Source organism: Urocitellus parryii, assembly GCF_045843805.1.
Source record: "Urocitellus parryii isolate mUroPar1 chromosome 13 unlocalized genomic scaffold, mUroPar1.hap1 SUPER_13_unloc_9, whole genome shotgun sequence".
Taxonomy (NCBI): Eukaryota; Metazoa; Chordata; class Mammalia; order Rodentia; family Sciuridae; genus Urocitellus; species Urocitellus parryii.
Window position 1 is genome coordinate 440,149 of NW_027551777.1, and position 1,153,433 is coordinate 1,593,581.

Below are 1,153,433 nucleotides of genomic sequence, written 5' to 3' on the forward strand. Positions count from 1 at the left end.
ACTTCTTCCTCATTCACTCTGGGGAGGGTATCGGTTTCTAGAAACTTATGCATTTCAAGTTGTTCAGTTTGTTAGCATATAATTATCTTACAATCCTTTTTATCTCTGTGGTTTGGTCACAGCATCTCCTTTTTCATTTATGAAAATTATGTTTTGATTTTATTTGACTATTATGACTGAAGCTGCTATAAACATGTCTCACTCTAGCAAGATGGCTTGAATTCTTTAGGATAAATACTGAGGAGTGCTATAGTGGTCATGTGATGGTTCTATGCCTAGCCTTTTGAGGAACCTCCATACTGATTGCCACAGTATATACTAGTTTACAATCCCACCAACAGTGTAAAAGTGTTACTTTTTATCCACATCCTCTCTAACATTTATTACCATATGTGTTCTTGATGACTGCCATTCTGACTGGAGCAAGATGAAATCTCAGTGTAGTTTTTATTTGCGTTTCCTTTATTGCTCATGGTAGGGAACAGTTTTTCATGTATTTCTTGGCCATTTGTATTTCTTCTTTAGAGAAGTATCTGTTTAATTCATTTGCCCATTTATTAATTAGGGGTTTTTTTTGGTACTAAATCTTCTCTTTTTCTTAGCCTAGCCAAAGGCTTATTTATATATATATATATATATATATATATATATATATATATATATATTTGCTTTTCAAAAAAAATCCAACTTTTCTGTCATATGATTCAATAGCCCACTCTACCTCTGGGTATTTGTCCAAAAAAACTGATACCAAGTTTTAAAGAGGTCTTACGAAGATGTAATGGGAAGATAATGTTCACTGTAGCATGGACATCAGACGAGATGTGGAAATGGCAGATGAATGGATACAAAAAAACATGTGGTGTGTGCATCAGTGGAATGTGACTCAGTCTTGAAAAAGAAGGAACTGCGATATGCAACAACATGGACAGACTGGAACATTCTAGTAAGTGAAATGAGCCAGAGACAGGAAACAGTCTTCTATGTCCACTTACGTGACGTATCTCAGACACTCAAATACACGGGGTGAACGTGTGGTGTGGGGTGGGGAGACGGGGAGCTGCTGGTGACCAGTATGAAGTTTCTGTTAAGCAGGATGAGGAGGCTCCGGAGACCCCCAGGGAAACACTGCCCCAACTCGGCAATGCTGGGGCATTGGTTACCAGGTCAGAGCAGCCAATGGATTTGGTCCTCAGAACATCTCTGGGACCTTTCCAGAGAATGCTCTCACAACGCCATGGCTGGACATCAAGGACGCTTGTCTGGGAGGGACCGCACTGAGACGTGGCTATTTCTCAGAAACGTTTGGAGGGCCGAGGAAGAGGGCGCAGGGGATGCAGCTTCAGGGACGGAGGGAGGGAGGGAGGTCTGCTTGGCCACGCCAGGAGGGCACGGCCCCTGTTTGAGTCCACGGGCCTGATGTTCTTGCCCAGGACATCCCCCAAGACTGTCACACCCTCGTCTCTAGGCAGGGAGCACAGCCACATGGCATAAAACATCCCATCACATTTACAAAGAATGCTCGACAGAGGGGCAATGAGCTGCCTGGTGCAGAATGGACGAGCTGCATCTGGACAGAAATGGAGGAGGAGTGAGTGGTAATCACTGGGGAAGTTCTGTTTGTTTTATAGTCTGATGTCACAATCACATTAGAGCTCAATACACTCATGTGCAGCTTTAGAGATGGCGAGGCTCAGAGCCATCGTGCGGGGGGACCTGTAGACAGAAGGGAACGTGCCTCCCCAAATTAAATAGGATCTAGAATAATTTTAGGCAAAGCAGAGACCACTGAGTCTCTTCCCTGTATCGTTATGTCTTTGCTTCAGAGTATTGCAGAAGTATCATGCAGAACACTTCCAATTAAGTACCGACGGTGAAATGGCATCAGGATTGTGCTGTGAGATGCTCTGATGTATTAAGTGAAGCAGCTGAACATCAAGTTGTGTGTGCACAGTGGAATGAATGTCAGAACAGTAGACAAGAAACACTGCAGCTATGTTACGATGATGGCTTATAAGAGATTCCCCCTCCAAACATGTCTATCAGTAATGGAAGACAGTTACATTTCTTAAAAAGAAGGAAATAAAATCAACCTTGGATCCTTTCATTTAAAAATCTCCACTGCTCATAGTTCTGGGAATTTTCTGAAGCCAGAGTTCTCGCCCTGCGTTCATGGATGCCTGAAATTGAAATCGTGTGGCTTAAGTGCACAGGGGACTGTTTTGCTTTTACCAGGTCTCCTGGGGCCTCCTGACTTCACAGAGGGTAAGTGCCACACATGAGGAGCGTCTGGAGGAGCGTTTGCACCCCCATTGTGATTCTGCCTGCAGCTAGCTGATGAGCCCCTCCTCGTCCCAGGGCTCTTCCTTTGGGGGACCACAGCTACAGATGGGCAGCCTCCCTCCCACTCCAAAGAGCTTCCATCAATGCCACTGTGAGATGACACATGTGTCACCCCCAGAGTCCTCTGTGGACACTTGTATGATGTGATGGGCAGGGGTAGCTGCATAAGCACTGTGCATTCAGCTCATCCCTGTGGGCTCATTATGGGGGTGGAGTTCCAATGACAATTCCCTGGGCTTGTGGCTCTATTTATATCCTCTGCCTCCTTAAAAATCTCCCTCAGGACAGCATGAGCAGCATGATCGTGCCCTGCTGAGACAGGACAGCACGATCATGAGCAGTATGATCGTGCCCTGCTGAGAATGTGGGTTTGGGTCCCAGATTTGCCCCATGAATCTATGGGATCCAGACGCAGGTGTCTTCATCTATAACCAGGGGTAGCCACTGTCTGCCTCAGGGAGCTCTCAGGGGATGAGATGAGAAGGCAGATGCCAGTTCCCACGCGGGTGCTCCATGCATGTGAGTCTCCTTCCCTTTTAAACAATTTCCCTGTGTTAACCCAACTCTCACCGACCTGATGATGGAGCACTTACCATGTGTGGGGCACAGTGGCAGGTACCAGGGAGAGACGGATCAAAGTGGTCTTTGCAGAATCACAGGCTGTTTGAGACTTCACATTTAAAAGCAGTGTATGCTGAGGGCCCCATGAATTGCCATGCACCTGGATATTTTATTTGCAAATGGGCTCATTCACAATGTGCCTATCCCTGTTTAAGAGCAAGACAGACAGACCTGGATGATAAGAGAACTTGTAGAGGTTTGCGGGTGGTGATGGTTTCAGGCTAGAAGAGCAAAGGCCCTGGAACGGGAATGACATGGCACCTTCTGGCAGTAGAAAGAGCTCCGTCCATCCTGAGCATGCTGAAGGAATATGTGAGCCATCACTCTGTGGATGGAGCGGCAAGGATCAAGTGGCCAACCAGATGTGGAGAGAAAAAGGCTCTGGGTGGCTTGGGAATTTCAGTGCAACTGAGTGTTGAGGCAAAGACTGGAACATCCACTCAGTAAAAGACTGACAGGTCCTAAGTGGCGTCTCCAATCCTGGTGACTCACTGCGCACAGTGGCTCACCAGAGTGGTTTGGATGACTCACTCTGGCGGTCCTTGGTGGGCACTCAATACGTTCTGAATTCCACAAGAAAACTATCAAAATTTCAGCGTCAAATTGCCAATGACCCAGTTACTTGAATGGGATTAAATTAAACCTTTTTTGTAACACTTTGGGGAAAAAAAAGTTCAATGGAGAAGAAAAAAAAGTATTTCCATGAGTAGTATACATAATTGGGGCATATTTTAAGTGACTCAAAAAGACATAAAGGAAGAAAGAATATCCTGTGATTGCATTGTATGGCTGGAACTTACAAAGATATTAACACAAAATATGGGGGCTTGTATTGCATTCAACATATTTTTTTTCTCCTCTCTCCAAGGCCATTAGCCAATAACCTTTATCCTACTAAACACTGAAATTAGAGTCTGGCATTATCTTGGTCTATCCATTGTGGTCAGGCACTTCAGAATGCAACATGAGTTTTCATATTTGGTTCATTTTCTAACATTTTTAGAAGGTTGAAGGGAATTACTGTATAACAAATAGAAAAGGTGGGTGAGACGGCAAAAAAGAGCCTTTCTTCCCCCAGAGTAGAACTAATAATAAATACCCACTCCACACCTGGATGTAGCTTTGATTCTATAGATAATTTGGAAGGCATTGAACTTTGTCTATTTAGAAACCCATGAAGACACGGAGGCTGGATTCCATTAGGAACTCTGCATCTTGGTGCTTCACTTCAGCTGATGAAACCGCATGTCAGACATGGGCTGTGCTCATAATCTTATTACCTGCTAATAGGATTTGTATTTGGAACTCCCAGGAACCCCTTCACCAATGTGCCCACATGTCCAATGTCAAATGCATTTTGATAACAGTTGGTTCAGACAGAAAGTAAGACCCACTAACCTGCTTAAGCAGGCTTTAAATATCTCCCAGAAACATTCTCGGGTTGTAATTCAGCAATTCCTTGTTAACATGTCATAAGCAGCCAGACACAAGTCGGGATTTCGAAGAAGCCTGTTAAATAACCTGGATATAATGATATTCCAAGACTCAAATCCCTTCTGTCTTGTTGGGGAATCGCATGACATGGGTGGTTCCATTGAAGATCTTGCTTCCCGGGAAATGTCACATGACTCATTGGTCTTATTCTACATACCAAGGAGGGAGTGTCACTGTGTGACATGCATCTGCAAGAGGAGTGGGCCAGGGAGTGGGTCAGGGAGAGGGTGTTGCATCTTGATGATATGGTCCTTAGGAAGGACACATATGGGTAGGTTGGTCACTCAAGCCACAGCCTGGGCCCCATTACCTGGAGGAGGAGCACTGAGCCAGGTACCCTGAGCACTACAGGTGCCAAAGCAAACTCAATTCTACTTGTAGCAGGCTCTGCCAACACCCATCCTTAGCCCAGGTCTTACCATCCTGCCCACCTGAGACTTTGGACTTCAGAGCCTGACTCCTTGCAGGAGGACTCTCCCCAGGGGCAAAGAAGCAGCTCTATTCAGCACGGTGGCCAGGGGCACTGTGGAATGAACACTTTGGCAGCAGCCTTCAGCCATCCATTCATGCTCTCCAGAGCTCCTATGGTCTCTTTGGCAACTCCCCCTTTCTTTCTTATTTCGTGACACTGCTCCCTGGCATTTCCTGCGGACAGACAGCTCTGTAGGCTCCCGTGGAAGCCGCTGGCTGGCTGGCTGACTCCTGAGCCGCTTCCCCTCGCCGTCCTGTTCCTTACTTTCCTGATGGTGCTCGCTGCTCCAAAATGAACCCTCAATTATTCCACCTGAATCCTGGCCACAGTGCTGGCCTCTAGGGAAGCCAACAGTGGACACCCAGTGGCCCTTCCTGATTCACCACATCCCTGAAAAGCATGTGTCCCCCTCCTTATCCCCAGGAGAGATGCTGATTATTCCAGAAGGCCTTGAGCTGCTCCCCTGCTCAGCATCTGCTCCTCCTCTCCTTAGCAAGCCCTCTCTTGCTGTGTCCTTATACCGGTGGGGACATCTGGGTTCATTCCCATGCTGGGCAACCCAAGCAGCCATCTGCCTTCCTTCAAAGACTGTCTTAGGTCTTTTGAGTGACAACCAAAACATTCTCTGTGTTTCTAGTAAAGGTATTTGAGCACAGTCTGTGGATACGGCTCTCTGGGCACAGGGTTCCATTTTGCTCATGGAACATAGAGAATCCTTGCTCTCCAGATGACATGCTATCTGAATGACCATCAGAATGACATGGTCATAGTCACCTGGGTCCTGAAGCAATCGTCCACGTGTTGGGAGAATAAAAGCAGCACATACTTAGTTGCAGAGATGGACAGTTGTCCTCCACTCTTCTGGAGCCATTCCAGCCTGGAGAAGAAGCCACCCTCCCAGGAAGACACCAGCAGGGTGCTACCTCTGAGCTATGACCCAAGGAATTGACGGGAAAGTAGTTGGCAGGGGCTTGGGAAATGAGAACCTCCGAAGAAATCAAGACAGAAATGGAAACTTTGCCCTTTTTAAAATGCCATGCCGAGTCAATTATGCATCTGTGAGTCAATTATGCATTTGTAAGTCAATTACAAAAAAGAAAACAGATGAGTTTTAAGACTTCTAATACTCAGTGCTGGAAAGGGCTTTAATTTAGGAGAACAATAATTTTAAAAAATGGTTTTAGGTCAAATGAGAAATTAAGGCTTCCAAAATGCCTCCTGGGAATTAAATTAAAAATGAGTAAACTAATTTTATTTGCAGCTTAAATAAAACTCCCCTGAACTGTTTAATGGGCACCTACCTCCTTTAGGTATATTCTAGAGAAAACTCAATTTCCAATTACAAGGCTAAGGAGATTAATGAATCACTACATTTTATTTGTATTAGAACCAGTGATTAGAAAGATTTTTTTTTTTTCCCTGAGTTAGAGCCACAGCGAGCTAGCCAAAAATATGGGCTGAGCTTTCCCATTGACCTAGTTTGGCAGCCTGTACATTTCCTTAGGTTCAGGGATCAAAGGTTTTTATCTTTCCATAAGGAGGGTGCTGAGCCCCCTGCTGGCATACAGTAGGAGCCTAAGAAGCATCGATGAAATAAATCAGCCTCGATAATGTTTGTCACTGCCTGCATTTTAAATAAATGATCAGGGGTCGATGGTGCCTCTGGAGGCCTGCGCACCTCCAGGTTGCAGATATCACTTGCTGAACAAATCTACTTTGCTCCCTCGTGCCACAGAGATGGTAGTTTTTGTTTCTGTTGTCATAGTGGAATTTCTGTCCCCAAGGGGCGTCCTGGTGCATAGTAGGTGCTCAGAGTTATCAGATGGAGGAGCGTGGCAGAAGTAATGAAAAATTCTTTGAAGACCAAGCCATGTTCTAGAAAATTCAGCTCTCATCAGGCATTTGACATATGTATTTTATTAAGTTACTTTTTATAAAGCAATTACTGCTATGTAATAGTAATATATAAATGATTTTAATACTACTTCTGAGCAATGTGCCAGACACTTCACGTACATTACCTCTTATAAATTTTACACCAATCTGTTCAGGTGGGACCTGTTACCTTCACTTAGGGATAAGACAGTCCAGCGTGAGAGAGTGACTGGCCAGCAACCTCAGCTGCCAAGGCCAGGCCAAGCTGGAGCGGACTTGACTAGGCTCCTTGGACTGATCCTGACACAAGGACTTGGGGTGGAATCAGGGCACAGGAGTGAGAGAAGGGAGAGGGAGAGGAGGAAGGAAAAAACTATCTCTGAACACAGGTGTGTGCCTGAGCTGGGACCACTGGATGCCCTGTGGCTTCTCCCACTGGGGACCTCCCAGGAATCACACCAAAGGCAACCCCAGTTGCCCTTCTGCAGGCAGGGGCCTGGGCACCCATCTGCTGACTGGTCACCTCTGCCCCTGGAGGCTGCCTTCTGGGACATGAGCATCCCCGTTCAGGGCTGCCTGGTGTGAAAGGCAGTTGCCTTGACATTGGAAAAGCTGTAGCTGCCAGTGGGAAGATGCTGGCTGGGAGAAGGGCACGCCCAGTCCCATGGCAGCCCAGCCCCAACTCCACATGGCACAGGGCGGGGACCATGATCACTGTGCTTCCCAAGTGCATTTCCACCAAGCAGCTACCTTTCCTCCCTGGAGAGGGGAGCCTGGGGAAGGCAGGCAATGCATGCGGGGGCCAGCCTGCACCTCTGGGTTCCTCTGCAGCTGATGCCCAGGAGGGCAGCAGGGACGGGGTGCGTCCTTCTGCAAGTGAAGTCAGGGCTGCAGGGACAGCTGCGCAGGAGGGAGGGAGGGAGATACTTCCTTTGCAGGTGGTGGCCATCACCTCTCCCAACCACCCTGCTTTTATTTTTATCATCTGCATCTATTACTTCTTTTTCTCTAAAATAAAAATATGAACTTGGTGATCTGGATCCTGAGGTTATGGGCTACTTTGTTTTCTGCTTTAGATATTTCCATAAAGTAAAAGCCACAGGCTAAAAGATTTTTTTTAAGTTATGCCTCATCTATAACATGAAGAAGCATAGAGTCATTAAAGAGAAGGAGGACAATGCAAAGCACAGAGCCCAAGAAATCCTGTTAGGGAGAAAGCAATGCAGAGCCATCCCTGGGGAGGCTTCCAGTCTGGCCAAACATACCTAGAGAGGAAGACTCGTGCATTTGGTTTTGAACAAAACTTCTGTGGGTGCACACCAAACAGGGGGCCACCCTGGGGAGGGGCTGAGGGGGGTTTTGGTGCAGAGGAGGAGTTTTTCATTTGGAATCAGCCTCTGTAGCCTTGGGCCCTGTGTGCCAGGACTTGGCCTGGGTGTATTCAACCAATGTCAGATCAAAAACACTCAGGAAAAACTGCATCGGTACTGAACTCATGCAGGTATTTTCTCTTGCCCTCGTCTCCTGCACCATGCAGTTGAACTGTACCCATGGCATTATGCTGTATGGGGCATGAGAAGCAATCTAGAGAGGGTTTACCATACACAGGAGGATGAGTGCAAGTTCTTTGCAAATGCTGTAGTGTTTCAGCAAGGGACCTGACACACCCAGATTTTGGTATCTGTGGGGTTCCTGGAACCAATGACCCAGGGAAGTCAAGGGATGACTATCTACTGTTTTGCGGGTCTGGGGTACTGTATGTCCTTGGTACTGAAGGTGCTTCTTGACTGCGGGTGTGTGGGCTCCCTCAGGGTGTAGCCCATAAGTTCGAAACATTTTACTTAAGAATGCACTAGATACATGTGATCTACCCAAGGGCTCAGCCCAATAGCTCAGCACACTGAAGAACACCTGCAACTTCCTCGTGAGCACTGGGTGGCTCTGGGCTGCATCTCCCTGCCGCTGCCCAGCGTCGAGGGAGAGGATCAGACCACACATCCCAGCTCAGGGAAGGACTCCTCCTAAATGTGGAGCAAGGTTTCTACTGAACCTGTGTTGCTTTTTCACCATCTTGTAGTTTGAAAATGGATGAACTTGTGGGGAGGAGAGAAATTAGGTCCTGCAGCGGGGACAGACCAACCCTGAAACTGAGGCGAGAAGCTGGGAAATCAGGGATATTAGAATCCAGGAGTGTTGGCTGCTCCTGGGGGATCCTGTGGGCTCCCAGCAGGCAGAGCCAGTGACGCCTGACATTCTGAAACCTGGGCAGTCCTCTCACAAGGAAGTCTCCCACTTTTGCTCAACCCTCAGGGTCCCAGCAAGGATTCAAGGAAGTTCTTTGAGCCAAGAACCTAACTCTACATATGAACAAAAGAGTCTCTGAGTGATTTTCGTCTGTGCTGAACAGAGGAACTTTGCCATCTGTACCTCTGTGTCCCCCTAACCAGTGTCTCCACCACAGAACAGTCTGAGCCATTCTACTGCTCCATGCCCAAGCTGATTCAGGGCACACAGGTGTGAACATTTGACATCATTACATCTTCTGGTGGAGCCAGGCCTGAACATTAACGTTTGAAAATACATGTTATTTTATTGAAAACCGCATTCTTTTAATTTTTCCGTTGTAGTCAAGTCATGACATGATCTTAGTTTTTTTCCCTAAAGTTATGTGCACAGATAGTGACCTTATGTACAGAGGAACAGGACACAGGAGGCTCTGCACCATGAGGATGCCTCTGGGGACAGGTGGGCTCCTGGAAATGGCCTGGAAGTGGTGCTTCAGGGGAGGACTGTCCCTTCCTCAGGCACCTGATTGCATATTCTCTATAAAGACACTGGACAAACCCAAGCATCCCCTGTCTTGTCCCAGCCCCAGAACTTCCAGGGTGGGACTTCCATTCTGGAAAGTGGTGAGTCACCATGAACCATGGGGGACCAACGCAATTCACCTGTCCAGAAGCAGCAGTTGGTCTCCTGAGCACCGACCTCACAGAGCACACTGTGACTTTCCACCCTCCTAAGACATATTATTTCATTATAACAAAATGGGGCTAATGCGTAGCGCTAGCTACTGTGTTTGTGTTGTTGCTAGGTAACCAATTCGCTCCCAGGGTTTCTGAAGCAGCTGAGGGTGCCAACTCTCACATCATCAATCAGGGCGCACGGACCTCGGATGCTCTAAGCATGTCTGAAGGGCAGCTTGCAGCTGGTTAGTGATGGGATGGAAGCATTTTGGGTTCAAATGAAATTTAAAAATCTGGACACACAAACAAGAAGGGGACTTATTATATCAAAGTTTCAAGAAAAACGGGAGAAAAGGAAATGTAGTATCATATGTAAATCAGGCAGTACAATGAAATTAATAGGAGACCAAGCACCAACCACTCGGGATGAGGGAGGCGCTCAGGAACAGCACCAGAGCTTGACTGGCATCTAGCCATCAAGGACACAAGCCCCCGAGGCACATATGCCACCATCTCATCAATGAGAAAACTGAGGTTCTGTGGTCCCCTGGGTTCACCAGTCACCAGACAGAGCTGGGTCGACACCAAGGAGCCGGAAGTGGGCACACGCAGAGCATTCTGCACAGGGAGCATCTTCGCTCTGAGCACTGAGGGGCGTGGTTTGGCTGATAACACCTGGAGGATTTCAGGTGGCCTGGATGTCCCCTCCCTGGGGCGCAGGACAGCACACCTGGGAGCTCTACTCAGGACAGAGTACTCAGGAGAGCTGGTGACTGAGCCTGGGCAAGGCACAAAGCTGAGTGGCAGCCGAGGGTGTGGGGGACAGGCAGCACTGGGACCCACTGCCCCCTGGAGGTGGCAGCAGCAGAGGCAGTGGCAGGGGTGAGAGCAATAGCAACAGGCTGCTTTCCAGCACCTGCTCCAAGTAGAGCTGCGGGGGCAGGAGATCCAGCTTGACCCTTAGCACCTGTTTTTCTATAAGGAAGTAAACAACAACAGAGACAGCAGTGCCTACACTCTGGGATCTCTTCTTCTTCTTTTTCAAGTCATTCCTTTGGTGGCCATTGGAATCCTAGGTCCTTGTCAAGACCTCAAGGTCTTGTCCAACAGGGCTCAAAGTCCAGCTCTGCTGCTTAGTAGCCACTGACCTTGGAAAAATTGCCCAGGCTCTAGACTTCTGGATTTTTTTTAAATGTCTATAATGAGAATATTACTAAGACACTCACTTCATGTTGTGAAGATTCAATTATCATGTCTGTGAAGAATTTAGCAGAGCATATGGCATAAGAGGGTGTGTTTAGAAAAATCAGAGACTGCTATTGTCATAAGAGTAGCAATGATACTAACAAACTGGCTCACATGACCACATTTAAATTGTCTTGGCAGGCTTGGGACATCAGAAGTAGAGGTGCCAGCCAGCTAAGCCTCAGGGAGAACAAGGAGCCCCAAAAGAACAATCATGGGTTGCCACATTCAGTTCACACAAGATCCAGGCTCTGCCAGGCCTGTGCCCACCTCTAATCCTGCATGATTCAGGTATCTGTCGGGGCCTCTGTTGGCCAAGGTTCAAGGGATGGATAACACTGGGGTATGAGATGCTCGTGCCTCCTGAGCCATGGGGAGGACCCAGACTTCAGTCCAGGGGCTCCATTTGTGTAGGCTCTGTCCTCCTGGGGGCGCTATTTGCACCTGCCTCAGGCTGGGTGGCCATGCTCTGAAGGTGGGCTGTCTGGCAGCCCTCCCTGACCACAGGTGGCTGACTACTCAAGCAATGAGAAGCCGCCTGGTACAGCTGCATCGGAATACCAGAGAATCAAACCCCTGGTCTCCACCCCGGCCTCTCTGAGGAGATGTTGTGAGAAGGAGAAGGGTGCTGGGCAGATATTCTGGATGCATTCTTTAGAAGTCTTTCTTCTGTGGCCCAAGACTCCCTCTGAGTTTTCTAAGATATCTGTTAAATCTTCTTCAAAGAAATCCTTTGAAATTTTCCAGTCTGAGGATGCTCCTTCCCTGCTGATTTCCTGCAGTGCCATCAGGCGGCCATTATAAGGGCCAAATGAGAAGACAGACGTGGCCCTTGGACACCATACCAATCTAGAAAGCTAAGAGTCGGCTTTACATCATACCTTTATAACAAAGCGCCATTCACACCATGTCCTGTTGACACGCTTGGTTTAAAGTCGAGGACATTTCAGAATGAACTGGGTACAGTCCCCCTTTGTTCATTTTGACCAGGGTTGTTCAAGTGCCTACTATGTGTCAGGCATCGTCCTAGCTGCAGGGGACATAATGGTGAGTGACAGCAAACCAACAGAGTCCCTGCTCTCCCGGGAGTCTCTGCTCTCCCAGAGTCCAGTGTGGGTTGATGTGAGTTTCCTCACAACATGGTGGCTTCCAAGTAGGTCACCAAAAATAAGATTCCCAGTGAATGAGGTGGACACCACCTGGCCTTTCACGACCTTGTCTCAGAAGGCACAATGTCACTTCCACACAGCAGGGTGGCATTGGTTATGAGCAAGTCCTTGGTCCACTTAGATCCAGTGTGTCAAGGTCACACGATGAAGGCCATGCAGCTTGGGAGAGATTCTGTCCTCTTTGAAAAAGGCAATGTGACCCACAGGAAAGCCAAAGGGACCGCAGTGTGCAAACTTATTTTAAACTAAAATTGTTCTTAAGAACTATCTTTAGTACACAGACTTCCATGAATTACCTTCACTTATATTTATTTATAACCTCATCATTATAGAAAGAGTATATTTCAAAACACTTGACAACTTACAAAGTGCTCTTAATTGATCACCATAATAAGCCTGGTAATTATCAGGGCAAAATATTATCCCCACACTGTTAAGACAAGAGAACTGAGACCCAGCTTCTCACAGCCACAAAGACAGACAAGGCAGGATCTGAATCCAGAAGGAATGGAAGCATCTACACAGATACCCCGTCCACCAGGATGTGTCAGGGCAGAAGAGCATCAGGACTCACAGTCTGATGGTCTTTGTAGCTTTTTCAGGGCACAAAGCAACTGAGCAGCCGTGGCTTTGAATGTTAGCTGCCTCATTTATACCAGAATATGAAAAAGCCATTGTTTTAAACAGCATCCATTATAGGCTGAATATAAAGACTATTTCCAAATTGCTTCCAACATTTTTTGTCCTCTCTTCCGCAAATAATTAAGGGTTAGCAACTTTAAAATTAATTCTAGTGGTATAGCTTTGCATCTGGCTTAATGGATTCCATAAATCAATCCCATGAGATAAAATCTCTTTGAAGAACTCCACTGAAAAGGTGCTATTTCAAAGACGGCATTGTTTTATTTCTCTCCTCAGGGCAGCCTCCTAAGCCCTCACAATCTAACCTCAGAGAAACTTTCTGCATTCATGGAGACCCTGTTAGAAATGCAAAAATGAAATTCCCAGGACCAGCACCAGTCCCACTGTAGCGGATTGAATGGTGGATCCCTAAAAGATGTACCAACATTTTAAAGAGGGGCGTCTTTAGCAGACAGAATTAAGTCAGAAATCTTGAGAGGAGATGGTTCTGGATTACCCAGGTGGGCGCTCAATCCAACAGCAGATGTTTTTCTAAGAGAAAGGCAGAGGGAGATTTGAGACTAGGAGGAGAGACGCTGCGAATCTGGAAGCAGAGCTTGGAGTGATGTGACTGTAAGCCAAGGGATGCTGGAGCCACCAGGAGATGGCAGAGGCAGGGTGGGTCCTTCCCTGCCCTGCAGGATGAGGCCTTGCCATCATCTTGACTTTGGATCTATCATTTCCAGAACTGGAACACCACTTTCATTGGCTTTAAGCTCCCAAGTCTTTGGTGAGCTCTTCCAGCAGCCCTAGAACATGAAGGCCCTACCGGGTAAGCATGGGGCCCAGTGGTCAGTGCTTAGCACGAGCTCCTGGGAGTCCTGAGCAGTTTCAGGACTGAGGACCAGTGCAGAGTAATTAGACAATGGCTAAAGACACTTTCAGAAGATGGTACTTTACAGAAGATAGCAGACCCTCCCTGGGGCCTATAGTAGACCAAGTTTGGGCACTGGGCACCTGCGGGGGGGTGGGAACGAGAGTCTCGTGGCAGGTGGGTGAGTTGCTGCAGTTGGTTCTCCTGAACTTTCTCACTGGGATTTCTGCATTTGCAAGAGAGATTCTTTTGCTTGGCATGTGGATGGCGCTGTGGGATAAGTAGCCATGAGACTTGGTTTCTGTGGCAGAGCTCTGATGGCTCATTTGAGAAACAGGATGAGAGGGTACAAGCAGCAGCTCTTTCCTCTCTCGTCTGCCAGAGCATGATGTCTTCCAAATGTGTGCTCAGAACTCATCAAATGCGCGATTCTCGAAGGTACAAGTGTACCTCTGGCGGAACTCCTCCCAAGCTCTGGGCAGCATTAAATCCATACCTCGCTTCAAAACTCCCAGCTCCTACTGTCCAATGCATAATGCATGGGCTTCCCCAGCCTCTTCCTCCAGGTTCTTTTGCATATGAAGAGAAGCAGATCTTCTGAGTCACATCAGAGCAAGGCCCATAAACTCCTGGGTGCACTTTCTAGTGGTTTTCCAAGTTTGAGCTTCTGAGGGAGACTGAGAGGCCAGAATGCATCCAGACAGAGCAAGAACAGATGGGCTTTGGCAGCTGATCAGAGGCGGCCTCTTTTCCTACCCAAGGGCTGAACTTCTTGATGGCCTAAATTTGTCCTAAAGGCTGTGGGGTGTCTGTTACCACGGAAGCCCCTCTTAGTCCAAGTGGTGGGTTAGCACTGTGAACCCCAGGCCCTGGGTGACCCTGCCTGCTGGGAGAGGAATCCTGGGCAGGAGCAGCTGCCTGAGGCCAAGAGGCATGCTAGGGGGTAAAGCCGATTGCAGGGCACAGGATGGCACAGGGTGGCACAGGGCCCAGCTTGGGTCTTCAGGTGTTGGAACCAAGGCTCCTGGGTGTGGCACTCGTGGTGAGGCCCTGAACAAATTCCAGATCGTCTCAGAGCCTTGGTATCCTCAGCTATAGCGTGGGACAATAACAGGCACTAGCTTAGAGGGTCATTCTGAGGACCAAGGAAGCAAAGCCCAGGAAGTGCTGATGGCGAAGTCCAGCCACACGTCTGCTCCCCTCCTCCTCCCTGGAGTCACCTCTGCAGCCAAGTCCCAGGGTTAAACCCAATCTTCCTTCAATTGCTGTGTAACCTCAGGAAAGCCATGAGCCTCAGGGCCCACCCCAGGCCAGGCTGTCCTGCCTGTGATCTCACTGGTGGGTAGGGTCAGAGGTGCCCTAATCCCCTGGGCAGGGCTTAACCTGCAAGCGCCATAGGTAAAAGGCATCTGCATGACTCACAGTAGGAGGAGGGAGCAGCTCCCTTCAAAGCACTGGGAACCCACAGGGGGGTCAGCTAGCCTGTGGCTCCTGCAGACCCCTGCTTCCCTGTGCTCTCTCAGCAGTGACCTGGCATGTCACAGACAGGCAGTGTGCTACCCCACTCTCCCCACAGCCCTCTGAGGCAGGGAATGGACCTCCCCACTCCACAGACCCTGAAACTTGTGCTCAGAAAGGAGAAATAAATCTCCACAGCCTTGCAAAAGTGAATTAGAATCAGGTCCAGGCTGAGCTTGGTGTAGCCGCTGACTACTGCCCACCTCTGGGTGACCAGCACCTGCATGCATGTTCCAGCAAGGGCCATGTGGGGGCAGAGCTCTCTAAGGGCACTTGGCCATGCCCTTCAGTATGGGAGGGCGGGGAGGCTCTTGCAGAAGAGCCCTGTCACAGCACACCCTCTGGCTCCAGGAGTCAGGCCTGGCCACCTGTTGCTGCTGGACGAGCTGCTGGCGTGGGAAGGAGGCCGTGCCTCACCATCAAATCCTCTGTACAGCTTTGATGGGGGACGGGGTGGCCACTGGCAAGTCTCAGGACTCAGTCTGGCCTCTTCTCTCCCGCCACGTAGCCTGTCCATCAGTGCCAGCCCCTCCCAACGCACATGGGTCCTGGCTCTTGCCTCCTTTGCCACTGTTTCTGCTGGGTGCACTGCATGACCGCCCTTCCCCCTGGGCCACCTGCCTCTGTTCTCATCCAATCAGTGCGCTCCAGACGCCAGCAGAGAGGCCCCACAGAACACCACTGAGAGCAATTACTCTGCTCAAACCCAGGTGCTCACCTCTCCCTGGTGGCAAAAGCCAGGCTCCTTAGGTGCCTGCATGTTTAGATGTGATCCATCCCCCTGCTTCGCCCTCTCTCCCCACCTACTCCACCTATCCTGCCTCCTCTCAGGCCTCAACACACCAGATGCACCTATCTCTCAGGACCTTTGCATGTGCTATTCCCTCTGTTTGGGGAGCTCTTCCTCCAATGATCAGGTGGCTCCTCTGTCCCTTTAAATTGGAGCTGTGCTCAAAGTTAACTTCCTGAGACAAGCCTTCCCTGACCATGGTACTCAGATGACATGGCCTGTCCCTGTCCAGGCTCACTGGGCTCTGCAGCTCTCATGGCCTAAGATACCACACATGCCTGCTCCTGTGCTTACTGTCTCCCTGCACTAGGGGGGACCACATGCTCATGAGGCCACAGCCAGGCATTAGCAGCTGTTCATTAAATGAATGTATGAACATGTGCTGAGCCTCACCCAGCCCCACCTTCAGTGGACACCATGCAGTGATACATGTGCCGTGTTCCCTCCACACAAGACTTTGGGCCAGGGAGTGGAGCCCTAGGGCCACCTTGGTTCCTGGAGGCTGTGGTGTGCCAATAAAGATGGACCACGTTTCTAGTCACTGGGCTCTGGCAGCAGAGTGGGACAGGAGTTCTGGTCTGGCTTCTAATGCCTCCTGCAGAGAAAGACCATCTCGGCTCACCCTGCACTGCGCCTGCCGTCCATCACCATAAACGAGCACACATCCTGGCAAAAGTCCCTCAGCAGCCTCTGCCTGTCCCCACAGCCCCTCCTGGAGGGACAGCAATATTCCCATGAGAACATTTCTTTTCCCAGAGCACAGGGGCCCAAGCAGACCCAGCGCCTGGCCCACCCAGGAGGCACGTCCATGGGGACCTCCTGCACTAGGGTGGCACCAGCTACGGGTAACATGGTCTCAGGGAATAGCCTTGGATCTGTCCCTGTCTGGATGTTGGGGACACTGTGTCTTGCCTTTAAATAGTATTTTTTTTTCTGTCAGGGAACTTCTGTAGCTCGTGAACTGCCTGTGGCTGTCCTGCATTCCCAGGCCTGGGCACCCACCCCAACCCTGTCTGAATCCTGCCCCCTCCTCCCTGGCCTCACCCTCCCTCCTGACCCAGATTCCCTCACCCTCCTGAGCAGCCCAGGCCTCCTCCCCCTGGAAGCTTTCCCTGGACCACACGGAGCGTTTCCTTTGTCTATTTCCTCTGTAATTTAAAGAGTGTGCCCCATAATTTAGCGTGTAATTGCACAAGATCTTCCACTGCTATTCTACCATGTGAGCCTGATGGTACTGCACATCGTCTTTTGCTGGTTTATTTTGCAGCCTAGGGCTGGGTCTGCGGAGGCATGGTCCCCAGTGAGGGGCTGGAGCTGCTCTCTGAGAGCCCTCCTGCCCCTGCTGAGCGACTCCAGGAGACAGCAAGGGCTCCTGCCTTGCTCTTGCTGTGAGATCTGCCTCCCGGAGCAGCTTCAGCGTTCAACAGGGGAGCCGTCACCACCACGGCAAAGGTTCTGGAATCTAATTTAGTTCTCTAAAATACATTAAATAGCATGCACAATCTCGGCTCATTGCTTTCAAGAACTAACTTGTGTTAATTTTAATGGCAATCATAAATAATCTATAATATGAGTTATAAATAGAGCCAGTGCTCATTATGTGTAGCTCATAAGCCCTGTGCTATGCATCCTTCGAAATCAGTGATTAGATGCCTTATCTGTGCCCCTGCAGATGGGGACACTGAGTCATTGGGGAGTCTAGGTGTCTTGCACAGGGACATGAAGCTCTGAGACAGCAGGGCAGGATGGCAGGTCAGGCCATCAAGGTCACCCGGAGAAGACAAGAAGAGCAACATGCTCAGGGTGTCCTTGGGAGTGCATTTGAGCTGATCTTTGGTTGTTCTGATTATTGGGGATGTTACTGGCACCTAGAAGAGATGGCATAGATGGTGATGTCCCTGAAGTTTAGGGCTCTTGTCCTGTAGAGACTGCACACAGAACTCTGGATGGCCTGGGGCCTTCTCTTGGTGGGCAAACATGCCCTGAATGAGGTGTTCGGAGTCTGAGGGTAGCTTGAGCTTCCACTCAACCCTCTTGCAGAGCTGCATGGATGGCACTTCACGGAACACAGCCTGTGGTGGCAGAAGGCTGGCTTTCTGTTCGCCTCCAGAGGTCACTTAACACAAGGCACAGTAAGCATCACTAGAGTGACCAACGTACGAGAGGCCCGGGTTCCTTTGCTCTTGTGGCAGATGTGATGTGTTCCTGGGGGTTTCATGGGAAGATACTTGGGTCCCACAGTGTCATTATGTCCTCTGGGCTGGTTGTACTTGGGCATTTACACATTGACCTAGACATTAGAAATTATTTTCCCTCTGTTTCATCCTTGGGCTTATTATTTTTTTTTAAAATATGTGTAGACAGGTTTAAATCTAGACAGGCCCAGAAGGATGCTAAGGAGCATCTTGGAGGTATTGATTAGCCTCTCGGGGTCCCTGGCCAGCAGGTGGTGGAGGGAGCAGAGGCCACAGACTCAGCCCCAACAGCACACACCATTTTTTGGTCCAATGACACAAATTCAAATTCAAGGTTCGAGTCAGGAATCAGGAATGCAATATTCGAAAGCTAAGAAGAGCAACACGCATAAATTAAAGGCATTCCTGTATATCAGCGACAAAGCCTCTGAAACGGAAATGAGGACAACTACTCCATTCACAATATCCCCCCCAAAAATAAAATACTTGGGAATCAACCTAACAAAAGAGGTGAAAGATTTATACAATGAAAATTACAGAACCCTAAAGAAAGATATAGAAGACCTTAGAAGATGGAAAAATATACCCTGCTCATGGATAGGCAGAACTAACATCATCAAAATGGCAATATTACCAAAAGTTCTCTATAAGTTCAATGCAATGCCAATCAAAATCCCAACAGCATATCTTGTAGAAATAGATAAAAGAATCATGAAATTCATATGGAATAATAAAAGACCCAGAATAGCAAAAACAATGCTAAGCAGGAAGTGTGAATCAGGCGATATAGCGATACCAGACTTCAAACTATACTACAGAGCAATAGTAACAAAAACAGCATGGTACTGGTACCAAAACAGGCGGGTGGACCAATGGTACAGAATAGAGGACACAGTAACCAATCCACAAAACTACAACTATCTTATATTTGATAAAGGGGCTAAAAGCATGCAATGGAGGAAGGATAGCATCTTCAACAAATGGTGCTGGGAAAACTGGAAATCCATTTGCATCAAAATGAATCTGAATCCCTATCTCTCGCCATGCACAAAAGTTAACTCAAAATGGATCAAGGAGCTTGATATTAAATCAGAGACACGGCATCTGATAGAAGAAAAAGTTGGTTATGATCTACATACTGTGGGATTGGGCTCCAAATTCCTCAATAGGACACCCATAGCGCAAGAGTTAACAACTAGAATCAACAAATGGGACTTACTCAAACTAAAAAGTTTTTTCTCAGCAAAAGAAACAATAAGAGAGATAAACAGGGAGCCTACATCCTGGGAACAAATCTTTACTCCACACACTTCAGATAGAGCCCTAATAACCAGAATATACAAAGAACTCAAAAAATTAGACAATAAGATAACAAATAACCCAATCAATAAATGGGCCAAGGACCTGAACAGACACTTCTCAGAGGAGGACATACAATCAATCAATAAGTACATGAAAAAATGCTCACCATCGCTAGCAGTCAGAGAAATGCAAATCAAAACTACCCTAAGATACCATCTCACTCCAGTAAGATTGGCAGCCATTAGGAAGTCAAACAACAATAAGTGCTGGAGAGGATTCGGGGAAAAGGGCACTCTTATTCATTGCTGGTGGGACTGCAAATTGGTGCAGCCAATTTGGAAAGCAGTATGGAGATTTCTTGGAAAGCTGGGAATGGAACCACCATTTGACCCAGCTATTCCCCTTCTTGGTCTATTCCCTAAAGACCTAATAAGAGCATGCTACAGGGACACTGTTACATCGATGTTTATAGCAGCTCAATTCACGATAGCAAGACTGTGGAATCAGCCTAGATGCCCTTCAATAGATGAATGGATAAAAAATGTGGCATTTATACACTATGGAGTATTACTCTGCATTAAAAAATGACAAAATCATAGAATTTGGAGGGAAATGGATGGCATTAGAGCAGATTATGCTAAGTGAAGCTAGTCAATCTTTAAAAAACAAATACCAAATGACTCCTTTGATATAAGGGGAGTAAACAAGGACAGGGTAGGGACAAAGAGCTTGAGAAGAAGATTTACATTAAACAGGGATGAGAGGTGGGAGGGAAAGGGAGAAGGGAAATCGCATGGAAATGGAAGGCTATCCTCAGGGTTATACAAAATGACATATGAGAGGAAAGGAGGGGTAAGACAAGATAATACAAATGGAAGAAATGATTTACAGTAGAAGGGGTAGAGAGAGAAAAGGGGAGGGGAGGTGAGGGGAGGGGGGATAGTAGAGAATAGGACAGACAGCAGAATACATCAGACACTAGAAAGGCAATATGTCAACCAATGGAAGGGTAACTGATGTGATACAGCAATCTGTATACGGGGTAAATGTGGGAGTTCATAACCCACTTGAATCAAACCGTGTAATATGATGTATTAAGAACTATGTAATGTTTTGAACGACCAATAATAAAAAAAATAAATAAATAAAATAAAATAAATAAAAAAAAAAAAAGAAGAGCAAGCTCAGGTGCAGGAAATGGCCGGCCAGGAGCCAGGCCTCGGCCTAGGTAGCTGTCAAGCGGTCAGCTCCAGTGGGCTTGATGGGCACCTGCTTCATGGCAGGTCTGAGGGCAGACCTCTTCCTGGTCTGAGGCTCTTTCCTTGCTTGCTTCAGCCCTTGTGCAAAGAGCCATCTCACCAGAGCCTGGTCATGCCCAGGGGAACAAGGATTATGATCTGACAGTTTGAGAAGCCAGCAGGAAGTAGCAGAGCCCAGAGCCCTGGGACCCTGAGAGGGGAGAGCGGATGAATCAGCTGTCACTCAGGGGCAGACCCTAGGAGGACTGGTGCCCTGGCTTTGTTTACTTAAGAGTAGCATAGTGGATGTTGGCATAGCTTGGTTGGGATACTCCCTGGAAACTGAGGACCATGAGAGATGGTCACCTGGCCTGGGGACGCTGGACACTGAGCACAGCTTTGCTCCTGACTCTCTAATCTCTACCTGCCCAAGAAGGATGGTGTGGGCAGTCCTACCATGACAAACCTCACTGCCTCATTTTTTTGGGGCACTGAAATATTGAGATGAGGAAGAAACCCCAGGCAGAGGCAATGGAGAAAACACATGCATAGAGAGTGAGATGCCCTTGAATTTGGGGACCCTGTTGATCACGGAAGGAGCTGCCGAGGCCGGCTGCCAGCTAGAGTGTGCTTGGCACTGCTCCAAAGAACGAGAATCAACCTGACCTTTCCGACAGTTTATCCAGACCCTGGAGGGATCTTCCAGGGCTGGAGCCCCTCGACAGAGAGTGCTTCACTGAGACAGACCCAAACCTCCACCAAGAAGAAACTCCAAGCAAGAGGCCTGTCTGCAGACGCGTACACATGTGTTGACACATAAGGTACATGCATGCCTGCCTAGAAAGCATCTGCGAGGACACGCAGTAGCATCAGAAGTGGGAATCTCTGGGCAATTTTAGGTTCTTGGTTTTGCCACACCGACTTTACGAAACTTCTACAGTGCCTAGGTAATATATGTGTGATGATATTTTTCTTTGATTAAAAAATAAAGAGCGATTACGTATTCCAGATGTGTACCCAAGTTTGAGAAGCAGCATTTGAAGCACTACCTCTGGTTCCCTGGAGAGAAGCAGCAGCCATGAGCCTGAGCTCCCAGCAGCCCCCGCCCTCCCCTGTCCTGCAGTGCCACAGGCCTCCATGAACCTGCTCCATGTGGCAGGAAGGGGCTAGAATAGGACTGAGCACTTCTGAGTCTCAGCTTCACACCAGTGTCTGAGGCTTTCTGGAATATTCCACGCTCCTCCTATCCCCACTTAGCCACACCTGGCCAGACCCCAATGCCAGGACTCAGAGAGCGTGGATTTTGCTGGGAAAATTGCAAGCACAGGTAAGCCCCTAGCAAAAGCCCCAGCTGCAGGCTGCGGATGGAAGCTCCTTCCAGCCCAGGGGAGACTCTCATCACAGAATGAATGTAAACCAACGGCAGGGCCTGGGCCCCATTAGTCCAGCATTGGAGAGGGACGCCAAGCTCTGAGGTCACGGAACACCATCTGAATGCAGACCCACAAGGCAATGTTCTCTGCACAGTAAGAGGCCACTCATTTTTCTCAGCTGAAGGAGCCAGGACACCTTAGTTCTCAAACTCAGATGTACCCAGGGAAGTGCCAGGAATGCAGATTCCCAGGCCATAGTTTCTGAAGACTTTAATTCACTGGGTTTGAGGGGCCCTCTAGAATTTGCAGTGGATAAAGATCTCTCACTAGGATACAGTGATAAGCTAAGTTACACCATGAGGAAGTGACCAGATAAGAAGTTCAGAAAGTAGGAACTTAATAAGAATAAATGATTTGACCTCAGCAATCCAGTATCATGTAAAAGTAAAGGATGGAAAACTAAAGGATGAGGCAGAGGGGGGAGGGGGGGCCATGGCATTGGGTCACTCAGGCCACAGAGTTCATGGGGATGGGTGGAGTTAGCACAGGCCCCGTGAGGGCCTGGGCGTCTTTAGCTTTAAAGGAACAACTAATTGTAAGGGATACCTGTGGGCCAACTGAGCTGATTTTCTTATAGAAAGAAACAAATTTTTTTCCTATAGAAAAATGCAATTCGTGTGTGTGTGTGTGTGTGTGTGTGTGTGTGCGCGCGCGTGTGCGCCCGCACACGGTGCTGGGGATGGAATCAGGGCCTGTGTACACCAGGTAAACACTCCACCACCAAGCCACGTCCCCAGGCCTGGAGACTTTTAACTAAGGAAAGCAGTTTTGAAAATAGCATGCATGATGCCGTTTCACTTTGTTCAAAGATATATAACACATGCTACACACGTGCATACACACATGTACACACTCTGCTAAGAAGCTGGAGGGTCCACATTAAGACTGCTGGTCTCCAAGTTCTTGCTTTTGCTTATATAACTTATCTAAATTCCTACCAAACACATGTGATGTTTCATAATAATAAAATTTTTTAAATTAATAAAACAAAGACCAGTCTGGGTGAGAAGCAAGCCTTCTAGCAGCTTCTTAATTTCCTGGGGAAGTGGGATCACCTGGGGCACCCATCAGGCTGGCTTCTCAGGGTCCCAGGGACTTCTCAGGGACTGTGTGGGAGGGGGGCTTTCAGATGGACCTGGGTCCTTCCTCAGCAGCCAGGTTGAAAACCTCTCCCTTAGTCCAGCTCTGGGAGTCTGGGTCACATCATGGGGTTCCCCTGGGCAGGCCTGGGGACAAGCCCCTGATTCTCAAATCCTAATAATCCCCAAGTGACAGTATGCTGCTGCCCCTGCCACACTAGGGAGCCAATGTGGCGGGCAGACAGGAAGACACCTGGAGCCTTCCCAGAGAAACGCCTGCCGTGCCCTGTCAACAGGGCTGCCCTGGAGACATCTGGACAAGGGACACCAAAGCAAGGGTCCACAACAGCCTCCCAAAGACTGTGAAAAGGCAGAGTGCGAGGCGATAGGGCGTGGTGGGGACTGTAGCAGCCCTGATCCAGATAGGCAGCTGCTGCCGAGTGCTGAGAGTCTTAAATGAAATCTCATTTTGAAAACATGGCACAATTCAAACAAAATAAACCTGCCAGCCAGGCCTCAGGCTGGAAAAGTGCCCTCCATCTCACTGAGAGTAGGTGAGCTCCAAGATGGAGTTTAACCAAAATCACTCTTGCTGACATTGAAAGCAAAAAGCCTACATGACAGAGATTTGTGAATACTCAACTCCTTTGAATTACAGTGAACACAATGAGAATTAACTCCAGTTGGCACTTGGACATGCTGTGTAGACTCTGTGTCCCAAGGCAGAGAAGGGGGACCACAGAGGGGAAGGGTGGGGGACTATTGCAGGGGCCGGCGGGCGTCCTGAGAGGGCCAGGTATTAGACACCTCTTCCCTTTAGCTTCTGTCCACTAACCATCTCACAGGTGGACATTCTCAAATATGTCTGAGACTTGCCCTGAGTCAAAGTTCTTGAGATTTGCATGAAAAACCTACGGAAGCTCCACAGGCAAGCTGACTCATGAATCCCGTTTACATTGCTCACCTCTCTGATTGCTCACCTCTCTGATTTCTGAGCACTGTTCGGGGGGAGGCCTGCTCCGTTCATTTATTTCAGGTTTCTAACTGACCAGGGTGACAGTCCCCCGCAGGACCATGCCACTCCTGTGCTACATCAGAAAAATGCACCCAAGAGCTAGTATCCATCTAGAGCTCCCCAAGGCCCAACCTTCCAGAGTCACAGAGACTTGGGAAACAGGGACTGGCCGGGAATGCCGACACCTGCCACAGGTAATTAGCTCTCAGTGGAGAAGGAAAACATCAGCCCACCCCGGGGGGGCCTCTTCCTGCAGGGGCCTCAGCTCTCAGCCTCAGGAATCACACAGCTAACAGGGACGCCCACAGTGTCACAGGTGAGCCAGGGACAGCTGCTGTGGTTCACCTGGGTGAGTTTCTGCCGTGGACACGAGAGCCTGGTTGACCGACCGCCCATGTCTGACCCTCCTCTTCTGACCTGTGATACAGTTTAAGAACATGGGGACTTAGTCTTCCCATCCTTCCTTGCAACTAGGAGTGGGCGTGGGATTCAACCCTGGCCAAGTGCAGTGCAGCCCAAGTCTCTTACAGTAGAGGGGACCTGGGCTTCCCAGGCTCAATGACCACGAAGGAGCAGGCAATGCTTCTTCCCATTTAGGAGGGTGCCATTGAGGCCACCCTGATGTCATCCGTCAACATCTGCAGCCCTCAAATGACTCCCAAATCATTTACGCCACCGTGGTCAGAATTTTCATTACTTATAGCCAAACACCGTCATGAAATATATAACTCCTCATAAAATTAGATAAGAATACAAACTCTTTCCTAGAAGCATGTGACCACATAGAGCAAGGGGGCCCTACTTCACAGTAGAGCCTGGATCCCCAATGGAGGGCTTTATGGTAACTCTCTCTGGATGGGGCAGATGGCCCTGAGAATCCTATTCCTGTGGCTTCTAGGTATCTCTCTGTTGCCCGAGTGTCAGTATCACACCCAGAGAACTGACCCAGAGATATATTTGCTTTCACTTAAGGGAGTCGTCACTAGCAAGACCCATTCAAAAGTGGGAAGACATTGAGGTCCCTGACCAGGTATCTCTGCCTCCGACAGTCCATTACCCTGGGAACCCCACTCCTCTGTGGCCAAGTCCTGATGCTGGCTTTATTGGGTGGTTGCTTTTGGATTTGATTAAGAGACCATTGCTGCTGCTCTAGGCTAATCAGGGCTTGTCAGTGAAGGATCTGGGACCCTGAGTCCAGCTCCACTTCAAACCCAGCACAGCTGATATTTTCTCAACACTTACGTGTTTCCAACTAGCTTGCCCTCCCAACCTGGGAGGTGGGCGCCACTGTGATTGCAGATGAGTGATGGGTTGAGAAAACCACAGTGACTGCGAAGCATCCACAGCTGCACATAGAGAGGCTGGGTCTAGAATCTGGGCTGCCTGAAGCTGAAGGTCAGGTTCTACAGGATTATGATAAGCTACATCTTGATAACTACCCAAAGGGGCTCAAAGTGGGAGGGGTCCACCTTAGAGAGAGGCATATAACGTCTACCAGTCCCCTTTCCTTCCTTCAGCCCATAGGTGAAGGTGGGCCAGCTAGGAACGGCAACCATGGCTAGGTACCAAAGCTCCATGTGTGCCCCATTGTCCCCAGCCTCTCTGCAGTCAGGTGAGGTCACATGACTACTCCTGGTTATGGGGCTGAGAACAGATGTGACACGTTTCATTCCTGGGCTGAGCAAGGTAAGAGCAGAAGTCATTCTGATCCCTCTTCCCATGCATGAGTGACCACAGAGACCTCATGTTCCGTAGGCATTAGCTGCCAGATCGAGGGGGCAGTCCTGCCATATCAGACATCATCAAGGAATCATTTTGTCTCATGAAAGTACAGAGGCTGGGTTTATTTGTTACTGCGGCATAGCTGAGCTTATCCTGAGAGGTGCTCAGGCTACCTCATGTGGAGCAATCAAGCAAAAGTAGGGATTCCAGACTGGAAGCTGTCATAATAGGGTTTCATTTATCAATAGGGCCACTCTGCATCCAAATCACAGGGTGTCTTATCTGACTAATGAGGCAGACAACTTCTGAGCATTAACAAGAAGATGTTACTTGTGTTGCAAAATTTGGCACTACTTAATGGAGACAATGATCCTCTCTAATTTCAACTAATACTTCCAGCTGCTGTCTCTTAAGAATTTTGTACTTTCGTTCGATATTTTCATAGGGTGAAATGTTTGCGAAATATATGTATAAGCATCTGCATGCTAACGGATGTAATTTTGTGACCCATTACACTCTCCATGCCAGTGTGGAGGCAGTGGGGCTGCTGCACTAGGATTTGGCTGGTGTTTGCCAGCTGCCTGGGTTTAACAATGAACCTGAAGAGCTTATTGGGGATAAAAATAAACATTGGTTCATTAAAGTACTTACTGAGCATATACTATGTGACAGACTCTTTCCTAGAGGGCGGCCATACCATGGTAACTAAGACAGAGACGCTGCCCATGGGGCTACTATAGAATAAATAGAAAAACAGCCTGCCAAGGTGCTGGGTTGGAGGGCTCAGGGGGATGCCTTGCATATGGGGGATGTTTGGCAGGAACTCAGCCCCTAAGCTCTAGTTGCCAATAGCAGTCCCCAGTTATGACAATAAGAGCCCTCTACAGACATTACCAAATAGACCCTGGACCTCGGAGGGGGAGGGGGAACGGCCAGAATCAGCCCCAGTTGAGATCCACTGCTGTATCTGGAGCAGAATGGGAAAGGGACATTGCTGGGACAGCTGGGTGGCTTGACCTGGGCCTGTAGTTTGGAGCGGCCTGACTTGCTGGTGTGCGTGGCGGCGATGTGGGAGAGTGTCCTTCTTCAGGGGATACTCAGTAGAGCCCTGAGCGGGAGGGGCCTCTCCAAGTTCCATATGGTCCACAAGCCTGAGGTGGATATCGCGAGCCGGGCCCTGGGGGTGCTTTGTTCTGTTCTTGAGACTTTGCTCTAAGTTTGAAATCATCTCAAAATACCCTGCTTTCACCAATGTACCTGACACCATCAGCCTTGAGGACTCTCTGTGCTAGTTGGTGGGGACAGTGGTGGGGACGATGGAGAAGGGAGAAGCTGGTGCCTGTCAGCTGTGGAGCAAGATGGGACTGGGTCATGGTTTCACTTCCTTCTCCAGTGTCCCTGGGTGGGGCAGTTGCTATTCTTCCAGGAAGGAGGAAGCAGAGGTTCTAAGAAGGCAAGCCACTTACGCATGGCCACACGGTGAGGACCTGCCCAGTGGGGTTGAAGCCCTGTGTCCCTGCAGTCCCTGGGCTGCATTCCAAGTCATTAGGTTGCAGGAGCAAGTTTTAGCCTCTGTTGTCCACACAGTGCCCGGGATGAAGCAGCCACTCCGTGTGTGTGTGTGTGTGTGTGTGTGTGTGTGTGTGTGTGTGCGCGCGTGCGCCCACACGCATGCAGGAGCCGGGTTGCCACGAACCAGCCCGACACACCAGTGTCCCTGTCATTCCACACTTGTGAATTCAAATGTAAGAAACTCCTTGGCAGCAACTCTAGCCTGTAGAAGCCACAGACAGGTGGGGTGACCTCATGAGGGAGGGGCTCGTCTTCTCCCGCCTTATCCCCTATTCCTGGATCCAGACCTGGGCAGCCTTTATCAGGAGTTATTTGGCCCAGATAGACCATTGGGGACACAAGCGAGCTCCTGTGAGTGTTGGAGTTACAGAGGTGACCTGGGACGGGGTGATGTGCAGGGTGGTGGCTGCCTGGTGACTGGGGAGAGGGAGAATCTGTAAAGAGCTACAGCTTATAGGGTTCAAGACCCGAAATCTAGAAGAGCCACATGGCAGGGTTTGGAGGGGTCTTGCTCATATGATCTTGGCTCAAAGAACTGCAGAGGTGAAGGGAAGGAGTGCGACTCTCCAGGTCACGGCCGGCTGTAGTCAGAGAGGCCTGGGAACACCCAGAGGCAGGCAGGTGCCGCCCAGTGTCATGAGTCCAGAAAGATGGGCATGGGGCAGCAGAAAGGGGGGGGGCACGTCCTGGGCATCCAGCAGTGAGGAGCCGGTGGAGGCTGGAGGGACATGCTGGGTCTGGATGCCAAAGAGGAGAAGTGATCTTCAGAAAGCAGAGAAGGGCGCATTGGCCTCAGTGTTCAGTGAAAACCTAATCAGGAGTTCTACTATCTGTCAAGGACAAATGGATTTAGTATGTAGCTAGGGACAGGAGGCTGCAGCTAAGAACCCAGGGAAACTTTAACACCAAACTAGGTATTCTTAATCAATCTGAATATGGTCATCTCACATGAGGACCACAGACAGCAGGTTATATAGCCCCCCATGGAGTGTCTGCCTCCAGGAGGGGGGGGACAGTTCTGTGCTCCAGCTGGTAGCTGCCTCCCAGTGGACAGTTCTCTCCTCTCCCTCTCTAGAAGGACAGGGCGGGCCTTGGGTGACACACCTGATGAAACTTTCCATTCATCATGGGTCTTGCTGCTCTGAGGCTACACAATGAATACTGGCCAATGAGCTGAAGCTAAGGTGCACTTGGGAGTGGAAGGTGCTGCAGGTCTGGAGCACAGGTGTGAAGGCTGGAGGTCCAGCAGCCACCTCCAGCCATGCAGCCCTGACAGTGGAGGGCGTGTGCTGAGGACAGCTGAGCCTTGGGGCTGTGGCCGTCTCCAGGTGCCACATCACAAGCTCTGGGGTCTGTCATGTGAGAGAATGAACTTCTCACTGTCATTTGAGATTGTTTTCTGATCCATGCTGCTGAGCCTCACCCTAAGGCAGGTAGACGGGAGGCTTTCAACTGTACCTGTCATGTCCCATACCCTAAAACACACCTGGGGACAAGAGGAGAAGGGACGGGCTGATGGAGGGTGGCCCATGAGGGTAAACTTCCTCCTTCTGCTGTTTGAGAATTTTAAGCAAACACAGGAAAGCACAAAGAACAACAGTGGGAGGCTGTGCCTCTCCATCTGGGATTGCCAGCTGTTAGCCTGGCCACCTTGCTCTGTCGTTATTTTATTAAAGAAATAACGCATTGCACACCAAGCCTGGTCCCTTTATCCACCGCACACTGTCCCGTCCCTTCATACTGTGCATGTCCTCCTCTGTTTAATGTCATCTGAGGTGCATGTTCACTTCCAAGGACATTGTATTTATTGTTTTTTATATGTGCAATGTATGACTTTAAAAATTAATTATATCCCATGGAGTATGCTTTAAACTTGGCTTTCTTTTCTTTTGCAGCAATGACCGCCTATGAGTGTCACCTTGTGCACACGTATGATCCTTCCTGAAGACTGAGAAGCCAGGAGATGGCAAATATGTGGTCTTGTCATTTCAGGAAGGCATCTGAAAAATCCTCTTGGGATCTTGCAGTACAGCCATTGGGAAAGGAGGGCTGGGCCAGCAGCCTCTCGGGGGCTTGTAACTGGTGGTCAACCTCTCTTACCCCTGCATAGTGGGTTTCTAGGCAGAGACGTCTCACAGTGTGGCAGAGCTGTGACTGTACTCACTTCAACATCCACCCAGCCAATGTCTCCCAGCTCCTGGATACCAAGAGCCATGTTGGACACTGGCCCACAGAGTCCACTGCACCTGCACAGCTCTTGACACACAGTTGGCAACTGAGGAACATGTGTTGGCTGACACTGGAGAGAGATGTGATCGCTGCCTCCTACATCAGACAGAGCTCTTCATGCTTTGGTAGATTCAGCGAGCTGCCAGTGAGTGTAAGAGTTAAGAGGAAGACGAAGAGGGAATCTTAGTTTTGATTTGCATTTCTCTAATTGCTAAAGATGTTGAACACTTTTTAAAACATTTGTTGATGGATTGTATTTCTTCTTCTGAGAAGGGTCTGTTCAGTTCCTTGGCTCATTTATTGATTGGGTTGTTTGTTTTTTTGGTGTTAAGTTTTTTGAGTTCTTTATATCCTGGAGATTAATGCTGCATCTGAGGTGCATGTGGTAAAGATTTTCTCCCATTCTGTAGGCTCTCTCTTCATGTTATTTATTGTTTCCTTTGCTGTGAAGAAGCTTTTTAGTTTGAATTTGTCTCATGTATTGATTCTTGATTTCACTTCTTGCATTATAGGAGTCTTGTTAGGAAGTCAGATCCTAGGCCAACATAGTGAAGATTTGTACCTACTTTTTCTTCTATTAGGCACAGGGTCTAGTGCCTAAGTCTTTGATCCACTTTTAATTGGTGCAACCGCTATGGAAAGCAGTATGGAGATTCCTCAGAAAACTTGGAATGGAACCACCATTTGACCCAGCTATCCCACTTTTTGCTTTATACCCAAAGGACTTAAAATCAGCATATAACAGTGATGCAGCCACATCAATGTTTATATAGCTCAACTATGGAACCAACCTTGGTGCCCTTCAACAGATGAATGGACTAAATATATATATGGGGTCGCTAAGGTGGTAAGGAAAATATTAGGAAGACCTTTATGTCTGCTACCTGGGGAAAGCCAATGCAGAGAAAAATAGAGCAAAGAAATAGAGGTAAGATTCTTGACAATGCAGGAAGAGCACCTAGATATAGCCATCCCTGAAGCTGATGTTGGCATTTTAAATGAGTTCTTATATTCTTTTTCCTGCTTAACTCACTGGGGTTGGGTTCCCAAGAAATCCTGACAACACTGTGCCTGATTTCGCCTCTCTCACCTGGATCTCATGAGCCCTCCCAGCCCCTTTTTAGTCCCCATCACAGCCGCTCTCCTATGTTCTCAGATTAAGCCTTAACCTTTCATATCTTTGTACCATGTTCCCTCTGCCCACAGCAAACATCCTGCTTATCTAGAGGGGATCACCCTAAATCTTGGTATTTCACTCACCTCTCTCCCCGCTCTCAGCACCCAGAGGACTCTTCTGAGTGTACAGCGTACAAACCTCCCTTCCTCCATTCACCCCGAGTTCCGTTCCAGAGCTGCCTGTCTGCTCACCTCCAAGGTCCCAGGGTCCCCCAACTTATTTCCTTGCACACGACAGAGACTCCACTGGCGTTGGTGGGATGAGGACAATCTGCCATCCACACACATCCTGTTCCACCATGGCTGGTGGTTGTGTCACTCCACACTCTGACTGTCCTTGCCAAGAATTGCAGAGACAACCGCAGCTGTGTGCCAGCCCCCTATGGCCTGGACCCGGGGTGGGGGGGCTCAGCTCGTCTTTAAAAATTAATTAGTTCATTAATTAAGAAGCATGCTCATTTCTAATTAACTAAACTTGTATGTAATATAAACAGATCCAAGTAACTAAACAGCTTTGCCCCACTCATCGTGCGCCTGGGAGAAAGACCTGGAAGCCGGCTGCAGCTCCGCGGTGGGAGGCTGGGCTCTGGCTTACACGGGTGGAATTAAAGGAACCAGAGAGGGAGTGTGTCAGCTCCCAAGCCCTACCTAGCAATGAAATCCCCTCTACCCTGTATCACTACAGCCTTTCAGAATGTCTGGAGATGCAAATCCCTACAGCTGAGAAAGAGTTGATTCAAGCTCTTGCTCTTCGAGCCCACGCACACATGCGTGTTTGCATACACACACACAGACCCCATGTATGCATACACACACATGCTGCTCACATGGCAATGTGGCTCCCTGGGGCTGTTCTGAACAGGATCTGGCTGGTTTGCAGAGGTGCCTGTGGAAGCAGCAAATTCGCACTAGGAGAAGGTGAAGCTTGAGGGGCACAGGAGGCTACATATCATAGATTTGATTTTTTTTTTTTTTTGGTACTGGGGATTTAAGGGTCACTTAACCACTGAGCAACATCCCCACTGTTTTTGCATTTTATTTAGAGACATGGTCTTGTGGAGTTGCTCAGGGCCTGGGTTAGTTGCTCAGCCTCGCCTTTCAGGCTGCGGGGATCACAAGTGTGCACCCCTTGTGGGAGGCTATCATGACTCCTGAGTGAGACCCGCCTGATGCCCTCAGAGGCAGAGGAGCCCAGAGCCTGTTGATGGACTTCTGCCTTCACGCATCTCGCTTGTGTACTCTCTGCCTCCTGAAGGGCTGTGAGTCCCAGCTTGACGTTCTTGACACCTTGACAGTGAAAAATGCACAACCCAGGGAACCCCAGTCTGGAGACTGCTCTGGACATGGATATTACATCACCAAGTCAGATGTCAGTGAGCCCTGCAGTGTATACGCCAATGGCCAATTTCATCAGAGAAGAAAATGTGGCCTCTTTAGAGACGTGGATAAAGAACAAATACACTCCCCACTTTCCCAGAAGCAAGCACCTCTTCTACCTTAGAAACCAGTGAAATATGCCTTGGAATCTCTTGGAAGGTCACACAGTTCTTTTCTCCCAGTAGTGAAAAGGATTCAAGAACACCTCCACCTTGAATACAATATAGGTGTATTTAAATAAGCCTGGGGCGCAATGTGGGTTTTTCCAGAATTTGAGGGTCAAAGTGCTGGACTCAGTCTACTTTTCCTCCATTTGAATCATGTGAACCCCATCTTTGCTTTAGGAAAAAGCAGCAGAGCTTGCAGGCTAATGTGTGGTGTGTCTCTAGCTGGCCCCTCAGCAGGCCAAGTCACGCTCCCTCTGTCCCTGGAGGCTGGCCTGAAGGACCATTTGGGCCCTTTGACTCCCTGTTGGGGTTAGGGATGAGGACGGGGTGGTCGAGGTCAGAGCGCTGTGTCCTGCCGTACCTGGGATGATTTCCCCCAGTGGGCCTAGGTGACCCTCTCCTCACAGGCCTTATCCTCCCCTGAACTCCCCAGGACCAGAGATGGCAGCAGCTCTGTCCTGACAGCCTGAGCAGCACACTGTCCTGTGCCCCGGGCCACACAGGGGCCTATGCTTTGCTCCTCTTTGTAAACAGACCCTCCTACAACTGCCCGAATCCAACCATGCCATCTGGTCCCTAGGGGGGTGCTGACACACACAGAAAATGTTCTCAATATCATTTTTCAAACATTTGCTCATCGAAATAACCAAACACTTCCACACTCTGGCTTTGGAAAAGTTTTCAGAGCTAAATTTAAAACTGGTGATAAAGAAGATCGATTCTATCGATATGACTATGAACTATTTACAGAAATGATCTTAGTGTTTTATTTCTAAAATCGTATAGATTTTCATAAAGATTCCATTTGGCTCTACAAAATGTCTACGGCTTGGCTTCCCTAGACCCACATTCATGGGCTGTGGGGGCGCTCTGTGCTGTCACCCAAGCACAGTTAATGCCATGACCTGTCTGTCTACCCACTTGCAAGTTGGTTCACAGAGAGCAGCGTTGTCTCTCCATGTCCTATAACGAGGGGAGGAGACCCAGGCATGAAAGATATGCATCCCCATTTCTTACCCTGGATCTGGGGCAAGAATGGCTCAGGGCACGAGTTCTGTGCCAAGCACCCTGATGCACAGATCTGGAACTTCTTGGTCTGATATGACACACAAGTGAAAGGAGCAAGTCTGGGGCCAGACTCCTGAGGTTTGAATCTCAGCTTCCCCTCTCCTAGTCCAGGGACCCTGGGTAAATACCCTGCCACCCTGAGACTCAGTGCCCACACTCACAAGGAACTGAACTTCCCTTCCAAGCCTGTTGCAGAAGTGGAAATGAGTGAGCCGTGTGTGTGCAAACTGTCGCACAGTGTAGCCCACAGCGACAAAGGTGCATCCAACCATCACAAGCAAAGGTGCCCTAGACACCCACACAGGTGGGTCTGGACCACTGCAGACAGGTCCTTCTACCCTCCCAGTCCTCCTGGGCATTGCAACGGTGAGCCGAGCAGGGCTGGGAGATGCCTGCTTATGCCTACTTTGTTTTCTGGCCTGAATGTCAGCAATCTACGAAAGTCCAGTGTCACTGTGTATTTATTATCAGTGTATTTTACATTGACTTGAAAACTCTACCCTAGTTCTAAGAAATGATATGGTCATAATCATGGGAAGAATATTGTAGGCCTTTCTTAGTTATGTATCAAAATAAATAGATTAAAGTAGCAAAAGGTCATTGCTAGGCCACCTTGGATGATCTTGATGTCAGCAGGCGCACACGCGGCTTATGTTAAGAGACTGCTCTTGCAGATAAGGCTCCCAGGTCAGGAGAGACGAAGGGGCACAGCAGGCCAATGGGAGGACAAGAGGGCGGTGGGAGGACAGGGACCACTGATGTGGGAAATAAGCGGTGGATGGTGAAAATAAAGACACAGGGAGAGGAGGGTGATGGCTGAAAGAGAAGGGCCCCGGAGGGTCGGGGTGCAGAATTACGGGCTCAGCTAACGGGCGACATGGAGAGGATGGAGCTGATGATTCAGGAATTCTAAAAGCAAGGTAGGGGAGAGGCAAGAGAGGCTGGGCATGCAGAGAACAGGAGGGCGCTAAGTCTGGGAAGTCATTTCTGAGGGTCTCGGCTCTTTCTCAAGGTGGAGTTCAAGGACACCTGCAGGGTAGGGGTCTAGGGGACTCGGTGGTTGAGCTCACGTTTCACCTTGACTTTGGCTTCACGATGGATATTTTGTGTGTGCAACAAACAAACCCAAGAGTTACAGTTTGGCAATGGCTATTGTTCCTAGAGAAAGGCTGTTGGTGTGGGTCACACAAAGTGACCTTAGAGAAGGTGTCTGTGATGGACAGGAGAGGCATCAAGATGAGCAGGGATCTGGTCACGCTGAAAGGGGAGGCAGGTCTGGACCTGTTGTGTATAGTGGAAGGTACATTCAGGAAGGCACAGTGGCCTTTTTACTGGGAAGATACACCACCATCAGAAAGAGAGTCAATTTTCAAATATTTAAGAAAAAAGACAATTGGAAATGTTTGAGGTGGCTCAGATAAAAGAGTTGAGGAGTGAAGACACATCCTGAATTTTGGCTTATAACAAGCAATCTGATTTTCTCCACAGTTAGTTACCATGTAGGAAAGGAAAACTAACAGAATGAGGATTTGGGACAATAATACATTAAACACACAACACATCCACTTCATATTTGTCTCACACGTGCATGTGGAATTATTTGGGTGCAGGAAACAGGACACTTGAGGCTCAGACCATTGTGATGAGACTAATTGCTGAGCTTATAAAATAAGCATAGTAACGTCCATATTAAAAGAGCATTTCCACGAGTTTGCAGAGCAACAGATCAATACGCAAAATCAATTGTATCTCTATTTAATGACAATGAATGATACAAAATGAAACTAGGAATGATTCAATTTATAATAGAATCAAAAAGTAAAATACTTAGGAATGTAACAGGCAAGACTTGTATGTTGAGAATCACGAGGCATTGGTGAGGAATATTCAGGATGTGAGCCATGGATAGGCATCCTATGTTCATGGACTAGAAGTCCCAATATTGGTAGAAGAGCCAAGCTCTTTGAATTGATCCAAGCTCGGCCCGACACAATGCCAGTCGAAATCCCACTTACCTTCTGTTAGTTTCCACAGAGCTTGACAAGTTGATTTTAAGATTCATACGGAAATGAATTGTGGTGATGACCCCATCCCATCAATGCCCTTCAGAATAGACGAAGGATCTTGGAAAAGAAATGCCAGTCCACGCCACACGGTGCCCTGACTTCCTCACAGTGAGGCGGCTGTACTTAAGGAGGATGAGGATGCCCCGGAGGCTGGATGGATAGGACCTCGTGCACCCCTCACAGGAAAGGAAACGTGTGCCTGCCTTGGATCATTGTCTGAACATTTCTCAAATGGTTAATTCGGAGTTACTTCAGGGGCCAGAGAGCCAATTCCCAGATAGCACTCAGGAGAAATGAAAACAGGCCCGACCCTAACTCACCCTGAATGTTCACAGCACTGTTCACATTCGAAAAACAGCAGTGAGGACCCCCCACCCATCCCTGTGTGAGTGGGTGAATGCAGTCAAACAATGAAAACTCCAAGGGAAATCTGCTCCATAGATCTTGTTGAGCCACATCAACAAACAACATCAGGACAGATGTGAGAGCGCGATGCACCCCGAGGGTATCATCACAGAAGGAGAAAGGGGGGGGGCTGTGCTGCAGGAGAGCCCCAACAGGCCTGCCCCAGGGAGGCTGAGGTGGGGTGGGGAGGCAGGAGCAATGGCCACTGTGACAGGATTTCACTGGAGGTGACTGTGCACCCCCGCTGTGGTGGGGTGCTGCAGGACCGTGACATACACACTGAATTGTCCTTTGCTCTGAAGACCGTGCCGTGCAGTGTTCAGTGTGCCGTAGTCAGGCTGTGGCACCTGGCCACAGGAGAGAAGCTCTAGGGGTCAAGCTTGCCTGTGTCCAAACGTGTGTGGGCCACACAGTCTGCATGGAGAAGTGCTGAACCAAGGCGTCTCTTGTTGGGGTGCAGGGGTGCTGAGTGCCAAGCTGTCCCTGGGCTCCAGATTCCAGACACCCAGGGATCCTGGAGGTGGCTGGGGGTGTGACATTCTAAACAGATATGCCCAGGAAGGTACTCTACATGCCTATGGCAGGACACTGTCCAGGGACACTGAGAAGCTGTGCAGCTGTCACCGGCTGATGGCTAAGGGGCCAGTTTGGGGCTTCTGCTGACCTGTCCCAATGATGGCGGTGCTTTGTCCCCGAGCAGGCGCAGTGTCCTGCTGTGTCATTTTCACTTGGCACTGCCCCGTCTGTGACAGGCATCTACCCTGGAAACCAGGTGGACCGTGGCCATGGTAGGAGACTTCTGGAAGCTGAATGGGTCTGGGGCTGCCCATGGGGTCCTCAGCACAGCTGGGTACCCTGTTCACGTGAAAATCTAAAGCATTTGTGAGGAGAGCTTCGACAGCCTGCGTTGACAGACATGTCCCAAGACGGCTCCTGAGGCTCTGGGGGATGGTGCTGGCATAGGACTGCTTGAAAATCACAGGTGGGTAACTGACTTAAAATTGAACTTCTGCTAGTTGTTAATAGTTTATGAGTCCTTTCTCTTATTTACTCCTGATTTTTGGTTGTATAGCACAGGTTACTCGTAGCTGGTGTGAAGGCAAGATAACACAATCACATGCTGTTGTTGTAAATTGCCACAAACAGTGGCTGGGGACAGCGAGTGTCTGTGAGTCAGAGGCCTGGGCTCAGTGGGGCTCATGATGGGCTTCCTGCTCCCGGACTCAGAAGGCCAGCATCAGGGCGGTGGGGAACAGAGATCCTTATGGAGACTGTGGAGCACCCCCAGTGGCTCATTCAGGAGTGGCAGAGCACTCCCTTTGCGCTCTGACTATGCAGGTGGCCCTCCGTCTCTGCATCTGACAGGCTGACCACTCTGCAGGCCCTCTGGATGTGAGACCCCTGAGCTCCCTTCCCCTCGTCTCTCCTGCTCTCTTCCTTTGCTGATTTCTGTTTGGCTTTTTTCCTGGTTGGTGGATCCTAACTGTGTACATTTTTGGGATGCCACGTGACGCTTGGATGCATGTAAACAATGTGGCACGATTAAATCCAGCTAATGAACCCATCCATCATCTCAGGAATCCTGTCATTTGTGACAGCGTGGGTGGAATTGGAGGACGTGATGCTACGTGAAACAAACCAAGTGGGAAAAACACTCGGCACGAGGTCACGTATGTGTGGAGTCCAACCATGTTGACCTCACAGAAGCAGAGGTGGTGGCTCCCAGAGGTGGGGTGGCCAGGAGGGGGAGGGTGGGGGGTGTTCCATCGAGGGACAGAGTATTGGGCGGACATGAAGAGGAGGTCTTCACCTGCACGGCTGGGCCCACACCCGTGTTGCCTCTGTGCTTCTGAGAGTGCCACGGGATTGTTTGGCTCCGCGTGAATCACCTCCCAATTTGAGGCTGATGAATGGCCTTAATTACATTGGCAGTTTCTCTTGCCATGTGAGGTGACCTACCACAGGGGTAATAGCAGGGAAGGGAGATCACGGGGCCAGGATCCTGTCCACAACAGTGTGATCAGCTTCACACACCAACTTGACTGGGCTCCGAGGAGCCTAGATATTCAGCAATGCTATTTGGGGTTTGTCTCTGGGGGCATTCCTGGGTGATATTAACAATTGATCTATGTGGAATAAAGCAAATTCCCCTCCTTAATGTGGGTGGGCCTCGTCCAATCAGTCAAAGGCCCGTGTAGAGCAGGAAGGTTGAGTGAGTGTCCGCCCACCCCACCCGGAGCTGGACATACAAGGACCCCCGGGGTCACCCAGGCTCCCGCCGTGACCTGCCACAGCAGCAGCACTCCAGCAGGAGGGAAGCTTCGTAGGCATGCTCAGTCTCCAGGCCCTGGTCATGTCTCCCTAGCTCTAGCATGTTCTCTTCCGTGACGTTTGCCCTTCTTAACAGGCAGCTTGACCTTGCCCTCTGAGCTGCACTCAGGACCAGTGTGGTTGACTGTTCCGGCCAGGAGGAGCCCCCTGCACAGGCCTGCCCTGGAGCAGGCTTGGCCTGCCGCTGTCCTGTGCACCTTCCCCAGCAATGAAACACCGAGGCCTACCCTGGGGGACAGCGGGTATGCTGAGACAGAGGGAGTGCAGGGTGGGGGAAGGAAATGGGGCAGGAGGTCAGGGCCACAGACTCTCTGGCGCCCCCTTCTGACTGTCTGTGTTTCCTTGTCCTGAAACCAAAAGCAGAGCTGGTAGGAGGGGATGGTGGCGGGTTGGGAAGTGCCCATCTCGGGGTCCCTCACCCTGAGGCCATCCTGATGGCTGTTGAGGTTGCAGAGACATCTGTGTGACATGGCTCCTCGGTGCAGAGACCTGGTGGGGAAGCCTCTGCCTTTCCCTCCTCGCTTCCCCCAGAAGGCAGGTGAGGGCTTGGCCGGGAGCCTCAGCTGCGTCCTGTCCTGAGGCCCGGGTGCTGACCCTCACTGCCGCAGCAGAAATGGCTGGTGCAGAGCGAGGCCCAGGCCTCGGCACCTTAGGGTAGGTGGCCTGGTGGGGATTGTGGAGGGCTGACCTGAGCCTCAGCGGCCTTCCCAGGGCTGCCCTTGAGTGGAAACGGGTTTTATCAAACATCATCTCAGATACACTCAGCTCTGCCTCTCCATCAAGCTCCGCCTCTCCAGCAAGCAGTGGCTCCCCTCCTGGCAGCAGGGCCTGGCGCAAGAGCGCTCTGTGCATGGGGTCTCACAGCCCTGTCATCCCAAATGGCACCGAGCACGGCTGTTCCTGACCACGCCGGCACAGCGGCACCTCCTCCAGGGTGAGATTGGTGTAGAAATGAACCTTGACTATGGAAAGAGAAGGGTGAAGTTCAGGTGTGTTACATAGGAAGGAGGAACCCGGAACATTCCACCAAGCGAAGGAAGCCTGACACAGAAGGCCACCTCTCGTGTGATGCACGAAATGCCCGGACAGGCAAGCGTCCAGCGACAGGAAGTGGACTTGCGGTGTGGCAGGACCGGTGAGGACGGGGAAGCAAGGACCAATTGCTAAGGCTGCAGGGCTGTGTTCTGGCATGATAGGAAGGTTCTGGAATCGACTGTGGTGCTGTTGCACAATTCTGTGAATACACCGAGAGCTATGAATCATACATTGAAACAAATTCAGTGGTAAGTGGCCCAGTGTGTGAATATCTCGTTAAAGCATAAATAAGAGTGAGTGGCTGAAGTGTGCACACAGGTGTGCCCTTCCAGCCACTTTGCAATGTCATTCTTGACCAGTGCTTAAAACATATCATCCCTAAATTTGTGCACAAATGAGGCTTTAGTAACATTGCTCTGTGGCATCATTTCCACTCCATATCATCCCATCTCCCACGGAGGCTCCCACGGAGGCTCCCCACCCACTCAATACGAGGAAATGGCGCAGGTGGACACAGCTGGTGGAAGGGAGGCCAGGACTGAGTCAGTTTCCCAGGTCCCAGGGCTTTTCTGACCCGGCAAGTGGCCAGGGGACAGCATGAGACCCTCCAGAGTCCATTACCATTGAAAACAGTCGGTGCAATTAGTGGCTGGTAGCTCCACCTCTCATGGCTCACGTGGACTTTGTCAGGCGTGGTGCTAGCTTGACGTGCTCTTCTTCCAGGGTCTGGCAGTCTCCTGGGGGCCTTTCCGTCACCCTGATTTTACAGAGGAGCCATCTAACGCTCAGGGGGCAGGAGAACACGTTCCTCAAGGCCTCACAACTGGTCATGGAGACACGACTGAAAGCTAGGCCTTTTGGAGACAGGCTGGGCCTCACCTGCTTTACTCCTGTGGGGACGTGGGGTCTCCCTGATGACCTACCTGGCAGGTACATCCTCATGATTCCTTTGTAGCTGCATCGCTGTTCAGAGAACAATAAAGCTCTCTGCAGCCTTCTGCTGCCCTCTTAGCAGCTGCAGGACCCTCCCCCTCCCTCTCCAGCCTCTGCAAGGGGACAGGAGGCCAGCACAGTAACACAGAAGCAGCCACATGGTAGCGAGCACCCCTGGGGCATCTCGGGTCGTCAGGGTGGAGGGAACCAAGACAGCTGTGCTGAGATGTTTCCACCACGAGGCTCCGAGTGTGTTTCTGATCTAATTACACATCTAAGACAAGGAGGCCTCGGAAAGTGTTCTGTAAAGAGCTCTAAGGTGAAGGAGGAGATGAAGACCATTTCTGTTCCATTAAGACTTGATTTTCTGATCTCCTCCTCCAGTGGGTGGCAGGAGGAGGGCGGGTCCACTGTTTTATAGCAGAGTGCATCAAAGGTCGGGCTCAGAGTTGGGGGGCTGGGTGGTGATGCTTACGGGTTGAGAGGTATTGGATATGTCAGAGTGACTAGATTTGGCTACAAAGGCAGAGAGGCCTCCGTAAGAGTGAGTTAAACAAGACCTAAGGATCTCATTATCTTGTGTGAAGATAGAGCAGGCGGTTCAGGCTGGCCCAACAACCCACAGGCAACTGACTCTCTCCCACCTTTCATCCTACGCTTTCCATGGTTTCTATAATTTTGGCTACCTTGCACAGCAAGGAGACTGCTTGAGTTCTAGCCATCATTTCCCCATTCCAGGTAGCACTCCCCAGCAAAAAAAAAAAAAAAAAAAAATTGTGGTAGGCCCAGAACACCAGGGCACTCCCCCAGCTTAGTCAGCCCACCCTAGAGGTCTAACACAGCCCTGCTGACAGCTCATTGGCTGGTACTTCATCACGTGGCAACCCAAGCTGTAAGGGACCCTGAGCAACGTGACACATTGCTGCTATAACACTTGGGGGCTGTTACTAAAGGACAGTGGAGCAGACATGGAGAGGGGTGGGGTCTGCCCTGGGCCCGTGGTGAACTCACATGCTCCACTTTCTTATCTGAGGCACAACCATGGCATCTGCCCCCTGGGAGAGCACAGGAAGACGCTAGCAAAGGGCCTGGGGACGGCCCCACTCAGAGTGCCCAAGCTTAATAGGAGCCCGGTGTAGTCACCCACGCCCGAGGAAAGGGACTGTGGCCACCACCAAGCGCAGCAACAACGGGCTTCATCACTCGCCCCTCAGTCTCTCCACTGGGGCGGGGCTCCTCCCCCTCAGCACCGCTGACATTTTGAGCCAAAGAATTCCCGATGGGGTTGCTCTGGGCTTCTTGAGAGGTCAGCAGTGCTCCTGTCTCCACCACCAGATGCCAGTTGTACCCTGACTGCCCCCATGGCAGCCTCAGAGAGTGTCTCCTGGGGTAAGACCACCCAAAGGTGGACCTTGGCTCTGGGTCTGGGAATCCTGGAGCCCGTCTCTGCTGGCAGGGCCAGGGCCAGGGGCAGGGGCAGCCTCTCGGGTCAGCACCTCCAGCGAGACCTGGCAGCATGCTTTCCCCACCTGCGGACATCCACGCAGACTGTCTTGAACCAAGTGTCCCTAGAGCACCAGAGTTTGGGTGGCTTCACAGCGTATGTGTAAACACATGTCACTACTCAAGTCGGCCCTGCCTGCCCCGCCTGTGCCTTAGTGTGAGCCCAAGAGCATAGACCTGAGCTCCAGAGCTGCAAGGCGAGGAGGGATGCAGAGGAGGGACGCAGAGGAGGCGTCCAAGCAGCGGCCTGGGGCCAGCAAGGCCACCCTCATCCAGGAAGGAGAGACCTTTCCTGGGACACAGAGCCTGTCTGCAGACCATGAGCCTTCCCACCCGCCCAGAGGGCCTGTCACCAACCAGGGACATGGCAGACAGACAGCCCGCATGAAAGGAGAGAGGAAAAGAGGAATGAGGGAGGAAAGAGGGAAACTCCCAACCCTTGGGAAGTCTGGAGAGTCTCCTGAATAATGGAGGAGCTTTGGTTCTGTGAGATCCGGATCAACCGCAGGCATCATTAGAGCAAGGACGTGCGCGTCTATTGACATCTTCCTTTGACACAGGGAGCTGGGTTCTGGGCCCATGTTTTATAAAACACACACTTGGAAGATGTCACGTGGGCTCTGCCCACAGCCCCAGCCTTCAGAACCTCGGTTGTGAAGAGGGTGGGCTTCCTCACGGGTCACTCAGGGCTGCTCAAAGGAACACTCACGAGGTGAAGGGACTTGAGTGTCCTGGGGGCGGGAATGCCTGGTGGCTCTGGGTTCTGACCTCGGGAGGGCGGGGTCAGATCTGCCCCTGGACTCCCCAAGAGCCCCCTTCCCCAGCTCTCCAGGGGAGACACCATCTTTTCTACCTGAGGTTCGCAGACTGTCCTGGCTGAAGGCCCTGTAGCCTCAGGGACCTCTGGGTTCTCCTGAGTGTCTCCCAAGGGACCTCTAGGGGACAGTTGGGTGGCATCTGAGAAGGCCACCACCACTAAGCATGGGCTCCCAGAGACCTGGTATGGCTGGCCCTTAAAATACAACCCCAGGAGGTGAGTGTAGCTCTGTCTCCCTCCCCCCACCCCCTCCCCCCTCTCCCCCACATACACACACATACACACACACACACACACACACGTCATGTGTCATGGTTTAGATGTGAGGTGTCCCCTGAAAGCTCATGCGTGAGACCATGCCAGGATCTTCAGAGGTAAATGACTAGATGGTGGCCTGCCAGGAGACTGATCCACCGCTGTGGACGGTGGGTGGGGCTGCAGGCGGGCAGGGTAGCTGAGGACCTAGGTCCCTGGCGTATGTATTTTGTCCCCAGCAGGTAACTCTGCCTCCTGGTGGCCACCTGAGCTGCTTTCCTCCTTTCCTTCTCACTTGTGCCCAGAGCCGTGGAGCTGGCTGGCTATGGACAGAAACCTCTGAAACCTTGAGCCAAAATAAACTTTCCCTCCTCCATGTTGTCCTTGCCGGGGCCCTGTGGTCCCAGCAGTGAAAAAGGTGACAAAGCAACACCTGTACACACACACACATACACACACACACACACACACAAACACACACATGTACATATACATACACACACGGTAGGTAAGCAGATGACTTCTAGGCCTTGGGGCAGCACGGGCATGACCCTAACACCACCATGGGGTTGGAGGAAGGGCACTGGAGGCTGCAGACTGGAGGAAATGGAAGCACACAGGAGGAGGAGTCACCTGGGACTGAGTTTAAACCTGAGCATCACCCACCAGCTGTGTGACCTTGGGGAAGTAACCTAACCTCCCTGAGCATCTGTTCAACAGTTGCAGAATCTCCTGGAGATCATCAGTTCTACTCCCTGGCAGGTACCTCACCACTCCTATCAGGGCTCCTGAGAGCTGGCTGACTTCCTCCTGGGCCCCAGTGACCACCAAGTACAGGACACGCTCATCAGCTGGCCTCCTGCTGGCCTATGAGCTGTGTGTAGCCTGCCCCTCCCCAAGCGCAGCCTGTCTGGCGCCTAGTGGGCCCTCTGGAGATATTTGCTGAAGAAATGAACAAACTGCCAATAAAGACAAACATTTAAAAAAGGAATAAAAAGGGGAGTTTACAGAGATTCAGAATTCCTGATGCTCGCGACTATTTGTTCATGGAATCTATTTTTCATGGGCCTGGGACTGCAGAAGGCTGAAGTCGAGGGGTGACAGCAAACCATGGGGTCCCTGCCTGAGAGCTGGTGGCTGAGGACACTGCTTTCCCCTCCCCTCAGCCCACGCGGAGAGAGAAGCCTATTAGGGCTGAATAAGGCCCGGACTGCGACCAACACAGAGAAGCAGCCGACATCCAGCAGCCCCACTCAGGGTGGGCTCAGCACCAAAACCATGTGTGACCTCTTCTCGCCACTCCCGATGCCAGTCTGGTCCAGGTCATGGTCATCTTTGGCTTCGAAGGCTGAAATGGCCCTGTCACCCTCCTTTCCTTCTCCACTGAGTGGCACACGTTTTCTTGTACCAGTGGGATCAGATGTGACAACTCTCCTGCTTAAACCTCCCCCAGGCCTCCCTAGGGGACATCATGACCTCAACCTACAGGCCTGGAAACCAGTCTGTGGACTTTTGTGCAAAGCATCAGAGAGTGCATAGTTTGGGCTCCGTGGAAGGTACAGTCTCGGTCCCAGCCACCCAGTCGCAGCAGCATCACATGGAAACAGACATGGTCAGTGTGTGGAGAGTGGGCAGGGCCGGTCCAATACCACCTGATTTTAGAAACAGGCAGGGGCCAGACCTGGCCCAGGGCCTCATCTGTTGGCTCTTGCACAGACACCCTGCCCTGCCTGCCTCCGGGAACTCTCCTGGGCTTGCTCCTATGTTTCCCAGCCACATGGCCTCATGCCTGCCCCCTCCTCTGCCACTCCTGCCCCCAGACCTTGGCACATTCTGGTACTCTACCTGCAGCACTTCTCCAGGCCCTGCCTCCTGGGCTCCCAAGTCACTGGGCTCAGCGGGGCCCCTCCCTGACCTCGCCTTCATTCTGTCACCTCACCTGGCTCTATCTGACCCAAAGGATCTAAATTACCTTTGTTCATTTAGCAGATTCTCTCCTCCTTGCCACACACCATAGCTGCCTTGGGAACAGAGTCCTGGAGGGCCTTGGTTGCCCCCATCCCAGCACCTAGAAAGTGACCCAGCTGGTAGCAGCTGCCCAGTGACCATGTGAAGGAATTCCTAGAACGAAATGGTGATAAGAAGCTTATGGAGATAAAGCTGTCCCTGAACTTGCAGTGCTTGATGCCACGTGGACCTGCTGTTCACCCTCAGCCGCAGCATGGAGCTCCCTGTGCTGCAGAGAGGGAATGCTCAGGCATGGGGCCGCTTCCTGGGACAGCCTGGGTGCTCTCCTGCCACAGCTCAGGGCGTCTACTCTGTATGCTCACTGTCACCCGATTTTCATTTGGACTAGACATTCCCATCAGAGTTATTCTTTGAAAAGGTTGTGGAAAGATCAGTCACTTTCTGAAGCTACGGAAGCTGCTTTACCCTGTCTCCACTTTGAACTGTTGTTTTAATGGAGTTAATTAAATTTACATCTTATTTTCAAATGTTTGGGGCCACAAATCCTCTCCCAAGTGAAGAGTGGAGGAAGGAGGGCTTCTTGCCCACCTCTGAGCACCTCCTCAGACTAATGCACGGAGCTGCCCAATGTCTTCTTTGATAGGGAAGCAAATGATGTGATTCCGTGGGCCGTGTCCCCCAGTGCCCCTGGAATGCAAAGGTCTACCAGGGTGCCACTGGCAATGGGGAGACAGGCACACAGCCTGGCCTGGGAATAAAACCTCATGGTGGAGTGGAGGGCCAGTCAGGAAGTAAAGAGGCATCCCCAACCCATCTCCAGCCCCAGGGATGTACAGTCAACTTAGGGTCAAAGGGGAATATGGGAAAGAGAAGAGAATCACAAGCATCACTCAAATCCAAATCAAACTGCAAAGGCACATCCTCTCTCCTCAGTCCCACTTACATGAATTCATACTAAGTAAATTGTCACCAGACAGGGAAGGGATTCTGCTCCCTGCAGAACTTATTGAAAGCGAGAGCATCGTTGGTCCACAGGGGACTGGATGACTGGCACATGGTGGAGCTGGACACTAGCTGTTGGCAACGGCGATGCAGCTCAATGTTCATTGATTAACAAAAGCTTCCCTGGGACCCGTGGTGCAGAGTGCCTTGCAAAAAGGCAGGTGCAGTAAAGCTGCAGACCTGCCTCTCCCTGGGCAGAGATGCCTGGGCATCTGCAGGGTCTCCCAAGGGCCAGCATCTCTGGTGAAATGTGGTATGATTGCACTTTTTTTTTTTTCACTTTGAAAAGCTAAAAAAAAGTTGCATTTAAAAAAAAAAGTTTTAATTCTTAGAAATCAAACAACATGGTTGCACACCTCAAACGTTCCAGAAGCCCTGGGATCTGCTGGGACAGCCAGAAGGAAAGATGTTTTAAGTTTCTGAAAATATCAGTGAAGACAGGCTTGACCATAGGTGGCCTGAGAGCTGCATCCCATGGGAAGAGGCAACCTTGAAAGGACCTTAGTGCCAGGCCAAGCCAGCAAGCTGAGGATGCTGTTGCCCTGAGACAGGCGACAAATGTCAGCCGTCAGATGTCACAGCCATCCTTACTTAGCGCAAGCCACCCTGGGAAATAGCAGCTGCCAGGCAGATTGAGCCCCCAGGCAGCCTCTCTGAAGGGCCACTTGATGGGCCATTTCTCTCCCGCCTGCCTGGTGGGACTTGTTTGAGGATTAAGGTGATTTGTGTCCTGAGGAGGAGAGACCCAGGTCATCCTGGGAACAATAAAGGGCAAATGCCCGTCCTGCCCTCACATCACCTCTCCAGAGAGGGCCTTCCCGTAACCCCAGGTTCCGTCCCTCCTGGGATAAGCAGCCAGGCTGGCTGTGACCTAGCTGTGGCGCCCATCTCCCTGCATGGCATGAATACAGGAGGGGCTGAGTGCCCTCGGCCCAGGGAGCAGCACAGAGGGGTGCTCAGAGTGCCCCGGAGGGCGGGCAGGATAAACACCACCGTGGCCTTTCTCAGTCAGGGGGTTGGAGACCAAGAGAGTCCTCGCATTGCCTGTCTCCCCAACAGCCCTCAGAGCTGCTCCCCCTGCCTGGGGCAGGGATACAGTCTCCCAGTTCCCCTGGTGGCCTCCAAAGTGGCTGGGGCAGGGCAGGAGGCAGAGCCCAGGCCAAGCCCATGGCTCCATGCAGTATCTTGCTACAAGGGGCCCTGGGAGCCCCAGCTCCCAGTTTGCCCTGTGCATGGCCGAGGTTGAAGTGCTGCTTGACATGGTTCCTACCCGCTATCTCCTCCTCAGGCTGGGGGACGGGCATCCCTGCACTGACTCCTTGGCTGGGACAACTCTGCTGTGTGTGCTTGATGTCCCATCCCCAGAGCTCCCCCAAGGCTCAAGCTGAGAAGTCTACTCTGCTAGCCACCTTAATGTCGCACCTGCAACCGCTGGCCTATTGTCCCCTGGTGCCCCTGCACCTCCCTGGTGAGCCGCACGCCCTCACGGGGTCTCTTCTGGAGGAAGCCCAGCTGCCTTTTGTTCCTCATGGGTAGCCCCTCACAGAGGTGCCCAGAAGGCCACTGGCAGGAACACCTGTAAGTTGGTGCTGACAGGCTCCAGGGGCATTGGCACTGTGCCTCCAGAGTTCCCAGGGCCCTGTCCTCCTCCTCCCATGCTCATCATGTCCTGCAATGCCTTGGACGTTCAGAAAACACTAGTCTCCCACAGAGTTCTGGCTGTGGAGCCCCCAGAGTCTGGCTCGGGCCCCATAAATCAATGCCTTGTGACGCCGTGAAAGGAGCAGCTCGTGATCCGCTAAGTTCAAAGACCATTATTTCCTGTTGATCTGCCTTCATGCAGGAGTGATTCCCCCAAAATAACACCCTGGAGTTTCTCATGGAGCTGCTGGGAATGGTCTCCTGTCTGCACGTACAGATAAATACGGGTTATCTTCCTCCATGATGCATCGGCGCTGATGGCATTCAGGTACATGGGGACATGGAAATGATGCCTGTTTGTGGGAGATGAATTCTCCTTCACACTAACTGTGTGTCCCTTAGCTTTACCTGTGCTGAAGGGTACACTGTCAGAATGAAAAGAAGAATCACAGGGTTAACAACACACCAGCGTTTCCTGCACATTTATTATGCTGTAAGCTCTGGGCGAGGCACTGTCTCGCTTGATCCTCCCTCAGTCTCCAAGGTGGGCACTAGTGCATCCACCCCCTCGTACAGACAGGGCAGCTGAGGCTTCCAGAGGTCCAGAAATTGGCCCGAGCTCTCGCCTTGCTTAGAAGCTGAGCAGAGTGGCCGACCCAGTGCTGGGCCCAGTGCAGAACAAAGACATGGAGCCCCATGTGCCACAAACGTTAAAGGTTTCAAAATGGTGACAACAGGGCATCAGGAAAGCAGGGTCCTTCTGAGCATGAGGCTTTATGAAGCTGTGTGGCCACACCCCGTGCAGCTAGTCATGGGTCTGTGGGCCACGACTAGGGCCTCGGGTCTATCCTATGTGCTTTGGAGATGGGCAGCAGCTGGCCTTGTACCGTGTGGATTTAGTGAGCCTGGTGATTGGGCAGAAGTGCTGGCCATTTTCTGTCAGGATACGAACCAGCTGATCCAGCAGAGCTGTATGATACCCTCCCCTACAAGCCAGGCCTGCAAAGAACCCATGATGCCAGCCAGGAAGCTGAGAAGGACCCCAGAGGCCAAACAGGAAAAGACGTGGTCCATTATACTCAGACCTGGAGCAGGCTCTGAGCAGGTCAGCCGTGCACACGCGGCCAGAACTTCACCACAGAAGGGAGGCAGATTGGCAGCTGCCTGTCAGCCAAATGAGCACATCTACCCCATTCTCTCTCCCTCATCCTGCCCTTGGAGAGGCGATGGCCAGCGCCAACACAGAGCATGGTTTAAAGAGCTTGTGCCTGCCCTGAGCCAGAGACATGGACACCAATTCCCTCTCCTCCATCAGCTGCCCAGTGTGGGCATGTTTCCAAACCTCTGTGAGGTTCAGTGTTCTTATCTGTAAGATGGATAGGGGTGTCCATCTCTCAGTAAGGCCTGGCTGGTGGGGGAAGTGGCACAGTGGATCAAAAGCTCCTGGCGGGGGCTGGGGATGTGCGTGCAGCCCGGGTTCGATCCTTAGCACCACATAGAAACAAACAAAGATGTTGTGTCCATCGAGAACTAAAAAATAAATATTAAAAAATTCTCTCTCTCTCTCCCACTCTTTCTTTAAAAAAAAAAAAAAAAGCCCCTGGCACCCAACAAGGTCTTGTTCCGTGCATCGACAGTCCCAGGGCCATTTTCATCATGAAGTGTGTGGGACAGGTGCAAGAGCATGTGACCAGGGAAGACCAGACAGAATATCGAGGTCCTCCCCCAGCTCCTACTTATGGTCTGGAGAAGTCTCTGGGCTCTCCACGTTCAGCATCCTTTCTGTAAATGTGTCTGCTCAACACTCCCGACATGCAGAATTCTAAAAGCCACAGATGAGCAGGGTGCTGTGGAACTGCGAGAGGCGGCCCTTCTGATGGCCTGCCACGGTTGGCATAGGTTGGTCTGGGCTGGGGAGGGGCAGGAAAGGGACTGCTCCTGGCTCTCCCAGGTTTGCTCTGTGTCATGGAGTCCACGGCCGTCTCTCCTGAAGCTCTCCTACAGGGTGCAAAGTAATCTGAGTGGTTTTCCTCCAAAAGCTTTCTATAAAATTTCCACATTCATGACCTGAATGTGACCCACCCCATTCCGATGCCTCCTCTAGAGATAAACACAGGGACCCTGAAGAGAGAAAACCAGGCCAAGCTATGCATCATCAGTGGCAGCTACTTTATACAGAGGCCCAAGCCTGGCGCGTGGCTTTATGGGATAATACCAATCACAAATCAAAGCTCCTGCGTTTCCATGTTCCTGAAGATGTCTCTACCCCTAACGGATAGCTCTGTGCTTTAAGAAATCCAGTGTGCTTTAAAGATTCTATTTTTCTTCAAAAATATGACATGTATATGAAACAATCTGATGCTCTTTCCTAAACCTTAAGAAGGACAGGGGAGGGGGGAGTTGGCCATCATCTAATCACCCACGCAGAACGCACAAAGCCGTGAGTGCTCACAGCGCCCAGGATGTAACCTCTGCCACTCTCTGTGAGAACACCTTTCCTGCACATGCACATTCCAGAGCCCCAGCTACAAGGCCCAGGGGACCACAGACAGAAACCCGGAATCCTCCAGCTCCACTCCCACCCTGGCCTCTTTAATAGCTGTCCGCATTGCTTCTCCCAGCTTGTTCTGCACACCAGCTTGTTAAGTAGATTTCTGTAAACATCCAACCCAAATTCCAGGGGCTCTGTCACTGAAGCCCTCTCTCCGTCAAGAGCAGCATGCAGCCTGTCTGCCCTGATAGCATCTGATCTTCCCTCCCCGCAGCTCTGCCACTGGGGGGGCTGTTGTCCCTCCTCTGCTCCACACCCCCAAACACCTGCTGCACACAGAGCACACTGGGAAGGGAGAGTGTCGCTCCTGCCCTTGGAGGCTCTGATGAGGTGCCAGAGACCCAGCTCCCAGAAGCCCAAGGGAGGTTTCAGGCACCTTGCATACAATTATTCACCTGGCAGTCTGGGCAGGTTGCCATGGCAACTCTTCCTGAGCCTCCATATCTACATGTCACTGATACATCGCATCAGTTCAGCAGATAGGGGAAAAAACTGGCCAAGCAGTCCTCGGGCCTCCACTGCCCTGACTCTGTCACCTATGGTTTGGGCATAATCTTGGACCCGGAGACAGTGGTCCTTTTAATAAAAGTGCCTTTTACTCAAGTGTATCTTAAAGCTTAAAATCAAAGTCCAGCCTAATAAAGATTTTCCTCCTTTGTTCTTCCTTCTTCTAGCAATGTACACAGGAGTGGCTTCTGCTGTTGGCCCCACAGTGCTTTAATTAGTATGTTCTGGGCCAGGAAAGGGAGCTCTAACTTCTAAAGCCTCCCCAGGAGGGTGGACCTGGGGACGCGATCGCAGGGAGCTTCCTGGTACCCGAGTGACTCAATAACACCAGGCATGCGCTTGCCTCTGGGCCTCTAACTGAGTAAAGCTTCCTCTGTGCATATCTCCCAGGAGAGGGAAAGGAGTCCTACCTGCTTCACCATATTGTTCTCATTAAAAGGAGACAATGAAAAGAAATAACAGTTCTCTAGGCCTCACCGTATCACAGCGCTCAGCCCTACCCGCCCTGACACAGGTGGCCAGATATCACAGGTGCTCAACACCAGCTGAGCATCAGAGACTTGGAGGTAGTCATCCCAGAGGACCCCCGCAGGGACAAGGGAAGACACTTTATAGCTCAGAGCCTCATCATTTTGGGCCGCCTTCCACCCAGGGAAGTGCTGTGTCAATGCTGGTGCATGCCCCCGAGTTAGGACAGCAGGACAACAGTGTTTGGAGTCCCCGAATTATCACGCTGATGCAAGGCAGCCCCACGTACCTGTGGGCGACCCCTCCATGACGTGGCCGATGTAGGGGCCTTCCCGGAAGGTTGACCTGTTGTCATTCTGAAAGATCAGGATGATTTCCAGAGGCACGGGCCCTTCCAGGGTTTTGCCGTTGACATCAGTCGTCTCCACGAACAGCTGTTGGGCAAAGACAAAGGGGGAGAAATAAGGCCTTAACTCGTTATGAAGACTGAAATCTGGTTCCCCAGAGAAAGTAAGTAGGCTATCTCTGCAAGACTATGAGCCCGTGGCCATATTCAAACTTTGGTCTCAATGGACAGACACTGGGATTGGAATAGAAACCAAACATCTCAGCACAGAAGGCAGAGATCAGCTTATGTTAGATTCCCCTGGGAAATTACAATTAATTCATCAAATATTCGAAGAGTGTTAAAAAAAAAACCAAGTCACAATCAGCCCTAGCTGAGAAAATGTGCTTACATTGTTTTTGTTTTTCCAACATCATTATTCTTAAAAGGAATGTTGTGCTAATAAAAGTATTTGACTAAGCATTAATGAACGGAGCACATTAAGGGATGAGCTTGAGTGTTTACATTCAGGAGAAATGCACGCCAAGCAGTGTTTTAGAAGACATGGCTCATGCCGGAAAGCCAGGATCTGCAGGGCCCTGAGTGGGACCTCGAGATTCCTGCCCAGGGGGCTTTCACCAGGTCCTGGGATTCCCCAGGCCCATGAGGCACTTCCACAGAGAGCCGCCTTCAGATCCCCAGGAAGGCAGCACCCAGACCCAGCTGCGCTGGGTTAGAAGCAAGGAATTACGCCATGGCACCCCCTGAGAACCACGGGGACTTCGTGTTCCCATCTTCTGTGCTCAGTTCTGCCTTTGCTGCATTTGGCAAGAACAGCCACCCTTCTTGGATGAGTGCTGTTCCCGGCAAAGGTGGCAGGCAGCAGTGTTTCAGTGACAAAAAAAAAAAAAGGCATTTGCAGTCAGAACTCTGGGGAAAGGGTCTGCATTTTGGATCCCAGCACAAGAGGACACCCACTGTGACCTTGAGCAAGACCCTCAGCTGTCAGTTTCCTCATCCATCAAATGGGCCATTAGAGTTATAACAAGCAGCTGTGGGCAGGTGGCCCTAGTCACTCACTCAGTCCTCACATCGACCCCACAGCCACTTTTGGGTAGGTTTCAGAAGCCAGCAAATGTTAATCCGGGGATTCCAGTTTGACCTTGCGAGACCACCTCCAGGTCCAGGGTCAACCACCGTAACGATATGTCTAAGCACCTCATGTAAGGCCTGGGACAGAAGACTTCACAAGAGCACTAGCTGGGGCTATAGTTGCCACTGCTATGATCAATACTAAAGTCAAATTATCCCAAACTCAGAAATGAAAGAGAAGAACGGTGGACACAAATCAGTGCAGCCGTCCCCCACCTGGTGGTATTGTAGCCCTTCAGAAAATAGCACCACAAAATTCAACAAAACTACAGAGGAATGGGGCGCTTTGTTCCATGTTGCTATGACTCCTGGTCCTCTCAGAGTGGCACTGTTTGGAGGGAAATATTTGCTGCAGTGTTATTTCTAATAAAAGCCCACTGGCCACCAGGTAAATGTCCAGTGGAAGGGGACAAGCTGAATTCACGTCAGTGTGGAAACGTGATAGACTGTAGCCATCAGGAAAAAATAATTAAGCTGTGTTGATTCCTTAGAGCACTGAGTAATGCACAGAACGGCGCGTACCTGGCACAAACAGGGTGCACAAGGGGGACAGTTTTTGTGTGAGCAGGGAAATCAGGTGAGTGGGGTGGAAATTGTCTTCTTTGTTGTTTCTTTAGCATGATTTCATCTTTACTCTCATCAGCAAATTCACACACACTCACATACATGCACACCCATGCACACACACCATCTTGATTTCTGGAGCAGATAAAATAATGTAAAGTTACCTTATTAATATAATAAATAAATCGGCAGAGCCTTCTAACATCTGAACCCAAAGGAGATCTTACAGAGAAGGAATTTTACATTTTCATGTTTTTTTGAGAGCTATTATGAGAATAATGAAAACAAAAAAATCAATCACAACAAAGCTTTGGGGGTAATTTCATGCTATAACAAAGCTATGGCTTTTTGTTCTCTCAAAATAGCCAAGGATTCAACTTTAATTTGACCAAAAATCCTTTGTCTAAAGATAACAAATATCTTGTATCTGAGCTGTGAGCTTCCACATTCTTTAAGATTTGGCCAGTGTCATAAACCACAGGAGGGACTGAGAATCAGGAACACATTGCCAAGTGAACGGGTATATTAAAACTGGGAGGGGCCGATCCCAGACCCTTGCCAACATAATGGGAAGACAAATAGACAACAAGGAGATAGGGCTGAGTAGGAAGAGCACAGAATGTCAGGCTGAGTTTCAGAAAACCCATTATGTAAGTAGACAACCTGCCAGTATTTTATGTCACAAAATGAGCCAGAGTTTGACTGTCCGGGTAGGTTGTTTTTTTTTTTTTTCCTTTTTTTACAAAAATAAACAGAAGCCAAGAATTTGGGATCATCTCAAAAAAAAAAAAAAAAAACAGCCAACTACCCCTAACTGGCATTTCCTCATTTAAAAAAATTATATATATATATATATATATATATATATATATATATATATATGTTGTAGTTGGACACAATATCTTTTTTTTATTTATTTTTATGTGGTGCTGAGGATAGAACCCCACACCTTACATGTGCTAGGCGAGCGCTCGACCGCTGAGCCACAACCCCAGCCCCCCACATTTCCTCATTTCAAAAATAACAAGAAATCTTTGAGGACTTGCAGTGCTGTGCTGAGGCTGAAGTACGAGGTTAGTAAAAAAGGTTCCTGGTGTGGAGAGGTGGGTGAGAAACAGACAGAACAAGTGAGCAAGGTGATTTCATTAGCAACAAGGGTGATGAAGCAGGTCTGTCTCCTGTGGCTGGACCAGCCTCACTATAACTACTTGCCATGTGTGGCTATTTAACTTAAACCAACATTTTTAAAAACTCAGTTCTCTAAAAGAGGCATGCTTCAAGGCCTCAACAGCTGCATGCAGCTAGTGGCTACCACAGGAGACAACCCCGAGGGAGCACATCTGTGTGCTTGAGCAACTGTGTGTAGGAGGATGTGAGAGTGATAAAATGGTTGAGAAAAGCTTATTGCCGAGGAACATTTCAGCTGAGACTCTAGTGTCAAGAAAACAGTGGAGACATCCACACAAAAATGAATAGAAAGAGGCCCAGATGGCAGAAGTAGCAAGTGCAAAGGCCCCGGGGCAGAAACAGACTTGGTGTTCTGAGGACAGGGTGTGATATAAAATTAAGTCCAAAAAGGAGGGCTCCACTCAACTCTAAATGGGGTGAGTCGAGCCTCAGCCCCAGTACGGATTCTTTGCATTGGAAGCTGCAGCTGCGAGCCCAGTGAGGAAGGCTAGCTTTCTTCCTGTGATCTGCCAAGGAAGGCCAAGGTGAGGGCAAAGTCCATCATGCTTGTTCCTAGCAGAGGATTGTGTAGGGGAGGAGGGAACCTCTAGCAGGAAGTGCTGGTGGCTTATTGAGAGCCCTTCTCCTTTTGCAAAGGCACATTAGTGACACTGATGCCCTGGAGGATGCAGGAAGGTGCCTTGGTGAGCCCAGCTGGACACGCCGTGCCCCTCCTGTGGGAGCTCTGGCTATGCCTGGGTTCTCCTGACTGTGCCCAGGTGAAGGCCACACCCTCCTTGGACAAGGCCGCACTTTCTGCAGCGGGACTCCAAGTCCCAGAGGGCACTTCCAGTATCAGAAAATAAGTGTTGCTGACGCTCATTTCCTTTTCTCTTCCTAACTCACGTACCCAAACTCACAAGTCCACAGTTTGAAACTTCTAGAACAGCATTTGTCTCCTGGGATTCCCAGGATGGATTCTGGTGGCCACGTTTGAGGCTCAGAAACAAAGCAGGAAAAAAGACTCTCAAAGCCAGATTGCAAAGTTGGCTTCCTGAGGCCACTTCTCAGAGTCCCCTGTGAGAGGAGCCCAGGAGACACAGAAACCAGCCCTCCACCTCCGGACCTGAGGCCTCCTGCTGAGCCTCTCAGTGGCTGCCCTGCCCGGGAGTGTGAGGTATGACACAGAAAAACATCCCCATGGAGCCAGATGGGGGTGCTCAAGAAACCACAGCTGGGGACAACTGTCCATGTGGCCATGTCCAGCGCACAGGCCAGGTGATGCGGCTGCCCATGGTCTGCGAAGGATCCTGTTTTCCCCTCACAGACACACACAGAGACCTGCATGGAAACACATGCATGCAGATATAGACACAAACGCCACACACACGCAGAGGTGGGCACACACACGTCAGGTTTCCCACCTTGCAGTGTCCCCTCTGCATGATGAACACATGACACAAGTTTGTTCCAAGAAGCTGCAGAGCAGAATGGTGAGCACCATGCTGCTGACCCAGGGCCAGATGGAGAGGCACGGATGGGTAGCTCATGGGTACGGTGCCCAGGCCTGGGCCCCAGTGGCCTTAGCCTGGGTAGGACTTCTGTACCCAACTGCAGTGGCATTTTCTCCATGGGGACCCGAGGGTCCTGAGAGAGCTGGCTCCTCAGGATGTCTTCTGAATCAGCACTTGGTGGTCCTGTGACAGGCCTTTCCTGCTGCACTCTGGAAAAGGTGGTGCACATGGAAGGTGGCAGCACCTGGTCCTGGTGCCAGGGAATGCTGGCATGTCCCATATCCTGAGCATGGAGCTCCGGGAGGCGTGAGAGGCATGCTGGGCTGTGCTCAGGGACCTGGTACCCCATCCTCCTGGTGTTGGGGATGGGATTTGCAGGGCACAATCCCCAGGAGCCCTCCTGTCAGTCATCCGTGCAGCCTTCCCAGGGCCTCAGGAGTCTGGTACTAATCAGGGAATGAGCCAGGGAAGCGCCTGATTCAAGCCTGTGCTGTATTTCCAGCCAGCTCTTGCTCCCAGTGTTCAAGAGGCCAGGCTTGAATTTTCTGGAACTAGTAGAACTCTTTTTCCTTGTTAAATAATTTAGTCAAAATATTATTCAAAGCCACTATTGGTGGTGAGGCATTCTGAGAAACTAGAAGGCAAGACTCAGGCACTGTGCATTGACCATTTGGCTCTAAATGTGGCCCAGAGGGTGGCATCTCCAGGGACCACAGTGGACATGCAGAACTCATCCTGCCTCAGCCCAGGCCTGCTCTCAACCTGGCCTCGCCATCAGCTGGCAGGCCCTTCCTGCCCTGGCCACCCAGAAGATGTGGTAGGACACCTGTGCTGCACCAGTCACCTCCCAAAGCACTCTGTTCCTTACAGGGCATACACGGTTGTTTTTTAAATTTGTATTTAGAAATGTGGTGCCAGGGGTGGTACCACATTGAAGGTGGCTTATTGTCCCTCTTAGGATAAATAGCGAATGCCTTTCATTTGATAAATCCTTCTATAATCTGGTTCCAGCCACGTGCCCAAGCCATTCCATACCACAAGAGGCCCCTACCGTGCCTTACTGTTGGGCTACACTGGCCCCTGCAGATCCCCAGCTCACAACGTACCCCCCAGCACAGCTACTGTCACACACAGCCCTCCTGCTGCACATGGGATTCCCACTGGAGCCCTGCTTGTCCTTCAGACCCAACATGACAGAGCTCGCCCTCCCCTGCAGCAGCTGGGGAGCCCCTGCTGTGTACTCCTGCAGCCCCAGAACCCTACAGCCCTTTCCATGATATGGGGCCAATACTCACTGGGGTGATGATTATGTCAATAGCGTCTGGCCCCAGGAAGGCAGGGTTTGGTGGATGTCCCTGCACATCAGTGACCCCCTAGTCCCTGGCGTGGCACACCACACGCACTTCATGTGATGCTGCTGGCACAAAGCTCTCTTCTGAAGAAGCGATACCTCTTTAAGAGAAGACAGTAAGAAGTTCTGGCCTCAGCTGTGGGCATCTGTCCCTGCTCTCCATCTTGGCACAGGGGGCTGAGTGGGCCCCACGCCAAGGGCCCTGGGCCAGTCGACTCAGTGGTCTTAATTGACCAACAAACCTCCCGAGATGAACACCATCAAAGTGCATCAAACTGATGACTTTTTAAAAGAAGCGAATTAACATTTATTTAGCATTTAATCTATGTCTGAGCATTCAATACCGTGGGTTCCATGCGACCTAAAGAAATTCTTGATGCAAAAAAAAAAAAAAAAAAAAAAAAAAGGTCATCAAAAAGGGTCCCAGGGCCCATCAGGCAGGATCCAGGCTTATCCCTGACTCCAAAATCCACGTTTCCCTCGCTGCAGCCACATGGGCCCCCCTGATGATTTTAGTTGTGCTTTCTTTACTAATTATGTTGTGAATAGCTGTGCTTCTTATTGATGGCCATTTTTTTAAACTTGCCTCATCCAGTGCAAAATTATGCATGAATTTAGGAGTCTGGAGAGCTTGGGTGTTTTTATTCATGCGCATGGAAACACACAAGAACATCCCATGAGCCTCGCGTGTTGGGCAGCAGCCTGCCGCAAACAGGCTGAGAAACATCACGGGAGCTTCCCAGCTCCGTGTGCCCTCCTGGGAGGTCAGACTTTGTGGAAAGAAAATCAAAGCTGTCCTTAAAAATGTAACTCTCAGATGACCACCATGAATAGATGGAATAGGAGGGAGACATGGGGTGCATCTCTTCAGAGCAAAGCATTCATCCTAGAGTGGAAATGTTGATAGTGCAAGAGGTTGTGCCCCACTTCTGGGGCTCGGGGTAGCATCCTGGCCTGTTGAGTCTTGTGTGTGGGGTTAGAGGAGGGGCAGCTCCACTCCTGAACTGGGAAGGGTCTGCTGAACAGCCACTCCAGTGCTGGGTGCCCTCATCCTCCTGTCCACGCTGGGGGGGGGACGAGTGGGGATGTCTCCACTGGAGACGTGAACCATCAATTCACGACATGCAAGCGGATGACTCTTCAAGCCAATTAATGCATCATTACAACAGATTGGCTGCGTGTACACGGCATCAACAAAGACGCCTTTCAAAAACAGGAACATAATGAACCAGGTTACAAAGCTCGCACACGCGCCCTGTCCTTCCGCTGCACCATGGAGGATAAACATCTTGCCCTTCATCTGGCTCATCCTCTCATCTCCCACCACAAAAGGCACGAGTTAATGCAACAGAATTGGATGCTGTGATCCTACCCAAAGGGGTGACATGATGAAAAACAAAATGTGCTACAAGGATTTCTTTTGAGTGAAGGCCAAAAGGGAGGATCTTGCTCTTCAAAATTAGTTTTCCTGACATGGGATGACCCAAGTCGCAGAGGAGAAGCCTGGATCAATGGAGTCGGAGCAAAGCACAGAAACAACAGATGGACTCGTGAACCATTTTGAAGAAAAACAATTTAGGAAGCACTTCAATGACCTTTCTTGACTCTGATAGTTTTTCTTTGGGCAAAATATTTAAATGGAGTAACAATCACACACAGTCTAAACAATAAGAGAGGTAAATAGGGAGCCTACATCCTGGGAACAAACTTTTACTCCTCACACTTCAGATAGAGCCTTAATATCCAGAGTATACAAAGAGATCAAAAAATTAGACAATAAGAAAACAAATAACCCAGTCAACAAATGGGCCAAGGACATGAACAAACACTTCACAGAGGAGGACATACAGTCAATCAACAAGTACATGAAAAAATGCTCACCATCTCTAGCAGTCAAAGAAATGCAAATCAAAACCACCCTAAGATACCACCTCACCCCAGTAAGATTGGCAGCCATGACGAAGTCAAACAACAAAAAGTGCTGTCGAGGATGTGGGGAAAAGGGTACTCTTGTACAGTGCTGGTGGGACTGCAAATGGGTGCAGCCAATTTGGAAAGCAGTTTGGAGATTCCTGGGAAAGCTGGGAATGGAACCACCATTTGACCCAGCTATTGCCCTTCCCTGAAGACTTTAAAAGAGCAAACTACAGGGATACTGCCACATCATTGTTCATAGCAGCACAATTCACAATTGCTAGACTGTGGAATCAACCCAGATGCCCTTCAATAGATGAATGGATAAAAAACATGTGGCATTTATACACCATGGAGTATTATGCAGCACTAAAAAATGACAAAATCACGGAATTTGCAGGGAAATGGATGGCACCAGAGCAGATTATGCTCAGTGAAGCTAGCCAATCCCTAAAAAACAAATACCAAATGTTTTCTTTGATATAATGAGAACAACTAAGAACACAATAGGGAGGAAGAGCAGGAAGAAAAGATTAGCATTAAACAGAGACATGAGGTGGGAGGGAAAGGGAGAAAAAAAGGGAAATTGCATGGAAATGGAGGGAGACCCTCATTGTTATACAAAATTACATATAAGAGGTTGTGAGGGGAATGGTGTAACAAACATGGAGGGAAATCAATTACAGTAGATGGGGTAGAGAGAGAAGATGGGAGGGGAGGGAAGGGGAGGGGGGATAGTAGAGGATAAGAAAGGTAGCAGAATACAACAGCCACTATTATGGCAGTATGTAAAAATGTAAATGTGGATGTGTAACCGATGTGATTCTGCAATCTGTATTTGGGGTAAAAATGGGAGTTCATAACCCACTTGATTCTAATGTATGAAATATGAGATGTCAAGAGCTTTGTAATGTTGTGAACAACCAATAAAAAAAATAAAATAAAAAATAAAATAAACTGCTGTTTTGAGATGACATGGTTGAACATCCAGGCGTCAGAGGAGTGCATGTGGCCACATCACGCACACTTCTCTGCCTCAGTCCTCAGATCCTGGAGAACGAAGAGCGCATATCAGACACACTGTAACCTGGGGAGAACCGGCTTCTCCTTTGGAGATGAAGATGTCTGCCTCCCAAGTCAGTGTTTTCCATCCATGTTGCCTCCTGAGGCACTAAAAGGCTTTCCAGCACAGATGCTGCCATTTATGCCATTTCTGGAACACCTCTTAGGAACTTCCACTTGAGCCAATCTACCAGTTATAAACAAAAGTGGCACTCATTCCTTTCCTTTCGAATATCTTATAAGAGAGCACATTTGTAACGCTAGAACTGTGATCCTCGGCAAGTTCACTGTGGGCAACTGGAGATACACATCACCTAACCATGGGGTATTCCTGATTAGGTGTGACTGTGAGTGCAAAGTAACCGTGTGTTTGATGACATTCTACCTTGGAAGTCATGCAAAGCTAAGACGCCAGCGTTTGCCCCCATATGAGGAGGAGACGAGACCTGTTGACGGGGAGGTGCTGTGACATTAACCTGATAAAACCCTCCTGCAAAGTGGTTCGGAAGCAGGTCTCCAGAACCTCAGAGATGCCCACAGCTCAATTATGTGAAAACTCCCTGGAAGTGAGCTCACAGGATTTTTGTAAACCATGTATACCATTTGTATACAACACGTGATCCCTAAGGGTTGAGAGGGGTTGTAAGATTTCTAAAAATTATATTTTCCACCAAAGGTACAATAGTTGTTGTGATAAGAAAATGATAAAACTAGTCCTAACTCATTATCAAGGTGGTGCTTAATCTGCCCACTCTTTTGTACCCTAGTCTTACATATTTAACATCTTATCAGTTTATTCATTTCAGTTTTGGTAGAAACATATATATTCTATATTAGTTGAGAGCATACTCATGGTCCCATCAGATCATAGGCAACTAGAGGGCAAGAGCAGCCTTTTGCAGTGTTTAATAATTAGTGCTTTGAATAATGCAATTCCTATTAAAATTAAAGTGATGTTCTTCATAGAAAAAGCTTTGGAAATCTTTACCACTAGCACCTCAGATAGAGTATTGATCACCAGGATATAAAAAGAACTCAAAAAACTTAACACCAAAAAACAATCAAACAAAAAACCAGTCAATAAATGGACAAAGGAACTGAACAGGCACTTCACAGAAGAAGAAATATGAATGGTCAAAAAGTGTATGAAAAATATGGTCAACATCTCTAGAAATTAGAGAAATGCAAATAAAAACTACATTGAGATTCCATCTTACCCTTGACCTAGAAGGGAAATTACCAAGAATACAAGTAACAATAAATGTGGGCAAGGATGTGGGGAAAAAGGTTTACTTATACATTGTTGATGGAACTGCAATATGGAGACTCCTTGGAAAACCTGGAATGGAACCACCATTTGACCAAGTTATCCCACTCTTTGGTTTACACCCAAAGGACTTAGAATCATCATAGTACAGTGACATATCCACTTCAATGTTTATAGCAGATTGATTCACAATAACCAAGCTATAGAACCAACCTAGGTGCCCTACAACAGATGAGTGGATAAGGAAAATGTGATATATATACACAACAGAATATTACTCAGTCATAAAGAAGAATGAAATTATGGCATTTTCCAGTAAATAGAGAAAACTGGAGGATGTCCTGCTGAGTGAAATAAGCCAGTCCTCAAAAACTAAAGGCAGAATGTTCTCTCTGATATGTGGATGCTAACCCACAATAAGCAAAGTGAAAAACAGAAGTTCATTGGACTAGACAAATGGAATGATGGGAAGGGAGAGGAATAGGCAGGACAGTAGAGTGAACCAGACATATCTTTCCAATTCTTATATATGAATCCTTATGTATTCATATATCCTTATTTATGAATACAACCAGTGTAACTCCACATCATATACAACCACAATAATGGAATCCTAATTGCAACAAATTATGCTTATTCTAAGTACATATAATATGTCAAAATACACTCTATTGTAATGTATATCCAAAAAGAACAAATGTAAACAATTTTTAAAAGTACTAATAGGTATTCTTATTGAGTTTCTCTGATCCTCACTCTTGCCCACCTTCTAGAATTTCACAAATATGCAACAAGACTCCCTCAAAAGCACAGCTTCATGATCACTGAAATTGCCCTGGACTTGGAGTCAGAACCCTGACTTCAGCTCAGTTCCCTTGCCTCCCAGGAGATGTGGTGGGCACCATGATGCCCTCTCCTGCTCCAAGATCTGTATCCGTAATCACTGGAACCTGCAGATATGTTCATTTACCTGATAAAGAGGAATAGGGTTGCAGATCAATTGACCCTAAAAGAGAAAGAAGAGCTTGGATTTTCTGGGTGGCCCTCAAGGTCCTTGAGAAGAAAGAGGACAAGGAGGTCAGAGCAGTGGTCTGTGGAGATGGAGGAAGGCCACCAGCCGAGAGAGGTGGGCAGTCCCCGTAGGCTGGGAAGGTGGGAAGGGGATTCTCCCCTGGAGTGGCCAGAAACTAATGTAGCTCTGCAGACACCTGGATTTTAGCCCTGTGTCAACCATGTCAGAAACCACCCCTGCAGAACTGCAAGGTGACAAGGGTGTGTTGGTTGTGAGTCCCTGCGTTTGGGGTACTATGTTGCAGAGGCCGTGTGATTTATTGTTCTCATCAGAACGCTTTTTAGAATGAAAGTAGGTAGTATTAACAGTTAAGCCAAAACAACGAGTAAAAAGCAAAGTCATTCCCGGTCACCCAGGAGGACGGGTGACCTCATGGTGGTAAGCCACAGGCCTTCAGTGTGCCCTCTGCATGAGCAACAAGTGGTATGTCCCATACCTGTCTCAGGTTTATTGTTAAGGACTGGAAAGTTGAATGAGTGGGCAGCACAATTCCAGGCCTGGGGCGCATTCTGAATGCTGGCTTGTCATGCAGAGGAGAGTTTGGAGACCTTGGCATGAATCTCCTGGGCATTTCCACCACCTGGGGTGCTCCCCACATCAAGATCCCCATGTCAGCCCAATGAGCCCCAAGCAGCAGCACTTGGTCATTCCCTGGCTGGTGTGTGTGTGGATGTGGGGTTGCCCTACCCTCCCCACAGGGCCCCCCCCCAGGAGAACCCCACATCTCCCAGTCAGTAGTCAGATACTGTCAGTAGTTAGATACTGGCTTAGGTGTTTGCAGCACACTGGGCCAACGCCCGGGAGTCAGCCTACAGTCACTTTTCTATTGCAATAATCCAGGTTTCTCTTAGGGGAGAGAAATTGCATTTCAAATTATTTTTCTCAGCTTTATTTCCTTATTCAAGTTGAACTTCATTATGGACCAACTCCTGGAGGAGGGTTACCTGGGACAGACATCCTCAGCCTTTAGAAGACTTCATCTGCACAGCTGTGTGTGGCCCCTCCTACCTAGATGGACTTTCTCCATGTTTACAGCTGCCTCTAAAATCAATCAAAAGGGTAAAAATCTTTCCTACTTGTTAGGACACTAATTAAAGATCCTGATGCTATTTGTAAATCTTGCTCTGTTTAGAGTTAGTACTTCATTTCTCAATGTAAAATTTTGCTTTTTATTTTTTTTTTCTTTTTAACTAGATGTAATGGAAACATTTTTTCTGTGTATGCATGCTCATAACCACAGTGTACTTTGAGGATATTTTTCTATTTAACTTTTGAAGTTAACTTTAATTAGGTGGAATAAATCTATGCATATATTCAAAATAATTTTATTTAAGCAGGTTGGGTGAGGTCCTAGTGAATACCCTCTACCTCAAGGGGGGGGGGACACAGGCTGAAAATTTTAATTGGTTGGAGTAGAAATTGTATAAATCATGGATGATGGAATTATGCCGGATCAATTAAGGAGAGGCACAAGGGTTAAGGAGATTTCTTTGCAAAGATGAAAAATATAATACTTTTGAAAACAAAGCCACATCAGAACAATTACTAGGGATTTTGTTTTCACTTGCCCTCTCCTCTCTTCCAGAGTGAAACTCAGAGTGATAGGATTCAATACAAGTCTTTTTTTTTAATTTTATAGATTTAAATTCATTTGGTTAAATAGTATTAATATATATTTTATTAAATATTATGTTCTCTAAAAATTACAGTTAATATGTAAAAAAATTAAAGTATAGCCTAATGAATTCCAGATAGGTTAAGGTATTAGGAGAGAAAAGCCATTTAATATTTATGTAACAGAGTAGAGAAGACCTCTTTCTGAGCCAGAATTAAAGGCATTCTCACCATGTAAATTATTCATAGATTAAGCTACTTAAATGCAAGCTTCTTATATGACTAAAATATCATAATGAGATAAACAGAAAACTGAAAAATAGGTATGTCACATAAGATATCAGCTTATCTTGAATATACAAGAAGTTGGTTAAAAATTAACAGGAAAAGAATAGAAATTAGCAAAACTAAAAATTAAAAAATTTTCAGATCTAAAATTTTTTAAAAGACTGTAAAAATATTATAGAATGAGATATTTTTTAACTTATAAAATAATTAGCAAAGGCTAAGTCTGCATTTGGCAAACTTGTGAGAAAACAAGTTCTCATACATTTCTGATGTTGAAACCTCATTCTTAAATAGAATTGCCAATGCTCCACACAAGACTGGAAAGATTCACTTGTAGAAATCTAGCCAAGGTGTGTGTGTATGTGCGTGTGCGCATGTGTGTTTGTGTGTGTGCATGTTAACATGCATGCTTATTTCAATATATCTTTTTTGGGGGGAGGGGGTACCAGGGATTGAACTCAGTGGTATTCAACCACTAAGCCACATTCCCAGCCCTATTTTATATTTTATTTAGAGACAGGGTCTCACTGAGTTGCTTAGCACCTTGCTTTTGCTGAGGCTGGCTTTGAACTTTAGATCCTTCTGCCTCAGCCTCCTGAACTGCTGGAATTATAGATGTGTGCCACCATACCCAGCCTCAATATTTCTTAAATATAGGAAAAACCAGAAACACCACAATGTTCTAAGAGGAGAGTAACGAAGTATGCACACAGTAAAACCACATCACAGAACACTTTATAAAATGTAAAGATATATTAATAATAAAGTCTTTGTGAATGCAATATACATATGAAATAAAAATATGACTGAAAAAACTATATATGAGAGATATACTGCATTGTATTAATTTCAGAGTTAAAAAGAATAAATAAGATTTATTTAAAAATTGCAACCTATTCAGACAGTGACTGTCCTCAAATGGGGCACAGTGTACCGTTATTAAACTCAGGGACGCCTGGCCCTTGAGCACTGCTGAGGAGTGCGGAGCCTGCAGTACATGCACATGAGATTGACAGGATTAGAGCAGAACATGGTATCACTATGTTTTTTCTAGTCCTCACAGGTCTCTAAATTTTTAGATAAAAGAAGAATTTCAATGCACTTGACCCAACATGGAACTTGGTCTCATCAGCTCTATCATGTGAACCATCGTTTTTGTCGAGGTCTGCTTTCTCTGTCATGCTACACTTTTAATCTCGCTGATAAATTCTATGAACCAGGAAAGAGCTGAGATTCCAAGCATGGACTTTCGATTCGGGGAGCCAGGACTTCAAGTTCCAATTCTCTCTCCTGCCAGCTCTGTGATTTTTAAGCTATTCAGTCACCATCTTCAAATCTCGATCGCCTCATCTTCACAATGGAAGAGTAGAACCTATCTCACAGAAAATAAGTGAGATTTGTAAAGCACTTAGCGAAATCCCTGGGCACACAACAAGGGCTAAATAAACAGCAGTCACTAGAACCTTTGAAGTTTCACATGAGGCAAGAAAAACCACACCTACCATCATGTTCCTCATTAGGGTTTATCATCTGAAGCCCCTGGAAAGTCATCCACATGGTGCTGAAGTTCATTTAGAGAATTAAGAGGAAACTCAGAACCAGGCCCCTTTTCCAATCTCCTTGTGAGGAGACGATGGGGCCAAGGTCAAGTTCCTGCACAGCCCACCCTTCCCAGAACCAGTGCCATCTGGAACACCCGCCTGCCTGGCGATAGAACACGTGCAGACCCGAGTACTGGTCCTGACCCTGTCTCCCTGGATCTCAGCTCCATTTCACATCTGTTCCACTCTGGGCTACAGTCTGGGCCTGGAGCTGTCCTGGCTCCCAGGACTCAGAATCCACTCAGCACCCTGGGTCTGTCTCAGCCCCTGCCCCAGTTCTTCCTTTGGAACAATGCTGAGAATTTCTCACCCTTCTAGATGGATGTCTACCACCCTCCCTTTCCATCTGGCTCCTCTCAAATCAAGGATGGTGAGAACAAAGCTTGCTTTTTTTAAATGAAACTTTTATTCTGAAGTTCACATGCAGTTGTGAGAAATAGCACAAAGAGAAACCATTAGTATCTTAACTAGCTCCCCCAGTAACATTGTATAAAACTCTAGGACAGTGCCAAGGACAGGATGTTGACAGTGACATCCTCCCAGGGTGTGGACAGCCTGGGCCTGAGGACTTTGTGTGAGTGTGTGTGTGTGTGTGTGTACTTTGATCCATGCAGCTTTATCATACTGTGCTGACCCACAGTCAACAGGCAGAACAGCTCCACCTCCATCAGGATCCCCCATGCCAGAGGGCAATGCTTCTAAATCTTCAATTTGCACCTACATCTGAATGGACTTCAAAAGGAATTGAAATCAGGGTCTCAAGGAGAAGTGAGGACACCCATGTTTCTAATAGCACCACTCACAACAGCCAAGATGTGAAAGAAAACAAGTGTCCACCAAGGGACAAATGGGAAACCACAATGCATCCTAGCCACACAGAGGAGTGTGGCTCAGTCTTGAAGAGGAAGGCAATTCTGACACGTGATACAACACAGAGGGTCTCTGAGGACACTATGTTAGCAGAATAAGCCAATCACAGACAGACACTGTGGGAGTCCACTCTCGAGGTAACTAACCATGTTGCCACAGGGCTATTCTGTAGCCATTTCTTTGTCTGACACCTCCACTAGAATGCAAGCCTTGGAAGGCAAGAATTTGTCTTATTCCCACAAAACACCAGAACAGTGTCTTCCATATGGATTTTCAAGAAATATAACAAATGAACAATGAATGAGTTTATCAGGGAGTCTCTTTTATCCCACTCTAGATAACAGATCAATAGACAAGAAATAAATGACATCTGTCTTTGGAGAATTCCCCGAGGGTGAACCCAGCACAAAGCAATGCATTAGGAACTCAGCTAAAGCTATTCTGCCTATTTCAAAACCAAGTTCAGTGAAGTTGCTAGAACTGTCATAAGCATGCACACATATTTTACATGGTATTGTTCCTTGTTTGGCAATGACGGATAGCACATGATCTTCTTCTGACACCCATATTACTAATAAGCATATTTAAATGAAGGGAAATAAAGCAAGTGGAACTTCATACACATTCTAGCTCACCAAAGTGATCCCATCTGTCCCTGCCTTTTATAAATGAGGCAATACAAGTTACAGGAATAGACTCATCTTTCTTACATAAAGCCTTCTCCCCCATTGCTAGAATCCTAACTCAGCATCTCTTCTCTGATTTTTCATTTGTGCATAAAAGGTGCCTTGAGCAGCAGACATGACTGGGACATGAGAGGCTGCCTTGTTAGATTCTTCTGGAGTTTAACCCAGCCTGCCCCGTCTTCTTTTGGCCAAGTATCTGCACACCATATTGGAGTGCAGATTCAGTGCTGAGGAGCTCAGCTAGTCCACCCATAATCCCCCTGTGTTGGATTTTGTTACAGAATGTTAGGACGTCCCCTGCCATGTGCCACTCAGCTTCCTCAAGGGCCCTGGCCAGCTCAGGATTGAGATGCTAATGTCACCCATCTTGTGATCAAGACAGCTGCATGTCTCCAGGCCATGAGGAGAAAAGCGGGATTATAGACCTGCCCATCACCTAGATTGTCCAGTGACGGCCCAGTAAGCAGGTGCCTGATGTGAACAGGTGAGGGGCCATTAAACTAAAATCTAGTCGAACTCTCCCTTCTCTTATGAGTTTTGTTAGATTGAACTATAAGATGGGGCCGTCTTTGTAGGTCACTGAAAAGGAGTAGTTCAGCCTAATGCTCTTATTCAGAGGCACCAGAAAGAACAAACCCACAACCCGGCACTGTCCCTGGTGCTGAATCTCTACTGCATGGGAAAGAGGTTACCTGTTCTCTGGTCCCCGCAATGTATGCACCTGTCAGAATTGCCCCACATGGGGAAGGAGTTAGTGTGGGGAGAAAAGAAGAAAAGGAGTGTGGGCAGGGGGACTAAAGAGTTGCCAGGAAGAAAAATAAAGTTTGTTTTTGTTGTCTGCTGAAAATTCTAGTTAGGAAGAATAAAGAACTTCATCTTCTGGAGAGAATGGCGGGGCAGACACCAGACCCTGATCTGGTGTGTCTCCAGCACTGCGCTTGCCGTTCCTGTCCTTTGAGTTTCTTTTCCTCCCCTCTAATTCAAACTCTTTTAAAAATTCCATCACTGTCTGCATTTTGTAGATAATTCAGTTTGCACATGTCAACTTCCATTTTCTTTCAGAGAATATTTAAGGAGTAGTTCACGTTTGGTATAAAAGAAGGGGGCTTGTGGACTTTAATCCTTGAGTGAGTTGAAGATGTGACCACATGAGAATGTGCGTGATTCACCGACTATACAGAGCCTGTTGGATCCTGTTTTGTTACCCAAGGAAAGCTTCCTAAATAAGGTGCTGGTTAAACTGAGGTTTGGAAGCATCTTCTAGGAGAACAAAGGTGGAGGGCTTCTAAGGACAGAAATATGAACATGAGGGGTAAAGTAACCAGAATATCATAGAAAAGTCTGGTAGATTAGAGACTTGGGCTGAAGGCAGCTTGCTTCTGCTTTTGTAGGTGAGGTCCTGGAACCCAGCTTCTCTCAGTCCTTGTCTGCCTTCTGTTGCTGCTTGAGACCTTACAAGAGAGCCTGCATAGCTGAGAGAACTTAAATACTTACTAGCTGTCCCTGTGGAGAAGAAGTTCCCCAATTCTAGATCATTTATTGCAAAAGGAGGAGGCTGTAAAAGTGTCGAGGAGAGAATGAATCTTGACAAGGTTCCGGACCCAGGTGGCCAACCTGAGGGGTCCACCTAATCCAGCCACTCTCTCTCTTAAGATTATCACATCCTCGTTCAATACTATGTATGTGTCCCTAATGTCCTTTGAGCCTGTGCTAGACACATGGCTCATAATAACTTAGAAAGTTTGAAGATTTATGAAGCTCCCAGGGAGCCACCATTTAGTGGGATTAAGCAAGAATCACTCGAGTAATTATCAAATATGGAAGAATGGGATGAACCCTGTGTAGGTAGTGGGTGGGCAGCTGTTTGGAAAGCTCTCTCTGATGGAAGCCAACAGGAAAGAGGGGGAGGAGCCTGGATAAGTGCCTGAACCTTTGACAACCACACAAAACCCGGAGGCACAAAGCAGAAGGGGCAAAGGGAGGAGTCGACGAGGGCTGAGCATGGAAAGGACCCTGCAGCCTGGGCAGGAGACCCTGCACACAAGGCGAGGCATCTTGGCTTCTCTCTTAAGGGCAATGACACCATTAAAATGCTGTCATGGCACTGCTGTCATCTATACCAATTTAAAATAAATAAATAAATACATTTTTAAAATTTATGGAGCCATGAAAGGGTGGTCCACCCTAGGTCTTTTGTTCTTCAATTTGAAGGTGATCATGTCACATAAAACTATGATCAGATAAACTGGCTACTTTTCTGCTGGTAACTCACATTTTTTTAAACAAGGTGTGGCCATGACCCTTTACCATGGATGGTGAAAGGCATCGCCCCTGTCTTCCTCTACACCCAACCCCACTGTCTCTGGTATCTTAGGATTTTGGAAGGAAGATAACAGTGTAGCAGTTAACATAGAGTCAACACCAATTTAAATAATCCCTGCACCAATGACTGGCATGTGACATGCTTGCAAGTTGTTCAATTTGCTGTGCTTCTAATTAATTCTGTTAAATTACACATTGCCAAGAGCTTTCTGTCTGGACTTTGCAGAGGGAGAAAGTCAAACTTTAGAAAGGTAATTCCAGGTGACCTGACCTGAATTAGCATATTAATAATGAACAATTGCTTCACAGGGGATGAATGCTTATTTTTGCAAGCTCAGTCTGAGCACAAACTAGTTTTCAAAAGGATAAGGTGAGATATCAGCAGAGACCCTTCATCTCAATCTCCTTTATTTGTATTCCACGGACTTTGTCAGTGAACTCCACGAAATGTTTCATTAACCTTCAGTTCCCGTTACAGCACCACCTGGTAACATCACATAGCTCCGGCTTTCTTCAGATGTCTTTGGATATCTTTCTAGTGTAGAAACTGTATTTTGTAAAAACTTCAAATTCAAACTAAGAAAATGGCTGGCCTTGGGATAATTTTTTTCCCCTCTCATATTTATTCCATAGCAGGTCCTAAACCCTTACATCCCTAAAATCAGTTCAATAATTCCCAACTTTTATAATCCAAGCCAAAGATCTAATGGGCTCCAATTTGGGGCTGATTGCCTGCCAGGCGGGGATGTGTTCTTATTGTCATCCCTCGCCCTAGGGCTGCACCCTCTAATCTGCAACTGGAACTAATCACAAGGCAGCCTCAAAGGCACATGGATTTTTTGCTTTTTTGATTTGCAGCACTGATGATCTGGAAAAAAAATCATCTTCAGAATGTTTTATCAGGAAAAAGTCAGTTCTTGTAGAAATAGTGTTTTTTTTTTTTTTCCTTATTTTTTTTAATTGTGGTGAACGACAAAAAAATCATAGGTGATAACATCATTTTTAGAATATTGTCTAATTTTTTTCCTGTCTGTCTTTTGCATGGTGCTGGGGATTGAACCCAGGTCCTTGGGCATTATGCAATTTGTTTTGACCCAGTCGTCTTACTTCTAACCTAACTAGTCTTAGTTCTAAGTCAGACACAGCTTCAGGCCATACCCAGCCTTGCACTGCCCAGCAAAGGCCTGGGGGTCCACCCAGTCTATACTTCCCCTGGATGGGTCTTGGAAAAGAAGTTCTGAACTGGTTCTTAAAAGAACACAGTAGGAGACAACTGTTTTGGTTGGCTGTTCGTCTCTGTGAGCTAAGAACAACATAGGAGAGGAAAAGTTTGTCTTGACTCCTTACGTAACAGAGGTTCAGTCCAGGGAGGAAGGTGTAGTGGGTGGAGGAGGGCTGCTCCACTCCCTGGGCCCAGGAAGCAAGGAGCAGAGAGAGGGCCACGGGAGGATGTACCTGTCCAGGGCAGGCCCCAGTGACCACCTTCTCCAGCCATGCTCCACTTGTCACAGTTATCATGCAGTCAGTCCTTTCAAACTAGGAGGCACTTATTAAATTGTAGCCCCACAATCCAATAATTTCACCTCTGAACACTCCTACATTAGCACAGGAGCTTTGGGGGACACCTCACATTCAAACCATGACAACCACCAAAGTGCAGCCCGCCGTGAACAGCTACACCATGTGCAGTGGAATCACCAGCTGACAAAGCCTAGTGCCCCTGACGCCTCTGCTGAGGGAGGGTGGCACTCATCATCCATTTTCTTAGGGCCTTGCAGGTTTGGAATGGGCAGGTGAAGAGCTGGAAGCACTGGTCACTCACTCAAGCTTAGCCCTGACCCGACTCAAAGCTGACAGAGAGCCCATGACCTTATACTCCCAGCTCTTCTCTATGACTCTTGGCTTCTCCTGTTCCTGTCACAGCTCTGCCTGTGTGACGGCATATTTTATGAGACCTGCTCCACTCCTTTATCACCAGTTTTGTTTAGTAATTTAAATCTTATTCTCCTTGTTCTAAATGAAAAATATTGATGATTTCAATATTTTATGCTCATCTCCCCAAGTAGCAAATTGTGAAGTTTGATTTATTAGTCTATAATACTCAATTAATTCTGTATTTTCCATGCCCAGGAACAACCACAACCAAAAGGTTTCTTGTGCCGGGACTAGAGGAATGAGCTCCCGGGAGGCTCATCCTGGCTTGGAGGACTTCTGGTCCCCATGTCTCAGTGGGGCTGAATGGTGCCTCTGCCAGGCAGTGCAACCCTGAGGACTGGGCCAAGGGAGGGCATGTCAAAGAGGACCCCAGACATCCACCCTGAAAACCCAGACCTGCCAAGAGTTTAAAGAGAACATCAGGTTCCACCCTAAGCCTGAACAGCACCGTACAACTGTCCTCTCAATTATTGTCTGTTGACACAGACAGGAAGCAACCACGTAAGAGGTCTGCCCAGAGAACCCGTCCATCCTTCCGTCCACGCCTCAGTATCAGTTGGTCCTTTTTTTTTGTTTTACATGAAATGCCTGTGCATATACCCAATGTGTTTTCACATACATCTCAATGAATAATGACTGGATATTTTTTCACCTGAGTTTTTTTTATTTCTAGTCCCTCTTTTGAGTCCGCATCAAGATCTTAACCCAGCTCTGATTTTTAGGAACCAGGAGAGGGTTTTACCAAGTGTGCCCAGCAGTGACTTCTGCCATCTGGACAGAGAGAAAACTGCCTGCAGTTAAAGAGGCAGGCCCTGGCCATTTGCCCTTGCAGACATTCCCGAGGTTGGAAGGATGATACTGGCGCTCACCAAGCAAAACACCTTTGATTTTCAACAGGCCACCAGGGAGGGTGTGTCAGGGAAAGGGATCCCTGACATAAGGAGCTGCTGTGTGCAGGCATCAAGGTGCTACATGGAGACTCCCGTCAGGGTGTGCTAGAGGCCAAGTTCATGCCACGGAAGGAGGCAGCAGCTGGTGTTGGGCAGACAGAATCACATGGCTCCTCGTGGGACCATTCACTCAGGTCAAGCCTCCCAAGATTACCACTGTCCAGGTACTGGGCAAGTCCCTCCTTACCGCTCTTAAAAAGTGGACATAGGAACACAGTTCTGACAGTAGTAATGACTTCTCATGGACCTCTGGAGGCCAGGCAGCTTCCAAATGCGAGAGTGCACCAAAAAGATACAGGAAATGGAGTGATTTGATCTTTACCAAAGGAGGCAGGTCACTTTCCCAGGTAACACAGACCCAGGAAAACACAGAAAGAGCCCCATCCCGCCCCCAAACAAACCCTGCATGTGCCTCTTTCCCAGCAGCAGCGGGAGACTGTCACACACTCGGCAGGTGTCAGGTGCTATGCTGTCCCCAGTACTTAGCTTTCCCATTTTCCTTGTTACCCCAGGATGGTCTCATTGTTACCCTCACTTCTCAGAGAGAAAACTGAGGCTGGCTGCTCCCACCTCCGGGGATCTCTCTTTTGGCTAAACTCCACCAACCAAATCCAAACAGAAGCAGCAGACCAAGCTTGGTTTCTAGTCCAGGCCTGTTTACTAGCCAAGTGACCCTGAGTGACCTACAGTCCAGGCCTCAGTTGCCTCATCTGTGAGTGGGAGCCATGTGGTGGGTGAGCTTATTCCTCCAGTGGCAAAATAACCCTGATATTCTACCATTGTAGGACAAACTGGAACAGGGGAGATTACCTTGCAGAGTGCCCGAGCACCCTGGAGGCACTAGCTAAAGAAGAACATGTTGTAAGAGACAAGAGCCAAACCCACAGCAGGACGGCCAGCCAAAGCTCCGAGAATGAGGCTGTGCCTTGTGTGGAGTTTGGAGTGTAAAGGTCAGCGTGTGAGGAGAAGAAAGCAGCAAGATGTCCCCTTGACGTGGGTAAAGTGGCCTAATGTCCAGTACTGTCCTCTCTCTGTAATCCAGCACCCTTTTCTGACCCTTGTGGCTTGGTGGCTGACCTCCTGCTGAGCCCCAGGGGGGTTCCAGGCCATCTTCACAGGGGGCAGGTGAGAAGAGCTCACCCTCTCTTCCAGGGCTGGTACCACACGAGGCTTGTGACAGCTCTCATCAGACTGCCTATCACCTTGCTGAGGGCAGCTGCTTGTTGAGCAGAGGGGGAACAGTCACTCACCGCTGGGCTATGTAAACAGCTCTCCCTCCATTTTTCCAAGTGAAAGTTGGCTTGTGTGGAAACTAAATGGGCATAAAATAAACCATACCCTAGTGATTTAGGCATGAATTTCCTGCCCGTCCCAAGGGGTAGGGGGCATCCATTGGACATGATTATCAGAACGGGGCTCCTGGAAGGTGAAGGCAGTTCAGTGTTATCTACCCATTTATAGGCAGCTGTGATTTGACCATATGGGAGTGGCCTTGATAAACTGGACAACTGAACACATGGACAGGCCATCTCAGGGATATTCTGCCCATTATGGGGCATATTGATCATATCTGACCAATCAGCCAGGCTCCCCAAACTAAGAGGTCTCTGTCCTGGAGGTCATCTGATCTAATTGTACATTATCTAAGCCATCTTTGTTTAGGAAATTACTTATGTCATTATTGGTCTTGCTTTTAATTTCAAATCACTTTGGCATTTTTCCTGTACATTTATCTGATCAGCAGTTACTCATTACAATGCTTGAAAGAACAGGTACAAAAAAAAAAAAAAAAAAAAAACACATTTTTTTTTTTTTGTGTGTGAAATATTTCCCTAGTTGGGAAGATAATTGGTTAAAAAAGAAGAAGAACAATACAGAAAATATTATAGATTGTCAGTTTCCCACAGGGTGGTGGGGGTGAACAAAAGTTTATTAAAAATGAATAATACTAGACACAACATGCATAGCTCATTACACTTGGGCATATTTTTGATTAGGGCTACGCCAGACAACAGCTCTTCAGATGAGATTTGACAGCAGGTAAATTACATGGCATAGAGTTTAAGTTGATCTACAGAACAACAATGTCTTGATCATAAATAGGATTTGTGTGCTGGAAAATACATTCCATCATTAATGGAACAGACAAATGAACTGAGAAACATCACACTGCACCATAGTTTTAAGTAGCTTACCTTAGCAATGGCGTGTGGGTAGTAAGCCATGCGTAAAACCTTATAAAAGCCCATTAAGTCAGTATCAGTTTATTCAAAACAGCACATATTTCAAGCAACTGCTCTTCCTTAGCAAATTCCAGATGCTATTGTCTAATGACATCAACTAAAATAATGGAAAATAAATCAATTGTAACTCATTATAAGTTATGTCCTTCAAAGACTCTTGCATTTTAAATTGGAAAGTACTCCAAACATCTTCTATTGGTAAAGATCCTTGAGAGCCATCCATTGGCATGGCCTATCCAATACTCCATGTCAAAATTCCTCCTTTAAGTATTGCATAGCCAGGGCCCCTTTGACTTTGGACTAAGAACTTCTAAAAATGGTGGTTTCACTCTTTTTATTTATTTCTTTATTTTTAAGTGATTTGTTTTATTGGTTTGTTAACATGGAGTAAACTTACTGAAAAGGCAGTTGCTAGATCACTGTCCTGCTCAAAGTTTAGTGGCAATGTGCTTGTGACGCACAGTTCTGATATGCCAAGAGGTCTACAGAGAAGGCTGAGTTGATATCTATATCTACATTTGCAAAATCCACAACTTTAAAGATAATCACCCCCCAAAATCTCAAGTCACCAACATATCTGTCAAAATATCAATAGCTGTGAAATCTGCCAGATACTCAGAATTCAAAGAATCCCATTTAAAAGTGTGTGTAGGGGTGTCATTTATTTTATGTTGCCACCTATAAAATGTGAATGGCCCAGGAGAGGTCTTCACAGTGTTTAAAACAGTTTGCAAACCTATGAATACATACATGGGATTTCTGTGGAACCCCATCGCCCATCTCTTCTACAGCAGAACTGACTCCCCAGCACCTGTAGAAGCTGCCTGGCCTCCAATCCTCCCTGTGACTCCCTGAGATGAGCATAGGGTTAACCTGTGCTTTACAACAGGCTGTGCACAGTGCCCCAAGACCATGGGAACAGCTATGGTGCAGATTTTCCGAGGCTGAGCTCTCTTGGATTTTCCTACACCCACAAGCTGCTACCTTGATGCTGCCAAATTTTGCATGCAGATTTGCAGTTTAGGTTTGGAAGCAGACAGAAGGAACTGAGCTTTGGGGTTTATTTGGCTTTATTACCTGGTGTAGGAGATATGAGTCTGTATTTTCTAGCACCCCTTTTTCCATTTTATGAGAAACAGCACCCTACTTATCTTTGCACCATTACCCCTCTATTTCCTGTGGTCTTGGTGGGTCTGTCAATCATACTGTGATTTCCTCCAATCCTGCATGCAAGGCAGGACCCAACCACAGCCAGTCAGAAACTCTCCTGACAATGGCAACCGTGATGCAAAGGTCCCTGCATAGAATCTCTGTTCCTGGCTGGGGTCCCCAGAACGGAACTCTTCCTGAGACTCTTTCTGAGACCCAGCTGTTGGATTTTAAATTTGTAGACTATGGCCAGCATTCATCCAGTGATTCTCCTCATGCTTTCAATGGTCAGTTCATGTCTGTCCTTCCATCACAGAACCCTGGGCAGCTCACCTGAGAACACTGCTCTGAGCTGCACCCCATGTGTATGGGCATGAAATTAGCCTCCTCATCTGCATTGGCCTGCTGTGCTGGACAGACCATGGAAAGACATGGACTGACCCTCCCAAAGCAGGACATGAAAAGAACACAGTGTATGAGTGCATCACTCTGTCACCAGGAGAGACAATAAGGCAAGGATCCTTCCTGCATCAGGAGAGGGAGCAGAGTCTATCCAACCTGAGGAAGCTGGCTCTGAAGAGAGCACCCTGGGTGCCCCAAACTTCTGCTCTTGGATTGACACCCATTGAGTTCAGCCCCAGGGGTTAGACCTTACTGACTGCAAGACCACAAACAGCTTGCTTCCCTGAGACTCAGTTTCTGACTCAAGAAATGGAATCATGTGAAAAAAAAAATGGAACTCTCTTATTATGTCCGTGGGGATACATGTGCACATACATTCACACATGTGCTTTTGGTAATTCTCAGGAATTACTAGGAGATTAATAGATTACTCTAAGTACCATAAGGAGGGAGAAGATGGGTCACAAAGGGCTTTCAATGATGTGTATGTGCCCCTGGGCTCTGGAACACACACAAATCCAACCACTTGTATTTATTTCTGTTTTTTAACGAGTCTCCATGCTGCCAAGCACCTCATTTCACACCCGAGGAGCCTGCATCCTGATAAGGAAGTAGACTTGCTCCAAGTCCCACAAGAGGCCTTGGAGGAATGGGGACAGGTGACCAAGACTTGGGATGAATTTTAAGCTCTACTGATTCATGTGACAACCAGGAACTTGAGACCCAGTCAAGGATCTAATTGCATCACAGACATGACAGAGTTCTGAAGAACAGAACGGAGACATCAGAGTGGGTGAGGGAGAAGTAAGGCTGTGTGTGGGGACCTCCCACTAGGGATGGGAGAGGAGCTGTGGCTACATCTTCCCAGGCAGAGGACAACTTCCTGTCTGGACACTTGGTGTGAGTAGTACGGTTTCCCTGGAACCATCTGTAAGGTGGGCGTGGTGACTAGTCATGAGATCTGACTGCTGTGGCTCCTCTCTGCCTTCCAAGGGTCTGGGTGACCTGTCATGAGGGCTGCTTTCTCTGGTCCTTTGATAGTCTGAAGCAAATATCTTGCAGGGAAAGAGTCTCAGCTTCAGGGGCTTGGTGGATGCTGTTTTCTCCAGGGGAATGTCAGCTCCAGGGCTGGGGGCAACCTGTTGGTCTGTACATGGCCAAAACCCTTCCCAGCCCTCTGTCCATGCACAAGGATCAATTTTCAAGGACCAGAGGAGAGAGGCAGAAATAGCTCAAAGGAGGACTTCATGAGCAGAGGGAGTTGGGTGCTGGCCAGGCATCTGTGAGACACCTGCAGGGCCCGGCCCCAGCCGAGGCAGGAAAAGAGATTTGGCTGAGGTACACGGACGGGTTCCTGCTTCCCTGTGGAATCCACACGTGCTTTTTCCACTGCCTGCCTTCACACATGTGCCTGGGTAGAAGTACATACCCATCCTTATGCATGTTCACTAAAGTATACACAAACATATTCACACACAGAGTTCCAAAGTCTGTAGAATTTCCACTACTCATTTCCTGTTTCTCAACCAACAATCACAGAAACTAATTTACCTTATCCAAAATGCAATTACTCAGAATCTTAGACTGCTATTTATTTGACAGCCTTCTAATTTTCCCACTTTTACCTAATTTGACAGGGAATGTTATAGACATAACTAGTCTTTCAAAATGACTTTCACAAGGTTAGTTCATTTGTTAATTGACCCGCTGTGATGGCAATTGATGAAGCATATTAATTTCATCTGTCACTTCCAACACAAAATAAATGTGGAAATAATCTATCTTTCATAAGGGACCTTATAAAAGAAATATGTCGGAATTCTTAATTAATATATGCATATTCTATCAACCATTGATGCTGTGTGGAACTTTCATACCCACTCATCTAAAGCTGTCTCCCTTTTATAGATGTTTTGTTACTCCTTCATGATGAAGGAGAGACGCCGTCACCAAGGAGCACTCTGCCAGGGAGATGAATAACTGCCTCCAAATGAAGCAGCCATTCATCTGGCAGGGTTTCTGGAGCCACAGAGGCAAAGTTAAAAACTAAAATCCCGTGCAGTGGTAGCAAAGGGCCTTTTACAGAGGGCTGTCTACCCCGAGTGTCCCCCACCCTAGCCACCTGCTCTATGAGGGGATCAGATAGAGCAGTTGCTCACAAGATGGAAGAGGCTGCGGTGGACCCTTGAAGACTGCACCCTAGACCATGAGGCTTTGACTTTGATCTTCCCTTCTCCTGGACCTCCCAGAGCACCCACTCCATCTCAACCTGAGTCCTTCCTACATCACTTTGGAGCCTGTGGCAGGCAAGTACTTGGTACCCAGCCTTAGGTGATCAGATAAAAGCTCAGTGCTTGACTGGACTCCATGCAGTCAGAACAGGCAGGGAGGTTAGCAGAATACAAGATCATTAAAATAGGGAAGGAGCCTGCCCAGAGTGAGGGGCAGTACTGGAGACTGGGGCACAGAGCCTGCACATTCTTACAGGGAGACTCCCCAGTCCTCCCCCGCCCCCGCCCTGCCCAACCCTGGCTCGTGGACTTCCTTCCTTCCCAGCATCCCAGTTAGCTTCTGCTCCCAAGTCCATTCCAGCAACATGCCCACGCTCCTCACGGGCACCTGTGTTGTGCCCAGGTTCTTCCTCCTGGACTTACTCAGCTCTGACACGCGCCCCCCCCCCCATGAGCTGTTGCAAAGCAAGAGCTTCATCTCTGCAGCCAGCCAGAGGAAACATCCACTTAGGAAATTCTTGACATTGATCAGCACTGTCAATCACCCATGTCCAGCATTAACATTTTCTCAAAGCCTCCATAGGTAATGGCATCTCTGACTTTGCCATCTCCAGTACCTTTTTTCTGCCATTTGCCTTGTACTGAAAACTGTCTTCTCCCTTTATGAAAAGTCTTAATGCAATTTTCAAGTTTAGGGTCTCCATGCAGGAGATCTCCAGAAAAGATTAGTCTCCCCTATTGGAACTCAACATCTCACTGGAAAAACACAGAATTTGCTAAAGCTGAGTTTAGCCACATCATTTATGTTTTCTGTAGTCAAAAAGAGAACTTTTCCTTTCCTTGAAAGATCTTGTTAAATAAACTCCCTAAAAGGTCCATCTTGGCTTTGAACAAAGCACAAAATAGATGTTAGGAAAGAGAATGGCTAACCCTTAACTTGACGGTAATGGTACTATACGGGCTGGAGATTTCCTTTGTTAAAACAGCACACACACACACACACACACACACACACACACACAGCCATCTGGGGCACAGTAAGGGAATATAAAACCATGTTAGGGCATCTTAATCTCTGACTTTCCACAACATATTTAGTAAGAGCCTATTTTAGAGCTTTTACGAGAACCATTTGACTTCTGATTGAGAAATCCATGCCAATGATTTATACACAGAGCCTTTTTTTAAAATGCAAATCATGAAGGTGCCGTGCTGCAATGTCCTCATCAATCATAAAAAACACATACTTTGAATTAGTGATGAAACACAAAATCTATACCTCATGGATCTCAGCACAGAAGCACCATCATCTCCAGCTACAGCACCACGCATGTATTATCGGAAAATAATCACTATTCGCTCCCTGCTGCGATGCTGTTGCTTGCTAATGTGCTGAAAGGCAACAGCATCCAGGGGGAGGAGAGCTCCTCTTCCTTTAGTCCCAGGGCCCAAAATCCAGGTGTGTGTGTGTGTGTGTGTGTGTGTGTGTGTGTGTAGGTGTGTAGGTGTATCTGTAGGTGTGTGTTTGTGTAGGTATGTGTGTGTGCAGGTGTGTGGAGGTGGGTCTGCAGGTGTGTGTATATGTAGGTGTGTGTGCAGGGGTGTATGTAGGTGTGTGCATGTGTGTGGGGTGTGTAGTTGTGTATAGGTGTGTGTATTTGCTGGTGTGGGGGGTGGGTGTATGTGTGTGGTGTGGGGAATGTATGTAGGTGTATGGTGTATATAAGTAGGTGTGTGCATGTGTGTAGGAGTGTGTAGCTGTATATAGATGTGTATATGTGTGGTGTGGGGAGCAAGTGTGTAGGTGTGAGGTGTGTGTAGGTGTGTCTGGTGCAGTGTACACACACAGTGTCTTTCCTTTCTCTTCAAGGTTATCAAAAACACATTTTATAATGTTTTTCTACCTCTGTTCTCACAGTGACTGAATCACGCCCCCATGCCTTTCCAGACTCTGTGTAGCAGAGTTGATTTTTTTGTTTTTACCAAACATATAAAACCCCAGGGGAAGGAATTTGTGGTTAAGTAGAGTTTCCAGGGCCTTGAAGGAGTGAATGCTCCTATTAGTGAAACTACCTTAAAATGTTCTTCAGAACTACCCACAGATCTGCAGACAGGGCAATTAGACTTTAGCTGGGGGAGAGGAAGTCTGGAACATTCCTGTGGGTTAAGATTTGACCAGTGAACCCTGGGTCCCTGTTGACCAGTGCTGTTGCACAGCTGGGTCCAGCTCTGAGCTGACCCTTCTTCCCAGGGGAACACTCAGTGCTGAACTCCGACACCTGATTTTCATGGATTATCCAAGGAATAGTGGGGAAGGGGTGGCCCCACATCACTCCTAGGACACCTTCAGCTATGGCAGCAGTGATGACAAGACCCCCGCTGTTGACATTACTCGTTTCCAAATGTTGCTTCTTATCTGGAGCTGAACTTGGAGAGATTATTTCAGCTGAAAAAGCTTTAATTTGTTTTCCTGTTCTCACGTATGACTATCTAGGGGCTTAGCAAACAAATGTGGGGGTGTGCTTTTTCTCAACTTTAGGTATGTCCCAACCTTGTTTGTGGAACACTTGCTGAGAGGGGGCACGTTCTTCCACAGTCTGGAGCAGTGGTCCTTCACCAGGGAGGATTTGACTACCCCGACCCCACCCCAGGGGATATTTGACCACGTCTAGGGACACTCTGGTTGCTGCATAGATCAGTCCCCTTACAGCAAAGAATAATTGGGCCCCCAATGTCAAAGTGCTGGGGTGGGGGCTGGGAAGGCCCACTCTAAAGTGTGATGACCCTTGCAGTGCTCATGTGGAGAGTGCAATGAGGATTTTGCCGTTCTACATGGCAAATGAGGACAGAGAACCTAAGAGTCCAAGCACGGCAATAGCTGTGATACACTGAGCTTCTACCATGTGCTCGGCTGGCTCTCTCCGGAGTAGCTTTTCTCATACTCTCCCCTGGTCAACACTGCAAGGCAAGCAGTACTCACTCAATTTGCGGATGAAAGAAAATGGGAAATGAGTTGTCTAAAATCATAGTTCCTAACTGGCCTAAGACAGGAGCTCTCTGGTGTCCAGTGATGCAGCCTATGTCCCACTGCATCAAGGTCATGGCTCCTGAGGGCAGTCCTGAAGGTGTCATCTCAACTTGTAGCCTGTTCTCACTGTGTCCCATGGAAGGAAGACAAAGCCTTCAAAAGCACGTGGCATTAAACAACCTGGAATCAGATTGAAAACGTCAGGGCCTGCTGGGCACACAGGTAGATTATGTTATGAATCCTTTAATCTGCCAGATACACAGGTAGATTAGGAAGTCACTCCTCAGAAGGGACACCATATGTGAGTGCCCATGTCCACAGTCCCCTCCTACACACAGCTGGATGCCTAGAAACAGAGGTAGGTAATGATATCAAGCAACACCCTCACTCCCTGCTCCTCTGTGGACCAGGCTTAAGTAATGATAAGTCATGGACATCAGGATTGGTTCTGGATAGCCACCTCTTAAATTCTGATTTTCCCAGATGTATCATCCCTTTAATGTAGATTTCTAGAATTGTGGAATCTTGGGAAAAAACAGAATCATAACTTTGAGCTCCTTTCCTTCTCTTCAACTCTCCAACAAAGCTAGCACTGGATCTCTGCTTCTAGAATTACCAACACGACCTTGTTTTCTGAGACCCCAATCTGGTCTCACCCTCCATTCCATTTAGTTGAGATTAAACAAAATCATCCAATCTCATGTATTCTCTGCTTCAAATATTCTAGTGAGCTACTACTGTTCCTTAAAGATAAAACCCATATTTCTTTCTGAGACAGGGTCTCACTAAGCTGCTTAGGACCTCACTAAATTACTGAGGCTGGCCTTGAGCTTGTGACCCGCCTGCCTCAGCCTCCCAAGTTGCTGGGATTATAGGTGTGCTCAGCTGCATCTGGCAAAACCCATATTTCTTATCATGGCTTATAAAGTCCTTCAAATCTAACCCCTTTGTCCCCCTCCAGCTCAATCTTCTATCGCAAGTCAGGTCTCTAACACCACCCCTAGGGTTCAGTCAAATGAGAACACACAGAATTTCCCCAAATGATTATAATCTTTGATGTCCAATGCTGTTGCGCATGCTGGACAGGTGCTCTATCTATGCCTAACACCTATTCATCCCACAGGCCAGGCCAGCACCGAAGTCCTCAGGGAAAACCCCTTCTGGTAATGCTAGAGTCTTACTCCTTAGTGTTCTGCACTTGAGATTCTGACTCAGCTGTCATGAGAATCCAGTGTCCCTTGCCAACCTCTAGTTTAAGGGTAGGTAGGTGACAATTCTGGCCTCTGTTGAAAAGTGTGCAGGGACCTTTCTGTCCCTTCCTCCTGCTCTCAAAACAGACAGAAAAAGCGCCTTCCTTCTTCTCTCTGATGGTGACTCGTTGTGCCGGCACTTGCGGGGCCAACTTGATACCAGCCAAGAGCAACCATCAGACTGGAAATGACAGTGGCCAGGATAAACCCAAGAGATGAAAAGATCCTGAGAACTTGATGAGATTTTGAGCCATTGCGTGACTGCCCCTGGGAGCTAGTCCTTCTCCTGACCTCCCAGTTTGATGGAATTTCTTTTCTCACTTAAGTGGAGATCAGTTCGAGTTAGAGATCTGTTACTTGAAGCTAAAGCGCCTCATCGCCTCGCGTTCTCTGATATCCCCTGGTATCTCACAAAGCGCAGGTGCACAGGAGGAACTCCGTAAATATTTCTGCAGAATGAATGATGAATAATTAAGTGAGGCCCGGTTTTTCTTTGCTGAAGTTGACTGATGAGCCAGGGCGACTGAGGGGGAAGACGGAGGCTCCTACAGAGAGTGGGGAGAGAGCAGAGAGTACGCCATCCAGGGAACCTACTTTCCAGGCTGAGAACTGAGCCAGGAAGTGCACGGTAGGGCAGGGCAGTCTGTAGCCTCTTTCCCTGGTGATCTTTTTGCGAATTCATCTTTTTTCATGACCCAAAGTGAAAACTTGCCAAACGGCCAAAATAAGGGGATAATAAAGAGAAACATGTGGAGTGGCAAATTAAGATTTCTCTTGCCACCGCTAAAACGTGACGAGACTCAGGACTTGGAAAGACGTGACCTCCATTCAGATTGGCTAAGCCAGGTTGCCAAACAGCGAATGTGACAAGATTCCATTTTGGTAAAATCATGTGTGTATTTATGGACTAAATGAAAGTCCAGGAGATGTTCAGACACTGCTTATCTTTTGGTGGCAAGACTTCTGCCACAGCCCTTCTGACTGGGGTGGTTATGAACCTCAGTGGGACGGGATGTTCTCATATGTGAAGTGGACTTAAGTCACAGGTAAGTTATGAAGACCACAAAAGAACAGGCACAGAGGAGAGAGAACCACAAAGAACCAGAGGAAAAACCTATCTTGAAACTGTGTCATGGGCAGGACAGAAAACATCTTTACTGAGCAAAGAAGGTTAAGAAAGTCCAAGGACACAGAGTAGAGAAATTCACCCCGAGAAGTCCCCAGTGCATGGGAGGATGCAGAAGCCTCTGCGTCCAATGTCTAGAGTGTGGTTTTGGACAAGGCTAATAGATAGGCACAACTCTAATTCCCTCAATTAAAACCATTTATCCACAGCAGTCACATGAGCCCTGGCTTGGAGCCCTTGGTGCTCTGAGCTACACAGTTCATACACAACATGGATTTTCTGTCTTTCCCAGCTTACAGGGTCTCAAAGTACATATGTGACAAGTGACTGCAAGGCCTAAATGAAACAATGCTGGTTAAGGGGCTAACCTGGCTCCTGGTAAACTGCAATGCCCCTAGAGATGGTGGAGGTTCTTCTTACCACTGTTTTCAGCTTTCTATGCTGTAAAATAAGGTAGCCAAGAAATGCCTTGTAACTGAGGCTTCTGTGTTCATCCTTCCTGGCCCAGCTCATGACTAAAATTCTGCTTCCCAGGCAGCTCTACCAGCACAGAAAGAGTGTGTTGACATACAAGTAAGGACATCTAGTTTAACCTACAATTATGGTTCTCATGACCAGTCACTCTATTGACATTGTGGCTTACGTACTCATCTCTAACAAATTTGTTTACTGAAAGCCCATCTCCAGGATCAAAACCACCTCTGACCGAAGACCCCAAGCCAAGCTCCAGGTCTGTGAAGATGATGGCATCGTGGACTTTGGGCATAGATAAGGTCTTGCTTCTAAGTAGCTTTGTACATCAACCAGGAGAACGTCCCCAGTGACCATGGAGGACACCACTGGGAGTTCAAGTTCTTTGCCTTCCAATGGAAGTCTGCTCCATGTCCATTTGTCTGCACATGTTGTATCTCCCAAAGCAGAACAAAAGTCCCAGAAGGCTGGGGTATAGGTAAGGCCCGGGTCTGTGTATCTGTCACTGTAAACCTGGGAGCATTCAATAAATGCTTCCTATTAAAAATCACCTAAGGAAGGCTGGGGTCTGACTTCACATCAGAGGATTTGGTCCTGATCAGATTCATGTAGCACAAAAAAAAACCTGTCCTGAAAGTTCGGGTGCCTTCTGTTGTTGATGGCCCATTTTAAAAAGACAGTCTTTAAGAAACACTTGGAAACAGAACTCAATGTTGCCTGGTAATTGTTGAGCTAATTTCTAAAGCAATGTACACTGCTATTATATAATTGACCCAAGTGTCTGGTTAGTAACTTCAGTCTGAGAGACAGGTTTAATTATAAATTCAGTCATTTATCCAATACCAAAAAAACCATGATATCAAGCATTAGGATCTAATTACCCAGTAAGAGTTGTAAAACACTTTCTTGTAAAAGCAAATTCATTTGTTTCATAAAAAAAAAAACCTACTTAGTTCTCATTAATATATTATTTGGTGTAAGAATAAATAAAGAAAAAGAATCAGAGTACAATCAGGCTAAACTAATGGAACTGTTCAAGCTTTTATAATACTGATTTTCTGAATATACCCTGAGGACATTCACAGAAATTCGGTGCTAATTAATAGTTGTTTTTCTTTAATGAACATCCCAGTGATTTCAATTCAAATATTCATAATTATTTTTATAATCCAAAGGAAATGGCCAACTTGGTGAGCAAATCCAACAGCCTCATGGGGGGTGGGGGATCCTTCCTCTTGACCTGAGTCGTGTGGCCTGACTCCTAACAGACATAGAGGTTGCAAAACAAAGATGTTTCTGGATGTTTTGTCTGTGGCTGAAGCTGCTCACTTTGATAATGCTCTCCCCACAGCTGGAAGGGGACATGCTGAGCATTTCCAACAGCTGGTAGCACAGAAGAGGCACCAGAAATCCATCAGTTCCCAACAAGCCCCATGTGGAAAAGTGACCCTCAGACAGTGGACAGATTTGGTATGTGAGAAGGAAATTGGGACCCAAAGCAGCAAAGTAGTATTAATAAGCCCCTGGAACAGTCTCACAGTGAGAAGGGGAAGTGCCTGGAGACCCCTGCGTGGCCACAGCTGTGTGTCAATCACACTTCCCTGACATCTGTGCTCAGGTGTCAGTTGACAGCGACCAAAAAAGGCTTAAACAGAAACGACTGCATTGATCTTAGGTCTAGTTACAACCTGTCACTTTTAAAATTTGTATTTTCTGAACCAAATTTTAACAAAGCTGGTGACAGAAGCTGGCGGTGAAAAACGACATCTAAAGGCCATTATAAGTGAACCCCAGCTCCTCAGATGAATTCAATCAGGCGTAGCCCTTGGGAGCAGGTGTGATTAAAAGTGATGTCATACGTCTGTATATTGAAAAACAATTTGATGAACATTGACCTGATCAAGGTGACATTAGCTACATGAAAAAAAATCATAGGAAACACTTTTTGAATATACATGGAACCTGTATGAGATGAATTTAAGGGGCAACTGAGGGCATATTTTTGAATAATTCAGGCATAAGTCCCACTGGACATAAATTCAGGTCAAAGTAAGTGGGACTGAATTATCTGCCCTTCCTTGTGGTAAGCACCACGGGCTTTGGGTTATTAGTAGCCAGGGTTAGTTTGATTTTTAGCTATGCTGGACACTTGTGAGGACCACCAGTAAATCTTTTGGAAATCAACTGACTGAAGTCCTACCTTGGATTGTCTTTCCATTGGGGTAATAAGGCAGTGGATAGTGGGGGTTTTGAACATTTTTCTCCCTGTAACATGCCCGAGGTGAGTGAGTGTGCTCCACCTGCTGTCCTGATATCAAGAGGGAGGGGATAGGACAACGCTGCAGGCAGTCACCACACTGAGCTTCTGACGGCAGGTGGGAGCTGGATGTAGAAGGGGTGCAATGTGGCCAGGCACAATGGCCACGCCTACCATCCCAGGGGCTCGGAGGCTGAGGTGGGAGGATAGAGAGTTCAAAGGCAGCCTCAGCAACTTAGCAAGGCCCTTAACAACTCAGTGAGACCCTGTCTCTAAATAAGATATAAAAAAGGGGTTATGGCTAAACACTCCTGGATTAATCCTCAGTACAAAAAAAAGAAGGGGTGCAAGATATAGAGATGGATAAGACAAAGCATTCTTCTGGGAACACAAACTATCATGCCTGAAGATGTCGGTCCATCACGTGACCTCTAGTGAGAATTATTCTCCAGGGAAGAGAATTGATGCCTGAAAGTTTCCTGGTTAATTAGGTTGATTTACCCACTTCTCCATCCATACTTAGCTCTTCGCTGAGAAGAGCCAACCTCTGTAAGCTATGTACAGGACACGGAGGGGAAGGAGACCCAGATGGGGGTGACGGCTTGGAGCAACACATAATCTTACAGAGAAATAAACCTGCACCTTCCAACACCACCCACAAGGATCACGAAGGATTTCTGCAGGGCCTGCTGGGAATGCTCAGCCAAAAAGGACACGTCATCAAAGGCAAAGAAGGGGGAGGCTTTTCATGGGGATACATTAAGCTTCAGGTCTCCAGAGAGATATCAGTGTTCTCCACATGGAGATGGGAGAAAACATTCTCGGTAGAGAAGAGAGTCACTGGGAAGGCCAAGGGAGCCTCCCTGGTGATGAGGCAGGGCCAGAAAGAAAACTGGGCATGTGCCTGGTGCTGGCCAGTGATCAGTAAGGGGCCTGGTGCCCAAGGAGAAGAGCCGTGGACATGGACCAAGGAGGAGGACTTCTGTCCTGCTGGGACAGGGAGCTGGATGTCAGTCCCATGTATCTTGGAGAGGGTGGCTGGAGAGTCAGCTGTTTGGAAAGATGCCTCGGTTCGAACATCTTTGTGACCATTCTCAGTTGAAGGAGAATGGAGCGTGAAGGGTCAGTGGTGTCGCACTCACCCCTTGGCACAGTGGTGAGGAGAGGACCTGTGAGCTACAGCGACACGCAGCCCACACGGACCTTACCAACGGTGACAGGAAGGAACCTGCACAAAAGGGACACACTGTACAGCTACATGTAGAAAGACTCAAAACCGGCCACTCGGATCTGTGCCACTGGACATCAGGAGTGGCCGCCATGGAGGTGGGACAGTGACTGGAAGGGGTTGCAAAAGGGAAGTGCCCTCTCCTTCTATCTGGCTGGAGGACAGCCCTCAGGGGAAATTTCTGCAAAGGTCCAGAGAGCAGAATCCACCACCCTCTGCAAGCCGATTTTGTGAGAGACCATCATGAACCAGCCCCATACTATCAGGAAAGGAGATTCCCCATTTCACAGGTGAGGAAACAGACCCCAAGAGCTAAGCCAACTGCCCAAGGTCGGGCAGCTAACAAGGACGCAGCTAGATAAACCCACTCCTGGTCTCCACTGTGGGGCAACAGGCTCTGTGGTGTGCCTGGCATTTTGTAAATTCCAACTCACACACGTGGGGGGTCTTTTAAGATTGAATCCTACATATTCACCATATCAAAGAAAAAAGAGTAAAAGGAACTTAGGTCCCCTTGAGGGGTGGTCTCATCCCTGGCTGTGTGGTAGCATCACCTTAAAATATTGAGAAATAGCAATATTGGGGCCCACACTGGACAGCGGCCAGGGCACATGCATTTTTTAAAACACTGCAGGTGATTCTGAGGTACATCCACAAGCCCAGAGAGAAGGTGCTAGCAGACATCAGAAGCAATGACAGTAATATACCAGAAACAGTGAGATCAATACACCTGGGTCCCAATGTTGACATTTTAACTTCCAACAGCAGAAGTCCAAAGGGCCGAGGTTGTACCACATGCTCTTTGTGCCTGGAGGACACAGGGGTGGACAGACAATCAGTCAAGACAGTGAGCTCAGGTCCTGGCCTTGAGCAAAAATGTGTCTCACTGGGTTTTGTGGCCTGGGACCAGGGACAGCTCACCATGTTCCTCACTTCTGTTCCACTAAAGACTCACTTGATAAATGAAGGAGACTCACATTTTCTCTTTCAAAAGGGCAAGTCACGGTGATGTTCAACCCCTTAAAGGAGCTGTAGTAAGCAGCCAGTTACTGAGCCCAGGTAGGTTGATTTTTCTCTTGCAAATACAATTGACATCTCCATTATGCAAATCTAGGTGAATGTTCAAAAGGATGCAAATACCATTGTCTTCTCCGTCCAATATCCTTTAATGTTTTAGACGCTGCTTTCATCAACAGCATTAATTTCCATTCAGAGCCGCATTTCAAGTGATTGCCATGCAGCCGCTCCTACTGCAGAGAAAGGGACATGCACCCACTTGAGCTTTATGAAAGGGAAGATAATTTGTCTTGGGGGTGTGGGATATTTGTTGAAGGCTTTCTGGGAAAAGGTTAAGTAATCAGCTTCCCAACACAGGTCTTGAGATGCATGCTTTCTTCTTGATAAAGCCCTGCCACATGAATGTCACCACCCAGAGGCCCTGCATGAACAGCTGGCTCCCTGTGAACCCCTGGGGGATGGGTGGGTGGCTTTCAAGGGGCTCAGGTTGCTGCCACCTCTTCCTGCCTTGTGCTCACCTCTGCATGTTTACCTGGTCTCTTGCTTTCTCCATCTTTCCTTCTGGTTATTAACAGGACCCACACCGTGGGCTTTATACTAATTTGATTCCTTCCTCCCTTCCAACCCCTTAAGCTCCCTTAAGGGGTTGAACATCACTGTGACTTGCCCTTTTGAAAGAGAAAATGTGAGTCTCCTTCATTTATCAATGAAGTTATTAAGCTAGTCATTTCACCTCTCTGCCCTTCTGTCAGTAAGAGACCCTGGGCCATAGGTTGCTAGGACTTTAGCTAACCAGTGGAATGCTCGATTCCTTTGGCCATGCCTTCCCCAGCCCTCCAGGGTGGGCACCAACTAGGGAACCAGTGAGCTGCACCCGCAGGAGTTGGGAGGGGCTTGCTTTCTGCACTCTCTGAAAGGAAGTGCCAAAAAACTCGGTCATAAAGATAAATGAGGTCAAAATGCAATACATTTTTAAAAAATGGCAATTACTTAAAAAACATTTTAAATGGAGACAGGATCAATTACAGGGCAGAGATACACCACATTGGAATCAAAGGCAAAAGGAAAATCAGAGATGCTCATATCGAAAATTGGGTATTTTGTTCATTATAGATTTTCTGCATTAATTTTGATGATGACTTTATTTAAAAATTTGCACCTTATGGATTTTTATGCATTGATTCTGAGAGTTTACATGCTGCATTAAAATGCTCTTCCTCTTGAAGACTAAGGTTTTTGGCCTCCAAATAGAATCTCTCACTGGTCCCATTCAGCTCACCCTGGTCTGGGCTCCTTTGGTGACTGCCATGTCTTACAGGAGGTCTTCTTCTGTTAATAAGGACATTTTCTTTCTTGCTGGGAGCCAACCCATAGGATCACAAGGATATCTGAGTCCCCCAGATAAAAACACTTCTTCTAAAGGTCAAGGAGCCATGGCAAAATTTAAAAAACACCAAAGGAAAAAGAAACTTCATGTGAGAAGAGCCGGATGCAGAAAGGTCCCTGAGCCCGAGCTGACATTTGTGCTAGAAGAGTGTGTGGGAAGCAGCCAGAACTTTCACACTGAGAACAGTCACGGGACAGCTGCAACCAGTGCCCAGAGCCTGCCTGGTGCTCTGGCTTTATCTTATAACACCTCTGTCAAGCACGGGCCTTTGTGTCTTCAGCTTATTCTGAAAATGGTTTAGAAAAAGACAAGCACCTAATGTTATGCTATGCTGGAGTATGCCATCTCATATTAATCACACATTAATTCTATTATGTATTAATTATATGAGTCACATTTGTGTTCACCATGCTCATTATACTTATATTAGACTTACATTTCTCAGATTCTGTGATAGTGTGCTTTGCTATATTATGCAGTTAAATAACCTGCTGGTTTTTTTACACTGAATTAACCAGAGATGTTCCCAGCCTGTGACAAGGTTGGCATTTGGAAAATGTTAGTCCTTCCTTCCCCTGAAAATTTCCTGTTTTTTCACAGCCATCTGAACTCTTTAGTCTTTGCCTCTATTTTTTTTCCCTGCAGGCCATCAAGATTTTGAGTCTCATTATGCTGCCTGCACGATGATAAACATACCCAAGCGAGTGTTCTTCTTGATTCCTGCCTGTGATGAAGGCAGACGTTTTGAATCCCATTATTTTAGATGTGGAGACTGAGGTCTAAGGGGCGCCTTGCCTGGGGTCAAACAGCTAGCTACTCCCACCATCTCAAACTAAGTCCCGGCTCTGACTATTCCCATGTTCCTTGCAGGTAGTCTCCGTTCAGGATTGAAAATCCAAAATGAGAAGCCGAAAGTAAGGGATGTATGAAAGTCCCCAAACTTCCCCAAACTAGAGTTGATCTGATGCATTCCTGTGACTGGTCACCACTCCAGGACTCCACTTGGCTAGGAATACGTCTGGGGAGGCAAGTGCTGAGGAACTCAAAGGCCTCGGCCCGTGGCTTCAGATCCTGGGAGCGCTGTGATTGGCTCTGCTGAGTGCAGGTCGCCCTTGCAGTCATCCTGTAGATTGGAGGACTTATTGTGGGGCACGCTCTAGGACAAACATTAGACAGACTATGGTGGATGAAATAAGCCCCTGCTGCCAGGAGCTTCCCGTTACAGACAGGAAAGTAATTCACCAGTATGTCATCCCAGCTGCAGGCGGTTGGAAGGCCAAGCGCATGGGAAAGGTGTGATGCTGCGGGAGTCTGGCAGAGGGGGACTGTTGCTGATTGAGGCTAAGACCTCAGCAGGCAGAGTGGAAGACCAGGGGAAGGTGGGATGGAGAGGAACCTCGTGCGCAGTGGCAAGGATTCCAAAGCCACCTGGGGGCACCTTCTCTGGGGCGAGACAGATGCTCCTATGGAAGTGTCCTCAACATGCTGGGCCTGCAGCCTGAGCCTCACACCCAGCCAGTACCATCTGCCAGCTGCCCAGGTGATTCCAACATTCAGCCAGGGCAGAGGACCCCGAATCAGGGACTTAAAAAGTGTCCATCAAGACTGACAGGACTGGAGAGGGGCTTCTGGGAAGAGGACCCAAATGCACTGAGTGGCCAAGTCAGCAGGGGGAGGTTTTCTGCTCTGAACCCACAGACTCCCAGTCTCCTCTCTCAACAATCCCATGAAGGAGGAGTGAAGAACTGCGTGAACTCCCGCTACCCGGCCTGATGCTGGCCTTGAAGCACTGGGCAAAGGATCTCATTGAAATGACAATCAGATTCATGCGGTCACATGACAGCCTGTCAGCCATGGAGACCATCTGACCAAGAAAATGACAGGGTGAAACTGTGCTTTGAGGAAACTCACCCATTTGCTCACCTGAAGGAAGGGGAAACGGGGCATTTAGAAGCTCCTGCAATTGGTCTACTGGGGGGAAGGCTTACTCTCAGGAAACCACAGGACACTGCTGACTTTTCTGTGTTCTCTGTCTTGTTGATTTCAAGGAGTTTTCTATATTGAGGACAGTAGCTGTCTGTTATATAGGTCACAAAATTTTCTGTCCTGTTGTCATTTGTCTTGTTAATAAAAAAAGAAACCCTTAGGACCTCTCAAATATACAGGAGTTTTAGTTATTGATCCACTTTTATTCATTGCTTTTGGGACTGGAAACTTCTTATAGAGTCCTTTTTTCCTAGTGGAATAAAAGAAAGTCCTGTTTTTAACTTCTCCTATATGATCTTTTTGTGTGTTTTATGGTTTTTCATGTTTAGGTCTCATCCATCTGAAAATGTGTATTGCTCTAAGTTGTGAGGAGGAGGCTAATGATGTCCTCCCCATAGGTATGCCCACTTGTTCCAACTCCATGTTTTTAATAGCCAGGCCTTCCAGGGTGATTTGGGCCCATTAATAAAAATGTGCAAATTGCCCCTGACCTTTAAGGTGGGATTTAATACCCATTTTTAGCAGCAGTTTCTAGAGCGGGTAGCTATATGCAGTGTTTGAATGATGCTAATGTCCTCCCTCACCTGGGGCTCTGATAGTTCAACCATAGCATTTGTGCTATGGTTTTGTCTAATAGAATTTTAAAACAGTTATTTTGTGTGCACATCCAGGAGCCCCTTGGCATCGGGAATATTTTATATTCAAACTCAAGAGTGGAAAGGGGCCTATATCTCCACTAACAAATCCTCAGGGATGGAATAATTACTTCCTCCTCGACTTCAGATCTATAAAAGGTGTTGACTTACAATGACTTAATTGGAATAAATCTAGCTCTGACATTTGGCTCGTTTGTATCTACTGTTTAGAATTTTTACCTTGAGCCTCCTGGAGATTTTAAAGCCATTTCCTCTGACTAAATATCAACTTCAAATCTGATGTGAGGGGAAAAAAATGTTAAAATGAGATGAATTTGCACAAAAGGAGACAAAAACCGAATTCAGAATTGGTTGATTCATTCTCCCACAAAAGAGCACCATTCACATTAAAAAGTAAAAAGGAAACCCCTGGCAGTGAGTCCCCAGGGTGCTGCCTGCTTTCTGTGCCACCAGGCCCTGTGAGCTGATGGCATGTAAGACGGCGTCCACACCATTATCATAAAGAGGAAAGGCGCCCGACTGGTGGTGCCCTCCAGTCCCACAGTCAGCGTGGTGCACACTGCAGTATTGTGCTGTGCTGGTGGACACAGGCCCGAGTGCTGCCGTGGGATTCAGGTACAGTAGGTGCTAGGTCACGCTGGGCCATAGCAGTGAGGGATGTGCTTATTACACCCCTAATTGTCATCATAGTGCACATTCTTTCTACTTATCAAAGCACTTACTGGAATACAGTTTATGCCAAACCTCCTGCTCAACACTGTGCACTTTGTCTCTGAGAAGGGAGCTAATGCATGCATCTGCCCCATGTTTGCTGAGTGCCCTCAGCGAGACAGGTACTGTGACAGCTCTGGGAATGCAGAGGTGTCTGAGAGGAGCACTGACGTGGGTGTGTGCGAGTCGCACAGGGAAACACAAAGACTCAGGTGCAAGGAGACAGAGGACAAGAGAAGAATCTCCAGGAACTGCCTGGTGAAGGTCCTGCAGAAGACCCCTGGCACCTCTCATGAACAGGGCTGGGACCGTGGGGGACAGATCTCAGCTCTGTAAGTGCAACAACTCAAGGCAGAGCTTCTCGGGCTGGATGCCTGGGGTGGGACAGGCCGCCCATCACAGATTTGGTAAAACCTATTGAGTGTGGGAGGAAGAACCATGTGCTCATGATCACCCATGGAGTCCCGGGTTGATGATCCCCTGAACATGTCAGCCTGAGTATTCAGAGTCTAATTAGCTCCCTCCCTTTGCATTTCTTCTTCTATTATGATTATTTAAGTGGTCATCATGAACCTGCATTTTTCACTAAGAGTCATCTCATTTTTTCCCTAATATAGGACATAAAGCATAAAATAGAAAAAGCTTCATTAGCTTTAAGTTCTCAAGCACATAGCTACGCCTTATTGTGATACCATCTTGTCCTTCCCATTGTCCACCCTTTCCCATGCCTGGCCTCCAGTTGATGCAGAGGGTTATCCATTCTGAACAGTACGTATAATTCACCTGAGCTGGGCCACAACACCATGGGGTCAGAGATAATAACTAACCAATATTTTTTGTTTGTTTGTTTTTGGTACTGGGGATTGAATCCAGAGGCATTTTACCACTGAGCCAATTCCTTGGCCCTTTTTTATTTTGAGACAGGGTCTTGCCAAGGTGTTCAGGGCCTTGAACTTGTGATCCTCCTGCCTCAGCCTCCCGAGTTGCTGGATTACAGGTGTGCAATCCTGGCTCCAAATCTTTAATGGTGTCAAGCAACAGTAGACCCAGTGTCTCTCTCCACCCATGGATCAGACTCAGTCCTGAGTGTCCACTAAGGCAGTGAGAACCCAGTGCCCCTCCTGAGCCACTCCTGCACACCATGCATGTCCCTCCCACCACCCATCTTCCCAGCAGTTTCAGCAGTGGACAGAAGCACAACTCTTCACCAGAGGGGCTCAGGGAGCCTGGAGGAGCATCAGCCTTCACACTGTCTTGTTTACTCAGGTCCTGGTGTGGGAGCTATTTGTGCTCAACATCTGAATTTAATTAATCTGATTAGGAAATTAGCTGTCCACACTGCTTTCTGTTAGTGGACATGACCCAATGGCACCAGGGAGAACAGGATGGCTGCCCTCATTTCTCAAGTGTCTTCTAATCAAAGGGAGAAATAAAAAAGTCAATATTATCTCAAGCTACTGTGGCCCTGCCACTTCTTTCCCAGCTGTGGAGGGCCCTAATCAATTTTTCCTGCTCTGTAGGTGAATTGTGCATTCATCTGTGCCTTTGTGGAGCGGTGACTGTATGGCAGGCCCAGTTCTGAGGGGTGAGGTAGAGCCACACAGAGACCCCTGTCTCTGGAGCTTCTGTGGCAGGGGAGGGTGACAGGCAGACCCCCAGGTGTGCTTTCTCCTAGGAGCCTCGGGGAGGCGGGGCGAAGGGAGGGGAGGCCAAGGAGGACTGGCCAAGACCACACTGCGGAGCACACCTGAACGGAACCAAGGCTGGATTTTACCTGCTGACAAAGAAGTGCCCAAACTCTGATGGGAGCTTGCTTCCAAATCCATCATGGTTCATGCCGAGGGGTTTCTGTCGGATCTGGGCCAGGACCTGAGAGTTGTCATATTTTGCAAGCACTCCTTGTCCCAGGCCATAGCTCAGGAGGCGAGAGATCCTTCAAACACATTTCTATTATCATTATTATTATTTTTTTTAAAGAATGCATTCAGTAATTTTCACAAATCAGATCCTTGCCAGGTAGGAGATTCTTCTCGGAGGAAAAGACAATCCCTTCCTTGCAGGAAGGCACTGCCCAGTGGAGATCGAGGAATCAGATGGCCACAGAAGGGCAGTTCAGGGAGGGCTTGAGGCCTAGTGTGAGGAGGGAGCCTGTGCAGGGCCTTCCCAGCAGGGTGGGAAGCCTCCTCACTCAGGGCAGAGGCCAAATACTGTGAAGTCCCGCACAGGCTCTGTACCAACTGTTTTCCACCCCCCTAGTGGAAATTTCCCTCCCTTTGTAAGCAGAGAAAACTAAGCCAGCCTTGGGACACGTAGGGACGGAAGACAAGGAGACCCAGGGCTCTGCAGCAGCATGGCAGGGCTCCTCCCAGGGAGCCACGAGATGAGCCACCAAACAAGGCTCATCCAAGGCATCTCAGTTTGCACAGCCTGATGTAGCCACTTTTAGACGTGACACCTGTAGGTTTCTTGGCATTTGATAGGGTTTTACAACCATTACACTTGATAAACAATGTGATAAGCCTTTCACCATGGTGAAAGGCTGTCGATAAATATCATATTTGTCCCCGCCCCCCTGAAATTAGGAAGTGAAAGTCTATTTGAGCCCCACCCACAAGAGCCCAGGTGGCTGGGGAGTGGGGCTCTTGGCAGCACCTGACTAAGCACACTGCTAACCACAGATGTGGAAATGGAAAAGCCGATTCCAGTAGAGTCATTAGCTCTGACAGCAAAATCCACTTCCATAATCCCCACACAGGGACTGATCCGCACAGGGTGGCTGTGCTCCAGGCTCCCGGGACCTTAGAGAGCCCAGCCTCCAGTGCTGGTGCTTTCCCCCACCGCTTCCTTCTCACTCATTTTGAGGAAGCCACTTAAGTGGGTCCTACCAATCCCCAGGAGTCGGAGGTGCTCTCTCCAGCTTAGGAGATTTGCAGGGACCACGTGGGCCTACTAACCCAAATGATTATGAGTTGCTGGGGCTTCAGGCTCAGGTAGAAGTGGAGAAATGCACCAAGCTCTGAGCTGCAACTTTGAGAAAGCTATAAAATCCATGAGGACATCATAAAACAGAATATTCTGCAGCCTTTAAAATTAAAATTTTAGCAGCACAGGAATATATCCGCATTGCTTGGAGTTGTAGCTGCAGGGTGGTGGGCTCAGTTAGGCCTCACGCACACGTTCCCTTTGCCTGAAATGCTGTCTTTGGGCTCATTCTCTCATGCTATCAGGGCTGCCCAGCCTCTAGGCAGAGGGACAAGCATTCCCTGTCATGCTCTGTCCCCTGGCTTCTGGATTCTTCACACTGGGCAGCACATTTGTATAACTTTTTGTTTTAAGAGAGAGTGAGAGAGGAGAGAGAGTGAGTGAGAGAGAGAGAGAATTTTTAATATTTATTTTTTAGTTCTCGGCGGACACAACATCTTTGTTGGTATGTGGTGCTGAGGAACCCGGGCCGCACGCATGCCAGGCGAGCGCGCTACTGCTTGAGCCACATACCCAGCCCCTGTATAACTTTTCATTGTACCTGCAGCCTCCCTCATGAGCATTTAGTCTCTGACTCAGGACTTTGCCTTATCTGCCATGGTGTGCCTGACAGTTAGCACAGGGAGAGGCAGTCTATAATGTTTTTGATTGAATAAACAAGAGGCACTCATATAATGGTTGAATGAAATAACTAAAAGTCAATATAAAAATTAAGAGACATAATGGATGGGAGAGCACTTTGTAAGTGCTAAGGCACAACACAAATATTTATTAGCATTATGATATGTGGGAGGCTTTGGATCAAAAATAATTTCCAGTGACAAGATCGTCACATGGATCACTTAGGTTTGAAGAGATTAATCCAGCTGAAGAGACCTGAGCATAAATTATTTCCTCCCAACTGCACAGATGCCTGGGAAAGTAGCAGTTTCATTGGAATTGATTTGTGGTTAATATTCACATAGAATTTATTACAGATTTTTTCTCTAATTATCCTAAGTGAACAATTCTGGTCAAAGACTTTGCAGGAGAAGCTATAAGAAGGGGCTTCTGTAAACAGTGCCAGCCTGTGTGGGCTACATGGCTCTCATGAATTACTTCCCGATTTCCATCAAGAAACCAAAACATTTTGATTTCCAGCTCTTTATGCGCACCATCATCTCCCTTCTGGACTGTCACTCTGAGGTGCTGCTTCTTTAATGGAAGCCAGCTGTGCCTCCAACAGCAGCAGTGACTCTGGTCACCTCTGCCTCAGTGGTGGGCAGAGTTCTGCACACACCTAACTCAGGAATTGTCACTGGAGGATTGACACCAGGAGACAAGCTGGGGACTGCCCTAAGCACTCATCCCTGAGACTAAAATATCTCCAGACTTCATGCAGAGAGAATGTGTGATTCAACTGAGCTATCTTAAAAGAAAAAAAACCTGTTGACGACTGGACAAAAGAGCTCAGCGGACAATATCTCATGAGGACCACTGGAGGGACACCAAGGATTTCACTAGAAGGAACAGGGCTCCCTGGGCACAGGGACTGGTGGTGGTCGTGTGTGTCTGTGGGCTGATCATTGCAGGCATCAGGAGGTTTGCAAATTCAAGGCTGGAGTCGAGCTGCTCAAGGCACTGGAGGAACTGAATATCAAGGACAACCAGGAAGCTCCCCTTCCTCTCATGTATGGGATCGTTCTCTCCTCCTTCCTAAATACCCAGCATTGCTAAAGAACCCAAGTGTGAAATAACTCCCACTTGCCAGCCTCTGCAAGATGCCCACAGCGCTCCTCAGTCCCAGTGGCCCAACGTGGGTTCCTGCAGCCACAGGCTCCCCCCATCATCAACTCCTATGCGTAGAGCCTCGTGGTTGCACCTACCCCCAAATAAGTACGAAATGGACCCTGTGATAACACAGGAGTCTTCCGAGCAGGGCTCATCCACATAGGGAGGCTGTGGCTGTGGCTGTTGCCGGGTCTCTGTGCCTTGGTTTTCCAGTTAGCAAGGCACAGCCACTGCCTCTCCACCTCTGCTCCCACCCCAGGAGGCTGGCTGCATTGGCCTTACTTTCAGACTGGAGAAAGAGCAGAAACAGGATGGGTCCGTGACTTTATACTGATCCTTGGCAGAATTCTAAATCCAGTCTTTAAACTCCTGGCCCAAAAGGAAACCAGATTCGAGGATGTTTATGGATTATAATAAAATGCATTTTCGCAGTGGTATGCAAAATTATTTTAGATAAGGATAAATATTCCAGTTTCAATGCTTTTGTTGATGTGTGGTAAACAATAAGTATTATGCAAAATCTATGTCTACATAGATACCATAAAATTAGAATGGAGTAAGGTTAGGACCCACATAGAATGAAAATCAGGAAGATGGAAAGAGTGACAGATAGTGGGAAAGACATCATCCTCACAGCGAAGCCCCCACATGCCCTGGGAACCGACGAAGGGCACAGAGCCAGCAACTCAGCTGAGGACCCCTGCAGGACGGATCCCCATGCAGCTATGTCCCCACAGGGTCCCTTCCAGAAGTAGAGGCTGCTTCCTCTTGTCACCACACTGTTTTCTGGCAGTTCTGTCTATTTAAGAATTTGGTGCAGCTGCATCTGGAGCAGATGCAGAGGACTTGTTTGCAGGGAATCTATGGACGGAGCTGACTCACGGGGGGAAAAAGGGAATGAAATGGATAAGATGTGATCTTAAGTTACTGTGCTTGGAAACTGAGGGAGGGAGGGAGGAAGAGGAGGGGGAGAGGGAGGGAGGAAGAGGAGGGGGAGAGGGAGGGAGGAAGAAGAGGGGGAGAGGGAGGGAGGAAGAGGAGGGGGAGAGGGAGGGAGGAGAAGAGAAATGCAGTATCTGCAGAATGTGCTGGGCTCCAGGAAATACTCGAATCTATAAATGTAAATGATGTGTAAATAATTCTTATCATGAGAAAACACGCCTGGGAGGGTAGTAGATGATAGATAGGAGCACGTCTTGAAAAATATGAAGCATCCTCTGAACTTGAGGGGGAATTATGAAGAGCTAAATCTGCGTCCGAGAGTGCCTTCACGCACAGGCAGAAGCTGCATGCATGCAGATCCTCACCTACACTGGGGTGCTGTGCACACACCCAGAGACCGGGGTACCCACCTTTACCTGTGCATGCTAACATCCATAATTCATGCTCACCACTTTGTGATTTAAATATTTTAAATTTCACAATGGGGGTGGCTTCATCAGGAAAACTTCCTTCCCATGGTACAGGAAGGGTTGTAACTCTCGGATGCCAAAACCAAACGCTATTTCTCGTGGGCATGTTACTGCAGTGAAACATGCCACATCCAAACTGTAAAACCTGGGTCTGCCGAATTCTCCATATAGAGTTGTTTCCTAAATATACATTGCATTCCACCCAAACACAGCACGACAGGGCCATTTTAGCTCTAAGAGAGTCATCAAACACTTGTGTTATACTGTTTTAATTACAAGCTGCCCCCTTTTCAGGCTTATTTCAATAGATTATGGCCCTGCTGTGTAAGAGTGTATAAAGAAACAGTGGTAGCGGTATCTCTTGCTGGTATATTGTGGAAATTAAAATTCTCAATACTACTTCAGTAATTAATTTCCAAAGAGAAGCCAGTTTAGTTTAATAAAGAGATTAATGAAAATGTTGCAGAGGATATATTTCTCAGGAGGTGTAGTACATTGTTTTCTTGTATTCGAAATAATAGAACCATTTCAGAGGACTTAGTAAATCTAGCCTCAATCAATTCTATTTAACTTAGCATAGAAAGGCTTGGCAGGGGGTCTAAGGAAGCAGGGCAGACGAATCAGATCACATGCCCCCCAGTGCACAGAAACGCCGAGTTGTTTCCTTCCGTGGATGGTGAGCTGCATTTAGGACCACGTGTTGAGGAGCAAGGCTGGGACAAGGGAAGGTGGGCAGAGGTCAGAGACAATTGCAGAACTGTGTTGGTGGGGACGGGAAGTACAGGGAACAATATGACCAACCACCACCACCATCACCACCCAACTAAGGTTAACGTGGCCCTGTATCTCCTACAAAGGGCTTTGTACATGTGATTTTAAGTAAACAGCACCCCTAGGAGCCGTGTGTTACCAGTCCCAAACTCCCCTTGTACATCTAAATGAAGATAAAGAGAAACCAGCTCATCGTTTCAACCCCATAGTGCATAAGTTCAAGAGCTGGGATGCAGACCTTCTCCCCGCCCCATGCCCTGAAAATACACCCGTTCACTTTGTCAGATCCCACTCAGCTTTCCTGGGGCCAGTCCCTCACTGCGTAAGCTGTGGAACCCGACCCTGTGGAGGACGTGGGTGTGGAGGACTCAGTGGGCTTCCAGGATGGTTCCTTCAAACATGAAGGCCCGTGGGAGGGGGCGAGGGTACTGCTCAAATCCGTCCCTCTCCATGGGCTGAAGCAGAGGTGTGGGTGCAGAGCCAGGTGTGAAGGGAAGTGCTTCACTGAGCTGTGCACGTGGAGGTGGGCTACTACTGTGGCTGGTGTTGGCATAGGCTGTGTCATTTTATGATTAGGCCCAGGTGGTCACACTCAGTGGACGCTGTGGCCTGGGCGGCACTACTAAGCCAGATTCACCCAGTGCCCACCTCCCCAGTACCCCGAAGCCTTCTGGGTTGAGGTGGCCCCCATTGACCTTGCTGGGCTGGGGATCCCTCCCGAGTCCCATGGCACTCTGGACTTGCTGACATCCTTTTTGTCCTATTCTGATAACTGATACGACATCTCATTCTCCCTCCAGACTGAGACTTGATCTTCATATTCGCAGGTCCAAAGGGATGACCTGGCAGAGTTAGAGAGCCGATCTGTGCGACACGAAGGACACGTGTCTCTTATGCATCCAGCAATAATAGGCCATTTAACATTTTAATGTAAAGTTTCATAACACAAGTGCTGGTGACAGGATCTGCCCTGCACTTCAGATGTTCCTAGGGTCCTAGGAAGAGGGCTGGTGTGGTGGGACATGAAGCCCAGTCAGTTCCCCCCACTGATGGCAGAAATTCTTCCAGACAATGATAGTTGCATTTCCAAGAAGCTTCATGTTTTCAAAAACTAGGACAGAACGCAATTGCTTAGAAAAAGGCGATGCTCAAGAATTCTGGGCTCACGGGGCCATTGCATTTTTGTTTAAAACATCAACAATGAAGGCACAGCAGCACTGGATTCCTAAAGTGGACGCCAAGAAGCTGGCTCGTGAGAACAAACGGTCCTCGAGGTTTCCTTGATGATCTGGGGACCTTTCCACTTTGGCTTTGCCCTTGTACCTGTCTTGTGGCCCAGGTTACCCCCAGCCATGGAGAACTACAGAGCACCAGGCAGAGCCCGGGAAGCGGGTGGTGAGAAGAGTAGCTCTCTCCCTGTGGTGCTGACCCTGTGTGAGCCATGGCCAGCTTCCGTGGTCACGCGCCAAGGTGGTTCATGGGATGTACGCTGTATCCCTGAGTCTATCACAGTGTGTTCAATTCAAATCCAGACAACTGGATTTGTAGGAGGAGGACAAATTTGGGGGTAATTTATTGAGACCAGTATGCTCCACTGAAGAGTGTTGCCATTCCATGTCAGCAGTGCTCTCTGCAATGCGTAAATGTATACTTTGTGCATGATGTCTATAATACACATGCAATTGAAGGTCATCTGGAATGTTTTTATAATTTGAATCATGTTAACAGATTCACAAATCAGAAACTATATACTAGATTGCACATCCTGTTAGTTTGGAAAAACTAGTAAGTCGGAAAAGCTGTGGCCCTTCCCTGGCACCAGGAGCCACGCGGCAGCAGTGTCTCTGTGAACAGAACTGAGGGTGTGCCAGACACATCTGGCCATGCACAGCCACGAGGAGTGTGGCTGTCCATGCTCTCTTGTTTGTGCTTTCACGGAACTTTCTAGGTTTCTTGCATATTACGAAGACTGTATGTTACCTGAGTGTGGATACCACATGCATTCTCCCACGTCTGGGCACACACACGAGTGTTACTCAGTGTGCTGAGACTGCCTGTTTTTTTTTAATGTTCATAATTCTGATTTTTCCAATTACTCTTATTGGGGGTTTCCTCTGGTCCTATCCTGAGTTAATATCCACCTGCGCATGGCTGACCCACCTACCTCTACCTGGCCATGAACATTCAGCCTTTACGATAGCTCTCAAGAGAGAGGTTGTTATTTTAACAGATGCAGCAGTCAAGGCCCCGACAGATGCAGTAGCTTACTGAAGTTCACACTGCTGTGGCCAACCCAAGGTGGATCGGGAACACACACCGGCCCTTTCCAAGGCCCAGAGAATTTGCTGCCCCTCTATTGTGCCTCCTTGTCATGGAAAGGAACTGTGTCTATCATTGTGGCACATGCCAGGGCAGGGCCCAGTATTAAAGCCAGGCTGGCCGCTGCTGGGGATGTGGGCTGGCTTGTGCTGGTACAAGGAAGGGGAGCAGGCAGAAGGAAGGTGGCCATGAAGAAGAATGGGGCCCAGGAGGAATAATGGGGCCCAGGAGGAAGAACGGGGCCCAGGAGGAAGGACGGGGCCCAGGAGGAAAGACAGGGCCCAGGTAGAGTCACACAGTAGGCACTTTGCAGTACTTGTCTAAAATCCTCCCTTTCTTGGCAGAACAGTCAATTATATTTGAGTGTCCACTACTTCCAACACAGCATGTAGCCATGCAAAGTGTCCCCCTCCAAGCTGAGAGATACTTGATTATCTGCCATCCTGTGTCCCTGGCCAGTGACCAGGAGTCACTTCACTTGTCTGGCCATGGAGGCATGAGGGCCCTGCTAGACCTGGGGATGTCTGTGAAAAGAGAGAAAGGGACAGAGAGGGACAGAAGCTGCCCATCTCCCACTGGGAGCTGAGGTGTCTGCCTGTGGCATCTGTAGCTGGAGTCAGAGAGAAGCCCAGGGACAACCAGCAGCTCAGAGTGACAAACAGGGAAATGGAGAGAATTGCCCGAGGCTGGGGCACCTGGAACTGACCATGTTCGAGCTCCCTCCACCCCAGCTCTGTGCTCTGCCAGGTGGGGTTTCCGAGCACGGCAGAGGCTGGGGTCCTATTGTGGCCTCTGGCCTCTGATGCGCTCAGCACAGAGTGAGGCAGGGTAGCCTCTGCCGCCCTCCTGGCTTCACCAGCTCCTCACCTCCCCAGGAGGAAGCTGAGCCTGGACATGGTGGCAGGTGAAGGCGTCCCAGTGGACACAGAGCTGGGACCACAGCAGCCACGGCTGCCACATCCAGAGCAGCAGAGTCACAGTGTGGGCCAGGCAGTGAGCCCTGGAGTGAAGGACGGTGGACCCAGGCTCAGCTGGGAGGTGGAGCTACCTGCGGGTCCAGGAGGGTCAGGAGGAGGTGACTGCTAGGGAGTCCAGCCTGAGGGAGGACTGCTCACTGAGGACCTCCTGGAGGGGTGGGGGGCACCTGAGGAGGAGATGCCATCAGTGGCCATCACTAGTGGGATGAGGCAGCTTTGGGCCTGGGTGTCTGAGGCGCCAGAGCCCCTCCATCCTTGGGGCTTAGCACTTGCCACGCACTTCCCCTTGCTCAGCCTCCTTCACCTTGAGCAAGGCACTTGGCAAAGGTCAGAGCCCAGGTTCCGTTCTTCTCAGTGTGCCCAGGAGTATGGAGAGCAGAGCTTGGGCCAGCAGAAGGCCATCCCAAGCAGCTTGCTTTCTGGGGACTGCAGGGACAACCAGTCTGGATGTCAGGATATGTAACTGTCATCTGGTGATAAACTCAATTTCAACACCCCTAACCCTAACCCTTCACTGAGTGGAACTTATCATAGCTAAAATGAGCACTAAAGAGTGTCCCCATGGAAGGAACTATGGCCCTGGTCTCATAGCAGCGCTTACCTACTCAAGGAAACCTCTGCTCTTGGGCATCAGTGACACTGACTGCCTGCAGAAGAGTAAAGAATGGTGCAGGTGTGCCCTGATGCCTAGCAGCACTGCACTCGAGTCAGGGACAAACGCTGTTTCCATGTATGTGACCTTAGAGGTTGTTGACTCCCCTGAGCCTCTGTCCACTCCTCTGTAACATGGGTTTGCTATCCACATCCCTGTGCCTTTCTGAGCATGTGGTGACGAGCACGGCTGGTGACATGGGCTACAGCCTCACTGTTGCTTGCCACATCCACATTAATTAGCTAGTTTTCTGAGCAGCCTATGAGACTCCTACTTGGATTCTAATTAGAGTTTAATATTTTATATATTCTCTTGGTGAGAATGACCAGTGAAAGTCCAGGGTAAGTAGACATGGAGAAAAAAGTTAAGGCAAAATCATTATTCTCTAAGATTTTAAGGCATGAGACAGTCACCCAAGAAGTTCTTAAAAAGTGCTTTCTCTAGCTGGTTCCTTGTCATCCCTCTGTGACCCAGACAGTACTACCATGTCACAGGCATCCATACATCCTTGTGAAAAAACATCATTGTATAGAAAGCAATTAAGATATATGAAGCAATCCATCAAACATCTTAAAACCCTTCTATGTGACCAAGTTAAATATGGCCAATTGATTCACATTTGTCTCTGTTTCCAAATATCCCACCAAACGTGTATTTAATGAAAAAAATAGAAATAAATCCAAAGGAAAAAATGAAGAGGAGATGGGTCAGCAGCAGCAGAGAGATGTCAAGACAATTTAGATCAGAGAGAACAGTAGAGCAAGGCAGCAACTGACTTAGCTGGACGACAAAAATCCTTGAGCTAAGATGCAGAAAGGGACAGAATCTAATAACTCAGAAGGGGAGTCCCCTGCAGAGCCCTGGTGATACTAAGGAGTGAAGAGTGGCATCACTCTGAAGGCTGACGTGATGGGTGATGCAGGACTGAAGCCAAAGGTTTCCTTCCACTTGGCTTCACATAGCTATCAGACTCTCGGGCCCTTTCACCCAACCCATGTGTTCATATGTCTGTCCCTCCACCAACTCTCCAGGGACAGATTTATTCTCAGCAAGGAGTGGGCCAAAGCAGCTTTGACTTGATTGCAGTTGGACAGAGGAGCTGAACAGGAAGGGATTAAGTCCATGAGAGGTGAGATGTGTGGCCCTTGCTCACTGTCAGGGTGCCAGCAGATACACTCAATCCCCCGAGTGTTCCAAGGGGGATAATTATAGATGCTCGCATTGGAGACATCCGTTTCGAGCCTCATCCCTTGACAGACACGTCCATGGCCAGCTTCTAAACAATCTTTTTAGGGCTTCAAAGATAATAGACAACAAAGGATCACCGTGCAAGTATGTGAACAGAGTCTTCCACATGACAGAGGCCAAAACAAACAGAAAAGAGAATTTAAAAGCCACAGAGAACAGAAGAATCTTTAAAACAAACAACCCTGTAAATAGCATCCTTGAAGTGAGAGGAGGGATATTGCACTCAGGAAACAAGGATGATTCCTATAAAAATGACTGTGAAAAGAGCCAGGAAGTGCTATTAGAAATTAAATTATGACACCAAAGAACAAACAAGGATAAAAGGTAGGGAGAGAAAAGACAAGAAAATTGGATAGGACCCCCAAGAAATCCATCAGCTCTTGAACAGTGTGATAAATCCAGAATTCTATACCCAGCCCAACTTTCAAGTGCTCTTCACAGGTGTGCCAAATCTACCTGTGATTCAGAGGTTCAGAAGGAAGGGGAAAGGCCACAGAGAAGAAGAGATTCAACACTCAAGAGACGCAAAGAGAACTGCAGTGTGAATCCCAGGACGACAACTAAGAGGAGGCAAGAGCAAGAAACAGAACTCCAGGAAAGACAAGAGCAAAAACAAAGATATAAACAAAAACAAGGAAAAAATACACAATTGGATACATTTAGAGACACTGAGTGGAGTCAAACTTCCAAGGGAACATTTGACAGAACATTGAATAATGAATACATAGGAAATTTAACAAAGAGACAACATTGGACTCCAGGAAAACAAGAATGTACACAAAATGGGAAATCCATCCCAGTGACTTCTTCAATGGTGACTGAAGGCAGAGTCTCAGCACTACACAGAATGCAGATGGAAGGGGCAGGAAAACATGTGCACAGCTTGAAAGCAAAAACTTTACTTTCAACGGGAAAAAGTAAATGTTTATAATTCAAACCGCAGCCTAACTGGGTGACGGCAGAGTCATCATGGGCTGAACAATACGTAGGTGATACCAGGAGGAAGGGAGGGCTGCAGGGGCTTCCAGGGAGCCCCAGAGAATACAGACGAGGGGTGGGCACAGGTGGACCCCAGCTGCAAACACCGTTAGACATCCATCGCATCCAGAGAGATCTTCAAACATGACCTTAGCCTTCCTTAGTTTTAAAGGATAAACTATGTGTGTGTATATATATATATGTATGTGTACAATATGTTCATATATATAACATTCATACACATTTTAGAGTGTGTGTATATATATTTACACACATAAACATATGTAAGTGTGTATCTGTGTGTCTGTGCATAACACTGATGCAGTTAAACATAAAGTTCCAATTCAAAGAAGCAATTGTCCAAGCAAAGATGGGAGAGGCATGGACTGTTAAGAATATTACAAAGATCTGAGTGTCTCGGGGACCTTAAACCCAACGTGATCCACCAGAAAGTCTGGCCGCTGATAACCTTAGTTTCCATTGAAGAGGGGACTCCACTGGATGGAAAGAATCAGAATGGTCAGCAGAAGTGCGTGCTCTGCTCCTGCTCTCTAACCTGTGTCCACTTCCCTTTGCCCCGAGATGGTATCTCCAACTCGTAGTCAGGGCTGTATGTTGAGAAAACCCTGTGCTGATGAAGAACAAGAAATGGAGCCAGGATACATGGATTAGTTTTATCTTGGAAACTTGGAAATGATGGGCTTGGGATCTGGACGGGAGAATCATTAGTGAGGGTTAAATTTAGCTTGTGTATGAAAGACTTTCTGGGCATTCCTGACAAGGGGCAGTTCTGCTGGACAGTGAGTGGTGGGACATACCAGGTCCCCTTGCTCCAGCCTGGAGTAGTAGTGGACAGAAAAACTGGGGCTGACTAGCATGGCTGGCACCACTGAAGCCGCCTCTCCACCTTCCAGGCTGGGCCATGAGCCTCAGGGTGGGGCACATGGAGGACAGAACACTGAGAGCCGGAGGCCTCCTTAGTAACAGGGGTGGAAAGGGGACAGGCCCTCCTGTGCTCTGTTGGCCAGGTCACACCCTAAGATCCTAAGGCCGTTTTCCCACATGTAGAATGGCCCAGAAAGGCTCGGTTATCCAAGATCCACCATGGCAGGGCTGGTAGGTCTGCTCATCTCAAGAGAAAGAACCAGCAGGAAAGGGCTGTTTTCCAAAGACAGATCTGAGCTCAGTACGATCCTACCAAAGGTTACAGTTCTATGCTCATTGATCCTGGAACAGTTCCAAACATTGAGGAGAAATTGGATCACTACCTCAATCAAGGGGAGGCTCTGTCCAAGAATCTGAAGCAGTTCCTTTCTGTAATCACATTCCACCTTAAAATTCCCAAGAACCACTGTATCAACAAATCCACAGACATGAAGCTAAGCTTCCCGTTTTGCTGGTGTAACCACACTCGGCCTATCCACACTTTCTCTCTCCTTATTCATCTCTATTTCTTATACTGCACTCACTTATTTAACAAAACGTTATTGAATACCAGACAGTATGCCAGGCTCCAAGAACATCAAGTTTAAAAGAATGTGCTTCTGTCTCTTATTAATTACTTAGTCATTTTCGGGACAAACAGTGTATCAATTTAGCTGGTTGGTTTGAAATACAATTACACTAAAGCCTAATGAATTTAGACTGGCAAAATCTTACTCAATTTATGATCAAAATAGACAACATGAAAGCCATTGGAGAAAGCTTTTAAACCCATCAAAATCATCACAGATATTTTAGAAACATCTGCAAAAGGAAAACTGTTATTTTTGTTACAAGTTATTCCGGTGCATTTATAAACATTTCATCTCATGAATTTTTAAGGAAACTCTTTAACTTGAAATTCATGATTTTTTTTTCATACTTCTTTATACATTTTCCCCTGCTTCAGATTTCTTTCTTTCTGTTTTTAAACTCATAGAGTTCTTCCCCAGGCAAAGCAGGGGACACCAGTGAGAAGAGCCTGAAGGATCTCAAGAAGATGCATTTCTTTTCAGATGCAAAACAGCCTCTGGCCTCCCCAGCTCAGGCTCTAATTAGAAAAAACCCTGAGCTCTTCACCTGGATCACAGGGTATTTGAGAGGAAGTGAAATTTCCTCATTTAAACAAAATGCCTCCCCAAAGTTACAAGTACTGGCAAGCCCTTCAGGAGAGATAGCATGGGTATGGGGTCACCGAGATGCCCAGGCCCTTCCTGCACACTGGGTTACACCACAGCCCTGCAGACTCAGTGTCCTCTTCCCTGTGGGTGAATCCAGGAGATGGAGGCCCTTTACCTACCATGTGGTCTGAGGAAATGAGGGCTGCCATGGTGCCAGCTCTTACACCCAGCTCTCATGGATGCCTGCTGTTACCCTGCTATATTCAATCTATGCCACCGAATATTAAAAGGGAGTACGCTGGCTGTGCATCTTCCACCTGCATGTTTGGGGAAATCCACGGCTGTCAGTCACTTGGTAATCTGCTCATGGTGCCAGCATGAATACACTTGCACCAGGTAACTTCAGACACAGAGCCCACCCACCTGGCACTGTTCAGTGAAAACCTGCTAGTTTGGAGCAGCTCCAGCACGCAACACAGCGCATCCGATGAGAAGAGGGGGCCACACCTCCAAGGGGGACACACAATCTCTCCACAAGAGATTTGTAAGATTCCCCTGTGAGTGTGTCCCCACCCTCCTCTTTCTAGCAGGCACATGCGGGGCTGTATTTCAGAAGTCAAGCAAGGAGTAGGGTGTCCTGGAGCCACCCAGTTCTGGACCTGCCACCCTGGCTATCAGCTAACTTCTTATTGCCCATGAAATGAGGACAACAGAGTAGACCATCTCCATGCTGCATGTCTACCATGGGCTTCCTCAACTTTGGATTTAGTGACCATTTGGACAAGATAAGTCGATAAGTCTTTCTTGGTGGCAATTGTCCCTGTGCACTGTGTGAGGTTAGCAGCAACCCTGGCCTCTACCTGCTAAGTAGAGGCAGTAGCAGTAGCACCCCCAATCCAGGGGTGACAACAAAATAAATATGGCCAGACATTGTCCACTGTTCCCTAGAGGGCAACAGCATCCCCAGTGAAGCACCCTGGGGCTTACTGAGAGGTTAAGTTTCCAGATCTGTATGGTGCTTGTTGGAGCTGGCACTTAGGACAGAGCACTCCTCCTCTCTCAGTGCTGTTTAGGTTTGCAAGAGCCCAGGGTGGTGCTGCCGCAGGGTCTGCCTGTGCAGAGTGACCTAGTCCTGTCCTGGTGTGTCTGTCAATCAAGATGCCTTGTCTTCCCTGGTTAAGGGGAGACCTGTCACCCAAGAAGCTACGGGGGACTCATCTCACTGGAAGTTGTCCACTGCCATAGCTCAAGGACTTTTCACTGTAGTGACCTGACCTGGGAAGACCTCTACCTGTTCCTACCACCGAACCGCCAGCTCTCCCACCTCACAACCTCTCAAAAGCCTGGTTCTTCAGCTTCCTTCAATTCCAAGAGTTTCCCATGATTTTCAAACATTCTTTGTTAATGTTTAGCTTCATTTGAGTGGTTTTTCAAATTCTCATGCATATTAAATGACCAGTCTCTAAAAATGAATGACCAGGAGATGCCCTTGTAAGAGAGAAGAGCCTCACTGAATGGGACCATGGCTGGCAGCTTGGAAACACCAGGTCTCCCCTCTGTGGTTTCTCGTCCCTTGCTACTCAGAGTGTGGTCAGGGGCACCAGCACCTGTGTCATTGACCTGGAGCCATAGAGATGCAGAATCTCAGTCCCCCAACTAGGATCTCAGGTGATTTTAGTGCATACCAAAGGCATTGGGACCATGCCCAAGAGACAGGGCAGCCAAGTGGTCTGTTCCTAGGGCTCCCCCAGGGCCAGGAATGAGATGGAGAAAGATAATAGATACTAATACAAAATTGAATTCTTTCCAGAATGCCAGACCCCTAGCCCCACTCATTCCTGACCCTCCACTGAAGTGCTTTTGTAGAAATATGTTCCCACCTAACATCTTGGATCAGCTTTTTTAAAACTAGGTGTCACAATTCACCTCCAGATCACGAAATCAATTTGCAGGTCATGACTGGCATTTTTAAACAACAGGAGACAGTGGGAGAGAAGCTAGAAAGCAGCACCATGGTTAGGCCAGCAAGGACGACATTGAACACTTGTTCAGAGGGTGTGTTGGGGACACCAAGCTGCAATGTACAATAAGGGCTTTTGCTTTATTGTTGGATTCATCTGTAAAAGTTTGAAAGTCATTTTCTTTGATCTTTGCCAAGAGCTGTCCCAAGAAAGACCCAGGCAAGGGTTACTTTCTTTTTCTTGAGTGTTACAATTACTTGGGAATTTTGTTTGCTAGGTTCCATGAAGACCCATGATGGATTCTTGGTTTTCCAGGCCCTAGAGGCCACCTATCTCCTGCTGTGGCTGGCAGCACTGCACACAGGAGGGACATAGAGCTGCTTTCCTGTCTGTCCTCCACCTCTAGGCACAACCATAGTAGGTTTGGTCAGCCAGGAATTTCCCGCTGACTTCGCCTGGCCAGACATGACAGATTTCTAAGTGCTTCTACAGTTATTGTTGTGCTTCACGCTGTTTGCCGAGGTATTTGCAATGTAAATGAGTCAACCAAAAACTTATGAAAATTAACATTCAGAACCTTTTGGGTGGCCCAAACAAGAACAAGCAGGGACAAGCCTAGGGTAGCAACCCCCTGGCTCAAATAAGAGCTATCCAGCCTGTACCAATGACTCTCTGTGGGCCCAACCCTGTGGCAAGTTCCTTAGACAAATTCTCCCTGTGCCTTTGACATGTCCAGCAACATGGACAGCACAGACTCTTACCAGCTCCACATTGCACAGAAGACTGAAGCTCAGAGGCTTAGCAGTGTCCACCTGCAGAAGACGCAACCAACCTGACGTTCGTCTCACTCTCTTACATACCACACTTTCCTGTCCCCTGCCTCCATCTTAACCAAACCACTGGGGAGCAACAGCCTTGTGTCTGTCTCCCTGTCCTGGTGCAGCCATAGCTAGGGATGTGCGTGTCCCTTCAGTGCGAGGCTGGCAATGGCGGGTGATCTTTAGGCATAACACACATACTCCTTTCATCTTCTCCAGCTCCCTTTGTTTACATATCAAATGGAGCAGCATGTACTCTCTTCAAAGAGAGGAGAGGCAGTGATGAGGAATGGATCTTTCAGAAGTATAATTTGACGGTGAGTGAAAAATACTCCAACAAGAAAGCATGAGTATTGGTCACGTGCCTGTCACTTACAGCATCGTGATGTGCTCTGTGCCATTAACTTTTAATTAACTCAATTACAGCTGAATGCCTGACACCACGATGAGCACATATAAACACCTCTGTTGGTGTCATGTTAAATTAGTGCCTCTGAATGGCAGATTCTCTCTGGGCATTAATGGGTTTGCCACCTGTTAATTGTCCCTGGCACCTACGTGTTGGTCACATCTGAGACATGTCAGCAGTCCCGGGTGCATGCTCAACTCCAGAAAGCCACACAGAAGAAGAACCCCATGTGCCAGATCCTTCAAAGTCTGCCCTCTCATCTTGCTCAGGGGTGGCAGCAAGGCTGTGCTCAGAGCTGGGGTTTTACTGGCACCTGCTAATCTTCTGCTAGTCCTGACACTGAAGCTGGCTAAATATCACTACATATCCTCAAGTCTAATTTAAATTGGGTCCATTAAGAAGGTTCATCTTGATAATCAGACCAGCACTGCTGGATGACGGCGTTTCCAATAGGATCTGCCATCTCCAATAAGTCACGCCTCTCTGGCTCATTCTCTGAAAATATTAGTGGTAGATTTTTTTTTAACAGTCAGACAGTGGCTACACCTCTGTAGAGCTATGCTTTCCAGATAAATCAATGTCTTCACTCATTTTAATGAACATTATTAGTATAAGTCATTGTCTAAAAAAATCCCCAAACCACCACAATTTGTGCACAGTTATAAAGCCCCAGTTTAATTTATCACTCCACACATTTAATCAAGAATACACAGGAAGACGTCTTTAAAGTGACCAGCCCAGCTGAGGTGCAGCTCCCCAGAATTCCCTCTTTCTACACGGTGGTCCCAACATCAGAGAACTGGGACAGACAGAGACCAAGAACCACACCTAGGAGCCTACGTGGGTGGGGAAGAGACAAGGCCCTTGACCCTGGGCTTCAGGTTGGGTCCCACTGTGAATTTCTTATCCTCATTTTGTTCCTGAAGCTCCCATCCTTCCCTCCTGCTCTCATAGAGGATGAGGGTGAAGCTGTCCACTGATGGTGCACATCTTTTCACTTTGTGGTTACAGAAACGAACTCTCTAACTTGCTCTGTGAGGGAGAAGTGGAGCTGGGATTGAATGCAGGCCTGTCCATACCACAGTCCACTTTCATGAGTATTTAAGACATCACAAATCACCCCAGATTTCCACATCATCCTGCCCTGGGGCCAGGAAAAAAGTGCATCTAGAAGTCAAGAAGTGCATTCAAGGGTTAAATCACCATTGACGTGTGGGTCAGTGTAGCCCTGGCAGAAGAGTCCAGCTGGGGCAGAGAGCCGATCCAGTTGGCAGGACACGAGAGCCATCCTGTGCTGGGCATCGCAGCAGGCCCTTCTCCTGCAGAGTGTCTGCCAGCTCATGGAATAGGCTCATGGAGAAATTTTCCAACATTTAAGAGGCTTGATAGTCTTTTATCCGAAGGAAAGCCATTTTCCACTTGTGTGCCTAATTTTCTAAATAAAAATACAAGTAAACATCTTGCCACCAGCCCTAGTTCAAAGCTGGGGAGGGGTCAGAAGGCCTGACAGCATGAGGCATCTCTCCACTTCTCTTTTGAATCACAGAGTCCCCCATCATGGCGAAACGGCCATGCTGAGGAGGTCGTGATGTGCCCAGACTCGGCGTAATTAGTTTGGAGGACCTAATCCTCGATCTCTTCCACCGTTCATTTTCTCTCTAGTCAGGATTTTTTATTAAAATCAAAGCAGAGGCTGTGTACATCCTGTTGCCATCTGTCACGGGCACCTTGGGTAAAGCGTTGACAAGAAGCAGGAAGAACACTTTGATCAGCAGCAAAAACCAGGCAAGTACTGGCCTCACACTTTTCAACAGATAAATTTCAGCATCTCACCCAGCATTTCCCCTACTAGGGACATTTTTACAAGGAGTTTAATTGATCCTGTTGGACTTGGCATAGGAATCAGTTATCTTTATAGTTACAGTCAGCCAATAAGAGAAGCTGGGCGAGTCTCAAATTGGAAGCAGCACAATGAAGCTAAGCAGAATCCTGGAGAATTATTGAATGGATTCAAGGTTTAGGTTTTTTACAATTTATTTATATATCTGCATCCATCCACACTGGACTCAGGTGGCTTGCACAGCGAAGCACAATCATGTGCAGTTACAAGCAAGGAAAGACAGAGCAGGAGAATGTGGGATCGCTGCCAGCTTCAAGGTCCCCATCTGTCACTATGGCAGGACCACCTGTTTCTCCTGTGGGTCCCCTCAGCCAAAGTGAAGGGGGAAATGTGGTCAGCAGTTCAAATTGCTGCTAGTGAGGGTGGCGAGGGAGACCCACTGGCCCTTTCTCAAAGAGATTCTTGATTCTAAGGTCTGAAGACTTCCCACCTCTGATTCTTCCCAGAGGATGTGACATCCTTTCCCTGTGACCTGTGTGGGTGCCACACAGTGAACCGCTTCCTCGTGTATCTTCAGCAGCCTAGTGACATAGCCGTGGTCTCCATTCCCCCAGGCGGGGACATTAAGGTCTGAACAGGTTCTTGGGCCTGGTCAGCGGCTGATGCCTGCTGTTACCAAGAGTCCACAGAGGTTGCCCACACACCAGTTTTTCTCTCCTGCTTCCATCTTTGAGTCAAGGAAACACTGGGGTGTCCCCAACCCCTCTCAGGAACTCAAACCAGACCCATGAGCCTCTTGCTGTCATGGTCTCTGGGTTTAATCTGTCTCCAAGATTGACTCTGGTGGGACATCTTGATTCTACCAGATTATACCTCTTATCTGATGTCACAAAGCCCCCAACTGCCATCAGGCTGTGGGCTTGAGGGGGAAGATAAGGTCCATCTTCCCAGTCGAGCCATCCAAGGGTCCTGGCCTCTCTACTAGGCCTGGGCCAACCATAACACACAGCGTTCTCCAGTGGAGACAGTGACTCATCTCCTCTCAGCCTGGCCCCTCCCCCTTAGGCTCAGATAGCTCCTGGCTGGACTCAGAGTGAGGACAGCAGACAGGCGACCCATTGGGTAACTGAAAATCTCAGCTTTGTCAATGGATCTTCTAGGAGCAGCTCTAGCTCCACCAAGCCCTAGATGGGTAGCTGGAGAAACTTCTAAGAACCTCAGTTTCTTCCTCTACAAGATGCAGGTAATGCTGGAACTCATGAGTTTCTTGCAAGGATTACATGAGATGATGCCTAGGAAATGCTCAACCTGAGAGCTAGTACCTAGTAAACCCCAAAGGAACAGAGCTGTTATCCATAGGTTCCTGTTTTGAGATCATTGTAGTGATATGCAATTGTAAGAAATGATCCAGTATGTATACTTTCTCCAGTTTCCTTGAAAACTGCCATAATGAAGATCATAGCTCAGCAGGGTTCCTGGGGACCACAGAGCAGGCAAGCCCTAGCCCGATCCTACTGTGCAGTTGTTATGGCTGAACATATCAGGGTGGTTGGCCTGGAGGTGAAGGGCAGGGAGAGATCCCAGAGATGAGAACCCACACTTCAGAAGCCCCTTCCTCCAAGTTCTAGGGAGATAACTCCCAGCCCTAGGAATTAACACACCTGGTAGAAGAAGCCAGGTGTGATGCAGATTGCTGCGTTTGCATAACAATGTTGCTGATTTCTCCACAAAGAACTGAAGGGATAGAATGACTTGACCAAGTTTCTTCACTGCAGGTCTTTACTTTGTCAAATGCACATTGTGAAAGTTAAAGAACCAGTTACAGTTTCCAGTGTATCCAGTGTTTCCAAGGAAGCAGAAAAGTCGCATGTGCATACACATGAACCTGGGTGGGTCCCTGTGTGTTGGAGGGCATCTTTTAATTCTTAGGTTTTCAGAAATAGCTTGGAAAAGCTGTTCTAGATGGACACCGAGTCCCTTTTCAACTCACATGATAAGGGAAGGAGAGTGTGTCCACAAGCTCTAGAGAAGAGCACGCTCCAGCCAAGCACGAAGAAGCACATTTGGAACCACTAGTTAAACATCATAAACACATGTAAGTGCATATTATTTCTGCATTAATCATAAAATGTACATGAAGTGTCACGAGTTTGAATTGCAGTTGAATGGTAACAACTCATAACAACACAACGGCCATTTAAAATACCTTCATCCTTTGGCACTTAATGGAGCCCAAGGTGTAGGGTCTCAAAGGCAGTGAGTCACTAAAAAAAAATTCTTTAAGAAATGCACATTACAGCAGATCTCCTCAGTACACACATTAGCACTTAGAATAGAATCCGCTTAAGTGTGCCATAGAGTTGGAAATTGTGTTTCTGAATAATATCTACATAATTTTCAATAAAAAACAAACTTGCAGTAAATTATCCAGATCTCAAGGTACCAAAGACAAATGTCCTTTGCTGGAATTAGCTTCCCCTCAGGAGGAAGGAAATGGAATTTGTCTTCTGCGATGAAAAAAAAAAATTAAAACAGCACAACACAGAATGAAAAATGGGCAGTAGTGAGTTCTGAGAACCCAGTCACAGGACTCAGCATCAGGGCGGGGACCCTGGCCAGGCGCACCTACCTGCCAAGGTGCCAGCAGAAAGGGTGCCACCAGCAAGACGACTTTGCTTCAGGGCTTCAGGGTTCCTGAGGGTTTCTCAGCCATACAGCCGTGGCAGCCACACCATTGTCACAGGGGGCTAGACCACCCTTCGGGTTGGCCATCCTGTGCGAGGGATGTGTGTAGATGTTCCTGGCCTCCACCCTCCTGAGGCAGAGCACCCCAAGGCCCTAAGGTACCGAGTGTCTCTGGACATGGCCGCCCGTCCGCAGCCAGCATCTGGCCATGGAGAATCATGGTTCACGGTGAGCAGCCTCGGCCTAGTGTGGGAGCCAGAGGGAAGGAGGCACATTTGTCACTTGATTCTTTACCAACCATGTGACCTCCTTCCTGACACTTCCTGAAGCCTCGCTTTCCCCATCAAAAATGGACAAAAACAGCCTCTACCTTTATGTTCCTTCGGAACATAAGCACCTGAGATGGCGGCAGGTTGCAAAGATGTTTGGTTCATTCTCAGATTCCTCCCACCTAGGCCAGTGTCCCCAGGACAGCGGGGACCTTAACCCTGAAGCTTTGTCAGGAAGGGCACATAGTGGGTGGGTGGGGCTTCATGGCCCAGAGCAGGAATCTGTTTAGAGCTGTCTGGTCTAGCAGCCCCTGCCCCTGCAGTGGACAAATGGCCCTGGACAGGTCACTTTGGGGGGCTACCTTGAGCTAAGAGGTGGCTGCAGTGCTTGGAGCTGGACATTCCCCCAGAAACACATCTGGGAACCATGGCCCCGCCCTTCCCTGACACCCACTTGTCTGAAGAAAATGACCCTCACAAAGCCCCTGGCTGATGTTCAGGAAAAGGCCCGGCTGCTCCTGGTCAGCAGGGAGCCCTGGAGAAACCAGCTGTGCCCCCAGGACAAGAGCCTGGTGTCAGTGAGGGCCTTCTCCTTCCACCCCTCCCTGGTTCCATGCCTGCATTCCTGCATGTCATGACCTGACCCCACCTCCCAGTCCATTGAAGTAATTTTTCCTGGGGTATGAAGGTGGCCTGGGTAGAGAAAGGGGCTACTCAGTGGGACCACAGGTACAGAGTCTCCAGAGGCTTCTGTGTTCCAGGAGACGGCCTTCCTCATTTCCCATGTTCTCCCTGACCCAACTCAGCATAGAGGGCTGGGTGAGGCCGGAGCCCAGGGAAGACAAAGGCATGTGAGGGGATGTCCATTCTGGATGGACCCACACTGCAGACTCACACCACAGGTCCCCTCCCTCTCACTCAGGGACAGGACCTCCTGCAGGGGACAAAGAGAACGCACCCCCACTGTGTGCTCCCAAGAAACACCTCTTCCCCTAGTTCCATGCCCACTGGGATGGCTTCCCAGACGTCTGGCAGATCTGGGACTAGGACATCAGGAGACGAAGCTCCAGGAGAAAATGGCCATACTGTGGCACTGCCCCCACGCCACCCAGCTGCCCCAGTAACTGTGAGGTGCAGGGGTGCTTCCTGCACCGAATCCCAGGTCAACACCACTGTAGAGGAAGACTCCTTGCTGATGGCCAGAGCCTCCAAGTACAGGGCCCAGACACTGAGCAGGAACCTCGTGATCTCGCAGAGCTCAGCATCGGGCTTGTATTCGGGATTCATTGTGAAAGGCCCAGTGCCAGTTTTCTGAGCCTTTCAAACCCTCTGGCCAAGTGCTGTTCCCAAGAACTAGTTGTCAATCAAAGGAGAACATGGTCAACTTCAAAAGAGGACAGGGCTCTCCTCCCAGCAGCCTCCTGGCAACACCCCCCAACCTGCCTCACCCGCACCCCCAGGCTCAGCCTCCTAGGAGGCTGCATTCCCCCAGTCCAGCTCCACAGCCTCTGTTCTGACACAATGAAAAGGCCCAGCTCTGCCCGTTGGCAGGAACACACCCCTGAGCTGCAGAGCATCAGCCAGGGTTCTGGTGAGCAGGCCATCTTTCCAACATAGGCCCCGATGCTTACAGGAACCCCTGATGCCAACATCTGCATCTTCAGAAGAAAGAAGAATAACATGGAAATGATGTTTTGGTAACTAGTGCTTCACTGTGAGCAATGATAAGCCCTCCTCATAATAAAGATCTAAAAACAGATACTAATCAGAGGAATCAACAGCCAACAGCTCTGGCCAGAGGCTGCAAGAAGTAATTCTGAGATGGCCCACCGATAAACCCCTGTAGCAGAAAGCACTGGAAGTTTGGAGTTTAAAAGAGTATTTTCTTGGCCTGGAGACTGAGCCAGACTGAGCGCAGAGGACCTGCAACACATAAAACACTCTGCCCTCCACACATAGGTCTAGAAATGAAGAATGGCTTTCGGAGGCAGAGCTCAGGGGAAGGCAGGATTTTTCCTTTATTCGCTTTTCCCCCAGTGCCTGGTAGGTAGTGGGTTCTCAACAAATGAGTGCGATTTTGAATTAATTCCTATTTCATGGTAATTTGGATGTTACTGTTGACTTGTTCAAATAAATCTTATCTTCCTGAAATGCAAATTGGCTGTCACTCCCTTACTGAAAACCTCTGAGGCCAAGGCTTCCCTACAACACAACCTAAGCTCCTTACCCTGCCCTACAAGGCTGCGTGACCAGGCCACTCCAATTTCTGCACTGTCTTGGGAGGGACTTGGATTAGCCCATTTACCTCCCAGGCTCCTCACTGAAAATGGTCTTTATCTGATACTTGACACTGTGGGTCCAGAGACCCAGAAACAGGACTCAGCGCCTCCTGCTCCTCGGCGTGGTTAGCGGGACTGTCCGTGTCTAATCCGCATCTGGTTAGGCCAGTCTGCAGCCTGCAGTCCTCCAGCAGCTGCCCCGTCCTCAGGGGCATCTGTGCAGCCTCCCTCCCTGTCTTCCCCCGCCCTTCTGTGCTCCCACTGCCCACATGGCCTGCCCATCCTGGAGGGCCGGACTCTCTTCTGTCCCATCTCAGAACCCTCTTCCTGCCCTGTCCCCTCCCTCTCACCTGGCTCTCTGTTCTTGAGCCCTTGCTTTGACCTCATGTCCTTCTGAGTCTGTTCCTGCTCCCTGCCCCTTGTCATGGGGTGGAATTGATTTGTTACAAGGCCGGACTATAGACTTGACAAGGACAGGGATCATGTCCCTTGTGGTGCCTAGAGGTGGACACAGACTTCTCAAACCGTTGAGCCAACTAAGTATCTGAGCAAACACACCAAGAAATATTTCCAAACCTGCTAAGTGGCCAGCCCGATGCAGGTCCAAACAGGACTCGGTTGACATGTGGGACTGCCCTGTAGGTCAGGACGCTGAGCAGCACCCTGACCCACGAGCCGGCTCACAGCCTCCCCAGCTGTGACACCAGAAACATCTCCAGATAGTACCTGATGACCCCGTGGACAGAATTGACCCTGGTTGGGAAACCCTGATGTCATGGGTCCCTCAGGGGACTTTCCATCAGGCTCCCCTAATGTCACCTCCCATCAAGGCCTTCCTGGACCAAGCGGCCCCACCCCTCAGCACTCCTGTCTTTCTGTTTATTCTCAGCTCATTTTGACCCCACCCTGCCCCTGGTGCTGAGTACTCACTAGTACCCAGTCACCGAGGGTCCATGAGGCCAGACGCAGGCTGCAGGTGGGTGGCTGCTCTCTCCTGGAACCTAGGAAAGGCGTGGCCCACGTCGGGCCTGTGATGAGTCTGTTGAGCCAAGTTCTTGCCTGAAGGGGCAGTGGGCACGTGCTGCCCTGGCACATGGGCTCCCTCGGTGTTCCCAGCCCCACTGCTGGCCCCTGCCAATCGTTTTCCTGTCCTTCTCCGCACTGGGGCAGGAGGCCCAGCTGGACGAGGCCGCTCCTTCACGCCTTGATCATTTGCTCGCAGCTTCTCCCCGCTTCAACCCCAGTGTGTGGAGCACTTGCTGCAGCCAGGTCCAAGCTCTGGGCAGCCAGCTCAGGCGAGGAGGGTGAGCCAGAGGGCAGTGGGCCACACTTGGGTGGTCCCTGAGCCTAGGACTCCCAGCTTCGGACCTGCTGGGGGAACTCAGTCCTCTCCACCTCCCAACACTATCTCCAGGGTATTTCCTGGGGTCCCAGGCTGGCTTCACAGGGATCCCTGATGAATGGCTGCCTCCAAGCCGCCAACTACAAACTACAGCGTTCTCCTCCCTCTCCTGAGCCACCTGGCAGAAGCCTCACTGCGGGCGGTGGTCGGATGCTGTGCTGAAGGTGTGCCTGGGGGGACTCTTCCCAGCTGCATCAACCTTTGTCCTGGCCTTACAGCCACGGTGCACGAGCCTCAATTCCTCCCCAGTCTTTCTAAATTACTTTAATGGGCTCCACCTTAGTCTCAGAGTTTCTCACCAACAATTTCAATCACATGCAGCCTCCAAGCCCTGGGCCTCTGACCCACAGACTAAACCAGCCTCTGTCTATTTCACCTCTGAGCCCACAGCCCAACAAACCCCTCCTTCCCTCCTCTGCTCATCTTAGCAAATTAAAAATGAAATTTGTTAGGGTTAGAGGTATAGCTCAGTTGGCAGAGGGCTTGCCTTGCATGCACAAGGCCCTGGGTTCAATTCCTAGCACCACCACCTAAATAAATAAGTAAATTTCTTTATGCATGTTGGTGAAAGCAGAGGTGGTGGTGATGGGGTCTGGCATGGATGTCCTGTCTGCATGTGTGGGGTCCCAGCTCAGAGGGGCTGCCACCAAGCTCATCATGGAGGGGTAATGAAAGAGCAGGAGGTTTTTCGAAGGCTGGCCTCAGAGCAGTCAGCCACTTGACTTGCTCTCGCCGCGCCTCGAGGCTCTCCAGTTCTGAGTAATGCTTCAGTACCTTGAGAGAAAATGCCACCAAGTCATTTGAAGAGGTAGCACTGATGAAGCTGACTAGGCTTCATCACCTAAGTCAACAAGGAGAATCTGGCCTTGGGCTGGTTCCATGAAGTCCTGCTGAGCCTGCCAGGTGCTGGGACGCAAGCCCGGGGAGGGGAGGGAAGAGCAAGTGGAAGGGCATGGGGTTCCCTCGCCTGCCAGGAGTCAAGTTGAGCCTCTTTGGAGGAGTCTGTGCTAAAGAAGTTGAGAAAAATGTGTTTCCCCAGCCCTGAGTGAGGACGCGGCTTTGCTTAGTGGACCAAATAAATAATCAGGCAGGAGCAACTCTGCAGCCTAATCCAGGCACCGGGCTGCCAAGGCAGTGCCGTTCCACCTCTTCATGCCTCAGTTTCACCAGCTGCACCTGGCAGATAAGGCCAGGTTGCAAAATGAAGTGCTCGGAAATGTGGAAAGCTGAACCCGAAAGCTGACGGAGATGCTCAGAGGATCTGGGGAGGGAGAGGCTGCCGCTAAACCCTGAGTTACTTATTTTCTAAAGCCATCAGAAGACAACTATTCATTTGTTTCTCTGCATTCCTATTTCTTTTAAAAGAGACATTAGAAAGTAGTTAGCTTCAGGTAGCAGTTGATTGAGGGGAAACAGGATGATTTTTCTACTATTATGTTAGAAACTCCTCCGTTAGCTCATCATTTGATGTTCTCAACACACCTACGTGGTGGGTGTCATTGCTAGTTATCTAGTTATGATTACAGTGTGGTGTGGATGAGTAATATTGACTTGGTGGCTCTCTCTCTTGGCTTCACCGTGGAGATGCCTGGAGAGGCTGAATAGCATACTGGTGCCTTTCACACCCAAGATGTTCTGAATTGCGGTTGGAGATGCAGCCTAGGCTGGTAGCTTGGTTTTGTTTTGGTGGTTCTAGGGAGCGACCCTAGGTTCTCCTGCATGCTAGGCAAGCACTGTCTACAGGAGAGTCCAACATGGAGGAAAGAACCACAAAGGCCTCATTGAAGACCATGGGTGTTAAGGGCAGAAGGGCTGGCTCTGTGAGCCCAGGCCTGTGTCCCCCTTAGGAGTTGGTGGCACCAGCTTAGATCTTCTGGAGACACCTGCTTCTCTGGCCTCAGGCTGGTTTCTAAGAAATCAGCAAAGACTCAGCATGGCTGCCTTTAACAGCCCTCCCAAGTCAGGTGGCCCCAGAGAGGAGCCTGGTCAAATTTGCCTGGCTCCCTGGAGTCATCAATGGAACAAGCAGAAGGCAGTTCTGAGGAGCCTGGGCTGGGCAGAGGGCTCTCCAGGACAAGGCATGGCACTGGAGACATGTGCATGGCCACAGTGCTGGCAGGACAGTAAGGATGTTGGCTCAAAGGTCACTTTCATGGAGATGGATTAATAAATCCAATGGCTGTACCGATGTCAATGTGAGAATATTTAGACCAGTGGCTCTCAGGGAATCTTGGAAAGACCTGGAGGGTGTGTCAAATCCCAGAAGGCAGGACCCTCCCCCAGGGCTTCTGATCCAGCCCACCACTGAGCTTGGTATGCTGCCAGTTGGGGCCATGCCTTGGAGGCTGCCCCATTGGCTGACCCTCTTCTACATGCTCGCTCTGTCACTTGTCTGACTGCCACCTGGACACCTAGTGCTGCCACTCTGCTGTGCCCAGAGGGAGCTTCAATTGTCAACTGACATGTGACAGCATGGCTCCCAGCTCCAGCACCAACGGACAGGCTGAGCCTCACGCTAAGTCCCTACCTGCTGGCTCTCACACCCTGGGGAGATGGTACCCTGATCCCATTTGCACCCTAAGGAAGGGACAACAGACCTAGACCTGCATAACCTGCCAAAGGTGAGAGGGTACGGGGAAGAAACATGAGTGCTGACCTTCTCCCTTCACTCACCTACCAAATGGCAATTTCCTGTGGCTCAGCCCATAGCAGAGTCAAAACTTTGAACCCAGTAGGGCCACCACCAAAGCTGGGGCTCTCAACCCAAGCTCCTTGTCTCCTGTGACTCAGAGCTCTTACTAAGGCCACCAGAGTATGACTGACAGGACCATAATGACAGCAGAAGGTAAGATCACAGGTGTGAAAGCCCACCCTCCCAAGTGTGGCCTGGGTCTCCTTGGGAACAGGAGGACCAGGAATCTGTGTGAGGCCACCGCTGGCAGCTAGCTTCCAGCCCACCCCTGGCCAGCCGCTTTCCTGTACCAGAGAGCCTGCAGCTAGAGGCCTGGGTGGGATCCAGGTGTTTCTGCAGGGACAAACCAGGTGGTGTGGCCGTGGCAGAGAGAGGCATGTCCTGTGTCCTTTGTCCTGTGTCTCCAATCCCCCAGGGAGCTCCTGACCACAGATTCGTACCAAATCCCCCTCTGATTTTGAAGGAGGAGAGGCGGCAAAGGCTGGAATATTTGTCTAACATCAGAATGAGAAATCATGTCTGTGGCAGATGTCAACCTTCTCAGGATTGGACTTAGGAAACTGATGTTAGAAATTTGAAGAACTTAACTGGAAAATTCAGAAATATTCAGGAAAGTAATTACCAAGAGTAGCTTTGATTTATTGAGATTTCTTGAGTACCTGCTAAGTGTTGGGCATTGTGCCAAACATTAGCAAAATAACTTCACTTCATCTTTTACTGTCCTTAGAGGTGTGAATTCTATCTGTCCTTCAAGGACAAGTCACATGATCATAGAGAGTAAGTGGGTTGCCTGAGATCACTCACGTCAGGAAACGGCAGTGCTGACTTGGATGGCATTTCCCTGGCGCAGGAGGTCACAACCACTGTGCCATGCACACTGAAATACGCCATGCCTTTCCTCAGTTCCTTGTACCTGAAACCTCAGGGGTATCCCCAAGGCAGGCATGGAAAGAGAAGGGTGCATTTATCCATAATCTGCTGCCAGTGATTTCTAGTTCCTGGCAAGGCCAGCCAGAGCTGGGAATGTCTAAGGGAATCAATGTTCTATTTCTACAGCAACCAGAGACCCCACTGGGCTTACGCTGAGGACTTGTGCCTCATCTTTGGTGCCCCCCAAAAGGTGGTGCCCCTGCAGATGCTCAGAAAACCCTTCAGCCAGGCTTTGGAGAGGGAACCTGGGAGGTGCCTCCTCCTCCAGAGGATCTGGGGTGCGCTGCTCAGCAGGGACCTGCTGCCTGGCAGGGCTTCCGTGTGCACCAACCCAGCCCCTTACATCTGTCCAGCACCTTACGTCTCCAGCACCTCAAACCACTTCCCGCTCACTCAGAACCCACAGCAAACCAGCGGGGCAGGTAAGGAAACCAAAGAGGAATCCAGCACACCCAGCCCAACCATGAGCACTCTGGTTTCTCTTTCACAGTGGATGTCGGAGTGAGTGCTCTGTTTCCGTGGGGTACCTTGGATCTCCCCACATAGCTGACACTCCTTCCAGAGGATTCTACATGGCAGCAGAACACTGCCTTGGCACAGAGCCACAATCTGACCCTTTTGCTGAGCATCAAGCAATTATTCCACTTTAAGGACCATGTCCTGCTGTAGGACCATTGAACAAAAATCTTACAGCATTCTCTCAGGGTCCTTAGCATAGAATTCTAAGGATGCACCTGTCACATCCGAGGGTTTACACCTCTTGATCAGCAAGCTGGTTTCTGGAAAGCAAAGTTATCTAAAGGCTCAGGCCTCCTCTGAGCTGCCCTTAAGTGTCTCTCTTGGTCTCCAGGACCCAGAATCCGATCCGCTCTGGGGGTTCGACTGACAAGATAGGGACCCTCCCTGTTAACCTCTCTGGATCCACATCCATCCAGCACTTACAGAGACACCCTGAAGCGACACAATCTTGGGTTTGGTGAGGCGTAGCAATGATCACTCAGCAGAAAGAAAACCCTTCGGAAGCCATGTCCGTGCGCACAGGGTGTGTGGGGAGAGTACTCACTTGGTAAGTAGCCATCACTTCTCTGTCCAAGGTCCGTGTTATGGAGAAACTGCCCATGTTCTCATTGATTCTGAAAATTCCTTAGGCTCTTGATCCACTCCCTTTCCAGTGAGCCGGAACATGGACCCTTCAGGTCTGTTGCTATTGACTACCTGGTCAGAGAAACAGAGTGACATTTAAGACTGTCTGGAAGATACAGCGACAGTACATTGCCAACAACACTTGGGGAACACTCTTCTCTCTCAGGTGCCAACACAAAGGTGCCTGATGGACTGGAATTTGCCTACAGCAGCATTGAGGAAAATAGCCTTGCAAAACTACCTTTCATGCTAACACGCGGATCTCTGCAGCTTGTCGGGGGTGGGGAGTGCACCAGGTGGAGGATACAGTGATGGATTGAGGAGAGCAAGAACAGCAGGAAGTTCAAAGTTTGACATTCATACTATTTTTAACTTCAGGAGATGGATTTTTTTCTCCTCTGCAAGCAAAACTAAACAGGTAATGGAAACCATTTGCTCACAATCCTACACTGGGGGGCCTTGATAACGGCAGGGTCTTCACGGGCATCCAGTGGTCATGGGCAATACCACGTCCTGGCCATAGCACCACTGCCCCCTACATACACAGGTGAGAGGCTCAGAGTGAGGGAGCTCTTCAGATCTGTTTTTTTTTTTAAACTTGAAATAATGCTGGGGAAGGTGTTACCCCCCCACACCCTGGTTATTCCTACTTAGTGGGTAAAAACTGAGCCACAGAGACATTTAGCAAGTTGGCTAAGGTCACAGCTACCAAAAGATGAAGCTGGGATCCAGAGCCACATCTTCCATGTCTCTGCCATGTGACACTGTCATTTCTGAATTTACTTTAAGGAAATTCTCCCCAGATTGTTGACCTGGATTTGATATTTGAAGAGTAAATTCAGAAGGTAAAGGTGGAAGATTTGGGGGGTAGCTCAGCAGCAGATCACCTGCCTACCACAGGCTGGGTCCTGAACAGTATCCCCAGCTCCACACACATGAAAAAAAAAATGTAAAGGGAAAGAAGGTCGTACCAGGCATAAGGGACCACAAGGAAAAATGGTGAGGCCAAGGGAAGCCAGAGACCACATTATGGCTCTAGAGTTTAGACCCAGGTTATCTCTATATATCTAATCTCACTTTATCACAAGAATTTACAAATGTTGATTTGATCATAAGGAAATAACCTGTATGTCACAAACACTAGACAGTTGGTGACATGGAGCTGAAATAAAGCTGACTTGGAACCAGCTACAACCACTTTCCAAATGTACCATCACGTACTGAAACAGTCAACCAGGCCAGGTGCAGGTCAATCTGCACCCTCCAGAATCGGTGGATGGCTCCAAGCCTGCACCTGCAATTCTGCTGCCTGACACCAGGTGGCAGTGGTGCCTAAGGCAACATGAACTTGATGGTTTACCTGGCTGGAAGGCTGAGTTCGAAAGGACAAGACAATTTTTTTTGTTTGTTTTGTTTGGTGTTTTGTGTTTTTTCCTGGTTTAAAATGTTCTTTATTGAAATACGCTGAAGGTTTTAATTAAGCACCAATTACCTCTTCTGGCATTTTTAAGATTAATGGAAAATATGATCATTAAAAATAAGGCATGTGATACCTTGTGGCGAAAAGCATTTTTAATCACCACTTGCCTTGATTTAATCCACCTGACATCTTCTCCTGACCTACTTCCCCTGCTGGGGGGCTTCAGGAGGTCCAGAGCCACAGCTTACGGGGCTCACTACTAGATGCCAACTCCTGGCCAAGAGCCCGGCACACGGTGGGGCAGACACCAAGCAGTGCTGCTTACTGAGGAGTGCTACTGCTCAGACAGAGGCGTCCCAGTCCTAGCTACGCCAGTGACCACCTTGGACCTTCATGCCCCTGAGGCTCTCCTCATCTGTAAGATGGGAGTAACAGGCTAATGTCCCAGGGATTCCAGGGTCTAAAGAGACAGTGGAAAGTACACAGGAGGGGCCCAATGAATGACAGCCAGCAATTGCAAGGCTAATTGTGATAATCACAACAAAATGCATCATGTTGTTCAGTGGGTCACTTGGACACCTACAGGCATAAAAAGCATCTAGCTCTGATAAAAAAAAGGAATCCCTCGCTACGGGAACAGATTTCCTTTCTAAAAACAAAACTCTCAAACCTCTCTGGTTCAAGAAGAGAGAAGAGAGCTGGGACAGCTGGGCACAGTCCGTTCTGCCATGCCCCAGCATGGATTTCCCCCAGCATGGACTCAAACCCCGCCTCCTTCTCCATGCATACCTTAGACAGACCCTGCCCACCTATAGGACAGTCTAGTGAAAAAGGACATGGCATCCTGCAGTAGCTAGGGAGTGACCACATTCCCAGGAAGGGACTTCTGGCCCCACCTGCCTGCCACAGGCCTACAGGTGAGGACATGCAGGGAGAGGCCTCGGTGGTCTTTGCTCTTTCTTGGCCCTTCCCTGCTCAGGAGGGGTGGGGAGCACAGCACCCTGACTTTCTGAAAGTCATGAAGCATCATGAGCCCTGGGGGCAGACATTACCACCTCCGGTTCTCTACCTGCTGCTCGGCACCCACAGCTCAATTTTAGACTTGGAAATTCTCCTGAGCAATTTTTTCCATTGCTGCCAAGGTCAGGTCTGGATCATTTCCTCCTCCTGCCTCAGAGAGCAGGAGCCACTTGACCTCATGGAAGCAGGTGTCAGAGAGAGAGGACCCTGTTCAATTAGCACTTACTTTTGGATCAAAACAACCTATCCCCAGGGAAGGTGCCAGGCACCAACTCCAGGCCTCTGCTCACAGCCTCCCTCTGAGCTCCTAAGAGCCTGCCTTTTAGAAAATATGTTGGCCCTGGCTGCATTTTAAAGGGGCAATCGCAGCCAGGGATGCTGTCCCCAGAGTGTGACCACCCACACAAGTAGGGCAGGATTCCTTCTCTCCAGCACAACTGGCTATGCCAGCCAGCACAGCATCACCTGGGAATAGGTTGGAATGAAAATTCCCAGGCCCCCTGCCTCAGAAACTCAGAGAGCAGAGACTGGCAATTGGCGCTTGCACAAGCCCTTCTTATGATCCTGACACCCCACTTCCCAGCCGAGGACCACTGCTATAGCCGACTGTGTCCCTGCTGGTGCATGTTCTTGGTGAAGCTAGGTTTCTCCACTGTTCTTTGGAGATTTCTGCTGAAAATACACTGGGTTTGTTGCCACCTTCTTTCTGGGCCAGTTTTAAACACAGCAGTAGCTGGGTGCAGTGATGCACACCTGTAATCTTAGCGACTTGGGAGGCTAAGGCAAAAGAATCACAAGTTCAAAGCCAGGCTTAACACTCAGTGAGGCCCTAAGCAACTTACAGAGACCCTGTTTCAAAATGATAAATAAAAAGGGTTGGGGAGGTGGCTCAGTGGTTAGGTAGGTGGTCCTGGGTTCAATCCCTCCCATTACCTCCAAACAGAGCAGTAACAAGAACTTCAAAATCTGGTTTCTAAGACCTCAGCAAAACAGAGTTGCTGCTTTCCCCAAGGTACAGGCCAGCATCTCGACATGTATGAAAGGCCCTGGGCCTGGAGGACCCCAGGAGAGAGAAGCAGAGGGGGAGGGTGGATCTTCCCAGGGAATCTGGGCTCCCAGCTCAGGGTCGCCTCAGGAGGGTGCTCAGGCCCAGAATCACCACTGCCTCTCTGACCTCCTGGACCCTCAGGACTTCAGAGGGACCCAGGCACAGACTCACTCCTGCCTCCCTGAGCTGGGGGAGAAGAGCTGGGCAATGGCTACCAGCCCCAGCCAGGCCACCCTGGTCCCAGGCCAATCAAGTGTGGCTGCAGACAACCTTCAGGGTACCACACTTGGCTCCTGAAGCTGGCCTGGTGCTGTCCCCACTCTGCCCAGTCCTCCGCAGCAGCTGAGCCTGCCCATCAACAGCTGCTGCTGTCTGCAGAGAGGGAGGGTGAGCAGTCGGCGCTCCTCTGGCCAGAGCAGCCCTGTCCACAACAGCTGTGCACATCCTGCTGCACGCAGCCTCCCCAGGAGCCGGCTTTCCTGTTACCTTTCCTAAGGAGACATGGCTTCTCGCAGTGGGAGACTTTCTTTCCTTGTCCTCTGAGTTGAAATGGAAAAGGGAGTTAATGGTGAGAAAGAACGAAAGAACATGAACCCAGGGGCCAGGGGACATCTGCTGCACCCCTGGCACTCGGGCTCCCTGGCCATCGATGCGGAGGCTGGCAAGGTGTGAGGCCTTGGGTGGGTCCTGGCTGCCGGGCTGGGTCTGAGGGTCCTTCCCTGATGCACACACCTTCAGGGGGGTAAGCTCTGGGCAGAGCCAATGTCCCCTTTGGTTCCTCTGCTAACTCCTGGTCCCACCTCCATTCTTTCCTGCAAAGAACTAATGATATTAATTCATATGGCATTTTTCCTTTTGTTATTTTGTTATGGGGAGTGATCTAGGGGAACTTTACCACTGAGCTGTATTCCTAGTCCTTTTGGCTTTAAAATAAAAAATTGAGACAGGATCTCCCTAAGATAGTGAGGCTAGCCTCAAACTTGCCATCCTGCCTCAGCCTCCCAAGTCACTTGGATTACAGGTGTGCACTGCCGCACCCTGCTCATTTGGACATGTTTTTAAGGCATTTTTCCATGAGTTTACATCTGCATGTCTACACTCAGAACATGTGGCAGTTTTGAGTGTTTAAATAAACAGGATCATTATCTGAGAATGATCTGAAGTTTTTCTACTGACCATGCTTTTCAGAGGTGGGTGATCTTAGACTCACAGAAATGTAGAGAGGGTAGAGCTCCCACGTGCCTTTTTCCCGGTTTTCCCTGATGTGAACACCTTACTTAACCACAGGACCTTGGCCACCACTGAGACGGCAGGGCTGATGCTCCCTACTAATTGTGCTACATATTTGTGTACTCAGATGCCACCAGTTCTTCTACAACCACCCTGTTCTGATCCAAGACCCAGCACCTGTCATGGCCGTTAGTGAAGTGTGGTTTCAATGGCGCATCCTGGGGATGCTCGGGGGTCCCAGCTCTCCCTTAGTCATGCTGGCACCGGTCCCCGATCTCAGTCTGGAAATTACAACACTATGTTAAACAGTGGTGTCATCTGGGGATCTTGTTTCTCTAGCCCTGTCCCGGTGCCCGGTGCCCGGTGCCCGCCATGGTCAGCGCCTTGGCTCAGGTTTCTAGAGGGCCTTGCCTGTTTGTTCTCAAGGCCCAGAACAGTGGTGGTACACAATTGGTATCTAATAAGTAGCTCCACCGTGTGTGAGTGAGTGTTGGGGTCTCTGGATTGGCCTCAAGGTCTGAGTCCCTTTGCCATCTCCTTTCCTAATCACAACAAGAGCGGCCATTCTGAAATGCAAGCCCGAGTCTGACCAGGGCTGCCTGTGGCTCCCCACTGCCTTCACAGGTAAACTCCCAGAGGCAGTCCCCCCTCAATGGGCCTCTGCCTGCCTGGCCACAGGGAGCTACAGACCTCTTGACCTTTGCCCACTTTCTCTGGACCATTTCGCGGAACTCTGGTTCCCCTCCCTGTCTGCTGGGGTCCTCTCCTCATGGAGTCCCTTCCTGGACTCAGGGCTGGGGATTACCCACACCTAGCTTCTCCTGTCCCCTGCCCTGCTCCATGGTCACCTACCCTGGCCCTACTCTGGGCCCTAGCCTCCTCACTGCCTGGTCTGTGAAGCACAGAGAACAGATTGCTCTTGGCTGGTGGGGGTGGTCACTGCCCCTTGGCTATTGATTTCTCATTCTTTTTCACTTTCCCTGGATTTGGAACACAGAAGACACTTGATTAACTCTTTAAATGAAGAAGTACAACTTTATTTGCATGTTTTTATATGACTGTAAAACGCTTTATAAACTCACAATCTAAAAATAAAAATGAGGCCTCTTGCACTGGTATCTCTTTTTGAAAATGAAATCAATGTTCGTATGCAACACCAGCACTTTTTCTCTCATTGTGATGCTTCAAAGTGAGCTTCCCAGCATCTGGTGGTGCCTAAGAGTCAAAAAGGGAAGCTTACTATCATTATAGTCTGGGAAAGGGACCCTTTAAGTAGAGACCCCCTTTTGAAGTAAACTACAAAATCAATAAAGCCCTCCCCCCAAAAAAAATTACCAAAGAGAATAAAACACACATGAATTATATTGTGCTTTGGGCATGAAGGGAGGAAGAGTATTTTTCCTTATGGTATATTCAGTTTTATAAAAAAGTACACACACACACACACACACACACACACACACACATGATCCATGTGCAGATACAGGGAAAGTTGATTATATATATATTTATATTTGTACTGGGGATCAAACCCAGGAATCCTTAACCATGGAGCCACACCTGTAGTCCTTTTTAATCTTTTATTTTGAGAGAGGGTCTTGCTGATTTGCTTAGGGCCTTGCTAAGATGCTGAGGCTGGCTTTGAACTTGCGATCCTCCTGCCTCAGCCTCCTGAGCTGCTGGGATTACAGGCATGTGCCACCCCACCTGGTAATCCTGTATTATTAATACAGTGAAGGATAACTTTTAAAAACATAGGAGAGGACTCATTGGAGCTTGTGTACATGCTGTTTAGAATAGGCCTTCTACTCTTTGCTCATAGAGAAGACGGCCTTCACCCATACTTATTGAAGGGCGTTGGTGTGTATCCTTAGACTGGACTTCCAAGGGTGTCTGTGAACCCTGACCAGTTCTGTTGTGGGTTGGACCTTGTGTGCCTTTGGCCTGGAGACATGCAGGCATCTGGCAGTCTGAGCAGCTGTGACGTCCATCCCTGTGTCTGCCCACATGCTGGTCAGCCCCTTTCCACCTCTAGGCTACAGGCTAACATGGAGAACTAAGGACAGCCCAGTGTCTGGTCCCAGTGCCCTAGTGGAGGCACACTGGGCCCTGCCCAGGCGGTCCCCCGAGCCGTAGCTGGACATCACTGTGTGGATCAGAGCTGGTCCTCACCGACTTGTTCCCATCATCCCTTGGAGATGCAGAGGACAGGGCAGGATGGAGCCTGAGGTGGGAGCCCCAGCACCACAGGATGAGGAGCCCTGTGTCCCCCTGTGGCCTCCTCACGAGAAGTCACAGTGCCTCTTTGTTTCCCTTCTTTTGTGTGTGTGTCTTCACACATGTACTTAGGGTGATGATGGCTATCTCAGGTCACCATCATTCCTACCCCCAGGCCCCTTCTTGATTTATCCAAGACATTCACCTGACCCCAGGCCTTGTTCTAAAGCACTCAACATTCATTGCATTTTATTGTTGCTTTTTTATTATTTTCTTATATTTTATACTGTTTTGGTCATTTTGTCAGTGCTTCAGGGTTTTATTTTATTTACGTATTTATTTATTTATTTTTAGTACAGCATTTCTAAATTTCTATGTGTTTATAGGGATTTTAATTATTTACAATTTACTATATGATAATGTGGCTTATGAAATTTCTACTTTAGAAAGTTTTTTAAAAGACTTACTGTTGGCCTGCCACAATATCATTACTAAACGATCCATGTGCAGATACAGGGAAAGAATGAGTATTCTGCGCATGTCTAAATGGTGACCACGGTGGGGCAGCAATGCAGGCCACCACCAAGAGATGAAGGGATCAGTGGAATGTGGTGGATGTACACAATGGAATAGTATTCAGCCTTGAGAAAGAAGAAAATTCTGATGCCTGCTAGGGCATGGATGAGACTGAGGGCGTCAGGCCCCCTCAGAAGGAGAAAACCTCCACGATCCACTTAATGAGGTTCACAGAGCGTAAAAGCCACAGAGACAGAAGGTAGAAGAGGCCTCACCAAGGAACGGGATTGCAGGATGATTGCTTCATGAGTGTGGAGCTTCAGTTGAGAAAGATGAAAGCGTTCTGGAAATGATGGGAGGGTGACGCGGTGATGTGAGTGCACTTAGCACCATCACTGCGCATGTTCGACTCACAGGTAAACCAAAGTGGGTTTCTCTGCACAGGGCATAGGGCTCCAGGTCTGTCACCTCTAATAATGGCAATTGAGCTGTTCTGACCCTCCCTGCCTGGCTCACATGTTGACTTCCAGATCTACAATGTCTGGAAAGAAAGAGGCCTTTGAACTTGAGCATAATTGATTCATATCCTGTCCTGTTTCACCTCCAGGGTTTGGGTGGACAAGACAGGTTAGGACCTCTTGGAGAATCATAGAAAACAACTCTGGTCAACAGCCTCAGTCTCCAGATTGGGACAAATCATTGCTCCCCACAGTTAAATCACCAAGGATATGCTTCCAGAACTTTCTGCCTCTTGTTCACAACACGTAACTGGGAATTTTGTGACGTGACACCATCTTTCTGACTAGACGGCAAGCTCTTGGGGGCAGCAGCCATGTCTAATTGTGCTTGCTGCTGTCCCCGAGGGCCAAACCTAGCTCCTGGAACAAGGTGATGGCTCAGGCATTTGTTGAGTAGAAATGTGAGCCCAGCTCTCCCTGGAAACACCCTGGCTGTCTCTGGGGATGCACAGCAGGCCGGGCTTGATCCTGGACACGCCAGGTGGGAACCAGAGCCCGGCGAGTGGCTGGAGTCATGTGAGGTGGTCACCAGTCCCAGGTGGTGCCCAGAGTGTCAGAGGAAATGTCAGATTGCACAGGGTGGCTGGGAAGGGTTTCCAGGCATTTGTCACTGTGTTTGGTGCTGAGGAGAAGGTTATAAGGTTAAGAGACCAGGAGGAGGGGAGGGCTGCCCACCACAAAGGCCCTCCCCTGGGAGGACATGGGGGTCTCTGAGCATGAACTCGCCATCCTTTCATGGCTCTCCCCAAACACCCCCACCCCACAGCCTCACACAGGGAAGGGGCACCTGCCGCGCTCAGGGCAGGAGCCCACCTGTCTTTAATGACCCAGCTGGGCTCCTGCCCCGTCCCTCTGCCTGGTGGTCAACTGCTGTCCCCTTGTATTTACCAAGGCATTTTCCCTCTTGAACACAATTCTGCTAGCACATTATCTTCCCTCTACACCTTCTTTTTTTTACATTCAGAATATTAAGATCATTTTTCACTCCAGAGTACTCCCAGCCCCCAAGGGGTGCACAGTTCAGCACACACTGCAGACCCTGTGCTAAGCGATGACGGAGATGCTACAGCAGAGAAAGAGGAAGAAGTCACGGTTGTGACTCAGTCCTTGTGCTGTACCTGTCTGGCACCAAAGTCCATTTGTCACAATTTTGCAGCCCTTTTTGTCCATAGAGTAAATGGAGATGCTGATGAGTCATTTCCTGAGTCTGGTTCCCGGTGCACTGTGAGATTTCCAGGCCTCTGCTCCCTGTGGCCTTCAGAATATCTTCCTTGCTCTAGCCTCCTGCTGTTCTACCATGGATCAAGATGGCCCCCAATCTCTAGTGAAATCGCTAGGTCTTTTCTACCTGCCATCTCTTCCACTCAAGGATCAGACTGATGGGGGTAGAAAGGAGTCCCTGAGGCTGTCGTCATGGGCTCCAGCTCCTCCCCTTCTGGGACCCTCAACCTATCCTTCCCTGGCCACCGACAGTCACTTGTGGCCATCTGACTTGCCTTGGTCAATGAAGTGTGAGAGTGACATGTGTCACTTTGGTTTACTCCTTGCAAAAACCTCAAGAGCTCTGGTGTTCTTATCCAAGGTCCCTTTGCCTCCCCGTGCTGACAAGCAATCTACATAGTGATGATTTCACTGACCTGGGTCCCAAATAAGGAATGATGACAATGGTGAGCACAACCCACAGTGACTGTGGTGCTCAATCTGATCTGTGTTAACTTGGTCAACAGAAATCTGGTGCTTCTTATCCCCACAGCAGAGCCTGACCTATCCTGACTAAAACACAGAGAACAGTGAGACAGGTGTCCTGTCTGCCCCAGGTCAGAGCTCCCAACATGGGAAGTTGTGTGGCCTTTCTGAGCCTCATGCTCTTCTTCTGCAAAACAAGAGCAATACCTGTCATAAAACAAGTATGGCAAGTGTTTAGGATGCCTAGGAACACAAGCATGCTCAATAATTTAAGGAAAGTATTCTTGTTATGCCTGTTGATGACAACACAGGTCACCATTTATTGAACCCAGCTATCTGCTGCACATTATTCTAAGCACTTTGCACATATTAGTGCATTTAGTTTTACAACTTGTTGAGATAGGTACTGATGTTAATCTCCACTTTATGGAGGGATAAACGGAGTCTCCAAAACTTAGTCATTGTCAGTTTAGATGACGACTTTGGATTGGAACCAAACCATTCAGAGGCCACAGCCTTGAGCCATATGCATGTGGTCAACTGATGGGAATATGCTGGCCTGGACATGGGTGCCCATGGGAATAATGGAGCCTGGTACCAATGGGGAAGCTCCCAATGTGGACTCTCTGAGTGGCACCCCTCCAAGAGAACTGAGGGATGTTCATCTCAAATCTGTGTCGGTGGCGGAGCCAGGATTAGGGACTTCAATGTCTGGCTTCCAGATTTGTATGTATCTGAAGGGTCACCCATTTCCTCTGTACATCAAATTCCTGGCAGCAACATCTCTAAATGCTCTCACCTCCCTGCTCCCCCAAGCTTTGTCAAGGTAATGGCACAATTTGAAGCTCTCGGCATGTGTTCCGCCATCTAAAAGGATAATAAATTAATCTTGCCCTTGGACGCTGTGGGAATAGACAGACTTAATCTCTTACGAACTGGCCAAACTTTTCTTTCCAGCTTCCACTCACTCCTTTCTCCTCCATCAGTTCAACTTTTTACGATTCCCAAAGTGGATTAAACCAAATATTTATAGACTCATTTGAACCACAGTTCAGAAAAAGCAATGTAACACAATCAGCATATGAACCTGGAGCTGTTCCCACTGGGAAGCAATCAGCAGGAGCAGTGAGCTGCTCCTCCCTGGGAGTCCCAGGAGCCTGCACTTCCCGAAAGTTCCAACAGGTCTTCTCTTACTTCTTCTAATTCAGGACAAATTTCAATGGCAAGACTGATGCTTGGAAACATAAGTAGCATCAAAAAATATAGACAATTTAATCCTTTTCATCGGAAAGCCTGATATTCTCTGCTATGTACTTGCTTAGGAGGATGGAGGCACAGCTTTGGGGTTCTTCATTCTCTAAAGGAACTACTGTTGCTCACAAGTGGATCCTGCCCTGATTAAAAGCTGCCAAGGGTCCTTCATCCCCTTAAAGTCAGGGAAAATTCAGTGTATGGCCTGCTTTCTGCCTGTCTTCATCCTGTGTCCACAAGCACCTTCTTGTTCTATTTTGCTGCTATTTCCCCTCAGGGTGCCATATTCAGGCCTGTCTCTACTTCAGCCCCTGGTTGCTGCCTTCTGACCCAGAGGCTCCTATCCAAAGGCAGAGTCTGCCTATCTGATCAGATCCTCTCTTTGGGAAGTCCAGGATTAGGGCAGAGACTGAGGATCCTAAGGGAAATATTGGCTTGGAAGTTGGGTCTGCCATGTTGGGTGAGACCCTACTGGACCATAAGTCCATGGCAAGGAACACAGTCTTCAGGGGAAACGGAAGAGAGTTGATGTTCTCTCCACTATGATTTCATCTTGTTCCTCACCCTTGGTTTCCAACTACGCTCTGACACCAAATTAGCACACACTCCTTTCCTACATGAGGCCCGGTCAATGCCTTTCATCCACCAGGATCTTTCCAGATGGATGTCTGTACGTGCTATTACACGGATGCTCCTCAAATGTCACTTTACGGTAGTTCTTCAGAGAGGACGTCCCTGGCCACCCATCACAAGCAGCGGGGTCTTCCCTTCCCTATTGTCCTCCAGCTCAATCCCCTGCTGTGGACTCTCCTTCACAGAACTAACATGTTTCCTGCACATCCATGTTTGTTGTCATGTTCACAGTTTTGGTATAAGCACCAAGTTAAGAGGGATTCTGCTTCATTTGCTGCTATGAGCAGCGAGCATGGCCCATGGTAGACTCTCAAATAGTTTTTTAATCAATAAGGAAGTTATGTAAAGAGAGCTGAAACAAGAGACCACAGGGTCAGAAAGAAAGGGAAAGAGTGCATGAGCCAATGAGCAGAGCTACGATGCTCAAGAATTCCTTGTCAATCTCTGGGGAGGATCCACTCTGCTTCTTGGACTTGCATCCATGAGTTAGGCTCACATCCTCCAACAAAGTTGATTTGAGTCATCCTCCTAATTCAATGATCTCAATGACACATGCACTTTCAAGAATAGGGCAGGTTGCTTCCTGAATATCAACAGGCCCATGGATGTAGTGAAATCAACTTGCTTGAATATCTTTTGTCTTAAGAAGATTATAAATTCTTAAAAATATGTTTCTACCTACCTATGGAGGATTGAGCCCAGGGCCTTGTGCATGCAAGGCAAGTACTTTACCCCCGAGCTACATCCCCAGCCCTTTTTATTTTGAGACAGAGTCTCACTAATTTGCCCAGGCTGGCCTCAAACTTGGGATCCTCCTGCCTCCGTCTCTGTAGGAGCTGGGATTACAGACATGCACTACTGTGCCTGGTTCTAAGACAAGCTGTTATAAGGGGCTTTCAAGAAGATAAGATCACACCAGCTGTGAACCAACAGAGGCTCTGGGAAGAATTTTGGGAGGAGCTCTATCTACAAGTCTCTGTAGGGAGCTGAATAGGCGTCAGATTTCTCTCAAGCGAGATGACTAATCCCCCAAGATGACCTTGGGCAAAGGCACCTGCGCAGCAACTGCAGTGTTGGTGGTGACCCCTGAACAGATGTTGATATAGTGGACTCTCTCCCATGGGGCTGTGGGGCTAGGTAGAGACCCTGTGTAGAGGGCACCATTGAGAGAAGGTCTGTCCTGGGTGAGCACAAACAGGCCCTTGAGTGTTTGGAGACAGAAAGGTGGGGCAATGGTAATGTCTGGTGCACCATCTGAGGACAGCAGAAGAGACTGGCTTAGTCTTGTATTAGAAAAGCCACCTGATGCCAGTGAACAGGCTCGGCTCATGCACCCAGGGGCGTTTGCTGGTGGCACAGTGGCCTGTTGATGGACAAGGCTGCCCCGTGGCTCCCAGGTCGACACTGTCTGCCCATAGTAATGCACTGGAGGCATCAGTGCCAGAGGCACTCTACGGTCCCTCCCCAGTTCCAGCTGCTATGATCCCGAGTCTGAAGGTGGGCAGGGCTGAGGACAGGTGCATCATCGAGTGGGCAAGGGTCTCTAGGGATCTCTGCTGAGCCCAGTTGGCCACCTCCCCCCTACTGTGTTCCAGGAAGTATGTGGTTTCCCTGCCACAGATGGGGGTGGGGTGGTGAGGAAGACTCAGCCAAGTGATGTCACTAAGGAGTTACACAGTTAGTTTAGAAATGGAACCCTCTGAGGTCATCTGGGCCAGTCTAGAACTCCAGATGATGGTCGATTCCACTCTCCTGCCCTCCCCCTGATCCTTCACTGTCTGAAATGACGCCTCAGAAGGCACAAGGCAGCCAGGCGGGCTGTCTCCAGGGTCTGGCTGAATGTGAAGGGGTGGCTGGCATTTCTTTGCAAGGTTCCTGTGAACAGACCCTGAGCCCAGGTGGCACTGCGGGTTCTTACTGTTGTGGGCACCAGGGCCCCGGTGCATGCCTGCACAGCCCCCCCCCCCCGACAATGGAAGATGGATGCTTGGCCAGCCCCAGCACTTTCTTACTTGAAGCCAAACACATTTTCCAGACTCATTTGTAAGCTGCCTAACTCCCTCCCCCAGCCAAGCTCACTCTGCCTCCCAAGTTCCCTAGTTGTTGTAAGCTTATCACAGAAGTAAATCAAAATGTTCTCAAGAGGAGAAGAAAAGATAAAAGCAAGAAATGCAACACCCCAAGAGAGGAATATTTTTTATTGTTCCACAACTCTCGCAATTCTGTCTTCAAAAAAAAATCCATTATTTAATTTTAGTACAATGGAGGTGCTGGTGATGAATAACGGCTTCTCATCTACCTTCTAGTATTTCTAAAATATTAATACTGGTTGGATACCTCTCCTAAGGGGAGGCAGAAGTTGAATCTTTTATAGGCTCTGGAGACTGTTCCCCCACAACAGATGCTGCACTCATCTCTACCCCTCCTGTGCTCGGGGCTCCTCAAATTATGTCTGCATCAAAGGGTAGTGCAGAGGGGAGGCAGGAGAGACATGTCGCCCAGTAGTCCCTGCCACGTTATTGTCTCTCTCCAACACTTCACTCTTGAAACTACTCACCAAGATGCGCCTTCTTGGGGTACACCAGAATCACACACAGAAACCACAAGGATTGGACTCCATGACCTCCCCAGGCCCAATCTCTGCCCAGCCTAGCAAGACTCCTGACACCTGCAGCTGCAAATCATCAACTCTGAGCTTCAGACACTGAGTCTAACACAATGGTTCTTGAGCATCTTAATCAGGTGGTGATTTTGTGCTTGCGTGTGTGTGTATGTGTGTGTGTGTGTGTGTGTGTGTGTGTGTGTGTGTGCATGCTTTATTTTTATATTTGAAGTACAGGAGAGGAATGAAGGGACTTTCCAAATAAACTAAAAACAGGACTGTAAATAGTTGTTCTTGGCAATGAACTTTAAAAAAAAAAAAAAAGGCAGTTTGCTTTTCTTTCCTTTTTGTGAAACTAACACATGCACACTAGAAAAATCTGACAAACCAACCAAAGTGGAAAGTCAAAAACTAAGATGCTCAATGTCTACTTTATAGTCATGACAATTTGGTGACTCTTTTCTGGTCTTTTAAATACACAAAACTCTGTGTGTGTGTGTGTGTGTGTGTGTGTGTAATTTTTTTAACTTTACTTTTTTATTTTGAAATAATTGTAGATTCACATGCAGTTTCAAGAAATACCCTTCACCCAGTTTCCCAAAGAGCACCATCTTGCAAAACTAACAGAGTCAGAATTCACCTACTAACATCTGATCTTAGTCAGGTTCCTCCAGTTGTATTTGCAGTGTGTGTGTGTGTGTGTGTGTGTGTGTGTGTGTGTGCACAAGCACATGCATTTAGTTCTATGCAATTTTACCATATGTATGGGTTTGTGTATCCATCACCCCCAGATTCCAGATGTCACCCTTCCATAAGCACCTCCTCCTATCCCCCATAGGCCACCTGTCCCCTCATATCCTGTCTTCTAGCAAACATTAATCTGACCTCCATTTCCAAAATTTTGTCATTTGGAAAACAGATAAATTGAATCATAGACCATTATGGAATGGATGATCTTTTCCATAATTCCCCGTAGATTCTCCCAAGCTGTGTGCATCAATAATTCATTCATTTTTTTTTTCATTTTTGCTCCATAGTATTTCGTGGTATGGATGTGGCAGATTTTGTTTAACTGTTCACCTGTCGAAGGACAACTGGGTTGTGTTCAGTTTCTCCCTATTGTGAATAAAACTGCTATAAACATGTTTTTTTGTGTAAATATCAAGTTTTTTTTTTTCTTTTTTCAAATAAATGCCTAGAAGTGCAAATGTTGGGTCCCCTGGTCATTGCATATCTTTACTTTCATAAGAAACTGTCACACTGGTTTTCCAAGTGGTTGTCTCATTTTATACTCTCATCTCAGTATGTGAGTGGTCAGTTTCCTTGTGTCCTCACCAGAATTTGTTGTTATTATCATTTTAAAATTTTAACATACTTATAAGTATGTACTAGTACCTCATTGTGGTTTTAATTTGCATTGCTCACACAGTTGATGAGTTTGGATGTCTTTTCATGTGCTTATTTGCCATCTGCATAACCCCTTGGTGGTGCAATGTTTATTTATGTAATTTACCCATATTCTAATTTAGTTCAATGGTTTTTTTGTTGTTATTTTGAATTCAATGCATTCTTTATATATTTTAGACACTAATCCCTAGTCAGATACATGGCTTGTAAATCTTTTTTTTTCTTACTTTTTATCTTGTCATTCTCCTAGGAAGTTTTCATAGAGCAAAAGCTTTTCATTTTGATAGGGTCCTCTTAGGGTCAAGTCTAAGAACTCTTTGGCCCAGATCCCTAGGATTTTCTTCCATTTTTTTCCCCTAAACATTTCACAGTTTCACACTTTACTTTTATGCCATGGTCCACTCTGAATTGGCCTTCATATGAAGATCAGGCTCAGGCTCTTGTTGCCTTGGGCACCCGTTGTCCGGCTCACTTGAGGGTGCTTGCCTTCCTCCCTGAGTTGCTTTGCCTCCTTGATTGAGGGTCAGCTGGGCACGCTCACGTGGGTCCATTTCTCTTCTCTGTTTGGTTCCACTGGCCTACACATCCATCCCTCCGCTGAGCCCACTGCCTTGACTGCAGGTGCTTCACAGCATCACATCAGCTAGATCCAGCCCGCCCACTTTGCTTTTCTTCATGGAGATTGTCTAGCTGTCCTGGGCCTGTGACTTTCCACATACATGTCAGAATAAGCTTGTCTGTACCTCTAGAAATCCCTGATGGGCTCTGCCAGGAACGGCATTAAAGTATAAAATATCCTCACATTATTTTTGTATTGTGTCATGAGCATTCTTCTACTATTATCACCAACTTTTTAAGGGCTGCCTAATATTCAATGGGAGGGTAACCCACGCTGGCTTGGGGGCCAGACATGATTCCATCTCTATTTCTATCCTTACTGGTTCCCACCAGTTTCTCTAGTGGAAGAACCATCATTTAACCACCATTTTAAGAATAATGGGCACTTGGCTGTTGAAATTGTGAACAATGCATATAAAGCCATCAAGAACACTTCTTGAAAAAAAAAAAAAAAACATTTTCTGCAGTTTGAATTGTTCCTTGGGGCAGATTCTCCAAGGTGGGATAACAAACAGAAAGAATCTTCTTATAATTATCTCTATTTGGACATTTATGCAATTATTTTTTACCTATATGGGAAGATAGTGCCATTAGCTTTAAAACTCCACTGCAACAGGTCAATGCTGGAGGGATGTGCATGGAGACAGGGGACGGCAGGGACAGTGGATGAGGGGCTCCTGACCTCTTGACCAGCGGTGACTAACACAGCCCCAGACCCCTCCTTTGGTGCTGCCACCTACCTGTTCCCATGGGATTCTCCCAACTCTCCACTTTGGGAAGGCAGGGGAGCAAGATGGATTCCTATTTCACCTACTTTAAGACAGCTATTTGCTACTAAAATGTTTTAAAATCTCTTTTCATTTTAAAGGAGAAAAGATTCAGTTAAGTCATTTTCTTTTTATCCCAGAAAGGGACAAGGACAAATTGGCCAGCCACATCTGGCCCTCTTTGTTTAGGCAGTGGAAGTGGCTGTTATAGGAGAGAGCCCTGAATGGAGGGTGACCCACGCCAGCTCGGGGCCAGTCATGGTTTCATCTACGTTCCTGCTCTTCCTGGTTCCCACCAGTTCCTCTAGGGGAAGGAGCATTCTGTGGGGAGACAGGAATACACAGGTTTTGTTTTTAAAACTATGCCTGGGCTTCCATAGTTTAGCTATAGTGAATTGGGCTGCTATAAACATCCATGTGGCTGTGTCCCTGTAGTATGGTGTTTTTAAGTCCTTTGGGTATAGACCAAGGAGAGGGATAGCTGGGTCAAATGGTGGCTCCATTCCGAGTTTTCCAAGGAATCTCCATACTGCTTTCCATATTGGCTGCACCAATTCGCAGTCCCACTAGCAATGTGTGAGTGTGCCTTTTCCCCACATCCTCACCAACACTTATTGTTGTTTGTATTCTTATTACCTGCCATTCTGACTGGAGTGAGATGAAATCTTAGAGTGGTTTTAATTTTCATTTCTCTAATTGCTAGAGATGTTGAACATTTTTTCATATATTTGTTGATTGATTGTATGTCTTCTACTGAGAAGTGTCTTTTCAGGTCTTTGGCCCATTTATTGATTGGGTTATTTGTTTTTTTTTTTTTTTTGGTGTTTAGCTTTTTGATTTCTTTATATACCCTAGAGATTAGTGCTGTATCTGATGTACGTGGGGTAAAAGTTTGCTCCCCAAATGTAGGCTCTCTATTCACCTTACTAATTGTTTCTTTTGCTGAGAAGAAGCTTTTCAGTTTGAATTCATCCCATTTATTAGATGAATGGAGATACACACACACACACACACACACACACACACACAATGGAATATTATTCAGCATTAAAAGAGAATAAAATCATGGCATTTACATAACTGTAAATGGACAGAGTTTGAGACTATAATGCTAAGTGAAGTTAGACAATCCCCCAAAAACAGAATGCCCAATGTTTTCTCTGATATAAAGAGGCTGATTCATAATGGTGTTGGGGAGGCATGGGAGGATTAGACAAACACTAGATAGGGCAAATGGGTGGGAGGGGAAGGAAGGGGGTATGGGGGTAGGAAAGATGGTGGAATGAGATGGACTTCATTACCCTAAGTACATATATGAAGACAATAAATGACATGACTCTACTTTGTGTACAGCCAGAGATATGAAAAATTGTGCTCTATATGTGTAATATGAATTGTAATGCATTCTGCTCTCACATATAACAAACTAGAATAAATTAAAAATTAAAAAAAAAACTATGCTAGGGCTGCCCTACTAACACCATCCTCACCCTGACAGCCCTAAAAGCCAAGGTGGTCACTCGGAGAACCCCAGATGGTGGGAGTCCTGGTGACCATGTCAGGGTGCACCTGAATCCCTAAATGTGGGCCCAGGGCAGAGCACTTGTATAGCATGTGCAAGACCCTGGGCTTAATCCACACACTACAGCAAGAAGGAGAGAGGAAAAGGGGAAGGAAGGAAGGAGAAATGGAGGAAGGAAGGAAGGAAATCCCTCTGTACACACAGCAAGGGCAGCAATTGGAAGGCAGGAGGCCCGAGGCCAACTGAGGGCCACACCCACAAGGTACAATTTGGTGAAGCTAGTCTCCATGTTCTTAATTATTGGGATCAATAGTTTGGGGGATTGCAAAGTGTAGAATCATTGACGGTGGCAATGATGCTAATGATGATGTCAGGGTGACAAAAGCTTCTCCTTGAAGCCCGGTCCTCACAAGTCATAGATGGAACACAGGATTATTTCTATTGTCTGTAAAAGAAGTCTGTACTTGATTATATGATGGGGAGGAAAGAACACCATTAGGCCCCTGAATGTCACATCAGAGGTGCCGCTCTTGTTTAAAAACAAGACCTAATTCCTGGACAAAAGAATTAGGCTTTCCTCACTTCTAAACTAGAACCAGGAAGTGGAGAGAGAAAGCAGCATTGATTTAAAAAAAACTAAAATAAAGGGATTCCCATGTGCAGAAGGGAGTCCATTAATAAGGCTCTGACTGATCTTTTGCAGTGTCCCCAACTAACCACAGTGCCATATTTGATGTGGTATCTCAGGCTTTAGAAGCTTGTCTCTCGAGCAGATGTTTAGGTTGGCTTTCTTGTTAATGTAGTTAGGTGGGGACAGTAAGAGTGGCATAGATGGATGGGCAGGAAATCGAGAATGTGGACAGGGTGGGCCTCTTTTCGGGTCCATACATGTGCAAACCCATTCAGGGTCAGATGGGGGGTTCACAGAGGCCAGAGGTGGGGACAGGGGACAGCAGAGGGAAGAGCCACGCTGCTCAGGCTGGCCACTTAGACTTGTGGTGTCTAAAGTGCCTGTCCTTTAAGCTCCAAACTGCCAACAGGAATCCTGGTGATAATCTGCCTCCTCAGGAGGCCCCTTGTCCCCACCCAGTGTGACTAGGGTCAGCACTGCTCACTTGAAAACCACAGCCGACATTTGGCTGCCCAGAATCCTGATCCTCCCTCTTCTCTTTACCCCATGCTCCTTCGCTGGGGAAGCTCAACATGCACATTCTGAACACCGCAGGTCAGCTTCTGGTCTTCCACGGGAATCCCGCATTTCATGGAAACCTGAGGACATCATTAATGCCCTGGAGCTGACGATGGTCTCACATAGCCTCAGAAAATCCCAGGGGGAAATGGCATGGAAGATTCAAAAGCCCTCAGAGGAGTCACCCGTCTTCCTCTTGGGTACTGTAGGGGATGCCAGGCACCTGACACCCAGCCTGTGCCAGGAGCAAGTTTCAATTGCAGAGCAGGGACAGCTGTCTGTTTGGTGACCGCCTCGGTTGCCCAATTTCTCCTCCAATGGAAAAGCTCTCAGCCTTGCGTCAAATTCTAGTAAAGGAAAGCAAATGTCCTGGAGGAATCAGACACGTGGTCCCGGGCAAACATTTGTATAGAGAGTGTTTTTCTCACCTTGTGTTTAAAAACATCCTCAACATCCTTGAAAGCACAGGTTGCCATGGTGACCGTTGTTGTGCAGAGGAGGTTTCAAGCCTCTCTGTGCTCATCAGTTAATGCCAGCAGAACAGAGACTTTTGAAAATTGATACTTATAGAATATCACCCCCTTTCTCCCCTCCAGATCAGAAGTCACACCACTGAAGGCAACTGGAGGAGTTTATGGAATTATTAGTGGTGACGATCACTGTGGAACTGGCCTTTTGAAAGGCCGCATAAGTGCAATGCAGCCTCTGATCTAAGTCCACACCACAGGTTAAATCCATCTGCTAACATTCACAAGACCGAAGGCCTGCCACTCAAGTAATGCCCCTGCCTTTGTCTCCATTGTCACCCGTCTGTCCCTGTGACAACCACAAAACTCATTGCTACCTGCTTGGAAGCCACACCAAACTTGTTTTTCTAAGACTTGGATTTTCTAGAGTAGTTTTAGGTTCACAGCAGAACAAGGAGGAAGACACAGAGATTTCCATATACCTCCAGGCCCACACAGCCCCCACCCGTCATCAAGGTCCCCGCAGAGAGGTACTTGTTGCAGGAGAAGAACCTTAACTGACTCATCGTTTTCACCCAAGGCTTTTGATACAGTTTTCTTGCAGAATTCATCGTTGGCATTACGGCACCCCATGGTCCTGCGATTCCTGAGGTGCTGTGAGTGGGTTGTGTAACAGATTTCAAAGCCGTGCACCCACCTGCTACAGCCTCACCTGCTCCATAACTGTGCTGTTAACACACTGACCTAAATCAAAGTCATGTGTGCTCAAATGAGAAATGAGACTTCTAGTCTTTTTAGTGATCATGGAGTCCCGGCATTCGAAATGTCTGTGTTTCTTATGTCTGTTATAGACCTTTCATGTTAACAATAGCTCAGAAATCCATGGGAAGGACTCAGCCTTCAATGTCCACTTTTTCACGGGTTTGAGTTTCCAAAAACCTAATTATCTTCCTCATAGAGACCCTAGTTCATCCTTAGACAACCGCCCACCCCACAATGCTAACCCACTGAACCCACTAATTATTTAGGAGGTATTTGTGACATATGAAAAGGTGCTTTGCCAAAATAAAGGTGGGGACTCAGCAGCTCTGTGGGAACACTCACTTTGTAATCATCTCTTTGGTCTTTCATTGGCTTTATTTTAAAAAGATGGGAATGAATTTAACTCTACCAGAGTCACATGAATTCATGATGCTAGAGATATGGAATCAGCACACTGATGAATGGTCTATTTTTTCCAGGATATTTTTAAAAGCCAGATTATTTTCAGTTCTCTACTTTGGGAAAATATGAGATTTTTACCAACATAGACTGAAAAAAATAAAAAGTGGAGTACAAGATGTAGAAAGAAAAAGGAAAAATCAAAATATGAACGCATCAATTTCAGAATATCTGACTATCTAGGGATTGAGACGAAAACAGATTTGGAACTCAAGTGAGAGGAAAGGGATAAGATTCAGATTTGTGAATTATTAATATATACGTAGTAATGAAGACCCCAAGAATAAAGTATCATGCACAAAATGTGAACAAAACAGAGGAAGGCAGTTGGCTGCCCAGAGCCCAAAGGAAGCCCCAAAGTGGATTTTTCCAGGGCAAAAGCACCTCCAGTCATGCAGACTGAGGAGCCACTTCAGGAGGGGGAGAGAGGGAAGCAGAAGCCAAGACAGAGAATGTTTTTCTTTAAAAATGAGATGAGAAGGATGCTTTCTTCCCCAGGAGGCGGTGAGCACCTGTGGTAGAGCCAGGTTCTCTCCCAGATTGAAGGTCCACATTCACCCAGCTCTCTGCAGCAGAGAGGGCAAGCACAAAAGGATCAAAGGTGTGGGGCACCTGCTCGACCCCTCCTCCAGGACCATCAGAAGGGGCGTCCAGGCCAAATCCCCCTTTACCGCTGGGCTATGTGATGTTACCCTGCTGGTCTTTTTGCATTTCCATAAAAAGAAAGCTCTAGTTTCTTTAAATGATGTGACACAGTTTACACAATCAACTGCATTTAGACTTTAAAATGCAATTAAAGTGTAACTATAATGTAAATGGGTTAGCCTGAGAGGTTTCCAAAAATCTTTCTGACTCATCCAATCGGCCAAGATAGGTACTAGTCCCAAATGGGAGCTTCCCTAATCTACTGCAGCTGCTACTCCATGCCCAGGCGGTGGGCACGGGTTCACTATGTGGCTGGGGCTCCTGCTCTGCAAGAGGACCACCCAGGAGAGAGAGACTGGTGGGTTATCTGCCACCATCTCCTTGGTTGATCAGAATCACAATGCTGTCAATTATATGAACTGCATGACAATTAGCTATTAAAAAGTAATAAAAAAAAGACTCAAATTAATCTCAAAAGTCAACTCCATGACAATCTGTGGAAAGGAGATCTGATAATAAGAATCCTGATTTAGCATTATATTGAAAACACCACAGGGTTGTGAGTTCTGGCATCCGCTGCCCTTGATGTGAAAAGGATGATAAATAAAAGAAAGAAAGTCTCCATCTGATTAATGATGATACCTTTGTTCAAATTTTAGAAAATTGTTCCTTTGAAGAGGGTGGTGTGGAAGGAGGTAGCCTTATTTCCATCTGACACGCAGGAGTAGGGCCTCTGCTGCCTTCTGGATCACAGACGCGCCTATCTATTTGATGGCAAGTTTCTGAATTAGTGTAAACATATTGTGGCCATAAAAACTTCTGTGCTGAAAGAATAAGGAATAAAGTAGCCTAAAATTTATTGGAGGCTGGGGGAGGCTCCTTCAGCAAAGCCAAATGCTGTCAACGTCCGGTTTCCTGCCGCCCAGAAGCAGAAGTCAGGCCCTGGTAGCAGATGGGTAAAACTCGATCTAGTCCTATTAGGAGCTTGTTAGCTGCCCGCAGCGCCTCTCATCTGGAGTCTTTGAAAACATCAACCTTTGTGCAACAACCACAACAAAATCAATTTTCTTCATCTTAAAAGAGCACACTTCCTCGGCTTCCATGCATGGGCAACCACTCCCCCTAGGAGTGCTTCGTACTCGAGAGTACCGGCCGCCTTTGTAGATGGGACTGCGTCACACAGTGTCATGGGTGAGACACAATGCAGGATTAGAGCCTTGGAGGGAAGATGCTTTCATTATATGGGTGAGATGCATGTTGGAACTGTAGAATGAATCATCATCAGATGGAATCCATTAATACCTGTCCTTTCAAACAACCAGTGGTGCTTAAACAAAGCCATGAAAAGGTGTGGGCATGTTGAGGGGAAGCCTGTGTATTATGATGCATACTGATTCACCCTGAGGAGCTTGGCTATTCTTTAATGATGGTGTTGCTATGTGCAAAGTGCAAACAAAGTCTCTGGGTACTGAGGAAGCTTCAGAACTGAGATTCCCTTAGCCCCTGGAAGATTCAACTGCCCAGACCACTCCTGCCCATCTTCAGACTCACCTCAGATGTGCCTCCTGCCAGCTGCAGCCTCTGCTCCCAACCCTGGCTGTGCATGGACTCCCCTGGGAGTCCACCCAGAGGTTACATGTCATTGGCAAACGGGGTGCATCTAGGGTGTGTCTTGGACATTAAAATATCTGACATGAGATTCAAAGGTGCGGCCAAAGTTTGAGAACCACTGTTTACAGCTCTTGCCTTGATTGGCCACTCTATTTATATGCTCTATTTGCATTTCTGTCCTCCCCACTCCTTGGAGGTCCCCTCCCACCAGTGTCTAGCACCCGCAGGGTGCAGGATGGGTTCCCTGTGCATTTTCCAAGCCATAGTGAAGATGGAGTTCCTAAATGTGCACATTCAATGTGATTGACTTCCGCTGTGTGTTCTGTGTGGGAGAGGAGAGCCTGTGAAGAGCCATCCAGAGAGAGAACAGAGGACAGAGAAGAGGACAGAAAGACATTGTCCTTTGCCCTTCCAAATTATACCTTGGCCTTCACTGTCCCAGAGAAATAAATGACATTAATTCTTGGCTTTTGAACTTCTAAAGGCTCAGAGCCAGGCAATTTGGGGGCCACTTAAGAGACCTTGGAGGGTAATTTTGACACCATGCAATTTTTGCTTTACAGTGTACAGTGCCGACTCCAGGACACCCCCCACCCTCATCTCACAGGGCCTCCACCCTTGCAGGGTCCTATACCTGTAAATTGCTGCTGTTGGACATTTCTCAGCAAGGACCCACTTGCCTTTGACAAATTCAGTTGCTTTCAAATCTTGCTCCTTGAAATTAATATTCTCTAACAGTAAATGAAATAAATTTGACTGTTTCCACAGAAATGGTTTTTTCCTTCCTAATGTAACTTAATAGCGTCTGAACATCTCATTTTCCAAATGAGAATTAAATAACTGAATAATTGACTTAGGTTTATTTTTCAGAGGAGATTTTTCCCCCCTAAACCATAAAATTTTAATTGGCAAACTTTATAAGTGTACATGTAGTTCAAGATTCCAAGAACTACTTTGAATATGAGAGCTTTTAATGATTTTTGCTATGGAAAAACCAATTGAAATAACATCGTTTAACATTTACTTGCAGGTGTTACAAAAAATAGAACACATTTGGGACCGAAACTCTTCATATTTTAAAGGCAAATACAACGCAATTTAATATGAGCTCTTCACTGGCAGGATGAAAAAGTAGATCGGCATCTACTTTGTTATTTCATCCCTGACATGGTAACTGATAGTTGCTCAGAAAATATTTAATCTGTCAGTTTAGGATAAATTTTGCTGTGGTAACAAACGACCTCATGATCTCACTGAATTACACCTGCAAAGATCCAGCCCTCTCTCCTGGCACATGTCCCGTACAGGACAGCTTCATTCCAAGACCCAGGCTGAAGAAGCAGCTGGTCTCATAGCAAGGGGCAAAGGTGGCACAGCTGGTCCCATAGCAAGGGGCAAAGGTGGCACAGCTGGTCTCATAGCAAGGGGCAAAGGGGCACAGCTCAGTCTTGGTCTTTACATCTCTTGCTTCTAAGTGGTGCCTGTGGCTTCCAATCCCCTTGCAAGGGCTGAGGAGGATCACCTGACCAAGGTGACACAACAAGACTGGTCTCCCTAGGAGGAGGGGCAGGGCCAGGAGGAGGAGCACCTGTTCCTGGGAATAGTTGAGTGAACAAGCTCCTTGTTTCCTGATCATCATCCTTGCCTCTTGCTACTTGACCCCAATTTTCCTTCTTTTCCAATTATAAAATAATAGCAATGGCCATGGTTCTGGTTTCCAAGGGCTATCATAACAAAACATCACAAACTGAGTGTCTTGACCAACAGAAGAGTATTGTCTGTGTTTTTGGAAGCTCACAGTCTGGGACCCAGGTGCTGGTGGGGTTGGTCCCTTCTGAGGCTCTGAGGGAGGCGTGGTTGCAGGGCTGTCTCTTCCCTCCTGCTGGTCGCTGGTGGTCCCTGGCTGGTGTACACAGGGCCACAGTCTCTGCTCTCGTGGTCGCATGGTTCTGTGTGTCTGTGTCAGTGTTCACGTTTCCCCTTTTAATAAGGACACAGTTGTTTTGGGTGAAGGGCCCAACCTAGTCCAGTGGGACCTCATTTTAAACACCTCTGTGTCAACTCTATTTGCAAAGAACATCACATTCTGGTGTACCAGTGGTCCGGACTTCAACACGGGCATTTGGGAGACACAGTTCCAGCCACAACCACTGTATATCATGTTTGTCCAAAAAAGTGCAAGCTCTCTTGTGGTCCTCATGACCTTACTTCTACAGATTCCTTGTTTCCCCTCAAAAGTGTCCTAGATTGGATGACCAATTGAACAACTGCTCTAAAAATAAAGTCTGTCCATATGGAAAATGAAAAAAAAAAGAAATATTTAAACAAGAACTTTTAAAGGACTCACCTTTAAATATTTGTCCATTGGAAATTCTACTGCTAACATTTTGGTAGAGACGCAAGATTTTTAAAAACAAAACTGAAGCGGTACTATGACACTGTTTTGTGAAATCTTTTTTGCATTTTCAGGTATGTTGAAGAAATTTTGGGGGACTATTATTCTAATGACTATATAATAGTCCATTATGTCTATCCCATAATTTATTTAATGATGTCCTTATTCTTAGTCACTTAGCTGGTTTCCAATAGAGCACTATTCTACAAAGTCATTTTGGGCATATTAAACATCAATCAGAAACTTCAGGAAGATGTGGCCAGAATTTCCCAAAGTTCTGTGTTTCTCATAGCAGTTTAATCACAAATGATAAAATGATATTCTCATGCACATTTACAAAAAGACTTAGGCTCTTGTTTTGTTTTTAATCTAGTGTTCTTTGAGGAAGCAGGATTTCCAAAAGTCCGTGACTATAGACTAAATCCTAAATCATTTTTGTTTCTTTTTCAAAAAGCTTCTTACTGATTTTATTTCTAGTAGGTTAAGTAGTTTGGACTTATATTTTTGAAAGCTCTTTATCCTGGGGAGAAAAAAAGTGACCACTTCTTTGAAACCTGTCAACATCTCTTAGGAAACAATCCTGGAGATTTCTTGTCCAAATCTCACCTCATTTTGCAAGTACTGGATTAGAGGAATCTGTTTCCAGGTTTAGGCAATGACAGACACTACCCCATAGATGTACTTTCCAGGGCATATTCCCTGTGGAAGGAAGCAGGGGCTGAGTGACTTGGAGGAGAGTGACCAGGGAAGGGCATGAGGAGGGTAGAGGAGACTCCACAGACTGTAATTCACTGGGTATGAGGCGCAGTCTGACACCTTTGTTGAAACCCCTCAGGGGATTCTGACGTCGCCGGTCCGTGGGCTGTACAAGTGCTATGGGTCATGCTGTAACACCACTGTTCAGCCAGTGGTCTGTCTCCCTGGTGGGCCTGTGAGGGTCCTGCAGGGATACTCTGTGCCTTGCTCATCTTGCTAAACTTGTGGAATGTAGGAGTGCTTTATTAGTGTCTGGGCAAGGAGGCCTAGTGAGATGGAGTGGTATGAGAATTGACTTATTTTACTTGCAGCAAGATATGCACCCCTACTGTGTGCTTTGCACCATGCTGATCATAAAGACGAACACCATAGGACCATTGATATTGGAAACTTACAGTCTAGGATGGAGGCTAAAGTAGGAGAGAAATCTTCTCAGATCGAAAGTGGTGTTTTAAGAGCAAAACTTCATGGAAAATTCTAGAGGACCTAAAAGATGTTAATGTCCTGGTGGAATTGGTAAAAGCTTTCATAATAGGAGGTTTGAGCACTGTGTGAATCAGCCTTTTATGGCTCTGACAAATTCCTGGGAAAAGCGACTCAGAGGAAGAAAGATTTATTTTGGCTCATGGTTATGAGGTTTCAGTCCAAGGCTGGCTTGTTGTATTGCTCTAGGCCTGAGTGGGGCCAGATAGCATGGCGGAGGGGGGCAGCAGAGGAAAGCCATCAGCTCATGGCAGCTGGAAAGCATGGGGAACAGGATGCAGGGACAAGATGGTCCCTAAGGATGTGGGAGTTAAGATGACAAGAAACAGAGGGCCCAGGTGATGTTGGCAGGGCTCTGGATTACTCAAGTTTGAACTTCATCCATGGCCAGGGTTGGCTTATTGAAGCTTCTAAGACCTTGGCATGATACACTTTGTGTTTTTGTGAGCTCACCCTGGAAGGGATTCTGAGGATGGAGGGATGAGAGTAGGAAAGAACAGGTGGAGGGGTCTTCCCTTTAGAACCAAGAGAGCAAAAGGGCCCTAGAGTGAACACGGGGCCCATGAGCCCACACAGAGGAATTTCAGATGTGGCGAGCTAGCCTTGGTGACAGCTGAATGGGGCGAGGGAGAGGAAAGATTCCCAAGGTGATCCTGAGATTATTTATCTTCATTTTTACATTTTGGTTGACTCTGGATTTTATGCATTTAGGTTGTCTTGAAGACACGCAGGTTGATACGCTAGGGGACCAGACATGGGCTCATCTGGAGGCAAGGTGGGTGTCAGAGGTCTGAGGAAATCCTGGAAATGCAAAGCAAGGAGTTGGAAATGCAGATGGACATCAGCAGAGCTGGGCAGACTCAGGCTGTAGCTGGGAGGGGTTCAGGGTGTTGTGTGTTGAAGTCAAGGGAATGGGTGAGGTGAGACAGGGAGAGGGTAAACGTAAGGCAAAGGAGAGCCCCCAAGAAAACACACTGGGGAAAAACATTTAGAGCATGGCTGCTCAACGTGGGGCTGGCTACATTCCAGTGAGGAATGGAAATGCAAGGTCCTTCCTCAAAAATTATGTTTCAAGGCAGCCACTGTAGACCAGTGGGCATGGTTCATACCCAAGTCCCCAGCATTGTTCCTTAACCAACCAGATATATCTACCTTTCTTCTCCCGCTTGCCGGTAAGCTTCCACACCAACAGAAAGTGGACTTCCACCATCCTGGGTCTGTTTACCCAGTTGTTCAATCTAGTACACACGTGCATGTCTGTCAGAATGGTTAACCTGCACCTGCGTGGGAAAGGCCTTTATCAACAAGGTACAGTGCTCACGTACAGCTTCACTTGCTTTCAGTCTTAGGGACCCCTCTCCATATCTCCAGAGTTCTCTAGGATGGCTGTCTCCCCCACTCCCATCTGGGACACTGTCCCGTGTATTCACAACACTGTTAGATTGCTGCAGCGGTGGTTGGTATGTTCCTCATACCGTCCTCAGATCTCCCAGATTCCTAAGTGATATTTTTAAAAAGATTGCAAATATTTGCATCTCAGGGCTGTCAAGTTCTATGGGTTTTGACAAATGCTTTGTGTCGTGTGTCTGCCATTACAGTATAATACAGAATCGTACTTCCATCCTAAAACATCCCCCTGTGCTTTGCATATTCAACCAACACCATCCCCGTCCTCAGGCTTCTGGGAATCATGGATATTCTGCCTCTGTGGCTTTTTCTTTTCCAAGATGTCATGCAGATGAAATCTCGCAGTGTGTAGCCTTCATGGACTGGCTTCTTTCACTCAGAAGCACTCACTTAACATCAGCTCATGCCCTTACACATTCCACTGTCTGGATGTGGTAGTGTGTTTATTCACTTAGCTATGGGAGAGGATCTTCATTGCTTCCAGTTTTTAGTGATTACGAGTAAAGCTGCTACAAACATTCATGTATAAGATTTCATGAGGAGGGAAGTATTCCAAGTGGTTGGGTCAATACCCAGTGAGCACAATTGATGGGTCATGTAGTCAGATAATGTTTAGCTTAAGTAACCGCCAATTGGCCTTGCACAATGCATGTGCTGTTTGCATTCCCATCAGGAATGAATGAGTTTGTGCTACTCTGCATACTTGCCACAAATTAGTATTTTCCTGCACCATACTAACAAGTATGTAGTAGCCTCTTATTGTTTTAATTTGCATTTCCCTAATGACATGGAATGTGGAGCATCTTTCCAGATGCCCATCCCCTGTTTGAGTATCTTTCATGGTGAAATATCTACTCAAACCTTTTGCACTTAATCATTTTGTATGTTCTTGTTAAGTTTTAAAGGTTATTTATGTATTTTGAATACACATCCTTTGTCAGATATATGTTTTGCAATTTTTTCCCAGTCTGTAACTTCTTTCAGGGATTTAACAGTGCCTTTCACAAAGCAGAAGGTTTTAGTAAAACTCAGCCCATCAATTTTGTGTTTCATGTCTCGTATGTTCTGTTGGTGACTTATTTATAGACTCATCACCAAGCCCAAGGTCACCAGAACTTTTACCCTATGTTTTCTTTTAGAAGCTTTTTACTTTGCATTTATTTATCTTCTCCTTTTCTTCTTCTTCCTCCTCCCATTCCTCCTCCTTATTCTTCTGCATGGACATCAAATTGTTCCAGAATGATTTGTGGGAAATATTATCTTTTGTCTGTTGAATTGACTTCGTACCTTTGTAAAAAAAACCAAAACACAAATGTACAAAGAGTTGTTTGTACCTATTTCTGAGCTATCCTTTTGCTAATATCATACTGTCTTGGTGACCCACACTACCTAATTTCAAGCTTTAAGTTAAATCTTCAACTTGGGTCATTTAAGTTCTCCAACTTTCTTCTTCTCCTTCAGGATTTTGTTGCTATTCTAAATCTTTTAACTTTGCATATAAATTTTAGAGTCAGTTTGCCAATACAAAATAGCCTGCCAATATTTTCGATTAGGATTACACTGACTATAAATTAAGAAGGAGGAATTGACGTATTAATAATATTGAGTCTTTTAATCCATGAATACAGACTATCTCTCCCTTATTTATCTTCTTTGAATTCTTTCATGATAGTTTTGTAGTTTTTCTGCATATGTATGTTTCCTGTACATAGTTGGTGGACATTTGCCTAAGTATAAATCTAATTAGAAAAGCAACTAAGTGGCTTATGTATAGTGACCTTATGTCCTATAACCTGGCTATACTCAAAATGCTCAAGATTTTTTTTTTCTTTTCAGCATAGACAATCATGTCATTGATATGAATAAAGACAACTTTATGCCTTTCTTTCCAACGTGTATATCTTTCATTTCCTTTTCTTGTCTTATTGCATTAACTGGGAACTCTAGTGTGATGTTGAATAGGGGTAGAAAGCTTGTCTTCTTCTCAATCTTGGTGGAAAAGCATCTAGCCTGCCATCACAAAGTAAGATGTTTTCTTCAGGGTTTTTTGGTAGATGTTCTTTATCAAGTTGAGGAAATTCTCCTCTAATTCCAGTTTGTTGAGAATTTTAATCATAAATTGATATTTGATTTTTTTCAAGTGTTTTTTTCTGCACCAATTGACATGATTTTATGTATATATATATATATATATATATATATATATATATATATATAATCTTGTTAAGTTTTAAAGGTTATTTAAGTATTTTGAATACACATCCTTTGTCATATATATATATATATATATGTATGATTTTTAAATTTATCCTGTTGATCTAATGGATCACATAGATAGTCGAGTATTAAACCAGACTTGCATATCTGAAATTAATCCTATTGGGTTGTTCTCCATAATTATTTTTTATGTAGTTGAATTTTATTTGCTAATATTTTGAAAAATCTTGCATCTATCTTAATACAGGTATTGGGGTGTAGATTCCTTTCTTATGAAGCCTCTGTATGATTTGGGTGTTCATGTAGTGCTGGTCTCATAGTTAGGGAGTACGCTCTCTGCTTTAGTTTCTGGAAGACGTGGTGAATACTTGATATTATTTGTTCCTTCAATGTTCAGTAAAGATCATCAATGAAACCTTATGGGCTTCATGCTTTTCTTTTTGGAAGGCTATTAATTATTGATTTAATTACTTAATAAATATAGAGCTGTTAATTTGAATTTTGATGGTTTATGTCTTTCAGGGAATTGGTTTGTTCATGTCATCTAACTTAGCAGGTTCTGGAGCCTAGAAATTGTTTGTACTGTTCTTTTATTAACCTTTTAATGCTCACAGAATCAGTTTTAAGGACCCATGTTTTATTTATAATGTTAATACTTTGTGTCTTCTCTTTTTTTCTTAGTTAGCCTGGCTAGAGGCTTATCAATTTTATTGATCTTTTCAAAGAAGCCAGTTTGGGTTTTGTTGATTTTTCTATTATTTCCCCATTTTTAATCAATTTCAACCCTGACCTTTTTTCTGTTTCTTTTCTTCTGTTTGCTTCAGTGACTTGCACTTTTAGAGGATCATTCCAGTTGCAGCATGGAGACTGGACTGGAGGGCCACACAAGTGGACACAAGGAGACTGGTCACAAAATCATAGACAAAGTCCAGGCAGGAGAGGCTGGTGGCCCGGTGCCCGGTGAAGGAGGTAGAGAGAAGCTCACCAACTGCTGTTATCTAAACTGCATTTTAATTTACAGAGGCAGAATTCAACTAAGCATGTGTGGAAAGTGTTCAGGAGAGGCAAAAGAGACACACACAGAGGAGAAAACAGTCTGAATTATGGAGAGGAATCACAGATCCCTGCTTGTATCTGCGCAGTGCTGGGGAGCCTTTAGCAGCCGGCTCTGGGCAGAGCGTGTGGGGAGGTGGGATGTGCAGCATTTTTCTTTTCTGTGGTGCAAACACACCGCAAGGCTGACGTCCAGCCACCCGTAGGACAGCACTGCAGACAGTGCTTTTGGAAGGAAAGACGGCGCTGCTGAGGGCTGCCAAGACCAGCTGTAGCAACACTGCTCCTAGTCTTCTGGTGCCTCCAGGAACTCATGAGGAGCTTCGGAGGATGAGATGGACGAGAGGGTTTAAGGAGCCCAGGGACACTTGTTTTCTTCCTTATCCTTATGGTTTTCAATGTTTGGTGATGCACAAAAATAATAATAATAATTTTAATAGAAAGAGTAAGGTATGGGAGGTCCTATCAAACACGTGCCTGGCACATAATGGGTATTCAATAGGGACTCGTGGATCTGAACGAAATTCTTCCATTTTCCTGTCAGCTTTTGCCCTTGCAAATCTATAATTTCCTCACAATGTGATCCTGCCATAGACTGGATGAATAAGTAATACTAAATGCTTGATATTGAAGCTAGCACTTTCCTGTGAGATGTCATTGTCATCTCTTTCCATGAAAGGCTTCCTTACCCTTCTCAGTCAAATGAGTGCCAACACACACCCTCTGTTTGCTCAGTGGGATCACCCTAAGCAGACGCAGTCTCACCACCTTGATGTCCAACTCCAGGGTCACTTGCATGATTTATTATGCAGCTACAGGAAATTGGTTGCTGAATATTTCAATACAGAGAGGAAATAAGGGAAGTCCATTGTTACCATAGAACCAATGTATCTTGGAGTAACCTGTAGTCATAGTAACAAGATAAGGATAGATTCCTTAAATGTTTAACTACGGATGCTTCATGCACATTCGAGAAAGGCTGATCTTGTTATTTATAATTGAATTAATTTTCTGGTGGATGTGGGGTCCACTCTTTCAATGGTGGTTTTCAATTTCCCTAATTTAAGATGAGGAGCTTAGTAAGAGTTTCTTCCAGCCATTATTGTTAGAATGGGGATCAACCTTCTTCACGTATTAAAGGAAGCCAAAAAGGGCCTTTACAAATGAGGACATATTTTTGAATGTGCCAAATAGCACCTTTGAGGATAAATATTAGAAGCTTAAAGGTAAAAACCATCTCTGAGTCAAAATGACAGCCACACACCTGACCCACTAGAGTGCCTCAGTATGGAGAAATTACCCTTATTAGATACTCTTAATACTTCTAATAGCAACACTGCATTGCAGAGTTGATGATTGACAGTCACCAGGACTCAGAATGCTCTCAAAACCCACTCTGCTTAGTGCCCAAAGCCCATGACTTTACCTACCCTTCCTACTGCCCTCTTAGTTTGTTCAGCCAGTCACAAATGGGTGAGCCCAGCCTGGGTCCTCTTGGACCGTGTGCCTGTCCTTGTCTCTCTGGCCCCTGGAGGAGTGAAGCCTGAGTCTCCTGCTGGCTCCAGGTGTCCATATTGATTCCAGTGAGATCCCAGCCATGGCTCAGGTCAGGGTTAGAGCTCAGGCCAGAGCAGCAGTGAGAGTAACCAAGGTCATAGCTGCCCACCACCTCAGAGACCGATGGCAAGAGGACACCCAGGGGACATCTGAGCCCTCCAGAGTGACGTGCACCTGCCCAGGGTGGAGCGCCAGTGAGGAAAAGCCTGGAGAGAGGGCTCCTGCTGGTGCTAGAACTGACCAGAAGGGGAGGACGTGAGGGAGGGTGTGTGTTCACACTGACCATTGACCATCTCTAGAACCCTCAGGGCGTGAGCCCCTGGGAAAGATGGTGGGAGGAGGAGGGTGAGGGGCAGCAGCATGGAGGCTGGGTCAGCGGTGACTCCAAGGGCCACGGGGACGTTTGGACGTGAGTCACCTGGAGGTGGAAGGGATGTATAAGAGGTTTTACTTTATAAAAGCCGCAGATGGTGGATGAATGCAGCAGGCAGGTCCTGGAGGCAACACGTCAAGTTAGAGGGTGCTGGGTGCCCTGAGCAGGGCAGGCCTCAGCTGTTCGGGGACGTCCCAGGAGGGTGAAGGGGAGCAGGCCAACCTCTGGGGATGGATCACACTTTCAAATGGGTCGAGGGCAGGGCCATGGGTTTTCCCATGTCTCTAATGTCACTTCTCAGCACTCTCCCTGTCATTGGAGTTCAGTCTCACTGGTTCTTTTTTTTTTTTTCTTTAACAACTGTGAACATATCTGCTTTCAAAATTCTCCAGGACTTCTTTTCCTCTTTGATACTGTAACTCCAGTAGTGTTGGGTTGCCAGGACTTTCATCTAAATCTTGCTTCCTTGGCTGCCTCTGTAGCTAGAGGTGCTCTCCAGGGGATCCTGTTTGGTTAATACAAGCAAGTACCTATGGGAGAGCTTCTGGAAAAATCTTTGCTTTTTCACATAAATAAAAGAACAGATAAACTTGGCCTACCACCTTCTGTTTACCCTTGCCTGACCTTCGGAATGATGGCCTGAGCTGTGGTGGTCATCTTGTGCTCATAGGAAGACTGAAACCACAGAGATGTCTGATCTGACTTAGGTCAACCAGTTAAAGCTCCTTCCTCTGGGCTTCTTGCTATGGGACATAAGAGGCCTCATTTCACTAACCATGTGGTTGAGTTGCTCAACTACAAAAGCCCTGTGCCAAAGCCGTCCCTCCCCTGGTACCTTCTGCAGCGGAATGCACTGCATCAGCGAGGGCAGAGCACACAGTGGTCTGGGAGCCCCTGTGCTCCCAGGGCCTAGAACCATAACTGCTCCATGAATGGTGACTGAACCAGAGGGTGGATGAGGGAGAGGGCAAAGTCCAGGGTGACCAGGGGTCTAGCATCATGCCTTCAATCTGTAGCTGTTCCTCCAGAAAACCAAACAGCTACAGGGGAGGAAGACCAGGCAGGGCCCAGAGTGAGAAGTGTTTGCTGAACTGTGTTGACATGGCCCCTCAGTTCCCATCGAACAATTAAGCCAGCACAAAAATAATGACTGCATTGTTAGCGCTAATAATGACAATACTGCGACGTGCCAGGAATGCTCCCAGCACAGAGACTTTCAAAGCCCCTGATTTTCACAATTTCATGCCCTCTCTGGTAATGATTTTCTCCTTTTCATTAAGCTTGGTGGAGTCATAACTGTTGGGTTTCAAGCAATAAAATCAAACCAAATGGTGCTGCTGCCCAAGTCCCCACGATGAGCAGCCGGCAGCCGACCCAGCAGCCTGGTGGCTCGTGGCACCCTGACAAATAGCTGTCATTGTGATGAAAACGGCACTAGCCACCCTCCTGCTCTGGGCTTCATCCCCCTTCATATGGACAAATACATCCAAGGAGCAGCATAAGGGTGAAGACCCCAAATTGAATCTAAGTCCCTGAGCTTGTACCAGCAAGGGCAGGAGAGACCATCCGGGGGCCTGCATTCACAGCAAGGGCCATCTGCATGGCCAGCCCCACAATGCCAAAGTGGGGTGGATCACGTTCCCACACCTATTCGCCACTCTGTGTGGAGAGCTGGGCCCCACTGCCCCAGACAGCACAGGGTACGGGGGACTGCAGCTGCGACCTGGGGAGGGAAGGCCACTCCTGTCAATGCGCTGCAAACAGGGTGCTGCTCTGGAAACAGACAACTGGGTGGACACTCCCAGCCCAGGCAGGGAACTGGTCCTGACAGCTGGGGACATGTGTGAATTTTCAGGAAAATCGAGCCCTGAACGGATTAAAAAGTAGACAAATAGAAAAATAGTTAGTCAAAATGTATCTTTTTTTGCCTAGAACTTAAGAGATGCACTATAAAGTTTTTAACAAAATAAATGTGTCTTTCCTGAAGATGCCGTGTTAGATACTGTCCCCCAAAGGGGGAAAATAGCACTTACTGGCTACGGAGGTGACCACTGGCAACTTCATCCTGTCCCTCCAAACCTGGAAGGGAGGTGTTACCAGCCTGGTCTCATGTAATAAGCAGAACTTAGAGGGATTCAGGGCCATGTCCAAGAGTCAAACTGCTGGTCACCAGACCGGAATCCAAATGCAGGTGTGGCTCAGCCCCTCAGGATTCATCTGGATGGGGGCACGTCTGCCGAGGGCGTCCTGCCTGTAGCACCCCAAAGCAGTGAGTTCTAAGGTTGAGTTCAACTTATTAGAGGCAGGTGGAGGGCCAGCAAAGTGAGAGGCAGCCAAGAAAGCCTGGAAATGGAGGAGACCGGGAAACCTGAAGGAAACCCAGAGATCCACAGCAGAAGAAGAGGCCAAGGATGCGGCGTCCGCTCTCAGCTGTCCCTACCTGAGAGTGCAGCAGAGTTCTGTGGTGATGGTTAAAATGCCAAAAGCCTCCTCTGACTCCTAGGTGGGTGTGTTGATTTCGGTTTACTTTAAGACAGGGAACTACCGCGTGAAACCACCTTATGAAAACATGGGCACATGTAAGGCTCACTCTGTAAGAGCATTTCTGCCTCGGTCCCCTGTAATATTGACCTCAAGGACCATCCTCTGCATCGAGCTATCTGCAGGGAGTGCACCCACCCCGCAAAACATCCTTCCTGTAACGTGTTGTGTCATATGAATTATGTGAGGAGGGCATAAATACGTGATCAGATATTACACTTAAATTTCTGAGACTCTTTCAAATGTATCCTTTCTCCTATCCCATTCCTCATTTTATCTGTTAACAGTGATTGATGTAATGAAATATTTTTATCAATTCCCAAATTAATAGATCTGTTCAGCATGTAGAAGGATAGATACCCGCACCAGCAAGCAGAGGTGAGGGTGTAAGACCTCATGCCCTTGATGTGCAGCATGGGCAGAGACCCTGCAGCTGGCCTTTTCTGGTGATTTACTCGTTCATTCATCCATCCAGCAAATATTCATGGAGACTTGATTCTGCCAGGTCTAGATGGGTTCCCGTGGCCCAGGCGGTGGTACTTGTTATCTTGGGTTTGCTACATGATGGGGCAAAAGGCTACAGGTGGTCAACTATAATGTCCAGTGTGGCCAGTGCTCTGAAGCCCCACCTAAGGAAGGGCAGCTCAGAGGAGTACACATTCCTCACGCCAGCAGGGGGTTGACCGCTGAGTGTGGCTGACGACTTGAGATCATGAGTGGAATCTTGACCAGGAAAAGAAACAGGTCTTCACTTGGACATGGTGCCTGGGTCTTGGGATCCTGAACTTTTCATCCCATGGCTTATAAAATGACCAATTAAGTTAAATGAAAGCCTGCTGAGAACAAGGAGTTTTTTCTAACTTTGGCCAAGATTCCCACAAAACTGAGAGATCGCTACACCTTTGGGATGTTGGAGTGGAGAGGGGGCTGGAGCAGAGCCTGTTTCCTTGGAATGGACCCCAGAAGCCTGGACATGGATGGACACCATGAAGCCACAGCCAATCTCTCCAGTCCTCCTGGCACCAGGTTCTTAAGGGATCCAAGTTCAGGGAGCAGGTCCTACACTGGCTTGCCTGGGCAGCCATGTCCCTGAGTGGAAAAGGAACTAGAGATCGATCGATCTATCTATCATCTATCTATCTATCTATCTATCTATCTATCTATCTATCTATCTATCATCTATCTATCTATAAGTATATAGATATAAATTAATATATATTTTATTTATTTCCATGAATGGAAAAGAAACTGTGTGTGTATGTGTGTGTCTGTGTGTGTGTGTGTGTCTGTGTGTGTGTGTATGTACTTATGTGTGTGTATTTTTGGTATCGAGGATTGAACTCAGGGGCACTTAACCACTGAGACATGTCCCCAGACCTATTTTGTATTTTATTTAGAGACAGGTTCTCATTGATTTTCTTAAGCCCTCCCTAATTTGATGAGGCTGGCTTTCAACTCGTAATCCTCCTGCTTCAGCCTCATGAGCTGCTGAGATTACAGGTGTGCACCACTGCTCCTGCCTTGGTGTGTATGTGTGTGTGTGTGTGTGTGTGTGTGTGTGTATATATATATATATATATATATATATATATATATATATATATATTAGGAAGAAAATAAATTAATACTCCTGTCCCAGAATATATTACAGAGTCAAAGAATGAATTTAAATTTCAACTTCTATATGACTACTTAGGTAACTCTTGGGCAGAATCTATCAACACCAAGGTAACATCTCATGGTCAGCAACATACTCTCTGGAAATGTGCAGACACATTCACCCAAAACCTGCCCAGTAAGGTTCACTGAAGCACTGTTTGCAACCACAAAATCCTGGAAATCATCCACACACTCTTCAGGAAAAAGGACAAAGTGTAATATATTCAGAAAACACATACCTATGATTCGACACGTGTACCTAACACTATGGGTTAACCTTATCAACATAACGCTAAGTGAACAGCCACACAAATCTGCATGTTGTATGATTCCACTTACATTTTGTAAAGAACAAGGGAAACTAACTCAGTATTAAAGTCAGGACTGGTCCCACCTGGGAGATGCGCTGTGGGGGCCTGGAAGGGGACATGAGGAGCATTTGGTGAGCTGGTCATGTTCTGCTTCATGATCTGGGTTACCTACATGTTCTACTTCAATAAAGAGTCCTTTGAGTCTCATCTTCACCTCTCTGAAGCACTGGACAAGTCCATCAATCACCCAGCTCTCCTTTGTAAAGGCCATGAGAAGACCTTTGACCTGTGCATGGCTGCTGGGAGAGTGGCTTCACAAGAGGGTCCCGTTGCACTGACCCCAGTGCCCTTCTCCAGGAGAGAAAATCTTTAGAAGACATCACAAAGGAATCTGCCTTGATTGATGAAGGAGTGTGGGAATGGCGGCAGGACCATGGGAAGAGCTACTGGCTCCAGGCGTGCTCCTCTATGTCCCCAAGCTCTGTGGAAAGTCTGCACCCCATTAGCCATTCTTCAATTGCCCATATCAGGGCTGTGGACAGGCCGTCCCAAACAACCACTGACCAGACCGATGAGAACAAAGGCATTCTAGACCAAGGACAACAGGACAGTGTGTGTGGGGGGTGAAGCTGGTGGTGCCAGATGGACGGGGGGTGCGTGGACAGGGAAAGGGCTCCTCAGAGAGGGACGGGTGGATTTAAACCTTTCAGGTCAGAGTGAGTCTACATTGTGAGTTGGAACTGCAGTGTCCCCTCAAAACTCATGATGAAGGCTTGGTTCCCAAGGCAGCGGGGTTCCGAATGGGGCTTGGGGAGGTGGCTGTGTCATAAAGGCTCTGACCTCAGAATGGATTGATCCATTGGTGGATTCATGGCTTGGTGGGCTTGGGGGAGACTTGGCTCTAAAGGTGAGCTCCCTGACTCTTTCCCTGCTCCCCGGTTGCCATGAGGCCAGAAGATTTGCCACGTGTCCCCTGCCATGATGTTCTGCCTTGCCACAGGCCCAAATGATGGGGCCAAGGGACCAGAGACCGAAACCTCTGAAACTATGAGCCAAAATAAACTTTTCCTCCTTTAATTTGCTTTCCTCAGGTATTCATCACAGGATGCAAAGCTGACTAACATGGCCAACTTCTCATTTTCCCGAGATTTGCTGTTAAGACAGTTCTTGACCCTCGTGTATGGGCTGGGGTTTTCTTTTGAGGTAAAGAATGACATCAAACATATATGCATAAGATAGACACACCTACATGCATGCGTAGATATGCTGAGGTTTACAAGTGGTGACAGGTAAGGTAACTAGATTTCCAACTGGGAGATGTCACATGGGAACAACTAAATACCATTCATAAGGGATGGTTTAAGACATTTTAAACAATTTTGGAGTCATGGAATCCTTTGATGTTCTGGTAAATTGAGAGGGATCCTTCTATTAACAATATTTTCAAAGTAAGAATACGGTAGCGTAGGGTACAAACACAGCAGACCCATAAATGTGTCCTTTTGGGGTCTGTACACTCCAATCAGGAAGCCCTGGGATTGAGGAAGGGCCAGACTAATGGTGGCCATAACATGGTGGCCATGCTACATGTTCTTTCAGAATGCACTGGAAAAGTGGCTGAAGGACAGGAAAGATGGTTCTAAGACCTTCTGAATAAAAAAAAAAGCAACAACGAATACCATATGGTCATGGGTTCACACAGTTATATTTAAGACAGTGCCCAAAGTGGGCCACAGAAGTACATGTGTCCACAGGCTCCAGATCAGAACATGGAATGCAAACAGCTGGGCGTGAGGTCAGGAAACCTGCCTTCATAGCTTCACATGTACTTTAAAAAACCCAGGAGCAAAGTCCTATGAGGTCATAACTGGTTATCACAAATGGAAGGACCCGAGAAGATTTTTATGTTATTATTTTAAAATGCATGTGTTTTTTTAAAAAAATTAAGTTTCTACAATGAACATGTATTACTCTTATAAAGAGAAACAAAATGTTATTTAAAAAAAAACAAGGCAGTTTTTTTTTTCCTGTGGCATGTTAGGAATGAATCCAGATGTAAATAACAAAATAAAAGCAGCACTCATGAGGAATTTCAAGTTGTCAAATAAATGAACTGAAATTTGAGCAACACAGAGCATCTGAATTGTGTACACTAATGCCTAGCCAAACATCAGCATTCAAAGAAGAGATTATGAAGAAGAAATGTATTTAGAATGAATTTGAGGCTAGAAGGCCAACAGTGAACACAGCTGTTGTGCATTTCTGAGCTGGAATTAAAGGGGGAAAAAAAGATCCACAGTTAGGAAAGACTAAAGTAAAATCCTTAGATGCACATCAGCCCGGGCTTGTGTTCCAGCCTGGGAAGAGGAGGGGACGGGCTGGGCAGCCCAGGTCTTATGTGCCTGCTGCCGCCTGGCGTGAGTCCATTCCCTAGAGAACAGCCTCCAGCCAGCTGAACTCCCTTCTGCACAGAACCCGCAGCCTGCAGGTGGGTCTGCTGCTCTGGGAGGGTCTCCAGCACTTCAGAGCAGGGCTGCACAGCAGCCTCCTCAAAGACAGCTTTGGGAGGTGGGGATCGACACCTGGGTGTCATGTCTGCCTCCCCACAGCCAAACCCTGGTCCAGAGGGACACTCCCCAGGTGACTCTACAGAAACATACAGATCTAATGTCCCCAGCTAAGAGGGACCCTTCTATGTGTTTCACCCCACCATCCACGCACCCACCCAAGCCTCTTGGCACGTTCTGCTCCGGCCCCACCTCTCCCTGCCCAGCTGCCCTTTGTTGCCTGTGGTTGCAGCCTCCATCTTTATGTGCCCTGCTCCTGGCTCCCTCAGCCTCAGGTGTTACCCATGGCAACCAGACTAGCTTCCTGGCATGCAGATCAGATCACATCCCTCCCCAGTTGACCAGCTTCCATCATTTGTAGAAAAAGGTCCAAACTGGGTCAAGTAGTTTTGAGAGTTCTTTGTCTTCCAGACCCTGATGACTTCCCTAGACTCATTTCTGATTTATTGAGCACAGCCATATTCCTTCATTCTCCACTCCTCACACATGCAGTCCTCTCTAGCTGTCGGCCACTGGATCACACTCTCCTGTGGCCTGGAGAACTTCCTTCCACTGCACCTTCACTTGTCCACTGCTGCTCATCATGCGGGAATTCCCCTGGGGGTTGTTCTTTGCCCATTTGACTTCTCCAGACCCCTGGAGCTCCCTGTCAAGGGCTCATTAGCCTGTGCACAGGTCTGTCCTCCCCTGAATGGTTGTTCTTTGAGGGGGAATCCAAGAGCATCAGATAGCATGGTGTCTGGCTCATAGTAGTAGCTCAATAAATCTCTGACTGAATGGAGAGTGAAGCCCAATTTTTCAGGTAAAGAGGAGTGTTTTCCTACTCAAGAGGCCTAAGTGGAGGCTCTGTTTCCAGCTCTTCATTTAACTCCCCCAGCCCAACAGGAAACACCAGTATCTGCAGGGCAACACCCACAGGTGGGAGAAGCTCACCTGGTAACAGGAGGCTTTTGTTTCTGCTCCATCCCCACTCACAGAGGGGATGGAGCCTGGGAAGTATTCAACCCAGTGGCCAGCCTCATGTAACAGCTGTACCCCAGGGGCCAGGCTACTTCCAAGCCTGGGAAGGAAATGCAGGGGTTCTTCCCGGACCCATGCCCCATCCCTAAGCCTCTCCACCGCCCAGCTTCTGTCTCCTCCTCTTCATCTGGGACTAGAAATGTGACCATGGGAGGGCCCGTCCATTCCCACTGTGACCTGGGGCTTGCTACCCCACAGCCTGTTGACTGAGTCAGCCGTGCCTTCACGACAAGAAAAATAAGCGGGTTGGAACTGTCTGCTTTGGCTTCATCTTCTCCATATAACTTCCCCTGCTGGAGCCTTCTCCCCCTCACATTTTAAAAGTATTATTGAAGCATAATTTAAATACCATAGAATCCACCTGTTTGAAATGTGCAAATAATCCTAATGGTTATTAGGAAATTCCCAGAGTTGCCCAATCATCACAGCTAATTTTAGAACATTTCTACCACCCTGAAAGAAACCTCCTGCCCATTCGTCATCCCTGCCCTGCTCACCCACCCTGGCCACCTGAGCCCCCTGCTGGCCGTGTGCCTGCATCTGCCCTGGACATTCAGGAGACATTATGATCTCATGGTGTTTTCATGGACTGGGTCTCTTTTCACTGCTGACATGGGGACTGTGAAACAGGAAGGGAAGCAGCAAGACCCATGACTGGTAGGCTATGGGGCCCTCGAAGGCCTCCAGGTGGGACCGCGCTCCAGGGAGCACTGGCCTCCTGCAAGCACGAGGCTCCTCCCCGCCTGGCCTCTGCCTGCCCCTTCCTGCCCTCCTCCCCGCTGCCCAGCACACCTCCTACTTGTGGAACTGTGAGTCACAAGTCTGTTTCCAGAGAGTCCCCGTGACCCCTGTCAAGGTGCAGAGTGAACTAACTGGGCAAGGTGTCCCCAGACTCAAGGATAATAGCGAGACGCCTGCTCTGGACTGACACCGATGGCTGGGACCTAGTCCAGGTCTTGGTTGTCACTGCTCCATCCCACAGTACCCAGCTGAAGACAACAACCCTGCCCCCCCCCCCACCACCGAGAATCTCCACACCTGAACATAGAGCAGGAGCAGCTGGGACCTTCACAGCCCAACACTCAGACAGGCAGGCGAGATGTGGCCTGGGTCGCCCAGGCCCTCTGGCTTCCTGGTCCCCATCTTTGTGTTACATATCAAGCCAGAGAAAAACCACACAAGTCCTACGAGAAGCCCCAGCTTCTCTCCTTCATTCCCAAGTTTCAGGTGAAGCTGTCGGCTGACAGGAGCCATTTTAATATGGCCAAGCCCTGCAGAAGCTGGAACACTGGGGCAGAAGGGAGATTCCAGAGGTCACCAGGCCTCTGTGGAGAGCCTCGTTTGTCTAGGTAAAAAGGCCACACTTGTTCCCAAGGCAGCGGGAGCCACTGGTGTTTCCATACACAGTTGTGATGCTTTTTGGGTTTAACTTGAAGGAACCAAGTCTGTAGGAGACTCTGAGGCTTATTGTCCAGCCTCAAGACTCAAGATGACATCAGTGGCTTCCTTGACCTTCCTAACCCTGCACTTACCTGGCATCCTCCCAAGTCTGCCCAAGGAAACACTGTCGGGTACTTGTCCCATACCAGGCACCCTGCATTCTCCCTGCATCCAGTCAGCACCTTGCAGGGAGAACCACGGTGCTGTGTTCCTGCAGTACATGAATTAGATACAGAGAATGACAAACCCCCAAACAGTAAGCCCTGGGAAAAGGGAGTGAAAAAGAAATCCTCTCCCACGATTTCTTCTCATCCTTTCCCAGTGAGAAGACAAGCCCTGGGGAAAAACAGCCTTCCAAGCCTAGACTGGCAGGCTCCAGGAAGAAGCCAAAGTGTTGGCCCTTCCCCAAATAAGTCCTTTCTCAGGAAAAGTACAATGATACCGCAGAGGGACACGCACAAATACTGACCACTGACGCCACACCCTCCATCTGGCCCACTGACCGCTGACTGCACACCGTCCATTTGACACACTCTGGCATTAACTGAGTCACCTCTCAGTATAACCTATATAAGTCCAGTCTCCTCCTCTGTTCATTGGTCATTTTCCAACAGGAGAGTGGGTCCATCAGAACCATGACTCCATCTGTGAAGTTCGTGTCTGGCCCTGTCTTCTTGTGCAATTACCATGGATGTAAGATTCCCCTCCAAAGCCACTTAGCTCCTCAGCCTCAGTGACTCCAGAGCCGCCATGTTATGAACACTGGGCTCTACCTGCCCTAGGGCTGCTGGTGGCCACCACCCTGGCAGGCCCATAGGGGACTCCTTAGACCAGTTAACCCAGGACACTGGAGAGTTATGGCTGTAATGTTGTGGAGGAGAGATAGCATATCCTAGCCAGTCCCTGGCTAACCAGAGCAACTACCTGTACTCAGGGGACAGCTTAATTGTCTACAAATTTCTGCAAATGAATGAACAGCATAAGCCCATCTGCAATGTATTGCATTCTTGCAGCTGAGCTCATCGTGCTTGAAAGTTGCTAGAGGGGAATTCTGGCTACTCTGTTCACATTTTGTATGCAATCAAATGCATGCTTCAGCCAGCTTTGCTATACCCGGGGCAAGATTTAAAGTTTGCTTTATTGCCTCCTGGGGCTGAAGTTTTTCTACTTAAGGAAGAAAGGATCAACAAATACCAAACTTTTTGCATCAAATTTAGGAGCCTGGAGAGCTAAGATGCTCAGCTAATTTCATTTCCAATTCTCCATTTTCCCAGTATTCTGGAGGCCAAATGTCAGCCAAGCTGAGTCATTACTGTAGATTTATTTACTGGAAGGAGTTAAGCTGACAGTAAAATGGAATGACATGGAGATTGCCCCCATGAGTCCCACATAGCATTTCATGGAGGGGGTTATGGAACACATTTACAGGTGGGGAACAGGGACGAGGAGGGCTGGTAGGTTCATGGGATGGCATGAGATCAGATTGCTGTTGTAGACACTGTCACACACTTTTCCAGGGCAGCTGGCATGTGACAGGAAGGAATGGGTATGAGCCCAGGATCCCATCTCTATTCAGGTGTGCTTTCTAGAAGCGATCACCAGCAATGTCAAAACCAGATTCTTGAATAATGACAGTCATCATCAGAGACCAATCCAAAATCAAAATGACCCTGCCTGGGAGATACAATCACCAAACGTCAGAATGCTGAGCACCCAGTAGGAATAGGCCCCCAATGACATGGGCATGACCTTTGTTTCCAGTGTGTATGTGAGAGTGCAAGAGAAGTTGCTTTGCCAGAAGTTTCTTATCAATATTGAAAAAAGCTCAGATTTCGTCAGGGGAGTTTGAAATGTGGCTGGTGGCTCCAGAAGCTCTCCTTCCTGCATCCAGCAAGATCTTCTAATGGTCCATCCCCTCCCCCATTAACAGGGCACATGTGTCCCTGTGGCAGACGATGAAGCCTCCAGTGTTGGGAAGGCAGGAGGACCCAGCACATCTCACAGATCATTGTAAGAATTAGGGAGATCAGGTAAGGGGCTTGGCATGGTGCATGGGTTATCTGATCTATCCCATAATCACGCCTGGTGAGTCAGTGAACAGGGTGCCTGACATTCTACCTTGACCTCCCCTTTGATGTAGGAATACTCTCTAGAACAATGATGACACTGCCACAACAGCTTGATTCTTTCATCCTGGGATGTCAATGCCTTGCCAAGCAACCAAATCTATAGAACCATTTTAGAAATGTCTTTTTCTTTAGCTGAAATCTCCTCGGGGATCTTGGGTGTGCTTTCTGGAGTTGCCTGGGAGCAGTCCGTCCCTTCCACAGTGAAGAGTGTTGCTCCTTCAGGTTGGTCAGCTTCTGCCCCTGCACGCCCCACCCCCACACTCCTCCTTCCTTTCTCTCCTCTGTGCTGAGGACAGGGGTTCCCAGAACCACTGTCTCAAACACGGATCCTTCACGCCTCCCTCTTCAGCACTTACTCTAAGTTATAAGTTGCTCCTCCTACAGTGAATTTTCTGCTCAAATATCCCTATATAATCTTAGCAATATAATATGCCAAATGTAAAGCTGGTAAATATTTTTAAAAAGCAAGATACATGATGTTCATGAGGCTCTTAAATGAGTGCCTTTTTGCTTCAAATACAGAGATTGTTTTTTTTTTTTTTCCAAAAACTAATGAGACTACCTATGATAGCCTTTGATGTATTCATGTTCTTTACTAAGTAATTTAACTGCTAGGGCTCTTCCACAAGGAAACAATCAAACAATCACAGAATCCACTCAGAATGGTGTCTGCTAGAATTTTATTGGTAAAGGAGAAATGAAAGGAAGTAACCACATTACCCCTCAAGAGGAAGAGATGAAGGCTTAAAGACACTTGCTTTTTGTTATTTCTTCTAACTTCCAACACATAAAGACCTAAACCACATTTGCTTCTCTAAAACAAACCACAAAAAAACACGTGTCCACATGACACGAGGAAACAGCTTTCTAACCACCCCAAGCTTCTTCCTCCATCCCTCTCTGTTGATGTCTCTCAATCTCGCCTGCTTGCTCTGGAATGGGTGAAGTCACAAGACAGGAAAAGCCAGAACATCTGCACCCTCCCAACAGCAAGGTTGGTGTGCTGTTGGCTTCTGGTTTGCTAGTTATTGGATTATGCTTAATTAATGAAGACATGAAGATTGAGAGATTGAGAAGACCCAGATGTTGATAAAATGAGAAAGCAAAGTGCAGCACTTTGCAGTCACTAGCCCCAAAGGAACAAAGCCCTGCAACTCTGGAAAACTCTTTTCTTCAAATTCCATTTTACCAAAGTTAAGTGTGTTTAAGCATTTTGATATTTGAGGAATAAGAGCTGTCCACTGCCTTCATAGAATGCAGTGGCTAAGACCCAGATCTGGGCTTAACATACATGAGATGAAGCAAAGCAAGACTGAGCACCTCAGCTATGACAGGTTCCTATAGCTTCTCTTTTCTTCTTTTGCTTTTTAGCTTTTGAGATTTCATAAAACTATGTGACAGGGAGAAGGGGCTGCTTTTGTGAGTCCTGGTTGAGGTCCAGGTGCAATGATTTATTGACAAGGTCACAGGCTTTCATGATAGACTACATACAGCAAGTGCCTCTCTGGATCCCGTCTCACCTGCATTCTCCAGCCCTGAGTGAAATGCCCAAAGGATGATATGGTCTTGCCACTGCCTGTGCTAACCCCTCACTTGCCCTGGGCCAGCCTCAGCACTGGACTCGCACAACACCACGCAGTTCTTCCCAATACTCTGCAACTCCTGCCCATGCCAGCCAAGCTCCTGCCATCCTCGGGGCACAATGTGATTCCCCAACACGCCTGGCTCTCCCTCACAGTCTTTGGTTCTTGCATCCTGAACACTCCTTGTGTATTCCTCAAATGGCTCCCTGCAGGGAAGGCTTCCCTGACCCACTGCTCTAAGTTCAATACCCTTCCTTCCCTCTAGATCTCCCCTGAACACTGAGTGTTTTCCTATCATGATCCTATAATACTATGTTCTCAAAAGGGAGGTGCTTTTTACTCTCTCCCAGGGACTATACCCATACTGAAGGCAGTTTCTACTTCTCATTTCTGCATATGTTTAGGCCTTTACTTAGGCACCCAATAGGTTTTATTGACAGCCTTCCTGAGACCAGGCCTGGTGGTCTCTGCTGAGGAAAGAGCACACTGGGAAAGGCCCAAGCTGCCTGGAGCTTCCCATTCTGAACTGAAGACAAGGCAGTCAAACAAGTCATCGCCAAGAGATCCGCATTCTAAGTGGCACAGACCCATGCAATGGACACAGAGCGAGGCTCCAACACTGGGGTCGGTGATGGGCTTGGGAGGAGGGGTGATCCAGACGTGTTTGCCCAGCATTTGTGCAGGTCACCCCCTGGGCCATGCAGCAGGACCCACTGCCTCCTCCAGAAACGGCAGTGAGGTTCAGATGGGAGGGAGAGGACTTCATCCAGAAAAGGGCAACAGGGCTCCCGCCTTGCAGCAGAAGGAGAGGAGGCAAGGGGCAGAAGGTGACCAAAGGCCAGCAGGGCTGCCACAGACAGGGCAAGACTGGGAGAATCACTGGAGGGCAGGAGAGGCCAGGCTTCAAGGGCACCTGGGACCACTGAGTCCTGATGGATGGAATGGCTGTGATCAAGCCTGGGGTCTGGCCTAGTCCTTGGTGGTCCCTGTCTGCCCCCCCCCCGGGAGCCTTTGTTTCCTGCTCCTTTTGGTACTTGATCCAACTCCGTATTTGAAAAGTTGAACTTAAAACGAGAACACAAATACAATGGCAACAAATCATGACTCTACCTCTTCTACCATTTTTTTCCCTAAGACATCAACTTGTGTGTGTTTGAGCTGCTACTTAAAAAATGAAACCAGAGCACAGGATAAGCAAACTGTATTTCAGAACACTTGTCCCTTGCTTCTGTGTCAAATCCAGTATGGATGAGAGTGAGGTTGATTTTATGTCAAAGTCATAGCAGAAAACAATAAAAAAATGAATAACCATCAACATAAGACAATGTGAATGAATGATGCCCTTAGAATGGCATATTCTGAAGCCATTCTAAGGGCATATTCTGAAGCCAGGGCCGGAGACCCCACCCCTGGTTTAACTGGGGACATCCTACTGGCCAGTGCTCTGAGAGACACCGGCTATAAACACTTAACTATGTGTGATCAACCCTCCATGGGGCCTGGAGAGTGAAGTGTAAAGTATGAAGAAACTGGAGGGGAGTTAATGCTGGAGGGAGGTGACACAGAGACTGCCCCATTTCACAGCTGTCAGCTGACAGTTGGGCCACCATTGCAAGGTGGGAACTAAATCTCTGACTGAAAACTCAGTCTTGCAGTCTCAGAGAAGAGAGGACACTTAGGGCAGCATCCACTGGTGGGTAAGTAGGGAATCTCCAGATAGGAAAAACCCCAGAGCAGGGAGCCCCACTTGTGGGCATAAACCATACCCCAAATTCTGTGAATGGTGACCCCTGGGCCAGGCATGCCTGGGAGTCCCCAAGCATCTCTATTTAAGTTGACACTCAACTCAGGCATAGAGTGTGAAATTATGAGTTTAACCAAACTAAAAACAATCAAAATTCTCTTTGAGAAAGAATCCTGATGTTCTAAAACACATCATTTGTGATGTTCACAACATAATCCAAGATTTACTTGACCTAAAGAAAAGCAACAAGAAAATGTGACCCATTCCTAAAAGAGAAGGCCATCAATGGAGATCAAGTCTAATGCTATGAAGATGCTGAAATTAAAACCCAACAAATTGAAAATAGGCATAACTGTTATCAAAGACATAGAGGAAAATATACTTATAATAATAAAAGGATAGGAAATTTCAACAGATAAGTAGAAAAAAATAAATAAAATTTTAAAAATAGAAATGAAAAAGAAAAAAATAAAATATTCACTGATTGGCCTTAGTAGCAAAATGAAAATGAAAGTATATTTTCTGAATACAAACCAATAGAAATTATTGAATAGAAAAAAACCCCACAAGAACATTTCTTTCCAAGGATATCTGGGACAATATCAAAAATTCTAACATGGATAATATTTGTTCCAGGGATGAGGGCAAAAAAAAAAATTGAAACTATCACTATATAGTTAGTGGGTGAAGATTTCTCAGAAATAGTAGAAATTATAAATGTACTTATTCAAAAGAACATCAATCTATAATCCTAGTTATTCAAGAGGCTGAGACAGGAGGATTGCAAGTTTGAGGCCAGCCTCAGAAGCTTAACAAGGTCATAAGCAACTTAATAAGACCCTGTTTCAAAAATTTAAAAAAAGAAATTAAAAAGTCTGGGGATATGGCTTAGTGGTTAAATGCCCCTGGTTTCAATCCCTGGTACCCAAACAAACAAAAACCCAAGAAAGACTCGTCAAATTCAAAGAAATATTAATATAAAGAGAACTACATGTGAAGCCGTCCTAGTCAACTGCTGAAAACCCAGCATTGTGTATACAGGAGAACAATAATCCAAAATGATTGCTGAGGGTTCATCAGAAGCAAAAAAAGTCAACCCAGAAATACAAATCCAAAAAGAAGATATCTTTCAATATGAGAAAAAAGAAAAAATCTTTTCAAAAGAAAAAGAGAGAATTCATTTTTTCAGTGGCCCTTCACTACAAAAAAAAGAAAGAATGAAAGAAAGAAAGAAAAAGGTGTTCGGATGCTATGAAGGGACCTGATATTGAGGCAAGAAGCCAAAGAATAGGGCAAAACCTGGGTACATATTAAATACTATTTTATTCTCTTATTTAAAATATCTATGTCTCTTTAAAGAAAAAATATAAATGTCACAACTATAGCATGGAGAGTATGGAGTATTAAATAGATCTATAAGTTCGCAAGTTTTCTGCCTTTCATGTGAAATAGTACTATGTAAATTCTGTGAATTTACATAATCTCTAGGATATATAAAGATCTCAAGAAACTTGACACCAAAAATGCCAATAACCCAATCAATAAGGAACTTTAGACACTTCACAGAAGAAGAAATACAACCCATCAACAAGCATATGAAAAAGTGTTCAACATCTCTAGCAATTAGAGAAATGCAAATCAAAACTACACTTAGATTCCTGTAAGAATGGCAATCATCAAGAATATAGGCAACAATAAATGTTAGTGAGGATGTGGAAAAAAGGCACACTATACATTGCTGGTGGGACTGCACATTGGTGCAACCACTATGGAAAGCAGTATGGAGATTCCTCAGAAAACTCAGAATGGAACCACCATTTGACCCAGCTACCCCACTCCTTTGGTTATACCCAAAGGACTTAAAATCAGCACACCACAGTAATGCAGCCACGTCAATGTTTCTAGCAGTTCAATTCACAATAGCTAAACTATGGAACCAACCTAGGTGCCCCTCAATAGATGAATGGATAAAGAAAATGTGGCATATATATTCAATGAAATATTACTCAGCTTTAAATAAGAGTGAAAATATGACATTTGCCAGTAAGTGGATGGAGTTGGAGAATATCATGCTAAGCGAAATAAGCCAATCCTGAAAAAACAAAGGCCAAATGTTTTCTTTAATATGCAGATGCTAATTCACAATAAGGTGAAATGTTCAAGATCATCACATTAAGAACTAAAACATTGCTGAAATTAAAAAGAATTTGAATGAATGCCAAGGTGTACTATGTTCATGAGCTCAGTATTGTTGACATGTTAATTCTCTCCAGATTGGTCCACAGACTCAACAAAAACCCATCATAATCCCACCAGGATTTTTGCAGAAACTGTCAAAATGATTTTAAAAGTTATATTGAAATGTAAAGAATATCCAAATCACTTTGAAAAAGAATGAGCTTGCCTCAGATTTGCTGTAAGAGTCAACAAAACAGTGTAGTATCAGAATCAGGCCGGGCAAGGAGATCAACAGAGCAGAACAGGCGGCCTAGCACCAGGCTCCCACAGTGTGGTCAACTGACTTGACAAAGGTGCCAAGCTATTTGAATGAAGAAGGTGGTAGGTGTTTAATTTCCCACCCACAAATATGCTAGAAAAAATACATCCATAAGAGGAATAAAATGAACCTGAACTTCTGTCTCACGCCATTCATAAAAATGACATCTAAATGGGTTATAAATCAAGTCTAAATATAAAAGTTAAAAATATAGTTTTGCAGGAAAACATAGGGGCATACCTTTCCTTGATGGGTGTGGGCATATGTTTCTCAGCCTAGACACAGAAAGCTATAACTGTAAATATAAAACATTAAAATTAAATGTTAATAGTATTAAAAAGTCTGCCCATCCAAAACCACCATAGGAAAAGAAATAAATAAGTCACAGCTGGGGTGAATATTTGTGAAATATCTGTGGCAAAGGACTAGTACCAGGATATGTAAAGAACTCACATATATCAATGATAAAAGACAACCAACCAACCAAAAGTAGGATGAAGCAAGTAAACTGAAATGCAAAATCTAATTGTAGAATTTAACTGATGGGTAAGCGGTTGTTTGGTGTAAAATTCTTTCCACTTTGTGTTTGAAAACATTCATAATTAAATGAAGGAAACAAGAGGGCTCAGAAACAACTTTATGAATGGCCGGCTGGGTCCTGAGGGCTCTGGACGGATCTGTGTCTTGCTAAGCACACTGCATCCTGCCCGTCTGCCCAGCCCCACCGCCCTGATGAGTGCTAAGAGTGTGCACTGGCAGAAACTCCCATGAAGACCCTGGGGATGCACAGAAGTGCCTCAGTCATTTCCTTGTTTTATATAAAACATTTGGGGAACTTGGCGTTCTCTTTTTGGAATATTATCAAACAATGCTCGCAAGCTCCTTGTGCAGGAGGAAGCCAGCCTGGTTCTGCGTCACGCTGAGTGTGGTGCCCAGTTGGACCGCTTGGTCTTGTCGGAGCTCTTAGCTTTTATCCTTCCAGTTTTCCAATCACCAGGCAGGGTGTCTGCAAGGAGCAGAGCAGAGGCCTGGCTCTCAGCCTCTCTGCATACTTCTCTCAACACACTCAGACTGTTTGTTTGTCTCTTTCATGTTTTGGGATTTGTCGATTCTGCCAATTAAAGGTAAACTTTAGTTTTCCATCTGCATTTAGGAGATTTTTGCTGCAATTCTGTCCATGTTCATGTTCATTCAGTCTCAAAGCCTTGAGCTGGTTTGACTTCTAGCAATACTCTCTATCTGCAGAGGTCATCCATGAGCCTGTAACCTTTCCCATAAGCACAGGGAGATCTGATCCCGCAGGGAAAGAGAAAATCCTCCCAAGAAGAATTGCTCTGTCTCTACTGGAAAACTGAGAAAATCCCAAGCATGACACATCCTTGGAGTCATTTTTCAGGGAATTCTCGAGTAGTTGAATAGACACCAGGCTGAAGCCTGTCTTGTGGGAACGTCAATGGAAACAGGCCCCTGAGCACCCTGGCAGTGCACAAAGTTGAAATATTTTTACACCAGGGCTGGACATGCATCTTTTGTAGAGTTCAGAAACCACAGCTGTGCTCTCTCCAACCAGAGCAAGACAGGGGAACACGGTTAGGCCCCTGGGCCCAGCTCACAAGCCACATTAACTAGTGCTGAGAGGGACTCTCCTGCTGTTGTCAGAGGACATCTTCATAGGGCTACCCAGGCTCCCTCTCAAAGAAGACACTGAGATAAAGATTTGGGTGAGAGTATTCAGGAAGTATGACTGAGAGAGTGGGGAAGGGAGACAGGGTGGAGACGACGGGAGGAAAGGCATGTTCATCCCTGGGCTTCCACTGTGGGCCACGGGACCTCAGTCCCACTGGGGAGCCCCTGAGAGTGTGTGGAACATGGCCCGGCAGTGTCCACTATGGTCAAGGGTGCTGGGGAGCTCATCCCTCACTGGCTGAGGATCTCTGGGATGTCTCTGGCCCAGGGCACTGTTGATTGGGTAGTCAGGTGAGCGTGGCAGGCTGCCCATGTTAGCACTGCTGCAGGTCAACTCTGGCAGCCAGGGCATGAGGGTGGGGCAAGAGGTGCTGTAGCAGTCTCTTTCCCACCCTTAGTTTAACTGAGTGTTTGTTGGGCAGTGCATGTCGCATTTAGAATGGCAGATGGGGTTCAAATGGACTCTAGTTGCCAGCCACTCACTCATGCCATATGCTGTATTTCCTCACCTGTAAATGGCGCTAACAGTAGCAGAGTGAGGCTGATGTGAGACGATGACTGTGGGGGAGCGCTGCACACTCTCACATGTGGAACCTGTTTGTGTGGACAGTTGCTGTTCTGACTCCTCATGCCTGTCACTCCGTCAGGCACCAACGTGGGGTGAGTCTGTCATATTCTGGTCGCGGCTACCTCAGGCTACATTAGACATCACAGAGGAACTATGCTACCAGATTTCAACATCACTGTGGAGAGCTGTGAATTCGGGGTAACCTACGCAGGATCCTTTCATAATCAGGGACACCACGGTGTCTCTCTGCTTGCCCAAATCAATAGATTATCTTTAGTGAATAAAGTCTGCATTAGAGACTCTGAAAGCAGCTTCTCTAAATGTAGCTGGTAAGTCCCCCAGAAATTTTAGAGAGTGCCAACACAGAGGAGGATGTGGGGGAGCACATCACCATGTGGGTGAACTGTCCACCTAACTTTTATGATGGGTAATTAAATACACAGACAAGTTCAAGGTTCTGGTACTGTTTAATGCCAAAGGGAGGTAGCATGTGTAGTGACTAGGAAAGTTGAACACACACTCACACACCACAGAAGGAACCCGGGTGCTGGCAGGGAGTGACCTTGGTTCTGCTGCAAGTTCAGTTTCTCATTGGCACTGTGACAGTGCATGCTTCAGAACTGAGAACCTAGACCCAAACCCCAGCTGCACATTCATCTTGCAAGCCTGCTGGGGTCACCTGACCTCTCTCAGCTTGAGGTTCCTCATCTGTAAAATGGGGCTTTCGTTTTCTCAAAGCTGTGGACCAGAGTATCACCATCCACTAGTGGGAGTGTGGATGCTCAGGCTCACCCCAGACTTACTGGGTCTGCATTTTAACAAGATCTCTGGGGAACAAAAGACTGCCCTAGAAGTCATCTAAATTCCCCTGGCTCTAAATTCTTCTTGTGTATCCATTAGACTGCAATGCAGGTATTTCAAGTTAGTGTGGCTCTTCAGGGAGTGGTTTCCTTTCCTAGGATCTGAGTCATCTCAGCCCTCACAAGTACCCTGTGCTATGCTCAAAGTATAAAACAGATGCTAAATTTCAAAAACTAAGCACAAAAATGATATACATTAATAATTTTAAGTTGACTATATGTTGAAATGAGCATATTTACTTGTATTGGGTTAATTGAAATGTATTATTAAATTAAATCTAGATGTTTCTTTCGTTTTTCAAATGCCAACACAAGAAAATTTAAAATTGCATAGGTGCTCTAAATTATATTTCTGTTGGACTCTGGTTTAGTCAGATAAATGGAGAGATAGGTGTATAGATAATAGATGGATAGTAACAAAACTATGTATTAACTTAGAAGCGATACAGAGGTTCATTTATATGTAATCCCCATACATACAAATGATTTCAGAATTCTCCTGCATTCCCTTCCTCTTAAATCAACTCCATATGCACATTTACTGATATATATTTTAAAATGTTTGTTCAAACATTCAACATTGTTAAATTTTCCCAAATATCTTCTCACATTGAGTAACTTTTTGATGTTTGTGACTTGGAACAATGATTATTCGGTCCAACAGTCTTGGACTTGAAAACCAGCTCCTGGGGGCAGTGCCTGCAGCTCCCTGGTCATCGTGCCTCCTGGTCGGTGCAGGGATGCTTTTGCATCAGAAGCGCAGGGGATGTGCTCCTCCCCTGGGAGAGCAGAGAGTCTGGAGGTTTGTCCAATATTTGGAGGGGCACTCAGGGAGCAGCAGTGTAGCAGTGCTACTTGGTTCTTTAGAGGTAGGTGAGTACATTGGGCACATTTACCCTCCTGGATTCCCAGCCACCTTCTCTGAGGAAAGAGATCATGGAATCACATGTCTTATGGGGTAGCAGGGGGATTGAGCAACCTGTGGATGGTGGGGTCTTGACTTGTTGCCCAGCCCAGTCCAGGCATTTGGTCCACATTGGATTTTGTGGTTGAGGCTTCTGTGGCTCAGCCACAACTGGGTCTCCTCTCTTCTGAGCATGTGCAGAACTGCACTTTTTCCCCCTGTGCAGTTGGATGGGCTATGTCATTGCTAGGATGAATGAATTAATTATAGTAGGAACCTTGGTGTGTCACTTCTAGGTGAGTACTTAGCTGTAAGACAAAACCTTTAAGTTCTCTTTCTTTCCCATGAGAATATGGATGCAACCATGATAGCCCTGTGCTGCTGTGACCTATGTGGTATGACTGCATGGTGCATCACTCTTTTCCCTATATCAGTTATGTGTCATGAGCAATAATAAAGCTTCTGTTGTTTATGTCATCAATATTTGGGGAGCTCTTTGTTACTGCAGCATAACCTAACCTGGTCTAATTCAGATACTACCGCCCAAGATAACACTTTTGCTGAACCAGGTTTGTAAATTTGGATTTCCAAGGCTTTCCCTTGCTTTCTGATTTGCATCCTCTCACTGATGAGTATGAAGAATTCAGTCATTCTCTTGAAAGTCACCATAGGTCCAGCAGTGTTCCAGGGAAGTATCTTCTTTGTGCACCTCTAATCACATTTCCTTTCCTGAACCAAGCTACTACAGAGAAAGTGAATTATATAAGCTGTGTTTGCTTTTCTAAAACAACTTTGGCTTCAAAAACGGATTTTATGACCAAGATACTTTTTTTAATACTGCACCAGGGCTGTTAAAAAGAATGGAAACTACAGATCATAAATGATGTCAGCAGTGAAACACTTATTTCCGTGTGAGTTGTGAAATAAAATCAATATATGTTAACCTATTCTTTAGAACAAAGGAAGATAAAGGGAAATTTCAATATATTCTTGGTGCTATTTAATCCAAGTTCATGGCTTATGGCTGGAAGGAACCTTGGAGGTCATGGTACTCAACACCCTCAAACTGTCAGTATCAAGTTCACAGTGGCTCATGTCAAAATATTCAGATAAAGAGGCAGAGACCACATATATTTCCAATAATACATTTTTAAGGGATAGTTAATGATTTTACAGTTTTCTAGAAGCTAAAGAAGCTGAGATTTGTTGCTGTGAGAACTGAATTTCCTAATAAGCATGACAAGAAGCAAGAGGACTCCGGGACAGCTATGTGGTATTTTAGGTGAAAACAATTTTCTATCTAAAGAATCATCGAGTCCCTTGGGGGGAAAAATGAAATTATCTTTGAAGATTTGGGAGAATTTTCCAAGTGGTATTGGCCCAATTTTTCTTCTTTTCCTTTCTTTTATTTCCTCCTCTGGTCCCTAGGAACGACTCTGATTGCTGACTTCTGCCTGTCTCTCTCTCGAGAGAGAAGACAGAAATCAACATTTGGTCTACGAGCTTTGTGTTCCTCTCAAAAATAATTGTCTGCTACTTCCCACGTGCAACTGGATCGGGGTCTAGTAATCCACCTGTAGTCTAAGGTGGAGACGCAGGGACCACGCTCTATTGGTGCTGACCAGGGGTTATCACTAGAATGGGTGGGTAGTCAGGGTATTTGGTAAGAGCACAGAAGGGTGAGGCTGGCCCCAAGGCAGAAATAGGCAGGTTGGTGAGGCCAGAGGGAGCAGCAATCGCCTTTCTGAGACCTCAGAGCCAAATGGATAGGATTCTGGTGCCAGATTTTCCAGGTCTGAATCCTATTTAGCTCTACATTTTTAGATACATTACTTCCCATAGCGACGTTACCTCTTCATGCCCTGGTTTATCGTCTTAAAATAAGGAGGATAATAATGGTTTCTACTTTAGGGGGATGTTAAATACTTGTAAAGCACATAAAACAATAGCTGGACTGTCATTGGTGCTACTTCTTCAGGGGATTCTTAAAAAGAAAGTGGTGTTGACAAAAAGATGAGATCATATTTACACATTGCATTTATGAAAAAAAAATCTGAGATTCACCTTCAGCATTAAAGTTCCAGTAGACAGCCAGTGTTGGAATGCTGATGAATATAGGCAACTTCATCTGAATAACAGCGAAAAACTATTATCCCTCTAATGGAAGATGTGCATTGGGATTGTCACAAACAATGTGCAATTAGGAAATCATTTTATTTGATGGTTTACAGGATAATTTAAGGACGTGCATCTGGGATTATGAAAGCCTACCTTAAATTAAAGCAATTGATGCTCCTTGGACTTGAGTACCTGGATGCTGAACAGTGGAGCATGGAAATGAACCATTTCTGCCCCAGCCCAAACCTTAGCCGTCTCTGCAGTGCAAACATTCTTACCAGTTGGTGGCGATTGTGTGTCATGATGCAAAAGACCACATTTCCTTTGAGAAGTTTAGACATTGGGCAGAAATGGAAGAATAAAGAGAGTGGGGAATGGCTAAGGCAGAGAGGAGAGACGAGTGGTGAGCAGAATGAACACAGTCCCTGTGCTCAATGATCTTACAGCCTGCAAATAAACCATAGCTCTGCAGGAATGTCAGACCTTCCAAACCTCCCTATGCCAACTGCTTCCCTGATTCTTGCAGAGCTATGGGCATACTGAAAATCATATCATTAAATATAGAGATGAAGACCACGGAGGCTAGTCTCTGTGGGTGGTAGCAATGGCTCATTGCTGAGCCATGGGAGCTGTCAGGTAGCTGGTTCTGAATACCAGGGCCTTTCAGTTTAGAGATTGCAAAAGGAGTTCCAGTGAAGCAGGCAGGAGTGCTGGGGTGAGAATCCTGCTGCAAAACCATCCTTGACTTGTTCAGTCCACCGCTCCTACATTCTGAACGCCACTTGTGACAGGGCAGTGTCCTCCCTGTGAGAATGGTCTCTGAAGTTAGAGAGTCCCAGGAAGCCCCACGTAATAACATTAGGTGACCCGCTCGAGTCAGCCAGTTTTCATTCATAAGCCTCAGTGCCTCTTCTGTAAAGTGGGAATGCAAAACATTATGTCACTCTCCTAGGGTTCCTTAGACCTTCAGTGAGTTAATGCTTCCAATATGTAGAACTTAGAAAATGTAAGAAATGATTATTATGGCCCCTGTGTAGTTGATATAGGCTATGATTCAACCCCAGAGGTCTGACCACACTCTTGTCTCTCGCTGTCCATTTGGGCCAAGGCTGTCAGTTTGCTAAGTCCGAGGGGTATCTTCCATAAAATGACAGTTTGTGCACCATCCTATAGAGCATACGGGCCAGCAGATTCCCTGGGGGTAACAGCTGCTCCTGCTCCGTTAGCCCTGCAGCACAGGGCAAGAGGGAGGGCTTCCTAGGCTCAAGCTGTGGACACAAACCTTGGGTCCTCCTTCAAGAATTTTGGCCAGAGCAAGTGGTAGATTGGAGGAAAGAGGAAATCTGAAACTGAGGCACTTCAGTGTTCAGAGGCCAGGGGAGGGCAGGAAGGAGACGCAAAGGGACCCAGGACGATGGCTAGAAAGGAGAATGAAAAGCCCGACTACGGCTTGGCCTTTTCTCATCCACTGAGACTTTCCTCATCCTGCCTGCTTTAACATTTTCCCAACATGCTTTTGTTATTCAATCATGCTTCCCCTGAGAGTAATAAATCAACAGCTCTAAAAATATCATAGGGTGTCTAAAGTTAGAGCTCAGTCAGGCTCTTGGACCATTAATCTTTGTTTGTCTAGGTTGTAAAACATTAATATTTTGAAATTTTAACAGAAAATGATTGTCATACATTGGTTGTTTGCTCTCACTCATTAAGCAACAACTCTGTCTCAGACAACGTGCCTGTCCCTTTCCCTGTCTGCCATCGTTTCATACTCGTCTCGGCTGACCTGCAAGCTCTCATTTTACAGATGTGGAAGCTGGGGCTCAGGCGGTATAAGGAGTGGCCCAGAAGAACCCATCAGAAGGCCGAGGTGCTTCTCGGTCCTGAAGATGTGCCCCGCCCCATGCACTATGCCATATCTCCATGCTGCTGATCCAGGTCATGAGGGACTGGTGTGCTGCCTTCTTGGCCCTAGGACTTGGTAGGAATGGGGCAAAGCCTGCCCTTTGGAATGGGAACAAAGACAAATGTGACAAAGATGAAATGGATCCCGGGGAAGTGGAACTAGGCTGCCAGTTGGAAGATGTCTTCAGCCCTGAGTGTGAGCCAGGTATAAAGAGTTGAGTCACCTGTGCAGCTGAGGGACAGGGTGGCTCATGAGGCAATGCTGGCAGCAGGGTCCTAGAGGCAGAGGAACTGCTGAAACAAAGACTCCCAGCCTCCTGCGGCCAAGATGGTCTGCCCACGGGTGGAGCTGCCGGCAGGCCTTCTTAGCCCAATGCCTTCACACGTGCACCAACCAACATGCCCTGCTTGTGAAGCAGCCTCTGGTTATAACCTGGCTTTCCAAGAAAAGTGGAGGAGCAGCTCACAATGTGCTGACTAGTGGACCTGGAGCATCCCCAGCTCTGGGACAGTAATTCCTCTTTGTAAATTAATAAATGGACTTCAGGCTGGAGGAAAATGTGCTGAGCACTTGGACTTGTGTATCTCAGTGCCTGTGACAGCCATCCCTCTTTATAAATTAATAGACCAGCTTCATAGAAGGAGGAAAAATGATGATCACATGCACCTGGAGTTTTTTGTCCTGGTCATGCATATGTCTCTTTGCTGAGTAATACATTGATGTGGAGATTTTCATAACCCTTTCATGAGTTATCGGTTCTAAGAGGTGGTTCTTCTTTTTGGGTTGACAGGTTGAGAAGTCCTTGGTGGGATGCCGTCACAATGTGAACCTGGGACTTTTCTCGGTATTAGCACTGGAAGTGCTAAATCTTGGGAAAGCTCTCTGTCTCTCGAAAGCCAGAGTAGCTTGCTGAGGAACAGCCCAGTCATAAAACAAATGCCAAGAATGGAAAAACACAAACACACACACACACACACACACACACACAAACTTCCCAAGTGCTGTGACAGAAGCTTGACAAGGTACATCCAGTTCAAGAAAGGTGATAGGGAGGGATCCTTGAGAAGGTGGTATTTAACCAGACACGAGGGGAAGACCACAACACCATTATCCCCAGACAAGATTCCTTCCTCCCAGATCAAAGCCTGGAGCTGCTGTCCAAGACAGGCCACCTGACATCGGTGGGTGCTGAGCTCAGGCTCCTGCAAATTAGGATGGTGGATTCCCCTGCAGCCTTGCCACTGGTGAGGTAAACTCAGCCTCACCATGCATCTGGAAGAAAGCAAGCACTTACATATACATTGTATATGTAAAAGCCAAATTCAAACTTCATGTCTAGATTTAGAAGGACCTTTAAACTTCCCATGTCTAATGACTTCTAGATATCCAACCACGATATTCTGTATTTTATTTTGAAGCTCTTCTACAGAGACTTTGACAGAAGTGGAAATCCAGTGCACTTGGACCTGTGCTGATGTACTGGGGTTCTTCAGCTCAGTGCAGGAGAGTCGTCCAAACGACCTCACTGTTCTCCTATGGACTAAATAACAGAACAGCCATTACATGATGCATCCTGTCAAAGAAGGTATTACTGAAATCAATTTGTCTGCTTCTTTTCACCTTTTAAATGTGGCTACCTGAAAATTTGAACTTACATATGCAGTTCATTTTATATTTCTGTTGGATAATTCTGCCATGAACTCTCCTCCTAAACAGCCTCAGTGATCCTCACGTATCTGTGCTGATGGACCCCAGGTGCCTTTCCAGCTGCGAAGTGAGGATCACATGTGCTTCTGACTTTTCTGGACATCTCCTCTTGGACATTTCACGAATTTCTCATGGTTTGTCAGATAAATCTTGACTCTCTTCCCTTAATTTGCCTTTCCCCAACTTACCTCAATGTTCCCAGGACACCCCTGCCCCAGAGATGCTACACACCTGGCTTTGAAGTTGGAGGGAGGGGAGACAAACAGCTTCCAAGCCAGAAGGGACGGGGAATGGAGCCTCCCTAGAGCCTTCAGAAAGAATCACACCTGCTGACATATTGGCTTTAGGCTCGTGAAACACATTCTGAATCTCTGACCTTTAAAAGTGTGACAATACGTTTGCATAGTTTAAGCTGTAACACTTGTGATGATTTTCCACAGAGTAACCGGGTAGCTATAAATGGGTCCTGCCTTGTCTAAGGCCTCAAAACAACCCTTGGCAAGTCTGGCCACGCCTCCCTCCAAATGCCCCCAATGCTATTGCCAAGCACCAGCAGAACCTGCTGTGACATCTCTCGGGTCTCTCCTGGGATGGGGTACAAATGGCTGCAAATGCTTTACTAATCTTCCCAACAAGAGAAGGAGTCTGTCTCCTCCTCTTGAACTTGGGATCATCCTGGGCTGCTTGGAGAGCACTGTGGAAGCCGTGCTGTGTAACTGCCAGACCTGGGACCGCGAGAGCTCTGCTTTCTCATCCTTGGGCCACTCCCTTTGGAAGCCAACCGCCATGCAAGACACTGACTCACTGTGACGGAGCCTGAGACAGCACGTGGAAAGAGGCCACACGAAAAAGCCCCGTGGTGTCAGATGCATGAGTGAAGCTTTCCTGGCTCATGCAGCCTGGCTAAGTCACCGCCGAAAATAGCCGAGTGAAGGACAGAGTTGACAACAGGCAGACCCTGTTGGAATTCTTTTTTTTTTTTTTTTTTAAAGAGAGAGTGAGAGAGAGAGGGGGACAGAGAGAGAGAGCGAATTTTAACATTTATTTATTTTTTTCTTAGTTCTCGGCAGACACAACATCTTTGTTGGTATGTGGTGCTGAGGATCGAACCTGGGCCGCACGCATGCTAGGCGAGCTCGTTACCGCTGGAGCCACATCCCCAGCCCTACTGTTGGAATTCTTGACCCGGCGAATCATGACCATGCAGAGTGGCTGTCATTGAAGTCTCTAGGTTTGGGATAGTGCAGTGTTAGGTAGGAGAAGCACTTCTTTCCCATCTGTGTGACTGCCAATGCTCCTCTTACACAGCACCTGACACAGCCCTCTGACAGTTACTCTGATGGTCACTCCTTTGCTTCTGATTGCACGAGGAAGAAAACAGCCTGTGTCCTCTGTCATTCTGCCTGTAGATCCCTGGAACCCGGCAATCAGATGTCACAGGAACCACTGCACATTTATGGCTAACAGCTATTCATTTAGAAGTGCACTGTTGATTCAATCCCTCTCTCTGCAGTACTGATCACGTGCCAGGCGCTAAGTGTTTTGGACCTCGAGAGCCAACGGGAATGGGAAATGCACAAAAAGCAAGAAAAGAAACAATGCTTTTAAAAATCATAAATGGTGACATGGCTGAGAATGGAAAAACACAAGCACACACACTCCTCAAGTGCTGTGGCAGAAGGTACATCCAGTTCAAGTAAGGTGGGAGGGGCGTCTAGAGAAGGTGGTATTTAACCAGAAAGACCCACAACACCACTATCCCCAGACAAGATTCCTTCCTCCCACATCAAAGCCCGGAGCTGCCGTCCAAGACAGGCCACCTGACATCATCGGGTACGGAGCCCAGGCCATCCCTAGGACATGTGTTTTGCTGAAACACCTCCTTCTTCATTTTCTTATTCTCCACAAATTATCATCCTGCCCAGACTCACTATCTCAGCTTCAGCCCCTGATCCCAGTCCCCACAGCCTCCCAAGAGACCCTTTCTCCCAGACAATCCTCTCCTGGTCACATGTGACATTTCTGTGCCAGCAGGAACTGGACATCAGCATAAGCATTGGCAAACCCAGAGTCTGATTGCCTTGCAGTTCCCCTGGGTCATTGGGACAGACATCTTTGTAGTGCCACATTTAGGGTGAAACAACTTTTTTGTGTTTCTCTGCTCATTATGGGCTGGAGGTTTCATTTGGCTGTGGTACAAAGAGCAACATGAGCTCCATAGTGTTAAAGTCACGTGGTGTTGATTTTGCAGTGGGTGTCCTGGGTCCTCTTGCACTGTCCCTCAGTCCATGGAAGAGCATCTTCCTCGCACACAGTGGAGGGGGTGTTGGAGGAAGTTTGGGCTGAGAAAGCACCCTTCACTCATTGCATGCATGTAGATCTGACAGTTCCTCATCCCACTGTATTTTGGGGTTGGCACAGGGAGAAGGGCAATGGGAAACCATTTTGGAAAGAATATTTGCAAGAATCATGATGTGATTCTAGGAATTTGCATGACATGATTTAAGTAACACAGAAAATCTACCCAGCCCCCATGCAGCCCTCTGCTGCTCTGATGTGGAGCCTCCACTGTCTATCATAAGAGTCTCCTCTTCGATGACTCAGAGGATGCTTATTAAATTATCTGTGTCTATAGGAAGGCAATGCACCATTAGAGACTGAAAATACGCTAGACCAGGGCCCCAGACATTTAAGTTCTCCCTCCAATTCTCTTCCACCATGCTGGGTGACGCTGGGGAAGACTCTAGTGTCAGAATGAACCAGACGGGTTTCCTGTCTGTAAAACAGGGACCAATGTTCAAGTATACCCATCCACTCCTTCATTCATTCTGCCAAGTGACTGTCATTGGCACCCACCATGTGCCAGGCACCCTGCAGGCTGTGTACAGTAGCAGGCATCGCCATCGAGCATGAGCACCTTGGCCATGGGGCACACTGCTCACGGGTGAGAGAAACTGGCTATTAGGCAAGTGGAGCAGCCCAGAAGGTGGTTCAAGTGGAGGAAGGGAAGGCCAAGAAGAGGCCATCAAGCTTGCGTGGAGGATGACAGGGTCCCAGCTGGAACCTGGGTATTCCAAACAGACTGTGAAAACAGAAGTAGGTATGGGACAAGGGATTTTTTTTTTAAAAAAACAACTTCATCATTTTACCTAAACCAGTGTGTCTGGGCCTGGAGACCTGGGGCACTAATGTCGTGAGGTGAGAAGGATGGCCTGGGTACAGGCAGTGGCTCGGACTCAACCTAAGCTCTGCTCTCCAGGGCAGTTACATGAAACTTCCAGAAAATAAAAATACTGACTTTATCTTGGGGCACATCACTTGCCTTCTCGACACCTAGGTCGCCCTCCGAGCCTGTCTGGGAATTAGATAGAGCTCTATCCATTAATAGAGGGTCAGCGCCCAGCACTGCTCCTGCCTCTCCGTGAGGGCTTGGGGAGCAGCAGGAAGCCTCCCTTGCTTGTCCCTCCCACTCCTCTTCCTGTGGAGTCCGCGACTCATGATTGAAGTCAGGTTTGAGCTCTATGTGAAAGGCTAGATTTTCAAGAATGTAGATCTAGATATTTGGGGACAGATTATAATTTTTGATCTACTGTCCAGGTCAAATGGTTTTCTCTAGTTTAGTGCAACCAAGTTGTGGCAAAACAAGCCTCAGCTCATCATCTCTCTTATGTGACTAGGTGGGTAATAAGTTACAGGGAGGTTGACGAAGCAGGAAGTCAGCTTCTTTAAGAGCACTTGAGAAGTTCTGCAGCTATAGCCCATTTAGATTTTGAAGGGCAAAAGTCTTCACCATTCACAAAGATGGTGAGGCAAGAAGATTCAAGCAGGTTAAGTGAGCAGGTCATTCTCGGAGGAATGTCTTAGTCTCCAAGCTCTGTTTCAGATGCAAGGTGTGTCAAGGGTCCAGAAAGTCAGCCCTGCGGGCCTCATAGGAATTGTCCTGTGACTAAGGTCTCACGGAGCAACCAGGTTTGAACCACGTTGGTTGGCCACACACCTCTGTGACTGCTTAGAGCCATGACATCTAACAAGAGTCAGATCTCCCTGCAGAGACCGCGTCTATGGCAGGTGCCCATGTGCCTGGGTCACATCCCCTTGCCACCTCTGACTTCAGCTGAAGCTGTGCTGGACACTCTGGGTGAGCACACACTTGCCTGGCTCTTCAGGGCTCCACCATGGGCTTGCCTGGCCACAAGTCATTCTGCCCTGGACCTTCTCTGATGCAGGGAGGAACCTGCCCTAAACGCAAGGCAGTTAACACACCCGAGGCCGCTCTCAACTCATGGGAAACAGGCAGCCTGCGAATGAGGCTCCAGGCCCTTCACCTTTTCAGACACATGATGCCAAGGCCCTCCACAGGGTTCCCTGAGGCCCTGAGAACTGAGGAAATAAATCCCACTGTGTACAGATGAGACCTCCATACAGGATACAATTTTTCTGACTTTTTTTTTTTTTGATTCATCCCTGTTTTGCTCTCCCCTTCGACTCACTTCTGCTGCCTAGGACCACCTCCCAGAGGATGAGCTTGTCCTCAAGTCCTTGTCTTGGGCTTTGCTTTCCAATGACTCTAACTAAGGCCAATGCTATACAACCTGTGCATCCATCTTTGGAAGAAAAATGGATTAGCACAGAGAAAGGGAGCCCATCAGGCAGGGTAAAAAGCAAAACAAAGCAGGAATACATCCTTGCAAGCCTCGTGAGAGTCCTGGAGGAGAGAATCTCATCACCACACAGTGTCCATGAGGTCAGTGGTGTCAGCAGTAATTGTTTTTCTCAGGATGCACATTTGTTTTAAGACCAGCCCAGATGCTGACTTCAAAAGCTTTCTAGTTTGTCATGTGCTACCCGAGACTATCTCTTCCCTTTCCTGCATGTCCAGCTCCATTTCACCAGGAGATGAGCACGGCCCAAGAGCATCATTATGGAAACACATGGCTACTTCTCCCTGTGTGGTCAGGGAGTGGGGAGAGGCGGCCCCGGAGGCCAGGCCTCTTCCACTCTGGCCATCCCTCAGCACAGGGTGGGAACTCTGACAGGAGAACTGTCAGAGCACGAAGCACCCTGTGATCAGGGAGGTCTGAGAACGTGAGCACCGGGGAAGACGAATGGAATACTGGACATCCATACATTGAAACACAGGAAAAGAAAAACGTCAGAGAGCAAATATTTTTCAAGAAGCATTAGCCAATGGCACACTTGGAAATCAAGCAGAGGCTCTTGCTACCCAGAACGACTTATTTATTTATTTATGTTGGAACTAGGGACTGAACCCAGGGGTGCTTTACCACTGAGCTACATCCCCAGTCCTATTTTTAATTTTTTTTTTTGGACAGGGCCTCACTAAGTTGCTGAAGCTGGCTTTGAACTTAGGGTCTTCCTGCCTCAGTTTCACGGGTTGCAGGGATCACAGGTGTGGACCACCATACCAGGTTCCACGGGACTTTTTAAAATCTGATGTGTGAAGTGAAATCTAGTTTTTTTCACCGTGCACAGCAAAGACGAGAAAAACCCCAAACAAAACAGAATAACAACAAAAAATTCCTTAGAGAGTTCTGGTGCTTACGCAAAGGCGGGGAGCCCAATCACACCCTAACCCAACATGGTGTTTAACCCAGAGGAGCCTCTACCCACTGTTAATGCCTCTGAATTCAGGGCGGCACCCTGTAATGGCATTAAGGAGGCTCTAGGTCCACATTCCAGCCTCAGTGTGGTGTGTTGGGGCACTTGGCTTGTGGTGCCCTTGGACTCCAGAGAGGGAGGAGGGTATGACCTCAGGAAGTTTCAGTGAGTGTCACCAAGTCTCAAAAAGATCCAGGACGGAGCAGGGCAGAAGGAATGGCTGGGAAGGGAGCTGGCTGGTCAGGAAGGGCTCTGTGTGCCCTGCTAAGGCCCCAGCCTTGGTGGCGAGTTCATGCTCATTTTATACCAGAAAATAGCAGAATGAATCATCTACTAACTCACCATAGGAAGAGTCATCAAATCACCACTTTCTTTTACTTATTTCTAGCTTTTTAATTGACCCATAATATGTGTCATTCATATATTAAACTACAAAGACGTACATGTATAGTTTGATAATTTCTTTTGATATATACCTGCATGGCCATGGGGGTGAAGACACACCTCCGCCATCAGCCCCACAGCTCCCCTCAGGCCCCTGCTAGCTCACACCTTTCCCACGGCAGCCATGCTTCTGGGTTCTCTGCATCACTAGAGATGAATTCTGCCCAAACTTAGGCTTCATCCACTTGGGTATTCGCCTCCACATCTGGATTCTTTCAGGCAACGTTGTGTCTATGAGGTTCAACCATGATCTTGGGCATAATAATATTTCTTTGCCTTTGTTTTCACATACTGTCTATCTTACATACCCATCTACATGGGTCCCTTGGGCCCTTGGTGGGCTCTCATGTTGCTTCTGGTTTGGGGCTCTCATGCACAGTGTTTTGTCTATAGGTATGCACGCATAGACATTTCTTTCAGATGTGGATCTAGGAGGAGAATCTCTAGATCACAGGACATTCACCATTGCAGTATGTGTGAATTCTGGTGGCTGCACATCTTGGCCAGCACTCGGTATTGCTAGTTGGGTATTCCCTAAGTCATTTTGGTGTGCACACACGCATGCATTTGTGGATAATTCTGTCTCTGTATAATCTCCTTGCAATTTTGCCTTGCATTTCCTTGAGTATTAATGACATTAAAAGCCTTTTTATACATTTAGGGTTCATTTAAATGCTCTCTTTTGAAAAGGGCCTAGTAACATCCATTCCCCATTTTTTAAATGGGTCCTCTGTTTTTTGTTATAGTTTTGGAGCAGTTGTTAATGTGTCCTGGATAAATTCCCTATAATGGATACATATATTATAATTATTTTTTCCCAATCAGCAGCCAGTGTTCACATTCTCAATGGTGTGCTTTGATGAAAACAGGTTTTTACTTTTATTGAAGTGGAATTTATTCATCTTCTCATGTACACTTACAAGAGGCACTGGCCTATAATTTCCTTTCCTTCCATGTTCATGTTGGCTCTGTAGTGATAAAGGTTATGCTGGCCTTAAAAAGGGAGTTACAGTTTTACTTTTTCTATTTTCTGGAAAAATTTATATAGGATGTGGTTTAGTTTCTTCCTTAAAAATTTATTAGACTTTACTATGAAGCCATTTGTCCTTAAATTTCTTAGGCTTTGGAGTTTTAACTGAATAGATGTAGGACTATTCAAAATCTCCATTTCTTCTTTTATGTATTTTGGGTTTTGAGCTTTTAGATTTCTTAGATTTGTCAATTTTAACTTTCAAACTGATCTTCATAGATGTATTTCCAGCACCTTCTTCTCAGACATTTTATACTTGGAAGATTATTAGTGATGCTTCTTTTTGCATTCCATTTATTAGTAAACTGTGCCTTTCTTTATTTCTTGATCAGATTTACTAGGGGTTTATTGAGTTATGCATCTTTCATAGTAACAACTTACTTGAGGCTTGATTGATTTTTTCCCAATTATATATCTACTTTCTATATTATTGACTTTAGTACTTAGTCCTCTTTATTTTCTGAAAGTTAAATTTTCTCTTTTTTGATCTCTACATTCACTTAGGCTGGAATTTTATCCTCTATCAACAATATATCTACAGGGTTGGTTTTTTTTTCTAAGTCATATTTTCATTCAATTCCATTTGAAATATTTTCTACATTATTTCTTAGGTTGGGGGGAGCTGCGAGTGGAGAATGAGAGGGCAGCTGGGGTTAACCTGGATGCTGTGCAGGAGGCATCGGAACCTGGTGGCCTTGGAGCAGGGGGGACGTGATCCCAAGCACTCCTCAGGAAGTCACCTTAGCAATCACAGGCATGTCAGTGGGGTTACAAGGGGTGGGGGGGATGAGGCTAGATTCAAGAGGGAGAGGCCCTGCCATACCCAGAGAGAAGCAAATCATGCTTAGACCAGTGGTCACTGCCCTGTGAAGAAGACAGCAGGCAGAAACCACATGAGGGACAGAGGGAAGAGGGGAGTGACCCTGACCTCTCAGGTAGGGAGATACGAAGACATATCTAAGGTGGTGGCATGGGTGCCTGGGAAGACAGGGTGCTGGTGCAAAAAAAAAAAATATATATATATATATATATGTATATATATATATATATACATATATATATATATATATGACGGTGGGGACACACACGAACCTAGGGAGGCAGGTGTGTGTACAGGTGGAGATGCCACGAGCAGGTAGACAGGAAGAGCTCATGGTCAGAGGTCCAGCTACAAACTTGGAGTTGTCCTAGATTGGGGATGAAGTCAAGACAGAGCACTGACAGTCCCCTGCGGTGGCAGCAGGGACAAGAAGACGAGCTAGAGGAGGAGAAACAAAAGGGGTTGTCCACATGGGAAGTGGGGGCACAGCATGGCGTAGCGTCTGGAGGGCGCAGGGAGGCCGAGTGTTGGGGGAAAGGGGTGAGCTGGCTCAGCAGCTGTGGACAAGGTCTGCTGGGTTCTTGAAAAGGTAAACAGAATCACCACCTGAGCTGGCAATTCCCCTTCTAGGGGTAAACCCCAGAGTATAAAAAGTAGTATTCCAGCAAATACAGGTCCACACAAAGCAGAACTCACCATAGTCACAAGGTGGAAACAGCCCGGATGGCCATCCATGGATGAATATGTGCGTGAATTCTCACCTGCACATATGATATCATTCAGTCCTAATGAGCAATGAAGTTCTGGTCCAGGCACGATGGGGAGGAATCTTGAAACATTATGCTGAGGAGAAGGAGCTGGTTACAAAAGGCTACAAAGTGTATGATTCTGTTTATGGAACACACAAAATGGGTACAGACTGGTGGTCACTGGAGACCTGAAGAAGGGCATCATGGAGACCCAACAGCAACAGGTATGGGGATTCATTTTGTGGTGATAATAATCTTTTGGAGATGGATGGAGGGGGTGGTTGCACAACATTGTAAGTCCATCATGTGCCACAAAAATGCCATTTAAAAGGGTAAATTTTCAGGTAATTAATTTACTGATTGAGTTAAGGCTCTCATAACCTAATCATTTGTCCACAAAACCTTCTTGCATTGTCTCACCCTTGAGCTTTGGGGGACACCTCATATCCAAACCATAATAGCTACCTAAAAACTTCTAACCTAAACAGAAAAAAAATATCAAAACAGAATAAATATTTTCAACAGCAACAACTAAAATAAATAAAAGGGTAAATTTTATGTGACTTTCACTTCAATAAAATAAAACTAAAAAAATCAATTGCCAAATGCTTCAGAGAATTCAAGCAGGCAAAGGACTCAAAGACATTCAAGAACATCCATCATTTGGTTTCCATGAGTTTTGAAAGAACATTTTCAGCAAAGGGTTGAGGGCAGGAACTGGTCTAGGAGCGTTGAGGGTGGAGTGAGCAATGAAGCAGAGCTGAGGGGTGAAGTCCACTCTCCAGAAGACTGAAGGACGGTGAGGTGACGTGGCTCCTGGGAGTTTGCTTTAGCATCAGGCCAACTGGGTGCTTGTGAGGGTGACCGGGGGTTTCCGAGAGGAGGAGAGGACCGAAGCTGCGTTAATGAAAAGATGCTCAAAGGAGTGGGCTCCAGGGATGAAGGGGAGAGAGGGGTCTTCCTCAGAGGGGGAGGGAAGGCGGCAGTGTGGGAGAAGGGAACCGAAAAGCTCAAGAGGAGTGGTGTCCTTTGCTCAGCCCAGAGAGTTGGAGAGCCTGCTATGGACACATGTGGGCAGCGGGGTCAGGTTTCTTCCTTCAGGCCCAGGGCAGAGTCTTGGCAGCACCCAAGGTGATAAGCAGTAAGTGAAGGACGAAAGTCAGAGTGGAGAGAAGAAAAGTGACCTGCAGGAGGCAGCTGGCCCAGTTTTGGGACTGTGAGCATCAGTGGGGCACTTCCCACACCCTTGGGTGCCCAGCAGCTGCTCACCCACCTGGCCCACCCTCATGCCTTCTTGACTTCAGTCTCCCCTTTTAGACACCCAAGTTCTTCTTGAATCCCCAGGCTATCCCAGAGCCATCAAAACCTCCAACTCTCCTGAGTGTCTTCACATCCAGGTCCCCAGCCCTGGGAGGAATCAGTTCCATGGTCCAGGGCCTGCAGGCGGAAGCCGCTCAGGCTGATGGATGACTGTGCACCTTCTAGATTCAGCTATTCAGCCAATCTAAGCCTACACTCCGGTGAGAGTATGCAGCTCATATTTCTCTACTTTGACAAGGATGAGATGTCTTATTAAATGTTTTTTTGAAGAGTCTGAGTACAAAGCAGGGCTCTAAAGTATTCAGCCCAATGACCTTGGGTGCCTCACCTCTCTCCATTTGTAAAATGGAGATAACACTATCTATTTTGTAGAGTTGCTGTAAAGATTAAATGACTTACAATAAGTCCTTAGAGTGGTCTCTGGCATAGAGTTTGAGCTAAATAAATGTTGGCTATATCCGCATTATGAACATCAATATTCATTCCGTCTGTGGCATTTGTTAAGGCATTAAATAAGTTATTTATTCAGGGCCAGATATTGTGTTAAGTGCTAGATTTATAACAATGAACAAGTCAGTTGAGTGCCCTCTGGAGCATGTAATTTTACTTTATCAAATAAACTAATACCAAACTTGTGACATTTATGTAGAATTTAGAAAAAAATATAGATTAATTTTTTTTTGCATTTGTTTTTCTTTGATTCAATTTCTGGGTCTCATTTCTTACTTTCTTCTCCCTTCTTTAGAAAAAAAATATTATCCAAAATATTATCCAAAGAGAAAATCCCAGATAATTAGGGAAATGAGACCAACAGTCATTCTGTCAGGGGCGTGATTGAATCAAGGGTCAGATTGAATCAAGGGACTTGGAGCAAAAATTCAGCCACATCTCAGTGGTCTATGTTAAGCAGAGCTTAGGAGAACAGACAACATGGGAGGAAAATGATGGATCCTGATTTGCTGTCATACCTTTTATGGCAGAGGTGTGAAAAACAGCAGGGTTCAGGGGCCTCTGGAGCAAGAGGGATGGGCAGGTGGGCCTCGGAAAAGCCTGCTTACAGTTACGCAGCCATCTCTCTCTTGGTCTCTTGGAGAACTGGCATTGTTTATAGCTCTGTGTCTTCAAAGGAAATAAAAATTGCCGTCCACAGAAGTCCAATTTGCCAGACATGAAGAGGGATTTGGTTGACAAAAGGGCACTTCTTGCCAAGAGGATTTGCTGTCAGAGATGGGCAGTTGAAGGATCCATCTGACTACCATAAAACCTGGGAGGCAGGGGAGCTGGGTGGTCCACTGGAGAGGAGAAGCCCTCTGGGACCTTGGGTCCCATCTTTTCTGTGGGCAGCAGAAAAGGTCCCACACTCTCGTGTTCAGGCCACAAGGCTGAGGGCAGTGGCTGGGGCCAGGCAGGTCAGAGCAATGAGCTTGTCTGGCTGGGGAGGCCAGTTGGAAGGATGTGTTGGAACGGTTGCTTGGAAAATAGTCCCAAGCCTTCTGAGCCCCTTTGGCATGAGCAGCCCTGGAATATGTATAGTTATGCCAGACCCTAGGGGAGGCCCTCCAACAGGCTCTGTTCTCAGTCCTCAGAGACCAGAATCGCAAAGACGCTTGGGAGACCATCATGGTGCACTTGCAATTGTTTCTCTGTTAGGGTCTACCAATGTGCAGAATCCTGAAAATGCCTGGGAGGGTTACTCAAAGTGTTTTTTTCTTTTCTTTTTTTTTAAATTTTTCCCTGAAAACTGATCTTTCTTCAATAATAAGAATAAAAGAAAGTTTATCAAATTTGTTTTCTGCTAAAAAATTAAATAAAAGCAACTGTCTTATGCTTTGATGGCCTCATACACATAATATTACTATTTGATTGTGGCTGCTTTTGAGATCATAAAGACAGACACAATTCAGCAAATGTCAATATCAGCCCTGCTATGGGCCCTAAGGGGATGTGAATGAACACTTTTTTTTTTAAATGTAGTACCCCCCACCCTCACCCCAAGGTTATGGACCAGAGGGAATGAGGTCTCCATTTCTTTAACAGGACCCAGAAAAATAAATAAATAAACTATAATAAAATCAGGCCCTATGTAGGATGAAGGTGCTCCCTGTTTGTCCAGGTGATGGTTTGAGACAAGAACTGATTCTTCCTGAACAAATGATTGAGTCGAAGATCAAATAGCACCTAGAGTCTAGCCTGGGGCGGGGGGCGGGGAGGTGTCTGCAGATACCTACAGTTTCTATCTCATATAGGCAAGCTGGGGGAGATGGTGCGTCAGAACCATGATGCTTTTCTGTCCTAACTTTGTACGCAGGCCTAGGCTTCTGCCTTAAAAGTTTGGCTGAGGTCACATAATCTCATTGTCCCAAGTGCTGATTTGAGAAGGACTGAGAAAAATGACACATTCTCCACCCCTCCTGCTTTTTTTTGCCACCTGAATTTTGAGTATTGAGACATAGGAACCAACTAGGGACCACCCATGGTCTGTGTCCCCCATCATCAGAGCTGCTCCCCTCGGAAATGAAGGAGAGATTCTGCATGGACTTCAGGGCTCCATGTGGACAACTTGTGCTGCTCTTTCTGTAAGATTCTAATTCCAAAGGTTTTATTCCTAGAGAAACTTTTGTTAAGGCAAAATGATAATATGGCCTGTCCACCTATCTAAGGTTTTCTCGGAAGCATGGCTCAGTGTTGTGTTAAATCTTATTTCTAAGTCCTCTGAGATTTCTCTGTGTCATTTCATCTGTAATCAGAGCAATCCCGCTTACTGTAAACTTGTAGTGACCAAGTGTATCCCCAGGAATCGTTCCTGGAGTCCCAGATGTTACCTTCCCTGTATTTGCGTTCAGAATCCACTGGCATTTTGTGTATGGTCACAGTAAACTCTAGGAGTAGAGGCATGAGAGCCTGGAAAGTGCATTGGCTCTCATGACTGTGTCCTGTCGCTGAAGGCAGGGCACAATTTCCCTCTGATGGACTCCATTCCATGCACTTGAGAAGCCCCACTGCTGTCGGAGAGCACGGAGGACTTGCAGAGTGGGATTGCTCCATGACCGGCTCCATGACCTAAGACCTGTGTCTATGGGTCTGTTTCCTGGCTTATAGGGCAGAAAAACCTCATGACTTCCAGGCACTGGTGTGAGGAGTGAATCAGACAATGTATATGGAACTAAAATAGCAAATTAATCCATAAAATATAAATGTAAAGCATTTTCCCAGACTTGGCACCATGAGGATGAGCCAGGATCCTGCCCTGGCCAAGAATTACATTAGGAAACCATGACAACATAAGGCTTGTCCTTCTACCTGAAATTTCTTTGGGTGTTTTGCTCAACTATGGACTCATTTTTATTCATAATTGCCTTTTAATTTTCTTATGTCCTTTCAGGTTTTCACTGGATAATAACAGCACCAATGAAGCTGCAAATGTCAGTTACCAAAATAGCAGTGGTAACAGCCAACCCGAAGGCCCATCTCAACTCCCAGGCCTGCCACCCGCTGACGGAGGAGAAGAACGTAAATAATACATCATTAATGTGGGAGACCCTGGGTTTCCTCCCTGACACCTCAAAAAAAAATTAATAACGATTATATTGATTACTTGTTGAATGATACTATACATATATGTATATCATAGGCATATGCATACAGAGTTAAATGAAACATTATTTAAATTAATTTCCCCTGTTTCTTTTCAATGTGACTATAAGAAACCTTAAAATGATAAATGATGACTCACAGTATATTTGCAGGACTCTGTTGTTGTACAAAATGAAATTGAGTTTTCACAAGCCAAAAAGAAGTCAATTTCAGTTATCTACACTTTCTATGAGATCAGTTAGTTTCCCCCAAGCATTTCAATTAAAATTAATCTTCAGAATATAGTTTTAATAGATTCTGACCCACAAAGCACTCTGTTATCTACTTAAGTTAATGAATCGGAGGATGTCTTTTTATCTGTGTTTGAGGAGTACCCTGGAGCTAAGAGCCATAAACAAAGCAGTTTAGGCATGTGTCAAAACACAACAGCCTAATGCCCTATTTAAGGTCCAATTCTTGGATTCCTACAATAATTTTCAAGCTGTATATTTTTCCCAATTTGGGTGACAGTTAAATTGATACTAATTTTCCATGGTAGTAACTGGGGAGGCTTTTGCTGTGGAGAGTGGTAATTCACAGGGTTTTGAAGTTATTGCACTTGTTAAATCGGTGCATATTAAGTTTCTACTCATCATTTCTTTACGATCACAGTAAACACACAGATTGGTCATCCACTGGGTTGTTTGTAAAACATATTTCATGTAAGCAAGATGGATATAATTGACCAGCTCTACAGACTCTGTGTCAGTCCACATCAGTGCGATAAGGTCTTGAGAAAGATGGTTCATTTCACTGTAGCTGGCGACTCTCATTTTTAAAGCATCTGGGATGCTTTGAAGAAGTGAAGTCTGGTCACCTGTGTGTGGTGGGGCAGGTGACTTGGAGGTTTGATGGCATGATGGACAAAATAAACAGAGGATGCAAATGGTCCTCTTGGGATTAAAAAAAAATTGGAGCTTATCTCACAAGTAATAAATGTGCAGAAACACTTTTGTCTATAATGTGAGATTTGGAAAACTAGGGAATTGAATGTATAGAAGTGACAAGGATTTAGGTGACTTTGCAGTACCATATGGCTGATTGCTGGTAAATGTGTGATTTGATGCAAATTTGTGGTAATTCTAGGTTCCCCTTAATATTGTCCAAAGCAATCTTGCTAAGTATCTCCAGCATGTGTGTGGGCAGAAGGGAGCGCTTAGCCATTGCTTCAGGGTCTCCCACCCAGGACCCCCTTAAGGTCTACACAAATGGAATCTGAGCTCTGGGAAGGAGTGGTGACAGACGCCACACACCAGGCAGCACCACTGCTAAGGACTTCTGGTAGTTGAAGACTTGTTTCATAATTGTATTTTGAAAGTTTACAATAAAATCAACAATTTCCCTCAAGTGGTTCCTTTCTCTGGTTGCTCATTTTATTTGTTTTTTAGGAACTATTTCCAAACTGACTCTTGAAACTAGATTAGCAGCCAAATTTTTGCCTTTTAAATTGTGTGTTTACGGTGATGATGAACAGCCAGAGAGGAACTAGCCTTCAAGTTCACCTTTCAGTATCTGTCAGAACTTTCTTTATTTTTAAGGATTCTTAACATAACAAAAAAGAAGGGGGATATAGATACAGTTATTATTGTTGCATTTAATTTGAGCAACTTGATTAAGAGTCCAGTTTTCCTTTTGGGTCAAGTTTTACCCTGTATTGACTTCCAGGAAAGAAATGTAAATTGCTCTTAGTTATCTTTTAAATACTGCCAAGGCTGCTGGTATTTTTTACCTGGGCTCATAGAAATGCAGAACCCCTAACTACAGGATTTCCTCATCCAGGAGTAGGCATTTGAGGGACAGGTGGCCACAGTGCAGTCACCTGCTGTCTGGAATCCCACACAGGTGTGGAAGTGATGGTGTCAGGCCCTGGTGGGTGTGGGTGCAGGACTGGTCATCTCACCCTGCCTCACGGGTTCACTGAATGTGCACGGTAGCTCTGCCTCTGACAATCTGTTATGAGGAATAATTGCCATTGGCATGGCACTTAAACATGTGGGTCACTGTTCTGAGGCTCTGCATGTATTAAGTCTTTCTGTCCTCCAGGCACCTCTACCAGCTGGTACCACGCAAGCCCATATTGTACGTAGCTCAGGAAGCCGGAACTGAGGCAAGAGCAGCACGGGATTCACCCAAGGGTTCTGGCTCCAGACCCTCCTGTTAGTCTCCTGCATGGGTGCAGGGTCCCCAAGCTCAGGGCTCGGACTGAGATGGGCACAAGCATAGGTAAGCAGACTGCTCAGGTCAGAGTGTGATAGGGGAAAGCCAGGCACGCTAGGGGGGCATGGAGGAAGAGGTGCTCCCCAAGGAGGGAAACCTTGGCCAGTCCTGAGGGATCAGAGGGGTGCTGGCTGCTGGTGGAGGGGACACTGTCCAGACAGAGGCACGGCCAGGGATGGGAAAGCCGGGCCAATCCAAGAAAGCAATGTGGTTTGGTACTGCAGAGGCAGAGTAAGTTAGGGAGGAGTGTTCATCCCGCCCTGCTCTTCCATTTGTTCAGAAGACGTTTACTGAGCACCAACTGTATACCAAGAATTGTGTTGGGTGCTGAGGGTTGAGTAGTAAACTCACGGACAGGTGGATAGAGGAGGGAAGGAAGACCTTATAACAGCTCCTGCTCATGTCACATCAATCCAGACCCTCAAGTTCTGCCCACCTGTTTCCAGGATTTTAACTCAGCATTTTCCTTCCAGCCTCCCTTGACCCAGAGACAGGCCCCGGGGCACCAAATGCTGGCTTGTGTGAGTACCGGTGTTCAGGATGAGCCTTGGGGGATGGAGGGTGGCAAATTACCTCTGCAACTGCAGAGCTCCTGGCTGAGGGTACGGAGGGAGTGTCCCCAGGGTGCACAGTGGCCCCGCCCATCACAGAGGCCTGAGCAGAAATGGGACGCAAGGGGCCAAGAGGAGCCATGCCCAGTGGGACCAGAGTTTACAGGGAGGGTCTGCCACCTTCCACCATGGGGAGAGGACCCTGACTGGGTTCTGATAATCTGCCAGTCTGGGTCTCAGGCCCTGCTTGCTACTGGTGTCATTGTGACTGTGGTAAATGACCTTTGGGCATGTGTGTTCTGTCCCAGAGGTCAAGAGGAGGCTCCTGAGCCATGCTGCTAGGGTTAGCCCTGGCTGTGCCACCTACTGCTGTGACCAGTGTCAGACAGTCTCATGCCTCTGGGTCTCCTCACCCATGAATGCAGGTGATAGTGGCACCAATAACACCCCTCTCTGTGGGCTGAAAGAGTAACCCAGCAGGCTGAGCTGTCACAGGTGTCCATAAGCATCAGGGCTGGACTTCACTGTGGTGTGGCCATCAGCGAACCATTACTGTTCCCTGCTCACAGCACTGCCCACTTCCCTGGCCCACCCTGCTCCACGCACAGAGCAGCGGGCACCTGCCTCCCTGCCTACCCCTAGGCACACTCCTTGTCCCTCCCCATCCAGCTCTGAGTTGACTCCCACCCTGTCAGACCCCTGGGCCACACACAATAAGGCTTTAAAAATCACCAACTACAGATCTATCCACGTCTGTGTTCTCCTCAGAGGGGTTCATCTGCTACCAATTTTGTCTTCCTTTCCTGTTCTTTCTTTTTTTCTTTTTTGGGGCTTGTTACAGACAGACACAGCTGGGCATCTTCACAAGGCCAGTGTTCACACCTCATGGAATTACCAAGGGCGGAGCTGAGCATGGCATGCCAAGTGGTGCAGCAGCCTCTGCTTATAGGAAGCAGATAATCAGAGCCAAGTTCTGTGGATGGTGCGTTCAGATGCAGGAGAATGAAAAACAGCCAGGAATTGGATGAGCTGCTGCTGTGAAATGTCTCCTGGGCCTCTAGGTGAGGGCCTTCCTGGTCAAGCCCCTTTCCTGTGAACCCCAGCCTCCCAGCCCACCAAGTGGGGTTATCCTAGGAAGTACCCAGAATCCCTTCTGTCCTCTTTCAAGAAAAACACTATGACCTTGTCTTCCCTGGACATAAAGAGCCACCAATCACAAGGAACATCTGCCAATGAGACGCATCCGGTCCCTTAGGGAGCCCCTGACTGAGTCTCTACCCTGCCTCATGTTTCCTAGGAGCAGGTTTTGCTGCACGTAGTGGTGACTCTGCTTCTTTGTGTATTTGCCAAGTCATTTACATCACAGATTAGTGAGACGCTGTGGAAATGGAAGTGAGGAAGGAAGAGAAAATCTTGCCCCTGTGGTGTTGATGGGCCTCGTGGCTGGTCTACACCATCACCAACATTCCATTTTCTTTTAAAACATCAGTGGCGCTGTAGATTCATTGCTGGGCTATGAATTACCCTTAACTACAGTATCACAGGTAGGAAGGGGAATTATTGAGTGGATCTAGTTCTGTGATGGAAAATAGATCCTATCCCATCCATAGAAATGTCTTTAAATGCTGAATCGATAGAAGGTTCCTGAAGCACTGCTTTGGGAAGACACTCAGGTCACGCCGGGGCAATCATCCATGTCTGCATGAGCATGGTAAAGAGTGGGGCAGCTCCCAGGCCAATGGCCACTGAGGTGCCATCCCAGCCTGTGCACCCTCCAGTCTGCAGACCAAGAAGTTATAAGACTCTCCCGATCACTGAACCAGACCCCAGATCACAAACAAGGAGGGTCACAGGTGGCAGATGAAGAAAGGATACGTCAACCCCAGGCACAGAAAGACTGAGGAAATGCAGGGTCGCACAGAAAAGGCCAAGCAGGCCAAGTGCCAGCCACACTGTCATCATAATTAATTTGCTGAGTAGTTTTCAAAACATCCTTTAATCAAGAAGCCAGAGACTCTGAGCTCCTGGTGAAGGAGGATAGGTGAGTCAGTTGTGTGCAGCACAAAGACTCTGAGTGACAGAATCGGGGAGGCCTAGAGGCAGTGTGCAGCACTCATATGCTGTATACACGTGTGGTAAGGATCGGCATTCGCGTGCATCTGATGGAACAGATGCTGGTTTGTGGCAAAAGAGGGAGCCACTCCATATGCAATGGCCTTGCTACAAAACTCCAGTGGGACACTGCACTCTTCCCTGCCCCACGTCCATGTCTCTTCCTCTGAAGCTAGCTTCTGCTTTACTTTGAGGGATTACTCTTCCTTTACTCCCTGTCCATGTGTTTAGGGGTGGGGATGACCCCACCCTGGTTTCAAGAAAAGATACATGACCCTGACATGGTTGATTAGAGCATCACAGTCCAGTGGACTGGACTCAGAGGTCAGTTCAGGGAAGGACTCAGGAGCTGATGAGATTCAAAGCTTCCTTACCATCATCAAGTGGAGACAGATGTTCTCTCAAGTGGCTTCAGCCTGGGAGAACAAGGTCAAGCTGCAGAGACCTCCACCCTGGGAGGCAGGGAGAGGTGAGCCTCTCCTAGCAGACCCAGCAAAACAGGATGTACACAGACCAAAGTTGTTGCCATTATATAGCACCAGTACATAGATATCCCTAAAATATATTACTTACATAAATCAATAAATTCCTACTGCTCCTCCCCCACCATTTTTAAGTTGAATTTCTGTCATTTGCAACAACAATAAAAAAAATCTTAGACAATGCAATAAAGATCCATTTTGCACATAAGACAGAGAGAAGACCCAGTGCTCTTCTTGCACCCAAGGATACCTGCAAGGACCCCTGGATGTCCTTTCCGCCGATGATCATGAGTTCTGCCATGTCCTCAGCGTGGGGAGTCCGCGCGTGCACAAACAGGGTCCTGCCCACTGCAGTCATGTTTCTCAGGGCAACTAGGCTGCCATCGCTGTTCACCCTGAAGTGTGGGCTTGACACCTCATAGCGCAGCTTGTCATTTCCTTTACAGTCACTGAAGGTCACTGGGAATAGAAAACAACAGAAAAGCATGGGTAGGTTGGTACCTCTCACCTACCAAGTGCAGGTCACCTTGATGGTCCCCACCACAGCCCTTCATCCCACAGCAGGCCACTTGTGCCTGGGTGACTGTGACTGTGTGTTGATGGATTTTACTCAATCAAAACACACCCTTGATCGCCTCCAGTTCTGAGCTGGTGCTAAGCCCTGAGGATGCCAGGATGCAGGACAGGCCCTGCCCTGAGGGCAGTGGGTGGGGTGAACAGTCAGATATGGAAGAGTGACATTTAGGGAGGTGATCTAATTCTGGTACCTAGGAATTGCTGGGCAGAACCACAGAGCCCTGGGGAACATGGAGGACAGCTTCACAGAGGCAAAGTTTGAGCTGGAACTTAAGATAAATAGGAGGCTCTCAACAGAGCAGAGGGCATCCCAGACTATCCTGAGGCATGGATTCAGGAATGAGAACCAGGCAACCAGGAGCACTTGGAGAGGGGCCAATTGGAAATGGAGCAGAGATATTGGGAAGTAGAAAGAAAGTCTGGAAGTGAAACCAGGTGTGTTTTGAAGACAAACTGGGGAAAGCCAGTAAGTTGTGGTGCTTCGTGACAGGCTTGGGCTATTTTCAGTGTGTCTCGGGTCAGGATCCTGTGTGTTCTCTGGTTCTAGTGGACAGCAGTGTTTCCCAAGGGTTGAGGTGCACAAGGAGCACACGGGGAGCCTTGTGAAAACCCTGAGATTATAGTGTGGTGAATCCAGGTTATAGCATGGCAGACAGAGAGGCCGGGAAAGCCAGGGGCCTGGTGTGTGCTAGTGATCCTGGCTGGACAATGGCGGTGGTGGTGGTGCTGTGGGGAGGGAGACAGGAGCTGAGTTCCTGCAGTTATGGCTCAGCCACGTGTGGGAAGGCAAACCAAAAGTGGCTCCTGGATGAACCACGTGGGATCTGGGAGTCCTGCCACCAGCACTGGTGTGATGGCCCTTGTGCTCCCCTCTGGGAGCTTCTGTGTCTAGCACACAACTCAATTGTTAGGGCCTCCACCACCCGCCCTGTGCTGCCTGCCTGTCTGCCTCTGCTGTGGACTCAGGGGCCCTGGTAGGTAAGCTGAGGAGTAGACTCACTCCCCCCAGTATAGAAACATATGACCATAGTTCCCCTTATCTAAGGGGGACACACTCCAAGACCCCTAGTGTATCTCTGAAACCCTGGATAGCACCGAAACCTGAATAGACTATGTTTTTTTTTCCCTAGGATAAAGTTTAATTTATAAATTAGGCACAGTGAGAGATTAACAATAATAAAAATAATAAAATAGAATAATTATAACAATACACTGGCATAAAAGTTATGTAAAAAGTCTGCAAATCAACATACTGTGAACAAAGTTATGTGGACCAATCCCCCTCACCCCTTTTCCCATTGAATTTAGCTCATGGTTGACCACAAGTAACCTAAATCAACTAAAACAAAAGCAAAGCCGTGGGCCAGGGGGCTACATGCTCTCTGCTGAGATGCTTACTTATTTGCAAACTTTTAATTGAAGTTTAGCACAGATACAGAAGAGTGCATAAATCAGACTGTGTGACCAATGAATTTTTACAACATGGGTGCTCTAGGACCCATCACTCAGACCACAGCACATTACCCTCCCTTCATGGGTAGAATTCCACCCTCCTCCCGAGAGGCTGAGTCCACAGGTTGGGTTCACCTGAGTGTGCATGTCACTTACGTGGCTTCACCCAGCATGCCCTTGTGTGTGGCTGCTTTCATCCCACATCACATTTTGTGAGATTCATCTGCGAGGCCGCAAGTCACATCCTGACCACCAAACACTCTGCAGTATCTGTACCGCTGCACCCCAATCCACTCTGTGCCAGGCTCAGTTAGGGCTTACTTATTCTACTATCAATGGGCACCTGAGTTGGTTCCAATTTGGGTCACTTAAAACATTGCTTCTAGGGACTTTCTGCTATGTCTTTTGGTGACAACATCTACATGGATCCCAGTTCACTGTAAAGCCTTATAAATATTTGGTGAACTGAGCTGATCTTTCTGCTCTGGAAAGATGACGGTTAAGGCAACAATCGCCTTATCAGATGGTGATATGGAGAGCAAGGATGGGGCACTTTCCACATGCCAGGCTCAGTGACATGCATTTTACAGACATTCTGATTCAGGCCTCACAATGACAAGGAATAAGAACTATTCCGATTCCTTCTCCTGACAGTTTCCAGGTAAGGTGACTAAGGTTTGAAGAGGGGCCAAGCACACAGGGTTTGTAAAGGATAAACAAGATCTGAGCCCTGGTCCACGTGCCTTTCATCACCACATGGTCTCAGTAAAGGGACACTCACCAGAGCTGAGCCTCCTGGGTCCTCTCAGACCTGAGGGTCTGCACCCTGCATGCTGTGCTCGGTCCTGCCCCCACCTTCCCACCAGCCCTGAAGCACCCTGCACAGCACTGCCTGTGCACCCCTGGGCAGGGCTCAGAGGCATCTCTGCATAAGCACACAGCTGGATGCTGGGGCATCTGCGGTTCTCAGGCACTTGCTTGCTTTCCCTCCCCACCTTGGTAGCCAAGATGACGCAGGCATGCCTGGTTTGGGCTTTTGGAAATGAAGGGGCTGCTTTCATTACCATCACCAATTAGCATTTGTCCACTGGAAGCAAATTAAATGGCAAGGACTGCTGGGAATGTGTTGCTCCTGTGGTCAGCATGGGGGTTTTGGCCCTGGCCCTGGCCCTGGCCTGTGGCTAGCGAGGGTTGGAACAAGGGAGAGGAATACAATATGTGTGAGGGTTTTCATTACACAACCAAATTCCTTCCTTCCTTCCTTCCTTCCTTCCTTCCTTCCTTCCTTCCTTCCTTCCTTCCTTCCTTCCTTCCACAGATACTTTGTGAGAGCTTGCATCAGGTTAGATACTGAGGTTATAGCATTGGACACAATGAACACAGTCCCTAGTTTAAAATCTAATGAGGGAGACAGACATTAATCCTATACCTTTATAAGTAACAGGGTCCTATTTCACACAATATGAAAAGGTCCTGTGGCACCAAGGGAACTGGGCACCAGCCAGTGAGATTAGCACAGAGGGCAAGGGAATGCAAGGAGCAAGGAGATAAGCTTCCCACTTCTTAGATAAGCTGTGCTCCCCTGAAGTGGGACCTGAGGGCCACAAGGCCTTGCTCCTTAGAGAAGGCCCCTAGCAACTACAGGAGGTGTCTCCATCTGACTCTTGAGAGAATATGGACCCTCATTGCCAAAGGACCCGGGATTCCGGGCCATCTGCGCTCCAACTCATCTGGCAGCTCCCTTTGCCCTCTGTCTTCACACCTCCCACCTCCCACCTTCCCTGCACCTGCCCCCAGGCCTACCATTTCATGTGCTTGTCATGGTCTGGTCAGGCAGAGGATGCTTCTCATCTCCTTGGCCCTTGCTAACTCTTGATGATTCTTCAGGATTCAACTCAAGCTGTTCTCCAAGTTTCCAGCTCTTAGGGCCCTTTGTATCATGTTACACCAATATATCTACTTTGTGTCTCTGTTTTCCCACAGACTCAGGAGCAGAAACTGAGTCTTATTCTTTTATTCATCTTTACATTTTCAGCAATAAACAGAATGCTTTGCTCCATACAGGAGGCCATCAATAATGATGCCACTTAGCTAGATTTCTCTCCAGTGGCAAAAGAATGCTCTCTCAGTGGTGAATGGAGTCCTCTCTCATGCCATCAGTTGGGGAGGCTACAGGCAAGACTGACAACTGAGAACAAGGCTTCCAGCAGCCTCCTGATGTGGTTGAGCCCCAGAGTACAGGTGGGTAGGGACGAAGGAGCAAACCATGCTCACTCCCCTCTGCATTCTGGGCCCTGCGTGCACAGATTCATGATGGCACTTGGCGTCCTATTTGGCCTTGACTTGGACATGGATGAAGTCCTGGGTGGGTGCTTATCTTTATCCATAATTCCAATAAAGCTTTGTGCAGCTCTGAAGCATAGGTGGAATGAAAGGGTGCTTGGACAAATAACAGCTCCAACACCTACCATTTGCAGAGTGGCTCCTGAGGGCCTGGCTCTGGGCCAGGGACAGTATAGTCTGTCCATGCAACCCCAGCCTCAGGGTGATGCTAAACTATAGCAGGGTTTCTCAACTCCCATTTTTTTTCTCTTTTTTTTAATTACCTATGCCCTTAGGAGCCTTTCCAGAAATTTCCTCTTAATTGCCTCCACTCTCGTGAAATTTTAATATCATAGATACACTTAAATCTGCTTATATATTACATGTGAATCTTATTCTTTTTAAGAACAAATTTTGCCCTTCCCCACAAGAACCTAGTTCATGCCATTTGGGGTAACAGAGTCCCACTGAGAATGTACAGTACAGACTCTCTAAGCATCATTTCCACTTTCTAGAAGAGACTGAGCCTCAGGGACACTGACTAAGTTGTTCAAGGCCACACATCCTGGAAGGGATACAGCCAGAACATGCCCCCAGCCTGATCTTTCTCGAGAGCCCAAGTTCTGGGCACTCTACTCCTAGGAAGAGATGAAGGAGAAGAGAAATGACAGTTTCCCATGTCAACCCCCTTGGGCCTCTCAAGAATCCTGTGGGTGAAGGCACACTGGGGGCCACATCCACACCCAGCATCTGGCACTTCTTAGGCCCCGTGTGTCACAGCACCTCCCTGCCAGGCCAAGGAGCTGCCTGCACTGGGGGGAGGAGAGGCGTTTGCCTATTTTCAACACCACCTGAATTCAGGAGCAGATGCTTTGGACCAGGGAATCTTTCTCAAGGCCAATATCTAGGACACCATTAGGGGAGCATTGAAAAATCTCTCCCTCCAGAGAATAGACAGAATTGGGCTGGCTGGGCACTGTGCACCTGGATCTTTCCAAAGCCCCCCTAGTCAAATGAAGTGCAGACAGAACAAAGAACCAAGACCTTAGGTTGGAAACTGTTTGACAAGGTGCCAGGTTTTCACACTTACCCGCCATTCCTAGCACTGAAGGGGGTACCTAGCATGCCAGCACCTGCGCTTCCCACACCCTGAATAAAGTAGTTCTACTGTTATTTTTAAGCCCTTTTCAAATCCTGGATCAGTTGGAGGAGCCCTGTGACCTTGGACAACTGAACCTCACCCAATCTTACTCCTTGATACGTTCAGCTGTGAAATTGTGAAATGGGCATAATAGCACCCTCCCTTATGGGCACCATCATCCCTGTGGGATGCAGAAACCAGACAGTTTGTGCCTACACACACACAGCTCTTGGGTCAGGGCTGCTGCTCCACCAATGGGAATCACCATCAGTGTTCCCATAATTCTGGGCACCAGGGGAGCCCCCCCTTCCCTACCCTACAGAGCTTCCCTCTTCTGGCTGGGGTCCCCCTGCCCTGTGTCCTTCTGCTTTGTGCTGGTCAGGCACCCTTGCTCCAGCCTGGCCACATGCAGTTACCATGGAGACAGGGACTCCAGGCAGAGACTCTGGCTGATTCCGATCCAGCCCTGCCCACCTGTGAGTGCTTTGGTCTTACTTGCTCAGGCCCTGCCTTCCTTCCTTGCACCAGAAGTTGTAGAGGGAAAGAGCAGGAGAGGGTGAATCCCAGTGTGCTGCCCGCAGTGCATCCTACCCAGTTGTACTAAAATACTCCAAATGGACTGTCTGTAAGGACGACTTCATGTCAATCTAAGGGATGATCTTTCCTAAAATAGCACTGAGCTTGGCCTTCATGATCGCCCTGAATCTGCCCATTATCACCTGGCATCAGTTGTAGGCAAGACTGTTTTCCTCTCTGGAAACAGAGGATGGAGGATGATCCTTATTCTCACGTTGAATATGCCAAGTCTATTTTTCCTAATATGTATTAAAATAAATCTAAAGAGTCAACTAAAAAATAAATGTCCTTTTATCCATGAAAACCCTCACAGCGACCTTCACTGCATCCTTGGGAATGTGGGTGGGGCTGCTTTTCTCCTGTCATTCCTAAGCCCCACAAAGACCTGTTTGGCTCTACTGACCATCCTTTGACTTGTGGGGCTCTGACAGCCAGATGGCTGGGGTGGAACAATACACCCAATATAAAGGAAGAAGGCTTGGCAGATGCCAACCTTAGGAAAGGCACCCATGGAGGTCACCCTGTAGTGGTGACTTTGGCAATAGCTAGATGACAGATCTCACATATAGGAGGAATCATTCAGCAAAAGAGAAAGAATTCACCACACCTTTTCCCATCTTCTTCCTTCTGGAGAACACAGACTATTTTCCTACCAATCCTCTCATCTTTCATTCCCTAAAGGGTTCAAGGGACATAATCATCACATTGTCTCACAGTATTAGCTTGGTGGTCCACACCAAAGTATCAGTGATTCGAAAGCTTTTCAGCAGAGATCAAGACAAAGTGTGTTTGGAGGTCCAGAGTTCAAAGAACCTACTTAAGGACGAAATTGAATGGATGACTATTTTTAAATATTTGTTTCTATAGAGACAGCCTCCTAAGTAGCTCTAAATGACACCATGTGGATAACATAAAGGAAAAATTCTAATAAACAATTAAACTTGTGAGCAGCAAATATTTGGAACCTCTATCTGGGGGACAATGACTAGCTGTGCTGTTCTGAACTCACAAATGACTTCAGCATGTTGTTTATCATGGTGGCATTTCAAATAGCTTCTGGAAAGGAAAAAAGTGATACTTATAATACACTGAACCTGAGGATTTATTGGAATCAATTGCATAACATTCTTTGAGATAATCTTTGAGCACCCCAGGAGGAGAGAGGGGAGAGCGAAAACTCCCCACCTGGGGGAAAATGCAAATTAGACGACAGGCACCACTCAGCCTTTCAATTATGCTTTCAGCGTGTTTCCACTCAAAATGTCCTCTGAGCTTAATGCAAATGTCACAAAAAGACAAACTTTACCTGGGAGACAAAACCACAATCGAAATGGAAAGTTTGGCAGGAGAATTAAGGGGCTTAATCTTCCAGACCTTGATTTTCTGCTTTTCTATTTCTTTCTTTTGAATATGATTCTTAGGGATAAAAATCCCAAAGGCATATATTTCTTTCCATTTAGAAATAACAGGTTAAGGAGCAAATTGAGCTGTATTATGATCCCAGGAAATATGAAAATGCAAGTGGATTTAAATTTATCTGCAAAATAAAGACTAGTTCTGCTCATACAGACAGGTATAAACCCATACATGGATCCTGTGCTCTTCCGGCGTGTTTGGTCCATCTGTGAGTCATGCACTCTCACCTGAGGTAGACAGATGGTCTTAAGGAAAGGTAGAATCTATCTGTTGAGACTTGCGATTGAGTTTGCGCATAAGCTGTAGAGCCTGCCAGCCTTAGTGCCCGACTGCTTGTTTGCCTGTGCTGGGACTTGAGTAATTCTGTATCTGTCATCGTGGGAGCTGGAGCCTGTCCACAGGCAGGTGTGTGGGTTCCTTCAGGATCTCTGGACCCACACACAAGAGGAAGGCTACAGCAGTGGTGTGCTGGCCATAGAATAACCCAGATTTGTAGCATATGTCAAGTTTAACCATGTGAATGCACTATATAGAGCTGACCTCAATGTACCCAAGTGCCTTCACGGCCTTGAAAATTCTCTATCATCTTCATGGGCTTGCAGAAGTACCTGCACTAGTCATCTTCAGAGACGAGGCACTGGCCCTGCATAGCAGAATGCAAATGGCTTCTTCTGTCTCAGCCTGAAGGGAATCCACCATCCCTGTTCCCCTCGACTACTCAGAAACACAGAATTCAACTGCCCATCAGTGTGGAGAGCCTGCATATTGGTTGATCTGCAGAGTGTTTGCAGGCACAGAAAGCCATCTTGTGACTCAAGTAGCATTTAGTTCAGAAACATCAGATGGACTCTCCCCAGGATGCAGACCATCATTTAATTGCTTTTCACATCCCTCAGCATCCCACTGGCATCCAGAGGCACTAACTTCCTTTTAAAGAATTCACAAAGCCAATCCGGATCCTGGGGCTCCTCGGACCTGCCCGGATGAGAGGAACAGAAAGCCAGGCCTCAGTTTCCCTGATGCCCCTTCCTTAGGCATTCTGGCGGAGCAAGCTTTCACCAACACGGCTCAGTCCCTCCCACACTGGGTCAGACTGGGGGAGGAACAGTCAGCACATCCCCTGGCCTTGACTCATCCACTCTCCTGATTCCCGAAAGCTTTGGACTGTGTCCCAGCTGAACCTCTGGCTCAGAGTCAGTGCCGACAACCACCACTTCTGCAGGATTCTGGGAGTGCTGCTAACCATGACGGATGGACCCAGGCGTGGATTTCGTCTCCAAATACTGTGTAAATTTGATAGGTGCACACTACACATAAAACAGTTTTAATACCATCTCGTGTCAATTCCAACTTTGATATAGAGTTTCAATTCTATCATGACAGCAGAAGGTATAATGAATGATTCAGTCAAGTGATCCTCAGCCGAAACCTATTTTTGCCACGTAAACCCTTACAGGCTTCCTCTTTCTTAGAAAAAGACAGAGCCCACATCTGATTTCAGGGGAATTTTTCTGTCTCTTATTAAAAATGGAGCTGTAAGCTCTGAAGCTGCTCTTTTCTGTCAAGGTGTTACAGTCTCCTCGTGCTATGGATTCTTCAAAACGTGGCAGTTTGCTTTCTGATAGGATGCTGTGAATTGCCTACCCGAGGGTGGTTCTAATCACTATGAATTGGGTATTTCAAATTGGAATTACTTTATATATCGCACAGTGCCTGACACAGTACATATTCAGCCCTGTTTGTTGAATGAATAAACAGCAGATCTGAAACTTGGCAGCTAAGCAAATTTAAAATTCCCCAAACAAAACTGAGAACAATGGCAAATTCATGTGAAGATCTGAGTAAGTCAATTTGAAAGTCACATGCCCAGCAAAACAGAAATCATGGTTTCAGCAAGTCTGAGAATCACCAAGTCTTGGATTTACAGAGATCTTTTGATTTTTTTTTTCCTCATTGCTATCCATGTCTCTAAAAAGCCCTTCATTTCTGATGTACCTAGAAATTATATGCACGCTTGCCTTCCTCCTCCGAGCTTCTCTGGGGTGAGCTAATGGAAGGAGAAGTTTGTTTTACTGTAACTTCAAAAGTATTTAATCTCTCGTCTGTAGTTGTTCAGACACTTGTGGCAGTGTGCTGGCTGAGCCTGTGTTGGGACACTGAGCTCAGTTGTGTTCGATGACTGCAGTCTGGCGATTTCCCAAGTACCTGTACGTGAGCCTGCAGAGGATGGGGCCTAAAAGGAGGGTGATTTTTGGATAAGCTCCAGAGAGGCACAGAGTCAGAAAGAAGATGGAGAGAATAATACAGCATGTTTGCCTGGCCAGCCCCAGGGATCCACAGATCAGGGGAAGAGGAATTTATAAATACAAGCTCAAAGATTCATAAACCACAGATGACATCAGTATTCTCAAGCACCATTACAGAAGTTCCCAATAACAAACTCTTATGGTGAAGGGCAGCTTGGCTCACCTCTCTCTGAGTAGAATACAGCTTGGCCTGGCCCTTGTGCAGAGATGACTGAGGAGACAAAAGCGGCTATAGGGGGTCTTCAGTTATCTCGAGGGGTTAGCAGCCTTGGGGATTTTTAGGAAGGACTTGTCACACAGAGGGAAGCAAAAAAAAAAAAAAAAAAAGACGCCCTCCAAGACCTTCCCTGGAATGTCAATGAAGGAGAAGACATAGGAGCACTTGTGGGTCCATGTGAAGATGCCCCTAAGGTCTTCCAGAAATTACACAGTAAAGTATGAATTGAGGTCCCATAATTGTGCATTTGGGGAACTGTGAGTCGGTGCAATGCAAATATTAATATCTATTTAACCTCAAATTTGCCAAAATACTGGAAAAGCCTAAAGAAATTTAGATTTCTATTTAGAAAGTGCTTTCTGTATGAAATAATTTGTTCTTCATTGGACACTCCCCAGGGGGGCCTATATGACTATTTAGCAATAATATTGTGAAATACATCCCAGTATTAGAGGATGTCTCTTACAATTTGGAAATTCTATTATTCTAAGGCTCAATGTATTTATCTGGTAACCCATTGAAAATGTCATTTGTTCACTTACATTGTGAAAGACAGTAGGCATTAAGGGATGAATGTCAACATAAAAATGAATAAGTTCACTATCTATCTTCATGATATTTAGAGTCTGAAGGCTGACCCCATGATTATCTGGAGAGATACCATATTGAAGAATCAGTGTTCCATTTTGTCATCATGTCAAAAGGCCAAATAAGTGCCATATAGTAGAAATAACAAGCAGACATATCATAATTCAATATAATAAATTCTTTCTAGCAGTGAGAAAAAGTCAACCAGTGAACAGGCTCACCATTCCTAGAGGCATCCAAGGAGAGGACTGTCAACTTTACTGAAGATATGAGCTCTCAAAAATTGCTTAGAAAGCAAATTTTTAATTTTCTCTTGTTATAAAAATAAATGTGTCATTCTAGAAAATTGACCTTCTATGTTATACGTTTTATTATAAAATTGGATTTTTTTCACATAATATTTAATAAGCCAATTTTTGGTGAATTTGTTTCCAAGCTACTATATCCACAAAATTGGACAAATTAACTGGGTATAAAAATATGCAAATCACCAGGCTTTGGTTTATTTTGGTAGCTGAGGGTACCTTCAAAGACCACATCTACATCCATTCCACACCAGATTGGCTTGTGTAATGACAGTGACCATCAAAGGGCATTGATTCATGAGGACAGACACTGGTGATTACCCAAATTATCTCCCTAGGTGCCCCAATCATTTTATGAAACACACAATGTTGTCTATTCATGTTAGAAGTTTATCTTCTATAATAGTTGCCATTTATAGAGCATTCTCTATTTGTCAAGCTGTGGGTCAAATACCTCATGAACATTATTTCTTTTAATTTTACAACACTCCCATGAAGGGAGTATTTTGTAGATGAGGAAATCCAAGGTTCAGAGTGATTGAGAAAAAAAATTATGGTCAGATAGATATATATATATAGTAAAACTGTAGAATTGCTTTCTACATCAATCATAAAATCCTGTCTCATGACCCAGGAGAGAAGGGAAGAGGTGGGTCCTTTCAGGATGGTGGAATCCATAATAATTGTTGAAAGTTCTTCTTTAGATGTGCATGACTCAATGGGGGGCGAAAGTGAGAAGTGGAGAGAGTTACAAAAAACTCAGTGAAGTAGAATCTTGGTGTAAGTGATTAAACCCACTGGGAAAATCCTAGGAGTGAAATCCAGAAGACTTTAGGGGTCATAGTTTAGGGAAAGGGCCCAGATCAATCTTCATGCAGCCCAGAACACCCAAGCACAGTCAATGGCTTTTATTAAAATGGTTTGTTTAAAGACTGGAAGAAAAGAGAAAGGTATTGTTGATCTGTACTTGACTTTTATCAAAGAACTCTTAAGATGTGGGTTAACTGCAGGTCCACACCTGCTGTTCTGCTACTTAATCATCACAGATATTCATACATGGTCTTCAGAATGTCAAGTCTGGTTTTCACAGAAGTTGTAGATCATCTATAACCAGCATGTGGATGAACATCTTTTGTAGAAAAATCCAAAAGCATTTTGAACATCCTACCCTTCATTTTCTGGGGAAGCCTGAAATGCTTCTAGGCAGAGATGGACTTGTGCCACCTGGATCGCAGAAGAAGGTCTAGAATGTTTCCAGAAGGCAGAGCAGCACTTGGGTCCTCATGTATATCCTCTAGGGGGGCAACGGGTTTCCTTCCTAAGAGTGTGTGCCCAAGTCATGGATAAGGTTGGTGGCTCAGGAACATCCATACCCAGCAAGTTACTACAGTCTGCAGGGCACCAGCTTCCACACTGTGGAATCGTTCTCCTTCCACACTGTGAACACTTTCTCCTTCCACTCTGTGAAAACTTTCTCCTTCTACACTGTGAAAATGAAGGGTAAGATGTTCAAAATGCTTTTGAATTTTTCTACAAAAGACGTAGAAACAACTTGGGAGTGCTGTGAGGACCCGAGCTTCCTACAACCTCATCTCTGTCTCTCTGGCTCAGCACTAGAACTGGTACAGAGTTGGTGATCAAAAAATAACCATGGATTCTTTTTGGTTATAACCAATTAATTCGTTCACCTCCTCCCTAATTGCAGTGAATGAGATGCTCATCAGCTGTGATTACAAATTGGTTCTGTCTAGTTGACAAGACTGTATCTGGAAATTAAAGCACAACTGTTTGGCTTGCAGTACATGAAGGACAATTGATTTTTGTATGCATATATGGGCTTTCTGATGTAAGCAAGAAGATGATCAGCCCTCAGTTCATGCCTATTCATCCTCCAGTTGCCAAGAGACTCTTATTGCATTCCTGATGCCATATGGCATCGTATCTAGCTCCAGCCTCATGGGACTGAAGGAGGATGTCTGCCAAGAGCATCTTGTCACTTGCTAAAGGTATCCCACCTCCCTGCAATCGCTTCTCTCCACAAAAGCAGTGCTCACACACTCCCTGGGAAGTTCAGTGCAGCTGAAGGCTTTGTGCCCCCCCAACACACACACCTGAATGGCCATGGGAAGTATGGGAACCAAATGTAAACCATAGCTTTCCATCAAAAGGGGCAACTTTTTCAATTGAAGGATTCTTACATGGGATCTCGGTATATGATTGTGATCATAGGAGGCCCCACGTGTCTAGAAATGTACATTTTTGCACAGACCCATGGCAGGTTAAGACCTAAGGTTCCTGAGATTTACTGCTTGTGCTTCTTCTTTATATTTATGTGTGTATGTGTGCGCACGCGCATGTGTGTGTTCTTCAAGCTGAAGCCTACAGTCTCGCTCAACTGTGATATTTATGATAATGAATCACTGATGTTTAAATGGATGTAATCTGAAAACACTTAAATGCTAAGATGCTGGAGTCTTACTGCAAACATTACAGAGTGAGGACCTTTGGATTATGTTGATTTTCAGATACTATCACTAGGATATGACTTTACATATTTTGGAAGATTGCAGGCATAAAGGGAAGACATTTTTTCTATCTTTAAAGAAGCAGTGTTCAAAGCACCCAAGGAACTTCAAGGATGTGTCGATTTGGTCACTCTATTGATAACTGAGTTGCAGCACTCTCTGGAATTATGAGAGCACTTATAATTCCCAGCAATCGAGGGCTGCTTTCATGACCCTATCTATACTAAGAGGCACTGTGAAGTCATGGAGAAGAATGAGGGATATCTGTCTATTGATGTGAATGAATAAGAGTCTATCTAACTGGTGGAAAATGTTTTTGATAGATATCAAGATCAAACATATATAAACTGCACATCTCTGTATATCATTTTCAAATTTGAGAGACCCTAAGTCAATTCCTATAGCTAGTGGGGAAAGTGAGGGCTGGGTGGAATGGTAGAACCCATCCTGTAATATGTATTATTTAATAGTCTTTTTAAGTGCAAAAAGATTAAACTGTAGTTGAGAGAAATGGGAAACATACCCATTTACCATCCCACTTAGCCCTTACTTCCCCCGCTAGACACACAGTTGACATATATTCTATCAAATATATGCATTTACAAATTACATACATAAATATGCAGTTTAGTGTGTAGGTTTGATCTTAATATCTGTCGAGAATATTTTGCACCAGTTAGATAGATTCTGATTCGTTCATGTCAGGAGCTGGATCTCTGAATTCTTCTCCAGAACTTCACAGTGCTGCTTCATGTAGATACAGGGTCATGAAAACAGTCCCCTACTGCTGGGCACTGAGGCGTTTTCTGTTTCATAGTGACCAGCAATGTCAAGGTCAATCCTGATGTGCTACATTTGGTGCATGCGTCCTGACCCCCATTTGTTGATTTAAATAAAATGTCCTTTAAAACTTCTGTAGCCCTGGCAAATGAGCAAGGTTTTATCAATTTGGACTCTGATCTAAAGAGTATGAAAGTTCTTTTCTCTCACACCAATTCTTGACAACAAAGCATCTATTTATTTTGCCAGTTTGATGATTGGAAGAAAGTACAGGGTGGATTTGGGCATTTTCAAGGAATCCTAGGTCAGTCATCTCACCTACTGCTCTTCTAATTCCTTTGGGGGCACTGCTACATGGTCAGGATACTTAGGAGTTTACTTGTCCTTGCTTTTCTCCAAGCTGAGCTTCTAGAAGGCAGAGAAGCACCCTGTGGACCAGTCTTTCTCCAGGGCTCAGCAGGGGCCAGGTATGTGTGTGTTTGTTGACTGAATATCTGTTTTTGTAGATGAGGCTGACCTTCTTTCTACCACAACACGGTTACTTGGCAGAGTTACAGCTTAAAGGGACAGCTCAACTCACCCCATCCTTTCCTATTTCAGTGCCCTCCCTTCTCCCCTCTTCTATCATCTGCCTTCCTCACCAGAGCAAAACCTCCAGGCTCACAGGAACCTAGTCAGCATCTGCAGCAGCAGCACAGAGTCTGACACACATGGACATGCCACAAACACTTTCCAAGGGTCAGTCCTTTATGATCTGAGAACTCTTTCATATGGACGCCATGCCAGTGTCAAACTCTGAAAGGTCAACTCTTGTTCTTGACTCTGCTTTTCTGTTCTGTCTAGTGAGATGAGCAGGGTAGGCAGATTTCTTTAGAGCTTTGACTGAGATCCTTAATCCCATATTCCTGGTTTGGGGACTGAGGTGTGTAGAAATCATGTGAACAGGAAGTGCTGCTGTGTAGATATGTGGGCGTCATACCCAGTTTGGCTTTTTGTGGCAACTGTGTAGATAGGAAAGTAAGACAGCTCGCTGGCTGGCTAAAGTGGACCCAAGGAGATGTTCAACTCAGGGGCTGAACCCACTGTCATACAGGCTCACACCACGTGTCATTCTAAGCCAGGAATTGGGACTCTACTGTCCGCCTGCTAAATCCTGCCCACTAGTCATGTTTATAAATAAAGCTTTATTGGAACACAGTCACACTATGCATGCACATGCCATGGGTTGCCAGGCTTACAAACCCTAATATTTCCTGTTTGGCCTTGTGCAGAAAAAAGTTGATTGACCCCTGCTTTAGACCAAGGTCATATTTTTTTTCCAAGAGATCTATTCTAAGCCACTCCAGTGCTCAGGCAAGAAAACTCATATTTCACACTCTGCATTTCATGATTAACCACAAAGACAATCAGCAGAACAGGGAGAATGACTTACACACACTTGCCTAAATGCTCTCTCAAGCTTGTGCTTTGCCTTTCATTTTCTAAGATACAATCTTCTGGGAAAAAATTTCCATTCAAAACAGAATCTCAAGAGGCTTAGGTTTTTAAATATTCTTTTAAAATCCATTATCATCATTAAATATATGGACAAGCACTCATAGAAAAGATGAATATACCCTGAGGAGCAGATGGGTATGTGTATATCTATATTTTTATGTAATTAAAGCAATAATTTAATTTAGAGCTAAGAAATTAGCTGTTCATGCTTTTGATCAAGTTCAGGTGCAAAATTGTTTGTCTTCAAGGTCTGTGTCTCACACTTAAAGTGATTCGTCATTTTAAAATGTGACTTATCATTAATTTTTGTTTCTTTTCTTGTAGGGGGGTCTATCATTATTTTCCCCCAAAGGACTACCATGTATGATTTTTTTTTCTGCATTCTCTAAATGAAACCATTTGAAAATTTAGTTTTCTATGAGGACTCTAACAGGAATTATTTAACCAAAAAATGACAGAGAAATAGTGATTCTATTTATTTTTCCCCTCTGGTGAGGGTTTGGCTCATTAACAAAAAGCAATTTTTTTTTTTTTTTAAGCAAAGGGATGAAAGGAAAGAGAGCAACCAAAAAAAAAAATGTTTAAATGTCTCCATGAAGCCAGATGCTCCAGCAGAACATGAAAAATAATGGTCACTCTGTATTTCAAGTACTTAAAACCAATGAGCTCAGGAAAACACCCACTTAAACTACTGCACAGTTTCCTCTGTAATTTTGTATGTTCATGTTGGATGGTTTCCGTGGTCTTCCTTGCCGCCATGTAAGTTAAAGTGTCATGGCTAGGAGTTCTTTCAACACTCAAAGGTCCTGAGTATCAAGTATGCAGTTTCAGTCTGGGAAAGGGGCACAGGAAGGAGATCAGGTAAGCTGAACTCATCACAGGTGGGTGGAGGTAAAAGGAGAGCGAGGCCAGGTCTCACCCCCTCTTTCATTAAGAACAACTTTGAAAATCTTATCAATGCTGGGAGGGATAGATGTTTCCTCCTTTACCCCCAGCCCCCTCTGGAAGGCAGACCCACTTAAAGGCCAGATCCATAGTTCTGCAGAATCTTTGGCTGGGTTTGAGGGTGGGCATTTTGGGAGGGTCGAGTACAGTGATAATGGAAGAGATTTTTCTGTATAAGGAAAGATAAACTGAAGAAGAACAACTCAGGCAAGGGGGGTGAGGAGGAGAAGAGGAAGGGACACATGTGGGACCTCCCGGCCTTCCCTCTCCTCCTTCCTTTCCAACCCTCAGTGACTTGACCTGGCTCATGAATGCTGTATTTCTTGGGCAACTTGGGGCAGGAGCCATATTTCCTGCCTGGCTGAACCAGGTTGGAAAAGGAGATGGCCTTTGAGACCCAGGACACCAAGGTCAGAGGGACCATGAGGACACAAGTCTGTAGGAGTTTAGAGAGAGGGCTTTGAGTGTCTCAATTACAGAGCGTGGGGGCTCAACTTGATTTTTAACTAGCCTCTGAGAATTCAGTGGACCACGAACTTCTGATCTCTATTTAATATTATGTAGCTTTTTCCACAAGGTGTCATCGTGTTAAGGCAAGGCATGCATTATCTCATCATCTTGCTGGTGTTTCACAACAGTGTGTGACACTATTATTATTTCCCAATTTACAAGAAACTGAGCCTAAAGGGTGGCTGTGGGACAAGTGTAAGAAACCCGTTTCTCTAGACCTGGGCATTGCTCAAAGCTCACAGCTCCTGTCTCTCGCCCACTCTGCAAACTCAGGCTTGGCAAGGGTGTTGGATTCCATATGCCCAACACAGAACGCAGTGACAGCCGTCCTGAAGGATGAGCAGTCGGTCAGCAAGTCAGCATTTAAAAGAAGGTGACAGTGTCCCACCACAGGGAAGACAGTAGAAGTGAGAAGCCAGGTTCAGGGAGAAACAAGTTCTCCGGTTTGAGCTGAACCATAAAGAGCCAGAGAGAAGGCATTTGCTTCACCCTGGATGAGAACCCAAGTGGTCCTCTACCTCTGAGACTGACATTAAAAACGGACAGAAAGATCTCCCTAGGAGATGTGGCTGATCCAGGTTCATAGGCCAGTGCTAATTCCTTTAGAGAAAAGCCTCTCTTTGATTCAGCAGGGCTCTGGGTAGATGCCACGAGAGCCTGTCATGAGCAGTGATTATAGACTCAGTCTCAGGCGCAGTTAGATTCAATCAAATCTATTTTATTAATGCTCATCACACTTCAGACACACATTCTAACTCTAAGTCCTAATTGAGTCTACACCCAAGGGTCCAGAAACTTACCTGTGATGTGTCTAGAGTCTGAGACATTAGAACTTGATCCAGCCTGGAGGAGTCTGGTTCAGGGGGGTTAACAGCAATGGAGGTCTCCGTCTCTCTGTCTGGGTCCTGTTAGTCCCGTTGGCCCCCCAAAGTCTGGGTTTTTAAGTCCTAATTCAGTTGTGCTTGCAGCTGATAACTGGGTGAGGTCTGGGGTAGACTCTTACATCACTAACTTAAGTCTATCCAAGTTCTGCAGTTCCCATTACATCACGGGCACATTGCTTATAGTCTTTCACTATTCAATCAATACGCATCCACTAATTAATATGGTCAATAGTCAATAATCCTATAATATTTCTGGTACTCTTATGAGTGCCTTCAGCAGCCCTGTTTGCAGCAGATTCACCCTTGAAGTTATTGTTTTTGAAAAATCTGAGTAACTACAAAATACAACACAATTTTCAAAATGGAAAAGCACAAAGAACAGGGCAGGAGGAATGGAAGCTGTGTGAGGGGTAGAGTTCCTCCTGATTAAGTTCTCGAGAAGGGATAGATTGGGAGAAAATGTAAGAACAAAGATAGCAGCCTGGGGATTATGATCTTCAATTCAAACAAGCAAAAAGGCCAAGAGACTCTGGACTTTCCATTCCTGAGGGTTAGTTAGAGACCCCTGTAGTTAATGCTTCTGGTCACAGTGAATGTAGGCTGTGAAGGGGGTCAGTTTAGTAATCATTGAAAATCGTATTGTCTCATGATCTTCAATTTGTTCATTGCAAACAGCATGAGAGCAGCATAGACCAGGGATTCTTAGCAGCCTGAGCATCCTCAGAGCTTATCAGATGTACTGGATCTCGAGCCCATCAGAGTTCTACTAAATCAGAATTTCTGAGATGGAACCTGGCAATCTGTTCACATTCAAGTGTGATCACTCTTGAGACAAGGTTAGCATCCTTAATACAAAAATCTAAAATGCCCCAAAATACAATGCTTTTTGAGAACCAACATGATGTCACAGGGAAAAATTCTATACCTTACCTCACATGCATGGTGGGTTGCAGTAACATACCCAGATACATTAAAATTGTTGTTCATATTTTCCTTCAGGATATGCATAAAAGTTGGTTATGAAACCTAAATGAATTTCATGTTTAGGCTTGGGTCCTGTGCCAAGATATCTCATTATGTGTTTGCAAATATGCCAAACTGAATTAAAAAAAAAAAACAACTTGAAACACTTCTGATCCTAAGTATTTCAAATAAGGGATGTGCAACCTTCCATAGGTGATCTCTAGCTGGCATGAAAATCTCAGGATAATCTGTGCTACTGGTTCAATGAGTCTGCTAAATACCCATTATCCAATTTTAAATAAGTACTATTTAATACTAATTTTTTTAAAAAAAAGAATATTCATTAACTACAAGAAGAGAATAGCAGCTTTGGAGCCAGAGTGATCCTAGGTTCCGATATGAAGAGTGCTACCTCCCAGCTCTGCAAGATTTTGCATGACATCTCTGACCTTCAATCTCTTGTTCTGTAAAATGGAAGTAATAATACCTACTGCCTAGAATTATCTCAGGAAATAAGATTCTGTGAAGCACCTGTTATAGAGGAAGACATCTAAAAGAGTTGCAACTGTTACTTATTAAAGTAATCAACTGAGCCGTAGTCAGTGCACTGCACTTCTCTGTAATACACATCATAATCTAAGCAAATGAAAAATAGCTCTTATTGATCCTCTCAGCTTCCATTGAAAGGGCTGATTTTTGGTGACTGTTCTCAGAAGGAAACGAGCCTCAGAGGGAGATATGCCTCCGACGGTGCAATACAGAGGATTTTAATGTCAAAGGGTCCTATTAAGTGTCTTCAGTCATTCATTCTCTTGAGTGAGACAGACTTGCTGGATGAATCTAGGACATGGAAACGGAGGCAGGACGGTGTAAGGAGACAGGAAGGCCCACCGGGGCTGCCATCGTCTTGTGCCTGGGCCTCTGCGGAAGCTCTTCACTGGACTCCCAGTCCCACTCTGCCCAGCTCACCCCAGTGGTTTCAACACAGTGAGGAGAACTCCAATATGTCCCTCCTCTAACCCCAAACCTCCCCATGTGGAGTCAAGGTCAAGTTGTTGGGCCAACCTCCAGCACGCTCCATGATCTGGTTGTCTCTCCTCTCAAGTCACTTAGTCGCTCAGCCACACGGGTCTGCTGGCTCTTCTTCCAACTCCCAGGCCTGCTTCTGCCTCAGGACCCTGGCATTTTTCTATGCCCACTGCCCTCCAAGTGCTTCTTCTGCACTCCCAAAGCTCCTCTTTCCACACTTGACTTCCTGCAGTGGTCACTCAGCTGTCCCCTTTGTCATCGGGCCTTCCCTGGACATATCATCTAACACTCCACACATCCACACGCCAGCATTTCTCAGTCTTATTTTTCCATCAGCACTTCCGATTATCAGGATGCACGCCATAGTCTGTGTCTCACGATACTGCTCTCTGCCAGCCTCCTTCACTAGGCGGCAAGCACGGAGACGGCAGAGGTGGAGAGGCACAGGGATTGGCAGCTCTCTGCACACAGTGAGTCCATCCAGGAAGGGATGGATTTCCTTCACTTTCATCCTTTTCTTAGCTATTGTCAGGCAACAGCGACTTAAAGATGAATGACAATTGCTAAATAGGTAGGTAGATAGGAAGAGTGGAGGAAGAGGACATTTAATATACTATATTATAATATGACCTTTCGCTGCCGTTGTCTGCCCAGGCCTGACTGTAGAAGAAAGCAAGGAAGAGAAAGTCGAATGCACAATGATTTTAAGGCCTTTTTTCAGAAGACATATTTTGGCCCCTAAAGTTTTCTCAGAGAAGCAGCATAGTTGAGTGAGAACTCTGGAACAGGGCTCAGATCTGTTTCTAGACAAAACTTGACAAGTTACATATCTTGTCTAAGTTAATCCACTTTTTTGTGTGTTGTTTTGTTTTGATTTTGCTTTGTGTGCTGGGATGGAACCCAAGGCCTCCCACGCTAGGCAAGTGCTCTACCACTGAGCGGCACCCCGGGTCCTGATGTGGAAGATGGGTTTCATTCTGATACATACAACCCAAGGGGATGGGGCCACAGCAAAGAGAAAGTGAGACCGTGCTTAGAGACTGCCCATTGCAGTGCCCAGGTCAGGGTGGAGGCCCACAGGGGCTGCTGTACCCTCACTGGACTCCCTCTTGAGCCTGGGCATTCTGGAAGAAACGGGACAGGGCAGAATTTCAGTGGTGAGTCAGGCCGTTCCTAGCTGAGTGAATTTCAGGAATTGGAGTTAGTCTATTGTAACCATCTTATTGAAATAAAACAAATTTCTGAAAATAAAATTGCACCATTCTGAAAAGAACCAGTTTTTTAAAATTAGTAAGAACACCTGGCTCCCCAGGAATTCTACCACAGTTACGCTACTTTGTTATTTTCTTTTTAGATTCTCTCAGGGCAAAGCTGATTCTAAAAGTGAACGATCCTCCTTTGGATCTGTTCTGTGCACAAAGATGAGCAACAAGGGGCAGAGAAGGGAGGTGCCAAAGCTGCACCAACTCCTGGGCCTGGCCAGCCTCGCCCACCCCCAGCTGCATCTTCTGGGTTAGCCTTTGGATAGCCCCCGAAAGGCAGGCTTTGGCGTTTTCCACAAAGGAGTTGCCTTGAGGGGATGTAAGTTGTATCATTCAAAATCATTTAGGAGGCAGTCTGAATTTTGTTTTCTTATGCACCTGGGAGAAGGCCTCTTATCCAGCTTTTTTCTTTCTCTGTACTAACAAAAGGTTACATTATCACCTGGATCTAAAAATGTGCTCCTATGGGATGATCAACTCTTTCGTGGTAATTAACAATCGTGTTGGGGGCTCCTTTTTCGTTTTTCATAAATGTGCCCCATTGAGTTTTCAGAAAATGAGAATTACCTTAAAATTTAAAATTAAAGGACAGCTGAGTTCAGCATTGTGCAACTAAAACTCTTAAACTATGACCTCAGGGCCAGGGTCTTAAACTATGACCTCAGGGCCAGGAACTGTAGTGGCCATCCTGGACTTAATATATTCTAAAACAATTTTAATTCATGTGATCAATCGCAATTAAGGACTTTTGTCACATTGAAAACAAAGTAGAACATTGATGCAAAGCTGAAAATATTTTGAATGGTACAGCCAAAGTCATATTTTTAAATCTTTCCTTTTGAACCAGTTGTCAATTAGGATGATCTTAAAATTATCACATAATTTCTGTGAGGTCACTTAAACACTGAGTCAGGAGTTATTTTAAAGGACCAAACCCACCATCAACATTTTTTTTTAAAGAAATCAATCAAAACAAAAGAAAGCAAAAGAAGCAAAGGGCTTCCCCGTACCCCCATCTGAGATAGAGAATCAGCCAGGAAACCCCCCATGAGAAGTGTCCAGCTGTGGTGAGATCCGACCCTGTTTCTGAAGTGAGCTGTATGTGCAAGACAGCTCCTGTTTATCAAGGGCGTGAAGAAGACAAACACAGGAATAAATGGAGATTTCTCTTTGTCCTTCATAACTGGAAAGTAGTAGCCATTGTTCTACCTGGAAGGGAACACCTGAAAGTCTGGGCTGTGGTGGGAGTGACTGGCTCAGAGGGGGTTGTGGCCCTGAGCTTCAGGGTCCCTTGCCCACAGCAAAGCCAACACTGGCAGGAGATGAGAATGGAAGGAGATGAGAATGAGGACAGAGAAATCTTAAGAGTAAGGAGGCCTGGAGCCTGAGGGCCTGGGCTTTGGTAGAGAAAGTCTTTCTTTTAACTTTTTTTTTCTTTTAACTTTCTTTTAACTCTCTAAGTAGAGACAGCAAACTCTTTATCCCAAATCCAGCAGTGTTCCGCAGCCCAGATCCTCTGGTAGGGCTGTGCCTTTCTGTATTTATGGACTCTCACCTCTGCCTTGGGGTTCACCTGGCATATGGCTGCTTTCCTAGAAACCATACTTCCCGGCCTCTGTTGTAGCTGTGACCTTGATCTGACCAATGTGGGGATGAAGGGAATCGAGAGGGGGACCTACAGTCAGTGCCGCTTGAAAGCAGGTGCTCTGCTCCTCTCCCCCTGCCCCCTTAACAAAGTCTATTGACTTTCAAAAGCTTGGCCATGGTGTTGGACTTAGGAAATGGGACAGCACCCTAGGATGGGTCCCATAAACTGTCGGTCCAATGCCTCTTGGAGTCAAAAGGCTATTGCAACTTGCTGAAGTCATCATGAAACATGGCAATGGGTAGCCCTTGACCTTTTCCAAACATGGTTTCCTAAAGGTCACTAAGGATAGCCACCTACCTGCCCTGTACTGGATTATGAGGAAGAACACTTATTCTAATTTGTTTAAGCTTCTATTTTTAGACCTTCTTTCATTACAGCTTATAGCCAAGGTCCTGACTAGTGTGGATGCCCAGATCTGAGCCGGCAAGGTCAGAGTTCTTCCCGACACCCTTGTTCTTCCGAGTCGCCAGAGCCCACTGCAGCCTTCCTGGTTCGTTCCTTCTCCTCCCCTGGTCCCCACCCTCTCCCAGAATGGCAGCAGGAGAGCACCGGTGCCCACTGGGTCAGGTAAGGGCCTAACTCCCCTGGGAGCATGCTGCTGCTGCTGCTGCTGCTGCTGCTGCTAACCCCAGCTCCACAGCCCCTGTGCCCAGCCCATGAACACGTCTTCATCAAGGCAGAACTTCCCTCTTGCCTACTGAAGTCGCCTTTTCTGAAGAGAGTTATTACTGAGAGATTAGCTCAGGCTGACTGGTCCCATTGTCTCCATTCCCTGCTTCTTCCTCTATTAGTCTGACCACTACAGTAATTCCAAGAAGCAAGTCCACTCAGGATTTCCCCCAAAACAAACCAAGGGAAACATAAAAGCAGCAGAGAGACATCACAAACACCTAAGTTCCCATTTATAGAGAATCATTTAGGAGATGCAGTGGGCTGGGTGAGCTCTGTTCACAGATCTCCAACGACCCCCAGCAAACAGGAAGAGGCCCTTGGAGAAGGACAGTCAAGGGGCCCTGGAAACCGTGGCCGTGCATGCTCTCAGGCCAGGGCTGAGGGGCAGAGCTCTGCTGTGGCTCCTACGCCTGCCTTGCTTTTACTTCCCTGTCACATCCCAGGATAAGCATGTAGTGGTCACCAGAACCACTGAGGTCTGAGAGCTAAAGTCAACAGGTGGGGCAAGAGGCTTCTTTTTTTTTTTTTCCATGTTCAGTTGTTGCAGCCATGATAATATGCAGCTATCCTGATTTTACCTTATTTATTCTTTCTACACAGCATTCCTTATTTTGTCCCTGTTAATGAACAGCTAAGTCACTTAAGGAGATAAATGATCAATCCAACGCTACCAGACTTCATGAGAAATGGCCATCTGTGGCCCTTGACCTTTCCGAAAGTCACAGCCTGTCCTGCCACCCTAAAGCAACTATCAATGCAAACCACTCTTTCATTGGACTCAGGTAAGTGGGGCTTATTCACATTCATGCATGTCACTGGGAACTCAATATTGCAGACAAATTTTAAATAAGATAAATATTTATGTAAGTCATTTGATGTTGGGGAAAGGATGTTGAGCTTGGCATCAAATTTTGATTCCTCTCCAGGGCTGCCATACATGAGAGAGTCTTCCTGAGCCTCACATTGGTGTTTTCATCTATAAAGTGGGGCTCTCAGACTCCCCTCTCTATGGTGTTGTGAGAATGCCATCAAATAACACTTATGGTGCACGCTCAACTGACACGTGTCAAGTACAGGGACAAACACAGGCAAATTTCTACCTCATCTGTTCTCATCCGTGCTTCCTTACATTGCAATACACCAGACACGTTCCAGTCTCAGGGCCTCTGCAACTGCATTTGCCTCTGTCTAGACAACGTTCCTTCCTGATGCCCTCACAACGAGATTCCTCATCACCTCCCGTCTCTGCACAAATCCCCTTTCTCACGAAGGTCTGGCTGATGGGTCCTCCATTTCCAGCATGAACCCTTCGGCACCCCAGCCCCTCGCTCCTGCATCATCTCTATCCCCGATCACAGTCCAGCACCTAATGAGCTCCACCTATTTCCTGCCAGAACAAAACCACTGCCATGGCACAGGTCTTCGCCTGTGAGGTCCTCGGCACCAGTTTCCTGTGGCCACCATAACAGATGACCACAAACTCTGTGACTTAAAAAACAACAGCAAGTTATTCTCTTATGGTTCTGCAGGCAACAAGAGCAAGGGGCTGACATGCTTCCTCTAGATCCTTCAAGGAGAGTCCACCCCCGGCTTCCTTCAGCCTCTGATGTGTCTTGTCCTATATGTGTCTTGTCCTATATGTGTCTTGTCCTATATGTGTCTTAAAAGGACTGCTATTGGGTTTAGGGCCATTTTGTCATGATATCCCTTAGTTACATCTGCAAAGACACTTTCCTCAAATAAGGTCCCATGCACAGGTTTGAGAGGTTAGAAAGTGGACATATCTTTTGGGGGCCACATTCACCCCACTGCGCCTATGCTTCATCATCAATGCCTGTGAGAAAGTAAATACGTCAAGGTGCCCAGCTCATGTTTGCTGAATAAATGAATTGAGTCCAGTACCACCAGTTCCTGGGACACTGGGACTTTGGTGAGCTTTATCCTCTTCCTGTCTGATGATGAGCCTGCGTGTACTGCTGTGCTGAGGAATTTAGTGAGAGAGGGCGACACATTCTTCCCAGCTGGCAGTGCCCTGTAGCTCCCCCAGTTAAAAGTGGTCATTGCTGTCATGGTCCATGGGGGCCCGAGGACTGGACGAGATTCACCATCATGCACAAAGCAGACTTGACATTGAGTGTCCCCTGTCAGATCCATCACAGCAGGTGTAAACGGCCACACAGAACCCCTGACAGCAGAAGCAAAATGTGGGATTCGTTGCTCAGAGTGGCACATCCATTAACACAGTTGCCAGATAACTCCTCGGAACCACACTGATTTACATAAATGTCTCCCCGTCAATTTCTACTTCTCTTAAACTGAAAAGACAGTGGCAGTGATGGGACAGAGGCCCTGTCCATGGTGTGGTGGCTCCACATTCATGCTAGCAATGGCAGTTTGAATTCTGCCCCACTGGAGCAAGAAGAGATGAAAACATATCTATTATCAACGTGGATCACTATTTGCTGGAACATACCAAATAACTCACTTTCACAGACAATGAACTCACTTCGGTGGGTTGGAGGAATTCAAACATTACCAGATGACTAATGCTAAGTGGTCCAAACAGAGGGCTGTAAATTGGTTCTTAGTTACAAGAACGATCAAGAATCAGAATCACCTAAATGGTTTCTATGAGCAACGCCAGCTCCCGGCCTCCCCCGTGTGGGTTCTATGCAAAGTAGAGCCTGCAGGGTTAGAGTGAATACAAAGTCACGTCCTCTCTCAAGGGCCTTCGAGTGTCCCAGCAGAGCTGTAGGATGTCCTCATGTAATGGGGTAAAAAGTACCAAGCGAGGGCAGGGAGACTCATGAGATAAGTGTTCTAGGTTTTGAGAGAAAAGAGTGACACCTGGGAGAGGTGGCACACTGGGCTGGCTGGGAATGGAGGCTGGAGGAGAAGGGGGACAGGAAATGGACACTGCCTGAGGAGGAGGTATCTCAAGTGGTGCTTTGTCCCTAAGAGATAAATAGTGTGCAGTGGGTGCACCCAGGACAGGGATGTGACGGGGACAGATGAGAAAGGATGTATCAGGGACCACCGAGGGAGCAACCTCCTATGGGAGACCGGAGTTTCTCTATCACACCACCCTGGCATCCGGGGCAGGAGAATCTGCTCCACATGGATGTCCTCTGCACTGCAGAATATCCAACAGCATCTCTGACTTGTACCCACAAAACACCAGGAGCAAATCCCAGTCCAAACAATCAAAAAACACCACTAGATATTGTCAAAGGTCTCCTGGGGGCAAATCACCTTGGTTCAGAACCACTGTTACGTGTCACTTCATCCCATCTGCTTCTCAAGAGGACTCCCTGAGGCAGCCTTGCTGGTCCCACATTATTGATGAGGAAAATTACATGCAGAGATGGAAGACGGGCCAAGGACACAGTGCTCAGGAGAGACCCTTCCTCCCTGGATACCTGTTGCAAATATTTTTCCAGCAGGTCATTTGCTTTTGTACTTTTAGAGATTTCTTTTTTTATTACACAAAAGCATTAACACTTTATATAGTCAATTATATAATTTTCAGCTTGCAGTTTTGACTTTGGATGACATGGTTAAAGTCTATGTAATCACAAGATCATTAAAAATTTCACCTGCAGTTGATTTCTTCCAATGTTTTATGGTTTCCTTAAATACATGCCTTGGTACCATTAAAAATTTATCTTGATGTTAAACCATGCACATATACAAAAACATGCACTAGGCGTGTATATCCAATATTGGATCCCTATTAAAAAAATCAAAGAGGAAGGGGAATCACTCTCCTGTAAAATTGTATGACCTAGAGGTGGCTGCAGGAGGCTTTGTTAAAAGTTCTCCAGTCCTTACTCAGGTGAACAAGGTACACTGTATTTGCAGAGTGGCTTCTCTACTAAGGAAAGTGTTGGGCACAGCTGCATGTGTCTGCAATCCCAGCAGCTCTAAGGCTGAGGCAGGAGGATGGCAAGTTCAAGGCCAGCCTGGGCAACTTAGCGAGACCCTGTCTCAAAGTAAAATTTATAAAAGGCCTGGGGCTGTAGGTCAGGGTGCAGCACTTACCTAGCATACTTGAGGCCCTGGGTTTAATCCCCAGGATTGCAAACCAAACAACAAAAAAACAACCCCAGCAACATTTAGAAATGAGAAGGGATTGAACTCAGGGGCACTCGACCCCTGAGACACACTTGCAGTCCTCTTGTCTCAGCACATGCCTGTGATCCCAGCAACTCGGGAGGTTGAGACCAGAGGACTGTGAGTTTGAAATCAGCCTCAGCAAAAAGTGAGGCAACTCAGTGAGACCCTGTCTTTAAATGAAATACTAAATAGGGCTGAGGATGAGGCTCAGTGGTTGAGTGTCCCTGAGTTCAATTCCTGGTACCAAAAAAAAGAAATAAGAAGGGATATAACTCTTGGAAAGACAAATCAAAGGAAAATTAAGTTGCAGGGTTCTGTTGGGCTTCTCTGAATTTAGGGGATGCAATAATGAAATGCAGGGGAGCCCTGCAAACCTGGGTGATGTACAGTGTGTGGGGGTCTGTATTAGTCTGGGATGTGCAGTGCTTCTTATTCAGTTGCTGGGTATCCAGGCTTCTCTTTTGGAGAACTGGGGTAACACCCATCAGTTCACAGCAGAGGAGGGCGGCCCAGGAGGAGGGCCTGGTGGGGAAGCCAAGAGTGCGGCGAGAAGTGGACGGAGCAAGGTCCAGGCAGAGTGAGGACGGGAGTCAAGGGAATCCCACTCTGAGATCTCCCTTGGGCTCCTGTTGCCACAGTCTGTTATTACAAGGGGACAGAGAGAAAAGCAGGTCACCCTAAATAAAACAAGCTAAAACACTAGGAAAAAAACTAATTGCAATGACATCCCTGCTTGTTTCTGAAGGATGGAAATGTTTATTTCTTTGGGTTTTTCCCTCTGCTTTCCAGAATGTCTTCAGCTAACACATGCTGAATTAAAAATCACACAAAATTCAAGATGTTACTATAATTGATGTGCTAATGCATTTCAGGATGTAGTAACAGGAGGGAAAATGGGGTACAAACAAACTGGGTATCTCCAAGGAGGGATCCTCTGTGGAATTATAGGGAGTGTGGGGCTCCAGGGACGCATGCAGGCAGCAGGGAGCAGAAGTAACAGCATCACCCCAGCCTGGAACTCTCACACTGGTCTCAGCTCTCCTGCAGATTGGCTGACTGGTCACCAACTCAGATTCTAAGGCCCCGTCTGTGGAACACAACTCTGATGCCCTCCACACAGAGCTCCTGAACAGGTTGAAGGGATTATGTAAATGAGTGGGTGTTTATTAAATGCACAAATGCACATTCTTAAAGTTCCACAGCATTGTTATCACCTTAGCTGACACTGTTGGTCTGGTAAGAGCTGCAGCCGGCAGTTATTCTCTTTTATTCTCCATTATTTAAAAATAACTGCTGGTCACAGTGGTGCCCACCTGAATTCCCAGTAACTCCAGAAGCTGAGGTAGGAGGATTGCAAGTTCAAGGCCACCCTATGCAACTTAGTGAGACGCTGTTTCCAAAGAAAAATAATAAAAAAGCTAGGGGTGTGGCTCACTGGTATAGTGCCCCTGGGTTCAGTCCCCAGTACACAAACAAATAAACACAAAGAAAATGATGTAAAAATTGTAGTGGCTGAGAAAAACTTACGTTAGAAGGCAGGCAGAAGACCGGGCAAAACTCGAACTTCTATTTTAGGTATTTCTCAGCTTTAATCCCAGGGCTTCCATACCTAGCTGTGTGATTGGGGAAAACCTCTCGAGCCCCTGTATTTTCATCCTTAAGATGGGGGACAAGAACAGCTCAGGCTCAAGACTATCTCAAGGATTAAATAAAATTATTAGCTAAGGGAAGGGCTTAGGAGGTGGGAAATGGTCTGGACTGTGTTATTTAAAACATTGATATTTTGTTTTTAATGCATTTTACTTTAATTTTTATTTTTATAAAGTATTGCATTAAAATATTATTGACTACTGAATTTTTGGGGGACCTCCCTTAAATTTTGACCTATAGACAGTATCTCATGCCTTTGCTCTAGTCCTATCCCTGAAGCCGATATTTACTGAACACTTATAAAGGTAAAAACATCACTGAGCACTTTAAGTTTTCACACTTGCCTGTAAGTTAAAATGTTTAGTACTATAATGATCCTAGAGTATGGCATCATCATCATCAATGCCAGCATTATCGTCGGCACCATCACCATCATTATGATCACCATCAACACCACCATCACTGTTATTATCACTCCACCTCTGCATCCATCAAACCATCATCACCATCACTATCATAACCACCATCATGACCACCACCATCACCACCACCACCACCACCACCACCACCACCACCATTGTCACCTTGACCATCATCACTGTCATCATCACTATTATTACCAATATGATCACCATCATCACCACCATCACCTCCACAAGCACCACTACCATCATCATCACTTCCATCATGACCACAATCATCACCACCATCACTGTCTCCATCATTTTCAACTTCACCAAGATTTTCATGATCACCATTATTACCACCAGGATCATTACCACCTCCAATATCATGATTACTAACATCATCACCACCAACGTCATCATCACCTCCTTCAATGCCATCACCATAATCACTGTCATCACTCTCACTGTGATTTTCCAAGTCACTCTTGGTAAGTTTTGTAATATTTCTGAGCTGCAGTTCCCTCAATTTTACCATGAGGCTAAGACAACCTCCTTATAAGGTATGAAACAACTTGCGGTTGTTTCTGTTGGAGTCATGGTTAATGTTTTTGCTGATTCCAACATATGACTTGGCTCCACATAAAGGCAGTGAATGCTTCTCAGGAAATCAGAAAATTCCAACAGACATGGAGACCAGCCAGGCAGAGCGATAAGGCAGGGCTACCCTGGGTCCTGGACTGGCTTTTGTGAGGCCACTGAAGATTTCCACACAAAGAAGCTCACATTTTCCTCAGAGCGGAAGTCCCCATACCCATGAAGCTCAGTGTCCTTCCAGTTCAGGAAGCCGATGACTCATGGAGTAACGCAGAGGTGGGAAGAAGGGGGTTTGTTCTTTTTTTAATACTGCCCACAGTTTTGATTATTTCTTAAGTGTTTCAGATGTACTGCAGGAAAGGAATATAATAACCTCCTAGTCACTGCTCCACCCGGAAAACCTCAAGTGACTAATTGCCTTTCTTTCTAAAATGGAAGCATTATTTCTTCTGCATGAAGGTTTCTCCCTTTGTTGTGCTTTTGCTCGGAATGCATTTTAGTCTTGCAAGGCAGAGCCACAGAAACAAACCAGGGAGAAAGCGGAAGATGGAGACTATCCAGGTCCATTCAGCTTCAACTCCACCTGACAAACAGCCCTACACGTCCTGACAAGGCTGTGCATATTGTGCCTGGACCTGCCTCTCGCCACTCTGTGCAATGTGAGCACACCATGCTCTCTCACAGTTAGAAACACAGACTCCCCTGCAGCCCTTTTGGGGTCGATGGTCTTTTTTCTCAGTGAGTGCAGCAGGTCCTTGTCATCACCTAGTATTATCCAATCAAAAGTGTGCCATGTTGGGCTGGGGTAATATGATTTTGGACTTCAGGAAGTTGTATATCTGGAAAAATATCAGGTACATTTTGAAAAGAGATGCTTGGTGTGTTTTGAGGCTGTACTCTATTATTGTAGCAAGTGACCCCGAGATTCAGTCATTTAAAGCAACCAAGAGGTCTCTGTCTCCTGCCCGAAACAGTCTAGATCCAGAATTGGACTGGAGACTTAAAGGTATTGGGGACATGTCTTGTTCCCATGCCATCTCCAACACACTGCCCTTCTTACTGAACATGACTCACCACCCCATCCATGTGCTAGAAAAGAGGAGAAATACAGGGCAAACCTTAGAGTGCAACCGTTATGCCCATTCAAGTGTCACTGTCACCCAGTTACCTGGCCACACCTAGAGGATACAGTGCCTTGAAAAAGGAGTCCATGGCTGAGTGCCTATGTGCCCAGCTATAATTGCTTCTGCTATGGAGGAAGAGAGAATGGAGAGAGAGATGGTGGGAATTACGAGGGGTCCCAGCCACAGGTAAGTTCCCAGGCTATTTACCCAGGAATGGAGGTTCCTAATGGGATCCCCCATTCCTGAGCCTCTTGTGTTTTGGTGGTTACTGATAATGATGATCAAAAGGTTGGAAATAGAGATAGTAGGAGGTAACCTTTACTGATTTCTTGCTTCATGCCTCTCTGGAGGTAGTGCTTTGTAGACATCATGCATTTTACCTCATGTTAGTCTTACACAATCATCAGTATAATTATCTCAATTTTATCCATGAGGAAATTGAGTTGCAACAAGTTCAGAAACTTTCCCAAGGTCATGTACCTAGCATGAGGCCAAGTGGAATCTAACTCTGTGTTTCTATGTCCAAAATGATTCCTTTAGCTAGTATACCCAGGTATTAATAGTGGTTTGAAATGCTTCAGCATTTGAAAAAAAATAGAACTAAACTGTCAAATTTCTCCATAGCCAGATCTTCTGGGCCAGCTAAAAAGTGAGGCTTGAATCATAGCAATTTACATTGACCATCCACCCCATTTATCAAAGACAAATAAGAGTTTCTGTCTCTTACTTAGAACTGGATTAATTATTTCGAATAGGAAATGAATAAATTATTGCTTATTAAATGCAGTTTGGTTGGCACAGAAGCTCTTTCTAAACAGGGCTTCCAGAATGAGGGGAAATCAGCAGAGTGGTCACCAGCAGAGCAAAGGTCAGGAAATGGGGTACAAAACTGTACCCTTGGGGTCTCTGGTGCCAACAGAAACTGAGCCGGCATGGAGAGGCAGATTCCTGAGCCCACCTAAAGGGGATCTCAGGCACCCCAGGAGGCTCCACGGCCCTGAATCAGTGAGCCACGCAGAAGCTGGGTCAGTCCTGAGCAAAGGTCAGGGTGCACAGAGTGGAGATGAGCAGGAGTTAGAGACTGAGGGCTCCAGACACCTGGCCACCTGCCCAGGACCCCAGGGGCTGGCTGAGCGGTGAGCGGGCAGCAAGCATGGAGTAAGCATGGCGCCCTGGGTGAGGCTGGCTCAGAGGTGCAGCTGCTGTCTTCACACATCAGCACGCAAAAACGTTTGGGAGGGAAGGAAATGAAACACTCCTTCCCTCCCCACAAAGAGATGGATAATTAGAAGGAGGGTGGGAGCCAGATTCTGTTCTTCTCCTGAGACCAGCGCCAGAGGGAAAGGCGGGTAGCTCTGCAGAATGCATCTCCATCCCTGAGGAGGGACACTGGGAATGAATCAGGGTTGGGGGCCCTTGGGGTGCCAGGGGGGAGGAGTGCTCCCTCCACCCAGCTCCAGCTCCACAGCTCCTCTCTAGGCACTAGACCTAGGTGAGTGCATAGGATCCTCCTGACCTCAGCCCTGCAAGATGCCTCCTGAAAACCCCTGCCACTTCCACAGAGCTGTGGCTGCCAGCCTTCGTCTCAGTGGCCTGTCTTCTGCTTCTCAGTGCAATGGTACCGACTTTGTTCTCCGTCTGTGAGAAGAATGGCACACCTGAAGCCTGTCTGAGCAGCGGCCCATGCTGAGCCCAAGCCAAGGTCTCACGCGGCATCCCTTCCAGAGGACTCCGCTACAACTGTTTACCATGAACCTAAAATAAGTTCTTGTGTGGCAAGTCTTCAAACAGCACCCCAAAGCACTGCTTGGCGATGAAGGCTGATGTGGGTTTGGAAATGAAGCCAGCAAGGAAGTCTCCGATAGAGTCCCAGAGTTGTCACCCATTAGCCAACGTGCTTCTGTCTCCCTTGACTTGTCTTAACGTCTCTGCTTTGGCTGAGTCAAAGACAGTATTGATTCAGAACCTGCCACAGCCTAAGTCAGCACCTCCAGGTTGATGAGTGCCGAGGTACCCCGTCAAACGTCTGAGTTCCAGGAGCAATGCTCTGAGCGGAACTAACGCCCCCAAGTGGTACATCCCACCATGTCTGGAAAGCGGGTACCCAGGCTGCCTCTGGGAGAAAAAGTGTAAATTTGTCACACAATGTTCTAGAAACAGATAACAAGAGCAAGAGGCAGAGCGTTATCAGAGTAACTAAATTAAGAACCAACATGTAAATAGGAAGACGGGGCCTAGAAGTCTTGAAGAAAGAGAAAGAAGTTAGTGTGGCCACGTGAGCCCTGCCCCAGAGTAGACACTACTTTGGCCGCTAGATTTTGAGGAGCCTGGGGTAGATGGACAGGTGGGGTTGTCCCAGCCAGGGGTCACTAAACCCTTCAGGTCCAGCCCTTCTCTGTCAGGGACATGGGACCAACACAGGTGGTATTTCTATCTTCGTTTCTATCTGGGATGATACCATCATGGCCTGGACTGATTCTACGTTTCTCTTAACTTTTGCCCATTATCATTTACATCTTATGGGGTTTACAGTTTATTGGTTTCTTGATTTTAATTTCCTTGCTGACAAGAACCATAATACAACTGTTTCTGTGTATATATTCCCTTTACATCTAGTTGAATGGAAAAGATGCTTTAAAAAATGTATTTATAGACCAATTAGTTAAAGCAGACCAAGATATTGATTTGTAAACATTTAGGTAATACTTTTGACCTTGGGGATATGATTCTGGAACATTGTAAAATTCTGGTCTGCTCACATGTAAGATCCTCTCTGAGGTTCAACTTACTCTCATCAGCCCCTTCACTGGTTGTAATCCAGCCTTTCTCCAAGTTTAGCATCAAGGTCCACTTAGGTGAGACTCTAGCCTAAAGGAGTGCTTTACTTATTCACGTCCTCACTCCTGACTGTATTTATTGGAATGTCCAGTGCATGGAGTCTCAAGAGTCGGCATTCTGTCTTGTGAACACCCCAGGCCATGCTGATGCTCAGTCAGGTTTGAAAACTACTGGTTCAAGCCAACCTCCTCATTTTCCACTCAGGACACTACAGCTCAGACAGGTGCATGCCTGCCCAGGGGGCTCATGGCAGAGCTGGGCTAGGGCAGCTTCCCCACAAAGGGAAGCCTCCTGGTGCCACCATTCCAAAGCTACCTGTTATAGCACCAGAGAGGAAAGTCCTTCCTGAAGCTAACCAGAGCAGTGTTGCCTCCAGGAAATGCTCTTTGGCTTCCTCAGCTCAACAATCAGTGAAAAACACTTTCTTGGCTAGAAATGATTTCCTCACCCTTTCCCAACATCTTTGACCCGATTGGTCTACCAGCTCCTATTCTATGTTTTTTTGATTAAGGGAGATTTTTCTGGTGATTTTGTGCATCTTCCTGTGATTTAAGACTATTTCTGTCATTTTTCATTTAATATTTTCAGAGAGTATATCGGGAACTGAAACCTCAAAAAGGCACAGCTGCAGATAAGGGCAGACTCCTGTAGAGACTTTATTCTTGGGACCAGGGAAAAATTGAAAGTTTCCAAGTAGTGGGAGTCCCAGTTTGGAAGGGTCGGAGTGGCAGGCTCATCATTGCACCTCTGAAAACCCCTGCTGGCTTCAGTCCGGGAGACCAGCTGTGGCACGGCAGCACAGTCTCCCACAGCAGCTGGTTGTGGGAAGTCAAGCTCACCCTGGGGCCTATTTCCTTGTTGGGGAGATGGAAGGTGAACGGCACAGCTCAGCTCTGTTGGGTTCTGTTGTGCCATGCTGATAATAAATCAATGGACACGGGAAGGTAGAGGCACAGCAAGAGACACTAAAGAGCAAGAGGAAGGGACCTCTGCTCTGGCCCTGAGCTGCAGTGCCCACAAGTCACTGCCAAGGCAGAATCCAGTCTGGAACACTCCGCCAACAAAGCAGCTATCCAGATTTTGTATTACCCTATTTGCCACTCCATATCACAACACAGAAGAGGAACATATGCATTAAAAATGATTTGTATTGAGTTCTTCCTATAATTAAAACCACAATGGACTTGTTTGCATTAACAATAGGTATTTAAAAAGAAGGAAAGAAAACACATTACAAGACAGGCACAAGCTGAAGCCTTCTCTGTGATGTGCACAATTCCCTGGGAACCGAATGTGAACGTTGGTCTCCGGTGCTCCTAGCTTCAGAGTGGCACATTGTTGAGATTACCATACTCTTGCTGTAGAAATGGAGGCCGGGTGCCACTCTCTTCCAGGTGCCCAGGAAGACAAGTGCTCCTGAGACCTAGGTAGAGTTCTTGCCTCTGCTTCTCACTTGGCACATTTATGGAACAAACCCTTTTGTCCATTCAGCCTCCACCTTCCCACTGCTCCCCTGGCTCCAGATTCCTATTTCTAAATGCCCACTGGAGGTTGGCACCTGGAAACCTGACAGGTTTAAACATGGCCCTCACCTCGTCAGAGCAGCTCCTGCTCAGTGCCCTCCAATGCTCTAGACAGCGAGGACCACCATCATTCACAGTCTGCTCAGACCCAAAGCAGAAACATCTTCCTCAAACGTTCTCCTTCTCCCAATTTCTACGAGCAATTAACTCTACAGCAACTGTCAATTATGTCTTACACATCCACCTCTGACCCACCACCGCAACCTCTCCACTGCAAGTGCTAGGGCTTCTTCACTCTTCCCTCAGCTGGACCAATGGAAAGGCTGCTCCAGACATCCTGTTTCTACATTGGCCCTCCCTGAAGGCATTCTTGACCCAGCCGACAGACACTGCTTTTTAAAATATAAATAGGATCTCATCACTTCATGGTTCAAAGCTCTCCAGCCAAATATAAAATGGTCCAGCCACTGTGGAAAGCATTTTATCAATCTTTTAATAAAATAAAATACACATTTACTATAATCTAGCCATTGCACTTTGGGGCTTTTATCTTAGTGAGCAGAAATGACTATGCAAAGAAATATCTGGATGCAAAAGTTCATAGATGCCTTTTCATAATTTCTGAGAATGGAACAACCCAGATGCCCTTCAAAAACACAAATGGCTAAGTAAACTGCAGCCCATCCGTACTGTGGAATACCACTCAGCAAGACAAAGAATGGGTATGCTTCCATCACTAAAGGAACTGGCAGGTGGGACTGAGTTTGGTGATCAGCTGACCTTAAAGTTGGGAGAACAGTGGCTTGTCCAGGGGAGCCCAGTGGAACTACAGGGGCCCTGGAAGTAAAGTGAGAAGTGGAAGACAAGAGTCCACAGGAGACGTGGACTGGAGAGATGTTCTCTGGTGGCTTTGAAGATGGAGGAAGGAGCTGTGACCCTCTAGAAGCTGGAAGCAGGAGAAAATAGAATGTCCCCAGAGACTCCAGGAAGGAAGCCTTCTCACAGATGCTGTGGGTTGTCCCAAGCCACAATTTATGGTGAATGGTCACAGCAGCAATAAGGAACTGAGTAACAGAGGAGCCAGAGCAGCACCCCTCCAAAAGTGCCACACAGGTTTGAGTGAAATGTATGTCCTTGAGTTATATTGCTGTCGGGAATGCTTTCTTTCCCCGTCATCTTTTTTTTTTTTTTAAAGAGAGAGTGAGGAGGGAGAGAGAGAGAGAGAGAGAGAGAGAGAGAGAGAGAGAGAGAGAGAGAGAAAGAATTTTTTTAATATTTATTTTTTTAGTTCTCGGCAGACACAACATCTTTGTTGGTATGCGGTGCTGAGGATCGAACTCGGGCTGCACGCATGCCAGGCGAGTGCTCTACCGCTTCAGCCACATCCCCAGCCCTCCCCGTTATCTTTTTAAACAAAACACGAGTTCAAGATGTAGGAAAGACCCAGGGAGGTAAACATATATTGTAAAGCAAAGGCTTTCCAAAGAAAGGAGAGTTTTCTTACTTTGTATGGCTATTGTGAAAGATAGTTATATATGAAAGGGAAATGCCAGGTATTGGTATCATTGTCAGGTCACGAACACTGCTGGGGAGCCTTGTCCTACACCAGGGCACTGTTGGGGAGTCTTGTCCTGCACCAGGGCACTACCCAATGCAGGCTGCCTCAGACCCTCTGGTCTCAACCGCCTCAGTGAGGTTCAATGGGAATCCAGCCCTCAGCCTCCACGGGGTGATGCTGGGGTGGACTGCACTCACTCTAAGCATGCTCAGCCCTCAGGCTGCACACTCAGAGTCATGTTTGCCAGTCCAGACATGTCCCTGAAGGCTTTCAGGCAGGGCGTGCACTCTCTCCTCCATTTGTCTGACCACTGCTGGTCCTTGAAGACAGCATATGCAAAGGTTTGTGCACCCACTCCTCAGCCACCAGTCTCCAAAGGTGATAATAAACGGATAAGAGTGGGAAAGCGAGGAAATGTTTACCACAGTAACAAATACCAGCCACTGTTTGTTGGATGCACATCACTGGCCATGTGTCTCCTAGGCAGTCCCATGCATTATCCCTCTCAGTGCATTAACATCTCTGTGAGGAGATGGAGCTCAGAGGAGTTAAAGAACTTGTAAGTCACTTCATCAATAAGTGAGGCATCTGAGCCCTTCTGGGCCTGAAGCTTATGTTCGTAATCATGCTGATACACCGCGCTGCACGTGCTCTCGGCCAGGACATGGACTCAGAAGATAGCGAGGTGAGCATGAGTTACAAGGGAAATACTTCACCCCCTGAGTTCAGTTTCAACAATTGTCAAGTGGGCACACACCTGCCAGCCTCGCAGTGACTTTCGTATAGCTGGAAGCTCCAATATCTGACACTGTTGGTTTGGAAATTTATTTTGCTGGCAAAATATGGTGTGACTCCAGTGCTCTCGACTCTGCCAAGGCTGTACATGACTGGAAGGAAAGTTCACTAATTTCCCCAGATTAATTTACATAAAATAGATAATAGAAATTGCTATTTGCCCCCCAATGAACGACAAATGTTCCCTAATTTTCTTAGCAGGAAGATTCGGCCATGTGCCTGCTCGCCAGTGTGAGCCGTGAGCAGAAGCAGTGGGTGCAGATGCAGCTTCCCAGTGATGGCCTTCCTGGGAAGCCCCATACCAAGGCTTGCCTCCCACCTAGGGTGAGATGTGGTGGTGAGCCAACTAGGACTACCAGAGCAGAAGCAGCCACCTGGGGTGCCCTGACAGGTCTGCCTTCACCACTGTCTCCACCCTGATGCTAAGTGACACAGAGGGACGACCACAGCCAGCACTGCTCTGCCTGGACCTCCACTTGGGAGAGAAATACACATCTATCTCGTTGAAGCCACTGCGTATGGGATCTTTTCTGTGGCATCTGAATCTGTGTCCTCATCCATTCCATGGAAAGAATGGAACACGGGCTGGGGAATTCACTGGCCACATGGAGTTAAAAATGAGCTTTTCCAAGCTGATGGTAAGCAAGGCCTCCCATGTGAGAGAACCTGCAGCTTTCTAGGAAAGGGAGGGATTTGGTTTGGCTCTGCTCAGCTCTGAACATCTGCCCAGGGCCATGGTGAACATAAAACCAGAGGAAGCATCAGGGGCTGGGCATGGAGGGTGTGCTTTACCCATCCAGGAAGAGGGACTTGAACCAGTGGGCCATGCCCAGCCAGGAAGGGCTCTTCAGGAGTGGGACGTGATTCCTCTGAGCCTTACAATGACCCTTCGGCTGCCCTTGGGAGCAAGATTGCAGAGTGTAGCCTCTAGAACTAGGGAGAAGAGTTTGCTGTTCAAAGATGACGCTGGTGAAGCCAGGAATGCGAGAAGCGAATCTGCCTCGAGAGGGCTTGTTAAAGGAGACTCGCGGCCTGACTGTGGAGGGGAAGCTGGAGGGAGGAACAGGTCTGTGGCTTTGGCAACAGCACAGTGAGTTGCACCCTTGACTTGCTAAAACAGGAAACACAGGCTGGGGAAAAGACAGGCTCAGGACTGCGCTGAGGGTGGGTGTCAGTGGGAAGAGGGGTAGGTTGTGGATTTTGATGTACTAGTGGGACATCAAAAACATGTCCAGTTCGTGGAATTAAAAAATCATAAATCCATTATTAAATGACACTGATGGCTTTGACTACTGCTTATTTCATACAGAGCTGTCATTTAGTGTTCCTACAACCACAGGAAGCATCAGGCTTCTTCATTTTTCCATATGAAATCATACTCAGAATTTGGGAGGAGCAAGGTAGAACCCCATCCATTCCAGCATCCTCAGCAGCAGCAGTAGCAGCAGCAGCAGGTTTTCTTTTGATTTAGCTGGTGGGAGCTGTACCCCAGGGCATCCCACCTATTTACACTGTGAGCTCCTCATGGAGAGAGGTTTCTCATCTCTTTCTCATGGGCTTACAGTTAGCAGGACAACAGCAGCCTCATCCATGCAGCCATTTTGAGCAGGGCTCGCCTTAGATTCAGAGTGAATTATGGGCTGCAGCAGTGTTTGCTCAGAAGAGGATCCCGGCAGCCACTGCAGGGTGCATCTTCTGTAGCAGCTCCTGTCTGGGCTTCTTTTTCTCCAACTGGATCATATCTGTTTTAGTCCCTCCCCCACCGTATCCACAGACCCCTAGACAGTATCTAATTCACAGTAGGTGCAGAACAAAAACAAAAATGAATGCATGTTTAATAAACTGCCACCTGCCTATGCTTTAAATTCTAGCTGTTTAGAAACCACAGGCCAAAAGACTCTTGATGAAACCATGCATCACTACACCCAATAGGGTTAGGCGGAGAGCATGTAATCAAAAGCTAAATGGGTAATGATGAGGCTGAAGTATTAATCACTTACAAGTAAAAAGCAAGACGTGCAGGCACTGAAAGCCAGGACCAGCTCGAGTCAACTCTGATAAGGCCCAGATGACGACCTTCCTGAAGGCTTTCAGAATTTTAGAAATCTATGCTTCCAAGTGTACACTAGTGATTCTTCTCCTTTGCCAAACAGTGTGAGGCAGGCAGCTTGCTTAATTGAACAGCAGCAGATTAAAGCCATCAATAAACTCCCAGACTACTTTAGAAAGCAATTTGGCAGAACCTCCAAAGGTTGAAAATAGAGTTACCATATAACCTAGCAATTCTGCTCCCAGGTAGATACCCAAGAGAAATGAAAGCAGACGTCAACACAAAGGCTTATAGACAGATTTTCTACCAACATTATTCATAATAGCCTGGAAGCGTAAACAAATGTCCATCAATTAATGATGGAGAAACAAATAAGTTGTATCCATGAAATGAATATTATTTTTTTTTTCATGTGAGAAATGTGGATTTAATTACCTACAGAAAAAAAAAAAAAAAGATACGAATGCTGGTTACACCAGATATGAACCTTTAAAACTTTATACTAAGCGAGAGAAGAAGGCAGACCCAAAATATCACTTATTGTCTGTTTCATTGATATGAAATGTCTACAAAAGACCAATATAGAGAGACTGAAAGAGCTTTCTTTTGACTTTTGTTTTAGTTGCAGGGGCTAGGGATGAGATGGGGGAAATGGGCATTATTACTTACGCATATACAGTTTAGTTTAGGGTGATGAAAATACTCAGCAATTGATCATGGTAATATCTGTACGACTCTGTGTACTGGAAACCATGAAATGTTCACTCTAAATGAGCAAATGGTATGCTATATGAATTGTATCTCAATAAAGATAATGTAAAAAAATGACTGGAAAAATAAGAATGTGCTCTTTGGGCTTCTTGCGTAGGTAGTCCCTTGTCACAGGCGCTGATAAAACTCCATGGAACCACATGTCCCCATGAGTGCTCTGGGACTTCACAGGAATCATTTTAACCATGAAGTCTTGGTTTCCTCATCCTAGGGCAGCAGTGCAGCGGATGTCCTTGACACCTTGGATACCTTCCCATATGTCCAGAGCCTTCTTCCTGTTCCCCTGTGACTTGCCACCTGAGGGCATTCTCCAGCCATCAGAACCCACACACATACAGGACAGACAAATCAGAAGTTCTGGGGAGTCGATGCCCCAGGAAATAGCTCCCAACCAATTACATGTGGGAGCTGGGGGATGGATGCCCACCTTCCCCATCGGTTCATGCAGTTCAGAGGTATGTTCCACATGGCCCTGGTCATGCCAAGGGGACTGGGTCTCCACTGTCTGAAGCAGCTGGCTGCTGGACAGTGCCTCTGCCTTGGCTATCCTCCCCTCCCATGCTGAATGCTCCATCTCCCCCAGGGCTTCTTAGCATCATTTGCCACATACACTACCTGCACACAGACCCTTCTAGTCAAGGCTGCTTCAAGAGAGACTGACTCACGGTAGGGGATCGAGTGCCCTCAGAGGTCTACTGGAAGCATGAAATAAGATATCTCGCACAGAGCATTTCAGCACCACATAATGACTGCCTATATCACTATTATTGTTACTGTTGTTATTATTGAAAACAAATAATGGACTTGAATTTTCTCTATGCTCTTGGTTCCCTGGAAGCCGGTCTTAGGTGCAGCGACACAGTGCCCACTTGCCCACTACTGAGCATCCAGTTAATTACTTTCCTCCAATTGACTCTGGGTTTTCAAAGACTTTATCTAGCAAACTGCACAGATTAAGTAATAATTCATTTGCTCTCTCATGTTTTATTAATCAAAGACACTTATGACTGCCAATCAGAGCTCCTGATCAGAATAAAATTACTAAGGTCACCACATGGAGCTAATATCATTCTAGTCAAAAGCAGAGAATCTTATGGTTTTGTTAGTCTGTGAAGCTTTATCACTTGTAAAAGTATCATTATTAGATTTTCTGAAACATTCTAAATGGCTTGCAGACCTCCATTGCTGCAGCCTGGTCTCCAAAGACCCAGGAACTCCATGTTGGCAACTGATAATCTAATCAACCAAAATTCATTAAGAAATATTCTTGTTTTGCTTATAAAAATTGGAGCAATAAAATTTTATTATCTTACTGGGCAATAACCTTTCCTTATATTATGAGAAAATAAAGGATAAATGGATGTTTAGTAATGCAATTTTTTTTTTATCTTGACCTTTTCACAATGAAATAGCCTCAAATCTAAAGGTGGCTGGATTTCGCTAACAGCTGAGCCAGTTCAGGTTTCCCACTACAGTATTTAGAGATCACAGTCTACGGGAACAATAATGGAAGAAATGGGAAGAAGGAATGAGCAGTGAGCACCGTGGTGCGAGGGACATTCAACTGCCCATTGCCCAGGGCCTATGGCACTGGAGGCACACCTGCTGGGTGCATTTGCTTGGCCCTCTTATTGCACCCTCCCTTCTCAGCCCTACTCTGCCCCTGGGCACAGCACCTGGCAGCCTTGTCTTCTGGCTTCCAGCGGGGTTCAATAAGCGAGGCACATCAGCTGGAGACCAGAGGTGGAGGAGCAGCCAGATGGGGTGTCCGTGCACTGATCTCCTTTTTGAGGTCATGAGGCTGGCCACATCCCTCACCTGCAAACCCTGTGCACACAGTTGTCTCTGACCCTGGCTGTGTCACTCTAAACAAGCAGGCCTGCAGTCAGTCATAGAGGCCCAGAATGCTGAACCCCCATAATCTCCTGGCACTCTGCCTCTATCTTGGTCCACATAGTATTATGATACGCTGTTCACATTATTAGTTAGTTCAATTGTGTCTTCTGTCTCTGTTGGGTCCCTAACTAATGTGCATAGAGCACCTAACCTGAGCTAAGAGAGTGAGAAACCAAGGTTGGCAGGTCCACTTAGGTTGGCATCATGTGGCACAGGAAGGCAGAGGCTGTTTGACAATAGATCTATAGGGTCCTATGGGCTATATCTGGCCCGTGAGGATTTCTGATATGTAATATGGATATACAACACAAAGTTTGCAGAGTCAGCAAAAAAATTAAGTATAAGAAGCCATGGAAAATACCTAGCAGGCTGCCAAGCACATAATAAATAATTGATACACTTTATTTGCTATTATATTCTAGGGTCTGCAGAAAAACCGTATTCCTTCCCTGCTTTGCTAATAACATGCAGCACACTTCCCACATTGTTGGGATCTGAACATGCACTACAGCCAGGATCACTTCCTGCATGAACACCCAGCAGCACCCAGAGTGTACTATGTTCCAGGGACGAGGCTCAATTCTTTCCAAGTGTGACCACATTGAACACAGTGGTCATGAAGACAGTGATTTAAAATCGTTCCTTCATCAAGGAGAAACTTGAGGCCAGCCAGAGAGGAGAACTGCCCATGCTCACATGGTACAAACTGGTACTGGAACCCAGGCCCATGTCCTACAGGCACGTCTAGTCTAGGGTCCTTGTTTACAAGGGACTGGTGATTCAAAGAAAATAAGAAATTGGAGGGGCATGTCATCAGGCTGTTTGAGTGAGGAAAATGTCTTTGCATTTTTCATTGTAAAAATTCCTCTTGAAATTTTGATCTCCAAATGTGATTGTACATTTAATTGCACCCCAGCCTAATGCATTGTTCCAGCAAAGTGTATACAGAATGACATGTGTTATGATCATGACCCTGTTGGGAGGGGATCTTGTAAAACTTGCATTAAGGAAAAATGACAGACAGGCAGATGCAGTGGCCATTGGCCTTGTCTCTGTGTGGCCCCCCTGTGGCTTCTGGGGAGGACACAAACAACTTAGACATTCCCACTGAGCCTGCCAGTTCCCCAGGATGTAAGGATTCCTGTCCCCTGTATTCTGGAATACTCACCAAACCCCCTGCCCCTTAGTAAGAACTTGAGGAACTCCCGATTGGCCACACAAAATGGGAATGGCTCCCAGGGCCTGAGCTCATGCAGCGGTGGAGTCTGAAGATCCAAACGTGGTCCTTCATGATAACCCTGCCAGGGTAGCAACACCCCACTCTGAGCTGACCTTCGGAGAAAAGAGGGAGTCCTTTCCTACTTCAGTCTCAATGATGCGAGTAGCTTAGTGTCAGCACTCAGTGCTAGTCACCAGGTCCCCAGCACAGCTTGGGGCAGACTGGAGCAAGCCAACTGATACTTGCAGTCTACTCTCCAGTGATAGGGACCAGTCTCACAGTGACCCCACCCATGTTGCACAGGACACAGTCTCCACACATGCATGTGCATAATTATGCCCCTACCCATACCCCCCAACACACGGCCATCCGGTCCTGTATCCTCATCTCTTGACCACAGATAACTGACCCAAGGGAGGCCTGAACCAAACCAAACCAATAAAATTCCCCTCAGAGACTTTAAATTCAAGACACAGAGACATGGTTATAGGCAACATCTGAGCTGAGGCAATCAGTGGGAAAGTTCTAGAAGGCTCACAAATTCTCGCAATAAGTCATGTTTTAGTTTCCTTCCGTTCATGAATCCGATTCCATGCCATGCCATTAGCCATTGTCATGGGTTAAAATATCTTCTAACTCCATACCCTCCAAAGAGATTTTCGATTCCTAACCATTCATTGCTCTATTTGGAGAAAGGACTGTTACAGAGGTAACCAAGTTAAAATAAGGTCATTAGGGCGGTCCCTAATCTAATAGGACTGGCATGTTTATGCAAAAGGGAAATGTGGACACAGAGACAGACGTACATTAAAAGCATAATACGAAGTGAAGGCCGAGATGGGGTGAGGTATCCACAGTCAAGAGTGCACAACTCTCAACAAACCACCAGGGGTGGCAAGGCATGAACAGATTCCTACATTCCTAGGAAGGAGCCAGCCCTACTGCACCTTGCTTTCACACTCCAGCTTCCACATGTGACTTACAGTAAGCTTATCTTGTTTAAGGCCCTGGATTGGCGGCACTCTGATATAGCAAACTAATATTGGTAATAGTGAGAGTTCTACTTTTCCTTAGTAGCTTAACATTAGTCAGAGCAGATTCCTATTGTTGCTTCCAAGAGAAAATTAAATGAGAGCACAAGTAAACCACGGTGAACACAGATTTGGATTTCAAATGAAGTTTCCAGTTTGTTTCTTTTCTTTTTATAAGAATCATGGCTCCCATGAAACAAAGAAGCTCCATTTGGGTTTGGGAAGCAAACAACTTACAATTAACACAAAAATGTCACATCACAGGGACCAAGGGATGCATTTAGATTAAGGAGGAGAAAGCTGTGGAACAATCTCAGTTAGACATGTAAAAGATGATGCTGATTTCTCTGGCTGCTGCTAGCACAATCTGAAGACAACAAAGAAGCTTTAAAGGGCAAATAATTTGGTTTTCATCTTAGTGCCTATCACAGAGGATATTCTTAAAAATAAGGGCAAGCACTGAAATACTAACCCCATGACAATTTGTCATGAGGTCTCTGATTATGTGTTGAACTGGGTCCCCCTAGGAGACGTCTGACCCCGCCTCTACCTAACTCTGGCATCTATGAATGCAAACTTATTTAGAAATTGGATATAATCAATTTAAGATCTGGTCTTCAGAGTGGGCCTTATTCACTATGACTGACTTTATAAGAAAAGGAAATGTCTGAAGTATTGACAACCAGGGAGGATGCCAGGTAAAGATAGAAGTTCTGCCTAAAATGATTCAGCTGTAAGCCCCGGGCACCTGGGACCCAGGGGTTGGAAGCTAGAAGGGGCAGGAAGTCTCCTCCCCAGGGCTCTGCCACCACAGTGGCTTGGGACTTCCAGCCTGTGGAACTGTGAGACAGACTTGCTATTTTAAGCTACCTGTTGGAAGTGCTTTGATACAGTGGCCACAGGCCATACACTTCCCCTCTCAAAAACCTCAGGGTCATAAGGGAGGTTTGCTCAGGGTAACCTGATCAAGATTTGAAAACAGTCCCACAAAGTAGAGTCAAAAGATGTTCACAGTAACATAATCCTGTATAGTGATTTTGAAAGCATTGTTAATTGAATTCATTAAAAAATGTAGATAAGGTACAGGTCATTAAAATAAATATTTTGTCTTTCTAGTCCTTAATAAAAAGTTTTCAGTAAATTTCCGATAAAATACCCAGTACTCTAAAATCATAGTTAAACACTGGTCTAATTTGTGCCTTGAAGACAAGTTACTTGGTCACCTTTTTTAAATTTTTGATAAAGCTTCTGCTTTTGAGGGGTGTGAAGAAGGACATGGAGAAAATTTGAAGAAGGTCACAGCCTTCGAAGCAATGTCTCTGAAAGCAAATAATAGCAAAGTCTGCCTTATGCTGTGTCCTTAAATAACTGTTCTTTGGAGAAAAACAAAAGATTGGTCAGAGCAGAGCTCTTCTTTCACTATCCTGAAAAGATCCTCGTGCCTTTGATCTTTTGATTGTTCCCAAATAACGATTTATTTGTTCTGAAAATAGTTCTTCTGCAAGGATAAAACAGAAATTCATCTGGGGGAACAATGTTAAGACCACACTAAACTCGAAAGGGGGAAAAAGATAAATCTATGAAAGGCGTGCCGTGTGTTAAATTTGCTGATGTTCCAAGAAAATTGTCCTTAATACTTTTAGACTGAGATTAATGTGTGTGCAGACAATTTCAGAATATAAAGAAGTCAACTGAACGTCTGCTTTTCTCTCTTGATCTTAGAGTCAGCCTCCTGGCTCAAAAAATTTAGAAAGCTGATTTGGTGGAGTAAATACATAATTTTGGCTTATCCAAATAATTTGCTCACCTGCTTGGGGAATCAAAGTGGTTCCTCATTTCTTTGACAGAAGATTAACTGTGGAATTCTTGATTCTATTGAGCATTGCATGACAATGTCTTTCAATGTCCATTAAATAATGCTTAGCACAGTAAATGTTAAATTACCATGTTACATCCCCATAAATACATGTGAAGTCCATATGAATGCCAGATGAATTAAATATGGTCATTTCTATTACCATAAATGTCAAATGAATTCAGAGCGATGAGACACTTAAAATGTCATACACTCCCAGCTAGTCCCAGCATGAATTCATTGCTGCCATGTGACATCCATACTTGTTAGGGTTTCCATTTTAAATGCCATTTTTAGCAGTTCATAATAAAATTCCATCTGAGGAATCGATTCTTATTGGAAACATGGAAGCCAAACTCTAAATCTGGGAAAGTGGCACCAAAATAACTTCGCCACATTGGGATTCCTACCTCGACTCTCAAACTTGCAAGTTTAGTGTTTGAGTAACACACAGAGAAACTGTCTGCTTATGGGTTCTGATACTTTACAGCCAAAGAAAATTTTAATCTCATAAGTTTTCTCCTTGAAACCTCCCTCTTGAAAGGGAAGTTTTCACAAAGCATCTTTTAAAAAAAAGTTCCTACTTATTTTAATCTCATAAATTTTCTCCTTGAAACCTCCCTCTTGAAAGGGAAGTTTTCACCAAGCATCTTTTTAAAAAAAGTTCCTACTTATGTACCATTCATATTAATTGAGGCGGAGGTGTCAGAATGACATGTAATGACAAATGGAGGAACTGAGAAACCATAAGGTAATTATTTTAGTTCAAGACACAAGCCTGGGTAACGCCTGACTCCATGATCTAAGATTTCCATTCTCCCATTATCCAAAAATATCCACTCGCATCTACAATTACTTGTTTTTATTATTTCTGAAATTATGTACCCTTTGGCCACCTCTTCCCATGTCACTGATCTTGTTCCCCTGCAGTAGTGGAGTTAATGGGTAGATGGCAGAATGACAGTGGACAGCAGGAGGAAGAGAGCTGGAGAAATTAAAAATGCAGAATGGGTGGGAGGAAGGATCACCAGCCCTTGCTGAGGGGAGAGATCCTACAAGCTTAAGCCTAAAATTCATTTATAAACTGGTGGTTGTTGGTATCCAACAACTAGCAGAGATAGGAATAAGGATGAGACACTCTTACTTTTCAAGAATAACATTATTCATTTTAACATCTATACTCATAAAGACTGACCTAGTGTTATTAGCAACAATTAAATCATGCATATCTCATCTATTAGAGCATCTTTTGTTTTATGTGTGTGAGTGTGTGTGTGTGTATACACACACACATCTAAATGTAGATTCTTTTTAAAACACTCTCAACTTCATTCTAGTGATCGTATACATAAATCATTTTGACTTTCAGTGAATTTCTAGGCAAAAAATACACTGACTTGAGATTTTTGTTGTTACCAAATCAAGGTTAAACTTAACTTTATGAGGAAGTGGAACAATTTTGGTCAGAATGCTTAGGAAAATACTTTGCAAGCACCACTGCTATTTATGTTTGAGCTTAAATGTTTGAGGAACTGCAAATCCTTCCTCCCTCTATTCTATCCCTCTAGCCACTCCACATCCCTCCCTCCACATCCATTCATCCATCCCTTTCTTCCTCCCTCTTTCCATTCATCCATTCATGCCTTCATCCACCTACATTTTTGGTATCTGAATTGACAAATAATTGGTGTCTCTTTGGGGCTAGATGTTGTAATAGCCATCAGAAAGGACATGTGACCAGAAAGACATTCTCTTCCTTCAAGAACCTCTGTCAACTGGGGGAAGAGGCACACGGTGTAAAGAGACTGGCATGGCACCACAGATGTTCCAAGTGCTAAGCATGAGAAGGACAAAGGCAGAGGACACTTCCTTCCATGGAGGGGCCACAACTTCCCAGAGCCTCAGCGCCAGGCTGAGACCACCCTGAGAAAGGGCTCAGAGGCACGGTCTGGAGGTAGCTTTTGATCATGGCTCTGTCTGCCCAATCCTTAGGAAAGGGTTTGAGGGAACTTGTGCCTCACCCCAATGACATCTAATCACCGAGCAAGATGGGAGGAGCAGAACCAAGTTCCTTCCCTTGCCTGAGAGTCTCAGCACAGGGAAGGAGGGAGGTGATCCGCACTGGGCTTCTCCACGGCTCACAGGGAGGGTCCGCCAGAGGCACAACTAAACAGAAACCTAAAGATGCACAACCCTCGCTCTACAGCACAGGCCTTTCCTGGAGAGGAACTTCATTGTCATCCTTGCTATTGTTCATTTGTCTTCATAGGAAATCTTCTCCAGCACAGTCTGAGCTCTCACCCAGTGGTCTAGAACATGATGTAACCCATTTCTCACTCTATCAGGGATGTTGCTGAAGATTCAGACTGGGGGTCAAATCTGGCCCACAGCGTGTTTATGCATATAAAGTTTTATTAGAATAGAGCCCTGTCCATTTCTTTACATGCTATCTAGGGCTATTTTGGGACTGAAACAGCTGAAAAATTACAACAGTAAGGATTATAATCTACAATGTTGAGGATACTTCCTATTGTCCCTTCACAAAAATTTGTCATCTCCTGTCCTACATGAAGTTTAAAGTGAGAAATGTCTTTGCACTCCAAAAAAGTTTATTTAGTATATTTTCTACTCTTACATATAAATATAAATACTATTTTTTCTACTCTTACATATAAATATAAATACTATATTTTCTACTTTTACATATAAGTATAAATACTATTCTCATTTTTTTCTGGCCACTAGGAAACTCAAAGAAAATTATATGAATTTTATAAACCACGACTGTCCGATTGTTAGGCAATATATTTTCTATAGTTGCTAATGCTTACTTCAATTTATATTTCCTCCTATGCATTTTTAGAAATTCTTTTACCTACTTTATTGAGTGTGGTATGTATAAACTGCATTACCTAATATTTTATGAAATGAAGAAATAAATAGGTCAGTAGTAATGAGAGAGAGAGAGAGGAAGACAGAAATCTATCATGCTATCTCTTACTAATTCACTAAAATCAAATAAATAAATCTGCAGCGACCTACAGACAAATATTATAGTTATAAAGGCAAGGATAATGAGCTTTTAATTTGGGAATATGAGCCATTTTGGGTCAGAGAATTCTGTTGTAAGAGGTTGTCCAGGGCATGGCTGGATGTTGGCAACACCCTGACCTCTACCCACAGGACGTTAACCAGGCACCCCTCCCACACCTGTCCCCACTACAACAATAAACAATATCTGCAGACATTGCCCAGTGTCCCCAGGAAGCTGTCCTCATGCCCATCCCAGTCTGGAGAATGCAGTCCCCCAGGTTATCTCTGTTAGTGGACCTCCTGTCCAATGGCCCCTGAGGAGTCTATCAGAGCACACTGCAGACCAAAGGCACTGTGAACAGGTGGCACAGAGGTCCCTTCCATGAGTCAAGCCCCACTGCTGCATGTCAGTCAGAAGAAGCCCAGGACTGGACAATGTGGTCAAACCAAATCCCAGAATGGAACCCCAATTAGGGCCCTCCCAGGCTGGTCATTGTGCTCTCAGGATAGTTGTCCTGTGCTCTCAGTCCTGGTCTGACAATTCTCCTGGTCTTTAATGACAGTAATGAATTAAATAATACCTAAGTAATGAATTGTCTTACTTCCTAAGGCTGTAGATCAAGAGAAATTAAATGCTTAATCTCTAGGGGTCTGGATTGATAACCAGCTATTTGAGTGCCTTCATGGCAGTGGAAACAGGACTTGAAAAATATGCAGAGAACAATGGTGTCTGGACCCTCTTTCTCCAGAGATTGTGGAATGAGCTGAAGCTGATAATTGGAAAAGATGCAAGAAAATGCTGGCCCCCTGAATGACAGGGCAAGCCGAATTACTAGACGGAGGAGACTGGGCTCATTATTAGTGCATTTTGCCTTGTTTACACCAAGCATGCAGATGCTGAACTCAGACACATAGTAATTGATTGCTACAGTCTAAACTGAATCTCAATTGATATATTCTTAAGGGCAAGGACAGGCTTATATTTCTTTGTTCCCCAAAGTGTTTTGGACATAATAAGTGCTTAATAAATGTTTGATCCACTTGATAGAAGCTGCTGGTTTTATCCACAGATACTGCATCAGATATACATTGCCTGGTAATAGCCAAGCCATCAGTCAGAGCCCCACAGAGAAGGATAAAGCTACCTGTTTCACCCCGAAAGGATTTACAGGGTCTCCTGATAATAATTACAACTTTGTCCATGAGTTCTTTTTCCATTTGAGTCCTACAAACTTTCACTATTGAATACTCAGGTTTACACACAAGAAGACAAAATATTTCCCAGGCATCTCAATGATTTTGCCAAAGCTACACTTCAGGTGGTCTATCCTATACAGGGTATTTTATGAGAACTTATCGACTTTAGACTGTCATATCTGACTCATGGCACTAAATCAATATGTGATAAATAAACTTGGTAATAAGAAATCATGCCGATATTTATTTCCTATGCATACGAAAGGAGTCTATAAGAAAGACAATTAGACAGTAAGAATGGAAGATCAGTAAGTGGGAAATGACGGTAATTGTAAATGCTAGACTATCAAATCAAATATGTAATTAAATGTATATAATTCAAAAGTGCCATTAGTCATGCACCATAAGAGTTTTTGGATACATATTGATGGTGTTAGAGCAGAGTTATATTAAAATGGGAATCAATTAGCTCATTCTTATTTAGGCATACAAATAAATTCAGCTTCTCCAGAGGGGCCATCAGGGATGCTGGATAGAGCACAGACTTCAGAGTTAAAGAACTGAGAACAAACCCCAGCTTGGCCCCTGGAAGCTCAGAGACCTTGAGCCTTTGTACCAGGAGCAGTGCCATGTCCCTGGAAGGAGATGGACCTACTGGAAAACCCGAATTCAATCCAGACTTTACGATCACCAGCTCAATGACCTTTGGCAAGTTACTTGTACTCTTAATCTCAAGTTTCATGTCAGTACAGGGAGGCTGTTCCTCCCTGACTTGAGCATCTTTCTTGCTTCCAGGCCAGTGCTCACCTAGTGTGGTTTATGGATTCCAAATCAGAGAACCCACCAGAAAGAGAGTAAACTGCCAAGTGGGGCAACCCTGGGAGGCAAGCCTGGGAAGGGCTCTTCCACCCACTGACACATCTGCTTGGAAAGCCATCACCGACCCTCTTCCCTTTAGCTGACATTCTCTGGGATGTGTTAGAGTCTGCATTTCTATAACTAGAGCACTTAACACAGGATATGTAGAAATGTCTACATAAAAGGGAAAATGATGAAAATTAGCAGCCCTTCCTGGGCACAAAAACAGATACCAAGACCACAGAAAAAGAGAAGAGTGTAGAATAGACCACATAGATGTGGTCATGTCATTTCCTATAAAGAAGTTACGCAGAGCCGTGGGGGAGAGGGGGGCCTCTCAATCAATGGTGCTAGAGCAACTAGAAAAAAATAAATATTGATTTCTACCTCACACCATACCCAAAATTAATTTGAGATGAAAATCAAAAATGAAAGTTAAAGAAATCAAGCTTTCAGAAGGTACTGGAAATGCAATTAAGCAAACTATGTTGTGAGCATGTAAGATATAATGAAACCCACTATTATGTATAATTATAATGCATCAATAAAAATAAAATTTTTATAAAAGAAAACTTTCCAGAGAATGTTCATGACCATGTAAATAATTTCTTAAAAAGGACACAAGAAGCAATAACCAAAATAGAAAGAATAATTGGTCTTTATTAAAATGTAGAGCACCTGTTTATCAAATGATACCAGCAAGAAAATATAAAAGACAAAGACAGACTCAATTCAGACATATGACAGACACACACATTGGGATACATGAAGAAATCCCTAAATTTACCCCCAAGGGGATTTTTTTTCAATGGGATGATGGGTCACATCCTGGAGAACAATTTGCTGTGTACGGATGGAAGAATTGAGACTGGAACTCAGCGAAGGAACAGGAACCAAAGACAGACTCTCATCTCACAACAGAGGCAGGTGGCTTAGTGGGTGGGAAAGCACAGGAGGGAGAGCTGGAGGGTGGGAGATGGTGGCAGGGAGCCGGGTGCAGGCACCAAGTGCCGTCATGTTTAATATTCCATTGGCAGTTGATGCCATCTCCAGATCTGACTTTCTAGAATTTAAATAATGCATGCTACCCAAATGAAGCTTTGTATAAATTTGGGAGGCTGATCAGGCAAAGCCATCGGATGAGCTGGAGCATCATCTTGGAGCTAGAGTGAGCCCTGGTATGCAAGGACCACCATGAAATTCCAAACACTTGCCCATATCACTGAAGAGTGATGTGGAGATTTGGGCCAAGGCTATTGAGGTTTCACAGGATCAGAGATCCCAGCTCACATTCAGCAGATGCATTTTTCATTCGCTCTCTTCTAATTAGGAAATTAAGCTCTTTGAGAGCCAAGTATATAATAGAAGCTCAAAATATTTGATAGACAATGAATGAACGAGTGAATGAGAATGAAAGAAACAGAGGCGTTCTGCTCACCCTGGTCAGCTTTCGGAGCTTCCTAACCACTTTAGGGCTTCTTATTTTGAGGGTATCTTTTCATTCAATCATTGTTTGGAAGCATTCGCCAGAACTTTCCAGTCACATGGTGGTTGATTTGTCCATGTACAAAGCAGCATTCCGGACCGAATGTGCACCTTCTCCATTGGGGAGATGAGCTGTGCCATAGCACCCAGTGATTCAAATGCATTTGCAAAATAATTACCCCTCTTTCATACTCCAGTCTTGTTATCTGAATAAATGTTTCCCTAATAAAGCCTGCAGCTGGGTTGAGTTTGAGAAATACAACAATTAGGAGTCATGAGACAAGAGCTCAAAAAAGGGTTCCCTTTAAACACCAGCGCTTTGCTTCCTACATCCCTGATTAGGAGGAATGGGGCCTGTTTGTAGCTGCCAACAGAGTGCTGATTGCTAATCAAGTGGCCATGGTATAGGCAAGCAAAAGAAAATTAGAAAACAAATGTAGATGCTGATTAGTTTTCTATAAACATCTTGAAAGATGCATGAAGCACCTAAGGTGAGGCAAGCAAGAAGGATTAGCTCTCTATTCTGCCAGCTTCACCTGAGTCAAATCTGGAATTCAAGAAGAAGCTATGAAAGAGACTCCAATGAGATTTCAAAACTCAGATGAATCCCGGGGATCAACAGTAATAGCAAGATAAGAACTGTGATGGCAACTGCTGAGGTTGGTACCCAACTCCATCCTTGGGCACCAACAGCAACCGTCATTAGCTTATTCTTGTCTCATGATTACTCTGTGACGTGGTTGCTGATTTTATCATCTCCATTTTACAGATGTAAAAACTGAGTTCAGTAAGAGGACAGATTACCCAAAGCAACATATTTAAAGGGCCTGAACAAGGATTGATACTGAGTTCTTCATCTTTAAATTTTAGGCATGGCTTCAGACCGACAGTGAGATGAACTATGCCCACATAAGCCAAGGATCACAAATACTACCAACAATGTCCATAGCAACAGCATCAGAGGAATGGGGCAAATGTGTCTAGAGACTCCGGGAGCTGGGCTTAACCACTGAGAATAGTGGGAAGCAGTGGAGGAGGCAGATCTCACAGCCCCTGTTCTGGAGGAGACCAGGAAGGACCCCACGAATGGAGGAAACCTGCTGGCAGCATTCAATTCTTACATTTGTCTGGGTCGAAAATAATTGATCTGCCCTGGAAGGAGGGAACCTGGGGATCTCACCTGCACGTGTGTTAATTGCTGCCAGCTGGCATTCCTGGGGCCACCTCATTATCAAGTTTTTGGGCTGTTTGGAAGGGAACACAGGCTCTTCCCCCTCTTTCTACCCACAGAATGTATTGTGAATAGCCCTTCATCTTTGAAAAACTGGCAACTGCTGAGTGGCACCCAGAGGGGTACTGGCACTGGCTTCTTCCAGCTTGTGACAACTGTGCCCAACTCTTCCCAAATCCACGCTCCATGATTTGTTGTTGGCCTCCTGGAACCCAGCGTGGTGGGAGTGTTTACCCTGCAGAAGTAGGCAAACCCTACAATCATGAGCATGTTGTTCCCCGGAGAGCCAGTTGTTCAGTATACACCACGCATCTCTAGAAATATCTGTAATGTCATTAGATTTTTTTTACGCATATTTACTTTTTCATTTAAATATATTTATTTAAAAAGGAATCCATACCATTACTGTAGATGAAAAGCTATGTTGTCTCACATAAATAGAAGGTTCCCCTAAAAATAAATCCCAGAGGAAATGAAACCTTGGGGAATTCTTAACTAGATAATGGTGCCTGCGGCAAGTAATGATCTTAGAGTCAAATTCCATTTTTGTTAAGAAAAAAAAATGAGGTGGCTTAGCAAGTGTAGAGAGGTGTTTAAAATAGGCAAAAGCTATGATGAGACTTCCTGCTTAAGGTAAAAGAATGCAAGTGGCAAATCACTGTCTTCCGGCTGATTAAGAACTGGAGGTCTCGGCGATGTGGAGTTATTTTAAGCTGTGACCACTTCTTTCTAATGTAGCCCCACCCCATCTCACTGTGTTCCAGAAAGTTCCCTCTGCAGGATGTACAATTGGAGGTCTCCGTGATGGGGAGTTATTTTAAGCTGTGAGCGCTTCTTTCTAATGCAGCCCCACCCCATCTCCCTGTGTTCCAGAAAGTTCCTTCTGCAGGATGTGCAGTGCTGTGCCTGAGAGCTTTGCCAAGGACCAAGGGAAGCCATTCTCTGGAGACTGAGAAGGCTTTCCACCAGTTCCTCCTCAGCAGGTCTCCTCCTCTGGAATAAGATAGCACTGGACCAGAGCCCCCTTCCGTGTTTTGTGACTGTCCAGGGACACAAAGAACATCTGGAACACATAAGGCTGGGGGCTCTCATACCAATGGGCAAGTCTAGATCCTCAATCATGCATCCTGTAGGCAGGGAGGCCTTCTGGTGGGAAGTGCCCTGGCATCAACACCTTTTCCTGTGATTAGTCCTCAAGCAAGACAGTTAGAATAAATGCCCACTGTTGCAAGGAATTGGTCTATTTGTATCCCAGTTCCTCCTTCCTCAGCCCCAAAGCATGTCTTCTGTGTCATTCCAGAGTTTCCTCTTGGGATTAACCTTAAGTTGATCATAGAAGTTTAAGACTGTGCTCTGCTTGGACTCACCTTCCTTCTGCCACATCATTGTCCATTTCTGGGGTTCCCTGAACCTTTTAAACACGCATTTACATCCTGGTCTCTTCTTGAGGACCCCAGCTAAGACACACAAACCCGTGGCATCTCATGTGTCCCCACTGGACCAGCTGATGCCAGGCAAGGTGACATTGAAGTTGAGTCATTTTTCAATACCACAGCCTTTTATACCATAGACACTGTAGAAAACTCAATGCTGAGATTACTTCATCATCCCCTCCGAGGCTGGCGGAGACCAAGGATGCTCGAGGGCTTATCTGAAAGATACAGTGATCATTTAGTTCTCTGTGCTCACCTGACTCTATTCCTGAACAATTCAGACCCCTGGAAGCTCAGCCTTCCTCACATCCTCACTGGGGAAAGATATGACAAGGCACCTGGGCAAAGGATGTGTTTATACCTCAGGAAAAATTGCTGTTGGGAAACGTATTCCCTGGGTAACTCAGTGCCCTTTTCTGTAAAGTTGCTTACATTTCTACCAGAAATAAACACCAAGGAAAGAAAAGTATTCTCTTCCCATTTATCAGCAGCCTATTCCTCTCCTTCTCCTCCTGTCTCTTCCTCCATCTCTTCTAGTCAACATTGCAAACTATTTAAGCTAAGACATTTCCATTTTTTTCCATGGTTACATGGAAACCAAAGTAAATTTGGTACTAGGCTTTCATAACCATATTCAACAATTGTGTTTTTGCCTTATGTTTTGTCTTATTAAAATCCTTACCTTTGTGTAACTGTGTTTTAATAAGCTGTTTACAAACTGAAAACAGGTGTGATGGATATGAAAAATGAATAAGCAACATGAGATCCACAAACCATACAGATACTGTCATTGCTACAAAATAAGTTATAAGTGGACAAGCAGATATTATGGCTGGACTCCAGGTCATCTGCATTTTGTTCAAAGTCCTTGGACATTCAGAGGCAGCAATGAAGGACCACAGCAACGTCCGCCTGCTGGTTTGTAACAATGTACGTTCTTACCATTTGGTCCCACATGTCATGTACCACCGCCGTACTGGCTACCACATTCAGCCTATCTGTAAAAATGAATGATGTTGGCCCTGTCCTCACAGAATTTATGATTCTGGTAGCGTGTGTGTGTGTGTGTGTGTGTGTGTGTGTGTGAGAGAGAGAGAGAGAGAGAGAGAGACAGAGAAAGAAAATGTGCAATTAAAAGACTGCCTCATCTGAGCTCCAAAGCCAAGTGAGACAGCAGCAGAAGGAAGCAAGGAGACGGCTCTGGATGTGATCATGAATATTTTCATAAGTGGGTCTCGATAACCCTGAGGCTGGCACATGGCATGGGTCATGGCATGGGTCAGGGTTGCTGTGGGGGAATCAAAAACAAACCATAGAAAACAACACAATGATGATCGCAGGTCCCCAGCAGCAGGGAACAGGCTCTGTGGGTTTACTTGAGCGCTGGCTACTTACTGCTGCCTTCTTGACACAGAGTGGAGAGCCCGGAAGCTGTCATCTCCTGGGTGGTGCAGAGGATTTGACAAAAGCCTGAATACCAACCAGCCCACGGCCCATTTTGGTTATGGTGGTACCACGCTGAGGTTGTAGCATGGGACCAGGGCCTCCGATTTCCTAAGAAAGAAGTGTCTCTGCTCTTGGCACCACGTTCCCATGGACTTCAAAGGGAACTCTCAGAGGAGCTAGAGAAGAGCTCCAGAACTGAACACCCAATGGGCAAATGGATGGGCCAAGGCTCTCACACCCCATCGGGTCTTGCCGTGAACCCAGTGTGGTAATGCACATGAGCGGCGTTGATTCCTCTTACTCTTTTTTTTTTTTTTAAATAGAGAGGGAGAGAGAGAGAGGGAGAGAGAAGAGGGAGAGAGAGGGAGAATTTTTTTTTTAATATTTATTTTTTAGTATTTGGCGGACATAACATCTTTGTATGTGGTGCTGAGGATGAAACCCAGGCCGCATGCATGCCAGGCAAGCGTGCTACCGTTTGAGCCACATCCCCAGCCTGATTCCTCTTACTCTTACACTGCCAGCCCCATGTGTGCCTTGGTCACAGCCATGTGTAACTATGAAAAGAACTATTAAATACAAACTCTAAGTTAGACAGCAGCACACTACTGGGGGAACACGTTAGAAATGCAAATCCTCAGCCTTCTGAGTTAGGAGCTCTGAGGGCCTGGCATGTGCTATAATGACCCTCAGGCGATTCTGACGCCCACTCCAGCTGGAGAGCCACTGGTCCAGAAATGAGCTCTCTAAATGACCTCACACCTCCCCAGCAGCTCCTCTGACTTTTTTCTCAAACCACCAAGTGCTAGGAGAATATTCTAGAAAGTACTTCTCTCTCACTTGTCCAATAGCACTCAGGTCTCCACACCAGAGAAGCATGAATGATTCCACCCCACAACTGAAAACAGTTCCACAGAATGGTTTGATCCCATCATCCTAAAGATCCATACATTCCCATCACTAAATGGCATGCAATAAGAGATAGAAAAGAACATGAATAGGTGATGAATCACCCTGCTGTCTCAGCCAATTTGAAATGCTAACCCTTGCTTTCATTTATGCCTCCACTAGTAGGCACGGCTCCCCACTGGTGACTGAATCTACTAGTGCACTTCTTTGTTTGGTCCAAAGTGCAGACACTGACATCTGTTCATATTGCATTATTGCTAATGATTCATCAGATCATTTCAATCAGCAATGGTAGACTGATTACTCTGTCTATGGATAGTCAGATGCTCTGACAATTCTTCAGCAAGGACTCATCTGTGGTCTTAATGGGAAAGTTCATGAACAAAGTTAAGCTTTTCTCTTATAGATCAGCCAGAGATAGCCAAACTCAGATGACTCGTGAAAAAGAATCCCCTTCTCTCAGGAATTACATTGTATAAATGAGGCCCATGGAACTGAGATAGAGTTTCAAAACACACATACACCCCCATTACCACCACCACCAACAACAACCAGCAATACAAGTGCAAAGATGACAAGATTCTCAGTTAAGTTTGAAATTTAAATAATTCTTTAACCTAAGAATGTGAAATATTGGGCTGGGGTTCTGGCTCGCCTAGCAAGTGCAAGGCCCTGGGTTCAATCCTTAGCATCATATAAAAATAAAATAAAGGTATTGTGTCCAAATACAACTAACAAATAAATACTTTTTAAAAAGAATGTGAAATATTTCACCGGATGCAGTCATGCTAAAAATACTAAAATTCTTTAAATTATTTGCTTACATTTACATGACTCAAAGCTGTGTGCTCTTGACCACTGGCACAAAATGCTCTCCTTGGAGCTTCTTTCAGTTGGCATCACCTATCTGTCCACATGCCACATGGCTGCACTCTTCTCACTTTGACCAGTCAAGAAAGAAGTGATCAAAAAAGGGGTCCAAAGGTGGCATCTTTTTACTCAGCAGATGCTTTCTGAACAGCTCCTCATGGGCAGGCTCCTTGACAGCCACTGAGCATGTGCAAGGCCTTCCAGCCTGTGGAATTTATAAGACCATCTTCATTCCTTTAACACCCAAGGAGTCCTACAAGTCCATCTCTTGCTTCCCTCTTGCTTGTAAAACTGCCAGCCTCTGCTTAGACCCAGGCAGCCAGGGTTCACAAAGAGGGATGCAGAAAGATGCCTGTGCTTAGCCTTGGAAAACAGAATTATCCATATTTTCCAGGGGCTATAATCATTTGTTTCTTATTGAATTGTAAACTGACATCCTTTCAAAAGAGAAATTAATGTTATTTTGTATTTACTGCAATTACATGGTGAGAAAATTCTGTGTGGGTAACTGGTTAAATGCGGCTGGATACACCTTTTGTCCCAGGAGGGAGGACAGCTTAAGTGTAAGTTAGGCTCCAGCAGGATTCTTAAGCAGAGGCACACATGTAATTACCCAATTCCAAGAGTCTTTTTGTATTATTCCCCAAGGATCACTGATAAGAAAAGATGGCGCCCACTTTGTTTGGAATCATCTTCACTAGAGGCCCAGCCTCTTCTGTAGTAGACTGGGAACTCCTCTGTGCTGTGAATACCAGGAAGTCTGCCCTGGAGCAGAAATGGTACAGCCACAAGTCTAATATCAGAGTCTGAAGGTAAGGGCAAGTCTTAAACCTTGCACTGTAATCTAATTGGGAGTAGGAGTGATTTATGTCCTCTCCAATGGCTCATCATTTCCTGAAAAAGAAATGGATAGAGGGGCCATTAAGTCCCATTGCCCTTCTCACCTCAGGCGAACTTGGATATTGATTTATTTTAGGTATCACCAAAACTTCATAGTATTAATTTTAAGTGCTTAGTTTAAAATTATGGATTTGAGGGCATAACTGTTCAAAATCCTCAGAACATCATAACATGTTTATTACAGGATAATTACAAACCTCAACTGTAAAGATGGCTGATAGAGATCTCTCTTTATAATTTATGGATCCTAGTTTTAATGGTTGTTTATAAAAAAAAATGAATAAATTGGTTGTGTAAAAAAGAACTGTATCTCTCTGACATCCCTACACAAGCTATAGAGTTACTTTGAAACTTCAAAGTAAAATTTAAAACACCCCAATGTGATCCACAGTTAATGCACTGTGTTTAATATAATACACACCAAGTGCTTGGAAAAGTACCTGGTGCATCATGTTTGCTAAATGTTGGCTATTGATCTATACAGTATTTAAAAAGACAAAGTGCCAGCCAGACACAAAAGAATACACTCTGAATGATTCCATTTACATAAAGTACAAAAGAGGCGAACCAACCCCTGCTATTAGAAGTCTGAATGGTGGCTACCACCGTGGATTCGGACAGAGAGGAGGTGGGGCCTCTGAGCTGGCCATGCTCCCTTTTCAGCAAAGCCATCTCCCTACTTGTGTGTTTAGTTTGTGAAAATATGTCTAGCTATAGATTTGTGGCTTCTCCACTTTTCTGTATGTAGTTAGTCTTGCTCCATTCAGGAAGCCATAATAAGATTATATAAACTGTTCCCCCACAAAAAATCAGGAATTTCTATCTCCCAGGTCTGAAGTCTGGGAGTCCAGATCAAGGCAGCAGCAGTGTAGGTGTCTGGTGAGGGCCTGCTTCCTGCTCACCGATGGCCCTCATTTCACTTTGTTCTCATGTGCTAGAGCAGTGTAAGGGAGACTAGTCTTACTCATAAGGGCTTCACCCACATGATCTCCCCCAAACTGCACCTCTAGATCCCATTCCACTGGGGTTAGGGTTCAACATATGGAAACACAGACCTCAGTCTACAGCCCACACTGAACTTCCATAAACAGTCTAAACACAGTCAACCTGATTCAGATTCTAAAAATACTTTTGAAGGCTATTCAATAATTTAAACATAGAAATAATTGTTCTAAAATAGATTTGGAATGTAACCTATAAGTCAAAAACACCAAGAGAGATCATTCCTTGCACACACTGAACACACTGCTAGTGCCAAAGTCAAGGGTAGCATCGCTTCCTGGTTCCAGCAGCAGAAGAAAGGAGGCTTGACCCACACACAACGTGTCACATAGGGAGACCACGAGAAGGGAGTTCACTGACCTCAGTACTCTGCATGCCCCAGCCTCCAGCCTTTCCAGTGGTCCCTCTTGATGTTGGGTGTAATAAAAAGCACAAGCTTGGATCCTTCCATCAACAATTCAACCTTGGGAATCACTTGAGTCCAAGGTGATCTCAGAGAAACTAGCAAACCCCATCTTGGGCAATTCTTATTTGTGTTGGGAGAACCCACCAGTCAAGGGATCAGGTCTTAAAGAAATGCAAATAAATTGGATAACATGTGGGAAGGCCACTCGGTAGTCTCTGTCATGATTTTGCATGGGCCTATCTTTATTCAGCAAAGCCATCTCCATAATATAATCCTACATCCAGGGGGACTGTGTGAAGGAATGTGATTGGTGCTGTGCCAATAAAAGTAAAAACCTAGAGGCCACCCACATGCCCATCAATTATGGGAGTGGTTGAGTAAATAAGAGTGTACACAGGTCTAGCACAGGTCCTCAAACAACTTAGGTCCAACACACACACACACACACACACACACACACACACACACACACACTACAGACTGTGCATTATGCACTATTGGATGGGAGGTGCAGCACAGACCATGACATGATCAGTTTTTAGAAAAGAATTCATCACTCTCAGTGATAGGTGTGTTGCCATCACCATCACGTGGCATGAAAAGCAAGAGAAACCCAGAATAAAAGCCATTAGAAGTGAGCCCAGGATGTTGTGGGAATGAATGCACATAAATTATTACTAGAACTACACATTTCCCCAGAGACAGAGTGAGGACTTTGTCCAAGGCCTCAGTACCTAACACAAAGACCACCTTTTACAAAGGACTCAAACATTATTGATGATGAATCAGTCCATTCTCTTAATGGTCAGTAACCCATTGTTGCGTACGCAGGTGTAAGGAGACACCATCTGCACTGACCACTCAGTGTTCCACAAATGGACAGCTTCTCAGATGCCCGACCTGGGCAGGGTGCCTGGGCTGAGGACTGAGTGGCAGGAAACACTGGCAAGGCTTCCTGCTTGTCATCCCTCACCATCCAGAGGAGAACCAGAGATGGGACCAGGCGGTGACAGTGTGGTGTGACAAGGGATGACCGGGGTAACATGGGGGTGGGTGGGAGCACTTAGGAAGGAGACTTACTCAGGAGTCACTTCTTGGTTGAGATTAAAGTAGGAGTTTCCCAGCGAAAGAGGAAGGAGGGCAGTTACAGGAAGCGGGAACCGCATGTGTCAAGTCCTCATCATCTATTTTGGGTCATCTCAACACCAAATCTTGCCTTTCAGTCCTGAAGGCTCTGCCACACCAGGTGTCCTTAAACTACTTCAGTTAAAGGGATTTATGAAGACAGCCAAACACCAGCTGGATAGGTCATGTCATGCAATTTGTGGAAGGCTGAATTTTCCCCCAAATAGCTGCAACAATATTAACTCTCTGATGTTCTTCAGGTGACCTGTTCTTCGTGCTGGTGATGGTGATGTGCCTCTCACTGAGCAGCCAGATCTGCGTTCTGTTTCTTGGATCTCTGGAATTCTGACTTTCTCAGACCTTACAGAGCGCTGTGATGCGGTGCTTCCAAGCCTGGGCCATGACATGAGCTGCTGGGTCAGCTCTCCTGGCAGACTCACTCTTGCCACCCGCTGCCACCCAGTGAGGAAGCCCAAGCAGCCCCATGGAGAGGCCACCTGTGGATATTCTGGCCAAGAGCCAGTATCCACCACCAGACACATGGTACTGAAAGCCTAAAATATTTACTGTCCAACCTTTTACCAGATTTGAAATGAGTCCAGCTTCAGCTGCTGAGTTACCCCAGCCTTCATGCTACCCCAGCCCACACTATAAAGTACAGATGAACCATCTACAGACCCAATCATAACTGGGAGCTGTGATCAAATACATTATGAGGTCCATCATCTCATCTTAATGCTAAAGGACTGAGCATTGTGGCCTGGAGAAGTCCTGCACACACCTCAGATTCCTGAGCACACTACAGACAGTAAGTTGTTGAGCAAATGACTGTAACTAGGAAGACAGAGAGCAGTAGAGAGGGCTTCCTGTCTTAAGGCTCATGGACACAAGCCAAGAGTTTGCTTTCACCTTCTAGCAGTCTAGTCAAGATGTCTAGAGAAAGAGCCGAGCTCAAGGCCAAGTATGAGCTTCACAGTGAGGACAGAGAAAGTAGGGACATTGTTTCTGAGAATATTGTTGGGATTCCAGTAGTGGGAACACAGTGGTTCCCACAAGGTTTACCATGCAAATCAGGGTCCCCCAGCAGGACCTCTGACGTTTCAGAAAAGCAGGCACAAGGGCATGAAAATGCTCTAATACTTTTAAAAGCCTCAGGTAAGGGTGAGCACACTATTGATCAACTGGCCAGTCCCGAGCCAGGACCTTTTATTTACTTATTATCTGGGATGTTCTTACAAGGCAGTGGTGGAGTTTAATAGTTGCAACAAAGACCACATGGTACTGAAAATCTAAAATATTTACTGTCAAACCCTTTACAGAAAAAGGGCTGACATCCCCTGGCCTAGTGAAAGGTATCAATTTGCCCAAAAAAGTATGCACAGAAGAATTAAAAAGTCTTTTGTTTTCACTTTTTGCTGCCATCTGTGATTGTACCACCTCCCCTGCTGATTATCCTGTGTCAATAAGAGCGAGTATGCAGTTCTGTGTGTCTTCATTTCATCTTTTAAAATGAGAAAACTCATTACCTAACAAAAAGAGGTTGTGGAATGTTCCAGCAGATGGATAGATGGAGAAAACAAAACAAAGCAATATTAATACGGTAAGACCAATGCTTATTGGTAGAGACCCTAGAGCCACGGAATAAGGGGACAGTATATTGTTGAAGTAAAAGGCAGAGAGGGCTTGTGAGCTAGCCACTGGTTTGCCTTGTGGACTGGTTATATGCTGAGGGTCCGGCTCATTGACATGCTTTTATTCTCCTGAACAAGGAGACAATGCAGTGATAAAACCTTGGCAAGTGCTTCAGGTTAACTGACCCAACCACGGTTCCTAAATATTTTCTCCTAACCTGTTTCCATCATAATTACTAGGGACATTAATATGCACTCTCCTCCTGTGTAGCCTGAGCAACCACGTGACCTGGTCTAGCCAAGAAGATTTACACAGAAGTCTATCAGGGGTTTCCAGGGCAAATGGAGGCAGATCAAAGGCCAGTTCGCCCTTGGTCCTTCTTTCTCCCTTGAATACAGACACCACAGCTGGCTTCCAGCTTTTCCTGGGGACAGTGAGTGGCAACGCTGGGAACACTTCCAAGTGGCAGTTATTCTCAGGAATGGGGTCTCAATGGCTTCCTGTACTCCCGGCCGTGGGTCCCTGGGCGGTCTCTGACGTCCAGGCCACTTCTTGGCTTTGGACTGAGGCCTGGACTAAGGCTCCTCCCCTGTGGGCAGCTCAAGAAGTGCACACTGGCTGGGGCACAGAGCCGTGGAGGGTGTGCTCCAGAAGTGCGCCAGTAGCACACAGTTGTTGAGGCAAGGGTCCTGGGCTGAGGTGGAGTCTGTGTCCCAGGAGGGTCACACTGGAGATAGTGCTCTGTGGCTTCCAAATGCAGTGATCTGATCCAACACTTTGGCAAGTGGGATAATCTATTCTCTTATTCTGAAACTGCCCTCAAGCGACCTGCATCCCATTCTTACATGCCTTCCTTACCTTTCCTGGCTACTTATGGGACATGGTTGTGTAGACAGATGATAGAATTTAATTTTCCAGGGGTTTCTTTAAAGTCTGGGGTAGAAAAGCCAAAGAGAAAAATCAATGAAACCAAAAGTCGGATCTTCAAAATGTTAAAAAGATTGACCAAAACAAAACAAAGAGAAATAAGACTTATATAACCAAATTAATAAATGAAAACAGGGCACATTGCCACTGATCAGACAGAGATTTAAAAGATAAAAGAGACTACTAAAAATAATTGCATGCCAACAGATTAGACAATTTAGATGAAATAGACAAATTGGAGAAAGACACAAATTCCTACATAGATTCAAAAAGAAATTAAAAGTTTTAATAGCCTGAAATCACAAAATTAATAATAATAATAAATCAGTGATTTAAAATATTTCTACAAAGAAAAATCCAGACCCAAATGGCTTCACCAGTGAATTTTATCAAGTACTTAAAGAAAAAAAGTATTACTAAGTCTGGCATGATGTTGCACAGCTATAATACCAGTAACTCGATGGCTGAGTCAGGAGGATCCCAAGCTCAAAGCCAGCCTCAGCAACTTAGTGAGGCTCTGTCTCAAAATAAAAATAAATAAATAAATAGGCTGGGGGGAGTGGCTCAGTGGTTAAGTACCCCTGGGTTCAATCGCTGGTACTGAAACACACACACACACACACACACACACACACACACACACACACAAAGGAGGAGGAGGAGGAAGAAGAAGAAGAACTTGAAGAAGAAAAATATGATGATGTTACTAATATTTTACAAATTCTTGTCCCAAATAAAGAGAACTCCTCCCAACTCATTCTCTGAAGTCAGTGGTGCACTCACATAAAGACAGCAAAGGAAACCTGAGAAGCGGCACCTTCATTATAATACAAACCAAAATCCTCAACAAAATGTCAGTGAATTAAATCCAACAACACAGGTAAGAGGCTGAATAGGGACCAAAGATCTCAGGTCCTCATCCCTGCAACTGTAGATGACACCTGATTTAGCAAAAAGGTCTTCAGAGCTGTGATGAAATGCAGGATTATGAGCTGGGACGTTGTCCTGGAGTATGCAGGTGGGCCCTAAATGTCATTACTCTTCTCTTATGAAAGGATCCAGAGGGAGATTCACTGGGGGACAGAGAAGGTGATGAGAAACCAGCAGGCAGAGACGTTTCAAGAGTGGAGTGATGTGACTGTGGACAGCGTAATGTGGCCACCACCAGAGGCTGGGAGAAGCAAAGGATGGCCTCTCTCCAGATCCCCAGTGAGACTTAGGCCCCGGACACTTTGATCTGAGCCCAGGGAGAGTGATGTTGGACTTCTGGCCTCCAGAACGGGAGAGGATACATTTCTATTTAAGCTGCCAAACCTGTGGTGAACTGTTACAGGAAATGAACACAAAGGTGAAAAGAATTCTGAACCTCAATAAACAGGATCAGAGAGGCTTTACCACAGGGATCCAAGGCTAGCTTAATTTTCAAGAAATTTAAGCAATAAATTAAGCAATAAATTTTACTAATAGACCAATGGAGAGAAACACTCCACAATCATCTTTTGATAGCTGGGTGCAATGGCCACACCCACAATTCCAACAACTTGGGTGGGTAAGGCAGGAGGATCACAAGTTGGAGGACAGCAAGATCACAAGTTGGAAACTTAGCTGAACCCGTCTCAAAATAAATTTAAATAAATAAATAAATAGGGCTGGGGGATGCACCACAGCTCAGTGGTCAAGCATCATCCCTGGGTTCAATCCCCTGAGGGGGGGGGAGAGAGAGAGAGAGAGAGAGAGAGAGAGAGAGAGAGAGAGAGAGAGAGAGAGAGAGAGAGAGAAAGAGAAAGAAGGAAGGAAAGTATGTGATAAAAACCAGGATGTTGATTCATAATGAAATAGCTTGTCAAAGCTGGAATAAAAGGAATGCTCATCATGAGGAAGAGCACATAGAGAAACTCATGGCCCACATCATCCTTCGTGGTAGGATGACTTAATGATGAAACATTGCCCAGTGCCAGAAATAAGACCATGCCAGCCCTGTGCACCCTTCTACCCAGCATTGTACTGGAGGCTCTAGCCAGCACAATGAGGCAAAAAATGAAAAATAACAGAATATGGCAAGAAGGGAGGAAAAAGGAAAAAAAAGAAAGAAAAAAAATAATGAATAAGACAGAAAGTGTACCCTGGACACTTCTGGTGGATTCTAACCAGCAGGGTTCAGAGAGGGGACTTCCCTGCTCCCCTGTCCATGGTAGACTTACTCCATGCCTGGTTGTTGGTGAGGCATTACTTAAACCCAGGCCAGGACCATCAGGGTATTTGTTCTCCTTTGGCCACATAACTAATCAACGACCCCTGTTGATGAAGGTGAACTTCATCTGTACTTTTGTTAGAACTATGGGGAATAATACAGAGTCATTCCACTGAAGTGCCTGTGAAGATTGAGTGTGCATGAGCTGCTGGCAGCTATCTTGCACCAAGAAGGGAGGGGCTATAAGAAACAGGACTGGAGAAATGGATCTAATGCCAAAGAAAGCCAAGTAGAAATATGAAGTCCTAGTAGTGGGTGGCATCTGTGTTTATATACCAGCCAGGCCTGACCCGAGGCTTATCCAAGAACTTCTCACAATCTTAAGCCATGAAATGTCCTTTGGCTTCAGCCAGTTTTGATTGAGCAAAGATAGACACCTTGAGTAACACGGGGGTCATGACACCTCCTGCTCTTGTAATCATACATTTTAGCAACCAGGTCACACTATTGTCCTTGCAGAAGTCACATAACTTGTTTTAATAATCCCTGCACTCAACTCTGCCTTCTATTGGGGGCAGCTGTCCTGCTTTGTCATCTGGAGCATTGCTGGAGCCCAGCACACAGCAGGTGCTCACGCAGTGTTTCCCGAGTGAGCAGAGATGCCTTGGTGGCAGGTGGCCCGTGAGCACAGGTGATGGACTGTCCTGGGCGTCACAGGTCTTTATCCTCTATTTTTAACAACCTGCCAGCCGCACTCATTTCCTTTCCCCTTACACATCTCTTCCTCATGGTGTCTCCAAAATTACGGGAACTGATGCTGGGATCCCAGTCCCAGTGTTCTCAAGTGGCCTCTGAGAAATGATTCATCTGGTCCTGTGGATATGAACTCACTTAAATCAATAGGATGCACTTTTATCATCTTCTCAGCTATCTTGGGCTCCAATTTTCTCCTGTTTATGTTTGTTCAAGCCTTTTACCGAGTGATGATTATTTCCTTTGATCACAGAAATGGGAGTACCCTGAGCCGGTGTGGTCTGGCATTTACTCTGCCTTTTCTACCAGGGCACCATCTGCCTGAGAGCAGACCTGCCTGCAGCTGCCTGCACAAACATCTCCTGGCAATCTTTGTCTTATCTGGAGTGTGCTGTTGTCGGGGAACCTTGGGGATCCCATGCAGTACAGGATCGCATGTTTGCTGGTTATTTTATATACCCTCTTTCAACTGAGTTTATTACTGAAGCCCATGTGTTGTCCCAATATGCCTTTTGTATGTTCTCCGTTTCTCTTTGTCTCCCCTCCCACTCCCTCTCTCTCCTTTCTCACCTGTTCCACAGATCTCCACTCCTCTAAGGAGAACTTCCCCTGTAAGAGCTCCATTTTGTTCCTATGCTCCCTATCAGTGCATCTTTTTTAAAAAAAGAAATGTTGAAAATGTTCTCTGAGTTGAAATATTCTTTCCCCAAACCCAAGGCCCCTGTCTGGCTGGACCATCTTGCCCCTGTGTTGGGCTCACCCACGGGGACCTGCACACCACCTTCCCCGGCCCGCCAGTCCACAGAGCATACAGCCCCTTCAATGGCAGTCATGTGGCCCTGCCCTGCTTAGGTGTGACATCTTCCTTCCGCTGACCTTTTGGTGAAGGCAGCAACCTTCAACCTTTGTCCTCATGTACCCTGCTCCCCCTATTTATGTCACCTAGACTTTAAAGACAACAGCCTTGCAGGTCCTGTGCCCTTGGCTTGCCAGTGATCACCTCCACCTGTGAGTGTGCACCTGGGGAGGATCCAGCTCTGTTGAGGCTTGGAGTATTTCTGTAAAATTTTAGTTTGTTACATATTAATCAGAACCTTGGTCAGTTCAATTTTATTAAAAAAAAAAAAAAAACTAATTGTGTTACCTAAGCACATGGAAATGTCAACTCTGAATATTCTTTAGATCTCTTCCTTTCCTGCTTCAAAATCAAAATTAAGACACATAGCAATGAACCATTTCAGGGAACATGTGAGAGTGCTATCAATATTGCAGAAACGCTACCAGGCTGTGGGTCCACGGCCCCTCTCAGGGTCTTCCTTCATTGGAGCCATTCCTTCAGGAATCTTCTGCTGGCTGCACTGGGTGCCTGGGGCCTGGGGGGCAGCTTGTGTCTCCCTCCTTCTGCTCTGAGTGCAGTAATGTACATGGAAGGTGATGAGTAAATGCTGCTCCAGGGAACTGAACTTTGGACTCCGGGATAAAGGAGATGCCCTCTGGCAACATTTAAGCATCCTCATATCAAGGAAATGCCTGACATGTTAAATATGAATTATTTTAAAGTTTTTACTAATAGAGGGCCAAAAGACCTCTGCTCAGAAATGCTTGAACATGTCCTTTAATGCAGATGGCCCTGCACTCTGGGGGTTGGGCCAGACAGCTCCTGGCACTGGAACCTGCAGGAATCAGTTTCCCCCTCTGGTGGTCTACTGTGCCGAAAAGCAGAGACAATGAGACCTGCTCTTCTGGAGTGCATTTGTCTGAGGGTTCCTTAAAGTGCCTGGCAGGAAACAAATGAGTCCAAGGAGGAACCAGCTGCAAGAGGCTGAAGAGCCTCTCCTGATCCTTTTTTTATGGAAGAGCCACCGAGGCGAGCAGAGCAGACCGGACCCCAGCTCCTGAGCCCTCTGATGGGGCCTGCAGTCAGTCAGGGAGGGTGCTTTAGATGCTGAGCACTCCTCCTCCCCACTGGCAACCAGCACCTAAGATTTGTCACCAGTGACTGAAGCTCCCTCGGCCCCTGTATTTCTGCAGAGACTAAAACGATCCCTGTAAGTCATTTTGATAAGTTTGTAAAGCACTCAGGCGTCTTTGGGCAGGAAGCTGTTAAAGAAAGATACCTTCCTTACAGTTTACAAAACCATTTCCAAAATGTGCTGCTGAGACCCTTTGAGTTAACTTCAATAATAGAAGCCCATAAAACTCACCCGGAGAGCCACTGTCACAAAAAGACATTCTCCTGTAATTGGAGGGCATAGTTTAGTCTGTTACATCAGACAACTCGATTTTAAATCTATATCCTAAAACTATCTTAATTGATCTTAAAAAGGACAATTGAAAATGCAGGATTTGATCACTGCACATACAGCGCCAATGCCGTCACCACCAAATTAGGCCATTTGGTGGGGAGCAGCCCAGCCCGAGTTCTGTTTAAACTGTCTCTGGGTTACATTTCATCATCCACTTGCAAAAAACGGAACAGACTATTATGTGGATTAGAATTCAGTGAAAGTTTAGACCACTGCATGTCATGCAAAGTTAACATTTACTTCTGTTCCCCATCGCTGAAAAGCATGGAGGAGGGGGAAGGAGGGAGGAGGGAAGAGGGAGGAGGGAGGGAAAGACATTTTACATGTTTGCTGAGGATTCAAATCAGTCTTGCTGGATGCTCTTGGTGACATCTCTTGTGTCATTGGGTCTAATGACATCATAAACAACAAGTTAAACAAATTTGGAGAGGCTGGTTCATGAACTGCAGGGCCAGCTCTGTTGTAGAGAACACTTCATGTCTCAGTGGGGCGAGGCTCCCCCCTCCTCTACCCGTGAGCTTTTAGTGTCCCACAACTACACCCCAGAGCCAGCACCGCCCAGCCTGGTCTTGCACTGCCTGACAGTCAAGAAGGGAGCACTCACCTTCAAAAATCACCATGGCTTTAATTCCCTTCCTTTGTTACCTTCTGGCAATATTTTATTTCATTGGTATTTTAAAATATTGTAAATTTGATCAAAGAATATGGAAAAAATATATGGAAATCAAAATACATGGGATTATTTTGACTTGTTAACTAGTAGGTTAACAAGTGTGATTCTTGGGTCCTTTTGGAGATAGCAGTATTGGCAAGAATCATGGGCAAGACACTTGCGGGCAGTGTAGTTAAAGAAAAATTGGCCAATTCTGCAATTTATGAGCTGTGTGACAATAGACAATTTACTTAAAATTTCTGGACCTTAGGCTTCTTTTCTCCCTCTGTAAAAACATGGGGATGATATCGGCGTTCACCCACAGGCATTTTTCTGCAGACTGCCTGTGTTAGGAGGCACCCAGGGCACGTAGCACTCTGAGCGGCTCAAACATTGTTATTATCACTAGTAAGTGGGCTGGAGGGGGGCTGCCGTGCTAGGTGGAGCCCCTCTAGAATGGGAGCTGGGCTCCAGCAGGAGCCTGGCTCAGTGTGGCAGGAAGGAGACAGAGCTGGATGCCACCCAACCTGTCTCCTTTTGTCAGAGCTCCTTGTCCTCCTGGGCCATCGCCTTCTCAACACAGCAATCCTGCCTATCTTCTCCAGCTTCAGCTTTGCCAGAGTTTAACACCATGCACCAGCAGGAAGGGCAGGAAGGGGGTCTCCACACCAGCACTTCCTGCCCTCTGGTGGGGTGGCTGGGCATGCTTGTCCCAGTTTCCCACAGTGCATGGGGAGTTAAGCTCCAGGAGCCCCAGTGCTATTAGTGGCTCACTAACACCAACTCCTCTAGCTATGTCACCTCCTTCTGGCTCAGTCCCCCACTTCTCTACCTGTGTCTCCTCCATCTCCCAGAGAACAACTGCCCTAGAGCCACTGTCTCAGGATCTGCTTATGGGGACCCAAGTTAAGTCTGTCCCTCCTGCCCAGGCACACCCTACTTCCTCACACCAGCCAGCGCTCGGCCCTGGCATACCTACTGTCCTGGTCTCTGCAGTACAGTCTCCTTCAGGCCTGTTCCCAACTGTCAGTCAGACTCCATGGACTTCATTCACAGTAGGCTCCAGTGGGTACAGCCTGAATACCCTCTCTCTTTCACTATTACAGCCCTGGACGGGGCTGGGCAGCCAGGTGCCACCCTGGAGCTGGGAAACCAGAGACTCTCAGTGCAAACTGTGTGGCTGGAGGAGCCCAGGCCCTACCTGCATCCCTGCACACTTTCAGATTAGCAGCAGCAAAGCCTCCCAAGCCAGCTCAACACCAATCCGGCTTCCCTTGAGGTAGGTCTACCACCTGCCCTTTGGGAAAAAAAGTGAAGCTCTAAATCATACAGTATCACTTTTTTTTTGCCATTTCATCTACTTTAAATCTGAATTCTATTTTTATTTCCTTTTTAATTTTTTAAAGTTTATTTTTATTAAACCAATATTTAATTAGAAAGTCTCATTTATCAATGCAAATAATGAGATCCCCAACTCATCCTCAATCTCAGGCATCTTGAATTAGGACTAAAAACAGCTTTTACAGTGTCCAGACAAAAAAAAAAAAAAAAAACATGAAGAGACCAGTTTTGGGCCATCATTCTCCTTACACACAATCATAGAAGACCCAAATTATAGTTTTTTCCTCCCAGAGTTCAGTGGATTAACCCAGCTAAGAAGATTTAATCTAACTATTTTTTGTATGTCCCTATCTTTCATTTCAACCACTCATTTACTTAAAGAAATACTTTGACCTAGAAGAGGATTTTACACTAGGTTAAAAGACCCCAATCATTTGGGAAAACATCAACCTATTTGCATTCATTCATTCATTAACTCACTCATTGTCCGAACTCCATTGTTGTAGAGACCCATACTCATATTAGAATGGAGTAGGATAATTTTTTGACTCCAATTTTGTTTCTGCAAAATGTGACAGAGGGTTCCCGTAATGCTGAGTCTCCATCAATAAGAGTTTGCTAAATTGTTAAAAAATAATATATGAAGACCAGCCTGTGAAAAGCAACATATTGACAAGAAGCAGCAGTGTTTGATTAAATCCCAGGAAGTGACACAGGCCAGTGATGGGCTAAGGGAGTGGTTGGAGGTTGGTAGAGAAGGCAAGTGAAGAAAGCTGCTGTCCCCACAGGTGTCCACAGCAATGGCAGGACGGGACATCAGACAGCAGTGAGGATTGGGCGCTCAGAGGGCCACACAATGAGGAATCAGGTGGACCAGTGCTGAGTCATGGACCATGAGAACAGGAGGGTCAGGAGAGTCTGGCTCCTCAAGGGAGCAGCAATCCAGAGCAGTGAGCACAGCCAAGGCTCCAAGACATGGGAAGAGCTGGTGGGTCAGTTCAAAGCAGGAAGATCATGAGGAATTTGGTGGTAAAAGTCAAGATTCCAGGTCAGGAGCCTGGGGCAGGGGTCTGAGCATATCTAGACTCAGCAGGGAGCACATGGCCACAGTGACACCCTGAATGCCCCAATGCACTCATGTGAATCTTCAGAACATGTGACTATCGGTTGGGGGGACCTCATTTGTTCCTGACCTCTGTCATTCTCCCACTTTTCAGATGGAGTCGCAGAGTCAGAGAGGATGAAGACTGCAGACTGTAGCCTCTGCAGGGCCCCTTCAGACCACTTTGTCCTCAAGTGAAGACAGGATGCTGGGCCACCAGGGAGCCGCTGCAGCCCATGGTGGGGGAGAGTCAGGATGAATAGATAAGATACAGAGGGTGGCTGAATCTAAACCATGGATTCTCAGTTTGCCTCTCTGGGCAGTTTCTTTCTCACATGGTCCATATTATGCCTCATGCCCTGTTGAGATGAGTGAATGAAGGAGAGTTGGAAAGAACTGCAGGCCCCAGTGAAGGGATGGGACTCAGCTGCAGAACTCTCCTGGCCCTGGCTTTGTCCTGACCTGCATCTGTTCCCATTAGCAGAGGATGCACCACCACACGGGAAGCTGTGGCCACAAGCGATGGGGCCAGCCTTACCCCACAGTTGGGCTGAAAGCTGATTGTTCCTCAAGTGCACATTGTCACCCTATTTCTAGCTTCTATAGAGGGCTTCACTGGCTTCAAAACAACCCCCACCCACTGACTTCCGTACAGCCTCAGGTCAAAGCCAAGTCAACTCTTTAGCCTCGGATCCTGTCACATCATTGGCCTCTGGACAGGAGTGGATATCCTTGGTGCGTGCTGAAGGAGAACACAGGGCTTCAGAAATCTCATTCTCTAATTCTGTACCTCCTGGGCCAAAAAGTAATCCTTTTATACAGTGTGAATCACACTAGAAATGTGCAGAGACATAACAACATCACGTGGCCACCAATAAGCACCACTAAACAACAGGGCGGCCTGTTTAGTGGTTTGAGACCTGGAGCCTTGGGAGACTTCTTATAGGACAGAACGAATTTTCCAGCAGGGATTAGCCTTGAGATTGGAGTTTAATGAAACAATCGCTAACAACGGAGGCTTACGCCAAAAACTGGCAGACTCCTGGGAGTTCCAGGTTTGTCAGGGGAAGATATTTATCTAATAAACCATGAATAAATAATAGAGAGAGTCTAAAGTCAAGAGATGCAGAGGAGCCAAGGGACAAAAGTAGGGGCTGGTGGATAAAAGCAACCTGATGTTTTGACTTTGCAATAGACATTCATGACTGGGGGACACTGTCACAGGCGCTGAAGGACACGCAGGGGCTGCTCCCAGCCCCGAGCACCAGCTGGACCAGACGAGGTTATAGAGTGACAAAAAACAACCTCACAGCTGCCGTGATGTCAGACAACAAGGGTTTATCGGCTGCCTCTGCCATGTGCCCAGAAGGTCAGTGACAGGAGTCTGATGATCACTCTCACCCAGACTACAGGTGATGGGATGGGAAGGGAAGATGGAGGATTTGAGCCCAGAGATCACATGCTTTGACCTGGAAGTGACATGGCTTCTCCCACATACATTTCCAGGGTCACAGCCAACATCGAAGAGGTAGAAAGCATAGTTTTTTTTTTTTTTTTTTTTTTTTTTTTTTTGTGAACAGAGAACAGAAAAGGACCAGCTATCAGTGAATATCAACAACATAGACCACATGGGTATCGATAAAAAATTGTGAAGAAAGCTCTGCCTCCTCATCGATAAAACATATGTAAGGACTTAATATGAAATTAGTTAAATGACTTAAAATGCTAATGTGTAAATTGCATTTGTTTGATGATTGAAACAGAGGAAACCTTGTCAACTGATGTGATACTACATATATGTAGCAGGAATGATTGAAACATGTGCGTGGGTGGTACTATGCCTTTTACATTTGACATACTGCAAAATTCTACATATCAGTGGATGTACACACACATGGGTGAAGATGTCTGTGTGCTCACACACACACACATATATGTATATGTAGGCATCTCCTTTATCCCTTGGGGATACTTTCCCAGACCCCCAGCGGATGCCTAAACGGTATTACTGACCCCTGACCTTTGATGCCTGTTCCATCTTACTTGAGGACATAACTTTTTTACAGCTTGAGGCTGCAGTGACTCTATTACCCCTCCCGGCTCCCTTCTGGGCTCCTAGAAGCCCTCCATAGCATCTTGAGGACTTCTCAGGCCCTCTTTAATCATAACCCTTTATTGTATTGATTAAGAAACATCCTGTAGACATAACTTTTGCAGCTTGACGTGTGGTAGCATAACCATAATGGGTTTTTTTTCCCCTTCACAATTTCATATGCTCTTAGCATGGATCTAGCAACCTCAACATATCATTTTTTTCTTTGTTTATTAAATCAAGAACTTATCTTTTTACTTAAAAGAAGCCATAAAAAACCCATGAAGGAAATTTAACTGCATTCTGACTCAGAGAGTGCTCTTCTAGGCAGGCTCTTCCTCCAGATATAAAGAGAAGACCAACATGAGGTGATGTTGCTCTGGCCTCACCATAGACTTGCTTTCGTAGTTGGGCAAAATAGAAGAAGAAAGGTTGACTAATGTGCAATAGTTTTTCTCTTTCCCTGTTGTTTATGGAGGATGGTTGAATCTTCTCAACCATCATGTGTCCATCTCCACCATCATGTGTCCATGTGCTGATGGACACATGATGGTTGAGAAGGTTCAGGTTCAAACTGTGATGTAAATTTGGAGAACTCATTTTCTCTCTTGAAACCCTGTTTCTTAATCAATACAATAAAGGGTTATGATTAAAGAGGGCCTGAGAAGGCCTCAAGATGCTATGGAGGGCTTCTAGGAGCCCAGAAGGGAGCTGAGAGGGGTAATAGAGCCACTGCAGCCCCCAGACTGTGCACTGGCCTGTTTGCTTCTCTGTCTCTGGGACTCAGCTTCCACTCAGATAAAGGATTCCACCGACCTAGGCTATCATCAGATTCTATTTCTATTCCTAAATTCTACCTTCCAGATTAACTTGCTGAGCAGATTCTGAAGTGTCAAGTGACCTGTTGAACTAGGACACAGGATCTTGGAGGAAACTGAGGAGCAGCTGTCCTGGGTTGAACGAAGTCCCTCCAACATGCATGTCCATCCAGCAGCTCAGAACACAACCCCATTTGGAAAGAAGGTCCGTGCAGATGTGATTAAGTTAAAATATGGGCATGATGCATTATGGTGGGCCCCTAAATTTAATACAGTGTCTTTACCAGAAGATCAAATGATAGGTAGACCCAGAGAGACAGAGGAGAAGGTTACATGATGGAGGAAGCAGAAACTTCCTCCATCTTGTGACCCATGAGCAAGCCAAGGAAAGCCAAGGATGCCCAGAGCTGCCAAAGCTGGGGAGAAACCATGAGCATTTTCCGAGAGGCCCTTCAGGGAGCACAGCCCCGCCACACCTCGACTGGGAGCTCCAGCTGTCACATCTGGGAGGAAACAAACTCCTGCTATAAGTCACTAGAGTTTGTCCTAGTCTGTTAGTGTAGCTCAAGGAAAGAGATACAAGAGACTAATGTGCACAACTACTTTGATTTACCTCCTGGCAACGAGAAGCCCAGTGCTGTCACATCCCTCTCACGTCCGTTAGCAGGGAAACACCGTGTGTGGTTTCCATTCTTGCTGGGACATGGTGGATACCAATTCGTGCAATACAAATGGGCTCCTGACGGCCTCCGGGGTTTTCCTGAACAAATGGTCAGTGCTTTCATTTGGTAGCAAAAACTAACTTGTCAACACTCATCACTCACACTGGAGGAATGGGGACCAGCAACCAATCAGGTGCTAAGTGTGGATCCGGGCAGCCACCTCAGGGGTCTGCTGAGCCACAGGCTCCATGGGGAGACTGTTCATCTATAAACCCTCTAATGAAGGGCTCCTTGACATCTGAGAGCCTGACATGGAATAATGTGCTCTGTGAAACCTCCCATCTGGCATAAGAAAATGCAGTGTCAGAGATTCTCTCCCTGTGCTTTTGTGGAGATGCCATCTCTCTAGATGTGCAGAGGGGCAGACACTACCATGCATGCAGACGTTACATAAGCTTACATGCAGAGTATACTCTATTTAAATATTCACTTGAAAAATACATTCTGATTGAATCCAGAAAAAGACAAAAAGAAGAAAAATTTTTGCGACTCTGAGCAATTCAGGAGCCACAAGCCACGCGTGGTTACTATGCTCTTGAAGTGTGGTTTACCCAAATTGAAATGTGCTGGAGGTGCGAAATAATGCAAGTTGGATATCAAAAACTCAGCACCAGAATATCTCAATGATTTCTTAAATTGATTATAAGCTGAAATAACATTTCAGATATACTGGGTGAAAGGTTATTCTTAAAATTAATTCTACCTGGTTTACTCTTCTGAGGCGACTATTGGAAAATTTAAACTTGTTTGATTTATGTGGGTATGGCGTACTCTGGATTTAAGGAAGCATGGCTTTGGATACTTTCTAATTGATCATTATTTTGAACACATTTGTTCAGGAAATTCTACCTTTTCTTTAGATGGTAAAATTTTAAATACTTGATACTTTTTATAATTTTCTCTCCCTCTCTCTCTCTCTCTCTATCACACACACACACACACACACACACACACACACACAAACACACACACACACACACACCCCATTTTATAACATCCCAAATTCTTTTATCTTTCTGCTATGACAACTTTTCTCCTCTTTAAAAATGACTATCAGATACAAAATAAAATTAACGTTCTTTTGCCCTTCCTTATCTGGGGATGTACAAATTCCTGTGTGACCTTGGCCAAGTTGCTTAACTTCTCTAGGCCTGGTACCTCCCTGCCCCCCAGCACCCTGGACATTTATGGAAGTGCCCTCAGATGCACACACACTCTGCACACGCTGCATGGCGCTGCCTCTGCTTCCTCCCACTTCCAGGCAGAGTCACTGACACTCATCTCCGAGACTCGGTAAGACCAAGGGCAGTGAGTACCGCCAGGAGCTACGGAAGGCTGGATCCATGGAAGGAACCCAGGTTCCCTGGTGCAGGTGCTGCACTGCCCTCATGGGAGATCATGGCCCAATGGGGCAGTGGCCTGCTAGACAAGTCACCCAGGGGCAGGGCAGAAGGAGGCTCTGGAAAACAGAGCCACAGTGCTTCCTGGTGCATCATGGGAATGGAGGCCTGAGTGACAGAAATGCGGGGCCGAGATGACAATCATCTGCATGTGAGCCACTGCACTCCAGCAGACTGTGTCCACACCCCCACGTCCTGCTGGAAGGTGATCTTCCCTGGCCTGAGCTCTCCACATAGTAGGAAAGGTTTAGGAGGCATGGGAATGAATGGGGGTGTCCAGGAGAGAACATTCCCAGGACAAGGGGGAGTCATCATTCCAACCTCTCTTTAGAGAAAAGATGAGAGAGTAAACAGAAAGCTACTTGCAATGGCTTTGGATGCTCTTTAGTACCAGAATTTCCAAAAACACCACTTGTGTTCTGTCTAGACCTAAGGTGTATCAAGGTTAGATAAAGTGATTGACAAAGTTTTGTATTTATTACGAAAGATGCCAAGTTATATTTAGAGAGATTTTTTTTTCTTGAAATCTCACTCTAATTGCTTGTCACCTTTTGAAATATCATAATTAGCACCAGTTAATTTGTGTGCTTAAATATTTTAATGACAGGTTATAATTTTAATAGAAAAAGAAGTTTAGAAGAAAATCACATGATCTTATAATTTCCAGGGGAGGGAGGGAGGAAAGGAGAGAAAGAGAGAGAGAGAGTTGGGGGGAGGTGGAGGTAGGGGAAGGAAAGAGAAAGAAACAAGGAAGTAGGGAGGGGTGAACGAGGAAAGGGAGAGGAAGACAGAGAGATTGAACTTTGAAATAAACAGGAAAAAGCCCCCTTTTGGTTGTTGCCATGTCCCCACTGTGAGGGCTAAGGGACCTGTACCACTTCTCCAAACCCCAGGGTTCTAATTTATTCGACATGGAAAATAAGGCCTACCTCACCAGCATGCTCTAGGGTTACCCAGACTACGACTGTGAGATCCCAGACAGTGTGGTGTGTACCCATTTCCCTGCATGCACTTCCCCCAGGAGAGAGGAAACATGTAGATTTGGGTTCCAAGAAGAAAGTTCCAGGGCAGACACATTTTTCCCAGTAGGAAAATGCTGTACTGCCCTCATCCCAGCATCCCATTCCCTGGGATGAGGAATGAGGAAGCCAGGAGGAACAGCTGGGAGCAACCCCAGGAGGGAGGAATGAGACCACTCCTCCAGCAGCAGGTCCACTGGGAACAGGCAGAGCAAGTCTCTTCACTGGGCCAAGCCTCACCAAAGTCACTGCCAGGCTGAGAAGGCAGGTTAAGATGAGTGGCCAGGACAGAGCTTAGCTCTGAGAGACTCATCATTGAGTTGGGTGGTCATGCAGACTCAATCCAGCCAAGGAGCTGGGCCAAAGGCTTTGCCCTGAAGGTGTGCAGCCTGCTGCTATTGGTGGTGCCATTTGGAGTCTGTGTCCCTGTGGGTTATGCATCAATGTGTCAACAGACAAAGGCTGGAAGGCCGGTTTCACCATTTACTGCTAACATCATTCATGTTCTGTGAATCTCGGTCACCTTGTCTCTACAGGGAAGCCGTCAATGCCTTGTTCTTAGGGCTTTTGAAAGGATTAAAGGAAATAATGTAAGATATATTTAGACAGAGTGCCTGGACTTGAGAAAGGATTCAACAGTCAATAGCCACAAAGACAAATATGAGGATGCTGATTGTATCTCTTTTAGCTTCCCCAAGACCCTTCCAATTTGTCCAAACTCCAGGCTTTCTACTGATGTGCACCTCCAACCTACCATTGGGAGCCCACCATGAATAAACCCTCTTCCTACCAAAGTAACCGCCGGCCAGCCTGGGTTGTAAAAGAACTGCTGGGGGACCATGCAGAGCACCACAAAGGTAGGTTCAGGTGGAGAACCTCGCCACGGAGGAGTCAGTGGAGGAAGAGAATGAGTGAGTGCCCATCCAGGAGGTGCGTCAGCAGCAGGCATGAGCACGGTGCCCGTTAATGGTAGTGCAGATTCAGGGAGCCAGCAAGGAGCATGGCAGGAAAGGGGGAAGGGTGGTAAGGAGCTAAACGCACTCCAGGTGGAGTGAGTAAATAAATCCCAAGGAAAGAATGAAAATGAGAATTAATCAGGGAGGTGCTGAGCAGTGGCACTGCCAGGCACAATCAGAGGACTTCTTAATTGCTTGTCAGAGACCAGTGCATCCTGGCAAGATGATCTTCAACTAATGCTGGAACTTTTTTCCTCTAACCTGGCTTCATTTATCATGACTAGAAAACAAGTCAAAATTGATTTTTGTTTATTTTATAAAGACCAATCCCCAGGGAGCCCCTCTTCCCAGGAAGTTTGACTATTTTACCTTAGGAGGGGAACCCCCTCAGAACATAAAGAATTGCTTTGGGTCACTTTAGGCACATGTGCGTACAGACTTTGGGTATGAAAATGGTAGTTTCTTAAATTTTTACAAATTGTTTCACATACATCTGTGTGAGCCTTTTACTTAGTTGTTTCCTACTTTAAAATGGAAAAAATAAAAGCAGTTTGATATGGTCCAAGTTTTGGAAGTAGACCTGTATTTGATTCTTTGCTGTGCCACGTAACAGCCCTGTGACCTTGAACAAGTCGCTGAAAAAACCTCTGTGATTTAGCTCAGAGAATGTGAGGTTGCTAATACCTCTCAGATTTTCTGGGACCATCAGGGGTTGTATATGAAAGGTAGCTGCATAGGAAACCTGCTCTCCTGATGGCAGAGATGGACACAGTGTCCTAAGAGTTCAACAAAACCACTGTGGGGTCCTAAGCTCCATGGGAGCAAGGCCTGTGTCTGTTTTGAGTACTATCCTGGCAACAGATACCAACCTGGTACACAATGGTCCATTTGCTCTATTCAATATTAACATAGTACTCAAAATATGTCAATGTCACCCTATGGGTGGAATAGGGATTGATTCGTTTAATTCAATGAATATGTGTTGGCTGCCTATCACTTATTCCTTATGCAAAGATCTATGGGGCATGTGTGACATCCCAAGCAGAGAGTCTCTTGGGGAGGGAACCATACCAGAACCTGAAATCTGGCAGATGCTGGATTCTAGATGAAGACATAGCAGCTCATTGTGTTTCTTCAGAATAAGAGAATGCGGTTCATGCTCTTGTTGGCAAAGGACCCTGTCCACACCAATGGGCCAGCTGAGGCAGGAGTGCAGATGCACTCTCTGCGTGACCACTGGTCGGTGCGGAATGTGCCAACAAACTCTCAAGCCACCCCAGCACGCCGTCACGCACATGTACATGCTGACCCCGGCCAGCGTGGCCGTTCATTCTTGAGCTCCTAAATTAGAGCTTGTACTAGATCATAGATAGGATATTCATTATTATCAAACAAATATGAAACTGAGCTTTAGATAACATAAGGATTCCAAAAGTTAAGTGCTATTTTATGGTACCTTTCAATTTAGAAGTGCACTGCAGATAAAACATGACTTTGGTGTAAACCATTGATGTATTGTGTTGTTAATATCAATGAATTATTAAAAGGATAATCTCTTTAACACCAAGAAATTGTCTTCTAGTGTACCCTAGGGGCATGGGCCAATGCATTACACACACATACCCCCCACTGCCCTGGCTGTCACTTACACAGACTCCAGAGAGCACACCTGATGTCACAGCAGTGTGGGAGTCCTCCAACACACTCAGCTCAGGTGAGGCCCTCGGACCAGGCTTGCTGTGACAAAAGGGTCCCTCTGCTTTTATATCTCTAGGCAGCTGAAGGGGACCCTAGTGGGCCATTCAGATTGCCAGCTAGCTGGTGTGACCTTCAGGACAATCTCAGTCCACTGGGGTCAGACTACACTGTGGCTGGGCTCTGCTAGCCTCTGGGCCCCTCCCTTTCCCTCTCTGCCAAGCATTTCTCCTGGTAAATGTCTTGTCATTTAACCCTGTCTTGATGTCTGCTCTTGAGAGGACCCAGACCACCCTAACTATCACATGGCCAGCACTGTTATAGAAAGTGCTGGAAATTCACCAGTGAACAAGGAAGATAAGGCTGTCTGTGAAGCCTGCTTTATTTGAGAGAAGGCAGAGACAGATTGAATGAATAAGATAGTGTCATATTGTGAAATGTGACACGAGGAAAATAAAACATTGATGCCATAAGCAATCAGGCAAGGGCACTAAAGGTGGTGACATCTGAGTTGGGACATGATGACAAGAAGGTATCAGCTTCACAAAAAGTTGGGGCAGGAGGGACCACACGTGCAAAGGGCTTGGGGCTGTCACAAGTTCAGAGTATTCAAAGCCCCCGTCTTAGGCACCTATGTGCTGTGGCATCTTGACACACCCCATTCATACTGGGGACCATGGAACTTCCCTGCAGGTCTTAAAGCTTGGAAGACCTCTCTTAGAGTTGTTTTATTCAATACACAACGAGTTGGCCCACCAGTTTGTCATGGATATGAGCAAGCAGAAACTGCCCTGGCCCACAGGCCCAGGCCTAGTGTTGTGCTTGCTTGGTCTCCACTCCCTCGGGTCTTTCCTGTTTCCACTCAGGGGGACACGTGTCACTTAGACTTAGTCCCACGGAACACACAGCACTAGGGTGAGCCTCAGTGTGGAACGGGGATTTCACTGAGGACATGGGTGGGTGCAGGGTCTTCAGCTGTGCAAACGGAGAAGAGAAGAGAAGAGCCGGCCTGGTGGGGCCTTGCATCTCAGAGGGCGGCAGTAAGATGGACGGCACTGGGCTGTGGAGCATGAAGGCACTGATGGTGAGGGCCTCAGTGTGATGGGGAGGGATGTTGATCCAGGGAATGGCGTGACTGTGTGTGTGCTTTTAATATCCAGAAAAGGTGAAGCCAGAGACGGAAAGCAGTGTTGGAAGTTGCTAGGTGTTGAGGAGGAGGGATGGGGTGAATATAAGTGTCCCCAAAAAACTCAATGTTGAAAACAACTGCCACAGTGTTCAGATGTGGGGCCCTCAGGAAGCGACTGGACCAGGAGGGCTCTGACCTCGACAGTGGGTTAACCCGCCTGGACTCCTGATGGAATGGCTGTTGGAGGTGGTGAGAAGGTAGGAGGTAGAACTAGTGGAAGGGAGCCGTCCTTGGGGGCTGCCCTGGGAGACCAATGTGCTGTCCCTGGCTCCTTCTCTTTCTCTATCTCTGTGCTCCCGGTGGCCAGGAGCTGAGCAGCTTCCCTTTATCACACCTTTCCACGATGATGAGGCCCAAAGCAATGGAGCCAGCTGACCACGGACGAAACCCCCACAACCATGAGCCAAAATAAACCATTCCTCCCCTCAGATGATTTTCTCAGGTATTTATCATGGCATCAAAAAAACACAGGGGGTGTCCGCACGGGGATGGGGTTTCTCTGAAATAGAGGGGATAGTTACATAGCATTGTCGATATACTAAATACCACTCAAGCGCCCATCTTAAAATGGGTGATTTTATGTCATGGAAATGTCACCCTGATGAAGAATATAATTCACCCTCCTTACAAAGGCATAAAAGGCCCTGCAGATCCCCATGCTTCTGCCACTCTCTCCCCTCCCAATGCTCACCTCTCCCTGGTCTCACCTCCCATCTTGTTGCTCCTCAGACCCTGCCTGGGCCTCGTGCTCCTCTCTGGCTAGAGCACGTTCCCTCTTACCTCTCATTTCATTTCCACATTTTGGAGACACACAGCTCTGGGAAGGCCTGCGGTGGCCATCCTACCTCAGGCTTTTCTGTCACTTTCTGTCCCACTTCCTCTTTCACTTTCCTTTTTGGAGGCACCTCCATCAACACCTGGATTATATGATTATTTGTTAACTGTCTCTCCCACGGGATTGTCAGCTGGCTTGGAGCCTCCGCTAACTTTCTCCCAACTACAGGACCGGCAAGGGAGGCGTGTCCTATGCACCAGCCTTGAGTGAAGGGACGGGTGCGGGTGGGAGGATGGGAACCTCTGCAAAGGCCCATGCTACCTCCTAGCTCAGAGCTTGGGACACGGAAATACTCAACAGAGCCTGTTGAGCCTGCTAAGGGATTGGAGGGAGGCAGGCTGGAGGCAGGCAGCCTGGCTTCTGGATGCTGGGTTAGACTAGAGCAGGAAGACAGGGGATGGGAACTGGGGTACGAGGATGGGACTTGGACCAGGCGAACCGCAGAAGGAGGCTCGGGAGTCAGGATCTTGGGAAAGGTCAGGTGGATGAAAGGGTCCAGAAAGAGGCTCCACTGAGCCAAATGGAATCCTGCACATGGGTGGTGTGCTGTGCCCCAGGGACCAAGGACAGCTGCAGGGACACTGAATGACTGGGTCCTGTCTTCATGAGCAACTCCTGCCCAGAGGGAGCTGTCAAGAATGAACAACCCAGTTCCCAAATACACAGGCTGTTTTTCCTGTGTGCCAATCTGAAAGCCATCCCTTCCCTCTGCAAGCTGGGTACACGGCGTCTCCCCAAGAGCCCCCATAGGAGGAACTAGCCCTCTGTGATCTGCTGGTCACATTCATACTGGAGCCAAGGTTGGAACCTGTGGCTTGACCCCGCCCCCATGCCACCCTGTCCACTTTACACAGCTGCTTCCTTCCAAAGCAAAGATTTGGCGCAGACTTCTCCCATTGCTAGGCCATAGTAAAATCGCCTGGTATCTATTTTTGCATTTCTCCTATTTTAAGCATGTCTGTTGAAACTTCTGAGGTCAACACATATGTATTTGTGTGATTTGAAACATATTAAGACTGAGTCTTTTCCTTTGAATGTCTAATTGGCTCCAGGGATCCTGAGGCTTCTCTGCACAGGTTTGCTTGTTTGTTTTCAATCTGTGATGACTAATTTGCATGGGACTCAGGGATCCTGGTTGTCCACAGAGAGAATTGCAATGACTTTGATGTCTGGATTCATTTTGTCCCCTCCCATTCATCGAGGACAGATTTCTTAGACAATTGTCAGGCAAGTGTACAGATAAACTGCTGTTCACAGCTCACAAATTTTACAAACTTTGTCTTGGAGAGCCAAACGTGGAAATTTGTTTAGCAATTACTCTATTAAATTCAATATCTGTGAAAAATAATTATCATATTTGACATTAGCGTAAAAATGCCAACATTCTGAATAAAAAGAGCTGTAGGGTTACCAGATCCAAGCTCCCAGGACAGCCTGATTGCTTCAGTAATTTGGAAGACTCAGTCAGCATGTTGTTGCATGGGAAAAAAATGCAGTGAGCATTTCAATTAGTTGTTTCCCTAGTTATTTTTAATTAAATCCTAAAAGACAGAACAACCTGCAGTGCTTTTATTGTGCTTTTTAGAGGTCCCACCCCAAACTCCCTTCTGTATGTAAAAGAATAATGAGGCAATGATTTGTAGACTGAAATGCCTATTTTACCCTTCAAAATAGATACTTAGTGACATGACTCACTTACTGGGACCAGACTGTCATTTGCCAAAAATACTTTTGTTCTCCCCTAGGAGAACTGTCCTCAGGGCAGACAAGCCCCTGGAAACAGCATTTATGAAGGAAAATCTTTGTTCATGGAATGTGGAATTTTGCAAACAGCCAAATGTCATGCAGAACCAATGCTGGGGAAGAGGCTGGTGGGCCAGGGCCCGTGGGTGTGTGGGGAGGAGTGCCGTGCATGGGAGAAGGCAGTGCTAAGCGAGGTCTTAGGAGTGCTCTCTGCGTCTGCCACTGTTCTGGGCATTCTGCATGCTGACTCCTTTGATCCAAGGATACCACAGGAAGAAAAGGGTTTTAACACCCCGTCTCACAGATGAGGAAACCAAAGCACAGAAAAGTTGGGTAACCTGCTCAGGGATTCAGAGATCATAAGGAGAAGCTGAGACTTGGAAGATGGCATTTAAGCTCCAGAGTCTGAACTTTAACCTCATGTCACTCACACCTGTGGAGCCAACAGTGAGAGGTGAGGGAGTAAAACTACTGAGCAACAGCAATCCTCTCAGAGCCTTTCCATCCTCATTTACACAATAGGGACAAGTGATAGCACTTCCAAGATTATGGGACACTTTAAGGAGTACTCATGCATGCAAATGCTCACACTCTCTGTAGCCCATGGCAAGGGCCTGGGATGTCTAAATCTCATATCCTGCAGGGGGTCATGATGTTGCTTGATCATGACAACTTGCATCACACCATGACACAGACGGCTTGGTAACACTAAGCTCTCCTGGTTCTACCGGGAGGGTACTTTCTGACCCCAAAATGAAAATCTCTGCCTGAGTAGTGATGGGGCGATGGCAGTGCACTCCACATGTGGTTTTGGGAACTTCTGTACAACCCAAGGCATGGACCATGGACTGCAGTGTTTCCCACAATGTGTTGAGCTTCTCAAATGCTAATGTAGGACAGTCCAAGACAAGTAGAAAGCAATGCTTGAGTCTTAACCTTGCAGAGATGCCCACAGCTCTGTAATGGGATTCTAGAAGCTTCTAAAATGCACCATAAAGTAAAATAAGCTTGGGAAATTCTGGGATCCATAGCCTGCTTGTTTCTTGGAGGGCCTCTTCAATTTTCAGGAAATGGGTGGTCTTCAAGAGAGATGGAACCTGTATTTTCTAGATAAGTTTCAGCATGTATCTCATTTCATCCAGAGTCTCTGATAGGAAATGGGCCCAGTGAATCCAGGCCAGAAAACTCTGCTATGTCAGTCGGGGCAGTTGAAGTAAGTCCTGAGATACTGAAAAAATTGTATCCCAGAAGCAAAAACAAAGCAAGCCATGAAATGTTGAGGGCCACAGCCGAGTCCGGATGACGCATGGCATTTTTGCCAGAAGTAGTGGTTGAGAGGTGCTGCTAGTGAGCCATTAAGATGATGACTTTTGAGTTCTGGCGGAGTTCCCGTTGAGTTCCGCTTGAGCTCTCCTGGGGATTCCCGGAGAGTTCCCATTGGTTGGGGAAGTGCCGGAGGAGGGATTTTCCGGTTGCTGGTTCCTGGAGAGGCTCTTGGGGTTCAGGGGAGTTCCTGGGAGCATGTGTGGAGTGTGCTGGTAGAGTTCAGAAATAAAGTTTGTTCCTGCTTCAGTGGCTCATGATTTGTGCCCAGCCAGACTGCAGCAATGAAATATTGTCATCTATGGCTTAACCTTTCCAGACCTCAGGTGCCGACGCTTCATGCATATATAAGAGCATCTGGCAGCCTGAACACAGCTGCCCTGAAGACTAAGAAGGACAGCAAATGCAGGGGTCCTGGCAAACCCTATTTTCAGAAGGCCATTGACTTTACTCTTTGTCATGGAGCAATTTCATCTGCTGATGTCGCCATGCTGAGACTTAAGGTTCCGAAGGAGATCCCCAAAAAGCTGAGTTCAGAGACCCTGCTCTAGCTGTTCAGGCTAACTGCAAAGGAACAACAAAAACGGGGTTTGGGATGATCATCTAGTCCAGGGCCTAGGTTGAGGCTACAGATGGCATTGAGTAACCCAGCTCACACTCTCCCTGAGGAGCTGGGTCTCCCGGTTACATACAATCCTATCCCAGGCAAATCCACCTCTGGAGGACACTGGGTCCTCCCTGCCCTGAGCATTTCTTTTGGATCAGACTCTAGATCAATGATTACCCAAGCCAACTGTGATCACTCTTTATCCTTCTACACCAGGATTCTGGGAAAGGATTCCCTGCCAGAGCCTGAAACCAAGATCTGATGATCAGTGGCTCTGCAGTTGAGCCTTAGTGGAAAGGTCTAGAAGTCCTAATGTTTTTTTTTTTTTTATTTCTGAGTCAGATTTACTGCTATAGCCCTGAAGCTGTGGGGTCTTGAAGATGCAGAAACCAAGTACTGTGAGGCAGCATCTCGGACTTCCCTTCTCTCTTACATACATTTCCTGTGGAGGTCATTGGTCTGTGTCACTTCACAAAGAGGAGCATCTACTCTTACACAAATGTCTTGTTGACACTGGAAAACCTTAAATCTGCCATGCCCCTCGAATGCATGCATTTTAGTTGCACTCTTTCTTTAAATTTCAAACAACCAGACTTCCAGATTGTACTATTTTTTAAAGAAATTCTATTTAAAATCTTTTCAGTCCGTATTTTAAAAATGGACTGGTTCCATAGCTTAGCTATTGTGAATTGCACTACTATAAATATTGGTATGCCTGAATCAACAGAGTATGCCTATTTTAGTTCCTTTGGATATATAGCAAGGAGTGGAATAACTGGGTCATATGTGGGTTTCATTCCTAGTTTCCCCAAGAATCATCACATCGTCTTTCAAAGCATTTGTATTAACTTACAATCCCACCATCAATTTATGAGAGTTTTGTCTTCCCAGCAATTATTATTTGTATTATTAATGATTTGCATTCTAACTGGAGTGAGATGAAATTCGTGTAATTTAGATTGTCATTTATCTTATTGCTTAGGAGAGTGAATATTTTTTCATGTATTTGTTGGCTATTTGAATTTCTTATTTTGACAAATGTCTGCTTAGATCATTTACCCATTTATTGTTGGGCTTCTTTTTCCTTTTCAGTGTTAAGTTTTTGTAGCTCTTTATATATTCTGGATGTTAATCTCCTGGCAGAAGAGCTGGCAAATATTATCTCCCATTCCATAGGGTCTCTCTTCACCCTCTGAATAGTCCTCTGCTGTGCAGAAGCTTTTTATTTAAAGACCATCCCATTTATTGATTCTTGTTTTTATTCCTTGAGCTTTAGGAAATGTTTTAAAGGAAGTCAGTACTGCACCAATATGTTTGAGTACTGATCTTAAAGAAAACTCCTGGACCACAGGGATTCTCAGTTGAGTTCTACCAAAGCCAATTCTTCTCAAATTGTTCCATGAAATATAAAGCCAGGGAACACTCCCAAATTTGTTAAATGATATCATAATCACTCTACCAAAACCAGGTACAAAAGACCCATCAAGAAATGAACATTACAGACCAATATCCCTGATGAACACAGATGAAAAAACCCTCAATAAAATATTTGCAATAAGTATCCAAAAATACCTTGGTAAGATTGTACACCATGATCAATTTGGTTTCAATCCAGGAATGCAAGTTTGGTTCAACATACACAAATCAAAAAATGTAATTCACTATGTAAATAGAATTGAGGCAGATAAAAAATCATAAGTCATCTCAACTGATACAGAAAAAGCCTTCAACAAAATACAACAACCATTCATTTTAAAAACACTGAAGAAACTAGGGATTGAAGGAACTTACCTCAACATCGTAAGAGCTATATTCAACACATGCAAAGCCAACATCAGACTACACAGAGAAAAAATGAAAATATTTCTTCCAAAATGAGGAACAACACAGGAAGTGTCCACACTCACCACTACTATTCAGTATAGTTCTTGAAAATCCAATCAGAGCAATCAGGGAAGAGAAGGGATACAAATAGCAAAAGAATATCTACTGATGGCCCAAAATCTCTACCAGAAGACTTCTAGAGCTGATAAATTTAGCAAAGTAGCAGGATACAAAATTAACATACAAAACCCAATAGCTTTCATTAATTACTTGAATAATGAACTTGCTAATGTATACATAAACTTCACTCACAAAAGAATTCTGGATCCAAACAAATAAAATGCATGGGGGTAAATCCAAACAAGGAAGTTAAATATTCCTAAAATTAAAATTATAGAAAATTGAAGAAAGAAATTGAAGGGAGATCTTAGAAGATCTAACAACCTCCCATGTTCTTGGACAGGCAGAGTTAATATTGTGAAAATGGCCATATTACTAAAAGCAAACTACAGGTTCAATGCAGTACTCATCAAAGTTCAAAAAAAAATTCTTCACAGAACTAGAAAAAAAAAACAGTTATAAAATCAGTGGAAGAATAAAAGACCCAGAATAGTCAAAGTAATACGGAGCAATGAACCCAATGCTGGGAGCATCACAATACTGGGTCTCAAATTATACCATAGAACTATTGTAACAAGAGCAGCAAGGCACTGGCCTAAACACAGACGTGAAGACCAGTGGAGCAGAATAGAGGACACAGGGGCAAACCCCACAGGTCCAGTTATCTGACCATTGACAAAGGTGCTAAAAACATATGTTAAAGAAGAGCCATCTTTTACAACAATGGTGCTAGGAAATCTGGATATTCACATGGGACTAGACCCTTATCTCTCACTCTGCACACACACCAAAAAATCAATTCAAAGTAGATCAAAGACTTAGGGATTAGACCTGAACATTTAAAAAAAATACACACCCAATTTTTTTTTTCTAAAGTAATATTTAAATACAATGTAGATGGAGCTAGTTCCATTCTGTGTGCCTCTGCTATCAGAAACGGCTACCAGGTCTTAATCTCAAACATACAGAGGTGTCACCTGAACAACTGGCATATTTTTCTCTGATGAATACTGACAACCAAAGACCTGGAAAAACTGTCCTGATTCCTTTGGTGACAGCAATATGATCCTAGACATAGAGACCACCTCTGGTATCTGCACATGACAGACTGCAAGACCGCCAGCCTCCCCAGCAGCAGCTCAGCCCCTGCCTGCCTTCCTCCTCCAGTCATGTACAAGTGAGTTCCCTTAACTCACAGGTGAAGCAGGAAACATTGAACCTATGCTTGATAGATGAACGACAGGTGATAGAGGAATAGAAGGCAGGTAGAAAGAAAATGGGCACTCCTAGATTTTCTTAGACAAGACGGCTATGGTTTCATTTCATGTGTAAACCAAAATTATCAATATTGAAAGGATGATGGCATTTAAGTACCCAAGGAGTATTTGCAGAACAAAAGGAGAGATTTTCTTCTTCAAATAATCTCTGCAATGGAAAACAAGGTTGAGGAGAAGACCCATCCCCAGAGTGACACTCATTCACACAAGAATGTTCAGAGCAACTTCTCAACGTGGTCAGCCACAGCAATGACTACAGCCCAGGGAAGTAAAGAAGACAAACTCTTAGCTCAGGACATCTATTACAGGCACAAGATCTGAAAACACTCCAGGCAATGAAACATTACATGGTCCCCTCCCTGGCTTGCCTAAGACAGGCATTTCAGAGAGGCCACAGGCAGGCTCTGGATCACTGCGGCACAGAGGCAGAGGCAGATGCATGGTGACTCGCTCACCCAGCAGAGTGTACATTTCAAGGGGTTTCAGTACACTTAAGGGCAGCTGAACAGATGACCCATCAGAGCTGCTGTCCAAAGCCATGAGTTGTCCCCATTCAGGGCGGGGCGTGTCCGAGTTCCCTGCCTGCTACTGGACTCACAGAAATGCAGCCCCAGAGAAGCCTCAGAGGCCACACAGCCTGGGCTTTTCTGGACCCAGTTTTGTGAGGCTGGGAAGCCCCACAAGAGAAGGCTTTATCTCCAGGAGACAAGGAAGGAGCAGCCATGGCTGTCAGAGGTGACAGGGACCAGGGGACTGGACACTTGCCAGACATTTGCCATTCTGCTTCTGATCCAATCCCCTCATTTGACAGAGAGGAAAGAAGGGATTTGAAAACAGTCACATGGCCCCATGTCCTCCACTCCAGGGGCCTCCTAGTATCCCCTGCTATAGACAGATCAGCGTTTTGCTCTTATTCTTCCAGATATTTCATGAAGCTCACTTCAAAAACGGAGGCTTGAGAGCTCCCATCTGATTTGCCTGTCGACAAAGTCACAGAGGACACAGATGGGCAGGGCTTCAGTGTGCATGTCTTATGTCTTTTCCGGAAGGTTGTTAGGTGCTGTTTAGAGCTTAGATCTCACAAAAAAAATTAAATAAATAAATAAATAAATAAAATAAATAATAATGCCTTAGGGCTAACTGAAAGGACAAAAAAACAGGCGAAACCCAGCAAGATTAGCAAGAAAAATACCCTGCACAGAACCCTTTATGCAAAACATACTTTTCTGAAAAAACAGAACATGTTACAGGGAAATTATTTAAAGTCAGAATCAACTCGGTGGTGGCAGAGCAGGGACCCACCCACTCCCAAGCCATCTCTGCTCTCAGGGTGCTGGGGTGGCTGGGGCTATCTGCTGAAGACATTCCCCTGAACACTCCCCTGGACACTCTCCTGGACACTCTCCTTTCCTTTTGCCACCTCCCCAGTTGCTGTCTGCTCAGGCTCTCTGGCCAAGCTGTGCTCTCATCTCTAGGACTCAGGGGAAGGCCCGCGAGTCTCCTGGGAGTCTCTGACCTTATCAGATGCAGAGCCTGGTAGTCCAGGGCTCTCCTGTTGACAGCAGTATGTCTGAATGCCCATCCTCCTTTGCCATCCCTGCCCCAGTCTCCTCTCTCATTTAGAACCAGCAGACAACAGCTGCTGGACCAAACTGGACCTCTGCCTTGTTTTGTGGAGTGGTTGTGACACCAACAGCAACCGTAGGGCCTGTAAAGCTGAAAATGTGTATCATTGGGTCCTGTAAGGAGAGGTTTCCTGACCTGTGCACTGGACCATTAATGGAGATGAATCTTTAGACACAAAGTCTAAAGCAATTTTCTCCAGATATTAAAGGAAAAGCTTTTGGCAGCTTCTTCATTGTATTTGAAGGGAGGCTTCTGGGGTGAGGAACCGCACAGATGGGGTTTGTACAGCCTGTCTAACAAGCACAGGCTTAAAAAGAAGTACAAAGAAAGAGACGCACACAACCAAGAAGAGACACATAAAAGGAGTAATAAAAGGGGAAGTTGCTACTATTGTCACCTACTATTTTTCCTCAATGAGAAGAATGAACTTGAAATTTAGGACCGAGAAAAATCACAGTGACAAAAACGAGACCCGCTACAAGATGGGAGGTGAGTCTTCCAGAGGCACTTAGGAATGGGCTCATGGACATGTGTGCCTGGCTGGCCAGGGTCCTGACTGACAGGCACTGTCAGCAAGCTTGAGGGAATTCCAGAACACAGAGACAGGTTTAGAACAGTGCACGTAGCCCATGTCTGAGTTTCAGAAATTGGAAGAGAGTAAATTCCAAAACCTTCTGATTAGAAAGTCAAAATTTTAAGCCCTGGCAGAATCATTAAGGAAAGAACAAACGTCCCAGTGGAGAACATGCACAAGCATTACCAGCTGACAATTTTAAGAAATAGAAATAAATATTGTCAAAAAACGTAAGGCAAAGTTCATCTTTAATTAAATAAAAGCGAGTTAATAAAGCAGCAATGAGATCTATGTTTTGCCTACTGGAATGGCAGGCGTTTGCAGAGATAACCCATAAGGCTGGCAAGAGTGCAGAGAAGCAGGCCGTGGAGCCCATCTGGAAAGGCAGAGTAGCACAGGGTTTGCTGGGCGCTCTGGTGGCATTACTAAGCGCTGAAGTGCATATGCCCTAAAACCAGCAGTCCCACCTCTAGAACCTTAGCGAAGGAAACAAGTGTGAATACAGATGTTTCTCACAGCATCACAATGAGAGAAATGTCATGTGGTCTAAGGAAATAGGTAGAGTAGTTTGGTTATGACTGGTTTGTATCATACAATGTTGTTCAGCCATTAAAACACCATTTAAATATGAGTTTATGAAATGGATATCAGTAGCATGAACGAAAAATACACGTGCATATATATTACTACATTTATAATTATACCAGCTACACACTGTATTAAGCATTTTTAGCATGCTTTCTGATGGAGCTGGAGGCTCTGTTAAGTAAGAAAGAGGGTAGAGATGATGAAGATGGCTGGTGTTTAATGAGAACCTCTCCGGGCCAGGCGTTTTGCCAACATCTTATATGGATGATGTCATCACACCCTGACACAGACACAGGAGGTAGGCACTGCTGTTAACCCCATCTCATAAATGTAAAAAAAAAGTGCCATAAAAATTTGCCCAAGGTTCCAAAGAGACTGAATGGTACAGGAAGGATTCGGATGCACAAGGGAATTCACTGAAGTGCTTGTGTTTTCAACCATGGTGCTCTGCTTTCATGGATTTGCTGGCTTACTTATTTATTTCGCAGTAGTGAGTATCGAAACCAGGGATGCTCTACCACTGAGCTACTGCATCTCCAGGGATGTTTACTTTTTTAAATTTTAAGACAGGGTATACCTGAGTGGTCCAGGCTGGCCTTGACCTTGAGATCCTCCTGCTTCAACTCCCTGAGTAGTTGTGGTTAAAGTAATGCCACCACCTGGGCCCAGCTGCACTGTGTTCCTCAGGTGATACTATTTCCTCCTGGCTTGAATGGATACATGATGAAAGGATAGAGGGATGGAAAGCCGGCAGGGTGGAAGGAAGCAAGGAAAGAAGAGGTGTGATAGGAGATGGACAGAAAGATGGACAAATGTGTCTGCACAGAAGAAACACACAACTTCTATTTTTTCTTTCTTTTATGGTCTTATTTCCTACTTTGTGCTTTTTGAAGAATAACCAATTTTTCTATAATATATTGCTTCTGTAACAGAAACATGTTTTATATTAAAATTAATTAGAATGCAAAGTAAAGATGTAGTGCTCAAAACCATAACGGTCTTTTTATCCATCTCTTGCAAAAGGGTGATCTAGTTATGGGGGAGCAGGAGTGAGCAACAGTCATCCTCTATGCCTCACACAGTCCCAAAAGAGGGTTCCAGCCAACGATCGAGGCAGCCGACTGAACGTCACCCAAGAATCAGTGACAAGTCCAGCCAGCTAGGAGGCAATGTGCAAATGGGATTTTCTCCCCAAAAGACAGAGCTTTAGACTAAAGCCAGAGTTGGCTGGAAAACAAGGATTTGAAGGAACTTTGCTTTTTATAAATTTTTTTCACAGCTTTGTATTTACCTTGTAAGTTGATTATTGGAAGAAAAACAATATGGTCACACAAGTTTTCAAAGGACTGTCATCTAAAAATTGGACAAGGCTGAAACCTGAGAAAACAAAGTGGCCTAAGCCTTGTTGGCTGGGAAAAGCTGGGAGAGGGCACTGAAGTCAGAGCTGTTTCCAGGCCCATCGCCGAACGCGTGCATGGGGCAGCGGGAGTTTAAATTTAACACATCTATTTCAGCGATGACATTGCTGAGCAAATGCTCTATTAGTGTTAACTTCAGGTGAGTCAAACACCTCCAACAAGGACGTGGGAAATAGATTCTCCCTGACTTCTCTCGCTTCCCTCTGTCCCTGGCCTCCAAGGACTAGAAGATTACAGGCACCGGGTTGCTGCTCTCATGAAACCTTTTGCTTTATCTGCTGCAGGAGACAACTGAGCAGCCCAGCTCCTTGCCTGGGAGCTCTCCAGTCAGAAGCCGCATCCCCACACCCCGCCCCAGGGAGCCTCCCTTCTGCACAGCACGCCTCTGCCGCCTGTCAAATGTCTCATACCCACAGATTCCCTTCCCTTGGGAGCTCAGGATCTTAAAAGTAATCTCTCCTCTCGAAGTCTGTCAGCTGCTGGAATACATCTACATTATGTTGGGAAGAAAGAGGGCAGGGAGAGGAGCCGAGTGTGCGCGGGTGCACGTAGTCACAAAACACGTCTGCATTTGCTCATGCAACAGATGCTCACGTGGCACTCCCTATCGAGTTTTACTAACACTAGTGTATTTAATACACCCCGATGCGTTTGATGTGGGGATTATAAGTATGCCTGTTTTACAGATGAGGAAACTGAGGCACCAGGAGGTTAAATGATTTGCTGAAGACAAGATCTCAACCCATGCACCTGGGCTCCTTAGCATCAATGTCAGCTGTGGATTCCTTTGTTCCACCTGATTGTGTGCAATCTGCATCTCTGAGCCAAGGGCCCGGCTGCTTCTGACACACTTTCAAGTGTGAGAACTCGGCCTATGCCCTGTGTTTGCTTCCTCCTGCTTCTGGATACTGTGGCGGTGATAGGATGAGCACCACCACGAGAACTGAACTCCTCCTGCAACAGCTGGCCAGCAGCAGTGGACCTTCCTGCCCTCTCGTCTCCTCCTCCTCGGCAGGTCACATTTCCACGTTGGAACCGGCATGCTTCTTGAGCCCCCTCATTTCTTCTCTTATGCATCCTGAATTTAATGGTGTCAAGCCCTTTTGTCACAGCCTGGGTGACGGCATGCCCTAAAGTCCACAGAAAGCGGTAGTAAAACCCAGACACCTGAAATGAGCCCCTCCTCTCCCAGGATGGACCTCAGACCCCCACACTTGCTGGAGGCAGGAGCTGGGCCTCACCTGTGGCTGCCTGAAGGAGCAGCCTGTCCAGGTTCCCTCCCTCTTAACTGCTGTTTTAAAAGCATCCAAATATCCTTGTCCCCAGGATTCTCTCCAACAAAGAGCAGGCTTTATCCATAGCAGCAAGAGGGAACCTAACGGGCTCCGTAAAAATCCTACTAAGAGTATAAATGAAAGTTTTTAAAAATTAAAGACCACATTATGTCTACCTTTTTGGCTTTTTCCCCCCCAAAAAAAGGAAGGGAGGAAGGAAGGAAAGAAAAAAGGAAATGGAAGGGAAGGAGGGGACCACCAAGGAAGGAAGCCCAAGGAAATCAAGGTCACCGCTATGCCAGCCCACACTTTCCAGGGCATGGAGAAGTGAGAGGACACTGCCTGTCCTCCCACCCTCCCTCTATGCCACAGAGGTCACCTCTGATCACAGCTGACCATGACCTCGGAGGGCCATCTGTGCCTTCAAGGTTTGCCTGGGTCTCACTGCTGGTGGCCAGAAGTAGCCCAGGTGGTGACTCCAGAGCAGACCTGGGCCTGGACTTGTGTGACCTGAGGCGGTGAGTGACTCCAGTGCCTGGTCTCCCCGTCTGTCAGGGGATGAGGTCAGCGTCAGGCTGGGAGGATCTCAAGTGCAGCGGGGAACCTTGCCTGACCCTGTCACACTCTGTAGTAAAGATGGCACTTATCATTAGGTTAATGTCTCTGCAACACGTGTAGACGTATTTCACACCACGAAGCGACGCACAAGGAGAGAAGCGTCAATTGAATCATAATTTACATGTTCTACAAACTCCTACTGTTTATTTCAAAAAACCTCTGATGTGAATCTCACACAAGAAAAAAAGACAACCTCTTTTGTGTGAGCATGTTTTGTTATACATTTTGACTTTTCTAATCCAAGTTTGCTGAACTTAAGGTCTTTCCCAGAGGTTTTTTAGATGCAAGGTTTAAAAAATGGAGAAGCATTTCTTAAAATAAAAATAGCACAGCCTCATTAAAAAAAAAAAAAAAAGAAAAAAAGGAGATAAAAGGAAGTCAAAGAAGAAAGCCAATCCTGTCTATAATCCAATCAACCAGAAATAACCTCTGCTAATATTTTGACATGCTGCTCCCCATCAGCTGTATCTTTTTGATGTATAGGATGTGTTTTTCTGAAGAAAAATGCCAAGCACCATCCAGAGCATCTTCCGAGGAAACCCTCAGGCTGGTGTGGCATCCCAGAGCCAGTTTTCACAGACCCCTGGTCACCACGGAGACTGACGCACTAGGTGACCATGGAGTTCTGCGCTGACCCCAGATGACACAATGCGCACCTGTGTGTGACAGTCACTCAGTTTTCTTTCAGACCCTTCCCACTCCCCACTGCCCATGTGAGGAGGGCTCTCTCCATGGACACTCCTGTGGAACACGGCGGGAGGGGTCAAGGGAGAAACACAGACGTGGTGGCTTTCCATCTGCTACCTGGTGACCCCTCTACCGACGCTCCAGGGCCTCAGCTGCCCCTGTGCCTGGTAAGGTGGTGTAGGGGCTGCCTGATCTCTTGGGAATGTATCCCTGCCTGTCGCAGCTTGTCCACAAAGTGGAGGACGCAAGTTAATGAAAAGGTAGGAAGAGCACTTAGGGCAACCCTGGCAGGCAGCCGTCGAGGGCCTGGTGTTCGCTCTCTGTGCTTTGCACTGGTGCATTACTTCAAGGGTCTTTCCCAGACAAGTGGAGAACAGGTCCACGTGGTGTATGCCCGTTTTACAGGTTGGAACACTGAAGTGCACAGAAGGGAGGTGAATTGCCTACGACACATCATTAGTGAGGGACACAGCCTGCCGTGAGCCCACGGCTGTCCGGCAGGCCACGCTGCCTCCTGAGAGGGCTCCACCTTGCACATGGCATCACCCTGTGAGACCTGAGTGGAGAGGAACTCAGTGACATGAGGATAACAACTAAGTGCACAGGGTGTGGAGCTTCGTGTAGGAAATACAGTTTGGTTTTCCTTTACTTTCAACAATAAACACTCGTTAAGAAAACAGTTATGAGGTGAACCTTCATAGACTCGCTAGGCTATTTAAAAACATGAGCCACTTAACGAACAGCATTCAACAAATAAGCCTAATATTAATGTTGACAAATTGCCAGGGAGTATATTCTTATAACAGGCTATTTATAAACAAATATAGCATTTAAGATCTGTCTGCTTATTTAACTTAACATTCAATCATGGCATCTTTTGTGTAGTTAGAAGTTTTCCAGAAACATATTTCTGTGGCTATATAACACTCTTTCATATGAATACCCCAAATTTATGTAGCATTCCTGGAGTTGTTTCTGAATTCCTCTATTATTAATCATGCTCTGAGTAACATACTTGCACATAACGTATTGCACAGGTCTTTCCTTCTGAGTGTTTTCAGTACAGACTGTGTCTACGGAGCACACAATCAGGTGTGGTACAGTCCAGCAGATTACATCTACAGAACAGAACAAGGTGTCCTCAACCATGAGTAGATGAGATGAATCAGGTTTCCTGTCTGTTTGAAGAAAACTCCTTGCTCAGCTTCAGCACCTTCTCTTCATAGAGTGCTCAGGTTGAACGCCAACACCAGGAGCAGGGAGGGCTGGTTGACCACATCTCCCAAACCTCTGCCCTGCGTGCATTGCCTAGAGTGAGGGTCCCGACACAGCCTGAGGCAACCCAGCAGACCATGCCCCTCCAGCCAGGATCCTGTCCAAGTCCAAGTCCCCAAGATGCCGTCTACCCGTGTCTCAGGAATGTGGACACAGGGCAACATTTCTATTTGTTCTCCTTCCTTTAGAACATTTTAGTCTATATTTCACTAGAAAAAATTGTAACCAATATTGTATGGTCATTTTTCTGCTTAGGAAAATATTGTTGTCCACTCACTAAGCTGCACCTGCCTTGGAATACTAAAAAGGCTGCTGGTGGGCTGAGCTGACGCGCTCATAGCTTATTCAACACGTGATGTGTAAGTGGCACGCACACACCCAAGACGGCACGTGAGAGTGTGAGAGGAAGGAGAGGTGGGGGTTAGGTGTGGTCACAGGTTAAACACAACAGCCATGTAGCAAGCACTGTCCAGGTGGTCCCAGGCTCAGAGGTGACATCTGGGGAGAGAAGGGGACTGAGGCACCAACCAGGTAATTTGCCTTGCCACTATGGGGGAGAACTGAGACGGTTGACCCCTCCAACCCATCACTGTGCCAGGTAACAAGGCAGGACTGCGGGTGTCCCCGGAGCAACCATAACTGTGGGGGCTGCCTTAGTGGGCACCAATGGCTCTGTTTCCTACCTGCCTGTGTGGATTCTGTAATGTGCCCATTGTTCCTTTTCAGAACCAAAGGGCTGTGTTTCCCAGACTCTGGGGACAGCCTTAAGGAGTCAGACTTTTAGGGGACTGCCTTGCCTAAAGACAGCCTTCTCCTCTGTGTTCATGTACCTTGCTGTAGCCCACATCCCAGGGACTCACCATGGGAGGCTAAAGTCTTGGCTCACTTGTCCCAGCTCAGAACCCTCACCAGGCCGCCCTGGCCTCTGAGTCCCCTAGGATATTGGTTACGAGATATTGGCAGATCCTGATTCTCCTCTCTTCCTACCTGCTTCTCACCCCACCCCCCAACAGCTGATGACCCCCAAAACCCTCTCTCTTAAACTTCCTGCACACCATTCTCTAGCTCCTGCTCAACTTTCTGCAGACCTACCCCACGATCCACCTGTACAAGATGGCCCAGGACTGCAGACTGAAGCCTCCACAGACACAAACATTGGCAGAAAGTTTTGGATGGCCAGCCACTGGTCACACTTTCCCAAACTTATTACCCAAGAATGAAATAAACAAATAAATAAGTACTGGAAACCAGTGTTGAAAATAGGAAGCACACTTTTCATCCGAAAGGTCGATACAAGCAGAGGGAAATCTTTCCTTAGGCAGCGCTGGACATCAGGGAGCACTGCTTAAGGACTTTCAAATGCTCTCATGGATTTCACCTTGTTGGGTTTTCATAGCTGCAGGCATTGGGCACCATTCACCCTGCTTTACCGATGCTGAAACTGAGGCTCTGAGAGTGAGGTACTCACTCAAAGCCAGGACTTGCACCTAACTCTCTCAAAGGATCTTCTCTGCCTTATCACCCTGAAAATAGGGCTGACCTTCATATCCACACTGGGCATGAAGGGCTGATCAACTTTAAAAACACAGCATCATATTTATGTACAATGGAAGTTACTAATTTATAATTATAAGACGCTTTTCATTACCATGAGCATGATGCACTTGCTAATCAGCCACCCTTGGCCATTGCTTTGGGCTGTTAGAGCAATAGCTGGTCTTCTCCAATCAACCATCCCCGCACTAGCCATAACCAGGATGGGGCTGGCAGGGGTCCACAAACGAGGCAATTTGCCACTTTCCATTTCCCTAAATCCATCACCAAAATAACAGCAAATGCTCCCATTCAAACCCTTTTATATATGCTTGGGCTGAAGCAGACGAAGGCTCTTGGCAGGCAAAATGTTCAGCAGACAAGCCACCTTAGCCTCCTGGATACGTGACACCAACGACCAAGCCTTGGGTCTCCTTGGAATAACTGGAAGCATTTTAATTGTCAGCTTCAGGCAACGCTTGCTGCTTCTGCTGGAGTATTATGGAGCCAGTGAGAGCTGATTCTGAGGAGGGTAAAAGTAAAGGAGGAGCAGACCCTGGATGAGGTTGGCAGATCACCTCACCTAGTCCCCAAGAAACTTCTGACCAACACAGGCAAGTTGCAAGCCTCAGCCCAGACAAGCTCTGGAATAAATCACCCTGCTCTCAACTCGAAAGCATTTATAGAAGGGCTTCCTCCTTCTGGGGGGCTTGGTTTGTCCTCAAAGAACAGAGCAAGCCTTCCGGAATGTCTCTGGGTGCCCTGATCTGTTTTTTTCAATTTGACCTCTCCCTTCTTTTGCCAGAGGCATCTGCTACCTGTAGGGAAGATTGGGTGTTGACAGAAATGCAAAGAGAGCCAAAGACTCAATATGCACCTCAAGACTTTTGTGAAACAAGAGTCTTCCAAGCCAGGGTTCACAGGCTCCTGTACTGGGCGAATTCTAATTGCAAACATGTCACTGTAAGCCTTAGGAAGAGCTCACTCAAGATTTCAGGAGGGGGAACTTCCTTCACCAGGGACCCTTCAGTGGGGTGACAGAGGCTGGAAATTCTGCTGCAGAGGGAGAAAGGTAAAGAGGGTCCTGGGTATCAGAAGCCTGCCTTCCGGAAAGGCCCAAGCCAGGGCCACCGTGCTGGGGAAGACATTTTAAAGCTACACATAGTTTCAAACTTTTTATTCTATCTTATTTCCCATTAGCTCAATAGAATGACAAAGAATAAAATAGAAGAATAATCCCACCTGGATTGAAAACCAGGTAGGGGTTGAGTCCCAGAGGCTCAAGTGCAAAGGTTTTTTTTTTTTTTTTTTTTTTTTTTTTGCAAGCCCAGGATATTGGAAGGTTTTATAACATGGATAAAGGTGGGCATGGGTAGAACTTTGTGGTTTAGGGAGGACCGAATGAGCTCTTTTTAGACTAGAAGGGGATTGGTTTCTAGGATTTGTCTGCATGCCCTCTAGAATGTTCACTGTGCATTTTCACATTGCAAAGGTCTACAGTTGGGGGGAAAAATCAACCTTCAGTATTCCTCAGATTTAACCAAACATTTCCCCTATTGCATTCCTATATCCATTCTGAGAGCAGTGTTCCATAGTTGAACTTCCAGAAATGCTAATTTAAAACAACACAAACTGCCAGGAACTAAGTGAGACCACCTAATCCTCATGGTGGAGGTCTTCAGCCCAAGAACTGAGATGGCCTCTGTCAACTTGACTTCATTGTTCCTTCTCAGAAAACTTTGCCCAAGAAAGATAAGACTCTAAACCAGAAAAATCTTGGCTATTTGTGTCAGGAAATTCATGCAGATCAATTTATCTGCATCAACACTCTGCTCAGCTAGACTAATAGCTCATTTATCAAACAGTAATCTACTTATAAGGCTCACGTCTGCATCGCACCCTGCTACATCTAGCAATCCTGTGACAGTATGCCAGTATGCTGTGCATGTTACCAATGCCCATCAGCAGCGGCTGAGCCCTCCCCAGCGATCCGTGGATGCCCACTCTGACTTCCAGCTCAGACAGCACCGCCAGGCCCTGTTAAGGTGCTGTTCTTCCTGGGGATATGGGTTCCAACTGTTTCATTCACGCGAATCATCTGGTGATGCTCCTGGGAGTTGCTGCCTTGCCATGGACATGTGGGATGCTGGGCACAAGATTCACATGTGGGAGTCAAATGGTGGCTGCACGTGGCTGGCAAGCTCCTTTCCCTCTGGCCAGAACTCAGCCCTGCCCAGGCCCTCAGAACTTGGGGACTGTCTGAATGCTGATTTGTACTTGTTCCTTAAAGAAACCTCTTCTTTAAGGAAGGAGCTTTCAATGACTAGACCACAGAATGGGCTCTTGACTCAATACCAAGGCCATTGGCCCCTCTTCCAGAAGCTCAACTGGAGACACCCCAAACTGAAAGCTATCTGGGGCCAAGCTGGTCCTGTAAAGACATCCTAAGACTAACAACGTGGGCCACAGACCAATGCCTGACCTCTGGAGAAGGAACCATAGCAAGATAAGTACAGTAATTGAAAGCAATGTGGCAGAGTAATCATTCGCCTACCAAATCTCACTTTTAAGAAACTTATATTGTGTATGTCTTTGGCTTTTAATTTAACTTTTATAATAATTAAATTCTATGATACTCTTAATAAAAAGAAACTAACAATTGAGAATAAGACAAAAAGGTGGTTGCCATATTCTTTCAATGTCATACACAAGGCACCAATGCGCTCATTGAAAGATTATTTAATCATCTACAGATAGATAACACTATCTGTTCACCCCACGTTTACTACTCATTGAAGACTGCAGACTTACTGAAATTAATTTGCAGATTCTGTCTACTAGAGAGTCAAGTAATATTCAGTAGGAAAGATAACCCCAGCGCTTAGAGTTATTTGCCCTGAAGGACATTAACCAGATTTGTAGGTGACCTTGCAAACTGCCTATAACACCCCTTCCTTTAGGATTAAATTACTTAACAAATATCAAGCTCTTCATATATCTTGTGAAACATACTTATTTTATTGGTTTGCCTTTTAATTGTTGAGTTCAAGAAAATCTTTGACATGTGTTTAGTTTATATTGGTAGGTAAGTCACATTTTTGACTTTTTGAAAATTATGTTTGACTTTTTTTTATTTGTAGCAAAAGTATAAGGCCATAATGCTTTGATATAAAACAAAATGAAATGGCTCTAGCCTTTCAGTTTAAAACTTTGGAAGAGCCAGAGTTTGCTCTAAGTTCCTGTTGCTGAATTCCTCGGGCTCTCCAGGGTTCAGCCTTTCTGAGGCCTCGTTGTTCAGGTATTTGGATGAAACTGTGAGCAACACAATTCCCTTTCATTTTAATTAAATCCATTTCTTCAAAGTCTTGAGTTAGTCAGGGTTTGTGAGAACCCTCACTAAGTCAGCAAATGTAGCTAACAAAGGACTTTGTAACGGAGCAGCTCACCCCTCCTTAGACGCAGGTGGAAGGATGCGCCGTTCCAGACAGGTGTGCATGACCAAACTGCGAGTGATGGGAACAGGAGGCCAAAGTGGGCTGGGCTGAAAGCACAGCAGCAGTTTAACATGAGCCCAAACTCCAGGCACCTATTGTTGGCCTAGGCCCCCTCCTGCTGGAGCTGCCTCCTTTTCTCCCAACAGAAGGGAGATCTAGAAGGGGAGTCACGTGCCAGGCACAGACTCCATGCTTGTTCCAGCTAGCTTTTCACGGCTGTGACCAAGATGCATGACAAGGACAATTGAGAGGAAAAAACTATAGATTTGTCTCACAGTGTCGGAGGGTTAGTCCATGGACTACAGAACCCATAGCTCTGGGCAGAAGGAACGCAGACTATCATGGTGGAAGGATGTGGCAGAGGATCAGTTCAGTTCAGGACACCCCTGAAGCAGAAAGAGAGCTCTGCTCCCCAAGGACAAAATGTAAACCCCAAGGGCAATACCAGGGACCTACCTCCTCCAGCCACGTCCTACCTGCCTATAATTACCACCTAATTAATCTATACTGGTGAATTAATCAGCAGATTAGGTCAGACCTCTTTTAAACTAGTCATTTCATCTCGAAAAACTCTTGCATCATGTCACACGTGGGCTTCTGTGGGACACCTCATATCTGAACTCTAACAATGCCTGTGCATAGGAGCTATTGCTTCTCTCACCTCCCTGAGTGCGGACAAAGGTCTGGTGCTTGGCCACACCCTCCACCCTCCTCTGTGCACCTCTGGACACCGGGATTTGGCCACCTGGCCGAGCATCCCATGAGCTTCTGACAATGACAGACTCAGTTGCTTCCTAACTTGGGTCTTCCCTGAACCAAGTCTCTTGCCCTTTCTTAGCACCTCGAATTTGATGCCAAGTGCCTTCCTTGCAGGATTATCCTCACTTACCCTCAGTCTCTGCTTTAATTCAACAAACTTCCTTTTGCTGAAAAATGCAGTGCTAACCATATTCCTCGGAGGGTTTGACTCATATTTTGAACTGTTTTTCAAGCACTAATTATTTCTTTCATGTTATTCAGAATCAATGTTTCCTCATTTGGAATCCATCCTTCCCCCATGGAATTTAATGTATACATATGAAAATTAAAACCAGTTTTAGCTAAAAATAGACCCACTGGGAGGTCTTCAGAATCAGCTGACAGGCACGGTTCAGCAGAACCTGGATGGCTGACAATTGTGTTGGCTTCAAATGGGAAAGAAATGGGCTGGTGCAGCAGTTGGCCACTTTTCAGAGATGGCCTGCCAAGATGTCATTTACCAAGTTACTCACCAGTAGGAGAGGGGTTGTGGGGGTAGGCTGCCCCCCCCCCCGCACTCTGCTCCTCCAGAAACAGCTGGGCTGTGAAGAGGCCACCTGAATCTCTGTAGGCAGAGACAGGAGGCGTTTCGCAAGAATGGTCTCCTCAAGGGTGCAGTCTATAATTCCAAAATCCAGGTGGTCAGCCTACCAAGAGTGTTTCCATAATTCACTTGACAGCAAAACCCAACCTGAGCTGACCTGATGCTATCTGTGCTCTTTATTTATCCTGCTTAGGGTAAACATTCAAGTCTTACTGCTGAAATATCAATCTATGTTATGACCTGGTGCTGCCACAGACCCACCGGCAGAGGTGATGATATGCAGCCTGGGCACTTTAGGATCTCTCTAATACCAGCACATCCACACCCATGCTCGGGAGGAATCACTTCTGAAACACTTTTCCAAGATCATGATTTTACAAAACATTTGGCCCAAAGGGACCAAGCATGAGGGAGCAGAATAAGGAGGACAGGGCCTGAAGACTCAGAGTCTTGGGCATTAGGAGGAGAGCAGGCTCTCTGAGAGGAGCCAAATTCTCTGCTCCACCTTTGGTAGACACTGGCACTGTCCATCCCAATGGCATCGTTCCCACCCCATCCCCCATCCCCACTCTTCAAATAATAAAATCGACTAAGCTTTCCATGGAGCTTGCATGTGGCAGGAGCCAAGGTGAGCACTCAGCATGTGCCATCTTGTTTAACCATTGAAATATCACCTCCAGTTTACAGAGGAGGACAGTGAGCAGCTGGAGGGTGGGGAGACTGGAAATACCACCCATTGTGGGTTTTAAGACAAGCAAAGAGATTCAAGAGCTCACACCAATGGCCCTGCGAAGGTGTCAAAGTCTGGGAGGAAAAGCCAGGAGCCCCTCCCAGTGGGAGGGCCTATAGCATTGGTTGAAGCATTCCACGTGGAGGATCATGGGCTTCAGAGTCAGGTGACCACAGAGCACATTCCACCACCAACACCACCTGCACAATCTAGTCCCCCTCTATGCCCTTTTCTATTAACAGGGGTTCATAATCCTGCTTATAAGGCATTTGAGATGGTTCTGTGGATAAAATGGTAACCCTTTCTGGATCATGGTATTTCACCTGGAAAGCCTTTTCCACCTGAGGGCTTTTGCAAGGGCTGGTCCCTCTGCCGGGGTGTCTTTCCACCTTGTCTTTAACTGGTTGGTAACTTCTCATAGTTCAAATCCTGACTTCTTCGAGAAAGCTGCTTGGACTGTCCACTCTGCAGCAGTCTCTCGCAACCTCTATCACATGACTGCGTCTTCCTTCCTTCACAGCCTGGACCATCCTCATCCCTTGCCTGTCCACATTCCATATATGAATTTGCTCAAATACAAGAATGTGGGGGGAAACATTGGCAAGAATTTGCACCCCTTGCCCTTTTGTTCTCCAGCGAACAAGAAATTTCCACGAAAACCAAGGCAAATAGGACAGACCGAAGGCACTGTGATTATTAGCATGTGTGTAAAGTAGATCTGCAACAGGATAATAAGATCTTCTGCTGCTCAAACTATTTAAAGCCATGCTTAATCTTTCCCAATTTATATCTTGCTGCCTTCCTCATTAAGCAGCCCAATTCATGTGGTTCTAATACCTTAAATTAAGAGATGCTCCTGTATATCCGTATGTTCCTGTATTCTTAATCCCTTGAAGAAAAACAGAAATAAAAGAGATTCATGACAGCTCTAATACCATGTGAGTGAAGATACTCAACAGGTTGAAGAGTGAGGCCATATGTCAGCACTTAGAATTTGACAATCTTAATTAAGCAATCTGCTCACCAGCATCACCAGCGAGAAACCTGGAATGATGCGATAGCTGTCCCTGTCCCCTGCTACCTAAAAGACATTTGCATTTGTGTGTGTTCTGGATTCTCAAAATTCTCATGCATGGAGCGCAGCCTGCAGTCACAGGATGTTGGTACCAAAGGAAGTAGAGCACCATCGTGAGGGACTGTCCTGCTTACGACAGCCCAGCATTGTTTCTTTATCTCAAGAAACAGCATCTCCATTTCCCTACACCAGTAGGAGTACCAGATCTTCTCAGGCTCTGTGGCTCAAGGATGGACACACGACCCAAGCTGGTGCAGAATTAGCCATGAGATATTTGCTAGAACACTTGGAAATGAGAGGCTCTGGACTGTTGGACGGCAGCCATCTTGGAGGGAAGCCCTCTGAGAGTGAAGACTGAAATCAGCACTACAGAAAATACAGCTGAGGGAAGACGGGGCATAGCAACCATTAGAGTTTCTAGATCCAGATGTTGCTGAAGTCAACTCAAACCTTTAAATTTTCCACCATATGAGATGATAGTTTTTTATGTTTTTGCTGAAACTAACTGGAATTGATTTATTATTAATTATAACCAAAATCTCTCTGATATTCTCATTACATAAATGAGGTAACAGAGGTCCAAGGAGAAAATGAATCACAAAGGTCAGTGTCTGAACTGGGAACAGACTCTAGTGATTCTGCCTGTCTTTAGTTACACCTCTCTCCTAGTTGCCTGCTCAGTCTTGGGGAGTTCTCTGGGGCTCTTCTGTCACCAGGGATTCATGTTCCACCATGTTGCCACCTTCTCACTCATCACTCCTCCGAAACATCTCAACCACCCCATCTCTGAACTTCTGAAGTATCTCTAGGCCAGCCTGAGCCACACCACTCTCCCCTTTTGTCTGCCTCCTATTCTGACCTCCCAGAAAGCCAGCCACATGGTCTGACCACACAGCCCCCTGGTCAATGGCAGCCAGTCTGGGCCCTTCATCTCTTAGCACTGCCCTCTGCTCCTTTGACTATGAAAGAAAGCTCTTGTGACTAACAACAATGATCTGATGGAAGAAGCACATGTGCTGCTGCATCTTTGGTGGCATGTCACTGGACCCACACACCATTCTTAGGAGCAGTGGATACTGCAGGAAGGTGACTTTGATTGCTGTTAGGGACAGGGAGGGTAAGGATTTTTGTTTGTTTGGCTTTGTTTTTTTCTCAGTATGTCTGACTGTGCTGATAATGGGCTGCCCTTGTGTTCGAAGCCAGGGGGTTCTGCATCCAGGCTCTATTTTGGAGGCCCAAACCTGCTCAGAAGTTGAGGATTTTAAATAGTGAAATTCTCAATGTTGATGACCAGTTCCGTCATTAAATGCTTTAGATCCCTCACTGAGCCTCCAAACAGGACACACCTGTGGGACAATTGGTTCGGGGATGGCAGAGTGACTTATTTATCTTACTGATGACTTATTCCAGGCACTCCATCTGCTTCCTTGTCATCATCTGGTGAGGCTCTCACTGTTTCCCCTGCATTCCCCACACCACACACTGCAACCTAGGACCCGTGTCCAAGGGCAGACTCTCTGGATTCCATTACCTCTCTTGCTGGTGTGTGGGAGCCATCCTCTCTTATCTTCAGTCTGTGAACTGTAATTTTCACACTTGTCAGGTAATTAATAATAATGCATATAGGAGGATCCTAATAAATATTAATTGATTCTTAGATTGTTACAAATACATGGGGGGGGAACCTATAGAAACATTGTATTTCTGCAGAGCTCTGTTGATCTTAAGAGAAAAGTCTTAATAATGCAAAAAAGGAGCCACATCGTAACCCAAAGTATAATCAACTTCATAATGATGGAGTGAGCTAGGTGGCACCAGAGTAATTTTCCTTGGCACATCATGACAGCTTAAAACAAATGTGCCACTTGAAACCTCAACCTTGTTCGACTCTATCCAGATTGCAGGACAGGTAACATTAAATACTTTCACTAATCAGTTAATCAGTCTCCCAACCAGAGAGTAAATAAATATAAGCTAGGGTGAAGGAGGGCCAGAAAATGGGAAGGAAATTCTGTTTAAAAACTCATTATTTTTTTTAAAGCCACAAAATCTGAAAGCCAAAGCAAAAGATTTGGGACGATCTCTAGAATAGAAAATACGGACTGACAAACGCCTAAGTCAGAGTGAACTCAGGAAATGCATTTCTCCACCTGCCAGGTGGGAAAGTCCACTGTGTATTACCATCCAGATGAAATCTTCTCTGCAGGGTCAACAGGACCTTTTTTGGGACATCTAACTCACAGTCGAGGCACTTCCTGTGTTGGGATGCAAAACACCCCTCACATTGCTTTTTAATTAATTGCCTTCATTTTTCAAGTCCCTGTTTGATTTATAGTCAATTAAAAACACCTCAAAAGCCATGACTCATGTATGTTAAGTGAAAATGTGATTAATGCAACCACACACACTCGGGGACGACCTGGATGCTAAATAAGGTCAGTGTCTCGGTGACATGGCCAGGCAGCGTCTGGTGAGAAGGACCCATGGGGAGGCAGAGAGTCATAGATCAGGCAGCACTTCGTCCATCCCAAACAAAGAAAAGCAGCTCCTTTTGTATATATTACAGAGGAAGAGTGAACCTGGCTATAAACAGAAAACATATGCAGTGCAAGTTCTCCGTCTCACCCAGGTTGATGGAAGTGATGGAAAAATCAAGTGGCAGATTTCCTGGTGGCATTGCCACCAACATCAACAAAAACTAAGGGACTCTGGACCAGAGGACTCAGGGAAAGCACCAGTGCCCTGGAGTCCTGGGTTCAGATCTTGACCCCATCAGCTGTACGTGATGCCAGCCTGGAAAATTTCTTCACCTGGCTCTGCCTTAGATGTCCCCTCTGTAAAAATGGGCACCTGAGATACCTTTCCCCTAAGTGCTGCTGGGAGGTTCACAGCACCTGGGGGGTACACAGCCAAGGTCGACTCTCAAGGCCATGGTCAGCACCAGCTGTACCTTGTGTCCCCAGATCTGTCCCTAACATGTACCCACCGCTTGTGTTTTCCAGAAATGGTCTTTCTTTGTCAGAACCGGCCTGTGGCACTTCATAAAGAAATTTCCTAGGAATTACCCCTGCCTCCCCAAGAGAACTATCAGAGTTGCTGTGATTTAGATATTAGATGTCCCCCAAAAGCTCACTGTGAGACAATGCAAGGATATTCAGAGGGGAAATGATTGGGTTAGAGAGCCTTGATCCAATCCCTAAATTAATACCCCGATGGGGATTCACTGAATGGTAACTGAAGGTGGGTGGGGTGTGGCTGGAGGAGGTGGGCATTGGGGGCGTGCCTTTGGGATATATGTTTTGTATCTGGAGAGTGGAGTTTCTCTCTGCCTCCTGGTGCCATGTCCCAAGCCATTTCCCTCCACCACGCTCTTCTGCCATGATGTGCCACCTCATCTGGAGCCCTGGGGAATGGCGCCAGCTGTCTGCAGACTGAGACCTCTGAAATGGAGAGCCCCAGATAAACTTTTCCTCCTCTAATTGTTCTTGTCAGGTCTTTTGTTTGCAGTAATGAAAAAGCTGACTTAAACAATAGTGAAACTCCAGAAGAACACCAGGAAAGAGTGCAGAGTGACATCCCAATGCCACAGGCCAGCGGTTTCCCGTGACAAGTGGTCAGTGGGGACATCTGGGATGCTTTCAAACAGCACAATTTAATGAAAGGACTGACTGCCTTTTCTTCAGTAATTAGTCCCTAATCCTTTTATTTTTCTTGATGACAAATGACCTTTAAGAGATAATTCTGATTGAAAGTAGATTGTGGTGTTTTCCCTCTCTCCAATTATTCACCTTTTTTTCTCATATTCAGGATTAGCAATTAAAAAAAAATACTCTCATCAATCCAAGATTTAAAAAAGATATATAAGAATTCTACTTATCCATGAAGTTCCAATGTCCTGGGACCACTGCTGGGGACATTGCCCCATCTGCTCAGATTTTTAATGGTCAGCATGACTCATCCTCTTGAATGGTGGGTTCAGAGGGCCATGTAAGGGCACTGATCTACCCAAGGTCTGTGAGTGATGATGATAACAATGGACACATGACATCCAGGATAAAGCAGCACCTGCTTGTTCAGAGGTCAGTTCTATGCCTGGTCTCCACCCTCATTAGATCAGCTGTAGCTAGGCTGAGACTGTTGTCACCCTCTGGCAGAGACTAGGGTTCAAATGACTCACTTATGGTCACACAGCTAACATGACTGGGTGTTTGAACCCTAGTCAATGTGAGTTTAAGGCTGTGTGATCTTAGCTACAATGCTATAATCCTCAGGAGGAAGCAATTGAAGCCCATCTTTATTACAATGCTCAGAAGGTGAGGACCCTCCCCAGGTATTTCTAAGAAGAGCATTGAGGAAGAGGACACACTGTGTGGGCTGCAGGGCACCCTTAGAGGTCGTGACCTTGCTCTCCTTCTTACACTGACCAACTCTGTCCTGCATGGACCCTGGTTCCTCAGAGACAGTTGCCTTCTTTATGTTCCATTTCTATCTTTCTCAGGGTCTCCTTTTGAGCCAGGCAACCCCATTTTGTTAGGGTTATGTTATGTGCCTACATAGAGACTGGCCAGTTCCAGTGAGCTCCTCCACAGTTTCCAGCCCCCTTTGCAGTAGGTTGGCTACAAGACTGGGTCTGCTGATCGAATGGAAAGAAATGATACATGTCACTTTTGAGCTGATGGTTGAGCACTCTCTTCCTTGACTCCATCTACCAGCTCACACTGGGAGTGGGAAAACCTAGGAGAGCATCCTGGCCTGCATCTGCATGACCTGGATGAGAAGTAAGCATTGCTTATGTTAGGTCACTGGGGCTGTTTGTTATCACAGCATAACATGGCCTATTCTGACCAATACAGGTTCTTTACTAAAAGTGATTATATAAGTTGAAATTATAGATAAACTTAGATGTGGTGTTTTTTTCCTATGTGTCTCTGTTTGTGTGGACTAAGAAAAGTGACCCACATGAAGGATGAAGAATAATCACAATGTTATAAATGGAAAAGAATAGTCCAGTCCTGGTAGAGGTTGGGTGGCCAATTAGGTGCCCCTTCTAGACACTGGAGGCTGGACTCATCTACCCCTAGCACAGGCTGGATGCTTGTGAGTATGGTGTCCCTAGGGATTTCAGTGATCACAGCCTGCCCCCCAGTGTCAGGAATGGCTGTCTGAGCTGATAGGAGCAGGGTAGAATCTTCTGTTTTAATGATAGCAAGGGTTTGTCAATTAGCATTTTTTCCATTCTGGCTGGTATTTGGTCAGTTGTCCAGATGAGCTGTTCTCTAGGCCTGGAGATTTTCTGATCTGGGTGTCAGCTGGGAGGCCATAACCAGGGCTATTGGCCATCTCCAACAACGTCCAGGTGACTATTGGAATAACATGATTTTCATGTGCAGGAGGAGAAAGAGCAACCACCAGGCTGTGTGAGAGATTCTGGGTCCCAGGGCCCTCTGGGGACTCTCTGGTGAGATTCCTCCCTTGAGCCCAAGATCTTGGATGAGTGCCTCCTTTCTCAGTCTTTCTTCCTAAGCTGTCTTCCCCTTTTGCCCTGTGATTCCCATTGAGAAACAGGAATAGCCATGTCTTCCCAGCTCTCCTTTCAAGACTGAGATGAAGCCAAGAAAGTTCTGCCCAAGTTATCCTGAGTCGGGGGCTTTGCATCACACTGTGAAAGATGCAATGAAAGAATTCTGCTGGTTACATTAGAAGAAATAGTGGGGCACTATGTTTTGATCCTGGCAGCTTATTGAAAAATGGTCTTTTAAAGAAGAAAGCAAGTCTAGTTAGTGGAAAGGAGAGTAGAATAAAGAGTTATTTGGATGTGAAGGAAATAAAAGGCTTTAGAACAACTGAGGGAAAGATGTATCGGAGGGAACAGTGAATAAAATATTAGGGAAATAAAAGGAGTGGAGGTGGCCATTAGGAACAGTTAAAGCAGAAAGAGATAAGTCACCCAGAAATGAGGGAGAAGATGAAAAAAGTATAAAAGGAAATATTACTGTCGGAACAAAGGGAGCGGGAAGCCACAGACAGAATAAACATTCCCTGTAACCGGCTGAAAGCCGAACACAGAATTGGCTAATTCAAGTCTAGGGTATGGGCAGGTAGAGGATATCTGTCAGGCACAGAGGCAACACCTACAGATGACTTGATAGCACAGTGCAGAGCGTAGACATCAATTGATCAATTAGGCTGTGTTCATGCCTTCAGAAACAAAAACAGTGATCGCAACCAGAACTCTACAATATTGCAAAGATAAAGGAACAATATAAAGTGCAAATATGATCCAGGGAACCCAAGACGGTATTACCTACCTAGTTCCTCTTAACCTCCACCGCCCTGCAACAGGGACCTGTATTTATGTCAGGAAAGTGTCCCTAACCATCTCCTGGGTCTTCCATATGCAAATAGGCAGCTCCATGTTCTTCTTAAGTGGTCTGGTTCTGTCTGAGTCTTTCCATCCTTTGCCCAGGTGTCAGCCTGCGTCAGAGGGTGTTCCAAGAGTGTACCCCAATCATGGCTCTCTAGGTCAGTCACACTTATCTCAGAAACAGAGGTTTTGTGTTTATTTGTAAGTAAATGAAGGGAAAAAACAAGGAATGATGGGAAGGAAGGGTAGATGGGGTAGGAGTGGCTGGCTGAAAACCTTGGTTGGATATGTGGGAAAGCATGCTCAATATTTTGGGCTCTTCATTTCCTATTGTACATGAAATTGTGCTATTTCTGGAGACCCAGGTTTTCTCAGCAACACTCACATCAAGTCTGTGACAACTTCCTCTTCACTTAGGCATCGAACTTCATGCACAGATGGCTTCACAACCACCTGTGCTCATTGCCTTGGAATGAACTAAAAACTCGCTCACCAGGTCGGCTGGCTTTTTGTTACTCTAGTCATACAAGTGGACACACAATCTCACCGACAGGGGCTAATCAGATTTTGCTGACCTAACAGCACACCTAACAGCATGAAATTGTAAATGTTCTCAATTCCTATGTCACTGGCTTTTTCCTATCATTGATTATCAACCCAGTGTCATTTAGCGTTTACTAGCTTACACCGAAGCAGCAGCCATAACCCTCTTAATTACTTAGGTGATTAAACACACACATACACACGGGCACACACAAAGCTATGATATTGGAATGTACAGTGTGGCCTAGTTTAAATTAAAAAGATCCCCCAAAGTATGATTGTTTCCAGCTTCTCAGTGGTGAATTAAAAGCTGTTTGGTGTCATGAAGATTACAGAAACAATCACATTTACGGGCCTGCTTTGCATACCAACTCTATTAATTTCCATACTCAGGGTGGCTTCGCATTTCCAAGCATGTTAACATAGATGCCATTTGGGATAATCACTGGGGAAAAAAAAATTAAGAGAGAGAGGCAGAGAGACAGACAGACGGACAGAATCAGGCACACAAGAAGGGAGAAGAGGGGAAGGGAGAGCCAGAAAAAATCGTTCTCACAAATCAAGTTCCATTTGAAATATATTGATTCTGATAAATACAAAAACCAAAAGACAAATGAGGTCTCCCGGTGGCCTGACCCCAGAGTCACGTGCAGGGATCAAATTACCAGGAAATCACATATTGGAATTCACTTATTGTGCCCATCCTGCACCTTGCCATGACGGACTCTAATTATCGAGATGATTTTGTTGGTGAAATTGCATCAGGATGTGCATGGGCTGCACCTCGGATGCCCCTCAACGCTCTGCACTGCATCTTAATTACTGTGCTGCTCTCAACTCTTGAAGTGCTCACCAGCCTCGCAATCAGGAGGGCCACTGTGCGTGTGCGTGTGCTTATGTGTGGGTGTCTGTCTGTCTGCCTCCTTTTCTTTAAACACACCAGTCACGTGCCACAGGAATAAAGGAATGAAGCTCATGGTCAATGGTGCAGAGGTGTTGTAGGGGCCTTGAAGCATCTGACCACATTAGACCACCATCCACATACCCTTTATTTCCATCCATTAAAGAACGGTGCTCGAGAGCCCACAATTAAATGGTTACACCCACCATCCATTTCAAATGCTTCTGTGAAGAAACCACGCTTGATGTGCATTTAGCAATCTACCCTCTTCCCCCTTAAACATAGAGTAAAGTGACGTTAGTGTTAAAAATAGGACGTGATTATAACCACCGATCTGGAAGATGCACATTTGAAGGAAATCAATCGGAATTTGGGGGGATTTGAAATTAATCCACAGAACAAACCGGAGAGGTTTTGAATCTTTCTGAGAATGATCTTATCAGCTTCAAGAATCAGAATTTTTGATGCTTATGTCTAAAAATCCCATCTCATGCTATGTATGAGAAACTACAGGTAGGACAGCAATCTACAGGAAGGCAGAGATTTTGCTCTTGGGGTCTGCCCAGGGGAAATGGATTTCATTTCCTTTACATACTGTAGAACTCACACAGGACCTGGCAGACCCTTTCCTGGGAGCATGGCAGAAATGCCCGCTGATGATGAAATACTGAAAAGAGAGACACGCCACTCTATTAACCTCTAAGCCTGCAAGTGTCCGGTTCAGGTGCTCCACCCTGGGTCCGTCAGTGACAGAAGAAACATGACCAGAAAACAGTAGTTTAGGAAATACTGCATCCTGAGTCACATTCCTCGACACTAGTGAATCCCAATATGAGGCTAGGCCAAAAGCATCTTCAAGTGATACTGCTTACAGTTTAGAATCCACTGGTCCTCCATGAATTCTGCTGGCTGATGGATGCGGAAGACTTTCTGCTGGAATCCAGGAGTGCAGTCCAAATCTTCTGCAGATGTTAGCAGCAGCACCTGAGGAAACCAAGGCCATCAATATTTTAATAGCGGCTTATGTGTTTGCCCTGTTAACTTTTTACCAGATATGCGACTTATAGAAATGAGCTGAGGTTTTAATTTCAGTTCCCAAATGAAGAGGCAAGTTGATACTTCTCCTGGGTCTGCCAACAACGCGTTTTGGCAATGAGATCTGGAAAATCCACAAAGGGGAACAGCTGCTGCAGCTTCCATTAAGTTGCAGTTAAAGAAATAACATCGTCAGATTTTTACACCTGCTAAGAATCTCACCATGGTCTCCATGTGTGAAACTTCATTATAGAAACTGTCAGTTTCTTGTGATGCCCGAGTTAAAACCAACTTTACTTTCATACATGCAAAGGAGCGTTGTCATCTCTGAAGAGGAAGGAAAAGAGAAGGAGACATTCCCTTTGGATGTGACTTCTAATAGAACCTAAGGCCTGTTGGGCCTCTGCACCATAGCCCACTACGGTGGTCACAAGCCAGGGGTAGCTACTGAGCACCTGAAATGCAGCTATTCCCAATTTTAGAAACTGATAGAATAAAAAACAATTGGATTTTGGTAACTGAACAAGAATAAAAAAAAATACCTAACTATAATTTTATATTAATTACACATTGAACTGCTAATACATACACACATATATTTATATATGTGGGGCAAAATACATACATTGTTAAAATTAATTTTACTTGCTTCTTTGACTTTTGTGAGTTTTGGCTACCATATAATTTTAAATTTGCAATTACTTCCATAGGCTCAAATTTGTCTTTGCAAATACTTGGGCTACTTACTTTATCTCTCAGTCAGAAAGTTAGGTTATCAGCTTTGAAATATCAAAGTATAAGATACCCTTCCCGACAAGGTGTAACTCCGGTAAGAAATGAACTTATAGTCCAGTAAGCAAAGATCATACAATCCATGAGGATAGGCCTTAGCTCTTTTCCTTGCCTGTTTACACTGAGTACCACACGCACTGACACAGAGAATACATCCCATAATACTTAACAAGGAAAACTGACATTTTTGAGTCTTTACCATATGCCAAGAGCTGTGGTAAGCTCACTATATGTGTATGATTTCACGTACTGTCTTCAGTGGCTCTGCGAAGTGTGTAGTAATGTAAGAGAGAGTTTACAGAGGAGGGACCTAAAGCTTTAGAGGTCACCAGCTTGCCCCAGATGTACAGTTAGGCTGGGTTGAGTCAGGACTTGAGTTCAGGTCTAAATTTCCTCTAAGTCTGTACACAGTCTAAGCCCTGTCCATTCCCCTTAGGCCCCGCCAGGGAGGACATTGGGGTTTCTTTTTTTTCCCTGGATATTTCTCTAAAAACCGTGGAAGACTACTTCACTGTGAGATTGGTGCCAGTAACGAGTGTTGGGAAACTGACATGGCAGGAGCAGCCCTCAATCACTGACAGGTGGAAGGGTGCGTAAATACCCGGCTCCCTCTCCCTTCAGGTGAGACGACTGTGGGGCACAAGCTGCCTCCCAGTCCCCGCTTGGATCTGAGCTGCAACCCCACTGTGTATCTGGCATGAGTCACCTTTCCTTAGCTCTCTCTTCCTGGGCCTGTTTCCCTACCCAGTCAGTATTTTTCCGAGACCAGTCCTCCGCATCGACAGCTTGTGCTGGAGTCCTTGACTGGGTATCTGCTTCTCAGGAAACCAGACTCTGACACTGGACCCCATTCTCAACCACTGCACACAGGCAGCTGAAGAAAGCTCATTATCATCCCTGCTGGCAAACTCAGAGGAGGGTGCCAAAGGTTGGGAGCTGTGGAATCAGGGCATCTCTCTAAATACCAGCCTCCTGAAATCCACTGAACCCCAAGGAATGGGGGCAAGAATCCCTCTCAGAAGGTTCATGATGCAGCTGGCCTGAGCCACATCAGAGAAGTTGAAATGAAAGTGCCATCCCCTCGCCTGACATCATCTTTCTCAGATCAGAGGGTGGAGGGTGCTCTAGTACAGGGTCTTGCAGATCTGCTTGTACAACCTCGCCTCATCCTGAGACCAGGCTCTGACACATCGCTTCCGAAGCAATGGCACCAGTGGCATCCTAAGTGGCATATACACCATCTCAGACAGCTTCAGAACTCAGAATAATTTGCGATTTTACAAGCAGAAAATCGATAACTGTCTGATGCTAATTTGGTTAAGTAGCCAGCAGGTGAAGGTTATCCCAGGCCCCTGTGCCTACAACCGTACGTTACCTTCTAATTGGCTAATTCTGCCCTCAAATCCCAGACCATTAACCAATGAGCTCTGCTCCCTGTACATATTAAGGGAGATGCAATTTCCCCAGGGATGCCGCGCTTAGCTCTCCAAGCATGAGAGGAACTAACTGCTCCGTGGGGGAGTTTTCTCCATCTTCGTCTTCCCGTGACTCAGTCCATCATAAAGCCCTGCCACAGTCTATTCAGGATTCTCTACAATTGTAAAGAGGGGGCAGAAAAATGAACCTTCTCCAACTGCTGACCCTTAGGAGGGTGGGGTCAGAAATGTCCCACAGGCCTAGTTTCGTCTGCAAATTCTTGTGTCAGTCCGTCTACCAGTCAAAATTCAGCTTAAATATTCGTCACATAAAAGCACTCAGCAGGTAGACCAGGGTGACTTGGTGAGGTAAGAGCTTGTCAAATCATGCACTCGCTCACTCACGAAGACTTGTTAAACTCCTAGAATTCACTTAGGGCTTTGCCAGATGCTGCCCAGAAACTTTTAAAGAAGGGTGATAATCTTGCAGTTCAATGCAAGGACTCTCAAGCCATTGTTCCCATTTGAATTTTGGCTCCACACGTCACAGACCATGTGATGTGGCTTGCTTCATGGCTGCTCAGCAGGACCTCGGTTTTCTCATCTATCAAGGAAGGTTGGGGGCCCTGTGCATGGCTGTGTGGATCTGATAGGCTGATTCACAGAACACACTTAGGAAGGCGGTGTCTAGGAAGAGTGGTCAACAGATGATCAGTTACAGGATCATGGTCTAGAAGAGGAGCATGGCTGGGCAGATCCTACGTAATTAATCAGCTAACAAAAATGAATCCCTAAGTTGAAAGGAAGGCGCAGTCCCTTAGGGAGCATGTCAAATTGGCACAGAGGTGTCGAGGGCATCACCTGCAGAAGGGATATTCCCTCCTTGAGATCAAAAGTAAGGACTGGCTGGATAAGCAGAGGGATGACGGCTTATCCTGAACCATCAAGCCCTGTTTTCTTTGGCGTCAATATCAGGTATCAGGTAGCGCATCTCCAGGATTACAAAACTGCATTCAGAGAAAGAATCCAGACTAACTGAGGGCTTCCCAACGCCGAAGTTCTTGCTGGCCAGCCATGGTGGAGTGTTCTAAGTTCTATCGCCCCTTGACAACTTAGCAGGATTCAAAACAGTGTCCGTTTGTGAACTCAGCATGGAGAGCCACTCTTCAATTTCAATCCCACTAAGTTTGGGAGGGAGATATAAAGCATGACCCCTTATTGTGGTAGAATATCCCTGGGACATTATGCCAGAGCCAGGAAGCCTTCTCCAACATTATGAGACACTACACGTATGAAGACCTGGACATGCTGTTCCCCAAGCCCTCTTTACCTCTGCCAGAGTATGTGCTGTGGGCATTCCGAGTTTCTTTTTAATGCCAGGCAATAATGGTCTTCCTCTATTGTTCTTGGGTTCATTTATGCATCATCTTGCCTCTCATAAATAACAGGTAACCAATACAACTTTGAAAACATGACAATTGTAAAATTTTATGATCACTAATGGGTTCCTATTACTGGAAAATTACAATCAGCCTGCCCTGAAAGAAGAGATACATCTCTGCAGACAATAAGCACAGGTCTGAGCCTTGCTGGTTCAGTACAAATTCTGGTTATACTAGTGGAGGAATAAGACAAGTGACCGGTGCCTCAGTTTCCTTGAACAGAAGAGTAATACTGGAATCTTGCAGGATATCATGAGGATAGGGTGAGTTGATTATTGTAAAGAGACATAAGTAGCACTTGGCACATAATAACTGCTCAATAAATGCTTATTATTATTTCTAATAATAATACACATGATTCACTGATATTCCCTGGGGCAGACACTGACATTTATTGCTAGAATATTATTTGTTGCTACTATAGAACTGCTCAGTGGATATCTGTTCTCAGAAGCATACAGATGGCGAGAGCAGGGATGTGAGTCCAAGAGGGGAAGAGCAGGGCATTGGCATGGTGGGGTCAGCCGGGCAGTGAGGAGGTCAGGGACGCCTGCATCTGGGCTGCTTCTGTGAAAGGACACCATGTCCTCCCCTGAGCGTGTCCTCAAGTCACCCGCATTTCTCTTTTTAGCTTCCATTTCTTTGACGCAGCACAGAACTTTCAGTTTTAAAAATAGCGGGCTGGGCTGGGCTCGCTTATCCTGACAGGTACTGACTCCAGAGCGGAGCCAACTCTGGAGTGCGCTTCCTCTCCGAGACCATGGGCTGCCAGCTGGCACGAGTGGGATGATGTGGCCAGCGTGGCCAGAGCTCTGTGTCACCGAGCTGGATCACCAGGTTACGTGGAGTGGCCTTTTGGCGCTGACCTGTGGCCCTGTCCTTGCTCCTACTCACTGCACTCAGGTGCCACTCACCTGGCCCTTCAGGCATCTGAGGTGGCCACCCATGCTTTAGACCTTGGGACAGCCAAGAACCATCCCTGCTTTCTCCACATGTGTCACAATGGTGCCACATGCTGTGCTGCTGGCTCCTTTGAAGTGACAGGGACCATGGGACCTCCCAAGCACTTGCCCACAGATCGAGGGTAGAGGGACTGTCACTTCTACTAGGCCCAGTCCCTGAAATGTCCTGCGGGACCCTCTCTCTTGCCCTACCCAAGAAAACAGAAAGGCAGGGCTACCAAGGGCCAGGGTCACCTAAAAGCAAGAGCCCAGAAGTCAGACACTGGAAAGACGACAGGGACCCAGGAGAGCCACCAGCAAGGAGCATTGACCCGCTGTGTCACATCACTGAGACTTGGGGGTGTTTGTCCCAGCAGCTTGAGGAGCCCACAGATCACTAGCTTGCAAGGAGCTTGGCAGGGGGCTGCCACGGCTCTGGGGACTCATCCCGGTTCCTGGGGAGAAACAGCAACACTAGAAGAAAAGCTGACACAACTGTCCTCAAACCATCAAAAATCAAAAGAAACCTCCTGCCACAAATAATTATCTCCACAGGCCGGGACCACCTGGATGGCACCCTCTCCTGAGCCAGCTCCCAACTGATATTTTCCAGATGAACTCGTTGGTGTCCCCCAGCTCCTTGTCCACCCCTCGCTGGCTCGCTCTGCACTTGCTGTTAGCTGGATGGACAGCTACTTTATCCTTGCCACAAAACACCTCCGGTTTCTCTTATCACATTTGGTCTATGGGAACCAGTTTGGTGGTCTTGGATTGGTGGGGAAGAAAGTCTACTCTCTCCGAGTTGGAGGCTATAAAAATGTCACAGCACCACATTGTAATTGATTCTTTATCTACCGTGGACCAAAGGCCCAGAGTCCGGGGAGGCTTTATAAAGGCACACTGTCGACGGGAAGAGCACAGAGGAAAGGAACAGTTCTAAGAGCTGTGGTGCACACACACGCACACACACACACACACACACACACACACACACGCATGTGCACCCATGTGCACACCATGCAGTGCAGCCACGGTTATCTTCAGCAATCCTCTGGCTGACTAGGACTTCCTTAACATGTCCCCGCTGTTTCAAAGCCTCAGGAAGGTAGAACAGCTGTCACCTTTCAGGCCATTAAGATAACAAACACTTTGAATTATTTTGTGATTCCAGGGGAGGCCAGAGGTGAGTCCTGCTCTCCATTCACACGTGGAATCCAGCATCCTGGCCCCTGGACCTTGTCTCTCCTTGATACTACCTGACATCTTTCCTTCAAGTTATTTCAAGGGAAGCTGCATGCATCTGGGAAATCAGGGGATCAGAAGCCAAAACTCATCCAGTCTGGCCCTTTCTCTAACTTTTAGCAAACCATTGCACCAGGACCACCAACCGGGTTCGCTTTGGTAGTATGACCACAAAGCCATCCACAGTGTGCTGTCACTGGGGGACCTCAAGAAGACAACAAGAACAAGAGGAGATGGAGTAGTGGCCCCCAGGATGTGCTCACCCTAACCCCACACCCTGTGAACACATCAGGTTACATGGCAGAGGGGAATGAGGGATGATGGCCAGCTGCCCTCAAAACATGAAGGCGGTCACAGGTCCACACCGGATGGATTCAATCACAGGAACCTTTGAAAACAAAGGGAAGAGTCAAAGAAAGAGCTGGAGTAGCGGAAGGACCGGCGGGATGTGGTGTGAGAGGAGAAAGTGCGGCTTGGAAGATGGAGAAACGGTCCAGGATCCAAGGCATTGGTGGCCTCTAGAAGTTAGAAAGTGCAAGAAGAACAGCAAAGGAGGGTTCTCCTCCAGGGACTGAAGAAAAGGTGGCAAACCCTGTGGCCAATACCTTGACGTTAGCCCAGCAAGACTCACTTGGACTTGTGGCCTTTAGATTAAAGCCAGTGTACTATGTCAATACATGATTCCCAATGACCACCCTGGAACCAGCTAGGTGTCCATCAATGAGTGAACAGATGAGGAAATGTGTGTATATACACAGTGGAGCACATTTAGCCATGGAGAAGGAGGAAATCATGTCGTGTGGAGGAAAATGGGTGGAACTTGAGAACATTATGTGAAGCAACGTAAGACAAACTCAGAAGGTCAAGGGTTGTATGTTCTCTCTCTTATGTGGAATCTAGGAAGAAAAAGGGGAAGAAAGGTTGGAAGATCTCGTGAAAATCCAAAGGAGGTCAGTAGAGTAGAGGAAAGGGACAAGGGGTAGGGAACAGGAAATGGGAAATCCTGGGGAGTGATACTGAACAAATCATGTTGCTGTGTTGTGTGCACATGTGAAGCTGTGACAGCTCCCACCACCATGCACAGCCACAGCACACCAAAGGAAAAAAAAAATGTGAAAACTGTATGAAAAGAATCTGCGTTGTTTCAAGTTGTTAAATGTGTGGTAGATTGTCCCCGCAGCTACAGACAGCTCACGGCCGGTGTGGCACCATCTTGACCCCAGACACTCAGGAGACACTGGTTCCTTTACTTGGATTATCAAGCTCTAATCTGGGCAAATCAATAGAGAGTGGAAAAAGGAGGAGAGGTAGAGGGGAGCTGGAGCAGGCGGGCTCCCAGGAGGAAGGGAGTTTGTGACCTCAAAGCCCATGGACAAGACTGCAGCAGGAATTGTCCTACATGCTCTTTCCTGAGCTTAAACAGGAGGCATAGCCCTGTCTCCATTTTTTTTTTTTTTTGGTTGTCAATGCACCTTTGTTTTGTTTACATACGTGGCGCTGAGAATCGAACCCGGTGCCTAATACATGCTAGGCAAACGCTCTGCCACTGTGCGATGACCCCAGCCCAGAGCCCCTTCTCTTTTATCTTAGTAATCTTTCTGTAAATTATAGGGCATTTTGATCCACTGTTATTATAGAGGCACTGGTTTCACTGTTTCATTAATACTCTCATCAAAATTTTAAATTTCTATTATCTGCCAGTCTGGGCTAGATGCTAGAGATAGAAAAATAAACAAAGGCCTTAATAAACTTATTATCTACAAAAAAAAGAGACACATAGGCATCTAATGTATCATGTGTCTCTAATCTATTGAGAATTCATGAGGAAGTTGCTCAGACCAAAGATTTTTGAACTAGACTGCCTGTGTTCAAGACCCAGTTTTTCCATTTAGTTTTGTGCTATCTTGGGCAATTTACTTAACCTCCCTGTACTTTAGTTTCCTTATATGCAATAATATAACTGATAATCATATCTATTTCTATTGGTTGTGGGGCTCAGAAATCAAAGAGTTTAGGACAGAAAATGGTTCACAGTAGGTGCTATGTGCTAGCATTTCTATTATTAATAATGATATATATTAACATGGAAATGGTGCTATGGAAATAAAGAGTGTTCTCATCACTCTTCAGATGAGAACAGGGACTGGGTTATGTTACAAAGAAATGATGTGATGAAGAATCATGATGGTCACCCCTGAAGACAGCCAGGGGTCCAGGCATATTGGAAAGACAATGGGAGTTTTGTAAAGTGGCAAAGCACAAGAAAGAATGTTCCATGAAGGAGTCTGATAAATACAAATACCATGGCATGTCAGTTCAAGAAGCAGAGAGCAATTTGGCAGGGATAACAAGCTCTGGGTTGTTTACAAGATTATTTGAAGGTGTTTTGTTGTCTCAAAGTAGGACTGAATAGACAATGCTTGTCCTTCTGGAATCTGGCTAAAACAGCCAAACAATCCACTCAATGAAATCACAATTTTTTTAAAAATGAAGTTAACTCTTTCCCGTTAAGATTTCGGGACTAATTCACTAGGCTGCAATTAAAAACCCAAGGATAAAACAGTCATGCAAGAAATTCAATTAACAAATTGAAAGAATAAAATCTAGAGGCAAGGCTACCCAGAGTAGGTGGCCTTTGTGTCTACTCATGAAAGGTTGGTGATTGAATCAGTGGGGCCAAATTCCAGGTAAGACCTGCTTCTCCAGGTCAAGCAAAGGAGCCCCTGAACGAGGTCCTCTTGGGTGAGATAATAAAAATAATGACGACCTACCACAAGCCAGGCGCTGGAAACTGTCTGGCCTACACAAAACCTGGTATCCACTGGAACCATGGACAGGGGACTTGGGTCCAACCACTTCCTATCTTTGTTGAGACACCTCTGAGACATATTCCAAGTGCCCCTTGAGGACTGAAAGACGGACCCCTGGCTGTCTACAGGAGTGACCATAATGACTGCCCATCGGTTCTTGTCCTCCTCCCTGCCCTGCCCTCCTGCCCCCACTCCTGCTTCCTGGATCACTTCTCAAAGAAAACCCCCGGCCCCAGTCCTCAGGCTCTGATTTCCTGTATTAGTTTCCTGTTGCTGCTATAACAGTAAACCAAAACCTCAGGGGCTTACAAACCCCTTTATTATCTTACAGTCATGGAGTCTAAAATGGGTCCACCAGGCTGTGTTCCTCCAGGAGAATCTTTTCTTCCCCTTCCCGCTCGGCCACCTGCATTCTGGCCTTGGGGCCTTATTCCTCACCTCTGAAGCCAGAGGCATAGATAGCATCACCTCTCCTGTTGCTGTCTCTCTTCTTCCTCTTCACATCACCTCTTATTTCTAACTCAGACTCCTCCGGGTTCCTGGATGAGGACTGCTCTGATGAAACATGCTCACCTGGGAAACCCAGGTACCATCTCCCGCTCGGGGAATTGGGATGGGGATGTATTTAGGGGCCCGTTATTCAGTCTACCACCAACATGAGCAATCTACCTGAGGGAAGGGAGACGTTTCATCAGCACATTGTGTGCACAATGTCTGGGAGAGGGTCATGGTGATTCCTCACACTGCAACAATATTTACCCCTGAAATCAGGAAAATCTATAGAGAGACCTCACCAATGTGAATAATTACACATCCGGGCCTGATGTTGTGTCAATTGAGCAACTAGACTATGACCTTTTCCTGCTTAGAAATAATTACCAGCTCGGGCTCGGCCTCACTGTGAAGTGGAACATTTTCTTCTAACTGCAGCTCTCCCCACTTTCTTCTCTGCCAGACTGCAGACAAGATGTCAGATTTGTCATCACATGGGAAGGTTTTTATTAATTATCTTTCAGAGGCAAAGTCCTTTTTGTAATTTATTTTTTCACACCAGGAAAATTCTTCTATTGAACTAAATGTCTATCTTGTTAAATTGTTTTTTTCTGCTAAAGGTTTTCACTCTGAAAGTTTCCAGGAGAAAAGAAATAAACCAAGCAAAAATTGGTGTTGAGGACAAGGAATTTATTGTGTTAAGCAGAATGCCACCTCACTCCCCAGGACAGAGCATGGGGATGTGCATCTTCCTCCTTTAAAATCTAAGAGCCTTACATGCAGTTAAGCCAAAAACTTCCCCAAATAGTTGTTGCCAGAAAAGCAGGAATTGGAGTGACTGTTCTTTAAATATCAATTGCTCCCCTTCTGAGAGACTACTTCACTGATGTAAGAAACCTTGATTGAGGGCCTACTGTGTGTCAGTGCCAAGATGTGTACAAATCAATAAGAACCAAGTTTTTAAGCCTCCAAGGAATACAGAGTAAGAGGAAAGACTGTTATATAAATTTCCACTTTAACAACACAGTTGAAGAATTGAGATGGAGAAAGTGACTGGTGGGAGGGAAGGGGAGGGCCGGTTAATTCAGTGTTGGGGGAGGGCTGTAGGGCACTTAGGCTGCACTGTCCTAGATGACACCGGGGTGGATTGGCTGTGCCCCCTTCCATTTTAAACAGAAGACGTCAGTGGGCAGGACTCCAAATGATGGTCATCCTTGATTGTCCTCTCTGGGGCAGCTACTGGCTACTACTCTGCAGGACACAGTTGTCTCAAGACTGAGCTTTGCAAATGATTCAAATATTCCTTGTCTTTTGCATTGTTGAGCATCAAATGCAGGTTCTTGTTGTTAGCAGCTTTTTTAGAGGGGAGGATTTTTGAAGAGATTTGAAGTAGAAAATGATTTCATTTACTATGAAGCTTTCCTCTATTTTAAATTTCTGGAGCAGCAAGCAAGTTATTAAAATAATGTCAAAGAGGAATGCAACTTAGACTCAGATATCAAGAAAGAAGTAGAGGAGATATTCCAGCAGTGAAAGATACCTGAAGGATCCTGGTAAGTGTTTAGCAAGGAGCTCTGCTCTCCAAGGAAGAAATGCCTTAATTTGTAATGTTTGCCAATTTCCATGGTGTAAACACTCCCATCATGGCTAATTTCAAGCTACTGATGTGAGCTCACTGAGGACTGAGCAGCAAAGAGATGTACACAGAGAGAAGCCAAGCATCTCAGGCATAGAACCAGGTATTCTGGCTCCCAATTCTGGGTTATTTGGCGAATAAGTTGCCTGTATTTTTGCAGAGTCTTTCGAATATGAACCACCATGACACAAAGGAGAGCTTCCCTCTCTCCCTGGAGGTATCTCGTAATAGGAAGGGCTGCAGTACCCAAGAGCCCAAACAACCTGGGAAACCCCTCCACTGATAGGGCAAAATGAGCCGCCACAATTTGGTTGTGTAGTCAAAGAAACTGCAGTGAATCCTTCATTCATGACCATGTGTTATTTAAATACTGCTTTTGATGTTATGTCCAGAGTCCTAGCTCAAATGATCAGAGATAATCCTGCCTTCTGACATGATTAGGGAGCTGCTGCCTGGCTAAGCTGGGGGATAATCAATTTGACCTTGAAAGTTTGTCTGCAATCGCTTGCTCGTGTTCAGAGCACAGGCCAGGCCTCCATGCTGGCTTCGCCCGTTCCCGAATCAGCTGAGGACTCTGTTCCCAAGAAAATTGTGCATAATGGAGCGGATGGCAGGCAGGCCCCACAGGCCACCATATCTGCTGGATGGCCTTTGGTTTGTCGATTAGCTGCTAACATTTAAATACCAAGGATTATCACTAAGTGTCTGGACTCAGACAGCTCAGCACCTGGGCTGGAGTCAAACAGAAGGACACTCCATGGATGATGAAGTCCCCTGACAGCCTCATCCTCAATGACCACAGTCCATGTGTCCCCAGCAACAAGTACCGTCTGCGTGTTGTGCTGCCAGTTGTGCCATTGTTTGCCTTATGTGCCACTTAGAAGTGCCCTCTAGTTTGTACCTGTGATCCTACAGAGCTTTTTCTTACAAACCAAACTTGTCATTCACCTACCTGCCTTCCTGGCCTCCCCAAGTGTCTCCCTCCCTTCATCCCCACCTACTGATGCTCATGGGAAAAGGTGGGTGGGCCGAACAGGAGCCTGCCTCCACCAGCCAGCCTCCTGGACCCTTCACACAATGCTTCCAAATCTCTGCCTCAGCTTCCTCCGGTACTCAAGTGAATACTTTTCTTAGAGGACCAAGCCCTTCCTCTGAGCCCACGTGTTCAAGGGCACAGACACCTTAGGGTGCAGGAGGTGGCCGATTGCTGGTCTCCAGTCCAGCCTCAGAGCAATGTCAAGCACCGCCCTGCTCCCCAGCCCTTAAACCTGCTTCCCAGCAAACAAGCAAGGGATGTCTTGATATGGGAGATGCAGCCAGGAGCCCCTCCTGTTTTCATTATGCATGACATCCAGGCATGGCCAAGCCAGTCTCCCCCCCCCCCCATGGAGCAAACCCCAGTCAGGTTTAGAACTGAGAAAAACAAACAAACAAAAACAGCATCTGAGCTGAAGTAGTTAGCAGAGGACCATTTTTTTTATTACTCTCCTGTCTACTTGACTCCACAAGTTCAATTACCTAGAATTTCATGAGTCAGTCAATTGGATATTTTCAACCCAAGCTGGATTCATGCAATATTTCAAAGCTTTTGCTAATCCTAATACTTTTATTTATTTATTTATTTTTTTTTATTGTTGGTCGTTCAAAACATTACATAGTTCCTCATACATCATATTTCACAGTTTGATTCAAATGAGTTATGAACTCCCAATTTTATCCCGTATACAGATTGCTGTATCACATCAGTTACCCTTCCATTGATTGACATATTGCCTTTCTAGTGTCTGATGTATTCTGCTGTCTGTATTATTCTCTACTATCCCCCCTCCCCTCCCCTCCCCTCCCCTTTTCTCTCTCTACCCCTTCTACTGTAAATCACTTCTTCCATTTGAATTATCTTGTCTTACCCCTCCTTTCCTCTTATATGTCATTTTGTATAACTCTGAGGATCGCCTTCCATTTCCATGCGATTCCCCTTCTCGTTTCCTTTCCCTCCCACCTCTCAACCCTGTTAATGAAAATCTTCGTCTCAAGCTCTTCGTCCCTACCCTGTCCTTGTTTCCTCCCCTTATATCAGAGGAGTCATTAGGTATTTGTTTTTTAAAGATTGACTAGCTTCACTTAGCATAATTTGCTCTAATGCCATCCATTTCCCTCCAAATTCTATGATTTTGTCATTTTTAAATGCAGAGTAATACTCCATTGTGTATAAATGCCACATTTTTTTAATCCATTCATCTATTGAAGGGCATCTAGGCTGATTCCACAATCTTGCTATCGTGAATTGTGCTGCTATGAACATCGATGTAGCAGTGTCCCTGTAGCATGCTCTTATTAGGTCTTTAGGGAATAGACCGAGAAGGGGAATAGCTGGGTCAAATGGTGGTTCCATTCCCAGCTTTCCAAGAAATCTCCATACTGCTTTCCAAATTGGCTGCACCAATTTGCAGTCCCACCAGCAATGAACAAGAGTGCCCTTTTCCCCACATCCTCTCCAGCACTTATTGTTGTTTGACTTCCTAATGGCTGCCAATCTTACTGGAGTGAGATGGTATCTTAGGGTAGTTTTGATTTGCATTTCTCTGACTGCTAGCGATGGTGAGCATTTTTTCATGTACTTATTGATTGATTGTATGTCCTCCTCTGAGAAGTGTCTGTTCAGGTCCTTTCCCCATTTATTGATTGGGTTACTTGTTGTCTTATTGTCTAATTTTTTTAGTTCTTTATATATTCTGGTTATTAGGGCTCTATCTGAAGTGTGTGGAGTGAAGATTTGTTCCCAGGATGTAGGCTCCCTGTTTATCTCTCTTATTGTTTCTTTTGCTGAGAAAAAACTTTTTAGTTTGAGTAAGTCCCATTTGTTGATTCTAGTTGTTAACTCTTGCGCTATGGGTGTCCTATTGAGGAATTTGGAGCCTGCTCCCACAGTATGTAGATCATAACCAACTTTTTCTTCTATCAGATGCCGTGTCTCTGATTTAATATCAAGCTCCTTGATCCATTTTGAGTTAACTTTTGTGCAAGGCGAGAGATAGGGATTCAGATTCATTTTGATGCAAATGGATTTCCAGTTTTCCCAGCACCATTTGTTGAAGATGCTATCCTTCCTCCATTGCATGCTTTTAGCCCCTTTATCAAATATAAGATAGTTGTAGTTTTGTGGATTGGTTACTGTGTCCTCTATTCTGTACCATTGGTCCACCCGCCTGTTTTGGTACCAGTACCATGCTGTTTTTGTTACTATTGCTGTGTAGTATAGTTTGAAGTCTGGTATCGCTATACCGCCTGATTCACACTTCCTGCTTAGTATTGTTTTTGCTATTCTGGGTCTTTTATTATTCCATATGAATTTCATGATTCTTTTATCTATTTCTACAAGAAATGCAGCTGGGATTTTGATTGGCATTGCATTGAACTTATAGAGAACTTTTGGTAATATCGCCATTTTGATGATGTTGGATCTGCCTATCCATGAGCAGGGTATATTTTTCCATCTTCTAAGGTCTTCTTCTATGTCTTTCTTTAGGGTTTTGTAATTTTCATTGTATAAATCTTTCACCTCTTTTGTTAGGTTGATTCCCAAGTATTTTATTTTTTGGGGGGATATTGTGAATGGAGTAGTTGTCCTCATTTCCGTTTCAGAGGATTTGTCGCTGATATACAGGAATGCCTTTGATTTATGCGTGTTGATCTTATATCCTGCCACTTTGCTGAATTCATTTATTAGCTCTAATAGCTTCTCTGTAGACCCTTTTGGGTCTGCTAGGTATAGAAACATATCATCTGCAAATAGTGATAATTTAAGTTCTTCTTTTCCAATTTTTATCCCTTTAATTTCTTTCGTCTGTCTAATTGCTCTGGCTAGTGTTTCGAGGACTATGTTGAACAGAAGTGGTGAGAGAGGGCATCCCTGTCTTGTACCAGATCTTAGAGGGAATGCCTTCAATTTTTCTCCATTCAGAATGATGCTGGCCTGTGGCTTATCATAGATTGCTTTTACAATGTTGAGGTATGATCCTGTTATCCCTAATTTTTCTAGAGTTTTGAACATAAAGGGATGCTGTACTTTGTCGAATGCTTTTTCTGCGTCTATCGAGACTATCATATGGTTCTTATTTTTTAGTCTATTGATGTGGTGGATAACATTTATTGATTTCCGTATATTGAACCAGCCTTGCATCCCATGGATGAATCCTACTTGATCATGGTGTATAATTTTTTTGATATGTATTTGAATCCGATTCGCCAGAATTTTATTGAGGATTTTTGCGTCAAGGTTCATTAGAGATATTGGTCTGTAGTTTTCTTTCTTTGAAGTGTCTTTGTCTGGTTTCGGAATCAGGGTGATGTTGGCCTCGTAGAATGAATTTGGAAGTTCTCCCTCTTTTTCTATTTCCTGAAATAGCTTGAAAAGTATTGGTGTTAGTTCCTCTTTAAAGGTTTTGTAAAACTCTGCTGTATACCCATCCGGTCCGGGGCTTTTCTTAGTTGGTAGTCTTTTGATGGTTTCTTCTATTTCTTCTATTGTTATTGGTCTGTTTAGGTTGTCTATATCCTCCTGGTTCAATCTGGGCAGATCGTAAGACTTAAGGAATTTATCTATGCCTTCACTATCTTCTATTTTATTGGAGTATAAGGCTTCAAAATAGTCTCTGATTATCTTCTGTATTTCTGAAGTGTCTGTTGTGATATTGCCTTTTTCATCCCGTATGCTAGTAATCTGGGTTCTCTCTCTTCTTCTCTTCGTTAGCATGGCTAAGGGTCTGTCAATTTTATTTATTTTTTCAAAGAACCAGCTTTTAGTTTTGTCAATTTTTTCAATTGTTTCTTTTGTTTCAATTTCATTAATTTCAGCTCTGATTTTGATTATTTCTTGCCTTCTACATCTTTTGCTGTTGTTTTGCTCCTCTTTTTCTAGGATTTTGAGATGAAGTATGAGATCATTTATTTGTTGGTTTTTTCTTTTTTTGAGGAATGAACTCCAAGCAATGAATTTTCCTCTTAGGACTGCTTTCAATGTGTCCCATAGATTCCGATATGTTGTGTCCGTGTTTTCATTTAACTCTAGGAATTTTTTAATTTCCTCCTTGATGTCTTCAATAACCCATATGTCATTCAGCAACCTGTTGTTCATTCTCCAAGTGATGCTTGATTTTTCCTTTCTTCTTTTATCATTGATTTTCAGTTTCATTCCATTATGATCAGATAAGATGCATGGTATTATCTCTACCCCTTTATATTGTCTAAGAGTTGCCCTGTGACATAATATATGGTCTATTTTTGAGAAGGTTCCATGTGCTGCTGAAAAAAAAAGTGTAACTACTTGATGTTGGGTGGTAAAGTCTATATATGTCAATTAAGTCTAGGTTATTAATTGTGTTGTTGAGTTCTATAGTTTCCTTGTTTAACTTTTGTTTGGAAGATCTGTCCAGTGGTGAGAGAGGTGTGTTGAAGTCTCCCATGATGATTGTATGGTGGTCTATCAGACTCTTGAACTTGAGAAGAGTTTGCTTGATGAACACCGCTGCACCATTATTTGGGGCATATATATTTATGATTGTTATGTCTTGTTGGTTTATGGTTCCCTTGAGCAGTATGAAGTGTCCTTCTTTATCCCTTTTGATTAGCTTTGGCTTGAAATCTATTTAATTAGATATGAGTATGGACACGCCTGCTTGTTTCCGCTGTCCATATGAGTGGTATGATTTTTCCCAACCTTTCACCTTCAGTCTATGGATATCTTTTTCTATCAGATGCGTCTCCTGTAGACAGCATATTGTTGGGTCTTGTTTTGTGATCCATTCTACTAGCCTGTGTCTCTTAATTGGTGAGTTTAAGCCATTGACATTTAGGGTTATTATTGAGATATGGTTTGTACTTCTATCCATATTTGTTTGTTGATGTTACTAAACCTGATTTGTTATCCTCTTTGACTACTTTCCCCCCTTTACTGTCCTACCTCCCATTGTTGGTTTTCAATGTTATTTTCCATTTCCTCTTCCTGCAATGTTTTGCCAACGATGTTTTGAAGAGATGGTTTTCTAGCTGCGAATTCTTTTAACTTTTGTTTATCGTGGAAGGTTTTAATTTCATCTTCTAACCTGAAGCTTAATTTCGCCGGATTCATTAATTTCGCTGGATTCATGCAATATTTCAAAGTTTTTGCTAATCCTAATACTTTTAAAGTTAAGTCTGAGTCTTCATATGGAAAAATAGCATATCTTCCCCCATAGTCGAATTGGAGAAGGGATCATCCTAAAGAATTACAAGATGTCAAATGCACTACCAGGGAGGGCCTCCCCAGAGTCTCCCTGGGGAGCCAGACATTGGTGGCAGGCTTTGTTACAAGAGTGAATGAGTCTAGGAGGGAGGTGTCTGTGTGATGGCCTCTGACCTCCTCTGCCACTGTATCTGCCAGCATGGTCATCACCCAAGCAGGGTGAAGGCTAGAGAAAGGAATGGGTTAGGGTGAGAGAGAGAGGGCCAAGTCCCAAACATGCTCAGTTCTCCTGCTGTACTGGGACTGTCCAGATTTTAGCAAGTGGAAGCCTGGCAGCACCAGGTGCACTGAGCCCCACAGTGCCCATAGGGCCTCCAGGAAACACAGGGGCATTGATGCCCACCCTAGGAGGTCACCCATCTTAAGATTTCAATCTACTTCATCATGAGATGCTTCAGCAAAGCTCATTCAAGCTCCGCCTCTTCATCTTGGTAGTGAATTTAAGCCTTTGTTATAAGAAAGACTATTAAGATTTGGCAATAAGACTCTTCAAGGGTGATAAATATCACTTTAAAGGGACTGCATATACATTGACTGAATAACTCTGTCCTAAAAATGAAAGTCACACTTGGAAAATGGAAGGGTGGTTTATGGAAATGCAAATTGGAATGAATTTATTGGCTGAGTTGAATTCAGCTCATCTTGCCACAAAGAAGCACAAGTTGGGGGCCCTCCCAGCCGAGCCAGGGGCCCTGTGGAATGCAGAACTGGGCATTAGCAGCTGCACTGTGGCCCGTGGTGTCTGCTGTTCAAAGGCAGCAGCAGAAAACGCCAAGATGCTATCATCTCTATTATTCTAGAATGTATTTGTCTTCTTTTGAAAATAGAGATCCCTGTAGGACTGACCTCCTTTCTTACCAATATTTTTCCAAGTGGGTTACATATACCACTTCAGCCCAGGAGATAATTGAGGCAATATACTCAGAAAAGCTTTTTCTTATTTTTTATTTTAATCATTGTGTCTTAGTTTAATGCTGCCTTCCTATTTAGAGTAAGAAATATTGACATTCTATTTATGTTATGATAGAAAATTTCCTTTCTAAATATATTTGTACAACAGGGTAAATTGATTTAAATAGAAGCTAGTAAAGACTAAAAGAGGATGTGGTTCCAGTTTAAAAAATCTCATCTATTAAGTCAGAGGATCCCCTCAATTAACTGGAAGGTTTGCAGACAGGGACGTTCAACCAGAGGTAGGAAGAGTGATATAGAGACAGACTTAGCCAAAACAAAGTAAACTCCTACTAAATTTTGGATTCATGGTCTTCAAAGCATTGTTCCTGGACCTGCAGCCTCCATGTTCCTGGGGAAGTTGTTAGGAATGCTGATTCTCAGGCCTAGGACCTCTGTAATTGGGGCCCAGCAAGGAATGTCCCCTTTGGTATTGCAACACGAGCTCAGGTTCAAGCCCCTGGCCTGCCTGAAGGAAAGCTTCTCTCCTATGTAAAGTGCCTACTCCCCTTTGGCCCTGAACAGCCACAGAGGAAGAAAGTATCTAAAACTTTTCACTGAAGACACAGACACATGCTGTGAGTGAATCTTGGGAAATCCGAGGCCCAGGGTGTGGGAATGAGGCTTTGCTCCAGGAGGAGACTCCAGGGCCTGGAGCTGTGATCTCCCGGGCATCTGCAGAGACTGCCTGGTGTGCCCACGACGTATATTCATTTTATTGTCATAGACTGATGGGGTTGATGAGACTTTAACCAAGAATTAAATGTCATGGATTTGCTGGTGGCAAGCACGCACAGGGATTGATCACCACATCAGGGCAGCTCCGGCCTTCCCCTGTGCTTGAGCTGAGACCTGGGCCTGGGGCGCCATCTCCCTGGGGACAGGAGGGAGGAGGCCCTGGTGAGCGCTGCAGCTGGGCACAGCAGTCCCTTACCACCACGGAGGAGCCCAGGCTGCACACACCAACGGCCCTTGCAGGTTACATAGCCAGCTGTGGATCTGGAACTGACAGAGCACCAGTGAGGCCAGAAATGAGCTCTCCATCAAGTCCCTGGGGATGGCGGTTGGACTCTGTCCCCAGGAAACACATCCAAGAAAATCTGCCAGTGGGGACCCTATTTGCGGCTCTGAATGTAGTCATTGCATCTAAGTTTGGGGGCAGCTGTGCCATCTAAATCCAGGTATGACATGACTTTGAAAAGGAAGCCGACTCTGGGATTTATACTGCACTTTCTCTGTGAGTGCTGTGACTGTCGGGCGCATAAATTGGCTCCAACTCTGAAGATATGCCACCATCCAACACGGCCACATCCACCAAGGCCACTGCCAGGCACACAAGCCTACCAGACGTTGGCAAGTCCCAATTAAAAGTGCTGTTAAGTAAAAAATCACACTGGATTTCAAAAATTTTGTCCAAAATTGAATGTAAAATGTTTCCCTTATAATTTTTATATTTACCACATGTTGAAATGAAACTACGTTGGCTAAAAAAGAATATACTACAATTAATGGAACCTATTTGTTTTCACCATTTTTTTTCCTTTTAAACACAAAACCAGGAAATTTACCATTACCTATGTGACTCATATTACTCCAGAGCAGAGTTTGGCAAACTTCTTTCTTAAAGGGGCAAGTAGCAAATACGTGATACTTTGTGGGTCAAGGGATGAAATCAAGGATATCGTATAGCTCTTTGTACAAGCACTTGAAATGCAGCCATTCAAACATGGGAAAACTCTTCGAGTTTGCAGGCTGTGCACAGGCAGGTGGCCCTCTGGATTTGCCCCATGGACCAGGGCTTGCAGACCCCTCATCTAGAGCTTATCATTGCCAGAAACATCAACGTCCAGGCAGTCCTGCTCTGCCGAGCTGAGGGGATGAGCATTATGAACTGTGACAACTAAGGCTCAGGCCCAAGGCTGGTCAGCTGCTAGGAGGCGAGGCGGGACCTGAACCAGGGTGCACCACACAGCTCATGTTCTTGACCGGCATGCCTCACTGATGGAAGAAGCCTTTTCTTTTATTGAGGAATCTTTCTTACAATTTTTCCTACAGCTGTGTGATTCTGTCAGATGGACCTGGCACTACGCTTGGCCCAAGCCAGGTACTCTTTGAGCAGATGAGCAGAAGGAATGTAAAAGGCACCAGGGGAGGGGGGCAGGGGGCTTGAGGCAGTAGCAAGATTGCTCTTTGCCTTCTGCACAAATGCCCAGGCGCTGGCTGAATCTCAGTGCAGGCCCCCACATCTCATGCACAAGGCACTGACCTTTAAATTCATTTGAAAGATGTGTGCAACCTATCAGGTGAGAAGACACAGACCTCTCAGGCTCCAAGAGCAAGAACTGCGTTCAGTGCATCAAGGGTTAACCCTCTAATGCTGAGGATTATTAATACAGGAAACACGGAACAGTCATATCCTATCTTCTGAAAGCAGACAAGCTGGCTAGTGCTGAATTGAGAAAATTATTATTTATTAAAAATGAGATAGTCATGGGCCAGTGACTAATCCTGATTGGGTTCAGAGACAATTCCCCACCCACAAGGCAAGTAACACATTTCTCCAGAAAGGTGTTTTGTTAAAGACAAAGTGCCTACAGCATTATTATCCCTCTGCTCGGCAGAGCTCACATGTAGGCTATTTCACATTACAACGGTGTCAACTGTGAACAGACCCTCATTTGGCTGTACCTCATTTTCTCTGCCAAGTGGCTGCTGCACGGGAGACTTGCCTAGAGTGGGGCTTCCCTCAAGTCCTGGTTCGAGCTTAGGTGTTCCCTGAGAATTCTGGGGGAAGAGGCCGGAATGGATCCTAAACAGATCCCATGAAGCGGCTTGGTTGACATCAGGCTACTTCCTGAACACAAGGAGAGCAGAGAGGGAGGAAGTGGGATCCTTTCACCTCCATCGAGTGTGAAAGCCACATAAAGTCCTCGAGTAGTTGACAGAGGGGAGGGGTATGCATGGAACATCATGAAGTGAAAATACAGAGATCAGAAGGACTTGGCAAGCGCCCATTGTATTTTTAGCCTGAGTGTGGATTTTGCTGTCAGCAAACTTGGCTTCCAATTCTTATGCCCCCCCACATGCTAGCCACATGGCTGCCATGCAGGGCCTTCTTTCCCCAAAGTCTAGTTTGTGTATGAAAAGCTCAATGACAACTTTTTTGCATGATCATGGAAAGGATTAATGAACAGGCACATTAATGTGCTTGGTGCACAGGAGAAACAATTCAATATTCATTTATAATTTGAACATTTGAAATCGGAAAGCCCTGAACATCTGAGTTTGGTCAGTCATTTGAATTGGAGAAGGTTCTTAGCTGATGGACCTGAATCTCCTGTCCTCTGCTTGGTCCCCCTTCTGCCCGCCCTTGGAGAGGGAGCTCTTCAACAACCGATTGGCTGACTTCGGCAGGGAGGAAGTGTAGTGCTAGGATGGGATTTCGTAGCACATCTTTTCCCCCGGCTTATGTAACCCGGTGAACGTCTGTTGGTGCATCTCTGTGATGCTGTGTGGCTCTCACTTCAGAATCCTCCCTGACACAGCCTTCCAGCTTAGGTGCCAAATAATTGGAATTGTCATCTAAATAAAAATCAGCCTGTCTTCATTGATGCAGTCAAATTTGTACACAGTTTTAGTGTTTCAGTGCTTGGCACCTGGTAGGTACTCAAGAACTTCATTTTCTCTCTATCCATTTGTGATTCAGAATACACAGTTCTTTATTTGTACAGGGCAGATTGACCTGCATGTGAGAGCTCTTGTGACATGGCAACTTTAGTGAATTCAGACTGCTTCTGAGTGTGTGTGTGTGTGTGTGTGTGTGTGTGTGTGTCTCGTGGGAATGGTTGAAAAGAATAAAAGATTCATGTTTCACTGTGAACCATGCACATGATTTATAAATCTAATAATAACTGAATAGTGACAGCTAGCTTCACCTCAGCTTCTGGTTTTCATTTAGATTTTTGCAACCAGGTTGATAAGCATTGAGGAGGAGAAAGAAGTGGAAGAGGTGGGAATTTACACTTTGGTCATAGATATCCACGGCTCTAAAATGCTTAAAACCATAAAAGGCAATGTTCTAACTCAGGTTCAAAAGCAATCTCTAGCCAAACTTATTTTCCAACTCGTTTCATGTTCATAATTAATAGCTAATATTCTGTAATTTATAAAGAATTAAAGTAAACAGTGCTTTAATGAGATTTCACTAGGCCACTTGCAAGCACTCAATCAAATCTTATTTTCAATATGTGAAAAACATCTCCCTGACTCTTAATGCATTTAGGGTCAGCAGTAGCATCTTCATACATAAAAGATTCCATTCTGCTTCTAAAGAAGAGGTAATTATAAGATAGGGGTCACACAGAAGGTCTAGGATTTGTGTAACTTCTATTCTAATTAATTTATCATATGTGAGATTTTGCTTTGGCTTCTGAGTGTTGATCTTTTATAGCTATCACATTCCACGTGGTAATGAGTTTTATTCCTTCAAAAGGTCACCCTCCATATAATTTCTCCGTTAGCAAAGGGAGCCGATGAGCACGGATGTTCCTGTAAGGGGCTGTATCTTGAAAAGTCATTCGGCAAAGTCCTGAGTCTTCTTTGCCCTTTGATGTTATTTAAAAACCAAGGGGCCACGGCATTGGAGCAAAAGGTGAGAAATTCAATTAATCATTAGGAAGGTCGTCTTCACAGTGCCAACTTCACGGTAGCAGAGGGTCAACAGAAATATTTGTTTCTGAGACTTGGGTCCCTCCTTTCTCCTTCTGGATGCTGTTGTGATTCATTCTTGCCTTTGTTTTGAGGCTGGTTTTCCTTGGGGCATCATGACCCCACTTAGGGTCCCTGAGTCACGTCATTGGAAGAACTTCATGCTGTGGTTTGCTTTGTTCCTTTTGATGCTCCTCATTGGTTGTTAAACACTTTGCTCTTCTAAGTAAACTGCAGTTATTAATAATCACATCAATCATCAGACCTCCCCACCCTACACTTAAAAAAAAATCAAAGACACATATTCTTGTCAGATGGAGGCTTCTTAAATAAGCAACCAAGCAGAGTTGGTAGAATTCTGGCTCATAGCTGAGAAATTAATGCCACTCTAGCCCAGGGTGAAAGGATGATTTCAACTGGAATTTCTGAAATGCTGACAATTTGCAAATCACAGTCATTGACTGCAAAGAAGCCCCTGGATTAAGCTTGTCAAGTGCCTCTGAAATCGCCTGGGATCATGTTAAAATACAGATCCTGGCTCAGTGGGTCTGGGATGGAGCCTGAGGGTCTGCATTTCAGACCAGCTCTCGGGTGATGGTGATGTTGCTGGTCCATGGACCACAGTTTGAGAACATAAGGGAGAACCAACAGGAACTGAGTCACAAATTCTGGTTCTATTTCAGATCAGAGGAAAATTGTGAAGCACCTTCTGTTGGCCATGCCCACCACAACACCAGGGTTGATTTTATATGAAGCATATCTATTGGACAACGTTTATGTCAATGCACATCACACATATTGTCCCATAAAAGTTCTGTGCATTCCAGAAAAAGCCTGACTATGATCTGGATTGTGATTATTGTCATAGACTCCATAGTATGCACATAAAACCATTTTATTCAGCCTTCAGCAAGAATTAGTGGATTTATTTAACAAGCATGTATGGGTCAGATGAGGGGTATGGTGCCTGCCCTCATGGAGTGTCAATCTCAGAAGACATTCAACAAGTAAGAACACAAATAAATGTGCAATCACATATGATGAAATCACATATGACTGCCCGCCCCCCCCAGCACCTCCCCCTGCCATTTACAAGCAAAAGGAGCTGCAGCTTCCCATCCCCCTTTCACTCCGACACTCTCCATCCCTTCTAGAAATGGTCACTGGGCCAGGTCCTCTGCTCAATGCAAACAACATGGCTCACATCCCTTGGGGACCTCAAAAAATGGCAGGAGAGAAAAGATGCCAACCCCGGATGGCTCCTTAGGTGCCCTGATGGAGACCAGCACTAAGCCTTGCCTAGTGGCTGGCTTTCACATAAATACTCTTGAATGAACCAACTGATGAAGTTGTCAACAAACACAAGTGTCATCTTGCAGAGAGAATCAGAAAAGTTGCAGTGGAATTGCTTTTATTTTGAGCTTTTCCTGCAGACAGAGTTGGGCATGGATTCCCACCCAGCTACCAGAAGCTTTGTTCCCTCCTCTGGGAAAAAAAAAATAGCAATGCTTCTCTTTTCCTTATAGGATTGTTGTGGGAACCAAATGAGATGATATCTATGAATTGCTTACCCTGGGGCCTGGCAAAGGGTGACTGTTCAGTAAATAAGAATGCTGGTTACTCTTAGCATCATCCTCACTATTATTTTCCTAAAGATTATTATGGAAGTGGCATATGATAGCATTCTCAAAGGAGGTGAGGCATTTTGACACATGGAGATGATGAGAAAGATTCTGCAGAGAAAACAAGTCTTTAAGAATCAGATTATTGCTTACACATCCAATAAATATGCCACTGGTTATTTGTGCTTGCCAGGGAATTAGGTGAAGATTAATTAATATTTATAAAGTATTTTGATATCCATGTAATATCTAGCAAGCATTTAGTTCTGTAACACAAAGCCAAATCCTTTTACATACCGAACAATGTAAAACAAACTGAATACAGCTGTGTAAGAGGAGCAGAATTTCATTAACTCATCTTGTAGGAAATATGCAGTCGGTTGGGTCCCCCCCCGCAACCCCTTTAAGCAATTTTCTTGCTGATTTTCTCTGGCTTCCTACAGCATTTTGCTGCCCTACCCCCTGCAGCCCCAAATCAATTTTTTTTCCTGTTGGGTAGCAGTGATGACAGAAGAGGAATAAAGGGAAATGCAATTCTAGCCAGTCCAGCCTGGGAGGCGTTTGGAGCCCAGTAGCATATGAATGGAGTACAGGGGAGCAGACAGGCTCCCAGGGTGCCTGTCCCCTTATCCATCCTCCCAGGCAGGTGGTATTGAATGTTATATGTTCCTTTAATCCAGAGCCACACTGAGAACAATTCTGGGGCAGAGGCAGGAGGGGCAACAAGAAAGTTAAGTTAAATAAAAGACCTGCGCCTACTACATGGTGCCTTTTAGTCTCTCCAATCCGTGAGAGCATATGGCTGGCCAGCTCCTGGAATATTACAAAGATCTGAGTGTCTAGGGGACCTTAAACCCAACGTGATCCACCAGAAAGTCTGGCCAATGACAACCTTAGTTTCCACTGAAGAGGGGACTCCACTGGATGGAAAGAGTCAGAATGGTCAGCAGAAGTGCGTGCTCTGCTCCTGCTCTCTATCCTGCGTCCACTTCCCTTTACCCTGAGATGGTATCTCCAACTCGTAGTCAGGGCTGTATGTTGAGAAAACCATGTGCTGATGAAGAACAGGAAATGGAGCAGGATACATGGATTATTTTTATCTTGGAAGCTTGGAAATGATGGGCTTGGGATCTGGACAGGAGAATCGTTAGTGAGGGTTAAATTTAGCTTGTGTATGAAAGACTTTCTGGGCATTCCTGACAAGGGGCAGTTCTGCTGGACAGTGAGTGGTGGGACATACCAGGTCCCCTTGCTCCAGCCTGGAGTAGTCGTGGACAGAAAACCTGGGGCTGACTAACATGGCTGGCACCACTGAAGCCGCCTCCCCACCTCGGGGTGGGGCACATGGAGGACAGAACACTGAGAGCTGGAGGCCTTCTTAGTAACAGGGGTAGAAAGGGGACAGGCCCTCCCGTGCTCTGTTGGCCAGGTCACATCCTAAGATCCCACATGTAGAATAGCCCAGAAAGGCCTCGGTTATCCAAGATCCACCATGGCAGGGCTGGTAAGTCTGCTCATCTCAAGAGAAAGAACCAGCAGGAAAGGGCTGTTTTCCAAAGACAGATCTGAGCTCAGTATGATCCTACCAAAGGTTACAGTTCTATGCTCATTGATCCTGGAACTGTTCCAAACATTGAGGAGAAATTGGATCACTACCTCAATCAAGGGGAGGTTCTGTCCAAGAATCTGAAGCAGTTCCTTTCTGTAATCACATCCCACCTGAGAGCTCCCAAGAACCACCGTATCAACAAATCCACACACATGAAGCTAAGCTTCCCATTTTGCTGGTGTAACCACACTCGGCCTATCCACACTCTCTCTCTCCTTATTCATCTCTATTTCTTATACTGCACTCACTTATTTAACAAAACGTTATTGAATACCAGACAGTATGCCAGGCTCCAAGAACATCAAGTTTAAAAGAACGTGCTTCTGTCTCTTCTTAGTTACTTAGTCATTCTCGGGACAAACAGTGTATCAATTTAGCTGGTTGGTTTGAAATACAATTACACTAAAGCCTAATGAATTTAGACTGGCAAAATCTTACTCAATTCATGATCAAAATAGACAACATGAAAGCCATGGGACAAAGCTTTTAAACCCATCAAAATCATCACAGATATTTTAGAAACATCTGCAAAAGGAAAACTGTTGATATTTTTGTTACAAGTTATTCCAGTGCATTTATAAACATTTCATCTCATGAATTTTTAAGGAAACTCTTTAACTTGAAATTTATGATTTTTTTTCATATTTCTTTAAACATTTTCTCCTGCTTCAGATTTCTTTCTTTCTGTTTTCAAACTCATAGAGTTCTTCCCCAGGCAAAGCTGGGGACACCAGTGAGAAGAGCCTGAAGGGTCTAAAGAATATCTAGGTCTTTTCAGATGCAAAATAGCCTCTGGCCTCCCCAGCTCAGGCTCTAATTAGAAAAAAACCTGAGCTCTGCACCTGGACCAAGGGTATTTGAGAGGAAGTGAAATTTCCTCATTTAAACAAAATGCCTCCCCAAAGTTACACTTACTGGCAAACCCTTCAGGAGAGACAGCATGGGTATTGGGTCACCGAGATGCCCAGGCCCTTCCTGCATACTGGGTTACACCACAGCCCTTCAGACTCAGTGTCCTCTTCCCTGTGGGTGAATCCAAGAGATGGAGGCCCATTACCTACCATGTGGTCTGAGGAAATGAGGGCTGCTATGGTGCCAGCTCTTACACCCAGCTCTCACGGATGCCTGCTGTTACCCTGCTATATTCAATCTATGCCACCGAATATTAAAAGGGAATACGCTGGCTGTGCATCTTCCACCTGCATGTTTGGGGAAATCCACGGCTGTCAGTCACTTGGTAACCTGCTTATGGTGCCAGTATGAATACACTTGCACCAAGTAACTTCAGACACAGAGCCCACCCACCTGTCACTGTTCAGTGAAAACCTGCTAGTTTGGAGCAGCTCCAGCACGCAACACAGCGCATCCGATGAGCAGAGGGGGCCACACCTCCAAGGGGGATGCACAATCTCTCCACAAGAGATTTGTAAGATTCCCCTGTGAGTGTGTCCCCACCCTCCTCTTCCCAGCAGGCACATGCGGGGCTGTATTTCAGAAGTCAAGCAAGGAGTAGGGTGTCCTGGAGCCACTCAGTTCTGGACCTGCCGCCCTGGCTATCAGCTAACTTCCTATTGTCCATGAAATGAGGACAACAGAGAAGACCATCTCCATGCTGCATGTCTACCATGGGCTTTCTCAACTTTAGATTTAGTGACCATTTGGACAAGATAAGTCTTTCGTGGTGGCAATTGTCCCTGTGCACTGTGTGAGGTTAGCAGCAACCCTGGCCTCTACCTGCTAAGTGGCAGTAGCACCCCCAACCCAGGGGTGACAACAAAATAAATATGGCCACACATTGTCCACTGTTCCCTAGAGGGCAACAGCATCCCCAGTGAAGCACCCCGGGGCTTACTGAGAGGTTAAGTTTCCAGATCTGTACGGTGCTTGTTGGAGCTGGCACTTAGGACAGAGCACTCCTCCTCTCTCAGTGCTGTTTAGGTTTCCAAGAGCCCAGGATGGTGCTGTCGCAGGGTCTGCCTGCGCAGAGTGACCTAGTCCTGTCCTGGTGTGTCTGTCAATCAAGATGCCTTGTCTTCCCCGGTTAAGGGGAGACCTGTCACCCAAGAAGCTATGGGGGACTCATCTCCCTGGAAGTTGTTCACTGCCATAGCTCAAGGACTTTTCACTGCAGTGACCTCACCTGGGGAGACCTCTACCTGTTCCTACCACCCAACCCCCCAGCCCTCCCACCTCACAGCCTCTCAAAAGCCTGGTTCTTCAGCTTCCTTCAGTTCCAAGAGTTTCCCATGATTTTCAAACATTCTTTGTTAATGTTTAGCTTCATTTGAGTGGTTTTTCAAATTCTCATGCATATCAAATGACCAGTCTCTAAAAATGAATGACCAGGAGATGCCCTTGTATGAGAGAAGAGCCTCACTGAATGGGACCATGGGTGGCAGCTTGGAAACACCAGGTCTCCCTTCTGTGGTTTCTTGTCCCTTGCTACTCAGAGTGTAGTCCAGGGGCACCAGCACCTGTGACATTGATCTGGAGCCATAGAGATGCAGAATCTCAGTCCCCCAACTAGGATCTCAGGTGATACTAGTGCACACCAAAGGCACTGGGACCATGCCTAAGAGACAGGGCAGCCAAGTGGTCTGTTCCTAGGGCTCCCCCCGGGCCAGGAATGAGATGGAGAAAGATAATAGATACTAATACAAAACTGAATTCTTTCCAGAATGCCAGACCCCTAGTCCCACTCATTCCTGACCCTCCACTGAAGTGCTATTGTAGAAATATGTTCCCACCTAACTTCTTGGATCAGCGTTTTTAAAACTAGGTGTCACAATTCACCTCCAGATCACGAAATCAATTTGCAGGTCATGACTGGAATTTTAAACAACAGGAGACAGTGGGAGAGAAGCCAGAAAGCAGCACCATGGTTAGGCCAGCAAGGACGGCATTGAACACTTGTTTGGAGGGTGTGTTGGGGACACCAAGCTGCAATGTACAATAAGGGCTTTTGCTTTATTGTTGGATCCATCTATAAAAGTTTGCAAGTCATTTTCTTTGATCTTTGCCAAGAGCTGTCCCAAGAAAGACCCAGGCAAGAGTTGCTTTCTTTTTCTTCAGTGTTACAATTACTTGGGAATTTTGTTTGCTAGGTTCCATGATGACTCATGACAGATTCTTGGTTTTCCAGGCCTAGAGGCCATCTATCTCCTGCTGTGGCTGGCAGCACTGGACACACAAGGGACATAGAGCTGCTTTCCTGTCTGTCCTCCACCTCTAGGCACAACCATAGTAGGTTTGCTCAGCCAGGAATTTCCTGCTGACTTCACCTGGCCAGACATGACAGATTTCTAAGTGCTTCTACAGGTACTGTTGTGCTTCACGCTGTTTGCGGAGGTATTTGCAATGTAAATGAGTCAACCAAAAACTTGTGAAAATTAACATTCAGAACCCTTTGGGTGGCCCAAACAAGAACAAGCAGGGACAAGCCTAGGGTAGCAACCCCCTGGTTCAAATAAGAGCTATCCAGCCTGTACCGATGACTCCCTGTGGGCCCAACCCTGTGCCAAATTCCTTAGACAAATTCTCCCTGTGCCTTTGACATGTTCAGCAACATGGACAGCACAGACTCTTACCATCTCCGCATTGCACAGAAGACTGAAGCTCAGAGGCTCAGCAGCGTCCACCTGCAGAAGACGCAACCAACCTGACGTTTGTCTCACTCTCTTACATACCACACTATCCTGTCCCCTGCCTCCATCTTAACCATACCACTGGGGAGCAACAGCCTTGTGTCTGTCTCCCTGTCCTGGTGCAGCCATAGCTAGGGATGTGCGTGTCCCTTCAGTGCGAGGCTGGCGATGGCAGGTGATCTTTAGGCATAGCACACATCCTCCTTTCATCTTCTCCAGCTCCCTTTGTTTATATATCAAATGGAGCAGCGTGTACTCTCTTCAAAGAGAGGAGAGACAGTGATGTGGAATGGATTTTTCAGAAGTAGAATTTGATGGTGAGTGAAAGATACTCAAACAAGAAAGCATGAGGATTGGTCACATGCCTGTCACAGCATCATGATGTGCTCTGTGCCATTAACTTTTAATTAACTCAATTACAGCGGAATGCCTGACACCTCGATGAGCACATATAAACATCCCTGTTGGTGTCATGTTAAATTAGCGCCTCTGAATGGCAGATTCTCTCCGGGCATTAATGGGTTTGCCACCTCAGCTCTGTTAATTGTCCCTGGCACCTACGTGTTGGTCACATCTGAGACATTTCAGCAGTCCCGGGTGCATGTTCAACTCCAGAAAGCCACACAGAAGAAGAACCCCATGTGCCAGACCCTTCAAAGTCTGCCCTCTCATCTTGCTCAGGGGTGGCAGCAAGGCTATGCTCAGAGCTGGGGTTTTACTGGCACCTGCTAATCTTCTGCTAGTCCTGACACTGAAGCTGGCTAAACATCACTACATATCCTTGAGTCTAATTTAAATCGGGTCCATTAAGAAGGTTCATCTTGATAATCAGCAACCAGCACTGCTGGATGATGGCGTTTCCAATAGGATCTGCCATCTCCAACAAGTCACACCTCTCTGGCTCATTCTCTGAAAATATTAGTGGTAGATTTTCTTTTTTTTTTTTTTTTAAACAGTCAGACAGGGGCTATGCCTCTGTAGAACTATGCTTTCCAGATAAATCAATGTCCTCACTCATTTTAATGAATGTTATTAGTATAAGTCATTGTCTAAAAAAATCACCAAACCACCACAATTTGTGCACAGTTATAAAGCCCCAGTTTAAATTATCACTCCACACATTTAATCAAGAATACACAGGAAGACATCTTTAAAGTGGCCAGCCCAGCTGAGGTGCAGCTCCCCAGAAGTCCCTCTTTCTACACGGTGGTCCCAAAATCAGAGAACTGGGACAGACAGAGACCAAGAACCACACCTAGGAGCCTACGTGGGTGGGGAAGAGACAAGACCCTTGACCCTGGGCTTCAGGTTGGGTCCCACTGTGAATTTCTTATCCTCATTTTGTTCCTGGAGCTCCCATCCTTCTCTCCTGCTCGCCTAGAGGATGAGGGTCAAGCTGTCCACTGGTGGCGCACACCTTTTCACTTTGTGGATACAGAAACAGACTCTCTAACTTGCTCTGTGAGGGAGAAGTGGAGCTGGGATTGAATGCAGGCCTGTCCATACCACAGTCCACTTTCATGAGTATTTAGGACATCACAAATCACCCCAGATTTCCACATCATCCTGCCCTGGGGCCAGGAAACAGGTGCATCTAGAAGTCAAGAAGTGCATTCAAGGGTTAAATCACCATTGACGTGTGGGTCAGTGTAGCCCTGGCAGAAGATTCCAGCTGGGGCAGAGAGCCGATCCAGTTGGCAGGACACGAGAGCCATCCTGTGCTGGGCATTGCAGCAGGCCCTTCTCCTGCAGAGTGCCTGCCATCTCATGGAATAGGCTCATGGAGACATTTTCCAACATTTAAGAGGCTTGATAGTCTTTTATATGAAGTAAAGCCATTTTCCACTTGTGTGCCTAATTTTCTAAATAAAAATACAAGTAAACATCTTGCCACCAGCCCTAGTTCAAAGCTGGGGAGGGGTCAGAAGGCCTGGCAGCATGAGGCATCTCTCCACTTCTCTTTTGAATCACAGAGTCCCCCATCATGACGAAACGGCCATGCTGAGGAGGTCGTGATGTGCCCAGACTCGGCGTAATTAGTTTGGAGGACCTAATCCTCGATCTCTTCCACCGTTCATTTTCTCTCTAGTCAGGATTTTTTATTAAAATCAAAGCAGAGACTGTGTACATCCTGTTGCCATCTGTCAAGGGCACCTTGGGTAAAGCGTTGACAAGAAGCAGGAAGAACATTTTGATCAGCAGCAAAAACCAGGCAAGCACTGGCCTCACACTTTTGAACAGATAAATTTCAGCATCTCACCCAGCATTTCCCCTACTAGGGACATTTTTACAAGGAGTTTAATTGATCCTGTTGGACTTGGCATAGGAATCAGTTATCTTTATAGTTACAGTCAGCCAATAAGAGAAGCTGGGCGAGTCTCAAATTGGAAGCAGCACAATGAAGCTAAGCAGAATCCTGGAGAATTATTGAATGGATTCAAGGTTTAGGTTTTTTACAATTTATTTATATATCTGCATCCATCCACACTGGACTCAGGTGGCTTGCACAGCAAAGCACAATCATGTGCAGTTACAAGCAAGGAAAGACAGAGCAGGAGAATGTGGGATTGCTGCCAGCTTCAGGGTCCCCATCTGTCACTATGGCAGGACCACCTGTTTCTCCTGTGGGTCCCATCAGCCAAAGTGAAGGGGGAAATGTGGTCAGCAGTTCAAATTGCTGCTAGTGAGGGTCGCGAGGGAGGTGGCCCTTTCTCACAGAGATTCCTCATTCTAAGGTCTGAAGACTTCCCACCTCTGATTCTTCCCAGAGGATGTGACATCCCTTCCCCTTGACCTGTGTGGATGCCATGCAGTGAACCACTTCCTCGTGCATCTTCAGCAGCCTAGTGACATAGCCGTGGTCTCCATTCCCCCAGGCGGGGATATTAAGGTCTGAACAGGGTCTTGGGCCTGGTCAGCGGCTGATGCCTGCTGTTACCGGGAGTCCACAGTGGTTGCCCACACACCAGTTTTTCTCTCCTGCTTCCATCTTTGAGTCAAGGAAACACTGGGGTGTCCCCACCCCCTCTGAGAAACTCCAACCAGACCCATGAGCCTCTTGCTGTCATGGTCTCTGGGTTTAATCTGTCTCCAAGATTGACTCTGGTGGATTCTTCTCACTGCTGTGTGTCCAGCAAGTGAAGTTCAACTGCATCTGTATGTACTGTATGTACTGTGTGTTCGTGTGTACATTCACAAGTGTACATGTGAAGTTCCCAAAGCGCTCGTTCCTTCAATACCAAACTGTCACTCACAGGCACCCATGCATGTTGCACGCAGCTGTGGTCACAGGATGGCAAACCCGTGAGACAACAGAGGCAGCTGACGGCTTCCGGGGGGGGGGCAGGGCTACCCTCCAATCCCATGTATCAGGTTGTGTGATCTCAGGGCTATACCCAGGACCTCCGGCGGGGGGCAACGTGGGCTGTGAACCCTGAAGAGCTCCTACCTGAGGTGCCAGCTCAGCCTGCCTGCTCAGTCCCAGCCCTGCTTCACCAAAGAGGCTCAGGCATCTTGAAGCAAATGCACCCGCTTCTCCCGCTGTGACCATAGAGCCTGCCTGACACAGGCTGCTTCTCCCTTTGATCAGGATGATTGGTGGAAGAAACCAGGGGGAAGGCAGCGTCCAGGCCACACTAACGTCCTGCTCTTGGGCATTGTTGTGTCAAGTTGATGGCTGGTGTCACCATGGCTGGCGACTTGCCCCAGCAGCACTGAGAGCCAGTCCCCTACCCCTAAACCAACCCCACCCTCAAAGGAAGCCTCTTCCAGAATCATGAAACAGAAGAAAACAGAACAGAACCACAGCTTGGTGTAAGTAGCAGACCACATCAAGATGAGGACACGGATGTTCAGAGAGGTGAAGGTCAGCTACCTCAGCACAGAATCAGGCTGGAAAACAAGTCTCCCTGACAGCTGCACTTCTTACCCTCAACTCTGCTGGCATCTGGGGTAAGATAGTTCTTTACTGGTGGGTCGGGGGGCTCCTGAGTAGTGTAGGAGGTGGACAGCATTCCTATACACTAGCTGCCAGTGTACCCCTCCCCAGTCATGGTGACGGACACCAGCTTCAGGCACTGCTGGGTGTCCCCTTGGGGAAAGCACCCACCCCAGGTCTGGCCTCATACGCTGACTCCCACCATAGCGGAGACACCTCTGTTCTGTCACTTGACCACATCATACAACTGCTGGTAACCTCTGCCTGGGCTCAGCCTAAGTTCCCACTGTCCTCAGCACCCGTGAGGGTGTGGAACTCACCCTAAGAACAGGTGCATCCTGAAATGTCTTCCATAAGCAGGGCTGTAATGGTTTTAAGATGATCGTCCTTGCTTAATAAAATCTTATTTTCCCCATTTGCATTCATTAGGAAGTTATGGCCACGATTATATTAACCATAATATACTAATAAATTCTTGCCTAAAGATGCAGCAAAAACGTCAAGAGAGATTCAAGCTTTCTCTTCAAATTTTAAAAATGCCACTCAAACCCTACAGTAAAAATACATCTGGGATGGGAGGGTCCCCTGCCTAGCACAGGAGCTGAGAGAGGGAGACATGAAGCTTGGGCGGTGTCAAAGCTCAAGACTCCCAGGCCTCCTGGGGACCAGTCTTTGCAGGAACTGGAAAGAGGAACCCCTTGGGAACCCCACATTAAAATGTTAAAAAGCTTAGCTTGGCAAGGGATGGATGTCTCTCGCCTCCATCTTGCCCAGGCCTGATGACTTTGTGGGACATCTTGATTCTACCAGATTATACCTCTTATCTGATGTCACAAAGCCCCCGACTGCCATCAGGCTGTGGGCTTGAGGGGGAAGACAAGGTCCATCTTCCCAGTCTAGCCATCCAAGGGTCCTGGCCTCTCCACTAGGCCTGGGCCAACCATAACACACGGCGTACTCCAGTGGAGACAGTGACCCATCTCCTCCCAGCCTGGCCCCTCCCCCTTAGGCTCAGAATTCAGACAGCTCCTGGCTGGACTCAGAGTGAGGACAGCAGACAGGCGACCCACTGGGGTAACTGAAAATCTCAGCTTTGGAGATGGACCTTCTAGGAGCAGCTCTCGCTCCACCAAGCCCTAGATGGGTAGCTGGACAAACTTCTAAGAACCTCAGTTTCTTCCTCTGCAAGATGCGGGTAATGCTGGAACTCATGAGTTTCTTGCAAGGATTACATGAGATGATGCCTAGGAAATGCTCAACCTGAGAGCTAGTACCTAGTAAACCCCAAAGGAACAGAGCTGTTATCCATAGGTTCCTGTTTTGAGATCATTGTAGTGATATGGAGTTGTAAAAAATGATCGAGTATGTATACTTTCTCCAGTTTCCTTGAAAACTGCCATAATGAAGATCATAGCCCAGCAGGGTTCCTGGGGACCACAGAGCAGGCAGGCGCTAGCCCGATCCTGCTGTGCAGTTGTTATGGCTGAACATATCAGGGTGGTTGGCCTGGAGGTGAGGGGCAGGGTGAGATCCCAGAGATGAGAACCCACACTTCTGAAGCCTCTCCCTCCAAGTTCTAGGGAGATAACTCCCAGCCCTAGGAATTAACACACCTGGTAGAAGAAGCCAGGTGTGATGCATAACAATGTTGCTGATTTCTCCACAAAGAACTGAAGTCAGTTCCCTGCCACTTAAAGACAGAAAGAGTACAGTCTTGACCTTCATCCTATAAATAGACCCGGAGCATGGATAGAGGATGAAGTCTGTAGTTTGCTTGGCTCCTCCAGTGGTCCTGTGGTGTCCCCCAAGAATAAGCCGCACTGCCTAGCCCCGCGACCTACACCATCTAGGCACTGCTGTCTTCCAGGCTCTATTTGCTCGCCCATCCACCTCCCTTGTTAACTTCCATCCCCATGGCCACCTCACTCCCAGGTCAAGACGCTCCGTCCACTGGGCACGTCTCACTGCAAACCTCCAAGTGCAGGTTCCGGGGACACTGCAGCCTGTTGAAGCAGGCTCCGACCCTGCCTCTCAGGCCGCTTCCTCTCCTGTCCTCTCCACGCTCCCCACACCCCAGGGATCTTCCTTCCTTCCTGGGACACAGCCGCCAAGGCCAAGCCCTAGCCGTCTTCACGCCTTCATTCTCCACACTTGGGAGAGCAGCTGGCACACATCAGGTGTTCTTTGACTAGTTATAAACCAATAAATGAAAAAGTAACAAGAAGGGAAAATGGTGTTTTGAATGCTCACTGGGTCAATGAAAAGAGTTTTTGGTAATGACAATCTTAATATTTCTTCAGGTTTAAGGAAAATATAACCTTAGACCCAAATCATTTCTTCTTAAATGGAGTGAGAATTCAACTCCTGTCGCCCCTACACTCCATGGGTGTGGTCATGTGGCTCACAGGTTTGCAGCTACCTCAGGATGACTGTCCATTGTGACGTTCCTTTTGCAAACAAACTACTACTTGGCTGGTTAGTGCTAGTGCGATCTTGGGGACATGGTTAACCAAACATTTGTAGAGAGAATGTGAAGTTCAAATGTGATGGAATTCACAGATGTGCACCTTGCATGCAAAAGGGCTCATCCATCTACCAAACCGGAAGGTAGACCTGCCTCTTGACCCTTTCTCTGGATTATGTCTAGCACCTACTTCAAAGTTTCCAAATGCTCCTTATTCCAAAAATGAAAACTGTGTGACCTTTAATCCATCCCACCTTCAACACCACAGCCTTGGAAAAGATGTCACTTAGAGATGCAGAGATGCTTGCTTGAAAAGATACCAGCGGCTAGGATTCCACTGCAAATCTCCCTAGACAACGGGACTTGTTCTCAGACGCGAGGTCTGGAGCCTCTCCTTGGCCTTGGGTGTAGGCGATTTCCCGGAGCAGAGCGTCCATTTGCTTAACCTGTATGTCAGATACAACGAGGGCACTTCTCTCATGAGTTTGCTGTGGGGAAAGATGAGACAAACCCATGAGGTTTCCACAGTGCCTCACGTGGAGCCAGGCAATGTCTTTACGTTTGGTGGTGCCCTTGGCCTGCTCTCTGAAAAGGTGGGGGCCCTGGCTCACATTGCCTGCTCCTGTCTGTGGTGTGAACATCATGCCACGGCTGATGGGGCACTTCAAATACAGTTGGAAAGGGACAAAGGAGCAGGATGAGGGGCCTCACACAGCAGCCTAGGGTCAGAGGACAGCGTCCTCTTACAGGGTCAGTGAGCGACAAAAACAGGTTCTGTGGACATGTGACTTACTGGAGAATGAAGTATTGGGGAAGCTGAGACCAAGGTCGGCCTGAGAGTGGGTGTTTTGGGAGCAGAGCTCGGGGCATGTTCCCGAGCACCCTGGGCTTGGGGTGACTTGTCCTCCAACACTGTTCCCAAGAGTCTGCCCAGATGCCAGGACTTACAGCCCTGTCCTTGAGCAGGAGGAATGGAACAGGGGGTGTAGGTTCAAATAACAGAAGACACAGGGGTTCCCTTGCTAAACCAGGGGCAGAGCAGGAGTGCCAAGTTCAATGTTTGAGTACAGAAGTTTTTAATATGCTGAAAAATACATTTAAATCATATTTCAAAGCTTGAGATCCAACCCTGGTTAGTGTCTCCTGTATAGAGAAACAATTCAATTTACATTTCAAATGAAAAACTGAATAAGTTAACAGACAACTCCCTGATTACAGGTTTATAAAGGCCACATCTAATAATTCCAAGTCTAAATGTATTTCTCAGGTTTCAAATTCCAGAGGAAGCCAGCTTGGCCTCAGCACATTTTTCTTAGTAACTCCAATCAAAATCTGAGACATGACTTAAATGAACAATTATCTGTCAGTGCTGCAGTGGGAACGATAATTTATAAGTTTTAAAACTGTCTTTTCTGACTGTGTATCTCCTCCAATGTTTGACCTTAAGTTGAGCAAGACTGACACCACTTCCTGAAACAACTTCTCATAGTTGTTCCCTCTAAAGCCAAACCTTCTGAGACACCTTGTTAGGAGACAGCAGGTGCACTCCTGGCCAAACAAGTGTGGACAACTAGTGGTCAGAGGTAAAGAAACCAGTGTAACTGTGGCCAGTTCAGGTTTTTTGAAGTTGTTTAATTACAGAACATCTGGTTTTGTTTTGGCCTGGTACAAAACAGCTAATACAGCAAGCCTGAGACTGCTGTCCTTTGAGAGGGTTGCTTGCAAGCTTGGTCCTGGCTGGCATCTGGGGGGTCTGCACATTCTCTGTTAGAGGGGCTTGCTGTGCCTGAACGTGCACACAGTGTGGGTGATGCCAACCTCTGGGCGTGGGGAGTTTTAGTGTGTGATCCATGTGACCAGTTCCAATGAAAACCCTGGGCCCAAGTCTCTGAGTGTCCCTGGCAGGGCACACATCCATGTGTTGTCACAGCTCACTGATGGCTGTCCTCTGATTTTTTTCCAAGTGGCTATGCTGGTGAGGGCCTCAGAGGCTTGTGCCCGGGTGCCCTAGACACTGCCCACGTGTTTTTCTCGTGCTGACCATTCGGCTCAGGACCATTTCACTGTGATAAATCTTAGCCATGAAGACAACTGTACGCTGAGACTGAGTCCTTCCAGAAAGCCACCCACCTGAGGGTGGGTTTGTGGGCCTGACGCACACAGTGTTTGACAGTGGCTTCTCGGAACCAGTGCTCCCAGGGACACAGAGATGCTGCTGACTTGCACTCATTTACAGAGTGTGCGTGTGAACCCTGAGCGCAGCCTCTGGCAGATGAGACCTACCAGTGCTGGTGGTCAGTGCTGCCACTTCAGCCCGCTTCCCCTGAAAACGCGATTCCAGGAAGACAGGAGCCTTCCCCACTGCACCCTGCGGAGCTTGCTGTGTGCTGCACATGCCACTTCACACACCAACCAGGCGCTGGAGGTGGGTTGAACGACGTCTAGGTTCCTCATTTACAAACGCTGTGCCAACACAGTAAAGCCCTTGTAACTGTAACGCACGTGGCTAAGCCCTCCTGGAGCTCACAGATCCAAGACAAGCACTGCGGGTCAAGACAGCCACAGACAAAGCACACTCAGAAGCCAAGCAGCAGAAAACGAATGAGAGCAGAGATGTCATTGCTGACCTGGTGCACAAGTCCCTCAGTGTTCTCACATGGGCAAGTTGCCCCCATTCCCCTGAGAAATACGATGCAGCAGCATGCTCTCTCGGGCCTCCCGGGCCTCCCGGGCTTCACACCGGTTTCCACTCCAGCCATCCTCAGCTCTTTTCATGTGCTCTGATTTTTAAAAATTGAGGTAAGAATCTACAAATCATTTATGACTTGTATAAAATCTACAGTCCTTTTAGAGTGGCATTGACCGCATTTATAGTGTTGAGCAATGACCGTCTCTGTCTAGTTTCAAAATAGTCCCCTAGTCAAAAAGAGAAACCTCATTTCTACTGAACAGTTTCTCCCTGTCCCTCCTCCCTCCCTCTCCTTCCACTCATTCACTGTATTTCTGGGGATTCCCCTGCCCCAGCTATTTCATAACTAGTCACTCAACATGGAGCCTTTTACATCTGGCTTCTTTCAGCTAAAGTGTCTTGAAGGTGTGTGCACGCAGTAGCACATATCTCTATTCCTTTTTTGTGACTCTATGATATTCCATTGTATGGGTGTACCACAATTATTTCTTCATTCGTCAGTTGTTCGACTCCCTCCTTCCTTGACAGTGAAATAGCAGACAGCAATGGAAACCTCATTTCACCCCATCAATTTCATTGATTTGTTTCTAATTAACTAATGCTAGAATTTTTCTCTGACTTCATTTTTCTGGAAAGACTAACCACACAGCACCTCAGGAAGGCAAAAGAGCCCTCACTGGGCATCTCCAAGCCAAACATTCTGGTTCCATTAATTCAACTTTTCCTCAAATATTAACTAAAGTGTGATTTCTTTAACATCAGTAGTTCTCATAGACTTTTTTTTTTTTTAAATTGAGGGATAGATTGACTTGACCAAGTTTCTTCACTGCAGGTCTTTACTTTGTCAAATGCACATTGTGAAAGTTAAAGAAACAGTTACAGTTTCCAGTGTATCCAGTGTTTCCAAGGAAGCAGAAAAGTCGCTTGTGCATACACATGAACCTAGGTGGGTCCCTGTGTGTTGGAGGGCATCTTTTAATTCTTAGGTTTTCAGAAATAGCTTGGAAAAGCTGTTCTAGATGGACACCGAGTCCCTTTTCAACTCACATGATCAGGGAAGGAGAGTGTGTCCACAAGCTCTAGAGAAGGGCACGCTCCAGCCAAGCAGGAAGAAGCACATTTGGAACCACTAGTCAAACATCATAAACACATGTAAGTGCATATTATTTCTGCATTAATCATAAAATCTACATGAAGTGTCATGAGTTTGAATTGCAGTTGAATGGTAACAACTCATAACAACACAATGGCCATTTAAAATACCTTCATCCTTCGGCACTTCACAGAGCCCAAGGTGGAGGGTCTCAAAGGAAGTGAGTCACTAAAAAAAAAAATCTTTAAGAAATGCACATTACAGCAGATCTCCTCAGTACACACATTAGTACTTAGAATAGAATCCGCTTAAGTGTGCCATAGAGTTGGAAATTGTGTTTCTGAATAATATCTACATAATTTTCAATAAAAAACAAACTTGCAGTAAATTATCCAGATCTTAAGGTACCAAAGACAAATGGCCTTTGCTGGAATTAGCTTCCCCTCAGGAGGAAGGAAATGGAATTTGTCTTCTGCAATGAAAAAAAAAATTAAAACAGCACAACACAGAATGAAAAATGGGCAGTGGTGAGTTCTGAGAACCGCGTCACGGGACTAAGCATCAGGGCGGGGACCCTGGCCAGGCGCACCTGCCTGCCAAGGTGCCAGCTGAAAGGGTGCCACCCACAAGATGACTTTGCTTCATGGCTTCAGGGTTCCTGAGGGTTTCTCAGCCACACAGTGGTGGCAGCCACACCGTTGTCACGGGGGGCTAGACCACCCTTCGGGTCGGCCTTCCTGTGCATGGGATTTGTGCAGATGTTCCTGGCCTCCACCCTCCTGAGGCAGAGCACCCCAAGGCCCTAAGGTACTGAGTGTCTCTGGACATGGCCGCCCGTCCGCAGCCAGCATCTGGCCGTGGAGAATCATGGTTCACGGTGAGCAGCCCGGCCTGGTGTGTGATGGGGCCAGTGTGGGAGCCTGGACCTCGGAGGGAAGGAGGCACATTTGTCACTTGATTCTTTACCAACCATGTGACCTCCTTCCTGACACTTCCTGAAGCCTCGATTTCCCCATCAAAAATGGACAAAAACAGCCTCTACCTTTATGGTCCTTCGGAACATAAGCACCTGAGAGGGCGGCAGGTTGCAAAGATGTTTGGTTCATTCTCAGATTCCGCCCACCTAGGCCAGTGTCCCCAGGACAGCGGGGACCTTAACCCTGAAGCTTTGTCAGGAAGGGCACATAGTGGGTGGGTGGGGCTTCACGGCCCAGAGCAGTAATCTGTTTGGAGCTGTCTGGTCTAGCAGCCCCTGCCCCTGCAGTGGACAAATGGCCCTGGACAGGTCACTTTGTGGGGCCACCTTGAGCTAAGAGGTGGCTGCAGTGCTTGGAGCTGGACATTCCCCTAGAAACACATCTGGGAACCATGGCCCCGCCGTTCCCTGACACCCACTTGTCTGAAGAATATGACCCTCACAAAGCCCTTGGCTCACGTTCAGGAAAAGGTCTGGCTGCTCCCAGTCAGCAGGCAGCCCTGGAGAAACCAGCTGTGCCCCCAGGACAAGAGCCTGGTGTCAGTGAGGGCCTTCTCCTTCCACCCCTCCCTCTTGCCACACCTGCATTCCCCATATCATGACCTGACCCCACCTCCCCAGTCCATTGAAGTAATTTTTCCTGGGGCATGAGGGTGGGCTGGGTAGAGAAAGGGGCTACTCAGTGGGACCACAGGTACAGAGTCTCCAGAGGCTTCTGTGTTCCAGGAGACGGCCTTCCTCATTTCCCATGTTCTCCCTGACCCAAGTCAGCGTAGAGGGCTGGGTGAGGCCGGAGCCCAGGGAAGACAAAGGCATGTGAGGGGATGTCCATTCTGGATGGACCCACACTGCAGACTCAGACCACAGGTCCCCTCCCTCTCACTCAGGGACAGGACCTCCTGCAGGGGACAAAGAGAACGCACCCCCACTGTGTGCTCCCAAGAAACACCTCTTCCCCTAGTTCCATGCCCACTGGGATGGCTTCCCAGACGTCTGGCAGATCTGGGACTAGGACATCAGGAGAAGAAGCTCCAGGAGAAAATGGCCATGCTGTGGCACTGCCCCCATGCCACCCAGCTGCCCCAGTAACTGTGAGGTGCAGGGGTGCTTCCTGCACCGCATCCCAGGTCAACACCACTGTAGAGGAAGACTCCTTGCTGATGGCCAGAGCCTCCAAGTACAGGGCCCAGACACTGAGCAGGAACCTCGTGATCTCGCAGAGCTCAGGATCGGGCTTGTATTCGGGATTCATTGTGAAAGGCCCAGTGCCAGTTTTCTGAGCCTTTCAAACCCTCTGGCCAAGTGCTGTTCCCAAGAACTAGTTGTCAATCAAAGGAGAACATGGTCAACTTCAAAAGAGGACAGGGCTCTCCTCCCAGCAGCCTCCTGGCAACACCCCCCAACCTGCCTCACCCGCACCCCCCAGGCTCAGCCTCCTGGGAGGCTGCATTCCCCCAGTCCAGCTCCACAGCCTCTGTTCTGACACAATGAAAAGGCCCAGCTCTGCCCGTTGGCAGGAACACACCCCTGAGCTGCAGAGCATCAGCCAGGGTTCTGGTGAGCAGGCCATCTTTCCAACATAGGCCCCAGTGCTGCGCCCCTCCCCTGACTCAGGCAATGGCAAGGCCCTACTGAGGTGGATGGCGCAAGGCGTCCATCCTCTGGAGGAGCGCAGTATGTTTCTGGGAATGGGCTGGTTTGTTTTTGTATTCCTTTAATAAGTATAGTTGCGATTTCTCATATGACCATTAAGTATGAAGGAAAAATCATGACTTTCCCAATTAATGCAACTACTTCTAAAGCATAGATCTGTTTGCTTTAAATGCAATGATTCAGCTGTGGAGTGTAAATTGTTAATGTCTAATGAAAAACTCCCTGTATTCCTGTCAAGGAAGTTTTTGAGAAATTAAATTAAAATCTAGAGAAGATAGATTAGTGCTTAGTACTGGGCAACTTGTTCTTGTTCCTGTGCACAATGGTTTGTGCTCTTACTTTTGTTTGATTAAAAGTAATAACAAATCAACCACTTGCCGTAACCATGGCACCGGTTCCAGTCAGTAAGTCAAGAAACAATAGTCAAGGTATAGGCCAATAGTTTGGGACATTTGTAACTATTATTAAAAGTTAACTAAGCAGAAACAGCTCAAAACAAAACTCGAACTGAAAGTACAAATGTTTGCTTATGCATAAGCCAAAATACATTCTTCTATTCTAATTGTAACTACGTAATATTTTGTTTCTTTGAATAATGATTACTGTTTTGTAACCACAAAGTACTGTAAGCCTGCCAAAATGAAAAGTATATATGATCAACTTCACAAGTAAAGATTGGGATCAACACCTTCACTTTGGTGTCTGTGTTGTTTCTCCACCCCCTCTTTCGCCGACTCCTCACCATCCGTTCGTCTCCTGAGACCCCCTGTTGGGGCTGGTCTCCGACACCCCAGTGCTTACAGGAACCCCTGATGCCAACATCTGCATCTTCAGAAGAAAGAAGATAACATGGAAATGATCTTTTGGTACCTAGTGCTTCACTGTGAGCAATGATAAGCCCTCCTCATAATAAAGATCTAAAAACAGATACTAATCAGACAAATCAACAGCCAACAGCTCTGGCCAGAGGCTGCAAGAAGTAATTCTGAGATGGCCCACCGATAAACCCCTGCAGCAGAAAGCACTGGAAGTTTGGAGTTTAAAAGAGTATTTTCTTGGCCTGGAGACTGAGCCAGACTGAGCGCAGAGGACCTGCAACACATAAAACACTCTGCCCTCCACACAGGTCTAGAAATGAAGAATGGCTTTCGGAGGCAGAGCTCAGGGGAAGGCAGGATTTTTCCTTTATTCACTTTTCCCCCAGTGCCTGGTAGGTAGTGGGTTCTCAACAAATGAGTGAGATTTTGAATTAATTCCTATTTCATGGTAATTTGGATGTTATTGTTGACTTGTTCAAATAAATCTTATCTTCCTGAAATGCAAATTGGCTGTCACTCCCTTACTGAAAACCTCTGATGCCAAGGCTTCCCTATAACACAACCTAAGCTCCTTACCCTGCCCTGCAAGGCTGCGTGACCATGCCACTCCAATTTGTACACTGTCCACCCAGGGGACCTACTGTCTTGGGAGGGACTTGGATTAGCCCATTTACCTCCCAGGCTCCTCACTGAAAATGGTCTTTATCTAATACTTGTCACTGTGGGTCCAGAGACCCAGAAACAGGACTCAGTGCCTCCTGCTCCTTGGCGTGGTTAGCGGGACTGTCAGAGTCTAATCCGCATCTGGTCAGGCCAGTCTGAAGTCTGCAGTCCTTTAGCAGCTGCCCCATCCTCAGGGGCATCTGTGCAGCCTCCCTCCCTGTCTCCCGTCGCCCTCCTGTGCTCCCACTGCCCACATGGCTAGAGGCCTGTGTGGGATTCAGGTGTTTCTGCAGGGACAAAGCAGGTGGTGTGTCTGTGGCAGAGAGAGGCGTGTCCTGTGTCCTTTGTCTTGTGTCTCCAATCCCCCAGGGAGCTCCTGACCACAGATTCCTACCAAATCCCCCTCTGATACTTAAGGAGGAGGGGCGGCAAAGACTGGAATATTTGTCTAAAATCAGAATGAGAAACCATGTCTGTGGCAGATGTCAACCTTCTCAGGATTGGACTTAGGAAACTGATGTTAGAAATTTGAAGAACTTAACTGAAAAATTCAGAAATATTCAGGAAAATAATTACCAAGAGTAGCTTTGATTTATTGAGATTTCTTGAGTACCTGCTAAGTGTTGGGCATTATGCCAAACATTTGCAAAATAACTTCACTTCATCTTTTACTGTCCTTAGAGGTGTGAATTCTATCTGTCCTTCAAGGACAAGTCACTGATCATAGAGAATAAGTGGGTTGCCTGAGATCACTCAGGTCAGGAAACGGCAGTGCTGACTTGGATGGCCTTTCCCTGGCCCAGGAGGTCTCAACCACTGTGCCATGCACACTGAAGTACGCCATGCCTTTCCTCAGTTCCTTGCACCTGAAACCTCAGGGGTATCCCCAAGGCAGGCATGGAAAGAGAAGGGTACATTTATCCATAAACTGCTGCCAGTGATTTCTAGTTCCTGGCAAGGCCAGCCACTGCTGGGAATGTCTAAGGGAATCAATGTTCTATTTCTACAGCAACCAGAAACCCCACTGGGCCTACGCTGAGAACTTGTGCCTCATCTTTGGTGCCCCCCAAAAGGTGGTGCCCCTGCAGATGCTCAGAAAACCCTTCAGCCAAGTTTGGAGAGGGAACCTGAGAGGTGCCTCCTCCTCCACTGAGGATCTGGGGTGCGCTGCTCAGCAGAGACCTGCTGCCTGGCAGGGCTTCCCTGTGTACCACCCCAGCCCCTTACATCTGTCCAGCACCTTACATCTCCAGCACCTCAAACCACCTTCCGCTCACTCAGAACCCACAGCAAACCAGCGGGGCAGGTAAGGAAACCAAAGAGGAATCCAGCACACCCAGCCCAACCATGAGCACTCTGGTTTCTCTTTCACAGTGGATGTCGGAGTGAGTGCTCTGTTTCCTTGGGGTACCTTGGATCTCCCCACATAGCTGACACTCCTTCCAGAGGATTCTACATGGCAGCAGAACACTGCCTTGGCACAGAGCCACAATCTGACCCTTTTGCTGAGCACCAAACAATTCTTCCACTTTAAGAACCATGTCCTGCTGTAGGACCATTGAACAAAAATCTTACATTATTCTCTCAGGGTCCTTAGCATAGAATTCTAAGGATGCACCTGTCACATCCGAGGGTTTACACCTCTTGATCAGCAAGCTGGTTTCTGGAAAGCAAAGTTATCTAAAGGCTCAGGCATCCTCTGAGCTGCCCTTAAGTGTCTCTCTTGGTCTCCAGGACCCAGAATCCGATCGGCTCTGGGGGTTCCACTGAGAAGATAGGGGCCCTCCCTGTTACCCTCTCTGGATCCACATCCATCCAGCACTTACAGAGACACCCTGAAGCGACACAATCTTGGGTTTGGTGAGGCTCAGCAATGATCACTCAGCAGAAAGAAAACCCTTCAGAAGCCATGTCCGTGCGCGCAGGGTGTGTGGCAAGAGTACTCACTTGGTAAGTAGCCATCACTTCTCTGTCCAAGGTCCGTGTTACGGAGACGCTGCCCGTGTTCTCATTGATTCTGAAAATTCCTTCAGGCTCTTGATCCACTCCCTTTCCAGTGAGCCGGAACCTGGACCCTTCAGGTCTGTCGCTATTGACTACCTGGTCAGAGAAACAGTGACATTTAAGACTGTCTGGAAGATACAGAGACAGTACATTGCCAACAACACTTGGGGACCAGTCTTCTCTCTCAGGTGCCAATACAAAGGTGCCTGATTGAGTGGGATTTGCCTACAGCAGCATTGCCCAAAATAGCCTTGCAAAACAACCTTTCATGCTAACACGGGGATCTCTGCAGCTTGTCGGGGGTGGGGAGTGCACCAGATGAAGGAGACTGATGGACTGAGGAGAGCAAGAACAGCGGGAAGTTCAAAGTTGGACATTCATACTATTTTTAACTTCAGGAGATGGATTTTTTCTCCTCTTCAAGCAAAACTAAACAGGTAATGGAAACCATTTGCTCACAATCCTACACTGGGGGGCCTTGATAAGGGCCGGGTCTTCACGGGCATCCAGTGGTCATGGGCAACACCATGTCCCGGCCACAGCACCACCGCCCCCTACATACACAGGTAAGAGGCTCAAAGTGAGGGAGCTCTTCAGATCTGTTTTTTTTTTTTTTTTAATCTTGAAATAATGCTGGGGAAGGTGTTCCTCACCCCCCACCCCGGTTATTCCTACTTAGTGGGTAAAAACTGAGACACAGAGACATTTAGCAAGTTGGCTGAGGTCACAGCTACCAAAAGATGAAGCTGGGATCCAGAGCCACATCTTCCATGTCTCTGCCATGTGACACTGTCATTTCTGAATTTACTTTAAGGAAATTCTCCCCAGATTGTTGACCTGGATTTGATATTTGAAGAGTAAATTCAGAAGGTAAATGTGGAAGATTTTGGGGGGTAGCTCAGCAGCAGATCACCTGCCTACCACAGGCTGGGTCCTGAACAGTATCCCCAGCTCCACACACAGGAAAAAAAAAAAATGTAAAGAGAAAAGAAGGTCGTACCAGGCATAAGGGAACACAAGGACAAATGGTGAGGCCAAGGGAAGTCAGAGACCATGTTATGGCTCTAGAGTTTAGACCCAGGTTATCTCTATATATCTATTCTCACTTTATGGCTCTTTGATCATAAGGAAATAACCTATACATCACAAACACTACAGACAGTTGGTGACATGGAGCTGAAATAAAGCTGACTTGGAACCAGCTACAACCACTTTCCACATGTACCATCACCTACTGAAACAGTCAACCAGGCCAGGTGCAGGTCAATCTGCACCCTCCAGAATCAGTGGATGTCTCCAAGCCTGCACCTGCAATTCTGCTTCATGACATCAGGTGGCAGTGGTGCCTAAGGCAGCATGAACTTGATGGTTTACCTGGCTGGAAGGCTAAGTTCCAAAGGACAAGACAATTTTTTTTTTTGTTTGTTTTGTTTGGTGTTTTATGTTTTTTCCTGGTTTAAAATGTTCTTTATTGAAATACGCTGAAGGTTTTAATTAAACGCCAATTACCTCTGCTTGCATTTTTAAGATTAATGGAAAATATGATCATTAAAAATAAGGCATGTGATACCTTGTGGCGAAAAGCATTTTTAATCACCACTTGCCTTGATTTAATCCACCTGACATCTTCTCCTGACCTACTTCCCCTGCTGGGGGGCACCAGGAGGTCCAGAGCCACAGCTTACGGGGCTCACTACTAGATGCCAACTCCTGGCCAAGAGCCCGGCACACGGCGGGGCAGACACCAACCGGTGCTGCTTACTGAGGAGTGCTACTGCTCAGACAGAGGCGTCCCAATCCTAGCTGCGCCAGTGACCACCATAGACCTTCATGCCCCTGAGGCTCTCTTCATCTGTAAGATGGGAGTAACAGGCTAATGTCCCAGGGATCCCAGGGTCTAAAGAGACAGTGGAAAGTACACAGGAGGGGCCCAGTGAATGACAGCCAGCAATTGCAAGGGTAATTGTGATAATCACAACAAAATGCATGATGTTGTTCAGTGGGTCACTTGGATACCTCCAGGCATAAAAAGCATCTAGCTCTGATAAAAAAAAAGAATCCCTCTCTATGGGAACAGATTTCCTTTCTAAAAAAAAACCTCTCAAACCTCTCTGGTTCAAGAAGAGAGAAGAGAGCTGGGACAGCTGGGCACAGTCCGTTCTGCCATGCCCCAGCATGGACTTCCCCCAGCATGGACTCAAACCCCACCTCCTTCTCCACGCATACCTGAGACAGACCCTGCCCACCTACAGGACAGTCTAGTGGAAAAGGACATGGCGTCCTGCAGTAGCTAGGGAGTGACCACATTCCCAGGAAGGGACTTCTGGCCCCACCTGCCTGCCACAGGCCTACAGGGAGAGGCCTCGGTGGTCTTTGCTCTTTCTTGGCCCTTCCCTGCTCAGGAGGGGTGGGGAGCACAGCACCCCGAATTTCTGGAAGTCATGAAGCATCATGGGCCCTGGGGGCAGACATTACCACCTACGGTTCTCTACCTGCTGCTTGGCACCCACAGCTCAATTTTAGACTTGGAAATTCTCCTGAGCAATTTTTTCCATTGCTGCCAAGGTCAGGTCTGGATCATTTCTTCCTCCTTCCTCGGAGAGCGGGAGCCACTTGACCTCATGGAAGCAGGTGTCAGAGAGAGAGGACCCTGTTCAATTAGCACTTACTTTTGGATCAAAACAACCTATCCCCAGGGAGGGTGCCAGGCACCGACTCCAGGCCTCTGCTCACAGCCTCCCTCTGAGCTCCTAAGAGCCTGCCTTTAAGAAAATATGTTGGCCCTGGCTGCATTTTAAAGGAGCAATCACAGCCAGGGATGCTGTCCCCAGAGTGTGACCACCCACACAAGTAGGGCAGGATTCCTTCTCTCCAGCACAACTGGCTATGCCAGCCAGCACAGCATCACCTGGGAATGGGTTGGAATGAAAATTCCCAGGCCCCCTGCCTCAGAAACTCAGAGAGCAGAGACTGGCAATTGGCACTTGCACAAGCCCCTCTTATGATCCTGACACCCCACTTCCCAGCCGAGGACCACTGCTATAGCCGACTGTGTCCCTGCTGGTGCATGTTCTTGGTGAAGCTAGGTTTCTCCACTGTTCTTTGGAGATTTCTGCTGAAAATACACTGGGTTTGTTGCCACCTTCTTTCTGGGCCAGTTTTAAACACAGCAGTAGCTGGGTGCAGTGACGCACACCTGTAATCTTAGTGACTTGGGAGGGTGAGGCAAAAGAATCACAAGTCCAAAGACAGGCTTAACACTCAGTGAGGCCCTAAGCAACTTACAGAGACCCTGTTTCAAAATGATAAATAAAAAGGGTTGGGGAGGTGGCTCAGTGGTTAGGTAGGTGGTCCTGGGTTCAATCCCTCCCATTACCTCCAAACAGAGCAGTAACAAGAACTTCAAAATCTGGTTTCTAAGACCTCAGCAAAACAGAGTTGCTGCTTTCCCCAAGGTACAGGCCAGCATCTCGACATGTATGAAAGGCCCTGGGCCTGGAGGACCCCAGGAGAGGGAAGCAGAGGGAGAGGGTGGATCTTCCCAGGGAATCTGGGCTCCCAGCTCAGGGTCGCCTCAGGAGGGTGCTCAGGCCCAGAATCACCACTGCCTCTCTGACCTCCTGGACCCTCAGGACTTCAGAGGGACCCAGGAACAGACTCACTCCTGCATCCCTGAGCTGGAGGAGAAGAGCTGGGCAATGGCTACCAGCCCTAGCCTGGCCACCCTGGTCCCAGGCCAATCAAGTGTGGCTCCAGACAACCTTCAGGGTACCACACTTGGCTCCTGAAGCTGGCCTGGTCCTGTCCCCACTGTGCCCAGTCCTCCGAAGCAGCTGAGCCTGCCCATCACAGCTGCTGCTGTCTGCGGAGAGGGAGGGTGAGCAGCGGGCGCTCCTCTGGCCAGAGCAGCCCTGTCCACAGCAGCTGTGCACACCCTCCTGCACGCAGCCTCCCCAGGAGCCGGCTTTCCTGTTACCCTTCCTAAGGAGACACGGCTTCTCGGAGTGGGAGTCTTTCTTTCCTTGTCCTCTGAGTTGAAATGGAAAAGGGAGTTAATGGTGAGAAAGAACGAAAGAACCTGAACCCAGGGGCCAGGGGACATCTGATGCACCCCTTGCACTCGGGCTCCCTGGCCATTGATGCGGAGGCTGGAAAGGTGTGAGGCCTGGGGTGGGTCCTGGCTGCAGGGCTGGGTCTGAGTGTCCTTCCTACTGCACACACCTTCAGGGGGGTAACACTCTGGGCAGAGCCAATGTCCCCTTTGGTTCCCCTGCTAACTCCTGGTCCCACCTCCATTCTTTCCTGCAAAGAACTAATGATATTAATTCATATGGCATTTTTCCTTTTGTTATTTTGTTATGGGGAGTGATCTAGGGGAACTTTACCACTGAGCTGTATTCCTAGTCCTTTTGGCTTTAAAATAAAAAATTGAGACAGGATCTCCCTAAGATAGTGAGGCTAGCCTCAAACTTGCCATCCTGCCTCAGCCTCCCAAGTAGCTGGGATTACAGGTGTGTGCCGCCACGCCCTGCTCATTTGGACATGTTTTTAAGGCATTTTTCCATGAGTTTACATCTGCATGTCTACAATCAGAACATGTGGCAGTTTTGAGTGTTTATCGTTATCTGAGAATGATCTGAAGTTTTTCTACTGATGGTGCTTGCAGAGGCGGGTGATCTTAGACTCACAGAAATGTAGAGAGGATAGAGCTCCCACATGCCTTTCCCCTGGTTTCCCCTGATGTGAACACCTTACTTAACCACAGGACCTTGGCCACCACTGAGACGGCAGGGCTGATGCTCCCTACTAATTGTGCTACAGATTTGTGTACTCAGATGCCACCAGTTCTTCTACAACCACCCTGTTCTGATCCAAGACCCAGCACCTGCCATGGCCATTAGTGAAGTGTGGTTTCAATGGCACATCCTGGGGATGCTCGGGGGTCCCAGCTCTCCCTTAGTCGTCCTGGCACCGGTCCCCGATCTCAGTCTGGAAATTACACCATTATGTTAAACAGCAGTGTCATCTGGGGATCTTGTTTCTCTAGCCCTGCCCCAGTGACAGCCATGGTCAGTGCCTTGGCTCAGGTTTCTAGAGGGCCTTGCCTGTTTGTTCTCAAGGCCCAGAACAGTGGTGGTACACAATTGGTATCTAATAAGTAGCTCCACCGTGTGTGAGTGAGTGTTGGGGTCTCTGGATTGGCCTCAAGGTCTGAGTCCCTTTGCCATCTCCTTTCCTAATCACAACAAGAGCGGCCATTCTGAAATGCAAGCCCGAGTCTGACCAGGGCTGCCTGTGGCTCCCCACTGCCTTCACAGGTAAACTCCCAGAGGCACTCCCCCATCAATGGGCCTCTGCCTGCCTGGCCACAGGGAGCTACAGACCTCTTGACCTTTGCCCACTATCTCTGGACCATTTCGCAGAACTCTGGTTCCCCTCCCTGTCTGCTGGGGTCCCCTCCTCATGGAGTCCCTTCCTGGACTCAGGGCTGGGGATTACCCACACCTAGCTTCTCCTGTCCCCTGCCCTGCTCCATGGTCACCTACCCTGGCCCTCCTCTGGGCCCTAGCCTCCTCACTGCCTGGTCTGTGAAGCACAGAGAACAGATTGCTCTTGGCTGGTGGGGGTGGTCACTGCCCCTTGGCTATTGATTTCTTATAATTTTTCACTTTCCCTGGGTTTGAAACACAGAAGACACTTGATTAAAGCTTTAAATGAAGAAGTACAACTTTATTTGCATGTTTTTATATAACCATAAAATGCTTTATAAACTCACAAACTAAAAATAAAAATAAGGCCTGTTGCACTGGTATCTCTTTTTGAAAATGAAATCAATGTTTGTATGCAACACCAGCACTTTTTCTCTCATTGTGATGCTTCAGAGTGAGCTTCCCAGCATCTGGGGGTGCCTAAGAGTCAAAAAGGGACGCTTACTATCATTATAGTCTGGGAAAGGGACCCTTTAAGTAGAGACCCCCTTTTGAAGTAAACTAGAAAATAATTAAAGCCCTCCCTACCAAAAAATTACCAAAGAGAATAAAACACACGTGAATTATATTGTGCTTTGGGCATGAAGGTAGGAAGGGTATTTTTCCTTATGTTATATTCAGTTTTATAAAAAAGTACACACACACACACACACACACACACACACACACATGATCCATGTGCAGATACAGGGAAAGTTGATTATATATATATATTTATATTTGTACTGGGGATCAATCCCAGGAATCCTTAACCATGGAGCCACATCTGTAGTCCTTTTTAAATCTTTATTTTGAGAGAGGGTCTTGCTGATTTGCTTAGGGCCTTGCTAAGATGCTGAGGCTTGCTTTGAACTTGCGATCCTCCTGCCTCAGCCTCCTGAGCTGCTGGGATTACAGGCATGTGTCACCCCACCTGGCAATCCTGTATTATTAATACAGTGAAGGATAGCTTTTAAAAACATAGGAGAGGACTCATTGGAGCTTGTGTACGTGCTGTTTAGAATAGGCCTTCTACTCTTTGCTCATAGAGAAGACGGCCTTCACCCATACTTATTGAAGAGCGTTGGTGTGTATCCTTAGACTGGTCTTCCAAGGGGGTCTGTGAACCCTGACCGATTCTGTTGTGGGTTGGACCTTGTATGCCTTTGGCCTGGAGACATGCAGGCATCTGGCAGTCTGAGTAGCTGTGACGTCCATCCCTGCTCCTGCCCACATGCTGGTCAGCCCGTTTCCACCTCTAGGCCACAGGCTAACATGGAGAACTAAGGACAGCCCAGTGTCTGGTCCCAGTGCCCTAGTGGAGGCACGCTGGGCCCTGCCCAGTGGGTCCCCAGAGCCGTAGCTGGACAGCACTGTGTGGATCAGGGCTGGTCCTCACCGACTTGTTCCCATCATCCCTTGGAGATACAGAGGACAGGGCAGGATGGAGCCTGTGGTGGGAGCCCCAGCACCACAGGATGCGGAGCCCTGTGTCCCCCTGTGGCCTCCTCACGAGAAGTCACAGTGCGTCTTTGTTCCCCTTCTTTTGTGTGTGTGTCTTCACACATGTACTTAGGGTGATGATGGCTATCTCAGGTCATCGTCATTCCTACCCCCAGGCCCCTTCTTGATTTATCCAAGACATTCACCTGACCCCAGGCCTCGTTCTAAAGCACTCAACATTCATTGCGTTTTATTGTTGCTTTTTTATTCTTTTCTTATAGTTTATACTGTTTTGGTCATTTTGTCAGGGCTGCAGGGTTTTATTTTATTTACATATTTATTTATTTATTTTTAGTACAGCATTTCTAAATTTCTATGTGTTTATAGGGATTTTAATTATTTACAATTTACTATATGATATTGTGGCTTATGAAATTTCTACTTTCGAAAGTTTTTTAAAAGACTTACTGTTGGCCTGCCACAATATCATTATTAAACGATCCATGTGCAGATACAGGGAAAGAATGAGTATTCTGCGCATGTCTAAACGGTGACCACGGTGGGGCAGCAATGCAGGCCACCACCAAGAGATGAAGGGATCAGTGGAACGTGGTAGATGCACACAATGGAATAGTATTCAGCCTTGAGAAAGAAGAAGATTCTGATGCCTGCTAGGGCATGGATGAGACTGAGGGCGTCAGGCCCCCTCAGAAGGAGAAAACCTCCACGATCCACTTAATGAGGTTCACAGAGCATAAAAGCCACAGAGACAGAAGGTAGAAGAGGCCTCACCAAGGAACGGGATTGCAGGATGATTGCTTCATGAGTGTGGAGCTTCAGTTGAGAAAGATGAAAGCGTTCTGGAAATTATGGGATGGTGATGCGGTGATGTGAGTGCATGTAGCACCATCGCTGCGCATGTTCGACTCACAGGTAAACCACAGTGGGTTTCTCTGCACAGGGCATAGGGCTCCAGGTCTGTCACCTCTAATAATGGCAATTGAGCTGTTCCAACCCTCCCTGCCTGGCTCACATGTTGACTTCCAGATCCACAATGTCTGGAAAGAAAGAGGGCTTTGAACTTGAACATAATTGATTCATATCCTGCCCTGTTTCACCTCCAGGGTTTGGGTGGACAAGGCAGGTTAGAACCTCTTGGAGAATCATAGAAAACAACTCTGGTCAACAGCCTCAGTCTCCAGATTGGGACAAATCATTGCTCCCCACAGTTAAATCCCCAAGGCTTTGCTTCTGGAACTTTCTGCCTCTTGTTCACAACACGTAACTGGGAATTTTGTGACTTGACACCATCTTTCTGACTAGACGGCAAGCTCTTGGGGGCAGCAGCCATGTCTACTTGTGCTTGCTGCTGTCCCCGAGGGCCAAACCCAGCTCCTGGAAAAAGGTGATTGCTCAGGCATTTGTTGAGTGGAAATGCGAGCCCAGCTCTCCCTGGAAACACCCTGGCTGTCTCTGGGGAGGCACAGCAGGCCGGGCTTGATCCTGGACACGCCAGGTGGGAACCAGAGCCCGGCGAGTGGCTGGAGTCATGTGAGGTGGTCACCAGTCCCAGGTGGTGCCCAGAGAGTCAGAGGAAATGTCAGACTGCACAAGGTGGCTGGGAAGGGTTCCCAGGCATTTGTCACTGTTTGCTGCTGAGGAGAAGGTTATAAGGTTAAGAGACCAGGAGGAGGGGAGGGCTACCCACCACAAAGGCCCTCCCCTGGGAGGACATGGGGGTCTCTGAGCATGAACTCACCATCCTTTCATGGCTCTCTCCAAACACCCCCACCCCACAGCTTCACACAGGGAAGGGGCACTTGCTGCGCTCACGGCGGGAGCCCACCTGTCTTTAATGACCCAGCTGGGCTCCTGCCCAGTCCCTCCGCCTGGTGGTCAATTGCTGTCCCCTTGTATTTACCAAGGCGTTTTCCCTCTTGAACACAATTCCGCTAGCACATTATCTTCCCTCCACACCTTCTTTTTTTACATTCAGAATATTAAGATCATTTTTCACTCCAGAGTACTCCCAGCCCCCAAGGGGTTAATCTTATCAACATAATGCTAAGTGAACAGCCACACAAATCTGCACGTTGTATGATTCCACTTACATTTTGTAAAGAACAAGGGAAACTAACTCAGTATTAAAGTCAGGACTGGTCCCACCTGGAAGATGCGCCGTAGGGGCCTGGAAGGGGACATGAGGAGCATTTGGTGAGCTGGTCATGTTCTGCTTCATGTTCTGCTTCATGATCTGGGTTACCTACATGTTCTACTTCAATAAAGAGTCCTTTGAGTCTCATCTTCACCTCTCTGAAGCACTGTTCAAGTCCATCAATCAGCCAACTCTCCTTTGTAAAGGCCATGAGAAGACCTTTGACCTGTGCATGGCTGCTGGGAGAGTGGCTTCACAAGAGGGTCCCGTTGCACTGACCCCAGTGCCCTTCTCCAGGAGAGAAAATCTTTAGAAGACATCACAAAGGAATCTGCCTTGATTGATGCACCCAATTAGCCATTCTTCAATTGCCCATATCAGGGCTGTGGACAGGCCGTCCCAAACAACCACTGACCAGGCCAATGAGAACAAAGGCATTCTAGACCAGGGACAACAGGACTGTGTGTGTGTGGGGGGGGGCAAAGATAGTGGTGCCAGATGGACCAGGGGTGCATGGACAGGGAAAGGGCTCCTTAGAGAGGGACGGGTGGATTTAAACCTTTCAGGTCAGAGTGAGTCTACGTTGTGAGTTGGAACTGCAATGTCCCCTCAAAACTCATGGTGAAGGCTTGGTTCCCTAGGCAGCGGGGTTCCAAGTGGGGCTTGGGGAGGTGGCTGTGTCATAAAGGCTCTGACCTCAGAATGGATTGATCCATTGGCGGATTCATGGCTTGGTGGGCTTGGGGGAGGCTTGGCTCTAAAGGTGAGCTCCCTGACTCTTTCCCTGCTCCCCGGTTGCCATGAGGCCAGAAGATTTGTCCCTTGCCATGATGTTCTGCCTTGCCACAGGCCCAAATGATGGGGCCAAGGGACCAGAGACAGAAACCTCTGAAACTATGAGCCAAAATAAACTTTTCCTCCTTTAATTTGCTTTCCTCAGGTATTCATCACAGGGATGCAAAGCTGACTAACACGGCCAACTTCTCATTTTCCCGAGATTTGCTGTTAAGACAGTTCTTGGCCCTCGCGTATGGGCTGGGGTTTTCTTTTGAGGTAAAGACTGACATCAAACATATATAGATAAGATAGACACACCTATGTGCATGCGTAGATATGCTGAGGTTTACAAGTGGTGACAGGTAAGGTAACTAGATTTCCAACTGGGAGATGTCACATGGGAACAACTAAATACTATTCATAAGGGATGGTTTAAGACATTTTAAACAATTTTGGAGTCATGGAATCCTTTGATGTTCTGGTAAATTGAGAGGGATGCTTCTATTAACAATATTTTCAAAGTAAGAATACGATAGCTTAGGGTACAAAGACAGCAGACCCATAAATGTGTCCTTTTGGGGTCTGTACACTCCAATCAGGAAGCCCTGGGATTGAGGAAGGGCCAGACTAATGGTGGCCATAACATGGTGGCCATGCTACATGTTCTTTCAGAATGCACTAGAAAAGTGGCTGAAGGACAGGAAAGATGGTTCTGAGACCTTCTGAATAAAAAAACAAAAGCAACAACGAATACCATATGGTCATGTGTTCACACAGTTATGTTTAAGACAGTGCCCAAAGTGGGCCACAGAAGTACATGTGTCCACAGGCCCCAGATCAGACCATGGAATGCAAACACCTGGGCGTGAGGTCAGGAAACCTGCCTTCATAGCTTCACGTGTACTTTAAAAAGCTGAGAAGCAAAGTCCTGTGAGGTCATAACTGGTTATCACAAATGGAAGGACCCGAGAAGATTTTTATGTTATTATTTTAAAATGCATGTGTTTTTTTAAAAAATTAAGTTTCTACAATGAACATTTATTACTCTTATAAGGAGAAACAAAATGTTATTTAAAAAAACCAAGGCAGTTTTTTTTTCCCCCCTGTGGCATGTTAGGAATGAATCCAGATGTAAATAATAAAATAAAAGCAGCACTCATGAGGAATTTCAAGTTGTCAAATAAATGAACTGAAATTTGAGCAACACAGAGCATCTGAATTGTGTACACTAATGCCTAGCCAAACATCAGGATTCAAAGAAGAAATTATGAAGAAGAAATGTATTTAGAATGAATTTGATGCTAGAAGGCCAACATCGAACACAGCTATTGTGCATTTCTGAAGTGGAATTAAAGGGAAAAAAAAAGATCCACAGTTAGGAAAGACTAAAGTAAAATCCTTAGATGCACATCAGCCCGGGCTTGTGTTCCAGCCTGGGAAGAGGAGGGGATGGGCTGGGCAGCCCAGGTCTCATGTGCCTGCTGCTGCCTGGCGTGAGTCCATTCCCTAGAGAACATCCTCCAGCCAGCTGAACTCCCTCCTGCACAGAACCCAAAACCTGCAGGTGGGTCTGCTGCTCTGGGAGGGTCTCCAGCACTTCAGAGCAGGGCTGCACAGCAGCCTCCTCAAAGACAGCTTTGGGAGGTGGGGAGGTGGGGATCGACACCTGGGTGTCATGTCTGCCTCCCAGCAGCCAAACCCTGGTCCAGAGGGACACTCCCCAGGTGACTCTCCAGAAACATACAGATCTTATGTCCCCAGCTAAGAGGGACCCTTCTATTTGTCTCACCCCACCATCCACGCACCCATCCAAGCCTCCTGGCACCTTCTGCTCTGGCCCCACCTCTCCCTGCCCAGCCGCCCTTTGTTGCCTGTGGTTGCAGCCTCCATCTTTATGTGCCCTGCTCCTGGCTCCCTCAGCCTCAGGTGTTACCCATGGCAACCAAACTAGCTTCCTGGCATGCAGATCAGATCACATCCCACCCCAGTTGACCAGCTTCCATCGTTTGTAGAAAAAGGTCCCAAATGGGTCAAGTAGTTTTGAGAGTTCTTTGTCTTCCAGCCCCTGATTAGTTCCCTAGACTCATTTCTGATTTATTTAGCACAGCCATATTCCTTCATTCTCCACTCCTCACACACGCGGTCCTCTCTTGATGTAGGACACTGGATCACACTCTCCCATGGCCTGGAGAACTTCCTTCCACTGCACCTTCACTTGTCCACTGCTGCTCATCATGCGGGAATTCCCTTGGGGGTTCTTCCTTTGCCTATTTGACTTCTCCAGACCCCTGGAGCTCCCTGTCAAGGGCTCATTAGCCTGTGCACAGGCCTGTCCTCCCCTGAATGGCTGTTCTTTGAGGGGGAATCCAAGAGCATCAGATAGCATGGTGCCTGGCTCATAGTAGTAGCTCAATAAATCTCTGACTGAATGGGGAGAGTGAAGCCCAATTTTTCAGGTACAGAGGAGCGTTTTCCTACTCAAGAGGCCTAAGTGGAGGCTCTGTTTCCATCTCTTCATTTAAATCCCCCAGCGCAACAGGAAACACCAGTATCTGCAGTGCAACACCCACAGGTGGGAGCAGCTCACCTGGTAACAGGATGCTTTTGTGTCTGCTCCATCCCCACTCACAGAGGGGATGGGGCCTGGGAAGTATTCAACCCAGTGGCCAGCCTCATGTCACAGCTGTACCCCACAGGCCAGGCTACTTCCAAGCCTGGGAAGGGAATGCAGGGATTCTTCCAGGACCCATGCCCCATCCCTAAGCCTCTCCACTGCCCAGCTTCTGTCTCCTCCTCTTCATCTGGGACTAGAAATATGACCATGGAAGGACCCGTCTATTCCCACTGTGACCTGGGGCTTGCTGCCCCACAGCCTTGTGGACTGAGTCAGCCGTGCCTTAACAACAAGAAAAATAAAAGAGTTGGACCTGCCTGCTTTGGCTTCATCTTCTCCTGGCTCCTTCTGAGCATGGTGGTCAGCAGAGACCCCAACAGAAGCATGCTGTCTGCAGCCAGAGGCGGCCTTCCTGGCCAGCCACAGATGGATGCTGTCCATTTGTCCACATGACCTCTGGCCTTGACCCTTCATGCAAACACACACATCAAGGGAATGCTGGCGAGGTGCTCCTCAGGCTCCTCCCTGTGGGGGATTCCGTCTCTCCCGTCCTCGTTTTCCAGGTAGAATTGGGGGCAATTTCCACAGCGTTTGGCAGCCTCAGGAGACAGAGTGGGGGCTTCTGTGCAAGGGAGAAATGTGATCCTGAAGGCTCAGGGGCCACATCTACTCTGCATGCTTTGTGGCTTTGGACAAGAAACTCAAGGCTCTGAAAGCAGCTGGGTTGTCCAAAAGTGACCCTCGGGCTCACCTGCAAAAGAGACCAACTGGGTCCTGGGGAGACCAGTGGGAGGGTCAGGTAGTTCTCCAAGCTGGAGGGTGCATGTCATTGAGCATGGCTCCCCTGGGGCCAGAGCACTCTCCCCCACTGAGGTCACATTCTATGGGCCCTGAGGTCAGTGCTCAGTGCGCTGGACCAACTCCTGCTTCTTCTGGAAAACCTGTTGTTAAATATTCAGGAATTCTGCAAGCTGGTAGCTTAAAATTGTTCATTCTGGGAGTGTTTATACCAAAGAAAGTAGAAAACACTCCAGGTCAGGGTCACCTGTCTCAGGAGACAGTCACAAGGATGTCACTGCCTGAGGCACCTGGCTTTGAGCTACGGAATATCAGACAACTCCTGGGAGTGTGACCATCTGTGTCCAGGCTGCCAGACACCCTGCAGCTCATCCTATCACCGACAAGGTGTAGGTAGGCTGGCCAAGGGCAAGGGGGTGCTGGGAGGGGCCCTTGCCTGGCTGCGCTTCCATCCTCGCTCATCTCCCCTTCCCCAACAGAACATCTAACATTTGCCACGTGGTGTGACATCCATCCAGAGCACTCCACTGTGCAGGAGGCGACAAGGCAGGGTCTCACCTTGTACAGGAGCCCCGTTTGCCCCACAAGCTGACCCAGGCTATGCCACACCTCTAAGCCTCAATTTCCTCACTGAGACAAAATACTGACTGCTGAGGTGAGTCGGACGGCAATCCTTGTGACTGTGCGATGCACAAGGCAGGGGCCCAAGGACACTGAGTCCCTTTCACTGTGGTGGGTCAACCACTGACTTAGCCCTGGAGAGTCTTGGTTGTGGGTCTCAGCTCCACTCCCTTTCCTGGGTCACCCTGGGCATGATAGTTAACCTCTCTCAGTCTCAGCCTCTCATCTGAGAGTGGTGCAGCATCACCCATGCCACAGGGCTGGCGTGAGGATGAACAGATGAGGGCCAGCCGTGCTCTGCTCAGATCTGACACTCATCAGGTATTGAACACTTGGCTGAATGTGAACGCTTCCCAGCGTCCCCCAAGTCCAGGATGCTGATTCAAGCTGAAACACCAGCTCCTTTAGTGTTCACAAATAATTAAATATAAATTTAGTCTGAGGCCAAATGTACATAACATCAAAGCCTTAGGAAGCTTCCCAATTGAGAACTGAAAAGGTGATAAACTCGGGGTTAAAATGCTGCCTCCTCCCTCCACTCAGAGGCCTTTCCTGGCTGGATGTGTATCATGGAGGACGTTTTTGCCTATACATGCATTTGGCAAAGAACCAAAACAACTAAATTTGTTTTATCATTAATTAAACTTTGCAGAAGGAGGGCAACACTCACTAATGGTGGATACAGCTTTTAGTAGATAGCCAAAACAGGATTGACTCTGTTCAGTTGTGAAAGTTTTAAGTGTTTTTATGTTTAAAATATCATCATATGTACCAGTAAGTCCAGAAACCCAGGTACGCACCTCTCTCTCTCTCTCTCTCTCTCTCTCTCTCTCTCTCTCTCTCTCTCTCTCTCCCTCCCTCCCTCCCTCTCTATCCACATGCACATGCTCACACATATGCAAAACCCATCAACATCAAATTCCCCTCCATCTGTTGAGAATGCTTCTATGACCTGACATAATGCTTGACAGCCAAGCAATTTAACTGGTGGCCTCAATGCCATTGTAGAAATTTAAAATTTGTTGGAAATATCCAGACTGATCATATAATGGTCTGTTAATTCCATTCTAACAACAAACCAGGCTATGATCACTTTAATTAATCAGTAGCCAGTGAATGCTGATGCAGCCAGCCATAGACATGGCTAGAATTCAAGGGGACGGAAGCAGGGACCCCTCTCTGTGTTAGGCACTCTACCAGGCCACCATGCCAAATGAACTGCAGTCAAGAGGAAGGGAAAGAAAGGGCAAAAGAAATTACAGAGCGGTTCAAAACACGTAAGTGCCATCAGAGATGAGAGGCCGTGTATAGAAGGGATCGAACAAAAATTCCATGGAGGGAAGACTTTGGGCTGTTGGCCAACACTGTCCAGTCGAAAGACAATGGGCCTTTTAAATCAATTTTTCCCCTAGAAGCTACATTTCAAAACAGATAAAAAGAGACAATGGCACTGAGTTTAATTATACCAATATATCAAAAATATTTAATTTAATAGGAAATCAATACGAACATTACAAATGAGATGTCTTCCAATCTTTGCATGTGTACAGTTTTTGAATCTGTCGTGCATCTTACCTTCATGGGGCATCCCAATTTGTGCATTATATTTGATCTGCGTTTATATAGTTTTCCCAATAATTACATCAAGTCTTAGTTTTCAAGTTGGAAGTAAGTTTTAAAAATCTTCGTCCTCAACTGCACCACCCACTCTTTGAGTGGTCACTAGCCACATGTGGGGAGTGGTCTTGGACGGCGTCGTGCAGAACTTCCTGCAGTGGTGTAAGTGCTCCTAGAGCACAGGCAAGGGCTGCTCCGAATGTGTCCAGGAAGAGAAAAGAGTTCAAGGACATGCAAGCAGAAAGGCATATGGAAAACTGGCACACTCATAGACTGATGCAGAGATCAACGCTGAGGTTCATTCCAAGAAGAATTTTTGACATCTTGGATCCCCTGTATTCTAATTTCTCTCCTGTGTACTAGCTATATGGGGTGTATAATTATTGCTAGTTTCCTTAAAAGGGAAAAACTGAATAGAGGGAGACTTCTGACAAGTGTGCAGGGAGCTTTTGACAGAGGGTGTGAAGCAATGGATTTAAAAGGGGCAGAGGGTTAAAGCTGACTGCATAAAAAACACCAGGCCACCGAAAGAGCCAGCCATGCTGAGCCTGTACTTTTGCACAGAGTGAGGAGGGGGGCGCTGGGGACCCAGCCTAAGCTTCCAGTCCAGCTTCTGAGGCTGCAGTTGACACCATGGGTTCCAAAGATGCAAATGCCTATGAAATGGAGCGAAGCAAATTCGACTCGATGGCCCCTCTTTGTAGCAGTAGGCATAGCAGGACGCAGGAATCCTTGGCTATGGGGAGGCCTCTAATAAACTCGACTTCCAGACCTCTGCCAAATCTCCCAGAACTGCGGTAAATCATCCTCCTGTAGGGCTCACACTCATGACACAATCAAAGCAGAGCCCTGCTTGAGTGATTTCCACGATTTGGTCTAATGATCTATGTTGATTTCCTTCTCAGAGAGAACATGGTCCAATTACATATTCCTTCCATCTGGGGTTAGAGATGTCCTTCCAAATGCCCATTCTACCAATTTATAGGTGTATAAAAAAAGGATTTTCATAAAATGTGCCCTCATTGGTTTTGATGAAAAGGGTTTGTGATGAAAGTAAAATATCTAATAAGCATTTCATAAATGACTTGTCTTTCAAACTTAATATAAAACAGAATAAAATACATCTCCCAAAGACCTCTGTGCTGTCACACAAGACGTACAGTCCCCTGTTCCCCATCAGTCAGGCCCCCAAAATTAAAAAAAAAAACTCTAAAGACGCAATCAAATATTTATCAGCAGAAGTTGGAAAAACTGAGGAATTACTTATGGCCCAAATTTTGAAATAGTCACACTTTGAAGGGTGGGGGAGGTGCTTGCTGGAGGCAGCATGTGTCTCTCAGGGCACATGATCCCAGCTCCTCCCTTCTGTCTTGAATTTAAAAACCAGGGAGATCAGGAGGAAGTGCATTTGTGCCCTCCAGGGTGTCTCCCCTTTCTTCAGAAATACGGAAAGATTTTCCTAAGGCAGAAGTCCTATGGGAAAGAGCCAGAAACAAAGAGGCAACCCATTCTCCCACAGCTGGGGGTGCTGGGCCATGTCCCCAAAGCTTGGTTCATCCCGTGCTCCTGACCAACCGGCAGGGCAAGCAGCATGACACAGCCAACTGAGGTTGGAAGAGGACTCCCTCTGGGATGGGGAGCACCCCCCAATTCCAGGAAGCCACTGCTCCCTGCCTATTCAATGATTTGGCAGATAAATGAATCATGGGAAGTTTGTCAATCCCTGGAGCCACCGCACAGCCTTCCAGCTTCTCTGTGGGTCTTTAGTTCTCCATGGGCACCCTCCCTAGGCACCTTGCTCTTGGGGTCTGTAACCGTGGGTACTGGGACCTCTTTCTACAGGAATTCATGAATATGCAACAATGAACCCTACTGTTATGTATAGTTATGCTGCACCACCAATAAAAACTTAAAAACTTAAACAAAGAAATTCAGATTGTGAATGATCAAAACAACAAAAACAAAATCAAGAACAGATACCTAGTCTCCATTAACCCTCTTGAAATGTAAGATTAGTGTCTTTATATCCTCATGCTAACTCCTGTGTCATTTAGTACAGTCTGATATTTAGTTAAACTTGATTTTCTCTAATAATTATGAAATTCATATAGGAAAGCTGAAAGAATTTTGCAGCAAGAATCCCATGTTCGCCAACTAGACCATACCATGCCATTTTACCATACCATTTAGTGTACTTTTGAAATGGTCACATCCTGCATCTTATCTTTTGGTGCATGCCAAAGAATTACACTTATTTTAATGTTGCTTTAAAGGGAGCGGTTGTCAGCGAGCGAGCACGTTACATCACATGGAAGAGGTCTCTCAGCCTGGCTTAAGTGGCCCCTGCACCTATTGGTGAAGAGCAGAGACTTTGAAATCTCAAAGAGCCAACACAAAGCTCGTCTCTGCTGTTAACCAGCCGTGTGGCTTCAGATGGGCTGCCTGTCCCTCCAAGGCTAGTTGCCTCCTTGGCATTGGGAGATGTCCCTTGTGGGGTGGCCACAGGAACTGAATGAAGGAAATGGGAAGTGCTGAGCATGCTGCTGGGCAAACGGGCTGACACGGCCACTGCTCTGCAGCCCAGGCGGTAAATACACCTCCAGTTCCCCACACAGGGTCTTATAGGGAGCAGAGGTTGAATGTGTGTGTGTGTGTGTGTGTGTGTGTGTGTGTGTTTGTGTTGGCCAGAACTGGGTTGATTTCAGAGATGTGACATGGACAGAGGGGAATACACTGGGCTTCAAAGGCCCAAGGACACAAGAAAGTCAGTTCAAGAGACAACAGGAGAGCAGAGAATAAGACAAAGACACAGAAATCCCAGTCTGCAGCAGGAAGGTTTATATCAGGTTAAGTGATGGAGCTGGATTCACCAGGGCCAGAACCTGTTCCCTGGCCCCACCCAACTCCTCACAGACTTCCCTGGCCCCTCTGCCCAGAGCCTGCCTCCAAGCCTCAGAAGCTGATGTGCTTGTGCACAGAGCACAGGGCAGGCTGGGTGTGCTGGAGTATTCACACACAGGCCCAAGGCTGCTGGGGGGGGTGAATACTTGAGAAGTGTACAAATCCCTGCACCTGCCCTGTGGGCAGGGTAAGTCCAGAGTGGCTTCACAGCACTTGCTGGAGCTTCCCCCTGAGACTGGAGTCTCCACATGGTCGAGGGCTGGAACCTGAGCTTCTTGCCTGGCTCCTGCCCCTCCTGTCTCACTTCCTTACAGGGTCTCCCCTCCCCCTTCTAAATGAACTCTCTGTGTTTGAGTTCTTGCTGAAGGTCTGCTTCTGGGGGAAGCCAAGGAACCGAAGTGGGTTTACATTTTTGTTAGCCACAGAATCTCTTCTCCAAGAAGCATTCATTCTAAACCTGCATCTAATGTCCTATTTGTGAAGGTGGAGGTGTTTGTGGGGCAGAGCACTTCCTCCCTTGTGCCCTGTCCCCACTCCCTAGCACTCACTGGGGACACCACCTATGTGTTCCTGCATGGCTCTAATGAGCTCAGCTTATCAGGTAAAGGCAGAGCTGCTGAGGAGAAGAGGGAAGACTTGTTAAAGAATAAGGCGAATGAATGAAAATCATTTGCACAGAGAGGAAAACGTGTTGCTTCAGGGGTGTAGACAAAAAAGAAAACCAGATTTTTGCAAGGCAGAACAATTGTTCTGTAAGAAATCCCTGGAGGTTTTGGGGTTGTACACATTGTGACATTAGTCACCTATCACACTTGTAAAGGCAGTGGCTTTGTGGAGTCTAGGTAGTGGGTGCACATAAGGGTCAAGAGGTGAACCTCAGTGTGAAGGCATCATGGCCCTTGGAGGCTGCAACATCAGAAAGGGTGCAGGGGCCCATGGTGGCTGCACCTTACTTACAGGGCCATTCAGCAGCTCTGGGAAGGACTCTTGGGAAAGTCACCCAGCAAGAAACTGTGGGCTGACTGTGAGACTGAAGGAAACTATACTAGGGACACAGAAGTAAATGCCACCTTCGGCTCAGGAGCAGTTGAAGTTCGTAGCGATTGCCAGGATGTTGGATCATAAATTTCTGATTTCTAATAGAAACAGATTTCCAAGTCACCCTCATTTCCCACACGGCCCACCACAATCCCTCCCCTCCCTTCCACTGGTCCCACTCACTCCCAGGGGAGCCTCCGCTGCTCCCTTGTGGAAATCCCTACGTTCCAGGGCCTCCCCGGGAAGCTGGCCTCTCACCCCCTCCACCATCTGCCTTGCTTAGGGCGCTGGGTCCTCAGGCGCTGCCCCCTCAGGCTCTCCTCCCTACCCACCACAGGCCTCCCCTGCAGTTCCCTTTGCCAAGACGTGTGTACCCAGGCCTTCCACAATGTCCCTGTCTCACCCTCCCAGCTCTCTCCGATGTCACCATCCCTAGCAGCCCCACCAGCTGTGCAGACACCCCCACCTCCAGCCCAGTCCTGCCACTAGCTCCTGCTCTCATGTCACCGTGCTCTGTCTTCACAGCCCTCTGAATTCTCTAATTCTCTTGCTTATTTGCTTATTCATGAGAATGAGTGCCGGTCACCCCAGTAGAACCTGAGTGCTGCTGTCCACTTGCTCACAGCCACAGTCGCCCAGGCCCAGCACGGGGTCTGGTGTGTAACAGGCCATCCATTTTATTTAATAAATGAATTAGTAGACTAATTACACCAGCCATTAAGATCATTCATTCAAGTAACTGCCAATGTTCAAATTTCAGGTTCACCCGGTTCATGCCACACGATTGCCGTCTACCTTAAGATGCCACTGTTTTCAAACACATAAATGGCAACCAGGCTTAAGGGGCCCAGTCCCCAAGCCAGCAGGTCACAGCAACCCAACAAGGCATGTGACTTTGACATGCCCACTCATTTAGTGTCATTAAATGCCCACTCATTTAGCCTTTTCTGTATTCACTGCCAACCCTTTCTGCCAGCTCCGCAGGATGCCTGGCTACTTCCTAGGTGGGATGCCACCTGATTTACGAATCTTCAATAACAACCAACCCCATAGCTAAACTCAACCTGTTGAAATACTGTTTCTGAGACAAGTCAACAGGGGGACTGTGGCCAGGTTCACAGGGACTACATCTTTCCAGCACAGTTGTTCTGATTTGTGCAAAGGTGTTTCTGGATCTGGGGAGGGTGACTGGATTCTCTTGATCTGGCTCAGTTTTTAGAGAGCTGACCCACTGGAATTGCTAGACCTAGACATTTGGAAAACAAGGATCTCAGTGAAGACACATGTCAACACTGCTGTCCTGAGAGCCTTGTCTGGCTGGTCACCTGGCCATTGTGTCTCAGGAACAGAGTCCATTTGGTAACCGAGGGCACCCAACCATGTCACACAGCATGTCTCCCACCATGCAGATCTCCAGGTTGCCAGACTTGCAGCTGTTGCGCTGTCTGCGCACGTGCCCACCCTGCCTTTTGGATGATCTTTTGAACTTTTTTTCTCACCTAAATCCTTCTGGCCTCTTGTGTACAGAAGTCGAGGCCAGTTTCAGCTGGTCACTGGCCAGCCTGGCCTGCGCACGGGTCCCTTAATTGAAAGTGTGCTTTCCCACCTGTCACTCCTCTGACTTACCTTGCCAACATCCCTTGGGAAGGCTGTCTCTGGTTCTCTGGAATTGCACATCCAAGGTCTTACACATGCCAGCCAAGTGAAATACATCTAGATGTATGCTACCTAAACCTTGCCCTAGGAATTCTGGCATCATGAGAAAACAAGGTGAGATGGCATCTCCAAATTCAATCATATCCCCGTTATTGTACCCAAATGCATTTCTTTAACAAACTAAAGAGATTTTGATAAAAATATTCAACATATTGACTGATTTTTCTGCAAGGATGAGAAACAAAATGAAAAGGTCACCACAGAAAAAAAATCATTCAACTTGGAGTGGATAACTAGTGATTTTCATTAGAATTTTGAGCCCTTTGGCAACAATCATGTCACATGAATGTATTCAATTGCCATTACACTTACACCATTCATAATCCAGGTGGTTATTCTTTATTCTCAAATTTAGTCTCAACTTTTTATTTTTAAAAGTTTATCCATGTGGAAGCACAAGTGACATTTAGAATCATTTTGCCTCCATGACAAAATAAATTTTAGTTGACATGATTTCTAATGCTATTTTCAGACTCTAACCAGTAGAGTGTAGACGTGAGTAGTACATTATAATGCCTGAATTCTAAAAGACTATTTAAAATGTATTTTATTTTGGCTTCCTTTACTTTCTTCAAGCAAGAAAAAACAAGGGAAACCAGGAAGAAATGCTTTACATGTTGACATACCTGAGGCTGGGTATGTTGAGCATCATCAAAACTTTTGTGCTCTTCCTCTGAAGTCATGTCAAAATGGGTCTCTGCTGACAAATGAATACATTTACTCATATTCCTTAGAACTGAGTTAGAAAGAGGGTATATAAATCCAAATACAAAGAAGTAATTGTAACACCAATACAACTTAATATTCCCAAATATGCTTTCCAATTAAGTTTAATGTTAGGTGAATAATTACTGGTTTCATCTTTCCACAGTTTTTTAAAAACATAGGAGAGGACTCATTTGAGGAAAAGGTTATAAGGTTAAAAGACCAGGAGGAGGGGAGGGATGCCCATCACAAAGGCCCTCCCCTGGGAGAACATGGGGGTCTCTGAGCATGAACTTGCCATCCTTTCACGACTCTCCCCAAACACCCCCACCCCACAGCCTCACACAGGGAAGGGGCACCTGCCGTGCTCACTGTGGGAGCCCACCTGTCTTTAATGACCCAGCTGGGCTCCTGCCCCGTCCCTCAGCCTGGTGGTCAACTGCTGTCCCCTTGTATTTACCAAGGCGTTTTCCCTCTTGAACACAATTCCGCTAGCACATTATCTTCCCTCCACACCTTCTTTTTTTACATTCAGAATATTAAGATCATTTTTCACTCCAGAGTACTCCCAGTCCCCAAGGGTGCACAGTTCAGCACACACTGCAGACCCTATGCTAAGCCAAGAATGAGATGCTACAGCAGAGAAAGAGGAAGAAGTCACGGTTGTGACTCAGTCCTTGTGCTGTACCTGTCTGGCACCAAAGTCCATTTGTCACAATTTTGCAGCCCTTTTTGTCCATAGAGTAAGTGGAGATGCTGATGAGTCATTTCCTGAGTCTGGTTCCCGGTGCACTGTGAGATTTCCAGGCCTCTTCTCCCTGTGCCCTTCCGAATATCTTCCTTTCTCTCGCCTCCTGCTGTTCTACCACGGATCAAGATGGCCCCCAATCTCTGGTGAAGTTGCTAGGTCTTCTCTACCTGCCATCTCTTCCACTCAAGGATCAGACTGATGGAGGTAGAAAGGAGTCCCTGAGGCTGTCCCCACGGGCTCCAGCTCCTCCCCTTCTGGGACCCTCGACCTATCCTTCCCTGGCCACCAACAGTCACTTGTGGCCATCTGACTTGCCTTGGTCAATGAAGTGTGAGAGTGACATGTGTCACTTTGGTTTATTCCTTGCAAAAACCTCAAGAGCTCTGGTGTTCTTATCCAAGGTCCCTTTGCCTCCCCGTGCTGACAAGCAATCTCTATGTAGTCATGATTTCACTGACCTGGGTCCCAAATAAGGAATGAAGACAATGGTGAGCACAACCCACAGTGACTGTGGTGCTCAATCTGATCTGTGTTACCTTGGTCAACAGAAATCTGGGGCTTCTTATGCCCACAGCAGAGCCTGACCTATCCTGACTAAAACACAGAGAACAGTGAGACAGGTGTCGTGTCTGCCCCAGGTCAGAGCTCCCAACATGGGAAGTTGTGTGGCCTTTCTGAGCCTCATGCTCTTCTTCTGCAAAAGAAGAGCAATGCCTGTCCTAAAACAAGTATGGCAAGTGTTTAGGATGCCTAGGAATACAAGCATGCTCAATAATTTAAGGAAAGTATTCTTGTTATGCCTGTTGATGACAACACAGGTCACCATTTATTGAACCCAGCTATCTGCTGCACATTATTCTAAGCACTTTGCACATATTAGTGCATTTAGTTTTACAACTTGTTGAGATAGGTACTGATGTTAATCTCCATTTTATGGAGGGATAAACGGAGTCTCCAAAACTTAGTCATTGTCAGCTTAGATGACGACTTTGGATTGGAACCAAACCATTCAGAGGCCACAGCCTTCAGCTGTCCGAAGTCCCCCTGAGGCAAAATAACCGGGGGGTGACGAATAACTTGTGTAGATTGATACAGCAGGAGTAGGAGCCGTTCATTGTAGGACAACAGATCTATTTATACATTCCACACAGCTTATCTAATTAACATAAACTAGATACATCAGTCAACCAATAAGGAATCTCCACACTTAATGGCTTGCTTTTGTTACTTCTCAAACCTCTCCCTCTGACATTTTGCCAGGCACCAATCAGACTTGTTTATGTACTCTAACATTCCCCTGGCAAAATACCAGGTGTTATTTTGACTTGTTTACAGACCTTAACATTGAGCCATATGCATGTGGTCAACTGATGGGCATATGCTGGGCTGGACATGGGTGCCCATGGGAATAAAGGAGCCTGGTACCAATGGAGAAGCTCCCAATGTGGACTCTCTGAGTGGCACCCCTCCAAGAGGACTGAGGGATGTTCATCTCAAGTATGTGTCGGTGGCGGAGCCAGGATTAGGGACTTCAGTGTCTGCCTTCCAGATTTATATGTGTCTGAAGGGTCACCCATTTCCTCTGTACATCAAATTCCTGGCAGCAACATCTCTAAATGCTCTCACCTCCCTGCTCCCCCAAGCTTTGTCAAGGTAATGGCACAATTTGAAGCCCTTGGACGCTGTTGGAATAGACAGACTTAATCTTTTATGAACTGGCCAAACTTTTCTTTCCAGCTTCCACTCACTCCTTTCTCCTCCATCAGTTCAACTTTTTACGGTTCCCAAAGAGGGTTAAACCAAATATTTATGGACTCATTTGAACCACAGTTCAGAAAAAGCAACTTAACACAATCAGCATTATGAACCTGGAGCTGTTCCCACTGGGAAGCAATCAGCAGGAGCAGTGAGCTGCTCCTCCCTGGGAGTCCCAGGGGCCTGCACTTTCCGAAAGTTCCAAAAGGTCTCCTCTTGCTTCTTCTAATTCAGGGCAAATTTCAATGGCAAGACTGATGCTTGCAAACATAAGTAGCATCAAAAAATATAGACAATTTTAATCCTTTTCATCGGAAAGCCTGATATTCTCTGCTATGTACTTGCTTAGGAGGATGTGGGCACAGCTTTGGGCTTCTTCATTCTCTAAAGGAACTACTGTTGCTCACAAGTGGATCCTGCCCTGATTAAAAGCTGCCAAGGGTCCTTCATCCCCTTAAAGTCAGGGAAAATTCAGTGTATTGCCTGCTTTCTGCCTGTCTTCATCCTGTGTCCACAAGCACCCTCTCATTCTATTTTGCTGCTATTTCCCCTCAGGGTGCCATGTTCAGGCCTGTCTCTACTCTACTTCAGCCCCTGGTTGCTGCCTTCTGTCCCAGAGGTTCCTATCCAAAGGCAGAGTCTGCCTATCTGGTCAGATCCTCTCTTTGGGAAGCCCAGGATTGGGCAGACACTGAGGATCCTAAGGGAAATATTGGCTTGGAAGTTGGGTCTGCCACGTTGAGTGAGACCCTACTGGACCATAAGTCCATGGCAAGGAACACAGTCTTCAGGGGAAACGGAAGAGAGTGGATGTTCTCTCCACTATGATTTCATCTTATTCCTCGCCCTTGGTTTCCAACTTCGCTCTGACACCAAATTAGCACACACTCCTTTCCTACATGAGGCCTGGTCAATGCCTTTCATCCACCAGGATCTTTCCAGATGGATGTCTGTACATGCTATTACATGGATGCTCCTCATATGTCACTTTATGGTAGTTCTTCAGAGAGGATGTCCCTGGTCACACATCACAAGCAGCGGGGTCTTCCCTTCCCTATTGTCCTCCAGCTCAATCCCCTGCTGTGGACTCTCCTTCACAGAACTGACATGTTTCCTGCACATCCATGTCTGTTGTCTTGTTCACTATTTAGGTATAAGCACCGAGTTAAGAGGGATTCTGCTTCATTTGCTGCTATGAGCAGCAAGCATGGCCCATGGTAGACTCTCAAATAGTTTTTTAATCAATAAGGAAGTTATGTAAAAAGAGCTGAAACAAGAGACTACAGGGTCAGAAAGAAAGAGAAAGAGTGCATGAGCCAATGAGCAGAGCTAAGATGCTCAAGAATGCCTTGTCAATCTCTGGAGAGGATCCACTCTGCTTCTTGGACTTGCATCCATGAGTTAGGCTCACATCCTCCAACAAAGTTGATTTGAGTCATCCTCCTAATTCAATGATCTCAATGACACACACACTTTCAAGAATAGGGCAGGTTGCTTCCTGAATATCAACAGGTCCATGGATGTAGTGAAATCAACTTGCTTGAATATCTTTTGTTTTCAGAAGATTATAAATTCTTAAAAATATGTTTCTACCTACCTATGGAGGATTGAGCCCAGGGCCTTGTACATGCAAGGCAAGTACTTTACCCCCGAGCTACATCCCCAGCCCTTTTTATTTTGAGACAGAGTCTCACTGATTTGCCCAGGCTGGCCTCAAACTTGGTATCCTCCTGCCTCTGTCTCTGTAGGAGCTGGGATTACAGACATGCACTACTGTGCCTGGTTCTAAGACATGCTGTTATAAGGGGCTTTCAAGAAGATAAGATCACAACAGCTGTGAACCAACAGAGGCTCTGGGAAGAATTTCGGGAGGAGCTCTATATACAATTCTCTGTAGGGAGCTGAATAGGCGTCAGATTTCTCTCAAGCAAGATGACTAATCCCCCAAGACGACTTTGGGCAAAGGCACCTGCCCAGCAACTGCGGTGTTGGTGGTGACCCCTGAACAGATGGTGATACAGTGGACTCTCTCCCATGGGGATGTGCGGCTAGGTAGAGACCCTGTGAAGAGGGCACCTTTGAGAGAAGGTCTGTCCTGGGTGAGCACAGACAGGCCCGTGAGTGTTTGGAGACAGAAAGGTGGGGCAATGGTAATGTCTGGTGCACCATCTGAGGACAGCAGAAGAGACTGGCTTAGTCTTGTTTTAGAAAAGCCACCTGATGCCAGTGAACAGGCTCGGCTCATGCACCCAGGGGCGTTTGCTGGTGGCACAGCGGCCTGTTGATGGACATGGCTGCCCCGTGGCACCCAGGTCGACACTGTCTGCCCATAGTAATGCGCTGGAGGCATCAGTGCCAGAGGCACTCTACGGTCCCTCCCCAGTCCCAGCTGCTATGATCCCGAGTCTGAAGGTGGGCAGGGCTGAGGACAGGTGCATCATGGAGTGGGCAAGGGTCTCTAGGGATCTCTGCTGAGCCCAGTTGGCCACCTCCCCCCTACTGTGCTCCATGAAGAATGTAGTTTCCCTGCCACAGACGGGGGTGGGTTGGCGGGGAAGACTCAGCCAAGTGATGTCACTTAGGGTTTGCACAGTTAGTTTAGAAATGGAACCCTCTGAGGTCATCTGGGCCAGTCTAGAACTCCAGATGATGGTCAATTCCACTCTCCCGCCCTCCCCCTGATCCTTCACTGTCTGAAATGACGCCTCAGAAGGCACAAGGCAGCCAGGCGGGCTATCTCCAGGGTCTGGCTGAATGTGAAGGGGTGGCTGGCATTTCTTTGCAAGGTTCCTGTGAACAGACCCTGAGCCCAGGTGGCACTGCGGGTTCTTACTATTGTGGGCACCACGGCCCCGGTGCATGCCTGCACAGCCCCCAGACAATGGAATACGGATGCTTGGCCAGCCCCAGCACTTTCTTACTTGAAGCCAAACACATTATCCAGACTCATTTGTAAACTGCCTAACTCCCTCCCCCAGCCAAGCTCACTCTGCCTCCTAAGTTCCCTAGTTGTTATAAGCTTACCACAGAAGTAAATCAAAATGTTCTCAAGAGGAGAAGAAAAGATAAAAGCAAAAATGCAACATCCCCAAGAGAGGAATATTTTTTATAGTTCAACAACTCTCGCAATTCTGTCTTTAAAAAAATCCATTATTTAATTTTAGTACCATGGAGGTGTTGGTGATGAATAACGGCTTCTCATCTACCTTCTAGTATTTCTAAAATATTAATACTGGTTGGATACCTCTCCTAAGGGGAGGCAGGAGTTGAATCTTTTATAGGCTCTGGAGACTGTTCCCCCACAACAGACGCTGCGCTGCATTCATCTCTACCCCTCCTGTGCTCGGGGCTCCTCAAATTATGTCTGCATCAAAGGGTAGTGCAGAGGGGAGGCAGGAGAGACACATTGCCCAGCAGTCCCTGCCTCATTATTGTCTCTCTCCAACACTTCACTCTTGAAACTACTCACCAAGATGCGCCTTCTTGGGGTATAGCAGAATCACACACAGAAACCACAAGGATTGGACTCCATGACCTCCCCAGGCCCAATCTCTACACAGCCTAGCAAGACTCCTGACACCTGCAGCTGCAAATCATCAACTCTGAGCTTCAGACACTGAGTCTAACACAATGGTTCTTGAGCATCTTAAGCAGGTGGTGATTTTGTGCACGCGCGTGTGTGTGTGTGTGTGTGTGTGCGTGTGCGTGTGTGTGTGTGTGTGTGTGTGTGTGTGCATGCTTTATTTTTATATTTGAAGTACAGGAGAGGAATGAAGGGACTTTCCAAATAAACTAAAAACAGGACTGTAAATAGTTGTTCTTGGCAATGAACTTAAAAAAAAAGGCAGTTTGCTTTTCTTTCCATTTTGTGAAACTAACACATGCACACTAGAAAAATTTGACACACCAACCAAAGTGAAAAGTCAAAAACTAAGATGCTCAATGTCTACTTTATAGTCATGACAATTTGGTGACTCTTTTCTGGTCTTTTAAATACACAAAACTCTGTGTGTGTGTGTGTGTGTGTGTGTGTGTGTATAATTTTTTTAACTTTACTTTTTTATTTTGAAATAATTGTAGATTCTCAGAGGCATCTCTGCATAAGCACACAGCTGGATGCTGGGGCATCTGCCCTTCTTGGGCACTTGCTTGCTTTCCCTCACCACCTTGGTAGCCAAGATGATGCAGGTATGCCTGGTTTGGGCTTTTGGAAATGAAGGGGCTGCTTTCATTACCATCACCAATTAGCATTTGTCCACTGGAAGCACATTAAATGGCAAGGACTGCTGGGAATGTGTTGCTCCTGTGGTCAGCATGGGGGTTTTGGCCCTGGCCCTGGCCCTGGCCTGTGGATAGGGAGGGTTGGAACAAGGGAGAGGAATACAATATGTGTGAGGGTTTTCATCACACAACCAAATTCCTTCCTTCCTTCCTTCCTTCCTTCCTTCCTTCCTTCCTTCCTTCCTTCCTTCCTTCCTTCCTTCCTTCCTTCCACAGATACTTAGTGAGAGCTTGCATCAGGTTAGATGCTGAGGTTATAGCATTGGACACAATGAACACAGTCCCTAGTTTAAAATCTCTTGAGGGAGACAGACATTAATCCAATACCTTTATAAGTAACAGGGTTCTATTTCACACAATATGCAAAGGTCCTTTGGCACCAAGGGAACTGGGCACCAGCCAGTGAGATTAGCACAGAGGGCAAGGGAATGCAAGAAGCAAGGAGATAAGCTTCCCACTTCATAGATAAGCTGTGCTCCCGTGAAGTGGGACCTAAGGGCCATAAGGCCTTGCTCCTTAGAGAAGGCCCCTAGCAACTACAGGAGGTGCCTCCACCTGACTCTTGAGAGAATATGGACCCTCATTGCCAAAGGACCCGGGATTCTGGGCCATCTTCACTCCAGGCCATCTGGCAGCTCACTTTGCCCTCTGTCATCACACCTCACACCTCCCACCTTCCCTGCACCTGCCCCCAGGCCTACCATTTCATGTGCTTGTCATGGTCTGGGCAGGCAGAGGATGCTTCTCATCTCCTTGGCCCTTGCTAACTCTTGATCATTCTTCAGGATTCAACTCAAGCTGTTCTCCAAGTTTCCAGCTCTTAGGGCCCTTTGTATCATGTTACACCAATATGTCTACTTTGTGTCTCTGTTTTCCCACAGACTCAGGAGCAGAAACTGAGTCTTATTCTTTTATTCATCTTTACATTTTCAGCAATAAACAGAATGCTTTGCTCCATACAGGAGGCCATCAATAATGATGCCACTTAGCTAGGTTTCTCTCCAGTGGCAAAAGGATGCTCTCACAGTGGTGAATGGAGTCCTCTCTCATGCCATCTGTCGGGGAGGCTACAGGCAAGACTGACAACTGAGAACAAGGCTTCCAGCAGCCTCCTGATGTGGTTGAGCCCCAGAGTACAGGTGGGTAGGGACAAAGGAGCCAACCATGCTCACTCCCCTCTGCATTCTGGGCCCTGCGTGCACAGATTCATGATGGCACTTGGCCTCCTATTTGGCCTTGACTTGGACATGGATGAAGTCCTGGGTGGGTGCTTATCTTTCTCCATAATTCCAATAAAGCTTTGTGCAGCTCTGAAGCATAGGTGGGATGAAAGGGTGCTTGGACAAATAACAGCTCCAACACCTACCATTTGCAGAGTGGCTCCTGAGGGCCTGGCTCTGGGCCAGGGACAGTATAGTCTGTCCATGCAACCCCAGCCTCAGGGTGATGCTAAACTATAGCAGGGTTTCTCAACTCCCATTTTTTTCTCTTTTTTTTTAATTACCTATGCCCTTAGGAGCCTTTCCAGAAATTTCCTCCTAATTTCCTCCACTCTCGTGAAATTTTAATATCATAGATACACTTAAATCTGCTTATATATTGCATGTGAATCTTATTCTTTTTAAGAACAAATTTTGCCCTTCCCCACAAGAACCTAGTTCACGCCATTTGGGGTAACAGAGTCCCACTGAGAATGTACAGTACAGACTCTCTAAGCATCATTTCCACTTTCTAGAAGAGACTGAGCCTCAGGGACACTGACTAAGTTGTTCAAGGCTAAACATCCTGGAAGGGATACAGCCAGAACATGCCCCCAGCCTGATCTGTCTCGAGAGCCCAGGTTCTGGGCACTCTACTCCTAGGAAGAGATGAAGGAGAAGAGAAATGACAGTTGCCCATGTCAACCCCCTTGGGCCTCTCAAGAATCCTGTGGGTAAAGGCACACTGGGGGCCACATCCACCCCCAGCATCTGGCACTTCTTAGGCCCCATGTGTCACAGCACCTCCCTGACAGGCCAAGGAGCTGCCTGCACTGGGGGAGGGGAGGCGTTTGCCTATTTTCAACACCACCTGAACTCAGGAGCAGATGCTTTGGACCAGGGTATCTTTCTCAAGGCCAATATCTATGACACCATCAGGGGAGCATTGAAAAATCACTCCCTCCAGAGAACAGACAGAATTGGGCTGGCTGGGCGCTGTGCACCTGGATCTTTCCAAAGCCCCCCCCCCTAGTCAAACGAAGTGCAGACAGAACCAAGAACCAAAACCTTAGGTTGGAAACTGTTTGACAAGGTGCCAGGTTTTCACACTTACTCGCCATTCCTAGCACTGAAGGGGGTACCTAGCATGCCAGCACCTGCTCTTCCCACACCCTGAATAAAGTAGTTCTACTGTTATTTTTAAGCCCTTTTTGAATCCTGGATCAGTTGGAGGAGCCCTGTGACCTTGGACAACTGAACCCCACCCAATCTTACTCCTCGATACGTTCAGCTGTGAAATTGTGAAATGGGCATAATAGCACCTCCCCTTATGGGCACCATCATCCCTGTGGGATGTAGAAACCAGACAGTTTGTGCCTACACACACGCAGCTCTTGGGTCAGGGCTGGTGCTCCACCAACGGGAATCACCATCAGTGTTCCCATAATTCTGGGCACCAGGGGAGCCCCCCTTCCCTGCCCTACAGAGCTTCCCTCTTCTGGTTGGTGTCCCCCTGCCCATGACATCAATCACCAGTAACCCAAAAAAGAAGAGCTATGGATTTGTAAAGAGTGTGGCAAAGCATTTACTTTTCAGAGCAAACTTATTGTGCACCAGAGAATTCATTTCTGAGAGAAACTATACAAATGTAAAGAATGTATCAAAGCTTTTAATCAAATATCACTTTTTATTCAACACTTGAGAATTCATACTGGAGAGAAACCATACAATTGTAAAGAATGTGGCAAAGCTTTTCATGTAAGATCAATCCTTAGTAAACACCAGAGAATTCATACTGGAAAGAGCCCATAAAAATGTAAAGAATATGGTAAAGCTTTTATTGGAAGAGAAGGCCTTACCCAACACCAGGGTTGTCATACTTATACGGGAAAGTTTATACAAATCTAGTTAATATTGCAAAGGTTTTTGTTATGATTCAAGAGTTATTATGCATGAGAGGATTCATAAATTGAGAGAATCTTTACAACTCTGAAGAATGTAAAAATCACTTGTTGTGATATCATGCCTTATCACTAGAAAATTTATACTGAAAGAAGAGTTCAAATTGCAAAACAAATATAGGCAATGTTATATCATGTACTATCTGTAGAGAATCCTGTAACATGCATAAGTTAAATTGCTGCAAAATATGTTGTATTGAGAAAAACGTTCACATGTGAGAATTAGAGTGACGTCATTATGGTCCATATGTTTCTTGAATATGAGAATTATCAGAGAGAATTTCTGAATTTATAGGGACTTTTTAATGGTTGCTTAAAATTTAATAAGATTTTTAATTGGTGTGATAGAAATAAAGAAATACTCACATATAAGAATAGTGCAGATAGCTCAGTCTTGAGAAGATACTTGTGTGTAACAAATATCAAAATAAAAAAACAAATTAAAAAATACACTCAAGTCTTGAAAACTAGATAAGATGTAATTTTTCTCTAGGTAATGTTATCAATAGTATAGGTGTCATTAATGAAATTTTTTTAAAAGATAGAGAATTTTAAATATTTTTTTTAAGTTTTGGGGGGACATAACATCTTTATTTCATTTTTATGTGGTGCTGAGGATTGAATCCAGCACCCCACACATGCCAGGCAAGTGCGATACTGCTTGAGCCACATTACCGGCCCCAGAAAATTTTTAATATGAATTTTTGTTGCTGTGGTGGAGGAGATTGAACCCAGGGCTACTGCATGCTAGGCAAATGCTCTGCCACTGAGTCATATCTTCAGCTATTATTTTTTTTCTGTAGTTGATACTATACAACAGTGAGTATTTCTCAATGTTTTTAACATTATCATGTATTGAATTCAGTTTTCCTCAATTTTGTAGATAACAGATAAAAAAAGGATACTGTTTTGTAAATAGTGGGACATTGCTCTGAATCTTTTCAAGCAGTGTAATTATTCTTCCAGTTACATTGCGACTAATAATTTCCTAAATTGTAGTTAAATTATTTCTTTTTTGTAACTACTGGGAAATGAAGATGGATATAGGGAATATATAGGAAGACAACATTAGCGCCAGATTTTTAAAACTTCAATTACTATTAAAATTTTTTATTCTGTAATTTGTAGCTATTTTCTTGATATTTCTTCATCTGAGAAACTTTGGTTTTGATTGAAATTGACTTGAGTATGCAAATTTTCCAATCAGTGGTATATTTTAGGACTAAAAACCATGGGGAATTTTAATTATTCAGGTATTTGTGTGTTTATATGTGAAAATGGATGTGTTTGCTTATGCCTCTCTTTAGAAAAAAAAAAGGGGCTCATTTAACTAAAAGAGAATTTTGAAATTATTTTTATAAATTACCTGTATACCATAAACCTCAAATATTGTTATCATAATTGCAGCCATATTTCTTTTCCACACCCCTACTGCATGAATACTGTTTTTATTTCCAAAAAATAGAATGTAGCCCAAGATAAAACCTTCCAGTCTTCAGATGTGCTGGTCTCTACTTGTTCTCTCATTGATAGATAGGAGACAATTTACCAGTCCCTGAGATGGGGACATATTGGTTTCCCTGTTCTCTCCTTGAGAAGATAAAACAGACATGCCAGTTTCCCTGTTGTTCCTCTGAGAGATAGGAAAACTGCTTGTCTTTTTTTCCCAAGAAACAAACTTGCTTACTATATCAGCAAAGATGCTTACTATATCAGTAAAGATCAAAGCTACTCCAGTGCATGACCATGATTCTAGCCTATAAAATGTAATACTCAAGGGAGAGTTGAGGTTTCTCTCCCTCCTTGCTGCTGCTATCCCTCTTTTTTTTTGCAGAGAAGCCTTGTCAGCTCTTGACAATAAACCTGCTTCTTATCCCAGGTTTGTGTGTGAATAGTCCTGCACCTCTTTTCTTTCAAATATCTTAAAAAGCCTCTTTGAGCTACACTGAACTAATTTCACCAAAATACATGGTTTCTGATTTAAAATTGTGTAGTCTCTACTTCCTATTTAATCATGGAACATATGAATTCCTCATTTGATGTTTATAATACATTGCTTTTTTGACCTGTTCAGGAAATTTAAGAATGATTTTAATGACAGTAAAAGTTATTCAGTAATTAGTTTGATTTCACAGAAAAATAAATACAATGAAAAGGTTCAACATCTTTAGCAATTAGAGTAATGCAAATAAAAAGTACCCTAAAATTTTACCTCATTTCATTCAGAATGGCAATCATGAAGAACACAGGCAACAATAAATGTTGACAAGGATGTAGGGGAAAATGTACAATCTTGCATTGGTGGTGGAACTGCAAATTGGTGCAATAACTTTGGATAGTAATATGGAGATGCTTCAGAATACTCTGAATGAAATCATCATTTCACCAAGGCATTCCACTTTTTTTAAGCAAAACAATGTAAAATCAGCATGCTATGTGATGCAGCCATGTCAATATTTATATAGCTCAATTTATTGTTGCTAAACTATGGAACCAACCTAGGTGTACTTAAATAGATGAATGGATAAAGAAAATGTAGAGTATACATTTAATGGAATATTACTTAGCTTAAAAGAAGAATGAAATCATGATATTTGCTGATATATGGGTGGACTTGGAGAATATCATCTTCAGTGAAGCAAGCAAACCCCCCAAAATCAAAGGCCAAATTTTTCTCTAATATGTAATGCTAAATCCCAATAACATGGGGAGGAACTAGAGAAGAATATGGTTACTTTAGATGATGTAGAGGGGAGTGAATGGATGAGAGAGAATATGGAGATAGGAAGAATAAAAAAAAGTAATTTGAAAATGGTTTAAAGTGAGAATAACATAAGTTTTATAAGTACACTTTCTTACTTATCTATTGGAAATTCTTGTCATTTCAAATTTATTCCTATAATTTATTTAACATCTTATAATTTAGTCAACTTATTTAGCCAACATGTTTAGGCGAAGCCTGCATAGGCTTCATTAGTCAAAAGGACTTGTAATTTTTATGGAATTAAAAAACACACACAAAAAACAATGTTGGGTATGTAATACATGATTCTTATCTGAGAGAAAAATTTATTTTGTAGAATGAGCTAATTGCTCCATGTGGGGAATGAAACACCCAAAAAGAACCATTAGATTGAGAAACTCTGTTGCAATTGTGCACAAGTAAGTATGAATTTAAGAGAAAGTTTACTATTTTAACTATCTCCATTTCTTATTGAATCTTCAAATTTCAGCTACAAAAGCAACACAAGGCTTCTTTATTGCCAGTGTTATTGTTGTTGTTTTATTTTATTTGACTTCAGTGTTTTTACTTTGGTAAACTCAAATCTTCTTACAGGATATTTATTTATTCTTTAAAATTTTCATGAGTGGACTGACATTTTAGTAAAGCATGTATATAGTGTATTTTGAAAATTTTTGGAGAGTGTCTTAATTTTAAGTATTATTTAAAATTTACCCAAAAAAATATGATATGTAGGCACAGGATGAAGTGTCAATGTATTTATATATTATGTAATCAAATCAGTAATTTTCATGTGCTTCAACTTAATATTCTCATTTGTATGGTAAACAAGTTAAGAGTACTTTTCTCTTATTATCTTGGAATACATAGAACATCATAAATAGCTATAGCCTTTCTCATATGTAACAGATTCACAAAACTTGCTTTTTCTATTTTTATTATTACCTCTGAAAATCTCTTCTCCACTCCCCACACTTAGGTACATTATTTTCTTAAATGATCAACATTTTGTTTTATTTACCCATAAGAAACTTCATTGTTACTCCTGGTGTAGCATATTTCACTTTGTATAATTTTCTGTAGGTTAATCTGTTTGTGCAACGACATGATGTTTTGTTGTAAAATGTGCATGTTTCCATTGGCTTATTTACTATTTGTTTTCTTTGGAGAAATGTTTACATTTAAATCTTGCTTTATAAAATTGAGCTTTTGTTTTCTTTCGTATTGTTTTTCTTTTCATTATGGAGTTTTAAAAGTTTATTTTTACAAATATGTATCTGAAACTAGGCTTTTTTAAGGTATATAATCTAAACTCATTTTCTACCTTTCACATGTTAATATTTAATAAATTCAATTTCTCTTCCCTTGCATGTGTTAGAAGTGTCATTTCTACGGCTGTTCTTTCCAACATCATGAGATTTTCATCTAGATTTTCTGCAAAATAAATTACAAATTCAGCTTTAGATTTGCAAATTTTATCATTTTTAGGTAATGTTAATTTTGTCTATGGTGTGAGGTAGAAGTTCAAATACATATGACTATCTCAGTGTTAAAAACATTAAAAATACATTTACTTTTCCTCTCATGGTCCTTAAATAATTAACATGAATATAAGCCCCCCCCATTCTAAATTTTACTCTATTTATTTAGTTAGTTAGTAAGTTAGTGAATGCTGGGTATAGTGGTGGTTACTCTACCATTGAGCTATATCTATAATCCACTTTACTAAAATGAGAAAATCTCATTATGTTTTCTAGATTTATATATATATATATATATATATATATATATATATATATATTTAAATTTTCTCGCCCTATCCACTCAAGATACTTTTTACACTCAAGTGCTATCATAACTAGCATCTCACCAGTCTGTTTTTCTTCAAACAAGCTGTGGCTACATTTCCCAGGATGGCCTCATAGCCATATTGATCATCAAGACTGACCTGACCCATACTGGCTGTTGGCACCACTGGTAGAGAAAATCTAATCAAGCCAAGAGGCTTATCATATGTCACCAAAAGTGATCTCTGAGAAATCTCAGCTGTCACAATAGAGAATAAAAGAGCAGTTGGTCTTAAACACCTGACAGAAGAATGTAGGCAAAGCATGTTTGCATAATGATATTAAATGAAAACCAATTTTTTACAGAATGTAACTTAAGATGTATAGTTGTGAAAGCTTTAACAAAAGTATATAAAGCTTGAGGCTGTAAAGGAAGTGTTCTTGTGTGGCAGAATTATTTTCTTCTTCTATCAGAGGTGTTTCAGTCTTTATAAGCTTCATAATTCTATATCTTGTATTTATTGTGAAATACCACTTTGACAATTGGAGTTGACCACTGAAAATAAAAGTCAAAATGATGATAATTACTGAAAACTTATGATGAGTTTTATGTAAATGCTTGTGTGCCAGGGCTCCTGTGATGTGGCGTGGGTCTGTATGGCAAGCCCAGAGTGAGTATAACTTTGCATGGCTGCCAGGTAAAATGAAAGCATTGAATGAGACAGAATTGCCACCAAACATTGCTTCTTTGTTTAGTCTTTTGCGTAAATCCTTTGTATACTAGCACATTTTTGTAAAAGACAAATTCCTGGAACTGATGTTCTAGTTGAAGTGTCTACATTTTTGATCGTGATCAACAATGTCAAATGGCATTCCAATGGGAGAGTCCATTTCACTTTGTCTTAACCAATTATGAATGTCATTTTTCTCTTTGTTAATTTGGTAGATGAAAATGACATTAACAACTAAATTATACATATTGGTAGAGGCAAACAACACTCCTCAGTGGGAGAAAGAATTCTAGTGTGTAGAGAGAAAATACTTAGCATAAGTCCCTGAAGACAGCTCTTCTCTGCTGACTCACAGACTGGATTCTTAACCTTGAGCAGATAAATTCCCAACTTTATGCCCATTTTTCCTGTGTGGTATCCTCATCTTCCTGTCCTTGGCATGATGGCACATTTGTGTAGACTCATACACACTACTGCTGTTCCCCTGAGGACAAACTCCTGGTTGCTTATACCACAGTTATTTCTATCCTCTTAGTTAAACTGGTGGCAAGATGTAATTTTATAGTCTAGCTGTACAATAGAGTACTTTTTCACCTTAATAGGAATCACGTTCTGATACATGATAAAACAGGTTTTGATTTAAAAAAAATGCTAAGTAGATGATGTCAGTCATGAAAGAACAAATAGTATCTCTTCCAATTAAATAAAATCCTTGAATAAGCAAATCTACATATAGAGAAAATAGAATGGTCATTACAAGAAACTAGGTATAGAGAATATTTAAAGATAGTAGTTATAGGTTACAGTGTTTAGTTTGAGGTGATGAAATTTTTCCAGAAATGGATAACTGTGATGATGGTTCCACAATGATGTGAACATGTGTAATGTCCTTAATTATACTTAAAAATAGTATAAAGGGGAAAATGGTTAATAAGGCAATGCTGGGCATGGAGATATATGCCTGTAGTCTGAGAAATCTGTGTATCTAAGAAAGGAGAATGAATAACAAGTTTAAGGCCAGCCAGATTAACTTTGTGAGATCCTGTCTCAAAACAAAAATATTAATTTAAAATGACTGGGGAATGTAACTCAGTCATTCTGACACATAATTCAATTCCTAGTTATGGCCAAATTATGATTAAAAAAAAAAAATATATATATATATATATATATATATATATATATATATATATACATATATATATTTTATATTGCTAAATTTTCCAATATGAATGAAACTTGAAAACACACTAGGTGAAAAGGTCCATAGTCACATATGATTCCAGAAGAGGCCAGACTACGGAAAGAAAGTGTAGATTTATAGTTTTCAGGGAATGGATCATTTGAGGAATTGAAAAGTGACCACTAAATCTATGAGTTTTTAAGAAGAGTAATAAAAATATTCTAAAATTTTATAGTAATAATTTTTGTAACATTTTATGATCATGCAAGTATAAAATAAAATGCATTCTTTATTTTTAAGTTGATTTAATTTAAAAATACTTTTCTGTTACTGGGAAATAAATCTAGGGTTTTGCTTGTAGTCCTCCTTTCTCAGGAACATTGCAGTTTATTCTGCCATTCCCCAATGAAAGTATATTGTGGCTGGGATTATAGGAATGAAGCTTGTTGCCTGGCTCTGAATTGTATGTTTTAATATGGTGAATATGATGGTGTATAAATTACATGTTAATTTAAAAGAAGAAATAAATTATTGAAGTGGAAGAGAATCTTGTAATATTTCAGGCAATTCCCACATTTCAGTTCATTCTGCCATTCCACAGTAAAAGAATATTGATTAATGTTACAAGATTTTTCCTAATTTGGAGGAGAAATGTTGGCTGACTCAAGGCAGGACAGGTTTTAGCAGTACAAGTGACTTCCTGACACCTTGTCTTCATCAGCCTCTCACTTTCATCAGGTTTCAGGTGTATGCTATTGGAACTTGAGTAGGATAGCAACTAGTAGCATGTGAAGGACAGGTACGCCCCACTCTGAGTTACCCTTATATGTACAGCTGTTTTTAGACTACAACTTAACTTGAGTTACTGCATTTTGTAAAGCAATAATTTTCCACAAGCCACTACATTTTGACTACAAGTAACAAGGTAGAATGACTCTACACCTTCTTTATACAAGTAAACAACCACCACCTACCTAGTACAACCATAAAGCACAACCTGTAAGTAACTAACTTACATCTCACCTTATCAAAATAAATCCAGGAACACATTGGCATGTAAACATTCCAAACCATATTAGAAACTTCAGACATGGGAGCTTATCAACCTCAGAAGATGCCACAGTTCACTGGAGATCCATTAAAAAAAAGGAGCCCACTGAGACTAACCACTCATCATCACTCTGACCCTGTCACTTGGTTATCATGAACTTGCCCAGGAAAATCATCACAGTAACAAACCACTAAATTTCTGTCCTCTTTGGACTGCATGACAGCATGGTTTCTTCTACATGTGGTGAGTGCACATGGCCCAGTCCAGGCTGACATTTTAAGCTGATGCTCTGAAACTGAAACTGCTGGACCCTCTATTTTGACTACTCTGCAGAACTTGTTGTCTAAAATACAATATGACCATCTACAGTGACTCTGACTCTGCTCTCAGATGTTTCTACATATAATCTTGGCTCAGCATCCTGTAGCCCTGAAGCTTTCTTTAACCTACTTACATATCATTGTGTGAAATATGATATGTGACATGATTGTTATAGACATTGAAAATTAAAATTGGAATAGAGAACATGTATTTACCCAGATTATAACTACCAGGAAACCCATAACCCTCACATATTTAGGGAACTGGCACTAGTGAACGTGATGTGGCCTTTTAATGTATTGGTATTCAATAAACCCTAGCAGTGTGGAAAGGCAGTGTTGTATCTATATTAGTGCCAATGTTTGCACAATCCACATAGCATACTCTGCAGAGAAATAGTAGCAAGACAGGAGCTCAACAAGTTATAGCTGGGTGAGAGCCAGCCTTCCTAGCTCCATGCATAAAGCCTAGGAGCCAAACTTTTCTTCTGTCCCCAAAGCTCACATCAGAAATAACTGAAAGGCCCTGATTTGCATCCAGCAGGAATTTTGAAACAAGGTCTTTAGGCCTGTGTTGCTCAGCCCCAGATACCTAGCCTAGGGCACTGGAGGCTCTCATCCCTTCATCAAACTGCACTGCCATGCTCAGGCCATGCTGAGGTAGACAGGTGTTGTCCAGGCTGGGTACATTTGCCTACTAAGGGGTGCTAAATGTTGTGTGTTTGGTAACAGGTATTATGGTACTTCCAAACCATCCAGAGGAGTGACAGTGGTGAAGGCCTTTACATTCCTCCTTTCTTCCTTCTTCCAAACACTGGCACCAAGTAGTTTTAGAATTGTCTGATACAATCTTAGCATTTTACATTCTGGCCTTTTCCTTGGGGGATTAGGGCCCTCATTTTTGATAACTGTCTGGAAAGAAAAACTGTCATTTGGAATCTGGACACATTAAAAATGTGAAATTTGTTCTTTTTTTTTTGGTCCTAGATTTCCAAATGCATGAGTAACTGAGAAAAACTCAACCTGAAAGCTGGGGAATTTTAGTTTAGGGTAAACGAGTGCTCCTACAAGGCAGAAGAAAGTCACATACAGGGATAGGAAATCAAGGACCAGCAATGAATTTTTAAATTTCTCATTGAAGGAGAAATGTGAAAACACATAGATCACACCTTATGTTCATTATGATAAAACATAATGGTAAGTGGTGGAGATGAAAACAGCCCAAATTCCAGAGCCCACATGTATCCCAAACTTCATTGACTGGTACTATCTCAGGTTTCTCTGATTTGGACATATGAAAATGATAAAATTATTCATACTCATAAGTATTTCACATTGTTTTATTTTCATTTTTTGTGACAGACATGAAGTATTTTAAATTTATGTAAAAATACTATAAATTTTCATGAAAATTAACATTAGAGGGCCATGTTAAAACAGAAATAATGTTGTATCTATTTTGTTCTTTGATATGACAGAATTTTAATCAATGACCATACTGACATTTTATGTGTTTTGAGTTATCTATAATAAAATATTATTCTAGATATTTGTCAGTTATTCATTTCTCTCTTCCTTATACTTATAATTACAGACAAAAAATGTTAATTCATATTCAGAGGGAATTGGATATATACTTGGATTTTGCATATTATTTTATTTTACCTATATTTTAACTTGGATATTCATAAAGAAAATAAGATGACTATTTCAAGATATGTAATTATATTTGGGGAATTTCTTAGATTAATAATTAAGAAAAAATTCTAAGAAAATGGAAGAAAATCTTCCTGCTTAATATATTACACATAACTCATATTTTCTCCAAAATAATTAAAATATCCCCATGAAGTTCTTATTTGCTAGATAAATAAAACATGAATTTATCCTGGATTTTAATAAATTATATAGTACTTTTAATTGTGCAGGCTTGGTACCCCACACTAGTAGTCTGTGAAATTACAGAAAAAAACAATGTTGGTGAATTAATTAGCATTTTGAAACCCAGACAGAAAATTAGAAGATGGAAAGGAGAATTTTATTTCCTCACTCCTACAGAGAGGGTAGTTGAACCCAAGATTTCACAAATATAAACCTATAGTTATTGGATGACTTTTAAACAGATGTAGAACTTTATTGAATTAGTGCTTTTCGTTTTTATGTGTAAAAGATCATTAATAGTTTTGAGAAAATGATAGTAACTTTTTAAAATTAGTATCAAAACTTATCTATTTGTGTGACTTTACCTTGATGTCTAATAAACAGAAAACCTATGTTAGATTATTTTCTTCACTAATTATCTGGGTGAGTTGCTTTTGACTCTCTTTTGCTGAAAAAATGCTATTATTATTATTATTATTATTATTATTATTTCTATTTTCAGTATTTTCTAAGAGGTACTTCATGGTGTAACATGTTGCCTGTTTTCAAAAATGTTCAATATGATGCTCAGAAAAATTGTATGCAGTCATTCGTGGATGAAATATTTTATATGTGTCTGTTAAATGTAGACTATTGTTTATATATTTTAATTCTGTTGATTTGTTATTTAGTTTTTGCCTGAAAGATCAATCTAGTGATGAGGGTGCCATGTTAAAGTCACCCAGTGTTATTGTGTTATATATTTATTCAGTGTATTAGGCACTTTTATCATAATGTGTCCTAAAGTGTGCTTGTTGTGATTTTGTATATTTGGAAAACTGTATGCCTCCTTAATTTATTTTTTATTTCATTCTTAAGTTTTGAAATATTTTCTTCTAATAACTTATCCCAAAAGTTGTACATTCTTTCAGTTTTATTTCACAGCTTTCATTTATCTCAATAAATATTAAATTTTACTTTTTCATATTATTGTTTTTTCTTTTATTTTTCTTAAACTAGGGATTAAACCCAGGGATACTTAATCACTGTGCCACATCCCCAGGCCTTTTTATGTTTTATTTTGACAGATAGTCTTGGTAAGTTGCCGAGTCTTATCTCAATTTGCTTTCCTCCTTCCGTAGCTTCCCGAGTTTCTAAGATTATTGAAATATACCACCATGGCTGGCCAGATCCTATTTTTAAAACACTTAGGTGAAGGTTCAAATCACTAGCATGCTTAAGATATGCTAAATTTATTAAGTAAGATACACTATATATCATCATTTTTAATTTTAATTTAATTGTTTTGGGAATATACAACAACTAGCAGGAATAAATAAAGATAAGAATTTTAACATTTATAAAACAATGTTTTTATTGCATATGGTAAAAATCTTATACTAATAAATCATACATTGTGTATATATATATATATATATATATATATATATATATATATTATATGGGATGTCTATAACAAATTATATGCAATAGGTCATATGTGTGTGCATGTGTCTGTAAGAAAGGAAAAAGCAGAAATGTAAAAGGCCTTCACCACTGTCACCTTTCTTGATGATTTGGAAGCCTCATAATCCCTGTGACCAAAGACACCATGCTTAGCACCCCTTAATACTGAGTTGCATATATTTTCAACATATGAACCAAAGTTTTACTAGGATGATATATATTAAAAGAAAAATAAATTTTACTAGTGTGTAGAATGGCTTTTAGGAACCACTACACAATAAGTTATCCTCAACTACATGGTGTAGGTGATTCTTTTTCTACTGATCATGGAAAGCTTCTTGCTAGAGTAGTACCTGGGGTTGATCCCAGTCAGTTCACAATAATAAGAAATCTTCTCAATAGTCTATGGAATATTATCCTCAAAAGACAAGGTTCAAAGTACAAACAAATGTTAATAAATATTAAAATACAGAAATTGCTTTCTAACATAAAGTAATTTTGTGGAAAATAAAAATGGAAGTGATATCCAAAAATTCATGAATATGAGTTTAAGGCCAAATTCCAAAATTTAGCAAGGCCCTATGGAACTTAGCAAGATTGGTCTAAAAATAAAATATAAAGAGGGCTGTCAGCCAGGTGTGGTAGCCCATGCCTGTAGCTCCAGAGGCTGAGATACAAGGATCAAGAGTTGAAAGCTAGCTACAGCAAAAATGAGGGGCTAAGCAATCAAATGAGACCATGTCTCTAAATAAAATACAAAATAGGGCTTTAAATGTGTCTCAGTGGGCAATACCTCTGAAGCCAATTCCATGAATTCAAAAAAGGTTTGTGGTGTGGTTCAGTGGTTAAGCACCTCTAGTACTAAAAAAAGTGCCTATACTACCCAAAGTGATCTAAGAAGTTCATGTAGTACATATAAAACACTCAATATTACTTTTGCAGAAACAAAGTAACTTGTTTTTAAAGATTTTATGAAGTATCCAGGTTACATAAATAACTAGACATTAAAATTTTAAAAATGCTTCCTGATATAAAAATAATGAAAGCTGCATGTTGAATGGTTTTATGTTAACATGAAGTTAAATGAGGAAGCAATATATAACAAAATTGGGAATACATAAATTAAACTTCAATTTGATGATCAACTCAAAATATAGTTAATGATATATGCTCATTAAAACATCATTCAATAGAGAAAAATGTGGAAACCTATCAAATGTCCTTCCACATGAGTGGATGTAGGCAATTTGGGATGAACTATGAAGTGTTTTCAAACTTTATGAAGATAATAAATTAATAATATGTACAATGATCAACTTTTACTATAGTATGCTAAGTGAAATAAGTCATTCACAAAAACAAATATCATGAGATTCTACTTATGAGATATGTAATTTAACTAAACATACAGGCCAAAAGGAATGGTGTCTGGGGTGGAAAGGTGAGAGAAAAATGAGCACTTGTTTTGGAGGGAACTGAATTTTACTTTTATGTGATACAAACTTTCTAGACATATGTTACAAAACCATTTGATTCACCAGTTTTGAACAGAACATTTAAAAGACAGTAAATTTAATTATAAGTAAGTTAATGGTTTTAATTACAACTAAAATTTCAAAAACCTTTTATAGATAAACAGAATTTTGAAAATCTTTGTTACCTTTAAAATGCTAAAGTCTTATTCCTAAACAAGAGAACAAATTTATTTGTATAAAGATGAGTAATGTGTTAGTACTTCTAGCTATTTGGAAGCCTGAGACAGAGAAATGCAAATCTAGCTTCAGCAACTTAGTAAGAATCTGTTTCAAAATAAAAGTAAAAAGGGGCTGGAGATGTAGCTCAGTATTATAGCACCCGTGACTTCAATCTCTAGTATACATACATTTATTCCTATATGTATTTATATCACAAAATTTAGATAAATTATGTAAATAATCACATAAAGAGAATAAACAAAACAAGGGTAATATTTATACAAGGAAGTAAAACAAAAGTTTTTTTGAAAATAGGCACATTGTTCACATGCATTTAAATTTCACCAAATATTGTCCTAAAGTGAAAAGTCATGAAAATTTCTATTCCATTATATCACATAGGCATAAAAATAAAAACTGTATTAACTTATGTGTGGAAACCTACTTAGCAACACTAAAGTTACTCTAAATAGTGGAACTCAAAAAGAGACACAAGAATTAGAGAAAATGTAACCCACAGAATTCTGAATAAATATTTTACTTTACAAATCCTTATTTTATAATGTTTTTTTTTAGTTATGGCTAGATAGAATGACTTTTTAAAATTTTATTTAATTAATTTATTAACTTACTTATTTTTTGTGGCACTAAGGATCAAACACAGTGCCTTATATATGCCAGGCAAGCACTATGCCACTGAGAAACAGCTCCAGCCTTAGAAATCTTTATTTAAACCACAATTTTCAGCTACACTTAAATAACTACTATGAGCAGCCATTGAGAATTACTGCTATTCATGACACAGCAGAGAAAGTCCACAGAAAATAAAGTGTAAGCATTCATAAAATGCTCTGATGTGAAAAATTTGAATGAATAAATAATTAAATTATATGAAAGGTTTCTTTGAGATATTATATGATATTAATATATTACAATGGTTTAACCTAGAAATATTTAGAACTTGCACAGATATTCTAGGAAGCCATGATTTTATTTGCAAAAATAAAAGACCCAGAATAGTCAAAAAAATCCTTAGCAAGAAGGATGAAGTAGAAGGCATCACAATACCAGACTTTAAATTACACTACAGAGCAATAGTAATAAAAATGTCAAGGTATTGGCAAAAAATTAGAAATACAGACAAATGGTACAAAAGACAGAGACAATCCCAAATGAATATGGTTATCTTATATATACAAAGCTGCCAAAACCATGCATTAGTGAAAAGACCCCCTATTCAATAAGTGGTGCTGGAAAAACTGGAAATCTATATGTAAGTAAATGAAATTAAACCACTATTTTTCACCCTGCACAAAAGTCAACTCAAAGTGAACCAAAAGCTTAGGGAGTAGAACAAAAACACGCACAAAACAGAAGAAAAAGTAGGCCCAAACCACTTATCATTTTAACTTAAGACTTCACTTTTTTAAAAAAGGCTCCTATAGCACAAGACGTAATATTAATAACCAATGAATGGGATAGATTCAAACGAAAAATGTTCTTATCAGCAAAGGATACAATAATGTGAAGAAAGAGCCTACAGAAAAGAATAAAATCATTACCACACACAACTCAGATAGTCTTAATCTTCTGGATACATAAAGAACACAAAAATCTTAACACCAAAACCACAAATACCCCAATCAATAAATGGGTGGAGGAACTAAGCAGAAACTTCACAGAAGAAGAAATACAATTGATTAAGAAACACGAAAAGTGTTCAACATCTCTAGTGATTAATCAAATCAAATCTAAGATTTCATCTCACTCAAGGCAGAATGGCAACTATCAAGAATACAAGCAATATTAAGTGTTAATGAGGATGTGTGAAAAAAATGTACAATCATACATTGCTGGTGCTGAAAATTTTTGCAACCACTATGAAAAGCATTATGAAAATTCCTCAGAAAAATTGAAATGAAACCACCATTTGAACCAGCTATCTACCCCTCAGTTTATTCTCAAAGGACTTAAAATCAGAATACTACAGTGATACAGCAACCTCAATGTTTATAGCAGTTCAATTCACAAGAGCTTAACTACAGAAACAACCAAGATGCTCTTCAACAGATAAATGGATAAACAAAATATGCTACATATACACAGTGCAATATTACTCAGCTTTAAAAAATAATATTATGACATTTGCGGGTAAATGGATGTAAATTAGAAAATATATTGCTAAAAAGAAATAAGCAAATCCCCAAAAAAACAAAAGCCAAATATTTTCTCTGATTAGCAGATATTATCCCATAGTTGGAGGAGTAGTGAAAAATAAAGAAACTTTGGATTATGTAGAGAAGAGTGAGTAGAGGATATGGGGTGTGTGTATGGAAAGGATCATACAATGATACAGACATCTTTATCTTATATTCATATATGATTACACAAGTTCTGTGACTGAGCACTATGTATACCCAGAGGAATGAGAAATTATGTTCCATTTGTATGCAATGTGTTAAAATGCATCTACTGTAATGCTAATAACAAATAAAAATAACAATTTTTAAAATGAAATTAGGAATTTCACCAGGGGCACCCTACCCCTGAGCTGCATCCCCTGTGCTTTTGATTATTACTACTTTTTTGAGACAAGAACTTACCAACTTGATTAGGACCTCTCTAAATTACTGAGACTGGCCTCAAACTTGACATCTTTCTGAATCATTCTTACAAATTAGTAGGATTACAAGTGTGCCTGACCCCCCTGGCTCTCCAACCACTTTTAATACCAAATGTGTAAAATTGCACAACAACCAATATTCCAACAACTAGTAGTGTAATAATTCAACACTGATACCACTTAGTAGAGATGCCACATGTTTTGGGTTCACTCCTGTTGAATTTCACTAATCTGAGTTATTAGTTGCAAGCCCCAGAATAAGATATATATTTGTGATGAGTTTTTCATAAATTGGGGTCTCTACAATGACACACTCAAGTTACATGTTCTAATAAAACTAACTACTTACAGAACAAATAAACACAATTTACTTATACATACCAGCTTCTATAAAATATGAAACTCAGGAAACTGACAATGGAAAATATATAGAGAACATGAAAAATGTTAGAGGGAAATAGAGCACATAGAAAATTTTAGGAAATAGATGGTTGAAGAAATATCCTCTAGTTTTGGTGATTTGCTTCAGTAGCAAAATATCCCTTACAATCACCATTAAGAAAATTCTCCCTATTTAAACTGTGGTGATTCAGACACTCACACTGCAAAATTTCCATTTTTTTGCCATCAAAACCAATTAATTTAACAGTTTCATATTTAGTGATCAGAACAAAATATTGTTTAACCAATCTTACCTTAAATTTCCCCCCATGTTCAACCCTTTGTACATTAAATCATGTCATGTCAGCCTATAGCAACATACACAACTTTTTTTTTTAATCTCCTAAAAATAGGTTGGCTTTTGTGTAAAATACTTTTTCATTTTGAATTTTGATTTATTCTTGTGATAATGGGGCATTCTGCCACTGAAATATATTCTTGGTCTTTTTAATTAATTAACTAATTAATTATTTTTTTGAAACAAGGTCTTACTAAGTTTCTCCACTAAGTTTGAACTTGTGAACTTTTTGCCTTAACCTCCCAGTGGTTGTAATTATTGGAATGACAAAATATGCCAGTTGGGTATGAATATTTTACCCTTCTTTGATGCATTCCCCTTTCAACTTCATTTTTTACACTTCCCTCTAAAAACAAGCCATTTACAGGCTAAATTTTGGGATGCATCAAGATCTTATATTTGATGCTTTCCCATTATTGCAATATCCATTTAGAATTTTTAAAATTCATTCATTATGAATATCTGAGTTTGTCTAATCTGATATTTTATAAGTAGCTCCACAACAATAAAAATATAGCCACATATATTATTAAGAACTAACTTAACTGACCTTAGTTTGTGTATGATTTTATTCTGAAATTACCTCTATCTTTACTCTTAGGAAAATTTTTTATATCTTTCTAATACTAGTCATAAATTACATTCCATAGCTAATGAGAAAGTAAAACTAAAATGAGACAGTCTCTATCCAGCATCTTGTTGGCTTAAATATTTGATGACCACCCTGACCATGAGGCAATACACTATGCCTTCCTATCTGCATGTAGTGAGTTTTCCCTTGAAGACTCCTGCACAAATAGACTAGAATTGTTTTCCTGATTTTTTGTCGTAGTTTATTGTCCTTCTGCATTATTAGAACTTTTAATCTTTTCTCCCTATATGGGTAAAAGGAAAAATAATAGAGATCATTTTTCCCTTTCTCTTTAATGCCAGAAGCTAGGTGACTAAACTTCAATGTGTTTCTGGGGAGCTGAATCTAAAATTAGAATAAAATTATATTAATGTTTCAATTTAATGTTAATCTTTTCTTCCTGCTCTTCCTCCCTGCTCTGTTCACCGTTGCTCTCATTATATCAAAGAAGACATTTGGTATTTGTTTTTTAGGGATTGGCTAGCTTCACTATAATCTGCTCTAGTGCCATCCATTTCCCTGCAAATTCCATGATTTTGTCATTTTTTTTTTATTGGTCGTTCATAACATTACATAGTTCATAATACATCATATTACACAGTTTGATTCACGTGGATTATGAACTCCCCCTTTTACCCCATATACAAATTGCTGTATCATATCAGTTTCCCTTCCATTGCTTGACATATTGCCTTTCTAGTGTCTGATGTATTCTGCTGTCTGTCCTATTCTCTACTATCCCCCCTCCCCTCCTCTCCCCTCCCCTCCCCTCCCCTTTTCTTTCTCTACCCCTTCTACTGTAAATCATTTCTTCCATTTGTATTATCTTGTCTTGCCCCTCCTTTCCTCTGTGGATGTGTAACCGACATGATTCTGCAATCTGCATTTGGGGTAAAAATTGGGAGTTCATAACCCACTTCAATCTAATGTATGAAATATGATATGTCAAGAGCTTTGTAATGTTGTGAAAAACCAATAAAAAATACATAAATAAAAAATTTGAAAAACAAATTAAAAAAAATGTTTCAATACATGATATTTATATAAAACCTATACAGGATATTCCTGTAATCTCTAGAGTAACCAGCTAGTCTGACCAGGTGCTCCATTTCCCAATAAGCTGCTTTGTAGAAAGTAATGATTACGGGGAGTATCAAGCTGAGCCTCCATACAGGCTAGGGGGAATCCAGAGACACCTGACCTCCAACCCCTCCTCCCAGTAGCAGCCAAAAGGAAACCTGGCTAGCCAGCGCTGGGGGAGGGGAAGCAGAAAAAATCAAAGTGATAGAGTGCCAGGGATCCCAGCAGCCTGCAGCAGGGCCCGGAGAGCCAGGCCAACTGATTCGCGTGGCCTGCCCTGCGGCTACAGAAGGCGTGGCGCCTCAGTGAAGCCATTAATTGGCAAGCAGGGAGGTCAGGGAAGGCCATTAGGTGGAATCCCACCAGCCAAGCCCACACGGACCCTTGGGCCGAGCACGGGTTCTCAGAAGGGGAAGGAAGCGGTACAGTCCCATCCCCCACAGCGGACACTCCGCAGAGGCGGGAATTCGTATAAAATCTCTCCTAGGCTTGCCGGGAGAGGGAGTATCAAGCTGAGCCTCCATACAGGCTAGGGGGAAACCAGAGACACCTGACCTCCAACCCCTCCTCCCAGTAGCAGCCAAAAGGAAACCTGGCTAGCCAGCGCTGGGGGAGGGGCAAGCAGAAAAAATCAAAGTGATAGAGTGCCAGGGATCCCAGCAGCCTGCAGCAGGGCCCCGGAGATCCAGGCCAACTGATTCGCGTGGCCTGCCCTGCAGCTACAGAAGGCGTGGCGCCTCAGTGAAGCCATTAATTGGCAAGCAGGGAGGTTAGGGAAGGCCATTAGGTGGAATCCCACCAGCCAAGCCCACACGGACCCTTGGGCCGAGCTCGGGTTCTCAGAAGGGGAAGGAAGCGGTACAGTCCCATCCCCCACAGCGGACACTCCACCGAGGCAGTCAGCGGCCACCATCCGGGAAAGCTGAAGGATACACCGCCACTCTCCTTCAGAGTGCAACATCAAAAGAGCGGACACTCCATCCAGGCAGTCAGTGGCCACCATCCGGGAAAGCTGAAGAATACACCACCACTCTCCAACAGCTTGCAACATCAAACAGCCAGCAGCAGGACCCCGGAGATCCAGGCCAACTGATTCGTGTGGCCTGCCCCGCAGCTACAGAAGGCGTGGCGCCTCACAGAAGCCATTAATTAGCAAGCAGGGAGGTTAGGGACTGCCATTAGGTGGAATCCCGCCAGCCAAGCCCACCGCCCACGCCCGGAACAGGCCCAGCGATCTGCCAGCATTGTAGTCACGACACCCCAATTGGAATAGGGACAGAGCAGAGCCACCTTCCACTCCCGGAACAGGCCCAGAGAGCCGCCAGCGTGGTAGACACGTCACCCCAATTGGAGTAGGGGCACAGCCGCCGCCCGCACCTGCAAGGGAGACTTTTCAAGTATACAAGAGCAACATAAATAAATAGGGGGTAAATTTCAAAACACAACAGTTGCACCAAGCAGAAAGAAACGCGAGCAGTATGAAAAGACAAGGAAAGAAAGGACCACAAGCAATGCAGGTCAACTCAACTTTAGAAGAGGTAATAGCTGCAACAGATGGAGTATCAGATAAAGAGTTCAGGATATATATGCTTCAGATGATCTGGAGTCTCAAGGAAGACATGAGACAGCAAAATCAGACAATGAAAGATCACATTGACAAACAAATCCAGGAAGTAAAAGATCAATTTCACAGGGAGATAGAGGTAATAAAAAACAAACAAATTGAAATTCTAGAAATGCAGGAAACAATAAACCAACTTAAAAACTCAATTGAGAATACTACCAGCAGAGTAGATCACTTAGAAGAGAGAACATCAGACAATGAAGACAAAGTATTTCAACTGGAAAAGAACATAGACAGCTCAGCAAGTCTGCTAAGAAACCATGAGCAGAACATCCAAGAATTATGGGACAATATCAAAAGACCAAATTTAAGAGTCATTGGGATACAGGAAGGCACAGAGCTCCATTCCAAAGGAATAAACAGTCTATTCAGTGAAATAATACGAGAAAACTTCCCAGAATTGAAGATTGAGACAGAATCCCAAATCCTAGAAGCCTACAGGACGCCGAATGTGCAAAATCATAAGAGATCCACACCTAGACACATTATAATGAAGATGTCCAACATACAGAATAAGGAGAGAATTTTAAAAGCTGCAAGAGAAAGAAAGCAGATTACATTTAGGGGTAAACCGATCAGGATAACAGCTGATCTCTCAACACAGACTCTGAAAGCTAGAAGATCCTGGAATAACATATTTCAAACACTGAAAGACAATGGGCTCCAACCAAGAATCGTGTATCCGGCGAAATTAAGCTTCAGGTTAGAAGATGAAATTAAAACCTTCCACAATAAACAAAAGTTAAAAGAATTCGCAGCTAGAAAACCATCTCTTCAAAAAATCCTTGGCAAAACATTACAGGAAGAGGAAATGGAAAACAACATTGAAAACCAACAATGGGAGGTAGGACAGTAAAGGGGGGAAAGTAGTCAAAGAGGATAACAAATCAGGTTTAGTAACATCAATAAACAAATATGGATAGAAGAACAAACCATATCTCAATAATAACCCTAAATGTTAATGGCTTAAACTCACCAATTAAGAGACACAGGCTAGTAGAATGGATCAAAAAACAAGACCCAACAATATGCTGTCTACAGGAGACACATTTGGTAGGAAAAGATATACATAGACTGAAGGTGAAAGGTTGGGAAAAATCATATCACTCATATGGACCACGGAAACAAGCAGGAGTGTCCATACTCATATCTAATAAAATAGATTTCAAGCCAAAGCTAATCAAAAGGGATATAGAAGGACACTTCATACTGCTCAAGGGAACCATACACCAACAAGACATAACAATCATAAATATATATGCCCCAAATAATGGTGCAGCTGTATTCATCAAGCAAACTCTTCTCAAGTTCAAGAGTCTAATAGACCAACATACAATAATCATGGGAGACTTCAACACACCTCTCTCACCACTGGACAGATCTTCCAAACAAAAGTTAAATAAGGAAACTATAGAACTCAATAACACAATTAACAACCTAGACTTAATTGACATATATAGACTATACCACCCAACATCAAGTAGCTACACTTTTTTCTCAGCAGCACATGGAACCTTCTCAAAAATAGACCATATACTATGTCACAGGGCAACTCTTAGACAATACAAAGGGGTAGAGATAATACCATGCATCTTATCTGATCATAATGGAATGAAACTGAAAATCAATGATAAAAGAAGAAAGGAAAAAGCAAGCATCACCTGGAGAATGAACAATAGGTTGCTGAGTGATCAATGGGTTTTAGAAGACATCAAGGAGGAAATTAAAAAATTCCTAGAGTTAAATGAAAACACAGACACAACATATCGGAATCTATGGGACACATTGAAAGCAGTTCTAAGAGGAAAATTCATTGCTTGGAGTTCATTCCTCAAAAAAAGAAAAAAACAACAAATAAATGATCTCATACTTCATCTCAAAATCCTAGAAAAAGAAGAGCAAAACAACAGCAAAAGAAGTAGAAGGCAAGAAATAATTAAAATCAGAGCTGAAATTAATGAAATTGAAACAAAAGAAACAATTGAAAAAATTGACAAAACTAAAAGCTGGTTCTTTGAAAAAATAAATAAAATTGACAGACCCTTAGCCATGCTAACGAAGAGAAGAAGAGAGAGAACCCAAATTACTAGCATACGGGATGAAAAAGGCAATATCACAACAGACACTTCAGAAATACAGAAGATAATCAGAAATTACTTTGAATCCTTATACTCCAATAAAATAGAAGATAGTGAAGGCATAGATAAATTCCTTGAGTCCTATGATCTGCCCAGATTGAGCCAGGAGGATATAGACAACCTAAACAGACCAATAACAATAGAGGAAATAGAAGAAACCATCAAAAGACTACCAACTAAGAAAAGCCCAGGACCGGATGGGTATACAGCAGAGTTTTACAAAACCTTTAAAGAGGAACTAACACCAATACTTTTCAAGCTATTTCAGGAAATAGAAAAAGAGGGAGAACTTCCAAATTCATTCTACGAGGCCAACATCACCCTGATTCCGAAACCAGACAAAGACACATCAAAGAAGGAAAACTACAGACCAATATCTCTAATGATCCTTGACGCAAAAATCCTCAATAAAATTCTGGCGAATCGGATTCAAATACATATCAAAAAAATTATACATCATGATCAAGTAGGATTCATCCCTGGGATGCAAGGCTGGTTTAATATACGGAAATCAATAAATGTTATTCACCACATTAATAGACTTAAAAATAAGAACCATATGATCATCTCAATAGATGCAGAAAAAGCATTCGACAAAGTACAGCATCCCTTTATGTTCAAAACGCTAGAAAAATTAGGGATAACAGGATCATACCTCAACATTGTAAAAGCAATCTATGATAAGCCACAGGCCAGCATCATTCTGAATGGAGAAAAATTGAAGGCATTCCCTCTAAGATCTGGTACAAGACAGGGATGCCCTCTCTCACCACTTCTGTTCAACATAGTCCTCGAAACACTGGCCAGAGCAATTAGACAGTCAAAAGAAATTAAAGGCATAAAAATAGGAAAAGAAGAACTTAAATTATCACTATTTGCAGATGATATGATTCTATACCTAGCAGACCCAAAAGGGTCTACAAAGAAGCTATTAGAGCTAATAAATGAATTCAGCAAAGTGGCAGGATATAAGATCAACACGCATAAATCAAAGGCGTTCCTGTATATCAGCGACAAATCCTCTGAAACGGAAATGAGGACAACTACTCCATTCACAATATCCCCCCAAAAAATAAAATACTTGGGAATCAACCTAACAAAAGAGGTGAAAGATTTATACAATGAAAATTACAGAACCCTAAAGAAAGACATAGAAGAAGACCTTAGAAGATGGAAAAACATACCCTGCTCATGGATAGGCAGAACTAACATCATCAAAATGGCGATATTACCAAAAGTTCTCTATAAGTTCAATGCAATGCCAATCAAAATCCCAACAGCATATCTTGTAGAAATAGATAAAAGAATCATGAAATTCATATGGAATAATAAAAGACCCAGAATAGCAAAAACAATACTAAGCAGGAAGTGTGAATCAGGCGGTATAGCGATACCAGACTTCAAACTATACTACAGAGCAATAGTAACAAAAACAGCATGGTACTGGTACCAAAACAGGCGGGTGGACCAATGGTACAGAATAGAGGACTCAGTAACCAATCCACAAAACTACAACTATCTTATTTTTGATAAAGGGGCTAAAAGCATGCAATGGAGGAAGGATAGCATCTTCAACAAATGGTGCTGGGAAAACTGGAAATCCATTTGAACCAAAATGAATCTGAATCCCTATCTCTCGCCGTGCACAAAAGTTAACTCAAAATGGATCAAGGAGCTTGATATTAAATCAGAGACACGGCATCTGATAGAAGAAAAAGTTGGTTATGATCTACACGCTGTGGGATCGGGCTCCAAATTCCTCAATAGGACACCCATAGCGCTAGAGTTAACAAATAGAATCAACAAATGGGACTTACTCAAACTAAAAAGTTTTTTCTCAGCAAAAGAAACAATAAGAGAGATAAATAGGGAGCCTACATCCTGGGAACAAATCTTTACTCCACACACTTCAGATAGAGCCCTAATAACCAGAATATACAAAGAACTCAAAAAATTAGACAATAAGATAACAAATAACCCAATCAATAAATGGGCCAAGGACCTGAACAGACACTTCTCAGAGGAGGACATACAATCAATCAACAAGTACATGAAAAAATGCTCACCATCGCTAGCAGTCAGAGAAATGCAAATCAAAACTACCCTAAGATACCATCTCACTCCAGTAAGACTGGCAGCCATTAGGAAGTCAAACAACAATAAGTGCTGGAGAGGATGCGGGGAAAAGGGCACTCTTGTTCATTGCTGGTGGGACTGCAAATTGGTGCAGCCAATTTGGAAAGCAGTATGGAGATTTCTTGGAAAGCTGGGAATGGAACCACCATTCGACCCAGCTATTCCCCTTCTCGGTCTATTCCCTAAAGCCCTAACAAGAGCAAGCTACAGGGACACTGCTACATCGATGTTCATAGCAGCACAATTCACGATAGCAAGACTGTGGAACCAGCCTAGATGCCCTTCAATAGATGAATGGATAAAAAAAATGTGGCATTTATACACTATGGAGTATTACTCTGCATTTAAAAATGACAAAATTATAGAATTTGGAGGGAAATGGATGGCATTAGAGCAGATTATGCTAAGTGAAGCTAGTCAATCTTTAAAAAACAAATACCAAATGACTCCTTTGATATAAGGGGTGTAAACAAGGACAGGGTAGGGACGAAGAGCTTGAGAAGAATATTTACAGTAAACAGGGATGAGAGGTGGGAGGGAAAGGGAGTGAGAAGGGAAATTGCATGGAAATGGAAGGCGATCCTCAGGGTTATACAAAATGTCATATAAGAGGTAAGGAGGGGTAAGTCAAGAGAATACAAATGGAAGACATGATTTACAGTAGAAGGGGTAGAGAGAGAAAAGGGGAGGGGAGGGGAGGGGAGGGGAGGGGAGGGGGGATAGTAGACAATAGGACAGACAGCAGAATACATCAGACACTAGAAAGGCAATATGTCAATCAATGGAAGGGTAACTGATGTGATACAGCAATTTGTATATGGGGTAAAAGCGGGAGTTCATAATCCACTTGAATCAAACCGTGTAATATTATGTATTAAGAACTATGTAATGTTATGAACGACCAATAAAAAAAAATAAATAAAAAAAAATAAAAAAAAAAGAAAGTAATGATTACACAGATGTTGATATTCTCTAGGTAATTCATCAAACATGGCAGCTGGGGGCACCTTGGTTTACCTTCATGCAGTGCTGACACTCAGGACCAGTAAAAGACATGGCATTCATTGAAGACACATCACACTCTAAAGTTTTTTAAGGGGGCCCTAAACCTTCTATCCATGCTTAGAGAAGACAAATAGATAAGATGTTATATAATTTTTTATTTTGGTACCAAGGATTAAGCCCAGGAGTGCTTAAACACTGAGAGACATTCTCCCTTTTATTTTTTATTCTCACTCTTGTGAGCATCCTCATGGACTGCTAAAGTCCTAAGCAGTAGTTCATAGAAGGGATTTAAAAGTATGCATCTGTGTTAATTCCCAGAAAATGTTTAAAGCACATTTTATTTGTGGCTACTTGACAGACTGGACTCTATAATATTCCATCAGGAATTTGATACATAAGTTAAAACAGTGGACATTAATTACTGACCACAACTTTTAGAAACACTTTTATCAATAAGCTGAAAGATAACAAAGAATCAAGAAACTATTGATATGGGAAAAATAAAACCTTGTATATTGTTGGTGAAAATATAAGTTTCAAAAAGTCAGGGCATCAAACTACTTTACTGAAAATCTACACACAATACTTCAGACTGCTTCCCCTATGACAGAAGAGGATGCAGAGACTGATATGAAACACTCCAAAAGAACTTAGACATGAAAACTGTTGGTATCTAAGAATCCCCAGAGCCAAGAAAAGATATGAGGGTGGCATTAGGGCACATCATCCTTTCAAGTCTACAATGGGGCATCACAACTCAAAAATATTCCAATAAGGTATCTGTGTCTATAAAAGACAAAGGGAGGATAATAACAAGTACTGTTATACAAAGAGTCAAGTGATTCTTCTCTTTTTTCCTATCATAGGAAAAACTCACAAACAGGATTTTTTGAAAAATCTCATAGTGTCATCATGTGCTAGAGAAAACGAAGTTACAAAACACTCTCCTTTTGAAGTATAATGTGAGGAATAACTTATTATGTGGTAGGGGAATAAAGCTGGCATCAGAAATGGGGACAATTAGATGAAAATATAGGAACAGAGATTAAGACATATGTTAAAAGAAAAGAAAGTCAGTACTAATAAGGCAACTGCTGTTTTTCATAGAATTTTATCACAACATGTGACAGAATCGTAGTTTCCATTTATAATGGGTGTATGAGTTATCTAAGTTAGTCACTCCAAAAATTATTAGATCATGGGTGGAGTGGTTTATTATATCATGCTGGTCTTATCTAGTTTTTTTTTCTGGTGGAAGTAGTTAGCAAATTACTGCTAAATTTTATAAAGTCAGCTATCAACATTATAAAGGGCACCTTGTTTCTTTGCTTTGATATCTCTTCCTTTAAGGAGGGCTTGTTATTTTGAAAGCAGCATGGTTTGAAAGGCAAAAGCAAAGGAAATCAAGATCTTTTAAGTATAGGTACCAAAAAATGCACTTTCATAGATTCAGTTTTTCTGCATTTTAAGACATAAAGATAAAAAGCATACTACCTAGTTTATAAATACACTTATTGCTGATATCCTAATACATTTTCTTATACATGAAGCTTATATAACTATTTAAAGGAAAGAAATATGTTCCAAGCCCCACAGCTGTTAAGAAGATGAGGATGATTCAGAATAAACTCTGCATAACTTCAAATTTAAGAGCTCCACTTGGTCACACACTATATACAACTTTTAATTTTCTTAGGTTTTACATAGAGACATACCAAAAAATCAGGGTATGTGTCTATATTTTGCTCTTCATCAATGGGAATAATATACTCAGAAGTATTTTTCTGAAGCATCTAGAAATGACTTGGAATACTGTGAAAAATGGCTGAGGTCTGAATTTAGGAAATCAATAATCAACAATGCATTTTTAATTTCTCACCATATAAGAAATATTAAATTTTATAATGCATTCCACAGGCTTGGTGATAAAATATTCTATGGAAACATGAACAAAAGACTGCATCTGTCTCCCAAGAGTGCTAAAAATGAAAAAATTTTACCCATAGATAATGTAAGTAGAGCACATCATTTATAAATAGGATATCAAACAGTGCATTAGAATTCCCTGATGAGACTATTATCTGGGAATATCTATACAAAAACATAAAGCTACATGAAACTTGGGTCAATACAGAAGGATTTAAAATAGATTCAAACACAAAATAGAATCCATGATTATGGTATATTGATAAAGCACTGTTTCAAATTTAATTGCAAGAAATTATTCTAACTAGTTAATAGAGACAAACCCAAATATAAGTTAAAGTAAAAACAATGGCAAATAAAAATAAATGGAAAACAACTAATTATTTGAATAAAAATTAACACTAACAGAAAACTGAGTTGAGCAAAGCCACTCCTGTGGTTAGTGGTGAAGAGATAAAAATTCAGTTCCAACTATCAAATAGAGAGGCCATATTTAATCCCAAATTTACTGATTGGTAACTCATTTGTAAATAGGTGATAATAACTTCCAATAACTTGAATGAACAATATCTTCAACCTTCAAAATATTTTAACTACCTAAGCATGGTGGCAAAAATGTATAATTTCAATGGCTCAGGAGGGGGAATAAAAATATGACAAGTTAAAGAAAGCCTCAGCAACTTAGTGAGGTCCTAAGCAATTTCTAGATTCTGACAAAATAGAAAAATTTTACAAAGTGTCTCATAAAATTATGTAAAAATTTTCTATTTTGACATATGTGTATCTTAATGACATTAACATATTCTATCACCAGAAGCATGATAAATAATTGTATATTCAGTTAGCATATAAAAGAATGAGATCTACTTATAGGGACAGCACAGTGGTGCATACCTGTAATTACAGCCACTAAGGATGCTTAGATGGAAGGAGAGCAAGGCCCTAAGCAATTCAGTGAGACCCTGTCTCTAAGTAAAAAAATAAATAAATAAATAGGGCTAAGGATGTGACTCCATTTTTAAGTTCCCCTGTGTTCAATTCTGGTACAAAAAAAAAAAAAAAAAAAAAAAAAAAAACTAAAAAACAATGGAAGAAAATTGAAGTCTAGAAGTAAATGCCACACTTTTGTTTAATTGAATTTTAACAAGTTTGTCAGAGGAATTACATGGAAAATTAGGAGTCTCTTCCACAAATAAGGTTGGTATTATTGCATATTCATGTGTCAAAAGCATTATTGGATTTTACATGAGATTATTTAAAATAGTTATTATGAAATGAATCTTACACCAGAATATGAGAGCTAACAGTAGAAAAAATAAGAAAATAATTACATATTTTTGAATAAGATTTAGCAGTAAATTCCTAGTTATGATTCAAAAGTAGGTGTGAAAATTAATAACTTGGGCTTGAAAAAACATATATATATATATATAATAACCTTACCATGAAAGTAAAGACAAAATTATGAGTTTTTTTCTTGTTTTCAAACAACTATCTTGATCAAATTTTTAACCTTAACTAGAGGACAGTCAATCATCTTCTTGAGTTGATGATTGAGCCTAGAGCTCAAGCAATTCTCTTTTTAGGTTCTCATAATCCAGTGCCACAGTGGACCCTGCATAGTTACACCAAAAAAGGAACCAAAATATAGACAAATCCTATACATCCCAGACACCCCCAAATTATTTGAGCTGTAAAATCAATGATAAGCCCTAAATTGACTTCTTACCACTTGACATATATTAATTGACCCCTACATTTCTATTTGGTTTTGCTCTGCCCATGAATAAACCACTATGTGATCTGGTCAAGCAGTATTCTTTTGTTTCTTTGTCTATCCCAGTGCAACTGTTTTATATTATATAAAGTTTTGCAAAAAAAAATCTTAAAAAGGATGAAAAAAGAAAAGAACAAATGTCAAGTGTGCAGAAAATTGAAAATTTTGTACCTCTTTATTGGGAAAGTAAAATTATCTAATCACTGTGCAAAGCACCTTGGTGGTTTCTTAGTAACATAAAAATTACTAAATTAACCAGCAATTACCTCTAAAATAACTGAAAATGTGTTCAGTTTGAAAATAATACACTAGCTAACAAGTGAAGATAATACAAAATAAATGGATTTTAAAACTCTGTATTTTTCCAAAATAGGATATTATTAGGCACTATTATATTTGTATTGCTAGGAATTGAACTCCAGGCTACATGTGATAGGTGGGCACTCTACTTCTGAACTGTAATCCAAGTCATATTCAGCAATAATGTTTCATATGAGTACTAAAATATTACAATAAAGATGTATGTGGAAACCGTAAACTTTAAGCCAATTAAAAGAAAGCAGAGAAAAATACCTTGTATTTTATAATCAAAAGTATATGTAACTTCCTGAACAGATAAATTTGTGAAGCAAAAAATCCCCATATTTCTCATTATCAAAGAGCTGTGTGAAACAGAAACAAAGGAGTAATTGCTAGTGGGCACTAGTTGCTTTCCATCTCAAACAATACCTGGAACTAAGTGTTTGTGATGATACACATGTGAATATACTAAGTGATAAATAATTACACCCTTAAATGGTTATAAATATAATTTTAATTTCATGTGTGCTTTGCCAGAATAAACAGATAAATTTTTTATGGAATGCATAAAGTAGCCAAAGTCCCAGCCAGTAAAATAGGGAAATAAAAATGTAACTGATTTTCTTTTTATTATGGCTTCCACTTACATTTACTTGAATATGCTGCGGCTATATGTATATGATGATTATTTTTATTTCCTTATTGCTTGTTTATAATTTGTGATAAATATATGAGAAAAATATGTCTGTATACAAACTACAATTGTAAAGTTGTCAAGATTTTACTATACTTACATAATTAAATATTCATTATTTTTTGAGTGTGTGTGTGTGTGTGTGTGTGTGTGTGTGTGTGTGTGTGTGTGTGTTTTCAGTGCTTGAGATCAAACATAAGCATAGCAAATGTTTTACTGTTTGGTCACATCCCAAATACAAATGTACATTTCTAATCTTGATTGCTTCTCTCTCTTTGTGGGTGTATGTGTGTGTGTTTCTTTCTGTGTCTCTCTTTGTTGTTTTTGTTGTGGTTGGTTGGTTGTTTGTTTTGTAACATGGATTGAACCCAGAGGAGTTTTACCACTGAACTACATTACCAATCCTTTTCATTTGCTATTTGATTAGACAGGCCTCAGATTTATAAATCTGCTGCAGTCTTTCAAGTTCTGAGATTAAATAAATGGGCAACCATGGATGGCTATTAATTTCTTTTGAAAGAATATCTAATGACACATTTTTTATTTTCATTGTATGTATTTCTTATTGTTAAAGTGAACTTTTAGCACATCCTAATTAACACTGTTATGATTGTTGTTGCTTTTATATTAGTGAGTAAAAATTCCCCATTATTAACCATAATCTTCTCCTTCACACATGTGCTTTGTTCTATTGCCTATTTATTGTATTTAATTTTTTTTTTAGAGAAAGAGAGAGAGAAGGGAGAGGGAGAGGGAGAGGGAGAGAGAGAGAAAAAGAGAGAGAGAGAGAAATTTTTAATATTTATTTTTCAGTTTTTGGTGGACACAACATCTTTATTTTATTTTTATGTGGTGCTGAGGATTGAACCCAGTTCCCTGTGCATGACAGGCAAGCACTTTACCGCTTGAGCCACATCCCTAGCCCTTATTTTGAATTTAAACTTAATCAGCCTGCTGATTAGTGTGCTCAGTCTCAGAGTCCTCAGTTCTCTGGCCATCTCAGCCTCCTCATTCCTGTTTTACTCTAGTTTAGTGTTGCAAATCTCCCTTACCTATGCTGTACATATGTCCTGAGTATGAGAATCTCTTTAATTGTGCTAGTGCACCAGCCCTGGTTCTGAGTTTAGCACAGCATGGCACAGTATTGTGTTAAAATAACAAAAAAAAAAAATTCACCTTCATCTTATATCCATGTTTTCAAACAGAAGAAACTATTCAAAGGGACACTCAGATGGATGTAAAGGAAGGGGGTTACATGGTATTCACTGAAGATAAAATGAAAGCTGAGAAATAAGAACTTGAGCACAAAGATCCCTCATATTGGTAATATGAGTAATACACAAAGACCCAATTTAGACAATTTATTACACATCTGTAATCCCAGCAACGTGGAAGGTTGAGGTAGGAGGATTGTGAGTCTGAGTCCAATTTCAGCAAGTCAGTGAGACCTTGACTCAAAATAAAAAGGGCTCAGGTATTGAATCATTGGTAAAATATCAAGGGGTTCAGTGACGAATGCCCCCCCCCACAATTTAATTCCTGCAATTTTGTGAAGTTGAACTGATGAATTATCTAATTGTCCTTTAAATTACAAAATCAGCACTCAGTTCTTCCTACAGTTTTTTAATATATATATATATATATATATATATATATATATAAATTATATATTTATATACATATATATATACACACACATACATACACACACATATATTTTAGTTATAGATGGACACAATACCTTTATTTTATTTATGCTGTGCTGAGGATCAAACCGAGGGCCTCACATATGCAAGAAAAGGATTCTAATGCTAAACCCCAGCCCCAGCCCCTAACCTATGCTTTCTTTAGCCTCACTTTTGGTTCCTATTTGAAGGTGATAACAAGTCAAAAATCACAAACATAATAAATAACCAAAGAATAGTACTCCTCTGAGGCCAGAAATTATACTTTTCTTTTTATTCATTATCCAGAGCCATGAAGACTAATTATAATAACACAGGGTCAATAACCACAAATGAATATTAATTTATTAATAAAGTAATAAATAAATTTCAGTTTTGTATCTGGCTTCAGATTACACACACACACACACACACACACACACACACACTTAGTTTTGTATGAAACTATATTATTTATTTATTTATTTATACGTGGTGCTGATAATTGAACCCAGTGCCTCACACATGCATTGTAACCACTCTACCTCTGAGCTAGAAGCACAGCCCTTCAGATGTTTTTAATCAGATCCAAATAGTTACATTCAGTGGTCAAGAAACGGCGTAAAGTATACCTTGAGCTGCCCCACAAGAACCACCAATTAATTCTAAAAAGAGAATGATGTAACTCAATGGAATAAATAAATAAGAAGGTAACACATAAGTACTAAATGAATTTAAAAAGAAATTAAACCAGGCATGGTGGTGTATATCTATAATTTTAGTAAGATGGAATTGTGAGGCCATCCAAACATAAATACAAGACTCCTGGTGGTGCATGTCTGTAATTCCAGCAGCTTAGAAGTCGAAGGCAGGAAGTTCTCAGGTTTAAAAGCAACCTCAAAATTAAGCAAGTCCCTAAGCAACTTAGTTTGACTTTGTCTCAAAACTAAAAAAATAAACTGGGCACTGTGGCATTTTCAAAGCCAGCCTCAGCAACTTAGCAACACTATAACCAACCTAGTGAGACATTATATCAAAATAAAAACATAAGATCTGGGGATGTGGTTAATGGTTATACATCTCAGGATTAAAAAATAAATAAATAAAAGGGGGAAGAGGCTTGGGATAGGACTTGGTGGTTGAGTGCCCTAGAGTTTAATCCCTGGTCCAATATATAAATAAATAAATAACAAGACCAATTGGGCAACTTAGCCAGAGATGATATACCTCAGTAATACAGCACTTCTAGGTTTGATCCCCACACAAAAAAGAACAAGAATAAAAAGAATAAAATAAAAAATTGTTTTATAATGAAAGCAAAGAAATACAATCATTAAAAACAAATAAGAGCAACTATCTAATGTAAAAGAGAGAAACACTAATTTACTAAATTAATTTCCAATGTAAATAAAATAAAATAAAATAATCAGTACTTGAATTAAGTTTGTTGATATACAGAATTTATAGTCTTGAAGCTTTGATTGTACCCTGAAAACCATTCATAAAATTAAACTGGTATTTTCTGAACCAAGCCAAATATATGTGTATTGGTGATTAACAAACTTGTTAAACACTTGAATCTGAATAGAGTTTCTATTCTTTTACATGTTTTTCATCATAAATCTCAATAGATGTTTCAAAGAAGACAATGAAGAATCCTTAGTATCCTTCCCACATTGTGTGAGATCTTTCTATCTTTATTTTTGTGGTTCAAGGTACATACATTTCTATATATGCAGTTTTATAGTTTTGCTTTCAAGATCCATTAAAAAAGAAAAAACAATAATCTGCTCATCACAAATTTGAGTGCAAACACTGAAAAGTATCTTAAATTAACTACATTGGAATCATACAATACTAGAGAAATATGGAGCTTTTTTTAATTACAACATAGGTTAAAAAATTAAATATGAAACACTTTCAAGGAGATGAAACTAACATGCTGATATATCACATATTTATTTTAGTAAATAAAACAAAAAATCATAGAGAATCATTACACAAAAATTTTGTTATCACATTAATAGATATCCACTCTCATGAAATATATCTTCTGTAAGTGCAATATAGTTGCATATACAAGTTTTTCATAATATCAATTTAAAAGATGTGAGATCTAGCTGGGAGAGGAGGCACATATCTGTAGTCCCAACAGCTCAAGAGGTTGTGGAAAGAGGATAATGTGTTCCAAGCCAGCCTCAGCAAAAGCAAGATGCAAAGCAACTCACTAAGGCCCAGTCTCTAAATAAAATGGCATTCCTTAGCTTTTGACCACAAAAAAATAAATAAATAAAAATAAATAGATAAATAGACAAATAAATAAATAAAATTTAAAAGTCAAAGGTTTGATGGGAAACTTAGAAGACACCAATATCTATAAGCTAGAAAACCATAGAATAGAACCCTTGACCAAACCATATTCACTTAATGCAAGAGATGATAGAATAACCAGCCAACAAAATGCCCAGGTTTTCAACTGCCAAATAAAAATCAGCCTAAATGCTTTTCTATAGAGAATGGATAAAGAAAGTGTGGCATATATACACAATGGAAAATTACTCATAATTAAAAAGAATCAAATTATGGTAATTGTATATAAATGGATGGAGTTAAAGAATACCATGCTAAGCCAAGTAAGCCAATTCTCCAAAACCAAAGGTCAAATGTTTTTTTTTTTTTTGATAAGTGGATGCTAATCCATAATGGAGGAGGCATGAGATATGTGGAGAAACTTTGGATTTTTAGAAAGAAAGGGGGAAATTAGTGTAGGAAAGATGGTGGAATGAGACAGAAATCATTACCTTAGGTACGTGTATGATTTAATAAATGGTGTTACCCTACTTTGTGTGTAATTCATGCACAACCAGAAGCAAAAAATTGTGCTCTATTTGTGTATAATTTGAAGAGCATTCTGCTGTCATGTATAACTGATTAGAACAAATAAAAAATAGATTTAAAAAATACTCAGGTTTAAACTGAGTAGGAAAGAAACCTGAAAATCTATCAGCCAACCTCCAAAATGTAAAATAAGAGTGATCAAGAAATGTATAACACTAGAAAATCTTCTGTGAAATCAGGCTTCTTAGTTACAAAAAAAAAAAATGTGTCTTCTAATGGGGATTAGGTTCAAAAGAAAATAAATGTTAAGACAGAAGTTACCAGAAATAATTGAAGGCAAAGAGGACATTATAGATAATAGCAGAAGGGAATAGGTTCTTGATGGAACACCATGTAGTTCGCATCACAAGGAAGCTGGTTTTAAAGAAAAGAATAACAAATACATTTATTTATCAATCTGAAATTAAAGGCTGTCTGATCAAGCTGTGCTAACTCTCAGAAAAGTCAGTGACACTACAATCATGTTTTCCAGTAGCTTTGGTCAATGTTTTCATAACTACTACTTAATGCTGATCACATTATCATAATGGAAATTTGATCACATAGAAGATGTAATTTGCAATAATGCCTGATTTTTTACTACTGCAAAATAATAAAAGAATTAGGCACTCATTTGAATAAAATAACCAGAATTTTTTCTTTTCCAGTTATGAATGACTTAAATATAAGATTTTCAGTGTGAATGACTGTGAGTGCACTGATATCAAAGTGATGTAAGGGCCATACTACCTCTAATGGCTCTAAGAGAAAAATATTTTTTGCATTTTATCAAATCTGATGGCTTCTAGCATTACTTATCTTGTGACCACAAATCTTTCTTTTCTGTGTTATTGAGGCCTTCAACATAAAGCAGAGAAGTCCCTACCATATTAAAGATAGTGCTAACACAACAGGGAGCTACTATCCAATACTACAGGATATGGGAAACATATTGCAAGATATGAAAGACCCTCCAATAGGCTTGTTCTTTCAAACATTGTTTGAAAAGATTGACAAAAGTCAATTCATGTCCCAGAATAAATGAGATGAGTCTCTGCCTCTGGAGACCAGAACAGGTCATAAAGGAGTTATAAAAGTGAATTAATGACAGGGCATTACAGGACATAGCTGATAAAATCCTGATATAAAAACAAAACAAAAATTCAAAAAACATCATACCCACCTACATTCATTTAAGAGAATCAAATTTGGATGAAGAACAGAGGACAGAGGCATAGCCAGAAGGATTTAGCTTTATTTTCTTTTTACTAAATTGCTAATAATGTTTACCATAATTACAGATTTCTGGATCACATTAATTACTACTTCATGTTTTGAATGTAATCATTACCTTCTATCTAAAATGCATGTGGCATACTGAATTCACACCCATATTTATGCACTGATCATTAGTCTTTTTCTCTATATAAATGTATATGTATGTGCTTATATTTTTCCCACATTTCCAAGATTCCGTCCTGAAAATTTCTGTGATATCATCTCCCTGAAATGCATTTTTTTGTCATTTAAGGTCACTACATCTAAATGTTCCATTCCATATAGTTGGAAAAGATTGAAAAATTGAAATGCCCTTTTGATTTAACTAATTAGCCACTAGAATTAAAGATCAACCTCAGTGACTCCAGAGGTATTAATTATCATTCACTTTTTTTGTTGGTGTTTAAATTTTTGTAGTTGTAGATAGACAGGATGCCTTTATTTGATTTGTATATTTTTAAAAACATTTTTTACTTATGGTTGGGCACAATGTTTTTATTTTATTTGTTGATTTTTATGTGGTGCTGAAGATCAAACCCAGCACCTAACACATGATAAGTGAGCACTCTATTGCTGAACTACAACCCCAGCCCCTATTTGTATATTTTTTATGTGGAGCTGAGATTCAAACCCACTGCCTCATGCATGCTAGGCAAGCACTCTTCTGCTGAGCTACAGCCCAGTCCATCATTAACCTTTCTTATACATAGTGTTTTAATTTTAAAGCAAGTAGCAGGAATTTCATTTAACTGGATAGTAAAAGATTCAGAGCCATCCATGATGCTTTAAATGGTCCCAACAACATAGGGTAGTGGTTTTCACACCACTTTACCACTGAAGCATATGGATTTCATTCCAAGTTGGACATGGGTATTATGCTTTTCCTAGAAGGAGGTAGTTGGTTATGAATATTGACCTTTAACTACTTCTAATAATCTTGTAAATGTGAAGGTTGGATAAGAGGCTTAGAATTATAATATTCAAAACACTTAGAGTAGACCCATTTGACAACAGGTGACATTTATATTCTGAAAACATGGAAAAAAACCCTTTACCTAGGCCCAAAGAGGTGACAAAATAAACTATGGAAAAGAAAATTGTAGTCATTCATTAAATTGGTTTAAAAATATTTTAGATAGTAATATATTACTGTACTAGGAAACAGTGATGCAAATGAAATTTCAGTTTTTACATTTCTGAATATTTTAAAGAGAGTATAAAACCTGGCTACAATGGTGCATGTTTTTAATCTCAGTGGCTTTGGAGGTTGAAGTTGGGGAATCACAAGTTTAAAGCCAGCCTCCGCAATTTAGTGAGGCTCTAAGAAATTATGCCAGACCCTGTCTCTAAGTACAATATTTTATAAAGTGCTGATAATGTCCCAGTGGAAAAGCATTCCAGGATTCAACCAGTGATACCACAGAAAAAAAGAGTATAGAAAAAGATGAGGTAATAAGTGACAATCTGTGTCAAGAATGTAAAGAATTTAAAAGCAGTAGTGGTTAGTCTATGGAAAACTCCTCTAGGTTTGTTAAGTGCTGCTTTAGAAAGTTAGTATCCTGTTCTTCAATGTATACAAGGGAGATAGAAGTCCTATTTTAAGGTGTGTACGGGAACAAACAGAAGTTTCAACACAGCTTTTAGTTGTCCCTGAGTTCCACTTTAGTGGGTGATTGGATTATGCCCAGGTGATAGATTCTTGAGCTGTTTGAATTGATGTGTTCTTATACCAGGTCTTCATAAACCAAGTTTAGGACTTAATAGAAAGCAGACTTGGCAAAGATGAAAACATTCAAATGATAAGTAAACATGTAAATATGTAAACCATTTTTAGAAAAGTTAAGATTCAGGAGATTTGTATCATTATATATTCATCAGGAATGTAAAAACAATGACAACTATGCAAAAGTGAATAAATAATATTTTCAGGGCATAATGAAATAAATGAAGAAATGAATAACAGACTAAAAAGTGCAAGGACATTAAGTGATTGGAATTTTCAAAGATTTCTTGTGGCCATGCAAAAGTGTAAACATACTTGGAAATGTTTATTTTACTACCTGCTAAGGCATACCCTCTGAACTATCAATTCTGCTCCTTTTTGGTAAGACATAAATACATATACAACCCTATTTATATATTTTTCATGTGGAGCTGAGGATCATATTCAACTGGCTCTCTCTCTCGGGAACTGTGCTATCTTCTTCTTTCTATTTAAACCATATTTCTGCTTATAAAGACACTGTCCCTCTATCCTCATGCTAACATTTTAGACTTGTTGCTTTTGAACCTATTAGCTGGTCTTTTTTTCTCCTCTTTTCTTCCATGCTTATTTCCTCCCTACCCCATCTATCCCACCAATACTTTGTCATGAATAGACACTCCTACATACTCAGCATCCACCAGTTTTATGTCCTGCCCTTTCCCTTTTCTGTCTTGTGCATGTATCACTTTGTGATCCCCTCCACTTAGCCATCAATAGTCCAGAGTGGGGTCAGGGTTGAAGATTAAATGTGCAGGGTATTAGAAGTCAATTACATAACAATAAAGCTATAAAAAGTGGGATACCTCTAAAGCTGTAATATAAATGAGGTTAAAAAGAAATCTAAAGACATCACTAGTTAAATTAAAGGGTCTAAAATTCATTAATTTCAGTAAGTTGGTAAAGATAATTACATGAAAGGAAGAGTGATGAAAAGAACATTAAGTACAATAAAAATTTTCAAGATATACAAAATGTACATGTCCACAGAGTGTCATATATTGGTGCATACATACAAAATGTGCCTCTTTTAATAATGAATATACAGTGCAATAAATATACTCTAAAGTGTTTTTTTTTTCCATTTTTTAAATGCCATAGTGAATACCAGCACCACAATTTTTGTATTACCAAATGCTTAGGCTACATGTTATAGTTACATAAAGTTCCTCACTGACCAACAGATAATTTTATCACACATTGCTATATGTCATGATGTTATAAATATTAGTATATACCTCATAATAATATAGATAAATAGACCTGTGTAAATAAGATACAAGATTTATTAAAAGAAAAAAAAAGACTTGTCCTTGAGACAATGATAAAATATATAGCTTGCACTATGGTGAGGACATAGAAAAATGACATTCTTTCCAAAGACAACTCCTGGGACAAGGGGATTTTTTGAGGGGGGATAGTATTATATGCTTTCTTAATACCAGATGTAAATTATTTTCAGAAGTAATATATACTTCAAAATAAAAATAAAATGTAGCTGGGAATGGTGGCACACATTTGTAATCACAATGACCAGGAAAGCAAAGTTCAAAGGTAGCCTCAGAAACTTATCAAGACCCTGAGAACATGGAACAAGACTCTGTCTCAAAATACAATATTAGATGGCCTGAAGATATGTCTGTGGCTTAAGGTTAAACCACCTGTAGTTTCAATCTGATATATATATATATATATATATATATATATATATATATATATATATATATATATATATCAAAAGTTACTGTAGAAATAAATTTATGGGAGTTGGTTTTGTATCTCAGTGGTATAACACCTGTGTAGCATGTGAAAGGCACTGGGTTTGATCCTAAGCACCACATAAAAATAAATAAATAAATGTTCAACTACAACTACAAAAATAAAGGAGAGTTTATGCCAGAACACATTCCTGTAATCCTAGCAGCTAAGGAGGCTGAGAAAGGAGGATCACAAGTTCAAGGCCAGCTTCAGCAAAAACAATGGGCTGAGCAACTCAGTAAGATCCTGTCTCTAAATAATACACAAAATAGAGCTGGGAATATGGCCCAAATTACCAGCACTAAAAAATAATAAGGGGACTTATAGTATGAATGTCATAGAACATGCCTCTAATACCATCTATTTTGGAGGTTAAAGCAAATAAACTGAAATTTCAGGGTCAGCCGAGGCCACTTACTGACAACCTGTCTCTACATTAAGATTCAATAAATGGCTTGGAAGAGCAGTGAAATGGCACCCTTGGTTTCAATATCAAGAACAACAAAACAGGGCTTTTTTTTTCAAAAAATTACACAAAATATGTTAAAAATTCATAATTGGGCAACATTAAAATTAAAATTTGAATGATACCATTAAAAAGTATGAAGAAAAGAGATAGAGTAGGAGAATTAATGTCCTCACATATAACTAAACTCTTTTAATAAAAAAGGAAATGATAGAGACACCTAGTGAAAAGCAGACAAGAGATTTGAATAACTCAAATATAGAAGTGTTCAACAATTAAAAAATTACAACATGTTAGCTAATTAGAGAAAAATAAAATAACATCAGATAAAAAATATTACAGTGTTGATGAGGACATGCAACAAATTCTAATGAATTGAAAGTAGTATAAATTATTGTCATCTATTTTGAAAAATGTTTACTATAAATATATACATATTTTATGTATATATTTATAGTAAACATTTTTCAAAATAGATATATATTTAATACTCCTCAGAAAGTAAGATAGACCTATAGAAATTAATGTACATGTGAACCATGATAGCATATAATTACATGATAGAATAAAGCTAGAGCTATGTTGGTCCATACAGCTAAAATCTGTGGGCTGGGAAACGAGAGGAAGTACATTAAAAATTACATGACTACTAAAGTTTGAAAAATTGGTTTCTAGGGAATAGACACATTTTTTTGTTTCACTACATTCAGTTTTAACTAACAGAACAAAATATCACAGAAGTATTATATAGAAGTGATATCTGTGTAACACATCACATATGTAGAGATTTTCATGAAAAATATGTAGAACTTATCACAAAATAAAAATTTACAGAGGACATAAAATACTTCATCAAACACACCAAGTGGATAAATAAAACTCATCACTGCAAAGACAATCAATTTATGGTAGTTTAAAGTATTATATTCCCCTGTCAAAATTTTAGCCTGACTTTCTTTATAAAAGAAGAGTCCAAGACAATTTTTTTCTAAGATTGATCTGAGAAGTAAAATACCTCGAAACCTCTCATTTAAAAGACCAAATAGTTATTGTTATTTGACACTAATGTATATTGTAAAACAATATTGCAATATTACAGTCCTATCAATTATAACAGAATTAAATCTAAATCTATATAAATGTTAATTTGGGGTATTGTTAAGAGCAATAGAAAGGCCTAGCTAAATACAACCATATGAAAAATAACATTAGTTGTGAAGGGTGAGATGGGCATGGTGGGACATGCCTTTAATCTCAGCAGCTTGGGATGCTGAGGCAGGAGGTTCATAAGTTTACAGTCAGCCCCAGAAACAGTGAGGCACTAAGCAACTCAGTGAGACCCTGTCTCTAAATAAAACACAAGATAGGGCTGGGGATGTGACTCAGTGATCCAGTGCCCAGAGTTCAATCCCAGGTACAAAAAAAGATGTGAGTGGGTGAATGGTGAAATTTTCAATATAAAGTTAGAATTTGAAACCGGTGGCACAGTTTATTGATAGCATGTGTGTGTAGATATGCAAGGTACTGGGTTCCAACATTAGAAACATAATAAAAAGCAAATGTTAAGTGGAGATGATGAATGAAAATATTAACATTTTGGACTCTCCCTTCATCTGTAGAGTTAATAAAAATCTACTCATTAGTGTCTCTTTGACACAGTCATAAATGAGTAGAGAGACTTAGATACATTGGACAGTTTAGAAAATATATACCTTTAATCAGCAGAAAAGCTGGGCTGCACTGGGTATTAGTTTTGTCTTGAGCAAAATACCATATTTGGGACCAAATCTCCAACAGCAGCTTTACCCTCAGTAAAGAGAAATGTGGGAGAATTGATACACAATTTTCTATGCCACAAAAAAATGTGGTGATTTTCTAGGGACTGTGTTAGTTTGCAAGTATATTTTCCCCAACTGCTGTTTCTGGCAGATGAGGTTCTCTCTAGCTTGTACTGTGGGTATAATAGGGGGAAATACAGTATAACACTGATAGCCTAAGTGAGATTTTAGCATTTCCTTAACCTTACACAAACTCTGTTTGCTCCAGAAATAACTCCAGAACTACCAGTTGCTGCTAGTAAGACTTTGTTTGTGCCCTGAGTGACTCAACTTTAACATACTTTGTTTGTTACCATGTCCTGAAGTTCCAAGCTCTGGAAGCAAAGGTGACTGAGAATATGCAAATCTCCATAGATTGCAAAAAATAAATAAATAAATGTACATTGTTTTTCCAGCATTTTTATGGACGATGATACCTAAAAGTAGTTCAGAAAAATGGTTAGAAAATGTCAAGAGCTTTGTAATGTTTTGAACAACTAATTTTTTTAAAAAAGAAAATACAAATTCCTGATTATTCCAAGCAGTCTTTACAAAAATGCTTTTATTTTAGCTACTTCACATAAACTTGCCTCAGGGATTTAATGTATTAGTCAAATGGACATCTTGTAGTCTATGTACTGCTGTTATAATAAAACTGTAATTAAAACCAGAGAACCAGGTGTGGTGGCACATGCTAGTAATCCCAGAGGGTCATGGGGATGAGGCAGGAGGACTCATTCAAAGAGAGACTCAGCAACTTAGCAAAGCTTTAAGTAACTTAGGGAGAGCCTGTCTCAAAGTAAAACACAAAATGGACTGGGGATTTGGTCAGTGGTAAGCACCCCTGGGTTCAATTCCCAATACAAAACAAAACCAAAACAAAGAAATACCTGAAAGATAAAAGAGATTTCAGAGTAAATAAGTATATAAAACTGTTGGTGACAATAAAAATTCTATAAATATATTTTTGAAACAAATGTTTAGGTTCTCCAAAAAGTCTAAATAAAAATGCCATATAATCCACTAATAACTATTTTGGGTAGTAGAGCAAGGTTGTACATGCTTGTACTCTCAGTGGCTTAGAAGGATGGGGCAGGGGGATTTCAAGTTCAAACCAGCTTTAGCATCTTCGCAAGCTCCTAAGAACCTCATTGATACCCTGTGTCAAAAGAATAAGAGGGGGGAGGCTAGGGATGTAGAACTATGATGAAGTGCTCATGGACTGATGTCCACTACCTAAATACATAAAAATAAATAAATAATAATTCTGAGTTGAAAAAGTCATACAATCCACTAATAAATATTCTGGGTATATATCTAAAGGAACTGAGATCCTCTTGTCAAAGAAATTATTGCAATTCCATGTTTACTGTAGTTTTATTCACAGTATCTAAAAAGAGGAATCAAATGAAGTGTTTTTAGATGAAAGGTATATCAGAATATTTCTTCCATCTTCACAGCATTCAACTACTCCCCTTAGAGGCTACACACTTATAATTCCAATGGTTCCTAAGAAGGCAAGACTGAGATACTGATATTTTCAAGATACTCCAAGAGACTTTGACATCTTTGGGCACCTTTTGTCAGACTGTTCTAAAATTGAGGACTAGATAAATATGAGACACTGAAACAAAAACACAAGATAGAGTAAATTCTTCAATGGGGAATCTTTTTTTAACATTTTTAATATTTATTTTATTTTATTTTTTTTAGTTCTCGGCGGACACAACATCTTTTTTTTTTTAAGACAATAGTATGGGGTTTTTTTTATTGATTGTTCAAAACATTACAGAGCTTATGATATATCATCTTTCATACATTTGACTCAATTGGGTTTTGAACTCCCTTTTTTTACCCCAAATACAGATTGCAGAATCACATCTGTTACATACTCACATTTTTACATGATGGCATATTAGTGACTGTTATATTCTGCTACCTTTCCTATCCCCTACTATCCCCACTCCCCTCCCCTCCCCTCCCATCTTCCCTCTCTACCTCCTCTGCTGTTGTTCAATTTCAATGGGGAATCTTAACCTAGACACGGTGATAAGTGAAACCAGAGTTTGAGATAAAACTAGATTCTCTGCTTCACTGATTTCTGGGTTATGGATACAATCCAAACAGATATTGGAAAAGTGTTAAGGCTACTGGTTAAAATCTATGTAAAATAGTTATTAAAAAGTACTGGGGATGTAGCTCAGTTTGTAGAGTGCTTGCCTTACATACACAAGACCCTGGGTTTTATCCCCTTTCACACACACACACACACACACACACACACATCAGGTTATTGACATGGCTTTTGACCTAATTTGCTGTGTATTTTACCCCTTGAGATTGAACATGCCTGTAATTTAAATTCAAGTCCAGACCCACTTTTATTTTCCTACCACAGCAGGACAAAGGAGTTTGCTGAAATGTTTCAAATGTTTCCACAGGTTGCTTTAATAAAGTGGTCTAACATATAAAACAAAACAAAAATCTCAATTGAGGACCCATTTATTTTTAAATCCTTAATTGTGACACATTAACTATATTATCCTATTTAGAAGAAAGTCATTCTTTTTAATGTCACTTGTTTTTTCCTGCTTTCTTCACATGTGAAAGGCTCACAAGGGTAAAACAACATCTTGAAAAGCTTCCCTGCAGTACTTGGAGAAAAAAATACAAATAATGCATCCACTTGAAATGAAACATGGGAAAATAAAAATTGATAATGTTGAAACTGGAGTTTTGAGAAGAAATTGAATTCTCCATTTTGCCAAATTCTTTTGGGTTCTTGTCTCACTCCATATATATATAAATGAGTAGAGAGACATAAATGAGTAGAGAGATTTGATCTCAACTGATGATCAAATCTCCACCTAGACTATGTGTGTGTGTGTGTGTGTGTGTGTGTGTGTGTGTGTGTGTAAAACCATGCAGGAAAAGAGATGACAGCAGGAAAAAAATACAGTGGTGTGAATTTAGGATTGTATATATGGTTTTGGGCAGAGCATGAAGCAAAATTTACCTAAAATAGGTACTGAAAAAAAGTTATCCTGACTACAATCTTGCTTCACTTACATTCTTTCATAACCCATCCTACTTTGTTCCCACAAGTGTCCTCATAATTTTTTTTTACATTTAAAATGGACTTTAATAGTGCTCATTAATATATCTACTAGTTAGCCTCCAGGTGTGGTTGAATGAAGCCCATTATCCTAACTGCCTGATCATTTTACTATCTATTCACTGAACCCTGTCTTTGAAAATGTAAACAAGGAGCTGAAAAACTAAGAATTTATTCTTAGACATACAAAGAGCTAAGCTGAAGTTCTGGATTTCAAATTTTTGTTTTATTTGAGATACTTTCTTCCACTAATTCTAAGAAGATCAGGAAGCATGAGTATCATGAGTTCAAAGTCAACCCCAGCAACTTAGTGAGGCCCTAACAAACTCTGAAAACCCTGCATCTATACAAAAAATTATATATATATGAATGAGATGAGGATGTAGATCAGTGGATGAATGCCCCTGGGTTGAATTCCTGATACCAAAACACAAAACAAAACAAAACAAACAATAAAAGCCTCAAAAGAAACAAGTCCTAAAAACCACAGCTTCTACCATGCATGAACACAACTAATGGATTTGGGATTCTGGTGATTATCCCAGTCTTCACTACACAATCTGGGGATCTGAGGATATGCTGGGCTAGTGGCACATGGATTCCCACATAGGGCTTCACCAAGGTGCTTAAAACCACTATACAATGATGGGATTGAATGCCTAGCATCTCCACTGATGATCAAATCTTCACTAGATTAGTTAGAGGGGAGTGAAGCCTGATCTGCCACAGAGGCCCTCTGGTCACCAGATTCAACAGAGGACCAAGAGGAGTCCCTGAGTCCCTACTACATTTTCAGTTCTGGCCATTGGTAGTCCTGTTGGCTTAAAACATCCTCCCTATCCAATCTCATGATAACAATGCACACTTACCATTTTCTCTTTCAGGGTTCTTAGTGTTGTCATTTTGATTTTTTTCAGCACCTGTATAGCAAAGAAACCAGAGGTTCTTGATCTAGTATAGGAAGCTTAGGAAAGGATTTGAAGAATGGCAAGCTCCAGACACAAAAGGGAGCAGAATATTGTGGAAGTCCCACCCTTTCATCACTGGATGTGTGAGCATTGGAGAGTTCTCACCTAAAGGACCATTGGACAAGGCTTAAGGCACTGCCTTCACACTGAGCCTATTGGGCCTGCTGTTTGAGTGACAGCATAGTGCAACCAACCCAGAAACAAATGAGGTCAGAATAGCAATTTCTCAGCTGTTCTGGTTGTGTGATTTAAAAACTAGCAATCAGGGCTCAGCAGAGAACTCAGTCAGTAGTGTTCCCCTCTAAGGCATAACCCTGGGGGTTAACCACACTCAGAAAAAAAAGAAGATTAAGAAAAGGACTGTGTATCAAGCTTATGTACCCTCACTGCAGACCCCATCTCTCTCTCTCTCTCTCTCTCTCTCTCTCTCTCTCTCTCTCTAAGCTGCTGTGAATTGCAGTAAGTGCCTGGGGATGGAGTTATTTTAAGATTTTAATGCAGAGTTTTCTTTCAAAGTAAATTCTATCAAAGACAGAAGTCAATTTACATTTATCACTGATTATAAAGATAAATTAATTTGTCAATAGATTTACATATTTCTATAAATGGAAGTGACATCACAATTACTTTAAAATTATATTTAAATTTCTGTTCTTTGGTTTTATGAGAAAACAACTAGAATTTAGGCTTATAAGCAATTAATTCCCTGAGGTAGCAATGTTCCCATACCCCCCACTAAAAAAGTGACTCACAATATAATTTTAAAGCTTCTAGTTTTCACATTAAAAATGAAAAAGAAGTTGGGCTTTTGTAATCCAAGTGGCTTGGGTTGCTGAGGTAGGAGGAGCACAATTTTAAAGTCAGCCTCCATAAAAAAGGAAGGCACTAAACACCTCAGTAAGACCTTCTGTCTAAATAAAAAATAAATAAATAAAAATTTTAAAAGAAGAAGAAGAAAATTAACTTAAATCAATTGTGATAACTTAAAGCACTATATGGAGAATATAATCATGGCTTGACAATATGAATTTACTAATGAATATGTGTATTTTTGGAAATTCATTTAAAATTTATTTTAAAATTTACTCTTTACTTGAAGTCTCAGGCACATCTTAGTTCACTGCAGCCACATTCCATGTTTTAGAGCTATGAATTCTTTGATCTCAGCAAGGTGAAAAGTCTGGACCATTCATTTTTATGTCATAGGTGATGGGATACATTTCCTGGACAATAATCTCATCAAGGCCAAAGCACAGGGGAGACAGTGCACTTTGAGAGAGCTGATTTGTCCAACCAAGAAGTGTACAAAGCTGAACACTGTTTCAAAAGATGCTGGACACAGATCCATTTCCATTTCAGATATCACACTGTAAACAAACAAAAAAAAATGGTGTCCCAGGAAATGGAGGGTGCTAGGTCTTCAGATCTGTCAGTAGCCCAGGCTCTAGAATATAAACACATTGAAGAAGATTCTTTTTTGAAATATTTTCTTGAGCCTAGTGGCAAGGTTGTTATATCTGTTCTTTTCCCCTTTGATGTGACATACTGAGAGAATATTTTCACAAATCAAAGGCATACCTGACTACACATATTTCTAAATAATTCAATAATATATTGAGAGATGTAACTTTAAATTTAAACAAGAGAAAGCAATTCACTCTCTATAAGATAGCTGCTATTTTCCAGATAATTAGTGTACCACATGTGATTGAATGTTGACATCTTGCCTACAGTGGGTATATTGTTGTCTATCACTGTATAAGGATTCATGCAAAACTTACTAGCTCATATTTGAATTGTCCATCAATTAATCTGAGATCATCTGTGATCCTTTTGTTGCATATGTTTGCTGATGATTGATACGATTACTCAGAGGGTGATCTGGCTAAAAAGGGAAGCACCTTGATTTTCCTCCACAGGATATTTTATGAACAAATAAATTAATGTGAGAGAGAACCAATGAGGTCACAGAAAGACATCTGCAACTGAAACTTTTCTAGATTCTTCTCTGTTGGTCTGCATATTTCCTGTTTGGCACACGTGATAAAGATCATCATGGTATTTGTTAAGCTGCTTCCCAAGTTCTATGCCAGGCCTGCTGAATCACTTCAGCAACACGACTTTGTTTTTAGATATACATGACAGTAGAATGATGTGACTTTGATTCAGCATTTTTCAAAAGTCCTCAAGTTGTTTTCATAATCAGCCACAGTTGGAAAGAGCCTGGGAGAAATGTGGGGAGAGAGGAACTAATTCCAGTCCAGTTCTCAAGTCCTTAAATAATCAAGTGTGTCTTCAATTCTCAAGTTCTCTGCAACTTTTGCCAAACTCCTCTTGGGTAGGGACTGTCTAGAGGTCCTGAAAGATTTATACTTAGACCTGGCCTTCCTACTTTGAGACCCTATGACCAAATGAGGCTGTGTGTCTTTTGTCACTGAAAATATCTCTGCAAATCAACATACTTCCACAGACAGGAATAAAAAAATAAAACACAAAAGAAATGGAATGTACTGCCTCCCTATTTTTTTTTCTTTTTTTTGATTAGGTGATGAGGGCTTATATTTTCAGTGTGCACTTACTATGAACCAATCACATCGTCTGATAATAGGAATTGAAGAAATAGAAAAAGTATAAGTCTTTTTTCAAAAATATGTTTTAGTTGTATATAGACACAATACCTTTATTTTATTTATTTTTATGTGGTGCTGAGGATTGAACCCAGTGTGATATGCGATAGGTGAGTGCTGAACCACTGAGCTACAACCCCAGGCATGAGAGAGCATAAATCTGAGAAGTGAAATTGGAGTGATAAAGAAAAAATGTATGGGTTCCCCAAAATTACGTTTGTACAACTTTGGAAAAGTGCTATAATGTTCTTCAATGACAAATGGAATCCTCTCCTGTTTTCAGGCTCAAGAATGCTGGCAAAGCTGCCTTAGCAAGAGTAATGAGTGACTGACAACGTAGATGGTATGTGGGAGGGCTGTGGGAGAGCTAGGGATTAGCCTTGCTAAAACTTCCCATGAGGGAAAAATGCTCTATGAATGGAAAATCTTTGATTTGAACATTTAAAAAATGCTCTATGAATGGAAAATCTTTTATTTGAACATTTAAAAAATGTTTAATGAAAAATTCTATTGCAATTTATTGTTCATATAAAAAGAGAAATGGAGAAGGAAGTAGAGATGAGAAAAGGAAGAGAGAAAAGGTGAAAAAATAGAAACTCAATTTAACTCTTCTAATAAAGCCACATGTATTTTACACTTTGTTTCAAGGCAACTGCATAAAGGTAACTAACTTGAATTGTTTGTTTTTATAAAGACATAAATCTATTAGAGTCAATATGGTCAAAGTAATTATAAGAAAATAAGAATGACACTAGAGGCAGGATCAGTCTAGCATCTCTTGGTAAGCAGCAGCATTTTATATTTTAAACTCATTTTCAGAAACTCCAAATTTTCCCTCGGGCCCAGGGCTACACACCTCTGACAAGACCTTTGTCTCAATAATACCTGAATAGGGCACAGGGATGAACCTGTCAATTCTGCCATCACATTTCTCAGTCATTAACTCAGGGCTGATATTGTTCCTACAGTGTGCAAAACGCTTCAATTCTGGTTAAAGAGGCTGTTAAATGATCATCTGGAACAACTCTGAATCAACAAAGAACATCACATCTGAAATGCACCTGGGAGAGCAGGCCACAGGCTCCATATGTAGATAAGAAAACTCAACCCAGAGGATGGGGCTCTACACTCAATGAAGTGCATGGTTGGTCCTATTTGGGGCCATCTTCTATTCCATCTTCTACTTCTAGAACTGACTTTGTTATTGTGTGTGTCACTAGAACAACAACTAAAATAACACTTATTGAATTTCTAAAGGATTTTTTCTCAGTTTGTTCTGCATTTACATTCCCATTTGATTTTCACAATTTTCTAGTGGTTATGGCTATTATTCCTATTTTACAGAGGACAACATTGAGGCTTGGAGAAATTAAGAGCATTTCTGGCTACTTCACTGCACATTTGACCTTGAATAGAGGCTGTTAAAGTTGTCATCTAGAAAATTATCACCATACTAAATTCCTAATATGGTATTTTAAAAGGTAACATTAGGCAGTTTATGTGACTACCCAGGACAATAGTGGGTATAGGGTATGTCACAACATCAGCCAGAATTTCTCAGAGTCTTCCAGGAGCTTCCATTTCCCAGAAATAAAATCCAGGTTCTTGACTCATCTATAGGGCCTGAGCTATCTTGAAACACCCAGTCTTTCAGTTTTGACCACTCTTCCAATTCTTCTCTTCGTGAGACCCTCTCTACCCTAAAGTACTATCCTGCAGCATCCACCTCAGAGACCATACTATTTAAAATTGTGGCTCCTAACTCCACCATTCTCAATACTTTCTCCCTACTATTCCCTTTTCTCCATAGTATTTATCAATAATACACTGTATTTTTATATATTTTCTATTTTTATCCCTCCCTACCAAAATTTAAGCTGCAAGGAAAGAAATTAATCAACTTTGTTTTATTCTTGCTGAGCACCCAGTTGATGTTTCTTCATTAAATAAATATAGGGATATCCTTCTCTGTCCTTTACTTTCTTTCTCATTCAAGGTCACATCCTTTTTTTGATCAGAAGTATGTATCCTTCGAAGTATGCAAAAGTCAATAGAAACACTTCAACTTTTATATAAAATATATTTAAAGGGTTACAAGACAAAAAGAAAAAAAATCCAACCAAGCAATAACAAAACAAAGTTTGAATCAGGGGCCTCTTTATCTGCACCGCAGCTCCTAGTTTGAGAAGTGTAGGACTTTTTGTAAAAAAGTTTTTATTTTTTTAAAGTATTCATGGGGGCTTAAGCAGGCTGAATCACCCATTCTCTACTCTCTCATATTTTAGTTATGAGCATTCATTGACTGAATCCTCTCTGCACAGGACTCTGCATATGCCATGACTAAATGGAAGACAGACCACACCTGTGCATCTCAATTCATTATTATATGATAGTTACTAAGAAGGTATTATATTCTGAAGGACCCAAGTAGGGGGCATGTACCCCCAGTTGCAATTTCAGAGAACAAGTTTAGTGACATCTTGAAAGATATCCAAAATAATTCGGTCTCTAAACAACAGAGAGGAATTCAAGTCAGTGCTCACACTGAGCAAATAAAAGTTATAAAGTATCATAAGGCACCCATGGAACTGTAAGAAGTTTTGTAATACTATGACATCAGACATGAGGCTCAGCATCTCCTATGTGTTATATAAAAGAATCAGCCTTTACTTGTGGAAAATAAATTGATCCAAATTGTGTGCAGAATTATCTTGTTATTGAAAATGTCTTTAATCCAGGCTTACTAAAGATTTAACAGTTCTTTTCTCCAAGTTAGGGCATAATCTATTTTTTTCTGTGCCATTATTTAAGCTTCCAGGTGACTTCTTAATCGTTAGAATGTACTCCTAAACATTCTTGAATGTCTGCTTCTCCCTATGTCCAATATAGTTTTATCAAATGGCTAAATTTTAAAATTCTCCTGAGACTGATGAATCTGGCCAATATGGGGTTCCCTGATAATTATTTAATGCCAGTTTTTCTTAGTTGGAAGAGCCCTTGTGAGAAAAGAAACTAATAGCACTTTTCACAGCAGAGGACAGAGGAATGAGTAGAATCAGGTGAAGAGTGCACCCTGGCAGAGAATCTCACTGATGGCCTGAAACCACTAAGTTTAAAGTCAGAAAAGGATAGGCAGGAGAGGGAGAGACAGGTCATAGAGGAGAAGATAAAAAAGAAATACAGTATGGGTAGAACAGAGAGGGATTCCTCTTCATTTCAAACCTCACACTAATGGGTTTTAAAAAGAAACATTAGCACCTATGTACTTGTATATTTTATTACTAATTAGACCTAACATACTTGTCAGTTTTGATTGAGGTGTTTAGTGTACAGTATGCTCAGTTGAGCAGGGGTGAGCTCTTTTAGATCAAGATTGATGTCCCAACAAGTAATGGAATGTTTCACTTAGGTTGTTTGGTTCTTTGATATCTGCAAATATTTTCAAAACACAATATTTTTCAAAAGGTTTCTACATGGTATTTTGTTATGAAATATTGCAAGAAATAATGTGGTTTGAAAAGTACTGACGATACTGTAAAAAGTAAACAGTTGGCATTTCCATTTTCACTTACAAGAATTTCTTTTTTATTTATTTTTTACTTATATTGGAAGTATCATTTGTTTTTCTTTAAAGAAGAAGGCAATGGGCTGGGAATGTGGCTCAGGTGGTAGCGCGCTCCTCTGGCATGTGTGCGGCCCGGGTTCGATCCTCAGCACCACATACCAACAAAGATGTTGTGTCCGCCGAGAACTAAAAAATAAATATTAAAAAAATATTCTCTCTCTCTCTTTCTCTCTCTCCTCTCTCACTCTCTCTTAAAAAAAAAAAAAAAGAAGGCAATGAATGACTTCAAGCCCACTTCCAAACAAAACACAGCTGTATTATGTTATTTGCTCCCTTTTTCAGTATTACAGCCTGGGAGAATTTTTAAGTACTATTTACTTATTGATGACTTAAAATATCTGTTTATCAATAGGCTATTCCTTTAATATTAAATATTATAATGATTTCTATATTTAAAATGTTTATACCTAACATCTTTTTAATTTTTTTTTACTTGTAGATGGACATAATATGTTTTTTATTTAATTAGTTTGATATGGTGCTAAAGATTTAACTCAGTGCCTCACACATGCTAGATAAGCACTCTCCCACTTAATCACAACTCCGGTCCCACATAAGTCCTTTAATGTAATTACAAAATTGTGTCCAGTGGATAATATTAAAGGGTTGAGAGAATAATTTGGCTGAGATGCTGGTTGTAATTATCCCTATATACAGAAAAGCAACCTGTGTCCCAGTGGGGTTAAGTGACTGCCTCAAAATGGAAAATTCATGAGAAGGCACCACCAGGCCCCAAGTAGTCATTGTATAATTCCATAAGGTAGAGACTTTCATAGAAATATATACTGACCATGTGCCAAAGATTGAATTCATGAATGAGAAATTTAGAAACATGACACAGTTGGTTGGAAGGACATGGGGAAATCATTCATATATATATATATATATATATATATATATATATATATATATATATATATAAAACAGAGTCTGTTGAAAAAAACGTTGTAAGAAAACTGCAACATACTGGGGGTACTGTAACTACAAAACTGGATAATATTCTATAAGGTAAGAAAACCCTGAATTTTGGAGTTACATTTTCTAGTAAACAGAAGATATTTGCAGCTAGTCAATCTTTCTTAGTTTAACATTTAATTTCAGAGAGTTCATGTACAAATGTATAGTACTAGTTAGTCAAAGTTATCTTCCTCTATAGCAAAAGTTAGCAAACATTTTTATATGGCACCAGGTAGCAAATATTTTTGAATTTGTACACCACAGAGACATTGTGACATCCATCTAGCTTTGTTATTAATATTAATTGATATTAATAGCAGTATTAATATTGATAATAATTAATATTAATTATTAATTAATGCTAATTAATTAATATTCATTACCTATTGCCAGTAGCTGCTTTCTGCTTTCAGCCACTATTGGCAATAGATAATAAATAAAGATGACTCTGTTCTCATATGTCTGTATTTACAGCAGCAACAACAAAAGAGACAATGGTTAGATTTGACAGGACATAGTTTTCTAATCCATTTGTCCTAGATTGGACTGAGGGAGATCCCATATCCAACATTATAAGAAATTAAAAGTGTTGGAGATGTGGGGAATTAGCTCAGTGGTAGGGCACCCATGGGTTAAATACCCACTACCCCCCAAAAATATGTTTTAAGGAAAAAATTAATCAGATTGAAAATTCTTTATATTTAGTTATTATCACATATGACTTAGAATAAATTCACCTATAGCGCTACTACTATATGTTCATTGGGATGCTAGAAAGAAAGTAAAAGCATCATTTCAATTGTTTAATGAAGTACAAAACTGAGGTAATAATAATTTCATAGGAAAGTTATTCAAACTTTAATGAATATATGAAGAATATGCCAAAGTCAAACTGTGATTCTTCTTTGGATTTCCAACATGTAGTACCAAAATTTTACATTCCTTTTTATTAATTAAGCATAATCTACAATCTAACAAAAATGATTAATCAGAAACTGAAGTTGTGTGTTAATTATGATCCATTGAAACATTTTATATTTGCAGTATAAAGTTTTTATAGTATCTCCAGCTTGCAAAACTAACATTCAGTACTGTGTGGATTAATAGCTGTCAAGTGTGCTCTACTTTCAGTATAAAGTAATATAAATTAGCTTCATAATTTGTCAATTAATATAGTTTATCACTTCTGAAATTCTTTTAACTCTTATGTGCACTTACTGCTACAGGTACATATTTTTCTGAAAAAAAATTTTTTCTTGATTCTTAAATTATAAGAAATAACTTTAGTTCTGTTTTTTTTTTTTTTTCTCTCTGTATTTCCGTTTCCTGATTGAGCAGGCTACAGAGATAAGACATTTCTGAGTAAACTCAGTGGAGAGTGAACCAGACTTAAGGCAATGACCCTGAGCAGCCACCATCAAAAACCTTTGTGCTATTTTCTCCAGCAGTTTTTCTCATTAAAAAATGAATACACTTTAAAGCATTTTCTTTTCCTAAAAGTTATTCAAGGTTAAAAAATGAATTCATTTCATTTAAGAAAAAAAATCTATTTTTTAAAAATAATGGAATAGTCTTATTAATAAATGTTTAGCCTCTTTCTCTGTCTCTCCATCCATATTACCTCCCACTCACATTCAACATCTTTCATAAATCAACGTTGTTGTGTCCTCTAGAAATCAAGTAGCCTGTAGTTTCCTATAGAACACAGTTCTCACTTTATATGAATAGTTTTTGGCAACAATTCTAGAGCTCATTTCCCCAATTCTAGAGTTTCTTTACTCTCATCAGTCTCTATTTTGCCTATATATGGGTATTATTAGTAAACAAATAAGCAAAACTGGAAAAAATAATATCTCAGGCAACAGAAGAATACCTTCAACCACGGCTATATTGCTAGTACATCAGACTCAGGAGAACAAAGCTTAGAAAGGTGTTGCATATACAGTCTCACCTCCACCCAGCTTTCTTTTGTAAAGGCTTGCCTTTGCCCCAGACCTTAGAAATCAAACATTTATGACCAACTTCAGGGGGAAAAAATTAAAGACACTTCCTGTTGGAATATGTTCTCGGCCAATAACATCAAGAAGATGAGAAAGTCTGAGTTAATGGCTGAAGTTATTAATCATAAACTTAATTTTTGAAGAAAAGAAATTAAGTTTGCTATAGCAATTGAGTTGCTTTGCTAATAATTTCTTTGATACTGAATTGGGTTCTAAGGGCTGCCTTAAAATTAAAAGTGAACTGGCATAAAACAGCAGACATTTGGGGGCTGTAAGTCTGAAGTCAAGATACCAGAGGACTGTGTTCCTCTGCAGTCTGAGGAGAATGTGCATGCTGTTCCAATGTCTGGGGACCCAGGCGTTCCTGACCCAGAAGATGCCTCTCTGCTTCTGCCATCACATGGTATTCTTCCTGATTCAATGTCTAAAGTTCATTCTTCTCATAAGGACACCAATCATATCGGACTATCTTCCCTTCCCGATGTATTTTGGGTATCGGAACTTGGCTCAGCAGGGACGCCCCTGTCTGCAATAGAGGAGACCTTGGGTTTGATCCCTAGAACCGGGAACAAAGAAAAAAAAAAAAAAGTAAATGATTCCGATTGCATTTGTAAGAACTGCATTCTCAAAAGGGTAAAACACCCGTGAAAACCGGAAACTATCCGTTTCAGGGCCCATTCCCTTTGTCCTGACGCAGGGCAGTAACCCGCAGTCCAAGCCCCATCTCGTAGCTCCGCCCCAATACCCCTGGGCACAGCCTTGCCCTCCACGCACTGGTGCACGCACTGGCGCACGCTCTCGTGCTCGCACGCTCTCCTGCAGGCACCGCCAGCTGCTTCTGCGCCCTGGGTTTCTGGGAGGCCTGGAAGAGGCCGGTAGACTGGGGGAGAAGGACGTACCTTCCAGTCCCCCAGGTACTTCCTGCTGACTGCTGCCTGGGCTCTTCGCTCCTGGTCCCACGGCTTCGTCGCCCTCTGGGGAGGCATGGCGGCACCTTTCCCCTTTGCAGTCCCCTGTGAGGTCCTGGGGACTCCCACAGGGGCAGCCTGGGCCCTCACCACCGTTCTGCTGCTGGCTTTCCTGGAGCCGGGAGAGCCTCAGGTAGGGCGGACTTAAGTATCCCTCTCTGTGTGTGGCAGCGGGCACAGTCCTGGCTGGAGAGGCATCAGGCGAGGAGTTGGGCGAGGCAGTGCGTGGAGAGGGGGCGCGCTGTCTGTCGCTGTGAGGCAGTGGTGCTCTTACAGGTGGCTGGGTGGATACAGTGGAGATTATAGTTGTAGGCCAGTGGGGCAGAGGAGGGGGTGTGCTGTTCCTGGTGCTCACTCCTTCAGGCGGCTGAGTGGGTGTGGTGGGGTTATAGTTGGGTGTAGTTGTGGGACAGTGGAGGGGGTGTACTTGGGAAGCTGCTGGAGGTGGAGCCCCTCGCCTGAACTGGGGAAAGGGAAAGGGAGAAGAGTAAAACACGTGAATTCAAGGGAAGCTTGTCTCTATTGTTAAAAGTATGGATGTATCATATTTTTAAAACTGTTCTGAACTATATCTGCAAGTGTTTTTTTTTTCTTCACAGAAGTAAATTCCAATTTTTCAGTGCAAGTCCAGCCATTAGCTGATTTGTAATGATTCATTTTTTTAATATACCAATGGCTTCCATATTTTAAAACGACCCATTTTATGGAAACCATTTTTGAAAGTCCTCGTTTAATTTGCCTTATATTTCACTATTTCCCAATAAGTAGAATTACTCTCCATTGACATTTTTCTTTATGCTGTGCAAAGGATATATTCGTTCTGAAATACTTTGATGTGCATTCTTCCAGTGTGTCTAATGCATGCCTCATGGAAAATAAGTTATCAGTTGGTTTTGTCTTAAATTGAGAGATAAGCACTGGAACTGAAATGGTCAAGTTTTTAAGGCATTCACCTAATGTCTTCTGATGACATTTTTCTCTATTGAGACATGTATTTTATAAATGCATGTCTTTGTAATAACACACATATTGCATGCCTTTTGTTGTTTATACAACCAGTTATAGTAAGAAAAGTTTTTTTTGTTATTGTTTTTATTTCACATTATCATTTGATGGTTTTGAACATCTGTCCATGTTCAATAGGTGGGGATTTATTAAATTTATGATCAGCATCTTGATAAAAGAGGCTGTTAGCCAAGTTAGGGTTAATTTTCATTTTACCACAGGGTCATATGTCATAACTAGATTTCACTTAGGGGTTACACAAGTTAACACCAAAATAGAAAATTAAGAATATTAACATATTAACAAGCACTATTACAATTTTTTTTTTTGCCTTTGAGATTTTACCATGGGATTGAGAACTACATGAGGAATATCTCTTAGAAGTTATTTTAAGTGTAGAAGCTTAATAAATTTGCCTAGACGCAACCAAGCTTATATATTTTAATTGAACTACTAAAACCTTAAAATCATATCACCTTTTGATTTTCAATATGTAGAATACTTTCTGAGGGTTGGTTATAATTGTCTGAGTTCACTTTATAATTTTTACCATTAAGAGTACCTCAAAATGTAAATGAAGGCTCTCAGGAGGAAAGTAAATATGTGAATTTTGGTTTTCCCATAGCAGTTCTGTGGAGCATCCCAGAGCCCCAAAGTCCCTGATAAGCTCCTCTAGTTGGACATTGTAAGTCTTGCTAAGTGCTGCTGATGGTGGGGTATGATAATGATAGTAGAAAAGAAGAGAAGGGATGCATACTTGATTTTTTTTAAGTTTCTTCTAATTATACATGACAGTAGAATGAATTTTGAGATGTCATACGTAAATGGCATTTAACATCTCATTCTTCTAGTTGTATGTGGTATAGAATCATATTGGTCATGTAATTATATGTGTACTTAGCGTAATAATGTTCATTCGTAGGTATTCTTCCTACTCCTTTACCCCCCTCCCCTCCCTTCACTTACCTCTGCCTAATTGAAAGTACCTCTATTCTTCCCTAGAAGGAATCCTCCTGTCTCAGTCTCCCACCTCATTGGCATTACAAGTGTCCACCACTGTGCCTGGATTTCATTCTCATTTATTCTGACTTCATGGGTAATATTTCTTTTCTCAAAGACTTATTTCGATTGGCACATAGTAAGTACATATTGATATGGTATAGTGTAATCATTTTGTTTCATGGGTAATGATCTATCTCAACTTCTATCATTGCTTTGTTGTAAATATAAATATATATATATTTAAAATATCTTCCCTATAGTTAGTTTTGGATATACAATACATTACTTCAGCTATATTCCCCCAGTTCTGCCATAGAACACCAGAAATTATTCCTCCTAACTGTAATGGTGTTCTGGTTGACAAATCTCTCTGCATCCTCTCACACTCTTCCCAGCTTCTGGTAACAACTGTTCTCTTAACCGCTGTGAGATTTATTGTGTTAGATTTGACATGTAGGTCAGATCAGGTAATACTTGTATTTCTGTGCCTGGCTTATTTTATTTAGCATAATGTCCTCCGTGTCCATCCATGTTGTTGCATATGACCAGACTTCATTTAATTTTATGGTTTCCTAATATTTCTTTTTATATATCACATTTTTTTAAATTCAGTTTGTCAGTTTATGGGCACTTCTGTTGTTTTCATTTCCTGGCTATTATGAACTGTACTACAATCAATACAGTAGTTAAGGTGTTTCTTTAACATGTCCATTTCATTCCCTTTTGTGTAAATCCAAAGTGGAATTGCAAGATTATGTGGTAGCTCTACTTTTAGTTTTTGGAGGAACCTCCTTATTGTTTTTTGTAGCAACTGAACTAGCTTACATCCAACTATCACATTCTTCAGAAATGGTTTTTGTCATTTGCCTACCACATGTATCCCAATACTTTCCCTAATATATGCCTAGCCAAACCACTATCTCACTATTTTCAATAGTGTCATGTAAAAGGAAAGTTTCTAAGTTTCTCAAACAAACAATGACAGTTTCTGTCTGGAACTTTATTAGATTTTTATGCAGAGTTATCTTTGACTTTCTTAATCATTTCCGCAGTTCATTTCAATAAACTTAATTTTTAAGTTTCCACTGTATTATTAGTTTTAAAAATTGATTTGTCATTTTTACTTTACCATATTTGTTAATAGTGCCTCAAATCTACCTTTGTATCCCAGACTGTAGTTAAAAAATGGAGAACTTCACAGATACTGTTGAATTTATGTATTGAAATGCAAGAAATAAAATGGTCATGTGAGGCATGAATTTAAAAAAAGAATAATTTGATATTATTCAAAAATAATTTCAATAACAATGCAATGAAATTAAGATGCTAATATTTTAAATATATTTATTTTTCTAGCACTTAAGACAAATAATCAAACTAATCACCAAGAAAATAATAAGTATATGCATTATTGTTTAGGCTGTTTATATATCCCTGTGAGTGTCAGAATTATTGCCTTTTATTTGGTTCTAAAGAAAAGTCATATATTACTATTGCTGCATCATTTAAATAAAATCTTTTTCATTATTGTTTTAGTTCTGCCTGGCATTTCAAGTATTTCTAGTAGACTTAGTGTATTAACTTATTAATATATTCTGCTTAACTTGCATGGTAGATTCTTTCAGATTATGTGGGAATATTTTGACATGCATAATGTAGTTTTATTTGGTCAACATACTGTTTTCTTAAGTTATATAATTATGAACCATACAAACAAAAATATTTTACAAAGGTCTCATCAAAATGAAGAGAAGTAAAGCAATTTCATTAAAAATATAACATTTTGTGTTCACCATTGAGCATCAAATTTCTTAATTATCATATCTTGTCATTTTTCTCTTTCATTTCCTAACACAAATTATATTATTTAATATATCTTATAAAAAATTGAATTTTTGGTTTGTTTGTTTTTGTTTTGGTGGTCCCTATGGGAAATTTTTTTTTGTAGTGCTGGAGATTGAACCCAGGGCTTTCTGCATGCAAGCCAAAAACTCTACCAACTGAACTGTCTCCAGTTCTTGAATTCTTATTAATAATTTTTTTCCAGCTAAAGTGAAATTTTCTAAATATTTCTATGTGTGTGTATAACACATAACAAGACTATGGGTCATATTACATTTATGTACATTCATACAACACATGCGGAGAGAAGGAAAGAATGACTATTTTTTAAAAATATTTTTTAGTGGGCTGGGGATGTGGCTCAAGCGGTAGCGTGCTCGCCTGGCATGCGTGCGGCCCAGGTTTGATCCTCAGCACCACATACCAACCAAGATGTTGTGTCTGCCGAGAACTAAAAAATAAATATTAAAAATTTTCTCTCTCTCTCTCTCTCTCTCTACTCTCTCACTCTCTCTTTAAAAAAAATTTTTAGTTGTTGATGTACCTTTATTTTTTATTTTTTTAATTATTTTAATTTATATGTGGTGCTGAGGATCAAACTCAGTGCCAGGCAAGTGCTCTGCCACTGAAGCACAATCCCAGCCCCAGAATGATTATTTTTGTGTTTAGGTAATGATATTTGTCTGTATGTGTATTTTTCCTATAAAATTTGAACTTAAAAGTGAAGTACGATAAAGTGATCTGAAATTAAATAGTTAATAAACAGAAAAATTAAGATTCTAAGTCTGGTCTGGTGCTACATTTATTTTTCTGTAATAGGCCTTTGAATATCAGATATTGATCAGGTAAAATCAGTAACATGAAACTGATTATCTGGGGAAGATAATGAATATTAAACATATTTGAGAAATTCAGAATATCAACTGTGTTTCCTTTTTTTCCCTTTTTCTCTTTTTATCATGGTTTTTTTTCCCCCACTAATTGCAAAGTATAGCATCTATCATGACCTCTTTTTGTCATCCACTTTGGCTACCTAAATAATTTGTTTAGAAAATTTATAATGTATTATCCACTGTGATATATAATTGTAAAAGTTTGAGACAAACGTTTTCAACTTTTTGTACATTATTTTCATTTCTTTGATTTTCTCACATTTATTTTAATGAGAACACATGTAATGGGAGATAATATTTTTTTAATTTCAATGTTGTAATTTTTGTAGGTCTTGATCTTCATGTTTGTTGTAATATATAGTTATATACTATCCAGAGAATAATCTTATTTTGAAAACATAGGACATAATGTCAATTAAACAGGAGAATTTACAAGTTTAAGAGCAACCTCAACAACTGTGTGAGACCCTTTCTCAAAAATGATTCCATCTCCATCACTGAAAATAAAAGTTGAGGAATCTAGCTCAGAGGTAGAACACCCCTGGGTTTATTCTCTGGTATTCAAAAAATATGAATAAAAATAAATGAAAAAATGACCAATTAGTTGATAACAATTTTTAAAAATAAGCTATTAAAGTTTGTTTTGTGATTTAATTGAAACAAATTAAAGGATAAGGCTGTTTTGTTCTAATCATAATATTGTACAACTCAAAGGATTTATTTTGATAATTTTTATATTACTGAAATATTGGAGTATTACATTAATTATTTAGCTCTCTGTCAATAACTAGTTGTCAGCTAGTTATATCTAGTGTATAGTCAGCTGGATTTGGCCACAATTCTTTGATAATATCAATCATTGAATTATAAATATGGCTCAAGAAACTTAATCTGGAGGCTTACTGAGGCTGGGATGTGAGTGAGAAACATTTAGCATGAAAATAATAACATGGACTTTTGAAAATATTTCTCTTACTGTTTTTCATATAAGAATCTATTTATACATTTACTTAAAACACATTTGATTTGAGATTTAAAAGGCAATTTGATATTACAGCTTTTTATATGACAAGAGAGGAAACAGCTACCTTGTCCTCTAAATGGAGAAGACATGTGTTCTCTTCATGTCAGATCATCAAGATCTGAACCATTTGCTATTAAGGAACTGAAGCAATTTTCTTATTTTCTTTGTGTTCCTAGTTCTCCATCTAAAAGTAGCAATAAATATAGTAGTTTTTTTTAGAGCATTTTGTGTTAATTTTAAGTAAATGGCATGTGGAGACAGCTTACATATGTAGCCAATACCTAACAAAAATAGCAACAACTTTCATTTTTTAATTGTCATCCATCTTATGGTCCTTTTTCCTTATGCTACAACAGAGCCATAGAATTAGAGAGATTTAATTTCTGAGAACATCAGTGATTCTTTGTGATGTAAGGTATGACAGTGAGCTATCTTTCTGCATTTCATCTGTCATAAATCAATTAGTGATGAATGGTTCCTTTTCTGCACATACGTTTGAAAAGTTTATGTATTGGTAAACTATTGGGTGACATATTTGGAACACAGTCAGTTGTAGCTATTTTAAACAGTATTACTAACAGCCTTCTAAATTGGCTTCATGACACCTATCTTCTGCACCTTTTCCTATTATTTTCACTTCCACCACAAATTTCTTTCTAAAAATAATTTTACTCTTGTCACATTACTTCAGGTGTACCTTTAGTGTAAGAATACAAACAAAAAAGAAACTAACAAATATAATGGATTCCTTTTGTTAGGCAACAAGCTAAACGTACTGTAGAAGTTATATAATTTAGTTCTTCCACTGATTCTTAAAAATAGAGGTGATTGTTTTCCCAATTTTAACTGATGAAGAAACTGGCAGAAGTAAGATGAATCATGTTCTAGTGGCATCATCCTCTCATTCTAATTGAGAATTAATGAAATATCTGTCAGTGATTTTCAGCTCCTTGCAACTTAGAAGAAACATGCACTGAAAATAAATATTAAAAAAATGTCATGTTACACATTTTTATTAAGGGAGTAGAACAATAAAAAACCCTAAGTATCAGCAGTCTGATATAAAATAAATATCATTTTAATATCTACATCATTATTTCTGGGAATACTATTTTAAAAAAATGATCTAAGGTATATGAAAAAAACTACAACACTTCACTGAAATAAGTAGCACTGTTATATTGCTTTTTTAACTAAAATAAACACTCAGGATATATTGAATTAAAAATAATTTCTAGAATTAAGCTATAAAGTATGATATTTAAATAGTTTAATTTTATTTAAAATATTTGTGTATGATGAAGAAGTGTGAACAAGACTGACTAATCATAACAGAGATACCTGTGAGTAGTTCTACCAAATATTCAACTCTATCATGATACTGTAGTAAAGCATTATAGTATGGACACAAGATAGTAGATCTGTTGTATGAGAATAACAGTGGAAAACTAGAAAAGTTTCTAATTCTTTTGAAAATGCATCTGAAAATGCAATTTTAGAACTTGAAATTTTTATATTATTAAGTGCATTTCTAGAAATCTTGCCTGAAGTTACAGGGAAAAAATGTGACATTTTATGGATGAGTTCATGCTATTATATTGTAAGTTAAAAAGCAGAAAGTTGCTTTTTGTGTTATATTTTTCTTTTTACAGATGTTTGTTAATGGGATGCCTTAAGTTTGACATATCTTATACAATAAAAAAGTTGGGAAATTATTCCTGGTGGACAGTAGTTTGCTTTTTTGTTCTCCTTAATGGTCCCCATGACAGTTATTTAGGCTGACATCTACAAAGGTTGTTGCTGCCGTTAAAATACATGTTAGACCAGTTTCTGTTATCATGATATTAATTATTTTGTCATAACCTAGATTCAGTATCATATCTAACACTGTGGGAGAATAGTAGGGATTGTTGAAGAAAGGGGTAATAAAATAGAACACATTGTATGTTCAAGTTCTTATAGGCATGACATTAAGCATCTTGCAGCACAACAAGTTGTAGGTAAATTCTTCTCAGTCACATTATCACTTGTATCTTTAGTAGAAGTGCATGAGCATCTCAATATAGAATCAATGCACAATTAAGGAAGGCTGAAAGTAATTTTTATGTAATTTTTCATCTGCCATCTTTAGTAATTTAATTAATATATATTTCCTTCTGCAATAAATATAACATCAGCATTTCAACTGTTTTGCAGAAATTTAAAATTCCTGTCTCATCACAGTGAGAGCTTTAATAAATTTGTTATAATTCTTAAAACATTTATGATAAATAATATTCTAATTCATTATTAATAGATCAAACTATATTCTTTCCTAAAAATAGCATTTTAAGCAAAAATTGTATATGTATACCTACTCCCATTTTATTTTTAGGTATGCATCTCTAAGAAAAGCAGATTTTTCTGAAAAGTAATAAAAATTACATTTGTGATTAGCTGCAATGTATATTATGCAATTTACAAAGAACACTATAAAATATGTATACTTGTTAAATACATTTAAGCATATATATATATGTATGTGTATATATATATATATATATATATATATATATATATATATATATATAATAGGTTATTCACATACACATGTATGCAGTATGTTTTGTTGTTCTAGAACAGAAGTATCTAGGGAGATCTTTCAGATTCAATTACTCTGAATTCTAAACAAGCAAGTTGAGATGGATATATTTCTCTTACAACAACTAATGGAAATAAAGAAAACTTTGATTTTTATATTAATTTAACAACTGTCTATTGTGTTCAAAAATAGCAATGTAGTTAAATTAGAATTCAAATTAATTCCTATAGATTTTCCAAATATGTGAGCTTTTTAAATTTTTGCATGAGTCCAAAGTAACAACAAAATTACCTAAATCCATAATCCATGGGACCAGTTTTCCACTTTTCACTTCCCAGTAACTAATTGTGTATCTATTCTTTCCCTTTTCTGAAATAACTCCTGGTAATGACTAAAAGCTGTTCTAGAAATAGTAGTAGTAGTAGTAGTAGTAGGTGAATGTATTTTTAATGCCATTTTTTTTCAATTTGTAATCTCTTTATTTGAATGGGACATGACTGCATTATCTCTGCCCACATGTGGTTTAGAGATATGTAACAGAGCAGAAGGGTGAAACTCCTCTCCACTGTGCTGTCTTTTATAGGAATACATTAGTAGCAACAAACCTGCTCTCATTCAATGCAGATATTGAAGCCAAAAACAAGGTGTACATCAGTCACCATTATTTATAAATTATTTGAAATATATTTCTTTAAAATTAATAGTGATGTATGCTATCAAATACTGATTATAAGCAGAATTTTCTTGATTAGAATAGTAGCAAATGTTGAAAGTACTCCTCGTATTCCTTGTCCTTCTTTTGTAGCTCATATGTATACTTAGTTTGTCTCAATGATTTAAGTCCACATTTAGAATTCTAGAGACTCATGTATAAACCTGAACTTCAAGCTTCTCTGAAGGAACCTCATGTGGTCTCACTTGAGCCATTATACTTTATGGTGTGGTGTACAGGGGTGCATCCAACATGCTGGGAATATGTGTTCTCCAGTTTGCTGCTGGCAACTACAGCATTTACTCAGACCACCTACTTTGCCTCTATAAATGAATTTGCAAGTCTTTTAAATATATATATTTGATAAAGATTTCATGGTGGTTTCTACTGATATACAAGAACATGGAATACATAATATATTATGCATCTCTTTGAAATGGGATTAAATTTTTAAGTTTAGAATTTCTCATTTGAATAGTTTTCTTTCTATATACTATAAAAATCATGTTCCCATTAGAATTTTTGAAAGTCTGATGCGGTTACTCATTGCTAGAAGTGGATAAATAATTGCTAGAAGTAGATAAGTCATGGATGTTGCAAGCTGTCGTATGTATTACTTTTCAGTTTTGTTCTTTAAAAATGCAAGTGATTTAGTGTCTTCCATGATGCTAAAAATAATCTGTATAGATCAGCATAAATCTTGTTGATACACAAAATTTCTGAATTAAATTTTTCCTAAAATTATAAATAATTTTAATTAGCAATTAACGTGGAACCAGGGTTAAATTTTTTTTGAAAAGTAGCTTAGTATTATGTTACCAGGATTATCATTAAAAGTGAGAATACATTTTTAATATTATTTTTATTAGAGTCTATATTATACATGGTATTTGGGTTAATTCTAACAAAATCATACAGGCATGGAATTCTAGGTGAGTTAATGATCCTCTCTTTTCCCCTTCTGTCCTAACTCTCCTCCTCCATTCTCTTCTTCCTATTCGCCTGGACATTCTTTCACTTGTCTATTTATTTATATTTGATTACTTCTTTCTACTTATACTTAAAGGTGCTATTCCCTGTGGTATATCTGTATATGCATATAACATGATTTTTAAAGAATCCCTTCTTCATTGCCTTCTCTTTCTCATTCCCACTCTTCCTCTCAATCTTCTTTTTTCTACACTAATGGTCTTCCCTATGTCTTATGATATTCTGTTCTTTCCTTCTCTTTTTATTTAACTTCAGCTTCTAATATGAAACTTTTGACTTTTGAGTTTCTTGGGTTGGCTTATTTCACCTAGCATGATATTCTCCCTCCACCCATTTACCAGCAGATGGCATAATTTATTATTTATGGCTGAGTAAAACTACATTGTATGTATGTGTACCACAATTTCTTTATGCTTTCATCTCTTGACAGGCACCTGGGTTGATTTCATAAGTTAGCTATTCTTAATTGTGCTACTACAAGCACACGTGCCTGTATTACTATACTAAGCAAATTTTATTTTAGTAATTTTGGGAAAATATTGAGTCATGAGATGGCTGGGTCATGCCATGTTTCTCTTTTTAGGTTTGGGGGAATCTCCAAACTGTTTTCTTTGTTTTTTTTTTTTTTTTAATTTTAATGTTTATTTTTTAGTTCTCGGCGGACACAACATCTTTGTCTGTATGTGGTGCTGAGGATCGAACCTGGGCCGCACACATTCCAGGCGAGCGCACTACCACTTGAGCCACATCCCCAGCCCTCCAAGCTGTTTTACAGAGTGGTTGTACTAGTCTGCAGTCCCACCAGCAGTGTACAATTGTGCCTTCCCCCTACATCTTTACCAGCATGTATTACTATTTGTGTTCTTGATCATTACCACCATGGCTGGAGCAAGATGAAGTCTTAGTGTAGTTTTGGTTTGCATTAATCTAATTGCTAGAGATGTTTCATGTATTTGGGGGACTTTTTTTCCCTTAGAAATTTCTGCTTAGTTCTTTTGCTCATTTATTGACTGGGTGTTTTTTGTTTGTTTGTTCATTTGGTGATTTTTGTTATTTTTGGTGGTAAGTTATTTTTTCTACTGTCCTTTTTTTTTAAAGAGAGATGAGAGAGAGAGAGAGAGAGAGAGAGAGAGAGAGAGAGAGAGAGAGAGAAAGAAAGAGAATTTTCAATATTTATTTTCTAGTTCTCGGCGGACACAACATCCTTGTTGGTATGTGGTGCTGAGGATCGAATCCGGGCCGCACGCATGCCAGGCGAGCATGCTACCACTTGAGCCACATCCCCAGTCCGGTAAGTTATTTTTTAATATTTATTTCTTAGTTGTAGTTGAACACAATACCTCTTTTTATTTATTTTATGTGGCGCTGAGTATCAAACTTAGGACCTCACATGTGCTAGCCAAGTGCTGTACCTTTGAGCCACAATCCTAGCCCAGTCTTAAGTTCTTTTGAGTTGGTTATTTCTGTTTGTTAATGCCCTATCAGTGGATTAGTTGGCAAAAATTTTCTCTATTTCTGTAGGAAAAAATATATTTTTATATTGAGCTTTCTAACATGTAAGATAAATATCTCTCATAAATAAGAGAAGACACAGGGACTAATTAAGAAAAAGCAACATAGTTTATGCAAAGTCTATCTCTTTTAATTTAGAGCCCATTATCTTTGTGACCCTTTTGGAACAGGAATGCCTGACATTGGTATCTGGGATTCTGATTGCATAAATTGTATAACATGGAAAAAACTTTCATGTCATGGAAAGCTTTCAGAACTAAATCCATGCAACTTAAATTCTTGACATGTGAATGTTTCCTTTGAAAAATCAATGTTAAATAGGTGTTAAGCAATGAGAAAGCTATTTCTGTAATATTGGACATACAATGCACAATTCTGTAAATTTTCTCTAAAAATGAAACAAGGAATCTACTGATGAGGCTTGGTATTTCTGGAAAAGTAGAAGTTCTTCAAAATATGATTGATACACTCTACTGACAAGTTGAAAATTTTGCATGTTAATTAAATATATTACTTAAATTCTTTACTAACATGTGTTAGGGAATGGGACTACTGAGATAGAAGATACAGTTCATGTTCTTGAGATTCTCTTGGTTGAAGTGGGTGCAGTTTACATAACTCCAAGATGCCATGATGAATGCTGTGACAAAGGCAAGGATTTGTGGAAAGAGTAAATGTTGGAAGCAGTTTTGGAAATGACTGGAGTTCATGTGGCCACTCTAGGCAGAGGAGATGCATTTCAAAGTGAAATAGCAGCACATATGGAAGCAGAGTGGGAAGAGTAGGAAGTGGCTACTCTTAATTTACATTATTATTATATGCTTATATTCATACAGTATTTTGTAAGGTTAAATTCAGTTGAGAAGTATTAATTTTGTGAATAAACTATATTTTTTTAGAGTAGCCAATCACCAGTTTTACTCACCATAAAGAAAAACAGACTGATGATGGTAGAATAAAGCAACCATACATGCAGTTGATGATAAGGGAAGGTATAGCACATTATTTGTTTATTTTTTTGAAAAGGCTTAATATTATAGGGAAAATCACTCAAGTTAAAAATATTAAATTAATGGGAATGACATAACCATTGGAATACAGTGAAATATATGAATATGAACTACAATTAGGGATAAAACCAGTTATTCAAACTGACTGATGAAAATAAGAGTATGTCATATGACTCACATGTCCTTATAATTATTAGCTGATGATTATTATTTGATTTTATTGATCACATGGTCTTGTGTTAGCTAGAGTTTTCATTTTAGTTTTATAAATATGGACTTTTAGTTTGCTTTTTTTTTCCTCCAGTATTGAACTTTTTAAACTTTCTTTTAGATTTTATCTTCTCTTGGTATAATTTCCTTTTGGAAATGCTTTGTTGAGCATAAATAGACATTGAAAATAATTTTGTTCTTTGGATGATTGTTTGCTTTAAATTACTTTCTTTGTGGAATATTATTTTTTATTATTTCTAAATTAGTTTTAATTGCTGTTGACACATGTTGTCAATTTCTAATGAAAAAGAGGGTAATACATGCTTGAAGGCTGGTATTGCAAGATTATACATATAGCATCCATGCTTCTCACAGTGAGTGACTGAAGCAACAATGACTATTATTATCATAGTGCTACTGTTATTGTACTACACCTGAAAATAGCTTTTTTACTTCTTCACCTTTGGCTGACTGTGAATTACAATGTTACATCACCCTAGGAAGCAAAAGGAGGTTTATTCCTCAAAATCTTTGCCAACTCCAGATGAATGACCTAGTCATAGTTACTGTCCATTGAAGGATTTTAAGTTTGTCACTCTCCCCTTTGGGGACTAAAGGTTTCTTTTTTTGTGTGTTTGTTTTCCTTTTAGACTTACAAATGATTTTCAAAGATAAAGGCTTGATCTTCCAAGATGTTTATGTCTGTTAGTGTATGTAAAGAAAATATATCAAATTGCTAAAATATAATAAATTGGCTGTAAATAAATTTATTAAAAATACTTAAGGTTGAAGTTATCTCTCTCTTTTTTTTTAGAAAAAACCTTATGTTGGCTGTGGAACATAAATCAACCAAATAGTTGATCTGCTTTTTCAATGTGTTGTTAATGTGTCTCTTCAGATAACTGTGGATGGGTTGCCTTGTCTTATGGAATTGCTAGTGGCAATACTGCATAAGTATCTACATTACAATACTAGTCAACATTAGATGCATATTCACAATAGTTACACCTGTTGCATCTCACACATGAGGTGAGATTTTATAGTGTCAGTATGTATGGAACAATAGTGAGTTAGGACAGTTCATCAGTCAAAAACCCTTCAAAAGTCTACCCTAGAGGTAGTGATGAAACTTTGGGTGAAGATGAGGGAGGTGAGGTGAGGGGGAATGGGGGCAGGAAAGATGGTGGCCTGAGATAGACATTATTACCTTGGTACATGTATGACTGCAAATTTGGTGTGACAGTACATCATGTATAATCAGAAATGAAAAGTTGTGGTGCAATTGTGTACAATGAATCAAAATACATTCTGCTGTAATTAAAATAGAAAAATAATTAAAATAAATGTTTTAATTAAAAAAATAGTGATATGTGCATGAGTCACCTCCAAGGTTTGTTCTCTCCTCTCTTCTCCCCTCCCCTCTCCTCTCCTCTTTATGCATTGGTAGGAAATTGTTCTAGCACTGAGGTATACCACTAGCCAGTATCTTAAAACTTTGTAAGCCTTTATCCTTAGGGTTTCCAGCATTATCCATTTCATTCCAAGCATAACCCCTACTCATGCGCACAAATAGTATCACACCTATGATTTTTCTAATTAGCTATTTGGGTCTTGAAATGCCCAGTTTAGCAGAAATTAGCCTTTCCACCGTTATCCTTTAATTTACCAAGGACCTAATAATATCCTTGAAGTCTAAGGAAGATAATTCTGTAGTCAGATGGATGAAGATAAAGGGATTTAAAATTGTTCCTTTGTCTCTGTCAGTTCAGTTAATGTAGTGTTTCTGCCAGAACTGACCCTGTAGATTTGTAGTGAATAGCTTTTATTACAATATGTCCTGACTAGTCCCAATCCCTGAGTCTTCATGGTAACACACACTTAGACTCAAAAGTTACAACATTCTTTTTAGGTCACATGCACTCATGCCTTTTTATTCAACCATTATTTCCAAGCAGCAGCACTGTGCTTTGACAGCTTGGCCTCTAGCTTTGACCAACAAATATTAAGCACTCTGACCCTGTATCCTTTTAGAAGCCTTATTTGGAACCCCCATATTAGCCTTACTCTTTTGGGTACATTATTGTTTGAGTATTTTGTCTTTTCTATCAGAAAATTGATATCATTCAAAGCTATCAGAAAGCTTCAAATAAGGTCACTGGAAGAGATGGGAGTTTTCTGTCATCATGGCTAACAGGTGTGTGCCCTGAATTGTTCCCTTTTTGAAATAGATTCCCTTTAATTGCAGGGGCAGGGGGAGGAGGAAATATCACTGTTTCCCAGGGTAGGTGCCAACTTTTCATTGGCACCTCTAGTGGTTTGTTTTTTCGAGTAATTAAAATTTCCCCAGCTGTTACAAATACTGCCTAAAGTTTTCGGCATATAACAAGTTGTTCTTCAAAAGAAAGAGATTAAGCAGATTCATTGAATGTAAGAGAGCTAAGCCCCATTATGACTCTTCAGTATCTGTTGTGTTAAAAAGGATTTTGTCTTCCCAGTCAGCTGGAGATCAACATGGAGATGTAACTACTCTTACAATCATCTGCCGATTCTGTTCAACTAGGTAGAGAAGAAATAGTAGTAGTCCAAACCAGTTCTTGCATTTGTTGTTATTGATTAATCTCTAAAAAGAAGATGATTGTATTCTCTAATTTAAGAGATATTTATTCATAAAGTTATAAATTAACTTAATTGCTGATTTGCTCTGAGTTACAAAGCACAAAGAAGAGCACGATTGATAATGAAAATTAGGACTCAAGCATTTTTTAATAATTTTAACATTTTAATACTAGAACCTATGGAAAATGCATATTAGTTATATTTGATATTCTAAAAAATTAAATATGCCATTATTTTACTACTTCTCTTAACATGTTTCAATATTTCTTAGTAAATCTTCATAACAAGCTGGTAAACTAAAGTGATACAACACATATTTCCTCCAAGGCCTTAGCCTAAGAGAAAAGACTTGTGCAAGAACAAGGAGATATTGTTTACAGAGACAGAGAATTTTCTGAGTTCATGTTCCACTAGTTAATATATTTGTCTGAGTTGCTCTCAATGCATGATCATTTCGTCTTACTTTTTTCTCCTTTATTACAAGTTATGGGTGCAGTAGCACATGCATTCACTCCAGCTACTTGGTAGCCTGAGCCAGGAAAATCGCTTGAGCCTTGGCCATTATCGTGAAATGCCATCTCAAAAATAGAGCAAACATTTTAGAAATAATTTTCAAGTTAATAAAATATCTATAGTGCTTACAAATTTGGAGAGCATATGGAAAAGTTCTGAAAGTAGATCTAAAATACTATATTTGGTCATTGTTTTCATAAGAGTATTAAAATACGAATTTTATTACTTTTGTCAAGCATAGCAACAGGAATCTAATTCTTCAATGTATAAAAGCAGAATCTAGGATGCCATCAATTTTCATTCCAGGTAAGACTTACAAAAGTGAGTTACACTTGGTGTGCATGCCCTGTGTAATAAGAGTAAGAAAGTTTTGATCACAAAAGAACAATGGAAAAAAGTAAATGTTTAAATTCCATTCATATTTTTTCTAATTTTTTTCTTGATCACATAGAATCCAGGATTATTTAGCAATTAATTGCATTAAATTTATTATCTAAATGATATTGTCATAAGAAATTTTATACTAATTTTGAATCTGAAATTTTATATCATTTCAGAAATAAGAAAAATATTTTTAAATTAGTAGGTTGTGTTTCTTCTATTGTGATATTTTAATAAATTGGGCTTTTCTATAATTTCACCTGTTATAAAAATAGGTGTTCCTGTGAATTATTGATATCAACAGATTGGTGGATTTCACAGTGGTAATTTGATACACACATATACAATACTTGAATCCTAACCACTCTCCTTACTTCCATTTTTCCCCTCCTTTCTCTTGTTTCATTCCCAAATACCTTCTCTCTTCTTTAATAATCTCTATTTCCATTTTCTAGTCATTCTTATTTTCTTCCAAGATTAAACATGTTACGGAGAGCATGTGATACTTGGATTTTTGTTTCTATTTTATTTTATTTTTTTTCACATTTACATGGTGACCACCATTTCCATCTGTTTTACAATTTTTGTCCTTGTTTCTTTTTTAACTTTTTAATTCAGGGCTTGAAATATACCATTTCTTGCTATCCTGGGCTTTACAGTTTCTCCTCAGAAATCTAATATTTTTCTTATGTGTTTATAATTGCTTTGACTTTTATAGATTTCAGTGTACCTTTGGTAATTTTATAGACTATTCTGTGGAAATGTTCTTTTCTGGTCAGGTCCACTTGGTGTTCTAAAAGCTTATTATACCTTGATGTTCATAACTTTCACAAGATTTAAGAAATAATCTCTTTTATTCACTGAGAAACCTTGCATTTCCTGTAGCCTGTACCTCTTCTACATTGTGTGTAACAATGATTCATTAGATTAGTCTATAAATTGTGTCCAGTGGGTTTTTAAGTTCTTTACAATTCTTTTAATTCTTCTTTGTATTGTTGAATATGATATTTCATAATCAACTTCAATCTCTGATATTTTTTCTTTCACTTGATCTACTCTACAGGTCTGACTTCAACTCCATATTTCTATTTGAGGTGTTGAGCTCTTTATTTTCAAGATTTCTAATTGATTCTTTTCAGAATCAAGTATTTAATTGTTCCCTCATGTCCTGAAATTTTTTTAAAAGAAATTGTGAGTTTTATTTTATTTTTTTAGTTGTAGATGTACACAATATCTTTATTTATTTATTTGTTTGTTTGTTTGTTTTTATGTGGTTTTCGAGTACTAAACTCAGGGTCTCACACCTGCGAGGCAAGTGCTCTACCACAGCACCCCAGCCCCAGCCCTGTTTTGCATTTTATTTAGAGACAGGGTTGCTTAGTGCCTCACCATTGCTAAAGCTGGCGTGGAACTCTTGATCCCCCTGCCTTAGCCTTCTGAGCTGGTTTTTTGAGTTCTTTATGTGTCTGTGAGATTAATGTTCTCTCTGAGATTCAGGTGGTAAAGATTTTTTTTTTTTTTTTTTTTACATTTTGCGGGTTCTACATTCATTTTCTTGATCATTTTCTTTGCTGTGAAAAAGCTTTTTACTTTGTACCTTCCCATTTATTGACTCTTGATTTTATTTATTGCAATTTAGAAGTTTTGTTGAGGATGTCAGTTCCTAGGTTGACATGATGGAGTGTTGGTCCTACATTGTTTTCTAGTGGGTACAGGATCTCTGGTCTAATGCCTAAGTGATGACTTTAAGTTGAGTTTTGTGCACAGTAAAGGACAGGAGTTCAGTTTGATTCTGCCATATACATATTTCCAGTTTTCTCAGTAGCATTTGTTGAGAAGGCTGTTTTTTCTTTTTATGTATGTTACTGATGTGTTTGTCTACTATGAGATAGTTGTATTTATGTAGTTTTGTCTTTGTGTTGTCTTTTCCATTTCATTGGATTTCTTGCCTGTTTTACTGCCAAAATCATGGGATTTTATAGCTCTATAATTTGAGATTGTATATTGTGATTATTTCACTTTTCTCACTAAGGATTGTTTTGTAAATACTGGGCCTCTTGGGTTTTTTTTAAGTGAATTTCATGAATGCCTTTTCTATTTATATAAAAAATATCATTGAAATTTTATTAGGAATTGCAATAAAAATATAGTGTTTTGGTAATATGGCAATTTTGATAACATTAATTTGCCTATCCATGAACATTGGGGATCTTCCATCTTCTAAGGTCATCTTCAATTTCTTTCTTTAGTGTTTTCTAATTTTTGTTATAGAGATCTTTTTATTATTGGTTGTTCAAAACATTACAAAGCTCTTGACATATCATATTTCATACATTTGATTCAAGTGGAGCCCCTTATAGAGATCTTTTACTTCGCAAGTATTTTAATTTTTTTGAGCCCTTTGTGATTCACCAGCTGATTCATAATTGGTGTAGAGGACCATAATTGATTTATGGGTGATAATTCTATATCCTGCTACTATGCTGAGTTTTTTTTGAGTTCTAAGTTATTTTGGTGTAGTTTTGGGTCTTCTAAATAGAGAATCTTGTGGTCAGCAAATAGGGATAGCTTGAGCTCTTCTTTTGCTTTGGTTAGAATTTCAAGGACTGCGTTGAACAGAAGAGGTGAAAGAGGGCAACCTTGTCTTGTTCCAGGTTTTAGAGGGAATGCTTCAGTTTTTCTGCATTTGGAAGGATGTTTGCCTTGGGTTTTTTGGTATATAGCTTTTAAATTATTCGGATATGTTCCTATTCCTAGTTTTTTCTACTATTTTAAGCATTAATGGATGCTGTACTCTGTCAAATGTCTTTCTTTCATCTATTGAGATAATTTTGTGATTTGTTTTAAGTCCAATGATGAATTACATTTTTTGATTTCCATAGGTTGAACCAATCTTTATTATGGTACACTATATTTTTAATATATTCTTATGCAGTTTTCTAGTATTTTATTAAGATTTTTTGCATGTGTTTTCATCCAGGATATTTGTCTAAAGCTTTATTTCTTTGTTGTATTTTTGTCTGGGTTGGTATCAGGGTGATTCTACCTTTAGAGAATGAGTTTGGAAGAGTTTCTTCCTTTTGTTTTTCATGTAATAATTTGATGAGTATTATTGTTAGTTCCTTTTTAGAAGTTTGGTAGGAATTGCCAGAGAATCTATATGGTCTTGGACTTCTCATTATTGGTAAGTCAAAATACTGATCCATAAAAAATAACTGGCTTCAAAAATGCTAGAAATGGCTGGGTTCAGTGGTGCATACCTATAATCCCAGTGGCTCTGGAACCTGAGACAGGAGAATCATGAATTCAAACCCAGCCTCAGGAATAGTGAAGTACTAAGCAACTCAGTGAGACCCTGTCTCTAAATAAAATACAAAATAGGACTGGGATGTTGCTCAGTATTTGATTACTTCTGAGTTCAATCTGTAGTATCAAAGAAAAAAATGCTAGAATTGAGAAAAAATATTGATGTGTATAAATGTCCATGAATTATTCAGGTCACAAACAAGAAAGGAAAAAAATATAATTTAAAAAACAATAGATCTCAGTGCTTTTGTGGTGCTAGTGATTGACCCTATAGCATCATGAAATTGAGGCACATTCTCTGTGAGTGGGCTACATTTATAGTCCTTATCTTCCATTCTAAATAGTTTGAGGGAATATAGATTACATACTGAAAAAGTATGGCATCTATAAAGGTTTGCCACTTAAGAGGATTATTGAGAAAATTGACATCATGCTGTATGACACAGTACTAAATGAACCATCCTGCTCTGCTGCAACCAGATAAACTCTTCTCAATGTATTTGACAGTCTCAAGAAGTCATAGTTTATAAAATGGTCATCAAAAACTTTTATAACTACTTTGCCATGGGAAATAAGACTCTAAAGGGAATAGCATGCATGAATTGAAATAATCCTCCTCTTTTGACTGGTGAGTATAAACTCAGTCTATATAATTTTAACAGTACAATTCTTTTCAAAATTAACATCATCACTATTTATTTTACTGTTGGGGATTGAAACCAGAGCTCACACATTCTATGAAATACATTACCACTTAGCTCCTTTCTTTGTCCTCTATATTCTCTCAGGGAAAGAAGAGTCACATTATTTTTTGTTTTGTTTTGTTTTGTTTTGGTTTGGTTTTTTGGTTTCCTTTGTTTGTTTTGTTTATACTTCTAATGAAATTGCAGGAATTTCTTCTCCCATAGGAGATATAATGGTTGGCACATTCTGTAAGCATGAGTGAGTTAATAGCCTATTTAAGTATTTTATCAAATCAGTTATGATATTGTCATATAATATTACTACATAACAATTTGATGCTACCTCCCTAATTCTTCTTTCTACATTTCCCCAGGACAATGCAGTGTGGATAAGAGTATATAAACTCTGAATGGTGTCATCTTTCAACTGTTTTTATCCCTAGGGGTGGTAAAGCATGTTTGTACCACACATAAGATAGGAAAAGTAGCTGGAAGTAAGAGATTAGCATCTTTTCTGTCTCCTATACTGGAATGTCTTTGTAATACTTCTGTCCCTGGTCTGTTTACTGCATTCCTCTATGTTCTATAGATGTTTTCATATATTTGTTGACCATTTGTATTTCTTCTTCTGTGCAGTGCCTGTTCAATTCCTTTGCACATTTATTAATTGGGTGATGTTGTTATATTAGTGTTAAGTTTTTTTCAGTTCTTTATCTATCCTGGAATTTAATGCCCCCCCCCCCAATCTGGTGGCTCTCTTTTCATGTCCTTGGTTGTTTCCTTTGCAATGAAGAAACTTCTCAGTTTGATGCCATACCATTTATTGATAATTGATTTTACTTTTTCCTGAAGGGCCTGCCTTTCAGCATCAACTGTGGGGAGCTTGAGGGCACAGAGAAACCCCTCCAGAGATAGTTTCAGAGAATGGTGTTTGCTTTATTGTGTAGCAAAAATAGCTTTTATAGTGGGAATGTGCCTATTTACTGGTAACAGTCATGATAGGCCAGAGGTGATACACAACATATCATATTACGGGAATCCTGACACCAAGAGTCTAGGAACTGCCACATAGGCTGACCTTGTACGATCAAGGGAATAACTTCTTGTCAAAGGATCAGGGAAATGGTGCTTGCTAGTGTTCTCACAATACTCTGTCCCAAAACAGTGTTGTACATTAGGACTTCCATGCTGCACAATGAGCAAGTAAGCATTCCTCCATGTAGATCCAAGGTCAGACCCACCAACATCTTCTTTTGCTTTAGGGATCTTATTAAGAAGTCAGTTCCTGACTGTTGCAATCTGTTGGAGTTTTAGGCCTACATTTTCTTCTAGCGTTGTGTGGATTCTGGTCTAATTCCTAGGTCATTGATACAATTTGAGTTGAGTTTTGTGCATGGTGAGTGGATTAGGGTTCAATTTTATTCTGCTACATATGCATTTTTAGTTTTCTCAGTATCAGTTGTTGAAGAGGCTATCTTTTTTCCAATGTACCATATTGGTACCTTTGTCTAGTATGAGGTAACTGTATTTATGTGGGTTTGTCTGTGTCTTCTGTTACTTTGGTGGTCTTTCCTGTGTTCTTGCCAATATCATTTTTAATAGCTCTGTAGTGTAATTTGAGGTCTGATATTGTGATGCCTCCTGCTTCATTTTTCTTCATAGGGATTGGTTTGGATATCTGGATCTCTTGTTTATCCAAGTGAATTTCATGATTGCTTTTTCTTTTTTCTGTGAATAATATCTTTGGGATATTGAAGGGAATTGTATTGAATCTTCATAGCACTTTTACTAGTGTGGCCATTTTGACAATATTAATTCTGCCTATCCAAAAACATGGTAAGTCTTTCCATCTCCTATGGTCTTCCTCAATTTATTTCTTGAGGGTTTTGTAATTATCATTGTAGAGGTCTTTTACCTCTTTTGTTAAGTATTTTCCAAGATTGTTTTATGCTATTTTGAATGAGATAGTTTTCCTAATTTCTCTTTTAGCTCATTCATAATTACAGTATAGAAACACAATTGATTTAAGTTTGTTACTTTTGTATCCTGCAATTTGATGAATTCATTTGAGTTCTAGAAGTTTTTTGGTAGACTTTTTTTTTTTGGACTTATAAATATAGAATCATGTCCTCTTCAAATGGAGCTAGTTTTAGGCCTTCTTTTCCTATTTGTATCCCTTTAATTACAATCATTTGCCAAATTGCTCTGGCTAGAGGATAACAGACCTGATTTGTTCAGCTCTCTATTCATCAATCATTAGTAAAGTTGGTGGTCTTGTGTTTTATTTCATTATGATCTGATAGGTTACAGAATATTATCTCTACACTTTGTATTTGCTAAGAGTTGCTTTGTTTACTAATAGAAGTAGTGAAAGTAGGCATCCCGCTCTCTTTTCAGTTTTTAGAAGGAATGCTGTAGTTCTCCACTTAGAATTATGTTGGCCTTGGGTTTGTCATATATAGCTTTTACAGTGTTGAGGTATGATATTTCATTCCTATTGTTTTTAGTGTTTAAAGCATGAATGGATATGGTATTTTGACATAAATAGATGCTGCATCTATTTGGAAGATTATGTGTTCTCATCTCTGTGTCTATTTGTGTGATGGATTACATTTATTGATTTCCATTTGTTGAAACAATGTTGCATTCCTGGGATGAATCCCACTTGGTCATCGTGCCCTATTTTTTTAATATGTTTTTGTATATTTATCAATATTTTATTGAGGAATTTTGCATCTATGTTCATCCAGGATATTAGTCTGAATCTTTCTTTTGTTGATGTGTCTTTGATTAGATTTGGTATTGGTGTGAGATAGGCTTCGTTGAATGAGTTTGAAGTATTTACTCCTTTTCTATTTCATGGAATAATTTGAGGAGGATTGGTATTTTTTAAAGGTTTGTTAGCAATTGGCTGGGAATCCATATGGTCCTGGATTTTCTTTGTTAGTAGGCTTGTGATGACTTCTTCATTCTCGTTTTTTGTAATTGATCTATTTAAATTTTCTATTTCCTTTTGGTTCAATTTGGGTAGCTTATATCTCTAGGGATTTATTGATGTCTTTAAGATTTTCTAGCTTATTGGATTATACTTTCTGTAAAATAGCTTCTAATTATTTTTATATTCAGTAGTATTTATGGTGATATTTCCAGTTGCACCATAGATTTTGGTACTTTATATTTTTCTTTCATAGTTTGGCTAAAGTTTATTAGTTGTTAATTTTTTCAAAGAACCAACATCTTGATTTTTTTAAATTTTTGAATCTTGATTTCTTTGATTTCATCTTTGATTTTTATTGTTTCCTGTCTTTTGCTGACTTTATTATTATTTTTTTAATTTCCCCTAGGATCTTGAGATATAATGTTAGATTATTTACTCAGTAACTTTCTATTATTTTTATATATGGGCTCGATGCTCTACTTTTCTCTTAGAACTGCCATCATAGTGTCCCAAAGATTTTTTATATGTTGTACCAGTATTCTCACTTACATTTAAATATTCTTTTTATATTCAACCCTGATTTGCTTAGCTATCTATTCATTATCCAGTAGTGAATTTAGTCTCCTCATTTTAGTTTTTATTTTTATCTTGTTGATTTTTAGTTTTATTCCATTATGATCTGATGTAGTGCAATGTATTAGCTCTATTTTTGGTATTTGGTAAATGTTGCTTTATGTACTAAAATATGGTCTATGTTATAAAATGTTCCCCATGCAGCTAAGAAGAAAGTGCATTCAGTCATTGATTTTGAACTATTCTATATAATTCTGTTAAGTGTCAATTATTAATTATAATTTTAGTTCTGTACCTTTTATTTATAATTTTTATTTGTATGATCTGTCTAGTGATGAAAGAGGCATGCTAAGTTCTACATATTATTGTTTTGTGATATATTTGTTTCTGGATATTGAGAAGAATTTGTTTGATTACATAGATGCTCCATAGTTTGGATCATATATATTTACTATTGTTATTTCTTTTTTTTTGTATTACTCTCTTAAGCAGTATGAAATGGCCCTTTTTATCTGTTCTGATTAACTTTTGCTTAAAGTTCATTATATTAGAAGTGACAATAGAAACAACTGTTTGTTTATGAGATCCATATTTAATGAGATGGGTTTTCTATCCTTTCACAGTACATCTGTGGATATCTATGCCTATGAGGACATAGGACAGTCCCGCTAACCACGCCGAGGAGCAGGAGGCGATGAGTCCTGTTTCTGGGTCTCTGGACCCACAGTGACAAGTATCAGATAAAGACCATTTTCAGTGAGGAGCCTGGGAGGTAAATGGGCTAATCCAAGTCCCTCCCAAGACAGTACGTCCCCTGGGTGGACAGTGCAGAAATTGGAGTGGCGTGGTCACACAGCCTTGCAGGGCAGGGTAAGGAGCTTAGGTTGTATTGTAGGGAAGCCTTGGCATCAGAGGTTTTCAGTAAGGGAGTGACAGCCAATTTGCATTTCAGGAAGATAAGATTTATTTGAACAAGTCAACAATAACATCCAAATTACCATGAAATAGGAATTAATTCAAAATCTCACTCATTTGTTGAGAACCCACTACCTACCAGGCACTGGGGGAAAAGTGAATAAAGGAAAAATCCTGCCTTCCCCTGAGCTCTGCCTCCGAAAGCCATTCTTCATTTCTAGACCTGTGTGTGGAGGGCAGAGTGTTTTATGTGTTGCAGGTCCTCTGCGCTCAGTCTGGCTCAGTCTCCAGGCCAAGAAAATACTCTTTTAAACTCCAAACTTCCAGTGCTTTCTGCTGCAGGGGTTTATCGGTGGGCCATCTCAGAATTACTTCTTGCAGCCTCTGGCCAGAGCTGTTGGCTGTTGATTTGTCTGATTAGTATCTGTTTTTAGATCTTTATTATGAGGAGGGCTTATCATTGATCACAGTGAAGCACTAGGTACCAAAGATCATTTCCATGTTATCTTCTTTCTTCTGAATATGCAGATGTTGGCATCAGGGGTTCCTGTAAGCACTGGGGCCTATGTTGGAAAGATGGCCTGCTCACCAGAACCCTGGCTGATGCTCTGCAGCTCAGGGGTGTGTTCCTGCCAACGGGCAGAGCTGGGCCTTTTCATTGTGTCAGAACAGAGGCTGTGGAGCTGGACTGGGGGAATGCAGCCTCCCAGGAGGCTGAGCCTGGGGGGTGCGGGTGAGGCAGGTTGGGGGGTGTTGCCAGGAGGCTGCTGGGAGGAGAGCCCTGTCCTCTTTTGAAGTTGACCATGTTCTCCTTTGATTGACAACTAGTTCTTGGGAACAGCACTTGGCCAGAGGGTTTGAAAGGCTCAGAAAACTGGCACTGGGCCTTTCACAATGAATCCCGAATACAAGCCCGATCCTGAGCTCTGCGAGATCACGAGGTTCCTGCTCAGTGTCTGGGCCCTGTACTTGGAGGCTCTGGCCATCAGCAAGGAGTCTTCCTCTACAGTGGTGTTGACCTGGGATGCGGTGCAGGAAGCACCCCTGCACCTCACAGTTACTGGGGCAGCTGGGTGGCATGGGGGCAGTGCCACAGCATGGCCATTTTCTCCTGGAGCTTCTTCTCCTGATGTCCTAGTCCCAGATCTGCCAGACGTCTGGGAAGCCATCCCAGTGGGCATGGAACTAGGGGAAGAGGTGTTTCTTGGGAGCACACAGTGGGGGTGCGTTCTCTTTGTCCCCTGCAGGAGGTCCTGTCCCTGAGTGAGAGGGAGGGGACCTGTGGTCTGAGTCTGCAGTGTGGGTCCATCCAGAATGGACATCCCCTCACATGCCTTTGTCTTCCCTGGGCTCCGGCCTCACCCAGCCCTCTACGCTGACTTGGGTCAGGGAGAACATGGGAAATGAGGAAGGCCGTCTCCTGGAACACAGAAGCCTCTGGAGACTCTGTACCTGTGGTCCCACTGAGTAGCCCCTTTCTCTACCCAGCCCACCCTCATGCCCCAGGAAAAATTACTTCAATGGACTGGGGAGGTGGGGTCAGGTCATGATATGGGGAATGCAGGTGTGGCAAGAGGGAGGGGTGGAAGGAGAAGGCCCTCACTGACACCAGGCTCTTGTCCTGGGGGCACAGCTGGTTTCTCCAGGGCTGCCTGCTGACTGGGAGCAGCCAGACCTTTTCCTGAACGTGAGCCAAGGGCTTTGTGAGGGTCATATTCTTCAGACAAGTGGGTGTCAGGGAACGGCGGGGCCATGGTTCCCAGATGTGTTTCTAGGGGAATGTCCAGCTCCAAGCACTGCAGCCACCTCTTAGCTCAAGGTGGCCCCACAAAGTGACCTGTCCAGGGCCATTTGTCCACTGCAGGGGCAGGGGCTGCTAGACCAGACAGCTCCAAACAGATTACTGCTCTGGGCCGTGAAGCCCCACCCACCCACTATGTGCCCTTCCTGACAAAGCTTCAGGGTTAAGGTCCCCGCTGTCCTGGGGACACTGGCCTAGGTGGGCGGAATCTGAGAATGAACCAAACATCTTTGCAACCTGCCGCCCTCTCAGGTGCTTATGTTCCGAAGGACCATAAAGGTAGAGGCTGTTTTTGTCCATTTTTGATGGGGAAATCGAGGCTTCAGGAAGTGTCAGGAAGGAGGTCACATGGTTGGTAAAGAATCAAGTGACAAATGTGCCTCCTTCCCTCCGAGGTCCAGGCTCCCACACTGGCCCCATCACACACCAGGCCGGGCTGCTCACCGTGAACCATGATTCTCCACGGCCAGATGCTGGCTGCGGACGGGCGGCCATGTCCAGAGACACTCAGTACCTTAGGGCCTTGGGGTGCTCTGCCTCAGGAGGGTGGAGGCCAGGAACATCTGCACAAATCCCATGCACAGGAAGGCCGACCCGAAGGGTGGTCTAGCCCCCCGTGACAACGGTGTGGCTGCCACCACTGTGTGGCTGAGAAACCCTCAGGAACCCTGAAGCCATGAAGCAAAGTCATCTTGTGGGTGGCACCCTTTCAGCTGGCACCTTGGCAGGCAGGTGCGCCTGGCCAGGGTCCCCGCCCTGATGCTTAGTCCCGTGACGCGGTTCTCAGAACTCACCACTGCCCATTTTTCATTCTGTGTTGTGCTGTTTTAATTTTTTTTTTTCATTGCAGAAGACAAATTCCATTTCCTTCCTCCTGAGGGGAAGCTAATTCCAGCAAAGGCCATTTGTCTTTGGTACCTTAAGATCTGGATAATTTACTGCAAGTTTGTTTTTTATTGAAAATTATGTAGATATTATTCAGAAACACAATTTCCAACTCTATGGCACACTTAAGCGGATTCTATTCTAAGTACTAATGTGTGTACTGAGGAGATCTGCTGTAATGTGCATTTCTTAAAGATTTTTTTTTTTAGTGACTCACTTCCTTTGAGACCCTCCACCTTGGGCTCTGTGAAGTGCCGAAGGATGAAGGTATTTTAAATGGCCATTGTGTTGTTATGAGTTGTTACCATTCAACTGCAATTCAAACTCATGACACTTCATGTAGATTTTATGATTAATGCAGAAATAATATGCACTTACATGTGTTTATGATGTTTGACTAGTGGTTCCAAATGTGCTTCTTCCTGCTTGGCTGGAGCGTGCCCTTCTCTAGAGCTTGTGGACACACTCTCCTTCCCTGATCATGTGAGTTGAAAAGGGACTCGGTGTCCATCTAGAACAGCTTTTCCAAGCTATTTCTGAAAACCTAAGAATTAAAAGATGCCCTCCAACACACAGGGACCCACCTAGGTTCATGTGTATGCACAAGCGACTTTTCTGCTTCCTTGGAAACACTGGATACACTGGAAACTGTAACTGTTTCTTTAACTTTCACAATGTGCATTTGACAAAGTAAAGACCTGCAGTGAAGAAACTTGGTCAAGTCAATCTATCCCTCAATTTAAAAAAAAAAAGTCTATGAGAACTACTGATGTTAAAGAAATCACACTTTAGTTAATATTTGAGGAAAAGTTGAATTAATGGAACCAGAATGTTTGGCTTGGAGATGCCCAGTGAGGGCTCTTTTGCCTTCCTGAGGTGCTGTGTGGTTAGTCTTTCCAGAAAAATGAAGTCAGAGAAAAATTCTAGCATTAGTTAATTAGAAACAAATCAATGAAATTGATGGGGTGAAATGAGGTTTCCATTGCTGTCTGCTATTTCACTGTCAAGGAAGGAGGGAGTCGAACAACTGACGAATGAAGAAATAATTGTGGTACACCCATACAATGGAATATCATAGAGTCACAAAAAAGGAATAGAGATATGTGCTACTGCGTGCACACACCTTCAAGACACTTTAGCTGAAAGAAGCCAGATGTAAAAGGCTCCATGTTGAGTGACTAGTTATGAAATAGCTGGGGCAGGGGAATCCCCAGAAATACAGTGAATGAGTGGAAGGAGAGGGAGGGAGGAGGGACAGGGAGAAACTGTTCAGTAGAAATGAGGTTTCTCTTTTTGACTAGGGGACTATTTTGAAACTAGACAGAGACGGTCATTGCTCAACACTATAAATGCGGTCAATGCCACTCTAAAAGGACTGTAGATTTTATACAAGTCATAAATGATTTGTAGATTCTTACCTCAATTTTTAAAAATCAGAGCACATGAAAAGAGCTGAGGATGGCTGGAGTGGAAACCGGTGTGAAGCCCGGGAGGCCCGGGAGGCCCGAGAGAGCATGCTGCTGCATCATATTTCTCAGGGGAATGGGGGCAACTTGCCCATGTGAGAACACTGAGGGACTTGTGCACCAGGTCAGCAATGACATCTCTGCTCTCATTCGTTTTCTGCTGCTTGGCTTCTGAGTGTGCTTTGTCTGTGGCTGTCTTGACCCGCAGTGCTTGTCTTGGATCTGTGAGCTCCAGGAGGGCTTAGCCACGTGCGTTACAGTTACAAGGGCTTTACTGTGTTGGCACAGCGTTTGTAAATGAGGAACCTAGACGTCGTTCAACCCACCTCCAGCGCCTGGTTGGTGTGTGAAGTGGCATGTGCAGCACACAGCAAGCTCCGCAGGGTGCAGTGGGGAAGGCTCCTGTCTTCCTGGAATCGCGTTTTCAGGGGAAGCGGGCTGAAGTGGCAGCACTGACCACCAGCACTGGTAGGTCTCATCTGCCAGAGGCTGCGCTCAGGGTTCACACGCACACTCTGTAAATGAGTGCAAGTCAGCAGCATCTCTGTGTCCCTGGGAGCACTGGTTCCGAGAAGCCACTGTCAAACACTGTGTGCGTCAGGCCCACAAACCCACCCTCAGGTGGGTGGCTTTCTGGAAGGACTCAGTCTCAGCGTACAGTTGTCTTCATGGCTAAGATTTATCACAGTGAAATGGTCCTGAGCCGAATGGTCAGCACGAGAAAAACACGTGGGCAGTGTCTAGGGCACCCGGGCACAAGCCTCTGAGGCCCTCACCAGCATAGCCACTTGGAAAAAAATCAGAGGACAGCCATCAGTGAGCTGTGACAACACATGGATGTGTGCCCTGCCAGGGACACTCAGAGACTTGGGCCCAGGGTTTTCATTGGAACTGGTCACATGGATCACACACTAAAACTCCCCACGCCCAGAGGTTGGCATCACCCACACTGTGTGCACGTTCAGGCACAGCAAGCCCCTCTAACAGAGAATGTGCCGACCCCCCAGATGCCAGCCAGGACCAAGCTTGCAAGCAACCCTCTCAAAGGACAGCAGTCTCAGGCTTGCTGTATTAGCTGTTTTGTACCAGGCCAAAACAAAACCAGATGTTCTGTAATTAAACAACTTCAAAAAACCTGAACTGGCCACAGTTACACTGGTTTCTTTACCTCTGACCACTAGTTGTCCACACTTGTTTGGCCAGGAGTGCACCTGCTGTCTCCTAACAAGGTGTCTCAGAAGGTTTGGCTTTAGAGGGAACAACTATGAGAAGTTGTTTCAGGAAGTGGTGTCAGTCTTGCTCAACTTAAGGTCAAACATTGGAGGAGATACACAGTCAGAAAAGACAGTTTTAAAACTTATAAATTATCGTTCCCACTGCAGCACTGACAGATAATTGTTCATTTAAGTCATGTCTCAGATTTTGATTGGAGTTACTAAGAAAAATGTGCTGAGGCCAAGCTGGCTTCCTCTGGAATTTGAAACCTGAGAAATACATTTAGACTTGGAATTATTAGATGTGGCCTTTATAAACCTGTAATCAGGGAGTTGTCTGTTAACTTATTCAGTTTTTCATTTGAAATGTAAATTGAATTGTTTCTCTATACAGGAGACACTAACCAGGGTTGGATCTCAAGCTTTGAAATATGATTTAAATGTATTTTTCAGCATATTAAAAACTTCTGTACTCAAACATTGAACTTGGCACTCCTGCTCTGCCCCTGGTTTAGCAAGGGAACCCCTGTGTCTTCTGTTATTTGAACCTACACCCCCTGTTCCATTCCTCCTGCTCAAGGACAGGGCTGTAAGTCCTGGCATCTGGGCAGACTCTTGGGAACAGTGTTGGAGGACAAGTCACCCCAAGCCCAGGGTGCTCGGGAACATGCCCCGAGCTCTGCTCCCAAAACACCCACTCTCAGGCCGACCTTGGTCTCAGCTTCCCCAATACTTCATTCTCCAGTAAGTCACATGTCCACAGAACCTGTTTTTGTCGCTCACTGACCCTGTAAGAGGACGCTGTCCTCTGACCCTAGGCTGCTGTGTGAGGCCCCTCATCCTGCTCCTTTGTCCCTTTCCAACTGTATTTGAAGTGCCCCATCAGCCGTGGCATGATGTTCACACCACAGACAGGAGCAGGCAATGTGAGCCAGGGCCCCCACCTTTTCAGAGAGCAGGCCAAGGGCACCACCAAACGTAAAGACATTGCCTGGCTCCACGTGAGGCACTGTGGAAACCTCATGGGTTTGTCTCATCTTTCCCCACAGCAAACTCATGAGAGAAGTGCCCTCGTTGTATCTGACATACAGGTTAAGCAAATGGACGCTCTGCTCCGGGAAATCGCCTACACCCAAGGCCAAGGAGAGGCTCCAGACCTCGCGTCTGAGAACAAGTCCCGTTGTCTAGGGAGATTTGCAGTGGAATCCTAGCCGCTGGTATCTTTTCAAGCAAGCATCTCTGCATCTCTAAGTGACATCTTTTCCAAGGCTGTGGTGTTGAAGGTGGGATGGATTAAAGGTCACACAGTTTTCATTTTTGGAATAAGGAGCATTTGGAAACTTTGAAGTAGGTGCTAGACATAATCCAGAGAAAGGGTCAAGAGGCAGGTCTACCTTCCGGTTTGGTAGATGGATGAGCCCTTTTGCATGCAAGGTGCACATCTGTGAATTCCATCACATTTGAACTTCACATTCTCTCTACAAATGTTTGGTTAACCATGTCCCCAAGATCGCACTAGCACTAACCAGCCAAGTAGTAGTTTGTTTGCAAAAGGAACGTCACAATGGACAGTCATCCTGAGGTAGCTGCAAACCTGTGAGCCACATGACCACACCCATGGAGTGTAGGGGCGACAGGAGTTGAATTCTCACTCCATTTAAGAAGAAATGATTTGGGTCTAAGGTTATATTTTCCTTAAACCTGAAGAAATATTAAGATTGTCATTACCAAAAACTCTTTTCATTGACCCAGTGAGCATTCAAAACACCATTTTCCCTTCTTGTTACTTTTTCATTTATTGGTTTATAACTAGTCAAAGAACACCTGATGTGTGCCAGCTGCTCTCCCAAGTGTGGAGAATGAAGGCGTGAAGACGGCTAGGGCTTGGCCTTGGCGGCTGTGTCCCAGGAAGGAAGGAAGATCCCTGGGGTGTGGGGAGCGTGGAGAGGACAGGAGAGGAAGCGGCCTGAGAGGCAGGGTCGGAGCCTGCTTCAACAGGCTGCAGTGTCCCCGGAACCTGCACTTGGAGGTTTGCAGTGAGACGTGCCCAGTGGACGGAGCGTCTTGACCTGGGAGTGAGGTGGCCATGGGGATGGAAGTTAACAAGGGAGGTGGATGGGCGAGCAAATAGAGCCTGGAAGACAGCAGTGCCTAGATGGTGTAGGTCGCGGGGCTAGGCAGTGCGGCTTATTCTTGGGGGACACCACAGGACCACTGGAGGAGCCAAGCAAACTACAGACTTCATCCTCTATCCATGCTCCGGGTCTATTTATAGGATGAAGGTCAAGACTGTACTCTTTCTGTCTTTAAGTGGCAGGGAACTGACTTCAGTTCTTTGTGGAGAAATCAGCAACATTGTTATGCATCACACCTGGCTTCTTCTACCAGGTGTGTTAATTCCTAGGGCTGGGAGTTATCTCCCTAGAACTTGGAGGGAGAGGCTTCAGAAGTGTGGGTTCTCATCTCTGGGATCTCACCCTGCCCCTCACCTCCAGGCCAACCACCCTGATATGTTCAGCCATAACAACTGCACAGCAGGATCGGGCTAGCGCCTGCCTGCTCTGTGGTCCCCAGGAACCCTGCTGGGCTATGATCTTCATTATGGCAGTTTTCAAGGAAACTGGAGAAAGTATACATACTCGATCATTTTTTACAACTCCATATCACTACAATGATCTCAAAACAGGAACCTATGGATAACAGCTCTGTTCCTTTGGGGTTTACTAGGTACTAGCTCTCAGGTTGAGCATTTCCTAGGCATCATCTCATGTAATCCTTGCAAGAAACTCATGAGTTCCAGCATTACCCGCATCTTGCAGAGGAAGAAACTGAGGTTCTTAGAAGTTTGTCCAGCTACCCATCTAGGGCTTGGTGGAGCGAGAGCTGCTCCTAGAAGGTCCATCTCCAAAGCTGAGATTTTCAGTTACCCCAGTGGGTCGCCTGTCTGCTGTCCTCACTCTGAGTCCAGCCAGGAGCTGTCTGAATTCTGAGCCTAAGGGGGAGGGGCCAGGCTGGGAGGAGATGGGTCACTGTCTCCACTGGAGTACGCCGTGTGTTATGGTTGGCCCAGGCCTAGTGGAGAGGCCAGGACCCTTGGATGGCTAGACTGGGAAGATGGACCTTGTCTTCCCCCTCAAGCCCACAGCCTGATGGCAGTCGGGGGCTTTGTGACATCAGATAAGAGGTATAATCTGGTAGAATCAAGATGTCCCACAAAGTCATCAGGCCTGGGCAAGATGGAGGCGAGAGACATCCATCCCTTGCCAAGCTAAGCTTTTTAACATTTTAATGTGGGGTTCCCAAGGGGTTCCTCTTTCCAGTTCCTGCAAAGACTGGTCCCCAGGAGGCCTGGGAGTCTTGAGCTTTGACACCGCCCAAGCTTCATGTCTCCCTCTCTCAGCTCCTGTGCTAGGCAGGGGACCCTCCCATCCCAGATGTATTTTTACTGTAGGGTTTGAGTGGCATTTTTAAAATTTGAAGAGAAAGCTTGAATCTCTCTTGACGTTTTTGCTGCATCTTTAGGCAAGAATTTATTAGTATATTATGGTTAATATAATCGTGGCCATAACTTCCTAATGAATGCAAATGGGGAAAATAAGATTTTATTAAGCAAGGACGATCATCTTAAAACCATTACAGCCCTGCTTATGGAAGACATTTCAGGATGCACCTGTTCTTAGGGTGAGTTCCACACCCTCACGGGTGCTGAGGACAGTGGGAACTTAGGCTGAGCCCAGGCAGAGGTTACCAGCAGTTGTATGATGTGGTCAAGTGACAGAACAGAGGTGTCTCCGCTATGGTGGGAGTCAGCGTATGAGGCCAGACCTGGGGTGGGTGCTTTCCCCAAGGGGACACCCAGCAGTGCCTGAAGCTGGTGTCCGTCACCATGACTGGGGAGGGGTACACTGGCAGCTAGTGTATAGGAATGCTGTCCACCTCCTACACTACTCAGGAGCCCCCCGACCCACCAGTAAAGAACTATCTTACCCCAGATGCCAGCAGAGTTGTGGGTAAGAAGTGCAGCTGTCAGGGAGACTTGTTTTCCAGCCTGATTCTGTGCTGAGGTAGCTGACCTTCACCTCTCTGAACATCCGTGTCCTCATCTTGATGTGGTCTGCTACTTACACCAAGCTGTGGTTCTGTTCTGTTTTCTTCTGTTTCATGATTCTGGAAGAGGCTTCCTTTGAGGGTGGGGTTGGTTTAGGGGTAGGGGACTGGCTCTCAGTGCTGCTGGGGCAAGTCGCCAGCCATGGTGACACCAGCCATCAACTTGACACAACAATGCCCAAGAGCAGGACGTTAGTGTGGCCTGGACGCTGCCTTCCCCCTGGTTTCTTCCACCAATCATCCTGATCAAAGGGAGAAGCAGCCTGTGTCAGGCAGGCTCTATGGTCACAGCGGGAGAAGCGGGTGCATTTGCTTCAAGATGCCTGAGCCTCTTTGGTGAAGCAGGGCTGGGACTGAGCAGGCAGGCTGAGCTGGCACCTCAGGTAGGAGCTCTTCAGGGTTCACAGCCCACGTTGCCCCCCGCCGGAGGTCCTGGGTATAGCCCTGAGATCACACAACCTGATACATGGGATTGGAGGGTAGCCCTGCCCCCCCCCCGGAAGCCGTCAGCTGCCTCTGTTGTCTCACGGGTTTGCCATCCTGTGACCACAGCTGCGTGCAACATGCATGGGTGCCTGTGAGTGACAGTTTGGTATTGAAGGAACGAGCGCTTTGGGAACTTCACATGTACACTTGTGAATGTACACACGAACACACAGTACATACAGTACATACAGATGCAGTTGAACTTCACTTGCTGGACACACAGCAGTGAGAAGAATCCACCAGAGTCAATCTTGGAGACAGATTAAACCCAGAGACCATGACAGCAAGAGGCTCATGGGTCTGGTTGGAGTTTCTCAGAGGGGGTGGGGACACCCCAGTGTTTCCTTGACTCAAAGATGGAAGCAGGAGAGAAAAACTGGTGTGTGGGCAACCACTGTGGACTCCCGGTAACAGCAGGCATCAGCCGCTGACCAGGCCCAAGACCCTGTTCAGACCTTAATATCCCCGCCTGGGGGAATGGAGACCACGGCTATGTCACTAGGCTGCTGAAGATGCACGAGGAAGTGGTTCACTGCATGGCATCCACACAGGTCAAGGGGAAGGGATGTCACATCCTCTGGGAAGAATCAGAGGTGGGAAGTCTTCAGACCTTAGAATGAGGAATCTCTGTGAGAAAGGGCCACCTCCCTCGCGACCCTCACTAGCAGCAATTTGAACTGCTGACCACATTTCCCCCTTCACTTTGGCTGATGGGACCCACAGGAGAAACAGGTGGTCCTGCCATAGTGACAGATGGGGACCCTGAAGCTGGCAGCAATCCCACATTCTCCTGCTCTGTCTTTCCTTGCTTGTAACTGCACATGATTGTGCTTTGCTGTGCAAGCCACCTGAGTCCAGTGTGGATGGATGCAGATATATAAATAAATTGTAAAAAACCTAAACCTTGAATCCATTCAATAATTCTCCAGGATTCTGCTTAGCTTCATTGTGCTGCTTCCAATTTGAGACTCGCCCAGCTTCTCTTATTGGCTGACTGTAACTATAAAGATAACTGATTCCTATGCCAAGTCCAACAGGATCAATTAAACTCCTTGTAAAAATGTCCCTAGTAGGGGAAATGCTGGGTGAGATGCTGAAATTTATCTGTTCAAAAGTGTGAGGCCAGTGCTTGCCTGGTTTTTGCTGCTGATCAAAATGTTCTTCCTGCTTCTTGTCAACGCTTTACCCAAGGTGCCCTTGACAGATGGCAACAGGATGTACACAGTCTCTGCTTTGATTTTAATAAAAAATCCTGACTAGAGAGAAAATGAACGGTGGAAGAGATCGAGGATTAGGTCCTCCAAACTAATTACGCCGAGTCTGGGCACATCACGACCTCCTCAGCATGGCCGTTTCGTCATGATGGGGGACTCTGTGATTCAAAAGAGAAGTGGAGAGATGCCTCATGCTGCCAGGCCTTCTGACCCCTCCCCAGCTTTGAACTAGGGCTGGTGGCAAGATGTTTACTTGTATTTTTATTTAGAAAATTAGGCACACAAGTGGAAAATGGCTTTACTTCATATAAAAGACTATCAAGCCTCTTAAATGTTGGAAAATGTCTCCATGAGCCTATTCCATGAGATGGCAGGCACTCTGCAGGAGAAGGGCCTGCTGCAATGCCCAGCACAGGATGGCTCTCGTGTCCTGCCAACTGGATCGGCTCTCTGCCCCAGCTGGAATCTTCTGCCAGGGCTACACTGACCCACACGTCAATGGTGATTTAACCCTTGAATGCACTTCTTGACTTCTAGATGCACCTGTTTCCTGGCCCCAGGGCAGGATGATGTGGAAATCTGGGGTGATTTGTGATGTCCTAAATACTCATGAAAGTGGACTGTGGTATGGACAGGCCTGCATTCAATCCCAGCTCCACTTCTCCCTCACAGAGCAAGTTAGAGAGTCTGTTTCTGTATCCACAAAGTGAAAAGGTGTGTGCCACCAGTGGACAGCTTGACCCTCATCCTCTAGGCGAGCAGGAGAGAAGGATGGGAGCTCCAGGAACAAAATGAGGATAAGAAATTAACAGTGGGACCCAACCTGAAGCCCAGGGTCAAGGGTCTTGTCTCTTCCCCACCCACGTAGGCTCCTAGGTGTGGTTCTTGGTCTCTGTCTGTCCCAGTTCTCTGATTTTGGGACCACCGTGTAGAAAGAGGGACTTCTGGGGAGCTGCACCTCAGCTGGGCTGGCCACTTTAAAGATGTCTTCCTGTGTATTCTTGATTAAATGTGTGGAGTGATAATTTAAACTGGGGCTTTATAACTGTGCACAAATTGTGGTGGTTTGGTGATTTTTTTAGACAATGACTTATACTAATAACATTCATTAAAATGAGTGAGGACATTGATTTATCTGGAAAGCATAGTTCTACAGAGGCATAGCCCCTGTCTGACTGTTAAAAAAAAAAAAAAAAAAGAAAATCTACCACTAATATTTTCAGAGAATGAGCCAGAGAGGTGTGACTTGTTGGAGATGGCAGATCCTATTGGAAACGCCATCATCCAGCAGTGCTGGTTGCTGATTATCAAGATGAACCTTCTTAATGGACCCGATTTAAATTAGACTCAAGGATATGTAGTGATGTTTAGCCAGCTTCAGTGTCAGGACTAGCAGAAGATTAGCAGGTGCCAGTAAAACCCCAGCTCTGAGCATAGCCTTGCTGCCACCCCTGAGCAAGATGAGAGGGCAGACTTTGAAGGGTCTGGCACATGGGGTTCTTCTTCTGTGTGGCTTTCTGGAGTTGAACATGCACCCGGGACTGCTGAAATGTCTCAGATGTGACCAACACGTAGGTGCCAGGGAAAATTAACAGAGCTGAGGTGGCAAACCCATTAATGCCCGGAGAGAATCTGCCATTCAGAGGCGCTAATTTAACATGACACCAACAGGGATGTTTATATGTGCTCATCGAGGTGTCAGGCATTCCGCTGTAATTGAGTTAATTAAAAGTTAATGGCACAGAGCACATCATGATGCTGTGACAGGCATGTGACCAATCCTCATGCTTTCTTGTTTGAGTATCTTTCACTCACCATCAAATTCTACTTCTGAAAAATCCATTCCACATCACTGTCTCTCCTCTCTTTGAAGAGAGTACACGCTGCTCCATTTGATATATAAACAAAGGGAGCTGGAGAAGATGAAAGGAGGATGTGTGCTATGCCTAAAGATCACCTGCCATCGCCAGCCTCGCACTGAAGGGACACGCACATCCCTAGCTATGGCTGCACCAGGACAGGGAGACAGACACAAGGCTGTTGCTCCCCAGTGGTATGGTTAAGATGGAGGCAGGGGACAGGATAGTGTGGTATGTAAGAGAGTGAGACAAACGTCAGGTTGGTTGCGTCTTCTGCAGGTGGACGCTGCTGAGCCTCTGAGCTTCAGTCTTCTGTGCAATGCGGAGATGGTAAGAGTCTGTGCTGTCCATGTTGCTGAACATGTCAAAGGCACAGGGAGAATTTGTCTAAGGAATTTGGCACAGGGTTGGGCCCACAGGGAGTCATCGGTACAGGCTGGATAGCTCTTATTTGAACCAGGGGGTTGCTACCCTAGGCTTGTCCCTGCTTGTTCTTGTTTGGGCCACCCAAAGGGTTCTGAATGTTAATTTTCACAAGTTTTTGGTTGACTCATTTACATTGCAAATACCTCCGCAAACAGCGTGAAGCACAACAGTACCTGTAGAAGCACTTAGAAATCTGTCATGTCTGGCCAGGTGAAGTCAGCAGGAAATTCCTGGCTGAGCAAACCTACTATGGTTGTGCCTAGAGGTGGAGGACAGACAGGAAAGCAGCTCTATGTCCCTTGTGTGTCCAGTGCTGCCAGCCACAGCAGGAGATAGATGGCCTCTAGGCCTGGAAAACCAAGAATCTGTCATGAGTCATCATGGAACCTAGCAAACAAAATTCCCAAGTAATTGTAACACTGAAGAAAAAGAAAGCAACTCTTGCCTGGGTCTTTCTTGGGACAGCTCTTGGCAAAGATCAAAGAAAATGACTTGCAAACTTTTATAGATGGATCCAACAATAAAGCAAAAGCCCTTATTGTACATTGCAGCTTGGTGTCCCCAACACACCCTCCAAACAAGTGTTCAATGCCGTCCTTGCTGGCCTAACCATGGTGCTGCTTTCTGGCTTCTCTCCCACTGTCTCCTGTTGTTTAAAATTCCAGTCATGACCTGCAAATTGATTTCGTGATCTGGAGGTGAATTGTGACACCTAGTTTTAAAAACGCTGATCCAAGAAGTTAGGTGGGAACATATTTCTACAATAGCACTTCAGTGGAGGGTCAGGAATGAGTGGGACTAGGGGTCTGGCATTCTGGAAAGAATTCAGTTTTGTATTAGTATCTATTATCTTTCTCCATCTCATTCCTGGCCCGGGGGGAGCCCTAGGAACAGACCACTTGGCTGCCCTGTCTCTTAGGCATGGTCCCAGTGCCTTTGGTGTGCACTAGTATCACCTGAGATCCTAGTTGGGGGACTGAGATTCTGCATCTCTATGGCTCCAGATCAATGTCACAGGTGCTGGTGCCCCTGGACTACACTCTGAGTAGCAAGGGACAAGAAACCACAGAAGGGAGACCTGGTGTTTCCAAGCTGCCACCCATGGTCCCATTCAGTGAGGCTCTTCTCTCATACAAGGGCATCTCCTGGTCATTCATTTTTAGAGACTGGTCATTTGATATGCATGAGAATTTGAAAAACCACTCAAATGAAGCTAAACATTAACAAAGAATGTTTGAAAATCATGGGAAACTCTTGGAACTGAAGGAAGCTGAAGAACCAGGCTTTTGAGAGGCTGTGAGGTGGGAGGGCTGGGGGGTTGGGTGGTAGGAACAGGTAGAGGTCTCCCCAGGTGAGGTCACTGCAGTGAAAAGTCCTTGAGCTATGGCAGTGAACAACTTCCAGGGAGATGAGTCCCCCATAGCTTCTTGGGTGACAGGTCTCCCCTTAACCGGGGAAGACAAGGCATCTTGATTGACAGACACACCAGGACAGGACTAGGTCACTCTGCGCAGGCAGACCCTGCGACAGCACCATCCTGGGCTCTTGGAAACCTAAACAGCACTGAGAGAGGAGGAGTGCTCTGTCCTAAGTGCCAGCTCCAACAAGCACCGTACAGATCTGGAAACTTAACCTCTCAGTAAGCCCCGGGGTGCTTCACTGGGGATGCTGTTGCCCTCTAGGGAACAGTGGACAATGTGTGGCCATATTTATTTTGTTGTCACCCCTGGGTTGGGGGTGCTACTGCCACTTAGCAGGTAGAGGCCAGGGTTGCTGCTAACCTCACACAGTGCACAGGGACAATTGCCACCACGAAAGACTTATCTTGTCCAAATGGTCACTAAATCTAAAGTTGAGAAAGCCCATGGTAGACATGCAGCATGGAGATGGTCTTCTCTGTTGTCCTCATTTCATGGACAATAGGAAGTTAGCTGATAGCCAGGGCGGCAGGTCCAGAACTGAGTGGCTCCAGGACACCCTACTCCTTGCTTGACTTCTGAAATACAGCCCCGCATGTGCCTGCTGGGAAGAGGAGGGTGGGGACACACTCACAGGGGAATCTTACAAATCTCTTGTGGAGAGATTGTGCATCCCCCTTGGAGGTGTGGCCCCCTCTGCTCATCGGATGCGCTGTGTTGCGTGCTGGAGCTGCTCCAAACTAGCAGGTTTTCACTGAACAGTGACAGGTGGGTGGGCTCTGTGTCTGAAGTTACTTGGTGCAAGTGTATTCATACTGGCACCATAAGCAGGTTACCAAGTGACTGACAGCCGTGGATTTCCCCAAACATGCAGGTGGAAGATGCACAGCCAGCGTATTCCCTTTTAATATTCGGTGGCATAGATTGAATATAGCAGGGTAACAGCAGGCATCCGTGAGAGCTGGGTGTAAGAGCTGGCACCATAGCAGCCCTCATTTCCTCAGACCACATGGTAGGTAATGGGCCTCCATCTCTTGGATTCACCCACAGGGAAGAGGACACTGAGTCTGAAGGGCTGTGGTGTAACCCAGTATGCAGGAAGGGCCTGGGCATCTCGGTGACCCAATACCCATGCTGTCTCTCCTGAAGGGTTTGCCAGTAAGTGTAACTTTGGGGAGGCATTTTGTTTAAATGAGGAAATTTCACTTCCTCTCAAATACCCTTGGTCCAGGTGCAGAGCTCAGGTTTTTTTCTAATTAGAGCCTGAGCTGGGGAGGCCAGAGGCTATTTTGCATCTGAAAAGACCTAGATATTCTTTAGACCCTTCAGGCTCTTCTCACTGGTGTCCCCAGCTTTGCCTGGGGAAGAACTCTATGAGTTTGAAAACAGAAAGAAAGAAATCTGAAGCAGGAGAAAATGTTTAAAGAAATATGAAAAAAAATCATAAATTTCAAGTTAAAGAGTTTCCTTAAAAATTCATGAGATGAAATGTTTATAAATGCACTGGAATAACTTGTAACAAAAATATCAACAGTTTTCCTTTTGCAGATGTTTCTAAAATATCTGTGATGATTTTGATGGGTTTAAAAGCTTTGTCCCATGGCTTTCATGTTGTCTATTTTGATCATGAATTGAGTAAGATTTTGCCAGTCTAAATTCATTAGGCTTTAGTGTAATTGTATTTCAAACCAACCAGCTAAATTGATACACTGTTTGTCCCGAGAATGACTAAGTAACTAAGAAGAGACAGAAGCACGTTCTTTTAAACTTGATGTTCTTGGAGCCTGGCATACTGTCTGGTATTCAATAACGTTTTGTTAAATAAGTGAGTGCAGTATAAGAAATAGAGATGAATAAGGAGAGAGAGAGTGTGGATAGGCCGAGTGTGGTTACACCAGCAAAATGGGAAGCTTAGCTTCATGTGTGTGGATTTGTTGATACGGTGGTTCTTGGGAGCTCTCAGGTGGGATGTGATTACAGAAAGGAACTGCTTCAGATTCTTGGACAGAACCTCCCCTTGATTGAGGTAGTGATCCAATTTCTCCTCAATGTTTGGAACAGTTCCAGGATCAATGAGCATAGAACTGTAACCTTTGGTAGGATCATACTGAGCTCAGATCTGTCTTTGGAAAACAGCCCTTTCCTGCTGGTTCTTTCTCTTGAGATGAGCAGACTTACCAGCCCTGCCATGGTGGATCTTGGATAACCGAGGCCTTTCTGGGCTATTCTACATGTGGGATCTTAGGATGTGACCTGGCCAACAGAGCACGGGAGGGCCTGTCCCCTTTCTACCCCTGTTACTAAGAAGGCCTCCAGCTCTCAGTGTTCTGTCCTCCATGTGCCCCACCCCGAGGTGGGGAGGCGGCTTCAGTGGTGCCAGCCATGTTAGTCAGCCCCAGGTTTTCTGTCCACGACTACTCCAGGCTGGAGCAAGGGGACCTGGTATGTCCCACCACTCACTGTCCAGCAGAACTGCCCCTTGTCAGGAATGCCCAGAAAGTCTTTCATACACAAGCTAAATTTAACCCTCACTAACGATTCTCCTGTCCAGATCCCAAGCCCATCATTTCCAAGCTTCCAAGATAAAAATAATCCATGTATCCTGCTCCATTTCCTGTTCTTCATCAGCACATGGTTTTCTCAACATACAGCCCTGACTACGAGTTGGAGATACCATCTCAGGGTAAAGGGAAGTGGACGCAGGATAGAGAGCAGGAGCAGAGCACGCACTTCTGCTGACCATTCTGACTCTTTCCATCCAGTGGAGTCCCCTCTTCAGTGGAAACTAAGGTTGTCATTGGCCAGACTTTCTGGTGGATCACGTTGGGTTTAAGGTCCCCTAGACACTCAGATCTTTGTAATATTCCAGGAGCTGGCCAGCCATATGCTCTCACGGATTGGAGAGACTAAAAGGCACCATGTAGTAGGCGCAGGTCTTTTATTTAACTTAACTTTCTTGTTGCCCCTCCTGCCTCTGCCCCAGAATTGTTCTCAGTGTGGCTCTGGATTAAAGGAACATATAACATTCAATACCACCTGCCTGGGAGGATGGATAAGGGGACAGGCACCCTGGGAGCCTGTCTGCTCCCCTGTACTCCATTCATATGCTACTGGGCTCCAAACGCCTCCCAGGCTGGACTGGCTAGAATTGCATTTCCCTTTATTCCTCTTCTGTCATCACTGCTACCCAACAGGAAAAAAAATTGATTTGGGGCTGCAGGGGGTAGGGCAGCAAAATGCTGTAGGAAGCCAGAGAAAATCAGCAAGAAAATTGCTTAAAGGGGTTGCGGGGGGGGACCCAACCGACTGCATATTTCCTACAAGATGAGTTAATGAAATTCTGCTCCTCTTACACAGCTGTATTCAGTTTGTTTTACATTGTTCGGTATGTAAAAGGATTTGGCTTTGTGTTACAGAACTAAATGCTTGCTAGATATTACATGGATATCAAAATACTTTATAAATATTAATTAATCTTCACCTAATTCCCTGGCAAGCACAAATAACCAGTGGCATATTTATTGGATGTGTAAGCAATAATCTGATTCTTAAAGACTTGTTTTCTCTGCAGAATCTTTCTCATCATCTCCATGTGTCAAAATGCCTCACCTCCTTTGAGAATGCTATCATATGCCACTTCCATAATAATCTTTAGGAAAATAATAGTGAGGATGATGCTAAGAGTAACCAGCATTCTTATTTACTGAACAGTCACCCTTTGCCAGGCCCCAGGGTAAGCAATTCATAGATATCATCTCATTTGGTTCCCACAACAATCCTATAAGGAAAAGAGAAGCATTGCTATTTTTTTTTCCCAGAGGAGGGAACAAAGCTTCTGGTAGCTGGGTGGGAATCCATGCCCAACTCTGTCTGCAGGAAAAGCTCAAAATAAAAGCAATTCCACTGCAACTTTTCTGATTCTCTCTGCAAGATGACACTTGTGTTTGTTGACAACTTCATCAGTTGGTTCATTCAAGAGTATTTATGTGAAAGCCAGCCACTAGGCAAGGCTTAGTGCTGGTCTCCATCAGGGCACCTAAGGAGCCATCCGGGGTTGGCATCTTTTCTCTCCTGCCATTTTTTGAGGTCCCCAAGGGATGTGAGCCATGTTGTTTGCATTGAGCAGAGGACCTGGCCCAGTGACCATTTCTAGAAGGGATGGAGAGTGTCGGAGTGAAAGGGGGATGGGAAGCTGCAGCTCCTTTTGCTTGTAAATGGCAGGGGGAGGTGCTGGGGGGGGGGCGGGCAGTCATATGTGATTTCATCATATGTGATTGCACATTTATTTGTGTTCTTACTTGTTGAATGTCTTCTGAGATTGACACTCCATGAGGGCAGGCACCATACCCCTCATCTGACCCATACATGCTTGTTAAATAAATCCACTAATTCTTGCTGAAGGCTGAATAAAATGGTTTTATGTGCATACTATGGAGTCTATGACAATAATCACAATCCAGATCATAGTCAGGCTTTTTCTGGAATGCACAGAACTTTTATGGGACAATATGTGTGATGTGCATTGACATAAACGTTGTCCAATAGATATGCTTCATATAAAATCAACCCTGGTGTTGTGGTGGGCATGGCCAACAGAAGGTGCTTCACAATTTTCCTCTGATCTGAAATAGAACCAGAATTTGTGACTCAGTTCCTGTTGGTTCTCCCTTATGTTCTCAAACTGTGGTCCATGGACCAGCAACATCAGCATCACCCGAGAGCTGGTCTGAAATGCAGACCCTCAGGCTCCATCCCAGACCCACTGAGCCAGGATCTGTATTTTAACATGATCCCAGGCGATTTCAGAGGCACTTGACAAGCTTAATCCAGGGGCTTCTTTGCAGTCAATGACTGTGATTTGCAAATTGTCAGCATTTCAGAAATTCCAGTTGAAATCATCCTTTCACCCTGGGCTAGAGTGGCATTAATTTCTCAGCTATGAGCCAGAATTCTACCAACTCTGCTTGGTTGCTTATTTAAGAAGCCTCCATCTGACAAGAATATGTGTCTTTGATTTTTTTTTAAGTGTAGGGTGGGGAGGTCTGATGATTGATGTGATTATTAATAACTGCAGTTTACTTAGAAGAGCAAAGTGTTTAACAACCAATGAGGAGCATCAAAAGGAACAAAGCAAACCACAGCATGAAGTTCTTCCAATGACGTGACTCAGGGACCCTAAGTGGGGTCATGATGCCCCAAGGAAAACCAGCCTCAAAACAAAGGCAAGAATGAATCACAACAGCATCCAGAAGGAGAAAGGAGGGACCCAAGTCTCAGAAACAAATATTTCTGTTGACCCTCTGCTACCGTGAAGTTGGCACTGTGAAGACGACCTTCCTAATGATTAATTGAATTTCTCACCTTTTGCTCCAATGCCGTGGCCCCTTGGTTTTTAAATAACATCAAAGGGCAAAGAAGACTCAGGACTTTGCCGAATGACTTTTCAAGATACAGCCCCTTACAGGAACATCCGTGCTCATCGGCTCCCTTTGCTAACGGAGAAATTATATGGAGGGTGACCTTTTGAAGGAATAAAACTCATTACCACGTGGAATGTGATAGCTATAAAAGATCAACACTCAGAAGCCAAAGCAAAATCTCACATATGATAAATTAATTAGAATAGAAGTTACACAAATCCTAGACCTTCTGTGTGACCCCTATCTTATAATTACCTCTTCTTTAGAAGCAGAATGGAATCTTTTATGTATGAAGATGCTACTGCTGACCCTAAATGCATTAAGAGTCAGGGAGATGTTTTTCACATATTGAAAATAAGATTTGATTGAGTGCTTGCAAGTGGCCTAGTGAAATCTCATTAAAGCACTGTTTACTTTAATTCTTTATAAATTACAGAATATTAGCTATTAATTATGAACATGAAACGAGTTGGAAAATAAGTTTGGCTAGAGATTGCTTTTGAACCTGAGTTAGAACATTGCCTTTTATGGTTTTAAGCATTTTAGAGCCGTGGATATCTATGACCAAAGTGTAAATTCCCACCTCTTCCACTTCTTTCTCCTCCTCAATGCTTATCAACCTGGTTGCAAAAATCTAAATGAAAACCAGAAGCTGAGGTGAAGCTAGCTGTCACTATTCAGTTATTATTAGATTTATAAATCATGTGCATGGTTCACAGTGAAACATGAATCTTTTATTCTTTTCAACCATTCCCACGAGACACACACACACACACACACACACACACACTCAGAAGCAGTCTGAATTCACTAAAGTTGCCATGTCACAAGAGCTCTCACATGCAGGTCAATCTGCCCTGTACAAATAAAGAACTGTGTATTCTGAATCACAAATGGATAGAGAGAAAATGAAGTTCTTGAGTACCTACCAGGTGCCAAGCACTGAAACACTAAAACTGTGTACAAATTTGACTGCATCAATGAAGACAGGCTGATTTTTATTTAGATGACAATTCCAATTATTTGGCACCTAAGCTGGAAGGCTGTGTCAGGGAGGATTCTGAAGTGAGAGCCACACAGCATCACAGAGATGCACCAACAGACGTTCACCGGGTTACATCAGCCGGGGGAAAAGATGTGCTACGAAATCCCATCCTAGCACTACACTTCCTCCCTGCCGAAGTCAGCCAATCGGTTGTTGAAGAGCTCCCTCTCCAAGGGCGGGCAGAAGGGGGGCCAAGCAGAGGACAGGAGATTCAGGTCCATCAGCTAAGAACCTTCTCCAATTCAAATGACTGACCAAACTCAGATGTTCAGGGCTTTCCGATTTCAAATGTTCAAATTATAAATGAATATTGAATTGTTTCTCCTGTGCACCAAGCACATTAATGTGCCTGTTCATTAATCCTTTCCATGATCATGCAAAAAAGTTGTCATTGAGCTTTTCATACACAAACTAGACTTTGGGGAAAGAAGGCCCTGCATGGCAGCCATGTGGCTAGCATGTGGGGGGGCATAAGAATTGGAAGCCAAGTTTGCTGACAGCAAAATCCACACTCAGGCTAAAAATACAATGGGCGCTTGCCAAGTCCTTCTGATCTCTGTATTTTCACTTCATGATGTTCCATGCATACCCCTCCCCTCTGTCAACTACTCGAGGACTTTATGTGGCTTTCACACTCGATGGAGGTGAAAGGATCCCACTTCCTCCCTCTCTGCTCTCCTTGTGTTCAGGAAGTAGCCTGATGTCAACCAAGCCGCTTCATGGGATCTGTTTAGGATCCATTCCGGCCTCTTCCCCCAGAATTCTCAGGGAACACCTAAGCTCGAACCAGGACTTGAGGGAAGCCCCACTCTAGGCAAGTCTCCCGTGCAGCAGCCACTTGGCAGAGAAAATGAGGTACAGCCAAATGAGGGTCTGTTCACAGTTGACACCGTTGTAATGTGAAATAGCCTACATGTGAGCTCTGCCGAGCAGAGGGATAATAATGCTGTAGGCACTTTGTCTTTAACAAAACACCTTTCTGGAGAAATGTGTTACTTGCCTTGTGGGTGGGGAATTGTCTCTGAACCCAATCAGGATTAGTCACTGGCCCATGACTATCTCATTTTTAATAAATAATAATTTTCTCAATTCAGCACTAGCCAGCTTGTCTGCTTTCAGAAGATAGGATATGACTGTTCCGTGTTTCCTGTATTAATAATCCTCAGCATTAGAGGGTTAACCCTTGATGCACTGAACGCAGTTCTTGCTCTTGGAGCCTGAGAGGTCTGTGTCTTCTCACCTGATAGGTTGCACACATCTTTCAAATGAATTTAAAGGTCAGTGCCTTGTGCATGAGATGTGGGGGCCTGCACTGAGATTCAGCCAGCGCCTGGGCATTTGTGCAGAAGGCAAAGAGCAATCTTGCTACTGCCTCAAGCCCCCTGCCCCCCTCCCCTGGTGCCTTTTACATTCCTTCTGCTCATCTGCTCAAAGAGTACCTGGCTTGGGCCAAGCGTAGTGCCAGGTCCATCTGACAGAATCACACAGCTGTAGGAAAAATTGTAAGAAAGATTCCTCAATAAAAGAAAAGGCTTCTTCCATCAGTGAGGCATGCCGGTCAAGAACATGAGCTGTGTGGTGCACCCTGGTTCAGGTCCCGCCTCGCCTCCTAGCAGCTGACCAGCCTTGGGCCTGAGCCTTAGTTGTCACAGTTCATAATGCTCATCCCCTCAGCTCGGCAGAGCAGGACTGCCTGGACGTTGATGTTTCTGGCAATGATAAGCTCTAGATGAGGGGTCTGCAAGCCCTGGTCCATGGGGCAAATCCAGAGGGCCACCTGCCTGTGCACAGCCTGCAAACTCGAAGAGTTTTCCCATGTTTGAATGGCTGCATTTCAAGTGCTTGTACAAAGAGCTATACGATATCCTTGATTTCATCCCTTGACCCACAAAGTATCACGTATTTGCTACTTGCCCCTTTAAGAAAGAAGTTTGCCAAACTCTGCTCTGGAGTAATATGAGTCACATAGGTAATGGTAAATTTCCTGGTTTTGTGTTTAAAAGGAAAAAAAATGGTGAAAACAAATAGGTTCCATTAATTGTAGTATATTCTTTTTTAGCCAACGTAGTTTCATTTCAACATGTGGTAAATATAAAAATTATAAGGGAAACATTTTACATTCAATTTTGGACAAAATTTTTGAAATCCAGTGTGATTTTTTACTTAACAGCACTTTTAATTGGGACTTGCCAACGTCTGGTAGGCTTGTGTGCCTGGCAGTGGCCTTGGTGGATGTGGCCGTGTTGGATGGTGGCATATCTTCAGAGTTGGAGCCAATTTATGCGCCCGACAGTCACAGCACTCACAGAGAAAGTGCAGTATAAATCCCAGAGTCGGCTTCCTTTTCAAAGTCATGTCATACCTGGATTTAGATGGCACAGCTGCCCCCAAACTTAGATGCAATGACTACATTCAGAGCCGCAAATAGGGTCCCCACTGGCAGATTTTCTTGGATGTGTTTCCTGGGGACAGAGTCCAACCGCCATCCCCAGGGACTTGATGGAGAGCTCATTTCTGGCCTCACTGGTGCTCTGTCAGTTCCAGATCCACAGCTGGCTATGTAACCTGCAAGGGCCGTTGGTGTGTGCAGCCTGGGCTCCTCCGTGGTGGTAAGGGACTGCTGTGCCCAGCTGCAGCGCTCACCAGGGCCTCCTCCCTCCTGTCCCCAGGGAGATGGCGCCCCAGGCCCAGGTCTCAGCTCAAGCACAGGGGAAGGCCGGAGCTGCCCTGATGTGGTGATCAATCCCTGTGCGTGCTTGCCACCAGCAAATCCATGACATTTAATTCTTGGTTAAAGTCTCATCAACCCCATCAGTCTATGACAATAAAATGAATATACGTCGTGGGCACACCAGGCAGTCTCTGCAGATGCCCGGGAGATCACAGCTCCAGGCCCTGGAGTCTCCTCCTGGAGCAAAGCCTCATTCCCACACCCTGGGCCTCGGATTTCCCAAGATTCACTCACAGCATGTGTCTGTGTCTTCAGTGAAAAGTTTTAGATACTTTCTTCCTCTGTGGCTGTTCAGGGCCAAAGGGGAGTAGGCACTTTACATAGGAGAGAAGCTTTCCTTCAGGCAGGCCAGGGGCTTGAACCTGAGCTGGTGTTGCAATACCAAAGGGGACATTCCTTGCTGGGCCCCAATTACAGAGGTCCTAGGCCTGAGAATCAGCATTCCTAACAACTTCCCCAGGAACATGGAGGCTGCAGGTCCAGGAACAATGCTTTGAAGACCATGAATCCAAAATTTAGTAGGAGTTTACTTTGTTTTGGCTAAGTCTGTCTCTATATCACTCTTCCTACCTCTGGTTGAACGTCCCTGTCTGCAAACCTTCCAGTTAATTGAGGGGATCCTCTGACTTAATAGATGAGATTTTTTAAACTGGAACCACATCCTCTTTTAGTCTTTACTAGCTTCTATTTAAATCAATTTACCCTGTTGTACAAATATATTTAGAAAGGAAATTTTCTATCATAACATAAATAGAATGTCAATATTTCTTACTCTAAATAGGAAGGCAGCATTAAACTAAGACACAATGATTAAAATAAAAAATAAGAAAAAGCTTTTCTGAGTATATTGCCTCAATTATCTCCTGGGCTGAAGTGGTATATGTAACCCACTTGGAAAAATATTGGTAAGAAAGGAGGTCAGTCCTACAGGGATCTCTATTTTCAAAAGAAGACAAATACATTCTAGAATAATAGAGATGATAGCATCTTGGCGTTTTCTGCTGCTGCCTTTGAACAGCAGACACCACGGGCCACAGTGCAGCTGCTAATGCCCAGTTCTGCATTCCACAGGGCCCCTGGCTCGGCTGGGAGGGCCCCCAACTTGTGCTTCTTTGTGGCAAGATGAGCTGAATTCAACTCAGCCAATAAATTCATTCCAATTTGCATTTCCATAAACCACCCTTCCATTTTCCAAGTGTGACTTTCATTTTTAGGACAGAGTTATTCAGTCAATGTATATGCAGTCCCTTTAAAGTGATATTTATCACCCTTGAAGAGTCTTATTGCCAAATCTTAATAGTCTTTCTTATAACAAAGGCTTAAATTCACTACCAAGATGAAGAGGCGGAGCTTGAATGAGCTTTGCTGAAGCATCTCATGATGAAGTAGATTGAAATCTTAAGATGGGTGACCTCCTAGGGTGGGCATCAATGCCCCTGTGTTTCCTGGAGGCCCTATGGGCACTGTGGGGCTCAGTGCACCTGGTGCTGCCAGGCTTCCACTTGCTAAAATCTGGACAGTCCCAGTACAGCAGGAGAACTGAGCATGTTTGGGACTTGGCCCTCTCTCTCTCACCCTAACCCATTCCTTTCTCTAGCCTTCACCCTGCTTGGGTGATGACCATGCTGGCAGATACAGTGGCAGAGGAGGTCAGAGGCCATCACACAGACACCTCCCTCCTAGACTCATTCACTCTTGTAACAAAGCCTGCCACCAATGTCTGGCTCCCCAGGGAGACTCTGGGGAGGCCCTCCCTGGTAGTGCATTTGACATCTTGTAATTCTTTAGGATGATCCCTTCTCCAATTCGACTATGGGGGAAGATATGCTATTTTTCCATATGAAGACTCAGACTTAACTTTAAAAGTATTAGGATTAGCAAAAACTTTGAAATATTGCATGAATCCAGCGAAATTAATGAATCCGGCGAAATTAAGCTTCAGGTTAGAAGATGAAATTAAAACCTTCCACGATAAACAAAAGTTAAAAGAATTCGCAGCTAGAAAACCATCTCTTCAAAAAATCGTTGGCAAAACATTGCAGGAAGAGGAAATGGAAAATAACATTGAAAACCAACAATGGGAGGTAGGACAGTAAAGGGGGGAAAGTAGTCAAAGAGGATAACAAATCAGGTTTAGTAACATCAACAAACAAATATGGATAGAAGTACAAACCATATCTCAATAATAACCCTAAATGTCAATGGCTTAAACTCACCAATTAAGAGACACAGGCTAGTAGAATGGATCACAAAACAAGACCCAACAATATGCTGTCTACAGGAGACGCATCTGATAGAAAAAGATATCCATAGACTGAAGGTGAAAGGTTGGGAAAAATCATACCACTCATATGGACAGCGGAAACAAGCAGGCGTGTCCATACTCATATCTAATTAAATAGATTTCAAGCCAAAGCTAATCAAAAGGGATAAAGAAGGACACTTCATACTGCTCAAGGGAACCATAAACCAACAAGACATAACAATCATAAATATATATGCCCCAAATAATGGTACAGCAGTGTTCATCAAGCAAACTCTTCTCAAGTTCAAGAGTCTGATAGACCACCATACAATCATCATGGGAGACTTCAACACACCTCTCTCACCACTGGACAGATCTTCCAAACAAAAGTTAAACAAGGAAACTATAGAACTCAACAACACAATTAATAACCTAGACTTAATTGACATATATAGACTTTACCACCCAACATCAAGTAGTTACACTTTTTTTTTCAGCAGCACATGGAACCTTCTCAAAAATAGACCATATATTATGTCACAGGGCAACTCTTAGACAATATAAAGGGGTAGAGATAATACCATGCATCTTATCTGATCATAATGGAATGAAACTGAAAATCAATGATAAAAGAAGAAAGGAAAAATCAAGCATCACTTGGAGAATGAACAACAGGTTGCTGAATGACATATGGGTTATTGAAGACATCAAGGAGGAAATTAAAAAATTCCTAGAGTTAAATGAAAACACGGACACAACATATCGGAATCTATGGGACACATTGAAAGCAGTCCTAAGAGGAAAATTCATTGCTTGGAGTTCATTCCTCAAAAAAAGAAAAAACCAACAAATAAATGATCTCATACTTCATCTCAAAATCCTAGAAAAAGAGGAGCAAAACAACAGCAAAAGAAGTAGAAGGCAAGAAATAATCAAAATCAGAGCTGAAATTAATGAAATTGAAACAAAAGAAACAATTGAAAAAATTGACAAAACTAAAAGCTGGTTCTTTGAAAAAATAAATAAAATTGACAGACCCTTAGCCATGCTAACGAAGAGAAGAAGAGAGAGAACCCAGATTACTAGCATACGGGATGAAAAAGGCAATATCACAACAGACACTTCAGAAATACAGAAGATAATCAGAGACTATTTTGAAGCCTTATACTCCAATAAAATAGAAGATAGTGAAGGCATAGATAAATTCCTTAAGTCTTACGATCTGCCCAGATTGAACCAGGAGGATATAGACAACCTAAACAGACCAATAACAATAGAAGAAATAGAAGAAACCATCAAAAGACTACCAACTAAGAAAAGCCCCGGACCGGATGGGTATACAGCAGAGTTTTACAAAACCTTTAAAGAGGAACTAACACCAATACTTTTCAAGCTATTTCAGGAAATAGAAAAAGAGGGAGAACTTCCAAATTCATTCTACGAGGCCAACATCACCCTGATTCCGAAACCAGACAAAGACACTTCAAAGAAAGAAAACTACAGACCAATATCTCTAATGAACCTTGACGCAAAAATCCTCAATAAAATTCTGGCGAATCGGATTCAAATACATATCAAAAAAATTATACACCATGATCAAGTAGGATTCATCCATGGGATGCAAGGCTGGTTCAATATACGGAAATCAATAAATGTTATCCACCACATCAATAGACTAAAAAATAAGAACCATATGATAGTCTCGATAGACGCAGAAAAAGCATTTGACAAAGTACAGCATCCCTTTATGTTCAAAACTCTAGAAAAATTAGGGATAACAGGATCATACCTCAACATTGTAAAAGCAATCTATGATAAGCCACAGGCCAGCATCATTCTGAATGGAGAAAAATTGAAGGCATTCCCTCTAAGATCTGGTACAAGACAGGGATGCCCTCTCTCACCACTTCTGTTCAACATAGTCCTCGAAACACTAGCCAGAGCAATTAGACAGACAAAAGAAATTAAAGGGATAAAAATTGGAAAAGAAGAACTTAAATTATCACTATTTGCAGATGATATGTTTCTATACCTAGCAGACCCAAAAGGGTCTACAGAGAAGCTATTAGAGCTAATAAATGAATTCAGCAAAGTGGCAGGATATAAGATCAACACGCATAAATCAAAGGCATTCCTGTATATCAGCGACAAATCCTCTGAAACGGAAATGAGGACAACTACTCCATTCACAATATCCCCCCAAAAAATAAAATACTTGGGAATCAACCTAACAAAAGAGGTGAAAGATTTATACAATGAAAATTACAAAACCCTAAAGAAAGACATAGAAGAAGACCTTAGAAGATGGAAAAATATACCCTGCTCATGGATAGGCAGATCCAACATCATCAAAATGGCGATATTACCAAAAGTTCTCTATAAGTTCAATGCAATGCCAATCAAAATCCCAGCTGCATTTCTTGTAGAAATAGATAAAAGAATCATGAAATTCATATGGAATAATAAAAGACCCAGAATAGCAAAAACAATACTAAGCAGGAAGTGTGAATCAGGCGGTATAGCGATACCAGACTTCAAACTATACTACAGAGCAATAGTAACAAAAACAGCATGGTACTGGTACCAAAACAGGCGGGTGGACCAATGGTACAGAATAGAGGACACAGTAACCAATCCACAAAACTACAACTATCTTATATTTGATAAAGGGGCTAAAAGCATGCAATGGAGGAAGGATAGCATCTTCAACAAATGGTGCTGGGAAAACTGGAAATCCATTTGCATCAAAATGAATCTGAATCCCTATCTCTCGCCTTGCACAAAAGTTAACTCAAAATGGATCAAGGAGCTTGATATTAAATCAGAGACACGGCATCTGATAGAAGAAAAAGTTGGTTATGATCTACATACTGTGGGAGCAGGCTCCAAATTCCTCAATAGGACACCCATAGCGCAAGAGTTAACAACTAGAATCAACAAATGGGACTTACTCAAACTAAAAAGTTTTTTCTCAGCAAAAGAAACAATAAGAGAGATAAACAGGGAGCCTACATCCTGGGAACAAATCTTCACTCCACACACTTCAGATAGAGCCCTAATAACCAGAATATATAAAGAACTAAAAAAATTAGACAATAAGACAACAAGTAACCCAATCAATAAATGGGGAAAGGACCTGAACAGACACTTCTCAGAAGAGGACATACAATCAATCAATAAGTACATGAAAAAATGCTCACCATCGCTAGCAGTCAGAGAAATGCAAATCAAAACTACCCTAAGATACCATCTCACTCCAGTAAGATTGGCAGCCATTAGGAAGTCAAACAACAATAAGTGCTGGAGAGGATGTGGGGAAAAGGGCACTCTTGTTCATTGCTGGTGGGACTGCAAATTGGTGCAGCCAATTTGGAAAGCAGTATGGAGATTTCTTGGAAAGCTGGGAATGGAACCACCATTTGACCCAGCTATTCCCCTTCTCGGTCTATTCCCTAAAGACCTAATAAGAGCATGCTACAGGGACACTGCTACATCGATGTTCATAGCAGCACAATTCACGATAGCAAGATTGTGGAATCAGCCTAGATGCCCTTCAATAGATGAATGGATTAAAAAAATGTGGCATTTATACACAATGGAGTATTACTCTGCATTTAAAAATGACAAAATCATAGAATTTGGAGGGAAATGGATGGCATTAGAGCAAATTATGCTAAGTGAAGCTAGTCAATCTTTAAAAAACAAATACCTAATGACTCCTCTGATATAAGGGGAGGAAACAAGGACAGGGTAGGGACGAAGAGCTTGAGACGAAGATTTTCATTAACAGGGTTGAGAGGTGGGAGGGAAAGGAAACGAGAAGGGGAATCGCATGGAAATGGAAGGCGATCCTCAGAGTTATACAAAATGACATATAAGAGGAAAGGAGGGGTAAGACAAGATAATTCAAATGGAAGAAGTGATTTACAGTAGAAGGGGTAGAGAGAGAAAAGGGGAGGGGAGGGGAGGGGAGGGGGGATAGTAGAGAATAATACAGACAGCAGAATACATCAGACACTAGAAAGGCAATATGTCAATCAATGGAAGGGTAACTGATGTGATACAGCAATCTGTATACGGGATAAAATTGGGAGTTCATAACTCATTTGAATCAAACTGTGAAATATGATGTATGAGGAACTATGTAATGTTTTGAACGACCAACAATAAAAATAAATAAATAAATAAATAAATAAATAAAAGTATTAGGATTAGCAAAAGCTTTGAAATATTGCATGAATCCAGCTTGGGTTGAAAATATCCAATTGACTGACTCATGAAATTCTAGGTAATTGAACTTGTGGAGTCAAGTAGACAGGAGAGTAATAAAAAAAATGGTCCTCTGCTAACTACTTCAGCTCAGATGCTGTTTTTGTTTGTTTGTTTTTCTCAGTTCTAAACCTGACTGGGGTTTGCTCCATGGGGGGGGGGGGAGACTGGCTTGGCCATGCCTGGATGTCATGCATAATGAAAACAGGAGGGGCTCCTGGCTGCATCTCCCATATCAAGACATCCCTTGCTTGTTTGCTGGGAAGCAGGTTTAAGGGCTGGGGAGCAGGGCGGTGCTTGACATTGCTCTGAGGCTGGACTGGAGACCAGCAATCGGCCACCTCCTGCACCCTAAGGTGTCTGTGCCCTTGAACACGTGGGCTCAGAGGAAGGGCTTGGTCCTCTAAGAAAAGTATTCACTTGAGTACCGGAGGAAGCTGAGGCAGAGATTTGGAAGCATTGTGTGAAGGGTCCAGGAGGCTGGCTGGTGGAGGCAGGCTCCTGTTCGGCCCACCCACCTTTTCCCATGAGCATCAGTAGGTGGGGATGAAGGGAGGGAGACACTTGGGGAGGCCAGGAAGGCAGGTAGGTGAATGACAAGTTTGGTTTGTAAGAAAAAGCTCTGTAGGATCACAGGTACAAACTAGAGGGCACTTCTAAGTGGCACATAAGGCAAACAATGGCACAACTGGCAGCACAACACGCAGACGGTACTTGTTGCTGGGGACACATGGACTGTGGTCATTGAGGATGAGGCTGTCAGGGGACTTCATCATCCATGGAGTGTCCTTCTGTTTGACTCCAGCCCAGGTGCTGAGCTGTCTGAGTCCAGACACTTAGTGATAATCCTTGGTATTTAAATGTTAGCAGCTAATCGACAAACCAAAGGCCATCCAGCAGATATGGTGGCCTGTGGGGCCTGCCTGCCATCCGCTCCATTATGCACAATTTTCTTGGGAACAGAGTCCTCAGCTGATTCGGGAACGGGCGAAGCCAGCATGGAGGCCTGGCCTGTGCTCTGAACACGAGCAAGCGATTGCAGACAAACTTTCAAGGTCAAATTGATTATCCCCCAGCTTAGCCAGGCAGCAGCTCCCTAATCATGTCAGAAGGCAGGATTATCTCTGATCATTTGAGCTAGGACTCTGGACATAACATCAAAAGCAGTATTTAAATAACACATGGTCATGAATGAAGGATTCACTGCAGTTTCTTTGACTACACAACCAAATTGTGGCGGCTCATTTTGCCCTATCAGTGGAGGGGTTTCCCAGGTTGTTTGGGCTCTTGGGTACTGCAGCCCTTCCTATTACGAGATACCTCCAGGGAGAGAGGGAAGCTCTCCTTTGTGTCATGGTGGTTCATATTCGAAAGACTCTGCAAAAATACAGGCAACTTATTCGCCAAATAACCCAGAATTGGGAGCCAGAATACCTGGTTCTATGCCTGAGATGCTTGGCTTCTCTCTGTGTACATCTCTTTGCTGCTCAGTCCTCAGTGAGCTCACATCAGTAGCTTGAAATTAGCCATGATGGGAGTGTTTACACCATGGAAATTGGCAAACATTACAAATTAAGGCATTTCTTCCTTGGAGAGCAGAGCTCCTTGCTAAACACTTACCAGGATCCTTCAGGTATCTTTCACTGCTGGAATATCTCCTCTACTTCTTTCTTGATATCTGAGTCTAAGTTGCATTCCTCTTTGACATTATTTTAATAACTTGCTTGCTGCTCCAGAAATTTAAAATAGAGGAAAGCTTCATAGTAAATGAAATCATTTTCTACTTCAAATCTCTTCAAAAATCCTCCCCTCTAAAAAAGCTGCTAACAACAAGAACCTGCATTTGATGCTCAACAATGCAAAAGACAAGGAATATTTGAATCATTTGCAAAGCTCAGTCTTGAGACAACTGTGTCCTGCAGAGTAGTAGCCAGTAGCTGCCCCAGAGAGGACAATCAAGGATGACCATCATTTGGAGTCCTGCCCACTGACGTCTTCTGTTTAAAATGGAAGGGGGCACAGCCAATCCACCCCGGTGACATCTAGGACAGTGCAGCCTAAGTGCCCTACAGCCCTCCCCCAACACTGAATTAACCGGCCCTCCCCTTCCCTCCCACCAGTCACTTTCTCCATCTCAATTCTTCAACTGTGTTGTTAAAGTGGAAATTTATATAACAGTCTTTCCTCTTACTCTGTATTCCTTGGAGGCTTAAAAACTTGGTTCTTATTGATTTGTACACATCTTGGCACTGACACACAGTAGGCCCTCAATCAAGGTTTCTTACATCAGTGAAGTAGTCTCTCAGAAGGGGAGCAATTGATATTTAAAGAACAGTCACTCCAATTCCTGCTTTTCTGGCAACAACTATTTGGGGAAGTTTTTGGCTTAACTGCATGTAAGGCTCTTAGATTTTAAAGGAGGAAGATGCACATCCCCATGCTCTGTCCTGGGGAGTGAGGTGGCATTCTGCTTAACACAATAAATTCCTTGTCCTCAACACCAATTTTTGCTTGGTTTATTTCTTTTCTCCTGGAAACTTTCAGAGTGAAAACCTTTAGCAGAAAAAAACAATTTAACAAGATAGACATTTAGTTCAATAGAAGAATTTTCCTGGTGTGAAAAAATAAATTACAAAAAGGACTTTGCCTCTGAAAGATAATTAATAAAAACCTTCCCATGTGATGACAAATCTGACATCTTGTCTGCAGTCTGGCAGAGAAGAAAGTGGGGAGAGCTGCAGTTAGAAGAAAATGTTCCACTTCACAGTGAGGCCGAGCCCGAGCTGGTAATTATTTCTAAGCAGGAAAAGGTCATAGTCTAGTTGCTCAATTGACACAACATCAGGCCCGGATGTGTAATTATTCACATTGGTGAGGTCTCTCTATAGATTTTCCTGATTTCAGGGGTAAATATTGTTGCAGTGTGAGGAATCACCATGACCCTCTCCCAGACATTGTGCACACAATGTGCTGATGAAACGTCTCCCTTCCCTCAGGTAGATTGCTCATGTTGGTGGTAGACTGAATAAAGGGCCCCTAAATACATCCCCATCCCAATTCCCCGAGCGGGAGATGGTACCTGGGTTTCCCAGGTGAGCATGTTTCATCAGAGCAGTCCTCATCCAGGAACCCGGAGGAGTCTGAGTTAGAAATAAGAGGTGATGTGAAGAGGAAGAAGAGAGACAGCAACAGGAGAGGTGATGCTATCTATGCCTCTGGCTTCAGAGGTGAGGAATAAGGCCCCAAGGCCAGAATGCAGGTGGCCGAGCGGGAAGGGGAAGAAAAGATTCTCCTGGAGGAACACAGCCTGGTGGACCCATTTTAGACTCCATGACTGTAAGATAATAAAGGGGTTTGTAAGCCCCTGAGGTTTTGGTTTACTGTTATAGCAGCAACAGGAAACTAATACAGGAAATCAGAGCCTGAGGACTGGGGCCGGGGGTTTTCTTTGAGAAGTGATCCAGGAAGCAGGAGTGGGGGCAGGAGGGCAGGGCAGGGAGGAGGACAAGAACCGATGGGCAGTCATTATGGTCACTCCTGTAGACAGCCAGGGGTCCGTCTTTCAGTCCTCAAGGGGCACTTGGAATATGTCTCAGAGGTGTCTCAACAAAGATAGGAAGTGGTTGGACCCAAGTCCCCTGTCCATGGTTCCAGTGGATACCAGGTTTTGTGTAGGCCAGACAGTTTCCAGCGCCTGGCTTGTGGTAGGTCGTCATTATTTTTATTATCTCACCCAAGAGGACCTCGTTCAGGGGCTCCTTTGCTTGACCTGGAGAAGCAGGTCTTACCTGGAATTTGGCCCCACTGATTCAATCACCAACCTTTCATGAGTAGACACAAAGGCCACCTACTCTGGGTAGCCTTGCCTCTAGATTTTATTCTTTCAATTTGTTAATTGAATTTCTTGCATGACTGTTTTATCCTTGGGTTTTTAATTGCAGCCTAGTGAATTAGTCCCGAAATCTTAACGGGAAAGAGTTAACTTCATTTTTAAAAAAATTGTGATTTCATTGAGTGGATTGTTTGGCTGTTTTAGCCAGATTCCAGAAGGACAAGCATTGTCTATTCAGTCCTACTTTGAGACAACAAAACACCTTCAAATAATCTTGTAAACAACCCAGAGCTTGTTATCCCTGCCAAATTGCTCTCTGCTTCTTGAACTGACATGCCATGGTATTTGTATTTATCAGACTCCTTCATGGAACATTCTTTCTTGTGCTTTGCCACTTTACAAAACTCCCATTGTCTTTCCAATATGCCTGGACCCCTGGCTGTCTTCAGGGGTGACCATCATGATTCTTCATCACATCATTTCTTTGTAACATAACCCAGTCCCTGTTCTCATCTGAAGAGTGATGAGAACACTCTTTATTTCCATAGCACCATTTCCATGTTAATATATATCATTATTAATAATAGAAATGCTAGCACATAGCACCTACTGTGAACCATTTTCTGTCCTAAACTCTTTGATTTCTGAGCCCCACAACCAATAGAAATAGATATGATTATCAGTTATATTATTGCATATAAGGAAACTAAAGTACAGGGAGGTTAAGTAAATTGCCCAAGATAGCACAAAACTAAATGGAAAAACTGGGTCTTGAACACAGGCAGTCTAGTTCAAAAATCTTTGGTCTGAGCAACTTCCTCATGAATTCTCAATAGATTAGAGACACATGATACATTAGATGCCTATGTGTCTCTTTTTTTTGTAGATAATAAGTTTATTAAGGCCTTTGTTTATTTTTCTATCTCTAGCATCTAGCCCAGACTGGCAGATAATAGAAATTTAAAATTTTGATGAGAGTATTAATGAAACAGTGAAACCAGTGCCTCTATAATAACAGTGGATCAAAATGCCCTATAATTTACAGAAAGATTACTAAGATAAAAGAGAAGGGGCTCTGGGCTGGGGTCATCGCACAGTGGCAGAGCGTTTGCCTAGCATGTATTAGGCACCGGGTTTGATTCTCAGCGCCACGTATGTAAACAAAACAAAGGTGCATTGACAACCAAAAAAAAAAAAAATGGAGACAGGGCTATGCCTCCTGTTTAAGCTCAGGAAAGAGCATGTAGGACAATTCCTGCTGCAGTCTTGTCCATGGGCTTTGAGGTCACAAACTCCCTTCCTCCTGGGAGCCCGCCTGCTCCAGCTCCCCTCTACCTCTCCTCCTTTTTCCACTCTCTATTGATTTGCCCAGATTAGAGCTTGATAATCCAAGTAAAGGAACCAGTGTCTCCTGAGTGTCTGGGGTCAAGATGGTGCCACACCGGCCGTGAGCTGTCTGTAGCTGCGGGGACAATCTACCACACATTTAACAACTTGAAACAATGCAGATTCTTTTCATACAGTTTTCACATTTTTTTTTCATTTGGTGTGCTGTGGCTGTGCATGGTGGTGGGAGCTGTCACAGCTTCACACGTGCACACAACACAGCAACATGATTTGTTCAGTATCACTCCCCAGGATTTCCCATTTCCTGTTCCCTACCCCTTGTCCCTTTCCTCTACTCTACTGACCTCCTTTGGATTTTCACGAGATCTTCCAACCTTTCTTCCCCTTTTTCTTCCTAGATTCCACATAAGAGAGAGAACATACAACCCTTGACCTTCTGAGTTTGTCTTACGTTGCTTCACATAATGTTCTCAAGTTCCACCCATTTTCCTCCACACGACATGATTTCCTCCTTCTCCATGGCTAAATGTGCTCCACTGTGTATATACACACATTTCCTCATCTGTTCACTCATTGATGGACACCTAGCTGGTTCCAGGGTGGTCATTGGGAATCATGTATTGACATAGTACACTGGCTTTAATCTAAAGGCCACAAGTCCAAGTGAGTCTTGCTGGGCTAACGTCAAGGTATTGGCCACAGGGTTTGCCACCTTTTCTTCAGTCCCTGGAGGAGAACCCTCCTTTGCTGTTCTTCTTGCACTTTCTAACTTCTAGAGGCCACCAATGCCTTGGCTCCTGGACCGTTTCTCCATCTTCCAAGCCGCACTTTCTCCTCTCACACCACATCCCGCCTGTCCTTCCGCTACTCCAGCTCTTTCTTTGACTCTTCCCTTTGTTTTCAAAGGTTCCTGTGATTGAATCCATCCGGTGTGGACCTGTGACCGCCTTCATGTTTTGAGGGCAGCTGGCCATCATCCCTCATTCCCCTCTGCCATGTAACCTGATGTGTTCACAGGGTGTGGGGTTAGGGTGAGCACATCCTGGGGGCCATTACTCCATCTCCTCTTGTTCTTGTTGTCTTCTTGAGGTCCCCCAGTGACAGCACACTGTGGATGGCTTTGTGGTCATACTACCAAAGCGAACCCGGTTGGTGGTCCTGGTGCAATGGTTTGCTAAAAGTTAGAGAAAGGGCCAGACTGGATGAGTTTTGGCTTCTGATCCCCTGATTTCCCAGATGCATGCAGCTTCCCTTGAAATAACTTGAAGGAAAGATGTCAGGTAGTATCAAGGAGAGACAAGGTCCAGGGGCCAGGATGCTGGATTCCACGTGTGAATGGAGAGCAGGACTCACCTCTGGCCTCCCCTGGAATCACAAAATAATTCAAAGTGTTTGTTATCTTAATGGCCTGAAAGGTGACAGCTGTTCTACCTTCCTGAGGCTTTGAAACAGCGGGGACATGTTAAGGAAGTCCTAGTCAGCCAGAGGATTGCTGAAGATAACCGTGGCTGCACTGCATGGTGTGCACACGGGTGCACATGTGTGTGTGTGTGTGTGTGTGTGTGTGTGTGTGCGTGTGTGTGCACCACAGCTCTTAGAACTGTTCCTTTCCTCTGTGCTCTTCCCGTCGACAGTGTGCCTTTATAAAGCCTCCCCGGACTCTGGGCCTTTGGTCCACGGTAGATAAAGAATCAATTACAATGTGGTGCTGTGACATTTTTATAGCCTCCAACTCGGAGAGAGTAGACTTTCTTCCCCACCAATCCAAGACCACCAAACTGGTTCCCATAGACCAAATGTGATAAGAGAAACCGGAGGTGTTTTGTGGCAAGGATAAAGTAGCTGTCCATCCAGCTAACAGCAAGTGCAGAGCGAGCCAGCGAGGGGTGGACAAGGAGCTGGGGGACACCAACGAGTTCATCTGGAAAATATCAGTTGGGAGCTGGCTCAGGAGAGGGTGCCATCCAGGTGGTCCCGGCCTGTGGAGATAATTATTTGTGGCAGGAGGTTTCTTTTGATTTTTGATGGTTTGAGGACAGTTGTGTCAGCTTTTCTTCTAGTGTTGCTGTTTCTCCCCAGGAACCGGGATGAGTCCCCAGAGCCGTGGCAGCCCCCTGCCAAGCTCCTTGCAAGCTAGTGATCTGTGGGCTCCTCAAGCTGCTGGGACAAACACCCCCAAGTCTCAGTGATGTGACACAGCGGGTCAATGCTCCTTGCTGGTGGCTCTCCTGGGTCCCTGTCGTCTTTCCAGTGTCTGACTTCTGGGCTCTTGCTTTTAGGTGACCCTGGCCCTTGGTAGCCCTGCCTTTCTGTTTTCTTGGGTAGGGCAAGAGAGAGGGTCCCGCAGGACATTTCAGGGACTGGGCCTAGTAGAAGTGACAGTCCCTCTACCCTCGATCTGTGGGCAAGTGCTTGGGAGGTCCCATGGTCCCTGTCACTTCAAAGGAGCCAGCAGCACAGCATGTGGCACCATTGTGACACATGTGGAGAAAGCAGGGATGGTTCTTGGCTGTCCCAAGGTCTAAAGCATGGGTGGCCACCTCAGATGCCTGAAGGGCCAGGTGAGTGGCACCTGAGTGCAGTGAGTAGGAGCAAGGACAGGGCCACAGGTCAGCGCCAAAAGGCCACTCCACGTAACCTGGTGATCCAGCTCGGTGACACAGAGCTCTGGCCACGCTGGCCACATCATCCCACTCGTGCCAGCTGGCAGCCCATGGTCTCGGAGAGGAAGCGCACTCCAGAGTTGGCTCCGCTCTGGAGTCAGTACCTGTCAGGATAAGCGAGCCCAGCCCAGCCCGCTATTTTTAAAACTGAAAGTTCTGTGCTGCGTCAAAGAAATGGAAGCTAAAAAGAGAAATGCGGGTGACTTGAGGACACGCTCAGGGGAGGACATGGTGTCCTTTCACAGAAGCAGCCCAGATGCAGGCGTCCCTGACCTCCTCACTGCCCGGCTGACCCCACCATGCCAATGCCCTGCTCTTCCCCTCTTGGACTCACATCCCTGCTCTCGCCATCTGTATGCTTCTGAGAACAGATATCCACTGAGCAGTTCTATAGTAGCAACAAATAATATTCTAGCAATAAATGTCAGTGTCTGCCCCAGGGAATATCAGTGAATCATGTGTATTATTATTAGAAATAATAATAAGCATTTATTGAGCAGTTATTATGTGCCAAGTGCTACTTATGTCTCTTTACAATAATCAACTCACCCTATCCTCATGATATCCTGCAAGATTCCAGTATTACTCTTCTGTTCAAGGAAACTGAGGCACCGGTCACTTGTCTTATTCCTCCACTAGTATAACCAGAATTTGTACTGAACCAGCAAGGCTCAGACCTGTGCTTATTGTCTGCAGAGATGTATCTCTTCTTTCAGGGCAGGCTGATTGTAATTTTCCAGTAATAGGAACCCATTAGTGATCATAAAATTTTACAATTGTCATGTTTTCAAAGTTGTATTGGTTACCTGTTATTTATGAGAGGCAAGATGATGCATAAATGAACCCAAGAACAATAGAGGAAGACCATTATTGCCTGGCATTAAAAAGAAACTCGGAATGCCCACAGCACATACTCTGGCAGAGGTAAAGAGGGCTTGGGGAACAGCATGTCCAGGTCTTCATACGTGTAGTGTCTCATAATGTTGGAGAAGGCTTCCTGGCTCTGGCATAATGTCCCAGGGATATTCTACCACAATAAGGGGTCATGCTTTATATCTCCCTCCCAAACTTAGTGGGATTGAAATTGAAGAGTGGCTCTCCATGCTGAGTTCACAAACGGACACTGTTTTGAATCCTGCTAAGTTGTCAAGGGGCGATAGAACTTAGAACACTCCACCATGGCTGGCCAGCAAGAACTTCGGCGTTGGGAAGCCCTCAGTTAGTCTGGATTCTTTCTCTGAATGCAGTTTTGTAATCCTGGAGATGCGCTACCTGATACCTGATATTGACGCCAAAGAAAACAGGGCTTGATGGTTCAGGATAAGCCGTCATCCCTCTGCTTATCCAGCCAGTCCTTACTTTTGATCTCAAGGAGGGAATATCCCTTCTGCAGGTGATGCCCTCGACACCTCTGTGCCAATTTGACATGCTCCCTAAGGGACTGCGCCTTCCTTTCAACTTAGGGATTCATTTTTGTTAGCTGATTAATTACGTAGGATCTGCCCAGCCATGCTCCTCTTCTAGACCATGATCCTGTAACTGATCATCTGTTGACCACTCTTCCTAGACACCGCCTTCCTAAGTGTGTTCTGTGAATCAGCCTATCAGATCCACACAGCCATGCACAGGGCCCCCAACCTTCCTTGATAGATGAGAAAACCGAGGTCCTGCTGAGCAGCCATGAAGCAAGCCACATCACATGGTCTGTGACGTGTGGAGCCAAAATTCAAATGGGAACAATGGCTTGAGAGTCCTTGCATTGAACTGCAAGATTATCACCCTTCTTTAAAAGTTTCTGGGCAGCATCTGGCAAAGCCCTAAGTGAATTCTAGGAGTTTAACAAGTCTTCGTGAGTGAGCGAGTGCATGATTTGACAAGCTCTTACCTCACCAAGTCACCCTGGTCTACCTGCTGAGTGCTTTTATGTGACGAATATTTAAGCTGAATTTTGACTGGTAGACGGACTGACACAAGAATTTGCAGACGAAACTAGGCCTGTGGGACATTTCTGACCCCACCCTCCTAAGGGTCAGCAGTTGGAGAAGGTTCATTTTTCTGCCCCCTCTTTACAATTGTAGAGAATCCTGAATAGACTGTGGCAGGGCTTTATGATGGACTGAGTCACGGGAAGACGAAGATGGAGAAAACTCCCCCACGGAGCAGTTAGTTCCTCTCATGCTTGGAGAGCTAAGCGCGGCATCCCTGGGGAAATTGCATCTCCCTTAATATGTACAGGGAGCAGAGCTCATTGGTTAATGGTCTGGGATTTGAGGGCAGAATTAGCCAATTAGAAGGTAACGTACGGTTGTAGGCACAGGGGCCTGGGATAACCTTCACCTGCTGGCTACTTAACCAAATTAGCATCAGACAGTTATCGATTTTCTGCTTGTAAAATCGCAAATTATTCTGAGTTCTGAAGCTGTCTGAGATGGTGTATATGCCACTTAGGATGCCACTGGTGCCATTGCTTCGGAAGCGATGTGTCAGAGCCTGGTCTCAGGATGAGGCGAGGTTGTACAAGCAGATCTGCAAGACCCTGTACTAGAGCACCCTCCACCCTCTGATCTGAGAAAGATGATGTCAGGCGAGGGGATGGCACTTTCATTTCAACTTCTCTGATGTGGCTCAGGCCAGCTGCATCATGAACCTTCTGAGAGGGATTCTTGCCCCCATTCCTTGGGGTTCAGTGGATTTCAGGAGGCTGGTATTTAGAGAGATGCCCTGATTCCACAGCTCCCAACCTTTGGCACCCTCCTCTGAGTTTGCCAGCAGGGATGATAATGAGCTTTCTTCAGCTGCCTGTGTGCAGTGGTTGAGAATGGGGTCCAGTGTCAGAGTCTGGTTTCCTGAGAAGCAGATACCCAGTCAAGGACTCCAGCACAAGCTGTCGATGCGGAGGACTGGTCTCGGAAAAATACTGACTGGGTAGGGAAACAGGCCCAGGAAGAGAGAGCTAAGGAAAGGTGACTCATGCCAGATACACAGTGGGGTTGCAGCTCAGATCCAAGCGGGGACTGGGAGGCAGCTTGTGCCCCACAGTCGTCTCACCTGAAGGGAGAGGGAGCCGGGTATTTACGAACCCTTCCACCTGTCAGTGATTGAGGGCTGCTCCTGCCATGTCAGTTTCCCAACACTCGTTACTGGCACCAATCTCACAGTGAAGTAGTCTTCCACGGTTTTTAGAGAAATATCCAGGGAAAAAAAAGAAACCCCAATGTCCTCCCTGGCGGGGCCTAAGGGGAATGGACAGGGCTTAGACTGTGTACAGACTTAGAGGAAATTTAGACCTGAACTCAAGTCCTGACTCAACCCAGCCTAACTGTACATCTGGGGCAAGCTGGTGACCTCTAAAGCTTTAGGTCCCTCCTCTGTAAACTCTCTCTTACATTACTACACACTTCGCAGAGCCACCGAAGACAGTACGTGAAATCATACACATATAGTGAGCTTACCACAGCTCTTGGCATATGGTAAAGACTCAAAAATGTCAGTTTTCCTTGTTAAGTATTATGGGATGTATTCTCTGTGTCAGTGCGTGTGGTACTCAGTGTAAACAGGCAAGGAAAAGAGCTAAGGCCTATCCTCATGGATTGTATGATCTTTGCTTACTGGACTATAAGTTCATTTCTTACCGGAGTTACACCTTGTCGGGAAGGGTATCTTATACTTTGATATTTCAAAGCTGATAACCTAACTTTCTGACTGAGAGATAAAGTAAGTAGCCCAAGTATTTGCAAAGACAAATTTGAGCCTATGGAAGTAATTGCAAATTTAAAATTATATGGTAGCCAAAACTCACAAAAGTCAAAGAAGCAAGTAAAATTAATTTTAACAATGTATGTATTTTGCCCCACATATATAAATATATGTGTGTATGTATTAGCAGTTCAATGTGTAATTAATATAAAATTATAGTTAGGTATTTTTTTTTATTCTTGTTCAGTTACCAAAATCCAATTGTTTTTTATTCTATCAGTTTCTAAAATTGGGAATAGCTGCATTTCAGGTGCTCAGTAGCTACCCCTGGCTTGTGACCACCGTAGTGGGCTATGGTGCAGAGGCCCAACAGGCCTTAGGTTCTATTAGAAGTCACATCCAAAGGGAATGTCTCCTTCTCTTTTCCTTCCTCTTCAGAGATGACAACGCTCCTTTGCATGTATGAAAGTAAAGTTGGTTTTAACTCGGGCATCACAAGAAACTGACAGTTTCTATAATGAAGTTTCACACATGGAGACCATGGTGAGATTCTTAGCAGGTGTAAAAATCTGACGATGTTATTTCTTTAACTGCAACTTAATGGAAGCTGCAGCAGCTGTTCCCCTTTGTGGATTTTCCAGATCTCATTGCCAAAACGCGTTGTTGGCAGACCCAGGAGAAGTATCAACTTGCCTCTTCATTTGGGAACTGAAATTAAAACCTCAGCTCATTTCTATAAGTCGCATATCTGGTAAAAAGTTAACAGGGCAAACACATAAGCCGCTATTAAAATATTGATGGCCTTGGTTTCCTCAGGTGCTGCTGCTAACATCTGCAGAAGATTTGGACTGCACTCCTGGATTCCAGCAGAAAGTCTTCCGCATCCATCAGCCAGCAGAATTCATGGAGGACCAGTGGATTCTAAACTGTAAGCAGTATCACTTGAAGATGCTTTTGGCCTAGCCTCATATTGGGATTCACTAGTGTCGAGGAATGTGACTCAGGATGCAGTATTTCCTAAACTACTGTTTTCTGGTCATGTTTCTTCTGTCACTGACGGACCCAGGGTGGAGCACCTGAACCGGACACTTGCAGGCTTAGAGGTTAATAGAGTGGCGTGTCTCTCTTTTCAGTATTTCATCATCAGCGGGCATTTCTGCCATGCTCCCAGGAAAGGGTCTGCCAGGTCCTGTGTGAGTTCTACAGTATGTAAAGGAAATGAAATCCATTTCCCCTGGGCAGACCCCAAGAGCAAAATCTCTGCCTTCCTGTAGATTGCTGTCCTACCTGTAGTTTCTCATACATAGCATGAGATGGGATTTTTAGACATAAGCATCAAAAATTCTGATTCTTGAAGCTGATAAGATCATTCTCAGAAAGATTCAAAACCTCTCCGGTTTGTTCTGTGGATTAATTTCAAATCCCCCCAAATTCCGATTGATTTCCTTCAAATGTGCATCTTCCAGATCGGTGGTTATGATCACGTCCTATTTTTAACACTAACGTCACTTTACTCTATGTTTAAGGGGGAAGAGGGTAGATTGCTAAATGCACATCAAGCGTGGTTTCTTCACAGAAGCATTTGAAATGGATGGTGGGTGTAACCATTTAATTGTGGGCTCTCGAGCACCGTTCTTTAATGGATGGAAATAAAGGGTATGTGGATGGTGGTCTAATGTGGTCAGATGCTTCAAGGCCCCTACAACACCTCTGCACCATTGACCATGAGCTTCATTCCTTTATTCCTGTGGCACGTGACTGGTGTGTTTAAAGAAAAGGAGGCAGACAGACAGACACCCACACATAAGCACACGCACACGCACAGTGGCCCTCCTGATTGCGAGGCTGGTGAGCACTTCAAGAGTTGAGAGCAGCACAGTAATTAAGATGCAGTGCAGAGCGTTGAGGGGCATCCGAGGTGCAGCCCATGCACATCCTGATGCAATTTCACCAACAAAATCATCTCGATAATTAGAGTCCATCATGGCAAGGTGCAGGATGGGCACAATAAGTGAATTCCAATATGTGATTTCCTGGTAATTTGATCCCTGCACGTGACTCTGGGGTCAGGCCACCGGGAGACCTCATTTGTCTTTTGTTTTTTGTATTTATCAGAATCAATATATTTCAAATGGAACTTGATTTGTGAGAACGATTTTTTCTGGCTCTCCCTTCCCCTCTTCTCCCTTCTTGTGTGCCTGATTCTGTCCGTCTGTCTGTCTCTCTGCCTCTCTCTCTTAATTTTTTTTTCCCCAGTGATTATCCCAAATGGCATCTATGTTAACATGCTTGGAAATGCGAAGCCACCCTGAGTATGGAAATTAATAGAGTTGGTATGCAAAGCAGGCCCGTAAATGTGATTGTTTCTGTAATCTTCATGACACCAAACAGCTTTTAATTCACCACTGAGAAGCTGGAAACAATCATACTTTGGGGGATCTTTTTAATTTAAACTAGGCCACACTGTACATTCCAATATCATAGCTTTGTGTGTGCCCGTGTGTATGTGTGTGTTTAATCACCTAAGTAATTAAGAGGGTTATGGCTGCTGCTTCGGTGTAAGCTAGTAAACGCTAAATGACACTGGGTTGATAATCAATGATAGGAAAAAGCCAGTGACATAGGAATTGAGAACATTTACAATTTCATGCTGTTAGGTGTGCTGTTAGGTCAGCAAAATCTGATTAGCCCCTGTCGGTGAGATTGTGTGTCCACTTGTATGACTAGAGTAACAAAAAGCCAGCCGACCTGGTGAGCGAGTTTTTAGTTCATTCCAAGGCAATGAGCACAGGTGGTTGTGAAGCCATCTGTGCATGAAGTTCGATGCCTAAGTGAAGAGGAAGTTGTCACAGACTTGATGTGAGTGTTGCTGAGAAAACCTGGGTCTCCAGAAATAGCACAATTTCATGTACAATAGGAAATGAAGAGCCCAAAATATTGAGCATGCTTTCCCACATATCCAACCAAGGTTTTCAGCCAGCCACTCCTACCCCATCTACCCTTCCTTCCCATCATTCCTTGTTTTTTCCCTTCATTTACTTACAAATAAACACAAAACCTCTGTTTCTGAGATAAGTGTGACTGACCTAGAGAGCCATGATTGGGGTACACTCTTGGAACACCCTCTGACGCAGGCTGACACCTGGGCAAAGGATGGAAAGACTCAGACAGAACCAGACCACTTAAGAAGAACATGGAGCTGCCTATTTGCATATGGAAGACCCAGGAGATCGTTAGGGACACTTTCCTGACATAAATACAGGTCCCTGTTGCAGGGCGGTGGAGGTTAAGAGGAACTAGGTAGGTAATACCGTCTTGGGTTCCCTGGATCATATTTGCACTTTATATTGTTCCTTTATCTTTGCAATATTGTAGAGTTCTGGTTGCGATCACTGTTTTTGTTTCTGAAGGCATGAACACAGCCTAATTGATCAATTGATGTCTACGCTCTGCACTGTGCTATCAAGTCATCTGTAGGTGTTGCCTCTGTGCCTGACAGATATCCTCTACCTGCCCATACCCTAGACTTGAATTAGCCAATTCTGTGTTCGGCTTTCAGCCGGTTACAGGGAATGTTTATTCTGTCTGTGGCTTCCCGCTCCCTTTGTTCCGACAGTAATATTTCCTTTTATACTTTTTTCATCTTCTCCCTCATTTCTGGGTGACTTATCTCTTTCTGCTTTAACTGTTCCTAATGGCCACCTCCACTCCTTTTATTTCCCTAATATTTTATTCACTGTTCCCTCCGATACATCTTTCCCTCAGTTGTTCTAAAGCCTTTTATTTCCTTCACATCCAAATAACTCTTTATTCTACTCTCCTTTCCACTAACTAGACTTGCTTTCTTCTTTAAAAGACCATTTTTCAATAAGCTGCCAGGATCAAAACATAGTGCCCCACTATTTCTTCTAATGTAACCAGCAGAATTCTTTCATTGCATCTTTCACAGTGTGATGCAAAGCCCCCGACTCAGGATAACTTGGGCAGAACTTTCTTGGCTTCATCTCAGTCTTGAAAGGAGAGCTGGGAAGACATGGCTATTCCTGTTTCTCAATGGGAATCACAGGGCAAAAGGGGAAGACAGCTTAGGAAGAAAGACTGAGAAAGGAGGCACTCATCCAAGATCTTGGGCTCAAGGGAGGAATCTCACCAGAGAGTCCCCAGAGGGCCCTGGGACCCAGAATCTCTCACACAGCCTGGTGGTTGCTCTTTCTCCTCCTGCACATGAAAATCATGTTATTCCAATAGTCACCTGGACGTTGTTGGAGATGGCCAATAGCCCTGGTTATGGCCTCCCAGCTGACACCCAGATCAGAAAATCTCCAGGCCTAGAGAACAGCTCATCTGGACAACTGACCAAATACCAGCCAGAATGGAAAAAATGCTAATTGACAAACCCTTGCTATCATTAAAACAGAAGATTCTACCCTGCTCCTATCAGCTCAGACAGCCATTCCTGACACTGGGGGGCAGGCTGTGATCACTGAAATCCCTAGGGACACCATACTCACAAGCATCCAGCCTGTGCTAGGGGTAGATGAGTCCAGCCTCCAGTGTCTAGAAGGGGCACCTAATTGGCCACCCAACCTCTACCAGGACTGGACTATTCTTTTCCATTTATAACATTGTGATTATTCTTCATCCTTCATGTGGGTCACTTTTCTTAGTCCACACAAACAGAGACACATAGGAAAAAAACACCACATCTAAGTTTATCTATAATTTCAACTTATATAATCACTTTTAGTAAAGAACCTGTATTGGTCAGAATAGGCCATGTTATGCTGTGATAACAAACAGCCCCAGTGACCTAACATAAGCAATGCTTACTTCTCATCCAGGTCATGCAGATGCAGGCCAGGATGCTCTCCTAGGTTTTCCCACTCCCAGTGTGAGCTGGTAGATGGAGTCAAGGAAGAGAGTGCTCAACCATCAGCTCAAAAGTGACATGTATCATTTCTTTCCATTCGATCAGCAGACCCAGTCTTGTAGCCAACCTACTGCAAAGGGGGCTGGAAACTGTGGAGGAGCTCACTGGAACTGGCCAGTCTCTATGTAGGCACATAACATAACCCTAACAAAATGGGGTTGCCTGGCTCAAAAGGAGACCCTGAGAAAGATAGAAATGGAACATAAAGAAGGCAACTGTCTCTGAGGAACCAGGGTCCATGCAGGACAGAGTTGGTCAGTGTAAGAAGGAGAGCAAGGTCACGACCTCTAAGGGTGCCCTGCAGCCCACACAGTGTGTCCTCTTCCTCAATGCTCTTCTTAGAAATACCTGGGGAGGGTCCTCACCTTCTGAGCATTGTAATAAAGATGGGCTTCAATTGCTTCCTCCTGAGGATTATAGCATTGTAGCTAAGATCACACAGCCTTAAACTCACATTGACTAGGGTTCAAACACCCAGTCATGTTAGCTGTGTGACCATAAGTGAGTCATTTGAACCCTAGTCTCTGCCAGAGGGTGACAACAGTCTCAGCCTAGCTACAGCTGATCTAATGAGGGTGGAGACCAGGCATAGAACTGACCTCTGAACAAGCAGGTGCTGCTTTATCCTGGATGTCATGTGTCCATTGTTATCATCATCACTCACAGACCTTGGGTAGATCAGTGCCCTTACATGGCCCTCTGAACCCACCATTCAAGAGGATGAGTCATGCTGACCATTAAAAATCTGAGCAGATGGGGCAGTGTCCCCAGCAGTGGTCCCAGGACATTGGAACTTCATGGATAAGTAGAATTCTTATATATCTTTTTTAAATCTTGGATTGATGAGAGTATTTTTTTTTTAATTGCTAATCCTGAATATGAGAAAAAAAGGTGAATAATTGGAGAGAGGGAAAACACCACAATCTACTTTCAATCAGAATTATCTCTTAAAGGTCATTTGTCATCAAGAAAAATAAAAGGATTAGGGACTAATTACTGAAGAAAAGGCAGTCAGTCCTTTCATTAAATTGTGCTGTTTGAAAGCATCCCAGATGTCCCCACTGACCACTTGTCACGGGAAACCGCTGGCCTGTGGCATTGGGATGTCACTCTGCACTCTTTCCTGGTGTTCTTCTGGAGTTTCACTATTGTTTAAGTCAGCTTTTTCATTACTGCAAACAAAAGACCTGACAAGAACAATTAGAGGAGGAAAAGTTTATCTGGGGCTCTCCATTTCAGAGGTCTCAGTCTGCAGACAGCTGGCGCCATTCCCCAGGGCTCCAGATGAGGTGGCACATCATGGCAGAAGAGCGTGGTGGAGGGAAATGGCTTGGGACATGGCACCAGGAGGCAGAGAGAAACTCCACTCTCCAGATACAAAACATATATCCCAAAGGCACGCCCCCAATGCCCACCTCCTCCAGCCACACCCCACCCACCTTCAGTTACCATTCAGTGAATCCCCATCGGGGTATTAATTTAGGGATTGGATCAAGGCTCTCTAACCCAATCATTTCCCCTCTGAATATCCTTGCATTGTCTCACAGTGAGCTTTTGGGGGACATCTAATATCTAAATCACAGCAACTCTGATAGTTCTCTTGGGGAGGCAGGGGTAATTCCTAGGAAATTTCTTTATGAAGTGCCACAGGCCGGTTCTGACAAAGAAAGACCATTTCTGGAAAACACAAGCAGTGGGTACATGTTAGGGACAGATCTGGGGACACAAGGTACAGCTGGTGCTGACCATGGCCTTGAGAGTCGACCTTGGCTGTGTACCCCCCAGGTGCTGTGAACCTCCCAGAAGCACTTAGGGGAAAGGTATCTCAGGTGCCCATTTTTACAGAGGGGACATCTAAGGCAGAGCCAGGTGAAGAAATTTTCCAGGCTGGCATCACGTACAGCTGATGGGGTCAAGATCTGAACCCAGGACTCCAGGGCACTGGTGCTTTCCCTGAGTCCTCTGGTCCAGAGTCCCTTAGTTTTTGTTGATGTTGGTGGCAATGCCACCAGGAAATCTGCCACTTGATTTTTCCATCACTTCCATCAACCTGGGTGAGACGGAGAACTTGCACTACATATGTTTTCTGTTTATAGCCAGGTTCACTCTTCCTCTGTAATATATACAAAAGGAGCTGCTTTTCTTTGTTTGGGATGGACGAAGTGCTGCCTGATCTATGACTCTCTGCCTCCCCATGGGTCCTTCTCACCAGACGCTGCCTGGCCATGTCACCGAGACACTGACCTTATTTAGCATCCAGGTCGTCCCCGAGTGTGTGTGGTTGCATTAATCACATTTTCACTTAACATACATGAGTCATGGCTTTTGAGGTGTTTTTAATTGACTATAAATCAAACAGGGACTTGAAAAATGAAGGCAATTAATTAAAAAGCAATGTGAGGGGTGTTTTGCATCCCAACACAGGAAGTGCCTCGACTGTGAGTTAGATGTCCCAAAAAAGGTCCTGTTGACCCTGCAGAGAAGATTTCATCTGGATGGTAATACACAGTGGACTTTCCCACCTGGCAGGTGGAGAAATGCATTTCCCGAGTTCACTCTGACTTAGGCGTTTGTCAGTCCATATTTTCTATTCTAGAGATCTTCCCAAATCTTTTGCTTTGGCTTTCAGATTTTGTGGCTTTAAAAAAAATAATGAGTTTTTAAACAGAATTTCCTTCCCATTTTCTGGCCCTCCTTCACCCTAGCTTATATTTATTTACTCTCTGGTTGGGAGACTGATTAACTGATTAGTGAAAGTATTTAATGTTACCTGTCCTGCAATCTGGATAGAGTCGAACAAGGTTGAGGTTTCAAGTGGCACATTTGTTTTAAGCTGTCATGATGTGCCAAGGAAAATTACTCTGGTGCCACCTAGCTCACTCCATCATTATGAAGTTGATTATACTTTGGGTTACGATGTGGCTCCTTTTTTGCATTATTAAGACTTTTCTCTTAAGATCAACAGAGCTCTGCAGAAATACAATGTTTCTATAGGTCCCCCCCCATGTATTTGTAACAATCTAAGAATCAATTAATATTTATTAGGATCCTCCTATATGCATTATTATTAATTACCTGACAAGTGTGAAAATTACAGTTCACAGACTGAAGATAAGAGAGGATGGCTCGCACACACCAGCAAGAGAGGTAATGGAATCCAGAGAGTCTGCCCTTGGACACGGGTCCTAGGTTGCAGTGTGTGGTGTGGGGAATGCAGGGGAAACAGTGAGAGCCTCACCAGATGATGACAAGGAAGCAGATGGAGTGCCTGGAATAAGTCATCAGTAAGATAAATAAGTCACTCTGCCATCCCCGAACCAATTGTCCCACAGGTGTGTCCTGTTTGGAGGCTCAGTGAGGGATCTAAAGCATTTAATGACGGAACTGGTCATCAACATTGAGAATTTCACTATTTAAAATCCTCAACTTCTGAGCAGGTTTGGGCCTCCAAAATAGAGCCTGGATGCAGAACCCCCTGGCTTCGAACACAAGGGCAGCCCATTATCAGCACAGTCAGACATACTGAGAAAAAAACAAAGCCAAACAAACAAAAATCCTTACCCTCCCTGTCCCTAACAGCAATCAAAGTCACCTTCCTGCAGTATCCACTGCTCCTAAGAATGGTGTGTGGGTCCAGTGACATGCCACCAAAGATGCAGCAGCACATGTGCTTCTTCCATCAGATCATTGCTGTTAGTCACAAGAGCTTTCTTTCATAGTCAAAGGAGCAGAGGGCAGTGCTAAGAGATGAAGGGCCCAGACTGGCTGCCATTGACCAGGGGGCTGTGTGGTCAGACCATGTGGCTGGCTTTCTGGGAGGTCAGAATAGGAGGCAGACAAAAGGGGAGAGTGGTGTGGCTCAGGCTGGCCTAGAGATACTTCAGAAGTTCAGAGATGGGGTGGTTGAGATGTTTCGGAGGAGTGATGAGTGAGAAGGTGGCAACATGGTGGAACATGAATCCCTGGTGACAGAAGAGCCCCAGAGAACTCCCCAAGACTGAGCAGGCAACTAGGAGAGAGGTGTAACTAAAGACAGGCAGAATCACTAGAGTCTGTTCCCAGTTCAGACACTGACCTTTGTGATTCATTTTCTCCTTGGACCTCTGTTACCTCATTTATGTAATGAGAATATCAGAGAGATTTTGGTTATAATTAATAATAAATCAATTCCAGTTAGTTTCAGCAAAAACATAAAAAACTATCATCTCATATGGTGGAAAATTTAAAGGTTTGAGTTGACTTCAGCAACATCTGGATCTAGAAACTCTAATGGTTGCTATGCCCCGTCTTCCCTCAGCTGTATTTTCTGTAGTGCTGATTTCAGTCTTCACTCTCAGAGGGCTTCCCTCCAAGATGGCTGCCGTCCAACAGTCCAGAGCCTCTCATTTCCAAGTGTTCTAGCAAATATCTCATGGCTAATTCTGCACCAGCTTGGGTCGTGTGTCCATCCTTGAGCCACAGAGCCTGAGAAGATCTGGTACTCCTACTGGTGTAGGGAAATGGAGATGCTGTTTCTTGAGATAAAGAAACAATGCTGGGCTGTCGTAAGCAGGACAGTCCCTCACGATGGTGCTCTACTTCCTTTGGTACCAACATCCTGTGACTGCAGGCTGCGCTCCATGCATGAGAATTTTGAGAATCCAGAACACACACAAATGCAAATGTCTTTTAGGTAGCAGGGGACAGGGACAGCTATCGCATCATTCCAGGTTTCTCGCTGGTGATGCTGGTGAGCAGATTGCTTAATTAAGATTGTCAAATTCTAAGTGCTGACATATGGCCTCACTCTTCAACCTGTTGAGTATCTTCACTCACATGGTATTAGAGCTGTCATGAATCTCTTTTATTTCTGTTTTTCTTCAAGGGATTAAGAATACAGGAACATACGGATATACAGGAGCATCTCTTAATTTAAGGTATTAGAACCACATGAATTGGGCTGCTTAATGAGGAAGGCAGCAAGATATAAATTGGGAAAGATTAAGCATGGCTTTAAATAGTTTGAGCAGCAGAAGATCTTATTATCCTGTTGCAGATCTACTTTACACACATGCTAATAATCACAGTGCCTTCGGTCTGTCCTATTTGCCTTGGTTTTCGTGGAAATTTCTTGTTCGCTGGAGAACAAAAGGGCAAGGGGTGCAAATTCTTGCCAATGTTTCCCCCCACATTCTTGTATTTGAGCAAATTCATATATGGAATGTGGACAGGCAAGGGATGAGGATGGTCCAGGCTGTGAAGGAAGGAAGACGCAGTCATGTGATAGAGGTTGCGAGAGACTGCTGCAGAGTGGACAGTCCAAGCAGCTTTCTCGAAGAAGTCAGGATTTGAACTATGAGAAGTTACCAACCAGTTAAAGACAAGGTGGAAAGACACCCCGGCAGAGGGACCAGCCCTTGCAAAAGTCCTCAGGTGGAAAAGGCTTTCCAGGTGAAATACCATGATCCAGAAAGGGTTACCATTTTATCCACAGAACCATCTCAAATGCCTTATAAGCAGGATTATGAACCCCTGTTAATAGAAAAGGGCATAGAGGGGGACTAGATTGTGCAGGTGGTGTTGGTGGTGGAATGTGCTCTGTGGTCACCTGACTCTGAAGCCCATGATCCTCCACGTGGAATGCTTCAACCAATGCTATAGGCCCTCCCACTGGGAGGGGCTCCTGGCTTTTCCTCCCAGACTTTGACACCTTCGCAGGGCCATTGGTGTGAGCTCTTGAATCTCTTTGCTTGTCTTAAAACCCACAATGGGTGGTATTTCCAGTCTCCCCACCCTCCAGCTGCTCACTGTCCTCCTCTGTAAACTGGAGGTGATATTTCAATGGTTAAACAAGATGGCACATGCTGAGTGCTCACCTTGGCTCCTGCCACATGCAAGCTCCATGGAAAGCTTAGTCGATTTTATTATTTGAAGAGTGGGGATGGGGGATGGGGTGGGAACGATGCCATTGGGATGGACAGTGCCAGTGTCTACCAAAGGTGGAGCAGAGAATTTGGCTCCTCTCAGAGAGCCTGCTCTCCTCCTAATGCCCAAGACTCTGAGTCTTCAGGCCCTGTCCTCATTCTGATCCCTCATGCTTGGTCCCTTTGGGCCAAATGTTTTGTAAAATCATGATCTTGGAAAAGTGTTTTAGAAGTGATTCCTCCCGAGCATGGGTGTGGATGTGCTGGTATTAGAGAGATCCTAAAGTGCCCAGGCTGCATATCATCACCTCTGCCGGTGGGTCTGTGGCAGCACCAGGTCATAACATAGATTGATATTTCAGCAGTAAGACTTGAATGTTTACCCTAAGCAGGATAAATAAAGAGCACAGATAGCATCAGGTCAGCTCAGGTTGGGTTTTGCTGTCAAGTGAATTATGGAAACACTCTTGGTAGGCTGACCGCCTGGATTTTGGAATTATAGACTGCACCCTTGAGGAGACCATTCTTGCGAAACGCCTCCTGTCTCTGCCTACAGAGATTCAGGTGGCCTCTTCACAGCCCAGCTGTTTCTGGAGGAGCAGAGTGCGGGGGGGGGGGGCAGCCTACCCCCACAACCCCTCTCCTACTGGTGAGTAACTTGGTAAATGACATCTTGGCAGGCCATCTCTGAAAAGTGGCCAACTGCTGCACCAGCCCATTTCTTTCCCATTTGAAGCCAACACAATTGTCAGCCATCCAGGTTCTGCTGAACCGTGCCTGTCAGCTGATTCTGAAGACCTCCCAGTGGGTCTATTTTTAGCTAAAACTGGTTTTAATTTTCATATGTATACATTAAATTCCATGGGGGAAGGATGGATTCCAAATGAGGAAACATTGATTCTGAATAACATGAAAGAAATAATTAGTGCTTGAAAAACAGTTCAAAATATGAGTCAAACCCTCCGAGGAATATGGTTAGCACTGCATTTTTCAGCAAAAGGAAGTTTGTTGAATTAAAGCAGAGACTGAGGGTAAGTGAGGATAATCCTGCAAGGAAGGCACTTGGCATCAAATTCGAGGTGCTAAGAAAGGGCAAGAGACTTGGTTCAGGGAAGACCCAAGTTAGGAAGCAACTGAGTCTGTCATTGTCAGAAGCTCATGGGATGCTCGGCCAGGTTGCCAAATCCCGGTGTCCAGAGGTGCACAGAGGAGGGTGGAGGGTGTGGCCAAGCACCAGACCTTTGTCCGCACTCAGGGAGGTGAGAGAAGCAATAGCTCCTATGCACAGGCATTGTTAGAGTTCAGATATGAGGTGTCCCACAGAAGCCCACGTGTGACATGATGCAAGAGTTTTTCGAGATGAAATGACTAGTTTAAAAGAGGTCTGACCTAATCTGCTGATTAATTCACCAGTATAGATTAATTAGGTGGTAATTATAGGCAGGTAGGACGTGGCTGGAGGAGGTAGGTCCCTGGTATTGCCCTTGGGGTTTACATTTTGTCCTTGGGGAGCAGAGCTCTCTTTCTGCTTCAGGGGTGTCCTGAACTGAACTGATCCTCTGCCACATCCTTCCACCATGATAGTCTGCGTTCCTTCTGCCCAGAGCTATGGGTTCTGTAGTCCATGGACTAACCCTCCGACACTGTGAGACAAATCTATAGTTTTTTCCTCTCAATTGTCCTTGTCATGCATCTTGGTCACAGCCGTGAAAAGCTAGCTGGAACAAGCATGGAGTCTGTGCCTGGCACGTGACTCCCCTTCTAGATCTCCCTTCTGTTGGGAGAAAAGGAGGCAGCTCCAGCAGGAGGGGGCCTAGGCCAACAATAGGTGCCTGGAGTTTGGGCTCATGTTAAACTGCTGCTGTGCTTTCAGCCCAGCCCACTTTGGCCTCCTGTTCCCATCACTCGCAGTTTGGTCATGCACACCTGTCTGGAACGGCGCATCCTTCCACCTGCGTCTAAGGAGGGGTGAGCTGCTCCGTTACAAAGTCCTTTGTTAGCTACATTTGCTGACTTAGTGAGGGTTCTCACAAACCCTGACTAACTCAAGACTTTGAAGAAATGGATTTAATTAAAATGAAAGGGAATTGTGTTGCTCACAGTTTCATCCAAATACCTGAACAACGAGGCCTCAGAAAGGCTGAACCCTGGAGAGCCCGAGGAATTCAGCAACAGGAACTTAGAGCAAACTCTGGCTCTTCCAAAGTTTTAAACTGAAAGGCTAGAGCCATTTCATTTTGTTTTATATCAAAGCATTATGGCCTTATACTTTTGCTACAAATAAAAAAAAGTCAAACATAATTTTCAAAAAGTCAAAAATGTGACTTACCTACCAATATAAACTAAACACATGTCAAAGATTTTCTTGAACTCAACAATTAAAAGGCAAACCAATAAAATAAGTATGTTTCACAAGATATATGAAGAGCTTGATATTTGTTAAGTAATTTAATCCTAAAGGAAGGGGTGTTAGAGGCAGTTTGCAAGGTCACCTACAAATCTGGTTAATGTCCTTCAGGGCAAATAACTCTAAGCGCTGGGGTTATCTTTCCTACTGAATATTACTTGACTCTCTAGTAGACAGAATCTGCAAATTAATTTCAGTAAGTCTGCAGTCTTCAATGAGTAGTAAACGTGGGGTGAACAGATAGTGTTATCTATCTGTAGATGATTAAATAATCCTTCAATGAGCGCATTGGTGCCTTGTGTATGACATTGAAAGAATATGGCAACCACCTTTTTGTCTTATTCTCAATTGTTAGTTTCTTTTTATTAAGAGTATCATAGAATTTAATTATTATAAAAGTTAAATTAAAAGCCAAAGACATACACAATATAAGTTTCTTAAAAGTGAGATTTGGTAGGCAAATGATTACTCTGCCACATTGCTTTCAATTACTGTACTTATCTTGCTATGGTTCCTTCTCCAGAGCTCAGGCATTGGTCTGTGGCCCACGTTGTTAGTCTTAGGATGTCTTTACAGGACCAGCTTGGCCCCAGATAGCTTTCAGTTTGGGGTGTCTCCAGTTGAGCTTCTGGAAGAGGGGCCAATGGCCTTGGTATTGAGTCAAGAGCCCATTCTGTGGTCTAGTCATTGAAAGCTCCTTCCTTAAAGAAGAGGTTTCTTTAAGGAACAAGAACAAATCAGCATTCAGACAGTCCCCAAGTTCTGAGGGCCTGGGCAGGGCTGAGTTCTGGCCAGAGGGAAAGGAGCTTGCCAGCCACGTGCAGCCACCATTTGACTCCCACATGTGAATCTTGTGCCCAGCATCCCACATGTCCATGGCAAGGCAGCAACTCCCAGGAGCATCACCAGATGATTCGCGTGAATGAAACAGTTGGAACCCACATCCCCAGGAAGAACAGCACCTTAACAGGGCCTGGCGGTGCTGTCTGAGCTGGAAGTCAGAGTGGGCATCCACGGATCGCTGGGGAGGGCTCAGCCGCTGCTGATGGGCATTGGTAACATGCACAGCATACTGGCATACTGTCACAGGATTGCTAGATGTAGCAGGGTGCGATGCAGACGTGAGCCTTATAAGTAGATTACTGTTTGATAAATGAGCTATTAGTCTAGCTGAGCAGAGTGTTGATGCACATAAATTGATCTGCATGAATTTCCTGACACAAATAGCCAAGATTTTTCTGGTTTAGAGTCTTATCTTTCTTGGGCAAAGTTTTCTGAGAAGGAACAATGAAGTCAAGTTGACAGAGGCCATCTCAGTTCTTGGGCTGAAGACCTCCACCATGAGGATTAGGTGGTCTCACTTAGTTCCTGGCAGTTTGTGTTGTTTTAAATTAGCATTTCTGGAAGTTCAACTATGGAACACTGCTCTCAGAATGGATATAGGAATGCAATAGGGGAAATGTTTGGTTAAATCTGAGGAATACTGAAGGTTGATTTTTCCCCCCAACTGTAGACCTTTGCAATGTGAAAATGCACAGTGAACATTCTAGAGGGCATGCAGACAAATCCTAGAAACCAATCCCCTTCTAGTCTAAAAAGAGCTCATTCGGTCCTCCCTAAACCACAAAGTTCTACCCATGCCCACCTTTATCCATGTTATAAAACCTTCCAATATCCTGGGCTTGCAAAAAAAAAAAAAAAAAAAAAAAAAACCTTTGCACTTGAGCCTCTGGGACTCAACCCCTACCTGGTTTTCAATCCAGGTGGGATTATTCTTCTATTTTATTCTTTGTCATTCTATTGAGCTAATGGGAAATAAGATAGAATAAAAAGTTTGAAACTATGTGTAGCTTTAAAATGTCTTCCCCAGCACGGTGGCCCTGGCTTGGGCCTTTCCGGAAGGCAGGCTTCTGATACCCAGGACCCTCTTTACCTTTCTCCCTCTGCAGCAGAATTTCCAGCCTCTGTCACCCCACTGAAGGGTCCCTGGTGAAGGAAGTTCCCCCTCCTGAAATCTTGAGTGAGCTCTTCCTAAGGCTTACAGTGACATGTTTGCAATTAGAATTCGCCCAGTACAGGAGCCTGTGAACCCTGGCTTGGAAGACTCTTGTTTCACAAAAGTCTTGAGGTGCATATTGAGTCTTTGGCTCTCTTTGCATTTCTGTCAACACCCAATCTTCCCTACAGGTAGCAGATGCCTCTGGCAAAAGAAGGGAGAGGTCAAATTGAAAAAAACAGATCAGGGCACCCAGAGACATTCCGGAAGGCTTGCTCTGTTCTTTGAGGACAAACCAAGCCCCCCAGAAGGAGGAAGCCCTTCTATAAATGCTTTCGAGTTGAGAGCAGGGTGATTTATTCCAGAGCTTGTCTGGGCTGAGGCTTGCAACTTGCCTGTGTTGGTCAGAAGTTTCTTGGGGACTAGGTGAGGTGATCTGCCAACCTCATCCAGGGTCTGCTCCTCCTTTACTTTTACCCTCCTCAGAATCAGCTCTCACTGGCTCCATAATACTCCAGCAGAAGCAGCAAGCGTTGCCTGAAGCTGACAATTAAAATGCTTCCAGTTATTCCAAGGAGACCCAAGGCTTGGTCGTTGGTGTCACGTATCCAGGAGGCTAAGGTGGCTTGTCTGCTGAACATTTTGCCTGCCAAGAGCCTTCGTCTGCTTCAGCCCAAGCATATATAAAAGGGTTTGAATGGGAGCATTTGCTGTTATTTTGGTGATGGATTTAGGGAAATGGAAAGTGGCAAATTGCCTCGTTTGTGGACCCCTGCCAGCCCCATCCTGGTTATGGCTAGTGCGGGGATGGTTGATTGGAGAAGACCAGCTATTGCTCTAACAGCCCAAAGCAATGGCCAAGGGTGGCTGATTAGCAAGTGCATCATGCTCATGGTAATGAAAAGCGTCTTATAATTATAAATTAGTAACTTCCATTGTACATAAATATGATGCTGTGTTTTTAAAGTTGATCAGCCCTTCATGCCCAGTGTGGATATGAAGGTCAGCCCTATTTTCAGGGTGATAAGGCAGAGAAGATCCTTTGAGAGAGTTAGGTGCAAGTCCTGGCTTTGAGTGAGTACCTCACTCTCAGAGCCTCAGTTTCAGCATCGGTAAAGCAGGGTGAATGGTGCCCAATGCCTGCAGCTATGAAAACCCAACAAGGTGAAATCCATGAGAGCATTTGAAAGTCCTTAAGCAGTGCTCCCTGATGTCCAGCGCTGCCTAAGGAAAGATTTCCCTCTGCTTGTATCGACCTTTCGGATGAAAAGTGTGCTTCCTATTTTCAACACTGGTTTCCAGTACTTATTTATTTGTTTATTTCATTCTTGGGTAATAAGTTTGGGAAAGTGTGACCAGTGGCTGGCCATCCAAAACTTTCTGCCAATGTTTGTGTCTGTGGAGGCTTCAGTCTGCAGTCCTGGGCCATCTTGTACAGGTGGATCGTGGGGTAGGTCTGCAGAAAGTTGAGCAGGAGCTAGAGAATGGTGTGCAGGAAGTTTAAGAGAGAGGGTTTTGGGGGTCATCAGCTGTTGGGGGGTGGGGTGAGAAGCAGGTAGGAAGAGAGGAGAATCAGGATCTGCCAATATCTCGTAACCAATATCCTAGGGGACTCAGAGGCCAGGGCGGCCTGGTGAGGGTTCTGAGCTGGGACAAGTGAGCCAAGACTTTAGCCTCCCATGGTGAGTCCCTGGGATGTGGGCTACAGCAAGGTACATGAACACAGAGGAGAAGGCTGTCTTTAGGCAAGGCAGTCCCCTAAAAGTCTGACTCCTTAAGGCTGTCCCCAGAGTCTGGGAAACACAGCCCTTTGGTTCTGAAAAGGAACAATGGGCACATTACAGAATCCACACAGGCAGGTAGGAAACAGAGCCATTGGTGCCCACTAAGGCAGCCCCCACAGTTATGGTTGCTCCGGGGACACCCGCAGTCCTGCCTTGTTACCTGGCACAGTGATGGGTTGGAGGGGTCAACCGTCTCAGTTCTCCCCCATAGTGGCAAGGCAAATTACCTGGTTGGTGCCTCAGTCCCCTTCTCTCCCCAGATGTCACCTCTGAGCCTGGGACCACCTGGACAGTGCTTGCTACATGGCTGTTGTGTTTAACCTGTGACCACACCTAACCCCCACCTCTCCTTCCTCTCACACTCTCACGTGCCGTCTTGGGTGTGTGCGTGCCACTTACACATCACGTGTTGAATAAGCTATGAGCGCGTCAGCTCAGCCCACCAGCAGCCTTTTTAGTATTCCAAGGCAGGTGCAGCTTAGTGAGTGGACAACAATATTTTCCTAAGCAGAAAAATGACCATACAATATTGGTTACAATTTTTTCTAGTGAAATATAGACTAAAATGTTCTAAAGGAAGGAGAACAAATAGAAATGTTGCCCTGTGTCCACATTCCTGAGACACGGGTAGACGGCATCTTGGGGACTTGGACTTGGACAGGATCCTGGCTGGAGGGGCATGGTCTGCTGGGTTGCCTCAGGCTGTGTCGGGACCCTCACTCTAGGCAATGCACGCAGGGCAGAGGTTTGGGAGATGTGGTCAACCAGCCCTCCCTGCTCCTGGTGTTGGCGTTCAACCTGAGCACTCTATGAAGAGAAGGTGCTGAAGCTGAGCAAGGAGTTTTCTTCAAACAGACAGGAAACCTGATTCATCTCATCTACTCATGGTTGAGGACACCTTGTTCTGTTCTGTAGATGTAATCTGCTGGACTGTACCACACCTGATTGTGTGCTCCGTAGACCCAGTCTGTACTGAAAACACTCAGAAGGAAAGACCTGTGCAATACGTTATGTGCAAGTATGTTACTCAGAGCATGATTAATAATAGAGGAATTCAGAAACAACTCCAGGAATGCTACATAAATTTGGGGTATTCATATGAAAGAGTGTTATATAGCCACAGAAATATGTTTCTGGAAAACTTCTAACTACACAAAAGATGCCATGATTGAATGTTAAGTTAAATAAGCAGACAGATCTTAAATGCTATATTTGTTTATAAATAGCCTGTTATAAGAATATACTCCCTGGCAATTTGTCAACATTAATATTAGGCTTATTTGTTGAATGCTGTTCGTTAAGTGGCTCATGTTTTTAAATAGCCTAGCGAGTCTATGAAGGTTCACCTCATAACTGTTTTCTTAACGAGTGTTTATTGTTGAAAGTAAAGGAAAACCAAACTGTATTTCCTACACGAAGCTCCACACCCTGTGCACTTAGTTGTTATCCTCATGTCACTGAGTTCCTCTCCACTCAGGTCTCACAGGGTGATGCCATGTGCAAGGTGGAGCCCTCTCAGGAGGCAGCGTGGCCTGCCGGACAGCCGTGGGCTCACGGCAGGCTGTGTCCCTCACTAATGATGTGTCGTAGGCAATTCACCTCCCTTCTGTGCACTTCAGTGTTCCAACCTGTAAAACGGGCATACACCACGTGGACCTGTTCTCCACTTGTCTGGGAAAGACCCTTGAAGTAATGCACCAGTGCAAAGCACAGAGAGCGAACACCAGGCCCTCGACGGCTGCCTGCCAGGGTTGCCCTAAGTGCTCTTCCTACCTTTTCATTAACTTGCGTCCTCCACTTTGTGGACAAGCTGCGACAGGCAGGGATACATTCCCAAGAGATCAGGCAGCCCCTACACCACCTTACCAGGCACAGGGGCAGCTGAGGCCCTGGAGCGTCGGTAGAGGGGTCACCAGGTAGCAGATGGAAAGCCACCACGTCTGTGTTTCTCCCTTGACCCCTCCCGCCGTGTTCCACAGGAGTGTCCATGGAGAGAGCCCTCCTCACATGGGCAGTGGGGAGTGGGAAGGGTCTGAAAGAAAACTGAGTGACTGTCACACACAGGTGCGCATTGTGTCATCTGGGGTCAGCGCAGAACTCCATGGTCACCTAGTGCATCAGTCTCCGTGGTGACCAGGGGTCTGTGAAAACTGGCTCTGGGATGCCACACCAGCCTGAGGGTTTCCTCGGAAGATGCTCTGGATGGTGCTTGGCATTTTTCTTCAGAAAAACACATCCTATACATCAAAAAGATACAGCTGATGGGGAGCAGCATTTCAAAATATTAGCAGAGGTTATTTCTGGTTGATTGGATTATAGACAGGATTGGCTTTCTTCTTTGACTTCCTTTTATCTCCTTTTTTTCTTTTTTTTTTTTTAAATGAGGCTGTGCTATTTTTATTTTAAGAAATGCTTCTCCATTTTTTAAACCTTGCATCTAAAAAACCTCTGGGAAAGACCTTAAGTTCAGCAAACTTGGTTTAGAAAAGTCAAAATGTATAACACAACATGCTCACACAAAAGAGGTTGTCTTTTTTTCTTGTGTGAGATTCACATCAGAGGTTTTTTGAAATAAACAGTAGGAGTTTGTAGAACATGTAAATTATGATTCAATTGACGCTTCTCTCCTTGTGCGTCGCTTCGTGGTGTGAAATACGTCTACACGTGTTGCAGAGACATTAACCTAATGATAAGTGCCATCTTTACTACAGAGTGTGACAGGGTCAGGCAAGGTTCCCCGCTGCACTTGAGATCCTCCCAGCCTGACGCTGACCTCATCCCCTGACAGACGGGGAGACCAGGCACTGGAGTCACTCACCGCCTCAGGTCACACAAGTCCAGGCCCAGGTCTACTCTGGAGTCACCACCTGGGCTACTTCTGGCCACCAGCAGTGAGACCCAGGCAAACCTTGAAGGCACAGATGGCCCTCCGAGGTCATGGTCAGCTGTGATCAGAGGTGACCTCTGTGGCATAGAGGGAGGGTGGGAGGACAGGCAGTATCCTCTCACTTCTCCATGCCCTGGAAAGTGTGGGCTGGCATAGCGGTGACCTTGATTTCCTTGGGCTTCCTTCCTTGGTGGTCCCCTCCTTCCCTTCCATTTCCTTTTTTCTTTCCTTCCTTCCTCGCTTCCTTTTTTTTCGGGGGAAAAAGCCAAAAAGGTAGACATAATGTGGTCTTTAATTTTTAAAAACTTTCATTTATACTCTTAGTAGGATTTTTACGGAGCCCGTTAGGTTCCCTCTTGCTGCTATGGATAAAGCCTGCTCTTTGTTGGAGAGAATCCTGGGGACAAGGATATTTGGATGCTTTTAAAACAGCAGTTAAGAGGGAGGGAACCTGGACAGGCTGCTCCTTCAGGCAGCCACAGGTGAGGCCCAGCTCCTGCCTCCAGCAAGTGTGGGGGTCTGAGGTCCATCCTGGGAGAGGAGGGGCTCATTTCAGGTGTCTGGGTTTTACTACCGCTTTCTGTGGACTTTAGGGCATGCCGTCACCCAGGCTGTGACAAAAGGGCTTGACACCATTAAATTCAGGATGCATAAGAGAAGAAATGAGGGGGCTCAAGAAGCATGCCGGTTCCAACGTGGAAATGTGACCTGCCGAGGAGGAGGAGACGAGAGGGCAGGAAGGTCCACTGCTGCTGGCCAGCTGTTGCAGGAGGAGTTCAGTTCTCGTGGTGGTGCTCATCCTATCACCGCCACAGTATCCAGAAGCAGGAGGAAGCAAACACAGGGCATAGGCCAAGTTCTCACACTTGAAAGTGTGTCAGAAGCAGCCGGGCCCTTGGCTCAGAGATGCAGATTGCACACAATCAGGTGGAACAAAGGAATCCACAGCTGACATTGATGCTAAGGAGCCCAGGTGCATGGGTTGAGATCTTGTCTTCAGCAAATCATTTAACCTCCTGGTGCCTCAGTTTCCTCATCTGTAAAACAGGCATACTTATAATCCCCACATCAAACGCATCGGGGTGTATTAAATACACTAGTGTTAGTAAAACTCGATAGGGAGTGCCACGTGAGCATCTGTTGCATGAGCAAATGCAGACGTGTTTTGTGACTACGTGCACCCGCGCACACTCGGCTCCTCTCCCTGCCCTCTTTCTTCCCAACATAATGTAGATGTATTCCAGCAGCTGACAGACTTCGAGAGGAGAGATTACTTTTAAGATCCTGAGCTCCCAAGGGAAGGGAATCTGTGGGTATGAGACATTTGACAGGCGGCAGAGGCGTGCTGTGCAGAAGGGAGGCTCCCTGGGGCGGGGTGTGGGGATGCGGCTTCTGACTGGAGAGCTCCCAGGCAAGGAGCTGGGCTGCTAAGTTGTCTCCTGCAGCAGATAAAGCAAGAGGTTTCATGAGAGCAGCAACCCGGTGCCTGTAATCTTCTAGTCCTTGGAGGCCAGGGACAGAGGGAAGCGAGAGAAGTCAGGGAGAATCAATTTCCCACGTCCTTGTTGGAGGTGTTTGACTCACCTGAAGTTAACACTAATAGAGCATTTGCTCAGCAATGTCATCGCTGAAATAGATGTGTTAAATTTAAACTCCCGCTGCCCCATGCACGCGTTCGGCGATGGGCCTGGAAACAGCTCTGACTTCAGTGCCCTCTCCCAGCTTTTCCCAGCCAACAAGGCTTAGGCCACTTTGTTTTCTCAGGTTTCAGCCTTGTCCAATTTTTAGATGACAGTCCTTTGAAAACTTGTGTGACCATATTGTTTTTCTTCCAATAATCAACTTACAAGGTAAATACAAAGCTGTGAAAAAAATTTATAAAAAGCAAAGTTCCTTCAAATCCTTGTTTTCCAGCCAACTCTGGCTTTAGTCTAAAGCTCTGTCTTTTGGGGAGAAAATCCCATTTGCACATTGCCTCCTAGCTGGCTGGACTTGTCACTGATTCTTGGGTGACGTTCAGTCGGCTGCCTCGATCGTTGGCTGGAACCCTCTTTTGGGACTGTGTGAGGCATAGAGGATGACTGTTGCTCACTCCTGCTCCCCCATAACTAGATCACCCTTTTGCAAGAGATGGATAAAAAGACCGTTATGGTTTTGAGCACTACATCTTTACTTTGCATTCTAATTAATTTTAATATAAAACATGTTTCTGTTACAGAAGCAATATATTATAGAAAAATTGGTTATTCTTCAAAAAGCACAAAGTAGGAAATAAGACCATAAAAGAAAGAAAAAATAGAAGTTGTGTGTTTCTTCTGTGCAGACACATTTGTCCATCTTTCTGTCCATCTCCTATCACACCTCTTCTTTCCTTGCTTCCTTCCACCCTGCCGGCTTTCCATCCCTCTATCCTTTCATCATGTATCCATTCAAGCCAGGAGGAAATAGTATCACCTGAGGAACACAGTGCAGCTGGGCCCAGGTGGTGGCATTACTGTAACCACAACTACTCAGGGAGTTGAAGCAGGAGGATCTCAAGGTCAAGGCCAGCCTGGACCACTCAGGTATACCCTGTCTTAAAATTTAAAAAAGTAAACATCCCTGGAGATGCAGTAGCTCAGTGGTAGAGCATCCCTGGTTTCGATACTCACTACTGCGAAATAAATAAGTAAGCCAGCAAATCCATGAAAGCAGAGCACCATGGTTGAAAACACAAGCACTTCAGTGAATTCCCTTGTGCATCCGAATCCTTCCTGTACCATTCAGTCTCTTTGGAACCTTGGGCAAATTTTTATGGCACTTTTTTTTTACATTTATGAGATGGGGTTAACAGCAGTGCCTACCTCCTGTGTCTGTGTCAGGGTGTGATGACATCATCCATATAAGATGTTGGCAAAACGCCTGGCCCGGAGAGGTTCTCATTAAACACCAGCCATCTTCATCATCTCTACCCTCTTTCTTACTTAACAGAGCCTCCAGCTCCATCAGAAAGCATGCTAAAAATGCTTAATACAGTGTGTAGCTGGTATAATTATAAATGTAGTAATATATATGCACGTGTATTTTTCGTTCATGCTACTGATATCCATTTCATAAACTCATATTTAAATGGTGTTTTAATGGCTGAACAACATTGTATGATACAAACCAGTCATAACCAAACTACTCTACCTATTTCCTTAGACCACATGACATTTCTCTCATTGTGATGCTGTGAGAAACATCTGTATTCACACTTGTTTCCTTCGCTAAGGTTCTAGAGGTGGGACTGCTTGTTTTAGGGCATATGCACTTCAGCGCTTAGTAATGCCACCAGAGCGCCCAGCAAACCCTGTGCTACTCTGCCTTTCCAGATGGGCTCCACGGCCTGCTTCTCTGCACTCTTGCCAGCCTTATGGGTTATCTCTGCAAACGCCTGCCATTCCAGTAGGCAAAACATAGATCTCATTGCTGCTTTATTAACTCGCTTTTATTTAATTAAAGATGAACTTTGCCTTACGTTTTTTGACAATATTTATTTCTATTTCTTAAAATTGTCAGCTGGTAATGCTTGTGCATGTTCTCCACTGGGACGTTTGTTCTTTCCTTAATGATTCTGCCAGGGCTTAAAATTTTGACTTTCTAATCAGAAGGTTTTGGAATTTACTCTCTTCCAATTTCTGAAACTCAGACATGGGCTACGTGCACTGTTCTAAACCTGTCTCTGTGTTCTGGAATTCCCTCAAGCTTGCTGACAGTGCCTGTCAGTCAGGACCCTGGCCAGCCAGGCACACATGTCCATGAGCCCATTCCTAAGTGCCTCTGGAAGACTCACCTCCCATCTTGTAGCGGGTCTCGTTTTTGTCACTGTGATTTTTCTCGGTCCTAAATTTCAAGTTCATTCTTCTCATTGAGGAAAAATAGTAGGTGACAATAGTAGCAACTTCCCCTTTTATTACTCCTTTTATGTGTCTCTTCTTGGTTGTGTGCGTCTCTTTCTTTGTACTTCTTTTTAAGCCTGTGCTTGTTAGACAGGCTGTACAAACCCCATCTGTGCGGTTCCTCACCCCAGAAGCCTCCCTTCAAATACAATGAAGAAGCTGCCAAAAGCTTTTCCTTTAATATCTGGAGAAAATTGCTTTAGACTTTGTGTCTAAAGATTCATCTCCATTAATGGTCCAGTGCACAGGTCAGGAAACCTCTCCTTACAGGACCCAATGATACACATTTTCAGCTTTACAGGCCCTACGGTTGCTGTTGGTGTCACAACCACTCCACAAAACAAGGCAGAGGTCCAGTTTGGTCCAGCAGCTGTTGTCTGCTGGTTCTAAATGAGAGAGGAGACTGGGGCAGGGATGGCAAAGGAGGATGGGCATTCAGACATACTGCTGTCAACAGGAGAGCCCTGGACTACCAGGCTCTGCATCTGATAAGGTCAGAGACTCCCAGGAGACTCGCGGGCCTTCCCCTGAGTCCTAGAGATGAGAGCACAGCTTGGCCAGAGAGCCTGAGCAGACAGCAACTGGGGAGGTGGCAAAAGGAAAGGAGAGTGTCCAGGAGAGTGTCCAGGGGAGTGTTCAGGGGAATGTCTTCAGCAGATAGCCCCAGCCACCCCAGCACCCTGAGAGCAGAGATGGCTTGGGAGTGGGTGGGTGGGTCCCTGCTCTGCCACCACCGAGTTGATTCTGACTTTAAATAATTTCCCTGTAACATGTTCTGTTTTTTCAGAAAAGTATGTTTTGCATAAAGGGTTCTGTGCAGGGTATTTTTCTTGCTAATCTTGCTGGGTTTTGCCTGTTTTTTTGTCCTTTCAGTTAGCCCTAAGGCATTATTATTTTATTTATTTATTTATTTATTTATTTAATTTTTTTGTGAGATCTAAGCTCTAAACAGCACCTAACAACCTTCCGGAAAAGACATAAGACATGCACACTGAAGCCCTGCCCATCTGTGTCCTCTGTGACTTTGTCGACAGGCAAATCAGATGGGAGCTCTCAAGCCTCCGTTTTTGAAGTGAGCTTCATGAAATATCTGGAAGAATAAGAGCAAAACGCTGATCTGTCTATAGCAGGGGATACTAGGAGGCCCCTGGAGTGGAGGACATGGGGCCATGTGACTGTTTTCAAATCCCTTCTTTCCTCTCTGTCAAATGAGGGGATTGGATCAGAAGCAGAATGGCAAATGTCTGGCAAGTGTCCAGTCCCCTGGTCCCTGTCACCTCTGACAGCCATGGCTGCTCCTTCCTTGTCTCCTGGAGATAAAGCCTTCTCTTGTGGGGCTTCCCAGCCTCACAAAACTGGGTCCAGAAAAGCCCAGGCTGTGTGGCCTCTGAGGCTTCTCTGGGGCTGCATTTCTGTGAGTCCAGTAGCAGGCAGGGAACTCGGACACGCCCCGCCCTGAATGGGGACAACTCATGGCTTTGGACAGCAGCTCTGATGGGTCATCTGTTCAGCTGCCCTTAAGTGTACTGAAGCCCCTTGAAATGTACACTCTGCTGGGTGAGCGAGTCACCATGCATCTGCCTCTGCCTCTGTGCCGCAGTGATCCAGAGCCTGCCTGTGGCCTCTCTGAAATGCCTGTCTTAGGCAAGCCAGGGAGGGGACCATGTAATGTTTCATTGCCTGGAGTGTTTTCAGATCTTGTGCCTGTAATAGATGTCCTGAGCTAAGAGTTTGTCTTCTTTACTTCCCTGGGCTGTAGTCATTGCTGTGGCTGACCACTTGAGAAGTTGCTCTGAAAATTCTTGTGTGAATGAGTGTCACTCTGGGGATGGGTCTTCTCCTCAACCTTGTTTTCCATTGCAGAGATTATTTGAAGAAGAAAATCTCTCCTTTTGTTCTGCAAATACTCCTTGGGTACTTAAATGCCATCATCCTTTCAATATTGATAATTTTGGTTTACACATGAAATGAAACCATAGCCGTCTTGTCTAAGAAAATCTAGGAGTGCCCATTTTCTTTCTACCTGCCTTCTATTCCTCTATCACCTGTCGTTCATCTATCAAGCATAGGTTCAATGTTTCCTGCTTCACCTGTGAGTTAAGGGAACTCACTTGTACATGACTGGAGGAGGAAGGCAGGCAGGGGCTGAGCTGCTGCTGGGGAGGCTGGCGGTCTTGCAGTCTGTCATGTGCAGATACCAGAGGTGGTCTCTATGTCTAGAATCATATTGCTGTCACCAAAGGAATCAGGACAGTTTTTCCAGGTCTTTGGTTGTCAGTATTCATCAGAGAAAAATATGCCAGTTGTTCAGGTGACACCTCTGTATGTTTGAGATTAAGACCTGGTAGCCGTTTCTGATAGCAGAGGCACACAGAATGGAACTAGCTCCATCTACATTGTATTTAAATATTACTTTAGAAAAAAAAAAAATTGGGTGTGTATTTTTTTTAAATGTTCAGGTCTAATCCCTAAGTCTTTGATCTACTTTGAATTGATTTTTTGGTGTGTGTGCAGAGTGAGAGATAAGGGTCTAGTCCCATGTGAATATCCAGATTTCCTAGCACCATTGTTGTAAAAGATGGCTCTTCTTTAACATATGTTTTTAGCACCTTTGTCAATGGTCAGATAACTGGACCTGTGGGGTTTGCCCCTGTGTCCTCTATTCTGCTCCACTGGTCTTCACGTCTGTGTTTAGGCCAGTGCCTTGCTGCTCTTGTTACAATAGTTCTATGGTATAATTTGAGACCCAGTATTGTGATGCTCCCAGCATTGGGTTCATTGCTCCGTATTACTTTGACTATTCTGGGTCTTTTATTCTTCCACTGATTTTATAACTGTTTTTTTTTTCTAGTTCTGTGAAGAATTTTTTTTTGAACTTTGATGAGTACTGCATTGAACCTGTAGTTTGCTTTTAGTAATATGGCCATTTTCACAATATTAACTCTGCCTGTCCAAGAACATGGGAGGTTGTTAGATCTTCTAAGATCTCCCTTCAATTTCTTTCTTCAATTTTCTATAATTTTAATTTTAGGAATATTTAACTTCCTTGTTTGGATTTACCCCCATGCATTTTATTTGTTTGGATCCAGAATTCTTTTGTGAGTGAAGTTTATGTATACATTAGCAAGTTCATTATTCAAGTAATTAATGAAAGCTATTGGGTTTTGTATGTTAATTTTGTATCCTGCTACTTTGCTAAATTTATCAGCTCTAGAAGTCTTCTGGTAGAGATTTTGGGCCATCAGTAGATATTCTTTTGCTATTTGTATCCCTTCTCTTCCCTGATTGCTCTGATTGGATTTTCAAGAACTATACTGAATAGTAGTGGTGAGTGTGGACACTTCCTGTGTTGTTCCTCATTTTGGAAGAAATATTTTCATTTTTTCTCTGTGTAGTCTGATGTTGGCTTTGCATGTGTTGAATATAGCTCTTACGATGTTGAGGTAAGTTCCTTCAATCCCTAGTTTCTTCAGTGTTTTTAAAATGAATGGTTGTTGTATTTTGTTGAAGGCTTTTTCTGTATCAGTTGAGATGACTTATGATTTTTTATCTGCCTCAATTCTATTTACATAGTGAATTACATTTTTTGATTTGTGTATGTTGAACCAAACTTGCATTCCTGGATTGAAACCAAATTGATCATGGTGTACAATCTTACCAAGGTATTTTTGGATACTTATTGCAAATATTTTATTGAGGGTTTTTTCATCTGTGTTCATCAGGGATATTGGTCTGTAATGTTCATTTCTTGATGGGTCTTTTGTACCTGGTTTTGGTAGAGTGATTATGATATCATTTAACAAATTTGGGAGTGTTCCCTGGCTTTATATTTCATGGAACAATTTGAGAAGAATTGGCTTTGGTAGAACTCAACTGAGAATCCCTGTGGTCCAGGAGTTTTCTTTAAGATCAGTACTCAAACATATTGGTGCAGTACTGACTTCCTTTAAAACATTTCCTAAAGCTCAAGGAATAAAAACAAGAATCAATAAATGGGATGGTCTTTAAATAAAAAGCTTCTGCACAGCAGAGGACTATTCAGAGGGTGAAGAGAGACCCTATGGAATGGGAGATAATATTTGCCAGCTCTTCTGCCAGGAGATTAACATCCAGAATATATAAAGAGCTACAAAAACTTAACACTGAAAAGGAAAAAGAAGCCCAACAATAAATGGGTAAATGATCTAAGCAGACATTTGTCAAAATAAGAAATTCAAATAGCCAACAAATACATGAAAAAATATTCACTCTCCTAAGCAATAAGATAAATGACAATCTAAATTACACGAATTTCATCTCACTCCAGTTAGAATGCAAATCATTAATACTACAAATAATAATTGCTGGGAAGACAAAACTCTCATAAATTGATGGTGGGATTGTAAGTTAATACAAATGCTTTGAAAGACGATGTGATGATTCTTGGGGAAACTAGGAATGAAACCCACATATGACCCAGTTATTCCACTCCTTGCTATATATCCAAAGGAACTAAAATAGGCATACTCTGTTGATTCAGGCATACCAATATTTATAGTAGTGCAATTCACAATAGCTAAGCTATGGAACCAGTCCATTTTTAAAATACGGACTGAAAAGATTTTAAATAGAATTTCTTTAAAAAATAGTACAATCTGGAAGTCTGGTTGTTTGAAATTTAAAGAAAGAGTGCAACTAAAATGCATGCATTCGAGGGGCATGGCAGATTTAAGGTTTTCCAGTGTCAACAAGACATTTGTGTAAGAGTAGATGCTCCTCTTTGTGAAGTGACACAGACCAATGACCTCCACAGGAAATGTATGTAAGAGAGAAGGGAAGTCCGAGATGCTGCCTCACAGTACTTGGTTTCTGCATCTTCAAGACCCCACAGCTTCAGGGCTATAGCAGTAAATCTGACTCAGAAATAAAAAAAAAAAAAAAAAAAAAAACATTAGGACTTCTAGACCTTTCCACTAAGGCTCAACTGCAGAGCCACTGATCATCAGATCTTGGTTTCAGGCTCTGGCAGGGAATCCTTTCCCAGAATCCTGGTGTAGAAGGATAAAGAGTGATCACAGTTGGCTTGGGTAATCATTGATCTAGAGTCTGATCCAAAAGAAATGCTCAGGGCAGGGAGGACCCAGTGTCCTCCAGAGGTGGATTTGCCTGGGATAGGATTGTATGTAACCCGGAGACCCAGCTCCTCAGGGAGAGTGTGAGCTGGGTTACTCAATGCCATCTGTAGCCTCAACCTAGGCCCTGGACTAGATGATCATCCCAAACCCCGTTTTTGTTGTTCCTTTGCAGTTAGCCTGAACAGCTAGAGCAGGGTCTCTGAACTCAGCTTTTTGGGGATCTCCTTCGGAACCTTAAGTCTCAGCATGGCGACATCAGCAGATGAAATTGCTCCATGACAAAGAGTAAAGTCAATGGCCTTCTGAAAATAGGGTTTGCCAGGACCCCTGCATTTGCTGTCCTTCTTAGTCTTCAGGGCAGCTGTGTTCAGGCTGCCAGATGCTCTTATATATGCATGAAGCGTCGGCACCTGAGGTCTGGAAAGGTTAAGCCATAGATGACAATATTTCATTGCTGCAGTCTGGCTGGGCACAAATCATGAGCCACTGAAGCAGGAACAAACTTTATTTCTGAACTCTACCAGCACACTCCACACATGCTCCCAGGAACTCCCCTGAACCCCAAGAGCCTCTCCAGGAACCAGCAACCGGAAAATCCCTCCTCCAGCACTTCCCCAACCAATGGGAACTCTCCGGGAATCCCCAGGAGAGCTCAAGCGGAACTCAACGGGAACTCCGCCAGAACTCAAAAGTCATCATCTTAATGGCTCACTAGCAGCACCTCTCAACCACTACTTCTGGCAAAAATGCCATGCGTCATCCGGACTCGGCTGTGGCCCTCAACATTTCATGGCTTGCTTTGTTTTTGCTTCTGGGATACAATTTTTTCAGTATCTCAGGACTTACTTCAACTGCCCCGACTGACATAGCAGAGTTTTCTGGCCTGGATTCACTGGGCCCATTTCCTATCAGAGACTCTGGATGAAATGAGATACATGCTGAAACTTATCTAGAAAATACAGGTTCCATCTCTCTTGAAGACCACCCATTTCCTGAAAATTGAAGAGGCCCTCCAAGAAACAAGCAGGCTATGGATCCCAGAATTTCCTAAGCTTATTTTACTTTATGGTGCATTTTAGAAGCTTCTAGAATCCCATTACAGAGCTGTGGGCATCTCTGCAAGGTTAAGACTCAAGCATTGCTTTCTACTTGTCTTGGACTGTCCTACATTAGCATTTGAGAAGCTCAACACATTGTGGGAAACACTGCAGTCCATGGTCCATGCCTTGGGTTGTACAGAAGTTCCCAAAACCACATGTGGAGTGCACTGCCATCGCCCCATCACTACTCAGGCAGAGATTTTCATTTTGGGGTCAGAAAGTACCCTCCCGGTAGAACCAGGAGAGCTTAGTGTTACCAAGCCGTCTGTGTCATGGTGTGATGCAAGTTGTCATGATCAAGCAACATCATGACCCCCTGCAGGATATGAGATTTAGACATCCCAGGCCCTTGCCATGGGCTACAGAGAGTGTGAGCATTTGCATGCATGAGTACTCCTTAAAGTGTCCCATAATCTTGGAAGTGCTATCACTTGTCCCTATTGTGTAAATGAAGATGGAAAGGCTCTGAGAGGATTGCTGTTGCTCAGTAGTTTTACTCCCTCACCTCTCACTGTTGGCTCCACAGGTGTGAGTGACATGAGGTTAAAGTTCAGACTCTGGAGCTTAAATGCCATCTTCCAAGTCTCAGCTTCTCCTTATGATCTCTGAATCCCTGAGCAGGTTACCCAACTTTTCTGTGCTTTGGTTTCCTCATCTGTGAGACGGGGTGTTAAAACCCTTTTCTTCCTGTGGTATCCTTGGATCAAAGGAGTCAGCATGCAGAATGCCCAGAACAGTGGCAGACGCAGAGAGCACTCCTAAGACCTCGCTTAGCACTGCCTTCTCCCATGCACGGCACTCCTCCCCACACACCCACGGGCCCTGGCCCACCAGCCTCTTCCCCAGCATTGGTTCTGCATGACATTTGGCTGTTTGCAAAATTCCACATTCCATGAACAAAGATTTTCCTTCATAAATGCTGTTTCCAGGGGCTTGTCTGCCCTGAGGACAGTTCTCCTAGGGGAGAACAAAAGTATTTTTGGCAAATGACAGTCTGGTCCCAGTAAGTGAGTCATGTCACTAAGTATCTATTTTGAAGGGTAAAATAGGCATTTCAGTCTACAAATCATTGCCTCATTATTCTTTTACATACAGAAGGGAGTTTGGGGTGGGACCTCTAAAAAGCACAATAAAAGCACTGCAGGTTGTTCTGTCTTTTAGGATTTAATTAAAAATAACTAGGGAAACAACTAATTGAAATGCTCACTGCATTTTTTCCCATGCAACAACATGCTGACTGAGTCTTCCAAATTACTGAAGCAATCAGGCTGTCCTGGGAGCTTGGATCTGGTAACCCTACAGCTCTTTTTATTCAGAATGTTGGCATTTTTACGCTAATGTCAAATATGATAATTATTTTTCACAGATATTGAATTTAATAGAGTAATTGCTAAACAAATTTCCACGTTTGGCTCTCCAAGACAAAGTTTGTAAAATTTGTGAGCTGTGAACAGCAGTTTATCTGTACACTTGCCTGACAATTGTCTAAGAAATCTGTCCTCGATGAATGGGAGGGGACAAAATGAATCCAGACATCAAAGTCATTGCAATTCTCTCTGTGGACAACCAGGATCCCTGAGTCCCATGCAAATTAGTCATCACAGATTGAAAACAAACAAGCAAACCTGTGCAGAGAAGCCTCAGGATCCCTGGAGCCAATTAGACATTCAAAGGAAAAGACTCAGTCTTAATATGTTTCAAATCACACAAATACATATGTGTTGACCTCAGAAGTTTCAACAGACATGCTTAAAATAGGAGAAATGCAAAAATAGATACCAGGCGATTTTACTATGGCCTAGCAATGGGAGAAGTCTGCGCCAAATCTTTGCTTTGGAAGGAAGCAGCTGTGTAAAGTGGACAGGGTGGCATGGGGGCGGGGTCAAGCCACAGGTTCCAACCTTGGCTCCAGTATGAATGTGACCAGCAGATCACAGAGGGCTAGTTCCTCCTATGGGGGCTCTTGGGGAGACGCCGTGTACCCAGCTTGCAGAGGGAAGGGATGGCTTTCAGATTGGCACACAGGAAAAACAGCCTGTGTATTTGGGAACTGGGTTGTTCATTCTTGACAGCTCCCTCTGGGCAGGAGTTGCTCATGAAGACAGGACCCAGTCATTCAGTGTCCCTGCAGCTGTCCTTGGTCCCTGGGGCACAGCACACCACCCATGTGCAGGATTCCATTTGGCTCAGTGGAGCCTCTTTCTGGACCCTTTCATCCACCTGACCTTTCCCAAGATCCTGACTCCCGAGCCTCCTTCTGCGGTTCGCCTGGTCCAAGTCCCATCCTCGTACCCCAGTTCCCATCCCCTGTCTTCCTGCTCTAGTCTAACCCAGCATCCAGAAGCCAGGCTGCCTGCCTCCAGCCTGCCTCCCTCCAATCCCTTAGCAGGCTCAACAGGCTTTGTTGAGTATTTCCGTGTCCCAAGCTCTGAGCTAGGAGGTAGCATGGGCCTTTGCAGAGGTTCCCATCCTCCCACCCGCACCCGTCCCTTCACTCAAGGCTGGTGCATAGGACACGCCTCCCTTGCCGGTCCTGTAGTTGGGAGAAAGTTAGCGGAGGCTCCAAGCCAGCTGACAATCCCGTGGGAGAGACAGTTAACAAATAATCATATAATCCAGGTGTTGATGGAGGTGCCTCCAAAAAGGAAAGTGAAAGAGGAAGTGGGACAGAAAGTGACAGAAAAGCCTGAGGTAGGATGGCCACCGCAGGCCTTCCCAGAGCTGTGTGTCTCCAAAATGTGGAAATGAAATGAGAGGTAAGAGGGAACGTGCTCTAGCCAGAGAGGAGCACGAGGCCCAGGCAGGGTCTGAGGAGCAACAAGATGGGAGGTGAGACCAGGGAGAGGTGAGCATTGGGAGGGGAGAGAGTGGCAGAAGCATGGGGATCTGCAGGGCCTTTTATGCCTTTGTAAGGAGGGTGAATTATATTCTTCATCAGGGTGACATTTCCATGACATAAAATCACCCATTTTAAGATGGGCGCTTGAGTGGTATTTAGTATATCGACAATGCTATGTAACTATCCCCTCTATTTCAGAGAAACCCCATCCCCGTGCGGACACCCCCTGTGTTTTTTTGATGCCATGATAAATACCTGAGAAAATCATCTGAGGGGAGGAATGGTTTATTTTGGCTCATGGTTGTGGGGGTTTCGTCCGTGGTCAGCTGGCTCCATTGCTTTGGGCCTCATCATCGTGGAAAGGTGTGATAAAGGGAAGCTGCTCAGCTCCTGGCCACCGGGAGCACAGAGATAGAGAAAGAGAAGGAGCCAGGGACAGCACATTGGTCTCCCAGGGCAGCCCCCAAGGACGGCTCCCTTCCACTAGTTCTACCTCCTACCTTCTCACCACCTCCAACAGCCATTCCATCAGGAGTCCAGGCGGGTTAACCCACTGTCGAGGTCAGAGCCCTCCTGGTCCAGTCGCTTCCCGAGGGCCCCACATCTGAACACTGTGGCAGTTGTTTTCAACATTGAGTTTTTTGGGGACACTTATATTCACCCCATCCCTCCTCCTCAACACCTAGCAACTTCCAACACTGCTTTCCGTCTCTGGCTTCACCTTTTCTGGATATTAAAAGCACACACACAGTCACGCCATTCCCTGGATCAACATCCCTCCCCATCACACTGAGGCCCTCACCATCAGTGCCTTCATGCTCCACAGCCCAGTGCCGTCCATCTTACTGCCGCCCTCTGAGATGCAAGGCCCCACCAGGCCGGCTCTTCTCTTCTCTTCTCCGTTTGCACAGCTGAAGACCCTGCACCCACCCATGTCCTCAGTGAAATCCCCGTTCCACACTGAGGCTCACCCTAGTGCTGTGTGTTCCGTGGGACTAAGTCTAAGTGACACGTGTCCCCCTGAGTGGAAACAGGAAAGACCCGAGGGAGTGGAGACCAAGCAAGCACAACACTAGGCCTGGGCCTGTGGGCCAGGGCAGTTTCTGCTTGCTCATATCCATGACAAACTGGTGGGCCAACTCGTTGTGTATTGAATAAAACAACTCTAAGAGAGGTCTTCCAAGCTTTAAGACCTGCAGGGAAGTTCCATGGTCCCCAGTATGAATGGGGTGTGTCAAGATGCCACAGCACATAGGTGCCTAAGACGGGGGCTTTGAATACTCTGAACTTGTGACAGCCCCAAGCCCTTTGCACGTGTGGTCCCTCCTGCCCCAACTTTTTGTGAAGCTGATACCTTCTTGTCATCATGTCCCAACTCAGATGTCACCACCTTTAGTGCCCTTGCCTGATTGCTTATGGCATCAATGTTTTATTTTCCTCGTGTCACATTTCACAATATGACACTATCTTATTCATTCAATCTGTCTCTGCCTTCTCTCAAATAAAGCAGGCTTCACAGACAGCCTTATCTTCCTTGTTCACTGGTGAATTTCCAGCACTTTCTATAACAGTGCTGGCCATGTGATAGTTAGGGTGGTCTGGGTCCTCTCAAGAGCAGACATCAAGACAGGGTTAAATGACAAGACATTTACCAGGAGAAATGCTTGGCAGAGAGGGAAAGGGAGGGGCCCAGAGGCTGGCAGAGCCCAGCCACAGTGTAGTCTGACCCCAGTGGACTGAGATTGTCCTGAAGGTCACACCAGCTAGCTGGCAATCTGAATGGCCCACTAGGGTCCCCTTCAGCTGCCTAGAGATATAAAAGCAGAGGGACCCTTTTGTCACAGCAAGCCTGGTCCGAGGGCCTCACCTGAGCTGAGTGTGTTGGAGGACTCCCACACTGCTGTGACATCAGGTGTGCTCTCTGGAGTCTGTGTAAGTGACAGCCAGGGCAGTGGGGGGTATGTGTGTGTAATGCATTGGCCCATGCCCCTAGGGTACACTAGAAGACAATTTCTTGGTGTTAAAGAGATTATCCTTTTAATAATTCATTGATCTTAACAACACAATACATCAATGGTTTACACCAAAGTCATGTTTTATCTGCAGTGCACTTCTAAATTGAAAGGTACCATAAAATAGCACTTAACTTTTGGAATCCTTATGTTATCTAAAGCTCAGTTTCATATTTGTTTGATAATAATGAATATCCTATCTATGATCTAGTACAAGCTCTAATTTAGGAGCTCAAGAATGAACGGCCACGCTGGCCGGGGTCAGCATGTACATGTGCGTGACGGCGTGCTGGGGTGGCTTGAGAGTTTGTTGGCACATTCCGCACCGACCAGTGGTCACGCAGAGAGTGCATCTGCACTCCTGCCTCAGCTGGCCCATTGGTGTGGACAGGGTCCTTTGCCAACAAGAGCATGAACCGCATTCTCTTATTCTGAAGAAACACAATGAGCTGCTATGTCTTCATCTAGAATCCAGCATCTGCCAGATTTCAGGTTCTGGTATGGTTCCCTCCCCAAGAGACTCTCTGCTTGGGATGTCACACATGCCCCATAGATCTTTGCATAAGGAATAAGTGATAGGCAGCCAACACATATTCATTGAATTAAACGAATCAATCCCTATTCCACCCATAGGGTGACATTGACATATTTTGAGTACTATGTTAATATTGAATAGAGCAAATGGACCATTGTGTACCAGGTTGGTATCTGTTGCCAGGATAGTACTCAAAACAGACACAGGCCTTGCTCCCATGGAGCTTAGGACCCCACAGTGGTTTTGTTGAACTCTTAGGACACTGTGTCCATCTCTGCCATCAGGAGAGCAGGTTTCCTATGCAGCTACCTTTCATATACAACCCCTGATGGTCCCAGAAAATCTGAGAGGTATTAGCAACCTCACATTCTCTGAGCTAAATCACAGAGGTTTTTTCAGCGACTTGTTCAAGGTCACAGGGCTGTTACGTGGCACAGCAAAGAATCAAATACAGGTCTACTTCCAAAACTTGGACCATATCAAACTGCTTTTATTTTTTCCATTTTAAAGTAGGAAACAACTAAGTAAAAGGCTCACACAGATGTATGTGAAACAATTTGTAAAAATTTAAGAAACTACCATTTTCATACCCAAAGTCTGTACGCACATGTGCCTAAAGTGACCCAAAGCAATTCTTTATGTTCTGAGGGGGTTCCCCTCCTAAGGTAAAATAGTCAAACTTCCTGGGAAGAGGGGCTCCCTGGGGATTGGTCTTTATAAAATAAACAAAAATCAATTTTGACTTGTTTTCTAGTCATGATAAATGAAGCCAGGTTAGAGGAAAAAAGTTCCAGCATTAGTTGAAGATCATCTTGCCAGGATGCACTGGTCTCTGACAAGCAATTAAGAAGTCCTCTGATTGTGCCTGGCAGTGCCACTGCTCAGCACCTCCCTGATTAATTCTCATTTTCATTCTTTCCTTGGGATTTATTTACTCACTCCACCTGGAGTGCGTTTAGCTCCTTACCACCCTTCCCCCTTTCCTGCCATGCTCCTTGCTGGCTCCCTGAATCTGCACTACCATTAACGGGCACCGTGCTCATGCCTGCTGCTGACGCACCTCCTGGATGGGCACTCACTCATTCTCTTCCTCCACTGACTCCTCCGTGGCGAGGTTCTCCACCTGAACCTACCTTTGTGGTGCTCTGCATGGTCCCCCAGCAGTTCTTTTACAACCCAGGCTGGCCGGCGGTTACTTTGGTAGGAAGAGGGTTTATTCATGGTGGGCTCCCAATGGTAGGTTGGAGGTGCACATCAGTAGAAAGCCTGGAGTTTGGACAAATTGGAAGGGTCTTGGGGAAGCTAAAAGAGATACAATCAGCATCCTCATATTTGTCTTTGTGGCTATTGACTGTTGAATCCTTTCTCAAGTCCAGGCACTCTGTCTAAATATATCTTACATTATTTCCTTTAATCCTTTCAAAAGCCCTAAGAACAAGGCATTGACGGCTTCCCTGTAGAGACAAGGTGACCGAGATTCACAGAACATGAATGATGTTAGCAGTAAATGGTGAAACCGGCCTTCCAGCCTTTGTCTGTTGACACATTGATGCATAACCCACAGGGACACAGACTCCAAATGGCACCACCAATAGCAGCAGGCTGCACACCTTCAGGGCAAAGCCTTTGGCCCAGCTCCTTGGCTGGATTGAGTCTGCATGACCACCCAACTCAATGATGAGTCTCTCAGAGCTAAGCTCTGTCCTGGCCACTCATCTTAACCTGCCTTCTCAGCCTGGCAGTGACTTTGGTGAGGCTTGGCCCAGTGAAGAGACTTGCTCTGCCTGTTCCCAGTGGACCTGCTGCTGGAGGAGTGGTCTCATTCCTCCCTCCTGGGGTTGCTCCCAGCTGTTCCTCCTGGCTTCCTCATTCCTCATCCCAGGGAATGGGATGCTGGGATGAGGGCAGTACAGCATTTTCCTACTGGGAAAAATGTGTCTGCCCTGGAACTTTCTTCTTGGAACCCAAATCTACATGTTTCCTCTCTCCTGGGGGAAGTGCATGCAGGGAAATGGGTACACACCACACTGTCTGGGATCTCACAGTCGTAGTCTGGGTAACCCTAGAGCATGCTGGTGAGGTAGGCCTTATTTTCCATGTCGAATAAATTAGAACCCTGGGGTTTGGAGAAGTGGTACAGGTCCCTTAGCCCTCACAGTGGGGACATGGCAACAACCAAAAGGGGGCTTTTTCCTGTTTATTTCAAAGTTCAATCTCTCTGTCTTCCTCTCCCTTTCCTCGTTCACCCCTCCCTACTTCCTTGTTTCTTTCTCTTTCCTTCCCCTACCTCCACCTCCCCCCAACTCTCTCTCTCTCTTTCTCTCCTTTCCTCCCTCCCTCCCCTGGAAATTATAAGATCATGTGATTTTCTTCTAAACTTCTTTTTCTATTAAAATTATAACCTGTCATTAAAATATTTAAGCACACAAATTAACTGGTGCTAATTATGATATTTCAAAAGGTGACAAGCAATTAGAGTGAGATTTCAAGAAAAAAAAATCTCCCTAAATATAACTTGGCATCTTTCGTAATAAATACAAAACTTTGTCAATCACTTTATCTAACCTTGATACACCTTAGGTCTAGACAGAACACAAGTGGTGTTTTTGGAAATTCTGGTACTAAAGAGCATCCAAAGCCATTGCAAGTAGCTTTCTGTTTACTCTCTCATCTTTTCTCTAAAGAGAGGTTGGAATGATGACTCCCCCTTGTCCTGGGAATGTTCTCTCCTGGACACCCCCATTCATTCCCATGCCTCCTAAACCTTTCCTACTATGTGGAGAGCTCAGGCCAGGGAAGATCACCTTCCAGCAGGACGTGGGGGTGTGGACACAGTCTGCTGGAGTGCAGTGGCTCACATGCAGATGATTGTCATCTCGGCCCCGCATTTCTGTCACTCAGGCCTCCATTCCCATGATGCACCAGGAAGCACTGTGGCTCTGTTTTCCAGAGCCTCCTTCTGCCCTGCCCCTGGGTGACTTGTCTAGCAGGCCACTGCCCCATTGGGCCATGATCTCCCATGAGGGCAGTGCAGCACCTGCACCAGGGAACCTGGGTTCCTTCCATGGATCCAGCCTTCCGTAGCTCCTGGCGGTACTCACTGCCCTTGGTCTTACCGAGTCTCGGAGATGAGTGTCAGTGACTCTGCCTGGAAGTGGGAGGAAGCAGAGGCAGCGCCATGCAGCGTGTGCAGAGTGTGTGTGCATCTGAGGGCACTTCCATAAATGTCCAGGGTGCTGGGGGGCAGGGAGGTACCAGGCCTAGAGAAGTTAAGCAACTTGGCCAAGGTCACACAGGAATTTGTACATCCCCAGATAAGGAAGGGCAAAAGAACGTTAATTTTATTTTGTATCTGATAGTCATTTTTAAAGAGGAGAAAAGTTGTCATAGCAGAAAGATAAAAGAATTTGGGATGTTATAAAATGGGGTGTGTGTGTGTGTGTGTGTTTGTGTGTGTGTGTGTGTGTGTGTGTGTGTGTGATAGAGAGAGAGAGAGAGAGGGAGAGAAAATTATAAAAAGTATCAAGTATTTAAAATTTTACCATCTAAAGAAAAGGTAGAATTTCCTGAACAAATGTGTTCAAAATAATGATCAATTAGAAAGTATCCAAAGCCATGCTTCCTTAAATCCAGAGTACGCCATACCCACATAAATCAAACAAGTTTAAATTTTCCAATAGTCGCCTCAGAAGAGTAAACCAGGTAGAATTAATTTTAAGAATAACCTTTCACCCAGTATATCTGAAATGTTATTTCAGCTTATAATCAATTTAAGAAATCATTGAGATATTCTGGTGCTGAGTTTTTGATATCCAACTTGCATTATTTCGCACCTCCAGCACATTTCAATTTGGGTAAACCACACTTCAAGAGCATAGTAACCACGCGTGGCTTGTGGCTCCTGAATTGCTCAGAGTCACAAAAATTTTTCTTCTTTTTGTCTTTTTCTGGATTCAATCAGAATGTATTTTTCAAGTGAATATTTAAATAGAGTATACTCTGCATGTAAGCTTATGTAACGTCTGCATGCATGGTAGTGTCTGCCCCTCTGCACATCTAGAGAGATGGCATCTCCACAAAAGCACAGGGAGAGAATCTCTGACACTGCATTTTCTTATGCCAGATGGGAGGTTTCACAGAGCACATTATTCCATGTCAGGCTCTCAGATGTCAAGGAGCCCTTCATTAGAGGGTTTATAGATGAACAGTCTCCCCATGGAGCCTGTGGCTCAGCAGACCCCTGAGGTGGCTGCCCGGATCCACACTTAGCACCTGATTGGTTGCTGGTCCCCATTCCTCCAGTGTGAGTGATGAGTGTTGACAAGTTAGTTTTTGCTACCAAATGAAAGCACTGACCATTTGTTCAGGAAAACCCCGGAGGCCGTCAGGAGCCCATTTGTATTGCACGAATTGGTATCCACCATGTCCCAGCAAGAATGGAAACCACACACGGTGTTTCCCTGCTAACGGACGTGAGAGGGATGTGACAGCACTGGGCTTCTCGTTGCCAGGAGGTAAATCAAAGTAGTTGTGCACATTAGTCTCTTGTATCTCTTTCCTTGAGCTACACTAACAGACTAGGACAAACTCTAGTGACTTATAGCAGGAGTTTGTTTCCTCCCAGATGTGACAGCTGGAGCTCCCAGTCGAGGTGTGGCGGGGCTGTGCTCCCTGAAGGGCCTCTCGGAAAATGCTCATGGTTTCTCCCCAGCTTTGGCAGCTCTGGGCATCCTTGGCTTTCCTTGGCTTGCTCATGGGTCACAAGATGGAGGAAGTTTCTGCTTCCTCCATCATGTAACCTTCTCCTCTGTCTCTCTGGGTCTACCTATCATTTGATCTTCTGGTAAAGACACTGTATTAAATTTAGGGGCCCACCATAATGCATCATGCCCATATTTTAACTTAATCACATCTGCACGGACCTTCTTTCCAAATGGGGTTGTGTTCTGAGCTGCTGGATGGACATGCATGTTGGAGGGACTTCGTTCAACCCAGGACAGCTGCTCCTCAGTTTCCTCCAAGATCCTGTGTCCTAGTTCAACAGGTCACTTGACACTTCAGAATCTGCTCAGCAAGTTAATCTGGAAGGTAGAATTTAGGAATAGAAATAGAATCTGATGATAGCCTAGGTCGGTGGAATCCTTTATCTGAGTGGAAGCTGAGTCCCAGAGACAGAGAAGCAAACAGGCCAGTGCACAGTCTGGGGGCTGCAGTGGCTCTATTACCCCTCTCAGCTCCCTTCTGGGCTCCTAGAAGCCCTCCATAGCATCTTGAGGCCTTCTCAGGCCCTCTTTAATCATAACCCTTTATTGTATTGATTAAGAAACAGGGTTTCAAGAGAGAAAATGAGTTCTCCAAATTTACATCACAGTTTGAACCTGAACCTTCTCAACCATCATGTGTCCATCAGCACATGGACACATGATGGTGGAGATGGACACATGATGGTTGAGAAGATTCAACCATCCTCCATAAACAACAGGGAAAGAGAAAAACTATTGCACATTAGTCAACCTTTCTTCTTCTATTTTGCCCAACTACGAAAGCAAGTCTATGGTGAGGCCAGAGCAACATCACCTCATGTTGGTCTTCTCTTTATATCTGGAGGAAGAGCCTGCCTAGAAGAGCACTCTCTGAGTCAGAATGCAGTTAAATTTCCTTCATGGGTTTTTTATGGCTTCTTTTAAGTAAAAAGATGAAAGTTCTTGATTTAATAAACAAAGAAAAAAATGATATGTTGAGGTTGCTAGATCCATGCTAAGAGCATATGAAATTGTGAAGGGGAAAAAAAACCCATTATGGTTATGCTACCACACGTCAAGCTGCAAAAGTTATGTCTACAGGATGTTTCTTAATCAATACAATAAAGGGTTATGATTAAAGAGGGCCTGAGAAGTCCTCAAGATGCTATGGAGGGCTTCTAGGAGCCCAGAAGGGAGCCGGGAGGGGTAATAGAGTCACTGCAGCCTCAAGCTGTAAAAAAGTTATGTCCTCAAGTAAGATGGAACAGGCATCAAAGGTCAGGGGTCAGTAATACCGTTTAGGCATCCGCTGGGGGTCTGGGAAAGTATCCCCAAGGGATAAAGGAGATGCCTACATATACATATATGTGTGTGTGTGTGAGCACACAGACATCTTCACCCATGTGTGTGTACATCCACTGATATGTAGAATTTTGCAGTATGTCAAATGTAAAAGGCATAGTACCACCCACGCACATGTTTCAATCATTCCTGCTACATATATGTAGTATCACATCAGTTGACAAGGTTTCCTCTGTTTCAATCATCAAACAAATGCAATTTACACATTAGCATTTTAAGTCATTTAACTAATTTCATATTAAGTCCTTACATATGTTTTATCGATGAGGAGGCAGAGCTTTCTTCACAATTTTTTATCGATACCCATGTGGTCTATGTTGTTGATATTCACTGATAGCTGGTCCTTTTCTGTTCTCTGTTCACAAAAAAAAAAAACTATGCTTTCTACCTCTTCGATGTTGGCTGTGACCCTGGAAATGTATGTGGGAGAAGCCATGTCACTTCCAGGTCAAAGCATGTGATCTCTGGGCTCAAATCCTCCATCTTCCCTTCCCATCCCATCACCTGTAGTCTGGGTGAGAGTGATCATCAGACTCCTGTCATTGACCTTCTGGGCACATGGCAGAGGCAGCCGATAAACCCTTGTTGTCTGACATCACGGCAGCTGTGAGGTTGTTTTTTGTCACTCTATAACCTCGTCTGGTCCAGCTGGTGCTCGGGGCTGGGAGCAGCCCCTGCGTGTCCTTCAGCGCCTGTGACAGTGTCCCCCAGTCATGAATGTCTATTGCAAAGTCAAAACATCAGGTTGCTTTTATCCACCAGCCCCTACTTTTGTCCCTTGGCTCCTCTGCATCTCTTGACTTTAGACTCTCTCTATTATTTATTCATGGTTTATTAGATAAATATCTTCCCCTGACAAACCTGGAACTCCCAGGAGTCTGCCAGTTTTTGGCGTAAGCCTCCGTTGTTAGCGATTGTTTCATTAAACTCCAATCTCAAGGCTAATCCCTGCTGGAAAATTCGTTCTGTCCTATAAGAAGTCTCCCAAGGCTCCAGGTCTCAAACCACTAAACAGGCCGCCCTGTTGTTTAGTGGTGCTTATTGGTGGCCACGTGATGTTGTTATGTCTCTGCACATTTCTAGTGTGATTCACACTGTATAAAAGGATTACTTTTTGGCCCAGGAGGTACAGAATTAGAGAATGAGATTTCTGAAGCCCTGTGTTCTCCTTCAGCACGCACCAAGGATATCCACTCCTGTCCAGAGGCCAATGATGTGACAGGATCCGAGGCTAAAGAGTTGACTTGGCTTTGACCTGAGGCTGTACGGAAGTCAGTGGGTGGGGGTTGTTTTGAAGCCAGTGAAGCCCTCTATAGAAGCTAGAAATAGGGTGACAATGTGCACTTGAGGAACAATCAGCTTTCAGCCCAACTGTGGGGTAAGGCTGGCCCCATCGCTTGTGGCCACAGCTTCCCGTGTGGTGGTGCATCCTCTGCTAATGGGAACAGATGCAGGTCAGGACAAAGCCAGGGCCAGGAGAGTTCTGCAGCTGAGTCCCATCCCTTCACTGGGGCCTGCAGTTCTTTCCAACTCTCCTTCATTCACTCATCTCAACAGGGCATGAGGCATAATATGGACCATGTGAGAAAGAAACTGCCCAGAGAGGCAAACTGAGAATCCATGGTTTAGATTCAGCCACCCTCTGTATCTTATCTATTCATCCTGACTCTCCCCCACCATGGGCTGCAGCGGCTCCCTGGTGGCCCAGCATCCTGTCTTCACTTGAGGACAAAGTGGTCTGAAGGGGCCCTGCAGAGGCTACAGTCTGCAGTCTTCATCCTCTCTGACTCTGCGACTCCATCTGAAAAGTGGGAGAATGACAGAGGTCAGGAACAAATGAGGTCCCCCCAACCGATAGTCACATGTTCTGAAGATTCACATGAGTGCATTGGGGCATTCAGGGTGTCACTGTGGCCATGTGCTCCCTGCTGAGTCTAGATATGCTCAGACCCCTGCCCCAGGCTCCTGACCTGGAATCTTGACTTTTACCACCAAATTCCTCATGATCTTCCTGCTTTGAACTGACCCACCAGCTCTTCCCATGTCTTGGAGCCTTGGCTGTGCTCACTGCTCTGGATTGCTGCTCCCTTGAGGAGCCAGACTCGCTGACCCTCCTGTTCTCATGGTCCATGACTCAGCCCTGGTCCACCTGATTCCTCATTGTGTGGCCCTCTGAGCGCCCAATCCTCACTGCTGTCTGATGTCCCGTCCTGCCATTGCTGTGGACACCTGTGGGGACAGCAGCTTTCTTCACTTGCCTTCTCTACCAACCTCCAACCACTCCCTTAGCCCATCACTGACCTGTGTCCCTTCCTGGGATTTAATCAAACACTGCTGCTTCTTGTCAATATGTTGCTTTTCACAGGCTGGTCTTCATATATTATTTTTTAACAATTTAGCAAACTCTTATTGATGGAGACTCAGCATTACGGGAACCCTCTGTCACATTTTGCAGAAACAAAATTGGAGTCAAAAAATTATCCTACTCCATTCTAATATGAGTATGGGTCTCTACAACAATGGAGTTCGGACAATGAGTGAGTTAATGAATGAATGAATGCAAATAGGTTGATGTTTTCCCAAATGATTGGGGTCTTTTAACCTAGTGTAAAATCCTCTTCTAGGTCAAAGTATTTCTTTAAGTAAATGAGTGGTTGAAATGAAAGATAGGGACATACAAAAAATAGTTAGATTAAATCTTCTTAGCTGGGTTAATCCACTGAACTCTGGGAGGAAAAAACTATAATTTGGGTCTTCTATGATTGTGTGTAAGGAGAATGATGGCCCAAAACTGGTCTCTTCATGTTTTTTTTTTTTTTGTCTGGACACTGTAAAAGCTGTTTTTAGTCCTAATTCAAGATGCCTGAGATTGAGGATGAGTTGGGGATCTCATTATTTGCATTGATAAATGAGACTTTCTAATTAAATATTGGTTTAATAAAAATAAACTTTAAAAAATTAAAAAGGAAATAAAAATAGAATTCAGATTTAAAGTAGATGAAATGGCAAAAAAAAAGTGATACTGTATGATTTAGAGCTTCACTTTTTTTCCCAAAGGGCAGGTGGTAGACCTACCTCAAGGGAAGCCGGATTGGTGTTGAGCTGGCTTGGGAGGCTTTGCTGCTGCTAATCTGAAAGTGTGCAGGGATGCAGGTAGGGCCTGGGCTTCTCCAGCCACACAGTTTGCACTGAGAGTCTCTGGTTTCCCAGCTCCAGGGTGGCACCTGGCTGCCCAGCCCCGTCCAGGGCTGTAATAGTGAAAGAGAGAGGGTATTCAGGCTGTACCCACTGGAGCCTACTGTGAATGAAGTCCATGGAGTCTGACTGACAGTTGGGAACAGGCCTGAAGGAGACTGTACTGCAGAGACCAGGAGAGTAGGTATGCCAGGGCCGAGCACTGGCTGGTGTGAGGAAGTAGGGTGTGCCTGGGCAGGAGGGACAGACTTAACTTGGGTCCCCATAAGCAGATCCTGAGACAGTGGCTCTAGGGCAGTTGTTCTCTGGGAGATGGAGGAGACACAGGTAGAGAAGTGGGGGACTGAGCCAGAAGGAGGTGACATAGCTAGAGGAGTTGGTGTTAGTGAGCCACTAATAGCACTGGGGCTCCTGGAGCTTAACTCCCCATGCACTGTGGGAAACTGGGACAAGCATGCCCAGCCACCCCACCAGAGGGCAGGAAGTGCTGGTGTGGAGACCCCCTTCCTGCCCTTCCTGCTGGTGCATGGTGTTAAACTCTGGCAAAGCTGAAGCTGGAGAAGATAGGCAGGATTGCTGTGTTGAGAAGGCGATGGCCCAGGAGGACAAGGAGCTCTGACAAAAGGAGACAGGTTGGGTGGCATCCAGCTCTGTCTCCTTCCTGCCACACTGAGCCAGGCTCCTGCTGGAGCCCAGCTCCCATTCTAGAGGGGCTCCACCTAGCACGGCAGCCCCCCTCCAGCCCACTTACTAGTGATAATAACAATGTTTGAGCCGCTCAGAGTGCTACGTGCCCTGGGTGCCTCCTAACACAGGCAGTCTGCAGAAAAATGCCTGTGGGTGAATGCCGATATCATCCCCATGTTTTTACAGAGGGAGAAAAGAAGCCTAAGGTCCAGAAATTTTAAGTAAATTGTCTATTGTCACACAGCTCATAAATTGCAGAATTGGCCAATTTTTCTTTAACTACACTGCCCGCAAGTGTCTTGCCCATGATTCTTGCCAATACTGCTATCTCCAAAAGGACCCAAGAATCACACTTGTTAACCCACTAGTTAACAAGTCAAAATAATCCCATGTATTTTGATTTCCATATATTTTTTCCATATTCTTTGATCAAATTTACAATATTTTAAAATACCAATGAAATAAAATATTGCCAGAAGGTAACAAAGGAAGGGAATTAAAGCCATGGTGATTTTTGAAGGTGAGTGCTCCCCTCTTGACTGTCAGGCAGTGCAAGACCAGGCTGGGCGGTGCTGGCTCTGGGGTGTAGTTGTGGGACACTAAAAGCTCACGGGTAGAGGAGGGGGGAGCCTCGCCCCACTGAGACATGAAGTGTTCTCTACAACAGAGCTGGCCCTGCAGTTCATGAACCAGCCTCTCCAAATTTGTTTAACTTGTTGTTTATGATGTCATTAGACCCAATGACACAAGAGATGTCACCAAGAGCATCCAGCAAGACTGATTTGAATCCTCAGCAAACATGTAAAATGTCTTTCCCTCCCTCCTCCCTCTTCCCTCCTCCCTCCTTCCCCCTCCTCCATGCTTTTCAGCGATGGGGAACAGAAGTAAATGTTAACTTTGCATGACATGCAGTGGTCTAAACTTTCACTGAATTCTAATCCACATAATAGTCTGTTCCGTTTTTTGCAAGTGGATGATGAAATGTAACCCAGAGACAGTTTAAACAGAACTCGGGCTGGGCTGCTCCCCACCAAATGGCCTAATTTGGTGGTGACGGCATTGGCGCTGTATGTGCAGTGATCAAATCCTGCGTTTTCAATTGTCCTTTTTAAGATCAATTAAGATAGTTTTAGGATATAGATTTAAAATCGAGTTGTCTGATGTAACAGACTAAACTATGCCCTCCAATTACAGGAGAATGTCTTTTTGTGACAGTGGCTCTCCGGGTGAGTTTTATGGGCTTCTATTATTGAAGTTAACTCAAAGGGTCTCAGCAGCACATTTTGGAAATGGTTTTGTAAACTGTAAGGAAGGTATCTTTCTTTAACAGCTTCCTGCCCAAAGACGCCTGAGTGCTTTACAAACTTATCAAAATGACTTACAGGGATCGTTTTAGTCTCTGCAGAAATACAGGGGCCGAGGGAGCTTCAGTCACTGGTGACAAATCTTAGGTGCTGGTTGCCAGTGGGGAGGAGGAGTGCTCAGCATCTAAAGCACCCTCCCTGACTGACTGCAGGTCCCATCAGAGGGCTCAGGAGCTGGGGTCCGGTCTGCTCTGCTCGCCTCGGTGGCTCTTCCATAAAAAAAGGATCAGGAGAGGCTCTTCAGCCTCTTGCAGCTGGTTCCTCCTTGGACTCATTTGTTTCCTGCCAGGCACTTTAAGGAACCCTCAGACAAATGCACTCCAGAAGAGCAGGTCTCATTGTCTCTGCTTTTCGGCACAGTAGACCACCAGAGGGGGAAACTGATTCCTGCAGGCTCCAGTGCCAGGAGCTGTCTGGCCCAACCCCCAGAGTGCAGGGCCATCTGCATTAAAGGACATGTTCAAGCATTTCTGAGCAGAGGTCTTTTGGCCCTCTATTAGTAAAAACTTTAAAATAATTCATATTTAACATGTCAGGCATTTCCTTGATATGAGGATGCTTAAATGTTGCCAGAGGGCATCTCCTTTATCCCAGAGTCCAAAGTTCAGTTCCCTGGAGCAGCATTTACTCATCACCTTCCATGTACATTACTGCACTCAGAGCAGAAGGAGGGAGACACAAGCTGCCCCCCAGGCCCCAGGCACCCAGTGCAGCCAGCAGAAGATTCCTGAAGGAATGGCTCCAATGAAGGAAGACCCTGAGAGGGGCTGTGGACCCACAGCCTGGTAGCGTTTCTGCAATATTGATAGCACTCTCACATGTTCCCTGAAATGGTTCATTGCTATGTGTCTTAATTTTGATTTTGAAGCAGGAAAGGAAGAGATCTAAAGAATATTCAGAGTTGACATTTCCATGTGCTTAGGTAACACAATTAGGTTTTTTTTTTTTTTTTTTTTTTAATAAAATTGAACTGACCAAGGTTCTGATTAATATGTAACAAACTAAAATTTTACAGAAATACTCCAAGCCTCAACAGAGCTGGATCCTCCCCAGGTGCACACTCACAGGTGGAGGTGATCACTGGCAAGCCAAGGGCACAGGACCTGCAAGGCTGTTGTCTTTAAAGTCTAGGTGACATAAATAGGGGGAGCAGGGTACATGAGGACAAAGGTTGAAGGTTGCTGCCTTCACCAAAAGGTCAGCGGAAGGAAGATGTCACACCTAAGCAGGGCAGGGCCACATGACTGCCATTGAAGGGGCTGTATGCTCTGTGGACTGGCGGGCCGGGGAAGGTGGTGTGCAGGTCCCCGTGGGTGAGCCCAACACAGGGGCAAGATGGTCCAGCCAGACAGGGGCCTTGGGTTTGGGGAAAGAATATTTCAACTCAGAGAACATTTTCAACATTTCTTTTTTAAAAAAAGATGCACTGATAGGGAGCATAGGAACAAAATGGAGCTCTTACAGGGGAAGTTCTCCTTAGAGGAGTGGAGATCTGTGGAACAGGTGAGAAAGGAGAGAGAGGGAGTGGGAGGGGAGACAAAGAGAAACGGAGAACATACAAAAGGCATATTGGGACAACACATGGGCTTCAGTAATAAACTCAGTTGAAAGAGGGTATATAAAATAACCAGCAAACATGCGATCCTGTACTGCATGGGATCCCCAAGGTTCCCCGACAACAGCACACTCCAGATAAGACAAAGATTGCCAGGAGATGTTTGTGCAGGCAGCTGCAGGCAGGTCTGCTCTCAGGCAGATGGTGCCCTGGTAGAAAAGGCAGAGTAAATGCCAGACCACACCGGCTCAGGGTACTCCCATTTCTGTGATCAAAGGAAATAATCATCACTCGGTAAAAGGCTTGAACAAACATAAACAGGAGAAAATTGGAGCCCAAGATAGCTGAGAAGATGATAAAAGTGCATCCTATTGATTTAAGTGAGTTCATATCCACAGGACCAGATGAATCATTTCTCAGAGGCCACTTGAGAACACTGGGACTGGGATCCCAGCATCAGTTCCCGTAATTTTGGAGACACCATGAGGAAGAGATGTGTAAGGGGAAAGGAAATGAGTGCGGCTGGCAGGTTGTTAAAAATAGAGGATAAAGACCTGTGACGCCCAGGACAGTCCATCACCTGTGCTCACGGGCCACCTGCCACCAAGGCATCTCTGCTCACTCGGGAAACACTGCGTGAGCACCTGCTGTGTGCTGGGCTCCAGCAATGCTCCAGATGACAAAGCAGGACAGCTGCCCCCAATAGAAGGCAGAGTTGAGTGCAGGGATTATTAAAACAAGTTATGTGACTTCTGCAAGGACAATAGTGTGACCTGGTTGCTAAAATGTATGATTACAAGAGCAGGAGGTGTCATGACCCCCGTGTTACTCAAGGTGTCTATCTTTGCTCAATCAAAACTGGCTGAAGCCAAAGGACATTTCATGGCTTAAGAATGTGAGAAGTTCTTGGATAAGCCTCGGGTCAGGCCTGGCTGGTATATAAACACAGATGCCACCCACTACTAGGACTTCATATTTCTACTTGGCTTTCTTTGGCATTAGATCCATTTCTCCAGTCCTGTTTCTTATAGCCCCTCCCTTCTTGGTGCAAGATAGCTGCCAGCAGCTCATGCACACTCAATCTTCACAGGCACTTCAGTGGAATGACTCTGTATTATTCCCCATAGTTCTAACAAAAGTACAGATGAAGTTCACCTTCATCAACAGGGGTCGTTGATTAGTTATGTGGCCAAAGGAGAACAAATACCCTGATGGTCCTGGCCTGGGTTTAAGTAATGCCTCACCAACAACCAGGCATGGAGTAAGTCTACCATGGACAGGGGAGCAGGGAAGTCCCCTCTCTGAACCCTGCTGGTTAGAATCCACCAGAAGTGTCCAGGGTACACTTTCTGTCTTATTCATTATTTTTTTTCTTTCTTTTTTTTCCTTTTTCCTCCCTTCTTGCCATATTCTGTTATTTTTCATTTTTTGCCTCATTGTGCTGGCTAGAGCCTCCAGTACAATGCTGGGTAGAAGGGTGCACAGGGCTGGCATGGTCTTATTTCTGGCACTGGGCAATGTTTCATCATTAAGTCATCCTACCACGAAGGATGATGTGGGCCATGAGTTTCTCTATGTGCTCTTCCTCATGATGAGCATTCCTTTTATTCCAGCTTTGACAAGCTATTTCATTATGAATCAACATCCTGGTTTTTATCACATACTTTCCTTCCTTCTTTCTCTTTCTCTCTCTCTCTCTCTCTCTCTCTCTCTCTCTCTCTCTCTCTCTCTCTCTCTCCCCCCCCCTCAGGGGATTGAACCCAGGGATGATGCTTGACCACTGAGCTGTGCTGCATCCCCCAGCCCTATTTATTTATTTATTTAAATTTATTTTGAGACGGGTTCAGCTAAGTTTCCAACTTGTGATCTTGCTGTCCTCCAACTTGTGATCCTCCTGCCTTACCCACCCAAGTTGTTGGAATTGTGGGTGTGGCCATTGCACCCAGCTATCAAAAGATGATTGTGGAGTGTTTCTCTCCATTGGTCTATTAGTAAAATTTATTGCTTAATTTATTGCTTAAATTTCTTGAAAATTAAGCTAGCCTTGGATCCCTGTGGTAAAGCCTCTCTGATCCTGTTTATTGAGGTTCAGAATTCTTTTCACCTTTGTGTTCATTTCCTGTAACAGTTCACCACAGGTTTGGCAGCTTAAATAGAAATGTATCCTCTCCCGTTCTGGAGGCCAGAAGTCCAACATCACTCTCCCTGGGCTCAGATCAAAGTGTCCGGGGCCTAAGTCTCACTGGGGATCTGGAGAGAGGCCATCCTTTGCTTCTCCCAGCCTCTGGTGGTGGCCACATTACGCTGTCCACAGTCACATCACTCCACTCTTGAAACGTCTCTGCCTGCTGGTTTCTCATCACCTTCTCTGTCCCCCAGTGAATCTCCCTCTGGATCCTTTCATAAGAGAAGAGTAATGACATTTAGGGCCCACCTGCATACTCCAGGACAACGTCCCAGCTCATAATCCTGCATTTCATCACAGCTCTGAAGACCTTTTTGCTAAATCAGGTGTCATCTACAGTTGCAGGGATGAGGACCTGAGATCTTTGGTCCCTATTCAGCCTCTTACCTGTGTTGTTGGATTTAATTCACTGACATTTTGTTGAGGATTTTGGTTTGTATTATAATGAAGGTGCCACTTCTCAGGTTTCCTTTGCTGTCTTTATGTGAGTGCACCACTGACTTCAGAGAATGAGTTGGGAGGAGTTCTCTTTATTTGGGACAAGAATTTGTAAAATATTAGTAACATCATCATATTTTTCTTCTTCAAGTTCTTCTTCTTCTTCCTCCTCCTCCTCCTTTGTGTGTGTGTGTGTGTGTGTGTGTGTGTGTGTGTGTGTGTGTGTTTCAGTACCAGCGATTGAACCCAGGGGTACTTAACCACTGAGCCACTCCCCCCAGCCTATTTATTTATTTATTTTTATTTTGAGACAGAGCCTCACTAAGTTGCTGAGGCTGGCTTTGAGCTTGGGATCCTCCTGACTCAGCCATCGAGTTACTGGTATTATAGCTGTGCAACATCATGCCAGACTTAGTAATACTTTTTTTCTTTAAGTACTTGATAAAATTCACTGGTGAAGCCATTTGGGTCTGGATTTTTCTTTGTAGAAATATTTTAAATCACTGATTTATTATTATTATTAATTTTGTGATTTCAGGCTATTAAAACTTTTAATTTCTTTTTGAATCTATGTAGGAATTTGTGTCTTTCTCCAATTTGTCTATTTCATCTAAATTGTCTAATCTGTTGGCATGCAATTATTTTTAGTAGTCTCTTTTATCTTTTAAATCTCTGTCTGATCAGTGGCAATGTGCCCTGTTTTCATTTATTAATTTGGTTATATAAGTCTTATTTCTCTTTGTTTTGTTTTGGTCAATCTTTTTAACATTTTGAAGATCCGACTTTTGGTTTCATTGATTTTTCTCTTTGGCTTTTCTACCCCAGACTTTAAAGAAACCCCTGGAAAATTAAATTCTATCATCTGTCTACACAACCATGTCCCATAAGTAGCCAGGAAAGGTAAGGAAGGCATGTAAGAATGGGATGCAGGTCGCTTGAGGGCAGTTTCAGAATAAGAGAATAGATTATCCCACTTGCCAAAGTGTTGGATCAGATCACTGCATTTGGAAGCCACAGAGCACTATCTCCAGTGTGACCCTCCTGGGACACAGACTCCACCTCAGCCCAGGACCCTTGCCTCAACAACTGTGTGCTACTGGCGCACTTCTGGAGCACACCCTCCACGGCTCTGTGCCCCAGCCAGTGTGCACTCTTGAGCTGCCCACAGGGGAGGAGCCTTAGTCCAGGCCTCAGTCCAAAGCCAAGAAGTGGCCTGGACGTCAGAGACCGCCCAGGGACCCACGGCCGGGAGTACAGGAAGCCATTGAGACCCCATTCCTGAGAATAACTGCCACTTGGAAGTGTTCCCAGCGTTGCCACTCACTGTCCCCAGGAAAAGCTGGAAGCCAGCTGTGGTGTCTGTATTCAAGGGAGAAAGAAGGACCAAAGGCGAACTGGCCTTTGATCTGCCTCCATTTGCCCTGGAAACCCCTGATAGACTTCTGTGTAAATCTTCTTGGCTAGACCAGGTCACGTGGTTGCTCAGGCTACACAGGAGGAGAGTGCATATTAATGTCCCTAGTAATTATGATGGAAACAGGTTAGGAGAAAATATTTAGGAACCGTGGTTGGGTCAGTTAACCTGAAGCACTTGCCAAGGTTTTATCACTGCATTGTCTCCTTGTTCAGGAGAATAAAAGCATGTCAATGAGCCGGACCCTCAGCATATAACCAGTCCACAAGGCAAACCAGTGGCTAGCTCACAAGCCCTCTCTGCCTTTTACTTCAACAATATACTGTCCCCTTATTCCGTGGCTCTAGGGTCTCTACCAATAAGCATTGGTCTTACCATATTAATATTGCTTTGTTTTGTTTTCTCCATCTATCCATCTGCTGGAACATTCCACAACCTCTTTTTGTTAGGTAATGAGTTTTCTCATTTTAAAAGATGAAATGAAGACACACAGAACTGCATACTCGCTCTTATTGACACAGGATAATCAGCAGGGAAGGTGGTACAATCACAGATGGCAGCAAAAAGTGAAAACAAAAGACTTTTTAATTCTTCTGTGCATATTTTTTTGGGCAAATTGATACCTTTCACTAGGCCAGGGGATGTCAGCCCTTTTTCTGTAAAGGGTTTGACAGTAAATATTTTAGATTTTCAGTACCATGTGGTCTTTGTTGCAACTATTAAACTCCACCACTGCCTTGTAAGAACATCCCAGATAATAAGTAAATAAAAGGTCCTGGCTCAGGACTGGCCAGTTGATCAATAGTGTGCTCACCCTTACCTGAGGCTTTTAAAAGTATTAGAGCATTTTCATGCCCTTGTGCCTGCTTTTCTGAAACGTCAGAGGTCCTGCTGGGGGACCCTGATTTGCATGGTAAACCTTGTGGGAACCACTGTGTTCCCACTACTGGAATCCCAACAATATTCTCAGAAACAATGTCCCTACTTTCTCTGTCCTCACTGTGAAGCTCATACTTGGCCTTGAGCTCGGCTCTTTCTCTAGACATCTTGATTAGACTGCTAGAAGGTGAAAGCAAACTCTTGGCTTGTGTCCATGAGCCTTAAGACAGGAACCCCTCTCTACTGCTCTCTGTCTTCCTAGTTACAGTCATTTGCTCAACAACTTACTGTCTGTAGTGTGCTCAGGAATCTGAGGTGTGTGCAGGACTTCTCCAGGCCACAATGCTCAGTCCTTTAGCATTAAGATGAGATGATGGACCTCATAATGTATTTGATCACAGCTCCCAGTTATGATTGGGTCTGTAGATGGTTCATCTGTACTTTATAGTGTGGGCTGGGGTAGCCTGAAGGCTGGGGTAACTCAGCAGCTGAAGCTGGACTCATTTCAAATCTGGTAAAAGGTTGGACAGTAAATATTTTAGGCTTTCAGTACCATGTGTCTGGTGGTGGATGCTGGCTCTTGGCCAGAATATCCACAGGTGGCCTCTCCATGGGGCTGCTTGGGCTTCCTCACTGGGTGGCAGTGGGTGGCAAGAGTGAGTCTGCCAGGAGAGCTGACCCAGCAGCTCATGTCATGGCCCAGGCTTGGAAGCACCACATCACAGCGCTCTGTAAGGTCTGAGAAAGTCAGAATTCCAGAGATCCAAGAAACAGAACGCAGATCTGGCTGCTCAGTGAGAGGCACATCACCATCACCAGCATGAAGAACAGGTCACCTGAAGAACATCAGAGAGTTAATATTGTTGCAGCTATTTGGGGGAAAATTCAGCCTTCCACAAATTGCATGACATGACCTATCCAGCTGGTGTTTGGCTGTCTTCATAAATCCCTTTAACTGAAGTAGTTTAAGGACACCTGGTGTGGCAGAGCCTACAGGACTGAAAGGCAAGATTTGGTGTTGAGATGACCCAAAATAGATGATGAGGACTTGACACATGCGGTTCCCGCTTCCTGTAACTGCCCTCCTTCCTCTTTCCCTGGGAAACTCCTACTTTAATCTCAACCAAGAAGTGACTCCTGAGTAAGTCTCCTTCCTAAGTGCTCCCACCCACCCCCATGTTACCCCGGTCATCCCTTGTCACACCACACTGTCACCGCCTGGTCCCATCTCTGGTTCCCCTCTGGATGGTGAGGGATGACAAGCAGGAAGCCTTGCCAGTGTTTCCTGCCACTCAGTCCTCAGCCCAGGCACCCTGCCCAGGTTGGGCATCTGAGAAGCTGTCCATTTGTGGAACACTGAGTGGTCAGTGCAGATGGTGTCTCCTTACACCTGCGTACGCAACAATGGGTTACTGACCATTAAGAGAATGGACTGATTCATCATCAATAATGTTTGAGTCCTTTGTAAAAGGTGGTCTTTGTGTTAGGTACTGAGGCCTTGGACAAAGTCCTCACTCTGTCTCTGGGGAAATGTGTAGTTCTATTAATAATTTATGTGCATTCATTCCCACAACATCCTGGGCTCACTTCTAATGGCTTTTATTCTGGGTTTCTCTTGCTTTTCATGCCACGTGATGGTGATGGCAACACACCTATCACTGAGAGTGATGAATTCTTTTCTAAAAACTGATCATGTCATGGTCTGTGCTGTACCTCCCATCCAATAGTGCATAGTGCACAGTCTGTAGTGTGTGTGTGTGTGTGTGTGTGTGTGTGTGTGTGTGTGTGTTGGACCTAAGTTGTTTGAGGACCTGTGCTAGACCTGTGTACACTCTTATTTACTCAACCACTCCCATAATTGATGGGCATGTGGGTGGCCTCTAGGTTTTTACTTTTATAGGCACAGCACCAATCACATTCCTTCACACAGTCCCCCTGGATGTAGGATTATATTATGGAGATGGCTTTGCTGAATAAAGATAGGCCAATGCAAAATCATGACAGAGACTACCGAGTTGCCTTCCCACATGTTATCCAATTTATTTGCATTTCTTTAAGACCTGATCCCTTGACTGGTGGGTTCTCCCAACACAAATAAGAATTGCCCAAGATGGGGTTTGCTAGTTTCTCTGAGATCACCTTGGACTCAAGTGATTCCCAAGGTTGAATTGTTGATGGAAGGATCCAAGCTTGTGCTTTTTATTACACCCAACATCAAGAGGGACCACTGGAAAGGCTGGAGGCTGGGGCGTGCAGGGTACTGAGGTCAGTGAACTCCCTTCTCGTGGTCTCCCTATGTGACACGTTGTGTATGGCTCAAGGCTCCTTTCTTCTGCTGCTGGAACCAGGAAGCGATGCTACCCTTGACTTTGGCACTAGCAGTGTGTTCAGTGTGTGCAAGGAATGATCTCTCTTGGTGTTTTTGACTTATAGGTTACATTCCAAATCTATTTTAGAACAATTATTTCTATGTTTAAATTATTGAATCGCCTTCAAAAGTATTTTTAGAATCTGAATCAGGTTGACTGTGTTTAGACTGTTTATGGAAGTTCAGTGTGGGCTGTAGACTGAGGTCTGTGTTTCCATATGTTGAACCCTAACCCCAGTGGAATGGGATCTAGAGGTGCAGTTTGGGGGAGATCGTGTGGGTGAAGCCCTTATGAGTAAGACTAGTCTCCCTTATACTGCTCTAGCACATGAGAACAATGTGAAATGAGGGCCATCAGTGAGCAGGAAGCAGGCCCTCACCAGACACCTACGCTACTGCTGCCTTGATCTGGACTCTCAGACTTCAGACCTGGGAGATAGAAATTCCTGATTTTTTGTGGGGGAGCAGTTTATATAATCTTATTATGGCTTCCTGAATGGAGCAAGACTAACTACATACAGAAAAGTGGAGAAGCCACAAATCTATAGCTAGACATATTTTCACAAACTAAACACACAAGTAGGGAGATGGCTTTGCTGAAAAGGGAGCATGGCCAGCTCAGAGGCCCCACCTCCTCTCTGTCCGAATCCACGGTGGTAGCCACCATTCAGACTTCTAATAGCAGGGGTTGGTTCGCCTCTTTTGTACTTTATGTAAATGGAATCATTCAGAGTGTATTCTTTTGTGTCTGGCTGGCACTTTGTCTTTTTAAATACTGTATAGATCAATAGCCAACATTTAGCAAACATGATGCACCAGGTACTTTTCCAAGCACTTGGTGTGTATTATATTAAACACAGTGCATTAACTGTGGATCACATTGGGGTGTTTCAAATTTTACTTTGAAGTTTCAAAGTAACTCTATAGCTTGTGTAGGGATGTCAGAGAGATACAGTTCTTTTTTACACAACCAATTTATTCATTTTTTTATAAACAACCATTAAAACTAGGATCCATAAATTATAAAGAGAGATCTCTATCAGCCGTCTTTACAGTTGAGGTTTGTAATTATCCTGTAATAAACATGTTATGATGTTCTGAGGATTTTGAACAGTTATGCCCTCAAATCCATAATTTTAAACTAAGCACTTAAAATTAATACTATGAAGTTTTGGCGATACCTAAATAAATCAATATCCAAGTTCGCCTGAGGTGAGAAGGGCAATGGGACTTAATGGCCCCTCTATCCATTTCTTTTTCAGGAAATGATGAGCCATTGGAGAGGACATAAATCACTCCTACTCCCAATTAGATTACAGTGCAAGGTTTAAGACTTGCCCTTACCTGCAGACTCTGATATTAGACTTGTGGCTGTACCATTTCTGCTCCAGGGCAGACTTCCTGGTATTCACAGCACAGAGGAGTTCCCAGTCTACTACAGAAGAGGCTGGGCCTCTAGTGAAGATGATTCCAAACAAAGTGGGCGCCATCTTTTCTTATCAGTGATCCTTGGGGAATAATACAAAAAGACTCTTGGAATTGGGTAATTACATGTGTGCCTCTGCTTAAGAATCCTGCTGGAGCCTAACTTACACTTAAGCTGTCCTCCCTCCTGGGACAAAAGGTGTATCCAGCCGCATTTAACCAGTTACCCACACAGAATTTTCTCACCATGTAATTGCAGTAAATACAAAATAACATTAATTTCTCTTTTGAAAGGATGTCAGTTTACAATTCAATAAGAAACAAATGATTATAGCCCCTGGAAAATATGGATAATTCTGTTTTCCAAGGCTAAGCACAGGCATCTTTCTGCATCCCTCTTTGTGAACCCTGGCTGCCTGGGTCTAAGCAGAGGCTGGCAGTTTTACAAGCAAGAGGGAAGCAAGAGATGGACTTGTAGGACTCCTTGGGTGTTAAAGGAATGAAGATGGTCTTATAAATTCCACAGGCTGGAAGGCCTTGCACATGCTCAGTGGCTGTCAAGGAGCCTGCCCATGAGGAGCTGTTCCGAAAGCATCTGCTGAGTAAAAAGATGCCACCTTTGGACCCCTTTTTTGATCACTTCTTTCTTGACTGGTCAAAGTGAGAAGAGTGCAGCCATGTGGCATGTGGACAGATAGGTGATGCCAACTGAAAGAAGCTCCAAGGAGAGCATTTTGTGCCAGTGGTCAAGAGCACACAGCTTTGAGTCATGTAAATGTAAGCAAATAATTTAAAGAATTTTAGTATTTTTAGCATGACTGCATCCGGTGAAATATTTCACATTCTTTTTAAAAAGTATTTATTTGTTAGTTGTATTTGGACACAATACCTTTATTTTATTTTTATATGATGCTAAGGATTGAACCCAGGGCCTTGCACTTGCTAGGCGAGCCAGAACCCCAGCCCAATATTTCACATTCTTAGGTTAAAGAATTATTTAAATTTCAAACTTAACTGAGAATCTTGTCATCTTTGCACTTGTATTGCTGGTTGTTGTTGGTGGTGGTGGTAATGGGGGTGTATGTGTGTTTTGAAACTCTATCTCAGTTCCATGGGCCTCATTTATACAATGTAATTCCTGAGAGAAGGGGATTCTTTTTCACGAGTCATCTGAGTTTGGCTATCTCTGGCTGATCTATAAGAGAAAAGCTTAACTTTGTTCATGAACTTTCCCATTAAGACCACAGATGAGTCCTTGCTGAAGAATTGTCAGAGCATCTGACTATCCATAGACAGAGTAATCAGTCTACCATTGCTGATTGAAATGATCTGATGAATCATTAGCAATAATGCAATAGGAACAGATGTCAGTGTCTGCACTTTGGACCAAACAAAGAAGTGCACTAGTAGATTCAGTCACCAGTGGGGAGCCGTGCCTACTAGTGGAGGCATAAATGAAAGCAAGGGTTAGCATTTCAAATTGGCTGAGACAGCAGGGTGATTCATCACCTATTCATGTTCTTTTCTATCTCTTATTGCATGCCATTTAGTGATGGGAATGTATGGATCTTTAGGATGATGGGATCAAACCATTCTGTGGAACTGTTTTCAGTTGTGGGGTGGAATCATTCATGCTTCTCTGGTGTGGAGACCTGAGTGCTATTGGACAAGTGAGAGAGAAGTACTTTCTAGAATATTCTCCTAGCACTTGGTGGTTTGAGAAAAAAGTCAGAGGAGCTGCTGGGGAGGTGTGAGGTCATTTAGAGAGCTCATTTCTGGACCAGTGGCTCTCCAGCTGGAGTGGGCGTCAGAATCGCCTGAGGGTCATTATAGCACATGCCAGGCCCTCAGAGCTCCTAACTCAGAAGGCTGAGGATTTGCATTTCTAACGTGTTCCCCCAGTAGTGTGCTGCTGTCTAACTTAGAGTTTGTATTTAATAGTTCTTTTCATAGTTACACATGGCTGTGACCAAGGCACACATGGGGCTGGCAGTGTAAGAGTAAGAGGAATCAGGCTGGGGATGTGGCTCAAACGGTAGCACGCTTGCCTGGCATGCATGCGGCCTGGGTTTCATCCTCAGCACCACATACAAAGATGTTATGTCCGCCAAATACTAAAAAATAAATATTAAAAAAAAAATTCTCCCTCTCTCTCCCTCTTCTCTCTCCCTCTCTCTCTCTCCCTCTCTATTTAAAAAAAAAAAAAAGAGTAAGAGGAATCAACGCCGCTCATGTGCATTACCACACTGGGTTCACGGCAAGACCCGATGGGGTGTGAGAGCCTTGGCCCATCCATTTGCCCATTGGGTGTTCAGTTCTGGAGCTCTTCTCTAGCTCCTCTGAGAGTTCCCTTTGAAGTCCATGGGAACGTGGTGCCAAGAGCAGAGACACTTCTTTCTTAGGAAATCGGAGGCCCTGGTCCCATGCTACAACCTCAGCGTGGTACCACCATAACCAAAATGGGCCGTGGGCTGGTTGGTATTCAGGCTTTTGTCAAATCCTCTGCACCACCCAGGAGATGACAGCTTCCGGGCTCTCCACTCTGTGTCAAGAAGGCAGCAGTAAGTAGCCAGCGCTCAAGTAAACCCACAGAGCCTGTTCCCTGCTGCTGGGGACCTGCGATCATCATTGTGTTGTTTTCTATGGTTTGTTTTTGATTCCCCCACAGCAACCCTGACCCATGCCATGACCCATGCCATGTGCCAGCCTCAGGGTTATCGAGACCCACTTATGAAAATATTCATGATCACATCCAGAGCCGTCTCCTTGCTTCCTTCTGCTGCTGTCTCACTTGGCTTTGGAGCTCAGATGAGGCAGTCTTTTAATTGCACATTTTCTTTCTCTGTCTCTCTCTCTCTCTCTCTCTCTCTCACACACACACACACACACACACACACACGCTACCAGAATCATAAATTCTGTGAGGACAGGGCCAACATCATTCATTTTTACAGATAGGCTGAATGTGGTAGCCAGTACGGCGGTGGTACATGACATGTGGGACCAAATGGTAAGAACGTACATTGTTACAAACCAGCAGGCGGACGTTGCTGTGGTCCTTCATTGCTGCCTCTGAATGTCCAAGGACTTTGAACAAAATGCAGATGACCTGGAGTCCAGCCATAATATCTGCTTGTCCACTTATAACTTATTTTGTAGCAATGACAGTATCTGTATGGTTTGTGGATCTCATGTTGCTTATTCATTTTTCATATCCATCACACCTGTTTTCAGTTTGTAAACAGCTTATTAAAACACAGTTACACAAAGGTAAGGATTTTAATAAGACAAAACATAAGGCAAAAACACAATTGTTGAATATGGTTATGAAAGCCTAGTACCAAATTTACTTTGGTTTCCATGTAACCATGGAAAAAAATGGAAATGTCTTAGCTTAAATAGTTTGCAATGTTGACTAGAAGAGATGGAGGAAGAGACAGGAGGAGAAGGAGAGGAATAGGCTGCTGATAAATGGGAAGAGAATACTTTTCTTTCCTTGGTGTTTATTTCTGGTAGAAATGTAAGCAACTTTACAGAAAAGGGCACTGAGTTACCCAGGGAATACGTTTCCCAACAGCAATTTTTCCTGAGGTATAAACACATCCTTTGCCCAGGTGCCTTGTCATATCTTTCCCCAGTGAGGATGTGAGGAAGGCTGAGCTTCCAGGGGTCTGAATTGTTCAGGAATAGAGTCAGGTGAGCACAGAGAACTAAATGATCACTGTATCTTTCAGATAAGCCCTCGAGCATCCGTGGTCTCCGCCAGCCTCGGAGGGGATGATGAAGTAATCTCAGCATTGAGTTTTCTACAGTGTCTATGGTATAAAAGGCTGTGGTATTGAAAAATGACTCAACTTCAATGTCACCTTGCCTGGCATCAGCTGGTCCAGTGGGGACACATGAGATGCCACGGGTTTGTGTGTCTTAGCTGGGGTCCTCAAGAAGAGACCAGGATGTAAATGCGTGTTTAAAAGGTTCAGGGAACCCCAGAAATGGACAATGATGTGGCAGAAGGAAGGTGAGTCCAAGCAGAGCACAGTCTTAAACTTCTATGATCAACTTAAGGTTAATCCCAAGAGGAAACTCTGGAATGACACAGAAGACATGCTTTGGGGCTGAGGAAGGAGGAACTGGGATACAAATAGACCAATTCCTTGCAACAGTGGGCATTTATTCTAACTGTCTTGCTTGAGGACTAATCACAGGAAAAGGTGTTGATGCCAGGGCACTTCCCACCAGAAGGCCTCCCTGCCTACAGGATGCATGATTGAGGATCTAGACTTGCCCATTGGCATGAGAGCCCCCAGCCTTATGTGTTCCAGATGTTCTTTGTGTCCCTGGACAGTCACAAAACACGGAAGGGGGCTCTGGGCCAGTGCTATCTTATTCCAGAGGAGGAGACCTGCTGAGGAGGAACTGGTGGAAAGCCTTCTCAGTCTCCAGAGAATGGCTTCCCTTGGTCCTTGGCAAAGCTCTCAGGCACAGCACTGCACATCCTGCAGAAGGAACTTTCTGGAACACAGGGAGATGGGGTGGGGCTGCATTAGAAAGAAGCGGTCACAGCTTAAAATAACTCCCCATCACGGAGACCTCCAGTTCTACATCCTGCAGAGGGAACTTTCTGGAACACAGTGAGATGCGGTGGGGCTACATTAGAAAGAAGTGGTCACAGCTTAAAATAACTCCACATCGCCGAGACCTCCAGTTCTTAATCAGCCGGAAGACAGTGATTTGCCACTTGCATTCTTTTACCTTAAGCAGGAAGTCTCATCGTAGCTTTTGCCTATTTTAAACACCTCTCTACACTTGCTAAGCCACCTCATTTTTTTTTTCTTAACAAAAATGGAATTTGACTCTAAGATCATTACTTGCCGCAGGCACCATTATCTAGTTAAGAATTCCCCAAGGTTTCATTTCCTCTGGGATTTATTTTTAGGGGAACCTTCTATTTATGTGAGACAACATAGCTTTTCATCTACAGTAATGGTATGGATTCCTTTTTAAATAAATATATTTAAATGAAAAAGTAAATATGCGTAAAAAAAATCTAATGACATTACAGATATTTCTAGAGATGCGTGGTGTATACTGAACAACTGGCTCTCCGGGGAACAACATGCTCATGATTGTAGGGTTTGCCTACTTCTGCAGGGTAAACACTCCCACCACGCTGGGTTCCAGGAGGCCAACAACAAATCATGGAGCGTGGATTTGGGAAGAGTTGGGCACAGTTGTCACAAGCTGGAAGAAGCCAGTGCCAGTACCCCTCTGGGTGCCACTCAGCAGTTGCCAGTTTTTCAAAGATGAAGGGCTATTCACAATACATTCTGTGGGTAGAAAGAGGGGGAAGAGCCTGTGTTCCCTTCCAAACAGCCCAAAAACTTGATAATGAGGTGGCCCCAGGAATGCCAGCTGGCAGCAATTAACACACGTGCAGGTGAGATCCCCAGGTTCCCTCCTTCCAGGGCAGATCAATTATTTTCGACCCAGACAAATGTAAGAATTGAATGCTGCCAGCAGGTTTCCTCCATTCGTGGGGTCCTTCCTGGTCTCCTCCAGAACAGGGGCTGTGAGATCTGCCTCCTCCACTGCTTCCCACTATTCTCAGTGGTTAAGCCCAGCTCCCGGAGTCTCTAGACACATTTGCCCCATTCCTCTGATGCTGTTGCTATGGACATTGTTGGTAGTATTTGTGATCCTTGGCTTATGTGGGCATAGTTCATCTCACTGTCGGTCTGAAGCCATGCCTAAAATTTAAAGATGAAGAACTCAGTATCAATCCTTGTTCAGGCCCTTTAAATATGTTGCTTTGGGTAATCTGTCCTCTTACTGAACTCAGTTTTTACATCTGTAAAATGGAGATGATAAAATCAGCAACCACGTCACAGAGTAATCATGAGACAAGAATAAGCTAATGACGGTTGCTGTTGGTGCCCAAGGATGGAGTTGGGTACCAACCTCAGCAGTTGCCATCACAGTTCTTATCTTGCTATTACTGTTGATCCCCGGGATTCATCTGAGTTTTGAAATCTCATTGGAGTCTCTTTCATAGCTTCTTCTTGAATTCCAGATTTGACTCAGGTGAAGCTGGCAGAATAGAGAGCTAATCCTTCTTGCTTGCCTCACCTTAGGTGCTTCATGCATCTTTCAAGATGTTTATAGAAAACTAATCAGCATCTACATTTGTTTTCTAATTTTCTTTTGCTTGCCTATACCATGGCCACTTGATTAGCAATCAGCACTCTGTTGGCAGCTACAAACAGGCCCCATTCCTCCTAATCAGGGATGTAGGAAGCAAAGCGCTGGTGTTTAAAGGGAACCCTTTTTTGAGCTCTTGTCTCATGACTCCTAATTGTTGTATTTCTCAAACTCAACCCAGCTGCAGGCTTTATTAGGGAAACATTTATTCAGATAACAAGACTGGAGTATGAAAGAGGGGTAATTATTTTGCAAATGCATTTGAATCACTGGGTGCTATGGCACAGCTCATCTCCCCAATGGAGAAGGTGCACATTCGGTCCGGAATGCTGCTTTGTACATGGACAAATCAACCACCATGTGACTGGAAAGTTCTGGCGAATGCTTCCAAACAATGATTGAATGAAAAGATACCCTCAAAATAAGAAGCCCTAAAGTGGTTAGGAAGCTCCGAAAGCTGACCAGGGTGAGCAGAACGCCTCTGTTTCTTTCATTCTCATTCACTCGTTCATTCATTGTCTATCAAATATTTTGAGCTTCTATTATATACTTGGCTCTCAAAGAGCTTAATTTCGGGCTGGAGATGTGGCTCAAGTGGTAGCGCGCTCGCCTGGCATGCGTGCGGCCCGGGTTCGATCCTCAGCACCACATACCAACAAAGATGTTGTGTCTGCCGAGAAGTAAAAAATAAATATTATAAAAAAAAAGAGCTTAATTTCCTAATTAGAAGAGAGCGAATGAAAAATGCATCTGCTGAATGTGAGCTGGGATCTCTGATCCTGTGAAACCTCAATAGCCTTGGCCCAAATCTCCACATCACTCTTCAGTGATATGGGCAAGTGTTTGGAATTTCATGGTGGTCCTTGCATACCAGGGCTCACTCTAGCTCCAAGATGATGCTCCAGCTCATCCGATGGCTTTGCCTGATCAGCCTCCCAAATTTATACAAAGCTTCATTTGGGTAGCATGCATTATTTAAATTCTAGAAAGTCAGATCTGGAGATGGCATCAACTGCCAATGGAATATTAAACATGACGGCACTTGGTGCCTGCACCCGGCTCCCTGCCACCATCTCCCACCCTCCAGCTCTCCCTCCTGTGCTTTCCCACCCACTAAGCCACCTGCCTCTGTTGTGAGATGAGAGTCTGTCTTTGGCTCCTGTTCCTTCGCTGAGTTCCAGTCTCAATTCTTCCATCCGTACACAGCAAATTGTTCTCCAGGATGTGACCCCTGGGCCCTGTTTCCCATATGTCCTGCTCCACCTGGCCATGCTCCCCTGGGCCCTGTTTCCCATATGTCCTACTCCCCCTGGACCCTGCTCCCCTAGTCCCTGCTCCACCCTGGGCTCCAGTTTCCCTGGGCCCTGCTCCCCCTTGACCTTACTCCTCATAGTCCTGCTTCCCTGTGCCCTGCTCCCTGTGGACCTGCTCCCACTGGCCCTGCTCCCCTGGGCTCTGCTTCTCTGGGCCCTGCTTCCCCTGGATCTTCTCCCCATGGTATTGCTGTCTCTGAGCCCTTCTCACCTTGGCCCTTTCCCCCCTATCCCCAATCCCCCTGGCCCTGATCCCCATTGGCCCTGCTCCCCTGGCCCTACTCCCTGTTGGCTCTGCTCCCCCTAGCCCTGCTCATCTGGGCCCTGCTCCCCTTGATCCTCCTAACCCTTGATCCTGCTCCATTTTGTCCTGCTCCCCCCTAGCCCTGCTCCACTGGCCCTGCTTCCCTGGGCCCTACTCCCTCAAGTCTTGCTCCCCTGGGGCCTAGTACCCTTGGTTCTGCTCCTCCTGGGCCCTGGTCCCCCTAGACCTCACTCTCCCTGAGTCCTGGTCCCCTCTGGCCCTGCTCCCCCTGGCAGTGTTCCCTCTAAGCCTGCTTGCCTGGGCCCTGCTCCCCTGTGCCCTGCTCCCTGTGGTCCTGATTTCTTGGTCCCTGATCTCCCTGTCACTGCTCCCCATGGGTCCTGATCCTCCTGGCCCTGATCCCATGGTCCTGGTCTCCTTGGGCCATGCTCCACCTGGTCCTGGTCCCCATGGCCCTGCTCCTTCTGGCCCTAATCCCTTGGCCCTGCTCACCCTGGCCTTGCTCCATAGGTCCCTGTTCTCCTGGTCCCTGCTTCCCCTGGTCCTGCACCCCTGGGCCCTGCTCCCCCTGGGGCCTCCTCCCCGTGGTCCCTGCTCCGATGGGCTTGCTCCACATGGGTGGTGCTACCCCGGTCCTCCTAACCCTGATACCTGCTTCTCATGTGCCCTGCTCCTCATGGCCCTGGTCTCTTGGGCCCTGTTCCAACCTGGGCTCCGCTCCCCCATGGGCTCCACTGCCCCTGAGTCCTGCTCCCCCTTGGTCCTGCTCTCCATGGTCTTCGTTTTCCAGGCTCCGCTCACTATGACCCTGCTCCCCATGGCCCTGTTCCCCCAAACACTGCTCCCTCTGATCCTGTTCCCCTGGGCCTTGCATCCCCGGCCCTGCTCCCTGGGCCCTGCTCCCCCTGGTCCTGCTTCCCATGGGCCCTGCTTCCCTAGTCCTGCTCCACCTGGCCCTACTCCTTGTGGGCTCTGCTCCCCCTAGTCCTGATCTCCTGGGCCCTGCTCCCCCTAATCCTCCTTTCTCTGGGCCCTGCTCCCCCGATCCTACTGTCCCTGGACCCTGTTCCACCTGGCCCTGCTCCCCTGGGACCAACTCCCCCTAGTCCTCTACCCCTGGGCCCTGTTCTCTCTGGTTCTGCTACCCTGGGCTCTGATTTCCCTGGGCCCCACTCCCCCGGGGCCCTGGTCCACCTGGGTTCTGCTCCACCTGGTCTTGCTTCCCTGTGTCTGCTTCCCCTAGACCTAATCCCCTGGCACAGCTCCCCTGGCCCTGATTTCCTGAACCTTCTCCTCCAGGCCCTGCTCCCTCTCAGCGTGCACCCCCTGGTCCTGCTAATACAGGACTTCCTCCCTCTGGTTCTGCTCCCTCTGGGCTCCCATCCCACTGGACCCAGCTCCCCCTAAGCCCTCCTCCCTCTGGTCCTGCTTCCCTTTCCTTTCTCACCTTGGCCTTGCTCCCCCTGGCACTGTTCCTTGAAGCCCTGTATTCCTGGGCCCTATTCCCGCTGGGCCCTTCTTTCCCTGAGCCCTTCTCTCCATGGACTTGCTCCCGATGGGCTGTGCTCCACCAGGCCCTTCTCCCCCTGTCCCTCATTCTCCTGGGCCCTGCTGCCCCTGGCCCTTCATCCCCTTGCCCTGATTCCCCTGGGCAAGCTCCCCCAGGCACTGCACCCCCTGGTTCCACTCTCCTTGGGCCCTTCTCCATTTAGCCCTGCTCCCCCTAGCCCTTTTATCTCTGGCTCAGGTCCCACTGGCTCTGCTCCCCTGGGCCCTGCTCCTCTAGGACCTGCTCCCCCTGGCCGTGCATCCCCTTGCCCTGCTTCCCCTGTGTCCTGCTACCCCTGGCCCTGCTCCCCTGGACCATGCTCCCTCTGATCCTGCTCCCTCTGGGCTCTGCTCCTCCTTGCCATGCTTCCACTGGCCCCCTTTAACCCTGGGGCCTGCTCACCTTGGCCCTGTTCCCACTGGTCCGGATCCACTGAGTCCTGCTTCCCTGGACCCTGCTCCCCCAACCCCTGATCCCCTGGGCCGTGCTCCCAATGGCCATGGTCCCCCTGGCCCCACGCACCCTGGCCTTGCTCCCCTGGGCCCTTCTCCCTCCAGTCCTGCTCCCCTGGGCCCTCTCCCCCTGGTTCTGCTCCTCCTGGGCCCTGGTTCCATAGACGCCACTCCCCCCTGGGCCCTACTCCCCCCTGCCATAGTGCCCTGGGCCTTATTTCCTCTGGTCCTGCGTCCCTTGGGCCCTGCGCCTCCTGGTGCTATTCCCCTGGGCCCTGCTCCTCCATGGGCTCAGCTCTCCCTGGACCCTGGTCGCCATTGGCCCTGTCCCCCTGGTTCTGCTTCCCCAGGCCCTGCTCACTGTGGCCCTGCTCCCTCTGACCCTGCTCCCCCTGGCCATGTTCCCCCTGGCCTGCTACCCTGGGCCTGGTTCCCATGGGCCCTGATCCCTCGGGTCCTGCTTTCCTGGCACTGTTCCCCTCTTGCTCTGCTCCCCTGGGACCTGCTCCCCTGGGACCTGCTTTCCCTGGCCCTACTCCCATGGGCCCTGCTCCCCTAGGCCATGCTCCCTCTCGTCCTGATTTCCTGGCCACTGCTCCCCCTGGCCCTAATCCCCTGGTCCTGCTCTCCTTGGGCCCTAATTCACCTGGTCCTGCTCCCCATGGTCCTGCTTTCCTGCGCACCGCTCCCCCGGCCCTACTCCCCTGGGCCATGCTCCTCCTGGCCCTGCTCCCCAGAGCCCTGCTCCTCCCTGGGCTCAGCTCTCCCTGGACCCTGCTCCCCATTGGCCCTGGCCCCCTGGTCCTACTTTCCCAGGCCCTTCTCACTGTGGCCCTGCTCCCTCTGACCCTGCTCCCCCTGGCCGTGTTCCCCCTGGCCCTGGTCCCCTGGGCTCAGTTCCCATCGGCCCTGCTCCCTCTGGTCCTGCATTCCTGGCACTGCTCCCCCCATGCTCTGCTCCCCTGGGACCTGCTCCCCTGGGACATGATTTCCATGGCCCTGCTTCCCTGGGCCCTTTTTCCCCTGTGTCTTGCTTACCCTGGTCCTGCTCCCCTGGGCCCTGCTCCCCTAGTCCATGCTCCCTCTGGTCCTGCTTTCCTGGGCACTGCTTCCCCTTGCCCTAATACCCTGGTCCTGCTCTCCTTGGGCCCTACTACACCTGGTTCTGATCCCATGGTCCTGCTTTCCTGCGCACTGCTCCCCCTGCCCTGCTCCTCTGGGCCATGCTTCTCCTGGCCTTGATCAGCTGAGCCCTGCTCTTCCCTGTGCTAAGCTCTCCCTGGGGCCTACTCCCCCTTGGCTCAGCTCCCCCTGGTTTTGCTTCCCCGGTCCCCGCCTTTCTCTGGCGCTGCTCCCCCTGGACATGTTCTCCTTAGGGCTTTGCTCCCTCTGGTCTTGCTTTCCTGGGCACTTCTCCCCATGGCATTGCTCCCCATAGGCTCTGTTCTCCTGGCCCTAATCCCATGGTCCTGCTATCCTTGGGCCTTGATCCACCTTTTCATGCTACCCATGGCCCTGCTCACCATGGGCCCAGCTTCCCTGGGCCCTGCTCCCTCTGGTCCTGCTTTCCTGGCCAGTGCTCCACATTACTCTGCTCTTCTGGGACCTGCTCCCCTCACCCTGCTCGCCTGGGCCCTGCAACCCCTGTGTCCTGCTCCTCCTGGCCCTGCTCCCATGGGCTATGATCCCCTGGGCCATGCTCCCTCTGGTCCTGCTTCTCCTGGATCCTGCTCCCCCTGGTCCTGCTTCCCCAGACCCCATTCCCTCTGGCCGTGCTCCCCTAGGCCCTACTCCCTCTAGCCCTGCTCCCCTGGACCCTTCTCCCCTCTTGCCCTGCTCCACTGGGTCCTGCTCCTCCATGTGCTCCACTCCCCCTGTGCCCTGCACACCCTGGGTCCTGCTTCCCCTGGTCCTGATTCATAGCACCCTGTTCCCTCTGGCCTTGTTCCCCTGGCCCTGTTCCCCATGGCCTTGCTCCCCTGGGCCCTGTTCCTCCCTGGGGCCTCCTCCCTCTGGTCCTGATTCCCTGGGCGCTGCTCCCCCTAGCATTGCTCCCATGGGCCTGCTCTCCCTGGCCCCTGCTCCCTCTGGTTCTGCTTTCCTTGGCACTACTCCCACTAGCTCTGCTCCCCTGGGCCATGCTCCCCTGGGACCTTCTCTCCCTGGCCCTGCTCCCTGGGGCCTGCTACTCCTGTTTCTGGCTCCCCCTGGCCCTGCTCCCCTGGGACCTGCTCCCCTGGGCCATGCTATACCCTGGCCCAGCTCCCCTAGGCCATGCTCCCTCTGGTCCTGCTCCCCCTAGGCCCTGATACTCCTTAATCTGCTCCCCTTGGCCCTGCTTCACCCTAGGCTCTGCCCCATCTGTGCCCTGCTCTCCTTTGACCCTGCTCCTTCTGGTCCTGCTTCACTGGACCCTGCTCAATTTGGCCCTGCTCTCTCTGGCTGTGATCCCCCTAGCCCTGCTCTCCTGGGCCCTGCTCACCTAGGCACTGCTCCCTCTGGTCCTGCTTTCCTGGGCCTTGCTCCCTCACGCCCTTCTCCCTTGGGCTCTGCTCTCCTGGGCCTGCTTCTCCTGGACCTGCTCTGCTGGGCCTTGCTCCTGCTGAGCCCTGCTCTTCTGAGCCCTGCTCCCCGTGGTCCCTTCTCTCCCTGGGCCCTGTTCCCCCAGGCCCTTAACCCTTACTCTGCTTCTCCAGGGCCCTGTTCCCCCTGGCCCTGCTCCCCTTTTCCCTGCTTCTCCTTGGCCTGCTTCCCCAGGCCCTGCTCCCCTTGGTACTGCTCTCCCTGGGCCCTTCTCCTCTGACCCTGCTGCCCCTGGCCCTTGTATCCCTGGCTCTACTCCCTCTGTTTTTTTTTTCCCCTGGACCTTGCTCCTCTGCGACCTGCTCGCCCTTTCCCTGCTACCCTCAGCTCTACTCTCCCTGAGTATTTCTCCCCCTGGGCCTGCACCCCTGTGCCCAGCAACAACTGTGTCCTGCATCTCCTTGCCCTACTCCCCATGGGCCCTGCTATTCCTGGCCCTAATCCCCTGGCCCTGCTCACACTGTCCCTGCTCTCCTGGGCCCTGCTTCCCCTGGCCCTGCTCCCCTGGGACATGCTCCTCCAGGGCCCTGCTTTTCTGTGCCCTACTCCCCATGGACCCTTCTTCCCTTGGGCCCTGCTCCCCTGGTCTTGCTCCTCATGGGCCCTGCTCACCGGGCCCTGTTCTCCCTGGCCCTGGTCCCCCTGGCCGTGGTCCATGGGCCTTAATCCCCTGTACCTTGCTCCCCACCACCCTCCACCCCCGGCCCTACACCTCTGGGCCACGTTCTCTCTTATCCTGCTCCCCCCCTGTGCCCTGCTCCTCTGGGCCCTGCTTCCGTCTGTGCTCCACTCCCTCTCGGTGCTGCTCCCCCTTGATCCTGTTCCCCTTTGCTCTGCTCCCCTGGGCCATGATTCCTCTGGTCTTTCTTTCCTGGGCCCTGCTCCCCCTGGCCCTGCTCCCTGTGGGCCCTGCTCTTCCTGGCCCTAATCCTCTGGCCATTCTCCCCTGGGCCTTGATCCCCTGGGCCCTTGTCTACTGATCCTGCATCCCCTGGGCCTGTTCTGCTGGGCCCTGCTCCCCATCGGTTCTGCTCTTGTGTGCCCTGATCCTCCTAGGCCCTTATTCTCCTGGGGCCTGTTCCCACTGGCCTTGCTCCCCATGGGCCCTGCTCCCTTTGGCCCTTCTCCCCATGTTTCCTTTTTCTCCTTTCCCTGATACCCCTGTCCCTGCTCCCCCTTTCCTTGAATCTATGGGCCTGCTCCTTGGGACCTGCTCCCCTGGTAGTGCTCTCACTGGGCCTTTGTCCCCTAGTCTGCTCCCCCTGGCCCTTTCCTCCATGTCTCTGCTCCCCCTGGCTCTGATTCCCTGGACACTGCTCCTCTGTGACCTTCTTTCCCTGGCCCTACTCCCTGTGGGCCCTTCTTCCCCTAGCCCACCTATCCTGGGCCCTGCTCCCCCCTGGTTTTCCTTTCCCTGGGCCCTGCTCCACCTGGTCCTTCTCCTCCCTAGCCCTGCTCCCTCTATCCCTGTTCCCCTGGGCCCAACTGCCCCAGTACTGCTCGCCTGGGCCCTGCACGCCTGACCCTGCTCCCTTGTGCCCTGCTCCCCTGGCCCTTCTCCCCTGGGCTCTGCTCCCACTGGCCCTGCTCACCCTGGTACTTTTCTCCTGGCACTGCTACCCCTGGCTCTGCTGCCTTGGACCCTACTCCTGTGGGACCTGCTTTCCCTGGTCCTGATCCCTTGGGCCCTGATCCACCTTTCCTGCTCCCCCTGGCCTTGCTCCCCTGGGCCCTGCTCCCACTGTGTCCTGCTCCCCCTGGCCCTTCTACCCTGGGTTGTTCTCCTTCTGGTCATGCTCCCCATGGGCACTGCACCTCCTGGCCCTGCTACCCTGGGCCATGCTCCCCTTGGGCCCTGCTCTTACTAATCCTTCTCCCCATGGGCCCAGCTCCCCTGGCCCAGCTCCCTCTGGGCCAAATCCCTATGAGCTCTGCTACCCCTAACCCTGCTCTCCTGGGCCCTGTCCTACAGGGTCCTGCTTCTCCCGGGCCCTGCTCCCCATGGTCTTACTCTCCTGGGCCCTACTCCCCCAAGTCCTGCTCTTCTGGGCCCTGCTCCCCCTGCCCCTGTTCCCCTGGGCCCTGCTCTCCTGGGCCCTCCTTCCCTGGCCTTGTTACCCTTGGCTCTGCTCCCTCTGTACCTGCTCCCCTGGCTCTTTTCTCCTGGCACTGCTCCCCCTGGTTCTGATCCTCTGGCTCCTGCTTTCTGTGTACTGCTCCCCCTGGCTCTGGTCCCCTGGGCCCTGCTGTCCTGATCACTGCTCTAGTCCTCCTCTCTCTGGGCCCTGCTCACATGGTCCTGCTCCTTCCGGGCCCTGCTCCCCCTGGCAATGCTCCCCTGGGCCCTACACCACCAGTCCAGCTCCCCTGGGCCCTGCTTCCCCTGGTCCTGCACCCCTGGGCCCTGCTCCCCCTGGGGCCTCCTCCCCATGGGCCCTGCTCCCCATGGGCTTGCTCCACATGAGTGGTGCTACCCCGGGTCCTGCTACCCCTGATCCCTACTTCTCATGTGCCCTGTTCCTCATGGCCCTGGTCTCTTAGGCCCTGCTCCAACCTGGGCTCCACTCCCCCATGGGCTCCACTCCCCCTGAGTCCTGCTCCCCCTTGGCCCTGCTCTCCATGGTCCTGGTTTTCCAGGCCCCGCTCGCTCTGGCTCTGCTCCCCATTGCCCTCTTCCCCCTGACCCTGCTCCCTCTGATCCTGTTCCCCTGGGCCTTGCTCCTCCTGGCCCTGCTCCATGGGCCCTGCTCCCCCTGTTCCTGCTCCCCATGGGCCCTGCTTCCCTATTCCTGCTCTACCTGGCCCTACTCCTTGTGGGCTCTTCTCCCCCTAGCCCTGATCTCCTGGGCCCTGCTCCCCCTGATCCTCCACTCTCTGGGCCCTGCTCCCCCTGGTCCTGCTCTCCCTGGACCCTGTTCCACCTGGCCCTGCTCCCCTGGGACCAACTCCCCCCAATCCTCTACCCCTGGGCCCTGCTCTCCCTGGTTCTCCTACCCCTGGGCCCTGATTTCCCTGGGCCCCACTCCCCCTGGGCCCTGGTCCACCTGGGTTCTGCTCCACCTGGTCTTGCTTCCCTGGGCCTGCTTCCCCTAGACCTAATCCCCTGGCACAGCTCCCCTGGCCCTGATTCCCTGGTCCCTCTCCTCCAGGCCCTGCACCCTCTCATCCTGCTCCCCCCTGGAACTGTTCCCATAGGACTTTCTCCCTCTGGTTCTGCTCCCCCTGGGCTCCCCTCCCACTGGGCCCAGATTCCCCTCAGCCCTCCTCCCCCTGGTCCTGCTTCCCTTTGCCTTGCTCTCCTTGGCCTTGCTCCCCCTTGCACTGTTCCCCGTGCCCCTGTATTTCTGGGACCTCTTCCCGCTGGGCCCTTCTTTCCCTGAGCCCTGGTCCCCATGGAATTGTTCCCCATGGGCCCTGCTCCCCCAGGCCCTTCTGCCCCTGCCCCTCAATCTCCTGGGCCCTGCTCCAACTGGCCCTTCAACCCCTTGCCCTGCTTCCCCTGTGACAGCTCCCCCGAGCACTGCACCCAGTGGTTCCACTCTCCTTGGGCCCTTCTCCACCTAGGCCTTCTCCCCCTAGCCCTTTTATCTCTGGCTCAGCTCCCACTGGCTCTGCTCCCCTGGGCCCTGCTCCTCTAGGACCTGCTCCCCCTGGCCGTGCATCCCCTTGCCCTGCTTCCCCTGTGTCCTGCTACCCCTGGCCCTGCTCCCCTAAGCCATGCTCCCTCTGATCCTGCTCCCTCTGGGCTCTGCTCCTCCTTGCCATGCTTCCACGGGCCCTGCTTCACCCTGGGTTCTGCTCCCCCTGGGCTCTGCTCCCCCTGGGCCCTCCTCCCCCTTGGCCCTGTTCCCCCTGGTCCTGATCCCCTGAGTCCTGCTTCCCTGGACCCTGCTCCCCCAACCCCTGCTCCCCTGGGCCATGCTCCCAATGGCCATGGTTCCCCTGGCCCCTCTCACCCTGGCCTTGCTCCCCTGGGCCCTACTCCCTCCAGTCCTGCTCCCCTGGGCCCTCTCCCCCTGGTTCTGCTCCTACTGGGCCCTGCTTCCATAGACCCCACTCCACCTGGGCCCTACTCCCCCCTGCCATGCTCCCCTGGGCCTTACTCCCTCTGGTCCTGCGTCCCTTGGGCCCTGCTCCTCCTGGTGCTATTCACCTGGGCCCTGCTCCTCCCTGGGCTCAGCTCTCCCTGGACCCTGCTCCCCATTGGCCCTGTCCCCCTGGTTCTGCTTCCCCAGGCCCTGCTCACTGTGGCCCTGCTCCCTCTGACCCTGCACCCCCTGGCCGTGTTCCCCCTGGCCCTGGTCCCCTGGGCCCGGTTCCCGTGGGCCCTGCTCCCTCTGGTCCTGGATTCCTGGCACTACTCCCCCCATGCTCTGCTCCCCTGGGACCTGCTCCCCTGGGAACTGCTTTCCATGACCCTTCTCCCCTTGGGCCCAGCTTCCCTTGGCCCTGCTCCCTCTGGTCCTGCTTTCCTGGCCAGTGCTTCCCGTAACTCAGCTCCTCTGGGACCTGCTCCCCCTGGCCCTGCTCCCCTGGGCCCTGCAACCCCTGTGTCCTGCTCCCCCTGGCCCTACTTCCATGGGCTCTGCTCCCCTGGGCCATGCTCCTTCTGGTCCTGCTTCCCCGGGATTCTGCTCCCCCTGGTCCTGCTTCACCAGACCCCACTCCCTCTGGCCCTTCTCCCCTAGGCCCTACTCCCTCTAGCCCTGCTCCCCTGGACCCTTCTCCCCTCTGGCCCTGCTCCCCCAGGCCCTTAACCCCTTACTCTGCTTCTCCAGGGCCCTGTTCCCCCTGGCCCTGCTCCCCCTTTCTCTGCTTCTCCTTGGCCTGCTTCCCCAGGCCCTGCTCCCCTTGGTACTGCTCTCCCTAGGCCCTTCTCCTCTGACCCTGCTCCCCCTGGCCCTTGTATCCCTGGCTCTTTTCCCTCTGGTTCTGCTACCCTGAACCCTGCTCCTCTGCGACCTGCTCGCCCTGTCCCTGCTGCCCTGTCCCTGCTCCCCCTGAGTATTTCTCCCCCTGGCCCTGCACCCCTGTGCCCAGCAACGCTTGTGTCCTACTTTGCCTGGCCGTGCTCCCCATTGGCCCTGCTCTTCCTGGCCCTAATCCCCTGGCCCTGCTCGCCCTGTCTCTGCTCTCCTGGGCCCTGCTTCCCCTGGCCCTGCTCCCCTGGGCCATGCTCCTCCGGGGCCCTGCTTCCCTGTGTCCTACTCCCCATGGACCCTTCTTCCCTTGGGCTCTGCTCCTCTGGTCTTGCTCCTCATGTGTCCTGCTCACCGGGCCCTGTTCCCCCTGGCCCTGTTCCCCCTGGCCCTGGTCCCTGGACCTTAATCCCCTGTACCGTGCTCCCCACCACCCTCCACCCCTGGCCCTCCACCTCTGGGCCATGTTCCCTCTTATCCTGCTCCCCCCTAGGCCCTGCTTCTCTGGGCCCTGCTCCCGTCTGTGCTCCACTCCCTCTTGGTGCTGCTCCCCCTGATCCTGTTCCCCCTTGCTCTGCTCACCTAAGCCATGATTCCTCTGGTTTTTCTCTCCTGGGCCCTGCTCCCCCTGGCCCTGCTCCCTGTAGGCCCTGCTCTTCCTGGCCCTATCCTCTGCCCATTCTCCCCTGGGCCTTGATCCCCTGGGCCCTTGTCTACTGATCCCTGATTACCCTGGGCCTGTTCTGCTTGGCCCTGTTCCCCATTGGTTCTGCTCTTCTGCGCCCTTATCTCCCTGGGGCCTTATCCCCTTGGCCCTGTTCCCGGTGGTCTTGCTCCCCATGGGTCCTGCTCCCATGGGCCCTTCACCCCATGTTTCCTGTTTCTCCTTTCCCTGGTACCCCTGTCCCTGCTCCCCCTTTCCCTGAATCTGTGGGCCTGCTCCATGCGACCTGCTCCCCCTGGTACTGCTCTCACTGGGCCCTTGTCCCCTGTTCTGCTCCCCCTGGCCCTTTCCTCCATGACTCTGCTCCCCCTGGCTCAGATTCCCTGTACACTGCTCCTCTGGGACCTGCTTTCTTTGACCCTACTCCCTGTGGGCCCTGCTACCCCACCCCACCTATCCTGGGCCATGCTCCCCCTTGGTTTTCCTGTCCCTGGGCCCTGCTCCACCTGTTCCTTCTCCTCCCCAGCCCTGCTCCCCCTGTCCCTGTTCCCCTCTGCCCAACTCCCCCCTGTTCTGCTCTCCTGGGCCCTAATCCCTCCTGGCCCAGCTCACTGGGCCCTGCTCCCCTGTGGCCCTACTCCCCTGGGTCCTGTTTCTCTAGGCTGTGCTCCCTCTGGTCTTGCTTTCTTGGTCCCTACTCCCCATGGCACTGCTCCCCATGGGCTCTGCTCCCTGTGGCCCTAATACCTTTCCTTGTGACCTGCTCCCGCTGGCCCTCATCCCCTTTCCTGCTATCCTTGGGACCTGCTCCACCTGGTCCTGATAACCATGGCCCTACTCCCCTTGGTCCTCATCCCCTGAGTCCTGACCCATAGGCCCTGCTCCCCCTTTCCCTGCTTCTCCTGGGCCTGCTTCCCCGGGCCCTGCTCCCCCTGGTAATGCTCACCCAAGGCCCTTCTCCCCATGGCCCTGCTCACTCTGGCCCTTTTCTCTCTGGATCTGCTCCCCTGGCTCTGCTTCCATGGGCCTTGCTCCTCTGGTATCTTCTCTTCCATCTCCTACTACCCTGGGCCCTGCTTCCACTGTGTACTGTTCCCCCTGTACCTACTCCCCTGAGCCCTGCACCCATGTGTCCTGCTCCCCATGGTCCTACTTTCCCGGGCCCTTCTCCTTCTGGCCCTGCTCCCCTGGCCTTGCTCCCCCTTGGCAGTGCTCCCTGATCCCTGCTCCCCTGGGTTCTGTTCACCCTGGGACCTGGTTTCCCTGTGTCAAGCTCCCCTGGGCCCCGCTTCCACTGGGCTCTGCTCCCCCTGGTCCTGCATTCCCCGGCCCTGCTCCTCCTAACCCTGCTCCCATGGCCCTGATCCCTCTTGGCCATGCTCCCTGAGCCCTACCCCCCACCCGGATTCTGCCCCCTATGTGCCCTAGTTTCCCTGTGCCCGGCTGCCCCTGGGCCCTGCTCCCCCTGATCCTGTATTTCTGGGCCCTGATTCTCCTGACCATTCTCCCCTGGGCCCAGCTCCCCCCAGCCATGCTCCCTGGGCCCTCCTCCCCGTGGTTCTACTCCCCCTGCACTGGTTTCCCTGTGCCCTGCTCCCCTGGGCCCTGCTTCCTTTGGGCCCTGTTCGCCATGGTCCTTCTCCCCATGGGCCCTGCTCCCCTGACATTGCACTCCGGCCCTATTTCCTGTGAGCTCTTCTCCCCCTAGCCTGGATCTCCTGTGTCCTGTTCCCCATAGGCCTCCTCTCCTTGGGCCATGCTCCACCTGGTCTGGCTCCTCCTGGGCCCTGCTTCCCCTGGCCCTGCTCATCCTGGCCCTATTTCCTGTGGGTTCTTCTCCTACCCTGGCTCTCCTGGGCCCCGTTCACCATGGGCCTCCTCTTCTTAAGTCATGCACCACCTGGTCTGGCTCCTCCTGGGCCCTGCTCCCCCTGGCCCTGCTCCCCTAGGCACTACTCTCCCGAGTCCTGCTCCCATGGGCCCTCCTCTCCTGGGCCCTGCTTCCCCTGGTCCTGCTCCCCTGGTCCCTACTCCCGATGTGTCCTCCCCCTGGCATGGCTCCCCTGGACTCTTTTCCCTCTGCTCCTGCCCCCCCCAATCCATGCTTCTCGTGGCCCTGTCCTCCTGGGCCCTGCTCCCCACTGGGCTCCTCTCCCCATGAGTTCTGCTCCTCCTTGGCCCTGCTCCCCCTTGCCCCTGTTCCCCTGGCCCTACTCCCTCTGGCCCTGTCCACCTGGTCCTGCTCCCCTGGGCCCTGCTCCCTCTGTTCCTGCTCCCCTGGGCCCTACTCCCTCTGGCCATGAACCCCTTGGGCCCTGCTCTTACTGGGCCTGCTCCCCTGGGCCCTGCTCCCCCTTGCCCTGCTCCCTTGGGCCCTCCTCCCCCTACCCCTGCTCTCCCTACCCCTGCTCCCCCGTGCCCTGCTCCCCCTATCAGTGCTCCCCATGGGCCCTTCTCCCTCTGGGCCTCCTCTGCCAAGCCCTGCTCCCCCGGTACTGCTCATCCTGCGCCCTTCTCCCCCTGGCCTTTTTTCCTCTGGCCCTCCTCCTCCTGACCCTGTTCCCTCTGGTCCTGCTCCCCTGGCCCTGATCTCCCTCGCCCTGCTCCCCCTGGCCCTGTTCCCTTTGGCCCTCGTCCCCTGGGCCCTGCTCCCTCTGGCCCTGCTCCCCATGTGCCCTGTTCCTCCTGGCCCTAATTCCCTGGTCCTGCTCTTCTTGGGTCCTGCTCCACCTGGTCCTGATCCACATGGGCCCTGATTTTCTGGCCCTAATCCCCTGGCCCTGCTCCCCATGGCCCTGTTCCCCTGGCCCTATTCTCCTGGGCCCAGCTTCCCTTGGCCCTGCTCCCCTGGGCCATCCTTCTCCTGGGCCCTGCTTCCCCTGAGCCCTGCTACCCCTGGTCCTGCTCCCTCTGACCTTGCTCCCACTGGTCTTGCTCCCCCTTGGCCCTGCTCCCCCTTGGCCCTGCTTCCCCTGGTCCCTGCTCACCCTAGGCCCTGCGCTCCTGGGCCCTGCACCCCCTAATCCTGCTCCCCCTGGCCCTGCTCTCCTAGCCTCTGCTCCCTTTGAGCCCTGATGCCTTAGGCCCTGCTTCCCCAGGCCCTGCTCCTCCGGGCCCTGCTCTCCCTGGAGCTGAGTTCTTGCTGCACCCAGTTTGGAGGGCAACTATGCAGCAGGGCAGCAGGGTGGTTCCCAGGGGTCCAGTGCTGCCCTGGTGCTGGCCCAGACAGGTTCTGTGCTGGATTTGTAGCTAGGATGCAGGCAAGGCTTCAGGAGGGGAAGTGAGTGGAATGTAGAAGGCCCTGGGGGCCAGGCTAAGCCAGGAAGAGCAGGAAAAATAGGTTCACTGTGTTGGCTTCAAATCATGACTTCTCAGTGAAGACCTGTATGAATGGAGCATGGAGGAAAAGCTTCAGGCGGATGTGGCTCTGTGGGGAGCAGAGGCCCCATTGTGGCCAGGCCCCTGCGAAGGCATTGATGGCTAGGGGCTTCGCTCCTCTTCCAGGCTGCTGCTCATGGTCCCGGTGTTCTCCAGTGAAGCTTGGCATGGATAATATGCCTGTGATTATGGCCAACGAGGGGCCTCAGGCCTTTGCTAGGCAGGTGGAATGGCTGCCGCAGGACTGCAGGCCATCCCATACCCACAGAGGGGGCAGGGCAGAGGGGCAGTGGGCCCTATCAATCAATGGAGGAGAGATGGCCCTGCACTGCCCTCCTGCTGCCATCATGGGCTGGGGCCTCCTGGTACCAGTAGTCATTGGAAGGCCTCTCCCTTAGCCACTCCCGTGGCAGCAGCTGTGACCCGGCTCACCCAGCTCCTCCTTTCTGCCACCCCAGCCTCCTGGAGCACCCTTCTCCAGGAAGCCCACTGGCCAACCCACCCATCAGGCCCTCTCGCTGGCTGCCCATGGTCTAGGGTCTCCACCACTGGTCAGACTAGGTTCCTCTTTGCTGTGGGGGCACTTGGTGATTCTGGAACTCTGCCCCTCCCAGTAAGGTGGGAACAGCTTCCTTGGACAGCTGGGGGGCAGGGCAAGGCCTCCAACAGTGGTGGAGTCAGGGGAATGACTCCTGCAGAACCCCACTGCTTGGCCTTCAGTGCCTTAGTTTCCCCTTCCATCACAAAAGCCTGTGCTTCCAGGTGAGAGTGGGTTGGTGGTACAAACCCCCCACAATGCCCCTCAAAACCCCACCCTCCCTTTTCCTGTGGGCCATGCTAGTGTCCTGGGGCCGCCTTTGCCACACACCTCAGATGGGCAGCTTGGACAATGGAGGCAGCTCAAGATCAAGGTGGCAGCATGTGGCTCCTCCTGAGGCCAGAAGGGGAGTGTGCTCGTGCCTCTAGCTTTCCTGTGGTTGTAGCCACCTCTGGTTTTGTGCCTGTAGACACACCTTCCCTCATCCCCCCAGGCCCCAAGGACACACCCAGAAGGCAAGGACACCCCTCTCCCTGTGCCTTTTCTTCAATTTTAACCACAATGACCTATTTCCCCTGAGACTACATTCTGTGGAACTGCATGTTAGGAGTATCGGAGTATCTTAGGGAAGAAATCCAACCCTGGGCATATGGAGAGGGTGGCCTGGCTCTGGACTGGGCACTGAGCAGCTCCTTTTCTCCCTCCCCACCTCCATCTTTGCCCCTCCTGAGCTCTCTGACCCCTCCTTATTCATGGTGTCCCTGCCCTGCCAGCCCAAGCCACTCTGTGTCCTGCCACAGCAGGGGCGGGTGACCCGGGCAGGTTGTGGATCTTCTGCAGTCACCGCTAAGGAACTAGGAGTTCTGTAATGGAAGGCTCTCAGGCACCAGTTGTGCCTGCACCTTGCTGGCACACAAGGGGGACTCACGTGTCCTGCCCAAAGTTCACCATCCACTGGTGGGCAAGAGACCCTGATTCAGAGGGCCCTGGAGCAGATGGAGGGGCCCACATGTGCCCAGCTAGCAGCTGACTGACCTGGGCACCCCTCTCTGTGGCCTCTGCCTCCAGGAGTGCCCAGTTGGGTAAGAGGACCAGGGCAGTGGAAGCTGGGCCTGCAGTCCTGGCAGCTTTCAGTTGGAGGTGGGGCTGATGGAGGAGGGCAGGCACCTTACTGCGTCACCCAGGTGGATCCCAAACTCCTGGGCTCCAGCGATCCTCCCAGCTCAGGCTCCTAGGTAGCTGGGCTACAGGCCCACGGCCCTAAGCCAGGCAGAGTGGAGACCAGTCACGCTGTGACTGTGCAGGCGAGCTGGCTGAGCCTGAACTGCCCTCTGGGGTCAGTGGCCTGCCTAGTGTCCTGCAGGACCCCAGAGCTGAGCCCAGCACCTGGTCCTGGGCATCCTACAGCAGCTCAGTTGTCAAAGGTGTGGACTGAGGCTGTGGTTGAGCCTCATTCCTGCACCTGACCCTGTCATCCAGAAGGCCAACAAGGTCACCTGCTGTCAAGGATGTCAACTTGCAATCCAAGTCTGGGAACCACATGGCTCAGTTGGTGTCCACCAAGGGCTAGGGTGTGTGGGGGGGCATGCCTGAAAAATGGCCACAGTGGTCATCGTCATTAAGGAGCTTACAGCTGCCCAAAGCAGATATGGTCCCTAAAAAGGCAAGCACATAACTTAACATAAGAGGATTTAGTGGCAGGGCGTGGGCTGCTTCCCAAGGATAGGTTTGGTCAGGGGCAATTTTTCACAGAGGAGCATGTGCCCTGCATCCCCCTGGTCAGAACCCCTGAATTGCTGGACAATCATAGCTCCAGGACCAACCAGGGCAGAGCTATAGCCTGGAGGGACAGCTGGGCTGGGGTGGCATGCCAACTCAGAATCTAATGTTCTGCTCCTGGTCACTCCACAGATAAGAGAAAGGCTTGGAGACCCATTGAAGATTCTCCTTTGAGCCATAAGTTTTTTCCCCAGGCTTCATATCTGGGTGGTCAGAGCAGGGCTTTGCCAGGAGCCAGATGCCCTCTTCAGCTCCCCTTTACTGGAAGAGAGTGACTGTCCCTGGTATGGGAAAGCAGTCAGGGCCAGCTCAGAGCTCCATATGTCCACAGTGTGGGCTTCTGGGAGCCAGGACCCTGCCTGGACCCACAGGCTTCCTCCCAGAGGAACTGCCGTCCAGGGCCTGCTGGTGCAAAACCTTCCTGGAGAAGCAGCTGCTACACAAACCATGGCCAGCTGCCAGGACACTCAGGGGTCAGGGTGCAGGCTCCAGGGCCAGGGCCAGCCAGCTGGGCCTCAGCTTCAGCTCAAGTGGAAGAGGGTGAGGGTGGGGGCGAGGAGAGCCCAGCAGGCAGGGAGGTGCTTGCCCAGCATCGAGGATGTAGGGACAGGAGGAGCTGGGTTGTCAGACTTCTCAGAATCCCCAGGGCTGACCTTTGGTGACCTAGGGGTTTGGGTTCTTTCCTTGGGTCTGAATGTCTCTGGCTTCCTGGCCTGGTAGAGCTGGCTGCACATTGCAGGTAATCAGACCATGGGGGGCCCTAGGCAGGCATGTTGCCATGCCCAGTGTCCCTGGTAGTGGGGCCAAATCAGCCCAGGCAGGAGTAGAAGCCCAGCCAGAAGTCCTTTCTTAGCTGGGTGAGGATTGTCTTCCTGGGCTCCCCTGCTGGGCAGGATGAGGTCTGAACCCTGCTGCTCTCCTTCTTCCTAGACAGGACTGCCCTCCACTTTCCCTGAGTGGCGGGATCCTACCAGACCCGGCCTGCCCAGGGGGGCCTGTAGTAGCACTGTCTGCTACCTATTGCCCCAGTCCAGTGGGGCACCCAGCTGCTGGAGGGTCATTCCACCAACCTCCTTCCCAGGCTCCTCAGCCATCAGAAACAGGCAAGTCTGAGAAATTATCATGGCTAGGACAGGGCTGAGGTGACAAGATGACAGATGTCACATGGGGTCCTGGATGGAATCCTTCACAGACAGAAGGGGAAAGCAGTAAGTCTGAATAAACTTGGGCTTTGGTTAACAGTACCAATATCAACTGGTTTGTTGTAACAAATGTATTACACTAAGATGTTGGTACAGGGAAAATCGGGTGCTGGGTGTGGGGACTACCTGTACTATTTTTGCAATTTTCCTGTGAACTCAAAACTGTTCTAAATGATGGCACTTGTTGGTAAACGGATGGAGCTGGAGAATATCATGCTAAGCGAGATAAGCTGATCCCCAAAAAACAGAGGCTGAATGTTTCTTTCCTCTGAAATGCAGATGCTAATTCATAATGAGGGGGGACTACGGAAGAAGAGAGTTACTTTAGACTAGGTAGAAGGGAGTGAGGGAAGGAAGAGGGCATGGGGTAGAAAGGACAGTAGAATGAATCGGACATCATTACCCTACATGCATATGTGTCTGCAGAGTGGGTGGGATTCTGCACCACATGTAACCAGAAGAGTGAGAAGTTATACTCCACTTGTGTGTGATGTGTCAAAGTGCCTTCTACTGTCATGCATAACTAATTGAAAAACTTAAAAACCAATGAAGGTCAGAATGAGCATGATAAGGCACAGTTTTGAAATAAAAGAATAAACAACAAAAAACTGTTCTAAAAAGCAATACATTATAAATGCCTTCGAGTATGGGCTACAGATGACACCACAGGTGCCCTTTGCCATTTGAAGCTGGCAGTGAGGACAGAGGCTTACTGTACTGTCCCAGTTGTTCGTGTGGTGTCTGAAATTTACGTCACAAATATGGGTTTGGAAGAAACCAACAAAGTGGTGCTTGGGAATCTTTCTGCCCAGCACCTCGCTCAACTCGAAGCCGCATCCAAGGGCCTCATTGAAACAGGTATGTAACTGGACACACCTCACCGGCACACCTTGCCTTCCACCCTGACCCTGAAGTGGGTCCCACAGATGGTGCAGCAAAGGCCTGGCAAGGGGGTGGGAGTGGGCAGCTGCACAGGGTGTCCTGGGGCTTCTGCTGGTGGGAAGCGTCTTTAGTGCCTGTCCTGTGTGATGGGTGCTTTGCCTGCCTCCTCCTGGGGCTCCTCCCCATCCCCCTTCCTGGGCCTCAGCAGCCCCAGGTAGCTGGGCCTGCAAGTATGCACCACCACACCTGGCCAGCACCTAGAGCAGGAGCCAATGAGCACATGGTGCAGGGGACACTGCTCCTGAGGCAATTGTCTGGGGGTCCTGGTGCAAGGGAATTTAGCCCTGGCTCTCTTGCTCCTGGAGCTTGCTCTTAGGTGGGGAAAGGGTTCTGGAGACTTTGTGCAGTGCAAGGACAGAGCCCCCCTGGCTCCCATAGTCCATTGGCTTCTCAAAGTCCCCACGCAGATACTCATAGCAGGTACTGCTACCTCCATTCACAGGCACAGGAACTGAGGCTGGGAAAACCTACACAGCAGGAGCATGCAGAGCTGTGGTGCCCCTGGGCAGCCTGAGACCCCTCTGCCTACACTCCACCACCCTCCATCCTCTATTTTTTCCTCTGCCTTAGTACTTGGGGGCCTTTTGCTGGGCCATTATAAGGAGTGGGAATAGTGTACTTGGAATCTGCAGCTCAGGATTAGCCTGAGAGCAGCTGTTAAGTAAATGTAAAACAGGGCAGGAGAGCTACCTGGACGGCTTCTCTATCCAGGAAGTGACCTCACCTATGTTAAATCCATGTGTCGCTCTGTGTGGGCGAGGGGTGCCTAGCTGAAACGTTCTGGGCATGTCTGGAGGGTGTTTCTGGGTGATATTACAATTTGACTCATAGACTAAGCAAAGCAGATGGCCCTCCTGGGTGGGGACCTCGCTTCATTCTCCATTGAGAATTGAGGCCTCAATGGAGAAAGGTGAGAAAAGGCCGAGGGGTTCTGCTCCTTTCTTTCCTGCCTCCTTTTCTGAGTGGAGATGCTGCATTTCCTCTTCCCACCCTTGGACTGAGGTCCCCCTCACCAGCACCCTTGGTTCTAGGCCTTTGACTTGAGCTAAACACCACCACAGGCTTCTCTGGGTCTCCTATGGCTCCGAGGCAGAGATCTTGGGACTTCTCCTTAATAGAGCAGTCGGGTCGTCAGCACTCACTCCTTTCTCTCTGTACATCCTCTTGGTTCTGTGTTTCTGGAGAACCCTGACCAATGGGACGTGATGGGGAAAGATGATCCACATGTGTGCCTTGCTGGGTCCTGGATTTCCTCAGACCATGTGGTCCTGTGCTCTGCCCAGGTTCTTGGGGCAACAGAGAGGAGGAAAGGAGAGAGGAAGACACACTGTGGAGGGCAAAGGCACCTGCTGCAGGGCTCACGGGGCAGCATGTGGTGGCCGAGCTGTGTGGGAGGCAGTGGGTAGGAAATCAAGAAGGCAGAGGGCTAGGAGGACAGGGAGAATGCATCTCCTGTTGGTCACAGTTCTTCTGGGTGCTCATACACCAGCAGACCAGGCTTGGGTTATGCTGAATACCCTTCAGTGATCTGGGCAACAGCACCTGTGAGCCGTAGGAATGAGCTCTCAGTCCATGAACAAGGCCCTTTCCTTAGACCATAGTGCAGCCACCACTCCATGGATCAAATGCTAAATCCTTCATACGCAGCATAGAGCGGAAGCTTCCAGAATGGTGAACAGCTTGGTGAGCAGGTCAGTGTGGACCGGCACTTCAAATGTGGGTGTCCTGGGAAAGGAGAGGTCGGGACAACTTTTGTATCTTTTCTCAACAAACTCATTAATTCTTAGAGATAACTGTATGCAAACCAGGAACAAGGGGGCTTCCTGAATCACCATGAAGTCCTGGCTTTACTTGGAAGAAGAGGATGTCCCCACAAAGGGATGGGGAGACTGATTCCCCAGAAGAAGAGCTGATTGATCTTTGCATGGTCTGATCAGCATGGTTGGAAAGTGCATATGAGGTCCCCTGGTCCCAGCTCTGGCTGCCAGCAGGGGCCTACCTTGGCTCCCTCCTCAGTGCCATCCTGAATCCTCAAACCCATGTTGTCACTGGCATCCTTGTTCTCTGAAGCTACCTGCTGTGGCCTGAATGTATCTCCCCCACCCCCAATTTCAGGTATTGAAATCTAACCCCCAGCATGAGAGTATGAGCAGGTGGAGGCTTTGGGAGGTCCTCAGGTGGAGGGTGGAGGCCCAGAGGTGGGATCAGTGTCCATGTAAGAGAAAGCCCCAGAGCGGCCTGGTCTCTTCCGTCATGAGAAGACTCAGTGAGAAGGCGCCATCTTTGAATCAGGAAGCAGATTCTCACCTGATGTGGAACGTGCTGACACCTTGTTCTTAGATTTCTCAGCTTCCAGAACTGTGAGAAATACCTTTCCATTGTTCTGCTATAGCAGCCTGAACAGACTGACCTCCCCTCCTGCCCTCTTCAGGCCTCTAGCCAGGGACCGTTCTGTGCTTTTGTGGGTCCACATAATTGACTGGACTTGCCTGGATGATCCAGAACAATCTCCCTATTTTCAAGTCCCTGCCCCGGTTACACTTACCGAGTCTCTTCTGCCATCCAAAAGAACACATTCCAGGTTCCAGGTCCCAGGGTGTTGGCATCTTTGGGGCATGCCACCTGAGACGGTAGAGAGAGAGCCTTTAATGTGGACAGGGAGCCCAAACAACCACAGGACCTTCCACTGCAGGGGAAGGAGGGCCCTCCATGGAGCCTGCTCTCCAGATGTGACTGAGGAACTGTGACCAACGGCACTTGTTTTGATTTGTGCTGTCCCTGAAGAAAGGACATAATTGGATGACTTTTTCAGTGAAAATACCACTAAGACCGTGGGCTAGATCCCTAGTGCACCATGTCTTCAGAAAAATGGTCATTTTGAGATGACGGGCACCTTTCCTTAAGATATCCTAGAAACCCAGAGTAAAATCACGGATCTGTGAGAACACCCGAGGGGACCTTCTATGTGAAGAGGAGTGAGAGGGCTCACCCCGGGGAAGCATCCCAGTCTTCAGGGTGTTCGTATTGATAAGATTCACTTTAAAAAGGCCAAAACCCCGCAAGCTCCACGTGTGGTCAAACTGCTGCAGAGAGCAGGGGTGACATACAAGGTGAAGGAAACAGAAGTCTTGTGGTTCCATAGCTGGTTTCATGATGAGTGATATTTCTCTAGAAAAACTCCGATCCGTTATGCCATCATGGTGGACAGCTTCAATGCCACTGTGGCCTGGCACCTGACTTCAGGGATGGGCTGACTTTCTGTTCCAAGTTCAAGGTCACAGCCCAGTGGGGTGTGTGTGTGTGTGTGTGTGTGTGTGTGTGTGTCTGAGTGTGAGTTTGGGAGTATCTTCCAGTTATCCACTACAGGCTGTGGGTGCAACTCTGTGGTTGAGGGCTTGCCTAGCATGTGGGCTCCATTTCTAGTCCTCCTTCTCCCCAAAAGACACCCCGTTATCCGCTGCTGTGCAATTAATTGCCCAAGACATAGTGACGTACTGACACCATTTCATTGTTCTGAGTTCCGTGGGTTTTGTGGGACTAGTCAGAGAACTCTGCTGGTCCCCCTTGGGATCCCTCCTGTTAGTGGTTCAATGGCAACAGGGCTGATCACCAGGGAAATGCTGTGCCTCTTTCCCTCTGTAGTCCTAAGGCCTCTCTGTGGAGTCTCTCTAGCAGGTAGACCGACTTTTCAAATCAGGAGTTGTCAAACTTTCCTGTCAAGAACCAACTATTTGAGCTTTGTAGGCCATGTGGTCTTGTCACCCACATTTCTGTCTCTCTTGTTGTGACATAGCCACAGACAGTGCAAGAAGATGGTCATGGCCGGCCACGATGACACTTTATTCACAACAACAGGCAGTGGGCTAGATTTGGCCTGCTTCCAGGGTGGCTCCAGAGTCTCAAGGGCACAAGAGCAGTCACCCCCTCTGTGAGCATCCAGCACAGTCCAGGCACAGAGTCACTGGCCACACTCGGCTGGCTAAAGTAGGTTACAGGTTCATTCCAGATGCAACATTGGGGGAGCAGGGGATGGGTGTGGGGGAGGAAAGCATTTCTTCTATCCTCTTAGGTTCTGTGTCTGGGACCCTGTCAATTAAATTGGTAAGAGATAAACCAGAGAGAATTTTATTTGAAGTTAATATTTTATCAACAAATATATATTAAAAAACTAAATCACATTTGATGTTAATAGTTTAATTTTACTTATTCAGAGATATCACAGAAAAAGAAAAGAAAACCCCAAGAAGCAGTTAGATCTGACACCTTCTTGACCATTTTAACAAAGTGGAATATTCTGGGATGGCAAGTCCTGACCCCCATCAGCAGTTTCAGAGAAGGGGTTATGAGGATTTGGGGATTCTCTGGGGCTGTCCCTGGGGAAACACTCCTGCGGGGGAGTGAGAGATATCAGGTTCCATTTTGGTTTTTGTATTGGTCTTGAAGGAGACATTAGTGCATGCATTCTTATTTCAACCAAGGAACAGAATTTACCTTTTTTTATTGGTTGTTCAAAACATTACAAAGCTCTTGACATATATTTCATACATTTGATTCAAGTGGGTTATGAACTCCCATTTTTACCCCGAATACAGATTGCAGAATCACATCGGTTACATGTTTTTACATATTGCTATACTAGTGTCTGTTGTATTCTGCTGCCTTTCCTATCCTCTACTATCCCCCCTCCCCTCCCCTCCCATCTTCTGTCTCTACCAGAATTTACATTTTGAAATGGACATTTTACAAGCTTGAGGTACATTTCACTCATAAGCTGCTAGAATGCCAGGACCAGGGCTCAGTTGCTTTCTGCTTCTGCTGCTCCACCAAGGTGGAGCAAAGCCTCATTCCCAGGAGTCAGTGGTGGGACACCTGTCACCTCTCTTCCATTATTTTTACTTCTGAATACAGAAAACAGAGATGTAATGTGACAATGAGGAGGCAGGGACGTAGTTCTCGGCCAATGTGAAACATGCCACGTTGGGGTTGTACTGGCTTTGCAGTCTGCATTACCCAGGAGCCCAGGGCTACTGCCTCCATAAAGGTGTGCTTCAGTACCTGCAGGCAGAGGCATTACCTGTGATGCAGCTTCTCCTGCCCACCCAGGACACTGCCTGGAACCTCCTCCATAATCCCACAGGAGCCCTGGAATTTCTGTTACAACCAAATAACAGGAGGCCATTGTTTTGGATGAGGCTCCTGCCCTGGGCCCCCTCAGACCAGTCAAAAAATCAAAATGGAGTCACTCCTGCTAAAGTTCTCTGTCACCAGGCTGAAACTAAGCTGTTCTCTGACTTTCCAAGAACTCCGGATCAGAGAGATAACAGCCAAATTCCCCAGACCAGCAGTTTCAATTGGCATGATACTGAAGTTCTCTCTGCCTTAATCCTCACATGAAAATCAACCTGAAATAACCTGATGTGGACAAACCAGTTATTTTCCTATTGTTCTCTCCCCCGTCCCTGCCTTACCAGGAAAGTAATTTTGAAATGAAGATTCCATCTCCTGAGTTTTCTTTTTCTTTTTTTAATTTTTGTTTCTTTCTCCTCTTTTCTATCTATAAAACCAAACTCTTAGGCACAACCCATCAGGACTGTATTTTGCAGAACAAAGCATGGTTTGATTCTAGAATTGAAAATAAGCCAATTAAGATCTTTCATCAATGGTGGTACTTTTGTCTTTGGAGTCTTCTTGCTTTCTCCTGTTTATTCTAGGCCTGAAATGCCCCCCTACACACCCTGCAATTCCCTTCCTCATGAAGGTGATCTTGCAGATCCCAATGAGAATCCCCTCCTCCAGGAAGCCCTTCCCCATTCTCTTTAGTTGGATCAATTGCTTCTTCCTGGAAGGAAGACAGGAAGAAGGAAGGAAGGAAGGAAAACATACTGTGATGTTTCCTGGATGCCCCATAAACACATTTCCATGTGAACTTGCTAGAACACTCTGACTTTCACAGAGTCCATAAAATATAACTGAAAATTAAAAGTGATGTTCTCTGATCCTAATGATTCATCTTTTGCCTGGTGAGCAATGCTGAACCTGGAAGAACCGTTTTTGAAATATGTCCCCAAGTTGTTTGTTCTCATTTCTACTTAGGATGTTTGTGTGTGTGTGTGTGTGTGTGTGTGTGTGTGTGTGTGACCTGTAAACCATCAAGTCAGAATCAAAGGGTGCCTGTACCCACCGCTCTTCAATTTCTCAAAAAAACTTTCTCAATGGATCATTGAAAACTTCTCTAAGCTTAAAAAAGAAAAGATTCAGAAAGGCAGATGGCCAGGAGCAGTTTGGCCTTCTCTGTGCAGGTGGTAAATGGCCCTTTTACGTGGGATGAGAGTGCTCCTGTATTCTTCCTCATTCTGTTCTGTTGGTTTGGTTTTGTATGTGATGAAGTTTGACCAAAGCTGCCTCCCTCTCTGCCCTGAGCTGGTGCCTGGGCTGAAGCAGAGACCACCAAGGCACAGAAGGGACTCAGGGCTCTCCAGGATGGAGGGACATCTGCCTCCAGGCTTCTATATCATCCCCAGGCTGAGGATGGCAGCGGTAAATATGCACTAGTGGCAGCAATGTTCCCTTCCTGCAAAGACTCAGGCACCCCATGGGATATAGGTCATAGGACTCTCTGAATGGAGGGACACCACAATGGGTCCCTGTCCTTGGAGGGCATAGCCTGAACACACATGGTCTTTCCCACGGAGCCACTGCTCCCTGGGCACACCCTCAAAGTCCACTCACCTTCTGCATATGCCTTCTCTTGTTCCACCAGATGCAGCCAGAGAATGCAGCCTGCATTTCTGGAGGTTTTCCTGCACACAGGGACAATTCTGGAGGTTTTCCTGCACACAGGGACAGCGCTCCCAGAAGCTCCCGGGCACGAGGTGGCTGCACGCATGGTTTGCGGACATGGTAGGCGACCTGTCACAGTGAGTTTTTCAAAATGTCATTAGGACCCACAAGTGGGACATGATGTAGTGAGCTGGGAGTGCTGGTAGACCTCTATAATCCCAGATGCTTGGAAGACTGAGGCAGGAAGATCGTGAGTTCAAAGCCAGCCTCAGCAACTTAGCAAAATCCTGTTTCTAAATAAAAAATAAAGAGGGCCAGGGATGTGGCTTGGAGGTGGAGCACCCATGGGTTCAATCCCTGGTACAAAAAAATATATATATATATAGAGATGTAACTGGCATTTAAAACAAAATGGAGCAAATTTTAAAAAGTAGTGTACATATGGTAAGCTTTTTACCTTCTAAGGTGTCCCCTTTCTCCCTCATTGTATTCACCTTACTCTATCACAGTGCACCTTTCATCAGGACCCATCCTGCTGTGAGACTCCAGGCATCTCTAGATGCTCTGCTTTCACTTTCTTTGATGGCTGGCTTTCTTTCTGTTTCTTCCTCCTAGATCCTCACATTAGCAAACTGCTTTTCCACTGATTCTTGAAATGCTGGGTTCTCAGGTCTCCTTTGCCTGATGATCCTAGTGACATGGACAGTTGACCCCCAGTCATCTCTTGGTTGGCATCCCACCTTTCTCTTTCTCTGAAGTGCCAGATCCATATATAAAATGTATATGCTGTATATGCTAAATAGACGTGTGTATATGTATGGATCTCAGCTCTCCATGTGTTCTAGATGTCAATCCTGGGTGTCTCCGATATATCATATCTTATTCTGATCACCGTCTTTTCAGTTCCTTGATGCTGTTGTTTGTAACACAAGAGTTTGTGATTGGGCAAGCTCCAGTCTATATTTTTTTCTCTCTCATTGCTATGCTTCTGTGATAGCTAAGAAATGATTGTCTAACCCACCATCATGAAGAGTCATTCCTACTGGGTTTCCAGAGTCTTGTGGCTTGGGTTCTCCCCCTTGTTAGATGATCCGCTTTGAGTTGCCTTTGTAAATGGGGGAGGTAGGAGCTCCACTTCATTCTGATCATCCTGCGACACCTGCAGTGGGTTGTCTTGATGCTCTTGTTGGAAACCCTTTGACGATACCTGTGAAGACTCTCCATTTTATTTCATGAAGTTATTTGTCCCTCTTCATACCAGTACTCATTCTCTTGGTTACTGTAGCTTTTGAGAAAGGCATAAAATATCCAAGGTTGTATTAGTTGTTGCATCTAAAAGTTCAAAGGAAATTAGATACAGAACAATCAGAGAAGTGGGTTTCTCTTATCTAGAGAACCAGCTGTCAGTAATCCCCAGGACTTGAGATCCCAGGGGTTACTCTGTGTCTTGTCACCACGCCCACTTACCACCCACTGGCCATCAGGGAGGCTCCGTGCTGAGAAACTCTGAGACCAGAGCTGGAATGCTGCCTGGGTCTAGAACCTCTGCTTTACACTGCTTCCTTCTGAACTAACACTGACCTGCAGGAGTCACTGGGAGGTGCCAGGCACATTGTCCTGGTCAAAACATTTCTTCAATGTGGTAAAATAGACATGACACAAAACTTGCCATTTGAATAATTTGAAGCATACACAGCAGTGGCCCTGAGTACATGTTATTTCATTGTTACTCCATTACCATGTTTCTCCAGCACTTTCCATCTTCTCAAACTGAAGCTCTGCTCCTATTAAACATCAACTCCCCATCTCTCCCCCAGTCCCTGGTACTCACCATTCTATTTTCTGTCTCTATAGATTTAACTACTCTAGTTATCTCATTTAAATGGAATCACACAGTGTTTGTCCTACTGTGACTAGTTTCATTCACTTGCAGTAGTATCTTCCACGTTCATCTGCATTGTGGCATCCATCCAAGTTCCAATCCATTTTTCAAGACTGAATAATATTCCGCGTATGTCTATGTCACACTTCATTTATCCACTCATTGGTCAATGGGCATGTTTTATTTCCACTTCTTGGCTATTGTGAATGATACTGCTATGAGGCTGAGTGTGCAAATAGTTGCTCAAGTCCTTGCTTTCAATTCTTATCTGGATCATGTGGTAAATTCTATGCTTAATTTTTTGAGGAATTCTCAGAGTTTTAAAATGTCACTTTTGAAAATGATTTCAGAACTGACAGTGTTACTTTGGATTGCACTCAACAGAAGAAATTTTTGTCTTCCTGAGGCTAGTATTTCTGTCTAAAGAAAATAAATAAATAAATAAGCAATTTTGGTGAAGCAGGTCGGGTTAACTTGGAGAATGTGACAGTGGAACAAATCTACTTTTTGTGGTGTGCTTCCAAGTTAAAGAAGCAGTGCTTCCTCTGTGGGACCGTTAATTCCAATAAAAATGTTCACCAGGAGTGAGAGGAAGACAGGCTTAAGAACCAGAGTAAGTCCCACTGCAGGCTCTGAGGACATTTGCAGGACAGAGTATCCAGAGCATTCACCCAGCACTGGGTGGCACAGAGTGGTGCTCAGCAGGTGCCAGCTTCTGTTCCATGTTATTGCTGAAGGAGGAAGGCACAGGCCTAGGAATTTGGGGGGAGGGACCTATTTTGTTAGTGGTAACAGCTGGAGATGCCAGAGGCTGTCATGAGGGTGCTTAATCCAGGTTGGATGTCAAGGGCCAGGCACCAAGATGGCCCCATGGCTTGTTGTCTATGTATGATCAAGAGACTTGTTAAAACCCAAAGATGAACATGGCTGTGGACAGTGAAATATGGAGCCCTTCTCTCTTTTGTTCCCTCTCTTCCTTCCTTTCTCTCCTCTCCATCTCTTCCTTCCTTCCTTGCTGCAGTCTGGCTGGGCACAAAATCAGCAGCCACTCACGCAGGAACAAACTTTATTTCCAAAACTCCCGTGAACGCCACGCACGAGGCCTTCTCCCAGGACACACCACACCAACCGGAAATCTCTCCTCCGGAAATCCCTCCTACCGCACTTCCAATGGGAACTCTCCAGGAGTTCCCACAAGAGCTCCAAAGTAGCAGGCCAAGGCGGACAACAGGGGGTCTAATATCCAATTGAATGCACATCTTAACATCATCATTATCATCTCAATGGCTTGCTGGCATCACCTTTCAACCAAAAATGCCATTCGTTCTGGCTATGGCTCTCAGCACTTCCTTTCTTTCTTATGAATAGTACTTACTGAGTTTTCTGAGTACTGAGTGTTTAGTATGTACCCAGCCTGCCAGCTTGAGATATGTTATTGAAAAACTAAATAAAAATCATGCCTTTAAGGAGCTTATATCTTGTGAAGTAAACCTCAGAAGTCCAGAGAATTTGATCTTCTATTTTACTGATGATAAGAACATATGTTAAGAAAACTTAAGGGCTTTTGCTAAAATAAACAACAGAATTAAAATACAGAAAGAAGTGGCTGGAAACAAATTCAGCATTCCGAAAAAAAATGAGATCTTTTCTTTTTAAATAACAACTAGTTTTCTCATGAGAATAAATATCTCCCCAAACATAAAATTTCTAAAAACGTCTTTTTTTTCACCCCAAATATGCAAAACACACCAGAAGAAAGATATAAAATATCTTTGTAGGGTGTAAACTAGTTACTGAATACATGGAGAGGCATCCTGGGCTTATGAAGAGTAGTGCTTAGAGCCTAAAAACACAAATCTTTGATAAATACATGTGCAAACATCTTATAAATTTTACATTTATTATTTATATTTATAATATACTGAAAACATTAATAATTTTTATATATTTATTTTACAGAGGTGATGCAATTCCCTGTATAATTTTAATAGGTTTTATTTGAATTAGCAGAAAGTATTTTAAATTTATTAAAGAAATAAATATGTAAAATATGTAAAAATTGCTAAGAAAATTTTAGACAAGGAATGTAGAGTTGGGTATCTTGCTCTATCTAAAGTAAAACAATATAATAAGGTAAAACAATGTAATGTAAGATAATATAAAATATGATAGAAACAATATAATACTACTGTAACCCAACAGAATAGAATTGGCAGGAAAAAAATGAAACCAAGCAGTTGACTTGAGATAGGTCCAAATGTATACAGAAATTTAATATATGTTCAAAACAATATTGTAAAAAAATGTTTTATTGTGTACATTTGTGGTTTACCAAATGATGCTATGGGATACATATAAAAAGTAAAATGGTTACTGTAGTGAAGCTGATTAACACATAATCCCACATAATTACTTTCTGGACATGAGCAGTAAAATCTACTTATTTAGCAAAAATAAGTACAATTTTAGTTTTAAAAGATTATGCATCAAAAGCAACATTTTATTTAGCTGGCATGCAATGGGAAGACACCTGTCATTTGACATGTGTATTGTTGATTCTGATTTGTTCATACACACACACACCTCTTCTAAATCAGGACAAGGGTCAAGGTTGGGGACTCTGGGGATCTCACATAAATAGAATCATTCAGTTTTTTTTTTTTTTTTGAGTATTGACTTATTCCATTTAGCACAATATCATCAAGGGTCAGTCATATTGTAATATATGTCAGAATTTCTTTCCTTTTTAAAGACAAATAATATTTCACTCTTACATCCATACTACATTTTATCTATCAGTTCTGCTGATATAAAGTTTATTTTAATAATGGACTTTATTTAATCCTGTAAACCCCACATATTATAATTCCAATGTGTAATCAGTGTAACAACTGAGGTGCTTTTGTACCCAAGCTTTGGGGTCTGGTGTGCATTTTATACCTAGAATATGTCTCAGGTCAGAATCAGCCAGTTCAGCTATGCCGTGGCCATCTGTGGCTGGGGACTACCACTTTGGACAAAGGCGAGGCACTAAGCAACTCAGTGAGACCTTGTGTCTTAATAAAATACAAAAAAAAGGCTGGGGATGTGGCTCAGTGGCTGAATATCCCTTGGTTCAATCCCTAGTACTCCCCCCCCAAGCACCTCATGTGTCGCTTACCAAACTTGCAAAGAATAAGTAAGACCCATCTTACGTTTTATACATGTTTCCAGTTAATGGAGAATAAGACATACTGGTATAATCTTAATCCAAACTAGATTACAGTACAAAAACATCAGGCTTGTTTTATTTGTGAACCTTGCTATGATTTAGATGTGAGGTGTCCACCAAAAACTCATGTGTGAGAAAATATAAGAGGTTTAGAGGTGAAATGATTGGGCTATGAGAGCCTGTAGGGTGTGGATGGGCGTGCCCTTGGGATCTATATTTATGAGCTAAACTTAGTCTCTCTCTGCTGCCTGCTTCAATATCTTGAGCTGCTTTCCATCAACACACTCTTCAGCCATGATGTTCTTCCTCACTTCGAATCCCAAGGAACGGAGTCAGCTACCTATGGACTGAGACCTCTGAAACTGTGAGCCCCCAGATAAACTTTTCCTTCTCTAATTGCTCTTGTCAGATCTGTTTGTCGCAGAAGTGAAAAAGCTGACTGAAACAATCCTACTTAGGAAAATCACCAATAAAATTTTAACTGGCTGATTCTAATTGTATATTAAAGAAATAAAACTTCATAAATAATTAGGGTATTTTCCTAAAATATAAGGATGGCTCAATATCAGAAAATATATTGACACAATTTTCTCCCTTGGTGGACAAAGAGAAGAAACCGTATATTTATTCTCTTAATATATATTTGATAAATATAATATATAAAATATGAATAAATTGGAAGACTTACTGTCTTTTGAAATATCTCAATCTTACAAAGATTTCAGTTATTTCCAAATAATACAATTAATTTATCACAATCAAAATCCAAATAAAATGTCTTCAATTAGAGTGAACAAACTGACACTCAATTTTCATGCAAAAGAAAGAGCACAAGAGTAGCTACTCTGAAACATTTGGAGAAGACAAGGAACAAAGAGGGAGAGGACATTTTGCAAATAATGAAACACAGTATCCCCCATGTCTGAAGCATTCCAACAAAACCACGAGAACTGTGCAAACAATGGATGGGAAAATTATACAAAATAAGTAGACAATTCACAAGAAATGAAACACAGGTGGATAATAAACATTCACAGTACCCAGAATCAGGGAATTACAAACTCAAATGAGAATTGACTTGTTGGGCTTTTGGGCAATCAGATTGGGAACGTGAGGAGGAGTTGATAAATAAATTGTATTCTATTTCCAAAGGAAAAAGATACACAAATGTACTGAAATCCAAGACTTGTGCTTTAGTGAAGAAGAAGAGCTTGTTCCCACCAAATCGGTGCATTGGCTCTTGCCAACCCCCAGCCCAGACGCATCCATCGGGCTCTCAACCGGCACCCAGCAGGGCAGAGGGGGGGCCAGACACAGTGTCGTGTACAATTTGCTCTGGACACTAGTGTGCTATTTAACTCTCATGCCTGAGGATCTCTTAACAGATTTTCAACAGAATTGCCCTAGCCAAAATTCTATGCCTTCTAGAAGAATATTTTGTTTTTGTTCCCTTCAGACAGTGGCTCAGTATACAATATAGATGTTTCTCCCTGAAACCTCTCCAAGAACTATTTGACTATCAAATTTAGCATTCTGGTCCCATAGAAAAACAACAATGCTATATGAAGTTACCATTGCCAAGTAGGTGGCCAAACTATACCTGTGAAATTCTTCATTTTTCAATAAACTCAATATGCCTGAGGCACATTTCCCAAATGCTTCCTCCCACAGCCAAAGCATGAAATTATCATCCACGCAATTTACATTCCCAGAATCACAGTTTGCATTCCAAGAGAGGAAGAGGCTCCGGGGCCCTGCCCCCTGTCCTGTGGTGTGTGACATGTTCTGGGAGGCTTGTCCCCTCTCTCTGGGACCTGGTTTGTTACCTATACTGAGGGGAAATTGAATGAGCCCTTTCTTCTCAGAGGTCATCAAGGATCAATAAAACAAATTGGAAACAGAGTCTCCATCCAATATGAATACTTGTTTGAACAACTTATTTTGGATTCCAGGGACTCCCCCCCCACCTTCTAATTTTAGAATGGAATGAGTTTTATTTTTGAATTTGAGTTTATGAATTTTCAGGCCACTTTTAAAGTCCTTTAAATACTTAGTTACTTTTGCTTTAAAGAAAGAGAGAGAGAGAGAGAGAGAGAGAGAGAGAGAGAGAGAGAGAGAGAGAGAGAGAGAGACACTCTACTGCCTTGGGAATTCATGCTCTGAGTAAGCCAGTGGCTTTTTTATACATACAGGATATCAGACTCCAATTTGAAAATCTCCAACAGCTTTATCCTTATACAAGTTAAATCCAGTCCCTCCTTGGCTCATTGTCTCATCATCTTGCAAAGCTCTGGAAGAGAAATCATCTTTCCACTGGCCCTGGGGGAGTTCTGGCAGTAGAGCTGCCTGTGAAAATTCTTCCCTCCTCTCCATTCTTTCAAGAGCCAGGGAGCAAAGGGCAGGATAAGACTGACCTGGAAGACAAACAGTCACCTCCCTCACCTCCATGGAGCAGGAGAGGGGGTGTGACTTCAGTTCCCACCTCTTTGGGGTTTGGTTTCTGACCAAGTCAACTGGAGCCCTGCCAGCCTCTCAAGTCAGCTTCGATTGTGTGTCTTTAACCCAAGGGGAAAAAAATGGCATTTTCTTTGATGCTTAATACAGTTTTAATTTACTGATTTTCCTTTTGGAAAGAAAAAAAAATCAAATTCAGAAATGCCTTACAGGATCCCCGGAGATTTAGAGTTTGAAATGTTCTTTTGACATGTTAAGAGGTTAAAAAGAATGTAGAGAGAGCCTCGTGGGGGTTCTTAGAACAATTTGCAAAATATCTTTAAAAGTGTGGAAAATCTCCAGAACATCAGACTGTTGTCCCAGTAACGCGACAGAGCTCTGCTGCAAAAGGACATGGAGTGCAAAAGTCATAGATGATGTTTGCTTGTCTCTGTCCTCAAGGCTCTGGAGACACTGTCATGGGCAAGTCTGTACAAAAAGGAGGCAGGTGAGAGGGGACAAACCTCAGGGTGCTGTTAACTCTCCACGTGCCAACGTGCTTCTCCGAGTTGGCCATAATCAATGAGTCTCTCGATCCCCTCCCCCGTCCCTCTTCTTTCCTGGTTGAAGGGTTCTTCTTAAAGGCTCTTGAGCCTCTGTTCTAATTTGCTGTCTCCCAAATGGAATCACTTTGCAGTCTGCAGCTTTATGGCAAGACTGAATGTACTTCATTTCCACTTAAAGAGCTGCCTGTCTGTTTACTGTCACTCTTGGGGTACTTAACCTCATTTAAAAGGCTGACTTTGCTCTGCATTATGTAGTTGCTTGGGAGCTTCCAAGCCTCTTTTATCTCAGTACTCTGCATCAGGCCAGCTCCAAACACCCACTAGCCTCCCTGGCCCCTCGAAGCTTTTGTTCAAAGGCCTGCAGGCTCCTCCTGACAAGTGATTTGTTTCCTCTGGAGCAGCCTGCCCCTAGCCAGCATGACCATTCTGTACTTGGGGCTTTACAACTGGCATGTTTCAACATTCCTAAAATCCAGAGAGGACCTCGAAATAGAATAAGAAATGAGAATTTAAATTAGAAGCAACAGCCTTCTCAGGAATGCCAACTTGGGAGAGAGAGAGAGTCTTGTACCTCGCTCCCTGCCCCCACCACCAGGGTCCTTTGAAACGCCAGAGGCAACTGCACTTCTGGTGATCAGCTAGGTCTGTTTGAAAGGGAAGCTTGTGTCCAGCCACCTAAGGCTGGAAAAAGCCACCTCAAGCCTTTTGTGGGTCAAGAACCCTGGGATCACTTGGGGATACACAGTGAAATGGTTGCTAGATGGGGTGTGCCACAGACAGCCACATTTCCTGCAGGGAGAAGCGCAAACAGCCCACATTGCAGGGTAGATGGTGGTAGAGTAAGGCGCCGTGAGGGTTTTGTCCAGGAAAGTCTGAGACTGCCATGCAAATGTGCAGTGGTGAGGCCCTCCTGATCCCACTCTGCCATGGCCCCTCCTGGGGCTGGGGTTCCAGCAGCCATCATTGCCCTCTGAACTTGGCCTCCCTGTTCCCCTGCTCAGCCCACAAACCCAGCCCACAGGGACTCAGCAATTGCTTCTCAAGATGGACCCAGAACTGCAGCTCCCTCACCCCCTCAGCAAAAGTCACACATTCTTTCCAGCTCAAGTTCCTACCACCACCAACACATTGAGCTTTTCCCGTACACACATTAGAAAGGGCCAGCCAAGTCACAGTAAAAATGGCCTGACTGCTATTTCACCTCTTGCCATGGTCTGAATGCCCCCCGCCCCACACCACCAGTTCATGTTGAACAGTGAAGGCCATGTGCTGGTGGGAAGCATGGAGACTTTAGAAAATGGTAAGTCATAATGGTGAAGCCTCAGTGAACATGGGGAAGACCTTTGTCAAACAGGCTTCATAAAGCGTTTGTCTCTTTTTGCCCTTCTGCCTTCTACCTCATGATGTGACAGGGTTCAGGGTGCCATCCTGGAAGCAGAGGAAAGATGTCACTGATTCTGATTCTGCCAGTGCCTTGCTCATGGACTCCCTGGCCTTCAGAACTATGAGAAAACCATTTCTGTGGCTCATAAATTACCCAGTCTCAGATATTTTGTTACAGCAGCACAAATGAACTAATACACTTCACTTCTCCAGTTTTCTGAGTACAATCCTCAAAAAGTGTAAAACACAGCATGAGAAGCAGGGCACATGGAAGAAGCTTAGTAGGAACAGGAGACTTTAATTCTCCCTGGTGGCTTTCCTTTTAGCATCTTATCTTCTGCTGGTGAAGAAGGGATTCTGGGTCATAAGCTATACTTTATTCTTCTGTGTGCTGCACACTATCTTTCCTGTCTGCTCACTTTCCCCAGAGATCACTGAGGATTCCCAGTGACATGAGAGGGCTGTCCAGGATGGAGTGGGACACACCTCAGCTCCCTTCCATTTCTGGTGTGGGGGGTCCAGCTTCAGGGTAAATAAAGCTTGAGGAAGGCACCATTGAACTCACGGCTCCTTGGAGCACCAGTTTCCAGGAATTGGATCTGGTGGGTGTCTAGGAAGGGACCCTGTAGACCTGGTGTCCCAGAGCCTGTCCCAATAAGGCACCACCGATGTGTGTTTTCTGAGCAGCGCAAGGACATGGAGTGCAAAAGTCATAGATGATGTTTGCTTGTCTCTGTCCTCAAGGCTCTGGAGACACTGTCTTGGGCAAGTCTGTACAAAATTGTGCACTAAAGCATTTTATCAAAGGCTCATTTCAACAAATGCATTTAGATCCTGTGTGGTGATAGGGTGCAGCCACCAGCTGTAGTACATGGGAACATTGCCTGCACTTGACACTTGACATTCAGTCTCTCCTGGTACCACTTCAGGGCTTAAGCCCAGGTTAGGTCTCCCTCCTCATCTTCTTCTTTCAAAACCTGGATCTCCCAGGAAGGGAAGTGACCCTTTGGGGTTCTAAAATGGGTGGGGGAGGTGGGTTGCTGCTTCAGGAACCATTCATCCAGTTGGGGTGACCATGTACCTAACCTCCCTAGCACAGGCCTTTGCAGTATGTGTTTTTGAGAAACACCAGCAGGAAAAAATGAAAACACCATAAACAAATGAGTTCTGATTGCAGGACTCTGGGATTCACATTGTTAAGATAAATTGCAACAGTCTGAGGATCTTGCACTTTTTTTTGTTTGTTTTGTTTAGATCATGCTGAATAGTCTATGGATTTAATATGCATTGAAATAAGTGGGTCATTGCCTGTGGCATAGAAATAATCGAGCCGATCCAAGACTTAAGTGGCCCAAGGATGTCATTATCACTTGGTCCTCTTCAGCCTTTGGGGAAGTGTGTGTAGCATTGATGTTGTGGGGGCGGGGGAAGCTCCATCAGAGAGACCTACGTTCCAATCCTGTATTTATTTGTGTGACCCAGGCAGATTAACACGCTAAGCCCTAATTTCCTCAGTGGTAAACCAGGTTATAATAATAGTCCCTATTGCACAGAGTTCTGAAAATTAGATGGGCTCAGCCCAGAGATTGACAAAAAGTAGATCTTCAACAACAGCCAGTCCTTATTATTAAAGCTTTTAACCACTGATGTCTGACTTCCTGGCTGAGTGATTCCCAGCTTTTTGTTTTTCTCTGCAGGGGAGAGATTGGTCTGTGCTTTATTAAGACCTGTTGGCTTTCTCCACGCCCTGTCCTGTCGCCATCCAGAGTAAGGACTCATTTCAGGAGGAGGCAGCTCTGTAACTCAGTAGCAGGCAAAAGGAGTCTGGAAGGCTCTGTTGCTCCAGTAGAGTGCTGACTGGCTTGGTGTTGGAAGCTTCAATCACTTGTTTTGTCTCCCAATAAAGCACATAGTAGTTTTTTTTGGGGGAAGGAGGTACCAGGGATTGAACTCAGGGGCACTCGAACATGGAGCCACATCCCCAGTCCTATTCTGTATTTTATTTAGAGACAGGGTCTCACTGAGTTACGTAGTGCCTCGCTGTTGCTGAGGCTGGCTTTGAACTCTCAATTCTCCTGCCTCAGCCTCCTTAGCCACTGGGATTGCAGGTGTTGGGACTTGCCCCGGCTCCAAGGACTAACTTCCCCATCCCCTGAGAAGAGCCATCCAATGGTGAGCCCTGCTGGCTCACATGATCCTTACCCACCAATCAGACTAGCCCTGCTGGCTCACATGATCCTTACCCACCAATCAGAAAGCACCCCATACCAACAGTCAAACGGTTAAACTGTTCAACTGTCATAACCCCTAGCTCTAAAAATATACAGAGCTGTTCCTCAATAAACGGGCATTTTCTCCCAGCCCACGACGAGCCTTGTTCATTCTTTCAGCAGGCATGCGCCACTGTGCCCTGCAAGCACATTGTACTTTTTTTTTTTTTAAATCAGGAAACGATAAGGGAGTCTTCTCCCATGTATGTTCAGTGCATGTTTGCAAAGAAATTGGGTAAGTGAAGGAATGAATGAATGATTTCCTTCTTTGTTGTTCCTTGAGAGAGGGTTAGAGCATGTGCTCAGAGCCACATGAAACTGAACCTACATTCCAGTTCTGCCATGGAACCCATGCCAATCACATGGCCTATTTTGTGTCTTACCATGTTCATTTATCTACCTATCCTAACACCCATCTCACAAGAATTGGGGGGATTAAACCAGGTGAGCTGGTGCATGCTTGTAGTTCCAGCTACCTGGGAGACTGAGGCAGGAGGCTTGCTTGAGCCCACGTGTTTGAGACCAGCGTGGGCAACATAGGGAGACTGTCTCAAACAAACAAAGGAAAAAAAGGGGTGGTGATTGGGAGAATGGGGACTAAATGGCTTAATGCCAGATCTTTAGCATAGGGCAAAGAAAGGTTCTGAGTTTCTCCAGTGAAGCTGAAGGTTTCTTCAAATCTTCATTCATTTGCTCTGTCTCACAAGAGGCCCCAAACGCATCATGGCAAGACATTTGTGGTAGGTTCATAAAAAGCATCATTAGTGACATCATAGTCATCATTAATGCCTTCCCTGGGCTTGTGTCTCTCCACCTGAATTGCCTCTCGGATAGGAAAGGAAGAGAAAATGGTCAGAGCCAACCTCAGACCCATTTTGAGTTTCAAATATTGGTTGCCATCATGACAAATGTGTGTATTGGCTGCATGTCTTTACACAGGATCTTTGTGTACTTAAATTGGTATTTGGGTGTCTGCATGTGTGTTGTGCAGAGCTCTTGGCAGCTCTGCTCTGTGTCTGGTGCATTTAGACTTTTTTCTTCATCACCATGTTCCTTACCTTGGAGAACTATTCATGCCTAGTGATGATGGCTTAAATTCTTAGAGATTTTTTTCTCTTTTATGAAGAGAATTACAAGCATTTATTGAAAAATATAAAAGAAGACCTCAATAAGTGAAGAAATATGACAAATGGAGGGACTGACTTTGATTATCATAAAATTACCATTTTTCCCAAATTCAATTATGAATTCTTCATGAAGAACAAAGAGAGGAACTTGAATGACCAGACATTGATACTTCATAGAGCACTATCATAATTAAGATTCCTAAATCATTGGGTAAGTGAAGACTTCTCAAACCTTCATGCTTATGCAACATAGTGCAGGGTGGTTCCATTTTAAGTTTTCTGATGAGTCTTGCAGCTGTTTTCCACAGTGCCTGCCTGTACTGATTTAAGTTCCCACACACAGTGGTTGAGAATACCCTTTTCTCTGCATCTTTGCCAGTCTTGGTTATTTTTTGGTCCATTTGATGGTAGCTCTTCTAACCAGGGTGAGATGAAATCTCATTGTGGTTTTTGATTTGCAGGTCCTTCCCTGATGGATTAGTGAGCTTGGGCATTTCATGAACTTGGCCATTTGCATGTTTCTTTTGAAAGTGTCTGTTGGATTCCTTAGCCCACTTTAGAACTGGATTGTTTGTTGTTTTGTTGTCCAGCTTTTTTACTTCCTTAGGTATTCTCGATATAAACCTTTTTATTCAAATGAAGAGTTTGCAAATCTTTTCTCCCATTCTGAAGGTTTTTCTCTTTATTCTGTTGATTTTTTCCTTTGCTGCACAATGTATATATATATATATATATATATATATATATATATATATATATATCCTATTTGTCTATTTTAGCTCTGGTTGTGTATGCCTTTCTGGTCCTAGATGAGAAACCATGCCTATCTCAGCGTTTTGGAAGGTTTTCTCTAGGCTTTCTTATTGTAATTTTTGAGTTTTAGGTTTAACATTTAGGTGTTTGATCTGTTCTAAATTGATTTTTGTGTTCAATGAGAGAAAAGGATTCAGTTTCAATCTTCTCCATATGCATAGCTAACTTTGACACACTTTCTGTAAAGAAAATCATTGTATTTTGATGGGAATTGCATTAAATCTATAGTTTGCTTTGAGTAGGGTGTTCCTTCAAATGATATTGATTCTTATTGTTCATGAATGGGGGGAATATCTCAGCACTTTGTGGGGCATCCTCTATAATTTCTTTCATCAGTGTTTTATAATTGTCACAGTAGAGAGCTTTCATTTCCTTGGTTAAATGTTTTTTTTTTTTTCTAAAAATTTTACTTAATCTTGTAGCTATTGTAAATGAGATTGCTTTGTCAATTTCTTTTTTTAGCAAATTTCTTATTGGTGTATAAAAATCCTGCTCTTTTGTCTTTAGATTTCATATCTTGAAATTTTCCTGAATTTTTTTAATAAGTTCTAATAGCTTTTTGATGAATTCTTTGGATTTTCTTACATATAAAATCATGTCATTTGCAAATATGGATGGTTAAATATCTTCCTTTCCAATTTTGGTGCTCTGTATTTCTTTCTCTGGTGTAATTGTTCTTGCTAAGGCATCTAGTACCATATTAAAGGGTGGTGAAGAGGGACATCCCACCTTGTTCCCAATCTTGGAGAAAGCACTCTCATAGAGAGCCTGTAGTGTTTTGTGATATGTTGTTTCTACACATACTTGTTGAGAGTTTTTATCATGAAGGGATGCTGAATTTTATCAAATGCTTTTTCCGAATCTTTTGAAATGATCAAGTGGATTCTGTCCTTCACTCAACGTTTTGTATGGGGTTTGTTGATCTGCATACATTGAGCCATCTTTGCATTCCTGGGATGAATCCCACTTGATCATGGCATGTGATTTTTTGATTGTATGATTGGATTCAATTTGCTAATATTTTACTGAGAACTTTTACATCTGTGTTCAACAGGGATCAGGTCTCTAGTGTTATTTTTTGACATATATTCTCTGGTTTTGGTGTCAAAGTAATGTGGACCTCATAAAAAGAGTTTGGCAGAATTTCTTCTATTTTGATTTTTTTTCCTTGGAATAGTTTGAAAAGAATTGGAATAAGTTCTTTAAAGGCTTTGTAAAATTCAGCAATGAGGTCATAGATCCTGGATTTTTTTTTCAGATTGGAGATTTTTAATGATTGCATTAATCTCATTACTCGTGATTGGTCTCTAAATTTTCTTCTGATTAAATTTTGGTAGATTATATATGTTCTGGAGTTTATCCATTTCTTCTAGGTTTTCCTTTTTAGCATATAAGAATTGATGTTAGTTTATTTGATCTTTTGTATCTCTGTAGCACCAGTTGTTTCTTTCTGATTTTATTTATTTGGGTCTTCATTTTTCTTTGTTAGTCTAGCTGTAGACTCATCAATCTTGTTTACCCTTTCAAGAATCTATTACTCTTTTTTCATTGATCTATTCTTATAGTATTTTATTTAGTTTCAATTATATCTATTTCTGTTCTGATCTTTATTATTTCTCCCCTTTTACTAATTTTAGGCATAGTTTGTTCTTGCTTTTCTGTGTACTTGAGGTACATTGTTCACTTGTTTATTTGAGATCTTTCTGTTTTTTGACATATGAATCAATTGCTATAAACTGCCTTCTTACTTCTGCTTTTGCTGTAGCTCACAGACTTTAGTTTGTGTCAGTTTCATTAGTTTCTAGAAGCCTTTTGATTTCCCCTTTATTTCTTCAACTGTCCATTTGTCATGCAGGATCCCATTATGTAGTTTCCATGTCCCATTATACTTCCCATGCTTCTTGTGGCTGCTTTTTAGTTTTATTCAGTTGTGGTCTGAGAAGATACATGAGATGATTTCAAATTTTCTAAATTGAGACTTGTTTGGGCCTAATGCATGATCTGTCCTGGAGAATGATGCAAGTGCTGATGAGGAGAATGTGCATACTGTTGCTGCTGCAAGAAAGGTTTTGTAAATGTCGATTAGGTCCATTTGCTCTATAGTGCAGTTCAACATGGATGAGTCTTTATTGATTTTCTCTCAGGATGATTTGTCCAGTGATGGAAGTGGAGTCTTCAAGCTCCCTATTACTATTGTATTAGAGTCAACCTCTCCTTTTAGATCTAATAATATTTGCTTTATATATGTGAGTGGCCCCATGTCAGGTGAATAAATTATTTTATTTGCATTTGTTATATCTTCTTGCTGAATTTATTTTTCTATCAATATATAAGGACCATCTTTATCTTTTACAGGTTTTTTTTTGGTACTAGGGATGATTGAACCCAGGGGTGCTTAACCACTGAGCCACACCCACAGCCCTTTTTAATATTTTATATAGAGAGAATCTTGCTAAGTAGCTGAGGCTGGCTTTGAACTTGCTCTCCTCCTGCCTCAGCCTCCCAATCTTTCAGGTTTTGAGTTAAAGTCTGCTTTATCTGATGTTAACATAGTTACTCCTACTCTCTTTTGGTTTTTATTTAAGTGATATATATATTTTTTAACCCTTCACTTTTAGTTAATGTGGACCTTTACCAGTGAAGGGTGATTCTTGTAGGCAGTGCATATTTGAATTCTTTTTTTTTTTTTTTGGTCCACATAGCCAGGCTGTGTCTTTTGATTGGCACATTTAATCCACTTACATTAAAGGTTATAATTGATAGGTATACATATCCTCCTGTCCCTTGTTAATTGTGTTCTGCTTGTTTTATATTTTTTCCCTTTCCACCTCTCTTACTATTTATTTTTGTGATTTGGTAGTTTTCTGTGGTGCTAAGATTTGTTTCTCTTCCTGTTTTATGCACCAGTTCTTCTGTGAGTTGTGCATGTTCCTGTTTTCTTTATGATAGTTCTCCTCCCTTCATTTCTAGTGTGGGTCTCCCTTATGTATTTGCTACAGGGATGGTCTGGGGATTAGGAACTCACTCAGGTTCTGTTTTTCTAGGAAAGTTTTATATATGCTTCAGTTTTGAAGGATAACTTTGCTGGGTACAATATTCTTGGTTGAGCAGGGCATGATGGCTCATGCCTGTATTCCAAGTGGCTCTGGAGGCTGAGGCAGGAGGATCATGAGTTCAAAGCCAGCCTGAGCCCCTTAGGAAGGCCCTAAAAAACCAATAAATTCTTGGTTGGCAATTTTTTTCTCTTTCAGTATTTAGAATATATAATTCCATTCTCTTCCAGTCTATGAGATTTCTGCTGATAAATCTGCTATAAGTTTAATGGGCGTTCTCTTGTAGGTGACTTGGTGGTTTTTTCTCTTGCTATTTTTAGGATGCTGTCTTTGTCTTGTACTTTGACATTTGAACTATACTGTGCCTTGGTTGAATCCAGTTGTTGTTCTTTGAGATTTTTTGTAACTGGATGTTTAGATTTATTTGAAGATTTGGGCAATTTTTCATCTATTATTTTGTGAGATAAGTTTGCGATGCTTTTCCTCTTTTCTTCACCTTCTGAATTTCTCATAATGGGAATATTTGTTCACTTAATGTTGTCCCATAAATCTCATATATTTTATCCTTTCCAATATTCCACCCCTTTTTTTTTTGCCAGACTGGGTTAATTCAACAGATCTGTCCTAGAATTCAGAAATTCTTTTTTTAAATTTATTTTTTATTAGTTCTAATCAGAAGACTTTTCAATTCATTGTACACAAATGGAGCACACTATTCATTTCTCTGGTTGTAGTACAACATGTAGAGTTGCACCACATGTGCAGTCATACATGTACCTAGGGTAATGATGTTGATCTCATTGCACCATCTTTCCTACCCCCATGTCCCCTCCCCTCCTCTCCCTCCTCCTTGGCCCAATCAAAGTTCCTCCATTCTACATCCCCCAACCCCAATTACGGATCAGCATCCACTTCTCAGAGAGAACATTCAGCCTTTGTTTTTGGGATTGGCTAACTTTACTTAGCATGATATTCTCCAACTCCATCAATTTACTTGCAAATGCCATAATTTTATTCTCTTTTAATGATGACAAATATTCCATTGTGTATATATACCACAGTTTCTTTACCCATTCATCTATTGAAGGGCATCTAGGTTGGTTTAAGGGTTTAGCTATTGTGAATTCTGAAACTATAAACATTGATGTGGCTGTGTCCCTGTAGTATGCTGTTTTTAAGTCCTTTGGGTATAGAGTGAGGATAGGGATAGCTGGGTCAAATGGTGGTTACATTCCAGGTTTTCTGAGGAATCTCCATAGTGCTTTCCATACTGGCTGCACCAATTTGCAGTCCCATCAGCAATGTATGAGTGTGCCTTTTCTCCCACATCCTCGCCAACACCTATTGTTGTTTATAAGAATTCAGAAATTCTTTCTTTTACTTATTCGAGTATGTTGGGAAGCTCTGCACTATATTTTTTATTTCATTGATTTAAAGTTTTAGTTCTAAGACTTCTGATTGGCTCATGTTAATCACTTATATCTTTTTGATAAATTTCTCTTTCATATCTTGAATTGTTTTTCTCACTTTTTGAATTATTAATTTGTATTCTGCATCTCACTGAATTTACTTAGGATCATTTTAAATTCTTTTCCAGGTAATTCATAGATTTCTTTCTAATTAAGATCTACTTCTGAGAATTATTGTTCTCTGTTGGAAGTGTTACATTTTCTAAGCCTGCACTGGCCCAAGGCTTCTGACAGGGTCAAGGTTTAACTGCCAGCCCCTAAGCCAAGATGGTGTCTAGCCAAGGCTACTTATAATAGATTGATTTCTGGGCTTTGAGGAGGATCCATAGTGAGTACCTTCTTTGGAGGAGAAGAGTCATATTTAGTGCAGCCAGTTCTACAAACTGGATTAAAAGATTGCAAGTTCTGTGGAGTTCTGTAGCTAGGACTTCCAGTCCACTGCCATAATCATGTTGACTTTCCTCCCTTCATGTGATGGAGGCTGTGTGTGCTCCCTTGAATTTGACCTGCCTTGGTGAATGACCATCAAACAGGGACAGGGGAATGATGCTGTTGCTCCCAGGGAGATTAATAAAGCTGATATAGCTCCTGGTTCTTGCCTCCTGTCTTATCAAGACCTGATACTTTGTGATGAACATAATGTCTTTGGCTCACAGTTCTGGAGGCTGGAAAGTCCAAGATTAAGGTGCTGCATTGGGTAAGGGCTTCCTTGCCGTGGCACCCCATGGCAGAAGGCTAACAGGCAATAGACACCAAGGGAGGGCTGAGCTTGCCCTTTTATAATGGCACTAATCCCAACCAGGAGAGTGGTGTCCTCATGGATTACACACTTTCCAAATGTACCACCTCTTAATACTGTTAAATTTCTAATTTTGACATGAATCTGGGAGGGAACAAATATTCAACCCCTAGCACCTGGGATGCTTACTCTTAGAATGAGGTCAACAGGTCATGAGTATCCCAGGCCACGTTGGAGGGCCATGTGCGGATACTCTAGGCAACAGCCCTCATGGAGGTCCCAGACCACTGATGGCATGAACCATCCATCCATGGACAGAAGAGCGAGGGGGCTTTCTGCATGAGTCTAGCCTCAGCCTCCACGTGCCTGCAACTTCATGAAGGCAGCAAGACTTGCCTCACTGAACACAGTCCGCTCCAGGACCCTATGAAAGAATAATAAAACAATCATTGTCATAAAATAATCAAACAGTATTTTAAACCACCACGTGTTAAGGTGCTTTTTTTATATATAAACAGATGTTTTCATGTCCCCTTCCTCTGTATTCTGTCTCCTGCATAGTCAAGCAACCACTCTGGTCTGCAGACTCCCTGGGAAGACCTTAGTCACTGCCTCCACATGGGTACTAGTGCTGTGTATCTGTCCCCCTGCTGAGTTAAGGGGCTGGACTTTATGGGTTTCTGGGATGGGTGGCTCCATGCCAGACACTTGGCACAGCCCTTGAGACTTCAGGACCTATTGGTTGTGTGAATAGTTGAATCGACGTTGGTTAATGTGCGTGCACACTAGTTTGGATTCTGTAATTGGTTCTTCCTGATAACCCAATAAGGTAAGCAGGAAAGTGAGAAAACCGAGCCCAAGTGGGAGAGTTGACTGGCCCAATGTCATGTAGCTGGCGATAACAGAACTGTGCCCAAGATCCAGCTGGTCACCTCTAAGCCTAGAACACAGGCCTTTGGGGCTAAAAGGGGGGACCCAGATCTGTGCTGTGTACTTGTCCCTAAGTCCTGGAACCCCTTCGAATGCTAGGTGTTTAAACATTGAACACAAAACAATCTTTCTTACAATGCTTGTAGACTTACCAGGCCCAGGGTCTGATGGCCCATGGATTCTGAGCACTGAGCCTGTTTTCCTCTTTCCTGCATAACTTGAAGGCCATGTTTACATGGCCGGGTTACTGATTCCACTATCTCTCTACCTCTGTGCTGTCATCCTCTCTGCTTCTCCTGATTTCTGGACCCCAGCATTGCTCGCCTTCCCCAGGCTTCACACAACCAATGTGAGGTCAACATAGAAAACATGCTCACACTCACACACTTTTGTAGACCCAGCCTCTCCTGTTCAGTCTTATCTTGGCAAGACACACCTAAGTGTGCTCAGATCTCTCCCATCCTGACAATCCCTGTCTCTACCCCATGTTCCCTCAAAGCCACTGCCCATCTCCGTCCTCCAGGATCAAGACAACTTCTTCCAAGAGTCCTCTCCACCTGACTTGCCATCTACATTTCCTGTTGACCCATGTTCTTGATGTGAACTTCTCCAGTCAGACCTCTGGGCCCATCAGCCCCCTGTCTGGCTGGCCTTGATGAAGGGCTCCACATGGCTGGCTATTCCTTCCTTCTTGGCTTCCAGGGCGCCATTCCCTGGTCTTTCCCTCCCAATGTCTTGTTCTCCTCAGCCTCTTTCCCCTGTCCTTGTCACAGAGTGCTTTAGGAACCACGTCTTATTTCATCTTCCCCAGAAGTCAACCCTGTGATAGGATTTGAAAGTAAGTCGTTTATTGGAGAGGCAATACCAGAGACCCCTTGCGGGCATGGAGGAGGGAAGACCCTGAGGGCTTTTTACTTTACACCAAAGAAGGAGTAGGTGTGGTATTTGTCTTCCTGTGTCTGGCTTGTTGCACTTAACTTAAGGACCTCCAGTTACAAGCCTCAGGGCAGAGAGGACGAGAATGGAAAGAAGTTGGATGATGGGCACAAACCAGGATGTTAGTTAGGGTTCTCTGTAAGTTTTGGCTCCAGCAATCCTTGATATATTTCAAATTAATAGAAGAGCATGAAAGTTCCCAACACAGAAAAGATCAACAATCGACGAGACAGAAGTGCTAAGTATTCTGATTTGATCATTACACAGTGTATTGAACTACTAAACTGGACCTCATAAACATGTATAAATACTATGTCTCCATGTATATTTAAAAATCAACAATGTGGAGAGCGGGTGTGGGAAGTGAGATGGGTGAGAGGTGAAGAGTGGAGACGCAGGTCAGACCACGGGGGTCTGACACCACATCCTCCCATAAGTCTTAAGAATCAAGCATTATCTATTCTCGGGGCAATGATTTCTGAAGAAGGAGTGAGCTGGGGGTATTCATTCACCAAATTCTGCCAGTCCCTGGGGCCAGATCACATCTTTAGACAGAAATGCAGGTGGATGTCACTCTGGCTGAAACTACAAGGGCCAGGGGGACAGGGATTTGTATGATTTTGCACACCCCTGGGGCAACCGCCTATGACATTATCACTGCAAAATAAAATCTAAAGGCAGAGATGAGGCCAGACATCCATAATCCCAGCTACTCAGCAGGCTGAGGCAGGAAGTTTGCTTGAGCCCAGGAGTTTGAGGCCAGTCTGAGAAATATAGTAAGACCCTGGCTTGAAGTAAATACATAAAATCCAAAATAGTAACCGTGGCAACAGCAACAGAGCCAATGATCCGTTTCTAAGCCTGGACAGTCCTGATGCCAATCCCTTGTGTTCGAATTTTGTGGCCTACTCTGGATTTCCTTTGACCCTCAACTGCCCCCAGAGACTTGTTTGATAAATGGACATGTGCGTGTGAGTGTGAGTGTGAGCGTGAGTGTGTGAGTGTGTTTTCTCTGTTGACTTCCCTGGACAACGTCCGCTTTCTTTTTCACCGTATCTCCACAGTCTAGAAACATCCTTGGCGTTGAATAAAACTGTACTGAATGGATACTAAAATGCCAACATCTAGCATGCTTAGCTTAAAAAACAAGCTGTCCACAAACCCAGAAACTTAAGAAAACTAGTTTTATTTTTGGAGATTTTAGACAGAATATGTGATTATATATATTTTTACATATTATATTTTTTGCAGGGGGGCTACTGGGGACTGAACTCAGAGGCACTCGACCACTGAGCCCCATTCCCAGCCCTATTTTGTATTTTATTTAGAGCCAGGGTCTCACTGAGTTGCTTAGTGCCTCGCTGTTGCTGAGGCTGGATTTGAACTCGCGATCCTCCTGCCTCAGCCTCCTGAACCACTGTGATTACAGGTGTGCGCCACTGTGCACAGCTTGACATATCATTTTGATGTAAAAAAATATGCATTGTGTGACTTAGGCCACCACTAACTGGCTTGGCAAATGCCAATTTCTGTAACTCAGGTGACCAGAGTCAGCTCCAGGGCACAGGATAGAGTCAGCAAGCAGTTCAGTGTGCCTGTGAAAGCACAGGAAGATCTTGTGCTTTCATGCTTTGCTTTCAACATTTTGAAATTTTGTAATAACTTTGAACAAGAGGTCCCATATTGGGGCTGGGGCTATGGCTCAGTGGTGGAGCGCTTGTCTACCCCGTGTGAGTACCAGGTTCAATCCTCAGCACCACATAAAGATAAATAAATAAAAATAAAAGTATTGTGGTCCATCTCAACTAATTTTTTTTAAAAGAGGTCCCATACTTTCACTTTGCACCTGAAAAAAAAAAATTAGACAGCTGATCCTGCAGGTGACACAGGGTGACGTTCCTGAGTGGGGACCCAAACCTGGCATTTAGTGTCTGTATGCATCTTTTGTGGAGGCTCAGCCACAGGCTCCCTTGAAGTGGTCTGGAGTTTTCTAGGAGCTCCACATCAAGGCCGCTCACAGCACTAACCCCCACCTGTGACTGCTGAGCTCCAGGGTCTGCTCTCACCTACTCATCACCAGACACACACTTGAACGTTTCTGCTGATCCGGAGGCAGATGGTCTGGATTGGAGCCTGTGGTTAGAGTGTGAGACCGGGAGCCACTCTTGACACAGTTGCTGTGAGTGTGTGTGGTGAGAGGCAGAGCCGTTCCTGGTTAAGTCAGATGAGCTTCCCCAGGGTGACGTCTGCATTGTGGCTTTAAAACTGTAGGTTTCTCCAGAAGCCCAGGGAGAGCTTGATAAGTGCCATTTCCCAGGTCCAACTCTCAGAAACTCTGAAGTGGGCCTGGGATAAATCTTAGGAGTCTTTCTTTTTAATGAGTCCCTTAGGTCTCTCCAGGGCCATGCCATGTGGGACCTTCAGTCACAGGTGTTCTCCCTGACATCTTATTGTGAGAATTTCCGATATGCAAAAATGTTGAAAGAACTGCATAGGCACCACCAATATCCCTACCACCCAGGTTCTGCAACTAACGCTTTGTCATATCTCTTTATCACATGTCAATCCATCCATCTCTGTATCCACTCATCTACCCATCTGTCTATCCAACCATCCATCTACCCACTTATATATCCATCCATCTATCTGCTCATGCACCCATCTCCTCAACCACTCATCCACTTTCACAACCATCCATCCATCCATCCATCCATCCATCCCTCCATCCATCTTGATGGAGACTTTGAAATGTTCCATCTCTAAACACTTCTTGCTAAATATCTTATTTTCCATGAGCAAGCAAAATGTGGCCAGGGAGCAAACATTTGACAAGTCACAAGATGACAGCACCACACTTTCAGGTTAACTCCTTCTGTCTTTAATGTGTTGCCTCCTAGGGGGGCTGTCTTGTTTATCTGCCTCTTTGAACTCTCCCCATTGATTTCTAAAGGCATAGTTCTTTTAATATTCATTTAATGCAAACACCTCCAATTCATCTATGTAAATAATTACAAAAGGCATAAACATTTTAAAAAGCAAAACATATGATTTATGATTTGAATATGGCTTGAGCATCCCCCAAGGTTGGTCCTCAGTGGTGGTGTTGAGGTGGTGGGACCTTTAAGAGGTGGGGCCTAGTGGGAGGAAGTAGGTCATGGGGGCACTGCCCTTAGAAGAGATTAATACTGGTGTCACAGAATGAGTCAGTTATGGTGACAGTGAGTTGTTATTTAAAAAAGAAAGACTGGCTTCCCCGTGGTCTCTGACTTCCTATCCCACCATGTGATCTCTTCTGCATGTGATTCTACTGTTGTTCTCCACCATGTGGTTCTGTCGTCAGAGGGGCCCTCGCCAGAGTCAGTGCCAAGTTGTCTGAACTTTTGTCCCTGAAAACTGTGAGCTGAATAAACCTCTTTTCTTTTTAGAGTATATCCTGCCTCAGGTATTTTGTTATAACAACAGAAAAAAGCCTAATATGTGTACATATTATAAAAAATAATAATAATATCATTGCTCTTGAGAATGTCTGCCTCATTCTCTTGTCATGTTCACCCCTGGTTTCCCACGTGGAGCTTTTTTGAGATGTAGACATCCTGCTCTAGTTTGTGCCTGTGGACTGGGGGCCTTGGACACTGTGGGGACCTTGACTAGCTTTTGAGTGTGGTTTTAAAGCTTTCTCTTTTGCCAAGGTTTGAGCCACCTGCCCAATCTTTCTGGCTCTCCAAAGCTCTTTTAACTGATAATATTTCACAAATGCAGGCAGAATATAGGTCAGCCGATAACCCGAGGTCAGGTGAAACTCGGCCATCAGAGGCTCAGGGCCCATCCATTTGCACTGGGAAAGCTCTTGTGGGAGGGAATGCAGCCTAATGTGATCAAGCTCACAAAGCTCATTAACAGAGAGGTGTGGGCAAGGGTGGCCCAAGCACAGTAGGATGAAGCCTCCCCAGGAGAGAGAAGCAAGGAATTGTAACAACACAAAATAAACAACTAAACACAGAAGGCCTGTTAGCTCTGAATGGACTCCTTCAGACCTTTGGCCCTGCCTGGGGTCTGGGTCTATGTGCTCACTCACCGCAGCTGTGAGTTAGGATAGAGCACCAGCTGCTTCTGGTTTCCAGCACCAACACCTTTGACAAACTGGACTCTGATCTGCCTGTGTGTATGCCAGTCCTGAGACTGGCTCTCCACCCTGACAGACCAGGGAAGAAAAATCCAATTTTTGATAAGTAACATTCTCAACCAGCAACCATCAAACCCCTCCTTTGTCCATGACAGAAAGTCAGGGACATGAGAGGCAGAGTGATTCCACACGGTAAGCACTACATTTCATTTATAAAAATGAAGCACCAAATGTTTATAAACCCTAGTGTAGGCTTCCTTTCCTTCCTAGAAAGAGCTTTTTGAAATCACCCTGATATTTTCTCAATGCCTTGGTGTCGCCTCCCAGAAGAGGGGCCAGGTGAGCTTCAATTCCAGAGGCTCAGGGTGTGCACCACAGAGGTGGTTCCTCCAGATTTCACACATGCATTTAAAAAGAGAGGGGTGAGGTCACAAAATCAAGAACCCATGGCCAACATGGGCAACAAAACCTGGTGACAAGCCATGCCCCCAGACCCCAAAATGCACAGGTGGTGACAGATCACCATCAACCACAGAGCTCCTGGCCTTGGCGTCCATGAGGTGAGGAAGGAGAAGATAATAAGGCAGTAGGTAGGGCCCAGTGACCCAGGACAAGAGACCCCACTAGGCCAAGCGGAGAATAGCAGCCTTCTGCTGAGTGAGCGGGTGGCCCCCTGAGAGGACACCAGGTGGTGTATGGGACCCACCACCAGGTCACCCAGGAGAGTGTAGGAGACTCACCGGAGGTCACACCAAGTGGAAACACAGTCTCCAGCTGAGACCAGTCCAAGAGACTCTGTGCCCAAGGGACAATGAAGCCAACTTGAAGAGAAAGGGAGGAAGGTAAAATGGAAACAGAATGTCACTGGAGAGGCTTCTCTGGTTGTCAATTAGTCACTGCCAAACTTAGCAGCTTAGACAACAAACATTTATGGTCTCACTGATTCTGTGGCTCAGGAGTTGGGGTGCTCCTAGCTGGGCCTACTGACTCAGGGTCACCCCCGAGGCGACATAGGTATGACTGAGGGTCAGCTTGCCCTGAGAAGGGTCCACTTTGAAGTTCATCTTGAGCTGCTGGCAGGTCCTCCCTGGCTGTTGCCTGGGGACATGGGTCCCTACTGGGTGGCTTCTCCATACAACAGCTTACCTCCTAGGGGCTTGGCTTCAAGATGAGCAAGCCAAGAAAGGGCGAGTGTGTGCCCCCAGTGAAGTCACAGTCCTTTTAGAATCTCACTCTCACCTTGCTTCTCTCTGCCCAGGACCCCCTGCCTTCCCCTCGTGACTCTTCCTTTTACCTTTCAGTAGGATGCTTGGGCAGAGGCAGGGCCCCCCAGTTACTGTGTATCTCAAGGGTCCGTTTGCTTCTCTCACAACATGACTTACTATGAGTGATGACTTTGTTTACAAGTCTGTCATGAGGACTTTAAAATAGTCATGTAATGTGGTGAGCCGCTTCTGCCGCTTTTGCAGACTATGGTCGCCATTACAAGATGGCGCTGGCTCCGCTGTGGTTTGTGACAAACAACTCCTTATTTGGGAGAGTTGGCGCATGGTTTTTCAACACCCTATGAGAAAGTTCCACGTGGCAGCTTCGCATTGGGGCTTGAGATGCTTTATTAAGGCTGGGAGGGGCATCCGGGATTCAGAAGAAGAAGTATCAAGGACCTGAATAAACTGCTGAAAGAAGATTCCTGAGTTGCGTCTTCCTTGCGGGCAAGGGGTCGCGACAAGTGGTGCCGAAACCCGGGAACCAGAACTTTCAGTAAGTCAGGGGTGGTGCACCTGTTCGTCCCAGGAAAGTGGGATCTGCGATCAAAGCAGGGTTAGTCCCAGGTAAGTGGGATCAGCGATCAAAGCGGGCAGCTCCTATGTAAAGAAAGAGAGAGCATTACATTTTATTGCAGCTGCACTGTGTACTTTCGCTTTTACTTTCACTTTTGTTTTTTGTGCTTCTTTTGTTGTTGTTTTTTGTGCGTCTTTTGTTGTTGTGTCATGGGTGTCGCATCTTCAAGTCCGCTTCTCCTGGCCCTAGATGGCCTGTTACGCTCCAAGGGCCTAGAAGTGAAATGTAGTACTTTGGAGAGATTTTTACAGAAGACAGATATTGCTGCACCGTGGTTTGCATTTTCGGGCAGCCTTACTATACCTAGTTGGGATAAATTAGGCAAAGATGTTGACTTTGCTTCTGAGCAGGGCATATTAGAAGGTGGGGTGATACCCCTTTGGAAGATGGTCCGTAGTTGCCTCACAGATGGCAGATGTCAGGAAGCACTTACTAAAGGACAGGAAATTCTAGAGCAATTACATGAGGAGAAGTCAGAGATGGCAGGAAGTGAGGTACCTCAGGAGGATGGGAGTGTGCGGAGTGTGAAACAGGGGAGGAGACGATTGTCTCCAGCAAGAAGTGAGGTATCTCAGAAGGATGGGAGTGTGCGGAGTGTGAAACAGGGGAGGAGACGCTTGTATCCAGATCTCAGTGCGCTGCGCACACCCCCATGCGAAAGTGGGTCAGAGGAAGAGGAGGATGAGGAGGAAGAGCTCGGGAGGCTGTCTCGTCAGCTAGGGAGTGTAGATATAGGAGAAGGGAACAGAAATAAACAGGGGCTCAAGAAAAATGATCCTCCGGATCAACCGCCGTACGGTGGGGGTGTTTCGGGGAGAGCTTTCCATGCCCAAACATGGAGGGCTGTTAATGCTGAGATGGGCCTTGCTTATCCAGTTTTTCAGGATGACAATAGGGGAAGATTCCATGAACCCTTAGATTTCAAAATTGTGAAAACCCTGGCGGAGTCTGTGCGTACTTATGGGGTGGATGCCGCCTTCACACTAACTCAGGTGGAGGGTTTGTCTAGATACTGCATGACTCCCTCTGATTGGGCTAGCATTGTTGGGGCTTGTGTTTCCCCGGGTAAATATTTGGACTGGAGAGCATTTGTGCTAGAGGGCGCAATAGAGCAGGCCGCCCAAAACCATGCGGCGGGACACCCCGCTTGGGATAAGGATATGCTTTTGGGGCAGGGGAGATTTGCTAATCAACAGACAGGATTTCCTCTTGAGGCATATGATCAAATTAACAAGATTTGCATTCGGGCATGGAAGTCACTTCCAAATAGAGGAGAGGTGTCTGGTAATTTGTCCAAGATTCTACAAGGCCCTACAGAGCCCTTTTCAGATTTTGTAGCAAGGATGGTGGATGCCGCTGGAAAGATTTTTGGGGATCCTGATAGAGCCATGCCCCTTATCAAGCAATTGGTCTTTGAGCAATGCACCAAGGAATGTAAAGCAGCAATCACTCCTTATAAAAACAAGGGCATAGAAGCATGGATGAAGGTGTGTAGAGAGATTGGAGGACCTTTAACTAATGCAGGTCTTGCAGCTGCTGTCCTTCGGATTGCCAAAGGGGGCGGTCCTGGTGCCAGAACATGCTTCCATTGTGGTCAATCTGGTTATTTCAGACGTGAATGTACCAAAAAAGACAATTTTACTGGACCTCCTCACAGTGGCCCTTTCAATGGCCCTCGTCAACCGGGGCTGTGTCCAAAATGCAAAAAGGGGAAGCATTGGGCAAAAGAGTGTAGATCAGTGAGGGACATCCATGGACAGCCTATTTCAGCTGGGCCAAAAAATGGCCGATGGGGCCCCCGACCCCAGGGCCCACAAATATATGGGGCAGTGGAGAATGTCACACCCGAACCCGAGACATGGCCGGCCATCTCCACGCCATCCCATGAAACGCGGAGAGCCACTACAGGCGCCGCAAGATTGGACCTCTGTTCCACCTCCAGACTCGTATTAACACCTAAGATGGGAGTCCAATTGGTGGAAACTGAGTTCAAAGGGCCTTTACCACCTGGCACTGTAGGTTTGCTAATTGGACGCGCATCCTCTATCTTGCAAGGTCTTCATGTTTTCTCCGGAGTCATAAGCCCTGATACTGTAGGAACAGTAAAGGTTATGGTGGAAGCTCCAAGGGGCATTGTGTCTATCTCTCCAGGGGATCGGATTGCTCAATTACTAATTTTGCCTAGCTTGCATAACCACTTCCCTGCTGACTCAAGGTCACGGAAGGGAAATGAGATTGGTACCACCGGAGGGAATTGTGCCTATATGAGCAATCGCCCCACTTTGGAATTAAGCATAGAAGGTAAATCTATTGTGGGATTGCTGGATACAGGAGCAGACCGTAGTATCATAGCCCTTAAGGACTGGTCTAAGGGATGGCCAGTGCAGACTTCTGATCAATCCCTAAGAGGACTTGGATATGCCCAAGCCCCTCAAATCAGCTGTAGACATCTATCTTGGAAGGACCCGGAAGGACATAATGGTACCTTTCAGCCTTATGTACTTGATTTACCTGTTTCTTTATGGGGCCGTGATCTGATGAAAGACATGGGGTTCACTCTTAGTAATGACTATTCCCCAGTGTCTCAACAAATTATGCAAGATATGGGGTATAGGCCAGGTCTAGGACTAGGAAAACACCTACAGGGGCGTAGGCATCCTGTACAAGGTCATCAAAAGCTTAACAGATTTGGTCTGGGTTTTTCCTAGGGGCCACTGGGGCTCAAATACCCATAACATGGCTCACCGAGGAGCCTGTTTGGGTGCCTCAGTGGCCTCTTCCCTCGGTTAAATTGGCAGCAGCCCATGACCTAGTTAAAGAACAACTTGACTTTGTCACATCCAACCTTCTACTTCTCCATGGAATACTCCCATATTTGTCATTAAGAAAAAATCAGGGAAGTGGCGCCTACTGCATGATCTACAAGCAGTTAATGCTCAAATGCAACTTATGGGGCCCATTCAAAGAGGGCTGCCTCTGCTCTCCTCTGTTCCTCAGGGCTGGCATATTATTGCTATTGACATTAAAGACTGTTTCTTTTCTATTCCTTTGCATCCTAAAGACTCACAGCGTTTTGCCTTCACCCTTCCCTCATGTAACCACGAGGAACCAGATCAAAGGTTTGAGTGGGTAGTGTTGCCGCAGGGCATGGCTAATAGTCCTACGATGTGTCAGATGTATGTGGGGAAGGCACTCGCACCTCTCAGACAAAAGTATTCCTCCATTAAGATCATTCATTATATGGATGATGTATTATTGGCCGCTAAATTAGAACAGACGGTTAATGAGGCCTATAAAGAACTAATAAAGTTGTTAGCTCAATATGGACTGCATATCGCACCTGAAAAGGTTCAAACGGGGAAATCTATTAAGTATTTGGGAGCGACAATTGGGTATGACAAATTAAAACCACAAAAAATCACCATAAGAACTCAGGATCTCCAAACTCTAAATGATTTTCAAAAACTGCTGGGAGATATTAATTGGATAAGAGGATATTTACATATTCCTAATATTGTGCTCCAGCCTTTGTATGCTTCTCTTAAGGGTGATCCAGATCTTGCTTCCCCTCGTAGCCTCACCAAAGAGGCTAGAGCGGCCCTTATGAAAGTAGAAGAAGCTATACAGCATGCCACTCTATGCAGGCTCCAGAGTGATAAACCTTTCCAGTTATGTGTGCTTGCCACTATGCGGCAGCCTACTGGAGTACTGTGGCAAGATGGGCCTTTACTATGGATCCACCCACATGTGTCTCCAGGAAAATCCTTAGAATACTATCCTGATGCTGTTGCAGCGTTAGCACTTAAAGGGATTCAACAAAGCATTTAATTTTTCGGACAGTCACCTTCTTCTCTTATCATACCCTACACTAAAGCTCAACTTAATGTTTTATGTGCTACTCTAGACAACTGGGCTATTCTATGTTGCTCATTTCAAGGGGATATTGATAATCATTACCATTCTCATCCATTACTCCATTTTGTTAAAGAACATCCCATCATTTTCCCTAAGGTAACCTCACCCAGTCCTATTCCGGGGGCTGTTAATATTTTTACTGATGGTTCCAAGTCTGGAATGGGAGCTTATGTAATTAATGATTCTCCCCCTGTCCAGCATCAATTTGCTCCTGGAAATCCACAATGGGTAGAACTACAAATTGTTATTGAGGTTTTTAAACAGTGTTCTTTTCCTTTTAATCTCATTTCAGACTCCATTTACGTGGTACAAGCTCTAAAAGTCCTGGAGGCCATGGGAGCTATTAGTGATGCCCATAATGTATCTGCTTACTTTAATCAGTTCAACAGCTTATCTGTAGCCGCACTGCTCCTTTTTATCCAATGCACATCCGGACTCACACCTCTCTTCCTGGTCCGTTATCACAGGGTAATGCCTGTGCGGACTCAGCCACTAGAGGTCAGTTGATATGCTTGGCTTCCTCCTTAGAGGGGGCTAAATTATTTCATCAGAATTTCCATGCTAATGCTTTAACGCTGCGCAGGCGTTTTTCCATTTCAAGAGCGGATGCTCGTCAGATAGTATTACAATGTCCTCATTGTGTCACATTTCTTCATCCCCCTAATTATAGAGTAAACCCATGGGGATTGAAGCCATTGGTTGTCTGGCAAATGGATGTGACACACATTCCTGACTTTGGAAACCTCAAGTATGTGCATGTTTCTGTTGATACATGCTCTGGAGTTATTCGTGCTTCTGCTTTATCGGGAGAAAAGGCACGTAATGTTATTACTCATTGCCTAGAGGCATGGGCAGCATGGGGTGCTCCTACATCCCTTAAGACTGATAATGGACCTGCTTATACTGGCAGACAATTTACATCCTTTTGTTCTACTATGGGAGTGCAACTTACCCATGGTCTGCCTTACAATCCTCAAGGACAAGGCATTGTTGAGCGTGCTCATCGCACCTTAAAGGAAACTTTACAAAAACAAAAAGGGGGAATAGGAGCTGAACACACTCCTAAAGAACGCCTGTCCTTAGCTCTCTTTACCATTAATTTTTTGAATTTGGATATTCATGGTCGCTCTGCGGCCGATAGACATGTGTCCCCTCAGCCCTCTGTGATTGGCTATGTTAAGTGGAAAGATGTTCTTACAGGCCAATGGAACGGCCCTGACCCCATGCTGACATGGGCTCGAGGATCTGTATGTGTTTTTCCCCAGGATCGCACGGAACCGTTGTGGGTCCCTGAACGCCTGACAAGAAGAGTCTTGACATCAATCAACCAGCAACAAGAGATACCACAGCAATCTTGTGATGAGGATCTTCATCCTGCTAAGTGCTCTGGCTCTGATGCTGATGCCAATGGCACAGGCGACACCGATGCAGTGGTGGGCAGTGGCACGGGCATGGCCAATGCCGATGCCGGTTCATGGTAATTCTAGTGTCCTCCCCACTCTTTTTTCTACCTCATGTGAGATGTCTGCTCCCTGTGCCTCTGCTAGAGGGGACATGGAGAGCATTTTTAATCAATCTCAAGTTAATCTCACAGGAGTTTTTTGCTTCAGCCTTGGGAACGCTAATTGCATTAGCCTTAAGACCAAAAATTTGACTAACTGGGAGGACCCATTGCGGTCCAGTCAGGTCTCAGTGCTGTACTGAGCCAAGTAGTTTCGGGAAAGCAATCAGGCTCAGGGACCCCCGCAAATAGCTCTGCTTTTAATATAACTACCTTGGCTATTATTTCCGAGGTGCTAATCCCAGTGCCTCCTTCTTCTAATAGTATCTATAATGCCACTCATTTCAAGGCCTCTCCTTACTGTACCCCTAATCTTGGTTTTCCCCCAACATTTACGCCTTGTCAGGATCATTCTTGGGAGAAACATCAAGTTGCTAAAGGTTTCTCCCTTTCCCCCTCTCTTAAGAGGTATGTTTATAACTTTAATAACAGTGCCAACTCCTCTACAGGAGTGGGTTGGTCCTGGTTTCAATGGCTGATTTCCAATGAAAAGGGGGCTTCAGCCGATATTTCTGCATTGGCTCAATTGCTAGGAGCCAAAAGTTGGTTGGCTAATGTTTCTGGCACTGTTAGGGAGAGTGAACGAGGTAATAGACTTACTTCTGTTTCGTTCAACTCTCTGTTATATAATGCCACATTGCCCCCTGCAATGGTCTGTGTCCAATCCCCTTTCCTGTTCCTTTTGGCTAATGACACCTTGTCAGGGATGCTGGATTGTTCTAATGTTACCTGTCTCTTATCTGAGTGTTGGAATGGTTCTTGGACTGTAGCCTTGGTTATGAAAATTCCAACTTTTGTCCCAATCCCGGTCACTGCAGATCCTGAAAAATTCCCTATTGTTGAGTTACTTAGAGTCCGAAGAGATTTTGGAATCACAGCAGCTATAGTGACAGCCGTGGCGGTATCTGCTGCTGCAGCAGTTACGGCCGGAGTGGCCATGGCCAATCAAGTACAAACTGCTGCCACCATTAATCAAGTTGTTCAACAAACTTCCACCATACTTGAATCCCAAAACACAATTAATCAACATATTTTGTCAGGGATTTTAGCTGCCAACCAAAGAATAGATTTACTCCAAGCTCAGGTAGAAGAATTGGCTGACTTGGTGCTTTTGGGCTGCGTTGACCAACGTGCACATTTATGTATAACCTCTGTCAGATTTAATGATTCCAGGAATGCATCCCACATCATTGGCGAATATCTGGCCGGGAATTGGTCCATGGCAGCGGAAGACATGATCCAGTCTCAACTAACCCAGATAGCTGTCTTGAATAGTACCCGTGTCGCTCCCGTGACTCTGGGTCAATTCACCGATTGGATATCTTGTGCCTTTTCCTTTTTTTAAAGAGTGGGTGGGAGTAGGCATTTTTGGTGCACTGTGTTGCTTCGGTATGTTCCTCTGTTTGTGGTTTCTCTGTCGCCTCAAGGCCCGCAATGCTCACGATAAGGCTATGATCATACAAGCTCTTCCAGCTTTAGAAAATGGCAACTCACCTCAAGTCTGGCTTGCGCATCTTAAACAGTAAATCTTTGACATGGTCGTTGCACCCCAAGTTATTATAACATTGAACTGGGATCGACATGTCTTTCCTCGCTATTCTCTTAGTGTTGGAAAGCCCTTGCACTCTGCCGGTCTTGCTGCCATTGCACGCAGATGGGTTTCCACACTAGTGCTTCTCTATCGCTTTAAAGTCCGTGCCTTTCTTTCAGGGTGCTGTCAACTTGTTTGTCGTTGTTTATAAACAGCCACAGTTCAACCTCAGCTATCCCCCTTCGTCCACCATCGTCACGATACAGGATGCGAGGCAAGGCACTGCACTTGAGTGATCCTTGAAGTGGACCTCAAGGAGAGCATGTCCTATTGCATGCGGGTTTGATGTCCTTCCTTACCCCACTTTATCCACGCCCCGCCCCACGAAAAAAGGCGTCGGCTGATATGGCCTCAGATCTGGGGAAGGGCCCTCCTTAGGGCTGAGCCATACTATGCAGCCACTTCTGTACAGTGGGATAGGACCTCTACTCTCGCCTGTATTGTTTTAAGAAAACTAAACGGGGGAACTGTGGTGAGCCGCTTCTGCCGCTTTTGCAGACTATGGTCGCCATTACAAGATGGCGCTGGCTCCGCTGTGGTTTGTGACAAACAACTCCTTATTTGGGAGAGTTGGCGCATGGTTTTTCAACACCCTATGAGAAAGTTCCACGTGGCAGCTTCGCATTGGGGCTTGAGATGCTTTATTAAGGCTGGGAGGGGCATCCGGGATTCAGAAGAAGAAGTATCAAGGACCTGAATAAACTGCTGAAAGAAGATTCCTGAGTTGCGTCTTCCTTGGGGGCAAGGGGTCGCAACAATGTAACAATATAAAAATACAGTGAGGGGGCTGGGGTGGGGGCTCAGGGGTAGAGCGCTTGTCTAGCATGAGTCAGGCACTGGGTTTGATTCTCAGCACCCCATATCAATAAATAAAATATAGGTCCATTGACAACTAAAAAATATTAAATATATATACATATATGCCTAGGAGACTGGAAGAGTGTTTTCATTATTCACAGTCTCATCCTCAGCACCTAGCAGGGTGCTCAACACACAGTCAGACTTCAATGACTATTTGGATGGATGAATACATTTGATTTTTGAATGGCCATTGTGTTTTTTTCCCCTCACCATCCTACATAGCACAAGGGCAGTGGGATTACACTGTGATTTGAATATGTCCACCAGAATTCACGTGTTGGAAACTTCTTTATTTATTTCTGGTGGTGCTGGGGCTTGAACCCAGGGCCCCAGAAATGCTAAGCAAATGTTCTACCACTGAGCCACATGCCCACCCTGTGTGTTAGAAACTTAAACACCCCCATTTCATAAATTCATGGGACTGGGTCTTTGGGGGATAAAGAGGATTAGACTGGTGGTAAGAGAGGGTCCCAGGATGTCATCATTATTAGTTTTCTAAGAAGAGGAAGAGAAACTTGAGTGAGGATAGTTGCTCTTCTCTCACCAGAGGATGCCTTGCACAATGTTATAATGCAGTAAGAAGAAGCACCATGATATGGGACTTCTCAGCCTCCAGAACCAAGAGATAAATAAACCTCTGCTCTTCTTAAATTACCCAGTCTGTGGTATTTTGTTATAGCAACAGAAAATGTACTGCTATAATTTGTTAGAACCAGCATGGAACCCAGAGTGCCTCTGTTCCCCTGGGTCAATGTGAGTGTGTTGAGACTGAGGTTCTGCTCATGATATCCCCTGGGGGAGTTTCAGGCTTCACCTGAAATCTTTAAGGAGTAGCTCAATGGTGGATGCTGGGTGAAATTTCTTTTTGCTCTCAGAGTAAGTCCAGAAGTAGCTAATGCAGAACACCACTTTAGCTAGAAGGAGATAAAGAGACCCCAAAAGCACACTTTTTGAGAACTCTTCCTAAATAAGATTATTTTTCTCCTAATTTGTTAGCACCTGTGATTGTTGGGGAAATGTAGGTTTGACTCAGTCTGAAGTAGCCTCTAAAATATCCACTTTGGGAAGAAAGAAGGCTTTGATTGACAGCTAAGGGCTGGCTCCATACTGTCGTCTTGGCTGCACTCACTTGCTGGGGTGCCTGGGGAGATGTGGAAAGTTCCAGCATCCTGTCCCACCTCCTGAAGCCCTGATGTGGCAATCTGGGGTGACACATGCCCCCAGAGGTTAGATAAATTTTGTTAGCCTTTGCAGGGTGTAGCTATCTCTCATCCCTATATATGAGTCACTATTTCATATAATTTGCATAAACTCAGGCTATGTTTGTACCCAAGGATAATTTTTTTAATTAAGTAAGCTTCTGTATTATAGTAAGCAAACATTGACCCTTAAGTCAATAATTGGTTTAATTGAAAGAGTTAAAAGATTATCCCCAGGAGATCATTCAGCAAAGCCATTCTTGTTGTAGGAGAAGGAGTGGCACCGAAAAGTGGAACGAATTGGTGGCACATGAGAAGAAACTGTCACTGTCCACAGTCCACTTACCACTGTGAGAAGGCCCAGAGTTTTGCTTGCTTGTTGGTCAACTGTTTGGACTGAGTGTTCAGTGCTGGTCTCTATGGTTCATAATCCAGGATGGCGGACAGGAGAGTGGGAGGTTATCTTCACAGAGGCTGACTTACCAGTGTGGGTAGTGGAGGTCTCTTGGAATAAGAGAGAGTAAGAGAGAGGCCTTAGGAGAGGGATGAGGTGCAGCAGCAAGACCTTTGGCATTACATTTATCACAAGGACTGTTGGTAGATGTGGTAGTCAGCTTTTCATCACTGTGACAGAATACCTGAGATAATCAACTTATAGAAGGAAAGTTTATTTTGGTTCACTGTTTCGGAGGTTTCAGTCCACAGTCATTGGCCCTGTAGCTTTGGGTCTGTGGCAGCACAGAACATCATGGTGGAATCACATGGTGGAAGAGACTGTTCCCCTCATGGTGGCCAGCAGGCAAAAAATGCAAGGGACCAGGATCCCATATTGAGCATCCCCTTTAAGGACACCCTCAGTTACCTAACTTCCTCCCACTAGGCTCAACCTCTTAAAAGTTCCACTACCTGACAATAGTGCCACAGGTTGGGGATCAAGCTTTCAACACCTGGGCCTTGGGGGGATATTGCAGATCTAAACTATAGCAGTGGGTGTTCTGAAGTGGAACATTCTCTGTCATCCTTAAACCTAGATAAAGACATAAACTGCTTCTGTTTACTTTTAGTAGTTAGATTGGTGTTTCTAACATCACTGATGATACAGAAGAACATTGTGTTTTAATGAGTGCTTAGCTCAAGGGCTGGATAATAGATGCCTGAACCTTTTTTTTTTTTGTGCAAAAGCCTGTGAATTTTTGGACTCTAAGAACACATTTTAATACTAATTAGGTTCTCCTGTGCATAAGAAATAATGCATGAATATGGAAATCTAAAAGTCCTAACAGTAGGATTGAGTTTGTGGTGGATACGAATCTCCCTTCCCACCTCAGATCTCCTGGGCCCATTCCACATGTCCCATTGTTAATAGTGTTCTAGCCATGTCCTGTTTATGATATCTCTGTTAACAATGGACTGCATACATAATGGTTGTCCCATAAGATTATAATGGAGCTGAAATATTTCTATCACCTAGTATTTTTGCTCTTTTCTATGTTTGGATACACAAGTACTCACCATTGTATTAAATGGCCTATAGTATTCACTGCAGTAACATGCTATGGTTTGCAGCTGGGGAGCCATGGTTTATCATGCAGCCTGGGTGTGTAGTAGGGTACACCATCGAGGTTGGTGTGAGTACATTTTGACTAATCCACCACAAGGAAATTGCTGAATGACACATTCCTAGGACATTTTAATATGCAGGCCAACAAAGAAGGCACATTGGCAACAGGTCACATAAATGAGAGCATGCTCACAAGCAGATGCTTGTGACCTTGAGTCCAAATGCTGAATTAGGGTGTTTATAACCTTGACCAAGTACTGAAACAGCTGGCCAGAAGTCTCAGAGAGGGAGCCTAACTCTGGCCATCTTGGTTCTGCCCTACAAACACTATGCTGGAACACCCTGGTCCCATCCAGTGAGGCTGGTGGAAGGTAGATGAGGTATGATTCAGGGATGCCCATGAGGGGGCAGGATAGAAGATGTCCCTTAACCCAGACCCTAGCGTCTCCTCCTTCCTCTCATTTACCTGTTGCAAGCTTCTATCTTTTTTCCATTCCTTAAATGTGGGTGCTCTCCTAGGCTTCACCCTGGGCTGCTTGTCTTCTCAGATCACAGTGTACCTGGGGCTGTCACCCTGCCCCTGCTTGTGGCTTCAAGGGTCAGCAATCAGCCTGTGGCTTGTGCTTGTGGGTCTTAAGCTCGGACCTTACACCCATCATTTATACACCACCACAGTGGTGCTCAACCCTGACAGTCCCATTTCCCTTGCTGACTTTCCACTTTCAACCCAACAGGTGCCCCCAGAGCTCCAAAGCAGGAGCCAGGAGACCTCTCCCTCTCATCTCACCTGGTCAGGTCCTGGGTCCTGCCAGCAGTACTTCCAACACCAGTCTCTGCCCTCTCTCTGGCCAGGTAAACTGCTGCCTCCTTGGATGCTGCTCCACCCTCCTGTGTGGTGCCCCTGCTTCTAGCCTCCCAGCCACTAACCTCCCTGAAACCATTCTAAATTAGAAATGTCTTCATGTCATCATTCCATTTGGAACAGTGCGTGCTTTCTCTTTCTATTCTGATGGAACCCACACAGTCTAAAGCCTATTTTCTACATTTCTGCATTCCAGGCATTTTTGAAATTCTGTGGTTCTGAAAACATGGCTTGCTCCCTCCTGCCTTTGCACTATGTTCTCTCTGCCTGGCACATTCCAGCCTTCTGCTCTCTGCCTGCATCGTCTGCTTGGTTCTACTGCCACTCGGACCTCACCTCAGAGACGGGGGTTCCAGGGAGCCTCAGGTATTTTCCGTGCCATGGCCGTCAAGCATCTGCACACACTGCTGGACTGCACCCTTGCCTCCCTGAATGTCCCTGGCATCTGAGAATAAAGCCATGTATCTGACGTTCACCACTGAATCTAAGTCCCAGGATCTCCAGATGGTTTACTAGTAGCAATGCCCAGCTGAGACTCCCCAGGACTTGGGAGCTGTGAATGGGAGAGAATGAGTTAGGATGTGGAAAGTTCCCCACCTACCCCTGAAAATCCAACAGCAGTGTCTCTGGGCCCGAATTCCTCATGGTGTGGGGCTGGGGCTGTCAGGAGCTTTCTTGGGCTGAATATTTAAATGCCCCCATCTGACATTCCTTCCTCCTTTCTCTTTCCCTTCCCTGGCTCCTTTTCTTTCTGGTGACGGGAGAGAGCACTGAGCTGGTGGCATCAGAAGACACTGTAGGTGCATAAGCACATTCCCTGCTGCCTGCTCCTTCACCTTCCAAACACAAGCCTAGTCTAGTATAACAGAGTGATTCTGAATTTATCTACCTCCTCTGCTTAGTGACCTGAGCTGCTTCACCTGGGCAGTTCTCACCTTACTAACTACCCTGGTCAAAGGCATACTCATTCCATTGTTCTGGTTTTTCATTTTTAATTCATCAGTTAACAAATTACATGATACATTCAACATTTGGCTATAAAATAGGCTTTGTGTTAGTTGATTTTTCTCAACTGGAGACTAATAGGAGTGTTCTGAGTGTGTTTAATGTAAGTAAAGCAGAGCCATGGCATTGGGTAGGTTAGGTGTATTGAAGCATTTAATGCTGCATGAAATCCTGGGATGTAGCTCAGTGTTGAGCACTTACCTAACATGCATAAAGCCCTGGGCTCTATCTTTAGCACGGCCAACATAAACAAACAAATAAAAAAGCACTTTCAACTTGTGATATTTCCAACTTACCAAGGGGTTTATCTGGATGTAGCCCCATTGTAAATCAAGGAGCAGTGGTCGTTTGACTTCTCCGATTTCTGTCATCCTTGGCTTTTCTGTGATAGTTTGCTGCTATGGTGAAGTGAACATCTGTCTATCTAGTTGTATTGGAAGCTGTAGATAATGCAATCCATTCAGGTACCAGGCATTGTCTGTGGGCATCCTAAATACTAACCATGGAACAATCAACTACTACATGTTTGGATTCGAGGCTGTGACACATAAAGTATAGCAGTGTTAACTAAATGTATTGAGTTTGGGCCATTATGTGTTTCTTCCATTATGGAATAGTAAGAATATACATGATATCACATGGGGTATGTGTCTGTGGACAATTTGAATATCTAAAAGCCTCTGGATGAAGGGGGATGGGAACTGGGGTGCTAGTGAAGTTCTTTTTTGTGTTCAAGATGCTGGTTGCATGAATATCATCAGTTTGCAAAACTGCATCAAGTTGCACAGATGTTTGGCTTTCTACATCACATTGCATTTCAATTGCAAAAAAGTTTAAAAAGTAATGTTTGACGCTGAAACTCAGTGACCTGGAGAATAAAGAGGGGTGGGTCCTGATCTGTCAGTTGAGGGTGGTAGAATCAGGTAAAACCAACCACAAACAATAAGGAGACCTCCAAAGGAGAACTGAACTCTAAGTAGAGAGAACTCCATTTTCCATGACACGACCATGTTGCCACACCTCCAACTCACAGCTGAAGAGAAGAGCTGTCTAAGGTGGAGGGCACAGGGAGAGGTGGAAGAGACCAGGCAGACCTAAGAGTGTACCAGGGCTCATGTGGCCCTGGGAACATGAAGGATTAAGGAGCCAGGACTGGGTGGAGCCAAGACAGACAGACATCTCTGGAGGAGGCAGGCTGCTCTGTGGTGGGTGGAGAGCTCTGCCATGGCTCCAGAGTAGAGTGAATGCCCCTGGGGCCATCCTGAGGGCTGGTGACCAGGCAGTGTGGTGATTTGCCGAGACAACCCCCAGGGTTGGAAATTTGGCAAAATGACCACGATCCAGGATTCACATGAACCTGACTCACTGCCCTAGGTCCTTCTCAACAATGTTTCTCAGCCACATCTGGTCTACTGTGGTTGATACTCCACATAAAGACTATCAATAATCAAAAAAGAGCCAACAAAGACCCAGGAAAAAGTAAAATTGAGAATTAATTGATCAACAAGAGACAGGTGAAGAACACATACACAGAGTCGTGCTTGAGATTGAAGAAAATATCAAATGCATGCTTCTCCATGAAAGGCAAAGACAAGGAAAGGAATGGCTCCTGGGGAGCTAGCTCTCCAAGGAAAGGCCTACAGGCATGATGTGGCTACATGGAGAGCGTCAGCTTGTCAGGATTAGGAGAACAGCAAACAAGGACCCATGGTATGCCCTACCAGAGTCCTGCTGACCAAGCACCTGGAGCTGGACCGGTGCTAACTGAAGGGATGAACTGGGAAATTGAGAGGTGGGTACAGAATTCATGTAAGTGTCCAATGAGGGCTGGATTGTGTGGAAATTCCAAATATAGAGCAGAATGCAAATACTATCACATGACAGTTTAGAGATACAGCCATTCCTTAGTATCCATGGAAAGTTGGTTCCTGGATTCCCTTCTCCTGTACCAAGAATCCATGGATTTTCAAAAGTGCATGCTATGCACTTAAAAGATATCTACAAAAGAAGAGCTCAAAAGCTCAAACATAAAGTAATGACAAGGAAACATAAATGTTAATTTCCCTGATTTGATCAGTGCACATTATACATGTATGACCAATTATCACACCATACCCCATAAATTTGTACAATTAAAATAATTGAAAACTGGTAAACAATGATGTAGTAATTTCACAAAACATTTCCACATCCTTTTTCACACTTTAGAAAATCTCTAGATTACTTGTGGTGCACAATATAATGTAAGTGCTCTGTAATAGCTGTTATCCCACATTATCTGGGGAATAGTGATAAGAAAAACTCTGCACATGTTCAATATGAATGAAAATTATTTTCCCAAATATTTTCAATCTGAGTTGGTCAAATCCTCAAATGCAGAGCTCATGGATACAGAGGACTGACTGTAATTGTGTAGTTAGCAAGAATTTGGAGAAAAAGAGAAAAGAAGAAGAAAAAGGAAGTTGGCATAATTGCTGTTTTCCTAGCCTTCCATGGTGTGAGGAGAATAAAACAGGTTTTGAAGTTACAATTCAACATTTCCTTGTTAAGTATATTATATTATGTTTTAAAGATAATTGCATCAGATCTGAAAGCTTTGCAATTATGGGGAAGGAAAACCACATATGCCCCATATTGTTGCCCACGTATACACAGGTGCTGAGGGCAGAGTGAATTGTTGACATCTCTTTGTGGGGGAAATGATGTACTACCTTGTGAAATTTTAAATAAATATGCTACTTCTTGGAATGTATCCATATATCTACTTACACAGAACTTGGGCAAAAATGCCCATGACTTGTGGTCACCATAGGCGCAGATACAAAGAGGCTCCCCCCAGGGACGTCTTTATGTCCCTGATGGCTTACCATATTATCTGTATTGTGATTTGCATTTGATAACAAATCTTTACAGTGAAATTACTTTTCTTTTACCATTTCAAGCTGTATGACCTTGAAATTCCTTGAGCTTCTCATCTTGGTTATCTCATTAGCAAGTTGAAAATTGTACTATTTCCTATTCAGGACTGCTCCAGTTACAATGAATTGCATAACTAATCACCTAAAGACACAGCAGCATGCAACAATTGTTTATTTATGTTCATGGATTTGGTGAGTTTGGAATTCAGAAGGGACCTCAACTAAAAGACACTGGGTAAGGGGCTGGGATCTCCTGTAGCCTCACTCATGCATGTGTCTTGTGATTGGACCTGGCTGGTGGCTGATGGCTCGGTTCTTATACATGCCATCTCTCCCTGTTGGCTAGCTGGGGCTTCCTCAGCATGGCAGCCATGTTCTGGCTGCAAGTATCCAGGAGAGATGGCAAACCAGGGGAAACTATGACATTTTCCCCAGCTATCTTTGGAAGTTGCATTCTGTTGGTTTAGGTAATTGGTGACAAAGTTCTGCTCAGGCTTAAGGGGAGACATAGTATTTTTCCAGGGCTGCTAAGTGCCACATAACAGGTGTCTTAAACAAAAAGAACTAATGTTCTCACAGTTCTGGAGATCAAGCAGTGAACAGGGTTGGTTCTTTCTGAGACCTCTCTTCTTGGTTTGTAGACAACTGTCTTCTCCCTGTCATCCCTCCATGTGTATCTGTGTCCTAATCTCCTCTTCCTATAAGGACACCGGTTATACCAGTTTAAGTTCGCTTAACCCTCATTTAAAGACCCGACTTCAAATACAGTCCCATTCTGAGGTCTTCAGGGTTAAAATTTCAATGTATGGATTTGGGGCTTGGAGCACAGTTCAGCTCACAAGAGGACAGAATGTAGATCCTACTTCTTGAGAGAAGGTTAGGATCACACTGTAAGAAACATTTGCAGGTGGTTCAGACCAGTGGTCTAATACAACTTACAGGGTCATCATAATGCAATCTAACCTGGATGGAGGTGAATAATGACATGGCACGCTCTGTCCTAACAGGGCAGTAACTTATTGCAGTCCAGGAACAGGCCTCTGATTAAAGTTCCTGCACATTCCTGGGCACGTGTCATTACCCAGGAGGATCATCTGAGTACTTACCATGTGTATGATGTACATGGCTGGGATTTTGACCATGAATAGAAGTGACTTTTTGAATGGACCTTCAAAACAACCTCTGACTCCAATCCAGGTTTTTCTTCCTATTTCTCATGATGGAGGGCACACGTCTAAACCTTTAAAAAGTACCTCTTGCTAATAAAATCTTGGGTGTTGGAGCTTGAGGTGCCTTGTGAGTGCCAGCCTCCTTACTGTCAACCTCCAGCACCTGCACCTCTGGGCTGGGTTCTTTCTGGCCTCCAGTATCTGATTTGCCCAACCATTCAGACTGAAATGTGGAGAGAATGAATGCCCTACCTGCAGCCAGTGCCTTCCACCAGCCACCGTGGGAATGGCCTATATGTCCCCATGCCCTGCTACCTGCCCTGTTGCTTGCACACTGAAACTCAAGTGTTCCCAAGCGGGGTCCTTGTTGATTACCTTTACCTTCCTGACCAAGCCCAGCATGACTGTTTGCCTAGAATAGGAAGCGAATGGTGTGAAATCTGCATATAGAAAGTCACTCCCACTCCTGTCCTGGTGTCCTGCTGTGGCTGCATCTGGTGATGGGTCAGCTGGTTTTTGTGGATGACACCTGCATTCTAGTGTTTCTCAGCCTGTGAATGTCCTTGAGCCCGGAGTGCATGGGGAGGAATGGGGACAACTCCCCTGGGGCTCCTCTCTGGCTTTGCTGATAAATTCAGGCTGCTCCTGGGGCCACAGAGAGGGACAATTTAGGGTACCCTTTCCCCTTCCCAAGGCCTTGTGCAAACACTGGCTCTGCCTGGAGCCCTGCATGGCCCCCTTCTGGAGAAAGTGGGCAGCCCCACTGGCTGGCCCTGCTTGGCCCCACCTGGCTCCAGCTGACTCCTGTCCAAGGGGCAGCCTTTTTCTCCCTGCCTTCCCCAAGCTCAGACCCAGCTGTTCCCCTGGCTGGTGTCTCCCACCAAGGGCTCCTCCTTTCTCCCCACCCAGGGTGTGTTTACCACTGGGCACTTTGTGTTGAACTATCTCAACCACAACCACCTCGATTCTAATAAAAACAAGTCTTTAGCTCATGGGGAAATGGTCAACCTAAAGAACCACAGAAGACATGGGTCTCAAAAGTGGAATGGTTTTATTTGGGAATGAGCACATTGCTATCTGGAACATGTGTGTCGTGATGGGTCACAAGCATTTTCGGCGAGGCAGAGGAGGAAGGCAAGGGCTTCCAATGGTAAAACAGGGCAGGTTATGTAAGTTGTTTTGAAAAAATTATCCTTGGCAGCGAGGCTCAATAACAAGGGTGGAGTCAGTCCAAAGTTTAACAGGCAGCTGCTGGGTGGCTGTCCTATTGAAGTGCCCTTGGCATAAGGCTGTGGTGGCCTCTGGGGCTGTGGTCTTCAGAGACCACTGGTAACAGTTTTTTTTGCAAGCACGTGTGCAGGAGAGATCGTCCTCCATGGGCTTCCGACTCCATCTTCTTAGGGCTGCTGAGTCTCCATTCTGGTATTGACAAGTGTCACAACAGACCAGGAGAAGGGAGCCATGTCCAACATTGCTGAGGGGTGTGCTTTTCAAAATGCAGGAAAGAGCAAGCAAACGAAAGGAGGCCACTGGGTCAGCTGACAAACACATTTGGCACTTTGAAGCCTTGTTTGTTCTAAGTTGGTGAAGAATTTGGAAACATTGAGCTGGGTCAGAATCTGGAGACTGAAGTGCTTCATGGACCGAATCCTTATAAAAGTGATTAAAATAACTTTACAGAATTTGCCTGAGCGGGGGGAGAAAGAGCCTTCAAGAGGTTCTGGAGGTGGGAATTCAGATGCCTTCTCCTGCTCTGTCTGAGAGCTGAACCCGCTCCAAGGAACCCGTGAGTCTCCACCACAGTCGGCGGGGCCAACAGCGATGATTAAACATTTAATCAGACACAGGATACTTTGTTGTGTGTTCATTGCGGCTACAGGAAAGGGTGCTGTAACTGATCTTTAAATAGCAAACCCGAGGCTAAATTTCACTTCATTCCTCAAAAGCCACTGCTCTGCCATGACCTAATTTTAACTGCTTATCAATTCCCCAGCGCTTGTTGGTTGATGCAACTTTGATCCTCTGATGCTAGATGACTTTTGCGCTGAACATAGCTAGAATTTAATATGAATCATTTGGATGGCTGCCCAGAGGAGAGAGAGAGAGAGAGAGAGAGAGAGAGAGAGAGAGAGAGAGAGAACATTCAGGCCGCCAAGGTAGATGACAATAGACATCCAGGCTTTCCTTCTTCCTGGGAAATCAACTTCATATCGCCAGGCATGTATTCCATGCACATTATCCTGGGACTTTTATTTTCCCTCCTGAAGAATGAGACTCTTCTCACAGCAAATACACAGGGGAGGTGATAATACACGGGCACTGCCAAGATGTAATGATAGTGTCAATAATTGCAAGATGTTTTAAATGAGTGTTTTCTAAGCAAATCATTGCCTTCTCAGAGGGCTTTTATTTCCACTTATGGAGTGAGGAGCTGAGATGCTAAGGAGGAGCAGGGAGCATTCTGACGGGCCTCCTCCTCCCTCCTAGTTTATTAGGTAATGTCTTCTGCCTTTCCTACTGTCTGGCTTTTCATCTGAATTGCCAGATTTCCTTCATTCCCATCTTCCTGGCTCATCAGAAGGGTCCCCTGTGTCACACGCAGCCCTCTGCCCTGGTTGGCTTCCTTTCTAGCTATAAAACAGTAATGTGGCTTTAAGATCTCCATCTTCTGAACTTTGAAGGTAAAGCTACAAGATGGGAAGACTATCAAGACTCACAGAGGTGCATCGGCCTCCTGGATGGGACTCCGGCCACCAGCCTTTCTCCTCCAGGCCTGAAGGATCTCTTTCATTTCTTCAAACTTCTTGAGAGGCATAACCGCTGCTGGCTTAAAACCTCCTCCATCCTGGGATTGGGGCTGGGGGTGGTGATGGGAGGAAACAAAGCTTCATCCTGGCTGGGCCCCTAGCTCACAGTTTGATAGGGAAGGAAGCCAATCTCAGGATGCCTGTGGGTATCACTGCCAGCCAGCAAATCTTGTTACAGCCTCCCTTCAGCTCTAATCATCATCTGCATTAATCTGAAGAGCAGGATGATAAGTACCTCACTAGGGAGTGGTGCCTTAATGAATATAAGGTGCCTTAAGATATCCAGAAGAGCCATGTGTGGTGGCGCCTGCCTGTAATCCCAGCAGCTCGGGAGGCTGAGAAGAAGGACTGTGAGTTTAGAGCCAGCCTCAGCAAAAGTGAGGTGCTAAGAAATTCAGTGAGACCCTGTTTCTAAACAAAATAGGGCTGGGGATGTGGCTCAGTGGTTGAGAGCCCCTGAGTTCAATCCCTGGTACCAAAAGAAAAGAAAGAAAGAGAAGAAAAAGATATCCAGAAGAAAGTTTTATTTAAAAGAGACAGTAAGCTGTTGTAACAAAGTGGCCAGAATCACACTCATTTAACCAACCTCACATGAGGACTGGTCAGACCAGCTTCTAGGTGCTGTGGAAATATCAGAGCTATTCCTTCAGTCCAGTCTGGGGATATCAGTGGCTTGATAGGAACAGAACACTTGATTTCCTATGTAAACATTTTAATCCTACTTAAATTACTCTTTCTGTAATTTTCTTGAGCTTCCCATGCTGGGGAAGGCAGTTTGATTTCCAGCACAGGTTGGTAGGGGAACACGGGTTTGTAGGGGACACACACAGAGTTTGTGGGGATGTGGCCTCAGGGCTGGGTTGTCTTCATGCCCTGAGAGTGAAGACATGTGTCCATGTGCCTGTCCAGAGCCAGCTGCACATATGAGACTCTGTCTTGAGCAAATCACACTGCAGGAGAGCAGGGGAGGGGCAGGAGGAGAGGAGATTGGAGAGGATAATCCTCTGTGTCAATGATTCGATGACCAGCTGGCCATTCTTCTGACTCCTGGGTCATGGTTTAGGCTAAAGCTGCAAAGCCTTCCACAGACCAAACCGGAATAAGATGGTGCACAGCTTGAGGGGCAGGTGATCAACTCCCCCTCCCCTCTGCATTTATTACGTAATGGTAAAAGCACTTTTTTTTTGTTTTTTGTTTTTTTGTTTGGTCTCATATTGTTGAGAGTGAGGCTTCCCAGAAATCAGAGGGTTTATTGAGCCACCACAGATGCTTGCCAGAAAAGGAGCAGGTCACTGTGCTGAACCAAGGCCACCCAGAGCACTTTTATCATGGAAATACTGGTGGGGGACATAATGGTTCATGTTAAACCTGCGATGGATGCAGGTAAGGGGGGCATGATGATGCAAAGTGGCTCTGGACAGGAGCACAGTCCCGTGTGAAGTCTGGTGCTTCTGGATTGGTTGGGGTTAATGGTTTGGACACTGGTGGCACCTGGTGGCTGGACGGCCACCTGAGACTTTAAGTCAAGGTTGTATCCAGCTTGGTTGGGCCTGAGTCTCTAACTCATTAATTCCCCTTATCTCTTCCCCCTTCCATCCTCTGGCCTTTGTCATTAAATTGAGGACATCTCAGAATCTTTCTTCTGTCATGTTCTAAAACCCATTCTTTCAAATGCCAGGAAATCTTCAAAGTGATGTGTCTTTTTATGTGATAATGACTTGACCAGTGACCAAGGGTCTTTAGGTGGCTTCAAAATGGGAGCTGGTCATAAGAAATTATATCAGTGGCCAATGATATGATTAATCATGCCTGTGTAATGAAAGTTCCATACATGCACTCAGGTTTGGGGGGACAATAGCTCTCAAGTGGCACAGGGGCTCTTCCTCTTCCTGTTCCTTGCCCGATGCATCTCCTCACCTGGTGTTCATCAATATGCTTCATGTTCATCAACATCCTTTATAATAAAGTGGTAAATGTAAGGAAGTGTTTCCCTAGTTTCATGAGCTTCTCTAGCAAATTAATTCAACTGAGCAGAGCGCTGTGGGAACCCCAATTTACAGCATGCATCACAGGTAGGGATTTGGGACTGATGTCTGAAGTGGAGGGTGGGGATCTGGGGACTGAGTCCTCAAACCTGCAGCGTCTGATGCTCTGTTCCAGTCAACAGTGTCAGAATTGGATCAGAAGCCCAGATGGTGTCACGGCCAGATGGTGTCCTCTGCACAACTGATTTCATGCTTCATGTGAAAGATCACCCCCACCCCATACACACACACACACACACACACACACACACACATTTGGTTGCAGAAGTCTTCTATGTTAACTGCTGGTTGTCAGAGTAGAGACAATCTGTCCTTTTTTGCGGAGTTGGAGATTTCCTATTGATAGTCTTCAGGGAGAACTTAGATTCGTGTGGGAACTCCAGGCCACTGGGGTAGGTGATCCTCTCTGAGGTTCCTGCCATGTGGAAGGGCCTGTAGACTGATACTTAGTGGGATACACTGGATTAATCCATCTCCCAAATCATACGGACAGACACGACACCCAACAGTCCTTATATCATGCCTCGGCCAAAGAGAAGTTGAACCACCAAAGTCAAAGTCAGGACCTCTCTATACTCCTAAGTCAGGCTTTCAGTTAACTGACATACTAATTAGGTAGCAGATCCTCCCGTGGGCCCATGGCTCAAGTATGGAGGCCCACTCAGGCCAAATGCAGTTTAACTGAGCACCAGCTCCCTTACCTCATCAGTTCACTCAGAAACCACTCCATCCTGTGTTCCTCCACCAGAATCAGAAAGTGACTGGTGGAGGAAAAGCGTGGGGTCCCCCAAGTCCCCTTAGCTAAGTGGTCAGGTGAGTGAGGCTCTTGCTAGTTCCTCTTTCTTCTTCCTTCTCTTTTGTGCAAATACAAAAATGGTCTCTGTGATGACCCCAGTCACATAGTGGTTCCCACTTGGAAGACATCCACATACCTCCAGCTCTGCACACACTCCTTGCCTGTGCACACACAGGTGTAAAGATGAATCCACAGTGCACGCTCCTCTTGAGTGCACCAGCAGACCCTGGTGGACACCACCGTCCCCTGGACTACAGCAGGCAGAGGCAGGGCAAGCTTATTTATCTCTGTCAAACAATCAAACTAAGCATGCCACGTTTTGAAGTAGTACATGGAACTTCCCAGTGGACTTTTGAACACCTGGGCCAGGGTGAGGTTCTGGAAAAGCTCTTACTTCCTGGAGAGGTAAACTTTTCCAAACCAAATCACCTGAGATGCATATTCGTCATGAACTTTGAGAGCTTCGCATGCATGGACAGCAGAGGCGAGAGATGCACCCAAATTCACAACAGGATGTTCACAATCCTGACTCTACTGAAATTCATAACATGGGGATGTTTGCATATTTATTTTGCAGTGCCAGGGTATGGGGCAGGCCCAAGATGACTATGGTTAGGCTCCTTCACTGAGATGTCCGGCCAGCTATGGAGTCAAGTCATACACCCCCTGATTCAGCATCTGGACTCAGGTTTGTAAATATCTGCCTGTGATCATGCGCTGATTTATACCACTTTTTGGCATCGGTCCTTCCTTGATTGCCCTACACCTAAAAAAGGCCTATTAGACTCAGGGGGCTGTTGCCACCTTCAAATAAAGCAGGACCACCACCCCAACTGTTCCTTGTATCTTCTTCCAAATGCCCAGTTCCCGAATCTGTTTCCCAGAGTCTGAACCCCTGCAGCACATGGGGATTGAACCCAGGGGTTCTCCACCACTGAGCTACATCCCTATCATTCTTTATTTTTTATTTTAAGACAGGGTCTCACCAAGTTTCTGGGGCTGACCTCAGACTTTCGATCCTCCTGGCTCAGCCTTCTGAGTCGCTGGAATCACAGGTGTGCGCCATTGTGCCTGGCTTAACATCAGGATATGAATCTGTGGCCTGCAGATCTCCCGAGGCCTGGTTAACAACACACACCTTGTGGTCAGCTTCTTGAAGGCCCCACAGGAGCTTCTAAGGGGCTTCAAGGTTCTTGAAGATCATCAATTTGCACAGGCAGAAGAATAAGTGGACACAGACCTCCATAGCGAGCTGACTGCTTTGGGAAGGCTCAGGACACGTTTCACGCCTTATGAACAGCCTGGCTCTGTCTGCCTCCATTCTCCAAGGATTGTGACAATGTGCATAATGTTGGTGTGGCACATACCCCCAAACATTCCGTCCTCTGGGAGAGGATCCATGGTTGGCTGGAAGGTCAGAGAAGGGTACAATGCGATTCACTTATTGTCAGATTTACAGCAAACCCCTCTAGTGGGATGATAATCAGATGAACAGAATCAGCAGTATCTTCTGGGGGGTAGGGATGTGGTTTTATTCTGGCTAAGCTACAGATGGACCCTCTCTGTTGTTCGTGAACCTCAGAAAATGGACACCAAAACACCACTGTTCACCCCTGGAGCCCAGAGCACGACCTCTCAGGTCTCCTTTTGAAGCACACCCTGTCCTGGGGTGGCCCACCTGTGATCCAACACAGCGGGGAGTGCTGAAAGGAACCTCTCTCCCCTGCAGAGCCCTGAGGAGAGCCCCTCCTTCTCCCTGGACCCTGGCTTCCCAGAAGGACTGTCTTCTGCGACATTTTCCTTCCTCGTGTAATCAGAGCCCTGCAGGAGCCTGATCCAAATTAGAGAGAATGACACTCAATCACACTGATTTATAGGGTGGCTTCTGGGGTCTGGGGCTGTGGAGGCTGTGTCTTCAGAAGCCAAAGTACTCTGGGAAAATGTGGAAAACTGAGGCTTACGAGATTTTCCTACCAAAGGCTAAATTTATCAAATCCCTTCAAATACTGGCACTTTGAAGAGTAGGTAGGTCGCTTCCCTGCAAAGCTGTCCCCAAATGGTACGTTTTATTCCTGTTCATGATAAAGTGGAACACCCAGGGGTCCACTTGGAAGAAGGTGTCCAGAATGGCAGTTATCAAGAATGCAAGTAGCCAATAAATGTGGGGAACTGGGTACACTCATCCATTCCTGGTGTGACTGCAAATCGGTGCAACCACTCTGGAAAGCAGTACGAAAATTCCTCAAAAAACTAAGAATAAAACCACCTTATGACCCAGTGATCTTATTCCTTGGTGAATACCCAAAGGATTTAAAATCGGCATACTACAGGGACACAGCCACATCAATGTTTATAGAAGCATAATTCACAATACATAATGGAATATTACTCAGTCATAAAGATGAATGAAATCATGGCATTTGCTGGTAAATGGATGGAACTGGAGAACACCATGCTAAACGAAATAAGCGAGTTCTAAAAAGTCTAAGGTCAAGTGTTTTCTCTGATATGTGGAAGCTAATTCATAATGGAGGTGGGTAGATTAAAAAAAAGAATAAAATAAAGATTAGTGGAGTAGACAAGGGGAATGAGGGAAGGGTGCAAGATGGGATAAGGAAAGATAGCAGAATGGATCTGACTTGATTCACTGTATGTTCACATATAAATATACAACAGTGAATCTCATCACCTTTGGATACCCACAACACACTGATTTAAGAAAACTATAAATAGCAAAAAGATCAGTAGAGGGAAGGAAATCGGGGAAGGAGGCCAGAGGGAAAGGCAAAGTACTGAGGACTAAATTACAACAAAACCTGTTCCTTGCTTTTATCATGATGTCAAAATAAGTCCTATTGTTATGTATAACTAAAAAGAACCAATTTTTTTTTAAAAAGGAATAAAAAACAAAGAAGAAGAAAGTGGCACCTGGTAATGTCCTCCAAGGAGACAGGGGAAGAGGCCGGCCCTAAATTTGGCCCCAGGATTTCATGTGGGCTGAGGGGGGCTGGCAAGGACCCTCCTGCTGTGGGGAGTGACTGGCCCTTCTGCCTCCCACAGCAGCACCTCCCTGGACAGCTCCTGGTTGGTCACCCAGCTGGGGCTCCCCACACCCTCTTCTATAGGCACCTTACTGCTTTGGGTGGGCAAAGCAATTTCAATGGTGCTGGGTAGGTTTATCACTGAAGGATAAAGGTTGGGGGAGAGAAATGAAGATTTGTGGTATCTCTTCAGGCAAAACAGAAGGGACAGTTTGTGAACTTGGGTAAGAACAAGAGGAGATGAGTTCATATCACAAAAGGATTTTATGAGCCCCAAACACATGGATTCTGAGTTTGAAGACTTTGGCAGAGGAATAAACGAAGCCCAAATCTCTGGGTTGAAAGAGAAATGGAACAAACCTCTAACAAAGCAGAAGGCAGAAAGAGCCAGTGGGAATTATGAACAGGAAGACAAGAGATGCCAGGTTCCTGATGCCACCTCCGAGGATCAGGAGTCTGACGTGGAGAGAGGGACCGATGGTCAAGGGGGTCATTGAGGAACCCGTGCAAGAGAGACCTGACCCCGACAGTCTCACGGAGTCAAGGCACATCTTTACATGGATTCCAGTGATTTCCCTGGTTAAGTAAAATAAATAAACCTATAAAATTTCAGAAACTTTTTTAAAAAGCAGGTTTATCTACAAGAAAAAAATGGAGAAGATTCACATCAGAATCTTCTTTAATAATGTTGGAAAATGAAAAAAAAAAACAGTTTCTTTATTTTCCCTTAAAAATAGATTGTTCCCCAAATAAATCATACTAAGAAAAAATGGAACTCAAGGTCCAGTATGAAATGTTATTTTGGACCTGTGTAGCCTCAGAAAGCATAATTATGTCCACTCTCTGAGGATAGTATAAGAAAATGCTTTAATGGAGCTCATGATGGTGAAGAGTCCTGGCCCTACTGGGAGCCATGAACTTGGCCCTGTAGGTGTGATGTCCAAGTTGATCACTGATAACAGACCACAAATGCCTGAGTGTTGGCTAAGGGTTCTTGACACAGAACATTCTGGAAGGGAAAGCATAATGTTTCCTACTATTTAAAAACTTTAAACATCTCAGCAAAACCCAGTAGGGCTCTACTGTTGTGTGTGGTGGTAGGAAGGACAACTAAGGGTTGGGGGGGGTCCAGGAACCACAGGCAGAGTGATAAGGCCTCTGTTGACATGGGGGAGGATGGGTGGGTAAATACCTGTGTGGGACCGTAGAGTTGTTATCAGTCCATGCTGATGTAGAGGAGAGGGTGTGAGAGTTGATTCAGGGGTCCACTTGCCTGGGCTAATAGGAGCCCAGGTATTTGGTGAAACATTACTCTGGGTGCCTGTGAGGGTGGTTTTTGAATGACATTTTTGAATAACATTTCAAGGGCACATTGAGGGAAGCCTAGGGCCCTCTCCAAGGTGGTTGGGTCTTGTCCAATCAGTTGCAGGCCAGAATAAAACCAAAGGGTTGACCTCCTCATGAGTGAAAGGAAATTCCTCCTGCCTGGCTGCCTTCAAGTTGGGATGTTGGTGTTTTTCTTTTTCTTTTTTTTTTTTTTTTAATTTAAACGGAAACATCAGTTCTTTTATTTGAACTGAAGCATCAGTTCTTCCTAAAAAAAATGAAAAAAAAAAAAAGAAAAACACCAGTGTCCCAACTTGAAGGCCGATCTAGAGCCTTCTGACTGTCGGACTGACCTGCGTCATTGGCTCCTCCAGTTCTTGGCCTTCACAGATGGTCTGGGGTACATGATTGACTATCTGGTTGCCCTCTTGCTGACTCATCCTGCAGATTGTGGGGCTGGCCCACCTCCAAATTATGTGAGCCAGTTTTTTTTTCAAATAAATCCCTTTCTATAGGACCACATTCCATAGCTTCTGTTTCTCTGGAGAGCCCTGTATAATTCTGAGTTTAATTATTTGTGAACAGGGATGGTGTGTGATTTCCTAGATGAGATTACTAAAGACATTGCCGTCTCCAGCATGGTCTCTCTCTCTTGGATCCCTGGCTCTTGGCGAGGCAGGCTGCTGTATTGTGGTGACACTCAGGCCACCCTACACAGAGGCCACAGGGCAGGGAGCTGAGGCCTCCTGCCAACAGCCAGGGTCCTCCGGCCAGCTAGAGAGTGCTGTCTTGGATGCAGATCACATAGTTCCAGTGAGGGCCCAAGATGCCTATGGCCTGGTGAACAACTCTTTCTTTTTCTTTCTCTTATTTTTTTTTTACAAGATATATTTTATTTCCCATAAGCTTCACTCATTTCAAGTGCATAATTCTATGATTTCTGGTAAATTTATGGAGTTGTGCAACCATCACTACGATCTAACTTTAGAATGCTTCTATCCCGAAAGGAAGCCCTCTACCCATTGTAATAATCACCTCCCCCACAGCCTGGCAGCACCAGACAATTGTGACTTTCTGTCTCTAACAGATTGATTTTTCTAGAAATTTTATATGAATGGAAGAATATAGTATTTCTGTGCCTGATAAAGGGGGAAAACACAAAGGTTTTTTCTTACTCATATGTATTTCTTGTTACTCAATATATATTTATTATTTTCAATTGCAGTATCACTGGCTGTTAGTTAAAATCCAGCTTACAGCTGTGGGTGGTGGTGAATACCTTAATCCCAGTGGCTCAGGAGGCTGAGGCAGGAGGACCGAGAATTCAAAGCCAGCCTCAGCAAAAATGAGGCACTAAGCAACTCGGTGAGACCCTGTCTCTAAATAAAATACAAAAAGGGCTGGGTATGTGGCTCTGTGGTTGAGTTCCCGTGAGTTCAATCCAGTACCCCTCTCCAAAAAAGAAATCCAGCTATACCTTGACTGAAACCACAGTTGAGACCCTGACTCAAAGCCCCCCAGGTGAGTGGCACCTGCCTACCTCACTCACCTCAGTGTGAGCGGATAAATGTTTGTTGTTGATTTTAGCATCAAGAGAGGACCGACCCATCAGGGCTGGTGAAGAGCACAGGAGACAAGTTCCTCTGTTCCAACTCTATCCGTCTTTGGCTGAGCAATCTTGGCCAGTGGGCTGAGCAAGCTTCCTGCGAACAGGCCCTACTGGACCAGCAGGATGAAGGGCAGTGTCCATCAGTCGGTGACCTCATCTCCCTGAAAGTTACTGTCAACCTCAGATGTGGTCCAGCACAGATGCCCTTGGGCTCACTTGCCAGGAAGGACCAAGGACATGTCTCCTCTTAGGGTTTAGATGTGGAATGTCCCCCCAAAACTCATGTGTTGAAGACATGGTCCCCAATGCAGCAATTTCCAGGGGCAGAGCTGTTGGGAAGTGATTGAATCCTGAGGACTGTCACCTCCTCCGTGGATCAACCCTCTGAAGGATTAATAATTTGAGTGGGCCACTGGGAGCCAGTGGAGACTGCAGGCAGGTGGGGTGTGGCTGGAGGAAGCAAGTCATGGTGGCTATACTCTTGGGGAATATGTCTTATTCCTGATCTGACCTCTCCCCCCAACCCTGCTCTGCTTCCCAGCTGCCATGAACTGAGGAGCATTCCCCTGCCATGCCCTTCCACCATGATACTTCTGCCTTAGAGCCAGCTGACCAAGAACTGAAGCTTCCGAACTCATCAACCAAGATCAATTTTTTTCTCCTCTCAGTTGCTTTCCTCAGATGTTTGTCATAGTGATGAAAACTGACTAACACAGTTTCTTGCAATCTTTCCCCATTTCTCATATGAGTAATACCTATGATTGCAATGAATCCTATATAGTCCCACACTCTGACATTTCTGAAGCTTCCGTTGATTTTTTGCCTGTTCCTAAATTTGTCATCTGTTTTTATAAAATATATAATTCTATTGGGAGGCCAGCTAAGTCCCACAGACCTTGACTTTATATCATTCCTCGTCATTTATTGGTGGGGTATTGGACCAAGTATGAGAGCTGCTGGGATCATGTCAGGGGCCTTAGAGATTCCAGAGCCCTTGGGAAACAGACATGTGGGATTCCTAGCACTATTATCCAGTGCTGTCCCCAGATGATCCAGGCTGTGGAGAGGATTGTTCCCTGTCCTTCTGCTGGCTTGTGATTCTCCAGCTGTGGCTAGTGGCCCACCCAGTGGGGACCAACAGCACTCCTCTTGTGCCCACCTCCAGAACACCTGATTCAGCAGATCTTGGAGGTCACCTACAATTAACACACATCTCAGATGGTTCTTATGCATCCCCTTATGGCTGCAGCATGAGGACATGTGAAACATCTTTGCCCCACTGTGTGTCTTCTCGCCTGCACCCCCAGTCTGGGTGGGACCACAGAGGAATCCCACCACACATTGGCATCTCTGACTCTGGCTATAAATAATTCAGTCCCACCAATAAAACTGGAAGCTAATGGAATATACTCCTTCTGCTATAGACAGAAACAGAGAGAGGCACCCCAGAGATACACAGTATCACTCAAAGAGGTAACAAGACAGAGCCAAAGTAGCCATGTTGGGGGAGCAGGTTTCCTGCAGCCACTCCTCTCTTGGAAGTGAATGATGTTCTCAGAGGGTTTGAGCCACTGCGATTTGAAACGGGACTTGTATGCCACTTCTACAAAGCTAACAAGAGCACTTGCCATTTCCAGGAGCCTTCTAGAAGTCTGGTTGATCTTGTTGGTCATGTAACTGTACCAGGAATTTAAATTATTGGTAGAATTCCGTGATATCCTGGTGAGGTGAAATAGATAAGGAACCTACAAAATGATGTGTTTTATAACTGTTGGTTGTGGGGTTTTTTTTTGGGGGGAGGGGGATACCAGGGAGTGATCCCAAGGGTATTTAGCCACTGAGTCACATCCCCAGCTCCTTTTATATTTTATTTGAGACAGGGTCTCACTAGGCTGCTTATAGCCTCACTAAGTTGCTGAGGCTTGCATCGAATGTGTGATCCTCCTGTCTCAGCCTCCTGAGTTCCTGGGATTACACGTGTACACCATGGCTTGGGGTTGTTTTATGATATTTTAAAAAGTGACTGTGAGCAAACCTGGAAACTTTGGCCATTGGTTGCCATAAAATAATATTGCCTTAGGCCCAGAAAGCATAGACTGTTTTCCTCATTAAAAGAGAAAACAATAACAGAGAGCCAGCCACCTCCAGGATCTGGATATGCTCGTGTCTAGCAGTCTACAGTACTCTGGGAGTGACAGAATAGGTTTGGCTAAGAAGGTTTGGGGCAAACTGTGCATATTTCAGACTCCAAAGATTCCTCTCAAATGGTGGAACTTATTGGAAATAAAAGGGAAGTTAATTCTTTGCCAGGGATCTCCATGCTATTATTAGGTTCAGTAAATGAAGGCCTAGAACCTGCAGATGCAGATGTGGTCTCCACACAGGTTTGTCATCAGACTTTCATTCCATCTTCCAGGTCAGTTTAGAGGTTTACCTCTGCATGGAAATAGTGTTATATTCATTCTTTTCCTGGGGGATAGGGCCCACTTCCATCCCGTATGCTATGGCTTGAGTATGCACCACCCAACCCCACCCTATGCACAAAGCTTAACGTGTTGGAAACTTAACCCCCAATGTAACAGGGTGGGCCGTGGAGCTAACGAGAAGTGAGTGGCCACAGGGCAGAGTGAATGACTGATGCTGATACTATGGGAGTGGGTTTCATAGAAAAGAGTGAGTCCCCCTGTTATGGTTTGGATATGAGGTGTCCCCCTAAAGCTCACACGTGAGACAATGAAAGACGTTTCAGGAGAAATGATTGGGTTGTGAGAGTCTTGACCCAATCAGTTAATTCATCCCTGTTGGGATTAACTGGGTGGTGACTAGAGGCAGGTGGGGTGTGGCTGGAGGAAGTGGTTAATTGGGGACGTGGCTATGGGGGATATGTTTTGTGTCTGGAGCTGGAATCTGTCTCTGCTTTCTGATCACCAATGTGAACTGCTTTCCTCCACCTCTCTCTCCTGTCATCTCTCACCTCACATTGAGCCCTGGGGAATGGAGCTGGCCTTCTCTGGACTAGAGCTCTCTTCTGAGCAGGGGCTGATCTTCCTCTCAGAAGCTGCCATTCCATATTTTCTGTTGAACACTAGACCCCAGAATCCTCTGTTTGGGGAACAAAAGGTGGGCATGCAGCCATGCCCTTGGGAGAGCCTAGAGAGCTACAGCAGGAGGGAGGGGGTCCTGGAGTTTGGAGGGAAGCCAAGAGCAGGAGCTAACAAGAGATAGGACAGAGGTGGCCTGAGAGTCCTGCAGGATGGGCTCAGAATCCATGAGCCCGAGGAAGGCTGTGCCCTGGGGGTTGATGGCATGCAGGTGAGGAGAGCTGGGTTTCTCTTCCGAAAGTACCTTTTTAAGAGGTGAATCCCATGGCCGTGAAGGCCTGGCACGGAAGGGGACACCTGTGCTTTTTCCTGAGTGGCCACATATTTTCAAGGTTCCAGAAGTCAAGGTTGAAACCAGATTATGAAAAAATCAGTTCTTGAATGCTATTAATTTCAGACTCCCTTTTCAAGGCAGGTAAAAAATAACCTCTGCAGAATGCAGCAGGCTTGGTGTGGGCAGAGGGAACAGCGCAGGGCTGTCACTTCAATCAGGCCGCAAGCACTGCAGAGAAAATAAACACTTTAGAAAGCACTTGACCTTTTAAATGCCGAGCTCTAAAATTAGAGATTGAGCATAGTGATCCTTTGCAGGGCAGAGAGAACTGGGCTGCTATCAGATCCTTCCTGCCTAAGAGTTTGGCTCCCCCACCTGACATCATAGCTCCACGCTGTTACCTGGGTGACTGAGAACCACCTAGAGCCTGGGTGGTTAGGAATCATCTATTAACCTGGGTAACGGAGAACCACCTGCACTCAGGTGAGCTGAGAACCACCTGTTACCTGAGTGATCTGAGAACTGCCCTTCACTTGGGGACAGCTCTCTTGCTGGCAATAAAACCTGAGGGTGGATGAGGAACCTGTCTCTGAGCACAGAGTGTATATTTCTTTTCACTCCATTGCTTTGATTCAATGCTATGGTAATACCCTTCCCTTTGTACATTTTAGCAGGGAGCTTATTATCCACGTCAGAAAAGAATGGCTTGTCCAGCTGGGTCTCATCCAAACTCCAGCATTTTCTTTTAATGTTATTCAAAGAATGGGTAGAACGTGCAGCGTTAGGGTCAGTTGGAATGTCCACCATCCCCTGCATCTGCCTGGCCCAAGGGAGGGAATAACGAAGGCCTACTCTCCTTCTGTTCCTCTTTTCTCTGCCAGAGCTTCTCACCCACTGACCAGACTCATGTGCTTGTGGAGTCTTGTGCAGCCTGAGGGGTCCCAGGGCCTTGGAGAAGAGTTTTCTATGTACAGTAATCATGCCTTTCAGACACAATTTTAGCACATTTTAATAGGAAACTTCTGCCTGAAAGCATGCCAACTGAAAATCAGATTAAGTGGAGAGGATTAAAAATACCCCAGTGACACAGCAGAACTCAGCTGGACTGGTCCTCATGTCTTAAGGGAAAGTCTCCATTGCCGGGGGCTGGGTGGCCCCCCAGTGACCTCACAGCATCTTGGCTGATCCCAGGAGAAGGGATCCAAAAGTCATTTGCCCTCCAACTTGGGTGAGTTGGAGCCACTGTGTTGAAAGTCCTGGGTGCTCAGCCAGGTGTGGTAAGAGGCCTGTGTGTGGCTTTTGGTCACTGGGGCTCTGCAGGGAAGAGACAGCTGATCACGTGCTCTGTGGGAACTGGGGCGGCTCCTGTCTCCCTCCAAACGTCTTCTCTCCTCCTCTGCCTGCTGACCTCGCTCCTTTCTGATGTTGAAAGTTTGAACTTGAGACAGGGCCCCGTGGAGTTGACCTCAGAGTCTGCTTGTGCTTGGGTTTTTTTTCGCCAACTCTTTGTGCCCCTGTCCACCCAGGGATGGAACCCGCCGTCCCCTGGTTTTCAGAGCTGAAGACTCATTTCTGAACTCATGATGGGCCCTGCTGGCTGGTGACTCACTCACCCCCTCAAGGAGGCATGGTCCCAAGTCCCTCTGCCTATTTCCGCCAGGGTAACATGGTGCCCACACAGGAGGTGAGAAATCCAACCTGCCTCTCCTTCCTGAGTCCAGTGTCTCACAGAGCAAGCAGCCAGAAAAAGGAAAAATCCCCTTCTTAGAGAGTGACAGGACCCTTTCCATTCTGTGTTACAGGGACAGCAAGTGAGGCAGGGGCCCTCTTGGCCCACCATGTCCTCTGGAAGGCGTGGGCAAGTCTGACTCTGGTACCAGGCATCCATATGGAGAAGCAGCTCAGGTGCCCATGGCTTCAGGTGATCCCTAGGAAGCCAGCTGGGGCAGGTGACAGGTCCTGGATGTTGGCTGTGACTTTTTAAAATTTTTATTTATTTTATTTTTTTAGCAAACCATAGGGTAGTGCCCCTGCTGGGGTCCCACCTCTCCTCTAGGAAGAGACTGTCACCTGCATTCTGGTATGGCCATGAGAGGGGCACGGCAGCCCAGTCAGCAGCATGTCCACTCCCATGGGGGAAAGAGGTCTAATGCCATGTTACTGCAGAGCCTGTAGACTAGCTCTCTTTGCAGCCAAGTCTTGACTGAGATTTGTAAAGCTAATGCAATACAATTCCTAATGTGAGTTTAGAAAACAAACCTGTTGATAGGTCTGCCAGGCTACCCATTGGTGTTGACTCAGATAAAAAGTGTAACTGATTCTCTAAATCCCTCCAACAGATCTGCCCATTGCTCCACGCTTGTTTAATGTTTGTTCTCAGTGCTATGCCACACCCCCCTCTGGTGACCTGTTGGCTCGGTGGCAAACCTGTGGCTGCCTGGTCAGATGAGGTTTCTAATTCACAAAACACAGGTGGCAGATTCCACTTTCTACAGGTGAGGGCAGGGTCTCCTGGACCTCATGCTTTTCTTCAGTTCCCTCCCACAGAGTCCATCTCTCCACCTCCTCAGATTTTGGCAACACTGGTAAAACCTGAACCAAGAGGATGAGGAAGAAGTGAAGGAGTGGCAGCCCGGGACCTAGCCCCTGGGCTCCCCCTTCCTTCTCCTGCACAGGTGGTCATGTGAGAAGTATGACCACCTGAGACCACAGTGCTGGGAAGACTGAGCGAGGAGTTTGCAGGGGGCCCTGCCTGTCCACACAGCCTGCTAAAGCCTGGTAGTTCAGAATCCAGCTATCCAGCTGAGAGGCCCTTTGTTTCCTGATCCACAAAATTACCAGCAGTATAAAATGATCATTTGAGGACACTAAGCTTGTTTCTATTGTTTTCATGTTGTTGCTGCTGTTATTTTTGGAGGAGGGGTGTGTATTGTGATTTAGCAATAGAAAACCAGAACACAGGATTACTGAAAAATAGAATTATGGTAGATTATAAATTATAGTGAAATTCAAGTTTTGTTGGTTTCTTCTATGTGGCAAATTGATCAGCCATGGAATGCCCAGATAAGTGCTCAAACACCAATCTGAGTGTTTCTGTGAAGATATATGCCAGTGATATTTTGTTTGGTAGACGGAGTAAGGCAAGATCACCCTTTACTAATGTGGGTGGGTCTTATCCAATTAGTTAAAGGTCAGACTAGAACAGAAGGCCTGACCCAGGCCCAAGTCAAATAAAAAAATAAATGAAATACTCTTTTTGCCTGATCACTTCTTTATGCTGGGGCTAGGGTGCTTTTACCTGCCTTCAGAGTTGATGGAAAGGTAAGCTCTTTCTGGTTCTCAGTTCTGCCAGACTTCAGGCTATGACTCACACCAGTGGCACCTCTGGGTCCCGCCTGCCAGCTTCTTGGAATGGATTCCCTCTCCGCTCTTAGATCTGCATCTTGCTGGTCCGTCCGGCAGATCTTGGGACTCGTGGAGCTCTGGTGATAAGGCAATGCAATCTAAAGACCAAAGGCAAGTTCCCCAGGGCAGGTCTAAGGGGTTCCCCAGGGCTTCTGGGCAGCTAGATTCCTTCCCCTGGAAGGGGCAGAGGAGAGAGCTGGTGCAGGGTGAGGGGTTTTCTCAAGACTACCTGAGAGAGTGACTGATAGTGCATTCACCCCACAGATGTCCTGCCTGCCACACAGGGCAAAATGCAGGTTGCAATATCCCTGGAGGACCCTTGTCAACACAAGGACAAGAGCCCATGGAAGGGCCAGCCTCCTCCAGGATATCTGGGAGGCTTTCTGGGAGCCTCCAGCCATGACTTTGACCATAAATTTTCATGGGCTCCATACCCTCCCTGGTCCCAGGCAAACCAGCTGCTGGCTCCAGAGGCTTGGATTTCATTCTTCCATCTGGACCTCGTGGTCTCTCTGCTTTCCTATTGGCATCCTGGGGGCTTCCTGTGCACAGCCACTAGTCCTGGAGTGCAGAGAATCAGACGTGACTGCAAGCCAGAGCTGGAGGGCTGTGGGCTTTGTGTAGGAAGGACACAGCAGGTGATTGCTGAGTAACCGAGTGAACAACAGAAGAAGCAGAACTCCCACAGGATGAAAGGGGACAGACAGGGGTTGCCCCTAGAGGTGCCAGTCCAGGAGTCTGTATAGCACTTGGGTGAAGGTGATTGGTCCAAACTTAGGCTGATTAGGGTTTGAAAAAAAATACCCATGTTATTGGTCCAGAATTATGCTAATTAGGGTTTGTAAAGTACCAACACTATTTGTCAGCCCGAGTCCCACTCAGGTTTGCTTTCCTTCCATTTTCTCCTGCTTCTTGGGAACCGGGGGGGGGGTGAGGTCATGAATTGTGCAGGCGTGGAGGGGTTCCTGGGGTCTGGAGCTGCTGTGCTGTGTGGAGCAGGTGTGTGCATAGGCCTGGCCAACGTGTGGCGGAATGATAGGTCCACATGCTTTGGCTCACCTGCCAGGCCCACACAGGCTTGGTGGGATCTGTGAGACCTGGCCCACGCTGCCACCTGCACCTCAGCCACCCAGGCCCATGCTCCTGGCTCCACAGCTCTGCTCTGCTGCTGCTTCTTGGTAGGGATCAATGCACAGGCTGCATGGATTCAGGGCCAGGAATCCCTGTCACTGTTTTTTTTTTTTTTTCTCCACTTCTTTTTTTATTGATTTATTCTAATTTATATATGAAAGGGGAATGCATTACAATTCATATTACACGTATAGAGCACAATGTTTCATATCTCTGTATATAAAGTATGTTCACACCAATTCATGTCTTTTACATGTACTTTGGATAATGATGACCATCACATTCCACCATCATTTCTAACCCCATGCCCCCTCCCTTTCCCTGTCACCCCTCTGCCCTATCTAGAGTTCATCTACTCCTCCTATGCTCCCCTCCCTATTCCATTATGTTTCAACCTCCTTATATCAGAGAAAACATTCAGTATTTATTTTGGGGGGATTGGCTAACTTCACTTAGCATTATCTCCTCCAATTCTATCCTCTTACCTCAAATGCCATGATTTTATTATTTTATTGCTGAGTAATATTTCATTGTGTATAAATGCCACATTTTTTTCATCCATTCATCTACTGAAGGGCATCTAAGTTGGTTCCAGAATTTAGCTATTGTGAATTGTGCTGCTATAAACATTGATGTGGCTGTGTCCCTGTAGTATGCAGTTTTTAAGTCCTTTGGATTTAGACAGAGGAGAGGGATAGCTGGGTCAAATGGTAGTTCTATTCCCAGTTTTCCAAGGAATCTCCATACTGCTTTCCATATTGGCTGCACCAATTTGCAGTCCCACCAGCAATGTACGAGTGTACCATTTTCCCCACATCCTTGCCAACACTTATTATTGTTTGTATTCTTAATAGCTGCCATCCTGACTGAAGTGAGATGAAATCTTAGAGTTGTTTTGATTTGCATTTCTCTAGTTACTAGCAATGATGAACATATTTTCATATATTTGTTGATTGATTGTATATCATCTTCTGAGAAATATCTGTTCAGGTAATTGGCCCTTTTATTGGTTTGGTTATTATTTTGGTGTCTAGCTTTTTGAGTTCTTTATATACCTAGAGATTACTCCTCTATCTAATGTGTGAAGGGTAAAAATTTGCTCCCAAGATGTAGGCTCTCTATTGACCTCACAGATTGTTTCTTTGCTCAAAAGAAACTTTTTATCTTGAGTCCATCCCATTTATTGATTCTTGATTTTAATTCTTGCGCCAAAGGAGTCTTATTAAGGAAGTTGGGGCCTAATCCCACATGATGGAGATTAGGGCCTACTTTTGCTTCTATTAGATGAAGGATCTCTGGTTTAATTCCTAGGTCCTTGATCCATTTTGAGTTGAGTTTTGTGCATGGTGAGAGATAGGGGTTTAATTTCATTCTGTTGCATATGGATTTCCAGTTTTCCCAGCATCATTTGTTAAAGAGGCTATCTTTCCTTGGATGCATGTTTTTGGGGCCATTGTCTAATATAAGATAATTGTAATTGTGTGGGTTAGTCTCTGTGTCCTCTATTCTGTACCATTGATCTAGCAGTCTCTTTATGTGTCAATACCATGCTGTTTTTGTTACTATTGCTCTGTAGTGTATTTTTTTTTAAAAGACAAAAGGTTTATTTTTGTTTCATAGTTTTGAAGTTTCTAGTCCATGACAGGTTGGCTCTGTTGCTTTTGGAGTTTTGGTGAAGCAGCACATCACGGCAGGAGAATGACAGAGAAAAATGCCTCACCTCATGGAGAAAACAACAAAGCTTTTTTTTAAGTCTAAACATGTCTCCTGCCAAGTTTCAGATATAGTTATATTAATTTTTTGTTGTTTATCTGAAATGGAAAGAGATAGGGGTTGGGGTCCTCTAATCTCCTTTGAGGACATGCCCTTAATTGCCTAAATACCACCCTCCATTAGGCCCCACTTCTTTTTTTTATTTATTTATTTATTTATTTTTTTATTGTTGGTCATTCAAAACATTACATAGTTCTTAATACATCATATTTCACAGTTTGATTCAAGTGGGTTATGAACTCCCAATTTTACCCCGTATACAGATTGCTGTATCACAACAGTTACCCTTCCATTGATTGACATATTGCCTTTCTCTTGTCTGATGTATTCTGCTGTCTGTCCTATTCTCTACTATCCCCCCTCCCCTCCCCTCCCCTCCACTCCCTTCCCCTTTTCTCTCTCTACCCCTTCTACTGTAAATCATTTCTTCCATTTGTATTATCTTGTCTTACCCCTCCTTTCCTCTTATATGTCATTTTTGTATAACCCTGAGGATCGCCTTCCATTACCATGCGATTTCCCTTCTCACTCCCTTTCCCTCCCACCTCTCATCCCTGTTTAATGTAAATCTTCTTCTCAAGCTCTTCGTCCCTACCCTGTCCTTGTTTACTCCCCTTATATCAAAGGAGTCATTTGGTATTTGTTTTTTAAAGATTGACTAGCTTCACTTAGCATAATCTGCTCTAAAGCCATCCATTTCCCTCCAAATTCTATGATTTTGTCATTTTTTAATGCAGAATAATACTCCATAGTATATAAATGCCACATTTTTTTTATCCATTCATCTATTGAAGGGCATCTAGGCTGGTTCCACAGTCTTGCTATCGTGAATTGAGCTGCTATGAACATCGATGTTGCAGTGTCCCTGTAGCATGCTCTTGTTAGGGCTTTAGGGAATAGACCGAGAAGGGGAATAGCTGGGTCGAATGGTGGTTCCATTCCCAGCTTTCGGAGAAATCTCCATACTGCTTTCCAAATTGGCTGCACTAATTTGCAGTCCCACCAGCAATGAACAAGAGTGCCCTTTTCCCCGCATCCTCTCCAGCACTTATTGTTGTTTGACTTCCTAATGGCTGCCAGTCTTACTGGAGTGAGATGGTATCTTAGGGTAGTTTTGATTTGCATTTCTCTGACTGCTAGCGATGGTGAGCATTTTTTCATGTACTTGTTGATTGATTGTATGTCCTCCTCTGAGAAGTGTCTGTTCAGGTCCTTGGCCCATTTATTGATTGGGTTATTTGTTATCATATTGTCTAATTTTTTGAGTTCTTTGTATATTCTGGTTATTAGGGCTCTATCTGAAGTGTGTGGAGTAAAGATTTGTTCCCAGGATGTAGGTTCCCTGTTTATCTCTCTTATTGTTTCTTTTGCTGAGAAAAAACTTTTTAGTTTGAGTAAGTCCCATTTGTTGATTCTATTTGTTAACTCTAGCGCTATGGGTGTCCTATTGAGGAATTTGGAGCCTGATCCCACAGCGTGTAGATCATAACCAACTTTTTCTTCTATCAGATGCCATGTCTCTGATTTAATATCAAGCTCCTTGATCCATTTTGAGTTAACTTTTGTGCGCGGCGAGAGATAGGGATTCAGATTCATTTTGGTGCAAATGGATTTCCAGTTTTCCCAGCACCATTTGTTGAAGATGCTATCCTTCCTCCATTGCATGCTTTTAGCCCCTTTATCAAAAATAAGATAGTTGTAGTTTTGTGGATTGGTTACTGAGTCCTCTATTCTGTACCATTGGTCCACCCGCCTGTTTTGGTACCAGTACCATGCTGTTTTTGTTACTATTGCTCTGTAGTATAGTTTGAAGTCTGGTATCGCTATACCGCCTGATTCACACTTCCTGCTTAGTATTGTTTTTGCTATTCTGGGTCTTTTATTATTCCATATGAATTTCATGATTCTTTTATCGATTTCTACAAGATATGCTGTTGGGATTTTGATTGGCATTGCATTGAACTTATATAGGACTTTTGGTAATATCGCCATTTTGATGATGTTAGTTCTGCCTATCCATGAGCAGGGTATATTTTTCCATCTTCTAAGGTCTTCTTCTATGTCTTTCTTTAGGGTTCTGTAATTTTCATTGTATAAATCTTTCACCTCTTTTATTAGGTTGATTCCCAAGTATTTTATTTTTTGGGGGGATATTGTGAATGGAGTAGTTGTCCTCATTTCCGTTTCAGAGGATTTGTCGCTGATATACAGGAATGCCTTTGATTTATGCGTGTTGATCTTATATTCTGCCACTTTGCTGAATTCATTTATTAGCTCTAATAGCTTCTTTGTAGACCCTTTTGGGTCTGCTAGGTATAGAATCATATCATCTGCAAATAGTCATAATTTAAGTTCTTCTTTTCCTATTTTTATGCCTTTAATTTCTTTCATCTGCCTGATTGCTCTGGCCAGTGTTTCGAGGACTATGTTGAACAGAAGTGGTGAGAGAGGGCATCCTTGTCTTGTACCAGATCTTAGAGGGAATGCCTTCAATTTTTCTCCATTCAGAATGATGCTGGCCTGTGGCTTATCATAGATTGCTTTTACAATGTTGAGGTATGATCCAGTTATCCCTAATTTTTCTAGAGTTTTGAACATAAAGGGATGCTGTACTTTGTCGAAAGCTTTTTCTGCATCTATCGAGATGATCATATGGTTCTTATTTTTAAGTCTATTGATGTGGTGGATAACATTTATTGATTTCCGTATATTGAACCAACCTTGCATACCAGGGATGAATCCTACTTGGTCATGGTGTATAATTTTTTTGATATGTATTTGAATCCGATTCGCCAGAATTTTATTGAGGATTTTTGCATCAAGGTTCATTAGAGATATTGGTCTGTAGTTTTCTTTCTTTGAAGTGTCTTTGTCTGGTTTCGGAATCAGGGTGATGTTGGCCTCGTAGAATGAATTTGGAAGTTCTCCCTCTTTTTCTATTTCCTGAAATAGCTTGAAAAGTATTGGTGTTAGTTCCTCTTTAAAGGTTTTGTAAAACTCTGCTGTATACCCATCCGGTCCTGGGCTTTTCTTAGATGGTAGTCTTTTGATGGTTTCTTCTATTTCCTCTATTGTTATTGGTCTGTTTAGGTTGTCTATATCCTCCTGGCTCAATCTGGGCAGATCATAAGACTCAAGGAATTTATCTATGCCTTCACTATCTTCTATTTTATTGGAGTATAAGGATTCAAAGTAATTTCTGATTATCTTCTGTATTTCTGAAGTGTCTGTTGTGATATTGCCTTTTTCATCCCGTATGCTAGTAATTTGGGTTCTCTCTCTTTTTCTCTTCGTTAGCATGGCTAAGGGTCTGTCAATTTTATTTATTTTTTCAAAGAACCAGCTTTTAGTTTTGTCAATTTTTTCAATTGTTTCTTTTGTTTCAATTTCATTAATTTCAGCTCTGATTTTAATTATTTCTTGCCTTCTACTTCTTTTGCTGTGGTTTTGCTCTTCTTTTTCTAGGATTTTGAGATGAAGTATGAGATCATTTATTTGTTGGTTTTTTCTTTTTTTGAGGAATGAACTCCAAGCAATGAATTTTCCTCTTAGAACTGCTTTCAATGTGTCCCATAGATTCCGATATGTTGTGTCTGTGTTTTCATTTAACTCTAGGAATTTTTTAATTTCCTCCTTGATGTCTTCTAAAACCCATTGATCACTCAGCAACCTATTGTTCATTCTCCAGGTGATGCTTGATTTTTCCTTTCTTCTTTTATCATTGATTTTCAGTTTCATTCCATTATGATCAGACAAGATGCATGGTATTATCTCTACCTCTTTGTATTGTCTAAGAGTTGCCCTGTGACATAGTATATGGTCTATTTTTGAAAAGGTTCCATGTGCTGCTGAGAAAAAAGTGTAGCTACTTGATGTTGGGTGGTATAGTCTATATATGTCAATTAAGTCTAGGTTGTTAATTGTGTTATTCAGTTCTATAGTTTCCTTATTTAACTTTTGTTTGGAAGATCTGTCCAGTGGTGAGAGAGGTGTGTTGAAGTCTCCCATGATTATTGTATGTTGGTCTATTAGACTCTTGAACTTGAGAAGAGTTTGCTTGATGAACACGGCTGCACCATTATTTGGGGCATATATATTTATGATTGTTATGTCTTGTTGGTGTATGGTTCCCTTGAGCAGTATGAAGTGTCCTTCTATATCCCTTTTGATTAGCTTTGGCTTGAAATCTATTTTATTAGATATGAGTATGGACACTCCTGCTTGTTTCCGTGGTCCATATGAGTGATATGATTTTTCCCAACCTTTCACCTTCAGTGTATGTACATCTTTTCCTATCAAGTGCGTCTCCTGTAAACAGCATATTGTTGGGTCTTGTTTTGTGATCCATTCTACTAGCCTGTGTCTCTTAATTGGTGAGTTTAAGCCATTAACATTTAGGGTTATTATTGAGATATGGTTTGTTCTTCTGTCCATATTTGTTTATTGATGTTACTAAACCTGATTTGTTATCCTCTTTGACTACTTTCCCCCCTTTACTGTCCTACCTCCCATTGTTGGTTATCAATGTTATTTTCCATTTCCTCTTCCTGTAATGTTTTGCCTAGTATTTTTTGAAGAGATGGTTTTCTAGCTGCGAATTCCTTTAACTTTTGTTTGTCGTGGAAGGTTTTAATTTCATCTTCTAACCTGAAGCTTAATTTCGCCGGATACACGATTCTTGGTTGGAATCCATTTTCTTTAAGCGTTTGAAATATGTTATTCCAGGATCTTCTAGCTTTTAGAGTCTGTGTTGAGAGATCAGCTGTTATCCTGATTGGTTTACCCCTAAATGTAATCTGCTTCCTTTCCCTTGTAGCTTTTAAAATTCTCTCCTTATTCTGTATGTTGGACATCTTCATTATAATGTGTCTAGGTGTGGATCTCTTATGATTTTGCACATTCGGCGTCCTGTAGGCTTCTAGGATTTGGGATTCTGTCTCATTCTTCAAGTCTGGGAAGTTTTCTCGTATTATTTCACTGAATAGATTGCTTAATCCTTTGGTTTGGAGCTCTGTGCCTTCCTGTATCCCAATGACTCTTAAGTTTGGTCTTTTGATATTATCCCATAGCTCTTGGATGTTCTGCTCATGGTTTCTTAGTAGACTTGCTGAGCTATCTATGTTCTTTTCAAGTTGAAATACTCTGTCTTCATTGTCTGATGTTCTATCTTCTAAGTGATCCACTCTGCTGGTAGTATTCTCAATTGAGTTTTTAAGTTGGTTTATTTTTTCCTGCATTTCTAGGATTTCTATTTGTTTGTTTTTTATTACCTCTATCTCCCTGTGAAATTGATCTTTTACTTCCTGGATTTGTTTGTCAATGTGATCTTTCATTATCTGATTTTGCTGTCTCATGTCTTCCTTGAGACTCCAGATCATCTGAAGCATGTATATCCTGACCTCTCTATCTGACATTCCATCTGTTGCACCTACTACCTCTTCTAAAGTTGAGTTGACCTGCATTGCCTGTGATCCTTTCTTTCCTTGTCTTTTCATACTGCTGGCGTTTCTTTCTGCTTGGTGAAACTGTTGTGTTTTGAAATTTTCTCTCTATTTATTTATATTGCTCTTGAATAGTTGAAAAATCACCCTTGCAGGGCAGGTAGTGGCTGTGATCCTCCTCCAATTGGTGTGATCCGTCTACCACGCTGGCAGGCCCTAGTTCTGCTCTGCTGGTCGGTCAAAGGTCCGCCTACCCAGCAGGCACGAGGAGCACCTCTGTCACTCCGCAGGTTGCTGGGCCTAACCTCCCGATGGGTCGAAGGTTCGCCTAGCTTGCAGTCACTGGGGGAGGGGCCGGTTCCGCCCCTCAGCAGGCCGCTCGGCCCATCTGCCGGTGGTCACAGTCCCGCCTACCTGCAGACACTGGGGGAGGGGACGGGCCTGCCCCTCAGCGAGCCACCGGCCCTGTCCTACTTGTGGGTCCTGTCCGCGTTCCCTGCAGGCACGTGTAGCTATTCTGTCACTCGGCAGGTTGCTGGACCTGACCCGCCCGTGGGTTGCAGGTTTGCCTAGCTTGTAGGCACTGGGGAGGAGAGATATTAGAAGGGGAGGGAAGAAGTCACTAAAGAGAATGAGTATAGGCAGGTAGAATTCAAGGAAGGGGGAATAGGAAAATTGAGAAGAAGTGAGAAGACAAAAGAAAAAAAAAAGTGAAAAGAAAGAAAGAAGAAACGAAAAAAAAAATTTTATAATGATAATAAAAAATGGAAATTAAAGTTTAAAAAATAATAGTAATACTAATAAAATAAAAAGAGTTTAAAAAAATTGAAACCATTAATAAGAAAGTTAAAGAACAACAACTACAACAACAACAAAAAGTGAAAAAAAAATACTAATAATAATCATTAAAAAATAATAATAATAATAATAAATGCAGTCATATAGCTCGATTAGCTTCTCTTCCAGTTGGTGGAGCTATGCCCACTGGGCCAGGCTTCTCTTCTTGATAGGTGGGAGCCAATCACTGTGCCTCAGCTCTTCTTCCCAGACTGTGCGGGTCTCCAATCCTGAGTGCCTAGGACCTTCTCTTGTGGTTCCTCAAGCCAGGCCATGCTCACCTGTGACACTCACCACAATACTGACTACACGCCAGGTCTGCTGCTCCTGGGAGCCCTGTTTTCATGGGTGCCTGGGCACACCCTTTCTGTTTGCCTCCCTCAGACCCCAAGTTTGTAGGGTTTGGGGCTGAGGGCCCCCAGCGAACTTGTTTGCCCTCAGGTAGCAACTCCCCTGGTAGCTGGTGCAAGGGACCTCTGTTGTCAGCACTGGTGGAAGTAATAGCCGGGAGATCTGCACTGCAGGTCCCACGTCTCTCCTGATTCCCTGGGTCCGGCTATGGTGCTCAGTTGGCTTTTACCTCTGTGAGTTCAGGTGGGCCGACTAGTTATTTCAGTGGGATCGTTAGTGCTGAGTCACTAGAAGGAGGCGAACCAGAGCTTGAATGCAGCTGATTCGTGCTCAGTGTGCGTTTTCTGAGGGGCCCAGGCTGTGCGCCCTAGCTCCACGTCAGCTCAACTTTGCCTAGTGATCCTGAGCAAGCAGACTTTAGATAATTTACAGCTCCCTATATCCGCACAATTGAAGAGGTCAGAGACTTGATCTCTCCGCGTCTGCCGCCATGTTAGACCACCTCAGTGACATTCATGTTGCCCTTACAGTTTCCTGGCATAAGCAAGATCTTGGGATTATACAAACTGCTGCTTCTGTTTCCCGTCCAGTTTTCTAGAACTGAAACCCTGCTGTCATCGCCTCCACCTCTGGGCCGCGCTCGGGTGCTGCGCTTGTCCGCGGCCTTAGCAGCGCCGCCGTGACCTCCGCCGCTCCTTGGCTAGGTGCCTGGTTCCCGGGGTCCAAGCTGCTGCCGCCGCGGCTCCTGGCTCCCGGAGTCCGAGCTGCTGCCGCCGCGGCTCTCCAGTTCCCACCTCCGGAGCACGGGTCCCCTCGCAGGGGAATGCCGAACGACCAGAGAACAGGCTCTGCTCAAAGGTGCAGCAGGGAACAAGCGACCGTGGTCTCTCGCGGCGGCGCTCGGTCGTGGTCCCGCCTTCGGAGGACAGGACTCGGCAGGCAGCCCAGTTCCAGTCTCTAGGTGCGGCAGCTGGACTATGTAGTCAGAGCCATTAAGACAGCATGCATAAAGCAAATGGCAGCTCCCGCGGAATGGATTTTCAGCCCCGAAACCACAGCCCAGCCCACAATACCCATCCACTAACTCTCCCTGTATAGAAAATATTCAAAAACAAAAAAAAAAGGAAAAAAAGGAGGGAGTGTACTGAGCTTTCTTGTCTCAGGTACTTACAATCCGCTGCTGATTACGCATTCAGCTTCTCTGCCGGGAGCGAAGTGAAAGAGGCAACAGATGGGCGCAACGCGCCCGCGGCTCTGAGCAGAAAAACGTCTCTCTTTCAATTTCTTTGTTTTTTTCTGCTGCTTGGCAAGGTGGTCCGCTACAGATTAATGGTGAAAGGTGCTCTAACAAGCTGCGTGAAATCTCGATTAAAGCCGCTGCTCAGAGCCCCACGCTCAGCACTTCAGCGACCCCCGTACCCAGCGGCCATCTTTTTTTCTGTCACGGGGTTTTGAATGAAAGTGCATGTTTGGTTCTCTAGGATGAACACACAAGAGCACCATTGCTGGATTCAATATGGGAGTCACACATTTAGTCTGATGAGAAAGGGCTCAACCGCTGCCCCATTTTATATTCCAAACAATATTTTTGTTTTTATGAAGTTAACTGGGGGAGGAGAGTGGTATATGTGGTTATAAAAGGGCAGTACCAGACACCCCTGGGGTGATATACCTTAGAATCTTGGCAAGGGTGGATATACCCATGTGCACATGTGAGAAGATTGTGTAGACAATCACACACACACACACACACACACACACACACACACTACACACAAAACCAGGGAAATCAGAGTACAATTCATAGATTGTATCAATGCCAGTGTCCACACTGGGAAATCAATTTTGGCCAAGATGCTACCATTTATATTAGGGAGCTTTTTGTTGCTGTAACAAAATACCTGAGAGAAGCAACTTAAAGGAGGAAAGTTTATTTTGGCTAACAGTTTCAGAGGTCTCAGTCCACAGTCAGCGGGCTCCACTGTTTCTGGGCCTGAGGTGAGGCAGAAACATCAGGGTGGAAGGCAGCATGATAGCAGAGCTGCTTACCTCACGGTGGTCAGGAAAAAGGAAGAAAGGAGAGAGAGAAAAAAGGAGAAAGGAAGGAAGGAGGGGAGAGGCTGGGACAAGATATTCCCTTCCAGGGTGCGGCTCCAGGGACCCACTTCTTTCAACTAAGCCACACCTCCTATAGTTTCAGCCACCTCTCAATAAAGCCATCAGATTATTACTGCATCAATGGGTTAATCCACTGGTGGTGTTCGAGCCCTGAGGATCCAGTTACTTCCAAAGAGCCCCACCTCTGAACATCAGTGCACTGAGGACCATACTTGGGGGACACTCCAGACCCGAGCCATAACCCCACTGGAGGAACTGGGATAAAGTAGCTGCACTTGAATCTGTCATCATCTACCAATTAAAAATAATAATAATAGAAATTAAGTAAAGCATGATATTTATTTTTAAAAGCCTATGGAAAACATTATAGACTATTAAGGTTTGGACAATCTTTTTGCCAATGCTTCCTGCTTTTCTGCTTTGGGGGACCAAGTTATGGAGATTCCCAGATGTCTCCTGAAGGTCACTCTTTTGTCTATGTGACTCCCAGAAGGGGCCTGTTCCATGTAGACCCTTCCTATACTCCACTCTGGCCCCGGGTTGGGTAACAGAATGGCGGGCTGGGTGGGGTTACACTTCAGACCAGAAGAATAGCCCCGACTAAGAAGGAGAAGCTTGAGGGTGTCAACACTGGGGAGACCAGGCCTGGTCACCTCCCGATTCAGGACTTTAAGATGGAACCCTTGGCTCACCATTGCTTGAAAGCCAAGCATGAAAACAGCACCTGGTAGTAGCCATGAGCTCTAGGCGGGCTGATGAGCAGGCTTGCCACTGCCCTGCCTTGGCACAGAAAACTGAGGTCAGATGACAGTGATGTGAGAGAAGAGAAAACAAATGGTCAAGGAACACGAGGAACATTGCATCAGGGGTTGGGGGTCAATGGCTGAACATGGTGGGAATCTGTATCATTTGGTCTGTTCCTCTGTGTTTCTTTAATAAGCAAAGTGCTCATTCAATAGCACCTGTGGCTGGTCAGGTCATGGGGTGGCACATTTTTTTCCAGGGAAGGGTTGGCATCCATGAGAGCCTATCTTATGAGCAAGAGCTTTGCAGCACTGGAATGTGATCTGTCCCGTTAGGTTGTCATAAGAACCTATAAATAACTCCAGCAATGAGATCCTGGGACAGCCTTTCACTGTCATTATTTAAAACCAAATATTGGTTATTTATAGCCAGGCCATAGAAATGGCCATTGATTCCCAGTTATTTCCCTCAATCTGACTTGGGAAATGTAGTCTCTACAATATTCAAAATGCAGAGAGAGGTCGTGCCTGGAAGCCTCCCTTTGATGGAACTTGGTCTCCCTGGGGACAGGAATCTTCCTCACACCATTTCTTCTCTGGTTATATTGCTGACTATTCTGCCTTCTCTCTCTACCTTGATGCTCTTATGTATACAGTCATACCTCCTCACCTGTAGGGGTTGGTTCCAGGACCCCCTTCTGCAGACACAGACTCTGTGGATGCTCAGGTCTCTTCCATAATATGGCACAGTATTTGCTCATAACCTCTGCACATTGTCCATTAGATGTTAGATCTAACATCTCTAGGTTATTTATGATACCTAATTCAATGTAAATGTCATCTTACCGTCATCATACTATATTGTTTAGGGAATAACGACAATAAAAAGAATTCCGTACATGTTCAGTACAGATACAGCCATTGAAGGCCTAACTATATTTTCAATCTTTGGATGGTTGACTCTGGCAGCCTGGGCATGTGGGGCACTGACTTCATGGTGTTTACTCTTCCAATAAGTCTGACTTTGCAGGAACTGAGATTTCACCCTGCTTACAAGCTAAGAAATTAATGTGCAAGAGTCCCCTAGGTGCTGGCAGAAGATACGAAACTCTTAGTTCAGAAACAAAAGAAAGTTTGTTACTGGTAGGAGTAGCAGTAACCAGAGGATCCCTCAGGACAGTGATCCCCAATTCCCTCTGGACAATGCGAGGAGGGTCAAGAGACTCCTGGACATGCAGCAGGTTGCATTCTGAGCTTAGGGAATGCATACTTTTGGTACGAAGCCTGTCTTTTCTTCTGCAGGAAGGCATTAGCTTTGTGACTCAGAACAGTAGGCCTATCTTTATTTCATCTTCCAAGCATTCTTGCAAAGATATCCTCGAACAAAGGCTCAGGCAGTCCTTTCCTCCTCATGCCTCCAGAGCTGTGAATCATCTGTGGAGAATCATCTCCCAAAGGATCAGAAGGGAAATTCTTATGGAATTAAAATGATCTCTTTTTATGAATTAATTCTTTCCCCCAATTTTTCAAGTGACAACCTGTTCCCACCTCTAGGGCTGTCAGCACACTATCGCACATGTGACTCTGTGTGGCAATCACAGAGGCTTGTGACTCTGCTGCCCTTCACGGCTGTGGCATCAGCCACAGAGCACACAGCTAGATGACAGCCGTCAGCTGCAGAGCCCTAGGGATCTCTGCAGCAGTTGGGTGGAGGCCACACTCCTCTCAGGTAGATCTTAACCAATCCTTGAAGATGGGCCACTGAGTCTGGTCAAGTCTGCCCAGTTCGGGCTTTCTCTACAGTATCTCTGCTCTGAGCTTCTGTGGACTGCAGTAGACTGTCCCTGTGCTGCCACGTGCATCCTTGGTTAAACTGCCCACGGATTCTGGCTCATTGTCCAGGGCAGAGCTCAAGGTTGTTTCCCTGCTTGGTGCCCTGCGGCCTTCCCCCATCACTGCAGTTTGTAAATCTCTGCATCCCCTAGTGGATGGTAACCTTTACTACACCAGAACCATGTTGTCCTCAGGGTCCAGAACAATGCACATAGGAAGTGCTAAATGCAATGTACCAAATGAATTACAAAGATCATTAATTGCTCTAATTATTAGTGGCTTTGGGCTGTGCCCCCAAAATGATTCCAACTTCTTACACACCCCAATTTCCTTTGCTTCGTACTTCCTCTCTTAAATATCCTCAGGAAACCCTCTTAAGCTATCTTGAGTTAGAGATGGTCAGAATCTTTAGCCCTCACCTTGAATATATCCATTGCTCTTGCTGCAACTGAAGAGAACACTGGTAACTTCCCAGCTGGTGACAATCAGGAGCTGTGGGTGTCACAGAAAAGCATTTATAGGCTCCAAATAAGGTTTACCAGTCCCTGTGTGGGAGACGAGGGTGCTGAGATGAGGACTTCTACTGTGGTCATCTCTGGAAAACCCAAAAAGATGAGTGAGTCCCTCTTTAGCCTTAGGGACTTCCCCAGAGAAGAAACAGTTGCAACTCTTAATTGGTAGATGAGAAACAGAAAGGGCTTTGATCTATCTGACTGGACTCGTCTAAAAAACACAATAAAACAACTCACCTCCACTCCCTAGCCTTTTCCTGGAACAGGCCCTGATAATTGAGAAAGTATCCTATTTCTCTACAAGACAACACCCTCCCTTAGCACATAATGTTCCTGGACAGACAAGGTTAGGCGTATTTTGCAAACCTCGGGGGATGGCAAGTTCAAGTTGTCCATGATGTTTTATGGCCTGCCTAGTCATCCACACCTTAAGACTGATTTTAAGTTTAGCAAGCCAGAGAATCCTTCTTGACATCTGCCTGCATGTTTAAAGAGGCACCACTCCCCTCTTTGTGTCCCTTAACTACGATCAACAAGGTTGTGAGTATTGTCAGTAAAAATAAAGGAAAATAAAGGAATCCACTGGCAGAGTGCTTCCTGCAATGAAGTCACCCGTCATGGGTATGCTTGCTTAATAAATTCCTTCCCACAACCACTCAGGACTCAGTCCCCCCTGCTGCTCCTGTGGTTTGGGGAAGACAGTCCTTACTTATCTTTTCCATCTTATATGTAATAGCATCTCTCAGCTCATATTCCATGTTCCCTCTTTCAAGCTCCTTGCTGGCCTTTCAGTCATTAATCTTGTGTTGCTTCATTTCCATGGTCACTACCAACACTGCCAGGTCTGTGCCTTTTCACACCCTGCATTTATGTCCATTTTTTTTTGAGCAAAAATGCTATCACACTGTATGAATCCTTAAACAGTCTGCCTTTCTCCCTCAATATTTTATTGTGAAAACTCATTCATTGCTGTTAAAGATCTTCAATATATCAGTTCTATTTGTTGTAAAATATTTATTCTATTTATTATAGTATTCTATCTCAGGCCATAATTTCCTTGTCTATCTCCTATTTTTATTTTTATTTTTGACATTTAGGGTGCTGTTAAAATTATTATACTATTATAAGTAATGCTACCCTGAATCTCATTTGATATAAATCTTCGTAGAGCATTATGATCATCCAGGCTCAAGTTGATAAACATCCTTTGTTGTATATGTAAATGAACAAGAAATAAGAAATAAACTTCTGTTGTGTTGTTCAGCCACTGAGGATTTGGGGGTTGTTTGTTATCTACTATATTTCACAATCACTTTTTGGGTGGGGTGGGAGGTACTGGGTATTGCACTAAGAGGCAATGGACCACAGAGTCCCATCCCCAGCCCTATTTTGTATTTTATTTAGAGACAGGGTCTCACTGAGCTGCTTAGTGCTTCTCTCTTGCTGAGGCTGGTTTTGAACTCGTGATCCTCCTACCTCAGCCTCTCAGGCCTCTGGGATGACAGGTGTGAGCCACTGCTGCCCAGCTACGTTTCACAGTCACTTAAGGATGAGCTGAAGAAGGCCCAGCATTGCAATCCCATGCCACAGAGTCCCATCAACAGAGTCCGCACCTGTCCTTTTGTGCTGGTGCCAGGTGAGATTCATTTCTACTCACAGCCCATTGGCTGAGCCAGCCACGTGGCTCTGCCCACCTGAGGAGGCTGTGCATTGTTTTTTTTGCTCACCCAAGGAATGCCAAGGAAAAGGATGCCCCTGGTCCAAGCTGGTATCACCACCCCTGTAGGAGGGTATGGATTGTACTCAGAATGGGTTTTTTAATTTGGCTAAGTCCCTTTTCTAAGTTTATAACAGTTTTCTGCCTCCCTGCAAAGCCTCAAATGCCACCATTTTCTCCCCAGGACTGATCTAAGAGATGACAAATGCCAACTCCTTGATATTTTGTTTGAATTAATTTTTACCTCGTTTGAAATCTTGTGTCCTATTCATTTGCATTTTCACAAGTAGTCAATAGATTTAACAATAACTAAATTACTTGAAAATTCTCCACCATCTCCTGCAGAGTTCACCTGTAGAGTTTCAATGCTCCCCCATAATCCTCACAGTGGCCTGGCACTGCTGTGGGAGGCAGTCCTTGGTCTGGAGTGCAGAGAGCTTCGGAGATCCTCCTCCTTCTTAGAGCTCATGATGGGTCTCAGTTCCTCTCCAGAGAAAGGCTTTGAAAAACAAACCTCCAACCGAAAATCCACTCCCTACTGCTGGGTTCTAGAAGAAGAATGGAAAGTTTAGGAATGTCCAGAGCACTTCTGCAGACAATCTGGGTTGGATGGTAAGGGAAGAGTGTTTAGAGGAGGAATTTTGTTAATACCCCATGGGTGCTCAATGGAAATTTTTGTTTTAGAAGACAGTCTCAAAGAAGCATATTATGTGGACATGTTAGCTTTTTCTAACACTTACTGGGTTCAGCAGACACACTCAAGAACTTCAGAAAGCTTTGGGTGGGAGACAGAATGTGAAAGAAAGAACATCCACACTATTTTCAAGCACACATGAAATATGGGTAGCAAAAAACCCTGTCTCAGCCAGGCATGGTAGCACACACCTGTAATCCCAGTGGCTCAGGAGGCTGAGACAGGAGGATCGCAAGTTCAAAGCCAGCCTCAGCAAAAGCGAGGCACTAAGCAACTCAATGGGACTCTCTCCCTAAATAAAGTACAAGATAGGGCTAGGGATGTGGCTCAGTGGTTGAGTGCCCCTGAGTTCAATCCCTGGTTCCCCAAAACAACAACAACAACAACAACAGCAGCAGCAGCAACAACAAAATCCTGTCCCAACCACAAGTTAGTAATTACACAGATGATTTTCTGATTGTAATCTATCTATGGATTCAACCAATTAAGGATGGAAAAACATTTGAAAAACAATTTTTTCTGTAAAATGTCTGCATGTGCAGACATTTTACTCATTGTTATTCCCCAAACAATACAGAATAACAATTGTTTACATAGCACTTACATTGTGTTAGGTATTATGAGTAATCTAGATGATTTAAAGTATATGGGAGGATTGCATAGGTTATATGCAAATACTAACACCCTTTTATATAAAAGGTTTGAACATCTGCAGATCTTGGAATCCTGGGGCAGGGACCCTAGAACCTATCACCCTAAGACACCAGGATAATGCATATTTATGTTTAGTATGGAGAGACGAAAAGCTACATATCAAAGCTTCAGGAATGCAGCTAAATCAGTATTTGGAGGGGAATAAATATTTACATTAGAGGAGGAGAAATGTTTGAATTTAATGAGCAAATGACTTAAAAAGCACCCAGCTAAAACCCAAGCCTGTTGAAGGAAGGAGGCAGTCAGAATATGAGGGAACATGTTTGAAATAGAAAACAATAAACATAAAATGGAATCAACAAATCTAGCTGGTTCTATGAAATGACCAAGAAAACACACAAATTCAGATGAAAGAAAAAATTAACTGAGGGGACACAAGTGAGTCACATTGGACTGAAATAAAGGCACATGATTTTGGGTAGACCAGAGCTTAAAAATAGCTCAGAGCAACAACAAAACCCATAAAATGGAGAAATGTCAACTGGCAAAACTTGAAAACAAACAGAATCTGAATAGGCCTCTCACCTTTAAAGAATGGAATCAGTAGTTTTAAAATCTTCTCTGCTTAATACTACCCAAAATTCCAGAACCAGATGGCTTTACAAGAAGAGTTCTCCCAAAGATTCAAGGAACAGTTCTCCCCATCTTATTCAGAATGTTCCAGAGATTAGAAGGGAGGACCTGCTCTCTGACTCACTTTCCCAAGCCACTCGGTTTTTATACAAAGCAGACAAGGACAGCCCAAGAAGACCAAAGGTCACCTTATATCCAAACAGACATGAAAATTCTGGGGGCGGATTAGCCGAGTCCAGCGATGCATAGAGGTAGGTGAATCATGACAAGTCTGGATTATTTGGGAAACTGAAGATGGGCCTTCCATTGAAAAATCTATTCATGTCATACACCAGATGAGCAGTGAAAATTCTGTATTTATTCATAATACATGCTCATATGAAATTGGAAATAGAAATCAGACCTTTTAACTTTATAGAGAGCAACCATAAAAAAAAACCTTATGACAGCAGCAGAAATGGTAAAACATTAGAATCAGTCTCCATGTTTGTTAACATTTTTTTTTTTGCAGGGAGTGGAATAGTGGGAATTAAACTCAGGGGCACTTGACCACTGACCACATCCCCAGCCCTATGATTTTTGTATTTTATTTAGAGACAGGGTCTCACTGAGTTGCTTAGCTTAGTTGCTTTTGCTGAGGCTGGCTTTGAAATTGCAATCATCCTGCCTCAGCCTCCCTAGCCTCTGAGATTACAGGCATGTGCCACCCCATCCAGGAACTTTTAACTGATACATAAAAATTATATATATATATATATATATATATTTATGGGGTACCATGTGACATTTTGATTCATTAGACATTGTGGAAGGCTTCTATCAGGTTAAACATATTTATCTGTGCAAACATTTGTCTTTGATTTCTTGTTCACTTTTTATTTATGAGCATAATTTGTTAGGATAGAAATATTTAAAATCCTTTATTCTGGCTTTCTGAAATATACAGTGCATGGTTGTCTTCTATAGCCATCCTACTGTGTGATAGCAGCCCAGAACTCTTATTCAGATCTAACTATAACTCAGTACCTCTCTCCTTTCCTCTTCCTCTTATTTAAAGAGAGTAAGTCTCTTTAAAGTTGAGAAAGGCGGAGAATGTCTGCTATTGCTCTTTTCTCTCAATTTTTTACTTGAGCCACTATCATAAGATAAAGGAAGTAAGAAGTTCAAGAATTTCCAAAGGGGAAGCAAAACTGAAATTATCTGAAAATGATAAGATTGTTTATCTAGAAAATTCAAGGGAATCCACACACAGAGATTCAGAATTGATGGGCGTTCAGCCACATGGCTGTATACATGCTAAGTACATGGAAACCATTGTCACCCATCGCAACAGGCAGTATAAGATGGAATTTGAGAAATATGTAATTTGTAAGGGTAACAAAAGGATATAGTAACTGTGAATAAATCTGATAACAGATGTCAGAGGTCTTCATGGAGGAAACTTCAAAATGTAATTGGTGCCCATAAAAGGTTTGAATAGATGGGGCCATGGAGGATGTTTATGGAAGAAAAAACTCGACGGCATAAAGTAGTTCATTCTCTCAGATTATTCCAAGAATTCATTAAAATTTCAAATAGTATCCAACAATTAATTTGGGGGAATTTAACAAGCTGAATGAGAAAATCTCACAAGGAAGAAGAAATGGCAGGATTGATCTAGGTGGGTAGATTAGCTTGCCAAGTGTTTCAACTTTTTATAAAGCTATAATAACAAACAGGAATAGAAGACAGAACTTAGACCCAGCCCTGTGCATACGTGGAGAACTGACATATGATAGAGGTGGCCTTACACATCAGTGAGAGCACCAGAAGTTCAGGCAGTTCTGCTGAGGGAAGGGTGGGGACAGATGACATGGAATCTCAGTGCCCCATCCCAGCCAGGCACAACTCCAGGTAGATCAAGATCTAAATGTGAAGAGCAAAACTAAAATAATAAAAATTAAAAATAAATTGTAACCTATGTAGAAGATAGGTGTGATTTTTTTTTAATTGGCAAGAATTTCTCAAAACGGTAAAGACTAAAACATAAGGGAAAAAAAGACTTGATTCATTTAGTTATATTAAGTTAAAAACAAGCATAAAAGACAATATTAAAAAGTAAAACAGGTAAATCAGAGTCTGGGAGATATTATTTGCAAACACATAACCGACCGAGGATTAGGACCTAGAGCATAGAGAGAATTCCTTCAGCTTTTAAGGAAAGGCGAATAACCTAATAGAATAAGACAAAAGAATGAATGGTAATGCATTTCCTACCAGGTGCATGGTCAGAGACCAGCAAACACGAAAATATGCTCAATGTCACTAGTCATCAGGGAGGTGGACGTGGAAATCACAAGCATACTTGAGCAGAGTCAAAGCTGGCAGTGTTTTGTGTGGGTGGGGGTGTGGGGAGTTGGGAACCCTCTGACCTGGGTGGCAGGGAGTGAATTACGGCAATCTGGCCGTGTGTGTCTGGTTTCAGTCTTGTCTTCCCCACCACCTGGAAGCCCCCTACAAGACAGTGCTCTAGAGAAACTGGAAGAAAGGTCAAGGGCCCAGTGCTGGAGTGTCCCTAGCCAGGCAGGACCTAGTACAGAAACACACAATTTCAGTCTGTGTAGAATGGGTCCATACCAGGTGAAGTCCATATCAGAGGGGCTATTTCCTACGCAGCATAATGAATGGAGTAGAGATGTGGATGATTAATATTAATGTTGAGATTTGATGACCCTCAAAAGGCCTAAAGTGGACTAAAATCGTGTAAAGAAAGATATTCATAGTACAGTAGCATGAATCGGGTGATAAGGTGATACTGTATGTTGTTTTGGATATGTAATGAAATGGAATGGAAATATGGAAATGCACGTGGGATTTATGAACTCCTTCATTAGGATGGTGGTTATTCTGGGGAGTGGGGAGTGGAGTATGATTAAAGAGGAGTACACAGGGGTCTTCAACTCCAATGCAAAACTTTATTTCTGATGTAATAAAAGATCTGCCTGAAGCAAATATAAAATCTTGAGATATTACTAAATTAGATTATCTGTGAGTTTTGTTATTCTTACCCCTTCCTTTTATTATTAATTATAGGCATGGTGCATTTTTTTTGGTGTGTGGGGGGGTACCTGGGAAGAACTGAGGGTCACTCAACCAATGAGCCACATCCCCAGCCCTATTTTGTGTTTGATTTAGAGACAGGGTCTCACTGAGTTGCTTAGTGCCTCACCATTGCTGAGGCTGGCCTTGAACTAGCCATCCTCCTGTCTCAGTCTCCCAAGTAGCTGGGATTATAGGCATGTGCCAACACACCCCGTAGTACTAGGTGTGGTGTTTTGTCTTTGGCTATTGTGAAGGAGTTCCTTGTGGATTTTGGATATTAGCCCCTTATCAGATACATGCTTTGTAAATATTCTTTTCTCATATTGCCCCTTCACCCTGTGGATTGTTCCCTTTGCTGTGCCAAGTGTCCCGTAGTAGTCTCTGCTTTGGTCACCTTTTCATCATTTTGACCAAAAGACCCAACAAGAACCATCTTAGAGGAGGACATGCTTATTTAGGGCTCATGATGTCAGAGGTCTTAATATGCATATGGTTGACTCATTTGCTGTGGACATGAGGTGAGGCAGAGCATGATGGCGGGAGAGCATGGTGGAAGAAAGCAGCTCAGGACGTGGCTCTAGGAAACAGAGAAAGAACTCTGCTCACCAGGGATAAAATACATACCCCAAAGGCATGCCCCCAGTGAGTTACTTCCTCTAGTCAACCCTACCTGCCTACAGTCACCAGCCAGTTAATCCATTCAAGTGGATTAATGCACTGCTCAGTTTAAGGCTTTAGAAATCCAATAATGTCACCTCTAACATTCTCGCATTTTCACACACATGAGCTTTTGGGGAACACCTCATGTCTCCCCCATAGTGGTGCTCCTTGTTTATTTTTGTGTGTGTGCATTTCGTATTGTGTCCAAATAATCATTCCAAGATCCATGTCCTCAAGTTTTTTCCTTACATTTTCTTCAAGGATTTTTATAGTTTCAGGTATCATGCTTAAATCTGTAATGAATTTTTAGTTGATTTTTATATGATGTAAGATAAAGGTCCAATTTCATTCATTTGCATATATATTAGCATATATATATTCATTTGCATATATATCCAGTTTTCCCAACACCATTTGTTGAAGGGACTATTCTTTTCTCATTGAGCATTCTTTGTACCCTTACCAAAAATCAATTGACTGTATTTGTGTGAACTTATTTGTGGGTTCCCTATTCTGTTCCACTGGTCTGTATGTCTGTTTTGAATGTGAATATCTTACTATTTTAATACTACAGCTTTGTTATATGTTTTGGCATCGGAAGTATGAGGCTGTGGTTTTGTTCTTTTTCAAGATTGCTTCCGTCTTTCATGTTCTTTGTTTCCCATAGGAATTATTATTATTATTATTATTATTATTATTACTATTATTATTATTATTTTACTTTTGTAAAAAAAGTCATTGAGATTTTAATAGAGATGGACTCTATAAATGACTTTGGGGGATATCATGGACATTTTGACAATATTAAATCTTCTTATCCATGAACACAGGATGTCTTTTCATTTATTTGTATCTTCTTCAATTTTTTCCACAGTGTTTTATAGTTTTCAGTGTGCAAGTCTTTTCCTTCCTGATTAAATTTATTCTTGAGTATTTTATTCATTTTGATGATATTGTAAGTGGGATTTTTTTCAGCCAGTTTCCTTTTTAGATAGTTCATTGTTAGTGCAGAGAAATGCAACTGATTTGTGTATATTGATTTTATATCCTCCATATTTATGGAATTCATTTATTAGTTCTAACCACTGTGTGTATGTGACTCTGTGTGTGTGTGTGTGTGGGGGGTAGTCTTTAAGGTTTTCTACATAAGAGATCATGTCATCTGAAAAAAGAGATAATTTTCTTTCTTTCCCTAATTTGCACTCCACTTACTTTTTTTTTTTTTTTTTTTTTTTTGCCTAATGGCTGTGGCTAGGACTCTAACTACCAGGTTGAAGAGAAGTGGTGAAAGTGGGCATCCTCATCTTACTTCTGATCTTGGAGAAAAAGCTTCCAATTTTTCACCCTTGAGTATGATGCTAGTTGTGGGTTTACATGTGTGTCCTTTATTATGTTATGGTGAACTCCTTCTAGAATTAGTTCGCTGAGAGAATTAATCACAAAGAGTGCTGAACATTTTCAAATAGATTTTGTACATCTGATGAGATAATCATATGGTGTTTACTTTGTTCTGTTAGCGTGGTATATTGCATTTACTGATCTGCCCATGTTGATTCATCATTGAACTCCAGGGACAAATTCTAATTGATCATGAAGAATGATCCTTCTAATGTGATGTTTAATTCAGTTTACTGGATTAATTTTTAAGTTAACATTTAATCAATCAATAAATGGTACATATTTATGTAGGTATATGATATTTTACATAGGTCCAATTGTGTAATGTTCAAAATAAGATGGGATCTGCTAGTATTCTATTACGGATTTTTGCATCTACCTCACCAGGGATAAACCTAAAATCACAGTGCTTTTCTTTTCTTGCAGTGTCTTATTCTGACTTAGATGTTGGGGGTAATGCTGGCCTCAAAATGAGTTTGGAAGTATATTTGAATATTTGGGGATGAGTGCTTATTCTTATTTAAATATTTGATAGAATTTACCAATGAAGTCATCAGGGCCAGTTCTGGGCTTTTCTTTTTGAGAGGTTTTTGATTACTGATTTAGTCTCCTTATTTGGTTTCCTTATAGTTCTCTTTCTTAATTACTCATTCTTGGGGGTGATGTTTCTAGGAATTAATCTATTTATTCTGTTATTCACTTTGTTGACATATTCATAATAATCTCTTAAGATGCTTTTTATTTCTGTGACATCAGTTGTAATGTAGCATATTTTTTCGGACTATATTTATTTGAATTTTCTCTCTTCTTCTTAGGATAGCTAAAGGTCTGTTAATTTTGTTTACTTTTTTAATAAACAACTCAGTTTCATTGACTTTTTTCTATCATTTTTTCTATTTTTCGTTTTATTTATTTCTACTTTAATTTTTGTTATGTCCTTCTTTCTGCTTGGTTTGGATGGGCTTAGTTCTTGTTCTTTATCAAGTCCCCTGGGAACAAAAGTTAAGTTGTTGATTTAAGATCTTCCTTCCTCTTTAACTTAGGCATTTATTGCTATGAGCTTCCCTTTTGGAACCATTTTTTGCTACATCCCAGAAGATTTCTTACGCTGTATGTTCATTTTCATTTGTCTTGCAATACTTTCTAATTTTGCCCTTAGATTTTTCCTCTTTGGCCCAATAGTTATTGAAGAATGTGTTGTTTAATTAACACTTGTGAATTTCTGTGTTTTCCTTCTCTACTGGTTTTTGTGTTTCTGTTTATTGTGATCTGAAAAGATACTTGGTATAAGTTTTCTTAAATCTTGGGGGGCTGGTTTTGGTCACTTAACACATGATCTCTCTTGGAAAACGTTCCTTTTACACTTAACAAGAATGTGTCCTCTGCTGTTGCTGGGTGGAAAGTCCTGAACATGCCTATTTGGTCCATTTGGTGTGTCGTATGGTTGAAGTCTGCTGTTTCCTTATTGACTTTCTGCATGGGTATTCTATCTGTTTTTGAAAGAGGGGTATTGAAGACTCCTACTAATATTGCATTGCTGCCTGTTTCTTTAGATTGATTAATGTTTGCTTCAAGTATTTAAAGTGCTCTGATGGTGTTTATGTAGGTATGTATTATATTTTCCTGTTGGATTGTCCCTTTTATGATCTAATGATTTTATTTGCTTCTTTGACAGTTTTTGACGTAAAGTCTATCTTGTCTGACATAAGTACAGCCATTCTATTCACTTTTGGTTTCCTTTGCATGGAATATCTTTTTCCATCCCTTCATTTTCAGTCTGCCTGGGTCCTCAAGTCTGAAGTTAGTTTCTTTTAGACAGCACATAGTTGGATCTTATGTCTTGTTTTTAATACACTCATCTTTTCTATGTCATTTGACTTGGCAGTTGAATTAATTTTACATAAATTATTGATAGACAAGGATTTATTGCTACCATTTTGTTGTTTTCTATCTCTCCTCTTCCCTTGCTGTCTTTATTTGTGATAATTTTTTTAAGGTGATGTGTTCTGACTCTTTTCTCTTTTGAGTATCTACTATATGTGACCATGAAGCTCATCTTGTCAGTATAGGGGTTTATGTTAAGCTATTCACAACTTAACTTCAACCACATACCAAAAGCAAAGTGTTCTTTTCTACCTTCCAATTATACTATTGTCATTAAAAATCATGTCTTTCATATTGTTTATCCACTAAGTTTGGTAGCTATAGCTAGTCTTACTACTTTTGTCTTTTGATTTTTATACTAGAGTTAAAAGTGATTTACACATCCTCTTACAGTCTTACATAATGCTGCACTTATTACCTACTTACCTTCACCAGTGACTTTACTCTTTTCTACTGTTGCTATTTAGCATCCTTTAGTTTCAACTTGAAGAATTCCCTTTAGTATCAGAGCTTCAGCTTAATAGTTCTAATAGATTATTTTGTGGATCACTTAGGGGCTTCTATACACAAGATCATGTCATTTGTATCTTCTTTTCCTTGTATTCTGTGTCTTGCCCAATTATATCAAAAGAACTTCTTTGTGTTTTTAAAAGAAGCATCTTCAAAGGTAGCCTGATGTCTCATTGACTTTGCAGGGAAAGGAGTCTCAGGAACCCTTCAGTCACTCACTCCTTTGTCTGTCAAATATTTACTCAGGGCTCACCTTGGGCTAGGTGCTGAAGGTACACCTGGGAGAAAGTCCTGCCTTGGTGGAGTTGATGGTCAGAGGCACAGGCAATAGAGTATGTCAGTATTTACATAAATAAGATGACCATGTATTTTGATAGGTTTTATGAGGAGATCATCTTGGGGAAAGAGGATTATATCCCTGTAGGTACCATTCAAAGAAATTTGTTCAGTTGAATCCTCTATCTAATCTAAGAACTTCCTTTCCATATCCTCCTACGAGTGTGTGCTCATCTGGCTTTGACCTTAATACTTCCTGGAAGATGTAGCCCACAACTCTGGTGAGAATTCATTCCACTTTCAGTCTACTCTAGTTTGTAGATGGTTCCTTCTTAGCTCTGAACCCCAATACCTGTCCTGATCTTATCCCAATACTGGCATTAGTTCTGCTGGGTGAACTTACTTCTGTGCATCATTAAGCACAGCCAGACTCTGTCTAACCAACCAAGTTATTGTCCCATGGTCACCCCAGTGAGAACTTGACTGAAAAACTGGATGAGTGCCCTTGACATTCTGAAGTAGTTGTAATTATTACTGTCCCCAATGTAAACGTGATGCCTAGTTTGGATCTAGAATGTCCCGTCATGTTAACAACCTGTTCCCTAGGGTCGTGCCAGTTGGAAGTGATAAAACTTTTAAGAGCTGTGGTCTAGTTGGAGGTTTTTAGGTCATTGGGGAAATACCCTCCAGTTGAATTTTGTGTCCCTTCCTCTTTATCTCCATGCTTTCTGGACATAAAAAAAGTGAATGGTTTTGCTCTGCCACATACTTTGGCTGTGATGGGCCCAAAGCCACAGGTCCAATTGTTCATGGACTGGAACCTCCAAAATTGTGAGCCAGAATAAATCTTTTCTCTCTATAAGCAAATTATCTCAGGTATTTTGTTACAGTAATGAACACACATGAGAAATCTGAGGCTTGAAGAGGTTGAATAAATGGCTTACACATGAGTCCAGGAAGGGGTGCCAGGGTAATGACTTAGATGTTCATGAACCTGGATACCTAGGAAAGAGTAAGAATCCCTGATACCTAGGAAAGAGTAAGAAGCCAAGAGCAGCTACCCATTACTAACATGAAGCTTAAGAACTCAGAAGAAATCTTTGATATTTGCACTTGCATCGGAAACTCCTTTGGATAACCTTTTACCCAGTAAAGACCAGGAGTACAACTGGGGAGACTCACACTTGCCTCTTCTATTGATGTGGGAAAAAAATACAAACAACAAAACCCAACTTGTGCTGCAAGGCAGACCTCAGGCCCTGAGAGAAATCTGCCATCATCCTCTGCTTTTCTGATGACTCAAGTATAGAAACGCACAAGATTTTGGAATCTGTGGGTTTGATTTGTGACAACTTGTTGATGTTCTTTGGCAACGTGTCTACTCATTCCACACAATTAGACAGTTAGAAGTGACTGATCACACATGAGGGATTTTTGTGAAGTTTTTAGATATCCTGAACTAGGATTTAAATATGGCACTGGGCTTAAAAAAAAAAAAGAAAGAAAAAGAAAAAGAAAACCTGCGAATCATTTCCTTCCTTTGATGAATTAGATTTGAACTTTAAAATAAAGGAAACCAATTTGGTTTCTTTCTTCTTAAACCTCTCTTATCCATATGAGATCTTCATGGTGTAGAAAGTGAAAACCCAGTCTGAAGGGGGAGTCCGTGGTACATTGGTTTGAAGCCAAACTCTGGGCCATACAGTGTGGGCTTCAAGGTCTACCACTCACTTGCTGAGTGACCCTGGGCACTGTGCTGTCAGTTTTCCATTACTGTGAAAAATACCCGAGAGAAGTCAATTTAAAAGGACAAAGTTCTATTTTGGCTCACGGTTTTGGGGGTTTCACCCCATGACAGACAATACTATTGCTTTGAGCCTGTGGCACCACATCGTGGAGGAGGCATATGGTGCAGGAGGCCCATTACCTCATAACTAAGTGCAAGAGAGGAAGAAGAAGAGACCAGGGTCCCACAGTCCCCTTCAAGGGCAGGCCCCGCCCCCAAGACCCAAAACCTCCCACTAGGCTCTGCCCCTTAGAGGTTCCACCATCTCCCAGTAGTGCCATTCTGGGGACCAAGTCTCTAACACATGGGTCTTTGGGGACCCAGACAATGGCAGCCATGTTACTTAACTTGTGTCTCAGGGGTCTCATCTGTCCTAGAAGATAAAAACCCTCTTAGGGTAATTGTAATAAGAAGATGAGAAAAACATGTAAAGTGTTCAGAACAGTTTAAAAATCTAATATCATTATACATGTAGCCATTATAATTTCATTCCCAGCCAGAGGACCCTGGTTGATTTAAACTCCAACTTCATTATTGTTCACACTGTGGGTAGGTCAGATATTTAATAATATTCTATAACCTGTGATAATACCTGGATGAGTACTTAATAAGGATGAACCAAAAAGAGTTCCTGGAGAATGGAGACACTTGGGGGCGATCTGAAACAGCAATCTTGGGATTTCTCCAATTTCTCAAAGTTATTTATTTATTTATTTTTAAATTGAACATCTACTTCTAGAATGTTCTAGACACTGAGCTAAAGTGCTAGAAACTCATTTGCAGGCTCCTCATATTGCATCATCTATTTGTGATTAATTTTATAATGCAAGATCCTGACAGCCAGAAAGCTGGTTCCAAAGGCACTTGTGAGAAGGAGAATGTGCTTTGGCGTCCATCCAAACCAGAAGCAGAGATTCCCCTTCCTTTTGCCCATCTTTACGTCCCTCCTCTTACCTATGACCTGCCCCTGGCCAGCCTCGAGTTGTACCAGGGATGAATGCTGACTCAAGCAGGGACCCTCAGATCCTCTCCACAGGAATTTGCAATAGAAGTAAGAGCAGGGATAGTCAGTTAGTGCTGGTGGGTGTTTGAATGGAGGGACCCCCACAGGGTGTTGGATGGTGAATGGGAGTTTAGGCAAGTTAGGGAGCAGAGAAGCTGTGAGTCAGAAGAGGAAGCTGTTTCCAGAGAAACAAACCCATAGAAAATGTCAGGAGTCCCTCTGGGCTCGGTTGGGACTAGCCCCCGCCCCAGCCAGCCCTTGGAAGCCCTTGGAAGCTGAGTCTTTGTAGCAATGGCTCTCTAGAGCCCAGCCACCCAGATGCCATTTCTAAAGCCTGACACTCCCCCCGGGGATGAGCATTGTTTTCAAGAAGAAGAAAATACATGCTAATCTTGTCATCTTGATCTTCTATTTGCTCTTCTTTTACTTTTTGAGGGAAACAAAATTTCAGTGTAAAATCTCCACTTAAATTTAACAAAAATCACAAGCAGAAGCTCCTTGCTGATTGGTTGAAAGTGGAAATAAGCAAAATATGTAAATCCCTCCTAATCCGCCTGCCAGTCCTCCTCCACAGAGATGGCGCCATGATAGTCCACATTGTATATGCCCATTTGGCAGCTGGATCCTGAGGGTCGCAGGTCTGGGCTCATTTTGAATTCTCACCCTGTCCCCAGTTCTCCATGCACTGCCAGCTGGTCAGGCTTGTCCAGGTGTGTGGTCATGTAGTGTGTGCTGGCCATGGTGCCTGACCAGAGCTGGCGTGACAGCCCATGCCCGTGACCAGAGCTGGCTGAGCAGCTGGGCCGAGGATTCCTGATGTTTCCTGGGGTGCCGTGAGTGGGGTAGGTTCTCACCACTTCAGCACCCCAACCCCACCAGTAGCCTCCTTGGCGGGGGGAATATCTCACCCATGGCTTCAGTTCTGCACATGCAGACTTTCACATGCAGATTTCTCATGAATACCCTGGGGGTCTTGCTACAGTGCTGCTTCTGGTCCAGTAGGTCTGGGCTGACCCTGGGACTCTCCACTTCACGCAGCTCCCTGGGGAGTGACCCTTGGCCCAGGACACCTCTGGGAGTAGGAGGCCTAGGACTGTCTGAGGCATGGACAATGGTGTGGGCATCTCCTCCTTGATATAGTCTACCTGAGGTGGCATGGGCTCTTGGACAACTGTATTCTCTTTCCAGAAAGGTTGAACCAACTAAAGAGTGTTCTATCACTTATCCAACACTTACAGTAGCTCACTGGCCCAAATAACGCAGAAATGCATGTGGGAAAATGAGAGAACATGGGATTCCAAGAGAGAAGAGTTCAAATCCTACCTCCTGTTCCTGTGAATGTAGGGATATTGTTGAATTTGAGGGAAGAAGGGAAGGAGGGAGGGGGTAGCAGCAAGAACTAGAGACAGAGAGACAGGGAGACATGGAAAAAGAGAGACTCAGAGAGAGACAGAGATGAGGGGGGAGACAGAAAACAGAAACAAACAGATAAAGAAGAGAGAAGGAGGAGAGAAAAGAGATGGGGAGAGACAGAATAGAGACAGAGAGAAAAGAAAGAAACAGATATAGAGAGAACAGAAGGGGAAAAAAGGGGAGAGAAAGAGAATGTGCAGAACACTAACAACTCCGGGATCCTTTGAAGGGAACTCAGGGGCTCATGGTGCTATTTCAACTTTGATGAGTGACATTTTTCAAAGTAAAAAGTAGAAAGAAAACAATGTGCCAATAAGCTAGTAGGGACATACATATGAAGACCCAGCTACAGGGGCTGCCGAGGGAGGAGCTGGAGAAGGAGAGGCTCTGAGCAGAGGCTGTCTGGGTTCTGGGGTACAGCAGGCTGGAGAGTTGCGTCTTGTGGTCTGCAGGTCACCAGCTTCTTGCATCTTCTGGAAATATCTGGAAATCACCCCTGCACTGTCCCCTAGGCAGGCATGCGGCTGTGCGATCCCTTTCTCCAGTTCCCCACTCGGAAGGCAGCCTCCAGGAGGGCGATGGGCGCTGTGACCACACACCACCCCTTTCCCACTCGGGGCCCCCTTGACAGGCAGGCACACTTGGCTTCCAGATTTTAATTCCTCTTTTATTGTTGCCATCATGGTGGGACCCTGGGGGAGAAGGACTTAAAATAGAACATTTTTGCAGAAACACGGAAGAACAGCAGGTCCCAGCCGTCTGCACGGCTCCTGGTCTGAGCCCTCTTCCTTTCACCCCACCAACCAGTGTGTCTGTGGCCTCCTGAGGAATCACTGGCCTTTCATCCTGGGGATCCTGCAGCCTGAGCTGCAGCCTCAGGGCTAGTTTGCTCTGCACCAGGACAGGCCTCATTTGTACTCACTGCCAGAGGTTTTGCATTTGAAGAAAGGGGGAAGTGGGAGAGAATCAAAAGAGGGAAGTAGGAGAGAAACCCACTGCAAAGTCCACCAACGTGATGAGAGCAAGGCACTGTCAACTCCTCTAGTGTCTGTAGCTCAACAGGTGGAGCCCCTTGAATACAGACTGACTCCATGTGCAGTCCCAGGATTTGGGTGAGAGCAAGAAACTATAGGAGCCAGGGGAATGGGGGCCAGGAATCTCAGTCGTTGACATCCATAGTGTTTGAATACAATATTATTAAAAAATCAAAATTAACATAAAATAATCCATGATGGTCAATAAAAGCAGAATCAGCAGCAGGGTCATGCCTGGAACAAAAGGCAAAAAAAATCAGTCAAATATATCCTGTCTGTCCCACAGTCTAATGCAGTTAGGAAAAATATTAGATGAACGCAAACCAGGGGATAAGCTCCAAGATACCTGCCCAGTTCTCTTTCAGAGTCAAGGGCATGACGGGCTTTATGATAAATAATGATGAAATATAACATTTATAATGACATGCTATCATAAAAGTTATTTAATACTTAAAGAATTTCTTATTTCTGGAATTTTCCAGAAAACACCTGGTTGACCCCCGGTAACTGACCCCCAGCCCTCCCAGGGAACTACAGAAAGTGAAACTGTAGCTAAAAAGTGCTGTGTGGGAAATCTCAACCCCATTTTTACAAGCTTTCTGGGAGTCTACAGCTACCTCAAAATTAAAAAAAAAATAAAAAAAAATTGGACCTTGGACCTTGTGGGCAGGAGGCCATGTGGAACAGCCAGGAGATTATGAGCAGATCCTTGGGTCTGAGTAGGTGCCACCAAAGGCAAAGTGTATGCCTACAGATGGAATCCCCAAAATTGATCTCTTAAAAGGCTGATGTTTGATTATGAAGGTAACATGATGTCCAGCACCTCCTTTTCAATGACACACTGGAATGCAGCCTGGCTGAATCTCAGAGCTATGCTTTGTGAGCCTTGCACAAGATTGTGTGTCTCCACGTGCAGACTTGCACACATGCATGCATGTACACACACACACACACACACACATACACACACACCATATGTACGCAATCCATCCGCACATACATACAAATACACACAATCCCACATGCATACACATAATCCTGCACACTGACTTAATCCCACACACACATGCACACACATCATACCTACTTGAACAAATCCCCACACTATCACACTTACCAAACATGCACACGTACCACACACATTAGCACACTCATGCATCACACACCTGCACACACAATCCTTTCTGTGCTTTCACTTGGGCAAGGATCAGAAAACATTTTTGTTACACGATAAAGATACCTATGTCAACCATGGGAAGTTTCCTGTGCATGAAACAGGTTTTGCCTTCCGAAGCAGGGACCAAACCGGGTGCTGAAAAATGACTGCCACGGAGTCGACCTGTTGAGGTCTGGTGTTCTAGAACTGCAGGTGGCCTGAAGTGGGAGATGGATTGCAGCCTCCCACATTTCTAGGCAGTGCCCTCTCTTGGCCAAGTGGACTGTGATGGCTGGCTGGCCTTTCCTGATGACAGTCCCTGCCCCCTCTCAGCGAGTCCTGGCTGTGAGGCTGGCATGTCTGAGTCACCCCGCATCCTCGTCACTCTGCTGCCTTTGAACTTTAGCTCATTTATTAGCTGGCCTCCCTTTCTTCTAACTTGTCATTTTATAAGCAAATCATCTCTGTTTATTAGTGTTTGGGTCTCAAGGTATTGGCAATCCTGCCTGGGGTATTGTTTCCAGGTAGTTAAAAGGCCCTGGGGAGCCTTGCTGCAGAGGGGAATGACAAAGGACAAAGAAGCCCAGAGGGGGCAGGCCCCTCTTTCTTGTTATGTAATGACCCATCCTCACCTGACATGGAAACCAGACACTTCCTTTGCTGAGAGAGGAAAAATGACAAGGAAATAAACTTGCATTAAAGTCCACTTAACACCACCTGCCTCTGACTCTGTTCTCTCTTGCAGCTCCAAGCCTGAGCAAGGGCTCTGATGGGTGAGTCTGCAACCCCCGTTTTCTCCTCCTGTCTGGGCAAGTGTGCAGCTGGCTGTGCTGAGGGGTAGTGGCTGTGCAGAGCCAAGCCCGAGTGCAAAGCTGCACGCACAGCCTACTGGTCGTGTCTGAGTCACACTCTGCGTCATGAGCTGGTGCTCTGGACCCATCAAGTAAGGGAGCCCTCATGGGTTCAGTGGGAGCCAGAGCTCTGTGTGCGGTGTTGGATGACTGCCCCCCAGTGTCCTTGAGTGGGAGGTGAGTGCAAAGGGTGACAAGGATTCTTAGGCTGCCATTGCCCAGAGAAGGGCTCTGCTGGGAGAGGAAACTGGAGAGGAGCCTTGGAGAAGGATGTGAGTGAAGTCAAGTCTGAGGACTGGCCCTGCGGGAGCAAAATGCCCCATTACCTGATGGGAAGTTCTGCCAGGTGTCAAGTATCTGAGGCTTCCTCCGTGGGACAAATGCTGTTGCATGTGTAGCGTGTGTCGTAGGTCTGGCCTGGGTCCCACTGAGGGGCCCTCTCATATGGTCTGCGCCTCATCGTGGTGGGGGATTCTACCTTGCAGGGAGCTCTCCTTGCAGGGCAAATGGCTACCTTTGCTGGTCCACAGAGCACCTGTGTGTGAATGGTAAAAAGGTCCCTTCCCAGAGGACTTTCCCGGGAGAGGATGCAAATTGCTGTGCACACATACACACACACACACACACACACACACACACACATTGCCCCCTAAGTCCCCTCAGGTCCCCATTTTCTTGTCCATCTTATACTGTACACGTGGACTTGCTTGGGCTTCTCTGCAACATGATGGCCTCAAGGAAATCAGCTAGTACCCGCAGAGCCAGGCAGATGCCACGGGCCCTTGTGACTAGCCTCAGAAGTCCCACCTGAGCCACTAGCCGGGTGCAAGGTAAGGGAGCATAGAGTCCACCTCTTGAATATATTAAGAAATATCAAAGTCACATTGTCATAGAATACGAGGGATAGAAGAGGCCATGGAGCTCCATTGCAAGATTCCATTTGTCATGGTGGGAAATTGCAGGCAGCTCCTACCCAAGAAATGGGTGGAATGGGGAGTCCCCAAGGAATGTGACAAAGTGAGCACAAACCAATCAGTAGACTTCCAGAATTCCCGCCACTGTCCCTGTTGGCTCAGAAGGGTCTCTGCCAACTCTAGGTGCCACCACACCACCTTTGGTCTTGTTAGCAACCAGCTTGCACATCTTTGGGACCCCCCCCCAGGAGCTAATTGTCACTCCTTGCTCCAAACACTTAATCCACCTTACTGTGTCACCACTCAATATTTTATGTCACTGAATTTTTAAAACCTTTCTTCCCTCCCTCCATCCTATTGGAGGATTTCCTTAAATGTGTACGAGATCTGTGTTCACAACAGAGCAAACAAATAGCTGAGCTTTTTACAACTGTTCTTAACAAAAAGGGGGTTCTGTGCCACTTGGGGCTGTGCTGAGAGAGGGGCAGGCTGTTTTTTTGCAGGATTGCACAGGTAGGAACTGAGATGTCCTCCCCCAGTGATGAACATGCATGGCAGTCACTACCCGGGCCTGAGCTCTGCTGTCCCTATGCAGTGATGGGGAGGGGTGTGCAGGGGCCACAGGAAGGGCTGGGCAGGGAGGGGAAGGGTCAGTATCTGTCAGGAAGTGGGGAAGGGGACCTGCATTTGGTCTAACACTAATCTAGAGCCCTTTTTGGATGTCTTCTACACCCCCAGGTGCATCCCTGGCATTTTGGAACATTTAGCCCACTTTTGTCAGTTTAAGGCTTGTGACGTCATCTACTTTGTGACTTCTTTTCCATTCACTTTTTTTAGCAGCTTTATTGAGATATAATTGTTACACAATAATGCATATTTTCAAAAGTATGATTTAATAAATTTTGACATAGAGGCACTCCTAAAGCCATCGCCACCATTAAAATTATGAATTTCTAGGTCATCCCCAAATTCTCATGCTTCTCTGTATCTCCTGGCCATTGTTGATTTAATTTTTGTTGCTATATATTTATTCACATTTCCTAAAACAAATTGAACCATACAGTGCATACTTTTTTGGTCTGATCTTTTTTTTTCTTTTACTCAATTATTTTTTAAAGATCTTTTTGTTGGGAATGGAAATTAGTACAGTTATTATGGAGAACAGAATGGAAGTTGTAAAAAAAAAATTCCAAATAGGGACTGGGATTGTGGCTCAGTGGTAGAGCTTTCACCTATTACATGTGAGGCCCTGGGTTCGATCCTCAGCACCACATATAAATAAATAAATAAAATAAAGGTAGTATTGCATCCAACTACAACTAAAAAATAAATATTTAAAAAAATTCCAAATAGGACTACCATATGATTTAGCAATTCCATTTCTGGATACTTATTCAAAAGAAATGAAATCAGTAGGTCAAAGAGATACATATGTACATGCCCATGTTTATCACAACACTATTCATAATGACCAAAGCAGAGAATTGGTCTAAGTGTTCATCATTGAATCAGTGGATAAAGAAAATGTGGTACAGATACACCATGGACTATTATTATTTTTTTCTTGCACCGGGGATTGAACCCAGGGGTGCTTAACCACTAAGCCACATCCCAGGCCCTATTTTTATTTTGTTTGGTTTTGTTTTGAGACAGGGTCCCTCCAAGTTGTTTAGAGCCTTGCTAAGTTGCTGAGGCTGGCTTTGAACTTGCAATCTTCCTGCCTCAGCCTCCTGAGCTGATGGGATTACAGGTGTACACCACCATGTCCAGCTCAAAAATTTGCTTTATATGGCCACATGAATGAAACTGGGGAACATTATGTTAAGTGAAATAAGCTAGGCACAGAAAGACTGCAAACAAAAATTATCTGGAAGAAAGAGAGAATAGAATAGTGGTTACCAGAGGCTGGGGAGGGTGAGGGATGAGAGGTAAGGAGTAATAAGGAGACCTGGTCAACAGGTACAGCAGGTGTAGTGAGCTAAGAGGAATAAGTTCTGGTATTCTATTGTAGCTATTAATAATATATTATATATTTCAAGATGGCTATAAAACAGGATCTTGAATGTTCCCACCACAAAGAAATAATAAAGGTTCAAAGTGATGAATTTGCTAATTACCCAATTTGATCATTACATTGTATATGTACCTTGAGACATCACAGTGTACCCCCAAACATGTGCAATTATGATGAGTCAATTATAAACAAAAATTTAAAAATCAATTATAATTATAGTTTATAATTCACTCCTTTGATTGTTGTTAACCTTCTATTATATGGATATTTTAGAGCTTGTCCATTTATCTATTGATGGATATCTGGGTTGTTTCCAATTTGGAGCAATAACAAATAAAGCTACTAAGGCCATTTGTGTAAAAAATTTTTATATGGATGTGTGTGTTCTTTTGTTTTGAGTGAATTCCCTATTGTGGAATGACTAGACTATATGGTTGATGTGTTTGGATAAGATACATGTTTGAATTTTAATAAGCTATCAAAATGCATCCAAAAAGATTGTACCATTGTACATTTCCACAATTGAGGTACAGGAATTTCAGGTGATCCATATCTTTTCCAATACTTGAATGGTCTCCACAGATTTGATATTCCTATGTGTGGGTATCTCATTGTAATTCTTTTTTTTTTGTTTGTTTTTGTTTTTTACATTTTTTTCCATTTGTATTTTCTCTAACCAGTATATATCCACAGGTTCTGAGTATTGGTGAATAAATTTTGGAGGCATTGTCACATTGTCAATTTTCACATTTCAAAATATTCTCTACGCTATGGTTATTGTGGTGAGGATTAAATTTTGTCCCTTTCTTAGAGTAATGGTCTCATTTGTATAGAATCTCTCCAATGTGTTCTCTCTGATGTCTAATAATATATGATATATAATTTAAAATGTTTCTACATTCTATACATTTATATGTCTTCTTTCCAGAATAAGTAGCCTAGTGGTGAAAATAATTGATTTCTTATTAAAAGCTTTGCTGCATTTTTTCTCAAATAGTAGAGGTTCTTTTCTGTATAAATTCCGTTGTTAATAAGGTTTACTCTCTTTTTTATGTTTAGTTTTTAGTTTTAGTTGGACACAATACCTTTATTTCACTTATTTATTTTAATGTGGTGCTGAGGACCAAAGCCAGGATCTCACATATGTGAGGCTAGCACTCTACCACTGAACCACAACCCCAGCGCCATATTCTTTACATTTGTAGGACTTCTCTCCAGTGAGTTCTGCTGTGATGAATAAGGTTTATTTTTTGACCAAAAGCTTTGCGACATTCTTTACATTTGTAGGGCTTCTCTCCAGTGTGAGTTTTGCTGTGGCGAATAAGGCTTGATTTTTGACCAAAAGCTTTGCGACATTCTTTACATTTGTAGGGCTTCTCTCCAGTGTGAGTTTTGCTGTGGCGAATAAGGCTTGATTTTTGACCAAAAGCTTTGTGACATTCTGTACATTTGTAGGGCTTCTCTCCAGTGTGAGTTTTGCTGTGGCGAATAAAGCTTGATTTTTGACCAAAAGCTTTGCGACATTCTGTACATTTGTAGGGCTTCTCTCCAGTGTGAGTTTTGCTGTGGCGAATAAGGTCTGAGTTTTGACCAAAATCTTTGCCACAGTCTTTACATCTGTAGGGCTTCTCTCCAGTGTGAGATATGCTGTGGTAAATTAGGTCTGATTTTCGACCAAAAGCTTTGCCACAATCTTTACATTTGTAGGGCTTCTCTCCAGTGTGAGTTCTGCTGTGGTGAATAAGGACTGATTTTCGAACAAAAGCTTTGCCACAGTCTTTACATTTGTAGGGCTTCTCTCCAGTGTGAGTTCGCCTGTGGCAAATAAGGTTTGATTTTTGACAAAAAGCTTTGCCACAGTCTTTACATTTGTAGGGTTTCTCTCCAGTGTGTTATCTGCTGAGGGTCTCCTTCCATTTCCATGCAATTTCCCTTCTGTCTCCCTTTCCCTCCCACCTCTCACCCTGTTTAATGTTAATCTTCTTCTCATGCTCTTCGTCCCTACTCTGTTCTTAGTTACTCTCCTTATATCAAAGAAGACATTTGGCATTTGTTTTTTAGGGATTGTCTAGCTTCACTTAGCATAATCTGCTCTAATGCCATCCATTTCCCTCCAAAGTCTCTGATTTTGTCATTTATTAATGCAGAGTAATACTCCATTGTAAATGCCACATTTTTTTTTATCCATTCATCTATTGAAGGGCATCTAGGTTGGTTCCACAGTCTCGCTATTGTGAATTGTGCTGCTATGAACATCGATGTAGCAGTGTCCCTGTAGCATGCTCTTTTTAGGTCTTTAGGGAATAGACCGAGAAGGGCAATAGCTGGGTCAAATGGTGGTTCCATTCCCAGATTTCCAAGAAATCTCCATACTGCTTTCCAAATTGGCTGCACCAATTTGCAGTCCCACCAACAATGAACAAGTGTTCCCTTTTCCCCACATCCTGGCCAGCACTTGTTGTTGTTTGGCTTCATAATGGCTGCCAATCTTACTGGAGTGAGATGGTATCTTAGGGTGGTTTTGATTTGCATTTCTCTGACTGCTAGAGATGGTGAGCATTTTTTCATGTACTTGTTGATTGATTGTATATCCTCATCTGAGAAATGTCTGTTCAGGTCCTTGGCCCATTTGTTGATTGGGTTATTTGTTATCTTATTGTCTAATTTTTTGAGTTCTTTGTATAAGCATAAATGTTATGTATAAAATATAGTTAAAGCCCTTTTCTTTCCTTTTTCTTTCCTTTCCCAAATTATCTCTTTTTCCTAAAAAGTAAATAATAATCTAAGTTTTGTATGTATCCATTTTTTAATACTTTTACTACACACACCCACAAAGTTAATGATGTGTTCATGGCTAACTTTGCCTGTATTTGGAGTTTCAGTTCATGCAATCGTACTTTGTGTATTCTTATGACACATCTGTAGCTCACTTTATGTTGTTGATATTCATGAATGTTGATGCTGTGGATGGTTCATTTTTCAAGATGGTCGATTTCCATCATATTCTGATGCTACAGCTTATTTTTCTGCATATTATTGATGGAAATTTTGGTTATTTTTATACTCAGTGTTGTTTTAAGCAATACCGCTGTGACCATTCCTGTATATGAGGTCCTGGTGCCTGTTTGCATACATTTCCCCAAGAATAGAAAAGATGAGTCATAGGGAGGGCTTACTTCCACTTTACTGGGCATCACCCAGCTTTTTCCTAACTGGTTGAACAATGGTCATTCCCACCTGCAGAAATGAGAGTTTCTACTAATCCTCATTCTCTGTGTGCTCCTTGCTACTGTCAGACGGTGTTATTTTTGTCAATCTGGTAGGCAAGAAGTGGCATCTCAACACCCTGCATTGACGACATGTCCAGTTGACTCTCCATTGTTCAATCAAAACGTCCCTGCATGGATGAGTTTTTTCTTTCTTCTTTTTGCAGACCTGTTTCGGGGTGCTTTTTAAAACTTTTTCTTGTCACATGACATCCTACAGTGTCACTATGATGTTTCTTGTTATGTTGTGGATTTTAAAGAATTTAAACTAAGACTCCAATGAACTTCCGAGGTCTGAACATGGGTGTCTTTCAGCAATTCAGGGAGATTCTCATGTTCTCAGCAACCATCTGTTCCAACGTTGGCTCTTTCTTAACTCTCTATGGTTTCCTCTTCAAGTTCCAATAATATGTATATTAGACCTCCCCACACAAACATTCACAACTCTTAACTGTTCATGTGTTGAGGTGGATTGTTCTGGATGATTTCTTCATGCCTGAGTTCTGGTTTGCTCTCAAATATCTCTTCAACTGTAATATTACTTAATAACATGGTTATTTTGGATTCAGTGTCTATTCTTTCAAAAACTATGGGAAATAGCATGGAAAATTCTCAAAAAGTTAAAAATGAAGCTACATAGTCCAGCAATTGTGCTTCTAGGTATATACTCAAAGAAAATGAAATCAGGCTGTGGAAGAGAGTCCGCACTCCCATGTTTATAGCCTGGATGAGTTTGGAGGACATTTATGTTAAGGAAAATAAGACAGGCCTAGAAACACAGGGGCCTCATGAGCCCACTTCTATGTGAAATCTCAAAGAGTTGGACTCACTGAGCAGAGAGCAGATTGATGGCTGCCAGGGGTGGAGGGTGGGGGCTATCTTGGTGAGAGGAGTCCAAGTTTCCATTAGACAGGAGGAATGAATTCAAGAGATTGTTCTGTGCAACACGAGGATAACAATGAATTGTACACTTAAAAATTGATAATAGATTTTAAGAGTATTACCACAAAATAAATATGGGGGTAATCAGTATGTTAATGAGCTTGATTTAACCATGCACAATGTACACATATTTCAAAACACCATGTGGTACCAAATAAATCATATCAGTTTAAAAAAAGCCCAAAATAAGAGCTACTAGATGTATAATGCTGAAAAATAAACAAACTGTGGGATCCAGAAATCTGTATTTTTACAGATATTCCATGTAATTCTGTTTAAATTACTCCCCAAAACACTCTTGGAGAAAAGGATATTGCTTTAGAAATGCAAACGTGTTCACTGTAAAGCATAATGAATAACAGAAACTGGTAATCCCATTTTTTTTCATAATTTACAGAAAAAGAAACACATTGAGACAACTTAAGAATTGTCCTACAATGATACCATTCAGTGCAATGTGACACAGGTAGGGTGACCCTCACTAAGACTGGTATCACACTGTTTGGGACTTCAGACTTCAATTAGGTAAGCTAAATAAACCTCTTTTCTTTATAGGTGACCCACCCTAATGTATTTTGTTATAGTCATGGAAAACAGACATACACCCAGTCTCTGATTGGCTATTAGCAGCAGAAAATGAACTAAGAAAGGGAAGTATTAGTATCTATTTTATTTTACAGGCAAGAAAACTGAGACACAGGAAGATTAAGTAACTTGTCCAAGGTCACAAGGAATAATAGAAACCCAGGATTAGCTGTGGAGTTTAGCATCTGCTCTCTCATTTCTATATGATGACATACTTGTTAATGATGCCGGTGCCTTTGATTTCTGCTGAGAGTTCTCTTAGGTGTGTAGATTAGGACATTTAAGGTAACAGTGATGGGACAGAGTACTGTGTTATCTGGAAATGTATAAAAAGTTTACCATATTTTACTTTTTAATAAAAAAGTCAGATGCTGTAGACTAAAATGAGCTGGAAGCACCCAAAATGGCCAAGAGTCAACCATTTTGTACAGTTACCATTTTTGAGCTATAATTCATAATTTTTAGGTCAAAATGGGTAAGCCTTGACAATTTCATTTGGCTCAATCAGATGCATAATTTATATCTGGATGGTGCACAACAGCGTACGAGACTGTTCTCCCGTTTGCTCCCTACAATCTTGGAGGACTCTGTTTCCATCCCACTTCATAGAGTAAGAAGTGCAGGACATACGAAGGGACCTGCCCCAGGGTTGAACAGCTTGGAATTGCTAACCTTGCCCCCATGCTCTGGATCCAAATAGTTCCCTGTTCCTTTTGACACCTGTTTGTCTTGCCCAGCGGAAACAGTACTGTCAGAGTAGCACTCATCCCAGGATAATGTTTTAGTCTTTATGTTCTTCCCTGGAGCCAGGGCACTTGCTGTTAGTCAGTGGCCCATTATTCTGACAAAATAGCTGAGATAATTAACTTACATGGAGGAAAGAAAATCATCACCTTACACTGAGGAAAGAATGATGTTGGCTCAGGGTTTCAACATTTTCATTCCATGGTCCCTAGGCCTTGTTTCTTTGGGCCTGGAGAGAGGCAGAACATCATGATGGGGAGCAGGTGGTGGGGCTAGACTCTCATCTCATGGCAGTCAGGAAGAAAGGACATAGAGGTAGGGGCTGGGTCCCAGTGTGCCCTTCAAGGACCCACCTCCAATGACCTCACTTCCTCCCACTAAGCCACCCTCCAATAGTGCCATCAGCTGAGGACCAAGCCTTTAACACAGGAGCCTGACAATTCAAACTGCATCACTTGCAGAACACATGGAGAAGTAAATGTGACTTGATACAAACCTCTTCTTCATGAGAATCAGCTCATTCTGTACAATAACAGGTCTAGACCATATGATTCTATGTGAACCTTTGGGTCTTATTGGCACGATCATATGATTTTTTTTCTAGTCAAGTGTAGCTTAGCTATATGATTATATTTCAACAAGGTCAGGCAATGTTACCCCGAGAGCTCTCTGGAAAAGCCTGTTTTTTTTTTTTTTTTTTTTTTTCTGGCACATGGTACCTATTGAATAATTCCATTTTAATAGCTGAGCCAAGAATAATAAGATTTTTTTTCATAGTTGAAGACTTTGCAAACAACCCCATAAATGACCAGACTCTGTGGTCACCCCAGAGAGAGGTCAGTTTTAAATTGGCAGTCTTGACATAATGGTGATCATACAAAGAATTCCACTTCCTTTGAAACACCCTGAAGCATTCTCACAGAAGTATTTTTTAGCTTCACTGTTCTTGCAAAGTACGAAAGGGATGAATAATTATTTGTGTCAAATAGCCATTTCCTTAGTGAGCTGGGTTATCCTTGGTCATTCAAGTGGTACAATTTTAGTTTTACTATGGATGTTGTCATTGTGATAAGCTATGAGGATCCTTGGAGAGTACATTTTCCACTGCCTCAAAAGTGCATTTTTATTTGTTTTAACAAAGCCATTTAGAAACACCTTTTTATGAAGAATAATATTGATTTGAAAATATAATTTTGACAGGAAACATTATTTGATTTTTTCAAGAATTGGAATGCTTTTCTTAAATTTATATTTTCTGCAAATGTTAAAGTTTATGGGCTTATTGTATTATAATAATTATTATATAAAGATAGAGAAGAGAGAGAGAATTTTTTAATATTTATTTTTCAGTTTTCAGTGGACACAACATCTTTATTTTATTTTTATGTGGTACTGAGGATTGAACCCAGTGCTTGGAGCATGCCAGGCGAGCGCGTTACTGCTTGAGCCACATCCTCAGCCCCATTATTATTATTATTATTTTTAACAGAGGAAGCTTCCTCAGACAAGCTATTTATTCAGGTAGGAAAACACTTTTGTGGTACAGCATACAATGGGAAGCAAATCATGATAGAAAGTGTTGGCCCTGGAGGACATGAAGAACCTTCATAAAATGTAATTTCCATGTTACCCAAACTACGGCAGATGGTAGAAAATGAAGAAAATTTCTTATTTTTTATATTTCACTCATTTTAATTTTCACACCAAATTCTGACTCAAAAAAGAGCAAAATAAGAAGAAAAACAATGGACTGATTTCATTTGTGATGAAATATAAAATATTAGTGAATTAGAAAAGAAATATTGTTTAACTGTTTTAGTCAGGTTTTTTGTTGCTGTGAATAAAGGACATAGCCAGAATAATCCTCATAGATTATCACAATGACAACATCCATAGTAAAACTAAAATTGTACCACTTGAATGACCAAGGATAACCCAGCTCCCTAAGGTTCGATCCTCAGCACCACATAAAAACAAAATAAAGATGTTTTGTCCATTGAAAACTGAAAAATAAATATTAAAAAATTCTCTCTCTCCTCTCTCTATCTTTAATAATAATAATAATAATAATTATTATTATTATTATTATTATTATTATAGGGGAGGAAAGGTTTATCTGAAGGCTCATGGTTTGAGAGGTCTCAGTCCATGGATGGCAGACTCCATTCCTCAGGGCTCAAGTGAGGCAGGACATCATGGAGGAAGAGTGTGACAGAGAGAAGCAGCTCATGTGGTGATCAGGAAGCAGAGAGAGAGAGAAACTTCACTTACCAGATACAAATATATGCCCCACAGCCACATCCCAATTCCCACCTCCTCTAGCCACACCCACCCCTTCAGTTACCACTCAGTTCATCTCTATCAGGGGATTAATTTACCAATGGGGTTAAGACTCTCACAACCCAATCATCTCCTCTGAACCTTCTTGTATTGGCTCATATGTGAGTTTTGGAAGACACCTCACATTCAAACCATAACATTTAAATAAGTAAGATTCATTCCAGAAATATAAAAAAACTATTTTACATGCTTAGTAAGCTCATTGTAAAGATACATGAAAAAAATATATAATGATACCAACAAATTCAAGAACAGTATTTGAGTAACAGTTAGCTATTTGTGACAAAAACCAAAAACAGGACTAAAAAGAAGTTACTGAAAGGTAATGAAGATAATTTATCAAATGCATCTATAGATAGTTGCACGCCTGTAATCCCAGTGACTCCGGAGGCTGAGGTAGGAGGATTGCAAGTTCAAGTCCAGCCTTGGTAATTTAATGAGGCCCTAAGCAACTGAGTGATACCATATTAAAAAAAAAAAAAAGTAAAAAAGAGACTGGGAATGTGTCGCAGTTGTTAAGGTTTCCTGGGTTCAATCTCCAGTACAAAAACCCCACAAAACTATATATTGTGAAAGAGTACACACTAAAATGTGAAACATGACTGTTTCAATCTTCAATTGCCACTACTTTTTGCACCATTATTATTAATATTATTTTGGAGGAACTAATTTCCATTAAGAGAATCAAAAATGTTCTTATTTGTAGGTGATAGGATTGAAGGCTTGGAAAACCCAACAGTCTAAATTAAAATAAATATAGAATTAAGTTTGTAGATCAAATAAATTAACATGAGAGCAACATGTTGCCTTAGGTCTGGCTCTGACTGATTCCCTGTGATTCTCTGGGCTGCGCCTGCTCCCTCCTCTGCAGTGGTCACATGCTGTTGCCTGCCCAAGCCTCACACTCACCCAGGGTTCCTGCCTGAGGAAGAAGAAAGATGAAACTTCCAGAATTGTCCCGCAAGACCAAGACAGAACTGTCCCCAGCACAATCGTCCTCACATCTCCTCAACCAGAACTGAGTAACAAGCCCACTCTGAAACACTCTCTGGGGAGAGTTATGGCTGGGATGAGTTATCATCACCCTGGGAGCTAGGATGGGGCCAACTTCCTCTGAAGAGCGTGGAAGAGAAGTCTGTGTCCTCAACAGACTGGAATATATTAGTAAGAAGGAAGTAGAAAGGGATCATGGCTATTCCGTACAAGTTCCACATCCAGAAATCCCAAAAGATTTCAATAGCTCAGTGTAAAAGATGCTCACAAAAATATCAGGAAAAAATAGGGAAGAAGCCAAATTTGGGGTGAAGAAGCCCTTCTTGAATGTACAACAAATCTCTGAGGCCATAAAAGCAAATACTGGTAGATTTCACTAGAGAAATGGAGCATTTCTGTATGCCCAAAGATATCAGAACAAGCAAACTGTTAGGGTCATATATGAAGCTTCCCCCAAAACTCCTGTGTTAATGCAGGAATGCTCAGAGGTGAAGTGGCTAGAGCATGGGAGCCATCACCTTGTCATCCTCCTAGTTTGAACGGATTGGCTGGGTGTCACTGTAGGCAGGGGAGGGTGGCTGGAGGAGGAGGGTCACTTCAGGGAGGCCCTGGAGGGGTTCGTCTTCTCTGTGTCCCTTCCCCTCTTGCTCATTCTGGCCACCATGAACAGCAGTATTCCTCCCCCTTGCCCCTCAGCCATGAGGCCCTGCCTGACCCTAGACCCAGGGCAATGCAGTTGGCCCACTATGGATAGAATCTCTGAAACTTGAGCCCAAGTAAATTTTTCTTCTAAGTTGTCCTTGTCAGGAAATTTGGTCACAGTGATGAAAAGCTAATTACCATGCAAACGATCATGAAGCATTGGTGATCCATGTGGACAAAGGTGCCATATCTCAGACACCAAGAACTTCCATAGAAAAGGAGGAAGTAGAGACCCAATTGCAAGAAATATCAGACTATGGACTGGGGTTGCGGCTCAGTGGTGGAGCGCTTGCCTCGCCCACGCGAGGCCCCGAGTTCGATCCTCAGCACCACATAACAATAAATGAATAAAATAGAGGTATTGTGTCCAACTACAACTAAAAAATAAATATTAAAAAAAGAAAGAATATCAGACTCTGATGTCGACAAAAGAAAAAACACTGGGAAAATCTGAAGCTCTCAATCTTCCTAACATCGAGTTAATTAAAATGAAAACAACAAATTCAATGTATGCTCTTAAAATTTAACACTTTATAAAAATATTGGTAGGATCTAGGATTGGAAATGCATCAGTAAAATGGTATTCTCTGATTTAATGTATGGGATGGGAAACTTCACAATTATTAATGGAAGAAGTCTGACAGAATGTGTTAAATGTATCATGTAAAAATCCCACGGTTAGCAGTATGTTTTACAAAAATAAAGAAAAAAATTCATAGACATATGCCAGACAGCTTTCTGTTAATATAAGAAAATACCTGAGATAATCAACTTATAAAGAGAAAAGTTTTATTTTAATCCATAATATTGGATGTTCTAGTCTGTGATCTGTTGGCCCCTTTACTTTGGGCCTGTGGTGAATCTGGGATCATTGTGGGAGTGCATGGTTGAGTGAAATTGTTCACACCAGCTGAGGGGCAAAAGAGATAAAGAAGAAGGGGCCAGAGTTTCATAATCCACTTCAGGGACATGCCTTCAGTTGCCTAAGGACCTCCCATGAGACCCCACCTGTTCAATGTTCCTTGACCTCCCTGTAATGCCAGGCTTCAGAACAGGCCTTCAACACGTGGTGAGACATTCAACATCTAGTCTATGGAAATATCCAAAGATATTCCTGTGCTTTTATTGTAATAGAAAAACAAAAGAAACCATTTGAATACCCTTGCTTGGTAGAACTGCCAGAAAAAAACATGTAGTATACATACTGAGGACTAGCATGTTTGTATGAAAGATTTGAGACCTCAGGCAAGAAGGCCATGGCGATATAACAATCATGGGACGTTCCTGAATCCCTTAATAAAGCTAGACAGAATACCTGGAAAGAATAAAATACAATATTCATGGATACCATCTGTATTACCTTTCCATTACTATAACAAGACACCTGAGATAATAACATAAATATAAAAGGGGCTGGGCTGGGGATATAGCTCAGTTGGTAGAGTGCTTGCCTTGCAGGCACCAAGCCCTGAGTTCAATCCCCAGCACCAATAAATAAATAAATAAAGCTTACCTGGCTTATGATTCTGGAGGGTCCAGTCTAATATCATGGGGCCCATTGCTTTGAGTCTCTGATGAGGTAGCACATCATGGCAGGAGTGAATGGTAGTGCAATTTGCTTGCTCACCACCAGAAAGCAGAGAGACAGGAAGGAGCTGGGGGACCATAATCCATTCCTTTGTAGGGCAACCCTCCAGTGACCTAAGGACCTCTTTATAGCTCCATCTCTCAAAGATTCATAGCACCATCCAACAGCACCATCTTGGACACAATGGCTTGAATATAGGAAACTTTGGAGGACACTTAATATTCAAATTAGTCTATCACAAAGCTAGGTGATGAGGTATCCTTTCGAAACCCCCAATCCAAGCAGATGTGGTGGGCCCTGGGCTCCAAATTTCATTCCCCCTTAACATGGAAAGTCTGCCAGGAGCTCTCTGGATTCTTCTTTGATGCCACTTAACCATTTCTTTTGGTGAAAATCTTTGCAAGGACTGATCTCAGAAGCTGGGATCACGTCCCTGCCATTTTTTATTTTTTTTTTGTCCCAGATCTTGCCCTTTCCCTATAATTATTTACGGGTCTGTTTGCTCTCCAGTGCCTTCAAGCAAGTGGATATATATATATATTTCTGTGATACACAGTCTAGCTATTATGAATTGTGCTGCTATGAACATCGATGTGGCAGTATCCCTGTAGTATGCTCTTTTAAGGTCTTCAGGGAATAGTTCAAGAAGGGGACTAGCTGGGTCAAATGGTGGTTCCATTCCCAGCTTTCCCAGGAATCTCCATACTGCTTTCCATATTGGCCTCACCAATTGGCAATCCCACCAGCAATGTACAAGAGTACCCTTTTCCCCACATCCTCGCCAGCACTTGTTGTTGTTTGACTTCATTTTTTTTTTTATTGGTCGTTCATAACATTACATAGTTCTTAATACATCATATTACACGGTTTGATTCAAGTGGATTATGAACTCCCGCTTTTACCCCGTATACAAATTGCTGTATCACATCAGTTACCCTTCCATTGATTGACATATTGCCTTTCTAGTGTCTGATGTATTCTGCTGTCCGTCCTATTGTCTACTATCCCCCCTCCCCTCCCCTCCCCTCCCCTCCCCTTTTCTCTCTCTACCCCTTCTACTGTAAATCATGTCTTCCATTTGTATTCTCTTGACTTACCCCTCCTTACCTCTTATATGACATTTTGTATAACCCTGAGGATCGCCTTCCATTTCCATGCAATTTCCCTTCTCACTCCCTTTCCCTCCCACCTCTAATCCCTGTTTACTGTAAATATTCTTCTCAAGCTCTTCGTCCCTACCCTGTCCTTGTTTACACCCCTTATATCAAAGGAGTCATTTGGTATTTGTTTTTTAAAGATTGACTAGCTTCACTTAGCATAATCTGCTCTAATGCCATCCATTTCCCTCCAAATTCTATAATTTTGTCATTTTTTAATGCAGAGTAATACTCCATAGTGTATAAATGCCACATTTTTTTTATCCATTCATCTATTGAAGGGCATCTAGGCTGGTTCCACAGTCTTGCTATCGTGAATTGAGCTGCTATGAACATCGATGTAGCAGTGTCCCTGTAGCATGCTCTTGTTAGGGCTTTAGGGAATAGACCGAGAAGGGGAATAGCTGGGTCAAATGGTGGTTCCATTCCCAGCTTTCCAAGAAATCTCCATACTGCTTTCCAAATTGGCTGCACCAATTTGCAGTCCCACCAGCAATGAACAAGAGTGCCCTTTTCCCCGCATCCTCTCCAGCATTTATTGTTGTTTGACTTCCTAATGGCTGCCAGTCTTACTGGAGTGAGATGGTATCTTAGGGTAGTTTTGATTTGCATTTCTCTGACTGCTAGCGATGGTGAGCATTTTTTCGTGTACTTGTTGATTGATTGTATGTCCTCCTCTGAGAAGTGTCTGTTCAGGTCCTTGGCCCATTTATTGATTGGGTTATTTGTTATCTTATTGTCTAATTTTTTGAGTTCTTTGTATATTCTGGTTATTAGGGCTCTATCTGAAGTGTGTGGAGTAAAGATTTGTTCCCAGGATGTAGGCTCCCTATTTATCTCTCTTATTGTTTCTTTTGCTGAGAAAAAACTTTTTAGTTTGAGTAAGTCCCATTTGTTGATTCTCTTTGTTAACTCTAGCGCTATGGGTGTCCTATTGAGGAATTTGGAGCCCGATCCCACAGCGTGTAGATCATAACCAACTTTTTCTTCTATCAGATGCCGTGTCTCTGATTTAATATCAAGCTCCTTGATCCATTTTGAGTTAACTTTTGTGCACGGCGAGAGATAGGGATTCAGATTCATTTTGGTGCAAATGGATTTCCAGTTTTCCCAGCACCATTTGTTGAAGATGCTATCCTTCCTCCATTGCATGCTTTTAGCCCCTTTATCAAAAATAAGATAGTTGTAGTTTTGTGGATTGGTTACTGTGTCCTCTATTCTGTACCATTGGTCCACCCGCCTGTTTTGGTACCAGTACCATGCTGTTTTTGTTACTATTGCTCTGTAGTATAGTTTGAAGTCTGGTATCGCTATACCGCCTGATTCACACTTCCTGCTTAGTATTGTTTTTGCTATTCTGGGTCTTTTATTATTCCATATGAATTTCATGATTCTTTTATCTATTTCTACAAGATATGCTGTTGGGATTTTGATTGGCATTGCATTGAACTTATAGAGAACTTTTGGTAATATCGCCATTTTGATGATGTTAGTTCTGCCTATCCATGAGCAGGGTATGTTTTTCCATCTTCTAAGGTCTTCTTCTATGTCTTTCTTTAGGGTTTTGTAATTTTCATTGTATAAATCTTTCACCTCTTTTGTTAGGTTGATTCCCAAGTATTTTATTTTTTGGGGGGATATTGTGAATGGAGTAGTTGTCCTCATTTCCGTTTCAGAGGATTTGTCGCTGATATACAGGAATGCCTTTGATTTATGCGTGTTGATCTTATATCCTGCCACTTTGCTGAATTCATTTATTAGCTCTAATAGCTTCTTTGTAGACCCTTTTGGGTCTGCTAGGTATAGAATCATATCATCTGCAAATAGTGATAATTTAAGTTCTTCTTTTCCTATTTTTATGCCTTTAATTTCTTTTGACTGTCTAATTGCTCTGGCCAGTGTTTCGAGGACTATGTTGAACAGAAGAGAGAGAGGGCATCCCTGTCTTGTACCAGATCTTAGAGGGAATGCCTTCAATTTTTCTCCATTCAGAATGATGCTGGCCTGTGGCTTATCATAGATTGCTTTTACAATGTTGAGGTATGATCCTGTTATCCCTAATTTTTCTAGCGTTTTGAACATAAAGGGATGCTGTACTTTGTCGAATGCTTTTTCTGCATCTATTGAGATGATCATATCGTTCTTATTTTTAAGTCTATTGATGTGGTGAATAACGTTTATTGATTTCCGTATATTAAACCAGCCTTGCATCCCAGGAATGAATCCTACTTGATCATGATGTATAATTTTTTTGATATGTATTTGAATCCGATTCGCCAGAATTTTATTGAGGATTTTTGCGTCAAGGTTCATTAGAGATATTGGTCTGTAGTTTTCCTTCTTTGATGTGTCTTTGTCTGGTTTCGGAATCAGGGTGATGTTGGCCTCGTAGAATGAATTTGGAAGTTCTCCCTCTTTTTCTATTTCCTGAAATAGCTTGAAAAGTATTGGTGTTAGTTCCTCTTTAAAGGTTTTGTAAAACTCTGCTGTATACCCATCCGGTCCTGGGCTTTTCTTAGTTGGTAGTCTTTTGATGGTTTCTTCTATTTCCTCTATTGTTATTGGTCTGTTTAGGTTGTCTATATCCTCCTGGCTCAATCTGGGCAGATCATAGGACTCAAGGAATTTATCAATGCCTTCACTATCTTCTATTTTATTGGAGTATAAGGATTCAAAGTAATTTCTGATTATCTTCTGTATTTCTGAAGTGTCTGTTGTGATATTGCCTTTTTCATCCCGTATGCTAGTAATTTGGGTTCTCTCTCTTCTTCTCTTCGTTAGCATGGCTAAGGGTCTGTCAATTTTATTTATTTTTTCAAAGAACCAGCTTTTAGTTTTGTCAATTTTTTCAATTGTTTCTTTTGTTTCAATTTCATTAATTTCAGCTCTGATTTTAATTATTTCTTGCCTTCTACTTCTTTTGCTGTTGTTTTGCTCTTCTTTTTCTAGGATTTTGAGATGAAGTATGAGATCATTTATTTGTTGTTTTTTTCTTTTTTTGAGGAATGAACTCCAAGCAATGAATTTTCCTCTTAGAACTGCTTTCAATGTGTCCCATAGATTCCGATATGTTGTGTCTGTGTTTTCATTTAACTCTAGGAATTTTTTAATTTCCTCCTTGATGTCTTCTAAAACCCATTGATCACTCAGCAACCTATTGTTCATTCTCCAGGTGATGCTTGCTTTTTCCTTTCTTCTTTTATCATTGATTTTCAGTTTCATTCCATTATGATCAGATAAGATGCATGGTATTATCTCTACCCCTTTGTATTGTCTAAGAGTTGCCCTGTGACATAGTATATGGTCTATTTTTGAGAAGGTTCCATGTGCTGCTGAGAAAAAAGTGTAGCTACTTGATGTTGGGTGGTATAGTCTATATATGTCAATTAAGTCTAGGTTGTTAATTGTGTTATTGAGTTCTATAGTTTCCTTATTTAACTTTTGTTTGGAAGATCTGTCCAGTGGTGAGAGAGGTGTGTTGAAGTCTCCCATGATTATTGTATGTTGGGCTATTAGACTCTTGAACTTGAGAAGAGTTTGCTTGATGAATACAGCTGCACCATTATTTGGGGCATATATATTTATGATTGTTATGTCTTGTTGGTGTATGGTTCCCTTGAGCAGTATGAAGTGTCCTTCTATATCCCTTTTGATTAGCTTTGGCTTGAAATCTATTTTATTAGATATGAGTATGGACACTCCTGCTTGTTTCTGAGGTCCATATGAGTGATATGATTTTTCCCAACCTTTCACCTTCAGTCTATGTATATCTTTTCCTATCAAATGCGTCTCCTGTAGACAGCATATTGTTGGGTCTTGTTTTTTGATCCATTCTACTAGCCTGTGTCTCTTAATTGGTGAGTTTAAGCCATTAACATTTAGGGTTATTATTGAGATATGGTTTGTTCTTCTATCCATATTTGTTTATTGATGTTACTAAACCTGATTTGTTATCCTCTTTGACTACTTTCCCCCCTTTACTGTCCTACCTCCCATTGTTGGTTTTCAATGTTGTTTTCCATTTCCTCTTCCTGTAATGTTTTGCCAAGGATTTTTTGAAGAGATGGTTTTCTAGCTGCGAATTCTTTTAACTTTTGTTTATTGTGGAAGGTTTTAATTTCATCTTCTAACCTGAAGCTTAATTTCGCCGGATACACGATTCTTGGTTGGAGCCCATTGTCTTTCAGTGTTTGAAATATGTTATTCCAGGATCTTCTAGCTTTTAGAGTCTGTGTTGAGAGATCAGCTGTTATCCTGATTGGTTTACCCCTAAATGTAATCTGCTTTCTTTCTCTTGCAGCTTTTAAAATTCTCTCCTTATTCTGTATGTTGGACATCTTCATTATAATGTGTCTAGGTGTGGATCTCTTATGATTTTGCACATTCGGCGTCCTGTAGGCTTCTAGGATTTGGGATTCTGTCTCAATCTTCAATTCTGGGAAGTTTTCTCGTATTATTTCACTGAATAGACTGTTTATTCCTTTGGAATGGAGCTCTGTGCCTTCCTGTATCCCAATGACTCTTAAGTTTGGTCTTTTGATATTATCCCATAGCTCTTGGATGTTCTGCTCATGGTTTCTTAGTAGACTTGCTGAGCTATCTATGTTCTTTTCAAGTTGAAATACTCTGTCTTCATTGTCTGATGTTCTATCTTCTAAGTGATCTACTCTGCTGGTAGTATTCTCAATTGAGTTTTTAAGTTGGTTTATTGTTTCCTGCATTTCTAGAATTTCAATTTGTTTGTTTTTTATTACCTCTATCTCCCTGTGAAATTGATCTTTTACTTCCTGGATTTGTTTGTCAATGTGATCTTTCATTGTCTGATTTTGTTGTCTCATGTCTTCCTTGAGACTCCAGATCATCTGAAGCATATACATCCTGAACTCTTTATCTGATATTCCATCTGTTGCAGCTATTACCTCTTCTAAAGTTGAGTTGACCTGCATTGCTTGTGGTCCTTTCTTTCCTTGTCTTTTCATACTGCTCGCGTTTCTTTCTGCTTGGTGCAACTGTTTGTGTTTTGAAATTTACCCCCTATTTATTTATGTTGCTCTTGTATACTTGAAAAGTCTCCCTTGCAGGTGCGGGCGGCGGCTGTGCCCCTACTCCAATTGGGGTGACGTGTCTACCACGCTGGCGGCTCTCTGGGCCTGTTCCGGGAGTGGAAGGCGGCTCTGCTCTGTCCCTATTCCAATTGGGGTGTCGTGACTACAATGCTGGCAGGTCGCTGGGCCTGTTCCAGGCGTGGGCGGTGGGCTTGGCTGGCAGGATTCCACCTAATGGCAGTCCCTAACCTCCCTGCTTGCTAATTAATGGCTTCTCTGAGGCGCCACGCCTTCTGTAGCTGCGGGGCAGGCCGCGCGAATCAGTTGGCCTGGATCTCCGGGGTCCTGCTGCTGGCTGTTTTGATGTTGCAAGCTGTTGGAGAGTGGTGGTGTATTCTTCAGCTTTCCCGGATGGTGGCCGCTGACTGCCTGGATGGAGTGTCCGCTGTTTTGATGTTGCACTCTGAAGGAGAGTGGCGGTGTATCCTTCAGCTTTCCCGGATGGTGGCCGCTGACTGCCTCGGTGGAGTGTCCGCTGTGGGGGATGGGACTGTACCGCTTCCTTCCCCTTCTGAGATCCCGTGCTCAGCCCAAGGGTCCGTGTGGGCTTGGCTGGTGGGATTCCTCCTAATGGCCTTCCCTAACCTCCCTGCTTGCCAATTAATGGCTTCACTGAGGCGCCACGCCTTCTGTAGCCGCAGGGCAGGCCACGCGAATCAGTTGGCCTGGATCTCCGGGGCCCTGCTGCAGGCTGCTGGGATCCCTGGCACTCTATCACTTTGATTTTTTCTGCTTGCCCCTCCCCCAGCGCTGGCTAGCCAGGTTTCCTTTTGGCTGCTACTGGGAGGAGGGGTTGGAGGTCAGGTGTCTCTGGTTTCCCCCTAGTCTGTATGGAGGCTAAGCTTGATACTCCCTCTCCCGGCAAGCCTAGGAGAGATTTTATGCGAATTCCCGCTGTCTGGGGGGTGAGCTGAATGACACCGACCTGTTTTGATGTCGCACTCTGAAGGAGAGTGGCGGTGTATCCTTCAGCTTTCCCGGATGGTGGCCGCTGACTGCCTCGGCGGAGTGTCCGCTGTGGGGGATGGGACTGTACCGCTTCCTTCTCCTTCTGAGAACCCCTGCTCGGCCCAAGGGTCCGTGTGGGCTTGGCTGGTGGGATTCCTCCTAATGGCCTTCCCTAACCTCCCTGCTTGCCAATTAATGGCTTCACTGAGGCGCCACGCCTTCTGTAGCCGCAGGGCAGGCCACGCGAATCAGTTGGCCTGGATCTCTGGGGCCCTGCTGCAGGCTGCTGGGATCCCTGGCACTCTATCACTTTGATTTTTTCTGCTTGCCCCTCCCCCAGCACTGGCTAGCCAGGTTTCCTTTTGGCTGCTACTGGGAGGAGGGGTTGGAGGTCAGGTGACTCTGGTTTCCCCCTAGTCTGTATGGAGGCTCAGCTTGATACTCCCTCTCCCGGCAAGCCTAGGAGAGATTTTATGCGAATTCCCGCTGTCTGGGGGGTGAGCTGAATGACACCGACCTGTTTTGATGTCGCACTCTGAAGGAGAGTGGCGGTGTATCCTTCAGCTTTCCCGGATGGTGGCCGCTGACTGCCTCGGCGGAGTGTCCGCTGTGGGGGATGGGACTGTACCGCTTCCTTCCCCTTCTGAGAACCCGTGCTCGGCCCAAGGGTCCGTGTGGGCTTCGCTGGTGGGATTCCACCTAATGGCCTTCCCTAACCTCCCTGCTTGCCAATTAATGGCTTCACTGAGGCGCCACGCCTTCTGTAGCCGCAGGGCAGGCCAGGCGAATCAGTTGGCCTGGATCTCCGGGGCCATGCTGCAGGCTGCTGGGATCCCTGGCACTCTATCCGTTGTTTGACTTCATAATGGTTGAGTCTGGTTTTGAACTCATGATCCTCCTGCCTCAGCCTCCCAAGCCTCTAGGATTACAGGCATGCACCACTGGGCCCAGCTAAGAGAGGGTTTTAAATTGTGTTGTCATATCTTAAATAGACACAGGATTATCCATGTTGATTATTCTTCTGGAGGCTGCTTTGGTAAGTTGGATTTCCCCAGGAATTTGTCTACTTTTTCTTAAAATTCCAACTGACCATTCTGTATCACAGTGGTCATTTACCATGATATGGCCATTGGTAAGATCTTAGTGCTCAGCTGCCTCATCTCTCCTCTCCTGACCACTGTGATCTATGACTTTCCCATTGATGTATCTTATCAGGGTTTGAAGAATTGGTTCTTTCAAAGAATAAACTTCTAGCTTTATTGATCCTTCATACTTCATGTTTTCTATGGTATGATTTCATGATCTCCTCTTTTTATTTTCTTCTTCCCACTTGATTTTTTTTTAGAGAGAGAGAGAGACAGAGAGAGAGCCAGAGACAGAGAGAGAATTTTAATATTTATGTTTTAGTTCTCAGCGGACACAACATCTTTGTTGGTATGTGGTGCTGAGGATCGAACCCGGGCCACATGCATGCCAGGCGAGCGCGCTACTGCTTGAGCCACGTCCCCAACCAAAGCCCACTTGATCTTTTTTAAGTAATTGTTTTGATGTTATTATTCTGATTTCTTTAGATGGATGCTTACACCATTGATGCATAGTTATGTATGTTCTCTAATATATTTAAGATTTTAAATTTGCCTTCAAACTCCCCTTTAGCGACATCTTGTGTTAGTATTTTTATTAAGTTTAAAATACATTTTGATGTCTATCTTGATACCTCTTCGATCCTTGAGTTTTGTAGAAATTTAGTCCTCACCTTCCAAATGGATATTAATTTTCTATGTATCAGTTCATTATTCATTTTTAGGTTATGTGGTGTGTGAACAGCTCCGTGCAATGAGAAGGGGCCAGAGTGAGGCAGCTGGTGTCTGTTGGAGGTGACACTGTGGCAGCAGCTAGGGATCCCCATGAATAAAGGGCAAAGGTCCTGGGAGTCAGGATAGGCTGAGTGGCCCGATAAGGCACATGCATCGTGTTCAATGGAACACCCTCATCAGCTTGGGGTAAGTGGTCATCCATATCTAAAATACTTTGAATGCTGTTTCCCTTCCAGGCTGTAATCTCTGCACAGGAGACCACGTGGTCACGTCCTTTACCTTTTTCGTCTGTGTTTCCCATCTATTTGCCTCTCTGTGTCACGCTTAGAATCTCTTCTTCCAATCTGTATCCCATTCACATATTCTTTCCTTAGCTACATCTACTCTGTGGTGTAGTGCCCATTCATGAAGCTTTCACAGCAATAATCATATTTTTAGACTTTTAGAATGTCCATTGTTTTATTTTTTCAAAGTTTTCAGTTTTATGTCAAACTTTTCAATCATGCTCTCAATCTGCTTAAACCTACTTTAATCAAGGCAGTTGATTCAAAGTCCGCGACTCAAATTAAATTTTTTGTCCTATTGAGAAATCATTGATTTTATTGGGTATGAGTGGCATAATAGTGTTAAGTTCTCAGAAATATATACTGAAGTCCTAAGAGGTGAAATATTATCTTTGTGGTTTGTTGTAAAATGCCCCCCAACTCTGTGTGTGTGTGTGTGTGTGTGTGTGTGTGCATATACAAGCTTGAATGTGAAATTGTTTAGACTGTATAATTAAAAAAAATATTTTTTAGTTGTAGATGGACACACAATGTCTTTATTTATTTTTATGTGGTGCTGAGGATCGAACTCAGTGCCTCACACATGCCAGGCAAGTACTTTACCACTGAGCCACAGTCCTGGCCCTAGACTGTATAATTTGTATGTCGGGGCTCATTTACTGTTTTTAAAATCTCTGCTTAAAAATTCCAAAATTAAGTGTTTTTTTTTTTTTAATTTAAGAGTCTGGTTCTGATAACTCTATTTTAGGAGTCGATGCTTAGGATTAGCTTTTATAGCATTTATTTTATTTTATACATCTAAGGATGACAACTTGATGGTTTGTTATTGCTTGTATTTGCTGTTGCTGCTCATGGTTTACATTCCTGTGCTTTTCTTTGATGATTATATAGTTATTTCTGTTTGAGGGCTGAACATTGTGCATGAGAAGTGGTAGACGTAATCTGAGACCTAGTCTGATATTATCTTTCTCCTCATGGGCAGCTGGGACCTGGGCTCACCCAGGCCCACCATCACCCCATTTCACCATGACTTGAAGCGTGGATTCAGTCCTCACAAGGGACAACTGTCAGATGGGTCACCTCACTCCCAGGAGGCAGCCCTGCATGGCCCTGGCCCAGCATGGGGTGCTTTATGAGACTCTCTGCCTTTGGTGGGTCTTGGACCCCAGATCTCACCTGTCCTAGCACAGAAAGACCCCAGGAGCTCTCTTGACTCTTCTTTGGTGCTGCTTAACTGTTAGTTAAGTGGGCTGACCCAGCCCATGCACAGTCACTACATGCCATCTCTCTTCCCTCTATTCTTTGTTTTCATGGGCCCCTTTACCCTCTCTCCTGCCTGGATGGAGGTTTCTTAGTGCATTAATGCACACAAAGCTACTCCAGCATCCCTCAGGTTTGTGGATACTCAGGAAGCTCTTGGTGGCCCATCTGTATCACTCCAGAGAGTTTGTGTCTCTTTGCACCAAGCCCATGTGCGGATAAACATTTACCACTGAGTCAGTTGACTTAGACAGAGCAGCTGGCTACCAATGCTGGGGTCCCCTGAGCGCAGCAGAAATGTCTGTTGGCAGGAGATTAGACCTGACTGAGAACCTCAAAGGTATTCTAGGAAAACTGATGAGTGACAGCTGAGCAGGGTACTCTGCCTGGCACAAGCTACAGTGTCATCTGAAGCAGCTTTTGGATGCTTTGGTGCAGGGTGGAGGTGGGCAGCTTCAATTAGAATGTTTATAACTTTCTAGAAGTTGATGTAAAGCTATAAACAGGATTCAGTTTAGTCTAACAATTATCAAGAGTGGAAATAAGGGAAGGAAGGAGAAAAAAGTTAGGAAAGAGAAGGAAGAGAGGTGAGCAGAATGACTACATATATATTATTCTCCTGCAACAGGGAGACAGGCCTGGGAGACATTCAGAGGCCACTTGAAGAGTAACTGCAACTCTTGGCTCTGGGCATTAGCAAGAGTTGGTCTTTTTGTTCTTTTTTTGCCTGAGGGCAAGTCTGATCTTAAACTTAATAGTTTTTTTAAGCTAATTGATTTTATTGATAAAGAAGCTTAATTATAAAAGACAGGAAGCTTTGGCAGGTTAGTACCTCCTAGCCTAAGACTCCTGCAGGAGAGAAAGTTCAGGAAGAAAGGTTAAACACTCTTCCATTTTCTTCATTTTTGAATTCCAATTCCTGCCACCATCCCCCATGTTGATAGTATGTTGAGCTTCTAATGTGACAGCCACCATTCACAATGCTTTTCATGAATTAACTTATTTAATTCTTAAATCCATTGCATGAGTTAGGAAGCTTTGCTTTGGGTTTAAATGTGTCCCCTATATGTTTCATGTTGTGAAAATTAACGTCCAAAGTTATTTGGTTAATAACATTTGAGAGGTGAGACTTTCTGGAAGTTCCTGGGTCATTAGCCCTCATTCATGGACTGATGGGTTCATGAATCCTGAGGCAGTGGTTTTGTTATGAACGTGAGTACTCTTTGGCTCCCTGGCTTTGTCTCACTATGATTCCCTGTGTTGCCTGGGTCACCAGGAAAAGGTTACACCAGATGTGGTCACCTGATTTGAAATTCCCTGCCTTCAGAATTTTAAGGAATAAATTTCTTTTATTTATAAATAATGCATTTATTTTATGTATAAATCAGTTACAGCAACAGGAAATGTGCTAAGACCCTCAATTAACCCCCATTTTATACACGAGGAAACTCACACATCCTATAAGAATTTGCACAGGACATAGGCGGGAAATTTGGTTCCAGAGTCTGATTTTTGCTAAACTCATGTGGGCCTGAGCGTGAAACCATTTCTGGCGGAAGGACCTCTATCTCATCACTGGGGCTGCCCACCACACTGAGCTTGGTCATGTTCACACACCAGCCTTGGATCTCCAATCACCTGCCTCACTCTGCCCCTGGTTCCTGGAATCTGTCTGCTTTAGACAACTCACCCCACATGTCTTGGGTCCCTATGTTACTCCGGCTGTTCACAGGAAATGCCTCTGTCCAGGCCTGGGCACACCTGGCTTTGCCATTAGTCCCAGCAAAAAGACAACATCCCAGAATGATGCCAGCTCAACAATGTGCCATCACAACAGCAGAGAAATTCCCACAAGAATATACTCTGATTCAATTTCAAATTCTGAGTTTTCTATGAACACTTGAACACAATGAAGATGCAGTTTTTCATAGGTGTTACTCATATATAAATGGGAAAAGGAATCAAGAGAGAAGTCTGTGTTAAGACCCAAGACCTATGCCTTCATCATATTTCTTTCATCTAACTCTATCTGACTTCATATTTCTGCCATGGTCAGTTGAGTGGTGAGTTCACCTGAGGGTGGTCTGGACAGGAATGTTACAGCCTCAACCCCAGAGGGTAGACTCTACTGTCAGAGTTAAGACAGGAGTGTCCACCACAACCAGCAGAGCCATCCTGTGGTCTAGATGGTTGGGCCCACAGTCGTATGGGCTGGGTCATGGTGTCAGGAAATCAATGGATGCTTCACCTGAGCTACAGAACTGGTAAGCCACCAGTCAGCACCATGGAGTCTTGAGCACTTGAGAACTATGGAAAGTCCTTGAGTGGACTCTATGAAAAGCCCTGAGAACAGAGGTGGTTGATTCTCTTGAGCACAGATCCCAAGAGATTACCACAAGAATATACTCTAAATCTCCCTTCTACCTTTCCCAAGTTGACTACAGCTATTAGCCAGGGTGGCTGTGCATGGGGAAGGGAGGAATCCATGTTTCAGGGATTCTCTGAGCTATAGGGGTTAGGAGGTTGGGGATACATGGAATGTTGGATCCAGTTCATTTTACAATAGGCTCGTTGGCTCTGGGAAGCCATCCTCTGGTGATTTCCAGTTCCTGGATGTGGAGTTGAGGGAGAGCTACTCAACAGGTGGCTGAATCTCCATGCCAACTGCCTTGTTACTGGGGTGAGGACGCCTCAAGCAGAAATTGTCCAACACAAACCCTTGGAACTCCTACTCCCTGTAAAACTGAGGTCCACATGGCATGTCTGTGTACAAAGATGGGTGCCACCATCAAAGATTTGCAGGATGCAGGGGTAGTGGCTCCATCTCCTCTCCCTGACAGGATGGATGGTTGTTGGAGAATACAGTGAATTATCATGCATGTAAACAGTAGCTGCTTTTTAGGAGGTGGCTGACCTCTTTACTGGAGCAAATCAGCACAGCCCTTGTCACCTTCCCATCACGGGCAATGCTCTTTCTGCCTTCCCAGCACGGGAAGCATCCGAAGCTCTGTGTTTTCACAGGCAGGAACATGGTTCCTCTTCATAGTCTCAGGCCATTTAATTGGAAAACTAAACTACACTTTCCAGATTCTTCTAGAGCTAGCTAGCCCTCCTGGGGTACATTAGAGCCCACCAGACTCCCCAGAGCAAGGACTGGCAAAAGATGGCCCGTGGACCAACCTGATTGTCCCTCTGTTCTTGTAAACAGGAGCATAAAATCCCCATTTATTTAGATCTGTCAGAGGGCAAAATTACAATTTAGTTGAAAGATCTTTATTGGCTTTATTTTCCATTGTAAAACAGGGTAACACTTCATTCCATAAAATACAACAACTGCTTTGATAAGCTGAACAGAGGAGGCTGGTTTTAGAGAGAGAGAAGGGCTGAAAAAAGTGGAAAGAGAAAACAAAAGGTGGATTACTCATTTCAAAGTTACTCTCCTTGTAAGGCAGGGGCAGGGAGATACAGCAATAGGAAAGTAGCTGTTCAACATCAGCTTACCTACAGTTACTTTTTTATGAGGATTAAGGCAGAGGGAACTTAATTATCGTGCCAATTCAAATTGGCCCCCTTGGGAAATTTGGCTGTTATCTCTCTTTGTTCTTGGAAGGTCAGATAACAGCTTAGTTTCAGCTTGGTGACAGGGAACTTTAAGCATGAGTGACTCCATTTTGATTTTTAGACTGGGCTGAGGGGGACCAGGGCAGGAGCCTTGTCCTATAATTCTTATCTAGAACATCTGATCTGTGGTTGCTTTGATGTTGTAATGGCAGAGCCAAAATTACCCTCTGAACCTATAGAAAGCAAATTTGCTGCCTGTTGGTGTGGAGCAGAATTGGGAAGGATCAGGGCTGGGTCCCTTCCTTGGGCTTCTCTATCATTGCTGGTTCAGGGGAGTCAGGGATTTCTTCACATGCTTTCCCAAGCTCCCTTCTCTGATTTCCTGAGGGTCAAGAAAAGTCACATCTTACTGTCTTGGGGCACTAGCCACAACAACTCTGAACCTAGCCTGGCCTGACCTTAGAGGCAATAATTCTTATGGTTTCAAGAGTCATTCCAAGAATCACAGCAGAGTCTGTTCCTTCAAGGACTTTTTTAAACACTTAATTCCAAGTATTCAACATTTTTTCTATCAAGTTAACTGGAATTATTTTGGCTTCCTAAACTGAATCTCGCCTCAAGTCTGTGCCTGATCATTGGCATTCAAACAAACACACAGTTCTTCTTCCATGTCAATCATCAGTCATACATAGAACAAATTTGTATGTTACCCACATAAATCAAAGATAACTGTGTTAAGGACATCACGATATTTTGTATTTAGGAAATTAGAAGTCCAAGACTAACTGCCTTACAGCCTTAATAAGGTCAGATGGAGAATCCCCTTGGGGGTGGCTTGGTTAGAGGCTCCTCAGGTCCCAGCTTCTCCTGACTCGGGAGCTCAGGACCTTTGCTAGCTTGGCTCTGGATTTCTGACTCCGCAGGTACAAAATGATCACTGGAAAGCCCTGCCTGGATTTCTGGCGAGAGCTCTGTTCTAAGGCTGTCACCCAGGCTCCATGGATGTGGATGGAGAGGACCGTTGTTTTGTTATGCAGCTCAGCTTCCTCCTTAGGTCACCTGCAAGGTAGGCTTGATCGTTTCATGAGGATGTCTCAGATCTCAAAGGAACGTCGGGTGACACAGTGGAAGTCAGTCATGACCAGGTAGCATCAGGCTACGCACAGTCAGTCCCACACTTTATTAAGACTTTTCTGAGCTGACCCTGGGGTAGGGCTGGGGTTGGGCAGATATCAGAACCTAGGGTGCTTTCCCCTGGTGCTTTTCATTAGGAAGCTTTTAATGCTGCCCGAAAATGCTGCCATCTCCCACACCCACCCCAAGCAAAGCAGATTTCTTTTACCACCTCCGTAATTTCCCGGATTTCTCACTTTATTGAGAAACAGGACTGAGCGCCTTCTGAGCCCTTGGGATCAACTAACAATTATTTTGCAAAAACACACAAGTTAAAGTTCAGAGTCGACATTCCTTCGAGCTTCTTCCCTTTCCTCTCTCACACTATTATTCTTCTATCTGAACTCTAACTTTCCTTCACAGTTTTGCAGGGGTGGGGGATGGGAAAATTCTTCAAAAGTCATCCTTAAAGGAAGGAAAAAGAAAAATTCCTGGTTAATAAATAGAGATGTCAGGTGTCATGGGCATGCCATGCCATTAACCTAGATGAAACATATTCTGTCTTTCCACAATGACAGAATTTATTGAGTAGCCATGAACTCACAGTCCAAACTGCTTTTATCAATGGAAGCTCACTGAACACTTGTGGGTCACCAGGTAGGCATAAGCTAGCCAATCACAAGTTCTTTTACTTCAATCTAAATTTCTAATATCTATAACACTTAAGTCACATCACACATTACACAATTATATATATATATATATATATATATATATATATATATATATATATACATACATATGATTATTATATATAATTGTGTGATAATATAAAATTGTGTAAAGTAATGGTGTAAAATTACATATATATATGTAATTTTACATATATTTTACATAAATTACATATATATATATATATATTTACATAATTTTACATAAATTACATATATATATAATTGCAGAAAGTGTGAGAAAGGGTTAAGGCAGCCACCGGGCTTCAGGGGGCTGAACTGAAAGCAAAGACAGAGAGCAGATATGAATGCACAGAGTCACTGTAGGTGGTCAGATAAGAGGAAGAACGAGCCAAAGAACTTGTTCAGGGCATGGAGCTGTCACAGTGCAGGAACTCATTCCAACCCAAGGTGTGATGGCAGCAGATTCACAGTGTGAGCTTGAGATGTCAGCTGGGAGTGGGACTTGGTGGTCATCACAGGCAGGAGAAACCACTCTCTGCTAAAGGACAATGTCGGAAATTGGGAGGTTCACTGCTGTGACAGTTTTCCTGAGCAAGGCTGGTGACAAGTGACCAGGTGACAGGGTCCAGGTGCTGCCATGTCCAGTCTTGGGGTCCTCCCCTTTCATGGGTCTCAAGTGAAGGGGTTGCATCATTTGGAGGTCTGGTGTGATTGATAAGCTCATGGACCTGGTTTTTCCAAGATGAGTTTGATACTCTGTGGATCCATGTGCTTCTGATTAATTTGATAAGTTCTTATTAGCACCATTAGTTTATTAGTGTGTCCCTTATGGTTGTGCCAGGCAGATGGTGGTTGTTTATTGTGTAGAGCCATTCCACCTCAGCATTTAAACTCAAAACGAAGAAGCTCACGACAAAGTACTACTTTATAAAATGGAGTGACTCATGATTAGGAACAGTCTGCCCTCCACACAGGTTGGCCTATTCTGAAGTTGGAAGAGAATCCATGTTTAGATATAACATTCAACTCATAATTTGGAAAACAGTGGACAGAAACACACTGCCTGTTAGCCAGGACACAAATCCATACTTTGCATATTCCAGAAGAGAAATTTCCTTGTTCACGTGGGACACATTTGGGTCTCTGTTCAGACATGGTTTTCTAGAAAGAGGGAGAACTTGATGACTCCCAAGTAAATTCTGTGGTGTGCAGGAAAAATGGCAGTTGTCTCTCCTGACATTTCTTTGATGTCACACACAATTAGAGCTACGTAATGAAAGCCTTCCCCTAAGAAACAGAAAAGTGGGGCCTGGGAACCTTCAAAACATGAATGGAGAGGCCTGACCTGAGGTGGGAGGTAGAAAAAGCTGCATCTTCTGAAAGCACTCTGCCCAGGAGACTGTTTATAAATGATCTGTGTCCTTTCTCTCCTGGTCTCTGTGGGGCCTCTCTATTTTAACACTCTATTTTTATAAGACACATTCAAATTATAGGACAGAGAGACAGAGTAGAATAAAAATTAAACATTGACTTTGTTGAGTGCTCTGTAGGCAAAGTGTCAGGCCTCGGGCCGGGCTCCTAAACATTCAATTATCCAGCTCATTTTCTGAAGCAGCCATCAGAAGGCATATTCCTTCCAGGTGACTCGTGATGCCAACTCTCCATTGTAAACAGGAACCCAGCTGTTTTGAGGACAAGTGTTTGTTCAGCTCAAAGCATCTGAAAATACAGTCAGTCATTTGGTTTTTCTGTCCTACTCTGGCACAGATGGCGACCATGATGAGTAGAAACTGCAGGATGGTTTTGAGCCTCACATACCAAGACCTGCTGGTGGGCAGAGGCCCAGGCCACCAGGAGCCTTTCCAGCTCTGTGTTCCACCCCTCAGGGAAGACAAATAGAAAGGAGATGTGTGAGAGAGTCTTGATTCGCCCATTGGCAACCATTTATTGAAGGCCTACTGTGTGCACAGCAAACTTCATAATTAGAAAGCTTAAGTTTTCTATGAAACTCTTGGTACAGAGCTGATTCTCCATGGGAAGTTGTGTGGCCACATAGTGGCATGTCCTGATGTGATCCTGGTTTTACCCATGGAGAAGTTACAGGAAGAAGTGGGCTTAGTTGATCCTGGCCAATCTGTCAGTATAGTCACCTACTCACTCTACAAGCAAGCAACTGAGAAATTGAACACAGTTCTTGTTTTATTTGTTTCTGTTCTGCGCACACATACCCATTCTCTCTCTCTCTCTCTCTCTCTCTCTCTCTGTGTGTGTTTGTGTGTGTGTGTGTGTGTGTGTGTGTGTGAGAGTCTTTTCTCCTCCATGTCTTGGATCCCAGAGCAAGAGTTTCTGATGAATCCAACTGGCTTTTCTTTACTCTCTCTCCAAAAGATACGAAGTCAAGTGTCTTTATTTCCAAAACAGAACTAAAATTGCCAGATAAAAGTTCACTTCTGCATAAAATTCACTTGTGAGACAAAGCATGTGCTACACTCTTCAAGGAATTCCCAAAACTCTTTCTTTCAAGATAAACACTGACTACTTATCTGCTGGGGCATATTGTATTTTGCAAACGCAATTGTTCACACAAATATGCATTTCCTCCTACAAGCTCTTCCTATACTGCTGAGCTGACCTCCCAGACTAAGAAGAGAGGTAGTCCCACGCTCACTCCCTGGTGGACTGCCCTGATCCATAGAATGCAAGGAAGGTTGTGCCATGAGACTTGCATGGGAGAACAAAAAGGGCAATATGGCTTCTGCCTGGATTTCCGGGGTGCATGTACTTGGAATCAAGTCCCTTTGTTGTAAGGAAGCCCAGGTCACAGGAGAAGGCTAATGTAGGAATTGTACCCCAAACCCAACAGCCAGCATGGACCCCAAGAGAAGGCCTCCAGGTAGCCCCTGCCTCTGCTTTAAGTCCCTGGCAGAGGTCCCCATCACCCTGGGGCGGAAACAAATCACCTTTTGATTCCTGACCCAATTCTTGGCCCATGGGAAATGTAAACGGTGACAAAGGATGATTGTTACAAGCTGCTAAGTGTGGGGAAATTTGTAGGCAGCACTAGGTACTAATACAGGGATGTCATATCCAGCCCAAGGGATCTGCTGCCCTGTGTGGTTGGCCTCAGTGATCACTGCACCTGGGTCCTCATGCCTGTTTCTGGTTTCCTCCCTTTAAAACCCATCTTTTTATGCCCCCTTCACTATCCTGTGATGAATTTCATAGATGATACGTACATAGATCATCAATGATATAGATATATCACACACACACACACACACACACACACACACATACACATGCACATACATTATTTATATACATGGCCATAATATGGAGAAGTAGAAGAAAATAATTCATAATAGACCAACAACAATATGTGATGGTTTCTCTTACAATGCAGAATAATATGCCTAAAAATTACTGTTAGGAGATGTTTGCATAATAACAAGTCTTATGGGGAAATTAGTTCAGTAGGAGAATGCTCAACACCTATGTAATTTTTAAGTAATTTATTACAAAATAAATGGCAAACTATTAAAAATCTGCTGCGGTATAAAATATTTTAAATTCTTAGATGAGGAAATACATGCACATATTGTATTTCCCTTGATAAGCACGTGACTGTTGGGGTTGGAGTGGTTTTGGAGAAGGGCTGGACGGAAGAGCTATTACTCAGAGGATCCCCGGTCTCCATACCAGAAAGGGTCCTGGCCTGTTTGTGTCTTCTCACTGCTGGAAGTGGAAATTCAACTGTTCAGAGTTAGCCTTGTCATCTTCAATCCATTACAAGAGATTTTTGTTTACATATAAGGCAGCAGATAACGATAATTTTTATTTTATTGTTATTTTCAAAGTCATTCCTCCAATGTGCAATGTGGATTCCTCTGGTGTCACCCTTTTGCCATATCATGTGACCTCCACATTGAAGTCTTTCCTTTGACATTCAGACTTGGATTCTTCTGCAGTGGATATGTCTATCAAGAGCTTCCAACCTTCCAGAAACCAAGCAGCACATACTTAACGGCTCACACCTAAGTGAGCTAGGCAGGAGGTGTACACCTGATCATTTGTACCTACTTTAAATAAGTTTGGACTTGAATCAAGAGAAGAAAATAAATGTTCAAATGAAATTTTTTGTTTCTACATTTGACATTTTGAAATCACATACACACACACACACACACATACACTCATTTTAAGTCCAGGCTGATGACACAGGTGTTAGTTTTGTGACTCAAATATCACAATTAGTTTTGTCATCAGGAATGTGATTTTCTGAAATAATGGACCACTCTTGGTGAAGGTCTAAGCAAAATAGAAAACAATTTCCCCCTTTTACATAATAGATGTATTCTGGGAAATATTTATGCACTTTAAACCCATGTAAAATACCTCTTGTATTTACATGTGAAGAACTGGGTTATAAGCTCAGGTCATTAGAGGCAGTGTTCTCCATCTATGTGAAAATTCAGGAGGACATTCAAAATTCTTGGGAGATGAGGGGCAGTTTATTCTGTAGACGTTGGCAACTTTGTTTTCTTCTTAACCAATGCCAGAATTGTTAGGAACAATTGTTACAACAGCCAACCAAACTCGATGTTTTATTCTTTGATGGCTGACTCACAATGCAAATTGAATTCCTCACCTCATAACCTCTCACTTGAGAATACTGGGAAGGGGTGGGACTTGGAAGACTGAAAGGAGGACACAGGAACAGATGCAAAGAAGCCAGGGACCTCGAGTCCTTAAATTCTACTGCTATTTTCATTGAAAATTGTCAAAGAAAAGGTTAGCAAGGCCTGAAGACCACTCTCTTTGGAAAGGGCTGCTGAAGAGCTTGACATCAGGTGGGCTTCTCGGAACTTGGATCTGGGGAGGCTTCCCTCATTCCTTAAATAACAAAGGTGGTTCATGCCGCCTCCTAAGCTGATCATGCAAACAAGTTGGTTTATGCTGAGATGGGTTTTCCTTCTGAGTTTTGGTGTGTGCTAGACAGAGTGTTTGACAGAGACCCTGTTAAAGACCTGGTCAGGAAGCCTCTGCTCCCTGGTAGATGATGCTTGGCATATGTTGTCACACCTGTGTGCTGAGGGAGGTGGGTGCGCCCTGTGTGACTCCATGGGGAAAAGATTCTTGGAAGCTTATATGTGGCTTCCTCTAGGCTCTACCCCTATAACTTTTTCCTTTGCTGACTTTGCTTTGTATCTGTTTGAAGCAAGCCATCCGCAGTGAGTGTGACTATATACAGAACCCTGTGAATTGTCCTGGGCCATCAGTAAGTGAAGGTCCCAATATAACAGTAGCCATGGCTCATTCCCTTCATCTGAGATGATCCCTTTTGTCGGAAGACAATCCCTCCTGAGATTGTGTCGCTGTAGGCACTGCTGATTCTCCTCTGGACACATAGATCTATAACTGGGCTCAAGTACCACCAGGCCCTAAAGGGTGAGGTCCAAGGTGTGGTATACACCAGAACTGTGTGCAGCTTCTAGTTGATGCTCACATGAACCTGGGAATATATGGTAGAATAGATCTTAAGGGCGAAGCATTAAGGTGAAAGCAACATAAAATTGGTTCAGTCTGAATTCATTTCTCTAGGCTCACTAAGGGGGTGTGGACTAATGCTTTATCTGGGTTAAAGGACTTTAACATTTTGGCTGATTGACTGAAACATGGATGTTAAATAACAGCCAGTAGGTCACAGAAGACAGAGGAATCCTGAATCACCTTAGAGAAAGCTCAAACACTTTGGACAGGTTGTTAGGAGCCTGGACATTGAGGATACCACTGGTGAGAGCAAAGTAAGGAAGTGGGGTACTTGTTACATACTTGCAGGAAGTTTAGTGAAATTGTGTCCCACAGATATGTGCAAAGCAAAATTCATAAGCCACACACCTGGAGATATATATATATATATATATATATATATATATATATATATATATATATATATATTAAGGGAGTTTCCAAGAAAGTGTTGAAGGCACAGCTTGGTTTCTTCTTAAAATTTGTGGTATAATGTTACAGGAGAGAGAAGAATTATCGAAGGTCTCAGCCTTTCCATATGATAAAAGAAAATGTGAGAATCAGAATTGGATGGCAGAAGTGTGGCATAGAGAATGTGGCTCTTTAGCTCTTTGCTGAAACCCTGGAAAGCTTAAAAGTCTATGTAAACAACTCTCCAAGAGATTAAAGTATTACTCACAGATCAAGCCAGAGGCCCTCCGGGAAGTTTGAGGACATTGTCCTTCAGCCCTTTTGCAGAAGCCAAAGATAGAAGGGATTATGAGGAAAAGATTGTTGTGTGCAAACTGTTGTCTAATGGAGTGAAATCCAGTAAAAATACACTTCAGGCCCACAAGCCTCTTGAAAAAATTATATTAGTAGAAATACTACCATCTAGGAATAAGTGGAATATATACACTAATTCTTCCTTATCTGTAGTTTTGCTATTCATGGTTTCAGTTACTTGAAGTAAACTGCAATTTAAAATATTAAATGAAAAATTCCAAAAATAAGCAACTCATAAATTTTAAATAATGCACCATTTTGAATGGTGTGATGAAATGTCTCACTCTGACTTATGGGGTGAGAATCATCCCTTTGTTCAGAGTATACATGCTGTATATGCTACCCACCCATTAGTCACTCAGTAACTGTGTGTATTATTAGATAATCTGACATGTGATCCAGTACTTTTGTTCAAGTAAACCTTATTTTATTTTATAATGGCCTCCGAATGCAAGGGTAGTGATGTTGACCATTCAGATATGCCAAATAAGAGTGATTAAATGCCTCTTTTAAATGAAAGAGTAAGATGTTTGAGAGAGAACAAGACACTGAGAGAGACAGAGAGGCCACATTCATATAACTTTTAGTGTAGTATACAGTTACACTTGTTCTAGTTTGTTATTAACTGTTGGTGTTCCTCTTCTATTGTGCCTGATTTATAAATTAACCTTTATCATAGACATATGTTCCTAGGAGAAAACATACAGATTCTATTCTATCTGGGGCTTCAGGCATCCACTGGGAATCCTGGATCATATTTCATGCAAATCAGAAAACTACAAGATAAAATCATTCATCTACAAATCCATATTATTCTTTTGTGAAAACTGAAGTATGACTCTAAGACTTGAATCAAGAACCCAGAAATTGAAGGTGAAAGCCTAGAGCTACCCAGACAGAGATCCTCAGGCCCTGAAACCTTCTTGACTTTGCCCAACTGGTTCCTAAAACTGATTTGGACAGGTGACTCCCTTTTACCTTCCATCTCCCCCATATTTGGACTGGCCTATCTGCCATAACTTTTATCCTTCCCTCCACTGTGTTGAGAATATTGGAGGCATGCACTTCACCTCTAGTTTTGTAGGTTCACAGGTGGAGAGACACTGTGACCCAGGAGTTGTACTAATGGATTATACTCATCTGATTTTGATGATTAAGTAATGAGTTTTGGTCTCATGAGTGGATAAAAATCAATGAGATCTTGGACTTTAAAGGATGTGGTAATGGGAAGACACCACTGGAAACCCATGGGGAAGGTGGATGTAATTGCAGGTTAAGGGGAACAAGTAGATGTTAGTAACATGGAAGGCCTGTAACCTGCATAAGCCTAATCTAATCACACCTGCCTTTAAGAGAAGAGCTTTATTTGGTGCTAGAAGAGGAAGTTAGAAATATTTCAAGTGTGAGAAGAAAACCAAGGCCCTATTTCTGGCTTTGAAAATAGAAGGGATCAGAAGGCAAGGAATGCCAATTGTCTTTCAGGGTCCTGAATTGTCCCTGACTGATAACTGTCAAGGAAAGGATCAAGGATGTCAGTTATGCAATAACAAGGAGTAGAATTCTACTACTGAATGGCATAAGTTCAGAAGGATCCTCTTCCTTAAAGCTTCCAGATAGGAGCCCGGTTCAGCCAAAATTTGATTTTAGCCTGTGAGACCCCAAGTAGAGATCCCACCTGAATCTCTCTGATCTTCTGACTCACAGAATTGTGAGAGAGTAAATAGATTTTGTTGGAAGTCATGAAGTTGATGGCAATATTTGTTACATGGCAGTAGAATACTAGTATACTCTGAAAGCCCAATGAGCAATTCTATTTACCATAAAAAATTATTTTGTTCAACACTTACTATATTGAAGACACCATGAAACAAATATAAAGTATGTAACAAAAATAACAGTGAGCTAATAGTTTTGGAGTACTTCTAAGCACTCTGATGACTTTATGTGAATTATCCCATTTAACCTCCCCATTTATGAAAGAGATTAGAAAAATGAAGATTAAAAGAGAATGCATTAATTGTCCAAGGTTTATCCATTAAAGAAGGCAGATGTTAAGCATACCCCTATATTTCCTTGTTCTCTGTAGCAGTGCCAATGTTGACTATTCGGTTCTCTCGTCTATGAATTGCAATTACAACAAATACTTATGTCAAGGAATGTGCTTGGGTTTGGGTTCAGAAAGCATGGTGCTCTTAACCTGCATCCCCTCTGCTGCATTGATTGGACAAATCAGCCAGACTCCGGCCACCACACTGCAGGTGAACCCGTGGATTGGACTCATCCTTGGGGCCATCTTTGGAAAATACAGTCTATTATGCAGGCCAAGTGAAGAAAATTCTTTCTTCATGAGCAACAATATTCTCGGGTTGTGGGAGTTAGACACTCTCTGAGATAGACTGCAGAGGGACAATTCATAGGAGCTCTGACTCTCAAGGCAGCCTCTGGGTCCAGTGCCATCAGTATATTGTTTCTTTAATAAATGTCACAGGTATGCTGTCTGCACATGGCCCTTAGAAGACACAGAGCCCCATAGATGGCCAGGCAGCATCCTTTATAGAAGGTTGCTGGGGTGCATGTTGGCACCTGTTTCTGTTATCTGCTGCTGAGTAATGAGCAACCTCAACACTGAATGAATGGCTTAAAGCTCAAGCTTTTGTGGGTCTGGCTTTGGAAAGGATTGGGCGGAAGGGTTCATCTCTGTTCCACCTGGCTGGGACTGGGAGATCCATTTCCAGGTTGGCTTCTCCCTCCCACATCTGGTGGGGTGGCACTGCCCCTTGTGGCTCCGTCTGTGTGTGGCATCCTCAGCGGAGCCCAGACTACTCACAGCACCATGATCTCTTACTTAAGGCATAGTGCCAGGCTTCCTAAAAACAGGGAGGGAGGGCTGCTACCTGGGTAAGGACAACACACAGAAGTGACATGCCATCTCCTCTGCTGCATCCTGTTGGAGAAAGCAGCCAGAGGGTCTGCCCATTACATTGCAGGTGAACTCATGGACTGGATATATCCTGGGGCCATCTTTGGAGAATATACTCTATTACACAGGCCAACGGAGAAAAATTCTTTCTTCAGTACCAACAATATGTTTGGGTTCTGGGAGTTAGACACTCTCTGAAATAAACTGCAGAGGGACAGTTCAGACATGTCATGAGGACCAGGCATCCTCCCCAGGGTTTCCTACCTCAGGAGTCCACAGAGGGGCAGGCAGGTCATGGTGGAGAGTGTGGGTCTGGCCCCACCTGGGACTTCACAATCCTTCCTCACTGCAGCAGCTGGTTTGGGCTTCCCCTGCCAAGCCCCTCGGGTCCTATCTGCCATCAGTTCTGGAGGGTGACTGCAGATGTTCCCAAGGAACTTGCTGCTGTGTCTCTGCAGATGGAGGTAGGAGGTATGTGAGCAATGACAGTCAACTTCTCCTTTTATTTTATGTACTTGTCACTGTGTGGCATGGTTATTTTGCCACATGAAGAGGGAGACGAGTCTGTGAAATTCCTTCTCCCCTCATTATCAGGTTATCGCTAAGCGTGGTCCGGTATCTTCATCCTCCTTCCTATAAATACTGATAATTGGGTAAGTGCCCTGTTAGACCCAAGTGATGCCCATTTATGGAGGAAGGCAGTCACGTCTTCATTTTATACCGACGTGGACCTGGGTAAGGCAGTTGTGTGATGTGATATTGACTCCCATGGCGCTGACTCAATCCAGAAACTCAACATTTATTTTTCAGCCAGCAGAAGTAGACTATTATTATTTGGTACCAGAAGCATCCGGGAATGTTTCCATATTGAACATTGCTACTTTATGTATTAATTATTATATAATTACACCAGCATAATGTGCATTAGGTAGTTAATACATTACATTAATTTAAAATTCCCATTTGAAATGATTTAAAAATGTGCTCTAGTAGTTACATGAAGTCATGATTATTACTTATGCTCTTGACATTAGCAGGAGTTTCAGGAGCTGCTTTTTGGGGTCCCTGGAGTGAACAGATAATCTCTTATTATGCTCTGTGGTCACATTGAATCTGATGTCCTAGCAGGACCAGGAGGATATTGACATAGTATCTCCTGAAATAGGAAGGAGGGACCTCGAAGGGCTGTCCCAGACCTCTGAGAGCAGCCTGTGTCCATAGACACCCAGCACTTAGAGCAGCCATCATTGATTTCTATCATGAATCTTCTTCCTGGGAACCTGGCCTTGACCCTCATCACCCAGAGCAATGGGGCATGTTCAGGATTTTTCAGAATCAGATGCATTTATATACGGTCAGACAAGCTATGATTTATGATCAAATGATCACTGTAATTGTGCCTGGGTTTTTGGATGGATCCAGTGGAGATTCTAACTTTTACCCCAAACAACATTATGAAGTAGAATATGGAGCTGTTGGAGATTCCTGGAGGTGAGTGTGTGTGTGTGTGTGTGTGTGTGTGTGTGTGTGTGTATGTGTGTTTCTGTCTATTCAAAGTGTTGTACTTTGGGAATGACTCTAATTTGGTGAACGTCAATACATTCGTGCAGTCAGTCACAGACTAACCTGATAGGTTGGGAATAAAGTTTCTCTGATATGGAGAAGAGAATCAAGGGACAGGATACCTACGAAGAAAGGTGAATAGAGAGAAAAATTTTTTTTTTCAGACACAAGTAAATGAATGAAACAGAAAATAGATACTAGAGTAGAAAAGAACAGGAAATAAGAGGGTGAAGAAGGTAGAAGACATAAAAAAGCACATTTCCAGGATGAAACCCAAATAGTGGGCAGCAATGTCACTTCTGTGCTTCTTAGCTTTTACTTCTGTGTCCCTGGTGTGGTTTGCTCCGACCAAACGGCTCTTCACCAATTTGAACTGAAGCTGGGTTGTGGATCCCTCTTGTCTCCTGCCCTGAGGGAGCATGAAATAGATTGTCCTCTAAGTTGTGTGGAAACCGAGGAAGAAACATAGCTAGATTTTGGACTTGTAAGAGCAAGTCCCCGCAGCCAGGGCAAGGAGTGGATGGGTGGGTGAGATGAATGTTTTCTGTACATTCACATAGAAATCATGTGTTTGTGAATTCACCACAAAATAGGAAACAATCCTAGTGTGTGACCCCTCCCAAGACAAGGCATGTCCAGCCCCAGAGTCCATAGAACATGTAACTCCTATGGGAAGGATAGTCGTCCATGGCCAGACCGGAGCAGGAACCTGCACAGGTCTTGACAGAAGGCCACAGGTAAGGAAAAGCCAGTGGCCTTATCCGATCACCAGGGGTGCTGAGCGCAGCTGACGCTGGCACATCTAGGCCCTAATGTCTAAATGTTGGTGTCCTGACCCAAATTCATATGTTGGAATTTAACTCTGAAGGGGATGGTGCTGGAGATGGGGTCTGGGGGAGGAGGTGATGGGTCTTGGGAGCTCCACCTGGTGAATGATGTTATTCTTCTTATAAAAAGGCTCCAGGGAGGCTCAGTGTGGCACTCATCCTGTCTCTTCTGCCATGTGAGGAGATGGCAAGAAGACTCCATCTATGGAACAGGACTCCGGCAGACACTAGATCTGCTGACTAGTGGATCTTGAACTTTCCAGCCTCCGGAACTATGAGAAATAAGTCCCTATGCGTTATAAACTGTCCAGCCGGTGACATTTTGCTACAGTATCCCACACAATCTAAGATACAGACTGAATCAATCTGGGTCATGGCTGGATTAAGTGCATGTCATTACAAGTTCGTGGACTATTTGCCCAGCATGTATTTAGAGAAGGGTTCAGCTCTACAGCAGGGAGACAGAAGAGGGGCCCTCTGTTGCCCCCTCACTCCCAGCTCTGACTGCAAGGTCCAGAGCACATCACCTTGGTTTCAACCTTGCATGTACCTTCAAGCTCCACGTTCTCACCCTGCATTCCTCCGTGGACTTGTGTGAGTCCCACACTGGCTCCTGAGAACAGTCCCTGCAAATAAGCATCCTGTGTTTTCCCCAAGAGAAAATATAGCAGTAACATTCTCTCTGTCTCTTCACCTTGGGTGGTAATTGGCATCCCTTATGAACTGTGTGAATCAGAGTGAGTTGCTTTAGTCAAGTCCTAACCAGAGAAGCGGGGGGGGCACCAGGAAGTGGTGAAACAGGGGCTCTCATGCACATATGCTTAATGACAAGAACTATCACAAAAATCTCTTCCAGAAACCCCAGCTTTGCACAAAGATCACTGCAACCTTTCACAGTCCCTTCTTCAAGGATGACCGTTCAATAACCATTTCATCTTGGAGTGATGCCTCCTGTGTTATTGATCCTTGTAGCCAAAAGATGATTGTTTCAAAATATTTTATGTAATTTTCCCATTTTTGCTTTTGGAAATTGTCTCCTTGCTTCTACCTCCTGTATTCATAGAGTTCACCATGGTGCACGCATTCTTGTTGCAGGGCTTTTCTTCGATCATTGTGATTCATCTTGAGAGGGCCTTTTCTCTGTGTGCTATTCAGGTTGACATTTGGAACCCACAGACGTAGACACTAACATCAGATGTAAACCCAGGGAGGGATTTTTACATCTGGTAGGGACACACTCCCTGCTGATATTGGACAGTTGCAAATGAACCATATTCTAGAATCCCAATGAAGACAGATGGCCAAGGAAGAGGCCAACAGCCAGCTCTGGAGATGGGTCAGTGTCCAATTCTGCCTTAGATCCATGAAGCCCGGTGGCCCCTGCAGGGGACATTTGATGGTGGTCTGCATTGGGCCCTTTCACTTTAGCCTCACAACCCTGAAACAACAATTATGGGTATCACAAGAGAGAATGGATACCATTAGAGGACCAAATGTCTCCTTTGCTCTCCAATATTTCCTTCTGGATTTCTGTGGCACCTATTGGTACTAGAAGTTCCTGGGTTTGGCTGCTACAGGTTTGAGGGACATTACATGAGGAAGATCCCTGGAAGCCACGATCTGGCCTCAGTGTGTTAGTGGGGAGGTAGTTTTTCCTGGAGAAGGTGGTGGTTGTGTGGCGGCCCAGGGTAAGGCAGAGGACTAGCAGCCGGGAGTAGGGAAGGCAGCGAAGGTCGCCTCAGAACTTGCAGAGAGAGTGCTGTGGTCAGGGCGTGGACAGCCTGTACGTCACTAGTGGAAAACCATGCAGGGGAGAGGTGGGCTACCCAGAAAAGGGGAAGACAGAGGTGGAGAGGAAATCCATTCTGAGCACACGATTCACTTTTTTTAAACCCCACGTGGGTACCTCGGTAAGCGCAGTGCACTGAAGGATGTGAGTGGGAAGGCTGGAGACACTGGATCGCATTCACCAAGGGACCGTCACACACCTGCATCACCTGCCCGCAGGGTGGGGATCATCATGTGCTGAATATGAAAGGATAAGAAAATGTAAAGAAGTGATATTATTCTTCATAAATGTTCCTAGGGCCAGTTCTATCTAACATGATCGATTTTGATTCCCAGAGAAGCTGAGATTCTAGTGTTAAATGGTGTGTGTGTGTGTGTATGTGTGTGTGTGTGTGTGGGGTGCAAGTATCTATCGGTGTGTGCACATATGCATATGTAAGCACAGGTATGTGAAAATGGATGCGGGTGTCCCAGGTAACAGCCCATGGCCAATTTGACTTTGGAATACCCTGGAGGAAGGTCCAGGCAGCTGAGAGCCCCTGTGAATATCAGCTTCAGTGTGGGCATGGTGTCAAGCAGTTGTAAGAATGTCCCTAGTGTCTGGGACAAGGGCAGGGCCTCTGAAGGAGCTCCTCTTATGCTGTGTCTCCTGAAAGCCACAGAGGTTGGAGGAAACCAGGGGAGACTTTGAAATCAGACAGTTCCTGCTCTGTGGCCAAGAGGCTTTGGCCATTTGTGTGACGTCCTTGAGTTCTAAACTTCGCATCTATCAGATAGAGATCACAATATCTCCTTACAGGGCCTAAGGGGGCATCAGATATGACAGATCCAATATGCCCACCATGTAGGGAGTACCCCATGGCGGCAAGCCACTATGACAATGATTCAATGACTAAGAATTTTTCATTAATGTTGAAAATGAATTTTCAAGAGTCATAGGAAAGATTAGTCCTTGACTTTCCTCAACTTTTCCTAAAATCACTTCTCATCAGACAAGTAATACCAGCTCATTGTAAATATCCAAACAATAGAAAAGTCAATAAGATCAAAATCCGCTTTTTGGAAAGGCTTCTATTGCATAGCCTTCAAGATATTCCCTCTGGTAGGGAGTGGTGGTGCATACCTGTAATCCCACTGCTGGGGGCGGTGGGGGGAGTGGGGTTTCTGAAAGAGGAGGATCACAAGTTCAAAGCCAGCCTCAGCAACTTAGCAAGGCCCTAAGCAACTCAGTGAGACCCTGTACCCATTACCACTCCTCCAAAGAAATATATATACACACACACACACACACACACACACACACACACACACATACGCATATACCCACTGCACTGATAGACCTTTATGTGTACTTACATGTGGATCATTTTTGCATGTATTGAATCATATACTGCATAATCTTTTATAATTTTTTTGAAAATTAAACTTGGTCATTTTATTTTATTTTATTTTATTTTATTTTTTTGGTACTAGGGATTGGACTCAGGGGCACTTGACCACTGAGCCACATTCCCAGACCTTTCTTGTATTTTATTTAGAGACAGGGTCTCACTGAGTTCCTTAGTGCCTCACCATTGCTGAGCAACTTGTGTACATTGATACAGCAGGAGTAGGAGCCATTTATTGTAGGATAAAATCGGTATTTATACATTCGACACAGCTTATCTAATTAACATAAACTAGATACAGCAGTCAACCAATAAGGAATCTCCATACTTAATGGCTCGCTGGCGTTACTTCACAAACCACTTTCTGTGTATTGATTCAATTTATATTTTATAATCTTTAGAAATTTACTCCTAGACTTATTTTAGAAGTAGGTTTTATTGGTAGCTGATCTGCAAGAAAAGGAAACAGAGTCAAATATATTGTTGGAGACAATAGCAGCTTCTTAGTGTAGTTGTCAAAAAATTTGTTCTTTTTGAACCAGGATAATGAAGCTAGGAGTGACATTTTAGTAAGTGGTCCTACATATGCCTCTTCTCTGGAAAAATACACAGTGCAGTGATTATCTTTCTTCCCATGATTATCTTCAGAGCCAAATACTATTTTTACTCCATCAAATAATTAAGCGGAAACTTATGAAACTGCAAATATTAGACCATCTTTGACCCACAAACGTTAATCTCATTTACTTCTACCTATTATATTGAAAGGGTAAAGTTTCTAAGCTGGAAAGCTTGAATGTAAAAGATTAGGTATTATTAAGTTCCTCTGTTACACCCAGATTCCTGAGATAGTTAAGACAACACCCTACTGGCCATTTAGCCTAGGGCCCTGTGCAGTTCCTCACAGGGCCCGAACCAATCAGTTTGAATGTGTAACCCGCTTACGAATGACCAATCACCCTCGTCCGCCAATGAATGTGCCAATCACGTCTCAGAGTTGTTGTTCAATTTCCCCGTGCCTCATGATGATTTGTTCTGATGTATGCAAAGACTCCCGCCCTCCCCCAAAAGTGTACTTAAGCTCTGCTTGACCTTTGCTCTGGGCTCTGAGCTGTGCTCCCTTCTTGAGTGGGCACAGAGTCCCAGCGTGCTGGAATGGATCCCCAATAAATCCCCTTTTGCCAATTGCATGGAGTAAGTCTCTTGTGTGTGGTCTCTCCCTCCGACGTTCCGCCGGACCCCCCTTACAATATCTCTGCCCTCTTGGTTTTCACCGGCTAGCATTTGGTCTGGGTGAAACTTTCCCCATTAATTCATGTTTTACTCAAGAATTAGTTCACTTGCTCTACTTCTGGCCTAAAAATACTTCCCTGTCTTTCACAGGAAACCTCAGATTATTTTCTTGCTTTTTAACCATTATTTTTGGTCTGTATCTACTCTGTATATTATAAATGTTATATTATACATTTATCTGCATGTCTCTGTCTTTTACATAAGAAATGTCCTGGTTGACCTTCTCTGTTCTATTTCTTTTTTCAGTAACTTTATATCCTACCTGTAAGGACAGTAGCAAACCCAGGGAAAGAGCAATGTGGCTGATAATCCTCCTGTAAATCTCTTATCTCAAAACATCTGAGAATGAGATTGCATTGTCATTCTGAGCCAGCCCTTTCCTTACATAAAACTCAAGGTTAAATGGATTTATTCACAAGGGTTATGGCAAGATTAGGTGAAATAATATATAGAATAGCATTGAATCCATTGATGAATCCCTATTAAAAGACTCTCTAGGCTGGCACAATATATTTCCATCATAGAGTTCACAGTACTATAGATAGGAAATTGAATGTAGTATATGAGAAAGACATGGGGCAAAATTTTACCCAGAGAGAAAGGAGAAAATTAAAAGTATGAACTCTTGACATTTGTTGTAATTTGGAATTATTCGATTGCCTCTATTTCTAGTCTTTTTAATCATGGTGACTTGTTGTATGTTCTTAACGTTTCAACTTGTCTTTGCTTCTCTCATAAATATAGAAGGGCAGAAATGAGTCCCAAGTTAGTCAACGTAAGTAAATCATTTAGACCTCTGGGCAATGTAACAAACAGGATTTTCTTAGAATTTTATTGAAAAATTAACACAAAGTACTTTTCAATGTTATTTTGAAAGGAAAAATGAACATTCTCAGTGAAGAAATTTTAGTGTTGTCCTTTGTTAGAGATTTTTTTGTTTTCATGAAAAGTGTACATGTCTCGTGTTCAAGGTTAATTCAATTGAATCAATGGTTCCTCATATGGACTGATTGGATTCTTATGTTTTAAAGCACTGGAATCCAATAAAGCATATTTTATTTGAGGCTCAATTTATAAAGCAAATAGAAGTGTAATTATGTTTGTTGAAAGGAGACAGAGTTTTGAATCCTTGCCCTCTCGGTCTACTAATACTATAATTGGGATAGTATTTTAAATGTAATTCAAAATATATTCAAAGCCTCTGCAGTCTTCTTAAGCCTTTATATTCAAAGTGGAGATTTTCACCATATACTCAAAATTTTGTGTTCAATATGGAGCATCAGGTGATAAGATAAAGTATCTGGTGTCTAAAAATCTAGAGTGTATGTGACATCAAAAATGATGTCATAAAAATCAATTTTAGAGTATGCCATCAATCTTACCTTGCTATTCATATAAGATTACTAATATCACTTAGGACACCACCCTGTACAAATATCAACAAGAGAATGTTTTCACAAAGAAAACTTAATAGAAATATGCCAATTGGGCAATAAATTATTTGATAAGTTAAAGCACAGGATCCTAAAGATGAATTTGAAAGTGTTCATGTCTACAGTTTTTAAACTTAGAAAACTTGAAAGTAGTAAAGCTGAGATTCACAGTATGAGACTGTTAGGACTTGTCCTCTTCTTACACAAAAACCTACACAAAACAACTTATACAAAAGCATATGATATTTTGAAATTAAAGTACCATCCTGATTCAACACTTTCATTTATTACTTTAAACATGGATTGAATGAAAATGTTTTCTTTTATTGTATTATTTAGTTATCACAAATTTATTATTTACTTAGGGAGGTTATGAAAAAAATAAAAATAAATGCAGAGAAATAGACAAATTGCAATAGCCTCACAATGTTCTTCATGCATGTAGAGAGAAATCTGTTATTTGAAATATAGCTTCATAAATTTGTATTTGCCATCATGCAACTGAAGATGATTTTGTCTGACACATTGTTAAAAGCACTTTAATTATAGAAAATTTAAAACACTAGCTTCTATACTCAATTTACTTCAATTTTCAGAATTAATCACAATCTCACTATGCTATCTTGACAAGCATATCTTTTTTTGACAATAATGAACTACTTGACTGACACATTCATGTTTTGAAATAAAAGAATTAATTAAGAACTGATGTGTTCATATCTGCATTACTTCATCATTTTATTATCTGAGATAAATAGTGGAACATATTTTGATTGAAAACGCTTTTCTTATAATCTTTATGGGTCAAAGGAAATCATATACTTTGCCCCTAAGCTTTAAATGCCTTATTCCCTCAAATCAATTAAAAAACTCATTACTTTAGCAAATACTTTAGTAAGACAATAACTCTACCCGTTTTGAACTCAGTATAAAAAGGAAATGTATAAATTCAGCAAGTCATAATGACTGGATTTCAGAAGAAGTAAGAATAAAGAAGGAAGTAAAGAAAGAAGGAAAGGGAAAATGTAGGAAAGGAGGGTAAAAGATGATGTCAAAATATAGCAACAATGTTCGAAGAACTTCCAACAAATTTAGCTTCTGGAATCCACATGATCCATTTATGAGAATGTATTATATAAAATCATAACCCTCTTTATAAATCACAACATACAAATTATTGTTGCCTATGAAAATTTTTAATCTTCTCCATGATTTGACAATTACCCATCTGTAGTGTCCCTAATTATTTGGCTAAAGTACTTAATAAAAGCTGAAAATAATAATAGCAGTGATAATTGCCCTGAATCAATACAGCAATGATAAAAGTCTATCCCTGTCTTCTCGTAGGTGATTCAAACCATCAGCGCAGTAGACAGAGATGAATCTATAGAAGACCACCACTTTTATTTCACTCTCTCTGCAGAAGACACAAACAACTCAAGTTTCACAATCAGAGATAATCAAGGTAACACCATTCAGTCATAATGATTTTTGACTCATTTTTCATAAATCACTTTTTTATTTTAATGGAACTTGAGGAATTGTTTTTCACACTGTTTTTAATATCATAATGTCAAGAAATAAAGCAAAAGAGTAATAATATAAAAGTAAAAAAAAAACATCTCAGAGTCAAGCTCTGAAAATACTGGCCACACTTCCTGCTCACTGCATTTTTTCAAATTAGAGGTGGGTTTTTAAAGTCACAGTGGCTATAAGCTCTTTTCTGTCTGACCCGGCAAACTTTATTGCAGTCCTGGATTCTCGATTCCTTCGTTATCTTTTTCTTTTTACATTTATTTTTTTAGTTGTAGTTGGACACAATACTTTTATTTCACTTATTTATTTTTAATGTGGTGCTGAGGATCAAAACCAGGGCCTCACAAGTGCTAGGCAAGTGCTCTACCACTGAGCCACAACCCTAGCTGTTCATTCATATCTTAATCTTCAGTATTTGTCTGAAGAGAAAATACCCTTAGTGTACTGTGAGGTGAGCTTTTTTTGATTCACAAATGTTTAAAGTCATCAATAAGGAGTTATAAATATATGAAAGTCGTTTATTTTTTTTTCTTTTCCCTCTAAACAAAATTATTTTATAAATCAAAGGATAAAATATTCTGGAAGGATTTTGGGTAGAAAAAGAATTTCTCTTCCTTTTGTGTAGAAGTGGATTAATTATTGAAGGCCATTCTGTTCCTTTTAAATTTGCTTTAGGAAGAGATATTTGGCCATAATATAGATTTCTATTTAAACCTTTCTTTTTACCTCAAATATATAAGCCACGCAATATCTATGACCAGATACCTGAGCCGTTCCTCCCCACCACTGGGTCTAGTCTCCAATTCAGAGGTGCCTTTGGTGGGAGAGGGCACAGACACATGTCTCTATTTTATTTCTATCAAATTCTTAGTGAAAGTAGTTCAAATATATTTAGAAAAAAATCCCACAAGTATCAAATATAATATGTCTTATACATCTTTATAATAATTCAAAATATATTACTGAGGCAAAATAAATATAGCAAAACCTAAAGAATACAAGTTTGGTTTAATGTTTGTAGTCCCAAGTAAGGTAATAAAACACATTGAATTGAAAAGATGAGAACCGTTTCTCACCACTTAAATCTGCCTCGTACATAAATTTCATGGGTTTTATGGACTTCAAGAGCATTATCTTTTTAGCATTGAAAAGATGATTTGGAAAAAAGTTTTAACTACATATGCATTTCAAGAAGATTTCATTTATTTGCACTTTACTATCATCTTATAAAGCAGACTGATGGATTCAGAACATACTTAGGTATGGCAAAACTATTCTGAATAAAAAAAAAATACAGAGGAAATATAGATCTAAAAAAATAGCCCAAAAAATCACATTGACAAACATCATTCAGAATATTTTGGGACTTGGGGAAAAACAATTTTACATTTTGAGTATGTGTTGGCCATTTTCATTAATATTTTGAGTGGCTTCTCTAGATAAAAATTGTTTGAAGATTCTCTGAATTTTAAAAATAAAATGAGTGAAGTCAAAATGAGATATCCTACTATTATCTTTCCCTAAAATTAAAATCAGTTCCCTTTTTCTAATTAGAAAACCTACTATTTGAGATCACATGCTTTAATAGTTATATAATAGAAAATCTATGTATTTCTAGGATGTATGAAAATAATGGGCTCTAGATGTTAGAAAAAGCAGTGTTAGTGCAGTTGATCCAAATAAAACTGGTAGCATCTGCATAAAAGTAATGCTAGTAACCCCTATAAATGCTCATATGTGGCTATAGAAATGTTTGCTCTGCTCTGCTTTTATTTTCCATATTTCTCAAAAACGTTTTGGAACTGATTTAAATAATTCATCTCATTTCACAATTAGGTAATGTCAAAGCATTAATTAATTTTCAGGGAACCTTCAAGTTGTCTTTTAATCAAAAATTTTCTCTTTTATTTGAACTTATTTAATCATATCTCTATAGTAGTGGCTCTAATACACAAGATGGATTGATTTATTTCATGTTGTTGATAAATTTTGGTATCTTGTTTTAGATAACACAGCTACAATTTTGACTAATAGAAGTGGGTTTAGCCTTCAAGAAGAGCCCAACTTCTTCATAACCATTTTAATTGCAGACAACGGGATCCCATCACTTACAAGTACAAACACACTTACCATACATGTCTGTGACTGTGACAATAGTGGGAATACACAGACCTGCAGTGATAAGAAACTCGTGCTTTTCTTGGGACTCAGGGTCGAAGTAATAATTGCTATTCTGATCTTCATTATGGTAATATGTGGTAAGTAGTGCTGAACTGAACATATCTCCACTTATTAAAGTAACATGATAAATATATAATTATGTTACAGCAGTATGGTTCAACTGCTATTCTAAATGTATTATAATTTTTAAACCAAATAGAATAAATGAAAAAGAGAGTGGGCAAATCCACATTTCAAACCGAAGATCACTGACCCTTCAATTTTAAGAATATGTGTATGTATGCCAGTTTATAAATGTTTTGACATATGCATTGCACAAATATAAGATATAAAAATACCTAAGAACAATTGGGCACTTCTGTTGTCCAGAAAATTGTCCTCATGCCCTGCATGTGTTACAAAATTTGATGATGTGAAGGAAGAAGCATTTGTGATCAGCTTGGTAATAGAGTTGATTCTTCGATGTCAGAAGGAGACTGTGGACTCGATATGAACATAACTACTCCAAAGGATAGGTCCTCATCATGAATCACATGGGGGTGAGTCCAAAGTAGGTGTTGAACAAATATTGGGTGAATGAATAAATCAATGAAGGTACTATGAGTTTTGTTCTGTTAATTAAAAATCCTGTGCAGCTCACTGATGCTTTAAGGTTCTGTATACATTTCAGTAAGTAGAGCCATTGTACACAGCGCTGAAGGGATTTGAATGTGGCCCGACTTTGGAAACCCTCTGAAAGGGGTATCCAGTGTGCACCATAGCAGATGTTGGATATTCATATTTAAACTGAGACTTCTATTTAAAATTCTAAGTGTATTACAGGTATAACAGGAAATCAATGAAAATTTCCTGAATTATTTAGTATGGTTAGAGGATTCCTCATACTTTGATAAAGTATGAATATTGAAATGCTTTACTTTAATAGTTTTTCATATCTGCAGTGAAATGCAAAAATGTCTCAGTTAAAGAATGGAATCAATACTTATAAATTTATTAAATTAAAATCCTTTATGTAATGTGTTCTTACTTTGGCTCTGGAATGTTCCCCCAAAGGCTCAAGGGCTTTATTCTCAATGCAACAGTGTTGAAGGTGGAGCTTTGGGGACATGGTTGATTCATGAGAGATCTGTCTCATCAATAGATCAATCTATTGATAGATTCATATTGAATTATGGAGTATAATTGGAGGAAGCAAATCACTGGGGGCATCCCCTGGAAGGTTGCTATTTTACTTCCATCCTTTTCTTCCCCTTCCCTCTTTCTGCTTCCTGGTTACCATGAGGTAGCTTTCCACTACCAGACCCCTTACACTATGATGTTCTGCTTCACCACAAGACCAGTGAAATGGACCCCAATGATGACCATGGATTGGAACCTCTGAGACCATAAACCAAAATAAATCTTTCCTTCTTTAAGGGGTTTTTCTCAGGTGTTTTGTCACAGTGACCAAAGTTGACTAACCACATGGGAAAAACAACTTTAATTATATAAAATATGTATCATAAAATTCAAAGTTCACAAACACATTTCTTATCTTTAACAAAGCACTTTAATATGATGGAAGCTGGGGCACACTGTGGAATCTCATCACCTGAACTTGAATCCAGCTCAATAATTCCCATCTGTGTGACCTTAAGCAAGTCTGAGCTTCCCCATGCCTATGTTGTCTGATAGGTAGGATGGAGCTAGTAATAACACCTACCATCAGTTAATGAGTTAAAGTATGTAAAGTAATTTAAATAGATCCTGGTGCATTGCAGTGTTTTCAAAGCATCAGTTGATTTAACCTTAAAAATAAATTATGTGAAATGCACCTATGTTATTGCTCTATTCATGTGTGTTATGTGATTGCATGTAAAGACTACACATTCCAAATTCATCCAGTAAGGGGAATTAGTCCATAAATATGTTCAGTTATAATTTATTTAAAATAGTAACTTATGGAAATTAAGTAGATTGGAGGACATATTCAGTTTAAATCACGTCTAACATTTCCAAAAATGTATAAGGCAGTGAAAATAATATCAATAATGATATTATGCAATTAAATAGGTTGAAGGGATTAGTGAACTGGGGGTGTAACATTATTCCTTGTTTTTCACATCCTAGACCTATTTTGTTCAGTTACATTGAATACCTATTAGAAAGACTTTTTAAGAACTTCAGTTTGTATTTAAAACGTCAACAAAAAGGTCACCAAAAAGGACAACAACTTTTAAAAATGTGTTTGCTGCTTCATATGAAACTTTAATTTAATTCAGCTTTGAAAATATTGTCTAAACAGGGACAAATCCCTTTCCACTGAACATGATAAATTCTGGTAGTGTTATTCAAGAATTTCTAATAAAAACTAGTGAATAATTCAAGATACAAACACTGCCAACTTGCAATTATTGTCCTTTGTCTCAGACTTATTTGCCAAGATACTGAAAAGGGTTGAAAAGCTTCAACTGTGCCAAAGTGTTACAAATTCAAGAAACAACAATAATAATTATTTCTTTTCAATCATGAGAAATATAAAGACAAACAGCACCAACAAATTAAGTTAGAATTTAGGAATTTTTGAGTTGAAGGATAATAAGGGTCAATATGCCTTGATATTGAAATTGTGGAGATGAGTGAAATAAAATAATACAGAATCACATGCTTTGGTAAAAGACATGAGAAACCAGGGAAGCAGAATGGGGTGCATTTATTTTTGCATGTAATACCCTTTGTAGATTTTGAAGTCCCTGTCATCCCCCACATTTTTCTATCTGCTTCAAATTTTTTTTTCTGCCAAGTTAAGCAGCTTCATTTCTCCAGTCATTCCTCCTCATATACCCTCACTCTGGCTCTCTGAATGAAACACAATCACCTTTCTAAGATCTGTGGTGCAAAACTCAACATATAATATAAGTGCATTAAGTGGATAGAAAAAAATACTGTAGGCTTTTCTTATGGTTTAGATGTGAGGCATCCCCCAATAGCCCTTGTGTGAGACAATGCAAGAAGGTTTAGAACTGAAATGGTTGGGTTAGGAGAACTTTAAACTAATCAGTGAGCTAATTCTAATAGGGATTAACTGGATGGTAACTGTAGACCGGTAGGTTTTGGGAGGAGGAAGTGGGTCACTGGAAGCATGCATGGAGAGTATATATTTTGTTCTTGTTGAGTGGAGCTCTCTCTCTGCTTTCTGATGTGATATCTTGAGCTGCTTTCCTAAGCCACTCTTCCCCAATGATGTTCTGCCTCTCCTTGAGCCACAAAGAATGAAGCCAGCTGTCAGTGGACTAAGATCCAAAACATTGAGCCCCAAGTGAACTTTTTCTCCTTTAAAATTATTCTTGTTAGTTCTTTTAGTCACAGGAGCAAAATAAACCAAACTCAGAAGATCAAGCATTGTATATTTTCACTCACTTATGGAAGCTACAGGAAAAGAAAGGAGGGGGTAATGAATCTCATGAAAATCAGAGAGATCAGTAGAATAGAAGAAAGGACCAAGGGCTAGGGAGAGAGTGGGACATGCAGGGGAGTTATACTGAACAATTTATATTGTGATATTGTATGCATGCACACACATGGAACAACAGATATCACCATTATGTACAATTTAAGAGACTAATAAAAAATGTAGAAAATTTAAAAAAAATCAGAAGTGCTTTATGGTGAACATGCATTAGAAAATGACAAAGCTAATATCTTTACAAGTTTTAGGCACAAAATTGAGTTGAGTATAGAAAGTCAACACATATATGTATCTTTGATATACAAGACTATATCTTGGTGATCTCATTTTGTTACTTTTCTTCTATTAAACTATATTCTGGTTTATAATTTATACTACATTGAGCTCTTCTTCTGGGAGATAATATAATGCATTAAATTAAGAAAATATCCCATTCCATAGTAATCTTCTACATAATAAAGATACTTTGTATTTTAGTTCAATATGCCAGTCCTTGTGCTTTTTTAAAACTATGTACTTGGTTAAAAAGAATAAATTAAACTGTATGAATCTATAGCATACATGAATTAGGCTTTGGCTGAGAAATGCAAGGGACCAAACTTTTCTTTGGATGTTTTGATATCCATTTGATCCTAAGAATATGAAATCAAGCTATGTATGTATGTATGTATTTAAGTGTGTTGGGGAGATGTGCTAGGTATTCAACCCAAAGGCACCTTACCACTGAGTTAAATCTGCAGTCCTCTTTCATTTCTTATTTATATTGAGACAGGGTCTCACTAGATTGTCCAGGCTGACCTCTAACTTGCAATATTCCTGCCTCAATTTCCCAAGTAGCTGGGATTACAGGTGTGCACCACCATGTCTGAACACACAGTATAAAATTCATAAATTCAGAGAGTTCTTTTTCTCTCCTTCTGTGCCAAGCTTCCTCCTATACTAAGTTTATGAATTAACTTTTCATGCATTCCCATTTTGTCTTTTAGAGCTAAATTCAATGTGTGTGTGTGTGTGTGTGTGTGTGTGTGTGTGTGTGTGTAAGAGGGAGAGAGAGAACCTTCTTTGCTAACTTAAATAAGGAGATATATTCATGACATTCCATTTCTTTTCTAGCTTGGATAACTGCATTCCATGACAAAAGGAGACTGACTGCATTTGTCTCTGACAGTAAGGCTAACACATCTGATGCTCTGCTGGCCATGCCACTGATATTTCAATTTATTAATTCATGGTAAAAGAATATAATCCAAATCCTTTGATAGAAGTTTTATCTTGACTTCATTACTTATTTCCTTCTTTATCTGCCATATTATTTTTTTCCTCCTCCAAATCAACAAAATTATTTTGCTAATTGTAAGAAAATTACTAGGTAATTAGTAATACTCCTCAAAACACATAATTATTGCGTCCCATATAGTAAACAAATGGGAAGTTGAAGAAATGTTTACATACTAGTAAAATTTTGTGTAATTTTTATTTATTGAGTTTATTATTGATAAGACAAGTTTAATGTTACAAATCAGGATAAATACTTCTGAACAATGAAATTTACATTGATATACATTTTCTCATATTGTAAGTCTGATTCCAGAAAAAAGTATATTCTACCTCTTAAAGATCCAATTTCTCCATATAAATATTGTCTAGGAAAACGAGGGGAAAACAGTTTTAAGCTGTTACCTTCAAATGTATAAGTCAGTTTTAGTGTGTTTGAAACCTGTCAGGTAACTGCTCTGTGGTTTGCTGAGTGAGCCTAAGGCCAGGGCATACTGTGGGTGAATAAGAAATTGCCATACTGGGCATTCTAGGTGATCTGTTGTAGCATACATATTTTGGTGTTTTGTTTTACTCTGCCTTTTTTGGTTAATTTCAATAGCATTTTGAATTTAACTGATAATTGATGATAATTCACATTATCTTCCTGTTAAGTGTGGCAATAACATATAATGGGAGAAGAAAATATTTCCACAGGAAACCTAATCAGGCTGTGCTATACCATTGTGGCTGTCTTCAAGATACCCCTGTGTCCTTACTAAGGATCTTTTTAGGATTTGCACTCATACACACACACATACTGTTTCAAGCCTTCTTCTCCTAGCTTTAAAATCTCACTGATACAAAGAACAGATGATAGGATACAACTTATGTTCAAAGTCCTGCAATTCTTTCACCTAGAATCACTGTACTGAATTTATAAATCTATCTCCTTTGCTTTGGAAAATGCCCCTAGAAAGATAATAGTGGGATTTTTTAAACACATATACAGAAAAAATATAAATATAAATAGATTATAAATGAAGAGAGGGCAACACAATATCAAAATGTAGAAAGTATAATTGACAGAAAACACAGAAAGTGGAATCCTGAACTAATAGTGGATAAGGTCAAGGTGCAACCTTACTCTTGCATTGAAAGTTTCCAAAGCTCAGGAACAGGCGCCTTGGGTATACCCTTACCAAAGTGTGACAAGATCAGAAAGTGAAGCAGGGGTCTATCAAAAAGTAATCAGCGCCTCCTGTTCCCTGTACCTTTCCGTTCCCAGAAATCAGTTCCCTCCCAGCTGAGAGCTGAAGGTTTTCTCTAGAGAAGGAGAAAAACAGTGTCTGGATTGGAAGCTTCGTGGGGGATGTGAAAGAAATGAGTCCACACTGCACACACTCGTTGGTGAGAGCTATGCGGTGGATTGACCAAAGGACTCAGTCTGCGGAAGGAAAGGGCATAGGTAGGTTCTGAGCCAGGGGATTCCGCACCGCGTCACCCAGGGCTGTTGTGCACCTTGCGCACCTCTTTTCCAGGCCACATCCCATGGTGCGTAATGTTACCGTCGTTCTAGAAACTACCTGCCAATGGTGGCAACCAGATTTTATTCCCCATGTTTCCCCCAAAACTGTTAAACACTGAGTTCCAGACCTGTAAATCTACGCAGAGAGATGGAAGGGTAGCTTTTGTGGCAAACTTTTCATTAAAACAAAAGCCAAACGGGGGGATAACACGTTTATGTTAATTATACACATGTATACATGTTATATATTATTATGCATACATTATATATATTTATATATACATACATACATAATTTTAAGGAAACAAGTATATATATTATATATATATAGATATATAGAACATAAGGAATGACTCAGAATTACTTAGGCATAAATTGACAGCATTAATTTGTTTTTTCTTGGACTTTCCAGAGACCACCATCAGCAGCAAATTACAGATTTGATTTATACTGTGTTTTAGTTCCATTTCATATATTCTGTAGAATTATCCTACTCTTTTAACAGTTATTTGTATCTTATTACCCCCAAACTAAGAAGAAAAGTCTTATGGAAAACATACATGAATAAAAATCATGGTATTTTCTGATTATGAAGATGGTTTACAATTTGTAATGTGTAAAATACTTAGGATTTTGTAAATTCATATTGTCTGAAGTTATGCATAGTTGTTTATTTCCTTAAATATAGCCAATAAATTTTCCAGTCATGATGAAGACTGAGTTATTCATTAATGATAGAATGGCTAAGTATATGAGAATCAGAAACAAATTTAAGAGAAAACTAACTATACTCTGTGGAAATAGCAAAGTGAGAATGAAAAGAAAATTGGTGAAAAAGAAATTTTCATAAGATATATGTTTTTAAATACTTTTTAAAGAGTTCTGTCTTCATGTGACTTAAAGCTCCCCAAAACTCTTCCCCAAACATTACACTTTTCCTATATGGAGAGAAGAAAGGAAATCTGTATTTAATGGAAATGGTTTCCCCAATTTAACAGTTAAATCGAGGCACTATTTTTTCCATGAACTGTGCTGAGAAGAGATACTTATGGTCCACTGAAAACTGGAGAACAGTGTTCTCTTCTCCAGTGTGTGCCTTCAACAAGAGTCCATTGTACCCTTGTATTTTTTTTTTCAAAAGTATTATGCCAGCTGTGTTTGGTCATTATAAAGTTGAATTAATTAAGTAAAAAAAAATAGAAAGCTTATATTTCTAAGAACTATCTGTATGTTTAAGAATGACTGAATAAATGTGAGCCTTCAGAAATTCTCCGGTAAAATAGGATGTGGGGAATGCTATGATCTGAATGTTTATATCTCCCCCAAACCTGTTTGTTGAAATCCTGACCCCGGAGGTGACAGCATTAGGTGGAGGTGTTAGGAATGGAGTCATGAGAGACGCCTAAGAGGGCTGCCTTCCACCAAGCAAGGGCACAGTCAAAAGGCGCCACCTAATGAACCAGTACATGAGCAATTGCAGAACACTGAGTCTGCTGGTGCTTAGGTCCTGAACTTCGCGACATCCAGAACCATAAGAAGCAAGTTCCAGTTGTGTGTGTCATCTACACGGCTTATGTGTTGACCTTCTAGTTAGGGTTATGTTTCATGGTATTTGTTTATGGTATTCTGTTACAGCAGATTGGATACACTGAGATAGATAATAGTAATATTTTGATGTGGGTGTGTTTAGAGAAATGGATAAAAAAAAAATCTATGTTTTACATAGTTTCAGGTGCTTTGTTTTGTTTTGTTTTTTTGTTAACTGTGGTCTGAAAATTTGTCTTTACTCTTCCAAGAGAGGGATTCTGTATTCACATAATTTTTTATTACACTATGTTGTTAAAATTGGTCAGTTTCACTATAGTCATTGGTAGTCTCTTTCTGTACCTCATTTATAATTAACTGAATCAAATGTGTCTGTACACTAGGAATAAACCTAGTGTATATAGCCCTCAGTACTATCAAGTCTTCAGGCACCTGCTGTAGGTATTGAAACATATGTTCCACAGATGAGGGGGATACTGTATTCCACACATTGAATGAAGATATTTGAAGTGCATTGTACCAATGCATGCTTTTTTTTTTTTCTCAATTTGGCTGTTTCTCAGAAGACTCATATTTTTTCCCCATTGATCTCTTCTAAGAGTCATCAACAAACAATAAAAAACAATCCAGAAGATTCTTTGAGGGTTCATAAAGACAGAAACATTAGACAGACAGAGTAACAACTGTGCTTTTGAGCTTGGCCATTTATCAGACAAAAAGGTTTATCCTGACCCTGTGTCAGAGAGAATGGTGCCTAAATGCCAGAAAATATCAGTCTTCAAGACAGACAAACAAAATACACCAATGAGACTGCTGTTTGCCTGGCACTTGACAGTGTCACGGTACCCCACTGTTATTTCCACTAACAGAAAATGCATTGACAGAACACATCTCACCAAGACACAGAAACAGCAAGGAATGGAACAGAGCAACTCAGAGGAAAAGCTCCTTATCAACATGGCGGGTGGGTGCTGGGGTGGAGTCACTGCCCCATGGCTAGAGGCTGGTGACTTCAGTTCTGAGCATCCTGCTGTATGGTGTTTCCTCTGTGAGAGGAGATAATGCCTGAAGATTACAGAATGTTCACCTGAAGTATTTTATAATGTATTGTAGAATATTTGGAATCCCAAATAAACCAAATGATATTCAATGAAAAAAAAGGGCACAGAGTTACTGAGTTCTACTGATGGAAAATAGTGTTCTCATGCATTTATTTTATCTGTATATGATGTTACATATAGGCAGTCACCAATATTTCAATGTCCAGAATGAGGTTATTTTCTCATAGGGAGTCAACGACTTAAAAGAGATGTATGTGTATGTGCTCATTTATTTTGTGTTTATTTCTGCATTAGGTGGACTCTTCTTGGCTTTATTTTAATGTATGGCAGGATTTTTCCTCCTTTGCTATAGAAAGTGATACACTTAGTCATAGTGGTGATATGGCCAGGTATCATTTTTCTTTTACAATTACTTCTAGATATTCTTCAGTGACCAAGGTAGAATATAAGCAATTTTCAAATGTGAAAGAATTTATGAATTTCAATGCCTACAAAGTTCCAATTAAAATTCTCAATTTTACAGTTTTAAAACATTTACTTAACTTTATAAAAGCTTACATAGTTTCTACTCTTGTTAAAACATTGTATCAGAATCAAAATAATCACTCAGGCTGGGGATGTAGCTCAGTGGTAAATTATTTGCCTAGTATATTCAAGACTCTAAATTCAATCCCCACACCTAGAGAAAAGATAACTTAATTGCTTGATGCTAGCAAGAATATATATTTAAAACAAGAATTAAAATATTTTAGCTATAATAAATGTCAATCAATTAGTTATTTTTAATGTTTTCCTTTTTAAAGAATATTCCATTAACTATAATACCAACATAATGAACTCTAAGGTAATTTGTAATAATTGTTTCCTCAGTATGCTTGTTTTACATATCTGATAGAAAGATTATTTAGCTTAACATTCTCTTTCAGATTTACATAAAAGATATAAAAGATTATAAAACCCTACTGTATATAGTATAAAGTGTTGTCTTTACATTTTCCTTTCTTACAAACTTTTACTAGATGAAATTTTTTATTGGATTTGTTTGTTTTTCATTACCACTTGGTTATATTCCTTGTTCCTTTGTGGTGTATGTATCTTCTTACACAAAAGACAGATGTCATAAATTCTTGATCATCTTAGTGTTTACAATTTACTTATCCTGAAGAGCAATGTGACTAAGTCAGCACTTGTCACGTTGAACCACATATCCTGATTGCTTTCTAGAGCTGTGAAGCATTAAAAAATAACCATTCTCTAGAAGGTTTAACATCAGTCCCTTACCAATAGACACTTAGGGTTTTTTTTCAGTGATTTGTTATTAAATATAACAGAGTAAATTATTTTGTACAAACGTCCTACTGTTTTATAACTGTATAATTAATTCTTAGTTTACCATGAGGTAGATTTATAAGTCAAAGGGTAGTACTTATTTTTTCTAGATCTTATAATATTTAGCATGGTAAAGGCTGTGTCACTTTGTTGTCTCATTACAATTTAGGAATAATCCTTTTTTACTGTATCAGTCTATCTTCAAACTTCAATATCTTTTTTTTTTCTTTCCAATGTGTATATCTATGCTATTTTGTTTTAGGTTTATTTGTTTTCTGTTATAATTTAAAAACAAACACTAGAATTCCTTAGAACTTTTTTCCATAGTTAAATCCAATTTAACTTAATTAATTGTATTTATACATGTTAACTGTACAAATAAATGGAAGTCATGATGATATTTATCCCATCCATCCATGCTTAGTCTCTCCTTGTTCTTGACCCATGTCTCCCCCCACTGTACCCTTACAGATTCTTAGTAATCATGTTTCTGAGACAATCAAGGATCACCATAAAGGGACACATGCTGGGACAATGAAATACACTCCTAGAACAGTAAATTCTTACCCTCCCAGCACAGCACTTTATTTCTCTACCCTTGTGCTATTTTTACCAAGACCCATCATCAGTCACTGATAAAACTTGCAGAAGCAGAATGCTTGCAAAAGATGAAATTTTTACTGGTGAAATCCTCAATAAGCCCTCTGAAGTCACTTGTTCTTAGCTTTAAAATCACGAATTTGGAGGTCACACAGCTAGATGAGGCATTATTCATATTCTCTTATCATTCTAGATAGTACCTCAGATCTCCGAATTGTGGAAACAGGTGCCTATTTTACTTTTCAAGGATTTGAAGTACATTTTTGCTACAAATGCTGATTTTTTTCACTTATTTCTGTGGATGTTTGATGGGGGACTGAAATAAGATGAAAGGCACGGCATCTCTGTCTTCAGATGATGTCTGACCCCTTTGCTCTTTACTTTAGGTTGAGGTTCTGTAGTTCTCTGATGTGCTGATTGCCAATGGGAGCTTGTATGTGTTTTCTTCTGTCTCTTCTTGGGCTTTATCAGCAGTGATGGCGGCCCAAGCACCCAAAGTCCTTCTACCCTATCACATGATCCAGAATGAGTCATATAGATAGGATATGTGCACACATTAATGGATTCAGCTGCAAGACTATCTCAGCAGGTCCTGGGGCAAGTTGACCATAACAGGCTGGTAGTATGAACCTTGTGCAAGGGAAAACATCTCCTGCAAACATGACCCTGGAAAATGACCATACTCTAGCCCACCCCAGCAAATCAAAAAAGCTTGTATCTCCCTTTGTTTGGGGACCATATGGTTCTTTAACTAGTGCTTTTGTGAAGACTCACTTATTCCCTTTTGGCCGAAGCTCCAGTACAAGTCTTGCCCGAATATTCACACTCACTTGACTCAATTTTTTTTTCTAACATTACTGAATCAAAAGTCCCAATCTCCAGTGTCACATGGACTCTTGGTTCAGGTTCTGCTTGTTTGTTTCTTTTCACAGATGGAAGAGAACATGTGATACCTATCTTTTATGTGTCTGGCTTACTTCAATTACATCATGGCAATGTATTTTTATTTTTAACTGAGAAATATTAATTGACTGTATCTGTATCATATAATGATATGTTTTAATATATGTATACCTTGAGACATTTTTTATATCAAGCTAAATAAAATAATCATCCCATCCCATATTTTCTTTAGTGATAATATATTGAATTACTCTTATATAAATTTTTAAATATATAATAAATTATTATTAACTAAAGTCAGCATACTGTATAATATTTCTCAAAACCTAACTCTTCATTTCTAACTAAATTTTTGTATCCTTTGATCAATATCTCACTATTCCCCATGACAACCAACTCCAATCTCAGCCTCAGGTACCCACTATCATATGCTCAGCTTTTGTAAGTTTTACTTTTTAGATTATAAACATGAGTGTTTGCAATATTTGACACTATATGCCTGGCTTATTTCACTTGGCATATGGTCTTCCAGGTTGATCCATGATGTCACAAAAGACAGGTTTTCTCCATTTGTGAAGGTATTCCATTGTGCATCTACAAGGTTTTGTTTATCCATTTGTATGCTGATGGACATCTGCAATGCATCCATATATAGATTATTGTGAATGAGATTACAGAGAACATGGGAGTGCAGATGTTTCCTCAAAATACAATAATTCCTCCTTAGACACTTTTTCTTTCTGAAATTGCATTGCCTTCAGTAAACCATGGACTAAAAAATATTAAATGGAAACAAAATAATGATTTTTAACTTTAAAATTGTTTAGCATTTGTATAGATAAACTGAAAAAAAGCAGAATACTCCCCTTAATTGGTGGGTTTAATTCAATCAGCTGAAGGACTTCACAGAACAAAGAGGAACCTCCACCAAGGAAGAGGGACTTCTGCCAAGGACTGAATGTGGAGACTAGCTGCAAGCTTGACTATTCCTTGGGCTTCCAGATGACCCATCTACAACGCATAATCCACACATGCTAACTTCATACTCATGTGAGCCACTTTTTTTAAAAATCTCTCTATCTTTGATACTGATAGACACAGATACATATATGAACATAGAACTGTCTATGTGCCTATCTATTTATATACTCCTCTTATTAGTTCTGCTTCTTTGAATAAACCCTGGCTAACACACCTTAAGAAAAAAGATCTAGAAATTATTTGGTGAAGTATCATAATGCAGTTTGTGGGTTGTTATCTTAATGGTCTCTTTAACATAACACAAGGTATTTTTCTACATGGTATTGAACTAATATTAAAGATTGCAGCTTGTGTTTATGTGTCTATTTTTTCATATATGCACACGTTTCATGCTTGATGGTGTTAGTGCTGTAAAATAAGATGTAAGAGCAGGACAGCTGTAGAACTATCCTAGAAATCTTGCACAAAATGACCATATCATTGATCATGTTATTTCATGTAACATATGTATGTGTTAAAGGCTGAACAGAATCATGTCGGTAAGGACTTAGCTCATGAGACTCTGGGATCTGACCATGCAACTTGGAAATCCATAAATAGGGTCATAGGAATGGGTTGGAACATTCAGGCCTTAGGTGACACTGCCAATTAGGCTAATTCCAAAGAACCTCAGTTCTTCTCCTCAGGCTTTTCAGCTGATTGAATCAGGCCTGATCAATTATCTACAAAAATCTGTCTTACTTCAGGTCAGTTGATTATGTACTTTAATAACCTCTACATTACACAATTCCTTCACTGCAGCAGCATCTAGATTAGCATTTTTAGAAATCAGTGAGGACCACAAAGTAACCAATTTGACACAGAATCCCTCATATTCTACCCTTTGCCTTCTTGACACAAATGCACACCTCATGAAACTGCATGGCCTTCCCAAGAAAGGCAATAACCAAGTGATACTTTCATATAACAAGACAAAACTACCCCAGGTACAACTGAAAGCATGCTAACTTCTTCTCTAGAAGAAAATTCTAGGGCCTTAGGTGATGCTTACCTTTTCCTTTGGATATTCTGAAATTTAAATAATGTGATATCAGTTTACTCTTATTATTAATACATTTTGTTAAATGATAAGGAAGAAAACAAACTCTATATACTTATGTATGTTCATATATGTATGTATATTTATGGAACAAATTAAAACTAGTATAATCTTTGTTTCTATATACAATCACACGGCCACAGCTGGCACATTCGTCCTCCTATGGAAAGGGGTACCTTCTAAGAACTGCAGTTAGGGCCTAAAACTGCAGATCGTACCTAAACCTGTATGTATTATGTTTCTTACTACAGAGTAATGTTTTGTTTTCCCGTTTGTTCCTAGGGTCCAAACAAAGTTCAAAAATATTAAATGGAAAATTCCAGAAATAAGCAAGTCATTATTTTTAAACAACTTTTATCATAGCATATTTTTAATTGCTCTGTAATATTTACTATAGTTAATCTCTTATTGTGCCTAATATGTAGTTTATATTTTTTCCTAGGTTTGTATGTATAGAAACAATACAGGACACATAGGGTTGGCTATTACTTGCAGTTTTAAGCATGCCCTGGGGGAAATGAGCACATTACCCATGGATCATGAAGGACACACATACACAGACTTGATTTCTTTTTCATGTTAATGCTTACATAATCTGGCACTTTGAGGTGCGACGGCAAAACCAGCAGGAATTTCTTAATTCTTCTTGAAATGTTGAAGGATACAAGATTTGTTGTTGTCATAAATCTTAGCAGCCTCAACCTAAGAATATTTGGTTCCTTATAAGTTGCCAACTTTCACCCTTTTACTTAAAGGAAACACTTTGCGGCTTCCATTTGGCATATCTGAGTTGCCTACATCATCAGTCTTGCGCTTCAGAACCCCTTCTTTGACCTTTTGATTTCACAATATTAACATCATGAAGACTTGAAACACGGGTAATATGAAAAGACAGACACGTAGACAAAAGCTATAATCTTTAATATCACATCATGACCATGTGGAAAGAAACCAGGAGTGATGTTAAAGAGGACATTAAGATAAGGAACCACAAAATTCATTTTTACTGCTTTACCAAATGCTTTCCCAGTTTGTTTCTTCTGGGGTGTATTAGGGTTATTTCAAATAAATAGAACTAATAATATGAGAAGATAGACACATAGATAGACAGATCTACATCCATGTCTGTGCCTATGTCTATCCACATCACAGAGAGGGAGAGAGAGAGTGAGTGTGGAAGTTGGCCAGTGCAGATTAAGCAGGGGAGACTGGCAGCCTGGAAGCCCAGGGAAGAGTCTTGCTTACAGCTCAGCTCCAAAGGCAGTGTTCTTCTGGCAGAAGTCCTTCCTTGGTGGAAGTCAGTCCTTCAAAATATTGGATGAAATCCACTAACTTTAAGACTAGTAATCCTCTTTCCTCAAATCTGTTGATTTCAGTGTTAATCTTACCTATAAAGCACTGTTCCAGAAATCTCTAATGTTCTATCATATACCTGGGTGTCATGATGTAGTCAAGTTCACACAACATGTTAATCATCACATAAAGTAACATTAATTCTTCATTCGTGCCACATCTCATGCTTGTAACTTGTAATTGTCAAGGCAATTATTAAAAAAAAACTATGAAAAAGAGAAGGTTCTGAGTATTTGAGATGAGACATACTCTCAGATTTTTAATGATTGTTTAGCCAGTACTCTCCCCACTTCTTTCAGACAGATGTGTTATATTTGATATGCTTATCTTTCATATATTTGTTTTTTTAAAGAGAGAGAGAGAGAGAGAGAGAGAGAGAGAGTGTTTTAATATTTATTTTTTTTTAGTTTTCAGCGGACACAACATCTTTGTTTGTATGTGGTGCTGAGGATCAAACCCGGACTGCAGGCATGCCAGAAAAGCTTGCTACTGCTTGAGCCACATCCTCAGCCCATCTTTAATATATTTGCCTAATGACAGTTAGCTAAAAGAATTAAAGTGGAGGAAAACTTCTGAGATGTAAATTCATCTAGAAAAATTTAAAGGAATGATTAATGTCTTTTTTTTGGCATTTAACAAATGATGCTTTGTTTAAAAAATAAACTTTATTTTATGCCTAAATAAACAAAAACAGAATGCAATTATAAATAACAAGGATTAGTTTATTTAACTTACATTAACATTGATTAATAACAACACAAAACTAAATCCATTAAAAGCAAAAGGTAAAATGAAAACAAAATCAGTATTTCTGGGCCATGATTTCAGCTGACCCGAGTGTGAGAAAGCACAGGCAAGTTTCCTATATTTTATAAAATAACACACAACTCTAGGCTTTTTAAATGTTTTCTAAATGATAGTGCTATACATCTTATGGTCTAAATCATTTTAACAAAGAAATCGGTAATATGCATTCTCTGTAAATCAGATTTCCTTAAATATACTAACAAATAACTAATAATGGAGCTAGGTAGTATATGATGATATGATAATCAAAAGAAAATTGGCTGTTATATTGTCCAGCCCCTCATGAAGTACATATATTTGATCAAAAAATATTCTACAAATGCCAAGCCAACCTCTCCTTGAAGATCTCAATGGTAATGAGAATTAAAAAAAAAAATCCCAGAGAAATTTTAGTTTATTCATTTTTCAATAATTATTTTATATAGAAGCACTTTCTATACATTTTACCAATTAAAATTTATTCTCTTATTTATGGTTTCACTCCTCAAATCTGATTTATCTTACAACTATATTCTACTTTTTAAAGTTAATTGTCATATCCTCATAATTGTTCTCAGTAGGCAAATTCATTTCTTATGCATAAGCTTTTGTTTTCTTCTGAATCTTATGCATACTAGTGGGGGCATGTTGTAGGTTAGGGTTAGTTGGTCATTTATTAAAATTCAAATATTTATATTTCAATTTAGTATTCTAAGATGAACTCTCAATTTTGTTTCTGTCTTTCTCTCTGTCTCTGTACACATCTCTCTCTTTCTCTCTGTGTGTTATGGTTTAGATATGAGGTCTCTCCCAAACATGTATGTGTTAAAAAAAAAATATAAGAAATTTTAGAGGTGAAATAATCAGGTTAGAAAAACTACAAAGTAATTAGTGGATTAATCCATTGATAGGATTAAGTGGATGACAACTCAACTGTAGGCAGGTAGAGGGTGGATGGAAGGTAGACGACTGGGCATGACTTTGGGGTTCATATTTTATCCTTGGGGAGCAAGAGCTCTTTCTGCTTCCCTCCACCATGCCCTTCTGTCTTGATGACTCCTCTTGGGCCTAGAACAATGGAGTTGGCCACCTATGGACCTAGACCATATTTTGATATTAAAATTAAGTCAAAATGAAGACAGAAGAGCAAATCTGATACAAACAGACTCCTTCTCCACCTTGTTCTTGTCAGATCTTTTGGTCACAGCAACAAAAAAGTGAACTAGAACAATATCACATATGTGTATCGCTTTATTTCTTCCTTTAAATATATTTTATTTGGATTTCCACATTTGGTATCTAGAAGCTGAGGTCACGAGATCACCTATAATATGACCTAAATTTACCTACCGGTTAAATGGTAAATGTGGGACAAAAAGAGACGGTAAATATCAGTTATCATATACTATTCTAATACAAAGATTTTATCACTGGCTTTTCTAGTTGAATGTGTAAGAGTGTCAATTCCTTTCCAGAGAAACTTAAGACAGATGCTGTGTAACAGGATACTTACCTCCTCAAAATTTCACCCTCAGTTCACCTCCTGGCAACAAGGTAATTTTTTTGTGTGTGTTTGTTTGTTTTGTTTTCAAATTTCTGTTGGCATGACTGAAGAGGCTGTGTATGAGATGAATTGCCAATGGGAGCAACCATAGTAACTGACTAACATGAACAAGCATGGAGAGCCTGTTTACAACTGGACTGGGATAGTTCTGGAACAACAGGGAGCAGACATGTAAAATAGATGAGGAATATTAATTGGTTCATGTGGAAGGACTCTCCTGTGTTTAAGATTTGACTTTCTCTGAGGAACTAGGCAATAAAACACTGTTAAAATGACTCTGGAAGCTTAAAAATGTATGGCTTATGTTTAGTAAGTGAAGATGCAGGATTTCCTTTATCAGTGTGAAGAAATCATTGTATAAAAGATACCACAAAATGACTGTCCCTTAGAAAAGACAGTCCCATTCCATTCACTGAGCTGGATGGAAGTTTGCTGGTGAAATGCATTCTGACTATGTTCAGGTCAGTAGAGCTTGTTGGCAGCCATGAATGAATCATTGCTTTGAAATGACCAAAGACAGAGGGGGTACCTGCCCTTGGAATTTCTCAAGTGCGAAAATGCCTGTCAAAACTCCCCAATGGATGGTGACATCCTGCTTGAAGGGGATTCTGTGCTAGAATTTCCTAGATCATAGCCCTGAGTTCAAAGGCCAGCTGCCTGGAAGTACAGTTATGGGTGCAAGGTGATAGATAGGCTGTAATGGAGTTATTTTCCCTTCAACTTTGGCTTTGTTTATCTTAAAGAAGAATTCTCACAATTAAACCTTTTGATGTTGAAACCTATATAATTAATATGCTGAGCTAGCTTGTGGACAGTTTGCCTTCACCAGAGGCAAGCTGAACCACTGAGTCCTGCCTATTTCCTATTTTTGTATCTGTCTGTGTTTTTTCCAATCCCCTTGACACCCACCACCTAGTTCAGGAAGCTGAGTGGACAGCCATGCAGGTATCAACAATAACTCTTTTTTTCAAGCCACAACTAATAGCAGGGAATAGGCTCCCTAATTTCAAAGGGGATGACAAAATTTAAAATAGCGAATGTCTTGTAGCTCTGAACCTTTAGAGACAATGTGGATATTTCAGAGTGGAATGGCAATCAGAGGTCAATAAATCATATTATTCCAAGGGATAACATATATAAGGATTTTCCTGGAATTAAAGATATTTCCTGAATAGCTTTGCATAAGTATTTTACTTGCTAGAAAACTTGATATCTCTTTTGATTGTCTATAGCAGTATAGCAGAGTTACTGCCATTCATATATATTAAAATTAAATCAAAATGAAGACAGAAGAGCAAATCTGATACAGAAAATAAACATGTTCAATAGAATTTCTCTGCATTTTTTTTAAGTGTAGATCTTGCAGACATCAGGTGATTGTCCTTGTGAAGTTTAGGAAAATTGAAAGAATCTAGCGATGCGTATACAGGATGTTTCCTCTCAACTGCTGTGAAAAATACAGCAGGAAGACGGAAAAAAATAGACATGAAGATGAACAAATGCAAACAGAATTCTCACAATGCACATTTTTAAAGACATGAAGAAACTTCATGACTTTGAATTTGTCAATGATTTCTTGCACTTAATATAAAAAGCACAAAGAAAGAAAAATATGTAAACTAGACTATATTAAACTTAAAACTTTTTGTGAATCAGGGATGCAATCAAAGAATGAAAAGGTAATCCATTAAATGGGGGATATATTTATAAATCATGTATCAGGAAAGGAGTTGATATTCAGAATATAAGAAGAAATCCTAAAACACAGCAATGAAAACAAAAATTCAGACCCCCAATTGAGAACGTGCAAAGGACTTGATTACATGTTTCTCCAAAGAAAATACACAAATAAGTTGAGTGTGGCAACACATACTTGTAATCTCAGTGACTCAGAATGCTGAGGTAGGAGGATCACAAGTGTGAGGTTAGCCAAGCAACTTAGTGAGACCCTCTCTCAAAAATTAAAAAGGTTAGAGAGGTGGATCAGTGGTAGTGTGCCCCTGGGTTTAATGTATGGTACTACTACTACTACTACTACTACTACTACTAATAATAATAATAATAAAATAGAAAATAAGAAAAGAGTCAATCAATAGATGATAAGATGCTCAGCAAACATCACTAATTACTAGAGATATTTAAGTCAAAACCTGAATGAGAAGTCACATCATAACTGTGGGGATGACTACTATCAAAATACAAAAAAAATATATAGAAAATAAAATGTGCTATTGAGAATTGAAGGAAATTGGAAACTTTTTTGTAATGTTAGAGATAATAAAAAAATTTACAACTGCTATGGAAATTAGTACGATTACTCTTCAAAAACTTAAACATGGAATTACTGATTTAGAAATTCTACTTGTAGTGCATACCCAGAAGAACCAGAAGATGATTCTCAAAAAGATACTTGTTCATTCATATTATTGAAGCATTATTTGCAAGAGCCAAAAGATGAAAACAAACCAAGTTGTTCATCAGTGGCTCAATAGATAACTAAAATATGTACACATATGAAAACTACATTCAGCCTAAACAAGGAAGAAAACTTTGACAGACGCTACAATGTAGGTTTACCTTGAGGACATTATGCTGAATAAAATAAACCAGACAAAGAGATAATACTATATGATTCCACTTATATAACATACCTAAATTACCAAATTCAACATGAAATATAACAGAATGGCACATTCCCAAAATGTCAGAAAAATGGAGGAAATGAGTGTATTGTGTAATAAGGAGGGTTTCTCTTTTGCAAGATGAAAATACTGCAGATGGATAGTGGCACAACAAATTGAATGTACCACTGAAGTGTGCACATAAATGGTTAAGACAGTAAAATTTCCCTATGCATTTTATGAAATTTGTTTCAAAGTCAAGTGAATAAAAAGACTTACTATTAAAACTAACATGTTTATTTCTTCTTTGGTAGATTAGATTTAAATATCTATACTTTACCAATAATAAATTATTTTTTTAGTTGACCATATGAACTAATGGGACCATGTTTTTACACAGACGTACCAATCTATATTCTGTACTTATAGGATATATGAAGTTGCCCCTTAATATCCATAGGACATTTGTTTCAGGAACATTACACCTGGAAACAAAAATCTAAAAATGCTCAAATCACTTTTCAAAAATGGCAAACGGCATATAACCTATGCACTTTCAACTGTATACTTTAAATCATCTCTGAATTACTTGTAATACCAAATTCAGTGTAAATATTATATTAATAGTTTTAGTGCTGTATTGTTTATGGAATAATGACAAGAAAAAATCCTTACATGTTCAATGCAAATGCAATAAGTTTCAAATATTTTGTGCATAGCCCATTGTATCCACAGACTCAGAACCCATGGATATGGAGGTTTGATGTGTATTTTATATACATAAATATGTAGTATGGTTTGTAACTTATTGTATAAAATCTTACAATAATTGGTACCCTCAAAAGAAAATATATGAGAGTTTGACTAATTAGATAGTCATTTAAGCCTATAATTGCTTTGAATGCTGTGATGTCCTGCTCAGATTTCTCCACCAATACTAAGGAATTTGTTCCTTTGGATACTAAAAGCATTGATTTCTCACAGTCTTTGCCAAGGCTTTTGCATGAAGTTCTTTGACCTTTACCCAAACTCATGTCCCTTTTTTTGGGACATCCTTCACCCAATAACTGGACTGTACAGGTAATCTGAAACTACACCTACTTTGCCTATGCATGAAACACTCTAATAACCCTGCTGAAGCTTGTGAAATCACCTTAGTTATCAGCTGCAACACATAGGTTTTTCAGCTAGTTTTCACCTTAGCCCTCCTCTCTTGACTTCCCCAAAGGTGCTTTAAACTTCAGTTCTGCAGAGACCCTTTCCAGATTTTATCCAGGGGGACTTTTCTGCTTTGTATATGAGGTATCCCCAATAGCTCCTATTAATGTAGGAAGGTTCACAGGTAAAATTATTATAAGAGCTGAAAACTAATCAGTCCAACTAGTTGGAATGGCCTGTCTGGCTTGTTACTGTATGCAGGTGGAGTGTGGGTGGAAGATGTAGGTCACTGGGTATGTGTCCCAGAAGCCTAATTTTCCCTGATACCCCTTGCCCCTTTCCCATGTCTGTCTCTGGGCTTCAACGAGCAGAGCAGCACTCCTGCACCATTTCCTTCCACCATGGCATTTGGCCTCACCTTGGTTCCAAAGCAATATTGTCACCATCTATGGACTAAGACATCTAAAACCACAAGCCCCAGATAAACCTTCCTCCTCTAAATTTTTCTTGTCAAGAATTTTGGCTACAGGGCTGGGGATGTGGCTCAAGCGGTAGCGCGCTCGACTGGTATGCGTGCGGCCCGGGTTCGATCCTCAGCACCACATACAAAGATGTTGTGTCCTCCAAAAACTAAAAAATAAATATTAAAATTCTCTCTCTCTCTTTCTCTCTCCTCTCTCACTCTATCTTTAAAAAAAAAAGACAAAAAAAAAGAATTTTGGCTACAGCAAAATGAACTAAAACAAAAATTGTTACCAAGTGTGGGCTGGTTGCTGGACTAAATTGAACAAGAAGACTTTAGAAATTGTTTATAGGAGAAATTTTGAAAAGTTTAGAGGTGAAACCTGGAAAAGCTTTATAGTATTCGAGCAAAGCTTAGTAGGTGATTCTGCTAGGAACTCAGAAGTGTAGAATGCTGATAGGAATACACACTGTGCTCATGAGTTTCAGAGGATTCTAGTGGGATTGGACTAGAGGCCACTCATATTATATTCTGCAAAGAATTTGGCCAAATTTTGCCCATGTCCTGAGACTTTGTGGGAGGCTAAACTTAAAAGTGATGCACTATTTAATAAGGTGGAGGAAATTTCAAGACATGACAGCATTCAGTCACTGGCTTGGACATTGCTAGTAACTTTTAGCCAGGTTTATTGTGAGAATTGGTGCAAAAAAAAAAAGAGCTAAAGGATTAAAAATAATTGCAGTTTGGCAGAAAAGTGCAGGTAAGGCTGAACCAAGGAAGTTGAGCATAATGAAGAAATTACTGCCACAGAAGAGATGTTAAGTACTTTGAATAGAAACAATAAAAAATATACCTTGAGGACAAATCAGGCATTTGCAATACCACATTCACTACAGGCTCCAGGATATAGATGATACAATTCCTTGAAAAGAGATCAGGGGGGCACCCAGCTTGTACAAGCAGATCTCAGAAGTTGATTCATCATGCTGAGCTATTCAGGCACTCACAGGCTTCTGCAGCCAGGACATCAAAGGGTCCAGGTCCTGTACAAACTGGTGGCAGACCTTGGCATCATCTACATGGTGCTGGTTCTACAGGAATCCAGAATGTTCAAGTTAAGGGACCTTGGAGGATTCCATTGAGATTTCAAATGCAGGGTGAGGAGGCCAGGCAAATTGTGGCAGGTTTGGGATTCCTGAAGGATTTCTTTCAGCAGGAAATTCATGAAAAGGTGAAGGTGAAGCCAAAGATAAAATGGAGACCCAAGCAATTAATAAATGCTAGTAAGGTGGAAAACAGCTGGCTGCAGAACGAGCTAGGCTAAATGAGTGTGCATCTGCACTATTAGCAAGCCAAAAGAGGGAGGGCTGTTGGAGCCCTTTGGAGAGATTATATCTTGCAATCAAGTCTCCTAAATTTTTCACAGAGTTACAGGACCTGTTTGCTCATCTGGGTGTTGGTCTTGCCTTTCCCCTATTCTTTATTTTTAATGTCTCTATTCCTCCCTTTTGGATGAGCATATTTACTCTGTTCCAATGCATATTGAATATATATAACTTGCTTTTAATTTTTATTGGGTCTTATAGCCAAGAGTTTTCTTGAGTCTCAGATAAGACTGTGGGCTTGGTCTGGACGTGTGGGTAATGTTGAAACTCTTAAGACTAGGAGACTCTGGAGATAGACTAAATGCATGTCACATTGAGACATGAGTATTTTGGGCAAGAGATGGAATAATAGGATTTGGATGTGAGTTTTTCCCTTTAAATTTCCTGTCAATGAAGGAATTTTCAAATTTAAATTGGTCAAATTATGATAGCACAAACTTAATCAGTCTGCCCAAGATTGGATGGATTAACTAGGTGGTCCCTATATAGGCAGGTAGAGTACACCTGTAGGAAGTAAGTCACTGAGGGCATGTCCTGGAAGGATGGCACTTCTAGCAGCCCCTTCCTTCCTCTCTCCCACTCTCTGTTTCCTGACACCAATATGACCTGAGTAGATTTTCTCCATTGGGCATTTCTTCTATGGTGTGCTTCCTCATCTTGTGCTCAGAGCAATGTAGTTGGCTGTCAGTGGACTGAAACCTCTGAAATCATTAGCCCCGAGTAAACCTTTGCTCTTCCAAGTTGTTCTTATGAGAAATTCCAAGTCAAGTTGTAGACTTCTCTCTGTTTGCAGCTGGACCCAGCAATGAAAACAAAAGAGTAACCCTGTCAAGGCATTTTCCAGAATCATGATTCTTTATGTGATTCTACAACCATCACCCAGGAACATTTTCATGAAAATGCAGAAAGTTATTTAAATGATGTTATGAACACAGAAAATTGTAAAATGTGAAAACAGTTCTCAATATCTAGGAGAAATTTTCATGAACTTCAATTATAATTCATCAATTGTCAATAATAGTTCCATGAAAAAAAATTAACAGGCAACAAGTGTAGGTATAAGAACAAGGAAATTTTTAATTTCCAAACACTGTCTCTTAATTCCAGACCTTGTATTTTAGTTAGCTTTTTTTTACTACCATGACCAAAAGACCTGACAAGAATAACTGGAGGATGAAACGTTTATTTGGGATTCACAGTTTCATAGGTCATAGTCCACAGATGGCTGACTCCATTCCCCAGGGTTCCAGGTGAGGCAATACATAATGGTAGAAGAGTGTGGCAGAGGATAGTGGCCTTGGACATCACATCAGGAAGCAGAGAATGCTCTGCTCAGTAAGAAAATGATATACACCCCAAAGGCATGTCCCCTGAGACGTATCTCCTCCATATATACTCTACCCACCCACAGTTACTAAGTTAATCCTTGTTAGTGGATTAATGCACTGATTAGATTAGATTAAAACTCTCATCACCAAAGAATTTCACCTCTTAACTTTCTTACATTCTCTTACACAAGAGCTTTTGGGGGACACCTAATATCTAAACCATAATACCTGGTAAAAATATAGAGAGTCAGAAACAGAACCCCTACATTAAAAGTATTTGAAAAGAAGATACTGTCCATTTTCTTTCTTTCTTTCTTCTTTCATTTTTTTTCTCTTTAACTTTCTAAAGATTTCATATTTCCAGTTATTTGGAGAGCAAAAATATGTGTTGTTGCTACATGAAAACAAAGTAATAGAAGGGAAGGATGGTATTGTAATACATCATACATTATGCAGTCAATTCATGTCAAATATTGATAATGGATATGGATTCAGGCTCCTCAGCATCACAAGCAATCAATCACACAGATTACAACTAAAATAATTTTTTTTAAAAGTAGGCAAAACTAATCATAAAATATTTAGGTATATTTATGTTTATTAGACTTTCCAAAATTTTGCAGATAGATAGTGTACCATTTTACTTGCTCTTTACAAGTCATTATTGACTTCTCTCTGTTTGCAGCTGGTCCATGGACAATTTATTGATAAATCAAGAGTTTTTTTTTTATGGTTGCTACCATATGTTTACATGTTTTGTGATTTATTTGCATGATTATTTATGTAGTTAACAGATGTTCACATTTAAGTGTGGAGATCGTTTGGTACACTTGAAAAGGGCATTATTCCCAGTGGACTGGAGGACTGGAGCTGTGATAATGATGGATGCACTATAGCAATGCTTCAGAGCTCATTTTTATTTTCTTGGGATTGTCTCTGGTTATAATTTGGAAAATTAAAATTCATGTCAAAAGTGAAAATAAATGAAGACTGTGTTTTAGTTTGTGCTGCTGTAACAGAATACCACAAACTAGGTAATTTATAAAGAACAGAAATTTGTTTTGTCACTATCATAGAGGGTCAGATCTTCAAAATCAAGGTCCAGGCATCTGGCAAGGGTCCTCTTGCTGTGTCATTACATGACAGCAAGCTGGAGGATAAAGGAGCAGAAAGAGCCATACTCACCTATTGTAATGTCTTAATGACCTCATGAAAGTCTCACCTCTTATGTTATATTAAAACAAATTTAATCCAACATGAATTACAAGAGGCACGTCAATTATATTGTGATATATTTTGTCATGTGAAGCTAAATACAGGACTATTTACAATATGATCTTCATTTATTTGACTTTCCCTCTCAATTAACAATACAACTATTATTGAGGGTCACCCAATTCAAGGGAGAATTCCTTGGATTCAAATTAAATTTCAAGTACTTTTCCATAGTATAAATTATAACTGAGTCTAACCTGAAGAACATCATGTATCATCAAGGATCTTAGAGAGCTGCAAACTGAACAAGAATTGACAATTTTGGTATCTTTGCTTTGTGGAATAATATGTTTTCAGAAAGAAAATTTATGGTCAGTTTTACCTTTAAGAGTGGAGACATTTAACAGAGTGCCCCAAACACAGTCCATAGGACAAAGATGCATAGATACAATTCAAACATCTTCAAGACATTCATCTTGGCCTTCTTTTTAAAAAAATCTAATTAATATTTTCTTATTATAAATCTGAAAGTTAACATGTACATTAAAATATGACTTTATGGATTATATTCCTTAAGTAAATTTGTGGAGAATGTTGCCTTTATCCCTCACATTATATATTGTAATTGCATTTGTTAACCAGACTGGGAAGTAATTATGGGAATGACCAGATGTTCATAATAAAACCAGAGTTTTAACAAATTTTCTATAAACAAATTTTACAATTGTAAATTTCTCAATCTCTGGACCAATAATTCATCTTTAAAATCTCCACAAAATGATATTTTTAGGAACTCAGTTAAATATACATGGAATAAATTAACTATGAAATATACTATTTAACAAACATCACTCTATTGACTCATCTGAAATTAATAGACTGTCAAATTAAAAAAATTGTAGTTGCAGATGGACAGTATACCTTTATTTTTTTGTTTATTTTTATGTGGTGCTAAGGATCAAATCCATTGCATCACATGTGCTAGGCAAGTGCTCTGCCACTGAGCCATAGCCCCAGCCCTCAAATTTGTTTTTAATAGTAAATTGCTCCACTATTTATAATAATTAGTAAATATATTTTGTAAATATTTTAAATAATATTTGCATTTAATGAATCTCAAAATCCTACATTTTGATTGATAGTTTTATATTATAGTTTCCTTCTAGATCAAAAATATTGATATCCTTATATTGACTTTGATCTAGGAAGGTATTATTATTCTACCTCAAAGAGAATGCATGGGTCTTGCCTATATGAAACAGTAAAAATTTAGTCTATTTTATGGCAGCATCATGTGACTGGGGTTTCCCTCTTTCCAAGCCACTTGTTATATTTCAAACTTCAACTACTGAAAGACTGAGTTTCATTAAATGGAGCTAAAAACTTCCTAGCAGGGAATATAGATTTTCTTTGGAGGCAATGAAAGAGTGATATATGACTCTTCATATATGAAATAGTGTTCATATTCTTTTTGAGTAAGCTAATTGTTCATATTTCTGGTACCAGTACTCATATCACATGGCAGTGAATTACTATTTCTTCTGGGTCAGCCTTTGCTAAAGTATATGCAATTTGTAGATATTGTTCTTTGCATGTATTCTTATTTTAGTGTCAGAAACCTGAGATAAATCACCATGTCTTCATCAAAGCACAGTTCATTGAGAGTTTTTCTATCTCTTAGAAGATTCAAAAACAATCATATTAATTAATTCAGCTAGCTTTATTTTTTAATGCCATAACCAAGGTTTTGACACATCCATAGATGATTTCAGACATACTGATGCATGCTGAACTTTCAAGGCATTGTATCTGTCCTTGTGTCACTGTTGGTGAGAAGAACAGATTTTGGTACATAGGTGAATAATGTTTTTATCAATTTATTTTGACACAGATTGTAGCAAGTCATTAATGGGACAGAATACTGTTAGCGTTCAATTTTCCTACCTAAAAACATTAAATAATGCCTGAAATACCAAGTAAACACCTCTGTTTTAAAAGTAAGAAAATGAGCATAGGGTGACAGAGACTCTTATTGTTTATCAAAAATACTTCTCCCACCTCTTCCTCAAGGGCATGCAGACTTTATTCCTTACACTCAGACAGGAGCATTTGACCTGCCAACAGAACACTTGAGCCCCTGGCAGAAGTGTATTTCCACATCCCTTTTCTCTTTGTGCTCTGCACCCTAGAAATGGCAATCAGGCCTTGGCCTTGTCAGTGTTGAATACATTGGGGGAGAGCTGGACCAAGATGGAGATCTCAGGTCTCATAGTCAGCAAACAGGCGAGTGGCATAGAGACCTGGAACATCAGCTCTCAAACAGTATGGGAGAGAGAAAAAGACTTCTATTAACCCGAAGTCTCTTTACCAGTGCCTTAGACCACAACACCTTAGCTTGGTACACCCTTGTTTTTGTAAGAAGAAGAAAGTGGGTGGGTGGGTGGGAGGAGGAGAAGAAGAACAAAAAAGTAAATCATATAAATATATCCAGCAATTTTTTTTATAGACAGAATTCACAGATCTGTGGGTAAATGTGTGAATTTAGCATTAAATGACTGGAATGACTAATCACAATAATGCATCAATAGTCTCAGGGCCTATCTCTATGCACTCTCAATCATACCTAAATACTTCAATTTTGCACTTGTGCCAAGAAATTTCTTGAGTACTAAGACATGAGTGAGTTCCATTTAGCCTAGAGTGAACAATGAAAAACAGAACTTGAAATGGCAAATGAAGTGAAAATATTTCATTTTGTATTTGTTAGAAACTAAAAATAGCAGTCCTGTTAGACTTCAGAAGGGAAAAAATTGTAATGTATCACCCCATTAAAAGTCATACTGAGAAGTACAAGTACAATAAAAATTACTTAAGATGTTTTTATTATATTATGTAAACATTTATAACTTGTCAATAATTTTATATTTTTAAGAATATTTTCCTGTTAATATTATCTAGCAGATTGACTCCTGAAGCCTCCTTACAGTGCTGTTACTATGACTGTTCCCTTTGTCATGAGATTCAGTTTCATGTAGCATCTGCTTTCCTGATTTCTTGTTGTTAAATAGTGAAATGTTTTCTGATCTAAAGAATGCATGGAGATCAACTTTACCAAATGGATAATATTTTAGGATAAAATCCATCTATTAAGTGGGAAATAAGCTAAAGATTTTAGTAATGATTTTGTAACTGTAGTGTCTTTACATCACTTTGAAGAATCACTTTGTCACTCAATTAAATTAATGAGTTTATTTTATATTATAAAGTATGCTGTTCTTTATTATTACTGAAACAAATCATTTCACAAGATACGTTTTTTTGATCTGGTAAGTGGTCTACCAGTTGATTTCTTCTAAAATTTTAGAGAAAATTATGAACACAGAAGTTCATGATATCATACTTTATATTTAAAGGTGTTTACTTTTATTTCAGGTATTTTTGTAAGCATTTAGTACTTATTATTAAGTATCCCTGACAGAAATGTGGCAGAGTTTAAATAATTTATTAAAACCACAGTTATAAAACGATGAAACCAAAATTCAAACCCAAGCAATTTGTTTTCTGAGGCAATTACTTAAAAATCATCTTCAGAGGACCTCAAAAGTCACAACGATATAGTACAGCTTATAATTTTCCATAAGTAAATTAAGGTCCAGATAAGGAACACCACTTATCTAAGAATGCACCATTAAATAATATGTGTTCTTCCTATAAAGTTTCAAGATGTCCCAATATTCCACAACATAAATTAAGCATGCCTTTATTTAAACAAGAAATTTTAATAGCAATTTTAACAAGCCACTTAAGGCAAAATATTTATTAACATCTACACAGTAAAATGGAGCATGGAATTTGCAATGGAAATATTATTATGTCTAACACCAGGTTTTACACGAACAACTATATATCTTACCATAGAACATACCATCAGGTGGTATAACAGGCAAAAATGATTTAAAAAATGTAAGAATTCACATTACATACCATTAGTCTGCAGGAAAGGAATCACAAATAAGAGTGTATTTAACATCACAAATGACTTGTCTCTACATTAATTGCATATCTGTATATTTCTAAGAGTATTTATTTAGAAATGAACAACTTGCATTTTGAAAGGAATCAAAGAGAAAACATATTTTTAAACCAAAAAATATATATTGAACAGTCTGGCATCTGCAGAGTTTCCATCATCTCTTCAATGTCTCTTGTCCAACCTTGAAAGTGCAATGTCAGATCCGCTACCTAAATAGACTCTAGTTGGAGGTAACCAGACAGTAAATCCCTTAAAATTATTTCAGTCTGCAAGGAATTTTACAACAACCTGGCTTTTTAAAAATATTCTGTTATCATTCCATGAGTGAGGGAGATGGAAAAGTATAATATTCCTGAGAATGTATTTATCTGATTACTCCCTACTGAAAACTCAGCTTACATTCCTGGGTCCAGGGGAAGGACTCTGTTACTTATGGCCAGGGTTATGTCAGGGTAGCAGAGTTAATTGGCCTTCCAGTTTAATAATACTTGGAGGATATTTTATCTCCAGCTGTTTGTACCCCTCTTTAGAGTACAGGATTGTAAAATGTTTTATTTGGAGCTAAACATTCTATTTACAATTACCAATATCACTCTTAATATCCTATCATATTCAACTTCAAAAGTTATGACCAAATGTCTTGTTTCGAAATATTTTTGAGATACATATTAAAGAAACCATAATCCTGAAGGCTTAAAATACATTATCTTTTAAATCTTGAAACTATGTATGTTCTTTCCTTCCATACTCAGCCATGTGTGTGTTACATCTGCTTGTTCTCAGCCTAGAAAAATCAAGATAAATCCCCACCCACAATTTGGTTAGGATGTGGAGACTGATTATTCCACTCACAGTAGCCAAGACTATTTGGAAAGTTTTATGGCTTCCAAAGTTGAGGTTTCTGGGGAGTCAGGGGCGGGGCTTCAACACAGTTACAAAATGACATGCAGGTGCAGAAAAGCCTTGAAGTTTCACATTATAATAAGGGGGAGGGACCAAGTCTGTGGTCCCCATATATCCCCAAGAAATTTTATGTTGAATTTTCTGCCTGCCCCAGAGTTCTGATCAGTTTTTCCAGAGGTGGAGCAGAAAGGAAGAATTTACAAGCATTGTTGGTTCATTCTTTTTTTCAGAAACTCAAAATGTAAAAGTGAGTAGTGAAATTTGGAAACTTTTTGTTCCCTTCAAGCTTCTGTTTATTTACCTATTTATTTAACTTTTATATTTTTTATTTTTGTTTCACTAAACACTCAAACCCAGGGCCCCACACATGCCAGGGAAGGGCTCCTACTCTAGAGTCACATCCTAGCCCCTGCTTCATCCTTTATTGTGTATTATATCTGACCTGTTTCTGTATCACAATCTAAGCAAAAAAGGATTCATCATAAAATAATTTTTGAATTCTACATAGAATATAAATATTCCCTGTGTGTGACTGATTTTGTGCTGTGATCAGCATATGTGCAGGTTACAACATTGAGCCTGAGGTTTTAATCCCTTCTGTGCTAGGAAATGGCATAAACATGCTCCACTCCCACCAGAGGAGAGCCTGGCTCAGGCACTGACACTGTCTCAGATAAACACACAGCTCCCGAATTTTAAAATCAATTTGGTATTTGACAGAGAACCATTGCCGTTCCCACAGAAAAGCAGTGGCATGCTGAGGCCACTTAGTGTGAATAAAATTTTGACAGCAGCATTTTGCTGAAGTTGGTGGTTGTGTGGCATATTTTTTTTTTATCCTCAAAGCCCAATTAAAAAAAAAAAAAGGAACATGATGATGGCCTAACATAGAGGTTAAAGTAACAAAATCTATGGTCTTAACCTCAGCAGGAAGGCCATTTGTGGAGGGTTTATTATTTTAACAATGAAGAAATTAAATTCTTGTCAGATATCTAAAATTACTATGCAAAGGCAAAAAGCTAATTCCAAATTTGCTGCCAAAGGCTGGCATAAATACAATGACCATTGAATTATATTTAGCAAGGACAGGCAGCCTCAGGAAATAACATATATCAAGCAGCAATTTTAATTTAACCAATCTCGCATCATTGCCTTATCGTTTAATATGCATTGAATGATAAAACTAAATCAATGTATTTCATTCTACATACTTTGACAATCCATATAAATTTTATTTGAATTTAAATCATTAGCTATATGTTCCATAATTGATATTATCAGCTGGAACATTAATTATACTGAATGCAGAAGATTAACCTTATCTATTCTTACCTAACTTAATAGCTCTAGTGTAGATGATATAACCTTATATTGAATTTTTCTTTTTTCTTTGTTTTTATTTATTTAATTTTCTTTTTGTACCAGGAATTAAACTTGGGGGCACTTAATCACTAAACCATATTCCCAGCCCTTTTATGTTTTATTTTGAGGCAGTACTCACTGAGTCACTTAGGGCCTCACTAAGTTGCTGAGGCTGGCTTTGAACTTGTGACTCACCAACTCAGACTCCTGAGCCACTGGGATTAAAAGTGTGTGCTACCAAGCCTGGCTTCTTCCTTTTCAAGATTGTGTTGGCTATTATGAGTTCTCAAAGTTCTGTGTTGAATTGATAATTGATTGTTCTGCATATGCAAAAAGTCATTAGGATTTTGATGAAGAACACATTGACACTTTAGTTTACTTCTGACAGTAGTGTTATCTGTTAAAGACAATATTAAATCTTAAACCAATTACTGATGCTATTGTCTTAAGACACTATTAAGTCTTGAAATCCATAATCATGGAATGTGTTTCCTTTTATTTAAGTCTTCTTTATCTCCTAAGCAATGTTTTATGCTTTTAAGTGTGCAAATCTTTTACTTCCTTGGTAAAGTTTATTTCTTATTATTTTTTTGTCAAATGCTATTGAATATGGATTACTTTTGTATATTTCCTTCTCAATTCGGTGTGAATGCATTGAAATCAGCTACATTGATAAACTGCATTGATTATGTATCTTGGTAGTTGGTTAAATTATTAATAAGCCACAAAAAAACTTTCCCTCTTCTAAGTGAATCTTATCAGGTATTTTGGTCACAGTGACACAAAGATGACTAACACAGGGAATAATGTCTTCTCTGCTTTTATCAGTCACCCAGGACCTACAATGAAAATATAGGCTCTCTTCTTTTCCACATCACTGCAAAGCAAGGGAGGCCATTGATCAAGGGTAAATAAGAATACACAAGCTTCTCTAAACTTTTCAATTTGCATTTTTAAAAACTCAGTATTCCCTCATTGGCTTTAAATATTTGACTCTTTCCATAAATCTTTAAATGTTGATTTTGAATTTTTCTGCTAAAATGTTCCATGTTTCTCTGGTCATTCTGACTGTTTTCTGCACACAATCTGCTCATTCCATGATTTTTTTTTTCGTAACAATTGAAATCAGTTAAATTTGAATGGCTTTATGCAAAAGAAGAGATGTTTCCCAGTTTAATAAAAAAAATGTTTGTTTAATAAAAAAATGAATCAATGAAAAAACCAACCCCAATAAATCATTACAGACCAAGTATGTAGCTTCAAGAATATCAAAGGCCGAAAGCAGAATTATCAAGAGGGTGCTGCCATCATAATAATGGAAATCCAACTTCCATGCATCTGAGTGGATCTGCTCAATGTTTGAATCCTAAGGACTGAGGTTATTGTGAACTCTAGCCCTGTGGTTATTTGGGTAACTTTGGTAATTAAATCTCTTAGCAGGAACATGGAGCGGAGGCGGGGGACATTATTTAAAAGGAAAGGATGCCACGAAGAAATAATATGTGAAAATCCCCCTGCATGACAAGGGTGAGGACAAGGAGATGGAGTCTTTGTGTAACTCCTCTCTCTCAACTGGCATCCTCTCAATGTGTGCACAACAGCATAGCAGCCTAGTGCACACAGCTGCAAACACATTTACTTAATTTTAGAATCTTCTTTGGGAACTTAGGAAGTGAAGTCTACTGCCCAATTAGATTCCAAAGATAATCCTACATGTGTCTTGAGATTCACTGAGTGCTTCAAAGCCTGTCTGATGTGCACAATGGCATTGATGCAGAAGGGCCGTGTGAATCTGGTCTGCTCTAAAAACATCATGTGTTGCTGGACCCGATTAGCATATTCTATCCAGACAATCCTAAAAAAAAAAAAAAAAAAGGAAAAAAGATTATTTTAATTCAATTTTACTTTCTAAAGTTTGTTTATGTTAATCTGAAGTGTTCTTATTATTGAGTATAAACCCATGCTGCTTGTGTATGGTACAAAATAATTTTAAAAATTTACTTTAAAGAAATGACTGAGGAAAAGGAAAGTGAATTAAGGATGCAGTGTCAATCTTTACTCTTAATTTCCCTTCAGAATATCCAGAATTACCATTTGAAATTTGTTGAATTATTCATGCTCTTCCCATACTACTTATTTATTATTCCAGTTTTTTATTCATTATAATGCATTATTTCAGAGATGCTACTGTTTCTACACATGAGGCCTAGTCAATGAATTCTTTTTCATATTTAACACATTTCTATTTAACTATGCTTATGATTCCAAGTGAAAATGTTTTCTTTTCTTTCAGAATAAATCATGAAGTCCAGTTTCTATATCCATAAGCTACACATTTATTACAGGAAAGGAAATACATGAATTTCATATTTGGCTTCAATATATCATGTGTGTGCATTTCCATTTGGATATTCCTATTATACAACTCAACAAATAACTGAAGGGAAAGCAGTACTATATTTAGTTTTTCACATGCCATAGGCTTTATTTTTACTTTTTGTATTAAAACTATACTCGTCATCATCTGTTCTTGGTAACGACTAGTGGCAAGAAAATGCAATCAGTATCATTTATTTATAGAGGAAAATATACCCGAAATATTTTGTAGTTTAGTAAGGACTAAGTTGATTATTTTGTAAAATATATATTGGGGCTTAGTTGTATTCTAGGTTTGTGCTTCATAAATAATTTTTGTCTACTTAATATAATTTAGGTGTAAAGATTTAGTTGTAGTAATAATTTCTGTAGCAATCAGATATTAAAAGTCAATCCCTTGAAACAAAAGGCAATTCAGTACTAAGTTGATTATTATGTACACTGGGTAAAATAAATGTCCCGAATCACATGTGCTTTTGCAAAAGAGAAGTAGACTAAGCTATTAATTGTGCTTCTATTAATGGACATATGTTTTCTGGTCAACTTTTGATCTGAGTGTTAAGATGGCAGGATTTTGTAAAGATGGTTTTTAATCTGTTTCATTATTACCCTTGTTTATTCCTTTCCAGATAAAGCAGCGGCATAACCATTTCTGCAGAATGGAGAGCACTGATCACAAGGCTTACATAAATTGACCCCTTTAAAGTAATGCTCATTTGAAGTAATAGTCTTGACAGTATTTCTTCCTTTCCATAGTTAAATTATTTAGGATGCAACATTTGTAAGAAGGAACTTGATATTTTGAAAACCCAACCTAAACCTGTGAGACTCCCAGCTTTTGGAAGTCAAGTCAGTCCAATCTGAAGACTGAATCATAGAGATACACTGACCTTGCAAGACTTTTCTTTGGCCAGATTAAGATACTTAATTTCTAGTTAGGAAAAAAAATACACTCAGAGGTTGGAGGACATGAAGAAAATGTAACTGAATTTCTCTTTCCTGAGAATTTCTTTTCTTAACTGCCTCACATCTGTTCCCCTCCACTTCACACTGAATGGGGAGAAAGAATAAGGGATTATTGAGGAGAGCCCCAAGAAGAAAACAACTATTTCCAAAAGGGCAATGGAGCCTGTTTCCAGGGGATAAACAGAATACTGCCAGAATCCAAGACAAGGTATTGCCAGCCTCCAGGTACAGAGCCAAACACTAATGTTTAAAGGGCTGCCTTTGTACCTGGTGTCTGTCAGTGAGCATGCATTGTAAGAAAAGAGAAATGAGACCTAGGAAAAAGCCTCCATGGAAGACAGGCAATAATCAGATAAAGCAGACCCAACGGAGCTGAAAGAGAATCGAAGAACTAATCATGAAGATATTAAATGTCCCTAGAGGGCTGTACACTTGAAAGAAAATATTGGAAACATTAACAAGGATCAAGAGATCCTACAAAAGAACTAAGTGTTAAAAGAAGGGTTGAAAACACCTAGAAATAGGAAAAATTTGAGGACATCTGTGACAATGAGAAAATTCAAGACTCAGAAAAATCAATAGTCACCAGTACTCGAACAATTGAATTTACTATTGTTTCAGTATTATATTTATTTCGATTGAAGATAAATAATTTTTTTAAAAATTTAGGCATATTGATGTATTTTTTTATTTCTCCACAAAGTATCTTCAGCTGCATATTTAAAAAAAATAATGTTTGTATCATTAGCATAATATTAGATAAATATAATTAGATATAAAGAAATAAACAAGGTGAAACAGTTGACGACTAGCAAGGTAATTTTCACACAGTGATAAATTAGTGGATAAAATACTTTTAAATGTCTTTTAAAATGGAATTTATGTTTCAGTGGTGAACACATTGTTGATAACTTATAGAAACTGTATTCTGTGTCTTGACATGAATATTTGAGTTCAAAATGAAATATATTAGAAGACGTCCGAGTAAATCTAGTATTATGCCGTATGCTTTAGGAGAAGAAAGCAACTTCTATTATGCCATATTCCTGCAAGATTCATTATTGTCACCTGCATAATTATCTCCCCTCATTTTCACTCCTGGAATGAACAATGTTTCAAAACTTCCTAAAATGTCCTTAAAAAATAACTGAAAAAACTTAAGTTACTTCTCAGTAATGACTGGAATTTGGTGGAATGGAGGTTCCAGAATGGAGGTGATGGAGCAGCTTTTTAAAGAAATAATGGCCATAAATTATCCAAATTTGATGTGAATCATAAACTCTCAGATTCAAATGTTCAATAAGCCTCAAGAATAAGAAATAAATGAAAACTGCATCCAGGTATGCCATATTCAAATTTTTCAAAACCAGAAATAAAGAGACCATCCTAAAAGGAGCTGGCCTGGAGGGGAGAGAGAGGAAGAATACTCCACGAAGAGATTCAAACAAAGATGGCAACGGTTTCCTATCTGAGGAAGAACTTTAGTATTAAATACATAAAAACACTTAAAAAAAGAAAGAAGTAAAGGGAGGGAGAACAGGTGGGTGGGAGGGAGAGAGGAGGAGAGAAAGAGAAGGAAAGAAAGAAAGAAGAAGGAATCGAAGTAAGGTAGGTAGGTAGGTTGGCTCATTCTGGGTTAATAGCTAACCAAATATCATTGGAAAAATTATAGCAATATAAAGATATTTCCAGACATATAAATTCTGAACCAATTGGCTACCATCTGACCTATCCTAAAGGTAATGTTGCAACAAATCTTTCAAGCAAGTCCTTTAAACGTGGCTGGAAAAAAAAAAAGCAGAAAAGAAACAAGAGCTGCACAAAAGAATAAAGAGAATAAGAAGCTAACCACCTGGGTCAATGTTTAAAATTTATTTGTGATTACTTAAGGAAAAAAAATTCACAATTATTTTAAACTGTGAGAATAAAAGCAGAATAAGTCAAAATTGATTTTATCAAAGAAGAAATGTCTCATATAATTGCCCCCAACTTCCACCTGAAGAAACCAGAAAAAGAACAAGAAGTAGGAATCTGAAAACAATTAAGATCCAGTTCAAATTGAAGAATAAACAAAGGACAATTTATATATAAATAAACTGTTAATCTCCAACAGCTCTCATTCAGATTAGTTACCTTTCCTGTCATTTCTTTACACAGGTCTGCAATGAAAGCATTAGATAGCTGATACAGCAAACAACAGAACCGAGCCATTACACTCATCATTTTCTCTAATTTGTAAAGTTATCTTTTGTATGTTAGAAAAGTCACTGCTTTTTATCATATTGTTTATATAGGGAGCCACAAAGAAGTGTCAAGTAACTTATTTTTCTGCAGTTTCTGTGTCATAAACATTATTTGACAAACTTTATTATTTAAAGATATGTATGGGGACATTTTTATACCTTGCAGAAGAATAAGACTTTGCTTTTACAAATGAAATATTCCTGAGAGGAAGGTCTGTGAGCAGACACATTATAGCATTCTGATAGTTTATTATGTGTAACCGTTCAGAATATTTCATGAACAGGTTTCAAATCTCTATAGTTACATCATGAAAGATAAGTGAATTTCATTTTTCTGATAAGTCACAAAGGAAATGTAATTGAAACATCCCTAGCAAGGCATGCAGTTCATCCTGTTACAATAAGGCCAGGAAAATGTATGATTTCTGCACCTAATGCTTAGTGGATGAGAGAGTGAGGACAATTTCTAGTCACCATCTTATGCTAACAGCAGTTGGCAGAAAGAGTAATTTACAACTGGAGTGGAAACCTGGAGATCAAACTGACTTGTGGGATGGAGACCTAGATGTAAACATGCACCTGTGAAGTCATTATTAAAGAAGAAAAGGAGGGCTGCCTAGGGGGCTGTTTGAATTTCTGTGACAGTCTGTTCAGGTAGAGATAGAGTCACTGTTTCCTTTAGCATCAAAGATATTAGATACATATGCTAGAAGAATGATGAGCCGAGAGCATTCTCATACAGCTATGTAAAAATCCACAGCATCTTGGAATTTATCTGAGATGCTAATAATAATCAAACAAGTTAAACAATATTAAACAATATTCATCAAACAATTAAACAATATTCATTAAAAATATTGAGGAATCTTGTTTTCTTAAATAGAAAGAAGTTCCATAGTTGGATCTCATGGTAACTTATAAGTGAGATTGAAGCCTGTCCAAGGTGGTGCTAGCTATTGCTATATTTAACTACATTTTCAATATATGAAAATCAAACAATGTAACATATCCCATTAACAGAACAAAAGATAAAAATAAATGATTGTCTTAATAACTGCAGCAAAAGCAAGATCGTATATAGTTCAACTCCATTACCATATTGATTTGGGGTTGAAGCTTATCTCAGAGACCATTGCTTTCTATAAAAATAGTGATTCTTCTTTCTACTAGTGGTAGAAAGTGAAGGTGATTATTTAATTAAATAAAAATGTGTATTTTCTTTGAATTAATAGTCCACTAAAATTTTAATTTTAAAAAATCTCACTCCTTGGGCTAGGGTTGTGGCTCAGTAGTTAAGTGCTTGCCTAGCATGTATGAGGCACTGGGTTCAATTCTCAGCACTACACATAAATAAAATAAAGGTCCATTGACAACCAAAAAATATTTTTAAAAAACTCACTTTTTTGGTTACCATGAAATAAAAATAGAATCACAAGTGAATAGTTTCCCCTTTGTTTAGTGATAATCATAATATATTAAGAATTCTCCATCTAGGGGCTATAGGGATATAGCTCAGTTGGTTGAGTGCTTGCCTCACATGCACAAGGCCCTGGGTTTGATCTCTAGCATCAGAAAAAAAAAAGAATTCTTCACCTAGAGAATCATCCTTATGTTCATTTTGCATAGTGGACATACCTGAATATTTTTGTTGAGCTTGACATTATTTTGAAAAATATTTTCTCTTTTAATATTTATTAGTTTCCAATAAACCTTTATTTTATTTATTTATATGCAGTGCTGAGAATTGAACCCAATGCTTCACATATGCTAGGGTGCTAGGGAAGTGCTTTACTACTGAGCCACAACATGACACCTTGACATTTTTATATTGGCTAAAATTGGGCATGGGAAAAAATGTTAGGCAAACACTAATGAAGAGCTACTTGTTCATCCATATACCTATATTTGTAAATACAGATATATGTTTTATATACATATATGTATACATATATTTATATACATTTATGTATATAATGTCTATTTTATGCATTTTAGATAGCACTTGAGATGTGTGTATATGGAGGTATATATGTATATATACATACATATGTTGTGTGTGTGTGTGTATACATAAATATAGCAGCTGGGTTGACTGTGTATCTATAGTGATGACTCCCAAATTATTTTTTATTAAATTTGTTTTTTGAAAATTAAGATCAAGCGCTTAAAGGGGTTTTTGCATAATTATGTTTAAAAATATAATCAAAAGCTGTTTGGGGTTTGAAATATAAGAAAATACATCTTGCCAAATAGTTCATGCTGTAATTCATAATTTATTTATTTTAAAATGATTATTAATCATCTTTTTTTAAAAAAGTACATACCATTAGATTTTGAAGAGAAAGAAATACTAATTCATTCAAAGTCCCTGACCAGCTGGATAAAATAACAGGTAAATAAATAAGCTTAATCTTTGGGAAAAAAGTTATGAGAGATAATGTTATGTGATTACAAAACAAGAGTTTTAGCACAAATATGTTATGTGTGCCAAATAAAGAAGGGAAATTTAGATTAAAATATGATATGCATAAAGAACAAAATCACATTCATGTTCTAGAAATCCATTTTAAAGTTAAGTTTAAGGAAGACTTTCATTGTGAGCAATACATATTTCCTGATTACAGAGCTTCTGGGTCCAGGGATTCAGAATTAAACACGACAACAAGCTTTGCTATTATGAATGTCAGATATTCTAAAAGTAAGGTTTAAAAACTCCAATAAGAACATTTCAGAAATTATATTAAGGCCCTTGGTGGAACAAAGGATGATGCTGAGCAGATAGCAGACTCTTTGCAAAGATATGATGTGAAGTTCTCACAGAACCCTGGGAGGAATCCCCAAAGTATGCATTATCTGAAACAAAAAATTTGTTGATTTAATAGTTTTAATTTATGATTTGTTTGCCAAAAAAAGAAGAGCTTTTATAGAAATCTTCCATCTCCTTTAATGTGGGGATAATCATTAAGTTTTTTTTTTTTAAGAGAGAGTGAGAGAGGAGAGAGAGAGAGAGAGAGAATTTTTAATATTTATTTTTTAGTTCTCGGCAGACACAACATCTTTGTTGGTATGTGGTGCTGAGGATCGAACCCGGGCCGCACGCATGCCAGGCGAGCGCGCTACCGCTGAGCCACATCTCCAGCCCCAATCATTAAGTTTTTTTGCTAGGAGAATCTAAGTTATTGCCTTCACTACTCATTTTGTCTCATTTTGTGACAACTGAAGATTTTTTGAAAAGATCAAAAATCTTTCTCTAGCTTGTCTCAAAAGAGGAAAATAACCCCAGCTGAAATATACAATGTATTTCTCTGAAAACATTTATACTCGGAAAATTGAGTAGATACTTAAGAATTCTTTGCTACATCATCATTAATATTCTTTTACATATTGAAAGATGCACTATTTACAAAATTTATAATTGCATATATTTAGAGACATTACTAGTAGTAAATTTTACCTTGTCCAACAGTGAAAGAATGATCATTTAGCATATTTTAAGCAGATTTAGTAACCAGTTGCAATCAGAATGTTTAGAAAAAAAGATGTATTTATTGAAATAATTGAAAATATGAACCTATGGAACCTACTCTTTCATATGGTGTTCATCAAGTGAAGAATTAATTTATATGTATCATGTCATCTAATGATTCATCAGATTTAATGAATTTTATAGACTTTATAATATATGAAATATACCAACAAAATGAAACACCAAACCAAACTCAGAAAATTGCCCCAAATAGGCAATGAATGAGAGAGAGAGAAAGAGAGAGAGAGAGAGAGAGAGAGAGAGAGAGAGAGAGATACATATATATGCAACAAACACTAACTTATTTAAATTTTCCTACTTAGTTCTGAGTTCTTTAGTCCTTTTTGATTGAAGGGATGAGTAAGTGAAGATCTTAAGATGTTTGGCATGATAAGTCTACCCAATTTTGTGTACCTAAGTCAGAGATCAACAGGCAAGGATTTCCTCATCTCCCATGTTTATAAGGACCAATCATATTCCACCAGAATGCACTCACAGAAGCCTTGTATTTAAAGGATCTTTTTTCAGTAACATGAACCATGTCTCTTTAGTTTGAACTGCTCAGAAATACTCTCAGGAAAATCTTTTCAGTACTTGTGTCAGACCTGTCAAATTAATTGGGTCAGTTGGAAATCGCCTCTAAAATATACAGATGGAAAATTCTGTCAGGAACCGCTACTTGGGAACTCTTGGTGTGAAGGCATGGATTTGAGAGTGCCCAATGGCTATAGTGACAACCTGTTCAATAGAAGGGTATGTGCAACCACAGAGCTATTCAGTTCTTGACCTTAGACACCAGCTGCTGGAGGGTAGAAAGTTATGGGTATAATTGGGCTGCTTACACTCATGACCTTGGTTTTGCTTACTTTGAAGAAACTTTCTCACGATAATTTCTTTTGATGTTTATACATATATAACAAATATGCTGAGCTTGTTGTGTGCTACTACCTCCCTACCAGGGTTGTAGTCAACCACGGAGACCTAGCATTTTCCCACTTTTGTGTCTGTTTGTCATTTTCCTGGTCCCTTTCTTGATTGGATTGTGTAGCCCTGAATAAACTGTTGCTCAGGATGTGACAATAAATCCTACTGCCCATAGAATGACTAAGAGAGTAAAAACCTTCAGAAATACCAGTGTCCTCCCAGACACAGACAAATTTTTTTCAGTCAATGTGTAAACCACCAATGACTCCAAAAAAGGAGTACAATTTTTTATGTTTCTGTACAAAGCCAGAGTTTCAAAGTTTTATAGACCATTAACTTACATTTTATTCTGGTAAGTGGGCTAATAATATAAAGAAAGCAATTAACTTGGTGTGCTTTACAATGAGGGCAGCCACAAGAGCCCCAAGGTAGTTTCCACTTGGACTTTAATCAGGGCAACATTCCTCAATAAGTGGCATTAGAAAGTAATTCCCCAATCTCTCTCTGAACCCAGTTGAAGTAGATTGGAATTTTCTTTTGAAACTTGTGCTTAGAAGCATAGAATAAAATGCTTAAATTAAAAAAAAAGCAAAATGCTGAATCTTGGTAGCATAGAGAAATATGAGTTTTCTCATTTGTTCTGTAAATATTTCCTGTGCTTATATTTTGGAATTTAGCAAGAGAACTATAGTGGGTTCCTCTGCGAAATTACATCGTTCACTTATTATAGCTGACATTTTCCCTAATATTGTCAAGCAGACGGTTGAATTAGCAGCTTTGCCATTTGCCTTAGAAAATTACCAATATCTTCTGGTGCTCTTCTGTTCTGTGTACACAGAAGTTCTCTATGTTATATAACCCTTTAGGGAATTCAGTGGATTGCATCCATCCATTTGTGAAAATATGAGATTTGTGAGTTATAATTTTGAAAAGAAAGCACCTTATCATTGGGTTGAGTTAGTTTATATTTTCTATTATATATGACTGATTTTGCTCCCTATATTTTCCTTTTAAAATTTTTAATTGTCTATTGTATGTATTTGTCACTCTTGTGCCTCCTAAATTTGAAGCACATCTGATTTGAAAGTTGTAAACTTCCTAAGAATTGATCTGCATGTATCCAACACACTTTAGTGCATCAAATGTTCTTTACTGTTTTAAATCAAATATATTTCAACTGAATTATCTTTTATGATTCCTGCCTGTTTGCAAGTTAATGATAAACTGTTGGATTATATATGGCTTTTAGTTTAATTGCACCAAGGTCTGAGAGCCTACTCCACATTTTTACCCCTTCACAATATGTCATGGCTTTATGTCTAAGAAGCATTTGCTATCTGTAAATTTTTTATTTACCCTTGAGAAAAAAAAAACCCTGCATTTATTTCTATGTTAAATTATTCGATACACACTGCATAGTTATTTTGGGATGTTATCATACATTAGCCCTCTCCAAAAAACTTGATATGACAATTAATATTTTCACACCCAAGTTGTACAATACACTGTCACCACATGTGGATATCAACCAGTTAAAATGCCTACTCATACTGAAAAATTGTATTTTTATTTGTATTTAGTTACACATGACAGTGGAATGTATTTTGACATATCATATGTACATGGAATATAAATTGAAAAATTGTCCATTTAGTGTGATTGTTTCATTTGTTTTGACAGCCACATGTGACTAATGGCTGCCGCACTGTATAGCACATATATAAAGCTTTAATACAGATCCCTTACATATCACACCTGCCTTAAGTTAGTAATTTCATCAATTCCCCAAAAGTAGACCTCATGATTTTGATTCTTTCTCCTGAGCCAACCTGGCACTATTTTTGGTGACTCAGTTTTATTTATGATTGCCAAAGTGTTTTATATTGTTTTGCATTTCCAAACTTTCATCATTCTCCTCAAATCATCCATCAATTTCATCATTGAAAATATATGTATGATATTTTTCTTTGGGTAATGTATCTAGACATTATATTGTTGATATTCAACTTTTTGAGGCCCGCTAAACCTCTCAAATTGGGTAGAGGTATTGATCAGTTTTGGAAATTACACAATGTGTTCTAAAATGAGTCTTGACTCACTATGTATTTTCTTTTAAGACACTAATCATACAAAATTATCCCTCATGAAATATTTACATACTACTTACTACTTTTGTGTTCATTCCTTGTCTTGTGTGCTTGAGAATATCCTATTCACTTATCCTTAATGATATAAATACCAATTTTTGCTATGTCCAATGCACTCTCTATTTTCAATATTATTTATCAGTTGTCTGCATTTTTCATTATAAATTCTAATTGCTTATTGAAATTATTCTTTTCATTTACTTTGTCAAATCTTTCCTTCATTTTCTTAAATATAATAGGCATTATTATCTTAAAGTCCACAGTCCTAAGGCAAATGTACAAATCACCCATGAATCTGCTTTTAGGATAATCGTTATAATGTTAATACATACATATAATTCAAATATTTAATTAAATTTAGTTTATTTTATATTTCTTAAACATGTTATTTAAAGCTTAGATAAATTTGCAGAGGAACAACTTGAAACATTTTATCTCTATTCATTTATTGCTTTATGTCTTTTAAATATTTTGATGAGTAATATGTAAACTGAAATGTGGTAAGTATACCATATATATGTATATATTGTGTTAAATTTATTTCAGTTTTAGATCTCAGTTATTGAAATGATGATTTTTAATTTGTTTACAATTGTTTAATAATATTATACAGATCATTTTGAATTTTTATATACTAACTTTGAATTCAGATATTTTATGACATTTGTCTTTTGGTGGAGTCTGGTAGATTCTCTGCAGTCATATCTGTCTGTTGATGAACTCCATTTAACCTGCCATCTAGATGCACTTGTTGCTGCTTTTCCTCTTGTGTTACTGCACCTCCTAAGGCCCATGAGGTGAGCGTAATAAAAAGCATGAGTGTGGACACATGGACTCATTCCCTGTCTTAAGGGTAGTGGTGCAATCTTTTGTCATGAAGTGTGACTTCAGTTTTAGGCATTTTTGTTATTGCAATTACTGATTTATTAGCCTATGATCTCTATCAGGTTGAGGAAGTTGTCCTCCCTTCCTGATTTATTAAGAGTTTCTTTTCATGAATAACAGTTGAACGCATCCATGGAGACAGCACTTGCTGGTGTAGAAATGAATCACCTTACCTTTTTATCAGAAAAGACGGAAATTTTAAGTGGACTCTAGGAGTTAAATGTTAACCTTTACCAGGCTCTACTTTGTTGTTAAAGCATTTATTTTAAGGATAAAAAAATAGAGGATAGATATATGAGTATTTTTAATAATACTATTTTATCTTTATTGCTTTATAATTCTAGTTATATTTTTCAAGAATAATACTGTTTCATGTATTTATTATCATTATGTTAAAGCCAGAATTGTATTTAAAGCTTCATTTATAAGAAAATAATTTTTTAAATATGAAATTTGTATAATCAAATACAAATAATATTATGAATTGTACTTGATATAATTATAATCCATCAATTTTTCTCCCATTTGTCCAAAGATTTTCAATCTATAAACATGAACAGCTCTCTAAGCACCAGTGCAACTGATTTTTTAAAGTCTGATTACTTTTTTGCATAGCCAATTTCTTGATCTCACTCAACTGGAGAAGTTTGCTTCTTCATTAATGATAGTGTGACATTTTACTAAACTTTTAAATTGGGAATCTAAGCTAATGGAAAATAATGCATAATCCACCTATAACCACACAAAAGGAAATACATACATAGCTATCTTTAACAACTGTTTTTGTAATAATATCTTTTTTTGTGTTAAAAGAAAATGATAAAATATTTTAAATATATAGGAGAATCCAGAAATGAATATGCTATAAATATGTATGTACTATCATTAGCTAACTCAGTAACTATTACTGTTATATTTTTGTCAGCTATTTCTTTAAAATAATTTTTATTTGTGGGTCAGACATAGGAATCATCAAACATATTTTCTTTCATTGTCACTGATTATCCCCAAAATTATATATATCTTTGATATACATAATTACTCCTTTACATTAAATTCTGACATGGACAGATTTGAAATCTCATTGCATTTTTCTTTGGAACCCAATATTAAATCCTTAGTTAATAGTTCTTCCTCAATTAACAGCACATACAGACAGCTTTTTATTCTTTTATTGTGTGAGATTGTTTTTTGAATGAAATAAAATCTTAAATCCTGCATCCGTTAGAATAATTTTTATAAAAGATGCCTTTCCAGTAAAAATGTTCCAAACATCTCTTTGAATAACTACATTTTCCTATGTCAACTTTAACAGATTTTCCTCTTTGCCCCTTGGTGCATGTTTAGATGAAACAACTCTTCCTTCCAGCTGCTAATCCCACTCTGATGAAAACTCAGATCAAATTGATAAGCTCATGGAAATAGAGATAGATGGCAAAATGCTACTGATTTCTTCCTCTGAAAAAGTGACTGATAAAAAATATAGGCTTCCTTTGGAGTTAAAGGAGAAATGATTTGGTCCTTTATTTCCCAGGGGTCAGTATGTTATGTGCTAGTTTTTTCCCCCTTTGAGTAACTATATCCTATTTATGAATAATACCTTTTAAACCCCCAGCATTCATTTGATAGAAAAAAATAAAGGCAGCACATTTACAGAAAGGTTATATGTGTGTCACAGAAATCCTCTGGCTTATATTCCATCCCTATAAAATCAGCTCTACCTGAATGAACATCACTCATCCAATAAGAACTTTATCCCACACTACAGCATGTGCTTAAGAGCTTATTCCCAAGCGTAATTCCCAATTCACATTATATTCTGAACAGTAGACAAGGCACAGTCTAGTCAAATTCACTAGATGCATTTTCCCAAAACTTGTGAAATACTAAACAGTCATGATCAGTCTCTTTCTCTCCAGGGAAGCATTGTCTCACATTGCCCCTGCAACTGCTTGTCAACCTCTGCTGGGCCCTGAAATAATTATTTTCTTGAATCTGTCAACATCAGAATTTTTTGAGACTACAGTGCCATCTTCTAACATATCCTTATTGTTTATAATGCAACATTTCTTTAAAAAAGCCTTTACTGATTGGCATTACATGAGAAATTATTTTAAAATTAATGTATTTTTCTTTTTAAATAAGATGGCTTTGATGTGCATATTTTGGTTTAGGTACATTTATCCACATCTGCTAACAAAATTCTCAGTTCCTTAAGAAATAAAGAATTGTGGCTCAAATATCCATTATATAAGTAAAGAATTAAAATAAACCTAATTACATTTATTTAAAAAAGGAACATAGGGTACTTATTTTAAGTTTGGAAACCAATACTAGCACATAGATTTAAGGAAAACAATGTTTGTTCAGACTTTTGATGCTCAATTAGTTTAATTTAGATCAGTTTAGATCAAACCTCAGCTCCTACAGAGAGGTCCAAGGTCAGAAACTAAATGTGCATATAATGCCGACCCAAAGTTCATGCAATAGCAGGGCATGTCTACCTGACAGAATAAATGTGTTCTTTAAAAGGGACTTTTTCCCTGAGTTGCACAGTATGTTATCAACATTTATTCTGAACTATCATCTTTTCCCACCTTCCTTTTATGTCATTTGGTGGATTTATTTAATATTTGTCACATTGCAGTATGGCTATTTGTATATTAATACCAAGTTAACATCACAATCATTTTCTATTGCCAGCTAAATATTTTCTGGAATAAAGTAGCACTTCTATGCCAGCTAACTCAATTAACGAACTTCATTCCTTCCATAATGGTGAAATGATATTACTTCTATTCTCATTCCCATACATTTCTTAGTAGACCAACACCAACATTGTGTGATGTGTATTTTACAAAACAATGACAAAAGAAAGCTAATTAAAAGGTCTTATTGTAGGAAGATTCACCAAAACTGAAATCTATTGGGCACCTGTGAACTCTGAGTCAACATTTGTTTCAAGAGTATTCATCAAGAATAAGTGATTCTTTCATTTAACACATTCATATGCTTATTCCTTTATTTGCTTATCAAATATTACTGAATATATATTATTACTCTGGACAGTACTGAACACTGGAAATGGCAGGAAACAAGATACCCCATATGGAGCTCATTGGAAGCAAACAAACCAGTGGCTTGCTAAATATTTGAAAGATTATTAAGTATTTGTACTGTCTTGGAGACATGCCCTGTAACAAATCAAAGAAGCTTCTTTGAGACAAAATTTTCTGGTATGTGGGAGGAGGAGCCTATGAAAACAGCACTATTCCTGCCTAGAACCTTCAGTACCACCCTCTGCCACACCAGGGTATAGGTTTAAAAGCCCCCTTATTATTTACACACTTCAGAACAATGGTGATGAGCACTCAGTTGGGGGAATGAACCAACTAGGAAAGCAACTAGGAGAATAAAGATTATGACTACTAAAAGTTGATATAAGTTAAATTGAACAACATTATATCCCAGTGAAATTTTACCACCAGTAACAGATTAGGTCTGTTAAATTGAATATGTAAATATTCTCAGTGTGATCAGATAATCTATGTGTTACAGAAAAGCTAAGTAGAAATGCACTATATGGAAATACAGATTGATTAAAGACTCAATAGACAACATGTGCAAACAATGCATATGAGAATCAGTAAGTAGGTCTAAAATTTGGCCAAAGAAATATAAAGTAGAAAATACTAGACACAATTTTGAAAGTGTGGAAAAAATTTTTAAATGTCAACATTATAGGAGTTAAATATAAACAGGTTAAATGTTTAAATTAATATTCTGAGAGTGTATGAATTAAAAGAAGAATCTTTTCCAGGGAACAGGTCTTTCATAAAACTTATAAAATTGAAAAAAAAAAGGAAAGCACTATAGGAGGTGGACTTTTTTTTTTTTAAAGAGAGAGTGATAGAGGGAGAGAGAGAGAGAATTTTTTAATGTTTATTTTTTAGTTATTGGCGGACACAACATCGTTGTTTGTATGTGGTGCTGAGGATCGAACCCTGGCAGCACGCAAGCCAGACGAGCGCGCTACCGCTTGAGCCACATCCCCAGCCCAGGAGGTGGGCTTTTTTGCCTTTTGAGTAATTAATAGGCATCTAAATATAAATCAAACACTTTATTCCTCATAGAAACTTTTTGAGAGAACTGAAAGTGGAATTCCAATGGCAGTTGGCATAGGGCATGCATATTCTGATTCTGTTCTGGAAGTAAGTTTTGGAAAAAAATATGCAAGGTTCAGCTTGATTTATACTTTTTTTTTCAAAAATAAATTTATCTGACAAGAGAGGCAAAATCCTTCTTTATTTTAGGGGTCATTATGCGTCTTTCCAACAAATGCCAGTTTTCTTTGAATGAGGAGATTGCACTGATAGACATGGAGTCTGGAGCTTTCCAACATCAGGCCATGTCGGAAAGAACGAAAGTGACATAGGACTCATGGGGATGGACTCCAGTGTTCCTGGGGATGGCGCTGTCTAGATGACCTTAAACTAGGAATCATTTCATACCTATTAGCATTTCCCAGTGAAATTCAAGTCAATGTTTACTGCATAGTGTGAGGTAAATGTAACAGTTTGGGTTTTTTTTTTCTTTATTTGTCTTTGGTTATTTTTTTAAAATGATGATGCCCATGGATCTGGAATAGATTTTCTTTTATTTCTTTAAAGCTTCCTTTGTAATTTTACCATACAGATCCTCCATTTTTTGGTTTAGAATTGTGCGTAAGTCTGTGATTTTTGATACTATTGTAAATGGTCATTTTCTTTTCCTTAGAATTCATAATTGTCCATTGCTAGTTTATAGAATCTCCATGGATTGTACACATTTTCCATAGGCTTGTATTCCACGACAATATAAAGCTTATATATTCCATTCATTATCGTTTTAATAGATTATTTGAAATTTTCTATTTAGATAATCATGTTCTATATATAGAGGTAACTTTATTTTTATCCTTTTCAATTTTCATAACTTTCAAATATTTGACAAATACTTTTGCTTAATCCAGGGAGACAATGATGATTTTCCCATATTGGTATAAGAAATTTTAAGAAATGACGTATCTTTGTGTCTGATGCATGTAATATTCTGGCCTCAGAAAATGGCCTTAGGAAATATTTTTTTTTTCATTTTTGGAAAAAATATTAAAAATAAGAATTATTTTATGATTACATATTTAGGGATATTAGGCAGAAAATCTTGCTTGATCTGGATTTTTTTTGTAGGCATATAAACTTTTTACCCTGGTAATATTCCTGTTTAGAAATCTACTTTTCTGATTTCATATAACCTTTATTAAGATTGTGTAATATGTATTTTTCATAAATTTATTTTCAAACAATGTGTTTTCTTGTAAACAGAAAACAGTCAAGATCTATTTTCTCATGCAATCTGGCACGAATTGTTTTTGTCCTTGGAATCAATGCAATTTTTATTTGATTGGATTAAAATACACTGTATAATAAGATATACAGTACATAGTTGTCTAACATTTATTGTATTCATCTTTTTCTTTCCTTTTTTTAGATTTTTCTCAATCATTCTTATGGTCCTTTTATTTAAGATCTACAGTATATTTTTGTAATCAATCAAAGTGAAGAAAGGAAAGAAGATTTTATTTCTTCTTATGTGATATATTAAGTCTACAACAATGTATTCTCATATTTTCTTCTCACTCTTTATGCACTTGGTGTTACTTTTTATTTTTTGGTGTTACTGTTTTACTTTGCATACATTTCTACAGAAGACATGGATACTATGTTTACTTTAATATTCAGTTATCATTAGGAGAGATTAAAATGAGAAAAAACATTTTATAGTCCCCTCATTTTAAACACATCTGTTGATTTTCAATTTTATCTACAGAGTCTCATTTCTGTTATTTTATTCCTTCCCCCCAATGCCCTTCAGGGAACACTTTGCAATTCATAGTGTAGATGGTCTTGGAAGTGAATTTTCTCTGTTTTTTACTCTAAAGAAGTCCATATTTTTGTGAAAAATATTTTCACTATAAACGGAATTCTGGGTTGGCAGAGACTTTCACATTTTTGAGATATTCACAATTGTATCACTTATTTATTATTTTTATCTAACATGCATTTTATTCTCAAGTTGAGTTTTGTGATTTTTTTTCATTATTTTCATTGTGTGACATTGTACTAGTGGGCAGCAGGATGAAAATTATGTCATTTGTGTACTCACACATGTGTATATTGATATCTATACATTCCTGGATCCATAGTTGGATTTCATTTTTTTTCATAAATGTCTTAATCCTAGGTGTTTAATTTCTTTTCTATCTCATTCTTCCTTTATCTAGGGTTCCACTTATGAATGTGTTGCTTGACTCTTTCTGACAGTTCTTAATGAATCTCATTTTGCTAGTTGGTTTGCCAGTGTTTGTTGTTGTTCATGTTTGTTTGCATCTTTTGTTCCTCTCTGTGTTTGGGGTTGGGTTATTTCTGTTCTTACATCTGAACTAATTTGTTCTTTAGCTGTGTGATGTCTACTCATCAACTTCTTCCATAAAGGTACTTGTCAGCCGTTACTATTCTTCTAACATTACAATTAACTCTTTGTTTGTTTGTTTGTTTGTTTGGTTTGGTTTTTTGAGACAGGTCTCACTAAGATGCTTAAGTCCTGGCTAAATTGCAAAGGCTGGTCTCCAACTTGTGATCCTCGTGTCTCAGCCTCTCAAGTCACTGGGATTACACGCATTTGCCGCTGCACTTGACCTGCTTGACTCCTTCTTGTACTTCCTATTTCTTTGCTAAAATTCCCCTACTGTTTTTAAATTTTGTGCATGTTTTTCCCCCTGAATCCTTAAAACATTAATCACAATAATTTTAAATACTGTGCCTGACTGTTTCACCACCTAGATCATTTCTAAGTGTGGAATTTTTACTTTATAGTTATAACTAGAATTTTGCATGCATATTGAGCTAGAATGTTTGGGCATGGAGTTGAGCTACTTTGCTCAGGAGTTCAGCTGAATGTGTATTTTGTAGTTGTTTGAGGGCACTGCCAGAGCAAGTCATCCCCACTGTTAATTTTTCCAAGGGTGGTGGCAGATTTGAAGAAGAATTTCTCTTATTCACCCTTCCCTATGCTACACAATCTCTGTGTGTCTACACCTCAAAATGGGTCTTTCTCTATGCATTTGTTTCTAAGCAATAGTCTGTTGGTGCATGATGCTCATTGCTTATAATTAATGAAAAATACCTGGTAAAATATTTTTAATGTTTCAGTCAATTTTTAACTGATGAAAGGAATGCTCAGAAATCAGAACAAAGGAAAAGTAGAAGTCTTGTCTGCTAAGTCTTGTCAGCTTACATCCTTTGAAACTCAGCCAAGGTAACTTTCTAGAAATAAGTACACTACTGTCAAAAGTAAAATTTACAAGATTATTTATGTAACAAAATAATCACAAATGAACAAAGAATTAGTAAATTGAGCAAAAGTCGAAATTTTTCTCAAGGCAGACAAAAAAAGAAAAGACATGGAAGATACAAATCAGAATTAAAAAAAATAGAAGTTAGAGCAATAATATTTCATGTATCTTATATTAAAACCTGAACATGGGATCAGAGCAAACAGAAGAGGCAATATTTTAAGGGATAACAAATGAAATTTTACAAGGCACCGTTTAAAAGCAAACTGAAGCATATTTAAATTTAAAAGAATTTATTTGGACAAATGACAATTTATGAATTGGGCAGCACCACACCTGAGATACTTTGAGAGACCCAACAAGGAAATGAAAGGGGTGGGGAGGCTTGTCTAGGACAGAATCAGAAGCAAAGCAAAGCAAAGAAATATGTGATTGATTATTGGTTAGGGTGATGGAGTTATCTTAGTTGATCTACTGCACTGTAAAGTCCCCCCTTTTAAAATCATATTTTGCTGATTGTTTCTAACTGATTTGAGCTCTGACTTTCACTTATGCTTGTGAATCATGCAAGACAAAGGTGAGATATGAGGCCTACTTGGCTGTGTGGATTATTCAGGTGAGGTGTCTTCTTTAATTTACTTTAAGGACATTGGTACTCATATGAACACAACTCCACAAAAAAACCAGCTTGGCAGGTTAAAGGAATGCAACACCTACAAAGAACAGGATGCCATTGAAGAGTACAGAGCACAAAGAGAAGAGATGAAAGACAGCTGGGGATTGAGGAGGGATTACTATATGTATACTAAAGATAGACTTTTCCACAGGAACAATGAAAGCTAGAAAAAGGATTGGAAGAATATTGAATGTGCCATTTCAAAAGAATGACAGTCTGGTATTGAATATAAAGTGAAGTCATCTTTGAAGCAAAAACACAAAATGAATATAATTCTAGAGTCACAAACACTAAGAGTGTTTACTACCAAGAGGGCGTTATTGAGGTTAGAGAGGTTACTTGGGCAGGAGTGAACCTAGCAGGGGCTCATGGCTTCTGGGAGTCAGAGGAAACTGAACTCTGACTGTGAGTGAGGAATGGAGGGTTAGTTCAGGTGGGGTAAGAAAACTGATGTGCAACACCAAAGTTCCTATTTCAAAAAGAAATGGATGCTAGGAAATGTGGACACTGTCCACTGCTCAGGGCAGGTGGGGAAAGCCATCAGGTCACTACTAATTCTGAGAGTTGGAAAATGCCAGAGAGGGTAGTGGCTATACTAAAAACAGCATATAAATGAAGTCTGCTTTTATCAGATTTATCCAGATAAAGAGTTTGGATAACAACTCCACAATTGCCCAAACCCAGGGGCAGCTGCTTCAGATGTTTGAGGCAACTAAATTAAAAAAAAAAAGTCTTTTGAGCCAGGAATTTGAACTTGAACTTGTTTAATAATGAACTAATAATTCCAAATGACCAGTTAACCAAAATATCACCTCAAACACAACAGAATTCACCTCAATTACTTTGTATGCCACAATATGAGGTTCAAACTTAGGTTTTTTAGCTTTAAAACTCAGTTATTGCACTTACAATTTTGTAACTTTAAATTTCACACTATTATAAACTTATAAAGTAAAGGAGAATTAAGTTCTATCAGAAAAATGGAAGTATGAGCTTTAGCGATGTGATCGAAAAGACAATTTAGGGTAACAGATTAAATGAAAGTAATCAGGACTCTCACCTATCAACCTAGGAATGATCAAAGTCAGAATTTGATTCAAATGCCAAGAAGGGCTTTCTCAGTCATTATCAATGGCAGCCCAAAGCTTTGCACGCTGTAGGACTCAGATAAATAAGGGCAAGACAATTGAATCTCATAGTTTTAGGGGTATATAAGTATAACCTGAACAAATTCAATATCTTATTTGAAAACAAATTTATAGAAATTCTTCTTGAAAATAATAGTATTGATTAAGATTTTAAAAATCCAGAATAATTTCTGGTCATTTTTTATTAGCTCTGAAGTCATATTTTGTAAAAGTTTTCTTCCACAAAAGAAAATGTGAAGAGTAAATTTTAAGGGGTCATGCAATAGTTGTATCTTTCACCACTGTTCTTGACAAAATATAATACTTATTGAAGACTCATGGATTGTTATTAAAACTATGAATTTATTATGACTTGCTATTGGCTGTTATTTCATTGTATAATTGGAAAGTATATCAAACATGTCCAATCAATTATTGTGCTTGAACATAACTCAATTCAATAATGATTCCCTACACTACTCAATAGCCCAGAATCCTTATTAATACATGTTATATTAAACATACAAAATTCACACATCTCTAAAATATTTGACAAATAAATACTACTATAAAACAGTAAGTGCTTAAATCTCTAAATACCTCTATTCAAGAAGACATGAAATTTTTAGAAGCAATTGGGAATCATGGGAAGGGCATAGATTATAAAATTTTTTCAGTGTATTCCAGGAATTGGTTCTCCCAAATAGTCCTCATCCTATATAGAATCATTTCAGCTAGTTTAATGCAGGAAAATAGTGAGAAGTAAGGAAAATGATGTTACTTAAATATGACACTTTTTGGTTTTGCTTTACTCTACTCACACAGCTGTCCTAAAGGTGGTGGTAATCTTGGGTGTTTTAAGTTTTAGAGCAAAATTTATAACATAAGCAGATTTGAGGTTCCTGGTGTCTGTAACTTGTGACACTGTCTCATAATAGGAATATACAGCCACCAGATATTAGCTTCTATTCCACAGGACCATGTTGTATCACCAATAACAAAATGTCTGGGAGAGGGTTTTGGGGTGTTGTCCTGCCAAATCAGTCATAAGCATGTGTGAAGGGTGCTGTGTTGCTTTTGCATTCTTAGGTACCTATCACCATCTGAAAGCTCAAAAAAAATCATCACTCATCATTATTTCTTTAAGCTAAGATAACTTATTTGTCACCAGAATAAAGTCTCCTTGCAAATACAGGCCTCCTGATGTTCCCTTTGTCGCCTTATTCTCACTGATGCAGCCAAAGCTCAAGACGTGCCTCAGGTCATGCAGCTGCTGTTTCTGCACTAGTTTCTGCAGTGTCCACTCCATAACAGGATGGATGCTTGCCTCTGTCAGCTTTCAAGATTTTCCAAATGCTGAGCTAGATTCACCTCATTAGGCCATCAGACTGCTTTACAGAACAAATTACAAACCAGCTTGTTCTTGATTGCTTTGTGATATGTGATCTCTGTGGTTCATTCGAGTAATGCCAATGCTATAATTCATCTATAAGGGACATGGAGGTGGAGAGTAGCCCCAAAGGTGCTTCTCAGAACCATATTATTCAAACAAATTTCACTAATTGCTGTGCAGAGCTTTCCTGCTGATTCCTTTGAGTGATTTTATATTCAGAATTGTAAGAAATTTATTTTTCTCCTAAATAACATATAAATGATTTTTCCCCTACCAAACATGATCAATTGTCACTGAGGGAAATGGTGAAGAAGAAAGACAAGGACATTTAGAAATACTGAGCCAAGGATATTAATAAATATTATACGCTAAGCAAGGGTAATTGAAAAATGCAAGAAATTCAGTTAAAATATATTGAAAGAATAATAATCAAAATTAAAAAAATCTCCTGAGTTGGGGTTGTAGCTCAATGATAGAGTACTTGCTTAGCATGTGTGAAGCACTGGGTTCAATATTCAGCACCACATAAAAATAAATAAAGATATTGCATCCATCTACAACTAATTTTTTAAAAAAAAATCTCCTATTTCTTTCAGTTGATTTTCCTAAATATCGGCTTTATTAATTTTTTTCATTTAATTTCTTTGATATTGCTGGCCAACCCGCATTCTTCTAAAATGAACACATATAGATTAATGAAGGAGACAAGACAAAGAGTATGAATTTTCTTTTCATGTAATTTTATCTTAACAAACATCATGTCACTGTTTTCTTCTGTTTAATGGTCTCACCAAAGATTGTTTTTATTAATGAACTAAGTGTTTTTCAGACTCATAATTAATGTAAATCATCTCACTTTTTTATGCTTTCTCCTCTATCCAAACTAACTATACATGTTATTCACTTGTATTCTCATTTTTTATTGCTTATATGAGCTCATAGGGATTCAAGTATATGATATCTTTTTCTGTGCACCTGTCCTTTTTAAAAATGTTAAAGAACCAGAATTCCTGAAATTCAACTGTCTCTTCATATGCATAACTAAGTAATAAATATTTCTACTACACAGATTTAATAGATGTGAGTAACTGTGCATCCATAGGTGATAAATGTAGGAAAATACAGTCAGCCTTAGGTATCTATGAGTTCTGCATCAGTGAGTTCTATGAACTCTGGATCAAAAATATTCAGAAACAAAGGTGTCTGTGTCGCACATGTGAGACTTGTTCTTACCATCATTCCCTAAACAAAACAGCATCCCTACTATGTAAGTAGCATTTGCATTATAGTAAGTAGTGTTAATCATCAAGTGACAGTTTAAAATATATAATTAGATTCCACAGGTTGCATGTAAAATAAAATGCCATTTTATAAAAGGGATGTGAGCATCCAAGGATTTGGGATCAGCTGAAGAGTTGGGGTTTTTGAGTACAATCCCCCAAAGACACTTAAGGATGACTATAACTAAATGATAGTTTATGCACTATTGCCAGCATTTTAAAATTCTTCATTATAACCTAATGAAATTTACTTTTTAATAATGTCTGTGTTTAACAAAAAGCCTGTGCAGATCCTGAAAAGTTAACAATTGGCTCTGCCCAGGCCAAAAGGGTGAACTGGCTCTGGATAAACTCCTGGCAAACTGGCAGGTGAGGTGCCAGAGGACAAGTAGAAAGATGATTTAGATGATCAGAGAAGATAAAATGTCAGTTTGAGCACAGTGATGTCACAGAGGGAAAGTAAGTGACAGGTTTAGGATATGTCTTTGAATATAAAAACAACTGACTTGTTGGATTAGATATAGATTAGGGAAGATACATGTATACTACAGTATAAGGAGGAAAATGTTTTTTTAATTAATTAAGAAAAAAACAACAGGTCCACAATCTCTTATCCAAAAAGTACTGGGTCAAGCATCTTTCAGATTTGTTTGCAAGGAAAACCAGTGCTTATTTTATGGTAAATAAATACATAGGTTGAGTGAATAAAAGTTAGAAATAGGTTCATAGGTGTTTTTTTTTTAAGAGGGAGAGAGAGAGAGCGAAATTTTTAATATTTATTTTTCAGTTTTAGGTGGACCCAATATCTTTATTTATTTATTTTTTTTATGTGGTGCTGGGGATTGAACCCAGCGCCCCGAGCATGTCAGGCGAGTGCATTACCGCTTGAGCCACATCCACAGCCCCCATATATAGGTGGTTTTGTTGTGAAATATAAAATATATAAATGTTCTTCTGATGTGAAGATTTTACAAATTAATAAAATATAGAACAAATAGTATTTGCCTCTTGGTAGTATCTAGTTATTACATAAAAATAATTTTTAATTTTACATATAAACATAAAAGTGATAAAATCACCAGTACTGGTCACAAAGCAAAACCAAAAACAAATTTGTAAAATATCTTATAAAATGGTAAGGCAAATTGATATTAAAAACCACCGAAGTAAAACCTCATAGAAAAAAAAAATTACTCAATAGTAAATTACAAACAAATTTTAAGAATATGTACTTTAAAAGGAAAATTGAAAAATTTTGAAGTTAACATGAAAACAATTCCATCTATGGTAAGATTGGCATTATTTAACAAACACAAGAGACTAAATAGATACTATGAATGGAAACATTAATAAATAAATATCACTATATAAATGATACAATATTACAGTAAAATATCCTACCAGTTTGAAAACATTGTTAAAGTTAGGAGATATTTATAACACATTAATTAAGAACTAATTTCTTTAGCACATAATCATTCTTAGACACCAATAAAAATAAAGAGTGCAAACATTTAAAATTGAAGAAAATCACAGAAGTTCCAAAAATATAAATTAATACATGCACAGAAACTATGCATGATAAATCTACTACATAATATTTCCACTCTCTAATATTTCCACTCTCTTCCATGACAAACATTTTTAGTTTTTCCACTGCCTCAAAACCTCTTACAGGTTATAGCTGCAGCTGGTTATGCATGACAGGACACCACCAGCAAACCTAAAGGTATGGAAGATGTGTTTCATGACACATCTGAACATAAGACCTAGAATTTGAGTTCAATTTTTTCATTAAGTCTTGCAGGGCTACCGACTTCTACAATGCTGACATTCATTTAAGTATATCTTTAAAAACATAAATTATTTTTTGTCACTGATAACACATTACAAAGCTTTAAAAGGAAGCAAAAGTTTTTTTTTTAGTAACATAGTTTGTAACATTTCTAGAAATAGTAGGTCTCTGCTACTGTAATAAATGTAGTACTTTGTGATAAGTGGTGTGTGTGTGTGTGTGTGTGTGTGTTAGATCTGAGTCTTCTTCTGATTAAAATAATAAAAAACAACAATAATAATAGGAACAGACTTTTAATTTCTTTAGTAGCATTAAGAAGTCCATTTTAGCATGAATCCCTTCAATCTTATCGTAAATGTTATCCTTTAAAATTCAGTTATAAAGTCATTTGCTTCCTTTTTTTTAAAGTTTCCTTAGTGTTTAAACTATTTCATTTATAAAGAATGTCAAACATCATATTATTGTAGAACAAATAAATGTTCTCTAAAAGAATCTATTTCTGCCTATATATATCAAAATTACATTGATAAGACAATTGTCCGAAGAGATTGCACATAGTTCTACAATTAATTTAAATATGTTTACCAATATGATATTTTAAATCATTTTCATAAAATTATATCTTGATGATTAAAATCAGAACTTATCTTTTGAAAACAGAAGCCACATTAAACTGGCTTTCTTTTAATAAAACTTATGCTGATCATCATGATATAATTGACTGTAGTTTTACCTCCAACCAAATGGGAAAATGGGAACTAGTGACTTTCCTGTTGGTAGGGATTAGTGAAATATATTTCTGGAGAAAAATGTGATCTTGTATTTGGGATGGAACATTTCAGAAATTCTGGTTGCTTATTGAGTGACACTGTAGCTGATGTACTCTGGATAATCGATTTGGCTGTCCCTAAGTCTAAATATATACTCATGTCTGAAAATACTCTCCCCTTATGACCTGACACATATATTTTAAATATAAATCAAGGACAATCTATGAAGGAAATAGATGGGAATAACAGCCTCAGTGTATTTCACAAAGGACATGTGTATGGAAAGAGAGCCATAAGTTTAAGACTTTTTTTCTGTTTTATTCCATAGTTCTGCTTTTCTAAAAACAGAACAAATATAACACAACAAAAATTCTTTTGACACTGCATTGTCAATGAACAAAATTCCAAATTTAGGAACAAAACATAAAAGAACTTCACAGTTTAACCTCCGGTCACCTTGCCAGCTGCCTTCCCTGTGACTGCACGGTGATCTCCTTGAGTCAAATGGTTTAATAGCTCTGAGCTTCCATATCCTCCTTTCCTCTTCTACAAAAGGGATTATTATGTATGGTCTGTTGTTGGAGAAAAAAATAAAGATTAATGTTTTAACAAATGGTAGCTACTATCCCCGGGACAATTGATGATTTATTTCTCTGAGTTACAAAAGAAGCTTCTATATAAAGGAATCATAACATTTTTCCTGTGTCATTTATTTTCTTGTGTGTATATATTTTCCACGAAAATTCAAGAATCATGGAACCAAGAGTGAAATTCTGGAATCAAGAGTCTTATTTGAATCCAATAACAACTAAATTATTTCATGTCAGCTATTCAAAGTATATGAGCACTAGGTTTTCACACTGTGAACTGGAAAATAATGTCAGTCTCCTAGGTCTTCAGTTGGTGCTCATTAAATGTGAGTTAAATAAAGAATGGAAATATAAAATCATTACCCTTCTGAAGGATGCTTCCCCCTTTTAAAGTAATTTTAATTGAAAATGTACAGTTGTGTCTATTCATTTAAAAAATAACAGTAGCAAAAAATAATCAAAATCAAACCAAAAATAAAAATATTAAGATGCCATCATCTGTTTACCAAAAGATAGTGATTCTTCTTTAAGTTTTGGTAAATGTACTTCCACCTTCTCTTAAGCATATATAATTGATTACTAACCACTGAAATTGATTTGAAAGTATCATTTTGTGACCTGCTCTATATTTTCATATAGTATTGAATAAACTTATATCTATGATTCATTCATACAAAAGAGATGATTGCATATCGGTGTTTATTGCAGCATTATTTATAATAGTCAAGATGCAGTATCAGCCCAAGTGCCCATCCTTGAATGAATGAAGAAAACAGGGTGCACAGAGGCATAGTGCTCATCCATGCAGAAGAATGAAATCATTCTACTTGCTGGAAATGAATGGAACTGGAAGAAAGAATATGAATCTAAGTTAGACAGACACAGAAGCATTACATGTTTTCTCTCCTATGTAGAAACTCAAAAAAAGAAAGAAAGAAAGAAAGAAAGAAAGAAAGAAAGATAAATATAATAAGAGGACCCAAAAGTATAAGAGGAACTACAATCCTACAAGGGACTGGTAAAAGGTTGTGGGGAGGAGGAGAAGGGGGAGGTGAAGAGAAAGTAAAGCAGGAAAAATGCACACAATTAATGCATGATACATGTGTGTATGGAAAATATAGTGAATCCTATTAATTTGTACAATTAATAAGTCAATAATTATAATAAAATAAAAGAAATGCTAGTTTCTACAAAAAATAGAGCATGGAGAAGGTAATCATTTTAAAAAATATTTTCTGACTATAAGCATTATATACACATATATAAGCATTACATATATATGGAAATAGTATATTCAACATATTTCTATTTTCTATACATATATTTACAGGAAAAAGAACATAAAATATTATTACAACCCTAAGTCAGGGGAGTATTAGGCTCAATTTTTTTTGTGTGTGTGTGTTTTCATAGATCTAAATCTTCATATTGCTCAATGTTATTTCATGTGGCTGTTTTTCTTTTTTTTTTTGAGTTGAGTTTATGTTTGTAAATAAAATAAATAAAGCAATAATTTCCTTCATATAATTTTTACCTCTACAATTAACTGAAGATTGTGAACATCCCTCAAAAAAGAAAGTGGTGGGCTGCAATTTTCAGAGACAAATCAGAGGACAGAATATTACATTAATTTTTAAATTTTTCATAGTTCCTGAGAGTTAGCCAATGCTTCATGAATGATGGTTTCCTTCCAAATGCCTATGTAACCAAAATGAATGAGTTCCCATGCAAATGTTTTAAAACAAATTTGAACACCTCTATTTTTCTTTTACCCAAGGGAAAAAATTAATATTTTTTTTCTTTCCAAGGTGGCTAGGCCATATAACAAAATAATTTAAGACAATAAGTTCTGTGGCATGAAAAACAATCTTTGGATTCTCTTTTTTTATTTTGACATATGTATTTTCATAAACATTAAATAACTGTTTTTTAAATGAATGCTGTTTTGCCTATATTAATCTATCTTAAATGTTAGTAGTAGGTATATCAAAAAATACTTTAAACCAATAGTAAGACAATATTTATTTTATTGGGATCATTGCATATTTCTATGCAGATTTTTTTGAGTACATTAATGAATAAACTGCTTAATTGTATAAAAATTGTATAATTTTTGCCATTAGCTTTTGAGATTGTTTAGTTAGTAAAAGAAATGCTATTTCTATATCATCCTATTAAATTGTATCAATGTATCTGTTGAAGGGTAACATATGGTTTATATTTGAGTTTTAAGAATGCTTACATTGAAATCACTCATAAGCCTGTTATTAATTATTCCTGCTTTAGAGAAGACAATTATCATTATAGTTCTTGATTAAACAAAAGGAACCAGTGCAAAAATGAAGACACAGGTCATTTAAAAGGATTAGATGAAACTGCTTTAAGAAAGTTTCTAAATTATTTCATTTTAAAATACAATAATCTTTTATTATTATTCATTTTTGTTATGTTGCTTTGGTAATGACTTATCAAATGCATTTGTGTGCAGGTTTTAAGTAGATAAATATTTTTTCTAATATTAGCTTAAGGTAAATGAAAACTAAATTTAAGAATTGAGCAAGAAGACCTAAGCAACTAGAAGGACCTGGATGAATTGTAGGAAAATAAAGTAGAGACTGACTTCCAAACCAATTCAAAACTTTTCTTCAAGTCAGTTTTTGTATAAAAGTCACTTCAATGGTTAGTCATAGAATAAACTCACCTTGTTTGCTACTCAAGCCCAAATTAAATCAGAGAATTCCCCAGATGTAAAATTTTATTAACATATTTTTTATGTATTCCTTTGGTTTTCTAATAAACTTAAATTTAACACTCGTCTATTCATTATAAACTTAAATTTTTGAATATTGGATCACTGTGTGGGTTTTCTAGAAAAAGATAGTTGAAACCTCAAATAAAACAATATCAGAGAAGAAATTTTCTGTAGTGGTTGGTGGCACTTTATTCAAACTATTACTCATTGGAAAATTGAAGTAATATATTAATTTAAAATATTCTCAGGGGAAGAAATTCATTTTCAAGCATTTTATATACTATTATGGCTCCTAACTCATATTATCATTACTGTTTTTGTAATATTTCAAGGAAAAGACTACGAATACAAGTATGGATAGAGTGCATATTATCACATATATGGTTGTATATGAAGAATATGTATATATATATATATATATATATATATATATATATATATATATATATAGTGTGTGTGTGTGTGTGTGTGTGTCTGTAATATTTATGTTACACATGTTGAATCTGGACTTCTTTTTCATTCTTTACATTTTTAACACTAATACATATTCAACATTATTGATTTCCTACACTTATAATCCTTTAGCAGTGCCTGAAAAAATACTCAAGTGACATTATTATCTATGATAATAAAAATAATGTAGAAGTGACACTTTCTTCTCATTTTTATTTATTTTTTGTAATGAAAATGACGATTTTAAACAAAATAAGCCCTGACTATATCAAAGGTGTGAATTATAAATTGCAACCAGGATTAAATTGATAATTGAGGCTCTTTTGGCTTTGAACTAAATGTGGAGGTCCATTAATGGGTCATTTCTCACACTTGGAGTGAAACCCATGGTGTGGCATGTGTTACTTGGCAAACAGTGATGCCTTTGGCATAGTAAAATGTCTGTCATGAGTGACAGACATTAAACCCCTGTGATACAACTCACTAAAAGACATTTGTATAACCATAATTACATCGGAATTTCAAGGAAATTCTTTCTGTGATTTGAGGCTTCCTGTAGTTCACCCTATGAGAGCAAAGACATCATAAAATTTATGTTACAAACTTATCTCTGTTCCATGAAGAGCAGGCAAACATAAGAACCATTATTTACATGGAAACTGAAGGCTGATATAGTCATTTTTGTGATGCTATAAATACTCCATTTGTGCCCAATCTACTAAGTTAACCTTAAATATAAATTTTTTGTCAACTACCAAATTACTCTTTTCGAAATTCATCACCACATCATATTCTCCAGCAAGAAAACTCCATACCATATAATGAGAAACAATAAAACTTATCATTTCTATAATGCTATATATGATTTTTTTATAGAAATTCTATATCTTAGCACTGTCTGTGAAGCAATGAAACTGTGTAAATACAATAATAAGTAATTTTACTGAGTATAAGAGGAACTAAATAGTACATCAAGACTCTTCTGCACAAGCCATTAAATATAAATAATGTACATATTATATTATATTCATATCATATAAAAATACACACAGTGAGAAAATCTAGCTTTGTAAAAAATATAAAAATCTTGATATCTTGTGATAAATTTGCTTTTTATCTTAAAAACCCTTATAATAGTTATTTCACAAAGGATAAAGCTAATAGTATGATAAAGAACAATGACTAACAAAGGAATCCAAATGCTATTTTGACTGTAATTTTCAACTTTGAACTTAAATTATCCTGATGTATTTTTTAAAGTAAACACATTAGCACATCACTAAGTTTCTGGGAATTGTAGTATTTCTGACTGATAAAAAGAAAAAATAATGAACATACCATATTTAAGCATAATAAAATATAACTAATTTAGAATATCATCCAGAAAGTTCTTTACTTGTGCTTTCAGAATAAATTTTGTGGTTCTGCAACTTTACAATTTCCAAATATTTTCTATGTGACACCTTAACATTTTAAGTCTAATATGTAATCGAGAGCTCCAAAGTGGATATAACTCCAAATTGGATATACAGTTGGATATAACATTAATCAACAGAATTTTCATAAATAGTTTTTGAGTAAAAAACAAAAGTAACAAATCAAGTCTCTCATATACTTATTTTACCTCTCTCAGACAATTGCTAGTCATGAGCTCTGATGTGTCTCTATAGAAGTTTTCCCTCTTTCTCATGAGGGCGGTTTGATTTATCATTGAATTATACACATTAAAGGATGATTCTTGTTGTTGGAATGATAGCCTCACCACCCCCCATTGATTCATTACCTCTAATTTTGTTTATTCAGTTGTTTATTGATGGGTATTTAGGTCATTGATATTCTTTGGAAATTATATACATTTTTTGATGTACAATATTGCTCTTTCTGCCTGAATCAATAAACGTTATAAATCTCATCAAACTCTGGGAAAAAAACAAATTTGCAGCAAATATAGAAGACAAAAGATAGTTTTGAGGTTTACCATGTGGTATAAATACCAAAATATAAACTATATTTTAAAATTTATGAAGAAAAAAAAATAAATGCATTTAACAATAAATCAAAGCACAGGAATAGTAAACAAAAATTGAATGAAAGTTAAAATCCTTATAAACCAATATAAGTTTGGACCATGTTTGTATGCTGATTACCCAAAGTATGGAAATGAGTTGATGGATGGTCTTATGGATTGGATATGAACTATCCCCTAATGGCTCATGTGTTGAAAGTCTGGCCCCAATTCAGTAGAGTCCAGAGGTGGGCTTTGGAAAAGAATTGGATCATAACTTTGACATCACCAGTAAATTTATTGATTTGAGCAGTGTATTAATTCATTGGTAGTTGAATGCACTGATAGCAGCTGGGACCAAGTTGAAGGAAATGAGTGACTGGGGGCATGCCCTGGAAGAGTTGATCTTGTCCATGACCCCGATCCCAAAGCCCCCGTCTCTCTGCTTCAGCCATGATGCTTCTTCCTTGGGGCTTTCTGGACTGAAACTTAACTGTTACCCAAAATAAAATTTTCCTCCTCTAAGTTGTCTTCTCAGGTATTTTATCACAGATATGGAATGTTGGCTAATATAGATCCTATAGACATGAAAAATAAAATTAACAAAAACAATGAAGACTTCTACTCCCCAAACTGAGGGACTGGGTAAATGTACAAATACCTTCAAAGGTACAAAGTATAAAATCATACAAAGAGAAAGATAAAATCTGAATAACCTTTACCTAAAGAAATTGATGCAGTGATTATTAACTTCAAAAAATAAAGCATCAAGTTCAGATGGTTTTAATGGGAAATTTTACAAAATCCTGAATGACAAAATAAACCACCATTGCACAATTTCTTCTAGAAAATATAAGTAAAGAAAACAAAATTAGCCTAATTCCAAAATAACAGCAACAATAATAAAGGCATTATAAGAAATGACTACCAAAAATCAATATCAATTATGAATATAGATGCAAAAGTCACGAATAAAATATTACTTCCATATCAAATTTGAAAATTATAAAAATAACTACATCTACAACAAATGGTAATTTTTTCAGTTATAAAAACAATATTTGAACACCAAAAAATCAGTAGATCTAATCTAATGCATTGCAAGGCTAAAGAGGAAAAAAATCATATGATTAATTAAATAGTTGAAGAAGTATGATTTATTTATTTATAATAAAGTTTTAACAATCAATAGACAAAAATTCCTCAATTCAATTGCAAGGCAAAGATGCCTCCTATTGCAATTTAAACACAACATTTTTCTGGAAACCGAGCTAATATATTAAGAGAAAGAGTAAGACAATTATACAGATTACAAAGGAATTAGTAAATCTGATTTTGTTCAAAAAGTCTAGATCTGAATGTCTTTGATGTCACTTCAAAAAACAACACTTTTGGTCGCCAAAATGCTGTTATTGGTTTTTGTTTATTTATTTATTTGTTTGTCCTTTTTCTTTTTTGCCCACACCAGCTAGTTCTGTGACATTACTTGAGATGGCAGACGATGCCACAGGTTTAGAGTTCAATCCCATAGATATCCTGCTTATACTTCAGATGTCAATCACATACATCCAGGTTCTCACCTGTGTTTCTGAGGAATCAGTTATAGATTGGAAGTTCCCACAACTCTACCTTCAGGTTTGAACTTTTACTAAAATAACAAATGGAACTTGGGAAAATACTATATCAGTTTATAATAAAGATGTACAATTTAATAATTTAGGAGTAGTTAGATGGTGCAGATGCTTATGCCTACAGACAGATGCTCTTCAAACACCATGCTATGGATTTTTTTGTAGTCTTTATTAGATAGCCATGATTGATCAGATCATTGCACATTGTTGGTTAACTCAAACATTGTAGTCCATGTTCACTCTCCCTAGGTCAGAGATACAGCTAAAAATTCCATTCTCTAATCAATAAGCAAGCAAACAAAAAAAACAAAAGAGGTAACTGGCTTTCTAAGGCTCCAAGATTCCTAGCTGATTAATCAACAAACCAAGATCCAGAATTTCTTGAATGTGTGTGTGTGTGTGTGTGTGTTTATAAAAATATATAACGACCATAATTTCAAGCTGTACTTCGTGGGAGATATAGGGAAAGGCACATTTACTCCATTTTCCTAGACAAGAAAGCATCGTCACAACATTCTTACATTAAGAAAGAAAAAAGGAAAATGTATCTTATTTCAACTCATAATTAGATGACAGCAATAAAATATGTTCCATATGTCTTGCATTAATAACCTCACTTATTACTAATAATACATTCTAAGAGGGTGATTTTTATTACTACTTTGTGTACTAAAATAGGAATACTTTATACAGATCATTTTATTAACTTGGCAGTAACTAGAGGAGACGACATTTGAATTTAGAGAAATTAACTTCAAAACATATTTTTTAACCACAGCACCATGCTTTCTTGTTAAAATGACCAGTATGTTTTGATTATGGCTCTTTAAATTTTGACAACAAATGAGAAAGTTGAACAAAAGGAACCAGTAAAAATCTTTTAGCACATATAAGCAAATAATGTTTCTATATAGACATTGTATAAAAATCTCTGGAGACTCAAAAATTTTAATAATAATATTAAAATGCAATAATTTTATATTAGAGTCTTATTAACTAATATAATTAAGCCAGATTCTTTTACTAGAAATATATACAATACATTTAAATGCAAAATTGTTGAGATTATCTAGCATAAAATAAGTTCTAAATTAATGAATAAAGGTTATAATAAAACTAAAATATATTAGAACCTGCAATCATGCTGTGTAGTACAATATTAGAATCTCATCTTTCAAAATATAGCACTTTCCAATTACTCATATAATTATGTTTACTAAAAATGTCAGTGACCTATTCTAACAATAAATTTTTCTAAATTAATTTGGGTGGATAGGGTTATTCTTTTCAATTTATGGGTTAAAATTATATTTCACTGAAGGCAAAATTAAATAATATAAAACACTAGAGTGAAGGTATTTAAAATTAACTGTTAAAAATTGTTTTAGTTTCTCTTCTTCCTATTTCTGATTTTATAAAAAGTCAGTAACTCTGATTATTCATAGCAATGATTATTATGCTCCCCCACATATTCTTGAGATAACATTTTGACCTTTAATGTTCCTTTATCTCTCCACATTTCCTTCTTTTATTTTCACTGCACATGCTTATAATTTTTATTGTAGGAAACATAAGGAAGAATATAAATTTCTTATAATCTTGATACACATATGTAATCTTAAATTAAAACCTGGTCATTCAAACTTGCCAGAAGCATATTTATGAATATGGCAAATAGTAAAACTATCTTTGGAAAACTGCATGTAAATTTCCTCGGAATAGTAACTCCTTTAATGTTTTGATTCTACTTAAGTAAATCCAATAATAGCTTACGTGTTTGCCTTCTCTCATTCATTTGTGAAACATTAATAGTGTCAGAAATAATGTCAGAAATCATGCCAGTCACTGGGGTTATAATTCTGAGCAACAAATGTTTTCAATTGTAAGGGAAAGAAATAATTTAAGTCAAAAAGGATGTTAGTCTGTCCCTCAATTTTAGATTTTTAAAATAGTAGTTTTAGGTGTGAATGTGTTTTAACAGATATTTAGGTGTGTATGTTTGTTTGTTTTGTTTTAATCTGGAATAAAATGTGAACCATCTTAACCCATTTTATCTCTCGTTTCTGTCCTTCAGAGTTTGTAGTCATTCTATACACTTTTTTTTTTCACTTGGCAGGCAAAAATGGTAGCCACAATCCTACCAGCTAAACATTCTTCTGTCTTAACTATCCACTCCCAAATCCCAATCTTCTTGAAAATAAGACATTATTCCTCTACCAGTGTCCTCGCTTTAGTCTTTGGTCTTCACTCTGTTTTTGACCAATGATTCAAAGAGATTTCAATCAATTATTAGCCAGGTGCTTATCATGTACCACCCACTCCTAGAGCCAATGGTCATCTGAGACTCACCATCTAAATTAAAGGAGTAGCTAACAACCTCCTATTACTGATACAGATGGGAGCTATTAATCCTGCACTGTAGATCAAAGACATAGTGGGAAGATTGAAATAATTAATGTTGTCAAGCAGCCAACATGATAGATATATGCATAGATAGATAGAAAGACATATATTTCTGTATGACATACTCCATATACTCCATTACTGCATTACAATGCCTTTGCATCATGGAATTATCAGAATCTCATTCCAAATGCACTTAGCATATGAAAGAATAAGGATAAGGGGGAGGAGGATGAAGAGGAAGAGGAAGAGGAAGAGGAGGAGGAGGAGGAAGAAGAAGAGGAGGAGGAGGAGGAGGAGGAGGAGGAGGAGGAGGAGGAAATTTTCAAAGTTGCTCTTCCAACTTGATGTGAGGATCACTGTGTGGTGTGCATCATTCTCCGGATACTCTTGCCTTGGTCCTAGTGTGAATTTCTATTATCTAGGAGTGCATGACAGTAGGTGTTCTAGCTGTCTGAACTAAATAGAAGTTTTCCTGGAAATCCTGCAAAACACTTTATTATCTGATCTTCAGCTATAACTAGGATAGCCACAAGCAAATACAATTAGTGCTCAATAAAACTGAGAATAGCTGTCCAAGGAAGTATCGGGACTTAAGTATAGACTAACATATACCTACACTTTCCTTTTTTTTAATCAGGTGTTCTAAATACATACACTTCACAGGATGTGGTCAAAGTTACAAAATGAACCAAGATATGTCTTTACAAATGTTTTGTTAATTTGTCAATCAGTTGCAAACTTGTATATCAGGGTAGAAAGGTCCTTTGATTTTTTTATACCATATTTATTTATTTAACGTCACTTTTGTTAACAGTTTTTATTTTTAGAACACTATTGATTTAAAATGCTACAAACCCAACTGTAATTATCTTGATCAAAAAGGAAACATATTCTATAACATTGTTAAGTCTAGAAATGGATTTGATTCAAGAGTAACTGTATCTGACTAGATAAACAGTAGCTTTAAGGCTGCCTCATCTGTTTCTTCACGTTACTAGGTTTGATTTTCTTGAATACTCTCAACAGCCAGAAAGCAAGGCAACTGACAGTAGCCCCAGAAAGATTTTGTTCCCAGTGAAACTAATTCATTTCCAGAAGCTACACACATCAATATCAAGGAAGTCCCCAATGGGTAACCCTGTGGAAACCATGTGCCAGAGTTCAACCTCTGTAGATCCAGAGAGTGACTCCTTACTGCATGATATTATGGGGTGAGGCAGAGGATGGACAAGCAAGGATGGTAGACCACACAGTCATTTGTGATGAAAATGGATCTTGTACACAGAAGGAAAACAAGATTGGGGGCAAAGAAAATGACACAAAATAAAATAGAGAATCATAGTGAAATATTGACATTGAAATAAGTCAGCATTCATTTCAGAGAATGTTCATAAAGTCATAATTATTATAGTATATAAAGTTAATCTTCAGAGATAATATTTTTTCCAGAAAAAAAAAAGTTCAGAGTTAAGGAATAAGATGTGCATTTTCAAAGGTGTATGTAAGAGCTGATAAAAACAAAGCAACATGATGTGATCCAGCCTGGAGGGTGAAGCAGCTTTGGGAGGTGGTGTAAAGATGGGGAGGAAAACACACAGGTGAGAACACAAGAAGGCACAGAATGCAGGTCAAGGTTCAGAGCACAAACTTAGAGAACAATCACAAGGAATTAAAGCTATGGAATATATTCAGATTTTGTCTTCATGACTTTATTAGAAACAACTTCTGTTAATGCCAATGTTTTATCTACAGTTTAATGGAAAATAATTTAACTGTGCTTTATGATGAAGCTACAACTTATTTTTACATAAACTTATTTTTCCATAAAGGTTGGTTCACTGTTGAGAGCCACAGCCAAAGGGGCCCCAGCAAACTTCCAGCTGCCAGCAAACTTCCAGCTGCCGGCTGATGATTGGCTCACAGCGACCCCAGCAACATCTAGCTGATTGGCTCCTCCACGGAGCTGCTCATTGGGCTGTTTCCCTGCCCTTTCAGACCACGGAGCTGCTCATTGGGGGACTTCTTTGGCTCCGCCCACGCGACCCAGCCAAACGGCCTCAAGAGCAGGAGGATTGTGGGAGGTGGTGAGGCTTGTGTGGGTGAGAGGCTTGTGGAAACCGGTGGTGGCAGTTGGGCTTTGAGGGTTTTTTCCTGAGGAGCTGTTTTGTTTGGGTTTGTAGTTCTAAAAATAAAGTTAGTTTCTTTTGACAAGTGGCTCCTGAATTGTGCCCAGACAGACTGTGGCAGTTCACTTAATGTTTGACTTTTGGTATCTGAGCTTGGCTTCACTCAGCCAGTATGAAGTCTGGTCAGAGATAGAAATCATGTCTCTATCATATATGCAGAAAAATTAAAGTACAAGCTAGAATGACCTCATTGTGGAAAACCTTTAGTTGATGGAGTTTCAGACATAAGTGAATTTGTCTGTTGATTTGAATCAACCTTTTTTTTTTTTTGGTACTGAGGATTGAACCCAGGGGTGCTTTACCCCTGAATATAATATCCCCAGCCCTTTTTACTTATTTATTTATTTTTGTTTTGAGACAGAATGTCACTAAATTGCTAAGAGTCTTGCTAAATTGCCCAGGCTGGCCTCAAATTTAGATCCTTCTACCTCAGGCTCAAGAGTCATTGGGATTACAGGTACGTGCCATCACATATGGCTGGAATTGGTTTCTTTCAGGTAAAATTATCATGATATCTGACCTAGGCATTTCTCTCCAGCTATAGTTGAAAAAGGACTTTTTCATTTAAAAAACAGATACACTATAAATGTTTCATTGCTGCATTCTATAAAATCTGAATATGATTATCAGTAATCTCATCCCATAATATTTGTTGAAATAAAATGAAAGCTGAAGGAAATGTGAACATGAATAAAATTAAATCAGTTGCATACTCAAGATTTTTCTTAACTGAGATGCTAAGCTTTGAAGTCCGACAAACCTTTTTCCTGTTTCTGTTCTCTTATGCTGACCCACTTTGCCATACAGTGTAAAATGTCCCCTCCTGAGCCTCAAGATCCTCATTTACAATGTACATAATGGCATGTTTCCAAAGGCCATGGTGAAACCAAATTAGAGCAGGCTTACCTTGGCCAGACATCAATTTGCAGTTGTTTTTATCCAGTGGAATGCAAAGGTAAGTATCCCCAGGAGACTGAGTTTTAATTACATTATATAATTTCTTCCATGCATTATGCATAGCTTAAAATCAAGCCAAGAGATATTAATTTTAAAAGTTTACTTTAATAAATACTTTATGTAATGGTTTTACTCTGTAACTATTCTATATGATAGTTAATGAAGTATTTAAGTTAGAAGATGAAGAAAGAATGAGATCTATTTGTTGCCTTGAAGTACCTTAAAATGGAGTTGGGAAAACAGTCCTGGGAGAAAAAGAAACAATAAAACACATTAAAAAGACACAATGACAAGGGAAATTAGTACATAATTAAAGATAAATTTCATAATGCCTACAATTATAGGATTATAGAGAATTTCTTTCATAGAGGACTAAAGAGTGTTTTATTCAACCACATCCATAAAAAAGGATTTTACAGTGCCTCATTTGGGTTTGCTTTATAAATTTAAACAGGATTTTAGTATTCAATAGCTGTTATTGTTTCCATATACATTTGAATTATCAAGATTTAAAATAATATTTTGTTGAAAATGTAATATCAAAATAAAATTAATATCTGGCCTCTAGGATAAATGCACTAAGCTATGCTCCAGCACACTTCTCAGGTCTTTGAATGGATTATCCTATTAGACTTCCACACCTATTTGTGGTTTCAATTATGTTATTATCCCTATTTCTCAGAAAATAAAACTAAAGCCAAAAATGTGGATTTCAATTAAAGAGACCACAGAACTAGGAAACAGGGAGGCCATTTCTGAACACTGAACCAAGGGAAAGGACACATGGAAGGAATCCACTGTACCTTTAAGCTCAAGGACAAAATCAGAAAATTCTGTGTTTTTCACCAGCTATTTCAGAGTTACCAATACCAGCCCATAAGTGAATAAAAGAAGATTTACCAAAACAACAACAAAAACCATTGGTGTCTACTGTGTGTGTGTGTGTGTGTGTGTGTGTGTGTGTGTGTGTGTGCGTGTGTTACCAACACAAGACACTTTACCAGCAAATTTCCCCAGGAGAAGCTTTTATTCATAGTCAGCATCCCCTCTTAATAGTGTAGACTGTAACACCTTGGGCTGTACAATGCACACCTGTTGGCTGAACTGGGGACTCTATTCAGTGTAATCACTACATAGGAAAGATAGATGTTTTGGCATTTGTTGTTTATCTTATATATAGGTAGATAAGTAAGCAGATGCTAGGTAGGTAAGTAGAGACTGCTGCATGTAGTAAGATGCAAAATTTAAAATTATTTTTCTATTTGTATGAAATATTAAAATCTTACATATGCTAATTAGAATATTATAATAGTTTTATTGTGAATTACATCAGACTGAGAAAGCATTTTTTTCTCACTATGTCTAAGTCTAGATACATGTCTAACATTGAGAATATTTGTTCTTTGAGGAGATATAGTTTAGAAAGCAAAACAACATGTGGTCACTGAAAGAAAGTTATTTTAACTCTGTAGAATGAATTCCCCAGATTATATCACTCATTTGGAAATAGCTACAAAATTGAATTAGACATTAAGAATAAGTTAAAATTAAGCCATAGTTTTTTTTTTATTTAGACACTGTTCTAGTTACATCTCATCTATCAAGAGTTATAAAAATAACACTACTACCACCTAAGATAGCACTGAAATCTTGATAAAAATTAAAAGGCATTGCGGAATGTTCTCTCTTGCTATAATAGAGTAACTGGGAGTAGGTAATTTATAATGAACAAAAGTATATTTAACTCACCGTTCTGGATGCTGGGAAGTTCAAGAGCATGACATCAGCATCTGCTGAGGGGCTATGTACTACATTATCCTGTGGCAAAAGGACAAAAGACAAGGGAGGATGAGACTAAAGCAACAAGAGGGAGCCAAAATTGATTTTAGAAACCCACTCTGAAGAAGACTTACCCACTTTTGTGATAAGTGCACCAATTGATTCAAGTCCTTGTGAACTAATTGCATTGCATCAAGTACCACCTCCCTTCACTGCTCAATGGGGATGATGTTTCCAACATATGAACCTCGGGGACATATTCCACAGCAGCACTCCTCTATTCCACACTCACATGCTTGTATGCTGAGTATTGAGTAGGACTCACCTAGCTTGCTTTCCACCTCTGAGGTTCATATTCGTCAGTGTCTATTGTCTAGACTAGTGAAACAAAATTCTCACATTTTGTTTTTTCTTTTTTCAGAGAGATGTATGAATGAATTCATTTTTAAGTCAGAAGTATAAATATCAAATATAATTCTGCATTTCCCAATTTATAGTGAAATTATAAACATATGATTGCTAAGTAAAAAGAGTGTCTAACCTTAGTGAATTAAACCTTTGTGGGATAAGATCTAGTTTGCTCATATTATATCTACAGCATTTAGCATACTACCTTTCATATATAAGTTGTAAAAATTATTAATTTTTTTTTAATTTTTGGGTTGATGCTACAATGAACTTTGGATAAAGAATGCTAAATAAGACCAAATTTCAGCCTTCATATTTTTAGGTAATTCAGAAAATAAATAATCCTTATAAGTATGCAGTCATCCATCCATGCTTTCATTAATATAATAATGAATGCTAAAAATAGAGTTGTAAAATGAGAGACATTATGCTTCACATAATTAATACAATTGCAAGATTATGAGTCAATAGTGAAATGCTAGAATTTTAATATATTTGACTTAACATTGAAGTTTTATGTAAGTGACAAACTTAATCTACAATCATAATTTCTCAAACTATAATTCTCGCTTGCCTATCCCAAGGACTTATAGGAAAAATACTCTCTTCATTTTCTAAAAGGAAAAGGCATTAAAAAAAAACCGAAATGCTATATCAAAGCATTCTAAATACCAGGCATAAATTGCTACAAAGGTAAAATCTAGGATATACTTCAAGCATGAACAATAATATTTTATTCCAATTCTACTTTTGTTCTCTTTCAGTGCTATGTATCTTTTTGTATCCAATTACATTGGTATACAGTGATGGGATGGGTATAGTGGACCTTAGAGAAGAATCTTCTTTTTCAATGATACAAGGGGACCTTCAGAAATAGAGCCGTAGATATAAATTGTAAAGGAATTTGAAGCTACAACTCTAGTATTACATCAAGTGAGATAGAAATGCAAGGAAACTTGAAAGTTTTCCAAAAGAAGACACTCATGTTCATAGGCAATAAGATTTATAACAAGAAATAGAAAATACTATGCTATGACAAAATTCTGAATGTCTTCTTTGCAGTTCTTCTTAAGTATAGCAATGAGAAGGGCTTGCTTTAAAGCGGTCATTTCTTGGATATCTAAGAAGTGAATAGTGCATAAGAAATGAATTCACTTATAAGTATGTATATTTGAATGCAAGATAACAAAAACTATATTTTTTCTATTGAAGTTCACAATTTCTCGAAATGAAATTTTCCAAGTGGATATAGAACAATATTATATACTTATTTACAAATTAGTAAAGTTTTCAGCAAAATTAGAATGACAAAAAATCAGTATTGAGTGATATGACATTTAAACTAGAACAATCTAAGTAATCCAGGGAGATAGTTATATATTAATTGTATAATATTCTTCTCTAAAACACTATAAGTGAAATTCAAGATACTATCTACTTATTAGTTTTCATCTATAAATCTACTTCCTGCAGACAATCTTATCCAAATCTAGGCATCATAGGAAGTAAGGCCACTAAAATTTATTTTAATGTAAAAGTTCAAATTGAAAAAATGCTTTGCTACAGAAAACAAAACATTTTCTACATTAATATTATCTCTAAGCTGTCACCTAGAAGGGTCGTTTTTGCATTTTCATTAAGGGATGGTAAAATGGATAACTTACAATAAATGTTGTTAATCTGAATTCATGGGAAGAACCATCAGTCTAGGTCACATCTCAAAAAAGATATTCAAGGCAGATTTTATAAAGCTTTTGAAATCTGTTGAAGGTTGGAAGATCATGTTCTAGGTCACGCATCTTAGAATTATTCCCAGGATCGCATGGAACTCTCAGATTCTATATCAAGTTAGACTCTGAACACTAGTAGAATGGAGAAGGTGTCCCCCAAAATACAATCCTGAACCCCATGAGCTATATGAAGTGGCTGCTTTTTACAGCACTGCTATATCAAATCCAGAGCATACGCTTTATCTAGCAGGAGCCTTATAAACTGCTGAAAGAAAGCCATGAGCTAGCTAGACCAACTGCAGGCAGGCCCACAGTGCTCATCTCTCTCCTCACATCTGCCCTCCACGCCTCTGTAAGCAAGCCTAATTAATAGATACTAATTCCTATTCAAAATCTTATAAGTAAGACTATTGATTACACACAGTTTTTATAAAATGTAAAAGTTGAGTAAAGGAATCCCAGTATGTTTGATATATTTGTTTATTTATTTTTGCCTACAATATATGCACACATTATGAGTCTTTGGAGAGAACTGAGGTATAATTTATAATGCAGGAGTAAAGTAAAATTATTTTTGATTAGTTGAAATCCGGGGTAGTTCTTATTAAGCAATGCATGTAAGTAGATGATGGTGCTGCTATGCTTAGAAAGCATGGAGAAGTTGTAGATGTAAACCCCAATTAATGATTAGAAGCTGGAAGCAGAGGTTTTCTCGCTAGTCATACTAGTCACTTTAGTATGGGTTTGTGCAAAAATTATGCAAAGAATTCTTCACCTGTCACAATGTCAAGAAAAATTAAATTGCAATTTTAATATAGACAAAAGAGTTTTCAGTAACTGTCTATAAAGTAACATCTAGTATACATTATCATCTATTTTTTAATACATGGTACTGGCACAATAGGAAAACAGACTTAGATATATCAGTATATGAAGAAACATATGTTTCTGTCATTCTGAAACCTGTTTTGCATGAATGCCAGACTACAATTTAAACAGTTCTTCTGAACAACATAAATGTTAATGTTTCCATGGTGACTAAATTCACACTACAGTTAACAGATTTTTCTTGCTTTAAGGTGATATTTAAGTAACTTTGAAGGTTTTCATACTAAACTTTGACTTCGGGTATGGAACCTGGATTTTGACACATAAATAGCTATAACTTACAGAATCTATATTGATTGATTATCCTCATTCCTCATTATAGATATGATAGTTATGCTTATTTGTTAATCTGTTCTAAATGCATCAGTGATATTATTGAACTCTCCCAAACGTGAAGGTATTAACTATTAACTATAAGTTTTCTAAAATATATTTATTAATGATGTAATGCTATACATAAACACAAACACACAAAAATATCTCCCAAAAAGTAAACCATTTTCATAGATATCAATTTCAGACCCAGAATCAAATTGTTTTCATGTATTCAAATTTAAAGTTTTCAACATTTAAAGAAATTAGTTAAATAATCAGTCAAGATGAAATGAACTCGAAAGTAAAAAAAAAAAAAATCAAAGAATGATTTATTGTTGTACTGCTAATAAATTGGATTTTAGTATAATTTCAATGATTAACTTAAAAAATATTCTGCTGTTCAGTATTCATTATTGAATAACTTGTTTATTTTTATTATTTTAAGTAGTTAAAAATAAAACTACTGTATTCAATTTTAGACATAAATGATTGATAAAAGATTCGGGTATCATGGAAACTTAAAATGGCTAATTTAGCATCTGTACATCAGAAAAGTTGATTCTCTCATTCTGGATTTTTCATTTATAAAAATGTCAAAGTAAACTATTCCTATTAATATCATCTCTTAAGTTCACAGAAGAATGAAAGTCTTAATCATAATTCATTTTGTATATTTAATATATTTCCTATCTCAAATAAAATAATCCATTTTATGAAAAAGTAGATGTTAACTTCCACTAAGGAATAATAATATGCAAATTATTTAAATATCACTAAAATACTCCTTAACTTATTCTTATTCTAGGTGTTTTACTGCCTCCCAATCCCCAGCTAAGCAACTTAGCTAATGATATATTTTACATCACTGGGGCACATCATGAAAATCAGCAACAGGTGACAAAGTTGGCTTAGTTACTTTAAAACAAAATATAATTCTCCCTACAATAAACAAGATTAAAAAAAATCAACCTATGTCCATCAACAAGTGATACACATAAAAATATGATTATATACATAAAGGAATACTATTCAGCTAAATTAAACTATGCCATTTGCAACAACATGGATGGAATTGAATTTTAATTCATGAAGTGAAATAAACCTGGCACAGAAAAATTATTCCACCCATGAGATCTACAAGCTCTCACTCACACAGAGTCTGAAAAGGTTGATCTCCTAGAAGCAGATTAGAGTGATGGTTAACAGAAACTGGGAATGTGGATCCAAAAATATAAAATGAAAATTAGACTCCTCATTAGGAGTTTAATTATAGGTAATGAACACAGATTCACAGAGAGCCTGTATTTTGGAATCAGTTACCAAGAACTATAAAAGTGACTATGAAAATTGTATACATAATATATCTTTCCACATCTTTCCTTTTAAACTCTCTGCATCTATTTATATTGTTTTTAAACTTTTTTGTTTGGTGAGATATCACTGAAATTTAAAAATGCCTAAAGTAAAATTGTCTACAGCAACTACTTGTCTACAGCTTAAAAATGCGTAACGTAAACTTGTCTGCAGCAAACAGGTTTAACACAAGCATACTGAATTAAAGAAGTCAGCTGTGGGAAGAACATGTGTGATAAACTGCATTCTGTTATCCAAAAGCAAAGATGAATGGAGGAACAAGAGAGCAAAAATGGGAGAGAAGTAGGACACAGGACTAAATGGTGGTCTTTAAACTAAACCAGCAATATTTACATTAAGTAGGAATGGACCAAACATTCTGGAAAAAGAAAGTTTAGAAATCCAGAATGGTGACACTAAATAAAAGAGAAAAGGCCACTTACATGCTGTTTTAGACTTAAAGTGGAGATCAGCATCTGTCATTCAGACATTTTGTTATGGGGAGATGCCTCAGAAAGCAGGCTAAGTCTGAATTTCAAATCAAAAGAGAGCTTTATTTACCTGGCCAGGGACTGTCACCCACTGAAGATACTCAAGCTCAATGGGAGGACAGCTGATTCCTGGTCAACCCAAAGAATAAAAAATAAAAGCACAGAAACCACAACTCAAGGAATCACTTATTGTCATGTAAACTAGTCAATCAAAGAAACTAAAATATTAATAAGTGGGACCTGTGGGCTCTATGCAGGACTGGAATATTCCAGTCAGCAATCAAGTGATAAACAGCAGCAAAAAACATTAGCTCTGCAGTTCAGTTGACCACAGTCCTGGTTCAAGCAGGTGCTAGACAGTCACATCCAGAATTTGGGTGGGGCGGGGGGGGGATTCTTGGGGCGAGAATCTACTTCAAAGTCATGTAGACCCACAAGAGCATTCAAGCCCAGGATGTAGCTCACCATGACCACCGCTTCATCCTGAGTAGGGTACAATTTGTGGGGTACAAAGCACAGAAAAACAATTTTTATAAGAAAACAGCTTTCATTTCAGTTTCTCAGAAATAGCTCTTGTAACAGTTTTTTATAGAAAGTAGCAAAATGGAGTCTTAGGCCTGTCTATGACAGTTTTTGCTTTATAATTGTCTTATCTCACTTATCAAAATCTTATATCTATAATCTATATTTTTTACTAATCTCTAACCTATAATTTACACTCTCATTGATTGTATTAATCAGTTCACACCACAACATTCTCACCAAGTGTTAGAGCCACACTAAGGATCTACTGTATTTACCCATGTTGTGCACAATGTTACTCATCATTCACTGCTTTGTGTTTGAGAAACAATTCAGTTAACGGACATTTCTGTGTACTAGAGGTTTACATGTGTTTGATTATTTAAATGTTACTAAAAAAATGAAATTACTACCTCAATTGTATGTAAATGAAATGGAGACTGTTAAGTAATAAGCTAATTAAATAATAATAATTTTGCCCAATATCTTCCCCTAGAATGTTTGAGAGTTTAGATTTGATCCTTAGACAATCTGACTCCAATCACTATATTCTTATATAACAATTTCTAAAACCAAGTGTAACACCCTTAAATTGTAGATAGTCAGACATCTGGAAAACAATTCTTGCTACCACTGAATTTCTAAACTTCAAATATAAATAACTACCTCTATCCTGAATTAAGAGCTGAAAGGAATTAGAATAATAATAAAAAATAGAAGGGATTAATATAAGACTATAAATAAAAAGAAAATTTCCTTTTAAAATAGGCTATGCTTTTCCATTTTTAATTTTTCTAACTCCCCCATCTATTCATTAGGAAAAGTTTTTAGGTGAGATTCAGAGAGACGATTATAATCAAAGTCAATTATGTAAGTGTTCCAACCATGCACCACAATTGCTCTATATTAAACCATGATGCTAATATTTGCTTAAGGCCACATTCAAAACTATGCTGAATAATCATTTCTACCTGCAATGCACTTACTAATTGGCAAAATATGTCTTTGTCAATTGGCCTCATTCAAAACTATTTTCAAATCATCAACTGAAAAACTCAAGTTGATTTTCTCCAAATTGCCTTCAATTTTTCTTAACTTGTTGAAATTTGAAATTATACCTTTCCTACTTAAAAAAAAATCCATTACAAACTGGTAGACATCCTCATTTGCAAATTTTATTGAGAACACTTTCAGTCTTATTTATCTGACAGTTTTGGGCTGAGAATAATGCATTTACCATTAAAAAACTCATTTTCAATAAGACTTATTATTTGATAGTGAGGTACATATTTTTAAAATTGCACAAGTTATTAATTTTTATGAGAACATTTTCCATAGTAATGAGACATTTAACCTGTGTAGGGAAGACTTAATTAATCAAGTATCACACAAACTTATTACCAGGTAGTTTGCAAATAATCAAAAGTTGTTTTCTATATGTGAATGGAGGCCATTTTCTTCTGTTAGTAAATGTTACCTGCTGTCTTGAGTTAGTCTTAAAGTTTTGAAACATTTTTCTCAATAATATTTCATAATCAATGAACACTTCTTAGGTAAAAAGTACTGTCTTTTTCTTTAATAATACTTCAAAATTAGTTAGTAGTAATGGGGTGATAAACAGTATAACTTATTATTTTACTTTATCATTATAATAAGTTAATTTTTACTAATTTATACTTATTTATTCAAACTTTATTAAGAAGATGGATAATTTTTCCATGTTGATAAAATTACTGATTTTTGGTACCAGGATGTGAATCTTAATCATCAGGTTGTGAATGAAATCTACAGATAGTATTCACTCATTCTTTGATGCATATTCCACATATGTTGAGCACATTTTACATATCAGCCCCAGAAGCAGGCAAAGGGAATCAATCTAGCTATGACTTGGAGAGAACTCACATTTTCTAGTAAAATGAATGATTAATTAGACTTAATCACTCCAAATCACTTGCACAGGTTTGTAGAGAAATACACAAGACTACAGAAGTTAATTCTAGAGTGATTTCCACCTATTAACTCAATACAAGATTCAGTATTGACCATTATGAAGGATTCAATCCATCATAAAATGCATTGTCAAGTTGGAAATATGAAGAAGCAAAAGATAAGAAAATTAAAACACTGGAAAGAAAATGTGAAAACAAAAAAAAAAAGATAATTAAATCTGGAAATAAGATGTTCAGGTAAGGGTTTCAGGAAAAAAATGTTGCATAAAAATTTGTAAAGATTTACATAAGAGGGATATGAAAAATGTCTCAGAGAAGATTAAGAGTATGTGCAAGAAAACTTGAACTTCAATTTAGCACTGAAAATAGTTTTGCATGGTTTTCACACAAGAGTAAGGTAAAAAGGTGAGTTCAGAAATATCTCAGAAAGAGCACTCCTCCAGATGTTAGCTTTTGCTCTTAGTGCTATTGTAAAATGGGATTGATGACTAACTTTTGTTTATACATCATTCATTGAAATTGTACAGAAATACAATTAATTTTGTACTTTACAGCCTTGCTAAATTTGATTATTAACTGGAATAGTTCTTATAATATTTTCTAGGAATTTCTACGTAGAAGATTCTATCATCTGAGTCTAGACATACTTTTATTTCTTCTTTGCCAATATGTATGGCTATTATTTTTTTACTCTTTTCTGATTATCCTGTAATTCCAGTATGAGGATGAATACAAGTGTTCACAACAGGTACACTTCTCATGCTCCTAATCATATAGGACAACATCCAGTCTTTGGGAATTATTCCTTCTGTTAACATCTATGGAGAACTTTTCCTTCCAATTTGGGAATCTTCTTTCCAGTTTACATGAGATGCTGAAGAGATAATTGGCATGCATGTTGACTGATTTAGAGGAAAAGTTCAGGCTCTCACTGTTTACCACCTATTGATGACAAAGTACACTAAGAAATTACATTTTATGAGGAAAAAATAAGAGCTTTATTTCACATGTTTAGTGCGAGATACTTATTAGGTATCCTGAAACTTCATAACTACTCTTTGTATCTGTAAGTATGAAGTTAAAAGTAAGGCTGAAGTTCCAAAGTGGGAATTCATAATCCGAAAAACAACACTTTTGTCATTTTACTGGAATTCATCATGAAAGGTGCCCAGTGAAAATGGAGAGAGGAGGAAACACCAGAAAATAACCAAAGATTGTTTAGTAACCCAAAGGTAAACATTGTGAGGAAAGTCCTATGGTGTATTTAGGGTTAGAAAAAGTTGACTTAAGTTAAATTTGAAAGACCAAAAAAAAAAAAATCTGCTCTTAAATTAATCATTCTAAGGCACATTTTCCAAGGTACTTCTTGTGGTTTGAATGTGGTTTATCTTCTGAAAACACGTGACAAAATATAATCCCCAGCCCCACTGTAAAGCATTAAGAGAGTGGGAATGATACAGATACAGTGTTTAGAGTGGGGAATAAATAGAATTAGATAAAGTCATTAGGGTGTAACCCCATGAATTAGAATGTTAAATTTCTAAGAAAACAGAGATTGACAAGAATAAATAGGCCCTCCCTGCCATCAAAGGAGCCAGAAAAAAGAGGACCACGGGAGGCCGTCCCTTGGCATTAGACTAGAACCATTAACCAAAATGATTTTCTTCCCTTTCCATCTTTCCCAGTTTGTGGTATTGTGTTATTAGCAATAAAGAAGCAAGATGGAACAAGAAATCTGACAAATTTTATAAGTGGACATGCACAGATTTGCTGAGAAAGGATGTTTGCTTTACAGTATTTGTTCTACATTTGTAATTCTAACTTCACACTAAATAATATAATTTAAGATGTGATTTAAATTTAAGTTTCTCTTTTAAGGGACCATTTTGGTTTGAGGTAGAGTAAAAACATATTTTAATCTAAAAGTAGCACCTTACCAAATGAAGGAGAGAATAACCTGAATGTTGTTGGCACATTGTTATAGAATGTGAAATAGATGGTCTCATACAGGGCAGATCATCATAGATGCTTTGAATACCATTGATGGATTTTATTTTCACCCAAAAGGAAGACATGTTGCTAAATTTTAAAAAGAATTCCCGAAAGCATTTATTTTCTTGTGTAATATAACTTAGGAGTGATTTAAACTTAAATATATGTTTTAAACAATGAAGAATCCAAAGATACTAAATCTAGGAGAATCAATAGGTAAGGCATTGCATGAAATTAAGAAATGCATGAAATTAAGAAAATGGACATTCAGGTTAAACCACAGGTATATTATGAAATAGAGTTATGGTAGCACAGACATGGCTTAAAAGCATGACAGAGAGTAGTGTAGTAAGAATGGTCTGTGCTGGTTGTGAGTAGAACCCAGCACTTCACTGGCAAGCACCCCCGAAAACAGGTTTTCCAGGGTGGAGGCTTTCTCTTTTCCACTATTTTCCCAGCAGTCTTCCCAATTTCAATATTTAAAAATAACTTCAGCATACCTTGTTTGTAAAGTCTCTGTGGTTTCCCTATTAATTTTATATTCCATAAATTCACTTTCATTGGTGTCCATAATTTGCTAGCGAATACCTGAGCCAAGAATATTCTGCATACCTTCCCAATGCTAATTTTAGTAAACACTCACTGTTCTGTTTACTGCTTTTAAAATGATTTTTCTCTGTGCTAATAGCTGAACTCCTATCATTTTCCTCAACATGCTTTAGTCTGCCTCTATTATGCGCTTGTTTAATAATGTAATTTTAACTGTTATTCATTTTAGATTTCAAGGAAGGTACCTTGCTAACATAATAACTCTATATGTTTGTAATTCTGTCTCTATACTGGTTTACTGAAGATATGTATTTTTAACCCAGGCCTCCACCAAAAGAGTGCCACACCTGTATCTGCTGGTTCTCCTGTGTAGGCATGTCAGGTGAGATACACAACACTCAGGTAAATTCAAATTTCTGATAAACAACACACTATTTTTAGTATGCAAATATCCTCTGATATTATATGAGCCACACCTATGCTAAACAATTATTTATTGATTATTTGAAATTCAAATAAAATGGACTTCCTTCTACTCTGTATATATTTATTTTGGTAAACCTAGCAACCCTACATTTATAGATTAAATTACATAATTGATTAGGGTACTGATTGAACCCAATGTGTCTTTGCAAAGGAAACAGATAAATTTTAATTTGCTACATGTAGGCCACAATCAATAATTGCAAAATATACATTTGTTCCAAGTGTGCCTGAAATACTAACAAAGAATTATTGTGAGCCACAGAATAAGTCTTTTTGGGGGGTTACTGAGGGAGGGCATTCAACCACTGAGCCCCAGCCCCAGCCCTATTTTATATTTTATTTAGAGACAGGGTCTCACTGAGTTGCTTAGCACCACACTTTTGCTGAAGTTGGCTTTGAATTCATGATCCTCCTGCCTCAGCCTCTCATGCCCCTGGTATTATAGGCATGCACCACCATGCCTAGCTGCAGAATATGTCTTAATGTTGAAGTTTTGAGATAATCCAGAGTACACTTTCTGACCATAATTGTATTAATTGGATCTAAAAAATCTGGAATTAAAGCAACACATTCCTTAGTTTCAAATAATTACCATTAAATTCTAAAGGTAGTCAGGTGTGGTGGCACACACTTGTAATCCCCACAGCTTGGGAGGCTGAAACAGGAGGATCACAAGTTTAAAGCCAGCCTCAGCAACTTAGTGAAGACCTGAGCAATTTAGTGAGACCCTGTTAAAAAAAAAGAAAAGAAAAGAAAAGAAAGAAAGAAAGAAAGAAAGAAAGAAAGAAAGAAAGAAAGAAAGAAAGAGATGTACAACCAACCAACCAAACAAACAAAAATGTGGTTGGGATGTCAGTGATTAAGTGCTCCTGGGTTCAATACTCTGTGCTACCACCCCACCCCCCAAAATAGGTATTTATTTAAAAAGATCAACATGTATAAAAAGATACAGATTTTCATCAAAAAGAATGAACTATTAATAAAGTTTCAAAACAAAATGCTAGAAACGTTCAAATAACAATATTATATGTAGAAATTTCCATTGATGAACTCTCAACAGTACAATTTAAATAGCTGTAAAAACAACAAACTTGAAGATGGGTTAATAAAGGTATTAGCTATTACTCAATATTACTCAAACAAGGCTCAAAGGGGAAAATGTGGGTTTAAAAGAAAAAGATAAAGATATGATGTTGCATATGTGTAGGGGAATACCAGAGAAGAAAAAAAAGGCGTAATATAAGGACAATGTTTTTGGAGAGAGATTAAATAATGATTTCACTACATACATACCAAACTAAAGAATCTTAAGCCGAATGGAAATGCACACACACACACACACACACAAACACAAACACACACAGGCAGTTAGAATTCTGGAAAGTAAAATACATGACATAACAGAACCAATGATGGAGAAATTAGCAGTATATTTATAATATTAATTGAAGGGAGACTCTGACAATATAAAAAATGACCCAAGACTGTACAAACTAAAAGAGTAAAGAGATAGACATACAAAGAAAGAAAATAAGAATGCAGAGGTTTTCTTGTTAAAAAAGGAAACTCAGAAGTTCATGCTTTGATATTTAGTGTGAGTAACAAAATATATTACTATCCATCTACAATGCTATACAGGAGAATACTGTCTTTAAAATTCAAGGAAAATAAAAATTTTAGTACTTGAATAAAATTGGAGATACTTAACTGCCAATATATCTATGCAATAAAAATAGTAAAGAGTATTTTCAAGAGAAGAAAAATAGTACTAATCAGGTACTTGAATGTACACAAGACATGAAGTTTCCAGAAATAGTAAACAAAAATGTAAATATAAAAGTCCTTAACTTTTAAAAAATTTTTTCTTAAAGATAAGTGATTGTCTAAAACAAGTGTTCTGTCAAATTATTGTGTCTTTGTGTGTGGTATATTTCTAAAATACATGACATAACAGAATCAATAATGGAAAAAATAGCAGTCGATTTCTAATGTTATTTGAAGGGAGACTCTGATAATATAAAAATATATACTGTAAGCTTTAGGAAAAATGAAGTATATTCTAAAATGGGCCCACTTAATAAGATAATAATAGGGGTAAAAATAAATAATAAGAGTACTAAATAAACTAAAAAATAAATAAACTTAAGAAAATAAGTAAAGAAACTAAAAAATGTAGAAAAAACAAAAACAGAAATGAAGAACAGATAGCAAACAGAGAAAAATAACCAGAAAATAGTTGATTTAAATGTAAATATAAAAATTACATGAAATATAAATTATCTGGACATCTCATTAATTGACATGAAGATTAGTAGGGGAGATCCAAATCTGTGCTTTGTGCAAGAAATTTAGTTTATTTTTGCTGTTTAAGGAAGAAGAAAAAGAGGTAGAAGAAGAGTAAAAAACCCACCAGGTGATTGCTTTACTATAATAATTATAAGTATAAACATTGAATAAGTTAAATTCCTATTAGATTAATTTTTAAACCTCAAATGATATGGATATTTGAACCAAAACATTTAAGGAAACATGTAATCACTATAACAATATTAAATTTTGAAAGGGAAATGGGCAGAAATGAAAAACAAGGAGAAATTCATTTTGTATATAAAATACAAGTTAAAAGGATGAAGAAAAACATGCTTTGCCAAAACTAGCAGAGAAAGATAGGAAATGAACGTAAGAACAAGTAATATTATGAGACACAAGCAGAAGAATCCCATGGTGACTAAGATTTCATGTTATCTTAAATACATTGATTATCAAAGATATAGTCATGGAATACAGAGTTTCAGAGTGCGTGAAGTAAAAACTGAAATGGAGAAATGGTAATTTATTTGTAAGTATTGATGGAGTCTGCACTACTCTTCTCGAAAAGTCAATATACCAGCCAAATTGACAGACTCAACATTAGGTCGACATTAAAGAGCACACACCGATTATAAACTGCTCACTAAACCAAACACAAGTCCAAGGACATGTGCTTTCTGATCTCACTGGAAAGCACCTGAAGCTCCCTGCCTATCACCACACAACTATCAGAGCACTCATCACTGAAAAGAGCAAACACCTTCCAGCAGGTGGAGCAGCTTGAATCATTACAAATGGAAATTAAAATGGCAAAACATTTAAGAAAACTCTTTGGCAGTTTCATATAACAAGTTTAATATATATGTAATTTTATATTTTAAAAAATAATTTCCCTGTTTTATACATGCAGAGTTTTCACTTGAAGTTATTATTTCTATCTTGCATCTGCATGAATGAGGGACTATGCTTGTGTATTATATTTTCTGGCATTTCTGTACACATAGAACTAATTTTTAATGGGAAGTATAAGGAGTATATGAAAATATTAATGATTATAGCAGATTGGTAATAGGTGCTGACTTTGGAAGATGAGAATAAGGGGATTTCTTATACTATTTTCTGGGGCCTATTACATTTAAAAAAATTTTTCATTAAGCACTTTTTAATTTGTCTAAAAATATATAATTTTAATGTCCCACTTCCCAGAGATAAAAAGGCTTTGAATGGTAAAGTCATTGCAAATTCTGTACCAAAAACTCAAGTTCAAAACAAAAACTCATAATTTAAGAACAACAAATCATTTTAAGATACGTTTTGGAAACCATTGACGTTGGTCAATATCATCACTGAATTAATAAAATAAATGATGCAAGTAAACAGTTATGATGACATGATATTGCCTTGGGAATTAAATATTTCAGTTTGTGAATATTACAAAACACAGTACAATAGGAAGGAAAATATGTTGCCTGAGATACTGATGATGAATCCCTTAAATTAACTCTACTTTATACTTAAGAATTTAATAAAAGTCATGGATTAACAAATGGACTGTTGAAGCTTATAAGCCAAATATCATATGGCTTGCCTCTCCAACACTCTCCTTAACTTTCCCTGACCAAGCTGTATGGTACTTACACTATTTTTTACATGTACTGTAACACATCCAAATTGTTCAATAATGATCCTCAGGAATTTTTTAATTACATTTTTTTTCTAGCAATGCATTACTAACATCTCCCACACCTTTTTTAATGGAAAACTGTAGCAAAAGCCCAGTTGTTTGAAAGACTCAGAGAGCAGGAATTAATGCCACTGGCATAGAAATTAGAAACATGTACATTTTATAAGTCTCCACATTCATGCAACTCTCTGAAAAGAGTTGAGTACATTTCCCCAAGTTGGTACATTTTGTCCCAAGTCCCTTAAGTAAAAATAGGTGTAGAAATGCATGCAGCATTTGTGTGGGTGTGTCTGTGTTGCATACGTGTAAAAGAGAAGCCATTTTAGTACTTATCAGCATAATGTATTTAAAGTAATTATGGCGGTATAATTAGGTGGCCATAAAATCACTGGTCGTTAGAAAAAAGTAATTTTAATATTTATACATCCATAGCTACTCCTGGTACTTCTTTTCCTATCAGAATTTTCTATATGAAAGATAGACTGTAGTTGAAGTAAACAGAATGTGGTGAAATTATAGGAGCATCAGATTCCAATTGCTGACTATGCCAAAATAACTTATCTTGTTTTCTGTTAAAAATCATACAGATTACATTTTCCCCAATATGCAATTCAGGGAAGATACGTAGAGAGAAAAAAATTATAGGGGTTTCATTATTTACTTCTGCAATAAGAACTGTTATGCTCCTGTGGTATAGCTGTTGTTCTAAAGACAGAGGACCCAAGACAGAAAAGATACCCACATGCCTGGATCTTATAGTCTAGATAAGGAAAGGAAAATGAGCACAACATGAAACATGCATAATTACATGCATGAAAAGTGATGTGAAAGAAGTGTCAGTGGTGCTGTGAGATATCGCAATCCCCTTTGGGCATCAGGTAAACAATGTCATGCAGATTGAAATCTGAAGGATAAAGTGATCTGAGTTATGTGCACAAGTGAGAGGAAGGAGAATAACCAAAACCAGGAGCAGACATGAGTCTGTTTGAGATGAAGAGAATGAATAGATCGGCAGCAGTGGGTGCATTGGCTATACCTTTCACATGTTGAACAGCTGAGTGGGTTGTGTAGGTGACATTGGATGTGAGTACTAGATGTGAGCACTATCTAAAGGCAAAGGCAGGTGGCACTGCCACAGTCTCCCTTGACCAAAAAAAGAATGCATAATCTTAGCAAAACCAGAGGCAGAATGTAATTGAACAAAAACAGCAGAGTGACCCTGGACTTCACTGAGGGAATTACGCCTTTGACCTTTTGGAATCCCCTGGGGAAGTTTCAGCACTGAAAACAATAATGAAAGTATATTAGCTTTCAAAGCTAAAATGGGATTGAATTCATTAATTGGTATGTTGACATTAGAAACAAACAGACCTATTTTCCTCTTTCAATAGATCCAAGCTTCCAGTGGCTTTTGCTAGCAGCTGACTTGCTCATTAAGTGCACATTTGCATTGTTTAGGGAAATGTCATCTAAATATTTAGAACTATAGAAGAACTGACAGTGGGAAAAGTAAATGACTTTTCCCTGGAAGAGAAAGCCACTGCTGCCATCAATTTATCATTTTGACATTAGAACTGATGAATTGGATATAATTCCTGTCCAAAACAATAGGTTCAGAGGTCAAGTGTATTTCCCTAAGCCAAGATTTTACTGTTGCATAATACAATCCAAAGTATTCTGGGCAAACAAAGTAATGGTTTTTCTACCTTTCCTAGGGAGTTGTATTTCATTTCTTTATTTCTTTCACTTAACAAGTTTAAATTAAACTTAAAAGACATGATAACATAAAAAAGAAAAAAAAACAGAAAGAAAAATGATTGTAAGATTTTTGGTAAAAATGCAGGTTTTTACAACATTGGTAATGATAAACCTCAAATTATACATGTGATAGGATAGTACTTATAATGCCTTAGTATTATGATTTTGATAGTAGGAATCCCCCAACAGCTCATGTGTGAAACAATGCAAGAAAGTTTACAGGTGAAATAATTGGGTTATAAGCACCTTAACAAAATCACTGTATTAATTCACTGATAGGGATTTACTGGGTGATAATGGTGGGCAGGTAGTATGTGGCCAGAGGAGGTGGGTCATTGAGGGGGTGAGCCCTTTGAATATATGTTGTGTCTCTGTCTAGCAGAGTGTCTCTGCTTCTTGGTTCCATGTCCTAATCTACTTTGCTCCAAAATACCCTTCCACCATGATATTCTACCTCACATTGGGCCCAGGCAACAGAGTCAGCCATTGATAGATTGAGGCCTCTGAAACTGTGAGCCCCCAAATAAACTTTCTCTCCTCTAAATGTTCTTGTCAGGTCATTTGGTCACAGCAGCAGACAAGGAAAACTCACATTTTCTTATACCTCCTACTCTTTTTTTTATTTCTCTGATGTTTTCATCAACAATCATTATGCACCACCTCTTATTGGGTCAGCATTGTTTCAGTTGCTTTTAGAAGAGGAAAAAAAAGTCACTGTATTCAGAAATTTTTACTTTAATTAAATAAGATAGACTTAGCTGTTAATAGCAGAGAGATAGGGAATAAACTAAGAGCTCCATGAAAGTACATATAATTTAGCAATAAATATTTTGCTATATTATCAAGTACTACCTGATTATAAAGAGATGATTAAAGGCATGGGAGAAGGTTATGGGACACTGAAAAATCACCAAGATACAGTAGAACAATTGGCTAAATTTATATGTTTGCAATTTCTAGATTTTAGAAATGAATCTATATGGTAGGTGGACACAGAACTATTAAAAAGAGTGGTAGGATAATATAGTTGTGTGAATATGAGGGAGGATGGTAGATACCATGAATTTAAAAGATGCTTAGATGAGTTCCACAGTGAAGGTTTGCTACAGAAGGCAAGTTACACATGTTTAGTACACAATTGGGAGAGTTCCAGAATCCAGGATGGGTCCTAAGTTGGAGAAACCAAGCAGGGAATATATAGAATCCAAAAGTTTCAAGTAAGCAAGCTCTGAGTTCCCTCCTTGACCACATTGTTCTCCCAGACTTCCTGCCTTTATCAGAGCACACAGCTCCAAGTAAGGAATTCACACTTGTGAATTTCTCTCAGTGGACCTCTTGTCCCAGATCTTGCAGATCTTGCTTTCCTGAGCTCTTTCCTGCCTCCTCTCCACATCTTTTCCATCTCTTTCTTCCTCCTAACCAGATGTCATTCACCTCAAAAAGCCTTTCCTGAATGTTCTGTGGAAGTTGGCTGACATTACCGAGAATCTCTGCATTATTTCACTTAATATTTCTCCCTATCTGACCTTACTATCATTTCTTCTCTTTTTTATTGTTTGGCCCACCCATAAATTATACTCCATAGAAGCACAAAATTTCTTATAAATCTTAATCATGAAATTATCTGCAACACCAAGAAAAATATTTAGAGAGAGGCACTCAATGAATATTTGATGAATAATTTAAATTAAAAATATAACTACAGCAATAAATATAGCACCCAGATAAATGCAAAAACAAACTCTAGCTATTTCATTTTAAATAATGGAATAAAATAAACTAGTAAACTATCAGGAAAATAAAAATACAAATTTAAAAAAATCTCAGTAGTATATTGATCTTTCTTACATTTTGCACATACTTCATTTAATGTTATTGTCATATGGTTAGAGATCATAGCCTCTGTGATTGTAAAAATGACAAAACTGCCTAGAAACTTGAAAACTCACCTAAGTAAATGAATACAAGGTTTAAATAAAATTAGCATTTGAGTCCACTGAGAACAAATTCAGTGCTCTTTCTTTTCTTTCCCCACATACAATGGTTCTGTTTTGCTCTTCTGTTCATTTCCTTAAACCAATCAAAAAATTTCAACATTAAAGCAATTTTTTCTTTAATTAATATGAGAAGAAAAGTTAATATATTTAATATATTGAAATTGTTTTCTCACAAAATTTGCATTTACAATTCTTTTTATTTACAAATACATTAGGCATATTTTTCCAATTAGAGTTCATATGTTGAAGTAAGCAATGTTCTCAACTTGCCATTTTCTGTACACATTACTAGTTAAACATTCATTTTCAAATTACAAAGGGCAGTTGGGGATATTGTTTAACTGAGACAAAAGGGACAATTTACCCCTCAAAGATTAATCTACCAAAATAATCTTTACCTAAAAACATAGAAACTGAATAGTTTTAATAATCTGATCCTCATTTTTATATAGTATTTTAAAATCTCCTGTGTCTTATGATACATATCAGTCTAATTTCAAGAACCAAATCAGAGAATTTTGTGATGCAATTTTAAGACTGTAGATTTACAAAAATAGACAAATAATATTTCCACAAACCTGTCCAATGAATCTGATAGCTTCAATAGATAATACTATTCACAATAATTTGCATGTTTTGTTCCTTGTCTATTAGAAATTCTTTTTATACATAATGTGAAAGTCATCTAGCTGTTTTGTTAAAAAAATATATTGAATTAGCATATTAATGATCACAGGAGGCTGATATTAAATGTTATGATCTACTTAAGCAGAACAAAAACCAATACCATACCTCAATCATTGGTGGTGTGACTGACAACATTTTATCACAAACAAGAGCAAAAGAGTTTGCATAAATTATTATATCATATGCAAATTAATAATTGAGCAAGAAATTGTTAATTATCAAAAATTGGTAATGACTAAAGGAAGAAAAATCTGTGAATAATGTAGGATTAACTTGATTTTATGACAATTTTGAGTTTTATGTCAAATACATTTAATACGACCTCTATTAATTTTCTCAGAATTTATTTCCCTTTGTTTCAATAGATTTCACATTTTGAAACCTTAGGCTTTATGGTACACAATCAAGCTTTTGAGTAAGTTGTCACTGAAAATATTTCATGTTTTCATCAGGGAAATATCCTAACAGCAAGTTTTTTATTTAATTTTTTTTCTTAACAAATTATCAGTTACTTAAATACATTTTAATTTTTATAAAAAGTCACTTTATGTAATACGTCCAAATGCAAAAACTTTATTTACCACATATTGCAGTGATAAAGATAGTACAAGGCAAAATATAGGTGACATATAACCTTATAAAAATAAATACTCAGACACAGGATATTCTACAGACATTAGGAAATGAGGCTGAATTCAATTACTATGCCTTTGAAACTGTGTATAATTTGCATATATTTTCTTCTCAACCAAAAATACATGAAAAATCAATTCCTTTCTAACTTTACCATGCATTTTAAATTAACACATCTACTTCCAAATTATTTATCATAAAATCACATATATATATATACATACATATATATGTATATATTTGCAAGATATATTTAATATGCTAGTTAGAAAAGAGAAGCAAAAGGAGAAATGCATATAAAATAAATCTAAAGGAAAAGGGAAAGAATTTTAAACTGGTTTACAAAGGTCTGAAAATTAAAATTACCTAGTATTCATTCATAGTTAAGGTATAATGAATGCATACTCTGAAAAGAGTGAAGGGTATAATTATTTTTATTCTGAATAAATATGCACATATATGTGTGAATTTAGATACAGATATATTTAAATAATAGATTTAAATGCATTTAACATAAGCATATATTATGTTAAGATTTATCCTATGTATAGTAAGTCTAAACATATACTCTCACACTTGTAAATGTAATATAAATATACAATGAAGTTTTAAGTAATTGACAATAAAGAAAATATTGTGGGATCAGAAATGTCATGGTTTGGGTGAGAATAAGATATTATTTCCTCTGTTCATAGCTATTGGATGATCATCTTATGAATTGGAACAGCCATTTTTTTTCCTTTCTTCATATATTTCATATTGAACACAGTGTATGTGTTTGGGCAGGAAGTAGTGAATGAGATGATAGGAGGCTACTCCTCATGAATTCTACTCATTTAGCATGGAAAAAAGACATAAAGCAAATGTGTAAAAAAATGTGAACAGTGTAATGAAAATAGAAATACAAGGAATTTTGGGTACACAAAGGAGCTATGGGACATTCTCTGGTTATTTTAACTCTCCAAAGAGTGAATTTGCAATTATGTAAGAATTATTTGAATAGTTTCAATCAGTAATGGATTCAGAAACTGCAGATGAATATGAAGAGTCATTTTTAGGGCTATCTTCAATCTCTTTCCACTTCTGTTTGTCCTTATTCCATATATTGTCAGGCTGGCTCCTAACTAGTACCTCTTGTTGACCAACAGGAAGAATGCACTCCTGAGACCAAAGCATGAATCCTTCTTAAAATTCTAGGCATAACCATGCCCTACTTCTTACAAGGTCCAGCATCTCTCAGGTTCATCTGGATCATCTGTCATAGCAGTGGGTTCCAGGAGTCTGTCATAGCAGTGGGAAGCAAGACGGGTGGATAAGCAAGACAGCAAACACTGTGCTCTCAACTAAGCATCACATGGAGGACTGAAGCATCAGGTCCTGCAGTGAGTTTTCACAGTTCCTGCTGAGGAGCTTTGCCACAGAGGATGGAATAGGCCCGACATTTCTCCCTAACAAAGAAAAAGAAAGTGTGGGTGTTCACCCACCAACGCCTTTCCTTTCTTACTGGTAGAAAATATTTTCCTGGAGCATACAGAAGAGTCACTTTTAGAATGACTGGCACATGGCCAACTTTTTATTCTTGAACCCTATTTTCAGGTATATGCAATAAGAAGTACATGGTGAATGATGGCAATGTATGAGATTTTGAAAAAGCATGTTAACTTGGATTTTGCATTTTATTAACATTAATGGGAATAAAAAACATGAACCCATACAGATTCATGCTTCATGGGGAGTGTAAACAAAATAAGTAGGGCCTAGAAACTGCCATGGGAGGCCATGTTTATGGATTTCCCTTGGTAACAAAATATGTTATTTTAGAATTTATGATTTGCACTCAGATACATCATTTCTATAAGATAAGAAAAAAAGATTAATAAAGTGGATAGGTGGGCACAGCATGTTGACAGCTATTTACAGGCAAATTACATGGATATACAGGTCCATTACTCATTAACAGGGTGAAAGAAAGAGAGAAAAGATGATAGATTGATAAAAAATATATGTTTTCATGTAATATTTAGAAACAAAATTAGTATATTAGGACAGTATTTCTTCTATGGGTACAAAATAATTTAGCCTATTTGTAATGAAATGATATTACTTAAAACTAGGAAAATATTTTTTAAATTGAAATAGCATAAAATAAATAATTTGATGGAGAATTTTTTCCTAATTATATTGCTCATATATGCAGAAAACTAACTTAAGTAAGAATATGTGGAAATGAAATACAGTGATGGTTAAGTAAAACTTTACCTTACAAAATTTTAATATTAGAAAAAATGTTTTGATCCTAGAATGTTGTCTAAGTAAAATTAAAATAAAAATATCTTAAAACAAAGGGTCCTGGGAGAGTTTCCTTACATTTGAAATAGATTTAAGATAATAACACATCTCTCACTGTGATTAATGTTTTCCCTAGTATTTGTAGCTATTAGAGAGAACACTGTTTACAAGTTACTAAATATTCTTTATTCCTTCTAAATTGCTGAATATGGAAACCAGTATTTATTATACTTATTAAACTATATTTATTTATTTAACTATTTACTTTTAAAATTATAGTTTATCAAGGGCAAAAAATATTAAAAGGAGTAAAAGAATATGTGACTTATTCATTATATTCCAATAAATTTCATAAAATCTCCAATAAAGAATCTGAACAATATAACTTGTTCTTTATAGTTTATGGTTGAGACAGACTGTTCTAGGGCACTGAGTTTATATTTGTTTACTTATTTTTAATTTTTTTTCTTGAAATATAAAGGGAACCCAACTAGGAAAAGAAAAATGATGTGAAACAAAATTTTCTTTTATAGTATGAATTTACAGGCACTTCAAATCAATCTGTGTTCATGCTCAGACTCTGCTGCATTTTACGGAGATTCAGATATTACAATAAAGTAATAAGAGCCAGGATTGCTTCACATTTACATTTTAGGATTTAAACCACAGCGCTTTCACTGTACCTGCATTAACTACAAACCTAACTTGTAATATGTCAAGAGGCTCCTGAGGAGTTTCCTTGAACTTCTCCAAACAGGGCACAGTGGCATCCAGAATGGTACTGTCCACATTAAAATGCAAATGAGCCATCTGTAACTGCAAACCAAGATAATTTTACACAGGCGTTTAAATGTAACAAGACCTTAAAATCCATCCTGCAGGGACATCACATGTACTACAGTTGCTGGGTTGCATCTATACATAATGCTTTCTAGATACAAGATTTTATTGCTCTTTTGTGGTATTCATGGCACTCAAGAAAATATTCAGCTAAATCAAATAAAAGAACATCTAGCTGAAGCCCCCAAAATATTTCCTCCAGTTACCAAAAAAGGAACACAAATATTTTTTTTTTTTAGCATTGATTGCCATTTGCTTAATATTTTTGAGCAATTACGATGTTGCTCAAAAAAGAGCATGCTTACTGCCTAACAACAATATGTGGGGGAAAAAAAGAGTAGGATGTGAAGTTTTTCTTTCTAAAAGGAGAATTTTATTTTTTTTGTTATTATTTTATTTATCTCTGATTTACATGTTATAAACTCAAATTTTGGGAGCCTTGTTGTCATATGCCACTATCAAGGTGAGTTAAATTACCTCCTGGCAACATTTTTGTCTATTGCATATTCATCATGCATGATGCATAAAGCACTTCCAAAACTTTGAAACCAGATCCTCCACAGGCAAAATAAATGGAAACAGTTATCCTAAAATAAGATCTCATTTCCAATGAATACGAGAAAGGTAACTTTCCCAAATTGGATTACTGAATGATCAATGAAAATGAATAAACTTTATTTTTCCTCTAAATAAAGCCTAGAGAAGAAAAAGGGGGACAATGGATGCCAGGATACCCTAAGAAATAATTAATTCTCCCTTATTTGGTATATCATATATAAAGTCCTCATGCATTTCTGGATCTCATTCCTTTAGGAATATCAAAGAAACAAAAATAAATAAATAAAATTAAAACTGCCTTTGGGTTCTGAACTAATCAATTTTATCCTCAAAAATTTTAGCAGCATATCCATTAATTAGAGATAATAAATTAAAACAAAGAAACACTTCTTGTATTAAGTCAGGCACAAGGTATATTTTCAGACTTGGTCTTTTATTAAAATATTTTTAAAGTTTTATCCCAAAATTGTTAGTCTTAATTGAACATACATTTTTTGAAAAACGGTTCTACTTCAAAAGGTAGAAAAATGATTAATAATTCATATTCCATATATCTACCTGTGTGTTATGTACTCAATTAGCTACATATTTTTTTCCTTTTTTCATTAGCTTTTAGGGATTATTCTTTTTAAGAAAGAATAATTAAATGTCATTTCCTAGACACTGGAATAAAAAAAAAATACACTCAGGTTTAAAGTGATCAATACTACATAGATAGAAAGACTTAAATATCTTTTTAACTTATTCTTCAGCATAAAGTCCTTGTCAATCCCTCTGTTGTGACTGAGATATGAGATGTTGCCCCAAACTTATTTGTGAGACAATACAAAGGCATTCAGAGGTGATGTGATAAGATTATAAGAGTTGTAACAAGCCACTGGATTAATCCACTATTAGGGATTAACTGAATGGTAACTGTAGGCAGGTAGGGTAAAACTAGAGGAGGAGAGTCAATGGGGTATATATTTTGTCTCTGGTGAGTGGAACCCTCTGTATTTCTTTTGCCATGGCCTAAGCTGCTTCTCTTCACCAAACCCTTCTGCCTCACCTTGGGCATAGAGCGATGTGGTTGTGTATGTGACCTCTGAAATCATGAGTATCATATAAACTTTCCTTCCTCTAAAATAGTTCTTGTCCAATATCAAGTCTTTTGGTCACAGGGAAATCTAATAAACAAACACTGATTAAAACAAAGTCCTTTTGTTAAAACTCGGGCTAGTTTCTTTTTGTCTTACTTTTTAAAAAATAGAATGACTGCTATGATATTCTTAGATGATGGATGTAGAAGCACTTGAGAATGCCTGGTTTGACACTGATCTGATTTGTCTCACCTGTATTAAAACACCTGCTCTAACAATATATCTTCCCTCCAGACTCAGCCATATTTGCCATGGGATTTTTGAGTAAAATAGTCCTTCCCTCAGATTTTTAAAAGTCTTCCAATTATTTCTAAAATGTTATTAAAAATGATTTAGAGCACAGGATTAACTTTATCCTGCTCAAAGGGCATGGTTTACTTGATTCTGCTTCCAACTCTGCAACCGTACACTTCTGGGCTGAATAGAGTCCTTGGTGTTACCTGGGACCAGCAGAGACTACTGAAGTCTGAAGCTGACCTGGGACATGGTCCCTCCCTAGGCTGAACTCTGCATCAGACATGCCCATAAAGCTTCCAGCATCACTGGAGCTGGTATTGCACAGACACAAACATTAACTTTGGAATTTTGTGTATACAAGTGTTTTGAATAGATTCTTAGGAAAAATTCATTCATTAAGGATCTGAAAGCATAAGCAAATTTTTATTACTTTATATTATTATATTCTTATTGTGTCTGAATAATAAGAATGCCTGTTTAAATTCTCATGATGAAGGCATATATTTTACACAAGCTTTTCTTTTTTTGATTCTTTTTTATTATTAGTTGTTCAAAACATTACAAAGCTCTTGACATATCATATTTCATACATTTGATTCAAGCCGATTATGAACTCCCATTTTTACCCCATATACATATTGCAGATTCACATCGGTTCCACATCCACTTTTTTCCATACTGCCATACTATTGTCTGTTGTATTCTGCTGCCCTTCCTATCCTCTACTATCCCCCTTCCCCTCCCCTCCCCTCCCCTCCCATCTTCTCTCTCTACCCTATCTACTGTAATTCATTTCTCTCTCTTGTTTTTATTCCCCTTTCCCCTCACTTCCTCTTATATGTAATTTTGTATAACAATGAGGGTCTCCTTCCATTTCCATGCAATTTCCCTTCTCTCTCTCTTTCCCTCCCCGCCCCCTTCTTGACCCTGTTTAATGGTGATCTTCTTCTCATGGTCTTCCTCCCTATTCTGTTCTTAGTTGCTCTCCTTATATCAAAGATGACATTTGGCATTTGTTTTTTTAGGGATTGGCTAGCTTCACTTAGCATAATCTGCTCTAGTGCCATCCATTTCCCTGCTTTTCTAATCACAAATGGTACCTGGATTGTTTGAAAAAAAGACTCATTTCTGAGACATTTGTCCACATGCTCTGATTTAGAAATTCAGGAATGGCAAATGAAATTAGTCATTTAAATAAACAGCCACGATAACTGAGAAGTTTGGAAAATAGAAACTTCCAGATTTTTAGTGATATGTATAAGACATCCTAACATTTCCCTGTTCTATATGTAGAGAACCAGTTTATATAACATTTATCCCACCTAGGTGAAGTATCACTTTCTCCCTTGTTCCTGGCCAGGGTCACATTTCATCACTCTACCAACTTGACCTCACTTTTAAGCCTTCCTTTCTGGGCTTTATCCTCTTCGCTTTTTCTACTACCCAGAACAGACTTAGGCAGAGTGGACAAATGCATTTCCTTTCATATTGAGAAGATAAATGTTACATACAGGTGTATATATAATGGCATACTATGTATAATTTAGCCTCTCACCAAGTAGTGCCAGGGGGATGGCTTGCTGGATGTTCATGGTATGTGATCAGTGCTCAGATGGCTTGGGATTCTCTTATACTGCCTTCCCATTTTAAGAGTGTTGTCTAGAACATGGGAAGGAATCTACTCAAATAATGAAAAGAAATACCTCATTCAGATTAAACCTTCATGTTATATTGGCTTTGACTTATATTTTAAGGTAAAATATGAGAAATAATTACATAGATGCTAGTTTTTTATTTAAAATATTTCCACATGCTGATGAATCTCTTTGGTAGATTACACATTTAGCATGTGTGCAGCCCTGGCCTTATCCTCAACACCAAAAAAAAAAAAAAAAAAAAAAAAAAAAAAAAAAAAAAAAAAAAAAAAAAAAAAAAACTCAGATTTATGTGAAAAACTTGCTAAAATTTAGATTCCTCTGACACATTCCTGATCTGCTGATTTAGTTCAAATGAGGGTGGATCTTGGAATCTGATTTGATTAATAAGGCTTATGGCCTATTGATAAACCATAAATATGAAAAGAAGTATTATAGAAGCTTATATCACATCACAAATGACCTTTTAAATAGAAAAACTGTTATCTTTCAAATATGAGTTCTAAATGGCATAGATGGTGTCCCATTCAAAGTAGTGAACAGACGTTTATACCACTCAGTGATTAGTCTTGACCACTAAGCAATGCGTTAGTGGCTGGAGTTCCACCACCTGGTGGAGGCAGAAATAAGTTGGCTCTCACAGAAGCAGTATCACCAGTGTTTGGAAAGAAGGATCCTGTACAACTGGATAGCCTGTTTCATATTGTACTCTCATCCATTAGCAGATTTAGAAGTGAAATTCTGTTCGGTTCCTTTTCTTCAATGGCTCTTGAAACATCAAAGTGGGGTGTGCATTATTCTCTGTTTCCTAAAAGATATACTCAGGAATTGCTGCCCACACACATTCTAACAAAAACTAATAATGTGCATTAAGATAGCATTCAAGGAAACCTCTGATACATATGCTGGCATTTATTGGAAGACATGAGTTTTCATGTGGGAGATGGAAAGAATCTAATTTGGGCCTAATTGCTGCATTCTAACCAGAAAAGAAATAGTAGACCTAATCATAGGGTAAAAAGTATATTTGAAAAATAAAATAAAATCTTGATAGAATATAAAGATTCACTCAAAACATAAATATTTGAAATTCTCCAGAAAAAAATAATAATTTTGAAATAAAATCAGACTCTAAATGAGATGTAAACTGATTCCCAGAGAAAGATGACCAAAATCCAAAAGGTTACAGAATATGAGTGATATGAACTGATATTTCATGTGAGCCCAGAATATATGCACACTGACCTCACATACATTTTGGAAGCAGATGGTGTCCCACACTACAGATTCCTCATCCTGGGACAGGCTTATATTATTTGAAGAGTCAGGATGGAGTTTCAATTCCGTAGCCATGTCACTATGCCTCTGACAGTAACTCCTTAGCCAGTGGCCTTCAGAGAAAATTTCAGAGATACATCTGTGATGAAAATTAGGGGATTTGAACATGACATGTATTCTGTCCAGAATAACAGGAATAATTCTAAGCAGTTAAGATTTTAAAGTCCTTCAATTTTGAAATTATTCCATTTTATATCTGACCAAAATGTGTTCCAATACATGTAGCACAGAGACTTGATGTGCTTGGTTTATTAAAGACAGGGTCACAGGAGGAGCAGTGACCATTTACTACTCTTTTGCTGGAGCAAGCCAAGAACATAGAGCACCTTGCAGAGTTAGAGATGGCTTTTGGAACCAATTATATAATCCCACAGTGGAGCAGCTTGCAAATCAGATATTTACACACTGTTTATCCCTTTTGCTCCATTTAAATAATGGAATAAAATAAGGTAAGCAAGAAACAAAGAACAGTGTAACTGTAATAATTGTAAGAAGAATCAAAAGAGGAAATGGGTAATTTTGAAGTTCCCCATTGGATACAATTGGGGACAATCTGAATTCCAATTTCACTGAAATTTCTTGGTTAAATTTAATTTTTGCTGGAGCATTATCTCACAAAGAATATGCTTCAAATCTTTGTCTCCATCTGGTATCACTGAAATTGCTATTTATTGTAATCCATACTTATGAGCCTGGGTTTGAGATTCAGTGTATATAGGTCAGTCTAGTGTTGGTATATGACAAAATGAAGGCAGGGGGAAATGTCAGTTTGTTGCCTTGAAGCCTGTTTTTAAAGGAATTCTTGTTTGTTTGTTTTTTTAAGAGATTATTATTTCAAACAAATACATCTACTGCTAAATTTTATTTACTTTATTCTCATAATAAATTTAATACTTAATTCACAATATTATGTAACTGCACAAAATTAATAATAATTAATTCAAAATAATTAATTCAAAATAATTTTCATTGAGAAATGTGCAATTAATCATATTTACAATATTATTGGGATATATCTAAGGGTCCTTCTCTTAACATCAGATTTTTACATTGCTACATCTTTTTAAAGAAACTGCTCTTTCTTTAAATTTTGGCAGAAATAACTTAAACTTTATCAAGAACTACAAATATAGTGTAAGATAACTGTCAATACTTATAAATTTTTGTCTGTTGAATTTCTGTGATATTGCAAGATCCTTTTTCCCTCTTGCTCTAATAGAGACATTTTCCATTGACATCAAAAATATTGGAAAGAATATAATTAGTCTAATATTTACTCTGAATTTGAATATTTCATGAAATAAATTTGTACAATAACTTCACATTAGAATTCTGAAGATTTATTTTCTTATTTAGTAGTTTGTCTTTAACGTTCTTTTTCCCCCTCTTTTTAAAAATTATTTTAATTCTAATTTGTTACACATGACAGCAGAATGCATTACAATTTATACTATACCTATAGAGCATGATTTTTCTTATCTCCGATTGTATGCAAAGTAGAGTCACACCTTTCATGTATTTATACATATACTTAGGACAATGATGTTCATCTCATTCTACCATCTTTCCTACCTCCATGCCCCCTATCTTTCCCTCCCTCCCCTTTGCTCTATCTAGAGTTTTTCTAATTTTCCCATGCTCACCCTTCAATCCCATCATGAATAAGCATCCTTATATGAGAGAAAACATTCAGCATTTGTTTTTTTTGGCATTGGTTAACTTCACTTAGCATTATATTCTGCTCCATTCATTTACCTGCAAATGCCATGTTTTTTTTTCTCTTTTAATGCTGAGTAATATTCCATTGTGTATATATACCACATTTTCTTTATCCCTTCTTCAACTGAAGGGCATCTAGGTTGGTTCCACAGTTTAGCTATTGTGAATTGTGCTGCTATAAACGTTGATGTGGCTGTGTCCCTGTAATGTGCTATTTTTAAGTCCTTTGGGTATAGACCAAGGAGTGGGATAGCTGGGTCAAATAGTGGTTCCATTCCTAGTTTTCCAAGGATTCTCCATACTGCTTTCCATATTGGCTGCACCAATTTTCAGTCCCACCATTAATGTATGAATGTGCCTTTTTCCCCACATCCTCACCAACACTTATTGTTGGTTGTATTCATAATAGATGACATTCTGACTGGGATGAGATGAAATCTTAGAGTACTTTTGATTTGAATTTCTCTAATTGCTAGAGATGTTGAATATTTTTTAATATATTTGTTGATTGATTGCATATCATCTTCTGAGAAGTGACTGTTTATTTCCTTGGCTCATTTCTCCCTTGGTTAGTTTTCCCTTTAGTGTAATACCTCCCTCTGCTGGTTTTCATTGTCATTTTTCATTTCCTCTTCATGGAATATTTTGTGGAGGATGTTCTGTAGTACAGGCTTTCTAGTTGTAAATTATTTTAACTTTTGTTTATCATGGAAGTTTGTAATTTCATCATCAAATTTAAAGTTCAATTTTGCTGGATATAAGATTCTTGATTGGCATCTGTTTTCTTTCAGAGCTTGGTATATGTTGTCCCAGGATCTCCTGGCTTTGAGGGTCTAGGTTGGAAATTCTGCTGACATACAAATTGGTCTCCCCCTATATATGATCTGTTTCCTCTCTCTTGTGGCCTTTACAATTCTAACCTTATTCTGTATGCTATTTTCATTATAATGTGCCTTGGTGTAGATCTGTTGTAATTATGTACATTTGGTGTCCTGTAAGCCTCTTATGTTTGATTTTCCAACTCATTCTTCTTGTTTGGCAATTTTTTGATATTATCTCATTAAAGAGGTTGTGCATTCCTTTGGTTTGAAACTATGTGCCTTCCTCTATCCTAATAACTCTTAGATTTGTTCTTTGGAGGCTATCCCATTATTCTTGGATGTTATGTTCATGGTTTCTTACTATCTTCACTGTGTGGTCAACTTTATTTTTAAGATTGTATACTGTGTCTTCATTATCTGACATTCTGTCTTCCAAGTTATCTAGTCTGTTGGTTATGCTTTCTATTGAGTTTTTATTTAGTTTCTTTCATTTCAATGATTTCTGAATTTTTTCAAAGTCTTTATCTCTTTCTTTAAGTTATCTTTTCCTACTGTATTTGCTTCCTTATCTCTTTGTTGGTGTGATCAATAGATGCCTGTATTTTCTCTGTTATCTCCTTGTTGGAGTGATTAATTTTTTTCTTCATTTGTTCACTTATGTCACTCTTCACAGATCATTTTAATTATGAACATTCTGAACTACTTCTTTGACATTTCATCAACTGCACTGTCCATGGGATCTGGTTTTGTAGTATCCTGGTGTGTTTAAGGCACTTTCCTCCCTTGTTTTTTCATGTTGTCTATTTGTCTTCATTTCTTGCGGTGTGGATGTGAGATATTGTAGTTTCTATCCTATAATCTTATAGTATCCATGTAGATTTTCTGTACCTCACCTTGGTGTTGGGCTTCCAGACCCTACCAGAGTCCCATGATGAATACTATTGCAGCTAAATGTGGTGGCAGCTATAGTGGAGGTAACTGGAGATAGCAGTGGAGGTGCCCCAAGATGGATGCAACATCTTTCAGAGATGGTGTCAAAAGGGTGAGCCTTACATTGGCTTTGAAATGCCTGTTCCAAGATGCAGATGCTTCTAGGCCCTGTCTGTTGTCGCAAGGTAGAAACTACTGTGTGGGGAAGTCTATGGGGATGTGTAGTGTCCCAAGACAGAAGTAGGTTAGGCTTGGGCTCCCAGGTGGGGGTAGGGATGGCAGACCTGGGTCTACTCAAGGCCTGGGCACCCACGCAGGTTTGTAAAAGTGGTCTTGGCCAGGAGCCTGAGATCTGGCGCAGGTGTCTGCTGGTGGCGCAGGTGTCTGCTGGTGGCCTTACCCTGCTCTTGGATTCTTGAGCAGGTTGGTGGAGTCAGAACCTGGTCATACCTCACATACCCTCCATTGGGGGGGTCTGTGAGTGGTGGGATGATCCTGGGCCTCTGTGATTTTAACTTTCTAATTAGCATGTAGGAGACTTAAATTGGGAATAGATTTAATAAATTAATTTTTAATTTTTTTAAAAAAGACTAGGGTCCTAAGTTCAAGCTTGAGTCATCAGATTTGGATCATATCTGGAATCAATTATGGATACATAGATTCCTTCTTCATCCATTACTTGATGTTTGTGGGACTCTAGACTTTTGAAAATATTATGGAAGGCTTTGATAATAATGAATAGAAGTAAAAAAAGAAAATCTGGTACAAGAAGATTGACTATTTAATTATATAATTCATTTTCCAAATACTTTGAGAGTGATAGCAACTGTATTTATCAATAGGCCAGAAATGTCCTGGGAAAGCTAGGGCTATGGCTATCCTAAACCATGACCAAAGTAAAAAGATATATTGGAAAGATCTTTGCCTTGAATGTGTGCTGGATTTTCTATCTCACATGTGTTTCAATTCCATCCAATTTTATTCTGTTTTCTTCCAATCATTTAAAAACTTTTGAGGAACTATAATCCTAACCAAATTCACATTCATTGATTTGGAACCCAAACACTATTATTCATTCTTAATTCTCTCATCTAGAACAGTGTGTCCTAGTTAATTAATTCCAATCCACTGACAAGTTCTTATCTACCCATTGGGCTCTACTAGTTTGAAAGTTCATAAAGGAGGAAAGTTACACTATATTTTGTGTTTTTTTTTTTTTTTTTTTGTCTATAGTGCATTTGATAGTGTTGGACCAGTAATAGATACTGCAGAAATCAGTGATTTAATGCATGTATAAATGTTACTACCTGGTAATTTGGTCACTAACAGCCCTAAATCTGTGTCTTCTTTGCTATATTGAACCTCTTTAGACATCATTATCTGTGTAAATCAATGGATTTTGAATCACTTTATATGTCCAGGATTTGCCCTCCACTACCACTGAGTGATTATTCAATACATGGCCTTGTAATTCTGTACACCATTTAAGGCATTGTTTAACTTGACATAGAGGAAAATATTTTATGTCTCAGCTCAGAGAAAATCTATGATTCCCCCAATGGAACTGTATATTTTTTCTCTTTAGGGATAATGAAAATATTATTATTCACCAGGTAGACATTTTATTTTTATTTGAAGCATTACTTAAAAGGAACAATTTCTAGCATCTTGGTATAAAACTCTTACCATAGATTTTCTATTTCAATTCTATGTGTTTTTGCTCTGCTATGGTAGCATTTTGTTCACAGTTATTTATGTTATTGTTCATTATCTTTGAGACAACTTTAAATTATCTATTGAATATGCCAGGGAATATAAAAAGAAAAGTGGTTTCATAATATCTTGAATATAGTAAGTACCTACTAGATGCTGGACCCATTCCTTTCCCTGCTCTTGCTATTTCCTGTATTCACAATTTGTCCTCAAACAAAATTTTCAGCTTATTTTCTCCACTTTTCCATATGGATATGGAGTGAAATGTCTCGTTTCTGCACATATATTACTTCATTTCCCAGATTTTCAGTTCATAAAATAAAGAAGTCTAAGAAATTAGCAGAATGAACTGTTAGCCATATATGAGAACATGATATTTCTTGACCATCAATGTAATTATAATAAAATATAAATGTTAATCTTAGAAAATAGATGACAATAGAGCTTTATTACTCATAGTCAGCTCAAATTCAAAAGGACTCCAGAGCCAGAGATCCTCTGGATGCCACACTTTGCATAGCAGCTCTGGCATTCCATGTTCAAGTCCTTGGTTGGGAAAATTAGCTCTGTTCTGTCAAAGTGCTTGGGAGTCTGTGCTACCATGGTTGAGCTTCCCTCTTCCTTTAGAGTTACTTTAGAAGCAATTTATTATATCATGCCTTGGAAGCTCCATGGACAATCTTGTTATCACCACAGAGAATTGTTCATAATCACCCAGGGGGAGGTCAGGTGGCTCCCCGCTGCTTGCTGGTTACAGGGAATCTCCCTAGAGTTTGTAGGGAAATTTTTCTTTATTTGAAAGACTAGCTTATCCTCCCCCAACTGTTTTACTAAATACTTTTATTGACATGTCATGTAGATACTGCAAAATCTGCACATATTTTGTGTACACAATTTGAGTCTAGATTGCATGGGCAATTGAGTGCAAATATTTACCATGTCAAATCTCATGAACTATAAAGAAGTCTCATTTTGATTTTCTTACCGTATCATTCTTATTTTCTTTCTTTTTTTACTATCTTATTCATAATCTTCCCAGTAATGCCTGACAGTAAGAGGGAAGAGCCTGAACCCATATATACCAATCTTTCCCTACTTATTTGTCATTATTCTAAAAACCGACAGCGCCTAATTCTTTCTTTTATATGTATACTTACTTGATAATTTTGACTTTCTGTCATTCATGTATCACATTTAAACTCTCCATTTTCAATATACCAGGCTTTTACATTTGTTTATATGAGGTAAAGCTTTAAATGGACAAGAAATGCAGAGATAGAGTCTATAATCTGGAGTTCATCAGCATTTCTTTCAACCCAGAAAGATCCATAGTGTATTCTCTAGGAATTCATCTATGTCGTGTTCCAGTGCAAAGGTTTTCTGCTTTTTCTTGCCGAGTAGAATTCAGTTGTAGGAATATGGGATCATTTGTTTTTTCCATTTTCCAGCTGATGAACATTTGGTTGGTTTCCAATCTGAAGCAGTTGTGAATAAAATTAAACAGTCCAGAACAGGTCTTTGTGAACATGCGTTTTCTTTGCTTAGATAAATACCTGGAATTTAGAATTGCTGGGCCATAGGGTAGGTACATACTGAAATTTATAAGAAATTCCTAATTTTTTCTCCAAATAGCTCTGATATTTGTACATGGTACACAGCAATGTGAGAGATTTCCAGCTACTTCATGTTTGTTCCAAACACTGATATTTTAGCTGTTCTTATAGATGTATATTGGTATTCCCTTGTAGTTTCCTGATATTCAATTGTTTTGAGCAAATTAGTTTGGGGATAGAAGGGCCTAGTGGTAATTCCTATATCTTTTTGTCAAGTATTTGGGTACTAAACCCATATAGAATATCGGTTCTGCAGCTCTTCTGAATATCAGACCTTTATCAGATATTTGTATAGCAAAAATTTTGTTCAGATTATAGGTTTCAAATTTGTCTCTTAAGAATATATTTGATGAGAAGAAAATTTTTATTTTAGTATGCTCTAATTCATCAATATTTTACTTAATAACATTTTTTGTGTCATTCTTAAATATTTATATTATCCATTATTACAAGATTTTGTCTTTGAAAATTTCACCAGTATTTTCAGATTTAAAGATTAACATTTTTTTTTATTGTTGGTAGTTCAAAACATTACACCGTTCTTAATATATCATATTTCACAGTTTGATTCAAGTGGGTTATGAACTCACATTTTTACCCCGTATATAGATTGCTGTATCACATCAGCTACACTTCCATTGATTTACATATTGCCATTCTAGTGTCTGATGTATTCAGCTGTCTATCCCATTCTCTGTGATTTAACTAAGATATGAGTTAGTGCTTGCTCATTCTCATTCATATAGCAAATGTATCTAAGGCAGTTTTTGGAAAAGGCTTTATTTTCCTAACCAATTATAATGGTGCATTAATGGTAAATCTACTTAGATCATATATAAATATATTAACACTATTTTGTTAATTTGATGGTTTGCCAATCTTTGTATATACTATTATATCATCTTAATAGCTAAAGCTGAACAATTAATCTTGCAATCAGTATGTTAATTTCTACAAGATTATTATTTCTATTTAATCCTTTGAAACTTGAGTACATCCTAACTAGATATGGTCTTCTTTGTACTCTGGATTCTCTGAGCTTCAGGGAAGGTTCACCTAAGGGTAGGATGCTTGAAGAGAACAGCCCAGTAAATGACACTTTCAAATAGTATGCTTACTTTTGTCCTAAAATAACATTTCATCCCGTTTTTTTTAATTAATCTTCAGGACTTTTAAACAACTGAATGTGATCTTTCATACAGAGTTCACAATTGCTCTCCTTAGCATTTTTAAAATTCTTTCTTTCTTTTTTGTGGATTTCATTTGATTTTTTTTCTTTTTGGATTTTATTTTATTTATTTTACTTTGTTATATATGACAGCAGTATGCAATTAAATTCACATTACACAAACAGTGCACAATTTTTCATGTCGCTGGTTGCACACTAATTTGAGTCACACGATTTCTGTTAGTAGTAAAAGCTACCCAGTCTTCACAGCAACCAGAATATCCAGGGCTGAGGTTGTGGCTCAGAGACAGAGCACTTGCCTAGCATGAGTGAGACACTGGGCTTGATTCTCAGCACTGCATATAAATAAAATAAAATAAAGATCCATTGACAACTAAAAAAATAATTTAAAAATGTCCATATTTGTTTCTTGATATGTATGTGATTGGTTTGGGGGGAAAAACATTTCACAAAAATTTCTGGACTTCACAGCCATTGCCATCTTGCAAATTAAAAATCTATTTTGGAAACAAGAGCTAAAGAAGTTAACATTTTCTGGTAGAGTACAGCAATAATAATTTCATTATCTCCTGTGACAATAGTTGTCTCTGGCTGAACGGATGACAGAAAATCACCCACTAAATAATCCAGAGAAGAAAAATGAATTAACAGATTTCAGAAATGTTATCTTTCCATAATAAACTCCTTAAATAAACAAAAGAAATATGGATACTGAATTATGAAAGTAATTTGGTTATTTGATTGATATATTTTTAAACTAAGAATTTGTTTTAATACCTTTATTTTATTTATTATTTTTTATGCAGTGCTGAAGACTGAACCCAGTGCCTCAAACATGCAATGCAAATGCTCTACCCACTGAGCCACAACCCCAGCCCACATTGGTGCATTTTTATGACAGTTCATACTTACATTAAAGTTGTAACAATTTTTATAATAAAGATAGTTGACTAGTACTACTACATACTTTGTAATATATGTTATTTTTATCAGTGTTTTCAGCAAATAATATGATAATTCTTACATTTGCTGTCAAGAATTTCCTTTATTTATATATAATCCAGGTTTTTATTTGAATTACTTTGAATCTGATAGACAGTAATCCATTTTAAAATGTGTCACTCATGTATGTGTATACATATAATAGTCATATTTTCTAACTTATATTTTACTTGAATTCATAATACTTAGCACATCTTTCCATTTTATTATTATTTTAAATCTTCTGATAAGTACCTACTATGTAAGGTATATTGATGTGTCCCTAAAATCGAAAAGAGGCCATATTTTCACCTGAAATCTTCACAACTTTTGTCAGGTAGATATAAATCACTTTAAATTTCACATCAATTCAAAATATGAAGGGGACCTCCAAACAGTAATACAAAATTCAGTAAAAATAAAAAAAAAACTATGTGCTTTGAAAAATTCTGAATGTTTTAAAAGTTAAAATACTCTAATATTAGAAATACATGCAATTTATATTAAGAGAAACAAATAGAACCATTTTTCTCATTTTTATGTGCATTTTAAAATTTCTAATGTTATTATTTTGAAATTTTGAGGTAGTGTTATTTCTTGATATTTTGGAGGGTGCCTAATGATTGTCATATTGAATTGCCTCAAATATTACAAATTTTTTCTCTGGTACTCAGATAAAGGCAGATGGTTTGGAGATGAAAATGTCAAATTGAGAATAAAAATGAGTTTACTAAAATCAACTTCAGGGTTATAGATTAGCTTTGCATATATCACTCATAACACCCACCCACACCCACTCACCAATACATAAATTTCCATAAATAATTAGTTCTTTTGAAAAATAAAATGCCCAGAATCAAAGATAATCTTTAAAAATATATTTAATCATATTTTAATAAATAATTTAAAAATCATACTTTTCAAGGGAAAAATATTGCAAATAATTCATTTTAAACTGAAATGATATTTGAGAGACATCAAATCTTTTAAATATTTCCATGCTGATAATAAGTTAACAGAAATATACTAAAATAAAATAGTCTTACTAAAATGGAATTACTACTACAATGACTACTATTCAACATGGTTACATGATATTTTCATCACCTTGAGATAAAAGCTTATCATTTCTACTCCACTTCCTCTAAAAGTCTTGGAATCAATGAAAATGTAAGCTACATTGTCTTCAATTTATTTCTCTTTGTATATTCATGGTTTATAATAGTTTTAGTGTCCTATGTATGGAGTTTTCCAAGCAGGTACCAATGTAATTATTTTTTTTCTGCCAGGAAATATGAAACTTAGGTTATTATTACTTAAAAAAAACAGATGGTCATATAGGAAAGAGAAAAAATATGTATATGAGGGGACATGTGTGTTTTTTTAATGACTGAAGCATATTTTCTCAACTAGTAAGAAATGCTTTCCATTTGTTACCCCTAAATTAGCCTAAGTTCACTGCTAAGTATATACATAATGAAAAGAGTGAATCTTTGAATACCACTAAGTACAAATTTGGTTTGGATGTATGCAACATCGCAAAGTTAATGCATGTGAAAGTTAAAATTTAATGGTAAACATTCTATGGTCTTATGTTGTATGAAAATAAATTTTGCAATAAAAATGCTGATTAACAATTTTTATAATACAATTAAAGAATTATTTGAATATTGATACGTTAATTGTACACAATCTAGTGTATTTCCTTGGAATAAAAGTTCGATAAGTACAGCTATTTCTCTCCTTCGTTTTTATTAAACTAGTGATTGCAACATCCCTATGGGTTAATATTGACACATTGAACAGAATTTCAGAATAATTATTAAGAATTTTTTATTATAAATATGATAGCTACCTTCAATATCTTTTTGTGTGAAAAATAGAATACATAGATTGATGTTAAATAATGATTGTAAAATTATTTAAAGGTTTATAATGTGCACAACTGAAAATCATTATCATAAGAGTGATCCCTTCTTGGCCTTCAGAAGGAACAATATGTTTGACAGATTCTGTACACCCTTGTATACCAAGAAGGAGTCTTTTGAATCTTGTTTTAAGATTTGCGATTTTGTCTTATGAAATTTCTTTTTCATGAATTTATTGGACTCATAAAATACTGATTTGATGTAATCTTACTTCCAGATGCAAAAATCGCCCCTTTTTCCAGCAGTGAAATGAGTATTGAACTTTTGTACCTTAAAGCAACTTGCCTGACCCTGGATTGGGGTGCACTGGGAAACAAAGGACAAGTGGCACTTAACTATTGTCCACAAGGAAAACTGCACGTTTATTTTTGTATGCAATAAATTTCTAAGGATTTTTAAGACATTTCTTAAATTAATTTATTTTAATTAATATATATATATATAATATAAAATCTGTAGATTTTTATGGGGCACTTTGTGATGTTTCAGTATATATATTTATTGCTGAATATTTGTTTTTATTTTTGTTAATTGATATTTAAGAACCAATTAACAAAATTTTGGGGTCTTGTTTTATTTTTTATTTTTATTTTTTATTTATTTTATTTTTTATTGTAGTGGAATTGAACCCAGAACCTCCTGCCTGATGGGTTAAAAATGGGAGCATGTTGTCATTCCCATATGGTTGATTCTTGCACAATCTGTCATATTCAAGAAGAGAGGAGAAATATGTCCAGGAATAAAACTTATTTAAATCAGGAGACTTTAAGAAAATTTTCTATATCCATTGCATGGTAGCTACTTTTTATTTAGTGCAGTTTCTAAGACAGGCATGTGTGTGTGTGTGTGTGTGTGTGAGAGAGAGAGAGAGAGAGAGAGAGAGAGAGAGAGAGAGAGAGAGAGTGTGTTAGAGAGTGAGAGAAAGTGAATAAGAGTGAGATAAAAGACCAACTGTCACAGAGGCTTATATAGAAATTATTTGAGTAAAAGATGGAACCAAGAAGTCAGGCAGAGAGCTGGTGGTAGACTCTCAGTTCTATGACTCCAGGCATAGGTCCAGAGCACATATTCAATGTATTGTATATAGAGGCACATAAGTATTTTGGGAAATCAAAAGGAGCAAATAGAGCATGCACATCTTGTGTAAAAGCATTTAAGTGTGTGTTCATCATAACCATGGTTTGCAAATTTGTAACCCATAAATGAGATAATCTGGAGCAGATATATCATATCTGCTTAAAGGCTTATATCTGCTAGGTCAGAGAAAAAAAATTAAGGCCTTGTTTTAAGGGGCTTCACACACCTTATAATACTGTTTCATCTCCATCAGCAAAAATATTGAGACCTGTCTTAATTTAGAGTCTTCAAATTCCCTATTGTTTTTGGTATAAGTCAAAAAAGACATAAAACGTATCCATCAGGTGCATAGCTCCTTAAGGTATGTATTATAAAATTGAAGAATTAATGATAAACAACACTTTCCTTGAAGGACAAATGTTTTCAAAAAAAACATTTTTTATTGATTAATTCATTAATTTTAATTAGGAATATGTGACAGCAGTATGCATTTTGATTCATTGTACACAATTGCAGCACAACTTTTCATTTCTCTGTTGTACAAGATGTAGCATTGCAGCATATGTGCAGTCATAGGTGTACCTAGGACTATGATGTCAACCTCATTCCACCATCTTTCCTGCTCCCACTTCCCCTCCCCAACCCTCCATCACCTTTGCCCCATCAGAGTTCCTCCATTTTCCCTATGCTCCGCCAATATGTATCAGCATCCGCTTATCAGAGAGAACATTTGGCCTTTGTTTTTGGGGATTGGCTTACTTCACATAGCATGATATCCTCCAACTTCATGCATTTTGCTGCAAATGACATAATTTTATTCTCTTTTAATGGTGAGTAATATTCCATGATGTATATATATACCACAATTTCTTTATCCATTCATGTTTTGAAGGGCATATATGTTGCTTCCACAGCTTAGCTACTGTGAATTGTGCTGCTATAAATATCGATGTGGGTGCATTACTATAATATGCTAATTTTAAGTCATTTGGGTATAGACTGAGGAGTGGGATATCTGGGTCAAATGGTGGTTCCATTCCAAGATTTCTAAAGAATCTACTTATTGCATTCCAGATTGGTGGCACCAATTTGCAGTTCCACCAGCAATGTATGAGTGTGCCTTTTCCCCCACAACCTTGCCAACATATATGTTGTTTGTATTCTTGATAACTGCCATTCTGACTGGAATGAGATGAAATCTTAGAGTAATTTTGATTTGCATTCCTCTAATTACTAGAGATGTTGAGTATTTTTCCTTATACTTGTGGATGGAATGCATATTTTTTCTGAGAAGTATCTGTTCAGCTCCTTAGCTCATTTATTGATTGGGTTGTTTGTTTTTTACAAAAATAAGAAAAAAAGGAAGGTACATTTTTCTAAATTTTATAGTTTTTCATTAATGCTGAGTAAATCAATAACAAGGTTACTTTAAGGAGACACTGATGAATCCTTGAGGCACTATTGTATTTAATAAGAAAACAAAAACTCCTTTGAGACAACATAATAAAATTTAAATTTATTAAAATAAATTTAAGTCATATAATGCAGGCAAGTCATTTGGCATCACCTAGCTCTATGAACTGTTATAAATACTTATAAAAATAAAAAAATATTCCTCCATTACATATTATATAGCACATGGTTTATTCTTTTCTATATTTCAGATGTATTTTTCCCATCTAACTTTATACATTAAAATTATTTTTCACATTCTGTTTTCGCTTGCTTCACTCCATTCTACACATTCAAGTATTAACACATGAAAGATGTCTGGGTTTAGCAATGATATAACCAACAATCAATAAAGCATCTTTAAATGAGGGGGTACAGGTTTTTATGAAAACCGAAAATAATGAACAAAAAATTGATTATATTTAGAATTTTTCCTAACTTGAGTGGCATGTTTATTTTTCCCTCATGATATAGTTTTATGAATAAGTGCACTCCAGATAAGTGAGTGGTACAGATATGCTGTGTCTATAGCAATTTGTTAAAACTACCATGTGGTTGCATTCAACAGAAATCTCATTGCTATCCCCCCTTACATTAGAAAAATCTAGCAATGTTAGTAAAACTTGCTCTTATTTCTTGTTTTTGACACTAATGGGAGTTTTCAGTAAAGAATTCAGCTCCAATTGATGCATGAGCCTAGTAGCTCTCCTTAACTGTGTTTGTAAATTCAATAGCTATTATAGAAAGAGGCATTCTTGGCTGCACTTTACAAAAATTATTATACCTTCCAGTACATACTTTATTCATTCATAACTTCTACATGTTTTTAAACTGTCTTCTGTTGAGTAACTTGTCCCTCATCGACCTTGGGAGGTTTCATTCTGCCACATGTTTCTAGATAGCTCAGTATATTTTAAGTAACATGATCGTATTGAGAGTCTACCAAAAAGAATCAAGAAAATTCATTTAACACCACACAAAAACACAATACAGATTGTTTTTTATACTGTGAGACTTAAGATAATTATTATTCTTACATTTTTTTTGATTTTCAATACTTCAAATTTTGAATTTTCATGTTTTCCTGGGTTGGTATTATACCTGGTGATATTCTTTTGTAACACTGGGCAGCAGCAGTGAGCTCAAGCTCTCAACCACCATCCTGAGAAAACACCTGGTAGTTCACAGTGTCCTAGTTACTAAACTATGGTGTTGGTAGGTTAGGTGTATTAAAAGCATTTTTGACCAATGATATTTTCAACTTTGATGGGTTTATGAGGGGGTCACCTTTTTATAAGTTAAAAAGCATATATAATAAAAACTGAAATAAGTAATATATTCCGGAATTTTATAAACATTAATACCTTACAGAAAAAAAATAAGTTGTAGTAGCAAATTTATATCAAAAAGATTTAATATTGAATATAAAATATTGACACATTTCAAATACTGGGGAACATTGTAAGCCCTAGACCCCCCCCAAAGCATCTGTCTGCTTAAATATATGCCACATAATCAAAACTGAAGTATTGACTTTTTAAAAGCACTGATAATCTTGGTGTGTATGAGGAGCAATGACAGGTAGAAACATCTTTTCCTTTCCTTTATTGCTCCTGGACATGGCTGGCAGGCTACCTCTGTGGCTCACTGTCTGTAACCCTGCTCACCCTGTCAGATCGCAAGGGCTGCTGTCCTCTAAGCTTCACCTGATGAGCATTCAGAAACATCTGACCCTCTCTAATTAGGCAAGCTGCAGCGGGAGAAATGGGGAGGACTGGTCAAGCTCAGGACTTTTCTGTTTCCCTAAACACATCAAGTTTGGTCTCTGCATTGTGACAAATTTGTTAGGCAGTTTTCTTCCAGGATTCGAAATGATAAGTGACACTTTCAAGCTTTATTTTGCTACTTTCTTTTAGAACAATCTAGGCTTTTCTATTCCTCCAGACTTTAAGTATTACTTACAAGGGAAATGGAAGACCTGAAGACATTGGCATCTGGTCTCTCACTTCCTTCCCAGGGCAGACTTCTACCATTCAATGGGTTAGATTTATCCATTGAGTCTCCCTGTGTACTCCTCTCTAATATAACTTGCAATCAGTTAGGTACTCTTTGGTTGTGTTTTCTGTCTTAACATTCTAGGGGAAAAAAAAACTAAGAAAAATATTTATGTGATAATAACTAACAAAAGAAGCTTAAAGCCAGGGTCATAGTAATTAGGGGACAACAAAGTGAGAAAGAAAAACAGGGAATCTTAAGGTTTGTTACAGGGCTAACAATCCATTCTTACCAGATTGTTTCAGAGAAAATGTAAGAAGGTTCTCAGTGCGATGTGAGAAGAATGTACATCATATAAGGCATAGCATTGTTGAGTTGCAAAAGCTTAAGTGGCCTGCTGGTCAGTAGTGACAGACAAGGGAAGAACAGCAACTCAGCTGCATGACACGAGATCAGAGTTTTCCTCTGGAAGCCTGCTCTGCCCAGAAAGCATAGACATGAATCTGGACAGATACATAAGCTGCATGTGGTTGAGCCTATAATTTGCATAAATAAGATCTGCTTGTATACTCTTAGGATACCAGAGTGTCACTGTGAAGTCAGATGTCCTTACTTTTTCCCCTCAAAAGAAGGGAATACCCAGTTCTTCCAGGCTGTGGATACTTGCAATCTTCTAAATAGAGGGTCATCCAATGAGGATGGAGCTAAGTCCAGTCCCTTCATCTATTTTGGAGTATCTGTGATTGAGGGCTCTTATAAATTTAAAGAGTATGTAGGAAAAAAAAAGAAAGAAAAATAAGTGATACCTCAGGTAGATGGCATACGAAACCTAAAATATTTACTATAATCAGCTTATTATAGGAAAATTCTGCCAATCCCCCTTCTAGAAACACAGTAAAACCTGTTTCTACAGCCAGTGCTGTAATTAAGACAGTCTTTCTTTTGACTTCAGCTGGTCTGGGCTGCTGGACTTATGGGGTAAATTATAACTTCATTCCTGAGAATCTGACATTGGTTCTCTCCACAAGGAATCCAGTTGGGGAGAGGAGTGGATCCTTTGTCCACCACTCTTCAAGGCCATCCATGAATTACCGATTGGAAGGATTTTAAATTTGGATCATGGTCAGTTTTCATGCCAAATGATATCAATTTGGAAGCTTGAGGTAATTTTAGGAAGTGAATATTAACTTCTCATCGTGCTTCAGACTTGATGGGTTTTAAGAACTGTATATATTCTCATTTATTGAGATCCCAAATATTCATATCTGCTCAATTTAAAGAATTAAAGCAAAATGTCTTCTCTAAATACAGTCTACAAGCTGGGTAGCATTTTTTTTATTTGCCGGTTTTTTTGTTGTTATCAAATTTTGTTGTCTGTTGTTGTTGTTGTTTCTTTTTATTTCTGTTCTTTGCTCACTGGACTGTGTTCTCTGCTGTACTTCAAACTCTTAGCTCTGGGCTCTGCCCTGAGCAATGTAAACAATTGTTTCGGGTAGAAGGTGAGCCTTAACATGGACTTTGCCATTTTTTTACCCCTGTTGTTTGGAATAAAATAGTTAACATGAGCATTGAAGAAAATTGGGGCTCTAATCTTGTCAATAACCTTTCTTGATAATGTTTCTTTCTACTGCCTCTTCTTTAGCAGAATTTGGGATATAAAAAGTAGCTTATCCTTGCCTTACTCTTTGTTATCAAATTCCATATTTTGGGACTTTCTGTTAGAAATGTCTTAAACTGATAGTCATGAAAATTCATGTGATGGTGACTGAAACTAATAGAGGCTTTTTCTCTCCTGATAATTCTGTAAGATGAGTTGACCCTTGCTGGTATGTCCTCCCATGCTTCCAGTCTGTTTCAGTGTGGTTGAGTTTCACTCATACTAGCCTCCTAACAGGCAATTGAGATGTTATGGCATAGAAGGACTTTCTTTTTACCTGGATACAACCAAAACTTTTCTCAGAAGTCCCCAACACGCCATCCCTTAAACATCACTTGTATTAACTCACATCACCTTCAACCCCAGAATTGGGAAAGTGAGTACCTGGCGCAAAAGAAAGCCATTGTCATGGTTGGCAAAGACCAATGGTGACTTAAGGTCTGGGATAGGATTAGAAACTACCCTACACAAAACTGTGAAATTGTTACTAAGAAACAAAGAGTGAGGGTTTTATTTAAGGTCTAACTCAGTAAGAATTTCTATTTGAGTTGACTAGAATTACCTCTTGATATATAAAAATTAACTCTTCCAATTATATGAGGCTATTTTCTGTCTAGGCCTCACTGATAAGATTATAATCATAGTATGAAATCAGAAAGTCAAAACTGACAGTTAAAAACTAAGCAATAAATATATTACTAAGCCGTTATTCCTCTTTCTCTGATATACTAAAACTCAGTGATTTAGTGGTTGTGAAGCTAAACAACATCATGAATTAAAGAAAATAAGTACTTATCATCTTATTTTTTTCAAAATATTACACCAATTACTATGCCTTAATGACTGCCAAGTGACAGGCACTATTACTCTAAAATTAGAATTTTATTTGCAGGTAATTAATTTAAGAGCTGACTTAATTTTTCATGATTATCACATCCTTTGAGTGTTGTCCTAATAGAAGGAAATGAAGTACATTTTTTGATTATTATATTGTCACCTGAATAATTTTATGATCATTACAAAAAAACTCCCTTGATGTAAAAGGATATTTTGGGGACATAAAACTATATTGTATGCAGCAATTAAAATCTGACCTTGATTAAAATCTGACCTTGCCATCACTAAATTAGAGTTTGTGCAAAGAATTGTTTTAGGCTAGAATGATGCCACATTTTAAGATAATTACTAAGGAATAGGCTCAGTTTGTATTTTATATTTTAATGCAATTATTTTTTTAAAAGAGAAGATATTTTATAAGCCTTTTTAATATAATAAATATACTTATATTCCACTTTTTATAAGAGTATCTAAAAGGAATAGCTATTTTCAAACTATTTTCCAAAAGTCTTCAGGTAGATGTTGAGAAAATTTGAAAATTTTTATACATGCCATATATTTTCTTCAGGTATTTCAATCAGAAACATGTAACAACTGGAGAAGAGAAATTTGATGTCTAATGGCTCTTATATTTTTTTATTTCAATTTTTAAATATTTAATTTTTCCCTCATGACATTCAGGACAATGATACTTGAGCTTTAATTGATTCTCAACAGTTAATCGCAGCATATAATGTATGATATACATATACTTAAAACCTCATTTCAGAAAAACTTGATTTAAAGGAGTTTTATTTGTGTAAATATGCTACTCCAGATAGTACACAAAATAAATCTAATAGGGGTACTATTTTTTTCTTTTGCATTTGCTTCAAATTTGAAGTAAAATCAATCATTGGAATCAGAACAAAAAGTAGGATGATTACCCAGTAAGGACAAAACATGAAAATATACCGATGAACCATTAGGGCATAACAGGACAATGACAGGAAATCCTAGCTATTACATTTTGGGGTGCTGTCAGAATATGTGTTTGTGCTGTGCTATACTTCAACACAAGACATTTGCTATAGAATGTTCTGGAGTACTTTCATCACAGAAAATACAAACCATTTGTTAAATATATGCATCTACAATGTGAATATTAATTTTTCAGCAGTGATTAGTTAGTAATGAACATTGGAAAGCAAATCACATGGCAGGGTCACCAGTTTTCTTTAAGTTATTTTAAAGTACTATTTAAATTGCACTTAAGGCAGATGCAAAATTGAATAACTTAGAGAAAAATAACAGGGGCATAAAGCTTGAAAATAAACAGGTGGAAACAAAGGGAGTCAATTAAGCAATATATCAAGATGGAAAGATCAATGGGACTAACTCCTGGCAGGGTCTACTGAGGTCATTGTAAAGTTAAGATTTATGGCTATAGGTTTCTCAATGAATTTCAGAAGACAACTTTCTTTATTATTGCAGGTTGTGCTAAGGTAAATTTGGTCTGGCCACTGACCCCAATACCCACATCCACATAGGATTGACTTGTAGATGAAGACCCCTTGTAGATGGTCACCATGACAATTTCAGAGAGGAACAAAAAACTACCCTGCCCAACATGAGGGGGAAAATAAACATCTGATTGTTAAAGAATGAAGAAAGTGAAACCCAATTCTCCTACCAAACATCAACAATAATAAATTTGGAAACAGCAATGTTTCTTTTGTTCTGTTTGGAGACGACCCACTCTATCTGGACAGTGCTATTCTCTTGAATTCACTTTACTTTTACATATAATAGAGTTCACTTGCTAGGCTTTTGGTGTCTGGCTTTAAATTTTCTTTTGTTGGAACACCAGAACTGTGGTTTAGAGTTTTAGCTCCAACTCTCCTGTGATGAATGTTCTTGAGGTCATCGATTACTCACTGCACCTCCTATAAGTAGTGTGATCTTTCCCCTCCCCATAAAGATGGGTGGGCTTTTGACTGCTTTAAACAATAGGATGTCTTGAAACAATGCTGGGTAACTGGTGAGGCTAGGTTAGAAAAGATCCTGAAACTTCCTCCCAGTTCTATAGTGATGCTCCCCGAAGAGGGAAAAAGCCAAAATGTACAAATCCAAATCCATCAGTGCCCAGATGAAGAGGCCACAGGTGGTCACATTCATCCAGCTGAAATCATAATGAGGACCCCATAACCAACACCAATTGTCCATCTAGGGAATGAGTCCATTCTAGGAGAGTCCAGTGGCACCTTAGGAGGGACCACAGCGTAGTACACTTCCTGCTGCAACTCCTGACAAACATTCCCTGAAATCCTGGCTTCAGCTTGAGTGCAAAATATTGTAATGTTGTTTTTTGCTACTAAGTTTTTGGGTAATTTGTTAGCATCTGCCATAGTCAACTTGAGCCATTAAAATGAAATACTTCAATTGGTTAAAAAACACAACTTGATTTGCCACAGTTGTGAAGGCTGGAAGTCCAAAATCAAGGTCCACAAATGGTTCAATTTCTGATGCAGGATTCCTTCCTTTCCACACTATTACACCGGAAATCAAATTCCAACGCTACAGCAAGCAATGTCAAGCCCTGAGCACCCAGAAGCCAGCGGTGGTGGGTGCAGCCGGGTCTCCCTATCTGTCCTCACCTCTATTAGCTCCAAGCACCTCAAAGTTGTTTCCCGATGTCAAGGCTTACTGTTGTTAAAGAGGGCCTGCCAACTGCCTGACCTCTCTGATCTGCCCCTTGCTCTCTCTGAACTCCCGACCTAGGGGACTAGCAAAATTCTACACTGGCGCACTTTCCCTTTACTTCCACAAACTAAGAGGGCATTGTGCTGCTGTGACTAATGGCTCAAGCTCCCAAGAGGGCAGGTGAGTGGGCTTCATTCCATCCATGAGTGTAGTCCTGAGATGAAAGAGACATAGGCTGAGAGAGGCAGAGAAAGGAGAGGGGACAGAGGAGAATGTGGAAAGGGTACAAGGAAAGGATGGAGAAGAGAGAGGAGGAGAGAAGAGAGAAGAAAGAAAGTCCGTGATCATCTTATGTGGCTACAGTGTTATCAGATTAGGCTCCCACATTTCTTTAATCTTAATTAATTCCTGAACACACATTCTCCAGATAAACTCACATTGGTGGTTATGGTTTCAGTATATGAATGGGGGGTGTTATAAAAATTGTATTTGGAACAATTTAGTTGCATAAACATATAATGTGAAATCTAGTCATTTATAGTTAGAAAAGTTGAGAGCTAACTTGGTCCAGTGCATTTCTCTGATAATGAAAAAAAAAAGAAGGAGGAGGAGGAGGAGGAGGTAGAGGAGGAGGAGGAGGAAGAGAAGGAGGAGGAGGAAGAGGAGGAAGAAGGAGGAGGAGGAGAAGGAGAAGAAGAAAAGAAAAAAGATGCACTGTCTTTTCAACTTGGTTTTGTTTCTAGTAAGTTATAGAAGGAGAAAAATCTTCCACTGTTTCTCAAACATGGGGGCCATATTTTTTGAGATAATTTTGAGAACCTCTCTGTTCAGTTGTACATTATCATGTGAACATTCAAAAACTTTTAAGCTTGAACTATTGCAAAGAGAATAGTTTTCTCTGGTTTTCATATTGTATGTGAGTGTTAAACCTATTTTTGTAAAAATATAGACACTGCCTATTTATTTCATTCCCCTAAAGAAATTGTCATCAGATTATCTAATCAGCAAGGCCAGACCCAACTACAGACTATGATCAGTTAATCAGATTTACTTTATATGGAAAAACTGTCATCAAATTTTAAATTCAAGGGCTGGTGATGTGGCTCAAGCAGTAGCACGCTCATCTGGCATGTGCGGGATGCTGGGTTCGATCCTCAGCACCAGATAAAAATAAAACAAAGATGTTCTGTCCACCAAAAACTAAAAAATAAATATTAAGAAATTTTCTCTCTCTGTAAAAAAAATTAAATTCAAATAAAAAAATATCATTAGTTGCCCAGGAAAAACATCTTAACTCTAAATTCAAAGATAGTGAAAATGAAAAAGATGTAAAAAGAAAAGGAAAGGAGGAAGGAAGGCACTGGCCAAAGTTCTTATAAACATGACTTGGAGAAAAAAACGTAAAGCAAGCTCCATAATATTAATGACAGAGACACTTTGGTTTTGCTCTGTGGGACTTGCCAACAGGATCCACGAATTCCACACAGATTCCTCCTCTGTAGTCATGAAGTCTTTCTTTATTCCTGTTGAATTAAGGGAGGATGTACAAGTTCACACAGGAGGGCAGCACACCTTCCTTTTGTGAAGTGAGAGGACAGACATTTTGAAAGGGAAAACCACCACGGAAGACAGATAGGGGACCACAGGGACACTCGGCTATATTGATTTTTGAGAAAGAGAATATATGAAAATTAATGATCTGATCATTGATTTCCTTCACTCTAGTTGGAACCATTTATCCACTGGACAGTCTTCTGTACCTTTATTAATACTCAGACTCCAACATGAAAATGCCTGATGTCAAAGACGTTTTCTAACATTAAATTCAATTAATTATCCTTCTCTGTAATTATTGTCCTACTATATTGTTAGGTTTGTAACAGCCATATTTATTAATACGACCCCCAAAGCTCCTATTTACAAAAGGATCATAACCTTGTGCTTCCATGTACCCAAGTCTTACACTGGGGACAACATGAGACCACTTATAACACAATACATATTAATAAAAGCAGGAAATGCCAAAGAAATGTGAATCTGAGCGACTGTATAAAAGACACAGCCAGCCATCCCCTCTTTTGCTAAGAGTCTCCATAGAGATGGGATGTAAAGGAGCCTGGGTTTTCACTATGAACCCTTTGGAGTGTAAATAAAATTTCTTAGTAGAAATAAAAGACCCCTCCTTATCAGCTGGACATTCCTAGGGATTTCCTGGCTCTCCTGGATACTAGTCCTTGAAATTCAAACACTAATCCCAGAGATGTCTGAGCTGTTGACCTTGGCATTTAATCAGGTATCTATCCCACTTGGGGAACATTTGATTCCAGGAGATGGGAGAAAGATGATCATTTTTTTTTTTTTCGGGAATGAAAACAATTAGATTCACCTATAGAAAAAAAATACATTATTTTTAATCCTCCTGGCATGAACAAAGGCAAAAAGTTTATGGGGAAAAAATCATTTTCATGGCTCAGAAAGCCAAAGCTTTGACAAGGACACTAAGAAATGCAGGAAAGATTTATTTCTTACTGACTTATTGTGGGAAGGACAGGATTCTAAGTGTTTGATATGCATTACCTCATGTAGTTCTCAAAGCTGTTCTTTAAACTTGATGCCCTTAAACAAATGAGGTAACAGAGAAGTTTGGGGAAATTGAGATAAATTGCTCAAAATCACAGTAAATGGTGGTGGCACTGCACCTGCTTCCAGAGACCTGACTCTGAAGTGTAACTGTTTACATACCTGTGAATTTCTAGAGTACAAGATGGAGCACTAGCAACTTGTGATCAATGATCAAGAGTGGAGATACACATGGGTGCATGCACCCCTACCCCACCACATATAGAGTACACACATGGAGAGCCTCCATATCTGCAGGTTCCACATCGGCAGATCCAACCAAACACAGGTCAAAAATATTAAAAGTCAAAAAGAAAAATTGAATGTATACTGCATACATCCATTTTTTGTCATTATTGCCTAAATAATACATCATACCAACTACTTACCCAGCATTTACATTGAACTGGGAATTATAAGAGATTTCTTAAGGGTTATGGGAGGATGTACATGAGCTTATGAAAATTTAGTACAATTTTATATAATGGACTTGGGCATTCAGATATTAATATTCATAGGGGGAGCCGGTAATAGAAAAAAAAAACCCTGACAGATATTGATAACGAAGGATAATAACCACAAACACACACACACACACACACACACACACACACACACACACCACACACACACCCTCACACACACACTCCACTCATGATCATTGATCATACACTTTTAAGGCCTGATCTTGTAATATAGAACATTGATCAAACACTATTAGTGCCTCATCTTGTAATACAGAAATGCATAAATAAATAAGCAGCTATATTTATATGTAAATAAGTAAACAGTTATAGTTATACACATTAGCAAATCTAGTAAGTCACATAATGATTTCAGAATGCTGTTACTTATCTTTCATATAAAGAAGCAATAGCATCATACACCAATGCCTTGTCTAAAGCATTAAACAAAGGCATAGGATGTATTTAGACACCTTTGTATAAGAAGAAGAAACTGTAGAATATTACAGCTCTGGGAATTAAAATTGTGCAGACATTTTTCAAAAAGTATCTGACAGTTCTTATTTAAATTGAGCATGATAAGTGTAATGACCCAGCAACACTGTGACTGAGTGTATTCTTAAGTAGTTTCCCATGGGGACACAGGGGACATGGATGTAGCTGTTCATACTAGGAGTGCTTGTATTTTCTGGTAGTTTTTTGAAGGAATAATAAGCAAAAGTTATAAGTGCACACTTTGCAATAAGAGGTGTGAAAAGCAGACTGTATATATATATATATATATATATATATATATATATATATATATGCATTTATGTCTTTCAAAGAAAGCTGTGAGTAAAAAAATAACAAAGATAAATGATTTCATAAATTCTTCCCAAAAGGAATTAGGATGTTTGACTGCAAATTGTGTGATTTTTCGACTTTTCTTTTCTTTCATTTTCTTTCTTTCTTTCTTTCTTTTTTTTGTTTTCTTTGTTTTACTAAAACAAACAAACAAACCCTTCATCTAAAATTTTTGCCCTTTGTTTTACCTCTGGCACTAGCAAAGACAGTTTTTAAAAATCACATAATTGCAACAACAAAAGGAGTCAGTACTTCATACAATAATATTTTAAAATATATTTAAGGGGGGATTAGTCATTAAACACACAGGTTCAGGTTGACAAATCAGACTTAGGAAATGAAACACCCAACCCACACTTTCCTAATTATTTCAGTGATAAAGCAATCCAGAGATACAGACAAAGCAAGGTCTTAATTGTCCCCACGCCAATCCTTCTCACATTTTCTCCTGTTCTGTGGTACACAATCTTAGAAGATAGATCCAAACAAGTTTCAATAAGTTTAATGCACACAGTGAGGTGTCTTATAAGACATTTTTGTTTGGTACCCTAGAAATTAAGATAGCTCATACTATATTTTCCTGGGAGCCATGCCTCACAAATCCCTACTTACTGAGAGTAATCCATCGGCTAGGGTCACCTAACAATGAACAAAGTCTTTATATGATCAGGTTACACTAGGGAATATCACTTATCTATTTATCCAGAGGTCTATTGACAAGAGCTTTCTGGTAGCCTGCTGGATTCCTCCCTTCCCCCGGGGATGCAACCTGTGTAAAAGAAGCAAATGCTTCTGCCAATAAGAAAATAATGGACCATAGCAGAAAACTAGCCAAGTGATATGAACATGTGAGTCACAGAAGACCTAAAAATGAGGAATCAATGTGTGAAAAGTAATCCAACAACTCAGAAATGAAAAAGTCCGTGTGTGAGGTTTGAGTTGCATTTAAGGAAAACTAAGCAAAAACTCATATTCATTTCTAAAAATTTTTCAAAAAGGCTAATATCTATTTTCTTCTTAATTTTCAAATTTATGTCTTTCAAATACCATATTTAAAATCATGTCAATTATATCATATTTAAGTAGTACTTCTAAACAATAAATTTCTTCAAATATTTAATTGAATTCATAGATAATATATGTAAAGTTTAAATTTTTCACTCATTTTCAGATTCATTTTTTTTCTAATTTGGAAATGTTAAAAATGCACACAGAACTCAATCTAAAGTATGAAATATGATATGTCATGAGCTTTGTAATGTTGTGAACAACCAATAAAAAAAATAAAAAATAAAAAATAAAAAAAAAGAAGACAGATTTTAGAAAAAGGAAAAAAAAGGAAAAAAATGCACACAGACATATATATATATATATATATATATAATACAAATACATAATTTATATGATAATAATTTATATACACATTTACATACATATGCTTGTGTTTATGTGTGTGTGTGTGTCTGTGTGTTTCTCAATCTTAATGTTGGGAAGGAAGGATTGGGTCAGTGTTTACAGGTAGAGATCACCACTAGTTGGCCTAGCAGTGTTCCCAATCCTGGGTGTGAGCATTTCAAGAAAGGTCACGACATAAAAAAGTTATGGTTGTGGGTTTTACTACCTAATGAAGGTTAATGCACTTGGAAATACTTTGGTGATAATATTTTCTCAACAGCTATGTAAATATTTTTCAAAACTATCATAGGCAATGGTAACACAATTATTTAGGAAATGAGAAGAATTTGAAGTATATGGACATACACTGAAGTCCACTTTGAAACAGATTGCCTTCTTTATTAATTAATTCAAGATCTAGACCTGTAAGTATGGCAAACAAATTTGTGAGTAGGCTTAGATGTTTTCTGGTGAATCAGACATATGTGTCTGCAAAGAAAATAATAAGAGCCAACTTGCCATAAAACCTACATGTCAAGAGACTCTAAAACCCAGTTATTTTACAAAGTCATTATTTTAAGATCCCTGTCCGGTGGGAATTAGTGGTGGTAATAATTATCTCCTATCCTTCTGAGGAAATTTATTTAATTGAGGATTTTTAAAAAATTCATTACTGAGGACTCCTTCCCCTTTCAGTGATAGTAAATGAAGAAAACTTGTATGAATTATCAAAAATAACACCTGAAAACCTCATCAAATTCACGACAAAGATGCTAGTGGATGCAGACACTGCCTTTGCCAGTCACTGGGTGCATCTGGTGGTGTGTGTGTGGTCCATGCACCAAATAGGAAGTGTTTAAACCTGGGAATTTAATTAAGGAGAATACTACCTTAAGGTTTCTAATTCAAACTTAAATATGTCTGTATTTTTTCTGACTTAAATATTCATTGTATTTTCTGTGATTTTGTAAATGTGCTCCAATTTGAGAGGAAATCTTTTATTTGAGAATTTAGCTATTTCACGTGGCAATTTTGCAATTTAGTGATGAGTATGTCATCTAATACACATGGGCAGACAGGATGTTTTGTCCTCTGCTACTCTATGAAAATAAAATGACTAGATGAGTGAGAACCCATATCTCTGTATTGTGTTACATACTTTAAAAATTCCCTTTAGTGCAGTCTTGAGTCAATATCCTGTGCATGTCCTCATTAATGTTCACTGCTTAGATCATCCCAGCGTCCTTTCATCAGATAATTTCATTTTTTTTCAAGACTCCAAACTTTGAAAATAAGAAGATAGGTATTGAAAATTTTATCTTAAAAAGAAAATAAGAAAACAGTAAAAATAAATTACGAAGAGAGGATTTTGAATGCATTTGTCATAAAGGAATAATAAAAGTTAAGGTGATAGATGAGCTAATTACTCTGAGTTGATCATTACCCACTGTACAGATGATTCAAAACACAAACGATACCTCGTAAATCTGGGCAAAGCCTACAAAGTAACCAGAAAATGAAAACAAATTTTAAAATAAGATCTAATGAAATTATGAAAACAGAAAGGAGTGGGCTAGTTTTACAATCTACCTGCAGAGTTTTATATTATGGCAATCACAGTACAAGGGTCACGAAGCCTGATGTGAACAAGACAGCAGTGCAGAGTAAAGGAACAGTTCACTGTGTCTTTCTGTCTCACCTGATTATGGACATTACTGACATAAAGTCCCCCTTACTTCACTACAGTACAACACATCTGTCCACAGAGAAGCTGATATTTTCTCCCAAAGTGAGAAATGAACAGATCATGTTAATGTGCTTTATTCCACCATTGCCTCATCTGTTTGTTTATCTTTACATGTAAAATCCTAGAAAGTGAACAACTTAGCAAGATACTGTCAAAAAAAAAAAATTAAAAGGGCTAGAGATGTCGTTCAGTGGTAAAATGCCCCTGGGTTCAATTCTCAGTACATTAATAACAAACCAAAATTATCCTGGAAATCAATGCCTCCCTTCTGCCTCCAGCTCCTTTCTGGGTATCATGTTTTTTTTTTTATTTTGGGGTACCAGGGATTGAATTCAGGGGCACTCGACCACTAAGCTATATCCCCAGTCCTATTTTGTGTTTTATTTAGAGACAGGGTCTCACTGAGTTGCTTAGCACTTTGCCATTGCTGAGGCTGGATTTGAACTCACAATTCTCCTGCCTCAGTCTCCTGAGCTGCTGGGATTACAAATGTGTGCAAACACACCAGGCTCTGGGCATCAAATTTTGACCCACTCTGTGCCAGAAGTTTCGTGCACCACTCTACCAGATCTGGTTCCACCAGGGCTGCCGAAGATTTCTTCCTAATCATATACTAATTCCCAATTCTCACATCATTGGAAGCTTTGAGATGGGTGATTTCATCTTTTACCCTAATAACCATTCCGTATATAAATTCCATGGCATAGTTTCCGTAATGGTTTTCCTCAGTGGCCACTCTGTGTCAAACTCATTCTTACTGTCTTGATTCTAAACAGGTGTATTTGTTTGTATCCATTGAATGTGCTTCCTCCTTTTCTTCTTCTTCTCTTATCTGTATTAACTCCTTTGTTTCCAGTTTCAAATCTTTCAACAAAAATCTATGCCACTGAGCTCTACATTTTTATCTCTAGCTCGTAGATTTTCCTTATATTTTAGTGAAATATACATAAATGACTAGTGAACCAATTTAGGTATCTAAGAGTCACTTCAGATATAACAAGGCAAACACCAAATTCCTGATCTTCCCAGAGAAATGTGCTTATGTTATAGAATACTCGATCTCAACTAATCGATCACATCTTTTCAGGTTGTTGATCATAAAGCTTCAATTTGAAGCTGGTCTGTGGCTCTGTCTATTACATCGTATATTCCATGTGTCAGTAACATTTCTCAGTCCTTCCTTAAACACCTGGGCAGAACTGGTCTGCTTCTCAGTATCTCTATCACTACCACACCAGTCCCTTCCACTATCTCTCTCCTGTGATTTGTTGCAATAGCTTTCTTGCTGGTCATCTTCCTCCTCCCCTTATAAACAATTTGATACACAGAACTGAGATTTTTCAAATAAAAAAAATGAACAAAACATTTATTGTCAATCTGAGGTGGAAGATGATCCTTTCTAGATTCAAATTTGTATCCCATGTTATAAAACAGAAGGCCAGTAAAATGAATAAAACAAACAACAACAAAACCAAATGTATAAAATCAGAAGAGAAAAAAAGTCTTATAATAGGCATGGCAGATGAGTAAAGGAAAAGGAAAAGACAAAGCAAATATAAATAGAAAAGAGATTGTGTTTTCTCTAAGATAGAAAGACTTGAATAAGCATATTGAAAAAAAAATTACCACATTCCAGGTTGGAATACTGAGAAGAAACATATTGATGAAATTAAAATTTTTCAAGGATAAAAGAAAAATTGTATTATTAGAAGGATTGTTAATTAACAATCCTTCTAATAATATTAACATGTTGAAAACAAGTGAATAATGAAAAATATTTGACTTTGGGCTTCTTATAAGCAAAACTGAATGAAATGATGTATAAATAACTAAGAGAAATATATGTTACTCAGAACCCTGTACACAGGAGGCAGCTATATTATCCATGTATCAGAAGTATAGAAAGATATTTGAAGATAAGCAAATATTTACACATGCTGAGACTCCTCTTCAGGAAGTAAAAAGAAAATATTACTCCAAACTGCACATGCTTTTGAACAGAGAACTGGACAGACAGAAGGACTGAAGTCTTAGTAAACATGAAGCGTTAGCTGCATAGAGAGATGTGCAGGGACTTGCTGGGAATATGCAATACAATACTGAATGATGATTCTTAAAATAGAGAAGACAACGGAAATTCTGATGATAGTTGACAATGAAAAGTGCCTATATCTTAGGAAATCCAAGAATGGGGATGAAATACCAAGATCAAAGAAAAAGTCCTTCAAGAAACTGATAATAGACAATGGAGCCTTCAGAAGAAGAGGAAGTGAAAATATTCAAGAAGCAAATATTGTAGGAGGAAAGGAAGAAGGAGAAAAGGTAGAGAAATATTGTGTTGTATTATTAATCACTATTTTTTTGTTTTCTTATCTTTCATCCTTTTAAGCAAATTAAATGTGTTTAATTCTGAGGGAGGACAAAATGACCATTAATAATATGGCAAAACCAGATTATAATACTGACTAATAATTACATAAATGCAACAAATAAAACTGGTTAAGCCTTAAAAATATAAAAAGAAAACTACTGAACTATAACATAAAGTGATGAATGGCAATTCATTCCAATAATGATTTATCACCATGTATTGCAAAAAAAAATAAATTCAAGAAGAAACTCTCAATATATATTGATGAATTAATGTAGCACTCTTACTCGAGAAAATGAAAAAAAAAAGTGATGAGCTCCCAGAAAACAAGGAATGGAGGGATCCATCTTCCATCGGATAAAAACACCTACAGAAACCTCTAGCTGTCATCCTGTCTAATGGTAATAGCCTTCTCCTAAGAACCAAGACAGAGGAGGGACCTATACGGGACATGAATTTCAAGGGCAATGAAACTGACTCATTACCCAGTTATCAAAACTCATTGCATGGAGCACACCAAGAGTAAACTGTAATGTAAAGGATGGATTCAGAGCACTGAGGATGTGTCAGTGTAGGCTCATCAGCTGTGATGTCTTCTAATGGGAGACAAGAAGGGAGGCTGACTTGTGTGGGGGCTGGGAGTATGTGTGTTTTGCGTGCAGTTCTGCTGTGAACCTACAAACAATAGTCTATTTAAAGAAAAAAAATGATGTAGTAGCCTAAAACTACTCATCTAAGACAAAAATAATGTGAATATATCCTATAATTGCAATGATTCAAAATAGCAGATCTCTTAAGACATGAAAAGTTAAGTCAGCAACTAGAGAAATGTGCTCCATGATCATCATTATCTAATTGTTATTTGAGGACTTCTGGTAAATATAATACAAAAAAATAAAATAATTTGCTTAAGATTGAAACAAGGAAGAGAAATGTCCATTTATCTTTCTGGCAAACATTCAGGCAATGTGCATTAATATCTTAAGGATAAATTTAATAATAAAGACTCATACAGAAAAAAAAAACACAAAATTGCATTTAAGATCTTAAAAATTGTCTAAGAAACTGGAAAGGTATGGAAGTTCTTGGATAGAAAGAAACATTACATAATGTCAATTCTCCCAAAATTTAGACATATAAATTAAATAATGATTTTTCAGTTAGAACCTAATGATGTTTTAAACCATTTTCTTCTATAGTTAGATGAAAGTCTCATAAAGTGTGCACCATGAAAGTCAATATAGAGAATAAAGAAACAGAAAGAATATTGAATAGAGATTTTAATTTTTCTGAAAAGAGAAAATAACATAAAGTACTATATTTTCAAATGGATTTAGATATTTAGGGCAGTGGTACAAAATCGACAATTCATAGATAGTTCTAAAAATACATAAGAGTGAAACTTGCAGTGAAACAGGTACATTAATAAAGTAGGAACTCAATATAACTTATTTTGAAAACTCAGTGGTAAAAATTGACTGACTATACCTCAAAAAGAGAATATAAATTTATTACTATGATACACCAAATACAAAAACAATACTCTGGGTCGGTTAGATTAAATGTACAGAAAAACAACAACAAAATAAATAAAACAACATAGAAGAGAAGAAAATGTAGGGGGTGAGTTTTAGTGCATGCCTTAACAAGAAATCTAGAAAACAGAAAAATAAATTATATTTGTTTTGCTAAAATGTGCCTTTTGGTTTTTCATTTGTTTCTTTGCTACTTTATTTATTTATTTATTGGTAATATGATTGAACCCAGAAACACTTAACTACCAAGCTATATCCCCAGTCCTTTTTAATTCTTTCATTTTTTTTTTAAAGACAGGAGGTTACTAAATTGCTTAAGCTGCACCTGAACTTTGGATCCTCATGCCTCAGCCTCCCAAGTCCCTAGGATCACAGACATGCACCACTGCACCCAGACAAAAATTGTGTGTTCTTAGGACACATTATGTGTTTTAATTTTTCTTTCTATGTGATGCTCTACCTAGCTGGACTCCCCATTCCTTATTGAGCGATCATACCACTTCAGAGTTTGTAACACATTTCATATTCAGTAACACATTTCGTATTCACTGGGGTTTTCTAATACATATTAAAGCATGTCAACACATTTTGAAACAGAGATATATTTTTTCCATTTAAGCTCATGAAGACAATAAGCAAGTCAACATAGTTTTACAGAAATTAACACAAATGAAGACATGACAAAATAATAAATGAATGCTAATAAAAAATTAATTGATAATAATATAAAATAATGTGATATATTAATTAATAATATAATAATATAATGTATAATATAATTAATAATAATAATAATGTAAACGTATTATTTATTTGTTGGTTTAGTGGGTTTGCAGAGTTGATCTTAGAAAAATATACCTTATGAGCTGGGTTTAAACATACTCACTGTTGTATATTTACTTCTATATCAAAATATAACTACATTAAACATTTGTTAAAGACTAGAGCAAGCAAGGAATTTGGTTTTATTCAGTCTCTTGCAGTAGAAAGAGCACTTCAGATCTGACAACAAAAAGTTCTTGGTAGTGTGGTTTTTGTGTAAGACTGCTCAAACAAACAGTAGATACATTACCAGTATGATGATTTATCAGTTGAGTATAGAATGTTTTGCAGTGCAGGACAGTTTTTTAAAAAATGTCTATCTATAATTAGACATTTAGCTAATTTCTGGGGGAACTGGCACTAATCTCAACTACTCAACCATGAGGTCAAGGAGGGATGTTGGAGGATGGATCTGACCTTATCATCAGCTATAGAGAAAAACTCTGATGGGACTTACAACCCAATGCACAAAGGCATGGCATCTTGTTTGAGGAAACAACAGAGGCAGGAAGGTTGCTCTCACCTCCCCTTACCCTGTTTCCCTGACACATGTCACAAATCTTTCATTTCACAATTGAAATATTTGTGAAATATACAGCTAAATTTTGCTATTTATAAACCTTATACTCTGAATGTTAAAATGTATTCATTCTCAAAAGTCAGTGACTTCATTTCATCACACCTTGGCCAGGTTTACCCTTGTCCAAAAAGCAATTTCCATTTCAGCTTCTCTACCATCTTGTGACACAGCCTAGATGCATTCCTCACCAGACACCATGCTACTATTTTGATTCTCCACTGCCAATATTGTGAGACAAATGAATCTCTTTATTCTTTATACATTACCCAGCCTCAGGTATTTGTTATTGCAACACAAATGGAATGAGAAATGGCAACTGACCAGTTATTGAGAGAAGAACACAGATGAAAGTAATAGAGAATGTTATTGCTTGGATTTACGCATATGTATACTTAAGAGGTAATTTTCTTATGCTAAATATTATCTTGAGACCATTGTGTACCTAGTGATTGTATTAATTGTGGCTACTTTTCATGTTATCAGACTATGAAACATATACATGTATATTCCTTGGGTTTGATAATGTCCTGGATTTATAAGTTTCAGACTTGCATAGGTGCTATACTTAGTAATATTATGATGAATCATATCTTTTATTACCAGACTCTTATGATGCAATTGCATGATTCAAGAATTTTTAAAGAATCATGTTGGACTGGACTCTAATTATTTATGCAAAATATTTGTCTAGGGGCTAAAGATACATTTCAGTGGTTTTCTTAGCATAGGTGAGGCCCTGGTTTCAATTCTTAGCACAACACTTTTTTCTAGTAGTGTATATATTTAGTAGAAAAGTATATTTATGTAAAATAGTTTGACTTATTATTAAAAATAACAACACTGGCCCTGGAGATGTAGCTTAGTAGAATAGCATTAGTCTAATATGTGCAAAGACCTGGGTTCAATTCCAAGTACTACAAAAAGTAAATACATTTAATTAAATAAAAAATAAAAATAAAACACAATGCCTTATATATTCACTTTTTAAAATATAAATTAATGAATGCAGAATACTATTATTTAGGGGAAAATATATTTTTCAATTCCTGAATTTTCATGAACACAATTCCTGATAAGAAGGTAGACAACAGATATTTTTAAAAGGAACACAGGAATGCACTGTTTCTATTCAGTATGGAGCAATCAAAAAAACTTTGAGTGATTTATTTCTGTAACACCTGTACAATTAGACATGTTGTGGGAATGTTTAAATATCTTTCCCTTTTCTCTGATAAGCCAATTTCGAAACCTCTCAAATTCATATAAGCTATTTTTCCCGTGTTAAAAATTTTCATATGAACAAATCTATTCTCTTTGCAGATCTCTGTGAGAAAAGTCCTACTCAACTACATCAGATATTACTCATTCCTTCCCTGTAGTGAGGTATAAGTAAAGCTACATTTCATGGGGTCACTTACAATCTCCTAAAATGCCACATCCATCAAACTGAAAAGGGTACATTAGACCTTGGAGTTCTCTCTTTCTAAAATTAGATATTTTAGTTCATTTACTAAATTATCACATCAGTCAAGAGAAGGAGTTAAGTTCTTGAGCATCATGCTGTCTGAGCCAGGACTTTTCAGGGCTACTTATCACTTCCTTGATATTGCAATAAGAACTATTGTATAAAAGTAGGATAAGAGTGTCGCGACCCCTTGCCCGCAAGGAAGACGCAACTCAGGAATCTTCTTTCAGCAGTTTATTCAGGCCTTTGTATTGACATGTCTTTTAGCTTCTACTGCTACTCCTACTACTACTTCTACTGCTACTGCCACTACCCCCACTCCCGTGTGCCCCAGCCTTAATAAAGCAGATAAAGCCCCAATGCACAACTGCCACGTGGACTTTTCTCATAGGGTGCCAAGTCACAGCGTGCCAACTCATTCTGATAAGGAGTTGTTTGTCACAGACTACAGGGGAAACCAGCGCCATCTTGTAATGGCGGCCACAGTTCACAGAAACGGCTCACCACAGTTCCCCCTTTTTTGTTTTATTACGACAATACAGGCGAGAGTAGAGGTCCTATCCCACTGTGCAGAAGTGGCTGCATAGTATGGCCCAGCCTTAAGGAGGGCCCTTCCCCAAACCTGAGGCCATATCAGCCGACGCCTTTTTTCGTGGGGCGGGGCGTGGACGTCCAACCCGCATGCAATAGGACATGCTCCCCTTGAGGTCCACTTCAAGGATCACTCAAGTGCAGTGCCTTGCCTCGTATCCTGTATCGTGACGATGGTGGACGAAGGGGGACAGCTGAGGCTGTCTTTGTAGTGCAGACAAAATTAAGTTGGCAACACCCTAAGAGAAAGGCACGGACAATAGAGAGGGGGAGAAATTTGGTTGTGACATCTGCCATTGTTAGATAAAGGTCAAGACGTTCCCGTGGAGCACATATGTCATGGCCTTGTGAACTGGCCACTTTGACATGCAGAACAAGGAATTGGGGGCTGGGCCCCGGGGGCCAGGGAAGGCCTGCTATCAGCAAGTTCCCCTCTTTTGTTTATTGCATGTCAAAGGGAATCAAGTAGCCCCTGTCTTAGGTCGTCCACCGCCCCTGCACTGCTTACCCGTCTCTGGGGAGGCCCCATTCCCCTGTCTTAGGTTGCAGTGCAAGCGTGGAAGTTGCCCGTCACTGGGTACTACAAGATCAGCTCAGCGTGTTGTGGCCAACAGGACATTGTTATGGTAACCGCCTCCATAAACAGGACCCATGACCATCACCATCAAATGGCAGGTGTAGTTGGACTGTAAGATTAGCTAGCAAAGATCCTAGTGCAGAAAGGCAGGGAGGAGAGGTATGCACAAAGGAAAGATATGGTAGAAGTTCCAACACTAGAAGAGTGACAAAAGAAGGACATGTCGATCCCAGTGCAATGTTATAATAACTTGGGGTGCAACGACCATGTCAGAGGTTTACTGTTTAAGATGCGCAAGCCAGGCCTGTGGCGAGTTGCCGTTTTCTAAAGCAGCAAGAGCTTGTATGATCATAGCCCTATCGTGAGCACTGCGGGCCTTGAGGCGACAGAGAAACCATAAACAGAGAAACATACCAAAGCAACACATAGTACCAAAAATGTCTACTCCCACCCACTCCTTAAAAAAGGAAAAGGCAGAAGATATCCAAAATATCCAAGTGGTGAATTGACTCAAGGTCACTGGATCGACATGGGTGCTATTCAAAACAGCAATCTGAGTTAGTTAAGACTGGATCAAGTTTTCTGCTTCCATGGACCAGGTTCCGGATAGATACTCTCCAATGATGCATGAGGCATTTCTGGAATCATAAAATCTGACAGAGGTTATACATAAATGTGCTCCTTGATCAATACAACCCAAATGTACTAGGTCAGACAATTCCTCAACTTGAGCTTGAAGCAGATCTATCCTTTGATTAGCAGCCAAAATCCCAGATAAAATGTGTTGATTAATTCTGCTTTGAGATTTAGAAATTACTTGATTGTATTTTTACTGAAAAGCAAATTTATAGTAAACACATTTATCTCAAATATCTGTAACTGAAAAGGCAGAGTATCTGATAAATGTAAATATAAAACATAAATTATGGGTTTTCTGTTGAAGAAAACAATTAGGCAAATATATATTAACTAATTAATTAGGCATGTACTAATTAATTTATAGATTAACAAATATAGGTTATCTAAATATCTAAAATATATATATAAAGAATAAGAACATAACTTATAATTGTATTAACTTTATGTAACCACGTGGTCTTAAAATATTTGGATCCATTTAAATTTATTTTTAGCTAGGAGTGCACTCTTCTATGTGACGTCACTTGATGTAACTGAAATAAGATCCTTGAGTATACATTTTTATTTTTATAGTTAGCAATGAAAATAAGGATTTTTTGGTCATCACAGGAACTTTGCCGGCTTGTTCCTGTGGCGAGCAAATGCATCCTCATAACCTTCAAAATTAAAAGTAAAATATAAAGAAGTATATTTGATATCTCTCATCAATAGAACATTATTTAGTAACACAACTATAGAGAAAAAGTCAGGTTATTTAACTTAGAACTAGCTTAAATTTAGGACTGTAACATAGAAACCTGTGGAATTAAATTTTGTCTGAAAAAGATATCTTTCATTAGCATTTACAGGTAGGCATTTTGTTGTAAAAAAAATACAGGCTCTGAGCAGCTCCGGTAGAAACCTGAAACACAGCAGTACAGGTTAGTGGCTGGAAAGCGGGACTAGAAGTCCTGTCTGAGTGACTGTGGAAGAACCAATCAGAAGCCCGAAAAGGTGTGGGAGGTGGGACCAGGAAGCTACTCTTCCGGCCAGGCACCCCATGGTTACCATGGTGATGCAAACAACATGGAGTCCGTTGCCCATTTTTGGGGCAAAAGTTCTCCAAGTTTTCCTAGCCAATTGCATTTTGTTTGAGTTTGTCTGTATTTTCCCCCGCCTGGCCATGATCTTACTGCGGTAGCAGTTTGTTCTGTCTCTGTGACCTGCGGTTGCAGTTGTACATCCTGTACTTCCTGGCATTCCCCTAGGGAGTCTACAGATAGAAAGGGGTTGGTCCGTGGGAGGTGACGAAGTCGCCCACTCCCCGGGGTACCATTCCGTCCCTGGATTGCCCCATACACCTAGGCTTCCGGGGCCCGGGTCGGGCCCCTGTTTCCGTTTTGAGGGCAGCGGCCAGAACCTGTCCTGTAATATGAGCTCCATCAATATCCTTACAAGCTCGAATCATGTCATCAACACTCTTTGCTCTGGTAGATTTAATAGCATTTTGGCAATAGGAGTTTACATTTTTAAGAGCCAATTGCTTAATGACCGGCATGGCTTGTTCCAAGTTAGGGAATATTTTTTCTGCTACCTGTATCAATCAGGCAATGAAGTCAGAATAAGGCTCAGAGGGTCCTTGAGCAATTTTTGAAATTTTTGTTTTAGCATTTGAAATAGGTAGAGCCTTCCAAGCCTGAACGGCTGCTGCAGCTATCTGAGCATAGACCCCAGGATTATAATTAATTTGTTGATTTATGATAGCATATAATCCCAAGCCTGTTAACATTTCAAGGTTATGCCGTGGGAAGCCGGTGTCCTGATTGACTCGGGCTAGTTCGCGACACCTCTCTTGATTTTCACTTTTCCACAACAAAAAATCCCCTCCGGACAACACAGCCATGCAAAGCTGTTGCCAGTCACTAGGTGTCAGCTGATTGGCAGAGAAAGACTCGAAGAGAGTCAATGTAAAGGGGGCATGGGATCCGTAATTAGTAACTGCCTCCTTTAGTTGTTTAATATCCTTAAAGGCTAAAGGAACATGTACTCTGGCCGGCTGTCCATCGGCATCCAAGTTTTCAATTACTGGGAAGTTTGGGCCGTCTTAGGCTGCCACTGAACACCCCCCAGCCTTCTGGGGTTGTCCTTGTCCCAATCGGGGTTATAAGGAGGGAGCGTGACTGCATCGGGGCCGTAGGTGCTTTAAATCTTGACTTTTACAATCGACCCTCCAGTTCCTCTATCTCCCTTTCCAATTCTTCCTCCTGCCAGCTGTTACCATGGAGCCCAGTTAGTAACTCCCTTATCTTAGAAATGTAGTCAGCACTGTGAAGCCCAGCTCAAGGCCAGAGGCCTTGTTACATATTTTTGTGAAAAACTAGTAAGGGAGTGTCCAGCACCTGGAGTGCTGATTTTTTCAGACAGTAGCCAAATAAAACAGGGCAACATGAAAATAGGAAGTTTATCTACATTAAACCTTTTTGTAGAGATTCTTTTGCTGAAAGTCCTAAAATAAGCCATGGTGAATATTCTGGAGAAGGTCAAATAAGACTTTTCTGTGGGCCTGATAGGGAGGGGGAAGATGAGAAGGCGGGGTTGAGAGCGGCTAGGGTGGATCTAATTCCTCAGAACTGTCCGAGCTACTTGTGTCCTTGGGAGTTTTTAACTCAGTCAAGTCTGGATAGAGCCTTCTCCTCTGTTTAACATTTCGTACATTCCCATCCTTCTGAGATATCTCACTTCTTGCCGGAGACAGCCGCCTCCTCCCCTGTTTCATGCTCCGCACACTCCCATCCTCCTGAGATACCTCACTTTCTGCCGTCTCTGACTTCTCCTCATGTAATTGCTCTAAAACTTCCTGTCCTTTAGTAAGTGCTTCCTGACATCTGCCATCTGTGAGGCAACTACGGACCATCTTCCAAAGGGGTATCACCCCACCCTCTAATATGCCCTGCTCAGAAGCAAAGTCAAGGTCTTTGCCTAATTTATCCCAGCTAGGTATAGTAAGGCTGCCCGAGAATGCAAACCACGGTGCAGCAATATCTGTCTTCTGTAAAAATCTCTCTAAAGTACTACGTTTCACTTCCAGGCCCTTGGAACGTAACAGGTCATCTAGGGCCAGGAGGAGCGGACTTGAAGATGCGACACCCATGACACAACAACAAAAGACGCACAAAAAACAACAAGAGATACCACAAAAAACAAAAACGAGATGACACAACAAAAGAAACACAGAAAACAAAAGTGAAAGTACACAGTGCAGCTGCAATAAATATGAGGCTCTCTCTTTCTTTGTAGAGGAGCTGACCCCGCTTTGGACGCGGATCCCACTTACTGGGACTATCCCTGCTTTCATAGCAGATCCCACTTACCTGGGATTAACCGGTGCACCACCCCTGACTGACTGAAAGTTCTGGTTCCCGGGTCTCTGCGCCACTTGTCGCGACCCCTTGCCCGCAAGGAAGACGCAACTCAGGAATCTTCTTTCAGCAGTTTATTCAGGCCTTTGTATTGACATGTCTTTTAGCTTCTACTGCTACTCCTACTACTACTTCTACTGCTACTGCCACTACCCCCACTCCCGTGTGCCCCAGCCTTAATAAAGCAGATAAAGCCCCAATGCACAACTGCCACGTGGACTTTTCTCATAGGGTGCCAAGTCACAGCGTGCCAACTCATTCTGATAAGGAGTTGTTTGTCACAGACTACAGGGGAAACCAGCGCCATCTTGTAATGGCGGCCACAGTTCACAGAAACGGCTCACCACATAAGAGTGTCATCCTGAATGGTGGAGCCAATTCACCATCAAAGGTAAATACTAGAAAGAAAAAAAAAATCAAAGGGCAAGAGCTATTCTGATGAATGCTTCCAATAAATTCAGGGATTAAATAACTCTTACGTGACTTTTGTTGTTATAATTAAGGGTTACCACATTTCAAAACCAACCTAAAAAAAATTAGTCTGCAATATAAGGGAGGCAGTCCTTGGCAGAAGTGGGGACCATTCCACAAAGAATATTATCTCTTAGCTACTCCATTACAGCCCAGCAGCGCAAAGGCTCATTTGTCAGAAATGTATTATGGAGGCTGTTTTAAAATATCCAAATGATAGATATTCCCTTCCGGTTTTTAGAATAAATGGCTTACTGTAACAATGGAAATTATAGCCCTTGCTTCAAAAACTTCCGGAAAAATGAGCTATCACAAGCCTTTAAAACCATTTGTCTATCCCCATGGCTTTCTTATCTCTCAGGACTCATTTCAAGGAGGGTCTAAGCAGTAATAAAATGTTAAAAAATCATGTTCTAGAAGCATAATACCCTCCCCAAGAATAAAGATATGTGTTTTTTAGTTGAGATATTTTTGTGTTCAAAAGCTAAATTAAGAAATCTAGTCTAGGTCACCAAAAATTGATGGAAGCAGGAGCAAATTTTCTATGATAATAATACTATTTACACTGGAATTATGACGGCCCAATTTATTGGTTATTACCAGTATTAATTATATAATGTTGTTGTATGAATATATATGTATATATGTTCATTAATCATTATGAAAATATTAAATTGACTATCACTTTACAGAACAAACTCCACTTTCTCTATAATGAGCAAGGATTCTTTTAAATAAGAAATCATTAACTTGTTGGCAAACAACATTTAGTAGTTTTCAAACCTTAAATATTTCCCAGTAATAAATAATACCTAGCATCCACAGAAAATATTCTTCATAATAGCAAAATGCTACCTGCAGTTTGACTCGTTAATTCTATGACACATTTACATAGAGAAATATTAGTATGTGAATAAAAGATTTGATGCCTATGTGGATTTCAATACATACTCTAAAACTTTTAAGTATTAATACTTTTATGAGGCTTATTTTCTCACGTGTACAGAAAATAGTGAAAGCGCATGACCTGTTTAGCAATAACAGGAATAAAAATGTCTTATGAACAATAATAGTTTTGTCTAGAAACAGACTGATTAATTATTGATTACGTATTACAGACATTAATGACTATTAGTCTGATAGAAAAATAAATTACTTGACTTCTAATTTACTAAAATTCTTTTTAGAAGAGAGTGCACTTTAGCTTAGACTTAAAAGACATTAACTAGAATTAATGTGAATTTTCTTAATTAAATAGTATATCTGAATATTAATAACTATTCAAACTTAACAAATGCATCATGCAACAGGGATCATGTACATTGAGCAAGGTTTCATGGTTTAACCAAACTCTTTATAATGGGGCAGGAGTAAAGATTTATGGGGATAGAAGGAAAGTTTTTTTTTTTTTTTTTTGTTTTATTCATGATTTTTTTCTCAAAATAACTACTGGAGAAAGACACATATGGCAATACTTTTTTTTTGCAATTATCGGTTGCTTGTTTATGAAGTCTGTAGCATATAATCACTTTTAAAAGTTCCATGGGGTAACTTTGTCCATTTATTTCTGGTTTACAACATTGCTGTTTGTATTGCAGAGCAGTTTCTACCTTTACTTTACTCAAGTTGGGTACCAGCTCTGAGCTTGTCCAGTTACTTAATAAAGCAGGTCTCATCCTGGCAAGAACAGGCATTCTGCTACTGCTGTTTTCAATCTGGGTCTCTGAAATCATACAGTATTTACATATTCATATCTGGCTTCTCTCATATCATTAAGTTTAGGAGACATATGTATCTATGATCATGGGTATAGCAGCATTTCATTTATTTTCATCATTACATAGTAATCCATGGGGCAACAGTGGTGCAATAAGCATGAGTTCTGCTAATGATGAACATTAATGTGATTTTAAAATGTTTTGGTTCCTTTTCTAAACAGTTCGATTATTAACATGATACCATGCACAGTTGTGCAAAATTCCTTGGAACACACCAGCAGTGGAATTGCTCTTAACATGATGGGTTTGGATCAGTAGATAATACTCAACTACCCCCAACACAATTGAAGAAATTTGCATTCTAACAAGTTAGATGCAAGATTTTCAAGTTTTTCATTTCTTACAACACTTGGTATAATTAGACTTTTAAATTTCATCCATCAGGGATAATGTTATGAATTATTATAATTTACATTCCCTTTGAGTATTAATGTATAAATTGAGTTATTTTCCTATGTTTAATAAAAGTGCTTTTGTCCCAGTAATGATCTTAGTGTTCAAGTATTTACCCATTTTTTTTCTTTTTTATTCCATGTTTTCTTTTGGTACAGCATATGCCCATTTTGCTGCATGGCATAATTTCTGTTTTTTCCTGTTGATGTACTGGTATTTTCCTTGAATTCTGAATTTCAGTTTCTTCTTTATATATTGCAAAATATATTCTCCTCTATGCCTTGCACTTCCACTTTTCTAATTAAGTCTTTTATTAGAAAATGAAGTATAGTATAGGCAATAAAGTACAATTAATATTATATTTTTCATGCATAATTGGGATTTTTAGATAAAATATGCATATATTCTTCTAAAGTACCCTGCCTTTTTTTTTCTTGTCTCTTCTTTTTTCTGTCTCTGCATTTAAGTTAGTTCTCTTGGTTTGTCATTATTGTTATTGGTTATTTCCTCCATCAAAGTTCCCTTTATAGTTTCGCTAGTATTGACTTTTGAGGGAAGAGATTGCCTTACAAATCTACCATGTTGGCAGAAAATTTTAAAATATGGCGTTCATTATATGAAACTAATGTTTATTGGCCATCTATTTTATGTCAGGTTCTAGGGATAAATGATGAAGACATGGATTCCTGTAAACTGACATATAGGTAAAGACATATTAACAGGCAAAAACAAGGAGGTATGCTCAATAGAGCTATTAGTCTGTGTGGGGGACAGTAGGGACCTCATCTAGCCACATTTTTGAGGTTGGTATGTTTGAAGATCTCTAGAGAATAAGATTGCTGTTCCCTTGAGACCTCACAGTTTTTCTTGCTATTAGTCTTTAAGCTTAAGTGGTGTTGCCAAAAGCAGGTGGAGAGTTGCTATAGCTGTCAGTGTGACACCACATGAAGAAAAACTAGCTCTGTAACATCAAGCATTAAACTTGATTCCTTCACTCCCATTAAGTGTAAATGAGTTTTCAGCAGATATAATTAATTGCACCAAGATGCAGTCAGAATCATAATAGGGCAATAAGAATCACTTAAACTCTAAATGAGCATTTATTCACTTAGTATAGACACTAGAAACTGTTACTGAAGTAATTGTAATTTTGCAAATATCATTCACTTTCTTTTCTCTGTAATACATACCTGTTGTGCATATTGCTCTTCTCACAGTTTCTGAGGCAGCCATCATGAATTTCCACTGGGTTTTCACTGACAGTAGAATGACATAGGATTAAAGCATGGGAAACATATGATACCTGACAATCAGAGCTTTGGCTTTTAGAGGTGGTGCTACAATTTGGAGAATCTCATTATTAATAATGATCTCTTGTATCCCCAAAGTAAGAGCAACTCATCAGTAGTCCAATTAATTACAGAAATTCCTTTTGGAATAGTTGTTCAGAAATATTCCCTCATTCCTAGTGAAACTGCTTGGAGAAAGCCAGGGCATATTCTGTGAGTCTGCTTATTACTCCAGCTCCTCTTCCCACTATGATTTTATCCAGAAAATTCCTTAATAAAACAAATATAAATTCCAATTGAACCATAAAATTTTATAGGCCCATATATAAGTTCTGATATATACCCTGTTCTCTCACAAGCATATTTGAATACCATGATCTATTTTCAATTTGAAAGAACACAGAAGAAGTGGACATTTTAATTTTTGCTGAGTGATTAAGGTGAGGGTCTGAAAGATGTTAGTTTATAAAGACAGACACTGTTAGAAAATGTGAACTTCTACACTTTAGAAACAAAAATTGGATTTGAAAAGACATCAAAACATATAGGAACACACCAGGGGTTGATTGTGTTCTCCACAATCTTCAGAAACACATCAAGGAAAATCTAGCAAGCAACTTCAAAAGCCTGTTAGTCTCACTGCTAGCTGCAGTTCAGGGAGAAAGGCCTGTTAAAGGCCGTATGGAGGAAAATGACAGTCTCCGCAGAGAACACAAGGACATTGACCTACAAACAATTTCTTGAAAAATATCACCAAAAGATAATACAAATTTCACCTAGAAATTGAAATAACACCACAGCGCACTGTGGTTACAAGAGGCATAAAATAGAAACAAGAAATATAAACACTGAAAGATTCAGTTCATTGACATTGCACTCATAAAATGTACAAAATAAGAGCAGTTTAATGCATCTTAACAAAGAAACGGGAGTGATTGCAAACATTTAACTGAACTCTCCAAAACAGATGTAAGATTAAAAAAAGTTCAAACTGAGTTATTTTAATTAAAAAGAATGGCTGAGTAAATATAAAGTTTTTTAATTTTTTTTTTTTTTTTTTTTTTTTTTTTTTTTTTTTTTTTATCCCTGGCACTCAAGATGCAACCCAGTCTCACATGTGCTAGGCAAGCACTCTGACAATGAGCCACAACCTCAACCCTCATTTGCTTTTTATGTGATTTGAAAACTAAAAACCTAAAAGCATACCAGAATTTAGAGGATATAGGAATCTTTTTTAAAAAAAGTTACTGTTTTTAAATAGAAAAAATTGCTTTAATAATAAAAACAGTATGACAATTCTGATGATATAAAGAATGATTTCTTATTTTCAAAGAAATTAAAGAACATACAAGAGGTAAGGAAAAGCATCTGTATCCAAAGTACTTATGCTGTTGCTACATGCCAGTATAATTTAAGGTGCCTGCATGATTTAAGCAGCAGCACATGCACATGATGAGGCGTCGTTTTAATGCTACTAACATGTTTTATCGTTTGTTGAAAACATGATGGATCAGATGCTGTATTGTGCTGTTCAGGAATCTCTTTTACCATTCCACAATTCTTCTGTCAGAGTACTGTGGTCCAAAACCTCAGAGCTAAGTGCATCTCTAGGGATTGCTTTCCTTCCAAAGAACCTGTTTTGCTCAAGGCTTTACCGACTCTCCAAGCAAGGGTTCCCCACACTCTTTTTGATTTGATGTGTACAGTTTAGAATATATCTAATGGGCCTTCCAAGATGAAAACTTTACATTGAGTCAACTGGGTCTCTGTAATTCTTATGTCACAATTTATTTTCTTTGTTCTAATTCTTCCCTCACCCTTATAGCTTTTGTTTCTGAGAATAATGCTCCATAATCCCCTGTGAAGCAATCTTCTGGTTCAGAAAGTGGTTCTTGGAAAATCTGCTAAATAATACTCTATCAAGAGTTGTCCTTGGAGCAGACTTGAAAGCGTGCCTTGGGTACATATCATCTGTTTTTGGGTGATAGTGTGGACCCTTCTCTGTCATATAGTTGCAATACTTAGAACAAGGCAGTAAATAAGTCTTAAAAATCATTGGCAGTATTTCAGGATAGACTGACTCCTGAAGCTCATGCCTTGGTAATATGATACCCCAAGCATTCAAGGTACAAGAGAAGTTGTATTAAATGTCTGGTGCTGCAGAATATTGATTCATCAAAAAACTTGTTGAAAGGTCAAGATGAATTAATCATTAAATTATGGCAAATCTAGGAGGCTTCTGCTAATCTTCTGCAATAGAAAGAAAGACAAAGATGAGAATCAGATTCTGTAACAGGTGTGAGAGCTCCCCAGAGTGTTTACATCTCAGCTTTGGAAGACTTGCCATTTCAAGATCCGGGCAGTGATGAAGATGGTTTGGGATTCTGGGATAAAGAATGGGGCAACAGCTTTGGGCTATCTCATGTATCCCAAAACTTTGTGACAGCAAAAATAGCCCACTCCTCCCTGATACATTCTTTATTGCTTCTCTTTGCTTGAATAAGATGAAGACCTCTCTGCCTTGTAAGAACATACCTGAGTCTGGAAGTAGTGCCACATCCCATCTCAATCATAAACCAATAGCTATGGTTAAACTACAATGTGTATTGCCGTAAATGTGTGGATCTGCAAAGGAAAGAAAGGAAACACAGCTGGAAAGATTGGTAGCAGCATAAAAATGTATATTGCCCCTATAGAATAGTTAAAGGACTTGACCTTAGGGTATTGGATTGGGAGATGAGGTCAAATACAAAGTTAAATAAAAGATAGTTTATTAATATAGAAATTATCTCCATCCCATGAAATAGTAGTTAATAATCTGAAATGTATCCCAAGAGATTTATTTTTACATTTTTTTCTTTGTTCTTTTTGTTATGCTTGACAGTAGAATCTATATTGACACCTTATGCATACATGGGGTATAACTTCCCATTCTTGTGATTGTACATGATGTAGAGTTACACTGGTTGTGTATTCATATATGAACTTAGGAAAGTTATGTCAGATTCATTCCACTGTCTTTCTTATTCCCTTCCCTCCTTCATTCCTTTCATTTCCCTTTGTCTAATCCAATGAACTTCTATTCTTCCCTTCTCCCTTCCATTGCATGTTTGCATCTGCCTTTGGATTTTGAGGATTGGTTTATTTCGCTTAGCATGATAGTCTCTAGTTCCATCCATTTACAGGCAAATGCCAGGTCAAATGGTGGTTCCCTTCCAAGTTTTCTGAGGAATCTCCATACGGCTTACCAGAATGGTTGTACCAATTTGCATTTCCACAAGCAATGTACATTTATCCCCATATTCTCAGCAACATTTATTGTTACAAAAAGATGAATTTAATATACCTTTGGATGGCTTTTAAAATCTTGAGGAAGTGAATGCTATGACTTCAGTATAATATAAAAGTGATCACAGAAGTCAACATGCTCTAATGGATACAGGACATAAGGGTTAGAAAACCCAATAGCCAGTTGTACTCTGTGGAAGGCCCATTCAATGAATGGAGGGCACCCTTTGAGTTACTGAGTTACACATTAATGGGAGAAATATCTTTGTCTTTGAGAATCCAGCTGTTGGCTGTCTTCTACAGGCAACCATGTTGACAAGAGATGTACTTAAAAGATGGTAATAATATTGGCAACAGGACCTTAAAACAATGGAGTGATATTTCACTATAAGAAACCTGGTGGAAATAATTTTATATTGAGGAGCTAAGACAGAATTGCTTACTAATGGAATAAGCTCTGGCTCATAAAATAGAGCCATTCTCGGGAAGGTTAATAAAACATGGCTTCCCTAGAGACAAGATAGAGGGGCAGTCAATGGCATTATTTATCAATCTATAGAAATCATAAGAAATCAAGGAATGAGATTCCAATGAAAACCATTGCCCATTTCCAGACTTGAGCTAGTTTTCAGAACCAGCATATACCAAGTACAATACTATCCAGATCCTAGGAGAAAAAGACATTGGAATGGTACTAAGACCTTCCCACACAGGTCCTACCAACATTTACTTGGATCCATACTCTACATTCTGAACTCAGGGAAATGCAACCACTGAGCCACATCCCCAGCCCTATTTGGTATTTTATTTAGAGACAGGGTCTCACTGAGTTTTTAGTACCTCACTTTTGCTTAGGCTGGCTTTTAACTCAGGATCCTCTTGCCTCATTGTCTGAACCGCTGAGATTACAAGTGTGCCCGGAAAGTATTACACATTTAAAGGGTTAGTAAACACAGTGCATAAATTGTAATTTTGAACTAGAGACCTGAAGAATAACAATGACTTTTGTGAGAATAAGCACAGAGTATAGATAACATATGAAATTCTGGTCAGATCTAGCTCATAACACATCCCAACAGCATACATACCTATCCAGGGGCCATTTTCCTAGTATGTGAATGAATGATTTTGTAGAATGATTTGGTAATAGGAACAATATCCAAATTGTTTCCCAGATAGACTGTCATAAAAGATGCCAGTGTTCAACTGCAAACCCCATCTTCTACTAACCCCAGTTATAGCTGTGTTACCTGAGGCAGTATTTTCTTCCAATGGATTATGTTGCATAAAGTAGATAGTATATATAAACTAATGTGATGAGTTTACTTTACAGAAGTAGTTTGTGTTCATCTAGTAGAGGCAATTAAACAATAAATATATGGTTTTATTACAGAGATGTATTACTTTCTAAATATTTGTTGTTCTTATAATCCTAAGTGACACAAAGTCTCTGGATAGGCTACTGAACTTTCCAGTTTTTAATATGGCATATTGACAATATCATTCCAAGTCAGACTGAATGAACAAGGTATGAAATATACTTGAGAAGACTTATGACACACAGTCAGAAAGTGGGGAATAAATTGCATGAAAATACAAAACCTGTCTCATTTATGAAAATTTTAGAATTCAAATATAAGACTTTACAGGAATTCATCCACAAAGTAAAGCTATTTTGCCTTTCGTACCCCCAACACTAAGAAGGAAGTACATTGCTGGAAACTTCTTCAGTATCTGGAGATCTAATAATACTCCCAATTTCAGACTATAACTCTGACTTCAATAAAATAAATGATTTTTAGAGGCTATGGTGTGTGCAGGCATTGGAGCAGGTATCTCTACCACTTGGGTCATATAATGCACCTTCTTTCATGATAACATTGTCCATGGTGGGGAAAGATGTCATATTGAGTTTCCAGTGAGCCCCAGTGGAAAAATTCAGGTTCAAAAACAAGAACTTGCCTTCTGTGGAAGAAATTATTTAACATTCAAACAGTACCTTGTGGCACCTTACATAGAATACCTCACCAGAGTACTCAGAAATCACGTAGCCTAAATGACCTAATATCAACTACATCTCAAGGGTGAACAGACCAATAACAACCCATTGGAAGATGAAAATAGTGCATTTGTAGTCAGACACAATCAGATCCAGAGGGTGCAGGTAAACTCATGGCTGTGAATGGGCCAATCAATGGGCTCCCAGTCATCAAGGCTGCCTTCTCCGCTGTTGCTACTAGGAGAATAGCGGGGCACCATATGGAATGGGAAACATAGAGATGGCCATTCTAACATGTATGTGGGGGTGAAATGGAATGGAGTTGTCAAATGATGTGGGAAAGGAAGAATAAAATAGAAAAAAAATTACTTTCTTATTTCAAAATCTGTTATAAAGCTACAATACAGGTTGGTATGGTATTTAGTAAAGATAAATATATAAATAATTATAACAGAAAAAAAGAGTCTAGAAACAGAACCAAACATGTGGACAACTGAATTTGAACAGATGCGCAAAAGAAGGTCAAGGGGAACAAAATTATTATTTTAAAAAATGGAGCTTAAAAACGAATATACATTTTATATGTATATATACATACACATTCTCATACAAATTAATCCTTCAAATATTAGTTTGTCATACAGAGTATGAAGAATATTTTTTAATCAACAAATAAGAAAAAGACCTGCACAAACATCAAATAGGTATGAAAAGACCCAAGTGTATAATTTTGAAGCTATGTATGTCTTAGTATGGCCCATGCACAATGAGAAATTCAGGTCAATTGAGTATAACATAGATTCATTAAATGCCAGATTTGTGCCAATATTTCTATCATAAGCTGGAATAAGGAGAGGAATAAAAGCATTTTCAGTTTTATAGTTATGACTCTCTATGTAAATAATGTATTGAGGATATGGCATATAAAACTCTAATTCTACTAGTAAATTTATGAAGTGAGTGCCCAATATTGGGGTATGGGAACGCTTCCTTGAAGAGATTAGACCTGACTCTCAATATGAAGGATTAGCATTCATTAACTGGAGGATGCAGGAGAAATGGTTTCATAAGCAAATTCATCATTTTTACAGGGACCACAAAGGCCATGGTATATCTTTTTACCTGAAGAGAGAAGTAAGTTTGAAAGTAGTTACTACAGCAATTTTAAAATAATGTTATTCTGATTTTTACTGATATACCTACAGGGTCTATATAAATTCCTTAAAGCATAAATTAAAAGGAATTAGATTTCATCAAAAGAACTACCAGAACAGACTTGCCTATGAATGTTATCATTTACATTAGGACCCTATTATTATACTCCAGCTGAGAGGGATTTGATGCTAAACCTTAAATCACCAATCCCTAGTGTGTACAGCCATAGATGTATCAACAGTCTAGCAGAAACAAAAGTGTGGTGTGACTCTACATAAAAAAAATATAAAACTTTATCGGAATAAATTTAAAGAAAGTTTTGTATAAATGGTGAATATTCCATGTTCTTAGATTGAAAGGTAAAATATTGTACAGATTCATATTATTCTCAAAATGATCAGTGAAATTCAAATAAACTCCTTGATTTATTTTCCGGTGGGAATTGACAAATTTATTGGTTATATAAATTGATATGTAAAGGGCTGAGGTTGGCTTAGGCAACTGTACAAAGGTAAAAGGAGGAGAGATCCTATGACAGAAAATAAACCATTGTGGTTTGAGGGCCAGTATGAATGAGTGGATTCCTAGAAAAGAACTCAGAGCCCAGAAGCTGACAAGCTCCTATGTGGGCATTCAGCTTAGGACAATAATATTATGACATTGCAAATCAAGAGAAAAGGAAAGGACTTTTGCTAAATCCGGTCTACTGAGAAAACTGAATTCTCTTATAGAAAAAAAAAAAAAAAGAAAGACAAGATTCCAATACCTACGGGAAATGTAGATTTAACTGTGAAAGAAAAACTTTTAAATATATATATATAATTTAAAGTAATACATTAAAGCTTCAAGACAGAAAAAAAAAAAACCTTTTTCTTAAATGGTACAAACAAAGTACTAACCACAAAGGGAAAGACCAATAAATGTGAATACATTAATAATAACTTCTCTTTATCATGACAACTCATTAAAATAAAAATGCCAGCTATGAAATGGGATAACATGGTCTAATACATATATTTAATAAGGACTTCCATCCAAAATATTTAAATACTCCTGCAAATCAGATATCAGCAAGATATCTAAGCAATAGAAAGTGGTCAAGCATCTTGACTCTCTAGGTTTACTAAACAAAAAATTGAAATATTGCAATATCTTTAGCAAAATATGAAATTAAAATCAACATCATAGAATAACGAAATGTTATTGGTTATAGGAGTGGCTATGCATGCCTATAATCCCAACTTCTTGGGAGGCAAGCGGCTTAAAAATTTGAGGCCACCCTTGGCAATTTAGCAAGAGCCTGTCGAAAATAAATAAATAAATAAATAAATAAATAAATAAATAGGATTGAGGGTGAATAACAGTGGTAAATCACATCTGTGTTGAGTCCCCGGTACTGTAGAAATAAAAAAAAAAAAAAAAAAAAGAAAAGAAAAGAAATAAAATTAACAAGATATAAGCAATACTCATTATGGGGAGTACATGAATTCAGTAGAAATCCTGAACTACATTCAGGGATGCCAGACAGCCAGTAGGACCTCTACAGGCATATCTGTGAGGAGCCTCCAGAACTAGACACATGGATTAGTGCACTGAGCAGAGAATGTCTGTCCTCACCAGGGTGGACATTCATCATCCACTTGGTTGAGAGCCTCTCTCTCTCTCTCTGTCCCAAAGAGAGAATCCATTTTTTTTCTGTACATGGATTTCCATCTTCTCCTGCTTGTGGGCCTTGGGCAGTTTCTCTAGCCTCCAACTCTAGGACTCAATCCCACTCTGTTTTCAGGCTATTGGACTGTTACACCACGGCCTTTGCTAGATCCCCAACTTGCCAAAGGCAGGTCTGGATTTCTCAGCTTCCATCACTAGATGATCCGATTCCCATAATGAATCCTCTCATCTATCTGAATGTATCTATGTCTTACTGCTTCTTTCTCTTTGGAGAACCCTGACTAATAAGAATTACCCAATAATCCTCCAGTGAGAGATATTATTATTTTGAAAATCACTATCACTGTATTACAAATGATTTAAATGTGACATTTATATAATGTAATGTTCTTCATCAATAAAACATGAGTATACTACAGATATAAAATGGATAATCTATAAAAGGAGTTTGTCAAACAAAGAAACCACTATGCAAAACGATACAAGTTTTGTGATTACACTTATATTAAATCCAAAATATGTCAAAGAAAAAATTATGATACTGTTACATAGTGAGCTATACAACTGATATTTACAAAAGTTAGTTGCATGGAATACATAGTTATGTAGGTAAGAGTGCATAATGAGATGATAACTGTAATCAATATTTATATTAATTAGTTCCTTAGAACACCTAGTTACAGAAATAGTGTTACATAGTTAGGGGAGACCTATGTATCCCATGTGTTATGTTGGTGAGGGTTCCACAGTTAGGTCATACCAAGGAAGGGATTGTCACAAACACCAGCATCTTCATTCCTTAAAGGGGATGTTGATGGGATGGTAATTAGGATGAAGCATCTTTGAAGCTCTGCAGTTCCTGCAGTATGTCTGCTGTTGTTCTTCCCAGTACTGGTGATTGAACCCAGGGGCGCTCTGCCACTGAGTTACACCCAGAGTATCTCACTCTGTTGCCCAGGCTGGACTTGAACTTGCAATCTTGCTGCCTCAGCCTCCCAAGTACCTAGGATTGAAGGTTGTATTCTATTTCTTGACCAAAGTAGTGAGCACATCTATACTCAACCCACCATAACACCATCACAGTTATTTCTTTGCTTTTGCCTATAGTGTATAGTGTTTATCAGTTAAAAAATATTTTATGATTATCTACTAACACACATTTGTAAGAGTTTTGGTTGGATTATGCTACAAAGTAAATGAAGGAATGAGAATTTAATTTTTAAAGAGTTTATTTCTCTCTGGAAACCCAGATGTTTCTGGATTACAAAAATAAACAACAAAAGTTTAATGCATGGATGGAAATAGGTTACTTGGTTTGTTGTTATGCTTCATCTTTCTTATATACATGATTTTTAAAAAAGCACATTTTTCTCTGTGCTTCAATTTCTTCATCAGTAAAATGTAAATAATTTTATGAGGATATGGTTGTAAAGGTCTACTCTGATAAAATATGCATTAAGATTATACTAGAATAATATTCAGGGAAAAAAGTAAATATATCAGGCCCAACATCAGAATAATTTATTTTGCAGTTCTGGTTCTGGAGATTGAAGTTTAATTGTGGTTTGGCTAGTCATGTTTGACTTTGGCTGGATTTGGCTGGACTTTGCCCTTCCTTTCAGATTTCATTCTGTTCAGCAAATCTTCAACCTAAGAAGCATGTTAAAGATACAATGCCTATTTAATTGGCTCCTCTTGGGGCAGATGGCAAGGGCAGAAGAGGCCAACCAAAACCACACATTCACATTGAAAGATTTGGCTCAGACTGTTCCCCTCCCATTGGCCAAAGCGGTTACATAACCAGCCCAAGATCAATTAAAATAATGAACAGTACTTCCAACTGCTAACCATCACTTTTAACATAATTGCTGATTTCATATGCAATGAAGACAATAGAGACAGATGTTCATAGGTGAAGGAATATGAAGTTGAGCCACTGAGTTTGATGAAAACATGAAGGCAAGTGTTTCTAATATAAAAATGAGAGAGAAACAAACAATGGATATTAGACACATAGATGAAAGTTCATACTGATGGTCAAAGATATTATTTTTCATCTTGTACTTTGTGAAGGTAGGGGATGCAGGCAAAAAGCAAACTTTCAATGCAAGGAACCATTCAAGGGCAGGGTGGATGTCATCTTTTGAACACCCTGAAAGCAACTCACTGAGCTCTTCAATATTAACCTCAAGACACACAAAGGGGTATATGGGAAGGGGTCAGGAAATTGAGAGTACTTCCCCATGAAACGACAGGATTTCTAAGTCAAAAAAATCCCAAGTGTGCAGAACAAGGGGAGAGAAGAAAAATTTTGTCTACTCCATGCTTTTCTGTACCAAAATGTATGAGCCTTTGTTTTTAGATCCCAATGGCCCAAATAAGCATTTTATATGACTGTCATCCTTAGGCATTAAAGGAAACTTGAAATCTATGAGTGCTAAAAGTTTTAAGCACTGTGGGTCACACTTCATGAAAGGTTCACCTCACTGCTGTCAACACCTCTACAGAGGAGCTAACACCCAACTTAAATACCTTAGTCAGTAGGGTGGAATGCAGCACAGAATGGATGTATCTGACTTGCTCCACCAGTGCCCAGTAAGTAAGGGAAATGAGATACTTTTTAAAGTACTTTTAAAAATACATTTTCAACTAAAATAAGAATAAATCACCAGAAAATTGATGGATGTAGATAAATTAGGAATAGATTCACAATGATGAGATGTGTTGACTTAGTAACTAAATTTCTATGATATAAATTCTGGTTTTATCACTTTTCAATATAGTAAGATTGGGTAAAAAACAACCAGTGTAAACCTCAGTTTTACCTTAAGAAAAATAAAATGTTCTCCAAACACCATACATCTGACAGAACTGCCTGAGGAGGAAATGAATGAATGCAATTGAAGCAATGTGTGTAATATATGGCACCTAATATTTGAAAAGGATTATATGTCATCACTTTGTCTTTGTCACAAGAATTCGACTATTCATAGGTTAAATAAAACAGCAACATCCCTTTTGCTCAGGTATGCCTTTTCAATCATAAATATAATTGGCAGGACTATTATTATGCTCAAAACAAACAAAAATAAAAAAAAAGATAGGATCTGGGTGAAGTTGTGAACCTGTGTAATCCCAGAAGTTCAGAAAGCTGAAGCAGGAGGATCACAAGTTCAAAGTCAGAGTCAGCAAAAATCGAGGGGCTAAGCAACTCAGGGAGAAACCGTCTCTAAATAAAATACAAAATAGGGCTAGGGATGTGTCTCAGTGGCTGAGTTTCCCTGAGTAGTGCTGTTCCCTCCCCTGAAAAGGAGATAATAAAAATCCTATACTCTTAAGTAGCTCTACTGCTACCTATAATTGTTCTTTACTATTGCTTCATAAAGCTCTCCTTTTTAATAAAACTCAACTTCTAAACTTTCTCATGTTAAAAACATAAACTTTACTCACCTGAAAAATGGGGATGATAATATTATCCATCTTGAATGATTTGTAAATAAGTTGATATAGATAAAGTACTGAAATATGAGAAGCAAAATAATAAATAACTAGAGATTAGTCATTGTGTTTATTGCTATGTGACAAGTATGTTGCTATAACTGTTCATCTTTTAAATATCACTTTGTGTATAATAAAGTTGAGGATTAATGATGCTAAATGGTGTGTTCAAGTTCTCTTAGTTAATAAATTCTAAGGTCTGGTTTCAAATCTATATTTATTTGCCATCATAGTCAATGATTATTTCAAATTCAAATCTACTTGATCTGACATTATAATCAATGATTACTTTATAGTTATTTTAGTTCTTTCTCTCCATTTCCATGGTATGGTCTCTAGAAAGTTCAGGCAGATAAGTAAATAGGAAAAAAAAGTTTCAGTGTCTTTAAAAGTTAATGATTGTCTTTAAAAATAGGAATCCACATATTCAGTTCAGATACAGAAATCTTATTAGAAGTTGATTAGTGAAATAATTGATTTCCCCAAACTAACTACAGCATAATCATTGTCAGGAATTTGATTGGCAGTGTAGTCAGAGTAAATAAAGAAAAATTGTAACTTTCCTCCCAAAGCTATGCATAATGACCTGGATACATATGAGTAATCAAGGAAATCAACACACAAAGCCATTTATATTAATGATTGTCACTGTTCTCTGAGAAATTGATATTCCTTGGAGTTGGTTTTAAATAAATACTAGGCAATCTCAGACACATTTTTGTGCACTGTTTTTGTTTAATGGCCACTCATGAAAAAAATAAGTTTATTTTTGCATATTTGATTATTATAAAATTGGTCTTAGTATAATTTTATTAGTTATAAATTTGTGTATTCTGTGTCCCATATTTATATTACTTGGAGGCAATAGAGATTAGGAATACTGTTGAGATCATAAGGGTAGCCTGACTACTTACTAGCTGTATAAGTTTTTATTAAGTTGACTTACCCTGGAAACCTCAGTTTTTTATTCTGTAAATTGGAATTAATAAATGCAATGATAAAGTGATGTAATACTTTCCTATATTAAGAGGGTTTGAGGGTGACCATAAATTTACCAATTAAATATCTGAGTGCAAGCTTGACCTTTGGGGAATTGATTTAAATCCTTATCTATATGAAAGTGGTGTGGGCAGAACAATGCCCACATTCTAATCTCCAGATCTGTGAATACAGCCTCTTGTAAAGTAAACATTTTTTTTTTCAGTGCAATGAATTTAAGAATCTTGAAATAGAAAGCCAGTTCTGGAGTACCCAGATGGGCCCACTGTAATTGCCCTGCATGAGTCAGAGGGTCCCTGGGAAATAACAGGAGTCCTCACAAAGAGTAAAAAGGAGGCTGAGTAGTCTGAGGCAAAGCAATGACCTGGGAAAGAGGGTCCAGTGAAGGTGGCTTTGAGGGTGGAGATAATAGGAAAGCCACCAAACATTGTAGTAAGCCTGTCCATTCCAATCTCACATCGCTAAAGTGGAATAGCTTGGCAGTGCCTGCCTTCTGAACTTTTCCATACATTTTCGAACTCTCTCCAAGGCACTGCATGAACACGCCGATGGGCCTGGGGAATGTGTAGCTGCACTTCAATCCTAGCTGTCCCCAGGCCTCCTCCTGGGCCAGTCTTTCTCCAGGCTCCTCTTCCTCCTACTCATTGGATGGGGCAAAGCTCTGACCCCGACTCCAGCAGTGCAAGGCTGTAACAGGTTCATGAGGGCTGTTAAGAGGCTCCTGGGCTGGTGCTGTCACTGGGGGCAGACTCCTTGTCCTCCTGTCCCTTAGTGCCCATCCACTGCACTGTTGAATTTCTTTTTTTTTTAAGATAAGCGATTCCATTCCTAGAGCTATCTATTCATAAGATGAAGAAGAGCGTATTTCTGTGGAACTATATAGAAATAGAGAAAAAGTCACCTAACATAGATTTGCATGGATGCTACCGCGCATTTTTAGTGGAGCCTTAATTATCTTATTATTGGGAACAATTTGTTCCCTATTTGTCTAGGCTTGTTTGATAAACTGTAGGACTCCAAATTAAATTGAATTTCATGTTAATAGTGAATAATATTTTAGTACAAATAGGTTTCTATGTTATTTGGAAAATACTTATACAAAAAAAAAGTTGTTGTGGTTTTCCAAAATTTGTCATCCTGTATGTTTTATTTATTGTTGTTGTTATTGTTGAATTTGACAACCAGGTTTTTGTTCAAACCTTCTCCTGGAAGGGTAATTCTGGGATTTAGCTCTGCAAGATGAAAAACCTCTATTAAACAATTCTGTAGGCTGAAGGACAGCCTTTCTACAAATGTGAATTATACACAGAAACTTGAAGAACTTTAGCAAAAAATCAGTATTCATAGGTCTTTCAACATCCGCTGGTCTTGCTATTAATTATGATAATATCACTAGTAAAGCTACTAGTAGCAATAGTAACAGAAGCCTATCAGTATTTCTGATTTTAAAGTAATAGTAATTAGCTGCTTCCAGTAATTGTTATTTGAAAAACAATTTATACCACTTGTCTTTGAAGATATATGTTAGTTTTATTCCAGGGCATTTTGAGATTAAAACACAATCACTTGAAAAATGGTTACTATTAATAATAGATTACCAGACTTTTCTCAATGGTGCATAATATTATTAAATAAATTGTGTGCTGACTTTTAAAGAGAAATCACCATTCATCTATATGTGAGTCACCAAATATATTCATCCCCTCAAATCATCAATTTAATAATCAAATTGAGCACAGTGTACATCGCTATAATCCTACTAATTCAGAAGACTGAGGCAGAAGGATCACAAGTTCAGGGCCAACCTGGGCAACTGAGGGAGACACTGTTTCATAAAACTAAATGTATATTAATAATCAAAATTCTTAGTCAAAATCACTTTATTATGATTGAACTTAACCTAATTTATAAAATCATTTTTATCAATTAAATAGCATTCTAAAATTTATGTCACTGATCTTACAAAAATTATTGTTTTGTATGCAAAAGAGGTCAAATGTTTTAAAAATTTGAAGAATAATACTTTAAAATAATAGATGTTTTGAATGAGGTTTCACTAAAAAAATGGAAAAGTCTTTTAACTGTATTGGAAATAGAAGATGATCACATGCTGGTCAACTTATGAAAGAATTCTCTTACTAATGCCTCATGCAGTCCAGCCAGCCTAATTGTCTTGGGATCCAAGACAATTATAAATTAATTTTTAAATATAACAAGTTTCCCTATAATGGAGAGCATTAGGTTTATATTTACTATTAGCTTTGACTGTAAAAGCTGTGTGCCAAAGTCCATGATATATTTATGAATTTGTCTCTGGTTTGTGGCTAATGCAGTCATTTTAAACTTCCTTGCACTATTATTTAACTTAGTCTTTCTGTCAATTCAAATAAAAACCCACAGAATAGTAATTCAATTAGACTTTATGCTCTAAAATTTCCACCTGTTGAGAAACTCTTTGCTCTGATATCAACTTTTATGAAAACTTAAACCAGGTTTATTCCTATTGATTTACTTAATTTCTAACTTTTCCTGACATGATGCTTCCTACTTGGAGCTCACTGAACTATTTATAGAATAAGTAAATAAAACCTCCTATGGCAGCCTGGGAAAGATTCCCATCATGTGTGCTAAACTCATTAGAACCCTTGAGTACCTCAAAACTATGTTAATCCAGGTGTTCACAACCCATTTCAAAAATGGCATCAGTCTGGGTATTCTAAGGCTACACATATCTAAAACTATAGTTATCCTAATAAATGTAGGTCATATACAGCATCAGAATAAATCTTTATGATGTGTTGTGTACTATACAGATAATAAAATTGCACCTGTAGTTTTTCCAGCTTGCAGTCTCTGTAGTATCTGATTTCAGCTCAATCTTTTGTACAGGATGCTGCAGCCAAACTCTGTCAAGCATCCATTTGCTCTTAATGACCAATTGCAATACCCAGGCCATATTTCTGGAAAGAAGTTGAATTGAATCAGGTTATGTTTTGTTCAGCAGCTAATTCTTCTCAGGGCTTCAGTGACCCATTAATCTTTGTGAATAAGATTGTTGAGTGGGGCTGTGTAATCAATTAGATGGAATTCCATGCATCACAGATTCAGATACAAGGCATCCATCTTTGAAGACAGCTTGGGCAAACGCTATTCTTGATAATCAAGGCAGCAGGAAACCTTTGCTCTATCTGTTCTGAATTCAGCCATGAATGTAAGTATATGTATTACTATCTTATTTCTAAATCTTTTATTTTATCACTATAGCAACATAAACAAGAACACATATAGTTTATTATAGAAACATCCACTTTGTAGTATTCAATTTGGTCTTTCCCCATTTAAAGTAAATAAAAACATAGCTTTCAGAAAGTTCTCAACTTTGGTAAAACATAGGGGCATATTGCTAGATAGTAAATATTTCTAAAACACACTATTTTTAAAAATATGTGAGTAGTTCCATTTTCCATTTGTAATCATTTTGCATAGCCACCCCATCCCCCAATGATCAAGTGTTATATCTTTGTCCCAGAGATAAATTTGGCTGAAATAAACTTTTTGCACAATATTCTATATTGTTTAAACTTGAATAGTAGCTGAGCCATGCACGATGAGATGAAGGGAAAGTGAGCAGAGCAGAACATCAGGAAGACGGGCCAAGGCAGTGACAGACACAGCAGGCTCTGCAACTGGGCAGGCTGGTGATAGACACCCAAAGCTTGCATTTCTGAGCAAGCTTCCTGGCCTCCCTGTTCAGATGCTTCTTCATTCATGTGAAGGGCATGGCAATTGTAGACATCGAAAGGGCAGATTGTGAGCATTAAATGGGATTCTGCAAACGAGAGAAGAGTTTCTGCAGGCATCTGATGAGATTTTTCAAAGGAAGCATGGAAACACAGACCCTCCTCTGAACTGTCTAAACTGAAAGTGAGAGGACTTTGGGTTTGGGAGCTCTAGGGCTTCAACATTATAAGAGATCCTAGCCGACTTCTCTACTGCCCCCAAGGATTTTCCTTCTTTTTATTGGGGCAGAGTTGTTCTTCTATGTGGGCAAACTGTGAACCAACTGGATAACTTATAAAAAAAGAGCTAATTGAATGTCAAATGTTACTATAAAAAGTTAGAGTGAGAAGAAACAAAGTAAAAGTACATTTTTTAATTTTTTGTCTTTTCTATCAATGGCTTATGTTAACATCCTTTGAGATATTGCCTTCTTTTTCTTTTTTGCTTTTGATAAAATATGGAATTAACAGAATTTTTAAAATTAGTTTCTATGAGCATATAATAGTATGAGTTAAATGTACTTAGAAACTGAATCAATAGTACATAAATCATAAATAACATCATTATATATGTATATAAATGTGTGTATATATGTGTGTGTGTATATATATATATATATACACACATATATTTGTTAATAGTTAAATGAGAAAACTATGATATTTTTGGCAATGCTTCCCTTCTAATGAATTTAGAGGTTTTCTATGATTAGGGATTAAGATATAAGCAATAAACTGTTTTAAAGGAACATTAGTACAAAAGTAGGAATCCTATTCCTGTTGACATTATGGTTTTTGAACCTTGTTTTTTTAAAGAGTCAATACTTACTATGTTTTGAGGTAAATATTGAAATTGATATTAATAGTTTGTTATAACCTACAAATTTGCTATATTTCATTATTAACAGATTAAGGTACTTAATTATTGAATTCAGTTACAAAGCTATTCAAATTTCAACTTTAATGTGAAAAGTTACAATTACAAAATATACTTTGATTTTTTTTAAAATTCTTTCTGGATAAGCAGAATTTCTTTAAGTTCTATTCACATAGATCCACACATCTTGTATTCAAACCACAAACATTTCCTTCAGGAGTATGCAAGTCTTCACAAAGACATATTTTCATTTGTCCAGCCACCATACTGAAATATCTCCTTAGCATAAAGTGTCTCAGGGTCCATTATGAGTCACCTAATTAGTATGAACTCTCAGTGCCCAATAGGAATAACAAAGACATTATCAGTCAGCAAATCTAAAGGATTTAGAGGCTATTTCCCAGGACCTGGGAATAAAATGGAGTCTTTTTCTTGTTTTTTCCTCTGGTCATCTAGAGTTTGACTTCCAAGAGTTCCAGGAGGAAGACTAACTAAATTATTTACTTTACCATTGTTTCTCAGGATCATTGGAGGATGGGGGATGGGAGTTTGGTTGTGGAACCCTCTGCAGATACCAAAATCTGTGGATGCTCAAGACTTATGTAACATGGTATAGAATTTTCATATATTCTATGTACTTCCTCCTATACTAAAATCTCTCTAGATTATTCACAACACGTGAATATTGGGTTACAGTGGTTCTATTATATTGTTTAGGGCATAATGACAAAAAAAATCTGTACATGTTCAGTAGAAGTGCATGTTTTTTCTGAATATTTTTGATCAGCAGTTGGTTGAATCCATGAGTTTAGAATCCATGGATGTGGAGGGAAGAACGTGCAATGGTCTACCTTTAGAATTTCCATCTAAATTGCTATCATCCACAGACTTTGAGTTATTTCAGAAATTTTAGATTATTGCTTTAACTGATCTCAGCTTCTGCACTTCCTCTTACTCCTGTGAATCCCCTTAATTTCCTTTCCACAGGGACTTTCCTTCCTGTAGAGTACATTTTATGCCCTTCACTGTGCACTTTGGTTCTTATGACCTACTTCCTTGCCAAACATTGTATGTAACCTCACAATGCATCCTTCATCTGCTTAATATCTTCACTTCAAAGAGCTACATACTTGGCAGCCAGAGGAAATGTTCCTGTCTCCTTGAAAATCTTCACTACTGCTCTATGGACACATAGGATATCAGACTTCATTTTCTGATTTTGAAAGTTTTTCTTTGGACTATTAACCAAAAACTGTACCTATGCTAACTGTTCCACACCTTCATCCTCTACCTGTTACTTATATCAAATAGCCATTTTTCCTGCTTAAAGATTAATTTGATATTTATGTATTTTTCTTCATGTTTAGTGTTGGAAGTTCATATATTTTGTTCTATATTTTTATTCACATTGACTTCTAATAAGTTCCCGTGGTTATGCTATATGTGTGTCTAGAATAGTAGCTGGAATATAGTAAACCCTATTAAGTATAGGTATCTTCAGCTACATAATTGCCAAATACAAAGGCCAAATGTATCTTGCTTTTATAATTTGATAAAAATGGCAGTGTTTTCCAGGACTCTCCATAGACCATGGTCTCTAAACAAGGGATTCAGAAACTAAGCAGCCAAAAATTATAACTATCTAATCAACCCACATTAACTACAAACATTATCACACATCTTTCTTTCCATAGGTGTGGCTCTTAACATAAATAGCTAAACTAATATAATGCACAATTTCCTTAGACCATTGACAATATTTTTTTTTTTCCTCTGAGACAGCTCAATGTTTTATCACTTAGTAATTAGAACTCCCTGCCAAGTCTCTGAGTGGTACCCATTCATTCATTTTCTCTTAGGATAAATCTCAGAAACCCATGCATTAAATGTTGGTTACTCACCATCACCAAATCCATCTACTCTAATGGCATCCATACTCAGGCATCTGAGCACAAGAAGATTGCTTTCATCTTCCCCTCAAAGTTCTCCCCTGAGGCAGGGCGTTAAACCTGGAAAGTTCCCTCTCTGGCCTTCTCATCCTTCTCTCTTAAGGCAGGGCAGCAAATCTTCTATGTCAGTGTGCCCTTGCTGTACCTGGAAGAAAGGAACCTACTGGCCTTCCTAAGTCACCTTCAGCTTACTTCCATGACATGGTACTTCTTTATCCACTCAAACTTCTTCACAACTATCCACTTCTCTATCAAAACTAACATGAATAAAATACAGATTTACTTCTGTGTGTGTGTGTGTGTGTGTGTGTTTTCATTTCAAAAGATTCATTTGTCACATATGAATTTTATCACATACTTGTATTTGTTTTTCTCTCAATCATATATTATATGGGCCCAGCCATTTTTAGCAAATAAATGTGTGAAAAAAATAATTTTTATTCCCCTAAAATAGTTACATGTTCAAAGAAAGAAAGGGGAAAATATAATCATATATAGTAACTGTCACATCACCAAGAAAAATCATAGAGAAATTGTAATTTTTGTCTCTGAAATGGGTAATAAGCTTTTGCTGACCTTCATGTCTTTCTTCTACCAATCTCCTTTACTTCTATGGCCTTCTGTCTTTATTTAGCATCTAAACTGGTGTCTATGTTTGGACAGTAGACAGACTTTAAAACTGGTGCTTCAGTATGGTCTCAAGCTTTTTTATTGGCTTTTTACATTGAGTTCAGGGGTGCCAGTGGATAGTCCAGATTCTCCCCATTATTTTTTCATTCCTGTGTTAGCATTTGAATTTCTCCTTGGAATCCACATCGTTAACATTGTTTTGTTTTGTTGTTGTTTTGTTTTGTTGTTGTTTTGGTTTTTTGTTGTTATTGCCACTGACTGGTCCATTGGAAAGAACGAAAATATGTCATGTGGCCTCTGATGAAAAGTACCTCTTATCACCACTGAAATGGAAAAGTCCATGAAAATGCAATACCATCACTTAATCAGCCAAAACATACAAAAAATAATTGAAACATCCAACCAAAGTCCTTTAAAGAGGCTGGCTCTCCCCTTACTAATTGATTTCAGAAGAGACTCCAAGAAATCTTGGTGGAAACAGAGGTTCTTGCATGTAGAGCTTCTGAAAAATCCAAATTTCCAAATTAGAAATCTAGATTTAATTCATTTTAATTGAAACCCAACCTGAATTTTCTACTTCTCTCTTCTATTCAGTCACACATACTTCTTAGATTCCTGGGAATTTGACTCAGAAAGTCCCTGAATTTCTCTGAATGGAGTACTCCTTCAAGGTTTGAATTTGTAATTGCCTCCCAGGATACTTTGTTATCCAAATTTGATCTGTATTTCTTCTAAGAATGGGCAATGGGGGCGATTTCAGTTTGGTAACCAATTTTCTGTTTCAAGGAACCCATTTGAGTGGTAATATTCAAACAAGGCAAGAATAGTTATCACTCGGACTGGGGATGTGGCTCAAGCAGTAGCGCACTCGCCTGGCATGCGTGCGGCCCGGGTTCGATCCTCAGCACCACATACAAACAACGATGTTGTGTCCGCCGAGAAATGGAAAATAAATATTAAAAAAATTCTTTCTCTCTCTCTCTCTCTCTCGAAAAAAAATTCTCTCTCTCAAAAAAATTTAAAAAAAAAGAATAGTTATCACTCAATGAAGTAGGGACTTCTTTGATTGTCAAGAAGATCTCACTGTGGGCTGGGATTGTGGCTCAGGGGTAGAGAGCTCGCCTAGCATGGGCTCAGCATCAGATAAAGGCATTGTGTTGTATCCATCTACAAAAAGGATTCATATATTTTCTCTCTCGCTCTAAAAAAAAAAAAAAATCTCACTGTGACTTTGGAGCTGGAATACTCACCAAAATAGATACTCCAAAAGTATCTATTTTAAAATTTTCATAATCTCCACCTGATAAATACTTTATTTCATGAAACTTGATGAAGCTGAAAATTGTATGTTAGCATCCTTGAGGCATAAATTAGCACCTGTAGTAATATTTTAGCTCTGTGAATATTTACAGATAGATTCCTTTAGAACAGTTGTAGGAATCCCCTATGGTTTCTACTGTTCTTTAACTAAGAATTCTAGGAATTTAAATATATCATCCTTTATGTTTATGGATATTCAATCACCTTATCCCTCAGCCATATAATTTTTGATAGATCTTCAAAGCTTGTTCTTCAAATAAAAATTTATTAGGGTAACTCCCAGTGATAATGTAGTTAGCTATCTTGCTATTATATACCACAAGCATAATCTTCCAGCATTTGACCTTCAGCTGGTTTGTAAATGACTTCAGCCCCATTTGGACCAACAGCCCATTTCTGAATTGTACTCAGTTCACTGAACTTCACATGTAATAAAATATTCTGACCAGTCAGGTTTCTTAGTTCTAATACAATGATTAAATTAAAAACAAATTTATTATGAGGATATTGGGTGCCTCACAAGATTCACTGGAATGCCCAGGAATTAGAATAAGAAATTAGGAAAGAAAATAAATACTAGATGTTAGAAAATATATCACAAATACCTCACGAATATAACTGGTTACTGCCCCGTTGGCTGTACAGCTAGTTAGGGCTGACATCATTCGAGAAGAAAACTTTGTCCATCTGAATGAATCCAAATCATAATATTTAAGTTTAAAAGATTCTAAAATATTTTTCATTGTTCTACTTATTAAGGCATTAATAAGCTTAACATAAGAGCAAAAGAAAAGAAAATAGAATGAGGGGAGAAAGAAGACTAGTTTCAAAATATAACCCATTTTTAAATTTCACTAAATAATGAAGTATTAGGGAAATATTTTAAAACGATTTAGAAAAAAATCACTTGAATAAAAGCCAGATGATAAATTCTCCATATATTTATTCTTTTATTGTACGTTTAGAAAGTACTAAGAGGGATAGTTGATTTGATGCTTACATACTTCTTAATTCTATTATCTCACTGCCTGGAGGAAAGTTCCAGTGCTGGTATATTTAATATGGCATGCTTTCCTATATTTCATGAGAATCACCTAAAACTCTGGAGAAATCATATTCTTTATGACTCTCATAAATGGTGTCATTTTTAAGAGCACAATTTCAAAAGGCATATGTGAGAATATAGTGATATGACAAAATCTGTCTAGGATATTTAAACAGACACCTAAATCTCCAAGGGGCTGGGTAGAGGTCAACAGTTATACAATATTTATAATGAAAATCCCAAGAAACATCTTTTCTCTATTACATTTCATGTACATCACTACATTACCCACCACAAAGATGACACTTTTACTGGCTGAGGCATTACTGCTTCAGTATCAAACTGGAAATCAAAAGTTGTTTTTATTTGGCTTAAAAACGAATACACTACAAAGACTACCAGGCATGTATACATGTATAATTCAATATATTTTTTTTCTTAGAAATAATTCAATATTTGGTGACATATGCTGCTTTCTTTGTAAAGCTCAAGAATAATTAATTATTACTGTACTTGTACACACAACACTTGAGCAGATTTTCTCATTGTCATAAAGGGTAGAAATTTTAGTTAACTTGTCAACAGTGTTAGTGGAATCGTTTCAAAAATATAAAGTCATTGCTTTGGAGCACATTAAGCCATTTGGGCTCTTCTGAATCATGATATATGAAACGAAGGGAGCATGCACAACATAACATAGACTGCTTTTAAATAGTCTTCTCAAAAGTCTCACATCTTCATCAGTCTGTTGATTACCTAAGTGCACAAGAAGGTTCTTTGCACAGTTCTATTGTTATTGATGTGTGTGCATGTGCAAGTTTCTCACAAACACACCATAAGTCACAAAAATAGAGTAAAATTGAACTTGTTGGAACATCAGAAAGTGTACTTTTAAGCTTTGGCCTCACCCAGTGCTCATCATACCCTTGTAATCTATACCTAATTACCTAAGAATGTGTGCATTCATTTCTTATTTATAAAAATGAAGATTATATAAAATACAGTAAAAATTGAGGGATTATATAAGTGTGATTTATTATTAAGGACTAGGCTGTGCTACAATAAGATGGAAATTCTGAGTTTGAATTCCATTTGAAATCTAAGTTTTGAATAAATACAAAAACAATGACAATCCCCCCCCCCATTTTTGCTACTGGGGATTGAACTCATGGGCACTTAGCCAATGAGAACAATGACAATCTCTTAGTGTATTCTGTAACACACAGGAGTCGACAATAACAGTGATAAACATTACCCCTTTTCTTTTCCTTTTACCCTTGCAGACAAGTCCCAACATCACAGAAATTAAGTTTCATTGGTTCATTTGCAATAATTAATGGTTACTTATGTATTTAGTTTAAAGATTAATAAAACAATTCAAATTAAATTTTTTTCTAAATTTTAATGACTCCAGAAAGATGAGAAATAAAGTCAGGACATAGTTATGGGAAAATGTCTTTTAGGGTTTGATCCTTCAAATAAACATCAAAAGATGAGAATCAGTGTTGTCAAAGTCTGGACAGGAGCTAGTGGCTACAGCAAGCAAGTGTGCAAGGCTGTCAGGGGCTGGTAGAGCATCTGATAGAGAGCAGATGATGGGTGTGGGTTTCCTTTTAGGAGGCTGGACATACTGTGGACCTGGGAAGTGACTATTGCAGAGCACTGTGAACACACTACATCCTCCTGAATTGTATGCATCAAAACTGTAATACAGAAGACTTTACACTGTATTTTTCAATATTTATTTTTATAAACCAGACAGTTTGAAATAAATTTAAATAACTCATATTATATCTAAAAAAAAATTAAATGCAAACACAAATTCCAAATCCAGATAGGTTTCTGGTGAGTTTTATCCAATATTTAAGGGAAATATGCACCAAAACTCAGCATCCCCCCCCCCAACCAGGAAATATAAGAATAGATATATACTCTAAACTTATTTAAGATGATAACTTAATCCTCATAATCAATAGTTTATGTTATAAAAAAGAAAAATATATACTAACATCTTTCATAAATGTATATAAGAAAATTCTTAAGAAATTTTTATTAAAACAAACATAATAAATGTGAACTCTCTGTGTGTGTGTGTTTGTGTGTTTATCAAAATCATGACCAAGTAAGTCTTACCCCAAGATAACAAGGTTAATTTCATATTTAAAATTTATTTAATCTCATGCATATATACAATTTTGGTCAATTTAAAAAGAAATACAAAATAACTCTTTCAATGGATTTTACCATGCTAACCAAACACAGAAGGAAAACCATATGGAAACTTCAACAATTGAGGAGAAAGGAAGATGAAAATATCCAACATTGATCATGAGACTAGATGTTGTGAAAAGGCATTCTAAGGCTATGATGTCAGAACTCTGATGTGTGATTTCAGGATAAGGCAGTGAGTGTCCATCCAAGGCTCAAAAAAGCACAGAAATTCTGATAGTATATGAACATATATATTAATATATACATGAAAGCTAGCCATGGGTATCAAAATGCACAAAGGTCATCACAACTATAAAAGAGCTACCAAGACACAAATCCTAGGTAGATCTCTATCTTTTCCCACTGATATCAGACACTTTCTATTTTACATAGAACACACAGTGTATTTAATGACATACAGCTACTTAAAAATAATATCCAGAACATATGCATATTTAACTATAAAAACACAATATTTCAATCATAAAACATAGCACAGGCTAACTTTTAATTGAATTTCAGGTAGTAAGTTGGACTTGTCAATAATTATTCTGAAGGACTAAAGCACAAAATAAAAGACTATTCTAAGTATACAAAAATAACAAAATGTTGTACTATGAATCTCCTTATGAACAAATTCACAAGACAGACATGTACAGCAACATGGATATGTTTATTTTTGAGAAAGTTGTATGTTTATTTTTGAGATCTGTTACCACTTTATTTTCAGAAAAAAAAATTATCTATGCTGTGTATATAAGTATTACATTATTTTGAAAGTGAGCTTTGCCTCAATTTAACCAAAATATCTGACAAGAACAACTCAGAGGAGGAAATATTCATTTGGGGCACAGGAATTCAGAGATTCAGTCCATGGTCATTGGACTCCATCACTCTGGACCCAAGCTGAGGCAGAAAATCCTGGCAAAAGTGTAGGAGAGAGGAAAGTTGCTCAACTCAGGGAACCAAGAAAGCACAGAGACTGAGACAACAAGGACAAAAAACAAACCACCAAGGCATACCCCAATGACCAACTTCCTCTTACTATACCTACCTGCCTACAGTTATTACTCAGGCCACTAATGTTTTTAATCCATCAAATGTATTGGTCCACTGATGAAAGTTTTCATAATCTGATTTTACCTTCTGCATTAACACAAGGAGTTAGAGATCTCATGAACAAATTGCTTCAGTTATTATATATGTTTTACATGTAATGCATGTATACATCACACATATAATACATGCTTTGGTTATGTAGATATCATAATGCTATATAATAATATAATATATAATTTTATCCATCACCAAATAATTTAAAATATATGTGATCTATCCATATTGATATACTCACACACATATGCATTCATTTGTTATTGAAGATTTTGGGGGATCAATTGCATTATTTAAGAGGAATAAACATTCAATACTCATATCAATTTCAGCCATAAATGTCTTATATTTCTGACAAACATCAGCAGTTTGTAATGCTAGCTTTCAATGAAAAACTGTTATAAATATCACTTGTAATTTGATTAATGTTACATCTTCATTTCAGTGTATTTTAGAAATTATTTCCTAGCAGAAGCTATGTGGTCTTAAACTCAAAATCCAAGTATTTTTACAAGCATCAAGAAATAATCCTCTAATTTTAAAATATTAACTCTTTGACAATCTAAATTTTAGTGCTGGATTATGAGCTGATACTTTGTCTTCCCACATTGTCACTCTAAAAGAATTAATTCAGTTTATTTTTAGATTTTATGTTTCCCATATGGTGAGTTTATATTCAATTCTGTCTCAAAAGGCATAAAAAGGATAATCCCAAAATTAAAAGTAGAGATAACTCTATCAAGTTTTAAGGGACATTCATGTCCAAAGGAATTGGCTATTTCCTAATCTTAAATGAGCAAATCTTTAATGTGCTTAGGTAGAGAGCTAGCTGCACATGAATTCTTTGCCACTATTATTAACTGATCATGAAAAGGAGGGTGAAGAGAGAGAAGTTTTCTATTTTAATAATCAAAACCCACTCTGACTGTGTTTCCCACTGATAAAAAATGTAGCATCACATTTTCAAGGTAAAATGAACACAGAACTAAATGCTATCATCCAATGGCACATGGCTCAGACAAACCAGAAGAAAGCTTTGGATACTGCCAATGGTCACAGAGTTAAAAAAAAAAATCCTCAAAATATTTTGGCCATAAAGATCCCTTATATATCATTTGGTTTATAGGACAACATAATAAATTGTGTAAAAGAATATACTTAGTAAAATGGTGATTGCTTCAAAATATAAGAAACATACAGAGCCTCTTTTGGTGCAAATTGTAATGTGACTTCCTGTTCTTCAAAGATGCCTTTCTGCCTCTGTTCTTACCTGACTACATGCCAGAAATCTGGCAAATACAGTCAGGATTTATTAAATATCATTATTCTGACAGAGGCTACTATGATTAGAAAATGGTTTATCCTTTCTGAAATTCCTTTTGGAGTTTAATTCCCAGTGTGAGGTATTGAGAAAGTGGAAACTTAATCCAAAAAAAAAAAAAAAAACAAGCATTTTAAGGCAGCATTTTTAGGAGGCGTTAGGATTAGATAGATTAGATAAGGTAATCAAGGTGAGGCTGCCTGTCATGTTGAAAACCTATGCTTATATAAGAGAGCAGAGTACATACCCATGAGCACATCTGTCCCCTGTGACATCTTGGGGTCCTGTCAGGAAGAAGATCATCACCCAATGTGACCCTTTGATCTTGAAATTTCAAAACAGTGAGCCAAAATAAATCTCTTTTCTTTGAAATGTACCCACTCTGTGGTATTGTGTTATTTGTAACAGGAAATGGATTAATTACAGACACTGACAGAACTCAGCTCAAGTTCACAACCACATTGTTAACTCATGTGACTGGTGAGGGGGAAAGTCAATAAGGCTGCAGTGTCTGAAGTCTGCCTGAGAGCTAGTCACAGGCCAGGTAATGTTGCTGAGGGGATGGCTACCTATTGCCTTCTCTTTTGAAACTGGCCAGTCAAGCCATTGCACATTCATGTAAACAATTCAGAACACTGAAAAAGTATTTTCAAAGCCTTACCCGAAAGCCTCTAATGCCTCCATATGCCTTCTGAGTGTGTTATGTATGCCTCAGTATCAACACTGCATGAGCAGCATATGGTTCTTTGATGGAAAGTAATGGGGAATGACAGGCTGTTTCAAGATGCTCTATCACCAATTTCATGAATAATGCATTAGTGTAGCAGGTATAATCAGTGTCATTTAAGTCTTCAGGCTCCAGAGAGACAACAGCAGCATGCATAAGAATCAATGATCTGCTTTCATGTTTTAAATGGGTATTTTATCTCAAATATCAGTCTTTATTTATTTCCTTTGGAAGCAAGGTTATATTTCCCATTGTAGAAAATAATTAAATAGAAATATATATAGCAGCTCCATAATTGAAGTTAAACTTGGGTTATACCCCTTTATTTAAATCCAAGAAATAAAAATAAATAAATACTTAAAGGGGAATATATTTAAGTATTAAAAGATGATTATACAATTTTGATAAAATTCATTTTTATAAGACTCACTTCAGAAAGAAATGGTTAACAATGAGTGTATCCATGTAATTGTGAGCATACTAATGATACGATACTTCATAACAGATATAGAGCTTTACTATTAGAATCAACTTCTCAAATAACATTAACTCTAATTTTATGTTTATATTTCCTCACTGACTGGTTTCACAAAACATCTTTCTGGAATTTGAGGTAATTACAGTGTTATTTTAATTGGAAGATAGATAAGGGTGTTAAATCTGTCAATTTGTTAATGTGAAAAAAATGCTACTTTTGAAACAAATTTAGATACAGATATATCCTCCCAACAAACTAGGCACTGCTAAAGCAATCCTTTAGCTGCTGCATTTTGTGTATTTCAACTGATTAATCAGAGGAAAAAGAGTAGGCTGATTGTCTTTTTTATGGATAAGCATGCGGTTTATAAATTTATTCTCTTGGGATAATAATTGCTACATTCTCATTCCTAGATCCCCCACAAAACTTATACTAAGCTTTGCAGATAATGTAGTACACAGATACTATTTAATAAAATCATATTAAATTTAAAATTAGAATTTTGAAAATCAGAGGGTGAAGTCATACTTTCTGTGGTTACAGGTGGCCAAGTCACTTGGGTAAGTTCTTTTAGTATTAACATGTATCTTAGAAAGCAAAATTGCCATACCCAATATTCTAAATGATGTATTTTAACAACTAAACATGTCATAAAAAATCACTTTATAGTAACCAATGAGATCAGTTCCACAAAGTAATGTCTTTTTTTCACCAAACTGCTTGTTACTTGTAAATCTTATAAGTTAACAATAAAACAAAGAAATAAATGGATGTAAAGTTTTATGTTGATCTTCTAGTCCATCCCTTTAACCTAAAATAAGTAACCTTTGATTATCCTAAAAAGTCTATTTGAACAATAATGACAGTTAACTCACTTATTTGTTGTGTTAACTTTAATTATAAAATTCAACATCATCCCTACTTTTAATTTGGTTGTATAAGCCAAATGAATTCAATCCCATAGTTGTACCATATGCATTCATAGGCATAGCTATGGTCACTGGCTGAGAGAGATTTAATATTTAGAGCTAAATGTCTTAGCTTCATGGTGGATCATGTCTCTTCTTTGATAGGGAAAATAATGGCCCTTGAAGTATGTGCAAATTCTAATCCTAAGAAGTTGTGAATTTATCTCCTAACTCTGTAGAGAGAGGGGAGGTTACCTTAAAGGTTTTGAGACAGGATCATCCTGGAACCCAATTAGATTACAAAGGAAAGTGAATCAGGAGGGTCTTTCAGCAAAAATTGGCAAGATGGTGACTACAAAGGTTGCGGCCATGTGGTGCCATGAGCCAGGGAACACTAGCAGCCTTCAAAGTCTGAAAGAGGCTAGAAGGTATATCTCCCTTGAAGCTTTCAAAATGAACCCAGTCCTATGAATACTTGGAGGTTCTTCCAGTGAGACCTGGATCTAACCTCTCTCTAATCACAGAATTGCAAGAGTGTGTTGCTATTAGCTTAAGCTGAGAAGTTTGTGGAAATTTGTTATAAAAACAACAGGGAAGAAATATCTCTCTGCTTTCCCATTTCAACCTAAAACCATCTTTCTTCACATATATGTGATACAATTCATTAGATTTAATATTTATTAAATAAATAACACTTTCTCTCTAGTAGAGTCCATTGCTAGAAACAAGAGACTGTAATGGTTTAGATATGCAGTGTCTTCCAAAAGCTCATGTGTGAGACAATGCAAGAAATTTACAAGTGAAATAATTGGGTTATGAGAACCTTAAACTAATCTATACATTGATTCACTTAAATGGATTAACGACATGGTAAGTATAGACAGGTAGGGTGTAGCTGGACAAGGTAGGTCTTTGAGGGTGGGGCATATATTATATCCTTCATGAGCAGAGACCTTTCTCTGCTTCCTAGTGCCATGTTCTGAGTTGCTTTCCTCTGCCACACACTCCCACCATGTTGTTTTGCCCAGAGCAATGGAGTCAGCTATCTATGGACTGAGACCTCTGTAACAATGAGTGCCAAGTAAACTTTTCCTCCTCTGTTGTTCTTTTTGGGTGTTTTGATCAGAGACATGAGAAAGATAAAACAGAGACCAGGCCAAAATTGTATTTTCCTCACATAGCTTATACTCTATCACTCATTATTAAATCCACTTTCTAAAATTACACTGACCAAATTTCCAAGGATATATTTCCTAGTACACCAACATCTTCAATCTCTATCATCCTTTTACTGCTTTGATTACTAGGAGGTGAGTGTCATTAGGACTGGTGACTTCCACTGAAATTGAGATCCATTAGGGAAATATTTAGCCTTTTTAAATGTATTTGTTGGGCAAATTAATTCATCTATTTTCTTAGTGCTTAGTTATTGAATATAAGACATCAAAAATAAAATAGCTAAATATACAAATACTCTATCATCATAGAGCTTACGACTTATTATTAGGATTAATACACTGGTTATTATTAGTATTAATACATTATGTATTAATATTCAATAAGCTATTGTCCAAAAAGATTTTTAAATGCTTCTAATTTTTATGTAATTGAAAAAGATAAATGCAAACATAGCATATATAGGTGGGTGTTTTCAACTGTTGGTTTAATGGCAAGAAGAGATTTTAAAATTTGCTGTGTTCTGCTGATTCATTAGATTAAATGAAGGTAGGAATTGAACTAGATTCTCTTTTTCCCAGTGTTAATCTAATTTTTTAAAATTTTCCTACAAAATAATATGCTTAAAGCTTGTAACTACAATGAAATCTTCAAATTTTCTCATTTTGTAATTCTTGCCTATAGTTGATCACAAGTATTTCAAATTCTGATGACCACACCAGAAATCATTTGAAAAATGTGCTATTCTTCTATACTTTCCAACATTGTACTTTATATAATCCTGTTCTGTTTTAATACTTCTATTTTTGGAAAAGATAATCTTCTTTTTTTCATGACACTGAAAACTTGAGCTTTGTGAATAACAATAAGTAACTTTATTTTTTAAAATTTATTTTTTAGTTTTAGGTGAACCCAATATCGTTATTTTTTGTTTTTATGTGGTGCTAAGGATCAAACCCAGTGCCTCATGCATGCTATGCAAGCACTCTACCACTGAGCCACTCCCCAGCCCACAATAAGTAACTTTAGAATCAGAACTAAGATAATCTGCAATCTAAATGGAAGTCCTACAATGACTGATACATGGTAAAATAAAAACTCAATTTTTTTTCTTTAATTTAAATTTTTAAAATTTTACTTTAAAATTTAAAGTAAAAATATTATTTAAATGATCTCTAAACAAAACAAATAGAGAATGTGCATGGATAGATGTGAACCTCCAAGACTGAATTTATGGTCATGTAACTTCGGTGTCATCCTGGCATCTATCATTTTCTCTAACAGGTGGTACTAGAGGTCTCTCGCCCTCACAAAACTGAACTAGGAGCTGATCCTGGCAGTGACAGTCACTTTGTTCCTATAACCTGGAAGAGAAAAGCTAAGGTCATTGCTGCTAACCTGGGAAACAGTACTGTCCTGCTGTCTTGCCTTGCCTTGACCAAAGACACAAACACATTGATCATTATACTTCAGAGACTAATATGGCAACGAACCTCACTTATACATTTTAGTGCAGCCATTTCACTGGGTACACATTTGAAAAACGGTGGGACAGATGTGAAGCCATGGTGGTGAATAAATCAGAGAGTCCATTAAAACTTATTAAAATTGAAAATAACTGTAGCCACCAAATCTTGGGAAGAAATTAATAATGCTAATGACAGTATTCACTTTAATAATTACCACCAGGGATCCAAAAAAAAGATATTTGGAATGTTACTGACTAGAAATCATAAATGACCCACCAAGTTTTGTTGCTACTATTTAGAATCTGGGTAAAAAATGCTGGAGAATAAAGGATGGAGTGTGATCCACGAGAATGTGCTATTGGTATATGTATTCTGACTGTTGAGGAAAAACAACTTTGAATTCAACCTACAGTGAGGGATAACCACTCAGAAATTAAGACTTTTATAAGAAAATGATTATAAATTTATTTCAAACTTCAATAACAAGACTATGAAAGAAACCAACAAGAACAAAAAGACTGTGCATAACTCCTTCAGGATCATAGCTCATATTACTTCATGTAAACAAGTAAAATGCTAATTCTAGAAAACTTCTAAAAAGATTTTAATCAAATGACAGAGAAATTGAGCTCAGAAATTCTCCCTTCAGAAACACCAATTCTTTTACTTTGAAAAATAAACGGCCCGCTTCTCTTGAGAATACACCTTTTTTTTTTTACTTTAAAAAAAGAAAAATAATAATAATTTCACCACTGCAAAGTAAGGAAGAAACTTTTATAAATTCTTTAGTCAAAACAAAAGACATCACTGCTGCTTATCTCAGGTTTCATTCTTTCAGAACCCTCCATGATAGAAACAAGGTCCTAGAGATGATGATCACCATGGAGACACTTCCAAGAACTGATTGCAGAAGTTTTCTCGTACTATGTTGAAAAGGCTTTCATGCCATTGCTGTCTTAACTCTGCAGTATTTTAAGAAATGTGTCACTGCTAAGTTCTGAACAAATAGTCAACTCATAAGTTAGCTCAGTGTGTCTTCATCAAAGTCCTCCTTGTTAAGGTTGAAATCTTCACATTGTATACACCACTCTCCATTTGCACTTCGACCCTTCTCTTACTTTTTGGCCTGATGTGCTAATGAAGCTCCCTGGGCCTTCCCACTCTTCTCATTTCTCCAGAACACAGAGAATTAGCTACGTGTACCCAGCACATTTTCACCCTCTTGCTGAGACACACTGCTTCAGCTGTACAGTACTAGATCGTGGTTTGATTATTTACTATTTTTGTTCCTATCAAATGGTGAAGCTTCCAGTTTTCAGAGATCTACGAGACACTTCTTACATCCAGGCCTTATCCATTTTATTCAATCAGACTAGCATCCCTGCTGTTTCCACTGCTGCTTCAAGCTCTGTTTTCTTCCAAAGTCTTAGTTATATTTCATAACACATTAATTGGTCTCTTCTCTGCACTTATAAAGTGATATTTGTGCTATAAAATAATTTACTGCGATTATATAAATTCTTATAATTTGAATACATGTAGGTGTCTTCTGTATAAACAGATGGTAAACTCTTAAAGTCAGTTTTTTTTTAATACCGTGTTTAACATACAGAAGATGTTCAATGACATCTTTCTGCTTTGTCCACTAATTTGCTTAGCATGATTTCCTAATTTCTTTTTGTCATTGATTTATCTTATTTTTTTACAACCAATTTTTAATGCTATGACCATGCACTTGAAACTATTGTGAGGGTATTTTTATGTTTATTCTATTTTATTGTTTTCTTTCTTTTTTTCTCACACTGTGCAACCCATTTCACTGCCAGCAGCCTGTGGGTACAAAAACCAGGCAATGCTTCAGAGGCACACTTGGCTCTGGCATTAAGCACCTTGAAAGCCCGAAGGGGATGAGCACGCCATAAATCCAAGCCTGTGCATTATTTGGAAAATAAATAAATGATAAAAAGTAAAGATTTAATATACTCAGAAAATTGAGGTAGCTATGAGGATGCTTGACAAGTGAAAGTGTAAGGATGTGGAAATCAACGTAAGTGATTCTGGTTTTAGTAGCATCAAAAATAATAAGACATACAGGAGCAAATTCAACAAAAGATTAATATTTTCACTATCATAATATTTTCAATAATAATTTAATGATGACATTTTCCCACTTACCAGTAAAAATGTGGCAAAACTAAAAATAGACAACAGACCTAAATGAACTCTTCTCTAACCAGGGATGAAAATTGTCAAAGTGGATACAAAAAGATGACCTACATTTTGAGTCATTAGGGAAATGGAAAACAAAACCACAATAAGATGCTTCTTTACAAACACTGAGTGGACTCAAAATGTCAGAAAAAACAAGCATTGATGAGGACGAGGAGAAACTGGAATCCTTATGTTCTACTGACAGGTTCATGAGATGCACAGCCATTTTTGAAAACAGCTTTTCAGGTCTTTAAACCATTAAATATGAAGTTACCATGTGACCTCCCATTTCCACTGTTACTCATACAAAGGGAATTGAAACTATGCTGCTATGTTTTGAATACAAGGTGTCCCCAGAAGCTCTGTTAATGAAGAAACATTCTGAGATGAAATGATTGGATTATGAGATCAGTAAACTAATCAGTAGATTGGGTGATAACTGTAGGGAAGTTGGGTATGGATGGAGGAGCTGGGTAAATGGGTTGTTCCCTGGAAAGGTTGTTCTTCCTGAAGTCCCCCTTCTCCTATCTCTCTCTTCTTTTCTCTCCTCATCCCTCCTTTTCCCTTCTTTTCTTCTCTCCTCTCTTTCTACTCCTATCCTCTCCTCCCCTCGCCTCTTCTCCTTTCCATTCCCCTCTCCCCCTCCTCTCTCTCTCTCTCTCTCTCTCTCTCTCTCTCTCTCTCTCTCTCTCTCCTTTACCTTGGGCACAGAGCAATGGAGTTGGCTATCCGTGGACACAGACCTCTGAAACCTTGAATCCCATGAATTTTCCTCCTCTAAGTTGTTCTTGTTGAGTGTTTTCATCACAGGGATAACCAAACTAAAGCCTATGCAAAAATTTGCATGAGAAAATTTCTTCATAATGACTAAAATAGCATTATTCGTAATAGACAAAAAGATGGATGAAAGATAAATCACTATTGACAGACAAATGGATGAACAAATTTAATTTGGAAGGTTCCTGATTACTGACTATATAAAATAGAGATAAAGAGCTGATCCATGCTACAATATTCTTGACCATTGAAAACATGCTGCCAAGAGAAAGAAGCCACTTCTACCAAGTTACAGCATGATTCCGTGCAAAGGAAAATGCAGAATAATGATGTCTATGTAGGTAGAGAGTCCAGACTCAGATAATCTATTGGTGGTTGTCTGGTAGGGTAGAAGGTAGCACGTAATTACTAAGGACATATCATGTAAGATTAAGATTATGAAAAGTTCTAAATTGACTGTGGTGGTAGTTACATGTATCTGTGTTTTATGAACCACTGAATTGTACAGTTTAAATGGATTACTTGTAAGGCATATGAATTGTGTCTCAATAAACTTAAAATAAATAGGTAAGAAATTGATATTGATTGCATATTCCATAGGTATGAAATATTAACAATTCACAATACCTAAACTGTGGAGCCAACCTAGATGCGCTTCAGTGGATGAATGGATAAGAAAAGTGGCATATATACACAATGGAATTTTGCTCAGCAATAAAAGAGAATAAAATCATGGCATTTGCAGGCAAATGGATGGCGCTGGAGAAGATAATGCTAAGTGAAGTTAGCCAATCTAAAAAAAAAAAAAAAAACAAATGCTGAATGTTTTCTCTGACATAAGGAGGCTGACTCATAATGAGGTAGGGAGAGGGAGTATAGGAGGAATAGATTAATTCTAGAGAGGGAAAAGGGGTGGGAGGGTGAGGGAGGGGGCAGGGGATTAGCCAGAACTGTGGAATGTGATAGACATCATTATCCAAAGTACATGTATGAAGACTCTAATTGGGTGTCAAAATATTTTATATACAGAGATATGAAAAGATGTGGCAGAGAGAAGTGATGGGAGAGGAGGGGAGGGGATAGGGTGATAGGAAGGATAGTAGAATGAAACAGACATTATTATTAGTGTGTGTATATGTGACTGCATGACCAATATGATTCTGCAATCTGTACACTCATAAAAATGAGAAATTATATCCCATCTGATTCAAATATATGATATGTCAAGGTCATTGTACTGTCCGTAAATAACTAAAAAATTGTGGAATATGTATATAATAAGAATTGTAATGCATTCCACTGACATTTGTTTATTTATTTATCTATATATTTATTTATTAAAATAGTAAAAAAATAAAGACATGAGTTGAACAGTTTTAAGCATCAAGATGATGCCTTGGCTCCTCTGCAGGTGGAAACCAAGGTAGGGAGTCCAGAGCTGACTGGCAAGGCAGGGACAGAGGGAGTGCATGGAGGTGCAGTTTTAGGCTCCTAGATACTTGGAGAGACTCATAAATTCTGGTTTCCAGAATGGAAAGCACAGAGGAATTCATTAGCCTGAAGTCTGCACCCACGACAATAGGACCAGTCTCAGGTCAGAGGAGTCACAATGGGAGAAAGAGAAGCAAAGCTGATCAACTTTCTTCAGAATCAGTGGTGTAAGAGAAAGTCAGAATGAATTAAGCTGAAGCAGAATCTGAAAAGTGACCTGCTGTGTGAGAAGTAATTCACCTTTTCTCCATGCATTGGTGGAATAACTACACCTAAGACTGTAGCACTGGAAAGGATTAGATCTGTCGATCTCCATCCCACTGAGAGACATCAGAAAATATTACCCTAGGGAACACCTTTGAACAGCCCACCTGAGTAGCTCAGTTGCTGTAAACTCCCCACCCACACCTACACTACTGGCCACAGGGGTGAAGCACTGCAGAGCTGGCAGGGTGCAAAGGACACTCCTGGGAGAGTCGACCCAAGCGAGGAACATTTCTACCACATGCCACAAAGTTCCGACCACAGTTCCTGCACCAAAAAGTTACATGAAATGAACACATACTTCTCAAAGTACAATGGCCAACAATCATATGAAGAATAAAAGTTGAATGTATTTAACTATGAAGGAAATGTAAACTAAAAGTACACTGAAATTCCCTTTCATGCCAGTCAGAATGTCAGTCATCATGAGTACAAATAGCAATAAATGGTGACAAGGATGTGGGAAATGGGAACTTCCATACACTTGGTGGACATGCAGTTAGTATAGTCACTATGCAAATCAATGTGGAGGTTCCTAAAAAGAATAAAAAAAGGATTAAAATATGATCCAACTCTACCACTCTTTGGTCTTTATCCAAAAGACCTGAAATCAGCATACTTTAGAGATGCATGCATGCCCATGTTTATAAAAACACAATTCACAAAAGCCAGGTTATAGAACTATCCTAGGTATAACTCAAGAGACATATTGATAAGGAAAACGTGAAACACACACACACACACACACACACACACACACACACAATGGAATATTATAAATATATAAAATAGATTATCTCATTTTCAGAAAATGAACGGAACTGGAGAATATCATGGTAAGCAAAGTGCAGCAGACTCAGGAAGAGAAGTATCACACGTTTTCTTTCATATGTGGAAGCTAGTGAGGCAAACAAAGAAAAGAAGGTGTCACAAAGGTAGACAGGGCACCAATAGGACAGAGGAAGAAAAACAGGCAAAGAAGGCTTGTAACACATGGGGAAGCGCTGGAGAGTGAAATCGATAAGATTATGTTATACACATGCACCAATATGCCTATGCCACAATAAAAACCCATCTTTTTGCATAGCTAATATGTACAGATACAAAGTTTTAAGTAATTATCTCCACTGTATTCTCTAGAGACTTTCAAATAAAAATTGTGAAGTTGTGTTTTGCTCTGCAGCTTTATTTTTTTTCCAATTTTTTTAGAGAGGGAAATATCCAAAAGTTAAGAAGATTTGGTTATGCAATACAGAAAACTCAAGAATTGTGAGATTTTGAATTCAAAAAGCTTATAGAAAATTATTAAAAATAATTCACATTTACTGAAAAAGAATACCAAAGTGGTGAAAGATAAACCAGTTAATAGTCCTTGGCTGATTCGTTCTGACAAGCACTTCCCCTTTCTTCGCCCTCTGATTTAGTAGTATGTATCTGTAAAATGGTTTGTGGGGGTAGGCCTAAAAAGGGAGATACTTTAAAAGTATATGACACTTGGACAAACTGCTTGAAAAGGTCACACAGGAGCAAACCTTGCCAAGCTCTCTGTTGTATCCCCAAGGCCTCTCCCAGGGTCTTCTCATGTTCCTGCCACCTCACTGGTGATAGGCACGGCTTCTTATATATCAGGTTTCAGACCAATGTCCTCTACATGCAAACCCTCACCATCCACAGAATGATTCCTCCCTGATATTCTCTTCCATAGCCTTCTGCACATTCCTGAGGAATGGATACAAAAGCTTTATGCACACGCATGCATGTCTTCCCTCCTGGTGACTGTTCTGTAACTTCATTTCATTCTTTACTTTCAAAATGACCTTCTGCAAATCATTTAACCTGCTTGTGCCACAGAAAAGTGAGAAATAGATGTTATTTGATTCTGAGAACACTTTGGAGGGAAATTGGTTAATGCAGGTTAAATCACTGCCTGGCGCATTTTATACCTTAATAGATGCATATGATGCCACTATGATTAATATTATAAGACAAAATATTCAATGTAAAAAAGACCCTGGTCAAGATTATGTACCCTGTGACTTTCAGTTTGGCAGAAGTATTTGAATATTAAGCATATTAATTATGCATAAGAAGCCTTCCCTTAACATGAATAAAATGCTCAATTGAAGATGCTATTATGTTTAGCAAACCTGTTAAGTTTATACATCACACACACATACACACACACACACACACATACACACAGAAAATCTTTACCACTTCCACATCACGTAGAGCCTTAATCTCCAGAATACAAAAAACTCAAAATTTTACATCAAAAAACAAACATATAAGCCAATCAATAAATGGGCAACAAAATTGAATAGAAACCTCACAGAAGAAATACAAATGATCAAAAAAAGAAAGAAAAAGTGTTCAACATCTGTAGTAATTAAACAAATTTAAATTAAAACTACACTGAGATTCCATCTCACTCCAGTCAGAATGGCAATTGTCAAGAATAAAAGGAACAATAAATGTTGGCAAGGATGTGGGGGAAAAAGTTCACTCATACTTTGCTGGAAAGCAGGATGGCGATTCCTCAGAAAACTGGGAATGGAACCACCATTTGACCCAGTTGTCTCACTCCTTCATCTATACACAAAGTACTTTAAGTCAGCATACTACAGAGACAGCCACATCAATGTTTATGGCAGCTCAATTCACAATAGACAAACTATGTAACCAACTAGGTGCCCTTCAACCAATTAATGATAAGGAATTTGTGGTGTATACACACAATGGAATATTATTCAGCCATTGAGAAGAATAAAATTATGGCATTTGCCAGTAAATGGATGGAATTACAGAATATCATGCTAATTGAAATAAGCCAGTCCCCAAAAGCCAAAGGCCACATGTGCTCTCTGATATTTGAATGCTTACTGACAACACAGGAGGGAATAGAGGGGAAAGTATATAAGTTCATTGGATTGGATAAAGTGGAATGAAGGGAAGGAAGGGGAGATGGGAATAGTCAATATATCAGAATCAGACATAATTTTATAAATTGGCCAAATTATATTATTATATTAGGTGCCTGTAGGAATATGTAAAAAAATATAATTTGACATAACTTTCCTTTGCACATATATGAATACACAACCAATGTAAATCTACATTATGTAGAACTACAAGAATGAACTCCTAATTGGAATGGGTTTATGTTTAATATGTCAAAAGGCACTCTACTGTCATGTATATCTAAAAAGAACAATAAAAAAAGTAAATTTGTTTTCCAAAACCAAAATTCTACTTTTCTGATATTGCACTAACCTTTCAGAAAACATATTGCCAATGTGTTTAATATTGTAAGAATATACTTTTAATTAGAACAAATTTTGTTACAAATTGTATGAGTATATTATGGATTTTTTGTATGTGTGTGTATGTGTGTGTGTCTGTGTATGTGTGTGTGTGTGTGTGTTAACCTCTTTGTATCATCTAATATGAATTTGCAAGACAGAGCATTGAATGCTAGAGGATGGGCTACATGGAGAAATAATCACTAAAGCATACAAAATTTCAGTTATAAGATGAATAAGTTCTTGCAATCTAATGCACACAGTGGTGACTAAAGTTAATAATAGCGTGTTTTATACTTGAAATTTGCTAAGGGATTAGATCTTAATTGCTCTCACTACACTCATATGATAATAAAGTGCATGAGATGTGGGATGTGTTCCTTGACTTCATCTTAGCACCATTTTACAATGTAAATGTCTATCAAATCATACTATATGGCTGAATAAAATACAATTTTTATTTGTCAATTATGACTCAGTGAAGCTGAAAAAATAAAATATATTTACATAATGTATGTAATATCATAACAAAATAAATCTAACATGTATAAAGTATATAGATATAATTCAAAAATATGGAAGAATGGAAGAGAAATGTGCACATCCTTGCAGATACAAACTTTGAGTTTAAGTACAAACACTATATGGTTACACACTGACAAGAACAGGATAATAAATCATTTGGAAGAGTGTTCTTCAACCATCTATGTGATGGTTATAGTATTAACAAATATTTTCATAGAAAGTCTCAAAAGAAACAGATCCTCTATTCAGCACAATTAAGTTTGGTTTAAAAACGATTAAAACATTAATGCAATACAGGGCAGAGAAGAACTTTAAAAAATACTAAAATATTTTGAAGTGGGGTGTTTTAGTCAGCTTTTTTGCCACTATGATAAAAAAAAAAAACTAGACAAGAACAATTTCAAGGAAAAAATATTTACTTTGAGACTCGTGATTTCAGAGGTCTTAGTGTACAGAATATCCCTCAGGGTTGGAGATGAGGTAGGACATCATGTCATAAGTGTGTGGAAGAAAAAAGCAGCTGGGGACATGGCACCAGGAAGCAGAAAAAGGGAGCTCTACTTAACAAGGACAAAATATACTTCAAAGACAGGCCTCCAGGGACCCACCTCCTCAGCCACACCCTACCTGCCTACAGGTACCAGTTAATCCCTATCAGTGGGTTAATGCACTGATTGGTTTAAGGCTCTCCTGACCCAATTATTTGACTTGTAAACCTTCTTGCAATGTCTCACATGTGCTTTTGGAGTTCACCACATATCTAAACCATAACATGGTATATCACAATTTTATTCTTTTTAATTTTCTTTTTCGAGAACATGTACTCGATTTCAATATAGAAGTGGTAAGCAAGTATGTTTGAATTATGTTAGTTGAACAACGTCTACCATTTTTCAAAATTACAAGTCATTGAATAATTACAAACCAGTTTCTCATAAATTAAACACATTGCAAACTCACTAGCCTAATTATTAATTTGATTTTACTGCTTCATCCTCCTTACATGGCAAAAATTAAAAAAAAAATAAAATAAAAAGGGCTTCTGTTTAAAATGGAAGCAATCTAATGAGTTGATTTACTTTCATTCCATGTATTCTTTCTGCTCCACTCAGAGCTTCCTTGATGTTTGATTGATGGCTGTGACTCAACTTCCATTTTTTTGATTTTCCTTTTTTTTTTATTGGTCTTTCATAACATTACATAGTTCTTAATACATCATATTACATGGTTGATTCACGTGGGTTATGAACTCCCAATTTTACCCCGTATACAGATTGCTGTATCACATCAGTTACCCTTCCATTGATTGACAAATTGCCTTTCTAGTGTCTGATGCATTCTGCTGTCTGTCCTATTCTCTACTATCCCCCCTCCCCTCCCCTCCCCTCCCCTTTTCTCTCTCTACCCCTTCTACTGTAAATCATTTCTTCAATTTGTATTATCTTGTCTTACCCCTCCTTTCCTCTTATATGTCATTTTGTATAACCCTGAGGATCGCCTTCCATTTCCATGCGGTTTCCCTTCTCACTCCCTTTCCCTCCCACCTCTCATCCCTGTTTAATGTAAATCTTCTTCTCAAACTTTCGTCCCTACCCTGTCCTTGTTTACTCCCCTTATATCAAAGGGGTCATTTGGTATTTATTTTTTAAAGATTGACTAGCTTCACTTAGCATAATCTGCTCTAATGCCATCCATTTCCCTCCAAATTCTATGGTTTTGTCATTTCTTAATGCAGAGTAATACTCCATTGTGTATAAATGCCACATTTTTTTTTATCCATTCATCTATTGAAGGGCATCTAGGCTGATTCCACAATCTTGCTATCGTGAATTGTGCTGCTATGAACATCAATGTAGCAGTGTCCCTGTAGCATGCTCTTATTAGGTCTTTGGGGAATAGACCGAGAAGGGGACTAGCTGGGTCAAATGGTGGTTCCATTCCCAGCTTTCCAAGAAATCTCCATACTGCTTTCCAAATTGGCTGCACCAATTTGCAGTCCCACCAGCAATGAACAAGAGTGCCCTTTTCCCCGCATCCTCTCCAGCACTTATTGTTGTTTGACTTTCTAATGGCTGCCAATCTTACTGGGGTGAGATGGTATCTTAGGGTAGTTTTGATTTGCATTTCTCTGACTGCTAGCGATGGTGAGCATTTTTTCATGTACTTATTGATTGATTGTATGTCCTCCTCTGAGAAGTGTCTGTTCAGGTCCTTGGCCCATTTATTGATTGGGTTATTTGTTATCTTATTGTCTAATTTTTTGAGTTCTTTGTATATTCTGGTTATTAGGGCTCTATCTGAAGTGTGTGGAGTAAAGATTTGTTCCCAGGATGTAGGCTCCCTGTTTATCTCTCTTATTGTTTCTTTTGCTGAGAAAAAACTTTTTAGTTTGAGTAAGTCCCATTTGTTGATTCTAGTTGTTAACTTTTGCGCTATGGGTGTCCTATTGAGGAATTTGGAGCCCGATCCCACAGTATGTAGATCATACCCTACTTTTTCTTCTATCAGATGCCGTGTCTCTGGTTTAATATCAAGCTCCTTGATCCATTTTGAGTTAACTTTTGTGCATGGAGAGAGATAGGGATTCAGCTTCATTTTGATGCAAATGGATTTCCAGTTTTCCAGCACCATTTGTTGAAGATGCTATCCTTCCTCCATTGCATGCTTTTAGACCCTTTATCAAATATAAGATAGTTGTAGTTTTGTGGGTTGGTTACTGTGTCCTCTATTCTGTTCCATTGGTCCACCCGCCTGTTTTGCTACCAGTACCATGCTGTTTTAGTTACTATTGCTCTGTAGTATAGTTTGAAGTCTGGTATCGCTATACCGCCTGATTCACACTTCCTGCTTAGCATTGTTTTTGCTATTCTGGGTCTTTTATTATTCCATATGAATTTCATGATTCTTTTATCTATTTCTACAAGAAATGCTGCTGGGATTTTGATTGGCATTGCATTGAACTTATAGAGAACTTTTGGTAATAAATTTGTTTTTAATTTAATCATTGTATTAGAACTAAGAAACCTGACTGGTCAGAATATTTTATTACATGTGAAGTTCAGTGAACTGAGTACAATTCAGAAATGGGCTGTTGGTCCAAATGGGGCTGAAGTCATTTACAAACCAGCTGAAGGTCAAATGCTGGAAGATTATGCTTGTGGTATATAATAGCAAGATAGCTAACTACATTATCACTGGGAGTTACCCTAATAAATTTTTCTTTGAAGAACAAGCTTTGAAGATCCATCAAAAATTATATGGCTGAGGGATAAGGTGATTGAATATCCATAAACATAAAGGATAATATATTTAAATTCCTAGAATTCTTAGTTAAAGAACAGTAGAAACCATAGGGGATTCCTACAACTGTTCTAAAGGAATCTATCTGTAAATATTCACAGAGCTAAAATATTACTACAGGTGCTAATTTATGCCTCAAGGATGCTAACATACAATTTTCAGCTTCATCAAGTTTCATGAAATAAAGTATTTATCAGGTGGAGATTATGAAAATTTTAAAATAGATACTTTTGGAGTATCTATTTTGGTGAGTATTCCAGCTCCAAAGTCACAGTGAGATTTTTTTTTTTTTTAGAGCGAGAGAGAAAATATATGAATCCTTTTTGTAGATGGATACAACACAATGCCTTTATCTGATGCTGAGCCCATGCTAGGCGAGCTCTCTACCCCTGAGCCACAATCCCAGCCCACAGTGAGATCTTCTTGACAATCAAAGAAGTCCCTACTTCATTGAGTGATAACTATTCTTTTTTTTTAAATTTTTTTGAGAGAGAGAATTTTTTTTCGAGAGAGAGAGAGAGAGAGAAAGAATTTTTTTAATATTTATTTTCCATTTCTCGGCGGACACAACATCGTTGTTTGTATGTGGTGCTGAGGATCGAACCCGGGCCGCACGCATGCCAGGCGAGTGCGCTACTGCTTGAGCCACATCCCCAGTCCGAGTGATAACTATTCTTGCCTTGTTTGAATATTACCACTCAAATGGGTTCCTTGAAACAGAAAATTGGTTACCAAACTGAAATCGCCCCCATTGCCCATTCTTAGAAGAAATACAGATCAAATTTGGATAACAAAGTATCCTGGGAGGCAATTACAAATTCAAACCTTGAAGGAGTACTCCATTCAGAGAAATTCAGGGACTTTCTGAGTCAAATTCCCAGGAATCTAAGAAGTATGTGTGACTGAATAGAAGAGAGAAGTAGAAAATTCAGGTTGGGTTTCAATTAAAATGAATTAAATCTAGATTTCTAATTTGGAAATTTGGATTTTTCAGAAGCTCTACATGCAAGAACCTCTGTTTCCACCAAGATTTCTTGGAGTCTCTTCTGAAATCAATTAGTAAGGGGAGAGCCAGCCTCTTTAAAGGACTTTGGTTGGATGTTTCAATTATTTTTTGCATGTTTTGGCTGATTAAGTGATGGTATTGCATTTTCATGGACTTTTCCATTTCAGTGGTGATAAGAGGTACTTTTCATCAGAGGCCACATGACATATTTTCGTTCTTTCCAATGGACCAGTCAGTGGCATAACAACAAAAAACAAAAAACAAAACAACAACAAAACAAAACAACAACAAAACAAAACAATGTTAACGATGTGGATTCCAAGGAGAAATTCAAATGCTAACACAGGAATGAAAAAATAATGGGGAGAATCTGGACTATCCACTGGCACCCCTGAACTCAATGTAAAAAGCCAATAAAAAAGCTTGAGACCATACTGAAGCACCAGTTTTAAAGTCTGACTACTGTCCAAACATAGACACCAGTTTAGATGCTAAATAAAGACAGAAGGCCATAGAAGTAAAGGAGATTGGTAGAAGAAAGACATGAAGGTCAGCCAAAGCTTATTACCCATTTCAGAGACAAAAATTACAATTTCTCTATTATTTTTCTTGGTGATGTGACAGTTACTATATATGATTATATTTTCCCCTTTCTTTCTTTGAACATGTAACTATTTTAGGGAATAAAAATTATTTTTTTCACACATTTATTTGCTAAAAATGGCTGGGCCCCTATAATATATGATTGAGAGAAAAACAAATACAAGTATGTGATAAAATTCATATGTGACAAATGAATCTTTTGAAATGAAAACACACACACACACACACACAGAAGTAAATCTGTATTTTATTCATGTTAGTTTTGATAGAGAAGTGGATAGTTGTGAAGAAGTTTGAGTGGATAAAGAAGTACCATGTCTTGGAAGTAAGCTGAAGGTGACTTAGGAAGGCCAGTAAGTTCCTTTCTTCCAGGTACAGCAAGGGCACACTGACATAGAAGATCTGCTGCCCTGCCTTAAGAGAGAAGGATGAGAAGGCCAGAGAGGGAACTTTCCAGGTTTAACGCCCTGCCTCAGGGGAGAACTTTGAGGGGAAGATGAAAGCAATCTTCTTGTGCTCAGATGCCTGAGTATGGATGCCATTAGAGTGGATGGATTTGGTGGTGGTGAGTAACCAACATTTAATGCATGGGTTGCTGAGATTTATCCTAAGAGAAAATGAATGAATGGGTACCACTCAGAGACTTGGCTGGGAGTTCTAATTACTAAGTGATAAAACATTGAGCTGTCTCAGAGGAAAAAAAATATTGTCAATGGTCTAAGGAAATTGTGCATTATATTAGTTTAGCTATTTATGTTAAGAGCCACACCTATGGAAAGAAAGATGTGTGATAATGTTTGTAGTTAATGTGGGTTGATTAGATAGTTATAATTTTTGGCTGCTTAGTTTCTGAATCCCTTGTTTAGAGACCATGGTCTATGGAGAGTCCTGGAAAACACTGCCATTTTTATCAAATTATAAAAGCAAGATACATTTGGCCTTTGTATTTAGCAATTAGGTAGCTGAAGATACCTATACTTAATAGGGTTTACTATATTCCAGCTACTATTCTAGACACACATATAGCATAACCACGGGAACTTATTAGAAGTCAATGTGAATAAAAATATAGAACAAAATATATGAACTTCCAACACTAAACATGAAGAAAAATACATAAATATCAAATTAATCGTTAAGCAGGAAAAATGGCTATTTGATATAAGTAACAGGTAGAGGATGAAGGTGTGGAACAGTTAGCATAGGTACAGTTTTTGGTTAATAGTCCAAAGAAAAACTTTCAAAATCAGAAAATGAAGTCTGATATCCTATGTGTCCATAGAGCAGTAGTGAAGATTTTCAAGGAGACAGGAACATTTCCTCTGGCTGCCAAGTATGTAGCTCTTTGAAGTGAAGATATTAAGCAGATGAAGGATGGATTGTGAGGTTACATACAATGTTTGGCAAGGAAGTAGGTCATAAGAACCAAAGTGCACAGTGAAGGGCATAAAATGTACTCTACAGGAAGGAAAGTCCCTGTGGAAAGGAAATTAAGGGGATTCACAGGAGTAAGAGGAAGTGCAGAAGCTGAGATCAATTAAAGCAATAATCTAAAATTTCTGAAATAACTCAAAGTCTGTGGATGATAGCAATTTAGATGGAAATTCTAAAGGTAGACCATTGCACGTTCTTCCCTCCACATCCATGGATTCTAAACTCATGGATTCAACCAACTGCTGATCAAAAATATTCAGAAAAACCATGCACTTCTACTGAACATGTACAGATTTTTTTGTCATGATGCCCTAAACAATATAATAGAACCACTGTAACCCAATATTCACGTGTTGTGAATAATCTAGAGAGATTTTAGTATAGGAGGAAGTACATAGAATATATGAAAATTCTATACCATGTTACATAAGTCTTGAGTATCCACAGATTTTGGTATCTGCAGAGGGTTCCACAACCAAACTCCCATCCCCCATCCTCCAATGATCCTGAGAAACAATGGTAAAGTAAATAATTTAGTTAGTCTTCCTCCTGGAACTCTTGGAAGTCAAACTCTAGATGACCAGAGGAAAAAACAAGAAAAAGACTGCATTTTATTCCCAGGTCCTGGGAAATAGCCTCTAAATCCTTTAGATTTGCTGACTGATAATGTCTTTGTTATTCCTATTGGGCACTGAGAGTTCATACTAATTAGGTGACTCATAATGGACCCTGAGACACTTTATGCTGCTGCATTTAAATTATTGATCGTCTTTTAGAAAGACACTTGAAGTAATACCAGTAGAATTCCTTTTTTATAGAAAAATATGTTGGCTGTAAAGAAATTAAAATCAGATCATGATCATTGTTTTATAGATTATTCATATTCTTTTTTCTTTAGTCACAAGCACACTTTATATATTTAATACCTTAATATTATTTTCTACTCAACATTCTTCACTTGTCATGCAAAGGAAAATGCTTTCTTATATTGAAAGATATACATTAATTGAATATTTATTTTTTTTTTTATTCAGAGTGTATCCTATCACATGGATTTGAAAAAAGTTATTGGATTGTTCCTCTTTATTTAGGCTATTTCCACCTGTTACACTTTATATAATTTTATATAGTTAGTGAACAACCTGGCACATTAATTTTTTTAAAAAACCTATGCTTATGGTAATAGGTGATTATTTACAAGGTCATTTCCTGATGATAATCTTTTCCAAAGTTTTTGATTAATATGACCAAATTGTCTGTGTAGTATTTTAATTTTCAAAAAGTTGATATCCACATTTTTTTTATCCATTCATCCTTGGCATTTATACACAATGGAGTATTACGCAGCACTAAAAAAACGACAAAATCATGGATTTTTCAGGGAAATGGATGGCATTAGAGTAGATTATGCTAAGTGAAGCTAGCCAATCCTTAGAAAACAAATGCCAAATGTCTTCTTTGATATAAAGAAAGCAACTAAGAACAGAACAGGGAGGAAGAGCATGAGGAAAAGATTAACATTAAACAGAGATGAGTGGGGGGGGGAGAGAAAGGGAGAGAGAAGGGAAACTGAATGGAAATGGAAGGAGACCCTCATTGTTACACAAAATTACATATAAGTGTTTGTGAGGGGAAAGGGGGGAAAAACAAGGGAGAGAATTGAATAACAGCAGATGGGGTAGACAGGGAAGATGAGAGGGAAGGGGAAGGGGGATAGTAGAGGATAGGAAAGGTAGCAGAATACAACAGTCACTAATATGGTATTATGTAAAAATGTGGATGTGTAACCAATGTGATTCTGCAACTTGTATTTGGGGTAAAAATGGGAGTTCATAACCCACTTGAATCAAATGCATGAAAGATGATATGTCATGAGCTTTGTAATGTTTTGAACAACCAATAAAAAAAAAGAAATAAAAAAATTGATATCCAGATAAGTTTCAAAACCATTTTTTCCCAAATCAGAGTAATGTTTGGCCACAATATTTATTTAAGAATCATTTGTTGTTTGTCTTGGGAATATATAAAAATATCCATTAGTCTCTTGGTTTTTGAAGTATATTTTTTGTCCACAAACTTTTATTTTAGACTCTCATAATTATTGTCTTGATTTGTAAATTAAATTCATATTTAGGAAGTCAGATTTTTTAAATTTTTTTTTTGCAGGTGCACAGAGAAATTTTTCACTATCACACAAATAATTGTTTATTAATATGCTTTCTAGAATTTTATGAATTCCTTCTATGCTGTTATGACTTTACTCCAAGTGATATGTATTTGGAGGTAGTATTTGGGTAAAATCAAACTCAATTTTATCTCTATATATTCTATCAAATGTTCAAATAATTTTACCAAAGAAAAAGAGATTCCTTTCTACAATGATTTCATTCTATGTACTCCTGTTAACTCTATTGTTGCAGACCCTTTAATTTTACTAATATCTTGACTCACTGTGATTTTATTTCCTACTTTTATCAGTGCATTACAGTTGTACATAATGGTGCGATTTGTTTTTATATATTCATACAGGAACGTAATATAATAATATAATTTGATCAAAATCATTCTCCAGTATTTCCCCTTTGCCTTTCCTTCACCCTTCCCCCATCTGTTTCCTGTGCAGATTTCTCTTTGATTTACATAAACTTTCTTTTCTTTTTCTTCTCTAGCTTCCACATAGGAAAGAAAACATGTGACCTTGACCTTCTGAATTTAGCTTAATTCACTTAACAAAACATTATCATGTTCCATGCATTTTTCTGCAAATGACATCATTTCTTTATGGCTGGATAAAATTCCCGTGATTGTGTGTGTGTGTGTGTGTGTGTGTGTGTGTGTGAGTGAGAGAGAGAGAGAGAGAGAGAGAGAGAGAGAGAGAGAGAGATTTTAATCCATTCATCCATTGATGAACTCCAAGGCTGGTTCCAAAGTGCGTATTACCACAGTAGGATGACTTTAATTCTCTAGGATAAATATTCACAATATAGCTTTGTCATATGTTGGTTCCATTCCTAGTTTTTTGAGGAAACTCCACACTGACTTCCATAATGGTCACACTAATTTACTATTCCCCCAACAGTGCAGAAGTGTTCCTTTCTCTCCACATCCTCTCCAGCAACAGCAATGACAGCTGGGCTGGCTTACCACAGAGAGAGGGATAACACAAAGAGAAACCCAAAGGACAGATTTGAAATGGAAAAACCTGAGATCAGAAAGCAGCCTGATCCACAGGCTGCCCATTGCACTGGTGCTCTGTACTCCCTAACTGGTGGCTCAGAGCCAAGGTGGAGCCATCTTGAAGTGACCAGCTGGAGCTAAGAGATCCTAGAAAACACTGTCAAACCAGTGCAGCAAACACCTACTATGTATCCTGGAGTGTACCAAGCATAACGGGGGTGAAACAGGCACAGAGAAGATGGTACATAGGAGGCTTCAAGTAAAAGATATGGAGGGGAGTTCAACTCTTAGCATCTGACTTGGCTCCAATGTTCTAATTTGTTTTATTTATGCAATACACCCAAATTCATAAGTTTCTAAGGCACTCTGACTGTCCAATGTTAAATCTTAGTGAAATCCCTTCTTCCCCAACCTTGCTGAGAAGCAGTACTCCTGCTGCTTGAATCCTGAGCCATGGAGCAACTAGGAATACAGGCTTCCTCAACCTGCCATTTTGAATCTCCTAGTATGGTATTCTTAATATATACTACTATAATATTTTTAAATTATATGTCAGATTTCTCCCTTATTGTCTCTTGTGGGAGTACCCTTTGTTTTTTCACCTATTAATTTTTCATTAGAAATCATGTAATCATTTTTCAATCAAAATAATTATATTTATTTAAAAATTAAAATATACTGATAATTCATAATCCCACCAAATTACCATTTTATATTCTATATTTTACTATCATTTGCAAGGTTCGAAGTTATACCTTTTGTTTCTATGATTTCAAACGTGTTACTCCTGTAGTATTTAGTAGTTTTGCAGAATTAGTAGATATTAATTGCCTTTGCCACACACACACATACACATACACACACAAAATGTTCACACATGCTATGAGTGATAATGGATATATTTATTTTCTTTAAAAAGATATTTTAAAATATTTATTTCAAGGCAATAATGAATTAAAAGTTATATAAAAGTAGAAAGAACAATTAATAAAAAAACAGTAGACACTCTAGAAATAAACATTGGCACATGTATGTTTTAATTATTGTATTACATGTAAAAAAAATGGCTAGCAGCCAAAAGACATCTGTTTACAACTAATAAGCCAATAAAAACAACCCTCAAGTACTTGCTATGCTATTTATTTATTTGTAGATTAAAATTATCTTGTGATTAATTACTATGACTGTAATTAAACTCTTTTTGTCCCTTAAAAGGTCTGGGGGGAGATTAAGATTGCAGAAGACTTCAAATGCCTCCACATATTATATCATAAAGTGTCTATGATTTTATTTTAAATCCACAGTCATGTCTACTGACATAATTATTTAGATAATTTCAGACTAAAGTGAAAATGCCAATTTGGAGACCTATAGCAAGTAGAGGTAGAAGAGAGGAAAGAGTTGAAAAGCATTTTCAGTCACATTTATATCAAGTTTTTCCTGTTTTATATGTGCCAGGGGTTTGGCTTATATCTATTTAAACAAACTTGGGAAAAAAATTTAGCAGCTTAGAAAGTTAAAGAGGTATGGAAGGAAGCAGGAAAGTTGTCATAGGTAGTTTCTACCAGGTAAACCAAACACACAAAATAAGCAGAGAGGGAATTTTGTGGAGAAGTAAGTTAAACCAGTTGTTTCCTGAAACATACACCACAGAAATCAGGAAACACAAGACAGTCTTAATTTCTGAAGCTTTCACCCAAACTAAACAACATCAACAACAAGTGGTAGAATGTGAGGCAAATGTGGAGAGAATGTGTGAATTGCTTCTTGTCCCACCAATTTATTAGAGAGACTGAGCAGTCCTTGATAAGAAAATAATAGTCCAGGTCACAGAAAGACCCGGCGTGAATCCAATTGTATAAGGTCTCTAAACCAAATTTATACAGATAGAAAGTACGGTAGGACTTCCCAAGGATGGAGGGAGGAGGACTTGGAGCTGGTGTTTGGTGGGTATAAAGATCCATTTATGGAGGACAAGGAAACTAGAAACTTGTGGTCAACATTGTGCTTATACTTAACAACATTGCCTTATACACTTAAAACACTAAAAAGGTAGATCCCATGTTATGCAGAGGATTTTTTTTTCCCCTTTGGCCACAAGAAGATAAATCAAAAATACTTATAAATAATACTTTAAATAGAGCCATCCATGAATGTGTCTTGAAGTATTTCTCTATTGATGGAGAAAACACTAAAACGAATAGATTCTATAAATAGGTAAATGAAAATTTTAAAAAATCTACATTTGTTATATTGCAAAGATGAGAAACCTAAGACCAGGGTGAGGATTTTGTTCAAAGACTATATATACAAAATTGAGATTCTAAGTGCCCTGATTCTGAGTGTCTTCTGTGTTATGGTTCACCTGTGTTCTAAATTGTGGTTCACCTATGTTCATGTTTCCTTTAACTAGTATCATGTAGTGTGTATCTGCTTGACGTTTACATTTTCAATTTTAATTTTTTGTTCCTGAATACTTTCTATGTAAGTGTTTGTAACAATAAGCATTTAATTACATGGGCATACCCTAAATTTCTTATCAATTTTTTGAAGTAAACTTATGGTACTCAGAATTTTTCAATATTAAAAATAATGTTACAATGAAAAATAATATTGTTATATTATAATGGCACAAATAAAAGATTTATTCTAATATTTATACCTTGAAAAAGAATTGTTGGATGACTGAATATATACACATTTTCATGTTTAATACTGATTGTCAAGTAGCTAGCAATTGTTTCATCATTTTACACAATACCTAGACTTTGTACACTACAAGTGGAAATAAAATCAATCTTAACATTTGCTGATGCATCCTGTGTGAAAGGAAGTGTTTTATGGTTTAATTTGTATTATTATCATCACTAATGTGAATGGTACTCTGACAATATATTTCCTGGTAATTTAAGTTTTCTATTTTGTGAACTACATTTTTCATGTATTTTGCTCATTTTTTCTTTGGAGTTGAGATTTACCCATCTTTTAAAATCTACCTATCTGTATAATTAATTTTCACTTTAAATTTTATTGTTATTATTATAAATTTTGCTCTAGTCTATTATAGTATTTTTCAAATATAGCTAAGCCATAGCTTTGATACTTTAATACGGAACAGCCACCTATCTTATTTTGGAACAGGATACTGGGGCTTAGATCCTGGTAAAATGATTTTAGTTCAAATAGTTAAGTTGGTGGATGACCCAAGGAAACTACAGTAAATTACTGAGAATGGGAGACGGAGAATGGAAGGAAGCCCATACGGGGTCTCTCACTGGCATCTTGCTTCCGAAGACAGCTGAAGGTCAGTCCTTGGGAGAAAAGGGAGACAATAAGGACATCCGAATGAGAAGAGGAGGAATTTTATTTATTGGTTCCAAGGATGAGTTCCATTGTGGATGCTTAACCAATAACTCTCTAGCAGGTATAGTCATCCTTGTATGCTGAGTATGCTCTTCTAACCAGAAGAAAGCCCCAAGGAAAGGAATATGAAGAGTTGTTACAGGCAGCCTTGGCACCCTTAGTAGTTTCAAGTAGAGATGATGTGTGCCAAGCCCAGGGCATCCTCTCCAGTCCCCCAATTGAAGTGCTCAGGTTCTCTCCGACGCTACTATCTACTCATTCTCTAACTTTTTAATGGTAATGACCAGTTACAATGACAACAAGATAGGCTGAAGTTGGTTCCAAGATCCAAATTCATTTTTGTGATCTCTCTTTGCCACTAGTCCTAGATCTTTTCATCCTCAGCCAAGCACAGCTAGGAGTCTAGCTTGTTTTCCTGGTTGAGTAACTCAGACACCTATTCCATGAGAGGTTTGCACCTCCAGTCATCGCATGCTAGCAAGATTGTGTTTGCTGAAATGGCTTAGTGAACCCTTTGAATTCAAAATGTGTTTGTCTCAGACCCTGGAATGTAGCAATAACCTTATTTTCTCATAGTAAATATAGTCAGTTAGTTATTCCTGAGATGACAGTAATCTATTTCTTTGCATGATGGTGTATCAACAGGAAAAGCAAAGTATGATCTGGTGGCAGCTATACCTTTGGTTTAATCAAACACATCCTCAATTATCTTGATGAACTGTCCACCACCACTGTCACCACCTATCACCACCACTCCAAGAACCAGCCATCAAATAGAGCTTGAGAAATAAAAATCCCCACAGTCAGATAATTGATATAATGTTGAAAAGAGTGACTCCTCCCTCCCTCCTTGGATCCTAGAACTAGGTATTGCAGATATTAGGGCTGCTTCTCTATGTAATAGTAACCTTTCACAAAATACATACTGCACAGATGAAAGGACACTATCAAAGTCTCACATGATGTTATCTTTAGGCTGACACCTTGGGTAAACTCTCAAGGGTAGTTCAATAATTCTGTTTCGCAGTAGCATGTAGCAAATTGAGTTAGTTTAGTGCTCCCATAGCAACAACTGCAAATCATAAGTGGATTACAAAAACATATTTTTGAAAATCTAAAATAGGATTAAATGAATTAGTTTCCCAAATAAGAATAAACTCTTCTAATGTTCTCATAGCTAAGGAGAATGAGGTCATTCTGATTCTCAGTCAAGAGCAGGGCTGAACTTTACTCAAGAAAACAGAGACCACTGAGAGGTAGATGGAATAACATTAAAGCTGTAGCCCCAACTCTATGCCCATCAATCTCTTCTGGGTTGGAGGTTACTGGCCTTTGACCTTAAATGGAAGAGTAAAGATGACCACTACTAGTAGAAAATATCATATGGATTTTCAGTAGTGTTACTTTACACAAATTCTGGTAGAAAACTACTCTCACACACACAGACACACACATGCACATATACCAGACAAGCAAAGAGACAAGTCCATACAACAGATAGTCAAGATAACAATAAGTAGTTGCTGTTGTCCCATAGATGATAGATGATCAAAATCTTGGAATTAGCAGAGAACTTCAAAAGAGTCATAGTACAATATAGTGAAGAAAAGTTAGAGAATATGCATGAAAAAAAATGTTGGGTTTTAACAAGCATCTGTATCTATATGTAAACATAGAAATGATAGTTTAGAATTGCAATATAAAATACCTGAAACTGAAAGTGGGTTGGCTCTAATGCTGTAATGGACAAAGCTAAAGGCTGTTTTTCAAGCCATCCACATTAGTTTCCTCATCTTCTGAAATCCTGTGTATACCATGTACTTTGTTCTCAAAATTTATTGCAGGTTTGCTTTCTCTCCAACTACTCCATTAAAATTACCCTCACATTTTTTTTTCACTCTCTTGATGGGAGAAATTGCCAAGTGTTTCAACACGCCCTCTTGGTGACTGTAGTCCACTTTAGGTCATCAACATAATGCAGTGAAGGTGGAATTAGTCAACCTGGGAGATGCTCAGAAGAACACTTAGCTTATCCTCCCAAAAACAGTGCAGAGGAAACAGCTTCAGCAAATGAAAAGTGGTCCAGCCCCTTCCCTCAATTACCATGACAACATCTAACCCCTCATTTTCTAGTCTGGCTGTACCCTTGGGAATATGGTTTGGAGAGATAAGGAGAAATCTGGCACTCTTTCCTGCAGTAACAAACTCAAGTCACATCTGGCAAGTGACTTCCTCCCAGTGCATTCTGGTGTGTGATGATAGCAGTCAACATTAGCATTCAAGGATAAGATGCATATTTTATTGCTTATAATCAAACAAAATTAAAACAACATCAAAGTACAAGTAATACAGAAATATATTTTCATGTGTACATTTCCCTACTCAATTCTCCCACTCTCAATAAATAGATCCAAGGAACAAAAACAAGGAAATGGATTCAGGTAATAACAGTAAGTATTTACATATTATGTAGTACTGACTAGGTAAGAGTGTAAATAGTTTAAATAGGGAAATTGTTTGTTCCATGTAGTAAGCCAACTACTTGCAAATTTTAAAAGTGAGGAAACTGAACATAAGCCATTTTTCCAAATCAAGATCTACTCTCTGGGTAGTAAGACATTTTATAGCTGTCTTTTTGTGTCACCTTTTAAAATACCCTCTAGAGATTCAACAATCCTTGATTGTACTCCTCCCCTCCTCGTGCAGATTCTTGCTCCTCCTGAATCCTCCCCTGGCTCCCCTGACATTGCTCTCCCCTTGCCCTGCTCAGCCTCTCTGGGCTGCTCTTTCTCAGAATCCCTTCAAGCTTCTGTTTTTTCATGAGCTGCTGTTCCAAGCATTCCTTGGCCCTGTTCTCACAGCCACCATTAGGGAGACCATCATACATACCAGTGACCCTAGTTACCAGGATGCAGACTCCTAAACACACTCTGCTCTCCAGGTAACTTTCCTGATTTTCAGATTCACATATACAATTGCCTACTGAACTGGGTCCGAAGACTTAGTGGGCCCTAAGGGAACTCATTGACCCTCCCCACAATGCTGATGTTGATCTTCATCTCCGTTAGCAGCCCTCCTACATGTCCATTTCTCTAGGCCACACATATGGGCACCCTTCCAGATTGAGATCCCACTACTCCTATCACTCATCCCTTCATTCAATCAGTGATGGCATCCTATTAATTATACATTTTCTACTTAATCAGCAATTCCAATAAGTCCTGTTGTTTCAAGCAATTCATCAATTTTGTTCACGTTTACTTCAACAGTTTCCTCACTGAAATCCCTTTCTTGATTTTGGCTGCCTTCAATTTATATTTTAGTCGGCTGCCCACAAAATGTTTTAAATTACTAACGCAATGTATTAAAAATTCATGCTAACATGAATTATCTTCATAAATTAGGGTGAAGTTAAGATGCTTTTAGATAAATAAGAGGTCAGAGAATTTTCCCATAGCAGAACAATGCTAAAATCAATTAAGAAAATTCTTCAAGATAAAAGAAAATTATGCCAGATAAAACCCCTTTCTTCAGAACAGAATAAAGATAATTGAAAAGAGTGGTATTTAATAAGCAAAATAAGCTATTTTCCCTTTCTTTATCATTTTGTGGTGCTGGATAAAATTCAGGGCCCTGTTCGTGCCAGGCAAGTGTTTTACCACTGAGCCACATCCCAGCTGCTCCCTGCTTTTATTTTGTTATGAATAAATACCTAAAGAAGATTAAAAAAATCATAACATATTATCTGGAAGTTATATTTTCAAATATTCTTCCTCTATACCCACCTTCTCACTTTTGAATATATTATCTCATATAAAAAATAATAATTGTTTTTCAAATTTTCTCACTTTTGAATATATTATCTCATATAAAAAATAATAATTATTTTTCAAATCTGTCAGTACATTTTATATTGCTATTTAATATTGATCTTTATATTTTTTTCCTTAATGTGAACACAGTATGTTCTGTATCAGAGACTGATTTCTTTATTAATTGTGTTTCAGCAAATTGTAAGCATTTCTCCTTGCCTCCGACCTCTGCTACTGTGGTGATATGATGGAAACCAGGGGGGATTTTTTCTGGATGAGTGGCTGGATTTTACACATGTGAGAGCTAAGGAAAATGAATTTGTTTTTCCTGCTCATTATGGAGAAGGGAACATCCATCCGTGCCTTCCCTAAAAAGATCTCCTTCCTGCAACCCGTTGGCATGTGAAAAAAATCTCCAAAGGAGCCAGTCTCCAGGTTTCTGGGCTTCATTCTTCTTTGAAATCAATCACCTAGGAAGATAAAAACCCAGTCTCCCAGGCACCTTGAGACTATAATTTGTAAGCCTAGTCCCTGTTGTAACCTAACTATTGGTCTCTCTTGAAAGCATCTGAGATGTTTTCCTAGTTTTTGGAATTACATCAATAAACTACATCAATGGACATAATATAATTATCATGGTACATGAATTATTTTAGCAGATGAAAGAATATTGGAAGAGCACTGAGAGATTCAGGCAAGCTTTATTTGTTCACACTATAGAAAAAAAATGGTTACTTCGTTATCATGCAATCATTTCTATTACATGAAAAATAATAAATAATATGCACAGGTTTGCTGTAAGTTATAGACTTCAGAATTACAGAGAACAGCTCCCTATAAATACAGATTATATTGATATGGAATCAATCATATTAAAGTTTGAAGTCTGTTTAGTTCTCCATCACTATGAACAAACTACCTGAGATCACCAACTTATAGGGAGAAAAGATTTGCACTGACTCACATTTTTAAAGATTTCAAACTATGGCTCCTTGGTGCTGTTGCTTTGGGCCTGTGGTAGCATACCAGCGCAGAAGCACGCAGTTGAGTCAGCCTGTTCACCTCCAGGAAACTGGGAAGCAAAGAAGGGTAAAGAAGAGGCTGAGGTGTCTTTCAAGTACATACCCCAATGTTGTAATTTCCTTCTACTAAACCCATCTCTTAAAGTCCTACCTCCTCTCAAAAGGACAAAGCCTTTCACACGTGTGCCTTTGAGGAACCCTTCAGACTACAGCTGTAGCACATTTAAATTCTCTGTTATGCAACTTTGGTCATTAATTAGGTTGTATGAGGGAAACTGTGTTTTACGCAATCTCACAAGAATGTTCTGTAACATTTACAAATCCAGGAAAAGCATCTTTGAGAATTTATTTTCTGTCTCCTTGGGTTTTGCTTCATTATTTTGGTAAGGGATAATCAAAATGTCTTTAGCATCAGATGTGATTAAAAGTTAAGGCTGAAGATGGAGTGGTGCTATTAAAGTAGTGGTAAATCTCTAGTTGACAGTCAGCCAGACACACACAGAATCCAGGAAGAAGTTCAAAGGAGAGAATACTATGCTTAGGTATATCTGGCATACCTCACATTAAATATTTTATAATAAAAAAGTGCAACACAAATTATTTAATTATGTCAGCATAAAGACTCAAAGTGTCTGATAATATATTTCATAAAATAATTGGGGATAATAAGTAAGGAAAAATAATACAATAAATTTTTTAGACATACAGAATCCTATTTCCACCCTTTTATTAAATAACCCTATTCTCTGTGAAAGGAAAACAAAAGCCCTGAAGTAAGAATACACAGGACAAAAACGTGGATCAAATGTCTATTTTTAAAATGTGAAAAGGAAGAGCTGGAGGTCAGAAACTTTTTATTTTATTTTATTTTTCTGAAAAGGGAAAATTAGAAACTGCTTTAGTTTCTGCAATACTTAAGGTCTCTGTTGTAACTACTTAACTTTACCATTAATAGCAGAATAGGAGCTATACAAAACATGAATGTGTGGGGCAGCTACTGTCCTTCAAAAAATTATTTCCAAAACTGGAGGATGGTCAAGTGATGCAAAAGTCACAGCAGCTGATCTCTAGTTTAAATGGTTAAATTGGCTTAAATTGGCTTTCAAGGGTCTTAACTTGTTATCTGCTCTTAGGAAATTTGCCTCAGCATATTTTTTCTCTATTAAAAAACTGTCTCATCAATAAATTTTAAAAATATAATCTAAATTTTAAAAACTTCATTTTGAATAATCTAGCAAGAGAAAATGGAGAATTTTAAAAAAAATTATAAAATAAAAAATGAAGATTGACAACATTACAAAGCTTTTCAAATCTTTTCATATGTGAATACATTTGACATTTCATTATTATAATAAACCATTGAAAGCTTATATCCTAAGCAGTGTACTAATTATTTTTTATAAAGTTTGCAAATATTTTTTCCCAAATTAAGAGCAAAACATTCTGGATACTATGTTAATATGATATTATATTCACTCACATGATTATGTTAAATTACCATTAAAACTAAAATGCAAATTTTAATTTACATAAATACAATAATTCCAGAGATTAATTTGAGGAAAATCTTTGGATAGGTAAAAGCCGAGAATTTACCTCAAAATGTACTTTAAATTATAATATATTTGAATAGAAAAGTATATATTTGAATAGAAAAGCAGTTGAGGTATATTTAAACTGTTTAACCATTTTGTATGTATTTAATATAAACTTTTCTAATATAATTAATATAAACTTTTCTAATATAATTAAAATCATATAAAATCATATTTTATAATACCTAAGGTACAGATACATATTGAAATTCACCCATGTATTAATTAAATTTAAATTTAAATTATTTTCAAATCATTCAAATTAGGTAATTTCCCACTTTTTAAAAAGATGTAGATATTTTTTAAATTTAAAATTATGCCACAGGAAAAAAAGAAAAAAAAAATCCAAATTCCCAACTTTCTAAAAGCCATTATTTTTCTGTAGAAGCAGAGAAGCTTAAATGAATTAAATTTCACAGAAGGGCAAACCTTTTGGGGCTGGGTACCTACCTGCCAGCTGCAGCTTCCATCCCTGAGAGATGCAGAGCCGCCTACGCCTCTACAGAGCAGCAGATTTGCCACAGATGCTGTGGCATCGCTGAGATGAGAAGAAATGAACCAAATTGTCCAGACATGTTGCTTTACTGGACGGACTGGAATCTGAAGGGGAACAACACAGACAGGTAGTATAGTTCTTCTCCGTAGCAATTTTGTTCACTTATTATTTTCCAAAAAATAATAGGGTCGATGATTCAATAGCACCAGATAAATCTGGGAAGTGAGCTGAAAACGCAAATCTCTTACACTTCTCCTAAGATTCACAAAGGTAGTTTTCTCACAAAACATTTGAAATGTAAGAGAACTGATATTAAGTTTGTAATCCAACATCTTTATCTCTTTTTTCTATAGTTAAAAAAAAAGTTGCAACACCTTATCATTGTCCATAGTCACCCTCTCTGCATTAGCACACCAAAACTTCTTATTCCTGTCTGTCACTTTGTACCCATTGATCAACCTCTGCCAAACCCTCCCTCCCACACTCTCTGCAGTCTCTGGTAGCTTCCATTCTATTCTCAACTTCTATATAAGATTGACATTTTGAATAAATGAGATCATGTGCACTTTTTGTGTATGAGGCTTATTTTACATAGTACATTGGTCTCAAGTTCCATCCATGCAATTGATTGGACATCATCCTTTATAGGGCAAAATAATATTCCAAAGTATATACATATCTAATTTTCTTTATCTGTTCTTCCATTGATGGACACTTTGATTGTCTCCATTTCTTGGCTGCCATGAACACTGCTGCAATAAAAGCAGGAGTGCAGCTTCTCTGACATACTGATTGGGTTTCCTTGGGGTATATACCTAAGAGTAGGAAAGGTTAATCATGTGGTAGTTCTAGTTCTAATTTTCTGAGAAAGCTCCACACTGTTTTCCACAGTGCTTGTACTAATATAGAATCCACCAGTGGTGTGCGGGGGTACACTTTTCAGACTTGGTGGTACTTGTTTCCTTTGGTCTGTGATATCTCATTGTACTGTTGATTTCCACTTCCCTGTTAATGAACATGTTTTTCATCTACCTTTTGCATATTTGCATGCTTCCTTTAAAAAAGTGTTTAGTTATATCTCTTGTCCACTTTTAGTTAGGTCATTTCTTTTTACTGTTCCAGTTTTGGGAATTCTTTATATAATCTGGATGTTAGCCCCTTATAAGAGGTATAGTTTGTAAATAAATTACTCTGCTTTACAGATTTTTCTATGCACTCTGTTAAAGAAAAATATGTATATTATGCCAAAACAGATCATAAAGCTAGACTCAGTGATGCATGCCTCTAATCCCAGAGCCTGCGGCAGCATGATTACAAATTTGAGACCAATCTCAGCAATTTAGGGAAGCCCTAAGGACTTAGCACTACTGGGTCTCAAAATAAAGCATTAAAAAAAAAAGATTGAAATGTGGGGATGTGGGGGGAAAAAGGGGGTTGTGTCTCAGTGATTAAGTGGCTATGGGTTCAATCTCTTACACCAATAAATAAATAAATAAATAAACAAACAAATAAATAAATAAATAAAAGATTATATGAAATCCTTATCAACTGTGTAAAATTCAGATACATTTTAAGATAAACAATGTTACCAACACTTAAAGGAATATTTGCTTTTTAAAAATGTCAATATATTACTATGATACAAGTCTAAATAGAAACAAACTCTAAGAATATAGCTTTAAAACATTTAGAAGAAACTGAACAAATATCTGAAAGAAGAAACAGAATATTTAATTATCATTAGAAACTAGTTTTTTCTTTTTTTTAGAGAAATTACTTAAAAATCAAAGCATTTTATATATTATTCATCAAATTATTAATTTCACTGACTGTTACTCCTAAGAACAGGAGAAAATGACATTTTATTCAGGAGTATGGGAAATGTTTACTAACAGAAACCGTATACTGGCAATTAAATAAATGGCAGTTTTGCCATTGAAAAGGTTCTAGTGGTGGGATTCCACCACGACACCCACCATCCCTCCTTCACCCTTTGGAAAGAGGTCACCATGCACAGCCCATTTCTAAGCAGTGGGGTTGGAACTTCACCTTCTTGGGACTGGACTACCTATTTCAGTTATTTGAAATTGTTCTACATGTGTTGCTTGGATTCCTCCTGCCAGAGCTATGGTGGTGTCTTTGTTGTATTTGTGCTAAGAACTTGGATTCATATTGAGCAAACACAGAGTTTGGGGATTCACACAAAACTCATGTTTCTGGGAATGTCCTCTCAGGTGGCCCTGCTCAACCCCCGCAGTTCAATGGGATCACCACTCTGTATTCTTTGTATTCTGACCAGGTTGACTTCCCCTGGAGACGGGCTGACATGGGCTTTATATCTCCTGACGCTCCCGCCTCTGGATTTCAGCATGGCAGTCTTCCCAGCAAATTCCCTGATAGATCCCAGGTAGTAAGTTTATCCAGTTCTTTTTCATCTTGTCCTGCTTTCCCCTCTTGATAGGAATGGTGTGGCAACTGCCAGGCTTCTACTTATCACAGTTGACACCCCAAGTCCCAAAGCTAGAATTATTTTGGTTTTTGTTGGTGTTTTAAATTGGAACATACACTTCAGATGACTTCAGAAGCCAGTATGATGTTTTGTGTCTATCATGATAATTTACTAGTTTTATCCTATTCTTTTTACCACAGGTCCAGACTGCTTCTGATATCACTTCTGTTCAACTTCTCGCTTCTTTCAAGATTTTACTTTTTAAATCTTCAGACCTCAACACTTTGATGATTAAAAGAAATACATATCTAGGCTTTGTTTACCCAAAATTTGTCCTTACTGGCCTTCATATGAATTTCCATTTCCCCCCTGTATTAGAAAATTTTAGTCATTGTTATTAAAATCCTACTATGCCCAAATTCTCTCATTTATTCTTCTGGGACTCCAACTACAAATTTCTTATGCATTTTGACATATCCCCAGCATTTCTTTTTATTTTCTTTCTATTCTACTCTTTTGTATTCTTCTGGCACTCATAGCACAAAATTTTCATTAAACTATTTGAAGTTTCTGAAATTTTTGTAATTCAATTATGCAATTAAGCTTACTTATCAATATTTTTAATTGGAAATTTAGCTATCAGTTCTATAGTTTTGTTTCTTTTTATTTTTTTTCTATTGAGATTGCCTATCTTAATTTATTTTACTTATATTCTTCTTTGCTTCAAAGATCATGGTTATAGGAGCTTTGAGATCCTTCTCTGATAATACAACATCTAAATAATTGAATATTAGCATATTTTGATTGCATTTTCCCTTGAGAATATGAAAAAAATAACTTTTTTATTTTTTAGATTTAAAATTTCTGATTTATTTGGTGCTTTTTGATTATATCCTGGATTTTATGACTATTATGTTGTGTAGACTCAAATTTTTATTGTCAACACTTGGAGGTGTTGGCAAATTTATTTTAGCAGTCTATCATTTTAGTTAGAGCCAGATTTAAAGCTCTGTCTCCCCTTCTTTGGGGAATGTGCCAAACCTCACTTTTGTGATTTAAGTTTTGATATGGTGCTTGGGTCTATACTCTTCTGCATTCATAGATAGGGGCTTGACTGAGAATGTTATGAGTTTACCATAGAGATTTGAGATTCCTTTCCCTATTGTCTCCTCTCTGAGATTCTCTCTTGTCTCTAATCTATCTGAATTCTTCCTGGTTTCTATGACCAGAGATACAGAAATGTTTCTATTATGGCATGTTCCCCAGGTTTGGAACTGAGGTTTCCCTTGGGGAATAAAGTTATAAAAAGCAAAGGACTTTGGAAAATTTACCACTGGTAGAAAATTAGTGGTGGGCCTTTGGCATTTGTTTGTATTTTCAAGCAAGTATAACAGCCACATTTGGCAAATAAAATCTAAGGATGCTCAGATATCCCATGAAAAAGTTTTAGTATGAATATGACCCCCCAGATTGCTGGAAACATATTTATGCTAAGAATTCATTGTTGACTTGAAATCCAAATTTAACTGGGAATTTTGATTTTTATCATGCAAACGTAAAGACCAATACACTGGCAGATTTTATTTCAAACTGTCTTTTCAAGGACATTTGAACAGTGAATAACTTTGGAATATGAAAATCATCTTGTCCTCTGGAGAAGAGGCAAGTTTAGTGTAAGGATTATACTGTCTCCTTCTGCATTTATAGAGCTTTACTTGCAGTAATTATGGAGAATTCATGTTCTCCAAACTCGGAATCCTTTGCTCTGGTGCATTCCCACTCTGTATTTGCTCTACTCTGAATCCCTCTGTTATTGCTTGGTGTTTTTTTTTTTTTTATTTTGACCAGAGTTTGAACTTATCTTGGTAATATTAGCTTTGGTTTGTGAATGTTCTAATAGCAGAGATATAATTCATAATATGCCCATTTTAACCTTTTTGTTCTAATTGATAGTAGACATTGAAAATATACATGAAGATGTGGATTGTTTGAACAGCACTAGTAGCCAACTTGCCTGAATTGACTTTGTTAGCACAATGAATTCCCAACCACTGAAGAACAGACATATTTTCCAACTACATCTGAAAGTTTCCCTAGATGCAACTAGGAATCAATAACAAAATGATAGTAATACAATGTTGTAATGCATTGGAATTAATTAAATCACCAATTCAAAAGCTCCTTCCTCCTAAATTTTCTAATTAATTTTGACTGAAATGAACTTCAATTATGGATTTTTCTCTATCTTAAAACTGCTAGAGTCATTTTCCTTTTTTAAAAGAATGTCTAAAAAGCCCTCAACCACCATGACAGCACAGCATAGAATAGGAACCATATTTTATGGATAGAATGACCAGACATTAAATCACTTTGTAAAATTATTATAAATATTTCTGAAACTTGACTCTCAACTTCAGTCCTTACCTTTTTGAGGACAGTGACAAATTTTGAACAAAACATTCCTCAGACTCACCTTATGCAGTTTTCTTCATAAGGCTTTCATTTCAGAATGGTGCTTTGTCATAGGGCCAGCTTCACTGAACCAAAATATTCAAAGCAGCTCATATTGCTGCATTTTAATATTTCCCTACAGATGATTCACAGGCACATTTAAGACAAAAAAAATGTTCTAGAGGAATTCTCAAAGTGTACCCAGGTTTCAAAACATTTTTCCTCATTTAATTATATTTAAAAAAATGTTTATTTGGCTTCAGGGGCTGGAAGTTGTTATTATTAAAAGAATTTAAATATAATTCATATTACAGCTCAAGAAAGATCACACTCTGGTGAAATGGAAATGAGAAGCAGCAACAGTGAGAAGTGACCTAAAAAATTCTATGTTGCTAGCATTTGCGCAGTTGAGTTTGAATATTGTTCTCAGAGTCTCTACATTGATTACATTTTGTCTGCAATGCATTCCAATCAATTCTTTTTTCTGAAATAGTAACAAATTGTCCGATATTGTGAAAATGTTTCCTTCCTTCTCAACATTAGATCCAAAGCTGTTTTTACCCTGCAGGGTTTCTTTCAGTTTAGTCAGATTATGCTATTAACATATGACCCGCCACACTTCTATTTTGGAAAAGCATCCATTTAGAGTCTTTCTAGGGGGATATTTTTAAATACTGTATGATAAGGCCACCACCAGAAGAAATTATTCAGAAACAGTTTATGGATATGAAACCCTTGCCTAATGCAATCGGAGGCTGCTAAGAGAAAAACATCTCTTAATTTGTGCTTGGCACATATTCAGAGGAACCATGCCAAACAAGCTCGATTTTGTGTGAACCTCAAGACTTTCTCTGTGAAACAGCATTTCCTCTGCTACTCACTATGAGAAGAAATCTTCCCCTTAGTTTCAGATAATGTTACCCACTCTGCCTTCCCTTTTGAACTTGAAGTGGTTGAAGTGCATCACTTCCTTGTCATTGAAAGAAGTTTGCAGAACTTTCTGCTGTTTGCTCAAAGGTGCACAATGTCTCCTTCCTGCCCTGCCCATCTGAGGTTAGTTTGCTGCAAGTAGTAGAGGTTTTTATTAAGCAGTCTGCTTAATTCATGCTGTGCTAAATGAAGTAGGTAGCAGCGGATCAATTTAGCCAATTAGTGGCCAGAGTCGCTTTGGAAACACTAAAGACACAAGAACCTCTCATTAAATTTTATTTATAACAAGGACAGGGGAGGGAAAGATCATGAAATACCCCATTGCATAAAGATCCCAAATGCTTCAAGCATCATACTGTCTTGCTGGTTCTTCCAAGAATGCTGTGGCTTTAAATGAGGGTAAAATGACACACATGTCCCAAGTTGACACTGTATTTATATCTGAGTAGTCTTTGGGGTTTAAAAATCCTTGTGTGTGACTTAATTAGTGTATTTGGCCAAACGTGTTTATTCAGACAATGTCACCCAATACTTTAGTGATTATAAAAATACCATTCTCTTTATTCATTCATTTCATATTCAGTCATCCCCTCAATAAAAATGTCTGGAATACTTATTGTGTGTGAAGCCTTGAGACAAACACAAATGACATACACATAGTTTCTGACTTGCAAAGAAGCTAAACTCCAGAAAATTTAAAGCTGCATTAAGAAAGACATTTGTGAAGGACTATGAGTCCTGTATTAGATTTTAATAATGAGAAAAAGATAGGGTCTAATTCAGATGTAAGGTAAATCTAATCCCATTTAGATAGAATATTTTGAGGAAATTGTTAGTCTGAGGACTGACATGCACTTTAGAAAGGAATTCATTCCCAGATTTCAATGGAGCTTATGGGGAAGACTCTTATTATAGTAAGTTCCCTGTGCATGGTAACCTCAGTCATTTCTTCCCGGGCTGCAACATGACTTTTTAAAGAATTTGTGATTTGAGGAAAGGAACTGGGTTTGAGTTGATCAGCTTCTCCCTGTCTTGGATGGCAGCTGTCTAGAGAAAATAAATAAGACTCTCTATTCCTCCATGCCACAAGTTTTCTGGGGATACACCACTACACAATGAATGATATTTTCAGTGCTACTAGGTGAGTGATTTGTCTCTCAATTGTTCCAATTTCAAGCAGGGAACTAATTTATCGAGTCCCAAGTTCCCCAAATGCTGCCTGTCAATGTGTCTAACACATCCAGGTTTATTTCTTGGTCCCCACTTCTAGGATGAGACCAGATTAATAAATTGGCTCTTGTTCAGCATCTGCAAACTGGGGCCAAATGGAGAGGAGTGTACTCCTATCTTCTATCCCTCTCACAAGAGAGTCGCCTGAATTTTAACTAGCCTGTGAGTGGTGTAGGAAGAGAGACTAACCTCACTCCACAAGTTTCTTTTTTCCTCCCACTGTCACTGCTGAAGTTACTGCTACTTATCAAGATCTTTATGTCTTTGCCCAAGCAGCCATAGTTGAATAAGTTAAATGCAAATTTGATATATGTGCCTCTACTGACAAACTTTCTTTGAAGGCTCTAACATTCTGATTCAAGAGTAAATGAGCTCTGCTTCAACCATTTTGTTCTCACTTCATTTCATTTTATAGATATACTGCATTTTTTTTAAAAAAATGAATCTATTAAGATGATTATGAAAAATATACCATTTTTAGTGAACAATTGAGTGAATTTTACATAAGATTATCATAATACAGTCTTGTCCATGTATTTACATTGTACTTTTGTACATTTTAATTTCAGGAAAACTTTTAAAGTTATGAATGGTTTGACAGAAAACCAAGCTACAAAGCAATAATCCAATTAAGCTCCCAATCAATTGAGTGTTAGGTATAAATATCCTTGTACCTAAAATCCACACATTGGAACAGAATTCAGAATATGATGGTATAAGAGGCGGAACAGGAAGTGACCAAGTCATGAAGTTTCCAGACTCCTGGATGGGATTAGCATATTTGTAAAAGAGGCTCCAAGGAGCCTATTTGCCCCTTTTATCAAGTGAGGAAGAATCTGGCAGGGGCTGCCTCTGGGGAATGAGCCCCTGCAGACCAAATTTGCTGGCACCTTGATCTGGACTTCTCAGCTTCCAGAGCTATGGGCAGATGTTATTATTTGTGAATAGCCCAGACAAAGGCATTTTGTTATTATACTCCTATTATTATCTTTGTATCAGATATTCATTTTTCTGGTGTATGTATCAAAATTTAACTCCCCATCAAACTGAGAAAATTAAAAAATGCAAGGTATGCTTCCTACTACATTTAAAATGTTTACTATTTACAGGAATCATAGACAGCAATTTAACTTAGATTCAGACTATAATTCTGAGCCATACAATTGTCATTTCATCATCAGAAACTGTAAATCAACTTTTATAATATAAAAATCATTAAAACCCTATTTACTTTGATAGAACAGCAATTCTATTGCAGGTAGACTTCATGATTATTTTTCTTCTTTCCAGTTACAGTGTGGACACATGGAATGCAACAATTCCAGTAACCTAATTAGTTAAAACATATGCATTTGCCAAAGAAATAAGAACATGTAACATAGCAAAGGCACCAAAATACAAGAAGATAAATTTCAAATGATGATGGGAAATTCATTCAATGAATATTTAGTAAACATATACCAGATGCAAAGTGCTTTGTGAGAGATTGGAATTCAAATGTTGAAACTAAAATAAGTAACTTTTCGGAAGAAGCACATGGTTTTTGAGCCTGTAAAATCTAATTTAGCTTAAAATTCTCAGGTTAGAAGAAACTTCATGAAGGATAATAGTTAGCCTGAGGTAAGAAAGGTAAGTAGAGCTCAGCAGGAAGAAACCTAATAATTTTATTTATTTATTTTGCATTTTTATTCTTTTTTTAAAAAATAGAATGAAAGGTAGGCTGATTTAGTTTTGTCAGATAGTGACAAAACCAGGGACAGAAGTTGAAGCAGGTATGTACATAAGACCTGTAATAATTCAGAGGCTCTATGAATCTGTTTAGTTCCTAAAAGTCAAATAGAAACATATATGCACAGAAGAAACAAACACACAATACACCAAAAATAAACCCCTTTGTAACAACTGGTAACCAAGAAGATTTTCAGGCATGAAAGCGGGGGAGTGTTGGTAAAAAATTAACAACAAATTAATTTTATTGATGAAATATTACAACTTACAGAACAAATAATAATTGGGTTTTTCATATCTTTAAAAAGCCATGAGGGGTCAATGTGATGGAGAGTTGGGTCTACTTTTTCTTCTACTAGGCACAGGGTCTCTGGTCTAAGACTAAGGTCTTTGACTCACTCTGAGTTGAATTTTGTGCAGGGTAAGATATAGAGATTCAATTCCAATCTACTACATATGGAATTCCAGTTTCCCCAGCACCATTTGTTGAATAGGCCACATGTTTTTTTCTGATGTATGTTTATGGCATTGTTATCTAATATGAGGTAACTCTACTGCTGTGGATTTGTCTCTGTGTCTTCTATTCTGTTCCATGGTCTCCAATTCTGTTTTTGTGCCAATGCCATGCCATTTTTGTTACCTTAGCTCTGTAATGTAATTTAAGGTCTGGTATTGTGATGACTCCTGCATTACTTCTCTTGCTAAGGATTGCTCTAGGCTATTATGGCCCTCTTATTTTTCCAAATGAATTTCATGACTGATTTTCCTATTTTTATGAAGAACATCATTGGAATTTTAATGAGAATTGCATTAATTCTGCATAGTGCTTTTGGTAGTATGACCATTTTGACAATATTAATTCTGCCTATCCAAGAACATGGGAGGTATTTCCATTTTCTAATGTCTTCTTCACTTTCTTTCTTTAGTGTTCTGTAGTTTTCATTGTATATGTCTTTAACTTGTTTTTTTTTAGATTGATTCCCAGGTATTTTATTTTTGTTGAGACTATTGTGAATGAAATGGTTTTCCTGATTTCTCTTTCAGCTAATTTGTTATTGATGTATAGGAACATAATTTGATGTATGGATATTAATTTTATATCCTGCTACTTTGCTCAATTTGTTTATGATTTCAAGACACTTTATGGTGCAGTTTTTTGAATCTTCTAATACAGAATCATATCATGGGCAAATAGGGATAGTTTGAGCCTTTTTATAGCACAAGAATTAAAATCATGAATCAATAAATGGGATGGCATCAAACTAAAAAGCTTTTTCACAGCAAAGGAAACAACACAGAACATGAATACAGAGCCTACATAATTGGAGGAAACCTTTACCATTTGCACCACAGTGCATTAGTCTCCAGGATCATACAATGAACTAAAAAAAATTAACACCAAAAATTAATAATAACACAATCAATAAATGGGCAAAGAACTGAATAGGAATTTGACAGAAGAAGAAATATGAATGGTCAAAAATATATGGAAAAAATGTTAAACATCTCTAGCAATTAAAGAAATGAGAATTTAAACTACACTGAGATTTCATTTCACTCCAGTCAGAATAGCAACTATCAAGTATTCAAGTAATAATCAGTGTTGTCAAGAACATGGGGAAAAAGGTACACTCAAATTTTGCTGGTGAAACTGCTAATTTGTACAACCTCTCCAGAAAGCAGTATGGAGATTCCTTATAAAACTTGAAATGGAACCATCATTTGACCCAGTTGTCTCACTCCTCAGTCTAAAACCAAAGGACTTAAAATCAGCATACTGGAGATATGTAGCCACATCAATGTTTATAGCAACTCAATTCTCCATAGCCATGCTGTGGAACCAACCTAAGTGCCCTTCAACCGATGAGTGGATAAAGAAAATGTGGTATATATACACATTTGAATATTATCTAGTCATAAAGATGAATAAAATTATGTCACTTGCTGTTAAGTGGATGGAACTGGACAATAGCATGCTAATTGAATTAAGCCAGTTCCAAAAAAAAACAAAGGTTGAATATGCTCTCTGATATATGGATTCTAACACATAACAATAGAGTGTAAAGAGGGGAAAATAGAATTTCATTGGATTAGATAAAGGGGAATGAGGGGAGGGAGGGGGTGGGAATAGGAAAGAGCAGAATGAATCAGACATAAATTTTCTATGCTCCCATATGAATATATGACCAGTACAACTCCACATCATGGAGAATGGGATCAAACTTTTAATATTTTACCCCATGTATGTATAATTTGTCAAAATACACCCTATTGCTATGTATATCTAAAAACAAAATAGATAATATCACAGCAGAATATTCTTAGTCTAGTTCACATTCCCTATTGCTATCTTAGTATTGAGATGGTGAAACAAATGTAAAATAGTTACTTAATCCCTACAGATAGGAAATGTACACTTCTTAGCAAGAGCATCACTTGTTGACAAGATGTTCAGAAAGAATTGAAGGTACTAGTGTTTTTTTCTTTTCTCTCTTTCTTATCAATCTTTCTGTAATAAATGCATGAACTCTACCTCGAATTATTTCATACTTTATTAAGATAAATATATAGTTACAAAATATTAGAAATTAAGAATATATTAACCTTTAGCCTATCTTCATTAGAGACTCACCCCAACTCAGCACCCATCAACTTCCTTAAAAACTGAGATCCATAGGAAGAAGTAAATATTATCAGTAGCAGAAAACAGACAAAAAAGTCAAACTTTTTCACTAAGATTTAGAAGGAAACCCACATTTACTAAACATTTGCAAACAAGTAGAATGTCAAGACCAAATAAAGATTTTAAATTTAATGACTTTAATATAATGAATTAATTTTAATGATGTCTGACATCTAGAAATGGGGGTCTGAAATGAGCTCATTAATACAATGGGTTACCTGTCTCTTTCATTTTGAGAACTTCTACTGACAATTTTCATCACTTTTGGAAATCAACACATACCCTGGTAACTGGTATGTAGCTACTGACTTGGCATTTTTCCTCTACAAGTTTGTTAGTAATGATTCCCCTCTGGAAGTTGGTTTTCAGATGGTGAAGTCAGAAATACACCTCCACTTGGTGTACAGCAACTCTCTAACCAACAATTTGGTTGTTTGGGACCTTGAATTCTTTGCCCTTCTGTAATACCTTCATCTGTTTCATTACCCAGATGACTTTATGCCAATTTCTGACTTTCTGCAACTCTGAAAAATAAATCTCTTAGTTTATAATTTGGCATTACCATGGAAGGCATTGTTTCAAATATAATTTTCTATGGTTTTGTTGCTCATAAATAGAACAATTATTTTTATTGATTTTTGTGTCCCATACCTTGCTGAATTGCTTATTATACATAATAGACTTTTTATATTTTCCTGAGGTTTCTTTGCATACAGAATTAAGTTTTCTAGAAATAATGTCATTCTTATTTCTACTTTTGTCCCTTGTTAGCTAGGTTGTCAGAGTCAGCTAGTATAAAGTTGTTCATATTCTTTATTGAATTTCATAGAAGATCTCTTGGGATTTCTTCTTTCATTTCTGGTTTTTATATTTTGTGTATTTCTCTCCTCTCTCTCTCTCTCTCTCTCTCTCTCTCTCTCTCTCTCTCTCTCTGTGTGTGTGTGTGTGTGTTCCTCCCCCCACTCTTGGACAACTTTACTTAGATACATTTTATGAATGGGCCACATTTCAGCTTTGCTGACTTTATCACTGTACTCTATTTTATTGTTTCTGCCATTATTTTTATTATTTACTCATGGATATACATCTTATTCTCCTACTGTAGTGTTTTAAATTATTAGTGGAAGTTAAAACTATTAACCTCAGACACTTCTTTTAAAACATAAATTTTAAATGTACAAATATCACCGTACGCATGGTTTTAACTGCATCTCAGAACATTTTACTGTCCTTTACTCACTTATTATGAAATATTTCCTTTTTTTATGTCTTCTATTTTAATTATTAAGTTATTTTAAAGTGTGTTAATTACCAAATTTACGAAGATTTTCCAAATATGTATTTTATTAATTATTTTTAAATTTATCTCTTGAATGTATCATTCCTTTAAGTTGAAACTTCATGTTCTTATGATTTATTTGGTGAATTCTTCATGTGCATTTAAGAAAATAAGTGCACTTTTCAGTGTTGAATTGAGTTTCTAACCATGTGAGTTATGTTTAGTTAGTTTGCAGCTTTCCCAAATAAACCACCTTATTAACTATTCCATTTTATTCTATCAATTATTTGCAGATTGTGGAGATCTTTTAGCTTTGTTATTTAATTCCTAAAATTCTATCAGTTTTGCGCATTTGTTTTGAAGTTGCCTTGTGGATGTTCATGTGTAAATGGCTGCTCTGTGATTGATGCACATTTTGATTAGCTACTCTTGCAAGTAGTTTCAATATGTAAATAAAGGAATGTAATTTCATAGTCAATAGATGATTTAAATCGGTTGCTGGATACAAATTATTTTCCATGCCCTTTTTGGGAAGGAAAGGGTCTGACAAGGCAAACTTGTGTTTCAGAAGCAGAGTATTTGAACATGCAAAATATTCAAACTAGTAACTCTTTTTGTTTTGTTTTGCTTTGTTTTAGAAACTTTAGTGAATTTGAGGAGTTTGAGTATCTTGAAATTTATTGTAAATCCCAGAGATTTTTATCGCTCAACCTTTCTTTTTCTTTTTACCCCCTAAACAGGATTTATTTTTTAAACCTCATTCTGTTAAACTGGCTCACTGAAAAGGAGAAAGAAAATACATATTTTGCTTGGCCACTGCCCTCCTGACATAGCCAGCAGTTTCTGATTTTGATTCAAATAAAATTGACAGTTATCTAACATGTATTTTATAGGAAGCCAAATACTCCCTGCCCCTGAAAATATAGACCACATTTTTCTGGTTGTTAAAAACTGATCATTTTATTTCCCCTGTAATTGCACTTAAGTTCCCTTTGCATTATGATTCCTGTGACTCAAATTGATGGTGCCTATGCTCCTAGTAGAAAAAGATACAGATGAGTGGAAGCCTGGTTAGACTCATTTGCCCCAGAAATAGTAACTAAGGCCCTTGTAGAAGGTGGCATTAACTCACTAATTATTACAGTAAAGGTAGGTCTAGGAACTACTACTTTTCCTTTGGATTTGTAAAGGTGGCTCCTGAGACTGACTCATCCTTCTAACATCTCCTTCATTGAGACAAAAAGAGATTCCACTTCAGAGGGTCTCATAGAACAGAAATGATCAGTGCTAACTTTCTTGGACTAGATATAAAATAAAATTCAAGATATATGGGACAATTAAGAGTTCTATAGGGTAGCAGGATTTCTTTTTTTTTTGAAGTTCTGCTTATTTTTTATTATCAACTTCATTTTAAGTCATTTATCATATAGTACAAATAGCCAAGAATATTCAAGTTTCACCTCCAACACTATGCTCAGAAATTTCCTTACTCAAACATACAATTTAATTTCTCACAAGATCTACCTTCTAGGAAACCCTAGGATACAAACACAATTCAATCACATTCTTTGCCATAATGAGGATCACCTGTACCACAGATAGTTCCTAATAACATGTTCTTCATTTCCAAGTGAGGCCTCATGAGACTAATCTTTTTTTTTTTTTTTTTTTTTGGAGACCGTTCACTCCAAGATTAGTTTTATTTATTTTTTTTTATTGGTCGTTCATAACATTACATAGTTCTTAATACATCATATTACATGGTTTGATTCAAGTGGATTATGAACTCCTGCTTTTACCCCGTATACAGATTGCTGTATCACATCAGTTACCCTTCCATTGATTGACATATTGCCTTTCTAGTGTCTGATGTATTCTGCTGTCTGTCCTATTCTCTACTATCCCCCCTCCCCTCCCCTCCCCTCCCCTTTTCTCTCTCTACCCCTTCTACTGTAAATCATTTCTTCCATTTGTATTATCTTGTCTTACCCCTCCTTTCCTCTTATATGACATTTTGTATAACCCTGAGGATCGCCTTCCATTTCCATGCAATTTCCCTTCTCACTCCCTTTCCCTCATGCAGATCACAGGGAAGAAGCCAGTTCAAAAAGCCAGAGTACCAAGTCCAGGGGAAGTAGAGGGCTTTCGGGGACACCCTTTGAGAATCTGCATTAGGTGACTGTCAGATTTAGGTGACAAATGAAGGTCAAGGAGCTCTTGCAGTGAAGAACAGCTATGAAAACCAGAAGAAGAAGAAGGAGAAGGAGAAGGAGAAGAAGAAGAAGTTTGGAAACAAAGAAGGGCTCTCTCTGATCTACAATTTATAGAAATGTTGGTCTTAGAAGAGTGATAAGACAAGAACATACCACAGAGTGGTAAGACAAAAGAAAAAAAAAAGATGCACTTTATAAAGCTAATAAGAGATGTTGGTGGATGTGGTGATGGTGGAAGGCTATGCTTACAGGATTTTTGTGTTGTGTTTTTGTTGTTGTTGTTTTAAACTTTATTGTGTCCCACATCACATGAAATTTATCATCTTGCCCATTTTTACATGCAAAATTGAGAAGCCTGAGGTAAATTCACATGGTTGAAAACAAGATCTGTAGAACACCTTCACCTTCCTTTGAACTCTCTAGCCATTAAACAGACCCATTTCACTTAGCACAATGTCCTCAGAGGTTCTTCCATGTTGTACTATGTTATACGATTTTCTTTATTTTAAAAGCTTAATAATATTCTGTGTGCACTGTTTTGTTTATTTATTCATTTGTGGATATTTGTGCTGGTGGAAATAGTGCTTCTATGAAAGTGGGGGTACATGTATCTCCTCAAGACTTCATTTCAATTATTTTGGATATACACCCCTGAGTGGAATGCCTGGATCACTTAGTAGTTCTGTTCTTTTGTTTGTCTGTTTGTTTTGTTGTTGTTGTTGTTGTTTGTTTGTTTTGTTTTTTCTTTTTGGATTTTATTCTTGATAAACTTTCATATTTTCTTTTTCTAGAGTGGTTGCATCACATTGCACTCACCAACAGGCACAGGATTCCAGTTTTTCCATGTCCTTGCCAACTCTTGTTGTTTCAAAGGTGGTCTTCCTATTTGGAGTGGAGTGATATCTCATTTTACTTTTACCTGCATGTGTCTGATTAGGGATGTTGAGCATCTTTTCATGTGATTTGTGTCCATTTGTACATGATCATCAAAAACACTATTCAATTTCTATGTCTACTGAAATCATGTGATACAATTTTTGTTGCTGTTGTTTATTTGTAGGAACTCCTTCTGTATTTTGAATATTAACTTATTATCATAGAAATGATTTTCAGATATTTTCTTCCGATCTACATGATGCCTTTTTTTCCTGTTTTATTGTTTCCTTTGGTGAATAAGAGTTTTAATGTTTAATGTAGTCCATTGATCTATCTTTCTGTGCTTTGTTCTTTTAGGGTTATATCCAATAAATAGCTGCTAAATCCAGAATCATGAAGATTTACTTCTGGGAATTTCAAAGTTTTTAGGTCTTAAATTTAGGTATTTAATCAGTTTTGAGATAACTTCAATTTTTTTTTCTTCATGGCTATTCAGTGTTGAAGAAACTTTCATTTGGCTATTAAGTTATCCTGTTTCCCTTGTTCAAGGCCATTTTACCAGGCATGGAAGGGTTTATTTCTCTGATCCCTATTGTATTCCACTGGTCTATTTCTCCTTATAATTGTACTACCTTGATTACTGTAGCTTTGGATATCAAACAACTCTTGAGTTGAACAATAGTTTTAGGAAAACTACACTATATACCAAAATTAAAATGTATTTACAATAAAATTACTGTGAGTCACTTGAGCCATTAATATTGGTGTACGTATATATTATATGCTGTATATTTTATAGTTTGACCCCTTATAAACAGCAAGTAGATTACCTTATCAATGAAGAATACCAAATGTCAAAGTATAGAGTTTTTTATTTTATATTTTCAGAGTGGTAGAATATTCACCTGGAAGTTTCATTTACAAACAAATTAGAATAACATAGTAGCAAGAAGGAAAAACTAGTCTAGAATATGGTGAGATGAATAGCCATTATATGTCTTTTTAATGAACAAAATTTGAAAATATGGCATTCTAACAGAAAAATTATTTAGTCAATGCTACAATAAATTAATAAAAACTTTGTCAATGTTAGGGGAATAATTCCACCTTATACCATGAGAGACTAAGCCAATTGTCAAACAGTGAATTATACATTCATTGATTAAAAGAGAGACATACTCTTCATTCAGAAACCATATCTTATAATTAAAGTTTATATATATATATATATATATATATATATATATATATATATATATTAAGACATGCTGTAGTTCCATTAAACAGCATTGTTTCTGAGCTAGTTTGGAATCATATATTACTTTTGTTTTATAATGTATAAGAATGTTAGTTGTACAGAGATGAAAGTAAGTTTTATAAATGCCATCCTCCATTATGTGTTGCCATAGTATATACCAGTAGAAATAATAACATATATGATCATCTCCTGTATCAATGTGTTACACATCCAAGAATATAATCAACCATGGATCTAAAATGTTTTTAAAAATTATGTATACATTGAACACATACTAACTTTCTTTGTCATTGTTCCCTAAACAGTACTGGATAAAACCAGTTACACAGAATTTTCATGTTACAGAAAGGATGTTCAGAAGTCATATGAAAACTTTATGCCATTTTATATAAGGGGCTTGAACATTGATGGGTTTTTGTTTTCATAAGATTAGTCCTAGAACCAATCTTCTGTGGACATCAAGGAACAGTTTAAAATATATCTATAAACTGAATAATTTCAAGGGCAAAACTTAAGAAAGAAACCTATGTACTAAAAGCCAAGCATGTTGATTCAGACAGTGGACTGATCACAGGTGAGGTGACAGGAAGCAAGCCAGTGCTGCACGACAGAGGTCCTGATGTGCAGGGTCACTCACATTCCTCTGAGTAGCCTTAGCCCTCTCCTGCAGGATTCTGTTCTCCATTTGCTAAGAGTATACTGAGACAGCAAGACTTGTAGGCTAATACAACACCAGGAAAAAAGATACTTTCTTTGCCTTTAGCCCTACAATGATTTTAGTCAGCTGTAACGGACATTCTGGAAACCCATGTTTGGTGTTTATCCAGAGCTATTGGAGATATAACTTGTTAGAAACAGAATGTCTGCACACAAGACATTCAAATAAAGCTACTTAAAAATGAAACCTCTTCTTGCTGCTCTATATACTTTCTCTCAATTCCCTTCTTTTTTCTCTATTTTTTGTTCATTGAAAATCAAATTTATATATGTCAAAAGTTAAATAACTTTCAAGAAAGTTATTTCAAGAAAGAATGTGGCACAGAGTGCCTGAACTATCCAAACTCAATATGTTTTTACTCTTAGTTCCTCTGTTTTTATAGACTTAAATAGAATTAATGTAACGTCCAGACCCTTCCACCTTTCACCTACATTAAATTCACCACTTACCTCCATGAAATAGACAAAAGTCACCTCCTTTGTTTTCTCATAAGTACTTTGCTGAATCAGAGAGAATCATTAGAAAAGCAATGCAAAAAGTTCATACATATCTATATCTATATATATGCAAAAATATCTCCATCCATGTTTCTATATCCATATATATTCATATACATCAATACATTTATATATATATATATATATATATATATATATATATATATATATGGATATGTGTGTGGGAGGGAGCATTTTCTTGCTAAGAATTTACTGTGTGCTAGTCTCCATAGGTTATTTGTACATTACTTCATGTGCAGTTTGTGGATAATATATTTTACTACCTATGAACAGTAATTTGATTAAATAGGTGCAATTATTCAATTAAATTAACTCTTACTAGAAGGTTTCTCCTGCTAATTACATCCTGAGCAATGTTAAAAATTCACCTAGGGGGGGCACAGAGCATAGTGGGAATCACAGCAATTTCTATTTAGACTCAAAGTTATATAAGTAAAATACAGGTAGCCCTTAAGAGCACATTTTCATGTGAAGTCCTGGTTAGGACACATGAGAGATTCAGGTGTCTATCCTATGGGCTACTGATGCAAAACAATCAAGGTCTTAGTTTATTTCTTCCTTTAAAAATTTAGCATTTTCTGCATGTATAAAGTAAGATTAATGTATCTATATTTATGCTTTACATTTTAAAATAATTACAATGTGCAATCTATTAGTACCCCATGCCAGGATGTGGCAAAGTGTTCATCTTTTCCTAATGGACATGTGGGTATGTTTCACATATGGAACATGTGTTCACTTTGGCATAGAACAATAACTCTTCAGTGTATGGCTGTTTCCCAGTGACTGACACAGAGCCTGGCCCTTTAGAGAAGGGACAATCTGTTACTAATGGTGAGCATAAGAATGAATAAGGAAGTAAGCAAGTAAATGAACAAAGGTCAGGTTTATTCAGAAAAATCTATCTTAATTGACAAAGGGAATGGAGAAAATGAAGAAAGATACATTAGACACAGGACAGAATGCTCATCTCACCCCACCCTGCACCACAGGTAAGGATGTGCTCATGTATTTGTAGAGCATATCCTCATATTTCTTTTGTGTGAAAGGTGCTGGATCTAAACATTAGAAGGCTTGAGCAAACATGCACACACTGTTCAATACAGGATAAGAATAACAAAAGAGTTAAAAGTAATATTCATTTTCTCCACAGTCACATAATGTGAAAGTTCAACCAGAACGTTTGTGTTATCAATCTCCAAATGTGCAAATGGTGACTTGTCGTCTCCAAAATTCTAGAGTTTACCGAAAAAAAAAAAAAAAAAAAAAAGCTAGCAGAAAGTTTGGACTTGTCAGAGCAGATTGTGGAACAAAACTCACATGAATTTTTTTTTTCTTTTTTATTAACATCCATTTTCTGGAAACCCTAGCCACTATCCACCGTGCTCTGAAAAGTAAGTGCCACTCATAACATACCCTCTGTGATCGACCCACTATGTCCTGCTGTCTGAGGCACTGTCATAATCCTACTGCAGGAGGCTGTTTGGAAAACATGCTCTGTGAAGACGACCCTGTCTCCTTCTTCCCTTCACACCTCATGAATGTCAGGACAATTTTTCTTGTAATTTTTTAGCACTTTCAGGTTTTCATTTAATGCACTACTTCAATAATTGCCAGCTAGAGGTGATTTGGCAATTGGGTTATTTGCCAATATCTGAAGACTTGTTTGGTTATACTTGGGAGGCGTGTGTGTGTGGATAGATGACTGGGATAGGTTCTTGGCAGGGATGCTGCTGAACCTCCCACACTGCACAGAACAGGCTGCTTCGCAAAGCATTATCTTGTCCAAACTGCTAATAATACAATGGTCTAGAAACTGTCCCTAAAATGGCATCATTTATCAATGTATATGCAGACCTACTATGGTTTATACTATTTTAGGAAAGGGTGTTATAACTTTCTGATTTTCTAATGATGTCATCTTTTAAAACTTCAGTGAAATTGATTGTATTAAAGCTAGCACAGAGGAGATAATTGGGTTGGTGTTGAAGTGTATGGTAAAATATACATCCCCAATGTAAGAATATTCTTTTAATTTTTGTTTTCAAATTCAGTGTTTTAGACAAATTTTGAACCTAAACAATAATCACAATTCATCTTTTATAGATTTGATTTATTTATAGGCTAATTCTTTGTTAAACCAACAGAATATTTCACTGGAATCATATGCATGTTTGGAATTTGTTTTGCTGTCAGATTAGTAGAGTTAAGGAGGTCAACTATACTTGGTTCTCATTCTGCAAACAGACCTTGGGTGCCACTGAAGTAGGTACTTCTCCCCATGGAACGCCTGTCCTGCCCCTTGGTGTGCCACTGAAATAGGTACTTCTCCCCATGGAACGCCTGTCCTGCTGACTTGAGTGAGATGGCTGTCTCAGGCCATTTGGTCTGCTCTTATACAGAGTAGGTAGCTTATATATATAGGAATGTATTTCTTGCAGTTTTGGAGGCAGCTAAACACAGATCCAAGACATGGAATTCTGTGTTTGGTAAGGGCCTCTTTCCTAGTTCATGGTTGAAGCCTCCTGTGTCCTCACATGGCAGAGGGGCAAAGAAGCTCCTGAGACCTCTTTTAAAAGGGCTTTAATAACATTTATGAGGATATCACCTCCATAACCTGGTGACATTTCAAAGGACCCACCTCTTGGAACTGTCATGTTGGGGATTGGGTTTCAACACATGAATTTTGGGGGAACATAAACATTCAGACCATAGCACTGGCTTTCACAATTAAATGAGTCCCAAAAATATGCCATCTATATAATTACTTTACTTTTAAAGAAATGGAAAATGTAATTCTCTCACTAATTTGCTAAAGATCCCACCATATAATACCTTAAAATTTTTCTTTAATCTTTCCTGAATTTAAGATCACTCCAGGATTCAGAAAGTCACATAATGTAAAATGGAAACCAGTTATTAATTATGAGAGATATAAAGCTAAAAATATTAAATTAAGAAAAATGAAAAAAAACACATTTATTATTTTTTTAGAGTAAATCAAAATTGGATCTTACTCCTAGTACACACACACACACACACACACACACACACACATACACCGTTTTAAGTAAACATACATTTGAGAGAGAATTAACGAAGGTAATCAACCCTGTGTCAGAAAAAATCAAAGTTTACAATGTAAATATATTAAAGGTTAGTTTAAGAATTAATTTACCTAATTAACTTTAACTTCTGAATTCCCATCATGAAAAAAGAACGGACATAATATGAATCAGTCCTAATTGCTTTCTCCCCTGCTGCGGTGTCAGAACAGTCACCAAAAGTGTGTATTAATATTCTGTGATCAACATTGGGACCACATTATAAAATGAAGTATGCTTCATATCACGGTGGAAACTGTCTCCCTTCTTCCCAGAATGACAGAACTCAAGGAAGGTGGATGGCAGCAAACTTATTAGTAAAGAGATCAGAGAAAAAAATTCACAGTGTGCTCAATCCTTAATTGTTTAATATTTAGACCCTGGCCTTATGGAAATCCTTGGGTTTCAATATAAATCCTAGAATTTATATTGAAATGAAAATGGAGCATTAAATAATAGAAGTTATTGAAATAATGTGTATTCTCTATTTTTCATATCTTCTGGCAGTTAGATTGTAAAGTCAAAGACAATTTATCCTTAAAAAATGATGGAACTTTTTGAAAAAAGCATCCCCACTCAGAGGTTAATCATTTTTTTTCTCTCTCTCTCTTTAAAAAAAAAATGCATGTTGATTCATTGTACAGGAATGGAGCACAACTTTTCATTTCTCTGTTTGTACACAATGTGGAGTCACACCACATGTGCAGTCATACATGTTTCTTGGGTAATGATGCTCATCTCACTCCACCATCTTTCCTACCTCTCTAATTTTGAATCACATTCTCACCCTCCCCCCAATAAAAACGTTTATGTATAAAAATCCACCTAGAAAATATTTTAGTCAGTTTTGTCATCCCCGTAGTGATTAAAAGACGTGACATGAACTATTTAAGAGGAGGAAACGTTTATTTAGCACTCACAGTTTCAGAGGCTCAGTCTATGGTTGGCCAACTCCACAGCTGTGAGCCCAAGAAGAGGCAGAACTTCACAGGGAAAGGGTATGGAGGTGGGAAGCAGCTCAGGACATGGCAAACAGGAAACAAAGAAAGATCTCCGCTCACTCCGGACAAAACATAAACCCCAACAGCACTCTGCTCCTCCAGCCATACCCTACCTGCCTACAGTTTCCACCGGTTGATCCCTATCAGTGCATTAATGCACCAGTGAGGATTTAATGCTCCGAATCTCATCATTTCAACTCTGAACATTCTTGCATTGTCTCTTGCATGAGCTCATGGGTGATATCTTATATCTAAACTATAATAGTAAAATTAATTTAAAAAATTTTCCATAAAATGTGAAAACATGAAAATAGCTATGGCAAAGCACATATATTTCTTCAAAATAAGGAAGACCAGTAATATGAGGGACTGTGTATAAATACCATATTAATGTAATGGTTTGGATTATCTTGGATGTAAGACATCTATTGAAACCCTCTATGACCCACAAGGACCTCCTCAAAATATTGGCATATAAAATGTGTTGTCATTTATGTTGGTGTGATATGTAGATTCTCCACTTAAAAAATTAACTCTTGAATTTTACTGGTAGGAAGGTAATGGAGAATTTTTATTTCTAAAATCATAAACACACACACACACACACACACACATAAACACGCAATGTGCTTGTGATTTACTTTCAGAAAAAAGGGAGAGCAAGTTTTATTTCTCACAGTAATTCTGATATTAGATTTTTTCTAAAACACATTTTCACCTTTAAAGGAATAATTGTGGAAATAAATATCTGATCCCATTACATTTTTGTATGTGGGAAGCAACCTTCGTTTCCCAGAACTTGCATGTGCCACAGAACATATAACAAAAACTACTCTGCAAATTACTTGAATAGTGAGCTTTCAGGTTTTTTTTTTCCCTTAGGGAAGGCATGGACATGTAATCCATTTTTTTTCTTTTATCTCTGCCTTCCTTCTTTTCTTTCATTTTTCTTTCCTTCCTTCCTTCTGGCATCTAAAAGAGTTCATGAAAGTGAGTTATATATTCCTTCCACTTTCCCATGAGCCAATCATAAATAACATTCTGAGTCATTTATGTCAGTTGTAAATAGTGGACTTGAGATCCTGCTTGAAAGAATACATATTTTTTGTGTGGTGACCTAAGTGACTGCTTTGTCCTTGGATTAAAATTTATGGTAAAATAGTAAGAGGTGGTCAATCCCCACTCACCAAACGGATAGTCAACCACAGGCAAACTGCTGGAAGCAGTGATCATAGGGAAGGGGCCAGGTGTCAACTCAAATTTGTTCCTTTTAAAAGGTATTCTAAGAATTTTTACTCATTTAATGGAATGGAACTCTTAATTAAAAAGTCAAACAAAAGGAAGAACTAGGTTTCCTTCCCTATGCTAAGATTTTTAAGTAGTTGGTATCAGTAATCCAAAGGAAAATCATTTCTTGTCTGATTGATGTAGTGAGATTCTAACTATGTGGATCATAAGTAGCTGACCTAAATTATTTATCTGCTAAATATTTTAATGATAAAAAACACTGTAGTTAGACTCTATTTTGTACACAAATCCTATCAGGCACCTGTTGTCTACCCTTAGGAAAAGGCTGGGCCTCTCTTTGCTTCTTGCCTGTTATCCAAGCCCCCAGATACCCAGGGATAGCTTTGAGTCTTTTCACTAAAGTTAAGTTTTTAATAAGGTTTCTTGCATAGTCTTTTAAAAATATTTCTGAGCTTAGGTGAAGATGCCCAGTACCTTTTGAACTTTACTGTCCATAAACTGGTTCTATGATCTTGGAACAAAATTCAGGCAGCATCCAATTCTTGGCCATCCCATGAGGATCCAAGAGATAAAAATATATGAATCAGACAGAATTGGGTTTATGTACCAGTTTACCTGCTCATAAATTCTAAGTGAACTTGGACAAGTCGTATGCAGCTCTAAATTTCAGGATCCACACATTAAATGGGAAAACAACATACTTGTATTCAAATGGGATATTGTAAACTAGACTATGTAGTTCTGAGAATGTTAACAGTGGAAATCTTTCTGATCTTTCCTTCAAGTAATTTTTTTTACCCTTCTATGAATCAAAAATGGTACTAATAAGTTGAATATCATGAGTCAATACTCTCTCTCCTTTCTTCCTTTCCTCCCTTCCTCTCTCTCCTTCTCTTCTCTCTTCCTCTTTTTCTTCCTTTCCTTCCTTCTTTCTCTTATTTTTATGTTTTTGCTTGATCCAGCTAGAACCTAACCACTATTACTAATAATGTTTTTTTCTGAAAAATCTGCCTCATTCAAAGCAATTATACAGACATCTGTACCAAAATCTGTTTGAAAACCAATAAGATAATTTTTTTTACATACTTGCTGACACATGTTCCCTGGTGGAAGCAAGAAGTCCCTGTGTGAAATATATATCTTTAAAGATTGAATGACTCATCATTGTACACACAACGTAAAAACACAAACATGCCAGATATTATTCTAGTTAGTAACAAAGAAAGGGAAGGAATAAAGAAGCATATCATTACAATTATGGCCAATTTCAGTGCTTCTAGAAAGGCAGCACCATCCAAAGCCCCTTGTGTCATTTGTATAGAAAGAAAGGAGAGGCAGTGCCCTGAGGAGGAGTCATCATTTTTATTTGTGAGTGGGTACAGGATATTGAACCCAGGGGCACTTGACCATTGAGCCACATCCCCAGACCTATTTTGTATTTTAGAGGGAGGGTCTCACTGAGTTGCTTAGCACCTTGCTGTTGCTGAGGCCGCTTTCATCCTCCTGCATCAGCTTCCCAAGAAACTGGGATTACAGGCGTGCACCATGGCACCTGGCTAAGTCATTCTTCCCTGTAACAAAGATCTGGCATCTGCTCAGGGGCACTCTTGCAGGCTATGAGGTAGGGCAGTTGGCAGTAATTAGTTCCTCTTTCTCATTCAGCCTTCACATCGTCTATTTCTCCATTTCATATACCATAAGATTCTTATACCATAAGATTCTTTTTTTTCTTCTTCTTCTTTCTAAATAAGCAATGTGAAGATCATTAAAATATTTGTTGTTTTAAGTTGAATCAATTTAGCTTTATGAATATGAGAAACACATTGTCCTTTTTGGTTCAGTCACCAAATACCTCTTACCTTGGAAGATAAATTTATTTTAAAGAACAATGTATATTTATTTTTAAGAACAACATACTCATATATTGGCTCCAGTTCTCCTTGGGTCCATTCAAAAGGGATGCCCAAGCAATTTGAAAATACTTGGTACAATCTTTTCCTTTTCAATGTCTTGTGTAGAATTCGAAAACCTCAAATATAAAAGACTATACCATGTTGTGAAGACAGGGCAAGCATGCAATAAGAGCAAGCCTGCATCCAGACAAGGGTTCTTGGATTAAAGGAAAATTGGCACAGTGAATTCTCTGCTTTCCCAACTCTAGTTGCAAAGCCACTTATGGCTCTGAGGACAAACACTCTTATATCTCCTGCTGGTGCTGAGCGCTGACCTTAGCCAAGTGCCCTGCTATTAAGGAATCTAAGGTCAGGCAAGCTCTCTGGGAGTGTTTACCTATACCACATGCCAGCAGGAAAAAGAAATCCTAGATAAAATTAAGTTATTTGCTAAAGGTATTCCCACAGCCTCACTCCAGTGAGTTTGCAATCAGCATACATCAGTGGACAGAACTGAAGCTCTAGTGCTCAGGGCTGAGCGCAGATGAAGTAAAATAGCTTGCACTGTGACAAAGCACATCTTCATTATTAGAATGTCCCATATATTAATAATCAGTAATTCCTGATACAATTGAGTCAAGACTATTATATTGAAACAAAAATATTTTCAGTTGCATATATGAAATTTTTCTTTGTGTGTGTGTGTGTGTGTGTGTGTGTGTGCGCGCAGTACTAGGGATTGAAACCAGGGGCACTTAACTACTCACTGAGCCACATCTGCAGTCCTTTGTTGATTTATTCAGACAGGGTCTTGCTAAGTGGCTTAGAGTCAGAGGTGACCTGGAATATGCAATCCTTCTTCTGTAGCCTCCCAAGTCACTGGAATTACATGTGTGCACCACCATGCTCAGAAATTATGATCCTAATAACCACTTTGTTATTAAAGTTAGAAGTATGTAAGAAATGAGATCATGTGTATACTGTGCATAGAAAACCAGACAAATAGAATGTCAATTTGGGGGCTCATTGTAATGCTGATCACCTCTGGGGGCAATTGGGCATTTTCCACTAAAGAACTTAAGAGGTGAGCCATTTCCTTATGGACAAAGCATTAATGACCTTTCCAGTGTGATTCTTCTGTCAAAAATGCCCAAATTCCCCACAGATACTCCAAATGGTAAATTCAGAGAAGGTCTGGGCACAGAAAGTGCTACCCATACATTGCAGGTGAGATTAACTGCTCTCAGTTTACACCTGTGCCCAGAGGTGGAGTCATCACAGGAGTCCAGCAATCACTATAGGCCAGTGATATAAGACAGGTATGAAACAGTCATCCTAATTCCTGAAATTCATATCCTACAAATGTCCAGCCCATCATACAGCCATGCAACTGGTGTTCAGCTGAAGTATGTAATCTTCAGCCCTAGAAATTTGAATCCAAAGGAATTTATACTTAGAATTTTGAGAAGAAAATATCATTTATTTGCATCACTAGCATCCATGTTGCTGGAGTCAATACCACTTATATTGCTGGTTCTCAGGCCATGATTTCTACTATTGGGGTATATACATGGAGAGAACCATATATCCACTGTGCTGTTTAAATCACAATCACGCATCATATGGAGTGTTTTGTTTGTTTGTTTGTTTTTTAACTGTCATCTTAACCCCAAGATGTAATAATTGATCCTAGTGGCTCTGTCAAAGGGATGTGGTTTGGTAGGGCCAATGAATCTTTTGATTCAGACCTGAAAAGACATCCTTTGGTTCTATGCAGTATTATGTGGGGTCCCTCTTGGTAAACCATATATTCTGTGGCCCAATGGAGAGTGAAGCAGGGAGGACCCTTGAAGAAAAGCTGTTCTGGGTGAGAAGAGGGGGTAGCTGACGAACATTGGAGGGATCCATCTGTTTAGCAGTTCTCCTTGGTGATGGGTAACTGTGCTCCTCAGGAAATGAGACACAATGTCACTCTTTCTCCCCAGTCCTGCTTATCCTCATACATAGCCTATTTCCTGAACTTCTTGTCTCCAACTCTATTAAATTGCTTTTTTGGGATTTTGTCTAAACACCTGAGCCCTTGCCCAGGGATCCATAAAAGTCTTAGCCTCAGGCATCTCTCTGTAAAAGGTGAATGACCAAGGACACAACTAACTGCTCTGCTCAATGGGGAGATTTCCCTTGACCACTGCCTTCAGGGCCATCCTTGTTGGCCTGTCAAGAGTAAATGTATGACTCAGCCACCATCATGCAGCATGGAAATCTAATAAATTTGTGAACAAGATGATTTTTCACCTTTACAAGGTTATGGAAAAGTCTCTGAAAGCCTGCATATATAAACTAAGCAAGAAATATTGATTTAACAGAAGTGACAAAGGCATCTAAGCCCTCTATTTATTCAACATATTTTTTGCCTTCTGGACTTTCTCAGACCAGATCTATAATGTAATATTTCCAGCGTAAATGGATTGCTGCAGCAGCTGTCCAATATGCCTGATGGATCTCAGAGTAAGCAGGTCAGGATGGCTGTTCTGGCTGTGAAGTCACCTGATGCTTCATGGTCAGACACTTGGACCTGATAGGACCAGGACTGCATGGCTGATTTTGAGATGATTTGTGTTTCTCTTCCAGAGAAGGCAAGACATAATTTCATTTTGTGAGAGATATGTTGAGTACCTCATATTTTTGGCCATGCTCTGTCTTATCTACTTGGATACCTCTAATAGCTTCAGATCAGTGGAGTCACATGGCATGCAGGCAGCTGGTACTGCAGCATAGACCTGCTGCAGGCTTTCTTGTAGACAGACTTTGCATTCTGCTGTTAAATGCCCTGAAATAGCATGCCAGATGTCATACATGCCATGCCCAGAATTCAAAGAGGTCTGGCAATTTTAAGTAAGGTGAAGAAAAAGTGCAGAAAACAGTCTTGTACTTCAAAGGATATATGTATACAGGAATCATACCTTGGGTTATTTGGTGACAGGTCCCTCAATCTTTTAGAACCCTCCTTCCCACCAGGTGGAATGCATATATCTTGTTAAAGTGCTCAGAGTCCTACACACAGACTAATGAAATCTCGATGAACATGACTGCATTAATATAGTGCACCAGAGTGATGTTGTTCAGGACAGCCAGATGGCAAAAAAACCCTGAAGACTACACTGTACCAGAAGAAAAAAGAATGAGCCTGAGCAAAAAAAAAAAAAAAATGAATTTGCACCATCGTTCTTTTCACCAAATAAATATTTATTACATTATAAAATAAATAGAAATAATAATCATATGTTTTCATGTTGCTAAATTTCCAAAGTGGAAATTTCAGAGTGACCCATCCTTATAACTGTCACCATGGCAAGACCTAGTACATCTTTAGCTGCTTTCTAGTTCCTGGCCCCTCCATAGCACAACCATGATCCTGACACCAGAAACTAAAGAATGGATTTGCATTTTCTTGAAATTCTGTGTCTCTATCTTCTTTTGTTCAACATTATTTTTGTGGGATCCTACTATGCTACTGGACATAGTTCTAAATTGTTTAATCTTATTGTTCTTTAGGAGTCTATTTACATTTCAGTTTAGTCAGTCTTTCATCTACGCACAAATGGGCCATCACTTTGAGAGCATAATGAGCAATGTTTCTATTAAGGATTTCATACATTTATTGTGATAGACATATAATTTTTTCTTTGGTAGGTACCTTGAAGGTAAATCATTAGGTAATAAGGTTTACAAAGTGTCTTAGTCAGATTTTTCATTGCTGTTGTTAAAAGACCTGACCAGAACAATTGTAGAGGAGAAAAAGTTTATTTGAAGCTCATGGTTTCAGAGATCTCAGTCCAAACCAAGGTGGCTTAATTCTTCAGGGCTTGGGGTGAGGCAGAACTTTATAGTGGAAGAGTGTGACAGCAGCTCACATGATGATCAGACAACAGAGAGAATTCAGTTGCCAGATACAAACTATATATTCCACAGCCATGCCCCCAATACCCCCTCCTCCAGCCACACCTACCTTCCTTCAGTTACTACTCACTTAATCTGGTCAGGGGATTAAGTACTTATTGCGTTTTGGCCCTCAATTTTCCTCTAAATCTTCTTGCATTGTCTCACACATGAGCTTTTGGGGGATACCTCACTTTCAAACTATGATGCAGAGGTATAGCTACATAACTTTTTATTGTGATTTCTTCTATTTACATGCCATTAATATATATAATATTACTTAGTTATACATCCATTCAACATAGTTATCTACTTTTTCACATTAGAAATTCTGGTGGGTGTTTTGAGATATCACACTAGGATTTTACCTTCATGGATAGTAGATTTTAATAGTGATTCTGTGTCATATTTTGTGAAGAACCCATCCAAATTTTTCTGCCTTTCTTTCAATTAAATTACTAAAAATGTTTACTTATACATAGTCATTTTTATATTTGATAATGAATAATCTGTTGTTTATAAATATTATAAGTATCATTCTCTGGGGTTGTATTTTTAAAATATTAATACATTTTAATGATAATTCTTAATTTTGATCAATAGTCACATACCCAGTGTCAGAGATTGCAGTCAGTTGTTTAAGTGTGGATACCATACTGACATGCTAGCAGCAATTGAGGTAGGTAATATTTGTTTCAGTTTATGATGCTCCATAATTACCTGGCACAATTTGTTGATTTTTGTCCTGGCAGACTGCAACTAAATGTGCATTTTTAGGCCCCACTTCTACAGGATCGTTTGATTTTTAAATAATAGTGTTCATCATTTTCAATCATCCTGCTGTAAATCTGTGTGGTGGTGGATGAAGAAGGTTTTAGGGCGTCACACTTGACCATCACCATCTCAATGGCTCTCAGTTCACAAGTAAAAACCTTGGTGTGGGCTTTTCTAGTTCTAAGTTATTCTAATTAAACCATCAGGAAAAGAAGCATGGGATAGTTCAGGGACAGTTTGGATTGACTGAGATGCACACATTAGTTAGAAATCCAATGATCACCTGGCCCCATGAGCTACACTCTTACTGGAAAGTAATCATGATAACTTGATTCTCCTGGTACCTAACAGACCTGGCATCTAACGGCTTCGGGTGGTTTCAATTTCTTCACACACACACACACACACACACACACACACACACACACACTCACACACACACACACACCTACAAGGATGTTTTCACAAAAGTATTATATGTCTTCTATCAGGCCGGGCTTAGAGGGCTATATTGATTTGGTTGCTTTGCAACGAGGAATTTACCACGGGAATTAGACTTAACTTGCAGAGGTGGTAAAGTATATGCTGGTCCTTTCCATCTGGCCAGCCAGGCTGACAGGAAGGAGAGCTGATTGTGAAGTACAGGAGAAACTGGATCCTTCTGCACAAAATGGGGCTCATGAAAACGAGGAGAAAACTGTGACTGTCCCTTGTCATGTCATCTGACATGCAGGAGGAGAGCTGCCTTCCACCCAGAACAAACGCCAAGAAGCCACAGAGGAGCTCTGGGCCATTGTGCACCTCATATCAACAAGGTGAGCCAGCCAGTGACATTATAAACAAACTGCCTCTTTGCCGAGTGCACAGCTCCAACCTTAAGGCTGTACGGAGCCTCTCTTTCATTTCTTCTAAATTTCAAATTCATTCTCTTATGGCCGGCTCCAACATAGCATCACAGAGAACGAACTTCATGGAGCAAGCGGGGACAGTCCATTTCTTGTCAACTTCACATCCTCACATTCCCCCTCCAACCCTGATTAACTCTGGACACAGACTACAGCAACATCATGCTTGAACCAAGTAGGATGCACCTACCTCTGAAAGAGCTAGAAACAAAATGGTTGGATACCCCCAAACAGGAGGCAGAGCACTTTATACATCTCTGGGAACATTACACTTAGCTTTTTCTCAGTCACGTATGGCCTTTTATGTTTCGTAACTGAAATGCAGAGAAATATAAGGTGTCTATATAAGGTGCAACCCTTCTGCATCTCAGACCACCTTCTCCTCACTGCCGTTTCTTAGCAACTGTTCACTTTCCTTGGGAAACCAGGATTGAGCTCCCTGTATGGCACCCTGGCAGCTTTCTTTACCGTGCACTCACTGGCAGAAGAAGCCCAAAGTGTTCCAGCGGCAGACTCCCCTTCCAGTCTGATGGGGTCCCTACTGCATCTTTTGCTAGGTAAAGCCCTCCCTGGAAACTAGATTTGTAGACCAATAGAGCTGAAGGTCATGTAGGAATAGGATATTCCTATTCACAATATTTTATGAATGAATAACAAAAAGCAATAGTGAGGTGATCTGTTTCCATTTTCATCCAGCTGATTCCCAATCCTGCCTATGGAAGAAATATTAACAAGCATTATTCTCAGAATGAGAATCTCAACTGCATCCCAGGGGACCTTCATCTATGTTTCAAGAGCTTGGCAAATACTCACTGTAGGAATTGAGTCTCGACTGTCCCACTGTTCTCTTAGACTAGCTGCTTCAGAGTTCTGCATAGCAAGGGGACAGTATTTCCAAGATCATGAAACACTGCCCCACTTTATGTGCTGTAAAATGAGTTCCTCATCTGAGGTGATGTTGGTGGAGCACCAGTATAATAGATTGGGCATTTTGTAATTCCACAAGAAGTTTAGCAGAAGCATTGTGGGTGGTGGGCAGGGGTAAATCCACGTCTGGAGTAAGAGCTTCTAACATGGGAGTGAATCTGATGAACTGCAGTCCACCATCAGGTTGCTGTGGAAACATCATCCCCACAGGAGGGCCTACTGCCTGGGACTTCATGTTGATCTTCCCGGTTGACAGGATGAGCACACAACAGTGGCTCCAGCCCTTGTTGTATAACCTGCATCCTTGCTGCCTTTTGGCACTTGGTTTATGAACCCTTTGAGCAAGAACACAGGTGGCCGCATTAAGCAGCTGCCAGAGAGAGAATGAGTCATGTTGTTCACTTGATTAAGATCCTCCTTGGCTGAAATTTTTCTTTGCTAAGCATTTCCATGACTCACAAACATCCTGACATTCTGTGCCCTTTCAGAGAGATGGAACCGCATACCTCTTCTCTTATCTTCCTCATGGGTAATGAAAAATTATCCCCTTCTCATTTAGCAGCGTAGGTCCCTCTGTCTTGCCATCTACTCCTCCATGTAAAATAAACATCCAGACATACTACCTACAGCATTGCCAACTGGGGGAATTCTCCTTCACCATTGTCTCTCTGTGTCACAACAGAGTGTAACTATCATTTTAGAGCCATTCACTTTTGGTAAAGTGAGCATATTATGCAGTGCTTAAAGCACTTTAAACCATTCTTGAATTTTTTCAATCTTACTTTGTTCATTACAGGGAGTTACCAGTGAAGCCACATTTGTGGGTTGACAGGCAGGAGGCAATGTAGCAGGAGTATGGGCTGTGGATATTATGAGTTACTTGCCCATACAACTTGCTCTTTCAGGGCCTCTTTTGGTCTGATGTCATATATAGTGGTCACATTTGATAACAGGCTATGCTGTGCATGCTAAAATTTATTATGTGGCGAAAGCAACTTTAGAGGCAGCTGAGGTCTAATGGAAACTTGGGGTTTGCTGGTCAAGTACTGAATCACTACTAAGATTACTTGTCACAGTTGTTTATTCCAAAGTATTGTTTATCTACAAGGGACTGCTTCAATTTTTTCCAAAATCCTGAAGGTCAAATTTCTAAAGGTCTAGATTCACTTATTGATAAGAAAAGCAGGATTTTGTGGGCAAAGCTGCTTCCTCAGCGTGAATTCTTGAAATCTCCTATACATAATAGAGTAAATATTCCATGATGAATCCATCATTTTGATAAAAGAAAGCAAAAGCAAGTCTGAAGGACAAGAGCACATTGGGATTTGGGTTGAAGAAATAGAAGGCATTTTTTTTTAAAGAGAGAGTGAGAGAGGAGAGAGAGAGAGAGAGAGAGAGAGAGAGAGAGAGAGAGAGAGAGAGAGAATTTTTAATATTTATTTTTTAGTTCTCGGCGGACACAACATCTTTGTTGGTATGTGGTGCTGAGGATCGAACCCGGGCCGCACGCATGCCAGGCGAGCGCGCTACCGCCTGAGCCACATCCCCAGCCCCCGAGAAGGCATGGTTTTGAATTTCCAATAGGAAAATCTTGGGTTTCTGTTCTACATGCATCCAAAGTGGCTGCTTATTTAATTATACATCATTAATTCCACATCTGAATTCTTTTCTTAAATATTGCTTTCATTGTGAAGTTCCATAATGAAATATTCTCTTCTAATGTGATTTTAAGTAAATTTTTTAAAAGGAAGAACCCATCCAAAAAGCTTCAAGATCCTCAAATACACTGTGGATGAACTTGGAAAGTGAAATAATAAGTAGAAGTTATCTAAGAAAGACAAATAACTATTTGACTAATCACAATTTTAGAAGCATAATCCATCATTTTTATTCTAATAGCATGCTAATATCCCTAGGGGGAGTAAACATTGTGTTAAGAATTTTGTTATTTATAAAGAATTATCAAGAACTTCATATTTAGCAAAGTATGCTCAAATAACCGAGAAAGTATGATTCTTACTGCCTTGATGTAATTATGGTTGAAAACAAAGCTTATTTGATGTAATAAAAGAGGATTTTGTTATTTGTGTGGCTTAATAAATACATAGACTACAAGTATTCAGGAAAAGAAATTTTAAAATGAATTAAAAGACAGTTGCCCTTATGACAACCCCCCCCCACACACACACACACACTCACTTTTGGAAATGATCCATGAAAACATTATTCTCATTATTCAGGATTGGAAAAGTTAGTTTATGCACTTAAAATATTCTCACACTTGTTACAGTTTCAAATTTTCCATTTTCTTAGTTATGAATATGAGCGGTAAAGGGCTGAAATTCAAGAACAGCAAATGGATGAGAATCTGTTTTTTTTTTTTTTTGTCTCACATGCGAACTACACACCCATTTCTAGACAATAGTTGAAAATGGTGCTGCTAAATCATGAATATGCATCTTTTTTACAGCTAATAGGGATATTCTATGAGATATGCATATATCATGCACCAGTTCAAGAAAAAAAAATATTTAGCAAAATTGTGCACCCATTGCTTTCGGGGGCTGATGAATGTCCCCTGATTTTCAAATTCAAGCTAATGTTAAAAATGAACATTTTCCCATGTTTGCATTTCTTTGCACTTCTGAGAAGCAGCTGAGTCCAAAAGCAGAAATGCTAATATTCTATGAGAACAGCTGTTGTTATGGTATTTCTGGACTGACTGCTTGCAGGAAGATTAAATCTTGCTGTAAAGCTTGCATTTTCTTCTAGAATTCTCAGTTGAGTTTCACAAACTCAGAAGGTTTGAGTAGGTGACATGCAATTCTGATAAAGCAACCTAAGTGAGGTTATTTCTCTGAACTGAAACAAGCCCTTAAACTTTTCTTGACTATAATGTATTTCCAATAATAGTGAGTTTGACATCATGGATTATAGTGAAAGCCACAAATATACCAAGTCTGAAGAAAATGAGAAAACCAAAAATTGGAAAAGGAAATCTGGAGTGGGACAAACGCCCCAATGCATTTATTTATTTATTTGTGTGTGTGTGTGTGTGTGTGTGTGTGTGTGTGTGTGTGTGTATTCAAAGATATTTGACATCCATTGAAAATAAAGTTTGCTTAAACCTCACCAAAAGATTTGGTCCACACACCACAGAACCAGAAAAATAAAACAGTGAGATAATGAGCACTTGAGTTCAGCATTACCACAGCTACACCTGTATGCCTTAGTGATTCGTTTTGCTCCTAATAACAAAATTGTTTTAAATTTTTTGAGCTGGGCATGGTGGTACATGCGTGTGTACTGCCAGAGATTCAGAACTGAGTCAGGTGGATTACAAGTTCAAAGCCAGCCTCAGCAACTTAACAAGGCCCTAAGTAACTTAGGGAAAACCTGTCTCAAAATTTTAAAAAATTAGAAAAAACAGGAGGGACACTGCGGATGTGTCTCAGTGGTTATGTGAACCTGAGTTCAATCCCTGGTACAAAAAAAAAAAGGAGAGAGAGAGAGAGAGAGAGAGAGAGAGAGAGAGAGAGAGAGAGAGAGAGAGAGAGAGAAGTTTTGAAAATTATATTTATTAATGAAATAAAGCTGGTTAGCTTTTATGTGTCTTGGAAATATCTCTGTTAAATCTAAATTTTTAAATGGGAGCTTATTGGAGTTATCTTTTTTAAAATGTAAAAATATAGCATTAAGGACAAAATGCTGTCTCCACAAAAGTAATATAAATTAAATTAAATCTAAATATTTATTAGATTTTAGCAAAGAATTTCATTTCATGAATATAATTAAGGGGCAAAGTCAATCAACCAACCAAACTACAAATGCTAAATAAAACTGACAATTTTGGGCTCTCTGGTGAGTTTGAGTAAAAGAAATATTTTAAAGATAAAGGGCTGGGGTTGTGGCTCAGTGGTAGAGCGTTTGCCTCCCATGGGTGAGGCACTGGGTTCGATTCTCAGCACTGCATATAAATAGATGAATAAAATAAAGGTCCACCAACAATTGAAAATATATATTTTAAAAAAAAGAAGTATGTGAAGTTAAGAAAAAAAAGAAAAAAATAGGGTAATGTAAAAAAATGCAGAACAGCACCCCAAAATTACAGAAATGTGTCACTGTTCATGTCCCATTGATACAGTGAGAAAAAAATATACAAAAATTTATGTATGAAGTGATAATGTATACAGAATGAAGTAATTTTTCTTTCTTTCTTTGATAGATCATAGATGTAAAACAAACATTACCAAAATAATTGAAATTTGTATTTTAGATGTGATTCTGCTTAAACAGAAGCAAAAATTGTTCATTCTACAGGTTCATAGGTGTGGATTTTTTTTTCATTTTCATGGTAAAACTACCTCAAAGGAATTTCTAATATTTATTTAAAGACAAATAAACAATGCCTTTTTGACTCCATGATAAGGGGTATATATATAGCTCATAATTCAATTAATTAGTCCATCAAAACTCCTTTTGAGTTACTTTATACTATTTTCTTATCCTAGCCATCAGAATTATAAGATTTATTTACAGAAAATATTTTAGGTGAGTGATGGGGAAAACGTGTTTTCAAATGAAAGTAGAATATATCCTAAAAAGAAAAACAATTCAAATGTTAAAAATTTCTAGAAGATGTCAAATGTTTAAGTTGTGTATTGATTCAATCTATATCAATATTTTAAAATTTGAAGTCTCAGAATGCATGATGGTCTGTGGACCAAATTAAAGGACTTATCTAGACAGACACATACTCTCCTTGACAGGAGGATAGAAGGATAGGAGGATTCAAACAAAACAAAAAAATTAAAGATATTTTTCTTCCCCAAAATAGCAAACTGTGCATATAAGTAGAGTTTCACTCATTTTTACAGAAATATATGTCAATGTTATCCAAAGAAATGTACTATCTATAGCCTTTTACTATGTTTAATTGTGTTACCAATGTTTATTGATTTCTCATCATTACACTCTACACATTCTGCACATGAAACCTTGGGCAGATTGATACACAAATATATCTTCAGAGTCTGCAGATGAGATTTTCAATATATTAATGTTATCTTTCAGTAAACATAAATTGTTAATTTTAACAAATTTTTGTTCATGAATCCTGTATTTATGGTTAGTATTTTTTTATGTTTAATTTGTTGACATAGAAAATCATGAAGATAGTTTTAAACCTTCTTTTTCTAGACATTTCATTGTCAAAGCACTCTTAAGTTATGCTGTGGTTTATTGAAAATAAATTTTGTATGGCCTTCTGTAAAGTTTTAGGCCCATTTCTTCTTGGGGCTGGGGCTGTAGCTCAGTGGCAGAGCACTTGCCTAGCATACAAAGGGAATTGGGTTTGATACTCAGCACCATATAAAGATAAACAAAATAAAGACGTTCTATCTATCTACAACTACATTTTTGTTTTTAAAATCCCATCTGTTCTTATGAATACCCACCTAACTTGGCTCGTGTTCATACACTGGTCATCTCCCCCCCCCCCCGTCCCCACTGATTTTTTTGGCAGAGTCTACTAAGAGACATACTCAGTTGCTTCTGCAGACTTTATTATATTGATTTATTTGTCTAAAATGGTACTGAAGGCACACTGTGTTAGTTGCAGTAAATATGTACTCATTACTATCTGGTAGTATAAATTATTCATCTTTTACTGTTTCCTTCCAAATTGCCATAGCTACTCTAGGCCCTTCACCATTCCATGTAAACTTTAGGAACCATACCAATCCCACACAGACACAAAAAAAAAAAAAAGAAAAGAAAGAAAAGAAAAAATTAAATCCAACTTGATTTTTACTGGAGTCATGGAATATGCAGACAACTTTAATATAATGTTAATATTATAATTCTAACTCAATTTCATAAGTTATCACTCTGTGTGTTAAAGTATTTAATTATTCACAAGACTGTGGAACTTTCAGAGAAAGGTCTGTACTATCCCTCCTTAGCCATCCTGAGATACCCCATGGTTATTGCTGGTGTTATTATCAATCTTATTTTTATGTGTTTAATTTTCTATTCATATGTTATAATCACATCGATGTAAATATGCTTGTGTATACTTTCTTTGAATCCAGTAACTTTGTTGACTTTGTATTTAACTATTTAGAAATCCCTGTGGACTAATACAAACACAATTTTACCACTTGCAAATCTATTAAATTGTATTTATTCTTTCAGTGGAAATTCTTAGATTTTTTTTTTCCCTGAATAATTTTTGTTGGGCCATTAACAACACTGGAGTTGCTGGAAATCATTGTTTTATTCCTGAGCACAGAGGGAAACTTTGACTATTTCCTCACTATTAAAGAATTTGTGGGATTTCAGACGTTTTGTAACAGGCTCAGAAATTGCCATCCCATTTCTAGTTTGCCAGTAATGTGTGAATAGTATCAGATGCACTTGCAGCATCTAATGTAATGATCATTTTTAAAATTTTGAAAAAAAGGGGTCAAATGTATTTGTTAAGATTTTAATGTCAAATGAAGCTTATATTTCATAAATAAACCATATTTGTGCATGTGTATTGTTATAATTTCCTGGACTTAATTTGCCAATATTGAGTGGATATTTTTGCATATGTGCTCATGAGGAAGAGTAACTATTAATTCTCCCTTCTTGATATGTTTATTGATTCTTATCTTCAGAGTTATGTCAATGGCCTTAAAAGTTTCAAAATATTTTAAAACTTTATTCTCAAGAATAATTTTAGTAAGACTCAGATTATCTCTTTATTAAATGTCCACAATAATTCACCATTAAACTTTCTTGATTGGACTTCTGTGTGTCTGTCCACATGTGTCTAATGTGTGTGAGCACACAAAGGTCTTTAATTCTGAATACAATTTCAGTAGAGGGATAACTATTTCAATATTTTTTCCCTCACAGTATTTCTGTGTTATTCAATCAATTTTCTGAGTTCATTAAATTGTCAAATATATTGCTAAAAAATAGTTTATAAGATACTCATGCAATATTTTGTGTCTGTATGATTTGTAGAGTGACTCTTCTCTTTCCTGATGCTTGAAATTTGTAATTTGTCTGTTTCCTTCTTAATTTATCTTGCTAATGGTTTATCAATTTTATTCCTATTTTAGAGAATCATTTTTTTCTTTCTGTATTTTTTTAAATTATGTGTGCTTCCTCTCTCATTTATTTATTCAATATGCTTTTTCTTTCTATAATTTTGAGCAAATTAGTAATAATTGATCACTCAATAGTAATCATTTTTAGTCATATGCTGTTTAAAGTAGTAAGTGTAAATTTTATCCCATTAAGACAGCTTGGCAGATGTGTTTTTCTTTATATAAATGAATCCAACACAACAGAGGGGATTTCATGTAGTCATTTAATTTCTCTTTTGACTCATCGTCAGTATGGCACATTTTCCCAGAATGCCCTATGCTTGTCAGGAGCCATGTCCATGCCACCACTTACCAACTGCAGGCCCAGAGTGAATGCTTCAGCCTCCCTGAAGCCTGCAACACTCCTTCTGCATTGCACGCAGCAGTGGTTTCCAAACACTGATCCGCAGAGCAAATGCCTTCCTGAGGATACTGCCACTCACAGCTGTCTGACTGGCAGAGTGATAAGAATGTGGAGAATGTCATGAGTTCTCTATATAAGTTCAATGTATCTTTTATTTTGAAAAAACTTTTCTACTTCTTAGAAATCAATTGGGAGATAATAGATGGTGTATTAGCACTGCATCAGTATAATTAGATACCTAACTCAGCCTCCTTGTAAAGTCATTTTATTTAGCTCATAGTTTTGGAGGCTCAAGGTCCAAATGGCATGTATAGGCTAGAAGGTGAGGCCCACCTCTGGGCTGCATCACCTCAGGGTGTAGACAACATTGGTGGGAGCTCATGTGGGAGAAAAGAAATAATTACAGAAAAGCCCAGGAGCAGAAAGAATAGGGGTGAGCCAAGCTCATGCTTTATAACAATCCTTTTGGAAGAACTGCTGCTTAGCTACACCAGTTCTTTTAATTTTTTTTTTTGAGCCAGATTCTTGCTAAGTTACTGAACCTGGCCTTGAATTTGCAATCTTCCTGCCTCAGCCTGGAGAGTCCCTAGGATTACAGGTCTGAGTGACCATGCTCTGCAGGAGACTTGCTTTCTGAGATCAAACTCCTAATGACCTAAAGATTTCCAACAAGGCCTCGCCTCCTAAAAGTCCTATCATACTGTCCAGTGTCATCACCTTGGGGACCAAGCTCTCAACCACAACAGACACTTGAGGAACACTGGAATCACATCTCAACCATAGCAGATGGTAAATCATAGTCCTCGTTTGTTTTTCTTTTCCATAGTTTAGCAAAATACAACCCATACCTTGGTTCCTATTTTAGTTGGCTTGTCATCTCATTTAAGTATTATTACTCATGAAAATCATACATCCTAGAGGCCATGACCTGCTAACAATGTCCAGATGTTACTTGTGCTCTAAATGGTCTCATCGTGAACCATCCTCACCTTTTATCATTCACCTTTATGTTCTCTGGCTTAATGGATTCCAAATTCTTAACTATTTCCTTATATGCCTAGTTGTTTGTGGTACCACTATTGTGATCTTTTGCTTTATAAAGTTCTTTTAACAATCTGGTAACAATTGGTTATCTGCTTATGGAATTGGAATCTTTAGGAGGCATATTTCATCCCTCATAGCCCATCCTTAAGCTCTCAAGGGATCCATGTAAACAAAGTAGAAAGATGTGAAAAGAAACTGCCCATTCTAATTCTCAATCTCTAAAAAAAAAAACATAAGCATCATGCCTTTGAAAACAGTTCATGAGACTACCTCTTCGAAAGAAAAGGAACAAGATTCACTTAATTTTGCATGAAAATGTGTACCATTAAATCATGTTTTGGAGCTTAAAATTTTAATTCAGTAATAGTCGTGAAGCATCTACACATCTTCCAAATTCAAAGTATTGCCTTTATAAAGATTCAAACATTCTGTTCCCCCCCCCCTCCTGGTGGTGCTAGGAGGTGAACCCAGGGACTTGTGCATGCAAGGAAAGCACTCTACCAATTGAGCTATACCCCCAGCCCACATTCTATTTTTGTTTAGGTGATTTGTTTGTTACTGTACTAGAAATACGAGGCTATTAATTAATCTGATTAGTATAGTCCATCCAAAATACCCAATTTCCTTATTCATAAATTGGTAATATCTTGTCTTCATATCATTTTAATTAATTGCTTGCTTTCTCATGGCAAATATTTTATCTGGAAACAATCAAAATGTATAGTTTGGAATGTCATTATACAATGCTGTGGTACTCTGCATCTACCACAGCAGTTGTTTCAAGAAAGAAAATGTATAGCTGTACAATCCTCCAAAAAGCAGTTTCCTAACTTGATGTTCACCACAGACAGAGTTAACTAAAGGGAAGTATGTGGCTATCACCATTTTGGATGAAGATAGTTCCTGCCTGCTTTCAAAATAACCCAAACATGTAATGAATCCACCACAAAACATTCAGAAAGCTAAGTAACAAAACTAGTCCTGTAACTTCACCGTGCACAGAGAATGGAAAGACCACAAGGGTTTCCATTAGAGGTTTCCCTGCTCCAACAGATGAAATCCAAAAAATTCTATCATTACTTCATGGAAAATACAATCTCCCTAGCAAATATCAGTGACTCTGAGAACATGATATTTGTATTAACTTAGATCTAAATTCCAAGCTGTATCTTTATACACAATTGTTTACATAGGATTTGTTTTTCTGACTAAAGCAAATACATATTAAAATGGTAATGAAGGAGGATGCACAACACCCAAACACTGGCCAATATTATATAGTTCTGAAGAAGAGTTGGATCAGATTAAATTCACTCCTAACAGAAATAGACGCTTTCAAATGTATAGCCACAACCTTTCACCTTTGTCATTTTCTGCTTTTGGAGAAAAGAGAGGTTGTCACTGAAGAAGCTTTGAAGGAAAAAAATCACCAGCCTTGGAGATTCTGAGGAGTTCTGGACTTTGAAAAAGGAATAAAACATTCCATTGGAAACCCCTCAGTGCACTACACAAAGAGATAAAAGTTTCATCAAAAAACAAAGATTCCACAATTTCAGCAAAAATGTCTAAGGAAACAGAATTTGCCAAGTATTGTAAATAAATTTGCGAAAAACAATGTTAAAATTGTTAAAAAAAAGTTAAATTTGGCCTATGTGTTTGAAGGCTAATATATAATCTTTGTTGAAAAAGGAGTCTTTCAAAATAATTATCATATATCTTGAATTATTTCCATAAGCAATTTACTGTATGCAAATTATAAATCATCTTCCTTGTAAACAGCATCAGTTTGATCACAGCAAATTTGTGAGAAAACTGATTTTAGGAGATAGCTTATTGTTAGTTGTTCATGCCTTTCAGTCACAGTCATTGTATCCCCCCCCCCCCGCCAAATAAATTCTAGTTCAAATAGAGATCGGTATCTCAACAATGTTACATTGATGTTTTTCCAAATGCTCTTTTAATTTGTCAAAATATTACAAGTTATTTCGTTGTTTTTTTTTTGGGGGGGGAGAGCAGTTTTCTGTTAAGTACCTTTTGCAAACATATCCTATTTTTAGTGTTTTATACATAATTTGCACATTATTTTGTTACATAAAATATTTGCTTCAGTATAAATAAATGGTCTACATGTTTTGAATTTGTAGTTAATAGTTAAACTTAAATTGTATGGTTGAAAAGAAATACTGAATGGTTAATTGCACTAGCTAATGCTAAAATCTCAACAGAAGAATATAATTTGAACAAATGCTTCAAAAAGAGAGATGATTATTTAATATTATAAAATCAGAATCTAACTCTTAGATTACAATGATTAAACTAGAACAGTAATGAGAATTTATAAAAACATACTTAAACATATTTATAGTCTATGTTGGGATGTAGATTAACTTATGAGGATTTAAGCTTTAATTTTATCAAAACTTTTAATTAAAATTTTAATAGTTCAATATATGAAATTTACTTAACCATTTATAATAGCATAATGTCAGGGGTAAAATGGTAAAAATGAGGGCTCTAGAGTCATTCAAATACAAGGTTCACTACATACTAACAGACATCGACTATATATCCTACATAAATCTCACTTAGTGTCAATTTCAACATCTGCAAAATGGGAATCCTAATACTATTTCTCTGATTATGTTGTTCTGAGTATTAAATGAATTAATAAATGTAAATTTTTTTTGTGTGGAGCTCCTAGATTTGGGGGTTCACTATTATTTATTCTTATAGGTATCTGAAAATAAGCAAGCATAATTTAATTTTATGTGTAATCATATTATATGTAATCATGATATAATGTGCAGCTATAATCAAGAACCATAATGAAGGTAGCTTAAACCAAAAGAAGTTTCTTCTCCACTCCTGGATGTTGGAAATCTGCTCCAATATGACCTCATCTTAAGTAGTTACATGGGCATCAAACCAAATAAGATCACACAGTGAAGTTCTAGGAAGCACATGGATTTTGGAAAGACATTATGTAACCCCACAGATTCCACAGAAAAAAAATTGTTGACTTCAAGCTATGTCATTATACCAAGCACTGGAAGTAGGCTACCAAACATTGTATCTTTATCCCCAAATGAGTTATGCCCACTGCCCACAGTTACATATCAGCTATTGTCCCAGTGATTCTAAAATGATTAATTAAAAATGGATGGATGACTTTTGGTATTATGTCAATTTAAGAAAACAATGAATTTTATATGTTAAATTTAGTCAAACTATTTGACTAATATATAGATAAAAGGAGAACAATGTAGCCATGCATTCAAATTGTCCAGAGGATTTAATTGAGAACATTTCAATTATTTATATTTTTCTCAACAAGTTGTTTTATGATAAATAAGATACAAAACTGAGATACCTATATATAATCTAAGAAATAATGTGATTTTATTACATAAATTACAATTTTAATTTTCCAATTCACATAGAGTAAACATCTGAGGAATTTATTGATTTACACTTAGTTCAGAAATGGTTTAATATTATGATTCTTTCTGCTAAAAAAAAAAAAAAAAAACAGTGAGAGGTCAATATTCTGCCCTCATCAGCCCAGAAATAGCCTCTGTCTATAATAGGATACATCATTACACAAATTCTTGTGAATATAAACAGATAAAAAAGTGGACAGAATCATTACCAAAAATGAGATCATAGTTCATATAGCACTGAATACATATATTGATTCTAATTTTATATAGTCTAACAGAAGAAAAATAAGCAACACATGTTGAACTTCAGTGAATTGCTTATTCAAAAAAAGGATCATTTTAAAAAGTAATTATAAAAGTGTAATTAATATATGTAATTATAAAATACTCTAAAAGTTTGGAGACTCTTATTATTCTTTTATTAATTGAAAGAAAATCTACTTTTCATTTTTTAATTGCAGTTATAGATCTGTGGGTTTTGTATGTTTATTTTCTTATTAATTTAATTTATTTTACATGGAGAAATGATTGTATATATTTATCATTGTCAGGTTATTATTTTGAAATATGTATGCACTTGGGAATGTTTAATTATTGTATTTATATTTATGTTTCAAAATTAATGACTTTTGCAATAATATGAAAATGAGAATACATAGGTTTCTTTGGTATGGCACTTATTTGATGTTTCTAAACGTTTGTTACTTCATTTATCATTTTTTGTTTAATCCAAAGTATATTTATTGAATTCCTATGACATACCAGGCGAAGATCTGGTTATGTTATACATTACTGATTTATTTGTTATTTGTATTCTGTTCTATATCAATAATTTCTTGGGTTCTATTTTCAATTTTCTTTAATTTTAAAAATATTATTATTATTATCACTAGTTATTTTTGTTTTCTCTGGAAAACATTAAATTGATTTGAAAACCATAATTATTCTTCTTATTTTATTATTATTATTTTATTTAGATGTTGTCTTGTGATGTTGCCCAGGCTAGTTTCCAACTCCTGGGCTCAAGACATTCTCCTGCCTGGGCTTCCAAAGAAATGGAACTACAGGTACATACCATGAGCCCCACAATCTTTTTAACTATTGCTTCTAAAACTTTAGTTCATATTCAACAGGATTGTTTTTTTCAAATTTGTTTGATTTCAATAATAAGATAGACATGCCAATGTCTGAATTTTGCATTTTTGAAAAACTATTCATTGTCTGCAGTGCATAAAGTAAATCTTAACAGTGTATAATTGTTTCACACTTTCTCTGAATTTGATGGAGATAGTTTCATGATCATCTGCTCAAGAGTACTTAGATCAGCTGGAGGCCTACTTGGTAGCCTGCATTTGCCTCTTTTAAAGATTTGTTGATCTGGCTTTTCCGACCCTCTATTCCTAAGATGATTTGTTATCATCTATTGAAATTCAGCAAATAGCCATTGTGTCTTAATGTTCATTCTGCATCCATTTTCCCTGGACGTTGTATCCAAGTTTTCTGTATGTCAAGATAGTTCAGACTACTCTCTCTGCTGCATTCTGTTTGCTCCTTTGTGAATATTAAGGTTATGCATTGCAGAGTTTTTTCACTTATTTTCATTTTACCATTTTTAAATCATTGCCACTGATCTTTTATTTTATGTATAGGATTTTCTTTAATCTCTCTGCTATATACATCCCCATTTAATATTTTACTCATATTGGTTTTTTGGCTGCTATTACAGAGCTATTCTACCTATAATATTTTCATTTTTTTTCTCTTGAATTTCCTTGCTGTGGCCTTCTGGCTCACTTTCCTTTCTGAATTTGGGCTGCTGTTGCTTGCATAATAATGTGATATTTGCAGTCTGGTCACAAGAAACTTAGGTTCAGAATTATTGACTTTAAAACCTTAAGAAGCAAAGGTTTCTACTCTATAAGTCTATCTCCTTTGTTTACTGTGGTTCAGGGTAAAGTATCTTTGTCTCCCAGCACTGTGACCTGGCAAGGGCCACCTCCAGTTTCTCCTCTGACACAGTCATTTAGACAAGTCTCTCTGAGATTGAGCGCTAAATTGTGCCGCATGAAAGGAGGTGACAGCATCTCTGTCTTTTGCTTCCCCTCTCTGTGCTGTGCAGTTGGCATTCATTCTTTTCTCTTGGCCAACCCAGAATGTTAAATCTAGCCACTGTAATCCAATCATCTTTGGTGTCCTTTTTAGAACTGTGGCACCTACTTTTAGAGATAATATCCAGTAGCCTTCTATGGTGATCTGAGGAAAGTTCTCATATTGTCATTGCATTCCGGTCCAATTTTTTTCAGTAATCTTTGCAATTGTGATTTTATATTAGAACTGTTAATGCCATTTTAACTACATTTTTACTTATCCATTTTCTTTTTTATCCTATTTTTTCTGACCCTTCAGTTCAGAGAACCTGCTAGAATAAAACTAGCCTTACTCTGGCAACTGAAGCCAGCAATATTTAATTGCCTAGAGGTTAAATTTTAAGGTTTGAGTATTAAAAAAATTTGATACTTCTAGCTAAATATCATTACTATATTATCAAATGATGTATTGTTCTTGCATTTGTTTAGTTTTAATAAGTCAAAAACCTCCCAAGGCATTTTCAGTGAGTGCCTGAGAGCAAGAGGAAAGGATGAGTAGCAGTCTGGTGTGAGGACCTGGGAGGGAGGTAAGGGTTTGCATTATACAAAAAGCAGCTGCAGCAACACAGTCCAGCCATGTGTGAACAAGCCCATGTCTCCACTTGCAGTCATTCAGAGATAATGCTTTCACTTAACTATATTATTTATTGATTTCCACCTTATTATGCAAACATTGAATTTAACCAATAAGAGTAAAAGCATTTTATAATGTCCTACATAGTTCATATTTAGAGGCTTTACCATGGCAAACGTTTCCAACATTGGACTGCATCCCTAATGACTTGTATTTATGTAATCATACATTAAATCCGGTGTGGCAAAGGACTGAAAAACTATCCAGTAGAGTACCTCTATTTGTACATCCATTGCACTTGTTTCACGGTATGTGGGGGAGAAGGTTTATTTTTCTACTTCTAGAACTGTGATGCTATATAAATTGTGTCCTGCCTTTCGTGGAAGTTGACACTCTATTACTGTATCACATTAATAGTTTTGGATGTAAGGTCCATACAGAGCCAAATAATCTGAACATAAAGAACAAGCTCACTTAGAATGGCTTATCACTAATGTTCTTGGCAATAGATCTTAACTGTCATGTGTTTAATGCCTGACCATTATAGATGAAATACAGCAGCCACTGAAACACCCCACAGGGGAGCTCTGTGCCTTGAAATAGTATATTAGTCTAGATAGGCTTGTCTTCTTTGGTGCCAAAATGGTCAAAAATAATTTATACATTTCCTGGGTGATATACTAAAACCACATTGGGAAATAGCTTGCACATTCATGGTATCTGAAAATTTACTTGATTTGTTAAAATATGCTTTAAGAAAAAAGTTACCAAAGCCAGAAAATTAATTTTAAACTGCTCCCAGCCTCCTGATTTATCTCTGCATCTGTTAATTCTATTACTCTTCACCATTGCTTCTGCCCCAGAAAGTGTACTGTGCAAACTGTTTGTCTCCATGGTTGTGTGTTGGCAATCTGTTCTGTAACATCATCATCTTTTTAGTGAAATAGTTTGCACATACATACCGAGTTTCTGTGGGAGCTTTTCAACACTAGCAAGTGCTGAGGTCCCAGCACTATGTTGATCGACAGCATAATTTGATCCCGGACAGTTTTAACTGACATCATCAGGATTTCAATGTCATATTTCTGAGTCAGATTTGGATATGTATTCTTCGTAGATTTTTCTAGTTACATTTAATAATGTCTCACAAAATCATACTAAATTTGTACTTGAGCTTGCTTTATTTCATCCTTTGAGTTAAAATAAAATAATTAATTTAAAAAAATATATTTATGAAAAATTATCAAGAATAAATAAATTAACATCTATGTCTGGTGTATTATATCATTCATTTAAAAATAATTTTAATTATTTTTATAAACTGTATTTCAATTATATATAAAATATACAATTATTTTATAGCCTATCATCAATTCATTTTTTGAAAAATAGTTAAATAAGTAAGACATGTTTTAAGGAAATGAAACACATCCTACTCAGCTAGCAAATTATGAGACAATTTAAGCTTAGGCTGGTCTGACTCACAATATCATCTATTTGAATTGTTTCCTGTTCCACAAAGTAAGTGTGCATTTTTAGACTTGATAGATCAAATTTTCTCCCATTTTTAAACAACAAAATGATTGAATAATAACATTTCAAAATAATTGTTAAAATCATTTGAAGTTTATAAACTAACAAAATATACAAATTAAACTAAATGCTTCCTCATATCTTTATGCTACTGTAAACAACATTCCCATTACCATATACTTGCTTCTTCTTGGTATAGTTAATTACTCTTGAAATAAAATGTTTGTCTTTAATACCCAGCTCAGATTGTACCTTGGTTAAAATGTCTCCCCTGGTAATTTTTATTTCTAATATTTACCTTCTTAATTTTATTTGTTTATATTCTCTGTAGTGTTCAGTTATCATATGAATATTCAATTTTCTATGATAAAATTGAATCTTTTAAAATCAATAATTGTTGTAATATGTACAAAAATTCTTATGATCATAACCTTTACTTCACTGGACACCCCAAATAGCTTGTTTGGGAACAATGATATGTCTTATATGTAGAAGATTTATTAAAGCTTAATGAAAAATTAGCTCACTTGAAAGGGTGATAACAGCAGAAAACATCACAAAACATCATAAACCACTTAAATGTCTTAAAATGAATCTCTCTTTCCCAAAGGTAGACCAATAAAGCCAGGATATTAATTTGGGCCTTAGCCTTCTGAATGGGATTCAAGAAGAAGTGAAACTAAAATAGTTCAACTTCTACATAACAACTTCAAAGGACCTACACAGAAATGAAAGAAGGAAACAAAGTAGAATACAGATGTAGAAGATGCTCCACTATAAAGCAATGATGAGAGTCCAAAAAAATTTCCATTCCGTAACACTCAGAGTAGCGCTTAATGGGTCAGGGTTTTCAGCAGGTATTCCAATTATTAGTGCAAACAGTGGAGGAGATGTTTTATTCGATGCATAGAGAATAGATAATCATACCAAAAAAAAAAAAGAGCTGAACTATTTCTTTATCTCCTATCAGAGCATAGCCATCCACTTTTATCTGATTTACAAATAGGTTTGTAAAACTGTCTTGATGAATTAAAAAAAAAAACTCACTGTGTAAATTATCCTCCTTATAACCTTAATGGAAACAAAATAGATAGACAGTAACTACTTGTTAATTGAACATTAATTAGCATCAATGTCACAAGCCTGACTACAGAAATGATAAATGAAGCCAAAATTGTTAATAACAGATGCATGCAAATTAAAGTATAGCATGGTGAAAAGCACAGAACATAAGCATTTGAGCATAATCATATGGATTCATAGCACTGTTACTTCATGCCTAAATTAAAGTCTAATAAACTTTAAAGTCACAAACAAGTTCAATAGCAACTAAAAATCGTAAAGATAATGGTGACATAATTATGCATATATAACCAGTCTATTAAATGTTCAGAAATCAGTGATGGTACAAATATAAGAATTTTTTTTAATTATTCCTTCATCTTTGTTTTGTTCAACCTTTCTTTTCTATTTTTTAGTGATTTTTTTTCATGTTGAATCAATTGTTCTCCAATCACTAATTTAAAAAAAAATTAGTTATAGATGGACACAATATCTTCATTTATTTATTTTTATGTGGTGCTGAGGAACAAACCCAGTGCCTCTTTTGTGCAAGGCAGGCACTCTACCACTGGGCTACACCGCCAACCACTGTCCAATCACTTTTAATCAGAAGTTATACAAAGTATGATCCCTTACAGTTGATTCAATGTCCACTCATAGCAATTTTCTAAAGTCTAATAGTCTCCAACATTAATGTTCAGGGTTACTTTGGTGACTTGAGAAGAAAAGGTGAGTTTAGCATGTTTTTTTTTTTCATCTTCATTCACCTCCATTACCCTTGGAGTGGAAGGATGATTATAAGCTCTTACACATTTAATATTTTGGAAACAAGAGGTGGCTGGAGTTATCTTGCATAGTCAATTACTGGTCAGTGATGTGAAAATAACCTGTATCCCTCTTGGGCTAATAGTGATCTCTCCTACTAGTTGGCCTGTGCTGATATGGTGACTCACTGTGTACTCTGTCCATAATTAACTTGAAGATCTTTTCACCCTAACACATATTTTCAGTGTTGACCTCCTCACACAAGGTCACTCTCCAAGAAGGATTTCACCTTCCTGGTGTACAGCTTTCTGTGCAATGTTATGTGTTCTGTTTCCTTTCCAAACGTTCTGAGTCCGAGTGGAGCATGAAGACCAGAAAGTCTTCAGCCATGCCTTTCAAGGACACTGGAGAAGAGATAGTAGGAAGGAAATTCCCTCCCCACAACAATCATGTCAGGGAAGGGAAAAGTCACCATTTATCACTTCTCAATAGATCAATGTTTTAATAATACAATGACTCTTTAAATAATCATCTTTATTATTATAGTTTTTGACCCTTATATAGGCACATTTTATACTTACTTTAGAAAACTAAGTACTTGATAACATCTTCTTCATTTGGGGTTCTATCCTCCAACACTACCACCTATAATATTCAATAGTTTTCTATAGATTACCAAAATACATTTTGTCTTTAGAGGCTCAATAGAGAAATCAAAGTTATTTTTACATTGTTCAATACATTGTTTTGAATGTTCATTTTCAAACATCTATTATACATACACTATTTACTAGGAACTTCTGGGAGAAAAATCAAAAACATGTAAATTGTCTTTAAGGAGTTAATGGAGCAAAAACATAGCTATCATAGAGTGTAAGCAGTTCTATCATAGAGCTAGGAATGAACATTTAATTAGGTAGGCCTTGCAGATAAATCCTAGAGAAAATAAAGGGAATGATTAGAATGGGTTAAAGAGACTTTTTATGTCACACATTTAGTTTGAACTTGATATTAAAATATACAAGCATACAATTATAAATTATAATAAAGTGAAATAATTATATATATATATATATATATATATATATATATATATATATATATATAAAACATTCATCTATGGCTTATTTTAATACATTTGTAGTTTCATTTTTAAAAAATGCTGATGTCTGGGAAACTTTGTCATTGCTAACAATATATTGCAAGGGAAAAGATCATATAAATCTAAAACATTAGTTGATTCATTTTAATATTAATACTCATCTCTCATAAGAAAATTTATAGTCTTGAATACTAAAGTGTAATCTCTAAAATTTTTAATTCTTTTTTAAAAAGTTCTTAATCTTTAGAAATATATCAGAATATATGAATATAAGAATATTCTCACTTAAAAAGACTTAGAAAGATTTAACTGAACTGTGAAATAGTCATAAAGCAGTAAGTAGACTACAGAGGAAGAGACCCAATCCTATAAACATTTTTCCTTTCAAGATAAAAATTATCAGAGACTGTCTTAGTGTATTTTGTCTAATTCTCGTGGTGAGTTGACACCCCTGTTCTGGGCCCAGTGTGAAGCAGACTGTCATGGCAGAAGGGCAGGGCACAGGAAAGCTGCTCAGTCATCACAGTTGGGGAACAGATAGAGACAGGGAGACAGCGAGGGGCCAGGGACAAATATAATCCCCATAGGTATCCTCCCAGTGCCCTATTCCCTCCAGCCATGCTCCCCATGCCTACAGTTACCACCCACTAAGCCATTCAGTTTACCAATCCATCAAGTGGATTAATCTACAGATTAAGTCAGAGCTCTCATAATGTAATCATTTCACCTCTGAACATTTCTGCATTGACACCTGAGATTTTTGGTAGACATCTGTTTCACATCCCATCATAACACGTTTGTTACTCTGAAGGGTCATGACATACTAAATTCATCAGACAACTCTCTAACCTGTTATCCTTCTTTCTCTTCTATGTGGAGTACAATATCCACAGCTTTTCCTCTATTAGCTTTTCCTCTATCAGTCGAATTCCTTTTCAAGGAATCTCTGCAAAAGAATTAGACTGTATTTGTACACAGGTGAGATTCCCACCCATACATGTCAAAGCAACCAGAAAACTGCAAAACAGGAGGAGGAAAAATGTTTCTTTAGGACAATCCCACTTGGACAACAGAGAGCAATAATAGTCATCCATCAGATAAAAAAGCAAAACAACAACTTGAAAGGATTTAAATGAGCTAAACTATGAGACAACAACAGGAATCATTAAAATAAAGTCAGTAATCATTAAGACAATTTCCAGCTACAAAACAAAATGTAATCTCAGATTCCTACATCTGGAATGTCAGACAGGAACTCAAAACACAAGGTGAAAAGAAAAGAGAAGGAAAATGTAAAGACCCCTCAAGAAGCGGTGCTGGGAGAGCTGCCCTTGGGTAGGAAGGTTGTCCGTGACATTGCATTTGTTTTCTTCAATCATCAAAATGAGGCTGACATTAATTTTAAAAATATGTAAAATAAAGAGCTGTCATTTTTTAAAGTAAATTGCCCAAGTTCACATGACAATTACAAGATAGAATAATTGAGATTCAGTCCCTAATTTTTACAAGTAGTCTATACATATGAAACTACCATCTTTCAGTCTCAAGACTAATTAAAATATTGGTATGGATTTATTTCAGTTATCTGAATTACCATTCTATTATCTATGACAATTAAACAAACATCAAGTTCACTGAACAGCCATCTTATTCCTGATCGATTTTGGTGAGAGGTAGCAGACCTCCAGTATTCACTTGAAGCTTTCTTTTAGCTTCATGACGAGGTTTTCATTGCCAGCTGCATGCATGTCTCCTCCACCCTCCAGCAGTGTGAGACAAGCTCATCTCTGGATCCACCACACCACCAGGGACACAAGACACTTGAATTTCATTTAATTGGTTCCTGTTGACAGCATTAAATCTCATTCCTTATTTGAGGAGACAAGATAGAAAATGCAGAAATCCAGACATTTATTAAAATTTCTCACTTGTCTTTCACTGATACTATTCAATGTGTATTTTATTTCTCCTTAGATGTTTAAAGTTTGTTTCATTAAAAGTTCAAAATTGTGTATGGAGAGAATCTTCGGAGTTGTTCTATTGTTATCTTTTAGTTAGAATTCTAGTATATCTTCTTATGGATTTTTTCTTCATGTATAAACAAATATATATTAAAATATGTAAAAATTAAAAAAATATATATACAATACTAAAACTCATTGTAAAACCAAATAAATAGAATAAAATTTTATAAAATACAAATTGTTGCTAAAAGTATTTAACAAATGACACATTTCAAATATCAGAATGTTCTAGAATTTCAATTATATGGTCAAATATTCTCAGGTAATTGATTATTTGGAAAAATAAATTGCTATACTAATAAAATATTATTTATAAATACAGACCTAGAAAGCATATCATTTTTTCATTTCTCCTATCACTAATTTTCTCTTGTAGCCATTTTAAACACATTAAAGTAGAATTTAGAAGCAAAAGTACAAAAGTTATATCTGCATTCTATCAAAATTTACTGTTAAATAAGATATTTACTATTAATAAATCTATCAGCCATCCATTATTAACACATTTGATTTATGTAAATATAGCCCCCTCTTAACTTTTTGGTTTTTGCATATAAGTTCTCACTACATTATGTTGCCAAGATTTGTCTCAAACTCCACTCTCAAATAGTGTTCCTGCTTCAGCCTCCAGAGTAGCAAGGACTCAGGCGCATGCCATTTCCTCTGGTATATTAACCAGGGAAATATTTTATATCATACATTCATATATTTACATGTTATCTTTAAATAGAGCAAAAATATATAACCAAATATTATTTAGATTATATTGGGACAATAATCAACAAATAGAATACGAAACAAAGGCAAGAAAAGGAGGTATGCATAATACATTTATAAATTTAGCATAAAATAAAGTCACTTTTTAAGTCAAAATGAAAAAAAAAAGCCTTTGAAGGAAAGGCTTTTTCCAAAAAAAACAACATAAAGTAGAAACCATGAAGCAAAAACCTGACAGATTCAAATACTGAGTTAAAAAAAAAAAAACCCTACATTTAAAAGGCACACATTTAATAAAAACCATTTTTTTTTAAAAATTTTTACTTTTTAATATATATTTGTTTATACATGAAGAAAAAATCCATAAGAAGAACCAGGATTTTGAAAATGTTTGTAATATGAATAGCATAAAATTAATGTTAAGAATATATGAAAACTATATTCCAAGTAATGAGAGAAAGACAAACACCCAATTTTTTTTAAAAGGGCAAGTTATATAAACAGGGAATTCACATGAAAAATACAAATAGCCAATGACATTACAGGGGTTAAAATCAACTAATATAAGAGTAAGTTAATTTTTTTTTAAAGAGAGAGTGAGAGAGGAGAGAGAGAAAGAGAGAGAGAATTTTTATTTATTTTTTAGTTCTCGGCGGACACAACATCTTTGTTGGTATGTGGTGCTGAGGATCGAACCCGGGTCGCACGCATGCCAGGCGAGCGCGCTACCGCTTGAGCCACATCCCCAGCCCAAGAGTAAGTTAAATTTTTTAAAAAATTCTGTTATGTCTTCAATATATAGAATATGAGGAAAACACATTGTCATCAAATTTCAGAGGAAGAGGATATAATTCAACTCCTTTGATCTGAAAATATGCTGGCCACTTTTAAGGCTTGGGGAGTGTCATGCCATTTAATGTTCACTTTCTCTTTTGTGAATGTCTTCTATGGAAATGCCAGTTTATGAACAAAATGATTTTGTGCAAATATGAACAGAAGCATTATTTAAAACAGAAAAAAAACTAAATATTCACCAATAGATGAGTAGTTATTTTTTTTTGCACATTCAGCTGCAAAATAATATTCAGCCATTAAGAATAAAGTATGTCTATGTTTTACAATAGAGAAAATACAATTGTTATTAATTAGAACAACTATGTTAGAGACAATATATACAGTTTCATTCCACTTGTGTAAGGAAAAATACACTAAGTAGGTGTGAACTTTTAGAGCATTCAAGTCCCTGGGTAAGGGTGGCGAAATAACCAGGACACAGGGGATGCAGAGCCAAGGCAGCAATTGTAACTGCATGCTGAGGTTTATTTGCAAGTTCCTTTTATATTCTTCTTCTAACAAAGCAAGCAATTCTTCAGTAACACTTCACCCACATTGCCCAAATATCATGCCTCAGCTGGTACACAGAGCTAAATTCAAATTGTTCCTGTTCTATTTGATAAGTACCCTCCCAAAGTTCTTTGTAGACATTATCTAATCCCCTGAGGATGTATTTGCTTCTTTAGAATGAACTGTTCCCAGGTCCAGTATGCAGGAAGCTTCTTCCTCTTGGCCAAACCATGCAGAATTTGTGACTTGCGATAAGGGGAAGAGAACTTTTCCTCCTCCTAGCTGAGGTTTGCCTCAGCTGACCTAAATCACAGCCACAGCTCTTGCAAAAAGTCAGGCCTGAGGGAGCTGAACTCTGCACACTCAAACCCCAACAAGTAGGTAGGTGATTAGATAGACAAATAGATGTAATTAAATGCTACAGGATCTTTTCAAAATAAAATATAGAAGAACTTTTAAAAATTAGGGACAATGGCTGGGAAAAATATAAAAATGAAACTTTTATACTAAAAATTATATAAAGTTTTCTTTTGGGAGATTTCTGTATAAAATTTACATTATTAAAACAGTTAATTTTTTATACAACAAATGCAAAAAGATTGCAAATAAATTTATAGAAGTTCTTAGAAGAAAAAACATTAAGAAATAAGTTATTTTAATATTTAAGATTCTTGGGATTTGACATGAATATGTTTTAAAAATTTAGAACATGAAAAATCTATTGTAATACACATAATCTTTTAAAACTATGTAAATTATTCCCATTTAAAAATATAGAACTTCTAAGTTTTATTTTTACACTTATTTTTTAGATTGCAGAGTACTTTCAAGCAAGCAGTTGCCATGAATCTTATAAATAAGCTGCCCCTCTCTCAAAATCTTTGCAAAATTTGTTTGAGAGAGTTTCAAACATCAGTGTGATGGTCAAAAGATAATGACCTGCATCAGGAGATTATATTGAGTCACAGTTGTGAGTCAAGGAAGGTGAAATCAATTCATCATGTGCTCTTCTCCTAAGAAAAACTTCTCACACTCTGTTAGCCTTTGGAAAACACAGGCAGGCACTCTCTGTGATGATAAGTAACAATGTGAGAGAACAAGAGATTTGAAACATACCAGAGAATATAAATTCTCTATCAGTAAAAAAGTAAACATCAGCATTCTTCTTCTTGACTGATAACTTTTAATTATATAAATAACCATCGATGCATCTTGGAAACACTCTCAATTCAGGAAATTGTTATTTAAGTATTAGATCACTAAGGGGTAACTACTAGAATTATGGAAACATAAAATACCACTTCTAGGATTTGTGGGACATATTTGTCAATCTTCAGAATTATTTTTCTTTTAGAAAATGAATTATCAATATCTTCAAATGTTCTTTAATCCATAAAGAATAATTGTCTATAGAACTATTAAAAATGCATATTCCATACCTCAAGATGCATTCATTAATGTATATGGCCATCCAATTGCTAAAATTATTTAACAAAAAAATGTAGTCACTAATTTTTTGAATAATAGACAGTTTGGTAGATAGCAATAGTTTGCACAGCAGGCAGAATTTGACATAAAACAAGGTTCTTAATGAAAAGATGAATCATGTATGTATGTATGTATGTATATTTTATTCTTTGCTCAAAACATTACAATGCTCTTGACATAGCATATTTCATACATTTGAATCAAGTGGGTTATGAACTCCCATTGTTACCACGTGTACAGATTGCAGGATCACATTGGTTACACATCCACATTTATACATACTGCCATAATAGTGTCTGTTGTATTCTGCTGCTTTTTCTATCCCCTACTATCCCGCCTCCCCTCCCCTACCCTCTCATCTTCTCTCTCTGCCCCATGTACTGTAATTCATTTCTCTCTCATTTTTTCCCTGTCCCCTCACATCCTCTTATATGTAATTTTGTATAACAATGAGGGTCTCCTTCCATTTCCATGCAATTCCCCTTCTCTCTTCCATTCCCTCCCACCTCTTGTCCCTGCTTAATGTTAATCTTCTTCTCATGCTCTTCCTCTCTTCTTTATTTTGAGTCACCCTCCTTATATCAAAGAAGACATTTGGCATTTGTTTTTTAGGTATTGGTTAACTTCACTTAGCATAATCTGCTCTAATGCCATCCATTTCCCTGCAAATGCCATTATTTTGTTATTTTTTAGTGCCAAATAATATTCCACTGTGAATAAATGCCACATTTTTTTATCCATTCATCTATTGAAGGGCATCTAGGGTGGTTATACAGTCTAGCTACTGTGAATCATGCTGCTATGAACATTTATGTAGCTGTATCCCTATAGAATGCTCTTTTATTTTTAAGCATTATAAATAAATAACATTGAACACTAATTCAGACAGTCTACTTCACATATTTTCACGGTACCAAATTATACACCTTTTCTTTCTGGTGATAAAATAATGTGGCTTAATTAAATGTTCCTTGGTTCCCTCTTATCTAAAATATAAAAACCAACAAACAAAACAAAACAAAAAAGGGAACAAACAGACTTGCACTTCATTTGTTTTCATGGGGATAGAACAGAGCATTCCAGTAGGTGTTCATAAAATAAAAGAATATCTAAAGAGTGAAGAGAAATCCTGAAGGAATCACTCTAACAATGAAAAATGATATTGAATTGGCAGCATTTTTCAAATATTTTAAAATAAATAAGAAAATGGTGAATCAATGGCTGAGGCAGCCCCCAGCTCTGAGCCCCATTTACATTTCACTTGGCTGCAAACTTAGATTCCATCCAAGTTCATATTCATTATCTGGACAACACACATCTTTAACTAACCTATGCAGATGGAGGGTGGGAGGAGTCTTACCTACTATGCATCTAATATCTCTCTATGAAAATTCCTCAGAATCATCATGACATAGCTTTAAAACTTATCTTACAAAACTATGGGAAGATAATTGCTATTGACAAACCCAAGAATACACACACAGAGCACCCAAAGTTCTTGAGCAGCATACCTCCAGCTACCAGGGAGAAGACAGGATGAATGCATTTTGTACCTTCTAATGTATCCACTGATCCAAGTACTTGACACTATATATTCTATTTTCAATGAGATCTTAAATGCTCAGTAAATATGGGTGACATGAACAAAGAGATCAATCCCATTCCTGGATCATTAGATTGTATTGCCAATGTTATTTATCTAATAATCTTGTGTGATCAAATTGTTTTTAAGCTTTATGCTGGGGTTTGAATTTGTCATAATCATTGTGGAAACTATTTCATGGTTTTTGCACTCTGATAAGGTATTGTACTTGCAATGAAAAAAATGCAGTCAAAATTCTAGGTATTTAATAAATATTCATAGATATGACAGGGAAAATAGCAAAAAAAGTTTTCAACACGATGGATGGGGAAGCTAACATAATAATTTTCATTCACTTTACTCAGATGTATGTCACACTTCCCCTTGCCAAAAAAGTGACATTCTAAAACATTTTTTAAAGGCCTTTAAAATATCTCTTTTTAAATCACAGTAAAAGACATTGTATAACACATTTTTGTTTTGAAAATGTATGTAGAGTTATGACTTTTATAGAACACAGATGTACATGTCTATTTCTATCATCTATTAGTCAGCTGCAATTACAGTTGTTTTTTAAAACCATATAGTTTAATGCACACTTCAACCCTTCACATTTCTTCACTTTATATTAGAAGTGAACATAGAATACTTAAGATGAAAAGTGTTATTTTTTAAAAAGTTACTTTAAATATTTCTGATTATACAAAATGAACACAAAACTCAAAGTCTATGCATACCACATATGTAAAACATATCAGTGTTATGTCAATATCAGATGACATTAAATATTAGCATAGGAATATAGAAAGTCTTCTATTAAAGTCCATTAATGTACGAGCTACATCTAAATCACAGGAATAAAAACTGTAATGATAATAAAATTAAAAAGATTTTCAAAACTAATCATACAGTTAAATTTAGTAGCAAAATGACAGATATTAAGACCAAAACATGCTGATAAGATTAGTATATTTAACACACAAATTTGTTAATTAAGTCATTTTTCAGGAAAAACAAACAATAAAGTAACGGATCTAAAACATTAAAAATAATAAAATTTAAATTTTTTTTTAAAATTGAAAGATTTATTAATTGTCTTCTGTGGTCTTCATAAAACATCACCCTCCAAAGATATTTGAGGTAGAGTGTTACCTGGCTAATTCAACACTCCATCTATAATCCAAACAATGGTATTTTTGTATTTGATATTTGCCATTTTAGGAGATGTTCCTTCTAAGGTCATCTTACACATGCACTTTAATTTGATTAATGAAAGTTATGAAAATCGATGGCCAAAAATCAGGTTTATGGACAAAATCAAAGTTTGTATATTATAGAACTCATTTGATCTTTGGTTCCCAAATACATTTAGTCATTTGGAAATTCACTTAGTCAATAAATGTTTTGTTACCTTCTTACTGTAACTGCAGGTGGTACCTAGGCACTGGAACAGCTGGTGCATCTGGTAACTAAGGGGCATGAGCTGTGATGTACAGTACTTCAGGTGCTTCTCAGATACTGGAATGCATTACTGCTGGATCTCTCTCAGGTTTCTGGATCCCATCTGTTTCTATGATGCCCATATCACAATTAGGGTCTTCCTCAGTTAACACACTTTTCCTGAATTCAGCAACATGATGAGGCATGGAAAGTGTGAGGTGCAGTATACAACAGTTAAAATGGCTATAGCTCTCTCTGCACACAACTAAATTATTGAATGTAATTGTTACCTAAAGTTGGATGAGGGCCATTACTGGTGTAAAATTGAAGTCCTCCTTGTACTAATACCAATGGTCAGAATTTAGCTACATATGACTATCTGGCTAAGTGATTTAGGTTGGATGGCTATTTGCCTAGATGAAAATTCTTATATGATGGAAAGAACAGAGAAAGGTACTGTAGAAAAACCAATAGTTTATCGCTCCCATCATCCAAATATCATTGCTTACCTTCACTGGTATATACATAGAACTTGACCCTACAGTGTTATATCCCCATTTACTACATCTAGTTCCACTTTGTTCAACTGCAAAGCAATTAAGAAAATAAATATCCCTCTCTGCATTTCATAGACATAATTCAGGTAGCTATTTACTCAATCTCTTAACTAAAATGAACACATAATCAATTCCCCAAGTTATAGTAATCTTTCCCCTGATGAGAGGTAAAGTTAAAATTCAGGCCCCAGATTCCACTCCATCTTGGAGATATTGGGGATCACAACATGGCTGTCTTTGAAAATATTTATTTTCAAATACCATCTGCTATCCTAATCGAAGGGCACAAAGTCATGTGGCCAGATATAGGATGCCACCTGTTTTTTAACTTCTCTGGGTACATATCACATTTAGCCACACACTAGTATCTGAAGTCCATTCTACCTTGCTGTCTTAGTTGCATAGCTCATTATGTAAATATTGCTTACTAATCAAATATTTATCTCATTACCTCTATGTTTGTATTCTTTCTCATTCCTGTGATTCAAGCAGCAAAGCATATTTTTATCAGGAGAATATTTTTTTCACAGTAGAGGAACCCAGCACCATCTTTGTGTTTGAAAAGCATCAGCTCTGCAGCATTAAGCTTCTTGAAAACAACAAACATTTGCTCAATAAACATTCTTGCTGCTGACCAACTTTCCTCCTGTGTTTGCAGTTAATCATGGCCAAGAGGCTCATTTCATCCAATATTGTCTGAGATGAAATTAAATGTGTCATTAAGAAACCATAGTATAAATAAAATCCCACACACCATGCACACCCATGAAAATGCGCATGGACCCTCTCTTCTTTTTGAAACTGAGGATTCTGTTTCTAAATTTTTCAGTTTATAAGAATTAGGATATTTTTCATGGAACTCTCTGAATGACTAATGTGGTGATTATGTCCAACACATAATAAAAAGTATTAAGGAAACAAAGGAAGTAACTTTTTTTTTTTTTAAAGGACAGGGCTTGGAGGTTTACTTAGACTATCTTGATTGACAGTTTGTGAATGAAAAGACAGATTGTATACAAGTTTGGTTCTTGACAAAAGGCCCTAAATGGCACCACCAGCTACCTCTTAGAACAAGTTTTCTTGCGATAGAAACTCCATAGGGACTCAAACACCACAACAGACACGGTCCCAAGAAATAACCATTTAACAATATCATAATATTATAGGCACATGGATCTCTGTTTTTCTCTTTGTTTTTATCCCCCAAGAAAAAAATAGACATCGTTTTGATCTTCCTTTGAAACCTCAATCAAAAGAAATGTGTCTCATGGAATAAGGTCGTTGTTATCAGACCACTAACACTGACCAGTGTTCCCAAAAGTTCATGTTTCTAATTTACAGGGTTGTATTTAAAAATCCACTCCATGCTGCTGTAGAGAGCTCTGTAAACAACAACAAACAGATTTCCATGGCTTCATAATGGTAGAGGACCTTCTTACCTTCTCACGGTTTTTGACTTTTCTTTATTTTTCAAGTATTGTATGTGGCTCACCCTTTCCTACCTATGGACTTTGATCTTAAACTGAGCTCTTCATTGCTGATTTAGTCTCCTGTAGCTTCATTCCAAGTGCAGACACAGCCTCTACTTTCTCACAACACCACTAATGCAACCCCTTGTGCTGAATGGGACTTTCTGTTGATTCAGAAATCAAGATTGACACAACATCACTAGTGAAGCCTGCCTGCCACCAAGTGGCTGTGGTCTTCTGTTTGATCCTTTTCAGAGACAGTTTTCTTCAGTTTATGTGTTCTTTCAGAAAAAAAAATACATACACACACAAATATACACATACATATATACATATACACTTATATGTGTGTATACATATATAAACACACACATATACAATTTGCGTTTTTTTTTTATTTTTCAAAAAGAGGAGAGATGTGTGTTTTTGTCCTGTTTCAATTCTTTATGTACAACTACCTCCACTTCATCAAGTGTCTCATCAAGTATAATCCAAAAATTTGTGTCTTCCTATATCAAAGCAAAATATACACTCAAGTGTTTATCCTCCAAAAGTAGGTTTCTACCACATATTTCTATTCTTAGAGACATGAAGTAATAAAGAAAAACTCTTGAAACAATATTTTTCATTCAAATGCATTATCAGTTATCATTTTTTTCTACAGTAATCTCTACAAATAGAAGTGAGAGTATGTTATAGTCTGTTAGTTTTTATAACCAGAAACATGAAACATTTTATTATTTATGCATACCCCTTTTAAAAAATTATCCTCATTTCATGGCAATTTCTGCCCTTATTTTTTTTCCTTTGTCTCTAAGTCATAAAAAGATACTCTGCGTTTAGATCATTTAGAAACTACAAGGAATATATCATGAATATAATGTTTTCTATACTCTACATAGCTTTGACATCTATCTACCTATCTATATGTATATACATGTATAGACATTTATATATATGTAAATATATAAATATTCATACACATATGAATATTTAGTCAATATATGTCCTGCTTATTGTTTATTATATATATATATATATATATATATATATATATATATATATATATATAGAATTTTTTCTGGACATTTATCACTCATGTTTTTCCTAAAGAAACACAAGTCATAATATATGTAAATATATATATGCATATATATTCAGCATATGGTTCATATATTTTATTCCATTCTATCCTTTGTCATAAAATACATATATATATAATACATATATATACATACATGTATGCGTGTGTATGTATATATACTTGTTTCATTCTTATAGTGTAATAGTGTATCTACAAACTACATTAGGATGGATAAAAGATTTAAGAAAGAGGTTGTATAAGGTAAGAATTTTGGGAACAGCTGAGACCTTTGGTGAATGAATGAAAACAGAATAAAAGTTTTATAAAAACATGTCTTTATGAAATTTTAAGTCCTCTACAATCTTATCACTCTTGAAAATGATATTGAATAGACTGTTTAGAAATATTCACTGTTAAAAGGAATGTCTTTATAAAAACCACATGGAATACCTTGACATGAGCAAGAGTGTTCTAAGTACTTATATTTCCTATTTCACCTGTTGTCACTGCACATTAGTCCTGATCACATGCCAAGTCAGTTGAAACCAAGAAGAGTTGGAATATGTCCCAAATATCAGAATCATACAAGCTCAATGGTCTGCAATTAGAGCTTGAAATGATCAGATGGTTTACCATTTCCTTACACCCTGGGAATAACTTATTACAGAAATACCAGAAAAGCAACATATTGCAGTTACTTATACTGCTGTCTCATTCAAATATACCATAAATAACCTGAGATGAACCACTTAGAGGATTCTAAAAATCATGATTTTTTAACTTAAATATACAATATTATGTTGATATATATGGTACATATATATATTCAATATTATCTTAAACATAATCTTGAAAAAGTTCCAACTCTTTACATAGTCTTTTACTTGCAATTAAATTCTGTATACCAATAAATTACTCTTTATAGCAAAATTCATTTGAGCTCTCACTCCATCAATATTTTGCCTTCTATTGTAAAACACAGTGTCTACTTCCAAGAACTCTAATGTGGGTTGAAAAATGGTTGAAAACAGAGCCCAAGAAATGGCAAAGAACCCAGAAAGTATGAGTTTATATAACATTTGAAGGCATATGTGGTTTTGATGTACCCTTGGCTGCTGCAGAGCTATAATAATAGAAAGCAATCAAGAAAAACTACTATGGTTGACATGGATGTGTGGAGTGGTACCGTATGGTTTGAACACCATCTTGCCAAGGAAGCCATATAGAATTTCCATTCCTAATGCACCCTGGGAAGGCCTTGTCTCTGGATTAGCTGAAGAAGACTGCTAAACTCAGTTCCATGCTGCAGGCAAAGTCACTGCCTGAAAGATAAAGATAATTTAAGAATGTATTTATTGACAAATGTGCATAGAGTCTAAGAGTATTCCACTAAGGGTTGCCATTTTGTATATAATTGTGAAGTGACTAAGGAATAAAACAGGATAGTTGTGGGGCCTTCTTGAGGTTGAATTGAATGTGGATAAGAAGGAGAGTGCTTGGAATAGATAAATGTCAGTAGGAATTCAGATTGACCGGTGCCCTATGATGAGAGTGATGCTATACAATCATACAGCATTGCACATCATAATTTTAATAAACACAAAATATATCAAAAATTAACATTGACTGGTATTGCCAAAAATTAATGGGCTCATGTAATATATATATATATATATATATATATATATATATATATTGTCTTATCCATGTTTTCAAGTACGTTTGTATGCAAGCAGCTGTATAGAAGAAACACAGGGTTTATAATCCTAATGCACTTTCAAAGAATTGTTGAAAATAAATTATATTTGAGAATAAGTAGATGATTAAGTAATCCAATTATTTGGATGACCAAATTATGTATCCTTTCATATTCCTGTGACCTTATGTGTCCTCTTCAATTTTTAAACCTGGGCTGTGAGTCTGTCAGGCACCTGATTTTAACAGACTGTTCTTTTTTTTTTTTTTCTGCCCTTTCTTCTCATATTTTGCTTTAGTTTCCTCATGTGAAAGAAAACATTTGACCTTTGACTTTCTGACTTATTTCACTTAGCATGACATTCTCCAGTTCCATCCATTTTTCAGCAAGTGACATAATTCCATTCTTTTTGGTGCCTGAGAAAACTTCATTTTGTGTGTTTTTTTTTTGTGTGTGTGTGTGTGCATTACATTTTCTTTATCCATTCTTCTGTTGATGGGCACCTACACTGGTTCCCTAACTTGTGAATTGTGCTGCTATAATCATTGATATGCCTGTTATCACTACAGTATGCTGTTCTAGTTCTTTTGGATAAATACCAAGGAGTAGGATAAATAGGTCTGCTTCTGTCAAGGTCTTACTAAAATTCTTGCAAAAAAATTCAAAGTTGAGTAGTTCCATTCCTAGTCTTTTGAGGAATCTGTATACTGCTTTCCACAGTAGTTGTACTACTATGCAGTCCCACCAACAATGTATGTGTACCTTTTCTCCCATATTCTCACCAGCATTTATTTGTATTTGTGATGATTGTTATTCAAACTGATGTGAGGTGAAATCTCAGTGTTTTTTTTTATCTTTTTCTTTTTTTAATATTTTATTTATTTTTTATTTTTCAGTGGACACAACCCTGGCCGTACGCCTACCGCTTGAGCCACATGCCCAGCCCCCTCAATGTGTTTTTTTTTTTGTCATTTATTTTATTTTTTTTATTGGTCGTTCATAACATTACGTAGTTCTTAATACATCATATTACACGGTTTGATTCACGTGGATTATGAACTCCCCCTTTTACCCCGTATACAAATTGCTGTATCACATCAGTTTCCCTTCCATTGATTGACATATTGCCTTTCTAGTGTCTGATGTATTCTGATGTCTGTCCTATTCTCTACTATCCCCCCTCCACTCCCCTCCCCTCCCCTTTTCTCTCTCTACCCCTTCTACTGTAAATCATTTCTTCCATTTGTATTATCTTGTCTTACCCCTCCTTTCCTCTTATATGACATTTTGTATATCCCTGAGGATCGCCTTCCATTTCCATGCAATTTCCCTTCTCACTCCCTTTCCCTCCCACCTCTCATCCCTGTTTAATGTAAATCTTCTTCTCAAGCTCTTCGTCCCTACCCTGTCCTTGTTGACTCCCCTTATATCAAAGGAGTCATTTGGTATTTGTTTTTTAAAGATTGACTAGCTTCACTTAGCATAATCTGCTCTAATGCCATCCATTTCCCTCCAAATTCTATGATTTTGTCATTTTTTAATGCAGAATAATACTCCATAGTATATAAATGCCACATTTTTTTTATCCATTCATCTATTGAAGGGCATCTAGGCTGGTTCCACAGTCTTGCTATCGTGAATTGAGCTGCTATGAACATCGATGTAGCAGTGTCCCTGTAGCATGCTCTTGTTAGGGCTTTAGGGAATAGACCGAGAAGGGGAATAGCTGGGTCGAATGGTGGTTCCATTCCCAGCTTTCCGAGAAATCTCCATACTGCTTTCCAAATTGGCTGCACCAATTTGCAGTCCCACCAGCAATGAACAAGAGTGCCCTTTTCCCCGCATCCTCTCCAGCACTTATTGTTGTTTGACTTCCTAATGGCTGCCAGTCTTACTGGAGTGAGATGGTATCTTAGGGTAGTTTTGATTTGCATTTCTCTGACTGCTAGCGATGGTGAGCATTTTTTCATGTACTTATTGATTGATTGTATGTCCTCCTCTGAGAAGTGTCTGTTCAGGTCCTTGGCCCATTTATTGATTGGGTTATTTGTTATCTTATTGTCTAATTTTTTGAGTTCTTTGTATATTCTGGTTATTAGGGCTCTATCTGAAGTGTGTGGAGTAAAGATTTGTTCCCAGGATGTAGGCTCCCTGTTTATCTCTCTTATTGTTTCTTTTGCTGAGAAAAAACTTTTTAGTTTGAGTAAGTCCCATTTGTTGATTCTATTTATTAACTCTAGTGCTATGGGTGTCCTATTGAGGAATTTGGAGCCCGATCCCACAGCGTGTAGATCATAACCAACTTTTTCTTCTATCAGATGCCATGTCTCTGATTTAATATCAAGCTCCTTGATCCATTTTGAGTTAACTTTTGTGCACGGCGAGAGATAGGGATTCAGATTCATTTTGGTGCAAATGGATTTCCAGTTTTCCCAGCACCATTTGTTGAAGATGCTATCCTTCCTCCATTGCATGCTTTTAGCCCCTTTATCAAAAATAAGATAGTTGTAGTTTTGTGGATTGTTTACTGTGTCCTCTATTCTGTACCATTGGTCCACCCGCCTGTTTTGGTACCAGTACCATGCTATTTTTGTTACTATTGCTCTGTAGTATAGTTTGAAGTCTGGTATCGGTATCGCTATACCGCCTGATTCACACTTCCTGCTTAGTATTGTTTTTGCTATTCTGGGTCTTTTATTATTCCATATGAATTTCATGATTCTTTTATCGATTTCTATAAGATATGCTGTTGGGATTTTGATTGGCATTGCATTGAACTTATATAGGACTTTTGGTAATATCGCCATTTTGATGATGTTAGTTCTGCCTATCCATGAGCAGGGTATATTTTTCCATCTTCTAAGGTCTTCTTCTATGTCTTTCTTTAGGGTTCTGTAATTTTCATTGTATAAATCTTTCACCTCTTTTGTTAGGTTGATTCCCAAGTATTTTATTTTTTGGGGGGATATTGTGAATGGAGTAGTTGTCCTCATTTCCGTTTCAGAGGATTTGTTGCTCATATACAGGAATGCCTTTGATTTATGCGTGTTGATCTTATATCCTGCCACTTTGCTGAATTCATTTATTAGCTCTAATAGCTTCTATGTGGACCCTTTTGGGTCTGCTAGGTATAGAATCATATCATCTGCAAATAGTCATAATTTAAGTTCTTCTTTTCCTATTTTTATGCCTTTAATTTCTTTCGTCTGCCTAATTGCTCTGGCCAGTGTTTCGAGGACTATTTTGAACAGAAGTGGCGAGAGAGGGCATCCCTGTCTTGTACCAGATCTTAGAGGGAATGCCTTCAATTTTTCTCCATTCAGAATGATGCTGGCCTGTGGCTTATCATAGATTGCTTTTACAATGTTGAGGTATGATCCTGTTATCCCTAATTTTTCTAGAGTTTTGAACATAAAGGGATGCTGTACTTTGTCGAAAGCTTTTTCTGCATCTATCGAGATGATCATATGGTTCTTGTTTTTAAGTCTATTGATGTGGTGGATAACATTTATTGATTTCCGTATATTGAACCAACCTTGCATACCAGGGATGAATCCTACTTGATCATGGTGTATAATTTATTTGATATGTATTTGAATCCGATTCGCCAGAATTTTATTGAGGATTTTTGCGTCAAGGTTCATTAGAGATATTGGTCTGTAGTTTTCTTTCTTTGAAGTGTCTTTGTCTGGTTTCAGAATCAGGGTGATGTTGGCCTCGTAGAATGAATTTGGAAGTTCTCCGTCTTTTTCTATTTCCTGAAATAGCTTGAAAAGTATTGGTGTTAGTTCCTCTTTAAAGGTTTTGTAAAACTCTGCTGTATACCCATCCGGTCCTGGGCTTTTCTTAGTTGGTAGTCTTTTGATGGTTTCTTCTATTTCCTCTATTGTTATTGGTCTGTTTAGGTTGTCTATATCCTCCTGGCTCAATCTGGGCAGATCATAAGACTCAAGGAATTTACCTATGCCTTCACTATCTTCTATTTTATTGGAGTATAAGGATTCAAAGTATTTTCTTATTATCTTCTGTATTTCTGAAGTGTCTGTTGTGATATTGCCTTTTTCATCCCGTATGCTAATAATTTGGGTTCTCTCTCTTCTTCTCTTCGTTAGCATGGCTAAGGGTCTGTCAATTTTATTTATTTTTTCAAAGAACCAGCTTTTAGTTTTGTCAATTTTTTCAATTGTTTCTTTTGTTTCAATTTCATTAATTTCAGCTCTGATTTTAATTATTTCTTGCCTTCTACTTCTTTTGCTGTTGTTTTGCTCTTCTTTTTCTAGGATTTTGAGATGAAGTATGAGATCATTTATTTGTTGGTTTTTTCTTTTTTTGAGGAATGAACTCCAAGCAATGAATTTTCCTCTTAGAACTGCTTTCAATGTGTCCCATAGATTCCGATATGTTGTGTCTGTGTTTTCATTTAACTCTAGGAATTTTTTAATTTCCTCCTTGATGTCTTCTAAAACCCATTGATCACTCAGCAACCTATTGTTCATTCTCCAGGTGATGCTTGATTTTTCCTTTCTTCTTTTATCATTGATTTTCAGTTTCATTCCATTATGATCAGACAAGATGCATGGTATTATCTCTACCTCTTTGTATTGTCTAAGAGTTGCCCTGTGACATAGTATATGGTCTATTTTCGAGAAGGTTCCATGTGCTGCTGAGAAAAAAGTGTAGCAACTTGATGTTGGGTGGTATAGTCTATATATGTCAATTAAGTCTAGGTTGTTAATTGTGTTATTGAGTTCTATAGTTTCCTTATTTAACTTTTGTTTGGAAGATCTGTCCAGTGGTGAGAGAGGTGTGTTGAAGTCTCCCATGATTATTGTATGGTGGTCTATTAGACTCTTAAACTTGAGAAGAGTTTGCTTGATAAACACGGCTGCACCATTATTTGGGGCATATAATTTATGATTGTTATGTCTTGTTGGTGTATGGTTCCCTTGAGCAGTATGAAGTGTCCTTCTTTATCCCTTTTGATTAGCTTTGGCTTGAAATCTATTTTATTAGATATGAGTATGGACACTCCTGCTTGTTTCCGTGGTCCATATGAGTGATATGATTTTTCCCAACCTTTCACCTTCAGTCTATGTACATCTTTTCCTATCAAATGCGTCTCCTGTAGACAGCATATTGTTGGGTCTTGTTTTGTGATCCATTCTACTAGCCTGTGTCTCTTAATTGGTGAGTTTAAGCCATTAACATTTAGGGTTATTATTGAGATATGGTTTGTTCTTCTATCCATATTTGTTTATTGATGTTACTAAACCTGATTTGTTATCCTCTTTGACTACTTTCCCCCCTTTACTGTCCTACCTCCCATTGTTGGTTATCAATGTTATTTTCCATTTCCTCTTCCTGTAATGTTTTGCCAAGGATTTTTTGAAGAGATGGTTTTCTAGCTGCAAATTCTTTTAACTTTTGTTTATCATGGAAGGTTTTAATTTCATCTTCTAATCTGAAGCTTAATTTCGCCGGATACACGATTCTTGGTTGGAATCCATTTTCTTTAAGCGTTTGAAATATGTTATTCCAGGATCTTCTAGCTTTCAGAGTCTGTGTTGAGAGATCAGCTGTTATCCTGATTGGTTTACCCCTAAATGTAATCTGCTTTCTTTCTCTTGCAGCTTTTAAAATTCTCTCCTTATTCTGTATGTTGGACATCTTCATTATAATGTGTCTAGGTGTGGATCTCTTATGATTTTGCACATTCGGCGTCCTGTAGGCTTCTAGGATTTGGGATTCTGTCTCAATCTTCAATTCTGGGAAGTTTTCTCGTATTATTTCACTGAATAGACTGTTTATTCCTTTGGAATGGAGCTCTGTGCCTTCCTGTATCCCAATGACTCTTAAGTTTGGTCTTTTGATATTATCCCATAGCTCTTGAATGTTCTGCTCATGGTTTCTTAGTAGACTTGCTGAGCTATCTATGTTCTTTTCAAGTTGAAATATTCTGTCTTCATTGTCTGATGTTCTATCTTCTAAGTGATCAACTCTGCTGGTAGTATTCTCAATTGAGTTTTTAAGTTGGTTTATTGTTTCCTGCATCTCTAGTATTTCTATTTGTTTGTTTTTTATTACCTCTATCTCCCTGTGAAATTGATCTTTTACTTCCTGGATTTGTTTGTCAATATGATCTTTCATTGTCTGATTTTGCTGTCTCATGTCTTCCTTGAAACTCCAGATCATCTGAAGCATTTATGTCCTGAGCTCTCTATCTGACATTCCATCTGTTGCAGCTATTACCTCTTCTAAAGTTGAGTTGACCTGCATTGCCTGTGGTCCTTTCTTTCCTTGTCGTTTCATACTGCTGGCGTTTCTTTCTGCTTGGTGAAATTGTTGTGTCTTTGATATTTTCCCCCTCTATTTAATTATATTGCTCTTGTATAGTTGAAAAATCACCCTTTCAGGGCAGGTAGTGGCTGTGATCCTCCTCCAATTAGTGTGATACTGGGGAGGAGAGATATTAGAAGGGGAGGGAAGAAGTCACTAAAGAGAATGAGTGTAGGCAGGTAGAATTCAAAGAAGGTGGAATAGGAAAATTGAAAGAAGTGAGAAGACAAAAGAAAAAAAAATGAAAAGAAAGAAAGAAGAAACGAAAAAAAATAAAAATTTAAAACCAAAAAAAAAGAAAAAAAGAACAAATTTTATAATGATAGTAAAAAAAATGGAAATTAAAGTTTAAAGAATAATAGTAATACTAATAAAATAAAAAGAATTTAAAAAAAATGAAACCATTAATAGGAACGTTAAAGAACAACAACTACATCAACAACAAAAAGTGAAAATAAAATTAAAAAAAAATACTAATAATAATCATTAAAAAATAATAATAATAATAATAAATGCAGTCATATAGCTCGATTAACTTCTCATCCAGTTGGTGGAGCTATGCCCACTGGGCCAGGCTTTTCTTCTTGATAGGTGGGAACCAATCACTGTGCCTCAGCTCTTCTTCCCAGACTGTGTGGGTCTCTAATCCTGAGTGCCTAGGGCCTTCTCTTGTGGTTCCTCAAGCCAGGCCCCGCTCACCTGTGACACTCACCACAATACTGACTACACGCCAGGTCTGCTGCTCCTGGGAGCCCTGTTTTCATGGGTGCCTGGGCACACCCTTTCTGTTTGCCTCCCTCAGACCCTAAGTTTGTAGGGCTTGGGGCTGAGGGCCCCCAGCGAATTTGTTTGCCCTCAGGTAGCAGCAACTCCCCTGATAGCTGGTGCAAGGGACCTGTTGTCAGCACTGGTGATAGCAATAGCTGGGAGTCCTGCGCCGCTAGTCCTGCGTCACTCCTGATTCCCTGGGTCTGGCTGTGGTGCTCAGTTGGCTTTTACCTCTTTGAGTTCAGGCGGGCCGACTAGTTATTTCAGCGGAATCATTAGTGTTGAGTCCATGAAGCAGGCGAACCTGAGCTAGAATGCAGCCAATTCGGGCTCGGTGTGTTCTGAGAAGGCTAGACCGTTCGCCCGGGGTCCACTTCAGCTCAACCGTGCCTAGTGGTCCTGAGCGAACAGTATTTTGACAGTTTACTTTTCCCTATGCCCGTGCAGCTGAAGGGGTTAGAGACTTGATCTCACCGTGTCCGCCGCCATGTTGGATCATTTAGATTTTAAATTGTCACTCATCTTATCAGCTGTTCCATTTTACTCGGTTAAGAGTCTGTTCTAAGGTGCTCCGGGGAAAGCGGTGGCGGCAGCGGTGGTGGCGGCAGCGGCGGTGGCTGCAGCGGCGGCGGTGGCTGCAGGGGCGGCGGTGGCGGCAAAGCTGTGGCCTTCGGGACCCCCGTGGAGGGGGTGCGGGCTGGGGGAGGGGAGGCAGCGCCTCCGGGCCCGCGCGGGCCTGGTACTGGGCACGCGAGAGAGCGGGTGGGGTGGGGGAAAGAGATTGAGATCTAGATTTAGGGAGTGAGCGTGGGAGGAGAGATGGCAGGGGAGAAGCGAAGCGGAGAGGCGGAGAGGGGAGTGAGAAGGGGCCCAGGGAGCCCGGCAGCTCGGGGGCTGCAGCCTTACTGCTCGCGCTGAAGTCGTGGCAGATTCACTCCATCTAGGCCCTTTTCTTGACACGGTGCTGAATCCTTGTCGACAGATCTCATTTAATGATCTTTACTTCTTCTTTTAAGAAGCAGCAACATACGCTGCGGCGGCGGAGCACAGAGCGGCTCACTCATTCCCCGCCGCCATCTTGAGAAACAGACTGTTCTCATGAGCATCGAAGATGTTAACATGTTCTAAAATTACCATTCTCAAGATCTATCAGATGGCAAAATTTTCCATGCCATGTTGTTATTTGATTTAAAAATCCTTTTCTTTTGGTCACATAAAGCTGAAACTAAGCATTCTTTTAAAAGTTATGTCTGCAACCACAGTAGCTGAAAGCAGGCCTGGAGTAATACCTCCAGTTTCTTACATGAAGAAATTTGCTCTATTCTTCTTGATGGAATGGTCCCATACACTTTTCAATTCCAAATAGCTCTTTTTGGTTTCACAATAATGATCACATGCAGTGGTAAATGGTGGAATGTGTATGTATCAAGATAATTATTAAATGGGTTTGTGAGGTTCCTCAGTTGAAAAGTACCTTACTCAGAGGGAGGGTGTAGTAGATAAAAATGAGCTCAGGGTAAAAAGCTCCAATTTTCTTGATGATTCTCTCCTTCTTAGTGCATTTCTTCCATTATGAGGCCATGTTGTCTCTACATAGCAGTGGAAAGAAAGTGTGTAAGAGCTGCTGTGATTCCAGGCTCAACCGTCGTGAGCCCCCTGGGGTCTACATGTTGTAGGTTTGCAAGATCACAGGCAATCTAGCATACAGTTCATAATTTGAATAAACACCATGACATGCAAAAACAGATTCAGATGAGTATAGAGGCTGTGCCACTCATTAATGGAATCTGACCAGCTCATCATGAGTGGATTTAAGGGCAGGTACAAACTGCCCACTACATCTCCCTTCAGAGCCCTTGTTGTAGTGAGAGAATTCTGCACAATAGGATGATGCAAAGAGCAACAATTCCTTTTCCAACCACAGCACAGTATGTTAAGACATCATTTATAACCCTAATGTCATTACTGTCATTAAACTCTGTAAAGAAAGCACAGGGAACAATGCTGTTAGGTGCCTCTAAGTTTTTCGGTTTTAAAGACTGTTGCTCATGCAATTTGGTTTAGGGTCTTGTAGATGAAACAGTGTTAATGATGTTTTCAGGTGATTTTCCACAGGAGACCACAGAAGCAAAGTTAAAAGGTAATTGTCTCCTCTGCATAGCTGCCCTTTAAATAATTATGTCAATAATTTATTTTAGATACTTTCCTCTCTCAAATGATATTTTAACCAAAATCTTGTGGGCTGTAGAAGCAAATTTTAATTAGCTTACTTTAAAGAAAGTGAAAAATGTTAAGAACAAATACCATCTGCTCTCATCATATTTGGCTACAGCTATCATAACCAGTAATAGTGAGTCTATCCCTCAACACCACCACCTTCTCTCCCCTCACTTCCCCAAAGACTTCAATCAAAACCATCGGAATCTCTTGTAGTGTTTATATGAACCCAATTACCACCCTTCACAGCTCATGCTTAGAACATTGTCTGGTCCTTGAAATTACAGGTATTGGGTATGATAATGCAGTATTTAGAATAATAAACCTTTGTCATTGGAAACGTCTTTAAATTGCATTTAATCCAACTGCCCACCTGATTGTGCAGGTAGGTCACTGTATGATGTTAGTGGCTAGATCCACAAGTCCCATTCTCCTAGTGCTGAGTTCTGTCACCGTTCCCCTGATTATAAATTTCCATTAAACCCATGAAGCACATTTCACTAGTTGTCACTGCTCAGCACATGATGGGGTCTCTTCCATCAGTTTCTCCTCCAATCCTGGTGCCTGCTAGTATTTCCATTGATGATAATTCTACTAAAGGAAAAGTCATAGATCAGATATTATCCATCTGGTAATATTTAGGGATCTTAATAGATCAATTGCTGAGCATGAATCGGAGGTACAGTGATATATTTGCAGCTGTTTTGCAAGGTTAAATAATCCTTTATTGTCAACATTTTCTTGCATTTTATGGAGAGATACAGAAAATTTGGAAAAAAAAAACAGAGAGTGAAATTTAAATGAGAAAAATATTTGGTGAAATAAGAAATTTTGAACTCAGAAAATAAAACTTGGATATTGAATGATATTTCACAAAACAGTTCTCATTAATTTTCATCAAGAATAAGAAAAAAGGAAATAATACAATAAATTGCATTTAATTTATTATTATAATCTTGTGGTTTATCAAAGAGTTGAAAATTTTAACCAATACAATTTCATAGTTTCTCCACATACACACACACCCAAATATGCAGGTAAATTCAGACAGTCTTACACACATCTGTAGGCTCCTATGGAGTCATTAAAATAAATGATTTGAGTCTGTGTTATTCCTTTTAGTGTAAAAAAAAACAATATTCCATGCAGAAATCATCATCCCATATGATTCCAGTCTGAAAAACCTAGGCTAACTTAATTATTAAGGCATTCATTTTTACAATAATAGTAATTCCAAGTTGAAAGATAGGTACTGGCCCTTCTAGAGGTTGCTTATTCTTAAAACCAAAACAAAGATAGGCATACATTTTAAAAGCATCACATAACATGAGTTAAGTGTAGTAATTCATTAGTAAAATTATTTTATTTATGTGTTTCTCAAAGAACAAACAAAACAAATAGATTCAGACCAGGGCATATAATCTGTCTGTCTGTCTGTCTCTCTCTCTCTCTCTCTCTCTCTCTCTCTCTCTCTCTCTCTCTCTATATATATATATATATATATATATATATATATATATATATATATTGTTCAGAGACATTTCAATGTTGCCAGAAACTTTATTAATCTCCAACAAACTAAGTTCTTCCACTTTATCACATGGATGAGTAAAAGAGTATTTGGTTCTCAGATTAATTATAGAAGACACTGCAAAACTGTCAAAATTATGGCCCCAGTATAATCACTGTGTGCTTTGTCATCTTCCTGCCAGACACCAGCCAAGCAGGGAGTACATTTTATTTTTGTGTTGACTGTTATTTTTGAGAAGTGCCATTTAAATGAGCAGAAAACAAAAATAAACTTAGACAAGGCTCAGAGCTTAAATCTGTTTTGCAATAGCAATATTATGGCTCAGATAATATACCAACACAAACTTAATCCAACAACACACACACCCAAATTGCATGTAGGCATTAAAATCTTCTACCATTCTCGCCATGTAGAAAAGCAAGTATTTGATCAGATTCCCCACAGGAGACCCACTTTTATTTCATCAACTAATTTTAAAAGATGCACATTTCAGATATTACTGAACAAGATTGAAAAATTGATAAATATGAGAAGTGATAGAGCAGCAGAGATGTAACTATCCTTAAGGTACTCAGCTGTCTCTGCAAGAAATGATGTAATCCTTAAATGAGGAGAAAGCACAGCTATTGATATGCTGATCAGGAGTTTTATTAGCTTCAAAGATTGATAAAGCTATTGTTGATAATAAAATTACCAGAATTGTTGAATTTCCTGTGCCTGTGACACTGTGTGTGTGTGGGGGGGTCATTGTGCAACAATAGTGAGTGAGCTCATCCTAGAGCTTTTGCTAATGTCATTTGATGCAAATTATAGAGCAGAGATAAGTATTTGAGAGATGGCAGTGACTATGCTGTTCATTTGTTGCATTAGTGTTCACAACATAAATTGTGATTTTGTTAGGTTCATTGGTCAAACTATGGCCTTAAAAATAATTTGTCCTTCCATCCCCAAATAAGCCCTGTATGCTACTCAAGGAAACAGAGCAGTGTTCCACTAAGGATGATAAAACCAGGCTGAACAAAAACCAAGCCAGTCTTTTAAAGGCACACTTTTTAAAAATTCTAACATAAAATAGAGTTATACCTGCAAAGTGCCTTGGAGTTTATTTTTACCTTAGATGGTGCTGCATTGTTTGAAGGATAAAAGGAGTAATAGGAAAAAAAAAAAAAGAACAGAGAAAGGAAGATGAAGCAGTCCACAGAAGATAAAATAACCAGTACTCATTTTTCATATATTTGTTGATCAATTGTGTATCTTCTTCTGAATAGTGTCTGCTCAGCTCCTTAGCCCATTTATTGATTGGGCTGTTTTTTTTTTTTTTTGGTGTTAAATTTTTTAAGTTCTTTATATATCCTGGAGACTAGTGCTCTATATGATGTATGGTGGCAAAAATTTGCTCCCAAAATGTAGGCTCTCTCTCTTCACCTCATTAATTGTTTCTTTTGCTGAGAAGAAGTTTTATCATTTGAATCCATCCCATTTATTGATTCTTGATTTTATTTCTTGCTCTTTAGGAGTCTTGTTAAGGTGCCGGGCCCTAAGCCTATATAATGAAGATTTGGGCCTACTTTCTATCAGGCATAGGGTCTCTGGTCTAATTTCTAGGTCCTCGATCCACTTTAAGTTGAGTTTTGTGTAGGGTGAGAAATAGGGGTTTAGTTTCATTTTGCTGCAGATGGCTTTCTAGTTTTCCCAGCACCATTTGTTGATGAGGCTATCTTTTTTACACTGTATGTTTTTGAGACCTTTGCCTAGTATGTGATAACTATGGGGGTTTGTCTCTGTGTCTTCTATTCTGTACCATTGGTTTACATGCCTATTTTGGTACCAATACCTTGTCATTTTTGTTATTATACCTTTGTAGTATAGTTTAAAGGATGGTATTGTGATGCCTCTTGTTTCACTCTTCTTGCTAAAGATTGCTTTGGCTATTCTGGGTCTCTTATTTTTCCAAATGAATTTCATGGGTTGCTTTGTCTATTTCTATAAGGAATGACATTGGGATTTTAATTGAATCACATTGAATCTGTAGAGCATTTTGGGTAGTATGGCCATTTTGACAGTATTGATTCTGCCTATCCAAGAGCCTGGGAGATCTTTCCATATCCTAAGGTCTCCTTCAGTTTCTTTCTTTAGTGTCCTATAGTTTTCATCATAGAATTTTTTCACCTCTTTTGCTTGAATTCCCAAGTATTTTTTTTGAGACTATTGTTAATGGGGTAGTTTTCCTAATTTCTCTTTCAGTGGATTCATCACTGATGTATAGAAATGCACTTGATTTGTTAGTATTGATTTTATATCCTGCTACTTTGCTGAATTCATTTATTAATTTTAGCAGTTTTCTCTTGGAAGTTTTTAGATCCTCTAACAATAGAATCATGTTCATTTGCAGGTAAGTGGATGGAGTTGGAGAATATCATGCTAAATGAAATAAACTAATCCCCAAACAACAGGGGCTAAATGTTTTCTCTGATAAGTAGATGCTAATCCTTAATGGGAGGGGCATGGGATGAGCGCAGGAAATTTGGATGGGGCAAAAGGGAGCTTGGAAGGGTCACAGAGGTATAAAAGATGGTGGAATGAGACAGACATCATTACCTTAGATACATGTATGATTTCATGAATGGTGTGACTCTACTTCATGTACACCAGAGAAGTTAAGTATTCTGTTCCATCTGTATACAATGAATTGAAGCGCTTTCTACTGTCATGGGCAACTGATTAGAAATAATAAATAAATAAGAGTTCAATAGGCTCAACAATGTACTAGATTCATATTATAAGACTGGTTTTTAATTACAGGGGATTTTTAAAATAAAACAAATAACAATTACTCATTAATAAATATGCATTTTTGTGAAAAGTTTGTATGTAGACTCTTAATCTTGGGAATACAAAATAAGTAATACAACACTATTTCTGTGCCCATGTCTGCGTGGCATGAAAGTAAGAGAGTATAATCATACAATTGTCAGCAGTGATATAACTAATTGAGAAAGAAAAAATCCAATTCAGTAGGGAAATGTTTGTTTATCTTTTCATGCTTCAAGACAATTGATTTCTCCCCAAAGCAGTCAATGTTCATATGTAAGTGGTAAGTTTTAAGGATCAATATTAAAAAAAAAATACCATGGACAAATGTTTTATTATAACTATAATGACTATGTTTGAGTAAAGCTTTCTTCCTAGCTTTTAATTTTCTTATTATTTTTAATTCAGCATGTATGTTGAATGTTGAAAATCACACACACACACACACACACACACACACACACACACACGATGGTCCTGTTTTCATTATCAATCCACCTCCCCAAATAAATTAACTCAAAATCAGATTCTACCCATCAGAATTCTGGAAAGAGAATGAGAATGTGAAATGGCACAGAAAATAACATAGTGAAAAATAACTAAAATTGTAAAACAAAACAAAACAAACAAACAAACAATCTTCTGCTTCCTTGACAAATGAGCAAACAAAACATGTTTGCGACTCAGGCTCTAATTTTTGAAAAGTTAAGAGCTCCATCAGAAACCATTTTCTATATATAGAAATGTCCTCTCCTTATATAGAGATGAAGCTACTGACTTGTCAGTATGACTTGTGCTTTGCATTTTATTAAGAGATTTTTTTCATATATAATTTTACTTTTAAGAAGAAAAAAGAAAAGTAGTCATGTCCAAAGAAACCAAATAATTATGGAAAGGTGTTGGCACCTAGAAAAAATTAATAGGTCCACTGGGGTCTGTCCTGCTCACAGGGTACTGCTCCTTGTATTCCAGACCAAGTTTGATCCTGTCTGCGCTTTCCTATTCTGGCTTAGCTTTATCCCAACCTTTACTTCTGCCTAGTGATGATTTTAATCTGCAGACCAGTGAACTTTGTTGAAAGAATGCAGTCATATATAGTCAGAGAGTTCATTTTTTCTAGTTGGGTTAACTTCTAACTTTATGCCTGTGCCAAGGGCACCTGGCTGTGCAAATCATCTTCACTGAAAGGAATATTACAAAGAGAATCTACTAGGAAAGCATGGTGTTGGGTTCAAGAGTTCAAGCTATTTCTTGGCCACAGAGAGCAGCACACCACTCCTCATTCCTTTGTTACTTTTGGCAAATTGGCTGCCTTTCATTTTTAAGTTTATTTTAAAGATAAAGGATTGCTTTATGTTATTTAAAATTATTACGAGGATCAAATAAGATGATGAATGTGAAAAGGCTTGGAAACTACAAAGTCCTGCATGTATGCAAACTCTTCCAGGACAATTACTGCCGTCATTACTGACTGACATAAACATGTTGCCTTAAGTCACCAAAGACTCATGATCACACATGACCAAACCGTAATGAAAACAATGAGTGATGCACAAGCCAAACCCAGAAGACAAATTATGGAAACATAATTTATTCCTGTGAAGAAGATGGATATTTCTAGACCCCAAAGCATTCCTAATAATGTGGCACAAACTCCCATGGTGCTGGAAAATAGAAAAATAATTCCAGTCCGTTTTGCATGTTCTGAACTTTGATACAATTACAAGAATATCAACACTGCTAAGTCAGACAATTTGTAAAAAGTTTCAAAGTCCATGTGAAGTCATGTTAAGGAAAATGGAAGTCAAATGACGCTAAAGTACACTGAAGGGTGTTTCTGGTCTGGCACTAGCCTAAGCATGCTCATTTATGCCCTGTGACATCTCTATTCAGTATGTGATATTATAATAAATGTTGTCCAAATAAGAAACTAGGACACAGGTGTGCAAGTAACCTTTCCAAAGTCTTCACCAAGATGAAGTCAAGAGACAATGGTGTGAAACACTGCAGAATTCCTTCTCTGATGGGAGGTCAATCAAATATACCAAATATTACCAAAAATCAAGGTAAATGAGGAACTCAAGAAAGAGAATGTTGAAAAGCTCTAAATGATAAAACATTTAATAGTGCTGAAAACAGAGCCTTCTACATTTCAGGTATTGAATGACAGACTTGTGACTGTAAATCTCTTTTGGCTATCATTTCCCTTTTTGGAAGAAAAGATCGGCTGTAGATTTATACACAAAATGTTACCAAAAATCTTTAGAAATTGGACACAAAACACATTAAGTTAATGATTCTCAACTTATGTAGTATAAACTAACTAAATGCATATTTCCAGGCTCTGCATGTGGATGAGATGATTACATTTTTACAACTATCCTTTTGTGGTCAACTTCCCAGTTGATGCACTGTTTTAGTCAATTATTTCACCTCTGTCACAAAAAGAACTGATGAGAACAACATAGAGGAAGAAAAGTTTATTTTAGGACTCCAGATTCCTGAGGTCGCAGTTCACAGCAAACTGCCTTCATTCCTTGGGCCTTGAGGTGAGACCGAACTTCAAGGTGGAAGGAAATGGTGGAGAAAAACAGCTGAGAATCACACCAGGAAGCAGAGAGAGAGAGAGAGCTCTTCTCAACAAGGAAAAATATAAACCCCAAGAGCAAGCCCAGAATGACCCACCTCCTCCAGCCACACCCTATTGGCCTACAGTTCCAATCCCGTTAATCCTTATCAATGGATTAATTCACAATTAAGTGAAGGTTCTCATAATCCAATCTTTTTACCTCTGAAACCATTTGCATTGACTCACACATGAGCTTTTGGAGACACATCTAAACCATACCATCCAATGACAGCCTGATCAACTAGCATGAGTCTGTAAAAAGAAAGCATAAGAGAGGAGCACCACATGGAGGTCAAACCTCCTGCCAATCATAGAGAGAAGGGTGTCTTGTGGGACAGAATGTGAGGGGCATTATGTGTGTGGGTACAAGCAAATCCATTGTTTTAAATGTGTGGGTCTCAGAAAAATGCAATCCCTAAGGTAGGTCTCATGACACATATTTGTTACTGTTGTCATTGTTGTTTTAGTCTGTTGATATGTTCTTTGGTTTGAAAGGAGGCAGAGTTTAGAGGACACTGCTCTGTTTATTTGAATTTATGCCACCGTTTGATGGATATCAATACCAGAACTCTGTTAAGAATGAGGCGATAAACAATGCTCCTGCATTCTTCTAAATGAACCCCCGTCAGCTTTGCAAATTTTGCAAATGTTGCACATCTGATAACCTGTAATGAAAATATTGTTACATTTTGACTGTTTTCTGCTAAATCTGTTATTCTTTGCATCTTTTCACCATTTTTATCATATTTAACTGGAAGCTGATTTGAAATGCTAGGATGTATGAATTTATTTTATATTGCTTCAAGAGGAATCACAGGGAGATGTTACTGAAAGCAGAAGTCATACAAACACATCTGAATCCCTTGTCCTCCCTGACTTCATGTCTTTCAGTAAACTCCAGCCTTATCAGCAAAATAGGAAGATAATTATGTGTCAATTACTTTTATGACTTTGTACAAAATTATTTGGCATATGTACTATTGCTGGAGCATGTGTGTGCATGTAGGTATGCACATGAATGAAAACATATTGGATATAATATTATATGAATGCACTAATTAAAACCCAACAGAAATCACCACCATCAATATAAGCATCATCACCTTCTTCTTCAATAATACATAGATTGCTAACAATATGATTATCTCTGCATATTCAAGTTATTGTATATACTGCACTTTTATAGAAATCCTTGTAAGTTATTATAAAGCAATGGATTTGAGTGAGATGGTGAGGACAATTCCCAAGATTATTGTCCCTGAAGGAGGAACTGGGCAAACCACGAAGTAAAAGAAGGTCTAGGTTGTGGGAAGAGCTCAGAGCCAAGAACCTGGCTCAGCAGACATGAGTTCCTATATAGGTGGTGCAAAAATAGCTCTGGCTATCCTCAAACTGGACTCTGCCCCTTTCAATACCTGACTGTGCTCCCCTCCAACAGGAGTTGTGACCAAATCCTGACCAGTCCCAGGGTCATAGACCAAGAGAGTCTCCAGTGATGAACTGCAGGTTTCTCTGTTCTTTTCTTCCCTTTCTCAAGGTCATTATAAAGATTTGGTTTATCCCAAATGCCTCTTGTTGCAGGGTGTTTGGAACAGAAGAATTCTATGACAGCTTCAGCCTGCATGTCACTGGTGACTATCTCCTGAGTGCCTTCAATGACCAATTCTGGCTCTTCTCTGATGTCTAGACAGCAATATGCTTGCCCAAGTGACAGAGGAGACCTTTAGCTACTCTCACTTGTGCACACTCCCACTGTTATGACACTCAGTTTGAGACTTGGAACCTGAAGGAGCACACTGGTGTGGCCAACTATCCTGACCACTGTGTGTCCATCACAGCATTTTCTGATTTGAAAATGTCTATTTCCTGTACACAGCAGCCAGGAAATGCAGGGATCCCAAGGAAGAACCTCAAGGCATGGCAGCTGGATTACCACTTTGAGGTGAAGTCACTGAACTTTGACCAGGAGATACCTAACTGGTCCTTGGGGTTATGAATGCAAAACTACATCTTCCAAAAGTGGATAGAGATTTTTCACTGTACAGGTGATAATTGCCTGACCAGGGGTGTACCTCACCACCTGATGACCAGCTTCTCAACAACTGGGACAAATTCTATAACCCTTTCCTTATTTTATGAAATTTTGGTCTATTTCAGTAGTGGGATAAAGTTACTTGTGGGATGATATGGTTGGGGGGGGGGGACCTGTAGAAAGGTGGCTGGGAACAGTTATCTTTGGGAAGGGTCAGTCACTCACTTCACTCTGCTCTGTGTGGTGGCCTGAGAGCCATGGCACTATGAACCACCCTAGTCCATACAGACTCCAGGGTACATGGGAAAGACAAGAAAATCAAGGCTGAACAAAGGGGTAATAAAAAAAGGGGGTAATAAACAAAGACATGGATTTGAATGCAGCACTGAGTGCAAAGTCTGTGTTCCTAATTAGCCTATGAAGTCTGAGGTTTGGGGGATTTTAGCTATGTGTGGCTAGGGTTATTTTGAACCTGCATGAGCACTTGTGGATGAGAACTTGAACATTCGATGCTGATGCTCTCCTAGATGTCTTTTCCCTTCCTCTCACCAGGCACCTTAATTCTCCCATGAGGGCTGTACACCTGTTGTCCTGGTAACACATGTAAATCACAGCACACTGTGCATCAAAAAAGGAGTGAAAGCATGGGGTGGGCCTTCCTATGGCATCACTGAAAAAAAGGAGGTTGCAGGCAATGTCCTAAATGAGATTCCAGCACTTCACAGGCTGCTGTTCCCACTCTTTATTGTAATGGAAATTGTGTATATCCTGGTCCTATCTTATTCAATGGAACCAGAATCTTGTCCTTTTATGAGAAAATGTCCTGTTTTTCTAAATTTGGATATATCTATAATTTTTTGTTTTAAACTTTTGTTCCATCTTAACAGAGAAAAATTTATTTTCTGTTGGACTTTTAATGTGAAAAATATAAATTACAGTGTCCTCATATTATATCATCAAAATACATTTAAATGTTATGATTACACCTATAATTCCCCATATATTAGTGACATCTTGTGTCTTTAATAGGAACACATTTTTTATTCTCACACATCATGCATTTTCTACAACTGCAGGGGAACAAAAGCATATGTATAAAGGAAACCTTAACATTAGTCCCTTATAGTAACTAGACATTTGTGATTTCTCAATTCCTTTCCAAATATTTTATTTAATATTTATACAACCATGATAATCTCTATACCCAAAATAAATTCAAAGTTACCATGAATTATAATAAATTTATGCTTGTAAAATTCTGATTCTCTGCAACTATAATGGAGGAAAATGCAAGAAAGGAGTAGTTGGTTTCCCCTTTATAATCTGCATTAATTATAACACCCATAAAAGAATAGGTTAAAATGTAATTGAAAAGTCATTAGAAAACAAATAGTATCTTTTCCCCAAATATGTAGTCATATGGAAAAGTTGTATCAATAATGCAATTTTCAAGTCTCTGAACACTTTCTATATATGATTTCTCAAATAAAAAAAATTCAATTTAACTGTCCAAACTCAGGAGCAGAATTATATTTTATTCCTAATATTAGGTTGGATAGCTTAAAACCTTGACAAAATTCCTGCCTTCTTTGCATGCTTTAAGAATTCAATATGATTATATTTTGGGGTAGAGTCACATTTCCTTTCCTGATGGCCAGAAGAGACACATAACCACCTTTGGGGAGTGGAGATCTACAAAATTATCTTTTGTGGCATAATAAATAATTGTAAATTATAACAGTTTAAAGTAACAAATGTACACATTGACTCCCATTGAGATGCTGACCATGTTCATATTTGTCTTTTTATAAATATGTCTCTTCATAAATATATCTTCGCGATTTTTATCATGAGTTTGCATATGAATGAAAATGTTTGGTGTTCAAAGATTTATGAATACGTTCAGATTTAGGAGGAATGTCAAACAGTTTCCAAAGTAGTCGTATCATTCAATTCATAGTTGATTTGATTTTAGCAGTTCTTTCAAGAGTGCTCTGGTTTTGATGTTTTTGTTTCTGTTTTCTACCTAATACTCATCATGTCATGAATCTGTTAACTTCATATTTGTCAATTCTCTCCTGTGAGATACCTCCATACTTCTTTTAAACATTAGCTTCTTTGTTTGTTTGTTTTTCCCTACTTAGTTTTATAGGAGACCATTATTTGTTTCATTATAGGTTAGCACAACATCTGTATCTAATACACATATTCATACTAATTTTGGGGTCTTGCATTTTGATTAACTGAAGATTGTGGCAAAAAGAACTTATTATTTATAATGAAATTTATGGATAGCAATTTTATGCTATTTTAAAAATGTGAACTTTACAAACTTTCTGCCTTATTCCTTTATATTGGAAGTTTATTTTGTTTCACTTTTAATTTAAGTTAAATGTTGACAATTTGGGTGAAGATTATTCTACATAAATGTGAATATCCAATTAATTAAAAAACAATTATTTTAAGTTAAGTTTCCCCACTTTAATTTGAAGCAATATTGCAAGAAATATATTTGTGTTTGTTTTCAGACTCTATTCTATCAAAATATCAACTTCTACTTGTACCAACTCTATGGTGTCCTAGTTTCTATATTTTATAATACACCTTGATAACTATTTTTTTCATTCCTCCAGCTCTATTTTTAAAAAAATGGTTTTGGCTATTCTTGACTCTATTTTTTCATATCAACTCAAAAATAAGCTTGTCACTTTTGACAAGTTTTCTAATGGGATTGGTGATTGAGATTCCATCAAATCTATACAATTTTGGAGGGACTGACAGCTCAATAATATTGAGTTTCCTAATCGGTTAATATGATATATTGTTTAATTTGTTATATCTTATTTAACTTCTCTCAATAATATTTTTCAGTTCATCTGTATAGGTTTATGTCTTTTGGTATATATATATATATATGTATATATATATACATATATATATATATATATATATATATATATTTGTTGTTGTTGTTTTGCTTTGTTTTGTTTGTTAGTACTGAGAACTGAACCCAAGGGTATTGTTATCACTCAGTTACTTCCACCATGAGACAGGGTCTCACTAAGTTATCCAGGATGGTCCAGAACTTCACACTTGTCTTACCTCGGCCTCCTGAGTAACTGGACTTACATGCCTGTCCCACTACATCCAGTTCATACTACTTATTTTTCATGCTAATGTAAAAGACAATATTCTTTATATTTATGTGTCATGTGTTTGAACTTATTATATAAAAATATAATTGAATTTGACCTATGGATCCTACACTCAAAAAGTATTATATTCAAAACTTAAAAGTTATTCTGTAATTATTAAAATTTTTTCCACATGTAATTATGTCATTTTTGTAGAGTTGCATTTCCTCCTTTACAAAAATTTAAACCTTTAAAAATTCCTATAGCACAGAATCAAACATCAATTGTAAGTGGGATTATATATTGTGATATAGAATATTCTTTCCATTTTCCCAATTTCAGGAGACATTTTAATTCATTAAATATAATTATTTACTGTAGATATTTTGTGCATATACTTCTTCACATTAAATCTCTCTCTAAGGTTACATATCTAAGAATGTATAAATCATAAATGGTGTTTTACTCTATCAAATTGTTTTATTGCTTATGTGGATGATTATATGATGATTATTTTAAATTGGATCATTTTTTTTTCCTGAAAAAAGTCTACCTAGTCACAAATTATTGTGCTTTGGGGGAATAAATTTCTAAAGTATACGTAACTGTAACCCAGAGAAAATAGCAGAAACACTGAAATAAATTCTCCTTACCCTTTATCTTTTTCAAGATTGTTCATATTTTTGCCTATTTTTATTATATCCTATCTATCTGTTTTATCCATTTTACCCATTGACATATTTGCTTGAAATCTTTCTCTTCTCTGTCTATTTATGTGGGTGTAAAAGTATATACATATATTTATACATGCATAGAATGTATTTTTCTGAAACGTTGTTTCAAAGCCATCATGACTCTTTAATTTAGAGCATAAATCTCAAGATTCAGAATATTTTTTATATAACCACAATATAATTATCTAAATCAGAAAATTTTTAACATCAATACAATGATATGTAATTTGTCACCCAAATACTTGGAGCGTAAACAAGATTTAGAGAATGAGTAGAAAAAAATATTTTTAATGTGTAGCATCCTGTTCATTATGGAATATGACTAGAACCACACCAATTGTCCATTGTCATCTTTCTTAATTCAGGGTTATCATGTGTTCCCATAAATATATCCTCCTAGACTAGGTTCACAGAACTCCTGACCATTGATAAGCAGAAGTGTTAGACTCCAAGTGATTAGAATAACAAAAGTAGGAGTCCTTACCCCCATGTTGTTAATTGACATGGTGCTTTCCTAAAGCATTTATTCATTCATGAAATATTTTATTGTTGGCATTATTATTCCTCCTAACTGACTGGACACAAACCAATCTTCTAGGACTCCTATGTGGTTACCAAGGCAAAGCATGATGATAAGCTTTTAATATTGTTCTTTTGTCCTGATGCTGAACATCATGACCAGTTCCAAAAATCTCCACATAACCTCTGGCTGGTAAGGTAGGCATGCTTATGAAACCACTATTTATGCATTTGCTCTTAAATATTAATAAATAATTTTTAATAAAAAATAATCATGAGGATTGCAACTTCAAAGTCAGACTGAGCAATTTAGCAAGGCCATCAGCAATTTAGTGAGACCCTTTCTCCAATTAAAAAAAAAAATAAAAAGGGCTGGGAATGTGGCTCAGTGGATAAGTGCCCCTGGGTTAAATCCCTGCTACCACCCACCCTCACAATAAAAGTAAACAAGAAAGAAATGAAGTGCAATTTCATCCTTGAATCCTTTTTTTTTCATCTTATTTCCTCTTCATAATCTCAGAACAATTTCCAGTGGTATCTCCATCATTCATTCATTCATTCATATTCAATCTACCAACAACTTAGTGAAGAAAGTAAAACATTCAAACATGGCCAATCAACTAATTTGTGCAACTTGACTATTTTAAATTTAACCAAAGGCACAGTTTCAATGATAAGAATTGTGCATAGTATTTTTCCACAATATTATGTTTTTCACCATTTTCATAAACCAGTAACATTAGACTATCTGATTTAATCAAAATAAATATATTCACATAGTTCAAATTTAGGGAAATCACTTTTTAAATTTTCAGATTGAATTATCTGTTTCCTTCTATTACAGACTAAGAAGATCCTAGGGTATAAATCTTAATCCCAGTTAATACACTGCTGTAACCCGTTCCTTAGGGCTTCTGCCAGACCCTCAATATAATCCACTTGTCTCCTGTGCATTGGTAGATATCCTCAGGAAATTCCACCTATGGTAATTTTTAACTAATTCCTTTTCTACTGATGTTGATAAAGGTGTTTTTATCATGTAGTGGTTGCAGGAGGTGCAAAGAGGTATGCTTTATACCCTAATCAAGTGATTACAGCTCATGCACATGGGTGCACCCATTTCACAAGGGCAGCTAAGAATTCTGCTTTAGCATACTGATCCCCCTCTGCGTTGAAAACTTGACTTTAAAGTATATACACCCATAGTTCACTTGAATACTCCAAATTCCCTTAGAAATTTTGTTATATAGTGTCCTCATTAGAGTGGACTTTTATTCTTATCATTTTCTTGTTATCTCTGGCCTGACCTTATAGTGAGGCCATTGGTTATGAACTAAAGTTTTATAAATATCCTAACACTTCCCAAGGAGCAGGACACTAATTTCATTTCTCCATTGCATACACTCTGCTGACTTTCCCACTCCTTATTTTTTTGAGATTGGCCTTCTGCATGGAATATTACTGTTGATCAACACACAGCAAGGTGCTCTCAATCAAAAAAACCTGGCAAAGAATTTCTCATCAAAGAACCAGACATAGCTGTAAGATCACAATGAAGGAAAAGAGGCATTAGGATGTACCAGCAGTAGAGCAACTTGCCTGTATAGACAATGCCTTGCTCTTGGATTCCCTTAGGTATATGATCTTGAAAATAACACCTCCTCTAAATGAGTGACTTTTGCTGGGCTCAAAAGTCTCTCCATAATCACTCAGACATTATGAGTATTGGTATTTCTGCTCTCCAAATTTTCTAATGCAGTAGTATCAACTACCCTCCAGAGAGAAGCCAGCAATTGTCTTTCATATGAGCTATGCTAAGGAAATGCATTAGGCAGAATTTCGAGTGTAAAAACCCCAAGAGCTCTCTGCTCGTTGCCTTGTGTGATTTTTGTGTGAGACACCAGTCTATGTGTATTCTCTTTGCATATTCTGCTAATATTACAGGAACTATCAGTTCACAAGAACCCAGCAAGACTGCCTGAGGCTTAGTCTTTTGTAAAACTTTAAATGCTGTTTTGGCTGAGCCTCCACTGAAATTCAGGTAGCTTTCTGATCCGTTGGGAATTAGTATCAACAGAATTCTTTGAAGAATGAGATTTTCTCTAAATCTGAGCAGCCTGCTAGTAACTGAGATTCTCACTTAATGGAAGAGACAGTGAGAGATAACCCATTTCTGAAAGTTTAAAGAATGTCCACAATTGCTCCAGGAATTTCAGACTTAAATAAATCCTTGCATTTAAGCTACATTTGAGGAGAAGATTCTTTTTGTCTTTTGGGTGATTACAGTTTGCCACACCTCTGTGATGCTTCCTCTGGGGATATGATATTATAAATGAACAGCTCTCATAAACTACCTTCGTGATTGTCAAGCCCATGTCTTGTCATAATGAATTATGACAGCTGGGCAGCTGATTCTAGCATCTTTGGGGCATTGCAGTAAACACATGCTGGAATCCAGTCCGCCTCAATCCAAGCTGTTCAGCTGGACTCCAAAATTAATACTGAAGGAATCAGTAAGGATGGCATACCAGTCCCCCTTAACCATTGTCCTTCTTAAATAATCTTTCAAATGTCAACTTCAGCCAAAGTAATTGGCAGAAATACTTAACTTTTTTGATAGTTTACTATTAGTATATAAGAAACTTGCCCTCTTAACTAGTCAAAGAAGACTACCAGAAAGGTTATTTGTGCAATCAAAAGTTTTACTTCATTCATTGCCATGATCATAAAAGTTACCTGAAGTTTGTTCTGCAGCAATTCTGGATAGCTGAAGCAATGCTCAAAGCTGACTGCTGAGGATGATTCTCAGTTATTCATCATGGTTAATCAAAATGGGGAAATGTGGACTTGGCTCAAATTCCCCATGAAAAAGGAAATGGCAAGATGCCCCCATTCACACATAATGTCACTTTATGCATCTAGCCAAAGGCGATGATTCCACTGAATATTCTCTCAAGTCAACCATCTAAATTATAGGTTACTTGTGTTGAACCACAGCATAATCATATTCTCAAAATTTTCTGTCTATATGCCATACTTTCTGAATGCCCCTAATTTGGGAAATTTCATAGTGTGATTCCAGAGTGCTTACTGAGCACAGAGTTAGCAATCCTAAACTGTTGTGCATACCAACCCATCTTCTTCACCCAAGTTATGCAAAGGGCCCCAGACCTCTTCCAAAGGCTGAGCAAGCAGATGTCCAATAATTCATTCAGACTTACTCAACTTTTACTTCAAACAAAAAGGTACATTCACTTCCCTTTTAAAATATTTTCTTTCATGAATTATGATAACCACAATGAGTTTGAATTTTTACAAGGTAAACTGATTATAGAACATCTAATGAGGCATTTTAAGTAGTAGGACATAACGTGCCAAGCTGTGCGCTAAGCTCATGCATTGGCAATACATTCTCACCTCCTTAGTGGTAATGCTAGCAATATCTTTTTTTTCCCTTTCATTTCTTTTATTTTAAACCACTCTATTGATATATAGCATGCATTCTATGTAAATCACCTAATTAAATGGTTTGATTCATTATTTTTACTAGATAATCTCCATGTTATACAATCATCATCATAACCTCATTTTAGAATGTTTTGGGTTTTGTGGGGGGGGGGTTGTTTTGTTTTTGTTTTTTATTTGTTTGTTTGTTTTATCCCAGGAAGAAATCTGTCTCTTATTTTCCTGACCACTCTATGATCTTCTACCTCCCTCCCCCAGACAACCACTAGTCTACTTTATACCTCTCTATAGTTACTTATTCTGGACTTTTCACATACAGATCCCCTTCAATTTATAATAGATTATATCCCAATAATCCCATCATACATTTATGCATAGTAAATTTAAAAATATATTTTTTACCTACTCTATTGAACCTTGTAGCTCAGCAATACAGTTTACTGTAGCAAATATTGTTGTTAACCCTCATGCTCATCTGGCTGACTTGGAGTTCAGGTTTGCTGCTGCTGCCTGGCACCACAAAAAAAGCATCATATTACATATCACTAGCAGGCGAAGGAGAAGGTCCAAATTCAAAATCCACAGTACAGTGTTTACTGAATTCATATCACTTTCACACCCCTGTAGCTTTAAAACATTGGAAGTGAAACCCTCCTAAGTCAGGGACTACCTCTGCATGGAACCATGTGGTATGTGGTAATTGTCGCTGGCTTCTTTCACTTAGCAATGTTTTCAAGGTTCTTTCAGTAATGTATGTATCCAGTGGTGACACATTGTAGAATGTCACTACTCTATTTCTTTTTATAAAAAGCTGCCATCTTACCCACATATCACATCTACTTATCCACTCACCATCTGATGTTGTTGCTTTCTTGTGGCCACTTGGAACAGTGATGTTAGGAACATTAATGTTCAACTTTTGGTGTGAACAGGTATTCCCATACTTCCTGAGTAAACACTCAGGATTTTCTGAGCATGTAAGACTCATATTTTGAGGAATTTTCACATTGCCTTCCAAGGGGCTACATACACATTTTACATTCCTAACAGTGGGTGTATGGGAATTCTGATTTCTCCACATTCTCATTTATCCTTTATCATATTGATTATCACCATTTCAGAGTGTGTGAAATGGCAACACATTATGGTTTTGAGTTGTATTTCCTTGTAAGTTAATGACATTGAGATTTTACTTGCTGTTTGTCTCCTTTGCTGTAGAAATGTTTATTTAAATGCATATTCCTTTTATTACAAACAACCCTGTTTGCATTTATTATTGAGTTATGACTATTCTATACTTTTTAGATGCAAGTTCCTTAACATATATGATTTGCATTTTTTTTTATTCTGTGTATTTTCTTTTCACTTGCTTGATTTATTATATTATTATTATTATTGTGTCTTAGAACCTGCAATCATGATGCATTGTTTTATTAGTTCTGATTGCTTTTCAGTGAATTCCTTAGAATTTTCATATGTTTATAAAGATATATGTAAAACATACATATAAATATACATCTATTTCATACAAGTATATATGCATATGAATATTTTGTCCTTAACAGAGAATTTACCCCTTCTTTTCCAGTCCAAATGACTTTAGTTTTCTTGCTCTGTTGCCCTGATGGCAATCTCTAGCACAATGTTGAACTGAAATGTAACAACTAAACACCCTGGATTTTTTCCATATATTAAAGTGAAAGCTTTCAATTTGCTTATCATTAAATATAATGTCATCAGTGTGCCTTTTAACTGGGCTTTTTATGTGAATATTTTGAGATAATTCTAGTATACCTAATTTGTTGTCATCTCAAGAAAGGCTGTTCGACTTTGCTAAATATTTTTATACCCATTGAGATGATTATGTTAAATCCATTTTTACAGCCCTCTAAACTACTCCAAATAACAAATACAATTAATTTTACTCCATCTTCTCATATCATACATTTGTTCCCACTTTAGTTTGGATGTTCCATCTTTGCTTGATTTTACATAGTGAAGATGCTAAGAGCCTTAATGTATATTCAACAACTGAGACATATAATATATCCTAAAATAAGAGACTGCATCTGCTTTATGATTTTAACCATTCTTATATTAAATATTAGATACAGTATATGTGTTGTTTATGTTTGGAAAAATCATTGTTACTTAGCAAGTGGTTAGTTGCATGTCTTTTTATGATGAAATAAACTAGTGCATTTTTTTGTGATTTTAGTTTCTTGCTCTTGGTTATTTCTTTCAAAAAATAGTCCATCTTGCTTGTTATAATTTTATCCTCATAGAATTATCCATCCAATTATTTGGTCACATATTTTTGATTTTAAAGCTGTTTAGAGTCCTATTGTTCTGAATCTTTAAAAATAAAAACAAATGCTCACAGTACATGAAATTCATGACATCAACAAAGAAAAATGAATTAGTCAACCAAGGTTCTGAAATGATCTAAACATCTTTATCTTCTATTAAACATTTAACAATATATATGCTTTTCCCAAATTGTCACCTCAAAGATATAAATATTATTAGAAAGCAATCAATGATTTCAAAGAACTTTAGTCCAGTTGGATCAATAGAAATTTTACCCTGTGATTAGTTGACCTGGACATTTCCAGCATCACTTTTAATTGGATGTTGGCAGGATTTTAGGCAGTGCCACAATCCAAGTTCACAGAGCAAAGAGCTGAAGGTACAGCCATACCCAGAATGGCTTGATTAAACATGACAATTCAGCCCTCCCTCAGCAGAGCAAGGGCTATAAAAGGAACAGTGGCCAGTGCATTCATTTGGGGAAACACATAATGTTGAGTAGGTGACCCACTCCACTCTTTCTTCTTCAGAAAAATCTGAATGACAATGACATCATATAACCCCTTCAGCTAAATCAAGCTGATGGGAATATGTTTTGATTCACATTAGTCAGCCATTGGACTAGCAGTACCTGAGACACAGAACAGGGGCTTAAGAAGTTTGAGAGAGCTGAAAGTGGAAAGAGCTGTAGTTGGTATGGCAAGGGTAACACAAGTTATGTTTAATGTAAAGTAGATCTTGCTCAAAGAGATTCAGAATTAAAATATCTTGTCCAGAAAGTGAGCAACACATTAAGGAAGATACATCAAAACTAAGAGCAGTTATGACCAGTGTGGGAAATAACTAGGAGCTCACGTTGGTAGCCAGCTGGGGACATCATTTTCTCCTCTGGGAGAAGAGCTCCCAACCACAACCTCCAGACATCAAACCTAGCGGGCCACCTCTGATCCATCCACTCAAGCACCAGATCTTCCCTGCACTAAGGGGAAAAGAGGACTTTAAATGACACTTGAAATTGAATCAATCAAGTAATGGGAGCAGTTAAAGAAATGGAAATAGCAAATTCGTGGGAACAGGCTGAAATAACCTTAAGGAAGTTGTCTATTTCTCAAGATATTGAGGTGGTAAATAAGCAAGTCAGTAGAAGATAATACATAAATAAAATTATCTTTTTAGAGAGCAATGACTTCTATTTCTGTTCACTTATTTGTATGTGATGAAGAGTAATAATAATCTAGTGTGGTTTTAGAAAAAATAAAAGACTTTTATAAAAAGGAAAGAACATTTGTCAGTTATTATATATAAGCTTTGTTGATATACAGAAATACCTGCCTGAATGCCTACACATACACAGCAAATAGATCTTGTGTTAAAGTATTAAGCTTTTATATTTGTAAATTGTTTTGGTTCCACATGCTTTCAGGTGAACTTTAAAATGTGAAATCCATTCTAGAATTAGAAATCTTCAAGGAAGTGAGAAGGATGCATTCCTTGTTGGTCGCAGCTGACTCTTCCTCACCCTGCTCTGCCTGCCTTCCCTTCATCCTCTGATGGAGTTGTGGAGAGACCTTACAGAGTTGCTGTTAGGAAGCAGCAAAGTGAAGCTTTTGAATTATAAAACATTTAAATGCCAATCCTGGAAAATACATAAGAATCTTGTCATGGGTGATTATAGAATAAAGGGTTTCTTTTTAAATTCCCTGTCAAAAAATGAGTATAGATGATATTTATCTATTTCAATACATAATATAACCAGCAAATTGTCTTTTGAATTAAGTTGAAGTACAGCGGATGCCTTCTCTTTGATATGCTTATTTAATGTATTCACATATGAACATATTTTCATTATAACAATGACTTCTGATATTAGATCTAGTTTTTCAATATGAAAATAACAGAGTAATAAAATGATTTTATCCTCTGAGTTACAAATCAAAATAAAATTTGTGGTATTCAGTTAGGCATCGCAACAATCGAATATTTTCTATTTCCAGTTTCTATAAAATGATACTGGAAGAACAATGAACATGAACTACAGAGACTCCATTTATTATTATCCTTCAAGTGTACTCACTTAACCTTGATTTAATAAGTGTGTAAAGATGGGGGGTGCATTCAGGGCATACACTTCTTAATAGCCAATATCAAATTTGCATTTCCTCAGGTTATATTATTATTATTATTATTATTATTATTATTATTATTATATAAACATTATTTCACATAAAATTATGAGATTTCAAAGACCAAGAGTGTTTAAATTTTTATCTCTGTGTATATAGAGCCAATTCGGGTCCAAAAATATATCATCTGAAGTAGTACAGGGAAGAGGAGTCAAAGAACTTCATCTTGGAGACAGGAGTGGCTATCTGAGACAATGGAAGACGCTGAGTTTGGAAGGCAAGCAGACCTAAAGGAGACAAAAGAATCAAGTTCCAAATCCCAGGGAGCAGTGAAAGTGCAGAGCAGAGTCATTCACAGCCAAGAAAATATCTGAAAGTATGGATTCAGAAACGACATTACCAAGGGAAAATCAGCCATAATCCATGAAAGAAAGACAATTTTTGACACTTGAAATCTTGAACAAATTCTAGATAATTTTTGACAGTTGAGGCATCCATTTTATTAATTGGCCAAAGCATGTGATCTGTATTACTTATAATTATTTAATGGTATACAAGTTATTCATTGCTGTAGAGCAAGTGCACAAAATAGGAGAGAAATACAATAACTAAAACCCCAAAACACTCTCAGAATTTTAAAACAGGAATCATTAAATTTATCATTTTCAATTCCATATATATTTAAACGACTTTTGCTTAATAGAGAAAGAAAAAAATAATAATGTAACTGATAATTATATTTTCATGTTTTACTCCAAAATTTATTTGGGTAATTTTAAGATTGAAATGATAAATTCTCACTTTATTCCATGTACCTCTCAGAATACTAAGTACTGGAGACTATATCTATTATTTCAAGGTTATATATCAATCTCATTATATTGAAACCAAACTAGATAATGTTTTTTTTCTTTTTTAGTTGTTCTTTACATTTTTACAATATTTCTTCTGAAAGTCAACTATTTCTCTTAGATTCAAAGCATATGTTGGGAATGCACCATTTAAATAAAGTAATCTCACCTAGATAAGAAATCATATTTTAATTAATTTTAAGCTTCATCTTAAAACAAATTAGTTCATGAAGTTAGTAGAAAACATAAAAATCATTAAAAAATTGAGTATAAACAGAAATGGAAAAATAGAATGTTGCAGGCTTGTTTTATATGACAGCAAAATTCTGAATGCTGCCCTGACTGAAAAATTAGAGATCCAATATAAGAATAAAGGTGAGGCTAAAAAAGAAGAAAAAATTCTCATTTTGTTCAGATTGTCATAAACTATTAAAAAAATACCAAAAATGTAATTCTTAAAATAAATATTTTTTTTTCTGTGTCCAACCAGTTTGTAAATTCAACACCAGGGACATTTTTAAACCTGATAACAAATACTTTTAGCAAATTTTTAGGAGAAGAGGTAATATTTTGTTCAAGAATATGTAGTTGAAATAAACACAGCTTCTCCATGTAGCAAATAAGATGGCATAGCAATTAATGTGGCTTGTACACATGCTCAAAAACCCACAGATTTAAGAACATTGTAAGGTTAATCCAAACATTTTAATGGTGTATAATAATTGTGATACAATTTGATTTCTTTCCCAAAATTGAAGGAACATATATCTAATGATGAAGATTTCCCTGACAAATTCATTATTTGATAATAGTTCATCTTTGTCAAAACTTCAAACCCCAGAATTCTACCAAGTTCATTGTCTACATGATCCATCTGCCTTCTACTGCTGGCTGAGTTAGCATAAGTTGCCTAAGGGAACAGGAACATATGTAACTCTCTTCAAAGTCTGCATTTCCACCCATGAATTTCAATCTTACATTCTATTGCACTTACTTTCCATCTTGCTAGTTAATATTCCTTTCAAAATGTACCAAAATATTTAAAATATGTGTGTAACAGAGAAGTTCAGTACCTGCCACATGAACAGAAATATCACAATGATTCTACCAACTCCTTAAGAATTTGTGTGTACATTAAAGGCTCTTGTGCAATTTATTTTAAAAAATTCAAAGCATTTAAAAGTTTATAGAATAAACTTATTTTTATAATAAAATACCTCACTATGACTACTTTCAACCCACCATGGTTTGGTAATCATTGATTGACCAAAAATTCACTGGGAAAATAAAATCATAAGAAGAGTGAGCCAGTGAGGGAGGAGGGGAAACTGTTCCAGTCACTGAAGGCTAAGCTCACAGCACAAATAACTTGAAACATGTGGTGCCTGACACTCCTTGGAAGATGGGAGTCCACGTGGGGTGGAAAAAAAAGATTGTCCACGTGATTCTCAGAGGATTAACCTGGGAGCACCAGGAACTTTATATCACTGCATACACTTTGCTATGAAGAATCTATTTTCTGGGATTAGAAGACTAGAAGTCAAAATCCAAGTTATTAAAGAAGATAACAGCTACACTTCCTGGGCTGTGTCAATCTCTACTTAAAAGTCATCCATGGATCTGGACATCTGGGTTTGGGGTAGAGTACTTGCCTATCACTCACAATTCCCTGGGTTCTCTCCTGACTGCACAGAAAAAAAAATCTATCTTTGCTTGAAGACAACTTTCTATAATGGAAAAATTAATGGTCTTTCTTTTCAAACATGGTCAAAAATGAATAAATAATAAAATTATTTGAAAAAAATTAAATTCATTAATTGTACCTTATTTTTATTTCTACAAATTATTTAAAATCATTTTATGGGGCTGGGATTGTGGCTCAGCAGTAGAGCGCTCGCCTAGCACGTGCAAGGCCCTGGGTTCGATCCTCAGCACCACATAAAAATAAATAAATAAAATAAAGGTATTGTGTCCAACTACAACTAAAAAATAAAATATTTTTTAAAAATCATTTTATTTTCAGTAGTTTATGAAGAAACAAAAAATGTTCTTTGTATGAATGTCATGTAAAATGTGGGGTTTATCAGAGGATTCTAAATTCTAATATTTTCAAGACATAAGACAAATGTATAGTCAAAGAAAGACAAAAAATTAAAGTAGCACTGAGAATTGATTTGCTATCATGAGTAAGGAAATGTTTCCTTTTTTTTTAATAGAAAAAGCACCCGTGAAATCTTTTATGGAGGGATTTCTAATGCACACATTTACATTTTTACAAATTTCTAGGCTTTTATAAAGTAGTAAGTGCCTTATTATTCTTCTGTCATAATATTGAAAAGCTAATTTCAAATAAAATTATTTATTACAACAGCTGTAGTTTAAAAGTCTGTGTATATATATATATATATATATATATATATATATATCATGTATATATATGGGATAATGAATAGATTACGACAGTAGAGGGTTGTAATTTAGATAAACAATTCAGGTATTTACACTGGCAGAAGTGCAATGCTGGAGGGGAGAGGAAGGAAAACAGTAGCAGAAGCTGAATAGAAAATAAAAAAGGAGAAAAGAAAGTTGAAGAACTAACTGAAGAGAAGAGGTAAAAAGAGAGTCGGAAAACACATAGCAAGTGAGAAACTGAAGGGTCCCTGTGTTTCAACAGAAGCTGTGTGCTGAGGAAGCTCCCATTCTCTTCAGCTTTGGGCACACCGTGTGTTGCAAGACTCCAAAGCATGGTTCAGCATGATGCCATCTTTTTCAATTCATGGTGTATTGGTGGCTTATCTTTTGTGTTCCTCCTCCTGGCTCCTAAATGGCATTGCCTTATTTCATGTTTCTCTCCACTGTGCCTTCTCATAATTGATGAGAGGGTTTCATAAGGAAAATCCAGAAGTTGGAGTTGGAAACTGGAAAGGTAGATAAGACTACCTGAGAGAAAGGTGTATGGAGAGGAAGCCTAGATAACAGAGAGTCCTCCTCGGGAATCCACAGAGGTCTGATAAGGGCATGCACATGAGAAAATCCCCCAGTAAGGGGAAGATCCACTGAGTTACAAGGAATGGAACCCAGTGCTCACACAAGACCTGAATTGGTACCTACTCCCCCCAGCCTGGCTCGAATGACTTTATGTTCACAGTCTGCTTGCAGAGAACAGAGATGAGTCTTGCCTCAATAGTAGGAAAAAACCCTGAAATGAAAAAGGTTGGGTTACTACCTAACCATCTGGATCAGACAATTCCTAAAGATAAAACTGGTCCAAGTAGTAACTGTATCCCTGTACAAATCTCATTAATATATAAAGGAATTTTTTTTAAGTTCCAGAAAGAAATTAAAAGCTTTCCATTTAATACAATCCATAATGAGAAGAAAAATCAAGAATTGAAATCCATGCAGCAAGCACCCACACAGATGTTAGAATTAGCAGACAAGCCCATCAAAACAGAAATTATAATTCTATTTTATATATTCATACGTAGAGACATAGAATGTATAAAAAAGACTCAATTATATTTTCCAATGAAACTTAGTGTGTCTAAGATGAAAAAATATGCTGGATGGAATGAATAGAAGATTGACTTTGCTATGGAGCTCATGAAGACACAGCAACAGGATCAACCCAATGAAACACTAGGAACATATGCTGAACACCAATAAATAAATTACCAAAGCATCAGTGAGCTGAAGAACAATTTCAAATGGACCAATTATACTGTCCATGGGTGTGGGCCAAAAGTTGCATACAATGTTGTAAGTTTAAATTCATCACAATTAGAAATTTCTCCCCATTGGAAGACTTGACTTGAATTTTAAAAAGTCCCACTCTAGGAGAAAATCTGATGAATGATGTTTACCCACAACATGTAAAAAACCTTTGACTGTCAATAATAAGAGAAAAAAAAAAAACCATCACTTTTGTACTAGAATAAAGCTTAAAATACTCATGGGAAGAGATGGAAGATCTGGGACTCCCACCCACCTCCTCTTAAATGGAACTTAAATGGCAAATAATTTGTCAATTACTTAAATAAGTGAACATTGAGCTACATTAGGACTTAGTCACTCCACTTTTGGGTATTTGCAGAGAGAGGAAAGTGCATGGCCCTACAGTGATCATTACACATGTATTTGCTGTCTATCAACAGTTGCTTGAAAGAACGTGGAGACATGAATTCACCATGGATTGCAACTCAGTAATAAGAAAATGGACCCGTAATGTACTAAGAATGTGGGGAAATCTCAAAATAGTTACACTTTGAAAAGAAGCCTACGTGCCAAAAAGTGTTTAATGTATGATTCATTTGCATAACATTTTAGAAAATGCAAAATAATCCAGGGATAAAAGCAGATCAGGGTTTGCTGGGGAAGTGGGAAGGAGGATTTGCAAAGGGGCACAAGAAAACCTTTGAGATGATGAATACATTGTGTCAGTGGCTTTTAAAAATGAGGTGTGATTTATTTTGTGTCAATTGCAATTTAATGTAGAGATTTTAAAAGAAGGTAAAACTAAGTTAAATTTTATGATTAATATACTAAATGTAAGACTGAGACTGTCACATAATATTGAAAAAAATTTCAAAACTACATAAAAATGGTTATTATAGAAGAAATTTAAAAATTAAAAATTAAAGGAAACAAAAGCTATAAAACCATTAAAAGTAAGATAAATCTAAACTAAGCTAATTCTAAAGTCATTGGCAATGCATGAGGATTTAATCTCATTTTTTTCATTCCAAAAAACAGCTCTATCCTCTCCTTGTCCCCAAATGCCACAGTGTTCCATCTCTGCTCCTGGACAGAGCTGGGGGCTGGGTCTCTTGCCAGGACTGTCTTTCCTCCCTTCTCTGTTGATAAATTCTGATGTTTCTTCACATTGTATTCTCACTTTCTATTAACTGAATGTGTTTCCAAAGTGTCTTAGCAGTACATCTGGTGTGATGACAGTTTTGGGCCCTTTGGATTATGATATCATCAGAAAAGTTTGTCTTTATAGTTTTTTTTTTTTGTTGTTGTTCTCTCTCTCATTCCAGAAGAAGAGTACTTTTGACCAGTAGTTGGCTTTTATAAATATTTGAGATGAAAAAGTAATAAACTCATAACCTCAATTATTAAATTTACCTATGAGCAAATAATTTTTTTTTTTTTTTTTAGTTCTCCGCGGACACAACATCTTTGTTGGTATGTGGTGCTGAGGATCGAACCCGGGCCGCACGCATGGCAGGTGAGCGCGCTACCACTTGAGCCACATCCCCAGCCCCAGCAAATAATTTTTAACATAGAATTCAAACTGAAAGGATTTTAAAATTTGTAATAGTTGTTAATTTTTACTTGGTTGAATTTCCCAGCCTATGGCCAAGAATCTGAGCTATCACAGGGTCCTGTGCCTGTGGGAAGGTGTCTTTGCACCATCATTCTCACAGATGGACTGACACTTGAGCACATATTTTAAATACAATTTGTTTTTATGACAACAAAGAAATATAGTAATATAACATAAAATATAAAATATTATTAAATATATGGCAATGAAAATAAAATGCAACTCTTCTAAGTGCCACCTAAACTGTCTTCTGTAACATCAAGTATTAAGTATGTGTTGTGCAGATTTTTAACAATCTCTCCTACGGGTAAACAAATATGTTTCATGTGACCTGGGAAGACATTTAATTGATTCTAAAAGAGAGAAGGGAAGAAAAACATACCATTTGGGTTTAAAAGGCCTCATATTTGTAATCCTTTACCATATTCAATTTTGCATAGAAAATAAAAAAGGGCAGGAAATAGAAATTGTAGAAAAGGTAACAAAAAATTTGTTTTAATAAAATTATGAATGTCAAAGGGAAACTTTAAACAGGCAAGGGAGGTTTTGCTCAAGAGCATGACAGTAAATATCAGGACTAATGCGATAGGGAAGAAAGCTTGAACTTAACTCCTACCCAAACAACATGGGAGAATTTTTTAAGTCCTCGGTTGAGCTAGGGGAGAAGTACTGGAGAACTTAGGGAGAGGTTCATCATTGTCATCAGTCCATCTTGTGTGCTGATTGCCACTACAGAAGTCAGATCCTACAGAGTAGAGAGGGCCCTCTCTTGACAGTTACATTTCAAAAGAATGGGTCCTAAGTTCATGAAAATGATACTTTTGATTTGGAAGCTGGCAAGAGGCCATTTATTTCTAAAAGGGACAAAGAAAAAATTTGCAATTCTTTAATTTTCTGAAGTATGTACCCTGGGGAGTTGTGAGGATGAGGGGCAGAGGGCTAGAATCAGAAAAAAAAAAGTTTGTTCAATTTTAATCAAGCTGAGTGGTATGTTAAAGACATACTGGTGAAAAGAAATCTAAAAAAAAAAAATAAAGAAGAAAGACATGCATGTTTTCCTGTCATTAATTACATAAATTATTTTTTTTAATTCTTGTCTCTGGAAAGTTTTAGAGCTTCTAGACTCAGTGTGCAAACTTAGTAAGACTTCAGCAGTTCATATTGATAATGTGGAAAACTAATTTGACTGACCAGCTCTGTTGAATCACATTCTGTTATAAACATGACAAAAAAGAAAAAAAAAAAAACTGAAACAAGTAGTTCAGAAAATATCCTTTAAAAAACCTATCTGACAAGTGCCATTTAATTTCCATTATTTTTAAACTTACTGGTATATTGTTAAATGAATTGAATTTTATTTAATATCAGTAATGAATTCTTCCTCTAAATCTTCACACCTAGTTTTCTGCAATCAAATATTTGCTGGGATGTGGGCTGAGCTTTTAAGAAAGAGCCATCTCTTTCTGTGAGAAGAGCCCAGCTCTCTGGTTAATGAACTGAAAGTCAATCATCTTGACACAAGATGCTTGCATACAGTACTGTGTCTTTCATTAGAAAATGTTCTGAGAAAAGGATTTTTCTTGATCTATCACGGTGAAAAGATTCTGTCCTCTTTATAGACTTAATTGATTTGGAGAGTCTTTGTGTACCAGCTCTAGACACAGTTCAAAACAAAACCTAAAACAAAACAAAGTCTAATCCATACTCCAAGAATCATTTAAAATGCAAACAGTGTATTTCAAATTGATCCAAAACAATTTAAAAGGAGTGGCCCAAAAGGCATCTTCATAAAACTACTATAATTACCAAGTCGGATGCATAAGTCATTTATACCAGCAACTCTGTGTGCCTCAGGGAAGACTATTGGTGTGTCTCCATCACCTCAGTAGTGATGAGATGCTCTTCCTAAGGTGTCATGGAAAGATTGCTGGAATTATGAAATCCTGCCAAAAGAACAACTCAGATTCTGTTGTTGTTCCTATGTGAGTTGACCCCCCACCGCCCCCCACCAGAGCTCATGTGAGAGACAAAGCAAGAAGGTTTCGAGGTAAAATGATTGGGCTGTGAAAGTCGCAACCCAATCAGTGAATTATTCCCCTGATAGGGATGAGATGAGTGGTAACTGAACACAGGTGGCTGTGGCTGGGGGAGGGGCTCATTGGGGTGTGCCTTTGGGGTTCGTGTTCTGTCCCTGGGTAGTGGAGTCTGTCTCTGCTTCCTGTTGACATGTTTCCAGATGCTTTCTGGTGATTTGGGAAACAATTAGAATCACGATCCACTTTAATAAAAAGTGGATTCAAATGAGCTATAGAATTTTATCTTCAGCTTCAAGAAAAAGAAATGGTTTTTGTTAACCCACTCATCTATTCTCCTATCCATTCATCCACTAACTTAGCACAGGTCTAGATGGCATTGGGTATGTGTGTGTTACACATGGCTTCATTTTCCAGAAATTAACATGTCTGTTGAAAGAAACAGCAAGCCAGGACATTACACCTCATCCAGAGGTGGTCAAATGAGTAAAATGGAAAATTTAACAAAGGAAACAAATAAGAAAATTTGCAAGAGTTATTGAAAAGATTGGGAATCTACTCCTCTCTCACAACATTTTGAAATATGGGACTATAAATCTTCCATAGATGGGTCAGATTTCAGTTGTAGTAACCTAAAAATGAAGTCAACATACCTGATGATTAAAGCATTAGAAAGATGAATTGCAATATGTGTAGTGGATTTTAGCTTGCTATACCACAAAATTTCTGAATTGCATTGCGTTTTGGGGAAGTCATGTCTTGAAGTATATGATGGAAAATAGAACAGGGATTAACTATTCATAGAGGGAGCATTGACAGGCCCTGCATAGTTTGGGTAGGTGAATTCCACTGATGTCCATGACTTGTATAAGCATGAAACACCTGAAATGTTGAAATCTCAACTTCTCCCCCATTATGGACCAAGAATGTGAGCAAGGATGTTATCACCTTGATCTTCCCCTTCATGAGATTATCAATACATTATACAATCTAGTTGCTTTAAAAATAAATAATTTCATAATAGCACTTTTACATTGATGAGAATATTATAATTTCAATGCAACAGCAACAATGCTATTATGCCTACATGTGTATTTTTACTATATACAATATTAATTCATCAAACCAAAGAAAGTAAAGCAAACAAAACAAAAGGTTCTAGCAACTTTAGTTCTATATGCCTCTCTTCAACTTCAGGGTTTTTTTTGTGTGTGTTACAAGTTCCCACTTAGTGGATCTGTCAGTATTTCCAGAAATGCATTTAGCATCATGGCCAACTGCAGGTGCTAGATGTGCATAGTATTGGCTCCTAGATGTCATGCCCTTTCTAGTGTTGCTAATCTCTGGTCATTGCTTAGAGGTGAGAATAACTAGCATAGACTCACCAGGGTTTAAGGGGATACACAGACTCCTTTTAATCTTGCAGAAGACCTAGTAAACAGAATTTCACTTCAACGTGCACATATCTAGATATCTCCTGAGGGTGATATATTGTTTGCCGTACCAAACACTGACCTTCAGATTTAGGAAGAAAAATGTATTTTTGATTCAATTAGTTAGGTGATTCCTCCATTGATTTGAGTTTAGTGATATTTAGACCTAAGATTTCTATTTCAGTCATACATATTTTAAGTGTAACAAACAATGATCAGGGTTGCTTGGAGACGTGTCATGTTTAAAACAAGCTGAATCTAATCATTAGAATCTAAACAACCCAATCCATAAATAGCTAAGGAACTGAACAGACACTTCATAGAAGAAGAAATGCAGTTGATCAATAAACATATGAAAAAAAAATGTTCAACATCTCTAGCAATTAGAAAAATGAAAATCAAAAGGACTCTGCAATTTCATCTCACTGCAGTCAGAATGGCAATCATCAAGAATACAAGCAACAATAAATGTTGGAACAAGGTACACTCATTCACTGCTGGTGCAACTACTCTGGAAAGCAGTATGGAGGTTCCTCAGAAAACCTGGAATGGAACCACCATTTGACCCAGCTGTTTCACTCCTTGGTCTATACCCAAAGGACTTAAAATCAAACTACTACAGTGATGCAGCCAAATCAGTGTTTATAGCAGCTCAACTCACAATAACTAAACTATGGAATCAACCGAGGTGTCCTTTAGCAGAGCAGATGAATGGATAAATAAAATATGGTATATATACACACAATGGAATATTACTCAGCCTACAAAAACAATATGATGTTTTCCAGTAAATGGATGGAGCTGGAGAATATATGCTAAGCCAAATAAGCCAGTTCCCCAAAAAACCAAAGGCTGAATGTTTTCTCGGCTATGAGAATGCTAATTCACAATGGGGGTGGTTGGGGCTAGGGAAGAATAGAGTTACTTTAGATTAGGTAGAAGGGAATGAAGGGAGGGGAGTGGGTATGAGGGTTTGAAGAATAGTAGAATGAATCTGATATTATTACTTTATGAACTTATATGACTACACAATTGATGTGATTCCACATCATGTACAACCAGAAGAATAAGAAATTATACTCCACTTATGTATGATGTGCCAAAGTGCATTCTACTGTTATGTATAATTAATTAGAACAAATTTTTAAAAAATAAACATAGTTAAGGTTTAAAAACAAAGAATTAGTGTAAGTGCAGTCTCAGGCATTTTTCCACCTATTTGTTCAACTATTTGGCTGGATGTGTATATTGACTTAATGCTGTGGTTCCTTTTAGTAGACCAATAGTCTACACATATGCAGTAATGTGAAGATAAGAGTTTTAATATTGTGCTACAGACAGAAAAGCTAAAATTTCTCCTCTTTAAACTTCAATTATTGAAACATTTTGTATTTCATATTTTTCCTGTTTTCTCCAATGATCACTGTATCACCAAGTGTCTAGCAGATCAGTTTTAGTGGCTCACTTTGTTGCTTTGGATAACAGTACTTTATTTGGAGATTGATAGTCAGTATTAGTTTGAAGAAACCTTGGATTAACAATTTATACCACAGTAAATTCCCCCAGAAGCCTGCAATTTTGGTAGAGTAGCCTAAAGTTAGTGGCACATTCTGGAATGATTTAATTATATACCAGCCAGAATGATGTCTCCAACTTGAAGAATTCTTAAATTACTAATGTCTAGTGCATAAGAAACAGTTATTGTTTTGTCTTTGTTTCAGGGTTATTTGGCTCTAAAATAACCACTTTGAAAGCACTTTGACCAGTGACTGCGGACGATGATGTAGTAGATGACCCAAATCAAGTGAACCTATTTTGTTTTCTAACCCAAGTTGTACGTTGATACTAAATGTATTTTAAATTGTTTGAAGAGTTTCCAAGAATTTAAAATATGGATGAAATAAGTGCCAGTTCTTATTTACACCCTTTTAATTCAATTGGTTGAAAACATAGCACTGTTCAGGCATATAGATATATTTACAGTTACATACAATATTTATTTATGTGTTGACATTAGAAAATACCACTCTAAATACTCTTGATTTAGATATTACATCTGTAAAATAAGAAAATATTCATAAAACCCAAGGTCAATTAGGAAACATTTTCTTATGAATGAGAATTCTAGTTATTGATGGTGGGTGGACCACATATTTATTTTAACTTAGAACCCAATACAGTGGTAATTAAATTAATGATTTAAATATGAACCCACCACAATTAAAAGGAGAAGAAAGAGGCTACCAAAATAATTAACAAAAATGTCGGGGGAAAAGCCAAATTACAATGATAAATAATGAAGACTTTGAAAAAAAAATACAATTTTTTATCAAATTGAAGACCAATCTATAATACCATAATAGCACCTGTTGAAAATTCTTTGAGATTTTAATAAGTATCGTTCAAAGTATTTACCCTCAATTAACTAATTCAATCATCAAATTATTCACTCTCATTGTGTACTAGATCTTGTACTTGCAATTAGCCCTGGTCTTCTTAGTAATAATAGTCCCTTAGTAACAAGTTCTTTCCTCCAGAATAATAGATCTTGTACCACCTCCCACCTTCAAGTGCCTTTACTAAACACTTCTATCTATCATCAGTTTCTCTTCTCTCTATAATTGCAAATTCTTGGGAAGACTTATCTGTATTCACTCTGTTCCATTGCTTATGCATGATTAATCATCTGTCCTCATGGTGACAATTTGACAGTGGTGACACTTATGGTTACTGCCTGCATCTTGAAACAGAAATTCATTTCCCCTTTCTCCCTTTATCTAAGGTGATGCAATCCCCTTTGGTATTTGTATTACCTCCCTACTTACTCTTTCTCATAATCCTTTGCTAGATCATTTTAGTAATTTATAATCTAAATATTGGATATTAAATGCTGCAATGTGCCAAAAATCAGTCCTCGATTGTCTTTGCCCTGGTCCATTTTTACAAAATACCTGAGGCTGGGTAATTTATAAAGAACCGAAATTAATTTGTCCCAGATCAGAGGGCTTGGAAGTCTTAAGATTGAGGCACAGCCTGCTTTCTCTACCCTCATATGGCAGAAGGAGAAGCTAGGATGGGCTTCCTTTGTAGGATCCTTTATGAACCAGCCAATTTCACTCACTAGGGAGGAAACTTGTGACCTATTCACCTCTTAGTTCTATCACATCAGCAGCACTTGAATTTTGGAGGGGACACATTTAAACCTTAATAACCTTCTTTCACCTATCTACACTTGTCTTCTGTATGATTTCATTGAAATTACCTATATAATGATAAAATTTAAGTGTAGCATGTCAAAATCTGAATTTTCAATTTCCACCTAAAACTTGTGGCTTGAATTTTCCTTCAGTGACTCACACTCAAATGCTCACATAAGAATATTGGGGGTTATTTTTCATTCTCTTTCTCATGGATCACATCCAAATGAATGATAACCAAATTCTGTCAGCTATGTGTTCAAAACATGTCCAGAAATAAGATTGCTTATGCAAATATTCTTAGTTCAAACACAAAGTAGCAGAACCCATCACCTCTTCCTGCATTAATCCCCTAACAAAACTCTTTTTTTCCTATTCTCTATGCATCTACTTGGAACATTAAGTATAAAATAATTATTAAATGTGTCCAGGGATACAAAAAAATGTACTCAAAAAGACATTTGAATGAATATAATGGCAATATTTCCGAAGAAAATTTAAATGTGTAATGTAGTAAAAACTAGTTTTTAAATATGTTTTAGTTGTTGATGGACCTTAATTTTATTTATTTATATGTGGTGCTGAGAATGAAACCCAATGCCTCACACATGCTGGGTAAGTGCTCTTCCACTGACGTACAACCCCAGCCCACAAAAACTATTGAATAGGTAAAGTGGGAGGGGAAAAAAAAAACTTTAAAATATTGTGAAATCTCTGAACTTTTGTCTTCTGTTGGTGAATTTTTGAAAATTATTTTAGTTTGTGTAAGAGCAAACCACATTAGAAATAGTGTGATTCTGGAAATAAAAATCCAGTTCAGAAACAGAGTAAAGAAATATCCAGAATGACACCCATCCCAACGGCTGGGAAGACCTCGAGTCTGAGCAGGAATGGGCAGAGGGATTTTGGTGAGTGGGAGATGTCTGCCTTCCAACAGTCAAGAGGAGATACTCAGAAAATTTTTGATCTAGATGTTGATTGCTTAAAATCAGCCATGGTGGAAATGCATCTACCACAGAAACTGACAAAGGCTACACATCGCCTGCATTCCTCTCCAGAGAGTCAGGTTTTACCAGAGCACCACTAGACATTCAAGTGGGGCTGAGGTTCTGGGAACAATATGCCTACAGGAATTGTTTAGAAGGAACATTTGTAAAGTGGAGGAAAAGTCCCATTCAGGTTGCTATAACAAAATACCCAAGTGTTTGTAGCTTATGAACAACCAAAATCTATTCCACCCAGTTCATGCTGGTAGAGGTCAAGGCCCCTGCAGTTGTCCAGTGAGGGCCTCTTTCCACTTGGATGGTGGCTTCCAGGTGGGTCCTCATACAGTTCAAGGGAAAAGCAAATTATCTTGGGCCTCTTTACAAGGTAATTAATTCCCCTCATGAGGGCTCTGACTCTTTCATCTAATGCAAAAGACCTCTCCTTGAAATACCATGCATTTCAGTAGTTCAGTTTCAACATGTGGAAAGAAACAAACATTAGCACATATGTTTAAAAATTCTAGCAGAGAGGGAAGCTACAGAAGAATGTAAATACTATCTAAGTGGTCATTTGATATGCAATATCTATTTGCAATAATATAAAACAGTTTATAGATTTACAATATTTAGGAACAGCTTATTGACAAATGTTTTTATGCAAATGAAAAATTAGAGACAGATTATAGACAAAGCATGCAAGATTAATTATGGTTTACAGAACAGCAAGCAAAACTTCTCAGAGACGAAGTGCACAGTGTTGAGCAGGAGGTTTGGCATAAACTGTTTTCCAGTAAGTGCTTTGCTAAGTAGAAAGAATGTGCACTATGATGACAATTAGGGGTGTAATAAGCACATCCCTCACTGCTATGGCCCAGCGTGACCTAGCACCTACTGTACCTGAATCCCATGGCAGCACTCAGGCCTGTGTCCACCAGCACAGCACAATACTGCAGTATGCACCATGCTGACCGTGGGACTGGAGGGCGCCACTGGTCAGGCGCCTTTCCTCTTCATGATAATGGTGTGGACACCGTCTTACATGCCATCAGCTCACAGGGCCTGGTGGCACAGAAAGCAGGCAGCACCCTGGGGACTCACTGCCAGGGGTTTCCTTTTTACTTTTTATTGTGAATGGTGCTCTTTTGTGGGAGAATGAATCAACCAATTCTGAATTCAGTTTTTGTCTCCTTTTGTGCAAATTCATCTCATTTTAACATTTTTTTTTCCTTCATATCAGATTTGAACTTGATATTTAGTCAGAGGAAATGACTTTAAGATCTCCAGGAGGTTCAAGGTAAAAATTCTAAACAGTAGATACAAATGAGCCAAATGTCAGAGCTAGATTTATTCCAATTAAGTCATTGTAAGTCAACTCCTTTTATAGATCTGAAGTCGAGGAGGAAATAAATATTCCATCCCTGAGGATTTGTTAGTGGAGATGTAGGCCCCTTTCCACTCTTGAGTTTGAATTTAAAATATTCCCGATGCCAAGGGGCTCCTGGATGTGCACACAAAATAATTGTTTTAAAATTCTATTAGACAAAACCATAGCACAAACGCTATGGTTGAACTATCAGCGCCCCAGGTGAGGGAGGACGTTAGCATCATTCAAACACTGCACATAGCTACCCACTCTAGAAACTGCCACTAAAAATGGGTATTAAATCTCACCTTAAAGGTCAGGGGCAATTTGCACATTTTTATTAATGGGCCCAAATCACCCTGGAAGGCCTGGCTATTAAAAACAATGAGTCAGAACAAGTGGGCATACCTATGGGGAGGACATCATTAGCCTCCTCCTCACAACTTAGAGCAATACACATTTTCAGATGGATGAGACCTAAACATGAAAAACCATAAAACACACAAAAAGATCATATAGGAGAAGTTAAAAACAGGACTTTCTTTTATTCCACTAGGAAAAAAGAAGTTTCCAGTCCCAAAAGCAATAAATAAAAGTGGATCAATAAATAAAACTCCTGTATATTTGAGAGGTCCTATGGGTTTCTTTTTTTTTTTTATTAACAAGACAAATGACAACAGAACAGAAAATTTTGTGACATATATAACAGACAGCTACTGTCCTCAATATAGAAAACTCCTTGAAATCAACAAGACAGAGAACACAGAAAAGTCAGCAGTGTCCTGCGGTTTCCTGAGAGTAAGTCTTCCCCCCAGCAGACCAATTGCAGGGGCTTCTAAATGCCCCGTTTCCCCTTCCTTCAGGTGAGCAAATGGGTGGGTTTCCTCAAAGTACAGCTTCACTCTGTCATTTTCTTGGTCAGATGGTCTCCATGGCTGACAGGCTGTCATGTGACCGCATGAATCTGATTGTCATTTCAATGAGATGCTTTGCCCAGTGCTTCGAGGCCAGCATCAGGGTGGGTAGCGGGAGTTCACACAGTTCTTCACTCCTCCTTCATGGGATTGTTGAGAGAGGATACTGAGAGTCTGTGGGTTCAGAGCAAAACACCTCCCCCTGCTGACTTGGCCACTCAGTGCATTTGGGTCCTCTTCCCAGAAGCCCCTCTCCAGTCCCTTCAGTCTTGATGGACACTTTTTAGGTCCCTGACTCAGGGTCCTCTGCCCTGGCTGAATGTTGGAATCACCGGGGCAGCTGGCAGATGGTACTGGATGGGCGTGAGGCTCAGGCTGCAGGCCCAGCATGTTGAGGACACTTCCACAGGAGCATCTGTGGAGCCCCAGAGGAGGTGCCCCCAGGTGGCTTTGGAATCCTTGCCACTGCACACGAGGTTCCTCTCCATCCCACCTTCCCCTGGTCTTCCACTCTGCCTGCTGAGGTCTTAGCCTCAATCAGCAACAGTCCCCCTCCGCCAGACTCCCTCAGCATCACACCTTCACCATGTGCTTGGCCTTCCAACCGCCTGCAGCTGGGATGACTTACTGGTGAATTACTTTCCTGTCTGTAACGGGAAGCTCCTGGCGACAGGGGCTTATTTCATCCACCATAGTCTGTCTAATGTCTGTCCTAGAGCGTGTCCCACAATAAATCCTCCAATCTACAGGATGACTGCAAGGGCGACCTGCACTCAGCAGAGCCAATCACAGCGCTCCCAGGATCTGAAGCCTTGGGCCTTGGCCTTTGAGTTCCTCAGCACTTGCCTCCACAGACGTATTCCTAGCCAAGTGGAGTTCTGGAGTGGTGACCAGTCACAGGAATGCATCAGATCAACTCTAGTTTGGGGAAGTTTGGGGACCTTCGTACATCCCTTACTTTTGGCTTCTCATTTTGGATTTTCAATCCTGAACGGAGACTACCTGCAAGGAACATGGGAGTAGTCAGAGCCGGGACTTAGTTTGAGATGGTGGGAGTTGCTAGCTGTTTGACCCCAGGCAAGGCGCCCCTTAGACCTCAGTCTCCACATCTAAAATAATGGGATTCAAAACTGCTGCCTACATCACAGGCAGGAATCAAGAAGACCACTCACCTGGGTATGTTTATCATCGTGCAGGCAGCATAATGCGACTCAAAATCTTGATGGCCTGCAGGGAAAAAAAATAGAGGCAAAGACTAAAGAGTTCAGAGGGCTGTGAAAAAAACAGGAAATTTTCAGGGGAAGGAAGGACTAACATTTTCCAAATGCCAACCTTGTCACAGGCTGGGAACATCTCTGGTTAATTCAGTGCAAAGAAAACAGCAGGTTATTTAACTGCATAATATAGCAAAGCACACTATCACAGAATCTGAGAAATGTAGGTCTAATATAAGTATAATGAGCATGGTGAACACAAATGTGACTCAAATAATTAATACATAATACAATTAATGTGTGATTAATGTGAGATGGCATACTCCAGCAAAGCATAACATTAGGTGGTTGTCTTTTTCTAAACCGTTTTCAGAATAAGCTGAAGACACAAAGGCCGGTGCTTGACAGAGGTGTTATAAGATAAAGCCAGAGCACCAGGCAGGCTCTGGGCACTGATCGCAGCTGTCTGGTGACTGTTTTCAGTGTGAAAGTTCCGGCTGCTTCCCACACACTCTTCCCGCACAAATGTCAGCTCGGGCTCAGGGACCTTTCTGCATCCGGCTCTTCTCACATGAACTTTCTTTTTCCTTTGGTGTTTCTTTAAATTTTGCCATGGCTCCTTGACCTTTAGAAGAAGTGCATTTGTCTGGGGAACTCAGGTATCCTTGTGATCCTACGGGTTGGCTCCCAGCAAGAAACAAAATGTCCTTATTAACAGATGAAGACCTCCTGTAAGACATGGCAGAAACCAAAGGAGCCCAGACCAGGGTGAGCTGAATGGGACCAGTGAGAGATTCTATTTGGAGGCCAAAAACTTTAGTCTTCAAGAGGAAGAGCATTTTAATACCGCATGTAAACTCTCAGAATCAATGCATGAAAATCCATAAGGTGCAATTTTTTAAATAAAGTCATCATCAAAATTAATGCAGAAAATCTACAATGAACAAAATACCCAATTTTCGATATGAGCATCGCTGATTTTCCTTTTGCCTTTGATTCCAATGTGGTGTATCTCTGCCCTGTAATTGATCCTGTCTCCATTTAAAATGTTCTTTAAGTAATTGCCATTTTTTAAAAATGTATTGCATTTTGCCCTCATTTATCTTTATGACCGAGTTTTTTGGCACTTCCTTTCAGAGAGTGCAGAAAGCAAGCCCCTCCCGACTCCCGCGGGTGCAGCTCACTGGTTCCCTAGTTGGTGCCCACCCTGGAGGGCTCGGGAAGGCATTGACAAAGGAATCGTGCATTCCACTGGTTAGCTAAAGTCCCAGCATCTTATGGCCCAGGGTCTCTTACTGACAGAAGGGCAGAGAGGTGAAATGACTAGCTTAATGACTTCATTGATAAATGAAGGAGACTCACATTTTCTCTTTCAAAAGGGCAAGTCACAGTGATGTTCAACCCCTTAAGGGAGCTTAAGGGGTTGGAAGGGAGGAAGGAATCAAATGAGTATAAAGCCCACGGTGTGGGTCCTGTTAATAACCAGAAGGAAAGATGGAGAAAGCAAGAGACCAGGTAAACATGCAGAGGTGAGCACAAGGCAGGAAGAGGTGGCAGCAACCTGAGCCCCTTGAAAGCCACCCACCCATCGCCCAGGGGTTCACAGGGAGCCAGCTGTGCATGCAGGGCCTCTGGGTGGTGACATTCATGTGGCAGGGCTTTATCAAGAAGAAAGCATGCATCTCAAGACCTGTGTTGGGAAGCTGATTACTTAACCTTTTCCCAGAGAGCCTTCAACAAATATCCCACGCCCCCAAGACAAATTATCTTCCCTTTCATAAAGCTCAAGTGGGTGCATCTCTGTTTCTCTGCAGTAGGAGCAGCTGCATGGCAATCACTTGAAATGCGGCTCTGAATGGAAATTAATGCTGTCGATGAAAGCAGTGTCTAAAACATTAAAGGATATTGGACCTAGGAGAAGACAATGATATTTGCATCCTTTTGAACATCCACCTAGATTTGCATAATGGAGATGTCAATTGTATTGCAAGAGAAAAATCAACCTACCTGGGCTCAGTAACTGGCTGCTTACTACAGCTCCCTTAAGGGGTTGAACATCACCATGACTTGCCCTTTTGAAAGAGAAAATGTGAGTCTCCTTCATTTATCAAGTGAGTCTTTAGTGGAACCGAAGTGAGGAACATGGTGGGCTGTCCCTGGTCCCAGGCCACAAAACTTAGCGAGACACATTTTTGCTGAAGGCCAGGACCTGAGCTCACTGTCTGGACTGAGTGTCCGTCCACCCCGGTGTCCTCCAGGCACAAAGAGCATGTGGTCCAACCTCGGCCCTTTGGACTTCTGCTGTTGGAAGTTAAAATGTCAACATTGGGACCCAGGTGTATTGATCTCACTGTTTCTGGTATATTACTGTCATTGCTTCTGACGTCTGCTAGCACCTTCTCCCCAGGCTTGTGGATGTACCTCAGAATCACCTGCAGTGTTTTAAAAAATGCATGTGCCCTGGCCAATGTCCAGTGTGGGCCCCAATGTTGCTATTTCTCAATATTTTAAGGTGATGCTACCGCAGAGCCAGGGTTGAGACCGCCCCTCAAGGGGACCTAAGTTCCTTTTACTCTTTTTTCTTTATCATGGCTGCTTTGATATAGTGAATATGTAGGATTCAATCTTAAAAGACCCCCCACGTGTGTGAGTTGGAATTTACAAAATGCCAGGCACACCACAGAGCCTGTTGCCCCACGGTGGAGACCAGGAGTGGGTTTATCTAGCCGAGTCCTTGTTAGCTGCTCGACCTTGGGCAGGTGGCTTAGCTCTTGGGGTCTGTTTCCTCACCTGTGAAATGGGGAATCTCCTTTCCTGGTGGTATGGGGGCTGGTTCATGATGGTCTCTCACAAAATTGGCATGCAGAGGGTGGTGGATTCTGCTCTCTGGACCTTTGCAGAAATTTCCCCTGAGGGCTGTCCTCCAGCCCCCGGTAGCCCCAGCCAGATAGAAGGAGAGGGCACTTCCCTTTTGCAGCCCCTTCCAGTCACGGTCCCTCCTCCATGGCGGCCACTCCTGATGTCCAGTGGCACAGATCCGAGTGGCCGGTTTTGAGTCTTTCTACATGTAGCTGTACAGCATGTCCCTTTTGTGCAGGTTCCTTCCTGTCACCGTTGGTTAGGTCCGAGTGGGCTGCATGTCGCTGTAGCTCATAGGTCCTCTCCTCACCACTGTGCTGAAGGGTGAGTGCGACACCACTGAACCTTCACGCTCCATTCTCCTTCCACTGAGAATGGTCAAAAAGATGTTCAAACTGAGGCATCTTTCCAAACAGCTGACTCTCCAGCCACCCTCTCCAAGATACATGGGACTGACATCCAGCTCCCTGTCCCAGCAGGACAGAACTCCTCCTCCTTGGTCCATGTCCATGGCTCTTCTCCTTGGGCACCAGGCCCCTTGCTGATCACTGGCCAGCACCATGCACGTGCCCAGTTTTCTTTCTGGCCCTGCCTCTTCACCAGGGAGGCTCCCTTGGCCTTCCCAGTGATTCTCTTCTCTACCAAGAGCTTTTTCTCCCATCTCCATGTGGAGAACACTGATATCTCTCTCGAGACCTGAAGCTTAATGTATCCCCATGAAAAGCCTCCCCCTTCTTTGCCTTTGATGACGTGTCCTTTTTGGCTGAGCATTTCCAGCAGGCCCTGCAGAACTCCTTCGTGGTCCTTGTGGGTGGTGTTGGAAGGTGCAGGTTTATTTCTCTGTAAGATTATGTGTTGCTCCAAGCCATCACCCCCATCTGGGGCTCCTTCCGCTCCGTGTCCTGTACATCACTTACAGTCGTTGGCTCTTCTCAGGGAAGAGCTAAGTATGGATGGAGATGTGGGTAAATCAACCTAATTAACCAGGAAACTTTCAGGAATCAATTCTCTTCCCTGGAGAAAAATTCTCACTAGAGGTCACGTGATGGATATCTTCAGGCATGATAGTTGGTCTTCGCAGAAGAATGCTTTCTCTTATCTGTCTCTACATCTTGCACCCCTTCTTTTTTTTTGTACTGAGGATTAATCCAGGAGTGTTTAGCCATAACCCCTTTTTTAACTTATTTAGAGACAGGGTCTCACTGAGTTGTTAAGGGCCTTGCTAAGTTGCTGAGGTGGCCTTTGAATTCTCTATCCTCCCACCTCAGCCTCCGAGCCTCTGGGATGGTAGGCATGGCCGTTATGCCTGGCCACGTTGCACCCCTTCTCCATCCAGCTCCCACCTGCCGTCAGAAGCTCTGTGTGGTGACTGCCTGCAGTGTTGTCCCTTCCCCTCCCTCTTGATATCAGGACAGCAGGTGGAGCACACTCACTCACCTTGGGCATGTTACAGGGAGAAAACTGTTCAAAACCCCCACCATCCACTGCCTTATTACCCCAATGGAAAGACAATCCAAGGTAGGACTTCAGTCAGTTGATTTCCAAAAATTTAATGGTGGTCCTCACAAGTGTCCAGCATAGCTAAAAATCAAACTAACCCTGGCTACTAATAACCCAAAGCCTGTGGTGTTTACGGCAAGGAAGGGCAGATAATTCAGCCTGACTCACTTTGACCTGAATTTATGTCCAGTGGGACTAATGCCTGAATTATTCAAAAAAATGTCCTCAGTTGCCCCTTAAATTCATCTCATACAGAAGAAACTGTTTTACAACTCTTACTGGGTAATTAGATCCTAATGCTTGATATCATGGGTTATTGGTATTGGATAAATGACTGAATTTATAATTAAACCTGTCTCTCGGACTGAAGTTACTAACCAGACACTTGGGTCAATTATATGATAGCAGTGTACATTGCATTAGACGTTAGCTCAACAATTACCAGGCAACATTGAGTTCTGTTTCCAAGTGTTTTTTAAAGACTGTCTTTTTAAAATGGGCCATCAACAACAGAAGGTGCCCCGAACTTTCAGGACAGGTTTTTTTGTGCTACACGAATCTGATCAGGACCAAATCCTCTGATGTGAAGTCAGACCCCAGCCTTCTTTAGGTGATTTTTAATAGGAAGCATTTATTGAATGCACCTAGGTTTACAGCAACAGATACACAGACCTGGGCCTTACCTGTACCCCTGCCTTCTGGAACTTTTGTTCCGCTTTGGGAGATACAACATGTGAAGACAAATGGACATGGAGCAGACTTCCATTGGAAGGCAAAGAACTTGAACTCCCAGTGGTGTCCTCGGTGGTCACTGGGGACGTTCACCTGGTTGATGTAAAAAGCTACTTAGAAGCAAGACCTTATCTGTGCCCAAAGTCCACGATGCCATCATCTTCACAGACCTGGAGCTTGGCTTGGGGTCTTCGTTCAGAGATGGTTTTGATCCAGGAGATGGGCTTTCAGTAAACAAATTTTTTAGAGATGAGTACATAAGCCACAATGTCAATAGAGTGACTGGTCATGAGAACCATAATTGTAGGTTAAACTAGATGTCCTTACTTGTATGTCAACACACTCTTTTTGCGCTGGTAGAGCTGCCTGGGAAGCAGAATTTTAGTCATGAGCTGGGCTGGGAAGGATGAACACAGAAGCCTTGGTGACAAGGCATTTCTTGGCTACCTTATTTTACAGCATAGAAAGCTGAAAACAGTGGTAAGAAGAACCTCCACCGTCTCTAGGGGCATTGCAGTTTACCAGGAGCCAGGTTAGCCCCTTAACCAGCATTGTTTCATTTAGGCCTTGCAGTCACTTGTCACATATGTACTTTGAGACCCTGTAAGCTGGGAAAGACAGCCAGGGCTCATGTGACTGCTGTGGATAAATGGTTTTAATTGAGGGAATTAGAGTTGTGCCTATCTATTAGCCTTGTCGAAAACCACACTCTAGATGTTGGATGCAGAGGCTTCTGCATCCACCCATGCACTGGGGACTTCTTGGGGTGAATTTCTCTACCCTGTGTCCTTGGACATTCTTAACCTTCTTTGCTCAGTAAAGATGTTTTCTGTCCTGCCCATGACACAGTTTCAAGATAGGTTTTTCCTCCGGTTCTTTGTGGTTCTCTCTCCTCTGTGCCTGTTCTGTTGTGGTCTTCATAACTTACCTCTGACTTGAGTCCACTTCACACATGAGAACATCCCATCCCACTGAGGTTCATAACCACCCCAGTCAGATGGGATGTGGCAGAAGGTATATTCTGTGGTCAGTGCTCACAAGACAAGTGCCCAGAGATGGCCCAGATCCCACGAGTTCCAGGTGGGAAGAACAAACCCAGGGAGCTGTGAGCATGGTTGAAGTCAATGCACTTGAAGCAGGGAGGGACGTTGGACAAATGTGAGAATCCTGAGGTGGCCATGACTGCCACACATCTTCAGGTCTCAACGAGAGCAATACTCCCATGCCCCCTGGGGACCTGTCAGCCAGCATGGCACGGTTTCCATGGCAGGTAATAATGTCTTTGTGACATCTTCTCTGCCCAGTATTACTAAAATGTGAATACTCTGCAGCTTACAGTAGCAGATTGCATTTAGAACCAAGTAACTCATTAACACGTGTCCTGGAAAGAAGGGGTGACTGTCTCTGTCACATTCGTAGTGGATTGGTACATTCATAGGCTGAGAGGAGCTGTTGGAGGAGATGGGAGCTAGCGCAGGTTTTGTGGATAAAGGAGCCATGAGGTCCGGCAGGTGTTTTGGAAAGGCCTCTGTGGAGGACAGGGAGGAGAAAGGCCCCGGAAGGTGACAGGCGATTTTCATTGCAGCCGAGCCATTGGGAGAGGAAGAGGAGTGAAGAAGAGCAGGGAGAGAAGGTGGGGGACAGCCACCAGCACTGTCCCAGCCATCCTCACTTTGTCCCCATCCTCGCTGTGCCCCTTCTTCCAGTGGGCACTCTGGGAAGGCCGCCTGTGTGCCACGCGCTCTTCTCAGTGGTCCCTGAAGTCTGATGCCTCTGCTGACATGCTGGAGAGTCCCCGATACATAAGGTACTCCGACCACCAGCCAGACAGAACCTGACACGCTTCCACCAGTCAAGGAGGCTTCAAGGTCAAATGGGTCTTTGGTCCAGACAGAGTCTCACACACAAATGCTTAACATATGTTCTATGAGAAAATAAACAGGTGATGGAAGAATGGAGTAAATAGAATAATTGCAGGGCATTCAAGCTAGATTTTTAAATGCCTGAGACTGTTTTAAAGAGAGACCTGGACCTTCTTGAAGAAGCATACACCTCTATTCTGATCTGTGCAGTTTGGTGACAAGAGAAAAGATGGAAGACATCAATACAAGAAAAAAAATATCATTTATTTTTGAGCACAACTAAGCCAGCAAGAATGATGACGATTGAAAGCCACACATCCCTGTGCACAGCCTCCAATAACAGGCACCGACATCGTCAGTAATGGATTCCAGCGTCCTGCTCTGCCCTGCAAAATTAATGCCTCACAAAAGAAAAAAAGAACGTTCAACAACCTCCTGGTTCATTTTGTTGCATTAAAAAAATTTATAAGACTCCTAGGTTTAACATTCAGTCTGGGTTTCCTGAGCACCTAAAAATCCCAAGAAGCAAGGCTATGGGTTTCCCTGGGAAAACCTTCCAAACAGCTGTGGCACAGGCCCTCCGCACTGCCTTTGGACCTGGAAAGTCCCTGGGGCCAGGCAACCCATCCCAGCACCCCCAGCTTACCCGCTTCACTGAGGATTGCAAGAGACAGGTTCTGTGACCCAGGTGGGAAGTGCTTCTGGATTTTCATTGTATGCAGTGTGATGTCTTTTCCAATAACAGTATTACCAGGGATTTGTTATCTCTAGGGGATCTCCTCTGCTTTATTTAATTTCCCAATAAGTTTGTAGCCTTTACTGTTTCTGAAGGTAAAAGTTGCACGTGCTTGTTGGAGAGATTTAAGCAGTCTAAAAGACGTAAGCAGTAAAAATCACCAATAGTCTTGCCACCAAAAGATAAGCAGTGTCTGAAAATCTCTTGGACTTTCATTTAGTCCATAAATACACACATGATTTTACCAAAATGGAATCTTGTCACGTTTGCTGTTTGGCAACCTGGCTTAGCCAATCTGAATGGAGGTCACGTCTTTCCAAGTCCTGGGTCTCGTCACATTTTAGCGGTGGCAAGAGAAATCTTAATTTGCCACTCCGCATGTTTCTCTTTATTATCCCCTTATTTTGGCCATTTGGCAAGTTTTCACTTTGGGTCATGAAAAAAGATGAATTCACAAAAAGATCACAGGGAAAGAGGCTACAGATGGCCCTGCCCTACCGTGCACTTCCTGGCTCGGGTCTCAGCCTGGAAAGCAGGTTCCCTGGATGGCGTACACTCTGCTCTCTCCCCACTCTCTGTAGGAGCCTCCGTCTTCCCCCTCAGTGGCCCTGGCTCATCAGTCAACTTCAGCAGAGAAAAACCGGGCCTCACTTAATTATTAATCATTCATTCTGCAGAAATATTTACCGAGTTTCTCCTGTGCACAGGCGCTTTGTGAGATACCAGGGGATATCAGAGAAGGCAAGGCGGTGAGGTGCTTTAGCTTCAAGTAACAGATCTCTAACTCGAACTGATCTCCACTTAAGTGAGAAAAGAAATTCCATCAAACTGGGAGATCAGGAGAAGGATGAGCTCCCAGGGGCAGTCATGCAGTGGCTCAAAAATCTCATCAAGGTCTCAGGATCTTTACATCTCTCGGGTTTATCCTGGCCACTGTCATTTCCAGTCTGATGGTTGCTCTTGGCTGGTATCAAGTTGGCCCCTCAAGTGCCGGCACAATGAGTCACCATCAGAGAGAAGAAGGAAGGCGCTTTTTCTGTCTGTTTTGAGAGCAGGAGGAAGGGACAGAAAGGTCCCTGCACACTTTTCAACAGAGGCCGGAATTGTCACCTACCTACCCTTAAACTAGAGGTTTGGCAAGGGACACTGGATTCTCATGACAACTGAGTCAGAATCTCAAGTGCAGAACACTAAGGCATTACCAGAAGGGGTTTTCCCTGAGGACTTTGGTGCTGGCCTGGCCTGTGGGATGAATAGGTGTTAGGTGTTAGGGGTAGAGAGAGCACCTGTCCAGCATGCGCAACAGCATTGGACATCAAAGATTATAACCATTTGGGGAAATTCCGTCTGTTTTCATTTGACTGAACCCTAGGGGTGGTGTTAGAGACCTGACTAGCGATAGAAGATTGAGCTGGAGGGGGACAAAGGGGCTAGATTTGAAGGACTTTATAAGCCAAGATAAGAAATATGGGTTTTGCCAGATGCAGCTGAGCACACCTATAATCCCAGCAACTTGGGAGGCTGAGGCAGGAGGGTCACAAGCTCAAGGCCAGCCTCAGTAATTTAGTGAGGTCCTAGGCAGATTAGTGAGACCCTGTCTCAGAAAGAAATATGGGTTTTATCTTAAAGGAACAGTAGTAGCTCACTAGAATATTTGAAGCAGGGAATACATGAGATTGGATGATTTTATTTAATCTCAACTAAATGGAATGGAGGGTGAGACCAGATTGGGGTCTCAGAAAACAAGGTCGTGCTGGTAATTCTAGAAGCAGAGATCCAGTGCTGGCTTTGTGGGAGAGTTGAGGAGAAGGAAAGGAGCTCAAAGTTATGATTCTGTTTTTTCCCAAGATTCCACAATTCTAGAAATCTACATTAAAGGGATGATACATCTGGGAAAATCAGAATTTAAGAGGTAGCTATCCAGAACCAATACAATCAAAACGGAACAACTACCAGAGGATAGATCCTGTTCTTAATATGTGTGGGATATGAGTTGGCTAGATAAATAAATGAATATCATATGTAAATGTCCATTAGCACAAGTTCTTGACTGACATGAGGGATCCTAGTGATGTTCGTGTTGTACGAGGGGAAGAGTAGACGAGGTGTTTATGAGTGAGGCGTCACACAGTGAGCTTCCTGTGTGTTAATAGGCTACGGTTTATTCATGTGCTTGAATCCCCTTGGTGAAGCTGCTAATAAGGATGAGTCAAGCTTCAGTGGTCATCTCTCTCCTCCTCCTCCTCCCTCCGCTCCTCCTCTCCTCTCTCCCTCCCTCCTTCCCTCTCTTGTTTGTAGTTTATTGAGTGGCTGAGCACTCTACTCACCCGTGCATGGCAGAACTCTCCCACTTTGCATATTTTGCACAAGAGTGTTCTCTTTAAGCTTTAACTTATGAGTCATCAGAATGAACCGTGCATTCTCCTCAGACCTGAGAGCTTCGCCATCTAAAATAGAAAGTGCTTAATGTGAGAGCAGTGAGTAAAACCAGAGCCGCGTCCTCTGGAGGCACCCCTGCCTGTGATCTGCATGTTCAAAGGACTGTCCTGCTGTCCATGACTTATCAGCACTTAAGCCTGGTCCACAGAGGAGCAGGGAGTGAGGGTGTTGCTTGATATCATTACCTACCTCTGTTTCTAGGCATCCAGCTGTGTGTAGGGGGGACTGTGGACATGGGCACTCCCATATGGTGTCCCTGAGGATTGACTTCCTAATCTACCTGTGTATCTGGCAGATTAAAGGATTCGTAACATAATCTACCTGTGTGCCCAGCAGGCCCTGACGTTTTCAATCTGATTCCAGATTGTTTAATGCCACGTGCTTTTGAAGGCTTTGTCTTCCTTCATGGGACACAGTGAGAACAGGCTACAAGTTAAGATGACACCTTCAGGACTGCCCTCAGGAGCTATGACCTTGATGCAGTGGAACATAGGCTGCATCACTGGACACCAGAGAGCTCCTGTCTTAGGCCAGTTAGGAACTATGATTTTAGACAACTCATTTCCCATTTTCTTTCATCCGCAAAGTGAGTGAGTACTGCTTGTCTTGCAGTGTTGACCAGGGGAGAGTATAAGAAAAGCTACTCCGGAGAGAGCCAGCCGAGCACATGGTAGAAGCTCAGTGAATCACAGCTATCGCCATGCTTGGACTCTTAGGTTCTCTGTCCTCATTTGCTATGTAGAACGGCAAAATCCTCACTGCACTCTCCACATGAGCACTGCAAGGGTCATCCCACTTTAGAGTGGGCCTTCCCAGCCCCCACCCCAGCACTTTGACATTGGGGGCCCAGTTATTCTTTGCTGTAAGGGGACTGACCTATGCAGCAACCAGAGTATCCCTAGATGTGATCAAATATCCCCTGGGGTGGGGTCGGGGTAGTCAAATTCTCCCTGGTGAAGGACCACTGCTCCAAACTGTGGAAGAACGTGCCCCCTCTCAGCAAGTGTTCCACAAACAAGGTTGGGACATACCTAAAGTTGAGAAAAAGCACACCCCCACATTTGTTTGCTAAGCCCCTAGATAGTCATATGTGAGAACAGGAGAACAAATTAAAGCTTTTTCAGTTGGAATAATCTCTCCAAGTTCAGCTCCAGATAAGAAGCAACATTTGGAAACGAGAAATGTCAACAGCGGGGGTCTTGTTGTCACTGCTGCCATAGCTGAAGGTGTCCTAGGAGTGATGTGGGGCCACCCCTTCCCCACTCTTCCTTGGATAATCCATGAAAATCAGGTGTCGGAGTTCAGCACTGAGTGTTCCCCTGGGAATAAGGGTCAGCTCAGAGCTGGACCCAGCTGTGTGACAGCACTGGGCAACAGTGACCCAGGGTTCACTGGTCAAATCTTAACCCACAGGAATGTTCCAGACTTCCTCTCCCCCAGCTAAAGTCCAATTGCCCTGTCTGCAGATCTGTGGGTAGTTCTGAAGAACAATTTAAGGTAGTTTCACTAATAGGAGCATCCACTCCTTCAAGGCCCTAGAAACTCTACTTAACCACAAATTCCTTCCTCTGGGGTTTTATATGTTTGGTAAAAACAAAAAATCAACTCTGCTACACAGAGTCTGGAAAGGCATGGGGGCATGATTCAGCCACTGTGAGAACAGAGGTAGAAAAACATTATAAAAGGTGTTTTTGATAACCTTGAAGAGAAAGGAAAGACACTGTGTGTGTACACTGCACCACACACACCTACACACACCTCACACCTACACACTTGCCCCCCACACCACACATATACACATCTATACACAGCTACACACTCCTACACACATGCACACACCTACTTACATACACCATACACCTACATACATTCCCCACACCACACACATACACCCACCCCCCACACCAGCACATACACACACCTATACACAAGTACACACCCCACACACATGCACACACCTACATACACCCCTGCACACACACCTACACATACACACACCTGCAGACCCACCTCCACACACCTGCAGACCCACCTCCACACACCTGCACACACACATACCTACACAAACACACACCTACAGGTACACCTACACACACACACACACACACACACACACACATACCTGGATTTTGGGCCCTGGGACTAAAGGAAGAGCAGCTCTCCTCCCCCTGGATGCTGTTGCCCTTCAGCACATTAGCAAGCAACAGCATCGCAGAAGGAAGCAATTAGTGATTATTTTCCGATAATACATGCGTGGTGCTGTAGCTGGAGATGATGGTGCTTCCGTGCTGAGATCCATGAGGTATAGATTTTGCGTTTCAACACTAATTCAAAGTATGTGTTTTTTATGATTGATGAGGACATTGCAGCACGGCACCTTCATGATTTGCATTTTTAAAAAAGGCTCTGTGTATAAATCATTGGCATGGATTTCTCAATCAGAAGTCAAATGGTTCTCCTTGTAAAAGCTCTAAAATAGGCTCTTACTAAATATGTTGTGGAAAGTCAGAGATTAAGATTCCCTAACATGGTTTTATATTCCCTTACTTTGCCCCAGATGGCTGTGTGTGTGTGTGTGTGTGTGTGTGTGTGTGTGTGTGTGCTGTTTTAACAAAGGAAATCTCCAGCCCGTACAGTACCATTACCGTCAAGTTAAGGGTTAGCCATTCTCTTTCCTAACATCTATTTTGTGCTTTGTTGAAAGCCAAGAATGACCTTTTAGGGAGTTTATTAACAAGATCTTTCAAGGAAAGGAAAAGTTCTCTTTTTGACTACAGAAAACATAAATGATGTGGCTAAACTCAGCTTTAGCATATCCTGTGTTTTTCCAGTGAGATGTTGAGTTCCAATAGGGGAGACTAATCTTTTCTGGAGATCTCCTGCATGGAGACCCTAAACTTGAAAATTGCATTAAGACTTTTCATAAAGGGAGAAGGCAGTTTTCAGTACAAGGCAAATGGCAGGAAAAAGGTACTGGAGATGGCAAAGTCAGAGATTCCATTACCTACAGAGGCTTTGAGAAAATGTTAATGCTGGACCTGGGTGATTTACAGTGCTGATCAATGTCAAGAACTTCTTAAGTGGACGTTTCCTCTGGCTGGGTGCAGAGATGAAGCTCTTGCATTGCATCAGCTCATCAGGGGGGGCGCGTGTCAGAGCTGAGTAAGTCCAGGAGGAAGAACCTGGCTCCTCAGGTGCCCATGAGGAGCCTGAGCATGTTGCTGGAATGGACTTGGGAGCAGAAGCTAACTGGAATGCTGGGAAGGAAGGAAGTCCAAGAGCCAGGGTTGGGCAGGGCGGGGGCGGTGGAGGACTGGGGCGTCTCCCTGTAAGAATGTGCAGGCTCTGTGCCCCAGTCTCCAGTACTGCCCCTCACTCTGGGCAGGCTCCTTCCCTATTTTAATGATCTTGTATTCTGCTGACCTCCCTGCCTGTTCTGCCTGCATGGAGTCCTGTCAAGCACTGAGCTTGTATCTGATCACCTAAGGCTGGGTACCAACTACTTGCCTGCCACAGGCTCCAAAGTGATGTAGGAAGGACTCAGGTTGAGATGGAGTGGGGGCTCCGGGAGGTCCAGGAGAAGGGAAGATCAAAGTCAAAGCCTCATGGTCTAGGGTGCAGTCTTCAAGGTTCCACCGCGGCCTCTTCCATCTTGTGAGCAACTGTTCTATCTGATCCCCTCATAGAGCACACGGCTAGGGTGGGGGACACTCGGGGTAGACAGCCCTCTGTAAAAGGCCCTTTGCTACCACTGCACGGGATTTTTTTTTAATTTTTTTTATTGGTTGTTCAAAACATTACAAAGCTCTTGACATATGTTTCATACATTAGATTCAAGTTGGTTATGATCTCCCATTTTTATCCCAAATACAGATTGCAGAATCTCATCTGTTACACAACCACATTTTTACATAATGCCCTATTAGTAACTGTTGTATTCTGCTATCTTTCCTATCCTCTACTATCCTCCCTCCCCTCCCCTCCCATCTTCTCTCTCTACCCCATCTACTGTATTTCATTTCTCTCCTTATTTATTTACCCGTTCCCCTCGCAACCTCTTATGTGTGATTTTATATAACAACGAGGGTCTCCCTCCATTACCATGCAATTTCCCTTTTCTCTCCCTTTCCCTCCCACCTAGTGTATCTGTTTAATGCTGATCTTATCTTCCTGCTCTTCCTCCCTGCTCTGTTCTTGGTTGTTCAAAGAAGACATTTGGTATTTGTTTTTTAGGGATTGGCTAGCTTCACTAAGCATAATCTGCTCTAGTGCCATCTGTTTCCCTGCAAAATCCATGATTTTGTCATTTTTTAGTGCTGCGTAATATTCCATGGTGTATAAATGCCACATTTTTTTTATCCATTCATCTATTGAAGGGCATCTGGGTTGGTTCCACAGTCTAGCAATTGTGAATTGTGCCACTATGAACATCGATGTGGCAGTATCCCTGTAGTAAGCTCTTTTAAGGTCTTCAGGGAATAGTCCGAGAAGGGCAATGGCTGGGTCAAATGGTGGATCCATTCCCAGCTTTCCCAGGAATCTCCAAACTGCTTTCCAAATTGGCCGCACTAGTTTGCAGTCCCACCAGCAATGTACAAGAGTACCCTTTTCCCCACATCCTCGCCAGCACTTGTTGTTGTTTGACTTCATAATGGCTGCCAATCTTACTGGAGTGAGATGGTATCTTAGGGTGGTTTTGATTTGCATTTCTCTGACTGCTAGAGATGGTGAGCATTTTTTCATGTACTTGTTGATTGATTAACTTTGCCTCTGTGGCTCCAGAAACCCTGCCAGACGAATGGCTGCTTCATTTGGAGGCAGTGATTCATCTCCCTGGCAGAATGCTCCTTGGTGACGGAGTCTCTCCTTCATCATGAAGGAGTAACAAAACATCTATAAAAGGGAGACAGCTTCAGATGAGTGGGTATGCAAGTTCCACACAGCATCAATGGTTGAGAAAATATGCATATATTAATTAAGAATTTCTACATATTTCTTTTATAAGGTCCCTTATGAAAGATGGACTATTTTCCACATTTATTTTGTGTTAGAAGTGACAGATGAAATTAATATGCTTCATAAATTGCCATCACAGAGGGTCAATTAACAAGTGAACTAACCTTGTGAAAGTCATTTTGAAAGACTAGTTATGTCTATAACATTCCCTGTCAAATTAGGTAAAAGTGGGAAAATTAGAAGGCTGTCAAATAAATAGCAGTCTAAGATTCTGAGTAATTGCATTTTGGATAAGGTAAATTAGTTTCTGTGATTGTTGGTTGAGAAACAGGAAATGAGTAGTGGAAATTCTACAGACTTTGGAACTCTGTGTGTGAATTTGTTTGTGTGTACTTTAGTGAACATGCGTAAGGATGGGTATGTGCTTCTACCCAGGCACATGTGTGAAGGCAGGCAGTGGAAAAAGCACGTGTGGATTCCACAGGGAAGCAGGAACCCGTCCGTGTACCTCAGCCAAATCTCTTTTCCTGCCTCGGCTGGGGCCGGGCCCTGCAGGTGTCTCACAGATGCCTGGCCAGCACCCAACTCCCTCTGCTCATGAAGTCCTCCTTTGAGCTATTTCTGCCTCTCTCCTCTGGTCCTTGAAAATTGATCCTTGTGCATGGACAGAGGGCTGGGCAGGGTTTTGGCCATGTACAGACCAACAGGTTGCCCCCAGCCCTGGAGCTGACATTCCCCTGGAGAAAACAGCATCCACCAAGCCCCTGAAGCTGAGACTCTTTCCCTGCAAGATATTTGCTTCAGACTATCAAAGGACCAGAGAAAGCAGCCCTCATGACAGGTCACCCAGACCCTTGGAAGGCAGAGAGGAGCCACAGCAGTCAGATCTCATGACTAGTCACCACGTCCACCTTACAGATGGTTCCAGGGAAACCGTACCACTTACACCAAGTGCCCAGACAGGAAGTTGTCCTCTGCCTGGGCAGATGCAGCCACAGCTCCTCTCCCGTCCCTAGTGGGAGGTCCCCACACACAGCCTCACTCCTCCCTCACCCACTCTGATGTCTCCGTTCTGTTCTTCAGAACTCTGTCGTGTCTGTGATGCAATTAGATCCTTGACTGGGTCTCAAGTTCCTGGTTGTCACATGAATCAGTAGAGCTTAAAATTCATCCCAAGTCTTGGTCACCTGTCCCCATTCCTCCAAGGCCTCTTGTGAGACTTGGAGCAAGTCTACTTCCTTATCAGGATGCAGGCTCCTCGGGTGTGAAATGAGGTGCTTGGCAGCATGGAGACTCGTTAAAAAACAGAAATAAATACAAGTGGTTGGATTTGTGTGTGTTCCAGAGCCCAGGGGCACATACATGTCAGAGAAAGCCCTTTGTGACCCATCTTCTCCCTCCTTGTGGTACTTAGAGTAATCTATTAATCTCCTAGTAATTCCTGAGAATTCCCAAAAGCACATGTGTGAATGTATGTGCACATGTATCCCCACAGACATAACAAGAGAGTTCTATTTTTTTTTCACATGATTCCATTTCGTGAGTCAGAAACTGAGTCTCAAGAAAGCAAGCTGTTTGTGGTCTTGCAGTCAGTAAGGTCTGGCCCCTGGGGCTGAACTCAATGGGTGTCACTCTAAGAGCAGAAGTTTGGGGCACCCAGGGTGCTCTCTTCAGAGCCAGCTTTCTCAGGTTGGATAGACTCTGAACCCTCTCCTGATGCAGGAAGGATCCTTGCCTTATTGTCTCTCCTGGTGACAGACTGATGCACTCATACCCTGTGTTCTTTTCACGTCCTGCTTTGGGAGGGTCAGTCCATGTCTTTCCCTGGTCTGTCCAGCGCAGCAGGCCAATGCAGATGAGGAGGCTATGTTCATGCCCTTACACATGGGGAGCAGCTCAGAGCAGTGTTATCAGGTGAGCTGCCCAGGGTTCTGTGATGGAAGGACAGGCATGAACTGACCATTGAAAGCATGAGGAGAATCACTGGATGAATGCTGGCCATAGTCTACAAATTTAAAATCCAACAGCTGGGTCTCAGAAAGAGCAGGAAGAGTTCAGTTCTGGGGACCCCAGCCAGGAAGGAGATTCTATGTAGGGACCTTTGCATCACAGTTGCCATTGTCAGGACAGTTTCTGACTGACTGTGGTTGGGTCCCGCCTCACACGCAGGATTGGAGGAAATCACAGTGTGACTGACAGACCCACCATGACCACAGGAAATGGAGGGGTAATGGAGCAAAGATAAGTAGGGAGCTGTTTCTCATAAAATGGAAAAAGGGGTGCTAGAAAATACAGACTCATATCTCCTACATCAGGTAATAAAGCCAAATAAACCCCAAAGCTCAGTTCCTTCTGTCTGCTTCCAAACCTAAACTGCAAATCTGCATGCAAAATTTGGCGGCGTCAAGGTAGCAGTTTGTGGGTGTAGGAAAATCCAAGAGAGCTCAGTCTCGGAAAATCTGCACCATAGCTATTCCCATGGTCCTGGGGCACTGTGCACAGCCTGTTGTAAAGCACAGGTTAACCCTATGCTCATCTCAGGGAGTCACAGGGAGGATTGGAGGCCAGGAAGCTTCTACAGATGCTGGGGAGTCAGTTCTGCTGTAGAAGAGATGGGCGATGGGGTTCCACAGAAATCCCATGTACGTATTCATAGGTTTGCAAACTGTTTTAAACACTGTGAAGACCTCTCCTGGGCTATTCACATTTTATAGGTGGCAACATAAAATAAATGACACCCCTACACACACTTTTAAATGGGATTCTTTGAATTCTGAGTATCTGGCAGATTTCACAGCTATTGATATTTTGACAGATATGTTGGTGACTTGAGATCTTTGGGGGGCGATTATCTTTAAAGTTGTGGATTTTGCAAATGTAGATATAGATATCAACTCAGCCTTCTCTGTAGACCTCTTGGCATATCAGAACTGTGCATCACAAGCACATTGCCACTAAACTTTGAGCAGGACAGAGATCTAGCAACTGCCTTTTCAGTAAGTTTACTCCATGTTAACAAACCAATAAAACAAATCACTTAAAAATAAAGAAATAAATAAAAAGAGTGAGACCACCATTTTTAGAAGTTCTTAGTCCAAAGTCAAAGGGGCCCTGGCTATGCAATACTTAAAGGAGGAATTTTGACATGGAGTATTGATGGGCCATGCCAATGGATGGCTCTCAAGGATCTTTACCAATAGAAGATGTTTGGAGTACTTTCCAATTTAAAATGCAAGAGTCTTGGAAGGACATAACTTATAATGAGTTACAATTGATTTATTTTCCATTATTTTAGTTGATGTCCTTAGACAATAGCATCTGGAATTTGCTAAGGAAGAGCAGTTGCTTGAAATATGTGCTGTTTTGAATAAACTGATCCCGACTTAATGGGCTTTTATAAGGTTTTACGCATGGTTTACTACCCACATGCCATTGCTAAGGTAAGCTACTTAAAAGTATGGTTCAATGTGATGTTTCTCAGTTCATTTGTCTGTTCCATTAATGATGGAATGTATTTTCCAGCACAAAAATCTTATTTATGATCAAGACATTGTTGTTCTGTAGATCAACTTAAACTCTATGCCATGTAATTTACCTGCTGTCAAATCTCATATGAAGAGCTGTTGTCTGGCTTAGCCCTAATCAAAAATATGCCCAAGTGTAATGAGCTATGCATGTTGTGTCTAGTATTATTCATTTTTAATAAACTTTTGTTCACCCCCACCACCCTGTGGTAAACTGACAATCTATAATATTTTCTGTATTGTTCTTCTTCTTTTTTAACCAATTACATTCCCAACTGGGGAAATATTTCACACACACACAAAAAAAATGTGTGTGTGTGTGGTTTTTTTGTACCTGTTTTTTCAAGCTTTGTAATGAGTAACTGCTGATTAGATAAATGTACAGGAAAAATGCCAAAGTGACTTGAAATTAAAAGCAAGACCGATAACGACACAAGTAATTTCCTAAACAAAGATAGCTTAGATAATGTACAATTAGATCAGATGACCTCCAGGACAGAGACCTCTTAGTTTGGGGAGCCTGGCTGATTGGTCGGATATGATCAATATGTCCCATAATGGGCAGAATATCCCTGAGATGGCCTGTCCATGTGTTCAGTTGTCCAGTTTATCAAGGCCACTCCCATATGGTCAAATCACAGCTGGCTATAAATGGGTAGATAACGCTGAACTGCCTTCACCTTCCAGGAGCCCCGTTCTGATAATCATGTCCAATGGATGCCCCCTACCCCTTGGGACGGGCAGGAAATTCATGCCTAAATCACTAGGGTATGGTTTGTTTTATGCCCATTTAGTTTCCACACAAGCCAACTTTCACTTGGAAAAATGGAGGGAGAACTGTTTACATAGCCCAGCGGTGAGTGACTGTTCCCCCTCTGCTCAACAAGCAGCTGCCCTCAGCAAGGTGATAGGCAGTCTGATGAGAGCTGTCACAAGCCTCGTGTGGTACCAGCCCTGGAAGAGAGGGTGAGCTCTTCTCACCTGCCCCCTGTGAAGATGGCCTGGAACCCCCCTGGGGCTCAGCAGGAGGTCAGCCACCAAGCCACAAGGGTCAGAAAAGGGTGCTGGATTACAGAGAGAGGACAGTACTGGACATTAGGCCACTTTACCCATGTCAAGGGGACATCTTGCTGCTTTCTTCTCCTCACAGGCTGACTGTACACTCCAAACTCCACATGAGGCACAGCCTCATTCTCGGAGCTTTGGCTGGCCTTCCTGCCTTGGGTTTGGCTCTTGGCTCTTACGACATGTTCTTCTTTAGCTAGTGCCTCCAGGGTGCTCAGGCACTCTGCAAGGTACTCTGCCCTGTTCCATTTGTCCTACAATGGTAGAATATCAGGGTTATTTTGCCACTGGAGGAATAAGCTCACCCACCACATGGCTCCCACTCACAGATGAGGCAACTGAGGCCTGGACTGTAGGTCACTCAGGGTCACTTGGCTAGTAAACAGGCCTGGACTAGAAACCAAGCTTGGTCTGCTGCTTCTGTTTGGGTTTGGTTGGTGGAGTTTAGCCAAAGGAGAGATCCCCAGAGGTGGGAGCAGCCAGCCTCAGTTTTCTCTCTGAGAAGTGGGGGTAACAACAAGAACATCCTGGGGTAACAACGAGACCATCCTGGGGTAACAAGGAAAATGGGAAAGCTAAGTACTGGGGACAGCATAGCACCTGACACCTGCCGAGTGTGTGACAGCCTCCCGCTGCTGCTGGGAGAGAGGCACATGCAGGGCTTATTTGGGGACTGGGTGGGGCTCTTTCTGTGTTTTCCTGGGTCTGTGTTACCTGGGAAAGTGGCCTGCCTCCTTTGGAAAAGATCAAATCACTCCATTTCCTGTATCTTTTTGGTGCACTCTCGCATTTGGAAGCTGCCTGGCCTCCAGAGGTCCATGAGAAGTCATTACTACTGTCAGAACTGTGTTCCTATGTCCGCATTTTAAGAGCGGTAAGGAGGGACTTGCCCAGTACCTGGACAGTTGTAATCTTGGGAGGCTTGACCTGAGTGAATGGTCCCACGAAGAGCCATGTGATTCTGTCTGCCCAACACCAGCTGCTGCCTCCTTCCGTGGCATGAACTTGGCCTCTAGCATACCCTGACGGGAGACTCCATGTAGCACCTTGATGTCTGCACACAGCGGCTCCTTGTGTCAGGGATCCCTCTCCCTGACACACCCTCCCTGGTGGCCTGTTGAAAATCAAAGGTGTTTTGCTTGGTGAGCACCAGTATCATCCTTCCAACCTCGGGAATGTCTGCAAGGGCAAATGGCCAGGGACTGCCTCTTTAACTGCAGGCAGTTTTCTCTCTGTCTAGATGGCGGTGCCATCTTCCCCTTGAAGTCGCTGCTGGGCACACTTGGTCCAACCCTCTGCTGGTTCCTAAAAATCAGAGCTGGGTTAAGATCTTGATGCGGACTCAAAAGAGAGACTAGAAATAAAAAAACACAGGTGAAAAAATATCCAGTCATTTTTCATTGAGATATATGTGAAAATTCATTGGGTATATGCACAGGCATTTCACGTAAAACAAACAAACAAAAAAAAGGGCCAAGTGATACTGAGGAGTGGACAGAAGGATGGATGGGTTCTCTGGGCAGACCTCTTACATGGTTGCTTCCTGTCTGTGTCAACTGACGATAATTGAGAGGACAGTTTTACGGTGCTGTTCAGGTTTAGGGTGGAACCTGATGTTCTCTTTAAACTCTTGGCAGGTCTGGCTTTTCAGGGTGGATGTCTGGGGTCCTCTTTGACATGCCCTCCCTTGGCCCAGTCCCCAGGGTTGCACTGCCTGGCAGAGGCACCATTCAGCCCCACTGAGACATGGGGACAAGAAGTCCTCCAAGCCAGGGTGAGCCTCCCGGGAACTCATTCCTCTAGAGCTGGGAGTATAAGGACACGGGCTCTCTGTCAGCTTTGAGTTGGGTCAGGGCTAAGCTTGAGTGAGTGACCACTGCTTCCAGCTCTTCACCTGCCCATTCCAAACCTGCAAGGCCCTAAGAAAATTGACTATGAGTGCCACCCTCCTGCAGCAGAGGCATCGTGGGCACTAGGCTTTGTCAGCTGGTGATTCCACTGCACATGGCATAGCTGTTCACGGCGGGCTGCACTTTGGTGGTTGTCATGGTTTGAATGTGAGGTGTCCCCCAAAACTCCTGTGCTAATGTAGGAGTGTTCAGAGGTGAAATTATTGGATTGTGGGGCTACAATTTAATAAGTGCCTCCTAGTTTGAAAGGACTGACTGCATGATAACTGTGACAAGTGGAGCATGGCTGGAGAAGGTGGTCACTGGGGCCTGCCCTGGACAGGTACATCCTCCTGTGGCCCTCTCTCTGCTCCTTGCTTCCTGGGCCCAGTGAGTGGAGCAGCCCTCCTCCACCCACCACGCCTTCCTCCCTGGACTGAACCTCTGTTACGTAAGGAGTCAAGACAAACTTTTCCTCTCCTACGTTGTTCTTAGCTCACAGAGACGAACAGCCAACCAAAACAGTTGTCTCCTACTGTGTTCTTTTAAGAACCAGTTCAGAACTTCTTTTCCAAGACCCATCCAGGGGAAGTATATACTGGGTGGACCCCCAGGCCTTTGCTGGGCAGTGCAAGGCTGGGTATGGCCTGAAGCTGTGTCTGACTTAGAACTAAGACTAGTTAGGCTAGAAGTAAGATGACTGGGTCAAAACAAATGGCATAATGCCCAAGGACATGGGTTCAATCCCTAGCACCATGCAAAAGACAGACAGGAAAAAAATTAGACAATATTCTAAAAATGCTGTTATCACCTATGATTTTTTTTGTCGTTCACCACAATTAAAACAAATAAGGAAAAAAACACTATTTCTACAAGAACTGACTTTTTCCTGATAAAACATTCTGAAGATGATTTTTTTTTCCCCAGATCATCAGTGCTGCAAATCAAAAAAGGAAAAAAATCCATGTGCCTTTGAGGCTGAAGAAACTCGTCCTGTCTTCAGCCCAGGCCTGCTCTCAACCTGGCCTCGCCGTCAGCTGGCAGGCCCTTCCTGCCCTGGCCACCCAGAAGATGTGGTAGGACACCTGTGCTGCACCAGTCACCTCCCAAAGCACTCTGTTCCTTACAGGGCATACACGGTTGTTTTTTTAAATTTGTATTTAGAAATGTGGTGCCAGGGGTGGTACCACATTGAAGGTGACTTATTGTCCCTCTTAGGATAAATAGCGAATGCCTTTCATTTGATAAATCCTTCTATAATCTGGTTCCAGCCATGTGCCCAAGCCATTCCATATCACAAGAGGCCCCTACCGTGCCTTACTGTTGGGCTACACTGGCCCCTGCAGATCCCCAGCTCATGACGTCCCCCCTAGCACAGCTACTGTCACACACAGCCCTCCTGCTGCACATGGGCTTCCCACTGGAGCCCTGCTCATCCTTCAGACCCAACACGACAGAGCTCGCCCTCCCCTGCAGCGGCTGGGGAGCCCCTGGTGTGTACTCCTGCAGCCCCAGAACCCTACAGCCCTTTCCATGATATGGGGCCAATACTCACTGGGGTGATGATTACGTCAATAGCATTTGGCCCCCGGAAGGCAGGGTTTGGTGGATGTCCCTGCACACCAGTGACCCCCTAGTCCCTGGCGTGGCACACCACACGCACTTCATGTGATGCTGCTGACACAAAGCTCTCTTCTGAAGAAGCGATACCTCTTTAAGAGAAGACAGTAAGAAGTTCTGGCCTCAGCTGTGGGCATCTGTGCCTGCTCTCCATCTTGGCACAGGGGGCTGAGTGGGCCCCATGCCAAGGGCCCTGGGCCAGTTGACTCAGTGGTCTTAATTGACCAACAAACCTCCCGAGGTGAACACCATCAAAGTGCATCAAACTGATGACTTTTTAAAAGAAGCGAATTAACATTTATTTGGCATTTAATCTATGTCTGAGCATTCAATACCGTGGGCTCCATGCGACCTAGAGAAATTCTTGATGCAAAAAAAAAAAAAAAAAAAAAAGTCAGCAAAAAGGGTCCCAGGGCCCATCAGGCAGGATCCAGGCTTATCCCTGACTCCAAAATCCACATTTCCCTCGCTGCAGCCACATGGGCCCCCCTGATGATTTTAGTTGTGCTTTCTTTACTAATTATGTTGTGAATAGCTGTGCTTCTTATTGATGGCCATTTTTTAAACTTACCTCATCCAGTGCAAAATTATGCATGAATTTAGGAGTCTGGAGAGCTTGGGTGTTTTTATTTGTGCACATGGAAACACACAAGAACACCCCATGAGCCTCGCGGGTTGGGCAGCAGCCTGCCGCAAACAGGCTGAGAAACATCACGGGAGCCACTCGGCTCCGTGTGCCCTCCTGGGAGGTCAGACTTTGTGGAAAGAAAATCAAAGCTTTCCTTAAAAACATAACTCTCAGATGACCACCATGAATAGATGGAATAGGAGGGAGACATGGGGTGCATCTCTTCAGAGCAAAGCATTCATCCTAGAGTGGAAATGTTGATAGTGCACGAGGTTGTGCCCCACTTCTGGGGGGAGGGGTAGCATCCTGGCCTGTTGAGTCTTGTGTGTGGGGTTAGAGGAGGCCTCAGGTCCAGAGGTGGAGGGCTGGTTTCCATGTCTCCTGGGCTCCTCTCACAGGGGACTCCGAGAAGTGGTCTCAGGAAGCCAACTCTGCATTCTGGCTTTGAGAGCCTTTTTTCCTGCTTTGTTTCTGAGTCTCAAACGTGGCCACCAGAATCCATCCTGGGAGTCCCAGGAGACAAATGCTGTTCTAGAAGTTTCAAACTGTGGACTTGTGAGTTTGGAAGTACATGAGTTAGGAAGAGAAAAGGAAATGAGCGTCAGCAACACTTATTTTCTGATACTGGAAGTGCCCTATGGGACTTGGAGTCCCTCTGCAGAAAGTGCGGCCTTGGCCAAGGAGGGTGTGGCCTTCACCTGGGCACAGTCAGGAGAACCCAGGCATAGCCAGAGCTCCCACAGGAGGGGCACGGTGTGTCCGGCTGGGCTCACCAAGGCACCTTCCTGCATCCCCCAGGGCATCATCATCACTAATGTGCCTTTGTAAAAGGAGAAGGGCTCTCAATAAGCCACCAGCACTTCCTGCTAGAGGTTCCCTCCTCCCCTACACAATCCTCTGTTAGGAACAAGCATGATGGACTTTGCCCTCACCTTGGCCTTCCTTGGCAGGTCACAGGAAGAAAGCTAGCCTTCCTCACTGGGCTCGCAGCTTCCAATGCAAAGAATCCTGACTGGGGCTGAGGCTCGACTCACCCCATTTAGAGTTGAGTGGAGCCCTCCTTTTTGGACTTAATTTTATATCACACCCTGTCCTCAGAACACCAAGTCTGTTTCTGCCCTGGGGCCTTTGCACTTGCTACTTCTGCCATCTGGGCCTCTTTCTATTCATTTTTGTGTGGATGTCTCCACTGTTTTCTTGACGTTAGAGTCTCAGCTGAAATGTTCCTCGACAATAAGCTTTTCTCAACCATTTTATCACTCTCACATCCTCCTACACACAGTTGCTCAAGCATACAGATGTGCTCCCTCTGGGTTGTCTCCTGTGGTAGCCACTAGCTGCATGCAGCTGTTGAGGCCTTGAAGCATGCCTCTTTTGGAGAACTGAGTTTTTAAAAATGTTGGTTTAAGTTAAATAGCCACACGTGGCAAGTAGTTATAGTGAGGCTGGTGAAGCTGCAGGAGACAGACCTGCTTCTTCACCCTTGTTGCTAATGAAATCACCTTGCTCACATGTTCTGTCTGTTTCTCACCCACCTCTCCACACCAGGGACCTTTTTTATTAACGTCGTACTTCAGCCTCAGCACAGCACTGCAAGTCCTCAAAGATTTCTTGTTATTTTTGAAATGAGGAAATGTAGGGCTGGGGTTGTGGCTCAGCAGTCGAGCGCTCGCCTAGCACATGTAAGGTGTGGGGTTCTATCCTCAGCACCACATAAAAATAAATAAAAAAAGATATTGTGTCCAACTACAACATATATATATACACACATAATTTTTTTTTTAAATGAGGAAATGCCAGTTAGGAGTAGTTGGCTGTTTTTTTTTTTTTTTTTTTGAGATGATCCCAAATTCTTGGCTTCTGTTTATTTTTGTAAAAAAAGGAAAAAAACAAAAAAACAAAAAACAACGGACCCTGACAGTCAAACTCTGGCTCATTATGTGTCATAAAATACTGGCAGGTTGTCTACTTACATAATGGGTTTTCTGAAACTCAGCCTGACATTCTGTGCTCTTCCTACTCAGCCCTATTTCCTTGTTGTCTATTTGTCTTCCCGTTATGTTGGCAAGGGTCTGGGATTGGCCCCTCCCAGTTTTAATATACCCGTTCACTTGGCAATGTGATCCTGATTCTCAGACCCTCCTGTGGTTTATGACACTGGCCAAATCTTAAAGAATGTGGAAGCTCAGGGCTCAGATACAAGATATTTGTTATCTTTAGACAAATGATTTTTGGTCAAATTAAAGTCAAATCCTTGGCTATTTTGAGAGAACAAAAAGCCATAACTTTGTTATAGCATGAAATTACCTCCAAAGCTTTGTTGTGATTGATTTTTTGTTTTCATTATTCTCATAATAGCTCTCAAAAAAACATAAAAATGTAAAATCCTTCTCTGTAAGATCTCCTTTGGGTTCAGATGTTAGAAGGCTCTGCCGATTTATTTATTTTTTTAATAAGGTAACTTTACATTATTTTATCTGCTCCAGAAATCAAGATGGTGTGTGTGCACTGGTGTGCATGTATGTGTGTGTGAATTTGGTGATGAGAGTAAAGATGAAATCATGCTAAAGAAACAATGAAGAAGACAATTCCCTCCCCATTCATCTGATTTCCCTGCTCACACCAAACCTGTCCTCCTTGTGCACCCTGTTTGCGCCAGGTACGCACAGTTCTGTGCTGCATTTCTCAGTGCTCTAAGGAATCAACACAGCTTAATTATTTTTTCCTGATGGCTATAGTCTATCACGTTGCCACACCGACGTGAATTCAGCTTGTCCCCTTCCATTGGACATTTACCTGGAGGCCAGTGGGCTTTTATTAGAAATAACACTGCAGCAAATATTTCCCTCCAAACAGTGCCACTCAGATAGGACCAGGAGTCATAGCAACATGGAACAAAGCGCCCCAGTCCTCCGTGGTTTTGTTGAATTTTGTGGCGCTACTTTCTGAAGGGCTACGTACGATACCACCAGGTGGGGGAAGGCTGCACTGATTTGTCTCCACCGTTCTTCTCTTTCATTTCTGAGTTTGGGATAATTTGACTTTAGCATTGATCATAGCAGTGGCAACTATAGCCCCAGCTAGTGCTCTTGTGAAGTCTTCTGTCCCAGGCCTTACATGAGGTACTTAGACATATCGTTACGGTGGTTGACCCTGGACCTGGAAGTGGTCTCGCAAGGTCAAACTGGAATCCCCGGATTAACATTTGCTGGCTTCTGAAACCTACCCAAAAGTGGCTGTGGGGTCGCTGTGAGGACTGAGTGAGTGACTAGGGCCACCTTCCCACAGCTGCTTGTTATGACTCTAACGGTGTTTCTGTTGACCCATTTGATGGATGAGGAAACTGACAGCTGAGGGTCTTGCTCAAGGTCACAGAGGGCGCCCTCTTGTGCTGGGATCCAAAATGCAGACCCTTTCCCCAGAGTTCTGACTGCAAATGCCTTTTTTTTTGTCACTGAAACACTGCTGCCTGCCACCTTTGCCGGGAACAGCACTCATCCAAGAAGGGTGGCTGTTCTTGCCAAATGCAGCAAAGGCAGAACTGAGCACAGAAGATGGGAACACGAAGTCCCCATGTTTCTCAGGGGGTGCCATGGCATAATTCCTTGCTTCTAACCCAGCGCAGCTGGGTCTGGGTGCTGCCTTCCTGGGGATCTGAAGGCGGCTCTCTGTGGGAGTGCCTCATGGGCCTGGGGAATCCCAGGACCTGGTGAAAGCCCGCTGGGCAGGAATCTCGAGGTCCCACTCAGGGCCCTGCAGATCCTGGCTTTCCAGCATGAGCCACATCTTCTAAAACACTGCCTGGAGTGCATTTCTCCTGAACATCAGTGTAAACACTCAAGCTCATCCCTTAATGTGCTCCGTTCATAAATGCTTAGTCAAATACTTTTATTAGCATAACATTCCTTTTAAGAATAATGATGTTGGAAAAACAAAAACAATGTAAGCACATTTTCTCAGCTAGGGCTGATTGTGAGTTGGTTTTTTTTAACACTCTTCGCATATTTGATGAATTAATTGTAATTTCCCAGGGGAATCTAACATGAGCTGATCTCTGCCTTCTGTGCTGAGATGTTTGGTTTCTATTCCACTCCCAGTGCCTGTCCATTGAGACCAAAGTTTGAATATGGCCACGGGCTCATAATCTTGCAGACATAGCCTACTTTCTCTGGGGAACCAGATTTCAGTCTTCATAACAAGTTAAAGCCTTATTTCTCCCCCTTTCTCTTTGCCCAACAGCTGTTCGTGGAGACGACTGATGTCAACGGCAAAACCCTGGAAGGGCCCATGCCTCTGGAAATCGTCGTGATCAATCAGAATGACAACAGGCCAACCTTCCGGGAAGGCCCCTACATCAGCCACGTCATGGAGGGGTCTCCCACAGGTACGTGAGGCTGCCTTGCATCAGCGTGATAGCTTGGACAGTGGCGCTCTGTGGAATTCGGGGACTCCAAACACTGTTGTCCTGCTGTCCTAACTCTGGGGCATGCACCAGCGCTGACACAGCACTTCCCTGGGTGGAAGGCAGCCCAAAATGATGAGGCTCTGAGCTATAAAGTGTCTTCCCTTGTCCCTGCGGGGGTCCTCTGGGATGACCACCTCCAAGTCTCTGATGCTCAGTTGGTGTTGAGCACATGTGATATCTGGCCACCTGTGTCAGGGCGGGTAGGGCTGAGTGCTGTGATACGGTGAGGCCTAGAGAACTGTTATTTCTTTTCATTGTTGCCTTTTAATGAGAACAATATGGTGAAGCAGGTAGGACTCCTTTCCCTCTCCTTAGAGATATGCACAGAGGAAGCTTTGCTCAGTTAGAGGCCCAGAGGCAAGCACATGCCTGGTGTTATTGAGTCACTCGGGTACCAGGAAGCTCCCTGTGATCGTATCCCCAGGTCCACCCTCCTGGGGAGGCTTTAGAAGTTAGAGCTCCCTTTCCTGGCCCAGAACATACTAATTAAAGCACCGTGGGGCCAACAGCAGAAGCCACTCTCGCGTCCGGTGCTAGAAGAAGGAAGAACAAAGGAGGAAAATCCTTATTAGGCTGGACTTTGATTTTAAGCTTTAAGATACACTTGAGTGAAAGGCACCTTAGGGAACACAGCAAGTATGCAGCGGCCCTGGCACCAGCACCTGTGGGGTCCCCACCCTGGTGCCATCGTGTGTCTCTGCTTGTGATTGCCACCGGCCCCACCACCATGTTCTCAACCCTGCATGAACCAGCCACCTGGTTGACCGGGTCCTCTGTAGCCCCCAGGCCTCTGTCTCTCTAGAGATATATGTGGCTACATTTCTGTGACTGCTTCCAGGACCATGAGGGTGCCCCTTAGGGCCAGGTCTGGCCTCTGGCCATGCGGGCAGCTCTCTGTCACCTCATTTGTGAATGGTGACCCAAAGGCTGGTCAGCTATTGCTGACCCTCTGTCACCTCCACCACCCAAGACAAAAGCTTCAGAAGGCGTGGTCTCTGGCAGGTTTTCTCTTTGTGGGTGAAGAGAGGGGCACCGTTTCCGTTCACAAGGTCAAGGTGAACACTCTGGAGACGAGGGGGCAGAATTTGGGGAAGTGGTGTATTTAGTCTGCGAAGGAAAAATGAGTTTGATGATCTGGCCTGATGTGACCTTCCACAGGACTCAAGGGGATTCAATGACTGGAAAATGCCACAGAATTGCAGGAGGCAGACCTAGTTTGCTACTTTGGGAGATTCATTTTTTAAAACATTGGAGAAACACTCTAAGTTCCTCGTTAGTTTGACCTTGTCTTTTATATGTATATTCTCCAACATTTTCTAGGTTGTTTTTGGATGTTTTCTCATGCACAAGATTTTGTTATTATTATTCTTTTTGTTAGAGAATAGAATTTTGCCTTTTAAAAGTGCCGTACGGCCCAGCCCTGCACGTAACACTGCAGGGTTTTTAAAGCTTTGTCAGACCATCCCCGAGAAGACTACAGAAATAAGCAGAGCCCACCCCGTTAGAACTTCTGCCTTGGCATGTGAAAGGCATGAGAGACACTCAGAAGGCATGAACGGGAAGAGGACACCCAGGTGGGGACGCATGTGGCTCCTCAGTGCCGCTCCTCTCCTCTTGCTGCTCAGGGACAAGGTGCACATTTCCGTGGGTTTGTGATCCTACCCTCTCTGGTGGCAGGTGAAGTCATTTTGGGTCTCCCATCTTCCAGGGAGTCCGGCCACTATTCTCGGGTCATTTATTAACATGACCGTTCACTGGACCCACCCACTGTAACCTTCTTTACCAAGTCCTGGGGGTTGGGCTGCCATTGATTTTGCTGCCAGAGGCCACAGACCCCTGCCAGGGTGTTTCCTGGGGGTCACTGCCTTCTCTTCTTGGCCAGTCCCCTAGGAAAAGCCCAGAATCTTCACTCTGGGTCATGAGCTCACTGTGGCTCTGTTCCAGGCCCAGGTTTCCTCTGTGATCATATTTGCACAGTAGTCCACAAACTATACCCTGAAAGGCAGTGGGGACACAAACCCTGCAAAACACTCCCCTACACACACACACACACACACACACACACACACACACACACACACACACCATTGAAGGTCACCCGAAAGACAGAACCTGACACGAGAGAAGTAACTAAAATGAAGCCCTGGGTTGGGTTCCTGCCGAACACCCCATGTGTCTTTTGCAGTTAGAACTGCCCTGCCTTGCTCAGACAGGATTGATCATGGGTTCTCTCTCCACGATGATAGTGGCCGCCCCAGCCACTCCCCTTAGAGTGCTGAGGAGAAGGTAGCCAGTCCGCTGAGCTACCCAAATGGCAGTGGATGTTCTCTCACTCCAGTAAGGACACTAAGGCTGAGAAAGTTAAGAAGCATGCCCCGCATGGAGCGGCTAGCAATTCTGAGTGGGACCCATGCCTGCTTCTGCACTGGGGCATGGAGTACCATGGACAAGGACCCCCTTCCTGCCACAGCTGCTGCAGATGGACCCAGCTTTAGGAAGCCTCTAGCCTGTAGTGGTGGAGCACACTGGGCTGTGAGGGGCCACCACACATCACCCTGGCTGTGGCAAAGAGGGATGGAGCAGACGGAGGCTCATTCAGACATTAGGAGCTGCCCTGAGGTCTCCAGTACAGTCTGGAAGACATCTGGGCAGCTGCAGGCTGCACACAGCCTCGGCATGATGATGAGGAAGCACAGGTTTCTGGGAGAGTTGCCCTCACTTTGGAAGCAGCCACGGCCCAGTGACCATGGCCTGTTGGGAGGGCATGTCCATCACCCTGTCTGGCTTGATCCTGACATCTCCTCTTCCTGGCGAGGGCTGATAAGAATCCTCTGCATTTACAGAAAAGAGTCCATGAGCTCGGGCTGCCACTCACTTATCCATGCAGTTGCAGGAAGTCCTCTGCTGAGCCGGGGTGGCACTGGGGGGCTCCGCTTTCCAGTCCCTTGACCCTCCTACTGCACTATGCTTTTGGGGAGTGACAGGCACAACAAAGCCTTCAGCAAACATTTATTGAGCAACTTCTGTATGCCACACAGAAGACATGGTCCTAAGGAGCAAAAACAGACCAAGTTCCTGCCTCCTGGCTCTTAGGAGGAAGAGGGTTGGGACCAGGAAGAAGTCACCCTGAGTTCCAGTCCTGTCTCTTTTATTAATTGGGATTGGATGAGCAGGTGGAGACCCTGCATCTTGGAGCTTCAGGTTCCCCATTTTCAAAATGAGGGGAAATGAGACTCTTCCTGCCTTCTGTTTGAGGCTCCATGGCCCTGAGTGAGTTCCTTCCTGCAGCTTCTGATCTTCCCAAAGGCATCTGGCCTCACCGCCCAGGACAGGAAGTTCTTGGCTCCCTGTTCCTTAGTGCAGGGATCTGGTGTGTTTTCTTATAAATCTTTGACTTGGAAGCGCCGCTGCCTGGAGAGAAGGGAGCCAGCTGGAGCCCCGAGGTGTGGACCGGAAGACGAATGTGGACAACGGGGGCTGATGTAGACTCCTGAATGTCCCATTAGCTCCTGTCATGTCACATTCCCCTTGTTTATGCATAAAGCCTGCCGCAGATGGGGGTGTTTAAACGCCTTCATTACTTGGCATCATGATATTGGTAATAGTTTGTAATGATTTTTTTTCCTCAGTGGGAAACATACTCTTAATCTAAAAATATGAATTACACTTAGTGGCTCATGGAAAAGTGTTTTCTTTGCATGGGGAAAATCAATCTTGGCTATTGCTTATTTTTCTTTTCTTTCTAGCAAGGTTAATATTCAGAGCGTGATCTGATGGACTTTATTTCACAAGGTGAGAGGCTTCTCAGAAGTGCAGTACAAGGCTCATTAGTCTAGTGCAGAAGAAATTCTTCAAAGCAATTTAAAGGGGCATCAATAATAGCCCAGTGTTCTGTGTACGTAAGCTGAGGCCCCACCTTGCAGCCAGGTTAACAGGACTTTCCAGTAACTAAACTCGGAGGACCACAGGTTCAAGTTGGACCTGCTAGAGCCAGTTCACACAGAACCATGTAAAGACCAGGGCATGGGAATCCTCAGGCCCGGAATCAAGTCCACACAGTCCCATTGGAGAGCTGTGTGACCTTGGCTCGACCTCCTTTCCACTTCTGGGATGAGTCAATGTGTAAGATGCTGTGATCCCCACAGGTATTTAAAGAATCAAAATATCCAAATCCTTGCACTCAAAATCTAACCTAGAGTCCTCCCTCCACGCCTCGACCCCACACTCAATTTGAAAACCCAGCACCAGCTGGTGTGAGAAGCCCATTAGAGACTGTGAGTGAGGCCCTTTCTTCTGAGCCCCATGGGGGCCTATCCACTTCTCCCGGTGTCCTTCATCTGTTCATTACTGTTACGGTTTAGATGAGGTGTCCCCCCAAAACTCATGTAGGAGACAATGCAAGAAGGTTTGGAGGAGAAATGCTTGAGTTACAGCCTTAACCATATTAGTGAACTGATCCCTGATGGGATTGACTGAGTGGTAACTGGGGGCAGGTGGGGTGTGGCTGGAAGAAGCAGTTCATGGGCCGCGGCTGTGGGGTATACATTTTGTGTCTGGTGAGCGGAGTCTCAAGCTATGCTTCCTGATGATGTGAGCTGCCTCCCCCTGCCACACTGTTCCACCATGTTGGTCCTGCCTCCCCTGAAGCCCCCAGGAATGGAGCCTGTTGTCTATGGATGGAGACCACCCCGTGAGCCCCCAAATAAACTTCTCCTCCCCTCTGACTGTTCTGGTCAGATCTTTTAGTCACAGCAGCAAACATGCTGACTAATACAGTTGCTCTCTGTGTCCTCTGTTGTCCCTGCAGCACAGGAGGTGCCACAGCTGCTCTCTTGGTCTCTTCTGCAGCCCGGTACCTGGAGGACTGCATGTGCTCACCCCTCCCATGTGCCCTGGACAGTGCCAGCATGAGACAAGCCCTGGTCTCATGCCACCTGCTCCCAAGCCTTCAGTGGCTCCCCGTTGCCTCTGGAGTATTAACCAGTGTCTCACTGGGACATGGTCGCCGGCCTCCTCTCCCCTGCCCCTCTCTTTCTCCCTGCCTGCTGCATGGCAGCCTGGCCCCTGCACACACCACACTGTCCTCTGCAGACTGCCCCCTCTGCCCAGCATGCTTTCCCCTGTGCCAGGCCCCCAAGCTGGGCCACTCCACCCTGGGATTCGCACAGCTGCCGCATCCTCTGATCCACCTGGCTGTGCCCCAGGTGAGGCCAGACCCTCCTGCTACTTGCTCTCTTCACAGTGGCCACAACTGCTTCCATGTCCACTGCTGTCTATGGTTGGCACCCGTCTCCCCTGCAGTGGTGAAGGGATCTTGCATTTTCCCAGTGTTCTTTCCCCAGGAAGGTGGACTCCAGGCCCTCCCTGTGCATATGAGTCACTCCATAAATATATGCCCAAAGTGTCACTTATTTTCAGTTCTCTGATGAACATAAGCTGTGGAGAGTTTACTTGTGGCCCCCACAACCCAGCAGGACACCAAGAGCCAAGTGTCTCCCGCATGAGGCCCACACCAGCCAGGGACTCCGCAGGTCAGACTGGTGCATGCAAGAAAAATCAGCTGCCGTGCTTGACCTCGGGTCTGTGTCACAGCTGACCCAGCTGTTGAGAGGCAAGGTGCAGACGTGTGCGCATGTGGGAAATGTGTAAATGAGCATGTCAGAGGTCGTGGGGCTACCACATGTGACGAGATCTCACAGAGGCCGCTGGCAAAGAGTCATAGTTTCTAGTTAACTTTTTATTTGCTTTTAAAGAGCCATGGACCTCATCTCTGCAGATCCTTTGACCCCAGCTGTTGTAATTTGCCCAGTGCTTTTTCCTTGCCTCTCCCTCACCTGGTGTAGCAGGCACTCCAGAAACCACTCTTAAACAGGAGCAGGAGGCCCCTGGGAGAAATTCTCTACTGAAGAGTTTTGTAGTCTTTCCCACTGAATAGCAGGTCTAAGGTGGTGGCTTCTGGTGCTCATCCTGCAGGGACTCTGCCCTGCCCCCCAGGAGGCAACCCACAGTGCCTGCAGGGCTGCCTGGCATCCACTAGCAGAGCCCAGGACCCTGATTAACACCCACAGGACACAGGAAAATCCTCCACAAAGCATGGTCCAGCCCCAAATCCCAGGGTGAGATGCCCTGCTTCAGAGATTGCCAAAGGGACTCTAGCCAAACCTGAGAAGGCAGCCAGCCCCTCCTGAGCTAATCCCGTGTGGTTGGTGGCTTAAGCCTGGGGCAGTCTCCCTGGGCACCTTCCCCATGCTGAGGCCGACCCCTGGCATTTGCTCTCGAGGACTCTCTTTGTAAACTTGCTTCAGATAGTGAATGGCGACACTCCCAAGTAGGCATTCTGTGCTTTGCTTTGGACACCTTCATGCCCTTTCTGGAGCAGAACAAAGGCTGTCAGTCTGATCCTGGGTCAGTGGGACTTACTGGGACCCATAAAGTGTCATCTCCCTGAAAGAACTGTGTGCACGTAAATACCTACCAAACCATGATGTCCTGAATAATGTATTCCGTGTGTAATTTCAGAAACCTGGCAATAAAAATGAAAGCAGGAAACCCTCCTTGGCGTTAGCTTGTACCGCTGGAAGACCTTCTAGAGGTTTCCAAGGTCTACTGTGAATGTGTGATTTAGATCACAGCTCCTCACTAGTGACACTTAATCCATAGAGATAAATCATCAGGTGCCATTGGTGGAGCTCTGGGTGGATAAACAGGCCTCAAATAATTATGTTGAAAACTCCATCAGAGCCTCGATCAGAAAACCACCATCATTTTTTTGTCAATGTAAGAGCCTGGGGTAGAATGATGAAGCTGTTTGTGGGTTGTGGACTTGGGACCAAATTAATTCAATGTCAGAGCAATATAACTAACTTTCCCTTGACTGTCCTTGAGGATGCTGGGTGCTGTTGTCCTCTCACGAAAAGGCTGGGTTCATAAAGATTTGATCCTGATGTTGGCTTCCAAGAGGACTCTGTGCTGTATGATGACCAAAAGCCAATCTTCTTTTATTACCTGTGTGACCTTGGGCAAGTTGCTTGACCCCTCTGAGCCTGGGTTCCTTCTTCTGTTAGATAAGGTAATAAAAGAACCTACCTCATAGTAATATAATTAATGTTAATTGATATCTATACCACTTAATATACACATTAATGAAATGCAAGTCAAGTTAGAAAAAAATGGCTCTTTCCCATGAAACCCAGAGCTGCTCACACAACATCCTCCCATCTATAATAATTTGGTCAAAGGGCAAAATTAATGTGGAATTCAGCTTTAGTCCTTTCTTCCCCACAATCCGTGTTTTAAAGCATTTTCTCCATTTCACAATCATCCTCCCCAGAATGGCAGGGTGTAAATATGTCTTACACATCTTCTGTAGGTTTGAGATTGTGCCAGAAACTCCAGGCACAGTGACATTGAAAGACAGCACAGCAATCTAAACTGCAAATATTCACAGAGGGTTGAAAGCCTAGAATAACTATTAGGAATGTTAATCATCTCCAATGGAGAAATTATTAGAGGGGACACATTCGTCATATGTGTGCTCTGTGAAGCTTTGAGCAGCTGACGTGGCTTCCAAGGAAGGAGAGAAAGGAAACCCATGACAATGAGGAAGTGGGCAGGCATCCAAGAGGACTGACTGCAGCTGCCTTTGGCTGCCTGACCTTGGGAAGTCACTCACCTGACTTGAGCCCCAGTTTCTGCATCTTTAAAAATCACAATAACGATAGGAATGCCTCAGTCCCCTGTACTGGAAGGAGTGGCCTCTTGCTCTAGAGAAAGAGGCTGCTCTGTCCTTATGCTTCATCAGGGCCTCCAGCCCAGACCAGCAGCAGGCTCAGCCCAGGGCCCTCCCACTCCTGGCATTGAGAGCGAGGAGTCCTGGGAGCATCTTGGTAGGAGGGGCTGAGGGAAGATGGAATCTGGACTTGCCTGGGCTGCTATGGGGGAAGTCCTCAGAAGTGGAGCAGTGTGGCCAGTGGAGCTGGAGGGCAGCGGGGAGCAGGGCCACCCTGTGGCTGGTGTCTTCAGAATCCCCCCTGCAGCAGGGGCCGGCAGGGGCAAGGCTGTAGTGTCTTTGCCACAGGAGCCCTGCTGTCTCCCGTTAGCCAGGCAGGGGTGGCTTGGACAGCGGCCAGGTTTATCTGGGTACCCACATGATCATGGAGTGGACTTGCGTGTGCCCTGATCAGTTGTGGTCACAGAGGGCTCACATCTGTCTGGCGCCGAGTTCTTAGAAGTTGTTCATGTTTGACTGGAGTGTGCCAACGCCTGACTCACGCGGTGCCAGGTGGGCTCCTGAATGTCCATGGCCACTATTCTCTTTCTCGTCCTGTCTCTAGTGAGTGGGGGGTACTCTTGGTCCTGTGTGCCCCTTCTCCAGCAGAGCTCAAGTATGACACAGAGTATATGTAATTATAGCTCTGTAAAATGTGATGTTTGGTGCTAAATGTGATGGAAACAATATAGGGTGCTACAGTTAGAATGCCAGCGTGGATGGATGTGTGCCCTGGAGCAGCAGTGTTGGAGCGGAGGTCTCCAGGACAGGCAGGAATCAGACACGTGTTCCAGGAGAAGGTAACAGGCCATGGGGACAGGAGCTGTGGGCAGGCTGGGGGACAGTGCCACACACAGAGGAGCAGGCACATCCAGAGCCTGGAGTAGGAATGAGCTGGGAAGTGAGGGTGGCCTTTCTGCAGCGTGGGGTCCCCAGGAGAGAGATGGCCGATGGAGCACAAGAGGAAACGCTCTCTGTCTGGGCCCAACATGGTCCAGAGCCTGGCTCCCAGCTTAGGCATCCTCTCAAATAAATAATCGTTGGACGATTTTTTTTTTAATTCCTGGATCCCAGTGAGGATATAGAGGGCTTGTTGGGGGTGTGGAGGGAAGGGAGGTGAGAGAGGTGAACAGAGCTTCATCACCAGACACAGTGGCCGGAGGGCGTGGGGTCACCAAGCTGCAGACGTTGGAAGGGCTCCCGTGGTCCAGTTCATCCTTTACATGTGGGACAATCATTCCTGAAGGCGAGAGTGACTTGCCCACATCTAAATAGTCAGTTGCAGAGCTGCAGGACGGGATAGGCCCAGAGTCCAGAAAACCCCTCCGTCTAAGTGCCCCACGCTCTCTGCAAATGTCATGGCTGGGGTGTTCTCTGCAAATATGACCAGGCACAGTGAGAAGACCCCATAAGGGGACCATTCAGACCCCCTGCCTGTGCTCATCAGTCAGGCTAGAGGATTACTCAGGCCAGCTTGAGCTAGGTCACTGTGCCCAGTGTCGCCTGTAGGTTTTTTTTAATTTTTTTTTTTTTTTTTTAGTTTTAGTTGGACACAATATCTTTGTTTTATTTTTATGTGGTGCTGAGGATCAAACCTAGTGCCCCATGCATGCTAGGCAAACACTATACCACTGAGCCACAACCCCAGCCCCTCACCTGCATCTTAAACCAGACTTTGTTGCTGAATCTGTTCAAGAGCATGCATCATTCACGCCCCTGGGATTTCAGCTTCCTTATCTGCAAAGTGGGACAGGGGAGTACCAGAGGTGGATGAGCCCAAGCACCCCGTCAGCTGCCGAGCTGTCTCCAACCTCTCTGAGCTGCTCCCAAGCTACCGACCCGGGGACTCAGACAAAAGACTTCAAGGGCCATAAAGAAAACCTTGGCCAGTATCATTCTAGACATCCATGTTTTTCTCCTGAATTGCCTGTTGCCTTAGACCAGTGATAGATGGGAGAGATCTGGCTCTGTCATGGGAAACTTTTATGTTGAAAGTTTTGGGGATTTTTTTCTCCTTTACTTTACAGATTTATAAAGTCAATAATTTTGCTGTTTGATGAAAAGTTTGTGTTTTCCTGAGTTCAACAGAACAAAAGAGTTTCAAATGATCAGTGGCACCTTAAGTTAGAACTGCTTCTAAGATTGTTCTTTGGAATCCCTTACTTCATGGGGAACAGTAAAATCAGAATGTTAGCTTAATAGTCTGCCAGAAGCACACAGGAAGATGCAGGGTGTTTATGCCTGAACAACCAGTGATGTGCACCTGGTAATTTCATTCTAAGATGTAAAGGAAAAGATATTGTAAGGGACATTTCTTTCTGTTATTTTATCAAATGATATTCACCAAAAAATAAAATTTTAACTTATATTCTTGACCTTCAGGGACTTATTTTAAGATCACATGGCTTTTCCTAAACAGCTGAATTATTTAGTGAGATTGAATTGTCAAAGACTTTAAAATAAAGCCCACCAAAATACCAGCCCTCTGCAGCTCTACAGCTGTTCAGGCCTCAATCTGCATATTTCATCTCAGCAGACTGAAGCTTCAACAGAAAAATAGCTCAGAAAATACTTATCGCCTTCTATGCCAAATGCAAAACGGAATTCATCCAAAGCTGAGGATTTGATATAGTGGGTGACCTATTCCCACACTCAGCACGGCTGATGGAGTCGAGTTGTGTGGACGTGGCTTCCTCCTCTCTAGGCCACACCACTGCAAAGGCAGTCGAGAGCCACATCCTCAGAGGCACCAAGGTCCTGGGGAGATGGCACAGGAGCAAGTATGGAGCCCTGTGCCTGCAAGGGTGACCAGCATTAGTAGCGTGTTTTCAATGCACATAGAATGTTCTGGAAAGATTCAATTTACATAATCAAAATGTCTGGCTCCTGGGGAAATTTGACAGGTTTCTAGCAAATCAGTTTCTCCCAATGGTGAAAACAGAACTAAGAGTTCAAGACGGTCACATTGAGCGCTCAAGGGACTTTCTGAAGGGACCCATGGATCCCACCATAGAGACCCATGCTGGTAGCATGGTAACCATGGTAATGCTGGTGACAAAGGTGGTCTTGTTAGGAAGAGGATGGGAAAGACACTAACAGTGATGATGTAACTGCCACCAGAGAGCTGACAAGGGTGACAATGGTGATAATGGTGACAATGGCAATGACAAGGAGGAAGACGACCACAGCAGCCATGACAGTTGCAGTCAAGGCTCACGTTTGTCAAGCCCTTGCCTCACACCAAGTGGCAGGTGGAACACTTAGGCACTGCCCCTGCGTTGTCACATGGAATTTTTGACACCAGCTGTGATTTCCCCATTTTAAAGATGATTAAAGTGAGACTCGGTGATAGGAACTTGCCCTAGTCAGGACCTCATAAATCCCTCTGTGCAGTAGAATCACCTGGAAAGTTATTTTTTATTCATGACTCCCGCGGTGAAGCAACATGCCCAGCTGGGGTGGGGCAGAGCCAGATCCACAGCCGGCCATTGAGCATCAGGGTCCCTCCCACCCACTGACTGTGCAGGTTCTGGGAGGCCCAGGGAAGTGCCAAGGTCCCCACAGCTTTTTAACCAAGGGAAGCTGGAGACTGAAGGAGAGTGTGTCCCCGAGAGCAGGGATCTTCTGTTGGGCAGTGTGCTGGAACCAGGGAGAATCTGTCCCCCCAAATTAACTTCAGTTTCATTCATACTATTCTAAGTTGAGACAATGCCTGTGGTTATTTTTGCCTGAAAGTCTAGATTTCCAACCAGATATCAGCTGCTTTTTAAGTGTCTAGAATCATTAGAAGCCCAACTCCCTAAAGCTGGAGGTAGGATTCATTGGGGAGGGGGGGCATTTCCATCTTCCCCGATCAGTGCCCCACGACTTTCCTCTAGGGGGAACCAAGACACCTCTGTCCCCAGTGCGGGGAGGAAATAAAAGCGCTGCCAAGTGTATTCCTAACCCAAAGGGCAGGATTCTTCCAAATAAGGCCCTGCAAAATTAGGACTTGGCCCCCTAAGGATTAATTATTTTTTATATTCTTAATTTTGGGGGGTGGGGGTACCAATGATTGAACTCAGGGCCACTCAACCACTGAGCCACATCCCAGACCTATTTGTATTTTATTTAGAGACAGGGTCTCACTGAGTTGCTTAGCGCCTTGTTTTTGCTGAGCTTGGAACTTGCGATCCTCATGCGCCAGTCTCCCGAGCCACTGGGATTACAGGCGTGGGCCACCAAGCCCGGCCTATTCTTAATTTTTGAGCTAATATTTTCCTAGGGCAGTGGATTCTGGCTACACCATGTGTCCAGTCTCCTCCGGCACCAATGCCTCCTCCTCTCATTGAATCCCCTTCTGTCCAGGACTGGGGGGCCACTTGTAGAGCAACCCCTGTGGATGAAGCTGAGGCCAAGAGGGGCCAGGAACCTATAACATGAACACCCAGCTGAGTTTCTCTTGCATGGAAAAGAGAGAAGTTATTTCATCAAGTCTCCCTAGGTTTTCCCTGAGTCACTGGAGGAGCTTCATCACCTGGCTGCAGAGAGGAGGCAGCCGGGGCCCTGGGCTGCAGCCTTGTGAATGGGCACCTCAGTCACTGGGCTAACACAGGGTGGCCAGGACGTTGAGCTTCAGAGTGAGGAACTCAGATAAGCATATAAAAAACTGTCATATGGCAAGAAATGCTTTGTCCAGAAACAGGACTCAGAGTGCCTGGTATTCTCTGCAGCAGGGACTTGGGGGACACATGAATAGAGGGTCCTGATTCCCGCTGACAGACACTGCATCCGATATGTCCTTGCTGTCTGTGTCCAGTGACACAGAAATGCAACTGAGAACATTTTTTCTCCAAAAAATGTGGGGTTTCTGTTTGTTTTTTTTTTGTTGTTGTTGTTGTTGTTTTTTCCCCTTTTCAATGGGAATAAAAATACACAAGCAAGTGCACTTAGCTTGGAAATTGGCCCTTCAGCCCAGGGTCAGCTCTGCCTTCTTTAACAGGAGTTGCTCATAGAACAATTTCTACCACTGGGCATTAGAGTTCTCTGCCTCTAGATTTATGAACTGGTTTTGATCATTGTCAGCTTCAGAGAGGGAGAGAAGGAACAAAAAGGGGCTGGAGTTGTGAATTCATGGTAGAGCACTTGCCTGGCATGTGTGAGGCCCTGGGTTCAATCCTCAGCACCGCAAATAAATAAATAAATAAATAAAAGATCCATTTGCAACTAATAATTTTTTTTAATTTATTTATTTATTTTTTTTATTGGTCGTTCATAACATTACATAGTTCTTAATACATCATATTACACGGTTTGATTCAAGTGGATTATGAACTCCCGCTTTTACCCCGTATACAAATTGCTGTATCACATCAGTTTCCCTTCCATTGATTGACATATTGCCTTTCTAGTGTCTGATGTATTCTGATGTCTGTCCTATTCTCTACTATCCCCCCTCCACTCCCCTCCCCTCCCCTCCCCTTTTCTCTCTCTACCCCTTCTACTGTAAATCATGTCTTCCATTTGTATTCTCTTGACTTACCCCTCCTTACCTCTTATATGACATTTTGTATAACCCTGAGGATCGCCTTCCATTTCCATGCAATTTCCCTTCTCACTCCCTTTCCCTCCCACCTCTCATCCCTGTTTACTGTAAATATTCTTCTCAATCTCTTCGTCCCTACCCTGTCCTTGTTTACACCCCTTATATCAAAGGAGTCATTTGGTATTTGTTTTTTAAAGATTGACTAGCTTCACTTAGCATAATCTGCTCTAATGCCATCCATTTCCCTCCAAATTCTATAATTTTGTCATTTTTTAATGCAGATTAATACTCCATAGTGTATAAATGCCACATTTTTTTTATCCATTCATCTATTGAAGGGCATCTAGGCTGGTTCCACAGTCTTGCTATCGTGAATTGAGCTGCTATGAACATCGATGTAGCAGTGTCCCTGTAGCATGCTCTTGTTAGGGCTTTAGGGAATAGACCGAGAAGGGGAATAGCTGGGTCAAATGGTGGTTCCATTCCCAGCTTTCCGAGAAATCTCCATACTGCTTTCCAAATTGGCTGCACCAATTTGCAGTCCCACCAGCAATGAACAAGAGTGCCCTTTTCCCCGCATCCTCTCCAGCACTCATTGTTGTTTGACTTCCTAATGGCTGCCAGTCTTACTGGAGTGAGATGGTATCTTAGGGTAGTTTTGATTTGCATTTCTCTGACTGCTAGCGATGGTGAGCATTTTTTCATGTACTTGTTGATTGATTGTATGTCCTCCTCTGAGAAGTGTCTGTTCAGGTCCTTGGCCCATTTATTGATTGGGTTATTTGTTATCTTATTTTCTAATTTTTTGAGTTCTTTGTATATTCTGGTTATTAGGGCTCTATCTGAAGTGTGTGGAGTAAAGATTTGTTCCCAGGATGTAGGCTCCCTATTTATCTCTCTTATTGTTTCTTTTGCTGAGAAAAAACTTTTTAGTTTGAGTAAGTCCCATTTGTTGATTCTATTTGTTAACTCTAGCGCTATGGGTGTCCTATTGAGGAATTTGGAGCCCGATCCCACAGCGTGTAGATCATAACCAACTTTTTCTTCTATCAGATGCCGTGTCTCTGATTTAATATCAAGCTCCTTGATCCATTTTGAGTTAACTTTTGTGCACGGCGAGAGATAGGGATTCAGATTCATTTTGGTGCAAATGGATTTCCAGTTTTCCCAGCACCATTTGTTGAAGATGCTATCCTTCCTCCATTGCATGCTTTTAGCCCCTTTATCAAAAATAAGATAGTTGTAGTTTTGTGGATTGTTTACTGTGTCCTCTATTCTGTACCATTGGTCCACCCGCCTGTTTTGGTACCAGTACCATGCTGTTTTTGTTACTATTGCTCTGTAGTATAGTTTGAAGTCTGGTATTGCTATACCGCCTGATTCACACTTCCTGCTTAGTATTGTTTTTGCTATTCTGGGTCTTTTATTATTCCATATGAATTTCATGATTCTTTTATCTATTTCTACAAGATATGCTGTTGGGATTTTGATTGGCATTGCATTGAACTTATAGAGAACTTTTGGTAATATCGCCATTTTGATGATGTTAGTTCTGCCTATCCATGAGCAGGGTATGTTTTTCCATCTTCTAAGGTCTTCTTCTATGTCTTTCTTTAGGGTTCTGTAATTTTTATTGTATAAATCTTTCACCTCTTTTGTTAGGTTGATTCCCAAGTATTTTATTTTTTGGGGGGATATTGTGAATGGAGTAGTTGTCCTCATTTCCGTTTCAGAGGATTTGTCGCTCATATACAGGAATGCCTTTGATTTATGCGTGTTGATCTTATATCCTGCCACTTTGCTGAATTCATTTATTAGCTCTAATAGCTTCTTTGTAGACCCTTTTGGGTCTGCTAGGTATAGAATCATATCATCTGCAAATAGTGATAATTTAAGTTCTTCTTTTCCTATTTTTATGCCTTTAATTTCTTTTGACTGTCTAATTGCTCTGGCCAGTGTTTCGAGGACTATTTTGAACAGAAGTGGTGAGAGAGGGCATCCCTGTCTTGTACCAGATCTTAGAGGGAATGCCTTCAATTTTTCTCCATTCAGAATGATGCTGGCCTGTGGCTTATCATAGATTGCTTTTACAATGTTGAGGTATGATCCTGTTATCCCTAATTTTTCTAGCGTTTTGAACATAAAGGGATGCTGTACTTTGTCGAATGCTTTTTCTGCATCTATTGAGATGATCATATGGTTCTTATTTTTAAGTCTATTGATGTGGTGAATAACATTTATTGATTTCCATATATTAAACCAGCCTTGCATCCCAGGGATGAATCCTACTTGATCATGATGTATAATTTTTTTGATATGTATTTGAATCCGATTCGCCAGAATTTTATTGAGGATTTTTGCGTCAAGGTTCATTAGAGATATTGGTCTGTAGTTTTCCTTCTTTGATGTGTCTTTGTCTGGTTTCGGAATCAGGGTGATGTTGGCCTCGTAGAATGAATTTGGAAGTTCTTCCTCTTTTTCTATTTCCTGAAATAGCTTGAAAAGTATTGGTGTTAGTTCCTCTTTAAAGGTTTTGTAAAACTCTGCTGTATACCCATCCGGTCCTGGGCTTTTCTTAGTTGGTAGTCTTTTGATGGTTTCTTCTATTTCCTCTATTGTTATTGGTCTGTTTAGGTTGTCTATATCCTCCTGGCTCAATCTGGGCAGATCATAGGTCTCAAGGAATTTATCTATGCCTTCACTATCTTCTATTTTATTGGAGTATAAGGATTCAAAGTAATTTCTGATTATCTTCTGTATTTCTGAAGTGTCTGTTGTGATATTGCCTTTTTCATCCCATATGCTAGTAATCTGGGTTCTCTCTCTTCTTCTCTTCGTTAGCATGGCTAAGGGTCTGTCAATTTTATTTATTTTTTCAAAGAACCAGCTTTTAGTTTTGTCAATTTTTTCAATTGTTTCTTTTGTTTCAATTTCATTAATTTCAGCTCTGATTTTAATTATTTCTTGCCTTCTACTTCTTTTGCTGTTGTTTTGCTCTTCTTTTTCTAGGATTTTGAGATGAAGTATGAGATCATTTATTTGTTGTTTTTTTTCTTTTTTTGAGGAATGAACTCCAAGCAATGAATTTTCCTCTTAGAACTGCTTTCAATGTGTCCCATAGATTCCGATATGTTGTGTCTGTGTTTTCATTTAACTCTAGGAATTTTTTAATTTCCTCCTTGATGTCTTCTAAAACCCATTGATCACTCAGCACCCTTTGTTCATTCTCCAGGTGATGCTTGCTTTTTCCTTTCTTCTTTTATCATTGATTTTCAGTTTCATTCCATTATGATCAGATAAGATGCATGGTATTATCTCTACCCCTTTGTATTGTCTAAGAGTTGCCCTGTGACATAGTATATGGTCTATTTTTGAGAAGGTTCCATGTGCTGCTGAGAAAAAAGTGTAGCTACTTGATGTTGGGTGGTATAGTCTATATATGTCAATTAAGTCTAGGTTGTTAATTGTGTTATTGAGTTCTATAGTTTCCTTATTTAACTTTTGTTTGGAAGATCTGTCCAGTGGTGAGAGAGGTGTGTTGAAGTCTCCCATGATTATTGTATGGTGGTCTATTAGACTCTTGAACTTGAGAAGAGTTTGCTTGATGAATACAGCTGCACCATTATTTGGGGCATATATATTTATGATTGTTATGTCTTGTTGGTGTATGGTTCCCTTGAGCAGTATGAAGTGTCCTTCTTTATCCCTTTTGATTAGCTTTGGCTTGAAATCTATTTTATTAGATATGAGTATGGACACTCCTGCTTGTTTCCGCGGTCCATATGAGTGATATGATTTTTCCCAACCTTTCACCTTCAGTCTATGTATATCTTTTCCTATCAAATGCGTCTCCTGTAGACAGCATATTGTTGGGTCTTGTTTTGTGATCCATTCTACTAGCCTGTGTCTCTTAATTGGTGAGTTTAAGCCATTAACATTTAGGGTTATTATTGAGATATGGTTTGTTCTTCTATCCATATTTGTTTATTGATGTTACTAAACCTGATTTGTTATCCTCTTTGACTACTTTCCCCCCTTTACTGTCCTACCTCCCATTGTTGGTTTTCAATGTTGTTTTCCATTTCCTCTTCCTGTAATGTTTTGCCAAGGATTTTTTGAAGAGATTGTTTTCTAGCTGTGAATTCTTTTAACTTTTGTTTATTGTGGAAGGTTTTAATTTCATCTTCTAACCTGAAGCTTAATTTCGCCGGATACACGATTCTTGGTTGGAGCCCATTGTCTTTCAGTGTTTGAAATATGTTATTCCAGGATCTTCTAGCTTTCAGAGTCTGTGTTGAGAGATCAGCTGTTATCCTGATTGGTTTACCCCTAAATGTAATCTGCTTTCTTTCTCTTGCAGCTTTTAAAATTCTCTCCTTATTCTGTATGTTGGACATCTTCATTATAATGTGTCTAGGTGTGGATCTCTTATGATTTTGCACATTCGGCGTCCTGTAGGCTTCTAGGATTTGGGATTCTGTCTCAATCTTCAATTCTGGGAAGTTTTCTCGTATTATTTCACTGAATAGACTGTTTATTCCTTTGGAATGGAGCTCTGTGCCTTCCTGTATCCCAATGACTCTTAAGTTTGGTCTTTTGATATTGTCCCATAATTCTTGGATGTTCTGCTCATGGTTTCTTAGCAGACTTGCTGAGCTGTCTATGTTCTTTTCCAGTTGAAATACTTTGTCTTCATTGTCTGATGTTCTCTCTTCTAAGTGATCTACTCTGCTGGTAGTATTCTCAATTGAGTTTTTAAGTTGGTTTATTGTTTCCTGCATTTCTAGAATTTCAATTTGTTTGTTTTTTATTACCTCTATCTCCCTGTGGAATTGATCTTTTACTTCCTGGATTTGTTTGTCAATGTGATCTTTCATTGTCTGATTTTGCTGTCTCATGTCTTCCTTGAGACTCCAGATCATCTGAAGCATATATATCCTGAACTCTTTATCTGATATTCCATCTGTTGCAGCTATTACCTCTTCTAAAGTTGAGTTGACCTGCATTGCTTGTGGTCCTTTCTTTCCTTGTCTTTTCATACTGCTCGCGTTTCTTTCTGCTTGGTGCAACTGTTGTGTTTTGAAATTTACCCCCTATTTATTTATGTTGCTCTTGTATACTTGAAAAGTCTCCCTTGCAGGTGCGGGCGGCGGCTGTGCCCCTACTCCAATTGTGGTGACGTGTCTACCACGCTGGCGGCTCTCTGGGCCTGTTCCGGGAGTGGAAGGCGGCTCTGCTCTGTCCCTATTCCAATTGGGGTGTCGTGACTACAATGCTGGCAGATCGCTGGGCCTGTTCCGGGCGTGGGCGGTGGGCTTGGCTGGCGGGATTCCACCTAATGGCAGTCCCTAACCTCCCTGCTTGCTAATTAATGGCTTCTCTGAGGCGCCACGCCTTCTGTAGCTGCGGGGCAGGCCTCGCGAATCAGTTGGCCTGGATCTCCGGGGTCCTGCTGCTGGCTGTTTTGATGTTGCAAGCTGTTGGAGAGTGGTGGTGTATTCTTCAGCTTTCCCGGATGGTGGCCACTGACTGCCTGGATGGAGTGTCTGCTGTTTTGATGTTGCACTCTGAAGGAGAGTGGCGGTGTATCCTTCAGCTTTCCCGGATGGTGGCCGCTGACTGCCTCGGTGGAGTGTCCGCTGTGGGGGATGGGACTGTACCGCTTCCTTCCCCTTCTGAGATCCCGTGCTCGGCCCAAGGGTCCGTGTGGGCTTGGCTGGTGGGATTCCACCTAATGGCCTTCCCTAACCTCCCTGCTTGCCAATTAATGTCTTCACTGAGGCGCCACGCCTTCTGTAGCCGCAGGGCAGGCCACGCGAATCAGTTGGCCTGGATCTCCGGGCCCTGCTGCAGGCTGCTGGGATCCCTGGCACTCTATCACTTTGATTTTTTCTGCTTGCCCCTCCCCCAGCGCTGGCTAGCCAGGTTTCCTTTTGGCTGCTACTGGGAGGAGGGGTTGGAGGTCAGGTGTCTCTGGTTTCCCCCTAGCCTGTATGGAGGCTCAGCTTGATACTCCCTCTCCCGGCAAGCCTAGGAGAGATTTTATGCGAATTCCCGCTGTCTGGGGGGTGAGCTGAATGACACCGACCTGTTTTGATGTCGCACTCTGAAGGAGAGTGGCGGTGTATCCTTCAGCTTTCCCGGATGGTGGCCGTTGACTGCCTCGGCGGAGTGTCCGCTGTGGGGGATGGGACTGTACCGCTTCCTTCCCCTTCTGAGAACCCGTGCTCGGCCCAAGGGTCCGTGTGGGCAACTAATAATTTTTTTAAAAGAAAAAGGCATTAAAAAATGAAAATTTGCACGGTAGGTAAATCCTTTGAACAGTTGGAGCAAAAAACACAGAGGGACTGGGCAGCATTGAGCTCTGAGGCCATTTGTGCCGGGGCCTCCATCTCTCTCTTTCTGGTGGTAGTCGCAGGAGCAGAAGCTGCAGAATGGGAGTCTTCCCCTCAATTAACTTAAACAGAGTTCACTGGACCTCAGCTGTCTTGCCTGCTGCAGTATGGAGGAGTGACCTAGACTAGGGCAAAGGTCACTGTGGGTGCCTTCCATGATGTCTTCAGAGGTGACATCCCACCATCAGTCTGCAAACTGTGCTGTTTGGGGTATTTGAAAAGTCCTATCTTTGTGATAAAATGGAAGGCGGGGACCAGGTCTAGAGTCATCTCACCCCTTTGGCTGGATCAGTGATTTCTCTACAGTGGTGCATTACTGCCACCTTGTGGCAGAGTACCTGCATTGGAGGGGTTTAGAAGTAAGTGTCTAAATCCATCACCACCACCACCTCCACTCTGCCCCCTGAAAAACCTGATCATAATTCATGTCACGGTAAATTTGATGGATGAAGCAATGAATTAAAGTGGGTCCATACCAGGGAGAAGCCTGACAGGAGGTTCACCCTCTACCCAACCAACCAGTGGGCACACTGGGGTCACTTGGCTGGGAGGCTCAGGGAGAGCCGGGTTGCCAAGAGCGCCTGCCCCTGCAAGCATTCAGGCACGTGCATGGTGACATCATCCCTACCCTCATGGCCATCATTGTTTATAGAAAAGGCAGTTTTTCCAGGCAGAGTTGGAGGGTAAGAGTAAGAGGACACCCATTCCTGATTCTGGCTGGGGACAGGACCGTGACAGAGGAAGTTTGGAGAAGGGGGCTGGACTGGTTCAACCTTACTAAGGCAGCAGTCTCTGGAATGTCACAGGACATGGTGACCTGGAGGTTCTTGGTGGCTTTTGGAAGAGCAGCATTTAAATACAGAACCACACAGGGAGACCTAGGGAATCAGGATGTTGTGGAGAGTCCAGGGCCTCATGGCCTGGCAACCCTCGGCAAGGGGGAGGATTGAGTCCCTTCTGAAGAGTCCAGAACAGATCAAGGGCAACGAGGGCAGCTTCCATATTAACCTGCATTTCAAATGTCTTACATTCCTTGAGACACAATCAACCTGCCCTGGGGCTTGTCAATTCCGCAGTGACCTACAATGATCTATGATGTGCCTCCTCTGTTAGAATGTCAAGTCCTCCAGGACAGAGCCTAAGATGTTTCCTTGAGACATGAGCTGAGAGGAGGGTCGATAAAAGTAAATAATGGGTCAATGGTAAAGAGCTGATGGCACCAGGAGTGAAGCCACGGACCGGTGGAGTCCCTGAAGACCCCGCCTGCTGGGCAGAGGAGCCCTGGCCGCCCCGCCTGGCCACCCACCCGCCCCACATGTCCGGGGGCCAGGTTCAGCTCCCATGCAGACTGGGAGTGTGTTGACTTTTGGTAATGGGCCTGCTCTGTAAATATCACTCCATGTATCAAAGCAGAAATTGATTCTCCCCCCAGTCACAGGAGCCCAGATCTCTGACTCTTGGCATTTCCTTCTTCCAGCTGCTCTTTCAGAGTCTTGTATGGTTCTAAGTCCCCAGAATACAATTCTCACGTCCATCCGCCAGGTGATCCTGGTGTACCCAGTGATCATGGCAGGGACAGGGTTTTGGAACCCGCAGGGTGGATTCCGATCCCTTCTGTAGCTGGCCCACAGGGGGACTGGGCAAGTCATTTATCTTGGCTGTGCCTTGGTTTCTTCATCCATAAAACGCGGACACGGAGGCTTGGACCTCGTTCAGAGGGCTGTTTTGAAGAGTGCATGAGCTAATGCGAACGAAGTGACAATCCAGAGTCCAGCACATGGAAAGTGCCACCTGAGGGATGGCTATGGTCACCTTTTCATTGTGAGAGGACCTCTAATGGATGGGAAGGACTTTCAGTGCGGAATCACGTGTCTTCACTAGCAGGCTCCCTTCCTCCTCCCTGGTCATCACCAGGGACTTAGGGGTACTGCACATGTCCCAGCTCTGTCCCCAAGGGCAGCCCCCTTGGGGAAAAGACACAAGAAACCACCACAGCCCCTCCACTGCTGTTCTGCTGGAGGGACAGACCAAGGACACATTTCCAGGTAGCTCCTGCAGAGAAGCCGCGTGGACCTGCTTCCCCAGGCTCCCATAATCCCAGTGCTGTCTCCCAGCTGTCCACTCTGTTCTTCTGAGCTAGCCAAGGGGGCGTGGGGTGGAGCCGACTCTGAATTAGAGTCACATGGAGTCTAGGATTAGACTAGCAGCAAGTGACTTGACCTCTGAGTCTTGGCTCCTCTTTGACACGGGCCGGGGGGAGGGAAGGATTTTCTAGTTCATGGGGTCCCCGAGGAGATCTATGGAGAGGGTGGTAACTGAGTCTTTGCCAGGACCTTGCATATTTTATAGTCATGCAATTGCAACTCTATCTTCAATGAATCAAAGGAAAAAACTTGAAAATCAAGTTCTGGATCAGATTTGATGGAGAGCACTTATGACTTAAAGCAGCAGTTCTCAGACTTCCCTGGTCTCAGCATCACCTGGGGCTGGTGAAAATCAAGGCTGATGGGTCCCACCTGCCCATAGAATGACCCATTCTGTGGGTCCACAAAGAGCCTGAGAATCTGCACTTCCAAAAGCTCCCAGGCGATACCCAGGCTGCTGGTCCCGGACCCTATTTTGAGAACTAATGACTTCAAAGAATATTATGCTTCTGAAGCAGAGGAGAATATTTGTTATTGATATTTTTCTCCCCTTTTTTATTTTCAAACTTGAAATTTCTGTGTTCAGGGTTAATTCAAACAGAGCCTTCCCCTGCATTTGGTGTATGTGAAGTAGACCTAGCTCAGTGATGTTGCTCTTCTCCATTTAATCTTGACTCACCCTGGGGGTCCCAGGCAGGTCAGGACTGATATTTCTGATTCCCTATTTGTGCCAAATCGAGACACACCCACCCAGCCAGTCCTCATGTGACATCCCTGCCTCACTGCCCAATCACATGACAGGGGACACATTCCAAGTCATTCTGAAAATACGATCAGTCCTAAGATTAGAAAAAAGAAAATTTATCTGAAATATTTTCTTCAAGAGTCCTGTTTCTAATCAACCTTTCAACAGTTGGTAGCATGTTGATAAATCAGATGGAGGGGTGTTCGCGGCTTTATTGTGCCCCTGATTCAGCTGTCCATAATCAGTGTCAGAACCTCACTCCTCCACAAGATGATTCATTCCTTCATTTATTCACTCATTTTTTTTTCAGCAAGTGATTATTGATTGCGTGCTCATTGGCATGCTCCATACTAGGCTATGAAAATAGAGACAGATGCAGACATTCTCCATTCAGGCAGGGAGAACTGTCGTGAGTTTTTAGCTGTTTCAAAGAGCTTCTGTGGCTCCTGTCTCCTGCAGCACCTCCCCCTTGGGTAGTTTTGTTTGATGTTTTTGGTGCTCTCTGGTTTTGAGGTGGTGTTCATTTCCTGCCCTGTAATCCTGGTAAAGAAGGAAGATATTAACCAGATTCGTGGGGTTCCCATAAAGGGGAGCAAGTCGTAGAGAAAAGCTTTCCATTCAATAGGAAAGACAAGTGTCCAGGAACACCTGCATGATGCAGTGTGACGTGGGACAGCGGGTCCCATGGAGAAGCCGGCCTGCCTCTCTGGCCGAAGTCTTCCTGGTGGCGAGAGCTGCGAAGCTGGTAAGGAGGGGAAGCGCCACCCGCATCAGGTCAGGAAGGCCAGCGTCCCCTGTGGCTGAGACACAGTCCAGCAAAGGGCTGAAAGGAGGACTTGATTTTTTGAGCCTCATTTTCCTCATCCCAAAAGTTGAGAATAACTTTCCATCCCACCTGGGAGTGTTGAAAGGAACAAAATGGGGTTGTTTTGAAGCACTCAGCATAGTGTCTGCTGTGGTATCAGCACTCAGTAAAATTGCTTTACTTTTTTTATCAGGAGGTTGGTGAGTATCAGATAATACAAAGTGGGCCAGGTGGGGTCTGGAGAGTGAAACCTGATTGGGTCGATGTGTGTTTAGCAGTAGGACCCCTGGGCCTCCCCCAGGTGAGTATGGAGAGGCTGGAGAATGTTCTCGGCTGCTTTCTCAGTCCTTTCCCATGTGCATCTGGGAGTACCGGGCCTCCACCAACCCTGTTGGCTCAGCCTCAGGAACTGGCCTGCTCTCTGGAGGTCCACATGTGCCTGGTAACAGCACAGCTCTGGGCTTCAGGGTCGAAGGTATGGGATAAGTCTATGGTTCTGATTCAAAATGGTGCCAGGCTGAGTCTCGTGCATTCAGAGGCAGGGTGTGCGGGGGCACCTTCTGAGGAGCCCAGTTTTGGAGATGCCCTCATCTTCATCTTTGCAACTTCACCTATGGTGGCCTCTGAGGGACTTGGGTGTGCCCTCATGGCTACCTGTGGAACAATTAACTCAATCCACACGCTCCAGAGAATACTGGGAGATTCTCCAAAAGAAGCGCCAATGCAGGGAAACAGGGCAGCACGTGAGGGGCGGTGGATCACCTCAGGAAAGGAGCCTCTGCTTTAGAAAAGATCACCCAGAAGGCAGCTTTTAATGACATTTTGCCTGGGCATCAGCTGTGTGTCTGAGGCCCCCACTCATAATGCATGCTACACTTTCCCAGGAAGTCCACAAGACTTCAGAGGGATGGTTGTGCTTATTTGAGTTTTCAAATTCAAAAAATATCTTTCCATGTTGACCCTGGAGCCCTGTCCTGATCATTGCATCCTGACACTGTGTCTTTGTGTCCCTCCTTCTTGTGGCCGTCTGCCCGGGGCACCATGGGTGTCTCTCTGTCTACTGTACTTCGAGCTCGCTCCAGCTCATGACAGTCCTCACCAGGATGAACTTTAATGACTCACTATAGGTCCATCAAGTAGCTCAGCCTAATTTACTGGCCATTTTCCCCCTCAAGGCAGGGATGCTGGTGTGGTTGCGGGGCCCCCGAGGCTCCAGGGAACGGCCCGTGCCACTCATTTCTGCCCTGTTGGCCCACACACCTGCTGCTCCAGGGATCCGGAGGTGCTCTCCAGCTCTCCTCCCAGGTTTTCTCTTCTTACCTACACACCGTTCTTGTGTGTTCCCATCCTGGAGTTCTGGCCATTGCTGCAAGTGTCCCCTCCTGTACTGCCCCTGCTTCTAGCCTCCTTCTCCACAAAGGCCTCTGGTGCCAGCAGACGCCTAGGTCACTGCCTACCCAAGGCTCGGGAGGAGGCTCCTCCTCAGAATCCCATATGCCACGCCAGGGGCCCGGGAGCCAAAGGTCCTGTGCAACCCCTCCTGCTTTCAATTAGCTTTCCCTTGTCACCAAGAGTGACCCAGGGCCGCGTCCCTGCTCATCAATGATGCCACGTTTCCTGTCGACGAGCCTCCCTTCCGTTCTTTGTGCCGGCTGAAGACAAATCACTAATTGAATTTCACCTTCCATCACTGGAATATGACAGACTAGTGCCTCCAATTAACTCAGTTGCCATGTTGAATAAGAGGCCTGTTGCCTCCTGTGGGGACAGCAGGGCAGGAGGAGCCACCCCTGTCTGGCCCCACTGTCCCCCCGCCTTTCTGGTCTGCTGCAGTACCCAGCCTTGGCTGTTCCTCTACCACCAATCTCTGATGGGAACCGGCCATGTGCCAGGTTCCCCAGGCCTGTGGCTGGTGACATAGCAGCAAACCAGCAGATGTCTGCCCTGCACTAGAGACAGCCGGGCAAGTGGGGATGTCAGAATACCATCATGTCAGGGATCCCTGGGTGTTTGACTCAATTAAAACTTTAGGGCCCAACACATGGGGACAGGAAAGGGGTCAACAAGAACAGTGAGGCCCTGTACTAGGTTCTGGGGATACGAAAAGGAAAGGATGCCAGGGAAACCAAGCCCCAGTGAAAAAGCTGGTTGGAGATCTGTGGCCACCGGAGCCGAGTGGGGCCATGACAGCAGGATGCACAGCCCTGTGGCTTCAGGAAGGGGTGCTCTACCCTTTGGTGGGTTCAGGAGTTGCTTTAAGAAATGGTCCAACTTGCTCCATTTTCAAGAGTTCACCAAAAGAGCCAGTGGAAGGAAGCACACTTCAGATACCCAGGATGGCACCTGCAGAAGTCTGGGCCAGGCGTGTCAGGGAGCAGGGAAGGATGTATCAGAAATACACACTGGGGCAGGGCGCGGGGGTGCACACCTGTAACCTCAGTGGCTTGGGAGGCTGAGGCAGGAGGATCGCAAGTCCAAAGCCAGCCTCAGCAACTTAGGGAGGCCCTCAGCAACTTAGCAAGACCCTATCCCAAAATAAAAATATAAAAACTGGGCAGGGGGATATAGTTCAGTGGTTAATCCCTGAAGCCAGGAAAGGAAGGATGGAAGGATAGAAGGAAGGAAGGAAAAAAGAAAGTGGGGAGACACTAAGAGGGACTGAGGGAAAGAAGAAAAAGAATAAAGGCCCACAGGTGGGGGGACTGATAGTGTCACACCACACGTGACATTGCTCACCAGGGAGGGCGGAGGCGGAAGTGGGCAGTGGGCCAGGTTCTAGTCCCCACTCTGCCTCACTCCTTCTGCAGACCTGGGATGTCACATGATCTCCATGAGCTGACTTGCCCCTTCACTGCTCAGTTAACAAGTATGTGTCCCTGTGTCCGTCACCCAACCCACCCTCACCCTGTAGATCTGCAGAAACCTCCCGGGTGGCCAATGCCATTGACATCGTCATCTGCCTCTTGGATCCTCAACAGCAGTGACATCAGGAGTAGAGAAGCGGGGAGGGAGGAGGGGAGGACCCTGGATATGAGTGAAGGGTTGAGGGGAAGCAGAAGGGATCCCACACTGGTGGTCCAAAAGACTTGGAGGGACAGCTGCAAATGCAAATCCTGGGCCCCTGCAGCCTGATTTGGCAGGAGCCACGCTGCCCTGAGCCTGCAGCTGAGAAGTTTCTGCAGCAGGTGGCAGGCCTGAGACCACTGGACCTGAGGGGGTGCTGGCCCCGCCCTGGCAGAAACATTAGAGGGCCCCAGGGACAGAGCAGGAGGCAGCTCTGAATTCACCAGAAGTGGAAACTCATGCACCATGTCCGCCCCTGGGGTGCTCTTTCCTCCCTGCCCCACCAAGCAGGAGCTTCCAGGATCCCAAGGGCAGTCTGTGAGCACCAGGGACTTTGCTGGCCTGGTCCCCTGCTGCCTCTGCTCCGCTGGATCCCGGGTCCTGGACCAGCTCAGCCCTAAGGTCTCCCTCTTGCTCACTCTAGATCCTTGGCTTGCTGTTTTCCTTTTGTTATTCTGCTTGTTTACTGTTGGCTTTGTATTTCCATCTTTTAGATTACCAAATTAAGTCATGCTTGTGGTAACAATTTAAGCACAGAAATGACTGAATTAATGCTCGTACCTCTCCTAATCCTATGCCAACACTTCAATATCATCACAGTTAGCAATTTTTGTGTGTTCTTCTATGGATAGGTGTACACACACACACACACACACACACACCATATATACATACATGCATACATAGTATATATATATATATATATATATATACACATAAAATGTGTGTACACACGTATCTTCAAACAAGTTTTGCTTTGCTTTCATTGAGTTTTACAATACTATGGAGTTCTAGGTGCAGGATATATATATATATATATATATATATATATATATATATATATATATATATATATATATATATATATGTATCCCTTCGCCAAAAGAAAAAAAAAAAAAAACAGTGCTCATCTTTCCCCGACAGTAGTGTGAATCCTCATGGTTCCTGAACAACCGTGGTAGCTAGGCTGACTTACCCATCTCCCATTCCCAGGCCTTTTCCTGACATTTTGCAAACCTGGGCTGTGTTCCTGTGTACTCTCTTTCCATGGCACCTCCAAGTCCTAATGGACAAATTCCCTCTTGTGGGGTTGCTTATTTCTGATAGTAAGTACCCTGGCCCTGGGACTCAACATCTGTCCCCTCCTTTTCTTACCCAACCCAAGTGCTATGAGACTTCAGCTTCCTGCACCGCCATAGCAATGAGGAACAGCCATCAGGGACAGAGCCTGGACACTGTCCAGGGGCAGGAAGGTGACCCCGACAGCCAGTTGTAGACCCAGAGTTGCCAATGCGTCGAGTTTCCCTTTTGATTGACACCTCAGCCATCAGTCCCAACTTTAAACACCTGTTTTTCCTCTTTGCTCAACTTAGATAATAAGATGGCCAATGGCACCCTGGAAACTTTATAATAAACTTTATAAATACAGCAAAACTACATACAAAGTTCCCATTTTAAAGGTTTAGGAAAAGAGAAACCAATTCATTGTAGTGAAATAACAACTCTGCAGCCCACCAGCACTCTCCTGATAAGCACCAAGTACAGCCACACCACTGATAAGAAACCCATCTTGACGACCTCGCTGTGCCAAGAGTCTTTCATCTTGGCGTGGTTCCCAAGGGGGAGAGGACAGAGTAAACATGATTAAATCATAAGTGTGACCTTTGCATTTTGTGTCCAGAATATCACAGTGATAAAATGTATATGTATATCAGGTGACAGGAGTATTTCTTCCACCATTTCTGGGAGCAATATGTTGAAGACATATTAATTAGTATTTGGGGGTACAAAAGGGTGTACCCTGGGTCTATGAATATAGAGATAATGCATGAATAGACCATACTGTGAATAAATAATATAACTGTTTCCAATTTAAATAATGGACTGAATTGATATCTGAAAATATATAGGAAATCTCATATTGATACACAATCATTCATTCCTACCAGTTATACATCTAATGGCAATATTAGGGTTATGGTTTACCCTGAAGGGTGTGTGAGTTTTGCTTCAAAAGTGATTATGGAAATGGAAAATCATGTGTTTGGAAAGAAGTCTCATGAACAAACCAGTCAAGAAACATGGAGGAATACATGTGTTCTGAAGCAGGAAGGGATTGAAAGTGAACCAAATGCCTAGAAATTTTTAAACTTGAGGATGAAATATATATCCTATGATGTGCATCAGCTGAAGAAATAGTAAGGTAGCAGTGTTGAATAAAAATGAACGGCAAAATACACATCATGTCCCATAGGAATCTACTTGCATTGATGTTAAACTGCGTCAGTTACTGTAGAAAGATTAGAATTTCTATGCACCATCCACTGAAGTTAGTTTTCAGTACTAGGAAAAAAATATGTATTTCAGGTGGATAAATATTTCTGAGAATAATCTTGTGAAAAGTTGATTATAAATCCACATATATGAACATGAATGAATTTAGGGAATGTATAATAAGACACATATATTTCATATTTTGAGAAATCTGGAGAGTCTGTGTGTGTGTGTGTGTGTGTGTGTATACACACACACACACACACACACACACACAAAACACACACCCAGACATTAAAAATTCGAAATATGTATGCCATTCGAAATTCTTGATGAAATATATATCATCCACAGATCCAAAAATATTTATTTTACTGAACATGGATTTTTGTATCCTGTTGTTCAAGTAGGAAGCTCACCCATAGGTTGAATTTTCAGTTCCAACAGCGTTTGGGAGGAGTGATCTCTTCTCACAATTTGTATCTGCCAAGTCAGCCACCTCACAAGAATATAAGTGGGATACCAGGTAGGATTCTTTATGTGCATGTAAAAATACATGTGCTGAATAGGCTACAGAGAAAGGGAGACAGGAATTCACATATTTGTTAACTTTAAAAACACATGGAGACCTATTTCTATTCAATTGGACTAGATTCATAACACCTACCCTTTATACTGCAAAAGGCAAGTGCAACTATACACCATGCCTCCTCTGAAGTGCTTGTATTTCTATTCTGTTTGGGTTATTTTTCTCCATCATATTAGGATTCATAGTCAGAGTCTAGTAGGGTATGGGTTAGTGTCATGGAATCAGTATTTCAAATGGAAAATAGGAAATGAATCCAATGTGTATGCAAATACGTGCTACACAAAAATCTTCCCACTCTCATCCAGAACAATGCCTTGACATGACCTTCGCCCCAAGGAAGAAGCAACTCGAGGGGAAGAGTTAGAAAATCTGTGGATACATATGTGGAATGGAAAATGCTCAGGAGTTCACAACCTTGGAGGTGGTAGAGGAGTTTCCATAAGTAAGGGACAGGGTAAACACTCCACAGACATGGAGCTCTGCTGGCCTAAAGACTTCGTGAGAAACTGCCTCTGAGGTTGGGCACTTGAAATATATCTTGTTGTCAGGAGCTTTAGCTTCCTTTGTAGTGAGACCATCAAAGCTGGGTCTGCATCTATGTGACCTGGAGGACATGGTTTCTGATTTTCCAATGAACATGAGGCAGAAGTGCTGAATTCTCTCTTTGTAGGTCCACAGTGGCCACTGGAGGCTAAGTGTCTCCCCGTGTGGACTGTGAAGCCATTTGGTCCTCCTCTACTTTTTGTGGTGTTTCTTGCTGCTGCACTGGGAGTTTGGTATTTGCTTCATGAAACACAAGGAGTTCAACTGGGACACAGTGCTGGAGGGAGTGCTGTCACGTGTGGTGGGTCAGCGTCCTAGGAGAATGCACCAACCAGTCTTCTATCCCACAGAGCTCGCCCCCTTGACCCTAGCAACCTGATTCTGAACATTGCCCTGAAACTTCTCCATATAACAAGATGCCTTTACATATAAGTGTCTGCCGGCTGCACCATGTCAGTCACAAGCCATTTGGAAGCCAATGTCAGATCCACATGGCCCTACCACAGATGTTTTATCACACTCCTGCACACCACTTCTCTAGGCCCACTACTCAGCAGGCCCCAACTTACTGGCATCTCTGTTCTACACCCTTTTCATGAAACCCAGTCAATCAAGGCACTGTCTGGTACACTCCTGATCAGCAACAGGACATCCAAAGGTTCTCCAGTGCCACCTGGTCATGGGAACTTAAAAATTTCATGGTATTAATCTAGCCATTTTTCAAGGATGAAGTTGGAGGCACTGTGGGTTTCCATTCATTCAGGAACCATTAAATGGTGAGGAAGCTCATTTCAATGGAAGCTCTGGAGAACTCTCACAAACAAGGCTTCCCAAAGAGTGGCCAAAAGGTCGCATGAAGCCAGGCCCATTGAGGTCTACCATGTGAGGTCCATGTGTGTTTGGACTCTCAACGATGGCTGCCAGGTCTGTAAGAATAAAATCATGTGATATCCTGGCTGAGATTCCCAGTGCTCTGTGGAAAGCCAACCTGGGCCTAGATCTCAGTTTCCAAGGGCGACTCTCATGCGTGGCCTACTAAAATCTCAACACAGTTCATGGCAATACTTCTCTGAGGTCAGTTCCAGAACTCAGTCTCCAAGGGGAATCACACCAGAGTCCACGCCAAGGTGGACCCAGTCATCTCTTCCAAACGCCACACAAAGGACCACAATTCCAACCAAAACACTGCCACATGGCCCTCATCTTCTTCCATATACACACTCATCACAACCTCTGGCTGGAGGTTTCCATCAGGGGCGCAGCCCAAGACAGTGTCCACAATAAGCTCCCTTGCCCCTCATTTGCCTAATATCAGGGTGGCCTGGACAGCCTTCCTGTGCACCAGGAGTGATCAAATAGGCCTGCCTTGAATACTGCTCTGCTTCTCCAATTTGAGGCCTACTGACTGCGGGGTATAGATTCTTTGTGTGAATTGGAGTCAGGAGAAAACCCAAGCACCTATGGGCTAGCCTCTGCAGGGCTTTGAAGAACTCATTTGACCCAAAGGATCCCTATGCTCTCTTGATGGAGGTCAGGAACCTTACAGAGGAAGGTGAGAGACTTCATCCAAAATGACTGCTTTTTTGCCATTTTGGCTTTGGATGCACACATGGGATCTTTCTTCAATCCATCAGGTGCTGACAATCTAAGCCACAGCCTCACACAGGGCCAAGAGGCTGATTCAGACACATCCCTTTGCAGAGCAATGAAGCAAAGAGCCACAGGTGATGCCCATTCATTTCCATTTGAAAACTGTTTTCTTCAGGCTTCACAAAGGGGTGCCCTGAGGCAAAGGCCTTCCTGACATTCAGGGCAACAGAACAATAGGTAAGCAAAAGGCCCAAAGCAGGCTTTCTCCACTGAGACTTTACTGGTCCCACTGATATCTGAGTTTTCTGAGATGCTCACCATTCCTTTCAGCTATCCAGTACATGGCCATGTCACAGAGCTTGGAGGTGGTACATATCTTGGACACAAAACCATGAGCCTATTCTGGAGAGAGGCCAGAATGCAGGAAGAAAACAGGAACTTAGGAAGATAGTAGGTGTTGCCCATCCATAAGGCAAGCCGCAGTCCATTCATAAATTGGGCAGGATGAATACTGGGAAGCTTTCTACTAGACAGGACACATCCATTGATGCATTCTCTTTTCTCATGTCTACAACCAGGGACACAGTGAGATACACAAACTTAGAAACACTCGCCTTGTCAAAAGACTTACTGGAAACAGTCCACTCCAAACAAACAAACCGCCTTTCCTACCTATTCTCAGAACATGAGACAAATCCACAAACTCACCCCCACACCCACAAAGGCACCTCCTTCCTCCAAGTAGGTCTATGACTACCTGGAGTGTCCTCTGACTGCTGGGCCATACTATGTTGCCCCAAAATGGCCTGTCCTGTCTCAGATCTGGCCTCCTTGGCCAAGTCTGTGAAGTTGTCAGGAGCCAGCGGTGAGCCACTACCTGCTTTCTCAGGCAAGGCCCTCTTCAGTGCTTTCCTGGCATTTGGCCATCCTCACATCAGTAGGGACCAAGGAAGACTGACTCTGTCCTTGGTAAATCCAAACAAGTGAGCCCACTGGGACTGGGATGGGACTGCCTCTGGGTGCCTGGCTTCCTGGATCCCAAGTTCAGAGAGTTCCATCACCAAGGAAGTGAGGTGAGGTCACTTCCTTCAGGAACTGAATGAGGTCACTGCCTGGCAACCACTGTGTCCTAACAGTTGCTGGCAAGGGTCCCAGGAGATGGCGGCTGCCCCTGCTTCCTGTGACACTTTCACAAGTTAGAATGGAATATCAACCATAGGCACCAAGGAACAGCTCTCCACACAGGCCTGGTTTGGTCCATCTTGTCTACATTAAGAAGAGAGAGGCTCATTCAGACACAACCCTTCACCCTGACCAGGTTGTTTGCCATGGAAGATGACTTTTGCTCTCTCAGGTCCTTCATAGCTGCCTACATTTTCTCCAGGGTTCATTTCTGCATGGACCTTTGAGGGTCTCAGCAGGTGGAAGATCCCCTCCATTCCTGTATTGTAAGACCAACACTGTCCCTGCTCTTCTGTAAAGTTAGATTGAGGGAACAGTGTCTGGTTAGGGTTAAGAACATGTTCGATTTGGGTTAGGAATCATTCTGCTAGTTGTAGAATGGTATTGGGAACCTGCGATATTTATACTCATATATAGGTGAAATATATGTATGAAAACAGAAAACTAAGTAAGAATTGAAGCCCAGAAGGGCATTGGGCCCTTGATTGGGATACTTAGCTTTGAATTACATTCTGCACAGATGTCTCAGATAAATTGATACACAATAGCATAGGATCTTGTACCTTGGATGATTGAATGTACAAGAGAACATCCAGTCAAAAAGGGATAGTAGGTAAGATTAGGAAGCTAGTCGGTAGGTTTAGGAAGAAGAGTGAGTATAAAATTTGGACCAAAAGTTCTTTAGCAATTGGGTGTCGGTTAGAGAGTGAATGTAAATCTCAGCACATGTGAAGAGCCAGTCACAATGATGAACTGGGGAAAAATATGTAGGAAAGCAGATATCAATAGAGACATTAGGAAATCAGGCAAAGTATAAGGTGAGTGATAGGATTAGACATTTTCAACAGGGTTGAGGTTGCATAAGTAATCTTAGGAAGAAACAAATGTGTAGTCACCAATAGGATTGACATTGGAGAGCATTAGGCAACCTGGAGAAGGAAGTTTTTAGTAATCCATGGTCACTTTCCAATTAGGCTTTGCTACAATCATAAGTGTGACCTTTGCATTTTGTGTCCAGAATATCACAGTGATAAAATATATATGTCGATCAGGTGACATGAGTATTTCTTCCAACATTGCTGGGAGAAATACGTTGAAGATGTATTAATTAGTATTTGGGGGTACAAATAGGTGTACCCTGGGTCTATGAATATAGAGATAATGCATGAATAGACCATCCTGTGAATAAATAATATGACTGCTTCCAATTTAAATAATGGATTGAGTTGATATCTGAAAGTATATAGGAAATCTTATATTGATACACAATCATTCATTCCTACCAGTTATACATCTAATGGCAATATTAGGGTTATGGTTTACCATGAAGGGTGTGTGAGTTTTGCTTCAAAAGTGATTATGGAAATGGAAAATCATGTGTCTGAAAGAAGTCTCATGAACAAACCAGTCAAGAAACATGGAGGAATTCATGTGTTCTGAAGCAGGAAGGGATTGAAAGTGAACCAAATGCCTAGAAATTTTTAAACTGGAGGATGAAATATATATCCTATGATGTGCATCAGCTGAAGAAATAGTAAGGTAGCAGTGTTGAATAAAAATGAACGGCAAAATACACATCATGTCCCATAGGAATCTACTTGCATTGATGTTAAACTTGGTCAGTTACTGTAGAAAGATTAGGATTTCTATGCACCATCCACTGAAGTTAGTTTTCAGTACTAGGAAAAAAAATATGTATTTCAGGTGGATTAATATTTCTGAGAATAGTCTTGTGAAAAGTTGATTATAAATCCACATATATGAACATGAATGTACTTAGGGAATGTATCATAAGACACATGTATTTCATATTTTGAAAAATCTGGAGAGTTTGTGTGTGTGTGTGTATATATATCTATATACACACACACACACACAAAACACACACACAGACATTAAAAATTCAAAATATATATGCCATTCGAAATTCATGATGAAATATATATCATCCACAGATCCAAAAATATTTATTTTACTGAACATGGATTTTTGTATCCTGTTGTTCAAGTAGGAAGCTCACCCATAGGTTGAATTTTCAGTTCCAACAGCGTTTGGGAGGAGTGATCTCTTCTCACAATTTGTATCTGCCAAGTCAGCCACCTCACAAGAATATACGTGGGATACCAGCTAGGATTCTTTATGTGCATGTAAAAATACATGTGCTGAATAGGCTACAGAGAAAGGGAGACAGGAATTCACATATTTGTTAACTTTAAAAACACATGGAGAACTATTTCTATTCAATTGGACTAGATTTATAACACCTACCCTTTATAATGCAAAAGGCAAGTGCAACTATACACCATGCCTCCTCTGAAGTGCTTGTATTTCTATTCTGTTTGGGTTATTTTTCTCCATCATATTAGGATTCATAGTCAGAGTCTAGTAGGGTATGGGTTAGTGTCAGGGAATCAGTATTTCAAATGGAAAATAGGAAATGAATCCAATGTGTATGCAAATACGTGCTACACAAAAATCTTCCCACTCTCATCCAGAACAATGCCTTGACATGACCTTCGCCCCAAGGAAGAAGCAACTCGAGGGGAAGAGTTAGAAAATCTGTGGATACATATGTGGAATGGAAAATGCTCAGGAGTTCACAACCTTGGAGGTGGTAGAGGAGTTTCCATAAGTAAGGGACAGGGTAAACACTCCACAAACATGGAGCTCTGCTGGCCTAAAGACTTCGTGAGAAACTGCCTCTGAGGTTGGGCACTTGAAATATATCTTGTTGTCAGGAGCTTTAGCTTCCTTTGTAGTGAGACCATCAAAGCTGGGTCTGCATCTATGTGACCTGGAGGACATGGTTTCTGATTTTCCAATGAACATGAGGCAGAAGTGCTGAATTCTCTCTTTGTAGGTCCACAGTGGCCACTGGAGGCTAAGTGTCTCCCCGTGTGGACTGTGAAGCCCTTTGGTCCTCCTCTACTTTTTGTGGTGTTTCTTGCTGCTGCACTGGGAGTTTGGTATTTGCTTCATGAAACACAAGGAGTTCAACTGGGACACAGTGCTGGAGGGAGTTCTGTCACGTGTGGTGGGTCAGGGTCCTAGGAGAATGCACCAACCAGTCTTGTATCCCACAGAGCTCGCCCCCTTGACCCTAGCAACCTGATTCTGAACATTGCCCTGAAACTTCTCCATATAACAAGATGCCTTTACATATAAGTGTCTGCCGGCTGCACCATGTCAGTCACAAGCCATTTGGAAGCCAATGTCAGATCCACATAGCCCTACCACAGATGTTTTATCACACTCCTGCACACCACTTCTCTAGGCCCACTACTCAGCAGGCCCCAACTTACTGGCATCTCTGTTCTACACCCTTTTCATGAAACCCAGTCAATCAAGGCACTGTCTGGTACACTCCTGATCAGCAACAGGACATCCAAAGGTACTCCAGTGCCACCTGGTCATGGGAACTTAAAAATTTCATGGTATTAATCTAGCCATTTTTCAAGGATGAAGTTGGAGGCACTGTGGGTTTCCATTCATTCAGGAAAAATTAAATGGTGAGGAACCTCATTTCAATGGAAGCTCTGGAGAACTCTCACAAACAAGGCTTCCCAAAGAGTGGCCAAAAGGTCGCATGAAGCCAGGCCCATTGAGGTCTACCATGTGAGGTCCATGTGTGTTTGGACTCTCAACGATGGCTGCCAGGTCTGTAAGAATAAAATCATGTGATATCCTGGCTGAGATTCCCAGTGCTCTGTGGAAAGCCAACCTGGGCCTAGATCTCAGTTTCCAAGGGCGACTCTCATGCGTGGCCTACTAAAATCTCAACACAGTTCATGGCAATACTTCTCTGAGGTCAGTTCCAGAACTCAGTCTCCAAGGGGAATCACACCAGAGTTCACGCCAAGGTGGACCCAGTCATCTCTTCCAACCGCCACACAAAGGACCACAATTCCAACCAAAACACTGCCACATGGCCCTCATCTTCTTCCATATACACACTCATCATAACCTCTGGCTAGAGGTTTCCATCAGGGGCGCAGCCCAAGACAGTGTCCACAATAAGCTCCCTTGCCCCTCATTTGCCTAATATCAGGGTGGCCTGGACAGCCTTCCTGTGCACCAGGAGTGATCAAATAGGCCTGCCTTGAATACTGCTCTGCTTCTCCAATTTGAGGCCTACTGACTGCGGGGTATAGATTCTTTGTGTGAATTGGAGTCAGGAGAAAACCCAAGCACCTATGGGCTAGCCTCTGCAGGGCTTTGAAGAACTCATTTGACCCAAAGGATCCCTATGCTCTCTTGATGGAGGTCAGGAACCTTACAGAGGAAGGTGAGAGACTTAATCCCAAATGACTGCTTTTTTGCCATTTTGGCTTTGGATGCACACATGGGATCTTTCTTCAATCCATCAGGTGCTGACAATCTAACCACAGCCTCACACAGGGCCAAGAGGCTGATTCAGACACATCCCTTTGCAGAGCAATGAAGCAAAGAGCCACAGGTGATGCCCATTCATTTCCATTTGAAAACTGTTTTCTTCAGGCTTCACAAAGGGGTGCCCTGAGGCAAAGGCCTTCCTGACATTCAGGGCAACAGAACAATAGGTAAGCAAAAGGCCCAAAGCAGGCTTTCTCCACTGAGACTTTACTGGTCCCACTGATATCTGAGTTTTCTGAGATGCTCACCATTCCTTTCAGCTATCCAGTACATGGCCATGTCACAGAGCTTGGAGGTGGTACATATCTTGGACACAAAACCATGAGCCTATTCTGGAGAGTGGCCAGAATGCAGGAAGAAAACAGGAACTTAGGAAGATAGTAGGTGTTGCCCATCCATAAGGCAAGCCGCAGTCCATTCATAAATTGGGCAGGATGAATACTGGGAAGCTTTCTACTAGACAGGACACATCCATTGATGCATTCTCTTTTCTCATGTCTACAACCAGGGACACAGTGAGATACACAAACTTAGAAACACTCGCCTTGTCAAAAGACTTACTGGAAACAGTCCACTCCAAACAAACAAACCGCCTTTCCTACCTATTCTCAGAACATGAGACAAATCCACAAACTCACCCCCACACCCACAAAGGCACCTCCTTCCTCCAAGTAGGTCTATGACTACCTGGAGTGTCCTCTGACTGCTGGGCCATACTATGTTGCCCCAAAATGGCCTGTCCGGTCTCAGATCTGGCCTCCTTGGCCAAGTCTGTGAAGTTGTCAGGAGCCAGCGGTGAGCCACTACCTGTTTTCTCAGGCAAGGCCCTCTTCAGTGCTTTCCTGGCATTTGGCCATCCTCACATCAGTAGGGACCAAGGAAGACTGACTCTGTCCTTGGTAAATCCAAACAAGTGAGCCCACTGGGACTGGGACTGGGACTGCCTCTGGGTGCCTGGCTTCCTGGATCCCAAGTTCAGAGAGTTCCATCACCAAGGAAGTGAGGTGAGATCACTTCCTTCAGGAACTGAATGAGGTCACTGCCTGGCAACCACTGTGTCCTAACAGTTGCTTGCAAGGGTCCCAGGAGATGGAGGCTGCCCCTGCTTCCTGTGACACTTTCACAAGTTAGAATGGAATATCAACCATAGGCACCAAGGAACAGCTCTCCACACAGGCCTGGTTTGGTCCATCTTGTCTACATTAAGAAGAGAGAGGCTCATTCAGACACAACCCTTCATCCTGACCAGGTTGTTTGCGAAGGAAGATGACTTTTGCTCTCTCAGGTCCTTCATAGCTGCCTACATCTTCTCCAGGGTTCATTTCTGCATGGAACTTTGAGGGTCTCAGCAGGTGGAAGATCCCCTCCATTCCTGTATTGTAAGACCAACTCTGTCCCTGCTCTTCTGTAAAGTTAGATTGAGGGAACAGTGTCTGGTTAGGGTTAAGAACATGTTCGATTTGGGTTAGGAATCATTCTGCTAGTTGTAGAATGGTATTGGGAACCTGCGATATTTATACTCATATATAGGTGAAATATATGTATGAAAACAGAAAACTAAGTAAGAATTGAAGGCCAGAAGTGCATTGGGCCCTTGATTGGGATACTTAGCTTTGAATTACATTCTGCACAGATGTCTCAGATAAATTGATACACAATAGCATAGGATCTTGTACCTTGGATGATTGAATGTAGAAGAGAACATCCAGTCAAAAAGGGATAGTAGGTAAGATTAGGAAGCTAGTCGGTAGGTTTAGGAAGAAGAGTGAGTATAAAATTTGGACCAAAAGTTCTTTAGCAATTGGGTGTCGGTTAGAGAGTGAATGTAAATCTCAGCACATGTGAAGAGCCAGTCACAATGATGAACTGGGGAAAAATATGTAGGAAAGCAGATATCAATAGAGACATTAGGAAATCAGGCAAAGTATAAGGTGAGTGATAGGATTAGACATTTTCAACAGGGTTGAGGTTGAATATGTAATCTTAGGAAGAAACAAGTGTGTAGTCACCAATAGGATTGATATTGGAGAGCATTAGGCAACCTGGAGAAGGAAGTTTTTAGTAGTCCATGCTCACTTTCCAATTACTCTTTGCTACAATCATAAGTGTGAACTTTGCATTTTGTGTCCAGAATATGACAGTGATAAAATGTATATGTAGATCAGGTGACATGAGTATTTCTTCCAACATTGCTGGGAGAAATATGTTGAAGACGTATTAATTACTATTTGGGGGTACAAATAGGTGTACCCTGGATCTATGAATATAGAGATAATGCATGAATAGACCATAATGTGAATAAATAATATGACTGCTTCCAATTTAAATAATGGATTGAGTTGATATGTGAAAGTATATAGGAAATCTTATATTGATACACAATCATTCATTCCTACCAGTTATACATCTAATGGCAATATTAGGGTTATGGTTTACCATGAAGGGTGTGTGAGTTTTGCTTCAAAAGTGATTATGGAAATGGAAAATCATGTGTCTAGAAAGAAGTCTCATGAACAAACCAGTCAAGAAACATGGAGGAATACATGTGTTCTGAAGCAGGAAGGGATTGAAAGAGAACCAAATGCCTAGAAATTTTTAAACTTGAGGATGAAATATATATCCTATGATGTGCATCAGCTGAAGAAATAGTAAGGTAGCAGTGTTGAATAAAAATGAACGGCAAAATACACATCATGTCCCATAGGAATCTACTTGCATTGATGTTAAACTTGGCCAGTTACTGTAGAAAGATTAGGATTTCTATGCACCATCCACTGAAGTTAGTTTTCAGTACTAGGAAAAAAAATATGTATTTCAGGTGGATTAATATTTCTGAGAATAGTCTTGTGAAAAGTTGATTATAAATCCACATATATGAACACGAATGTACTTAGGGAATGTATCAAAATACACATATATTTCATATTTTGAAAAATCTGGAGAGTTTGTGTGTGTGTGTGTATATATATCTATATACACATACACACACACAAAACACACACACAGACATTAAAAATTCGAAATATATATGCCATTCGAAATTCATGATGAAATATATATCATCCACAGATCCAAAAATATTTATTTTACTGAACATGGATTTTTGTATCCTGTTGTTCAAGTAGGAAGCTCACCCATAGGTTGAATTTTCAGTTCCAACAGCGTTTGGGAGGAGTGATCTCTTCTCACAATTTGTATCTGCCAAGTCAGCCACCTCACAAGAATATACGTGGGATACCAGCTAGGATTCTGTATGTGCATGTAAAAATACATGTGCTGAATAGGCTACAGAGAAAGGGAGACAGGAATTCACATATTTGTTAACTTTAAAAACACATGGAGAACTATTTCTATTCAATTGGACTAGATTTATAACACCTACCCTTTATAATGCAAAAGGCAAGTGCAACTATACACCATGCCTCCTCTAAAGTGCTTGTATTTCTATTCTGTTTGGGTTATTTTTCTCCATCATATTAGGATTCATAGTCAGAGTCTAGTAGGGTATGGGTTAGTGTCAGGGAATCAGTATTTCAAATGGAAAATAGGAAATGAATCCAATGTGTATGCAAATACGTGCTACACAAAAATCTTCCCACTCTCATCCAGAACAATGCCTTGACATGACCTTCGCCCCAAGGAAGAAGCAACTCGAGGGGAAGAGTTAGAAAATCTGTGGATACATATGTGGAATGGAAAATGCTCAGGAGTTCACAACCTTGGAGGTGGTAGAGGAGTTTCCATAAGTAAGGGACAGGGTAAACACTCCACAAACATGGAGCTCTGCTGGCCTAAAGACTTCGTGAGAAACTGCCTCTGAGGTTGGGCACTTGAAATATATCTTGTTGTCAGGAGCTTTAGCTTCCTTTGTAGTGAGACCATCAAAGCTGGGTCTGCATCTATGTGACCTGGAGGACATGGTTTCTGATTTTCCAATGAACATGAGGCAGAAGTGCTGAATTCTCTCTTTGTAGGTCCACAGTGGCCACTGGAGGCTAAGTGTCTCCCCGTGTGGACTGTGAAGCCATTTGGTCCTCCTCTACTTTTTGTGGTGTTTCTTGCTGCTGCACTGGGAGTTTGGTATTTGCTTCATGAAACACAAGGAGTTCAACTGGGACACAGTGCTGGAGGGAGTTCTGTCACGTGTGGTGGGTCAGGGTCCTAGGAGAATGCACCAACCAGTCTTCTATCCCACAGAGCTCGCCCCCTTGACCCTAGCAACCTGATTCTGAACATTGCCCTGAAACTTCTCCATATAACAAGATGCCTTTACATATAAGTGTCTGCCGGCTGCACCATGTCAGTCACAAGCCATTTGGAAGCCAATGTCAGATCCACATGGCCCTACCACAGATGTTTTATCACACTCCTGCACACCACTTCTCTAGGCCCACTACTCAGCAGGCCCCAACTTACTGGCATCTCTGTTCTACACCCTTTTCATGAAACCCAGTCAATCAAGGCACTGTCTGGTACACTCCTGATCAGCAACAGGACATCCAAAGGTTCTCCAGTGCCACCTGGTCATGGGAACTTAAAAATTTCATGGTATTAATCTAGCCATTTTTCAAGGATGAAGTTGGAGGCACTGTGGGTTTCCATTCATTCAGGAACCATTAAATGGTGAGGAAGCTCATTTCAATGGAAGCTCTGGAGAACTCTCACAAACAAGGCTTCCCAAAGAGTGGCCAAAAGGTCGCATGAAGCCAGGCCCATTGAGGTCTACCATGTGAGGTCCATGTGTGTTTGGACTCTCAACGATGGCTGCCAGGTCTGTAAGAATAAAATCATGTGATATCCTGGCTGAGATTCCCAGTGCTCTGTGGAAAGCCAACCTGGGCCTAGATCTCAGTTTCCAAGGGCGACTCTCATGCGTGGCCTACTAAAATCTCAACACAGTTCATGGAAATACTTCTCTGAGGTCAGTTCCAGAACTCAGTCTCCAAGGGGAATCACACCAGAGTTCACGCCAAGGTGGACCCAGTCATCTCTTCCAACCGCCACACAAAGGACCACAATTCCAAACAAAACACTGCCACATGGCCGTCATCTTCTTCCATGTACACACTCATCATAACCTCTGGCTGGAGGTTTCCATCAGGGGCGCAGCCCAAGACAGTGTCCACAATAAGCTCCCTTGCCCCTCATTTGCCTAATATCAGGGTGGCCTGGACAGCCTTCCTGTGCACCAGGAGTGATCAAATAGGCCTGCCTTGAATACTGCTCTGCTTCTCCAATTTGAGGCCTACTGACTGCGGGGTATAGATTCTTTGTGTGAATTGGAGTCAGGAGAAAACCCAAGCACCTATGGGCTAGCCTCTGCAGGGCTTTGAAGAACTCATTTGACCCAAAGGATCCCTATGTTCTCTTGATGGAGGTCAGGAACCTTACAGAGGAAGGTGAGAGACTTCATCCAAAATGACTGCTTTTTTGCCATTTTGGCTTTGGATGCACACATGGGATCTTTCTTCAATCCATCAGGTGCTGACAATCTAAGCCACAGCCTCACACAGGGCCAAGAGGCTGATTCAGACACATCCCTTTGCAGAGCAATGAAGCAAAGAGCCACAGGTGATGCCCATTCATTTCCATTTGAAAACTGTTTTCTTCAGGCTTCACAAAGGGGTGCCCTGAGGCAAAGGCCTTCCTGACATTCAGGGCAACAGAACAATAGGTAAGCAAAAGGCCCAAAGCAGGCTTTCTCCACTGAGACTTTACTGGTCCCACTGAAATCTGAGTTTTCTCAGATGCTCACCATTCCTTTCAGCTATCCAGTACATGGCCATGTCACAGAGCTTGGAGGTGGTACATATCTTGGACACAAAACCATGAGCCTATTCTGGAGAGTGGCCAGAATGCAGGAAGAAAACAGGAACTTAGGAAGATAGTAGGTGTTGCCCATCCATAAGGCAAGCCGCAGTCCATTCATAAATTGGGCAGGATGAATACTGGGAAGCTTTCTACTAGACAGGACACATCCATTGATGCATTCTCTTTTCTCATGTCTACAACCAGGGACACAGTGAGATACACAAACTTAGAAACACTCGCCTTGTCAAAAGACTTACTGGAAACAGTCCACTCCAAACAAAGAAACCGCCTTCCCTACCTATTCTCAGAACATGAGACAAATCCACAAACTCACCCCCACACCCACAAAGGCACCTCCTTCCTCCAAGTAGGTCTATGACTACCTGGAGTGTCCTCTGACTGCTGGGCCATACTATGTTGCCCCAAAATGGCCTGTCCTGTCTCAGATCTGGCCTCCTTGGCCAAGTCTGTGAAGTTGTCAGGAGCCAGCGGTGAGCCACTACCTGCTTTCTCAGGCAAGGCCCTCTTCAGTGCTTTCCTGGCATTTGGCCATCCTCACATCAGTAGGGACCAAGGAAGACTGACTCTGTCCTTGGTAAATCCAAACAAGTGAGCCCACTGGGACTGGGACTGGGACTGCCTCTGGGTGCCTGGCTTCCTGGATCCCAAGTTCAGAGAGTTCCATCACCAAGGAAGTGAGGTGAGGTCACTTCCTTCAGGAACTGAATGAGGTCACTGCCTGGCAACCACTGTGTCCTAACAGTTGCTTGCAAGGGTCCCAGGAGATGGAGGCTGCCCCTGCTTCCTGTGACACTTTCACAAGTTAGAATGGAATATCCACCATAGGCACCAAGGAACAGCTCTCCACACAGGCCTGGTTTGGTCCATCTTGTCTACATTAAGAAGAGAGAGGCTCATTCAGACACATCCTTCATCCTGACCAGGTTGTATGCCATGGAAGATGACTTTTACTCTCTCAGGTCCTTCATAGCTGCCTACATCTTCTCCAGGGTTCATTTCTGCATGGACCTTTGAGGGTCTCAGCAGGTGGACGATCCCCTCCATTCCTGTATTGTAAGACCAACTCTGTCCCTGCTCTTCTGTAAAGTTAGATTGAGGGATCAGTGTCTGGTTAGGGATAAGAACATGTTCGATTTGGGTTAGGAATCATTCTGCTAGTTGTAGACTGGTATTGGGAACCTGCGATATTTATACTCATATATAGGTGAAATATATGTATGAAAACAGAAAACTAAGTAAGAATTGAAGGCCAGAAGTGCATTGGGCCCTTGATTGGGATACTTAGCTTTGAATTACATTCTGCACAGATGTGTCAGATAAATTGATATACAATAGCATAGGATCTTGTACCTTGGATGATTGAATGTACAAGAGAACATCCAGTCAAAAGGATAGTAGGTAAGATTAGGAAGCTAGTCCGTAGGTTTAGGAAGAAGAGTGAGTATAGAAATTGGACCAAAAGATCTTTAGCAATTGGGTGTCGGTTAGACAGTGAATGTAAATGTAAGCACATGTGAAGAGTCAGTCAGAATGATGAACTGGGGAAAAATATGTAGGAAAGCAGATATCAATAGAGACATTAGGAAATCAGGCAAAGTATAAGGTGAGTGATAGGATTAGACATTTTCAACAGGGTTGAGGTTGCATAAGTAATCTTAGGAAGAAACAAATGTGTAGTCACCAATAGGATTGACATTGGAGAGCATTAGGCAACCTGGAGAAGGAAGTTTTTAGTAATCCATGGTCACTTTCCAATTAGGCTTTGCTACAATCATAAGTTTGACCTTTGCATTTTGTGTCCAGAATATCACAGTGATAAAATATATATGTCGATCAGGTGACATGAGTATTTCTTCCAACATTGCTTAGAGCAATACGTTGAAGATGTATTAATTAGTATTTGGGGGTACAAATAGGTGTACCCTGGGTCTATGAATATAGAGATAATGCATGAATAGACCATACTGTGAGTAAATAATATGACTGCTTCCAATTTAAATAATGGATTGAGTTGATATCTGAAAGTATATAGGAAATCTTATATTGATACACAATCATTCATTCCTACCAGTTATACATCTAATGGCAATATTAGGGTTATGGTTTACCATGAAGGGTGTGTGAGTTTTGCTTCAAAAGTGATTATGGAAATGGAAAATCATGTGTCTGGAAAGAAGTCTCATGAACAAACCAGTCAAGAAACATGGAGGAATACATGTGTTCTGAAGCAGGAAGGGATTGAAAGTGAACCAAATGCCTAGAAATTTTTAAACTTGAGGATGAAATATATATCCTATGATGTGCATCAGCTGAAGAAATAGTAAGGTAGCAGTGTTGAATAAAAATGAACGGCAAAATACACATCATGTCCCATAGGAATCTACTTGCATTGATGTTAAACTTGGCCAGTTACTGTAGAAAGATTAGGATTTCTATGCACCATCCACTGAAGTTAGTTTTCAGTACTAGGAAAAAAAATATGTATTTCAGGTGGATTAATATTTCTGAGAATAGTCTTGTGAAAAGTTGATTATAAATCCACATATATGAACATGAATGTACTTAGGGAATGTATCATAAGACACATATATTTCATATTTTGAAAAATCTGGAGAGTTTGTGTGTGTGTGTGTATATATATCTATATATACACACACACACACACAAAACACACACACAGACATTAAATATTCGAAATATATATGCCATTCAAAATTTTTGATGAAATATATATCATCCACAGATCCAAAAATATTTATTTTACTGAACATGGATTTTTGTATCCTGTTGTTCAAGTAGGAAGCTCCCCCATAGGTTGAATTTTCAGTTCCAACAGCGTTTGGGAGGAGTGATCTCTTCTCACAATTTGTATCTGCCAAGTCAGCCACCTCACAAGAATATACGTGGGATACCAGCTAGGATTCTTTATGTGCATGTAAAAATACATGTGCTGAATAGGCTACAGAGAAAGGGAGACAGGAATTCACATATTTGTTAACTTTAAAAACACATGGAGACCTATTTCTATTCAATTGGACTAGATTCATAACACCTACCCTTTATAATGCAAAAGGCAAGTGCAACTATACACCATGCCTCCTCTGAAGTGCTTGTATTTCTATTCTGTTTGGGTTATTTTTCTCCATCATATTAGGATTCATAGTCAGAGTCTAGTAGGGTATGGGTTAGTGTCATGGAATCAGTATTTCAAATGGAAAATAGGAAATGAATCCAATGTGTATGCAAATACGTGCTACACAAAAATCTTCACACTCTCATCCAGAACAATGCCTTGACATGACCTTCGCCCCAAGGAAGAAGCAACTCGAGGGGAAGAGTTAGAAAATCTGTGGATACATATGTGGAATGGAAAATGCTCAGGAGTTCACAACCTTGGAGGTGGTAGAGGAGTTTCCATAAGTAAGGGACAGGGTAAACACTCCACAAACATGGAGCTCTGCTGGCCTAAAGACTTCGTGAGAAACTGCCTCTGAGGTTGGGCACTTGAAATATATCTTGTTGTCAGGAGCTTTAGCTTCCTTTGTAGTGAGACCATCAAAGCTGGGTCTGCATCTATGTGACCTGGAGGACATGGTTTCTGATTTTCCAATGAACATGAGGCAGAAGTGCTGAATTCTCTCTTTGTAGGTCCACAGTGGCCACTGGAGGCTAAGTGTCTCCCCGTGTGGACTGTGAAGCCCTTTGGTCCTCCTCTACTTTTTGTGGTGTTTCTTGCTGCTGCACTGGGAGTTTGGTATTTGCTTCATGAAACACAAGGAGTTCAACTGGGACACAGTGCTGGAGGGAGTTCTGTCATGTGTGGTGGGTCAGGGTCCTAGGAGAATGCACCAACCAGTCTTCTATCCCACAGAGCTCGCCCCCTTGACCCTAGCAACCTGATTCTGAACATTGCCCTGAAACTTCTCCATATAACAAGATGCCTTTACATATAAGTGTCTGCCGACTGCACCATGTCAGTCACAAGCCATTTGGAAGCCAATTTCAGATCCACATGGCCCTACCACAGATGTTTTATCACACTCCTGCACACCACTTCTCTAGGCCCACTACTCAGCAGGCCCCAACTTACTGGCATCTCTGTTCTACACCCTTTTCATGAAACCCAGTCAATCAAGGCACTGTCTGGTACACTCCTGATCAGCAACAGGACATCCAAAGGTTCTCCAGTGCCACCTGGTCATGGGAACTTAAAAATTTCATGGTATTAATCTAGCCATTTTTCAAGGATGAAGTTGGAGGCACTGTGGGTTTCCATTCATTCAGGAACCATTAAATGGTGAGGAAGCTCATTTCAATGGAAGCTCTGGAGAACTCTCACAAACAAGGCTTCCCAAAGAGTGGCCAAAAGGTCGCATGAAGCCAGGCCCATTGAGGTCTACCATGTGAGGTCCATGTGTGTTTGGACTCTCAACGATGGCTGCCAGGTCTGTAAGAATAAAATCATGTGATATCCTGGCTGAGATTCCCAGTGCTCTGTGGAAAGCCAACCTGGGCCTAGATCTCAGTTTCCAAGGGCGACTCTCATGCGTGGCCTACTAAAATCTCAACCCAGTTCATGGCAATACTTCTCTGAGGTCAGTTCCAGAACTCAGTCTCCAAGGGGAATCACACCAGAGTTCACGCCAAGGTGGACCCAGTCATCTCTTCCAACCGCCACACAAAGGACCACAATTCCAAACAAAACACTGCCACATGGCCCTCATCTTCTTCCATATACACACTCATCATAACCTCTGGCTGGAGGTTTCCATCAGGGGCGCAGCCCAAGACAGTGTCCACAATAAGCTCCCTTGCCCCTCATTTGCCTAATATCAGGGTGGCCTGGACAGCCTTCCTGTGCACCAGGAGTGATCAAATAGGCCTGCCTTGAATACTGCTCTGCTTCTCCCATTTGAGGCCTACTGACTGCGGGGTATAGATTCTTTGTGTGAATTGGAGTCAGGAGAAAACCCAAGCACCTATGGGCTAGCCTCTGCAGGGCTTTGAAGAACTCATTTGACCCAAAGGATCCCTATGTTCTCTTGATGGAGGTCAGGAACCTTACAGAGGAAGGTGAGAGACTTCATCCAAAATGACTGCTTTTTTGCCATTTTGGCTTTGGATGCACACATGGGATCTTTCTTCAATCCATCAGGTGCTGACAATCTAAGCCACAGCCTCACACAGGGCCAAGAGGCTGATTCAGACACATCCCTTTGCAGAGCAATGAAGCAAAGAGCCACAGGTGATGCCCATTCATTTCCATTTGAAAACTGTTTTCTTCAGGCTTCACAAAGGGGTGCCCTGAGGCAAAGGCTTTCCTGACATTCAGGGCAACAGAACAATAGGTAAGCAAAAGGCCCAAAGCAGGCTTTCTCCACTGAGACTTTACTGGTCCCACTGAAATCTGAGTTTTCTCAGATGCTCACCATTCCTTTCAGCTATCCAGTACATGGCCATGTCACAGAGCTTGGAGGTGGTACATATCTTGGACACAAAACCATGAGCCTATTCTGGAGAGTGGCCAGAATGCAGGAAGAAAACAGGAACTTAGGAAGATAGTTGGTGTTGCCCATCCATAAGGCAAGCCGCAGTCCATTCATAAATTGGGCAGGATGAATACTGGGAAGCTTTCTACTAGACAGGACACATCCATTGATGCATTCTCTTTTCTCATGTCTACAACCAGGGACACAGTGAGATACACAAACTTAGAAACACTCGCCTTGTCAAAAGACTTACTGGAAACAGTCCACTCCAAACAAACAAACCGCCTTTCCTACCTATTCTCAGAACATGAGACAAATCCACAAACTCACCCCCACACCCACAAAGGCACCTCCTTCCTCCAAGTAGGTCTATGACTAACTGGAGTGTCCTCTGACTGCTGGGCCATACTATGTTGCCCCAAAATGGCCTGTCCTGTCTCAGATCTGACCTCCTTGGCCAAGTCTGTGAAGTTGTCAGGAGCCAGCGGTGAGCCACTACCTGCTTTCTCAGGCAAGGCCCTCT

General features: G+C 42.0%; 1 non-coding gene across 1 annotated transcript; it reads right to left on the reverse strand.

Annotated features, from left to right (window-relative positions):
- Positions 1–937,099: 937,099 nt before the first annotated feature.
- Positions 937,100–937,235, reverse strand: LOC144251492 (small nucleolar RNA SNORA42/SNORA80 family). The gene has a single exon (XR_013342682.1). It is a non-coding gene; the product is annotated as a small nucleolar RNA SNORA42/SNORA80 family (small nucleolar RNA).
- Positions 937,236–1,153,433: the final 216,198 nt, after the last annotated feature.